At 40.6% G+C, this 1,040,391-nt stretch overlaps 118 protein-coding genes, 47 long non-coding RNA genes and 6 pseudogenes across 302 annotated transcripts; 65 read left to right on the top strand and 106 right to left on the bottom strand.

The window, feature by feature from the left end:
- The first annotated feature begins 28,912 nt into the window (after nt 1-28,912).
- On the top strand, nt 28,913-38,254 carry LOC124313748 (mucin-5AC-like). Its single transcript, XM_046778559.1, has 5 exons — nt 28,913-29,112; nt 29,184-29,746; nt 31,228-31,507; nt 36,897-37,353; nt 37,409-38,254. The coding sequence occupies exons 1-5, from the start codon at nt 28,913-28,915 to the stop codon at nt 38,252-38,254; spliced, it is 2,346 nt and encodes a 781-aa protein (XP_046634515.1).
- A 5,119-nt stretch (nt 38,255-43,373) lies between these two features.
- LOC124313025 lies at nt 43,374-45,719 on the bottom strand. The gene is made up of 7 exons (XM_046777690.1): nt 45,227-45,719; nt 45,081-45,158; nt 44,738-45,014; nt 44,517-44,671; nt 44,251-44,452; nt 43,934-44,185; nt 43,374-43,866 (listed from the first exon to the last, which is right to left on the bottom strand). The coding sequence occupies exons 1-7, from the start codon at nt 45,350-45,352 to the stop codon at nt 43,412-43,414; spliced, it is 1,545 nt and encodes a 514-aa protein (XP_046633646.1). The 5' UTR covers nt 45,353-45,719; the 3' UTR covers nt 43,374-43,411.
- Nucleotides 45,720-46,136: 417 nt separating this feature from the next.
- On the bottom strand, nt 46,137-51,774 carry LOC124313596. The gene is made up of 4 exons (XR_006910854.1): nt 51,524-51,774; nt 51,270-51,412; nt 50,920-51,205; nt 46,137-46,532 (listed from the first exon to the last, which is right to left on the bottom strand). It is a non-coding gene; the product is annotated as an uncharacterized LOC124313596 (long non-coding RNA).
- Nucleotides 51,775-53,004: 1,230 nt separating this feature from the next.
- Nucleotides 53,005-57,428, bottom strand: LOC124313423 (cuticle protein 21-like). 2 transcript variants are annotated; one of them, XM_046778343.1, is made up of 6 exons: nt 57,347-57,428; nt 56,496-56,559; nt 56,307-56,388; nt 53,730-53,893; nt 53,519-53,641; nt 53,005-53,448 (listed from the first exon to the last, which is right to left on the bottom strand). In XM_046778343.1, exons 4-6 carry the CDS (start codon nt 53,733-53,735, stop codon nt 53,068-53,070), a joined length of 510 nt encoding a protein of 169 aa, XP_046634299.1. In that variant the 5' UTR covers nt 53,736-53,893; nt 56,307-56,388; nt 56,496-56,559; nt 57,347-57,428; the 3' UTR covers nt 53,005-53,067. The 2 variants fall into 2 exon arrangements, with proteins under 2 accessions (XP_046634299.1, XP_046634300.1); XM_046778344.1 differs by having other exon boundaries at nt 53,730-53,856.
- Nucleotides 57,429-57,939: 511 nt separating this feature from the next.
- Nucleotides 57,940-60,993, bottom strand: LOC124313747. The gene is made up of 2 exons (XM_046778558.1): nt 60,531-60,993; nt 57,940-60,347 (listed from the first exon to the last, which is right to left on the bottom strand). Exons 1-2 carry the CDS (start codon nt 60,991-60,993, stop codon nt 57,940-57,942), a joined length of 2,871 nt encoding a protein of 956 aa, XP_046634514.1.
- A 14,821-nt stretch (nt 60,994-75,814) lies between these two features.
- On the bottom strand, nt 75,815-77,160 carry LOC124313459. Its single transcript, XM_046778402.1, has 4 exons — nt 76,520-77,160; nt 76,254-76,426; nt 76,011-76,176; nt 75,815-75,922 (listed from the first exon to the last, which is right to left on the bottom strand). The coding sequence occupies exons 1-4, from the start codon at nt 76,527-76,529 to the stop codon at nt 75,834-75,836; spliced, it is 438 nt and encodes a 145-aa protein (XP_046634358.1). The 5' UTR covers nt 76,530-77,160; the 3' UTR covers nt 75,815-75,833.
- A 14,557-nt stretch (nt 77,161-91,717) lies between these two features.
- LOC124313746 lies at nt 91,718-92,528 on the top strand. Its single transcript, XM_046778557.1, has 3 exons — nt 91,718-92,139; nt 92,205-92,370; nt 92,434-92,528. The coding sequence occupies exons 1-3, from the start codon at nt 91,999-92,001 to the stop codon at nt 92,526-92,528; spliced, it is 402 nt and encodes a 133-aa protein (XP_046634513.1). The 5' UTR covers nt 91,718-91,998.
- Nucleotides 92,529-94,066: 1,538 nt separating this feature from the next.
- On the top strand, nt 94,067-96,443 carry LOC124313208. The gene is made up of 9 exons (XM_046778011.1): nt 94,067-94,316; nt 94,368-94,538; nt 94,611-94,790; nt 94,858-95,033; nt 95,095-95,254; nt 95,326-95,486; nt 95,554-95,742; nt 95,806-96,248; nt 96,311-96,443. The coding sequence occupies exons 1-7, from the start codon at nt 94,244-94,246 to the stop codon at nt 95,659-95,661; spliced, it is 1,029 nt and encodes a 342-aa protein (XP_046633967.1). The 5' UTR covers nt 94,067-94,243; the 3' UTR covers nt 95,662-95,742; nt 95,806-96,248; nt 96,311-96,443.
- Nucleotides 94,420-103,546, bottom strand: LOC124313651. Its single transcript, XR_006910953.1, has 6 exons — nt 103,487-103,546; nt 103,289-103,416; nt 95,386-95,459; nt 94,840-95,017; nt 94,640-94,776; nt 94,420-94,547 (listed from the first exon to the last, which is right to left on the bottom strand). It is a non-coding gene; the product is annotated as an uncharacterized LOC124313651 (long non-coding RNA).
- A 1,676-nt stretch (nt 103,547-105,222) lies between these two features.
- On the bottom strand, nt 105,223-107,531 carry LOC124313606. The gene is made up of 4 exons (XR_006910872.1): nt 107,324-107,531; nt 105,915-106,017; nt 105,430-105,551; nt 105,223-105,337 (listed from the first exon to the last, which is right to left on the bottom strand). It is a non-coding gene; the product is annotated as an uncharacterized LOC124313606 (long non-coding RNA).
- Nucleotides 107,532-110,093: 2,562 nt separating this feature from the next.
- Nucleotides 110,094-115,272, bottom strand: LOC124313687. Its single transcript, XR_006910991.1, has 6 exons — nt 115,166-115,272; nt 114,965-115,092; nt 112,985-113,226; nt 112,816-112,903; nt 111,988-112,064; nt 110,094-110,243 (listed from the first exon to the last, which is right to left on the bottom strand). It is a non-coding gene; the product is annotated as an uncharacterized LOC124313687 (long non-coding RNA).
- A 4,664-nt stretch (nt 115,273-119,936) lies between these two features.
- Nucleotides 119,937-121,374, bottom strand: LOC124313269 (serine/threonine-protein kinase/endoribonuclease IRE1-like). Its single transcript, XM_046778101.1, has 4 exons — nt 121,261-121,374; nt 120,811-121,177; nt 120,225-120,730; nt 119,937-120,155 (listed from the first exon to the last, which is right to left on the bottom strand). The coding sequence occupies exons 2-4, from the start codon at nt 121,047-121,049 to the stop codon at nt 120,052-120,054; spliced, it is 849 nt and encodes a 282-aa protein (XP_046634057.1). The 5' UTR covers nt 121,050-121,177; nt 121,261-121,374; the 3' UTR covers nt 119,937-120,051.
- Nucleotides 121,297-122,099, bottom strand: LOC124313745 (serine/threonine-protein kinase/endoribonuclease IRE2-like). The gene is made up of 2 exons (XM_046778555.1): nt 121,807-122,099; nt 121,297-121,744 (listed from the first exon to the last, which is right to left on the bottom strand). Exons 1-2 carry the CDS (start codon nt 122,097-122,099, stop codon nt 121,297-121,299), a joined length of 741 nt encoding a protein of 246 aa, XP_046634511.1.
- Nucleotides 122,100-124,599: 2,500 nt separating this feature from the next.
- On the bottom strand, nt 124,600-128,643 carry LOC124313744 (transcription elongation factor SPT6-like). The gene is made up of 7 exons (XM_046778554.1): nt 128,488-128,643; nt 128,192-128,419; nt 126,939-128,123; nt 126,403-126,867; nt 126,012-126,326; nt 125,636-125,950; nt 124,600-125,566 (listed from the first exon to the last, which is right to left on the bottom strand). The coding sequence occupies exons 1-7, from the start codon at nt 128,641-128,643 to the stop codon at nt 124,805-124,807; spliced, it is 3,426 nt and encodes a 1,141-aa protein (XP_046634510.1). The 3' UTR covers nt 124,600-124,804.
- An 11,024-nt stretch (nt 128,644-139,667) lies between these two features.
- Nucleotides 139,668-145,729, bottom strand: LOC124313482. 13 transcript variants are annotated; one of them, XR_006910705.1, is made up of 9 exons: nt 145,715-145,729; nt 145,072-145,120; nt 144,913-145,011; nt 144,719-144,854; nt 144,425-144,608; nt 144,229-144,352; nt 143,939-144,093; nt 143,692-143,876; nt 143,331-143,628 (listed from the first exon to the last, which is right to left on the bottom strand). XR_006910705.1 is itself a non-coding variant. In XM_046778433.1 (5 exons), exons 1-4 carry the CDS (start codon nt 145,311-145,313, stop codon nt 144,730-144,732), a joined length of 390 nt encoding a protein of 129 aa, XP_046634389.1. In that variant the 5' UTR covers nt 145,314-145,334; the 3' UTR covers nt 144,396-144,608; nt 144,719-144,729. The 13 variants fall into 13 exon arrangements, 1 of the variants encoding a protein (XP_046634389.1); XR_006910702.1 differs by having other exon boundaries at nt 145,699-145,717; XR_006910700.1 differs by lacking the exon at nt 145,715-145,729 and adding an exon at nt 145,201-145,327.
- LOC124313481 lies at nt 140,128-141,066 on the top strand. Its single transcript, XM_046778432.1, has 5 exons — nt 140,128-140,245; nt 140,322-140,390; nt 140,451-140,549; nt 140,608-140,743; nt 140,854-141,066. Exons 1-4 carry the CDS (start codon nt 140,149-140,151, stop codon nt 140,730-140,732), a joined length of 390 nt encoding a protein of 129 aa, XP_046634388.1. The 5' UTR covers nt 140,128-140,148; the 3' UTR covers nt 140,733-140,743; nt 140,854-141,066.
- A 5,277-nt stretch (nt 145,730-151,006) lies between the features above and the next one.
- On the top strand, nt 151,007-162,698 carry LOC124313388 (annotated as a pseudogene).
- On the bottom strand, nt 158,943-160,154 carry LOC124313272 (protein fem-1 homolog B-like). The gene is made up of 2 exons (XM_046778109.1): nt 159,253-160,154; nt 158,943-159,193 (listed from the first exon to the last, which is right to left on the bottom strand). The coding sequence occupies exons 1-2, from the start codon at nt 160,067-160,069 to the stop codon at nt 159,165-159,167; spliced, it is 846 nt and encodes a 281-aa protein (XP_046634065.1). The 5' UTR covers nt 160,070-160,154; the 3' UTR covers nt 158,943-159,164.
- Nucleotides 162,114-801,413, top strand: LOC124312826 (exportin-1-like). 10 transcript variants are annotated; one of them, XR_006910640.1, is made up of 18 exons: nt 790,472-790,581; nt 790,672-790,845; nt 790,945-791,082; nt 791,224-791,523; nt 792,414-792,546; nt 792,927-793,439; nt 793,503-794,579; nt 794,646-794,981; nt 795,049-795,849; nt 795,920-796,141; nt 796,215-796,394; nt 797,702-798,159; nt 798,250-798,423; nt 798,523-798,665; nt 798,801-799,098; nt 800,232-800,461; nt 800,522-800,641; nt 800,878-801,413. XR_006910640.1 is itself a non-coding variant. In XM_046777317.1 (9 exons), the coding sequence occupies exons 1-8, from the start codon at nt 792,117-792,119 to the stop codon at nt 796,371-796,373; spliced, it is 3,285 nt and encodes a 1,094-aa protein (XP_046633273.1). In that variant the 5' UTR covers nt 792,080-792,116; the 3' UTR covers nt 796,374-796,393; nt 796,918-797,580. The 10 variants fall into 10 exon arrangements, 2 of the variants coding, with proteins under 2 accessions (XP_046633272.1, XP_046633273.1); XR_006910641.1 differs by having other exon boundaries at nt 791,214-791,523; XR_006910639.1 differs by lacking the exons at nt 790,472-790,581; nt 790,672-790,845; nt 790,945-791,082; nt 791,224-791,523 and adding exons at nt 792,080-792,160; nt 800,766-800,808.
- Nucleotides 162,549-164,584, bottom strand: LOC124313743. Its single transcript, XM_046778553.1, has 4 exons — nt 164,251-164,584; nt 163,859-164,185; nt 162,963-163,301; nt 162,549-162,896 (listed from the first exon to the last, which is right to left on the bottom strand). Exons 1-4 carry the CDS (start codon nt 164,520-164,522, stop codon nt 162,596-162,598), a joined length of 1,239 nt encoding a protein of 412 aa, XP_046634509.1. The 5' UTR covers nt 164,523-164,584; the 3' UTR covers nt 162,549-162,595.
- LOC124313375 lies at nt 168,199-169,284 on the top strand. 3 transcript variants are annotated; one of them, XM_046778282.1, is made up of 5 exons: nt 168,199-168,300; nt 168,371-168,463; nt 168,531-168,644; nt 168,712-168,995; nt 169,068-169,284. In XM_046778282.1, the coding sequence occupies exons 1-5, from the start codon at nt 168,282-168,284 to the stop codon at nt 169,152-169,154; spliced, it is 597 nt and encodes a 198-aa protein (XP_046634238.1). In that variant the 5' UTR covers nt 168,199-168,281; the 3' UTR covers nt 169,155-169,284. The 3 variants fall into 3 exon arrangements, with proteins under 3 accessions (XP_046634238.1, XP_046634237.1, XP_046634236.1); XM_046778281.1 differs by having other exon boundaries at nt 168,368-168,463; nt 168,715-168,995; XM_046778280.1 differs by having other exon boundaries at nt 168,368-168,463.
- Nucleotides 171,146-172,248, bottom strand: LOC124313377. Of its 3 annotated transcripts, none has more exons than XM_046778283.1 (5): nt 172,147-172,248; nt 171,984-172,079; nt 171,803-171,916; nt 171,452-171,735; nt 171,146-171,379 (listed from the first exon to the last, which is right to left on the bottom strand). In XM_046778283.1, exons 1-5 carry the CDS (start codon nt 172,163-172,165, stop codon nt 171,293-171,295), a joined length of 600 nt encoding a protein of 199 aa, XP_046634239.1. In that variant the 5' UTR covers nt 172,166-172,248; the 3' UTR covers nt 171,146-171,292. The 3 variants fall into 3 exon arrangements, with proteins under 3 accessions (XP_046634239.1, XP_046634240.1, XP_046634241.1); XM_046778284.1 differs by having other exon boundaries at nt 171,452-171,732; XM_046778285.1 differs by having other exon boundaries at nt 171,984-172,076.
- LOC124313290 lies at nt 173,413-175,425 on the top strand. Of its 5 annotated transcripts, none has more exons than XM_046778139.1 (6): nt 173,413-173,536; nt 173,621-173,750; nt 174,005-174,160; nt 174,259-174,733; nt 174,800-175,066; nt 175,136-175,425. In XM_046778139.1, the coding sequence occupies exons 2-5, from the start codon at nt 173,622-173,624 to the stop codon at nt 174,844-174,846; spliced, it is 807 nt and encodes a 268-aa protein (XP_046634095.1). In that variant the 5' UTR covers nt 173,413-173,536; nt 173,621; the 3' UTR covers nt 174,847-175,066; nt 175,136-175,425. The 5 variants fall into 5 exon arrangements, with proteins under 5 accessions (XP_046634095.1, XP_046634099.1, XP_046634097.1 ...); XM_046778143.1 differs by having other exon boundaries at nt 173,621-173,803; XM_046778141.1 differs by having other exon boundaries at nt 173,603-173,750.
- Nucleotides 175,860-179,773, bottom strand: LOC124313553. Its single transcript, XR_006910767.1, has 6 exons — nt 179,759-179,773; nt 178,726-178,854; nt 177,303-177,427; nt 176,752-176,863; nt 176,229-176,479; nt 175,860-176,163 (listed from the first exon to the last, which is right to left on the bottom strand). It is a non-coding gene; the product is annotated as an uncharacterized LOC124313553 (long non-coding RNA).
- LOC124313654 lies at nt 179,904-180,912 on the bottom strand. The gene is made up of 4 exons (XR_006910956.1): nt 180,689-180,912; nt 180,417-180,589; nt 180,180-180,331; nt 179,904-180,060 (listed from the first exon to the last, which is right to left on the bottom strand). It is a non-coding gene; the product is annotated as an uncharacterized LOC124313654 (long non-coding RNA).
- Nucleotides 183,174-185,362, bottom strand: LOC124313562. 5 transcript variants are annotated; one of them, XR_006910784.1, is made up of 9 exons: nt 185,244-185,362; nt 184,950-185,142; nt 184,582-184,734; nt 184,405-184,493; nt 184,068-184,310; nt 183,913-183,990; nt 183,649-183,821; nt 183,419-183,594; nt 183,174-183,360 (listed from the first exon to the last, which is right to left on the bottom strand). It is a non-coding gene; the product is annotated as an uncharacterized LOC124313562 (long non-coding RNA). The 5 variants fall into 5 exon arrangements; XR_006910787.1 differs by having other exon boundaries at nt 183,174-183,346; XR_006910785.1 differs by having other exon boundaries at nt 184,068-184,154.
- LOC124313635 lies at nt 185,366-186,777 on the bottom strand. Of its 2 annotated transcripts, none has more exons than XR_006910923.1 (3): nt 185,897-186,777; nt 185,628-185,804; nt 185,366-185,376 (listed from the first exon to the last, which is right to left on the bottom strand). It is a non-coding gene; the product is annotated as an uncharacterized LOC124313635 (long non-coding RNA). The 2 variants fall into 2 exon arrangements; XR_006910922.1 differs by lacking the exon at nt 185,366-185,376 and adding an exon at nt 185,384-185,554.
- LOC124313551 lies at nt 186,959-188,259 on the bottom strand. Of its 7 annotated transcripts, none has more exons than XR_006910763.1 (5): nt 188,077-188,259; nt 187,654-187,975; nt 187,314-187,570; nt 187,056-187,243; nt 186,959-186,973 (listed from the first exon to the last, which is right to left on the bottom strand). It is a non-coding gene; the product is annotated as an uncharacterized LOC124313551 (long non-coding RNA). The 7 variants fall into 7 exon arrangements; XR_006910761.1 differs by lacking the exon at nt 186,959-186,973 and having other exon boundaries at nt 187,022-187,243; nt 187,654-187,825; nt 187,891-187,975; nt 188,077-188,252; XR_006910758.1 differs by lacking the exon at nt 186,959-186,973 and having other exon boundaries at nt 187,022-187,243; nt 188,077-188,255.
- On the bottom strand, nt 188,416-189,141 carry LOC124313492 (keratin-associated protein 19-2-like). Its single transcript, XM_046778450.1, has 3 exons — nt 188,783-189,141; nt 188,692-188,706; nt 188,416-188,502 (listed from the first exon to the last, which is right to left on the bottom strand). The coding sequence occupies exons 1-3, from the start codon at nt 189,124-189,126 to the stop codon at nt 188,499-188,501; spliced, it is 363 nt and encodes a 120-aa protein (XP_046634406.1). The 5' UTR covers nt 189,127-189,141; the 3' UTR covers nt 188,416-188,498.
- LOC124313741 (serine/threonine-protein kinase/endoribonuclease IRE1-like) lies at nt 190,286-191,642 on the bottom strand. Its single transcript, XM_046778552.1, has 2 exons — nt 190,816-191,642; nt 190,286-190,751 (listed from the first exon to the last, which is right to left on the bottom strand). The coding sequence occupies exons 1-2, from the start codon at nt 191,127-191,129 to the stop codon at nt 190,286-190,288; spliced, it is 780 nt and encodes a 259-aa protein (XP_046634508.1). The 5' UTR covers nt 191,130-191,642.
- Nucleotides 192,251-195,457, bottom strand: LOC124313566. 2 transcript variants are annotated; one of them, XR_006910799.1, is made up of 3 exons: nt 195,446-195,457; nt 192,514-192,615; nt 192,251-192,370 (listed from the first exon to the last, which is right to left on the bottom strand). It is a non-coding gene; the product is annotated as an uncharacterized LOC124313566 (long non-coding RNA). The 2 variants fall into 2 exon arrangements; XR_006910798.1 differs by lacking the exon at nt 195,446-195,457 and adding an exon at nt 192,681-192,782.
- LOC124313740 lies at nt 200,187-201,684 on the top strand. Its single transcript, XM_046778551.1, has 5 exons — nt 200,187-200,511; nt 200,656-200,996; nt 201,073-201,235; nt 201,294-201,457; nt 201,544-201,684. The coding sequence occupies exons 1-5, from the start codon at nt 200,451-200,453 to the stop codon at nt 201,682-201,684; spliced, it is 870 nt and encodes a 289-aa protein (XP_046634507.1). The 5' UTR covers nt 200,187-200,450.
- LOC124313642 lies at nt 207,100-207,806 on the bottom strand. Its single transcript, XR_006910941.1, has 3 exons — nt 207,703-207,806; nt 207,450-207,622; nt 207,100-207,369 (listed from the first exon to the last, which is right to left on the bottom strand). It is a non-coding gene; the product is annotated as an uncharacterized LOC124313642 (long non-coding RNA).
- Nucleotides 209,479-210,026, top strand: LOC124313739 (annotated as a pseudogene).
- Nucleotides 210,068-211,864, bottom strand: LOC124313576. The gene is made up of 7 exons (XR_006910816.1): nt 211,843-211,864; nt 211,507-211,773; nt 211,297-211,413; nt 211,090-211,218; nt 210,546-210,851; nt 210,306-210,437; nt 210,068-210,222 (listed from the first exon to the last, which is right to left on the bottom strand). It is a non-coding gene; the product is annotated as an uncharacterized LOC124313576 (long non-coding RNA).
- LOC124313703 lies at nt 211,927-212,198 on the bottom strand. The gene is made up of 2 exons (XR_006911008.1): nt 212,132-212,198; nt 211,927-212,013 (listed from the first exon to the last, which is right to left on the bottom strand). It is a non-coding gene; the product is annotated as an uncharacterized LOC124313703 (long non-coding RNA).
- On the bottom strand, nt 212,194-215,973 carry LOC124313692. The gene is made up of 5 exons (XR_006910996.1): nt 215,810-215,973; nt 213,544-213,672; nt 213,337-213,486; nt 213,163-213,272; nt 212,194-213,103 (listed from the first exon to the last, which is right to left on the bottom strand). It is a non-coding gene; the product is annotated as an uncharacterized LOC124313692 (long non-coding RNA).
- Nucleotides 216,391-218,354, bottom strand: LOC124313738. The gene is made up of 5 exons (XM_046778550.1): nt 218,228-218,354; nt 217,930-218,153; nt 217,666-217,856; nt 217,177-217,589; nt 216,391-217,112 (listed from the first exon to the last, which is right to left on the bottom strand). The coding sequence occupies exons 1-5, from the start codon at nt 218,352-218,354 to the stop codon at nt 216,391-216,393; spliced, it is 1,677 nt and encodes a 558-aa protein (XP_046634506.1).
- Nucleotides 218,931-221,515, bottom strand: LOC124313590. 4 transcript variants are annotated; one of them, XR_006910844.1, is made up of 7 exons: nt 221,171-221,515; nt 220,665-221,102; nt 220,256-220,614; nt 219,701-220,189; nt 219,416-219,646; nt 219,237-219,343; nt 218,931-219,179 (listed from the first exon to the last, which is right to left on the bottom strand). It is a non-coding gene; the product is annotated as an uncharacterized LOC124313590 (long non-coding RNA). The 4 variants fall into 4 exon arrangements; XR_006910843.1 differs by having other exon boundaries at nt 220,256-220,597; XR_006910845.1 differs by having other exon boundaries at nt 220,256-220,597; nt 221,054-221,102.
- On the bottom strand, nt 232,748-233,461 carry LOC124313641. The gene is made up of 3 exons (XR_006910940.1): nt 233,351-233,461; nt 233,098-233,270; nt 232,748-233,017 (listed from the first exon to the last, which is right to left on the bottom strand). It is a non-coding gene; the product is annotated as an uncharacterized LOC124313641 (long non-coding RNA).
- Nucleotides 233,745-242,278, top strand: LOC124313737 (annotated as a pseudogene).
- LOC124312828 lies at nt 243,769-247,463 on the bottom strand. Its single transcript, XM_046777318.1, has 4 exons — nt 247,213-247,463; nt 246,733-247,139; nt 245,071-246,671; nt 243,769-245,010 (listed from the first exon to the last, which is right to left on the bottom strand). The coding sequence occupies exons 1-4, from the start codon at nt 247,360-247,362 to the stop codon at nt 243,920-243,922; spliced, it is 3,249 nt and encodes a 1,082-aa protein (XP_046633274.1). The 5' UTR covers nt 247,363-247,463; the 3' UTR covers nt 243,769-243,919.
- On the bottom strand, nt 264,388-264,964 carry LOC124313698. Its single transcript, XR_006911003.1, has 3 exons — nt 264,876-264,964; nt 264,575-264,812; nt 264,388-264,505 (listed from the first exon to the last, which is right to left on the bottom strand). It is a non-coding gene; the product is annotated as an uncharacterized LOC124313698 (long non-coding RNA).
- Nucleotides 265,096-266,799, top strand: LOC124313736. Its single transcript, XM_046778549.1, has 6 exons — nt 265,096-265,234; nt 265,325-265,611; nt 265,694-265,858; nt 265,924-266,276; nt 266,332-266,603; nt 266,674-266,799. Exons 1-6 carry the CDS (start codon nt 265,172-265,174, stop codon nt 266,797-266,799), a joined length of 1,266 nt encoding a protein of 421 aa, XP_046634505.1. The 5' UTR covers nt 265,096-265,171.
- Nucleotides 266,796-273,913, top strand: LOC124313735 (NFX1-type zinc finger-containing protein 1-like). The gene is made up of 18 exons (XM_046778548.1): nt 266,796-267,458; nt 267,535-267,634; nt 267,704-268,000; nt 268,074-268,260; nt 268,345-268,682; nt 268,745-269,287; nt 269,355-269,438; nt 269,498-270,237; nt 270,304-270,394; nt 270,460-270,665; nt 270,745-270,784; nt 270,836-271,014; nt 271,079-271,707; nt 271,778-272,016; nt 272,088-272,262; nt 272,331-272,442; nt 272,518-272,738; nt 272,809-273,913. The coding sequence occupies exons 1-18, from the start codon at nt 266,796-266,798 to the stop codon at nt 273,911-273,913; spliced, it is 5,949 nt and encodes a 1,982-aa protein (XP_046634504.1).
- LOC124313734 (mucin-5AC-like) lies at nt 277,876-287,251 on the top strand. Its single transcript, XM_046778546.1, has 5 exons — nt 277,876-278,075; nt 278,147-278,709; nt 280,191-280,470; nt 285,882-286,344; nt 286,400-287,251. Exons 1-5 carry the CDS (start codon nt 277,876-277,878, stop codon nt 287,249-287,251), a joined length of 2,358 nt encoding a protein of 785 aa, XP_046634502.1.
- On the top strand, nt 287,294-296,713 carry LOC124313733. Its single transcript, XM_046778545.1, has 4 exons — nt 287,294-288,180; nt 291,038-291,190; nt 293,879-295,425; nt 295,498-296,713. Exons 1-4 carry the CDS (start codon nt 287,294-287,296, stop codon nt 296,355-296,357), a joined length of 3,447 nt encoding a protein of 1,148 aa, XP_046634501.1. The 3' UTR covers nt 296,358-296,713.
- On the top strand, nt 297,990-299,071 carry LOC124313425 (cuticle protein 21-like). The gene is made up of 3 exons (XM_046778347.1): nt 297,990-298,346; nt 298,435-298,557; nt 298,628-299,071. Exons 1-3 carry the CDS (start codon nt 298,341-298,343, stop codon nt 299,006-299,008), a joined length of 510 nt encoding a protein of 169 aa, XP_046634303.1. The 5' UTR covers nt 297,990-298,340; the 3' UTR covers nt 299,009-299,071.
- Nucleotides 302,402-308,227, bottom strand: LOC124313574. Of its 2 annotated transcripts, XR_006910811.1 has the most exons (7): nt 308,168-308,195; nt 307,938-308,067; nt 307,735-307,860; nt 307,099-307,673; nt 306,845-306,987; nt 306,309-306,780; nt 302,402-302,725 (listed from the first exon to the last, which is right to left on the bottom strand). It is a non-coding gene; the product is annotated as an uncharacterized LOC124313574 (long non-coding RNA). The 2 variants fall into 2 exon arrangements; XR_006910810.1 differs by having other exon boundaries at nt 307,938-308,227.
- On the top strand, nt 302,783-305,122 carry LOC124313026. Its single transcript, XM_046777691.1, has 7 exons — nt 302,783-303,292; nt 303,361-303,438; nt 303,505-303,781; nt 303,848-304,002; nt 304,067-304,268; nt 304,334-304,585; nt 304,653-305,122. Exons 1-7 carry the CDS (start codon nt 303,167-303,169, stop codon nt 305,105-305,107), a joined length of 1,545 nt encoding a protein of 514 aa, XP_046633647.1. The 5' UTR covers nt 302,783-303,166; the 3' UTR covers nt 305,108-305,122.
- Nucleotides 308,580-313,161, bottom strand: LOC124313424 (cuticle protein 21-like). 2 transcript variants are annotated; one of them, XM_046778345.1, is made up of 6 exons: nt 312,917-313,161; nt 312,066-312,129; nt 311,877-311,958; nt 309,305-309,468; nt 309,094-309,216; nt 308,580-309,023 (listed from the first exon to the last, which is right to left on the bottom strand). In XM_046778345.1, the coding sequence occupies exons 4-6, from the start codon at nt 309,308-309,310 to the stop codon at nt 308,643-308,645; spliced, it is 510 nt and encodes a 169-aa protein (XP_046634301.1). In that variant the 5' UTR covers nt 309,311-309,468; nt 311,877-311,958; nt 312,066-312,129; nt 312,917-313,161; the 3' UTR covers nt 308,580-308,642. The 2 variants fall into 2 exon arrangements, with proteins under 2 accessions (XP_046634301.1, XP_046634302.1); XM_046778346.1 differs by having other exon boundaries at nt 309,305-309,431.
- Nucleotides 313,436-347,418, bottom strand: LOC124313732 (putative protein kinase C delta type homolog). Its single transcript, XM_046778544.1, has 5 exons — nt 347,018-347,418; nt 314,456-314,516; nt 314,028-314,190; nt 313,542-313,572; nt 313,436-313,474 (listed from the first exon to the last, which is right to left on the bottom strand). Exons 1-5 carry the CDS (start codon nt 347,192-347,194, stop codon nt 313,436-313,438), a joined length of 471 nt encoding a protein of 156 aa, XP_046634500.1. The 5' UTR covers nt 347,195-347,418.
- LOC124313458 lies at nt 324,672-326,017 on the bottom strand. Its single transcript, XM_046778401.1, has 4 exons — nt 325,377-326,017; nt 325,111-325,283; nt 324,868-325,033; nt 324,672-324,779 (listed from the first exon to the last, which is right to left on the bottom strand). The coding sequence occupies exons 1-4, from the start codon at nt 325,384-325,386 to the stop codon at nt 324,691-324,693; spliced, it is 438 nt and encodes a 145-aa protein (XP_046634357.1). The 5' UTR covers nt 325,387-326,017; the 3' UTR covers nt 324,672-324,690.
- LOC124313645 lies at nt 337,794-345,301 on the bottom strand. The gene is made up of 10 exons (XR_006910945.1): nt 345,241-345,301; nt 344,241-344,314; nt 343,695-343,872; nt 343,495-343,631; nt 343,334-343,402; nt 343,195-343,264; nt 339,213-339,383; nt 338,941-339,152; nt 338,637-338,835; nt 337,794-337,961 (listed from the first exon to the last, which is right to left on the bottom strand). It is a non-coding gene; the product is annotated as an uncharacterized LOC124313645 (long non-coding RNA).
- Nucleotides 342,922-345,298, top strand: LOC124313207. The gene is made up of 9 exons (XM_046778010.1): nt 342,922-343,171; nt 343,223-343,393; nt 343,466-343,645; nt 343,713-343,888; nt 343,950-344,109; nt 344,181-344,341; nt 344,409-344,597; nt 344,661-345,103; nt 345,166-345,298. The coding sequence occupies exons 1-7, from the start codon at nt 343,099-343,101 to the stop codon at nt 344,514-344,516; spliced, it is 1,029 nt and encodes a 342-aa protein (XP_046633966.1). The 5' UTR covers nt 342,922-343,098; the 3' UTR covers nt 344,517-344,597; nt 344,661-345,103; nt 345,166-345,298.
- Nucleotides 354,097-356,405, bottom strand: LOC124313607. Its single transcript, XR_006910873.1, has 4 exons — nt 356,198-356,405; nt 354,789-354,891; nt 354,304-354,425; nt 354,097-354,211 (listed from the first exon to the last, which is right to left on the bottom strand). It is a non-coding gene; the product is annotated as an uncharacterized LOC124313607 (long non-coding RNA).
- LOC124313665 lies at nt 358,968-364,501 on the bottom strand. The gene is made up of 7 exons (XR_006910968.1): nt 364,421-364,501; nt 364,040-364,300; nt 363,839-363,966; nt 361,859-362,100; nt 361,690-361,777; nt 360,869-360,945; nt 358,968-359,117 (listed from the first exon to the last, which is right to left on the bottom strand). It is a non-coding gene; the product is annotated as an uncharacterized LOC124313665 (long non-coding RNA).
- On the bottom strand, nt 369,762-370,770 carry LOC124313320 (serine/threonine-protein kinase/endoribonuclease IRE2-like). The gene is made up of 2 exons (XM_046778188.1): nt 370,308-370,770; nt 369,762-370,245 (listed from the first exon to the last, which is right to left on the bottom strand). The coding sequence occupies exons 1-2, from the start codon at nt 370,598-370,600 to the stop codon at nt 369,798-369,800; spliced, it is 741 nt and encodes a 246-aa protein (XP_046634144.1). The 5' UTR covers nt 370,601-370,770; the 3' UTR covers nt 369,762-369,797.
- On the bottom strand, nt 370,897-371,395 carry LOC124313702. Its single transcript, XR_006911007.1, has 3 exons — nt 371,356-371,395; nt 371,125-371,192; nt 370,897-371,067 (listed from the first exon to the last, which is right to left on the bottom strand). It is a non-coding gene; the product is annotated as an uncharacterized LOC124313702 (long non-coding RNA).
- On the top strand, nt 372,081-376,238 carry LOC124313731 (transcription elongation factor SPT6-like). Its single transcript, XM_046778543.1, has 9 exons — nt 372,081-372,209; nt 372,276-372,374; nt 372,442-372,576; nt 372,641-373,843; nt 373,912-374,375; nt 374,411-374,747; nt 374,809-375,027; nt 375,090-375,407; nt 375,477-376,238. Exons 1-9 carry the CDS (start codon nt 372,081-372,083, stop codon nt 376,236-376,238), a joined length of 3,666 nt encoding a protein of 1,221 aa, XP_046634499.1.
- Nucleotides 378,726-379,305, top strand: LOC124313530 (neuropeptide-like protein 31). The gene is made up of 3 exons (XM_046778498.1): nt 378,726-378,771; nt 378,861-378,978; nt 379,050-379,305. Exons 1-3 carry the CDS (start codon nt 378,754-378,756, stop codon nt 379,148-379,150), a joined length of 237 nt encoding a protein of 78 aa, XP_046634454.1. The 5' UTR covers nt 378,726-378,753; the 3' UTR covers nt 379,151-379,305.
- Nucleotides 390,647-391,190, bottom strand: LOC124313592. The gene is made up of 3 exons (XR_006910848.1): nt 391,150-391,190; nt 390,903-391,091; nt 390,647-390,837 (listed from the first exon to the last, which is right to left on the bottom strand). It is a non-coding gene; the product is annotated as an uncharacterized LOC124313592 (long non-coding RNA).
- Nucleotides 399,613-400,346, bottom strand: LOC124313600. Its single transcript, XR_006910864.1, has 3 exons — nt 400,182-400,346; nt 399,873-400,111; nt 399,613-399,802 (listed from the first exon to the last, which is right to left on the bottom strand). It is a non-coding gene; the product is annotated as an uncharacterized LOC124313600 (long non-coding RNA).
- LOC124313700 lies at nt 408,972-409,286 on the bottom strand. Its single transcript, XR_006911005.1, has 2 exons — nt 409,150-409,286; nt 408,972-409,092 (listed from the first exon to the last, which is right to left on the bottom strand). It is a non-coding gene; the product is annotated as an uncharacterized LOC124313700 (long non-coding RNA).
- Nucleotides 410,055-411,613, bottom strand: LOC124313610. Its single transcript, XR_006910877.1, has 4 exons — nt 411,481-411,613; nt 410,922-411,024; nt 410,378-410,625; nt 410,055-410,312 (listed from the first exon to the last, which is right to left on the bottom strand). It is a non-coding gene; the product is annotated as an uncharacterized LOC124313610 (long non-coding RNA).
- On the bottom strand, nt 414,863-419,142 carry LOC124313730 (transcription elongation factor SPT6-like). Its single transcript, XM_046778542.1, has 9 exons — nt 419,084-419,142; nt 418,739-419,012; nt 418,541-418,681; nt 417,291-418,475; nt 416,746-417,225; nt 416,357-416,674; nt 416,077-416,295; nt 415,697-416,014; nt 414,863-415,627 (listed from the first exon to the last, which is right to left on the bottom strand). The coding sequence occupies exons 1-9, from the start codon at nt 419,140-419,142 to the stop codon at nt 414,863-414,865; spliced, it is 3,759 nt and encodes a 1,252-aa protein (XP_046634498.1).
- On the top strand, nt 420,236-422,709 carry LOC124313367 (serine/threonine-protein kinase/endoribonuclease IRE1-like). Its single transcript, XM_046778270.1, has 6 exons — nt 420,236-420,432; nt 420,544-420,878; nt 420,941-421,424; nt 421,492-421,860; nt 421,943-422,443; nt 422,515-422,709. The coding sequence occupies exons 4-6, from the start codon at nt 421,848-421,850 to the stop codon at nt 422,616-422,618; spliced, it is 618 nt and encodes a 205-aa protein (XP_046634226.1). The 5' UTR covers nt 420,236-420,432; nt 420,544-420,878; nt 420,941-421,424; nt 421,492-421,847; the 3' UTR covers nt 422,619-422,709.
- On the bottom strand, nt 432,336-433,009 carry LOC124313707. Its single transcript, XR_006911012.1, has 3 exons — nt 432,726-433,009; nt 432,462-432,660; nt 432,336-432,371 (listed from the first exon to the last, which is right to left on the bottom strand). It is a non-coding gene; the product is annotated as an uncharacterized LOC124313707 (long non-coding RNA).
- Nucleotides 436,990-447,586, bottom strand: LOC124313729. Its single transcript, XM_046778541.1, has 5 exons — nt 447,556-447,586; nt 447,050-447,492; nt 446,855-446,987; nt 437,241-437,392; nt 436,990-437,117 (listed from the first exon to the last, which is right to left on the bottom strand). The coding sequence occupies exons 2-5, from the start codon at nt 447,381-447,383 to the stop codon at nt 436,990-436,992; spliced, it is 747 nt and encodes a 248-aa protein (XP_046634497.1). The 5' UTR covers nt 447,384-447,492; nt 447,556-447,586.
- Nucleotides 447,637-449,230, bottom strand: LOC124313728. The gene is made up of 7 exons (XM_046778539.1): nt 448,982-449,230; nt 448,760-448,930; nt 448,508-448,687; nt 448,265-448,440; nt 448,044-448,203; nt 447,812-447,972; nt 447,637-447,744 (listed from the first exon to the last, which is right to left on the bottom strand). Exons 1-7 carry the CDS (start codon nt 449,052-449,054, stop codon nt 447,637-447,639), a joined length of 1,029 nt encoding a protein of 342 aa, XP_046634495.1. The 5' UTR covers nt 449,055-449,230.
- Nucleotides 450,770-451,580, bottom strand: LOC124313727. Its single transcript, XM_046778538.1, has 3 exons — nt 451,159-451,580; nt 450,928-451,093; nt 450,770-450,864 (listed from the first exon to the last, which is right to left on the bottom strand). The coding sequence occupies exons 1-3, from the start codon at nt 451,297-451,299 to the stop codon at nt 450,770-450,772; spliced, it is 402 nt and encodes a 133-aa protein (XP_046634494.1). The 5' UTR covers nt 451,300-451,580.
- Nucleotides 453,493-455,085, top strand: LOC124313726 (annotated as a pseudogene).
- Nucleotides 455,526-457,485, bottom strand: LOC124313614. The gene is made up of 5 exons (XR_006910884.1): nt 457,393-457,485; nt 457,129-457,302; nt 456,893-457,029; nt 456,451-456,752; nt 455,526-455,674 (listed from the first exon to the last, which is right to left on the bottom strand). It is a non-coding gene; the product is annotated as an uncharacterized LOC124313614 (long non-coding RNA).
- LOC124313175 lies at nt 458,081-460,559 on the bottom strand. Its single transcript, XM_046777955.1, has 2 exons — nt 459,412-460,559; nt 458,081-459,342 (listed from the first exon to the last, which is right to left on the bottom strand). The coding sequence occupies exons 1-2, from the start codon at nt 460,331-460,333 to the stop codon at nt 459,125-459,127; spliced, it is 1,140 nt and encodes a 379-aa protein (XP_046633911.1). The 5' UTR covers nt 460,334-460,559; the 3' UTR covers nt 458,081-459,124.
- On the bottom strand, nt 460,569-464,322 carry LOC124313673. The gene is made up of 4 exons (XR_006910976.1): nt 464,312-464,322; nt 464,256-464,262; nt 460,760-460,796; nt 460,569-460,698 (listed from the first exon to the last, which is right to left on the bottom strand). It is a non-coding gene; the product is annotated as an uncharacterized LOC124313673 (long non-coding RNA).
- On the bottom strand, nt 462,035-463,303 carry LOC124313254. The gene is made up of 2 exons (XM_046778082.1): nt 463,201-463,303; nt 462,035-463,115 (listed from the first exon to the last, which is right to left on the bottom strand). Exons 1-2 carry the CDS (start codon nt 463,222-463,224, stop codon nt 462,255-462,257), a joined length of 885 nt encoding a protein of 294 aa, XP_046634038.1. The 5' UTR covers nt 463,225-463,303; the 3' UTR covers nt 462,035-462,254.
- On the top strand, nt 465,541-474,340 carry LOC124313724 (NFX1-type zinc finger-containing protein 1-like). Its single transcript, XM_046778537.1, has 21 exons — nt 465,541-465,809; nt 465,892-465,980; nt 466,133-466,800; nt 466,871-467,644; nt 467,721-467,820; nt 467,890-468,186; nt 468,260-468,446; nt 468,531-468,868; nt 468,931-469,473; nt 469,541-469,624; nt 469,684-470,423; nt 470,490-470,580; nt 470,647-470,852; nt 470,932-470,971; nt 471,023-471,201; nt 471,266-471,894; nt 471,965-472,203; nt 472,275-472,449; nt 472,518-472,629; nt 472,705-472,925; nt 472,996-474,340. The coding sequence occupies exons 1-21, from the start codon at nt 465,541-465,543 to the stop codon at nt 474,098-474,100; spliced, it is 7,086 nt and encodes a 2,361-aa protein (XP_046634493.1). The 3' UTR covers nt 474,101-474,340.
- Nucleotides 477,807-478,599, bottom strand: LOC124313636. The gene is made up of 2 exons (XR_006910924.1): nt 478,452-478,599; nt 477,807-478,268 (listed from the first exon to the last, which is right to left on the bottom strand). It is a non-coding gene; the product is annotated as an uncharacterized LOC124313636 (long non-coding RNA).
- Nucleotides 478,842-633,579, bottom strand: LOC124312831. 3 transcript variants are annotated; one of them, XM_046777322.1, is made up of 6 exons: nt 633,435-633,579; nt 633,177-633,322; nt 606,897-606,902; nt 481,841-481,877; nt 480,188-481,779; nt 478,842-480,127 (listed from the first exon to the last, which is right to left on the bottom strand). In XM_046777322.1, the coding sequence occupies exons 4-6, from the start codon at nt 481,867-481,869 to the stop codon at nt 479,037-479,039; spliced, it is 2,712 nt and encodes a 903-aa protein (XP_046633278.1). In that variant the 5' UTR covers nt 481,870-481,877; nt 606,897-606,902; nt 633,177-633,322; nt 633,435-633,579; the 3' UTR covers nt 478,842-479,036. The 3 variants fall into 3 exon arrangements, with proteins under 3 accessions (XP_046633278.1, XP_046633279.1, XP_046633277.1); XM_046777323.1 differs by lacking the exons at nt 606,897-606,902; nt 633,177-633,322; nt 633,435-633,579 and adding exons at nt 485,364-485,370; nt 485,420-485,424; XM_046777321.1 differs by lacking the exons at nt 606,897-606,902; nt 633,177-633,322; nt 633,435-633,579 and adding an exon at nt 482,320-482,635 and having other exon boundaries at nt 481,841-482,247.
- Nucleotides 483,168-484,549, bottom strand: LOC124313255. Its single transcript, XM_046778084.1, has 3 exons — nt 484,453-484,549; nt 484,316-484,396; nt 483,168-484,231 (listed from the first exon to the last, which is right to left on the bottom strand). Exons 2-3 carry the CDS (start codon nt 484,337-484,339, stop codon nt 483,374-483,376), a joined length of 882 nt encoding a protein of 293 aa, XP_046634040.1. The 5' UTR covers nt 484,340-484,396; nt 484,453-484,549; the 3' UTR covers nt 483,168-483,373.
- Nucleotides 486,160-487,710, top strand: LOC124313209. The gene is made up of 6 exons (XM_046778012.1): nt 486,160-486,278; nt 486,347-486,730; nt 486,801-486,925; nt 486,992-487,114; nt 487,178-487,403; nt 487,472-487,710. Exons 1-6 carry the CDS (start codon nt 486,228-486,230, stop codon nt 487,586-487,588), a joined length of 1,026 nt encoding a protein of 341 aa, XP_046633968.1. The 5' UTR covers nt 486,160-486,227; the 3' UTR covers nt 487,589-487,710.
- LOC124313723 (cell wall protein DAN4-like) lies at nt 488,212-489,771 on the bottom strand. Its single transcript, XM_046778536.1, has 6 exons — nt 489,740-489,771; nt 489,562-489,667; nt 489,116-489,395; nt 488,672-489,037; nt 488,440-488,600; nt 488,212-488,358 (listed from the first exon to the last, which is right to left on the bottom strand). The coding sequence occupies exons 1-6, from the start codon at nt 489,769-489,771 to the stop codon at nt 488,212-488,214; spliced, it is 1,092 nt and encodes a 363-aa protein (XP_046634492.1).
- Nucleotides 490,555-492,421, top strand: LOC124313189 (uncharacterized PPE family protein PPE40-like). Of its 3 annotated transcripts, none has more exons than XM_046777977.1 (6): nt 490,555-490,714; nt 490,791-490,962; nt 491,024-491,167; nt 491,238-491,306; nt 491,372-491,851; nt 491,947-492,421. In XM_046777977.1, exons 1-6 carry the CDS (start codon nt 490,694-490,696, stop codon nt 492,159-492,161), a joined length of 1,101 nt encoding a protein of 366 aa, XP_046633933.1. In that variant the 5' UTR covers nt 490,555-490,693; the 3' UTR covers nt 492,162-492,421. The 3 variants fall into 3 exon arrangements, with proteins under 3 accessions (XP_046633933.1, XP_046633934.1, XP_046633932.1); XM_046777978.1 differs by having other exon boundaries at nt 490,791-490,965; nt 491,241-491,306; XM_046777976.1 differs by having other exon boundaries at nt 490,791-490,965.
- On the top strand, nt 494,813-495,677 carry LOC124313345. The gene is made up of 2 exons (XM_046778228.1): nt 494,813-494,941; nt 495,032-495,677. Exons 1-2 carry the CDS (start codon nt 494,828-494,830, stop codon nt 495,578-495,580), a joined length of 663 nt encoding a protein of 220 aa, XP_046634184.1. The 5' UTR covers nt 494,813-494,827; the 3' UTR covers nt 495,581-495,677.
- LOC124313114 (heavy metal-associated isoprenylated plant protein 32-like) lies at nt 496,850-498,608 on the top strand. Its single transcript, XM_046777850.1, has 4 exons — nt 496,850-496,967; nt 497,045-497,693; nt 497,777-497,824; nt 497,898-498,608. The coding sequence occupies exons 1-4, from the start codon at nt 496,941-496,943 to the stop codon at nt 498,437-498,439; spliced, it is 1,266 nt and encodes a 421-aa protein (XP_046633806.1). The 5' UTR covers nt 496,850-496,940; the 3' UTR covers nt 498,440-498,608.
- LOC124312862 (protein lava lamp-like) lies at nt 499,521-502,779 on the top strand. 9 transcript variants are annotated; one of them, XM_046777388.1, is made up of 5 exons: nt 499,521-499,659; nt 499,726-501,790; nt 501,867-501,890; nt 502,008-502,130; nt 502,195-502,779. In XM_046777388.1, the coding sequence occupies exons 1-5, from the start codon at nt 499,618-499,620 to the stop codon at nt 502,590-502,592; spliced, it is 2,652 nt and encodes an 883-aa protein (XP_046633344.1). In that variant the 5' UTR covers nt 499,521-499,617; the 3' UTR covers nt 502,593-502,779. The 9 variants fall into 9 exon arrangements, with proteins under 9 accessions (XP_046633344.1, XP_046633347.1, XP_046633346.1 ...); XM_046777391.1 differs by having other exon boundaries at nt 501,867-501,947; nt 501,992-502,027; nt 502,194-502,394; XM_046777390.1 differs by having other exon boundaries at nt 501,867-501,947; nt 501,992-502,082; nt 502,195-502,394.
- LOC124313315 (holotricin-3-like) lies at nt 505,727-513,398 on the top strand. Of its 5 annotated transcripts, XM_046778177.1 has the most exons (7): nt 505,732-506,121; nt 506,210-506,756; nt 506,820-506,949; nt 507,020-507,143; nt 507,257-507,390; nt 512,841-512,970; nt 513,060-513,398. In XM_046778177.1, the coding sequence occupies exons 2-7, from the start codon at nt 506,733-506,735 to the stop codon at nt 513,085-513,087; spliced, it is 570 nt and encodes a 189-aa protein (XP_046634133.1). In that variant the 5' UTR covers nt 505,732-506,121; nt 506,210-506,732; the 3' UTR covers nt 513,088-513,398. The 5 variants fall into 5 exon arrangements, with proteins under 5 accessions (XP_046634131.1, XP_046634130.1, XP_046634129.1 ...); XM_046778175.1 differs by lacking the exons at nt 512,841-512,970; nt 513,060-513,398 and adding an exon at nt 507,571-507,906 and having other exon boundaries at nt 505,727-506,121; nt 507,257-507,480; XM_046778174.1 differs by lacking the exons at nt 512,841-512,970; nt 513,060-513,398 and adding an exon at nt 507,556-507,906 and having other exon boundaries at nt 505,727-506,121; nt 507,257-507,480.
- Nucleotides 507,807-511,421, bottom strand: LOC124312857. Its single transcript, XM_046777366.1, has 5 exons — nt 511,309-511,421; nt 510,955-511,110; nt 510,578-510,893; nt 508,418-510,514; nt 507,807-508,338 (listed from the first exon to the last, which is right to left on the bottom strand). The coding sequence occupies exons 2-5, from the start codon at nt 511,105-511,107 to the stop codon at nt 508,070-508,072; spliced, it is 2,835 nt and encodes a 944-aa protein (XP_046633322.1). The 5' UTR covers nt 511,108-511,110; nt 511,309-511,421; the 3' UTR covers nt 507,807-508,069.
- On the top strand, nt 515,702-517,264 carry LOC124313233 (prisilkin-39-like). The gene is made up of 4 exons (XM_046778044.1): nt 515,702-515,917; nt 516,169-516,496; nt 516,567-516,659; nt 516,727-517,264. Exons 1-4 carry the CDS (start codon nt 515,837-515,839, stop codon nt 517,152-517,154), a joined length of 930 nt encoding a protein of 309 aa, XP_046634000.1. The 5' UTR covers nt 515,702-515,836; the 3' UTR covers nt 517,155-517,264.
- LOC124313504 (prisilkin-39-like) lies at nt 518,081-518,834 on the top strand. Of its 2 annotated transcripts, XM_046778465.1 has the most exons (4): nt 518,081-518,190; nt 518,288-518,399; nt 518,530-518,625; nt 518,656-518,834. In XM_046778465.1, exons 1-4 carry the CDS (start codon nt 518,173-518,175, stop codon nt 518,727-518,729), a joined length of 300 nt encoding a protein of 99 aa, XP_046634421.1. In that variant the 5' UTR covers nt 518,081-518,172; the 3' UTR covers nt 518,730-518,834. The 2 variants fall into 2 exon arrangements, with proteins under 2 accessions (XP_046634421.1, XP_046634420.1); XM_046778464.1 differs by having other exon boundaries at nt 518,530-518,834.
- On the top strand, nt 527,008-527,854 carry LOC124313505. The gene is made up of 3 exons (XM_046778466.1): nt 527,008-527,143; nt 527,225-527,309; nt 527,387-527,854. The coding sequence occupies exons 1-3, from the start codon at nt 527,123-527,125 to the stop codon at nt 527,605-527,607; spliced, it is 327 nt and encodes a 108-aa protein (XP_046634422.1). The 5' UTR covers nt 527,008-527,122; the 3' UTR covers nt 527,608-527,854.
- On the top strand, nt 533,945-534,749 carry LOC124313503 (protein suex-1-like). The gene is made up of 3 exons (XM_046778463.1): nt 533,945-534,062; nt 534,141-534,433; nt 534,505-534,749. Exons 1-3 carry the CDS (start codon nt 534,042-534,044, stop codon nt 534,521-534,523), a joined length of 333 nt encoding a protein of 110 aa, XP_046634419.1. The 5' UTR covers nt 533,945-534,041; the 3' UTR covers nt 534,524-534,749.
- On the top strand, nt 535,152-535,892 carry LOC124313493 (chorion class B protein M3A5-like). 2 transcript variants are annotated; one of them, XM_046778451.1, is made up of 3 exons: nt 535,152-535,261; nt 535,343-535,653; nt 535,743-535,892. In XM_046778451.1, the coding sequence occupies exons 1-3, from the start codon at nt 535,238-535,240 to the stop codon at nt 535,762-535,764; spliced, it is 357 nt and encodes a 118-aa protein (XP_046634407.1). In that variant the 5' UTR covers nt 535,152-535,237; the 3' UTR covers nt 535,765-535,892. The 2 variants fall into 2 exon arrangements, with proteins under 2 accessions (XP_046634407.1, XP_046634408.1); XM_046778452.1 differs by having other exon boundaries at nt 535,153-535,261; nt 535,746-535,892.
- Nucleotides 540,711-541,504, bottom strand: LOC124313489. The gene is made up of 3 exons (XM_046778446.1): nt 541,412-541,504; nt 541,257-541,341; nt 540,711-541,151 (listed from the first exon to the last, which is right to left on the bottom strand). Exons 1-3 carry the CDS (start codon nt 541,421-541,423, stop codon nt 540,868-540,870), a joined length of 381 nt encoding a protein of 126 aa, XP_046634402.1. The 5' UTR covers nt 541,424-541,504; the 3' UTR covers nt 540,711-540,867.
- Nucleotides 542,247-551,429, bottom strand: LOC124313446 (dormancy-associated protein 2-like). Of its 4 annotated transcripts, XM_046778379.1 has the most exons (5): nt 551,319-551,429; nt 551,046-551,181; nt 550,921-550,971; nt 550,860-550,890; nt 542,247-542,569 (listed from the first exon to the last, which is right to left on the bottom strand). In XM_046778379.1, exons 1-5 carry the CDS (start codon nt 551,412-551,414, stop codon nt 542,449-542,451), a joined length of 435 nt encoding a protein of 144 aa, XP_046634335.1. In that variant the 5' UTR covers nt 551,415-551,429; the 3' UTR covers nt 542,247-542,448. The 4 variants fall into 4 exon arrangements, with proteins under 4 accessions (XP_046634335.1, XP_046634332.1, XP_046634337.1 ...); XM_046778376.1 differs by having other exon boundaries at nt 550,860-550,971; XM_046778381.1 differs by lacking the exons at nt 550,860-550,890; nt 550,921-550,971; nt 551,046-551,181; nt 551,319-551,429 and adding exons at nt 542,571-542,621; nt 542,696-542,831; nt 542,969-543,079 and having other exon boundaries at nt 542,247-542,540.
- Nucleotides 543,424-544,587, bottom strand: LOC124313351. The gene is made up of 3 exons (XM_046778236.1): nt 544,302-544,587; nt 544,150-544,228; nt 543,424-544,048 (listed from the first exon to the last, which is right to left on the bottom strand). The coding sequence occupies exons 1-3, from the start codon at nt 544,365-544,367 to the stop codon at nt 543,540-543,542; spliced, it is 654 nt and encodes a 217-aa protein (XP_046634192.1). The 5' UTR covers nt 544,368-544,587; the 3' UTR covers nt 543,424-543,539.
- LOC124313447 lies at nt 545,237-554,601 on the top strand. Of its 3 annotated transcripts, XM_046778382.1 has the most exons (4): nt 545,237-545,383; nt 545,459-545,534; nt 545,640-545,681; nt 554,115-554,601. In XM_046778382.1, the coding sequence occupies exons 1-4, from the start codon at nt 545,372-545,374 to the stop codon at nt 554,447-554,449; spliced, it is 465 nt and encodes a 154-aa protein (XP_046634338.1). In that variant the 5' UTR covers nt 545,237-545,371; the 3' UTR covers nt 554,450-554,601. The 3 variants fall into 3 exon arrangements, with proteins under 3 accessions (XP_046634338.1, XP_046634340.1, XP_046634339.1); XM_046778384.1 differs by lacking the exon at nt 545,640-545,681 and having other exon boundaries at nt 545,239-545,383; nt 554,088-554,601; XM_046778383.1 differs by lacking the exons at nt 545,237-545,383; nt 545,459-545,534; nt 545,640-545,681 and adding exons at nt 553,504-553,822; nt 553,898-553,982 and having other exon boundaries at nt 554,088-554,601.
- On the bottom strand, nt 551,788-552,992 carry LOC124313410. Its single transcript, XM_046778330.1, has 3 exons — nt 552,632-552,992; nt 552,480-552,558; nt 551,788-552,376 (listed from the first exon to the last, which is right to left on the bottom strand). The coding sequence occupies exons 1-3, from the start codon at nt 552,695-552,697 to the stop codon at nt 551,985-551,987; spliced, it is 537 nt and encodes a 178-aa protein (XP_046634286.1). The 5' UTR covers nt 552,698-552,992; the 3' UTR covers nt 551,788-551,984.
- On the bottom strand, nt 562,922-563,465 carry LOC124313531 (glycine-rich protein HC1-like). Its single transcript, XM_046778500.1, has 3 exons — nt 563,354-563,465; nt 563,212-563,290; nt 562,922-563,125 (listed from the first exon to the last, which is right to left on the bottom strand). The coding sequence occupies exons 1-3, from the start codon at nt 563,375-563,377 to the stop codon at nt 563,004-563,006; spliced, it is 225 nt and encodes a 74-aa protein (XP_046634456.1). The 5' UTR covers nt 563,378-563,465; the 3' UTR covers nt 562,922-563,003.
- LOC124313520 (neuropeptide-like protein 31) lies at nt 564,497-565,082 on the bottom strand. The gene is made up of 3 exons (XM_046778488.1): nt 564,968-565,082; nt 564,745-564,862; nt 564,497-564,674 (listed from the first exon to the last, which is right to left on the bottom strand). The coding sequence occupies exons 1-3, from the start codon at nt 564,983-564,985 to the stop codon at nt 564,526-564,528; spliced, it is 285 nt and encodes a 94-aa protein (XP_046634444.1). The 5' UTR covers nt 564,986-565,082; the 3' UTR covers nt 564,497-564,525.
- LOC124313527 (glycine-rich protein 3-like) lies at nt 569,079-569,778 on the bottom strand. The gene is made up of 3 exons (XM_046778495.1): nt 569,622-569,778; nt 569,415-569,517; nt 569,079-569,346 (listed from the first exon to the last, which is right to left on the bottom strand). Exons 1-3 carry the CDS (start codon nt 569,637-569,639, stop codon nt 569,210-569,212), a joined length of 258 nt encoding a protein of 85 aa, XP_046634451.1. The 5' UTR covers nt 569,640-569,778; the 3' UTR covers nt 569,079-569,209.
- Nucleotides 571,215-572,111, top strand: LOC124313311 (glycine-rich cell wall structural protein-like). Of its 2 annotated transcripts, none has more exons than XM_046778168.1 (3): nt 571,215-571,358; nt 571,426-571,796; nt 571,872-572,111. In XM_046778168.1, exons 1-3 carry the CDS (start codon nt 571,251-571,253, stop codon nt 571,888-571,890), a joined length of 498 nt encoding a protein of 165 aa, XP_046634124.1. In that variant the 5' UTR covers nt 571,215-571,250; the 3' UTR covers nt 571,891-572,111. The 2 variants fall into 2 exon arrangements, with proteins under 2 accessions (XP_046634124.1, XP_046634125.1); XM_046778169.1 differs by having other exon boundaries at nt 571,426-571,803; nt 571,870-572,111.
- On the top strand, nt 574,083-575,104 carry LOC124313511 (prisilkin-39-like). Of its 2 annotated transcripts, none has more exons than XM_046778474.1 (3): nt 574,083-574,554; nt 574,605-574,834; nt 574,900-575,104. In XM_046778474.1, the coding sequence occupies exons 1-3, from the start codon at nt 574,537-574,539 to the stop codon at nt 574,955-574,957; spliced, it is 306 nt and encodes a 101-aa protein (XP_046634430.1). In that variant the 5' UTR covers nt 574,083-574,536; the 3' UTR covers nt 574,958-575,104. The 2 variants fall into 2 exon arrangements, with proteins under 2 accessions (XP_046634430.1, XP_046634431.1); XM_046778475.1 differs by having other exon boundaries at nt 574,105-574,554; nt 574,623-574,834.
- On the bottom strand, nt 578,985-583,825 carry LOC124312896 (sodium/hydrogen exchanger 3-like). 3 transcript variants are annotated; one of them, XM_046777445.1, is made up of 19 exons: nt 583,200-583,825; nt 582,982-583,134; nt 582,657-582,920; nt 582,378-582,574; nt 582,046-582,302; nt 581,767-581,984; nt 581,491-581,693; nt 581,331-581,420; nt 581,203-581,273; nt 580,881-581,072; nt 580,707-580,815; nt 580,492-580,629; nt 580,335-580,416; nt 580,204-580,260; nt 580,039-580,135; nt 579,584-579,974; nt 579,337-579,496; nt 579,107-579,188; nt 578,985-579,040 (listed from the first exon to the last, which is right to left on the bottom strand). In XM_046777445.1, the coding sequence occupies exons 1-15, from the start codon at nt 583,342-583,344 to the stop codon at nt 580,044-580,046; spliced, it is 2,268 nt and encodes a 755-aa protein (XP_046633401.1). In that variant the 5' UTR covers nt 583,345-583,825; the 3' UTR covers nt 578,985-579,040; nt 579,107-579,188; nt 579,337-579,496; nt 579,584-579,974; nt 580,039-580,043. The 3 variants fall into 3 exon arrangements, with proteins under 3 accessions (XP_046633401.1, XP_046633400.1, XP_046633402.1); XM_046777444.1 differs by having other exon boundaries at nt 579,337-579,974; XM_046777446.1 differs by lacking the exon at nt 580,492-580,629 and having other exon boundaries at nt 579,337-579,974.
- Nucleotides 584,001-601,766, bottom strand: LOC124312933. Of its 10 annotated transcripts, none has more exons than XM_046777524.1 (15): nt 588,159-588,460; nt 588,052-588,080; nt 587,933-587,958; nt 587,695-587,850; nt 586,954-587,454; nt 586,497-586,808; nt 586,279-586,438; nt 586,018-586,190; nt 585,798-585,951; nt 585,546-585,712; nt 585,299-585,464; nt 585,047-585,228; nt 584,793-584,982; nt 584,546-584,718; nt 584,001-584,424 (listed from the first exon to the last, which is right to left on the bottom strand). In XM_046777524.1, exons 5-15 carry the CDS (start codon nt 587,008-587,010, stop codon nt 584,215-584,217), a joined length of 1,944 nt encoding a protein of 647 aa, XP_046633480.1. In that variant the 5' UTR covers nt 587,011-587,454; nt 587,695-587,850; nt 587,933-587,958; nt 588,052-588,080; nt 588,159-588,460; the 3' UTR covers nt 584,001-584,214. The 10 variants fall into 10 exon arrangements, with proteins under 10 accessions (XP_046633480.1, XP_046633481.1, XP_046633482.1 ...); XM_046777525.1 differs by having other exon boundaries at nt 588,186-588,460; XM_046777526.1 differs by having other exon boundaries at nt 588,237-588,460.
- LOC124313273 lies at nt 594,719-597,330 on the bottom strand. The gene is made up of 5 exons (XM_046778110.1): nt 597,195-597,330; nt 595,738-595,901; nt 595,482-595,656; nt 595,222-595,400; nt 594,719-595,113 (listed from the first exon to the last, which is right to left on the bottom strand). The coding sequence occupies exons 1-5, from the start codon at nt 597,325-597,327 to the stop codon at nt 594,919-594,921; spliced, it is 846 nt and encodes a 281-aa protein (XP_046634066.1). The 5' UTR covers nt 597,328-597,330; the 3' UTR covers nt 594,719-594,918.
- On the top strand, nt 601,535-602,140 carry LOC124313483. The gene is made up of 3 exons (XM_046778434.1): nt 601,535-601,670; nt 601,762-601,855; nt 601,910-602,140. The coding sequence occupies exons 1-3, from the start codon at nt 601,602-601,604 to the stop codon at nt 602,131-602,133; spliced, it is 387 nt and encodes a 128-aa protein (XP_046634390.1). The 5' UTR covers nt 601,535-601,601; the 3' UTR covers nt 602,134-602,140.
- Nucleotides 611,355-612,111, top strand: LOC124313512. Of its 4 annotated transcripts, none has more exons than XM_046778479.1 (3): nt 611,355-611,531; nt 611,606-611,711; nt 611,802-612,111. In XM_046778479.1, the coding sequence occupies exons 1-3, from the start codon at nt 611,520-611,522 to the stop codon at nt 611,975-611,977; spliced, it is 294 nt and encodes a 97-aa protein (XP_046634435.1). In that variant the 5' UTR covers nt 611,355-611,519; the 3' UTR covers nt 611,978-612,111. The 4 variants fall into 4 exon arrangements, with proteins under 4 accessions (XP_046634435.1, XP_046634434.1, XP_046634432.1 ...); XM_046778478.1 differs by having other exon boundaries at nt 611,359-611,537; XM_046778476.1 differs by having other exon boundaries at nt 611,376-611,537; nt 611,606-611,717.
- LOC124313496 lies at nt 612,477-613,177 on the bottom strand. The gene is made up of 2 exons (XM_046778455.1): nt 612,914-613,177; nt 612,477-612,842 (listed from the first exon to the last, which is right to left on the bottom strand). Exons 1-2 carry the CDS (start codon nt 612,926-612,928, stop codon nt 612,504-612,506), a joined length of 354 nt encoding a protein of 117 aa, XP_046634411.1. The 5' UTR covers nt 612,929-613,177; the 3' UTR covers nt 612,477-612,503.
- Nucleotides 616,660-617,507, top strand: LOC124313454. The gene is made up of 2 exons (XM_046778395.1): nt 616,660-616,862; nt 616,935-617,507. Exons 1-2 carry the CDS (start codon nt 616,727-616,729, stop codon nt 617,243-617,245), a joined length of 447 nt encoding a protein of 148 aa, XP_046634351.1. The 5' UTR covers nt 616,660-616,726; the 3' UTR covers nt 617,246-617,507.
- LOC124313514 lies at nt 618,905-620,783 on the top strand. Its single transcript, XM_046778480.1, has 4 exons — nt 618,905-619,404; nt 619,471-620,240; nt 620,313-620,481; nt 620,542-620,783. The coding sequence occupies exons 2-4, from the start codon at nt 620,223-620,225 to the stop codon at nt 620,658-620,660; spliced, it is 306 nt and encodes a 101-aa protein (XP_046634436.1). The 5' UTR covers nt 618,905-619,404; nt 619,471-620,222; the 3' UTR covers nt 620,661-620,783.
- On the top strand, nt 628,919-635,624 carry LOC124313485. 3 transcript variants are annotated; one of them, XM_046778436.1, is made up of 4 exons: nt 628,919-629,029; nt 629,172-629,354; nt 629,541-629,675; nt 635,381-635,440. In XM_046778436.1, exons 1-4 carry the CDS (start codon nt 629,012-629,014, stop codon nt 635,423-635,425), a joined length of 381 nt encoding a protein of 126 aa, XP_046634392.1. In that variant the 5' UTR covers nt 628,919-629,011; the 3' UTR covers nt 635,426-635,440. The 3 variants fall into 3 exon arrangements, with proteins under 3 accessions (XP_046634392.1, XP_046634391.1, XP_046634393.1); XM_046778435.1 differs by lacking the exon at nt 635,381-635,440 and adding an exon at nt 629,789-629,953; XM_046778437.1 differs by lacking the exons at nt 628,919-629,029; nt 629,172-629,354; nt 629,541-629,675 and adding exons at nt 634,552-634,688; nt 634,829-635,011; nt 635,183-635,290 and having other exon boundaries at nt 635,381-635,624.
- LOC124313628 lies at nt 635,998-661,430 on the bottom strand. 3 transcript variants are annotated; one of them, XR_006910912.1, is made up of 11 exons: nt 661,200-661,430; nt 660,861-661,087; nt 659,078-659,260; nt 654,823-654,947; nt 648,679-648,861; nt 644,424-644,548; nt 640,036-640,218; nt 638,925-639,049; nt 636,578-636,677; nt 636,345-636,501; nt 635,998-636,087 (listed from the first exon to the last, which is right to left on the bottom strand). It is a non-coding gene; the product is annotated as an uncharacterized LOC124313628 (long non-coding RNA). The 3 variants fall into 3 exon arrangements; XR_006910911.1 differs by lacking the exons at nt 635,998-636,087; nt 636,345-636,501; nt 636,578-636,677 and having other exon boundaries at nt 638,605-639,049; XR_006910910.1 differs by lacking the exons at nt 635,998-636,087; nt 636,345-636,501; nt 636,578-636,677; ... (1 more) ...; nt 640,036-640,218; nt 644,424-644,548 and adding an exon at nt 647,244-647,688.
- LOC124313487 lies at nt 637,640-644,263 on the top strand. 3 transcript variants are annotated; one of them, XM_046778441.1, is made up of 4 exons: nt 637,640-637,750; nt 637,893-638,075; nt 638,262-638,396; nt 638,510-638,674. In XM_046778441.1, exons 1-4 carry the CDS (start codon nt 637,733-637,735, stop codon nt 638,552-638,554), a joined length of 381 nt encoding a protein of 126 aa, XP_046634397.1. In that variant the 5' UTR covers nt 637,640-637,732; the 3' UTR covers nt 638,555-638,674. The 3 variants fall into 3 exon arrangements, with proteins under 3 accessions (XP_046634397.1, XP_046634398.1, XP_046634399.1); XM_046778442.1 differs by lacking the exon at nt 638,510-638,674 and adding an exon at nt 644,020-644,079 and having other exon boundaries at nt 637,649-637,750; XM_046778443.1 differs by lacking the exons at nt 637,640-637,750; nt 637,893-638,075; nt 638,262-638,396; nt 638,510-638,674 and adding exons at nt 643,200-643,336; nt 643,468-643,650; nt 643,822-643,929; nt 644,020-644,263.
- LOC124313704 lies at nt 640,802-642,214 on the bottom strand. The gene is made up of 3 exons (XR_006911009.1): nt 642,123-642,214; nt 641,784-642,010; nt 640,802-640,912 (listed from the first exon to the last, which is right to left on the bottom strand). It is a non-coding gene; the product is annotated as an uncharacterized LOC124313704 (long non-coding RNA).
- Nucleotides 646,279-654,662, top strand: LOC124313486. 2 transcript variants are annotated; one of them, XM_046778439.1, is made up of 4 exons: nt 646,279-646,389; nt 646,532-646,714; nt 646,901-647,035; nt 647,149-647,313. In XM_046778439.1, the coding sequence occupies exons 1-4, from the start codon at nt 646,372-646,374 to the stop codon at nt 647,191-647,193; spliced, it is 381 nt and encodes a 126-aa protein (XP_046634395.1). In that variant the 5' UTR covers nt 646,279-646,371; the 3' UTR covers nt 647,194-647,313. The 2 variants fall into 2 exon arrangements, with proteins under 2 accessions (XP_046634395.1, XP_046634396.1); XM_046778440.1 differs by lacking the exons at nt 646,279-646,389; nt 646,532-646,714; nt 646,901-647,035; nt 647,149-647,313 and adding exons at nt 653,599-653,735; nt 653,867-654,049; nt 654,221-654,328; nt 654,419-654,662.
- On the top strand, nt 656,678-668,659 carry LOC124313488. 2 transcript variants are annotated; one of them, XM_046778444.1, is made up of 4 exons: nt 656,678-656,788; nt 656,931-657,113; nt 657,300-657,434; nt 657,548-657,712. In XM_046778444.1, the coding sequence occupies exons 1-4, from the start codon at nt 656,771-656,773 to the stop codon at nt 657,590-657,592; spliced, it is 381 nt and encodes a 126-aa protein (XP_046634400.1). In that variant the 5' UTR covers nt 656,678-656,770; the 3' UTR covers nt 657,593-657,712. The 2 variants fall into 2 exon arrangements, with proteins under 2 accessions (XP_046634400.1, XP_046634401.1); XM_046778445.1 differs by lacking the exon at nt 657,548-657,712 and adding an exon at nt 668,510-668,659 and having other exon boundaries at nt 656,687-656,788.
- Nucleotides 661,539-663,425, bottom strand: LOC124313200 (protein Star-like). Of its 2 annotated transcripts, none has more exons than XM_046777993.1 (5): nt 663,100-663,425; nt 662,831-663,006; nt 662,514-662,708; nt 662,217-662,453; nt 661,539-662,049 (listed from the first exon to the last, which is right to left on the bottom strand). In XM_046777993.1, exons 1-5 carry the CDS (start codon nt 663,395-663,397, stop codon nt 661,891-661,893), a joined length of 1,065 nt encoding a protein of 354 aa, XP_046633949.1. In that variant the 5' UTR covers nt 663,398-663,425; the 3' UTR covers nt 661,539-661,890. The 2 variants fall into 2 exon arrangements, with proteins under 2 accessions (XP_046633949.1, XP_046633950.1); XM_046777994.1 differs by having other exon boundaries at nt 662,217-662,457; nt 662,518-662,708.
- On the top strand, nt 667,089-667,941 carry LOC124313451. The gene is made up of 2 exons (XM_046778390.1): nt 667,089-667,370; nt 667,460-667,941. The coding sequence occupies exons 1-2, from the start codon at nt 667,212-667,214 to the stop codon at nt 667,754-667,756; spliced, it is 456 nt and encodes a 151-aa protein (XP_046634346.1). The 5' UTR covers nt 667,089-667,211; the 3' UTR covers nt 667,757-667,941.
- On the bottom strand, nt 668,893-669,567 carry LOC124313686. The gene is made up of 3 exons (XR_006910990.1): nt 669,225-669,567; nt 669,049-669,159; nt 668,893-668,982 (listed from the first exon to the last, which is right to left on the bottom strand). It is a non-coding gene; the product is annotated as an uncharacterized LOC124313686 (long non-coding RNA).
- On the bottom strand, nt 669,975-680,714 carry LOC124312824. 3 transcript variants are annotated; one of them, XM_046777313.1, is made up of 11 exons: nt 680,680-680,714; nt 680,212-680,331; nt 679,817-680,019; nt 677,938-678,129; nt 675,907-677,486; nt 675,712-675,826; nt 672,558-673,319; nt 672,187-672,490; nt 671,870-672,113; nt 671,542-671,808; nt 669,975-671,463 (listed from the first exon to the last, which is right to left on the bottom strand). In XM_046777313.1, the coding sequence occupies exons 5-11, from the start codon at nt 677,052-677,054 to the stop codon at nt 670,932-670,934; spliced, it is 3,372 nt and encodes a 1,123-aa protein (XP_046633269.1). In that variant the 5' UTR covers nt 677,055-677,486; nt 677,938-678,129; nt 679,817-680,019; nt 680,212-680,331; nt 680,680-680,714; the 3' UTR covers nt 669,975-670,931. The 3 variants fall into 3 exon arrangements, with proteins under 3 accessions (XP_046633269.1, XP_046633268.1, XP_046633270.1); XM_046777312.1 differs by lacking the exon at nt 680,680-680,714 and adding an exon at nt 680,402-680,625; XM_046777314.1 differs by lacking the exon at nt 680,680-680,714 and adding an exon at nt 680,402-680,625 and having other exon boundaries at nt 675,907-677,481.
- On the top strand, nt 682,698-685,062 carry LOC124313034. The gene is made up of 6 exons (XM_046777701.1): nt 682,698-682,902; nt 683,053-683,362; nt 683,500-683,657; nt 683,893-684,094; nt 684,187-684,420; nt 684,486-685,062. The coding sequence occupies exons 1-6, from the start codon at nt 682,774-682,776 to the stop codon at nt 684,965-684,967; spliced, it is 1,515 nt and encodes a 504-aa protein (XP_046633657.1). The 5' UTR covers nt 682,698-682,773; the 3' UTR covers nt 684,968-685,062.
- On the top strand, nt 685,507-695,732 carry LOC124312839. 2 transcript variants are annotated; one of them, XM_046777336.1, is made up of 8 exons: nt 685,507-685,625; nt 685,706-685,790; nt 685,863-685,951; nt 686,308-692,272; nt 692,339-692,477; nt 692,592-692,995; nt 693,067-694,613; nt 694,685-695,732. In XM_046777336.1, exons 5-8 carry the CDS (start codon nt 692,343-692,345, stop codon nt 695,677-695,679), a joined length of 3,081 nt encoding a protein of 1,026 aa, XP_046633292.1. In that variant the 5' UTR covers nt 685,507-685,625; nt 685,706-685,790; nt 685,863-685,951; nt 686,308-692,272; nt 692,339-692,342; the 3' UTR covers nt 695,680-695,732. The 2 variants fall into 2 exon arrangements, with proteins under 2 accessions (XP_046633292.1, XP_046633291.1); XM_046777335.1 differs by having other exon boundaries at nt 686,308-692,276.
- Nucleotides 695,830-697,430, top strand: LOC124313231 (conserved oligomeric Golgi complex subunit 5-like). Its single transcript, XM_046778042.1, has 5 exons — nt 695,830-696,091; nt 696,152-696,652; nt 696,720-696,828; nt 696,904-697,107; nt 697,188-697,430. The coding sequence occupies exons 2-5, from the start codon at nt 696,225-696,227 to the stop codon at nt 697,377-697,379; spliced, it is 933 nt and encodes a 310-aa protein (XP_046633998.1). The 5' UTR covers nt 695,830-696,091; nt 696,152-696,224; the 3' UTR covers nt 697,380-697,430.
- LOC124313011 lies at nt 698,413-700,542 on the top strand. Its single transcript, XM_046777671.1, has 5 exons — nt 698,413-698,623; nt 698,691-698,881; nt 698,943-699,169; nt 699,240-699,610; nt 699,678-700,542. The coding sequence occupies exons 1-5, from the start codon at nt 698,497-698,499 to the stop codon at nt 700,340-700,342; spliced, it is 1,581 nt and encodes a 526-aa protein (XP_046633627.1). The 5' UTR covers nt 698,413-698,496; the 3' UTR covers nt 700,343-700,542.
- LOC124312942 lies at nt 711,149-714,140 on the bottom strand. 2 transcript variants are annotated; one of them, XM_046777544.1, is made up of 5 exons: nt 713,760-714,140; nt 712,744-713,482; nt 711,907-712,686; nt 711,621-711,834; nt 711,149-711,488 (listed from the first exon to the last, which is right to left on the bottom strand). In XM_046777544.1, exons 2-5 carry the CDS (start codon nt 713,471-713,473, stop codon nt 711,305-711,307), a joined length of 1,908 nt encoding a protein of 635 aa, XP_046633500.1. In that variant the 5' UTR covers nt 713,474-713,482; nt 713,760-714,140; the 3' UTR covers nt 711,149-711,304. The 2 variants fall into 2 exon arrangements, with proteins under 2 accessions (XP_046633500.1, XP_046633498.1); XM_046777542.1 differs by having other exon boundaries at nt 711,907-713,482.
- LOC124313647 lies at nt 721,940-722,858 on the bottom strand. 2 transcript variants are annotated; one of them, XR_006910948.1, is made up of 5 exons: nt 722,571-722,858; nt 722,410-722,491; nt 722,247-722,344; nt 722,120-722,191; nt 721,940-722,062 (listed from the first exon to the last, which is right to left on the bottom strand). It is a non-coding gene; the product is annotated as an uncharacterized LOC124313647 (long non-coding RNA). The 2 variants fall into 2 exon arrangements; XR_006910947.1 differs by having other exon boundaries at nt 722,247-722,323.
- Nucleotides 730,219-731,263, bottom strand: LOC124313638. The gene is made up of 4 exons (XR_006910935.1): nt 731,086-731,263; nt 730,848-730,975; nt 730,419-730,764; nt 730,219-730,351 (listed from the first exon to the last, which is right to left on the bottom strand). It is a non-coding gene; the product is annotated as an uncharacterized LOC124313638 (long non-coding RNA).
- LOC124313639 lies at nt 731,643-734,155 on the bottom strand. 3 transcript variants are annotated; one of them, XR_006910937.1, is made up of 5 exons: nt 732,669-734,155; nt 732,384-732,550; nt 732,048-732,314; nt 731,832-731,952; nt 731,643-731,754 (listed from the first exon to the last, which is right to left on the bottom strand). It is a non-coding gene; the product is annotated as an uncharacterized LOC124313639 (long non-coding RNA). The 3 variants fall into 3 exon arrangements; XR_006910936.1 differs by lacking the exon at nt 732,669-734,155 and having other exon boundaries at nt 732,384-732,662; XR_006910938.1 differs by lacking the exon at nt 732,669-734,155 and having other exon boundaries at nt 731,853-731,952; nt 732,384-732,662.
- On the bottom strand, nt 735,437-739,050 carry LOC124312843. Its single transcript, XM_046777340.1, has 6 exons — nt 739,033-739,050; nt 738,818-738,964; nt 738,307-738,710; nt 736,688-738,234; nt 735,894-736,608; nt 735,437-735,824 (listed from the first exon to the last, which is right to left on the bottom strand). Exons 2-6 carry the CDS (start codon nt 738,959-738,961, stop codon nt 735,557-735,559), a joined length of 3,078 nt encoding a protein of 1,025 aa, XP_046633296.1. The 5' UTR covers nt 738,962-738,964; nt 739,033-739,050; the 3' UTR covers nt 735,437-735,556.
- Nucleotides 739,660-779,284, bottom strand: LOC124312851 (protein nervous wreck-like). Of its 7 annotated transcripts, XR_006910648.1 has the most exons (22): nt 779,146-779,284; nt 778,934-779,031; nt 778,807-778,852; nt 778,576-778,661; nt 778,359-778,503; nt 778,165-778,301; nt 778,037-778,100; nt 777,839-777,967; nt 777,643-777,765; nt 777,464-777,568; nt 777,184-777,327; nt 777,040-777,117; nt 776,927-776,978; nt 776,786-776,868; nt 776,613-776,718; nt 776,304-776,536; nt 775,529-776,239; nt 741,559-741,628; nt 741,326-741,482; nt 741,100-741,264; nt 740,654-741,028; nt 739,660-740,558 (listed from the first exon to the last, which is right to left on the bottom strand). XR_006910648.1 is itself a non-coding variant. In XM_046777353.1 (21 exons), the coding sequence occupies exons 1-21, from the start codon at nt 779,179-779,181 to the stop codon at nt 774,678-774,680; spliced, it is 2,955 nt and encodes a 984-aa protein (XP_046633309.1). In that variant the 5' UTR covers nt 779,182-779,284; the 3' UTR covers nt 773,735-774,677. The 7 variants fall into 7 exon arrangements, 4 of the variants coding, with proteins under 4 accessions (XP_046633309.1, XP_046633310.1, XP_046633313.1 ...); XR_006910646.1 differs by having other exon boundaries at nt 741,100-741,482; XR_006910647.1 differs by having other exon boundaries at nt 741,109-741,482.
- LOC124313177 (nucleolin 2-like) lies at nt 741,677-743,090 on the bottom strand. The gene is made up of 2 exons (XM_046777957.1): nt 742,978-743,090; nt 741,677-742,889 (listed from the first exon to the last, which is right to left on the bottom strand). The coding sequence occupies exons 1-2, from the start codon at nt 742,999-743,001 to the stop codon at nt 741,783-741,785; spliced, it is 1,131 nt and encodes a 376-aa protein (XP_046633913.1). The 5' UTR covers nt 743,002-743,090; the 3' UTR covers nt 741,677-741,782.
- On the top strand, nt 744,238-750,717 carry LOC124313031. Of its 3 annotated transcripts, none has more exons than XM_046777699.1 (7): nt 744,238-745,001; nt 748,850-748,921; nt 748,990-749,230; nt 749,314-749,468; nt 749,535-749,736; nt 749,800-750,051; nt 750,117-750,717. In XM_046777699.1, the coding sequence occupies exons 1-7, from the start codon at nt 744,888-744,890 to the stop codon at nt 750,596-750,598; spliced, it is 1,518 nt and encodes a 505-aa protein (XP_046633655.1). In that variant the 5' UTR covers nt 744,238-744,887; the 3' UTR covers nt 750,599-750,717. The 3 variants fall into 3 exon arrangements, with proteins under 3 accessions (XP_046633655.1, XP_046633654.1, XP_046633653.1); XM_046777698.1 differs by lacking the exons at nt 748,850-748,921; nt 748,990-749,230; nt 749,314-749,468; nt 749,535-749,736; nt 749,800-750,051 and adding exons at nt 745,078-745,149; nt 745,224-745,464; nt 745,539-745,693; nt 745,750-745,951; nt 746,011-746,262 and having other exon boundaries at nt 744,485-745,001; nt 750,117-750,692; XM_046777697.1 differs by lacking the exons at nt 748,850-748,921; nt 748,990-749,230; nt 749,314-749,468; ... (1 more) ...; nt 749,800-750,051; nt 750,117-750,717 and adding exons at nt 745,078-745,149; nt 745,224-745,464; nt 745,539-745,693; ... (1 more) ...; nt 746,011-746,262; nt 746,328-746,882 and having other exon boundaries at nt 744,727-745,001.
- LOC124313666 lies at nt 746,755-751,624 on the bottom strand. Its single transcript, XR_006910969.1, has 4 exons — nt 751,348-751,624; nt 750,887-750,974; nt 747,595-747,663; nt 746,755-747,268 (listed from the first exon to the last, which is right to left on the bottom strand). It is a non-coding gene; the product is annotated as an uncharacterized LOC124313666 (long non-coding RNA).
- Nucleotides 752,267-754,266, top strand: LOC124313032. The gene is made up of 7 exons (XM_046777700.1): nt 752,267-752,403; nt 752,484-752,555; nt 752,625-752,865; nt 752,949-753,103; nt 753,170-753,371; nt 753,435-753,686; nt 753,749-754,266. Exons 1-7 carry the CDS (start codon nt 752,293-752,295, stop codon nt 754,231-754,233), a joined length of 1,518 nt encoding a protein of 505 aa, XP_046633656.1. The 5' UTR covers nt 752,267-752,292; the 3' UTR covers nt 754,234-754,266.
- On the bottom strand, nt 757,253-762,375 carry LOC124312820. Its single transcript, XM_046777300.1, has 7 exons — nt 760,953-762,375; nt 760,766-760,880; nt 759,308-760,144; nt 758,929-759,226; nt 758,642-758,867; nt 758,322-758,579; nt 757,253-758,254 (listed from the first exon to the last, which is right to left on the bottom strand). The coding sequence occupies exons 1-7, from the start codon at nt 762,119-762,121 to the stop codon at nt 757,723-757,725; spliced, it is 3,435 nt and encodes a 1,144-aa protein (XP_046633256.1). The 5' UTR covers nt 762,122-762,375; the 3' UTR covers nt 757,253-757,722.
- LOC124312889 (carnitine O-palmitoyltransferase 1, liver isoform-like) lies at nt 767,595-772,954 on the bottom strand. 3 transcript variants are annotated; one of them, XM_046777431.1, is made up of 15 exons: nt 772,639-772,954; nt 772,238-772,327; nt 772,113-772,175; nt 771,911-772,047; nt 771,572-771,848; nt 771,386-771,507; nt 770,714-771,320; nt 770,540-770,647; nt 770,449-770,474; nt 769,807-769,875; nt 769,159-769,273; nt 768,905-769,039; nt 768,678-768,812; nt 768,221-768,580; nt 767,595-767,958 (listed from the first exon to the last, which is right to left on the bottom strand). In XM_046777431.1, the coding sequence occupies exons 2-15, from the start codon at nt 772,313-772,315 to the stop codon at nt 767,890-767,892; spliced, it is 2,301 nt and encodes a 766-aa protein (XP_046633387.1). In that variant the 5' UTR covers nt 772,316-772,327; nt 772,639-772,954; the 3' UTR covers nt 767,595-767,889. The 3 variants fall into 3 exon arrangements, with proteins under 3 accessions (XP_046633387.1, XP_046633389.1, XP_046633388.1); XM_046777433.1 differs by lacking the exon at nt 769,807-769,875 and adding an exon at nt 770,233-770,298 and having other exon boundaries at nt 772,639-772,953; XM_046777432.1 differs by lacking the exon at nt 772,639-772,954 and adding an exon at nt 772,511-772,574.
- Nucleotides 779,513-781,347, bottom strand: LOC124313262 (voltage-gated hydrogen channel 1-like). Its single transcript, XM_046778091.1, has 4 exons — nt 780,822-781,347; nt 780,579-780,747; nt 780,131-780,519; nt 779,513-779,602 (listed from the first exon to the last, which is right to left on the bottom strand). Exons 1-4 carry the CDS (start codon nt 781,086-781,088, stop codon nt 779,555-779,557), a joined length of 873 nt encoding a protein of 290 aa, XP_046634047.1. The 5' UTR covers nt 781,089-781,347; the 3' UTR covers nt 779,513-779,554.
- LOC124313307 (ATP synthase subunit b, mitochondrial-like) lies at nt 781,440-782,817 on the bottom strand. The gene is made up of 5 exons (XM_046778162.1): nt 782,663-782,817; nt 782,355-782,555; nt 782,129-782,292; nt 781,879-782,067; nt 781,440-781,809 (listed from the first exon to the last, which is right to left on the bottom strand). The coding sequence occupies exons 1-5, from the start codon at nt 782,688-782,690 to the stop codon at nt 781,621-781,623; spliced, it is 771 nt and encodes a 256-aa protein (XP_046634118.1). The 5' UTR covers nt 782,691-782,817; the 3' UTR covers nt 781,440-781,620.
- On the bottom strand, nt 783,347-786,782 carry LOC124313605. The gene is made up of 10 exons (XR_006910871.1): nt 786,637-786,782; nt 786,384-786,556; nt 785,801-786,304; nt 785,236-785,733; nt 785,076-785,171; nt 784,815-784,979; nt 784,598-784,745; nt 784,390-784,530; nt 783,836-784,324; nt 783,347-783,770 (listed from the first exon to the last, which is right to left on the bottom strand). It is a non-coding gene; the product is annotated as an uncharacterized LOC124313605 (long non-coding RNA).
- Nucleotides 787,029-789,910, top strand: LOC124313722 (annotated as a pseudogene).
- A 185-nt stretch (nt 801,414-801,598) lies between the features above and the next one.
- On the bottom strand, nt 801,599-805,487 carry LOC124313558. 4 transcript variants are annotated; one of them, XR_006910777.1, is made up of 10 exons: nt 805,354-805,487; nt 805,079-805,244; nt 804,860-805,017; nt 804,576-804,798; nt 804,338-804,493; nt 803,419-804,261; nt 803,064-803,306; nt 802,484-802,618; nt 801,972-802,226; nt 801,599-801,908 (listed from the first exon to the last, which is right to left on the bottom strand). It is a non-coding gene; the product is annotated as an uncharacterized LOC124313558 (long non-coding RNA). The 4 variants fall into 4 exon arrangements; XR_006910778.1 differs by having other exon boundaries at nt 801,972-802,222; XR_006910780.1 differs by having other exon boundaries at nt 802,512-802,618.
- A 174-nt stretch (nt 805,488-805,661) lies between these two features.
- On the top strand, nt 805,662-807,841 carry LOC124312979 (protein fem-1 homolog B-like). Its single transcript, XM_046777605.1, has 2 exons — nt 805,662-807,483; nt 807,545-807,841. The coding sequence occupies exons 1-2, from the start codon at nt 805,773-805,775 to the stop codon at nt 807,571-807,573; spliced, it is 1,740 nt and encodes a 579-aa protein (XP_046633561.1). The 5' UTR covers nt 805,662-805,772; the 3' UTR covers nt 807,574-807,841.
- A 1,977-nt stretch (nt 807,842-809,818) lies between these two features.
- LOC124312836 lies at nt 809,819-813,652 on the bottom strand. 5 transcript variants are annotated; one of them, XR_006910645.1, is made up of 7 exons: nt 813,533-813,652; nt 813,303-813,464; nt 812,796-813,199; nt 811,173-812,722; nt 810,368-811,097; nt 809,973-810,303; nt 809,819-809,942 (listed from the first exon to the last, which is right to left on the bottom strand). XR_006910645.1 is itself a non-coding variant. In XM_046777333.1 (7 exons), the coding sequence occupies exons 2-7, from the start codon at nt 813,456-813,458 to the stop codon at nt 810,036-810,038; spliced, it is 3,057 nt and encodes a 1,018-aa protein (XP_046633289.1). In that variant the 5' UTR covers nt 813,459-813,464; nt 813,533-813,652; the 3' UTR covers nt 809,969-810,035. The 5 variants fall into 5 exon arrangements, 4 of the variants coding, with proteins under 4 accessions (XP_046633289.1, XP_046633287.1, XP_046633286.1 ...); XM_046777333.1 differs by lacking the exon at nt 809,819-809,942 and having other exon boundaries at nt 809,969-810,303; nt 810,368-810,515; nt 810,567-811,097; XM_046777331.1 differs by lacking the exon at nt 809,819-809,942 and having other exon boundaries at nt 809,969-810,303; nt 813,528-813,652.
- A 3,752-nt stretch (nt 813,653-817,404) lies between these two features.
- Nucleotides 817,405-820,987, top strand: LOC124313612. Its single transcript, XR_006910881.1, has 8 exons — nt 817,405-817,647; nt 817,812-817,869; nt 817,937-818,249; nt 819,249-819,665; nt 819,742-820,209; nt 820,265-820,482; nt 820,556-820,663; nt 820,721-820,987. It is a non-coding gene; the product is annotated as an uncharacterized LOC124313612 (long non-coding RNA).
- Nucleotides 820,876-821,540, bottom strand: LOC124313517 (putative eggshell protein). The gene is made up of 2 exons (XM_046778484.1): nt 821,440-821,540; nt 820,876-821,349 (listed from the first exon to the last, which is right to left on the bottom strand). Exons 1-2 carry the CDS (start codon nt 821,452-821,454, stop codon nt 821,068-821,070), a joined length of 297 nt encoding a protein of 98 aa, XP_046634440.1. The 5' UTR covers nt 821,455-821,540; the 3' UTR covers nt 820,876-821,067.
- Nucleotides 821,541-822,474: 934 nt separating this feature from the next.
- LOC124313510 lies at nt 822,475-823,015 on the bottom strand. Its single transcript, XM_046778473.1, has 2 exons — nt 822,904-823,015; nt 822,475-822,821 (listed from the first exon to the last, which is right to left on the bottom strand). The coding sequence occupies exons 1-2, from the start codon at nt 822,916-822,918 to the stop codon at nt 822,525-822,527; spliced, it is 312 nt and encodes a 103-aa protein (XP_046634429.1). The 5' UTR covers nt 822,919-823,015; the 3' UTR covers nt 822,475-822,524.
- Nucleotides 823,016-823,693: 678 nt separating this feature from the next.
- On the top strand, nt 823,694-826,614 carry LOC124313555. 6 transcript variants are annotated; one of them, XR_006910769.1, is made up of 6 exons: nt 823,694-823,875; nt 823,961-825,021; nt 825,095-825,117; nt 825,232-825,295; nt 825,410-825,525; nt 825,922-826,614. It is a non-coding gene; the product is annotated as an uncharacterized LOC124313555 (long non-coding RNA). The 6 variants fall into 6 exon arrangements; XR_006910773.1 differs by lacking the exon at nt 825,922-826,614 and adding an exon at nt 825,718-825,837; XR_006910772.1 differs by lacking the exon at nt 825,922-826,614 and adding an exon at nt 825,585-825,682.
- A 92-nt stretch (nt 826,615-826,706) lies between these two features.
- LOC124313591 lies at nt 826,707-827,410 on the bottom strand. Its single transcript, XR_006910847.1, has 2 exons — nt 827,120-827,410; nt 826,707-826,926 (listed from the first exon to the last, which is right to left on the bottom strand). It is a non-coding gene; the product is annotated as an uncharacterized LOC124313591 (long non-coding RNA).
- Nucleotides 827,411-828,171: 761 nt separating this feature from the next.
- LOC124313003 lies at nt 828,172-832,067 on the top strand. Of its 2 annotated transcripts, XM_046777657.1 has the most exons (10): nt 828,172-828,258; nt 828,318-828,444; nt 828,647-828,819; nt 828,892-829,521; nt 829,598-830,188; nt 830,255-830,284; nt 830,330-830,475; nt 830,549-830,745; nt 830,819-831,213; nt 831,277-832,067. In XM_046777657.1, the coding sequence occupies exons 5-10, from the start codon at nt 830,062-830,064 to the stop codon at nt 831,942-831,944; spliced, it is 1,563 nt and encodes a 520-aa protein (XP_046633613.1). In that variant the 5' UTR covers nt 828,172-828,258; nt 828,318-828,444; nt 828,647-828,819; nt 828,892-829,521; nt 829,598-830,061; the 3' UTR covers nt 831,945-832,067. The 2 variants fall into 2 exon arrangements, with proteins under 2 accessions (XP_046633613.1, XP_046633612.1); XM_046777656.1 differs by lacking the exons at nt 828,172-828,258; nt 828,318-828,444; nt 828,647-828,819; nt 828,892-829,521 and having other exon boundaries at nt 829,599-830,188; nt 830,255-830,475.
- A 10,270-nt stretch (nt 832,068-842,337) lies between these two features.
- LOC124313199 lies at nt 842,338-844,514 on the bottom strand. Its single transcript, XM_046777992.1, has 6 exons — nt 844,365-844,514; nt 844,219-844,296; nt 843,664-844,152; nt 843,396-843,597; nt 843,085-843,330; nt 842,338-843,017 (listed from the first exon to the last, which is right to left on the bottom strand). Exons 3-6 carry the CDS (start codon nt 843,781-843,783, stop codon nt 842,515-842,517), a joined length of 1,071 nt encoding a protein of 356 aa, XP_046633948.1. The 5' UTR covers nt 843,784-844,152; nt 844,219-844,296; nt 844,365-844,514; the 3' UTR covers nt 842,338-842,514.
- A 1,440-nt stretch (nt 844,515-845,954) lies between these two features.
- On the bottom strand, nt 845,955-848,057 carry LOC124313624. The gene is made up of 5 exons (XR_006910904.1): nt 847,966-848,057; nt 847,680-847,863; nt 847,444-847,594; nt 847,021-847,324; nt 845,955-846,216 (listed from the first exon to the last, which is right to left on the bottom strand). It is a non-coding gene; the product is annotated as an uncharacterized LOC124313624 (long non-coding RNA).
- An 8,027-nt stretch (nt 848,058-856,084) lies between these two features.
- On the bottom strand, nt 856,085-856,538 carry LOC124313721 (keratin-associated protein 19-2-like). The gene is made up of 2 exons (XM_046778535.1): nt 856,195-856,538; nt 856,085-856,118 (listed from the first exon to the last, which is right to left on the bottom strand). The coding sequence occupies exons 1-2, from the start codon at nt 856,536-856,538 to the stop codon at nt 856,085-856,087; spliced, it is 378 nt and encodes a 125-aa protein (XP_046634491.1).
- A 990-nt stretch (nt 856,539-857,528) lies between these two features.
- On the bottom strand, nt 857,529-858,596 carry LOC124313300 (transcription elongation factor SPT6-like). Its single transcript, XM_046778156.1, has 2 exons — nt 858,373-858,596; nt 857,529-858,311 (listed from the first exon to the last, which is right to left on the bottom strand). Exons 1-2 carry the CDS (start codon nt 858,382-858,384, stop codon nt 857,538-857,540), a joined length of 786 nt encoding a protein of 261 aa, XP_046634112.1. The 5' UTR covers nt 858,385-858,596; the 3' UTR covers nt 857,529-857,537.
- A 3,281-nt stretch (nt 858,597-861,877) lies between these two features.
- LOC124313064 (importin subunit alpha-5-like) lies at nt 861,878-867,296 on the top strand. 7 transcript variants are annotated; one of them, XM_046777773.1, is made up of 12 exons: nt 861,880-861,994; nt 862,050-862,096; nt 862,537-862,584; nt 862,756-862,821; nt 863,000-863,058; nt 863,226-864,415; nt 865,105-865,287; nt 865,353-865,497; nt 865,572-865,827; nt 865,886-866,441; nt 866,504-866,784; nt 866,970-867,296. In XM_046777773.1, exons 7-12 carry the CDS (start codon nt 865,128-865,130, stop codon nt 866,994-866,996), a joined length of 1,425 nt encoding a protein of 474 aa, XP_046633729.1. In that variant the 5' UTR covers nt 861,880-861,994; nt 862,050-862,096; nt 862,537-862,584; nt 862,756-862,821; nt 863,000-863,058; nt 863,226-864,415; nt 865,105-865,127; the 3' UTR covers nt 866,997-867,296. The 7 variants fall into 7 exon arrangements, with proteins under 7 accessions (XP_046633728.1, XP_046633729.1, XP_046633731.1 ...); XM_046777775.1 differs by lacking the exons at nt 861,880-861,994; nt 862,050-862,096 and adding exons at nt 862,145-862,288; nt 862,434-862,480; XM_046777776.1 differs by lacking the exons at nt 861,880-861,994; nt 862,050-862,096 and adding exons at nt 862,335-862,378; nt 862,434-862,480.
- Nucleotides 867,297-867,376: 80 nt separating this feature from the next.
- Nucleotides 867,377-872,646, top strand: LOC124313113. The gene is made up of 9 exons (XM_046777849.1): nt 867,377-868,729; nt 868,792-869,392; nt 869,601-869,823; nt 869,886-870,053; nt 870,115-870,441; nt 870,550-870,567; nt 870,643-871,068; nt 871,143-871,272; nt 872,559-872,646. Exons 1-2 carry the CDS (start codon nt 867,982-867,984, stop codon nt 869,313-869,315), a joined length of 1,272 nt encoding a protein of 423 aa, XP_046633805.1. The 5' UTR covers nt 867,377-867,981; the 3' UTR covers nt 869,316-869,392; nt 869,601-869,823; nt 869,886-870,053; nt 870,115-870,441; nt 870,550-870,567; nt 870,643-871,068; nt 871,143-871,272; nt 872,559-872,646.
- LOC124313701 lies at nt 872,627-873,079 on the bottom strand. The gene is made up of 3 exons (XR_006911006.1): nt 872,997-873,079; nt 872,853-872,873; nt 872,627-872,714 (listed from the first exon to the last, which is right to left on the bottom strand). It is a non-coding gene; the product is annotated as an uncharacterized LOC124313701 (long non-coding RNA).
- A 2,596-nt stretch (nt 873,080-875,675) lies between these two features.
- Nucleotides 875,676-880,558, bottom strand: LOC124313601. The gene is made up of 9 exons (XR_006910865.1): nt 880,397-880,558; nt 880,101-880,326; nt 879,661-879,820; nt 879,309-879,596; nt 879,135-879,210; nt 878,893-879,071; nt 877,864-878,036; nt 877,038-877,205; nt 875,676-875,994 (listed from the first exon to the last, which is right to left on the bottom strand). It is a non-coding gene; the product is annotated as an uncharacterized LOC124313601 (long non-coding RNA).
- A 9-nt stretch (nt 880,559-880,567) lies between these two features.
- On the bottom strand, nt 880,568-882,783 carry LOC124313720 (ATP synthase subunit b, mitochondrial-like). The gene is made up of 6 exons (XM_046778534.1): nt 882,325-882,783; nt 882,122-882,252; nt 881,929-882,071; nt 881,623-881,814; nt 881,372-881,533; nt 880,568-881,297 (listed from the first exon to the last, which is right to left on the bottom strand). The coding sequence occupies exons 1-5, from the start codon at nt 882,408-882,410 to the stop codon at nt 881,456-881,458; spliced, it is 630 nt and encodes a 209-aa protein (XP_046634490.1). The 5' UTR covers nt 882,411-882,783; the 3' UTR covers nt 880,568-881,297; nt 881,372-881,455.
- A 78-nt stretch (nt 882,784-882,861) lies between these two features.
- On the bottom strand, nt 882,862-886,679 carry LOC124312841. 2 transcript variants are annotated; one of them, XM_046777339.1, is made up of 8 exons: nt 886,537-886,679; nt 886,313-886,468; nt 885,802-886,205; nt 884,203-885,728; nt 883,605-884,135; nt 883,406-883,553; nt 883,045-883,341; nt 882,862-882,958 (listed from the first exon to the last, which is right to left on the bottom strand). In XM_046777339.1, exons 2-7 carry the CDS (start codon nt 886,460-886,462, stop codon nt 883,074-883,076), a joined length of 3,027 nt encoding a protein of 1,008 aa, XP_046633295.1. In that variant the 5' UTR covers nt 886,463-886,468; nt 886,537-886,679; the 3' UTR covers nt 882,862-882,958; nt 883,045-883,073. The 2 variants fall into 2 exon arrangements, with proteins under 2 accessions (XP_046633295.1, XP_046633294.1); XM_046777338.1 differs by having other exon boundaries at nt 883,406-884,135.
- Nucleotides 886,680-888,778: 2,099 nt separating this feature from the next.
- LOC124313010 (TWiK family of potassium channels protein 18-like) lies at nt 888,779-892,887 on the top strand. The gene is made up of 4 exons (XM_046777670.1): nt 888,779-889,130; nt 889,208-889,336; nt 890,584-890,649; nt 891,728-892,887. Exons 1-4 carry the CDS (start codon nt 888,836-888,838, stop codon nt 892,825-892,827), a joined length of 1,590 nt encoding a protein of 529 aa, XP_046633626.1. The 5' UTR covers nt 888,779-888,835; the 3' UTR covers nt 892,828-892,887.
- Nucleotides 892,888-895,522: 2,635 nt separating this feature from the next.
- On the top strand, nt 895,523-917,612 carry LOC124312778 (serine-rich adhesin for platelets-like). Of its 5 annotated transcripts, none has more exons than XM_046777214.1 (17): nt 895,523-895,722; nt 895,896-895,969; nt 897,959-898,067; nt 898,137-901,956; nt 902,018-902,113; nt 902,181-903,876; nt 903,943-904,223; nt 904,540-904,769; nt 905,961-906,134; nt 907,412-907,588; nt 907,910-907,985; nt 908,571-913,877; nt 914,432-914,506; nt 914,589-914,691; nt 915,332-915,560; nt 916,977-917,128; nt 917,192-917,612. In XM_046777214.1, the coding sequence occupies exons 3-17, from the start codon at nt 898,014-898,016 to the stop codon at nt 917,310-917,312; spliced, it is 12,591 nt and encodes a 4,196-aa protein (XP_046633170.1). In that variant the 5' UTR covers nt 895,523-895,722; nt 895,896-895,969; nt 897,959-898,013; the 3' UTR covers nt 917,313-917,612. The 5 variants fall into 5 exon arrangements, with proteins under 5 accessions (XP_046633170.1, XP_046633169.1, XP_046633172.1 ...); XM_046777213.1 differs by having other exon boundaries at nt 895,825-895,969; XM_046777216.1 differs by lacking the exons at nt 895,523-895,722; nt 915,332-915,560 and adding an exon at nt 916,621-916,726 and having other exon boundaries at nt 895,755-895,969.
- Nucleotides 917,613-917,799: 187 nt separating this feature from the next.
- On the bottom strand, nt 917,800-920,093 carry LOC124313536 (malectin-B-like). Its single transcript, XM_046778505.1, has 7 exons — nt 919,960-920,093; nt 919,772-919,892; nt 919,677-919,706; nt 918,949-919,026; nt 918,661-918,869; nt 918,361-918,601; nt 917,800-918,284 (listed from the first exon to the last, which is right to left on the bottom strand). The coding sequence occupies exons 1-7, from the start codon at nt 920,020-920,022 to the stop codon at nt 918,037-918,039; spliced, it is 990 nt and encodes a 329-aa protein (XP_046634461.1). The 5' UTR covers nt 920,023-920,093; the 3' UTR covers nt 917,800-918,036.
- Nucleotides 919,119-919,557, top strand: LOC124313710. The gene is made up of 2 exons (XR_006911015.1): nt 919,119-919,322; nt 919,397-919,557. It is a non-coding gene; the product is annotated as an uncharacterized LOC124313710 (long non-coding RNA).
- Nucleotides 920,094-920,109: 16 nt separating the features above from the next.
- On the top strand, nt 920,110-922,875 carry LOC124312959 (zinc finger protein DZIP1L-like). The gene is made up of 8 exons (XM_046777569.1): nt 920,110-920,228; nt 920,290-920,525; nt 920,581-920,685; nt 920,742-921,035; nt 921,102-921,152; nt 921,214-921,551; nt 921,610-922,129; nt 922,198-922,875. The coding sequence occupies exons 1-8, from the start codon at nt 920,144-920,146 to the stop codon at nt 922,426-922,428; spliced, it is 1,860 nt and encodes a 619-aa protein (XP_046633525.1). The 5' UTR covers nt 920,110-920,143; the 3' UTR covers nt 922,429-922,875.
- On the bottom strand, nt 922,786-926,315 carry LOC124313107 (WD repeat and SOCS box-containing protein 1-like). The gene is made up of 8 exons (XM_046777841.1): nt 925,965-926,315; nt 925,483-925,547; nt 924,711-924,903; nt 924,293-924,525; nt 924,114-924,223; nt 923,600-923,873; nt 923,285-923,537; nt 922,786-923,217 (listed from the first exon to the last, which is right to left on the bottom strand). Exons 2-8 carry the CDS (start codon nt 925,541-925,543, stop codon nt 923,049-923,051), a joined length of 1,293 nt encoding a protein of 430 aa, XP_046633797.1. The 5' UTR covers nt 925,544-925,547; nt 925,965-926,315; the 3' UTR covers nt 922,786-923,048.
- A 241-nt stretch (nt 926,316-926,556) lies between these two features.
- On the top strand, nt 926,557-928,093 carry LOC124313535 (annotated as a pseudogene).
- Nucleotides 928,094-928,760: 667 nt separating this feature from the next.
- LOC124312832 lies at nt 928,761-934,115 on the top strand. Of its 2 annotated transcripts, none has more exons than XM_046777325.1 (9): nt 928,761-929,158; nt 929,218-929,624; nt 929,687-930,841; nt 930,900-931,396; nt 931,457-932,695; nt 932,757-932,971; nt 933,035-933,170; nt 933,238-933,438; nt 933,835-934,115. In XM_046777325.1, the coding sequence occupies exons 1-5, from the start codon at nt 929,030-929,032 to the stop codon at nt 932,479-932,481; spliced, it is 3,213 nt and encodes a 1,070-aa protein (XP_046633281.1). In that variant the 5' UTR covers nt 928,761-929,029; the 3' UTR covers nt 932,482-932,695; nt 932,757-932,971; nt 933,035-933,170; nt 933,238-933,438; nt 933,835-934,115. The 2 variants fall into 2 exon arrangements, with proteins under 2 accessions (XP_046633281.1, XP_046633280.1); XM_046777324.1 differs by having other exon boundaries at nt 933,227-933,438.
- A 1,411-nt stretch (nt 934,116-935,526) lies between these two features.
- LOC124313499 (probable E3 ubiquitin-protein ligase HERC4) lies at nt 935,527-936,354 on the bottom strand. The gene is made up of 3 exons (XM_046778458.1): nt 936,205-936,354; nt 936,013-936,145; nt 935,527-935,947 (listed from the first exon to the last, which is right to left on the bottom strand). The coding sequence occupies exons 1-3, from the start codon at nt 936,323-936,325 to the stop codon at nt 935,851-935,853; spliced, it is 351 nt and encodes a 116-aa protein (XP_046634414.1). The 5' UTR covers nt 936,326-936,354; the 3' UTR covers nt 935,527-935,850.
- A 648-nt stretch (nt 936,355-937,002) lies between these two features.
- Nucleotides 937,003-937,502, bottom strand: LOC124313631. The gene is made up of 3 exons (XR_006910916.1): nt 937,441-937,502; nt 937,179-937,368; nt 937,003-937,107 (listed from the first exon to the last, which is right to left on the bottom strand). It is a non-coding gene; the product is annotated as an uncharacterized LOC124313631 (long non-coding RNA).
- A 2,684-nt stretch (nt 937,503-940,186) lies between these two features.
- Nucleotides 940,187-942,096, bottom strand: LOC124313811. The gene is made up of 5 exons (XM_046778622.1): nt 941,836-942,096; nt 941,159-941,444; nt 940,846-941,098; nt 940,527-940,770; nt 940,187-940,463 (listed from the first exon to the last, which is right to left on the bottom strand). Exons 1-5 carry the CDS (start codon nt 941,996-941,998, stop codon nt 940,450-940,452), a joined length of 960 nt encoding a protein of 319 aa, XP_046634578.1. The 5' UTR covers nt 941,999-942,096; the 3' UTR covers nt 940,187-940,449.
- Nucleotides 942,097-1,040,391: the final 98,295 nt, after the last annotated feature.

Raw genomic sequence — 1,040,391 nt, 5'->3', positions numbered from 1 at the left:
AACAACACCTGATTTATCATATCCCCCCCCCCCCCAACTTCTACACAGTCTGCCATCCATCAGGTCGGGCCGGCTCCTGTCTGCTGCCTTTAGGACACGCCATGTGTGTACCCCGTACCCCGATGGCTCCTAAAACTCTTCTTTCATTTGTTTTGTTTTCTTTTTCAATTCAAACAATCGAAACTTTGTTCTTATTGTGTGGGGGTGACACCAAACATTCCGTCCTGCCGAAGGGTGGGCGGGGCCAGCAGCTCAGTTGTTTGTCAAGCGTCCAAATAAAAGCGGGGCCGTCTTCACTCGCAGAAACAACACGGGGACAAACTCATCACCCACCTCCTTCTCGCCGTCCAGTGTGTACCACCGGCGTTCCAGCTGCGCCCGGGCCAAAAAAATTCCTTTGCGGTTGTCTTTGAGCTCTGTGTGTATAGACACAGCGTGTCCGTCCGTCTCCCTTTTTCTTCTTGTCATTTTATATTTAGCTCTTTCTTCTTTCTTCGACAAACAAATGATGCCAAAGCAATTCGTCGTGGCGGGAGTGAGGGACGATGACGAGCAACTGGGCGGAGTTGTGATTTTAGATTTTCGTTTTTTTTTCGCTTCCTTCCTTCCGGCCGACAGTCATAATAATCATTTCCGGTTCAAAAAGAGGAGAGTCTGATATAACTAATGAATTTGCTTGTGGATGAGAACGGCCCCCTTGTGTCTGACTGTTGACCATAAATAATGATGATGTAATCAGAGATTAATCTGGCGCCTTTGATTTATTAACGACCTAATAATGATGTCTGCTTTTTGTTATCCCGCGCAGGCACTCGCATTGGACAGGCTTCCGAGTGTTTCGTCTACTGGAAGGATCCCGTCACCAACGATACGTGGGGGCTCAATTTCACATCGCCGGCCGACGCCAGGGCATTCCGCGAATGCTGCGTAAGTTTCCCTTGGTTTCTTATTGTTGTAAATGATCACCAACTGGGGGGTTTGAATTTCCCGCCCTCCTGGGGGGGGGGGGCCTTTTCAAATATTCCGCGCAGACTATATAGACTTGCCTGTCGTGCAGGGGAATCGACTTTGACGGTGGTGTGTGATGACGTCATTCAACACTTTGAATGGGATATCGTGTCGAGTTGTCGCACCTCTCCCTTCTTCCTTTTTTCTCCGATTGAAAAGTTTGTCGAAGGGGTTGGGGGAGGGGTTGGGGGGGGGAGAGCTTCTCATTCATTCCGGTTGAGAATGAAAATGCCATGCACACCCACCAGGAATTCCAATGATTCTCTTTTTTTCTTTTAGATTGTTGATCTCGTAATCAAAGCAGCCAATCAAAGCAGCCATTTAGCCCCCCCCTCCTTTTCTTTAAGATATTAAGTAGGTATCAACGCTTCCTTTAATTGCCTCCTAGAATCGAAAAAAATAATTGTCCATTAGATCGAAAAAGTTTCTTGTCTCTCCTGCTCTGGATCGATTGACCTCTCTCTCTCCGAGCTTCCTTGCTACGTTTTTATTTTCAGGCCAGCATTTGAATGGCCATGCAGCACTCTGTATACCCCTTTTGGCCTCCCCCCATCCTTTTTTGTGCCCGGCTGCTGCCTGTTTAATGTAGACTCTGCCTCCTGTGGCATACTTGCGTAGGAAGGACATCTGTGCACAGACTCCACCAACCAAGTTTTCCTCTTTTTCACAATGGAAGAAGAAGAAACTCAGATTTAAAATACGACAAGCGTACGAGAAGAAGAAAAAAAAGAGGCTCCGGTTCGGACTCTGGCTCTGTTGAATAGAAAGAAAAAAGCCGGGCGAAACCGCACACAATAAAGTCGTTGTCAACGTTTTCTTCTTCTTGTACTACTACTACCCCCCTTGCCAGACCCCCGCAGAGCAAGAGTTGGATATTCTTCTCTCTGCGCAAGGCCTTCCTTCCTTCACTCCCTTCCACGCAGCAACGCCGACTATTGATCGTCAATTGAATATTGAGCTATATAGAGTCTAACGGAGAGACGACGGCCGGCGCCCAGCCAGCCAGCTCCCTTCCTTCCATACCCGTATTTGTTTGCTTCTTTACACCCCGACAAAAAGGAGCAATAAAGAAATGCTCTTCTCTCACTCTTTTTTTCTTCTTCTCTCTCTCTTGCCTTGATCGAATGTCAACTCTAGCCATCATCATCATCATACCAATATAGGCCTACATGGATATGAGCAGTTCCAGGCATTCCTTTTCTATCGCGGCGTTATTTATATACACACATACACACACGGCGATGTATTTATACGAGTCGTCATCAATCAAATTGAGGTTGGATACAACGAAAAAAAATAGAAAAACAATAAGAGCGAGTGCTTTTTAGGGGATGGCCATTAAGGACAACGGTCGTCGTCTCGTGCGGAACTGTCGATATCGGTCGATATTGACTCGTCATCACTATTTTTTTGGGGAGGACCCCCCTGCGGGCATGGATCCGATATGATATCCATCATCTTTTTTTAAAAGAGTCGAGATTTGGATGATTATTTGTTATTTGTTCTAATAATTTACGGCAATTTCTTTTCATGTTGTCAGTCGCCGGCGTTCAAATTTTCGCGCAAGGCTTCGTCTTCGTACTCGCTGCGGTTGGAATCGGGACGCCAGAAGGATCACCAGCGGAGTTTGTCGGGCAAGCGGAGGAACAACTCGACTCCGGCCTCTCCGTCGCACGCCTCCAGTAGCAACGCGGGCGGAGGTCACCACCATCATCACCACCATCAGCACGGAGCTTCGAGTTCTTCCGCCGGAGGAGGAGCGGCGGGAGCAGGAGGATCGACCGCATCCGGAGCCGCCGGAACCGGTCGTGAACCGCAATCCACTTGCATGACGCCGGAGCAGTACGCCCGTCTCAGGGCGCAGGATCCACGATTCAGAGGTACATCTCTCATCCATCCATCCATCCATCCATCCATCCATTCAACCCAACGTGGAGAGTGGGGGAGGGGGGAGAAGGGAAATTACCACCACCGATCCTGGCGCCACTACTCGAAATGGAGCCGCCGCGTTCGCCTCTCTCTGCTGTGTTGCGATTGGCTCTCCCGCTGGGCTTTTCCGTCTCCTTTTCTTAAGACTTTGATGGCGGCAAAGAAGAAGAAGAAGAAGAAGTGTAAAAAAGATGGAAGGATCTATTCTTCTTCTTCTTCTTTTCTTGCACTGCAGACGAAGAAAAAAAACAACATCCATCACGCGTTCACGTTACAATAGACAAAACAAAATGAAAAAACAAGAGTTGGGAGAATGCGATCCTGTGCAATATCACAGACAACACAAAGTCTTCCGGTTGTTTGTTTTTTCTCTTTCTGATTTTGCCGGAAGTTCTTTTTCTGTCTGTCTGTCTGTCTCTGTGTGTGTTTGTGCTGATAATCAGAATGCTGATGATTAGCCTGCGATCGGGCTACCTGAGCGATCGGGAAACGGTGGCCGTCGGGAGGATCGAGCCGCTCCATCGGCCCGGGCAATTTTTTTTGGGTAGAAGAAGAAGAAAAGGGCGTTGGCTGGAGTCCCTTTGGCTAGTGAGGACGACTCAAACGTAACTTGACAGTCCCATTCTCTTCAGTGTGTATCTCTCTTGAGCGATGGATTCAATTCTTCTTCTTTGCCCGATTTTTTTATTTTTCCTTATTTAATTTTTTGGCGCTACTGTTCGTTTGTTTTTATGGTTATTTCTCTTTCGGATTGATGTCAAAGATGAGGGCCGTCGGGATCAAAAGACAAACGGACACGCCTCCTCTCCCGTGATGAGAGAGAGTCGAATCAATGTCTCATAATCATTTTGGGTTGGGGGTCCGATCCTCCTTCCACTTAAGAGACTCGTGGGCGTTTGACGACGACAGTAATGGACGGACTATTTCTATTTTTCTATCCGCGCACAGTCCGTCCAAAAAGGAAGAAGGGGAAAAAGAAAAGATTGAATTCTCTGTTGTGTCCCGGTAATATAATATTATCTCCAGCTTTTTTCTTTCCTTGTTGTTGATGTCGTTGCCGGCGGTCATCCAGTCCAGTCAGAGCCCCGGTTTCCGTCGACAAGACATCAAAGATGCAGCTGGTGCAAGTCTCTCGGTCTTGCTGGGCTTTTACTCTTATGTGTGTGTGTGTGTGTGTGTGTGTGCGCCGAAAGGAAATCAATGGCCAGTCCATCAGCTTTAACCCCTCCGGAATAGATATATATCCACAGCATTTTGTTCCTATACAACATGGGTCGGGGGGCTTTATAGACAAGAAAATGGTGGTTTCTAGACGATCCTGCTCTACTCTCTATATGGGAGCAACTTTCATTGCTGTCGATGTGCTGCTCCCGCACGTTTTTTTCTTCCAAAGGTTTTTTTTGGGGGGGAGGGGGGCTGGCCCAGGGATCAGTGTAGCAATCGTTCACCAGCCGAAAGACAGGTCCTCCTAGCCGCTAAACCATCGCGGCTGTGCATTCTATATAAATTCTGTGTGTGTTGAGGAGAACAATACGCTCACGGTTTTTATATATATTGAAGGAGATGGTAGAGCAGAGCTCTTATGTGATCGCAGCGATCCAATCACGGCCGACGCCGCTGCCAAGTGCCAATGTCGTTACGCTCTGTGTGTGTGTGTGTGTGGGCTGTAAGGGGGGGGGGGGGGAACCCATTTTTTTACGGGGCACGTTTGATTATGCGCCGGCCCGTCTGGCTCAGAATTCACTGGGAAATTGAGCAGAGCGGCTGCTGGCTGGCCTTGTCTGTGTGCAAACGCCAGAAATGGTCAATCGAATTTATTTTTTTTTTCCCATCGCCGAGTTGTCTCGGATCATTATTATTATTATTACATAAGATATAACGTTGAGCGGAATTGAATTACGGCCGGAATTTGTGTCCTTGTTCACCTTTTCTCGGCCAATCGACGCAAAGAGAATTGCCAACTTTCGCTGGCTTATAATGTCGGACACACACAGAGGACAGACGCCGGTCCCTTAATTAAATCACACTGAGCACATAAAGTCACTATAAAGTCAAGGCGTCGGCGTCTTGAAAAAAGAAAAAATGTTTGAACGACGCGTCTCTTTGTTTTTCCCCCCGTTTCATCTTGCTCGGATGAAAGGAGCCGAAACGCCGTACCCGATAATTCACTAAGACACCTGAAAAGAGAGTCCCGCGGGATTTTCTTCTTCTTCTTTTTGACTTGATGAGATGGAAAGGGAGAAAGAGAAAGCCGTTTTTCTCTCTCTCTCTCATTCTTTCTTTCTTTCTTTCACTACCCGACATGAAACATTTTGATTGATCATCTCAATTCTCACATTTACTCGCGAATATTCTTCACCTTCCATTTGACTCCCGGCCTCCCCCTCCTCCTCTTCCTCTTCAACATATTAAAAGGCCAATGATGAATGCAGAAGAGAAAGAGAGAGAGACGGCGGTAAATTTAAAACTTGAAAAATTGGAAAGAGAGAAAACAAGGATCGTTGCCATGCCGATGTGCAGACGAGAGAGGCTATCTTTAGATTTCCCATCGATCGACCGATCCCGCTTCTCCCTCCTCCTTCTCCTTTTTTCATCCGGATGTGGATCCGCACTTTCGGAATGTGCACAGCTTCTTTTCGATGATTTCCCGATGATGGAATCCCGATATCTTGGTGAAAAAAATAATAAAAGAAATGGGGCGGTGGGATGGACGAAGAAGGATCGATGAAACTCATCAGCTTGTTGGTTCTTTGGCCTCTCCCATTAGTTGACAGACGAAATGTGTGACGAAGAAGAGAGAATTTCTCTTTGATATATTTGAGAGAGTTGCCTCTGGCGACCCTGGCGGCAGCGGCCTATCCACCCTAGCGAGTCTTAATTGTCGTTAGGACTCTCGGATGGTTTCATTCGCACCGGTTACCACCATTTTCTAATAGGTTTGTGACTGAGACGAACGACGACGACCTGTTTTTTTAACACATTAAAATTGTCGATTGATTTTTTTTTAATTAATCATCTTTTAGGGGCTCGGGGCTAGATAATTCCTACAAACTATTTTTCGCCCCAATGAATTTTTAATTTACCTGTCCAAACTCCAAATGATGGAAAAAGAAGAAAAATCATTTTCTTACTCGAAATCATTTTCGGTTTGGTTTGTTGACTCTAGTCTCTAGTGGTGTGCGCCGCGCAACCAATCTACCAATGGCCGAATGGCGGCCCAATAGGAAAATTTACTTGTATTAGGCCTAGCAAGTCGGTGTATAGTTGTGTACCGATATTAAATGAAATAAAGTAAAAACACAAACTATTAACTGAATTTTAGTAAAAAGAATTTATTTGAAGTAATTCGTGACGAAATTTATCAGTTCAAAACAAACAATCAATATTAGGTTCCATATGCATGCCTAGTAACCCGACAAAAGATTGGCCAATTCGTTTTTAATTGTTGTTATTCTCGATGCCGGTTTGGATAATCCCAACATTTTGCACACTTCGATGAAGGATTGGAAAAGATATTCATGGCGATTTAGTAGCGGAATTACTTCCGTGTGCATAAGTAAATTCCTTGCCTCTATGGCGTTGTGCAGAATGGTTAAGTCGCTTTGTTTTTTCTCGTAGTCGTACCTCCGGTTTGTATATCTGTTGAACAACTCCCAAAGGTAAGATGCTGTATCCATTACAGAGTTCTTGTATTTATCCCCGTTTCGCAGACTTATGAGATGTTTCCTTAATTCCGGTGCTAAAGATTCGTTGTCGGCTTTGAAGAGAAACAATTGCACCAGCAGCCCGCATTCATATTCTGTGATTGAAATTTTTCCAGGTCGACTGACGATGGCGTCGACAAAGTTTGGTCGTGCGTATGGTTCTTCATTTTCTCTGCCAATATCGTGTAAACCATAGTAAAGTTGATTATATATGTTGGTTAGCTTATTAGCCTCTTCTGGTTGGTCTAAGAGGTTGGCAACAGCTATCCATGATGCCAAGAAATGCTTTCCCTTGTGTAGTATTAGGGGAAGAAAACCGTGTGCCACTGCTCTGCGGCCTAACAGAGCCTCTTCTAATATCTCTTCGATGTTTGTCATGTAGATTGGGAAAAACTTTGGGTTGTTCTTATACCCGTCGATCATGATTTTAATAAGGACTTCGGTGTCAAGTTTTTTGCTGTTCGGCCAGAGTAAGCCCATCCGTTTCAAAAAGTTGGACGTTGGTGGGGCAAGGTAAAAAGTGAATGCCGGAAATAAGATGGCTCTTAATCGAATCGCCTCAAGCTCTTGCTCTTTGGTTAGTTTCTGACCTCTTTGGTGAGCAAAAAGTTTCTCTTTCTCTTCGTCTTGGGTTGACATTTTAATTTCAATGTTGTGTTTTTTCACAATCGTGTTTCATTTTTAATGTTTGACGTGGTGCCTCTTATATAGCCACGGTAACGGGAGGTGGGATTAGCAAGAGGCATCCGCATCTGTTGCGATGGATTTTGTGACATTTATATTTTGAATGTCAAATCATTTATGGTCATTTCGCAATCATGAATATTTTTCGCAAATTGTTCAAACGAAAAAAATTCGATACGATTCCTTTTTGAATGTCAAAATATCGAAATTGTGTTGAGCCAAACGCCCAAACCGATGAGAAACGGTGCGAAAGGCTGAAGGGGGCGCTGCGTGCCAATCCTCTGAATTTGATTACAATTTAGAATTTACAGGTGTGTTCTGCCACTTGACTCCCGATGGAGCTCCTGCATCCAGTCGTGCGGCGCGGAACGGAATAATCCGGCCGGATCGCCCCCGACAGCCTCGGCCAAACCGTCGGTCGTCCACCAGGATTTCATCCGCTACGGAAATCACCAACGGAGGCCGTCGGAGACGTCGGTGACGGCGGCGCTGATGATGGCCCAGCAAGCGGCCGCCGAGGTAGAGACGGCCGGCGGCCCGGCTCAATCTTACTACACCACTTGGACGACTCTTCCGTCGTCGTCGTCGTCGGTCAAATCGGTCCGGTTCGGTCAGCAACAAGCCCTGCAACAACAGCAACAACAACAACAACAACAACAGCTCAGCAAACCGAACGTGGAGCCGGAACGGCCCGGCCAAGAGAAGGACGCCTTAGCCGAGGCCACGATCGGTCTCGAGATTGCGGCCAATTTGGCGTTGGCTTTCGCCCGAGATGTCCGCCGGAAGAAATTGGCGGTCGATCAGTCGAGCCAGGTTCATGCCGGGCCAGGGCCAGCCACCGCATTCATCTCACCATCCAGCCAATGCATCGTCGTCTGCCTGCCGACCGGTGCGATCGATGCCTTCGACGACGGCCTCGCCTCGTCGCCACATTCAGCCGGGCGAAACCGCCGCCGCCGCTCCGGCGACCGTGCGGACGACGGGCCACCAACAGGAAGTGACGCTGTCGGAATTCTATCAGCTGTTACAATTTGTTAGCGGACAAGCCCGTGGCGGATTGGGCGGCGGTCCCGTTGGCGGCAACGTCGGCATCGTCAGCAGCGATCCGCCTCTTCTCCTTCGTCCGTCTCCTCCAGTTTCAAGTGCCTTAAACGCCGACTCGGCAACAACAGCGACAACAACAGCGACAACAACAGCGACAACAACAGCGACAACAACCAAAATGCCGACAACAGCCTCCGTCGGCAGTTCGACGACGTCAACTCCATTGCCTCCTCCGTCTTCGCAGTCGGCACTTCCGCCCGGTTATTTAACAGCCCGTTCATTCCGTCAATCAACCACGTCCAGCAACGGCAGCAACAACAACAACAACTCGGCCGCCGCCACGACGACGACGATTACGCTGGCCAAAAGACCGACGTCTCACAACCACGACGACCCGGGGGCCCTGGGGGTCGATCCGGGCGTTCGATCCGACCGGAGTAGCATCACGACCCACCGCTCCCATTCGGTTCAAGTCAATTATGACAATTACTTGATCCAGTCCAATCACCAAACTCAGCGGCAGCCTCCGCCGCCCGTCGCTGTCGCCGGCGTCGAACAACCTCTTCTTCCTCCGCCGACGTCGACGTCGTCCTCGTCCAATCACGCGCTAAAAACGCGAAGTCTTCCGTGAAATTGTCAGCAGCCGACGGGATCGTCCCAGCAGACGTCGGCGATGGGAGGAGGAGCCGGTGCTCCGGTGGGGCGTCACTGGGCTGAGATCCTTGCCCTCATAACTCAAGTGCTGAGCGGGACCAATCAATACAACAACTCGTTAATAAAACAGCAACAACAGCAGCAGCAGCAGAGGACTGCCACCACCGCCGGTGGCAATCATCAGATCGTGACGGCTGGAGCTACCGGCCAGACTTCCGGCCAGACACCGCTGCCTCCGCCGTCTGCCACGCCAGTCAAACGTCAACAACAACAACAACAACAACAACACCGTCGCCCGGCTATGGGTGATTCTCTGAGCGATTCGGAAGAAGCTTATCTCAGGCGGAGGAGGCAAGGCTCTTCCGGCTCTCCGACGGCGGCGGCGGCGGCGGCGGCGTCCGGCGTCGGCTCGTCCGCCAACAACCACCACATGACGATGACCCCGTCGTCGAGAGGAGATGCACGTCATTACGATTCGCTGCGAACGCCGCGGTCGTCGTCGAGGGCCAGCAGCGTGGCGGCCAATGATCGATCGGCGGATGCGAACGGCGGAGGCGGACACCAAAGTTATTTGGCCTCGCTGTCGCAGCGGCTGCAGATTGAGCAGTACATCGTCAAGACGTTGAGCCACTTGACGAGGTCGGACAAGGCGACGGCCAGCGCCGACTCGGACAAGGACGGCCTGGATTGCGGCTACATTGAATGTTGGGGCTCGCCGGAGCGGAGCAGCAGCCGCCGCCGCCCAACAACAATAACAACAACAGCAACGTGGGTCTGGAGCGGGCGCTGCTGCGGCTGGACCAGCGGATGCGGGCCGATCGGCAGCCTCGCATCTACCAGCACCACCACTGGCGGATCACACCGCCCGCCGAATGCAACGCGGCCCTCTTCCTCTGCAAGGTATAATCAAACAACAGCACACGCCTCCCTCCTTGCTCCTTCTTTGGCCGCCCATCCACCCCCAGGGCTTTCTCTGAAATGATAATTCCTCCGTCGGCAGCCGCGTACTCTTCCGGCCCAGGTGTCGGGCGGAATGTTTCTTTTTCTTTGATTTTTTTTCCCCTTTTTTCCAGTTGCATCGCGGCAATCAAAGATTCATTGAATAGAAGCTGCGAGATTCCGCACACGCTGTATAGTTCAACTTGTCTTTTGTTTTCTTGGGCAGATCAATGACAATAACAGACGCACTTGACAGTTTCCCTCGTCCGTCTGCCATTTTTTGATTTGCCGGAATTGGTTTTTTCTCGCTTTTGACCCGTTTTCCCTTTCATGTGTCGCTTGTCTCCCGACCCACTCGAAAATTCCCGCTCAATTCAACGACGACGACTCCGACGACTCGCATCGTCCATTATTTTAAGCTCCTTACAGACGTCGTCCCTTTTTCTGATACAGAAAAGGTCTTGTCATGTTACGTCATGTGATACCAGTTGTCCTTTTTTCTTTCTTCAAATTTTTTGGGTTTTTTTTTTTTCGATTCGAGGAACAAGTTGTCGGCGGACTCTTGAGAGAGGTTTGTCTGTCGCAGGAGCCAATAGCATCATCAGTGCGTAATGTTGGCGTAATCCCCCCCCGTGGCCCGCCGCCGATTGCGAGTCGAATAAGCGAAAGGAAAAAATGAGAAGTAAAAAATGGGATCGACCGCAGAGATCCTTGCCAACAAACATTATCCACTCTATTATGTAGCCATACATGAGAATGATGATCCGCAGCCCGTTATTGTGTGTCTGTCTGTGTGCGCTCGCGCCAGTCTCCTTTTTAGTAAATCTGTACCATTCGATCCTTCGGGAACAAAAGTATTCTTTTTACTTTTTGGATGGTGGGATTTTTTTTTTATTTTTTTTTTTTTATTCCGTGGAAAAAAATTATTCTAGATTTTATATTTTTATTGTAACGATGCGATCCATCCGCTGCGGATGTTGGCTACCCGGAAATCCCAGCCAACCCATCTAGATACTCAGTTATATATGCATGCACGGCGTGAATATGTTTGTTGGAGTGTGCCTCTTGTGTGTGTGTGTGTTATATTTGGTCGGATGAGCCGGAGGGAAGCACAGACACTCTCTCTCTCTCTTTCTGTTGCAAAATCCTCCTCTGTCGGATGGAATAGATGGATGGATGGATGCGTTTTATACATACGTATCTCTAGTCTTATTTTTTGACTCATCTTCCACAGAGTCAATATTACACACAGAATAAAAAAGTGGGGGAAAAACGAAAAGTTTTCGCAGTATCTTTGGTGCGTGACAAATTTTTATTTGAGTTTCTTTTTTTATTTCACCCCCCCCCCGAAGGAATATATAAGGACAAAAAGGGAACGATGAAGTTATCGATCGGGTATTTTTTTATTTTTTTGGTGTCTGTCACGGAGAGTTTTAGTTTGCTCAATTCTTGTTAAAGAGACGACGACGAGAGAAAAGTTGGCGTGTACAAGCTGTCAGTGAAGTCTGATATCCTTATTTATACAAAAAGGGGAAAAAATTCCCCATCAAATTTTGTTCTACAAGTTTTCTTTAAAGGTGAAGGTTTTTCTTTTTTCCTCCCCAGAATCTTGTGAGTTTATCGTCACTAGGCGTTGACTCATTGGTCGAGATAACGAAAGACGAACAAGGGAGCTAGCAGAGTTGTGTGTGTGTGTTTTCATAACTTTGTCTGTCGCCCCAGAGACGACCCCGAGCTCACGTTCCCAACTCTTTTTTAAGAAACTTTAGCCCCTCTCTCTGGCACTCGGTGCATAATACTTAAGACATCTTCTCGCTCCTCTCAGACTACTACTCCTCCATCAAGGTGTGTGTGTGTGTGTGCGTGTGTGTGCATCTTGGCTCTTTGGCCCAGTCTTACCTTCCCCGAAAGAAAACAAGTTGTGATGTCTTTGAGACCGAACCAACCGGAGGTTAAAAAAGCAAAGATTGCCGGCCGTCATTACCAACACACACGGGCAACGCACACTTTTTCCCTTGATGTCTGTTTTTTCTGTTCTCCTTCTCGTCATAATCATAATAATAATAACAAGAAAACTCCAGACAACAAGTTTGACTCTAGACGGAACATTCAATCATCTTTGGATTGTGTGTGTGTGCTGGATAGGATAGGATATGAGCGCAGTCGACGACACAACAACTTTGTTGTCATCAAAATCATCAAACATTCAAGAAGCTTCTTCATCAAAAACTTACGAGAGTTATTCCAATCATGATAATGAGAGAGAGAGAAGGAGCTAGGAGCTAGGAGCTAGGAGCTAGGAGCTAGGAGCTAGGAGCTAGGAGCTAGGGGAGGGACTGAAATAACGTCGTACATCAAGGATGGGATGGGATACAGGAGGTATAGGAATTAAAGGATGAACTTTTATTTAATATAGTCGAGGCGGCGCTGCATAACTTCTCCCAAAGAATTGGAAATCAAAAAAGAAATCAAAAGAGCGAAGAGAGGCCGATCGATTTCACCCGATGGGAATGCCACGGCTCCCATCCGTCATGTGTACTATATAGTATATTGAGAACACGATTTTCTTTTTCCCCCCTCCCATTTCTCCTCTTATTTATTTCCTTCGATTGCTGCCAGCAGATGCCCGAGAAAGAGACCAATTGAATTGTGATCGATTTCCATCATTTGCCCTACGGCTAATAATGTCTGAATAAATTTGGGGAATTTATTTCTTTTTTTTTTTTAAATAAGAATTTGAATTTTTTTAGATTTCAATAATAATTTTAAAAAATGTTGTTCTTTTCGACAGATGTCGGATGATGATCGACACTCCTTGACGCGACGGCAATCAGCGACGACGACGGCGACGGCGGTGGCGGAGAGTCGGAGCACGTCCAGCACGGCGGAGGCGGAGGCGGAGGACACCAGAGCGGGACGACTTTGCCGTTCCGTAAAAGCGGCGCTGCCGCTTCGTTCAATTGTACCGGAGCAGTTCGCAAAGCCGGGTAAGTAGCCAGACGGACGTCCAGGGATGGACACACACTAATCGTATCTAGTCCATATCTGGATTGATATCTAGATGACCCTTTTTGCTTTTTGGCTGTCCATCAGCACCTTGCGCCAAAGGGGGGAGGTGGATAGGGTCCGGGAGAGTCTGGGAGGAGTGGACTATTGTAATTGGATAATGAGAATTCCGTGTGATTATTTAGGGAATGAGAGTCTAGAGCATCCAGCAGTTCAGCTATTATAGACTCTCCTCTCTCGACCGGAAAGCTTTTGCTGCTTTAAAGTTTCCATCACTGAATGGGTGATGCGTCCGGTTTAATGGAATAATCCTCGCCCGTTGCACTGGCGCAACATCAGCATTCAGCCAACCCAACCTGCTGCCTTGATGAGAATCCTGAATAATGCTAATGACTTGCCTCTCATTCCTCCTTTCCTCTCTCTCTCTCTATCGTCATTGATTTTCTACCCGACGCAAATTCTACCTAGCGAATTAACCCGCCCCGCCCGCTGGCCTCTCGAATGACATTCCCGGCATTTTTCCTTCAACAGTTTTCTCTTCCCTCTGGAGGAGGAAGAGATTCCCCGGTGAATTGTTAAGCAAATGGCGGATTGATTTTTTTTCCTTTTTCCTTTTTTAAAAGGTCATTGGTCATCCGTGTGTGTTGGCATCATCAGCTGTTTGTTGTCGACGTCGAATCTTGTTGTTTGGTTGTTATTTGTCTATTTTTTGACTGGCGGTGATCGATACCCAATCAAATTGTCGATTTTCTTTTTGGATTTTGATCAAAAAAGAAATCCAAGGCGGGAGCAAGGCGTTGCCCAATCGTGTCTTGCATTATTCATCACTCCTCCCCCTACCAACAACAACTGCTAGACTATAGGGACTCGCGCCCATGATGGATATCCAGGAGCAAACCGAATTTCACGCGCTGGTCTCGGAATATTCGCAAAGAAAAAAGGAACGGACGATTCGGCCCAATATTTATTTATTTTTTTTTTTTTTAAACTTGTCCAGCGAAATGTTGTACAACTTCTCTTAACAATTTCCTCCTTTGCCGACTGGAAATCGCTCAAGTTTTTCGGGGTAGAAAATAACAACTTTCAGAGTGTGTAGTTGCCGCATATATCTCTTTTGTTGTGCGGTAACCTCAACAACTGCTGCGACACACAGCAGTAGTAGTATAGTTGTATAGGACAAGCCCCAACTGCGTGTAAGTGGGCGGAGAACACGGTCCGTCCTAGAAACCTTTTTTTCCTTTTTTTCCTTTTTTTCCTTTTTGGATCCGGCCGAGACAGGGCTGCGAAATAGGCCTCGGTTATATTGACACTTTTATTTGTCTTCTTCTTCTTCTTGTTGAGCTCGTAAGGAGTGAATAGATGCCGAGTCAGTTGTAAATGTCTAAGAAAATAAAATAGCGAGTCACTTTTGTTCTTCTCTTTTTGGGCGAGTTGCTTGATCAGCACTGCGGAGAAAAGAAGGAGGGAGGGGGGAGCATTATTGGCCCAGGAGCAGCAGCCCGTTTTCTTTTTTCTTCTTCTTCTTCTTCTTTTCTATATAGTAGATCCTTACACTACACACATAGGCCTATACGACATGGACAAAAGCGTTTCCTTTAGCTCGTTGACCTGGTCCCTCCTCCTTATATAATATCTATCGGGGATCATTCTGCTTCGACTTTGATGTGCGCCATCGAATGCTGCGATGGAGAAATGGGAAGCTGGCTGGGAATTTCACGCATGGCCAAGAGCCTCTGCTACATGGCGCACAGGTTTAACTGTCTGCTGTCTGCATCTAAAGGCCGTCGTCTGGTTGGAGGACGAATTTCTTTTCTTTTTCTCACCGATAAATCCATCAAGACTCAGGGTACGACTCGACAGATATCGAGGTGAAGGGTGTTGGACTCTTTTTGGTCCTCCCCGAAGAAAAAATGGAAAGCGATCCTCAACTGGCGTGGACATTGGCAACGCACCGAAATGGAATCACAAAATCCCCGGCCGTCTCTCTACCACCCCATTCACTTTAGAACCCAATCCGAAATGCGTTTCTTCTTCTTCTCCTTATTGAATTATTCTAAATCCAATCGGCTGGGCAAAGTGGCGAAGAAAAAAGGAAAAAAGGGCCCGTCTATTATACCAACTTTGAAGGAAAGAGGGGGGACTGCTATGTGCTATGTATATAACCGCACACCTATAAGATATCGTTGATCGTGTTACACGTCGTATAAAACAAGAGAAGTCCATCAAAAGATGGGTGGGTGGGTGGAAAATCAATGAAATGGATATTTATATATAACACGTCGTATTCTTTTTTTTCTTATTAGGCAATATTTTTTGTTTTTCTTTGAGCGCAAGATGAAGATATCGCATCTGACCAACATTTCTTTTATTTTTTTATTTCTTTTGTTTTCCGTCGTTGAACAAAAACCACGATTGGGAGGGATGAGGAGGAGGTTGTTGTTGTTGTTGTCTTGTGACATGGTTGCGCCGCGTCGTTGCCGTCGTCGGGATTGATCAATAGCTCTCTCTCTATCCTATCCTCACCACCGCGCCAACCCCGGTCGATATAATGATGTAGCATTTTTATTTGTATTCAAGGATTCTATTCATGTGGGCAGGATGGTGCATTAGGTTCCCTGATGATTTCGTTCAGGAAATTACATCGCTAAATGGCGATTCTTTTACTGCAGCATTAAATGGACTCGTTGAAGAAGTGGAAAATCATATTGGAATTGAAGAGTTGACGGATCAATCGAGACAGAAGATACGAGACGAAATTTGGCTACATTTTGAAAACGGAAATTGCAGAGTGAAAGACACCTACGACGTGTGCGTCAATCCAACAATGCTCAACCCAACAGACCAGAGTTGGGCAAGTCTTTCACAGTCCCTTCGACAGCTACCTTCCACTTGATAAAGAAGAACTGTCGTCGTCCAGAACTTGGATTTTAATTCGGTCGTGTCAGAAAATACTCAAGAACCTTGTATGTTCTTACCGGACTCGTGTGCAAGACATCAACGTCGTATTTCACCTGAAGGACGCCCTGGAATTCTGTTACTCCAATCCAAACAAGTTTGACATCATTCATTGCTCCAATCTCGGCGATCAACTGGGTCTAGTCAACGTTATCAACGCATGCAGTGAAAGATTGGCAGAAGACCCTCGAGCAATGTTATTCACTGAAACCTTGAACTGGTTAAACTTGTCATCTTCTGTCGAAGAATACGTCGAAAAAGCCCTTTTTGCCCCATTGAGCATGATCCCTACCATCTATGGATTGCGACTGGTCGATCGCGTCGAATTAGGAGCTTCCGCACTCGTCAACTTGCGGTGTAAAATTGCTCTTCCGGTTCATCTTTCCTGGAAAAAGGTCCCTCCGTTTAAGAACTCTACACCGACTTCCTCGCTGGAAATGGATCGCTTTTTGAATCAACTAGCAGAAAGATGCTTTGATATTTCATTTCCACGTAAATTGGACGGGACTGATGAATGTGGAATGTTATGCTACACCCCTCTAACATTTGACTACGTAGTGAATTCTTTGATTAATCGCGTCGGAGGAGGAGATTGCTGGATGAACGATGAACGAAAATGTGGCGGTTGGAGCAGCAATTTGTTTGACCTGACAAAACGAACAGCAAGAGCCTGGAAGAAAGGTCAACCGATTCTGAATCTAACAGCCAAAATTCAAACCTGCTTACACAATACTCTCGATGAGACAACAACGCTCCGTTTAGTTCTGGTTCCGTGTGCCACATTGCATGAATCCATCTGCAAAGGAAAGGTGGATGTCTCTGGCCCAGGAATCCACATAAATGACAACTTCAAAATCGAAACGAAGAAAGTTCCTGATGGAAGTGAAATAATTATCGTTTCCTTCCTGCTGGTTGCTGACCACGGCCTTGAAAATACTCACCTTGCATTACTGATGAATCTCGAAGATGGAACGGCCTCTTACGTCTTCAAACCTCTTAGATCCATGCGATCAGCAAAATTTCGTCAACCGCATCCGTTTTCATCCAGACGACCCGAGAAACCTCCGTTCGATCCTCCCGGCCAACTTCAAATGATAGTCTTCAGTTGCACCGAATCCGTGAATGACTACCAGCTGAAAATAAGTATTCCCTGTGGTGATACTGTATCGGGTGAGTTTGTTATAATTTAAAAATTGTCAATGAATCATTATTGTGTCTAATTCTTTCTTCTTATGTTTTCAGGTGTGAATGTTTCGGCCAATCAAAGAAAGCCTTGCGCGTCTGCTCATGACATCACTATTACACCGGATCAACCTAATGACATTGAACCTTTAACCCTGTCGTTTCCCTATCCGATCCTTGTCAAGGAGATCCACGTCGCTCTCCATACGGAAGCTCGCTTGATCAGTGTAGTGTTGAAGAAGGCTCTACTGGAACCGTGGCCACAGGAATTTGAAGTGGAGCAAACTAAATGGAATCCTGATCAACTGCAGCCGTGGGAAGAAACCAAAGCGCGAGTTTGTCGACAAAAACGTTCGATCGGCATTCCGTCGTTATCTGCTTCCTGCTTGGCCGTCCATGTTGCTTGCCAGTTTAATTTGCATCAACTACCGAAACCTTCCAAGATGGAGAAATCTGATTTGAATGCAGTCCGTGACATAATCAAAATTTTATTTCAAAATTTCGTTGGTGACAAGCCGCCCAGGATCAGTTACGTCCACATTCTCCTGGATGGCTCAACAGAAGTGCATTCCGACTGGTATCTCAAAATTCATCACCCCGTTCTCACCTGCCCACAAGGCAGTCCGATGTTGTTGGTGTCAGCATTTGACAGCAGTAAATTCTTTGAAGCCAAGAAAACGGAAGAGAATACTAAGGAACTCTGTGTTAAAAACGATTTCTTTCGAGTTTTCCCCTCGTGGGAATCTGATGAGACATTGACAATTAAAGCGGATAGTATGGAATTGTTGAAGCTGCTGCGGTTTGTTTTGCGAAGCAATTCGACCAAAATCAACCGACCAATCCACCTGGCAGAAAAACCACCTTCCTCTAGAGGAGAACAGCCCTTGGCTGGCCACGTTTATTTCGCCCCTCTACCTTGATGCTCCTCTAGACAAGAAGAAAGTTAAGCCAAACCCTTTCTTTTCGTTAATTAAACTCGCTATCTTTATAGTTATCATTTGTGCGGTATTGTACGCCATTGGCTGTATGTTTTTGAATGTCTTAAGCTACGTTTTCTAAATTTCTTTGTTATGACCCACTACACAGAACTGCAATATATTCTATTGAGCTGATTTGCATTTTGAACATGTATTTGGAAGTTAAGTTACCGTACTGTTTCTTTGGGGGACATAGTTTCAATAATTGAAAATGTATTTCAAGCTTTAGTAAAGTGGTATTTTTATTGTGAATATATCATCGAAATAGTGCTACAGTACAGATTAAGAATTAAAGACAAACGGAACGATACATTTTTTGGACGTGGCTACATGAAAATAAAATTACAATTAAATGTGGTCATCGTCGTGTCAAATTTGATGTCGCAGCGGTCGCAGCTCTCCACTCAATGCTGTTTGGCAGGTAACTCGGAATAACTGGACGAGGAGCAAAACACTACCGGAACTAATCAATTCAAGTAAAATTTTATTTCTTGTCAACTTTAACTGGGTGAATAATTTCACGTGAAATCTCAATTACCAGTGCTGAAACTGCGTTGCGGCGGAGTCTGGGTGACATTCCAAAACGTCTACCTGTCTCGATCGCTCTCGAGGCTTTTTGACTCCGTCGACCTCATGTTCTCATCCGGTGGGAACGAAGGACTTCCGTCGACGGATGAGTGTGACAACCTCATCAAAATTATTCAGAGGTCAGCCATTAAATGATTAAAACTAAAAATAACTTAACCTCATAATTTGTTTTCCGGCAGTGAGTTGACGGTTTCGTTGGTGGATATCAAACTGGGTCAACTGGTGACGAAGAATGTTACGAAAACGATCCAGATGATGGCCGTCAAAGCCGAGCAGCTCCTCATCTCCGACGGAGAAGCTTCGCAGGTAATCGGTCCGCCCACGGCCGCCCAAAAGACGAACGCCGGAGCTGTCAATTTGCTGCACCAGTTTGACCGAAATCTGAGACGGGCTATCGTTTCCTTGCCGGGCCTTTCTGAAGATTGCGTCGCCGCCGTGATCGATTCCCTCGAACACATCGCCACTTTGATGCGCAATTCGATCCAGCCGTTGTTGACGTCACTGACGGACGCCGTCGAAGCCATTGTTTTGACGACGCACGATGAAGATTTGTCTAGCCCTCATCCGCCGGAAGATGGAGCCGCATCCGCACCCTGTTCACTGTACATGAAGGAGCTGCAAAGTTTTATGTCGCGGTCGGCGGCCGACTACTTTTCCCTGTACCATTCGCCGTATCTTCTCCGCAAAGAGTATGAGACCAATTAAAAAAGAAATTGTAATTGTTTCACTGTTAATTGCAATTGTTTCTATTTTTAGACTGCGAGCGGTGGCGACCAGGTGTTTGGATTTGTTTGTTCGTCACGCGAGTTTGTTGCGACCGCTGGGTGATGGCGGCAAAATGAAATTGGCCGCCGATTTCGCCCAGGTTTGTGAACATTTTTGGCTTTTCAAAAAATGAATTTGAGTATTGACGCTGACTATATGCTTTTCATGGCCTCAGATGGAATTGGCCATTTCATCGTTTTACGACCGTCCGACAGAGTTGGGCCGCTCCTATCGAGTCTTGCGCTCCTTCCGTCCGCTGCTCTTCCAGACTGTGGAACATACCTTTTGACCCATACCTTTTGATTGGAATAAGGTCTATAAGGAAATCGCTTTTCTCCATCTCTCGCGGTGGCACGGGCGTTTGGGGGTAACATTTTTGTTATCATTATACGACGGTTGACGCCATCGCGCTTTTAAGTTTTAACTAAATGCCTTTTTTTTGTTTTTTCTTTTTTATGTGTACACGTATGTGTAGATTCGGGCTATTTTGAATTTTTCAACTTTCAAATCATTTTTTTTCTTTTTTGTTGGCACACGGAAATCTTTGCGACCATTTTTGTAGCGCCGGGCCGGAGTCGCGCACAAAAGTTATTCAGCCATCTGTGCTGCTGAGGAGCTGTGCTGGATGAGAGGTCGTCGGAGGCGTCGGTATCCAGGCGTGCTGACGTGCTCTCGGCGATTCGTCCATTATTACTAGACACAAACGGACATCATTGCCAAAAAGTCTATACACGTTTATAAATTTTTGGTTGGTCGAAACACAATTTTGTTTAGAGAAAAACAGGTGACAGAGAAAATGGATGCCAACAGCCATCCATCATCTCTCTCTCTCTACGGCGTAGCAGGTAGTTATGCGTTGCAGAAGGAAGGCAAACAAGTTGTGTGTCTGTTTTTTCTTATTTTCTTTTTTTAGGAAAATGTGTTCACTTTTTGACTGCGACCGATCCGTTTGAGAATTAAGCGTCCAATCCATTTTCCAATCCCGCCAAAAAATTCTAACGTTTCCAGTCATGCACAGTCCCGTATTGTTGTGGGTATAATACCCACACACAGCAGGTTCGGCCCTGGATAATATGGTCGATGAATAGCCTATGCATGGGAAAAATCCCCCCAAGTATAAAGTTGATGTTCTTTTTTTGCTTGGCTTGGTAATAATAATACCCATACACAGCAGAGCAGAAAGAGAAAACCCAGTTTTGATATTATAAATGTCGGATATCTCATTTTCTGGTGAATGTTTCTCTCTTATTACTACCTACAACAGGAGCAGCAGCATAGGGTTGCTGGCCTCCGCGTGGGCCGCGTTTCAGGACTATGTCATATTTCAATGACGGGATTTTGTTGGTCGTTTGCCATGTCGTCGGGACCCGAGTAATGAATCAAACTTTGCTACTCAAGAAGTCAAGATATACTCAAAAGAAGAAGTTGGACGCTTGACAAATTAGCCCGCGCTCGAAAGTGAATAGACGAGAAGACGTTTGCTCATCCAACCTTACTAAAACACTACGGAATGTGCAGCCTGAAATCTCATCTCCTATATACGTTGCGAGTCGAATCAAATATTTTTAAGCTGTTTATTAAAAATATATGAACAAGCTTGGACTCCTACGCAGCGACCCAACTTTGCAGCAGAAGCCCTTAGGAGCGAAAAAACATCAAGTTTAAACATTCGTATACGAAAAAGTAAGGAAAGTTTACCCCATTAATAATTGATATCGTCGGAATTGTATATAACAGCTGAGGGGGCGACGGCGGAAGCGCCAGAGTGCGCACACACAGTCTAAATTTCATTAGATTCTTCACTTGAATCTAAGAAGGATTCATTCATAATTGACAGCGGCTCGAAAGGAAAAATCTTTTCAAACAAAAGAATGACGTAGCTGCTTCTGCTGTATTATAACTTGTTAGATGTGTTGTATAGTAAACAGTTTTGGATAACTGCTGCCCATTTGGCAATCAACAGTTATACAGCTATAGCTTCTATATATTATTCTGCGCATATTTCAATCGTTATATTTCATGCGTATCAATCTGTTGTCGAAACAATGTCGCTGTTGTTCGATGGCCCGCAATGAATTTCTGTTATTATATAATAAAATATACGCAGCTGAAGCGACATTATTAGCAGCTCATTTTGATTTGTGGAATTTATCGAGCCGGAGATAAAGAATGTTTGAAATGCTGCCGTTGCTTTTGCTTATCGACTACTCGCTTTATTGCAGGCCGTTTGTATACAAAAGGGAGCCGCGAACGGAGCCCAACTTATTTGATTACACGACTATAAAATGTAGTTACACTCGTTTCCTAGCCGGGAAAATATGATTTTCTAGCAACAACCGAAGAGTTAATATACTTGTAGTCCGCATTCAAATTGCCAAATTGAATGTCAATTGACGAATTTTCATGCAAATTGCCTTATTTGCGGCAGTCTTCCCACCCTTCTATGGCGAAATTGAGTTTTTTTGCTTTCATATAAACTATTCACAGAGGCAGTCAAAAAAGAAAAGAAAACCTCGCATTCAGTAAACTGCAGCGCCTAACAAATTTGTTTAAGGTGATTTTATCACGACGGCGCGTCGTGCTATAATAACCCTAATTCAAAAGGGGGTGAGGTGAAAAAAAGGAGTGATTGAATTGAAAACGATTGTCCTGTCCCCCTTTCACACCGGCACCAGCGATTTTTCATCGATCTTTAATAGTGTGCAGTCAACGTCGACGTAGTCTCGAACGTTGATATTTTTCGGGCATATCCCAATGGATAATCTTTGCGCAAGGCAAGCTGACACGGGTCGTTATATAACGCATCAATTTCTCTTTCCAAGTCGAGAGCTGATGGTGAGTGCCATCTAGCAGCCAGATGTTTGAAGCTTCTTTGTCGGTTTGGCCAAATATCGGGAGAAAATTATAATAAACAAATCATAATTAACCGTGAAGGAGGTGCGCAACTGTCATTTTTGTTTAAATCCCGATTGTGTGTCTCGGCTGACACCTAGGCTGTAACCATGGCAGCAGCGATTTCAAAGATTTCCGCACACTTCCGCATCTAGCGGTGAAAAAAGAAAGTAAAACTCTGTCGAGCAGCGCCAACTGGCGTTGACAGTTGCAACTCGATTGCTCCGTCTGCTTTGTTTATTTATGCATGGAGGGGTTTTCGGTTTTCCCCCCAAATCGAGTCATCGTGCTTTGCCTATAATCCACAACTTTCAGAGCCAAAAAGGCCAAAAGGATCTGCTAGAAAAAACCTGCGACACGGCTCCATGTGTGTCGTCATGCAAACTCATTTCTTGGCTTTGTCGTGGTCGAGAACCACCCCGAAATGGCTGGACTGACGCGACACACACACACACGTGAATAAAGTGATGATGATGTGATTTCTTTGGCTTCGTCGTCGACCCTTTAACGGAACAAAACTTTTCTTTTTTCGGTGAAAAAAAAAAAAGATGCCGAGGCTCTTAATAAATTCAGAGAGTGGCCGTGACGGGCGTTGTTCCAGAGACGACGCCCTATGACTTTTCTCTCTTGGACTTGTATACCTGTCCAAAAACAACAACATTTCTTCCCTTTCCATGTTTTTGTTTGATTTTTACCAAACCCTATGTGGCCTTCCTCAGGTGTGTCCAAATCCCCCAGTCCTTGATTCTTTCGCATGCTGAACTCAACTTGGGTAGAGTCTCATCTTCGAGTGTTTTCCACTAGTCCATGAAAGGAGAGATGCCAACAGCTGATTGCCACACACACGGCACATCATAAACCCCCACATGCACCAATTGCCCATTAATTTCCCAGACGAAACAGCCACACTGGCTGTAACCACCATGGCCATTGGCTTTTTGTGTTGATTCCCATCATTGGTCGTCGTGATTTCGTGACCCTTCGATTTAGTGTGGCCACACCTCGTCGATGTTGGTGAAGCCCCACGGCCATGCGGTCCCCCCATGCCGGTAAAAAAACAAAACCCCCCAAAACACCTTTCATAAATTTATAATGTTGTTTAACCGCATTCACAACGACGGAGTGGAGAGTCAAGACTTTCGGTCTTCATTAGTCACGTTAGAGTTTCATAATCATTATTTTTGTCTGTGTAGACAGACAGACGGACAGACTTGAAAGCCGAAACGAGTTCGTGCGCCTCTTTACTTCAACATGCGTGCAGGTAAACAGCTGCTCGACCCTCTACGAGAAGACCCTCTCCAGATCTTTGTACATTTTTATTTTCATTTTTCTCTCTCTCTGGTTTTTCCAACTCTAGCTTCACTCGCGTACCGAAAAATCACGTCTCGGCTCGGCGTACGAAAAGGAGTGGGAATTCGTGACCGGTCGGAACCCAGCTCTTCTTATATACCTCGCACACACCATCACGACGACGAACCGTAAGAAGAAGAAGAAGAACTTCATATATTTGCTGCGAGATTTCCTTTTGACTCCATCCGGACTACATAACGTCTGCTCGTTATGAAAATTTTCCAGCTGCATAGTAGTAGTAGTAGTAGTACTCTACCGTGCATCCCCCCTCCTCCCCAACACCACTCACGCTCTCTGCACGAAATTATCGACCCGGATACAACAATCGCGATTCTCTCTCTTTTCTCAACTCGTTTTATCGTTACGTAACGGGGGTAAGAAAAACACAAAAAGCAGAACATTTTGCTTCTTTCTTTTTTTTAATTTTTATTTCGTTTGTGATTTGTCCTAGTCTCTGTCTCTCTCTTTGTCTGGTGTAACTTTATTTGTTTGACTTGAGATGGAGAGAGAGAGAGAGAAAAAGATAAAGATAAAGAAGAAGAATGATATCAAATAGTCAAGGAGGGAAAAGTAATAGACATGTGCTCAACAGAGCGGACCTACTACACAAGTAGTAGTAGTATGTATACCCCCCCGTAGAAGTAGATGGATGGTAGATTTGTGTCCAGCCCGTGTGTGTGCGAGCGTTGCCTTTTTTTATATTTTTTTATTTATTTATTTCTTTTATTTTTCTTTTCTTTTTCTCTTCTCCGGAGGGGGTTATTTAGGAGGTGCGCAAACAAACAACAGCAGCTAGTGCATTTCCTCTGCGACGTCCAAAAAAGACAGATGGAAACTACACACACATCACAAGACGTAAGTTGTTTTGTTTTCTTGTGTCTAGTCAACAGACATTGACGGACAGTCCAGTCTGTCCATATCATCAATTTGAAAGGAGAAACAACCACATTTTTCGAGCCAACATTTTTTCGGGGATGTTGTTTTTAAGTAGTAGATAGGCAAGCGGAAGAAAAGGGGGCGCGTGATTTCTCCTTTTACACCCCTTCCCCCTTTTTTTCGCCCAACTCTTTGGTAGGAGGAGCAGCAGCTCTGCTGTGCTATGCATTAACGGCCAAATATTGACTTCTCTAGGCTTCTTTCTCGGCGGGCTCCACACTCTGATGAACGCGTCAGACGACGTTTATAATACCCAGCCCAGGACGACAGCACACACACACACACAGGCGGCCAGGAACCCCTTTAGAGAGATCTAACGTCAGCTTTACTGATCGTCTTCTTCTTTTCCTGTTTTCGGGTTTATACTTTTATTTTTTTATTTATTTTTTGTTACAAAGACGACCATTTGATTAACCGCAATTTTCTCGTTTTCCTTCAACGGCTATCAAATTGTCTTTTTCTTATTTGGGGGTTGGCGAGAGTCTTTTTCCTTGTATACCAGGGGGGGTTGGCACTGGCAGTAGCCGGCCAATCTGTGGAAAAATACCCGTTTTTATCTCTCTTTCTCTCTATAGTTTCGGGCATTATTACTTTCCGGCTGGATGGAAAATGACGACATTTATTGAGAAACGGTGGGCGGGCGGGCTGGGGGTTGTGTGGTTCTCCTTTTGATTTCTTCTTGCCGGCTAGCCAATTTCGGGACGGCTGGAAGCGTTCGTTTTTTCTTCTTCCTTGTTGTTGTTGTTGTTGGCTCTCTCTCTCTCGTCCGCTTCCTCCTCATTCAACCTCGCAGAAATCTTTTGGCCTCTCCCACAAAAGGCGATGCTCATCGATACACACGAGACAAGGGACGACACACGTCAGTCTCTTTCCCAATTTGGTTCGTTGAGTTGCTCACGCTGGTCCCTCCCTTTTGTTCTCCAACAACAACAACAAGGAGAAGAAGAGAAAACAACTTTTTTTTTCTTCTCCAAAAATCAAAAGGAAATCACTGGCGGAATTATTATTGGGACCACAGACCTCCGTGCCGTTGCACGAAACGTGATTCAGTCGTGGGACTATTTTAACGGGATTTTTTTTTTTTTTAAATTCAAACGAAAGAAAATATTGTATATGGGTATATAGAAGAGCAGCTTTCTCTCCGTTCGGTTATTTTATTTTTTTGGTCATCCATTCGATCCCCATCGGGAAGAATTTGTTGTCTTCCTTTTTAAAACTCGTTTTGTCTTATTTGTTTCGAACAAATATCACAAATATGAATCACGTCTTCGTGAAAGAATAGGGACTGGGCAAACTTCTCTCTATTACTTTTTCAGCAGGCTCCATCTTAATAAAAGACAAAAAGGGAAACTCGTGACACATTCGTCGCCGAAGAAATCGTGGTGGGGATCTTTTGGTGTTGTCTACACGTTAATCAAGTTTTTTCTTCTTCTTCTTCTTAGATTTAACGAGGGGTGGAATTAATGCAATAGCCGTTGACGACCCGACTCTGTCTGCGGAATGAACAATATCCTCTCTTTCTCTCTTTCTCGCCTTCCGATCTATTATGAAAAAGAAGAACAACGTCAAAGGGATTGGCTAGGGTTAGGTTAAGGTGGCTGGCTGGATGGATGGATGGATGGGTGGGTGGGAAGAAAGAAGAATAGGGTGGGGAAAGAGATACATCGGCTATTGAAGCGGCTGGGAAAGAAAGAAAAAAAGAACATCCAGCAGAAGAAGAAGTTGTACAGGGTTTTGCTCCGGTCGCGATCCTGTCCTGTCGCCCAACGCCACATGGCCCATTTCGATGGGTGGTGGTGGTGGTGGTTGCTGCTGGTGGATATTTATAAAAAGAAAAGTCTAACTGACTGACTGTGTGTGGGGTGTTGTTTTTCTGCTGGCGAATCCCGCCTTATTGCTCCGACGCCCCTCCCACCTTCCTTCCTTCTCCGGCTGGGTCGGTTTGCAGGAGCGCTGCTGGGCTTCAGGGGGGACCAGCTAGAGAAATATCTCTCTCCGCCGAGCTCCGCCATTTATAACAACAACATGGCCTGGCCCCAGCATCTCTCGCCAGCGTAGAGAGCTGCTGCTGCTGTGGCACACGCACTCAAACGGTGCTCGTCGGCGTTTCTCGCTCCTGCGCTCTCGTCGGTACCTCTTTTCAGCTGCCTCCTTCTTCTTCTTCTTCTTCTTCTTCTTCTTCTTCTTCTTCTTCTTCTTCTTCTTCTTCTTCTTCTTCTTCTTCTTCTTCTTCTTCTTCTTCTTCTTCTTCTTCTTCTCTTGTGTGCCAGAGGAGAAAATCAGCAAAGGGCCAAAGAGCCACAGCCACTGGATCTGCCATCATCACACAGTGCCCCCCACCTAAAAGTGTCGTGCATCTTTTCCCCCTCTCTCTGTGCGAAATTTCACCCGCAAAAAACAAAACGATCGAACACACGCACCGACTGGTGAAAAAATTGGAAAATTATTTGTCAATTTCTACCCCGAAAATAATCGGGAAGAAGAAAAAGTGAAGGAAGAAACGACAACAACAACAACAGAAGAAGAAAAAGAGTGGTGTGTGCTGTGTGTGTGTGTGTTGTAGATCTTAGTCTGTGTAAATTGTTCATGGCGAATCAATAATCTTATCCCCCTCCTTCTTACCCCCCTCTCCGCCAACCTCCTAAAAGATTACAAGTGTTTGAAATCGTCAAATCAAATTGACGCTGTTGTCTGTTCCGGGGGAGTTTGGATGGACATCGGAGTCCAGCAATTTTTAACATCACAGCCAATTAGTTGTATTTGAATATTTTTTTTTAGAATCAAACCACTGAAATTTCTTTGCCCAAATTGTAATGAAATTCAATTCGAAAATCATCCAAAATTGGTTTCGATGGGGGAAATATTTGACGCAATTGCGTAATCGATTGACCTTTGCCCATTTCAGCATTGATCCCCCGCCACACTTTCAATTGATTCGCTTATATTCGATTCAAATTTCACCCCAAATGTGTACATTGCCAAACTATTGACAGTGTGTGTGTATCTCTCATTTAATTGGAATTATTTGATTTTATTCCGTGCAGGTTTGGATCCCATAAAGAGAAGAGAAAAAAGGAAGGATCGGAGAAGGGAGAGAGAGAGGCTGCCTGGATCTCTCTCGTCGGGAGCTTTTCACCATCAGTGTGTGTGTGTGTGTCCGGGACATCGGGCTGGTTTTTGGGTGAGAGAGAACACGGAGAAGGAACGGACAGATGGGAAAGGAGTGACTGACTTGTGTGTGTGTGAGTTTGTGCGGAATTGGGTTCGTTGGTTCATCGTTCCGGCCAGAAACCGACACGGACGGTGGGATCCTTTCCCGGTCCCCCCTTGTGCATATTAGAACGGCCGTCTGCATGGAGAGCCCAGCCCGAGAAGAAGAAGAAGAGCTGAGGAGAGGAGGCCGCCAAAAGCGAAATCAGGAGCCTGCTCCTACAGCACTGGCAACAGCAGCAGCAACAACCATCCACCACCGTCGTCGTCGTCGTTGCCCGTCCGCACAGCCGACACCAACAACAATCGTCAGGAGGTTTCCCGTGTGGGCGTCGTCTCGGCTCCTCTCTTCTCCTGTGCTGCTCCTAGTCGCACTGGAAATTGCCAACATCCAATTACCATAAGGGCCGAAAACCAAACAACAAAAAGTCGAAGAACAACAACAACAACAACTAACCAACAGCCTGTGTTGCTGCCGTGAAAACGTTTAGTGTCTCTTCGTGTCAAAACGACGACCCAATCGGCTGCGGCAGCTGTTCCCGCCTGGTTCTCCCCACCAAGAAAAAATTTGGTTTTTTTCCTTCCCATTCGAAAGGATCCTTGAAACAGGATTTTTTTTTTTCCTTCCAGCTTCCGATCTGTGTGTGTGTGTGTCGTCTGGTGCGCGGCTCCGGTGTTGTCAGTGCGAAAGAAAAGAGACGGACGAAATAACGCCGAGTTTGGGTCACGTGACGTGTATACGAGAGAGGAGAGGAGAGGAGAAGAGGAGAACCCCCGGAGTCCGGACGGATGACCAATGACCAGCCATGAGCAAAGGAGGAGGAGCAGCAGGAGCAGCAGCACAACGACGACTACTACTCCTTCTTCCACTGTGTAGGACTCAAAGAGACGACGACTTGATTTTCGGCGGCTACAACACGACGACAACAGGCCGACGACAAGCTGCTGCTGCCTCCAACGGATTCTTTCAAGACGATCACGACCAGCTCCTCAGGGCGGCCCGGAGACACCGCAGTCGCAGTACGGAGAACGTGGTGGCCAATGAGCAACATCTGATGGGCATGGGCATGGCTGCCAATCCGGGGGGGAATGCCCGGACTGGGCAGCGACGTCCTCAAGGGGATGCTCCAACCTGTTCAGCAACAAATCGCCGGCAAGATGGGCGGAGGATCAGCGGCCGGGCTGAGTCCCAAAGCGTCGCCGTTGACTTCGCCCGAAATGAGCCGACGCGAACCATCCAGCCATCGAACAATCAGCGACGGATTCCAATCAGAGCCGGAAATCAGCAGGTGAATTCAATTGAAAAAATTTCTCCCTTGCCGGAATTCCTTGATTTGACTTTTTCTTTTGTTTTTGCCAGCCGAACTCCGAGATTTTACGCTCCGCTGGGCAGATCCAGCGGCGGCGGCGGCGGCGGCGGCGGAGGTCAGAAGACGGCCATGTCGCGGACAATGTCGTACGGAAGTCGGGTGTCATCTGGCGTCGCTCCTCCGCAGCATCCGCAGCAGCAACAACGATCGCAGAGTTTCGCGTCGGATTCGCTCCGCCAGAACCTGGAGCGGAGTCTTTACCTGGACTTTGACGGGCGCGGCGACGCTGGCTCGCCGTCGTCCGACAACATCCTGTTCGACCACCACCTGTGCTACGCCACGACGCCCAGCTCCAGCAACGGCAACTCGGACATGGAGGGCAACAATCCGCTTCCGCCGCCTCCACCAATGGCCGGCGGGGCCAGATCCGGTGGAGGTGGAGGAGGATCAGCTAATCCGAATCAGCAGGGATCGGTGGCCACGTCGCCCACGTCGAGGCTCCTGCTCGAGTACGAGATGCATCTGCGCAACACGCTGGCCAAAGGCATGGACGCCGAGAGCTGCAGCTTGCACACGTTCGAAGCTCTCCTCTCGCAGAGCATGGAGGATTTAGGTAAAATCTTTTGCCCCATTTTGATTCCGTCCTTATTGTTGTTTTCTTCTTCCTTCCGTTTTTTTTTCTCCTTCAATCCGGCAGCAGCAGCTGCTGGATTTCTCACAGTTATTATTTTTGTTTCCTTCTTCTTCTTCCGCTTCGTCTTCTTAGTATATTCCGCCATCACATTGATGATTGATGTGTCGATATGTGCGGGGGTTGTTCCATGTGCGATCGCTGTGTGTGTGTGTGTGCATAACTGCTACCTACTACTCACACACACACATATACTACTCCTTCTCCATCGCGGGGGGGATGATGTTGTTGTCCATCCATGTGATCCATCCATCCATCATATGTAGAATCGATAATCCGCGCATCCTCCTTCGAGGGCAACGGCTATTCGTCTTCCTCCGGCTCGGCGGTTGCCCAGCCGCAACGGCGGATCCTCTCCGAAGTGGAGCGCATCCAACAAAAGTACCGCGGAGGGCGAGGGTTAATAGGTAGATATGCAAATACATCCGCAAACATCCGCCAATAACCCAAAAAAAAAAAAAAAAAAATTAACAAATTTTTAGAAATTGACGCAAAAAATTCGCTGTCAAAACAAAAAGAGAAAAAAAATGTTTTTAAAATTTTCGCTTGAACTGCTGCTGCCTTGCTGTGCATTTGTTTTGTCCGTCTGCCCGCCTCTTCCGCTTTACCAACGCTTTAGTTTTCAAAACTTTCGAGGGTTGACATTTTCGGGACAGCTGTGAATAATTTGTGGTGTGTCTTGTGTGTTGTTGTTGGTGTGTGAACTCGTCCACTATCATGTAGTTGCGTGCAGTAGGTCTGGTTGATGCTGTTGGCTCCTTAACTGGCAAAACAAACAAACAAACGTGGGCGACGACGGAATTGCGCTGGAATTTAACCAACAAAAACTAATACGGACGACTTTAGTGGTGGTGTAAATCTGAACATTTTTTAGAGAAAACAAAGTTTCTGGCTGGGTCTTTTGTTTTATTGTTTTCTGTCTGGATCTGCTGACTGGCTCGTTGCCCGGCTCTTGTGTATTTTTTTTATCCCGATATCCTCCTCCATTATTGCATTTGAAAATGTTTGACTAGTGCAACAATATTAGAAGTACGCCAAGTCCTTAATCGTAGAGGTCAAACAACGCCAGAAACAAACAAACAGAAAAGACAAAAAGTTGAATTATTTTTCTGCCTTTTTTCTTCATTTATTTGTTTACTTTCCACTTACTACTTTTTCTTTTTTTTTTTTACGTCTTCGCTCTATTGATTGCCTATGGTTCCTATACATTTCTCTACTATTCGCTATCTCTCTTCCATCTATCGTCGACTCGGTGCATATCGTTTCACTTTTCTCTCCTTCTGTTTCGACTCGGTTCTCCTTGGCGCTTTTTCGATCTTCCGCCACCGACTTACATTTTCTTCTCAACTCGAATCCTTTAAAAATTTCACCATTTTTTATTCCGCCAATCCAAATCCAAACAGCAGGTGGAGGTCCATCTGGTCCGTCTGGCGTGGGCTCGTCGTCGTCGCGCAGTGTCGATCGCTCATCGCGTCTCTGCCGCAGCGAAACGGCTCCCACCAACGCTGGCCACCAGCAGCAGCAGCAGCAACACCACCACATCCAGCACCAAGGATCGGAGCCAACCAATCGCTCCTCTTACTACGGCGTAGGTGGCAGCGGAAGCGGTGGCGGCGGCCCTGAGATGGAGCGCAGCATCTATTCAGAACGCGATCGAGGCTACCTAAGTGACATGAGTTCCCGGTAAGTTCTTGCGTCTGTTAGTTTCTACATATTCCTTACAGCTTTTTACTCCTTGTGTGTCGACGACGGGCATTGACGGGCGATGGATAGCGCGCGAGTGGCGGGCGACGACTCGGAAGAAGAAGAAGCCGGAACACAAAAGAGTATTGGCATATAAACAACTTTGTTGGCGATTTGAGTCAGAGAAAAAAAAGTATATCAAAGAAATGTTGGAAGGAAAGTCGAGATAGTCTGGATGGGGCGATGCATCTCTTTTTTTTCCCCGTGACTTTGACGCTGGCTCCGCCTCCTTGTATCAAAACCGGGGCAGCCCCCGACTTTTTTTTTCTTTCTCCGAGTCCTTTTCATCCCCTCGGCCCATCCGCCCTGTACAGATACAGATATATCTCTCTCTCTCTCTCTATGTACACAAGTTTCTTGTGTAGTATTTCCTTTTCCGTCTCTGTCAATATTTTCTCCGTCTCATCCGGCGTCCGCGTTACTTAGGCGACGGTCGCACACAAGTACAACTCTCTTTTCTTATTCGACTTGTACTTGTGTGCGTGTGTATAAATAGCAGCAGCAGCTTCTTCTTCTTCTACTTGGGGCGGCTGGTTGGATTCCCTTTGATGTCTATTTCCCCGTAGTGCACCGGAGAAGAGTTTCTACTCGGTTATATCCATTTCTTTCTTTCTCTCTCTCTCTCTCCCCAACGCCATCTTTCACATGCGGACACGCCCCCACTATGTGCTACACACTAAGTATGTATCTACTACTACTCGAAATGGAGCCGCCGCGTTCGCCTCTCTCTGCTGGGTTGCGAGCGGCTCTCCCGCTGGGCTTTTCCGTCTCCTTTTCTTAAGACTTTGATGGCGGCAAAGAAGAAGAAGAAGAAGAAGTGTAAAAAAGATGGAAGGATCTATTCTTCTTCTTCTTCTTTTCTTGCACTGCAGACGAAGAAAAAAAACAACATCCATCACGCGTTCACGTTACAATAGACAAAACAAAATGAAAAAACAAGAGTTGGGAGAATGCGATCCTGTGCAGTATCACAGACAACACAAAGTCTTCCGGTTGTTTGTTTTTTCTCTTTCTGATTTTGCCGGAAGTTCTTTTTCTGTCTGTCTGTCTGTCTGTCTGTCTGTGTGTGTGTTTGTGCTGATAATCAGAATGCTGATGATTAGCCTGCGATCGGGTTACCTGAGCGATCGGGAAACGGTGGCCGTCGGAGGATCGAGCCGCTCCATCGGCCCGGGCAATTTTTTTTGGGTAGAAGAAGAAGAAAAGGGCGTTGGCTGGAGTCCCTTTGGCTAGTGAGGACGACTCAAACGTAACTTGACAGTCCCATTCTCTTCAGTGTGTATCTCTCTTGAGCGATGGATTCAATTCTTCTTCTTTGCCCGATTTTTTTATTTTTCCTTATTTAATTTTTTGGCGCTACTGTTCGTTTGTTTTTATGGTTATTTCTCTTTCGGATTGATGTCAAAGATGAGGGCCGTCGGGATCAAAAGACAAACGGACACGCCTCCTCTCCCGTGATGAGAGAGAGTCGAATCAATGTCTCATAATCATTTTGGGTTGGGGGTCCGATCCTCCTTCCACTTAAGAGACTCGTGGGCGTTTGACGACGACAGTAATGGACGGACTATTTCTATTTTTCTATCCGCGCACAGTCCGTCCAAAAAGGAAGAAGGGGAAAAAGAAAAGATTGAATTCTCTGTTGTGTCCCGGTAATATAATATTATCTCCAGCTTTTTTCTTTCCTTGTTGTTGATGTCGTTGCCGGCGGTCATCCAGTCCAGTCAGAGCCCCGGTTTCCGTCGACAAGACATCAAAGATGCAGCTGGTGCAAGTCTCTCGGTCTTGCTGGGCTTTTACTCTTATGTGTGTGTGTGTGTGTGTGTGTGTGCGCCGAAAGGAAATCAATGGCCAGTCCATCAGCTTTAACCCCTCCGGAATAGATATATATCCACAGCATTTTGTTCCTATACAACATGGGTCGGGGGGCTTTATAGACAAGAAAATGGTGGTTTCTAGACGATCCTGCTCTACTCTCTATATGGGAGCAACTTTCATTGCTGTCGATGTGCTGCTCCCGCACGTTTTTTTCTTCCAAAGGTTTTTTTTGGGGGGGAGGGGGGCTGGCCCAGGGATCAGTGTAGCAATCGTTCACCAGCCGAAAGACAGGTCCTCCTAGCCGCTAAACCATCGCGGCTGTGCATTCTATATAAATTCTGTGTGTGTTGAGGAGAACAATACGCTCACGGTTTTTATATATATTGAAGGAGATGGTAGAGCAGAGCTCTTATGTGATCGCAGCGATCCAATCACGGCCGACGCCGCTGCCAAGTGCCAATGTCGTTACGCTCTGTGTGTGTGTGTGTGTGGGCTGTAAGGGGGGGGGGGGGGAACCCATTTTTTTACGGGGCACGTTTGATTATGCGCCGGCCCGTCTGGCTCAGAATTCACTGGGAAATTGAGCAGAGCGGCTGCTGGCTGGCCTTGTCTGTGTGCAAACGCCAGAAATGGTCAATCGAATTTATTTTTTTTTTCCCATCGCCGAGTTGTCTCGGATCATTATTATTATTATTACATAAGATATAACGTTGAGCGGAATTGAATTACGGCCGGAATTTGTGTCCTTGTTCACCTTTTCTCGGCCAATCGACGCAAAGAGAATTGCCAACTTTCGCTGGCTTATAATGTCGGACACACACAGAGGACAGACGCCGGTCCCTTAATTAAATCACACTGAGCACATAAAGTCAAGGCGTCGGCGTCTTGAAAAAAGAAAAAATGTTTGAACGACGCGTCTCTTTGTTTTTCCCCCCGTTTCATCTTGCTCGGATGAAAGGAGCCGAAACGCCGTACCCGACAATTCACTAAGACACCTGAAAAGAGAGTCCCGCGGGATTTTCTTCTTCTTCTTTTTGACTTGATGAGATGGAAAGGGAGAAAGAGAAAGCCGTTTCTCTCTCTCTCTCTCATTCTTTCTTTCTTTCTTTCACTACCCGACATGAAACATTTTGATTGATCATCTCAATTCTCACATTTACTCGCGAATATTCTTCACCTTCCATTTGACTCCCGGCCTCCCCCTCCTCTTCCTCTTCAACATATTAAAAGGCCAATGATGAATGCAGAAGAGAAAGAGAGAGAGACGGCGGTAAATTTAAAACTTGAAAAATTGGAAAGAGAGAAAACAAGGATCGTTGCCATGCCGATGTGCAGACGAGAGAGGCTATCTTTAGATTTCCCATCGATCGACCGATCCCGCTTCTCCCTCCTCCTTCTCCTTTTTTCATCCGGATGTGGATCCGCACTTTCGGAATGTGCACAGCTTCTTTTCGATGATTTCCCGATGATGGAATCCCGATATCTTGGTGAAAAAAATAATAAAAGAAATGGGGCGGTGGGATGGACGAAGAAGGATCGATGAAACTCATCAGCTTGTTGGTTCTTTGGCCTCTCCCATTAGTTGACAGACGAAATGTGTGACGAAGAAGAGAGAATTTCTCTTTGATATATTTGAGAGAGTTGCCTCTGGCGACCCTGGCGGCAGCGGCCTATCCACCCTAGCGAGTCTTAATTGTCGTTAGGACTCTCGGATGGTTTCATTCGCACCGGTTACCACCATTTTCTAATAGGTTTGTGACTGAGACGAACGACGACGACCTGTTTTTTTAACACATTAAAATTGTCGATTGATTTTTTTTTAATTAATCATCTTTTAGGGGCTCGGGGCTAGATAATTCCTACAAACTATTTTTCGCCCCAATGAATTTTTAATTTACCTGTCCAAACTCCAAATGATGGAAAAAGAAGAAAAATCATTTTCTTACTCGAAATCATTTTCGGTTTGGTTTGTTGACTCTAGTCTCTAGTGGTGTGCGCCGCGCAACCAATCTACCAATGGCCGAATGGCGGCCCAATAGGAAAATTTACTTGTATTAGGCCTAGCAAGTCGGTGTATAGTTGTGTACCGATATTAAATGAAATAAAGTAAAAACACAAACTATTAACTGAATTTTAGTAAAAAGAATTTATTTGAAGTAATTCGTGACGAAATTTATCAGTTCAAAACAAACAATCAATATTAGGTTCCATATGCATGCCTAGTAACCCGACAAAAGATTGGCCAATTCGTTTTTAATTGTTGTTATTCTCGATGCCGGTTTGGATAATCCCAACATTTTGCACACTTCGATGAAGGATTGGAAAAGATATTCATGGCGATTTAGTAGCGGAATTACTTCCGTGTGCATAAGTAAATTCCTTGCCTCTATGGCGTTGTGCAGAATGGTTAAGTCGCTTTGTTTTTTCTCGTAGTCGTACCTCCGGTTTGTATATCTGTTGAACAACTCCCAAAGGTAAGATGCTGTATCCATTACAGAGTTCTTGTATTTATCCCCGTTTCGCAGACTTATGAGATGTTTCCTTAATTCCGGTGCTAAAGATTCGTTGTCGGCTTTGAAGAGAAACAATTGCACCAGCAGCCCGCATTCATATTCTGTGATTGAAATTTTTCCAGGTCGACTGACGATGGCGTCGACAAAGTTTGGTCGTGCGTATGGTTCTTCATTTTCTCTGCCAATATCGTGTAAACCATAGTAAAGTTGATTATATATGTTGGTTAGCTTATTAGCCTCTTCTGGTTGGTCTAAGAGGTTGGCAACAGCTATCCATGATGCCAAGAAATGCTTTCCCTTGTGTAGTATTAGGGGAAGAAAACCGTGTGCCACTGCTCTGCGGCCTAACAGAGCCTCTTCTAATATCTCTTCGATGTTTGTCATGTAGATTGGGAAAAACTTTGGGTTGTTCTTATACCCGTCGATCATGATTTTAATAAGGACTTCGGTGTCAAGTTTTTTGCTGTTCGGCCAGAGTAAGCCCATCCGTTTCAAAAAGTTGGACGTTGGTGGGGCAAGGTAAAAAGTGAATGCCGGAAATAAGATGGCTCTTAATCGAATCGCCTCAAGCTCTTGCTCTTTGGTTAGTTTCTGACCTCTTTGGTGAGCAAAAAGTTTCTCTTTCTCTTCGTCTTGGGTTGACATTTTAATTTCAATGTTGTGTTTTTTCACAATCGTGTTTCATTTTTAATGTTTGACGTGGTGCCTCTTATATAGCCACGGTAACGGGAGGTGGGATTAGCAAGAGGCATCCGCATCTGTTGCGATGGATTTTGTGACATTTATATTTTGAATGTCAAATCATTTATGGTCATTTCGCAATCATGAATATTTTTCGCAAATTGTTCAAACGAAAAAAATTCGATACGATTCCTTTTTGAATGTCAAAATATCGAAATTGTGTTGAGCCAAACGCCCAAACCGATGAGAAACGGTGCGAAAGGCTGAAGGGGGCGCTGCGTGCCAATCCTCTGAATTTGATTACAATTTAGAATTTACAGGTGTGTTCTGCCACTTGACTCCCGATGGAGCTCCTGCATCCAGTCGTGCGGCGCGGAACGGAATAATCCGGCCGGATCGCCCCCGACAGCCTCGGCCAAACCGTCGGTCGTCCACCAGGATTTCATCCGCTACGGAAATCACCAACGGAGGCCGTCGGAGACGTCGGTGACGGCGGCGCTGATGATGGCCCAGCAAGCGGCCGCCGAGGTAGAGACGGCCGGCGGCCCGGCTCAATCTTACTACACCACTTGGACGACTCTTCCGTCGTCGTCGTCGTCGGTCAAATCGGTCCGGTTCGGTCAGCAACAAGCCCTGCAACAACAGCAACAACAACAACAACAGCTCAGCAAACCGAACGTGGAGCCGGAACGGCCCGGCCAAGAGAAGGACGCCTTAGCCGAGGCCACGATCGGTCTCGAGATTGCGGCCAATTTGGCGTTGGCTTTCGCCCGAGATGTCCGCCGGAAGAAATTGGCGGTCGATCAGTCGAGCCAGGTTCATGCCGGGCCAGGGCCAGCCACCGCATTCATCTCACCATCCAGCCAATGCATCGTCGTCTGCCTGCCGACCGGTGCGATCGATGCCTTCGACGACGGCCTCGCCTCGTCGCCACATTCAGCCGGGCGAAACCGCCGCCGCCGCTCCGGCGACCGTGCGGACGACGGGCCACCAACAGGAAGTGACGCTGTCGGAATTCTATCAGCTGTTACAATTTGTTAGCGGACAAGCCCGTGGCGGATTGGGCGGCGGTCCCGTTGGCGGCAACGTCGGCATCGTCAGCAGCGATCCGCCTCTTCTCCTTCGTCCGTCTCCTCCAGTTTCAAGTGCCTTAAACGCCGACTCGGCAACAACAGCGACAACAACAGCGACAACAACAGCGACAACAACAGCGACAACAACCAAAATGCCGACAACAGCCTCCGTCGGCAGTTCGACGACGTCAACTCCATTGCCTCCTCCGTCTTCGCAGTCGGCACTTCCGCCCGGTTATTTAACAGCCCGTTCATTCCGTCAATCAACCACGTCCAGCAACGGCAGCAACAACAACAACAACTCGGCCGCCGCCACGACGACGACGATTACGCTGGCCAAAAGACCGACGTCTCACAACCACGACGACCCGGGGGCCCTGGGGGTCGATCCGGGCGTTCGATCCGACCGGAGTAGCATCACGACCCACCGCTCCCATTCGGTTCAAGTCAATTATGACAATTACTTGATCCAGTCCAATCACCAAACTCAGCGGCAGCCTCCGCCGCCCGTCGCTGTCGCCGGCGTCGAACAACCTCTTCTTCCTCCGCCGACGTCGACGTCGTCCTCGTCCAATCACGCGCTAAAAACGCGAAGTCTTCCGTGAAATTGTCAGCAGCCGACGGGATCGTCCCAGCAGACGTCGGCGATGGGAGGAGGAGCCGGTGCTCCGGTGGGGCGTCACTGGGCTGAGATCCTTGCCCTCATAACTCAAGTGCTGAGCGGGACCAATCAATACAACAACTCGTTAATAAAACAGCAACAACAGCAGCAGCAGCAGAGGACTGCCACCACCGCCGGTGGCAATCATCAGATCGTGACGGCTGGAGCTACCGGCCAGACTTCCGGCCAGACACCGCTGCCTCCGCCGTCTGCCACGCCAGTCAAACGTCAACAACAACAACAACAACAACAACACCGTCGCCCGGCTATGGGTGATTCTCTGAGCGATTCGGAAGAAGCTTATCTCAGGCGGAGGAGGCAAGGCTCTTCCGGCTCTCCGACGGCGGCGGCGGCGGCGGCGGCGTCCGGCGTCGGCTCGTCCGCCAACAACCACCACATGACGATGACCCCGTCGTCGAGAGGAGATGCACGTCATTACGATTCGCTGCGAACGCCGCGGTCGTCGTCGAGGGCCAGCAGCGTGGCGGCCAATGATCGATCGGCGGATGCGAACGGCGGAGGCGGACACCAAAGTTATTTGGCCTCGCTGTCGCAGCGGCTGCAGATTGAGCAGTACATCGTCAAGACGTTGAGCCACTTGACGAGGTCGGACAAGGCGACGGCCAGCGCCGACTCGGACAAGGACGGCCTGGATTGCGGCTACATTGAATGTTGGGGCTCGCCGGAGCGGAGCAGCAGCCGCCGCCGCCCAACAACAATAACAACAACAGCAACGTGGGTCTGGAGCGGGCGCTGCTGCGGCTGGACCAGCGGATGCGGGCCGATCGGCAGCCTCGCATCTACCAGCACCACCACTGGCGGATCACACCGCCCGCCGAATGCAACGCGGCCCTCTTCCTCTGCAAGGTATAATCAAACAACAGCACACGCCTCCCTCCTTGCTCCTTCTTTGGCCGCCCATCCACCCCCAGGGCTTTCTCTGAAATGATAATTCCTCCGTCGGCAGCCGCGTACTCTTCCGGCCCAGGTGTCGGGCGGAATGTTTCTTTTTCTTTGATTTTTTTTCCCCTTTTTTCCAGTTGCATCGCGGCAATCAAAGATTCATTGAATAGAAGCTGCGAGATTCCGCACACGCTGTATAGTTCAACTTGTCTTTTGTTTTCTTGGGCAGATCAATGACAATAACAGACGCACTTGACAGTTTCCCTCGTCCGTCTGCCATTTTTTGATTTGCCGGAATTGGTTTTTTCTCGCTTTTGACCCGTTTTCCCTTTCATGTGTCGCTTGTCTCCCGACCCACTCGAAAATTCCCGCTCAATTCAACGACGACGACTCCGACGACTCGCATCGTCCATTATTTTAAGCTCCTTACAGACGTCGTCCCTTTTTCTGATACAGAAAAGGTCTTGTCATGTTACGTCATGTGATACCAGTTGTCCTTTTTTCTTTCTTCAAATTTTTTGGGTTTTTTTTTTTTCGATTCGAGGAACAAGTTGTCGGCGGACTCTTGAGAGAGGTTTGTCTGTCGCAGGAGCCAATAGCATCATCAGTGCGTAATGTTGGCGTAATCCCCCCCCGTGGCCCGCCGCCGATTGCGAGTCGAATAAGCGAAAGGAAAAAATGAGAAGTAAAAAATGGGATCGACCGCAGAGATCCTTGCCAACAAACATTATCCACTCTATTATGTAGCCATACATGAGAATGATGATCCGCAGCCCGTTATTGTGTGTCTGTCTGTGTGCGCTCGCGCCAGTCTCCTTTTTAGTAAATCTGTACCATTCGATCCTTCGGGAACAAAAGTATTCTTTTTACTTTTTGGATGGTGGGATTTTTTTTTTATTTTTTTTTTTTTATTCCGTGGAAAAAAATTATTCTAGATTTTATATTTTTATTGTAACGATGCGATCCATCCGCTGCGGATGTTGGCTACCCGGAAATCCCAGCCAACCCATCTAGATACTCAGTTATATATGCATGCACGGCGTGAATATGTTTGTTGGAGTGTGCCTCTTGTGTGTGTGTGTGTTATATTTGGTCGGATGAGCCGGAGGGAAGCACAGACACTCTCTCTCTCTCTTTCTGTTGCAAAATCCTCCTCTGTCGGATGGAATAGATGGATGGATGGATGCGTTTTATACATACGTATCTCTAGTCTTATTTTTTGACTCATCTTCCACAGAGTCAATATTACACACAGAATAAAAAAGTGGGGGAAAAACGAAAAGTTTTCGCAGTATCTTTGGTGCGTGACAAATTTTTATTTGAGTTTCTTTTTTTATTTCACCCCCCCCCGAAGGAATATATAAGGACAAAAAGGGAACGATGAAGTTATCGATCGGGTATTTTTTTATTTTTTTGGTGTCTGTCACGGAGAGTTTTAGTTTGCTCAATTCTTGTTAAAGAGACGACGACGAGAGAAAAGTTGGCGTGTACAAGCTGTCAGTGAAGTCTGATATCCTTATTTATACAAAAAGGGGAAAAAATTCCCCATCAAATTTTGTTCTACAAGTTTTCTTTAAAGGTGAAGGTTTTTCTTTTTTCCTCCCCAGAATCTTGTGAGTTTATCGTCACTAGGCGTTGACTCATTGGTCGAGATAACGAAAGACGCTGTCACTGGCTTCTTGAATTTTCCCCATCTTTTACTTGTGCTTTAGTTACCCTCATGTCCTTTTTTTGCCTCTGGTTTTCCAAACGCGAGTTACAGATAAAACGCAAATCCCCTTACAAACTAAGCAAGGGCAAAAGAAACATCGTCAACGAATCGATCCTTTTTATTCAGTTCAAATCTTCGATCTTATGCACAATTGCGCACAATTGTACCGTTGTTTTTTACTTCAAGTAAGTCATGAACTAGAATGGCTTAGAAGTGTCATGTGAAAGTGCCCAAATTTAATTTTTTCATTTGGCTATACCCATAATGAGATAAAAACTGTGCCATTCACCTGTGACTGAGAAGTCGTTGCTTTAGGCGAAATTAATAACCAAAATTAAATTGCGACACAATTGTTTGTTACTTATTGTTGTTTGTTTTTGTTATTTTAAATTCAATGGACTGACGTCGATTGTCACCACCAGTTTTGAAGTTTGGGGCTTTAGCTGTTTGTGGTGTATTGGCTGCTTTTCGGTGAGGACGGGATGATCGTGACTTGGTGAGTAGATGAGGTGCAAGTTTCGAGCTCTTTTGAACCTTTGTTTTTTTTCTTATATCAATTGCCATTCAATTCTTATAACAAATGCCATTGAATTTTACATGTGTTTAGGATTTGGAATCCTGGAAGTGTTCCTCACTATAAGCTCCGGTCAACATTATGTCTTGCGGATGCATGTGTGCCTTACTTTCCCGCCAGAAGCCGTTCTTCTGGAGTGGACAGCCGGAAGTGGTTGATTCCTGCAAAATTTTTGAGTAAGACGCAAAAATTTTAATTCGTTTAAGCTTGCTTTTGATTTCGAATTCGTTTTTTTTCAAGCATTATTTTTTACGTCCCTCGGATCTCGAGTCGGCCGCCGATGTCAATCTACAACGCTGTTTCTTTGATGGAATTGTGTGGTCCCTGCACGATGACAGATAAGTCATGGACGTTTTGCACAATCGATATCTTCGTGACGCACACTCATCTAGCTTCACTGCTTCTCATGCTGCTACTCAACTCGTCTTAGCACTGGCCAGTCAGATCACTCCAGTGATCGCTTCCGTCCGCTGTTACAGTGTTACACACCTGCAGTCACTCACCACGGGATTACCAACACCACGAGGTACCCAACAATTGACTTAGTTTCCTCCACGTTCCTCCTTCCTCCTTCCACGTTCCTCTTCTGTCCTCGCGTACGTCTATGTGAGCGCAAAGGTATCCATGGGGACGTCGTATATATTCCGCTTCCACCTCCAGAAGTCACCACTGCTACCCTAATCATTCATTTGGCCATCAAGTTAATAATAAGGTAAAACTGAACCTTTATAGTCTTTAGCCCTCTTTAGCCTTTTTTTGCAGTTTAAATCTATTCTAGACTTGGGCTGTTCGTCGTTTTAGTCTCTTGACTCTTGGATTGTTATGCTGAGAATCCAGTTTTTGTTATTACTCATTTCCCTTTTGTCCGTTGGGATTTTCGTTGTTTGGTGCCGGCATTGGCGGCTTCTACGATCCAGGGCTCTGGGTTCGCATTTTTAGGTCCCTGTTTTTGACGTTTGGTGAAACCTCTTTGTGTCGGCGTAGATGGCCTTCGTCCCATCTACGAATTACAATTTAGATTAACCAATCCTGCAATCCAAAGTTAATTTCGCCGTTGGTCTGCACTCTGCAGAAGCAATGTCATTTTTGTATGGCTGCCTTTGAGTGTTTCCCCTGGTTTTAGCCACTGACTGACAGTTCGGTGTATTCCTTTTTAAAAAAATTTTAAACGCTTGAATTTGAATGTAATCTCGCATTCAGGCAACGAACAGTTGAATTGCGGGAAGGCCAAAAAGTTGAAAAACTCGTTTGCCGATGTAATAATTCGTTTAATGATAATAACCAGTGAACAAATTGAAAGTGAGGATCGGGTATTCACTGAAGCTTGAGATTTTTTTTTCTTTTTTAAGTGTGGGATGTGAGCTGTGGTCGTTCGTCTCTTTGTTAGTTCCACCTATTTAGCGTGAGCTTGCGTGAACAAACAGCCTGGGAAAAGATTTCGAACCACTCCCGTATACGATAAAGATGGGATTGTTTTATCCTCCAGTCTTTTCGCTTACATTACTAAGGTGCTGAGAACAGAATCAACCAGGGTCCAGCAATCACGACGACCTTATTCACTAAGACATCCCTCTCCCATCAATGTTAGAGTGGGGTTGGGGCTTCTTTGAAGGCTGGCGAGTTGACTGTTGGGTGTACCGTCTTATCGACATTTATTCATATTGTTTGGCTCGGGCTGACTGATATCCAATTTTTTTCTTTCTTTTCTATTTTGCCGATTTGTTTTCATCTAACTCTTTGTCGATGGACATTTCTCCTCTTTGAAAGTCAACAAAACTCTAATCAAAACTCTGAAGTGTACCACTCAAAGTTGGTGCCATTATAGAATTAGATATTTGAATTGCGAACTGCGTTTTACTTTAGTTTGTTGTGATCTTAAGTCAAGTCTATTTACTTTCCGTCTCACAACATGTTTAAAAAATCATTTCTTCTTCCAAAATGTATCCCGTAAAGTGGGTCCAGCAGTTCCTACCATCATCCAAGAGACTCACGCTATCCGAAATTAATGTGATCTGCAACCAAATTTCATCTCCTTTTTGTAAATTGAGCGTCGATTGCAGAGTTAAAGTGTTGTACTCTTCAACATAACCCCACCCGATAAAATTCCCGTTCAGATAGAGACCTACTCCTAAACTAAGTAAAGATGATGACGTAGGAAATTGGGCGTGTCCAGTAAACGAGAAGAAATACGTTCCCGGGACAGGTGCCGTGAATTTTCCTGTCGTCAAATCCATGGCGTTGCCGATGTTTAATTTGGAAACCTGGAAAGGAATTGAGACATTTGCCGTGTTGAAGAGAGAATTCCGCTGGACGTAGAAGTAGACAGGCGCCGACTTGATGTCGTCGTATCCGATCCATTTCTGGAAACCTGCCATCCATTCAATTGAATTAGAAATGAGTGTGCTGTAGTAAAAAGAAGACAGGTGTTGCCTTACCTGCTTCGTTCGGTAGTTTTGAAAAATCGCAGTAAACACTTTCGACCATTTTGACTCCTTTAACGGAATAGAATCCTCTCAGGGTGTGGCCGATCCTCCAGAGATCTTCGCACGACGTCGGCATTCCAGTGACGGCCACTTGTCCGGTGCATTCGAATCGGCCCAGTGTGTGAACACCGGAAGAATATTCTTGCCCAGTTCGGCCGAAATTCAATCGGGTGACGGGCAGGATCTCCTTATCATTAATGACTCCTGCATTTCAATCATATCGAGTTGAAATCGTTTTATCTTAAGCGTTTGAATTGAAAACATCTTACCGCTATCGACCAATTGCTCCGGTGCAGTAGAATCGCAGTTGCACTTCATAAAAGATTCGACGCCATTTCCATCGATGCCGCACTGGCAGGTGTGGACAACCGTGGTGGCGCCGGCCCAGAAGAATTTGTCGTTTCCGTCTTTGTCGTTCCACCAGGAAAATGCGATGCCGTCCAACTCGAAAGGGGCGTAGAAGCAATCGTACTGGAAAACCGAAATACGTTCATTTGATCGAATTATTAATTTTGTTCAATTAATTGAATCGTACTTTAATCGACTGATGGCATTCGCTTGACAAATTTGCTAACGCTGCCATCTGTCTGAGACTTGCGTTGTACGTCACGGCCTTTGAATAACATCCCGGATCGGCGCAGTGACCCACGTCCATCGGTCCTTCGCTGTCGTGTGGAACGGATGTCGTATCTTTTCAAAGGAAAAGAATAGGACACAAAAAGTTGTTTTAAAACATTTTCCCAGTGTCGGTAGTACCTGTAGTCATGTCGCAATGGACGTAAATGGGATCATCTCCGACGCCTTGTCCGTCCGGATCGATCCAGCGCATGCCGGAATCGAGAGATGGGTCCGCCAGATGGGCTTCTCTGCAGGTCCTCGGGATGGCGCTTCTTCCAGTTAGTGGATCGATACTTTTTCTGTTTTCTTGTAGAACGACTACCGACGATTCTAGTTTTTGAACTTTAGATTCTAGCCGAATGACTTTCTCTTCCAGTTGCCTATTTTTAATTTTGAGATGACGGACCATTTGCCTCTGACAAAAGAAGTTGGAAATAATTGATTTTGGGGTTGAATTAAAATGAGGAAGGTACTTGAATACCTGCTGCTGAGACATTTTGGTTTCGAGTTGTTGAAATTGCGTTTCGAATTTAGTTTCAACAATTTCTTTAAATTGCATCTGATTCGTTGGAAGAAAATGCAATTGATTTTAATTCAAAATTGTTATGAAATAGAAACTTGTATTACGTAATTTTGAGTCAACTGTCCCAATTTGTCCTCCAAATTCAGGGTGGCATCGGCCGAACTGATTAATGACCAACTTAAAAGCAACAACAAGACGAAACGAACATTTACCGTTGAAATGGCAATCATTTCTTGGGAGTGTCTATATAGAGCCTTCTGTCTTTCTTCTTTTCCTGCGAGAAAATCACGCTCGGTAACTGTTTGGTAGTCTATAAATAATTTTTAGTTCTCCCTGATAAGGAGTTCATCCCAAAATTCGCGTTATCTTTGGGGATTTTGATCGACCTTTGAATAGCGCCGATTACAGTTAAACGTGTAATGCGCAGCTACGTGATTTTGTTCGCGTTTCTTTTTTATTATTATTTCTGGCTACCCTAAACTTGATGCCATGGTTAGAACATGAGGTTAGTGAACATGAGGAAAGATGAGTCAACTGCTTGCTTCTCTTTCACTTCAACGGTGATCCAAAGGGTATGTGTGTATGTTGCTGATATTTAGGTGAAAGGGAAATTGTCCGGACTCCGGAATTTGTCTATCTTTGTTATTGACATTTTTTCTTTGCTGTATTTTATTGCAGGTTCGGCAACTGCTTGGTCAAAATGGTGCTGCTGTTCATCCATGGGTGAAGATACATAGTACACGCCTGCACTTAATTTTTACTACCATGTGTGAATTGTTCATCGATGTTTGAAGTTGAGGGTTTTTTATGAAGTCTGAAGAGTGTCTGAAGATATTTTGTAGTCAGCCCTTGACCAAAGAAGGGAATTCAACATTATCGATAATCAGATTTAAATTATGTAGCAGATCTAACTTGAGTTGTGCTATCTTTGTTACCTGCAATTTGTCGCAATGGTATTTTTATTTGTATCACTTAGTAATGAAATATACAATCTAAAATTGATACTAGAATTGTGTATTTTGTCCCACCTCCACCCACAATTCCGCCACTTTTTACAATCACACATACATACGATTACATATACACTTAAGTTAACCCGTTGCCTGCCACGCCATACAACCCGTAGGTTGTTTTACTAATCTACGCGCCACGTCTGAGGGATCCATGACCAAGATGGGACTTGCCGTTGCTGACAAGTCCGGGCTGACAAGGGGGAAGTCCCTATGGTGCATTGCCTGACAGGGCCTTTCGGCGCGGCCAATGCTAAGGAGCTAGGGGAGAACAAAGGCGTGGCAGACAACGGGTTAACTAACACAAACATAAATACCAACAACATATGATGATCCACGCTGACATTTTAGGGCTGCCGTCAATCTTTTGGTGTTCATCTAGGCAACATCTCTGCATTACCTAAATATAAAGAGAGAACAATTCTTATTTAAAAGCGACATGACAATTGAACTTACATATAGGTAACAGTGATCAGGTATTTGGCTCAAAACTTAAACAGCTCGCATTATTAAAGGCTTAAACATAGCTGGCAATATTGAGAAATGTAAACACAACAAAGTTCACTTGCTAGTCTTTAAAAAAAATTCCGGAAGTATACCGGAAGTAACTACAGCGCCTTAACCATTGAGCTGTCGTCAAAATAAACTACATATTCGTGACCTCCATGAAATTTGGGGTCGATTAGGTGTGATTTAAGCGAAATCCAAAATTTGGCCAAAATCGAGAATTTTCCTGAACTATAGTTCAGGAAAATTTTCGAAACCGGAAGTACGAATACGTAAAAAACAAAACATGAACTTTACCACAAATTTGACGAGGATCTCGAATATGTGGTTCTTTCGTACGTCAGATGAATATTTACTAAACTACAGACTGAAATGAGTAAACCAGAAGTAGAAATAAAAAATCAAATATCGAAAACCTAACAAATGAGCTTTGTTGGGGGAATAGCCTCCTCCCGCTCCTGATCTGATCCTGCCCATGTCGTCGTCTGCCCAGCCTGACCCAGTCAACTTGGGAGTCGCTTACCTGCCGGTCACTCCACCTCCGGTCAATTTTTTTGGCATGGATGTGGCGTCGCCTACCATCTCACCGACAACCAACGCCGCGGCAGATTCGTCGTTCATGCCTGCTGCCACCCAGTCCACGCATTCGCTAGATGCTCCGGCATCTCCGGCTATTTCCGTTGAAGACGACGGCTCTGTTCAGGAAGAAGGCGACGTCTCTCGCTCAACTCTCTTTTACAACGAATGGGCCCCACTGATTCTTGGCTGTTCTTCTAGGGAGGAGCTCGACACTGTTGCCGACAACTGCGCCTCTGCGTGGCATAGGCTCACTCTTAAGGCCGACTCATCTGCGCCTTCTTGCTCAGATGCACCACGGCCCTTGCAGCTGCCTGATGCCAGCCTCCCTCGAAGGAGGCGAAGCCAGAACAGACAGCAACAGCGCATCCGGAGGAAGACCAATGCCAAGCGGTGGGAGGCGGCCAGCAAACTTCAGTCACTCTTCAAGCGATACCCCAGGCGAGCCGTTCGCAAGGTTCTTGGCGAATCATCGGAAGGCTACTCGGGCACTCTGGACTCGGCCACCCAGTACCTGAGAGGGGCCTACGAACAGTGTCGCCCTGATCCCAGCGCTATAATTGAAGCAAGGCGCACCTATGACAGTTGCCACTGGGCTCAACCATCTGAGGAGGAGTCTTCCTGTCTAGCCAGCCCACCTTCCAGACAAGAGATAGCGTGGAAATTGAAGAGAGCGTCGAACACTGCCCCAGGAGCCGATGGAGTTGAGTACAAGGATATTCTCCGCCTGGATCCTGATGGCCGTCTACTTGAAGTGCTCTACAGCGCAGTGTGGCGACTGGGCGTCCCATCATCTTGGAAGACAGCTCGCACCATCCCGGTTTACAAAAAAGGGGCGACAGATGACTACGGCAACTTCCGCCCAATCTCTCTCCTCTCCACATTGTATAAGCTCTTCTCCAGTTCCATCGCCTCCAGGCTAACAACAGTGGCGGCTAACAACTCTTGGCTGTCGCTGGAGCAAAAGGGATTCCTCCCGGGCGTGCACGGGATACAAGAGCACACTATGCTCCTTGAGTGTGCCATCGAGGAGGCCAAACAGAAAAAGCGCAACCTCACGATCTGCTGGCTAGATTTGGCTAATGCTTTCGGGTCCCTCCCGCATGCTTTTCTCTTCGAGCTTTTTCACAGCCTTCCTCTTCCGGAGGCCCTCAGGGAGATCCTCATTGACATTTACTCCGGCAATATATTCCAGTTTGTTGTAGGAAAGGATCTCGTCGCCATCCACCCTTCGTCTGGCGTTCGCCAGGGAGACGGCCTAAGTTCCATAATTTTCAACCTTGCAGCCGAGCCTCTCCTACGCTGCGCCAAGGGCCCACTAAACGCCGGCTTCCTACTTTTCTGCTCCTACCTCAAAGCCACTGCATATGCGGACGACATTTCATTGGTCGGTTCTTGCCCTGCCGACCTCCAACCTACTCTGGATGCCATGCTGGTGGTCGCGGCTGCTCTTGGCCTCCGTTTCAACGCGGGGAAGTGTTGCTCTCTCGTCATTTCCAAAGGGAAGGCCAATCCTGCTGCCTGCCTGCACATACGTGGAGGGGCGGTTCGATCTCTTGACGAAGGGGAGCATGAGGACTATCTTGGTGTCCCCATGGGCACTCGCTTGACATTCCGCCCAGCTTCTTCTCTTCCTGGCAAGCTCACCTTGGTTGCCGACTCTGACCTGGCCCCCTGGCAAAAATTGGAGGTGTTCCGCGCCCACCTGCTGCCCTCGTTGTCTCACCATCTTGCTACCGGCCGCGTCCAGCGAGGCTTCCTCGATGAGATCGACTCGCGATGCGCCGAATTTCTCCGCCACATAGCCAACGTACCTCACACTGCTCACTCGGCTTTTCTCTTTGCTGACAGGCGGGCGGGTGGACTCGGGGCTTCCCAGCTCAAGTTGGATGCGGACGTTTGGATCATCGCGCGTGCCGCCCAGCTACTGGACAGTCAGGACCCAGTCGTCCGCCTTTCTGCCCGCTCCCAACTGGAACAGCACATCTCGAAGGGCCTCGGGAGCTCATGCGGTGCATCTCTCCCCCTCTCCGACTTCCTATCTGGCTCTACACGCGGGGATCTTTATGACTCCCGTTTCTACAAATGCGGCCCTAACACCTGGTCAAGAGCTAGGAAAGCGGCCCGAAGGCTGAATGTCAGGATCGACGTATCCGGCGACGAATCGTCCACTAAAGTGGTTGCCGACGACGTCTCCTGCTCCTCAGCCAAAGCCGTCCGGGGCCTCCGCTCGGCCATTCGGGCCCGCTGGACTGCCTCACTTGCCAGTGCGCCGCATCAGGGTAGAGTCGCCCAGGGCCTCCTGCTGGACTCGTCCAACGACATGGCGAGACTAACTTCCAGCCGCACCTCTCTTTCCTTCGATGAGTGGAAACTCATACACCAGAGCCGGCTTGGCATCCTTCCTCTTCTGGGCGCCCCTGGTATTGCTCCACCCGACCGAAGGTGCCGTCGCTGCAAGGAGGACATTGAGACCACTGCCCACGTCACCAGCCACTGTCGAGTCAACCTTCCATCCATCGGCCGCCGGCACGACGAAGTGTTGGAGGAAATTGTCAGCACCATCCGGAAGGCTGGGCACGATATCCAGGTCAACCAGGTTTTCGGTGACTCATCCCTCCGACCAGACATCGTCGTCTTCTCGACCACGCCGCCTACCATAATTGACCTTACCGTACCCTTCGACGCCCCGGAATCCCTCGCAGCTGGCTACAACCGAAAAGTGGAGAAGTATGGGCAGCTTGGGCCTACTCTTCCATTCGTGATTGGTGCGCTCGGCTCGTGGCTTCCGTCCAACAACTCTATCGCCAGTGCCCTGGGCATCCGCCCGGGTGCCTGGACTGCCCTACGTCGCATATGTCGTCTCCTGGCAATTCGAGGGTCCATAAGAATCATCTCTGACCACATCCGCCGTAACGATCGTCCTGCCCCCATCGACTCTACGCCATAACATCAGCCACCATTTTGTCTCTTTCTGTCATCCACCTTCACTTTGCCATTTATCACTTTTCTCATGCTCATGCTTCATGCCATTCTCACGCCTCATGCTTCACTCATGCTTCATTTCATGCGCTTCATTCCACTCTCATGCTCTTCTCATGCCATTCATCACTCTTATCATGCCCCACTTGTGCTCTTGTTATGCCTGTAACATGTACCATATTGCTTGTCTTCTCACTCGTTTGTATTTGTCAGATATCACGTTGTCACTAAATAGTGAAATACAGATTCTATGCATCAGGAAAATTTTCCAAACCGGAAGTACGAATACGTAAAAAACAAAACATGAACTTTACCACAAATTTGACGAGGATCTCGAATATGTGGTTCTTTCGTACGTCAGATGAATATTTACTAAACTACAGACTGAAATGAGTAAACCAGAAGTAGAAATAAAAAATCAAATATCGAAAACCTAACAAATGAGCTTTGTTGGGGGAATAGTTATCGTTAGTTATCACTAAATATTTCAACAAAATAACTGCCAATAAATGTTTAAAGAGATGTGCAAAGTAACTGAAACTGCCTGTTTTGACAGCTGCACATTTTCAAAAAGCCATCTAGCGTTAGAAAAAAGAAACGTCCAGTAAAACTTTGTTTGCGCGTAAGAAGGGCCTGATTTTGGAAACTATTTACACAGACAGAGTTTAACGCAACTAGACTATTAGTAGATAAACTACGAAACTAAGTCAATTGTTGGGTACCTCGTGGTGTTGGTAATCCCGTGGTGAGTGACTGCAGGTGTGTAACACTGTAACAGCGGACGGAAGCGATCACTGGAGTGATCTGACTGGCCAGTGCTAAGACGAGTTGAGTAGCAGCATGAGAAGCAGTGAAGCTAGATGAGTGTGCGTCACGAAGATATCGATTGTGCAAAACGTCCATGACTTATCTGTCATCGTGCAGGGACCACACAATTCCATCAAAGAAACAGCGTTGTAGATTGACATCGGCGGCCGACTCGAGATCCGAGGGACGTAAAAAATAATGCTTGAAAAAAAACGAATTCGAAATCAAAAGCAAGCTTAAACGAATTAAAATTTTTGCGTCTTACTCAAAAATTTTGCAGGAATCAACCACTTCCGGCTGTCCACTCCAGAAGAACGGCTTCTGGCGGGAAAGTAAGGCACACATGCATCCGCAAGACATAATGTTGACCGGAGCTTATAGTGAGGAACACTTCCAGGATTCCAAATCCTAAACACATGTAAAATTCAATGGCATTTGTTATAAGAATTGAATGGCAATTGATATAAGAAAAAAAACAAAGGTTCAAAAGAGCTCGAAACTTGCACCTCATCTACTCACCAAGTCACGATCATCCCGTCCTCACCGAAAAGCAGCCAATACACCACAAACAGCTAAAGCCCCAAACTTCAAAACTGGTGGTGACAATCGACGTCAGTCCATTGAATTTAAAATAACAAAAACAAACAACAATAAGTAACAAACAATTGTGTCGCAATTTAATTTTGGTTATTAATTTCGCCTAAAGCAACGACTTCTCAGTCACAGGTGAATGGCACAGTTTTTATCTCATTATGGGTATAGCCAAATGAAAAAATTAAATTTGGGCACTTTCACATGACACTTCTAAGCCATTCTAGTTCATGATTTACTTGAAGTAAAAAACAACGGTACAATTGTGCGCAATTGTGCATAAGATCGAAGATTTGAACTGAATAAAAAGGATCGATTCGTTGACGATGTTTCTTTTGCCCTTGCTTAGTTTGTAAGGGGATTTGCGTTTTATCTGTAACTCGCGTTTGGAAAACCAGAGGCAAAAAAAGGACATGAGGGTAACTAAAGCACAAGTAAAAGATGGGGAAAATTCAAGAAGCCAGTGACAGCGATTCGCTGAAGCAGTTACGTAATTCAGAGTTCTATATGGTTCAAGGGGAAATTAATTAGTGGGTGCAACAAACCAGAAAAGGTTTTATTTACCAGTATATCCTTCTAATGTCTGATTAGTAAAGATAATTTTCATACCAGGAAGGATTAGGCAGATGTCAAACAGTTCAGTCAGGTGACGAAAACCAGACGTTGTTAGCCTGTCAGATAGTACACAATCTAGAATTTCAAGTAGAAATCAGATATAGGAATAAGAATAAACTAGTCAGGCACTAGAATTATTAAAGATAACTTACATTTGATATAGTGTTGAATTTATTCCAAAAACACAAGAAAAGAAAGCATCCAGAACTTTCTACAGGACTACAAAACAATGCGATGTTAGCGACATCTTACTTCTATCAAACGGACCATTTTACCCAATCACTTTTTTGAGGGGGAAAGAGTTAGAAAATTGAAACTTGATTACTAAAACACGAGTTTTAACTTGAAAAGATACTGCTTGCTAAGTGCAAATCCAGGCGACTTGCTACAAAATATTTTCCGACAGTAACTGTTGTGTACTAGACATAATTAAAATTGTTAAAGCACAATTTAAAAGAAATGTTTTCATTCGCCCGCTCGCAACAATGTGGTTAGTTGTTTACTTGGGTTGAATAATAAATTGACCACTTCGGCTTTCGACAGTCGCATTACCTACTTCCCGGTTATTAAAACAGCTACTGTATGTTCAGCACTAGGAGGTCGAGTTTGGCTAGCTTACCTCTGCGTCTACATTGCAGATTTCTAAGATCATTTGTTTATTACAAACAAGACAGAATATTGAGAAATAAAAAAGTGAATCTCGGTTGTATTATAAAACTTATTTTCCGGTGAAAGACATCATTTGAGTCTTTTTTTAAATCGAAAATTGCATAAGCTTATTTAAATGACGCGTGCACGTTTGAAAACTTTATTAAATAATAAACTCAGAATTAAGATAAAGCAACTGACAATGCGGATTAATATTTAGGGTAGACAGCAGGGGCGTTGTAGGCTGGGGCTTTGTACTCTGGCTCCTTGTAGGATGGCGCGGTGTAAGCGGGGGCGACGTAGGCCGGTTGTTTGTATTCGGGAGCCTTGTAGGATGGAGCGGAGTAGGAAGCACCAGTTTTGGATTGGAGCTCAGCGTGCTCGGGGTACTTGGCTTCCCCTTCGTATTTCACATCAGCGGTGTATCCGTTGGCGTCAGCCTTGTAGGTGACGATCTGGATGCGGCTGTCGGGGAGAACAACGCGGTAAGTTCCGCTGACTACGTTGTAGTCAGATTTCTCGTTGTGCTCAAAGTCATTGTAAGATTCTTTATCCTGGACGTCGTATCCGAAGCTGTAGGGTTGAGGGGCCTGAAAATGTAATTCAATGGTTGCAAATTAATTTTTGTCATTTGAGTCATTTATTTGAATTCAAACTTACGTATGTCACTTCTTCGTATTTAGGGGCCTCGTATTTAGGGGGTTCGTACTTGGGAGCCTCGTATTCAGCAGCCTTGTAGGAATCGGCAGCAGCGAACGCAATAAAGGCAATCAGGATAAAGAACTGGAATTTAATTTAAAAAAATAAAATTAATTTAAGCAATATAAAATATTCAGCTTGTAAAATATGCAATAGTGGTTACGATTTTTACCTTCATGTTGGAGCAGTAGTTGACTTGTTTGAAACAGCTGGATAACTGATTCTTTCCAACGAATCGTCCACGATTTTATACGAAAAATGAGAGAACTTTGACAACCAACAGCAATATGAGGGTGGAGCTACAGGTAAAAAGAAGGTGAAGGTAAAACCGCAAATCTAGATGGGAACATATGGGCCAGTATTAGATCGTATGAAAAACGAAATATCAATGCATTGGGAACTATTAATCGTTTTCCGAATTTGGCCGTCAATAACTTTCTCGAATTGTTGTCTGAGGAATGACCACAAGGACTTTCATGCAAAAATGTTACATAAATCTCTGTGGCAATTCACACATATTTTAACGTATGATGAGTCTGCAATAAAATAAACTTTAAAAATGTTTTCCCCTTTTTAGTACTATTGAAATTCACTAGTGTAATATTTTTGCGTGCCCATAACATTCCAGGTGTCTGTACAGGCGAAATATTTTCTTGCACAGGTTTCATTGTTGTTAACAGCAAACGCAAACTCGACGGGTTCAAATGTCGGTCAGTGTCGCAAGTCGTTCAACTGTATATCGATGCCCATAGCAATACTAATATCTCACCATTCAAATGAATTGGTACCAACGCAGTAATTTAAATATTGGATCACCTTGCAACTTCACTTTTATTAGAAAGTACTGTACATCAAGTAGGTCATCCTTCAAAGAGAATTCGAGTAAGATTTCCCTATTTCAATCGATTTTTTTCAATGCTAGTGGCATCTTTTGAAATGAAATTTTATTAACGTTAGGATTAATATTGAACAGCGTATTATTTCCATGATTAAATGTTTCCTTACTATTTCACTACATTAATTCAATTAACTTCACCTGTCTTTAAATTCAATTAAAAAATCAACGATTTTAAATTTCAAGGATTCATGAATGTTTCTTCGCTGAAATGAAAATTAATCGGCAAGTTTAAAAAAAAAAAGTAACTTTAGGTGTATCAGGCGAACCAGCATTCAGGTTTGAACCCAAGTAAAAATAAATACCTTGAATAAGATATTTTTATAACCTGTCAAAATGAGTCTGGATCAGCAAACAACCGTGTTTCTGAGTTTCCTCAACGAAATGTTAAAAAAATTCAAACTGAGAATGTTAATTTAGGGAAACAACTATTCAAGGGGGGGTGCAGCGCACATAAAAGAACTTTCACGCAACAATGAAAAAACAAACTTTCTATGTCTCAAATCTCTTTTGCCGATCCCGTCCAACTTACATAAGTATGCTACGTAAGAAATAACGGCAAGGCAACCCTCTCACTGTCTAACCTTGAAAGAAACAACTGTTACCCTTGGTACTTAAATATCAGTGCAAAATTGGTAACAGATTTATTGCGTGAGTATCAATCAAGATGAATCACCCATCATAAATGTTCAAGGTTAATTGATGCTGAAAAGTTATTACTTATTACACAGAAAAATGAATAAAATTGAATTCGCCTACAATTTAACTTTTAATCGACATTTTAAAAATGCACCAGATTAAAAGTCCTGTGTAAATAACCAGTCAGCTCTAAGTTAGTTATAGACAACAATCCAAGATTTCATTTTCCCGTAACAGTTCCATGAGATTGCATGCACCATGCAATTATAAAGAAATTCTAAAGAAATAAATATTTAAAGATTAAATTTTCTAAAGCAAAGATTTAAAAAAAAAACGAAACTGGGCAATGCGATCTAATTATTACCTCAAAGACTTGTAATAACTTGTAATATTTGAGTCATGATAAATAGATCGATTCCTTCCCGAATTCTCCATTTCCATTGTTGTCTGAAACTCTGAATTCAGAATTCACCACTAAAATAATTTCAGGATCAAGAGCCTTGCGTTGCGGTAAAACACTCGCTGTAATTTTCAGGATTCAATTGAATATTCTCGTTTCAGATTTTACGTTCAAATTTGCCTGGAATTGCATTCCGTGTTTGTGCACTGGTGCGCTCTCAAATTCTGTTGATCCAGAGCGATAATATATGGCAATAATATAGTCAGACGCAAAGCAAACTGCAGGAAACATCAGCAATACTCCTGACAAGGTAACGACGCATGCTTCGTTAATTCCTTCGAATTCTCGGGTTTCTAGTACATTTGTTAAGGTTAGAACAGAAACGTCAAACGAAACAGACTGCGAATCTAATAAACCTGTGACAGGAACTGGAAACAGTTGAAATGTTATCGATATGTAAATGTCAACAACTTCATTCGGTAGCCCAGCACATACTAGAAAATTTAAAATCTGTCAACTATTCAAATCATCTTCCTACTTCCTAGACTGCCCTTGTACTTTAAAAAAATTAACGTGCGTTGCATTCAATTCGATGACCGCAAGTCACCAAGAAAAATCCATTGAAATAAAATATGCGCTGCAGTGAATAGAAAGAATCAGCTGCCATGTTCTGTTCCCTTGGTTTCAACCATCATAGCGAAAAACAAAAAAACAAAAACACAACTAAGCACAACGACCGTAACAGTTAACTCCTGCACAACCTGAACCACCCAGTAAAAATTGAAAAAAACTAAACAAAACAAAAACGAACATACCATTTCTGTTGAAAAGTTCCAATGCGGGAATTTTTTCCTTTTCTTTTACCCTGTCGCTATGTGGAATCTGCTGTGAGAAAATCTGAAATAGAATGAGGAGAAAGAGTTAAAATCTATAATCGACAATAGTAACAGGATTATTGTCACACAATCTTAAAATTCAAATAAGTTAACCAAATGAAAACATACCGTTGGTAAGAGGCTATAGGCAGTCGAATTCGATCGCATTCAGCCACCACCAATAGTCGATGACCTGGAATTGATTGAACATAAATTATTCTCAAGTCACCAGTTGATGTGATGGGGAAAAGGAAAGCACCTAGACGAAAGAGAAATCTATCACGCCATGGTTCAGTCGGTATATTTGATTTGAAGCAAATATTATTCTATTTACCAATCAAGATCTTAACTCGTATGGACGTCAATGACAAGGTTTCAAATCAAGAGTGGACTAGCAGTTACCCGGATAAAAAAATTTAAAAAATGTCAAATGAATTTGTACTTATTTAAAAGGAATACAAAAAATTCCTACCGCTAATAAACGGATCCACTAGTTCTTTTGACAACTAGACAAAAAAAATATGCCTGAGAATACGAATATTGCACATGAAATTTGAAATAATAATACGCGATGTAGCCGTCCCCAATCAAAATGCAAAAATTCTTGACTCGTATTGACGTCAGTGGCAGAGTTTCAAATCATTGTGGACTAAAAGCTAATCAAATGGACAAGAAATTAATCAAATGCCCAAAAAATAATTACAAACGCCAAAACTCCTACTTCAAACTGCTGAGCGCTACTGTAGGATTTTAAGAATAGCAACGCAGGTGAATAGAGACAGAAAACCCCCTGGCAACATGTTTATCCATCAGCCAAATGATTTGGCTAGCGGGAAAGTAAAAACCAAAGTCATTTCGCTAAGTGCTCGTCTCATCTTTGAGCACAATACTTTGGCCCATCAAATCTTCTTGTCGTACACACACAAGATCAATAATCAAGCCAACTAGGCTATTCTCTCCAGGCTCCTCTCTCTCCATACCTTTTCATTTTGGGAAACGTCACGAACGGCACTCCAGTTCTGCTGCGTCAAGGATCAAAATGGCCGAATTTGATTGACTAGCGCCACTTGAAAAGATTGACTAGCGCCACCTAGCGACAGCCAATTGCATTGCTTGCTTGCAGACAGCACGCAGCAGCTAAATTTGAATTCGTCACGCCTTTCACTAGTTGGCACGAAATGAATCAAGTGGGGATGGACACTAGATTACTCCAGCAGCTTTCCCTGTGACAAAACACACAAAGTCTTTAGTTAGCTATTTCAGATCATTCTCCTAACTAATTCAACATAACAATCTATAATATTAACAGCAAGTATGGAGGGTCTCAACAGAACTTTTTTGTTGAGGGTCTTCATTTCTCTCTGCTTTAAACCGTTTGGACTGCAGTATAATAAGATAGAAAAGCAAGCTTATCAGCTCGCCGAATGGATAGTCGTAAGCCAGTTAAAAACTGTCTTAAATGACAAATTCAGGACCTATTTTGTATTCAAAAGTGACGTTACGTTGTTGAGTGACAAAGGCACACGAAAAGCGAATTTGTGAGACAGCAAAACAGTAAGAAAATAAAACAAATTTATTCTGGGTTATTTTCAAACCATTGATCTTGTGTAACCTGACACAACATATTTAGCCGTCTTTCTTCCATCTTTCTAGCAAATAACCCATCGCCAGTCGATATTTTCAATGCTCTTTGATAGTCAAATGGCAAGACGGCCAAATCACTAATGTGTCTTACCCTTGAAAGAGCGACGAAAGTCAGGCCGGCGGTTTCTTTGGGACCGATGTCTACAACAGTTTTGCCTAGAGTTTCTCCTTGAGATTTCCATACGGTCATCGCATAAGCCAGGCGAAGGGGAAACTGAATCCGGACGGCTCTCGTGTCATCAGACCGTATGGATATTGCCGGGATTGGTATACAGTTGTGAGTTGAAATGCCGTTATTCATGGTTGTAGAGAAGAATTGAGGACCGGTATAATCAGGCCATCTAACAACGATGAAATCAGGCAGATCAACATTGGGCTGTTTGGAATAGACGATGTCAACCACGGTACCTCTGGCACCATTAGTGAGACCCACATCCGTGTTGATGTTGGATGTTAACGTTACTTGGGCTCCAATCGCAAGGTACAGTTCAACTTCAAGCCCTCGAAACTGATCAGATGGCTTTGACTTGCCACTTGAAGGCACATTTACCGACCGTAGTAGGGTGATTGGCATTTGAAGTTGTGGTAATTTAAAGTAATTCCTGCGATTAACAGCTTCGTTGGTGGCAAACAAGTAGGTCGCATCTTCAAAATCAGTGCCAAAGTTGGCAATGGCTTCCGGATTCCTTGCTTGAAGGAATTTCCACTGGTCTATGGAACAGTTTCCCTCTCTCAAAGAGTTGAGTGTGTCCAGGAATGTTTGCTGGTCAATGTCGCCATCTTCTACTTGTTGTCGTCGAACTTCTGTCAACTTGATGACGGATTGGAAAGCCAAGTAAGCGGCCCGACCCTCGTTGGCAAACGGTGCTGTTGATTGGGAATAGAGGGAAGGAGCAGCCACAGGAGGAAGCTGAGCTGGATCTCCAACCAAAATAACAGTCAGCCCACCACAAAAAAGGTTGTTGCCTTTAGCTTCACGAAGACGAGCGTCAATTTTTCCAAGCATGGTCAAGCTCAACATTGAATATTCGTCAATTATGATAATTTTAACATGACGAAATTTCTCTTGAAGAGCTGCCAGTTTCGCTCCATTAAGAGGGCCAAACTTTGTGCCTTGGCCTTTTTCTACTGGAATTTGAAATATCTTGTGCAAAGTTTCACCGCGGATGAGATGGGCAGCTTTCGCGGTGTAGGCCGAACGGACGATATGTTCTTTAGGGACAGCACTGGAAATTGCTGAAATAGTGAAGGTTTTGCCAGTACCAGCTGTGCCATTGACGATCAATAACAACTGTTTCCGAGATTGCAGAGCCTCAACAACCATATCGAACCACATTCGTTGTGAACGATTCAGTTGACTGGGACTGACAAACGGTAAATCTGTAGAATCAGTGCCGAGATCTCTTCCGTTGGTTAGATGATTAACCACCCAAGTGCTTCCACAGGCCAATTCATGTGGAGTGTAATGAAGCTGAAGACTAGTCAGCCAAGGGAAAGAACGGTCAATCACAGGTAGATCAGAACGAACTTCTTGTTCGCCAGCAGGTCGCATACCGACCGCTTGCTGCCATTCAAGTTGATTAAAGTTGTCGTTTTCAATGTTGTCTTCTTCCTGGAGGTCATCAGCTGCCTGATCTAATCGACTTTGTAATTCTTCGTCTAAGTTGAAATATTGACGCAGTTCCTGAGCTGCAGTCAATCGAAAGTCTTGCCATTGGCGTACGACAAGGTTGTCATCCAAAAGCATTGGAATAGATGATTCCGTCCATGGGAAAAACTTGATTAGCGAATATCGGCAGAACAGATGGTAGGTAGCTGACGTAGGAGAATTTCGATGCACCGGGAATGTCAAAACAATGGTCTTGTCCGGCTTGGGATTATTTCTAAGATTCCCTTTGACGACAGTGAAGTGACGACAAAACTCGATAAAATTGGGTTGATCAAGATTCCAATTGGGGTAGGTGTTTTGTTCAATGTAAACATGACGTTTGGCAAAGTAGGTAAGCAGAGTTGGTCGAGTTTCCAACTCACCAGTCGTTGGATTTCTGAAGACTTCGTTTACAGTCAGGTCCAAAGAAACGTTGACGTAATTGAAGGATGATTCACAGTGGTGGCCGGAAAACAAAATGCGCGACGCTTCACCTTTCCCGATGTCACGATGGCCAATGGAACGAATGATAGAGGAGCGAAAAGCGGAGCCAGCATTATCTGTGACATCAGCCTTGTTGATAATCGTTTTGATCACTTGCTGTAAAGTGTTTCCAGACCGCTCTTGTTTGCTAGCATACTTGACCATGTAGTTCATTGCAGCGTGATGATCAAGAATGAGCTGAAGATCTACATTGGCACACCAATGTTCCAACATTGATCTGTTGTGAACATTCATGTACTTGTCGTTTCTTTTGAGAACAATTTTCGCACGAACAGAGTCTGTGTTTCCGATTTTTTCAAAAACTATTCTCGATTCACTAACTAGATCAAAAGGAAAGTGGAAACGACATTTGCCGTCCTTCGATTTACAGTAACCGTCTGGTCGACAGACGTGACGTTGAACACAGTTTGCCAATCTTTCGTAGAAGTCGTCCATGGCTGCTCCATCGTTCAAAATTGACGAGACATTGCTTGAACACGGATGGGGAACTGGTACTTCAGCATTGAACGGGTTGACTGGATCAGACCGAGTATTACAGGCACACAACAGAGTATCGGCATACTTTAGAACCTTGAGTTCTGCAAGAATGCCGGCTTCAACTAGATCTTGCTTTTCTTGGACGTCTTGTTCGCTAAGGTTTGCTGTGTACTGTGGATCAGCTAGTTTTTGCGCCATAAGTCGGCCAGCGTAGACTTTAATCATTAGGTCGGCAATCCCCGGGTCGTTTTTGAGCTTTACAACACCGTGGGCATGAATGGCTGTTCTTGATTGCCACTCGAAACGATACCAAAACCATTCGAGATCCAAGACACCACCGAAAAAATGTTTCATGAAAAGACGTAATTTTTCGGAAAAGTACCAGTCTGCTAGATGTAAATTTGCATTTGTACTCTGGTAGCGAAGTTTTGGTTCAGCTGAACCGTTGGGCATGAGACGATGGAGGTCGTCCCAGTGATTGTCAGCAAAGCTAACAGTAAAAAAAGCCGTGCCAAGACCTTTCTGTTGCATTATAGCCTCTAATTCTCTCCGACGCTTGCTCCAGTAGGCGTCACTGCCAGTGACATTGGCTGTATAGGAGTACATTTTGCTGATGACCGAGTCAAGTTGACCGTTGGCAGCCATAGCCTTAAGTTCCTCCATAGACAATGCAGCTTCTTCGGGATTTTGTCTCAGAAAAACGGAACACTGCCCAAGGGCTCGATGGCGTCGTATGCGATCAACCGACCAAAAACAGAAGCGCTCATGTTCAGCAAACGGATAATACAAATACCCGTTTGGATGAGATTCGTCGGGTTCCTTTGTACAATCAATCTCGGCATATTTCATTAAGTGGTTAGAAGCAACGAGTTCGGATAGGTCTTGTCTGCGACCTTTCTTTGTTGGGTCAGCTTGCCCAAGAGGAAACAACTTGATGAAAGCCAGAGATGCAAGACCAGACATGACCTCAAATTCGTTGATAGGCTCAGTTGAAATTGTTGGCCAATTAACCGGACCGAGCGCATTTAATATTTCATTTTGTTGAGGAGGCCTGATGTTGTTTGAAATGACGAAAGCGACATCAGGAGGTTGTGGCTGATCAAGAATGTCTTCTGATGGAACATCCCTTGTCATGGCTCCTTCGTCAGTGACATTCAATTCATCGTTGTCGCTGTCCATCGTCGGAATATTTAACAAAGGTCCATCTTCGGGCAGCAAATCACAGTTGGTCTGGCTAAAAGTGATACGATGTGAAGCAAAGCCTGGATGGTTCTGAATGAGAAATCGGCCAACTGCTTCAACTCGTTTACGGCAAACTTTGAATTCGGCACAGGTGTTGTCCACACCTCTCCTTCTTATGACGAGGCACGGAAGTTGCTCTGCTGTGAGAGGAATCTCTCTGATGAATCCGGCTACGTCTTGTTTGAAATTTGCCACGTAGCCACGAGAAACATGTCCACCAGAAGGTAGCCGGAAGACAGACATGATGGAAATTACTGGCGAGAGAAGCATTTCTTCAAGAGGAGTAAGTTCCCGAAAGTGCTTCTGAATTGCTAGTGGAATAGATGAAAAATCACGCACCATATCATTTTGAATGCCAAAAGGGTTGAATTCCGTAAGTTTCTTGCAACGGCAGCAAATGTAGGGATCGACAATTGCATCTGTTGTAGGCCACAATTCTCGACAGTGGAGGCAATGCTGCTGATTTAATTGATGCAATTCAGAATGGAATTTTTTCATATGCTTGTCGACGAAAGGTTGCTTATGAAGCGGTCCATTGACGGAAGCATCAAAAACATCTAGATATTCTTCTTTGGAGATTTGACGGGTTTCCCTAGATCGTCGTTGAATACTTGCATTACTTTGTCGCCTATCGTTAGCTTCATCTTGGGTTTCATTGGATATTCTGGCGGCAAATCGAGCAGCGGAAGCAGCAAGTCTAGCAGCAGTTTGTTGAGGACACTCGGCTTCTCTGTCGAATGTATGCCTCAGAGCATCTTCAGCACGGCGATTAACAGTCTGTTGTTCAGACTCGGCTGATCGTACTGCAGAATTCCTGAGAGCATTTGCTTCAAGTCGAGCACACCGCTGAACTTCAGACTCGGCTAATCGTGCTGCAACATTTCTAGCAGCATTTGCTTCAAGTCGAGCACAAAGCTGTACTTCAGACTCTGCTGATCGTGCTGCAGCATTCCTAACAGCATTTAATTCAAGTCGAGCACACCGCTGAACTTCAGACTCGGCTAATCGTGCTGCAACACTTCTAGCAGCATTTGCTTCAAGTCGAGCAAAAAGCTGTACTTCAGACTCGGCTGATCGTGCTGCAGCATTCCTAACAGCATTTGCTTCAAGTCGAGCACAAAGCTGTACTTCAGACTCGGCTGATCGTGCTGAAGCATTCCTGACAGCATTTGCTTCAAGTCGAGCACACCGCTGTACTTCAGACTCGGCTGATCTCGCTGCAGCATTCCTGACAGCATTTGCTTCAAGTCGAGCAAACCGCTGTTCTTCAGATTCCGTTGCTCTACGTTTGGCTTGCCTAGCTGCAAGTTCATCCTTTCGTTTTCTCTTAGAAGACATTTTGACGTTCGATAATCCGGGAATAGATTTGACTATTGCTTTTGGTGTGGTAAAAAAACAATCAGGCAGAAACGGTATTTTTGTGTGGTAAAAACAGTCTGACAGAAACGATGTGTGTTTGGCACCCTTTAAAATCAATTTGTTTTTTTTTATGGTAAAACAATCGATATTCTGGGAATAGAAATCATCAAAGTGATGGAGCAATGTGATTTCTTGTTTTCTTTGTGTGGTAAAAAAAACAATCAGGCAGAAACGGTGTTTTTGTGTGGTAAAAACAGTCTGACAGAAATGGTGTGTGTTTGGCACCCTTTAAAATCAATTTGTTTTTTTTATGGTAAAAACAATCGATATTCTGGGAATAGAAATCATCAAAGTGATGGAGCAATGTGATTTCTTGTTTTCTTTGTGTGGTAAAAAAAACAATCAGGCAGAAACGGTGTTTTTGTGTGGTAAAAACAGTCTGACAGAAACGGTGTGTGTTTGGCACCCTTTTAAAATCAACTCGAGTCGAATCACCCTTATATAACCTCGTATCAACACTTTCTTTCGCAATTGCAATCCTGTGGGATTTTTCTGTCACAGTTCAATATCCTTGCAAGTTATTTTCGTTTAGTTTGCTCAACTCAAATGTTCCTATTTTTACAAATAAAGTTCAATAATTGAATTTAAAAATAACCATTTTTTAGTCAAATAACTGCAAAACATAAATGCAAATCTGGTTGTTGCGTCATGGATGGGACATCAAAGATTGCGTCATCACGGCGATACTACGGACATCTGGTGGTGATTTGTTTGGGCGGAATATATTCGTAAAATTATTTTACTCATGTTTAACCATCCATTACGAATATATTTCAATAAAAATTATTCGACGAGAAGGATGAATTTTTAACTTAACACTTTAAATAAATGACACTTACATATGTAGTGGAAAGTGAAATTTAAACCTAAGGTGAAAAGTTGTAGTCGCCACCGCCAGATGTCACTAGTCGTTAAGCAATTATTTTAACAGTTTTTCATTAATTACAGAAGAACTAATTAAGTAAATGAAATTATTTTTGTTCTGGTCGCACCGCATATTTTTTGTCTAATTTTTAAGACCAAAAAGTCTGAAATGTGTCGTAAAAAGCCCGAGCTATGGAGCGTTACATACATACATACATACATACATACATACAGACAAAGTGACATGGCTTTTTTTTTTCTGCGTATGCGATTATTAGCTTCGCCCTTCGGGCTCGCAATCAGTTTGAATGTGCGCATTTAATTCGTGAACCGGAACGGCCCCCAGACTTCATGCAGTTCTACTGTTCTCGGTAATATTGCGCCTAGCTCGTCTCTATAGCTCCCCTAAGTTTTCGGAATACAAGTGACGAAATAATGCGACAGCTGCGAGAGACAAAATGATGAAAAGGCAAATCCAATATAGTGTAAGACGGAAGGAAAAGTTACTCACTCTGACACTGGTACCCTGCTTGCCGAATCCCCTACAATAGATTCCAAACAAACAAAAAATAAGAAAATAATTTGATTGAAGAGAAGCGTGAAAGAAAAGAACATAAAAAGGTCATAGACACAACAAGAAGAGACTCAATCTGAAGGCAAAGGCGCACACATGATCGTTCGTCATCGGTGCGTGTCCAATAAGCGAACGATTCATCACGCGGATCCGGACGCAAGCCCGCGCCCGTTTCCTGCATGGGCCCCGTCGTGAACCCGTTTGAATCGACCGCAAATCGTTAAGAATATTAAAACTATTCGTCATATTTGTGTGCACTGCATCATTCGTCGATTATTTATGCGTTGACGACGATAAACCATCAAAGACAATCGCGAAATTTGAACGTAACTGATGAAACCTCGCGATGTTTAATCGTTTATTGAATGAATGTGCCCATAAGAGCAGATGAAATCACGGTGAAATATGTCAAGAAATACGTACCGCAGGAAATCGCGACAAAAGGCACAAAAGGTCGGCTGGCGGAAGAATTTGGCAACGAATTTGTGACCCTTGACCTCGTGGACTTTGTGATGTTTGATGGCTCCGCGACGGCGCGTGATCCCGCCACCGCCCAGACTGAAGTCGTCGCCGTCCAACACGCGACTTTGATACATGATTTCATTTATTAGGCATTTTCAGATAGGCACACAGCAACGAGTTCATAGATAATGTACAAGCGAAGGCTACACTATGGCGCTACTTCGGTCGACTTCGGTCAATGTTATATCCTACATAATTGATAAAAATGGGAGTTTCATCCGCAAAAAGTTTGCTACACGATCAAATTCGATCAAATTACTACCACGACAAACGTGCAGGGAGGAGCCCGGCCGGATGTTAGAATACATTAATCAATTGAAAAGGCTTACCATCGCCTTCGCGGAAGTGTCGCACCTGGACATTGAGCCGGCCGGTCGGGCGGAGTTTCAACTGCATCAATCAGAATCAAATGAAAATGAACTTTAGTTTATTATTTTGGGGGAAAAAAAAAAGAAATAAAAATACATTGTCTATTTTTTTTTTTATCTCAGCTATTCATAAATCATTTTATTTTCAATTCGTCCTTTTCTCCGCCCTTTTCGCAAATCCCCAATATAAGGATATATGGATGATACGATGAGTAATGGCGAGACCTACTTCTACAGACTAACCTATATAGATCATAGTTCAGGCTGTCACGTTTTGCCGATACATTCAGCATCATGCCGCATAGGATAAAAGAGAAAGAAAAAATCGAAAATAATTTCAAGATCTTGACCCAGCCAAATCTAAACGATTTTCAAAGTGCCGAAGATGACACGAAAAGACTAGCGAAGATGGATCGACTAGGACTCCAACAGCAAAGGCCTTTCTAGGGTATTGAACAACATTTTTCCGCATTTTTCACATCGGATAAATACAGGTACGGGAAACGCTAGAGCGGTGGCCAGTCCGATGATGGGATTTTTATTTTCTCCAAGAATTTCACCATCCATAAAGAAATGGTTTATTTATAAACCGGACGTAGGCGTGGTCGTACGTGGCAACACTTTCGGCTTTCAATTTCCGTTTTCTCCTATTTTTAGGGTCCCACCAATTGGGGTCTACAAGAGTATCCCAGCGTAAATTCAGTATTTCTATTGCGTATCGCTTAGTTTTCATTCATGAGCCGAATGAAACAGTTGAATCCCACGAAAACTACCCGACTTTTACGGTTTTATTCTACGCCTACGAGGATGGGCACATGCCCAAAAAGAAACGCGACATGCACGTTCCCATAGTCCGTGACCGACTTTTCTGTTCACCCCTTTTGGAATATCCAATTTCGTTTTTAGCTTCAAATTTTAGATTTTTATTTCATCTTTTTTTTTTTTTGCTTTGCTAGTGGGAGTGTTAGGTTGGTGTTGTGACTCATTCCATTTCTTTTTTCGCAGCCGCCCACCGAAATTTCAGCGATAAGTTTGGAAGGCAACAAAATCAACCGACCGCGCCCATAAAAAAACATCGGCTCCTTATTTCTAACACGCAAAGCTCTTTTGTTTTCTCGATCTGTTAAGTCGTTCTGGAAAATCAATCGAACGTGGTTTACGTGTGTATAGAGAGAGCCGGCGGCCCCTACAGCAAGTAAACATGTGTCAGGTTACTTATAAGATGGCCGTGATACGTCATGCGACGAACCATTTCGTTTGCCATAGGTTCAAAACTATTGTTGTTTGGTTTGCCACCGTCTATATAGACTCTTTGCAAGCTTTGTCTAAACACAATCCGACTCTTTGCAATCTGAAACAAAAATAAATCAATACGCGCGTGAGCGCGGCGTTGAGTACACGTGAACGAAACTGTTCTCCCCCCCACCACCACCACCGAAAAAAAAAGGAAACACGTCACGAGTGCAAAAATAGATCGCCACCGAGTGTATATTTAGTAACACAGAAGAGTCTGCAACTATTAGCAGCAGTGTATAGATTGATTGTGCCACTTGACTTATGTGTGTGTGTGTGTGTCGACCCGTTTCCTCCATTTGGGATTCGACCATCAATAACTAGACTGGCACAGAGTCCAGCGACACGAGCACATACAGGACGGGAGCCTAGCTCTTGTTACGCAAGAGTGCGAGTTCGTGACTGGCTGGCGCTTTCCCCTCCGTCTCAAGTCAAACGATTTTGCGTCTAGACCTCTTTGGATAGGAGATATATTCACAGTCGCATTCTCGGAGATATCATCATTGGACTTTTCGCTCTCTTGTCGTTTTCTTCCTCTCTCGCTCTCTTTTATATTATTATTACGAGAGATTGTTTGGAATAGAAATCTAGTTCTCATCTTAGGCGGAGTCGGCGTATAATCAAGATATGTCAGCACTCTCAAAGAGTTCCGAGTGTCATCTCTCTCCATTCTTCCTGTTGTCGTTACTAGACACAAACCGTCAAATCGCAGCAGCACTAAATAAAACCATTTACTTTTGCTACATCGCTTTTCTTTTTTTAATAAGAATGGAAGCGGATGAACCGGCGCGATAACAAAGAACGGACGGTGGCTGGGTTGGGGGGTAACGGAGGCGAAACTCATCGCCGTTGTCGCCGATTCAACTTTGATCTTTGAATCTCGTTCTGTACACTGGGCGATGTTATTTTTGTTTGGCTTAGACTGCGACTGTTTAGACTCCCCGAGTTACTGTACGTGTACTACCGTAAGGAATTGCCAAGGTTTATCGGGGTCGCAAGCCTTTTCAAATGTTTAACTTCCGGAAGAGGACTAGATCGGACTGCTGCTGGGAAGGGGGGAAAGTGCTATTTGATTTTCTTGCAGACCGGTGTCCGCTGACGGTTTCAATCCAATTCGGAAATTGCCCACTCCCAGCAACATTTTCTATCTCTTTATGTACAGTCGAGAATGTTTCAGATGAAACAAGTTCACGCACGAATCCCCCCCCCCCCGCATTTGCAATTTCAAGTGTAGTGTAAACCGCGATTATAATAGGCAACGTATATCGAAGCAGGGGTTGATCCGCACAAGAGATATATACATTCGACCAGCTTTTCCGACATCCACTTCACTTCTTTAATCTTGTCTCCTTTCCTTTTTCTCCTCTGTACAATCTTTCCCTTTTTTTTTCCTTTTCTCTCGCCCTCTATCTATAATGCATACACTGAATAGAGGCTTATCCGCAGTTGATATTCACATAACAAATCACGAAAATACAAAATAAAAGGCAGCAGCCGCAGCGCTAGAGAGAGAGAGAGAGAGAGAGAGCCATAAATAAGAGCCATCGATTTCATCGCCAATGGCAGGGCTGACGACGCAGCAGCCAGCCACTGCCGTGACGTCACAATCCGACCATCGCTCCGTCGATCTCTGTCGCTTTTTTGTCTTCGCGAGTCCCTCCCATGGCTGCTGGATGCAACTTTTTTGTTTTTGATAGTTTTCGTCTTTTGATGGCGGAGAGCGATACCAAATGTTACAGCCTATAAGCAGTATAAAATAAAAGAATCCGGCATCCGCATCCAGTTTGATACTATATATTCCTTGTGGATGTAATATAGACGACGGAATGCGTGCGTATATGTTTAACCGCAGCCGGAGCCAATTCGCAGAGATGATCGGACCTCAGGGGTATGCCATCCATTGCGCCTCTCGATAAAAGAAAAAGAAGAAAAACTCTACGCATCGTAACGGCGTCGCCATCGCGAAAATATGAAGTTCTAAGATGGGTGCGCCGGAGACTGTGACGATTTTCTTGTCTGCTGGATTACATAGACGATTGGCCGCACGCCGCGCTTGATTGCCTCCCATCCAGCGCTCCGATAGCTTCCCCGCCCTTGCTGGTATAACGAGTCTTGTGGTCTTTCCCCCAGCATCTATAACCGCCCAGAATCTATATGGACGAGACGGGCTGTACAGGGTTCTGTCATTAGCCTATGCGACTGGCTCTGGTAGGGCGGCGAGTAAGTATATATATACAGGCTACAACTCAATGCTACACTGCTAATCGACCAACTGAAAACGCAACAAAACAACCAAGCCAAAAGAGAGAGAAAAAAAAGAGGAGAAGGAAACGGAAATAGCCGCCAAAGACACAAATATAAAAAAAAAATAAAATAAAATAAAATAAATAAATAAAGTGGGAAAAAAGCGACTGGCCATCAATTTAGGTCATCAGTTTCTATTGGCTTTGCCTTTTGTCCAATTTTCACTAGTCCAAATGAGAGAGCGAAAAGCCATCAGTCTTTTTAATACGTTCCAACTTTTTCATTCCTTTCCAGATGTATATAACGAGGCCTATTCCGGTCGTTCGCGCGAAAAAAGTATATAGGAAACAGCTTGTTAAAAATGTGTTGCAAAAGAAATTAACCTCGTTGCTTCCTTTCGTCGTTTCAGTTATTTTGAGTATATTACAATTCGGCTATTTCAAGTCGATTCCTTCCCTTTTTAAAGTTGCTCAAATACCGTATCCTTTTTGGCTTTTTCACAGAGTGCGCTGCCTAATATCGTACATCTTTTCCAAGGTTCACTTGCGTCATTTCTCGGCAAACTATTAAAAAGTTCCCCCTTGAACGATATGATAATGCCGAATAGAAACCATTAGTCTTTCCAGCTATTTCAGTAGTAATTTACTAATCCATCAAAAGCATGCTGATTCAAGTTAAAGAGTTCGACTTTCAGTTTCGATAACAAAACTTGAAAATCTAATCTTGTGAATGAGGCCGAGTCGCCGACGAGAAAAAGGAGGCCAACAAGAGACAAACAGAAAATGTCATTGCATCCAATGAAATGAAAGAATGGCGACGGATGGACGACGTTCGTGATCGAATTACAGATGCTGTGCGGACCTGCAACTTCTTGATTGCTAGTTGTCTACATCTAACGACTTTGCTGCTCTATATCTATATGGAACTGGGCCGCGTCCGTCCCCGTTTGGCCGCTCGTTCGGCCTTTGTTATATGAAAACGGTCCATTTCAGAGCCCCGGACTCCGCCTTTTTATTGATCTCCTCCAACCTCCGGCAAAAAGAAAAATAAATCAAAATAAAAAAAAGGAGGGAAAATAGTCAACTATTCCGCAATAAGAACTTGATATTTTAGCAATAATCATTTGTTGTAACTGGTCCCTAAGGAAGGCGATGACGCCAGTTGGTTCGGTTCAACTTCTTGGGAGTCTGCCCAACAGGGAAATTACTTGGAAAAAATCCGCCATCCATAAAGTTTTTTTTTCGTTTCCCTCAGCTAGATCTTTTCAGGAACTGACCTTTTCCATCAATTTTCCGATCTACGCATGTACGACCCAACTTGGGCCGGCATATGTAGTACCAGCGCCGCAATAACCCGTACGCCATCGCTCCCGACTTTGCTCCTAGAGCCTTTAAGTCTCAGCAGCCAGTCAAAAAAATTACACGTGTAGGTTATTACTTTGCTTCCAGTAAAAAGGATAAAAAAGAAACTGATAAAATCAAAGAGGCGGACGTTGGCAGTCACGATAGCGGAACTCCTGGAACTTTAAGGAAATGCCAGACATGGAAACTGATGGAACCAACAACAAGGAAAAGAAAAGGAGCCGGAGAGATAAAGAAAGAAAACGCTCCTTTTGCTGCACACACAAGTACGTGTCAGGCATCAACGTCATCAAAAAGATAACGACAGACTGCCTTGATGAAAAGAGAAAGCCAAAAGATGCAACGCGGTATAGACATCAGCAGCCAACTGCGTCGCTGCTATTACATCATCGCTGTACTATGCTGTACACACACATAGTAGCTCGGAAAACTCCAAATGGCCTGGTTGTACACAGCGCACGGTTAACTGGAACCAATTGTAATCTTTTAAAAAAATTTCCACCGTTTTATCTTTTAAAGAACTTTTTCAACTTCAATGTCTGTCCGGGCCGTTTTGCGTGGAAAAATAGAAGGAGCTCGGCGACGAAGGAAACGTCGATCCTTATTCTCTAGCGTCAGTGCGGCGTGTGCCCCAGTTGTTTATTCATTGCCATCAGATTCCTTGGCTATAGATTCGCTGAATGGATTCGCTAGCGCATTTACAATAGATCCCCAACTCAACCCACTCTTTGTCTGTCTTTTGGACCATCCCCATTACAATGGCCAACGGCTATTATATCTCCGGCTAATGTCCAGCGATTACAATGGGCTCCCCATCTTCCTATGTGTGTATCTATACGGCTAGATAGATATACACATAACCTCCAGCACACACATATAATACATACTGTATATTATATCTATACGCTCCAATAACATTTCCGTGCAGGAAAGGCGACCATTCCGGGCCGATGGATTCGCCGTCCAACATGTATAGGGGTCAGGGTTTTCACGTTTACGTCACACATCGCAATAATAACTCGCAACAATAACCGACCGAACTAAGCACTCGTCGTTTAGACATCTACTAGCCTCATGGATGATGATGACGCAAGCCATCTGTATAGATCCTATTCACTGGATGGAACAGAATGCAGTCATCATTAATCGCCTGATAATCCAGCCGGAAGTCGCGGGATTCGTTTCAAAACCAATTGCGTATCGTCCGTAGCAGGTCGTGCATAGTTGAGATCACCATGGTCGAACCATCCAGGTGTACAAGTGGCTGAGTGTGTGTCATGTATAAAGTAGTCAAATCGCATTCATTTTTATGAATCGCTTTTTGCGTTCGCCTATTATAAATTACGTATGTTCAGTGGCCTAGAATAAACAGATTGGGAAAAAAGGCCGGGCTTGTTGATGCGCACACAAAAGCACGGGCAAGGGCCGGAGGGAGTGAGGGCTTCTGGACAAGTAGGTTGTATATTAGCAGACGACAGTTTGCTTAATGTGTCAGTCCCGAGGATTTGACGAATGAGATGCGGCGAACAGAAATAGAACTATGTATCCTGTCAAGCGAGTGCTTTTTTTCTTTTTCTTTTCTTTATTCGAACGGGAGCGTCAAGTTCGCCGAATCCCAGGCCCTGGGCAACAACAACAACAGCGCAACCACTCCCGCAATCTTTTTTCGAGTGCGTGATTTCTTTTGGGCCAAAATAATGGCAAACACATTCCTTGCCGGAGGGGAGAGAGAGAGAAAAAAAAGGAAACAGCCTACAAACACCGAAAGTGCATAACAAAAGGAGAAAAGACACCAGGAATTATTGAATTCCGGGAGCTGCGCAATCAGTCAATGCAAGAAGCGCGCAACGACAACTACAGTCGGAGAAGAAATGTTAAATCGAAGGGAATATAGGCCAACAGTCGGATGAAAGACGAGCGAAAAAGATAAATGTGCAAAACAAAAAGGCGGCATCCATGGCAAAGAACTATAGAGTCGCTGCTGGCAAATATATCCACGCATCTGTGTGTGTATATGTATACACACCATTTAAAATTGAAACACATACAACGAAACAAAGAGAAAAAAGAGAAAAACCTATCGGGAAAAGAAAACAGAGACGTTCTTCTTCGAACTTGTGACGTGCGCAGCTAAACGAGGTGCTCCGAGGAGCGGGCACAAATCAGCTCATATATAACTCGAGCCAATTAGTACCACAAACCGTAGCCCTGTGTAGACGTCGGAGATCCCGTCGGCATTAGAGAATTACACACACACACACGAGAGTGGGAAAGATCTCTCCGTTGTTTATTCCTTAAAATATTCACTCATCTTTCGAGTGAGCTGAGAACTTGCGCGGAAATTCAAGAGAAATAGAAAAAAAAGTTATTTTTGAAAGAACTAAATAGATCTAAAGACGTCAATGAATGCGTACCCATCTATACTGTTTAGTCTAGACTTATTGCAATAGTTTCCCATGCGAGCGGACCGAGCGTGATCGAGCTCAAAAGAGAACCAGCGCAATTGAAAACGTATGATCCCTGTTATTAGCGGAGCAAACATCTACCCCCCCCCACAGTCCACTGAGCATTCATCACCGGGAAAATAGTTCCGAGGAAGACTGGACAAACATCAGCGCAATGGCTATTTTCCCTGGCAAATAATACATATGTTGTACTAGTATTAACCCCACCCAGACGAGTAGTAATGAGCCCTCCATTACCCATCGACCCTCTTGGATGCTGTTTATTCTTTATGTCTGTTTCTTCTACTACGGCGTTCACATCAGACAAATAAGACAATGTCTACATGGAAAAGAGAAAATAGGGAAATAAGATTTCTGGTCGTGATTTGACACAATTAGACGGCGGGATCTGCTGCCAATGACCTAGCTATATAACATTCGTAATTTCGTATAGAAAAGTTGGGATCGGCCTCGGGATTGTTGTTACGATCTTGGATTACATGGGATTTGTATTTCTCTTCATCGCCGGGGGAAAAAAGAGGACAAGAAGAAGAAGAAATAAAAAAAAAAAAACGAATATCAAGATAACGGCGGTGTCACAATGGCACAATGTTTCGTCGTCACAGATATTATTCCTGTTTTTCTTTTTCCTGGCTTTTATATTTTCCATTTTCTTTGATGTCGTCATTGTTGTCTCGGGTCCCCCCTTCTTTGATATGCCCTGCAACATTGGATCCCCCCTCCGCAGAAAAACCCTACAACATCTTCTGTACGATTGTACAACATTGAGCGTATCGAAATACTCGGTCCAGATCGACATTTGAACAAGTCCCGATCAAAAGAGAGGGGAGTTGCTAGGATTTAAGAGAGAGATAGAGAGACGAGCATTATCTATTCGTTGTATAAAACACCATGTTATGCATTTATATACACACGGGCGACGACGCAGCAACCGCAACCGGGCGACGCGGCGTCGACTAACCAATGGGAATAACCAGCAGGAATAACGACATTCTTGTTGTTGTTATTGTTGTTGTTCCGCGGGGCTGAATGCGGCCAATGCACAACAGCAGTTGCCTTCCCGCTCTATCTGTTATTTCTCTCATGAATACATGATACGCATCCGGCGCGCGGTGGATGCACTTAAAAGCTGCAGCCTGTACACAGAGCGAGGCCGGCCGGCAGTAAAACAAAAACAAAAAGAAAGAAAGAAGAAGTCAACGTGAGGGAGAAAAAGAGGCTTCAAGATATTGATGAAGTAAAGCCATAAAAGACAAGAGACGATGACAGCCCCAGCAGAAGGAGAAAAGTTAAAAAGCGAGAGAGAAAAATAAAGTGTGTATGTTTTGCTGGGCGTCGAATAGCGTCGAGCTCTTGTTGGCAATCTTATTAGACACAGGGAAACAGCAGCAAGAGACGGAGCTGCTGTACACCAGTTTTTGATATATACACACAAGTCGAGAAGGAACAAAAGGAGGAAGAAGGAGGAAAAGAATAATTGTCAGTCGACTGGAAACGCAAAAACTCCAAGACGGAAATAAAAGAGCGGAGAGCCGACGCAAGCGCGTAGCAGCAGCAGCAGCAGCAGCAGCAGCAGCCCAGCACATATGAAAAGATATGAGCGCTCTGCTGGTGGTGTGGTCCAAAAAAGACAAAAAAAAAAGAAAAAAAAAATTCTTGGCGATTGCCAAGAAATAAAATAAAACAAAAGAAAAGTATGAATCAACCATCTCATTACTTTTTGTCTCCTCATTTCGTGCTTTTCACATGCGACCGACGAGTGTATTTATGTCGTTAGTAGTACTCGCCTAAAATGTAGCCGGCGTCCAATTTCACCAACCTAATCCATTGTGGCATTCTTTCGTGGAGCAATCAATCGTGCGAGCGTCAAATCCGTCGATTCGCAAATTCCATTCATTATCTCAAATCTTTATCCTACAAGACAAAGCATTTCACAGTGAGCTGGTAACGTATACTTGACCAACGTGTTTGTCAACCTTTTTTTTTTTTTTTTTGGGGGGGGGGGGGGGGCAAATCCTGCTTAAAGAATTGACGTAAGAACTTTTCACCATTAACTTTCTATCGTACATAATTCACGGTAATAAGTACGATTATTTTACATTGGTCAGTGATAGTGGAATTTTATAATCGTCCTATGAAATCTCACTCCATAAATCTCGCAAACCACTGTGCCAATCAAATCGTTTTTTTAAAATAGGAAATTGAAAGTATTATTTACCGTTAAGGACACAATTGTTGCAGTAGGAAAACGCATGGGCAGAAAGCATAAAACATGTTGGCAAAATACTTGTTAAGCGTTCAAATAGTTTGATACAAATTAAAGTACCATATCCATTTCATTTCATCAACATTCTTCAGTTTTGCAATTATGTAACACTTCCAAGCAGTACGAAATTTTGTTTTTGCAATGCGTTATTAGGTAATCTTTAAGTAATGAAACTGGGGTAAATGAATTAATAACCTACCGCTGCTGTGTTCCAGTGGTGGTGGTGTTCACCACTCTTGTTTTGCTTGTAGAAAAATTTGAAGAATTGGCTTAAACTGCGTGCGTTTATAGTTGTGAACCCTTCGCCCCTCAATTTGATACATGAGAAATCAGGTTTGACACATTCGGTAGCCTAAATAAAGCAAGTTGATTGTCACCGGTTGTCACGCAAGATGAGCGGCGTGACGCTTTGATCGGCTCAAACCGTGTCATCCCTTACAGTCTCTTCTCCACTTTTGTCATCTCTCATCTCCTGGTTTTTTTTGTTTTTTCTGAGAACTTTTCCCTTGACATGAACTAGATAGAAAAAATCGCTTTTCGAGAATCAGTTGATGATACGAATTTTTAGTTTCACATTCAACTTTTATTAGGATAAAACCAGTTTTTCATGAGTAATGTACACGAAATGACGTCTAAATAGCGGCCGTGTTTCCTCGCTACAGTCCTTGTTAATTGCCAAATCAAAATTGTCAACAATCAAATGAAAAGAAAAAAAAAAAAACGGCTGATCTTTTTAAAAATGTCGTGTCATACTCAAAATCGTCGAAATGATGGCGGACTTTTCAAACGTGTCTTCGAAATTGCGAAAGTGTTCCAGAATGGCGAAACTTCTTGAAAACAAACATATGAAAATGCCAGTGACCATGGTGTCTATATTATTCATATCTTCCGGCTTCAAAACTTTCATTAAGTTTTCTTCCTATTTCACAGAGATGATAGTGGTAGTATATCGAGAGTTTACATTTTCAAATGATTGTGCAGCTTCTTGACATTTACCAAGTGTAAACTGTATCCTTGCCGCCAGAGAAGGAGATCTTCCACCAGGTTAAACCTCAAGACGCTGTCAACCGGGAAATATTTGGAGTTGAATCCGCACTCGACGTGGGGATCCAATAGGCATCCGCCGGATAAGCTAGTCAACCTCCGTTGCAAAGCTGTCAGTGTATTAACTATAAACGACACATTTCAAAAGGAGTTTTTATAGGGGGGCACCAAATTGAATTTGAACGTCCAACGGCGGCAACAATTTCGGGGGGTGTTACCTTTTTTCATTATCTGGAAGATTTCTGTCTAATTCAATCCTAGTATTGTAGGCTATAGAACACGTAACTACAACTACTGGTAATCCACCTGCTGGCACAACACCTGAAAGCGACGATTTTTAAAATCCAGGTTCGTCCATGAGTGCTGATGGAGCGCAGTCAAGAGGTATAACTGTTACTCGATGAGGACTAGTTCACAATGGATCGCACGCGATTCCAATGGCCCGGTCTTTATAGATTGTGTGTGAAGACTTGAATGAACCCAACCTTTTCACAGGAGAAACAACACAAAATTGGACAGAAAATAATACCGAATAATACACCTCCTTATAGGTGATGAACGCCCTTTTTTATACTATCCTCGCTATCCTCCTCTAGACTTTTTTGGGGGGCTTGCCCAATATAGTCATAGCTTAATATCAGTCCTGGGAAAAACAAAGGCAACTATACAATTTTGTTCAAAATGTCAGATTACAATATCAAGTTCTGGAATCAACAACGCCAGTTCAGTCCATTTGGCCGACAGCAGTAGTCCATCGGAGTACCGTCTCCATTTTTCATGGAAAAAATGGCAATAGTTATACAACTGCCCTGCAGTGATAACTGTAAAAAAAAATTCAATTAATTTAAAAAAAAAACGACTTCTTGTGCCTATGCTTTATAAGTTTAAAATTTAAAAAAATTTCTTTTCGATCCGCCCAACATAACTCGACCTAAGTTATTTGATGACCCATGGGTACGGGTCATGCGTGACGACTCATGTTTTTTTATTTTATTATAGAACGATATAAACAGGTTCAAAATCTGTTGGGGAAAATAAAGAAAACAACTCCTTAGTTTAAACTTCTGAGAAAACCCCCGTCCCATTATACAGATCGAGTCAACAGCCCCAACAACTATAACAACCAGACGAGTTCACCACAAACAATGTTGAGTTTCACATTGGACGCCAAACCTTATTATTATGCACATTTTGTCTTCTTTCCTTTTATTTGATCTTTTATTTTTATCATTTTTTGTTTTGTTTCCCGAAATCACTATTCAAATCACACGTTTCGAACATGACGCAGTTCACTCTCTTCCACTGGCGATACCGTCTTTGATTGACGTTTTTCCAGCATTTATGTCACGTAATATCACGTTAATAAGTGACCGGAAAATAACTCGTCCCAACTACCCTCTACACTGACTTGCATGAATAATTTGAGTCGAAACTCGAAAGATGTACCTCCGAAAGAAACACTAATTTCGGATTGACTGAGGCGGAATAAAAATATGGGCAAACAAAACTCAGACAAAAAGGAAGGAGGGAAAAACAAATTTAAAAATTTTAGCGATTGAAAATATATAGTGAACGGACTGGAGGGAGGTCCTGGATTGAAGCTGTACAGCATTCAACTTTCCGTACAGAGGCAATCCCTTGCGTGAGAAAGGTTCCATGTCTTCGCCTGTTCTTATTGTTATCTGATCTTTTTAAAATAAAATAACAACGAAACTGAGAAAAGAAAAGGACCTGTCGAAACCATCGAAACGCACGCCATAGATTGATTAATTCCCATCTTGAAAATTTTTGGAAATTGTAAATCAGAGTGCTCTTCTGGTCAAGTTCTCCTTCTTCTCATCTTGTTCATCAAATAGCTCATCTGCCAAGCTCTGATCATATTTTGTACCAACCGAATTGCAGCACGTGCCCGCGAAATTGTGAGTCAGCTGCGGTCAGCTGCCGAGAAACACGCGAGGGGGGAAAAAAAAGCCCAAAAACAAATCAGATAATTGGCATCCAGATTTAGACATGGAAACGGACAACCACCTGCGGCTGTAAACAAACCGTACAATCCAGCATCACACGCCAGCGACCAATAATGCAGGGAACAGGAAAAGCCAACCGCATGGAACGAGCGGGTTGTTGGGACCGGTTACAAGTTCGGACTTAGTATATAAAATATAAGGGAAAAGGAGGAACAAGGTGGTAAAGTGGAAAATTCGATTTTCCGGTATCGAGTCCTCGACAAGATAAAAATATCTACTGGGCAAACACACAAAGAGATCGGGGAAACTGAAAACTGACCACTGCCGAAATCAAACGGTTCGGGTGGGACCTGTGAGGGGCATTTGTTTCTCAAATGCCAACCAGGTCAAATTAGTAAGTTTCGATCGAAATTTTTTTTTTGAAAATGTATCGACTTGAACTCCTCGTTTCTCTAATGAAGACCAGTTTTCTGGGAAAAAAACAGAAAAACAATTTTGGCTGCCAATAAACTGAAAAATGCATCTCCCATCAGATGTGGTACTGATATTTGTCTTACTGGGAAATAGCTGCCAGCCCCTACTAGGTAATAATTGAAATTTTGTCTACCTTGCGTGTAATGAATGTTGACATTCGCAGGTGTTGGGGTCGAAGCGACACAGTTGACTCGTCGAGTGGAATTTTGCAATCGACTGGAAATAGATTGCTGTCGTGCTGCTGGGCCGGGAGAGAGAGACAGGCTGGCGGCCGTCGTTTTATCTCGGCGATGGATAGCCAACGGTGCAGTCTTGATCTCGACTATATCACCTTCCACTAGGTAAATTGTATCAAGGGAAACAAGATAATAGTTAGATACCTAAAAAAGAGCTTTTCTTTTCAATTGTAGGAGCCAAACAAATATTAAAACCATAACCAAACCGTTTCCAGGATATGGGTTTCACTTTCGTTGCGTCTGTCGTCAGTCGCATCCGGTGGTCTTAAGTCCCAAAAGAAGCTTTGGGCGTCGAGGTACGAACGATGTCAGTCAGCCAGCAACCTTGATAAAATATTAAACAATTTTAATTCTATATCTTTGTTTGCTTTTTCTATTTGAACTTACTTTGTATGTTTTCCAGCTTCGAGCCAACATGACGATGGACATTATCACGGGCGGATTCAGGATCAGGAAAAATGAAATACACATTTTCCAGACTGATCAATTTGGTGTGCCGTGACACATTCAGCAAAGTTTGGATGGCTGGGACCGCAAACAATGATGGATTATGATGAGTTTTACTACAACCGAGAAAAAATAAAATATTAGTATTTCGTTGTAAAAAAATAACCGTTGTTTTATATTTGAAATGTTGTAATGACAGTATGAGTGGTTCAATATCGAAACTTACAAGTCATTGGCTATATTATTCGGAATCCGATGTTCAGGTTGGCTGTGATCGACTCATCCGGGATCCAGTCATCCATCCGTTTGGGTTATTCTAAAAAAAAAAAAAAAAACGACAAGAAAAGACTTTCAAAATAAATATCTTTGATGATGATGATAGTATTTCACTTTTGCTAGCAAAAATAACGGTAATCTAGATGGCTCTTGGACGACATTCGCCTTGTTGGGGCGGATAATATCAAAATGCAAATCCATATCAAAGATGAACTTGACCACCTCAAACTATCAAGTACAATACCTATGGTGCCTGAGTTCCTTATCTTATTTTACGACCGTGTCCTTATAAAATTCCTTTCACTATCCAAAGTTAAATCGGCAGTTTCCATTGCGTCATCAATCTTTAGTTTGTCCGTTGGCTGTGCGCACTAGTCCAACCTTCGTTGGAAGTATAAGGAATTCGAGCTAGTCAAACCTCTTTTTATCGCCTTTTATAAAAAGTAGTTATTACATCAAACGTGCTGTGATTATTTGTTTCATTTCAGTCTACTGCCAGCTGAGTGAAAAAAAGATTTCCTGTGGACTTCAAAAACAAACAAATGGTCGAAAAGATAAAACAAATGAAAAAGAAAAGAGAAGAGAAGCAGCACCCGCGGCGGACGGTGCCAAAACCAAACAGAGGCAGCGTGACTGTTGCGTCATTCACGACGACGCCCACAGGCAAGCAAAGGCAACAAGAAAGCGCGCGATGGATCCAACAGTTTGAAATTTGAATCGAAATTGTTGGCCCTTTTTCTCATGCGGAGTCGGTCTCTGTGCTGGTTACAAAATTTGAACTTGGTATAAGGAAAACGAATAAGATATGGTTGGTAAATTTGGTGGAGTCCCAGACGAGACACCAGCAGGAAAAAAACACTGGCGGTATCACTGCCTTCAGGCCAAACACATAAGGAGATTGGAAAATAATAGAAAAATTACAGCCAATGATTTACTCGACCCTAATCCTGTTGGTCCAAGAAATACTTTCTTTCGTATTGATTCCAAGATGAGATTGATTGATCGCAGAAACTGAAATGCTTCGCCCTGGTGGCGGATTCCATATGTTTTATTTGCTTGATTTTATTATTTTTTTTTTTTTTTATTTTTTTTTCTGTAAATTTATTTACGCTCTCCCCACACACTCACTCACGCTCACGGCTCATCACCTCACAGAATCACGATGCCCTTTATTACCGACGGCCGATACTTACATTAGATATATAGGGCAGAACAGGGGCAGTTTCGGATTCAACATAGGGCAGTTTCGGAATTACAGGCTACGGGAAATTAGATATGTAGGATTTTAAATTTGTGTTAATGTTGTGGAACCTATTCAATGCACACCTGGGTCTGAGCGCCGGCTGTCGGATATAAAGGCCGTGGGGATTCTGTGTGGCGAGGTCGGGTTGTGTGCGACGAGAGAGTGAAGAAATTTACATAAAACAAAATCAAACAACATTTGTGTAAATCCACCGCCAGGGCCAAGAAATGGAATCCGCCTACGGGGCAGAATTTTATTAGTTTACCACCTGCGAGTAACATCTACCAATGCCCGGCAGAGATCTTCACGATCAATTGCGCGGCCGACCGTCGATCGAGTTCCCGGAATCATCAACGGGCGCAGTCTATCATCAAGAACCCGAGATCCGGCCGGCTGTGCTGGATCAAACTTATTTCTGCAGGGACATTTCAATTGCCATATAAAATGTTAAGAAATTCAAGTAGTGACTCAGCTGTATGGTACAGTTTTGGCGATGGAACCAGAAGCTTGTCTGGATGTTTTTCGGCCATTAGAAGAAGAAGGCGTGATACCAGCGGATCTCCATTTCTTATTGGAACGTGATTCGTATTGCATGACTCGCCTTCACGGAGCAGCCTTCCACGGAAACACGAGGGCAGTCGAAGAAATGCTGGAAAGGATTCGCCAAAATTTGACTGATCCAATGCAAAAAGAAGTTGCCGATAAAATAATAAAGGAAATCATTGCACGAGATGAATATGGTTTCACGACATTTTATGTGGCTGCCGCCTGTGGCCACGAGGAAATCTTTTACAAAATGCTGACCTTCTTAAAACAAGTTCTTCCCGACGACATGGCACGGGATGATGATGACGAAAATGATGACGAAAATGATGATTTCCTTTCACGGATTTGTTGGCAGCAAGGTGTCGAGGTAAGAAGAAGATGGAGGTAACGGAACCACCGCCATTTACGCAAAAGGAATAGAACCCGAGACCTAGCTATTGGAGGGATTATACAGAACATTTTATTTTTCGTAATCTGATTCAATTTACTTGACATCATATAGAGCTAGCGATGGCTTTCCGTTTCCATTTCCATTTCGTGGATATGTCGATAGTATATGCGAGTGTTTCAAATATATGTCGGCGAAAATTAAGTGCTACGTTAAAGGTACGACACGCTGCCAGTGTCGAACGCACCTTTATTGTTAAACGCAAAATTGTATCTTTTTCAATTGACGATGAATACAACTAGTCGGGATTTAAAACTTCGCTTGCATTTACATGAAATACGTGACTAATTGTAAAATAAAATAAAATTGAGACGGATGCTAAATATAGCAGGGAAGGACCTTTCAGTAATTATTTATAACCAATAATAGACCAACGACGAACAATCAAGACTTTACCCTTTTGTTGCGCTAATTTTGTTCATTTATGTTCGAAAAATAGTCAACTGAAAGCCACTACTAGGTAGTACTCGAAATGTTTCCTACCTTGCGTGAAATAAATGTTGACATTTTCAGGTGGCGGAGTCAAAGTGACACTGTTGACTCGGCGAGTCAAACTGGGCAATCAACTGCAAATAGATGACCGTGCTGCTGGGCCGGGAGAGAGAGCCAGGCAGGGCGCAGTTTTATCTTGGCGATGGATAGCCGACGCCGCAGTAGTTTATCTCGACCATAATCACCTTCTACCAGGAAAAACGTCATCAAATTGCATTTGTGGGAATGATATAATAGTAATATTACTACATTTTGCTATTTTTGATCGTAGGAGCCGAATAGATGGTAAACATAACCAACCGTTTTCAGGATATCGGTTTCACTTTCCTCGTCACTTTCGTTGCGTCTGTCGTCAGTCGCATCCGGTGGACGGCAGTTCCAAAAAAAGCTTTGGGCGTCGAGGTACGAACGATGTCAGTCAGCCAGCAGCCTTGATAAAATATTAAACAATTTTAATTCTATATCTTTGTTTGCTTTTTCTATTTGAACTTACGTTGCATGTTTTCCAGCTTCGAGCCAACATGACGATGGGCATTCTCATGGACGGATTCAGGACCAGGAAAATAAATAAATAATAACATTTTCCGGAGCGGCGAGAGTAGAAACACCACTCGTTTTTTTGACGTCAAAGGTGCGATAGTTAGTTTAAAGTTAATCTAAAAAAATTTTAGGAAAACATTATTGAAGACTCACCCTTCGATTGGTGACCGTTCGATCAAGGATTGGAAACGTGATCACTGCCCAGTTTATGTTCCATTTTCAGTACCGTGGTAAAGAAAATGAATGGTCGGACCCTAGATGTCGTTCAGTTGCGTTCACTGGCGTGAAAAAGGTTGGAGGAGCGCGACTTGCCATCCACGCAAGGTTTCATCAAGAGACAGGGGAAAAATACCACCTGTTTAAAATACATTTGAAATTTGAATACTTAATCTTGAATTTTTGAGTTGAAATCGCCAATTACTACCTTGTCCAAAAAAAAAAATTCTTCCACTGGCACTCAGACCAGACTTTAATTACTTTCTCTCCAAACCGTTGCGTTTGAAATCCTTTAACACGAGTTGTGAAAAACTCTTTGGCGAAATGTCTCGGATCAAAGTATTGATCCAGGAATTAATTCCCACCTACAGCAAGATATAAATGAATAAAGAAAAGATTAGGACGGGCTACTTTTACAAATTTTAAAAATATTTACGCGCGTTGCATTAGCACTTTCTGTAAGTCAAAATAATTCCCCGCCGCTTTTTAGAATTTGAAAATCCCTCCATTTCTTACTATTCCCAGACGAGTTCAGCTGGATCAGGAAAATACCGTTCACATTTTCCAGAGTAGATCGACTTTTGGTTGAATGGCTGGAATCCCGAGACCTCACCGAATAGATGATTACCGGGGTTCTTGTTGTCCGGTCGTTTGCACTCACGACATGACTGAATGGCCCTGGCAAATTTCGTGCGGAATGAACTTTTTGGAACGACTTAACAAAAGGTTTTGACCTTAAAAATGTGTCGGTGATTTGCTTGACAATTATTTACTCCCAGTTGTTGCACGGAGATTTGGCGGCTCGACATGTCCCCGGCCGACAACATTGTGAACATCGTCGCAAACAGCCGAGAATATGGATACACATGCACATTTTCGCCGTCTTGGTTATTTTTGCTGTTTGCCATACAATTGATTAGTTTTCCTGTTTTTTTTTTTTTTTTTTTTTAAATTATTGTCTAGTGTTTCTCCGTACTTTCATTCCGTCGATCCAAAATGTTTTGATTTCCTTCGACTTATTGAATAATTCATGTCAGCAGGTAGTCGGGAGTCGGGACAAGTTCTTTGTCGGTCACTTATTAAAATGGTATTACCAGGAAATGGTATCCAATTTTTCGGGAAAAGTCAATCAATCAAAGGCGGTACCCACTACCCAGTCGAAGAGGGGGGAACCGCGTCATGTTCGAAATATGTGATCTGAATAGGCCCTATAGTATTTTCGAAATGGTTCACAAAATATAAGCAGACGAAACTACCGTAAAATTTATAATGACAACATCAGCATAATAATAAGGCTGGCGTCTAGTCTGAGAGTCTCAACATTTTCCGTGGTGAAACCGTCTCGTTTCACCGCCGCAAGGAATTTCACTAAAGCGCTGTGTTGCACCTGTCACAAAAATGAGCTGTGACGAGAGAAAGAAAAATAATTTAAAGAATAAAACAAAAATAAATTATTCATTTTTCTGAGGCACGCGCCGCCTCGCTCGAGTCGTCTAGATAAGTGACCAACTATTGTTTCGTGTCGGAATAATTTATCGTCGCATGTGTCGGAATAATAACGTCAAATTAGTCGGTAGTAGAAAGATTTGAAATTCAAATTGTTTACATAGACCTCGTCGGACTTTCAAACTTTTGAAAACGTTACTTCAGTTACTTCAGCGGAAAGTTTGAAAAAGGAAGTTGATGAGCTTATCCGGCGGACACCTTGTGGATCTCCACCTCAATTGCGGATTCAACTATAAATATTTCCCGATGGACAGCGTCTTGAGGTTCAACCTGGTTGAGGATCTCATTCTCTGGCGGCAAGGATATAGTTCACATTTGGTTAATAAAAGACTATGCATTATCATTTGAATAATATACGCCTCTCGATAATAATTTCTGTGAATAGGAAGAAAGCTTAATCAAAGTGTTGAAACCGGAGGATATGATTAATGTAGACACCATGATCACTGGCATCAAAGTCCGCCGTCGTTTCGACGATTTTGAGTATGATGGCAATTGTTAGCTGAGCCGTTTTTCCATTTGATTGATTGCCTTTTGATTTGGCAACCGACAGGAACTGTAGCGAGAAAACACGGCCCCTATTTGGACGTCAATTCGTGCACATTGCTCAAGAAAAACTGGTTCTACCCTAAACACAATTGCATGTGAACACTGTACATGTTATTAAAAAATAAAAAAATAAACGAGTTTTCTATCTTTTTCAATTAAACAGGAATGTCTTATGTAAAACTAATGGAGATGAGAAAAGTACAGATGAGTTTATGGAGGATGACACGGTTTGAACTGCTCAAAGCCTCACGGCGCTCTATCGTGCGGGACAACGCACTAGCAAAAGGCTACCGAAAAGTTGGCCGACCTGACATCACGTAAAGTTAAAGGAAACGATTTAAACATTCGAGAAAAAAAAAAAAAATGAAAAATCCAAATCATCGTCTAATTGAACGGATTCGACGAAATTGGCTCAACGAAAAAGAGCGAACAGCTGATTAAAGTTGTTGGGTGCTATTGGGCGCTGTCTACATGACTGCTCAGTCACGTAGAATGCAATAGAAAGTGTATAAAATAAAAATAAATCAATCAATAGTGTGGCCGAATCATTTTGGAATCCGTCAAGCAAATCTCATACAACAAGATCACCTCATCGCTTTATTGAAAGAAAAAAAGAAAAGATAGTGATTGTTTAGCTCATACGAATAGCAAATGTTTAGCGTGTGAATGAAATCGACGACGAAACGATGGGTTACGAGCATGTGTAGGATTTGTTGGCAACGGCCTTGAGAAATTTTACCGATAGCTATTTATTTAACATACACATCACGTTATTATTGGTCTAAAATAACGTATTGTTATAAACCTGTTATACGATTTGTTATGCAAAATTGTACGAGGAAGAATGCTGAAAGGTCGACACACAATTCTGTCAATTGAGTGTCTCGTTTGGAATCGAATTCCGAGTAACCGTTCACGAGGACGATTTAAACTGTAAACACTAATTCCAATCAGAAAAGAACAAGAGCTTGTTAAGAGTTTTAAGATGGTACAAGTGGATTAGGTAATACAAGCGCACTAGTTATTACACTACAAAAAACTGCTGATTTCATTGACCGTTCGACTGGAGAAGCGAACTAGTGACTCGTGTCGGAGCAAGCAACTACGCAAGCAAGCAAGCGTACTAAGCAGAGCAACTTTTGCATTGTTTGCCATTGATAGAAAAGATATCCCGCAATTAATTATACATTGAGAAGAACATCACGACAGTTACTCGCCGATCAGGTTACAAACGAAGAGGAACATTTGCGCGTAAGCATCTGCTTTTTGAGAACGATCTATAGGGTTCATATAAGTACAATCGATATATAATTATATAACATTCGACTTCCCCATTGCTGTCGAATGTGTGTGGCTACAGCTGTGTGTTTGCCAATGACTTTTGTAGAAAATCGTGGATTTACGTCGAAAATCTCACCGTTATCACCACCGTGTGCAGTCCTAATGTTGTTGTTGACTTGTTGCTACTCGCAATCGCTTGGCGATCTGGATTTTGGAAGACGTGCCCAAATACATTGGAACGGCAATGATAAGTCGGATAAGAAGTCAGTTTTGGTCAAAATCCTTTTTTTAGTCAGGAATAAAATCAAAACAAGATTCGAGAACTAATTGGAGTTACCTTCATTGATTGATTGAAGTTCTGCACGTCTAAAATCCGACGGGTGCAGAACTTTGGGAGGGTAGAAATTGAAAGAAACCCTTGGTACAGCATATTTACATTAACCTTATTCCTGCAACCATGACTTGCAACTGCCAAATGTTCAATCCATTTTCAACGAGTCTTCGGCGAGAAACAGTTACCCCTTTCATTGCGCTCCAACACTAATAAACGAACCCGGATTTTAAAATCATCGTTTCGAAAGTGGTGTGTCAGAAGGACAGGAGAAGAAAAAGTAGCTAGCCCTACGTGTTAGCCCTACAATACACGCACTTATTTCCAGAATAAGCTTCCGATAATGGAAAAAGGTAACCAAATTTTAGCCCTCCCATTGGCGGAACTTTCAAATCAACTTGGGAGCTCTAAAACATTTTCTGAGACGTGAATATTTAGTGAATTCAAGGAAAAATTCGAAAAGGAAGTTGACGAGTCTATCCGGCGGAGGCATTGTGGATCTCCACGACGATTGCGGATTCAACTACAAATATTTCCCGATCGACAGCGTCTTGAGGTTTAACCTGGTGGAGGATCTCGTTCTCTGGAGACAAGGATATAGTTCACACTTGGTTAATAAAAGACTAGGCATTATCATTTGAATAATAATACTCTCGATAATCTCTTGATAGGAAGAAAGCTTAACAAAAGTGTTGAAGCCGGAGGATATGATTCATATCGACACCATGATCACCAGCATTTTATTTTGCTTGTTTTCGAAAAGTTTCGCGATCCTGGAACACTTTCGCGATTTCGAAGAAACGTTTGAAAAGTCCGCCATCATTTCGACGATTTTGAGTAAATGATGGCAATTAGCTAAGCTAAGTTTTCCCATTAATTGATTAAATTATGATTTGGCAATTAACAGGAACTGTAGCAAGAAAACACGGCCCCTATTTGGACGTCAATTCGTGCACCTCACTCATGAAAAACTGGTTTTACCCTAAGAACAGTTGCATGTGAATTGTTCGTGTTATTGAGAAACGATTTTTCTATCTCGTTCAATTAAACAGGAATATTAAATATAACCAATGAAGGTGAGAAAAAAAACAAAAAAACAGAAAGGTTTACAGAGGATGACACGGTTCTAACTGATCCAAGCGTCACGGCGTTTTATCTTACGGGGCACGAACTTCTTAAGGTTATAATAAGGTAATATAGGCTACCAAAAAGCTGAAACGGTTTGAACTTCTTCTAGCGAGATAAACATTCCACAAAAACAAATAGAAAATTCGAATCGTCGTCGGGGAGAAAGTCAAAATGTTCTGAATAGTTTTGGAATCTGTCTGGCGAATCCTGTAGAACAAGATCATCTCATAGCTTTATTGAAAGAAGAAAATAAAAGACAAAGCGGTTTCAATATGTTTAGCGCATGCGATAGCCAAACCATCATAACGAAGGGTCACGAGCGTTTGCAAGGTTTGCTGGGCAATCTCCTCCAGAAATTCAACCGGTAGCTATTTATTTCGCACGACTATTTCGGTGAACTATGGGTGCAGAAAGTGATTGGGATCAGTGGTTCGATTTAAAAATAATATCTTGGCATGAAAAATACGAGAATGATCAGTTCGATCATCTTCCCTGTTCTGGGTGTTGAAATTGCCAAACGACGGCAATGAATTGACAACTATAATTAACAACAAGGTCAACACATAATTCACTCATTTGCGCGTCTCGTTTTGAATCGAATTCGGTGCATAACCGTTCACGAGGATTTAAACTGTTAAATACTAATTTCAAATCAGAAAAGAGATTGATAAGAGTTTTAAATGACGGATAAGTGGATTAGGTTATATAATGCGCTATTTATCACGCTACAGAACATAACCAGGAACGCTGCACCGCCTACGTTCAAAATTCAGTATCACGGTACACTAAAGGAAAAGGAGCAGTCGACACTAGATGTCGTTCAGTGCCTTGCGTGAAAAATTTTGGAGAAGCGGGAGCTTGTGATTCAAATGCCTCGCCTCATTCAACAGTAATAAACTTTTATTGACCACCAAAAATAAGGCCCCGAAATAGTGATAGTTTGCGCCCTACCTTTCATGTCGCAGAGCATTTCCAGGTTTCATTTGCAGAGAATTAAATCAGATGAGGTACTTTGGTGATGGTGGGGTCCAATTAGAGATGTCTGGTGGGAAACTGAATGAAGGTCATCTTCGTAAACACCTTCGATCCTCGACACCGGTGGATGCAACATCAAACGGGGTTGACCTGAATAACAAAAACAAAACCAAAAGTAACCAAAAGTTTTTGTAAAAATTTTAAAGAATCCACAACTAAGTTACTGAAAATGGGATGGTCATACAACTCATTTCTATTCAACTGACAGCATAAAGTTGTGAAAGTAATATGTAGCTACTCAAAACCTAAAAAAAAAAGCTCTTAATTAGCTTATCCCATTGTCCAATGCCTTTTCATTATTACTTTTAAACTTGCCAACCTTTTTATACAGCCCCATGTTTCGTAATCACTTCTTATCACAGACTTCTTGAATGGCGAGACACGATTAGACACTTTGTTTCATAGTTTTTTAAAATAGTGCAATTCCCGGCTTTCTCCGCAGCCGTTGACGTTGACATGGTCAAACAAGAAAAAAAAATTATTCTTGTGCTCTCGCCAAGTTTTTGCACTAGGCATCGGAACCTGACCAAAGACAAGAAAAAAAAAGAATCTTTGAGTGAGGAGACCGAACGGGATCACGTGAAACACTTTTAAAAAGAATTAAAAAATTTGTAAAAGTCGAGCGACCATCGCGGATTTTCCCTTACACTATCTAATCAAACGAATAGCTACTTGCACGGGGAAAGTGCCTCCTTTGAAACTGGAAACTGGTCCCTGAAACTGTTGCCAGCCACTACTATAGGTAAAAATTAAAATGTTTCCTACCTTGCGTGAAATAAATGTTGACATTGTGACAGGTGGTGGAGTCAAAGCGACACTGTTAACTCGTGGAGTGGAACTTGGCAATCGACTCGAAATAGATTGCCGTGCTGAGCCCGGCTGCCCGTCGTTTAATCTTCGCGATGGATATCCAACGGTGCAGTAGTTGAACTCGACCATAATCGCCTCCCACCAGGTAAATTCACTAAATTACATTTAGGGAAATGAGATAATAGTTAGATTCTTCCAGCCTTAAACAGTTCTTTTCTTTTCAATTGTAGGAGCCGAAAAGATATTGAATATAACCAACCGTTTTCAGGATATCGGTTTCACTTTCATTGCGTCCGTCGTCAGTCGCATCCGGTGGACGGCAGATCCAAAAGAAGCTTCGGGGGTTGAGGTACGAACGATGCCATCCAGTTGGCAAGCAACACCACCTTGCTTGTCTGCTGGTGCGTAGTCCCGACTCCGACCGGACTCTCTTAGTCCGGTCGTTTACACTCACGACTTGATTGCATGGTCCTAGAAAATTATGTGCGAAATTACCTTTGAAACGACTAAAGGAAAGGTTTTTTTTTTTACCTTAAAAATGCTTCGGTGATCTCCTTGAGAATTATTTTCACCCAGTTGTTGCAGGGAGATTTGTCGGCTCAACATGTCCTGCTGGCGGGCGACAACGTTGTGAGCATCGTCGTAAACAGCCGAGAATATGGATAGCATACTATTTTCGCAGCCTTGCTTATTTTGGCTGAACTTTTCAAAGTAACAAAAATTGATTAGTTTTCCTGTTTTGTTTTTGTTTTGTTTTTGCTTTGTTTCTTTCTGGTCTAATTTTGTTTGCCCATATTTTCATTCCGTCAATCCCAAAGGTTTCTTTCGACTTGAATTATTCATGTCAACTGGTAGTCGGGACAAGTTCTTTGTCGGTCACTTAATAGCATGATATTTCCATGAAATGCTCTATAGATTATGGAAAAAGTCAATAAATCAAAGACGCAGTAACCAGGCGAAGAGAGGGAACCGCGGCAGCATGTTCAAAATATGTGATCTGAATATAGTCATTTCAAAATTGTAAAAATATAAGCAAGCAACTACCGAAAAATGAAATGACGACATCAGCATAACAATAAGGTTGGCGTCTATTTAGAAAGCAATCTCAACATTTTTCGTGGTGAACCCGTCTCGTTTTACCGCCGCAAAGAATTTTATTATTTAGCTGTTACACCTGTCGCAAAAATGAGCTGTAAGGAAAAAAAAAATTAAATTAAAATAAAAAAAAAAAGTTGCTCATTTTTCAAAAAGAATTTCATTTTTTTGTGGCACGTGCCGCCTTGAGTCGACTGGAGAAGCGAACTAGTGGCTCGTGTAGGAACTATTTGTCACGTATTACCCAGACATTCCTGCATAATTTGACATTGATAGAAAAGTGGAGACTCATGCCCTGATCAGCTTACAAACGAAGAGGAAAATTTGCTCTTGTTCATTTTCTATTTAGAGAACGATCTACAGGGTTTAAAATTGGCAATCGATATAGCGTTCGACTGCCCATATATTGCTGTCGCTTTGCCCATGACTTCTGCCGAAAATCGTGGATTTACGTGGAAAAGCTCGCCGTTATAGCCACCAACGAAAATAAACAGTCCTTAATATTGCTGCTGTCGCTTCTTGCGGTGGCTTGGCAATCTGGTTTTTTTGTGTGGTCAAAACGACCTCTTAAAGGAGGAAAACATAAACAAGAATCAGAGTTCGATTTTAGGGACTGCACCCGTGGGTTTCGAGGGTTGCCAAAATTTGGAAGGATACTAATTAAACACCCGCATCGATACATTTTGACGTTAGCCTTATTTCTGCAACTATGACAGCACTTGCCAAATGTTGCAGTTCAACCCATTGTCAACGAGTCTTCGACTAGAAACAGTTGTGCTCCATCACTAATAGACGAACCCGGATTTTTTTTTCTTTTTTTTTTTTAATCATCGCTGTGAAAGTATTGCGTCAATAGGATAACAAGTTTGGCGACGTGTTACTGTAGGCCTCAATAATATTCATAATTCTATAACAAAAGATCCGGATGATGGAAAAAGGTAAAAACACCCTTATAGACAGTTTAAAAAATCAAATTGCATAAACCCCGTCGGACTTTCAAATCAATTTGGAGCTCTAAAACTTGTTGGAGATGCGTCATTTATAGTGAATTCACCGAAAACTTCGAAAAGGAAGTTGATGAACCTATGCGGCGGAAGCATTGTGGATCTCCACGACGATTGCGGATTCAACTACAAATATTTCCCGATTGACAGCGTCTTGAGGTTTAACCTGGTGGAGGATCTCGTTCTCTGGAGACAAGGATACAGTTCACACTTGGTAAATATCCAGAAGCTTCCCACCCATTTGAGAACAATACGACTCTCGATAATCTCTAAATATAGGAAGAGAGCTTAACGAAAGTGTTGAAGCCGGAGGATATGATTCATATCGACACCATGATCACCAGCATTTTATTTTGCTTGTTTTCCAAGAGTTTCGTGATTCTGGAACACTTTCGCAATTTCGAAGAAACGTTTGAAAAATCCGCCATCATTTCGACGATTTTAAGTACGATACCAATTAGCTAAGCTTTCTATTTGATTGCTGAAATTATAATTTGGCACTTAACAGGAACGGTAACGAGAAAACACGGCCCCTATTTGGACGTCATTTCGTGTACATCGCTCATGAAAAACTGGTTTTACCCTAAAAACAGTTACATGTGAAACTGTTCATATTGTAGAGAAACGATTATTCTATCTCTTTCAACTAAACAGGAATGTTAAATATAACTTATGGAGATTAAATTTAAAAAAAAAATTCGATTTTAATACATTAAATATAACACGGTCGACATCTTGCGTCGTCTTGCATGACAACGAACATGTAACATAGGCTACTGAAAAGTGGCCGTTCTGATTGCTCGTAAAGTCGAGGGAAACGGAACACCACTGAAACGATCCGTCTTGCAAAATAAACATTCGATAAAATCAATGGAATAAAACGTCAATCATCGTCATGTTGGATGGATTAAAAAAGCAACAGTTATTGTTATAAAAGCTATTAGTTTGACGAATTGGGACGCTGTCTATCCATGACATGTTCGGTCGCATGTATAAAACAAAAAAATGCAAGACAAATGATTCCAGTTTAATCATATTTTCGAAAAAAAAAAAATAATGTCTAGTTCTTTGTCTTAGTACCAAGAAATCCTTTGCCAACAACAAATGTTGATCTTGTCTGAAGACGAGCCGCGTAAATACTTGACTTGATTGAAACAAATGGATTTTGAGATGCAAATATGCAATGGAAGCAGGGGGGGGGACAAAGTAAAAAGGTTACGAATAATTTCGGAATCCGTCAAGCAAATCCTTAACATCATTTTCTCATCGCTTTAGTGGTTGCAACATTTTTACCAAACCATTAGTCATCAGCCACCGACGAAACGAAGGTTCTGGGTGTTAAATTCGCCCAACGATGGCAATGCTCTATGTGTATAACTAGTCAACATTAACGTTGTTCAAATAAACCTGTTTTGGTTACGCAGAATTGTACGAGGAAGCATGTTTTTCGAAACATGATTCGCCCTCGATTCAAGTCAATTGAGCGCCTCATTTGAATCGAATTCGGTGTAACCATTCACGAGGATTTAAACTGTTAAATACTAATTCAAATCAGAAAAAAACAAACAAGAGCTTGTTGAGAGTTTTAAAATGGTATGTCAATGAGTGGATTAGGTTACATACGCGCACTATTTATTACGCCACAAATCATAACTGCTGATTTCATTGATCATTATAGCAAAGCCTGGGGCAAAGGGACTTTTATTTTAACATTTAAAGGGGACGCAGTGCCTTCGTTTAAATTTCAGTATCGCGGTTAAGTATAAGAATAGTCGATCCCTTGCGTGAAAAAGGAGCGGAAGCTTGTTATTCAATATTTCGGCTCACTCAACAGTAATGAACTGTTTAATAGCAAAAATGTGATTCTTGTTCTCCCCCACCCCCGAAACAAAAATAATGATGCCCTAATACGTAATTAGTCATCATCATTAATTGACTATTAGCTTTCTAACACTGTGACTAATTTGAGGGGAGCGGGGCCGGGACCATTACTTATTTTAAGGAAGTGAGCTCGCAGCGGAAGTGATACTGGCACACTCTTTCTGCTGCGTTATTTCCAATTTTACCAACCCTGTGGTCGTTGACATTATCGAGGAAATGTAATCACGAACCGCGATCACTCGATACGGGCCCACAAAGGCTCTGTTCACCGAAAATAATGGAACCTGCAAGGCGGGGCATTTGTTTCTCACAAGTCAAACACATCAACTCAAAACTTTGATCCTAATTTTGGAACTGTATCGCATTCCACTGTTGTTTTCTCGAGTGTGAATGTTACGAAAAATAGAAAAACAACTTTGGCAGTCAGGCAACTGAAAATGAATCTCCTATCACTATCAGACGTGGTACTGATATCTGTCTTACTGGGAAACTGTTGCCAGCCACTACTAGGTAATAATAAAATGTTTTCCTACCTTGCGTAATAAATGCTGACATTCTCAGGTGGTGGAGTCAAAGTGACACTGTTGAATCGTCGAGTCAAACCTGGCAATAAACTGGAACTAAATTGTCGTGTTGATCCGGGAGAGAAGGCAGGGCTGCCCGTTGTTTTACCTCGGCGATGGATATCCAACGGTGCAGTAGTTGAACTCGACCATAATCGCCTCCCACCAGGTAAATCCACTAAATTGCGTTAATAGGAATGAGATAATAGTTTCTAAACAGTTCTTTTCTTTTCAATTGTAGGAGCCGAAAAGACTTTAACCATAACCAACCGTTTTCAGGATATCGGTTTCACTTTCATTGCGTCCGTCGTCAGTCGCATCCGGTGGACGGCAGTCCCCAAAAAAGCTTCGGGCATCTATCAGTGTCGAGATTCGAACGATGTCAGCCAGTCAACAAGCAACGCCACCTTGATCGTAGCCAGTAAACAATTAAAATGCTGCCGTTGTTTGCTTTTTCTATTTGAACTTACTTTGTATATGTTTTCCAGATTCGAGCCAACATGACGATGGGCGATTTCATGGACGGATTCAGGATCAGGAAAAGAAAATTCACATTTTCCAGAGCGGATCGACTTTCAATTTGACGTGCCTTACTAGTGTCGGTCAAGTTGAATGGCTGGGACCTCAATCAGTGGAGGATGATGAGTACTATTACCGAGAAAAGGTGAAATATTAGTATTTCGTTACCAAAACTATGTCTTATATTTGGAATGTTGTAATAACAGGAGATCCCTCTGAGATTTCGATGGTCTAAAAAAACAAAATTCAAGGGGTCTATTTCTATCCTGATTGTTCAGAACGCCAGTTATTTGGATACGGGCTATTACACCTGCTACAATAATAATAGCTTTAATGTCATCGACCGTCAATTTGTTTACGTCGAAGGTAAGATAATTACTTGAATGTTAAAACAAGTTTAGTTGCAAATGAATTTTTTTTTTCTACACATGATACAGATCCCCAACATCTGATTCTTCCACCGGTCATGCAGCCGGTGGGTCAACATCGAAACTTACGAGTTATTGGCTATTATTCGGAATCCGATGTCCAGGTTGGCTGTGGTCCGACTCATCCATCCGTCCGGGTTATCCTAAAAAAATTAGACAACGAAATCAAAGTGAGTGTAAAATAAATACCGATGAATAAAATGTGAAAACAAAAACAAAACAATTAAAAATCGATAGGCAATTGCATCCTCAGAACAACCAGATGGTCTAAACAACGACTGGAGTTTCAATCCATTTGAAGGATTCAAAATCAACATGGTCTATTCTTGGGAAATGATGCATTGATGGGTCAATACCAGTGCGAGGCCACACGGTCTAATTCGAGCAAGAAGAGTGTCCCTACTAAATTCAAAATGGAAATTCATGGTACGCACCCAAATATCTGGCGATTTCCATTAAGAATTCTTATTACTCGTTTTCCACACACAGGATTGCAAGTACAGAGCAATTTCGATCCTTTCACTCCGATCGTCGAAGGAGATCAAATCACTTTGACGTGTCGCAGTAAAAACAAAGACGTGATGGACCTAGCCTGGCGATGGCTGCCCACTGTTCCACTGCCTTACCAAACTATCACATTCATGGAAATCAACACTACTCGTCTCCCAGCAGGCCTGAATTCCTAGTCTTTTACTTATTTAGTTATTTTGGTCTCAATTACAACGAAATATTTCAATTGACAGACGGGAAAGGTTATTTGTTGCCGTTCGAGAACGAAACCAGAGACCAGGATTACCCACCACCTTTGGGAACGTTCCAGGTGCACCGATTGAAATGGACCAACTGCCCAGTGGAAGCTAATGGCATATACCAGTGCTACGACGCTAATAATTTAAATATTCCCATCAGCAACATCACAGTCAATGTCGCTGGTATAATCGAATTTATGAGAATGTCAATGAGTGAATTTAATCAACAGTCTTTCTAATTCTAGGTTCAAAGGCTCCAGTAATAATCGATTCAGAAGATGAAGAAATTGACGTTTATCCAGGAAACGAATGTGTGTTACCTTCTCAATCTGATGAACAGAGAAAAAAACCGGCCGAAGAAATCCTGGACGACGGACGGTTTTTTTCGAAGAATCCCCCCCCCCCCCCCCCAGAGCGGATTTGCGGCTCCGATCGCCCGTGCGTTTTCCATCGTCACGCTCCTTTCAAACCCCCCTCCCAAAGCATCCCTTGCCCAACGTCAGGAGGCATCCGCCCATATAGAAATCTACTACAGCGGACCTCCATAGCAGGGAGGGAACGTTCTAATGCGACTGGGGAACAAAGACATTTTCTTGTGCGGGTGGAGATGAACCGAGTGACGTCTACACGTGTCGAGACCTTTAGCGCACTATTGGCAATTGCATTTCCATCATCCGGGTCCGTCTATTTATTTCTCCGTTCGTTTTCCCTCTATGGCGCTACATGTAGACTCGACAGGAATATTATACAGTAACACACTTTGAGCCTTTGTATCGGGTCCATTGGGACCGCCGGTCCTACTACACGCATCCAACCAAACTTTTTTACGGGTTATTCTTTTATTTATTAAAAAGAAAAAAGAATGAAAATGATTTCCTATATTATTGGGGGGGGGGGGGGGCCTTATTCTTCCATCTCTGCGATGCCATTAAGAGAGAGACGGAAATAGACATCGATGGCCCACGACTCACGAAGAGACTGGAACGTGCTGCGGAAACACTCAAGCAGGGGAGACGGTTGTTATTCCTCCAATCGAAAGAGAACGCGACAATCCCACCGGATAGAATAAGAAAAATAGTATCTTCTCCATTCCGCCGGAAGAAAAAGAAGAAGAAAAGAGAAAATTACAACCACGTCAAGTCGAGTCGCTTTCGGTCTAGACACTCGCCACTTATTTTCTTATAGTTAAGGTTTGCGCTTCAACCAAAAAATAACGTCAAAATAGATTCACTTGTAAAAAAAAAAAAAAGAAAAAAAAAATTGGCCAACAACAACAACATTCCGGCCATTTCTCATGAATAATGTTTGGACAAGAATTCTTTCCCCCCCCCTGTTATTTTTTGGCCTGTCATTTTGTCACATAGGCCTGAATATATCAGATATACTTTTATAGTGGCCTGATATTCTTATAGAGGTTGGAAGAAGGGAGGATCGATAATTCAAATCATATTGGCGTCCGCTATAAAGAGAAACTTGTGGACCGTAAGAGGAGGCCGTACAACATCTCACCGCCAACGAGCGAAAAAGAGGGGGGAGGATGCCGGACATATAATCTGATAAGAGCATCAAGTGCTGCTGATGGAAAAATACAACTTTTTGATTATACAGAAGCTTTTAACGGTGCGTCGCTTTTTTTTATTGTTAGACGCGTAGTGGCCAGTCGAAATGTCAAGTCACACGAGGAGCCGGAACTCGACACACACACAAAGAGTGGGCGGAGCCACACGGAAAGGTGGTTCCGTTATACAAGGGTGGCGTCTAGCACAAACTACTTTAGCAAAAACTATTCTCAAGTCTTTGGACACCCAAGATCGACTGTTTAGACACATTTTTTGGTCCGTTCCATCTTGTTGCCGGGGTGATCACAAGATATTCTTTTTCTCTTCTGTCAATGACAGCAATCAATGGGCAAGCTACTAAGCGAGTCCTGAATAGACCTGCACACCGAATTTCCGGTTGACAGTTCGTCGCCATGGCAACCGACGCCAATTAAACTGCAGACTGACGGAGAGAGGTTTTACCTTAGGATTTGTATGCTAATAAATCTAAAACAGGAAGAGAAAACCAATTCGGGAGGGAGGTCGACTTGTATACCTCCTGACAGCTGAGGCGGGTGCGATCAACGCTCCGTCCATCCGTTGTCCGCTCGGAGATGGGGCCGCCCGGATGTTGTTGTTGTTGTTGTCGATCCTGCGACAAGAATTGCCTCTGCTTGTGACTGGTGCTACTGCTGCTCCGCTTCTGGGCCGCGTGTGAACCGGTGAACATCATATTGATGCCAACTCAAAATCCTCGTCCTCAGCGGGAGCCCTGGGACGATTTTTAGGGGAGGGGGGCGGACGGGGTTAGGGAGGGGGGAAGCCACAAACACTTTTGTCGTTGTATCTCAAAATTTAAATCGCCCGCCTCCGATGAATTATTTTCTTTGGCACAGAGGGGGAGATATGGGGGTGTGTGTGGGCCGTCTCTGATTGGAGCGGCGTAGAGGGAAGCGCAGGAGGAGGCTGTACACTGATTACACTGAATCCATTTTGAGGTGGGTATAACGGTCGGGCCACTTGGCTACTTCTTTTTCGTCGCCGTCGTCGTCGTCCTCGTCTTCGTCTGTCGCTTCCTGTGTCATCCAGCTGTCGTTGGGCGCAAAGCAGGGCCGGCTGTGACACGGATGGACAGAACAAACCAAATGGCCGGACGGAGGAGGCCCAACGGGACAGTAAAGCGGACGTCGTTTCACTTTTCAACAAGTTTGAAATAGCCGCCCCAAAAAAATGTTTTAGCGGTGGCGCTGCCAACGCCCCTTTCAACCCAATAGGAAAAAAAGGAGAAAAACAAAAGACACGCAACACGCGCCGCACACACTTTACACCAACACACCTACACACAAACAAACACACAAACACTCAACACGGTGATTTCAGTTTGTTGAATTTCCCACCCAGTTAATCCAATTTTTTTGATTAAAATCAGCTGATTTGTCGATGGATAAAATCGGCAGGAGATGATCACAAATTAAAAACCGGGCGCATCAATTGTCGAACCGCAAAAATGGATTGAAAAATTGCAATCACGGCCTGAGGACGGCCACGGATCGTGGGTCATTATACTTCACTCTCTCTTTCTCTCTTCTTCTTTTCTTTCCTCTTTTCAAAACAATTTTCCAGCGGGGTTGTGTGTGGAAGGAGGTGGATGAAAAGCAACGAGGAGAAGGTCACACAGGAATGAAGGAGGAGTTTTGCCCGTCTCCTCTCCTTCTCTCTCTCTGTGTGTGTGTGTATACATGTATATACGCAGACTATATAGGATATGTGGTGGATTCCAACCATCCAACGGTGGGTGGCTGGAAAGGAGTAAAACAGATTCTTTTCCACCTCCGAACGAAAAAGAAGAAAATATAACCCAAATGGATAAGGCGAGAATACATATACTACGACTCTATGTGTGTAGGAAGAAGGTGGTGGTGGTGGTGGTGGTGGTGGTGGTGGTGGTGGTGGTGGTGGTGGTGGTGGTGGGTCGGTTCACGTTCGGAGGAGAGGAGACTCGAAATAGAATAGGGGCGAGATACACAAGAGCGAAAAAGCCCAGCAGCCGGTCTATGTAAGAGAGCGAGAGAGAGAGAGGTACCGGTGCGAGCATCGCCGACGACGAGCGGGACCTGCCACTTTTCTTTTCTCTTTTTAAACTTTTTGTGAACTATTTCCCCCCCCTTTGGTTCGCCTCATTGGCGGACTCTGGGCCGAGTGTGCCAAACCCCGACTGTTCGCCTCGTATGCGCGCACTCAGTCAGTCACAGCTCATACAAAACGCACAAACAATCGCAATCTCCGAATCTTCTCTCTCTCTCTCTCTTATCCGAGCGTGACAAAATCGGTTGCTGCTGACATTTGCCTTTTTCCTTTTTTCTTTTTCTTTTTCTTTTTGTCCAGGGGCCAGCCTCCTCCGCCACAAAGACAGAGGCAGAGGTTTGACTCTATAATAATCCTATCATGATGAGCATTTTAAAAATCCCGCTTTTCGGATGTGTGTGTGCGCTTGACGACTGTTGCGGGTCGCTAACTGTCTAAACTGTGAAACGCGATGCAGGAAATGCGAGGGATATACAAGAGCAGAGCGCAGCAGCAGCAGCAGCAGCCCCGCAGCTATAAGAGGAAGCGAGCACAAACCCTTTGGCTTTTTCAGATGGAATCTAAACAGACACACGCACACACACAAGAAACTAAACAGAGGGCGCCCCCCGTGATGTAACATTTCTCAACCGCAGTCGCAATTCTAATCCCGCGTCATCTTCTTCAGAGTACACACACACACACACACACATGTGAGGGTGGTGGAGAGACCCCGCAGGTGTTGACGGAGTCGGAGGACACGGACGCCTTGCCGTTTTTTCGTCAATTCCTTGGCGGATGAATGGAGGCGGCGGCAGCAGCTGGATGAGGTTGATGGTTCCCGCCATTCTTGAACGGCGGTGGTGCGGGGCAATCGTTAAGGGATGAATGGCGAGATATACTATAGGATATTCGAAGAGTCGAAAAACCGTTAACGACTTGAGGCTTTCTCTCTCTTTGCAAGTGTTTGGCCACTCGTCGCTATTGGCTCGCGGCAATGGGCGCAGTCGGTCAGGTATTTCGACCAGTCTATTCTTGGTCCGACAAAAACCGCCAGCGCGTTTTTCGGAGAGGGGGGGTCTGGAGCCAGCACCTTCCGGTCGCCACGAGCAACGCCCCAACCAAAGGAGAACTAACCAAACGACAACGTCAACAAATTTCACCAAGTGGACACACAAATTCCTTCCTCTCCACCGTCGCGGAAACGCCAAAAAAACAAAGAAACAAACGAAAACAAAAATAACAGCGCACGTCAACGAGTGTTGCGCATGCACTCTGCCACACTTTTACACACGAGTGAGTGATGCCCCCCCACGCAATATTATTAAGAAATTTTCAAGAGAATCAAAATTGCAAAACGTACATTCCCCGGTCTTCATTCATCGACTAGACTCTCAAAAAATGAAGAAACTTGCGAGTAAGACTTTAGTTTTCTCCATTTCAAGTCGCCAGATTAATACTTTATAAATTCGGTGAAGATCTGTAATGAGATCTGTAATTGTGATGTAAATTATCGACGGCGACTACACAATACAAAGTCGAGTGCAGAATGATTCATGTTTGCCAGCGCGACGGGAGGAGGGCTGATGTCTAGCGTGACAAAGCCGGTTAGAATAATCTTATAGCGCGATGGCTGACACGAGCTCACTCTTGATATCAATCCAATGCGACGCTCTTCTTCTCATTTAAAATCAGGAGGATTCCAAGTCCCTTGTTCTCCGCTCACAAAAGACAAAAGAAGCCAAAACCCCCTTTATGCTCCTTATATCTTGATCTCATGGGGTTGTCCGTTCGTTTTCAACATAACGAGAAGCGATCGAGTAACTAGTAAGATAGTACTACATCCGACGCATCACGGAATATATTACGACGAAAGATTCAGACTGCCAATTAATTCATTCCAGCCAAAAGGAGAGAGAAAAGAAAAGAAAACTCGCAAAATAAATAAAACAGCAGATGCAAAGTCGAATGTAAAACGGCCATAAATGTGACGAGTTTTTTTTTCTCTCCCTCACCGGATGGTGGTAAGAGATGAAAAAGAACAGATGTCTCTAGAGATGATGATGTGAGTCATGTGTCACAGACGGACTTGCATAGCAAGGTCCTTAAGCCCACCCCCCTTTCCAACCAACCAGCCGGGGTTCGCTTGGAAATTCAGTGCACGCCAAAAGAAAAGACCGGAGAAGAAGATCGTGCAACAAACGATCCCGCGTCCGGGTTAGACATACCGCCCGTAAAGAGAAGGTTTCCCTCCTCTCTTTGTGTCACTGCGTGTCGCTATATGCTTTCTCCCGCAATTCTTTATGTACCAGAAAAAAAAAATAGGCAAGGATGTGCTAAAGCTGCTGGATTACACGTCAAGAGCGGCCAGGAGATCCCGGAGGGGCTCGAAGAGGAGCTCCCGAAAAAAATAAAAAATGGAGAAAGCGAGAAATGGAGGGAACGAGCCCAAGGGGAAAAAAAAAAGAATGGAAAACAAAGTTCATCCAATTCTATTCGGATGAAGAAGAAAAATATAAAAATGTTTTTTTCTTCTTCCTCCAGACATGAAGCTGACGGATGGTAGAAGCAAAACTATGGGACCGTATATACCTACTTTATGTATATAATACGCATAAGCCGCAATGTGCGCACATATAAAAGGCCTAGAGATGTAGTATACCAACCGGCAGCGGGGGTAGACATAGGAGAGGAGAGAGAGAACTGATAAGATGAGATAGGCCGGAAGGCAATACGCGATCCGCTTTCATTCCGTCCATTTTTCGGCATTTGCATTGAGGTTTCCCATCAAATCATCTGGCATTGATAACCGTAAAAAAAAAATACCCAGCACACAATCGGCTATACATTCCAAATATAATGCAAAGAAGGGTATTATTATTTTTGGGTTGGTTGTCAGGTCTATATTATGAAACATTGTCCTCCCCGTCTTATAGACAGAGTTGTTGGCTTTGAATATATAAAAGCCTCTCTTCTGTAATGGAAGGAGGGGGGGGGGAAACCCGGAGCATAATAGTAACTCTTCTTCTTCAAATAAATAGGCGAGTCTGAAAAGAGGGACGATTGCGAGCGCTCAACAACCGAGAGGAGATGAAGAAGCTGCAAAAGAATGGTAGATGGAAATTGTCAAGATTTTTTTCTTTTTGGCGGTCCGCTCCCAATCGCCAGCAGATGGCACGACAAGTGGGAGAGTGGAGTGGATCCAGCTGTCGCAAACAGGCCCAATGGTTTCAAAAACAACTTTTCCTACCCTCTTTTCAACTGGTTCTCGTGACATAGCTGACATCTATTTCGCACTATTGTTTGGGCGGGTTTTCCACAGGTTTAAAACTCCCCCCTTTTTGTTCAAATAAATAGAAAGTCCCGCGCTTTTTTTAGGGGCAGTTTTATGAACGGGAATATTTCTTACTTTCGGCTACACGAGACGTTAATCTTCTTTAACATTCGCCCCAGTTTCCAATTTCCGAATGAATGGCAAGACAGGCGGAAACGGGCGATAAATTGCGGGGGAAACGGGCGGAGAGAAAAGAACGACGGCCGTCGTCGACAAACATCAGCGGCATGCCTCATACTACTAACGCCGCTTTTTCGAATGTAATCTAGTCATAGATTCAGACTCACCCAGATGCTGTCTCCCGCAGATTGTTTGCACAGGTCGGCCAGGACTTGGGCTCCTACCAGTAAATCAGCGTGAGCGGTTCCCCTCTTCTCGGCCGGTCTCGTGCAGCGGTTCAATAGGAGAACGTGAACTATTCAAAAAAAGCGAATAATCGATTGTTCATTTTTCAATCACCGATAATTAATTTCGGGCAATCTTACCGAGAACTCCGCGGCTGAGTGGCACGTGAATGCAGGAATTCCATTCCACCACCCGAGGTTGGTGCTTCAGCATCAACTGGACTCCTTTGCCGGCTGTCCGGGGGCAGATCAAAAAGAAAAAAAAAATAAATTGACCCAATTAGTAATTCATTCGACGGTAGCCGTACAGTAGTCCGAGAGAAATACAGGGCTTGCTCGGTTGATGTCATCATTACTAAAAAGTCGAATAGCCTTAAAAGCTAGTTACTAGTACATCCGTACATCGGCTGTTGTACAATCGCCGCCGATACGGGCGCGTGCCTTGAATGCGGATGCATCCCCCCGACGGGGCGCAATAGGAAATGAGGGCACGCAGCCATTGGGCCAAGGCAAAAACAACCTAGTAACCTACTTAGACACCAGTTTAGAGAGCCACTGCTTGTGTAGGTCATGGTCAGCCGAATGTCAATCAAAGATATATAGCGTACACACATACTGCATCCCCATGTGTTATCAGCCATGCTGCACCGGGGGCCCGGCCCGGCTCTCGGCCAATGTCAGCTGGACTTTATCGATTAATTCCGATTATTTTGCGCACTTGACGGCCCATCTAGGTCCCGCAAAAAAAAAAGGAAAAAGGAAAAATGGTCCACGTATTTAAGTAGACGTATATGTACATAGAGAGAGAGAGAGAGTGCAAATGTAAGATTGTATATCCCTGACGTACACACCAAGCGAGCCTGTACAATCGCTGGCTGATGGATAGTTTGAATACAAGTCCAACACTGTCAAAGAACCCGAAATGAAACCCACACACACACACAGACGGGGAGAGAGAGAGGGACGATGGTTATCGAATTCTTTGTTGAATATCTCGACGACCATTTCCTTATCAGAGCCGTCGACAATGGGCAGGAGAATTTAGATTCATTTGTTGACGAATCGATTCTTCTTCTTCTTCTCAAAAAAAAATAAAAATTGTGCTCACATTTTTACGGAGATTTCAAATCCAGTTGATTGTTCAAAGAAAAGGAGGGACGAGCTGCTCGATAGATGCGTTCGAGTTTCGACATCTGCGATGTAATAAAGACGCCACTATCAGACGAAACGTGTCGATAACACACACGATGTCCAAGTGAGCAGAACTGTTGATAGATAAGATAGATAGACATATTCCTAAACAATTCCCCTTCTTGATTACAAAAAGAGAAGCGGATTACAGAGACCTCAAATGTCCAACCAATTTGAAACGCCAAGAAGCACCAACGATAACGAGTCAATTCAAAAAAAAATTCAAAAAATGGAAAAATTCAAATGAAGACGAGCCACATCAAAAGAAACATCCTATTCCGTGCGTATAATAACCGGGTCGCCATTGGAACTACGCACATGGGGGAGGAGAGGTTTTGAATGTATGTGGAGGCCCCTACATACACCCATCGGCCGATCTAATCGATTCTAGCGCCAGTCAAGTGCATTTTTTGGGCCAGGCTGAATAAAGTCGACCTAATCAACGAGCGCTGCTGCCTCTCGTCTAAATGTGAACTAGACGTCCAAATCCAGCAGGCCCGTCCATGTGACGGGAACAAGTTTTTGCGCCAGGTGACAAAGAAGCCTCTCTCCGAGTGCCTTCCACGTCTTTTGTCGGAGTAGAAGATGTGCCGCTACTGCCGCACGCGTATCAAAACGGCAAGCTAATAGGGTCTCGCACCAACGAGCTCTCCTTTCGCCCGGCCATACGGCCACGGAAAGTGACGGAAAACAGACAGACGCCAACGGAAAAAGAACGCGGACTTTTCAATTATTTGTGGGATCAAGTTGAGTTCCAAATCTTTTTAGACTTACTAGGATAAGACGATCGGACATGACAGTCTAACAAAACATAATGATTTATCACAGCAATCTGAATTACTGGTTCACGATACAATCGCGACATTTCAGTAAAATTCAGTAGTCGATTTTACCTTGCCTTGGGTTTACGACTATTTCGCTTTTCTCATTCCCGTCCCTGATGAAACGGCCAACATCAACGCCGTCGTCAAACCGTTTCAATGGCCGGTTGGCACCATTTAATGGGATAATAATCCTGTAAAAGAAATGAAAAACAAAATTCGTAAACAATATTATTCAATCGACAGGTTTGGCTGGGACTGGGGGTATCGATAATTTGCGTCATCGCAGTTCTAAATTTAATCTTTAGCGCTACTTGGAATATCGATGCGGATTCGAAATGAATTTTAAAAACAGACGCAAAGAACAGCCAGAAAAATTTAGCAAACGATAATCAACTCCGTTTCAAGAAATGGCAAATTGGAAAGCAATATCTCTACGTTTATGACAATTTGCTTTCACAAGGTTCAGAACCCCCGACAATTCCTTTGCGTCACACCTTTTACAGGTATTTCGTTTTTAATTAGGTGGACTCTGCCAATTGAAACGACTACCTTACCGACTAGTCGCTGGAGTGTGGACCCTGGCCGCTTTCATCTTCGTCCAGTCCTACACGTCGACTCTCTTCACACGACAATCAATCAGCCGCTAATCAATTCCATCTACGACGTTTTAGAAAGTAAAGACATCAATTTAATCATTAGAGAAACGGGATTTATAAACACACTACTAACGGCAAGTGAAAAACGCCAATGAATCCAAACCACATAATGAAATAAATTTGAAATTTGACATGAAACAGATCAACAATATAACGGGACTATTTGGAACATTGAAAAAACGCATCGATTCCTTTCCGAATTCCCGATGCCTATCGTCGAACGAATGTATCAGTCCTATACAAGCTGGACCAAGAAACGTTTACCTTGACGTAAGATAGCTGTTTCTTTTATTTTTACAAGAATTCTTAAGTATTTCATCCTTTTCAATTGATTTAATGAATGGGCAAATGTTTACCTAAAGGATGTGATCAGAACTGATTTTTAAGATTTTAAAAAGACGCGGGCAAGTGCAATTTACAATTGGCAAAAGAAGGATTCATCGCCGTCATGTCGTCACTTGTTCTACCCAAAAACAGTCCCTACACCCAAGCAATAAGCCAAGGGTAAGCCAGTTAAGTCCAAAATGTTGTTTGCATTTGAAAATTTATTTCACTTGTTGTCTCATTTAAAAAAGGATATTGGAAATTCAACAAATTGGTGTGGTCGACTTCTGGGACACCTGGTTCCGCCCCATGCCTCCTCAGTGCAACGGAAAACCTCAAAGTGGAAACAAGAAAACGAAACTTTCTCCTCTTTCCCTGAAAAATTTGACTGGTGCATTTCTATAGTTAGCTATTAATTGGACCGAGTCTCTCCCTTTGGACTTTTGTTTGCGAGAAAATCATTTCTATCCGCGAGCAACATGGCAGTCGCACGAGACGTAAGTTGAAAAAATGCCCAAATAACTTGATTGAGGTGACATCCAAAACGACAGAAATAACATAGGCCATGTGCTAGGATGAAATGTTTCTTGTTTAACAAAATAATTTGTCTCGAACTAACCAACCCAATTATATGTCCTAATAATGCCTTGTGCTTTGAAAGATATCTCTCACCCAAAGGTTGTGATACCCCCTAATTGTCAGTGTCAAAAGTATTCGTTGGATTTGATTGCATTACGATTCAATCCCACTGATATGTCACTAACTTTAACGTTCACAAAATCCTGAAACACAAGTCAATTGTAGACTAGTAAGAATGTCAAAATAAAAGACGGAATAGGAATGGAGAAATCAAGACGCAGTCAGGAAATGTTGACTGGTATAAATGAAGGTTCACCACTCATTTGTAAGACGAAACAGAACTGGAAATACACAATCAAACAGAAAGATATGACAAGGATTCGTTTGTGAAATGGTGAGCTTACCCCGGTTTCCGGTCCAATTACGCTGGATCGGGAGCTGTCCACGGCGTAACTTAACGTTTTCAGTTGGCATCCAGCAACGCCGGAACATGGATGGGTGGATTCCGGCTCAATCAGCTCAACCTCGATGTTGCCCAGTTCTGCCAGAAGCAACAACATAAACGACGTTTTCACTTTGTACATCATTGATCGATAAATCAATGCAGTCCCGATAACCTGTCTCGACTCAAAAATTACCCATGGGAAAATGCCACGGGATGGGGACACAGAAACAAACGATTAGTTTATCGACTGTGAAAAGGCTGACGGAATATTAAAATTTACACTGTGTTACGTAAACTAAGTGTGATAGCGAGGCGATGTCCACTGCAGAGTCTCACTCTCATTCACTACTACAACATATGAGGAAAGAAAAATGCATCACAATCTATTTCAAACTAATTAAAACCCAAACACAGAGCTAGCTGACCCTGGCTGTAAAAGGAATTAACAAACCAATCAAATCGCAGATAGTACTATCTCATGTTTTGCTGGTTCTTAGCTCTTTATTGCAACACATCAATTAAAGACGCTCTATAAATTCTCGCCTGTATGAAGAAACCGGTTCACGGGGCGTGTGCTACGGTTCAGACAAGTCCACCAAATATTTTTGTAGTTGTTATTAATGAGGCGTTTAATTACGAAGTTTCAATGAAAAAACCCCGGCCCTTGTGAGTTTGAAACCAACGTAACAAATAACAAAAAAAAAAACCAAAGTGGATAAAATGAAGTAAAGATAAAACTAAAAGCGAGTGTGGAAATCTGATGGGCGAGACAAGAGATATGAAATTGTGAGCTTACCTCAGTTTGGATTAAGAACCTATCCGAAGTTTCCATGTTGACGAGAGTTGACTAGAAGTTCCTGGCAGCCACGGTGTGCATCCATTCAATTGAAACCGGGATGAATGATGAGCACAACGGAACGCATGTCGACCAGGTGTCGACGTTTGCGGCTGATCTGCGACGTCAGTTTTGCACTACCCCATTTTGGCACTGTGTTTTCTATCAAATAAACACACACGGTTGAAACAGTTCACGGCACCATCATTTCTTACATACTACCCCGACTACAGCGCGAATCAAACTCAAATTATACGCCCCCGATTGAGAGCTTCAGAATTTTGTCTAGCCTTGACGTAATGGCAGCAAACTGGAGGGAGAGATAAGTACAAATCTCATTTTGACGTCCCACACCCCATTTATGATGGAAGAAAAAAAAAACAAGAGGGGAAAAAGAAACTAAGAAAAGTAAAGAAGAAAAATGCGTACCGATCCTCTTTTAAAAAAATGCTCCATCCAAGACATCCATTTTGACGACAAAAGACCCGGGATGTAGATACCGGTTGAAAAAGAATTAGGTTAAATTCAATTCAGTTAAAAAAAGAGAAATAAACATTTTCGTTACCTCTTTTCATCGGGTTTGTATCGGCTCTATCCCTCGCTGAATTGTGACAAAAATGATTGAGTTTTTAATAATGTAAATACCGTACAAGATTAAAATTCATTTCCATCTTGATTCGGTCGCCATCAGTCGGGATCGATGTAACACTGAATTGCTCATCAATCATTTCCAAGTAGAGTCGCTGGTTGACGTGGGGGTAAAAAGAAACTGGAGTGGGCAGTATACCTGTATACGGTCCATTCGCCCACCATCCGGTTGAACGAGATGAAAAAAGATGTAGGGACTAAAGTAATACAAGATAATTACAGCACGCAAATATCCGCTCTATAATCCGATGAATGCAGCAGCAAGATATTTATTATTTTTTAGTCCCGTCACGCAATAACGGACGTTCGGTGGAAACTGATAGTGATCTGGAAGCAAAAGTCGCGTCGCAAGTGGTTCGATTGAATAACGGATCATATCAAATTGATTTGCCATGCATCTATAAACTATTGTATACGGAGTATACCTGAAATTGATTTTTTTTAGGTTAAAACATCGGATAGGTACAATATTTTCGACGTGGACTGGCTCAACAAAATGTGTCGTTTCCACAGCAACAGACGGAATATGGGGACTAGAGGTTTCCATTCTGGTCCTGTTTTTCATCCTCGTTTTTATTTTGTATTGGCGATAGACACGTAAGGTATACCCGAGAAAGCCGACACTTACGCATCTTTTCCTATTTTTCACTAAAACATTCAAATGAAAATTATCCATCAAAACAACATAAAAGCGGAGTTGTACACGAGAGTGCAAGGAATAGATAGGCGACCACTGCGGATATAAGAACAAACGGACAAACTCGCAAAGTGGTTGACAGTTAGTAAACTTGCCCAGTAGTTAACAGCGGAGCTAGCGAAAAAATAAAATAGGAAAAGGGAGATTCTTTCTTATTCGATTCCCAAAGTCCATCTGATCCTCAATGTCTTTTTTAGCATTACCTCTCTTAATACCTGCTGGTGCAGGTATTGGGCTCGGCACTTTGATCATAGGAGTCTTTTCATCAACACCCAATTCGCTGAATGGCCAGCACATCCGCGTCATCTGGGTAACGACAAATATTAAAGAATTAAATCATCTGGCATCCAATAGAAATATCATTTCAATATTACCTTGCCCAGTCACGTTGGAGTGGCAATCCCACAGGATTGTCGGGGCCGCTCAAAGGAGGTCTTATCCTCGAATACCTGGCGACCCGATGGAATTTGACGTAATCAAATTTTAATTGTAACGAAAAGGATTTGGATAATAAATGGCTTCTTTTCCTTTGAATTTGCAGGTAGTCGAAATGGTCCGAGTGACGGAAAACCGACTGGAGCCGCCGGCGAATGGGCGGGGACTTTTCAGCTATCTCTTCGATAACGTTGAGTTTAATTTGCCAATTTTCTTCTTGATAGACTTCCAATGGCCAAATCTTGTTGAAATTAATAAGACGACCTAAAAAGTAGAATATCGAAACAGCAAAATTAATTGCTGATTGACACACGATTTAACCGATTTAACAGTGATATTTTCTTATTTTGAGCGAAAAATTTCAAAGTAACCGATTTTTCTAAAAACTTTTATCGCCTTGATCTGTCACAGAAATGCGAATTTTTAATTCAAGAGGTGACGCCGTCACCCCAGCGCCTTAAAATCGTCGATCTGACAGCCTACTGGTTTTACGGGAGTTTAGGGTTCCTCATTCCCGCACCCGATGAAGCGGCCAACATCAACGCCGTCGTCAAACCGTTTCAATGGCCGGTACGTATACACTCACAAATATTTGAAATATTTTTATTCAACAGCATTTGTTTATCAACCGTCAGGTTTGGTTGGGACTCGGGGTGTCCATGGGATGCGTCATTGCAGTTTTGCATTTAATCCAGCGCTACTTGCATTATCGATCGACAATCGATTTAAAACAAAACGAAGAAAAGAAAAGTCAGAAAAGGGGTCGGATTGGCGTCAAGAAATGGCAAACTGGAAAACAATACTTCTACGTCTTCGGCAATTTGCTATCGCAAGGTTTCTATAAGAATTTCGACACTAAACAAGTTTTGGAATGGACGTAAGAGGAAGTCATGGGTACGAAAGTCAAAGTAATTTAAAAATATGGTAGTGTTTGCCTATCGGAACGAACACCCTATCGACTAGTCGCTGGCGTTTGGACCCTGGCCGCTTTCATCTTCGTCCAGGCCTACACATCCACTCTGATCACCTACATAGTGACGCCAGTCAATCAACCATTAATTACTTCCGCCTACGACATAGCGGAAAGTAGCGACACATCCAGTTATTCGTCAGAAAAATGGGAACCGCAGATAATCTCATCTCGGCAAGTTCAAATTTTGTTGTAACAGATATCGTTCCGTTGATTTGATTCTTCTTTCCATTTGAACTTGCTCAGAATGAAAACAACACGGGCCTGAACCTGAAACTACACGAAAGGCTCAACTCTAACCCAAATTCTCGATGCACTTTGGTGTCTGATTGCATCAATAAGATTACACCGGGATCAGGAAACGTCTTTCTTGAAGTATAAGACATTTCAAAATTTATTACAATCAATCAAATGAAAAATAGCATTTGTCTTTTATCAAATTTCATTACCAAATTAGGCAATTGTTTACCTCAAAGATGAAGTAAGAGCAGATTTCCGAAAGACTGGCAAGTGCAACTTGCAAGTAGCAAACAGCATTTTTATATCAGGCCCTTCAATGTTGGCCCTAGTCAAAAACAGTCCCTACACCAAAAGTATCGATCGCGGGTAAGCAATCAAATTCATTCAATTTTTCGCCGCTTTAATAACCAAGCAACTGTTTTCCCGCTGCCCATCAATTAAATAGATTATTGGATTTGCAACAAACTGGACTGCTGGACTACTGGGACCTGTGGTTTCGCCCCATGTCCCCTCAATGTACGGGAAATGTCCAAAGTGGGAAAACAATGCCGAAAAACAAACTTGCTCCACTTTCCTTAAAAAAATTGACAGGTGCATTTCTCGTCATTGCCGTTTGATTTGGCCTTTCTCTTTTAGCATTTCTGTGCGAAAAAATCATTTCTATGCCTGACCGCCACAGCATCCGCACCCGAACGCACAATAACAGATAGTAATACCGTTTTCTAATCATGTTCCAAGTAATGCAAGTATACCCATCCATAAGTATAAAATCAATTAAGATATTAAGAGTTTTCAGACCTTGTCGTGGGCTCTTCTGGCTCTCAATTCCTCAGTAGAATTGATGAAACCAATTCGCTTTCTCTATGCCATGCGACCTTAAACAAAACAAAATGTCACAAAATTAACAATGGATACAATGGAACACAAATAAAACCCTGAGTAGTTTCTAACTTAAGCTATTTTTCTAGTTACAGGTCCGCTATACTATTGAAAACTATCACATGAGCAAACAGCAAAGTAAATCAATCAATTAACGTTGATGATTGGCATGTGCGAGATGTTTAAACTGATGTGTTATTCCAGAGCTCAGTTTTTCAGTGCGCAATGTACTTCTGGGATACAATATATTGACACCAAAATAAAATTAGAATTGCCAATGAACAACCAACGAGCAAGCTTCTCTAGACTCGATTAGCTATAAATTTGTAAGCACTTAGGCCTACTAGGACTTGACGTCAAAGCATTGCTTCAGACATCCCAAAGTTTCAGCATCAATTGATTAGAAATGGCCAATCACGAGATGAAATCCCAAAGAGGCAATTATTTACGTGTGAATAAAACATCTGCGTATCTACTCGACTATTATCTTCTCCTTAATGACATGTAGTTGAGAGAGTGTAGCCGTAACATATAATATAAAATAAATCCTATCATCTCCTACTGATCAGTCTTCGTTGGCCACGATCAGTCCAAAGATATCTCATTCGTGGCGCGGATGTCTAATTACATGAGGGAAATAAAAACAATCCGCTTAGATAAACCTTACTGGCCTAAAATGATTTGGAGTGGGTCCAAAGAGCTCCAGGCACAACGGGCTGTAACCGACTATGGATTTGTCAGCATTACCTTTGCTCATTTGGTTGACCGTTTCAAGTTGTGACTCAGCAACGTCGTCGACGTGGAATTCCCTCAACGGTCGGCACCTTCGAGTCATCTGGGTAGTACAAGATTGTGATTTTATTTCTTTACATATTTACTGATGAAATAAATTTTCACGAAAAAAAAAATCAATCACCTGGATGTGGCAAAATAATTTCCGCTTTAGCCTCGTTGGCAAGGCAACCCAAAGGGGTTGTCTGGGCCACTCAAAGGCGGCGTCGCTGATCCGATGGTCCGAGTGACGGAAAACCGACTGGAGCCACCAGAAAATGGGAGGGGACTTTTCAGTTACTTCTTTGATAAAGTTGAGTTTACCGATTCAATTTTCTGCTCACTATAACCTCCACATAATCAGTTGTAAAAAATTAGAAGACGTACCTAAAAAGAATAAAAATCAAAATAACCAAATAAATTGTTGACTGAAAACGTGATTTAACATTTAAATATTATTAACGACAATTGGGGATTAACTTCAGTAACCGATAAATGTTTTCCCCAATCTATCACAGCAATGCGACTTTTTAATTCAAGATGTGGTGCCGACATTTCAACGTAATAAAATAGTCGATCTGACAGCCTACTGGTTTAACGGAAATGTAGCGATCCTCATTCCCGCCCCTCACGAAACGGCCAACATCAACGCCGTCGTCAAACCATTTCAATGGCCGGTTCGTACACTCACAAATGATAACATTTTCCCATTCAACATTTGTTGATCTATCGACAGGTTTGGCTAGGACTTGGCGTTTCAATCGCATGCGTCATCGCAATGTTGAATTTAATTCAACACTACTTGAACTATCGATCGACAATCGATGACGATTTAAAACATATTGAAGAAAAGAAAAGTCAGAAAAGGGGTCGGATTGACGTCAAGAAATGGCAAATTGGAAAACAATAACTCTACGTCTTGGGAAATTTGCTTTCGCAAGGTTATTATTATTTCTTCACCACTTACTCTTTTTGTCGAGGGGAAAATTTGGAAACAAAATTTACAAGTTTTTCATAATTAGGTGGCTTTTGTTCTTCGAAATGGATACCCTATCGATTTGTCGCTGGCGTGTGGACACTGGCCGCTTTCTTCTTCGTCCAGGCCTACACCTCAACTCTCTTCACTTACATAGTGACACCAACGCAGCAACCGTTAATTACTTCCGTCTACGACATAGCGGAAAGTAGCGACACATCCAGTTATTCGTAAAAAAAGCGGGAACTCCAGACAGTATCATCTCGGCAAGATCACATTAAGTTTTAACGCGTCTATCAGCATTCCTTTCAACTTAAAATTCACAGAACAAAAACAACACGGGCCTCAACCTGAAACTACAAGAGAGGCTCAACTCTAACCCAAATTCGCGGTGCACTTTAGCGTCCGACTGCATCAATTTCATTACACCAGGATCAAGGAACGCCTATCTTGACGTAAAAAATATTTTTTTCTTTCCAAAAAATTAAAAACTTTGTCGCCTTCAAATTTAATTATCAATTAGGCAAATCTTTACCTAAAAGACGCAATCAGAGAAAACTTTCAAAAGATTGGGAAATGCAACTTGCAAATAGCGAAGGGGATATTTCTGTCGTCGTTTGCAACACTTGCCCTATCGAAAACAGTCCCTACACCAATAGTATTAACCGCGGGTAGGCAATGTAATTGACTCAATATTCCACCGCTTTAATAACCCAGGTACTTTTTTCTATTGGCAATAAACTGGACAGACTATTGGATTTGCAACAAACTGGACTGCTCGACTACTGGGACCTGTGGTTCCGTCCCATGTCCCCTCAATTTACGGGAAATGTCCAAAGTGGGAAAGCAATGCCGAAAAACAAACTTGCTTTACTTTCCTTAAAAAATTTGACCGGCGCATTTCTCGTCATTGCCGTTGGATTCGGCCTTTCCCTTTTGGCATTTCTCTGCGCAAAAAATCATGTCCATGCGTGAACGCCACAGCATCCGCACCCAAATCGTTCAAATCAGTAACCCCCAATAAATCGATCGAAATGCGGTGAAATCCCCTCCTTTTTTTAAATATGAACCATGGTGGTTTTGGTCAAAGCCAAAAAGACATTCGATGCATGTATACAGAATCTCTATTATCAATAGCTCCGTTCTTACCTTGAACTTGGTGTCGACTTATACCAGAGTGGCTGGGTGGCTAAATAACACGCACGATCAACGAATTTTATCCGATCTCAAATTTAGCACGAAATGTAGACTGCATGTCATCAATGTTGTCAGGTTTCCTGTAGAATTAAATTAAATTAGCTAGAGTTCTTGAAATACAATCAAACTATAGAAATGCCAAATAAATTTTACCGCTCAAGGAAATCAAAGCAACTGCTGGTGATTACCGATGGAAGAAAATTCGGATTCAAGATTTCTGATTGTTAACTTCTTCTTTCATCTCCCATAGCTCCTTTACTAGAAGATGAAGAGGCGCTGCAATTCACTTAAATTACAGATTTTATAACTGAAAACTCTGCTATACCTTGCAAGTCTTTTTCGTCTTCACAACAAAACGGAAAGTTACCTGTCCTCGTATTTTGTATTGGCATGTAAAAGGTCACGCTAGGGGATCTGCAAGTCATGCTCAAATTAATATTGAATGAGGGTCTGCTGGCTTACGCAAGAGATCGTCGGCTGATATCAATAACTCAATTATTTACTAGGCTAATAGATTTGTTCGACCTACCAGAACATTCCGCCATGGATTGTTTCGCTTATTTAATTTCCTTTAGTGGTTTTTCGACGATATTAAAATTGGATTGTGTTAATAGTAATTCAACTAGACGAGAAAAAAAAATATATAGTCACCAGCCGTAACAAACAAATTTTACAAGTCCAGCACAATAACAAATTCAAACCAAGGGAAATATGAAACAATAAGTCACCTCGTCTACGTAGATTCTATTCTGCATCAACTGATGTGTGGAGTTGACACAAAAGATATTCTCTTGACAGCTGCAGCGAAGCAACAAGATTGTCTAGAAGCAAATCATTTCAGCAATTAATGAAGTGCATTCATTCATAGAAATAACTTTTTACCAAGCAGAAAGGACAGATTCGTAGGAAAATCAAAATCAGAAATTTAAAAATATGTGCATTGACATTCAAATCGAAGGCTACCTTTGATTGTCTTGAAATAACTGGAGGCTATGGCAAGCTACAACGCGAAGGAAAGTGAAAGATTATCCAAGGCTTTTTGGCTGCTGGCATGTCCTACACATGAATAAAATAGTACCAAAATGAAACAAGAACATTTCGAAAGAATCGTCATAGCATTTCAAAGACCTTTTCCAGGGTAGGTGAATAAATTATTGATGATGTTGCTCCGTCTCCAAAACAAACAGTTTGTTACACGTCGCGTTTGTGCAGTTTCATACTGCTGGACCATCAGTAGATAAACCTATTAAAGAAGTTGTCTTTTCGGTGATTTCAAGCAGTTGACAGTTCAATCGACTGACTCACCATGTCTCATTTGACTTTCTTGGCAGTCACTTGCTTCACCAGCATTTTAATCAGGGCCTGCCTTTCATCCACACCGAATCCACTGAATGGCCAACACCTCCGCGTCATCTGGGTAGGAGGACAATTTATTTCTTTGATAAAATTTATTCACCTAATTAGAATTACCCGTATCGTTATTCTATTTTCCGTGAATAAGCCGCGTTGGAGTGGCAACCCCAATGGATTATCAGGGCCGCTGAAAGGGTGTGTCATTCTCGAATACCTGTCGAGTCGATTTAATTTCACGCAAGCAAATGATTACTTTTAAATTGTAGGTGAAAACAAAAAAACAAACCACATTACTTGTAATTCCGCAGGTACGAGATGGTGCGGGTAACTGAAAACTGGTTAGAGCCGCAGGTAATTAGACGAGGACTCTTCAGCTACTTGTTCGATAACGTTGAGTTCCATTCCGTTGATTCTTTTGCTAAATTAAGGTGCACCTGTAGAGTAAAAAAAAATAGATAGGATAGAATAGAAAATAAAATAGAGTCGTTTAAAAATAGATTTGAGGTCTTAACGTTTGATTATAGCGTCCATTTCAGTAGCACATAAAATATTTCTCAAACAGACACGCTATACAAATCCGGTCGATTTATATAGAGAATACAATAACAAATGTTTCACTTTTTCTATCACAGCAATCTGACTTGTTGATCCAAGACGTTTTACCAATATCGAACCGACACAAAGTTGTTGACATGACGACGGTTTGGGACTTTGCAAATCTCGGTTTTCTAATTCCAGCATAAGGCCAACATCGGAGCCGTCGTCAAACCTTTTCAATGGCCCGTATGTATAGTCCCTCAACCTTAAACGTATTACGTAAAATGCACCGAATGATTCCAAAATTGAAATTGAATTTTTTTTTAAAGGTTTGGCTAGGTCTCGGACTATTGATTTTAGTCGTCATCGCCGTTTTGAATGCACTGCAACGAGTCGAATAATCGAAGTATAAAACATGAGGGAAGTGATTTGACTAACCTAACCGTCAAGGGACAAAAAGAAACCAACGAAGCCAATACCTTTACGTGTTTGGCAACTTGTTGTCACAAGGTATTCATGACTTGATTAATGATTAGAAAATTTGAAGAAGCAATAAACCCATCATGACTTTTTGTTTTTAAAAAACAAAATAGGTGGTCGATGCCCCTCGGAAGCGTTTGCCCTTTCGTCTAGTCGCTGGTGTTTGGTGTCTGGCCGCTTTCATCTTCGTCCAGGCCTACAACTCTACTCTTTTCACTTATGTTGTAGTTCCAGTCAATTATCCGCTAATCAATTCCGTCTACGACATGGCCGATCGTAGAGATATAAATTTGATGGTTAGGAAGGCTGGAACACCGGATCTAGTCATTTCGGCAAGTTAATAAGGAAGGATAAATAAGGATTGAATAAATAATTGAATTTCACACAATACACAGGACATGAATAACACTGGACTGTACACCAAACTGCTCGAAAGACTCAACTCATTCCCTGAATCTCGGTGCACTTTGATGTCCAATTGCATTAAATTCGTCACTCCAGGATCGAACAACATCTTCCTTGATGTAACTTAACAAATTTTTAAAGCTCGAAAAACTTTTCAGACTATTCCTTTATATAGTCACAGATCTATCACCTGGATGCCATCCGACAAGATCAAAGACTGGGAAATGCAATTTGCAAATAGCAAAAGAATTATTCACGCCGACGATCGCATCGTTCGCATTAAGAAAAAAAACAGTCCCTACACTAGAAGCATAAACCAAGGGTAAGCTAATTATCAATGATAATTGGAATAGTAGCCTACCATCAGTTATTCTGATAAAATTGTTGACACGGTGTCAATCAAATCAAAAGAATTTTAGAGTTGCATCAAATTGGATTGTTCAACTACTGGGACCTGTGGTTTCGACCCATGCCTCCTCAATGCATGGAAAATACCCAAAGTGGATACAAAAAGCCGAAAAATAAACCAAAATCACTTTTCCTGAAAAATCTGACTGGCTCCCTTTTCATTTTTCTCCGTGAGAAATTCATCTCCCTAACTCACTGTTGCTCTAGTAAACGTATAACTCCGTTCAAAACAAATGTTTGACGAACCGCTGAGAGCTGTTTTACTATTAAATCGGCACCACAAATCACTAACGAAATATCCATGTTAATAAAAACGAAAAACTAGAATCCCTTGTCAGTCCTACTACAATCGAGACTCGTCATGGAGAATTGACAAACAGAAAACAGACTCAACCTCTGATCGCTGGGACCGGCCTGATTGACGTCGCTATTTAAAAGAAAACTTAAGCTTATTCTTTTAATTTGAAGTCCCTGCTAGGAACAAAGAAAAATTTGATAGCAATTGCAATTTCGACAATATTCCTCGCATTATCATTTGAAGGTAACTTGATTGTCATTTGTCAAGTCACATTCGATCGAAATCAATAATAATACGATTGCAATATATTTTTTTAGAAGTTCCAATTACCTCCTAATTAATGCATCAGTCGAAACTCGAACTTCTATTCTTAATTTATAGTTATCCAGTTCCAAAGAGCGATGTCGAAGTGGATTCACTCTCACTGTATTATTAAGGGTTTTCTAGTTTTCTAGTTTCAACGTTTTTCTATTTTCTAGACAAAAACACGGCCGGTTTGTAAACGTTGTATAGGGAATTGTATCACGAAACAAGTGGAGCAAAATGGGCGACATTCGACTGAAATGATTCAACTCACCGTTTCTCTGACGAAAATCATGATTGCGTCGTCGTCGTCGTCCAACAAAACAATTTGGCGGGACACTGGGCAGACGAAATACACACGACAAGACACTGCGGGGATTAAAACACACTGATTTATGCAGAGTTTCAAATGATGTCACTTTGTGGCGAATTCAAAAGTCCAAAGTGAATTATTTTCGCGTCGAATAAAAATTGTTGTTCGGGTGAGGGGTAAAATGTGACTCGTGAGGGGTTGAAAACGGCAGTCAGACTGACCTCGAAACGAATTTTCGTTGCCAACTCTCGCCAGATGGACTGGCTAAAGGAGGTGGGGGTAAACTCCCCTCCTCAACCTTTCACAAACCCCCCCAGTACCACCCTTATTATTATACACGCATAGATGGCCAGAGGGAGTTTTTCTTCTTTCGAAACCACCCTTGGCTCCGCCTACTTTTTTTTCTCTCTCTCTTCCTTTTTTCATGCCAGTTTGAATAAGTCGAACGCGCCAAAAACATCGACGGTCGTGTGTCATTTTTCCTTGTGTGACAATAGAAAAAGAATTGATTTGAGAGATTACCTCATTTTGTACGAAAATTTTTATTTAATAATACGTGAATCTCGCAATTCGGGTGGGCGAAAGAGCATTTTGGAAAATCATAACGGTACAGCGTGACTTTCATAAAGTGCCAAGAGCTTTATATTACGGCCGCTAGGTAGCACAACCTGCAGAGCAGAATTTGAACGAACTAAAATCACGCTTATAAAATCGTGCATTTATTAATAATGGTGATTGGGAATAATTTGGATTAATATTTATTAAAATATTTATTTGAAGTCATACAATACACACAATTAAATGCAAATTTTTTCATTTAGTTAAACTCTCAAGTCGAAGTTTTTTCCTCTTCTTATTACTGGTATCCTGTTCATTTTCCAAATTACGCTGACGTTTTAAAGGTTCGTTGCCGCTATTTGGTAAACAAGCCGATGGTGCCGGTTATTGAAGTGCATCGACAACTGCTGACATTTTCGGTCGTGAATGAGGATCGTTTTGAATCATTTTTTCTATGATGGAGAAGGCGAAATGTTCCTTTGATAACTCTAAACACGATTAATAAACAAGATTTTGATTAAAAAGCAAGTGAAATAATAAATTAAGGAATTGCTTACGATTTAGATTGACTTGGATCCCGTTGTCTATATTGCCTTGGGCAGTGTTATCGTCCCCGAACGGATACATTCCTTGTTTCAAAAAGAAGAAAAAGACGCAGCCGAGAGCAAAGACATCGCAACGTTGACTTCCTCTCACTTTGGTTTTCACGTCACTTTGAATTAGTTCGGGTGCCAGCCAACGATCAGTTCCTTTCAACTGACTCCACGTAAAGGATCTGCTGCCGTTGACGACATTTCTTGACATTCCAAAATCGACCCATTTGATGACGGACGGATTGTCACACGAAATTAAAATATTTTTGGGTTTGACATCCCGATGGATCAAAGGTTGTGACCGCAAATTGGGAAGATCGTTCACAATTTGCGAGTGGATGTAATGAAGGCCTTTGGCCATTTGATGGAGAACTTGTTGATCCGTCGGCATCGGGATAACCCCGTGATAAAGAAGCGGCTGTCGGCAGTATTTATCTAATGATGTCAGACATTTCTCGATGGCTCTGTATCTGTAAATGAAGATGAAAAAAAAAGTAATTCACTGTGTAAAGTAGAGAAGTTATTTATAAAAATGATGCAAAACATTTACGTAAAATCATCATCTGATGAGGAATCAAAGAATTTGACAATATTGGGATGACTCAGATTTTGTAAAGCTGTTAATTCTCTGTCAATGACTTCCTTTCGGTTTTCTCGGAGCCATTGCATTCGCTTGATAACAACTTCAACTCCGTCATAACGGCCCAGGTATACGTGTCCGTAACCACCGCTATCCAAAAAATGTTCTCGAGAGAATTGAATAGTCCCAACTGTGACGAAATTCTTCATTGGTTGAACTAATTCCAAGTGAGCGTAGAGTACGGACTTTTTGGACAGCTCAGCAGGTCATTTTGTAGGATCTTTTTGAGTCATCCAACGGATCCATCCCATTGCAAAATGTCCAATAGTCATTTTCTCTACATAGAAGTTAATAAGTGTAATTATATAGTTCAGACATCGAACATAACGAATTGGTAATAAATGGAATGTAAACACTTACCAATCAAGTTGAACTGATTTCCTTCGCAAGTATTTTTTAATATTTCGTGGGTTGCATCCCCAAACGAATGGCAGCCTTATTGCTCAGGAAATAGAAGAAAACACTTTCAGCGGCAAAGATGTCGCTTTCTTTTGTAGATTGCCCATCAGTAGAATCACATTCAAGCAATTCTGGAGCTAAACAATACTGTGAACTTGGAAATCCACTAATCAAACGTTTCGTTGAGTGACCATCATTTAAACTTGACGTAGTCAATCCAAAATCTGACAACTTGATTTGCGGATCTTTTCTTGACGAAATCGAAACGTTGGTGGGTTTGATCGACCTGCGAACGAGGTTCTGCTCGTGGATGTACTCCAATCCACTGATGAGCTGGAAACAAAATTGCTCTTCAGACGGAATCGGTCCGTTATATTTCTTTGGATCGTCTTCTGGAAGGAAAAATTGGTCCATAGATGCCACATGCAATTCCATCCCAAAATATCTGAATGAAATCATAGTGATTATAATCAACGACTTAATAAACTTAACATGTTACAAACTTACTTGTAAAGATCATCTTGATCGAAATGAAGCAAACGAACAATATTCGAGTGATCCAATCGTTTCAGTTCCTCAAAGGATTTTGTGGTGCAATTCTTCCATGGAACTCTTTTGACAGCCAGTGGCGATCCTTCAAATGTTCCAACGTGATAAACAGAGGAAGGAGTTCCTATGCTGCACAGCAAATTTCGGCTGTCATATTGCAGCAATGACAGTCGGTTTGTCGGATGAAGGGGTGTCAATTGGTCGATGACCTTTGATAAAGAAATCCTCTTCTCAGGATCGTTTTCGAGCATTTGAAGGACGAAAGGACGGGCGAAATGTTACTCCGGAAGTTCTAGATTTGGATAGGAAACGACGTATATACAAATAAACACCGATTATTCAACTTTTTCTATGTCCATTTTTGCTTTAGGTTTAAAATTATTGTGTAATAAAATTTACGAACCATTTACGGGACGGCCTTCCAAAATGTGAATAGATATTTCTAACGATTCCACAAACGGATGCTTTTTTCCACGTAACAGGAAGAAGATGAAAACGCAGCCAGCAGAAAATATTTTACTTTTTACAGATCCACGCCTATGGTCGGCATTCTCCCCTGACTGAAACATGCTCAACTCTTCTGGGGACAACCGGACATCCAATTTTGGTTTCCTTTCACTCCACTTAATGAACAATTAAGATCATTTACTGGCTTGCTTGACCCAAAACCTGACCATTTCATTTCAACTGGTTTCGTCAAAGAAATCAGTATATTGTCAGGTTTGATATCTCGGTGTAATATTTTCCTGGAATGGATGTACTCCAGCCCATTAGCCAACTGGAAAAGAACTTGCTCATCCGTGGGCATCGGTCCTTCGTATTTTCCCTTAATGTAATCCTGAAGTGATGCAGCACACAGCTCCATAACAAAGTACCTGGATCACAGAAAAAAAGGAGATCACAATGGGCGAATTATAAAGATGACAATGCCGGAATGCCCTTAAGTAATTTTCCTCGATACTCATGAATACAAAAAATTAAACTGAATTGCTTTATAAATCATTTACGAGGCGGGGAGACTAAGGAACTAAAAATAGGGGAAACAAAGGGTGGTAGCCAACAGCTTAACAAGCAAGCACATAACACCAACTTATTATTGGCATTGACATTATTACTTACGCAAAAATCAAGCATCCCACTTTTACCTCTATGTGCTGTAGTTGGCCAAATGGTCAGCTCCCACTTCACAGATTGGAGCTGCAGGTTGCTGCAGTTGGCAGGAATAGAATTTGTCGTCTCAATCAGCTCTAATGAAAAGGCATACTTAAAGGCCTCACAATTTTTTGGCAAGATTGTGCCTGCTAAATAAAGGGAAATCAATTTTGAGGTGGATTTGTTTCATCAATGTTTGATTTGTTAGTAAAATTCAAAAGTTATGCTTACCTGTCATAATCTTAAATCTAATTCAACAGCTTGTGGGCAAACACGTTGGAATTTTTCCAATTGAAGCTTTTAGTAAAGCATTCAGCAATTTGTTCAAATTGGGTCACATCTATGGATTTTATCTGATGAATGGACAGCCGGCACACACTTTCTAGAATTTCAAGTAGAATTAGGAGGTAAAAGAAAATTAGGTTACATGCATGCTATTTACTATTTGTACTACTTATTTTGGTATTTATAGTTGATTGCAATTAAATAAAAATAAGCTGTTTACTTCATCCGGGTTTTGGGAAAATAGACCCTGCATTAGTCACCACAGGCCTGTAATATTTGGTTTCAATGAAATAGAAAACCAGAGAGAAAACCAGAAAGACACTACTAAGTACTAATAGTAAATAGTCAAGAGATAGTAAATGAGTCTCCGAGCGATTTGATACTGCGTGGCCGGAATGGACAAGACGCACTCGAAAATCGTCTCCAGGCGGAGTGAGCGGTTGTGGACGACCCGATAGAGTGTCACGTCGTAGAGTCCGCGTCGATTCACCACTTCGGCAGGCATTCCGTCCATCTCCACCCTGGATAGATACAAATTTACCCGACCAAAATCAAATCGGTTTCTCCAGTCTTTTCAATTATTCACACACAATCAAATAATAATAGAAAATAAAAACCACCCAAAAAACTTTTCAATATCTTCTCTCTTTTGATCGTTCGATGGATGGCGGACTAGATAAGTCTCCTCCGGCCGGGCTCTAACTCTTTTGTCGATGACTCGAGACCCACCCACCCCGTCGATATCCATCCACTTTTTAGCTCAAGGGGGGGAGCGAGCTTGCTCCAGCAATTCCTCCATCCGCACTATTTATAGATTGGCCGTCGGGCCGAACCCTACAGCCGCCTAAATAGAGGTGGTGCAAAAGAGGCCAGCAAACGAGTTTATTACGCCAGAGTAGACATCAATCCAGAGGCTAGGAGAAGAACGGAGATGCGATTTCGTCACCTGGGCCAACACACACACACAAACACTGCCGGCGGCAGCAGTTGCGCCACTTTTACTCTCCGCGGCGACAAAAAAATCCATCACAACACGCAGACTAAAAATATCGACAGATCCCATCAGCCTCGAGTGCGGAAGAAATAGCAGGTATTATTAACCATCATCGGCAGCATCTCTCCAAGTGGGGGGGGGGGGAATATTCGGGTGGTAGGTCTTCTCCCTCAAATCTAATAAATATCGCCAATCGGATAGATGGAAGACGTGAGTATAATGGCGGAAGGACATCCGCACACACAAAAAGTGTCTTTTTTATTTCTAGAGAGAGTTCGATTAATCAAAAAAGGAAAAAAAAGACAAAGTCTTGAGGAAACGATCCGGCTAGCTCCTTAATAACAATAGAGGAAGAAGAAAAAAATAATTTTGGGAGGCGACGTTAAAAATAGGAGAAATAAACCGCGGCCAGCAAAGCACCCAACACACACACACACCACCCTCTCCGAAAGACAGTCAAAGAGTTAAGTCAGATGAATCGGAGTTGGCCCATCATCGCCAGCGGTGCCCCCGCAGATAGAATGGCTACTGAGGATTTTGTGGTGGATCTCTTCCAGGCATGTCCAATGCTTCCCATAACCCCTGATCCAGCTGGTATGGACCGGTGACATACGGGCAGAGATTGCCCCTCGGGCATCTACTATGATCTCTGAAATGGGCGCACTGAACATATTTGAACCAGGGCGGAGGGTCGATCAATGCTGGGGCAGGGGCTCCGACCGGCGGCAAAGCAGGGGGACGAGGTGACGGACGTCTCAACGGTGATGATTGATGCAACGGTGATCGACTTCTGCTGCTCGATCCGATCGTACGGGCAGTCCGGCCCCGATTCGGACTGCGTGACCTGGAACGGGACGAGGGACCCCCTGACCTCCTTTCGGTCGTATTTGATGTGTTTGAAGCCGGATGAACAACGACACTTTCTGTGTTCTTTTGACGAAGCTTTTTGGCATCCTCTTCTGCCTTTAACATGGCCTTTTCAGCTGGTCCATCGTAGTTAACATCCTTTGGTGGTCGCCATACACCATTTATGTCATCCAAATCCGACGGTCTCGAAGTAACATCTACTGAGAAGCTTGTGAAGTCGATCTTGGTTATCCGACATTGAATCTTCTTTCCTAGACGGACATGTTCTTCCGGATGTTTTACTTCAGAATCAGAGAGGCACCTCATTGGAAGGTTTCCAGCAAGTCCATTCTCCAAGCGGATGTTCACACCGTTCGCCTGACCACTGCAAGATCCGTCGTAAAAATGAATCTTAACTTTTTCCGCATCAGTAAAGTCATTCTGTAAAAATAAATCAGTAAATTACTGGCATTGAAGACATATTAGAAATAGTAGTCACAACAATTTTACCTTTCGACAAAATGGGCATTGCCACAAGCCAGTAGTATCGTTTCTCTTTGGATTGGCTCTGTCCAGTTCTTCTCGCTCGGGTTTACGAAGTTGGAAGCTTGTGACGGTTGCCGAGACCAGTTTACCGATGAAGAAGCTCCGGGGAGTTTCCTTCATGACCACGAAAAAAATATCTTCATCAGAAGATAGTCGTTGATATGGCGACCGACCATCCGGATGGACACGAGAACCATCTAGCACTTCGACGTGCGACTCGGTACTGTCACTTAGCGCATTTGAGTTGAATTTAATGAAACCAACGCAGTTGTCGAGAACCTATAACCAAATTGATTTAGAATATCGTCTTTACAAAATTGTAGCCATGTAGTAAATTTACCTTTGGACCCATGTGACAGGCAGTAACGAACTGAGTTCGATTTTCTAGTCTCTGCTTGTTATACTTTAGGGTTTGGATTAAAGCATCACCTTTCCTTGGTCCGAGACCGCATACGAACTGGAGTAAGTGAGCCGTGCGCGGGTGTATAATGGCGCGATTGATGTCAACACCAACTTCGTTTGTTCGGTTCACAAATTCAAGATTGAATCGTTTCATAAGTTCTTTTTTGGATAGTTCACCTTGCATCGAATGAAATTCGAGCTTGAGGATGTCTTTGTTGGCATTAAACAGTTGCGCGTATTCACTGAGGGGGTCCTGAATTTAAAAAAAATATATATTTAAGTTTGACTGAATTCCAATTAAAAATAAATGCAGCTCATGAAAAATTTACCTGTAACTGCCTGGAAATGCTGATGGCTTCACGCAACAATAGCGAAAATTCAGGGAATTCACTTTCGGCAAGAGTCGAATTTGCAAAAACTTTGGCCAATTTGTTGTCAACTAGTTTGACATTGATCGTTTGCCATGATGGTTCATCCTCGACAAGCTGAGCAATTTTTGCTCGCAAATCTTCAACCAAAATCGTGGCTTCTAGAGACTCAGCACTGACGGCGATCACGTGTGGCTTGTAACGGAAGATAAAATCCTTTAGCGTATTTAGGTCTCTTTTGCGATCCATCTCCTTCCAAGCTTTTCTGCGCTTCAGAATGTGTTCCAGACGAATGTGATCGGAACACTCACCATTGACGTCGATCACACAAATCTCTGCCTCATCAAGATTGAAGCTGAGACCCATGATTCTGTATCCATCTTTAGTGTCCTTTTCGTCATCAGAGTCGACTTTGTAAGGGGCCACCTATAAAAATAAATAAATGAAATGGTTTGTTAATGAAATAGAAAGAATATTTGAATAAGTATAAAACATACCTTGAGCCCGTTGTATAATTGTTGGCAGCAAGCTCTAAAAACAAATTCTTTGGCTTCGTTCAGCAGCTTTTCTTTGAGTTTTTTTTTCAGCAGAGGGAACAGAAATTTACTGAGGGCAAGATCGATGATTTCTTTACGCAGATCATCCCATTTCTGTTCGAGTTTGCTGGGTCCGTCGCGGGTAAAAAGTGCCTTTATCTCGTCAACGTAGCTAGTAGTAGTGGCTCCTTCAATTTCCGTTTGGTAGACAATAGTTAGCAACCCGCTTCGCTCAGCGACCACCAGTTGGATGAATTGATCCTCGACTAAATCGCGCAACGGCTTATCTTTAAGGAATTTGAGAGAATAGAGGGGGTGATTCTCGTCGATTTCCATAAATCCTTTCTTCGTAGGGATGACATCAATACGAGCGCGTTCAAAGAGGGATTCACGGACCAACTGACGAACCATAGGTTCTCTAGCGATTTGTACAGCCAACATGTAGTTTGCAGCTTGTAGAACTTTAGCAGCGGTTGGAAACTCGGGTGAGACATATTCGAGGGCAACAATTGACGGCTCGGTTGGTGGTTGATTGAATTTGTGTCGTTGGTTATTGTCGTGCGTGTTCTCGGCGGGCTGTTTCAGAGTTAAACCGTATTCCTTTACCAAACCATCAAGACCTGCTCTGGCGCAAAGACAGTATAAGTCTACATTTACATCATCCGGGTCACGCAAGTCTTCACTCGACTCGTCGCCATCCATAGGTTCACCATCTTCGTTGAATCTTGGCCTGGCTGCTGAGCTTCGCCATTCTTGGGCTTCTTCTCTTTCCCTTTGACGTTTTTTTTGTATGGAAGGTGCTTCATTGCCGTAATGGAGGAGGAATTCATAATAGAAGTCGCTCAACTGTTCATAAGATTCGATCCTTTTCAGTTCATCTTTTTTCTCCGATGGGTATTTGGGAATTTCATCGCAGAGAAACATCATGATTTTTTTCAGTGACTCCAGTTGGATCCACTCTTCATCAAACTTGGAGACTGTCCAAAGCATATTTCTGCTGAATTCTTGTAGGCAGTATTCTTTCAGATTTTTGGCTATATACGGTACTTCGAAGTGTTGATTGCGAATGAGTTCAAGAGCTTTACGAATCTTTTTGACAGTCTGAGGTCCCTTAATCACCATTTCCTTTCCATCTGCGCGACCGTCCTTTACGGTTTGAAACGGGAATTAAGAAATTGCCTTGCACGAAGTTAAATTTAAGTTGTTGTCTTTACCTGATTTGAAACAGAAGATTTGGAAAAAGCATTCTTGTTTATCCACTGGGCTTCTAAATCCAATTCGTCAGAACCTTCTTCGACAGACGTAATGAGAACATCTCGAAGTTGCATGCGTTCCGGCATATCAGTGTTTCGAATCTGTTCATCCTTATCTTCATTTTGGATGTCCTCATCAGATTCATCATCGACAGATTTTTTGACTCTGACAGAAGCTATTTCCTTGTGCTGAAAAGAGATAAATTGTTTAAATTATGGATCGAGAGATTTTTTTTATAAATTACAGATGTATGTACCTTCATTTGGCTGCTCAAGTTTTCTTCACTGAGTCGGTCACCCAATTCCTCTTCACCATCATCTCTTTTTCGTTTTGTACTACCACGAGAAGTTTCATGATCACTGCTGCTGCTACTATCTAGTACAAAGTATTCTTCACTGGCTTCCATCTGCATCATAATAATGAATAAGCATGAATGAAATTGTTTCGATGCTAGACTTTTATGTTGATGGAACAAAATCAATAGATAGAATGGTAAATTATGTGCACGTAAATTAAGTGGGCAGGATGGTCACAAAATGATGTTAATGAGCAAAAGAAAAATATTACCACCTTGTTGTCTATGGTATTACCAGTAAGTCAACTAAAGGAAATGCTTCGTAAGCAGAATTTTAACCTTAAGTTGTAGGCTAGTTCTAGACTTCTAAACTTTCTACTTTTCTAGGACTCATAGAGGACATGGCCTCAAGCTAGGACTGAAATATAGCTCGTCTGCAATAACAGCGGTGGCGATTGGCACTAAAAATTTGAATTGCGTTTTGTATGTTTTGAAAGCGCGAAATAAATAAATAAAACTTCAACAGCAATCAGTATTTTTACTTTCGTGTGATACGGCCTGAACTCAGAAGCTCCTCGATTCTAACAAGTTGTGTCTGTGCGATTGTAAATTTTCTAGAAAGGCTCAGAATGCTCGCCGATGTTGAAATTTCAGTGAATTAATTTTTTTTCTTGTCATGCTGAAAGCAACTTGGTTATCTATCTGTAAAACGTCTAGCCAAGTAGCCATACAAAATGAACTTCCACCAAAATGATTTAATTTTACTGCCGCAAGAGACAATGAAAGACAAATCGATTGGAATGTAGCCGACAGTGGTCAAGTTAAAATGTTTTTTGTTTGATGAACAGCACGTCCACGACCACATCATGCTCACAGGACTTTGAGGAGAACGATTAAATCTACGGAGAGTTGAACACGCACGATAAGGGGCCTGAACCTGAATTTCACTTGGCGTACGAAGGAAGATGGAAATACGAAGAACTTGGCCAATTTTTCAAGTGCCTAAATTGAAAAACAAACTTTTATAAAAATTATCAGCTGTGATTTAAAGCAACACACATTTCCTAACTCCACTAAGCTCTGATTAAAGTGAATTTCCACATAAATTTCGAAATCCAAAAAAAATTTACTTCGATTAATACATCACATGTCACTGCTTCAGCACATAAAAAATGAAAACAAAAATCGTAGGAAAGGTTAGGTTAAATGCAAAGGGAGAGCAATTAATCAAAGAATTCAAATAGTTCTTCACTTGAATTACAGCATGCATGCACATTAAAATACTGTAGCGGCCTCACTCTGTTAGCTAGCTGGCACGAGACAAAAACAACTTTTTTCTTCATTACTTCTCGTCTTCCACGCGATCCAGTAAATTTTTAAGAGCTGGACTTGCCTAACAAAAAGTTAAGAACGTTTAGAAAATTGCCAAAATATATAAAATGCGCTAATAAAAGTACTTCAATGGATGAGATCGCCCGCATAAATCATCGTGTGACCCGAGTACATCGGGTAAACCCAACCCTGCCATCGCAAAGTGAGCCGCTGCTTCCGTTAAAAGTTTCCAATCACGCATCCGGATGGGGAATCGCACCAATAGCGACAAGAAATACGGTTCATCTATAAAGCAAACAAAAATTGTGATTTATGACTGAATTGGAATCCCAGTTAATTTTCAGTAACAACTGAAACAAGGAAAGGTGCAGCAGAATGCATAAAGCTGCCTGATCTAATCGTGTCCAAAACTAATTTTTCTTTCATTAATATCCATTGTACACCCTGGCAGGTGATTCATGATGTCCAAAACCTTGTGTTTGGCAGCATGTTCTTCTATTTTTGGGGGGCTTTTGAGGTTCTCATTTCAGTAAATGAAAAACAAATATAAGAAAAATGAAAATACCTCAGAAAAAACTCTCGACGAGCTGATCGCTGTAAGCAAACTTCAAACTGAAGGACAACGTTTTCCCTCTTAACGGCGTCAAAAAGCATCTTCATGGCAAGAGATCGATCCTGTTCAATCTTCCTGCCACAATTTTGGCCTTGGCTTCTACAATGGCCATATCTCGACCAGCGTTCATTTCGGCGTCGGATTTCTAGTAGGAATATGCGTAATTTCAGGTGTGGGGCTAGAAAGTGATAATTTATATCACTTACAGCAACTTCAGCGCCAAGGAATTTAGCTGTACCAGACCCAAGTTTCTTTACACCATACACACCAATGATGGCAATGGATAGACCAGCGTAGAATTCATATTCCATGATGTAGATTTTCTTGCTGCACAAATAAGTAGCGAACCCAGCCTAAAAGCATAAGGACCTAATTTCAAAGCTGCAAAATGTTGGTTTCATCTTTTTCAAATAAATGCAAAATAATTGAAAGTTACCAATACAAGGGATGAAGCACATGTGTACATTGCCAGGATACGCTTGACGGACTGGTCTTGGAAAGTTTACCACATCTCTTTCTGGGCATTTTGTTGTAGCAGCAGCTGCTGCCGCTTTGAGGTGGCCGAGGTCTGTGTCATCCGAATAGACCGTTTAGTCGATCCAACTAATCAAATGAAAGAGAAAATGAGTTACATTTACTGAATGTTGACATCGTAACAAAATTAGCATCAAGACTGGATTCTTTGATCAAATTGATTGATTGATCCTTGATGAAATTTCTGAAAGTTTTACCCGGTTTCAACGCAATTATTGACAGCGTGTTGACTTTACCGTTAAAAATTGAGGTAATACAATTTAAACAATAAAGCAAATCGGAATCCGAACACAGGGAGGGCCTACCGACAACAAGTTTTAAAACTGATAAACAAAACACAATCATGGCGGACGAGAAGTCGAGAAGTAACTACAGGTTCATTTTAAAAACTATTTACAAAATTGAAATAAATTTTGATTCTAATTTTAAAATTCTTTAATATTGATCAATATGTAAAGTAATTTAAAGAAATGCAATACGTAAAGTCGTAAACTTGAAATTCCCCCAAAAAGTCGAAATCGAAATCATTTTCGGTTTTGTATTGACTCTAGTGGTGTGTGCTACGTAACCAATCTACAAATGGCCGAATGGCGGCAAATAAAAAACAAAAACTACTTACTTGTTTAAAGTCAAAATCAATAGTATAGTTTTGTACCGATAAATGAATTTTTATCTTATTTATAATTAAAAAATACGATCAGCCTACTTAAAGTTACAGCAATATTTTTGTCGATTCGACAGATATTTTTAGAGGGTAAGAACTAGACCTCTGGTCCTACAAGTTTTGAAATATTTGCACGAATTTTATTTTATTAAATTCATGTACCAAATTTAATTAAATGTTCGACCTTTGTTCTATAGTGTGAAAACTCAGACTTATTAATAAGTCTTTTTCTCGTAAATGAACGACATTTGTTTACAAACTATTTTTATCGTCCTCCTTTATTGCTAGAAAAATGTTCAGACTCTTTATTTTCGATTGATAATTTCTAAAATTTTTTGAGATCATTTTGGGGCTTTTATGAGGCGTGTTTAATCGATAGCTACATCTCCTGGTGAAAAGTCGAAGAAATTTTGATCATTTTGATTCGGTTTGTATATTTGATTGTTTCATTATTTCCGGCTAATCAGTGGCAGCCGGACCCAGTAGCAGCAACAGCAGCAGCGGGCGGTCATCTCCGGCTTGAATTACTGCGGAAGCGACAGGTTGAACGACAAGCTCGAATCTTATTGGCCGATTGTTCGCGTTACGACTCGAGAGCCGATCAAGGAGCTGCTCCTCCTCCGCCACACCTTGATGTTGGCTGGCCATCAGCAGCAGCAGCATCTATGGATGCTGAGGAGCCGGACGGCGGCCAAGGCCAGCAGCAACGCCAAGTGATGCAGTGTGATTCACCAGCAGCACAACCTGCTGTGCAAACGACCGACATAAAATCGATGCTGGGCATCGTTCCAGCAGCAGCATCAGCAGCAGCAGATGGAATAACAGAATCGGCCAAAGTGAATCAACGTCATCAGCACGACTCCGCCGCTGGTCCGACAGTCGTTAATACTAAAGGCCAGCAACAACAGCAGCAGCAACGGGTGCCCGTCTCTGTGGTGTGCTGGCCTTTCTCGTGAGTTTCATCTGCATCGGTTCTGGATCCGTTCCGTTCCGTTCCAAATGGCCGCAATTTACAAGTCTCGAGGTTACATGGCGATACAACTAGTGCTGACAGTTCTAAAATAAAGATTTTTTTCATTACTTACAGTAATTTGCAGTTATAGCCTACTTGGCCAAAAACAGCAAGGAAATATAAGTTTGCTTTTAAATTTTTACGAGTATTCTGATGTCAACCACCGATAATGGCTTCAATCGTCCGAGGTAAAGATTGTGAATAATACGAATTATGATTTGACGGTAGGCTACGTTTATTTTCCATTTGATAAGTTAATCAAAGGTATCAATAATAAGAGAGTCAAAATCAGTCCAGCACCTATTACGCACCTATATTTGTAGACCATTACGTTGTTATCGTCAAATTATTCGTTACATAAATACTATGAATCCCATTGAACAAATTTTCTTGTGAACAGAAAAGTGTCCCGAATTATACCATTGGCACCCAATATTAACATCAAAATGACTAACTAATAGTGCGACCTTGTTTTTGATTGAAATTTTATTTATTTTTCATGTTAATTATACGAATCTATCATTCAAACATTTGACGAGATGCTCAACATCTTCTACAGTTAATACTTTCGGTTTGGGGCCCAAGTTGACGATCTGGCCGCGGTCGGACGATTTCACGACCAAGCTCTTCTTCTTTGAAACGGGTTGGCCATCGAGTTGACGGGTCTGTTGTCCTTTTCCGAGGTTGCCGGTTGGCAAGGTCTTGAATTGGTTTGGGTTCCGGACGGACAGGTACTGATTGCTCGGTTCCGGGTGAGTCGTGTGGCGGTGGCGATTGTTCAATTTGTCTCGTGGCAAGTTACGCCCAAACTCCTCGACGTCTTTATAAACTTTCGATCCGTTATTACCTTTTAGGAGGGAACTGACACCTGCGTCCATTTTCGGGAGTTTTTTGGATTTCTCCGGGCGAATCTTCTCTCCAATAGGCCTATTCTGCAGCCCAACTGCATTCAGCTCGTATAAGGATGTAATCCAACGAATTCGTTTGGGTCCGTTGTAAAAAAGATCTTCGTCCTTGTAACTACTGCGTTTCCGCTTCTCAGAAGACAAAGACAAGCATTCAAAGAGAAAACAGAGACTGTCCATTTTCGATTAGGGTTCTTTTGGTAGTAATGATTTTATAGCCTAGTTTACAATGGGTCTCTCCTATATTGACTTTGCTAAGGCATTCGTTGTTTGCAACACGCATTTCTCTCTCATTTTCTAGTTGTATTAATCTAATTTCAATTTGAACGATTTGTAATGATAATAGAATTAAAGTTTATATTTTTACGAATCTATTTCAACAACTTTCAAGAAATAATTTTTTTTTTAAGTATTATTCTTATTTATTTGATCAGGTAAATGGTTCAGCTTAATTGCTCTGACGCGCTCTGGTCGTCTGACGAGTGACGAAACAGTGTTGAGTGCGCTTCGCATGTCTAATGCTGTACACATAGGTATAATGACAGTATCTTTCTGTCTCTAATGCATCATCATCTCGTTTTTTCACGGGTTTATTGGTAATTTAAGCCACACTCACATGCGGTCAGAATACCCACCTTCACCGTCCAGTAGGCCTACTACAGCAGCCAGCAGCCAACGTGATGATGGTTCAGTGTATTACTTTACCAACCCAATCAAATTAGCGAAGTCTTATTGCCTTTCTGTCCATTTATTTTATAGATCAGTCGCGACTACGAGCTGGCCTGTTTCGTCGACGCCTTCCCGATTCTCAATCAGCATATCACTTACGACTTTGAGCCTTGTGACAATGACGTCATCACGACGGTCAGTTTGCCTCGCCATCTAACGAATAAAATCGATAATTGCTTTTTCAAATCAAAGATGGCGTCTGTTTCAACAAAAACACACGAGCGTCGAATAATCACCAACTTTTCGTTCGAAATTTTTCGTTGATTAAAAACAGGTGGATCAAGCGGATCAAGCTCACGGAGCTGGTCCCGGATTGATTCAGAGTGGAAAACAATATGCATCTCGTGTCGCCCAAAAATCCAAAAAGACAAGAGAATTGACGTAGACACTGCAAACTCTACAGGGCATGAAAGAGAGTGGCTTGAAAGTTTCTCCTTTTTTTCTCCAAAACTTTTTGTCTGAATGTAGGATTAGTTACTATTGTTCTCTTGGTTCTGCAGAGTGATCCGAATGAACAGAAAATACACATGGTGCATTGGGTCGCCCAGCAGCGTCTACATACGTATACGTGCGTGTATATTTACATATTTAAATAACATCTCTTCGGGAAAGAAAAGAGAAAATGCTGTCAGAGGCCACAGACTGCAGGCTGGGCTGCGTGGACGGTTATCATTTTTCTTTATATTTTAAATATAAAATCTAGTCTAAATAATTTGTTTAAACTGTAGGCCTACAACGCTGGCAGCTGTGAATTTTATTCATTTGATTAAAATAAATAAAAACATTTAATTATTTAATTTCTTGATTTAAAAATGTAGTCTAAATAATTCTAAATAACCAAGCTGGTGAGCTGACCTATGGTGGTGATGACGGTGATGGAATAAAGTAGCGATCCGCTGACGGACCATTGGCGCTCGGCAAAAATTCTTCTCCTATTTAGGGGCCTAGCAAAAATGGCGCAGTAAGGAGAGATGAGAGAATAACCAAAACAGAAAGAAATTAGATAAACAGCTGCTGCAGTGCTGCTGTCATTCTTCTTCTTCTTCTATACGCGACTTTTTTGGCATCACATCGATGATGACTAAAATATTAAAAAAAATAAACTTTTTCTCTCTATTTATTTTGGGTGCGGAATCCATATATAATAAAACAACAAGCTTTTGGGGGAGGAGCCTGTGTCTGTCACGGACATTTTTGGGGGAGGAGCCTGTGTCTGTGTCAACACAGGCTCCTCCCCCAAAATGGGACATGCCCAAACATGCCCATCACCACCAGATGTCGTCGCCGTGATGACGCAATTTTTGATGACGCAACAACCAGCATCACAACCAGATGTCTATAGCAAATCTTCAAGTAAGGTACTAGGCAGATTTCCCACGATAAAATCTATTACGGGCAGATGATTAAGCTACAGAAAAGCGAATAGCAAAACAGTCTGACTTTACGCTAGACAAAAGTTCCCCGGATTTGACCGGGGCTCAGGTTACTCGTCTATATATAATAAAAGAACAAGCTTTTGTGGGAGGAGCCTGTGTCTGTCACGGATATTTGGGGGGAGGAGCCTGTGTCTGTCACGGACACGAGCTCCTCCCCCAAAATGGAACATGCCCAAACATGCCCATCGGATGTGGTCGCCGTGATGACGCAATCTTTTATGACGCAACATCACCACCAGATGTCTATAGCATCGCCGTGATGACGAAATCTTCAAGTAAGGTACTGGGCAGATTTCCCACGTTACAATCTATTACGGGCAGATGATTAAGCTACAGAAAAGCGAATAGCAAAAAAGTCCGACTTTACGCTAGACAAAAGTTACCCGGATTTGACCGGGGCTCAGATAACTCGTTTAGTAGATATTCTGAATGAATATTCCAATCAGATGGGATTTCCTATCATTAAATCTCCCTTTCTCTATCAAGCCGACCATTATGTCCGTCAATGTGATATCGTGATCTAACTGGGTATACCAATGCAATACCAAGGACCCCCTGCTAAGCATACCCGACGTTAATTCAATTATGACGAGCTCTCTTAACAATCCTTTCGGTATGGCGCCTTAACCCACTCAGCCACACGATAACTAATGATTTATTTGCGTTGACTATTTATATTCTATATTTTGCATTTCTCGTTATGAGAATAGAGCATTTGTTCTTTTGTAGTTTGGAAAAAAGAAAAAAAGCAAGGATAAATAATTAGAAATAAATAATAATTTGTCTGTAAATTTTTTTTTGTTATTGTTAAAAATGTGGGACTTTTTTTGACTTTTTTATCCAGTCGAGCTATTAAATTTACTTAAGCATGTGTTTCAAATCCTTGCAAATGCTAAACTTTTTAAAATTCAATTTTGGATTTAATGATTATCTTTCATTGTTTATTGTCTTTTAGATTATTAAAATATAATGTGTGGTTATTTAATTGCTCAAAAACTCTAATAATGTGTTATGATATGATAAAATCAGCGGCAACAATTTTAAAAGATTAATTTTTTTTTTTAATCAACATGGAAAAATATTATTTTTTTATCATGTCGAAAATGATATTCCAAAATGGACGTTGACGTCAAAAAGAAATTGGAATATCATTAGGATATCGTGATCTAACTGGGTATACCAATGCTCCTGGACCATGCTAAGCATACACGACGTTAATTCAATTATGACGAGCTCTCTTTAACGATCCTTTCGGTATGGCGCCTTAACCCACTCAGCCACACGATAACTAATAGTTTATGTATTGTTGACTATTTACATTCTATATTTTGCATTTCTCGTGATGAGAATAAAGCTTTTGTTCTTTTGAAGTTTGTAAAAAAGAGTAAAGATAAATAATTAGAAATATATAATAATTTGTCGGTCAATTTTTTTTTTGTTATTGTTAAAAATGTTGGACTTTTTTTGACTTTTTTATCCAGTCGAGCTATTAAATTTACTTAAGCATGTGTTTCAAATCCTTGCAAATGCTAAACTTTTTAAAATTCAATTTTGGATTTAATGATTATCTTTCATTGTTTATTGTCTTTTAGATTATTAAAATATAATGTGTGGTTATTTAATTGCTCAAAAACTCTAATAATGTGTTATGATATGATAAAATCAGCGGCAACAATTTTAAAAGATTAATTTTTTTTTTAATCAACATGGAAAAATATTATTTTTTTATCATGTCGAAAATGATATTCCAAAATGGACGTTGACGTCAAAAAGAAATTGGAATATCATTAGGATATCGTGATCTAACTGGGTATACCAATGCTCCTGGACCATGCTAAGCATACACGACGTTAATTCAATTATGACGAGCTCTCTTTAACGATCCTTTCGGTATGGCGCCTTAACCCACTCAGCCACACGATAACTAATAGTTTATGTATTGTTGACTATTTACATTCTATATTTTGCATTTCTCGTGATGAGAATAAAGCTTTTGTTCTTTTGAAGTTTGTAAAAAAGAGTAAAGATAAATAATTAGAAATATATAATAATTTGTCGGTCAATTTTTTTTTTGTTATTGTTAAAAATGTTGGACTTTTTTCGACTTTTTTATCCAGTCGAGCTATTAAATTTACTTAAGCATGTGTTTCAAATCCTTGCAAATGCTAAACTTTTTAAAATTCAATTTTGGATTAAATGATTATCTTTCATTGTTTATTATTGTCTTTTAGATTATTAAAATATAATGTGTGGTTATTTAATTGCTCAAAAACTCTAATAATGTGTTATGATATGATAAAATCAGCGGCAACAATTTTAAAAGATTAATATTTTTTTTTAATCAACATGGAAAAATATTGTATTTTTATCATGTAGAAAATGATATTCCAAAATGGACGTTGACGTCAAAAAGAAATTGGAATATCATTAGGATATCGTGATCTAACTGGATATACCAATGGAATACCAAGGACCCCCTGCTATACGGAACGCCAAATGACCCCCTAAAATAATAGCAATCGACTAGTGCTATTTATTTTACAAATCAGTTGAATAATATACAACTGGGTGGCGCCATCTAGCGGTTTCAATTGGCGTAACGGAATGTATCGATTTTTTCCAAAATGTACGTATTGATATCGATTGATAATCGTTTCCACAAGCGAAATGGTGGAAACTATTGGTGGAAAGATTCATGCCTTCATTGAAAGTGTCAAGTATGGCTGTGTCGTGTTATCGTGTATGTTGATGTTCGTGAATCGTGATAACGGTGAATCGTGATAACGGTATAACTAACTGATAACTAAATTTACATGAGTTAACATAGTTATGCTTTCCAACTGGAGCACTTGACTTGATCAAGCAGTTAACTGTCGAGTTTGCCTTAATGGAGGATGTGACGTCTTTTGCTTCTGCCAGTAAATTATTCATTGCATACATTGTTACACTTGAAACTGATTGGTTTTTTTCAAATTAGGTCATATTACTTCTAATCATTTCAAGCAACATGTTATACCCATCATACCTTCACATGAAAGGACTGCTCTTACATCCCACGAAAGACTCCCCAGTTGGATTGAACAAAACTCGATTTAGGAAATGATACCCAATCAAGTAACACTATTTATTATTATTTTTAATCATTATTTTCTATCCCAAAAATTTAATGCATTGTTTTTTTGTTTTGTTTTTTATTGTTTTTCCCTTTTCGGGACAATGATTCAGTGAGGACATCTCAAAGTAACAGAGATTCAGGACTGGATAATATCATGCTCGCGATCAGTATGCTGTCGACCTTGAAGTTACTTATAACAGCTTGGGAGTCGGTGGAACAAAAATAAGAACGAGTACGATCTACGAGAATTCTCTAGACGGTCTTCCTCCCGACATATCTTCATGACCCTGGTAAATAGTAGAAGCTTACAATTTCGAGAGTTCGTTTGAAATTAACGATCATTTTCGTCTTTATCTCAGCAGCAGCTACGTAGCCCCACGTGAGGTTATGCCTGTCAAGTAATCAATGTCATTTAAGCTCGACTCTATCTTGGCCTTTTTCTTTTGACTTACGGTCGACAATCAAAAAGGCGTGCCTTGTTTTTCGGTAAGATCTTCTGTTTTCTGAATAATATTGATCTTCTTGTTTTTAGCGTTGCTAAATTGCGTGTAAGCAACTGAAAACTAAATCATATTATTAATAACTACCTAATAAAACAGTAAATATGATCTTGAAAACTAGGAAAAAATAGTATGGACAGCGTGCCCTGGTCAGTTAATTGAGCCTGGCGTCATCCAACACTCGAGGGCAGCAGAAGGACGATCCACAGCTCCCCGGCCGAATTGCACTGGAGCGAGTCGACGAAGTAGCCAGCATCCTTCTGAACTCAATTCAAAGTATTCCAACACAAATATAACCCGGAACTTTCGTTGTTTAATAACTCAACATTGTCGTGGCGCATTCACCCCGGGCAAGTTTGGATGGCCATTTTCTCGTCCATGATGCGTTTTAGAACATACAAATCGTAAGCTTAACCTAAATCATAAGTTCCTTACGTTGATATTTTGCGATGCTGTGTGGATGAGTCAAATGAATACATGTGTATTTACGAAACTAAATGTTTTATTTCAATTTTCATCTGTTTGAGTTATTGCCATCACCTCATGACGCAGAGGTATGATGGGTATAACATGTTGCTTGAAATGATTAGAAGTAATATACGGAACGCCAAATGACCCCCTAAAATAATAGCACTCGACTAGTGCTATTTATTTTACAAATCACTTGAATAATATACAACTGGGTGGCGCCATCTAGCGGTTTCAATTGGCGTAACGGATTGTATCGATTTTTTCCAAAATGTACGTATTGATATCGATTGATAATCGTTTCCACAAGCGAAATGGTGGAAACTATTGGTGGAAAGATTCATGCCTTCATTGAAAGTGTCAAGTATGGCTGTGTCGTGTTATCGTGTATGTTCGTGAATCGTGATAACGGTGAATCGTGATAACGGTATAACTAACTGATAACTAAATTTACATGAGTTAACATAGTTATGCTTTCCAACTGTAGCACTTGACTTGATCAAGCAGTTAACTGTCGAGTTTGCCTTGGAGGATGTGACGTCTTTTGCTTCTGCCAGTAAATTATTCATTGCATACATTGTTACACTTGAAACTGATTTGTTTTTTTTCAAATTAGGTCATATTACTTCTAATCATTTCAAGCAACATGTTATACCCATCATACCTCCACATGAAAGGACTGCTCTTACATCCCACGAAAGACTGGCTTCTGCCAGTAAATTATTCATTGCATACATTGTTACACTTGAAACTGATTTGTTTTTTCAAATTAGGTCATATTACTTCTAATCATTTCAAGCAACATGTTATACCCATCATACTCCACATGAAAGGACTGCTCTTACATCCCACGAAAGACTCCCCAGTTGGAGTGAACAAAACTCGATCTAGGAAATGATATCCAATCAAGTAACACTATTTATTATTATTTTTAATCATTATTTTCTATCCCTAAAATTTAATGCCTTGTTTTTTTGTTTTGTTTTTATTGTTTTTCCCTTTTCGGGACAATGATTCAGTGAGGACATCTCAAAGGAACAGAGATTCAGGATTATATTCAGTATTATATCATGCTCGCGATCAGTATGCTGTCGACCTTGAAGTTACTTATAACAGCTTGGGAGTCGGTGGAACAAAAATAAGAACGAGTACGATTTACGAGAATTCTCTAGACGGTCTTCACGACATATCTTCATGACCCTGGTAAATAGTAGAAGCTTACAATTTCGAGAGTTCGTTTGAAATTAACGATCATTTTCGTCTTTATCTCAGCAGCAGCTACGTAGCCCCACGTGAGGTTATGCCTGTCAAGTAATCAATGTCATTTAAGCTCGACTCTATCTTGGCCTTTTTCTTTTGACTTACGGTCGACAATCAAAAAGGCGTGCCTTGTTTTTCGGTAAGATCTTCTGTTTTCTGAATAATATTGATCTTCTTGTTTTTAGCGTTGCTAAATTGCGTGTAAGCAACTGAAAACTAAATCATATTATTCATAACTACCTAATAAAACAGTAAATATGATCTTAAAAACTAGGAAAAAATAGTATGGACAGCGTGCCCTGGTCAGTTAATTGAGCCTGGCGTCATCCAACACTCGAGGGCAGCAGAAGGACGATCCACAGCTCCCCGGCCGAATTGCACTGGAGCGAGTCGACGAAGTAGCCAGCATCCTTCTGAACTCAATTCAAAGTATTCCTATTCAAATATAACACACCGTAACGAATGCACAAATTTCGTCTTGTTTCTGACAGGTCTTTTCGATGTCCAACTTTGCTAATGGCGGGTCCGCGATTGCTGTCGCTTCATGATTAGAATCAAACTTGTGGTTTCAAGGCGACCGAAAAGAAATAACACTGGGCGGTGTTAAGCGATAGATGTTTTTTTTTTTCGTAACAACTTCTGGAGGCCTATTGCATTCTTCAAAGCCTTCTTATGATGTGAGTTGTTGTTTACAAGTGATACATTTGACCAAAACATAATAACGCTCTCGTTACCAATAGTTCTGTCAAATCAAGAAGGGGGACCATCGGCATTCAGCTTTCTACGTTGGAAATATGTTCCGCCAGTTTTCTGTTTCTTCCGGCTCTCTACTACGGATGTTTTTATTCGATGCTGGCGGTCAATTCTTTCAACCCGGAACTTTCGTCGTTTAATAACTCAACATTGTCGTGGCGCATTCACCCCGGGCAAGTTTGGATGGCCATTTTCTCGTCAATGATGCGTTTTAGAACATACAAATCGTGTTGATATTTTGCGATGCTGTGTAGATGAGTCAAATGAATACATGTGTATTTACGAAACCAAATGTTTTATTTCAATTTTCATCTGTTTTGAGTTATTGCCATCACCTCATGACGCAGTCGGCGATATTTCCGCATTGCAATTGGTAGCCTACACAGCAAATGCCCGTATTTTCTTTGAAGGCGTCGTTCTACTCGCCGGTCGATATGGAACTCAATTTCTCAATTTCAAATCAAAAGAGTTCTATCCCACCAAGCAATATGGATCTGGAGTTACAAATCAGCAGATATTTAAGTAAGTGCAGAAACTGTTGATTTAAAGAGTACATCAGTAGGCCTAACACTTTACTCACTTAAGATCTAGGATTCTTGGTGTGGGAAATTACCGACGAATTGAATATTTCGTACAGAAGTCTACGAAGAATTATGGCTAGACATAATTTATCTGTACTGTTCTTGATCTGTTGTTGTTCGCGAATTTTAAAAAGAATATGAGCCGTGAAAATCCATCGATTCCGCCATGGAATACGAAACGCCACCTATCAATATGATGAATGTAGTTGATTAGAAAAGGAACATAAATGAAACCATTAACACTCACATGATAAGATTATGGTTCCCATCAAAATGGATGACGGATAATGGAGCACGAACTTGATACGTTCTTCGGTGCAATCGTCGATTCATCTGCCTTGCCCCAAAGAGTACATTCATAGCCTCCCGAACTCGGTCCCTTTGTAAACGATGGCCCATGGCTTGAAGCACATTAAGAACCATTTTTACTCCAAGCCGTGGGTTCTCTGTGCAGATTTGAAACACTAGAATTTGAAGCGCTTCATTCGACATTGAACTATATGTTCCCCGTACAGATAAATTATGTCTAGCCATAATTCTTCGTAGACTTCTGTACGAAATATTCAATTCGTCGGTAATTTCCCACACCAAGAATCCTAGATCTTAAGTGAGTAAAGTGTTAGGCCTACTGATGTACTCTTTAAATCAACAGTTTCTGCACTTACTTAAATATCTGCTGATTTGTAACTCCAGATCCATATTGCTTGGTGGGATAGAACTCTTTTGATTTGAAATTGAGAAATTGAGTTCCATATCGACCGGCGAGTAGAACGACGCCTTCAAAGAAAATACGGGCATTTGCTGTGTAGGCTACCAATTGCAATGCGGAAATATCGCCGACTGCGTCATGAGGTGATGGCAATAACTCAAAACAGATGAAAATTGAAATAAAACATTTGGTTTCGTAAATACACATGTATTCATTTGACTCATCTACACAGCATCGCAAAATATCAACACGATTTGTATGTTCTAAAACGCATCATTGACGAGAAAATGGCCATCCAAACTTGCCCGGGGTGAATGCGCCACGACAATGTTGAGTTATTAAACGACGAAAGTTCCGGGTTGAAAGAATTGACCGCCAGCATCGAATAAAAACATCCGTAGTAGAGAGCCGGAAGAAACAGAAAACTGGCGGAACATATTTCCAACGTAGAAAGCTGAATGCCGATGGTCCCCCTTCTTGATTTGACAGAACTATTGGTAACGAGAGCGTTATTATGTTTTGGTCAAATGTATCACTTGTAAACAACAACTCACATCATAAGAAGGCTTTGAAGAATGCAATAGGCCTCCAGAAGTTGTTACGAAAAAAAAAACATCTATCGCTTAACACCGCCCAGTGTTATTTCTTTTCGGTCGCCTTGAAACCACAAGTTTGATTCTAATCATGAAGCGACAGCAATCGCGGACCCGCCATTAGCAAAGTTGGACATCGAAAAGACCTGTCAGAAACAAGACGAAATTTGTGCATTCGTTACGGTGTGTTATATTTGAATAGGAATACTTTGAATTGAGTTCAGAAGGATGCTGGCTACTTCGTCGACTCGCTCCAGTGCAATTCGGCCGGGGAGCTGTGGATCGTCCTTCTGCTGCCCTCGAGTGTTGGATGACGCCAGGCTCAATTAACTGACCAGGGCACGCTGTCCATACTATTTTTTCCTAGTTTTTAAGATCATATTTACTGTTTTATTAGGTAGTTATGAATAATATGATTTAGTTTTCAGTTGCTTACACGCAATTTAGCAACGCTAAAAACAAGAAGATCAATATTATTCAGAAAACAGAAGATCTTACCGAAAAACAAGGCACGCCTTTTTGATTGTCGACCGTAAGTCAAAAGAAAAAGGCCAAGATAGAGTCGAGCTTAAATGACATTGATTACTTGACAGGCATAACCTCACGTGGGGCTACGTAGCTGCTGCTGAGATAAAGACGAAAATGATCGTTAATTTCAAACGAACTCTCGAAATTGTAAGCTTCTACTATTTACCAGGGTCATGAAGATATGTCGTGAAGACCGTCTAGAGAATTCTCGTAAATCGTACTCGTTCTTATTTTTGTTCCACCGACTCCCAAGCTGTTATAAGTAACTTCAAGGTCGACAGCATACTGATCGCGAGCATGATATAATACTGAATATAATCCTGAATCTCTGTTCCTTTGAGATGTCCTCACTGAATCATTGTCCCGAAAAGGGAAAAACAATAAAAACAAAACAAAAAAACAAGGCATTAAATTTTAGGGATAGAAAATAATGATTAAAAATAATAATAAATAGTGTTACTTGATTGGATATCATTTCCTAGATCGAGTTTTGTTCACTCCAACTGGGGAGTCTTTCGTGGGATGTAAGAGCAGTCCTTTCATGTGGAGTATGATGGGTATAACATGTTGCTTGAAATGATTAGAAGTAATATGACCTAATTTGAAAAAACAAATCAGTTTCAAGTGTAACAATGTATGCAATGAATAATTTACTGGCAGAAGCCAGTCTTTCGTGGGATGTAAGAGCAGTCCTTTCATGTGGAGGTATGATGGGTATAACATGTTGCTTGAAATGATTAGAAGTAATATGACCTAATTTGAAAAAAAACAAATCAGTTTCAAGTGTAACAATGTATGCAATGAATAATTTACTGGCAGAAGCAAAAGACGTCACATCCTCCAAGGCAAACTCGACAGTTAACTGCTTGATCAAGTCAAGTGCTACAGTTGGAAAGCATAACTATGTTAACTCATGTAAATTTAGTTATCAGTTAGTTATACCGTTATCACGATTCACCGTTATCACGATTCACGAACATACACGATAACACGACACAGCCATACTTGACACTTTCAATGAAGGCATGAATCTTTCCACCAATAGTTTCCACCATTTCGCTTGTGGAAACGATTATCAATCGATATCAATACGTACATTTTGGAAAAAATCGATACAATCCGTTACGCCAATTGAAACCGCTAGATGGCGCCACCCAGTTGTATATTATTCAAGTGATTTGTAAAATAAATAGCACTAGTCGAGTGCTATTATTTTAGGGGGTCATTTGGCGTTCCGTAGTAATATGAACTCATTTGAAAAAAACCAATCAGTTTCAAGTGTAACAATGTATGCAATGAATAATTTACTGGCAGAAGCAAAAGACGTCACATCCTCCATTAAGGCAAACTCGACAGTTAACTGCTTGATCAAGTCAAGTGCTCCAGTTGGAAAGCATAACTATGTTAACTCATGTAAATTTAGTTATCAGTTAGTTATACCGTTATCACGATTCACCGTTATCACGATTCACGAACATCAACATACACGATAACACGACACAGCCATACTTGACACTTTCAATGAAGGCATGAATCTTTCCACTAATAGTTTCCACCATTTCGCTTGTGGAAACGATTATCAATCGATATCAATACGTACATTTTGGAAAAAATCGATACATTCCGTTACGCCAATTGAAACCGCTAGATGGCGCCACCCAGTTGTATATTATTCAACTGATTTGTAAAATAAATAGCACTAGTCGATTGCTATTATTTTAGGGGGTCATTTGGCGTTCCGTACTGCTAAGCCTACCCGACGATAATTTAATTGTGACGATGCCTTCTCTAACAATCCTTTCGGTATGGCGCCTTAACCCACTCAGCCACACGATAACTAATAGTTTATGTATTGTTGACTATTTATATTCTATATTTTGCATTTCTCGTTATGAGAATAGAGCAGTTGTTCTTTTGTAGTTTGGAAAAAAGAGTAAAGATAAATAATTAGAGATAAATAATAATTTATCTGTAATTTTTTTTATCGTTAAAAATATGGGACTTTTTTCGACTTTTTTATCCAGTCGAGCTATTAAATTTACTTAAGCATGTGTTTCAAATCCTTTCAAATGCTAAACTTTTTTAAAAAAATGCATATTTGGATTTAATGATTATCCTGTTTATTGTCTTTAATTAAGATTATGAAAATAGAATATGTGTTTATTTAACGGACTAAAAACTATAAAATGGTGTTATATGCGGATGATGCGTAACATGTGATATTTATAGGCCTAACATCCGATAACATCTGCAATTCAGCAAGCAGCAACAAGAGGGGTAATTCACTCCGGTGTACTAGTTTAACAAGGAGTCCCAAAAAATAAATATTGTCGCAGTTAAACATTTGATGACCTTCTGGGTACCCAACTGCTGGCATGTAGAAAAGATTTGCATGGCAATTAATATAGTAAATACAATTAAATCTCAAGTCTATAGTTGTCTATAGTCTATAGAGAAAGGGAGATTTAATGATAGGAAATCCCATCTGATTGGAATATTCATTCAGAATATCTACTAAATATTCCGCACCCAAAATAAATAGAGAGAAAAAGTTTATTTTTTTTAATATTTTAGTCATCATCGATGTGATGCCAAAAAAGTCGCGTATAGAAGAAGAAGAAGAATGACAGCAGCACTGCAGCAGCTGTTTATCTAATTTCTTTCTGTTTTGGTTATTCTCTCATCTCTCCTTACTGCGCCATTTTTGCTAGGCCCCTAAATAGGAGAAGAATTTTTGCCGAGCGCCAATGGTCCGTCAGCGGATCGCTACTTTATTCCATCACCGTCATCACCACCATAGGTCAGCTCACCAGCTTGGTTATTTAGAATTATTTAGACTACATTTTTAAATCAAGAAATTAAATAATTAAATGTTTTTATTTATTTTAATCAAATGAATAAAATTCACAGCTGCCAGCGTTGTAGGCCTACAGTTTAAACAAATTATTTAGACTAGATTTTATATTTAAAATATAAAGAAAAATGATAACCGTCCACGCAGCCCAGCCTGCAGTCTGTGGCCTCTGACAGCATTTTCTCTTTTCTTTCCCGAAGAGATGTTATTTAAATATGTAAATATACACGCACGTATACGTATGTAGACGCTGCTGGGCGACCCAATGCACCATGTGTATTTTCTGTTCATTCGGATCACTCTGCAGAACCAAGAGAACAATAGTAACTAATCCTACATTCAGACAAAAAGTTTTGGAGAAAAAAAGGAGAAACTTTCAAGCCACTCTCTTTCATGCCCTGTAGAGTTTGCAGTGTCTACGTCAATTCTCTTGTCTTTTTGGATTTTTGGGCGACACGAGATGCATATTGTTTTCCACTCTGAATCAATCCGGGACCAGCTCCGTGAGCTTGATCCGCTTGATCCACCTGTTTTTAATCAACGAAAAATTTCGAACGAAAAGTTGGTGATTATTCGACGCTCGTGTGTTTTTGTTGAAACAGACGCCATCTTTGATTTGAAAAAGCAATTATCGATTTTATTCGTTAGATGGCGAGGCAAACTGACCGTCGTGATGACGTCATTGTCACAAGGCTCAAAGTCGTAAGTGATATGCTGATTGAGAATCGGGAAGGCGTCGACGAAACAGGCCAGCTCGTAGTCGCGACTGATCTATAAAATAAATGGACAGAAAGGCAATAAGACTTCGCTAATTTGATTGGGTTGGTAAAGTAATACACTGAACCATCATCACGTTGGCTGCTGGCTGCTGTAGTAGGCCTACTGGACGGTGAAGGTGGGTATTCTGACCGCATGTGAGTGTGGCTTAAATTACCAATAAACCCGTGAAAAAACGAGATGATGATGCATTAGAGACAGAAAGATACTGTCATTATACCTATGTGTACAGCATTAGACATGCGAAGCGCACTCAACACTGTTTCGTCACTCGTCAGACGACCAGAGCGCGTCAGAGCAATTAAGCTGAACCATTTACCTGATCAAATAAATAAGAATAATACTTAAAAAAAAAATTATTTCTTGAAAGTTGTTGAAATAGATTCGTAAAAATATAAACTTTAATTCTATTATCATTACAAATCGTTCAAATTGAAATTAGATTAATACAACTAGAAAATGAGAGAGAAATGCGTGTTGCAAACAACGAATGCCTTAGCAAAGTCAATATAGGAGAGACCCATTGTAAACTAGGCTATAAAATCATTACTACCAAAAGAACCCTAATCGAAAATGGACAGTCTCTGTTTTCTCTTTGAATGCTTGTCTTTGTCTTCTGAGAAGCGGAAACGCAGTAGTTACAAGGACGAAGATCTTTTTTACAACGGACCCAAACGAATTCGTTGGATTACATCCTTATACGAGCTGAATGCAGTTGGGCTGCAGAATAGGCCTATTGGAGAGAAGATTCGCCCGGAGAAATCCAAAAAACTCCCGAAAATGGACGCAGGTGTCAGTTCCCTCCTAAAAGGTAATAACGGATCGAAAGTTTATAAAGACGTCGAGGAGTTTGGGCGTAACTTGCCACGAGACAAATTGAACAATCGCCACCGCCACACGACTCACCCGGAACCGAGCAATCAGTACCTGTCCGTCCGGAACCCAAACCAATTCAAGACCTTGCCAACCGGCAACCTCGGAAAAGGACAACAGACCCGTCAACTCGATGGCCAACCCGTTTCAAAGAAGAAGAGCTTGGTCGTGAAATCGTCCGACCGCGGCCAGATCGTCAACTTGGGCCCCAAACCGAAAGTATTAACTGTAGAAGATGTTGAGCATCTCGTCAAATGTTTGAATGATAGATTCGTATAATTAACATGAAAAATAAATAAAATTTCAATCAAAAACAAGGTCGCACTATTAGTTAGTCATTTTGATGTTAATATTGGGTGCCAATGGTATAATTCGGGACACTTTTCTGTTCACAAGAAAATTTGTTCAATGGGATTCATAGTATTTATGTAACGAATAATTTGACGATAACAACGTAATGGTCTACAAATATAGGTGCGTAATAGGTGCTGGACTGATTTTGACTCTCTTATTATTGATACCTTTGATTAACTTATCAAATGGAAAATAAACGTAGCCTACCGTCAAATCATAATTCGTATTATTCACAATCTTTACCTCGGACGATTGAAGCCATTATCGGTGGTTGACATCAGAATACTCGTAAAAATTTAAAAGCAAACTTATATTTCCTTGCTGTTTTTGGCCAAGTAGGCTATAACTGCAAATTACTGTAAGTAATGAAAAAAATCTTTATTTTAGAACTGTCAGCACTAGTTGTATCGCCATGTAACCTCGAGACTTGTAAATTGCGGCCATTTGGAACGGAACGGAACGGATCCAGAACCGATGCAGATGAAACTCACGAGAAAGGCCAGCACACCACAGAGACGGGCACCCGTTGCTGCTGCTGTTGTTGCTGGCCTTTAGTATTAACGACTGTCGGACCAGCGGCGGAGTCGTGCTGATGACGTTGATTCACTTTGGCCGATTCTGTTATTCCATCTGCTGCTGCTGATGCTGCTGCTGGAACGATGCCCAGCATCGATTTTATGTCGGTCGTTTGCACAGCAGGTTGTGCTGCTGGTGAATCACACTGCATCACTTGGCGTTGCTGCTGGCCTTGGCCGCCGTCCGGCTCCTCAGCATCCATAGATGCTGCTGCTGCTGATGGCCAGCCAACATCAAGGTGTGGCGGAGGAGGAGCAGCTCCTTGATCGGCTCTCGAGTCGTAACGCGAACAATCGGCCAATAAGATTCGAGCTTGTCGTTCAACCTGTCGCTTCCGCAGTAATTCAAGCCGGAGATGACCGCCCGCTGCTGCTGCTACTGGGTCCGGCTGCCACTGATTAGCCGGAAATAATGAAACAATCAAATATACAAACCGAATCAAAATGATCAAAATTTCTTCGACTTTTCACCAGGAGATGTAGCTATCGATTAAACACGCCTCATAAAAGCCCCAAAATGATCTCAAAAATTTTTAGAAATTATCAATCGAAAATAAAGAGTCTGAACATTTTTCTAGCAATAAAGGAGGACGATAAAAATAGTTTGTAAACAAATGTCGTTCATTTACGAGAAAAAGACTTTTTAACAAGTCTGAGTTTTCACACTTCAGAACAAAGGTCGAACATTTAATTAAATTTGGTACATGAATTTAATAAAATAAAACTCGTGCAAATATTTCAAAACTTGTAGAACCAGAGGTCTAGTTCCTCACCAGTGAAAATATCTGTCGAATCGACAAAAATATTGCTGTAATTTTGAGTAGGCTGATCGTATTTTTTTAATTATAAATAAGATAAAAATTCATTTATCGGTACAAAACTATACTATTGATTTTGACTTTAAACAAGTAAGTAATTTTTGTTTTCTATTTGCCGCCATTTGGCCATTTGTAGATTGGTTGCGCAGCACACACCACTAGAGTCAATACAAAACCGAAAATGATTTCGATTTCGACTTTTTGGGGGAATTTCAAGTTTACGACTTTACGTATTGTATTTCTTTAAATTATTTTACATATCGATAAATATCAGTGAATTTTAAAATTAGAATCAAAATTTATTTCAATTTTGTAAATAGTTTTTAAAATGAACCTGTAGTTACTTCTCGACTTCTCGTCCGCCATGATTGTGATTTTGTTTATCAGTTTTAAAACTTGTTGTCGGTAGGCCCTCCCTGTGTTCCGATTACGATTTGCTTTATTGTTTAAATTGTATTACCTCAATTTTCAACGGTAAAGTCAACACGCTGTCAATAATTGCGTTGAAACCGGGTAAAACTTTCAGCAATTTCATCAAGGATCAATCAATCAATTTGATCAAAGAATCCAGTCTTGATGCCAATTTTGTTACGATGTCAACATTCAGTAAATGTAACTCATTTTCTCTTTCATTTGATTAGTTGGATCGACTAAACGGTCTATTCGGATGACACAGACCTCGGCCACCTCAAAGCGGCAGCAGCTGCTGCTACAACAAAATGCCCAGAAAAAGATGTGGTAAACTTTCCAAGACCAGTCCGTCAAGTGTATCCTGGCAATGTACACATGTGCTTCATCCCTTGTATTGGTAACTTTCAATTATTTTGCATTTATTTGAAAAAGATGAAACCAACATTTTGCAGCTTTGAAATCAGGTCCTTACGCTTTCAGACTGGGTTCGGCTACTTATTTGTGCAGCAAGAAAATCTTCATCATGGAACATGAATTCTACGCTGGTCTATCCATTGCCATCATGGGTGTGTATGGTGTGAAGAAACTTGGGTCTGGTACAGCTTTATTCCTTGACGGTGAAGTTGCTGTAAGTGAAATAAATGATCCCTTTCTAGCCCCACACCTGATATTTCACATGTTCCCACTAGAAATCCGACGCTGAAATGAACGCTGGACAAGATATGGCCGTTGAAGAATCCAAAGGCTAGAATCGCGACAGGGAAGATTGAACAGGATCGATCTCTTGCCATGAAGATGCTTTTTGACGCCGTTAAGAGGGAAAACGTGGCCCTTCCGCTTGAAGCTGCTTACCGCCAACAGCTCGTCAGAGTTTTCTCTGAGGTATTTGGTGTGGACCTGGGCGGAGATCCTTGAACGTCCGCTGGAATTTGTCCATGACAGAAGAGTGACTTCCACCGACGTTCTGCTCCATCCTGCTCCATCCTTCGCGACCCACGCTCACCCAGCCTTACTGTTTCATTTTATGCTGCTACAGTGCTACACATTGTCTTGTTTCACTGTTGGATCACTTCAGTTCAGTGACGTCACTTCCGCCCGCTGTGACACACCTTTAGTCACTCACCACAGGATTATGCCCAGGTACCCGACAATTAACTTATTTTTGTAGATTATCTAGTGATGATCCACTTGCTTTAAACTCGTATCTCGTCTGCGTAATAATTCCTAAATCATCAGGCGATGCGATTCATCATAAATATTAATTGTGCGTTTTCTTTTTCTAACGCTAGATGGCTTTCACTTAGCCTTTGATCATTTTCAGCTGTCAAATTTTACCAGGTGATGTGAGGAGAGAATGTCGATAACTCGAAAATGCCCAGTGTTGTAGAAGAAGTAATTATGTTTTTAAATTTTCCATCTAGAAGGCTATAGATTTATTAATTGATGACCAAATAGTAGATCCCTTTGCTTTAGTGTTCAATTTTGAGAAATGTCACTTTGGACTTGTGGTTTATGTTAGACATCCATTTCTTAGTCTGTGGTTTTATCTCCCATTAATTTTATTATTGTTAATAGACTTTTTAGATGATCTGCTGCATACAGTCCATCGTGCTGGTGTGTTGAGCTGCTTCTGTCCAGTCTGTGGTGCTGGTGTTATTATCCTGAATTCATGGCCCTAGATTGCTGACAACAGATGCACATGCTAAGATGAGGATGTTCAGTCAGGACTTGCCAATTTAAACGTGTTTTTGTGTTTGTTTGAATGTGGTAAAATTTAATTATCTAGAGAATTGTCATGGTGTGGTTGAAATAATACCAGTTCGAGTCACTCGTTGTGTATGGGTAAAATGTGTGTGTCCATTTGGGATTTGTTGTTGCTGTTGCAGATGTTTTATGTTTATAGACTCAAACATATTTTTTGTATGTTTTTCTTCATAGATAGTATTGCAAACTGATATCATGGTATTGAAATTGTTGTCCATGTCATTGTGTTTGGTTTCACGCTGGGTTTGCTTTGTTAGTGAAATAAAAATAGATGACATGAAGATTAATTTGGTAAGGAATTGCTTATATTGCCCCACCTCCAGCCACAATTCCTCCACTTTTTACAAACATAACATGACATCAATACGTAGACATATACACACACATACACTTAAGTTAACCCGTTGGCTGCCACGCCAAACAACCCGTAGGTTGTTCTCTACTATCTACGCGCCACGTCTGAAGGATCCATGGCCGAGGTGGGACTTGCCATTGCTGACAAGTCCGGGCTGACACGGTGACAGGAGAAGATGGAATGCACAACCTCTAGAATCCATCACCGTATCGACAAGGGGGAAGTCCCTATGGTGCATTGCCTAACAGGGCCTTTCGGCGAATCTGGGGCTGGTGCGACTGTCCGACCCCGCGGCATGAAAACCACGAGAACGAACAGCGCGGCCCGTGCTAAGGAGCTAGTGGAGAACAAAGGCGTGGCAGCCAACGGGTTAACTAGCAAAGACATATATACCAACAATAAATGATGATCCGCGTTGAAAGACTCGGTAATCTGCCATGAAGTTCTTGTAGTGGGACCCACAGCGATCGTGTCTCTGGTCGCATGATGGGAGTCATCTAAATTACGTAGATAATAAATCAACTAAGATTACTATGAACGAAAATATTCACAATAGGAACACTGATCAGTTTTTTTTGCTCAAAATTTTAACAATGAACTATTTAATTGGCTTAAAATCTGGTTTTCAGTATTAAGAACTGTACTTAGAACAAAGTTCACTTGCTAGTTTTCTTAAAATTTTCCGGAAGTAAACCGGAAGTAAGCCGCAGTGCCTTAACCATTGAGCTGTCATAAAATTAAACCAGGTATTTGTGATCTCCATGAAATTTGGGGTCGATTACGTGTGATTTAAACGAAATCGAAAATTTGGCCAAAATCGAGAATTTTCCTGAACGTTCAGGAAAATTCTCGAAACCGGAAGTACGCGTACGTACAAATAAAAACATGAACTTTACCACAAATTTGACGAGGATCACGAATATGTGGTTTTTTTGTTCGTCGAATGAATATTAACAGAACTACTGACTGAAATGAGAAAACCGGAAGTAGAAAAAAAAAGCAAATGTCAAAAATTTAACAAGTGAGCTTTGATAGTGGTATATTTATCGTCAGTTTTCACTAAAAAATTTCCACCCAATAACTGCCGATAAATGTTTAAAGAGATGTGCAAAGTAACTGAAACTGACTGTTTTGACAGCTGAAAATGATCGAAAAGCCATCTAGCGTTAGTAAAAAAAACAACGTCGTCTAAGTAACACTTCGTTAGCGCGCAAGAACGGCCTGATTTTGGAATTATTACACAGACACCGAGTTTAACGCACGTAGATTACTAGTAGATAATCTCTAAGAAAATAAGTTAATTATCGGGTACCTGGGCATAATTCCGTGGTGAGTGACAGTAGGTTTGTCGCTGCGGACGGAAGCGACTGGTCTAACTCGTCAGTGAAGTAGGACAAATTGTTTAGCAGCATAATATGCAGAGAAGCTAGATGAGTGTGGGAAGCGAAGATAAGGATGGAGCAGAAAGTTGGTAGAAGTCACTCTTCTGTCAAGGAAAAAGGCCAGCATCAAGGATCTATCTGTGCCAGGACCACACAATTTCAATAAATAAACTGCGTTGTAGATTGACATCGGCGGCTGACTCGCGAAATCCAATGGCATACCACACCACCTATGAATTCCTCAAGCAAAGAACAGAAAAAGGTTTTAACATTGCAGTGACCCAGTGAGGCTCATAAATACCCCTGAGCAAGGTGCAATGCAAAGTTTATTACATGATAAAGCGAGAACATAGATAGAAGCACACCTTTACCTCAATCTGTTGTAGGCTTCCTATAAGTCATTTCTTGTAGCTATGAAGTGGGAGCTGCAGGGAATCGGCAGCAATACAATTTCATGACACCCCACCAAAAGTGTTCAAAGGTGAAGCATCTTTCAGGAAAGAATGAACCTTTTAAACAAATGGGCATGAATTTTAAGATTATTTTATTGCATGTGCATTGATGGATGATGAATTGATGAGGTAGTAAAATCGGAAAGTTATGCCTACCTGTAACCACACATCCAATGCCACAACTATTAAGCAAAACAGCTCGAAGTTTTGACTAAGATGTGAGAGGATGATGCATATAAGCTGAGGGTGTGAGTCATAGAAGGGTTGAGCAATTGGTTTTTAAAATGGGGTCCAAATTTAATCTGTTGACTAGACGGCAGGTACATTTTCTAGAATTCCAAGTACAGTACACAATGAGTCAATTGGTCAAGTACACAGTGAGTGATACTATGTAGTTAGAATAATCACAATAAGCTTACATGTAAATAATTGGTTGATTTTGGGCAGTAAAACATGAAAATTCGAAACCAGAAGATGACAAAACTCTTCACACATTTCGCCATTTTTATAAACAATACCAACACCCTCTAGCGGCAAACTGGACAATCGTATGAATTGTTAGAAACAACCGCTAGATGATGCCAGTGCTTCATGCAGGATTGTCTTGTCACCAAGAAAGTAAAGCTTCAAAAAGTAAGAGAAAATGGAATAAAAAGTAAATAAATAGGATCACCATTTCGAAACAAACAAACTTTATTGACATGACGAGAAGGAATGCTGGTTGTAAAACCCAAACAAAGCCATGAGGCATGAACAAAAAGCGGTGGATAGATTTTTATTTTCAATTGATTTATATCACGTCGGAGCGCGTTGAAGGATCTAAAGCAATTTGTTATCTAGGAAGCTTTATGCATTCCGTTATTTTGGGCTGTATAACGGAGCAAAAACAAAATCAAATAAATACACTTCAATTGAAATTAAAAAATGCTGTAGGCGGCACAAGAAACTCTCGAGATTCTCAAAGGCGAATTTGACTTCATTACGCGCAAGATTCAAAATTATTATTAATATTTTAAACAAAACAACAAAAATAATGATAATGAAATCAGATGGGGGCATCCGCGAACCTTTGTTTCAGCCAGTTTACTCCACCCACTGGGGCGTGAGGAAGTAGCGGATGCCATCACCGGCGCCTGGCAGCGATGCGCCGCGGAAGAGGAGGATGATGAGGACAATATAAGGAGCGACGGCCGTGATCCAAACGGCCTATATAGGCAAAAGAGGCAAGCGCACATAAAAGACAAGAGAGTTATTATTATTATTAGAATATCGGAAAACGAATATCATAATCATGCGCGATGGGAGTGTGTTGTTATACAAGGATGAAACGATTTTTCGAGTGGATCTATTCCAATTCTCCTTCCCAGGAGCAAAAATCACGGGGGGGGGGCCTCATCGTTTCTCTGACTGGGGCTCTCAAACAGGCATCAAGTCGCTCAATCTAGACCCTATTCAATATGTCGAGAAGCAGAGCAACTCGAGGGTGATAGTCTGTGAGTGTCGAGTGGCTTAACAAACACACTCTAAAGACGATATATAATCGAATACACAAGGAACCGGAGGCCCAACTGTTGTGAGACTCAACAACGGACCAGCACCAGCACCGCTGCTGCCAACAGCCATCGCAAAGGGGCAATACACAATGCAGCCGCGTTTCATCCGCCGATTGCATTAGCGAGTCTGCGCGATCCTTTTTAACTCCGGCTCCCATTTGTTTTTCGAAACCAAATAAATACAAGCGGCGAGTCGGTCAAGCCGGAGGAGGAAGAAAAAACAATTCGGAAAGGAAAGAAATAGATTCGACTGTATGGTACTCTGGCAAATGAGTTTGGGTTGGCGAAGAAGAAGAAGTATAAGTATATAGTAGTACCAGATAGATTGAATCTATAGATATTACTTTGAGGCAGACAGATAAGACAAGAAAGGGTGGGTGGGGAGAGCGGAAGATGGAGGGATCGATGCAATAACAAGCGGAAGAGGAATCCGGAAAAAGAGTTGCCGTAGAGTAGCCCAATCAGATCAAATACACGTATGGAGAGATATGGAGTATCATAGATACATATAGACCCCCCGCCAAGTGATGATGCAGCAGCTGCTGCTCTTATACCCATCGAAACATTTCAAACCGGGGTGGGGCGAATGAGAGAGAGAGAGAGAAGACGTAAGGAAAATGTAATTGCTTTGCCAGTCGATCGGACTCCCTTCCACAGTGAGAAGTAGACGAGGACAAAGACGGCAAAGACGCACAGGGCCAGCGACCATTTGATTGCTCCGAGATCGTCCATCCCGTCCGACCGGTAATTCTCCAAGACGTTCCGTCTAAGAATGGAAAGAATAATAATGGTAAATAATATCTCTTTAAATTGGTAAATGAGTGGGCGAGAATAAATCGTACTCAAAGTATTCCTGGGCGGGACCTTGGACGAACGTGCCGTTATCGACGGGTCCGACAAGTGCGCAACTGTTGGTGTTCCACGGGTGGTCGCACGACGTCCACAGCAGCTCGGACGTGAACGAAGCCACGAAATAGTAGACGGCCCAGCCGATGATGGTATTACAGTACATGCCCATGTAGAAATCGATGATGCAAATGGCGTATTAGCCAATCCTGCGTGTTGTGTACACAAGTCAAGTCACGCGTGTTTTTGGTTATCAAAATAAGACAAAACGGCAATGATTTGTACCTTTCAGGGCCGGGCAGATGCGCTTCCAGAAAGTTATTTAGGCAGCCGCTGCGGTGAAACTGTCCCAGGGCCAGCTCCATGTAAAATAGCGGCAGGCACCATCACAACGACATAGGGAATGAGGAACGCACCTGCATAAAAAACACCCGTCAAAGGATCGATTTACTTTTCATTCACGGCATTAATCAATCAGCGGTCCAGTTTACCTCCTCCGTTTTTGTAGCCTGGGGGTGGGGTGGTGCAGGAAGAAAAGGAAGGTTCAATTTTGTCAATTAATTACGGCGAGGATTAATTTTGATTGAAAAGAGATAATGGATATTAATAATGCGTACAGGTATGTAAGGGAATCGCCAGACGTTGCCATCAAGATCGACCGCAAAGCCAATGACGGCCAGAAGGAATTCGGCTTTCTTGGCCCAGGTTTCACGTTCTTCCAGGGCAGGTGAGTCCTCGTTGGGCGCATCCGGCCGGTGGCTTCCGGCGCTCACCACCGTAGTCTTCGAGAGGAAGAAAACGATTTGCGCCTTGTCTTCGTCCTACTGCTCGTCGGCCGCAGCTAAGCCGGAATTAACCTTGCCGGACAGGTTGGTCTCTTTCGCCATCTTGTCCGGCTGCTGCTGTTGCTGCCTCAGAAGACTCTCAGCTGATCAGCGTCGGATTTCTAGTGGGAACATGTGAAATATCAAGTGTGGGGCTAAACAAGGATCACTCATTTTAATTACAGCAACTTCAGCGTCAAGGAAATTTGACTGTGGCAGGCACAAGTTTCTTCACAGGGTAGACAATCATGATGGCAATGGACAGACCATGTAGAATTCACGTTCCATGATGTAGATTTCCTTGCTTGCACAACTAGGTAGCCAAACCCAATCCAAAAGTTGTACAGTCCTAATTTTAAAGACATAAAAATGTAGTTTCCATCTGTTTCACACAAAATAATTAAAATTTACCAGTAACTCCAGTCTTGGAGTAGAAAAACTGGAACCACTTATCGGGTATGAAGCCCATGCAACTTTGCCAGGATACTCTTGACGGCATGGTCTTGGAAAGTTGACCAAATCCTTTTCTTGGTTTTCTGTTGTAGCAGCAGCTGCCGCATTTGAGGTGGCCGAGTTCTGGGTCATACGAATAGGCGAATGGCCGAGCGAACTAACCCATTCGAAGAGAAATGAGTTAGGTAGCCTACTGAATTTTTACATCGTAACAAAATTATCATCTAGATTGAATTCCTTGATCAACAATATTAAGTGGTGAAAATTTTTACCCGGTTTCAATGCATTCCTTGTCAACAAATTCCTTGCCAACAAATTGTTCAGTTCTTGAAATAAAAAAAACAAAATTGAATCCATGGACTGACAAATGTCAACCAAATTTTCTATTGATAATTTTGCACACAACTCAACCACACTCAGAATGAATTTCTAGGTCCAACTAATCAAAGAAACCAGGTTTTGAAATGCAACAGCAACACAAACAAAAATGAAATTTGGAACACAAGTTCAAGACGAGACCATTGAGAAATTGGCCAACAGTTCAAAATGGAATTCACAGCTATCAATCGATCACAAGATGATTTTCATTTTCTTGAGATGTGGAATTCGGTGGAATTACTGTTTATCTTGGGTTCCAGATTGTCCTAAATAGATAAACAAAAAAATTAATTAAAGAATACGATTTTTGATTTCTTAATTTTACCGCGTACGCTGCTATGCCAAGAGACGAAAGTCTGGAGATTAAGTGGAATTCGATCGTCGTGGAATGGGATCCCATTCTGCCGAATAACTCGAGCGCAGATACAGGATAGCGGAAAGACGCCATTGATTACAGAATCAAAATAGGGATGTCTACCATCATCTTCACGTGTAGTATCCTTCAGCATACTGATGACTGTTTCACCTTCCGGTGTCGCCATGTCCAAATGGCCTCCGGCTTGCACCAGGGTTTTAAACATTCGTTGGTGCAATCCGCTATCAGAATAGCTTTTCCTGAGTTGAGCCAAGATGTGAAGGGCAGTTCTTCCATAATTATCGGTGGCGTTCGGGTCTACGCCGAGTTCAAGGAACAGATGGATGCTTTTCAGAGGTAAGTGGGGATACGAGCAGTAGCGACGTAGGTATACTGGAGCATGCATGCATGCATGCAGTAGAGTAGACGTGTCTTTTTCGTTGTAGCGGATGTCATTCAAGATGTATTTCTCCAACTCTTTCTGGTCTCGATCGTTCAACTGATGAGGAAAATATTCAACCAGGATTATCGAAATAAAATGCCAACAATGTCGAAAGAGCTCAGGAGTGTGAGGACTTGAAAAGACAGTCGGTTTTGGGAAAAATGTTGCAATCGTGGTGCAGAATTTTATTACCGCCAGACAATCTGCCGGAGAAAATTCAACTTGTTCTGGGCTGTAGTCCGATCTATTTAGCAATTTGGTGAAACAGTTTAAGATTTTAGGTAGGACATAATTGAAAAGTTGAATGGCTCTGGGGTTAGTCATTTTCGGGTCGAATCCAGTCATTTGTTCCAGGAGTAGTAGGTAAGTACAGATCACATAACGCACATGACTGTATTGACTAGAGCAATAAAGCGAGTAAGTTCCATACGCTAATAAACTCTCCAGATAGAGGCAGCAGGGACTAGATGGTTTGGGATTGGCTTGACTACAAATTCTATTGAGCACAAGAAGAGCCTGAATGCAGAGGGTTTGACGCAAAGATGGAAAATCTTGATTTGATGCTTCAAAACGACGCAACTCTTGTCCCCATTCTTCAATTTTTTCCAATGACATGAATTCAGTTGCAGGTCCCACAACTTTGTCAGAAAACCCCAAAGGTATCTTGGGTAAAGGGAGTTCACCTGGGTAGAAACGAAGAATAGTGGCTTCTTCCCAGCACTTTAGTCCATACACTGTTTGTTGAAGTAAACAATCTGTATCGTGATTGTGAATCGTTGCAAAGAAAAAAGCAGCACCAAGAAGTTCCAATGCAGTAATCTTTGCTTGTCGAGGGATGGAGTGGGACTCGATGCAAGAGTTGGCAATAAAGTTCCACCAAGACATTGCACTCACCAACACATCGCACTGCCACTCACCCACATCAACAATGTTATCAATCAATTCCAAAATTGGAATTTTATTTGAAAAAAGTTTAACAATGATCAGTGAACAAGTTGGCCCAGACTCAACATTCACAAGAAATTCATTTTTTACAATTTGCACTAACTCTCTGAACACCACAAGATGATTTTTCTTCATGGCGACTACTAGAGGTGTTTCATCTTCATGGTTGCATTGGGCTAAACTGGCCAAAATTTCCACCCGTGAGTATGAAGATATGGCGGAATTCATTTCGAAAACTGAGTTTGTATCAACGGCTTGGGAAATCAGATCATAAACACTCGGCGAAGAAGCCATTTTCGTTTCTTTGTTTTTAGTGTCGAACGTCATTAGTGTCGTGTCGAACGCCTGAACAAGTTCGTGACGTCACTGGCCTAAACGTCACATGCCCTCTAACCACCACTCAAGTCACTAGAAAACAACAAAATAATTATTTGGACTATTTATTAAATTATTTTGGATTTTGAATTAATGTATTTTATTTCGTTAAATAAAAAAAAATTTGAAAGTCATAATGAATTTTAAACTTAGAAATAAAGCGATTTCCATTTTTAATAGTTTTTAACTTGAACCTGCAGTTTCTTCTCGTCCGCCATTGTTATCACTTGCTGCCGGTACCCTGTGTTCGGATTTCGACTAGCATTATTGTTTTAATTGTATCACCTCAATATTCAGCAATTGAGTCAATATGCTGTCAAGGATAAAATTGAAACCGGGTAAAAATTCAACCTTTTAATTTGATTGATAAAGGAATTCAATTTAGATGCCAACTTTGTTACGATGTAGAAATTCAGTTCCTAACACATTTCTATTTGATCGGCTTAGTTCGCTCGGCCATGCAGCCTATTCGTATGATCCAGACTTCTGCCACCTCTAATGCAGCATCTGCTGCTACAACAGAAAGCCCAGGATTTGGTCAACTTTCCAAGACCAGTCCGTCAAGAGTATCCTGGCAAAGTACGCATGGGCTTCATCCCCGATGAATGGTTCCAGTTTTTCTGCTCAAAGACTGGAGTTACTGGTAACTTTTTATTATTTTGTGTGAAAAAGATGGAACCTACATTTTTGTGTCTTTGAAATCAGGACCGTACACATTTGGATTGGGTTTGGCTACATATTTGTGCAGCAAGGAAATCTACATTATGGAACATGAATTCTACACTGGTCTGTCCATTGCCATCATGGGTATCTACGCTGTGAAGAAACTTGGGCCTGCAACAGCCAAATTTGAAATTTCTTAACGCTGAAGTTGCTGTAAGTGAAATAAAAGTTCTCCGTCTAGCCCCACAACTGATATTTCACATATTTCTTCTAGAAATCCGACGCTGAAATGAACGCTGGACGAGATATGGCCATCGCTGATGCTAAGGCTAGAATCGCGGCAGAGAAGGTTGAACAGGATCGGGCTCTTGGCATGAAGATGCTTTTTGACGCCAAGAGGGAAAACGTTGCCCTTCAGCTTGAAGCTGCTTACCGCGAACAGCTCGTCAGAGTTTTCTCTTGGGTATTTGGTGTGGACCTGGCACGGAGATCCTTGAACGTCCGCTGGAATTTGTCCATGACAGAAGAGTGACTTCCACCGATGTTCTGCTCCATCCGGCTCCATCCTTCGCGACCCACGCTCACTCAGCCTTACTGTTTCATTTTATGCTGCTACAGTGCTACACATTGTCTTGTTTCACTGTTGGATCACTTCAGTGACGTCACTTCCGCCCGCTGTGACACACCTTTAGTCACTCACCACAAGATTATGCCCAGGTACCCGACAATTAACTTATTTTTGTAGATTATCTAGTGATGATCCACTTGCTTTAAACTAATATCTCGTCTGCGTAATAATTCCTTAATCATCCGGCGATGCATTAACACATTTGTGGATTCCTTCGAAACAAACGTCAAATGTTTATTTTATTCAGCGCGAAATTTGAATTAGCAGCAGGTGAAGCGAACGTCGTTCAAAGCCGTGTTGTCAGGGTGGCCGATTCCGCCTTCGTACGGCTGGACGCGGGTCTCCATTCCGCAAATTCCGTTGTCGCAGACTTCGCTGTAGTCGCCCCAGTCTCCGCCGGTGTTGCCGAGTCCGTTGATTTCATCGCCGCCGGAGCACTTGAAGCGGATGTCGTTTGCCGCCGTGTTGTCGGCCTCTGTTCCGGCCGGACTGACCCTCAACTGGAAACTCGTCATGTAACCGCCGAAAGCGCAAGTCTGAATCCCGCGAAAATCTCCGGAACTGCGTAAATATTGAATTACAAATGATTATTTTTTAATTCTTTTCCCAATTTGATTCAATTCTTACAATCCAGCAGTGGAGGTGAAGTTGGTGACGAATTCGTCGTTGCAGAAGAGGAGGATGGTGTTGAGTGCCGTGTCGTCGAATCGGGGAGTGGCCAGTTCGTTCTGGGTCTGATAGCTGACAACTCTGGCGCCTTTGGGGCAGCGCTCCAACGGTCCCCATTGGCCTTCCGTTTCTCCGTTGGTGACCGTGATGACCTGCCTCGGCGGTTTCGTCGTCGTCGTGCTGGTTGGCGGAATGGTTGGAACGATTGAGGATTCCAACTGGCAATTGGCGCCGACGGCCATGGCCAACAGGAAAGTGAATTTCAACATTTTTAGGAGCGGCTGTCGTGACGAAACACTGTAGGAAATCTAATTATTCCGGGTCTTTTTAAACAGGAGTCAATGGGAGGAGCCAGCAACAAGACGTTTATTTGTTTCAGACAAGGTAAAATCAGGACTTTGGAGTCGATCATTTTTAATTTTTCTAAATCTGTGGGTTAAGTACACACGGCCGGATCGTGATTTTGAATTTTTTTTTTAGTCTCGTTATCAATCTCTGGGGATGTATCCAAGACAACAGATCCGCTTCGTAACCAAATGATTTCTTAAATGTAGACCCAATCAGCTACCTCAAATGAGACACACCAGACTTCACCATGTTATTCCTCATCTCGCCTCTATCTCAATTATGACTGGCAGACCCGTAGTCTACTGGCTTATCCGTCTAAGTATTATTACTCATTTTGTTACATTTTTGTACGTTAGCTTATCTCGTTTAATTATGTTGCACAGTCATTCAAGTAATTTGGTCGACTTTCTAATGTTAACGTAATTTATTCATAATGTTTTATCGTTTGGTATTTAAGTTGGAAATTTATTTCAATTCATTTAGTGTGTTGGGGAAGGAGCGGTTACTCTGGACAGCAGGTGAAGCGGACGTCGTTCAAGGCCGTGTTGTCAGGGTGGCCGATTCCGCCGTCGTACGGCTGGACGCGGGTCTCGATTCCACAGATGCCCTCGGTGCACGACTCGCTGTACTCGCCCCAGACTCCATCTGTGTTTCCCACTCCGTTGATCTCGCGCTCGTTGGAGCACAAGAATCGGATGTTGTTGGCCGCCGTCCGGTCCCCTTGGGTATTGTCCGTCCCGTTGAACGGCAGCTGGACTCGCAGAGCGAAACTGGTCATGTACGCGACAACAAAAGCCGATGGACACAACTGGACACGTTGGAAATCTCCGGAGCTATAAGGATTTAAATAGAATTAGCGCTTTAGTTATTTGATTGGCGATTTGAATTTATAGTTTACAATCCTATAGTGGAGGTGATGTTGGTTAGATTCTCGTCGTTGCAGGTGAGGATGATGGTGTTGAGGGCCGTGTCGTCGAAGAATGGAGTGGCCAGTTCGTTACGGGTCTGGAAACCGATCGCTTTGAAACCGTCTGGGCAGCGCTCCAGCGGTCCCCATTCGCCTTCCTCCCCGCCGTTGCTCACCGTGATGACTTTGTCAACTGCCTGACTACTGGCCATGGCCAGCAGAGCCAACAGCAAAAAGAAGGAGCTGGAACGAATGTTCAACATGGTCTGACCGTAAAGTTCAGGATGCTCTAAAGAGGCAGGTGAATCTGTACTGAAAAAATGTGTTCCGTTATGGGTTATTATATAGTGTTACTCAGTGTCCCCCCCTGCTGGGCGCGTGTTTTACTTAACCAAAAATTAATCTGCCCCTTTGATGGGGAGGGGCTGTATATTAATAGAAAAGATGGGGTCCGGTACGTTGGACTTTAATCGGCATAGCCTGCACGTTCGGAATTAAGAAGGAATGACTCGTTAATTTGTATTTTTACCTGTTGTTGTGTAAGCTTAGACAAGTGTTGTTTTTATTCCAAAGTGCCAAGATTGCAACAACGTTTCGACTAGTCAAATGAAAACATGTCGACATTTTCCAACTGTTAATCATACACGGAGCTGTTGTTGTTGTTTACTCTTACAGATATGTAATGACTACTTCGATTGATTAAGACATGACAGGTGAACGCTTAATGAAAGTGTTTTTTACAGGAAGGATTAGGTCATGAATTAAAAAGCTGCCTTATTATCATGACGGACAACTGGAATGCACGATTTAATGTGGCCAATATGTTAAATTGTTTGTAATCGACACAACGTGTACGAGTGTTTACTCTCCGGTAATTAACAGGTGGAATGAGCCGTTGAACTCCCCCGTGTGACCAATTTGGAGCAGAGAAAATGCAACGCGGATTCGACTGGCCTTTTAAAAACGGTTGTGACTCGCATTCAATCGACTTGTTCGTCACCATTCGCCATTCATTTCGGTAAGCTAAACATAGACATTATATATCTAATTGCGTAATTTGTGTCATTGAGTGATGTGCTTACGGTTTTACAGCCATAAGCCTTGGGTTAATCTGTAATTGCGTGTTATTAATTTAGTCGCCGATACTGTTTTATTGTATGACGCAATTTACTGATGTCGTATTTGTCTACAGGTTTAATTATCAGAGGAAACGTTAAGAAGCTATCAAGCCGATTGAAATCTCCATTTTGATCCTGTCCGTTGTTGTCGTGTTGACTGTGCAGAACCCGTTAAGTTTGCACAACAACAACCCGGAGGATTTTCACGATGGGGGACATCAACTTAATCTTTCGTTTGAAGGCGGCTACACGCTATTCCAGTGATGTCATGTCGTGTTTGTTTCTTCCTCCTTTTACAAATTGCCATTTTCAATTCTTTCCTTTCGCACCGGGAGCGTCGGTACGTTGGGTCGCGTTATCAGCAGGAGCATAAAGTATAAATATAACATAGTTTCCTTATTAAATCTTTTTTGCGCAACACCAGAAACGCGTTTAGTCTCGGCCTTGGGGCAGTGGGAATAACCTGCACCATTCCGTTGGATGCATTTGTATAAAAAGTCAGCACCTTCTTCTCATGGCATCACATTTGAATCTTCCAGAGCCCAGTCGAATAATTCCAAAAGATGTCTCACATTTTCATGGCAAGTTTTACATTTTTCTTTCAAAATACACTGACATAACGTAATTTGTAATATTTAATTATTGACGTATTATTATTATAGTTGATGCTGTTGGTGGCCGTTGCTGTGGCCTTGCCTTACCCTCAAGACGCTGCTTCTCCCGCCGATCCTACCGCAGCTGTTCCAGGTGCGGATGGTTTAACAGCTGACCTCCGTCATCACCATGGCCACAACAGCGGCGGATATGGGGATACCTGGCTGGCAGTAAATATCAAATCTTTGATCATTTGTCGTTTATGTTTTTAGTGACTGGGAAATTGGCGGCAGTTACGGTGGACTCGGATGGAGAGAAGGACAGAAACCCAGCGGAAACCAGGGGATGCCGCCACTCCAGTCGATCCTGCCGGACAAGTGACTTTCCAGTAGAGTAGGATGGAACCGGAACCCGTTTGCTTTCATTTATTCCACTTCACTCTTATCAAATCATTTCTGTGCGTTTCGTGTCTACAAAGTTGGCTGATTCTGTCGTAATTCTTATTTAAGAGAGTCTGCGCTCTGCGCATCAGTTGTTGCAATGTCGCTATACTCTTATAAAATTGAATTGATTTTAACACCCTCCGTAAAAGTGCATCTAGCTTGCTGTCGATCAGTTGTTCCTTTGTTTAATGGAAATAAAATTCCTGCTAGAAGTCTGCACAGGTCTGTTAGTGGTGGCGGTGGTGATGACACAATGCCACACGAAATGGTCATACGAAGAAGTCATACGAAATTGGGTTCAATATAAAAGATAAGAAATTTAAGGTAAATCAATTAAACAGCATACAAGCGCTCATAAGATCTTACTTTATTTGAAATAGCCTATAAAGATCATTCGTATCCTTTCGCCCATTTCGTTGAAGTATTCTTCAATTTTTAAATTAAAAAAATTTTTTATGCAAATGAGGGCATGAGGCAAATGTCTTTTTTTTTTAATAGGCTCTGGCTCTCTCTGTCAGTCTCTGTCTCTGGGCCTCTGGTTTTTCGTCTTCTTTGCTTTTTTGCAAATTCGCAACGCTGTCGCAAACTGGCAACGTCAAACACCAAATTGTGGAATATGCAACTTGATCTCGGTCGTCTGGACGAACCCTACCGACTTTCATGGGTACGACATTTAGACGGTAGGGTTCGTCCAGACGACCCTAGGAACGGTAGCGCTCGTCGTGGCGGAGGGCTACAACACACTGCAGTGTGAATATGAATTACGAATAGTGTAATGTAAACACACACAACCTACGTGCTAATTAGTGCATTTTGTGTTATTCTCTTCTTTAGATGTAGTTGTAGATTAGAATCTGTTTTATCTTTATTATCATAATGACAAGTGTTCCACCCGAGTTGGAAGGACCAACAGTAAATTGACTTTGATGAAGCCCAAACACAAACAGATAGGTTTGAGTATGGAAAAGGATAGGATTTATCGTATTTTCAAGATATTAGGGTATGTTTGCATGAAATATGCTATTGTTTAAGTGACTTTTATATAGATTCTTTTGTTATAGGAAAAATATCAAGGAAGGAGGAATGTAAGACGGAGGAAAGTTCCACACCAGCAAGGCCTTGTTGAAACCACAACAACATATCCAACCCGCCCAGCCCTTTGGTTAGATTTCAAAAAGTCAAAAACAACCTGCAGCTCCAGACGAACATCAGTCCACAACATTGTAAGTATAAAGGCGGTATGAAGGCTAACATATTTTTGGTACATGTTATTTACACTTTGTAATTTTATGTTTTAGCAATCTAAAACAGCGATAGAAAATGGAATGGACCATTTTACTCTGTCAGCATCCCAAAATGTAAAAGAATGGTCCACTGATGTAAGTGGGTATGGTAATCTTGCAGGTGAATTCATGAAAACACAAGAATGTCATGCTGCAGTAGATGCTTGGACTGCTTTGGTTAGAAAACATCAATGTAAGTCCATGTTTTGTTCTTATATAGACTTTTAATGACATGTATATTCTATTATAGTGAAAAGGGAAAAAGATTCAGAATGGATTGCCCATCACAAAGAAGCCGAGGATCAACGCAAGAGGAAACGTGTGGAAACCATTTACGGCAATACTTCCGGTTGTTTGGCCGCAACAAGGACGGAGGCCGCTGCTTCTAACGCTAATCGGCAAAGTAATGGAGGTCGAATCATGTCAATAGGTAATTCTTAAAGGTAGATGATTGTTAAGTCACAATAAATGTGGAGTACTATTGAAACTAAATAGGGTCCACTGCGCAGATTTCAACTTTGGAATTGAATTGCCAAGAAGATGGTGTAGAACAAATAAGAAATACTCAGCACAGTCGTGGTAGCATGCAACTTTTGAGAGGAGGTAAGCCAGTAATTTGGTCTAGGAATTGTTTTTCAGTGTATTAATTTGAGTAACTATTTTATGCTAGCAGGACAGTTGACTGAAGCTGATCAACCAAATCAAAAGCCTCCATTGCCGGCCACTACTAGTCAAATCAATGTCGATCATTTTCATCAGCTTTCTCGTGAGTTTTCATTCATTCTTTTAAAGTGTAGTCCCTATTAATGTGGTGTACCATTAAAACTTAATAGGGGCCACTGTGGACACGCAGGATTCATCTTTTGGATTGGATTGCCAAGTGAATGGTGTAGTACAAGTCAGCAATACTCAGCGCAGTCATAGTAACATGCAACTTTTGAGTCGAGGTGAGCCAGTAATTTAGTCAATAAATTGTATTTAAGTGTATTAATTTGAGTAACTATTTTATGCAAGCAGGACAGTTGGACGAAGATTATCCACCAAATCAACAGCCTCAATTAACGGCTAATATTTTTTCATCTATATCGTGTAATACCAATCGATCTACTTCGGTCAATGCCAAACCTGGAAGAGGCCGTTCGACCGGTAGCGGAACCGGATCGAGAAGAGGTAACAGAGGTTCTCAAATCCGGGCTGTTCCAGTTAGTGGAGAAGGTGTGACACGGAATTCGTATACTACAGCCTACTGCTACCAATCAGTGTATTATGCCCTGAAACCCAATTCAAGCCCACCAGAGGTATTATTTTGATGCACAATTTGATAATGCAAGTAGTAACAAATTGTATGGTTTTATTTACTAAATTTTCAGTATTACTTGATATCGAAAAGAAAGCTTCCGTCGCAGTATTCTACAACCATTGAACTCCAACAAGCTCCTGTCTTAGCTAAATGTTAGAGATGCGGATGCGATAGAGATGCGGCTGAATTCCTTGCGTTGTTTTAATATTTTATAAATATGGATTTTTTAATATGCATATGTTATAATCAAGAAATGTTGTTCTTTTTAATAAAGTGAGTCGCCAAAGTAGCTTCGTTATTTTTGATCACTCATTCTGGAGCACTGTGCACCTGGCCAACTTATTTAGTCTCAACGCTACATAAGTAGTTGACCCTCCCCCCTCCCCCCCCCCCCTCAGATTGGACAAATGTACTGTGATGAGCATAAAAAAGGAAAACCTATCTGAGGCTAATTTACCGTTTTACTAACTTGTGATTAATATAGGATGTTTCGCCATCATGAAGTTCGTTCCATCAGAACTATGGTGGGTTCAAAACGATATGTATGCATTGTAACTCCATTAAAATATATTTTGATAAATGAAGATATTCAATAAAAATAAGTCACGTAGGTACTAAGTACGTAGGTAATAAGTACGTAGTCACAATATAAATCCCATCACAATCACGTAACATTATTTGGGGGGAAAATCATTAGTTCCGACTAAGTATTTCATTGGAAGTCGTTTACCGCATGCAAGTAAATAAAAGAACGGTTTTTGTGCGTTTTTGTCAATGAATTATTAGCCAGCCGCATAGTAGCGTGCGTGAATTAAGTAAAACTTCGTTCGCAGTTAATTACACAAACGTGTGTTCATTCAAGGCTAATTCTGACATGATATTACGATTCAGCGCAAAAAGTTGAGTTAGAAGTGTAATTTTTATTAATTTTATTGGTTCAGCCGCATAGTAGCGTGCGTGAAAGTAAAAATTCGTTCGCAGTTAATTACACAAACGTGTGTTCATTTTAGGCTTATTCTGACCTGATATTCCGATTCAGCGTCAAAAGTTGATTAAGAGTTGTAATTTTCATTCATATTGGTGGTAGCCTGCGGGAGTTATTGTTTTACGACACTTTTTTTTAAGGAAAAAAGCGCAGTAACTCTCGTAAAGTTACAGGGCGGACTTTTTTCAGTAAAAAATTTGATCGCTAAAAACGAAATCCCACAGGCTATGAATGAATGAATGAAAATATGAATGAAAATTACACCTCTAACTCAACTTTTGACGCTGAATCGGAATATCAGGTCAGAATAAGCCTTAAATGAACACACGTTTGTGTAATTAACCGCGAACGAATTTTTATTTTCACGCACGCTACTAGGCGGCTAACAAACAAAATTAATGAAATTTACAGTTCCGACTCAGCTTTTTACGCTGAATCGAAATATCAATTCAGAATCAGCCTAATATGAACATACGCATGTGTAATTTACTGCGAACGAATTTTTTATTTTCACGCGCGCTACTAGGCGGCTGACAACCAAAATTAATGAAATTTACAATTCCGACTCAGCTTTTTACGCTGAATCGAAATATCAATTCAGAATCAGCCTTATATGAACATACGCATGTGTAATTCACTGCGAAAGAATTTTTATTTTCACGCACTATTATGCGGCTGGCTAATAATTCCATGAAAAAACGCATAAAAAACTTTTATTTACTTGCATGCGGTAAACGACTTCCCAAGAAATACTTGATCGGAGCTAATGATTTTCCCCCCCACAAATTTTACGTGAGATGGGATTTGTACTTTTTATATTGGTGACTACGTACTTATATCTACGTGACTACGTTACTTATTTTGATTGAATTCTTCATTTATCAAAATATATTTTAATGGAGTTACAATGCATACATATCGTTTTGAACCCGCCACAGTTCTGATGGAATGAACTTCATCAATCATCATGCGAAAAATCCTATGTTCATCACAAGTTAGTAAGACGGTAAATTTTACAAAGATAGTTTTTCCTTCTTTATGCTCTTCACAGTACATTGGCCCAACCTGGGGGGGAGGGGGGTCAACTACTTATGTAGCGTTGAGACTAAAAAAGTTGGACAGGTCCCCAGTGCTCTAGAATGAGTGATAAAAAAAAACTGAGGTACTTTGGCGAGTCACTTTATTAAAAAAACACAAACTGTTTAAAACAACATTTCTTGATTATAACATATGCATATTAAAAAATCCATATTTATAAAATATTAAAACAACGCAAGGAATTCAGCCGCATCTCTATCGCATCCGCATCTCTAACATTTAGCTAAGACAGGAGCTTGTTGGAGTTCAATGGTTGTAGAATACTGCGACGGAAGCTTTCTTTTCGATATCAAGTAATACTGAAAATTTAGTAAATAAAACCATACAATTTGTTACTACTTGCATTATCAAATTGTGCATCAAAATAATACCTCTGGTGGGCTTGAATTGGGTTTCAGGGCATAATACACTGATTGGTAGCAGTAGGCTGTAGTATACGAATTCCGTGTCACACCTTCTCCACTAACTGGAACAGCCCGGATTTGAGAACCTCTGTTACCTCTTCTCGATCCGGTTCCGCTACCGGTCGAACGGCCTCTTCCAGGTTTGGCATTGACCGAAGTAGATCGATTGGTATTACACGATATAGATGAAAAAATATTAGCCGTTAATTGAGGCTGTTGATTTGGTGGATAATCTTCGTCCAACTGTCCTGCTTGCATAAAATAGTTACTCAAATTAATACACTTAAATACAATTTATTGACTAAATTACTGGCTCACCTCGACTCAAAAGTTGCATGTTACTATGACTGCGCTGAGTATTGCTGACTTGTACTACACCATTCACTTGGCAATCCAATCCAAAAGATGAATCCTGCGTGTCCACAGTGGCCCCTATTAAGTTTTAATGGTACACCACATTAATAGGGACTACACTTTAAAAGAATGAATGAAAACTCACGAGAAAGCTGATGAAAATGATCGACATTGATTTGACTAGTAGTGGCCGGCAATGGAGGCTTTTGATTTGGTTGATCAGCTTCAGTCAACTGTCCTGCTAGCATAAAATAGTTACTCAAATTAATACACTGAAAAACAATTCCTAGACCAAATTACTGGCTTACCTCCTCTCAAAAGTTGCATGCTACCACGACTGTGCTGAGTATTTCTTATTTGTTCTACACCATCTTCTTGGCAATTCAATTCCAAAGTTGAAATCTGCGCAGTGGACCCTATTTAGTTTCAATAGTACTCCACATTTATTGTGACTTAACAATCATCTACCTTTAAGAATTACCTATTGACATGATTCGACCTCCATTACTTTGCCGATTAGCGTTAGAAGCAGCGGCCTCCGTCCTTGTTGCGGCCAAACAACCGGAAGTATTGCCGTAAATGGTTTCCACACGTTTCCTCTTGCGTTGATCCTCGGCTTCTTTGTGATGGGCAATCCATTCTGAATCTTTTTCCCTTTTCACTATAATAGAATATACATGTCATTAAAAGTCTATATAAGAACAAAACATGGACTTACATTGATGTTTTCTAACCAAAGCAGTCCAAGCATCTACTGCAGCATGACATTCTTGTGTTTTCATGAATTCACCTGCAAGATTACCATACCCACTTACATCAGTGGACCATTCTTTTACATTTTGGGATGCTGACAGAGTAAAATGGTCCATTCCATTTTCTATCGCTGTTTTAGATTGCTAAAACATAAAATTACAAAGTGTAAATAACATGTACCAAAAATATGTTAGCCTTCATACCGCCTTTATACTTACAATGTTGTGAACTGATGTTCGTCTGGAGCTGCAGGTTGTTTTTGACTTTTTGAAATCTAACCAAAGGGCTGGGCGGGTTGGATATGTTGTTGTGGTTTCAACAAGGCCTTGCTGGTGTGGAACTTTCCTCCGTCTTACATTCCTCCTTCCTTGATATTTTTCCTATAACAAAAGAATCTATATAAAAGTCACTTAAACAATAGCATATTTCATGCAAACATACCCTAATATCTTGAAAATACGATAAATCCTATCCTGTTCCATACTCAAACCTATCTGTTTGTGTTTGGGCTTCATCAAAGTCAATTTACTGTTGGTCCTTCCAACTCGGGTGGAACACTTGTCATTATGATAATAACGATAAAACAGATTCTAATCTACAACTACATCTAAAGAAGAGAATAACACAAAATGCACTAATTAGCACGTAGGTTGTGTGTGTTTACATTACACTATTCGTAATTCATATTCACACTGCAGTGTGTTGTAGCCCTCCGCCACGACGAGCGCTACCGTTCCTAGGGTCGTCTGGACGAACCCTACCGTCTAAATGTCGTACCCATGAAAGTCGGTAGGGTTCGTCCAGACGACCGAGATCAAGTTGGGAATATGGGTATGCGGCAAGAATCTTTTCTCATCCCGTGATTACGTCGAAAGAAAAAGAGGCTTGAACTGAAAGCTGGCATTCGAATTTTTTTACCTTTTAGGAAAAGTAAGGTAGTAAAAGGTATGATCTTTAAAATATTCTGTTACTTCAGTATTTGACCATTCTTGGGTCATTTTCGTTGATAAGTTTATCTTGATTTGTCAGAATGATAACTACGGTTAAACGGGAGCTGAAGAGCAGCGATTGCAATGCGACATATACCCCTTTTGGGAACACACGAATTCGAAACGTTCTCAAGGATTTCTATTTTGAAGGGAATATAGGCTACCATTGTGTTAGTTTACTTTTTTTTACTGAAGATAGTTGTAGACTAGCCTACAACTTAAGGTTAAGATTCTGCTTTAGAAGCATTTCCTTTTATTGACTTACTGATAATACTTTTCTTTTGCCCCTACAATAAGATCATTTTGTGACCATCCTGCCCACTTAATTTACGTGAACATATTCTATCAATTGGTTATTTTCCATCAACATGAAAGTCAAGCATCAGCACAATTTCATTTGTGCTTATTCATTATTATGATGCAGATGGATTTTGTACCAGATAGTAGCAGCAGCCGTGAAGGTGATAATAATGAAACCTCTGGTGGTACAAACCAAAAAAGAGATGATGATGAAGAGGATGACCAACTCAGTGAAGATGATTTTGAGCTCGTTGAAGAAAACTTTGGCAGCAAAATGAAGGTAAATACATCTGTAATTTAATTTAAAAACTCTCGATCCATAATTTTTCAACAAACAGTTTTGTTTCTTGCTTCTAATTGTAAACATTTATTCAACAGATTCGAAAAACTGATATGCCGGAACGCATGCAACTTCGAGATGTTCCCAATCCCATTACTTCTGTCGAAGAAGGTTCTGCCGAATCGGATTTAGCCCCTTCTCCAGTACTTGCTATCGCTGCTCAAGTGGAAAACATTGTCGTGGCTGGCCCTCTTGGTATTTTCGCGGCAAATCCCGGTCTATTGGAAAGGCGTTTGAGGTGCCAAGACTATGACACAACAGGTCGCTGCCCACGCCCCATTGGCTTATGTCCATTCACGCATGGATATGAGCCGCCATGTGCAGTGCATCGTGCGTTGATGGACATAGAACGATTCCGACCTCAACAACCAGATGAACGAATTGACGAAGCCAAGAACACGCAAAAACGCGTTACGCTATCCTGTATCTGCGCTCGAGTTATCCGGCAAAATGCAATACCACTCGACCGGCTTCCACATCACCTCCAAGTATTCGTCGCTCGTCACAGCGCAGGTAGATGAAATTAAGATCACAATTAGTTTCGAATGCTTTCGTTAAAATATTGTTATTTATCTACAGGCCCATGTCATCTCCCTTGCCTTGCATGTCGTTTTGCTGATAATTGATCTCGCATTGGTTTCTGTATGATTCTTTGAATTTCATTTGAGCTTCTCTCTTCTGTCAAAGATTTCTCTTATTTTTACAATTTTCGATTCCGGTTCTCTCGCGAGAAAAGAAGTTAGTAAATTCTTTTTTTTTTTTCTCACTTTTAGTCTTTTACACAGAAGTAAATTTTCCGTTGTCTCATTTGTTTTTCAAATAAAAAGTGATTCACTTCAGTCATTGGTAGTATAACATTTCTCAGTTAAAAGAAATCTGTGGAAGGTTATTCGTTTTTCAATGTCTCCCCTCCAGCGATTGGCGTAACACCTGGCCTCGAATTTATTCACTTAAAAACCGATTCAGAGGTAAGTATCAGTTTAGTCACTTGCAGTCTTCCGCCGTGGGAAGGTTTAAATGTTTTTATTTTCACAAGGAAGCATTGCCTACCATCACCCAGAAAAGATAGGCCTTTTGTGTCCTGTGAAGGTGTTGCATGGTTAGGTTAATTGCTATGGTGGTGGCCCTGTATAGTGTGTTACAGTGGGTCTTCTATTTCATATTTTGACACAAACACCGTCAATAAATTCATCTGTTACACAAGACTCGATTCAATCTGAGTATTATGGAGGACGTAATCCGAATCAGACAAACAAAAACGATGGGTATTTTCAGTAATTAATTCAAACTTCACGTTGTCCTACAAATATTTCGGCGTTCGTCTTTGACTTCAACATACCCCACCCACTTTGTTTCGTGTTTCATCGATTCGGTTATGTAATCCCTACCTACCACTAAAAAACTGGTAGGCGTTTCATTTCACACCCAACCTGCGCACCATGTGCTGTTTTCGGCTTCTTTCCTTAATTTGTTTTCTCAGTTTGTGGTTACATGTTGATCAGGTCAAACCTTTGCGCGTGCCCATCTCTTCTCTCTGTATACTGAAATGGATTGTTCATTTTGTTAATAAATATATTATGGAAGAATAAAATGTGTATGGAATTTTCTTATTTAAAAGAAAGAAAAGAGCAGTCAATAATTTAGGTTTCAATTATTTATTTCTTTTTAACGAGGTAATGTTATTGATTAAGAGCGAAAAGGTTTAGACTTGTTACGGAAACAGTAGTGTATCGGAACATTCGTGGTTTGGCTGAACTTTCTCACAGAAATATAATCTCATTGCAATTCACACAACTAGCCAGAGGATAATTTGTTTACTTGGGGAAAGGGAGAACAGATATGCAAATTGTCTAAGCTAAATAATTTATCAATCTCTTGAAGTTTAGCAATCTCTTCTTAGCTTCACCAATAGGTTAGGTGTGGAACGGCGACATACGATTGAACTGAAACGAGAACGGAGATTTAGTTACAAGTCAATAATTGAATAAAACTATTCATCCAGTATTACCTCAACATGGGAACAGGTAGAAAAAGAACACACCAACAAAATGACAGGCAGCCATCAGGCAACAACAACTATTTTGCACAACAGCTCAACACTGCATGGACACCAACATGATAAATTGAAGTCTGATGTTGAACTGCAAGCCTGCAGAAGCTCCATATCAGTGCATCTCTCAATCAGAAAATGACTGCCACACCACAGCACACGAGACCTCACCACCATTATCAGCTTCAACACCAAATTGACCAAGGAATCTAACAAAGCAAAAGAGCACAAGTTAACCAAGAACATTTTCAAACAAAAAAAAAGGAATATTCAGTTCTGTTAAAGAAAAGCTATTGTTTGTAACTTTTCACAAGCTGATAAATCTTTTCACAAAGGCTCTTATATGAAACAGTTGGTAATTGACGAATGTAGTCTAAATCAAAGTTTTACACCCAACTCGAGTTATTTCTAAGCAAGGAACACAGACTGCTTTAAGCAAAATGCAAACCCAAAACAAGGTGTTTTTTAAGTAGATCGTTACCATTTCAGATTTCCTGTTTTCTTTCCATTTTCATCTCACAACATGATACATCACAAAGGCATTCTGTTGACTTGGCACTGCACATAGAGAAAAATCTCCCCCAATGTCTCACCTGCAAAAAAATAAATTAGATTAGTAAAAGAAACTTTTAAAATTATTCTTAATTAAAATGCATGCTTTCGCAAGCTTGATTCAAGTGCATCTCTCAATTGCAAAAATTTGCAAAACAAATCACAGAAAATTTTTCCAAATTATGTGTAACTTTAGATAACAAATGTATGATAATTGGTAATGGTTATCTAAAAAAAACTCAATTTCTATCAGAAATTCCATTACAAAATTTTAATGTGGAAATAAAGTCTTAGGATTATCAAGCTACTCAACAGTACTTTGACATATGACGAAACGTGCAACGTGCAGCAAGAAAAGACATTTTGAACAATTTTACAACAGGCATGGCCAAATAGAATTGGCAAGTATAAATTTAAGACCATGTTACCTGTAAATTAACCTTAAAAAACATCAATAATAAGAAATAAAGCAGCAATTACCTTTTATTATGAAGAAAAATATCAGGAATAAAAGTGCCCAGCAATAACGACTAGAATAACCTTTTCGATCAGCGGTTCGGAATCGGATGAATCATGAATGTTTCTTTTCTCGTTTCTAAACCTGGCTGAATAAAAACACGTGAAAACAATGGCGAAACGAGTAAAGGAATGCTGCCATCTGGCGCTGGCAAATAGAGACACACATCGAACGCCATCTGTCGAGAATTCAAACCAACAGTCCCGATATAATAACAAACGGAGGAATTGGGCGGCGGTTAAGGAATGAGTGCATTTAATTTATTAATTATTTATAAAAATTCATTAATTTGACTTCTACAACTTGTTATATTAACTAAGGCCACGCGTTGTCATAAAACGGCCAGATAATCAGCAAGTCCTCATAAAAAAAGCCAGAAACGGCAACAACAACCCAAAAACTAGGCGAGTCGATATTTGTGACCTTTAGCTCGCCACATAAAGTTATTATACGCAATTTTCAGAAGGATGGGGTGGGACCATCACCATCACTCTTTTCCAGTGGGTAGGAGGAGGGATCCCAACCAGATCCGGTACGTAATGTACTATCTTATCCGTGAATATTTCCCGCGGGACTTGAAGAGCTTCCCCCACCCCCCTTTCTCCTATTGAGCAGCAGTGCAAATCACCAACATCTATCAGGATATATCTAGGATCGACTGGGTTGATAGCAAAGCAATAAACCCGTCCATTACCCTGACACGCACACAAAAGCCCAAAAGTTGTCTATATTTTTTTACTGCCACTATAAAAATCTAATAATTTGATGCTTATATGATAAATTGAATGGCCAAGAAAATACACAACGCCCTGGAAAACTTCCAGCTGTTTAAATCATTTTCAAAAATTTTGGCGCCAGAAACAAAAAATTCAATTTTGGATTTAAATGTTTGTTTTTTTGAATCGATAAATTCCTCAATTGGATCAAAGGTTATCATCATGGCAGCCTTATTAAAAAACCAAGAAAAAAAAAGAGAAACGCCGAAAAAGAAAAATTCGAAACGATCGAGAAGGCGCAACGTAAAGGATACCCGCCGTGAACAACAACAAACAAGTGAATCCGCAAAAATTACGTAACAAGGCTTCTCTCTCTCTATCTCCCATTTGGAATGGGAACATGACAATTTGGATGGAAAACAAAAATTCTGTTGTTGTTGTTTTGATTGTATCATTGAAAATGCGAATTGAACTCACGTTTGTTACTTATTGAGATTGCACGAAAAATGCGCCTGGGGGCCCAACAAAGAAATACACGACGAGTCTAGCACAGACTTTGTCATAAAGCACCAAGAAACCAAGAAACAAATCAATTTCGGTCAGTAGCGACCCCCCGAGGGCCCACCATATAATTTTGTATTTTTTTAAAAAAGAAAAATTAGATTCCTACCCGGTGATGCTCAGACGTCGTTTCTCTCAGCTGGATGATCCAACAATCTCCTGTACATGGCCGTTTCGAACATGCCGTGGTGGAAAACATTCCCAGTCTAATAAGGTTGTGTGTACCGCCCAACGTGTCCTATACAATTTTAGAATTTGATTTCGTTATTACATTCAACTGCTGCTGAAGCGCGCAACCGGTTCAACTTCAAAAACGAGACTGTTTATTTTCGACTATGAGAACAAATCTCGGGGTCCCGTTTTTTTTTTAAATGACACGAAATTTCAGACAAAATTTTAAAAAGGACATTTTCTTTTTGAACCAAAAGGAGCCCAGGCTATATCCTAAAATTCATTTTGATTTTTTTTTTTGCAAAAAAACTTTAAAGGCCCGCTTTAAATTGCTTAAAATCTACCTAACAATATTGAGAACTGTACAAATAACAAAGCTCACTTGCTAGTAAAAAAAAAGAAATTCCGGAAGTATACCGGAAGTAACCACAGCACCTAAACCATTGAGCTGTCGTAAAATTAAACCACATATTCGTGATCTCCATGAAATTTGGGGTCGATTAGGTGTGATTTAATCGAAATCCAAAATTTGGCCAAAATCGGCACAAAAAATAACATGAACTTTACCACAAATTTTACGAGGATCACGAATATGTGGTTTGTTTGTGCGTCGAATGAATATTTACTGAACTACTGACTGAAATGAGAAAACCGGAAGTAGGAAAAAAAAAGCAAAAATCGATTATTTAAAAAGTGAGCTTTCTTGGCGGAATAGTTATCGTCAGTTACCACTAAAAATTTCCACACAATAACTGCCGAGAAATGTTTAAAGAGATGTGCAAAGTTACTAAAACTGACTGTTTTGACAGCTGAAAATTATCGAAAATCCATCTAGCGTTAGAAAAAAGAAACGTCTAATAATACTTTGCGCGCAAGAAGGGCCTGATTTTGGAATTACTACATAGACATAGAGTTTAACGCAAGTAGATCACTAGTAGATAATCTAAGAAAATCAGTCAGTTTTCGGGTACCTGGACATAATTCCGTGGAGAGTGACAGGCGGGCGGAAGCGACTGGTGTAACTCGGTAGTGAAGTACGACAAATTATTTAGCAGCATAATAAGCAGAGAAGCTAGATGAGTGTGGGTAGCAAAGATAAGGATGGAGCAGAGTTGGTAGAAGTCACTCTTCTGTAATGGACAAAGGCCAGCATCAAGGATCTCTGTGCCAGGACCACACAATTCCAATAAAGAAACTGCGCTGTAGATTGAAATCGGTGGTTGACTCGCGAAATCCAATGGATCCAATGACATACCACACAACCTATGAATTCCTAAAGCAAAGAACAGAAAAAGGTTTTAACATTGCAGTGAGGCCCATAAATACCCACGACCAAGGTGGAATCCAAAGTTAAGTACATGATAAATCAAGAATATGGAAGCACACCTTTACCTCAATCTGTTGTAGGCTTTTTTCTGTTGTTCGGCTCATTTCTTGTAGCTATGAAGTGGGAGATGCAGGGAATGGCAGCAATACAATTTCATGACGCAACAACCCCACCAAACATGTTTAAAGGTGTAAACATCTTTCAGGCTAGAAGGAACCTGTTATCCAAATGGGTGTGAATTTTCAGATTATTTTATTGCATTGATGGATGATGAGGTAGTAAATTTGGAAGGTTATGCTTACCTTTAACCTTACATGCAATGCCACAACTTTTGGGCATAACAGCTTGCAGTTTTGTCTAAGATGTGAGAGGATCATGCAGATGAAGCTGAGCGTGTGAGTCATAGAAGGGTTAAGCAATTGGTTTTTAAAATGGGTCCAAATTTAATCTGTTGACTAGACGGCGGGTACATTTTCTAGAATTCCAAGTACAGTACACAATTAGTCAATTGGTCAAGCACACAGTGAATGATAGAAAATTTGCTACTATGTAGTTGGAATAATCACAATAACACATGTAAATAATTGGTTGATTTTGGGCAGTGAAACAGGAAAATTCGAAAACAGAAGATGACAAAACACTTCAGACATTTCGCCATTTTTATAAACAATACCAATACCATCTAGCGGCAAACTGGACAATCGTATGAATTGTTAGAAACATCCGCTAGATGATGACAGTGCTTCATGCAGACGACGATACGATTGTCCCAAAACATGGTCCCGAGGTAGGAGCTGAAATGTTGAAAATTGAAAGAATTTAAAAAGTGAAGTCAATATTAAGCATAAGTTAACATTTATGTTTTTGAAACTGAAAGTTGAATGAACTTGGTAGTATGTTAATTAAATGTTTTCGTGCGTATGTACCAGTCCATTTGGCATCATTTGCTACGTAATGACGACCATTGTTGAAGCTGGCCAGGAATTCTAAGCTGTCATCAATCCTGCAGCTGTAGTGTGCCTGTACAAAAAATGGAATTGAAAATTGTAATATCACATTAATCTTACACATTTCTTACCTTTTCTTTCAGATGCATGTTTTGTAAATGCTGAATCCAAGAACTTTGAGTCGTCATTTCACTTGATTGACTTTCTTTCCCGATTATAATAACGGTGAGCTGCAGTTTGAACATGTCAACTAAAAATCAGTTTCTACACCTACAATTCATTGTGTTTGTCTTGAGGTTTTTGTCTGATTTTTCTAGATGATCAGTTGCAAGTACTTACCTGAGCAGCTGAGCTCTTCCTTTCTGTGGTTCCTTTCAATTGATTCATTTGAGGTATTGCTTGCTGTTACTGCAATCTTGTTTTAAAATTGACATCTAAATTATCTTTCTAGTTTAATCCTTCATCGCTGTTCCAGACCTTATCCACTAGTGGAATATGTAGAGAGATGTTCAACTTATTCCAAGTATCTTGTCATTATCTTTTTTTTTACTGCATTTTTAGTTAGTCATTTTATTTAATTTCAGGTTAACCCTTGCTACAATTTGAAGAAGTTGACGGTTACAGAAGAGCTTGCTTTCAATATCAATAAATTAAGTAGAAGTAGATAACTTACAAGTGCATATCTGGGCTCTCTTGTTTTCTGTGGCCCCGTTTCCCTAACTAACCACTAACTAACGCCCGTCGGTGGTCACTCACCCGCTGTGATTAGAAGGATGAGGAGGGCTTTGGTCGAACGGGGACTTGGAAGGCTCATGATCTGAGCAAAACTATTTGAGGGTTATGAGTCTAACCCGGAAGTCTAGTATGACTAATCGCACCCTAGCAAAATTTGCCTCGCAGTTTTCTCTTCTTCTTCCTTGTTCAGGTAATCTTCCTGGGCACATTGATAAAGGGAAAATTTCCCCGTCTTGATTAACTGCATGTGCGAGTTTTAGCATCCGTTACATAAGGAAAATTATTTAAGCAGAAAACAGTTTTTTTATTTAATTTTTATAATAATACAAGGATTTCATGGAAGTGGTGTATTTTATATTTTATTAGTTTGTAACCCATTTTTACTTACGAGTCAAAAATTTTTTTTTAAGATGTATGAGTAAATTTATACCCATCCTCAAACCTCAACTTTTTCCCAATTTCGTTCGTTTTTTATTAATTTAATATCACACTTTTTTCTCTTCAAGATAAAAACAGTAAGCCTATACTGCAGACAATTCAACAACATACTGGTTGCAACTTGCGCAACATGAAACTATCATCAAAGAACAACCATTGTTCAACTTAATGCAAAAAATCTTTTACCCTCGTCTTACCCACCTAAGTCTTTTGCATATTGAACATCAACTACAGGAGCATAACCTATAATAAAAATAAAATAAATCTTCAGCATCAATGGAAATGTTGTAACAAATTAATGTTTCTTTAAATTGTTGCAAATGGACTCGACCCAGACAAACTCAACCGAAAATGTTGAAGTTCACCGCATTCATCACTAACACCATTTCCGAAACTGGCTAGAAAATAACTGGCGTAAATTTGCCACGATACCAAACTCTCTACCCCCTGAGGGGCGACTAGACAAAAGCAAACAAACAAACGAAATGTAACCATGTTCACCGATGTTCACCAAATTAATAAAAACTGAAGTAAAAAATAATTATCTGTTCTGTTCCTATTATTTAATGGGTCCCCAGCAAATCAAATAGCCATCGAAACCTACAGGGAAAAAACGAGAGATTTAGTTCGCTTAAGATCTCAGGTAAAACCGGGTAAAACCACACGTCCAAAATAGATGTGGAAAGTGCCTTACTCTAAATCTAATGAATATTCAAACATTATTTATTGCCTTGTCCATTATGCTGTCAATCAATCGACGTAAGGCTTCATAGGACATGCGGAGGGTGTACTTGTTGAAGGTGTCGGTCTTGCATGGACGCAATTTATCGACGCCGAAGGTGAAGCCAACTAAATAATCGAAAGCCAAAGCGATGGCACCACGCAATCCAAACATTAAGAGAAATATAACTCATTAAATACAAAACATAACTTCTACGTGGTCTTGATGAGGTTTTCCTTCCAGAGATCCCACGAAGAGGTCAACAGCTTCTCAGATGGCATGCACAAGTAATAGGAGAGGAAAAAACCACACAATACTCGGTGAGTTTGCCACTCAGAACCAACTCCTTTATCACCAAAGCAGCGGGGTAGGAGCCAATAATGCAGACCATCTAAGTGAAAGTTCCTGAATTACAAATTAATGAGCAGCATCAAATTTTATTTTTATAATAATTGAAACTTACTTTATCATCTTGTCACATTTGGGATTTTTTTCAGACTTCAAACCAAGCTTATTGCTTGGTAAAGTTGGATGGCAGCTATAGCAGCAGGCTCCACCCCAAACCCCCCCAAAATAAGTTTCATCATTAAGGGCAGATGATCCAATGACATCCTTCAGGTTAGTCAAAGTATAAACATCCTACAACGTACAATGTTCAACTAAACAACAATGCATAACTCATCAACCACTTACCTTAGGATGGGAAGTGTGTTGAACTTGCTTGGGTTCAAGAAATCCTCCTCACTAGCCAAGTCTAGGATATGATCATTGATGGTTGTGTGTGTTACAATGGCTGCCATTGTTCTTCGTCAGACAAGAAGCAGAGATGAACTTGGCATTGGGGTCCAAAGGATTTCAAACTAGTGCTATGTACACATATGAAAGATAATTAATTCAAATTTCACAATTTATTAAATTTCATAAAAGAGTAATTTCAATTTAAGAAGGGAAATCAACCTTTAACTCTAGTTGTTATCATTCAGCAATCTGGATTGACCACATGTTGAGTTAAATGGTGGTGGAAGGCAGGGCCAGCTGCATACAGAAATGAATTAATTTTACTTCCTGAACATCTTCAATAAACTAACCGTTGGAAGTATGGAAACACTTACTCGTACGTACGACTTTCCATGAACAACTATTAAGATATATTTCCATGAAGAATTGAAGAAGCCAAGCATCCAACTAGAACTAGCCAACTAGGCAAGCGCAAGAAGAAACAGTAAACAGAACAGGTAATAAAATGTTGAGGGGGCGGTGGGGAGGGAGGGGTTGATCAGCTGATTTCGAATCAAACGACATCTTACGGTAACAATTTTCACTTGTTACTGAGAATTTCGAAGTGTTTTTTTAGCCTAGGTAAAGGAAGGTGTGCTCATATCATATGTTGTGGCTGGTGAGAGCAATAAATTATTCTAAAGAAAAGAAAAATTGATTTTTGTAACTCACTCCTGCTGTTGCACAGAAGGTGGGAGTAAAAGTGACCCAGGATGATGCCTACGGGGAGCGGTGTTTTACAGGACAGCTTCGTAACAGGCCTAAACAAATAGAACCAACGCCATAATGCCCGTTTCTTTATATTACGAAATTTCAATAGGCATATTACAGAAATAGGTAATTAATTACTTGGGTAATTGGGCAACGATGACAGAGCGGCCGCATTATTACAGTTCAGATCGCAGCGATCATAGGTGAAGGTGTTGCGGCTAGTGGCGGATTCACGTTGAGCTATAAGCAAGCTATAAGGATCCATGCGCTCTCATCGACTAATGCGTCTCCCTGTAGGTAAAAGAAATTAATCAACAATCAACCAGGTAGTCACTTGACTTAGATAATTTCTGGAACACATAAGCGTCATCGTAAACATCGAAATTAACCTCTGGCCCAGTGATGAGATTTGCATGAAACTAAAAGTTTAAAATCCGCTTATCCTACAGCACTCTTTTTGTGTTTAATAAACCAAACAATAAAGTTGAAGCTATGCAATCTCTTACATTGATGCGCCTTTTAATAATGTCTGATCCTACTTTGAGCATCGTGAAACTTGTGGTGTTACCGGGTACGTCTAATGAGTTGTTTATGCATAAGATTTCATTAGCATAATTTTTTTCTTAATAGATGGACTAAAATTTATGTCGCTGCCAATTGTGATGTCAACTTTTGTTACTGATAGCCTAGCGAACATCCCTGCATTAAAAAGAACGGACATTAAACAATCGATGGATCAGTCAGTTTCATAGAGGGTTAATGGATCACAATAATCTAAAGTTGGAAATTCCATTTCTCACCAAAATGCATCCCGATTTTGTCCCCGATTCACTAAAGGCCTTTCAATTCTATTTAACGTAAGGATTTTCATGGGCAGATTTGGCGCATGGTGATTCACTCTATGTCAGTGAGTACGCATCGGCGCTCCATAAACTAAAGAAAAGAAAAGATTATATTTGTAAGTTAAAGGTAAGATGATCTCATCAAATCTCGTCGATTGGCACAGGAAATAGCAGTTCGTGTGTGTTTAATTGTTCAAATGTTATTTAAAGGGAAAAAATAGTTAAACAAACCCATTGACGACGCCGGATGAAGTGCGCCCGGACCACAACTGAAATTATAAACAAGTTCAACATGGCCAAGGGGAAAAAGTTTTGCGGAAGACTATGGAAATGATTTCTTACCAAATAATGACCGGGAGGACGTGCAATAGCTTGGATTTTTCATTGGATTTTCCCCAATGATGGGGTGCAATGTATCCGGGCTGCAATTCCACCATCACGATTTCAGTTCAGTCACTCGGCAGCCCTCCAATTCCGAAAACTGTTGTGGGCCATTTCGAACTTCCATATTGGGACAAACTGTCGAAACAAGAAGTAAATCAACAAAATAAAATCTTAATTGAATATCTCAGCAAAAGACTGAATGGATAAAAACATCACGTCGTCTATACCTTCTTTCGAAGAGGCTGGTGGGCGTCGATGGACGAACTGGGAAGATCCAGCATAGCAGGGACGACTGACTAGTAAAGAGGCCGGTGGGCACGTTAAATAAAAAGAAACAAGAAAATAACAGAAGTGTCAAAACATATTGAAAAACAAATCTTAACACTGCAGGCATTCTAGAGTTGGATATTCCAAGTTGCGTAGGCCCCCACTTTTGTTTAACGTCTAGCAAATACTTGACAGCAGTAATGAATGAGGTTCCTGCAACTACTGATGGTTTATCGGTTTATCCTTCTAGGCTATTTTGTTACATTGAGTCGTTACGAACGATCACTATTGATTGGCGCAAATAATGCCGAATATCGGACGATTGCTTCACACTCTCTTATTTCAACTGGGACTGTTGCATGAAGTCCATGATGTAGACCTTGCCGAAAAACATGGGCAAACTTATTTCCATAGTCTCTTGTATCTAGCCGCAGGCGGTAGAAGGTAAATAAACTCTCCTCGACGTGTTGTTGGATGTGGTTTTCCCTTGTAGACTCGATAGGCTGAAAAATAATTTCGTTTGGTTAGTTGATTCTTGGAAAATAAACCAGTTTAACTTGCTCAGACTATCTGTCGCGCTCGGTGAAACAGGAACGCAGACATCCGTTGATTGTATCGGCACTTGCCGTGCAGCTGCTGCTGCAACAGCAAAAACATCAGCATGCGGGCGATGTATCGCTAGGGCAACAGGATGGAGAATCAAATGCAAACGATCGGACCAACGCCGCTATGTGACACGCATTAATTTGGACGGTAAAATGTTATTCTTCACATTACAAATAAAAGCGAAGGTAACCTCGATGAAAAAAAATTGTTTTTCCAAGAGTCTAGAACGGCATGTGTTGACTGTTTACGATGTTGACCTTGCATGGAATTTGACGATAAAAGAAAAGGGAAACTGTCTCCGGGTACACTGGTGGATGTCTGCACCTTCATTCAAATCACTTTCAAAAATGTTTTTTTGCTTTGTCGTTGTTTTTGAAGAGAGATACAATTCTAATTGCCTTAATACACAAGACAACTCCCTTAACTAAGCTCTGACTAGTTGTTAAAAGTGTTAAATTTGAAATGAAAATCTTACGATATAATTACGAAATATTAACAATAAATTATATTTACTCGAATTGCAGTCCAATAATTCCATCAAAGTTAGTAAACGGTGTACATATGCATATGAAGCTGGTGCCAAGCCATCAAAATAATGTTAATCATTGTCTATACTTAATGGCAGTAATAATGACAACTGGAAATTCGCCAAAGTGCGTAAAAATATTAGTCCATCTTCTTTCTACCAGTAGTGGTGGCCTCTGTACAGACAGGAACGTTTGTTAATTTTAATTTCGAGTGTTGAAGTTTAAATTAAATAACTTTAGGTACCCGTATCCATAGCCGTAAGGTCTCCCGTAGTAGTGGCCGGGGTATCCATAGCCTCCGTAATGAGCTGACCGACCCAATCCGTAACCGTACCCAGTACCAAGAGCTTTTCCAATCAAGAGTCCTGCAAGAAATTAACGTTTCGGTCGTTCGTTGGGAGCTAATGATTCGTCAATGGTTACTGGATTGGCAGCAACCTCGTCCACTTCCACCGGAATCGCGGAACAATACGCCACCACCACGGCGAGCGACAGGGCGATCTTTTAAGCAATTACAATAAAGTTAAAGGAAATAATAATTAAAGTAGATGCCACATTGGCACATTGGTTCAGAGTGAACTTACCAAGAAAAAGTGACTGCGAGACATGGCGTCTGTGGCGTTGGCTGGCGATCACGAAAGTGATGTGTCGATGAGTTGGTCGTCATAGACCACAAGGCCGCACGCCGAGTCATTTGTTACCTGCACGTCACCTGCTGAGAAAACAAAGGAAATGGAAACAGATTCCACAGTCAGTCTGTAAGGAAACGTCAAGGTCTTTTAAAATTTAAATTTCCTTCCTCCATTCTTTGCCAGTATTACGTTAAAGCTTTTTCTTGCCCTTTTGTTCATTAACAAGAGGCTGTGTAAACAACTCTGCAGGGCAATTATGACGAAGCGATTATTCCTTTTCAAAATTCAAAAGTATTCAAATGACATGTTCTCGGCTATTAACATAAATACGATCCTCTGGTAAAAAGCACGTGTGAAACTCGCACAGAATATTACCTGCTACATAACTTTTGCAAATTATCATTTTTTCGTATAAAAATGAAAGCTCGACACACAAAGATAATAAAGTAATGTTCCCGACTGTCGCAAACAGCAATAAATTTCGCTTTAATAGAATTAAAGAATTGTTCAAAACTAAAAAAGAAACGAACAAACTTTGGCGACTGGCCGTCTGTTGAATGATCGACGTTGTCATGGAAATGGTTTGCACCGTTGCCACGAATCAACAAATAACAGACAAACGAACACGATGGAATAACAGTTAAATGCGAAAATAACAAAAGAGAAAAGTCAAATCTTGTCAATCCAAACGTAACGCGAGGGAGAGAGGGGGGAATAATCGTCTTCGGATGAGTATAAGTTTTGATGACAGGTCGACATCGGCAGTTGGGCAGTCAAAAATCAATCGATTATTCGATTTATCTTCTGTGATGATATGCCATCTGGCAACACGGCACCCATCGGCTCTATATATAGGAGAGGACACCCTCCCTATGTCTCTGACTCCCACTCAGTCTCTCTCAGTCTCTGTCTGCTCTTCACAGAGCATTGGTCGTCCCAATATACTGATCCGAGCCGCAATCTCTCTCTCTCTATTCGACTTCATCACATCTTCCGTATCCATAGCTATTCATTAAACATGAAAGAAAAACTTTGAATTGAGCAACTCAAAATTGCAATCTCAAGGAAATCAAAGTGTTACCCGTGTCCGTGGTTATGATATGGATGATGCCCATGTCCATATCCTCCATATCCACCATAGCCGGAAGGTCGGCCGTAGCCTCCGTAGCCTCCGTAGCCTCCGTAAGGTCGGCCGTAGCCGTAGCCTCCTCCCAAGGCCGATCCGATCAAGTAGCCGAGTCCAAATTGGCGCTTGGGTCGTCCATCCGCTGATCCTGCCGCTCCTGCTGCTCTGGATCGTAATCTCCGTGCTTTCTTCCATCGTAAGCTCACCGGATGTGTTCTTCGACGTCGCAAGTTGAGAATTGCTGAAGCTCCAAGTTCGACGTGATTATCCAATCGCAATCCATAAATGGTGGGGACCATGTTCAAAGGGACGCAAAGAGATCCTTCGACGTATTTCTCCACTGTGAGAAATGCAAGAGCTGCAAGACCGGTTCTTTGCTATGCCGATTGGCCATGCACCACTTGAGTTTGGCCCTGTTGTACTCGAGTCCATTAGCCAACTGGAAAAGAACTTGCTCATCTGTGGGCATCGGTCCTTTGTATTTTCCGTAAATGAAATCCTGAAGTGGTGCAGCACACAGCTCCAGCAAAACAAAGTACTTGGATCACAGAAAAATAAGGAGATCACAATGGGCGAATTATACAGATGACAATGCCAACATATAATTTTCTCGATGCTCAAAAATACAAAAAATGAAATTTAATTGCTCATATTTTTTGAATCATTTACCTGAAATCATTGTCTTCTTGATAGTCTTTGAACTGCACAATGTTCGGATGATTGAAAAGTTGATGAACCGTTATGGATCTGGTTACGGATCTGTCTAAATCTTCATCTCTGCCACGAGAGTCCATACTCGTATTGTACTCGTTTGACTGCCACTTTTTCGCCTTTGAAGGTTCCAGCGAAGACGGTTGCATAAGCTCCCGTGCCGATTAGGTTCATCCGATCAAATTGCACGTCACCAACAGTCCTCGATCTAGTTTTTTCGTAATTTTCGTTTTGTTCAACAATAACAGGTGAAAGTGATCCTTCTACTATACTTAAAGAAAAAGAAAATTAGCAAAATAATTATTTCCTTAGAGGAAAACATATGATATTAGCTTGATCCCCTATGGCAAGCTGTGCTATATCTAGCTTAGTAGGGAAATTAATTTTGATTTTAGGAGATACCGGTACATTAAGTTTATTCGCTCTACTCACTGAGTAAACTGAATTATTGAGAATTATTGAGAACAATTTACTGGAAACCAACGGAAAAAAAGACCGAATTCTTGTAGCATTTAGATGGATCTCCAATATTTCAACAATTTTTAAGAATGACGGACGCTCTCCATGGTTGAACTTCACCATTTTTGCTAGGAGATCAGTTTTCCACTGTTCATCCTCATATTCTGTAAATATTATGTACAGTACATCAATAAGCATCTAAAGTGGCCGTATGTATCAGTTCCTTATCAAAAATCGTAAAGGCTTTTCTTATACTCGTTACATTGATTGGATTCCCCTCCAGAATGTTTAATTCAATGTTGAAGCCTTTGCCGAAAGGATGCAGACCTCCGTTGAGGTAGCGAAAGAAAGTGCATCCAGCGGCGAAAACATCACTCGCAATTGTACACTCCGTAATTCCGTATCAAAAACACGCCCTGTTGAATTCTTGAGAGCCAATAACTCTGAGGCCATGTAATATTCGGTTCCCTTTAGTCCACTCGCCAAATCGTAATGAATCCCGTCTTCTTTTAGCCGTTTGGTGAATCCTAAATCTGCTATTTTCAGTCGAGCACTTCCATCCAGTACCGAAATGAGAATATTTTTGGGCTTGATGTCTCGATGGATCATCTTTTTCTCGTGAATGAACTTCAAACCGGACGACATCTGATAAAGTCCTTCTACTTCATCAGGCATATTATGTCCGTCATTCGCGACACATTTTTTCGTGATAAAATCTTCAAGGTTCGCTTGACAGAGTTCAAAAATGTAGTTTCTATCGGCAAGGAAACATCATTTAAATACACCAAATATTATTAGGAAAATAAATGAGTAATTACCTGAAATCTTCTTCGTCTTCAACAGCGAACAAACGCACGATACAAGGATGACTCAATTCTTTCAACGCAACAACTTCCTGATCATTTTTAATATCCATCCAGTTTTCCTCTGAAAAATTGATTTCCACTCGTTTGATAGCCGCCTGTTTTACCTCACTAGGGTCTTTTTTCCTTTCTTTTTTCCATGGTGTATTCAAATCCGGCTTAATATGTCCGGCAAAAACGTTCCCGAGAGCGCCACGCCCAACTACATTTTTTTCCGTTGACTCGTAGCGAAAACTTTTACCCGACTTGACATACACTTGGCCTGACATAACTGAAGAAACTTAAATGGCAATTAACTTTTAATAGCAAAAAGTCTAAAGAAATATTAGTTTAATGACAGAAAGTTGACGATAAACACGTAACCCACACAAACGCAACCCACCACGTCAACACGATAACCACCCAACTCTTTGACTAAAAAACAAAAGTTACTGTCCAAAAAATAGTGAGTGTTGCCAAAATTATTTAAACCAACAACAAACGATTGGTGTAGTCTCATATCTGCATGTCTCTCGTCAAGCACTCAAGCCGTCGAGGACTTGTCGCTCAAGATCTTAACTCTCTACTGGTTCAAAACAAACAATTTTGTTCGGAGATATGCAGAATAGTTTAAGATCTGAAAGTCTCCCTACCATGTTGGCCGCTTTCCGGTGTTTTTAAAAAGCGCATAACAAACAACATTTTCAAAATATGAAAAAGACCGAATACTCGCAAGATTTCTTGGATTATTTAAATTAAAACGTATCCAATATATTTATTATTCAAAAAATTAAATTTCAAATGTTGTAGCCCTAGTATCCTGCAAAAAAATCCGAACAGCGATTTTTTTCCAAACAGCCACCTGTCAATTTTATGGGGAACTGTGTTTGGCTTTTTACCCAAATTTGGGGGGCAAGGAACATAGCGAAAAGTGGGAAGAAAGAGACTCCCTCCCACCGAAGTAAAAAAATGTGAATGAAACCAGACAGGCTGTCTGAAATAGCCCTAGGCTCACTGTCAATTTTTTGACAAGTGACACGAAAACCAAGAAGCTACCAAATCTTGCATCAAAGCGGGAAAAATTGAAAGGAATCGCCTTAAGTCACTCGTCCAATAATCGGCAATGAGCTTAAGTTGGTTAAATTAATTTTTCGCGCAATGAAAATTTCAGACAGCCTGTCTATTTTCATTCATATATTTTTTGGAGGGGGGAGGAGGAAGAAATGGCCAGTGGCTAATTATTCCTTTTTGTTTCTTCCAACCTTTCGCTTTCTTCCTTGCCCCCCAAATTTGGGCTAAAAGGCTATTAACCTTTAGAAGTTGTTGCTGCAATTGCTGACTTTGTTGCAGTCGCTGCTGTCGTAGTGATAGGTTCACTGCTCGAGAGGCGCGCAGTCGATTCTTCAGCTCAGCCAATAATTGCCATTGTTCAGCGGATGACTTTTCCAATGTCTAGATTTCGGCTTGATGCAATTCAATTACCTCCTTGTTACTATCGGCCGCATCGGGAGATGGCTTGACAGAGGATTGTCTGCAACACAGACATAAACAAATGAATATACTGGACACCTTGAGAAAAGAAACAAACATAGTACAGAAGGGTATACCAAATAGAAAAAAAGAGCTAAGAATATGTTATAAACAACGCTGATTGAAAAAAAATAAATCAAATACCTTTGATTAAAAAATGCATTACTTTTCTCTGTTTTGTGATCTTGGTTGGTCTGGACAGTTAAAGTACTACTTCTATCCATTGTATTCTTTTCAAGAAAAAACCTATAAAATATTAGTAAAAAAAGGTAAAAGAAATGTTTGAAAAAACAAATTTCTTTCAATCTTACAGTTTTTTTTTTAAATAGAACTTTACACGACTCGAACTGGCAAGTTACTGACCTGACAGTTTCCCGTAATAACATTCTAGTTGCTAAAATTTCCCGTATGCAAAGTCAGACGAGGCTCAGTTTCCAGTCGCCACCACCACGATTAAAAATCGCAATTCAAACGCACAAAAAAATAATTGACTCACGAAAAAAATAACCAAAATGTTACGCGTTCAATTTTACACGCTTTGTGCAATACAGTCACTTCAATCATGGTCGGACTAGTTGACTCCTCTTATCTTACAAAATTATGAGTATCGATATCAGCATTTATACACCTGGATAATAAGCAAATAGAAATATTTTTTCTTTCTTTTTCAAATTTATTTTTGAAAGGGTTGGAGTGTTGTGATTTCATATGCAACTATGCAACCCTAGATGGCAGCACTCTAGATGGCAGCACTCGTGAAGCGGGAGATTCCTCGGCCTTCTCTCATCTACTGTATAGGCCCTTCCGTTTCCCTCTTCCACTTCTCTCCTGGCACCACGCTGTCAAGCAGCTCTCAAAAGACTAGCTCTAATAGCTGGCGGGTTTTTGTTCAAGTTGCTTCTCAGCAACTATCTCTGTATCAAGAACCATTTACATTGTGTCCTGAGTTTTGATTCCTAATCTGATTTTCCTTTTCACGTTCCTGGCGTAAATTGAATTGATCTATTCTTCTGTTTGTATTTCATTCGCAATCGTTTTTTGATCGAACCAATCAAAGGATAACACCTATCAATTTTTTTAAACGACATGGAATCGACTGCTGGGACTACGAGGTAATTATATATTTATGTTCAATCCATGTCACATGACATGAAGCCCTGTTGAAGTAGGAATCGGGTTCAACAAGCCCACATTGTGGATGATTATTGTATTACATGCCTATGTAATGAGAAGCCCACATATTGGCACAGATTAATTCCTGTTAGAAATACAGAAGCCTAGTTGAACACATATCTTACTCTTATCCTTGTCTATTTCCAACATGGAGAACTGCCTTTGTAATCAAACAGGAATTTCGCAATCGTTTTTTTTTCGAACCAATAAAAGGATAACACCTATCAATTTTTTTTAAACGACATGTAATCGACTGCTGGGACTATGAGAATTAGATATTAGAATCAAGAAATGAAAGCCTCTCTGTGATGTTCATTTTTTGCTGGACCTGAATTGAAGTGGAGAATGGAATGGTGAGTGTGTATGTTTTTCAAAAAGGTTATTGGGGAGGAATTTAGAAACAATGATTGCTCAATGAGCAGCAGTTGAAATGCATGAGGACCCATACAGATAATGTGGGTTCTTCTCTAGGCGTAAGATTCAGACAGTCCACCAGTTATCTAAAATTTACGAATTTAATTGAGTTGGAATGAAATAGACTTTACATGTTCTGCCAAATGTTACCTGGCCGTTGTTGTTGTTAGATTATCAATCCTTCCAAGAACACTCATCTTACTCATAAGTGAGACGAACTCATACACTACGTCTGTTTCTTCCTTTCATTTGAGAGAGAGAGCGTCAACGTTGCTCCTCTCTTGTCTACCCACTCTCTGACAAGACTTCCTACGGGAATGTTCTAAAACTGGACTTGTGCCCTTTGTTACAAATCTAACAGTTGTCTCCCTACTCTTCAGTGGGCGTGGCTAAAATGACAAAGAATTGAATAGGGGGGAAGTTCGAATAGAATTAAAAGATAAATCAATACCAGGCTCGATGTTGACCATTTCCGAAGCAAGATCATCTTCGTCTTCATCCGTTTCCTTAATGATGGCGTTCTGGTCAAACATGTGCTCAATTTGATCATTCCAAAAATAAAAAAAAAGTAAATTAAGATCAGATTAACTGCATGAAAATGAGGGACTATTGTTGTACCTTGATCATCAGGGAATTCCGTCTCGGGAATAGAAACAACTGGCGGGATGCCTGGCGGAGGCGGCTGGTAGTTGCCCAGGGGGGGGGGGGGCTGCTGTGGATTTTGTGGACGTCGTCTTGGAATGTCCAGTAATATCAATAACCCCTGATCCGGCGGCTGGTATCCGTGATCATCCGGGCAGAGATCGCCCCTCGGGCATTCACGACGTTCTCGATGGCAACGGTGATCGAGAACGATTTAGATCAGATCTCATGTTGCTAACCGGACTCCTTCCATTTTGGCTACTTTCTCGTTGATCTCGAGTGGAACGGTCGCGGGCAGTTCTCGGCTTGGCTCTGGGATCGATCGAAGGAGCCGATATAGAACCGGAAAAGAAAGTGGCTGCACCGAGACCGTAGCAACGGGTGGAATGACTGAATTTTGGCCGTTAATAACTCCTGTACTGGCCTTTTCCGTGGTGGCGGTAATAGTAGTTGACTCCACATTGTCCGACGGATGCTCAGGGTTTAAGTGCAGGTACGATTTGGTTTCCAAGGTGACGAATAATTGGTCGACAAACCCTTTTGTCTCTTGTTAAAGGAATACAGTACCTACCGAAAGTCTTTGGAAGCCCGAGAGGACCTTATGCAAAAACGCTGTTTTTGCAGTCCTCTCAGTACTACAGTTTTTAACCAAATGCTTTCAAATTTGGTATGTACATAGCTAGAGGTAGTGAGAACACCTCTGATTTTTTTCCGGTTTTCTGTTTACATTTCCTGAAGTACTTTTAGCCGGTTCTAAAAGTCTTTGGAATGCCGAGAGGACCTAATGCAAATTAGACCACTTTGGCCTTTTTTTGCAGTTGAACGGCTAGGGATAGGGAAACGCGACTGTTTTTTAAAAATCGGCCTGCGTTAGCTTTATATCAGGTCTGTTTTTCAATTTTTTTCATTTCTATTATCTAAGTTGAATTTTAAGTTGAAAAACGAAGAAGTAGAATTCTCCTTTTTTCCGCTCCCATCCCTTTGTTTTCTCTCGCGCCAACGAAAACTTAGAAAACTCATAAATCTCCACGACTCATCAGAAGAAGGTGCTTAGGTAAGGTTTATTAGCGTTTATTAAGTAAAAAGTGCTATGTTTATTTGAAACAGAACCTACTTCATCGTAATGATGCCACAATTAGTTTCTAGATGGAGTTAATCAGTATTTGACTCTATGAACACTAGAGGGACTCTTGTTGTTCTCGTGTGTAGTCGTTTTTGTACTGCCGGTAAGCCCGCTGCTGCTTTTGAAAAACTGATATGAAAATTGCAATATGCAAAGTAATTCTCTCTGAAAGTATCATTTCTGAATTTTGTATTTCTCGATAAAACATTCAAATCTACACATGCTCTCTTCACTTTTACAAGATAAACTGTGAGCATAATCAATTTTTTAACAGCGTAATTTGAAAACGAACAAGGGGAAGAGTCACGTCATACAAAGTTGGCTGCTAATCACTCCCCTACACACATTTGACACTCTAATGCTGGAATTGAATTGACTTTGATTCCTTGATTCATTTGTTCCTATAACTCTAGGTTCCCCCTTGGCACATTGGCACTCGTCAATCATAGAGTAAGTGGCGCAACTCCCAAGGTGATTATTATTTTATATGCAACCTTATCGTTGTTTCTTTAATCAAGTTCTTGTTGCTATCCATCACAGTGACCGGCTGGTTCGCCTTGTAGAGGATTGTGGTGCAACACAAAGTTAGGCGTGATCACGTAATGATCTCCCACCAGTCGGTTGGAAGGCGAACAACAACAACAAGGTAAAAACGACTCTACTCGACAATCTGTCGACGAACTTGTTTTGCATCAACTGCCTAAACAAGTTGAATCCTGAGGGACAGACTGTGAGATTGAACTGGCAATTAACTGCTGGATCTTTGAAAGTCTATCCAGTCCTTGACTAGCTGACATGGATTTTTAGAAGGGATGACCCGTTATTGAACTACAACAATTCGACATTTAATAAGGTAAGTCGAGCCGAATTTGTATACACTTTGAGGCTGGCGAATAAGCCAAATAATTTCAATTGGGGGAAGATTATTATGATATAGTGGTTTGAATTCGTGTTGATTGATAGGACCGCTTGGTGTGCGTTGATTCCAATCGTTTGCTTTCCGCTGTAGAATAAGATGTTATATAGCTACGTATACTGTGATTCAAATGGAGATGTTGGTTTGGTTGATTAGTCTCTCATTGATTTTCCGGCCCGCTCGTGACCAAGTTCCCTTATTTTTAAGCCAGAGGTAACAGAGAGATTATTCTTTTGATATATTTTTAGACCTGTCAAAAATGATATTTGCATCTTAAAAGTGCTTTTATTGCATACCGTAAATACAGTTTAGTCGACCGTCCCAACAAGCCAGGAGCCATCACCGTCGGGAGTCCAGCTCCAGCATAACATTGATTCGGGATCAATTCAGAACCAGTCGAAACCAAATTATATATTATGGCCAAATCACTGGCTTGTTTGGCATATTCGGCACGTGAGCTTTTTATCATATTTATGGGGAAAAAAGACAGTCGATCGGATCACGGCAAACGTGACAGCCAAATTGATTCCGTAGTCAAGTCATTTAACTGGAGCCTTAATAGCACTCAAGATGCATGGGATGATTGACGTAGATGCTTTTCCTTGTTTATTTAAAAAACGCAATGAAAACACCTTTGATTGCCTTTTTGGTTTTTGCCGCCCATTCCATACAAAGTGGTTTAGTAATATAATTGGCCGATAGAGGTCACCACTCTGTCTGTCAGCTGATGTCACGCTCAGGGAAGTCACGAACTTGCAACGGTGCAGCTCTTTCGCTCGTCTTGTCAACACCTTTCAAGTGTGCACAATTTCTCGTTGCCTGTTTCTCACCTACTTATTTCGGTTTAAAGTGACGTTATTGACTTGTTTTGGAATGGCAAAGATGAAGAAATCCCCCAACGATACACCCAGATTAAGACGGCCACCTAGTCATTGATACAGGTAAACATTTCTCAGATTTCGATTCTTTCCCGCCATTTTGGTCGTCTCGTTGTTGGCCATGTTTCTTTTATATCCGTTGGAAGGCATTTATTCGATGCTTATTCTGTGCTTTGAACAGAAACTAAGAAAGAGATTTCAGATCAAGGTAGAAATATGGGACAATTGTTATTTGGGGGTTTTAATTGGCAGACGTGCTGCCTGCATTGAACACATGCGGTCTAGGGTCTAAACAATTGTTGACCACCACCACCACAGTTCGCTTCGACTTGGCAGTTGCATTTTGAAATTGCCTTTGTGGACCCAAAAACCTTTCCTTAATTGTCATTAGCAATTAAAATAAATGGGCATGGTTAGCGAGGCACTTCATGGTTTAGACAACATCATCAAGACCTTTTTCTAATTTTTACCATTGCCATAAAAGTAATTGAACCGAGGCCCATGTGACTGGACTGCACTTGAACTTATTTTAAAGAAAAGAGGCACACACACTCAGAGAGCAGTACATTTTTCTACATTCTTTTACTAGAAAAGATTTCTCTATTCATCAATTTTCTTTTCAGTTTTCTCATTTAATGGGCTGCCATAGTAACGATTTGCATATGTTAGGATGGCCTTGTACATTTGAATTTTAATTACTAACGTTCTATTAAACCGTTTTCTATGTGCAGCAGAGCGTGGAACTGTTGGAACTGCCGGCCAGGGATTCGATGGTCAACGAGTTGTTCCGCCGTTGGTGTAAAACTGCAAAGAAACAAACTTTAAAAGTCAAAACAGAGCCCGACGATGCACAAAGTGAAATACGACAAGATTTTTGCACGAGTGCTGCCCAGGCCATGGCGGATGATGCGCTCGATCTGCCCAGCAAACTCTCGACAGATGTTGCTAATAGTGATAAACCAAAGCTCACAAATAGTTGCCACAAATGGTTTCACAAATATTTGTTTCATTTTATAGGTGAGGTGAATTATTCTATCGCGTCAGATTGTGCACCCAATTCAGCATTGAATTTCAGTCTTCCCAGATGATTGAACGTATGAAGTATAAACCCATCTGGTCCGTGTTGTTTCTACTCCGGGGCTACAAGTGCCGGCCTGTTACCGCAACTGCTGTCGTCTCTGAATTTGACGTAAATTATTAGGGACTTAGCCTGTCTTACCCCATCATAAACTACGCCACTTGATTATTTTTCTCATTTCTCTCCATTATTAATGGTTCCTTTACAGTGTGACAGCAGCAAATGATGGTATCCATGCCATGGACTTCGCTTTCTTCGCTCGTTTTCCGCACTTCTTAAGGTCGTGATTTTATTTTCACCCGCCATTTTACTTTAGAATAATAGGTGTTTCTTAACATGTTTTCTTTTGTCTAATCCTTGTTTTGATCTAAAAGCCCTATTGTTTCTTTAGTGTGAGAGTTTCTTTTTTCAAGGCTAAATGATACGCTCTCATTTTTCTCGAAATTTCCCGTTGAACAGCAGAGAGTCACCAGCCGCGTGACGTCATCACAACTTCCGCCTCGAGTTTTGGGTGACGACTGAAACCAAGGAGCTGGCGAGTGGCGATAAATCGCTCCACTGGTGCAAAGCAAATTGATCATCCTCATCACTGAAAACCAAAGAAAAGCTGCAAAAGGATCGCCTTAAATGGTAAGAATTGTTCACGACTTTTACCACCTTATAATATTAACTTCATTTGTTCACCGATTACGTAATATTAGCCCCAAGTTTCTTTTATTTGACGAGATCTCTGCCCCATTTTCCTATTCATTCAATCTTTTCGTTAAACTTTTTGGGAACGGTTCCTTGGTTAATAGAAAGAGTAACTGCCAGTTGATTATTATATTATTTGGGTTTTTCCTCTGGCCAAATGTTAGCCCTTTTCGCTTGATATGCGTCACGTGATCAAAGACTCGTGTCGTCCAAAACGGCTCTATTTGGCGCTTGAATTTTTCACGAAAGCAGAAATAATTTGGTACGTTGGTATACGGCGTGTTGCGCAATAATACAAGAACTCTGCGGCTGAGTTTCTTTGACTGTCAAAATTCCTGTGCACCTGCAACTCTCCTCTTTCTAAAACCGAATTCGATTTTTTGTTCTAAATGGCCAGAGCGTCATCCGTGAAAAACTTGAATCACTTATTCTTACCTAACTTAACTCACTCCCGAAATCACGAAGGAGCCCAACAGGTTTTAGTAGTCCATGTGCAGCAAAGCGGTGGAGGGGAGAAACTGTTGGCTAGGGATTGGATTATCAGCGGGTTGTCCGTCGTCGTGTAGGTTGGTGGTTCAAAATGGGCGGATTGGTCGGATGATGGTACTCCCGGTAGTTGTCGTAAATCTGCAACAACAATGTAAACATCTCAATGCGCTCTATTTTCAAAGTTGTTGCGTTACTTCAAAGGGATTTTTCTTGGTAGCTGTCTCATGTTTAAGCGTTTCGAATTTTTAAGCCTTTCAAAACATTTTTAGAAATTTTAGAAAATCGCAAAATAACAAGCTTATTCCGAGCTCATACGTTTGTCTCACACGTGTTTTAATTTCTTGCCTGGCCGAGTCGATTAACGCTCCAATTCCTATCGACTCATCGAGGACCTTTTAAAAGCAATTTTAATCAACGTCAGTGTCACTTGAAGCAAAATGCCGGCCAGCTGTATCGTCCACCTGCATCCGCCATGACACCTATTGCAATCTGAAAAGTTTTGGGGTTGTTGCTCATAGACTTGTTGCCAGGTTAGATTGGACGTGTTGAAGTTATAACCATTAGACGACTTTGAGACCTGGTGGATCGTACAAGTGTAATAACAATCCGCATTATCGTTGGCAATCCATTCCGAAGCCGTGGGGCTCTTTTGCGGAGAGAAGAAATTGATCGAAAATGAAATTGATCGTTACGATTCTCGTTGTGATGATTACCACCTGTTTAGTCGCCCACCACCGTAAGTTGAAAAAAACCGATTGATTTTTTCTCGAGTTTAGCTGTAGTAGTGTGCTTTTAGCTCTATTGTTTTTGTTTTTTTTTAACTCGCCACTAGTATTGGTCGGCGGTCAAAACAATGTATTAATTCATTTTGTCGAAACAGAAGGCCCAGTCGTCGACGATCAAAACAACGAAAGCAACAACACTGAAAACCACCACGTCCAAATCGGCACCATCGACAACCACTCGCAAACTGACAACCACACGCAAGCCGAATGTAACCACAACCAGAATTGTCACACGACTAAACCGACGACCAATCCTGCAATATTTTCATTTTGTCGGGACACGAGTTCATCGGCAGCCACTGGCCAAATTCAGCTCAATAAAACTTCACAGACCAGCACGTCTTCGTGCGTCTTTGATATCGTCGTACCGCCCTGCCAGCAGATTCAGTTCTCCTGCTCTGCAATCTCCTTCAATAACTACACCAGTAAAATGGCCGTGAGTTGATTTTTCATCACACAACTTATAGACGAACATTCGCTTTCATTAACATTTGTGCTCTAAACTATTCAAGTTCTTTGATGCGACTGAAAGTGACTGGCCCCTACCCGTACTAAACAAGATTTATTACTCAATGGCCAATACTTTGTCCGTGTATTCTGAATTTATAGGATCTGACGGCTTCAATTGCAAATGGAATAATACCATGCCCAACGAGAACACCACAAAGTTTAAACGTATTTTATAATCTATTTTCCGATTTCAGTATCAAATTAAAGGCCTTGGTATTTTCAGTGTGTCGACACGGACAAGCCACGTCGGCCAATGGCACCATTCAACCCATGGCTGGCAATTCTACGCCGAGACAATGTTCCTTTTCCATCGTGGCAGCCCCAGGATATCAGATTGAATTTTATTGTTCGGCCATCAATCTCAAAAGCTATGACAGTATTTTTCAAGTGAGTCGATTATTTAAGTTAAGACCATAACCCAAATCCAAGTGATAACCTAACCTTACAATATTCGTTCCTATATTTTTTTCCAGGTTGCTGGAACCACTTCCATATTAAGTTCGGGTGATGTAGTCGAAGCAAACAAGCCTTATTTTTCTACTGCTGAAAATAAGGTGGTCATTGCGTCGAATCTCGGCAAAGGCGAATGGATTGATTGCAAGTGGACGACTTAACGCAGAGAGAATAAAACCAACTTCAAACGTAACCGTTAATAAAATTAAAGGAAAAAAACTTTAGTTTAGTCAAAACCAAATATGAAATGTTATGAATTACAGTAAGTTTCCCATTTTGTATCCCTATTAGTTTGTCGTGATGGAGAGGCCACATCAGCTATCGGGACCATTACGCTAACCTCTGACTTCAAAATCCATTCGGAAGGATGTATGTTCATAATCGAAGCTCCTGCTGATCAACGGATTGAGATTTTCGTGCACCGACGTTGACATCACTGAATATGAAAGTTATCTGGAAGTGAGTCTTTGATTGCCAATTATCTTTCATTGTATTGGCTATTGATCTGGTGTCGCACATAATTCATTATTCTGTTTGGGTTGTAATATATTAGTAGAATAACAGAGTATACCGTGCCCGAAACTATGCCGGTAATCAACGAGGTGTATCATTCAGATTCCAATAACAAAGTGGTCCTGGCCTGGCCTCCAAAGTGTCCCCCTCGAATTGGTTCAGCTGCAAGTGGGCGATCACGCTAAAGGAGAACGGCACCAATCTAGAATGTAATTTTTCATGGAGATAATTTGATTTTGACATTTAGCTAATATACACTTTCATTTCAGTTGGTCGCGACGACAGGGCGAACTCGGCCAAGTTCGGTTCCATTACGCCTTTCACATTATATTCGGATGGGAAAAAATTTTGTTCTTTCTCAATCGTGGCTCCTCTTGGAAAACAGATTCAAATATCTTGCTCTGCCATTGGCATCGACAGTCCCTTCTATGTGAGTCCGTTTTTTATTCATATTTCGGCTCATCTTTTATATTCCGATTGGTATAAAACCAGGTATTAAAAATACCCGACAATATAGAACTTCAGTGCCCGACAGTAGAACTCCACTACGCGACAATAGACTATTTTTTAATAATATTTAAAAAGGATTTCTTTGGTCTTTGGAGTTCTACGGTCGCCATACGGATCACACTATAGTGGCGGTGAAAACATTTTTGGTATGGTTCCCTGTGTATGTAATATTTTTAATTCAAAGCAGTAATGTTATTTAAGATCTACAATATCACTAGAATTCAAAAATTCAATGTTGTGTCTCAAAATAACTAAATTGCGTTTTTGGGACTTGAAGTGTCAGAGGTGTCCAATAGATGACGTCTGTGTTCTTGTTTATCATGTGAATGGTGGGTTGAGTAGTTGTCAAAAGTTTTCCTTAATTTTTCCATGAAAGTTACCGATGAATTCATCAGTAAATTCAAGTTTATTTCTGTGCAACTTGTTTGTAATGTGATTTTGGCCTATGTGTGTTGCATCCAGTTGGATCACCTTTCATAATTCTTATTATAACGTACGTGTAGGAAGGAACGCGAAAGGCAACAAGGAGCCTACTACCATCAATTGACAATGACAGACAAGTATTGTATTCCTTAAGAAATGTGTAACTTTTATTTCATATTATCTATTATTTGACATAATACAGTCCATGGGTAATCTTCAGGTTAATTGCAGCAACTTGGGAGAAGTCCTGTGAAAAGAAGCAGGGCACATGACCAGATTTGTAATTTTCTGAAGTTTCTACTCAAGTAGTAGGTAACACTAACTATACCTTATTGCATGAATGTTGAAAATTTATTGGCATATTTCCTTTAGATTCAACATGTTAGTTGGAAACTTGGAACCCTAACTCATACACAGATAACATATTGCTGCTGTGTGCTGCCTTACAGCTACAGGCAGGAAAATGATTCTTTTCTTCACAAAATTGCGCAAAATTGTAAGTTGTATTATTTGTCTTGACCCTCCATACTTGCTGTTAATAGTATAGATTGTTATGTTGAATTAGTTAGGAGAATGATCCAAAATAGCTAACTAAAGAATTTGTGTGTTTTGTCATAGGGAAAGCTGCTGGAGTAATCTAGTGTCCAACTGTCCATCCCCACTTGATTCATTTCGTGCCAGCTAGTGAAAGGCGTGACGAATTCAAATTTAGCTGCTGTGTGCTGTCTGCAAGCAAGCAATCCGATTGGCTGTCGCTAGGTGGCGCTAGTAGAAATTCGGCCATTTGATCCTTGACGCAGCAGAAGTGACGTGCCGGTCGTGACGTTTCCCAAAATGAAAAGGTATTTCTTGTTAATTTGAATAATTTCTTAGGGTTCTAAATACTAAATGTTAAATTTCGATGTGTAAATTTACAGGTGATTTCTGTACCAATTTGTCAAAATCATTAACTCGGACTTGACTTGAGTGCCTGTTCACTTTGCCGAAATGTCGTGCCTCGTGTGTCTTGCTGCCTGTACCCGTACGTCTCGTCCCATGCAAAAGCAAACGTAATTATTTTTATCCCATTTCCTACCAAAGTACTTTGTTAATATGACTAAAGATCAATTTGGAATTTGAATACTTTGCCAATTCTAACTTCCTTTGTAAAATTTGAGATATCGGAGAGATCTGTTGGACCGCGTAGTTTTGTCTTAATCCTTGTATTCTTTTGACATAATGAGTCTTGATTAATTGTGTACACACTGTGTTTCCCTGATGGTAATTTTTTTATTTTCTTAAACAGGTTTGCTGTTGGTTACCTTGTTGCAGCCTGATGGTGTAAGATGTGATGAAGACTATTTGAACTGTTGTATGCAGCGTGTGATTCCTGTGTTATCCAGAAGTAGCTGTGCTGGCAGTCTCCTGAAGCAGCCAAGTTCCCAGTTATATCCGGGTTGCTGACTTTAAATATTTTTTACTGTTATCATTTGTGTTATTTGCATTGCAAGTGCTATCCCGTGTTGCTGACTTTAAATATTTTTATCCGTTTTTATTTGTGGTTTTGCTCTGCCAGTGATTTGCTGACTTGAATGAATTCGAGGGTACGACGAATCTTAACGACAGTCTGTGGTCCCTTAAAGATAAAAGCACGTCTGTATATCCAGTTGGATTCAGAATCCAGTTCGGCAGAACCTTCTTCGACAGGAATGATGGGATAATTCCGGTGTTGCATGCGTTCCGGCATATCAGTTATTATAATCTGTTAAATTAATGTTTACCATTAGAAACAAGATAAAAAAAAACTATCGCAGTAGTAACTAAGTTTCACCTTTGCATGGATTTCAGTATCATGAGCCTGTTCAAGTTCACTAGGTTCATATTCATCGTGGCTAGGTTTTTGTTCTGATTTCTTTCTCACATCAACCACCTTAGTCTTTTTGCGAGTTTTCCTTCCTTCCCCATCATACTCTTCTTCTCCATCTTCTTCACCATCTGAACCAAAAGTTGAAACATTAAATTATTTAAGCAGTAAAAATATACTGACGGAATTTCACCTTTGCATAAATCATATGCATTCTTTTCACAGCACTTTATATATAATGCACATAATGTTTTTAAGCTGATGTCCAATTTTGAGCACAAATTTTCTAGTAACCTTGATATCCAACCCCTTAATTTTCACTAAGTGATTTAGACTTTTCAGGTTCTCATTAGAAATTTCATGAAGAAGGGAAGTTACCCTGCTTCTTTTAGAATGCACTTCATCCCAAAAAGGCAAGGTTTCATGTTTCCTTTTCAAATTAGGAATGTGAATTTCGTGTGAATTTCACCTTTGCATGGAATTCAGTATCATGAGCCTGTTCAAGTTCACTAGGTTCATATTCATCGTGGCTAGTTTTTTGTTCTGATTTCTTTCTCACATCAACCACCTTAGTCTTTTTGCGAGTTTTCCTTCCTTCCTCATCATACTCTTCTTCTCCATCTTCTTCACCATCTGAACCAAAAGTTGAAACATTAAATTATTTTAGCAGTAAAAATATACTGACGGAATTTTCATGTATCCTTTTCAAATTAGGAATGTGATTCATACTTCACTGTGCTTTATTTTCTTGCGCACTAAACTGTTGCAAATGTAAATGTTATGCATACATTTAAAAAAAGCAAAAAAATCGGACTTGTTATCCAGTTCTTTGTTGAAATTAAGACTTAAGTGTTAATTTGATGTTAACATATTTTCTATTTATAAAATTTTATTTGTTCAATTATTTCTATATTGTGATGTTTACTGTGTGGAGGATATTAAAATAAATATTTACAGGTACAGTTTGCAGCCTTTATTTCCAAACGGTGTGATCATTCACTAAGAAGTTGATATCGATGCAATGAATTAAGAATTAATATTGAACTGCAAGAATCTTGAATCTGAACGAATCTTGCCTCCTAGCCCGACTTTTTTTTACCGTTACGGAGATGACGGCGAGCATTATTATATCTTCTCTTTCTTACTTGCCTCTCGACGAATTTCGATCGCTTGGCCCTGACTCTTGGCGTTATGTCAATGATAGCTACCAAAGCTTCCTTCCGCCCGTTCCATCCGGCTACCAGGATTGGGGGTTGCTAATGTAAGAATCTTACAGTAAGATTGTTATTAATATTATATAAATGAAAAAATGAATCTCTCCCTCTTTCTTGTCCTACATCTTTTTCATTGTCACTTAATCTGTCATCCGATTCATCGTCATCATCATCGTCATCAGCTCCTTAGAGGATAGGGCTTTGTCTTGAAACTTTTTCCATAATTCCATAAGTTTTGCATTAAAATGCGTAGAATCTGAATGGAAATCAAAAATATAATTAAGACTTTTTATTTTTATTAGTTTTAATTTAACTTTTGTAATCGATTGTAGTTGTTGCTCTTGCGACAATAATTTGGGCTATCTTCATTAACATTCTCTTCTTCCTCATCTTCTACACATTTGCTATGCTCTCCATCTGAACCAAAAGTCGAAACATTAAATTATTTAAGCAGTAAAAATATACTAACGGAATTTTACCTTTGCATAAATCATATGCATTGGAATCTCTCCCTCTTTCTTGTTCAAAACAAAAAAATCGCCGTTCGGATTTTTTTGTAGGATACTGTACCTTCTGCATTGTTTGTGCGACGATGTTCCATAAACATCGACCATGTTGTTGGTGGCCATAACGAATGTTTGAACCATTGCCGTTCTACGTAATTGCAAAAGGTTTTCAGTAGTGCGCCATCACGCATCTTACTTACTTCTTCTACAATGACAGAATTGTTTCGATATATTTTCCGCCAGCAATAGGTTTAGGCTCATCAGTTGTCTAAAGAATAAGTCATTAATTTTTATTGTCATTTTTTTATTAATAATTATTATTTATTAACTAACCTGCATACAGTTCGCATCGCATTATCTTTGTTATAAATTAAAAAAAGCTCAAAATCATGAAAATTTTTGTAAACTTATTTGCAATACCTTCGCCATCATCATCACTGTCAAAAGCTGCAGCTTTCATCTTTTTCAGTTTTGATTTGTCTTTTCTATCAATTTGTTCGGCAGGGAAGTAGTGTCAAGTTTGCCTTACCGAATATTGGATGAAATGAATAAAGATGAGAACACTGATTTTAGATTGCTAACCTGACTTGTATTGAACTGACTTGTAGTATGGATAGATAGAGACAGAGAGGGCCCGACCCCCTCCAGAACATTACATTGACACCAGGGGGGAAAGGGCACAAAGAATCAGTACAGTTAGGCGGGTGACAAGGGACCACCTATCGGGGGCCCCGAAGATCGTACTCCCGTAAATGGGCCGGAATCCTGGTTGTCCGGCCGGATCTCGTCGTCGGCCGTTGGGGACGTCTTTCGTTTCCAACACAATTCCTCCTCCTCCTGACATTAAGACATATTACATTCAGAAATGTTAAGAAACCAAAAAACAAAGTTACCACTGTGAATTGTGGTGGACTTACTTGGGAAAAAATGTCGTAAGTTAGCACTTGTCACAGAAGCCGAACACAGGATACTTGCAGCAATGATAATAATGGCGGACAGCAAGAAACTGCTCGTTCATGTTAAAAACTATTCAAAATGGAAATCATTTTGTTTCCAACGTCTTTCGTTTCCAACACAATTCCTCCTCCTCCTGACATTAAGACATATTACATTCAGAAATGTTAAGAAACCAAAAAACAAAGTTACCACTGTGAATTGTGGTGGACTTACTTGGAAAAAAATGTCGTAAGTTAGCACTTGGCACAGAAGCCGAACACAGGATACTTGCAGCAATGGTAATAATGGCGGACAGCAAGAAACTGCTCGTTCATGTTAAAAACTATTCAAAATGGAAATCATTTTGTTTCAATTTAAAAATTCAATGTTACTGTCACATTTTTTTTTTAATTGTAACAGAATCATTGAATTCTATAATTTGAAACAAAAATTTTCCATTTTGAATAGTTTTTAAAATGAATGTGTAGTTTCTTTCGTCCTCTCGTCCGCCATTATTATTCCTTGCTGCCAGTAGTGTAGTACCCTCTGTTTTGTTTGTAACCTGAGTCCTGACCACAGCTTTATTAGTTAAAATTGTATTTTCTCAATATTCAAACACCAAGTCAACATGCTGACAAGGAATGCATTGAAACCGGGTAAAAATTTTCACCACTTAATATTGTTGGTCAAGGAATTCAATCTAGATGATAATTTTGTTACGATGTAAAAATTCAGTACCTAACTCATTTCTCTTCGAATGGGTTAGTTCGCTTGGCCATTCGCCTATTCGTATGACCCAGAACTCGGCCACCTCAAATGCGGCAGCTGCTGCTACAACAGAAAACCAAGAAAAGGATTTGGTCAACTTTCCAAGACCATGCCGTCAAGAGTATCCTGGCAAAGTTGCATGGGCTTCATACCCGATAAGTGGTTCCAGTTTTTCTATTCCAAGACTGGAGTTACTGGTAAATTTTAATTATTTTGTGTGAAACAGATGGAAACTACATTTTTATGTCTTTAAAATTAGGACTGTACAACTTTTGGATTGGGTTTGGCTACCTAGTTGTGCAAGCAAGGAAATCTACATCATGGAACGTGAATTTAACATGGTCTGTCCATTGCCATCATGATTGTCTACCCTGTGAAGAAACTTGTTCCTGCCACAGTCAAATTTCCTTGACGCTGAAGTTGCCGTAATTAAAATGAGTGATCCTTGTTTAGCCCCACACCTGATATTTCACACGTTCCCACTAGAAATCTGACGCTGATCAGCTGAGAGTCTTCTGAGGCAGCAACAGCAGCAGCCGGTCAAGATGGCGAAAGAGACCAACCTGTCCGGCAAGGTTAATTCCGGCTTAGCTGCGGCCGACGAGCAGTAGGACGAAGACAAGGCGCAAATCGTTTTCTTCCTCTCGGAGACTACGGTGGTGAGCGCCGGAAGCCACCGGCCGGATGCGCCCAACGAAGACTCACCTGCCCTGGAAGAACGTGAAACCTGGGCCAAGAAAGCCGAATTCCTTCTGGCCGTCATTGGCTTTGCGGTCGATCTTGATGGCAACGTCTGGCGATTCCCTTACATCTGTACGCATTATTAATATCCATTATCTCTTTTCAATCAAAATTAATCCTCGCCGTAATTAATTGACAGAATTGAACCTTCCTTTTCTTTCTGCACCACCCCACCCCCAGGCTACTAAAACGGAGGAGGTAAACTGGACCGCTGATTGATTAATGCCGTGAATGAAAAGTAAATCGATCCTTTGACGGGTGTTTTTTATGCAGGTGCGTTCCTCATTCCCTATGTCGTTGTGATGGTGCCTGCCGCTATTTTACATGGAGCTGGCCCTGGGACAGTTTCACCGCAGCAGCTGCCTAAATAACTCTCTGGCAGCGCATCTGCCCGGCCCTGAAAGGTACAAATCATTGCCGTTTTGTCTTATTTTGAAAGTTTGAATTAACAAAAAACACGCGTGACTTGACTTGTGTACACAACACGCAGGAGTGGGCTAATACGCCATTTGCATCATCGATTTCTACATGGGCATGTACTGTAATACCATCATCGGCTGGCCGTCTACTATTTCGTGGCTTCGTTCACGTCCGAGCTGCTGTGGACGTCGTGCGACCACCCGTGGAACACCAACAGTTGCGCATTTGTCGGACCCGTCGATAACGGCACGTTCGTCCAAAGTCCCGCTCAGGAATACTTTGAGTACGATTTATTCTCGCCCACTCATTTACCAATTTAAAAAGATATTATTTACCATTATTATTCTTTCAACTATTAGGCGGAACGTCTTGGAGAATTACCGGTCGGACGGGATGGACGATCTCGGAGCAATCCAATGGTCGCTGGCCCTGTACGTCTTCGCCGGCTTTTACCTCGTCTACTTCTCACTGTGGAAGGGAGTCCGATCGACTGGCAAAGTAATTACATTTTTTCTTACGTCTTCTCTCTCTCTCTCTCATTCGCCCCACCCCGGTTTGAAATGTTTCGATGGGTATAAGAGCAGCTGCATCATCGCAACATCACTTGGTGGGTCTATATGTATCTATGATACTCCATATCTCTCCATACGTGTATTTGATCAGTGGCCACGGTGTAGCAACTGGTCGTGTCGCATGTTGTGTAGCAAGGTGGCGGCGTTGCAATTTGTTATCCACCTTACCAGGAGACGTCGGCACACCAGTGGGCAGTGGCTGAACCAGCCATCAACGATGCATCACCCAACAGCAGCATGACGCCATAGTTAACTAGACACATAATTATTTGCACATTATAACTGGCATGTTAAAAAATAGAAAGTTAATTCACAACTCGATGTAAAAATTTTTACCCATGATTTAAACTAGCAACTCGACGAAGAATGCAGTTGGTGACAAATGGGGCACTGCAGTTGCTGTTACCGTGTCGGAGATGCTCACTCGGCTGCTGAATTATTTCGCCTTTTCCTTGCCCTTTTGTACGACTAAGCAATAAATAATTGAACAATTAATATGCATAAATATCTGACATGTTAACAAAGAGAAAACAATAGAAATTGATACATAACTCCATGTAACAACAGAAAATTTACCCATGATTGAGAACTGATATACGATGAAGAATGCAGCTGATGGCAAATAGAGCAGCTGTTACCGTGTCGGAGGTACCCGCTCGACTGATCGATGTCGACTTTTCTCTCGCCTTTCATACGACTTTTTCTCACCCCTCCTCTTAAGCCTTGCGGTTATTTTACCTTTTTGATAATGATGCAAAACGTCCCGTTCTCACCCAACCTCTACATGAATAACATGATACGTTTTACGTAAAGATCTCCATGACCTTCGATTGAAATGCAAACTGGCCTTTCTTTCTGCAGGTGACGTTTCTGGGGGTGGGTCTACAAAACCAATATCAAAGTGAATACCAAATGGCTGAGCCTTGCGGCTTTTGTGCCTGCTTGTCATCAAACACGTGTCATTCTTACCCAACCTCTAAACCACCGCATGCCAGTTTCACGAAATGATCTCCGTGACCTTCGAGATTGGAGGAAATGCAAACTGGCCTTTCTTTCTTTAAGTTTACGTTGCTTTGGATGGGTCTACAAAAATGAAAATGAATACCAAATGGCTTTGAACTTACTTGATGATGATGCAACACGTCCAGTTCTCGATCAACCTCTACACCACCGCATTGACAGTTTTACACGTAATGTTTCCCGCGACCTTCAAGCGTGAAGGACATCCTGTCTGAACAAACTGGCCGACCTGTTTGCAGGTTGATTTGCATGAAAAAAAACAACAATGAAGATATGCAAATAATGTAATGAATCTAAAACTCCTCACATATGTTGACTGCAAAGTTACTTCGATAATGAGTGAGGATTCCCCAGATTCCAACTATTATTCAAAACTGATTTCAAGACATCGTAAAAGACCAGTAGCGGCATCGCCATCCATTGACTAAAAGAACGAAATTTATAACCTTAGTGTTTGCAGATCTTTTGGAAAGAATAAAATGATTGTAATGGTCTGGTAACAGTTATGGGGAATTACCTTAACTGATGGCACATTTTTATTCCCCTATATAAACTGGGAAAAGGGTAAACAGAACAGCAAACATGATGTGATAATGGGTGATAATGCCGTCAGTGGCATCACAATCAATCACTCACAAATTCATCTAATGTAGCATTGGTTTTGAGGCCTTCAGCTTGGCCAACTCATGAGAAGGCACACGTGTAGACTTGACCATCCTTGCATTTCTAATAGGTTTTAAAGATGAAAAAAGAAGAGAGCTTCTAGTTCTTCTGGGTTCCATTTCTAAAAAAAAGATTTCAAAAATGAGGAAATGAAAATGCTCATGAACAAAAACTACTGGGAGGGACCCACCTGTCAATCAAGAAATAATAATTAATCACATGGGGAAAACCAAATATAACACATTTCTAATTAAATGTGTGCTTCAAACATGAGTTTTAGGCTTTTGACAGCATGAGGATCTAAATGGATGGAAATTGACTGAGCGCTATTAACTAAGTCAACTTGACTGACAGTATGCATCTAGAATTTGAAGAAATAAGTTAACCAATAAAATAACGACACTAGGTCAAGATAAACTGTCATAAAATACGAAGTTCAATTTGGTATCACAAACACAAGTATAAATTTAAAATTTTACCAAATTTAGCAACAATTTGTTTCGTCTCTTTTCACGATGGAAGAACAACAAGGGCGACACTGGCGACACTGGCGACATCTAGTAATGAGTTTTGATTCTTAAGTTAATTGACCTGACATTACCTGTCAGAATCTTTCATAATAAGTTCCTTCAAATCGAATTAAAAAGTTAAATAAACAACGGAGATCGGATCGGAACGAAAGCAGCTGTGTTTACTTAAATCAACCATTTTCCAAACTTTCTGTTATACACTACGCGATTACGATTGGTTGTATTGTAGACGAGTTCTCGCTGACTATAAGCCCATGTTCATAGGAAAAAAATTTAAGAGAAATAGACTCGCAACAAAATTCACATTCTCCTGAGTATTGTGTCTCTTGGTGTGACTTCGTGGCCAGAAGGTAGACATTTCAATTAGCATCAAGAGATTGTGCATATTTTAAAGCAGTTTGTACTGAATAAGGGCATCACCTTTCTGAAACTGGCCCCAGAAGAATGTTTATAGTGCCACCTACTCGTCGCTTCAGAGTTGAGTACAGTTTTTACTCATAACGGTAAAAAGAAGATTTAACCTAAAAGAAAAACCTACTAGGATAGGATAGGAAACGCCAATTTCGTGTTGAGCCGGAACGGGAAAATTAAAAAATTCAACTTTTCAACCAATAATTCATCATTACACGCGCGCAAAAATATTGGTTTTCGAAATTGTTGAACTCAGTTTCTGACATAAAATCGTGGCTAATGGCTATTAATTTGGCTGGTCGATGGACTGATATTAAAAATAGGCCATCGTTAGCCTATTTTTTGGTTTGTCTACATTTGAATATAAAAAGGGGTTATAGTAAATAATCCAAATTTGAAAAACAGATACGTGTGGAGGAACAATCCATGTCCCTTTGATATTCGATCGACTCTCGTTCCACGAATCGTCGCATTTCTTCACCGGGCGGAATTATCCTCTTGTCTGTACATCTGGAATGTCAAAGTATAAATAAAACTTTTATAACGGCTTTAATAATTTAATAAATTACATTCACAGGTGAGTCCGCTCTTCCGTCGTACTCAGTCACAATGAGAGTGGATGTCCGGAGTCGATTGGCCGATGTGGATGGCTGTACAAAGGAATACTACACCGTGACACCTATAATGAAGGAAGCAAAGTACTTGATTCTTTGTAAAATTATATTTCCTTGAATTACTATCACTTTTTTGTGTTAAGACTTTGCGGCCGGATCGGAACAGTTCCGCCCTTCCAGTGGTACGTGGAGGGACGACCAAAAACTGGAAGATGTTTCCATCGTCATGGAAAACACATTGGATTAAATGACGGCCGTTCCGAGAGTTTGTCTTTCAGCCTTCAAAGTAAAATGGCATTTAAAGATAATTAGATGAATCAATTGAATGTTGTATACCTAATTCTGTGTCTCTATGGTGAATTCTAGGCGAATGTATTCAAATCAGGCCGGATATCAAGAAGATTGACGTCGATATTGAAAATTATTGGTCCACTACTCGATGAGTGAATCGATTGAGGGAAGACTCTGTTAAAGGAGATGGGCCGAGATTAATCACACCTGGGATCTTTGGTTCCACAACCATCAGCTCGATCCTGCCAAACACTTAAAACTTCAATAAAACGACGTCAAACCATTTAGAAGATCAATCAGACATTCCCTGGCTCATCCTGAAGCCGCTGTCCGACACGAAGATATCTTCTTCGTCAAACAAATTTCCAAATGTCGTTAGCAATAAGATTGTAGCTCCAGCAGCGATTCACTCGTAAAAAAGTCCTGTGAATAATCTCCTAAAGATTCCCCACGTCACCCCGCACGTTACTTCCCCTATTCCATGGGTCATTCTAAAATCTCCCGTTAGTGAAAGTCATTCCCCATTAAAGTTTTAAAGGCATCTGAAACGACCCCATCTACTTCAGCTAAGCCCTTGACTACGGTTCGTCCACCCACCACCCATCGCTCTTCGACTAGTCCATCGATAAGCAAGCCAACATCCATCCATACTCAACGCCCGCCTAACAAAACATCAACTGGTTCAGGCCAATCACCAAATACAACAGCGACTCGCTTCTCATCGACCACCGTTCGTCCCAGCACTGCAGCCAAGAAACCAGCAACTAAATCTGCTGTTCCTTCGTCCACTCGTGTTTCTACAGTTCGCCCTACTTCCCCCACCGTTCGTCAAGAAACTAAACAACAATCGACTACGACCCGAAAATCAGGCACTAAGGTGTCACTCACGACCAAAAGTCCGGTTCTTAATGGACCCAACAGTAATTCAAAGGCGGCCACAAACGGGGTACGTCCATTGTGATTAACGATGACGTGATTATCGACGAAGCCATTTCTGATATCACGTCGCATCAATTGGAAGAAATCAAAAGGGAAGCGGAAATAATCCAGCAGAAATAACAGAAAAATTTCCTCTCCCCTTTTTCAAAGCCGCGAAAAGATAATTGACGTGGTTTTTCCAGGTGCGGTTTTGCCAGATTTGTGAGAACTTTTTTTTCTCTAATAAAAAACAAAAGAAAACAAGAAATTTAGATTCGGTTACAATGAAATTGATCTAATAACAATCCCGTTAAATCTGTACTTGCGAAATGTAGAATTTGCGGGCGCATTGGCGGCGTTCCGCGACGTTCCGCCTTTCCAGTAACAACCACCAACCAAAAGATGTGACCATTATTATGGATAATACAGGAATCGGCGACGGAAACCCTGAGGGCTTGTCATTTACCCTTCAAGGTAATACAACTTTCAAAATTGGGTGAACAATACAAAAGTAAATATTTAAAAAATCAGGTGAATGTGTGAATGACAAGAAGATTGGAGTCAGAAAGGAAAACGTAAGATTCAGTCGACGACGGATAAATCGACAAATGGAAGATTTTGAAGCCGGAAAAGGGCCAAGAATAATCATCAAGCCCAGCCATGGTTTCAAACATCAAATTCCCGTTACAAAGTACCAAAAACTACTTCAACTAGCACAGCACCAACTAAACAACCAGCTGTTTCTATAATGACAATAATCATGAAAACGAATCTTGGCTAGTCTCGCAATCCCCCGAATCCAGCCATCCATCATATTCGTCGGATTCAGTCACCTATTTCCCTTCGTCAACAGAAAAGACAAGTCAGTGGCCATCATCGACGACTGTTCGCCCACCCACAACTTGTTTCAACGACTATATCAAGACATTCCATGGGTTATTCTGAAATCTCCTGAGCAAACTGACGACCGTTATTCATCATCATCGTTTGAAATTTATCCACATGATAACGAACCCGATAACGTGAAACATTTCCTAGAAATGACGACTAAATATCCGTGGCTTGCTCTGAAATCTGCTTACCTTCGTAAAAATTCTACTGCTTCATCATTAAAGTAAACAGCTCCCTACAATTAACATTACTATTCAAAAGACCCAAACCGCAATACCATAAACAGGGAAATACTTAACACTGAAATCATTTCTCAACTAATACACAGGACAATAACAGCTAAATATATTCCAACAACTGGCAGGCCAATGACGACCGATCTCCCAACAACCGAACCACCAACTACTCCTGAAGCTACTTCTAAAGTTCTAACCTCAACAGATATTCGACACAGCCGCAAACGACCATTTTGAATCATAAAAAGTTAAATTTTTTTTCCTACCTTTCCAGCATCAAACGAAACACCAGTAGCAACGAATACCTTCACCAGTCAAGCACCAACAGAGCCCAGTCGAACTGTCAAAGTTGGATCACCTGAGAACGACGCCAATATTTCTAACATCAGCTTGAAGGAAGAGAACGAAGAGAAATCTAGTTTGACCAAATAACAACGTACATTTAAGCGAACTTACAACAAATTAATGAAAATCATGTCCTAAATAACATATACAAACTTAGAATCACTTAGAAAAAAAGAGCAAATTAGTTTAATGTCCTAATTACTTCAAGGAACATAAAGGCGAACTTAAAAGTAATTGAAAATCATGTCCTAATTGAATAAATGTAGTGAAAGGCTTATTTAAATTTACACCCATTAAGGTGTGGAATGAAGTTCCGCGAATGAAGTTCCTGAAGTGAAATTGTAAAATGAAACAGACACATTGAATTAATTCCGTGACTATTTAACCTTGACTCGTGTACACCAGATACAGAATCGTATGAGAGTTCCAGGTGAAGATTTCATGAAAGCATACAACATAAACATCAGGAAATAAGTGTTTGGGAAGGAAAAAACGACGAAAGTTAGAAAACATTGGATTGCATTTGTCTCACCAAGTAGTAGTCTCGGTAGTCTCTTCTAAAGTACTCAACATTCCACTTGACATCCCAATGCTTCTCTTGAGCCATGGTTTTCATATTCTCAAGGTTCACATTTCCACATTTTTTTACAGTAATTTCGTCCAAAGGATTCGTTTCATTCAGGAAAAAATCGATGCCTTTCTGGCTCACATTAGAACAACCGAGAAACGTTAACTTGGTCAAATACTTGAAACTGTTTTCAGAGCAAAGTTCCTCAATGATCTGGTCATCAAGAGTAAAACACTTGTCTATGGAAATATCTGTAAGAGAAGGGGAAGACAAAAGCAATAACAACAATTTGCGTGAAATAACGAAGATAGCGTTGGGATTAATGTTAGAGTTCAGAGAGATGGCTTCCAGCATCCTTAACGGAATTACTTCTTTTGGGGAACAAAGAGAAGAGTGGACGCGATCATCTACCACCAGTTCGGGAGTTTCCAGATCGGTACTTGTTATAACAAGAAGCAAACGGCGAACATTCGGGCAGCACTCGATAATGACATATACTTCTTCACTCGTTACTTCCATCCATAAAGATAACTCTTCAAGTTTAGGGCCACGAGATTGTAGAAGAGGAATTACTCCGCCACGAATAGAGACCGGTGACATCGTGGATCGGTCCATCCAAATTTTGAGAATTTTTAGTAGTTTAAGTTCTCGAAAACCTGAAATAAAACTGCATTTAATTTCCCTACACATACGAATACCATCATTTCAGATTTTTCTCACCTAATAACTCCTCATTCGTAAATCCTTCGTTGTTAACACGCAATAAAACATCGACGACCAACGGGCACATGTCAACCATCAGAGAAACGCTGCCCTTTTTATAGGGGACTAGTCGAGAAAAAACAATTCCATTGGGTTTTTTTGTTACAACGTTCTCCATAAACAACTTAATCAAGGAATATTTTTTTGATTCTCTGGGTTCTTTACGAATTCTACGAAAAGCTTTGTAGACATCAGACTGATTGTCGCAATTTAGTTCTTTCAGCTCTGGCAAATGTTGGATAGCAAATTGAATTCCGATAGGAGTCACTGACGTGTTTAGAATTGACAGTCTATAAAGGGAACTTTGACCTGTGCAGAACACTTCAACTACTGTATCGGTCACACCAGGGCAGCCGTCAACCAGCAACTCCCTATAGGGGAAAAAAATATGATGTGTAATACAATCAGAATACAATAAATTTACTTCATTATTAAAGTAGACCCTACCTTATTTTTGGTTTATTGGTTGATCCAAGTTTGAGCATGCTTCTTTCACCATAAATTGTGTGAGATAAATCAAGAATTTGCAAGTGTTCAAAACGCTGCAAAACACAAGCAAACATCTCATCTACTTCAAAATTTCTCTCTCCTTCGAAAAAAAGAAGAGGTCTATCCGGAATCTTCAGTGTAGTGAGTTGCTGTAATTGAAATGAGTTATGCATAAATTTACTACTATTATAATCCAGAATTAACTATTGGTCTTGTTAATACCAAACATCTGTCAGATGCCAGACGAAAGATGCGAAGATTTTTTTCTGCATTATTACGTCCATGCTTCATGCCATCTTCAAGTGAATTGAATTGAAGTTTTGAAATTAAATCAGGTCTTAAATCCAGAACTTTCAAGTGTGGGCTTAAAAGTAAATCATAGTTGTCCTCTGTTATCGAGTAGTCTTTCTTGAGACATTCAGTCATGTACTTAAGACAATGTGAAGCTGTGTGAAGTCAAAATCATCATCATATTACAATAACAGTAGTAATAAATAGTAACTATTTTATTGACACTTACGCAGATGATCAAAATTATATGAAACGTACTCCGAACTACGCGATGCCATCGGTTTTCCCATGTTATCGACGATATTGTCCATGCACAATGCCGAAAGAGATTTTCCGTACCATTTCGGCTGAGGCATATTAAGAAAAACAGTTATCTAAATCGACTAATCTGAAAGACCTCAAAAGTACAAAATGGCACCCAAAACAGTCAACGAAAACAATTTCTGAATATTATTTTTCTCTGTTATTAGCCTACCCTATAAAATGCTGGGCGCGAAAAATCGGTTGCATTATTTTTACGAGATGCACTATTGCCAGATTAATGATCTGGTCATCAAGAGTAAAACACTTGTCTATGGAAATATCTGTAAGAGTAGGGGAAGACAAATGCAACATGCAACAATTTGCGTGAAATGGCGTAGATAGGGAGTGGGGTAAAATGGTTTTAGGGTTCAGAGAGATGACATCCAGCGTCCTTAACGGAATTACTTCTTTTTTACAATCAAGATCGCGAGAGTCCAATTTTTCATTAAAAATTCATTCACGAATCTCAAACATGAGATTGGTAATTAAAATGAAATCGGAAGCGAGTCTATTCTTTTAAGAAACTGTAGTTGCTACATTAGAAAAGGAAGAGATCAGTGGATGTATATTAAGAAACTTCCTATACTAAAATGAGGTTTCGTTTTTATCTTCAGCAGGTGAAAGTATGAATCTATTTTTGAAAAAAATCTGTAATTGTCCATAACATGTGGAGAATATCGAATTAACTAACGAAAAAAATAAATCTCACTTAATTTCAACAAACCGGAAATTATTCAATTTTTGGAAAGACTTTATTTTGGATTAGCGAAGAACAGCGCGCCTATTGTGGCGATCGCCGATAAAAGTTCCATAACAGAAGCGAAGACAAAGGCCAACCAATAAGAGCGACCTGGCGTGATATCCACAATAAGTCCTGACTAAGAATTACGAAAAAGAATGAAACAATTATTTCAAATAAAAAAATAAACAAATACTTATTATGATCGGTGGACCAATAAGAATGCCAATCCGTCCGAAAAAATAGAGACGCCGAAGATTCGATTCAAATTTTCACTTCCGAAAAGCGCACGCGGAACGAGAGCTAAAAATAGGACCATTAAATTGAGTGGGACGAAATCGAAAGCGGATTCATTGGACCATTGTAGTAAATTACCGAGAAACAAACACTGACAGCCGAAAGTCACGCTGAATAAGAAACCTTGGATAATCATCTGGACGCCGTTCACCACGGTTGGAAAGGAAGAAGTTGTTATGGCGCAGGCAATCTGCGAGATGGCGTACAATTTCGTGACGTCTAATTTCCAAACGGTGATGAGCGGCCCTATAACTAAACGGCATATGAGATCTCCTGTCCCCCATGGTGCTCAGCATGATGATGTAATATCTGTAAAAGTGAGAGTTACTACAGCGCTGTTCAAAATCTGAACAATTAATATACTCCATCAGATCAAGAGAACGGGCGTAATCCGCCAGTCGGAATGGACGAGGCCACCGACCAAAAGAAGCAGCTGAAATAAAGCATAGCAGCGCAGTGATTCTTCCACTTTGAGGCGGTGGTGGGTTCATCGACGACAGCAGCGACTTCAGAGTTAAGATTATGTAATATCTCCTTGATTTCTTCGTCCGTGCATTTCGCCTCTTTGGTGAGCGGATGGCTTTCCAAATTTGGTGATTTCTATAAGTTCGTCAACAATTCGTTTTGGGGGTCGCTGGCGAACTTGCTGAACATCTTCTGGTATTCGGAATGGGCCTTGATGAAGCGGAAAAGAATCTGAGGAGGAACATCGCCGTCTCTCCATATGGCCTGGTCCCAGGTCTTGCGGATGACGCTGCGGTCGTGAGCGCTCAACGAGAGTCATCCCTCGCTGTCATCATCGGCCGAGACGGTGGTGACGGAAGTGGTGACGGTGGTCGTGGTGGTTGCAGACTGACAAAAAATATTTCAAACTAATGAACACCAATTTATTGTATGAGCGAATAAATTGGGACTTACCACGCTGGCGACCGTTAGAGTGGCGATGTTAGAGAAGTTCTCTAACATTTCCAGTTGACTTTTATACTCGCAGATTTTCGGATGGGAATTAGAGATGGAAGGCAGTAGCCGAGGTTCACGTGATCATTACCATGTAAACAAGTCAAATAGTAATGCTAAGCCTAGACTTACATTTGAAATGTTTTTGAACTATCGGGTCATGTGTCGGGAGAAGAAGGGTAGTACGTGATGCCGAGCACGTTTTGATGTTCTTGACGGTTGCTTTTATCGAAATATGTTTCAAGAATAGCCTCTTGCAATAAATATCCGCATAATTTGCTAGGGTATTTGGATATTCGCGTCCTGTTTGAAGCAGAAAACTGTTTTGAATTAGCGTAAAAAATTTGAATTAGACTTTAAATGGACTTACTATTTACTATATTAATTCATTTGGCTGTTTAGTTTAGAATTCTGACGTGGAAATACGTGTCGGGAATACGTGGGGCATTTAGTTTAAAAATCTCCAAATCTCGAGTTACAATTAGTTAAGATTTATTTGATTAAACCAAAATCAGAGATAACATGTCGTCGTTACTCGTTAGGGAGGGTTATTTCGGACGATATTTTTGTCACACCCGACAAGGACTACATGCGTAGAGTACAAAACTCTACCCAAGTTCAAAAGTCACATAGGCCTAGGGTCTTTTGATTGCTACTCTGTGCGATTGTCTTTTTATTTTGTGTTGAATCAAAGTCAACGATAAATATTTACGTCAAAGATCGATATTAAAATATTTTAAAAAATTTCTAAATACAAACCAATACAAAAATAAGCGCACGTGCTGAATGTCAGGCGCAAAGCATTAAACTGCGAAAATTGATTAAATTAAGTTAGTTCAAGTTTATCTCGACTCACAAGTCTCTCCGAAATGTTACCTACTGACAAGAGCTGGTCCAGGAAATCACCTTCACCGATGGCCGCTCGATGTCCTTTCAACTAAACAAAGCTTGAAGAATAAAATGATAACAAGCGTTTGCTCACTGAAAAACTATTTGTTGAAAACTAAGCAGAGGGGAAGATTAAGACAACATTCGACACATCTCATGATAAGCCACTGAATTAAACTGAAATAATTAGAAGTAATACCCTTTAAACTTTGAGAAAGACAATCAGATAGGGCAGGGAGGATGAAGTGCAATGTTAGATGCTTACAGTTTGAAGAAATTTAGAAATATCAGTGGAAGTATTTGTTGAAGAAATATCAATACCATTTACAGGGGACTGAGTCGTTTTTGTACTGCCGGTAAGCCCGCTGCTGCTTTTGAAAAACTGATATGAAAATTGCAATATGCAAAGTAATTCTCTCTGAAAGTATCATTTCTGAATTTTGTATTTCTCGATAAAACATTCAAATCTACACATGCTCTCTTCACTTTTACAAGATAAACTGTGAGCATAATCAATTTTTTAACAGCGTAATTTGAAAACGAACAAGGGGAAGAGTCACGTCATACAAAGTTGGCTGCTAATCACTCCCCTACACACATTTGACACTCTAATGCTGGAATTGAATTGACTTTGATTCCTTGATTCATTTGTTCCTATAACTCTAGGTTCCCCCTTGGCACATTGGCACTCGTCAATCATAGAGTAAGTGGCGCAACTCCCAAGGTGATTATTATTTTATATGCAACCTTATCGTTGTTTCTTTAATCAAGTTCTTGTTGCTATCCATCACAGTGACCGGCTGGTTCGCCTTGTAGAGGATTGTGGTGCAACACAAAGTTAGGCGTGATCACGTAATGATCTCCCACCAGTCGGTTGGAAGGCGAACAACAACAACAAGGTAAAAACGACTCTACTCGACAATCTGTCGACGAACTTGTTTTGCATCAACTGCCTAAACAAGTTGAATCCTGAGGGACAGACTGTGAGATTGAACTGGCAATTAACTGCTGGATCTTTGAAAGTCTATCCAGTCCTTGACTAGCTGACATGGATTTTTAGAAGGGATGACCCGTTATTGAACTACAACAATTCGACATTTAATAAGGTAAGTCGAGCCGAATTTGTATACACTTTGAGGCTGGCGAATAAGCCAAATAATTTCAATTGGGGGAAGATTATTATGATATAGTGGTTTGAATTCGTGTTGATTGATAGGACCGCTTGGTGTGCGTTGATTCCAATCGTTTGCTTTCCGCTGTAGAATAAGATGTTATATAGCTACGTATACTGTGATTCAAATGGAGATGTTGGTTTGGTTGATTAGTCTCTCATTGATTTTCCGGCCCGCTCGTGACCAAGTTCCCTTATTTTTAAGCCAGAGGTAACAGAGAGATTATTCTTTTGATATATTTTTAGACCTGTCAAAAATGATATTTGCATCTTAAAAGTGCTTTTATTGCATACCGTAAATACAGTTTAGTCGACCGTCCCAACAAGCCAGGAGCCATCACCGTCGGGAGTCCAGCTCCAGCATAACATTGATTCGGGATCAATTCAGAACCAGTCGAAACCAAATTATATATTATGGCCAAATCACTGGCTTGTTTGGCATATTCGGCACGTGAGCTTTTTATCATATTTATGGGGAAAAAAGACAGTCGATCGGATCACGGCAAACGTGACAGCCAAATTGATTCCGTAGTCAAGTCATTTAACTGGAGCCTTAATAGCACTCAAGATGCATGGGATGATTGACGTAGATGCTTTTCCTTGTTTATTTAAAAAACGCAATGAAAACACCTTTGATTGCCTTTTTGGTTTTTGCCGCCCATTCCATACAAAGTGGTTTAGTAATATAATTGGCCGATAGAGGTCACCACTCTGTCTGTCAGCTGATGTCACGCTCAGGGAAGTCACGAACTTGCAACGGTGCAGCTCTTTCGCTCGTCTTGTCAACACCTTTCAAGTGTGCACAATTTCTCGTTGCCTGTTTCTCACCTACTTATTTCGGTTTAAAGTGACGTTATTGACTTGTTTTGGAATGGCAAAGATGAAGAAATCCCCCAACGATACACCCAGATTAAGACGGCCACCTAGTCATTGATACAGGTAAACATTTCTCAGATTTCGATTCTTTCCCGCCATTTTGGTCGTCTCGTTGTTGGCCATGTTTCTTTTATATCCGTTGGAAGGCATTTATTCGATGCTTATTCTGTGCTTTGAACAGAAACTAAGAAAGAGATTTCAGATCAAGGTAGAAATATGGGACAATTGTTATTTGGGGGTTTTAATTGGCAGACGTGCTGCCTGCATTGAACACATGCGGTCTAGGGTCTAAACAATTGTTGACCACCACCACCACAGTTCGCTTCGACTTGGCAGTTGCATTTTGAAATTGCCTTTGTGGACCCAAAAACCTTTCCTTAATTGTCATTAGCAATTAAAATAAATGGGCATGGTTAGCGAGGCACTTCATGGTTTAGACAACATCATCAAGACCTTTTTCTAATTTTTACCATTGCCATAAAAGTAATTGAACCGAGGCCCATGTGACTGGACTGCACTTGAACTTATTTTAAAGAAAAGAGGCACACACACTCAGAGAGCAGTACATTTTTCTACATTCTTTTACTAGAAAAGATTTCTCTATTCATCAATTTTCTTTTCAGTTTTCTCATTTAATGGGCTGCCATAGTAACGATTTGCATATGTTAGGATGGCCTTGTACATTTGAATTTTAATTACTAACGTTCTATTAAACCGTTTTCTATGTGCAGCAGAGCGTGGAACTGTTGGAACTGCCGGCCAGGGATTCGATGGTCAACGAGTTGTTCCGCCGTTGGTGTAAAACTGCAAAGAAACAAACTTTAAAAGTCAAAACAGAGCCCGACGATGCACAAAGTGAAATACGACAAGATTTTTGCACGAGTGCTGCCCAGGCCATGGCGGATGATGCGCTCGATCTGCCCAGCAAACTCTCGACAGATGTTGCTAATAGTGATAAACCAAAGCTCACAAATAGTTGCCACAAATGGTTTCACAAATATTTGTTTCATTTTATAGGTGAGGTGAATTATTCTATCGCGTCAGATTGTGCACCCAATTCAGCATTGAATTTCAGTCTTCCCAGATGATTGAACGTATGAAGTATAAACCCATCTGGTCCGTGTTGTTTCTACTCCGGGGCTACAAGTGCCGGCCTGTTACCGCAACTGCTGTCGTCTCTGAATTTGACGTAAATTATTAGGGACTTAGCCTGTCTTACCCCATCATAAACTACGCCACTTGATTATTTTTCTCATTTCTCTCCATTATTAATGGTTCCTTTACAGTGTGACAGCAGCAAATGATGGTATCCATGCCATGGACTTCGCTTTCTTCGCTCGTTTTCCGCACTTCTTAAGGTCGTGATTTTATTTTCACCCGCCATTTTACTTTAGAATAATAGGTGTTTCTTAACATGTTTTCTTTTGTCTAATCCTTGTTTTGATCTAAAAGCCCTATTGTTTCTTTAGTGTGAGAGTTTCTTTTTTCAAGGCTAAATGATACGCTCTCATTTTTCTCGAAATTTCCCGTTGAACAGCAGAGAGTCACCAGCCGCGTGACGTCATCACAACTTCCGCCTCGAGTTTTGGGTGACGACTGAAACCAAGGAGCTGGCGAGTGGCGATAAATCGCTCCACTGGTGCAAAGCAAATTGATCATCCTCATCACTGAAAACCAAAGAAAAGCTGCAAAAGGATCGCCTTAAATGGTAAGAATTGTTCACGACTTTTACCACCTTATAATATTAACTTCATTTGTTCACCGATTACGTAATATTAGCCCCAAGTTTCTTTTATTTGACGAGATCTCTGCCCCATTTTCCTATTCATTCAATCTTTTCGTTAAACTTTTTGGGAACGGTTCCTTGGTTAATAGAAAGAGTAACTGCCAGTTGATTATTATATTATTTGGGTTTTTCCTCTGGCCAAATGTTAGCCCTTTTCGCTTGATATGCGTCACGTGATCAAAGACTCGTGTCGTCCAAAACGGCTCTATTTGGCGCTTGAATTTTTCACGAAAGCAGAAATAATTTGGTACGTTGGTATACGGCGTGTTGCGCAATAATACAAGAACTCTGCGGCTGAGTTTCTTTGACTGTCAAAATTCCTGTGCACCTGCAACTCTCCTCTTTCTAAAACCGAATTCGATTTTTTGTTCTAAATGGCCAGAGCGTCATCCGTGAAAAACTTGAATCACTTATTCTTACCTAACTTAACTCACTCCCGAAATCACGAAGGAGCCCAACAGGTTTTAGTAGTCCATGTGCAGCAAAGCGGTGGAGGGGAGAAACTGTTGGCTAGGGATTGGATTATCAGCGGGTTGTCCGTCGTCGTGTAGGTTGGTGGTTCAAAATGGGCGGATTGGTCGGATGATGGTACTCCCGGTAGTTGTCGTAAATCTGCAACAACAATGTAAACATCTCAATGCGCTCTATTTTCAAAGTTGTTGCGTTACTTCAAAGGGATTTTTCTTGGTAGCTGTCTCATGTTTAAGCGTTTCGAATTTTTAAGCCTTTCAAAACATTTTTAGAAATTTTAGAAAATCGCAAAATAACAAGCTTATTCCGAGCTCATACGTTTGTCTCACACGTGTTTTAATTTCTTGCCTGGCCGAGTCGATTAACGCTCCAATTCCTATCGACTCATCGAGGACCTTTTAAAAGCAATTTTAATCAACGTCAGTGTCACTTGAAGCAAAATGCCGGCCAGCTGTATCGTCCACCTGCATCCGCCATGACACCTATTGCAATCTGAAAAGTTTTGGGGTTGTTGCTCATAGACTTGTTGCCAGGTTAGATTGGACGTGTTGAAGTTATAACCATTAGACGACTTTGAGACCTGGTGGATCGTACAAGTGTAATAACAATCCGCATTATCGTTGGCAATCCATTCCGAAGCCGTGGGGCTCTTTTGCGGAGAGAAGAAATTGATCGAAAATGAAATTGATCGTTACGATTCTCGTTGTGATGATTACCACCTGTTTAGTCGCCCACCACCGTAAGTTGAAAAAAACCGATTGATTTTTTCTCGAGTTTAGCTGTAGTAGTGTGCTTTTAGCTCTATTGTTTTTGTTTTTTTTAACTCGCCACTAGTATTGGTCGGCGGTCAAAACAATGTATTAATTCATTTTGTCGAAACAGAAGGCCCAGTCGTCGACGATCAAAACAACGAAAGCAACAACACTGAAAACCACCACGTCCAAATCGGCACCATCGACAACCACTCGCAAACTGACAACCACACGCAAGCCGAATGTAACCACAACCAGAATTGTCACACGACTAAACCGACGACCAATCCTGCAATATTTTCATTTTGTCGGGACACGAGTTCATCGGCAGCCACTGGCCAAATTCAGCTCAATAAAACTTCACAGACCAGCACGTCTTCGTGCGTCTTTGATATCGTCGTACCGCCCTGCCAGCAGATTCAGTTCTCCTGCTCTGCAATCTCCTTCAATAACTACACCAGTAAAATGGCCGTGAGTTGATTTTTCATCACACAACTTATAGACGAACATTCGCTTTCATTAACATTTGTGCTCTAAACTATTCAAGTTCTTTGATGCGACTGAAAGTGACTGGCCCCTACCCGTACTAAACAAGATTTATTACTCAATGGCCAATACTTTGTCCGTGTATTCTGAATTTATAGGATCTGACGGCTTCAATTGCAAATGGAATAATACCATGCCCAACGAGAACACCACAAAGTTTAAACGTATTTTATAATCTATTTTCCGATTTCAGTATCAAATTAAAGGCCTTGGTATTTTCAGTGTGTCGACACGGACAAGCCACGTCGGCCAATGGCACCATTCAACCCATGGCTGGCAATTCAACGCCGAGACAATGTTCCTTTTCCATCGTGGCAGCCCCAGGATATCAGATTGAATTTTATTGTTCGGCCATCAATCTCAAAAGCTATGACAGTATTTTTCAAGTGAGTCGATTATTTAAGTTAAGACCATAACCCAAATCCAAGTGATAACCTAACCTTACAATATTCGTTCCTATATTTTTTTCCAGGTTGCTGGAACCACTTCCATATTAAGTTCGGGTGATGTAGTCGAAGCAAACAAGCCTTATTTTTCTACTGCTGAAAATAAGGTGGTCATTGCGTCGAATCTCGGCAAAGGCGAATGGATTGATTGCAAGTGGACGACTTAACGCAGAGAGAATAAAACCAACTTCAAACGTAACCGTTAATAAAATTAAAGGAAAAAAACTTTAGTTTAGTCAAAACCAAATATGAAATGTTATGAATTACAGTAAGTTTCCCATTTTGTATCCCTATTAGTTTGTCGTGATGGAGAGGCCACATCAGCTATCGGGACCATTACGCTAACCTCTGACTTCAAAATCCATTCGGAAGGATGTATGTTCATAATCGAAGCTCCTGCTGATCAACGGATTGAGATTTTCGTGCACCGACGTTGACATCACTGAATATGAAAGTTATCTGGAAGTGAGTCTTTGATTGCCAATTATCTTTCATTGTATTGGCTATTGATCTGGTGTCGCACATAATTCATTATTCTGTTTGGGTTGTAATATATTAGTAGAATAACAGAGTATACCGTGCCCGAAACTATGCCGGTAATCAACGAGGTGTATCATTCAGATTCCAATAACAAAGTGGTCCTGGCCTGGCCTCCAAAGTGTCCCCCTCGAATTGGTTCAGCTGCAAGTGGGCGATCACGCTAAAGGAGAACGGCACCAATCTAGAATGTAATTTTTCATGGAGATAATTTGATTTTGACATTTAGCTAATATACACTTTCATTTCAGTTGGTCGCGACGACAGGGCGAACTCGGCCAAGTTCGGTTCCATTACGCCTTTCACATTATATTCGGATGGGAAAAAATTTTGTTCTTTCTCAATCGTGGCTCCTCTTGGAAAACAGATTCAAATATCTTGCTCTGCCATTGGCATCGACAGTCCCTTCTATGTGAGTCCGTTTTTTATTCATATTTCGGCTCATCTTTTATATTCCGATTGGTATAAAACCAGGTATTAAAAATACCCGACAATATAGAACTTCAGTGCCCGACAGTAGAACTCCACTACGCGACAATAGACTATTTTTTAATAATATTTAAAAAGGATTTCTTTGGTCTTTGGAGTTCTACGGTCGCCATACGGATCACACTATAGTGGCGGTGAAAACATTTTTGGTATGGTTCCCTGTGTATGTAATATTTTTAATTCAAAGCAGTAATGTTATTTAAGATCTACAATATCACTAGAATTCAAAAATTCAATGTTGTGTCTCAAAATAACTAAATTGCGTTTTTGGGACTTGAAGTGTCAGAGGTGTCCAATAGATGACGTCTGTGTTCTTGTTTATCATGTGAATGGTGGGTTGAGTAGTTGTCAAAAGTTTTCCTTAATTTTTCCATGAAAGTTACCGATGAATTCATCAGTAAATTCAAGTTTATTTCTGTGCAACTTGTTTGTAATGTGATTTTGGCCTATGTGTGTTGCATCCAGTTGGATCACCTTTCATAATTCTTATTATAACGTACGTGTAGGAAGGAACGCGAAAGGCAACAAGGAGCCTACTACCATCAATTGACAATGACAGACAAGTATTGTATTCCTTAAGAAATGTGTAACTTTTATTTCATATTATCTATTATTTGACATAATACAGTCCATGGGTAATCTTCAGGTTAATTGCAGCAACTTGGGAGAAGTCCTGTGAAAAGAAGCAGGGCACATGACCAGATTTGTAATTTTCTGAAGTTTCTACTCAAGTAGTAGGTAACACTAACTATACCTTATTGCATGAATGTTGAAAATTTATTGGCATATTTCCTTTAGATTCAACATGTTAGTTGGAAACTTGGAACCCTAACTCATACACAGATAACATATTGCTGCTGTGTGCTGCCTTACAGCTACAGGCAGGAAAATGATTCTTTTCTTCACAAAATTGCGCAAAATTGTAAGTTGTATTATTTGTCTTGACCCTCCATACTTGCTGTTAATAGTATAGATTGTTATGTTGAATTAGTTAGGAGAATGATCCAAAATAGCTAACTAAAGAATTTGTGTGTTTTGTCATAGGGAAAGCTGCTGGAGTAATCTAGTGTCCAACTGTCCATCCCCACTTGATTCATTTCGTGCCAGCTAGTGAAAGGCGTGACGAATTCAAATTTAGCTGCTGTGTGCTGTCTGCAAGCAAGCAATCCGATTGGCTGTCGCTAGGTGGCGCTAGTAGAAATTCGGCCATTTGATCCTTGACGCAGCAGAAGTGACGTGCCGGTCGTGACGTTTCCCAAAATGAAAAGGTATTTCTTGTTAATTTGAATAATTTCTTAGGGTTCTAAATACTAAATGTTAAATTTCGATGTGTAAATTTACAGGTGATTTCTGTACCAATTTGTCAAAATCATTAACTCGGACTTGACTTGAGTGCCTGTTCACTTTGCCGAAATGTCGTGCCTCGTGTGTCTTGCTGCCTGTACCCGTACGTCTCGTCCCATGCAAAAGCAAACGTAATTATTTTTATCCCATTTCCTACCAAAGTACTTTGTTAATATGACTAAAGATCAATTTGGAATTTGAATACTTTGCCAATTCTAACTTCCTTTGTAAAATTTGAGATATCGGAGAGATCTGTTGGACCGCGTAGTTTTGTCTTAATCCTTGTATTCTTTTGACATAATGAGTCTTGATTAATTGTGTACACACTGTGTTTCCCTGATGGTAATTTTTTTATTTTCTTAAACAGGTTTGCTGTTGGTTACCTTGTTGCAGCCTGATGGTGTAAGATGTGATGAAGACTATTTGAACTGTTGTATGCAGCGTGTGATTCCTGTGTTATCCAGAAGTAGCTGTGCTGGCAGTCTCCTGAAGCAGCCAAGTTCCCAGTTATATCCGGGTTGCTGACTTTAAATATTTTTATCCGTTTTTATTTGTGGTTTTGCTCTGCCAGTGATTTGCTGACTTGAATGAATTCGAGGGTACGACGAATCTTAACGACAGTCTGTGGTCCCTTAAAGATAAAAGCACGTCTGTATATCCAGTTGGATTCAGAATCCAGTTCGGCAGAACCTTCTTCGACAGGAATGATGGGATAATTCCGGTGTTGCATGCGTTCCGGCATATCAGTTATTATAATCTGTTAAATTAATGTTTACCATTAGAAACAAGATAAAAAAAAACTATCGCAGTAGTAACTAAGTTTCACCTTTGCATGGATTTCAGTATCATGAGCCTGTTCAAGTTCACTAGGTTCATATTCATCGTGGCTAGGTTTTTGTTCTGATTTCTTTCTCACATCAACCACCTTAGTCTTTTTGCGAGTTTTCCTTCCTTCCCCATCATACTCTTCTTCTCCATCTTCTTCACCATCTGAACCAAAAGTTGAAACATTAAATTATTTAAGCAGTAAAAATATACTGACGGAATTTCACCTTTGCATAAATCATATGCATTCTTTTCACAGCACTTTATATATAATGCACATAATGTTTTTAAGCTGATGTCCAATTTTGAGCACAAATTTTCTAGTAACCTTGATATCCAACCCCTTAATTTTCACTAAGTGATTTAGACTTTTCAGGTTCTCATTAGAAATTTCATGAAGAAGGGAAGTTACCCTGCTTCTTTTAGAATGCACTTCATCCCAAAAAGGCAAGGTTTCATGTTTCCTTTTCAAATTAGGAATGTGAATTTCGTGTGAATTTCACCTTTGCATGGAATTCAGTATCATGAGCCTGTTCAAGTTCACTAGGTTCATATTCATCGTGGCTAGTTTTTTGTTCTGATTTCTTTCTCACATCAACCACCTTAGTCTTTTTGCGAGTTTTCCTTCCTTCCTCATCATACTCTTCTTCTCCATCTTCTTCACCATCTGAACCAAAAGTTGAAACATTAAATTATTTTAGCAGTAAAAATATACTGACGGAATTTTCATGTATCCTTTTCAAATTAGGAATGTGATTCATACTTCACTGTGCTTTATTTTCTTGCGCACTAAACTGTTGCAAATGTAAATGTTATGCATACATTTAAAAAAAGCAAAAAAATCGGACTTGTTATCCAGTTCTTTGTTGAAATTAAGACTTAAGTGTTAATTTGATGTTAACATATTTTCTATTTATAAAATTTTATTTGTTCAATTATTTCTATATTGTGATGTTTACTGTGTGGAGGATATTAAAATAAATATTTACAGGTACAGTTTGCAGCCTTTATTTCCAAACGGTGTGATCATTCACTAAGAAGTTGATATCGATGCAATGAATTAAGAATTAATATTGAACTGCAAGAATCTTGAATCTGAACGAATCTTGCCTCCTAGCCCGACTTTTTTTTACCGTTACGGAGATGACGGCGAGCATTATTATATCTTCTCTTTCTTACTTGCCTCTCGACGAATTTCGATCGCTTGGCCCTGACTCTTGGCGTTATGTCAATGATAGCTACCAAAGCTTCCTTCCGCCCGTTCCATCCGGCTACCAGGATTGGGGGTTGCTAATGTAAGAATCTTACAGTAAGATTGTTATTAATATTATATAAATGAAAAAATGAATCTCTCCCTCTTTCTTGTCCTACATCTTTTTCATTGTCACTTAATCTGTCATCCGATTCATCGTCATCATCATCGTCATCAGCTCCTTAGAGGATAGGGCTTTGTCTTGAAACTTTTTCCATAATTCCATAAGTTTTGCATTAAAATGCGTAGAATCTGAATGGAAATCAAAAATATAATTAAGACTTTTTATTTTTATTAGTTTTAATTTAACTTTTGTAATCGATTGTAGTTGTTGCTCTTGCGACAATAATTTGGGCTATCTTCATTAACATTCTCTTCTTCCTCATCTTCTACACATTTGCTATGCTCTCCATCTGAACCAAAAGTCGAAACATTAAATTATTTAAGCAGTAAAAATATACTAACGGAATTTTACCTTTGCATAAATCATATGCATTGGAATCTCTCCCTCTTTCTTGTTCAAAACAAAAAAATCGCCGTTCGGATTTTTTTGTAGGATACTGTACCTTCTGCATTGTTTGTGCGACGATGTTCCATAAACATCGACCATGTTGTTGGTGGCCATAACGAATGTTTGAACCATTGCCGTTCTACGTAATTGCAAAAGGTTTTCAGTAGTGCGCCATCACGCATCTTACTTACTTCTTCTACAATGACAGAATTGTTTCGATATATTTTCCGCCAGCAATAGGTTTAGGCTCATCAGTTGTCTAAAGAATAAGTCATTAATTTTTATTGTCATTTTTTTTATTAATAATTATTATTTATTAACTAACCTGCATACAGTTCGCATCGCATTATCTTTGTTATAAATTAAAAAAAGCTCAAAATCATGAAAATTTTTGTAAACTTATTTGCAATACCTTCGCCATCATCATCACTGTCAAAAGCTGCAGCTTTCATCTTTTTCAGTTTTGATTTGTCTTTTCTATCAATTTGTTCGGCAGGGAAGTAGTGTCAAGTTTGCCTTACCGAATATTGGATGAAATGAATAAAGATGAGAACACTGATTTTAGATTGCTAACCTGACTTGTATTGAACTGACTTGTAGTATGGATAGATAGAGACAGAGAGGGCCCGACCCCCTCCAGAACATTACATTGACACCAGGGGGGAAAGGGCACAAAGAATCAGTACAGTTAGGCGGGTGACAAGGGACCACCTATCGGGGGCCCCGAAGATCGTACTCCCGTAAATGGGCCGGAATCCTGGTTGTCCGGCCGGATCTCGTCGTCGGCCGTTGGGGACGTCTTTCGTTTCCAACACAATTCCTCCTCCTCCTGACATTAAGACATATTACATTCAGAAATGTTAAGAAACCAAAAAACAAAGTTACCACTGTGAATTGTGGTGGACTTACTTGGGAAAAAATGTCGTAAGTTAGCACTTGTCACAGAAGCCGAACACAGGATACTTGCAGCAATGATAATAATGGCGGACAGCAAGAAACTGCTCGTTCATGTTAAAAACTATTCAAAATGGAAATCATTTTGTTTCCAACGTCTTTCGTTTCCAACACAATTCCTCCTCCTCCTGACATTAAGACATATTACATTCAGAAATGTTAAGAAACCAAAAAACAAAGTTACCACTGTGAATTGTGGTGGACTTACTTGGAAAAAAATGTCGTAAGTTAGCACTTGGCACAGAAGCCGAACACAGGATACTTGCAGCAATGGTAATAATGGCGGACAGCAAGAAACTGCTCGTTCATGTTAAAAACTATTCAAAATGGAAATCATTTTGTTTCAATTTAAAAATTCAATGTTACTGTCACATTTTTTTTTTAATTGTAACAGAATCATTGAATTCTATAATTTGAAACAAAAATTTTCCATTTTGAATAGTTTTTAAAATGAATGTGTAGTTTCTTTCGTCCTCTCGTCCGCCATTATTATTCCTTGCTGCCAGTAGTGTAGTACCCTCTGTTTTGTTTGTAACCTGAGTCCTGACCACAGCTTTATTAGTTAAAATTGTATTTTCTCAATATTCAAACACCAAGTCAACATGCTGACAAGGAATGCATTGAAACCGGGTAAAAATTTTCACCACTTAATATTGTTGGTCAAGGAATTCAATCTAGATGATAATTTTGTTACGATGTAAAAATTCAGTACCTAACTCATTTCTCTTCGAATGGGTTAGTTCGCTTGGCCATTCGCCTATTCGTATGACCCAGAACTCGGCCACCTCAAATGCGGCAGCTGCTGCTACAACAGAAAACCAAGAAAAGGATTTGGTCAACTTTCCAAGACCATGCCGTCAAGAGTATCCTGGCAAAGTTGCATGGGCTTCATACCCGATAAGTGGTTCCAGTTTTTCTATTCCAAGACTGGAGTTACTGGTAAATTTTAATTATTTTGTGTGAAACAGATGGAAACTACATTTTTATGTCTTTAAAATTAGGACTGTACAACTTTTGGATTGGGTTTGGCTACCTAGTTGTGCAAGCAAGGAAATCTACATCATGGAACGTGAATTTAACATGGTCTGTCCATTGCCATCATGATTGTCTACCCTGTGAAGAAACTTGTTCCTGCCACAGTCAAATTTCCTTGACGCTGAAGTTGCCGTAATTAAAATGAGTGATCCTTGTTTAGCCCCACACCTGATATTTCACACGTTCCCACTAGAAATCTGACGCTGATCAGCTGAGAGTCTTCTGAGGCAGCAACAGCAGCAGCCGGTCAAGATGGCGAAAGAGACCAACCTGTCCGGCAAGGTTAATTCCGGCTTAGCTGCGGCCGACGAGCAGTAGGACGAAGACAAGGCGCAAATCGTTTTCTTCCTCTCGGAGACTACGGTGGTGAGCGCCGGAAGCCACCGGCCGGATGCGCCCAACGAAGACTCACCTGCCCTGGAAGAACGTGAAACCTGGGCCAAGAAAGCCGAATTCCTTCTGGCCGTCATTGGCTTTGCGGTCGATCTTGATGGCAACGTCTGGCGATTCCCTTACATCTGTACGCATTATTAATATCCATTATCTCTTTTCAATCAAAATTAATCCTCGCCGTAATTAATTGACAGAATTGAACCTTCCTTTTCTTTCTGCACCACCCCACCCCCAGGCTACTAAAACGGAGGAGGTAAACTGGACCGCTGATTGATTAATGCCGTGAATGAAAAGTAAATCGATCCTTTGACGGGTGTTTTTTATGCAGGTGCGTTCCTCATTCCCTATGTCGTTGTGATGGTGCCTGCCGCTATTTTACATGGAGCTGGCCCTGGGACAGTTTCACCGCAGCGGCTGCCTAAATAACTCTCTGGCAGCGCATCTGCCCGGCCCTGAAAGGTACAAATCATTGCCGTTTTGTCTTATTTTGAAAGTTTGAATTAACAAAAAACACGCGTGACTTGACTTGTGTACACAACACGCAGGAGTGGGCTAATACGCCATTTGCATCATCGATTTCTACATGGGCATGTACTGTAATACCATCATCGGCTGGCCGTCTACTATTTCGTGGCTTCGTTCACGTCCGAGCTGCTGTGGACGTCGTGCGACCACCCGTGGAACACCAACAGTTGCGCATTTGTCGGACCCGTCGATAACGGCACGTTCGTCCAAAGTCCCGCTCAGGAATACTTTGAGTACGATTTATTCTCGCCCACTCATTTACCAATTTAAAAAGATATTATTTACCATTATTATTCTTTCAACTATTAGGCGGAACGTCTTGGAGAATTACCGGTCGGACGGGATGGACGATCTCGGAGCAATCCAATGGTCGCTGGCCCTGTACGTCTTCGCCGGCTTTTACCTCGTCTACTTCTCACTGTGGAAGGGAGTCCGATCGACTGGCAAAGTAATTACATTTTTTCTTACGTCTTCTCTCTCTCTCTCTCATTCGCCCCACCCCGGTTTGAAATGTTTCGATGGGTATAAGAGCAGCTGCATCATCGCAACATCACTTGGTGGGTCTATATGTATCTATGATACTCCATATCTCTCCATACGTGTATTTGATCTGATTGGGCTACTCTACAGCAACTCTTTTTCCGGATTCCTCTTCCGCTTGTTATTGCATCGATCCCTCCATCTTCAGCTCTCCCCACCCACCCTTTCTTGTCTTATCTGTCTGCCTCAAAGTAATATCTATAGATTCAATCTATCTGGTACTACTATATACTTATACTTCTTCTTCTTCGCCAACCCAAACTCATTTGCCAGAGTACCATACAGTCGAATCTATTTCTTTCCTTTCCGAATTGTTTTTTCTTCCTCCTCCGGCTTGACCGACTCGCCGCTTGTATTTATTTGGTTTCGAAAAACAAATGGAGCCGGAGTTAAAAAGGATCGCGCAGACTCGCTAATGAAATCGGCGGATGAAACGCGGCTGCATTGTGTATTGCCCCTTTGCCATGGCAGGCAGCAGCGGTGCTGGTGCTGGTCCGTTGTTGAGTCTCACAACAGTTGGGCCTCCGGTTCCTTGTGTATTCGATTATATATCGTCTTTAGAGTGTGTTTGTTAAGCCACTCGACACTCACAGACTATCACCCTCGAGTTGCTCTGCTTCTCGACATATTTTGAATAGGGTCTAGATTGAGCGACTTGATGACTGTTTGAGAGCCCCAGTCAGAGAAACGATGAGGACCCCCCCGTGATTTTTGCTCCTGGGAAGAAGAATTGGAATAGATCCACTCGAAAAATTGTTTCATCCTTGTATAACAACACACTCCCATCGCGCATGATTATGATATTCGTTTTCCGATATTCTAATAATAATAATAACTCTCTTGTCTTTTATGTGCGCTTGCCTCTTTTGCCTATATAGGCCGTTTGGATCACGGCCGTCGCTCCTTATATTGTCCTCATCATCCTCCTCTTCCGCGGCGCATCGCTGCCCGGCGCCGGTGATGGCATCCGCTACTTCCTCACGCCCCAGTGGGTGGAGTAAACTGGCTGAAACAAAGGTTCGCGGATGCCCCCATCTGATTTTCATTATTATGTTTTTGTTTTGTTTAAAATATTAATAATAATTTTGAATCTTGCGCGCAATGAAGTCAAATTCTCCGTTGAGGATCCTGAGAGTTTCTTGGGCCGCCTACAACAATTTTTTAATTTCAATTGAAGTGTATTTATTAGATTTTGTTTCCTCCGTTATATAGCCAAAAATAACGGAATGTAAAGCTTCATAGATAACAAATTGCTTTAGATTCTTCAACGCGCTCCGGCGTGATAAAAATCGATTGGGACAAAAATAAAATCTATCCACGATAGGCGCTGCTAAAACTTGTGGCCAAATTCAGTTACAGTTATAATTTAGTTTTCTCACACGTAATGGGTTTCCCCCGGGGTTTCGAAATAACGCTGGATTTCGCACATGTTTGAATTTGTCAAGTTTGACGGATTTTTTTATATTCCGGGCTCTTATTTTTTTTTTAGAATTGAATATTGATTTCTTTTCATATTTTTTTTTATCGATGCGGTGTGACAGGTTTGGACCGATGCGGCGTCACAAGTATTTTTCTCACTGGGACCTGGTTTCGGCACCCTATTGGCCCTCTCCAGTTACAACAAGTTGCACAACAATTGCTTCTAGTGAGTCACTCCCCTCTCTCTTCTCCTTCCTCATTCTACGGTCTAATCTCCTCCCTTATTGTCCGAATCGAGTCCTCGATCGATGACTAAACGACCACTTGAATGGGGAACCCCTTTTCATACGAGTTTTCTCTTCAACGTCGTATAGACTCTGCCAATCATCAGTCGAAAAAAGCCCTAATAATCCTCTCGACTAAACTTATTTTTTTCTTCTCTCTCTCTCTCTTGGCCCGTGTGTATACTCGCGTAGTGACGCCTTGTTGACGAGCTCCATCAACTTGGCCACCAGCTTGCTGGCCGGCTTTGTCATCTTCGCCGTACTCGGTTACATGGCCGAAATCAGAAACGTTTCGATCGATCAACTTGGACTAGAAGGTTTGGTTGATTTAATTTCTTTTTTTAATATGTTGGGATTTCTAAAATTTGGATATTTCGAAATTGTTGAATAGGTCCTCCGGAATTAGTTTTCGTCGTTTATCCGGAAGCAATAGCGACGATGGCCGGATTGACATTTTGGTCGATGATATTCTTTTTCCTATTGATTACGCTTGGTAAATAGATTCACGACTATTAAAAATAAGAAATCATTCTAATGTCTGTATTTTTAATTTTTCAAAAGGATTGGATAGCACTTTTGGTGGATTAGAGGCCATGATCACGGGACTGTGCGATGTCTTACTGGGCCGCCGGAGGGAACTATTTGTCGGGATATTACTCGTTTTCATCTACCTCTGTGAGTCTGTGCTCTCCCGACCACAACTTATGTAAAGACCAACTCAAATGTCATTTCATTTTAGAGTACAATCTCATTCTTTTCCCGTTGGCGCAGGGTGGAATGTATTTGGTCGATTTATTGAATGTCTACAGCCCTGGCATAGCCATCCTCTTCTTAGTGTTTGTGGAGGGCTGGAGGCCATGGGCGTGAGCTGGTGTTACGGTACCCAGAGGTTCTCCGACGACATCGAGTCTATGCTCGGCTTCCAACCGGGACCTTTTTGGAAAATCACTTGGGCTTACGTCATCTTTATTCTGGTAGACTATTACAAAATCCATTCAATGAAATAAATCAAAGCTAAATTATTTCTCATTGGTGTCTAGCTAATTTTCATCTGCACTTTGATCGATCCGGTCCCGCTGGACACACAAGATTACACGTACCCGACTTGGTCCATCAAATTCGGTTGGGTACTCACAGCCATCCCGCTGTCTCGATCGAATTCCACCCAGATGTTTTGGCGTAACAAGTATTTTGTACAGGTATGGTATTTTGTATATTTATTATTTTGTTTATTTTGTATTTTATTTTTCGCGATTTTACAATTTGTTTCCGTATTTTATTTGTAATTTTTAACAGGTATTTTGTACATATATTTTGGCGTAAACAATGGTTTGGATGCGTCCCTTCGATATAGGCAGCAAGTTGGCGGGATTATTAGTATAATTTTCGGGATATCAACTACCGGCCGACGACCTTGATATCGCTGAATGCTTTTGTAATCATGTCATTTCAAAATAATAAGCAAACCGCTATAAATAACACAATCACCAGCAGTAGAATTTTTGGATTTTGCTGAAACAGAAAAATTTGACTTTTCGTTTATGTCTACATAATTAATTTGAAGTGATTTGAAATTATTGTGGCCGTTTCGTCGATTTTTTGATAATTTCTATCGATATCTTAGCGAATTAGAATATTTTTGTCGTCTGCTTCTTCGTTCACCAGTACCAGTTCTGAAATAAAATGACAAAAGTGTGGGCGTCGTAATAACTTTTGACGCGAATCTAAATTAAATCGCTTGATGCACACTCCATGGTGTTTACTGTTTAGTAGGTAATTAAAACCAAGAATATGAATAGAAAGATAATAAGAGCTGGAATTGAAGAGAAATCTGTTCCCAAGTGTGTGGAATGTTATTCTGACTACATTTATCAAGTAAACTCCTTCTTAAGGCACGGCAGTTTGTTTGCACAATGTAACTTTTTTTCATTTTGATATAGATTTGAGGCCTGAACCAACCCCTAGGTATGCCAGTTTTGCTTTGGTTGGATCTGCACCAGCAACAATCTCAACATCATGGCTTGGGTAATGATTTAACTTACTTTTATTTCTCTGATCTGCTCAATTATTTTTCGTAACCCTTTTCTTATTTCCCATTTAGATTTACAGCACAAAGTTTGATTGCAGCATTTCCCTGTTCTTTCAATGTCCTCGTGTATGCCCATGTGAGTGTGGGTATATTCACGAGGACCTCCTTTTTCCTATCCCACCTGCTAGATGGAGGTGTTATCAACTCTTCAATGGATGAAGCACCTGTGGATGCCTGGCCGTATTTTCCAGGCCTAAAGGTAGAACACATTCATCTCTATTCTTCCTGTTTGACTGTTTGTTTGCTTTGATTCGTGGCATACGGAGTACGATTATTCCTGACAGTAAATCAGATGTTTTCCTTTAAGTTGATTTTTAAAAATGGTTTATATTGTTCATTTTTTTAAAGAAGAGGGGCCTGAATTAGCTCAGAGAGAATCACGCGGGAATTTGCTGTCGGATAAAGAGGAGGTTCCTTCAAGAGAGGCATGCAGCGCCACCACAGCTTCGAATCGCTCGTCTGCTTTGTTTTGAGTTTGTTTTGTTCATGGCTTTGTTTGGGTTTTACAACAACCAGCATTCCTTCTCGTCATGTCAATAAAGTTTGGTTGTTTCGTAATGGTGATCCTATTTATTTACTTTTTATTCGATTTTCTCTTACTTTTTGAAGCTTTACTTTCTTGGTGACAATCCTGCATGAAGCACTGGCATCATCTAGCGGTGGTTTCTAACAATTCATACGATTGTCCAGTTTGCCGCTAGAGGGTATTGTTTATAAAAATGGCGAAATGTGTGAAGAGTTTTGTCATCTTCTGTTTTCAAATTTTCATGTTTTACTGCCCAAAATCAACCAATTATTTACATGTAAGCTTATTGTGATTATTCTAACTACATAGTATCACTCACTGTGTACTTGACCAATTGACTCATTGTGTACTATACTTGGAATTCTAGAAAATGTACCTGCCGTCTAGTCAACAGATTAAATTTGGACCCCATTTTAAAAAAAAATTGCTCAACACCTCTGTAACTCACACCCTCAGCTTCATATGCATCATCCTCTCACATCTTAGTCAAAACTTCGAGCTGTTTTGCCCAATAGTTGTGGCATTGGATGTGTGGTTACAGGTAGGCATAACTTTCCGATTTTACTACCTCATCAATTCATCATCCATCAATGCACATGCAACAAAATAATCTTAAAATTCATGCCCATTTGTTTAAAAGGTTCATTCTTTCCTGAAAGATGCTTCACCTTTGAACACTTTTGGTGGAGTGTCATGAAATTGTATTGCTGCCATTCCCTGCAGCTCCCACTTCATAGCTACAAGAAATGACTAATAGGAAGCCTACAACAGATTGAGGTAAAGGTGTGCTACTTTTTAACTTTCTGTCGCCCCAACAAAATATCTATGTTCTCGCTTTATCATGTAATAAACTTTGCATTCCATCTTGCTCAGGGGTATTTATGATCCTCACTGGGTCACTGCAATGTTAAAACCTTTTTCTGTTCTTTGCTTTAGGAATTCATAGGTTGTGTGGTATGTCATTGGATCCATTGGATTTCGCGAGTCAACCACCGATTTCAATCTACAACGCAGTTTCTTTATTGGAATTGCGTGGCCCTGGCACAGAGATCCTTGATGCTGGCCTTTGTCCATTACAGAAGAGTGACTTCTACCAACTTTCTGCTCCATCCTTATCTTCGCTTCCCACACTCATCTAGCTTCTCTGCATATTATGCTGCTAACAATTTGTCGTACTTCACTGACGAGTTAGACCAGTCGCTTCCGTCCGCAGCGACACACCTACTGTCACTCACCACGAGATTATGCCCAGGTACCCGAAAATAGAGTTATTTTCTTAGATTATTTATTAGTAATCTACTTGCGTTGAACTCTGCGTCTGTTTGATAATTCTAAAATCAGGCCCTTCTTGCGCGCAAACGAAGTGTTACTTAGACGTTGTTTTTTTCTAACGCTAGATTTTCGATACTTTAGCTGTCAAAACAGTTACTTTCAGTTACTTTGCAAATCTTTTTAAACATCGGCAAGTGGAAATTTTTTAGTGAAAACTGACGATAATTATTCCACCAACAAAGCTCACTTGTTTAGATATTTAATCATGTGTTTTTTTTCTACTTCCGGTTTTGTCATTTCAGTCAGTAGTTCAGTAAATATTCATTCGACGCACAAAAGAATAACATATTCGTGATCTTTGTGAACATATTTTCCTGAACTATAGTTCAGGAAAATTCTCGATTTTGGCCAAATTTTGGATTTCGTTGAAAACCTATCAAATCGACCCCAAATTTCATGGGGATCACGAAAATCTTGTTCGATTTGAAGACAACCCAACAGTTGAGGAGCTATTGCTTACTTCCGGTATACTTCCGGAAAATTTGCATGAAACCAGCAAGTAAACATGTACAGTTCTGAGTATTGCTATTTAGGATTTAAGCAAATAAAAGTGCGCTGTTAGAGTTTTGAGCAAAAAAACCTGATAAGTGTTCCTATTGTGTAACTTTAATTGAAGTGTCACGTTAAGAAGAATTATTTTGTCTTTATTCAGGCAACGTCTCGTTGAGAAGATGGACACCAGAAGGTCGCCAGTATCTGGGAAAATCAGCGCGGATCATCAGCAGCTTTTTATTTTTCTTCATTATTCGTGGGCCACCAACTAACAACCTAAGGTGATATGACGATAGAATATTTTCGTTCATAGTAATCTTACTTCATTTATTATCTAATTTAGATGTCTCCTATCCTGCGACAAGAGACACGATCGCTGTGGGTCCCACTACAAGAACTGCATGGCAGATTACCGAGTCTTTCAACGCGGATCATCATTTATTGTTGGTATATATGTCTTTGCTAGTTAACCCGTTGGCTGCCACGCCTTTGTTCTCCCCTAGCTCCTTAGCACGGGCCGCGCTGTTCGTTCTCGTGGTTTTCATGCCGCGGGGTCGGACAGTCGCACCAGCCCTAGATTCGCCGAAAGGCCCTGTTAGGCAATGCACCATAGGGACTTCCCCCTTGTCGATACGGTGATGGATTCTAGAGGTTGTGCATTCCATCTTCTCCTGTCACCGTGTCAGCCCGGACTTGTCAGCAATGGCAAGTCCCACCGTGGCCATGGATCCTTCAGACGTGGCGCGTAGATAGTAGAAAACAACCTACGGGTTGTATGGCGTGGCAGCCAACAGGTTAACTTGTGTATGTGTGTGTATATGTGTACGTATTTATGTCATGTTATGTTTGTAAAAAGTGGAGGAATTGTGGGTGGAGGTGGGACAATATAAGCAATTTCTTACAAAATTAATATTCATGTTATTTATTTTTCGTTATTTCACTTACTAAGCAAACCCAGCGTGAAACCAAACACAATTACATGGACAACAGTTTCGATTCCATGATATCAGTTGGCAATACTATTTATGAAGGAAAATATACTTAAAACATGTTTGAGTCTATGAACAGAAAACATCTGCAACGGCAACAAATCCCAAATGGACACACACATTCTACCCATACATAACGAGTGACTCAAACTGGTATTATTTCAACCACACCATAACAATTATCTAGATAATTAAATATTACACCTTTTTCATTTTACAGCATGTGCATCTTTAGTCTTCATTTCCATCACGAACACCATAATCCAAAATTGTGTCATATTAGGGCCAACAATGCAGGATAATAACACCAGCATCACAGACTGGACAGAAGCAGCTCACCACACCAGCACGATTGACTGCATGCAGCAGATCATCTAAGTCTATTAACAATAATAAAATTAATGGGAGATAAAACCACAGACTAAGAAATGGATGTCAAACATAAACCACAGGTCCAAACTGACTTTTCTCAAAATTGAACACTAAAGCAAAGAGATCTAGTATTTGGTCATCAATTAATAAATCTATAGCCTTCTAGACGGAAAATTTTAAAACATAATTACTTCTTCTTCAACACTGGGCATTATCGAGTTATCGACATCCTCTCCTCACATCATCTGGTAAAATTTGACAGCTGAAAAGCCTGGTTGTGACTTGTGAAACCATGGTGAAACAAAGCCATGAACAACACATGAACAAAACAAACGCAAAGCAGACGAGCGATTCGAAGCTGTGGTGGCGCTGCATGCCTCTGTTGAAGGAACCTCCTCTTTTTCTTCCCCCTTGACGACAGCAAATTTCCGCGTGATTCGCTCTGGGCTAATTCAGGCCCCTCTTCTTTAAAAACTTGAACACTATAAACATTTTAATTCAACTAAAACAAAAAGGGTTATTCTGTTGCTGTTGCCGCGTGATTGAGTTCGGATATATCAAACTTCAATACTGAAACCACAGATTCTTTTTCTGAATGAAGATTTTATTCTGAATTCAACAATTTATACCAATTTCCATGAAAAATCAGTCGTCGACAATCAAACACTTGCTTTAATCAACATTCCAATAACATTGCGGTACGAAAAATTAAATTTACCGCAAAAAATTAATAATGAAAAATTGAATAAGAACGGACTTGGGAGGTGCTGGTTTGTTTTTACTACTTGCGCTTACATAGCAGTTTGTGTTGTGGCCAATTACTGCGTTGACACTCTACACTGCAATAAACGATGGAACGGCAGCGACTGCAACGCTTCGGAATTTGGGGGACTTTCTTGCAAGCTCCACAACACTTTTCGTCAGAAATAGTCGAATCATTTGTAGAGAACTGCGCGCGGACGTCATTAAAATTAAGAAGACCATCGACGTAAAGGGGAGACACGAACGTAGCAAACAACCAAGAGCTGTTCATTCCCGAAGCAAGGTATCTTGTTTGCTCTGAACCAGGCAAGATTTTAGTCGAGTTGAGTCTCAAAATGAAGTTCCACAGCATCAATTCGTAGGGTTCAACAGAGATAACTGAGCCACTTTTTCCTGCGATACACTCGATAGCTCTATCGTACTCCTCCGAGTATGTCTCCTCATTTAACTGTTCCTTTTCCATAAGGATATTAGCCATCTGTTCGTCAATCACAGTCAACAATCGAATCGGACTGCCCAGAGGAGAAGTGAGAAGGGCCTTGTGGATTAAAACCAAGATGCAGCAATCCGTAGTTGGCGATCCAGTTGGTTGAATACCAAAATATTCGAGATCTGGTGTAGTCGGGTTAAAAAGAAGCGAATTGAACCTTCTCCGGAGAGTTTGCAAAGCTTTTTTCTCGTTCAATTGCTCAGCCCTCAAATTCCAGAGGGAAGGTTCTATGATTGGAGATACATCCCTTGTTGGTCTTGGATCATTAAATTTAAAATCCAAGTTCAATTGCAAATGGAGATGGAAATTCAGCGCGTTGCACCAGCCAAATTCCGAAATGGAATGACTCGCATGATTTTCCCAAGGTTTCAAAGAATCAACATTCCATTTCCATTCTTCGTTCGATTGGAACTCAACTGGCCACGGCTCCCACCATCCTTTCTTCAATACCAATTCAATAAAACGGTCAGTACTATGAAGAATAGCTCTGATTTCGTTGACAAGAATAGGATAAGGAAATGACAAAGTCAAACAATTCCATTTGGAAGGCGTGTTTAGAGATATAGTAACTTGATGGGCAGACTTGCAAGGTAGTACTTGGTCAGTGGAAAGTGTTAGACCTAAAATCGAACGAAAAAGAATTTAACTGCTCACTTAGCAATAAACGCAAAAAAATTTACCTGAAACATTTTCGTTACAATCCAAGATTATCTTCAGTTTGAATTCATTCTCGGACTCGATACAGCTGGTGACTTTCATGACCGATGCCCCAAGACAGGGAACAACATCAGTGGAAAGTGTTGGACGAGAAAACGGGTAAAGAAGATGAAACTTTTCAGTGTGCATAGATTTCAGAGAACCGAAGTTGAGAAGAGAACAATGATTCATGCTGTCAATCACGTATACACAGTACGCCTCAGGAAGGTTGTGAGCAGACGCAATTAAGAAGGTAGCGACAATTTTCTTGCTTTTTTCTTTTATCTCTAGTGAGAAATTGTCGATGACGTGAGATTCAATCGAACCGGAAAAAGTTATGCTTGAACTCTTGAGAACGATTCCGTGAATAAAATGGCTGGTTGTCACACTACAAGGCATGAGAACCAAGCGAAAAGTAGGTAAACCCAATTGCTGAATTAAAACCTTAAATGCATCTTCGTTAATAGAGTTGATGGGGATTTCTGCTGTTATCTTCAAAATTTCCAGGCCCTTTTCCCATGCCTCCATTGTACGTCTTGTCATGTTGAAAAGGGCAGGAATTTCCAATAGGTGAGCATCTTTAATCCAGTGATCTCCTCCAAGGCGCTGATTCATGGAGCTGACGATGTAGTGAAATGTTAACGGAGAATAATGATGCCTCTCTAACACTGCCATTTGGTAACTTGAAACCTGACTGGGCTTGGGAAAGCGCTCGCTAACAAAACATTTCTGGGCCAGCTTGTTCAAAAAATCCGTCAAAGAGGAGGAAGGGGACATAGCAATGTTCTGAAAATGAATTGCTTTCTGCCAGGAAAGGTTTGTCACGGCGTTAAAATAAAAACTGGGTGGATACCGAGATCCAAGTTCCACGTGCTCATTCAGTTGTAATCCATAAATTGTGGGGATCATCCTCAAAGGGCAGCAAAGAACATGCTCGACGTACAGCTCTACAGTAGGAGAAAATTTGTCCCACTCTGTACTTGTAGTAAACAAAACGGCTCCCGGATTATTCGACAATCTTCCACTTGCAGCGTTGAGGATATTAGCAAGTCCGAAACAATCTGCGCTAGAACAGTCGATGACGTCAAACTTGTTTGTGTTCGTGAAACAAAATTCCAGGGCATCTTCTAAGTGGAAAAATACTTGAATGTCTGCAATACGACTTCGGTAGGAATTCACTGTGTCTTTCAGAATTTTTTGGCAGGTGGGTAGAAGAATTTTGTCTTTGTCTGACGTTATTAGTTTTTCTTGCGATAATGGAAGATACCCGAGGAAAGGGAACGATAAGTAGTGGACTTGCCATTGCTCGGTGTCAGGATTTAGAAACGACGAATTAATACACACCGTTTCCAATTCATATTGGAGTCGACAGCTGCCTCTTTCGTAAAAAGCTAGAAATTCCTGCTCAATTATCCGCCCCAAAGAGTCTTCCAGGTCTCCAATTGCATTTCTCTTCATTAAATACTTGGTGATCTCGTTTACTGCTCTTGAAAAAGCTTTGGCATGGGTTATTTTCGTTATTTTTTCATCTGAATTGCGAGGGGGGAGAACGGTGGTTTCGTGTGATGTTATAAAAAGTTCAGATCTAGAGTGTGAATGTTTTCAATTTAGGTTCAAGTTAAAGAATGTAATTGAAATCGAGTTACCTCATCATCTTGCTTTTACACAACAGCATTTCAGATTCTGATTGGTTTCTTGAAGAAATGGTGTACCAAACTTTCCAGATTTTCTTCAGACTTTTGTAATGGTTTGGATCAGGAACAGTAACATTTTCTGGTAACTTCTCATCCAACAGATCATTTAAAACAATGAGAAATCGTTTTCTAGTGATCTCTGGCCACTCGGTATTATACCAAACATCCCACAGAAAACTGAAATCTTCTTCCTTATTGGGATCGAAATCTTGAGCTGACAGAATTTTCAAGATCATGATGTTGCGAGCCACAATTGATGGACAATTGTCATTAAGATGGAAGTGAAAATTGTTGACATGCTCAGCTGTTGTTGCCAGAAGAGTTTTCCTCATGTCCTCCCCAGTTCCAAGAAAGAGAACCTATAGATACATTATATATGTCAACAAGGTAAGACTAAGATCGCACTAAAAGGCTAAAAGCATGTTAAAATACCTGAGCAGTTTTACTGTTAGTCTTCTCACCAAAGCTTTGATCCCTGAAATCTTTCAGTAGGTTTCGAACTCGAATGTTTCCATATGGGATATAGCATGGGATATAGAGAGGGACATTTTTCATACGTTGGCATCGTGTAGGACTAATCATTTTGGTTTTTGTCAAAGGTTAGAAAAATTGACAAAACTAGGATTCGAAAAACGATCACAAGCCCCACCAAAGAAGTTTGTTTCAATAATATTATGTTTTGACTACGGATGTACGGAAATGAGAATGAGAGTTCACAGTGTTCACACTTTCACACCCTAACATTTTCTATCGTTAACGAAGGCGGAGCTTAGAAAACGCCACGCTATCGTTTGATGCAACAGCGCTCCAGACGGCAAAGGATGAAGATAGCGCCTATTGCTTAGCCCGCGAACTCCTCCAATTTCAAATACTGGAATCCGTAATCGGAACCACTCTTATTAATAACAGCAAAGAGTGCCTATATATTGGAGTCCGTAATAAAACTACGAGCAGGACAGTGGTTATACCCCTCGTCTGCAGTATTTGTTTCGCCTTGGCCCCAACTACAAGCTACTAGATGTTCGAATTGATGGAGAATTCTTGTTAGTTCAGACCACCAGTTCAAATCCAGTAGATGAGTCTGACACTGAATGTTTGAGTTTACTGCACCAGGTATACTTTACCCGATAAAGACACACCGAGCAAAATTGTCTGCCATTGTTAAAAAAAATTAATTCAGATGATGAAAGGTGAAATGGTGAAATTATCTCAAAGATTTTCTTTTGTTGTTTTTATTTGATTACATCTGGCATGATATCTGATGCCATGTAACAAAAACAAATTATGCAATTCAATACAATTGTTGGAAACAAGTGTTATTAGAAAAGTGATGCTATAATATAATAATACGACGTGTCGGAATCCTTCAAAATACTTTACATTTTAAAACAACCCTCATGTCCGAACGTAATGTAACACGAATTAAAGTGCAGGGCTGGTGGCATGAATCCGATCGTTCAAGACTGATTGCACAGGTGTAAATTGAGCAAAATGAACTGCACTTAGCTTCTTGGGTCGTCTATCATCAGTAAAGTGGAACACGATTGGATCGTTGAGATTGACGGATTGCGACAGGTATGCTCTTGCCAATTCGTCCTCCATTTCCCACAAGTAATAGTCGTCCAAGTACTCCTTGACGAGATACAAATCGTCGGACAATGGATGGGTGAAGACTCCAGTGAGCGGCTGCTGATCCAAAGCCGAAAGCAGCGAGACTTGTTCGTCGTGATTACTGACAACTTCCAAAGAATAATCGTCAAAATGATGACCGTCCGTTAGAAAGGCGTGCTCACTTCCGTCCGCACCTTGTACGATTAGCAGACCAGCATCACCAGCGGGGACATGACGCTTGTCAAAATCGTCCACATTTTCCAAGGAATCGATGCGCAGGTGATGCAAGTCATCCTGGGGAAGATGGTCGACCCTAATGGTAGGATTGGCTTGGTCCTCCTGCTCGACGAATGCTACGTCTTCCAAGGATAATCCGTCGTCAGTTAATAATAGGACAAGACTTCCGTTACTAGTCGACTGATCGAGCAGCGCAAACTCCAAATCCCGCTTGACTAATCGGCTGTTGAATTCCAACGAATCGTGCGGATGGACGTCTTCGAGTGAAGTCTGATTATCGTTCAGCTCCAGACTGTCCAGGTGATAGTCGTCTGCGGATGTCTCGTTGCTGTTGGTATCGTGATAATCGTCGTCTAAGAAGGCGGTAACATTGCGACCGAGGGCGAAGGATTCCGTTCCATTAAGAGTAAAGAGCACGACTGCTCCATGATCTGCGACCATGATAGAGCTTAAGAGATGCATGCTGCTTTAGTTGATACTAGTTACTTCAACTGGTGAAGTGAGAATATTGGCACTCTACAATGTCGGTGGCACATTTATACGATTTTCACCAAGGGAAATAATTAACCTACCTATCAACATTGGCCTTCCTTTTCTTGCAAGGCTGTGAAATCGTTTTACGGTTGACTGCTGATTACATATCCTGATGATGGGATTTGAAGGATAGGTCCGTGAAGAAATGGTCCGACTCCAATCTCCCTCCAAATGATGTAATATGCCTACTAGCGTTATGCGTAAAAGAGCCCGAAGCAACGATTAATTCATTTAAAAAAAGTTATCGAAAACATTTTACGTCAGAATCCCGTATATCAAACAGGTGTTAAAACAAAAATGATTGTAACAGACTTATTCAATGGGGCATGGATTACCAAGGCTATCACGTGATACGGATATAACGAATCGTGTTTCCCACGACAAGGTAATAAAAAAACAACCAGAGTCTCGTCACTTGTAACATTCATTCAGAACTGACAGACACTAAATAATAGCCATCGGAAATGAGATTGAGGGCAAGTTTGGTTTCCAACCCAAATCCGGAAATGCCAAGGTCGACCTCGCAGCGGTAATTTGTCAAATTGATTTTTCATTTTAAAACGAAATAGAGCGTGGAGTTACTGCAATGGCCATGCCAATGGCAATACGCAACCACAAATCAATACAAATCGATGCGGAATAGAATTGGAATTGGACAAATTGAAATGAAACATCTTACATCTAAGAATGGTACATGTCAGAAAGGGGATGTGCGTATTCGTGGAAGTGGCATAAGGCCTCCGCATGCAAATCTTCATTTTTCTTACTTTATCTAATTGAGCAAGGATGGGAAAGAACCAAATCTTTTGAGGGCGTTGGCTATTTGCTTCATCGTCGATACACCTTTGAGGTTTTGTTGTCTAATAAGTGTCGTTGTTACAGGCTTCTTCACCTATTGTGCTGCATCATTTTGCATCTCCAGCGACCGCGTATCCTAGCTACAGGAAACAGATAACATTTAAAAAACCTAAAGACTTATACATCGGAATGGGAACTAACCAGTTGAAACCGAAACATTTTCACAGCAAATGCTACTCTCCTCTGTCTGACATGCGCACGTGCGCGTATTACAAATAAAATAAAAAACAGATTTAAACTAAATTTGGAAATGGTATCGTTAATGTAAATATCTACATGGGAATTATTAGTCAACAAAAACAGCTCATCCCTTGTATCACGTACGTAAAATTAATACAAGCCCACAGCATTCTTATGGCCTTGTTGATTCTAAATTTTTTAAATATCACCCGACTAACCTTTTTGATGACCCTAAGCACGTGTCAAATGTTTTGGACGCATAAATGTAAATAGTGTGACGGGGATTCGTAGATGTACTGAGAGAACCGAATAAGGGGAACACGTTCGTACTTTTAAAGAAGCTGGTTGTATTTGAACAGTCTAAGCGAATGCCGAATAACAGACTGCCCCCGAGTCTCATTTGACTCGCGGTATTTAAAGGAAAAGTGTCACCCTGTTACCGGGTGACGCCGGAAGAATCTAGAGAAAGATGGTCATCTAGATAAGGTCTAGATGACCGCTAAACAGTTTCAACCCCTTTCGAGGGTAAAGTGGAAAGTGTATACGCGGAAGAGTCATTAAGATGGTCAAGTAGATAACTCTACTTGACCTTACAATCAGAAGGGTGAAAGAGATTCACGTGAAATCCATTAACACGTGTGTGTTTCTGGGTTCCACGTGACAGATCCCCCCCACGAAGGAGCCATCGACCCGATGGCTACAAAAAAAAAAAAAAAAAAAAGGGAACGAGAGAATCAGTTGTCGTTATCCGGCGTTGTCGATCCAATATTTAGAACAGGATGATAATCTGCGACTTCGTAAATCCCGCTGCTTCGACGAAGGTGATCCATCATGCGGCGAGCCAGGAGAAGTGTGAAAACAGTCAAACCACCTAAAGCAAGGGTTAAGATAATAAACGCCACCACCCATTCATAGGGATAAGCGCAATGATGTGTGGACGCTGGAACGGACGAGTCGAGTAAGCGTACAATCTGGTCATGTGTCATTGACGCTTTCACGTCTACCGCTTCTTGCTGTAACAACAACTCACTCATGCGACTTAAATGGGAGACGTTGGTAGCCGGAAAGGGGAGTACAGTGGCGGCTTTATTATACGTGATGTTTGGACGAAAATCTGGTAGGTTTGGAATTTGTAGAGCAATAGCGGCGGAAACCGTAGAACCCTCCAAACTAGCTGGAAAAATCCAATGGTCGGTCCTGGCCGTGCATCCGGAAGGAACTTCAAAGTATCCGATAGGGGGTAACTGCAATTGCTGGGGAGGAGGCCGTTTGCTATCCGGTGGACAGGAGAACACCACACTATGCGAGGTTACGGCCGAAAAAGCCCATTGGTTTTGACCCAAGTATGCCACTTCCGGACCATTCCACTGTATGAATTGAGATTGGCAGGAAGAACCCGTTAGAGAGACGTCATTGGTAAATAGGGCCACGGCACAAGACGTGCGAGCCCCCCTTTTGGAGAATCCCGTATGAAAAGCGCAAAGTTGTTTGTCCAGTTGACGACAATTTAATATTTCCAAACTGGACAGTTCGATGAAAGTATCAAGATCTGGGGCGACAGCCAAAAACTCCGGAATGTTGGTAAAACGCACTCCATGTGAACCATTTCCAGCTGGTTTAGGGAGGGAAATAATTTGAAACAGATTGAAGTGTTGAGCATGGTCATATATAGGGATATCAATGAATAAGCGAAAATGATTATTGATGACCGCGACCGAAACTCGTGCTTCGCGGTATATCACCCATAAATCTTCGGATGGTATTGTCCAACCCAATGGAAGGTTAACATTGATGTCAGCTACTACTGTTTGGAGCGTCGTCGGCGAAAACATTTGTGGCGAGAGCCGTCCGTTGGCTAAGGCGGATAAACCGATTTCCCACGATCCAATTTGTCGTTGTAACCACCCTAAAATATGTTCCATGGTCGCGAATGTTGCATCTAATTCTGCGAAGTATTGTGTTTGCTGAACATGGAGTAATTCAGAGTACTTAATGTAATCCATGATGTAATCTACTCTGTGTGTTAAAATCTCTGACTGTTTTTGTAACTCTGCTAGAAGAGCCAAGTTGGACCGTGTGAGTTGTAGGGTCTCGTTAATAATTGACGCATGTTGATCGAGAAGGTGTATTACGGTTTTATCCGAAACCGCCAAAGCTTCAATGCGAGAATTCAGGTCTTGAAGGTCGGCTTGAGTCGACACTCCAAATAGCCATTTTAACGTTGTGCCACCTAGATCCAAAATACCGCGTTTCGGTCGACGGGCACCCGATAATGTGAGAGCACATGTAGCTAGACGTGTTTTGGAGTCATTCAAAGTTCGACCCATTAATAATACTCTGTTATCAATTTTATGTGCGGCCATGAAGCTGGTGGTGTCTCTCCATGCTGTACGCACATCAGCTTTTTCGAATTTGTTGCCATCCATGCGATGAGCGTGAGCTACCCGAGAGAGTTGCGCTAGATGGTCTTCTACTGCCATAATTGCGTTTTCGGCGTCATGGAGGAGAACGTCCGTAACTATCGTCCAAGCGGATTCGCTGATAGAAATGCTAGGTCGTTGTTTAAAGATTACGGTATCCCGGATTAATATGCCTTCCTTTGTAGGCAGCGCACTACAAGCCCCCAGTAGGAGAAGATAGATAAGTCCTGCCATGAAAAAATTGGGTTTGCGACGAATACGCGGAGGCAAATCAGCCTGGTTGCCTCGGTTGTTTAACATCGGTTGACCTGTTGTCGGTATTGGCAACTGGGGAGGAATAACCTCTGGAACGCTAACAGTAGTTTCGGGAGCCACATCTAACAATTGTGAATTTGTAGGTGGAGGAGGGGAGGGCGGCCGTGTAAATTCCGTTTCATCTTGAACCAGTGGAGGTAGTGTGTCCGGCAAGAGAGGCGTCGCGGGAGAGTACTCGAAAGGCTCGACGATGCGTTCTACGAACGATTTCATACACACTACATGAACAATGTCCGATTTCTTCTTGCTATGTTGTAACTGTACTTCATAGTTTACTGGGGTTGTTTGACGTAGCACAATGCAAGGGCCAATCCAGCGATGAAGCAATTTTTCCGATCTACCTTTTTTGCGGATAGGTTTGTAAATGAGAACTAAATCACCTTTTTTGAATGTCGGGTCACAACGCCGCGCATCGTAGCCTTTTTTCTGTTTTTCTTGGACGTGCTGCATCCGATGCCGGACTATGTGTCGTGCGTTTTGAAGATCCAACAGTAATTGTTCAGCATAAGGTAACACTTCCTTTGATTCCGGCAACAAGGAATGTGGACAGGTTCCCAATAGTAAATCGATCGGAAGTATTGGCTCCCGACCATATAATAGAAAGAAGGGGGAAAACCCAGTAGAATCTTGCCGTGAAGTGTTGTATGCAAAACAAATGTGATTCAGCTGTGCATCCCAATCCTTTTGGTCTTCGGAAATATACATAGAGATCATGGTCGCTAATGTATGATTCATTCGTTCAACCTGACCATTTGATTGCGGATGGTAGCTAGATGTAGTTTTGTGTTGAATCCCTAAAGCACGTAAAACGGTTTGTGTGATACCTGCCAGAAAACATTTTCCTCGATCTGATATGAGTTTTTCCGGCATGCCGTGACGCAACACAATGTGCTTCACCAGGAATTCGGATACCACGTCTGCCTTTCCTGAAGGTAGCGGCGCAAGTTCAACCCATTTAGTGAGGTAATCAACCGCCACAATGATCATTTTATTTCCGGTGTGGGACGTCGTAAACGGCCCCAGAAGATCAATCCCCACGTTTTGAAAAGGACGAGACACTCGGATGCACTGTAGTAGCCCTGCTGGCTTGATTTTTGGACTTTTTCGAGATTGGCAGAGTTTGCAAGATTTAACGTAAGACACCACTTCTTTTTCTAAACCGAGCCAGTAGAAACGTTGTCCGATTTTCGCAAGAGTCCTGTGAATTCCCAAATGACCAGCCGTAGGGTCATCATGGCATTTAGTCAGAACGATATGAGTGTATTCTGAAGGGACACACAAGCGAAGATATGCCTGTCCCTTCAGATATTTAATTTTGAACAGTATCCCATTTTTCAAACAAAATCGCCTGCCAACTGATCGATTATTCTCTAGTTTTGTAATAATAGTTCTCCACTGATGGTTGTTTTGCTGTTTGGCAGTCAAGTCGGCCAGATCTTCGGATGTAAAAAAATCGTTATCGGTGTAATTCAAAACTCCAATTGTAACACATCTGCCTTCGTCGTTCGTATCCGCTGTAGTTAGCGGAAAACGGGAAAGGCAGTCCGCATTAGTGTGCAATTTCCCGCTGCGATATCGGATTTCCACCTCATATTCTAGTAAACAGAGGCTCCAACGCGCCAAGCGACCGGCTAAATCTTTCTTCGTACGGAGCCAACAAAGAGCTTCATGGTCGGTGACAATAGTGATCTTACACCCCCATATGAAACACCGAAATTTCTGCAAAGCCCAGATTAACGCTAAGCACTCTTTTTCTGTGATGGAATAATTAAGTTCCGCTTTTGAAAGCAATCGACTGGCGTAAGCCAATGGAAATTCCTTGCCGTCTTTTGATTGTGACAGAACCGCCCCAATGCCGTAGCCACAAGCATCGGACATGATGATCATTGGGGATTCATAATTTGGGTGTGCCAATATTGGCGCCGATGTCAATGCTTTTTTGAGAGTCAGAAAGCTGTGGCGTTGTTCATCTCCCCAAAGAAATGGTGTCGCTTTCTTAGTCAGTGCCGTCAAGGGCTGAGCAATTTTTGCAAATCCTGAGATATGTCGTCGGTAGTACGAGCACAATCCCAAAAAGCTTTGAACATGTTTGATTTTACAATTCGACGTTTTCCCTTGATTACATTCTGGAAAGTCCCGAACTGCTGCTATTTTTTCCGGGTCGGGCGCAATGCCCTGTTTTGACACTACGTGTCCCAAAATTTTTAACGTAGTCATGGCAAATTGACATTTAGATCCTTTTAATTTCAATCCCGCTTTGCCCAAGCAGGATAAAACCGCATGAAGGCGGAGTAGATGAGTTTCAAAAGTAGGTGCGTATACCACGACATCATCCAAATATACCAAACATGAAGACCATCGAAGACCGCCTAATATGATATCCATAGATCTCTGGAAGGAACTAGGACCATTGGAGAGACCAAAGGGCAGTACCTTGAAGTGATATAGGCCGTCCGCTGTGATAAAGGCTGTTTTTTCGCGATCCTCTTTTCGCAACGGTAGTTGGTGGTAACCTGACTGGAGATCCATTATTGAAAAATATTCGGCACCTTCTAGCTTGCTTAAAATGTCCGAAATACGCGGCAACGGGTACACATCCCTAACTGTGACCTCGTTCAAGCCACGATAATCCACACAAAATCGCCACGATCCATCTTTTTTTTTAATGAGCACCACTGGGGCACCCCATGGGCTATCGGAGCATTCAATAATACCGGCTTGCAACATTTCTTCGGATAAAGTTTGGATTATTTTTCGAGCTTTCCAAGCACTAGGATATGGCCGTTGACATACAGGAGCCGTACCGTCCTTCAGATTGATTGGGTGTTCTGCTACTGTACAGTAACCGATATCCGTATCTGACACTGCAAAAGTTTGCAGATGAGATTGCAGAAGAGCCATCAGAGAAAATTTTTGTTGCGGCCACAGATCAGGATTAATGCTAGTTTCAAGACTGGTCCGTAAAGCGGTCGTTTTCACTGGTGAAACCTCGCTTGAGGAGCCAGGGTTCGTTCCATTGAAAGAGTCAGGAAAATCACAAGCTACTACGTCGTTTGTATAAGGTTGGAGAGTGCCCAAAGTGGAGTGTTCGTCTAACCAGACAGGAACGGCAGAAAGGTTGGCAACTGGGAGGGATCGTGTCGAGCTGGAAAACACGGCATGGCCTACTGACAGCGATTTAGTGGATAGCAATTTCTTCGACGGGGTAAACAGCGAGACAGTGGGAAAGTGCATTTCCGAAGACGTAAGAACCGGAACGACGGAAAATGCCGGAATCATATAACCTTTTGACGCACAAAGTTTAGTATGACGGGCGGGGGGTTCGGGGAAAGTTAACGCATAGGGTGGCAAATCTCCCAATATAACGTGTGCGCGTTCCCCAGTATAATCTACATGAAGGTGTCCAAACTGCCGTAAAAAATCATTCCCCATTAAAAATTCAATTCCGTCCATGGGTAGAACGACGGCTGTTCCCGAAACGACTTTATTTCGATAAGTGATGGAAATCTGTGCTCCACCTAACGGTACAGCACGAGTTCCATTTGCTAGAACAATGGCCGGTCCGTGCCAATCATGCAGAAGGTAGCCACTACGATGTAAAAGTGATGGGGACAAAACACTAATTGCCGCTCCAGTGTCAACTACAGCATTGGTGGCAACTGGCCCACACATTATTAGTTCTTTAACTAAACGAGACGTATCAGACGCCTTGGATTTCTCGGGGTGGTGACCGGCTCTATGGGAAGGTAATGTTTGTGAGGCCAGGTCAAAATCGGTTTGTTGAAGGCATTGGTCTGGGAGAGGCAAATCGATATGATTCACTGGATACGCGGAAGCATCTTGGGGATCCTCAGACGGCATTGTTTGAACGTTATTTACTGGCCACTGTTGTCCATTTCTTCGTGGACCAGAAAATCCCTGTTGGTTATTAATAATCGGTTGATCCCGTCTGGGTCGTTGTTGAGGCGGAAACTCTTGCCCTCGATAATATTGGGATGATGGGTTTTGAAAGCATCGAGAGTCTGTATGTCCCGTTTTTGAACAAAAACCACAAATATAACGTCCGTCTAGTGTTCTCCTATTGCGACCAGACTGGTTCCAATTAGGAGCTCCAGAAGAGTTGTGCCCTTGTGGCGGACCTGCTGTCGGAGGGCGATGGAGTTGTTGGATAGTTTGTTGGAGACCGTTGATTAATCCAGCCAATTCATTGACCAGAGTAGTCGAAGACATCGCCGACGGATGAGACACGTCCGGAGTTACGGCCAATAGTGATTGCGATAAAACTTTCTTGTTAACCAAACTACCGGCCTCTGCGTGTAATTTTGCTAACTCCAAAAAATCCGTCGTCGTTGCCGGCTGAAAGGGATAGATTTTTTGTAACAAAGTTGGCTTCAAACCCCGATACAAGTATTGGAGCTGTTGCTCCTGCGACATGGTTGGATTGACCACGCGACACAAGTTTATTATGTCGTAAAAGTACGCCACCACATCCTCTTCGTTACCCTGTTCCCTCTGCCTGAGCTTGCTCTCTTGTACTAACGAAAAATTGGTTTGTCGAAAAGCTGCCGAAAATTGGGATTTTAAACCGATGGCCGCTGGCAAGTTGGGTAACGTGGGGTCAGCCGGATTTGGTCTCGCTGGTAAATCTTCCCAATGGTTGGGATGATTATGTACAAGAAACCATTTACGGGCGGTTCCTTCCAAATACATCACGAAATTTCGTGCGTGGTCAGCATCTGACCAACGATTGTACGTCGCCGCTAATTCAAACCGTTCTAGCCAATCAACTGCGTCTTGCTCAGGCGATGCTGAAAAAACGGGAGGCGCAATGAATTTTTGCACGCTTACCGCCATGGGTGCTACTGGAAGTATGCGTAGAGGAAGTGGCACTAGTACTCTAACAATAGAGGACTCGTTCTCGGAGTCTGCCGATGAAGTCACTGAAGACTCGTCGTCGCTATCCTGTTGGATCGATGGTAAAATTTCGTCGTCGGAAGCAGCAATTCGGGGGGACGACGGTCGAGGTTGAGGAAGTGCGACGGTGTGCTCAGTCACTGTTTCCTCGTCTTGACTTGGCGGAGGCTGGGATGAAGGAAAAAGTTCCGGGTGTAGTCGTCTACTGGGAGCGCGTCCACACGTGGGATATCGTGATGAGCGTTTTCGTTGATCACTCATGTAGAACACACCTCATAAAATAATAAATGTCGGGGGCACTATTTCACCAAGTTCACGGAACGTTTGCCTCGAGAGAACTATGCAGTCTTCGCTGGTGGGGAAATAAGGTAACACCAAGGGGAGGTAGAAAGAGGGGGAAAAAAATACAGTAAAGATCGGCTAAGGCTATCGGAAAAATACAGAAGAGACGTTGGACCAAATGGACGACGAAGAGCAATGTAGGCGGGGAAAAGAGAGAAAAAAAAAATGAGTGAAGTAGAAAACAAGAGCGGGGTACTACAAAAGATGATATTGACGGGAGAAAAAAAAATATACCGGTGCAGTAAACAAAGAGATAATTTAAACAATCTGGATGGAACCTAACGAAAAACTAGTTAATTGGCGTAAACTGTGTTTCGGGTTGAGAAAAGAGAAGGAGAGCCGAGCTCAACAAGAGACGAGAAAGCGAGCCAAAACTGAAGACGGGTACAAAGAAATACGATCGAGATTCAACGGGAAGAAAAAAAAATAATAAAAAACTGGTCAGAATCGAAGACGAACGGGCCAAAAAAAAATAAATGTGTGAAACAGGGAGAAGAGAGACGAACGACCGAGCTCTATAAGAAACGAGAATTCGCACCAAAACTAAAGACGGGTAAAAAAGAAATACGATCGAAACTCAACGAGGCGAGAGAGAAAAAAAAAATAATAAAAAAAAACGAGTCAAAATCGAATACGAACGGGGCCAAAAATAAATGTGTAAAAACGGGGCCAAAAACAAAATACGGGTGGCGCAAAAATACGAACTGGGCCCAAAATAAATGGGTGCAACGGGGCCACAAGAAAAAAAAATAATAAAACTATCTCCTATAGTAAAGATCAATAGGGATAATCAAGAAAACGAAATAAAAAATAGACACAAAAAGACCGGACAAAAGAAGAGGAATGAGAATGTGAAGTTCTCAAAAAAGGAAAAGAAAAGGGAAATATGAAAACAATCGAAACCTGCGACTCCACCAATTGTGACGGGGATTCGTAGATGTACTGAGAGAACCGAATAAGGGGAACACGTTCGTACTTTTAAAGAAGCTGGTTGTATTTGAACAGTCTAAGCGAATGCCGAATAACAGACTGCCCCCGAGTCTCATTTGACTCGCGGTATTTAAAGGAAAAGTGTCACCCTGTTACCGGGTGACGCCGGAAGAATCTAGAGAAAGATGGTCATCTAGATAAGGTCTAGATGACCGCTAAACAGTTTCAACCCCTTTCGAGGGTAAAGTGGAAAGTGTATACGCGGAAGAGTCATTAAGATGGTCAAGTAGATAACTCTACTTGACCTTACAATCAGAAGGGTGAAAGAGATTCACGTGAAATCCATTAACACGTGTGTGTTTCTGGGTTCCACGTGACAATAGAGGCTCGAGACGAAAAGATTTTCAAAACAGCGGGGCCAAAGTCAAAGTCAGATTTAGTCCCTTTAGCCAGTCAAATAAAAATAAAAAATTATGAAGGGCCATTATAAAGACAATTAAAAAAATTACCTGCAAAAATTCAGCAATGAAACAAATCAATCGAAGATCTAAACCTAGAATGAGACAGGAGGATGCGCATCCAGAACAAAATTCGCCAACCACCAACCGGAGAGATAAACCGAACGTGTTGAACATCACGTAGTTCCCTTCTAGCTGGAATATAGTATGGACTGCACAGACTCAATTGGATGACCTGAAAGTTGAGATCAGTTAAAATGTCAAAGTCTAGCGCATGCAAATCATCACGTGAGCCACATTAAAACCGTCCTAGCCATCTCTTCCACCGCTATACTCACTAGACTATCAAGCTCTTACTTTTAGTTGATTCTGACCATAGCGCAATTGAAGTCAGACACATAGGCATCCAAAGGGTGGAAAGAATCTGCGGAAATGTGGAACAAAAACCGATACTTACGACCCTCCGGCTATGTACTATGGCAACAGGAAAGGGGCAGGGAACCCAAAATTTGTCCCACACAGAAGCGTATGATGATCGGCCGTGAACTAAAGTAGGCCATGGTCTTTATGTCTTTTCGCCTTAAGGCTTTTCCTGATACCCGATTTGGTTAACGTATTGTTAACCAAAAGCCAGACTGCGCGGAATATTGTTGGCAAGTGTAATATTCGGCTGCTGTCAAGTCAAGTAGGCCTACTCATCAAGTGTCATGTTGTTTGAAATTGTGTTCAGTTGCATTACAGTTTCAATTGTTCACAAGAAGTATTTGATAAAGTAATGAAATTTCATAATTTTTCAAGCGGGTGAGAATTCTAATAACTATATTTTGCGAAACAGGTCTTACATTGGAAGTAACAGAAGGTGGATTTTGGGATATTGGCAATTGAATGGCCAGACAATTGAGTCTGGTGAACATGTTGGCAATCGAAAGTCTGCTTTCAAGCAAACGTGCATGAGGTGTACATTTATAGCTGTTCAAACAACATGTCTACTATGACTGTCATGACTCCCAAACTTGTCGTGTTCACCATTGATGTTAGAGAGCCTATTGCTGAACTCTACTCAGATGCAGCGAGTAAGAATTCATAAATTAGAAATCATAATCACAGATATTGAACTAATAATTGCTTTTTGTAATCTATAGATGGAAATAACAACAAATTCCAGGGCTTCGAACCACGACTGCTAAAGTCAGGTGTATTATCTCAAGAACTATTCCGTCAGAAAGCTAAGTCTTCAAGTCGGAAGAGCTAATTGTTTGATTTAAGAGAAAATCCATTTAAAAAATAATTGTGACTCTTTCTTGTATGAGTAAAAGTAGTTTAAATAAACACGAAATTTGACCAGCATCATCATTCAAGTTTTAGCACATTTTATCTGGTACTGGTATTGTCACTATCGTGTATTCTTGTTGATGGAGTGTGGATTGAAATTGGCAAACTAGCTAGATTAAGAAAATGATATTGGGTATGTAATTGATACGGTCATTTATTCATCGTCTTCCATGTCATAGTCACCATCGTTATTATAGTACAACAGGTCAATTATCTCATTCCTTTTCTGGATTCCGGATTGAAGATCGAACCAGTCATCAGCAATTTCATCAACATTTTCGTTATCAGCATCGAGTGCACGGTAATTAACCATTCTTTCTCCTCTGCTTATAAGGAAATTGTGTAAAGCACAGCAGCAGGAGATAATCCGTGAAGCTTTTTTCACATGGGCATATATATATCGCAGTCGGCGCCATGTGTTTTTTAAGGCCCCGAATGCGTGCTCGATTATGATTCGGGTTTTTGATAAAATCGTGTTGTAGTTTCTTTTTTTAACAGTGTTAGCAAGACTTGTTTTTATGGAAGGCATGATATGAGGTGAACATGAGAATGCACAATCACTCAATAAATGATATTGTGCACCAGGGAAAAGGGAAGTCGGATCTTCGTCAAGACGGACTCCCAAATCAGAGCAGCGGAAAACTCTTGAATCATTCGCACTACCAGGGAATCCAGCAAAGGTGTAGGAAAAGGCACGGTTTGGGAGACACACAGCTAATAATATGAGGGAATGGCGCATTTTCCGGTTGTTGTAATCTTTCTGATTTTCAGACGGTGTAACAATTTCTATATGTGTCCCATCCATAGCTCCTATTGCGCCAGGAAATCCGGCAATGTGTCGAAAGTTTTCGGCAATAACAGGAACCTCTTCAGCTGTTGGCCATTTGATGAAACTCTGGAGATGTCGTTCAATAATCTTTGTAATATTGTTGACAGATCTCCAAACCGTCGATATGGATCGATCAAAAAGCACTGAAATTTCGCGATGCGTACATTGATTAGCCAAATACCACAACGTGATGTACAACATTTCGTTCATCGGCACTGGTTGTATTGAACGATGTGGAAAAATTGCGGAATCCGGAAGCTTGTGGGTGTCGCAAAACACAACCAACGCTTCAAAAGATGGGCGGGACATGCGAAAATGGCTTTGAAAATCCGCATCCGTTAACTGTGGTATGACAGTGCGCACAAACCTAACGAAATAATGAAATATTGAAATATCTAATTCCACCAACAGCTTTAAAAAAGTATTATAACGTATTTATATGTTGTACATCCTCCGTTCGCTTCAACGTACCCCGATACACGGATATGACATTCTCGAATGTTTCTGGCAATTCCAATACTAGCTAATAAGAGAATTCTTGAAAGACTATAAGAAGGCTGTAAATCTTCTTCGTCTTCCGATTCGAATTCTGGCATGTCAGACAACACTAAGTCAAAAACAGTTTTGCAACCCATCACAAGCGCGCAGTTATCCATGACCGTGATCTTAACTATCTTGGATATCAACTGAGAAGAAAAATAAAATTAGAAAATGAGAAAACTTTTTCCCATTTTCTACATTTGTTTTTGGAATGAAGGTCTCTTTTCTTTTACTTTCACGACCTTGGATTATGCGTAAAAATCTTCGAAGGAAAAGTCAGGTTTGAGGGGGTAGGAAAGAAAAAGCAAATTATGTTAATTGGCACAAAAAGTATATTTTGTCACATTTTTAAACTCTTCCTTCGAAACATTTTTCGCCAAGCTCAGTTACGCTTCAGTTGTTGAGTAAGTAAGTACTGTGACCATGGAAGACAACCGTGAATTTGATTTTAAGGGAAATGCGATCCTGCATGGATTTATTACTTTTAAGTGCGACGCATTTTACGTTTATTCGTGCCAAATGGATGATGGTATGTAATTTTCCATTTAAAATGTGACTGAATTACTGAAAACAACTTTGTGTTTCAGGAACAAGCTATATGGTTTCCGTTGAAATCGATGAGGTGCCTCTAGAACATCATGATGTACCGTGCCTAGAACCCACTGAGCAGAATGCCATCAACGGTATGAATGAACTTATATCAGCCCAAGAGAATGAAGAGCCCATATCTGTAGTGAATGTGGATCACCAAGAAAAGGCTAACGGCGAGCTTGCTTTTGACGTTCCGTCTGAGCTAAATCGTCAATCTGAAACCGTCAGCGCAGCAGTAACGTATGGGGGGAGCGAAGAAGCTGATGACACGGACAACGATCTCTGGTCCGGCAAAAGATCACGAGAACGGAAAGAATTAGATAATCGTGCATCTGTCGTTCTTTTGGACATCATTAAGGAACGGTGGGAGGCAGTTATGGACAAGAAAGTATCAAGATCTATCTTGTTTACTTCGATTGCAAAAGAAATGAGAGCTAGGGGAATTAAAATCAGTCGTAAACCAGAAAAAGTCTGGTCAAAGGTGTACGACAGGTGGAATAATATAAAAAGGTCGTATACAAACTTCAGCGACTCATTATCAGAAACTGGAAAAGGTGCGTCGGCACCACCACCATTTTATGAGGAACTTCAGGAATTGATGGGTATAGAAAACCTTTTTGTAACTTGTTTCATATGTTCATTCCGTTTATTAATATAACTTAACAGGTAGTAGAGCAATTATGAAGCCCAAAGCATTAAGCAGCTCCATGCCCTATGGAAAAAGAGCTGCGGAATCTATGTCATCCATAGATAACGAGAAAGACAGAGAACTAATTAGGAAGGAAAACGCTGAGTTGGTGGCACACGGGGCAATGACACAGGAAGAAGCCGATGAAGCGGAACAACTGCTAGGTGGTCCCTCAGTACCCGCCAAGAAAAAAACTAAATTGGGTGCATCTGCCAAGATTATGAGTGACGTAGCTTCCAGTCTGGATGAACTGAAGTCTTTGGAACAGGTAATCATAGAATAAATCATCAACTGACACATTTATGCTCATCATGTATTCATTGTTTCATAACTTTAAAGAAAAGGATGGAAAATGCTGAAAAAAGACAGAAAGAGAGAGACGATCGGGCAGCAAAAAGAGATGCATTCATCCAGGAGACCGAAGAAAAAAAACTTGCTGTTGCAAATGCCATGGTTCAAGTATTGAGCGAAATACTAAACAAGAAATGAAAATGTTTGTCAATGCATTTTTAATTCCCGAAATTTTCAATTCTTTTTCAGTGCCTACTAACAATAAACGAAAATTCCACTGGGACATGACATTGTACTCTTTTCTGGTATCTGAAGCTCCTTTTTTAGTTTCTGTAAAGATGGTAGGGCACGATAATCTCTAGCTCTTCCTGTAAACCAATGTTTTAGTCGTTGACACATACCAATACCGATACCAGTACCAGATAAAATGTGCTAAAACTTGAATGATGATGCTGGTCAAATTTCGTGTTTATTTAAACTACTTTTACTCATACAAGAAAGAGTCACAATTATTTTTTAAATGGATTTTCTCTTAAATCAAACAATTAGCTCTTCCGACTTGAAGACTTAGCTTTCTGACGGAATAGTTCTTGAGATAATACACCTGACTTTAGCAGTCGTGGTTCGAAGCCCTGGAATTTGTTGTTATTTCCATCTATAGATTACAAAAAGCAATTATTAGTTCAATATCTGTGATTATGATTTCTAATTTATGAATTCTTACTCGCTGCATCTGAGTAGAGTTCAGCAATAGGCTCTCTAACATCAATGGTGAACACGACAAGTTTGGGAGTCATGACAGTCATAGTAGACATGTTGTTTGAACAGCTATAAATGTACACCTCATGCACGTTTGCTTGAAAGCAGACTTTCGATTGCCAACATGTTCACCAGACTCAATTGTCTGGCCATTCAATTGCCAATATCCCAAAATCCACCTTCTGTTACTTCCAATGTAAGACCTGTTTCGCAAAATATAGTTATTAGAATTCTCACCCGCTTGAAAAATTATGAAATTTCATTACTTTATCAAATACTTCTTGTGAACAATTGAAACTGTAATGCAACTGAACACAATTTCAAACAACATGACACTTGATGAGTAGGCCTACTTGACTTGACAGCAGCCGAATATTACACTTGCCAACAATATTCCGCGCAGTCTGGCTTTTGGTTAACAATACGTTAACCAAATCGGGTATCAGGAAAAGCCTTCTTGTCCATTGTCTTCGATCAACACCATTTTATACTATACATATCAGGTTTCTAAATACTACTACTGTTATAAGTCATAAAATTGTCGCCATTTGATTCAATTGACATGAATTCTTCGTTAAATGACGAGGAAAAAATTTTTTTAAGACCAATATCCAATCCAGTGCCGGTAAGTGAAAAACAGCATACTGTGGGTGGATTTGATTTTCTATATTGTCTATATATTGTCTACCGACAAAATCTGAAATTATTTCAACAGAACCATGAAAGTGATGAAATGGCGGTACAAAGTAATGGTGAAGCTTCAAGGCAACAGTTAAGATATCCCATTTCAGCAACGAATAAGAATCCTCAACATCCCTCAGATAGTCCAATTGTTAGAGCCCAATTAGCTTTTCAGCAGTCAGCTGGCTCTTCAACTGCTGGAGCTACAAATAGCCAGCATAAGAAATGGATCAAGACCCAAGAAAGTGGGCATGCTTCGTGCAATGGAAATTGGAGACAGCAGAATGTTAGCTCGAGAGCATCTGATGTGTCTTCCACAAGGTTACTTAACACCATTAACATTTTTAATAATTTTTAAAGTCATTATTAAATCAATGGTAAATTTTTCATTTTGTAAATAAAGATCAGTACATGAAGCCAAACCTGTCATGATGCAGGATGGTAGTGGAGCCAAAAGGCAACAAATGACAACTGGATCAACAACTAATGCAGGTTGTAGACCAAAAAGTGGAAATTGGAGAAATCATAATTTTAACTCTAGAGCATTTGATGCGTCATCCACAAAAAGGTTACATTACACCATTGAAAAATCATTATAATATAAATTATTGATTTTGCATTTTATATCTGTAGACCTGCACAAGAAGCGGAACCTGTGATGCAGTATGCTGGTGGAGCCAAACCAAGACTACAACATTTTATTAAACAGGAACAATATCCACAGAAAGACAGAAAAAGAGAAAATGAAAAAGAAAGGAATTCAAAATGGCATCAAGGAAATAATAAGCAACCTTTCAAGCACTTTCCTTTAAACTTCACCGAGGTGTTAAAGATGATTACAGATAACGACCCCGGTCTTGTTGTTCAGAAATTTGCTGAAGAAAGTACTGGACTCGGGCAGTTTTTGAAAAGCAACCCTGCAAATTGGGAGATTGTCTCAATTGATCCTAGCAGTGATTGGGAACTTTTGCTTCAACAAAGGGCCCGTGCTCTTTCACAACGCTTTTATCAAAATCGTTCAAATTTTGGGTGACAATGCAGTTTTTAAGAATTTGGAGAGTGTTATACTCAACATACCGAAATCTCGATCTTCAAATTTGGGTTCCAAAGAAGAACGTTTGACTCGACTAATTAGGAGCATAAGTTATTTGACGACGGAGATGATGACGGTGATGCCAGCGCTCACCTGCGACTATCTGGGAGAGAGATTTTTTGAGGACGTGTGTGCTCTTCAAACTATGCCATCGTTTAGAGATTTCAATGTTAACGATGCTTTCGACTCACTTGAAAAAGAGGGAGCTGATCGCCTGAAGGTATGTATTAATATGTTATCACGTTATTTTGTTTCAAATGATTAACGGGTAAATAATTATTATTTTATAGAATGCTTGGGAACAACACTCAAAAGCGATAAAATCCAATTGCGATGGAAATCAAAGAGAGCTTATCCGAATTCAACGGCAGGAACTGATGATTCATTTGAAACCGCCAGATGATTTTCGAGAATGAAGATGATTATCAGCGTCATGCCTGAATGGGAAGACGTATGTACGGACGCCGAACCTTTCCTACGACCAAGTCTCATCAAAGGCACTTATCCAGACGTGGATACATACCTGGATATCCAGTTCCGACTGTTGCGTGAAGATTTCTTAAATCCGTTGCGGGAAGGACTTGTCGCCTTCAGAGAAAAGATAGAAAAACAGAAGAAACAGCAAATTCGTGTGGACAACATTAGGCTGTATTATGACGTGAAGATCGAAGATGATGACGACAGCTCGGTCAGCGGAAGTAGTTACATTTTGGATTTTTCAACCAAAGGCTTTCAACGGGTTAACTGGGAAGGCAGCAAGCGATTGCTTTTTGGATCTCTACTTTTGTTGTCGGCCGATAATTTCAACTCCTTCATGCTATTCACTGTCGTTGACAGAAAACCTGAGCAGCTGTCACTCGGTAGAATTAAAGCAAAATTTGAGGGTGAATCTTTACCAACGTATGCCAAGAAAGAAAATTTTGTGATGGCTGAATCATCTGTGTTCTTTGAAGCTTATCGTAGTGTGTTGATTGCACTCCAGCGTATAAGTCCGGCTCACTTTCCCATGGAAGATTATATCCTTTGTCGGAATGTTTTGCCAACTGAACCGGAATACCTGAAAAAGACTCCTGACGTATGTTTATTTTCCTTAAATATTCAGTTCACGAATCTTAAAATTTCATTAACATTTGGATGTTTCATTTTTGCAGCCCATCTACAATTTGACATCAGTACGAAAAACATTTTCCCGTTCGTTGTCTGGTGGAAATGCAAATAAAGAAAATGAGGACGACGTAAAAGTTAACAAAGGTTTGCATTCTTAATTTATTGCAACATTAGCAGCATGATTTATCTCTTTTTTTTTGTTTTGAAATACAGAGCTTCAGCTGAACCCCGAGAGGTTGCTGTCGCATGTGTCGATACTCGGCCAAAGTTTGCCTGATGCCGAAACTCTGGAACTTGATCCAAGTCAAGCAGAAGCCCTTTATGCCGCCTTGACTAGAAAACTAGTTTTGATTCAAGGACCTCCAGGAACAGGGAAAACGTATCTGGGCCTTAAAATTGTTCAAGCACTACTGGACAATAGGAAGTATTGGGTAGGGGTTAAGAAACACCAGCCTCCTCCTATTTTAGTGATTTGCTACACAAATCACGCGCTCGATCAATTCCTTGAAGGTTAGAGATTCATTGCAGTATCAATCAATCATTTGCTAATTATTTTATGTTTTCTTTTGAATCAAATTCTTAGGAATCTTGAAGTTCACGACGAAAATCGTCCGGATTGGTGGACAGTCGAAATGTGAAGCCCTTCAGCCGTACTCACTCCGCGAATGGATATTTTCGAGAAATCGGTTTTCTTTTACAAGTGAAGAAAGGACTGCTCAATATCACAATTGGTTGTGGGAAGCCCGCGACAAATTGCGTGACACGAAAGAGTAAGTAGCCATAGTTTATTTTAAATGACGGCTTAAATTTTAATGTCTCCCAACATTAACTGATATTTTCTATATCATCTTTAGTGTGCTCGAAAGTCGTCGCCAAGAACAAAAGATTGTTGAATCTTCTGGCATCGTTCATGAGAAAACCTTGTCAAGTTTGGGAGTACTATCCAAGAGCGTGTACAGTAAATTTTTCGCCATGACGAAGATGAAATCAAGCAACTATTCTGGTTGGTTATTGTCTTGTTGGCTTGGATTGGAATCGATTCACATTTTAAAAGACATCGTCTGGACTTTAAAGAAACATTTCCCCAAATCACAAAAGCCTCCAGTGAAAGTGTTTAAAAAACCTGTTCCAGTTGTTAATGAATCTCACAACGAGGAAGAATGGGATAAAGAAGATGTCGAGGAAATTCAAGGTAAATTAAATCAACCGGTAAACTATTTGACCAATTGTCAACAAATGATTGTGTTTAATTAGGAGAAAGAATGTCGGGCGATGATAATTTATGGAATTTCGCCGATGCTAAGGGAGAAAAGTTGCCAAAACCTGAATTAGAAAGAAAAATGGCAGGATTCCAATTTGCCATTTCCACTTCAATGCTTGACGACGAAATGAGTTACTTGTTGGAGATCCTAGATGAGCCAGATTATGGTGATTTTGAGCCAGCTCAATCCCGGATAGCTCAAATCCAGCAACAAAAACATTTCCTCTCGGAAATTCTTGAAATTCTTCCAGACACCGAAATTGATGATTACAAGCAGATGATTGAAAAAGATCTTTGGCGCCTTTCATACGTGGATCGTTGGAAAATTTACTCCTATTGGAGAGCGAGAACTTCAGAAATATTGGTTGCTGAGGTAAACTCGTTGAAAATGCAACTTCTACAGCAAACAAATGAAATAAAAGACATCGAAACAATTGAAACTGCCGAGATTATCCGCAATGCCCATGTTGTCGGAATCACAACCACGGGAGCAGCCAAGAATAGAGCGCTATTAGAACATCTGAAATCAAAAATCGGTATATTGCTTCCATTTCTGTTTCTATAATTCACCAATAGTTATTTTTTAACTTATTTTGGTTGCAGTCGTTGTTGAAGAAGCAGCCGAGGTATTGGAGGCACATATTGTGACGTCTTTGTCGTCCTCTTGCGAGCATTTGATTTTAATTGGTAAGTTTGAAAAATCAAGTTAATAAATATGTGACAATCTGACGATTTCGTGAATTTAGGCGATCATCAACAGCTACGGCCTCCTACAACAGTGTATGCATTAGCGAAGGATTATCACTTGGATGTTTCACTCTTTGAGCGTTTAATAATGAACGGGGTGGAGCCAAGTGTTTTGGGTGTTCAACACCGAATGAGACCCGATGTTGCCCGACTGATTGTTCCTGCTATTTATCCAAATTTGGAAAACCACCAGTCGGTAACGAGATACTGGAATGTGCCTGGAATGGCAGAAAATGTCTTTTTCCTGTCGCATTCGGAACGAGAAAAGGGAGACCTATCGGATCAAGAAAGCCGCAGCCACTTGAACCCGTATGAAGCAGACATGGCCTTGGCTCTAGCTCGCCACCTGTTGATGCAAGGCCTGGAACCCAAGCAAATCACTATATTGACAACTTATTCCGGCCAGTTGTTGCATTTCAAAAAGTTGCGAAAAAGTCACGCGATTCTTCAGGACGTCCGCATCTCGATTGTTGACAATTTTCAAGGCGAGGAAGCAGACATAATCATCCTGTCTTTGGTGCGAAGCAACGACGAAGCTCAAATTGGATTTCTCAAGACAGAAAATCGCGTTTGTGTTGCCCTTTCTCGTGCCAAGAAAGGATTTTATCTTATTGGCAACATGGGAAATTTAGCAGCGAGTAGTAAACTCTGGCGAGAAGTGAACAAAGTTTTGACATCGAACGGACAGATTGGACCCTATTTCGACCTACAATGTGGAGTGCATCGTACTATCATAAAGGCAATTAATCATTGACCAGCTGTGTTTAAAATAGAAATGACTAATACAACTTTTTCTTTTTTTTAGGCCAATCAAGTTTCCGATTTTCCGCCAGAGGGTGGATGTTTCCAAAAGTGTCTCACTCCGATGCCCTGTGGACACACATGCCGCAAACTTTGTAAAAATAAATCAATATCATGCAAATAAGATTATTTCATTCATTTTATTGTATTTTTTATCTAGGCCATTTTGAAGATCGCGAGCATACGCGACAAAATTGCCTCGAAGCCTGCTTGCGCTCCTGTTCTGTTGGCCATCGTTGCCCCAAACGGTGTTACGAGGATTGTCATCCTTGTTTGACGGAAATTCCGAAAACTCTTTTACCTTGCAATCACACTCAAATAACCGAGTGTCACAAAGACCCGCGAAAGGAATATTGTCTTACAAAAGTTGTCAAGGTATTTTTCCTCAGTTCTTACTTACACTCCTTTTTTTTTTTAAATTATAACCCTTCATATTGATCGATAGGCTTTCCAAACTTGTCAACACACAATTGAACTAGACTGTGGTAAGAAAATTTACGAAGTAAAATGTCCTGAACTGTGTGACATGCATCTAGATTGCGATCATATGTGCAATCGCATCTGTCACCAGAGAAAATCGCATGCCAAATTGCCGTGCACCCAACCGTGTCGCCGCTTGACCTGCCCTGAAAAACATCCTTGTCCAAAGCAGTGTTCTGAAAAGTGCGAAAAATGTGTCGTTGATGTGATTAAGAAACTGCCTTGTGGCCATGATGTAAGTATTGGTGTTGAAATGTATGCTTCTTTACAGTAAGTTAACGTTTTCTTTTAATCCTCAGGGGGAAATCAAATGCTGGCAGCTCCCCAAAGACATCTACTGTAAAATCAAAGTTGAGAGAACTCTTTCCGCCTGCGAGCATACGGCCTTTTTCGACTGTAGTCAATCCACTGATGGATACAAATGCACTCGCCAGTGTGGGAAACTGCTGTGTAAAGATGGGCACATATGCCGGAAGCCTTGCTGTGAACCCTGTGGCCCTTGTAATAATCAAGTGAAGCGCACATTAAGCTGCGGCCACGAGAGACTGACGGCGTGTTACAAGGATCCTCTGACAATCAAATGCAAGTTCCCGAAAGAAGTTACTTTACCCGATTGCGGCCACAAGGTCGAAATCGCCTGTGCCGATAATCCCGAAACAGCTCTCTGCCCAAGACCTTGTGACACTCGTCTCAATTGCGGCCATCAGTGCACGGAATCCTGTCATGTCAAAAATGATCCTCACCACGAAATCTATCTCTGCAAGAAAGCGTGCAGTCGGAATAAAGAAGATTGCAAACGGGATCACAAGTGCGGAAGGAAATGTTACGAGGAGTGTGACCCATGTATCATCAAGATCGAACGCCAATTACCCTGTGGCCATTCTCAAGTTGCAGAATGTTGTCTAAATGATGAAGAAATCAATTGCAGGTAATTTCAGGAGAAACATCTATACTTCTTAATTTTTGTTTTGAATTCGTTTGTTTTGACTTTTTAAAAGGGAAATGGTCAACAAAACTATTCCTGAGTGTATGCATTCGATTCGTGTTGAGTGTTCCACCATTGCAAGTCGCCAGTTGTGCAAACAGCCGTGTGAACAAGTTCTGAGTTGTGGTCACCCATGTAAAAAGAAATGCATGGAAACGTGTTCCTCTTCAGATTGCCAAGAACTAGTACAGACTACCGTCTTAAGTCCCTGTGGTCACCCCGTGCTGAAGACTTGCAGTGATTTTAATTCATGTAACACGTTTTAAACTTTTCGTTTTCAACGTGGTAACTTATTTAATTAACTTGTGTTCGTATCCATATAGCTCCTGAAGTGACAGAAACACAGTTGGAGAAATTTCTACAAGAGTGCCCACAAAAGTGTGACGTCAACTTGCCTTGCGAGCATTCGTGTAAAGGATCCTGTGGACAGTGTTTCAACTGTCGTCTTCACAAAGCCTGTCAGGAAAAATGTGGACGAACACTAGTTTGCGGACATAAGTATAATTCAATTTTAGGTTTTCATCTGAATTTCATGTAAACGAGTCCTTTTTTTTTCGTACTAACAGCTGTGGTGTGAATTGTGCCGCGTCTTGTCCTCCTTGCAAGAAACCGTGCGAATATCGTTGTCGACACAGCAGATGTCGCAAGAATTGCTGCGAGCCCTGCGTCGATTGCGTTGTACGTTTTCTATCTTTTTGTTGTATTGGTAAATTCTATTTAAATTTTTTTAAATTCTATTGCTTTAATGAATAGGAACCCTGTGGTTGGAAATGTGAACATTACTCGTGTTCACTCAAATGTTTTGAATTTTGCATCCGGCCACGTTGCGATGAACCCTGTCGGAAACGTCTCCCGTGCGGCCATTTATGCGTTGGGCTCTGTGGGGAAGTCTGCCCTCCTCTTTGCCGTGTTTGCCACAAGGACCAGCTGACGGAATTCATTCTTTATGGCAACGAAGAAGAAGATGACGCCAGGTAAAGACTTTGTTAACCTTTTTTACTGTTATTTTCTTAACTTTATGTTTACTATTTTATCACTTCATAGATTCATCTATTTGGAAGATTGTAAGCACACTATAGAAGTAGAAGGGATGGATCACTGGATGGAGATGAAGGAAGAAGAAACTCGTGAAATCCAAATGAAATGCTGTCCGCGCTGTAAAACTATCATCCGCTCATGCTACCGCTACGGGAATGTCATCAAGCGAAATTTCGGAGACATTGTTGAAGTCAAGAGATTGCTTTTACGTTCTCGTACCAGCTCAAAGGATTTCGCCGAGAAGCATCTCAAGCAGATTGTGGCATCCATTGCTGTAAATAGGGAGCTGACTACTCAACTTGACCACAGTATCACGGATCTCATCATCTTTAGACTGGAAGAAATTCGGAATTCTCTAATTCCTACTGTTGTACGGAAAAAACCTCAGTATAGAAGTTTGGATGAAGATACGCGCTCTGTGATTCAAGTTCAAGTTGATGTCATAGAGAGAGTTTTAAGCGTCGTAAAAAAGGCCCCAGCATCTTCATCGAAGGATAATCAAGTCCCAGTTTTGTCGATGAGACGCCCTTTGCTGGAGGATCTTCTAAATCGAACACAACAACTTCTTTCATCGCTATTCAACCGCAAACGATTTTCGTCTCAGGAACACGAATGTTTCATTGCCGAAGTCTACCGCTTGAAGTTAATTCGAGCCTTCTTCTTGTTGAAGAGCTCCATTTATAACCAAGATTCTTTGATAAGTGAAGAAAATCGACAGGTAGAAGAACTGTTGATGAAGAATGTGAAACCATTGAAGGATGAAGAAATCGCCACGATCAAAGACATTTTGCAGAGGATGGACAAAAAACTTAAGACTGGACTTGGCATCAGTGATGTTGAACGGGAGCAAATCGTTGAAGCCCTGAAAAATGGAGAGGATAAAATAACACAGGGCCACTGGTTCAAATGTCCAAACGGCCACATCTACGCAATTGGAGAGTGCGGTGGAGCGATGCAGGAAGCAAAATGCAACGAATGCGGAGCACCGATTGGCGGAGGGAATCATAGGCTGCTCTCGGGCAATCGCCATGCAGGCGAAATGGATGGAGCTCGATTTGCTGCATATTCAGAGGAGGCGAATAATATGGCCAATTTTCAAATGGACGATTAAGTTTATCACTCATCTATGTGAAGTGTTGACGGCCTTAATTAGTTCAATTAGTATTTTTTGTTTGCTTTGTTGTTGGTTGTCATAGATAATCCAGTTGGCCTAAACCTTTTTACCGAAATTTCCTTATGTTTCGCTGAGTATGTCCGTTAACTTAGCTTTGTGGTATAGCTATCGTAATCGAGTTAAGACTTTATTTTGTTTGAGTTTTATTTTGTTCGAAATTATTTGTGGTGGTGGGCTTTATGATACAGTGAATTTAACCGAGACTTCAAAATTCTTCAAAATACGTGTTTTGAATAAGGAAATAAATGATACCGAAAGTTAAAATTGTATCGTCTCTTATTATTCTATTTTATTTCTTCCTGATCATAATTCTAGTAACAATTTAGCTCGTTCTTGTGTCTTTAGTGGTGGGATAAATAGTTTCTTGTGTTAAGGGCATTTATTCGGCTTTGGAACTGACACTTCATTCATCAGGTGGTATTGTTGCGAGAAGTAGATGAGGTGAACTGTTGGGTAGAGTTGTAGATGGCCGGGACCACCAGCCTGTTGACCGAAGGCGAAGAGTATCAATTCGAAGTGGATGAATAGAAAAACAACAGATTTTCATCCCCGATGCGTGTATTCCTATTGGGCGTCTGTGGCACTACGTTTACAATCCTAGCAGACTACAGACTTCGCAGGGTGCTGATAAATAACAAATCGTCGTGTTGTTGTTGCTCGTGAGTGTATAAAACGGATGAACGAAGTGTTGTAACCTACAAAATAAAGTGGAATTGATGTTCTAAAAATATTTCCAAGTAGACTAATTAAGGATTGCCAATGTGTTAAACAAAATAGAAGTAATCCCAAACACAGGATCTGAAAGAAACAGTGACAGCATTTGAACGAAAACATTTAATTAACATACTACCAAGTTCATTCAACTTTCAGTTTTTCAGTTTCAAAAACATAAATGTTAACTTATGCTGAATATTGACTTCACTTTTCGAATTCTTTCAATTTTCAACATTTCAGCTCCTACCTCGGGACCATGTTTGGGGACAATCGTATCGTCTGCATGAAGCACTGGCACCATCTAGCGGTTGTTTCTAACAATTCATACGATTGTCCAGTTTGCCGCTAGATGGTGTTGGTATTGTTTATAAAAATGGCGAAATGTGTGAAGTGTTTTGTCATCTTCTGTTTTCGAATTTTCATGTTTCACTGCCCAAAATCAACCAACTATTTACATGTAAGCTTATTGTGATTATTCTAACTACATAGTAGCAAATTTTCTATCACTCACTGTGTTTTTGACCAATTGACTAATTGTGTACTGTACTTGGAATTCTAGAAAAGTACCTGCTGTCTAGTCAACAGATTAAATTTGGACCCCATTTTAAAAACAAATTGCTGGACACTTCCTTAACTCACACCTTCAGCTTCATATGCATCATCCTCTCAACACTCAACAAAACTTCGAGCTTTTTTGCCCAATAGTTGTGGCATTGGATGTGTGGTTACAGGTAAGCATAACTTCCCGATTTTATACCTCATCACCCATCAATAAAATAATCTTAAAATTCATGCCCATTTGTTTAAAAGGTTCATTCTTGCCTGAAAGATGTTTACACCTTTGAACACTTGGTGGTGTTGTTGCGTCATGAAATTATATTGCTGCCATTCCCTGCATCTCTCACTTCACAGCAGCTACAAGAAATGAGTTATAGGAAACCTACAACATATTGAGGTAAAGGTGTGCTTCTATCTTTGTTCTCGCTTTATCATGTAATAAACTTTATATTCCACCCCTTGGTCATGGGTATTTATAGGCGTCACTGCAATGTTAAAACCTTTTTCTGTTCTTTGCTTACAGCTTTAGGAATTCATAGGTTGTTTGGAATGCCATTGGATTTCGCGAGTCAGCCGCCGATGTCAATCTACAACGCAGTTTATTTATTGAAATTGTGTGGTCCTGGCACAGAGATCCTTGATGCTGGCCTTTGTCCATTACAGAAGAGTGACTTCTACCAACTTTCTGCTCCATCCTTATCTTCGCTTCCCACACTCATCTAGCTTCTCTGCATATTATGCTGCTAAACAATTTGTCTTACTTCACTGACGAAAATAACTGACGAAAATAATCGGGAAGAAGAAGAAGTGAAGGAAGAAACGACAACAACAACAACAGAAGAAGAAAAAGAGTGGTGTGTGCTGTGTGTGCTGTGTGTGTGTGTGTTGTAGATCTTAGTCTGTGTAAATTGTTCATGGCGAATCAATAATCTTATCCCCCTCCTTCTTACCCCCCTCTCCGCCAACCTCCTAAAAGATTACAAGTGTTTGAAATCGTCAAATCAAATTGACGCTGTTGTCTGTTCCGGGGGGGTTTGGATGGACATCGGAGTCCAGCAATTTTTAACATCACAGCCAATTAGTTGTATTTGAATATTTTTTTTTAGAATCAAACCACTGAAATTTCTTTGCCCAAATTGTAATGAAATTCAATTCGAAAATCATCCAAAATTGGTTTCGATGGGGGAAATATTTGACGCAATTGCGTAATCGATTGACCTTTGCCCATTTCAGCATTGATCCCCCGCCACACTTTCAATTGATTCGCTTATATTCGATTCAAATTTCACCCCAAATGTGTACATTGCCAAACTATTGACAGTGTGTGTGTATCTCTCATTTAATTGGAATTATTTGATTTTATTCCGTGCAGGTTTGGATCCCATAAAGAGAAGAGAAAAAAGGAAGGATCGGAGAAGGGAGAGAGAGAGGCTGCCTGGATCTCTCTCGTCGGGAGCTTTTCACCATCAGTGTGTGTGTGTGTGTCCGGGACATCGGGCTGGTTTTTGGGTGAGAGAGAACACGGAGAAGGAACGGACAGATGGGAAAGGAGTGACTGACTTGTGTGTGTGTGAGTTTGTGCGGAATTGGGTTCGTTGGTTCATCGTTCCGGCCAGAAACCGACACGGACGGTGGGATCCTTTCCCGGTCCCCCCTTGTGCATATTAGAACGGCCGTCTGCATGGAGAGCCCAGCCCGAGAAGAAGAAGAAGAGCTGAGGAGAGGAGGCCGCCAAAAGCGAAATCAGGAGCCTGCTCCTACAGCACTGGCAACAGCAGCAGCAACAACCATCCACCACCGTCGTCGTCGTCGTTGCCCGTCCGCACAGCCGACACCAACAACAATCGTCAGGAGGTTTCCCGTGTGGGCGTCGTCTCGGCTCCTCTCTTCTCCTGTGCTGCTCCTAGTCGCACTGGAAATTGCCAACATCCAATTACCATAAGGGCCGAAAACCAAACAACAAAAAGTCGAAGAACAACAACAACAACAACTAACCAACAGCCTGTGTTGCTGCCGTGAAAACGTTTAGTGTCTCTTCGTGTCAAAACGACGACCCAATCGGCTGCGGCAGCTGTTCCCGCCTGGTTCTCCCCACCAAGAAAAAATTTGGTTTTTTTCCTTCCCATTCGAAAGGATCCTTGAAACAGGATTTTTTTTTTTCCTTCCAGCTTCCGATCTGTGTGTGTGTGTGTCGTCTGGTGCGCGGCTCCGGTGTTGTCAGTGCGAAAGAAAAGAGACGGACGAAATAACGCCGAGTTTGGGTCACGTGACGTGTATACGAGAGAGGAGAGGAGAGGAGAAGAGGAGAACCCCCGGAGTCCGGACGGATGACCAATGACCAGCCATGAGCAAAGGAGGAGGAGCAGCAGGAGCAGCAGCACAACGACGACTACTACTCCTTCTTCCACTGTGTAGGACTCAAAGAGACGACGACTTGATTTTCGGCGGCTACAACACGACGACAACAGGCCGACGACAAGCTGCTGCTGCCTCCAACGGATTCTTTCAAGACGATCACGACCAGCTCCTCAGGGCGGCCCGGAGACACCGCAGTCGCAGTACGGAGAACGTGGTGGCCAATGAGCAACATCTGATGGGCATGGGCATGGCTGCCAATCCGGGGGGGAATGCCCGGACTGGGCAGCGACGTCCTCAAGGGGATGCTCCAACCTGTTCAGCAACAAATCGCCGGCAAGATGGGCGGAGGATCAGCGGCCGGGCTGAGTCCCAAAGCGTCGCCGTTGACTTCGCCCGAAATGAGCCGACGCGAACCATCCAGCCATCGAACAATCAGCGACGGATTCCAATCAGAGCCGGAAATCAGCAGGTGAATTCAATTGAAAAAATTTCTCCCTTGCCGGAATTCCTTGATTTGACTTTTTCTTTTGTTTTTGCCAGCCGAACTCCGAGATTTTACGCTCCGCTGGGCAGATCCAGCGGCGGCGGCGGCGGCGGCGGCGGAGGTCAGAAGACGGCCATGTCGCGGACAATGTCGTACGGAAGTCGGGTGTCATCTGGCGTCGCTCCTCCGCAGCATCCGCAGCAGCAACAACGATCGCAGAGTTTCGCGTCGGATTCGCTCCGCCAGAACCTGGAGCGGAGTCTTTACCTGGACTTTGACGGGCGCGGCGACGCTGGCTCGCCGTCGTCCGACAACATCCTGTTCGACCACCACCTGTGCTACGCCACGACGCCCAGCTCCAGCAACGGCAACTCGGACATGGAGGGCAACAATCCGCTTCCGCCGCCTCCACCAATGGCCGGCGGGGCCAGATCCGGTGGAGGTGGAGGAGGATCAGCTAATCCGAATCAGCAGGGATCGGTGGCCACGTCGCCCACGTCGAGGCTCCTGCTCGAGTACGAGATGCATCTGCGCAACACGCTGGCCAAAGGCATGGACGCCGAGAGCTGCAGCTTGCACACGTTCGAAGCTCTCCTCTCGCAGAGCATGGAGGATTTAGGTAAAATCTTTTGCCCCATTTTGATTCCGTCCTTATTGTTGTTTTCTTCTTCCTTCCGTTTTTTTTTCTCCTTCAATCCGGCAGCAGCAGCTGCTGGATTTCTCACAGTTATTATTTTTGTTTCCTTCTTCTTCTTCCGCTTCGTCTTCTTAGTATATTCCGCCATCACATTGATGATTGATGTGTCGATATGTGCGGGGGTTGTTCCATGTGCGATCGCTGTGTGTGTGTGTGTGCATAACTGCTACCTACTACTCACACACACACATATACTACTCCTTCTCCATCGCGGGGGGGATGATGTTGTTGTCCATCCATGTGATCCATCCATCCATCATATGTAGAATCGATAATCCGCGCATCCTCCTCCGAGGGCAACGGCTATTCGTCTTCCTCCGGCTCGGCGGTTGCCCAGCCGCAACGGCGGATCCTCTCCGAAGTGGAGCGCATCCAACAAAAGTACCGCGGAGGGCGAGGGTTAATAGGTAGATATGCAAATACATCCGCAAACATCCGCCAATAACCCAAAAAAAAAAAAAAAAAAATTAACAAATTTTTAGAAATTGACGCAAAAAATTCGCTGTCAAAACAAAAAGAGAAAAAAAATGTTTTTAAAATTTTCGCTTGAACTGCTGCTGCCTTGCTGTGCATTTGTTTTGTCCGTCTGCCCGCCTCTTCCGCTTTACCAACGCTTTAGTTTTCAAAACTTTCGAGGGTTGACATTTTCGGGACAGCTGTGAATAATTTGTGGTGTGTCTTGTGTGTTGTTGTTGGTGTGTGAACTCGTCCACTATCATGTAGTTGCGTGCAGTAGGTCCGGTTGATGCTGTTGGCTCCTTAACTGGCAAAACAAACAAACAAACGTGGGCGACGACGGAATTGCGCTGGAATTTAACCAACAAAAACTAATACGGACGACTTTAGTGGTGGTGTAAATCTGAACATTTTTTAGAGAAAACAAAGTTTCTGGCTGGGTCTTTTGTTTTATTGTTTTCTGTCTGGATCTGCTGACTGGCTCGTTGCCCGGCTCTTGTGTATTTTTTTTATCCCGATATCCTCCTCCATTATTGCATTTGAAAATGTTTGACTAGTGCAACAATATTAGAAGTACGCCAAGTCCTTAATCGTAGAGGTCAAACAACGCCAGAAACAAACAAACAGAAAAGACAAAAAGTTGAATTATTTTTCTGCCTTTTTTCTTCATTTATTTGTTTACTTTCCACTTACTACTTTTTCTTTTTTTTTTTTACGTCTTCGCTCTATTGATTGCCTATGGTTCCTATACATTTCTCTACTATTCGCTATCTCTCTTCCATCTATCGTCGACTCGGTGCATATCGTTTCACTTTTCTCTCCTTCTGTTTCGACTCGGTTCTCCTTGGCGCTTTTTCGATCTTCCGCCACCGACTTACATTTTCTTCTCAACTCGAATCCTTTAAAAATTTCACCATTTTTTATTCCGCCAATCCAAATCCAAACAGCAGGTGGAGGTCCATCTGGTCCGTCTGGCGTGGGCTCGTCGTCGTCGCGCAGTGTCGATCGCTCATCGCGTCTCTGCCGCAGCGAAACGGCTCCCACCAACGCTGGCCACCAGCAGCAGCAGCAGCAACACCACCACATCCAGCACCAAGGATCGGAGCCAACCAATCGCTCCTCTTACTACGGCGTAGGTGGCAGCGGAAGCGGTGGCGGCGGCCCTGAGATGGAGCGCAGCATCTATTCAGAACGCGATCGAGGCTACCTAAGTGACATGAGTTCCCGGTAAGTTCTTGCGTCTGTTAGTTTCTACATATTCCTTACAGCTTTTTACTCCTTGTGTGTCGACGACGGGCATTGACGGGCGATGGATAGCGCGCGAGTGGCGGGCGACGACTCGGAAGAAGAAGAAGCCGGAACACAAAAGAGTATTGGCATATAAACAACTTTGTTGGCGATTTGAGTCAGAGAAAAAAAAGTATATCAAAGAAATGTTGGAAGGAAAGTCGAGATAGTCTGGATGGGGCGATGCATCTCTTTTTTTTCCCCGTGACTTTGACGCTGGCTCCGCCTCCTTGTATCAAAACCGGGGCAGCCCCCGACTTTTTTTTTCTTTCTCCGAGTCCTTTTCATCCCCTCGGCCCATCCGCCCTGTACAGATACAGATATATCTCTCTCTCTCTCTCTATGTACACAAGTTTCTTGTGTAGTATTTCCTTTTCCGTCTCTGTCAATATTTTCTCCGTCTCATCCGGCGTCCGCGTTACTTAGGCGACGGTCGCACACAAGTACAACTCTCTTTTCTTATTCGACTTGTACTTGTGTGCGTGTGTATAAATAGCAGCAGCAGCTTCTTCTTCTTCTACTTGGGGCGGCTGGTTGGATTCCCTTTGATGTCTATTTCCCCGTAGTGCACCGGAGAAGAGTTTCTACTCGGTTATATCCATTTCTTTCTTTCTCTCTCTCTCTCTCCCCAACGCCATCTTTCACATGCGGACACGCCCCCACTATGTGCTACACACTAAGTATGTATCTACTACTACTCGAAATGGAGCCGCCGCGTTCGCCTCTCTCTGCTGGGTTGCGAGCGGCTCTCCCGCTGGGCTTTTCCGTCTCCTTTTCTTAAGACTTTGATGGCGGCAAAGAAGAAGAAGAAGAAGAAGTGTAAAAAAGATGGAAGGATCTATTCTTCTTCTTCTTCTTTTCTTGCACTGCAGACGAAGAAAAAAAACAACATCCATCACGCGTTCACGTTACAATAGACAAAACAAAATGAAAAAACAAGAGTTGGGAGAATGCGATCCTGTGCAGTATCACAGACAACACAAAGTCTTCCGGTTGTTTGTTTTTTCTCTTTCTGATTTTGCCGGAAGTTCTTTTTCTGTCTGTCTGTCTGTCTGTCTGTCTGTGTGTGTGTTTGTGCTGATAATCAGAATGCTGATGATTAGCCTGCGATCGGGTTACCTGAGCGATCGGGAAACGGTGGCCGTCGGAGGATCGAGCCGCTCCATCGGCCCGGGCAATTTTTTTTGGGTAGAAGAAGAAGAAAAGGGCGTTGGCTGGAGTCCCTTTGGCTAGTGAGGACGACTCAAACGTAACTTGACAGTCCCATTCTCTTCAGTGTGTATCTCTCTTGAGCGATGGATTCAATTCTTCTTCTTTGCCCGATTTTTTTATTTTTCCTTATTTAATTTTTTGGCGCTACTGTTCGTTTGTTTTTATGGTTATTTCTCTTTCGGATTGATGTCAAAGATGAGGGCCGTCGGGATCAAAAGACAAACGGACACGCCTCCTCTCCCGTGATGAGAGAGAGTCGAATCAATGTCTCATAATCATTTTGGGTTGGGGGTCCGATCCTCCTTCCACTTAAGAGACTCGTGGGCGTTTGACGACGACAGTAATGGACGGACTATTTCTATTTTTCTATCCGCGCACAGTCCGTCCAAAAAGGAAGAAGGGGAAAAAGAAAAGATTGAATTCTCTGTTGTGTCCCGGTAATATAATATTATCTCCAGCTTTTTTCTTTCCTTGTTGTTGTTGTCGTTGCCGGCGGTCATCCAGTCCAGTCAGAGCCCCGGTTTCCGTCGACAAGACATCAAAGATGCAGCTGGTGCAAGTCTCTCGGTCTTGCTGGGCTTTTACTCTTATGTGTGTGTGTGTGTGTGTGTGTGTGCGCCGAAAGGAAATCAATGGCCAGTCCATCAGCTTTAACCCCTCCGGAATAGATATATATCCACAGCATTTTGTTCCTATACAACATGGGTCGGGGGGCTTTATAGACAAGAAAATGGTGGTTTCTAGACGATCCTGCTCTACTCTCTATATGGGAGCAACTTTCATTGCTGTCCATGTGCTGCTCCCGCACGTTTTTTTCTTCCAAAGGTTTTTTTTGGGGGGGCTGGCCCAGGGATCAGTGTAGCAATCGTTCACCAGCCGAAAGACAGGTCCTCTTAGCCGCTAAACCATCGCGGCTGTGCATTCTATATAAATTCTGTGTGTGTTGAGGAGAACAATACGCTCACGGTTTTTATATATATTGAAGGAGATGGTAGAGCAGAGCTCTTATGTGATCGCAGCGATCCAATCAAGGCCGACGCCGCTGCCAAGTGCCAATGTCGTTACGCTCTGTGTGTGTGTGTGTGGGCTGTAAGGGGGGGGGGGGAGGGGAACCCATTTTTTTACGGGGCACGTTTGATTATGCGCCGGCCCGTCTGGCTCAGAATTCACTGGGAAATTGAGCAGAGCGGCTGCTGGCTGGCCTTGTCTGTGTGCAAACGCCAGAAATGGTCAATCGAATTTTTTTTTTTTCCCATCGCCGAGTTGTCTCGGATCATTATTATTATTATTACATAAGATATAACGTTGAGCGGAATTGAATCACGGCCGGAATTTGTGTCCTTGTTCACCTTTTCTCGGCCAATCGACGCAAAGAGAATTGCCAACTTTCGCTGGCTTATAATGTCGGACACACACAGAGGACAGACGCCGGTCCCTTAATTAAATCACACTGAGCACATAAAGTCACTATAAAGTCAAGGCGTCGGCGTCTTGAAAAAAGAAAAAATGTTTGAACGACGCGTCTCTTTGTTTTTCCCCCCGTTTCATCTTGCTCGGATGAAAGGAGCCGAAACGCCGTACCCGATAATTCACTAAGACACCTGAAAAGAGAGTCGCGCGGGATTTTCTTCTTCTTCTTTTTGACTTGATGAGATGGAAAGGGAGAAAGAGAAAGCCGTTTTTCTCTCTCTCTCTCATTCTTTCTTTCTTTCTTTCACTACCCGACATGAAACATTTTGATTGATTCTCAATTCTCACATTTACTCGCGAATATTCTTCACCTTCCATTTGACTCCCGGCCTCCCCCTCCTCTTCCTCTTCAACATATTAAAAGGCCAATGATGAATGCAGAAGAGAAAGAGAGAGAGACGGCGGTAAATTTAAAACTTGAAAAATTGGAAAGAGAGAAAACAAGGATCGTTGCCATGCCGATGTGCAGACGAGAGAGGCTATCTTTAGATTTCCCATCGATCGACCGATCCCGCTTCTCCCTCCTCCTTCTCCTTTTTTCATCCGGATGTGGATCCGCACTTTCGGAATGTGCACAGCTTCTTTTCGATGATTTCCCGATGATGGAATCCCGATATCTTGGTGAAAAAAATAATAAAAGAAATGGGGCGGTGGGATGGACGAAGAAGGATCGATGAAACTCATCAGCTTGTTGGTTCTTTGGCCTCTCCCATTAGTTGACAGACGAAATGTGTGACGAAGAAGAGAGAATTTCTCTTTGATATATTTGAGAGAGTTGCCTCTGGCGACCCTGGCGGCAGCGGCCTATCCACCCTAGCGAGTCTTAATTGTCGTTAGGACTCTCGGATGGTTTCATTCGCACCGGTTACCACCATTTTCTAATAGGTTTGTGACTGAGACGAACGACGACGACCTGTTTTCTTTTAACACATTAAAATTGTCGATTGATTTTTTTTTTAAATTAATCATCTTTTAGGGGCTCGGGGCTAGATAATTCCTACAAACTATTTTTCGCCCCAATGAATTTTTAATTTACCTGTCCAAACTCCAAATGATGGAAAAAGAAGAAAAATCATTTTCTTACTCGAAATCATTTTCGGTTTGGTTTGATGACTCTAGTCTCTAGTGGTGTGCGCCGCGCAACCAATCTACCAATGGCCGAATGGCGGCCCAATAGGAAAATTTACTTGTATTAGGCCTAGCAAGTCGGTGTATAGTTGTGTACCGATATTAAATGAATTAAAGTAAAAACACAAACTATTATCTGAATTTTATTAAAAGGAATTTATTTGAATTATTCCGTGACGAAATTTATCAGTTCAAAACAAGGAATCAAGAAGTTACAATTTAATCTATCGATCCAAGCTTGTCTTTGGTCTAGTAGCGGATCAGAAGCGTTGCCAATTCGCTTTTAATTGATGTTATTCTCGACGCTGCCTGTGTTAATCCCAACATGTTGCACACTTCGATGAAGGATTGGAAAAGATGTGCATGGCGATTAAGTAGCGGAATTACTTCCGTGTGCATAAGTAAATTCCTTGCCTCTTTGGCATTGTCCAGAATGGTTAGGTCGCTCTCTCTTTCCTTATACCAGGGTTTACTGCGATACTTTTCAATTAACTCCTTAAGGTAATATTGCGTATCAATTACCGAGTTCTTGTATTTATCCCCGTTTCGCAGACTCATAAGATGTTTCCTTAATTCCGGTGCTAAAGCTTCGTTGTCGGCTTTGAAGAGGTAGATCTGCACCAGCAGCCCGCATTCATATTCTGTGATTGAAATTTTTCCAGGTCGACTGACGATGACGTCGACAAAGTTTGGTCGTGCGTATGGTTCCTCATTGATTCTGCCAATATCGTGTGATCCACAGTAAAGTTGATTATAAATTTTTTTTAGCTTATCAGCCTCTTCTGGTTGGTTTAAGATTGTGGCAACAGCTATCCATGATGCCAAGAAATGCTTTCCTCTCTGTAGGATGAGGGGGAGAAAGCCGTGAGCAATCGATCTGCGGCCTAGTAGGGCCTCTTCTAATACGGCCTCGGTGTTTGTCATGTAGATTGGGAAACAATATGGGTTATTCTTGTAAGCATCAATCATAATTTTAAAGAGTACTTCGGAGTCAAGTTTTTTGCTATTTGGCCAGAGTAAGCCCATCCGTTGCAGGAGGTTTGCCATTGGTGGGGCAAGGATGAAAGCAAATGCCGGAAATAAGATGGCTCTTAGTTGAATCGCCTCAAGCTCTTGCTCTTTGGTTAGTTTCTGACCTCTTTGGTGAGCAAAAAGTTTTTCTCTCTCTTCGTCTTGGGTTGACATTTTAATTTCAATGTTGTGTTTTTTCACAATCGTGTTTCATTTTTAATGTTTGACGTGGTGCCTCTTATATAGCCACGGTAACGGGAGGTGGGATTAGCAAGAGGCATCCGCATCTGTTGCGATGGATTTTGTGACATTTATATTTTGAATGTCAAATCATTTATGGTCATTTCGCAATCATGAATATTTTTCGCAAATTGTTCAAACGAAAAAAATTCGATACGATTCCTTTTTGAATGTCAAAATATCGAAATTGTGTTGAGCCAAACGCCCAAACCGATGAGAAACGGTGCGAAAGGCTGAAGGGGGCGCTGCGTGCCAATCCTCTGAATTTGATTACAATTTAGAATTTACAGGTGTGTTCTGCCACTTGACTCCCGATGGAGCTCCTGCATCCAGTCGTGCGGCGCGGAACGGAATAATCCGGCCGGATCGCCCCCGACAGCCTCGGCCAAACCGTCGGTCGTCCACCAGGATTTCATCCGCTACGGAAATCACCAACGGAGGCCGTCGGAGACGTCGGTGACGGCGGCGCTGATGATGGCCCAGCAAGCGGCCGCCGAGGTAGAGACGGCCGGCGGCCCGGCTCAATCTTACTACACCACTTGGACGACTCTTCCGTCGTCGTCGTCGTCGGTCAAATCGGTCCGGTTCGGTCAGCAACAAGCCCTGCAACAACAGCAACAACAACAACAACAACAACAGCTCAGCAAACCGAACGTGGAGCCGGAACGGCCCGGCCAAGAGAAGGACGCCTTAGCCGAGGCCACGATCGGTCTCGAGATTGCGGCCAATTTGGCGTTGGCTTTCGCCCGAGATGTCCGCCGGAAGAAATTGGCGGTCGATCAGTCGAGCCAGGTTCATGCCGGGCCAGGGCCAGCCACCGCATTCATCTCACCATCCAGCCAATGCATCGTCGTCTGCCTGCCGACCGGTGCGATCGATGCCTTCGACGACGGCCTCGCCTCGTCGCCACATTCAGCCGGGCGAAACCGCCGCCGCCGCTCCGGCGACCGTGCGGACGACGGGCCACCAACAGGAAGTGACGCTGTCGGAATTCTATCAGCTGTTACAATTTGTTAGCGGACAAGCCCGTGGCGGATTGGGCGGCGGTCCCGTTGGCGGCAACGTCGGCATCGTCAGCAGCGATCCGCCTCTTCTCCTTCGTCCGTCTCCTCCAGTTTCAAGTGCCTTAAACGCCGACTCGGCAACAACAGCGACAACAACAGCGACAACAACAGCGACAACAACAGCAACAACAACCAAAATGCCGACAACAGCCTCCGTCGGCAGTTCGACGACGTCAACTCCATTGCCTCCTCCGTCTTCGCACTCGGCACTTCCGCCCGGTTATTTGACAGCCCGTTCATTCCGTCAATCAACCACGTCCAGCAACGGCAGCAACAACAACAACAACTCGGCCGCCGCCACGACGACGACGATTACGCTGGCCAAAAGACCGACGTCTCACAACCACGACGACCCGGGGGCCCTGGGGGTCGATCCGGGCGTTCGATCCGACCGGAGTAGCATCACGACCCACCGCTCCCATTCGGTTCAAGTCAATTATGACAATTACTTGATCCAGTCCAATCACCAAACTCAGCGGCAGCCTCCGCCGCCCGTCGCTGTCGCCGGCGTCGAACAACCTCTTCTTCCTCCGCCGACGTCGACGTCGACGTCGTCCTCGTCCAATCACGCGCTAAAAACGCGAAGTCTTCCGTGAAATTGTCAGCAGCCGACGGGATCGTCCCAGCAGACGTCGGCGATGGGAGGAGGAGCCGGTGCTCCGGTGGGGCGTCACTGGGCTGAGATCCTTGCCCTCATAACTCAAGTGCTGAGCGGGACCAATCAATACAACAACTCGTTAATAAAACAGCAACAACAGCAGCAGCAGCAGAGGACTGCCACCACCGCCGGTGGCAATCATCAGATCGTGACGGCTGGAGCTACCGGCCAGACTTCCGGCCAGACACCGCTGCCTCCGCCGTCTGCCACGCCAGTCAAACGTCAACAACAACAACAACAACAACAACAACAACACCGTCGCCCGGCTATGGGTGTTTCTCTGAGCGATTCGGAAGAAGCTTATCTCAGGCGGAGGAGGCAAGGCTCTTCCGGCTCTCCGACGGCGGCGGCGGCGGCGGCGGCGTCCGGCGTCGGCTCGTCCGCCAACAACCACCACATGACGATGACCCCGTCGTCGAGAGGAGATGCACGTCATTACGATTCGCTGCGAACGCCGCGGTCGTCGTCGAGGGCCAGCAGCGTGGCGGCCAATGATCGATCGGCGGATGCGAACGGCGGAGGCGGACACCAAAGTTATTTGGCCTCGCTGTCGCAGCGGCTGCAGATTGAGCAGTACATCGTCAAGACGTTGAGCCACTTGACGAGGTCGGACAAGGCGACGGCCAGCGCCGACTCGGACAAGGACGGCCTGGATTGCGGCTACATTGAATGTTGGGGCTCGCCGGAGCGGAGCAGCAGCCGCCGCCGCCCAACAACAATAACAACAACAGCAACGTGGGTCTGGAGCGGGCGCTGCTGCGGCTGGACCAGCGGATGCGGGCCGATCGGCAGCCTCGCATCTACCAGCACCACCACTGGCGGATCACACCGCCCGCCGAATGCAACGCGGCCCTCTTCCTCTGCAAGGTATAATCAAACATCCAACAGCACACGCCTCCCTCCTTGCTCCTTCTTTGGCCGCCCATCCACCCCCAGGGCTTTCTCTGAAATGATAATTCCTCCGTCGGCAGCCGCGTACTCTTCCGGCCCAGGTGTCGGGCGGAATGTTTCTTTTTCTTTGATTTTTTTTCCCCTTTTTTCCAGTTGCATCGCGGCAATCAAAGATTCATTGAATAGAAGCTGCGAGATTCCGCACACGCTGTATAGTTCAACTTGTCTTTTGTTTTCTTGGGCAGATCAATGACAATAACAGACGCACTTGAAAGTTTCCCTCGTCCGTGTGTCTGCCATTTTTTGATTTGCCGGAATTGGTTTTTTCTCGCTTTTGACCCGTTTTCTCTTTCATGTGTCGCTTGTCTCCCGACCCACTCGAAAATTCCCGCTCAATTCAACGACGACGACTCCGACGACTCGCATCGTCCATTATTTTAAGCTCCTTACAGACGTCGTCCCTTTTTCTGATACAGAAAAGGTCTTGTCATGTTACGTCATGTGATACCAGTTGTCCTTTTTTCTTTCTTCAAATTTTTGGGGTTTTTTTTTTTCGATTCGAGGAACAAGTTGTCGGCGGACTCTTGAGAGAGGTTTGTCTGTCGCAGGACCCAATAGCATCATCAGTGCGTAATGTTGGCGCAATCCCCCCGTGGCCCGCCGCCGATTGCGAGTCGAATAAGCGAAAGGAAAAAATGAGAAGTAAAAAATGGGATCGACCGCAGAGATCCTTGCCAACAAACATTATCCACTCTATTATGTAGCCATACATGAGAATGATGATCCGCAGCCCGTTATTGTGTGTCTGTCTGTGTGCGCTCGCGCCAGTCTCCTTTTTAGTAAATCTGTACCATTCGATCCTTCGGGAACGAAAGTATTCTTTTTACTTTTTGGATGGTGGGATTTTTTTTTTATTTTTTTTTTTTTATTCCGTGGAAAAAAATTATTCTAGATTTTATATTTTTATTGTAACGATGCGATCCATCCGCTGCGGATGTTGGCTACCCGGAAATCCCAGCCAACCCATCTAGATACTCAGTTATATATGCATGCACGGCGTGAATATGTTTGTTGGAGTGTGCCTCTTGTGTGTGTGTGTGTTATATTTGGTCGGATGAGCCGGAGGGAAGCACAGACACTCTCTCTCTCTCTTTCTGTTGCAAAATCCTCCTCTGTCGGATGGAATAGATGGATGGATGGATGCGTTTTATACATACGTATCTCTAGTCTTATTTTTTGACTCATCTTCCACAGAGTCAATATTACACACAGAATAAAAAAGTGGGGGAAAAACGAAAAGTTTTCGCAGTATCTTTGGTGCGTGACAAATTTTTATTTGAGTTTCTTTTTTTATTTCACCCCCCGAAGGAATATATAAGGACAAAAAGGGAACGATGAAGTTATCGATCGGGTATTTTTTTTTTTTTTTTGTGTCTGTCACGGAGAGTTTTAGTTTGCTCAATTCTTGTTAAAGAGACGACGACGAGAGAAAAGTTGGCGTGTACAAGCTGTCAGTGAAGTCTGATATCCTTATTTATACAAAAAGGGGAAAAAATTCCCCATCAAATTTTGTTCTACAAGTTTTCTTTAAAGGTGAAGGTTTTTCTTTTTTCCTCCCCAGAATCTTGTGAGTTTATCGTCACTAGGCGTTGACTCATTGGTCGAGATAACGAAAGACGAACAAGGGAGCTAGCAGAGTTGTGTGTGTGTGTTTTCATAACTTTGTCTGTCGCCCCAGAGACGACCCCGAGCTCACGTTCCCAACTCTTTTTTAAGAAACTTTAGCCCCTCTCTCTGGCACTCGGTGCATAATACTTAAGACATCTTCTCGCTCCTCTCAGACTACTACTCCTCCATCAAGGTGTGTGTGTGTGTGTGCGTGTGTGTGCATCTTGGCTCTTTGGCCCAGTCTTACCTTCCCCGAAAGAAAACAAGTTGTGATGTCTTTGAGACCGAACCAACCGGAGGTTAAAAAAGCAAAGATTGCCGGCCGTCATTACCAACACACACGGGCAACGCACACTTTTTCCCTTGATGTCTGTTTTTTCTGTTCTCCTTCTCGTCATAATCATAATAATAATAACAAGAAAACTCCAGACAACAAGTTTGACTCTAGACGGAACATTCAATCATCTTTGGATTGTGTGTGTGTGCTGGATAGGATAGGATATGAGCGCAGTCGACGACACAACAACTTTGTTGTCATCAAAATCATCAAACATTCAAGAAGCTTCTTCATCAAAAACTTACGAGAGTTATTCCAATCATGATAATGAGAGAGAGAGAAGGAGCTAGGAGCTAGGAGCTAGGAGCTAGGAGCTAGGGGAGGGACTGAAATAACGTCGTACATCAAGGATGGGATGGGATACAGGAGGTATAGGAATTAAAGGATGAACTTATAATTAATATAGTCGAGGCGGCGCTGCATAACTTCTCCCAAAGAATTGGAAATCAAAAAAGAAATAAAAAGAGCGAAGAGAGGCCGATCGATTTCACCCGATGGGAATGCCACGGCTCCCATCCGTCATGTGTACTATATAGTATATTAAGAACACGATTTTCTTTTTCCCCCCTCCTATTTCTCCTCTTATTTATTTCCTTCGATTGCTGCCAGCAGATGCCCGAGAAAGAGACCAATTGAATTGTGATCGATTTCCATCATTTGCCCTACGGCTAATAATGTCTGAATAAATTTGGGGAATTTATTTCTTTTTTTTGTTTTTTTAAATAAGAATTTGAATTTTTTTAGATTTCAATAATAATTTTAAAAAATGTTGTTCTTTTCGACAGATGTCGGATGATGATCGACACTCCTTGACGCGACGGCAATCAGCGACGACGACGGCGACGGCGGTGGCGGAGAGTCGGAGCACGTCCAGCACGGCGGAGGCGGAGGCGGAGGACACCAGAGCGGGACGACTTTGCCGTTCCGTAAAAGCGGCGCTGCCGCTTGGTTCAATTGTACCGGAGCAGTTCGCAAAGCCGGGTAAGTAGCCAGACGGACGTCCAGGGATGGACACACACTAATCGTATCTAGTCCATATCTGGATTGATATCTAGATGACCCTTTTTGCTTTTTGGCTGTCCATCAGCACCTTGCGCCAAAGGGGGGAGGTGGATAGGGTCCGGGAGAGTCTGGGAGGAGTGGACTATTGTAATTGGATAATGAGAATTCCGTGTGATTATTTAGGGAATGAGAGTCTAGAGCATCCAGCAGTTCAGCTATTATAGACTCTCCTCTCTCGACCGGAAAGCTTTTGCTGCTTTAAAGTTTCCATCACTGAATGGGTGATGCGTCCGGTTTAATGGAATAATCCTCGCCCGTTGCACTGGCGCAACATCAGCATTCAGCCAACCCAACCTGCTGCCTTGATGAGAATCCTGAATAATGCTAATGACTTGCCTCTCATTCCTCCTTTCCTCTCTCTCTCTCTATCGTCATTGATTTTCTACCCGACGCAAATTCTACCTAGCGAATTAACCCGCCCCGCCCGCTGGCCTCTCGAATGACATTCCCGGCATTTTTCCTTCAACAGTTTTCTCTTCCCTCTGGAGGAGGAAGAGATTCCCCGGTGAATTTTTAAGCAAATGGCGGATTGATTTTTTTTCTTTTTCCTTTTTTAAAAGGTCATCCGTGTGTGTTGGCATCATCAGCTGTTTGTTGTCGACGTCGAATCTTGTTGTTTGGTTGTTATTTGTCTATTTTTTGACTGGCGGTGATCGATACCCAATCAAATTGTTGATTTTCTTTTTGGATTTTGATCAAAAAAGAAATCCAAGGCGGGAGCAAGGCGTTGCCCAATCGTGTCTTGCATTATTCATCACTCCTCCCCCTACCAACAACAACTGCTAGACTATAGGGACTCGCGCCCATGATGGATATCCAGGAGCAAACCGAATTTCACGCGCTGGTCTCGGAATATTCGCAAAGAAAAAAGGAACGGGCTCGTGTGACATCCGCTTGTAATTGACCGTTATGGACGACGAGAAAACCAGGATGGACATGCCCAAAAAAGAAAAAAAAAAGGCTCAAAACTTTAGCCGTGCTGATTCGGCCCAATATTTATTTATTTTTTTTTTTTTTAAACTTGTCCAGCGAAATGTTGTACAACTTCTCTTAACAATTTCCTCCTTTGCCGACTGGAAATCGCTCAAGTTTTTCGGGGTAGAAAATAACAACTTTCAGAGTGTGTAGTTGCCGCATACATCTCTTTTGTTGTGCGGTAACCTCAACAACTGCTGCGACACACAGCAGTAGTAGTATAGTTGTATAGGACAAGCCCCAACTGCGTGTAAGTGGGCGGAGAACACGGTCCGTCCTAGAAACCTTTTTTTCCTTTTTTTCCTTTTTTTCCTTTTTGGATCCGGCCGAGACAGGGCTGCGAAATTGGCCTCGGTTATATTGACACTTTTATTTGTCTTCTTCTTCTTCTTGTTGAGCTCGTAAGGAGTGAATAGATGCCGAGTCAGTTGTAAATGTCTAAGAAAATAAAATAGCGAGTCACTTTTTTTCTTCTCTTTTTGGCCGAGTTGCTTGATCAGCACTGCGGAGAAAAGAAGGAGGGAGGGGGGAGCATTATTGGCCCAGGAGCAGCAGCCCGTTTTCTTTTTTCTTCTTCTTCTTCTTCTTTTCTATATAGTAGATCCTTACACTACACACATAGGCCTATACGACATGGACAAAAGCGTTTCCTTTAGCTCGTTGACCTGGTCCCTCCTCCTTATATAATATCTATCGGGGATCATTCTGCTTCGACTTTGATGTGCGCCATCGAATGCTGCGATGGAGAAATGGGAAGCTGGCTGGGAATTTCACGCATGGCCAAGAGCCTCTGCTACATGGCGCACAGGTTTAACTGTCTGCTGTCTGCACCTAAAGGCCGTCGTCTGGTTGGAGGACGAATTTCTTTTCTTTTTCTCACCGATAAATCCATCAAGACTCAGGGTACGACTCGACAGATATCGAGGTGAAGGGTGTTGGACTCTTTTTGGTCCTCCCCGAAGAAAAAATGGAAAGCGATCCTCAACTGGCGTGGACATTGGCAACGCACCGAAATGGAATCACAAAATCCCCGGCCGTCTCTCTACCACCCCATTCACTTTAGAACCCAATCCGAAATGCGTTTCTTCTTCTTCTCCTTATTGAATTATTCTAAATCCAATCGGCTGGGCAAAGTGGCGAAGAAAAAAGGAAAAAAGGGCCCGTCTATTATACCAACTTTGAAGGAAAGAGGGGGGACTGCTATGTGCTATGTATAACCGCACACCTATAAGATATCGTTGATCGTGTTACACGTCGTATAAAACAAGAGAAGTCCATCAAAAGATGGGTGGGTGGGTGGAAAATCAATGAAATGGATATTTATATATAACACGTCGTATTCTTTTTTTTCTTATTAGGCAATATTTTTTGTTTTTCTTTGAGCGCAAGATGAAGATATCGCATCTGACCAACATTTCTTTTATTTTTTTATTTCTTTTGTTTTCCGTCGTTGAACAAAAACCACGATTGGGAGGGATGAGGAGGAGGTTGTTGTTGTTGTTGTCTTGTGACATGGTTGCGCCGCGTCGTTGCCGTCGTCGGGATTGATCAATAGCTCTCTCTCTATCCTATCCTCACCACCGCGCCAACCCCGGTCGATATAATGATGTAGCATTTTTATTTGTATTCAAGGATTCTATTCATGTGGGCAGGATGGTGCATTAGGTTCCCTGATGATTTCGTTCAGGAAATTACATCGCTAAATGGCGATTCTTTTACTGCAGCATTAAATGGACTCGTTGAAGAAGTGGAAAATCATATTGGAATTGAAGAATTGACGGATCAATCGAGACAGAAGATACGAGACGAAATTTGGCTACATTTTGAAAACGGAAATTGCAGAGTAAAAGAAACCTACGACGTGTGCGTCAATCCAACAATGCTCAACCCAACAGACCAGAGTTGGCAAGTCTTTCACAGTCCCTTCGACAGCTACCTTCCACTTGATAAAGAAGAACTGTCGTCGTCCAGAACTTGGATTTTAATTCGGTCGTGTCAGAAAATACTCAAGAACCTTGTATGTTCTTACCGGACTCGTGTGCAAGACATCAACGTCGTATTTCACCTGAAGGACGCCCTGGAATTCTGTTACTCCAATCCAAACAAGTTTGACATCATTCATTGCTCCAATCTCGGCGATCAACTGGGTCTAGTCAACGTTATCAACGCATGCAGTGAAAGATTGGCAGAAGACCCTCGAGCAATGTTATTCACTGAAACCTTGAACTGGTTAAACTTGTCATCTTCTGTCGAAGAATACGTCGAAAAAGCCCTTTTTGCCCCATTGAGCATGATCCCTACCATCTATGGATTGCGACTGGTCGATCGCGTCGAATTAGGAGCTTCCGCCCTCGTCAATCTGCGGTGTAAAATTGCTCTTCCGGTTCATCTTTCCTGGAAAAAGGTCCCTCCGTTTAAGAACTCTACACCGACTTCCTCGCTGGAAATGGATCGCTTTTTGAATCAACTAGCAGAAAGATGCTTTGATATTTCATTTCCACGTAAATTGGACGGGACTGATGAATGTGGAATGTTATGCTACACCCCTCTAACATTTGACTACGTAGTGAATTCCTTGATTAATCGCGTCGGAGGAGGAGATTGCTGGATGAACGATGAACGAAAATGTGGCGGCTGGAGCAGCAATTTGTTTGACCTGACAAAACGAACAGCAAAAGCCTGGAAGAAAGGTCAACCGATTCTGAATCTAACAGCCAAAATTCAAACCTGCTTACACAATACTCTCGATGAGACAACAACGCTCCGTTTAGTTCTGGTTCCGTGTGCCACATTGCATGAATCCATCTGCAAAGGAAAGGTGGATGTCTCTGGCCCAGGAATCCACATAATTGACAACTTCAAAATCGAAACGAAGAAAGTTCCTGATGGAAGTGAAATAATTATCGTTTCCTTCCTACTGGTTGCAGACCACGGCCTTGAAAATACTCACCTTGCATTACTGATGAACCTCGAAGATGGAACGGCCTCTTACGTCTTCAAACCTCTTAGATCCATGCGATCAGCAAAATTTCGTCAACCGCATCCGTTTTCATCCAGACGACCCGAGAAACCTCCGTTCGATCCTCCCGGCCAACTTCAAATGGTAGTCTTCAGTTGCACCGAATCCGTGAATGACTACCAGCTGAAAATAAGTATTCCCTGTGGTGATACTGTATCGGGTGAGTTTGTTATAATTTAAAAATTGTCAATGAATCATTATTGTGTCTAACTCTTTCTTCTTATGTTTTTAGGTGTGAATGTTTCGGCCAATCAAAGAAAGCCTTGCGCGTCTGCTCATGACATCACTATTACACCGGATCAACCTAATGACATTGAACCTTTAACCCTGTCGTTTCCTTATCCGATCCTTGTCAAGGAGATCCACGTCGCTCTCCATACGGAAGCTCGCTTGATCAGTGTAGTGTTGAAGAAGGCTTTACTGGAACCGTGGCCACAGGAATTTGAAGTGGAGCAAACTAAATGGAATCCTGATCAACTGCAGCCGTGGGAAGAAACCAAAGCGCGAGTTTGTCGACAAAAACGTTCGATCGGCATTCCGTCGTTATCTGCTTCCTGCTTGGCCGTCCATGTTGCTTGCCAGTTTAATTTGCATCAACTACCGAAACCTTCCAAGATGGAGAAATCTGATTTGAATGCAGTCCGTGACATAATCAAAATTTTATTTCAAAATTTCGTTGGTGACAAGCCGCCCAGGATCAGTTACGTCCACATTCTCCTGGATGGCTCAACAGAAGTGCATTCCGACTGGTATCTCAAAATTCATCACCCCGTTCTCACCTGCCCACAAGGCAGTCCGATGTTGTTGGTGTCAGCATTTGACAGCAGTAAATTCTTTGAAGCCAAGAAAACGGAAGAGAATACTAAGGAACTCTGTGTTAAAAACGATTTCTTTCGAGTTTTCCCCTCGTGGGAATCTGATGAGACATTGACAATTAAAGCGGATAGTATGGAATTGTTGAAGCTGCTGCGGTTTGTTTTGCGAAGCAATTCGACCAAAATCAACCGACCAATCCACCTGGCAGAAAAACCACCTTCCCCTAGAGGAGAACAGCCCTTGGCTGGCCACGTTTATTTCGCCCCTCTACCTTGATGCTCCTCTAGACAAGAAGAAAGTTAAGCCAAACCTTTTCTTTTCGTTAATTAAACTCGTTATCTTTATAGTTATCATTTGTGCGGTATTGTACGCCATTGGCTGTATGTTTTTGAATGTCTTAAGCTACGTTTTCTAAATTTCTTTTTTATGACCCACTACACAGAACTGCAATATATTCTATTGAGCTGATTTGCATTTTGTACCTGTATTTGGAAGTTAAATTACCGAACTGTTTCTTTGGGGGACAAAGTTTCAATAATTGAAAATGTATTTATAGCTTTAGTAAAGCGGTATTTTTATTGTGAATATATCATCGAAATAGTGTTACAGTACAGATTAAGAATTAAAGACAAACGGAACGATACATTTTTTGGACGTGGATACATGAAAATAAAATTACAATTAAATGTGGTCATCGTCGTGTCAAATTTGATTTTCTAGCAACAACCGAAGAGTTAATAAACTTGTAGTCCGCATTCAAATTGCCAAATTGCATGTCAATTGACGAATTTTCATGCAAATTGCCTTATTTGCGGCAGTCTTCCCACCCTTCTATGGCGAAATTGAGTTTTTTTGCTTTCATATAAACTATTCACAGAGGCAGTCAAAAAAGAAAAGAAAACCTCGCATTCAGTAAACTGCAGCGCCTAACAAATTTGTTTAAGGTGATTTTATCACGACGGCGTGTCGTGTAATAATAACCCTAATTCAAAAGGGGGTGAGGTGAAAAAAAGGAGTGATTGAATTGAAAACGATTGTCCTGTCCCCCTTTCACACCGGCACCAGCGATTTTTCATCGATCTTTAATAGTGTGCAGTCAACGTCGACGTAGTCTCGAACGTTGATATTTTTCGGGCATATCCCAATGGATAATCTTTGCGCAAGGCAAGCTGACACGGGTCGTTATATAACGCATCAATTTCTCTTTCCAAGTCGAGAGCTGCTGGTGAGTGCCATCTAGCAGCCAGATGTTTGAAGCTTCTTTGTCGGTTTGGCCAAATATCGGGAGAAAATTATAATAAACAAATCATAATTAACCGTGAAGGAGGTGCGCAACTGTCATTTTTGTTTAAATCCCGATTGTGTGTCTCGGCTGACACCTAGGCTGTAACCATGGCAGCAGCGATTTCAAAGATTTCCGCACACTTCCGCATCTAGCGGTGATAAAAGAAAGTAAAACTCCGTCGAGCAGCGCCAACTGGCGTTGGCAGTTGCAACTCGATTGCTCCGTCTGCTTTGTTTATTTATGCATGGAGGGGTTTTCGGTTTTCCCCCCAAATCGAGTCATCGTGCTTTGCCTATAATCCACAACTTCACTTTCTAATAAAAGTGAAGTTGCAAGGTGATCCAATATTTAAATTACTGCGTTGGTACCAATTCATTTGAATGGTGAGATATTAGTATTGCTATGGGCATCGATATACAGTTGAACGACTTGCGACACTGACCGACATTTGAACCCGTCGAGTTTGCGTTTGCTGTTAACAACAATGAAACCTGTGCAAGAAAATATTTCGCCTGTACAGACACCTGGAATGTTATGGGCACGCAAAAATATTACACTAGTGAATTTCAATAGTACTAAAAAGGGGAAAACATTTTTAAAGTTTATTTTATTGCAGACTCATCATACGTTAAAATATGTGTGAATTGCCACAGAGATTTATGTAACATTTTTGCATGAAAGTCCTTGTGGTCATTCCTCAGACAACAATTCGAGAAAGTTATTGACGGCCAAATTCGGAAAACGATTAATAGTTCCCAATGCATTGATATTTCGTTTTTCATACGATCTAATACTGGCCCATATGTTCCCATCTAGATTTGCGGTTTTACCTTCACCTTCTTTTTACCTGTAGCTCCACCCTCATATTGCTGTTGGTTGTCAAAGTTCTCTCATTTTTCGTATAAAATCGTGGACGATTCGTTGGAAAGAATCAGTTATCCAGCTGTTTCAAACAAGTCAACTACTGCTCCAACATGAAGGTAAAAATCGTAACCACTATTGCATATTTTACAAGCTGAATATTTTATATTGCTTAAATTAATTTTATTTTTTTAAATTAAATTCCAGTTCTTTATCCTGATTGCCTTTATTGCGTTCGCTGCTGCCGATTCCTACAAGGCTGCTGAATACGAGGCTCCCAAGTACGAACCCCCTAAATACGAGGCCCCTAAATACGAAGAAGTGACATACGTAAGTTTGAATTCAAATAAATGACTCAAATGACAAAAATTAATTTGCAACCATTGAATTACATTTTCAGGCCCCTCAACCCTACAGCTTCGGATACGACGTCCAGGATAAAGAATCTTACAATGACTTTGAGCACAACGAGAAATCTGACTACAACGTAGTCAGCGGAACTTACCGCGTTGTTCTCCCCGACAGCCGCATCCAGATCGTCACCTACAAGGCTGACGCCAACGGATACACCGCTGATGTGAAATACGAAGGGGAAGCCAAGTACCCCGAGTACGCTGAGCTCCAATCCAAAACTGGTGCTTCCTACTCCGCTCCATCCTACAAGGCTCCCGAATACAAACAACCGGCCTACGTCGCCCCCGCTTACACCGCGCCATCCTACAAGGAGCCAGAGTACAAAGCCCCAGCCTACAACGCCCCTGCTGTCTACCCTAAATATTAATCCGCATTGTCAGTTGCTTTATCTTAATTCTGAGTTTATTATTTAATAAAGTTTTCAAACGTGCACGCGTCATTTAAATAAGCTTATGCAATTTTCGATTTAAAAAAAGACTCAAATGATGTCTTTCACCGGAAAATAAGTTTTATAATACAACCGAGATTCACTTTTTTATTTCTCAATATTCTGTCTTGTTTGTAATAAACAAATGATCTTAGAAATCTGCAATGTAGACGCAGAGGTAAGCTAGCCAAACTCGACCTCCTAGTGCTGAACATACAGTAGCTGTTTTAATAACCGGGAAGTAGGTAATGCGACTGTCGAAAGCCGAAGTGGTCAATTTATTATTCAACCCAAGTAAACAACTAACCACATTGTTGCGAGCGGGCGAATGAAAACATTTATTTTAAATTGTGCTTTAACAATTTTAATTATGTCTAGTACACAACAGTTACTGTCGGAAAATATTTTGTAGCAAGTCGCCTGGATTTGCACTTAGCAAGCAGTATCTTTTCAAGTTAAAACTCGTGTTTTAGTAATCAAGTTTCAATTTTCTAACTCTTTCCCCCTCAAAAAAGTGATTGGGTAAAATGGTCCGTTTGATAGAAGTAAGATGTCGCTAACATCGCATTGTTTTGTAGTCCTGTAGAAAGTTCTGGATGCTTTCTTTTCTTGTGTTTTTGGAATAAATTCAACACTATATCAAATGTAAGTTATCTTTAATGATTCTAGTGCCTGACTGGTTTATTCTTATTCCTATATCTGATTTCTACTTGAAATTCTAGATTGTGTACTATCTGACAGGCTAACAACGTCTGGTTTTCGTCACCTGACTGAACTGTTTGACATCTGCCTAATCCTTCCTGGTATGAAAATTATCTTTACTAATCAGACATTAGAAGGATATACTGGTAAATAAAACCTTTTCTGGTTTGTTGCACCCACTAATTAATTTCCCCTTGAACCATATAGAACTCTGAATTACGTAACTGCTTCAGCGAATCGCTGTCACTGGCTTCTTGAATTTTCCCCATCTTTTACTTGTGCTTTAGTTACCCTCATGTCCTTTTTTTGCCTCTGGTTTTCCAAACGCGAGTTACAGATAAAACGCAAATCCCCTTACAAACTAAGCAAGGGCAAAAGAAACATCGTCAACGAATCGATCCTTTTTATTCAGTTCAAATCTTCGATCTTATGCACAATTGCGCACAATTGTACCGTTGTTTTTTACTTCAAGTAAGTCATGAACTAGAATGGCTTAGAAGTGTCATGTGAAAGTGCCCAAATTTAATTTTTTCATTTGGCTATACCCATAATGAGATAAAAACTGTGCCATTCACCTGTGACTGAGAAGTCGTTGCTTTAGGCGAAATTAATAACCAAAATTAAATTGCGACACAATTGTTTGTTACTTATTGTTGTTTGTTTTTGTTATTTTAAATTCAATGGACTGACGTCGATTGTCACCACCAGTTTTGAAGTTTGGGGCTTTAGCTGTTTGTGGTGTATTGGCTGCTTTTCGGTGAGGACGGGATGATCGTGACTTGGTGAGTAGATGAGGTGCAAGTTTCGAGCTCTTTTGAACCTTTGTTTTTTTTCTTATATCAATTGCCATTCAATTCTTATAACAAATGCCATTGAATTTTACATGTGTTTAGGATTTGGAATCCTGGAAGTGTTCCTCACTATAAGCTCCGGTCAACATTATGTCTTGCGGATGCATGTGTGCCTTACTTTCCCGCCAGAAGCCGTTCTTCTGGAGTGGACAGCCGGAAGTGGTTGATTCCTGCAAAATTTTTGAGTAAGACGCAAAAATTTTAATTCGTTTAAGCTTGCTTTTGATTTCGAATTCGTTTTTTTTCAAGCATTATTTTTTACGTCCCTCGGATCTCGAGTCGGCCGCCGATGTCAATCTACAACGCTGTTTCTTTGATGGAATTGTGTGGTCCCTGCACGATGACAGATAAGTCATGGACGTTTTGCACAATCGATATCTTCGTGACGCACACTCATCTAGCTTCACTGCTTCTCATGCTGCTACTCAACTCGTCTTAGCACTGGCCAGTCAGATCACTCCAGTGATCGCTTCCGTCCGCTGTTACAGTGTTACACACCTGCAGTCACTCACCACGGGATTACCAACACCACGAGGTACCCAACAATTGACTTAGTTTCGTAGTTTATCTACTAATAGTCTAGTTGCGTTAAACTCTGTCTGTGTAAATAGTTTCCAAAATCAGGCCCTTCTTACGCGCAAACAAAGTTTTACTGGACGTTTCTTTTTTCTAACGCTAGATGGCTTTTTGAAAATGTGCAGCTGTCAAAACAGGCAGTTTCAGTTACTTTGCACATCTCTTTAAACATTTATTGGCAGTTATTTTGTTGAAATATTTAGTGATAACTAACGATAACTATTCCCCCAACAAAGCTCATTTGTTAGGTTTTCGATATTTGATTTTTTATTTCTACTTCTGGTTTACTCATTTCAGTCTGTAGTTTAGTAAATATTCATCTGACGTACGAAAGAACCACATATTCGAGATCCTCGTCAAATTTGTGGTAAAGTTCATGTTTTGTTTTTTACGTATTCGTACTTCCGGTTTCGAAAATTTTCCTGAACTATAGTTCAGGAAAATTTCCTGAACTATAGTTCAGGAAAATTCTCGATTTTGGCCAAATTTTGGATTTCGCTTAAATCACACCTAATCGACCCCAAATTTCATGGAGGTCACGAATATGTAGTTTATTTTGACGACAGCTCAATGGTTAAGGCGCTGTAGTTACTTCCGGTATACTTCCGGAATTTTTTTTAAAGACTAGCAAGTGAACTTTGTTGTGTTTACATTTCTCAATATTGCCAGCTATGTTTAAGCCTTTAATAATGCGAGCTGTTTAAGTTTTGAGCCAAATACCTGATCACTGTTACCTATATGTAAGTTCAATTGTCATGTCGCTTTTAAATAAGAATTGTTCTCTCTTTATATTTAGGTAATGCAGAGATGTTGCCTAGATGAACACCAAAAGATTGACGGCAGCCCTAAAATGTCAGCGTGGATCATCATATGTTGTTGGTATTTATGTTTGTGTTAGTTAACCCGTTGTCTGCCACGCCTTTGTTCTCCCCTAGCTCCTTAGCATTGGCCGCGCCGAAAGGCCCTGTCAGGCAATGCACCATAGGGACTTCCCCCTTGTCAGCCCGGACTTGTCAGCAACGGCAAGTCCCATCTTGGTCATGGATCCCTCAGACGTGGCGCGTAGATTAGTAAAACAACCTACGGGTTGTATGGCGTGGCAGGCAACGGGTTAACTTAAGTGTATATGTAATCGTATGTATGTGTGATTGTAAAAAGTGGCGGAATTGTGGGTGGAGGTGGGACAAAATACACAATTCTAGTATCAATTTTAGATTGTATATTTCATTACTAAGTGATACAAATAAAAATACCATTGCGACAAATTGCAGGTAACAAAGATAGCACAACTCAAGTTAGATCTGCTACATAATTTAAATCTGATTATCGATAATGTTGAATTCCCTTCTTTGGTCAAGGGCTGACTACAAAATATCTTCAGACACTCTTCAGACTTCATAAAAAACCCTCAACTTCAAACATCGATGAACAATTCACACATGGTAGTAAAAATTAAGTGCAGGCGTGTACTATGTATCTTCACCCATGGATGAACAGCAGCACCATTTTGACCAAGCAGTTGCCGAACCTGCAATAAAATACAGCAAAGAAAAAATGTCAATAACAAAGATAGACAAATTCCGGACAATTTCCCTTTCACCTAAATATCAGCAACATACACACATACCCTTTGGATCACCGTTGAAGTGAAAGAGAAGCAAGCAGTTGACTCATCTTTCCTCATGTTCACTAACCTCATGTTCTAACCATGGCATCAAGTTTAGGGTAGCCAGAAATAATAATAAAAAAGAAACGCGAACAAAATCACGTAGCTGCGCATTACACGTTTAACTGTAATCGGCGCTATTCAAAGGTCGATCAAAATCCCCAAAGATAACGCGAATTTTGGGATGAACTCCTTATCAGGGAGAACTAAAAATTATTTATAGACTACCAAACAGTTACCGAGCGTGATTTTCTCGCAGGAAAAGAAGAAAGACAGAAGGCTCTATATAGACACTCCCAAGAAATGATTGCCATTTCAACGGTAAATGTTCGTTTCGTCTTGTTGTTGCTTTTAAGTTGGTCATTAATCAGTTCGGCCGATGCCACCCTGAATTTGGAGGACAAATTGGGACAGTTGACTCAAAATTACGTAATACAAGTTTCTATTTCATAACAATTTTGAATTAAAATCAATTGCATTTTCTTCCAACGAATCAGATGCAATTTAAAGAAATTGTTGAAACTAAATTCGAAACGCAATTTCAACAACTCGAAACCAAAATGTCTCAGCAGCAGGTATTCAAGTACCTTCCTCATTTTAATTCAACCCCAAAATCAATTATTTCCAACTTCTTTTGTCAGAGGCAAATGGTCCGTCATCTCAAAATTAAAAATAGGCAACTGGAAGAGAAAGTCATTCGGCTAGAATCTAAAGTTCAAAAACTAGAATCGTCGGTAGTCGTTCTACAAGAAAACAGAAAAAGTATCGATCCACTAACTGGAAGAAGCGCCATCCCGAGGACCTGCAGAGAAGCCCATCTGGCGGACCCATCTCTCGATTCCGGCATGCGCTGGATCGATCCGGACGGACAAGGCGTCGGAGATGATCCCATTTACGTCCATTGCGACATGACTACAGGTACTACCGACACTGGGAAAATGTTTTAAAACAACTTTTTGTGTCCTATTCTTTTCCTTTGAAAAGATACGACATCCGTTCCACACGACAGCGAAGGACCGATGGACGTGGGTCACTGCGCCGATCCGGGATGTTATTCAAAGGCCGTGACGTACAACGCAAGTCTCAGACAGATGGCAGCGTTAGCAAATTTGTCAAGCGAATGCCATCAGTCGATTAAAGTACGATTCAATTAATTGAACAAAATTAATAATTCGATCAAATGAACGTATTTCGGTTTTCCAGTACGATTGCTTCTACGCCCCTTTCGAGTTGGACGGCATCGCATTTTCCTGGTGGAACGACAAAGACGGAAACGACAAATTCTTCTGGGCCGGCGCCACCACGGTTGTCCACACCTGCCAGTGCGGCATCGATGGAAATGGCGTCGAATCTTTTATGAAGTGCAACTGCGATTCTACTGCACCGGAGCAATTGGTCGATAGCGGTAAGATGTTTTCAATTCAAACGCTTAAGATAAAACGATTTCAACTCGATATGATTGAAATGCAGGAGTCATTAATGATAAGGAGATCCTGCCCGTCACCCGATTGAATTTCGGCCGAACTGGGCAAGAATATTCTTCCGGTGTTCACACACTGGGCCGATTCGAATGCACCGGACAAGTGGCCGTCACTGGAATGCCGACGTCGTGCGAAGATCTCTGGAGGATCGGCCACACCCTGAGAGGATTCTATTCCGTTAAAGGAGTCAAAATGGTCGAAAGTGTTTACTGCGATTTTTCAAAACTACCGAACGAAGCAGGTAAGGCAACACCTGTCTTCTTTTTACTACAGCACACTCATTTCTAATTCAATTGAATGGATGGCAGGTTTCCAGAAATGGATCGGATACGACGACATCAAGTCGGCGCCTGTCTACTTCTACGTCCAGCGGAATTCTCTCTTCAACACGGCAAATGTCTCAATTCCTTTCCAGGTTTCCAAATTAAACATCGGCAACGCCATGGATTTGACGACAGGAAAATTCACGGCACCTGTCCCGGGAACGTATTTCTTCTCGTTTACTGGACACGCCCAATTTCCTACGTCATCATCTTTACTTAGTTTAGGAGTAGGTCTCTATCTGAACGGGAATTTTATCGGGTGGGGTTATGTTGAAGAGTACAACACTTTAACTCTGCAATCGACGCTCAATTTACAAAAAGGAGATGAAATTTGGTTGCAGATCACATTAATTTCGGATAGCGTGAGTCTCTTGGATGATGGTAGGAACTGCTGGACCCACTTTACGGGATACATTTTGGAAGAAGAAATTATTTTTTAAACATGTTGTGAGACGGAAAGTAAATAGACTTGACTTAAGATCACAACAAACTAAAGTAAAACGCAGTTCGCAATTCAAATATCTAATTCTATAATGGCACCAACTTTGAGTGGTACACTTCAGAGTTTTGATTAGAGTTTTGTTGACTTTCAAAGAGGAGAAATGTCCATCGACAAAGAGTTAGATGAAAACAAATCGGCAAAATAGAAAAGAAAGAAAAAAATTGGATATCAGTCAGCCCGAGCCAAACAATATGAATAAATGTCGATAAGACGGTACACCCAACAGTCAACTCGCCAGCCTTCAAAGAAGCCCCAACCCCACTCTAACATTGATGGGAGAGGGATGTCTTAGTGAATAAGGTCGTCGTGATTGCTGGACCCTGGTTGATTCTGTTCTCAGCACCTTAGTAATGTAAGCGAAAAGACTGGAGGATAAAACAATCCCATCTTTATCGTATACGGGAGTGGTTCGAAATCTTTTCCCAGGCTGTTTGTTCACGCAAGCTCACGCTAAATAGGTGGAACTAACAAAGAGACGAACGACCACAGCTCACATCCCACACTTAAAAAAGAAAAAAAAATCTCAAGCTTCAGTGAATACCCGATCCTCACTTTCAATTTGTTCACTGGTTATTATCATTAAACGAATTATTACATCGGCAAACGAGTTTTTCAACTTTTTGGCCTTCCCGCAATTCAACTGTTCGTTGCCTGAATGCGAGATTACATTCAAATTCAAGCGTTTAAAATTTTTTTAAAAAGGAATACACCGAACTGTCAGTCAGTGGCTAAAACCAGGGGAAACACTCAAAGGCAGCCATACAAAAATGACATTGCTTCTGCAGAGTGCAGACCAACGGCGAAATTAACTTTGGATTGCAGGATTGGTTAATCTAAATTGTAATTCGTAGATGGGACGAAGGCCATCTACGCCGACACAAAGAGGTTTCACCAAACGTCAAAAACAGGGACCTAAAAATGCGAACCCAGAGCCCTGGATCGTAGAAGCCGCCAATGCCGGCACCAAACAACGAAAATCCCAACGGACAAAAGGGAAATGAGTAATAACAAAAACTGGATTCTCAGCATAACAATCCAAGAGTCAAGAGACTAAAACGACGAACAGCCCAAGTCTAGAATAGATTTAAACTGCAAAAAAAGGCTAAAGAGGGCTAAAGACTATAAAGGTTCAGTTTTACCTTATTATTAACTTGATGGCCAAATGAATGATTAGGGTAGCAGTGGTGACTTCTGGAGGTGGAAGCGGAATATATACGACGTCCCCATGGATACCTTTGCGCTCACATAGACGTACGCGAGGACAGAAGAGGAACGTGGAAGGAGGAAGGAGGAACGTGGAGGAAACTAAGTCAATTGTTGGGTACCTCGTGGTGTTGGTAATCCCGTGGTGAGTGACTGCAGGTGTGTAACACTGTAACAGCGGACGGAAGCGATCACTGGAGTGATCTGACTGGCCAGTGCTAAGACGAGTTGAGTAGCAGCATGAGAAGCAGTGAAGCTAGATGAGTGTGCGTCACGAAGATATCGATTGTGCAAAACGTCCATGACTTATCTGTCATCGTGCAGGGACCACACAATTCCATCAAAGAAACAGCGTTGTAGATTGACATCGGCGGCCGACTCGAGATCCGAGGGACGTAAAAAATAATGCTTGAAAAAAAACGAATTCGAAATCAAAAGCAAGCTTAAACGAATTAAAATTTTTGCGTCTTACTCAAAAATTTTGCAGGAATCAACCACTTCCGGCTGTCCACTCCAGAAGAACGGCTTCTGGCGGGAAAGTAAGGCACACATGCATCCGCAAGACATAATGTTGACCGGAGCTTATAGTGAGGAACACTTCCAGGATTCCAAATCCTAAACACATGTAAAATTCAATGGCATTTGTTATAAGAATTGAATGGCAATTGATATAAGAAAAAAAACAAAGGTTCAAAAGAGCTCGAAACTTGCACCTCATCTACTCACCAAGTCACGATCATCCCGTCCTCACCGAAAAGCAGCCAATACACCACAAACAGCTAAAGCCCCAAACTTCAAAACTGGTGGTGACAATCGACGTCAGTCCATTGAATTTAAAATAACAAAAACAAACAACAATAAGTAACAAACAATTGTGTCGCAATTTAATTTTGGTTATTAATTTCGCCTAAAGCAACGACTTCTCAGTCACAGGTGAATGGCACAGTTTTTATCTCATTATGGGTATAGCCAAATGAAAAAATTAAATTTGGGCACTTTCACATGACACTTCTAAGCCATTCTAGTTCATGACTTACTTGAAGTAAAAAACAACGGTACAATTGTGCGCAATTGTGCATAAGATCGAAGATTTGAACTGAATAAAAAGGATCGATTCGTTGACGATGTTTCTTTTGCCCTTGCTTAGTTTGTAAGGGGATTTGCGTTTTATCTGTAACTCGCGTTTGGAAAACCAGAGGCAAAAAAAGGACATGAGGGTAACTAAAGCACAAGTAAAAGATGGGGAAAATTCAAGAAGCCAGTGACAGCGATTCGCTGAAGCAGTTACGTAATTCAGAGTTCTATATGGTTCAAGGGGAAATTAATTAGTGGGTGCAACAAACCAGAAAAGGTTTTATTTACCAGTATATCCTTCTAATGTCTGATTAGTAAAGATAATTTTCATACCAGGAAGGATTAGGCAGATGTCAAACAGTTCAGTCAGGTGACGAAAACCAGACGTTGTTAGCCTGTCAGATAGTACACAATCTAGAATTTCAAGTAGAAATCAGATATAGGAATAAGAATAAACCAGTCAGGCACTAGAATCATTAAAGATAACTTACATTTGATATAGTGTTGAATTTATTCCAAAAACACAAGAAAAGAAAGCATCCAGAACTTTCTACAGGACTACAAAACAATGCGATGTTAGCGACATCTTACTTCTATCAAACGGACCATTTTACCCAATCACTTTTTTGAGGGGGAAAGAGTTAGAAAATTGAAACTTGATTACTAAAACACGAGTTTTAACTTGAAAAGATACTGCTTGCTAAGTGCAAATCCAGGCGACTTGCTACAAAATATTTTCCGACAGTAACTGTTGTGTACTAGACATAATTAAAATTGTTAAAGCACAATTTAAAATAAATGTTTTCATTCGCCCGCTCGCAACAATGTGGTTAGTTGTTTACTTGGGTTGAATAATAAATTGACCACTTCGGCTTTCGACAGTCGCATTACCTACTTCCCGGTTATTAAAACAGCTACTGTATGTTCAGCACTAGGAGGTCGAGTTTGGCTAGCTTACCTCTGCGTCTACATTGCAGATTTCTAAGATCATTTGTTTATTACAAACAAGACAGAATATTGAGAAATAAAAAAGTGAATCTCGGTTGTATTATAAAACTTATTTTCCGGTGAAAGACATCATTTGAGTCTTTTTTTAAATCGAAAATTGCATAAGCTTATTTAAATGACGCGTGCACGTTTGAAAACTTTATTAAATAATAAACTCAGAATTAAGATAAAGCAACTGACAATGCGGATTAATATTTAGGGTAGACAGCAGGGGCGTTGTAGGCTGGGGCTTTGTACTCTGGCTCCTTGTAGGATGGCGCGGTGTAAGCGGGGGCGACGTAGGCCGGTTGTTTGTATTCGGGAGCCTTGTAGGATGGAGCGGAGTAGGAAGCACCAGTTTTGGATTGGAGCTCAGCGTACTCGGGGTACTTGGCTTCCCCTTCGTATTTCACATCAGCGGTGTATCCGTTGGCGTCAGCCTTGTAGGTGACGATCTGGATGCGGCTGTCGGGGAGAACAACGCGGTAAGTTCCGCTGACTACGTTGTAGTCAGATTTCTCGTTGTGCTCAAAGTCATTGTAAGATTCTTTATCCTGGACGTCGTATCCGAAGCTGTAGGGTTGAGGGGCCTGAAAATGTAATTCAATGGTTGCAAATTAATTTTTGTCATTTGAGTCATTTATTTGAATTCAAACTTACGTATGTCACTTCTTCGTATTTAGGGGCCTCGTATTTAGGGGGTTCGTACTTGGGAGCCTCGTATTCAGCAGCCTTGTAGGAATCGGCAGCAGCGAACGCAATAAAGGCAATCAGGATAAAGAACTGGAATTTAATTTAAAAAAATAAAATTAATTTAAGCAATATAAAATATTCAGCTTGTAAAATATGCAATAGTGGTTACGATTTTTACCTTCATGTTGGAGCAGTAGTTGACTTGTTTGAAACAGCTGGATAACTGATTCTTTCCAACGAATCGTCCACGATTTTATACGAAAAATGAGAGAACTTTGACAACCAACAGCAATATGAGGGTGGAGCTACAGGTAAAAAGAAGGTGAAGGTAAAACCGCAAATCTAGATGGGAACATATGGGCCAGTATTAGATCGTATGAAAAACGAAATATCAATGCATTGGGAACTATTAATCGTTTTCCGAATTTGGCCGTCAATAACTTTCTCGAATTGTTGTCTGAGGAATGACCACAAGGACTTTCATGCAAAAATGTTACATAAATCTCTGTGGCAATTCACACATATTTTAACGTATGATGAGTCTGCAATAAAATAAACTTTAAAAATGTTTTCCCCTTTTTAGTACTATTGAAATTCACTAGTGTAATATTTTTGCGTGCCCATAACATTCCAGGTGTCTGTACAGGCGAAATATTTTCTTGCACAGGTTTCATTGTTGTTAACAGCAAACGCAAACTCGACGGGTTCAAATGTCGGTCAGTGTCGCAAGTCGTTCAACTGTATATCGATGCCCATAGCAATACTAATATCTCACCATTCAAATGAATTGGTACCAACGCAGTAATTTAAATATTGGATCACCTTGCAACTTCACTTTTATTAGAAAGTACATCAAGTAGGTCATCCTTCAAAGAGAATTCGAGTAAGATTTCCCTATTTCAATCGATTTTTTTCAATGCTAGTGGCATCTTTTGAAATGAAATTTTATTAACGTTAGGATTAATATTGAACAGCGTATTATTTCCATGATTAAATGTTTCCTTACTATTTCACTACATTAATTCAATTAACTTCACCTGTCTTTAAATTCAATTAAAAAATCAACGATTTTAAATTTCAAGGATTCATGAATGTTTCTTCGCTGAAATGAAAATTAATCGGCAAGTTTAAAAAAAAAAAGTAACTTTAGGTGTATCAGGCGAACCAGCATTCAGGTTTGAACCCAAGTAAAAATAAATACCTTGAATAAGATATTTTTATAACCTGTCAAAATGAGTCTGGATCAGCAAACAACCGTGTTTCTGAGTTTCCTCAACGAAATGTTAAAAAAATTCAAACTGAGAATGTTAATTTAGGGAAACAACTATTCAAGGGGGGGTGCAGCGCACATAAAAGAACTTTCACGCAACAATGAAAAAACAAACTTTCTATGTCTCAAATCTCTTTTGCCGATCCCGTCCAACTTACATAAGTATGCTACGTAAGAAATAACGGCAAGGCAACCCTCTCACTGTCTAACCTTGAAAGAAACAACTGTTACCCTTGGTACTTAAATATCAGTGCAAAATTGGTAACAGATTTATTGCGTGAGTATCAATCAAGATGAATCACCCATCATAAATGTTCAAGGTTAATTGATGCTGAAAAGTTATTACTTATTACACAGAAAAATGAATAAAATTGAATTCGCCTACAATTTAACTTTTAATCGACATTTTAAAAATGCACCAGATTAAAAGTCCTGTGTAAATAACCAGTCAGCTCTAAGTTAGTTATAGACAACAATCCAAGATTTCATTTTCCCGTAACAGTTCCATGAGATTGCATGCACCATGCAATTATAAAGAAATTCTAAAGAAATAAATATTTAAAGATTAAATTTTCTAAAGCAAAGATTTAAAAAAAAAACGAAACTGGGCAATGCGATCTAATTATTACCTCAAAGACTTGTAATAACTTGTAATATTTGAGTCATGATAAATAGATCGATTCCTTCCCGAATTCTCCATTTCCATTGTTGTCTGAAACTCTGAATTCAGAATTCACCACTAAAATAATTTCAGGATCAAGAGCCTTGCGTTGCGGTAAAACACTCGCTGTAATTTTCAGGATTCAATTGAATATTCTCGTTTCAGATTTTACGTTCAAATTTGCCTGGAATTGCATTCCGTGTTTGTGCACTGGTGCGCTCTCAAATTCTGTTGATCCAGAGCGATAATATATGGCAATAATATAGTCAGACGCAAAGCAAACTGCAGGAAACATCAGCAATACTCCTGACAAGGTAACGACGCATGCTTCGTTAATTCCTTCGAATTCTCGGGTTTCTAGTACATTTGTTAAGGTTAGAACAGAAACGTCAAACGAAACAGACTGCGAATCTAATAAACCTGTGACAGGAACTGGAAACAGTTGAAATGTTATCGATATGTAAATGTCAACAACTTCATTCGGTAGCCCAGCACATACTAGAAAATTTAAAATCTGTCAACTATTCAAATCATCTTCCTACTTCCTAGACTGCCCTTGTACTTTAAAAAAATTAACGTGCGTTGCATTCAATTCGATGACCGCAAGTCACCAAGAAAAATCCATTGAAATAAAATATGCGCTGCAGTGAATAGAAAGAATCAGCTGCCATGTTCTGTTCCCTTGGTTTCAACCATCATAGCGAAAAACAAAAAAACAAAAACACAACTAAGCACAACGACCGTAACAGTTAACTCCTGCACAACCTGAACCACCCAGTAAAAATTGAAAAAAACTAAACAAAACAAAAACGAACATACCATTTCTGTTGAAAAGTTCCAATGCGGGAATTTTTTCCTTTTCTTTTACCCTGTCGCTATGTGGAATCTGCTGTGAGAAAATCTGAAATAGAATGAGGAGAAAGAGTTAAAATCTATAATCGACAATAGTAACAGGATTATTGTCACACAATCTTAAAATTCAAATAAGTTAACCAAATGAAAACATACCGTTGGTAAGAGGCTATAGGCAGTCGAATTCGATCGCATTCAGCCACCACCAATAGTCGATGACCTGGAATTGATTGAACATAAATTATTCTCAAGTCACCAGTTGATGTGATGGGGAAAAGGAAAGCACCTAGACGAAAGAGAAATCTATCACGCCATGGTTCAGTCGGTATATTTGATTTGAAGCAAATATTATTCTATTTACCAATCAAGATCTTAACTCGTATGGACGTCAATGACAAGGTTTCAAATCAAGAGTGGACTAGCAGTTACCCGGATAAAAAAATTTAAAAAATGTCAAATGAATTTGTACTTATTTAAAAGGAATACAAAAAATTCCTACCGCTAATAAACGGATCCACTAGTTCTTTTGACAACTAGACAAAAAAAATATGCCTGAGAATACGAATATTGCACATGAAATTTGAAATAATAATACGCGATGTAGCCGTCCCCAATCAAAATGCAAAAATTCTTGACTCGTATTGACGTCAGTGGCAGAGTTTCAAATCATTGTGGACTAAAAGCTAATCAAATGGACAAGAAATTAATCAAATGCCCAAAAAATAATTACAAACGCCAAAACTCCTACTTCAAACTGCTGAGCGCTACTGTAGGATTTTAAGAATAGCAACGCAGGTGAATAGAGACAGAAAACCCCCTGGCAACATGTTTATCCATCAGCCAAATGATTTGGCTAGCGGGAAAGTAAAAACCAAAGTCATTTCGCTAAGTGCTCGTCTCATCTTTGAGCACAATACTTTGGCCCATCAAATCTTCTTGTCGTACACACACAAGATCAATAATCAAGCCAACTAGGCTATTCTCTCCAGGCTCCTCTCTCTCCATACCTTTTCATTTTGGGAAACGTCACGAACGGCACTCCAGTTCTGCTGCGTCAAGGATCAAAATGGCCGAATTTGATTGACTAGCGCCACTTGAAAAGATTGACTAGCGCCACCTAGCGACAGCCAATTGCATTGCTTGCTTGCAGACAGCACGCAGCAGCTAAATTTGAATTCGTCACGCCTTTCACTAGTTGGCACGAAATGAATCAAGTGGGGATGGACACTAGATTACTCCAGCAGCTTTCCCTGTGACAAAACACACAAAGTCTTTAGTTAGCTATTTCAGATCATTCTCCTAACTAATTCAACATAACAATCTATAATATTAACAGCAAGTATGGAGGGTCTCAACAGAACTTTTTTGTTGAGGGTCTTCATTTCTCTCTGCTTTAAACCGTTTGGACTGCAGTATAATATCAGTTTGAATGTGCGCATTTAATTCGTGAACCGGAACGGCCCCCAGACTTCATGCAGTTCTACTGTTCTCGTTAATATTGCGCCTAGCTCGTCTCTATAGCTCCCCTAAGTTTTCGGAATACAAGTGACGAAATAATGCGACAGCTGCGAGAGACAAAATGATGAAAAGGCAAATCCAATATAGTGTAAGACGGAAGGAAAAGTTACTCACTCTGACACTGGTACCCTGCTTGCCGAATCCCCTACAATAGATTCCAAACAAACAAAAAATAAGAAAATAATTTGATTGAAGAGAAGCGTGAAAGAAAAGAACATAAAAAGGTCATAGACACAACAAGAAGAGACTCAATCTGAAGGCAAAGGCGCACACATGATCGTTCGTCATCGGTGCGTGTCCAATAAGCGAACGATTCATCACGCGGATCCGGACGCAAGCCCGCGCCCGTTTTCTGCATGGGCCCCGTCGTGAACCCGTTTGAATCGACCGCAAATCGTTAAGAATATTAAAACTATTCGTCATATTTGTGTGCACTGCATCATTCGTCGATTATTCATGCGTTGACGACGATAAACCATCAAAGACAATCGCGAAATTTGAACGTAACTGATGAAACCTCGCGATGTTTAATCGTTTATTGAATGAATGTGCCCATAAGAGCAGATGAAATCACGGTGAAATATGTCAAGAAATACGTACCGCAGGAAATCGCGACAAAAGGCACAAAAGGTCGGCTGGCGGAAGAATTTGGCAACGAATTTGTGACCCTTGACCTCGTGGACTTTGTGATGTTTGATGGCTCCGCGACGGCGCGTGATCCCGCCACCGCCCAGACTGAAGTCGTCGCCGTCCAACACGCGACCTTGATACATGATTTCATTTATTAGGCATTTTCAGATAGGCACACAGCAACGAGTTCATAGATAATGTACAAGCGAAGGCTACACTATGGCGCTACTTCGGTCGACTTCGGTCAATGTTATATCCTACATAATTGATAAAAATGGGAGTTTCATCCGCAAAAAGTTTGCTACACGATCAAATTCGATCAAATTACTACCACGACAAACGTGCAGGGAGGAGCCCGGCCGGATGTTAGAATACATTAATCAATTGAAAAGGCTTACCATCGCCTTCGCGGAAGTGTCGCACCTGGACATTGAGCCGGCCGGTCGGGCGGAGTTTCAACTGCATCAATCAGAATCAAATGAAAATGAACTTTAGTATATTATTTTTGGGGAAAAAAAAAGAAATAAAAATACATTGTCTTTTTTTTTTTTTAATCTCAGCTATTCATAAATCATTTTATTTTCAATTCGTCCTTTTCTCCGCCCTTTTCGCAAATCCCCAATATAAGGATATATGGATGATACGATGAGTAATGGCGAGACCTACTTCTACAGACTAACCTATATAGATCATAGTTCAGGCTGTCACGTTTTGCCGATACATTCAGCATCATGCCGCATAGGATAAAAGAGAAAGAAAAAATCGAAAATAATTTCAAGATCTTGACCCAGCCAAATCTAAACGATTTTCAAAGTGCCGAAGATGACACGAAAAGACTAGCGAAGATGGATCGACTAGGACTCCAACAGCAAAGGCCTTTCTAGGGTATTGAACAACATTTTTCCGCATTTTTCACATCGGATAAATACAGGTACGGGAAACGCTAGAGCGGTGGCCAGTCCGATGATGGGATTTTTATTTTCTCCAAGAATTTCACCATCCATAAAGAAATGGTTTATTTATAAACCGGACGTAGGCGTGGTCGTACGTGGCAACACTTTCGGCTTTCAATTTCCGTTTTCTCCTATTTTTAGGGTCCCACCAATTGGGGTCTACAAGAGTATCCCAGCGTAAATTCAGTATTTCTATTGCGTATCGCTTAGTTTTCATTCATGAGCCGAATGAAACAGTTGAATCCCACGAAAACTACCCGACTTTTACGGTTTTATTCTACGCCTACGAGGATGGGCACATGCCCAAAAAGAAACGCGACATGCACGTTCCCATAGTCCGTGACCGACTTTTCTGTCCACCCCTTTTGGAATATCCAATTTCGTTTTTAGCTTCAAATTTTAGATTTTTATTTCATCTTTTTTTTTTTTTGCTTTGCTAGTGGGAGTGTTAGGTTGGTGTTGTGACTCATTCCATTTCTTTATTTTCGCAGCCGCCCACCGAAATTTCAGCGATAAGTTTAGATGGCAACAAAATCAACCGACCGCGCCCATAAAAAAACATCGGCTCCTTATTTCTAACACGCAAAGCTCTTTTGTTTTCTCGATCTGTCAAGTGGTTCTGGAAAATCAATCGAACGTGGTTTACGTGTGTATAGAGAGAGCCGGCCCCTACAGCAAGTAAACATGTGTCTGGGTACTTATAAGATGGCCGTGATACGTCATGCGACGAACCATTTCGTTTGCCACAGGTTCAAAACTATTGTTGTTTGGTTTGCCACCGTCTATAGAGACTCTTTGCAGCTTTGTCTAAACACAATCCGACTCTTTGCAATCTGAAACAAAAATAAATCAATACGCGCGTGAGAGCGGCGTTGAGTACACGTGAACGAAACTGTTCTCCCCCCCCACCACCACCACCGAAAAAAAAAGGAAACACGTCACGAGTGCAAAAATAGATCGCCACCGAGTGCACAGAAGAGTCTGCAACTATTAGCAGCAGTGTATAGATTGATTGTGCCACTTGACTTATGTGTGTGTGTGTGTGTCGACCCGTTTCCTCCATTTCGGATTCGACCATCAATAACTAGACTCGCACAGAGTCCAGCGACACGAGCACATGCAGGACGGGAGCCTAGCTCTTGTTACGCAAGAGTGCGAGTTCGTGACTGGCTGGCGCTTTCCCCTCCGTCTCAAGTCAAATGATTTTGCGTCTAGACCTCTTTGGATAGGAGATATATTCACAGTCGCATTCTCGGAGATATCATCATTGGACTTTTCGCTCTCTTGTCGTTTTCTTCCTCTCTCGCTCTCTTTTATATTATTATTACGAGAGATTGTTTGGAATAGAAATCTATATAGTTCTCATCTTAGGCGGAGTCGGCGTATAATCAAGATATGTCAGCACTCTCAAAGAGTTCCGAGTGTCATCTCTCTCCATTTTTCCTGTTGTCGCTACTAGACACAAACCGTCAAATCGCAGCAGCACTAAATAAAACCATTTACTTTTGCTACATCGCTTTTCTTTTTTTAATAAGAATGGAAGCTGATGAACCGGCGCGATAACAAAGAACGGACGGTGGCTGGGTTGGGGGGTAACGGAGGCGAAACTCATCGCCGATTCAACTTTGATCTTTGAATCTCGTTCTGTACACTGGGCGACGTTATTTTTGTTTGGCTTAGACTGCGACTGTTTAGACTCCCCGAGTTACTGTACGTGTACTACCGTAAGGAATTGCCAAGGTTTATCGGGGTCGCAAGCCTTTTCAAATGTTTAACTTCCGGAAGAGGACTAGATCGGACTGCTGCTGGGAAGGGGGGAAAGTGCTATTTGATTTTCTTGCAGACCGGTGTCCGCTGACGGTTTCAATCCAATTCGGAAATTGCCCACTCCCAGCAACATTTTCTATCTCTTTATGTACAGTCGAGAATGTTTCAGATGAAACAAGTTCACGCACGAATCCCCCCCCCCCCCCCGCATTTGCAATTTCAAGTGCAGTGTAAACCGCGATTATAATAGGCAACGTATATCGAAGCAGGGGTTGATCCGCACAAGAGATATATACATTCGACCAGCTTTTCCGACATCCACTTCACTTCTTTAATCTTGTCTCCTTTCCTTTTTCTCCTCTGTACTATCTTTCCCTTTTTTTTTCCTTTTCTCTCGCCCTCTATCTATAATGCATACACTGAATAGAGGCTTATCCACGGTTGATATTCACATAACAAATCACGAAAATACAAAATAAAAGGCAGCAGCCGCAGCGCTAGAGAGAGAGAGAGAGAGAGAGAGAGAGCCATAAATAAGAGCCATCGATTTCATCGCCAATGACAGGGCTGACGACCCAGCAGCCAGCCACTGCCGTGACGTCACAATCCGACCATCGCTCCGTCGATCTCTGTCGCTTTTTTGTCTTCGCGAGTCCCTCCCATGGCTGCTGGATGCAACTTTTTTGTTTTTGATAGTTTTCGTCTTTTGATGGCGGAGAGCGATACCAAATGTTACAGCCTATAAGCAGTATGAAATAAAAGAATCCGGCATCCGCATCCAGTTTGATACTATATTCCTTGTGGATGTAATGTATATAGACGACGGAATGCGTGCGTATATGTTTAACCGCAGCCGGAGCCAATTCGCAGAGATGATCGGACCTCAGGGGTATGCCATCCATTGCGCCTCTCGATAAAAGAAAAAGAAGAAAAACTCTACGCATCGTAACGGCGTCGCCATCGCGAAAATATGAAGTTCTAACATGGGTGCGCCGGAGACTGTGACGATTTTCTTGTCTGCTGGATTACATAGACGATTGGCCGCACGCCGCGCTTGATTGCCTCCCATCCAGCGCTCCGATAGCTTCCCCGCCCTTGCTGGTATAACGAGTCTTGTGGTCTTTCCCCCAGCATCTATAACCGCCCAGAATCTATATGGACGAGACGGGCTGTACAGGGTTCTGTCATTAGCCTATGCGACTGGCTCTGGTAGGGCGGCGAGTAAGTATATATATACAGGCTACAACTCAATGCTACACTGCTAATCGACCAACTGAAAACGCAACAAAACAACCAAGCCAAAAGAGAGAGAAAAAAAAGAGGAGAAGGAAACGGAAATAGCCGCCAAAGACACAAATATAAAAAAAAAATAAAATAAAATAAAATAAATAAATAAAGTGGGAAAAAAGCGACTGGCCATCAATTTAGGTCATCAGTTTCTATTGGCTTTGCCTTTTGTCCAATTTTCACTAGTCCAAATGAGAGAGCGAAAAGCCATCAGTCTTTTTAATACGTTCCAACTTTTTCATTCCTTTCCAGATGTATATAACGAGGCCTATTCCGGTCGTTCGCGCGAAAAAAGTATATAGGAAACAGCTTGTTAAAAATGTGTTGCAAAAGAAATTAACCTCGTTGCTTCCTTTCGTCGTTTCAGTTATTTTGAGTATATTACAATTCGGCTATTTCAAGTCGATTCCTTCCCTTTTTAAAGTTGCTCAAATACCGTATCCTTTTTGGCTTTTTCACAGAGTGCGCTGCCTAATATCGTACATCTTTTCCAAGGTTCACTTGCGTCATTTCTCGGCAAACTATTAAAAAGTTCCCCCTTGAACGATATGATAATGCCGAATAGAAACCATTAGTCTTTCCAGCTATTTCAGTAGTAATTTACTAATCCATCAAAAGCATGCTGATTCAAGTTAAAGAGTTCGACTTTCAGTTTCGATAACAAAACTTGAAAATCTAATCTTGTGAATGAGGCCGAGTCGCCGACGAGAAAAAGGAGGCCAACAAGAGACAAACAGAAAATGTCATTGCATCCAATGAAATGAAAGAATGGCGACGGATGGACGACGTTCGTGATCGAATTACAGATGCTGTGCGGACCTGCAACTTCTTGATTGCTAGTTGTCTACATCTAACGACTTTGCTGCTCTATATCTATATGGAACTGGGCCGCGTCCGTCCCCGTTTGGCCGCTCGTTCGGCCTTTGTTATATGAAAACGGTCCATTTCAGAGCCCCGGACTCCGCCTTTTTATTGATCTCCTCCAACCTCCGGCAAAAAGAAAAATAAATCAAAATAAAAAAAAGGAGGGAAAATAGTCAACTATTCCGCAATAAGAACTTGATATTTTAGCAATAATCATTTGTTGTAACTGGTCCCTAAGGAAGGCGATGACGCCAGTTGGTTCGGTTCAACTTCTTGGGAGTCTGCCCAACAGGGAAATTACTTGGAAAAAATCCGCCATCCATAAAGTTTTTTTTTCGTTTCCCTCAGCTAGATCTTTTCAGGAACTGACCTTTTCCATCAATTTTCCGATCTACGCATGTACGACCCAACTTGGGCCGGCATATGTAGTACCAGCGCCGCAATAACCCGTACGCCATCGCTCCCGACTTTGCTCCTAGAGCCTTTAAGTCTCAGCAGCCAGTCAAAAAAATTACACGTGTAGGTTATTACTTTGCTTCCAGTAAAAAGGATAAAAAAGAAACTGATAAAATCAAAGAGGCGGACGTTGGCAGTCACGATAGCGGAACTCCTGGAACTTTAAGGAAATGCCAGACATGGAAACTGATGGAACCAACAACAAGGAAAAGAAAAGGAGCCGGAGAGATAAAGAAAGAAAACGCTCCTTTTGCTGCACACACAAGTACGTGTCAGGCATCAACGTCATCAAAAAGATAACGACAGACTGCCTTGATGAAAAGAGAAAGCCAAAAGATGCAACGCGGTATAGACATCAGCAGCCAACTGCGTCGCTGCTATTACATCATCGCTGTACTATGCTGTACACACACATAGTAGCTCGGAAAACTCCAAATGGCCTGGTTGTACACAGCGCACGGTTAACTGGAACCAATTGTAATCTTTTAAAAAAATTTCCACCGTTTTATCTTTTAAAGAACTTTTTCAACTTCAATGTCTGTCCGGGCCGTTTTGCGTGGAAAAATAGAAGGAGCTCGGCGACGAAGGAAACGTCGATCCTTATTCTCTAGCGTCAGTGCGGCGTGTGCCCCAGTTGTTTATTCATTGCCATCAGATTCCTTGGCTATAGATTCGCTGAATGGATTCGCTAGCGCATTTACAATAGATCCCCAACTCAACCCACTCTTTGTCTGTCTTTTGGACCATCCCCATTACAATGGCCAACGGCTATTATATCTCCGGCTAATGTCCAGCGATTACAATGGGCTCCCCATCTTCCTATGTGTGTATCTATACGGCTAGATAGATATACACATAACCTCCAGCACACACATATAATACATACTGTATATTATATCTATACGCTCCAATAACATTTCCGTGCAGGAAAGGCGACCATTCCGGGCCGATGGATTCGCCGTCCAACATGTATAGGGGTCAGGGTTTTCACGTTTACGTCACACATCGCAATAATAACTCGCAACAATAACCGACCGAACTAAGCACTCGTCGTTTAGACATCTACTAGCCTCATGGATGATGATGACGCAAGCCATCTGTATAGATCCTATTCACTGGATGGAACAGAATGCAGTCATCATTAATCGCCTGATAATCCAGCCGGAAGTCGCGGGATTCGTTTCAAAACCAATTGCGTATCGTCCGTAGCAGGTCGTGCATAGTTGAGATCACCATGGTCGAACCATCCAGGTGTACAAGTGGCTGAGTGTGTGTCATGTATAAAGTAGTCAAATCGCATTCATTTTTATGAATCGCTTTTTGCGTTCGCCTATTATAAATTACGTATGTTCAGTGGCCTAGAATAAACAGATTGGGAAAAAAGGCCGGGCTTGTTGATGCGCACACAAAAGCACGGGCAAGGGCCGGAGGGAGTGAGGGCTTCTGGACAAGTAGGTTGTATATTAGCAGACGACAGTTTGCTTAATGTGTCAGTCCCGAGGATTTGACGAATGAGATGCGGCGAACAGAAATAGAACTATGTATCCTGTCAAGCGAGTGCTTTTTTTCTTTTTCTTTTCTTTATTCGAACGGGAGCGTCAAGTTCGCCGAATCCCAGGCCCTGGGCAACAACAACAACAGCGCAACCACTCCCGCAATCTTTTTTCGAGTGCGTGATTTCTTTTGGGCCAAAATAATGGCAAACACATTCCTTGCCGGAGGGGAGAGAGAGAGAAAAAAAAGGAAACAGCCTACAAACACCGAAAGTGCATAACAAAAGGAGAAAAGACACCAGGAATTATTGAATTCCGGGAGCTGCGCAATCAGTCAATGCAAGAAGCGCGCAACGACAACTACAGTCGGAGAAGAAATGTTAAATCGAAGGGAATATAGGCCAACAGTCGGATGAAAGACGAGCGAAAAAGATAAATGTGCAAAACAAAAAGGCGGCATCCATGGCAAAGAACTATAGAGTCGCTGCTGGCAAATATATCCACGCATCTGTGTGTGTATATGTATACACACCATTTAAAATTGAAACACATACAACGAAACAAAGAGAAAAAAGAGAAAAACCTATCGGGAAAAGAAAACAGAGACGTTCTTCTTCGAACTTGTGACGTGCGCAGCTAAACGAGGTGCTCCGAGGAGCGGGCACAAATCAGCTCATATATAACTCGAGCCAATTAGTACCACAAACCGTAGCCCTGTGTAGACGTCGGAGATCCCGTCGGCATTAGAGAATTACACACACACACACGAGAGTGGGAAAGATCTCTCCGTTGTTTATTCCTTAAAATATTCACTCATCTTTCGAGTGAGCTGAGAACTTGCGCGGAAATTCAAGAGAAATAGAAAAAAAAGTTATTTTTGAAAGAACTAAATAGATCTAAAGACGTCAATGAATGCGTACCCATCTATACTGTTTAGTCTAGACTTATTGCAATAGTTTCCCATGCGAGCGGACCGAGCGTGATCGAGCTCAAAAGAGAACCAGCGCAATTGAAAACGTATGATCCCTGTTATTAGCGGAGCAAACATCTACCCCCCCCCACAGTCCACTGAGCATTCATCACCGGGAAAATAGTTCCGAGGAAGACTGGACAAACATCAGCGCAATGGCTATTTTCCCTGGCAAATAATACATATGTTGTACTAGTATTAACCCCACCCAGACGAGTAGTAATGAGCCCTCCATTACCCATCGACCCTCTTGGATGCTGTTTATTCTTTATGTCTGTTTCTTCTACTACGGCGTTCACATCAGACAAATAAGACAATGTCTACATGGAAAAGAGAAAATAGGGAAATAAGATTTCTGGTCGTGATTTGACACAATTAGACGGCGGGATCTGCTGCCAATGACCTAGCTATATAACATTCGTAATTTCGTATAGAAAAGTTGGGATCGGCCTCGGGATTGTTGTTACGATCTTGGATTACATGGGATTTGTATTTCTCTTCATCGCCGGGGGAAAAAAGAGGACAAGAAGAAGAAGAAATAAAAAAAAAAAAACGAATATCAAGATAACGGCGGTGTCACAATGGCACAATGTTTCGTCGTCACAGATATTATTCCTGTTTTTCTTTTTCCTGGCTTTTATATTTTCCATTTTCTTTGATGTCGTCATTGTTGTCTCGGGTCCCCCCTTCTTTGATATGCCCTGCAACATTGGATCCCCCCTCCGCAGAAAAACCCTACAACATCTTCTGTACGATTGTACAACATTGAGCGTATCGAAATACTCGGTCCAGATCGACATTTGAACAAGTCCCGATCAAAAGAGAGGGGAGTTGCTAGGATTTAAGAGAGAGATAGAGAGACGAGCATTATCTATTCGTTGTATAAAACACCATGTTATGCATTTATATACACACGGGCGACGACGCAGCAACCGCAACCGGGCGACGCGGCGTCGACTAACCAATGGGAATAACCAGCAGGAATAACGACATTCTTGTTGTTGTTATTGTTGTTGTTCCGCGGGGCTGAATGCGGCCAATGCACAACAGCAGTTGCCTTCCCGCTCTATCTGTTATTTCTCTCATGAATACATGATACGCATCCGGCGCGCGGTGGATGCACTTAAAAGCTGCAGCCTGTACACAGAGCGAGGCCGGCCGGCAGTAAAACAAAAACAAAAAGAAAGAAAGAAGAAGTCAACGTGAGGGAGAAAAAGAGGCTTCAAGATATTGATGAAGTAAAGCCATAAAAGACAAGAGACGATGACAGCCCCAGCAGAAGGAGAAAAGTTAAAAAGCGAGAGAGAAAAATAAAGTGTGTATGTTTTGCTGGGCGTCGAATAGCGTCGAGCTCTTGTTGGCAATCTTATTAGACACAGGGAAACAGCAGCAAGAGACGGAGCTGCTGTACACCAGTTTTTGATATATACACACAAGTCGAGAAGGAACAAAAGGAGGAAGAAGGAGGAAAAGAATAATTGTCAGTCGACTGGAAACGCAAAAACTCCAAGACGGAAATAAAAGAGCGGAGAGCCGACGCAAGCGCGTAGCAGCAGCAGCAGCAGCAGCAGCAGCAGCCAGCACATATGAAAAGATATGAGCGCTCTGCTGGTGGTGTGGTCCAAAAAAGACAAAAAAAAAAGAAAAAAAAAATTCTTGGCGATTGCCAAGAAATAAAATAAAACAAAAGAAAAGTATGAATCAACCATCTCATTACTTTTTGTCTCCTCATTTCGTGCTTTTCACATGCGACCGACGAGTGTATTTATGTCGTTAGTAGTACTCGCCTAAAATGTAGCCGGCGTCCAATTTCACCAACCTAATCCATTGTGGCATTCTTTCGTGGAGCAATCAATCGTGCGAGCGTCAAATCCGTCGATTCGCAAATTCCATTCATTATCTCAAATCTTTATCCTACAAGACAAAGCATTTCACAGTGAGCTGGTAACGTATACTTGACCAACGTGTTTGTCAACCTTTTTTTTTTTTTTTTTGGGGGGGGGGGGGGGGGCAAATCCTGCTTAAAGAATTGACGTAAGAACTTTTCACCATTAACTTTCTATCGTACATAATTCACGGTAATAAGTACGATTATTTTACATTGGTCAGTGATAGTGGAATTTTATAATCGTCCTATGAAATCTCACTCCATAAATCTCGCAAACCACTGTGCCAATCAAATCGTTTTTTTAAAATAGGAAATTGAAAGTATTATTTACCGTTAAGGACACAATTGTTGCAGTAGGAAAACGCATGGGCAGAAAGCATAAAACATGTTGGCAAAATACTTGTTAAGCGTTCAAATAGTTTGATACAAATTAAAGTACCATATCCATTTCATTTCATCAACATTCTTCAGTTTTGCAATTATGTAACACTTCCAAGCAGTACGAAATTTTGTTTTTGCAATGCGTTATTAGGTAATCTTTAAGTAATGAAACTGGGGTAAATGAATTAATAACCTACCGCTGCTGTGTTCCAGTGGTGGTGGTGTTCACCACTCTTGTTTTGCTTGTAGAAAAATTTGAAGAATTGGCTTAAACTGCGTGCGTTTATAGTTGTGAACCCTTCGCCCCTCAATTTGATACATGAGAAATCAGGTTTGACACATTCGGTAGCCTAAATAAAGCAAGTTGATTGTCACCGGTTGTCACGCAAGATGAGCGGCGTGACGCTTTGATCGGCTCAAACCGTGTCATCCCTTACAGTCTCTTCTCCACTTTTGTCATCTCTCATCTCCTGGTTTTTTTTGTTTTTTCTGAGAACTTTTCCCTTGACATGAACTAGATAGAAAAAATCGCTTTTCGAGAATCAGTTGATGATACGAATTTTTAGTTTCACATTCAACTTTTATTAGGATAAAACCAGTTTTTCATGAGTAATGTACACGAAATGACGTCTAAATAGCGGCCGTGTTTCCTCGCTACAGTCCTTGTTAATTGCCAAATCAAAATTGTCAACAATCAAATGAAAAGAAAAAAAAAAAAACGGCTGATCTTTTTAAAAATGTCGTGTCATACTCAAAATCGTCGAAATGATGGCGGACTTTTCAAACGTGTCTTCGAAATTGCGAAAGTGTTCCAGAATGGCGAAACTTCTTGAAAACAAACATATGAAAATGCCAGTGACCATGGTGTCTATATTATTCATATCTTCCGGCTTCAAAACTTTCATTAAGTTTTCTTCCTATTTCACAGAGATGATAGTGGTAGTATATCGAGAGTTTACATTTTCAAATGATTGTGCAGCTTCTTGACATTTACCAAGTGTAAACTGTATCCTTGCCGCCAGAGAAGGAGATCTTCCACCAGGTTAAACCTCAAGACGCTGTCAACCGGGAAATATTTGGAGTTGAATCCGCACTCGACGTGGGGATCCAATAGGCATCCGCCGGATAAGCTAGTCAACCTCCGTTGCAAAGCTGTCAGTGTATTAACTATAAACGACACATTTCAAAAGGAGTTTTTATAGGGGGGCACCAAATTGAATTTGAACGTCCAACGGCGGCAACAATTTCGGGGGGTGTTACCTTTTTTCATTATCTGGAAGATTTCTGTCTAATTCAATCCTAGTATTGTAGGCTATAGAACACGTAACTACAACTACTGGTAATCCACCTGCTGGCACAACACCTGAAAGCGACGATTTTTAAAATCCAGGTTCGTCCATGAGTGCTGATGGAGCGCAGTCAAGAGGTATAACTGTTACTCGATGAGGACTAGTTCACAATGGATCGCACGCGATTCCAATGGCCCGGTCTTTATAGATTGTGTGTGAAGACTTGAATGAACCCAACCTTTTCACAGGAGAAACAACACAAAATTGGACAGAAAATAATACCGAATAATACACCTCCTTATAGGTGATGAACGCCCTTTTTTATACTATCCTCGCTATCCTCCTCTAGACTTTTTTGGGGGGCTTGCCCAATATAGTCATAGCTTAATATCAGTCCTGGGAAAAACAAAGGCAACTATACAATTTTGTTCAAAATGTCAGATTACAATATCAAGTTCTGGAATCAACAACGCCAGTTCAGTCCATTTGGCCGACAGCAGTAGTCCATCGGAGTACCGTCTCCATTTTTCATGGAAAAAATGGCAATAGTTATACAACTGCCCTGCAGTGATAACTGTAAAAAAAAATTCAATTAATTTAAAAAAAAAACGACTTCTTGTGCCTATGCTTTATAAGTTTAAAATTTAAAAAAATTTCTTTTCGATCCGCCCAACATAACTCGACCTAAGTTATTTGATGACCCATGGGTACGGGTCATGCGTGACGACTCATGTTTTTTTATTTTATTATAGAACGATATAAACAGGTTCAAAATCTGTTGGGGAAAATAAAGAAAACAACTCCTTAGTTTAAACTTCTGAGAAAACCCCCGTCCCATTATACAGATCGAGTCAACAGCCCCAACAACTATAACAACCAGACGAGTTCACCACAAACAATGTTGAGTTTCACATTGGACGCCAAACCTTATTATTATGCACATTTTGTCTTCTTTCCTTTTATTTGATCTTTTATTTTTATCATTTTTTGTTTTGTTTCCCGAAATCACTATTCAAATCACACGTTTCGAACATGACGCAGTTCACTCTCTTCCACTGGCGATACCGTCTTTGATTGACGTTTTTCCAGCATTTATGTCACGTAATATCACGTTAATAAGTGACCGGAAAATAACTCGTCCCAACTACCCTCTACACTGACTTGCATGAATAATTTGAGTCGAAACTCGAAAGATGTACCTCCGAAAGAAACACTAATTTCGGATTGACTGAGGCGGAATAAAAATATGGGCAAACAAAACTCAGACAAAAAGGAAGGAGGGAAAAACAAATTTAAAAATTTTAGCGATTGAAAATATATAGTGAACGGACTGGAGGGAGGTCCTGGATTGAAGCTGTACAGCATTCAACTTTCCGTACAGAGGCAATCCCTTGCGTGAGAAAGGTTCCATGTCTTCGCCTGTTCTTATTGTTATCTGATCTTTTTAAAATAAAATAACAACGAAACTGAGAAAAGAAAAGGACCTGTCGAAACCATCGAAACGCACGCCATAGATTGATTAATTCCCATCTTGAAAATTTTTGGAAATTGTAAATCAGAGTGCTCTTCTGGTCAAGTTCTCCTTCTTCTCATCTTGTTCATCAAATAGCTCATCTGCCAAGCTCTGATCATATTTTGTACCAACCGAATTGCAGCACGTGCCCGCGAAATTGTGAGTCAGCTGCGGTCAGCTGCCGAGAAACACGCGAGGGGGGAAAAAAAAGCCCAAAAACAAATCAGATAATTGGCATCCAGATTTAGACATGGAAACGGACAACCACCTGCGGCTGTAAACAAACCGTACAATCCAGCATCACACGCCAGCGACCAATAATGCAGGGAACAGGAAAAGCCAACCGCATGGAACGAGCGGGTTGTTGGGACCGGTTACAAGTTCGGACTTAGTATATAAAATATAAGGGAAAAGGAGGAACAAGGTGGTAAAGTGGAAAATTCGATTTTCCGGTATCGAGTCCTCGACAAGATAAAAATATCTACTGGGCAAACACACAAAGAGATCGGGGAAACTGAAAACTGACCACTGCCGAAATCAAACGGTTCGGGTGGGACCTGTGAGGGGCATTTGTTTCTCAAATGCCAACCAGGTCAAATTAGTAAGTTTCGATCGAAATTTTTTTTTTGAAAATGTATCGACTTGAACTCCTCGTTTCTCTAATGAAGACCAGTTTTCTGGGAAAAAAACAGAAAAACAATTTTGGCTGCCAATAAACTGAAAAATGCATCTCCCATCAGATGTGGTACTGATATTTGTCTTACTGGGAAATAGCTGCCAGCCCCTACTAGGTAATAATTGAAATTTTGTCTACCTTGCGTGTAATGAATGTTGACATTCGCAGGTGTTGGGGTCGAAGCGACACAGTTGACTCGTCGAGTGGAATTTTGCAATCGACTGGAAATAGATTGCTGTCGTGCTGCTGGGCCGGGAGAGAGAGACAGGCTGGCGGCCGTCGTTTTATCTCGGCGATGGATAGCCAACGGTGCAGTCTTGATCTCGACTATATCACCTTCCACTAGGTAAATTGTATCAAGGGAAACAAGATAATAGTTAGATACCTAAAAAAGAGCTTTTCTTTTCAATTGTAGGAGCCAAACAAATATTAAAACCATAACCAAACCGTTTCCAGGATATGGGTTTCACTTTCGTTGCGTCTGTCGTCAGTCGCATCCGGTGGTCTTAAGTCCCAAAAGAAGCTTTGGGCGTCGAGGTACGAACGATGTCAGTCAGCCAGCAACCTTGATAAAATATTAAACAATTTTAATTCTATATCTTTGTTTGCTTTTTCTATTTGAACTTACTTTGTATGTTTTCCAGCTTCGAGCCAACATGACGATGGACATTATCACGGGCGGATTCAGGATCAGGAAAAATGAAATACACATTTTCCAGACTGATCAATTTGGTGTGCCGTGACACATTCAGCAAAGTTTGGATGGCTGGGACCGCAAACAATGATGGATTATGATGAGTTTTACTACAACCGAGAAAAAATAAAATATTAGTATTTCGTTGTAAAAAAATAACCGTTGTTTTATATTTGAAATGTTGTAATGACAGTATGAGTGGTTCAATATCGAAACTTACAAGTCATTGGCTATATTATTCGGAATCCGATGTTCAGGTTGGCTGTGATCGACTCATCCGGGATCCAGTCATCCATCCGTTTGGGTTATTCTAAAAAAAAAAAAAAAAACGACAAGAAAAGACTTTCAAAATAAATATCTTTGATGATGATGATAGTATTTCACTTTTGCTAGCAAAAATAACGGTAATCTAGATGGCTCTTGGACGACATTCGCCTTGTTGGGGCGGATAATATCAAAATGCAAATCCATATCAAAGATGAACTTGACCACCTCAAACTATCAAGTACAATACCTATGGTGCCTGAGTTCCTTATCTTATTTTACGACCGTGTCCTTATAAAATTCCTTTCACTATCCAAAGTTAAATCGGCAGTTTCCATTGCGTCATCAATCTTTAGTTTGTCCGTTGGCTGTGCGCACTAGTCCAACCTTCGTTGGAAGTATAAGGAATTCGAGCTAGTCAAACCTCTTTTTATCGCCTTTTATAAAAAGTAGTTATTACATCAAACGTGCTGTGATTATTTGTTTCATTTCAGTCTACTGCCAGCTGAGTGAAAAAAAGATTTCCTGTGGACTTCAAAAACAAACAAATGGTCGAAAAGATAAAACAAATGAAAAAGAAAAGAGAAGAGAAGCAGCACCCGCGGCGGACGGTGCCAAAACCAAACAGAGGCAGCGTGACTGTTGCGTCATTCACGACGACGCCCACAGGCAAGCAAAGGCAACAAGAAAGCGCGCGATGGATCCAACAGTTTGAAATTTGAATCGAAATTGTTGGCCCTTTTTCTCATGCGGAGTCGGTCTCTGTGCTGGTTACAAAATTTGAACTTGGTATAAGGAAAACGAATAAGATATGGTTGGTAAATTTGGTGGAGTCCCAGACGAGACACCAGCAGGAAAAAAACACTGGCGGTATCACTGCCTTCAGGCCAAACACATAAGGAGATTGGAAAATAATAGAAAAATTACAGCCAATGATTTACTCGACCCTAATCCTGTTGGTCCAAGAAATACTTTCTTTCGTATTGATTCCAAGATGAGATTGATTGATCGCAGAAACTGAAATGCTTCGCCCTGGTGGCGGATTCCATATGTTTTATTTGCTTGATTTTATTATTTTTTTTTTTTTTTATTTTTTTTTCTGTAAATTTATTTACGCTCTCCCCACACACTCACTCACGCTCACGGCTCATCACCTCACAGAATCACGATGCCCTTTATTACCGACGGCCGATACTTACATTAGATATATAGGGCAGAACAGGGGCAGTTTCGGATTCAACATAGGGCAGTTTCGGAATTACAGGCTACGGGAAATTAGATATGTAGGATTTTAAATTTGTGTTAATGTTGTGGAACCTATTCAATGCACACCTGGGTCTGAGCGCCGGCTGTCGGATATAAAGGCCGTGGGGATTCTGTGTGGCGAGGTCGGGTTGTGTGCGACGAGAGAGTGAAGAAATTTACATAAAACAAAATCAAACAACATTTGTGTAAATCCACCGCCAGGGCCAAGAAATGGAATCCGCCTACGGGGCAGAATTTTATTAGTTTACCACCTGCGAGTAACATCTACCAATGCCCGGCAGAGATCTTCACGATCAATTGCGCGGCCGACCGTCGATCGAGTTCCCGGAATCATCAACGGGCGCAGTCTATCATCAAGAACCCGAGATCCGGCCGGCTGTGCTGGATCAAACTTATTTCTGCAGGGACATTTCAATTGCCATATAAAATGTTAAGAAATTCAAGTAGTGACTCAGCTGTATGGTACAGTTTTGGCGATGGAACCAGAAGCTTGTCTGGATGTTTTTCGGCCATTAGAAGAAGAAGGCGTGATACCAGCGGATCTCCATTTCTTATTGGAACGTGATTCGTATTGCATGACTCGCCTTCACGGAGCAGCCTTCCACGGAAACACGAGGGCAGTCGAAGAAATGCTGGAAAGGATTCGCCAAAATTTGACTGATCCAATGCAAAAAGAAGTTGCCGATAAAATAATAAAGGAAATCATTGCACGAGATGAATATGGTTTCACGACATTTTATGTGGCTGCCGCCTGTGGCCACGAGGAAATCTTTTACAAAATGCTGACCTTCTTAAAACAAGTTCTTCCCGACGACATGGCACGGGATGATGATGACGAAAATGATGACGAAAATGATGATTTCCTTTCACGGATTTGTTGGCAGCAAGGTGTCGAGGTAAGAAGAAGATGGAGGTAACGGAACCACCGCCATTTACGCAAAAGGAATAGAACCCGAGACCTAGCTATTGGAGGGATTATACAGAACATTTTATTTTTCGTAATCTGATTCAATTTACTTGACATCATATAGAGCTAGCGATGGCTTTCCGTTTCCATTTCCATTTCGTGGATATGTCGATAGTATATGCGAGTGTTTCAAATATATGTCGGCGAAAATTAAGTGCTACGTTAAAGGTACGACACGCTGCCAGTGTCGAACGCACCTTTATTGTTAAACGCAAAATTGTATCTTTTTCAATTGACGATGAATACAACTAGTCGGGATTTAAAACTTCGCTTGCATTTACATGAAATACGTGACTAATTGTAAAATAAAATAAAATTGAGACGGATGCTAAATATAGCAGGGAAGGACCTTTCAGTAATTATTTATAACCAATAATAGACCAACGACGAACAATCAAGACTTTACCCTTTTGTTGCGCTAATTTTGTTCATTTATGTTCGAAAAATAGTCAACTGAAAGCCACTACTAGGTAGTACTCGAAATGTTTCCTACCTTGCGTGAAATAAATGTTGACATTTTCAGGTGGCGGAGTCAAAGTGACACTGTTGACTCGGCGAGTCAAACTGGGCAATCAACTGCAAATAGATGACCGTGCTGCTGGGCCGGGAGAGAGAGCCAGGCAGGGCGCAGTTTTATCTTGGCGATGGATAGCCGACGCCGCAGTAGTTTATCTCGACCATAATCACCTTCTACCAGGAAAAACGTCATCAAATTGCATTTGTGGGAATGATATAATAGTAATATTACTACATTTTGCTATTTTTGATCGTAGGAGCCGAATAGATGGTAAACATAACCAACCGTTTTCAGGATATCGGTTTCACTTTCCTCGTCACTTTCGTTGCGTCTGTCGTCAGTCGCATCCGGTGGACGGCAGTTCCAAAAAAAGCTTTGGGCGTCGAGGTACGAACGATGTCAGTCAGCCAGCAGCCTTGATAAAATATTAAACAATTTTAATTCTATATCTTTGTTTGCTTTTTCTATTTGAACTTACGTTGCATGTTTTCCAGCTTCGAGCCAACATGACGATGGGCATTCTCATGGACGGATTCAGGACCAGGAAAATAAATAAATAATAACATTTTCCGGAGCGGCGAGAGTAGAAACACCACTCGTTTTTTTGACGTCAAAGGTGCGATAGTTAGTTTAAAGTTAATCTAAAAAAATTTTAGGAAAACATTATTGAAGACTCACCCTTCGATTGGTGACCGTTCGATCAAGGATTGGAAACGTGATCACTGCCCAGTTTATGTTCCATTTTCAGTACCGTGGTAAAGAAAATGAATGGTCGGACCCTAGATGTCGTTCAGTTGCGTTCACTGGCGTGAAAAAGGTTGGAGGAGCGCGACTTGCCATCCACGCAAGGTTTCATCAAGAGACAGGGGAAAAATACCACCTGTTTAAAATACATTTGAAATTTGAATACTTAATCTTGAATTTTTGAGTTGAAATCGCCAATTACTACCTTGTCCAAAAAAAAAAATTCTTCCACTGGCACTCAGACCAGACTTTAATTACTTTCTCTCCAAACCGTTGCGTTTGAAATCCTTTAACACGAGTTGTGAAAAACTCTTTGGCGAAATGTCTCGGATCAAAGTATTGATCCAGGAATTAATTCCCACCTACAGCAAGATATAAATGAATAAAGAAAAGATTAGGACGGGCTACTTTTACAAATTTTAAAAATATTTACGCGCGTTGCATTAGCACTTTCTGTAAGTCAAAATAATTCCCCGCCGCTTTTTAGAATTTGAAAATCCCTCCATTTCTTACTATTCCCAGACGAGTTCAGCTGGATCAGGAAAATACCGTTCACATTTTCCAGAGTAGATCGACTTTTGGTTGAATGGCTGGAATCCCGAGACCTCACCGAATAGATGATTGCCGGGGTTCTTGTTGTCCGGTCGTTTGCACTCACGACATGACTGAATGGCCCTGGCAAATTTCGTGCGGAATGAACTTTTTGGAACGACTTAACAAAAGGTTTTGACCTTAAAAATGTGTCGGTGATTTGCTTGACAATTATTTACTCCCAGTTGTTGCACGGAGATTTGGCGGCTCGACATGTCCCCGGCCGACAACATTGTGAACATCGTCGCAAACAGCCGAGAATATGGATACACATGCACATTTTCGCCGTCTTGGTTATTTTTGCTGTTTGCCATACAATTGATTAGTTTTCCTGTTTTTTTTTTTTTTTTTTTAAATTATTGTCTAGTGTTTCTCCGTACTTTCATTCCGTCGATCCAAAATGTTTTGATTTCCTTCGACTTATTGAATAATTCATGTCAGCAGGTAGTCGGGAGTCGGGACAAGTTCTTTGTCGGTCACTTATTAAAATGGTATTACCAGGAAATGGTATCCAATTTTTCGGGAAAAGTCAATCAATCAAAGGCGGTACCCACTACCCAGTCGAAGAGGGGGGAACCGCGTCATGTTCGAAATATGTGATCTGAATAGGCCCTATAGTATTTTCGAAATGGTTCACAAAATATAAGCAGACGAAACTACCGTAAAATTTATAATGACAACATCAGCATAATAATAAGGCTGGCGTCTAGTCTGAGAGTCTCAACATTTTCCGTGGTGAAACCGTCTCGTTTCACCGCCGCAAGGAATTTCACTAAAGCGCTGTGTTGCACCTGTCACAAAAATGAGCTGTGACGAGAGAAAGAAAAATAATTTAAAGAATAAAACAAAAATAAATTATTCATTTTTCTGAGGCACGCGCCGCCTCGCTCGAGTCGTCTAGATAAGTGACCAACTATTGTTTCGTGTCGGAATAATTTATCGTCGCATGTGTCGGAATAATAACGTCAAATTAGTCGGTAGTAGAAAGATTTGAAATTCAAATTGTTTACATAGACCTCGTCGGACTTTCAAACTTTTGAAAACGTTACTTCAGTTACTTCAGCGGAAAGTTTGAAAAAGGAAGTTGATGACCTTATCCGGCGGACACCTTGTGGATCTCCACCTCAATTGCGGATTCAACTATAAATATTTCCCGATGGACAGCGTCTTGAGGTTCAACCTGGTTGAGGATCTCATTCTCTGGCGGCAAGGATATAGTTCACATTTGGTTAATAAAAGACTATGCATTATCATTTGAATAATATACGCCTCTCGATAATAATTTCTGTGAATAGGAAGAAAGCTTAATCAAAGTGTTGAAACCGGAGGATATGATTAATGTAGACACCATGATCACTGGCATCAAAGTCCGCCGTCGTTTCGACGATTTTGAGTATGATGGCAATTGTTAGCTGAGCCGTTTTTCCATTTGATTGATTGCCTTTTGATTTGGCAACCGACAGGAACTGTAGCGAGAAAACACGGCCCCTATTTGGACGTCAATTCGTGCACATTGCTCAAGAAAAACTGGTTCTACCCTAAACACAATTGCATGTGAACACTGTACATGTTATTAAAAAATAAAAAAATAAACGAGTTTTCTATCTTTTTCAATTAAACAGGAATGTCTTATGTAAAACTAATGGAGATGAGAAAAGTACAGATGAGTTTATGGAGGATGACACGGTTTGAACTGCTCAAAGCCTCACGGCGCTCTATCGTGCGGGACAACGCACTAGCAAAAGGCTACCGAAAAGTTGGCCGACCTGACATCACGTAAAGTTAAAGGAAACGATTTAAACATTCGAGAAAAAAAAAAAAAATGAAAAATCCAAATCATCGTCTAATTGAACGGATTCGACGAAATTGGCTCAACGAAAAAGAGCGAACAGCTGATTAAAGTTGTTGGGTGCTATTGGGCGCTGTCTACATGACTGCTCAGTCACGTAGAATGCAATAGAAAGTGTATAAAATAAAAATAAATCAATCAATAGTGTGGCCGAATCATTTTGGAATCCGTCAAGCAAATCTCATACAACAAGATCACCTCATCGCTTTATTGAAAGAAAAAAAGAAAAGATAGTGATTGTTTAGCTCATACGAATAGCAAATGTTTAGCGTGTGAATGAAATCGACGACGAAACGATGGGTTACGAGCATGTGTAGGATTTGTTGGCAACGGCCTTGAGAAATTTTACCGATAGCTATTTATTTAACATACACATCACGTTATTATTGGTCTAAAATAACGTATTGTTATAAACCTGTTATACGATTTGTTATGCAAAATTGTACGAGGAAGAATGCTGAAAGGTCGACACACAATTCTGTCAATTGAGTGTCTCGTTTGGAATCGAATTCCGAGTAACCGTTCACGAGGACGATTTAAACTGTAAACACTAATTCCAATCAGAAAAGAACAAGAGCTTGTTAAGAGTTTTAAGATGGTACAAGTGGATTAGGTAATACAAGCGCACTAGTTATTACACTACAAAAAACTGCTGATTTCATTGACCGTTCGACTGGAGAAGCGAACTAGTGACTCGTGTCGGAGCAAGCAACTACGCAAGCAAGCAAGCGTACTAAGCAGAGCAACTTTTGCATTGTTTGCCATTGATAGAAAAGATATCCCGCAATTAATTATACATTGAGAAGAACATCACGACAGTTACTCGCCGATCAGGTTACAAACGAAGAGGAACATTTGCGCGTAAGCATCTGCTTTTTGAGAACGATCTATAGGGTTCATATAAGTACAATCGATATATAATTATATAACATTCGACTTCCCCATTGCTGTCGAATGTGTGTGGCTACAGCTGTGTGTTTGCCAATGACTTTTGTAGAAAATCGTGGATTTACGTCGAAAATCTCACCGTTATCACCACCGTGTGCAGTCCTAATGTTGTTGTTGACTTGTTGCTACTCGCAATCGCTTGGCGATCTGGATTTTGGAAGACGTGCCCAAATACATTGGAACGGCAATGATAAGTCGGATAAGAAGTCAGTTTTGGTCAAAATCCTTTTTTTAGTCAGGAATAAAATCAAAACAAGATTCGAGAACTAATTGGAGTTACCTTCATTGATTGATTGAAGTTCTGCACGTCTAAAATCCGACGGGTGCAGAACTTTGGGAGGGTAGAAATTGAAAGAAACCCTTGGTACAGCATATTTACATTAACCTTATTCCTGCAACCATGACTTGCAACTGCCAAATGTTCAATCCATTTTCAACGAGTCTTCGGCGAGAAACAGTTACCCCTTTCATTGCGCTCCAACACTAATAAACGAACCCGGATTTTAAAATCATCGTTTCGAAAGTGGTGTGTCAGAAGGACAGGAGAAGAAAAAGTAGCTAGCCCTACGTGTTAGCCCTACAATACACGCACTTATTTCCAGAATAAGCTTCCGATAATGGAAAAAGGTAACCAAATTTTAGCCCTCCCATTGGCGGAACTTTCAAATCAACTTGGGAGCTCTAAAACATTTTCTGAGACGTGAATATTTAGTGAATTCAAGGAAAAATTCGAAAAGGAAGTTGACGAGTCTATCCGGCGGAGGCATTGTGGATCTCCACGACGATTGCGGATTCAACTACAAATATTTCCCGATCGACAGCGTCTTGAGGTTTAACCTGGTGGAGGATCTCGTTCTCTGGAGACAAGGATATAGTTCACACTTGGTTAATAAAAGACTAGGCATTATCATTTGAATAATAATACTCTCGATAATCTCTTGATAGGAAGAAAGCTTAACAAAAGTGTTGAAGCCGGAGGATATGATTCATATCGACACCATGATCACCAGCATTTTATTTTGCTTGTTTTCGAAAAGTTTCGCGATCCTGGAACACTTTCGCGATTTCGAAGAAACGTTTGAAAAGTCCGCCATCATTTCGACGATTTTGAGTAAATGATGGCAATTAGCTAAGCTAAGTTTTCCCATTAATTGATTAAATTATGATTTGGCAATTAACAGGAACTGTAGCAAGAAAACACGGCCCCTATTTGGACGTCAATTCGTGCACCTCACTCATGAAAAACTGGTTTTACCCTAAGAACAGTTGCATGTGAATTGTTCGTGTTATTGAGAAACGATTTTTCTATCTCGTTCAATTAAACAGGAATATTAAATATAACCAATGAAGGTGAGAAAAAAAACAAAAAAACAGAAAGGTTTACAGAGGATGACACGGTTCTAACTGATCCAAGCGTCACGGCGTTTTATCTTACGGGGCACGAACTTCTTAAGGTTATAATAAGGTAATATAGGCTACCAAAAAGCTGAAACGGTTTGAACTTCTTCTAGCGAGATAAACATTCCACAAAAACAAATAGAAAATTCGAATCGTCGTCGGGGAGAAAGTCAAAATGTTCTGAATAGTTTTGGAATCTGTCTGGCGAATCCTGTAGAACAAGATCATCTCATAGCTTTATTGAAAGAAGAAAATAAAAGACAAAGCGGTTTCAATATGTTTAGCGCATGCGATAGCCAAACCATCATAACGAAGGGTCACGAGCGTTTGCAAGGTTTGCTGGGCAATCTCCTCCAGAAATTCAACCGGTAGCTATTTATTTCGCACGACTATTTCGGTGAACTATGGGTGCAGAAAGTGATTGGGATCAGTGGTTCGATTTAAAAATAATATCTTGGCATGAAAAATACGAGAATGATCAGTTCGATCATCTTCCCTGTTCTGGGTGTTGAAATTGCCAAACGACGGCAATGAATTGACAACTATAATTAACAACAAGGTCAACACATAATTCACTCATTTGCGCGTCTCGTTTTGAATCGAATTCGGTGCATAACCGTTCACGAGGATTTAAACTGTTAAATACTAATTTCAAATCAGAAAAGAGATTGATAAGAGTTTTAAATGACGGATAAGTGGATTAGGTTATATAATGCGCTATTTATCACGCTACAGAACATAACCAGGAACGCTGCACCGCCTACGTTCAAAATTCAGTATCACGGTACACTAAAGGAAAAGGAGCAGTCGACACTAGATGTCGTTCAGTGCCTTGCGTGAAAAATTTTGGAGAAGCGGGAGCTTGTGATTCAAATGCCTCGCCTCATTCAACAGTAATAAACTTTTATTGACCACCAAAAATAAGGCCCCGAAATAGTGATAGTTTGCGCCCTACCTTTCATGTCGCAGAGCATTTCCAGGTTTCATTTGCAGAGAATTAAATCAGATGAGGTACTTTGGTGATGGTGGGGTCCAATTAGAGATGTCTGGTGGGAAACTGAATGAAGGTCATCTTCGTAAACACCTTCGATCCTCGACACCGGTGGATGCAACATCAAACGGGGTTGACCTGAATAACAAAAACAAAACCAAAAGTAACCAAAAGTTTTTGTAAAAATTTTAAAGAATCCACAACTAAGTTACTGAAAATGGGATGGTCATACAACTCATTTCTATTCAACTGACAGCATAAAGTTGTGAAAGTAATATGTAGCTACTCAAAACCTAAAAAAAAAAGCTCTTAATTAGCTTATCCCATTGTCCAATGCCTTTTCATTATTACTTTTAAACTTGCCAACCTTTTTATACAGCCCCATGTTTCGTAATCACTTCTTATCACAGACTTCTTGAATGGCGAGACACGATTAGACACTTTGTTTCATAGTTTTTTAAAATAGTGCAATTCCCGGCTTTCTCCGCAGCCGTTGACGTTGACATGGTCAAACAAGAAAAAAAAATTATTCTTGTGCTCTCGCCAAGTTTTTGCACTAGGCATCGGAACCTGACCAAAGACAAGAAAAAAAAAGAATCTTTGAGTGAGGAGACCGAACGGGATCACGTGAAACACTTTTAAAAAGAATTAAAAAATTTGTAAAAGTCGAGCGACCATCGCGGATTTTCCCTTACACTATCTAATCAAACGAATAGCTACTTGCACGGGGAAAGTGCCTCCTTTGAAACTGGAAACTGGTCCCTGAAACTGTTGCCAGCCACTACTATAGGTAAAAATTAAAATGTTTCCTACCTTGCGTGAAATAAATGTTGACATTGTGACAGGTGGTGGAGTCAAAGCGACACTGTTAACTCGTGGAGTGGAACTTGGCAATCGACTCGAAATAGATTGCCGTGCTGAGCCCGGCTGCCCGTCGTTTAATCTTCGCGATGGATATCCAACGGTGCAGTAGTTGAACTCGACCATAATCGCCTCCCACCAGGTAAATTCACTAAATTACATTTAGGGAAATGAGATAATAGTTAGATTCTTCCAGCCTTAAACAGTTCTTTTCTTTTCAATTGTAGGAGCCGAAAAGATATTGAATATAACCAACCGTTTTCAGGATATCGGTTTCACTTTCATTGCGTCCGTCGTCAGTCGCATCCGGTGGACGGCAGATCCAAAAGAAGCTTCGGGGGTTGAGGTACGAACGATGCCATCCAGTTGGCAAGCAACACCACCTTGCTTGTCTGCTGGTGCGTAGTCCCGACTCCGACCGGACTCTCTTAGTCCGGTCGTTTACACTCACGACTTGATTGCATGGTCCTAGAAAATTATGTGCGAAATTACCTTTGAAACGACTAAAGGAAAGGTTTTTTTTTTTACCTTAAAAATGCTTCGGTGATCTCCTTGAGAATTATTTTCACCCAGTTGTTGCAGGGAGATTTGTCGGCTCAACATGTCCTGCTGGCGGGCGACAACGTTGTGAGCATCGTCGTAAACAGCCGAGAATATGGATAGCATACTATTTTCGCAGCCTTGCTTATTTTGGCTGAACTTTTCAAAGTAACAAAAATTGATTAGTTTTCCTGTTTTGTTTTTGTTTTGTTTTTGCTTTGTTTCTTTCTGGTCTAATTTTGTTTGCCCATATTTTCATTCCGTCAATCCCAAAGGTTTCTTTCGACTTGAATTATTCATGTCAACTGGTAGTCGGGACAAGTTCTTTGTCGGTCACTTAATAGCATGATATTTCCATGAAATGCTCTATAGATTATGGAAAAAGTCAATAAATCAAAGACGCAGTAACCAGGCGAAGAGAGGGAACCGCGGCAGCATGTTCAAAATATGTGATCTGAATATAGTCATTTCAAAATTGTAAAAATATAAGCAAGCAACTACCGAAAAATGAAATGACGACATCAGCATAACAATAAGGTTGGCGTCTATTTAGAAAGCAATCTCAACATTTTTCGTGGTGAACCCGTCTCGTTTTACCGCCGCAAAGAATTTTATTATTTAGCTGTTACACCTGTCGCAAAAATGAGCTGTAAGGAAAAAAAAAATTAAATTAAAATAAAAAAAAAAAGTTGCTCATTTTTCAAAAAGAATTTCATTTTTTTGTGGCACGTGCCGCCTTGAGTCGACTGGAGAAGCGAACTAGTGGCTCGTGTAGGAACTATTTGTCACGTATTACCCAGACATTCCTGCATAATTTGACATTGATAGAAAAGTGGAGACTCATGCCCTGATCAGCTTACAAACGAAGAGGAAAATTTGCTCTTGTTCATTTTCTATTTAGAGAACGATCTACAGGGTTTAAAATTGGCAATCGATATAGCGTTCGACTGCCCATATATTGCTGTCGCTTTGCCCATGACTTCTGCCGAAAATCGTGGATTTACGTGGAAAAGCTCGCCGTTATAGCCACCAACGAAAATAAACAGTCCTTAATATTGCTGCTGTCGCTTCTTGCGGTGGCTTGGCAATCTGGTTTTTTTGTGTGGTCAAAACGACCTCTTAAAGGAGGAAAACATAAACAAGAATCAGAGTTCGATTTTAGGGACTGCACCCGTGGGTTTCGAGGGTTGCCAAAATTTGGAAGGATACTAATTAAACACCCGCATCGATACATTTTGACGTTAGCCTTATTTCTGCAACTATGACAGCACTTGCCAAATGTTGCAGTTCAACCCATTGTCAACGAGTCTTCGACTAGAAACAGTTGTGCTCCATCACTAATAGACGAACCCGGATTTTTTTTTCTTTTTTTTTTTTAATCATCGCTGTGAAAGTATTGCGTCAATAGGATAACAAGTTTGGCGACGTGTTACTGTAGGCCTCAATAATATTCATAATTCTATAACAAAAGATCCGGATGATGGAAAAAGGTAAAAACACCCTTATAGACAGTTTAAAAAATCAAATTGCATAAACCCCGTCGGACTTTCAAATCAATTTGGAGCTCTAAAACTTGTTGGAGATGCGTCATTTATAGTGAATTCACCGAAAACTTCGAAAAGGAAGTTGATGAACCTATGCGGCGGAAGCATTGTGGATCTCCACGACGATTGCGGATTCAACTACAAATATTTCCCGATTGACAGCGTCTTGAGGTTTAACCTGGTGGAGGATCTCGTTCTCTGGAGACAAGGATACAGTTCACACTTGGTAAATATCCAGAAGCTTCCCACCCATTTGAGAACAATACGACTCTCGATAATCTCTAAATATAGGAAGAGAGCTTAACGAAAGTGTTGAAGCCGGAGGATATGATTCATATCGACACCATGATCACCAGCATTTTATTTTGCTTGTTTTCCAAGAGTTTCGTGATTCTGGAACACTTTCGCAATTTCGAAGAAACGTTTGAAAAATCCGCCATCATTTCGACGATTTTAAGTACGATACCAATTAGCTAAGCTTTCTATTTGATTGCTGAAATTATAATTTGGCACTTAACAGGAACGGTAACGAGAAAACACGGCCCCTATTTGGACGTCATTTCGTGTACATCGCTCATGAAAAACTGGTTTTACCCTAAAAACAGTTACATGTGAAACTGTTCATATTGTAGAGAAACGATTATTCTATCTCTTTCAACTAAACAGGAATGTTAAATATAACTTATGGAGATTAAATTTAAAAAAAAAATTCGATTTTAATACATTAAATATAACACGGTCGACATCTTGCGTCGTCTTGCATGACAACGAACATGTAACATAGGCTACTGAAAAGTGGCCGTTCTGATTGCTCGTAAAGTCGAGGGAAACGGAACACCACTGAAACGATCCGTCTTGCAAAATAAACATTCGATAAAATCAATGGAATAAAACGTCAATCATCGTCATGTTGGATGGATTAAAAAAGCAACAGTTATTGTTATAAAAGCTATTAGTTTGACGAATTGGGACGCTGTCTATCCATGACATGTTCGGTCGCATGTATAAAACAAAAAAATGCAAGACAAATGATTCCAGTTTAATCATATTTTCGAAAAAAAAAAAATAATGTCTAGTTCTTTGTCTTAGTACCAAGAAATCCTTTGCCAACAACAAATGTTGATCTTGTCTGAAGACGAGCCGCGTAAATACTTGACTTGATTGAAACAAATGGATTTTGAGATGCAAATATGCAATGGAAGCAGGGGGGGGGACAAAGTAAAAAGGTTACGAATAATTTCGGAATCCGTCAAGCAAATCCTTAACATCATTTTCTCATCGCTTTAGTGGTTGCAACATTTTTACCAAACCATTAGTCATCAGCCACCGACGAAACGAAGGTTCTGGGTGTTAAATTCGCCCAACGATGGCAATGCTCTATGTGTATAACTAGTCAACATTAACGTTGTTCAAATAAACCTGTTTTGGTTACGCAGAATTGTACGAGGAAGCATGTTTTTCGAAACATGATTCGCCCTCGATTCAAGTCAATTGAGCGCCTCATTTGAATCGAATTCGGTGTAACCATTCACGAGGATTTAAACTGTTAAATACTAATTCAAATCAGAAAAAAACAAACAAGAGCTTGTTGAGAGTTTTAAAATGGTATGTCAATGAGTGGATTAGGTTACATACGCGCACTATTTATTACGCCACAAATCATAACTGCTGATTTCATTGATCATTATAGCAAAGCCTGGGGCAAAGGGACTTTTATTTTAACATTTAAAGGGGACGCAGTGCCTTCGTTTAAATTTCAGTATCGCGGTTAAGTATAAGAATAGTTGATCCCTTGCGTGAAAAAGGAGCGGAAGCTTGTTATTCAATATTTCGGCTCACTCAACAGTAATGAACTGTTTAATAGCAAAAATGTGATTCTTGTTCTCCCCCACCCCCGAAACAAAAATAATGATGCCCTAATACGTAATTAGTCATCATCATTAATTGACTATTAGCTTTCTAACACTGTGACTAATTTGAGGGGAGCGGGGCCGGGACCATTACTTATTTTAAGGAAGTGAGCTCGCAGCGGAAGTGATACTGGCACACTCTTTCTGCTGCGTTATTTCCAATTTTACCAACCCTGTGGTCGTTGACATTATCGAGGAAATGTAATCACGAACCGCGATCACTCGATACGGGCCCACAAAGGCTCTGTTCACCGAAAATAATGGAACCTGCAAGGCGGGGCATTTGTTTCTCACAAGTCAAACACATCAACTCAAAACTTTGATCCTAATTTTGGAACTGTATCGCATTCCACTGTTGTTTTCTCGAGTGTGAATGTTACGAAAAATAGAAAAACAACTTTGGCAGTCAGGCAACTGAAAATGAATCTCCTATCACTATCAGACGTGGTACTGATATCTGTCTTACTGGGAAACTGTTGCCAGCCACTACTAGGTAATAATAAAATGTTTTCCTACCTTGCGTAATAAATGCTGACATTCTCAGGTGGTGGAGTCAAAGTGACACTGTTGAATCGTCGAGTCAAACCTGGCAATAAACTGGAACTAAATTGTCGTGTTGATCCGGGAGAGAAGGCAGGGCTGCCCGTTGTTTTACCTCGGCGATGGATATCCAACGGTGCAGTAGTTGAACTCGACCATAATCGCCTCCCACCAGGTAAATCCACTAAATTGCGTTAATAGGAATGAGATAATAGTTTCTAAACAGTTCTTTTCTTTTCAATTGTAGGAGCCGAAAAGACTTTAACCATAACCAACCGTTTTCAGGATATCGGTTTCACTTTCATTGCGTCCGTCGTCAGTCGCATCCGGTGGACGGCAGTCCCCAAAAAAGCTTCGGGCATCTATCAGTGTCGAGATTCGAACGATGTCAGCCAGTCAACAAGCAACGCCACCTTGATCGTAGCCAGTAAACAATTAAAATGCTGCCGTTGTTTGCTTTTTCTATTTGAACTTACTTTGTATATGTTTTCCAGATTCGAGCCAACATGACGATGGGCGATTTCATGGACGGATTCAGGATCAGGAAAAGAAAATTCACATTTTCCAGAGCGGATCGACTTTCAATTTGACGTGCCTTACTAGTGTCGGTCAAGTTGAATGGCTGGGACCTCAATCAGTGGAGGATGATGAGTACTATTACCGAGAAAAGGTGAAATATTAGTATTTCGTTACCAAAACTATGTCTTATATTTGGAATGTTGTAATAACAGGAGATCCCTCTGAGATTTCGATGGTCTAAAAAAACAAAATTCAAGGGGTCTATTTCTATCCTGATTGTTCAGAACGCCAGTTATTTGGATACGGGCTATTACACCTGCTACAATAATAATAACTTTAATGTCATCGACCGTCAATTTGTTTACGTCGAAGGTAAGATAATTACTTGAATGTTAAAACAAGTTTAGTTGCAAATGAATTTTTTTTTTCTACACATGATACAGATCCCCAACATCTGATTCTTCCACCGGTCATGCAGCCGGTGGGTCAACATCGAAACTTACGAGTTATTGGCTATTATTCGGAATCCGATGTCCAGGTTGGCTGTGGTCCGACTCATCCATCCGTCCGGGTTATCCTAAAAAAATTAGACAACGAAATCAAAGTGAGTGTAAAATAAATACCGATGAATAAAATGTGAAAACAAAAACAAAACAATTAAAAATCGATAGGCAATTGCATCCTCAGAACAACCAGATGGTCTAAACAACGACTGGAGTTTCAATCCATTTGAAGGATTCAAAATCAACATGGTCTATTCTTGGGAAATGATGCATTGATGGGTCAATACCAGTGCGAGGCCACACGGTCTAATTCGAGCAAGAAGAGTGTCCCTACTAAATTCAAAATGGAAATTCATGGTACGCACCCAAATATCTGGCGATTTCCATTAAGAATTCTTATTACTCGTTTTCCACACACAGGATTGCAAGTACAGAGCAATTTCGATCCTTTCACTCCGATCGTCGAAGGAGATCAAATCACTTTGACGTGTCGCAGTAAAAACAAAGACGTGATGGACCTAGCCTGGCGATGGCTGCCCACTGTTCCACTGCCTTACCAAACTATCACATTCATGGAAATCAACACTACTCGTCTCCCAGCAGGCCTGAATTCCTAGTCTTTTACTTATTTAGTTATTTTGGTCTCAATTACAACGAAATATTTCAATTGACAGACGGGAAAGGTTATTTGTTGCCGTTCGAGAACGAAACCAGAGACCAGGATTACCCACCACCTTTGGGAACGTTCCAGGTGCACCGATTGAAATGGACCAACTGCCCAGTGGAAGCTAATGGCATATACCAGTGCTACGACGCTAATAATTTAAATATTCCCATCAGCAACATCACAGTCAATGTCGCTGGTATAATCGAATTTATGAGAATGTCAATGAGTGAATTTAATCAACAGTCTTTCTAATTCTAGGTTCAAAGGCTCCAGTAATAATCGATTCAGAAGATGAAGAAATTGACGTTTATCCAGGAAACGAATGTGTGTTACCTTCTCAATCTGATGAACAGAGAAAAAAACCGGCCGAAGAAATCCTGGACGACGGACGGTTTTTTTCGAAGAATCCCCCCCCCCCCCCCAGAGCGGATTTGCGGCTCCGATCGCCCGTGCGTTTTCCATCGTCACGCTCCTTTCAAACCCCCCTCCCAAAGCATCCCTTGCCCAACGTCAGGAGGCATCCGCCCATATAGAAATCTACTACAGCGGACCTCCATAGCAGGGAGGGAACGTTCTAATGCGACTGGGGAACAAAGACATTTTCTTGTGCGGGTGGAGATGAACCGAGTGACGTCTACACGTGTCGAGACCTTTAGCGCACTATTGGCAATTGCATTTCCATCATCCGGGTCCGTCTATTTATTTCTCCGTTCGTTTTCCCTCTATGGCGCTACATGTAGACTCGACAGGAATATTATACAGTAACACACTTTGAGCCTTTGTATCGGGTCCATTGGGACCGCCGGTCCTACTACACGCATCCAACCAAACTTTTTTACGGGTTATTCTTTTATTTATTAAAAAGAAAAAAGAATGAAAATGATTTCCTATATTATTGGGGGGGGGGGGGGGGGGGGGCCTTATTCTTCCATCTCTGCGATGCCATTAAGAGAGAGACGGAAATAGACATCGATGGCCCACGACTCACGAAGAGACTGGAACGTGCTGCGGAAACACTCAAGCAGGGGAGACGGTTGTTATTCCTCCAATCGAAAGAGAACGCGACAATCCCACCGGATAGAATAAGAAAAATAGTATCTTCTCCATTCCGCCGGAAGAAAAAGAAGAAGAAAAGAGAAAATTACAACCACGTCAAGTCGAGTCGCTTTCGGTCTAGACACTCGCCACTTATTTTCTTATAGTTAAGGTTTGCGCTTCAACCAAAAAATAACGTCAAAATAGATTCACTTGTAAAAAAAAAAAAAGAAAAAAAAAATTGGCCAACAACAACAACATTCCGGCCATTTCTCATGAATAATGTTTGGACAAGAATTCTTTCCCCCCCCCTGTTATTTTTTGGCCTGTCATTTTGTCACATAGGCCTGAATATATCAGATATACTTTTATAGTGGCCTGATATTCTTATAGAGGTTGGAAGAAGGGAGGATCGATAATTCAAATCATATTGGCGTCCGCTATAAAGAGAAACTTGTGGACCGTAAGAGGAGGCCGTACAACATCTCACCGCCAACGAGCGAAAAAGAGGGGGGAGGATGCCGGACATATAATCTGATAAGAGCATCAAGTGCTGCTGATGGAAAAATACAACTTTTTGATTATACAGAAGCTTTTAACGGTGCGTCGCTTTTTTTTATTGTTAGACGCGTAGTGGCCAGTCGAAATGTCAAGTCACACGAGGAGCCGGAACTCGACACACACACAAAGAGTGGGCGGAGCCACACGGAAAGGTGGTTCCGTTATACAAGGGTGGCGTCTAGCACAAACTACTTTAGCAAAAACTATTCTCAAGTCTTTGGACACCCAAGATCGACTGTTTAGACACATTTTTTGGTCCGTTCCATCTTGTTGCCGGGGTGATCACAAGATATTCTTTTTCTCTTCTGTCAATGACAGCAATCAATGGGCAAGCTACTAAGCGAGTCCTGAATAGACCTGCACACCGAATTTCCGGTTGACAGTTCGTCGCCATGGCAACCGACGCCAATTAAACTGCAGACTGACGGAGAGAGGTTTTACCTTAGGATTTGTATGCTAATAAATCTAAAACAGGAAGAGAAAACCAATTCGGGAGGGAGGTCGACTTGTATACCTCCTGACAGCTGAGGCGGGTGCGATCAACGCTCCGTCCATCCGTTGTCCGCTCGGAGATGGGGCCGCCCGGATGTTGTTGTTGTTGTTGTCGATCCTGCGACAAGAATTGCCTCTGCTTGTGACTGGTGCTACTGCTGCTCCGCTTCTGGGCCGCGTGTGAACCGGTGAACATCATATTGATGCCAACTCAAAATCCTCGTCCTCAGCGGGAGCCCTGGGACGATTTTTAGGGGAGGGGGGCGGACGGGGTTAGGGAGGGGGGAAGCCACAAACACTTTTGTCGTTGTATCTCAAAATTTAAATCGCCCGCGTCCTATGAATTTTTTTCTTTGGCACAGAGGGGGAGATATGGGGGTGTGTGTGGGCCGTCTCTGATTGGAGCGGCGTAGAGGGAAGCGCAGGAGGAGGTTGTACACTGATTACACTGAATCCATTTTGAGGTGGGTATAACGGTCGGGCCACTTGGCTACTTCTTTTTCGTCGCCGTCGTCGTCGTCCTCGTCTTCGTCTGTCGCTTCCTGTGTCATCCAGCTGTCGTTGGGCGCAAAGCAGGGCCGGCTGTGACACGGATGGACAGAACAAACCAAATTGCCGGACGGAGGAGGCCCAACGGGACAGTAAAGCGGACGTCGTTTCACTTTTCAACAAGTTTGAAATTGCCGCCCCAAAAAATGTTTTAGCGGTGGCGCTGCCAACGCCCCTTTCAACCCAATAGGAAAAAAAGGAGAAAAACAAAAGACACGCAACACGCGCCGCACACACTTTACACCAACACACCTACACACAAACAAACACACAAACACTCAACACGGTGATTTCAGTTTGTTGAATTTCCCACCCAGTTAATCCAATTTTTTTGATTAAAATCAGCTGATTTGTCGATGGATAAAATCGGCAGGAGATGATCACAAATTAAAAACCGGGCGCATCAATTGTCGAACCGCAAAAATGGATTGAAAAATTGCAATCACGGCCTGAGGACGGCCACGGATCGTGGGTCATTATACTTCACTCTCTCTTTCTCTCTTCTTCTTTTCTTTCCTCTTTTCAAAACAATTTTCCAGCGGGGTTGTGTGTGGAAGGAGGTGGATGAAAAGCAACGAGGAGAAGGTCACACAGGAATGAAGGAGGAGTTTTGCCCGTCTCCTCTCCTTCTCTCTCTCTGTGTGTGTGTGTATACATGTATATACGCAGACTATATAGGATATGTGGTGGATTCCAACCATCCAACGGTGGGTGGCTGGAAAGGAGTAAAACAGATTCTTTTCCACCTCCGAACGAAAAAGAAGAAAATATAACCCAAATGGATAAGGCGAGAATACATATACTACGACTCTATGTGTGTAGGAAGAAGGTGGTGGTGGTGGTGGTGGTGGTGGTGGTGGTGGTGGTGGTGGTGGTGGTGGTGGTGGTGGTGGTGGTGGTGGTCGGTTCACGTTCGGAGGAGAGGAGACTCGAAATAGAATAGGGGCGAGATACACAAGAGCGAAAAAGCCCAGCAGCCGGTCTATGTAAGAGAGCGAGAGAGAGAGAGGTACCGGTGCGAGCATCGCCGACGACGAGCGGGACCTGCCACTTTTCTTTTCTCTTTTTAAACTTTTTGTGAACTATTTCCCCCCCTTTGGTTCGCCTCATTGGCGGACTCTGGGCCGAGTGTGCCAAACCCCGACTGTTCGCCTCGTATGCGCGCACTCAGTCAGTCACAGCTCATACAAAACGCACAAACAATCGCAATCTCCGAATCTTCTCTCTCTCTCTCTCTTATCCGAGCGTGACAAAATCGGTTGCTGCTGACATTTGCCTTTTTCCTTTTTTCTTTTTCTTTTTCTTTTTGTCCAGGGGCCAGCCTCCTCCGCCACAAAGACAGAGGCAGAGGTTTGACTCTATAATAATCCTATCATGATGAGCATTTTAAAAATCCCGCTTTTCGGATGTGTGTGTGCGCTTGACGACTGTTGCGGGTCGCTAACTGTCTAAACTGTGAAACGCGATGCAGGAAATGCGAGGGATATACAAGAGCAGAGCGCAGCAGCAGCAGCAGCAGCCCCGCAGCTATAAGAGGAAGCGAGCACAAACCCTTTGGCTTTTTCAGATGGAATCTAAACAGACACACGCACACACACAAGAAACTAAACAGAGGGCGCCCCCCGTGATGTAACATTTCTCAACCGCAGTCGCAATTCTAATCCCGCGTCATCTTCTTCAGAGTACACACACACACACACACACATGTGAGGGTGGTGGAGAGACCCCGCAGGTGTTGACGGAGTCGGAGGACACGGACGCCTTGCCGTTTTTTCGTCAATTCCTTGGCGGATGAATGGAGGCGGCGGCAGCAGCCGGATGAGGTTGATGGTTCCCGCCATTCTTGAACGGCGGTGGTGCGGGGCAATCGTTAAGGGATGAATGGCGAGATATACTATAGGATATTCGAAGAGTCGAAAAACCGTTAACGACTTGAGGCTTTCTCTCTCTTTGCAAGTGTTTGGCCACTCGTCGCTATTGGCTCGCGGCAATGGGCGCAGTCGGTCAGGTATTTCGACCAGTCTATTCTTGGTCCGACAAAAACCGCCAGCGCGTTTTTCGGAGAGGGGGGGTCTGGAGCCAGCACCTTCCGGTCGCCACGAGCAACGCCCCAACCAAAGGAGAACTAACCAAACGACAACGTCAACAAATTTCACCAAGTGGACACACAAATTCCTTCCTCTCCACCGTCGCGGAAACGCCAAAAAAACAAAGAAACAAACGAAAACAAAAATAACAGCGCACGTCAACGAGTGTTGTGCATGCACTCTGCCACACTTTTACACACGAGTGAGTGATGCCCCCCCACGCAATATTATTAAGAAATTTTCAAGAGAACCAAAGTTGCAAAACGTACATTCCCCGGTCTTCATTCATCGACTAGACTCTCAAAAAATGAAGAAACTTGCGAGTAAGACTTTAGTTTTCTCCATTTCAAGTCGCCAGATTAATACTTTATAAATTCGGTGAAGATCTGTAATGAGATCTGTAATTGTGATGTAAATTATCGACGGCGACTACACAATACAAAGTCGAGTGCAGAATGATTCATGTTTGCCAGCGCGACGGGAGGAGGGCTGATGTCTAGCGTGACAAAGCCGGTTAGAATAATCTTATAGCGCGATGGCTGACACGAGCTCACTCTTGATATCAATCCAATGCGACGCTCTTCTTCTCATTTAAAATCAGGAGGATTCCAAGTCCCTTGTTCTCCGCTCACAAAAGACAAAAGAAGCCAAAACCCCCTTTATGCTCCTTATATCTTGATCTCATGGGGTTGTCCGTTCGTTTTCAACATAACGAGAAGCGATCGAGTAACTAGTAAGATAGTACTACATCCGACGCATCACGGAATATATTACGACGAAAGATTCAGACTGCCAATTAATTCATTCCAGCCAAAAGGAGAGAGAAAAGAAAAGAAAACTCGCAAAATAAATAAAACAGCAGATGCAAAGTCGAATGTAAAACGGCCATAAATGTGACGAGTTTTTTTTTCTCTCCCTCACCGGATGGTGGTAAGAGATGAAAAAGAACAGATGTCTCTAGAGATGATGATGTGAGTCATGTGTCACAGACGGACTTGCATAGCAAGGTCCTTAAGCCCACCCCCCTTTCCAACCAACCAGCCGGGGTTCGCTTGGAAATTCAGTGCACGCCAAAAGAAAAGACCGGAGAAGAAGATCGTGCAACAAACGATCCCGCGTCCGGGTTAGACATACCGCCCGTAAAGAGAAGGTTTCCCTCCTCTCTTTGTGTCACTGCGTGTCGCTATATGCTTTCTCCCGCAATCTTCTTTAAGTACCAGAAAAAAAAAAAATAGGCAAGGATGTGCTAAAGCTGCTGGATTACACGTCAAGAGCGGCCAGGAGATCCCGGAGGGGCTCGAAGAGGAGCTCCCGAAAAAAATAAAAAATGGAGAAAGCGAGAAATGGAGGGAACGAGCCCAAGGGGAAAAAAAAAAGAATGGAAAACAAAGTTCATCCAATTCTATTCGGATGAAGAAGAAAAATATAAAAATGTTTTTTTCTTCTTCCTCCAGACATGAAGCTGACGGATGGTAGAAGCAAAACTATGGGACCGTATATACCTACTTTATGTATATAATACGCATAAGCCGCAATGTGCGCACATATAAAAGGCCTAGAGATGTAGTATACCAACCGGCAGCGGGGGTAGACATAGGAGAGGAGAGAGAGAACTGATAAGATGAGATAGGCCGGAAGGCAATACGCGATCCGCTTTCATTCCGTCCATTTTTCGGCATTTGCATTGAGGTTTCCCATCAAATCATCTGGCATTGATAACCGTAAAAAAAAAATACCCAGCACACAATCGGCTATACATTCCAAATATAATGCAAAGAAGGGTATTATTATTTTTGGGTTGGTTGTCAGGTCTATATTATGAAACATTGTCCTCCCCGTCTTATAGACAGAGTTGTTGGCTTTGAATATATAAAAGCCTCTCTTCTGTAATGGAAGGAGGGGGGGGGGGAAACCCGGAGCATAATAGTAACTCTTCTTCTTCAAATAAATAGGCGAGTCTGAAAAGAGGGACGATTGCGAGCGCTCAACAACCGAGAGGAGATGAAGAAGCTGCAAAAGAATGGTAGATGGAAATTGTCAAGATTTTTTTCTTTTTGGCGGTCCGCTCCCAATCGCCAGCAGATGGCACGACAAGTGGGAGAGTGGAGTGGATCCAGCTGTCGCAAACAGGCCCAATGGTTTCAAAAACAACTTTTCCTACCCTCTTTTCAACTGGTTCTCGTGACATAGCTGACATCTATTTCGCACTATTGTTTGGGCGGGTTTTCCACAGGTTTAAAACTCCCCCCTTTTTGTTCAAATAAATAGAAAGTCCCGCGCTTTTTTTAGGGGCAGTTTTATGAACGGGAATATTTCTTACTTTCGGCTACACGAGACGTTAATCTTCTTTAACATTCGCCCCAGTTTCCAATTTCCGAATGAATGGCAAGACAGGCGGAAACGGGCGATAAATTGCGGGGGAAACGGGCGGAGAGAAAAGAACGACGGCCGTCGTCGACAAACATCAGCGGCATGCCTCATACTACTAACGCCGCTTTTTCGAATGTAATCTAGTCATAGATTCAGACTCACCCAGATGCTGTCTCCCGCAGATTGTTTGCACTGGTCGGCCAGGACTTGGGGTCCTACCAGTAAATCAGCGTGAGCGGTTCCCCTCTTCTCGGCCGGTCTCGTGCAGCGGTTCAATAGGAGAACGTGAACTATTCAAAAAAAGCGAATAATCGATTGTTCATTTTTCAATCACCGATAATTAATTTCGGGCAATCTTACCGAGAACTCCGCGGCTGAGTGGCACGTGAATGCAGGAATTCCATTCCACCACCCGAGGTTGGTGCTTCAGCATCAACTGGACTCCTTTGCCGGCTGTCCGGGGGCAGATCAAAAAGAAAAAAAAAATAAATTGACCCAATTAGTAATTCATTCGACGGTAGCCGTACAGTAGTCCGAGAGAAATACAGGGCTTGCTCGGTTGATGTCATCATTACTAAAAAGTCGAATAGCCTTAAAAGCTAGTTACTAGTACATCCGTACATCGGCTGTTGTACAATCGCCGCCGATACGGGCGCGTGCCTTGAATGCGGATGCATCCCCCCGACGGGGCGCAATAGGAAATGAGGGCACGCAGCCATTGGGCCAAGGCAAAAACAACCTAGTAACCTACTTAGACACCAGTTTAGAGAGCCACTGCTTGTGTGGGTCATGGTCAGCCGAATGTCAATCAAAGATATATAGCGTACACACATACTGCATCCCCATGTGTTATCAGCCATGCTGCACCGGGGGCCCGGCCCGGCTCTCGGCCAATGTCAGCTGGACTTTATCGATTAATTCCGATTATTTTGCGCACTTGACGGCCCATCTAGGTCCCGCAAAAAAAAAAGGAAAAAGGAAAAATGGTCCACGTATTTAAGTAGACGTATATGTACATAGAGAGAGAGAGAGAGTGCAAATGTAAGATTGTATATCCCTGACGTACACACCAAGCGAGCCTGTACAATCGCTGGCTGATGGATAGTTTGAATACAAGTCCAACACTGTCAAAGAACCCGAAATGAAACCCACACACACACAGACGGGGAGAGAGAGAGGGACGATGGTTATCGAATTCTTTGTTGAATATCTCGACGACCATTTCCTTATCAGAGCCGTCGACAATGGGCAGGAGAATTTAGATTCATTTGTTGACGAATCGATTCTTCTTCTTCTTCTCAAAAAAAAATAAAAATTGTGCTCACATTTTTACGGAGATTTCAAATCCAGTTGATTGTTCAAAGAAAAGGAGGGACGAGCTGCTCGATAGATGCGTTCGAGTTTCGACATCTGCGATGTAATAAAGACGCCACTATCAGACGAAACGTGTCGATAACACACACGATGTCCAAGTGAGCAGAACTGTTGATAGATAAGATAGATAGACATATTCCTAAACAATTCCCCTTCTTGATTACAAAAAGAGAAGCGGATTACAGAGACCTCAAATGTCCAACCAATTTGAAACGCCAAGAAGCACCAACGATAACGAGTCAATTCAAAAAAAAAATTCAAAAAATGGAAAAATTCAAATGAAGACGAGCCACATCAAAAGAAACATCCTATTCCGTGCGTATAATAACCGGGTCGCCATTGGAACTACGCACATGGGGGAGGAGAGGTTTTGAATGTATGTGGAGGCCCCTACATACACCCATCGGCCGATCTAATCGATTCTAGCGCCAGTCAAGTGCATTTTTTGGGCCAGGCTGAATAAAGTCGACCTAATCAACGAGCGCTGCTGCCTCTCGTCTAAATGTGAACTAGACGTCCAAATCCAGCAGGCCCGTCCATGTGACGGGAACAAGTTTTTGCGCCAGGTGACAAAGAAGCCTCTCTCCGAGTGCCTTCCACGTCTTTTGTCGGAGTAGAAGATGTGCCGCTACTGCCGCACGCGTATCAAAACGGCAAGCTAATAGGGTCTCGCACCAACGAGCTCTCCTTTCGCCCGGCCATACGGCCACGGAAAGTGACGGAAAACAGACAGACGCCAACGGAAAAAGAACGCGGACTTTTCAATTATTTGTGGGATCAAGTTGAGTTCCAAATCTTTTTAGACTTACTAGGATAAGACGATCGGACATGACAGTCTAACAAAACATAATGATTTATCACAGCAATCTGAATTACTGGTTCACGATACAATCGCGACATTTCAGTAAAATTCAGTAGTCGATTTTACCTTGCCTTGGGTTTACGACTATTTCGCTTTTCTCATTCCCGTCCCTGATGAAACGGCCAACATCAACGCCGTCGTCAAACCGTTTCAATGGCCGGTTGGCACCATTTAATGGGATAATAATCCTGTAAAAGAAATGAAAAACAAAATTCGTAAACAATATTATTCAATCGACAGGTTTGGCTGGGACTGGGGGTATCGATAATTTGCGTCATCGCAGTTCTAAATTTAATCTTTAGCGCTACTTGGAATATCGATGCGGATTCGAAATGAATTTTAAAAACAGACGCAAAGAACAGCCAGAAAAATTTAGCAAACGATAATCAACTCCGTTTCAAGAAATGGCAAATTGGAAAGCAATATCTCTACGTTTATGACAATTTGCTTTCACAAGGTTCAGAACCCCCGACAATTCCTTTGCGTCACACCTTTTACAGGTATTTCGTTTTTAATTAGGTGGACTCTGCCAATTGAAACGACTACCTTACCGACTAGTCGCTGGAGTGTGGACCCTGGCCGCTTTCATCTTCGTCCAGTCCTACACGTCGACTCTCTTCACACGACAATCAATCAGCCGCTAATCAATTCCATCTACGACGTTTTAGAAAGTAAAGACATCAATTTAATCATTAGAGAAACGGGATTTATAAACACACTACTAACGGCAAGTGAAAAACGCCAATGAATCCAAACCACATAATGAAATAAATTTGAAATTTGACATGAAACAGATCAACAATATAACGGGACTATTTGGAACATTGAAAAAACGCATCGATTCCTTTCCGAATTCCCGATGCCTATCGTCGAACGAATGTATCAGTCCTATACAAGCTGGACCAAGAAACGTTTACCTTGACGTAAGATAGCTGTTTCTTTTATTTTTACAAGAATTCTTAAGTATTTCATCCTTTTCAATTGATTTAATGAATGGGCAAATGTTTACCTAAAGGATGTGATCAGAACTGATTTTTAAGATTTTAAAAAGACGCGGGCAAGTGCAATTTACAATTGGCAAAAAAAGGATTCATCGCCGTCATGTCGTCACTTGTTCTACCCAAAAACAGTCCCTACACCCAAGCAATAAGCCAAGGGTAAGCCAGTTAAGTCCAAAATGTTGTTTGCATTTGAAAATTTATTTCACTTGTTGTCTCATTTAAAAAAGGATATTGGAAATTCAACAAATTGGTGTGGTCGACTTCTGGGACACCTGGTTCCGCCCCATGCCTCCTCAGTGCAACGGAAAACCTCAAAGTGGAAACAAGAAAACGAAACTTTCTCCTCTTTCCCTGAAAAATTTGACTGGTGCATTTCTATAGTTAGCTATTAATTGGACCGAGTCTCTCCCTTTGGACTTTTGTTTGCGAGAAAATCATTTCTATCCGCGAGCAACATGGCAGTCGCACGAGACGTAAGTTGAAAAAATGCCCAAATAACTTGATTGAGGTGACATCCAAAACGACAGAAATAACATAGGCCATGTGCTAGGATGAAATGTTTCTTGTTTAACAAAATAATTTGTCTCGAACTAACCAACCCAATTATATGTCCTAATAATGCCTTGTGCTTTGAAAGATATCTCTCACCCAAAGGTTGTGATACCCCCTAATTGTCAGTGTCAAAAGTATTCGTTGGATTTGATTGCATTACGATTCAATCCCACTGATATGTCACTAACTTTAACGTTCACAAAATCCTGAAACACAAGTCAATTGTAGACTAGTAAGAATGTCAAAATAAAAGACGGAATAGGAATGGAGAAATCAAGACGCAGTCAGGAAATGTTGACTGGTATAAATGAAGGTTCACCACTCATTTGTAAGACGAAACAGAACTGGAAATACACAATCAAACAGAAAGATATGACAAGGATTCGTTTGTGAAATGGTGAGCTTACCCCGGTTTCCGGTCCAATTACGCTGGATCGGGAGCTGTCCACGGCGTAACTTAACGTTTTCAGTTGGCATCCAGCAACGCCGGAACATGGATGGGTGGATTCCGGCTCAATCAGCTCAACCTCGATGTTGCCCAGTTCTGCCAGAAGCAACAACATAAACGACGTTTTCACTTTGTACATCATTGATCGATAAATCAATGCAGTCCCGATAACCTGTCTCGACTCAAAAATTACCCATGGGAAAATGCCACGGGATGGGGACACAGAAACAAACGATTAGTTTATCGACTGTGAAAAGGCTGACGGAATATTAAAATTTACACTGTGTTACGTAAACTAAGTGTGATAGCGAGGCGATGTCCACTGCAGAGTCTCACTCTCATTCACTACTACAACATATGAGGAAAGAAAAATGCATCACAATCTATTTCAAACTAATTAAAACCCAAACACAGAGCTAGCTGACCCTGGCTGTAAAAGGAATTAACAAACCAATCAAATCGCAGATAGTACTATCTCATGTTTTGCTGGTTCTTAGCTCTTTATTGCAACACATCAATTAAAGACGCTCTATAAATTCTCGCCTGTATGAAGAAACCGGTTCACGGGGCGTGTGCTACGGTTCAGACTAGTCCACCAAATATTTTTGTAGTTGTTATTAATGAGGCGTTTAATTACGAAGTTTCAATGAAAAAACCCCGGCCCTTGTGAGTTTGAAACCAACGTAACAAATAACAAAAAAAAAAAACCAAAGTGGATAAAATGAAGTAAAGATAAAACTAAAAGCGAGTGTGGAAATCTGATGGGCGAGACAAGAGATATGAAATTGTGAGCTTACCTCAGTTTGGATTAAGAACCTATCCGAAGTTTCCATGTTGACGAGAGTTGACTAGAAGTTCCTGGCAGCCACGGTGTGCATCCATTCAATTGAAACCGGGATGAATGATGAGCACAACGGAAGGCATGTCGACCAGGTGTCGACGTTTCCGGCTGATCTGCGACGTCAGTTTTGCACTGCCCCATTTTGGCACTGTGTTTTCTATCAAATAAACACACACGGTTGAAACAGTTCACGGCACCATCATTTCTTACATACTACCCCGACTACAGCGCGAATCAAACTCAAATTATACGCCCCCGATTGAGACCTTCAGAATTTTGTTTAGCCTTGACGTAATGGCAGCAAACTGGAGGGAGAGATAAGTACAAATCTCATTTTGACGTCCCACACCCCATTTATGATGGAAGAAAGAAATACAAGAGGGGAAAAAGAAACTAAGAAAAGTAAAGAAGAAAAATGCGTACCGATCCTCTTTTAAAAAAATGCTCCATCCAAGACATCCATTTTGACGACAAAAGACCCGGGATGTAGATACCGGTTGAAAAAGAATTAGGTTAAATTCAATTCAGTTAAAAAAAGAGAAAAATAAACATTTTCGTTACCTCTTTTCATCGGGTTTGTATCGGCTCTATCCCTCGCTGAATTGTGACAAAAATGATTGAGTTTTTAATAATGTAAATACCGTACAAGATTAAAATTCATTGTCATCTTGATTCGGTCGCCATCAGTCGGGATCGATGTAACACTGAATTGCTCATCAATCATTTCCAAGTATAGAGTCGCTGGTTGACGTGGGGGTAAAAAGAAACTGGAGTGGGCAGTATACCTGTATACGGTCCATTCGCCCACCATCCGGTTGAACGAGATGAAAAAAGATGTAGGGACTAAAGTAATACAAGATAATTACAGCACGGAAATATCCGCTCTATAATCCGATGAATGCAGCAACAAGATATTTATTGTAGTCCCGTCACGCAATAACGGACGTTCGGTGGAAACGGATAGTGATCTGGAAGCAAAAGTCGCGTCGCGAGTGGTTCGATTGAATAACGGATCATATCAAATTGATTTGCCATGCATCTATAAACTATTGTATACGGAGTATACCTGAAATTGATTTTTAGGTTAAAACATCGGATAGGTACATACAATATTTTCGACGTGGACTGGCTCAACAAAATGTGTCGTTTCCACAGCAACAGACGGAATATAGGGACTAGAGGTTTCCATTCTGGTCCTGTTTTTCATCCTCGTTTTTATTTTGTATTGGCGATAGACACGTAAGGTATACCCGAGAAAGCCGACACTTACGCATCTTTTCCTATTTTTCACTAAAACATTCAAATGAAAATTATCCATCAAAACAACATAAAAGCGGAGTTGTACACGAGAGTGCAAGGAATAGATAGGCGACCACTGCGGATATAAGAACAAACGGACAAACTCGCAAAGTGGTTGACAGTTAGTAAACTTGCCCAGTAGTTAACAGCGGAGCTAGCGAAAAAATAAAATAGGAAAAGGGAGATTCTTTCTTATTCGATTCCCAAAGTCCATCTGATCCTCAATGTCTTTTTTAGCATTACCTCTCTTAATACCTGCTGGTGCAGGTATTGGGCTCGGCACTTTGATCATATGAGTCTTTTCATCAACACCCAATTCGCTGAATGGCCAGCACAGCCGCGTCATCTGGGTAACGACAAATATTAAAGAATTAAATCATCTGGCATCCAATAGAAATATCATTTCAATATTACCTTGCCCAGTCACGTTGGAGTGGCAATCCCACAGGATTTTCGGGGCCGCTCAAAGGAGGTCTTATCCTCGAATACCTGGCGACCCGATGGAATTTCACGTAATCAAATTTTAATTGTAACGAAAAGGATTTGGATAATAAATGGCTTCTTTTCCTTTGAATTTGCAGGTAGTCGAAATGGTCCGAGTGACGGAAAACCGACTGGAGCCGCCGGCGAATGGGCGGGGACTTTTCAGCTATCTCTTCGATAACGTTGAGTTTAATTTGCCAATTTTCTTCTTGATAGACTTCCAATGGCCAAATCTTGTTGAAATTAATAAGACGACCTAAAAAGTAGAATATCGAAACAGCAAAATTAATTGCTGATTGACACACGATTTAACCGATTTAACAGTGATATTTTCTTATTTTGAGCGAAAAATTTCAAAGTAACCGATTTTTCTAAAAACTTTTATCGCCTTGATCTGTCACAGAAATGCGAATTTTTAATTCAAGATGTGGCGCCGTCACCCCAGCGCCTTAAAATCGTCGATCTGACAGCCTACTGGTTTTACGGGAGTTTAGGGTTCCTCATTCCCGCACCCGATGAAGCGGCCAACATCAACGCCGTCGTCAAACCGTTTCAATGGCCGGTACGTATACACTCACAAATATTTGAGATATTTTTATTCAACAGCATTTGTTTATCAACCGTCAGGTTTGGTTGGGACTCGGGGTGTCCATGGGATGCGTCATTGCAGTTTTGCATTTAATCCAGCGCTACTTGCATTATCGATCGACAATCGATTTAAAACAAAACGAAGAAAAGAAAAGTCAGAAAAGGGGTCGGATTGGCGTCAAGAAATGGCAAACTGGAAAACAATACTTCTACGTCTTCGGCAATTTGCTATCGCAAGGTTTCTATAAGAATTTCGACACTAAACAAGTTTTGGAATGGACGTAAGAGGAAGTCATGGGTACGAAAGTCAAAGTAATTTAAAAATTAGGTAGTGTTTGCCTATCGGAACGAACACCCTATCGACTAGTCGCTGGCGTTTGGAGTTTGGACCCTGGCCGCTTTCATCTTCGTCCAGGCCTACACATCCACTCTGATCACCTACATAGTGACGCCAGTCAATCAACCATTAATTACTTCCGCCTACGACATAGCGGAAAGTAGCGACACATCCAGTTATTCGTCAGAAAAATGGGAACCGCAGATAATCTCATCTCGGCAAGTTCAAATTTTGTTGTAACAGATATCGTTCCGTTGATTTGATTCTTCTTTCCATTTGAACTTGCTCAGAATGAAAACAACACGGGCCTGAACCTGAAACTACACGAAAGGCTCAACTCTAACCCAAATTCTCGATGCACTTTGGTGTCTGATTGCATCAATAAGATTACACCGGGATCAGGAAACGTCTTTCTTGAAGTATAAGACATTTCAAAATTTATTACAATCAATCAAATGAAAAATAGCATTTGTCTTTTATCAAATTTCATTACCAAATTAGGCAATTGTTTACCTCAAAGATGAAGTAAGAGCAGATTTCCGAAAGACTGGCAAGTGCAACTTGCAAGTAGCAAACAGCATTTTTATATCAGGCCCTTCAATGTTGGCCCTAGTCAAAAACAGTCCCTACACCAAAAGTATCGATCGCGGGTAAGCAATCAAATTCATTCAATTTTTCGCCGCTTTAATAACCAAGCAACTGTTTTCCCGCTGCCCATCAATTAAATAGATTATTGGATTTGCAACAAACTGGACTGCTGGACTACTGGGACCTGTGGTTTCGCCCCATGTCCCCTCAATGTACGGGAAATGTCCAAAGTGGGAAAACAATGCCGAAAAACAAACTTGCTCCACTTTCCTTAAAAAAATTGACAGGTGCATTTCTCGTCATTGCCGTTTGATTTGGCCTTTCTCTTTTAGCATTTCTGTGCGAAAAAATCATTTCTATGCCTGACCGCCACAGCATCCGCACCCGAACGCACAATAACAGATAGTAATACCGTTTTCTAATCATGTTCCAAGTAATGCAAGTATACCCATCCATAAGTATAAAATCAATTAAGATATTAAGAGTTTTCAGACCTTGTCGTGGGCTCTTCTGGCTCTCAATTCCTCAGTAGAATTGATGAAACCAATTCGCTTTCTCTATGCCATGCGACCTTAAACAAAACAAAATGTCACAAAATTAACAATGGATACAATGGAACACAAATAAAACCCTGAGTAGTTTCTAACTTAAGCTATTTTTCTAGTTACAGGTCCGCTATACTATTGAAAACTATCACATGAGCAAAGTAAATCAATCAATTAACGTTGATGATTGGCATGTGCGAGATGTTTAAACTGATGTGTTATTCCAGAGCTCAGTTTTTCAGTGCGCAATGTACTTCTGGGATACAATATATTGACACCAAAATAAAATTAGAATTGCCAATGAACAACCAACGAGCAAGCTTCTCTAGACTCGATTAGCTATAAATTTGTAAGCACTTAGGCCTACTAGGACTTGACGTCAAAGCATTGCTTCAGACATCCCAAAGTTTCAGCATCAATTGATTAGAAATGGCCAATCACGAGATGAAATCCCAAAGAGGCAATTATTTACGTGTGAATAAAACATCTGCGTATCTACTCGACTATTATCTTCTCCTTAATGACATGTAGTTGAGAGAGTGTAGCCGTAACATATAATATAAAATAAATCCTATCATCTCCTACTGATCAGTCTTCGTTGGCCACGATCAGTCCAAAGATATCTCATTCGTGGCGCGGATGTCTAATTACATGAGGGAAATAAAAACAATCCGCTTAGATAAACCTTACTGGCCTAAAATGATTTGGAGTGGGTCCAAAGAGCTCCAGGCACAACGGGCTGTAACCGACTATGGATTTGTCAGCATTACCTTTGCTCATTTGGTTGACCGTTTCAAGTTGTGACTCAGCAACGTCGTCGACGTGGAATTCCCTCAACGGTCGGCACCTTCGAGTCATCTGGGTAGTACAAGATTGTGATTTTATTTCTTTACATATTTACTGATGAAATAAATTTTCACGAAAAAAAAAATCAATCACCTGGATGTGGCAAAATAATTTCCGCTTTAGCCTCGTTGGCAAGGCAACCCAAAGGGGTTGTCTGGGCCACTCAAAGGCGGCGTCGCTGATCCGATGGTCCGAGTGACGGAAAACCGACTGGAGCCACCAGAAAATGGGAGGGGACTTTTCAGTTACTTCTTTGATAAAGTTGAGTTTACCGATTCAATTTTCTGCTCACTATAACCTCCACATAATCAGTTGTAAAAAATTAGAAGACGTACCTAAAAAGAATAAAAATCAAAATAACCAAATAAATTGTTGACTGAAAACGTGATTTAACATTTAAATATTATTAACGACAATTGGGGATTAACTTCAGTAACCGATAAATGTTTTCCCCAATCTATCACAGCAATGCGACTTTTTAATTCAAGATGTGGTGCCGACATTTCAACGTAATAAAATAGTCGATCTGACAGCCTACTGGTTTAACGGAAATGTAGCGATCCTCATTCCCGCCCCTCACGAAACGGCCAACATCAACGCCGTCGTCAAACCATTTCAATGGCCGGTTCGTACACTCACAAATGATAACATTTTCCTATTCAACATTTGTTGATCTATCGACAGGTTTGGCTAGGACTTGGCATTTCAATCGCATGCGTCATCGCAATGTTGAATTTAATTCAACACTACTTGAACTATCGATCGACAATCGATGACGATTTAAAACATATTGAAGAAAAGAAAAGTCAGAAAAGGGGTCGGATTGACGTCAAGAAATGGCAAATTGGAAAACAATAATTCTACGTCTTGGGAAATTTGCTTTCGCAAGGTTATTATTATTTCTTCACCACTTACTCTTTTTGTCGAGGGGAAAATTTGGAAACAAAATTTACAAGTTTTTCATAATTAGGTGGCATTTGTTCTTCGAAATGGATACCCTATCGATTTGTCGCTGGCGTGTGGACACTGGCCGCTTTCTTCTTCGTCCAGGCCTGCACCTCAACTCTCTTCACTTACATAGTGACACCAACGCAGCAACCGTTAATTACTTCCGTCTACGACATAGCGGAAAGTAGCGACACATCCAGTTATTCGTAAAAAAAGCGGGAACTCCAGACAGTATCATCTCGGCAAGATCACATTAAGTTTTAACGCGTCTATCAGCATTCCTTTCAACTTAAAATTCACAGAACAAAAACAACACGGGCCTCAACCTGAAACTACAAGAGAGGCTCAACTCTAACCCAAATTCGCGGTGCACTTTAGCGTCCGACTGCATCAATTTCATTACACCAGGATCAAGGAACGCCTATCTTGACGTAAAAAATATTTTTTTCTTTCCAAAAAACTAAAAACTTTGTCGCCTTCAAATTTAATTATCAATTAGGCAAATCTTTACCTGAAAGACGCAATCAGAGAAAACTTTCAAAAGATTGGGAAATGCAACTTGCAAATAGCGAAGGGGATATTTCTGTCGTCGTTTGCAACACTTGCTCTATCGAAAACAGTCCCTACACCAAAAGTATTAACCGCGGGTAGGCAATGTAATTGACTCAATATTCCACCGCTTTAATAACCCAAGTACTTTTTTTCTATTGGCAATAAACTGGACAGACTATTGGATTTGCAACAAACTGGACTGCTCGACTACTGGGACCTGTGGTTTCGCCCCATATCCTCTCAATGTACGGGAAATGTACAAAGTGGGAAAGCAATGTCGAAAAACAAACTTGATCCACTTTCCTTAAAAAAATTGACAGGTGCATTTCTCGTCATTGCCGTTGGATTTGGCCTTTCTCTTTTAGCATTTCTGTGCGAAAAAATCATTTCTATGCCTGACCGCCACAGCATCCGCACCCGAATCGTTCAAATCAGTAACCCCCAATAAATCGATCGAAATGCGGTGAAATCCCCTCCTTTTTTTAAATATGAACCATGGTGGTTTTGGCCAAAGCCAAAAAGATATTCGATGCGTGTATACAGAATCTCTATTATCAATAGCTCTGTTCTTACCTTGAACTTGGTGTCGACTTATACCAGGGTGGCTGGGTGGCTAAATAACACGCATGATCAACGAATTTTATCCGATCTCAAATTTAGCACGAAATGTAGACTGCATGTCATCAATGTTCTCTGGTTTCCTGTAGAATTAAAATAAATTAGCTAGAGTTCTTGAAATACAATCAAACTATAGAAATGCCAAATAAATTTTACCGCTCAAGGAAATCAAGGCAACTGCTGGTGATTACCGATGGAAGAAAATTCGGATTCAAGATTTCTGATTGTTAACTTCTTCTTTCATCTCCCATAGCTCCTTTACTAGAAGATGAAGAGGCGCTGCAATTCACTTAAATTACAGATTTTATAACTGAAAACTCTGCTATACCTTGCAAGTCTTTTTCGTCTTCACAACAAAACGGAAAGTTACCTGTCCTCGTATTTTGTATTGACATGTAAAAGGTCACGCTAGGGGATCTGCAAGTCATGCTCAAATTAATATTGAATGAGGGTCTGCTGGCTTAGTAAACGCAAGAGATCGTCGGCTGATATCAATAACTCAATTATTTACTAGGCTAATAGATTTGTTCGACCTACCAGAACATTCCGCCATGGATTGTTTCGCTTATTTAATTTCCTTTAGTGGTTTTTCGACGATATTCAATTGGATTGTGTTAAGTCATTCAACTAGACGAGAAAAAAAATATATAGTCACCAGCCGTAACAAACAAATTTTACAAGTCCAGCACAATAACAAATTCAAACCAAGGGAAATATGAAACAATAAGTCACCTCGTCTACGTAGATTCTATTCTGCATCAACTGATGTGTGGAGTTGACACAAAAGATATTCCCTTGACAGCTGCAGCGTAGCAACAAGATTGTCTAGAAGCAAATCATTTCAGCCATTAATGAAGTGCATTCATTCATAGAAATAACTTTTTACCAAGCACAAAGGACAGATTCGTAGGAAAATCAAAATCAGAAATTTAAAAATATGTGCATTGACATTCAAATCGAAGGCTACCTTTGATTGTCTTGAAATAACTGGAGGCTATGGCAAGCTTCAACGCGAAGGAAAGTGAAAGATTATTCAAGGCTTTTTGGCTGCTGGCATGTCCTACACATGAATAAAATAGTACCAAAATGAAACAAGAACATTTCGAAAGAATCGTCATAGCATTTCAAAGACCTTTTCTAGGGTAGGTGAATAAATTATTGATGATGTTGCTCCGTCTCCAAAACAAACAGTTTGTTACATGGCGTCGCGTTTGTGCAGTTTCATACTGATGGACCATTAGTAGATAAACCTATTAAAGAAGTTGTCTTTTCGGTGATTTCAAGCAGTTGACAGTTCAATCGACTGACTCACCATCATGTCTCATTTGACTTTCTTGGCAGTCACTTGCTTCACCAGCATTTTAATCAGGGCCTGCCTTTCATCCACACCGAATCCACTGAATGGCCAACACCTCCGCGTCATCTGGGTAGGAGGACAATTTATTCCTTTGATAAAATGTATTCACCTAATTAGAATTACCCGTATCGTTATTCTATTTTCCGTGAATAAGCCGCGTTGGAGTGGCAACCCCAATGGATTATCAGGGCCGCTGAAAGGGTGTGTTATTCTCGAATACCCGTCGAGTCGATTTAATTTCACGCAAGCAAATGATTACTTTTAAATTGTAGGTGAAAACCAAATCAAATTACTTGTATATTTCCGCGGGTACGAGATGGTGCGGGTAACTGAAAACTGGTTAGAGCCGCAGGTAATTAGACGAGGACTCTTCAGCTACTTGTTCGATAACGTTGAGTTCCATTCGGTTTAATTCTTTTGCTAAATTAAGGTGCACCTGTAAAGTAAAAAAAAATAGATAGGATAGAATAGAAAATAAAATAGAGTCGTTTAAAAATAGATTTGAGGTCTTAACGTTTGATTCTAGCGTCCATTTCAGTAGCACATAAAATATTTCTCAAACAGACACGCTATACAAATCCGGTCGATTTATATAGAGAATACAATAACAAATGTTTCACTTTTTCTATCACAGCAATCTGACTTGTTGATCCAAGACGTTTTACCAATATCGAACCGACACAAAGTTGTTGACATGACGACGGTTTGGTACTTTGCAAATCTCGGTTTTCTAATTCCAGCATAAGGCCAACATCGGAGCCGTCGTCAAACCGTTTCAATGGCCCGTATGTATAGTCCCTCAACCTTAAACGTATTACGTAAAATGCACCGAATGATTCCAAAATTGAAATTGAATTTTTTTTTTAAGGTTTGGCTAGGTCTCGGACTATTGATTTTAGTCGTCATCGCCTTTTTGAATGCACTGCAACGCTACCACCAGTCGAATAATCGAACTAGAAAACATGAGGGAAGTGATTTGACTAACCGTCAAGGGACAAAAAGAAACCAACGAAGCCAATACCTTTACGTGTTTGGCAACTTGTTGTCACAAGGTATTCATGACTTGATTAATGATTAGAAAATTTGAAGAAGCAATAAACCCATCATGACTTTTTGTTTTTAAAAAACAAAATAGGTGGTCGATGCCCCTCGGAAGCGTTTGCCCTTTCGTCTAGTCGCTGGTGTTTGGTGTCTGGCCGCTTTCATCTTCGTCCAGGCCTACAACTCTACTCTTTTCACTTATGTTGTAGTTCCGGTCAATTATCCGCTCATTAATTCCGTCTACGACATGGCCGATCGTAGAGATATAAATTTGATGGTTAGGAAGGCTGGAACACCGGATCTAGTCATTTCGGCAAGTTAATAAGGAAGGATAAATAAGGATTGAATAAATAATTGAATTTCACACAATACACAGGACATGAATAACACTGGACTGTACACCAAACTGCTCGAAAGACTCAACTCATTCCCTGAATCTCGGTGCACTTTGGTGTCCAATTGCATTAAATTCGTCACTCCAGGATCGAACAACATCTTCCTTGATGTAACTTAACAAATTTTTAAAGCTCGAAAAACTTTTCAGACTATTCCTTTATATAGTCACAGATCTATCACCTGGATGCCATCCGACAAGATTTTGCAAAGACTGGGAAATGCAATTTGCAAATAGCAAAAGAATTATTCACGCCGACGATCGCATCGTTAGCATTAAGAAAAAACAGTCCCTACACTAGAAGCATAAACCAAGGGTAAGCCAATTATCAATGATAATTGGAATAGTACCATCAGTTGACACGGTTCACCATCAAATTGTTGAGACGGTGTCAGTCAAATCAAAAGAATTTTAGAGTTGCATCAAATTGGATTGTTCAACTACTGGGACCTGTGGTTTCGACCCATGCCTCCTCAATGCATGGAAAAATACCCAAAGTGGATACAAAAAGCCGAAAAATAAACCAAAATCACTTTCCTTGAAAAATCTGACTGGCTCCCTTTTCATTTTCTCCGTGAGAAATTCATCTCCCTAACTCACTGCTGCTCTAGTAAACGTATAACTCCGTTCAAAACAAATGTTTGACGAACCGCTGAGAGCTGTTTTACTATTAAATCGGCACCACAAATCACTAACGAAATATCCATGTTAATAAAAAAGAAAATCTGGAATCCCTTGTCAGTCCTACTACAATCGAGACTCGTCATGGAGAATTGACAAACAGAAAACAGACTCAACCTCTGATCGCTGGGACCGGCCTGATTGACGTCGCTATTTAAAAGAAAACTTAAGCTTATTCTTTTAATTTGAAGTCCCTGCTAGGAACAAAGAAAAATTTGATAGCAATTGCAATTTCGACAATATTCCTCGCATTATCATTTGAAGGTAACTTGATTGTCATTTGTCAAGTCACATTCGATCGAAATCAATAATAATACGATTGCAATATTTTTTTTTAGAAGTTCCAATTACCTCCTAATTAATGCATCAGTCGAAACTCGAACTTCTATTCTTAATTTATAGTTATCCAGTTCCAAAGAGCGATGTCGAAGTGGATTCACTCTCACTGTATTATTAAGGGTTTTCTAGTTTTCTAGTTTAACGTTTTTCTATTTTCTAGACAAAAACACGGCCGGTTTGTAAACGTTGTATAGGGAATTGTATCACGAAACAAGTGGAGCAAAATGGGCGACATTCGACTGAAATGATTCAACTCACCGTTTCTCTGACGAAAATCATGATTGCGTCGTCGTCGTCGTCCAACAAAACAATTTGGCGGGACACTGGGCAGACGAAATACACACGACAAGACACTGCGGGGATTAAAACACACTGATTTATGCAGAGTTTCAAATGATGTCACTTTGTGGCGAATTCAAAAGTCCAAAGTGAATTATTTTCGCGTCGAATAAAAATTGTTGTTCGGGTAAGGGGTAAAATGTGTGTCGTGAGGGGTTGAAAACGGCAGTCAGACTGACCTCGAAACGAATTTTCGTTGCCAACTCTCGCCAGATGGACTGGCTAAAGGGGGTGGGGTAAACTCCCATCCTCAACCTTTCACAAACCCCCCCACCACCACCCTTATACTTATATACACGCATAGATGGCCAGAGGGAGTTTTTCTTCTTTCGAAACCACCCTTAGCTCCGCCTACTTTTTTTTCTCTCTCTCTTCCTTTTTTCATGCCAGTTTGAATAAGTCGAACGCGCCAAAAACATCGACGGTCGTGTGTCATTTTTCCTTGTGTGACAATAGAAAAAGAATTGATTTGAGAGATTACCTCATTTTGTACGAAAATTTTTATTTAATAATACGTGAATCTCGCAATTCGGGTGGGCGAAAGAGCATTTTGGAAAATCATAACGGTACAGCGTGACTTTCATAAAGTGCCAAGAGCTTTATATTACGGCCGCTAGGTAGCACAACCTGCAGAGCAGAATTTGAAAGAACTAAAATCACGCTTATAAAATCGTGCATTTATTAATAATGGTGATTGGGAATAATTTAGATTAATATTTATTAAAATATTTATTTGAAGTCATACAATACACACAATTAAATGCAAATTTTTTCATTTAGTTAAACTCTCAAGTCGAAGTTTTTACCTCTTCTTATTACTGGTATCCTGTTCATTTTCCAAATTACGCTGACGTTTTAAAGGTTCGTTGCCGCTATTTTCTAAACAATCCGATGGTGCCGGTTATTGAAGTGCATCGACAACTGCTGACATTTTCGGTCGTGAATGAGGATCGTTTTGAATCATTTTTTCTATGATGGAGAAGGCGAAATGTTCCTTTGATAACTCTAAACACGATTAATAAACAAGATTTTGATTAAAAAGCAAGTTAAATAATAAATTAAGGAATTGCTTACGATTTAGATTGACTTGGATCCCGTTGTTTATATTGCCTTGGGCAGTGTTATCGTCCCCGAACGGATGCATTCCTTGTTTCAAAAAGAAGAAAAAGACGCGGCAGTATTTATCTAATGATGTCAGACATTTCTCGATGGCTCTGTATCTGTAAATGAAGATGAAAAAAAAAGTAATTCACTGTGTAAAGTAGAGAAAAGTTATTTATAAAAATGATGCAAAACATTTACGTGAAATCATCATCTGATGAGGAATCAAAGATTTTGACAATATTGGGATGACTCAGATTTTGTAAAGCTGTTAATTCGACTTCCTTTCGGTTTTCTCGGAGCCATTGCATTCGCTTGATAACAACTTCAACTCCGTCATAACGGCCCAGGTATACGTGTCCGTAACCACCGCTATCCAAAAAATGTTCTCGAGAGAATTGAATAGTCCCAACTGTGACGAGATTCTTCATTGGTTGAACTAATTCCAAGTGAGCGTTGAGTACGGACTTTTTGGACAGCTCAGCAGGTCATTTTGTAGGATCTTTTTGAGTCATCCAACGGATCCATCCCATTGCAAAATGTCCAATAGTCATTTTCTCTACATAGAAGTTAATAATTGTAATTATATAGTTCAGACATGTAATAAATGGAATGTAAACACTTACCAATCAAGTTGAACTGATTTCCTTCGCAAGTATTTTTTAATATTTCGTGGGTTGCATCCCCAAACAAATGGCAGCCTTATTGCTCAGGAAATAGAAGAAAACACTTCCAGCGGCAAAGATGTCGCTTTCTTTTGTAGATTGCCCATCAGTAGAATCACATTCAAGCAATTCTGGAGCTAAACAATACTGTGAACTTGGAAATCCACTAATCAAACGTTTCGTTGAGTGACCATCATTTAAACTTGACGTAGTCAATCCAAAATCTGACAACTTGATTTGCGGATCTTTTCTTGACGAAATCGAAACGTTGGTGGGTTTGATCGACCTGTGAACGAGGTTCTGCTCGTGGATGTACTCCAATCCACTGATGAGCTGGAAACAAAATTGCTCTTCAGACGGAATCGGTCCGTTATATTTCTTTGGATCGTCTTCTGGAAGGAAAAATTGGTCCATAGATGCCACATGCAATTCCATCCCAAAATATCTGAATGAAATCATAGTGATTATAATCAACGACTTAATAAACTTAACATGTTACAAACTTACTTGTAAAGATCATCTTGATCGAAATGAAGCAAACGAACAATATTCGAGTGATCCAATCGTTTCAGTTCCTCAAAGGATTTTGTGGTGCAATTCTTCCATGGAACTCTTTTGACAGCCAGTGGCGATCCTTCAAATGTTCCAACGTGATAAACAAGGGAAAGAGTTCCTATGCTGCACAGCAAATTTCGGCTGTCATATTGCAGCAATGACAGTCGGTTTGTCGGATGAAGGGGTGTCACTTGGTCGATGACCTTTGATAAAGAAATCCTCTTCTCAGGATCGTTTTCGAGCATTAGAAGGATGAAAGGACGGGGAATTTATGGTTCTATTTAATTTGCAGCATGCACATCCTTGGTAGAGTAGTTGTATCAACCAATCAGTTTGGCTCAAGACTTGGTTGACATTGATGTGCTCCCCAAATTAGAGAGACCTTTGCTCGCACTGACACTTCCTTTCCTTTGGTGTATAACTACAGATAAAGCGATAGAAATATAAACACATTATTACTCAAATGAATAACACAAGCAATTTAGTTACATTGAGGGTGCTGGAATATCCATTTTCGACAGTTCTTCGGCATCGAAATGGGTTTGACTTCTTTTCACATGTGTAATCTCGTAAAATCTTTGATGATTGAGAGAAGCATTTAGAGCTCCATACTAGCAGAACTTTACACGTTGTCTGAATACTTTAATAGCGAAATCCACTTGATAATCATGAAGAAGGGGGTTTTGTTTTGTTTGGCAAAGTAGACTAACTCCTGATAATTACTGCGACATTAGTTTAATTCTGAAATCAAACTCTTTTTATTACTGACTTATTTTTGTTTTGATTTGATTCACACAAGCTGTCTGCTATGCGTTGCCAAGTCCCTCTATAGTATGGCTATATAAAAAGGTTTGGTTTAGTGTCGCTTTGGTCTTCTGACTTTTTGTTCAAAAGTCGTAGAAAAGAAAAATAATTGGGCATGTGACATTTTGGGGAGAAGACGCAAGGATCATTTTTCGTTTTGGTCTACATTCGTCTTGGTCTTTTGTCATTTATTTACCTAATTTTGTGCCACTGTCGCAATGGTCTATTGACGCATTGGTCTTCCGCACCGGACTCCCACCAGAGTCCAGTCTCCTCTATTACTCTGCCCAAACGGAGTTCCGTAGAAATCGCTTTTTTATTCTTTGAATTGCAATATAATTATTATTATTAATAATTTTGAATTCATTTAATTATAAACGCCGTGTTAGACATTATTTTATTTTTTCCGTTTGGTGGTGAACGTGAGAAATGCAAATTGCAACATATTCACATTTCAAAAACAATATCAAATAAGTTGCTGTTTAGACCTCACCTTCAGCTCAATCGTTTTTCCACTCCAATAAAACGTGCAACGTTAACAAGATTACAACACACTTGTGTTACATTAATACATTTGTCCTGCCGGCCTCTTTATAAACATTCATACAGCCAGTGAGGTAGTAAAATGACCTTGAAATTTTATTGATTCCCTAGTGCTGCCATTTTCTTTCATATTCCTTGAAGCAGGTTTTCTTTCCACCCTGGAGAGCTAGTACTCTCAGTGGTTGGGCTTTTCAACGTTATTACAGTGTAGGAAAGAAAACCTGCATGGAAGTTGTTACAATTTAGCAATCTGCACCACGTAAAAAAAATAAGCAATGTGCTAAATTTGTCTGGCTGCTTCTTGACTTGTGTTGCCACACACAGGCGATGTAGCTATATACAAAAGCTTTCTAAAGCTTATTCATTATTTTGATGCAGATGAGTGAAGAATATTTTGGAGCAGATAGTAGCAGCATTGAAACCTCTAGTGGTAGTAAACGAAAAAGAGATGATGAAGAGGAATTGGATGACCAACTTAGTGAAGAAAACTTGGGCTGCAAAATCAAGGTACATACATCTGTAATTTAATTAAAAACTCTTGATCCACAATTTAAATAATTTATCCCTTTTCAGGATAAGAAAACAACTTTAGTCAGAGTCAAAAGGATTGACGATGATGAGTCTGATGATAGCCAAAATCAAGATGAAGAAAAGTATGAGGGTGAACAAAAGGTGAAACTTTATTTAGTATTGCAATAGTTTTGTTTCTTATTTATAATGGTAAACATTAATTCACCAGATTCAAAAAACGGATATGCCGGAACGCATGCAACTACGTAACATTCCCATTACGTCTGTTGGTTCTGATGAATTGGAGTCAGAAGTCGAGTGGATTTTCAAGCATGGTTTTTCCAAAGCGTCAATATCCAATCAGGTACGGAAATTTAAATTTAACTTCACGCAAGGCAATTTCTTAATTCCCTTTTCAAACCGTAAAGGACGGTACGGCAGATGGACGGGAAGATGTGATAAAGGGAAAGATTCGTAATGCTCTCGAATTCATTCGCAATCAACACTTCGAAGTCCCTTTTATAGCCTTCTATCGTAAAGAATACGTCCTACCAGAATTGAGCGTGAATGACCTTTGGAAAGTCCACAAGTTTGATGAAAAGTGGACCAAACTGCAGACACGTAAAAACAACATGATGCGACTCTTCAAGAAGATGCAAAAATATCAATCGGAGAAGCTCACGCAGAATTTGACGAAATCTATTCCTAAGAACGTGCGTGTTCTTAAAGATGAAGACATCGACACATTGAGAATGGTCCAATCCAGTGAAGAGTTGAGCGACGTTTACAATCACTTCACCCTTTACTACGGCAATGATGTACCTGCCATGCGAGAAGAATACCGTCGAAGGAAAAGAGAAGAAGCCAAAGAACGGCGAAGCTCAGCAGCCAGGCGAAGATTGAATGACTTGGGTGAAGACTTGCGCGACCCAGATGATGTGAATGCTGACTTATACTCTCGTGGCGCCAGTGCTGGTCTTGATGGGTTGCTAAGGAAATACGGTTTATCTCGCATCGAGCAGTTCGCCGACAATTACCAACGACACGACATTCATCAAAGTCAAACAACAAAAGATCCTTGCGATGTTGCCCTCGAATATGCCTTCTCCAAGTTTCCAAACGCTGCTGAATTTCTCAAAGCGGCAAACTACATGTTGGCTGTACAAATCGCTAAAGAACCTTCGGTTCGTAAGTTTGTCCGTGAATCTTTTTTTGAACGCGCTCGTTTTGATGTCATCCCTACGAAGGAAGGCTTGAAGAAAATCGACGAGATGCACGACCTTTATTCTCTCAAATTCCTTAAAAACAAGCCAGTGCGGGATTTAGTCAATGATCAATTCCTCCGACTGTGGGTCGCTGAGCAAGACAAGTTGCTAACCATTGTCTTCCAAACGAAAATTGATGGAGCCACTACCGCCAGTTACCTTGACGACATGAAGTCACTCCTTACCCGCGACGAATCCAGCAAACTCGTACAGGAATGGGATGATCTGCGTAAAGAAATCATCGATCTTGCCCTCAGTAAATTTGTATTACCGTCACTGGTCAAAGAACTCAAGGAAAAGCTGTTGAACGAAGCACAAGACTTTGTAAAGAGAGCTTGCTGCCAACAATTATACAACTGGCTCAACGTAAGTTTTATCGTGACACAAATATTCTTTCCATTTCATTAACCAAACATTTAATTATTAATTTATAGGTGGCCCCTTACGAAGTCAACTTTCGTGACAATGAAGGTTGGGACACTGAAAATGGAATCACAGTCCTGGGTCTCAGCTATGGAGAAGATAAAAAAGAAACAGTTTATGGTTGTTTGATCAAAGGCGATGGTGAATTATCCAATCAAATTCGTCTGGAACACATTCTGAACGGCACAACTGCTGAGAAGGAGAAGACCCTAAAGACGATGAAGAATTTTATCTCCAGTTTCAAGCCTCATGGGATCGCCGTGAGTGCCGAGTCAAAGGAAGCCATAATGCTGGTTGAAAAATTGCGAGCAATAATATCTGAGCTTGTCAAGGAAAAGAAGTGCCCAATGATCAATGTCGTACTAGTCGACAACAGTTTGGCCAAAGTGTGTGCAAAGTCGACTCGGGCCGATTTCCCTCAAGATTGGCTGTTTGGCGAAGCAATCACCATAGCAAGAGTTCTCCAGGTAAATTTGTGATCAGCTTCATTAATTTTTAACTGGAATTCAGTCAAACTTCAATATTTTTTTTTATTCAGGACCCGCTTATTGCATACTCGCAACTGTGTAATGCCGACAAAGACATCCTCAATCTCAAATATCATCCGTTGCAATATCAACTATCCAAAGAAGAACTCTTCGAAGGTCTCTATCTTGAATTTGTGAACCGAACGAACGAAGTTGGTGTTGACATCAATCGCGCCATCAAACACCCACGCACGGCGCATTTGATTCAATTCATATGCGGTCTCGGACCCCGAAAAGCTGACGATTTGATGAAAACCCTGAAGAACCAGCGATTAGAGAATCGATCTCAGTTGGAGACTGCTTGTCACATGGGTCCAAAGGTAAATTAACTACATGGCTACAATTTTGTCAAGACAATCTTCTAAATCAATTTGGTTATAGGTGTTCACTAACTGCGCTGGCTTCATAAAAATCGACACACATTTGTCGGGTGACGGTGCCGAGTCGCAGGTCGAAGTGCTAGATGGTTCTCGTGTCCATCCGGAAATCTACCATTGGGCTCGTAATTTCGCTGTAGCTGCTCTCAAGTACCATGGTGGAAAAGATGTCGACCCTGATGGTGCAGTGAAAAAGATTCTGGAAGCCCCCAAAAAGCTCGAAGTATGTTTAAAGTTGTTCCCTATTTATGTAAGACTTATTCTACGTTTAATTGTGTTTGGCAGGGTTTGGATTTGGATGCCCTTGCTGCTTATATTGAGCATCAAGGTTACGGCAACACACGAATTACTTTGGAGAGCATTCGCTCTGAACTACTCCATCTCTACAAGGATGGTCGGCCGTCATATCAAGCGCCCTCACATGAAGAAGATATCTTCAACATGATTACCAAAGAAACTCCGCAAACCTTTTATAAGGGCAAAATGGTCTTGGCAACCGTCACCGGCTTCCAACGTCGTAAACCCAAGCGAGAAGAACTGGACAAAGCCAATCCAAAGAAAAACGAAACCACCGGCTTGTGGCAATGCCCATTTTGTCTGCAGGTAAAATTGTTGTGCCTAATATTTCAAATATGTCTTCAATGCCATTAATTTATTGATTTATTTTAACAGAATGATTTCACTGATCTGTCAGAAGTTTGGAATCATTTTGATGCTGGATCTTGCAGTGGTCAGGCGATTGGTGTGAGCATCTGCTTGGAGAATGGACTGTCTGGATTTCTTCCTATGAAGTGCCTCTCTGATTCTAACGTCACTAATCCGGAAGAACGTGTCCGTCTAGGACAGACGATCCATTGTCGCATAACCAAGATCAATTTCGAAGACTTTTCCGTTGATGTCACTTCAAGATCTTCCGATTTGAATGACATAAATGGTGTATGGCGACCACCAAAGGATCCTTTCTACGATGGACCAGCTGAAAAGGCCATGTTAAAGGCAGAAGAGGATGCCAAAAAGCTTCGTCAAAGGAACACAGAAAGTGTCGTTGTTCATCCGGCTTCAAACACATCGAATACGACCGAAAGGAGGTCAGGGGGTCCCTCGTCCCGTTCCAGGTCACGCAGTCCGAATCGGGGCCGGACTGCCCGTACGATCGGATCGAGCAGCAGAAGTCGATCACCGTTGCATCAATCATCACCTTTGAGACGTCCGTCACCTCGTCCCCCTGCTTTGCCGCCGGTCGGAGCCCCTGCCCCATCATTGATCGTCGCTCCGCCCTGGTTCCACAATATGCAATGCCCACATTTCAGAGATCATAGTCAATGCCCGAGGGGCAATCTCTGCCCGTATGTCACCGGTCCATACCAGCCGGATCTGCAGTTAATGGAAGCATTGGACATGCCTGGAAGAGATCCACCACAAAATCCTCAGTAGCCATTCTATCTGCGGGGGCACCGCTGGCGATGATGGGCCAACTCCGATTCATCTGACTTAACTCTTTGACTGTCTTTCGGAGAGGGTGGTGTGTGTGTGTGTTGGGTGCTTTGCTGGCCGCGGTTTATTTCTCCTATTTTTAACGTCGCCTCCCCAAAATTATTTTTTTCTTCTTCCTCTATTGTTATTAAGGAGCTAGCCGGATCGTTTCCTCAAGACTTTGTCTTTTTTTTCCTTTTTTGATTAATCGAACTCTCTCTCTAGAAATAAAAAAGACACTTTTTGTGTGTGCGGATGTCCTTCCGCCATTATACTCACGTCTTCCATCTATCCGATTGGCGATATTTATTAGATTTTAGGGACCTACCACCCGAATATTCTCCCCCCACCTGGAGAGATGCTGCCGATGATGGTTAATAATACCTGCTATTTCTTCCGCACTCGAGGCTGATGGGATCTGTCGATATTTTTAGTCTGCGTGTTGTGATGGATTTTTTTGTCGCCGCGGAGAGTAAAAGTGGCGCAACTGCTGCCGCCGGCAGTGTTTGTGTGTGTGTGTTGGCCCAGGTGACGAAATCCCATCTCCGTTCTTCTCCTAGCCTCTGGATTGATGTCTACTCTGGCGTAATAAACTCGTTTGCTGGCCTCTTTTGCACCACCTCTATTTAGGCGGCTGTAGGGTTCGGCCCGACGTCCAATCTATAAATAGTGCGGATGGAGGAATTGCTGGAGCAAGCTCGCTCCCCCCCTTGAGCTAAAAAGTGGATGGATATCGACGGGGTGGGTGGGTCTCGAGTCATCGACAAAAGAGTTAGTTCCCGGGCCGGAGGAGACTTATCTAGTCCGCCATCCATCGAACGATCAAAAGAGAGAAGATATTGAAAAGTTTTTTGGGTGGTTTTTATTTTCTATTATTATTTGATTGTGTGTGAATAATTGAAAAGACTGGAGAAACCGATTTGATTTTGGTCGGGTAAATTTGTATGTATCCAGGGTGGAGATGGACGGAATGCCTGCCGAAGTGGTGAATCGACGCGGACTCTACGACGTGACACTCTACCGGGTCGTCCACGACCGCTCACTCCGCCAGGAGACGATTTTCGAGTGCGTCTTGTCCATTCCGGCCACGGAGTATCAAATCGCTCGGAGACTCATTTATACTATCCAGGTCCCGTTTTATTTTTATTTTTATTTTACCTTTTATTCTTATTATTCAATTTTCTTTCCATCGACATTTTTTTGGTTAGTGGGTCGAGTATAGAGTGCTGAAGGCCTATTCCGTAAACGTTGATCGATTCCGGCCGCATTTACTTATCCATTTTCCCTTTTTTTATTTATTATTATTCCCCAGAAACCAAAATCCAATACGCGCTGTGCATTTCTTGTGGTCGATTTTTTTTTTCACCGGGATTCTAATTTTCCTCCTTTTAACCGTTTTGCCCGCCCCAGAATAAACGGAGAGAGAAGTAAATAGAGCAACTGCAGCTCGTAGAAATTTAGGTAATTTGAAAAATTGAATATTTCCCGCCCGTCGTAAATGAATTCTTGTCAGAAAGAAGGAGGGACTTAATTGAATCCCGACGACGTTCACTTTGCGACCCGTTTTTTCGTTCGTTCGTTCGTTTGTAAAAGAAAAAATGGCCGGAAAAGATTCAAAGTTTTTTTGGAAGATTGGCTCCCAAAACTAAATCGAAGCCCTTTCTGTCGCGGTTTTTTTATCAAATTCTTGAACAAAATTGGATCGATATCAACAACCTATTCACAGACATTTCCGATATAGTCGACAAACAACCCCCCAAAAAAGTTGCCTTGGCTGCTGGTTCACACACGCACAAGGCTGGGCTGGGCGTGGTCTGGGCTTGAAACCAAAAATTTCTCTCTATAAGAAAGAAAGACAAATCAAAAGTTTCTATCCCGGTGTCATTGTTTTTCATGAACAAATGAAACCACACGTCGATCGATCAAAATGATAACAATTAGATTCTTCGTGGTGGTGAGGTGGATTTTTGATTATTCCGATTTATTCAAGCCCATTCTTTGATTGAGACTTTTGATACTTCATAAAATGGTGGGAGAGAAATGAAGATGGGGAATGGCGACCGAGGTAAAAGGGGGTAAATGGTGAGGCCGTTTCTATTCCTTGTCGAGATTCTTTTTTTTATTTTTATGATTATTTTATGAAGAGGAGAGAGCCATTTGATGTGCGCTTCCATCATCCTCTGAGCAGCCATTCAAGCTATATAACTTACCGTGGAGAGATCGGACCGTGAAGCACAACCTCTTTTGATCATTAATTCAACCCAAAAGGAGATTTCTTCTTCCTTCTTTTTTCTCTTGTGTGCCTGTGTGTTTGCTGTAACCTAAAGAAAGAGAGAAAACTTTGGAAGGAATAAGAAGAAGAGCAAAGGAGAAACTACTACTGCTGCTGCTAGGGTTCGTTTTAAAAACTGCACCACTGCACTCGCCGTCGTTTTCAATTTTAAATGTCAGCATCAACTCGAGAACCAACAACGACATGAGTCGCAGTATCTTGGTAAAGTTATTTTGTTTTGAATAGTTGTGCTAATCAGACGTGAAAATGTTGTCGACTATTTGCTAAAGATTCCATTTGCTTGTTTCCAGCTGAGTCTTTGCGTCCTGTTGGCCGTTGTGGCCGCGTTCATCGTAGAGGCCGCACCCCAACGTGAGAAACGCCAACTGGACGGCAGCTTGGGCGGACTCCTTGGAGGTGGAGGTTATGGTAATACAAATAAATCATTTATTAAATGTCTAACGATTGAGCATGATGTTTAGTTTTATGATCAATCGCAGGGCAACAGTATGGCGGATACGATGGATACAATCAAGCATACGGCGGATTCGGCGGGGGTTACGGTGGTTACGGTGGAGGACGATCTCACGAAAGATATTAATTTGCTCAATTCTTTCCGTTCAATTGTGCTACTCACGTTTTAACGATCTTAACGATTTTAACTCAGACACGAAATTGGTGCACTGTTTAAATTACAGCGCGACCAAAATTGTTTTTTAATAACTTGGAAAATAAACAAAGATTCGTTACAACAGATTGAGTGTACCTTTTAAATGTCGCGGTAAAATTGAATGACACGCATGAGTCGCGTCGTCTGCCATCATTTGCGTCCAACTTCCTGAATTTGAGGCACCAACTTCCACGTCAGTTCAATGCCAATTCTTTACTGTTGAATCTATATCAATGCTCTTCTTTTAGTATTTTACTCTTTTATTTATGCTATAGTTCCAAATTAATTTGGCTTTGTCCGTTGGCCAGCATCACTTATGCTGGCATTCCCTTATGCAGCGACTTGCGAGTTGAGCATAGACAAAATTCAAGAAAGTTAATGCAATAGCATTGATTTAATGTTTGCAAAAATGTGTTGCATGTTTGCCTCATACTAGAAAAATTCCCCTCAACTCAACGGATTTTTTGTTTTAACGATTTCGTCGCAATTACGGAAGGCATTCTTCAATAGTTCGTTAGATGTCACTATCGCGGCTGCCAAGTGAGTCTTCTGTCTCGAATATAGATGGCGTGCTTTTCCTACGTCGTCTGCTTTTCGTCATTTTTCTTCATTTGAATTTTGGTGCACATGTTTGGACTTTGGTCTTTGGAGTTTGGAGTCTTCGATCTTGGATATGATAAAAAAAAAGAAGAAAACTCTTGTGATATCTATTACTACCTTTTCTGACTATTTACTATTAGTACTTAGTAGTGTCTTTCTGGTTTTCTATTTCATTGAAACCAAATATTACAGGCCTTGACCAATGCAGGATCTATTTTCCCAAAACCCAAATGAAGTAAACAGCTTATTTTTATTTCATTGCAATCAACTCTAAATACCAAAATAAGTAGTACAAATAGTAAATAGCATGTATGTAACCTTACTATAACTGTTCCAGCTGACTAATTTTCTTTTACATCCTAATTCTACTTGAAATTCTAGAAAGTGTGTGCCGGCTGTCCATTCATCAGATAAAATCCATAGATGTGACCCAATTTGAACAAATTGCTGAATGCTTTACTAAAAGCTTCAATTGGAAAAATTCCAACGTGTTTGCCCACAAGCTGTTGAATTAGATTTAAGATTATGACAGGTAAGCATAACTTTTGAATTTTACTAACAAATCAAACATTGATGAAACAAATCCACCTCGAAATTTATTTCCCTTTATTTAGCAGGCACAATCTTGCCAAAAAATTGTGAGGCCTTTAAGTATGCCTTTTCATTAGAGCTGATTGAGACGACAAATTCTATTCCTGCCAACTGCAGCAACCTGCAGCTCCAATCTGTGAAGTGGGAGCTGACCATTTGGCCAACTACAGCACATAGAGGTAAAAGTGGGATGCTTGATTTTTGCGTAAGTAATAATGTCAATGCCAATAATAAGTTGGTGTTATGTGCTTGCTTGTTAAGCTGTTGGCTACCTCCCTTTGTTTCCCCTATTTTTAGCTCCTTAGTCTCCCCGCCTCCTGAAGAGAGGAGACGCATCTCGCAGAATAAGTCTAGACTAAACGATGCCCTCTCCATATTTGAAGTAGCAAGATAAAGATAAAAAAGTTAATTGTTTTCAGTGCCTGCGAGTGATTGTTAGTCATCGGTTTCTCGTGATTTCATCGACACTGAACAATTCCACAACCTCCAAACAGTTTTTCAAAGCTTCGAGATAGTTCAACTGACGTGCATTTAGCGCACACGCGTTTGAATTCACTTTACGCTCCAATTCGTTAACTGACTCATCAGACCTTAATGGAGATTTGTTGTCCATATCGTCGAATCGGCCTGAACTTATTTTGAGGCAATCTGCTGGCTAGCTGTGTCATCCAGCTGAATCCGCCATGACACATTAAAATCCGAAACTTCGTCGCAGTTGCTCATACTTGTTTTGGATTATATTCGCCGTGTCGAAGCTTTTATCCACTCAGACAACTTGGGGACCTGGTGGGACGTACAAGTAACTATCCGCATCATCCTCCGCATTCCGAAACCGTGAGTCTCTTTTGCAACGGGAGAAAAATGAAGTTGATCGTAATTCTCGTTGCGATGATGACCGTCTGTTTGGCTGTTACCACCGTAAGTTAAATTATTGATTACCTCGAGTATCTCATGTTGAAAATCTGTAACGTCTCCTTTTTAAAATTCAGTTGATTGACGGTCATATTTGTCGGTGATTGAAATTATATTTCATTTTAACCCCATTGACCAGAAGCGAACGACACTCAAATCGACTGCACGACTAACCACCTTGAAACCCGCCACGTCCATGTCGTCCAAGCCAAAATTGACAACGGCAACAACTCGCAAACTGAATGTTTCCACCACAACTAAACCGACCACCGTTATTCCAGTCTTTTCACTTTGCCGCGACGCAAATTCATCCGCGTCCACTGGCAAAATTCAGCTCAACCAAACTGCGCAAACAAACAGCAGTTCTTCTTGCGTCTTTGACATCGTCGCTCCGCCCGGTCGGCAGATTCAAATCTCTTGCTCTGTCGTCTCCTTCAATAATTACACAAGCAAAATGACAGTGAGTTGTGTTCGTTGCTCAACTTTTGGGTGAATTAATCATTTTTTTAAATATTCAGTTCATTGGTTTGCCGGAAAGCGTCTTGCCACAACCCGTACCCAACAGGACGTATTATTCTCTGGCAAACACTTTGTCGCTGTATTCGGAATTTGTCGGATCGGACGGGTTTGATTGTAAATGGAACACGGTGCCCAAGGAGAACACAACCAAATTTTATTGTATTATTTTTATTTTTTATAGTCTTTATTTTCCGGTTTTTGAACTATGACAACATGATTATTAAAACGGACGTATTTATTTTTCAGTGTGTCGACACGGACAAACCTCATCGGCTTATGGCACCATTCAACCCATAGCTGGTAATTCATCATTAGACACACCGAGACATTGTTCCTTTTCCATCGTGGCAGCCCCAGGATACCAGATTGAATTTTATTGCTCGGCCATCAGTCTCACAAGCTCTGGCCCGTCTCTTTCAAGTGAGTCGACTATTCGAAATGACGCATACAGTGTTCTCTATCGAATTCATTTCTATCCATTACTAGATTTCAGGTGCAACTGCTGTTATACTTGTAGCAAATCAGACGTATTTCTCAACTGCTGATAATGTCGGTGTTCCTGACGTCGAAACTGGGCAGCGCTGACTGGATCAACTGCAACTGGACGACCGCACGCAGGGAAAATAAAACCCAGTTCAAACGTGATGATTTATTCGATTTGGTGAGTGGCAAACTCAAATTAGCGAATTTTGTGTTTCATATTTCTTGTGTTATGTACAGTTTGTCTTGACGGATTGGCAACAGCGGCTGCCGGGACCATCACGCCAACCGGAGACGACATCATCAGGCCCTGGGGAAGATGTACGTTCGTAATCGAGGCTCCTCCCGATCAATAGATTGAGTTCACCTGCACTGCCATTAACCTCACCAGCTTTACAAGTCAATTACAGGTGAGCTCCTTATTACAATTATCTTTCAGAGCACATGCTGTTTATTTAGAAGTGCATCTTCATTGTGTTGTGTGATTTTAGATTGATGGCCAAACAGATCAAACACCGATTATAGTTCCGATATGAAATCGGACGTATTATTCTGATTCCCATTCCATTGGTTCAGTTGCAAGTGGTCGTTCACACGAAAAGGAAACAGTTCGAAACTACAATGTAATATATTCATTTGGGTAATTGTGGTGGCATAGCAGTAATAGCTTCATCAATACATTTGCATTTCCAATTTGTCGTGACAGTGAGGCTGGATCAGCCAACGGGAGCTTGAGCCAGAGGGATTACATCTTTAAAAATAGATGACCCGTTTTATCATTCAGGGCTAAATAGAATTTGTAATTTGTAATAATCAAGGCTCCCCTTGATCAACAGATTCAAGTTTCTTGCTCTGCCCTGGACTTGAATAGCTCCAGCAGTTTCTTGGTGGTGAGTCGATTTTCCGTTTTTTTTCTATTTTTCCGGTCGCTATTCATGACAAAGTATTTTTATTAGATTTCTGGATCGAATGAAGTGTCATCTATTATTTCGCTTTTTTATCCGACCTTTCTCCCAGTCCCATTAAACCGGGTGTATTACTCAGATCAAAACAACCTCGTTTACTTGGCATCACAATTTAACACTACTGATTGGATGAATTGCGGTTGGTCGACGGCACCAAAGCAAACAACGACCAATTTTAAAAGTTATTTTGATAAAAATAGTATTTCATCTTGTTCTCAATAATTCAACGTCTTCCGTTTGAAACGTTTTTTTTTTTAAATTTCAGTTTGTCGTGACGCTGAGACAACTTCGGCCAATGGTACCATCCAGCCCTTAATAGACAACAGGGGGCAGAGGGGCGCGTGTTTTTTCTCAATCAAAGCGCTTCCGAATCAACAGACTTTAATTGAGAAATGAAATTGACTTGGTTATTGTGTCGAATCAGATCTTCGTCGCCATTTGCGCTGCCGCTTTACCCGGTTCACCTGCTGTTCAAGTCGACAGTGAAGTACAAGGAGAACAAGGTATCGCCCATTTTCGATTGAAAGATTCAATTTTCGCCTGACACTATTTGATTTCCCAACAGCTATTTCAATGCGTGACGGCGACGCTATCAAGGAGGCGTTAGTGGAAGAAATGGACTAAGCTTTCGTGTGCATCGGGATGCAACTATTCTGAAAGGTTGAATTAAAAAAAAATGCAGAATAATTTGAAGTCAAATTACATGACAGCCCATTTTCGAATTGAAGGGTTATTTTAGAAAAAAATATATATAACTTTTTCTAAAACAAACCTAGAAAATATGATGTATTTTTTTCAGACTTTTGTAGGTGAAGTGCTGTCTTGATTTATCTTTTAATGAAAACAAAAATTGAAAAAACAACCCTTCCAAATTCGAAAAAATGCAGTCATTAGGTGGCTAAATATTTCAGTGTGTTTAGGGATTGAACTATTCAGCCCTAGAATGTTGGTAATGGTGGGGGGGGGGTGGGTAATCAAAATTCAAAACCCTGAGTGCTGAGATGAGACGACATACCTACACCTCTCACCATTTCATTTCTTTCACGACGCTGTCCGAGAATGGTAACACTCTTTATTGCTGGATGGTTTCTATCCTGATATTTGTCGTCATAAAAACGGTAAGTCCTGGTTTTTTGCCTTAAGGTTATTAAATTTAAATAAATCTCGAGTCAATTTACGGACAACATGGCCTCAATACTTTTTAATTCCATGTGGCCATGCCTGTTGTACACTTGTTCAAAATCTCGTCTCTTGCTGCATGTAGCACGTTTCGTCATGTCAAAGTACTTTAGAACAATTCCAGTAATTATGTTGAGTAACTCAACAATCCTTAGACTATGTTCCCACATTAAAATTCTGTGATTGAGTTTCTGATAGAAATTGAGCTTTTTAAATCACTAAATATACATTTATTTGTAATATAAAGTTACACATTAGTTGCAAATATTTTGTGATTTAATTTATGAATTATTCAGTCGAGAGATGAACTTGAATCAAGCTTGTGAAAACATGGATTTAGTTAATAGTAATTTGAAAAGTCTTTTACTAATCATAATTTATTTTTTGGCAGGTTGGTGGATGTTCTCAACGTGCAGTGCCAAGTCAACAAGATGCCTCTGATGTGGTCCCTATCATGTTGCGAGATGAAAATGTGCTGAAGACAAGAAATCTGAAATGGCGATAATTTACTGGAAAGACAGTGGGTTTGCATTTTGCTTAAATTTTGGTATGTGTTCTTAGCTTCGAAACTACACGAGTAGGGCATAAAACTTTGACTTTTGATAACATTTGACAATTACAAACTTCTTCAAATAAGCGTCTATGTGAAAAGATTTTAATTACCTTGTGAAAAGTTACAATTTTCTTAAACTAAAGCTTTTCTTGAACAGAACTGAGTTTCCCTTTTTTTATTTGTTTGAAAATGTTCCATTCTGTGTTGAGCTGTTGTGTGCAAAATGGTTGGTGTTGCCTGATGGCTGTCTGGCATTTTATTGGCGTGTTCTCTTGCTACTTGTCAAATGTTGAGGTAATCCTTGATTAATACTTTTTTAATTATTGGGTAGTAACTAAATCTCCGTTCTCGTTTCAGTTAATCGTACGCCTTCGTTCCAGATCTGATCCATTGGTGAAGCGGAGGAGAAGTTGCTGTAATTCAAGACTGATAAGTTATTTAGATCTAGACAAATTTAAACTGCAAATTTTTTGTTCCTTTTTCCCCAAGTAAACAAATGTCCTATGTTGGCTAGTTGTGTGTAAACCAGGAATGTCATGAAATTTAATGATCTGTGAGAAAAAGTTAAACAGCAATATTGAGGTCTTATTAACTTAACATTCATAACATTGCGCTCTATTAAAAACACCACAAGTTCAAATAAAATAAAATTCGAATTTTAATAATAGCTCTGTTTCTGTAACCAAAATGGACATGGCAGATGTTGTGTACAGTTTCTCATAAAAGTTTATTGAAAGAATCTGGAAATAATGAAGCATATAACTTTAACTCGATGTAAAACTTAAGGTTGCTTGAAATATACAAGCGTTAAACATACGTTATAAATCACAGCAAACAAAAATCTTTAAAGGGAATTAATTGTCCCGCCTCCACCCACAATTCCACCACATTTTACAATCACATACATAAATACATACATTTAAGTTAACCGGTTGGCTGCCACGCCATGCAACCCGTGGATTGTTCTCTACTCACTATGTCTGAAGGATCCATGACCGCATCGAACAGGGGGAACTATCGTGCATTGCCTTACAGGCGCCTTTCGGCAAATTTGGGCTGGTGCGACTTTCCGACCCCGCGGCATGAAAACCACGAGACCGGACAGCGCACGCAGCCCGTGCTAAGGAGCTAGGGGAGAACAAAGGCGTGGCAGACACCGGGTTAACTAACACAAACAGAAATATTACCAACAACAAATGATGATCCGCGCTGACATTTTGGAGATACCGGCGACGTTTTAGTGTCCATCTTCTCGACGTTTCCAATGCATTATCTGAATAAAGAGAAAACAATTATTATTTAGTGACATGCCAATAAAAGTTACATAATAGTCACATAATTCATATAGGTTCATTGTTCTGGTTTTTTTGCTCAAAACTTTAAACTCCAGCTTTGAATTGCTTAAAATCTTCCTTAAAATATTGCGAACTGTACACATAACAAAACTCACTTGCTAGTCTTCTAAAAACAAATCCGGAAGTATACCGCAAGTAACCACAGCGCCTCAACCATTGAGCTGTCGTCAAATTAAACCACATATTCGTGATCTCCGTGAAATTTGGGGTCGATTAGGTGTGATTAAAACGAAATCCAAAATTTGGCCAAAATCGAGAATTTTCCTGAACCATAGTTCAGGAAAATTTTCGAAACCGGAAGTACGAAAACGTACAAAAAAAACATGAACTTTACCACAAATTTTACGAGGATCACGAATACGTGGTTTGTTTGTGCGTAGAATGAATAATTACTGAACTACGGACTGAAATGAGAAAACCGGAAGTAGAAAAAAAAGCAAAAATCGATAATTTAACAAGTGAGCTTTGTTGGCGGAATAGTTATCGTCAGTTACCACTAAAAATTTCCACACAATAACTGCCGATAAATGTTTAAAGAGATGTGTAAAGTTACTAAAACTGACTGTTTTGACAGCTGAAAATTATCGAAAAGCCATCTAGCGTTAGAAAAAAGAAACGTCTAATAATGCTTTGCGCGCAAGAAGGGCCTGATTTTAGAATTACTACATAGACATAGAGTTTAACGCAAGTAGATCACTAGTAGATAATCTAAGAAAATAAGTCAATTGTCGGGTACCTGGGCATAAATCCGTGGAGAGTGACAGGCCGACGGAAGCGACTGGTATAACTCGGTAGTGAAGTACGAGTGTACGACAAATTGTTTAGCAGCATAATAAGCAGAGAAGCTAGATGAGTGTGGGAAGCGAAGATAAGGATGGAGCAGAGAGTTGGTAGAAGTCACTCTTCTGTAATGGGCAAAGGCCAGCATCAAGGATCTCTGTGCCAGGACCACACAATTCCAATAAAGAAACTGCGTTGTAGATTGACATCGGCGGCTGATTAGCGAAATCCAATGGATCCAATGACATACCACACAACCTATGAATTCCTAAAGCAAAGAACAGAAAAAGGTTTTAACATTGCAGTGAGGCCCATAAATTTTCATGACCAAGGTGGAATCCAAAGTTAAGTACATGATAAATCAAGAACATAGAAGCACACCTTTACCTCAATCTGTTGTAGGCTTTTTTCTGTTGTAGGCTCATTTCTTGTAGCTATGAAGTGGGAGATGTAGGGAATGGCAGCAATACAATTTCATGACGCAACAACCCCACCAAAAGTGTTTAAAGGTGTAAACATCTTTCAGGCAAGAAGGAACCTGTTAAACAAATGGGTGTGAATTTTGAGATTATTTCATTGCATTGATGGATGATGAGGTAGTAAATTCAGAAGGTTATTCTTATCGTAACCATACATGCAATGCCACAACTTTTGGGCATAACAGCTTGCAGTTTTGTCTAAGATGTGAGAGGATGATGCAGATGATGCTGAGCGCGTGAGTCATAGAACGGTTGAGCAATTGGTTTTTTAAATGGAGTCGAAATTTAATCTGATGACTAGACGGCAGGTACATTTTCTAGAATTCCAAGTACAGTAGACAGTACACAATTACTCAATCGGTCAAGTACACAGTGAGTGATAGAAAATTTTCTACTATGTACTAAGAATAATTATAATAAGCATACAGGTAAATTGGTTGATTTTGGGCAGTAAAACATGAAAATTCGAAAACAGAAGATGACAAAACTCTTCACACATTTCGCCATTTTTATAAACAATATCAACATCCTCTAGCGGCAAACTGGACAATCGTATGAATTGTTAAAAACCACCGCTAGATTATGCCAGTATTTCATGCAGACGAGACGAGACGATTGTCCCAAGCCAAGCTCCAAGGAACGAGCTGACAGCTGAAATGTGGAAAATTGAAAGAATTCGAAAAGTTAAATCAATATGCAGCCTAAGTTAACAATGATGTTTTTGAAACTGAAAAACTGAAAGATGAATGAACTTGGTATTACGTTAACTAAATGTTCTAATCCATATTGTAAGGATTGGCTGTCAGCGCTCTAGTTCTCGGCAAAATAGTTCATTCTCCTCGTTCGTTTATTGCTCTCTCGCTGACCTCGATTCAAATCACTTTCTCTTTTATTACTTCGACTTTCTCCCGACCTCATTTGACCTAGCTTTTCAGTATAAAACCCCACCCAACGCAGTTCTTCTTCAGTCAATGCTAGGCTGTTCAGTCGGTCTAGTGTTGGCTCACCCCTTCTCGGGTCTAGTGTCAGGCCGTTTATTCGGTCTGGTGCTGGCTCGCTCGTTCTCCGTTTTAAACTTGTCTTATTTGTGTCTTTGTAGACTTTGACGCTGGCTACTCGGTAAAGGGCCGTGTGTATGCCTCCAATCTCTCTTGATGTATTTTTGATTTGTTTAAATTATGCGCGTTACGGAAATAAAACATCATCGAACGAAAACCCGCTTTGAGTGGAGGTTTTACGAAACCTTTCAATATTTACCAGTCCATTTGTCATCATTTGCCAGACGTAATGACGACCATTGTTGAAGCTGGCCAGGAATTCTAAGCTGTCATCAATCCTGCAGCTGTAGTGTGCCTATACTAAAAATGGAATCCAAAATTGCAATATCACAGCAATCTTACACATTTTCTGTTTTTGTCTTTCAGATGCATGTTTTTTAAATGCTGAATCCAAGAACTTTGAGACGTCATTTCACTTGATTGACTTTCTTTTCCGATTTTAATAATGGTGAGCTGCAGTTTGAGCATGTAAACTTAATAACATTTTCTACATCTACAATCAATTGTGTTTGTCCTCAGGTTTTTGTTTGATTTTTCTATGTGATATTGCAGACACACCATATTGCAAGTACTTACCTGAGCAGCTGAACTCTTCCTTTCTGTGGTTCCTTTATTCAATTGATTCATTTGAGGTATTGCTTGCTGTTACTGCAATCTTGTTTAAAATTGACATCTAAATCATCTTTCTAGTTTAATCCCTCACCGCTGTTCCAGACCTTATCCACTAGTGGAATATGTAGAGAGATGTTAAACTTATTCGAAGTATCTTGTCATTATCTTTTTTTTACTGCATTCTTAGTTAGTCATTTTATTTAATTTCAGGTTAACCCTTTGCTACAATTTGAAGAAGTTGACGGTTACAGAAGAGCTTGCTTTCAATCAATATTAATAAATTAGGTAGAAGTAGATAACTTACAAGTGCATATCTGGGCTCCCTTGTTTTCTGTGACCCCGTTTCCCTAACTAACCATTAACCAACGTCCGTCGGTGGTCACTCACCCGCTGTGATAACTAGGATTATGAGGAGGGCTCTATTCGAATGGGGACTTGGAAGACTCATGATGTGCGAGTTTTAGCAACTAATGTTACATAAGGAAAATTATTTAAGAAAAAATTTGAGTAGAAAATAAATTTGTTTATTTAATATTAGAATAATACAAGGATATTATGGAAGTTGATACATATGCATTGATGTGTTTGATACTTTATTAGTTTATACAGCATTTTTCTTCCGCGTCAAAAATTTCTTTTTTAATAGATATATTAAATAGTTTATACACATCCCCAACATTCTTCTAATAATTTTTCCAATTTCAATTGTTTATTATTAATTTAATATAGAACTCTTCTCAAGATAAAAACAGTATACAACAGATAACTCAACAACATACTATTTGCAACTTCCACAACATGAAACCTTCGTGTTTCATCAACAAACAACCATTTGCAACTTGATGCAAAAAGTATTTTCCCATTGTCTTACCTACCTAAGTCTTTCGCACATTGAACATCAACTACAGGAGCATAACCTATAATGAAAATAAAATAAATCTTCAGCATCAATGGAAATGTTGTAACAAATTAATGTTACTTTAAATTGTTGCAAATGGACTCGACCCAGAAAAAATTAACCGAAAATGTTGAAGTTCACCGCATTCATCACAAACACCAGTTCCGAAACTGGATAGAAAATAAATGGCGAAAATTTGCCACAAACACCAAACTCTCTGCCCCCTGACGGGTGACTAAACAAACAAACAAATGTAACCATATTCACCAGATTAATAAAAACTGAAGTAAAAAATAATTACCTGTTCTATTCCTATTATTTAATGGGTCCCCAACAAATCAAATAGCCATAGAAACCTACAGGAAAAAAAGACAGGTTTAGTTCGCTTTAAATCTCACCGGGTAAAACCACACGTCCAAAATAGATGTGGAAAGTGCCTTACTCTAAATCGAATGAATATTCAAACATTATTTATTGCCTTGTCCATTATGCTGTCAATCAATCGACGTAAGGCTTCATAGGACATGCGGAGGGTGTACTTGTTGAAGGTGTCGGTCTTGCATGGACGCAATTTATTGACGCAGAAGGTGAAGCCAACTAAATAATCGAAAGCCAAAGCGATGGCACCACTCAATCCCTATTTTTTCGCAATCCAAACATTAAGAGAAATATAAATTATTGAATATAAAACATAACTTCTACTTGGTCTTGATGAGGTTTTCCTACCAGAGATCTCACAAAGAGGTCAACAGCTTCTCAGATTGCATGCACAAGTAAAAGGAGAGGAAAAATCCACACAATACTCAGTGAGTTTGCCACTCAGAACCAACTCCTTTATCAACAAAGAAGCGGGGTTGGAGCCAATAATGGAGACCATCAAAGTGAAAGTTCCTGAATTACAAATTAATGAGCAGCATCTAATTTTAATTTTGTAATAATTGAAACTTACTTTAACATCTTGTCACATTTGCGATTTTTTCAGACTTCAAACCAAGCTTATTGCCTGGTAAATTTGGATGGCAGCTATAGCAGCAGGCTCCACCACCAAGTTTCATCATTAAGGGCAGATGATCCAATGACATCCTTCAGGTTAGTCAAAGTGTAAACATCCTACAACGTACAATGTTCAACTAAACAACAATGCATAACTCATTAACCACTTACCTTAGGATGGGAAGTGTGTTGAACTTGCTTGGGTTCAAGAAATCCTCCTCACTAGCCAAGTCTAGGATATGATGGCTGTGTGTGTTACAATGGCTGCCATTGTTCTTCATCAGACAAGAAGCAGAGATATGAACTTGGCAATGGGGTCCAAAGAATTTCAAACTAGTGCTATGTACACATATGAAAGATAATAAATTCAAATTTCACAATTTAGAATATTTCATAAAAGAGTTATTTCAATTTAAGAAGGGAAATCAACCTTTAATTCTCGTCGTTATCATTCAGCAATCTGGATTGAGTGATTGACTACATGTTGAGTTATTAAATGGAAAAATCTATTGGCCCCCGGATTTCGGGGGCCAATAGCCAAAAATGCTATTGGCCCCTGCCGCTAGGGGGACACTGGAAAAGGATCGCGCCTCACAGCAGTCTTTTGTTTTTGAAGTCACTGCCTGTGCCTTGGGTACTACGGGGAAGGCACAGCCGAGCCGTGTTGTTGACAAGTGATAGTTCTTCGTCGTCATGTCTTTTTCATTGGAATTAAGTACACAGCCACGAGTGACGGTGAACACACTCTTATTGTGTAAAATTAGAAGCAATGTAGGATGACAGGACTCAATAATTTAAATTTTATAACCGAAACTCTATAAACTAAAAAATATAATTGGAGCAGGAATACATAGGTAGAAAAATTTCACGGTATCAGGTTGATCCTTATAAATTCAGTGAGCTTTCCCTCTTGTTAAAAAAAATATAACTTAACGTTGTTTGTTTATTATATGCGGCGATTTAAGTGTTTAAAAAATAATCGACCCGGTGGAAGGAAAGCATTCAAAAAGTGAAACGATTCACGGATTCAGTGCAATGAAACAAGTTTTTTTTTAAGAAGCAGGATGGCCATATAGTTCTTGTGTTCATAATTTGTTGTTTTGTTAGACTAATGAATTTCCGTTAATTCTCTCACAAACGAAAGAGGGTGAACGGTGAACCATGCGCAGCCAGTTCTGCATAAAACGGGAGTCCCGTTGGGTCCCATCTTTCTTATTCGATTCACGCGTAACGTGGGAATCAAGCAGCAGAAAAGGGGGAAATGGTGAGTCACGTTGCTGGATGATGTTCATTCAAGGTCGTAAACAACCCCTCCAACCCCATTCTTACTTCTGAGAACTCCGGCTCAACCTTCAGCCAAACAAGGTCAAGGGGGGAGAATGAGGGTGATTCACTCTGTTGTTGTAAATGAAACCATGTAATTTACATGCTTTAAATTATAACGCATTTGTTTTGTTTACAAAAAACAAAACACAATAAATGCTTTACGTTTTTTAAGAATATGTTTTACTATAAACAAGTTTTTAAAACTATTCACTACCCATAATGATACAAAATTTTATAAAATATCCTTCTGAATTAATAATATTCCCTAGCTTACTTTAATTAAACACTAGTTTTGTGGGATCATAACATGGTAAAATAAAATAAAAAAGAAAAATTATTTTCGTGTCTAACAACCCAATTTGATACAAATTTCAAATTGAGGTTTGAATTATTACGAAAACAAATTTTAAAATAAATTCTGTGATAGCTATAGCTTTACAATAACGTCCAATATTATAACTTACAAGGTCGTTAACTTAATTCTACATAGCATTCATATGGATTCAGAAAGGCTACCATTTTTTTAGACTTTTGTTCTTCATATCATGGTCATAAGCAATTTTTATTTTATTTTATGAAAAAAATCGCAAACATCCCTTGCTAACGCAGGTGAGCTGACAATTCTAGTTAGCATTCATTTGGATTCAAACAGGCTACCAAAAGCCGTCACCAGATGGGCGTTTTAGCACTGACAGGGCAATAGCCCTCTATGGCTATTGCCCTGTCGGACCGGCATGGCAATAGATTTCACGCTCTGAAGCCTGTGAGCCAATGAGAAGGCTAGAAATGCGACAGTTTTTTGGTACGGACATGCCCGTACGTACGTGGAGACCATGTTGGTGTCAATTGTCAAAAGCCTGCTGGTAGACGCGGCCCTTCCTCGTAGGCCCCCTAGCGGCCGGGGCCAATAGCTTTCCCCCGGAATCCGGGGGCCAATAGCCAAAAGTGCTATTGGCCCCCGGAATCCAGGGGCCAATAAGCCCAACCTTATTAAATGGTGGAAGGCAGGGCCAGCTGCAGACAGAAATGAATTAATTTTACTTCCTGAACATTTTCAATAAACTAACCGTTGGAAGTATGGAAACACTTACTCGTACGACTTTCCATGAACAACTATGAAGATATATTTCCATTTTATTTTCCATAAGCCAAGCATCCAACTAGAACTGGTCAAACTAGACAAGCGCAAGCAGAAACAGTAAACAGGTAATAAAATGTTGAGGGGGCGGGGGGAGGGGTTGATCAGCTGATTTCGAATGAAACGACATCTTACGGTAACAATTTTCACTTGTTACTGAGAATTTCGAAGTGTTTTTTTTTAAGCATAGGTAGAGGAAGGTGTGCTCATATAATATTTTGTGGGCTGGGGAGAGCAATAAATTATTCTAAAGAAAAGAAAAATAGATTTTTGTAACTCACTCCTGCTGTTGCACAGGAGGTGGGAGTAGAAGTGACCCAGGATGATGCCTACGGGGAGCGGTGTATTACAGGACAGCTTCGTAACAGGCCTGAACAAATAGAACCAACCCCATAATGCAATTTCAAAAAGCATATTACAGAAATAGGTAATTAATTACTTGGGTAATTGGGCAACGATGACAGAGCGGCCGCGTTATTACAGTTCAGATCGCAGCGATCATAGGTGAAGGTGTTGCGGCTAGTGGCGGATTCACGTTGAGCTATAAGGATCCATGCGCTCTCATCGATATCATTTGTCAGATATCACGTTGTCACTAAATAGTGAAATAAATATTGGTCACGCCTATTGCACTCCGGGGTCCGGAGCGCTCTAGTGTCAAAAGTGGCTATTGCACTCCGGAGTCCGGAGTCCTCTAGCGTCAAAAGTGGCTATTGCACTCCGGAGTCCGGAGTCCTCTAGCGTCAAAAGTGGCTATTGCACTCCGGAAATGTATGGCGACGAATTGCAAATAACGACTGATTCTGTGTTTAGACTTTACAATGGTTTTGAATTCATTAAATATTCAATTAAAGGTAAGAAATAAATTTGCAATGTAATTATAATAACAATCAAATATATTTTAATTTCACTAATAACCACAAATAGCCAGTATAAAAGATGGAACTTGGTTAGTATTGTTAACTTAGCTAGAGTCCACCATTGAATCAGTACCTTAATGTTCAAATTGCAAATATAGTTAAGTGTCTTGCAACATGAATCAATTAGAATTGATAAACATATCAACTCAGGGTGTATTTCTTGATAACCATTTCAACTTCTTGCTCTATTTTCTGAGGTTTCAGTATATTGAACTTTGTTTATGATTATCTCCGCGGCGTTGGAACCCAAAGCAACCCATCATCAAAGGACAAGGCGCTTCCATATTCCGCTCTTAAAGGATCTTTGATTGACGCCGCACCATGTGCCAATTCTTTCCCCTCTTAAATCAATTATTTTTTCATTGTCAGTTCATTCATGTGATGACAAAGCACCGAGTGAAACTGAACACGAAAATACCAAGTATTTTTCGCACTCACAATTCAGTTAAAATGTCTTTTGATATTTTCACTATAATAAAGTAAACTGCATCTGCATGTTAACTTAGTTTTGTATTGTTTTGTTTCAAGATATTAAAGACGTGTTTAGCTGTTAGTTTATTGGAATAAGACCCACGGGCATTGCATGGTTTATAGCGTGAAATCAGCTGAATCACACGTTACGTGTCAATCAGCAGAAATAGTGAGTTGCTGGTCAATGCGTTTAAAGGTCACAAAGAACCCCTCGAAGCCCCGTTCTGAGAACTCCGGCTCGACCTTCGGGCAAGTAAGGGGGCGACAGAGGGTGACTCACTATGTCGTGCGTTTATAGCGTGTTTAACAACCTGTTTAAATCCTTACTTTGAATATAATGATATAATATAAATAATAACACTGAGCATATAGAGCAAGACATTGAAATGGTTAACAAGAAATATCACCCTGAATTGAAATGTTTATAAATTCTACTTTATTCCTGTTGCAAGACACTTAACTATATTAACAATTTGAATTTTAAGCTGATTCAATGTTGGACATTGTACTCAGTACTCTAGCTAAGTTAACGATAACGAAATAAAAGTTCCTTCTATACACTGACTATTTTTATTTATTAGTGAGATTCAAATATATTTTATTGTTATAAATACATTTTATTTGAATTTCCAAATAATTCAAATCTAAACCATTCAAATTTCAAAACACAGAAACAGAATGCCATCGGTCGCCAAATGAAAGTACTACATATTTCCTTTCCGGAGTGCAATAGCCACTTTTGACGCTAGAGGACTCCGGACTCCGGAGTGCAATAGCCACTTTTGACACTAGAGCGCTCCGGACTCCGGAGTGCAATAGATTTTACCATAAATATTCTATGCATCAGGAAAATTTTCAAAACCGGAAGTACGAAAACGTACAAAAAAAACATGAACTTTGCCACAAATTCGACGAGGATCACGAATATGTGGTTCTTTTGTGCGTCAATTGAATATTTACTGAACTACTGACTAAAAAGAGAAAACCGGAAGTAGAAAAAAACACATTATTAAAAATCTAACAAGTGAGCTTTGTTGGGGGAATAGTAATCGTCAGTTATCACTAATTATTTCAACAAAATAACTGCCAATAAATGTTTAAAGAAATGTGCAAAGTTACTGAAACTGACTGTTTTGACAGCTGCAAATTATCGAAAAGCCATCTAGCGTTCGAAAAAAGAAACGTCCAAGTAAAAGTTCGTTTGAGTAAGAAGGCCCTGATTTTGGAAACTATTACACAGACAGAGTGTAACGCAACTAGACTATTGATAGATAACCTACGAAAATAAGTCAATTGTTGGGTACCTGGGCATAATCCCGTGGTGAGTGACTGAAGGTGTGTAACAGCGGACGGAAGCGATCATGAAGTGGTCCAGAAACTCGCCAAGTCGCTAGTGAAGTAAAACAAATTGTGTTTAGAAGCAGGGAAGCTAGATGAGCGTGCGTCGCGAAGATAACGATGGACGTTGGTGGAAGTCCCTCTTCCGTCATGGGCAAAGGCCAGCATTGGCACAAGAATCTCCGTGCCTAGACCACACGATTTTCATAAAGAAACTGCGTGCTCTGTAATAAAAGAAAATGTTTTACATTAATGAAAATAAAACAATGAAACAAAACAGTTCGGCTAAAGTGAAAGCTCCTCACCGACCAATTTTGAATTTTCCTGGTTGCCTTTCAAGTCTAGGCTGGATACAGTGGAGGCGCATATGGAAGCCAGTGCTTAGTCTGACCCGGTCCTTTTCCACAGAATCACGCAACATCGTCCCATCACAGTCTCAGCAATAACATGAAAATGAATTTGACATTTTCAAAAGTGAAGGTACTAATTCATTTCTATATAGTTTGATCCGCGGCCTCATCAATATCGTGCGCTTTTCTTTCCTTTTTCCTAATTTCGGTTTCGTCATCCGCTACAACGCCCGTTTGCTGGAATAACACGGACGAATCGTTCGCGTCATATAGGCCCTATATAGCGGCGAGCCTTTGTGTTGGTGTTGGCCTTTCAGGCCTTGGCCGTCATGGAATTTCCAACTGCAGGCCAAAGGTGTCCGAGAGAGAAACAGAGAAAAAACGGTCGTGAGTGTTGCTGTTGTTGCGGTTTTCTCTCCCGAGTGCTGCCAAAATGTTTTCATTGCTGAAAAAGAGAAAAAATAAAAACAACCGTCTGGAAACCGTCAAATGTGCAGCAGCAGACGATATTCCTCGTGTGAGACTGCCGGCGGGACAATAATCATTTTCATGCCGCATTTGATTCAACGTCTCAAACCTAAAAACAGGAGCTCAAATCAATATTTATTCATGGCATTTAGGAGTCCGGATTAGTTTAATATACGAAAAGGAGCGCGGGCGGATTATTTTGGGTGTAGTCGACATGATTCAGTTCTCGCAGACATCATTATAGGATTATAATTATTTGGTAATAATGTTTAAGGAAATAAAATAAACACTCAAGAGACGACGGAAGGGGGGGATTATAAAATATCAAATCCCATTAGGTTGTTTCTAATGCGCAAACATTTGCGGTAACGTTCCTCCAGTGAACTTTGGCGCAAACGAGACGATCCCATCTCGTGCTCAACCGCTTCCCGGCAGAATAGCTATACAACTGAGAACCCCGAGAAACAGTGCAGAAATGACCGTACACCATTTTTCTTTTTCTTTTTGATTTAAAATTAACACAGAAAATAAAAGATTCTTCTCCTGGGGGCCTAGCAAAAATGGCGCAGTCGCAGAAGAAGAAGAAGCGAAAATATATGCGCAGGGAGAGATATAATAGGTACCAAAACAGAAAAATAAGATAAACAGCTGCTGCTGTATGGCAAGTTTTTAGTGCCACCCAGTTCACCCTCAACCCGGGGATTCAACCCTTCATCTCAACCCGGTTATTCAACCCGGTGACTCAACCCGGGGATTCAACCTAGCTGTTTTTGGCGCCATCTAGCGGCTAATACAATAAATACGCCTACAAAATATAGAGACCGGCATCTCCCTCGATTTTTCCCTCGTTTTTGACACCATGAGCGCCACTGTAGGCAGCGTACGTACGCCGCAAGGTACCCGAAGGGATTGGAATTTAAATTAACTTTAATTTAACCAATAAATATAAAGTTACGACAAATATGCAGGCATCCGTTATCGGGGTTGCAAGGTTCCCGTTGGAATATAAAAAAAATTAATTAATATCTCAAAGTTTTAAGTAAATATATATATGCAGCTTATACTAACTCCGTGCGATTAATTAATGTCTCAAAGTTTTTAGTAATATATATGTAGCTAATAATACAAACACCCGTGCGACTTTGGTGCTGCGGAGCCCCGCCGCCCCACGCCACACGGGGACGGGTCTTTATTTAAAGCTCATATTCTCTAAATATCCATTCAGATATTGAAATCCTGAATCAATATTGAATGAGATATTAGAATCCTGATTTAACATTGAATGCGATATTAATACGCCTCGTGGCGGGGCAATCCGCAAACTGTTGAATTATATGAGCCCCGTCACCCTATGTCGTAATAAATTTTTACTTTGCAGTGACGGTAGAAATTAGGTTTGGTGGAATAGACCTCTTGCACAATGCGGATAGCAGGATTCTTGTAGTCCGACAACGCTGCAATCCGCCATATTGAGAAAACCACACCCTTTTTTAACACTGTCTCTTATGGAAGTATTATTTTAAAGTGTTTTTTCTCTTAACTGGATAACAACTTCGACCAAAGGAAAAAATTGAAAAATACTACATCATTCAGGTAATCCGTAGCATGTTAGCATGTTTTCCACTATTGAAGTAGTGGAAGTCATATTAATTAAATGTTTTGTACAGGGCATATGGGCATTGTTTACATATGTAGGACCCAAACATACTGAAACAATACCCACTGAAACACTTTGGTAATTTTTCCTAATTATTTAGATTGTCATGTGTGACGAGGTACTATTCCAAATTGTAATGACTCTGGTAAGACAGTAATATTGCAAGAATTGATTTGCAAATTTTACAGTGAAACATGATACAGAAAACAAGTTAATGTTGCGAATTGGAGATTTTGTTGCATCTGCCATTGCTGTGTGATTGTGAAGACAAACACGTTCCATATGTCATATGTGTTTGTCCGTTCAAAGCAAGGTAATTTTATAAAATTATTAGTTTAGATGTGCTATAATAAACTCATTCTTTATTTAGCACTTGGACGTGCTTGTGGAGTCTCCCGTTCTGTTATTGCAGCTTGTTCTGTGACTGTACATGAGGGATCACAACTGAAACCACAGATTCAGTCTTTACAACGAGAAATTGAAAAACTTCTCATTTGATCTCTCTTGAGGGACAATGCTTTGATTGAAAATACAATTGCCATTTGGCTGTTCATTGTCTAAATTCTCATCTTTTACATTAATCTATCAGGTTCTCCATTCCATTTTGTAGATTTTGATATAGAATAAGCATTTCAATCCACAACAAATATGTACAGTATATCGGTTTGTTGTTAAAACTATTACATTTAAGAGTTAACCCATAGAGTTCCTTCTGTGTGGTGTGAATTATTAGACGCGCACGACTTTTTAATACAATTTTTAAATGTTTATTAAGCAGAACTTGAGAAGAGATTAGGATAAAAGATGAGACCTCTAACAGTATCATCTCTACAAATCAATCTATTTCTTTCCATGAAGTAAAGACGTTCTTGGGCCAACACAATAGATATTTGGAATTCCTGTGAAACCTCCAATGCTGTGAGTTTATCCCTAGCCTGTAACTAAAGAAATTGGAATATGTTAGGATTTCAATAGAAGTATCAATTTGGCTGTGGGTTTAATAACTGTTACCTATATTCATGTGCAACAGCCAGTAGATCAGAAACAGCAATTGAGTTGAAAGTGTCGACCTCAGAATAATGAGAATATGAAATCATAAAAAATACATATCAACACGATACTGGCTATTCAATCAGGGGATCAGCCCATTAATGAGCTCTTAAAATTGATCGCAGGGCGCAGAAAAGAAGAAGGACACCCTTTGACAACACACTTGTGAAAAAACCAACTTTGAAATTTTAGGGGATGCCCTGTACAAAACATTTAATTAATATGACTTCCACTACTTCAATAATGGAAAACTTACACGCTACGGATTACCTGAATGATGTAGTATTTTTCCATTTTTTCCTTTGGTCGAAGTTGTCATCCAGTTAAGAGAAAAAACACTTTAAAATAATACTTCCATAAGAGACAGTGTTAAAAAAGGGTGTGGTTTTCTCAATATGGCGGATTGCAGCGTTGTCGGACTACAAGAATCCTGCTATCCGCATTGTGCAAGAGGTCTATTGTGCCCATAACTAGGCCTAGTTATCAGCCTAGAGATAAAACTATAGGCAGTAACTTTATAAATCATTGGATTTCTCGTTTAATCCTATCCTATTTCAAGTAACGTTTACTTTTAATATTATTTATCCCTGCCATCTGTGTTATCGTTTGTTTATCCCTCCCATCTGTGTTATCGTCTGCTATAACAGCTACTGAAATTCTGTGAAAAAGTAGCAATTTCTCCGTCTGATCAAACGCCTGAATAGATTTCAGCCAAATTTTCAGAAAAGATGTTAAATATCCTCAGCTACGTAGTAGAGTTATTGAAATGTAATAAAAATGTTGATTACAATCAATAATTGTTAAAAAACCAGTGCATCCATCTATGTAGTGTTACGAGAACTGCAAAAAGCCATCTGTGTAGTGTTACGAGAACTGAGGGTGCCCATGTAAAAACCATACCAATGTAAACCATACGGCAAACGAAACTTTGACCAGTAACCCTTCGGGTAACATGCTTGGTGAATTTTATCAAGCTGTGCGCGGAACAGTTATTCCTGTCAGCTCAGTTCATACAGTTCATAGTTAAAATGTCTGTTTTATTCGAAGAGTGCCTCATTTGTGGGGCATGGAAAGACGACATGGAATGTGGAACTTTCTGATGTAGCTTACGACCCTCTGGCTATGAAAAGTAGGGGATGGGAAGGGGTAGGCGCTGGGAACCATTCGGCAACAGGGATATAGCCAGCCGATGGGCCGTTCATTATAGTAGGCCATGGTAACGTGTTTTTCGCGGATGGAACTTCTATAAACTATAAGTGCCCCACAAATTAGGCACTCTTCGAATAAAACTGACATTTTTAACTATGAAGTAAGAGCTATGAGCTATGAGTAAGATTTAACTAAAGAGAGCTCGACATAATTGTATTAACGTCGTTGATGCTTAGCATTTATCCAGGAGCATTGGTATACCCAGTTAGATCACGATATCGTTATGAAGAATGTGTGTTTTTTTTTAACTTAAATTGTGTTATGATACCATAATATCAGCGGTCCTTACTATACATACACGTATGTAAAGACTATTATGGTTGTAATAAAAAAGTGAAAAAATTTATATTATTTATCATGTAAAAACGATATTCCAAATCGGACGTTGCTGATGTCGAAAAGAAATTGGAATATCAAAATGATGTTATTTTTATAATCTGAGATACACTAAACAATGAAACATAATCATTAAATACAAATTTGAATGTTAAAAAGTTTAACATTTGCAAGGATTTGAACTACATGCCTAGGTAAATTTGATAACTTGACTGGATAAAAAAGTCCCACATTTTTAACAATAAAAACTAATAGACAAATCATTATCTTGATTATTATATATAGGCCTATCTACTTATTTATCCTTACTCTTTTCCTAACAAGAACATAAGCTCTATTTTCATCACGAGAAATGCAAAATATTCAACGTAAATAGTCTGCAATTGATAATATATTTAGTATCGTGTGGCTGAGTGGGTTAAGACGCCATACCGAAAGGTTTGTTAAGGGAGCAGATACAAAGGGACGTAATGGCATTACGTCAATGAGGACTAGCATTTATCCAGGATCATTGGTATACCCAGTTAGATCACGATATCGTTATGAAGAATGTGTGTTTTTTTTTAACTTAAATTGTGTTATGATACCATAATATCAGCGGTCCTTACTATACATACACGTATGTAAAGACTATTATGGTTGTAATAAAAAAGTGAAAAAATTTATATTATTTATCATGTAAAAACGATATTCCAAATCGGACGTTGCTGATGTCGAAAAGAAATTGGAATATCAAAATGATGTTATTTTTATAATCTGAGATACACTAAACAATGAAACATAATCATTAAATACAAATTTGAATGTTAAAAAGTTTAACATTTGCAAGGATTTGAACTACATGCCTAGGTAAATTTGATAACTTGACTGGATAAAAAAGTCCCACATTTTTAACAATAAAAACTAATAGACAAATCATTATCTTGATTATTATATATAGGCCTATCTACTTATTTATCCTTACTCTTTTCCTAACAAGAACATAAGCTCTATTTTCATCACGAGAAATGCAAAATATTCAACGTAAATAGTCTGCAATTGATAATATATTTAGTATCGTGTGGCTGAGTGGGTTAAGACGCCATACCGAAAGGTTTGTTAAGGGAGCAGATACAAAGGGACGTAATGGCATTACGTCAATGAGGACTAGCATTTATCCAGGATCATTGGTATACCCAGTTAGATCACGATATCGTTATGAAGAATGTGTGTTTTTTTTTAACTTAAATTGTGCTATGATACCATAATATCAGCGGTCCTTACTATACATACACGTATGTAAAGACTATTATGGTTGTAATAAAAAAGTGAAAAAAATTATATTATTTATCATGTAAAAACGATATTCCAAATCGGACGTTGCTGATGTCGAAAAGAAATTGAAATATCAAAATGATGTTATTTTTATAATCTGAGATACACTAAACAATGAAACATAATCATTAAATACAAATTTGAATGTTAAAAAGTTTAACATTTGCAAGGATTTGAACTACATGCCTAGGTAAATTTGATAACTTGACTGGATAAAAAAGTCCCACATTTTTAACAATAAAAACTAATAGACAAATCATTATCTTGATTATTATATATAGGCCTATCTACTTATTTATCCTTACTCTTTTCCTAACAAGAACATAAGCTCTATTTTCATCACGAGAAATGCAAAATATTCAATGTAAATAGTCTGCAATTGATAATATATTTAGTATCGTGTGGCTGAGTGGGTTAAGACGCCATACCGAAAGGTTTGTTAAGGGAGCAGATACAAAGGGACGTAATGGCATTACGTCAATGAGGACTAGCATTTATCCAGGATCATTGGTATACCCAGTTAGATCACGATATCGTTATGACATCTTTTTGATATTCCAACATCTTTTCGACATTAGCAACGTCCGATTTGGAATATCGTTTTTATATGATAAATAATATAAATGTTTTTCACATTTTTATTTGGGACAATAGGATAAGCCAAAATGTACGAAAAGAAAAAAAAAGGATAAGGAATTGATAAAAGAATTTGTAGAAGAGAAATGAGACACGGAAAGAAAAAAAGGGAAAAAATGTGAGGAAAACAGATGGCAAGGACAGATCCCACCCAGTATATCGATTATCGTCCATAATCTTCTTTTACTGCTGCTGGCTTTGCCCTGGGGCTCCCAACATCATCATCATGATCGATGTGCTGGATTTTGTTGGAAATGCGCAACTTTGTTTTTTTTCGGGGTGATTCTGCGTTAAGTGCAGCGGGAATTTCCATTTCCATTAGTCCGTTTTTCCCAATAAGTCTCGTATAATTTATTGGATAATTAAACTAATGAGACTAAATAACAATTAATTATTTTTTATTTTTTCATCAGCTCCGGTCCGGAATCTGGAAATATGGCACCAGAAAATGTCGGTCGACACTGTCAACGTCACATGCCGAGTTGAAGGAATTTCGCCCAGGCCCAAACTTCAGCTCTACCGTGGAGACCGTCCCGGGTACGTTCCATTTCAATAATGAGTTTACCTTAATATGACGTAACTCTCTGCTGCCATCATCATTATTAGAATGATGACAATAATGTCTTTGATTATGATTGCTTCTTCCTTTGCCTTCTCGTTCTTTTTTGTGCGGAAGATATGGATGAAATCGATCTTTTGGGCGTGGACGGATCACCACCCATATGGTTAGGATGGCTTGTATTGGGTCGGTGTGGGTTTTTAGGCGATAGACCGTCCATCACTTGTCGTTTTGGTCGTCGTCCATCGTTGGCCCCGTCGCTCGCTTCTATTCTATCTGCGGGGGCACCGCTGGCGATGATGGGCCAACTTCGATTCATCTGACTTAACTCTTTGACTGTCTTTCGGAGAGGGTGGTGTGTGTGTGTGTTGGGTGCTTTGCTGGCCGCGGTTTATTTCTCCTATTTTTAACGTCGCCTCCCCAAAATTATTTTTTTCTTCTTCCTCTATTGTTATTAAGGAGCTCGCCGGGTCGTTTCCTCAAGACTTTGTATTTTTTCTTATTTGATTAATCGAACTCTCTCTCTAGAAATAAAAAAGACGCTTTCTGTGTGTGCGGATGTCTTTCCGCCATTATACACACGGCTCGCCAGTCTTCCATCTATCCGAGTGGTGAATCGACGCGGACTCTACGACGTGACACTCTACCGGGTCGTCCACGACCGCTCACTCCGCCAGGAGACGATTTTCGAGTGCGTCTTGTCCATTCCGGCCACGGAGTATCAAATCGCTCGGAGACTCATTTACTATCCAGGTCCCGTTTTATTTTTATTTTTATTTTACCTTTTATTCTTATTATTCAATTTTCTTTCCATCGACATTTTTTTGGTTAGTGGGTCGAGTATAGAGTGCTGGAGGCCTATTCCGTAAACGTTGATCGATTCCGGCCGCATTTACTTATCCATTTTCCCTTTTTTTATTTATTATTATTCCCCCGAAACCAAAATCCAATACGCGCTGTGTGCATTTCTTGTGGTCGATTTTTTTTTCACCGGGATTCTAATTTTCCTCCTTTTAACCGTTTTGCCCGTCCCAGAATAAACGACGAGAGAAGTAAATAAAACGGTGCAAGGGCAACTGCAGTTCGTAGAAATTTGAGTAGGCCTAATTTGAAAAAATTGAATATTTCCCGCCCGTCGTAAATGAATCACCCTTCTTCCACCCTGTCAGAAAAAGGGGAGGGACTTCGGAATTTGGGGGACTTCCGGTTTTCTCATTTCTGTCAGTAGATTAGTTAATATTCATCTGAAGCACAAAAGAACCACATATTCGTGATCCTCGTCAAATTTATGGTAAAGTTCATGTTTTATTTTCTACGTACGCGTACTTCCGGTTTTGAGAATTATCCTCCTACTATCGTTTTTCGCTTCGTGTCGTCTTATTGTTTTGTTTCTTCTTCTTTTATTTTATTTTTCTGTTGAGAAATTCTTGTACTTGTAATTTGTTGGACCAAGTTTCTCTCTCTCCTCTAGGTCGAAATCCAATAAAGAAGAATCCCCAGATTGCAGCCCATACACTACGGCCGAATATTGTGCTTACCCTTACACCCACTCGCCGAGGAGGAGGCACTCCGGGCTAAAAAAGTAATAAAATACTTCCACCGTATAATATCATTTCTTCTTATTTAACCAAAAAAAGGGGAAAATCCAATTTGACTTTAATATTTCTATTTTCTTGTTTATTCTAAAAAAAAGGAACCAAACAGAAAAATGTCGCCACATTCTTCCGGCTGCCGGTAGGATCGTCTGCCTGGAAAGTGTGCTTGGAAGGTCTGCCTGGAAGGAGAGATTTCGACTGGTGGTACGTATGGCGACTCTCTTCTTATGTCATCCGTGTTACGACACTAAATAGGGGCGGCCAACAATCGTCGACATGTGGCAGAATGGAGAGCAAGACTCTATGCATGTAGAATCGTCCGTCCCGACGTCTACAGTTTGTGAGCGATAAGCCACTAAACATAGAAGGAGGGGACCCATGTTCATTACATCACGGTAGGAGCTATAGCCGCCTAGCCCTCCCCAAGTCGAAAGGAGCCAAGAAATAGGAGGGGGGAGAGAATGTGTTAAAGGGTTAGCAAACTGTAAATAGGAGATAGTGAGTGAGGAGGACCATAGAAGAAATCCAGCTGCACACTGGCGTGTCGAACCGATTGAGAAAAAGAGACACAAAGTGTGCCCTCCGGCTCAGTCCCTCCTATTTGGATTTCGTGTGTAACATGGGCAATGGATGGACAATGATTTCAACAAGCGTAGAGAGAGAGAAACGAAAGAGTCAATGTCTTTTTGGTGGGGGGGCTAAAGGATTTCTTCTTCCATCTTTCTTTTGTATTTGTGTGCCGGGCGTCACGGCACTAGTCGATATATACTCGAGTCACACACACACACATATTGTTGTTGTGTAGCTCTTTTGTTGTTCTCCCATTTTCTAGCTGGCGGGAGTGTGTGCAACCGATCCACGGCGCCTCTTGTTCGGTTGTTGTTGTTGTCTGCCCATCTGTTTGGCGACGCTCTGCCTATAAAGATACTCCACTTTTATCGAAACAGATTTCGCCTTCAAGTTTGTTTGCAAGTCCCAAAAAATGTTTGGAGAGAGAAACAACATTAAGGAAGGAATTGAAAAAATCGTAGGACTCGATGCGAGAGAAAGAAAAAGCCAAAGGCATCGAAATGATCCGACAAGCGTCGTGTGTGTTTGTTGGCATCGAGCCGTGTGTGCTGCCGAGTAAATCAAGTTAGGCCCCCACCACCAGCAGCAGTATGGCATACAGATCGTTCTCTCTCTATAGTCTAGCGCTATCTGTAGAAAAAAGATCCTTTTTGCTCCTCCATAGTCGTCGTGTGTGTTGTGTATGCACATCCGCTTTGCAAACACTTTTGAGGGGGAAAATCCCGCCGATTCGATCCTTAGTCGTCGTCTATTTGTAGACTAGAACGAAAATCCTTGCTCTTATTCGCGGTTTTGCCCGAGATCCTTAAGTGGGAAATACGCGGTGCAGTACATTTTTTACTGATAATAAACGGCTTATCCCAAATATCAAATCATTTGAATTGCCCCGCCCCGCTGGTATGTAATTCGTATTGATGGGAGTCGGCCGATTCCGGTTGAATTTTTCATCTTCTCTCTTCTCGCAGGATTTTTTTCTTTTACGGGCCAACGATCACAGCAGTAGCAGTTCATCGTCACTCTGTAAAGGTGGCGATGACAGGGTCTCTATGCCCCCTACCCACTAGTCAATATAGAGACATAAAAAGGAGATCCTGCTAGAAGTATAAGTCATCATTCCGGCCCGCCATCGTATTAAATATAAGACTGGTCCGGATGGTTGTGAGTGGCAAACAAAATATAAGGGTTATATATAAGTCTGGTGTGTATTTCATTAAGGGGGTGGAGGAAAATAGATCCGCGTGCGGATTATTCCGGCTCTGAGAACTTGATAAAAAACAGCCTTTTTTTCAATTCTCTTTTTTTGTTTTGTTTCTGTTTGTGTTTACACACTTCACGCTTGATTAATTAGCTATAACAGAGAGTCTCTCTGCATATACACACACATACAAAGGATCGATCCTTATTTTTATTTTTTTATATGCTCGATGGGTACCAACTCGTTTGGTCGAAAGAAAAAGAAAATAGAAAATGGACGTCCGTCTGTGAATGCGGACACTTTGTATCTCTGGGTAACAGGCCTCTTGAAACGTGTCGCCAAAGTCATGTGCCGTACGTGCCACTGTTCGGACTTAATATCTATACATACATAAGGATCGGGGGTGGGCAAGACAATCTCGAGCATCGCCGTGGTAAAAAATTCGGCGAACAAATAATTTTGACGAACCTTTTTTCGTTTTCTTCCGGTTAAAAGTGGTCGTTATATTTTTATTCCGGATGATTATTATTTTTTTAATGAGCTCACTAAATTTGGTTATGTTTTATTTTTAAAAGAAATAGTTACTCGAAAGTGTAGAAAAAGTGTCGGCTGTTTTGATTGTGTCAAAGCGGATGAGGCGGAGGCGTTCAAAGTAGTTGTTATACTTTTTTCTTCCTGAATCCGGGGAGACGTATAACTTTGACTTGAACTTGAACAGCTGGAGAGAATAGCCTAGTAGGCTTGATTATTGATCTTGTGTGTGTACGACAAGAAGATTTGATGGGCCAAAGTATTGTGCTCAAAGATGAGACGAGCACTTAGCGAAATGACTTTGGTTTTTACTTCCCCGCTAGCCAAATCATTTGGCTGATGGATAAACATGTTGCCAGGGGGTTTTCTGTCTCTATTCACCTGCGTTGCTATTCTTAAATCCTACAGTTGCGCTCCCGTCAAATATCAAACGTCGAAACATTTCTGAATCTTCGAAAATATGCGACGGACGATTGAATCTTATTGCATGAATGTTGGAAATTTATTGGCATATTTCCTTTAGATTCAACATGACTAATTGTTTGATGCCAAAGTTAGTTGGAAACTTGGAACCCTAACTCATACACAGATAACATGTTGCTGCTGCCTTACAGCTACAGGCAGGAAAATGATTCTTTTCTTCACAAAATTGTAAGTTGTAATTATTTGTCTTGACCCTCCATACTTGCTGTTAATATTATAGATTGTTATGTTGAATTAGTTAGGAGAATGATCTGAAATAGCTAACTAAAGAATTTATGTGTTGGGAAAGCTGCTGGAGTAATCTAGTGTCCATCCCCACTTGATTCATTTCGTGCCAGCTAGTGAAAGGCGTGACGAATTCAAATTTAGCTGCTGCGTGCTGTCTTCAAGCAAGCAATGCAATTGGCTGTCGCTAGGTGACGCTAGTCAATCTTTTCAAGTGGCGCTAGTCAATCAAATTCGGCTGATCCATGACTGACTGATCCATGACGCAGCAGAAGTGGGGTGCTGGTTGTGACGTTTCCCAAAATGAAAAGGTATTTTTTGTCAATTTCTTAGGGTTCTAAATATTGAATGTTAAATTTCGATGTGTAAATTTACAGGTGATTTCAATACCAATTTGTCAAATTATCTAACTCGGACTTGAGTGCCTGTTCATTTTGCCGAAATGTCGTGCCTCGTGTGTCTTGCTGCCTGTACCTGACGACTCGTCCCATGCAAAAGCAAACGTAATTATTTTAATCCAATTCCCCACTAAATTACTTCTTTGTTAAAATGACTAGAGATCAATTTGCAATTTGAATACCTTACCAATTCTAACTTCCTTTGTAAAATTTGAGATATAGGAGAGATCTGTTGGACTGCGTAGTTTTGTCTTACTCCTTGTATTCTTTTGTCATAATGAGTCCTGTTTAACTGTGTACATACTGTTTTTCCCCGATGGTAATTTTTTTATTTTCTCAAATAGGTTCGTTGTTGGTTACCTTGTTGCAGCCTGATGGTGTACGATGTGATGAACTGATGAAGACTAATTGAACTGTTGTATGCAGTGTGTGATTCCTGTGTTATCCAGAAGTAGCAGTGCTGGCGGTCTCCTGAAGCCTGAAGTTGCCAGTGATATCCGGGTAGTTGACTTGAAATATTTTAACTGTTTTCATTTGTGTTGTTTGCTTTGCAAGTGGTATCACATTTTGCTGACTAGAAAATTTTTTATTCATATTTGCAGTTTTGCTCTGCCAGTGAGTTGTTGACTTGAATTGGTTTCATCTGTTGTCTTTGCTTTCTTACTTGGGCAGTATACGACTGTGGCAAACTGATTCTATGTCAGTTTTGATACAGTCGAGAACTGCTAGATTGAATTCCGGCTTTCCGCATCAACAAAATAACAACGGCATATGTTATTATCGCGGTTGGGAAAGTCACGGGCTCTCCCCTCCCTGGGGGACATGAATGATATGTAGTTGTGATAAAATAAATAAAATGAACTTGTAAAATGTTTTTATTTTGTAAAGAAAACGTTAAAGACAATAAAATAATAAATGGCGATAATTATTTTCTGCAAAATTTCAAAATCAATAAAAATTTGTGCTGGATATTGTACAGAATGAATAACAATGGAACTGAAAATGAAACCATGCTGCATAAAACAAATTTGATTTCAATAATTTATATTTTCAACATGTAATAACAAATATCGAAAAGTTATATAGGCGGGGTGTTAAAGGAACAATATTTTCATGGTATAACTTTCTCACAGGTAATGGAAAATCTCATTGCAATTCGCCATTCCATCATTATATTCCTGTTTTCCACACAACTAGTCAACAGAGGACATTTTGTTTACTAAGGGAAAAAGGAACAATAGATTTACATTTTTAATTTGTCTAAATCTAAATAATTTCAGTCTTGAATTACAGCAACTTTTCCTTAGCTTCACCAATGGATCAAATCTGGAACGGCGACGTATGGTTAAACTGAAACGACAACGGAGCTTTAGTTACAACTCAATAATTAAATAAGATTATTAAACAAGCATTACCTCAACATGGGTACAGGTAGCAAAAGAACACACCTACAAGATACCATCAGGCGATTCCGATTATTTTTCACACGACAGCTCAACAAGGCATGGACACCAACGTGGTGAATTCAAGTATGATGTTGAACAGCAAGTCTGCAGAAGCTCCATTTCAATGCGGTTAACGTTTCAATGCATCTCTCAATCAGAAAATGACTGCAACACCAGACATCACCACTAACAGCTCAAACTTTATCTACCAAGGAATCCTGCAAAGAAAAAGAACATGAATAAACTATTACCTTTTGCAGAAAATATAAAAAAGGGAATTTTAGCTGTTAATCAAATAATTTTGTGAAATGAAGAAAATTGCAACTCTTCCCACATTTATCAAAATCTTTTCACAAAGGCTTCTTACTTGAAACATAGTAATCGTCAATTGTCTACTAAATCAAGAATTTTATGCCCAACAAGTAAACTCTAAGCAAAAAACACTTTCAGCATCAACTAAAATTTAGACAAAATACCAACCCACTTAAGTCATCATATTACAAGTAGATGTTACCATTCCAGATTTCTTGTTATCTGCACATTTTCACCTCCCAACACGATACATCAGAGGCAGCTTGTTGAATTGGCAATGCACATTGAGAAAAATCTCCACCAACCTGTCACAAAATAAATTAGATTAGTGAAAGAAACTTCAAATTATTATAGCTAAATCCATGTTTTCGCAAGATTGATTCAAGTTAATCTCCCGACGGAAATAATTCCCAAATCAAATCACAGAAAATAGGTCATGCAACTGGTTACTTCAGAATACAAATGTACGATAATTGGTAATTTAAAAAAAACTCAATTACTATCAGAAACTGAATCACAGAATTTAAAGGTGGAAACAAAGTCTTAGAATTATTAAGTTACTCGACATTATTTCATGAACTGTTCTAATTAAGTACTTTGACATGTAACGAAACGTGCAACACGCAGCAAGAGACGACATTTTGACAGGTGTACTGGCCACATGGAATTGGCAAGTATACGGGCAACTATGGGCTTGGATTTATATCGACTAGAAAATAAATTTAAACTTAATAAACTTGAAGTAAAAAACCAAGACTAACTTTTCTTATGACGACATATTTAAGGAGAGAAACTGTACCGCAATAACGAGAGTAACCGTTCTCGAAAGGCGTATCGAAAGAAAAAATTGATGAGAGGTATGTCGTCTCACTGGTCTGAGTGCTTTGATCACCCCTCCCCTATTACCAACATACTAAACACCTGAACACCACCCTAAACACACTGAAATATTTAGCCACCTGGTGACTGCCCTTTTTTTGAATTTGGAAGGGTTGTTTTTTCAATTTCTTTTTCATTAAAAAAAAATAAAAATCAAGACAGCACATCACCTAAAAAAAGTCTGAATAAAATACATCATTTTTTCTAGGGTTGTTTAAGAAAAAGTTTAATACATTTTTTCTAAAACAACCCTTCAATTCGAAAATAGGGCTGTCAATAGACAGCTTTTAAAATTTAACACTTTTAACAATTAAACATTTTTAAAGCAAACTTTAAAAAATCTGACAAGTGAACTTTGTTGTTGACACTTGACACCGTTATTGACAATTACCATCCAAATTATCTTACAGGAAATGCGATAAATATGTTTAGACTTATAGATAGAGTGCAAAGTAAACGTACCTGAAGCAGACCTGAAGCTAACGTATGAAGTTGATTGTAATACAGACTACTTCATGTAATACTTCTGACAGCTGCACTATACTCAGGCGAAAGTTACCGGCCGTGAAAGTTCTAAAGAGAAATGGCTCATTATATGACTCATTTTTAAAATCATTTAAAAAGACATTTTTTAGAAACTTGATGAAGCAATCAAGCAAATGCCGTAGCCGATCCAATATCGACCTGACATGGAATGTCTATAATAATAAACAAACACGCCACTTTAGCACACCTTCTTACCTTTATTTATGCTGCCATCAGATGTCGTGCGGCTAACTAAACCAGCCGCACTGGATAGAAAAAACCCTTCGGGTAGTATTCTTTGGTATCCACGGACGATTGGAAGGAACGGATGGACCATGCTTTCAGACAGCTCAACGTCATCCGACTATTAAAAGTTTCAAACGGTGTAAAAGAGAAATTACTATTAGAAACAAAAAGAAAGGGAATTTCACATGTCAATTGTCAAAAGAGTGCAAAATAACATACAGAAAGAAGTAAAAACATGTAAATGCTGCTAGAAATGTTATTGAGATTGAATTGTTTACATGATTATAATTACCACCTAAAAGAATAATTTTTAAAGACTACACTCGAAATCGTCTCTTAAACACTAGATAGAGAATGATGCACATAAATACTTAAAAAAAAAAAAATTTACTTGAACAGTACACTTTAATTAGCTTAAACTTGGACTGACATCTTAAGAACTACAGGAAACAAAGTTCACATGGTAGTTTAATACAAATTTTCCGGAAGCGTACCGGAAGTAATGAAATAGCTCCTCAACTGTTGAGCTGCTTGTCTTCAAATCAACCCAGATATTCATGATCCCGTGAAGGCGAGAGCGACAAATAATTAATCGAACGTACACGCATTCTGAATTTCAATTCTAAGGAACAAAATGGAGAAAGAAAAGCTATGAATTAATATTTTTTTAAAGGACACAACACAAATACATGTCTAATGATAAAATGAACCGACAAAGTTGAAAAATGTTAATAAGTCTTCCCTAGCAAATTAAGGAAAAGACCCCAAGAATTAACAGAATAGTGCATGGGGTGAAGCAATCAATGCCCTTCTTAAACACGTTAAACAGAATAATGAGAAATGAAGAACAATAAAAGAGAAGTATTACATTTTTTAAAAATTATACCTATGCCATTATCTTGTTTGCTTTCTTCATTTTGTTATGGATTTCTTCATTTCAATGTTGCAACTTAGGGATTCCTACTGAAATTCTGTTGGCTACAACCAGCACAAAATATGGAAACTAGGTGTAAGTCTGATCATTTCTATTTAATAGAATCCTAATAAGTGTAACAACAACAATATTTGAACTGAATGATGCATGAACTGTTCTTACCAAGTATATCTGAATTGAGATACCGATCATAAATAAAAAGGTTCCAACATCTGGGAAGGAGTGACAGCAGTACCAAAACAGTGGTGTTTTCCATTTTCAAAGGATGATCGAAGTCCAAATGTTGCAGTCCGAATCTGCTATGCATCCTTGAACAATGTTCACACTTCATATGTGGTTCTCTGAAATCTGCACAATATATTAGACTCTTGGTATTATTCTAATTCTTATTACTTTGCAAAAGTAGCACAGTTGCTTGATGAAAAGACACTGGTTTTAGGTTTTACACGACGCTCCACCACGAACCTCTCAGTATTTTTCGGTATTTTTGCAATAATATTTTGATGGCGAAAGCAGACTAAATTTTCTCGAGTCCTTTACGGAACTAATCCGCTTGGCGTTGATATCCGCATGGCAAATTCACTATTTCAAAATTTTCATTACGACATTAAGAGTAATAGGACTAATTAAAAAATTATAAGAAAATCTAAAAAAAAAATGTCATGCCATGCCAGTTTGTTATAAAAACTTTTTGGATTTAAGACATTATCTTTTTGTTACGAGTACCATCGATATCCAAAGCTTGAAACCTTCCCCATCACATTCAGTGGATGCCATCTGGAATTTTGACAGTTTCTTACATCCGGATTTTATCTCTTTTTAAGCATTTTGTATCTTGTCTATACCTTATTAAATGTGGAGCTGTTGAATCTTCAGTGCTATATGCGTGTAATCTTAAATAACAATGTTCGCTTTGCAACATTCTATAAATAAGGGATAATTATTCGAATAAATAAGGGAGGCAAGCTTTAGTGTGTATATGAATACGAAGTCACTCATAACTTTCCTCTTGAGACTTGTATATTTTAAACATGCGCAATCCGGATGGAAAAAAATGAAATTTACACGGGCGAGTCGGTCAAGCCGGAGGAAGAGAAAACAATTGGGAAAGGAAAGAAATAGATTCGACTGTATGTACTCTGGCAAATGAGTTTGGGTTGGCGAAGAAGAAGAAGTATAAAGTAGTACCAGATAGATTGAATCCAGATAGATATTACTTTGAGGCAGACAGATAAGACAAGAAAGGGTGGGTGGGGAGAGCTGAAGATGGAGGGATCGATGCAATAACAAGCGGAAGAGGAATCCGGAAAAAGAGTTGCCGTAGAGTAGCCCAATCAGATCAAATACACGTATGGAGAGATATGGAGTATCATAGATACATATAGACCCCCGCCAAGTGATGTTGCGATGATGCAGCAGCTGCTGCTCTTATACCCATCGAAACATTTCAAACCGGGGTGGGGCGAATGAGAGAGAGAGAGAGAAGACGTAAGAAAAGATGTAATTACTTTGCCAGTCGATCGGACAAGTCGCCAGCGGTGCCCCCGCAGATAGAATGGCTACTGAGGATTTTGTGGTGGATCTCTTCCGGGCATGTTTAATGCTTCCATTAACTGCAGATCCGGCTGGTATGGACCGGTGACATACGGGCAGAGATTGCCCCTCGGGCATTGACTATGATCTTTGAAATGTGGGCATTGCATATTGTGGAACCAGGGCGGAGCGACGATCAATGCTGGGGCAGGGGCTCCGACCGGCGGAAAAGCAGGGAGACGAGGTGACGGACGTCTCAACGGTGATGATTGATGCAACGGTGATCGACTTCTGCTGCTCGATCCGATCGTACGGGCAGTCCGGCCCCGATTCGGACTGCGTGACCTGGAACGGGACGAGGGACCCCCTGACCTCCTTTCGGTTGTATTTGATGGTGTTGTTGAAGCCGGTCGAGCAATGATACTTTCTGTGTTCTTTTGACGAAGCTTTTTGGCATCCTCTTCTGCCTTCAGCATGGCCTTTTCAGCTGGTCCATCGTAGTAGGCATCCTTTGGTGGGCGCCATACACCATTTATGTCATCCAAATCGGAAGCTTTTGAAGTGACATCAACGGAAAAGCGTTTGACATCAATCTTGGTGATGCGACAATGGATCGTATGTCCTACACGGACACGTTCTTCCGGATTGGTGATTTTAGAATCAGAGAGGCACTTCATAGGAAGAAATCCAGACAGTCCATTCTCCAAGCAGATGCTCACACCAATCGCCTGACCACTGCAAGATCCAGCATCAAAATGATTCCAAACTCCTGACAGATCAGTGAAATCATTCTGTTAAAATAAATCAATAAATTAATGGCATTGAAGACATATTTGAAATATTAGTCACAACAATTTTACCTGCAGACAAAATGGGCATTGCCACAAGCCGGTGGTTTCGTTTTTCTTTGGATTGGCTTTGTCCAGTTCTTCTCGCTTGGGTTTACGACGTAGGAAGCCGGTGACGGTTGCCAAGACCATTTTGCCCTTATAAAAGGTTTGCGGAGTTTCTTTGGTAATCATGTTGAAGATATCTTCTTCATGTGAGGGCGCTTGATATGACGGCCGACCATCCTTGTAGAGATGGAGTAGTTCAGAGCGAATGTGTTCCAAAGTATTTCGTGCGTTGCCGAAACCTTGACGCTCACACTGATCAACTGCCACATCCAAATTGATACCCTGCCAAAAGCAATTAAACGTAGAATTAGTCTTACATAAATAGGGAACAACTTTAAACATACTTCGAGCTTTTGGGGGGCTTCCAGAATCTTTTTCACAGCACCACCAGGGTCGACATATTTTTCACCATGGTACTTGAGAGCAGCAACGGCGAAATCACGAGCCCAATCGTACCTTTCCGGATGGACACGAGAACCATCTAGCAGTTCGACCTGCGGCTCGGCACCGTCACCCGACAAATGTGTGTCGATTTTTATGAAGCCAGCGCAGTTAGTGAACACCTATAACCAAATTGATTTAGAAGATTGTCTTGACAAAATTGTAGCCATGTAGTTAATTTACCTTTGGACCCATGTGACAAGCAGTAACCAACTGTGTTCGATTTTCTAGTCGCTGGTTCTTGTTTTTTAAGAGGGTTTGGATCAATTGGTCAGCTTTTCGGGGTCCGAGACCGCATATGAATTGAATCAAATGCGCCGTGCGTGGGTGTTTGATGGCGCGATTGATGTCAACACCAACTTCGTTGGTTCGGTTCACAAATTCAAGATAGAGACCTTCCAAAAGTTCTTTTTTGGATAGTTGATCTTGCATAGAATGAAATTTGATATTGACGATGTCTTCGTTGGAATTAAAGAGTTGCGAAAATTCAACGAGAGGGTCCTGAATTAAAAAAGATATTGAAGTTTGACTGAATTCCAATTAAAAATAAATGCAGCTGCTGAAAAATTTACCTGAAATTGCCTGGCAATGCTAATGGCTTCACGCAACAACAGCGGACGTTGAGGGAATTCACTTTCGGCCCCAGTCGACTTTGCAAACACTTTGGCAAAACTGTTGTCGACCAGAAAGACATCGATCGTTGGACACTTCTTTTCCTTGACAAGCTCAGATATTATTGATCGCGAATCTTCAACCAGCTGCGTGGCTTCCTGAGACTCGGCACTCACGGCGATCGCATGTGGCATCCCACTGGAGATAAAATACTTTAACATTTTGAGGTTCTTCTCTTTGTCAGTGCGATCCTTCTCCTTCTCAGCATTTTTGCGCTTCAGAATGTGTTCCAGACGAATTTGGTTGGAACACTCACCATCGCCTTTGATCAAACAACCATAAACTATCTGATCTTCTCCATAGCTGAGACCCAGGATTCTAATTCCATCTGTAGTGTCCTTGTCCTCTTTGTCACCAAAGTTGACTTCGTAAGGGGCCACCTATAAAATATTTAAATGTTTGGTTAATGAAATGGAAAGAATATTTGTGTCACGATAAAACTTACGTTGAGACAATTGTATAATTGTTGGCAGCAAGCTCTCTTAACAAATTCTTGGGCTTCGTTCAACAGCTTTGCCTTGAGTTCTTTGACCATCGACGGTAACACAAATTTACTGAGGGCAAGATCGATGATTTCTTTACGCTGAACATTCAATTCCTGTACGAGTTTGCTGGATTCGTCGCGGGTAAGGAGTGCCTTTATTATCTCGTCAACGTAACTGGCGGTAATGGCTCCTTCAATTTTCGTTGGGAAGACAATGGTTAGCAACTTGTCTTGCTCAGCGACCCACAGTCGGAGGAATTGATCATTGACTAAATCCCACACTGGCTTGTTTTTAAGGAATTTGAGAGAATAAAGGTTGTGCATCTCGTCGATTTTCTTCAAGCCTTCCTTCGTAGGGATGACATCAAAACGAGCGCGTTCAAAGAAAGATTCACGGACAAACTTACGAACCGAAGGTTCTTTAGCGATTTGTACAGCCAACATGTAGTTTGCCGCTTTGAGAAATTCAGCAACGTTTGGAAACTTGGAGAAGGCATATTCGAGGGCAACATCGCAAGGATCTTTTGTTGTTTGACTTTGATGAATGTCGTGTCGTTGGTAATTGTCGGCGAACTGCTCGATGCGAGATAAACCGTATTTCCTTAGCAACCCATCAAGACCAGCACTGGCGCCACGAGAGTATAAGTCTTCATCCGGGTCGTGCAAGTCTTCTTTCATATCGTCGGCATCCATAAGTTCACCGTCTTCGTTCAATCTTTGCCTGGCTGCTGAGTTTCGACGGTATTCTTCTCGCATGGCAAGTACATCATTGCCGTAGTAAAGGGTGAAGTGATTGTAAACGTCGCTCAATTCTTCAATGGATTGGACCATTCTCAATCTATCGATGTCTTCATCTTTAAGAACACGCACGTTCTCATTGGGCTTCTCCGATCGATATTTTTGAATTTTCTGGAAGAGTCGCATCATGTTGTTTTTACGTGTCTGCAGTTGGGTCCACTTTTCATCAAACTTGTAGACTCTCCAAAGGTCATACACGCTCAATTCTGGTAGGACGTATTCTTTACGATAGAAGGCTATAAAAGGGACTTCGAAGTGTTGATTGCGAATGAGTTCAAGAGCTTTACGAATCTTTTCGACAGTCTTAGGTCCCTTTATCACATCTTCCCGTCCATCTGCCGTACCGTCCTTTACGGTTTGAAAAGGGAATTAAGAAATTGCCTTGCATGAAGTTAAATTTAAGTTGTATTTACCTGATTTGAAATGGATGCTTTGGAAAAAGCATGCTTGTGTATCCACTCGGCTTCTAAATCCAATTCAGCAGAACCTTCTTCGACAGAAGTAATGGGAACGTTACGTAATTGCATGCGTTCAGGCATATCGGTTTTTCGAATCTGTTGAATTAATGTATTAGAAACAAGAAACTATTGCAATAGAAAATTAAGTTTAACCTTTTCATCGAAATCAGTAAAATGACCCACTTCATGTTCACTAGCAGTAGTTGATTCAATTCTGGGCGTAGAAGGCCCAGGGTTTGACTGCAGGTATGATTTGGTCTCCAAAGTGACGAAAAACTTTTTGATGAATTCTCCTGTCTTCTCACCAAGGTAGTCTGCCAAAAGCTTCTTCCACATGGCCTTTTCCAGATCAGAATTTGTTTTCTTCTTTTTAGCTTGGGCAAGCACAATCTCGGCAATCTCTACATGATCCTGGTCTTCACCACACCTGAATAAATAAACATGTTTATTATCGATGATGAAATCATTTGAAATTTGTATCTCGTCAGTGATTCTTACAATGAGGCCAGGGCAGCCACAAGCCAAGTTTTGAGGGCCTCTGGATTTTCTACGATCATTTTTCAACTCTTAGCACTGCAAATGGAAAGAAAAAAGATTAATCAGGCTGCATTGTGGGATGTAGATCGACAAAACAGAAACCAGTCACAAACAGAACAGAAACCTGGCTTAAAACTTGGCACCTAGAGATTCTAGGTGTAAACAATACAACAATTTGGAGCTGGTTGTTAATGAGATCCTTAAATATAAATGTCAAATCGTGTAGGAAACAAAAATTACCAGCACTCCAGCAGAGCGATGAAGACATATGCTTGTTAGACCAATTTCGACTTTGCTTGGTATGCGGCTATGCGCCACGGCCAAAACTCGTGCGGCTAGTCGACTAGTGCGCACCGTGGCGGGGGATAGCCGAAACTTGTTGCAGACTTGGCTAGATTGAGGTTGTGCGACTGGAAGTTATTGCTGGAAGCTATTTCCAGTGTTTGAGGTGTTTGTCACATTTTTTAAAATTTCGTGAGATTGATTGATTGATTGACGTGGATATTGATCGGAGCAGTGTCGTCGGTAGGGGAGCTTATGGAGTCCTCTTCGCTGGAACCTTCAAAGGCGAAAAAGTGGCAGTCAAGCGAATACAACTCATGGACTATGGTGACAGCGAAAAAGATTTTGAAAGATCGTTAGAGATTCAGCACCTTCTCAATCATCGGAACGTTGTCCAGTTAAAACAATTTGAAAAAGACGATGATTTCGGGTAAATGATTTATAAAGCAATTCAATTTTTTGTATTCATGAGTATCGAGGAAAATTACTTAAGGGCATTGTCATCTTTATAATTCGCCCATTGTGATATCCTTTTTTTCTGTGATCCAGGTACTTTGTTATGGAGCTGTGTGCTGCATCACTTCAGGATTACATTAAGGGAAAATACGAAGGACCGATGCCCACGGATGAGCAAGTTCTTTTCCAGTTGGCTAATGGGCTGGAGTACATCCATTCCAGGAAAATATTACACCGAGATATCAAACCTGACAATATACTGATTTCTTTGACGAAACCAGTTGAAATGAAATGGTCAGGTTTTGGGTCAAGCAAGCCAGTAAATGAATGAGGATCTTAATTGTTCATTAAGTGGAGTGAAAGGAAACCAAAATTGGTTGTCCGGTTGTCCCCAGAAGAGTTGAGCATGTTTCAGTCAGGGGAGAATGCCGACCATAGGCGTGAATCTGTAAAAAGTAAAATATTTTCTGCTGGCTGCGTTTTCATCTTCTTCCTGTTACGTGGAAAAAAGCATCCGTTTGTGGAATCGTTAGAAATATCTATTCACATTTTGGAAGGCCGTCCCGTAAATGGTTCGTAAATTTTATCACACAATAATTTTTAACCTAAAGCAAAAATGGACATAGAAAAAGTGGAATAATCGGTGTTTATTTGTATATACGTCGTTTCCTATCCAAATCTAGAACTTCCGGAGTAACATTTCGCCCGTCCTTTCGTCCTTCAAATGATCGAAAACGATCCTGAGAAAACGATCCTCTTTATCAAAGGTCATCGACCAATTGACACCCCTTCATCCGACAAACCGACTGTCATTGCTGCAATATGACAGCCGAAATTTGCTGTGCAGCATAGGAACTCCTTCCTCTGTTTATCACGTTGGAACATTTGAAGGATCGCCACTGGCTGTCAAAAGAGTTCCACGGAAGAATTGCACCACAAAATCCTTTGAGGAACTGAAACGATTGGATCACTCGAATATTGTTCGTTTGCTTCATTTTGATCAAGATGATCTTTACAAGTAAGTTTGTAACATGTTAAGTTTATTAAGTCGTTGATTATAATCACTATGATTTCATTCAGATATTTTGGGATGGAATTGCATGTGGCATCTATGGACCAATTTTTCCTTCCAGAAGACGATCCAAAGAAATATAACGGACCGATTCCGTCTGAAGAGCAATTTTGTTTCCAGCTCATCAGTGGATTGGAGTACATCCACGAGCAGAACCTCGTTCACAGGTCGATCAAACCCACCAACGTTTCGATTTCGTCAAGAAAAGATCCGCAAATCAAGTTGTCAGATTTTGGATTGACCACGTCACGTCTGAACGAGGGTCACACATCGAAAAATTTAATTTGTGGATTTCTTAGTTCACAGTATTGGTTGGCTCTTGAATTGCTTGAATGTGATTCTACTGATGGGCAATCTACAAAAGAAAGCGACATCTTTGCCGCTGGAAGTGTTTTCTTCTATTTCCTGAGCAATAAGGCTGCCATTCGTTTGGGGATGCAACCCACGAAATATTAAAAAATACTTGCGAAGGAAATCAGTTCAACTTGATTGGTAAGTGTTTACATTCCATTTATTACATGTCTGAACTATATAATTACACTTATTAACTTCTATGTAGAGAAAATGACTATTGGACATTTTGCAATGGGATGGATCCGTTGGATGACTCAAAAAGATCCTACAAAATGACCTGCTGAGCTGTCCAAAAAGTCCGTACTCTACGCTCACTTGGAATTAGTTCAACCATTGAAGAATCTCGTCACAGTTGGGACTATTCAATTCTCTCGAGAACATTTTTTGGATAGCGGTGGTTACGGACACGTATACCTGGGCCGTTATGACGGAGTTGAAGTTGTTATCAAGCGAATGCAATGGCTCCGAGAAAACCGAAAGGAAGTCGTTGACAGAGAATTAACAGCTTTACAAAAAAGCTGAGTCATCCCAATATTGTCAAATTCTTTGATTCCTCATCAGATGATGATTTCACGTAAATGTTTTGCATCATTTTAATAAATAACTTTTCTCTACTTTACACAGTGAATTACTTTTTTTTTCATCTTCATTTACAGATTACAGAGCCATCGAGAAATGTCTGACATCATTAGATAAATACTGCCGACAGCCGCTTCTTTATCACGGGGTTATCCCGATGCCGACGGACCAACAAGTTCTCCATCAAATGGCCAAAGGCCTTCATTACATCCACTCGCAAATTGTGAACGATCTTCCCAATTTGCGGTCACAACCTTTGATCCATCGGGATGTCAAACCCAAAAATATTTTAATTTCGTGTGACAATCCGTCCGTCATCAAATGGGTCGATTTTGGACTGTCAAGAAATGTCGTCAACGGCAGCAGATCCTTTACGTGGAGTCAGTTGAAAGGAACTGATCGTTGGCTGGCACCCGAACTAATTCAAAGTGACGTGAAAACCAAAGTGAGAGGAAGTCAACGTTGCGATGTATTTGCTCTCGGCTGCGTCTTCTTTTTGAAACAAGGAATGCATCCGTTCGGGGACGATAACACTGCCCAAGGCAATATAGACAACGGGATCCAAGTCAATCTAAATCGTAAGCAATTCCTTAATTTATTATTTATAACTTGCTTTTTAATCAAAATCTTGTTTATTAATCGTGTTTAGAGTTATCAAAGGAACATTTCGCCTTCTCCATCATAGAAAAAATGATTCAAAACGATCCTCATTCACAACCGAAAATGTCAGCAGTTGTCGATGCACTTCAATAACCGGCACCATCGGATTGTTTAGAAAATAGCGGCAACGAACCTTTAAAACGTCAGCGTAATTTGGAAAATGAACAGGATACCAGTAATAAGAAGAGGAAAAAACTTCGACTTGAGAGTTTAACTAAATGAAAAAATTTGCATTTAATTGTGTGTATTGTATGACTTCAAATAAATATTTTAATAAATATTAATCCAAATTATTCCCAATCACCATTATTAATAAATGCACGATTTTATAAGCGTGATTTTAGTTCGTTCAAATTCTGCTCTGCAGGTTGTGCTACCTAGCGGCCGTAATATAAAGCTCTTGGCACTTTATGAAAAGTCACGCTGTACCGTTATGATTTTCCAAAATGCTCTTTCGCCCACCCGAATTGCGAGATTCACGTATTATTAAATAAAAATTTTCGTACAAAATGAGGTAATCTCTCAAATCAATTCTTTTTCTATTGTCACACAAGGAAAAATGACACACGACCGTCGATGTTTTTGGCGCGTTCGACTTATTCAAACTGGCATGAAAAAAGGAAGAGAGAGAGAAAAAAAAGTAGGCGGAGCCAAGGGTGGTTTCGAAAGAAGAAAAACTCCCTCTGGCCATCTATGCGTGTATATAAGTATAAGGGTGGTGGTGGGGGGGTTTGTGAAAGGTTGAGGAGGGGAGTTTACCCCCACCTCCTTTAGCCAGTCCATCTGGCGAGAGTTGGCAACGAAAATTCGTTTCGAGGTCAGTCTGACTGCCGTTTTCAACCCCTCACGAGTCACATTTTACCCCTCACCCGAACAACAATTTTTATTCGACGCGAAAATAATTCACTTTGGACTTTTGAATTCGCCACAAAGTGACATCATTTGAAACTCTGCATAAATCCGTGTGTATTAATCCCCGCAGTGTCTTGTCGTGTGTATTTCGTCTGCCCAGTGTCCCGCCAAATTGTTTTGTTGGACGACGACGACGACGCAATCATGATTTTCGTCAGAGAAACGGTGAGTTGAATCATTTCAGTCGAATGTCGCCCATTTTGCTCCACTTGTTTCGTGATACAATTCCCTATACAACGTTTACAAACCGGCCGTGTTTTTGTCTAGAAAATAGAAAAACGTTAAACTAGAAAACTAGAAAACCCTTAATAATACAGTGAGAGTGAATCCACTTCGACATCGCTCTTTGGAACTGGATAACTATAAATTAAGAATAGAAGTTCGAGTTTCGACTGATGCATTAATTAGGAGGTAATTGGAACTTCTAAAAAAAAATATTGCAATCGTATTATTATTGATTTCGATCGAATGTGACTTGACAAATGACAATCAAGTTACCTTCAAATGATAATGCGAGGAATATTGTCGAAATTGCAATTGCTATCAAATTTTTCTTTGTTCCTAGCAGGGACTTCAAATTAAAAGAATAAGCTTAAGTTTTCTTTTAAATAGCGACGTCAATCAGGCCGGTCCCAGCGATCAGAGGTTGAGTCTGTTTTCTGTTTGTCAATTCTCCATGACGAGTCTCGATTGTAGTAGGACTGACAAGGGATTCCAGATTTTCTTTTTTATTAACATGGATATTTCGTTAGTGATTTGTGGTGCCGATTTAATAGTAAAACAGCTCTCAGCGGTTCGTCAAACATTTGTTTTGAACGGAGTTATACGTTTACTAGAGAAACAGTGAGTTAGGGAGATGAATTTCTCACAGAGAAATGAAAAGATGAAAAGGGAGCCAGTCAGATTTTTCAGGAAAAGTGATTTTGTTTTATTTTTCGGCTTTTTGTATCCACTTTGGGTATTTTCCATGCATTAAGGAGGCATGGGTCGAAACCACAGGTCCCAGTAGTTGAACAATCCAATTTGATGCAACTCTAAAATTCTTTTGATTTGATTTGACACCGTGTCAACAATTTTATCAGAATAACTGATGGTAGGCTACTATTCCAATTATCATTGATAATTAGCTTACCCTTGGTTTATGCTTCTAGTGTAGGGACTGTTTTTTTTCTTAATGCGAACGATGCGATCGTCGGCGTGAATAATTCTTTTGCTATTTGCAAATTGCATTTCCCAGTCTTTGATCTTGTCGGATGGCATCCAGGTGATAGATCTGTGACTATATAAAGGAATAGTCTGAAAAATTTTTCGAGCTTTAAAAATTTGTTAAGTTACATCAAGGAAGATGTTGTTCGATCCTGGAGTGACGAATTTAATGCAATTGGACATCAAAGTGCACCGAGATTCAGGGAATGAGTTGAGTCTTTCGAGCAGTTTGGTGTACAGTCCAGTGTTATTCATGTCCTGTGTATTGTGTGAAATTCAATTATTTATTCAATCCTTATTTATCCTTCCTTATTAACTTGCCGAAATGACTAGATCCGGTGTTCCAGCCTTCCTAACCATCAAATTTATATCTCTACGATCGGCCATGTCGTAGACGGAATTGATTAGCGGATAATTGAGTGGAACTACAACATAAGTGAAAAGAGTAGAGTTGTAGGCCTGGACGAAGATGAAAGCGGCCAGACACCAAACACCAGCGACTAGACGAAAGGGCAAACGCTTCCGAGGGGCATCGACCACCTATTTTGTTTTTTAAAAACAAAAAGTCATGATGGGTTTATTCAGTGTTGGAAGCGGTACTTTGAAAAAATACCGCGGTGGCGGTACTGCGGTAATTTTTATTTTTTTATGCGGTAACGGTAACGGTAGCGGTAAAAGTACCGCGGTACCGGTACAATTTGCGTTACATGAAAAAAAAATAAATGCCTGAATCCTTTTATTATTACGTTCTACTCTACAATTTGCTATTTACTTTAAGAAACAACATTTTCTCAAAGTTGGCATCATTTTTACTTATCAATCAGTTATTTCTTATTTGTAAAATCAATCTTACCTTCTCATTTTCCGAGTAAAGTCAGTCACGACACGACAAAGCTAATTTGAAAATTCACAATGAGTCTAACTGACATCCTGTGAGTGACTGGAGTGACGAAGAAAACTAGATCGTCTGTAAAAAACGCCACCTAAAAGCTTCGAATCTTGGCCGCTAGATGGCGATTTTTAAGAAAAAACTACCGCTACCGCAAGCTGAAAGTTTCTGCCGCGTTACTGCGGTGCGGTACTAAAAAAAAAGTAAGACCGCGGTAGAAGCCGGCGGTAGTACCGCAGTACCGCAGTAATACCGCGGTATTAAGTCACCGCGGTAGTTCCAACACTGGGTTTATTGCTTCTTCAAATTTTCTAATCATTAATCAAGTCATGAATACCTTGTGACAACAAGTTGCCAAACACGTAAAGGTATTGGCTTCGTTTGTTTCTTTTTGTCCCTTGACGGTTAGTCAAATCACTTCCCTCATGTTTTATACTTCGATTATTCGACTCGTTGCAGTGCATTCAAAACGGCGATGACGACTAAAATCAATAGTCCGAGACCTAGCCAAACCTTTAAAAAAAAATTCAATTTCAATTTTGGAATCATTCGGTGCATTTTACGTAATACGTTTAAGGTTGAGGGACTATACATACGGGCCATTGAAAAGGTTTGACGACGGCTCCGATGTTGGCCTTATGCTGGAATTAGAAAACCGAGATTTGCAAAGTCCCAAACCGTCGTCATGTCAACAACTTTGTGTCGGTTCGATATTGGTAAAACGTCTTGGATCAACAAGTCAGATTGCTGTGATAGAAAAAGTGAAACATTTGTTATTGTATTCTCTATATAAATCGACCGGATTTGTATAGCGTGTCTGTTTGAGAAATATTTTATGTGCTACTGAAATGGACGCTATAATCAAACGTTAAGACCTCAAATCTATTTTTAAACGACTCTATTTTATTTTCTATTCTATCCTATCTATTTTTTTTTACTCTACAGGTGCACCTTAATTTAGCAAAAGAATCAACGGAATGGAACTCAACGTTATCGAACAAGTAGCTGAAGAGTCCTCGTCTAATTACCTGCGGCTCTAACCAGTTTTCAGTTACCCGCACCATCTCGTACCTGCGGAATTACAAGTAATGTGGTTTGTTTTTTTGTTTTCACCTACAATTTAAAAGTAATCATTTTCTTGCGTGAAATTAAATCGACTCGACAGGTATTCGAGAATGACACACCCTTTCAGCGGCCCTGATAATCCATTGGGGTTGCCACTCCAACGCGGCTTATTCACGGAAAATAGAATAACGATACGGGTAATTCTAATTAGGTGAATACATTTTATCAAAGGAATTAATTGTCCTCCTACCCAGATGACGCGGAGGTGTTGGCCATTCAGTGGATTCGGTGTGGATGAAAGGCAGGCCCTGATTAAAATGCTGGTGAAGCAAGTGACTGCCAAGAAAGTCAAATGAGACATGGTGAGTCAGTCGATTGAACTGTCAACTGCTTGAAATCACCGAAAAGACAACTTCTTTAATAGGTTTATCTACTGATGGTCCATCAGTATGAAACTGCACAAACGCGACGTGTAACAAACTGTTTGTTTTGGAGACGGAGCAACATCATCAATAATTTATTCACCTACCCTGGAAAAGGTCTTTGAAATGCTATGACGATTCTTTCGAAATGTTCTTGTTTCATTTTGGTACTATTTTATTCATGTGTAGGACATGCCAGCAGCCAAAAAGCCTTGGATAATCTTTCACTTTCCTTCGCGTTGTAGCTTGCCATAGCCTCCAGTTATTTCAAGACAATCAAAGGTAGCCTTCGATTTGAATGTCAATGCACATATTTTTAAATTTCTGATTTTGATTTTCCTACGAATCTGTCCTTTCTGCTTGGTAAAAAGTTATTTCTATGAATGAATGCACTTCATTAATGGCTGAAATGATTTGCTTCGAGACAATCTTGTTGCTTCGCTGCAGCTGTCAAGAGAATATCTTTTGTGTCAACTCCACACATCAGTTGATGCAGAATAGAATCTACGTAGACGAGGTGACTTATTGTTTCATATTTCCCTTGGTTTGAATTTGTTATTGTGCTGGACTTGTAAAATTTGTTTGTTACGGCTGGTGACTATATATTTTTTTTTCTCGTCTAGTTGAATTACTATTAACACAATCCAATTTTAATATCGTCGAAAAACCACTAAAGGAAATTAAATAAGCGAAACAATCCATGGCGGAATGTTCTGGTAGGTCGAACAAATCTAGCCTAGTAAATAATTGTGTTATTGATATCAGCCGACGATCTCTTGCGTAAGCCAGCAGACCCTCATTCAATATTAATTTGAGCATGACTTGCAGATCCCCTAGCGTGACCTTTTACATGTCAATACAAAATACGAGGACAGGTAACTTTCCGTTTTGTTGTGAAGACGAAAAAGACTTGCAAGGTATAGCAGAGTTTTCAGTTATAAAATCTGTAATTTAAGTGAATTGCAGCGCCTCTTCATCTTCTAGTAAAGGAGCTATGGGAGATGAAAGAAGAAGTTAACAATCAGAAATCTTGAATCCGAATTTTCTTCCATCGGTAATCACCAGCAGTTGCCTTGATTTCCTTGAGCGGTAAAATTTATTTGGCATTTCTATAGTTTGATTGTATTTCAAGAACTCTAGCTAATTTAATTTAATTCTACAGGAAACCTGACAACATTGATGACATGCAGTCTACATTTCGTGCTAAATTTGAGATCGGATAAAATTCGTTGATCGTGCGTGTTATTTAGCCACCCAGCCACTCTGGTATAAGTCGACACCAAGTTCAAGGTAAGAACGGAGCTATTGATAATAGAGATTCTGTATACATGCATCGAATGTCTTTTTGGCTTTGACCAAAACCACCATGGTTCATATTTAAAAAAAGGAGGGGATTTCACCGCATTTCGATCGATTTATTGGGGGTTACTGATTTGAACGATTTGGGTGCGGATGCTGTGGCGTTCACGCATGGACATGATTTTTTGCGCAGAGAAATGACAAAAGGGAAAGGCCAAATCCAACGGCAAAGACGAGAAATGCGCCGGTCAAATTTTTTAAGGAAAGTGGATCAAGTTTGTTTTTCGACATTGCTTTCCCACTTTGTACATTTCCCGTACATTGAGAGGATATGGGGCGAAACCACAGGTCCCAGTAGTCGAGCAGTCCAGTTTGTTGCAAATCCAATAGTCTGTCCAGTTTATTGCCAATAGAAAAAAAGTACTTGGGTTATTAAAGCGGTGGAATATTGAGTCAATTACATTGCCTACCCGCGGTTAATACTTTTGGTGTAGGGACTGTTTTCGATAGAGCAAGTGTTGCAAACGACGACAGAAATATCCCCTTCGCTATTTGCAAGTTGCATTTCCCAATCTTTTGAAAGTTTTCTCTGATTGCGTCTTTCAGGTAAAGATTTGCCTAATTGATAATTAAATTTGAAGGCGACAAAGTTTTTAGTTTTTTGGAAAGAAAAAAATATTTTTTACGTCAAGATAGGCGTTCCTTGATCCTGGTGTAATGAAATTGATGCAGTCGGACGCTAAAGTGCACCGCGAATTTGGGTTAGAGTTGAGCCTCTCTTGTAGTTTCAGGTTGAGGCCCGTGTTGTTTTTGTTCTGTGAATTTTAAGTTGAAAGGAATGCTGATAGACGCGTTAAAACTTAATGTGATCTTGCCGAGATGATACTGTCTGGAGTTCCCGCTTTTTTTACGAATAACTGGATGTGTCGCTACTTTCCGCTATGTCGTAGACGGAAGTAATTAACGGTTGCTGCGTTGGTGTCACTATGTAAGTGAAGAGAGTTGAGGTGCAGGCCTGGACGAAGAAGAAAGCGGCCAGTGTCCACACGCCAGCGACAAATCGATAGGGTATCCATTTCGAAGAACAAATGCCACCTAATTATGAAAAACTTGTAAATTTTGTTTCCAAATTTTCCCCTCGACAAAAAGAGTAAGTGGTGAAGAAATAATAATAACCTTGCGAAAGCAAATTTCCCAAGACGTAGAATTATTGTTTTCCAATTTGCCATTTCTTGACGTCAATCCGACCCCTTTTCTGACTTTTCTTTTCTTCAATATGTTTTAAATCGTCATCGATTGTCGATCGATAGTTCAAGTAGTGTTGAATTAAATTCAACATTGCGATGACGCATGCGATTGAAATGCCAAGTCCTAGCCAAACCTGTCGATAGATCAACAAATGTTGAATAGGAAAATGTTATCATTTGTGAGTGTACGAACCGGCCATTGAAATGGTTTGACGACGGCGTTGATGTTGGCCGTTTCGTGAGGGGCGGGAATGAGGATCGCTACATTTCCGTTAAACCAGTAGGCTGTCAGATCGACTATTTTATTACGTTGAAATGTCGGCACCACATCTTGAATTAAAAAGTCGCATTGCTGTGATAGATTGGGGAAAACATTTATCGGTTACTGAAGTTAATCCCCAATTGTCGTTAATAATATTTAAATGTTAAATCACGTTTTCAGTCAACAATTTATTTGGTTATTTTGATTTTTATTCTTTTTAGGTACGTCTTCTAATTTTTTACAACTGATTATGTGGAGGTTATAGTGAGCAGAAAATTGAATCGGTAAACTCAACTTTATCAAAGAAGTAACTGAAAAGTCCCCTCCCATTTTCTGGTGGCTCCAGTCGGTTTTCCGTCACTCGGACCATCGGATCAGCGACGCCGCCTTTGAGTGGCCCAGACAACCCCTTTGGGTTGCCTTGCCAACGAGGCTAAAGCGGAAATTATTTTGCCACATCCAGGTGATTGATTTTTTTTTTCGTGAAAATTTATTTCATCAGTAAATATGTAAAGAAATAAAATCACAATCTTGTACTACCCAGATGACTCGAAGGTGCCGACCGTTGAGGGAATTCCACGTCGACGACGTTGCTGAGTCACAACTTGAAACGGTCAACCAAATGAGCAAAGGTAATGCTGACAAATCCATAGTCGGTTACAGCCCGTTGTGCCTGGAGCTCTTTGGACCCACTCCAAATCATTTTAGGCCAGTAAGGTTTATCTAAGCGGATTGTTTTTATTTCCCTCATGTAATTAGACATCCGCGCCACGAATGAGATATCTTTGGACTGATCGTGGCCAACGAAGACTGATCAGTAGGAGATGATAGGATTTATTTTATATTATATGTTACGGCTACACTCTCTCAACTACATGTCATTAAGGAGAAGATAATAGTCGAGTAGATACGCAGATGTTTTATTCACACGTAAATAATTGCCTCTTTGGGATTTCATCTCGTGATTGGCCATTTCTAATCAATTGATGCTGAAACTTTGGGATGTCTGAAGCAATGCTTTGACGTCAAGTCCTAGTAGGCCTAAGTGCTTACAAATTTATAGCTAATCGAGTCTAGAGAAGCTTGCTCGTTGGTTGTTCATTGGCAATTCTAATTTTATTTTGGTGTCAATATATTGTATCCCAGAAGTACATTGCGCACTGAAAAACTGAGCTCTGGAATAACACATCAGTTTAAACATCTCGCACATGCCAATCATCAACGTTAATTGATTGATTTACTTTGCTCATGTGATAGTTTTCAATAGTATAGCGGACCTGTAACTAGAAAAATAGCTTAAGTTAGAAACTACTCAGGGTTTTATTTGTGTTCCATTGTATCCATTGTTAATTTTGTGACATTTTGTTTTGTTTAAGGTCGCATGGCATAGAGAAAGCGAATTGGTTTCATCAATTCTACTGAGGAATTGAGAGCCAGAAGAGCCCACGACAAGGTCTGAAAACTCTTAATATCTTAATTGATTTTATACTTATGGATGGGTATACTTGCATTACTTGGAACATGATTAGAAAACGGTATTACTATCTGTTATTGTGCGTTCGGGTGCGGATGCTGTGGCGGTCAGGCATAGAAATGATTTTTTCGCACAGAAATGCTAAAAGAGAAAGGCCAAATCAAACGGCAATGACGAGAAATGCACCTGTCAATTTTTTTAAGGAAAGTGGAGCAAGTTTGTTTTTCGGCATTGTTTTCCCACTTTGGACATTTCCCGTACATTGAGGGGACATGGGGCGAAACCACAGGTCCCAGTAGTCCAGCAGTCCAGTTTGTTGCAAATCCAATAATCTATTTAATTGATGGGCAGCGGGAAAACAGTTGCTTGGTTATTAAAGCGGCGAAAAATTGAATGAATTTGATTGCTTACCCGCGATCGATACTTTTGGTGTAGGGACTGTTTTTGACTAGGGCCAACATTGAAGGGCCTGATATAAAAATGCTGTTTGCTACTTGCAAGTTGCACTTGCCAGTCTTTCGGAAATCTGCTCTTACTTCATCTTTGAGGTAAACAATTGCCTAATTTGGTAATGAAATTTGATAAAAGACAAATGCTATTTTTCATTTGATTGATTGTAATAAATTTTGAAATGTCTTATACTTCAAGAAAGACGTTTCCTGATCCCGGTGTAATCTTATTGATGCAATCAGACACCAAAGTGCATCGAGAATTTGGGTTAGAGTTGAGCCTTTCGTGTAGTTTCAGGTTCAGGCCCGTGTTGTTTTCATTCTGAGCAAGTTCAAATGGAAAGAAGAATCAAATCAACGGAACGATATCTGTTACAACAAAATTTGAACTTGCCGAGATGAGATTATCTGCGGTTCCCATTTTTCTGACGAATAACTGGATGTGTCGCTACTTTCCGCTATGTCGTAGGCGGAAGTAATTAATGGTTGATTGACTGGCGTCACTATGTAGGTGATCAGAGTGGATGTGTAGGCCTGGACGAAGATGAAAGCGGCCAGGGTCCAAACTCCAAACGCCAGCGACTAGTCGATAGGGTGTTCGTTCCGATAGGCAAACACTACCTAATTTTTAAATTACTTTGACTTTCGTACCCATGACTTCCTCTTACGTCCATTCCAAAACTTGTTTAGTGTCGAAATTCTTATAGAAACCTTGCGATAGCAAATTGCCGAAGACGTAGAAGTATTGTTTTCCAGTTTGCCATTTCTTGACGCCAATCCGACCCCTTTTCTGACTTTTCTTTTCTTCGTTTTGTTTTAAATCGATTGTCGATCGATAATGCAAGTAGCGCTGGATTAAATGCAAAACTGCAATGACGCATCCCATGGACACCCCGAGTCCCAACCAAACCTGACGGTTGATAAACAAATGCTGTTGAATAAAAATATCTCAAATATTTGTGAGTGTATACGTACCGGCCATTGAAACGGTTTGACGACGGCGTTGATGTTGGCCGCTTCATCGGGTGCGGGAATGAGGAACCCTAAACTCCCGTAAAACCAGTAGGCTGTCAGATCGACGATTTTAAGGCGCTGGGGTGACGGCGCCACATCTTGAATTAAAAATTCGCATTTCTGTGACAGATCAAGGCGATAAAAGTTTTTAGAAAAATCGGTTACTTTGAAATTTTTCGCTCAAAATAAGAAAATATCACTGTTAAATCGGTTAAATCGTGTGTCAATCAGCAATTAATTTTGCTGTTTCGATATTCTACTTTTTAGGTCGTCTTATTAATTTCAACAAGATTTGGCCATTGGAAGTCTATCAAGAAGAAAATTGGCAAATTAAACTCAACGTTATCGAAGAGATAGCTGAAAAGTCCCCGCCCATTCGCCGGCGGCTCCAGTCGGTTTTCCGTCACTCGGACCATTTCGACTACCTGCAAATTCAAAGGAAAAGAAGCCATTTATTATCCAAATCCTTTTCGTTACAATTAAAATTTGATTACGTGAAATTCCATCGGGTCGCCAGGTATTCGAGGATAAGACCTCCTTTGAGCGGCCCCGAAAATCCTGTGGGATTGCCACTCCAACGTGACTGGGCAAGGTAATATTGAAATGATATTTCTATTGGATGCCAGATGATTTAATTCTTTAATATTTGTCGTTACCCAGATGACGCGGCTGTGCTGGCCATTCAGCGAATTGGGTGTTGATGAAAAGACTCATATGATCAAAGTGCCGAGCCCAATACCTGCACCAGCAGGTATTAAGAGAGGTAATGCTAAAAAAGACATTGAGGATCAGATGGACTTTGGGAATCGAATAAGAAAGAATCTCCCTTTTCCTATTTTATTTTTTCGCTAGCTCCGCTGTTAACTACTGGGCAAGTTTACTAACTGTCAACCACTTTGCGAGTTTGTCCGTTTGTTCTTATATCCGCAGTGGTCGCCTATCTATTCCTTGCACTCTCGTGTACAACTCCGCTTTTATGTTGTTTTGATGGATAATTTTCATTTGAATGTTTTAGTGAAAAATAGGAAAAGATGCGTAAGTGTCGGCTTTCTCGGGTATACCTTACGTGTCTATCGCCAATACAAAATAAAAACGAGGATGAAAAACAGGACCAGAATGGAAACCTCTAGTCCCTATATTCCGTCTGTTGCTGTGGAAACGACACATTTTGTTGAGCCAGTCCACGTCGAAAATATTGTATGTACCTATCCGATGTTTTAACCTAAAAATCAATTTCAGGTATACTCCGTATACAATAGTTTATAGATGCATGGCAAATCAATTTGATATGATCCGTTATTCAATCGAACCACTCGCGACGCGACTTTTGCTTCCAGATCACTATCCGTTTCCACCGAACGTCCGTTATTGCGTGACGGGACTACAATAAATATCTTGTTGCTGCATTCATCGGATTATAGAGCGGATATTTCCGTGCTGTAATTATCTTGTATTACTTTAGTCCCTACATCTTTTTTCATCTCGTTCAACCGGATGGTGGGCGAATGGACCGTATACAGGTATACTGCCCACTCCAGTTTCTTTTTACCCCCACGTCAACCAGCGACTCTATACTTGGAAATGATTGATGAGCAATTCAGTGTTACATCGATCCCGACTGATGGCGACCGAATCAAGATGACAATGAATTTTAATCTTGTACGGTATTTACATTATTAAAAACTCAATCATTTTTGTCACAATTCAGCGAGGGATAGAGCCGATACAAACCCGATGAAAAGAGGTAACGAAAATGTTTATTTTTCTCTTTTTTTAACTGAATTGAATTTAACCTAATTCTTTTTCAACCGGTATCTACATCCCGGGTCTTTTGTCGTCAAAATGGATGTCTTGGATGGAGCATTTTTTTAAAAGAGGATCGGTACGCATTTTTCTTCTTTACTTTTCTTAGTTTCTTTTTCCCCTCTTGTATTTCTTTCTTCCATCATAAATGGGGTGTGGGACGTCAAAATGAGATTTGTACTTATCTCTCCCTCCAGTTTGCTGCCATTACGTCAAGGCTAAACAAAATTCTGAAGGTCTCAATCGGGGGCGTATAATTTGAGTTTGATTCGCGCTGTAGTCGGGGTAGTATGTAAGAAATGATGGTGCCGTGAACTGTTTCAACCGTGTGTGTTTATTTGATAGAAAACACAGTGCCAAAATGGGGCAGTGCAAAACTGACGTCGCAGATCAGCCGGAAACGTCGACACCTGGTCGACATGCCTTCCGTTGTGCTCATCATTCATCCCGGTTTCAATTGAATGGATGCACACCGTGGCTGCCAGGAACTTCTAGTCAACTCTCGTCAACATGGAAACTTCGGATAGGTTCTTAATCCAAACTGAGGTAAGCTCACAATTTCATATCTCTTGTCTCGCCCATCAGATTTCCACACTCGCTTTTAGTTTTATCTTTACTTCATTTTATCCACTTTGGTTTTTTTTTTTTGTTATTTGTTACGTTGGTTTCAAACTCACAAGGGCCGGGGTTTTTTCATTGAAACTTCGTAATTAAACGCCTCATTAATAACAACTACAAAAATATTTGGTGGACTAGTCTGAACCGTAGCACACGCCCCGTGAACCGGTTTCTTCATACAGGCGAGAATTTATAGAGCGTCTTTAATTGATGTGTTGCAATAAAGAGCTAAGAACCAGCAAAACATGAGATAGTACTATCTGCGATTTGATTGGTTTGTTAATTCCTTTTACAGCCAGGGTCAGCTAGCTCTGTGTTTGGGTTTTAATTAGTTTGAAATAGATTGTGATGCATTTTTCTTTCCTCATATGTTGTAGTAGTGAATGAGAGTGAGACTCTGCAGTGGACATCGCCTCGCTATCACACTTAGTTTACGTAACACAGTGTAAATTTTAATATTCCGTCAGCCTTTTCACAGTCGATAAACTAATCGTTTGTTTCTGTGTCCCCATCCCGTGGCATTTTCCCATGGGTAATTTTTGAGTCGAGACAGGTTATCGGGACTGCATTGATTTATCGATCAATGATGTACAAAGTGAAAACGTCGTTTATGTTGTTGCTTCTGGCAGAACTGGGCAACATCGAGGTTGAGCTGATTGAGCCGGAATCCACCCATCCATGTTCCGGCGTTGCTGGATGCCAACTGAAAACGTTAAGTTACGCCGTGGACAGCTCCCGATCCAGCGTAATTGGACCGGAAACCGGGGTAAGCTCACCATTTCACAAACGAATCCTTGTCATATCTTTCTGTTTGATTGTGTATTTCCAGTTCTGTTTCGTCTTACAAATGAGTGGTGAACCTTCATTTATACCAGTCAACATTTCCTGACTGCGTCTTGATTTCTCCATTCCTATTCCGTCTTTTATTTTGACATTCTTACTAGTCTACAATTGACTTGTGTTTCAGGATTTTGTGAACGTTAAAGTTAGTGACATATCAGTGGGATTGAATCGTAATGCAATCAAATCCAACGAATACTTTTGACACTGACAATTAGGGGGTATCACAACCTTTGGGTGAGAGATATCTTTCAAAGCACAAGGCATTATTAGGACATATAATTGGGTTGGTTAGTTCGAGACAAATTATTTTGTTAAACAAGAAACATTTCATCCTAGCACATGGCCTATGTTATTTCTGTCGTTTTGGATGTCACCTCAATCAAGTTATTTGGGCATTTTTTCAACTTACGTCTCGTGCGACTGCCATGTTGCTCGCGGATAGAAATGATTTTCTCGCAAACAAAAGTCCAAAGGGAGAGACTCGGTCCAATTAATAGCTAACTATAGAAATGCACCAGTCAAATTTTTCAGGGAAAGAGGAGAAAGTTTCGTTTTCTTGTTTCCACTTTGAGGTTTTCCGTTGCACTGAGGAGGCATGGGGCGGAACCAGGTGTCCCAGAAGTCGACCACACCAATTTGTTGAATTTCCAATATCCTTTTTTAAATGAGACAACAAGTGAAATAAATTTTCAAATGCAAACAACATTTTGGACTTAACTGGCTTACCCTTGGCTTATTGCTTGGGTGTAGGGACTGTTTTTGGGTAGAACAAGTGACGACATGACGGCGATGAATCCTTTTTTTGCCAATTGTAAATTGCACTTGCCCGCGTCTTTTTAAAATCTTAAAAATCAGTTCTGATCACATCCTTTAGGTAAACATTTGCCCATTCATTAAATCAATTGAAAAGGATGAAATACTTAAGAATTCTTGTAAAAATAAAAGAAACAGCTATCTTACGTCAAGGTAAACGTTTCTTGGTCCAGCTTGTATAGGACTGATACATTCGTTCGACGATAGGCATCGGGAATTCGGAAAGGAATCGATGCGTTTTTTCAATGTTCCAAATAGTCCCGTTATATTGTTGATCTGTTTCATGTCAAATTTCAAATTTATTTCATTATGTGGTTTGGATTCATTGGCGTTTTTCACTTGCCGTTAGTAGTGTGTTTATAAATCCCGTTTCTCTAATGATTAAATTGATGTCTTTACTTTCTAAAACGTCGTAGATGGAATTGATTAGCGGCTGATTGATTGTCGTGTGAAGAGAGTCGACGTGTAGGACTGGACGAAGATGAAAGCGGCCAGGGTCCACACTCCAGCGACTAGTCGGTAAGGTAGTCGTTTCAATTGGCAGAGTCCACCTAATTAAAAACGAAATACCTGTAAAAGGTGTGACGCAAAGGAATTGTCGGGGGTTCTGAACCTTGTGAAAGCAAATTGTCATAAACGTAGAGATATTGCTTTCCAATTTGCCATTTCTTGAAACGGAGTTGATTATCGTTTGCTAAATTTTTCTGGCTGTTCTTTGCGTCTGTTTTTAAAATTCATTTCGAATCCGCATCGATATTCCAAGTAGCGCTAAAGATTAAATTTAGAACTGCGATGACGCAAATTATCGATACCCCCAGTCCCAGCCAAACCTGTCGATTGAATAATATTGTTTACGAATTTTGTTTTTCATTTCTTTTACAGGATTATTATCCCATTAAATGGTGCCAACCGGCCATTGAAACGGTTTGACGACGGCGTTGATGTTGGCCGTTTCATCAGGGACGGGAATGAGAAAAGCGAAATAGTCGTAAACCCAAGGCAAGGTAAAATCGACTACTGAATTTTACTGAAATGTCGCGATTGTATCGTGAACCAGTAATTCAGATTGCTGTGATAAATCATTATGTTTTGTTAGACTGTCATGTCCGATCGTCTTATCCTAGTAAGTCTAAAAAGATTTGGAACTCAACTTGATCCCACAAATAATTGAAAAGTCCGCGTTCTTTTTCCGTTGGCGTCTGTCTGTTTTCCGTCACTTTCCGTGGCCGTATGGCCGGGCGAAAGGAGAGCTCGTTGGTGCGAGACCCTATTAGCTTGCCGTTTTGATACGCGTGCGGCAGTAGCGGCACATCTTCTACTCCGACAAAAGACGTGGAAGGCACTCGGAGAGAGGCTTCTTTGTCACCTGGCGCAAAAACTTGTTCCCGTCACATGGACGGGCCTGCTGGATTTGGACGTCTAGTTCACATTTAGACGAGAGGCAGCAGCGCTCGTTGATTAGGTCGACTTTATTCAGCCTGGCCCAAAAAATGCACTTGACTGGCGCTAGAATCGATTAGATCGGCCGATGGGTGTATGTAGGGGCCTCCACATACATTCAAAACCTCTCCTCCCCCATGTGCGTAGTTCCAATGGCGACCCGGTTATTATACGCACGGAATAGGATGTTTCTTTTGATGTGGCTCGTCTTCATTTGAATTTTTCCATTTTTTGAATTTTTTTTTTGAATTGACTCGTTATCGTTGGTGCTTCTTGGCGTTTCAAATTGGTTGGACATTTGAGGTCTCTGTAATCCGCTTCTCTTTTTGTAATCAAGAAGGGGAATTGTTTAGGAATATGTCTATCTATCTTATCTATCAACAGTTCTGCTCACTTGGACATCGTGTGTGTTATCGACACGTTTCGTCTGATAGTGGCGTCTTTATTACATCGCAGATGTCGAAACTCGAACGCATCTATCGAGCAGCTCGTCCCTCCTTTTCTTTGAACAATCAACTGGATTTGAAATCTCCGTAAAAATGTGAGCACAATTTTTATTTTTTTTTGAGAAGAAGAAGAAGAATCGATTCGTCAACAAATGAATCTAAATTCTCCTGCCCATTGTCGACGGCTCTGATAAGGAAATGGTCGTCGAGATATTCAACAAAGAATTCGATAACCATCGTCCCTCTCTCTCTCCCCGTCTGTGTGTGTGTGGGTTTCATTTCGGGTTCTTTGACAGTGTTGGACTTGTATTCAAACTATCCATCAGCCAGCGATTGTACAGGCTCGCTTGGTGTGTACGTCAGGGATATACAATCTTACATTTGCACTCTCTCTCTCTCTCTATGTACATATACGTCTACTTAAATACGTGGACCATTTTTCCTTTTTCCTTTTTTTTTTGCGGGACCTAGATGGGCCGTCAAGTGCGCAAAATAATCGGAATTAATCGATAAAGTCCAGCTGACATTGGCCGAGAGCCGGGCCGGGCCCCCGGTGCAGCATGGCTGATAACACATGGGGATGCAGTATGTGTGTACGCTATATATCTTTGATTGACATTCGGCTGACCATGACCCACACAAGCAGTGGCTCTCTAAACTGGTGTCTAAGTAGGTTACTAGGTTGTTTTTGCCTTGGCCCAATGGCTGCGTGCCCTCATTTCCTATTGCGCCCCGTCGGGGGGATGCATCCGCATTCAAGGCACGCGCCCGTATCGGCGGCGATTGTACAACAGCCGATGTACGGATGTACTAGTAACTAGCTTTTAAGGCTATTCGACTTTTTAGTAATGATGACATCAACCGAGCAAGCCCTGTATTTCTCTCGGACTACTGTACGGCTACCGTCGAATGAATTACTAATTGGGTCAATTTATTTTTTTTTTCTTTTTGATCTGCCCCCGGACAGCCGGCAAAGGAGTCCAGTTGATGCTGAAGCACCAACCTCGGGTGGTGGAATGGAATTCCTGCATTCACGTGCCACTCAGCCGCGGAGTTCTCGGTAAGATTGCCCGAAATTAATTATCGGTGATTGAAAAATGAACAATCGATTATTCGCTTTTTTTGAATAGTTCACGTTCTCCTATTGAACCGCTGCACGAGACCGGCCGAGAAGAGGGGAACCGCTCACGCTGATTTACTGGTAGGACCCCAAGTCCTGGCCGACCAGTGCAAACAATCTGCGGGAGACAGCATCTGGGTGAGTCTGAATCTATGACTAGATTACATTCGAAAAAGCGGCGTTAGTAGTATGAGGCATGCCGCTGATGTTTGTCGACGACGGCCGTCGTTCTTTTCTCTCCGCCCGTTTCCCCCGCAATTTATCGCCCGTTTCCGCCTGTCTTGCCATTCATTCGGAAATTGGAAACTGGGGCGAATGTTAAAGAAGATTAACGTCTCGTGTAGCCGAAAGTAAGAAATATTCCCGTTCATAAAACTGCCCCTAAAAAAAGCGCGGGACTTTCTATTTATTTGAACAAAAAGGGGGGAGTTTTAAACCTGTGGAAAACCCGCCCAAACAATAGTGCGAAATAGATGTCAGCTATGTCACGAGAACCAGTTGAAAAGAGGGTAGGAAAAGTTGTTTTTGAAACCATTGGGCCTGTTTGCGACAGCTGGATCCACTCCACTCTCCCACTTGTCGTGCCATCTGCTGGCGATTGGGAGCGGACCGCCAAAAAGAAAAAAATCTTGACAATTTCCATCTACCATTCTTTTGCAGCTTCTTCATCTCCTCTCGGTTGTTGAGCGCTCGCAATCGTCCCTCTTTTCAGACTCGCCTATTTATTTGAAGAAGAAGAGTTACTATTATGCTCCGGGTTTCCCCCCCCCCCTCCTTCCATTACAGAAGAGAGGCTTTTATATATTCAAAGCCAACAACTCTGTCTATAAGACGGGGAGGACAATGTTTCATAATATAGACCTGACAACCAACCCAAAAATAATAATACCCTTCTTTGCATTATATTTGGAATGTATAGCCGATTGTGTGCTGGGTATTTTTTTTTTACGGTTATCAATGCCAGATGATTTGATGGGAAACCTCAATGCAAATGCCGAAAAATGGACGGAATGAAAGCGGATCGCGTATTGCCTTCCGGCCTATCTCATCTTATCAGTTCTCTCTCTCCTCTCCTATGTCTACCCCCGCTGCCGGTTGGTATACTACATCTCTAGGCCTTTTATATGTGCGCACATTGCGGCTTATGCGTATTATATACATAAAGTAGGTATATACGGTCCCATAGTTTTGCTTCTACCATCCGTCAGCTTCATGTCTGGAGGAAGAAGAAAAAAACATTTTTATATTTTTCTTCTTCATCCGAATAGAATTGGATGAACTTTGTTTTCCATTCTTTTTTTTTTCCCCTTGGGCTCGTTCCCTCCATTTCTCGCTTTCTCCATTTTTTATTTTTTTCGGGAGCTCCTCTTCGAGCCCCTCCGGGATCTCCTGGCCGCTCTTGACGTGTAATCCAGCAGCTTTAGCACATCCTTGCCTATTTTTTTTTTTTCTGGTACTTAAAGAAGATTGCGGGAGAAAGCATATAGCGACACGCAGTGACACAAAGAGAGGAGGGAAACCTTCTCTTTACGGGCGGTATGTCTAACCCGGACGCGGGATCGTTTGTTGCACGATCTTCTTCTCCGGTCTTTTCTTTTGGCGTGCACTGAATTTCCAAGCGAACCCCGGCTGGTTGGTTGGAAAGGGGGGTGGGCTTAAGGACCTTGCTATGCAAGTCCGTCTGTGACACATGACTCACATCATCATCTCTAGAGACATCTGTTCTTTTTCATCTCTTACCACCATCCGGTGAGGGAGAGAAAAAAAAACTCGTCACATTTATGGCCGTTTTACATTCGACTTTGCATCTGCTGTTTTATTTATTTTGCGAGTTTTCTTTTCTTTTCTCTCTCCTTTTGGCTGGAATGAATTAATTGGCAGTCTGAATCTTTCGTCGTAATATATTCCGTGATGCGTCGGATGTAGTACTATCTTACTAGTTACTCGATCGCTTCTCGTTATGTTGAAAACGAACGGACAACCCCATGAGATCAAGATATAAGGAGCATAAAGGGGGTTTTGGCTTCTTTTGTCTTTTGTGAGCGGAGAACAAGGGACTTGGAATCCTCCTGATTTTAAATGAGAAGAAGAGCGTCGCATTGGATTGATATCAAGAGTGAGCTCGTGTCAGCCATCGCGCTATAAGATTATTCTAACCGGCTTTGTCACGCTAGACATCAGCCCTCCTCCCGTCGCGCTGGCAAACATGAATCATTCTGCACTCGACTTTGTATTGTGTAGTCGCCGTCGATAATTTACATCACAATTACAGATCTCATTACAGATCTTCACCGAATTTATAAAGTATTAATCTGGCGACTTGAAATGGAGAAAACTAAAGTCTTACTCGCAAGTTTCTTCATTTTTTGAGAGTCTAGTCGATGAATGAAGACCGGGGAATGTACGTTTTGCAACTTTGGTTCTCTTGAAAATTTCTTAATAATATTGCGTGGGGGGGCATCACTCACTCGTGTGTAAAAGTGTGGCAGAGTGCATGCACAACACTCGTTGACGTGCGCTGTTATTTTTGTTTTCGTTTGTTTCTTTGTTTTTTTGGCGTTTCCGCGACGGTGGAGAGGAAGGAATTTGTGTGTCCACTTGGTGAAATTTGTTGACGTTGTCGTTTGGTTAGTTCTCCTTTGGTTGGGGCGTTGCTCGTGGCGACCGGAAGGTGCTGGCTCCAGACCCCCCCTCTCCGAAAAACGCGCTGGCGGTTTTTGTCGGACCAAGAATAGACTGGTCGAAATACCTGACCGACTGCGCCCATTGCCGCGAGCCAATAGCGACGAGTGGCCAAACACTTGCAAAGAGAGAGAAAGCCTCAAGTCGTTAACGGTTTTTCGACTCTTCGAATATCCTATAGTATATCTCGCCATTCATCCCTTAACGATTGCCCCGCACCACCGCCGTTCAAGAATGGCGGGAACCATCAACCTCATCCGGCTGCTGCCGCCGCCTCCATTCATCCGCCAAGGAATTGACGAAAAAACGGCAAGGCGTCCGTGTCCTCCGACTCCGTCAACACCTGCGGGGTCTCTCCACCACCCTCACATGTGTGTGTGTGTGTGTGTGTACTCTGAAGAAGATGACGCGGGATTAGAATTGCGACTGCGGTTGAGAAATGTTACATCACGGGGGGCGCCCTCTGTTTAGTTTCTTGTGTGTGTGCGTGTGTCTGTTTAGATTCCATCTGAAAAAGCCAAAGGGTTTGTGCTCGCTTCCTCTTATAGCTGCGGGGCTGCTGCTGCTGCTGCTGCGCTCTGCTCTTGTATATCCCTCGCATTTCCTGCATCGCGTTTCACAGTTTAGACAGTTAGCGACCCGCAACAGTCGTCAAGCGCACACACACATCCGAAAAGCGGGATTTTTAAAATGCTCATCATGATAGGATTATTATAGAGTCAAACCTCTGCCTCTGTCTTTGTGGCGGAGGAGGCTGGCCCCTGGACAAAAAGAAAAAGAAAAAGAAAAAAGGAAAAAGGCAAATGTCAGCAGCAACCGATTTTGTCACGCTCGGATAAGAGAGAGAGAGAGAGAAGATTCGGAGATTGCGATTGTTTGTGCGTTTTGTATGAGCTGTGACTGACTGAGTGCGCGCATACGAGGCGAACAGTCGGGGTTTGGCACACTCGGCCCAGAGTCCGCCAATGAGGCGAACCAAAGGGGGGGAAATAGTTCACAAAAAGTTTAAAAAGAGAAAAGAAAAGTGGCAGGTCCCGCTCGTCGTCGGCGATGCTCGCACCGGTACCTCTCTCTCTCTCGCTCTCTTACATAGACCGGCTGCTGGGCTTTTTCGCTCTTGTGTATCTCGCCCCTATTCTATTTCGAGTCTCCTCTCCTCCGAACGTGAACCGACCCACCACCACCACCACCACCACCACCACCACCACCACCACCACCACCACCACCACCACCACCACCACCACCACCACCTTCTTCCTACACACATAGAGTCGTAGTATATGTATTCTCGCCTTATCCATTTGGGTTATATTTTCTTCTTTTTCGTTCGGAGGTGGAAAAGAATCTGTTTTACTCCTTTCCAGCCACCCACCGTTGGATGGTTGGAATCCACCACATATCCTATATAGTCTGCGTATATACATGTATACACACACACACAGAGAGAGAGAAGGAGAGGAGACGGGCAAAACTCCTCCTTCATTCCTGTGTGACCTTCTCCTCGTTGCTTTTCATCCACCTCCTTCCACACACAACCCCGCTGGAAAATTGTTTTGAAAAGAGGAAAGAAAAGAAGAAGAGAGAAAGAGAGAGTGAAGTATAATGACCCACGATCCGTGGCCGTCCTCAGGCCGTGATTGCAATTTTTCAATCCATTTTTGCGGTTCGACAATTGATGCGCCCGGTTTTTAATTTGTGATCATCTCCTGCCGATTTTATCCATCGACAAATCAGCTGATTTTAATCAAAAAAATTGGATTAACTGGGTGGGAAATTCAACAAACTGAAATCACCGTGTTGAGTGTTTGTGTGTTTGTTTGTGTGTAGGTGTGTTGGTGTAAAGTGTGTGCGGCGCGTGTTGCGTGTCTTTTGTTTTTCTCCTTTTTTTCCTATTGGGTTGAAAGGGGCGTTGGCAGCGCCACCGCTAAAACATTTTTTGGGGCGGCAATTTCAAACTTGTTGAAAAGTGAAACGACGTCCGCTTTACTGTCCCGTTGGGCCTCCTCCGTCCGGCAATTTGGTTTGTTCTGTCCATCCGTGTCACAGCCGGCCCTGCTTTGCGCCCAACGACAGCTGGATGACACAGGAAGCGACAGACGAAGACGAGGACGACGACGACGGCGACGAAAAAGAAGTAGCCAAGTGGCCCGACCGTTATACCCACCTCAAAATGGATTCAGTGTAATCAGTGTACAACCTCCTCCTGCGCTTCCCTCTACGCCGCTCCAATCAGAGACGGCCCACACACACCCCCATATCTCCCCCTCTGTGCCAAAGAAAAAAATTCATAGGACGCGGGCGATTTAAATTTTGAGATACAACGACAAAAGTGTTTGTGGCTTCCCCCCTCCCTAACCCCGTCCGCCCCCCTCCCCTAAAAATCGTCCCAGGGCTCCCGCTGAGGACGAGGATTTTGAGTTGGCATCAATATGATGTTCACCGGTTCACACGCGGCCCAGAAGCGGAGCAGCAGTAGCACCAGTCACAAGCAGAGGCAATTCTTGTCGCAGGATCGACAACAACAACAACAACATCCGGGCGGCCCCATCTCCGAGCGGACAACGGATGGACGGAGCGTTGATCGCACCCGCCTCAGCTGTCAGGAGGTATACAAGTCGACCTCCCTCCCGAATTGGTTTTCTCTTCCTGTTTTAGATTTATTAGCATACAAATCCTAAGGTAAAACCTCTCTCCGTCAGTCTGCAGTTTAATTGGCGTCGGTTGCCATGGCGACGAACTGTCAACCGGAAATTCGGTGTGCAGGTCTATTCAGGACTCGCTTAGTAGCTTGCCCATTGATTGCTGTCATTGACAGAAGAGAAAAAGAATATCTTGTGATCACCCCGGCAACAAGATGGAACGGACCAAAAAATGTGTCTAAACAGTCGATCTTGGGTGTCCAAAGACTTGAGAATAGTTTTTGCTAAAGTAGTTTGTGCTAGACGCCACCCTTGTATAACGGAACCACCTTTCCGTGTGGCTCCGCCCACTCTTTGTGTGTGTGTCGAGTTCCGGCTCCTCGTGTGACTTGACATTTCGACTGGCCACTACGCGTCTAACAATAAAAAAAAGCGACGCACCGTTAAAAGCTTCTGTATAATCAAAAAGTTGTATTTTTCCATCAGCAGCACTTGATGCTCTTATCAGATTATATGTCCGGCATCCTCCCCCCTCTTTTTCGCTCGTTGGCGGTGAGATGTTGTACGGCCTCCTCTTACGGTCCACAAGTTTCTCTTTATAGCGGACGCCAATATGATTTGAATTATCGATCCTCCCTTCTTCCAACCTCTATAAGAATATCAGGCCACTATAAAAGTATATCTGATATATTCAGGCCTATGTGACAAAATGACAGGCCAAAAAATAACAGGGGGGGGGAAAGAATTCTTGTCCAAACATTATTCATGAGAAATGGCCGGAATGTTGTTGTTGTTGGCCAATTTTTTTTTTCTTTTTTTTTTTTTACAAGTGAATCTATTTTGACGTTATTTTTTGGTTGAAGCGCAAACCTTAACTATAAGAAAATAAGTGGCGAGTGTCTAGACCGAAAGCGACTCGACTTGACGTGGTTGTAATTTTCTCTTTTCTTCTTCTTTTTCTTCCGGCGGAATGGAGAAGATACTATTTTTCTTATTCTATCCGGTGGGATTGTCGCGTTCTCTTTCGATTGGAGGAATAACAACCGTCTCCCCTGCTTGAGTGTTTCCGCAGCACGTTCCAGTCTCTTCGTGAGTCGTGGGCCATCGATGTCTATTTCCGTCTCTCTCTTAATGGCATCGCAGAGATGGAAGAATAAGGCCCCCCCCCCCCCCCCCCCCCAATAATATAGGAAATCATTTTCATTCTTTTTTCTTTTTAATAAATAAAAGAATAACCCGTAAAAAAGTTTGGTTGGATGCGTGTAGTAGGACCGGCGGTCCCAATGGACCCGATACAAAGGCTCAAAGTGTGTTACTGTATAATATTCCTGTCGAGTCTACATGTAGCGCCATAGAGGGAAAACGAACGGAGAAATAAATAGACGGACCCGGATGATGGAAATGCAATTGCCAATAGTGCGCTAAAGGTCTCGACACGTGTAGACGTCACTCGGTTCATCTCCACCCGCACAAGAAAATGTCTTTGTTCCCCAGTCGCATTAGAACGTTCCCTCCCTGCTATGGAGGTCCGCTGTAGTAGATTTCTATATGGGCGGATGCCTCCTGACGTTGGGCAAGGGATGCTTTGGGAGGGGGGTTTGAAAGGAGCGTGACGATGGAAAACGCACGGGCGATCGGAGCCGCAAATCCGCTCTGGGGGGGGGGGGGGGATTCTTCGAAAAAAACCGTCCGTCGTCCAGGATTTCTTCGGCCGGTTTTTTTCTCTGTTCATCAGATTGAGAAGGTAACACACATTCGTTTCCTGGATAAACGTCAATTTCTTCATCTTCTGAATCGATTATTACTGGAGCCTTTGAACCTAGAATTAGAAAGACTGTTGATTAAATTCACTCATTGACATTCTCATAAATTCGATTATACCAGCGACATTGACTGTGATGTTGCTGATGGGAATATTTAAATTATTAGCGTCGTAGCACTGGTATATGCCATTAGCTTCCACTGGGCAGTTGGTCCATTTCAATCGGTGCACCTGGAACGTTCCCAAAGGTGGTGGGTAATCCTGGTCTCTGGTTTCGTTCTCGAACGGCAACAAATAACCTTTCCCGTCTGTCAATTGAAATATTTCGTTGTAATTGAGACCAAAATAACTAAATAAGTAAAAGACTAGGAATTCAGGCCTGCTGGGAGACGAGTAGTGTTGATTTCCATGAATGTGATAGTTTGGTAAGGCAGTGGAACAGTGGGCAGCCATCGCCAGGCTAGGTCCATCACGTCTTTGTTTTTACTGCGACACGTCAAAGTGATTTGATCTCCTTCGACGATCGGAGTGAAAGGATCGAAATTGCTCTGTACTTGCAATCCTGTGTGTGGAAAACGAGTAATAAGAATTCTTAATGGAAATCGCCAGATATTTGGGTGCGTACCATGAATTTCCATTTTGAATTTAGTAGGGACCCTCGTCTTGCTCGAATTAGACCGTGTGGCCTCGCACTGGTATTGACCCATCAATGCATCATTTCCCAAGAATAGACCATGTTGATTTTGAATCCTTCAAATGGATTGAAACTCCAGTCGTTGTTTAGACCATCTGGTTGTTCTGAGGATGCAATTGCCTATCGATTTTTAATTGTTTTGTTTTTGTTTTCACATTTTATTCATCGGTATTTATTTTACACTCACTTTGATTTCGTTGTCTAATTTTTTTAGGATAACCCGGACGGATGGATGAGTCGGACCACAGCCAACCTGGACATCGGATTCCGAATAATAGCCAATAACTCGTAAGTTTCGATGTTGACCCACCGGCTGCATGACCGGTGGAAGAATCAGATGTTGGGGATCTGTATCATGTGTAGAAAAAAAAAATTCATTTGCAACTAAACTTGTTTTAACATTCAAGTAATTATCTTACCTTCGACGTAAACAAATTGACGGTCGATGACATTAAAGTTATTATTATTGTAGCAGGTGTAATAGCCCGTATCCAAATAACTGGCGTTCTGAACAATCAGGATAGAAATAGACCCCTTGAATTTTGTTTTTTTAGACCATCGAAATCTCAGAGGGATCTCCTGTTATTACAACATTCCAAATATAAGACATAGTTTTGGTAACGAAATACTAATATTTCACCTTTTCTCGGTAATAGTACTCATCATCCTCCACTGATTGAGGTCCCAGCCATTCAACTTGACCGACACTAGTAAGGCACGTCAAATTGAAAGTCGATCCGCTCTGGAAAATGTGAATTTTCTTTTCCTGATCCTGAATCCGTCCATGAAATCGCCCATCGTCATGTTGGCTCGAATCTGGAAAACATATACAAAGTAAGTTCAAATAGAAAAAGCAAACAACGGCAGCATTTTAATTGTTTACTGGCTACGATCAAGGTGGCGTTGCTTGTTGACTGGCTGACATCGTTCGAATCTCGACACTGATAGATGCCCGAAGCTTTTTTGGGGACTGCCGTCCACCGGATGCGACTGACGACGGACGCAATGAAAGTGAAACCGATATCCTGAAAACGGTTGGTTATGGTTAAAGTCTTTTCGGCTCCTACAATTGAAAAGAAAAGAACTGTTTAGAAACTATTATCTCATTCCTATTAACGCAATTTAGTGGATTTACCTGGTGGGAGGCGATTATGGTCGAGTTCAACTACTGCACCGTTGGATATCCATCGCCGAGGTAAAACAACGGGCAGCCCTGCCTTCTCTCCCGGATCAACACGACAATTTAGTTCCAGTTTATTGCCAGGTTTGACTCGACGATTCAACAGTGTCACTTTGACTCCACCACCTGAGAATGTCAGCATTTATTACGCAAGGTAGGAAAACATTTTATTATTACCTAGTAGTGGCTGGCAACAGTTTCCCAGTAAGACAGATATCAGTACCACGTCTGATAGTGATAGGAGATTCATTTTCAGTTGCCTGACTGCCAAAGTTGTTTTTCTATTTTTCGTAACATTCACACTCGAGAAAACAACAGTGGAATGCGATACAGTTCCAAAATTAGGATCAAAGTTTTGAGTTGATGTGTTTGACTTGTGAGAAACAAATGCCCCGCCTTGCAGGTTCCATTATTTTCGGTGAACAGAGCCTTTGTGGGCCCGTATCGAGTGATCGCGGTTCGTGATTACATTTCCTCGATAATGTCAACGACCACAGGGTTGGTAAAATTGGAAATAACGCAGCAGAAAGAGTGTGCCAGTATCACTTCCGCTGCGAGCTCACTTCCTTAAAATAAGTAATGGTCCCGGCCCCGCTCCCCTCAAATTAGTCACAGTGTTAGAAAGCTAATAGTCAATTAATGATGATGACTAATTACGTATTAGGGCATCATTATTTTTGTTTCGGGGGTGGGGGAGAACAAGAATCACATTTTTGCTATTAAACAGTTCATTACTGTTGAGTGAGCCGAAATATTGAATAACAAGCTTCCGCTCCTTTTTCACGCAAGGGATCAACTATTCTTATACTTAACCGCGATACTGAAATTTAAACGAAGGCACTGCGTCCCCTTTAAATGTTAAAATAAAAGTCCCTTTGCCCCAGGCTTTGCTATAATGATCAATGAAATCAGCAGTTATGATTTGTGGCGTAATAAATAGTGCGCGTATGTAACCTAATCCACTCATTGACATACCATTTTAAAACTCTCAACAAGCTCTTGTTTGTTTTTTTCTGATTTGAATTAGTATTTAACAGTTTAAATCCTCGTGAATGGTTACACCGAATTCGATTCAAATGAGGCGCTCAATTGACTTGAATCGAGGGCGAATCATGTTTCGAAAAACATGCTTCCTCGTACAATTCTGCGTAACCAAAACAGGTTTATTTGAACAACGTTAATGTTGACTAGTTATACACATAGAGCATTGCCATCGTTGGGCGAATTTAACACCCAGAACCTTCGTTTCGTCGGTGGCTGATGACTAATGGTTTGGTAAAAATGTTGCAACCACTAAAGCGATGAGAAAATGATGTTAAGGATTTGCTTGACGGATTCCGAAATTATTCGTAACCTTTTTACTTTGTCCCCCCCCCTGCTTCCATTGCATATTTGCATCTCAAAATCCATTTGTTTCAATCAAGTCAAGTATTTACGCGGCTCGTCTTCAGACAAGATCAACATTTGTTGTTGGCAAAGGATTTCTTGGTACTAAGACAAAGAACTAGACATTATTTTTTTTTTTTCGAAAATATGATTAAACTGGAATCATTTGTCTTGCATTTTTTTGTTTTATACATGCGACCGAACATGTCATGGATAGACAGCGTCCCAATTCGTCAAACTAATAGCTTTTATAACAATAACTGTTGCTTTTTTAATCCATCCAACATGACGATGATTGACGTTTTATTCCATTGATTTTATCGAATGTTTATTTTGCAAGACGGATCGTTTCAGTGGTGTTCCGTTTCCCTCGACTTTACGAGCAATCAGAACGGCCACTTTTCAGTAGCCTATGTTACATGTTCGTTGTCATGCAAGACGACGCAAGATGTCGACCGTGTTATATTTAATGTATTAAAATCGAATTTTTTTTTTAAATTTAATCTCCATAAGTTATATTTAACATTCCTGTTTAGTTGAAAGAGATAGAATAATCGTTTCTCTACAATATGAACAGTTTCACATGTAACTGTTTTTAGGGTAAAACCAGTTTTTCATGAGCGATGTACACGAAATGACGTCCAAATAGGGGCCGTGTTTTCTCGTTACCGTTCCTGTTAAGTGCCAAATTATAATTTCAGCAATCAAATAGAAAGCTTAGCTAATTGGTATCGTACTTAAAATCGTCGAAATGATGGCGGATTTTTCAAACGTTTCTTCGAAATTGCGAAAGTGTTCCAGAATCACGAAACTCTTGGAAAACAAGCAAAATAAAATGCTGGTGATCATGGTGTCGATATGAATCATATCCTCCGGCTTCAACACTTTCGTTAAGCTCTCTTCCTATATTTAGAGATTATCGAGAGTCGTATTGTTCTCAAATGGGTGGGAAGCTTCTGGATATTTACCAAGTGTGAACTGTATCCTTGTCTCCAGAGAACGAGATCCTCCACCAGGTTAAACCTCAAGACGCTGTCAATCGGGAAATATTTGTAGTTGAATCCGCAATCGTCGTGGAGATCCACAATGCTTCCGCCGCATAGGTTCATCAACTTCCTTTTCGAAGTTTTCGGTGAATTCACTATAAATGACGCATCTCCAACAAGTTTTAGAGCTCCAAATTGATTTGAAAGTCCGACGGGGTTTATGCAATTTGATTTTTTAAACTGTCTATAAGGGTGTTTTTACCTTTTTCCATCATCCGGATCTTTTGTTATAGAATTATGAATATTATTGAGGCCTACAGTAACACGTCGCCAAACTTGTTATCCTATTGACGCAATACTTTCACAGCGATGATTAAAAAAAAAAAAGAAAAAAAAATCCGGGTTCGTCTATTAGTGATGGAGCACAACTGTTTCTAGTCGAAGACTCGTTGACAATGGGTTGAACTGCAACATTTGGCAAGTGCTGTCATAGTTGCAGAAATAAGGCTAACGTCAAAATGTATCGATGCGGGTGTTTAATTAGTATCCTTCCAAATTTTGGCAACCCTCGAAACCCACGGGTGCAGTCCCTAAAATCGAACTCTGATTCTTGTTTATGTTTTCCTCCTTTAAGAGGTCGTTTTGACCACACAAAAAAACCAGATTGCCAAGCCACCGCAAGAAGCGACAGCAGCAATATTAAGGACTGTTTATTTTCGTTGGTGGCTATAACGGCGAGCTTTTCCACGTAAATCCACGATTTTCGGCAGAAGTCATGGGCAAAGCGACAGCAATATATGGGCAGTCGAACGCTATATCGATTGCCAATTTTAAACCCTGTAGATCGTTCTCTAAATAGAAAATGAACAAGAGCAAATTTTCCTCTTCGTTTGTAAGCTGATCAGGGCATGAGTCTCCACTTTTCTATCAATGTCAAATTATGCAGGAATGTCTGGGTAATACGTGACAAATAGTTCCTACACGAGCCACTAGTTCGCTTCTCCAGTCGACTCAAGGCGGCACGTGCCACAAAAAAATGAAATTCTTTTTGAAAAATGAGCAACTTTTTTTTTTTATTTTAATTTAATTTTTTTTTTCCTTACAGCTCATTTTTGCGACAGGTGTAACAGCTAAATAATAAAATTCTTTGCGGCGGTAAAACGAGACGGGTTCACCACGAAAAATGTTGAGATTGCTTTCTAAATAGACGCCAACCTTATTGTTATGCTGATGTCGTCATTTCATTTTTCGGTAGTTGCTTGCTTATATTTTTACAATTTTGAAATGACTATATTCAGATCACATATTTTGAACATGCTGCCGCGGTTCCCTCTCTTCGCCTGGTTACTGCGTCTTTGATTTATTGACTTTTTCCATAATCTATAGAGCATTTCATGGAAATATCATGCTATTAAGTGACCGACAAAGAACTTGTCCCGACTACCAGTTGACATGAATAATTCAAGTCGAAAGAAACCTTTGGGATTGACGGAATGAAAATATGGGCAAACAAAATTAGACCAGAAAGAAACAAAGCAAAAACAAAACAAAAACAAAACAGGAAAACTAATCAATTTTTGTTACTTTGAAAAGTTCAGCCAAAATAAGCAAGGCTGCGAAAATAGTATGCTATCCATATTCTCGGCTGTTTACGACGATGCTCACAACGTTGTCGCCCGCCAGCAGGACATGTTGAGCCGACAAATCTCCCTGCAACAACTGGGTGAAAATAATTCTCAAGGAGATCACCGAAGCATTTTTAAGGTAAAAAAAAAAACCTTTCCTTTAGTCGTTTCAAAGGTAATTTCGCACATAATTTTCTAGGACCATGCAATCAAGTCGTGAGTGTAAACGACCGGACTAAGAGAGTCCGGTCGGAGTCGGGACTACGCACCAGCAGACAAGCAAGGTGGTGTTGCTTGCCAACTGGATGGCATCGTTCGTACCTCAACCCCCGAAGCTTCTTTTGGATCTGCCGTCCACCGGATGCGACTGACGACGGACGCAATGAAAGTGAAACCGATATCCTGAAAACGGTTGGTTATATTCAATATCTTTTCGGCTCCTACAATTGAAAAGAAAAGAACTGTTTAAGGCTGGAAGAATCTAACTATTATCTCATTTCCCTAAATGTAATTTAGTGAATTTACCTGGTGGGAGGCGATTATGGTCGAGTTCAACTACTGCACCGTTGGATATCCATCGCGAAGATTAAACGACGGGCAGCCGGGCTCAGCACGGCAATCTATTTCGAGTCGATTGCCAAGTTCCACTCCACGAGTTAACAGTGTCGCTTTGACTCCACCACCTGTCACAATGTCAACATTTATTTCACGCAAGGTAGGAAACAAATCAGGTCCCTACACTTTCAGACTGGGTTTAGCTACCTATTTGTGCAGCAAGACAATCTACATCATTGAACGTGAATTCTACATGGTCTGTCCATTGCCATCATGATTGTCTACCGTGTGAAGAAACTTGTGCCTGCCACAGCCAAATTTCTTGACGCTGAAGTTGCTGTAAGTGAAAAAAAAGTTCTCTGTCTAGCCCCACAACTGATATTTCACATATTTCTTATAGAAATCCGACGCCGAAATGAACGCTGGACGAGATATAGACATTGCTGAAGCTAAGGCTAGAATCGCGGCAGAGAAAGTTGAACAGGATCGAGCTCTTGCCATGAAGATGCTTTTTGACGCCGTTAAGAGGGAAAACGTGGTCTTTCAGCTTGAAGCTGCCTACCGCGGACAGCCCGTCAGAGTTTTCTCTTGGGTATTTGGTGTGGACCTGGCACGGAGATCCTTGAACGTCCGCTGGAATTTGTCCATGACAGAAGAGTGACTTCCACCGACGTTCTGCTCCATCCTGCTCCATCCTTCGCGACCCACGCTCACCCAGCCTTACTGTTTCATTTAATGCTGCTACAGTGCTACACATTGTCTTGTTTCACTGTTGGATCACTTCAGTGACGTCACTTCCGCCCGCTGTGACACACCTTTAGTCACTCACCACAGGATTATGCCTTGGTACCCGACAATTAACTTATTTTTGTAGATTATTTAGTGATGATCCACTTGCTTTAAACTCGTATCTCGTCTGCGTAATAATTCCTAAATCATCATGTGCTGCGATTCATCATAAATATTAATTGTGCGTTTTCTTTTTCTAACGCTAGATGGCTTTCAATTAGCCTTTGATCATTTTCAGCTGTCAAATTTTACCAGGTGATGTGAGGAGAGAATGTCGATAACTCGAAAATGCCCAGTGTTGAAGAAGAAGTAATTATGTTTTTAAATTTTCCATCTAGAAGGCTATAGATTTATTAATTGATGACCAAATAGTAGATGCTTTAGTGTTCAATTTTGAGAAAGGTCACTTTGGACCTGTGGTTTATGTTTGACATCCATTTCTTAGTCTGTGGTTTTATCTCCCATTAATTTTATTATTGTTAATAGACTTAGATGATCTGCTGCATGCAGTCCATTGTGCTGGTGTGGTGAGCTGCTTCTGTCCAGTCTGTGGTGCTGGTGTTATTATCCTGAATTGTTGGCCCTAGATTGCTGACAACAGATGCACATCCTAAGATGAGGATGTTCAGTCAGGACTTGCCAATTTAAACAGTGTTTTTGTGTTTGTTTGAATGTGGTAAAATCTAATTATCTAGAGAATTGTCATGGTGTGGTTGAAATAATACCAGTTCGAGTCACTCGTTGTGTATGGGTAGAATGTGTGTGTCCATTTGGGATTTGTTGTTGCTGTTGCAGATGTTTTATGTTTATAGACTCTAACCTATTTTTAGTATGTTTTTCTTCATAGATAGTATTGCAAACTGATATCATGGTATTGAAATTGTTGATCATGTAATAGTGTTTGGTTTCACGCTGGGTTTCCTTAGTTAGTGAAATAAAAAAAAATAAATAACATGAAGATTAATTTGGTAAGGAATTGCTTATATTGTCCCACCTCCACCCACAATACCCCCACTTTTTACAAACATAACATGACATAAAAACGTAAACATATACACACACATACACTTAAGTTAACCCGTTGGCTGCCACGCCATACAACCCGTAGGTTGTTCTCTACTATCTACGCGCCACGTCTGAAGGATCCATGGCCAAGGTGGGACTTGCCATTGCTGACAAGTCCGGGCTGACACGGTGACAGGAGAAGATGGAATGCACAACCTCTAGAATCCATCACCGCATCGACAAGGGGGAAGTCCCTATGGTGCATTGCCTAACAGGGCCTTTCGGCAAATCTGGGGCTGGTGCGACTGTCCGACCCCGCGGCATGAAAACCACGAGAACGAACAGCGCGGCCCGTGCTAAGGAGCTAGTGGAGAACAAAGGCGTGGCAGCCAACGGGTTAACTAGCAAAGACATATATACCAACAATAAATGATGATCCGCGTTGAAAGACTCGGTAATCTGCCATGAAGTTCTTGTAGTGGGACCCACAGCGATCGTGTCTCTGGTCGCATGATGGGAGACATCTAAATTACGTAGATAATAAATCAACTAAGATTACTATGAACGAAAATATTCACAATAGGAACACTGATCAGGTTTTTTTGCTCAAAATTTTAGCAATGCACTATGCATTGGCTTAAAATCTGGTTTTCAGTATTAAGAACTTTACTTAGAACAAAGTTCACTTGCTAGTTTTCTTAAAATTTTCCGGAAGTAAACCGGAAGTAAGCCGCAGTGCCTTAACCATTGAGCTGTCATAAAATTAAACCAGGTATTTGTGATCTCCATGAAATTTGGGGTCGATTACGTGTGATTTAAACGAAATCGAAAATTTGGCCAAAATCGAGAATTTTCCTGAACAGTTCAGGAAAATTCTCGAAACCGGAAGTACGCGTACGTACAAATAAAAACATGAACTTTACCACAAATTTTACGAGGATCACGAATATGTGGTTTTTTGATTCGTCGAATGAATATTAACAGAACTACTGACTGAAATGAGAAAACCGGAAGTAGAAAAAAAAAAGCAAATGTCGAAAATTTAACAAGTGAGCTTTGATGGTGGTATATTTATCGTCAGTTTTCACTAAAAAATTTCCACCCAATAACTGCCGATAAATATTTAAAGAAATGTGCAAAGTAACTGAAACTGACTGTTTTGACAGCTGAAAATGATCGAAAAGCCATCTAGCGTTAGAAAAAAAAAACGTCAAAGTAGCACTTCGTTAGAGCGCAAGAACGGCCTGATTTTGAAATTATTACACAGACACCGAGTTTAAATAAGTCAATTATCGGGTACCTGGGCATAATTCCGTGGTGAGTGACAGTAGGTCTGTCGCTGCGGACGGAAGCGAGTGGTCTAACTCGTCAGTGAAGTAGGACAAATTGTTTAGCAGCATAATATGCAGAGAAGCTAGATGTGTGTGGGAAGAGAAGATAAGGATGGAGCAGAAAGTTGGTAGAAGTCACTCTTCTGTCAAGGACAAAGGCCAGCATCAAGGATCTATCTCTGTGCCAGGACCACACAATTTCAATAAATAAACTGCGTTGTAGATTGACATCGGCGGCTGACTCGCGAAATCCAATGGCATACCACACCACCTATGAATTCCTCAAACAAAGAACAGAAAAAGGTTTTAACATTGCAGTGACCCAGTGAGGCTCATAAATACCCCTGAGCAAGATGGAATGCAAAGTTTATTACATGATAAAGCGAGAACATAGATAAAGCACACCTTTACCTCAATCTGTTGTAGGCTTCCTATAAGTCATTTCTTGTAGCTATGAAGTGGGAGCTGCAGGGAATGGCAGCAATACAATTTCATGACACCCCACCAAAAGTGTTCAAAGGTGAAGCATCTTTCAGGAAAGAATGAACCTTTTAAACAAATGGGCATGAATTTTAAGATTATTTTGTTGCACGTGCATTGATGGATGATGAATTGATGAGGTAGTAAAATCGGAAAGTTATGCCTACCTGTAACCACACATCCAATGCCACAACTATTGGGCAAAACAGCTCGAAGTTTTGACTAAGATGTGAGAGGATGATGCATATGAAGCTGAGGGTGTGAGTTACAGAGGTGTTGAGCAATTTGTTTTTAAAATGGGGTCCAAATTTAATCTGTTGACTAGATGGCAGGTACATTTTCTAGAATTCCAAGTATAGTACACAATGAGTCAATTGGTCAAGTACACAGTGAGTGATACTATGTAGTTAGAATAATCACAATAAGCTTACATGTAAATAATTGGTTGATTTTGTGCAGTAAAACATGAAAATTTGAAAACAGAAGATGACAAAACTCTTCACACATTTCGCCATTTTTATAAACTATTAACACCCTCTAGCGGCAAACTGGACAATCGTATGAATTGTTAGAAACCACCGCTAGATGATGCCAGTGCTTCATGCAGGATTGTCACCAAGAAAGTAAAGCTTCAAAAAGTAAGAGAAAATCGAATAAAAAGTAAATAAATAGGATCACCATTACGTAACAACCAAACTTTATTGACATGACGAGAAGGAATGCTGGTTGTGAAACCAAACAAAGCCATGAACAAAACAAACTCAAAACAAAGCAGACGAGCGATTCGATGCTGTGGTGGCGCTGCATGCCTCTCTTGAAGGAACCTCCTCTTTATCCGACAGCAAATTCCCGCGTGATTCTCTCTGGGCTAATTCAGGCCCCTCTTCTTTAAAAAAATGAACACTATAAACCATTTTTAAAAATCAACTTAAAGGAAAATATCTGATTTACTGTATTTATTCACTTAGTTTTCGATGTTTTTATTTTTTTAACTCCAGCAGACTGTATTTTTACTCATGGAAAAAATAGAGTTAGCTATTCTGTTGCTGTTGCCGCGTGATTGAGTTCGGATATATCAAACTTCAGTACTGAAACCACAAGATTCTTTTTCTGAATGAAGATTTTATTCTGAATTCAACAATTTATACCAATTTCCATGAAAAAACAGTCGTCGACAATCAAACACTTGCTTATCAACATTCCAATAAGATTGTGGTACGAAAAATTAAATTTACCGCAAAATAAATAATGAGACATTGAACAAGAACGGTTTGGTTTTACTACTGCGATTACACAGCAGTATATAGTTTGTGTTGCGGCCAATTACTGCGCTGACATTCGACACTGCAGCAGTAAACGATGGAATGGCAGTGACTGCATCGCTTCGGAATTGGGGTGACTTTCTTGCAAGCTCCGCCAAAAGTTCCGCCGGCGATTGTCGAATTATTTGTAGAGTACAACGCATTGGTGGAGCCTTTTGGATTGACAGGAGCATCGACTTAAAGCGGAGACATGAAGGTAGCAAACAACCAAGAGCTGTTCATCCCCGAAGGAAGGTGACTTGTTTGCTCTGAACTAGGCACGATTTTAGTCGAGTTGAGTCTCAAGATGAAGTTCCATAGCAGCAATTCGTAGGGTTCAACAGAAATCATTTTGCCCGTTTCTCCAGTAGCACACTCGATAGCTCTATTGTATTCCTTCGTATATGTCTTCTCGTTTAATTTCCCTTGTTTCTTAAGGATATTAGCCATCTGTTTGTCAATCACAGTCAACAATCGAATCGGACTGCCCAGAGGAGATGTGAGAAGGGGCTTGTGGATTAAAACCATGATGCACCAATCCGTAGTTGACGATCCAGTTGTTTGAATAAAAAAATATTCGAGATCCTCTGTAGTTGGGTCAAGAAGAAGCGACTTGAACCTCCTCCGGAGAGTTTGCAAAGCTTTTTTCTCGTTCAATTGCTCAGCCCTCAAATTCCAGTGGGAAGGTTCCATGACTGATGATTTATTTCCTGGGTCATTCAATTTAAAATCCAAGTTAAATTGCAATTTAAGATGGAAATCCAGCGCGGTGCAGTCGAATTTCGAAATGGAACGACTCGCATGATTTTCCCAAGGTTTCAAAGAATCAACATTCCATTTCCATTCTTCGTTCGATTGGAACTCAACCGGCCACGGCTCCGCACGGCTCCCACCATCCTTTCTTCAATACCAATTCAATAAAACGGTCAGTACTATGAAGAATAGCGCTGATTTCGTCGACAAGAATAGGATAAGGAAATGACGAAGTCAAAGAATTCCATTTGGAAGGCGTGTTTAGATATATAGTAACTTGATGGGCAGACTTACACGGTAGTACTTGGTCAGTGGAAAGTGTTAGACCTGAAATCGAACGATAAAGAATTTAACTACGAAGCTAACTTTTCAAAAAAAAAACACAAAAAAATTTACCTGAAACAATTTCGTTACAATCGAAGATTATCTTCAGTTTGAATTCATCCTCGGACTCGATACAGCTGTTGACTTTCATGACCGATGCCCCAGGACAGGGAACAACAACAGGGGAAGGTGTTGGACGAGAAAACGGGTGAGGAAGATGACACTTTTCAGTGTGCATGGATTTCAGAGAACTAAAGTTGAGCAGAGGGCAATGATGCATACTGTCAATCACGTATACACAGTGCGCTTCAGGAAGGTTGTGAGCAGACGCAATTAAGAAGGTAGCGACAATTTTCTTGCTTTTTTCTTTTATCTCTAGTGAGAAATTGTCGATGACGTAAGATTCAGTCGAACCGGAACAAGTTATGCTTGAACACTTGAGAACGATTCCGTGAATAAAATGGCTAGCTGTCACACTACAAGGCATGAGAACCAAGCGAAAAGTAGGTAAACCCAATTGCTGAAAAACCTTAAATGCATCTTCGTTAGTAGAGTTGATGGGAATTTCTGCTGTTATCTTCAAAATTTCCAGGCCCTTTTCCCATGCCTCCATTGTACGTCTTGTGATGTTGAAAAGGGCAGGAGTATCCAATAGGTGAGCATCTTTAATCCAGTGATCTCCTCCAAGGCGTTGTGTCATGGAACTGACGATGTAGTGAAATGTTAACGGAGAATAATGATGCCTCTCTATCATTGCCATTTGGTAACTTAAAACCTGACTGGGCTTGGGAAAGCGCTCGTTAACAAAACATTTCTGGGCCAGCTTGTTCAAAAAATCCGTCAAAGGGGAGGAAGGAGACATAACAATGTTCTGAAAATGAATTGCTTTCTGCCAGGAAAGGTTTGTCACGGCGGTAAAATAAAAACTGGGTGGAAACCGAGATCCAAGTTCCACGTGCTCATTCAGTTGTAATCCATAAATTGTGGGGATCATCCTCAAAGGGCAGCAAAGAACATGCTCGATGTACAGCTCTACAGTAGGAGACAATTTGTCCCACTCTGTACTTACAGTAAACAAAACGGCTATTCGACAATCTTCCACTTGCAGCGTTGAGGATATTAGCAAGTCCGATACGATCAGCGCTAGAACAGTCGATGACGTCAAACTTGTTTGCGTTCGTGAAACAATATTCCAACTTCCAAGGCATCTTCTAAAGTGGAAAAATACTTTTCATCATTAAATGCTTGATGGTGATCTCGTTTACTGCTCTTGAATAAGCTTTGGCATGGGTTATTTTTTCATCTGAATTGCGAGGGGGGACAATGGTGGTTTCGTGTGATGTTACAAAAAGTTCAGATCTAGAGTGTGAATGTTTTCAATTTAGGTTTAAGTTAAAGAATGTAATTGAAATTGAGTTACCTCATCATCTTGCTTTTACACAACAGCATTTCAGATTCTGATTGGTTTCTTGAAGAAATAGTGTACCAAACTTTCCAGATTTTCTTCAGACATTTGTAATGGTTTGGATCAGGAACAGTAACTTTTCTGATAACTTGTCATCCAACAGATCATTTAAAACAATGAGAAATAGTTTTCTAGTGATCTCTGGCCACTCGGTATTATACCAAACATCCCACAGAAAACTGAAATCTTCTTCCTTATTGGGATCAAAATCTTGAGCTGACAGAATTTTCAAGATCATGATGTTGCGAGCCAGAATTGATGGACAATTGTCATTAAGATGGAAGTGAAAATTGTTGACATGCTCAGCTGTTGTTGCCAGAAGAGTTTTCCTCATGTCCTCCCCAGTTCCAAGAAAGAGAACCTATAGATACATTATATATGTCAACAAGGTAAGACTAAGATCGCACTAAAAGGCTAAAAGCATGTTAAAATACCTGAGCAGTTTTACTGTTAGTCTTCTCACCAAAGCTTTGATCCCTGAAATCTTTCAGTACGTTTCGAACTCGAAGAGGGAAATTTTTCATAGGTTGGCATCGTGTAGGACTAATCATTTTTGCTTCTGTCAAAGGTTAGGAAAATTGACAAAACTTGGATTCGAAAAACAATCACAAGCCCGACCAAAGAAGTTTGTTTCTATAATATTATGTTTTGACTACGGAAATGAGAATGAGAGTTCACAGTGTTCAGATCTTCACACCCTAAAGCTGCTAAAGCTTAGAAAACGCCACGCTATGTCTCTATCGTTTGATGCAACAGCGCTCCAGACGGCAAAGGATGAAGATACTGCCTATTGCTTAGCCCGCGAACTCCTCCAATTTCAAATACTGGAATCCGTAATCGGAACCACTCTTATTAATAACAGCAAAGAGTGCCTATATATTGGAGTCCGTAAAACGACGAGCAGGACAGTGGTTATACCCCCCCCCCTCGTCTGTTTCGCCTTGGCCCCAACTGCAAGCTACTAGATGTTCGAATTGATGGAGAATTCTTGTTAGTTCAGACCAAATAATGTCTACCAGTTCAAATCCAGTAGGTGAGTCTGACACTGAATGTTTGAGTTTACTGCACCAGGTATACTTTACCCGATAAAGACCCACAGAGAAAAATTGTCTGCCATTGTTAAAAAAAATTAATTCAGATGATGTTGGTCACAGCATTAAAAAGCTAAAACGTTGAAAATTGATATGACCTGGGATGGGTAAAAAAGGTCGATTTTTTACAACAAGGTGAAATTATCTCAAAGATTTTCTTTTGTTGTTTTTATTTGATTATATCTGGCATGATATCTGATGCCATGTAACAAAAACAAATTATGCAATTCAATACAATTGTTGGAAACAAGTGTTATTAGAAAAGTGATGCTATAATATAATAATACGACGTGTCGGAATCCTTCAAAATACTTTACATTTGAAAACAACCCTCATGTCCGAACGTAATGTAACACGAATTAAAGTGCAGGGCTGTTGGCATGAATCCGATCGTTCAAGACTGATTGCACAGGTGTAAATTGAGCAAAATGAACTGCACTTAGTTTCTTGGGTCGTCTATCATCAGTAAAGTGGAACACGATTGGATCGTTGAGATTGACGGATTGCGACAGGTATGCTCTTGCCAATTCGTCCTTCATTTCCCACAAGTAATAGTCGTCCAAGTACTCCTTGACGAGATACAAATCGTCGGACAATGGATGGGTGAACACTCCAGTGAGCGGCTGCTGATCCAAAGCCGAAAGCAGTGAGACTTGTTCGTCGTGATTACTGACAACTTCCAAAGAATAATCGTCAAAATGATGACCGTCCGTTAGAAAGACGTGCTCACTTCCGTCCGCACCTTGTACGATTAGCAGTCCAGCATCACCAGCGGGGACATGACGCTTGTCAAAATCGTCCACAACTTCCAAGGAATCGATGCGCAGGTGATGCAAGTCATCCTGGTGAAGATGGTCGACCCTAATATTAGGATTGGCTTGGTCTTCCTGCTCGACGAATGCTACGCCTTCCAATGATAATCCGTCGTCAGTTAATACCAGGGCAAGACTTCCGTTACTAGTCGACTGATCGAGCAGCGCAAATTCCAAATCCCGCTTGACTAATCGGCTGTTGAATTCCAACGAATCGTGCGGATGGACGTCTTCGAGTGAAGTCTGATTATCGTTCAGCTCCAGACTGTCCAGGTGATAGTCGTCTGCGGATGTCTCGTTGCTGTTGGTATCGTGATAATCGTCGTCTAAGAAGGCGGTAACATTGCGACCGAGGGCGAAGGATTCCGTTCCATTAATAGTCAAGAGCACGACTGCTCCAACTACAAACTACATAATAATAAGAAAAATTACAAATAATTATTTATCAAGGATTTGTAAACAATTAGTGCAATTAGATTTAATTTAAGTTTACCATGATAGAGCTTAAGAGATGCATGCTGCTTTAGTTGATACTAGTTACTTCAACTGGTGAAGTGAGAATATTGGCACTCTACAATGTCGGTGGCACATTTATACGATTTTCACCAAGGGAAATAATTAACCTACCTATCAACATTGGCCTTCCTTTTCTTGCAAGGCTGTGAAATCGTTTTACGGTTGACTGCTGATTACATATCCTGATGATGGGATTTGAAGGATAGGTCCGTGAGGAAATGGTCCGACTCCATCCAAATGATGTAATATGCCTACTAGCGTTATGCGTAAAAGAGCCCGAAGCAACGACTAATTCATTTAAAAAAAGTTATCGAAAACATTTTACGTCAGAATCCCGTATATCAAACAGGTGTTAAAACAAAAATGATTGTAACAGAGTTATTCAATGGGGCATGGATTTTCAAGGCTATCACGTGATACGGATATATCGAATCGTGTTTGCCACGACGAGGTAATAAAAAAACAACCAGAGTCTCACTTGTAACATTCATTCAGAACTGACAGACACTTAATGATAGCCATCGGAAATGAAATTGAGGGCAAGTTTGGTTTCCTACCCAAATCCGGAAATGCCAAGGTCGACCTCGCAGCGGTAATTTGTCAAATTCATTTTTCATTTTAAAACGAAATAGAGCGTGGAGTTACTGCAATGGCCATGCCAATGGCAATAACGCAACCACAAATCAATACAAATCGATGCAGAATAGAATTGGAATTAGACAAATTGAAATGAAACATCTTACATCTAAGAATGGCAAAGGTCAGAAAGGGGATGCGCGTATTCGGTGGAAGTGGCATAACGCCTCCGCATGCAAATTTTCATTTCTCTTACTTTATCTAATTGGGCAAGGATGGAAAAGAACCAAATCTTTTGAGGGCGTTGGCTATTTGCTTCATCGTCGATACACCTTTGAGGTTTTGTTGTCTAATAAGTGTCGTTGTTACAGGCTTCTTCACCTATTGTGCTGCATCATTTTGCATCACCAGCGACCGCGTATACTAGCTACAGGAAACAGATAACATTTAAAAAACCTAAAGACTTATGCATCGGAATGGGAACTAACCAGTTGAAACCGAAACATTTTCACAGCAAATGCTACTCTCTGACATGCGCACGTGCGCGTATTAAAAATAAAAGAAAAAACAGATTTAAACTAAATTTGGAAATGGTATCGTTAATGTAAATATCTACATGGGAATTATTAGTCAACAAAAACAGCTCATCCCTTGTATCACGTACGTAAAATTAATACAAGCCCACAGCATTCTTATGGCCTTGTTGATTCTAAATTTTTTAAATATCACCCGACTAACCTTTTTGATGACCCTAAGCACGTGTCAAATGTTTTGGACGCATAAATGTAAATAGAGGCTCGAGACGAAAAGATTTTCAAAACAGCGGGGCCAAAGTCTAAGTCAGATTTAGTCCCTTTAGCCAGTCAAATAAAAATAAAAAATTATGAAGGGCTATTATAAAGACAATTAAAATAATTACCTGCAAAAATTCAGCAATGAAACAAATCAATCGAAGATATAAACCTGGAATGAAAAAAGGAGGATGCGCATCCAGAACAAAATTCGCCAACCACCAACCGGAGAGATAAACCGAACGTGTTGAACATCACGTAGTTCCCTTCTACTTCTAGCTGGAATATAGTATGGACTGCACAGACTCAATTGGATGACCTGAAAGTTGAGATCAGTTAAAATGTCAAAGTCTAGCGCATGCAAATCATCACGTGAGCCACATTAAAACCGTCCTAGCCATCTCTTCCACCGCTATACTCACTAGACTATCAAGCTCTTACTTTTAGTTGATTCTGACCATAGCGCAATTGAAGTCAGACACATAGGCATCCAAAGGGTGGAAAGAATCTGCGGAAATGTGGAACAAAAACCGATACTTACGACCCTCCGGCTATGTACTATGGCAACAGGAAAGGGGCAGGGAACCCAAAATTTGTCCCACACAGAAGCGTATGATGATGGGCCGTGAACTAAAGTAGGCCATGGTCTTTATGTCTTTTCGCCTTGTCCATTGTCTTCGATCAACACCATTTTATACTATACATATAAGGTTTCTAAATACTACTACTGTTATTATAAGTCATAAGATTGTCGCCATTTGATTTAATTGACATGAATTCTTCGTTAAATGACGATTGACGAGGAAAAAAATTTTTTAAGACCAATATCCAATCCAGTGCCGGTAAGTGAAAAACAGCATACTGTGGGTGGATTTGATTTTCTATATTGTCTATATATTGTCTACCGACAAAATCTGAAATTATTTCAACAGAACCATGAAAGTGATGAAATGGCGGTACAAAGTAATGGTGAAGCTTCAAGGCAACAGTTAAGATATCCCATTTCAGCAACGAATAAGAATCCTCAACATCCCTCAGATAGTCCAATTGTTAGAGCCCAATTAGCTTTTCAGCAGTCAGCTGGCTCTTCAACTGCTGGAGCTACAAATAGCCAGCATAAGAAATGGATCAGGACCCAAGAAAGTGGGCATGCTTTGTGCAATGGAAATTGGAGACAGCAGAATGTTAGCTCGAGAGCATCTGATGTGTCTTCCACAAGGTTACTTAACACCATTAACATTTTTAATAATTTTTAAAGTCATTATTAAATCAATGGTAAATTTTTCATTTTGTAAATAAAGATCAGTACATGAAGCCAAACCTGTCATGATGCAGGATGGTAGTGGAGCCAAAAGGCAACAAATGACAACTGGATCAACAACTAATGCAGGTTGTAGACCAAAAAGTGGAAATTGGAGAAATCATAATTTTAACTCTAGAGCATTTGATGTGTCATCCACAAAAAGGTTACATGACACCATTGAAAAATCATTATAATATAAATTATTGATTTTGCATTTTATATCTGTAAACCTGCACAAGAAGCGGAACCTGTGATGCAGTATGCTGGTGGAGCCAAACCAAGACTACAACATTTTATTAAACAGGAACAATATCCACAGAAAGACAGAAAAAGAGAAAATGAGAAAGAAAGGAATTCAAAATGGCATCAAGGAAATAATAAGCAACCTTTCAAGCACTTTCCTTTAAACTTCACCGAGGTGTTAAAGATGATTACAGATAACGACCCCGGTCTTGTTGTTCAGAAATTTGCTGAAGAAAGTACTGGACTCGGACAGTTGTTGAAAAGCAACCCTGCAAATTGGGAGATTGTTGAATTGATCCTAGCAGTGATTGGGAACTTTTGCTTCAACAAAGGGCCCGTGCTCTTTCACAACGCTTTTATCAAAATCGTTCAAATTTTGGGTGACAATGCAGTTTTTAAGAATTTGGAGAGTGTTATACTCAACATACCGAAATCTCGATCTTCAAATTTGGGTTCCAAAGAAGAACGTTTGACTCGACTAATTAGGAGCATAAGTTATTTGACGACGGAGATGATGACGGTGATGCCAGCGCTCACCTGCGACTATCTGGGAGAGAGATTTTTTGAGGACGTGTGTGCTCTTCAAACTATGCCATCGTTTAGAGATTTCAATGTTAACGATGCTTTCGACTCGCTTGAAAAAGAGGGAGCTGATCGCCTGAAGGTATGTATTAATATGTTATCACGTTATTTTGTTTCAAATGATTAACGGGTAAATAATTATTATTTTATAGAATGCTTGGGAACAACACTCAAAAGCGATAAAATCCAATTGCGATGGAAATCAAAGAGAGCTTATCCGAATTCAACGGCAGGAACTGATGATTCATTTGAAACCGCCAGATGATTTTCGAGAACTCAGCGTCATGCCTGAATGGGAAGACGTATGTACGGACGCCGAACCTTTCCTACGACCAAGTCTCATCAAAGGCACTTATCCAGACGTGGATACATACCTGGATATCCAGTTCCGACTGTTGCGTGAAGATTTCTTAAATCCGTTGCGAGAAGGACTTGTCGCCTTCAGAGAAAAGATAGAAAAACAGAAGAAACAGCAAATTCGTGTGGACAACATTAGGCTGTATTATGACGTGAAGATCGAAGATGATGACGACAGCTCGGTCAGCGGAAGTAGTTACATTTTGGATTTTTCAACCAAAGGCTTTCAACGGGTTAACTGGGAAGGCAGCAAGCGATTGCTTTTTGGATCTCTACTTTTGTTGTCGGCCGATAATTTCAACTCCTTCATGCTATTCACTGTCGTTGACAGAAAACCTGAGCAGCTGTCACTCGGTAGAATTAAAGCAAAATTTGAGGGTGAATCTTTACCAACGTATGCCAAGAAAGAAAATTTTGTGATGGCTGAATCATCTGTGTTCTTTGAAGCTTATCGTAGTGTGTTGATTGCACTCCAGCGTATAAGTCCGGCTCACTTTCCCATGGAAGATTATATCCTTTGTCAGAATGTTTTGCCAACTGAACCGGAATACCTGAAAAAGACTCCTGACGTATGTTTATTTTCCTTAAATATTCAGTTCACGAATCTTAAAATTTCATTAACATTTGGATGTTTCATTTTTGCAGCCCATCTACAATTTGACATCAGTACGAAAAACATTTTCCCGTTCGTTGTCTGGTGGAAATGCAAATAAAGAAAATGAGGACGACGTAAAAGTTAACAAAGGTTTGCATTCTTAATTTATTGCAACATTAGCAGCATGATTTATCTCTTTTTTTTTGTTTTGAAATACAGAGCTTCAGCTGAACCCCGAGAGGTTGCTGTCGCATGTGTCGATACTCGGCCAAAGTTTGCCTGATGCCGAAACTCTGGAACTTGATCCAAGTCAAGCAGAAGCCCTTTATGCCGCCTTGACTAGAAAACTAGTTTTGATTCAAGGACCTCCAGGAACAGGGAAAACGTATCTGGGCCTTAAAATTGTTCAAGCACTACTGGACAATAGGAAGTATTGGGTAGGGGTTAAGAAACACCAGCCTCCTCCTATTTTAGTGATTTGCTACACAAATCACGCGCTCGATCAATTCCTTGAAGGTTAGAGATTCATTGCAGTATCAATCAATCATTTGCTAATTATTTTATGTTTTCTTTTGAATCAAATTCTTAGGAATCTTGAAGTTCACGACGAAAATCGTCCGGATTGGTGGACAGTCGAAATGTGAAGCCCTTCAGCCGTACTCACTCCGCGAATGGATATTTTCGAGAAATCGGTTTTCTTTTACAAGTGAAGAAAGGACTGCTCAATATCACAATTGGTTGTGGGAAGCCCGCGACAAATTGCGTGACACGAAAGAGTAAGTAGCCATAGTTTATTTTAAATGACGGCTTAAATTTTAATGTCTCCCAACATTAACTGATATTTTCTATATCATCTTTAGTGTGCTCGAAAGTCGTCGCCAAGAACAAAAGATTGTTGAATCTTCTGGCATCGTTCATGAGAAAACCTTGTCAAGTTTGGGAGTACTATCCAAGAGCGTGTACAGTAAATTTTTCGCCATGACGAAGATGAAATCAAGCAACTATTCTGGTTGGTTATTGTCTTGTTGGCTTGGATTGGAATCGATTCACATTTTAAAAGACATCGTCTGGACTTTAAAGAAACATTTCCCCAAATCACAAAAGCCTCCAATGAAAGTGTTTACAAAACCTGTTCCAGTTGTTAATGAATCTCACAACGAGGAAGAATGGGATAAAGAAGATGTCGAGGAAATTCAAGGTAAATTAAATCAACCGGTAAACTATTTGACCAATTGTCAACAAATGATTGTGTTTAATTAGGAGAAAGAATGTCGGGCGATGATAATTTATGGAATTTCGCCGATGCTAAGGGAGAAAAGTTGCCAAAACCTGAATTAGAAAGAAAAATGGCAGGATTCCAATTTGCCATTTCCACTTCAATGCTTGACGACGAAATGAGTTACTTGTTGGAGATTCTAGATGAGCCAGATTATGGTGATTTTGAGCCAGCTCAATCCCGGATAGCTCAAATCCAGCAACAAAAACATTTCCTCTCGGAGATTCTTGAAATTCTTCCAGACACCGAAATCGATGATTACAAGCAGATGATTGAAAAAGATCTTTGGCGCCTTTCATACGTGGATCGTTGGAAAATTTACTCCTATTGGAGAGCGAGAACTTCAGAAATATTGGTTGCTGAGGTAAACTCGTTGAAAATGCAACTTCTACAGCAAACAAATGAAATAAAAGACATCGAAACAATTGAAACTGCCGAGATTATCCGCAATGCCCATGTTGTCGGAATCACAACCACGGGAGCAGCCAAGAATAGAGCGCTATTAGAACATCTGAAATCAAAAATCGGTATATTGCTTCCATTTCTGTTTCTATAATTCACCAATAGTTATTTGTTAACTTATTTTGGTTGCAGTCGTTGTTGAAGAAGCAGCCGAGGTATTGGAGGCACATATTGTGACGTCTTTGTCGTCCTCTTGCGAGCATTTGATTTTAATTGGTAAGTTTGAAAAATCAAGTTAATAAATATGTGACAATCTGACGATTTCGTGAATTTAGGCGATCATCAACAGCTACGGCCTCCTACAACAGTGTATGCATTAGCGAAGGATTATCACTTGGATGTTTCACTCTTTGAGCGTTTAATAATGAACGGGGTGGAGCCAAGTGTTTTGGGTGTTCAACACCGAATGAGACCCGATGTTGCCCGACTGATTGTTCCTGCTATTTATCCAAATTTGGAAAACCACCAGTCGGTAACGAGATACTGGAATGTGCCTGGAATGGCAGAAAATGTCTTTTTCCTGTCGCATTCGGAACGAGAAAAGGGAGACCTATCGGATCAAGAAAGCCGCAGCCACTTGAACCCGTATGAAGCAGACATGGCCTTGGCTCTAGCTCGCCACCTGTTGATGCAAGGCCTGGAACCAAAGCAAATCACTATATTGACAACTTATTCCGGCCAGTTGTTGCATTTCAAAAAGTTGCGAAAAAGTCACGCGATTCTTCAGGACGTCCGCATCTCGATTGTTGACAATTTTCAAGGCGAGGAAGCAGACATAATCATCCTGTCTTTGGTGCGAAGCAACGACGAAGCTCAAATTGGATTTCTCAAGACAGAAAATCGCGTTTGTGTTGCCCTTTCTCGTGCCAAGAAAGGATTTTATCTTATTGGCAACATGGGAAATTTAGCAGCGAGTAGTAAACTCTGGCGAGAAGTGAACAAAGTTTTGACATCGAACGGACAGATTGGACCCTATTTCGACCTACAATGTGGAGTGCATCGTACTATCATAAAGGCAATTAATCATTGACCAGCTGTGTTTAAAATAGAAATGACTAATACAACTTTTTCTTTTTTTTAGGCCAATCAAGTTTCCGATTTTCCGCCAGAGGGTGGATGTTTCCAAAAGTGTCTCACTCCGATGCCCTGTGGACACACATGCCGCAAACTTTGTAAAAATAAATCAATATCATGCAAATAAGATTATTTCATTCAATTTTATTGTATTTTTTATCTAGGCCATTTTGAAGATCGCGAGCATACGCGACAAAATTGCCTCGAAGCCTGCTTGCGCTCCTGTTCTGTTGGCCATCGTTGCCCCAAACGGTGTTACGAGGATTGTCATCCTTGTTTGACGGAAATTCCGAAAACTCTTTTACCTTGCAATCACACTCAAATAACCGAGTGTCACAAAGACCCGCGAAAGGAATATTGTCTTACAAAAGTTGTCAAGGTATTTTTCCTCAGTTCTTACTTACACTCCTTTTTTTTTTTAAATTATAACCCTTCATATTGATCGATAGGCTTTCCAAACTTGTCAACACACAATTGAACTAGACTGTGGTAAGAAAATTTACGAAGTAAAATGTCCTGAACTGTGTGACATGCATCTAGATTGCGATCATATGTGCAATCGCATCTGTCACCAGAGAAAATCGCATGCCAAATTGCCGTGCACCCAACCGTGTCGCCGCTTGACCTGCCCTGAAAAACATCCTTGTCCAAAGCAGTGTTCTGAAAAGTGCGAAAAATGTGTCGTTGATGTGATTAAGAAACTGCCTTGTGGCCATGATGTAAGTATTGGTGTTGAAATGTATGCTTCTTTACAGTAAGTTAACGTTTTCTTTTAATCCTCAGGGGGAAATCAAATGCTGGCAGCTCCCCAAAGACATCTACTGTAAAATCAAAGTTGAGAGAACTCTTTCCGCCTGCGAGCATACGGCCTTTTTCGACTGTAGTCAATCCACTGATGGATACAAATGCACTCGCCAGTGTGGGAAACTGCTGTGTAACGATGGGCACATATGCCGGAAGCCTTGCTGTGAACCCTGTGGCCCTTGTAATAATCAAGTGAAGCGCACATTAAGCTGCGGCCACGAGAGACTGACGGCGTGTTACAAGGATCCTCTGACAATCAAATGCAAGTTCCCGAAAGAAGTTATTTTACCCGATTGCGGCCACAAGGTCGAAATCGCCTGTGCCGATAATCCCGAAACAGCTCTCTGCCCAAGACCTTGTGACACTCGTCTCAATTGCGGCCATCAGTGCACGGAATCCTGTCATGTCAAAAATGATCCTCACCACGAAATCTATCTCTGCAAGAAAGCGTGCAGTCGGAATAAAGAAGATTGCAAACGGGATCACAAGTGCGGAAGGAAATGTTACGAGGAGTGTGACCCATGTATCATCAAGATCGAACGCCAATTACCCTGTGGCCATTCTCAAGTTGCAGAATGTTGTCTAAATGATGAAGAAATCAATTGCAGGTAATTTCAGGAGAAACATCTATACTTCTTAATTTTTGTTTTGAATTCGTTTGTTTTGACTTTTTAAAAGGGAAATGGTCAACAAAACTATTCCTGAGTGTATGCATTTGATTCGTGTTGAGTGTTCCACCATTGCAAGTCGCCAGTTGTGCAAACAGCCGTGTGAACAAGTTCTGAGTTGTGGTCACCCATGTAAAAAGAAATGCATGGAAACGTGTTCCTCTTCAGATTGCCAAGAACTAGTACAGACTACCGTCTTAAGTCCCTGTGGTCACCCCGTGCTGAAGACTTGCAGTGATTTTAATTCATGTAACACGTTTTAAACTTTTCGTTTTCAACGTGGTAACTTATTTAATTAACTTGTGTTCGTATCCATATAGCTCCTGAAGTGACAGAAACACAGTTGGAGAAATTTCTACAAGAGTGCCCACAAAAGTGTGACGTCAACTTGCCTTGCGAGCATTCGTGTAAAGGATCCTGTGGACAGTGTTTCAACTGTCGTCTTCACAAAGCCTGTCAGGAAAAATGTGGACGAACACTAGTTTGCGGACATAAGTATAATTCAATTTTAGGTTTTCATCTGAATTTCATGTAAACGAGTCCTTTTTTTTTCGTACTAACAGCTGTGGTGTGAATTGTGCCGCGTCTTGTCCTCCTTGCAAGAAACCGTGCGAATATCGTTGTCGACACAGCAGATGTCGCAAGAATTGCTGCGAGCCCTGCGTCGATTGCGTTGTACGTTTTCTATCTTTTTGTTGTATTGGTAAATTCTATTTAAATTTTTTTAAATTCTATTGCTTTAATGAATAGGAACCCTGTGGTTGGAAATGTGAACATTACTCGTGTTCACTCAAATGTTTTGAATTTTGCATCCGGCCACGTTGCGATGAACCCTGTCGGAAACGTCTCCCGTGCGGCCATTTATGCGTTGGGCTCTGTGGGGAAGTCTGCCCTCCTCTTTGCCGTGTTTGCCACAAGGACCAGCTGACGGAATTCATTCTTTATGGCAACGAAGAAGAAGATGACGCCAGGTAAAGACTTTGTTAACCTTTTTTACTGTTATTTTCTTAACTTTATATTTACTATTTTATCACTTCATAGATTCATCTATTTGGAAGATTGTAAGCACACTATAGAAGTAGAAGGGATGGATCACTGGATGGAGATGAAGGAAGAAGAAACTCGTGAAATCCAAATGAAATGCTGTCCGCGCTGTAAAACTATCATCCGCTCATGCTACCGCTACGGGAATGTCATCAAGCGAAATTTCGGAGACATTGTTGAAGTCAAGAGATTGCTTTTACGTTCTCGTACCAGCTCAAAGGATTTCGCCGAGAAGCATCTCAAGCAGATTGTGGCATCCATTGCTGTAAATAGGGAGCTGACTACTCAACTTGACCACAGTATCACGGATCTCATCATCTTTAGACTGGAAGAAATTCGGAATTCTCTAATTCCTACTGTTGTACGGAAAAAACCTCAGTATAGAAGTTTGGATGAAGATACGCGCTCTGTGATTCAAGTTCAAGTTGATGTCATAGAGAGAGTTTTAAGCGTCGTAAAAAAGGCCCCAGCATCTTCATCGAAGGATAATCAAGTCCCAGTTTTGTCGATGAGTCGCCCTTTGCTGGAGGATCTTCTAAATCGAACACAACAACTTCTTTCATCGCTATTCAACCGCAAACGATTTTCGTCTCAGGAACACGAATGTTTCATTGCCGAAGTCTACCGCTTGAAGTTAATTCGAGCCTTCTTCTTGTTGAAGAGCTCCATTTATAACCAAGATTCTTTGATAAGTGAAGAAAATCGACAGGTAGAAGAACTGTTGATGAAGAATGTGAAACCACTGAAGGATGAAGAAATCGCCACGATCAAAGATATTTTGCAGAGGATGGACAAAAAACTTAAGACTGGACTTGGCATCAGTGATGTTGAACGGGAGCAAATCGTTGAAGCCCTGAAAAATGGAAAGGATAAAATAACACAGGGCCACTGGTTCAAATGTCCAAACGGCCACATCTACGCAATTGGAGAGTGCGGTGGAGCGATGCAGGAAGCAAAATGCAACGAATGCGGAGCACCGATTGGCGGAGGGAATCATAGGCTGCTCTCGGGCAATCGCCATGCAGGCGAAATGGATGGAGCTCGATTTGCTGCATATTCAGAGGAGGCGAATAATATGGCCAATTTTCAAATGGACGATTAAGTTTATCACTCATCTATGTGAAGTGTTGACGGCCTTAATTAGTTCAATTAGTATTTTTTGTTTGCTTTGTTGTTGGTTGTCATAGATAATCCAGTTGGCCTAAACCTTTTTACCGAAATTTCCTCATGTTTCGCTGAGTATGTCCGTTAACTTAGCTTTGTGGTATAGCTATCGTAATCGAGTTAAGACTTTATTTTGTTCGAAATTATTTGTGGTATGATACAGTGAATTTAACCGAGACTTCAAAATTCTTCAAAATACGTGTTTTGAATAAGGAAAAAAATGATACCGAAAGTTAAAATTGTATCGTCTCTTATTATTCTATTTTATTTCTTCGTGATCATAATTCTAGTAAAAATTTAGCTCGTTCTTGTGTCTTTAGTGGTGGGATAAATAGTTTCTTGTGTTAAGGGCATTTATTCGGCTTTGGAACTGACACTTCATTCATCAGGTGGTATTGTTGCGAGAAGTAGATGAGGTGAACTGTTGGGTAGAGTTGTAGATGGGCCGGGAACACCAGCCTGTTGACCGAAGGCGAAGAGTATCAATTCGAAGTGGATGAATAGAAAAACAACAGATTTTCATCCCCGATGCGTGTATTCCTATTGGGCGTCTGTGGCACTACGTTTACAATCCTAGCAGACTACAGACTTCGCAGGGTGCTGATAAATAACAAATCGTCGTGTTGTTGTTGCTCGTGAGTGTATAAAACGGATGAACGAAGTGTTGTAACCTACAAAATAAAGTGGAATTGATGTTCTAAAAATATTTCCAAGTAGACTAATTAAGGATTGCCAATGTGTTAAACAAAATAGAAGTAATCCCAAACACAGGATCTGAAAGAAACAGTGACAGCATTTGAACGAAAACATTTAATTAACATACTACCAAGTTCATTCAACTTTCAGTTTTTCAGTTTCAAAAACATAAATGTTAACTTATGCTGAATATTGACTTCACTTTTCGAATTCTTTCAATTTTCAACATTTCAGCTCCTACCTTTGGAGTTTGGACCATGTTTGGGGACAATCGTATCGTATCGAATCGTCTGCATGAAGCACTGGCACCATCTAGCGGTTGTTTCTAACAACTCATACGATTGTCCAGTTTGCCGCTAGATGGTGTTGGTATTGTTTATAAAAATGGCGAAATGTGTGAAGTGTTTTGTCATCTTCTGTTTTCGAATTTTCATGGTTCACTGCCCAAAATCAACCAATTATGTACATGTAAGCTTATTGTGATTATTCTAACTACATAGTAGCAAATTTTTTATCACTCACTGTGTACTTGACCAATTGACTAATTGTGTACTGTACTTGGAATTCTAGAAAAGTACCTGGGCACCGTCTAGTCAACAGATTAAATTTGGACCCCATTTTAAAAACAAATTGCTGGACACTTCCTTAACTCACACCTTCAGTTTCATATGCATCATCCTCTCAACACTAAAAAAACTTTTAGCTGTTTTGCCCAATAGTTGTGGCATTGGATGTGTGGATACAGGTAAGCACAACTTTCCGATTTTATACCTCATCACCCATCAATAAAATAATCTTAAAATTCATGCCCATTTGTTTAAAAGGTTCATTCTTGCCTGTAAGATGTTTACACCTTTGAACACTTGGTGGTGTTGTTGCGTCATGAAATTATATTGCTGCCATTCCCTGCATCTCTCACTTCACAGCTACAAGAAATTTATGAGTTATAGGAAACCTACAACAGATTGAGGTAAAGGTGTGCTTCTATCTATGTTCTCGCTTTATCATGTAATAAACTTTGTATTCCACCTTGGTCATGGGTATTTATGGGCCTCACTGCAATGTTAAAACCTTTTTCTGTTCTTTGCTTTAGGAATTCATAGGTTGTGTGGTATGTCATTGGATCCATTGAATTTCGCTAGTCAGCCGCCGATGTCAATCTGCAACGCAGTTTCTTTATTGGAATTGTGTGGCCCTGGCACAGCAGAGATCCTTGATGCTGGCCTTTTTCCATTACAGAAGAGTGACTTCTACCAACTTTCTGCTCCATCCTTATCTTCAATTCCCACACTCATCTAGCTTCTCTGCATATCATGCTGCTAAACAATTTGTCGTACTTCACTGACGAGTTAGACCAGTCGCTTCCGTCCGCAGCGACACACCTACTGTCACTCACCACGAGATTATGCCCAGGTACCCGAAAATAGAGTTATTTTCTTAGATTATTTGTTAGTAATCTACTTGCGTTGAACTCTGCGTCTGTTTGATAATTCTAAAATCAGGCCCTTCTTGCGCGCAAACGAAGTGTTACTTGGGCGTTGTTTTTTTCTAACGCTAGATTTTCGATACTTTAGCTGTCAAAACAGTCAGTTTCAGTTACTTTGCAAATCTTTTTAAACATCGGCAAGTGGAAATTTTTTAGTGAAAACTGACGATAATTATTCCACCAACAAAGCTCACTTGTTTAGATATTTAATCATGTTTTTTTTCTACTTCCGGTTTTGTCATTTCAGTCAGTAGTTCAGTAAATATTCATTCGACGCACAAAAGAATAACATATTCGTGATCTTCGTCAAGTTTGTGGTAAAGTTCATGTTTTTTTTTGTACGTACGCGTACTTCCGGTTTCAAGAATTTTCCTGACCTATAGTTCAGGAAAATTCTCGATTTTGGCCAAATTTTGGATTTCGTTGAAAACCTATCAAATCGACCCCAAATTTCATGGGGATCACGAAAATCTTGTTCGATTTGAAGACAACCCGACAGTTGAGGAGCTATTGCTTGCTTCCGGTATACTTCCGGAAAATTTGCATGAAACCAGCAAGTGAACTTTGTTCCATGTACAGTTCTGAGTATTGCTATTTAGGATTTAAGCAAATAAAAGTGCGCTGTTAGAGTTTTGAGCAAAAAAACCTGATAAGTGTTCCTATTGTGTAACTTTAATTGAAGTGTCACGTTAAGAAGAATTATTTTGTCTTTATTCAGGCAACGTCTCGTTGAGAAGATGGACACCAGAAGGTCGCCAGTATCTGGGAAAATCAGCGCGGATCATCAGCAGCTTTTTATTTTTCTTCATTATTCGTGGGCACCAACTAACAACCTAAGGTGATATGACGATAGAATATTGTCGTTCATAGTAATCTTACTTCATTTATTATCTAATTTAGATGTCTCCTATCCTGCGACAAGAGACACGATCGCTGTGGGTCCCACTACAAGAACTGCATGGCAGATTACCGAGTCTTTCAACGCGGATCATCATTTATTGTTGGTATATATGTCTTTGCTAGTTAACCCGTTGGCTGCCACGCCTTTGTTCTCCCCTAGCTCCTTAGCACGGGCCGCGCTGTTCGTTCTCGTGGTTTTCATGCCGCGGGGTCGGACAGTCGCACCAGCCCCAGATTCGCCGAAAGGCCCTGTTAGGCAATGCACCATAGGGACTTCCCCTTGTCGATACGGTGATGGATTCTAGAGGTTGGGCATTCCATCTTCTCCTATCACCGTGTCAGCCCGGACTTGTCAGCAATGGCAAGTCCCACCTTGGCCATGGATCCTTCAGACGTGGCGCGTAGATAGTAGAAAACAACCTACGGGTTGTATGGCGTGGCAGCCAACAGGTTAACTTGTGTATGTGTGTGTATATGTGTACGTATTTATGTCATGATATGTTTGTAAAAAGTGGAGGAATTGTGGGTGGAGGTGGGACAATATAAGCAATTCCTTACAAAATTAATATTCATGTTATTTATTTTTATATCACTAACTAAGCAAACCCAGCGTGAAACCAAACACAATTACATGGACAAAAATTTCGATTCCATGATATCAGTTGGCAATACTATTTATGAAGGAAAATATACTTAAAACATGTTTGAGTCTATAAACAGAAAACATCTGCAACAGCAACAAATCCCAAATGGACACACACATTCTACCCATACATAACGAGTGACTCGAACTGGTATTATTTCAACCACACCATAACAATTATCTAGATAATTAAATATTACACCTTTTTCATTTTACAGCATGTGCATCTATAGTCTTCATTTCCATCACGAACACCACAATCCACAATTGTGTCAGCAATCTAGGGCCAACAATGCAGGATAATAACACCAGCATCACAGACTGGACAGAAGCAGCTCACCACACCAGCACGATGGACTGCATGCAGCAGATCATCTAAGTCTATGAACAATAATAAAATTAATGGGAGATAAAACCACAGACTAAGAAATGGATGTCAAACATAAACCACAGGTCCAAACTGACTTTTCTCAAAATTGAACACTAAAGCAAAGGGATCTAGTATTTGGTCATCAATTAATAAATCTATAGCCTTCTAGACGGAAAATTTTAAAACATAATTACTTCTTCTTCAACACTGGGCATTATCGAGTTATCGACATCCTCTCCTCACATCATCTGGTAAAATTTGACAGCTGAAAAGCCTGGTTGTGACTTGTGAAACCATGGTGAAACAAAGCCATGAACAACACATGAACAAAACAAACGCAAAGCAGACGAGCGATTCGAAGCTGTGGTGGCGCTGCATGCCTCTGTTGAAGGAACCTCCTCTTTTTCTTCCCCCTACGACAGCAAATTTCCGCGTGATTCGCTCTGGGCTAATTCAGGCCCCTCTAAAAAAACTTGAACACTATAAACATTTTAATTCAACTAAAACAAAAAGGGTTATTCTGTTGCTGTTGCCGCGTGATTGAGTTCGGATATATCAAACTTCAGTACTGAAACCACAGATTCTTTTTCTGAATGAAGATTTTATTCTGAATTCAACAAGTTATACCAATTTCCATGAAAAAACAGTCGGCGACAATCAAACACTTGCTTAAATCAACATTCCAATAAAATTGCGGTACGAAAAATTAAATTTACCGCAAAAAATTAATAATGAAAAATTGAATAAGAACGGACTTGGGAGGTGCTGGTTTGTTTTTACTACTTGCGCTTACATAGCAGTTTGTGTTGTGGCCAATTACTGCGTTGACACTCGACACTGCAATAAACGATGGAACGGCAGCGACTGCAACGCTTCGGAATTTGGGGGACTTTCTTGCAAGCTCCACAACACTTTTCGTCGGCACTAGTCGAATCATTTGTAGAGAACTGCGCGCGGACGTTTTTAAAATTAAGAAGACCATCGACGTAAAGGGGAGACACGAACGTAGCAAACAACCAAGAGCTGTTCATTCCCGAAGCAAGGTGACTTGCTTGCTCTGAGCCAGGCACGATTTTAGTCGAGTTGAGTCTCAAAATGAAGTTCCACAGCATCAATTCGTAGGGTTCAACAGAGATAACTGAGCCACTTTTTCCTGCGATACACTCGATAGCTCTATCGTACTCCTCCGAGTATGTCTCCTCGTTTAACTGTTCCTTTTCCATAAGGATATTAGCCATCTGTTCGTCAATCACAGTCAACAATCGAATCGGACTGCCCAGAGGAGAAGTGAGAATGTCCTTGTGGATTAAAACCAAGATGCAGCAATCCGTAGTTGGCGATCCGGTAGGTTGAATACCAAAATATTCGAGATCTGGTGTAGTCGGGTTAAAAAGAAGCGAATTGAACCTTCTCCGGAGAGTTTGCAAAGCTTTTTTCTCGTTCAATTGCTCAGCCCTCAAATTCCAGAGGGAAGGTTCTATGATTGGAGATACATCCCTTGTTGGTCTTGGATCATTAAATTTAAAATCCAAGTTAAATTGCAAATGGAGATGGAAATTCAGCGCGTTGCACCAGCCAAATTCCGAAATGGAATGACTCGCATGATTTTCCCAAGGTTTCAAAGAATCAACATTCCATTTCCATTCTTCGTTCGATTGGAACTCAACCGGCCACGGCTCCCACCATCCTTTCTTCAATACCAATTCAATAAAACGGTCAGTACTATGAAGAATAGCGCTGATTTCGTCGACAAGAATAGGATAAGGAAATGACAAAGTCAAAGAATTCAATTTGGAAGGCGTGTTTAGAGATATAGTAACTTGATGGGCAGACTTGCACGGTAGTACTTGGTCAGTGGAAAGTGTTAGACCTGAAATCGAACGATAAAGAATTTAACTGCTCACTTAGCAATAAACGCAAAAAAATTTACCTGAAACATCTTCGTTACAATCGAAGATTATCTTCAGTTTGAATTCATCCTCGGACTCGATACAGCTGGTGACTTTCATGACCGATGCCCCAAGACAGGGAACAACAACAGGGGAAAGTGTTGGACGAGAAAACGGGTAAGGAAGATGAAACTTTTCAGTGCGCATAGATTTCAGAGAACCGAAGTTGAGAAGAGCACAATGATTCATGCTGTCAATCACGTATACACGGTACGCTTCAGGAAGGTTGTGATCAGATGCCATTAAAAAGGTAGCGACAATTTTCTCGCTTTTTTCTTTCATTTCTAGTGAGAAATTGTCGATGACGTAAGATTCAATCGAACCAGAAAAAATTATGCTTGAACACTTGAGAACGATTCCGTGAATAAGATGGCTGGTTGTCACACTACAAGGCATGAGAACCAAGCGAAAAGTAGGTAAACGCAATTGCTGAAAAACCTTAAATGCATCTTCGTTAATAGAGTTGATGGGGATTTCTGCTGTTATCTTCAAAATTTCCAGGCCCTTTTCCCAGGCCTCCATTGTACGTCTTGTGATGTTGAAAAGGGCAGGAATTTCCAATAGGTGAGCATCTTTGAACCAGTGATCTCCTCCAAGGCGTTGTGTCATGGAACTGACGATGTAGTGAAATGTTAACGGAGAATAATGATGCCTCTCTATCACTGCCATTTGGTAACTTAAAACCTGACTGGGCTTGGGAAAGCGCTCGCTAATAAAACATTTCTGGGCCAGCTTGTTCAAAAAATCCGTCAAAGAGGAGGAAGGAGACATAGCAATGTTTTGAAAATGAATTGCTTTCTGCCAGGAAAGGTTTGCCACGGCGGTAAAATAATAACTGGGTGGATACCGAGATCCAAGTTCCACGTGCTCATTCAGTTGTAATCCATAAATTGTGGGGATCATCCTCAAAGGGCAGCAAAGAACATGCTCAACGTACAGCTCTACAGTAGGAGCCAATTTTTCCCACTCTGTACTTCTAGTAAACAAAACGGCTCCCGGATTATTCGACAATCTTCCACTTGCAGCGTTGAGGATATTAGCAAGTCCGAAACAATCTGCGCTAGAACAGTCGATGACGTCAAACTTGTTTGTGTTCGTGAAACAAAATTCCAGGGCATCTTCTAAGTGGAAAAATACTTGGATGTCTGCAATACGACTTCGGTAGGAATTCACTGTGTCTTTCAGAATTTTTTGGCAGGTGGGTAGAAGAATTTTGTCTTTGACTGAGGTTATTAGTTCTTGATCTTGCGATAATGGAAGATAGCCAAGGAATGGGCACGATGAGTAGTGGACTTGCCATTGCTCGGTGTCAGGATTTAGAAACGACGAATTAATACACACCGTTTCCAATTCATTTTGGAGTCGGCAGCTGCCTCTTTCGAAAAAAGCTTGAAATTCCTGCTCAATTATCCGCCCCAAAGAGTCTTCCAGGTCTCCAATCGCATTTCTCTTCATTAAATACTTGGTGATCTCGTTTACTGCTCTTGAAAAAGCTTTGGCATGGGTTATTTTTTCATCTGAATTGCGAGGGGGGAGAACGGTGGTTTCGTGTGATGTTACAAAAAGTTCAGATCTAGAGTGTGAATGTTTTCAATTTAGGTTCAAGTTAAAGAATGTAATTGAAATTGAGTTACCTCTTCATCTTGGTTTTACACAACAGCATTTCAGATTCTGATTGGTTTCTTGAAGAAATGGTGTACCAAACTTTCCAGATTTTCTTCAGACTTTTGTAATGGTTTGGATCAGGAACAGTAACATTTTCTGGTAACTTCTCATCCAACAGATCATTTAAAACAATGAGAAATCGTTTTCTAGTGATCTCTGGCCACTCGGTATTATACCAAACATCCCACAGAAAACTGAAATCTTCTTCCTTAATGGGATCGAAATCTTGAGCTGACAGAATTTTCAACATCATAATGTTGCGAGCCACAATTGATGGACAATTGCTATTGAGATGGAAGTGAAAATTGTTGACATGCTCAGCTGTTGTTGCCAGAAGAGTTTTCCTCATGTCCTCCCCAGTTCCAAGAAAGAGAACCTAGATACATTATATATGGTCAACAAGGTAAGACTAAGACCACACTAAAAGGCTAAAAGCATGTTAAAATACCTGAGCAGTTTTACTGTTAGTCTTCTCACCAAAGCTTTGATCCCTGAAATCTTTCAGTACGTTTCGAGCTTGAAAGTTTCCATATGGGATATAGAGAGGGAAATATTTCACAGGTTGGCATCGTGTAGGACTAATCATTTTTGCTTCTGTCAAAGGTTAGGAAAATTGACAAAACTTGGATTCGAAAAACGATCACAAGCACGACCAAAGAAGTTTGTTTCTATAATATTATGTTTTGAGTTTTTGACTACGGAAATGAGAATGAGAATTCACAGTTCACACCTTCATTCCCTAAAGCTTAGAAAACGCCACGCTATGTCTCTACTCTCTATCGTTTGATGCAACAGCGCTCCAGACGGAAAAGAATGAAGATAGCGCCTATTGCTTAGCCCGCGGACTCCTCCAATTTCAAATACTGGAATCCGTAATCGGAACCACTCTTATTAATAACAGCAAAGAGTGCCTATGAATTGGAGTCCGTAATAAAACTACGAGCAGGACAGTGGTTATACCCCTCGTCTGCAGTATTTGTTTCGCCTTGGCTCCAACTGCAAGCTACTAGATGTTCGAATTGATGGAGAATTCTTGTTAGTTCAGACCAAATAATGTCTACCAGTTCAAATCCAGTAGGTGAGTCTGACACTGAATGTTTGAGTTTACTGCACCAGGTATACTTTAACCGATAAAGACACACAGAGCAAAATTGTCTGTCATTGTTAAAAAAAATTAATTCAGATGATGTTGGTCACAGCATTAAAAAGCTAAAACGTTGAAAATTGATATGACCTGGGATGGGTAAAAAAGGTCGATTTTTGATTTTTTACAACAAGGTGAAATTATCTCAAAGATTTTCTTTTGTTGTTTTTATTTGATTATATCTGATACGATATCTGATGCCATGTAACAAAAAAAAATTATGCAATTCAATACAATTGTTGGAAACAAGTGTTATTAGAAAAGTGATGCTATAATATAATAATACGACGTGTCGGAATCCTTCAAAATACTTTACATTTTAAAACAACCCTCATGTCCGAACGTAATGTACCACGAATTAAAGTGCAGGGCTGGTGGCATGAATCCGATCGTTCAATACTGATTGCACAGGTGTAAATTGAGCAAAATGAACTGCACTTAGCTTCTTGGGTCGTCTATCATCAGTAAAGTGGAACACGATTGGATCGTTGAGATTGACGGATTGCGACAGGTATGCTCTGGCCAATTCGTCCTCCATTTCCCACAAGTAATAGTCGCCCAAGTACTCCTTGACGAGATAAAAATCGTCGGACAATGGATGGGTGAAGACTCCAGTGAGCGGCTGCTGATCCAAGGCCGAAAGCAGTGAGACTTGTTCGTCGTGATTACTGACAACTTCCAAAGAATAATCGTCAAAATGATGACCGTCCGTTAGAAAGACGTGCTCACTTCCGTCCGCACCTTGTACGATTAGCAGTCCAGCATCACCAACAGCGGGGACATGACGCTTGTCAAAATCGTCCACAACTTCCAAGGAATCGATGCGCAGGTGATGTAAGTCATCCTGGGGAAGATGGTCGACCCTAATGGTAGGATTGGCTTGGTCTTCCTGCTCTGCTACGTCTTCCAAGGATAATCCGTCGTCAGTTAATACCAGGACAAGACTTCCGTTACTAGTCGACTGATCGAGCAGCGCAAACTCCAAATTCCGCTTGACTAATCGGCTGTTGAATTCCAACGAATCGTGCGGATGGACGTCTTCGAGTGAAGTCTGATTATCGGTCAGCTCCAGACTGTCCAGGTGATAGTCGTCTGTGGATGTCTCGTTGCTGTTGGTATCGTGATAATCGTCGTCTAAGAAGGCGGTAACATTGCGACCGAGGGCGAAGGATTCCGTTCCATTAATAGTCAAGAGCACGACTGCTCCAATTACAAACTACATAATAATAACAAAAATAACAAATATTATTTTTCAACGATTTGTAAACAATTAGTGCAATTAAATTAAATTTAAGTTTACCATGATAGAGCTTAAGAGATGCATGCTGCTTGAGTTGATACTACTAGTTGCTTCAACTGGTGAAGTGAGAATATTGGCACTCTACAATGTCGGTGGCACATTTATACAATTTTCACCAAGGGAAATAATTAACCTACCTATCAATGGCCTTCCTTTTCTTGCAAGGTTGTTAAATCGTTTTACGGTTGACTGCTGATTACATTTCCTGATGATGGGATTTGAAGGATAGGTCCGTGAAGAAATTGTCCGACTCCATCCAAATGATGTAATATGCCTACTAGCGTTATGCGTAAGAGCCCGAAGCAACGATTAATTCATAAATAAAAAGTTATCGAAAACATTTTACGTCAGAATCCCGTATATCAAACAGGCGTTAAAACAAAAATTATTATAACAGAGTTATTCAATGGGGCATGGATTTCCAAGGCTATCACGTGATACGGATATATCGAATCGTGTTTCCCACGACAAGGTAATACAAAAACAACCAGAGCACTTGTAACATTCATTGAGAACTGACAAGACACTAAATAATAGCCATCGGAAATGAGATTGAGGGCAAGTTTGGTTTCCAACCCAAATCCGGAAATGCCAAGGTCGACCTCGCAGCGGTAATTTGTCAAATTGATTTTTCATTTTAAAACGAAATAGAGCGTAGAGTTACTGCAATGGCCATGCCAATGGCAATAACGCAACCACAAATCAATACAAATCGATGCAGAATAAAATTGGAATTAGACAAATTGAAATGAAACATCTTACATCTAAGAATGGCAAAGGTTAGAAAGGGGATGTGCGTATTCGTGGAAGTGGCGTAACACCTCCGGATACAAATCTTCATTTCTCTTGCTTAATTTAATTGGACAGGGAAAAAAACCAAATCTTTTGAGGGCGTTGGCTGTTTGCTTCATCGTCGATACACCTTTGGGTTTTTTTTTGGTCTAATAAGTGTCGTTGTTACAGGCTTCTTCACCTATTGTGCTGCATCATTTTGCATCACCAGCGACCGCGTATACTAGCTACAGGAAACAGATAACATTTAAAAAACCTAAAGACTTATGCATCGGAATGGGAACTAACCAGTTGAAACCGAAACATTTTCACAGCAAATGCTACTCTCTGACATGCGCACGTGCGCGTATTAAAAATAAAAGAAAAAACAGATTTGAACTAAATTTGGAAATGGTATCGTTAATGTAAATATCTACAAGTGAATTATTAGTCAACAAAAACAGCGCATCGCTTGTATCACGTACGTTAAAGTAATACAAGCTCACTGTATTCTTAGGGCCTTGTTGATTCTAGATTTTAAAAATATCACCCGACTAACCTTTTTGATGACCACGCACCAGGCACGTGTTAAATGTTTTGGACGCATAAATGTAAGTAGAGGGTCGAGACGAAACGATTTTCAAAACAGCCGGGCCAATGTCTAAGTCAGATTTTGTCCCTTTAGCCAGTCAAATAAAAATAACAAATTATGAAGGGCTATTATAAAGACAATTAAAATAATTACCTGCAAAAATTCAGCAATAAAACAAATCAATCGAAGATATAAACCTGGAATGAAAAAAGGATGCGCATCCAGAACAAAATCCGCCAACCACCAAACGGAGAGATAAACCGAACGTGTTGGACATCACGTAGTTCCCTTCATGCTGCAATATATGGGATGCACAGACTAAATTGGATGGCCCGACAGATGAGATCAGTTCAAATGTCAAAGTCTATAGCGTTTACTCATTTGCGCATGCAAATCAGCACGTGAGCCACATTAATACATCTGTCCTCCGTCTCTTCCCAGCCGAGAGTCTGCTGTTACTATAAAAGGCAACTGAAAATGTTAGAAAAGACATGACTTAGCTGACTGATATTTCCAGAACTAAACTCTTCTTCTTCTACTCGTATAGCAATGGCTTTCAAACTAGCCTTTCTCTTGGCCGTTGTCGCTTTCGCCAGCGTGGTAAGTCCCAATTTATTCGCTCATACAATTACATTTGATGTTAATTAGTTTGAAATATTTTTTGTCAGTCTGCAACCACCACGACCACCGTCACCACTTCCGTCACCACCGTCTCTGCCGATGAAGGAGAGGAAGGCATCCTGAGCTCTCACGACCGCAGTGTCATCCGCAAGACCTGGGACCAGGCCAAGAGGGACAGCGATGTTCCTCCTCAGATTCTTTTCCGCTTCATCAAGGCCCATCCCGAATACCAGAAGATGTTCACCAAGTTCGCCAGCGTCCCCAAAAACGAACTGATGACTAACGGCAACTTCTTGGCCCAAGCCTACACCATTTTGGCCGGTTTGAACGTCGTCATCCAGTCCCTGGCCAGCCAGGAGTTGATGGCCAGCCAACTCAACGCTCTCGGAGGAGCCCATCAGTCCCGCGGTGCTACTCCAATCATGTTCGAGGTTTGTTTCAGCAACGAAGATTTCTAAAAAAGTAAATATTGAATTGAAATTGAATACGAATAATTTGTAGCAATTCGGTGCCGTCCTCGAGGAAGTCCTCGCTGAAGAGTTGGGCAGCGCCTTCAACGCTGAGGCCAAGAGCGCCTGGAAGAACGGACTTACCGCTTTGGTTGCTGGCATCTCCAAGACCCTCAAGTAATTCATGGTTGTCTGTTAAAACATTGACGCAAATTTAACATATGATGGCATTTAACTTGATAGGAACCCCGAAGATTTGGCTGATCCCCAGACCAAATTGTCTGCCCACCAAGTTCGTGACGTCCAGAGGAGCTGGGAGAACATTAGAAGTGGCCGTAATGCGATGGTCTCTTCCATCATGATCAAGTACTTCCTTTAAAACCTTTACTGCAATCTAATGTTATAATATTATTAATTTTTGGATAAAAGGCTCTTCAAGGAGACTCCCCGCATCCAGAAATACTTTGCCAAGTTCGCCAGCGTCCCTGTGGGATCCCTGAGTGGCGATGCCGAGTACAACAAACAAGTCGCCCTGGTCGCCGACCGCCTGGACACCATCGTCTCTGCTACCGGCGACAAGCTCCAACTTTTGGGCAACATCAACTACATGCGCTACACCCACGCCGCTCGTAGCATTCCCCGTAGTGCTTGGGAGGTGAGATTCGCCTATTTGATTGTTATTTACCAACTTACAAGCTAACTCTGCTTGTTTTCTCATTTCAGGACTTTGGTCACCTTTTGATGGAGTCGTTGGCTGCCAGCGGTGTCTCTTCTCATGACATGGACTCCTGGAAGGGCGCTTTGGACGTTCTCGTCAACGGAATCGCCCCCAAGAATTAAAGACAAATTTTTATGGATCTTCAATTGAAGCAAGAACTTGAGCAATAACACGGAATGAAATTTTACTAACCGTTTACGAGGCTTCTGTTCTCATTTTTCCTTCTTTCAATACACTTATAACTAAAAAACGGTGCTTACGTTTGTTGCATTTTTTTCACTTTGTGTCTATGGAATAGTTGCCTATGAGCAGCAAAGCAGCTCACTCATAAAGGCATTGCCGCCAAGGGAAGTGATAAGCAGCGTGTTGTCCGTCGTCGTATATGTTGTTGTGCCCGTGCTGGTGATGAGGGAGGTTCCGCTGAGATTGTAAAATTGCCAAAAACAATTGAGAGACATTAAATAAGTTGGGCTAAAAGGAATAAATCAGTCCACAGTTGTGAAATAATTGAAACAATCTTTAAGTAAGAAAAATTTAAATTCCAACGGGACAATTGGACAATTGTCGATGGACTCCGGGAATTTAACTAAAATTTTGTGTACAATTTATATCCCCTTTCACATCATAAAGGCCTATTATTTATTAACAAGAGGCATAGCCGTGACTACAAGACATCGCAGAATTGAACTGAAATTAAAATCTCTTGTAGGTTTTTAAGTTCTTGCAGTAAAACGATGCGGTTCTATTAAACTGTTGTCCATGAGCAGCATAGCGTCTCAGCATTGGAACTGCCGGCCAGGGATTCGATGGTCAGCGTGTTGTCCGTCGACGTGTACACCACGCCCACAACGGCCATACCGGTGATGAGAGTTGTTCCGCCGTTCGTGTAAAACTGTACAAAAATAGGTGCACGAGAAATGAGTGAGTTCCATCAAAGAAATTGCTCCATGTAGCTTGTTGTATCACGACTTACCATAGTGTAGGTGCCAGCCTGCGTATAGACGACCGTGCAAGTAATTTGAATTTTGCTGCCAACAGGTACCGTGATGGCAAGACACTGTGCCACTTGTCCACCAGGATTTCGGATGGTTTTGTAATCTCCGGCTGTCATCGTCGTCGTGGTGGTGCAAGAAACTGAAATTAAGATTTGTTCGTCAAAACGAACTCTGACAAAATGTTGATGCATGAATGAAACATATAAATACTAGGCGCAATAGTTGTGGTTGTCGTCGACGTTGTAGTTGTTGGCGTTGTTGTCGTTGTAGTTGTTGGCGTTGTTGTCGTTGTTGTTGGTGTCGTTGTTGTCGATGTTGTGGTCGTAGGGGTAGTAGTGGTCGATGTTGTTGATGTGGAAGTGGTTGATGTTGATGTCGTTGATGTTGAAGTAGTTGATGTAGATGTTGATGTACTAGTTGATGTTGTCGATGTTGTTGACGTTGTTGTTGTGGTATCCTCCACAAACAAAAATGGTGAAACAATTGAAACGAGACCCAATTTGCCCAAGGCCAAGCCAACCGACCCCAGGATCAGACTTGCTTTCCAAATCTTCTTTCGATGATCGAATTCCTCATCTGAGAAATAACAAATAAATCAACCCGTTTCAACATGCAGCGATTAATACAAATTTAAAAATTCCGATTATATTATACCTTCATCAGTACAGTTTGGTTTATTATTCCCATATTGATTTAAATTATCCTGACCGTATGAAGGGCCTTTGGTTTTCGAGTATCCGTTTTTACCACTGGATACTGTTGCTGACGCTTTGTTGCGCAACTGATAAAGGTTAAGATTTTGTTTGCTGACAAAATGGTAGTTTGAGTCGCTCACGTCATCAAAGACGTGGCCTTTCCACCGTTCGTGATCTGCTAGTCGCTTTTCGTCGGACACCGACAGAGAAAAAGCTGGTAGCAGACTGGGTAAAAAAACCTTTGATTTCAGATAAATAATTCGAGACCAATCAGTCGAAAGTTATAAACTAACAAGCTTTTAGTAAGACAAATTAAAAATTGATCATATAAAAATTACAAAAGAATTTCAGAGAAACACATGTTACTGAATCAATAATTTAAACTAAAAATAAAAAATTTATTACCAATAATGAAGCCAGTCGAATAACGCGACGAATGATTTTTTGGATGTTGTCAGCTATCTCAGAGAGACCGAAAACGAATTTACCAACACGAAATTTTTGAGGTGGTCTTTATAGTTAGTTAACTGGTGACGTCCACTCGCGAGACTAATTCACGAACGATTTCTTCACCCAACAAAACCGAACAATAAACGGTCTTTTTCTTACACCCATTCCGTGCTCTACTTCTAAAAAAGAATTTAAAAAATAAAACTTCTCGATACTTTAGATGTGGCTAATGAGTCAGAAATTGCAGAAACATTGAAGTCACAGGTATCAGAGTCCAAACTAAATAGCCGCTCCTTTACCACGGTGGCAATAGCAGGCTATAAAGTTTTTTTTTCTTAGTTTTGCCTTCTTATTTTAATTGAAAACCTCAGAGTATGTTACTTATTCCGATTTATTAAGCAGAAAATCTATTTCCTATTTTATGTTTACATACAGTGGAAATCCCATTCACGCAACAGCTCGTAACACATTTAAACAAGTATTACGTTTGGCGTTATTACGAAATCAGGAAGACACTCGGCTCAGCATTTGATGGATTTCCACAAGAGCAAACAGTCAAACACACCATTATTTTTTATTTTGTGTTTTGACTGTGTGGCGTCACGGAGGAAAACCCCAGCCAGTCATCCAACGCCTTTCGGCCATCACGTGTTGTTGTCAGTTATATCCGCACACACCTTTGTTACCTGTTGTTTTTTCATTTCTTCTTTTTTCAATTTTTTAGTTGTTGGGTGTATTGTGCCTGGTAGTGTCGACTTTACTCGGTAGGCAGCGGAACACGAAGAAGAGGAAGAAGCTAAGAAAGTCGATGGGTTTTTTCCTCCCCTTTTGGTTTTCCCCCAGCCAACCACCAAACCTTTTTGTTGTTTTCTTCAAGGTGGTTTGAATAATCTTTTTCCCATAATTCTTCTTCGCCACCCTTAGCAGCACTGTTGCCCCCCTCCTTCTCTACTGTGTGTACCATCCCCCCTTTCGTTTGACTATAAATACCGTTGGGATTCAGCCGAATGAGAAACATCCGCACTCCAACCGTCCCAGCGGCCACATCCCTTCGCCGGAATCCCATCCGCCGCTAAACAAAGCAATCATGTCTCGTTTCATCTTAACCGTGAGTCTCTTTTATTTAAAAAATAATTAATAGCGTTGACTAAAGTTGAAATTCAATACGAAAATTTTGATTTCAGTTGATGTTGGTGACTGTGGCCGTTGCCATGCCCTACCCTGAAGAGGAAGGACAACTTGTCATCTCACCGGAAGTAGCCGGAATTGTCGCCGAAGAATTACTCGCCCAATCCGAATTGGCTGAAGGTGAAAACGTCGACGAACGATACCGTCCCAACTCTGGTCACCAATCAGCAGGTAATGCAATAAGACTTTTGGACAATGGTACAATCTACAACAACCATTCGTGTGATAGGTCACCAGCTGAGCAGCACCAACTACCAGCAGCAGAGCAGCAGCCACCAGCAACAGAGTAGCAGTTACAACAACCAGCAAAAGGTGGACTACCAGAACAGCAACGGCTACGGAGCTAATAATGGCTACGCCAACAACAACGGAGGTACGCATCGTCTTAAAAAATGAAAAATGAAAGTCGTATTATTTAAAAAAAAAAACCTTTGATCTTTTAGCAGGATATGGCGGAAGTGGATACAACAATCCGGGCTACAATGCCGGAGGAAACTCCAATTACGGCGGCAGTGAGTTCATTGTTTTTATCTTTTTAAAAGATGGCAAATGATTTAATGTTTGATTCATTATATAGCTTATGGTGGAAATGCTGGCTACGGCAACACCGGGTTCGGCAACACCGGGAGCGCCAACACCGGCTACGGTAACACTGGCTACGGTAACACTGGCTATGGGACGAATTCCGGACACACAACGAACACAGGTTATGGAACGAACACTGGCAATACCGGATACGGAACAAACGCAGGTTATGGCACCAATACTGGTATTAATGCCGGGTACGGAAACACGGGCTACGGAAACACTGGCTACAATACGGGATCAAACGCTGGATTCGGATCGGGATCCAGCAATTCCGGCTTCGGCTCCGGATCCAATTCCGGCTTGGGCTCCAACAGCGGATATGGCACCAACACGGGACTATACGGAAACAACAATGGGTACGGCACCAACACCGACTACAACACGGGAGGGCTGTACGGAACCAACAACAACCAAATCCAGCACGGAACTACCGGATACGGAAACTCGGGATACAACAGCCTTTCCATTGGTAAAAATTGAATCCAACTGAAATCATTCGGCCATATAAGATTTTATCTGATAGTTTTACGTGAATTTGTTTGCCAATCTTTTTACGATTCTCAGAAAGTGGTTACGGCAGCAATTATCTGGGCTGGCGTGAAGGACAAAAGGCCAACGGCACGGCTCCCGCTGTAGAAGCTACTGAACTCTCTGGCACTAATAGCGACGCCGCTGCACCTTCAGTTCCTGCCGATGCTCCCGCAGTCGATTCTGTTGTCGCTGCTGATGTTCCTGCTAGCACTGGAACCGTCGACTTTGCCCAAAAACCGGAATATTAACGAGCCAACGACCATTTGAATTTGTACGATCCACATTTCGTTAGAGTTGCCCAACTCCACTCGTTATTCCCAAATCATTTCCTACAATACAATACGGAAGAAAGCGTGTGACAATAAGGTGCTGAGCGCAACGTCAATAACCAAATTGACATTTTCCACAAATGACGAATTAATGTTTCTCCCTATCAAAATGACAGCACAATTTCCTTAATGTTAAACTTGTTTTTGTTGAACCGAAAGAAAACGCGAATAAAAAAACATTCAATTGAAAGACTCGTCATCACTATAACTTGGCAGAGGTGGCCACTTTTGACCGGGACTAAAATAACGGACGAAATGTTTATGCAAATGTGCCGCACAGTCTATGCGGAATGATGCAATTGTTACTACAACAGCGGTCAATTGTATGCAAAGCGCTTGCCAATAAAGGAAAAATGCTTTGCCCCGGAGCTGTGCTGCACGCTGCAGATAATCAGATAGAAATAATTCCATTTCGCTGTATTAAATAAATGGTAGAAAATTTTTAAAATAAAAAGGCGCACTCAAACTCGTTACGGTACATTTTGATGAGAATCAGAGATGATAACAAAACGAGTTTTTCTTTAGATTGAGAAACGATAGATTAAATTTCCAGCTCGATTTCTAGATGGCGCAGCCCTTGCTGAGACAACCCACGTTTTTCATGACATTTGAATTTTGTGTTTCGCTTCAATTTAAATAAAATTAAAGAAAAGAAATAACAGATTGTGATAGCGATTTGCAACTTTATGGAATCTCTGATCTAGTGGGACTATGTTGCATTAGAAATTCAACTGTCGTGATAAGACTCGAGTCAGCCGTGGAATTTCAACGTTGGCAGACGAAAATGCGCATTACAAGTTCAATGCGCATTCTACTTGCTGATTCGGCATTCCTCTATCCGGGTGAACGTTCTCCGCAACGACATCATTTATTCAATTCTTAAAAAAACAAAACAAGAAGAGCAGAGAGAATTATACACACGCTCTCGATGATGGATTGATAATACATTTCGATAGATCGCCTGACAATTCACGTTCCGGCCAGAAGTACATCCAGCAAAGTCTCAAAGTCGAGTCAAAGTCAATTCGTTTCGAAGGCCGACATGTTCACCGCAAATGTTTGTCCGTTTCAATTGTGATAATTGTTGGCGTTGTCATGATTGTTTTTCGTATTTCCCACGTATCGTTTGTTTTTCCCTGTGCAAACAACGCGTGAAAGATTTTTATTGCACGCTTTTGATGCCTCACAAGAGTTTCTATTAACTCCCGAGTCACGCTGGCGGAACAAACAGAAAAACAAAATCCCATCCGCATTAGTGATAGAAATGGAAGGAATTCCGACAGTACAACTCGCGGAATGGCATCCGCTAAAAATATCAAAGTCGAACCAATGTCAACGGATTGGAGATGGGCGGGGTCTTTAAACTCTCCTTGTGTCATCAACATCATTGGCCAACGTGACTGCGATTAGTATGCACAGATTAATCGGTAAATTGACCTGCATTGGGAGAGCAAATCTAACGGGAATCCCGTGCACCTTCACGGTCAACGGGCAGCACACGCGAGTCGTCAAAACATTAACACCCAGTTTGATTCATATACAAATCAAATGAAATTGAGGCTAGTAAATCATTTAGCGTCAATTTTATTTTGGCAAAACAAAGATTTTCACGTCGTTAAGTTAACAAAGCGCGATTAAATATCGTGAGAAAATGGCCCAACAACTAAGAGCGGGAAGTGGCTATAAATCGAGTAGAAATGTCTCGTAAATCAAATCGTTTGATGTTTTCCACCATCGGCCAGGTATAATCACATTTTAGTTGCAATAACTCGGTAATATAATTATACGGTCGTCCCTGAATTTCTTGTATATTCTAAACTTGACTTTCAGTTTCAACTGGCAAGGCTTATTTAAACAAATACTTTCTCCTTTCCCGATTGTTTATCTTCTTCTGTGGGGGGTATTTCTCTTGGTGTCTTTGCATGGGCAGAGGATGACTGCCATTTGAAAAGCCCGTAGGCTATATAAATAAAAGAGTAAGAATCCCGACATGGACAGCAGAAGAAGAAGACCGTATGTCTCTTTTTATTTTCATAAAGAAAAAAAAAGTAAATTTACGCCCGGAATGTAGTACTGATGCCAGGGGAAAAGGTGTAGTAGGTTTGGATAATGGACACTTCTTCTCAAGGCTATACGGAACCACCCAAAAGAAAAAGGAGATTTTAGTTGGGGAAATAACAAAGCCCTCGGCGTCTGTTGATCTTGAAATTTCTACCTTTTAGTTTCCAACCTGAATGGAAGGTAAGAAATAAAAGAGAGTATGGATTCTGTCAAAATTCGGTGGATCGATCATTGGTCCACCACCAAACGTGATGGACTGAAACAGAGATGACGTCATATATTCAATGGCACGATCTTTATTTTAAAAAAATTGCGGATTGAGTTATCAAGGTCGTCGTCATGAGACGTTGCTCATCACATCGCATTTCACCAAGGATTGACGCCCTGGAAATAACCAAATTTGCCTTTGAGCAACCACTTAATAGCGGGGGGAATTTTTTTTGGGGGGGTTTCCTTTATATTATTATTTTACTTCCGCCTTTAGTTTTTTAGTTTTATTTTACGATTTCCATAACAACCAAAAAATGTGGAGGCATAAATGGACGGCAGTTGGGACACTACCAGAGTCAGTCTGCTGTTTGGCACCGTCCAGTTCGTTTGGTATTTCACTCGCAGCCAAAATGAATTCCTTACTGCCGGTAAGTTTCTTCCCATCTAATCTCTCTCATATCTCTTTTGTGTCGTCGTCCCATCTGAATAAAATTGAATAATTCATGTGTCGCTCGCAGTTGATAGCCGTCGTTTCGTTCATGGCTGCCGTCGTCATGACTCAAGAAGAACCTTCCATTTCGTTCGGCGACTCTTCTCCCAGCAGCGATGCACCGGCCAGCACCTCAACTGGTGAAGGTGAAACGGTCGACCTTCGCCATCACTGGAAGCGTCCCTACAGCTACGGCTACGGCTATGCCCACGCTTCCTCTGCTTACTACCCCAGTTACTATGGCAACAACTACTACGGCGGAGGAGCTTATAATAATTACTACCCGCAAAAGCAGTACTACGTCCAGTCTCAGCCAGTCGCCGCTTATTACTATCCAGCGACGAGTTACGGTTACGGCGGCCACAACTACGGCTACAACACCAACCATTACAGCAGTACGTACCAGCAAACGTACAGCAGCAGCAGCAACAGTGGTGGCGGTGGATTTTATGGGCATCATGGCCTTGGCTATCGTGAAGGAAACAAAGACGACAAGACGGCAGCAGCCGAAACTATTCCGGCAATCCCTTCATCATCAACAGCCGATGGCGCTGTTGATACCATTCAATTTAATTGAAAACAATTGCATTTCTTCTTTCTACTGTTATTATGATGGTTGTAATAATAATGATAACCCCTTCTGGAAATATACTCGGCCAATGGCAGCAATTTTATTTGGCGCATTTATTATTCAAGAGATAGAAGAAAAATTAAACAAGAAAGTTGATTGTTGGGCCGATGAAACATTTTCAATTTCTTTTTTAATGGCGATGGGGCGGTGGTGGTGTGGTGATGTCGTTTGGGGCTTTTGGGGGATGCGCGTGACTCGGCACTTGCGCAATGCCAACCGGTCACGGCTCTTTGGCTGCTTAGCATTTGACGTGTGTAGCGAGCGGCCGCCCGGGTATTTCATTTTTTAAAAGAAAAGAAAAAGACACAAGACTTTATTCGGATGCGGACGAATGGACTTTTCTTTATGCTGAGCGTCTCTATACGTGGCCACAGGTCGATGGCCGTTGATGGGGAGCGTTCAAAACCAACAACAAACAGAACAAGAGAGACTCACTGTACATAGATTTGAACTCTCAGGCTAGTTTCTCATTATTAATCTCTGTGATTTTATTGAAATCACACGCAAGATATAAAAGGATGGAAATTCGACATTTCACACAGTGAACTAGTTCCACTGTTTGGCGCTATTTTATTCAAAATTACTAGCTGGGCGTTTCCCGCAGAAAACAGCAACCACCGTTTGATTGTTAAATTAAGATTCACCGCTATTTCGCAACTGTTTCTGTTTGTATCCAGCATGTGAGATGAATTGCCTTGATGGATTTTTGACACATCCCGCAATGGGCACAAAGAAAGACAAAAGTTCATCAGCACATCTGGTCCGTGTTGGTTGTTATCCAAACAATTTCAAATGTAATAGGAAAAAATGTCCAGTCAAATAGAAGAAACGACGAGTCTCATGCATATAGCTGGCGGCTCGATAACAGTTCGTGATGTGAAACCAGTTTCGATTACAATAATAAACTCGTCTGCGCATCTATATAACAGAACGGGTTATTCTCCTTTATAAAAATAATTGCATCGGAGCCGTGTGTGCTGTGTACACAATTTCGTTACTACTAGTCAAACTTCTTCTTCTTCATTCCTTTACATGGAGAAAAAGAGTCGAGATTGTTCTCTCAGTGCAGCAGCAGCTTCGATGGCTCATCAGGTTGTGATGTGCCCCTCCCACCCCCAGCCATTCGTCTTCCTCCCGTCGTCGTTTTTTTCTTTTTTCGTTCGGGAGAGATAGAAAAAAAAGGGCTATAGCTATGTGTATATAAAAGGGAGACAATATGTGAGGAGAGTCGTCACACGTTTGCCGAAACCAGTCGAGGAATCAACCCACAGTGTCCTCCTCTACAGATAAGGTCAACATTTCCAAGATGACAAAGGCGTTTCTCATCTGCACGGTATTTTCTTATTAAAATTTTGTTCAAACTCTGACTTTATTTTAAAAACCAAATTTTGAATTTTTTGGAAAAATTAGTTGTTGCTATTGGTGACGCAATATACGGCCAGTTCGGATGCCGACCAGAAGAAAGAGGATACCGTCGACCAAAAGAAATCAAACGAAAACGACGAATACAAGGCCCAACTCGAATCGGGAAAGAGCATCAAAGGTGAGGGACCTTTTGTCGTCAACGCCGAGCAATTGCCGGCCGACGCCCGTGATGAGGTCATGAAGCTGTTGAACACCCAGTACCGATTGTCCCAGGAGAGGAAACAACAGTCTGAAAAGAAAGCGCAACAGGTGCAACCGGAATTCAAACAAGACGACCTATTAGAAGATGGGCCACAATTATCGGAAGACGAAACGTTCGATCCGGAATTGGCGTCCGGAATTGCCGAGCTGTTGACCCGCATGGCCGTCGAAGATGAAGATGGTAACCAGTACCTCGACTTGGCCGAACTTCCCGCCGAGCTCCGGGAACCCGTTTCCAGCTATTTGATGAGGCAACAACAGGATGAGGAACAAATGCAATTGGACGATCTCGTCAAGGAGCAGATCAAGGTGGAAGCGGAAGAAAACAACAAGCCATCCGTCCCGGTCTCACCTACGCTCATCAAACAGCACGGCAGCCAAGTGGGAGGACTTTTAGGTAGTTTGATTGGCGGAGCTGTCGGAGGCTATCCAGGTATACAATTGAAATAATTTTGTATCCACATTTCCGGTTATCTCATTAGACTAACACGATTTTCTCTTTGAATATTTCTACAGCTTACGGCAACCCTGGAGCTAATTACGGCGGATACGGTGGATACGGCGGTAAACCAAATAATTTCTCATCTCCCAAATTGAATTTGTTTAATCATTCATTTGTTTTTTTTCGTGATTATAGGCAACTACCACGGTGGCTACCGGCCCCAGTATGGCGGATATCCTCAATACGGACAGCAATACGGAGGTTATCCCGGCGGAGGACATTACCAACATCATCACCATGGTTACGGTTACCCTGCCTATCCAGGAGTGGGACAGTCCTATGGCAACCGTCCCCAACGACCCCATGGTGTCATCGTCAGTCGCGAACAATTGGCCACTTTGTTGGCCGCTGATCCTACCCTGGCCGAATTCGTTTATCCCTTATCCCTGAATGCTGCTGCTGCTGCTGGACCTATGCCCGGCTATCATTTCGGCCAGCCCAGCAGTTACAACAGACAACAACCTAAACCTCAACAGTTTTACCAATCCGCTAATCCTTTGGCCGCCTATTACCAGCAATTCCTCCAGTCTCAGCAATATCAACCCCTCACTAGCGAGAAATTCGGCCCAGCTGGACGATTCCAACCGCCAACAACAATCACACAACAACAGCCAAGGCCCTTCGGCTACTACCCCAAACCATCCGCCGCTTCCGCACTCGACCGTTATCGTTTTTAACATCAAAATGGCCAAAGACTTTGGAAATCTGGTAGACGGGGGAGGAGGTTTTTATTGAAACTATATGCTCATTGATTGATAATAATGATTCGTTTGGTTATTATATTGAATGCAATATAATTGGGGTCCTGTATTTTCCACTGAAGAATACACACATGTTTATACTATATCTCTAACTGTGAAGACCTTGGTCTACGAATTTCATTTGTTCGACTCTAATTAAAAAAACAAATTATACGTGGCCGTGAAAAATAATTTCGTGCTTCACCACACACACACAAAAGGGAAGATCAGTCGTGAGCTCGGTCGAAATAATCAGTCGCCGATATTAAACCAGCAGTTGTCTTGGTTTATTACCTGATTATATTCGACCGAGAACAAAGTGTTGAAACTATTCGGTGCTGGGTGCGGGATCTCATCACCGAGTTCAAGGTGAAAAAGGTTTTATAGTCGAGTGGGGAGAAACAATTTTTACATTTTATCGACATCCTTTGATCGTTATTGGTCTGAGTCGAGAGAAACAAGTTGGTGAATAAATTAAAGAATTAACGGACGCCAGGGACTTTATGGGATAAAATAAGAATCAGTCCATTCAGCCTGGAAAGAAGAGGTCATTGGCCGCTAGATTTGGTTGGTTAAATTCCTGGCAGTCACGAAGAAAACACTCTACAGTTACGAGAGATGAGAGAGGGGCCTAGGAAACATTTTCAGACCGCTGTTGTACTATAACTGGAATAAGTTAAATAAATCTTTCCAAAACTCCTTTCACCAGCAGTTGCTGGTAGAGAGATATCCAGCAGATATAAGACTCCCCCCCTTTGGCTCTGGCGCTATTACCATTACACCTATATTGGGCTGTTGTTCAACAGCTGTGCTTGTTATTCTTTATAGTTTTGCGCTGCACTCCTCCTTATACATTCCCACCCATTCTTCCTCCCCCCTTTTTCCTCCGTCTTGTATATTCTCGGCGGTACTGGCCGTGAAAAATGAAGGGGGATATATATACACACTAATCGACGTGTGCGTGTGCCCACTCTGCTGTTGCCGCTGTGCACTGCTTACTATATAAGGGACAATTTGGCGAGCAGAGTGGCCATACGTTTGCGGAGACTTGTCGAGGAATCAGCTATAGTTCTACAGTTCTATTCTAATAATAGAAACACACACACGTAGCGGCCATGGCAATCAGCAACTTGAAAGTTGCCGTCCTCTTCCTCACGGTACAATTTTTATTGGAATTAATTGTCTTTCACGTTTGACCGAATTTAATTTGAATTTTGTTCTAGTTGATTGCGGTCGGATGTGAGGCTGCCCCAGTCGATTCCGATGTCAAGGCGGATGCGCCCATCGTCCTTCCGACTCCCGTCATCGTCGGCGAGAATTCAGAGGTGATCCAGTTCGACACTTTGCCCCGGGAAATTCAACAGCAAGTCGTTGAGGCCCTTCACAAGGAACACGAACAAGTGGAGGCCCGCAACAAGGTCCAACAGCAATTGGAAGAATTCGATAAAAATAAAATCGTCCTGCCCGCACCCGTCATCGTTGGCGAAAACTCGGAGGTGATCCCATTTGAAACGCTCCCGCGTGAAATTAAGCAACAAGTGGTCGAAGCCCTTCACGACGAATACGAGCAAGTCCAAGCCCGGACCCAGGTGAGGCAACAATTGGAAGAATTCGATAAGAACAAGATCGTCCTTCCGGCTCCGGTCATTGTTGGCGAAAATTCCGAGCAGATCCCGTTCGAAACTCTCCCGCGGGAAATTAAGCAACAAGTGGTCGAGGCTCTGCACAACGAGTACGAGCAAGTTCAGGCTCGTACTAAAATCAGGCAACAAATCGAAGAATTCGACAACCACAAAGACAAGATCGTCCTACCCGCTCCTGTCATCGTCGGTGAAAATTCCGAGCAAATTCCATTTGAAACTCTCCCGCGTGAAATCAAACAGCAAGTGGTTGAGGCCCTCCACAAGGAACACGAGCAGCAAGTGGAGGCTCGTAACAAGGTGAGGCAACAAATTGAAGAATTTGACAACAACAAGGACAAGATTGTTCTTCCGGCCCCCGTCATCGTAGGTGAAAATTCCGAGCAGATCCCGTTCGAAACGCTCCCGCGGGAAATCAAACAACAAGTGGTGGAAGCCCTTCACAAAGAATACGAAGAACAAGTGGAAGCCCGGACCAAAGTCAGGCAACAACTGGAAGAATTCGACAAAAATAAAATCGTCCTGCCGGCCCCGGTTATTGTTGGCGAGAATTCCGAGATTGTTCCGTTCGAAACGCTCCCGCGTGAAATTAAACAGCAAGTCGTCGAGGCCCTCCACAAGGAACACGAACAGCAAGTGGAGGCCCGTACTAAGGTCAGGCAACAATTGGAAGAATTCGATAAGAACAAAATTGTTCTACCCGCACCCGTCATCGTAGGTGAAAATTCCGAACAGATCCCGTTCGAAACACTCCCGCGGGAAATTAAACAGCAAGTGGTTGAAGCCCTCCATAACGAATACGAGCAAGTCCAAGCTCGGACAAAGGTGAGACAACAACTGGAGGAATTTGACAAAAATAAAATCGTCCTGCCCGCACCCGTCATTATTGGTGAAAACTCTGAGCAGATCCCATTCGAAGCCCTCCCGCGTGAAATTAAACAACAAGTGGTGGAAGCTCTGCACAACGAGTACGAACAAGTCCAAGCCCGTACTAAGGTGAGACAACAATTGGAAGAATTCGATAAGAACAAAATCGTCCTTCCGGCTCCCATTATCGTCGGTGAAAATTCCGAGCAGATCCCGTTTGAAGCACTCCCGCGTGAAATCAAACAGCAAGTGGTCATCGCCCTTCACAAAGAATACGAAGAACAAGTAGAGGCCCGCAACAAGTTTCAGAAAGAGCATCCGCTAGAGGCAGCCAACGATCCATCCAAACATCAGGTCCAGCTGACGGCGGAACAAAAAACGGAATTGGAGGCGATGCTCATCCAAGAGCAAAAAGTCATCCAGGCCATCAAAGAGCACCAAGACGGGCAGCAGTCGTCATTTCAAACCAACGGAGAAGAAATCGTTTCGTCTGACGCTCGACTGGCCCAGGAATTGACTCGCATGGCCGTCGACGACGGACAGGGAAATCAATTTGTCGACATGGATAATCTGCCGGAAGGAATCAAGACTCAAGTCGCCGATCTCTTGATCAAACAGCAACAGCTGGAACAAGACAAGAAAGTCGTAGAGGAGAACAAGGAAGAATCAAAGCAACAATCTGAGATACGACCGACCGAGAATGCCGATGACAAGCAAGCCGGAAGTCAACTGGGCGGAATCTTGGGAACTTTGATTGGCGGAGCTATTGGAGGCTACCCTGGTATAAACTTGGACGATTGTTTATATCTAACACAATTGGCGAATTATCATTTTCATTCTTTTTTGTTATTGATCAGCTCAAGGCGGTTATCCTCAAAGCGGTTACCCTCAACAAGGTGGTTACCCAGGAGGTTATCCAGGTGGCTATCCAGGTGGCTACCCTCAACAGGGGGGCTATCCCGGCGCTGGTTATCCGGGCGGAGGCTATCCAGGCGGAGGCTATCCAGGCGGTGGCTACCCTCAACAAGGTGGATATCCTGGCGCCTACCCCGGAGCTGGATACCCTCAACCAGGAGGTGGTTATCCCGGAGGTGGTTATCCCGGAGGTGGTTATCCCGGAGGTAATTAAAAATCATTCGGAAATAAAAAGGAGAAAAAGCTTAAATTGAATTGTAAATGATTTAGGACAATATGGCAACCGTCCCAACCGGCCATTGGGTTCCGGCCACGGCAAACATTGGGGCTTTAACGTTCCTCAATTGTACCAATCGCCATCAGCACCTCAGCAGCGTCCGTACGCGATCCTAGTCAGTCGTGAACAACTGGCCGAGATGATGGCCGGTGCTGGGGGATCGGCCAACGACGGCGAGATCATCTTGGCCCAGCCCAATTTCGTCAAAAAGATCAACCCGCAATTCCATCATGATCCTTACGCTGCTGCCCATTACCCGCAACAATTCTACCAGCCACCCGCCATGAAATACGGCCAGTATCAATACCATCCGGCCGATATCCAGCAACGAAGACCGCCATTCCACTTCCGACCCTACCATCCCGATTTTGTCAACCCGTACTTTTATTGAATCCCCCGCCATTCGTCCCGCAGAACTGTTTGGTCTAAACATTTTTGTTTTCTGGTTTTATGAATAACTTATTTTGCTGCAAGGATTTGGGGTTTGCTTTTTACTTTTGGGAGGGATTTGCTGTTTTGTGTGTCTGGTTAAAAAATTGAAATCATTTCAAGTGGAAATACATTTGTAAACGCATTCAGATTTCTTGTATACACGACACAAAAATGGTAGGACAAGCTAAGCCGAAGGGCATTCGGTCATTGCAGTCGTGTTTTTTTTCCATCCATCCGGATGCGCAGCAGTGATGTAATAACGCAGATGACGGTACTTATAGATACTAGTTAGACGCACAACTATCTTTTGCGGTCGAGCACCAAGGTCGCGGTTAAAAAGACTCTCCCCCTCCATCGAAAAAATTGTTCATTTTAAAATTCTTTTCATCGCTCGAGTTCGCTTGGCCAGCAGTTTTTCCCAGGAGGTATAATTGAACACACGGTTTGCGCTGCCCATACAGCGATTACCATCATTTTCGATTTCCATCGTGCTGCGTAATAAATAAGTAGACGGCGTTCGCACATGTCGGTTCGTTACGCCAGGATGAGAGACGGCCCTGTACAGTCCCAAACTGTTATGCCACATAGGAAACGAAGGGAAACCCTACTATAATCATGTTGATGAGCTTTTTGACTTGTTGGTGAACGAACCGCAGTGCGTGACATTCACGCCATATTTCATCTCCCCTATATACAAGTGCATGCACAGGACTCTAGAAGAAACGTAAAATTTTGAATGGAGCCAAATGATTTCAGATGGGCAGAAGAAGAAAAGTCGCTGACTGATTTATCAGCGAATGGCCGCCGGAAGGTAAAAGGAGTTGACCGCAAATTGCTCGACACAAAGTATTGAGCTGCGAAACGTATTTTACACGTTTAATTCTTTTAAATACTCTACGTGAGCTCGGTTAAACATACAAAATGGAAAAAACGGACCAGCCAACGGGCGCAATTGCACTTCAAAGTTCTTTGAACTGATAATGGCTATGCTGATGTAAATTTCAAAAGCCCTTGTATGTACAAGTATAGCCACACAATTGACAAAGCCCGGCTATATGGTAAAAGCTCACCCATCGCTGGGATTATACGCAATAAAAATGTTTACATCCAGCGTCGCACATTTCCAATAATCACGTGAAGACACTCGACCTGTTAATTATTTTGAACGCCCGCCCTTGAAAAACAAAAACAAAATTTTCGCAAACACCACAGACGGATAATTTCTTTCTTTTTCTGTAATGTTTTCAGAGGTATAATTTAATGGGAGTTGGACAAATAAGGAAAGATCAAGTCGATGAACTTTCGAAGGTGACTTTCACAAAAGCTTCATTTTGTTTTTCGCTCGTTTCGGCCTCACAATGAGGAGATGTGAAAAGGAAGAACCGTTTCTTTTTTAACTAAAACGACTAGTCTGATGGGGTTTTTCTGAATTTGTCGTCCCTTTGGGTTTGTACCCATACTGAAATTTATGTTGGAAAGAACAGAACGTTAGCTAGGCCATTCAGGGATGTATAAAATACTGTCTGACTGGGCTGCTGGCACATTCCACTTTATATTGACGTGTGATGATAATTGTCGATAAAATTTTGTGCACCATTCTGCACAAGGCTTTTGCCAAATATTTCCCTCAGGTACAAAACGTCAATAGAAATGTCGAGAAAAACTTTAATAAGCTTTTTTGGTAGATGTGGTCTTCATCGCCGTTGTACTGAATTATTAATACTCTAGTGGCCTTTGAGTCAAAAAGACATTGGTTGAAACTTGAAACTACGAAACTTGGATTCGAAAAAAGGTCAACAATTCAACTTGTCCACAACAAGTTTCCTCGTTTTCAACAAAATTGTAAGTTTTCAAAAAAGTTTTAAATAATCGAACAAGTCGGAGCTGTGTGCAACTTTGGTTGATTGTTGAAAATAAACCTGACATTCTAAATTTCCGACCCCTGGCTAGTGAATGTAAAAGAATGATGCAGATTCTTCCTACCTTAATCGAAAGAAGATGATGGGGAGGATGCAGCTGGGACATTCTAGTTGATTTCGATCTTGAAGTGGATTTTATCTGAAGCCTAGATTTAAACAGTATGATTATTAAAGACTCGATAACTAATAGTGAATACATGTTAATTTTACTATACCTCTAGGGGAAGTGATGTAATTTTATGAATGTGTTCGACCAGCATTTTGCAACAAATCGAGTTTTCAGTAACAGCTGAAGTGTCAGTCACAGAAATGAGATATTTTATGCAATTCCCAAGTTTCAGCACACAGTTCGAGTTTCTCCATGCTACTCAAGTTTTCATCAAAGAGATTCAGCACACACTTGACTGTGAACAAACTATAAACATTTCTCATCATCATTTTGTTTGATTTAATTGTTCAAAGGCACCTGGCCAAATGTTGGAATGCCACAATAGTCATTAAAAAAAAATGTTATCTAGTTTCAGTAAAAAGTTGCAGTACTGAGAGCAACGACCACGTTGTTAACTGATTCAAACTTGGAAGAAAGGTGAACTAGATGTCTAGATCATAAGAAACGTTTCACAAGAATCTGACAAGAATAGAAATGTATGCAAATTTTGCGCGCCGAGTTATTGTCGTACAATGTTGCATGAATCGAAATTCGATCCCTTTTATTTCGTAATAAAAAGATATCATAAAAATAATAAATCGTGTCCTATTTATCTCAACGTCTCAAAGAAACGAAAAACTTTAAAAAATTTAATTTAAAATATTTCAAGTTAAGTTTAATTTTGACGTTGCCAGAGCAATAGATCCCTGGTCGGTTCACGGCTGTGTTGGCTTCCCCATCTCGATTTTAGGGTAAACGTAAGCCGATTTGTAAAAATGGATGAGCGCCTCTAGTGAGTGTGTCAGCTACTACGCTCAGCTACTTTTGAGAGCCTAGATGGCTCTGTTTCATTTTTACCCTTCACAATTCTGACAGGCCCCGCCCTAAAACCCCCTGAAAATCGGCTTACGTTTACCCTAAAATCGAGATGGGGAAGCCAACACAGCCGTGAACCGACCAGGGATCTATTGCTCTGACGTTGCTTTGTTTTGATCGATGATCTGGTGAGAATATCGTCTGCTACATCATTATCGAATACGTTCAGTGACGTGAATCAGGATCACACATCTTTTTAACCGTTTTCGAACAATTATTACATTAGAATTTTGGATGAAGTAACATCAAATATGTGTTACCTAGGACGCTGACACAAATTTACTGTTAGACCATTCACTAGCGTTCAATATTGTGCCACCACCAAATGCGGTCGGTCGGCAGATTTTCTCTCTCGACAGCTGCTCGATGTTGTTCTACATTTGAATGTCTACGGTTGATTGCTGTTTGACGAAGTGTGTCGTCATACAAAAACAGGACGTGGCCCGGCCCCGTGCCCACACTCTGCCATCAGCTTTCATCGCCGTGAGTTTGGATAAAAACACCAAGCCGTTCTCATCATGTTTCGCCGTTATTTCTGCTACCTGGTAACGATCGTAACTGATTTTTAAGCATTTTTAACTATTATTATTACATTGTTTAACTTACCTGTTAATACTGTCTCACGGGCGACAGGTAGGCTCGGTTATATTGGCAATGTTGCTGACGTTTTCGATCGCGGCTGCAGATGAGAAACAAGAACCTGCCGTCCCTGATGTTGTCGAGTCGTCAGATCTTCCATCGGACGGCCCTAATGAACGGTCATTTGGACTTATCGGACTGGTGGCTTCCATTTGGGCCGTCCTTCGCCGCACCATGGGCTAATGTAATGTAGTACTCTCCCCTATATTTATTCTAAATGGTCCCTTATTTGATTTGATGATGTCTGTGTTCAAATCCATCAAAGACATCGATGAAAGATAAAAGAAAACGAAAATAAATAAATTAAATGACTATTTCCTTGTGTCCACGTCCTATTTTTGTTGTTGAAATGTCGAGGAGGTTTGATTCTTATCTATTTGAAGGAAACTTGTTTTTGAAAGAGACGATTCTTTTCAGGGTAATCTTATAAATGACCTGAACCCACTCAAAATTAAATTCAGTCGAGGACTAGTGTTTGAGAGGTCAAGTTTGAGTTCTTTCTCGTCCTAATATTCAAATGTTTCGTCCAAATCACCTAAAGGTAAGACCATAATTAATTTTACAGTGATGAATTATTTTTGTTCTTACTTTTGTTTGTTTATAGAGGATCGTGATTTGTGCGGTGCTGTTGTCGGTGATGATGTCATCGGTGGGTGCTGCTGAATTATCTCGACCAAAAAGAGACCCTCAAATTCTGAACGCTCTGCTTCAGAGCCTTGTCAACGGGCAGCAAGGTTGTCTCTCCGCTTACCGAATAAGTCTTATTGATTGAATAATAATTGGATTGTGGCATTTGATTGACAGTTCCAGGGTATTCTCCTCCGTATGGCGTTGGTGGTTTTGGTAATAATGGATTTGGACCTGCTGGTGGATTTGCCGGTGGCTACCGTCCAATGGGGAATGGGGGGCATCATCATCATGGAACAGGGTCAGTTGTTTCCTTTTTTCAATCAATTGTTGCTCATCCGTCCATTTTTGATTTTAATTTTTGATTCTCGTTCTTTGATTTTAATTTCTCGTGTCATTTGAATTATTTCACAGCGGATTTCACGGTGGCCACGGGACTGGTGAATTCGGAGTTGGTCAACATCACGGAACAGGTGGACACGGGAGCAGTGGTTTTGGAACGGGACACGGTCACGGTAATCACGGCCACGTCAATCACGGTCATGGCGATCACGGACCGAGTGGATTCACTACCGGAGGTCACGGGACAAGCGGATTTGGTGGGGCTGGTGCCCATAAATCAACTGGACACGGGTCGGGTGGACACGGGTCAGGTGGACACGGGTCGGGTGGACACGGGTCAGGTGGACACGGGTCGGGTGGACACGGGTCAGGATGGCACGGGCCAGGTGGACAAGGACACGGATTAAATGGACAAGGAACAGGTAATCAGCATGGAAGTCACGGAGGTGGCGGCCACAGGCCAAGCGGATTCGGGATTGGGGGCCACGGGTCGGGCCCACATATTGGAAATGGACATACTGGGAATCATCATAATTAATGCTTGAAATATTATTGACTTGACGCTGTAACAATTGCGGAGAACATACCGCTAACTAAAAATACACACAATTTCAACTCCACATATTTGTTACTGTGTTTTTATTCCTTTCAGCTGCAATTCCACTTCCTTCACCACAATAAAAGTTCTAACCAAGGATCGCAACTGGGTTCTCATTAACACACAAAACTAAACGGAATGAAACAATTAGACACAAGAAAAACAAGATATTTTTCAACCAACTTTCCGAATAGAAAAAAAAAGAAAAATTCAAACATGAAATGTTAATTCATATTGAAAAGTTTTTACCGAATCAAAATGACGAGATAAGAAGATGAAATTTGAATTCATTTCCTATTGCTGTCACTACGGCGGATTCGTTTGGCAGATGGACGAGATGAGACGCAGGAAGTAGATTCAGATGAGACTGGATCGTTCTGCTGAGATGTTCTGATGACATCGATGACTTTGGATTCGCATTCTTCGGCCGGTAGTAGGCGGGATCGTCGATCCTGAAGCTCCAGCAATTCGGTACGCGATTCGTGAAACACCTCGACGTGTTTCCGATGCAAATCGCGAGTCTTGGTGACGACGCATTGAAATGTCGTGCCTATTCCTTTGATTACACATAATGGAAAAATAAATCAAAAATAAAATCAAAAAAAAAAAGGAGAAAAATCTTTGATTACACATACCATGATGATATTCTCCTTCGATTTCCGTTTTGGCGCTGTATCCGTTGTCCAGCTGATCGGGACCAAAGTATTTCTCGCACCAAGTCTCCGCCGCTTGTTTGCTGTGGAATCCGGGGAAAGTTGCTCTGGCCTCAGAGGAATGAAAAAACTTCTTCAACGGCGGGACATCATCGAAAACGGCGGTGCCCTGGATCCAGCTGAAAACGGGCAGGCGCATTCCCTCGAGGTGGTTGATGCGAGTAGAGACCAGCAAGTTGAGCGCCCATTTCCCGCTCGTGGTGGTCAAGGCCTGGTACCAGACGTCGGCAGAAGCGACAATCATTTTGATGGCGTCAAAGTTGCTCTGGTTGACAAGTTCTTGAGTAATTTTCTTGAGCAAAATGGCGTCTTCCAGTTTGAGGTAAAAGAGCATGACCTCTTCAGCCAAAGGTTTCGGTATAAAGTAGGAGAGCAGCTTCCTGTGCAGACCCTGTTGCATTTTCTGGCATTCTTGGATGTTGTCAAGTTGGGATCGGTAAGTCGTCTGGATTCCCTCGATGACGGAGAAGAGCATAGGCAGAGGAAGCAACTTGAGGCCATCGCCGAATGTAATCAATGTATGCAGCGTTACCAAGCCTCTGACCTGGGGATTCTCCTCGTACATGCGGAAGACCATGGCGGCACAGGTGACGAGGGTGGAGACGGACAGGCTGGGCATCAAATTTTTTGACTTGGAGTAGAGAAAAGTGACACATTTGCAGCCGATTTTTTCTGCAACGTCTTTCAAGTCGACGTTATAAAGTTCCATGACCAAGTGGGCGAAATTTTCAATTTGCTCCAAGGCCCGATGCTCACAGACGAGATGGCTCATAAAATCCGAAACGGTCACTCCAACCTTTTTAATCAGACGGGCCACTCCGATGGCAATCGCTTTGCTCCTCAACCCTTCATACTGGATAGGATGTCCGGAGAAGTTGTCGGACAGCAAATGTAGTAACTTCAGATTGTTGTATTCGGTATCGAGTTGAAGGCAGATGGACACCAGACGCCGTGTTCTCTCTTCTCGGTCGACGGCCTCCAGCCAAACTTTCTCTGGAAAATCCTGGCAGAATGTTATCACTCGATTCAAGGCTTTGGTGTTCGGGTTGGCCTCCAGTTGGTCCAGCGCAGCAGTGAAATTGCAACTGAACATCAGCTCAAAGGAATTTTTGGGGCTAATCACAAGCACAGATCGAGGATGGAATACATTGCGCAAGTTACTCGGGTCGAGACTATCGCCACTCATTTCCAGGCAATCATATTCGAGCGTGTAGAGACCATGATTGAAAGGGATGACATTCGTATCAATATCGACCTTTAAAAAGGGTGGTCTGCATTCGACGATTCGACCGTCGAGACAGGTCAGGCTCGCAATCTCGACAGAGACTCCAAATTCGGGATAGACAACGTCAGAGATTGTTTGTGTTTCTGGCCGTAGACATTTGCAACGTTTTTGTACGCAGCACAAACAGTTGGCAATGGGACGCTCCGTCTCCGAATTGTCCTCGTCGGTTTCCACCGAATTCTCCTCGTCGGTTTCCACGCTCTCCTCTTCCGAGAGAGTCTTGTTAAACAGTCCGAAGACAGTTTTCCGTAATTGGGCCAGATACATGTCGACAGTGCCAACGGAGAGAAGGAGCCGAGCCAGAAGGCGATCTTTACCTTTCAGGCGGCCAAAATTGAGCTCAGACGGGGCGTAGCGATGCTCGAGGAGTAGGACCAGCATATTAGGCTGGTTATTCTCCGTTGGGGGCCAAGTTGGGGCCCAGTGGGCAAGAGTCTTCTGAACGTCGTTGACGGCTTGAAAGGTGTGGAGATCCACAGACGGCGACAGGGAGGACAGGAGAGGAGTCGTTTCGAGTTCCAACTCGAATTGCATGGTCAATCGGTAGCCAAACTTGACCTCTTCGAACGTGTGATGGCAATCAGAGTAAAAAGTAGTCAGGTGGTAATCACGATCACTTCCATCGCAAACGTTGAACAAACGAATTCGATCATCGAGTTCCACTTTGCTTCGACCTCCTTCGTGGCCACCTTCAACTGGGATTTGTAATACCATTTTCATGAATGATCCTCTAGCTAAAGAGAAAATTAATTATTTGTTTTGGACAGTAAATTATGGATAGATTTTAAAAATTGTACCTTTGTCTTCAACAAAGGACCACTTTGAAGTGCCTGACCCGTGAGAGTGACCAGTTCCACAAATGATGACACTAACCAGGGTTGATTTCACTTTGAACGCAAAAGGGTCCAGACCCATTAGACGTAACATTTTGTTGGTTAATGCTGGCAAAGTCTCAGAATACTTTTCAGCAAGAGCAGTGAATCCATGTTCTGTTAACAGTTCTTGTCCACTAATTGTCCACAATTTCTTTGACTTCAACAAGTGTGTGGATCTGTCTGTTGGGTCTGGTTTATTACTTTCATTAGAAATTGCACGAGTTAGCTTTTTCAGCTTCTATTAAATACAAAAAGTTTTGTTGAAATTTCCCTTTGAAAATGTCAATAAAATCACTTACCTCAAGGGAGACAGGTACAAGCATGTTTTCACAGTTGTTTGGGAACTCGTTGTTATCCAGTCTCAAATTCGCTGCAAACTGACAATCCGTTGACAGTGAATCAAGTTTGGAGTGTATGGCCACCTCCAAACCATCTTTAAAACTCTCATCCATTTTCTAGTAAAATGAGAGAAGAAAAATAAGTCTGGTCAAGAAGAGAAAAACGAAATTTACATAAGGCGACTTGAGGTGGGCATTCAGTTTCACGCAGATTAAACCCTAACTGTTTCATTGAGATAAAGTTTGATAATAACTCGCCTAAAAGTGTAAACCACCAGTATTATTACTCAAAACATGTTCAAAATTAACCAATACCTTTTTTTATTATTATTGTTAGTGAATTTGTCGAGTCGACGTCACGTCATCGATCCAGAAAAAGCAGACAATGCCCAAAGACCTCGCCCCGCCGTTACACGTCGTTTCCAGTTTATCCCGCGCACGATGAGTCTCCTTTTGTACTACTACAGCGCCTCTGACGAGGAACATCACAATCAATTTTCCCGCTTTATTCAAATTTTTTATAATTAGAAGATTAAGTAAATACAAAACACACTGCAGTGACTGCACCATGAATATACTAATGAATTAAATCTTACTATTACTTATTCTTTTAAATAAATTTGGGAAAAAAACAATTAATTCCGAGACACAAGAGACGCAATCAAGTAAGACATTCACTTGTTTTATTTTATTTGTTTCTGGATCAGTAATTACACTTTTTGTACTCACTCTGGCCAGCTGTGTTTGAAGGGATGGCCGTGTTAATAATATAAAAATAAATTCAGAAAACGAAAATAAATATAAGACAAGTATCACAACGACAAACGACATTATGAGTACGAGAGGAAAAGAATAGAAATGTGAAAGGGTAGGGATGGATGAGGAAAAATACAAGTTGAGTTGAAAAATAACTTGTAACAACAGAAAAGGGAAAAAAACGCAAGGAAAGAAGAAGTTCAGCTTACAGCACGATGGAAATGGGACCGAAGGCAGCGGCCAACACGAAGGCCAAGTCGGAATCAACAGCGACGGAAATTAACACTACCCGACATCCACAATAAAAGTGTAGCGTGTGCGATCAGTAGCACTATTCCGCATTATTCAATTATTGATAGATGATTGATGATCTCATAGTTCAATACAGACAAATACGACACATAAAGTAGCACTCTGACGATGCATTGATTAGTCGAGTTCTTATTGGATATAAAAAGTTGTGATATTTCGTAAAATTTGAATCGATTGATGAATCGCGATATGAAGAGGTGGACAAAACAAAGACCCTCATTGGACATGAGAGTGGAAATCGATCGTTATCTTCATGAAATAAAACCCAGCAATGCACTATCCTCTTTTGTTTAAACTCGGTAGAGGCGGACTGATGCTGCTGGCCAGACCACATAAATGGCCTCTACCCACTCGACATTTCAGACAGTTGCTGCCCTTTGCAAGTTGAAGGTTCGTTCTAGAAAGGTCCATGACCCATTGGCGCCCAGCTAAAAATGCATTTCCCAATTCAACTGGCAAGAGTCTATCGCGTCATTTTCCATTGTAATAAATGTTTTGCTAAAATGTTATTATGATTTATAGTTGAGCTTGATTGCTGTGATTTTGTTGTCGCTGTTATCTGTGCTGGGAGGAGCGGAACAAGTCGGAGCCCGTCCCAAACGAGAGCCTCAACTTCTTGGCGCTCTACTTCAAGGTGCACTCGTCGGACAGCAAGGCTACGGGGGCTACTACGGCGGTTATGGTATATAGCTAAATTCTATTATTCATTGACGAATCGTTATATTTGAATTTTCGCGCTTATTTTGAATCGCCGTTTTATTTCTCAGGCCCTTACAATAGCCACGGAAGTCACGGTCATGGTCACGGAAATGGTCACGGACATGGCGGACACGGTGGACATTATGGACATGGTGGACATGGTGGATATGGTGGACATGGTGGATATGGTGGACATGGACATGGTGGAGGGTAATAGTCTATTTGCAATTACTACTTTTAATTAATAATTTTTTTTTTTTATTTGCCAATTGATTAATTACGTTTTTGCTATTCAAAAGGCACGGCCATCATCACGGTCATCACTAATTGATAATCAGCTCAGCACCTGAATTCATTTCTCCGCTTCCCTTTCGTCACGAATTCATTTCGACATTTCTAATTAATTATGAATCTGGATTGGCGTCATCTGCTGCATCTCATTACTTATTATTTCTTTTATTCCTGCTCAAACTGCTTATGAACAAAAACGATAGACCCGGATAGACCCTTTCACGCATTTACACAAAACTTCCGGGTCCTTGGCTCTATAGATTCTCTCATCTCTTCATCAATAAGTTATCAATTTATCATCGTCTGGCCATTGATCTGAGAAAATACACGAAATATTTTTAATGAAATAATTCAAGGTTATTAAAGTTAAGGGTCTTTCAAACCTTGTTTTTTTTTTTTTAATTTTGTGTCGATAAGAGGAAGAAACCGTGGGGAGGTCATCACCCCTTACCTGACCATATAACCCTCAGCAAAAGGTTGGAAAATGTAACGAACCGTCAATCCAAGTTAAAAGTCGAGTTGAGAATAAACTATATGTGGGGCAAACAGGTAGGCCTATCTTTCCTTTGTGTGAATTCCCTGACCTGCCCAACACTGGAGAGTCTCCGGTCAGTTGGAGTTTAGAAACGAATGTAAGACGTGCAAAATGATTCGCCCCATACGCCTGGTAAAATGTGAACAAAGTTGAGGAAATTGATTATTATCTATAACGTTTGATCGTTTTTATAATAATCTTGGAATTATTTGTATCTAGTGGAGCTTGATTTCTATAGTTGCCTTGTCGGTGGCTGTTTATTCGTTGGAAGAAGAAGGGGAATTCATTCGGCCCAAACGTCAACATTTTTTGGGCGTCATTATTGAAAGTGCTCTGACAGGACAACACCACGGATTCGGTACATATAAATGAATGTCTGGCAAGATGAAAACTGGTCTCTGCCAATGTTACGTAACACAATTTGATTGACAACAGGACACCGCCCGCCGTTTTACGGCTATGGCAACACTCAAGAACAGCCTCAAAGGCACTGGTGGACACCAAACTGGTGGCGGAAGGTAAATTTGAAAAGAATTATTATTTTAGCTTTTCCTCGTCAGATTCAGATGGACTATTTGTTATCTTGGCGTGGCGACGTCTATAACGAATGACAATGAAAAAGAAATTGATTATCTCGTTTCTGATTTTCCTTTCCAGCAAACGGAGCGCAAGTTACGCCCTTATCACGCAACTAACCACGGGCATCGTTGAAAAATTCCACAGGTGCGATGCCGACGACATCTAATGGTCTGTCCAACTTCTTTTTCCCGATGAACGTTTTCTCTGTTCTGTGTATTATGGGCCGGTGCGCGCATTTTTCAAGCTTGAGACATACACGCAAAAGCAATTACACACGAGGAAATGGCCAAGTTGCGTTCGTCTATAAATAATCGGGAAGCAAATCGCTGTACCCACACCCGAATCACAGTCTTGATGGATAGAGAGAGAGAAATGCCGCAACTTTTACACATTCAGCCCTTTGTCGCTGATTTCACGAAATGGTTAACCGTTTGTACGTGTCATGGGGTCCGAGTATAGACAACGGAATATCTTCTCTCACTTTCCATTGTCCAACAACTTTCCCGGCTTTAAAATACGGTTTAAAATAGCGTATACATCACCATTCAAAAGATAGAAACAATAGCCTTATTGCTAAATAACCATTGACCAACTATGGGGTCTGCGCTATAATCTCTAGGAAGAAAACCAATACTCTTTTATAACCAACTTTTTATTTTTAATCGCCAGTTTAGTAAATCATTTCCGTAAAAGATCTTTCGTCACAGATATCGAAACTTTAATAAATTGTCTATACACTTTTAAGGTTGACCTTCAATGGACTTTGGTCCTGCTGTAAACTGAAAATAAGATCTCAGATTACCAGCTGAACAACACGTATACAGCGAAAATGTGAAGGTACATACAGCAGAGGGCTGACATCATGCCATTTCCCCAGATTGTGATGGATAGACACAGCATGAAGAAGCAAAACAACAGCCAACCAGGAAGAGAAAAAACCCCTCTTCTTATTCTAATTCTTTTCTTTTTTAAATAGACGCGGATTATTTGCGCCACTGTCAGTCATCAAAGGTCAGACTATACTATCCAGCCCTTTTTTTCCCCCTCTCTTGTAAGAAAAACAAGCAAAATCTCTCCCCATTTTTATGGTCGGAAAAGTTCAACGACTTTGTCCGTATTATCTTTTGTCTAGTCCTTTTTTTTATCTTGATTGCCAAATGCATAGAGACGAGAGACTATAATGAGAAGAGTGGCAGTACTATACAAGTAACAACCTGCCCAACTCAAACCCCCACAGTTATATACATGTACTAAACCGCTTTGGGTACGTAGTATAATAATACAAGATCCTCGCATCCCCCTTGGATGGTGGGGAAATCCAGAAAAGGAGAAATGTCCAATACAGAAAGGTGGAGGTTATTGATGGCCAATGGATCGGCCCGTTTCTATCTGCCGCTACATGGCTATAGGAGAAAAGCCAAGAACAGCCGTACAGAAGAGTTCATCGTCCCTTTTAAAATTGGTACAGATGTATCCGTTGTTGTCATGTGAATATATCAAAGTGACACTGCACTTTTCCCTGTATGCACCAGCAGCCGCCAGGTATACATACAGGTGTATATATACCGAGACGTGAGGTCAGCAAAGGGCAAAAGAGGAGACTCTACCAGAAAAATTCTCTTCCAGCATCCGCACACATATCAGTCGACTGGGGTCAACGGACGAGTCAAGATGCTCAGATTCCCCTGCACAATCCGAGACTTTGTTACCACACGCCACTTCATCTTCTTCTTGTCAGCAGCAGCCGCATTGGTATAATATAATATAATACAACTCTTATTTCATTCTTTATTATACTTGGCGGAGGTCATCGAGTGTTATTACTTGAAGGCTTTTTTGGGAAGTGGTGGGCAATGCCGTGGGCTGTAACGGAATTGTTATTCAGTTTTATGGCCACTCCTTTGTTTTCTTTGTTCCATTTTTTCCTTCTCTGATGGGCAGCAAAGGTATTGGTATATTTTGGTTGGATTGACTTATTATTGATTGAATTTATTCATATATAGTTGCTGGTTCCGGCTGTTGCTGCTGGTGAGCCCGGAAACAAGACCGATGGCCAAATGGTGCTAATCAATTTGCCACTCCAAATTGAAGATGCAATTGTTAGTGCGATCGCTGGATCGGGAGACAATGAAGACGGTGCAGAGGAGATCCGGAATAATCCGGCAATAATAAAAGGTGAAGAATCTTCCAAATTGACAGCAGCACCGGACAGCAGCGGCGAAGATATTGGGTACGTGGGCGCTGGATTGCTGGGCGCAGCCATTGGAGCCGGACTGGGAGCAGCGTGGGGTGGGACCGGCAGCAATTACGGATCAAACTATTATCAGCAAGGTATTGTAAATCTATGTCGTTTCTAATGCCAATTAATTTAGATTTTAATAAAACACTTGACGAATATAAGGTTACAACCCCGGAATTTATGCTGGCGGCTATCCTTATGCTCCTCTTGTCGGCTATCCGCAAACCTATCCATCAGGTTATCCACTGCCAGCAGGTATATATAAAATTGATTTTCTTGTTTAACTGTTATTTCTATATAAGGCTATTGCTGTTTTAAATAGGATACCGACCTCCCAGACCCGACAGTTTCTATCCGCCACCGAATCCAGCTTACGGCGACCCAGCAGACTATTTCTATGCCGATGCCAAGGCTGCGGATGGTTTGGCAGGATTCGGGAGTAGTTATCCTGGTTATTACTCGGAGCTTTTGGCCGACACTGCATCATCATCTGCTTTAAAGGCTACAGCAACAACCGACTCCATCAGCTCATCATCATCGGGACAGAAGAAACAGCCCAGCAGCAGCACAACAGGAGGAGGAGCAACTTCCGGTTACCCGATCGACTGGTCGGCAGTGGCCGAGGCTTATTACGGCAGCAGCGACGTGAGTTCAAGATCCTATGATCCATCGGCCCAGCATCCAACGGAAGATGAGCCGACCGCCATTTTCGTATCCGATTCCTATCCGTTCCTCTTTGACGATTATTAGCCTCCTCTCAGCAGCTGTGCAATTAATCTTATACCTCACGATCTTGATGAGATCGTGAATTTAATTTAATACAATTCTCCATTCAAAAACAGAAAAAAAAAAAAAAGATGTCTGGGTTTTATTTCCATATAATTTTATGCAGCAGAAATAACCGGTCATGGTTGATGGATCGTGCGTGGATGCAAAGATATAACCAATAAAAGGATATATTGACGTGGCGTTGAATGATGGCCAGCAGCAGAGCTCTAAGTGTTTTAATAGAGAAATCATTCGTGACGGCGCGGAATAATTTTCCTTGTCTTTTTCATTTTTGAAATTGATGATTATTTCTGGTAGATTATACCTGACAGTTGCTGTGGTTGCGGTTGCCATTTCCGAGTTGATTCAACTTCACACTGACATCAGACATGCAGGTTGGTGGTGAGAATCGTTCCAGGACTTTCCTTTTTATTTCGTTGGGAAGGCGATCGAGTCCCTCTTATGTAATACCATATAGTGAGAGTATGGACCGGCCATAGGGTCCATATGAAAATGAGAGTGCGATGGGCACACGCTGAAAATGCCTAAATGTTTCAATTGAAAGTATCAAACGGTTTCTCAACAGCATCTCATGTTGTGCTATTGTACTCTATCCTATACTGCGAGTGCGTAGGGATCATATGAACCATTAAACGTACAGCAACAAGTTCCCATCTAATAATACGCGGAAGTACTGGGGAAAATCCGCAAGTCATATTATTCAAAGGTTCCGCCCCGAAATGCCTTTGGGGCATCCCGGCTCCCGTGTCAATACCAAATAGCAATTCGTGCATACACACACACACACACACACACACGCTTGGTTGATGATACGTGGCAAGATTATACCCGATTTCTGCCTTTGTCTAAAAACTACTATTATATAACACCGCCGGCATGGGTTTTGAAAGTATAAAAAGCCAAGGAGCGATGCCCAGTCGACATCATTTGACAATCGTCAACCACCCGGAGACGAGTCGTCCATCTTCAGCCAGCAGCCATGAGTCGTTCTATTCTGGTAAGATTTTCCTTATTTTAACTCTTATATAACTATTATTTCTTCTCGGAATAATAATTTAATAATTTGACTCGATGATGTTTAAATTGGGAAACAGTTAAAGTGTCTGTGTGTCCTGATGGCCGTTTTGGCTTTGGCCGAGGCCGGCCGCCAACGCCGGCAGCTTATCAATGCCATCGTCGGAGCCGCTTTGGGATCATCCGGTTACGGTATAATTCACCACATTATAATTTCAGCACTTGTAAAACATTTTCAATCATGTCGACCACTCTCAAATTTAAACATGAAAATGAAAATCCTAATGACATTTTGCATATGTTATTCTTCAATTGTGCACAGGCCAACCTTATTACGGTGGTGGTTATGGTGGCTACAATCAGGGTTACGGAAACTATGGCGGTGGCCGGCCTTCTGGATACGGCGGATATAATCAGGGATACAATCAGGGATACGGTTACAATCAAGGATACAACCGCCCGTATTCCTATAATCAACAGCAGGGATACTACGGCGGAAGACCCACCAACTACTACGGTTAATTTATTATTATGACATTCATTTTGAATATGACAAATTGTATACGTTGAGGCTGCTACAATGTTGTACGCCATTATTATTATCATTATTAAATTTGTTCTTTCATCGCATCTCGAAACCGATTCACAACTGTCCTTACATAATAATTAGACTAAATCAAAATACTCAAAAGACACGACGATGACTTTGCACTTGTTATCACTCGCTGTTGCACCTACACGTACGTATGTCAAACGAAAAATACGTTGTCGATTACGCATTACTGCTGAGTGCTGACGCAACTTGTAGACGAAATAAAAGGCTGGGATCATCCAGAAAAACAAATCATTTGGCCGCATTACTCATTCTTGTCGCAATCAAATTTCGATAGGCTTTTCCCAAAATAATAATTTAAAAAAATGGGTTAATGTTATGTCCATTCCGCCCCAGAGATATAGGACAGAGTCAGCTGCAGCAGTGGGTCTAAAAGCTATAGGCTATGTAGAATCTCTCCGGTTTCTTATTTTTGGGGCGATTCTCCTTTTTCTTCTATATCAATCACGAACTATCACGAATTCACGCTGCTGTCTGCAGGCTATTTTAATTGTTTAAAAAAGAAAATCGCTGGATAGATTAATGACGAATTAAGAAGGTGCTGCAGTTGACACACCTGCTGCTGCTCTTGTGGCGAATATAATGGGCCATTTATTAGGTGGAATTCAGTCGGATGATGTGATGACTCAAGTCACTCATCCGTGCGTGGGAATATTATATATAGCACCATAGCCCCGGTGTGTGTATCTATTCCGGCAACGTTGATGACTGTCATTTTCGTGATCTAATCCTTTTCAGAGAAGGACTATCATGATCGAGTTCATTTTGAATCCAGCATCAATTTGTTGCATAGTTAGTTAATTGTGCTCTTTAATCATGTGTGGATTTTCTACCTCGAAAAAAAAGTTGTCGTCTTCGACAGTCGACAGATGTCTCTGTCGTGGAGTTACAATATCCAATTTCCAAACGATTTCACGTGTTCTCTCCTATATAATGTAGAGCAGACCGGAATTGAATCCGCATGCTGTGTACAAGCATAACGCACATTTCCTATTCTGTTTTATTTTTTCGTCTGCTGTCGTCGAAATTGCTTTCTATTAGATGGATCTCCCATGCGGTATGAATGGCTGTGTGATCCTTTCGCCATCTTTTCATTCTATAGACGGCAGCATTCATTTCATTCCTTGATATTATTTCACTTGTGTGCGCTGCCCTAATTATGCACAAATGTAATACATACCTCAGAGAGGGGCCGGCTGTCTTATATTTTCAAATGCTTCAAAGACTTGATTGATGAACAGAAAAAATCAGTTTGCGTAATCCATTTGAATGAATTGCGCACATCTTCTTGAATCTATAACACATTGAACGACGTCAACAACCGCCAAACAGCTCATGAAGATAAAAGGCCGAATCATTTACAGTCTAAGATGTGCGGGGAAATCCAATCGCAAAAAGGGGCCGAATGGATGGGCGAGCGATTCGCTGGACAAGTTCCAAGGTTGCTGTTTGATGATACAGCGGAACCTATTTCCGCCCCGTACAAATGCTGTGTGTTTATCGAATATCTACTCCAACTTAATCTTTTAAACGTTGTGGATGGAAGGGGTAAGAATAGGAATCACCACAAAAATAAACAAGAGAGAGGGAGGGTTCTATATTTAAAGACAGCGCATAGCCCATCTTATTTGTAAAGGCCAAAAATAGAAAAGGAAAATGTTTTTTTTTTTTTTTTTTCGGTGGGAATGGCGAACGATGTAAAAGCGCAACGGCCATTGAACTCCGCCCCCTTTTTTCCGGCCATTTGAAATAGATCCGTAGACGGGTTCTAAATTTGATTGTTATACGTATAGAAAACTCTATACAATGTAATAGGATTTCTGTAGGTTTATGTAAATTTCCATCATCTGCCCATCCTGATGTAAAATGGAGCCGAGAAACAATTTCATCCCGCCCAACAATATCTCGCAGGGATTTCCCGCTAATTTGTTTCTAATTGGCGATTAAAAAGAGATAGACAATTGAATACTAAAAAAATTCACGGGAATGTTCATTTGAGTACCGGTTAAGGACACCCTTTTTTCGATAAAAGTGACTTTTCCTCTTCTTTAATGACGAGGAAAGATAGCCACCGTTTAAGATCCGACAATCTACTCTTTCGTCCATGACATAAGAAACCATGGGGTTTCGTTGGATATTTTAAACGTTTATTTCATGTCAAACATCATTCAGATTCTGACGACATAAAATTCCTGATCAATGTCTTGAATTTAAATAATTAACTTGAGGAAATAAGAGTGTTATGTTTTGTATTAGGCAGAAAATTAAAGTTCTACACAATGCAATGTCCGATCGTAAGTCAAACGACGACGGTGAATAAATTATAATGTGAACGATATTGTTCATTAATCAGAAATATCAAATTTACAACATTTAATGAGTGTAATTGAAGAAAATGGAAAAAAAAACTTTGATTTCCCTAAAATATCCCAAGCCCTAAGGACACGACTACTTTTCTTTCGTCTGGCATAGCAGCGCTGCAGTTCGAAATTGGCGGCAAAATAAGATGTAATTTTATAAGTTCTGTCACTGTCAGGGGAACGGCAGTTCTCTGTTCCAGTTTAATATTTCGGGGCAATAAACATTTTCCACTTTTCCAGTACGAAATTCGATATGGATACAAATGAGCATTGTCAATAAACTTGCTGTTCCGACAAGGATTATCGATAAAATGGACTTTTATTGATAGTTCAATTACATGTTACAGTTAATACTGAGTGATTTCGTGATCTACAGAGCGAATCACTGCACTTATTTATTACGGATACTTTTCAATTACAAATATGAATACATTAGTACTGGTATACCATCGATCATGATTTTCGGAGGAAGGAACAAATCCTATCACGAACCAAACGAACGAAGTTACCAGTACAATATGTTGGTCAATTTTAACTAGATAAACTCTAGAATTTAAATGATTCATCTTCCTAAATTTGAGTGGCTTAATTAATACATGTCAATTATATAATAGAGCTTTGATTAAATTTGTGATTGTATCGATTAAGACATTGGCGAGGAAAGTTGATCGTGAACGATATTACTCATGTATCAGAATTGTGAAATTGAAAAAATTAAATTGTTTTAAATGGACGAAATTGAAGAGAAACCCTATTTTCTCCAAACTATCTCAAGGTGGAGGTTGGAGCCCTCCCCATAAGGCCACGCCTACTTCTCTTTGCTTTCTTTTCCTAGCATCTTTCTTCTACTAAGCATTTTCCAATACGAATTCCGATATGGTTAAATAATGAACATTGTTATTTAAATCCCGCTGTTTGGATTGAGTAATTTAAAAGCTAAACTTCTTAGCGGGCTTCTGGAACGTCGTACACAGAGTCTATAAGGTCGTCGAGCGCAGCTCGCGCGTCATTATTGATGCGATGATGCGGTGGAAAACGCCGAGGACACACAGCACAAACGAAAATGGCGGATGAATAATGAATAATCGATACATAATGAGAATTTGAATGCCGGTGGCTGATGACAGATTGAGTTGACGACGCTCCACTGAATATAACCGATAAACGCTGGCGCGTGCGACGCAACGTTAAAAGTCGTGAAAAAAAGATGAGAAAATGGAAATAAGAGTTGCGGCATGGCCGCACGCCCTGTTTCCTTTTTGCTGATGCAACATACTCGACTGATTTCCACCTCTCTCGCTCGTGATCGCTATCCCGATAAAACGCTCGCGCCCGAAGCGGATCATTTAATAGGAAGGAAATGCTCAATCTGATTTATATATAAAATTCGCCGAGATAGTATATATATTATCTAATATTATATATTATAACATCAGCCGCGCTGGCTGGGCACGTTTCCGTTCCGCTAAATCATTCGTCGGTCGTTGGTTCGTGCATTCCGAAGGTAAACATAATTATTTAGGGCAGCCCGGTCCATTCACGGCTGAAAAACGATCGCTGAAATTATATAGTGTCTTAATTAGGCTTCCAAGCACGTCCGTATGATATCATATTGCATAAATTACTGACTGCGCACCCGCATCAATTTTTCGTGTGTCTTATCACCACCCAAACAATCAATATAATTCCGAAAAAAATTCTATTTGAATTGACTTGGCGCAGTCACAATGTCAAGAGAATAATGACGCACTTGTATAATTGCGCACCCATAATTATATGGATCCGCAATTTATTAATAAAATTAAAAAGGAATTCTAATTATACGCGCAACTAATTAATTCCGGAATGACAAGGCAGAATTTCTTGTGGGAATGTTATTAGATTGGCATGGGAAACAATCAAACTAGTCCTGAGCCCTGTCTCGCCGTTCCTTTATTAAAAACGTGAATTTTGAATCCTCGTGACCTTTTCATCAGTTGGATCGTTTAAAAACATTTGCCAATATGCGACCATAGATTAGTATATGGCGAGCGCATATTCCCAACGAGTTCAAACTGAGCGCAAGAATCGATCCCGAATTCCGATGCATCGAATTTTATTTCCTGAAAAAGCATTCCATCAATTCAAAAATGATGCATGCATCAATACGTGATTATTTCATGTCCTTGTTTTTGTTTTTTAAGCAAACAAGCGAAGAATTCACATAGAATAATTATTGGCGACTGTCCTATCACGCTCGCTTCGTGACTCGTGTGCTGAATTCGTAATTACGAATCACGCTAATACATAGACTGTCGTATAGTCAATCAACAGGCAGTGGTATATTTAGAGTTGCGTCGTACATAAGATCGCCAGGCAGATGAGAATATCTATACGAACGCAGTTTTGAATAATAAGATGAATGCGCACTGCTGAGTTAGTGAAAGATGCCGAGAAAATTGCCGGAAACTATTAGAATGCGCAATTTTGATCCCCTTCAGTTCCGGCATGACGGAATAAAATTTAATTAAAAAATAAAAAATGGGATGGAACAAAGGACTAAAACATTTCGATAATGAAAAGAAAGAAGATAAAGAGGAGAGTCGTTGATTTTAAAATTATGTTGGGAAATCGAGTTGATGGCCTACATATTCGGCTATAGTGAAAGCTCCTCACCGACCGTTTTCCTGGTTCCTTCTCAAGTATTCTCTCAGCTGACAGAGGCTGGATACAGTAAAGGCCCATATTGAAGCCAGTGCTTAGTCTGACCCAGTCCTTTTCCACAGAATCACGCAACGTCCCAGCAGCAACAACCTGAAAATGAGTTTAACATTTTCACAAGTGAAGGTATAATTAAGCATTTAGCTATAGTTTTATCCGGACTCATCCAAGCTGTTTCATCGTGTGCTTTTCTTTCCTTTTTCTAATTTCGGTTGCGTCATCATTCGCTACAACGTCCGTTTGATGAAAAACACGCGCGAATCGTTACATCATATAGTGGCGAGCCTTTGTGTTGGTGTTGGCCTTTCAGGCCTTGGCCGTCATGGAATTTTCAACTGCTGGTCAAGTCGACGCTTTCCTCTTCAAGAACATTTACAAAAACACCAGTAAGTCTAAATGAAATTCAATTTCATATTTGAGAAAACAAATAAGTGACGAGAGCTATTTAAAAAATATGTACATAGGAGGGCCATACGGGTATAGAGGTGGACCTCTCGGTAAACCTCTTCTCGATAAACCTCTGCTGCACGGTTTCATCAAGGGCCTCTTTTATCGCCCGCCGGAATACCAGTACGGGCCGGATGAGATTCCTTTTATTTTCTACAGTTGATTATTTGCCACCGGACCCTTTAAATAACGCGTCGAGCCATCCAAAGAAATCGAGTCGACAATATCGAAAGGGTTGTTAAATGGGTTAAATGTATTTTTCATTTTCTAGAAATGTTGTTTTTTATACCGAAGCCAAACGTGACCATATAATAGCCATTCGTATTTTATGACTGTTGTATTTATTTATTCAGTTGTTGGAAAACGCAAAAAAGGCGGGGCTGATTTCTCTCGTTGACTATAAAGCGGACACGCCTCTTACGTAAGGATGCGTAAAAAACGGGCGAGTCTTTTAATCATATTTTTAACTGCGATAAAACACGTCACGAGGTTTGGGAACAAGGAAAACCCGATTTTCTCAGGCCTATTAAATATTAGTTGATGCTTTCAATCAGTAAAGCTCAAAGTTTCTCTTGTAGGAGAAATCGACCATCGATAGGGGGTTCGGGTTTTTTGTTCTTGTCTGACGCAACATTTGCAAGATAGCAACAGAACTGCCATTCAAGAGTTTCTTGCCAAGGGAAATAATTTGGGGGGTTATCGGATAAGACTTGATTGCTATTAGAAATATAGTTGCAATTCCCTTTTGTTACCTTACCCCCTTTACCTAGCCCTTTTAGTAATGGAATGAGGGGGGCGTTGCTTGAGTATTTGTCTAGCGTTTGTTATTCCGTTTGTTATATTGCCCCTTTCTAGGGGCTGTGGTATACTCAAGTAAAGAGATTCAGTTAACTTTTTTAGCAATGTTATATATGCACTGCCGCAATTTTTCCTAGCAGCAATGGCCAGCAACAGCTCGCATTCCTTTGTCATTTTACCAATTTGTTTTTAATTTGTCCATAGCGATCAACACAAAGGTACAACTGGTGGAAAGGAAGAAGATATCGTATTAGTTGCGTTTGCTTCATTCTCGCCGTGATAGAAAACGACTAGAGTCTGAGATTTCTGGTGTGCAGCGGCTATCGATTCTCGTGCGACGGTTGGCGGGTACAAGTCAGCAGCGAGGTCGGCAGACGGGCCGGCGGCCAACTGTTTGACGGGCAGTTTGTAATAATGTCGCCGGACGTCGATGGTTTCACTCTCGGCTAGTGCATCTTCAAACGGGGCCGTTTGGAAGGCCGTGATTTCAACGGCTGCCAGTCTGTCGTCGAAGGCCCGTAGCGGATGGTGGGTCTGCAGCCCGTGCCAAGGCAGACTCACAGTCACAGCCAACAGCAGCAACTTGACAAAATGAAATCGGAAAATTAATTTGTTTCTTCATTGCTTTCTTGCTGGCAATGGACTTACCAATGTCAAGGAAAAGGTGGAACTAGTAGCCATGGGATGAGCTGCTGCGTTGATTCAGTTTCTACTTACAGGTTTTGAAATCTTCACGACTCACGACGAGTTAGTGTTGAAAGGATTTTAACAAGGTAGCGAGCCGCCAGTCTTTATATACTATGAGACCAGCGCACATTTTTCCTTTTTTTAAACAAGAACTCGAATGAAATAAAGCCACCTTGTTTTCTATGGTTATTATATCTTTGTGTTACATATTGTCCAGGCAATCGTCTCAATGCTGTGCCGCTTTTGGGTCGCATAGTAGAACAAGCCATTAAGGAAATCCCTCTCTCCAACGCCACATGTTTTTGTAGATAACCATACGGCTAGCAGCTTATTGATGACGTGCAAGTGTATAGACAGGTGTTTGGGATTTACCGAGGGATTTACCCCCTGGCGTGGATTTACCCATTGAAGTAGAATTTCACCCGTTTGTCTAATTTGACGTCCGATTTTTTCCCTTTTGAAATGTACATGACAGAATGATGATCTGAATGGAATTAGATTTATTTTACCGATTTTTTTGTAGAGATTGCGCTTGTGGCACGCTGAGATTTGAACGGGAGACTGGGACAGACTTGCTGACAACTCTGCCGAGCGCTGAGAAAAGAAGAATTTCAAGAAGACAATTTATCTCAACTTATAAAAGCTCACGGTTGGTTATATGCGGTCCCATATGTAGGTCAAGGAGTACAACCACAAGGCCTTGGACTTGTGTTGAATGCAATGCGCTAACTATCCCATCCGCGTGATGGACGAAACGTTTATATTATTCAGGCCTGCGACAAACTCATCTGATGACATTGACAACTGCACGCTGTGCGTTAAGGAATGTACTCGCGACGCCCAGGTGTTTTTATTTCAATCTGATACGTATCATTAAAACTAATAAAGGGACGAGGTGCGCTAGCTGAATGTTGATGGTGTTTGTTATGAAACTTTGCTGTACGATTTCGAAATATCATTCGCGCGGGCTGATTTTTTTTCGTTGCTTTTACATGAAGGGCAATAATTGCATCATCGGAGATGCTGGCCGGCTCGGCCGTCGTCTTTATGTATGGCCATCACGTTATGTTGTTTGCCATAGTCGGCGTCGAATGAGGTCGCAATGACGCAGGTGTTTCCGTTGATTAGTGTAACAGGACGTGCTGCCATTCCCAAACGAACGCGCATCACCTGTTTGTCTTAAAGGTCGATCGCTGCCATCACCTGTATATAAAGCGAACGTTATTCAATCAACAGCATCAGTCTCAAAGTTCTTTTAGCTATCGATCATTCGTGAGCTTATAGACGTCGACACTCGAATTAAATATCCGATGAGATTTCACCACTTGTTGGTAAGAGACAAGTCGAATTATTTTCTTGTTTTTTCTTTATTAAATATCTCGTCTGATTTGGATTGGTTGGTTGATTTATAGATCGTTTGCGTCTGCTGGTTGGCCGTCCTATCGACGACTAGCGCTACCTTTTCGAGATACAGGTTTAAAAGGCCTTACTTTGCTGGTATGAGCGATATTGATTGAATGTCTCAATTGACACGGGCAATTCCTTTTAATTATTCATTTGAATTGTTGATACAGTTGCTCCCGTCGCTAGTGGCTGGCCAGCCGGTCAAAATCATCAAGTTCCCCTTCAAAATGCTTTTGCACCAGCGTCACCGGCATTCGGCGGAATCCGGAATAATGGCATGCGCTTCCGCCGACAACGGCCCATCACTCAGAGGCCAGTCAATCGATGGAGATTCGTTCACACGCGTTACGATTACGAGCACCCAGACCACCACCACATTTATCACAGCTAATTTAATTATTATGATTTCATCAATGATTGGATGCTGGTGTGGCGGCTGAGTTATAGTTTATAGCGCAGTTTCGATTGAATTGCTGAGTTGTGTATAGTCCAGCCATCCCTGTTTGCCCCCCGTTAATTAGTCCCGTTCATTTCGTCGTATTATATTATTATAGAATGTGAATGTTTCACCTGTTTCGTGTACTACGTTGCTGGTTTCCCGTGTTTTTTATCAAAAATTATAAACGAAAATTTCACGATTTCATGTCAATTCGATTAATTCGGTTTATTCTGAAAATAATTAAAAAAGAAAAAAAACTAGTAAAGAATAAAAGTGTCTCTTGCAAATAACCAACGCGGAACTGCTGATTGCGACTCACGTGACGAGCCGATTGACATCACGCCCAGCACATACCTCTGTATCAAATCGTCCGCGACACGCTGAAACTGTTAATCAACACAATATATAACGTGAAGGGAATAAAGTCAATTTGAAAGGACCGTATTATACGAGGTATGACGCTTGCTGTGGATGTCTATGTATAATTGGACGACGATGAGAAGTCGCATTTTTCTTTTCTCTTGTCCATCAAAACAAGTCGTTAAAGGCATTTATTTTTATTGGTTATGTTAGATTGGTATGCCATGCATCCGAGATCCGGGCTGTATCCGGCTCGCTTACGTCCGCCGTATATAAGCCTCTAGATCTGCCAATAACATCGCCAAAGTATCTTCAACTCTCGTCCACTTTCGTGCTGAAATTTAGATTTGAACGGTGTTCTATTCACAACTAGATCCGATGATATTCCATCACTTATTGGTAGTACAAACGACAAATTTATATTTTACCACTTTCTGACTATTGTCTTTTACTCTTTTGAATGGCATCTGACAGTTCGTGTGCTGTGTGTGGTTGGCTGTTTTGTTGTCGACGGTGGCTGCCAATCCAGCTGGACGTCAACGTCGTCAAATCAGCGCAACAGCAGGTTCTTCAGTCAGATGAATCGCTTTTGTTGACGTTTTTAATAATAGAATTCGCACATTTGTTTTTGATCGACAGCTGCTGTTAGAAGCTGGCCTGCCCAGTACTTCCGTCGAGCTTACCTCAGCAGCAGCGACAACCAGCGGAATCGAGTCCGTTTTCTGATCCGACCCGACTCCGAATGGGCCGGTGGAAGGAACTGGTGGACTCGCAAGAGATTTGAAAACGGACAATCAACCGATAAAGTTAACTTCATTTTTTACAGCTAGACAAACCCAACAATCTGCCGACTGCTCATCAGACATGACCCGACTTGAACAGTCATCACTGATGACATTCTCTATTACATAACTAATTCTAATACGGATAACTTTTAATTGAATGACCGGATGTAATTTTTTTGCGGATGTGTCTTGCAGTCGTGTGAACTGCAGCACATCATTTGATTAACGTAACATTTGATGAAAATGTGAACGTGATTCGGTCGTGCGGATTGAAATGGCTCAGCGATATTGTACTGTACAGCATATTTGGCCACATTATTGTGGTTTGACAAGTCGTGCGGCAATTCTCGTCGTTCGTTTCCCGCAACTTTTAATAGATTTTGATTACTTCGTCGTACAACTGCTGAGATAATAAATTCGTAACAATGAAGAGCAAATAATTCTTTGTGAACATTTAATTGCGATTCAAACGCGCCCGAGATAGGTTCATTGCTGGCCGTTATTATTCGGATTGTGCTGATCTAACCACAATCCGCTTTTCACTTTCACGAGGAAATACGGCGATGCGATCGTGCAATTAAAGCCGATACATTAAGAAAGCAACTTGCAATTCGTCTATATCGTTATTCAATTATGACGTCGTTTCAGCATAATCAATCATGTCCACCCGGACGCTGAGGTTTTCATTCGCGACACGAATGCATAATCGCATTATGAATAAGGTTCCACTAGAAGAAAAGAAAAAGTGTCCATTCACGATGACTAGACAGGAATTTCGTTTTAATTTTAATGCCATTTTAAAATGCGCGCCAATTGAATGTCAAGGATGATGGCGAGCTCTTCATCGCATCGGGTGCTGTCGAATTATTCGACTCCGTCTATTCGCCTATACCTTTTGGATGTAACTTGAATGTAGCGGGAAATTCGAAATGCATGAGTGAGCGGATGAATGGACGTCTTATATGTATCATCCATTGCGATTCCGGCGGTCTTGAAAGGAGGCGCGAAAGCGTCGCTAAATGGTGAAACAAAAAAGTAGAATATACGTCACGTGCTTTTGCACAGAGTTGCAGTTGGAAGACGAGAGACGACCGATCATGTTGGTTACATCTGGAATTGTTCCAGGAAGGGGAAAAAAGAAAAGAAAACGGGCTAGCAGAGATGAAGCAAAAAGGAGTCCGGCGTCGCTCCGTTTCACGCAACAGCAGATCACCCGCGTTATATCACACAGTATATATTTTTAACAAAAAACTGAACGGGACACTGGAAGTTTTTAAGTAGTCGGAGACAATTGGCAGACGACGAAAAAGAATGACGACATTTAAGCGCAGCAAGCAGAGTTATAGCGGTAGTCCGATTGAGTTTGGCAGCGCATGTAATCTTTGGGTTTTGATGCTATGGCATCAGCCAAAGCCCGGCAGCATATATGCTGCCGGCTGGCAGAAACGGTTGCGACGATTCAGATTTGAATTCGATCTTCGTTGGCCGTCCGAGGGTTTTGGCTTAGCTCTGCATGGCGGAGCGCCCGTCCCGCTACGGTGCGCTGGACCAGTCGAGCAAATATTTTTTTAATTCGGTCCCGGAATGGTGTGAGTCACAGTAACTGATGTTGTATAATTCTCACCGCAATTTTTGCAATATTAGTCATTGCTAAATTCTGAAAGGAATGAGAGGAAAGATTCTAGGTGCCATAAGTCAACTCTCAGCTGAAAATTATGATTTCATTATATTGAGAGCAATAATTATTACGTTGGATTAAATATTTGGACATTTGCTAATGAACAGTGATGAACATGTTCAAGTGGATTGTAATATTTAGAAACATTTCACTCAAATGCATGTACTTATTGACAATAGCTAATGACCTGTGGAATAATTGGCAATCTAAGTTCAGTTGTCAGAGTGCTACATGAGACTTGATTTTGAATTCAAAAAGATACACCATCCTCTAGAAGGTAGTTTACTCTATTCCGTTGTCATGGATTCGATAAGGATGTTCACTACGAAAGTAATGAAAATTAATTTATCCATGATGGTCATAGAGTTACAATCTTGGGATTGTTAAGCAATTTGTACTAGCAACCGCTCTAGAATATGAATCATCTTACTGTACCCAATTTAACTGACGCTTCGACTGCCTCAGAAAAGGTGTATTTAGTTATATTTATAATTATATCTCTGAAAAATTAAATGATCACTAGGAGCAAAACACGACTACCATTGCTCACTTTTTGAAATGAGTTCAAAGTTAAGACGACATGTAATTAACCACTGCGTTGTTGATGGGAGCCGTTGTTAATGTCAATCAATTCAAACGTTTCTAATGCGAAATATTTCAGTGATATGTGAAGGGCAAGTTATGAGCCGAGGGTTTCTGTATAAACAGAGGCCATCCGTTGATTAATAACAATAACGCTTACACAAATTTTTGTTCCCTAATTTCACGAAGTGAACACTCACGCTATTATACACGCCTACACGTGAAATTTCATTAGCGACCACTTCCATGAAGACCTTGATACACTTACAAGTACTTGTTATTCCCAATACACTAATGGTCCTAGTCCCACCTGTCATTATTTAATTTACAATTTTTGGTTAAAAACTGAGTTGCACTGTAACAGAACATACCATACACGGTAAAATAACTCATTTAGGCGGTGGAGTGAAGAAAGAATTATTTTATTGTTCGTATGCAGTTCTGATCAGTGCATACTATTTCTGAATCCGAAGTGGCAATCGTCACAACATTAAGCATTTAGTTGGTAGACGTATTGGTATGCCACCCAAGATCGGCGTACTGTCCCGCGAACGTCCGCCGCATATGAGCCGCTCGATCTGCCAATAACTGCGCCAAAGTATTTTCAACTCTCGTCCACTTTCCTGCTGAAATATTTCGACTTGCTCGGTAGTTGTATTCACAACTAGATCCGATGAAATTCCATCACTTATTGGTACTAGTATACAAAGGCAAATTTATTTTTTCCACTTTGACTATTAATTGTCTTTTGAATGTCATTTAGCAGTTCTTGTGTGTTTGGTTGGCCGTTTTGCTGTCGACGGTGGCCGCCATCCCAGCTGGACGTCAACGCCGTCAAATCAGCGCAGCAGCAGGTTCTTCACTCAGATCAATCGCTTTTGTTTACGTTTAATATTAGAATTCGCACATTTGTTTTTGATCGACAGCTGCTGTCAGAGGCTGGCCTGTCCAGTACTACCGTCGAGCTTACCTCAGCAGCGACAGACAGCAGGATCGAGTCCGTTTTCTGATCCGACCCGACTCCGAATGGGCCGTCCAGCAAAGGAACTGGTGGACTCGCAAGAGATTTGAAGACGGACAATCATCCGATAAAGCCAGCTTCATTTTTTACAGTTAATTAGGCAGAAACCCCAAAATCTGCCGACTGCTCATCATCATGGACATGACCCGACTTGAGCAGTCAACATTGACGTTCTCTATTACATAACTAATTCTAATACGGATAACTTTTTATTGAAATATGACCGACTCATTTATTATTCGGCCGATGTGTCTTGCAGCCGTGCTGTAAACTGTGCTGTTCCCATATCACTCCCAATTTCCGATCTAGTATATGTTTGTAATACATCTGATAATCACGGTGTGCACATATTGGATGAAAATGTAAACATGATTCGGTCGTGCGGATTGAAATGGCTCAGCGATATTGTATGGTACACATTTGGTCACATTATTGTGGTTTGACAAGTCGTGCGGCAATTCTCGTCGTTCGTTTCCCGCAACTTTTTTAAAATAGAGTTTGATTACGTCGTCGTATACAATTGCTGAGATAATAAATTCGTAACAATCAAGAGCAAATAATTCTTTGTGGACATTTAATTGCGATTCAAACGCGCCCGAGAGGTTCATTGTTGGCCGTTATTATATTCGGGTCGTGCTGATCTAACCACAATCCACTTTTCACTTTCACGCTGTCATCCAGCCGTGTAACATTCTTCTCTCTTACACTTCCGTCCTGCTGGAACTTGATTGTCGGAGAGTTTTGATAACGGCCGCCAAATTCTGATCACATACTAGGAAATACGACGATGCGATTAAAGCCGATATATTAAGAAAGCAACTTGCAATTCGTCTATCGTTATTCAGTTAATATAATAATATGACGTCGTTCAAGTAATCAATCATGTCCACCGGCACGCTGCTGTTTTTATTCGCGACACGAATGCAAATCGCATTCTGAATAAGGTTCCACTAGAAGAAAAGAAAAAGTGTCCATTCACGATGACTCGACAGGAATTTCGAATTAATCCATTTTAAAATGCGCGCCAATTGAATGTTAAGGATGATGGCGAGCTCTTGATCACATCGGGTGCTGTCGAATTATTCGATTCGCGTCTATTGGCGTATACACCTTTGGTTAACCCATTTTGAGACAAATACTCTCAATGCCATGGCCAATAGGGAATAGACGAATAGTATTTTATACCAAGTCCCCCGCAAAGATGTCCATCTCTTTAAATCAGCCGATGAAAAGCTTTTTTTTTATTATTGCATGGATGAGAAAAGAGAAAAGTGGGTCGTCTCTAGACTGTACAGCAGGTAAAGTAAGTACTGTTAAAGCTCTCAACTGATGGCTGTCCATCCGGAACACTTGTTGGGTTTACCTGGCCGCGTCTTGGGTTTTTCCCCTTGGATCTCTTCGGTGTAAAGAATTTAAAGCCGGAAAGTCCCTTTTCCCCCCTCTAGACAAGTAGACAATATTTGATGAAGCTCTTTCAGTCGGCCATATTTTAGTAGTGATGTAACCCATGAAAGTCGCATGTCGTCATGTACTATGTACAATGTCTCTAATTCATACTAGTCATCTGAAAAGGTTTATGTCTACCTTTTGTGTACCATCTAAGTCATTTCTATTTCAAGGTGACTTTCTGTACAGTTCCGTCTGCTGGGGTCGTTGCTCTCGAGCTGCTGGAAAGGTGCGCAATCATCAAAGAACATCATCAATTCCAATTGACTTGCGTGTAAGATGCTGCTGATTCTCTGCCGTTCATCCAATTCCCGCACTGACGTCATTTTGGTGGGGAAATGTATGTGACTCTTTGCGTGCAAAACTTGAAAGTCATTCTCGATCAGCATTAGCAGCAGACGAAAGTTGGCCAGCACGTACTGAAGTATAAATAAGGCCAGCAGTTGCGGACATTTAGCGACATTGCACTTTGCCCATCGCATCAAGACTGAACTATAGCATCGCAGGTGATCAAATGGCTCGCAATCTCTTACTGGTAAGTCGTTTTCATTTTATGCCATTTTATTATGAGTTAGTGATAGAATTGTAACGTGATTTTCAATTGCATTTCAAGATCTTGCTCCTTGTTGTGATGGCTGCAGCATTTTGCGCTGCCCAGCAGGACGTTGAGGTCCCAGTCAAAGATGAAGGAGAAATCGATCATCCGACTGCAGCAGCTGACGTTAATTTAGACGATCCGGTTGCATCCGACGGACGAACTAAACGCCACCGACCGTTCCTGGCGGGATTGCTAGTCGGCTCCGCACTCCGTCGCCCATATTACGGCGGCTATGGCGGAGGCTATGGCGGAGGCTACGGCGGATACGGACATTATCCGAATTATTATGGAGGATATGGTGGCTACGGGTACCAATTTAATTAATTAAAAACAATCCCCAAAATGAATTTAATAAAATAATGCTATTTGTAAACAACAGGGGCCACTACTATGGATAAACTATTCAAGGCAAACGCCTGAGATGATTTACTCGGCTGCAGAATATTATTCGGACCCGTCATCATATTTACCGAACAAGTTTTTTTCCCAGCAGATCCTTTGGCTAAACATTTCTCTGACAACCCTTTTATTAGTGTTCATTCACCCCTGAATGAATTATCTTATTACTGTTATTAGACTTGTTGCTGTTATTCATAATTATACACTAATTATTGTTGACCAAAACTAAAGGAGTTGAGTTATTACGTTATACCGGAGAGCCTTTTGAATTTCAGGTGGCGCTCGTGTTCTTGTTTATACAACGAGGGGAATTTCAAGGTGACCTACAGTCCGTTCCTCTTGGAATTGTGCACAACATCATAACCACACAAAAAAATAAATAAGAGTGCGGGATGGAACGAACGAAATTGTTATGGAAACATTTCCTCATTCTCCCTAATGTACCCGATGGGAATGTCATTGGCTACGTTGAAATTTGCAAGTTACCAGAGCATTATTATTAACCACCTTCTTCTTCTTTATCTCTCTTTTGAAACGAAAAAGTTCCTCCTCCTCCTGTCCTAGCAATCTCCATCCAGTGTTGCTTTTATTCGAGGAGGGCAAAAGTCCGCCTTCCGGGTGTCTAAGCGACCACAGGTATAAAAGGCTAGAACGCCAAACGGACACCATCGCAGTCGGCCGGCAGTCAGCCAACGAAAAACAGACCCCGCAGTATGTCTCGCTCTCTTTTCTTCTTGGTAAGTTTTGGAGTTTAACTATCTAGTTGTAATCTCTACTTTAAAGAAATTGTCGTTTAATGGGAATATTACGTATAATAGGTCGGCTTGTCTGTGGTGGCGTATTGCGCTGCCCAGCAGGTGATTGATGTAGTGCCATTGGAAGCCGACGCCGCCGGAGTTCCAGTCAATCCGGAAGTTCCGACTCTGGTCGCCTCCGATGACTCGGCCGCAACTGTTGCTGGACGACCCAAGCGCCAATTCGGACTGGGTTTCTTGCTCGGGTCGGCTTTGGGAGGAGGCTACGGCTACGGCCGACCTTACGGCTACGGTCGTCCTTATGGCTACGGTGGATATGGGGGTTATGGGCATGGGTATGGACACCACCACCATCATCATGGTCATCGCTATGGGTAACTTATTTTTGTTGATTAAACTTTAATTTACCTGTCAATAATTGAATGACGACTATAATTCAATTTGTCTATATTTTTCTTATGAGCAGTTACGGGTACGGAAGGTAAAGAGGCTCGAAATATTTCTGCCCGATTTCGATCCTGTTGGCAAAATTTGACTCACCTGAAGAAGACGAAATTCCAGATAGTTTGGACATTGATTGGCTTCACACCTAATTATTTTATTTGCGCATTTACCTTTTTTTTTAACTAATTGATGTACCGTTCCCTCATTTTTTTAATACAACGTTATGTTCGTTTCAGCAAAACAAAAACAAACAAATTTGGTATTCATTTTTCAAATTAATTCGATTTACACAATCTCCTATTAATAATAGATTCCAACGGCCGAACAACAATGTTCGTTCCCAATTTATGTTGGAATTTAAATGATATCTACAAAGTTAGTGGATATTTTACTGGCTTAAACCATAAAGAGTAATGGCATAAATGCGATTTGTCTTTCTTTTCGATAATAATTCTAGAATTATTTCATCCATAAAAGTAGTAAACTACTCTTTTTTTTTTTTTTAAATTGACGCTCTTATCTTATGTAACGCTATTCTGCCTAGGGCATTGCAACCTCGCCTCCTTTTTCTACGAAACTATTTTATTGTAATGGAGTACTTTGTCGGTGTCGGGCGTGTCGGTCCCCCAGCTCTTATTCTTGACAGATGTTTAAAAAAAAAGTGTTGTGTATTCCTATTTCTGACGTGACTTGGCAATGTACCAAACGTTAGTTGGTGTCTAGTTCAACCGACTGTGTGTGCCGACATGAATAAAAGGTCGTCGTGTGAATCATTTGCATATCTTCAAATCAGGTAGGAAATGTCATTCCATGTCAGTTTTGTCCTTGTTATTAGAATGTCGGCTATTTCTTTTCGTAAAAGGGGGTGTTTTTGCGGGGTTCTTTTCTTTTCTTTCAAGGTTACGCAATGGACAACGCTAGTCGATTTTTGTTTGTTTTTTTTTTTTTTTTTTTTTTTTTTTTGGGGGGCGGGGTCTTACCTGGGAATTGCATAACTAAACAGAAATAATATTAGATTTCAACTAAATCTTATTTCTTCAACTTATTAATTGGTTATTCCCTTATCGTATTTGAGTGGTTTGGATTTTAAGGGGAGAGTTTCATTTATTTTTACTTCTAATTTCAATCGATATATCGTTTTCGTTATATCGTAATCATGCTAATTAGAATAAAATGTGTCGTCTGCTTTACAGTTTTGAGACTACGAAGCTCGAAACACGAAGTATAAGCCCACAAAGTTTGAGATTATAAAGAAAACGGAACGGTAACTCTTTTGAAAATGTACGTGGCTACACGAAATGAAAGAAAACCCCTAAACAATAAATAAAATTACGAAAATGTGATCGTCTCGTGTGATGTGTCTGTGGTGTCGAGTTATTTCTCAAGCAATGCTCTCGACTCGATGTTTTTGGCGGGTAAATAAAACTAAGAATAGAAATGCAACGGTTATATGAGAGCTTAAACAGTAAAGTTAAATCTGTTCTAAATTTTGAGTAATGTTAGTTCCTGAATAGCATTTATCATGTAATTGCCCTGTCGTGCATGAAAGTTTGTCTGTACTATGTTCTAATTTCTAACCCTTTTCTTTTTGCAGATTCAAGGCCAGAGCCAGTCATCGTAACCACCCAACAGCCACCCATCATGCAAGTTTTGCTTGTGCAGGTGTTAACCTGCCGTCAGCAACAATCTCAGGATCACCGCTTGCCAGGTAATGATTTCATTCTTTACCAGTGACCTGTGACCTACTAGAATCTTTAAAGCTGCATTACCTGCACCAATGCAGTGTATACATTTCAACCTTTAAATCTCCCATTTATTAACAATTCGTGTTTACCCAGTGTCTAATTTTCAACTCTCATTTTCAACTCTCCTGACCATTGGTTGTTTCTGTCAAAAATTTTTCGTTACTCATTTTCTATTTCTCACCTAGATAAAAATCATCCCATTGGATTGGAAGAACTACGATGTCACGGATCTCTTCTTTTCCCCTTCCTTTCAATGTTCTCGTGTATGCCCATGAGAGTGTGGGTGTATTCACGAGGACACCCTTTTTACCCTTATCCCGTCCTGGTGCCATTGAACTCTTCCAGCTGATGGATGGAGCAACTGTGGATGCCTGGCTGTTTTTCCCAGGCACAAAGGTAGGACACAATTGATTTCTGTTCTTCCTTTTTGACAGTTTTGGGTGGCGTTGATTTTAAATCGATATGTAGTCACGGAGTATGTTTATTCCTGTGAGCTAGGCGGTTGACTGCATCTGTTTTTTCCGTTTTATTTTCTCAGCAAGGGTTCATTAAAAATCTCACGTGTCAAACGACTGCAGATGATCAGGCCTGTTTTTTTGTTTTGTAACTCACAACGTTCTCTGTGGGTAAACATTCGAAAATATTTCAACGTTTAACACGTCAAGCAAAGTGAAGACGACATTTTTTTTTTACCAAGAGGAACCTGCGGCTACACAGGAACCTCTTCGTTGTACGCTACTCCACCTCCTTTGCTCTGTTGATCCTTGCTCTTTTGCTCCGCTTTGCTCTTTTGTTTTTTTAAACGGACGGCCGCAAATAGGCTACGATTGAGGGTTTCTGTTTGGTCTCGAAAATGTGTTGATTGATTAAACATTTGGTTTTTCACACAATTTATTTCCACCATCGACACGATTTGCTGCATTTATTCTTCTTGGTGGAAAACGATGACGACAGTCTGGGCCTGTCTGTGCGACGCAGCAACAGCGGTAGGAGTAGGATGAGGAGGGTAGTAAGGGGCTGGTCGAATCCAATAGGCGTTCACTTGGGAACTGTGACCGTTCAATACTGGCCGTCTGTAATAGTGGCGTCGGGCGTTGGTCGAGACGTAAGACGGCGGAGCCTCTTTGAAGGGGGTCGTGTCGAAGATCGGGACTCTGGGAGATTCCACGTTGTTGTAATTCCACTCCGCCGAGTAACACGGAAGGGTCGCACTTTTCACAGCGACCACTGAAACCAACTACAAATATTTTCTTTCTTTTTAAATTGAATCAACGTGCCTTGGTTGATTTCTTTGATTGACTTACCATTAACACAAACGGGCAGCAGCACGACGTCATCTCAGTTGTAGCGTTGCGCAAGTGTCGAATTCGAGTGCTGGAATCTGTTCGCCTAGGATAGACTCTTATAAGAAGAACCAAAGCAGAGAAAGTTGGTGGATAAAATCAGGGCAAACTCTTATCTGGGAGGCTGAAAACAAACGAGCTGAGAAAGAATTGATTTCGGCAATTAACACTATCTGGTTCTCTCTCGAGGCGGACCGAACGACATTTGTACAAATTCGCCGTTTAATTGTATGGGATAAACGAAGGGAAATGCGGAAACCCGCAACATGACTCATAGAATGTAGGGCATCTCGTGTAGAGGAAAGTGTAAATTAGAGTCGCCTTATTAGTTGTGTATAAATGAGGTAGTTGAGTTATCTCACCGAAATTATTGCGGCGATAGGCGCGTGCAAGGGTGTGATTTGTTGAACGCGGGAAATGAACTGGCTGATTGAGCCCACCGCGATGCAGCTGTTTTATGAGGAGAATTTAAAATGTTCTTATTATTGGTTTTCCTCTTGTGATGAAATTTAGAGCACTGCGCATTTTAACAACTTATGGGTGATCAGAACCGTTTTGCTCTTTGGCATTTGAATTTTTCTTTTGTCGTTTAAACAGTTGCCAACTTTCTCCAGACTTTGATTCACCTCATTTCAGTTAGTTCCTCAATCGAAAAAGAGCAGCCAGCACGGACTACACTGTTTATTCATTGTCCGATTGACTCGCATCGGTTCATCAAATAGTTGAAACCTTACTGACTGCTGTGCTCACTCGATTCCCACTTGTCCGCTTTTTCTTTTTTTGGGTTTTCACATCGGTTGAACTTGACCGTTTTATTGATGTGAAGACTGTCAATGCTGCCCGATCTTTTATTTTTTTTTTAATTTCATTCCTTGTTGAATGGATATCAATCGCGTAATTTTCACGCTTGTTGCGCCGCTGTGGCCCCACTTGTATAGGCTCGTTGAAAATAAATATTAAATTCGCTTTCTGCAAATATTTAAAAAAGATGTTAAGCTCTAGAAACCCTCAAATGGGTTGGTCTAAACTCTCTAAAGTCACATTTTGACATGGCCTTTATAGATTATTTTTGGGATACTTTTTGCCATGTTGTAGAGCCCCAGGATGTGGGGAAAACCCTGTGCCATAATTGAGATGCGCTTTCCATCGACGGTCAAAGGGGGGGGGGCAACAGCCAATAATACCTGACAGGGATTCACTCCATCATGTTGCTTCGCTACGTAAATGGAAGTATGTACGATAGTCGATAGGAGAGGAGGGAAAGTTTGGTCTACAGTTTTGCTCCAAGGATGCGCTAACATCTGTGGCGAGGAATACTACGTCGAAAATTAATAATGGTGTCACGTCTACCAACAGCTGAGCAGAGTGGCGCTATTAGAGCATCGTCCTGCAGCCTAGGGATAAGAACCAGGGCCCTTTTCTCTCGTACCGTAACAGTGATTCTGGGCCAAAAGACTGCTGGTCTTTATTAATGTTTAAATGGAAATGGAATTGTTGTTAATCAGCCGACTCGATTTCGGTTTGCGAGAAGGCAGAGCTGGATGCAAAGGCAGAAACAGTGGGGTGCGCCGTAGGACTTTATTCTCTCTTATGTAGAGCAAGCGAATACATTTCGTGTCGATGATCGACATCTAATCAAAATTCTGCCGCTTTTACAAGACTCAAAATTTCAAACGTTTTTCGTCGAATTCCGCTCGGTCGATAATTTGGACTTGACGAAATATTTGTTTCGTCAATTTTACCCAAACGATCGTCGACATCGTTCAGACCGCCATTTCAGTCCTCGAATTTAATTAGTTCCAAACCAACGATGAGACATCCTAGCCTGGCTATTTGACTAAAACCCTTAACATTTAACCAACTCTTTTCTCTAACAATGAAACAACACGTACAAGTAAATAATCTGCAGTAATTTTGTTGTCGTATTTAGCAAAACTGGTTAGTTTTTAACACGAATCAACACAAGAAGAAATAGTAAAAAATTAAAAGTGGATATCGTCAGAGGAGGATGGCCGGGTTCGACGGTTGACAACATGTCAAGAACTTGAGCGCTGGACTAGCCGAAAACGGGTTTACCCGGTTTACCGGGCTGCCTAGGCTGCGGCTTTGCCGGCTTCTTGCCGGCCAAACTTGCTGGGCCCACAGCTGGGGCACCCTCTGGTACATGAATGGGTGCGGTGGCTCCTTTCTTGTCTTGCTTGGGGACAGCTTTCGCTTCACGGGAATGTTTGCTGGGCTCGTGTTTCTTTCCGTCCTTCACCCTTTTGACGTGATGAGAGTGGGCGGAAGCGGCTTTTCCAGCAGCAGCGGGTTCAGATTTTTGGGCCAAAGTTTCGGAAACTATTCAATGCGAATAAACAAGAATCACCCAAATATAATAGTAATACAAACTACAGCGGGAAATAACGACACAAATAATGAAAATAAATTCAAATCAGATTTTACCATGTTCCTCCGGTGCTGCTGGTGCTGGATCGGCTGACGTCGTGAAGACAAAAACCAGGGCCACCATAGCCAAAATGCTAAACACCTGCAGGTGACATAATTTGCAAAATGAATAATTATTACGACCACAATTCAAAAAAGGAATCGACTTTTACCTTAAAGTTCATGATGAGAATTCAGCGAGTGTATTAAACTGTTTGAAGATCAGAAAATATCTGTGACATTCACTCGCAAATACGGCTGCTTTTATAGTCGAATATTGGCCATTGTGAATTGCAACTGACGTGGCTGTTGGCTATTGGCAATTGAACGACACGTCGAGAAATCTCGATTTCCAAAGGTGTTAATGGTTTCAAATTATAGACACGTCAACTAAACCTGCGAAAGAACACGATTGCGAATAAAATGATCCCATCATCAAATATCTCGAACGTGACTTTGGATGAATTTGCGCAATTTAATTCGATCAGTTGGCCACCCAGAACGACATCCGATTACGGTTCACTTGTGCTATTTCGGGATTTATTTGGTTTCAACTGGTTTCTACTGGATTAATCCGGCGTTTAATCTTAGTTTTGGGAAATAAAAAAGCCGATTTCAACGTACGCCAATATGACACTCCAAAAGCGATGGCGAAGTAGTTGTAATATTATACAAAAATGACATCAGAGTTCTTGAAATAAGATTGGCCAATTCATCTGATATCGCAGCTTTGACTTGAAAAATCTGAAATGGGCACGGGTAAATATAAAATGCATTCGGTCTCTCATCGAAAAAACAAAAAAACATAAAAACTGACGGGCGATCTTATTCCATCGAAAAAACTACCGGACGAACTCATAGCGAAATTTGATCGCTGGATGCTTCCGGCCGCAACGCTCCAGTTGATAACGTTATGTGTTGACGATCTTATATAATGTCCATTGTAAAGAATAGCCAACCCAATTCAATGAAACAATAGACAGTGAAATAAAAATCCGAGCTAGGAGAAACGTGATAATGTTTTGATTTATTTGGTCAATGTGCGTTTGCATAGTTTTGAATATCAGAAATTGTCGCGTTCGGTATCACATTGCGGTGAAATTGTGCTGAGTAGAAACGGGACAGGCGAATAAAGTCATAATTGGCGACTATGGGGAAAATGAAATGGGAATTTTGAACAGGAATTAATGGGATTTCGTGTGAGTGATGATTAGTGATGATGATGTCCGCCGCCGTAGTATCCTTGGTTGTATCCACCATAGTGTCCACCGTGTCCACCATATCCTCCGTGCCCATGTCCACCTTCATACCCATGACCACCTCCGTGACCACCTTCATACCCGTGTCCCCCGCTGTGATGTTCACCGCCATGTCCGCCGTGACCTGTTATCCGCATTGAAAAGATTTCAATAATTAAAATTCAAACTGTCAATTAGATTTTAACCGAATGGACTTACCGTGTCCTCCTCCTCCCAACAGACTGCCAAGAATAGCGCCGAGAATCTGCCGTTTGTCACGGGGTGCGCTCGCCACTGCGGCGGACTCGGCGTTTGCTACGGCGGCCAACACGCCCAGCACCAGACACACGCTCAACTGTTGACAATAAATGTAGGAAGAAACAATTAAAAACAAAGAAATAATCCATGCGTATCATCCAGTGCACCATCACTTTGCTGCTAAATCCAAAATTTGAAATCCTTGTTGAACTGCGAATGTTTTTTAAAACTTACCAAACTTGAACGACTCATGATGTTGTTGTTGTTGTTGACTTTTCCGTTGGTTAGACAATGGTCGAATGATGCAGACAACACAGTGGGCCTCTGCATTTTATACCTTTTCGAAAGCCAAGGTAAAGTAAGCGGGTATCTATCGGATTAGATGTTAGAGAGAGTTTGTTTGTTAGATAAAAATAATCGCAGTTAACCTCCTTCTTTTATTTCTGGCGGGAAGCCCACGGCATTGAACAACAAGAATTTCAACCGCATTTCCTTCTTTATTTTATAAATATCACCTTGCCATTTTGTCTTATTCCCTTGACGTGCAAGATGGGAAAACCCTGAAAAATGTCGTCAATCTGTCGAATGGTCTCAAGGGGTAGGGGGGAAAAGGCAGAAAGACAGCCGAGTTCATTAGTCGGTTAATATCAAAATCAGGAAGAAATAAAAAAGACGCAAGAACAGCCTCCTTATCTCTGATGCAATTGATTATGTATTGAGAGAAGCAAGTAAAACAGATCGTCATCGACATCACAGCAAACGAAATGAAACGCAAATCAGTACCCGTCAAATCGAATACTGATGCTTACAACAATTCTTCGACGGCGACGATTGGCTCGACTGCGGTTAAGGACACTATTTCCACAGTCGGAAGAGAAATGGGTTCCTTGGCGGGAGCAGGAACTGCTGGTTCGACTACTAGCACAAGAGGAGCGGCATCGATCGCCTCCACTATAACAGACTCGACGCCTGCAAGGTTAGTCATTTCCTTGGCCGGAATGGGAGCTGGATCAGCTGCCGCAGGGGTAGCTTCGACCGCTTCCAGGGTTGTAGGTTTCTCATCAATGTCAAGAGGAGCATCTTCCTTGATGGCGGGTTTAAAGTTTTTCAGCCATTTGCCGAAATCGAACTGAAAGACTTTGTCTTCGTCGTCTCTTTTCGTTTTCTCCATGTCCTTCACGGATTCCTTTTCTTCCTTCATCTTCCTGATGTGGTGTAAATGAGTTCGGGTGGCGTTAATTGCGTCTCTCAGCCGCAACATATGCTTCTTCCATTCGCGTTCCGATTTCTTGTGGTGGTGGGCCATTTCCGTAGCTGCAATGCAAAGAAATATCGAGGGTCACTCAATCATAGAAACTTATCGTGAGAGATTAATACGGCACAAATAATGATAAGACGTTCAAATCAGATTTTACCATGTTCCTCCGGTGCTGCTGGATCGGCTGTCGCTGTGAGGACGCAAACTAAGACGACCAACGCCAAGATGCTCAATACCTGCAGGTAACATTTGCAAAATGATTGAAATTATTACGACCACAATTTAAAAATGAATGTCTATAACTGTTACCTTGAAACTCATGATGAGATTTTCAGCGAGTGCAAACTGTTTCAAGATCAGAATAATCTGCGACATGAACTGGCGAGTACATCGGCTTTTTATAGCGGGTCAATTGTAGAACTAAAATGGCGCGTTTTGAAATGGCCAATCGCTACTTGACAACGACGACATACGTTTCGAGCTATTTGGTTTCATGTTGTTGCTCGTATTCCTCGACCTGTATTCCCTGTAACATAAAAATAGTTCGAAAAACGTGACTTTTAGAATTTGGCGGATATTGGACTGAATGCGTCACTGATCACTGCTGCGTACAGCATTTCTTCATTTAAAAGATTAGCCTTGTTCAGAGACATAAAATGCACTTAAGGGATACAGCCGGAGCCTTGCGGCCGGAAGCATCCAGCGATCAGATTTCTCTATAAGATCGCCCGTCAGTTTTTATGTTTTTTTGTTTTTTCGATGAGAGACCTGAATGCGTTTTATATTTAACCGTGTCGATTTCAGATTTTTCATGTCAAAGCTGCAATATCAGATAAATTGGCCAATCTTATTTCAAGAACTTTGATGTCATTTTTGTATAATATTACAACTACAACGCCATCGCTTTGGGGGTGTCATATTGGCGTACGTTGAAATCGGCTTTTTTATTTCCCAAAACTAAGATTAAACGCCGGATTAATCCAGTAGAAACCAGTTGAAACCAAATAAATCCTGAAATAGCACAAGTGAAATGTAATCGGATGTCGTTCTTGGGTGGCCAACTGATCGAATTGAATTGCGCAAATTCATCCAAAGTCACGTTCGAGATATTTGATGTGGGATCATTTTATTCGCAATCATGTTCTCTCGCAGGTTTAGTTGACGTGTCAATAATTTGAAACCATTAACACCGGTGGAAATCGAGATTTCAAGACGTGTCGTTCAAATGCGCAAATTCAAATTTCCAATTGCCAATAGCCAACAGCCACGTCAGGTGTAATTCACGATGTTTCGACTGTTAAAGCCGTCGTATTTGCGAGTGAATGTCACAGATATTTTCTGATCTTCAAACAGTTGAATACACTCGCTGAATTCTCATCATGAAATTTAAGGTAAACGAAAATTCCTTTTTTGAAATTGTGGCCGTATAAGAAATTCAATCATTATTTTGCAAATGTTACATGCAGGTATTTATCATTTTGGCTATGGTGGCTCTGGTTTTTGTCTTCACGGTGACAGCCAATCCAGCACCGGAGGAACATGGTAAAATCTGATTTGAACTTCTTATCATTATTTGTGTCGTTATTTCCCGCGGTTGTTTGTATTACTATTATATTTGGGTGATTCTTGTTTATTCGCATTGAATAGTTTCTGAAATGGTCAAAAAATCTGAACACGCTTCGAAGGATCATCATGCTGCTGCTGGAAAAGCCGCTTCCGCCCACTCTTATCACGTCAAAAGGTTGAAGGGCGGAAAGAAACGCGAGCCCATCAGACGTTCCCGTGAAGCGAAAGCTGCCCCCCAGCAGGAGCACCCGAAAGGAGTCATCGCACTAAAACAGGAAGACTCAGTAATGGGTGTACCCATCAAACTCATTATAGGTATAAGGCAAGAAATGAAGAAACCTTATCAATTTGTCCGGCGGGAGCAGCTTTGGTGACCTAGTCAACTTTCAATTTAAATCGGCTAATCCAGCGCTCAAGTTCTTGACATGTTGTCAACCGTCGAACCCGGCCATCCTCCTCTGACGATATCCACTTTTCATTTGTATTATTTCTTCTTGTGTTGAGTCGTGTTAAAAACTAACCAGTTTTGCTAAATACGACAACAAAATTACTGCAGATTATGTACTTGCACGTGTTGTTTAATTGTCAGAGGAAATTGTTGGTTAAATGAGGTTATAGTTATATTAGCCAGGCTAGGATATCTCATCGTTGGTTTGGTTGCCGTTTGAACTAATTAAATACGAGAACTGAAATGGGTTGAATTGACGAAACAAATATTAATATCATCAATTTCTTATGACAAACTGTTGGTTAATTATTAGAGTTATTTCTCTCCGAATAATTGTCACTGTTATCCCGTTAGTTTTTTCGTCAAGTCCAAATTATCGACCGAGCGGAACTCGACGAAAAGCGTTTGAAATTTGAGTCTTATAAAAGCGGGAGAATTTTTATTAGAAGTCGATCATCGACCCGAGTGATGAATTTTGGCTACGCGACAGTCCGCTTCTGTACATATCGAACGTGTTAAAACAATCGCAACGACAAAGTTGCACGTTTCCTGCTGGCCTTTTATTCCCCTTACTTTGCTCGTGGGTATACAGTTACTCTCAATATACAAGTGCGAGGTAATATAATACGCATGCGAATGGCGGTGTCCAACAACATTGTAGCTATTGGTTAATCTTGGTCAATCAGTTTGTTTTCAAATTGATTGTATTCTTAGAGTTTCCTATTCGAGCTGAGGGAGGCTTTAGTGCGTCATGTACAGATCCGGTGTGATGGAATAAAAAGTCAAGCGAAGCCAACTCGACGAACAAGACACGTACCCTTTTTTAATTGGCAAATGAATGTCGAAAGTTTAATATGTTTAACATGTCTGTGCGCTGCAGCCTATACGGATCGTTGCGTCACCTTGACATGGCGAAATAATCCGGGGAGTATGCAAGGTGAATAACAATGCGAATAGTAAGGTGGCAATCAACGACGCACGAGATTGAGCCTACGATTCGCTTTGATGAAGAATTTGTCCTTGTTCCGGACTCTGATGATTTTCCTCCTCCTTCGTACATTCACGGCGGGTCCTATAAACGGGCGGCCCTTTGACTGTTGACTCTTCAGTATCAATCGAATATTCAAACTAACTACAATATCAGGCGACTTATCGGGTGCGCATTCTGAAATGAATTTTTCACTTTCAGAACTCAAGGTATTTACTTAATTATTAAACAGTTAACGTTTTATCGGGTCTGGTCCAATCGTTTTTCTTTTTCTTGAAATTGCCCAGTGGCGACTGTTTGCCCTTTTGCTGGTTTTCCAGGCGTTGGCCGTCATGGAAACGGAACGCGGTTACGTCGTCAACGCCTTTCATTTCCGGATCAGTGAGTGAAAGCGACTGGGTTCAAGGCAAAGAAATGGCATCAGGATGCGCTAATCAATTAATATTTGCGTTCGGTTGCGTGTCTAGGGAGACCATACGGCTATTACAGGGGTCGACCGATGGCGGTCGTCCACCGCCAATCGTACTGGAATTCTATCAAACGACCCGCTCATCCAGATGAAGAGTACCAGTACGGCCCTGACGAAATCCCCTACATTTATTACAGTTAATCGCGGCGGTAATTAATTTTTCAAAATCCTGCGACCAGGAAAGGAACGCTTTGTTAAATAGAATTTGCGTTTTCTTCTTGTATCCAGGAGTCGTTGAATTCAAGTGTGGCGATGCCATTTTAATTGTTGGATTGATTCGCAACAAAATCAAACAGTTGAAACCTTATTGATTACTGTGCTCACTCGATTCATGTTTGATTCACTTGTCCGCTTTTCTTTATGGTCTTCACATCGATTGAACTTGATCGTTTCATCGCTGTGAAGACGCCCAATCTTTTTTATTTTTGGGTTGATTTCATTCCTTGTTGAGTGGATATCAATCGCGTTGGCTTTGACTCTCTCACGCTTGTTGCATGTCGCCCGCTGTGGCCCCACTTGTTGTTGGCTGTTGAAAATAAATATTGAATTGATATTCACAAATACTATGTAAAGCAATTTGGCTCTGGAGACCCTCAAATGGGTTGGTCTAAAGTCACATTTTGACATGGCCTTTATAGATTATTTTTGGGATACTTTTTGCCATGTTGTAGAGCCCCAGGATGTGGGGAAAACCCTGTGCCATAATTGAGATGCGCTTTCCATCGAGGTTCAAAGGGGGGTGGGGGCATTAGCCAATAATAACTCCATCATGTTGCCTCGCTACGTAAATGGAAGTATACACGATATGGGTTAACAGGAGAGGATGGAATGTTTTTCCGTCTACAGTTTTACTCCAAGGATGCGCTAACATCTGTGGCGAGGAATACTACGTCGAAAATTAGTAATGGTGTCACGTCCACCAACAGTTGAGCAGAGTGGCGCTATTAGAGCATCGTCCTGCAGCCTAGGGATAGGAACCAGGGTCCTTTTCTCTCGTACCGTAACAGTGATTCTGGGCCAAAAGACTGCTGGTCTTTTAAATGTTTAAATGGACATGGAATTGTTGTTAATCAGTTGACTCGATTTCGGTTTGCGAGAAGAACCGAGCTGTATGCAAATGCAGAAACAGTGGGGCGCGCCGTGAGACTTTATTCTCTCTGATGTAGAGCAAGGGAATACATTTCGTGTCGATGATCGACATCTAATCAAAATTCTGCCGCTTTTACAAGACTCGAAATTTCAAACGTTTTTCGTCGAGATCCGCTCGGTCGATAATTTTGAATTGACGAAAAAAACTAACCGAAAAACGGCGACAATTATTCGGTGAGAAATAACTCTAATAATTAACCAACAGTTTGTCATAAGAAATTGATGGTATCAACATTTGCTTCGCCAATTTTACCCAAACGATCGACATCGTTCAGACCGCCATTTCAGTCCTCGAATTTAATTAATTCCAAACCAACGATGAGACATCATAGCCTGGCTATTTGACTAAAACCCTTAACATTTAACCAACTCTTTTCTCTAACAATTAAACAACACGTGCAAGTACATAATCTGCAGTAATATGTTGTCGTATTTAGCAAAACTGGTTAGTTTTTAACACGAATCAACACAAGAAGAAATACAAATGAAAAGTGGATCGTCAGAGGGAGAAGGCCGGGTTCGACGGTGAAGAAACTTGAGCGCTGGATTAGCCGACAACGGCTTTTTTGGGCTGTCTAGCGCTAGGCTTCTTATAGGACAAACTTCTAGGGACCACAGCTCTTAACCACACCACCCACCCGCAGCACCCTTTCCACACCACCCACCCGCACCCTTTCCACCCCAGCCACCCGCACCCTTTGGTACTTGAATGGGTGCGGTGGCTCCGGCTTTGATGGGTGTTGCCTGTTTTGGTGCGATGACTCCTTTCGGTTGCGCCTGCTGGGGGGCAGCTTTCACTCCACGGGGCCGTCTGTTATTGATGGGCTCGTGATGTTTCTTTCCGTCCTTCACCTTCTTGACGTGGTGAGAGTGGGCGGAAGCGGCTTTTCCAGCAGCAGCAGCGTGATGATCCTCCGAAGCGTGTTCAGATTCTTCATCCATTTCGGCAACTATACAATGCGAATAAACAAGAATCACCCAAATATAATAGTAATACAAACAACCGCGGGAAATAACGACACAAATAATGATAAGAAGTTCAAATCAGATTTTACCATGTTCCTCCGGTGCTGGATTTGCTGTTGTCGTGAAGACAAAAACCAGGGCCACCATAGCCAAGATACTAAATACCTGCAGGTGACATTTACAAAATAATGATTGAATTTCTTATACGGCCACAATTTCAAAAAAGGAATCGACTTTTACCTTAAAGTTCATGATGAAGAGTTCAACGAGTGTATATTAAACTGTTTGAAGATCAGAAAATATCTGTGACATTTACTCGCAAATACGGCGGCTTTTACAATCCAAACATCGTGAATTACACTTGACGTGGCTGTTGGCTATTGGCAATTGAACGACAAGTCTAGAAATCTCGATTTCAACAGGTGTTAATGGTTTCAAATTATAGACACGTCAACTAAACCTGCGAAAGAACATGATTGCGAATAAAATGATCCTATCATCAAATATCTCGAACGTGACTTTCGATTAATTTGCGCAATTTAATTCGATTAGTTGGCCACCCAAGAGCGACATCCGATTATGGTTCACTTGCGCTTTTTCGGGATTTATTTGGTGTGAACTGGTTTCTACTGGATTAATCCGGCGTTTAATGTTAATTTAGGGAAATAAAAAAGCATGTTTCAACGTACGCCAATATGTCACCCCCAAAGCGATGGCGTAGTAGTTGTAATATTATACAAAAATGACATCAGAGTTCTTGAAATAAGATTGGCCAATTCATCTGATATCGTAGCTTTAAAATCTGAAATCGACACGGCCAAATATAAAATGCATTCGGTCTCTGTAACTCCTTATTCCATCGAAAAAATTACCGGACGATCTCATAGCGAAATTTGATCGCTGGATTCTTCCGGCCACAAAGCTCCAGTTGACGACCTTATATAAGGTCCGTTGTAAAGAATAGCCAACCCAATTCAATGAAACGATAGACAGTGAAATATAAATCCGAGCTAGGAGAAACGTGATAATGTTTTGATTTATTTGGTCAATGTGCGTTTGCATAGTTTTGAATATCAGAAATTGTCGCGTTCGGTATCACATTTCGGTGAAATTGTGCTGAGTATAAACGGGACAGGCGATTAAAGTCATAATTGGCGACTATGGGGAAAATGAAACGGGAATTTTGAACAGGAATTAATGGGATTTCGTGTGAGTGATGATTAGTGATGATGATGTCCGCCGCCGTAGTATCCTTGGTTGTATCCACCATAGTGTCCACCGTGTCCACCATATCCTCCGTGCCCATGTCCACCTTCATACCCATGACCACCTCCGTGACCACCTTCATACCCGTGTCCCCCGCTGTGATGTTCACCGCCATGTCCGCCGTGACCTGTTATCCGCATTGAAAAGATTTCAATAATTAAAATTCAAACTGTCAATTAGATTTTAACCGAATGGACTTACCGTGTCCTCCTCCTCCCAACAGACTGCCAAGAATAGCGCCGAGAATCTGCCGTTTGTCACGGGGTGCGCTCGCCACTGCGGCGGACTCGGCGTTTGCTACGGCGGCCAACACGCCCAGCACCAGACACACGCTCAACTGTTGACAATAAATGTAGGAAGAAACAATTAAAAACAAAGAAATAATCCATGCGTATCATCCAGTGCACCATCACTTTGCTGCTAAATCCAAAATTTGAAATCCTTGTTGAACTGCGAATGTTTTTTAAAACTTACCAAACTTGAACGACTCATGATGTTGTTGTTGTTGTTGATTTTTCTGTTTGTTAGACGATGGTTGAATGATGCAGACAACACAGTGGGCCTCTGCATTTTATACCTTTTCGAAAGCCAAGGTAAAGTAGGCGGGTATCTATCGGATTAGATGGAAGAGAGAGTTTGTTTGTTAGATAAAAATAATCGCATCAGTTAACCTCCTTCTTTTATTTCTGGCGGGAAGCCCACGGCTTTGAACAACAAGAATTTCAACCGCATTTCCTTCTTTATTTTATAAATATCACCTTGCCATTTTGTCTTATTCTCTTGACGTGCAAGGTGGGAAATCCCTGAAAAATGTCGTCAATCTGTCCAATGGTCTCAAGGGGTAGGGGGGAATGGCAGAAGAAAGACCGAGTTCATTATTCGGTTAATATCAAAATATAAAATCAGGAAGAAATAAAAAAGACGCAAGAACAGCCTCCATATCTCTGATGCAATTGATTATATATTGAGAGAAGCAAGTAGTAGGCCTACACAGATGGCTATCAAAATCATAACAAACGAAATGAAACGCATAACTCAGTCGACCATCGAATACTGTTGATTACAAAAATGATTCGACGGTGATTGCAATTGGCTCCTCGACTGCGATAGCGGCCTCGTCATTCCACCATCTTATCCGGTTCAAAACCACCACCAAGGTCGAGACCAAGGTCGAGGAGGCGGAACGGGAGCCAGTTCGACTTCCTCAGCAGGAGAATCGGGATCACCCACCTCCACTACAACAGACTCGAGGTCTTCCTGGGTCGAAAGTTCCTCGGCCGGAACGGGAGCTGCAGGAGCTGCTACCTTGATGGCGGGTTTAAAGTTTTTCCACCACTTGCCGAAATTGAACGGAAAGACTTTGTCTTCGGCGTCTCTTTTGGTTTTCACCGTTTCCTTCACGGATTCATTTTCTTCCTTCATCTTCCTGGCGTGGTGGTAATGAGTTCGGGTAAAGTTGTGCCTCTCAACAGCCGCATGCTTCTTCTTCCATCCGCGTTCCGATTTCTTGTGCTGGTGGGCGATTTCCGTAGCTTCAATGCAAAGAAATATTAAGGGTCACTCAATCATATAGTAACTCATCGTGGGAGATTAATACGACACAAATAATGATAAGACGATAAAATCAGATTTTACCTTGTTCCTCCGGTGCTGCTGGATCGGCTGTCGTCGTGAGGACGCAAACCAGGACGACCAACGCCAAGATGCTCAATACCTGCATGTGACATTTGCAAAATGATTGAAATTATTACGACCACAATTTAAAAATGAATGTCTATAACTTTTACCTTGAAACTCATGATGAGATTTTCAGCGAGTGCAAACTGTTTCAAGATCAGAATAATCTGCGACATGAACTGGCGAGTACATCGGCTTTTTATAGCGGGTCAATTGTAGAACTAAAATGGCGCGTTTTGAAATGGCCAATCGCTACTTGACAACGACGACACGTGTGTGCAACATTGAGATCGTTGGTTTTCATATTTGTTACTCGTACTCTGCGATCTCTACATCACCTGTCGAAATAGTTTGAACGTGACTTTAAAAATTCGACAGATATCGGACTCAACGATACTCTTTTGCTCTTTTTAGCAGTATTAGAATCAACCATTAAAATTTATTATTTGAGTGCTGACACCATATTTCAAATGTCAATTTGGCTGTAATAACATGCCAATGCGTCGCTGATTAGTTATTACTGCTGCTGCGCAGAGCCTTTCTTCATTCGAAAGATTAAATAGCCTTCCGCCTTGTATAGAGAGACCTCAGATGCACATAAGGGATACAACCGGAGCTTTGCGGCCGGAAGTATCCAGCGATCAGATTTCGCTATAAGATCGCCCGTCAGTTTTTATGTTTTTTTGTTTTTTCGATGAGACCTGAATGCGTTTTATATTTACCCGTGTCCATTTCAGATTTTTCATGTCAAAGCTGCGATATCAGATGAATTGGCCAATCTTATTTCAAGAACTTTGATGTCATTTTTGTATAATATTACAACTACTACGCCATCGCTTTGGGGGTGTCATATTGGTGTACGTTGAAACATGCTTTTTTTTTACCTAAACTAACATTAAACGCCGGATTAATCCAGTAGAAACCAGCTGAAACCAAATAAATCCTGAAATAGCACAAATCGGATGTCACTCGTGGGTGGCCAACTGATCGAATTAAATTGCGCAAATTAATCCAAAGTCACGTTCGAGATATTTGACGATGGGATCATTTTATTCGCAATCGTGTTCTTTCGCAGGTTTAGTTGACGTGTCTATAATTTGAAACCATTAACACCTGTAGAAATCGAGATTTCTGGACGTGTCGTTCAATTACCAATAGTCAACAGCCACGTCAGTCGTAATGATTCACGATGGCCAATATTCGACTATAAAAGCAGCCGTATTTGCGAGTGAATGTCACAGATATTTTCTGATCTTCAAACAGTTTAATACACTCGCTGAAATCTCATCATGAACTTTAAGGTAAAAGTCGATTCCTTTCTTGAAATTGTGGCCGTATAAGAAATTCAATCATTATTTTGCAAATGTTACATGCAGGTGTTTAGCATTTTGGCTATGGTGGCCCTGGTTTTCGTCTTCACGACGTCAGCCGATCCAGCACCAGCAGCACCGGAGGAACATGGTAAAATCTGATTTTATCGTCTTATCATTATTTGTGTCGTTATTTCCCGCGGTGGTTTGTATTACTATTATTTTTGGGTGATTCTTGTTTATTCGCATTGTATAGTTGCCGAAACTTTGGTCCAAAAACCCGATCACGCTTCGGAAGATCATCACGCTGCTGCTGGAAAATCCGCTGCCGCCCACTCTCGTCACGTCAAAAGGGTGAGGGACGGAAAGAAACATCGCGAGCCCATCGGCAGACGGCCCCGTGAAGTGAAAGCTGCCACCAAGGAGCACAAGAAAGGAGCCATCGCAACAAAAGAGGCAACACCCACCAAAACAGGAGTACCCATCAAAGCCGGAGCCACCGCACCGATTCATGTACCAGAGGGTGCCCCAGCTGTGGGCCTTCATGCCCCATTGCGTGTAAAGCCTAGGCAGCCCAAAGTTATCTGGAATGCTCCCAAGAAACCCGTTGCCGGCTAGTCCAGCCCTCAAGTTCTTGACATGTTGTCACCGTCGAACCCGGCCTTCCTCCTCTGACGATCCACTTTTCATTTTTATTGTTTCTTCTTGTGTTGATTCGTGTTAAAAACTAACCAGTTTTGCTAAATACGACAACATATTACTGCAGATTATTTACTTGTACGTGTTGTTTAATTGTTAGGGAAATGAGTTGGTTAAATGAGGTTTTAGTTAAATATTAGCCAGGCTATAGGATATCTCATGGTTTGGTACTTTGGTTGAACTAATCAAATACGAGCTAGGACTGATGAAATGGCGGTCTGAACGATGTCGATCGGGTTTGAGTAAAATTGACGAAACAAATGTTGATACCATTGATTTCCTATGACAAACTGTTGGTTAATTATTAGAGTTTTCTCACCGAATAATTGTCGCCGTTATCCCGATAGTTTTTTCTTCAAGTCCAAATTATGGACCGAGTGGAACTCGACGAAAAACATTTGAAATTTCGAGTCTTGTAAAATCGGCAGAATTTTTATTAGATGTCGATTGTAAAGAAGGCGAGCGTTTCAGGAAGCATTCACTTGTATTACCACCGAGCACATACACACACTTATATAAGCACTTCACTGACGGGAAGAGAGGAGCGGGAGAATAGAGAGGGAGGATGGAGAGGGAGAATAGAGAGGGAGAGTAGCAAGGTAGAATAGAGAGGGAGAACGGCGAGGGAGAACGAGAGGGAGAACAGCGGCTGGCTGGCGGAGGAGACCGCGGGGGTGGTCGACGAGTGACTGCTGCTGCTGCTGGCTGCTACTGACGCTACTGACTGGCTGCTACTGACGCTACTGACTGGCTGCTACTGACTGCGAGGATGTCGTGGCTGCTGGGTTATATACCCAAGCGTAGTCGGTGCAATTTAGAGATAGCTCTAAATTGCACGGTGATTGAAGGAAATTGGAACAGGGGAAAAGGTACCCCGAAAGGTTTGACAAGGAGGGTAATAGGAATATGTATGGGCAATAATGAAGGTGAGTGATGGGGTCTGACTCGGCAGAGTCAGGATTGTTTGGATATCTAGTTATAGATAGGTAAGGGAAGCTGAGGTTGCGGAAAAAGGGAAAGCGATTGGGAGGAGAAGATCAATAGTTGAGAATACACGGAAATACATTACACACTTCCCCCCTCTGAAAGTCTCGTCCTCGAGGCTTCCAAAGGTTGGAGTAGCAAGATTTTGTGCGTAGTTTGATGTACTTTTCCATGCGGGATTGGCGAAGCTGGAGCGCTTGATTTTCTTCAATGATCTTTTCGTTCTCGGCGAGTAGATGCTGGTCCGCACTGACTTGTAGGTCGTTGATGCCGTATCCTTTTCTGGCGAAAATCGGTTTGTAGAAGACGTCTACGGCTGTTTCCACAAAATATAAAAAAGCGGGCGTCGTGTTGCGTGTATTCCGTGCAATACCGTCCGTATCGCGGGTAGTCCTCTGCGAGGATGGTTAGAGATGTTGGTTGCTTCCACTTGTTGGTTTTTACGAGATGATAAGTCGAATGTAGTAGTTCTGATGGTTTTGTCGGAACTGGAACTTTATGATGATTGGGAATTTCTACCCAATCTTCAATAAAGTTTGACATGTAGATTTCAAATAACTCGCGCGCCTCTAGTTCGAGGGGGCGCTTGAGGAATGGCTCCGCGGCGTCTTGAAAGTTGATTAGATGTAAACACTTTGCAACTTTTTTGCTGTAAGTGTTGAATCTGGGGATTGTTGAGTGTGAGTAGCACGTATTTGGGAAACTGGGGAAGTTAACTGGATGAGACATGATGTAGGACTGAGCGTAAAGCGGGGGAAATACTGGGAATTTTCATATATAAAGCGTGACGAAAGTTTTTTTTTTTTTGCTTTTGCTTTTATTACTGCTGGGGGAATAGGGTGGCGGTGACAATCGATAAAAGGGGGGCGGCTTTTATAAAAAAGGGAAGCGGTTAGGTTAAAAGTGAGAAGCGGGGTAGTGAATGAAATAAAGCGGCTATTTTTCGGAAGTTGAAAAATCTTTTTGACTACGTATTTCGGAATTTCTTTTGAAGGATAAAAGAATTTGGGCTGCTTCGACTGTCTCGGGGGTGTTGGATATTATTTGTTCGACAGTCGGGTTGTGTCTAATAAAATTGGGAAGTTTAATTGGGTTTATTTCGACATTTATTATTTGGGTGGAAGTGGAATTGTTCGGTATGGGGTCTTCAACTTTTACTTTGTAAACACAACAGCTTTTTTCGGTTTGTGGAATAAAGTCTGTTGTATCGTTTTTACGCGTGGAGATTGTGATTGCGGAAACAAATTGGTTTGTTTGAATTTTCGTGATCACAATCGCATATTTCATTTGGGGGTCAGTGATATTGATTTTTTTTTTTTTTTTTTTTTTTTTTTTTTTTTTTTGTGTGTGTGTGTTTTTTGTAGTGTTTGATAGAATAGATAGAAAGATAGAAATGAAGGGTATAATGGCTTTATTAAAATTTTTTCGGTTTCGCCTGAGCGGCGGCACATCCTCAACTGGTGAAAATAATTTTAATAAGCGAGAATACTGCAGAGGTCCTTAAAGGCCGGACGTACAAGGATAGAAATAAATGAAAAGAGTGAGGTGTCTGTGTTTGCCCTTTTTTTTTCTCAGTCCTCGTTTAATGGACTATACAACGTTATTATTCAAGCTTTTCTCTGTATTGCTTCTTGTGCTATTGTTTTGGGACAGGTATGAGTGTCTACATACTAGATTAAACGCTGTATTGATGTGGCCTGGTGGCCACCTTTGAAATATTGACTGGCCAAGAAGTTAATATTTTTTTTGATACTGTCGAATAAACACGTTTAAGCCAGTGCGCTTGCAACTGGCGCAAAATATTTTTTTTTTGCAAGATAAAGCGTTTCTGTCTGGAATAAATGTTTTGCTTTTCTAATCCAGGTGATAGAAACTGAGAAAGGAGGAGAGCACACATTTTTTTCGTTAAGTGTTTACAAGTTGACTTTAATTAGTACCTTGAGAAGTTTTACGGTTTAGTAAATCAACTAGAATTGATTTATTACTCTTTTGAGGCTTGAAAAGGGGGTCAAGAAAGAAAATAAATCCTTGACACAAAGGTAGAAGATTACCTTAAGATTACGACACAATTGGAATAACAAATTTTTTTCTTCTTGTTTTTCGTTTTTTTACTTTTTACTTTTCTATCAGTATTGTGAATAAAAGAGAAAAGGGGTGTTTAAGAATAACAATATTTAATTGATTCGATGAATGTTTTTTTTTTGTTTTCTTACTAGTAAGAAATAGTTTACCTTGAATTTTAAGTGTTTAATCCCTATTGTGGATTAAGTTATCCGAATATTAGAAAGGGTGTAGAGGTTGAAGAACAATTCGTTCAGGACCAATTCATATTTTGATTGATTTTTTTTTTTTTGAGGAGGATAGGTGGTATTGGGTTTACGTGTCGTGCAGCGTGACGGCCATCAATTCACCAATCATGTTCATTTGCTCGTTTTCTTTGGAGTGGAAGGAAGTTTCTAGATTATGTAAATATTTGGCTTCGATATCAACTTCTTCTTCGAAATGACTTTTTAGGCCAATTGAAGAGATTTTGATATTGGGTTTTGATTGGGGTCCACTTTTGTTTACATATTCGAACGTTTTTTTTTTACGTTAAGGTTAACAAGACTGTTGCTTCAGGTGCAAGGTCGAAAAATTTTTTTTTTGCACGGGTGAATCCGTCTTTTAGGTTCAAAAGCCGCAATTTGGTTTTATGGGCTTCTACTTTTACGGTTGTCTTTTTGCATTGTTGTATGATCATTGTTTGACTGAGGATTCAGATTTAAAATACCAAAGGGAGATTTGATCGGGCAATTAGTGCAGTCCCGTGTTACATTGAATTCTTCAATTTCGCAATTCAACATTCTGTGAACTTGCGTCGTCATCCAAGAACCTTTGCCTTTGGCAGGGTAATTGAATGAACTTGCATGTCCCGAGACTGACATTTGGTTGCCGTCACAAGTCTTATACTGAATCATTTTAATGCATTTGGGTGTGTAACTAGTTGGTGGGGGTTTCCAAGTAAGTGGTATCAAAAGCACCAAAAAAGTAACCGACAATGGTTTTCTCTCGTAACCATTGTCTACACAAATAACCTATATTACTTAAGGGTGGCTCGTTTTTGCTAATAACCTCGTATATGATTTCTACGGTTTCGTCATATTGGGGCTGATTGCAGAAGGTGGGCTCACCTACATCGAGGATTCCAAAATTCTTTTTTTTCACGTTTAATCCGTATCGGACTGGAGGTTAGTTGAATTCTTAAGATTATAACGAGTTTTCTAAGATCTTGGGGTTGGATCCTCATTAACTTTATCTGAATCACTATTAATCTCTTGTGAGCTAGTGGTTTCTAGGTTTTGTGTTTCTTGTGCGACAGAGTCTTGTTGTGGACTGGTTTCAGTGTTTGAATTAGTGGTGAATGAATTATCTGGAGTTTGAATAACGGTTTCACGATTTAATTCTTGTAAGTTGGTATCTATGTAAATTTTTTTTTTTCTGATTTTTTGGAGGGAGAAGTTTCATTCGGTTTACATGTACGACTAATTCACTGTTAGCTAGACCAAAATTTTCTGTCTCACGACGTACTGTATAATTTAGAGAACCCATTTTTCTAGTTACGACATAAGGTCCGTCCCATCTAGGAGAGAATTTGGAACGAAGTCTCATGTGAAGGAGTGTGCAAATGTCTTCCATTAGGTTTAGCATAAGATTTCTTTTGAGCAGTAAGTTTTTTTGTTTTTTTTTTTAAAGGGCTACACTCTTAAGTATAACTTTTAAATTTTGGTCTTTCATAGCAACGGCTATCATATATCGGGTTGCATATTCCGATATTACAAGTATGTACCTATTTCCAGTATAGGTTTCGGGATGCGGCCCTATTATGGCTATTGCAACGCGTTGCCAAAAGAAGGTTGAGGGCTCTGACAGCTGTAGAGGGACTGTCTTCTTTCCGTAGGCTTTGCGTCTAAATAATTTGGCCAGAGATATTTCTGAGAAATACGTTGGCTTGTTATTTTAAGTCGTTTGCCTTTTTTAATTGTTCCGGTACCACGACTTCAATAAGTTTCTTGCTTAGGTCGATTCCTTTAGCATATTCTTTAGACTTCTTATAAATACAATAACGGTCTTTAATTCATGCACCTATAAAAAAATTTCCTTTCCTGTTATAATGCTTACGTACTTTTATTTTTCGATTCCCTTGACTGTGCTGGATTGTGGTACAACTTGTCCGCGGATGCCAGTACGGTGTCAGATTGGGTTAACGTATGATAATAAAATTATTTTCCATCGGGGGAGTTTCCCGTGGATGTAATGATTATCAATGGTTTAGATCTTAATTAACTCTAGTGCCGTGTACATATAAACTTGGAGGGTTAGAATTGCGTGCATGATTTTGTAAAATTCTTTATGAAACGTGGACCACTTAGGTCAAATCTGTAATTGTGTATTATTTTATCAAATGCTGGGGAATTAATTTGAAAAACTTCCTTCGCCGTATTGGGAAGCATCCGTGTCAATTAGATACTGGCCGGGGTCTAAATTCGGGTGTCCTGGAATCGGCGGAAAGATTAGTATTGCGTTAACGCTTCGTGATTAACCCCTATTCTTTTTAGTGAATTCTTCGTAAAATTTGTTAATATATAAATTTTTTATTATTTGCAATTCCTTCTGGTCTACATCCTTGGGTACCGGGCTTACTGCTTTTCCTTTTAGGGAGTTTTGGGTTTCATCCCTTTGGAAGAAATTATGTGGCCTAAATAGATTATTTCTTTTCTTTGCCAATTCGCATTAGCTTAATTTCGAAATCTGCTTCGCTGGGCAGTTTCAAAACTGTGCGGGATGTGGTTTGATGGTGTCAGAGTAGATGATTACGTCGTCGAGGTAAACTAGTGCAAATTTATTAAGTACTTTATCTAGGATTTGGAACATTGGGCTTTGGAAAGTAGTTGGGGAGTTACAGGAACCAAAGGGGGTCGGTTAAAAGAAATGTTACATGTCGTAGGTAAAAGGTGTGTTTTTTGTTGTTGTTTACTTCTGTCTACCAAAAGAATTTGGGATCTTGGAAAAGAATTTGGCTCCTTTTAAGATAACTTAAGAACTGGTCTTTGATTAATGGGATAGGGTAGGGAGGAGTCCAAACGGGAGTTGGGTCTGTCAATTCTATTTCATGTGATACTAGAGATGTTCTGCCTAGGTTTAACATTGATTCTGCGAATATGTTTTTAAATTGTTCGAATAGAGATATGAAGGACGTCTCTATTTCGCGTGTTAAATGAGAAAGATTAAATTTAAATTTAAGCGTTTGGTTCATTACTGGGACTTAATGAATTGAGGAAAGAAAGGAGTTTTAGTTTTTTTTTTTTCTCTATTTTGGCAACTACTGTTTTTGGTTGATGAAATTGAGACCAAGGATACGGTTCGAACATAAAAATGTGTGTTTGATTAATATCTGGCAAGGAGAGAAAAATGCAAAATATTCTACGATAAGGGAGGGGTGTTTCTTTTGCGGTTAGACTGGTTGTGTGAAAAAATGGATTTTAAAGTGGCTAAAAGTTGTATGTGACATAGTGCTAACTCAGGCGTCTGCGAGTGTACTAATGAAGTGTGAAGTTTAAACGAGTTAAAATTGTGACTAATATCTAAGAAAAAAAAATAGTTGGGAAAAAGTAGGTTAAACAAAATAAGGTGAAAAAAAAGGGGGGGGGGCTAGGGATTGTTGTTAGGCCGGGGGTTTAGTTCTCTAAGTTCTGATGTGGTCATGTTTTTAAGAAAGGTTTTAAGTTTAGGAGGTTTAATATTTGTGTTGGTTTTAAAGGTTACTGTTTTGGTTATTCTTAAATTTTCATAAATAATTTTAGGCATTATTAATAAGGAAGAGGACAATATAAGTGAGAAGCGTACCTTATTTTTGAGTGGTTGTGATGAATATAGTAGAGTTTTTGCAGAAGTTACCAGGTGATTCTAGCTGTTTTTGGGCGGTGGAGTGTAGTGGGGTCGTGGAGTCGAGCTGAGTTGGGCGCCAATTTGTAAAGAAGGCGAGCGTTTCAGGAAGCATTCACTTGTATTACCACCGAGCACATACACACACTTATATAAGCACTTCACTGACGGGAAGAGAGGAGCGGGAGAATAGAGAGGGAGGATGGAGAGGGAGAATAGAGAGGGAGAGTAGCAAGGTAGAATAGAGAGGGAGAACGGCGAGGGAGAACGAGAGGGAGAACAGCGGCTGGCTGGCGGAGGAGACCGCGGGGGTGGTCGACGAGTGACTGCTGCTGCTGCTGGCTGCTACTGACGCTACTGACTGGCTGCTACTGACGCTACTGACTGGCTGCTACTGACTGCGAGGATGTCGTGGCTGCTGGGTTATATACCCAAGCGTAGTCGGTGCAATTTAGAGATAGCTCTAAATTGCACGGTGATTGAAGGAAATTGGAACAGGGGAAAAGGTACCCCGAAAGGTTTGACAAGGAGGGTAATAGGAATATGTATGGGCAATAATGAAGGTGAGTGATGGGGTCTGACTCGGCAGAGTCAGGATTGTTTGGATATCTAGTTATAGATAGGTAAGGGAAGCTGAGGTTGCGGAAAAAGGGAAAGCGATTGGGAGGAGAAGATCAATAGTTGAGAATACACGGAAATACATTACATCGATCATCGACACGAGGTGAACTTTGGCTACACAACAGTCCGTTTCTGTACAATCCGTACGTGTTAAAATAACCGCAAAAAAAAAGTTACACGTTTTCTGCTGGCTTTTTATTTCTTTAATACTTCGCCCGTGGGTATACAGCTGCTCTCAATATACAAGTGCGAGGTAATATAATACGCATGCGAATGGCGGTGTCCGACAACATTGCAGTTATTGGCATCGGACGAACGAGGCGACTATTCAACAATGTCTCGCATTATTCTCTTGGTAAGTCGCCTCGTCCAATTTTTCCAACCATTCTTTCAAATTGACAATCAAATCAGTTTGACGACAAATGTTTTCTATAACAGTTGGCCCTGTCGCTTGTCGTTTTCGTCGCTGGCAAAGAGGAAGAAGAAGACCCGCTCACCAAATACATGCACTGCCTCTTTGTCGAAACGCCCTGCACCGAAGAACAAGTTGCCCAGTTGCAAATGCAAATGGCCGCTCTCTTGGCGACCATTGACGAGGAAGAGGCGATGGGACTGGGTGGATTCCCTGACCTGCAGGTACATATTACCGCACAAATCACCAATAATGTTAGGCTTGAATGAAATTTTATAATTCTCGGTTGACTTTTCAACTTAGAAAATGATCGAGACCACCAGCCCTTGATTTTCATTTGACGGAAATGGACCACGGAACAGTTTTAAATTGGTATAGAAATATTTAAATAAAAAGCCGTTGACCGTCTCACTGTACACAAAATGTTAAGAACAAATAAAAGTCAATTTGGATGAGTGTTTGCCGTTTGGTTTATTGAGGCTTGAATTCAGTCAAAAATGCAATTCCGTGCGTTATTGAGTATGAGTTGATTAACTAATAGATTTCGTCAGAACCTCCACCGTAACCGCCGTATTCTTGGTTGTATCCGCCGTAATTGTTGTAACCACCATAATTGTCGTAGTTACCATAACTGTTGTAACCATCGTATTGGTTTCCTGAAAATAATTTTAAAAAAGTTAATGACAAAATTATTATTTTAAATGAAAGGGACTTTATTTAAAAATCCAATTTGAAATCTGACCGTAGTATTGGCGCTTTTGACGAGGTGCGGCTTCAGCGACACCGACCCAAATGGCCAGCAAGATGCACAAACTCATCACCTGCAATCAGACACAAATAATTGAATGAACTCATTTACATTTGTCGGGTTCGATTTGGCTTACCAGAATATTAATTGGGCGACTCATGTTGTTGCGGATGACTCTGTTGGCTGCTATTGACGATTGTCGAGTGAGACCGGATGGGCTTTTTCCTTTTTATACTCACGCCCAAGTGAAAAATACTCCCAAGGCAACAAAGGAGGAGAGTATGGTCAAACTGTACACATTCGAACCTTTTTTATTTTCAAAAGAAGAAATAATTGCGGTGGAGCCTGTCAAGCTCATGAGTTCATAGAGATCATTATTATTCACTCTATAGACGTACGGGTAATAGTTCCGCAGTCCAAATTGAATGAACCGTGACTAAAAGAATTACATTTTCTATCGTCTGCCTATTTGTCGCCTTGTCCTTTTATAGTTTTATAGTTCAGTCCCCCGACAATGAACCCTCAGCATTTTCACAGAACAAATAATAGTATTCTAATCAAGATGTTCTCGATTTTTTCCAGCCTTACACGGAGTTCGGCTTTTAATGAAAACGACAGCAACTGGTTCCAACTGGCCCAAACTGCTTTCCTGTATTCAGGTGGTTTTCTCTTCCACTGGCAGAAGGGCACCTTCATCGGATGGAACAGCCGTCGGCCAAAGGCTTTTTTTATTCCTTCCCCCCTTTTTATATTTAAATGGGAAAAGCCAAGGGGCTGTGTGGCGGAGGAGGAAGCCACCGTGAAATCAAATATGGACGAATTATGTCGTCGTCGCCCAGCTATGACACAACGCGCTAAGGTTGTTGGAACCATAAGGATGTTATTCTTTTGCTCATCAGCTCTTTTGCTGGTTTCAGTCTTTTACACGGACGCGCTAGCATCTTGAATAGCTGAATTGATAAACCGCGGTTCTTTTTTATATGCACGTATTTTTAATTCAATATAGACACTCGGGTTAACTTCAAGGTGAACTCAATTAAATCGCTGGGAAAAATATTTCTGAAACTCCAGATTTATTGTTATTCAATTGGAGTGAAGCGGATCGAGATCCAGTGCGGATGGAAATCATCCAAGTAGGGAAAAGCGGATTAATTTTTAAGCAAGTCTAACGGCGACGAATATTTTTTAAAAGACCTTTTTGTTTATTTCACGTAAATACATTCGCAACGTTTGAAACATATCAGAAACGAGTTTGACAGAAAGGACGAAATGCGAGTTATTTTACAGGTACGACTAGGATGGGGATTGTTAGTATCTTTCGTGAGAGTGGTGATGATGGTGTCCACCGCCGTAACCACCGCCGCCGTATCCTTGGTTGTACCCTTGGTTATACCCTCCGTAATTGCCATAGCCTTGATTGCCATAGCCTTGATTGCCATAACCCCCGTACTGCTGACCTGTTGATGACAAATGAATCGATAAAACGTCATGATCCATTTTTAATTACGAATCATTTGTTTGTATTACCATAGCCTCCGCCTCCAAGGAGTCCGCCCAAAATGCCGCCCAGTTGGCGTTTCTCACGTTGGGGTGCGGCCTCGACGACGAACGCGGCCACAACGGCCAACAGGACGCAAATACTCAACTAGAAAAATCAAATCGGGACAAGAAGAAAAGATCAGCAACAAATTGATTAAATACAGAACTCGTGCAGTGCGCAGTGTGAAGTAATAGTGAGACAATAACTTACCAGTGTAGTGCGATTCATGTTGGTGGATGTCGACTGATGTCCATTCGACCTCAATCGAAGGCTTTTTATACTTTACCGACCAAGGCAGTATCAACCCGGTGGTGGAAAGCTGAAGGAAAAATTTTAATTTATTACATCACAAGGTTGGATGATGAGGGGAGAGAGTTTCTTCGTCTGCTGCCCCTACTGGATCTGTGCAACAACAAATCTAGTTGTATAACCAACAAGAGCCCAAGGCGTATACGGGGAGACATTGCGTCACCACGAACAGGTAAACAAGCCTCTGATTATTCATATCAAGTCGGAAACAACGTTCAAGTTGCTATGTGCATGACTACAGTGGTATTTAAGACAATGTAGAGCCAATGGTGTGGCCTTTCCCGGTGAGGTCGGATTTCGGATTGCGTCACTTTTAGAATTTGGCTGTTGTTGCTCGTTATCGGATATCACGTCCAATTTAAAGGCCGCTTTATGTTATTTTGCCCTGCGTCAATACTCAATACTAAACGGAAAGTCAACACATGCAGCATCCTAGCTTGCCTTTCTTTAAACCAGCTGTTCTTTCTGCGGGTTTCATGCACATTTTTATTTAGATCTTATTTTTTTTTTTTAATTATTCCCTCAACTTATTCGGTTATTCCTTTATCGTTTTTGAGGAGGGAATTTGATTTTGTATTCTTTTTCTAATTTCTATCGATATCGTAAGGATGCTGATTAGTGCTGATTAGAAGAAAATTAGACAAGTGTCGTCTGCTATCTTTGAGTTAAAAATTTCGAAAAAGTCAGAGACAAAGATTTAGATTTATCTTGTTATAATTTATTTGTTTCTGATAACCGTCATCCTCCATGCTGTTTAGCGGGTAAATAAAACTAAGAATACAAATAGAATGTTTGTGCCATTGTGGGAACTTCGATAATTAAATGAGTTTAACCTTTCGATTCGTCGTTTAATAATGTATTAATAATTAGAGGAGCAAATTTCACTCGTCGGCACGGTGCGGATCATTTAAACAAGAAGGGGGTGGGGTATAATACAAACAAGGTGAAAAAGAAAGAAATAATAAAAATCTTTAGTGAAATTCTTCTTCGGCACTTTCGAATTCCCCGAATCCTCCGCCGTTAAATCCGCCGTTAAATCCGCCGTTAAATCCGCCGTTAAATCCTTGATTGAATCCACCGAATCCTTGATTGAATCCGCCGAAGCCTTGATTGAATCCGCCCAATTGTTGGCCTAATCCAAAACGTCATGTTGCGCATCAGGACATTTAGTACTATACACACTTGGTTGTTTTGTTATTACCTTCAAATCCCAAGATGCCGCCAAGGAGTTGTCGCTTCTCACGTTGGGGTGCGGCCTCGACGACCGATGCGGCCACAACGGCCAGCACGACGCATAGACTCAGCTGGGAATTCAAATCGCGGGAAAAGAATCAAAAATCAGTTACAAAAGTAATTAAAAAACGGATTCAAAAAGAGACCAAACTTACCAGGGTAACTCGATTATTCATGTTGATTGGTTGACGATTGTGTCGAATGATTTGTCCACTCGGTCCCAATCGGCGGCCGCTTTATACTCCGAGTGCCAAGGCAGCCAGCACTACAGTGCTGGTGATATGGAAGGCGAAAGGGAAAAATTGTGTCAGTGTCATTAGAGTAAATGTCAGGCCACGAATAATTGACTTGCCAAGCGACAAATGGAACGTACAAGGAATGACGAAGGTTTAAGGGGGGAAAAAGTGTCCCGTAAGTGAATTCCGTTGTGATCAACAACAAGAGCATTTGGAGGCGCGTTGCGTATCGTTACCAACTGGTCAACAAGGGAATAACAAAAGCCATTCAAGTTTAACAAGTTTCCATTCGTTTTTCATGTAGTAACGTTTTTTTGATTTTTTAAATTTCTCCTGGGTGGATGAAATTTCACTGATTGACTTGCGCGTGTTAAGTTTAATTTGATTGCGACAATTCAAGACCAGCGTTATCCTTCTACAATAACTTTTGGACACTTAACTGTGCAGTATAGTCAATCCAGTTTGAACCAACCAAGAGCCCAAGGTAATGTGAGGCGTAACAGTTTCACAAACATTTAGTATAAGAAAAGGGCACTGGGAACGCAGTTTAGCCATGAGAAATACCTATGCACATTTGAAATCGTATCAACACAAAAAGTGGTTGCCCATGTATATGGGAGTCAAGGCAGAGAGTGGAGGGAAAACCCAGTGTCATGCGCAGCTGCCGAGGGGTTGTCAACTCAAAAAAATCCTCGTACACCCTCGGATTTTTTCAAAAAAATCCCTAAAAAATCCCAAAAATCCCAAAAATCCCAAAAATCAAAAAATCAAAAAAATCCCAAAAATCCCAAAATTCCAAGAATTTTGGTTTAATAAATCGACATAATTTTACAAGAATCGATTTTTTTCGTTATCGATTCTAATTCCCCTTACTGTGTTAATAATTCCCCTTGGGCTTCTGTCTGTCTCTTGGTCTGTCTGCTGTCAGTGCCATGCTAGGAATTTTTGATGGGAAAAATGACTTCTATAAATTCTGGTATTTCTAGAGAGGATGACGATACAATACGATGGAAAAGGCTAGGGTCGACGTCAAAATGGAATTGGAAGCACTGGGGGTTTGTTTAGGCGACTCAGATGACAAAATTTTCAATTTTGACGCGCGTTTAGCCTTTAAATTAAGCGAGTCGTTGGAAGCGCCAGCCCCTACTGATGATGACGCTTTTGAATTTGATGAATGTGAAGAAGTTGCTTGCGAAGGAGAGGATACTTTTAATTTCATTGATTCCTATGAAAAGAGTTTATTGAAATCAATTGAAGGCGCGCAGCTTACAGATTACAGTTCCTTGTTAGAAAGCAGACTGATAAAATATTGCGAAAAGGAAAAGCCAGTTCGTGATACTGACCAAGAGATTTTGTCTAGTCCTTTTATCGTTATAACAAGAGAAGATGGGACCGTAGTAACTTTTAAAAAGCAGACAATAGTATGGCTTTGTGAAAATGGAGTTAAAAAACAGAGTAACGATCGCCTCAAAAGAGTTGCTCATAGCTCAAATTTCTTACTTGCACAAAAATTGATTATAAATTTTCCGGAAAAAAGGAAAATTCGTATTGGGGATTGGTGTATGTTTAAGAGTGATGTAACTGGTAGAGGTAAAAAAAAGAAACAAAGAGTTTTGGTGGGACGTGTACTTTCTTTTATGTTGATGTCCGGGGGGGAAAATGAGATGAAGCAAATCATTTATAACTGGGACGGAGAGAAAAATGTGGGTGCTCAATGTGATTGGTATTGTTTTGATCATGTCAACCAGCAATTAACAGGAAGACTTATCGAGCAGCCAATGTTTGCGCACGGGTATCATTGCTGTAGTAATTATATATGTAGTTTGCCTCCCCCTGTGATAAATAATGAGTCCCAACTTTTGTTTTCTTCCGATATCACTGTTATGGAAATGAAAAACTTAATAAAAGGATTCTGTCTTTAAAACTTGTTTATTACATAAGTTAAAAAAATTTTGCAAAATATCTTAAAAATCCTGAAAAATCACGAAAATCTTTAAAAAATCGAAAAAATCTTAAGAAAATCTAAAAATCCCCCAAAAAATCAAAAAAAAATCGTAAAAAATCTGAAAAAATCAAAAAATCTGAAAAAATCTGAAAAATCTGAAAAAATCTGAAAAAATGATTTTTGGATTTAAGATCCGTACACCTTCGGATCGAGTTGACAACCCCTCGGCAGCTGCTTTCTCCGAGTGATTATATGATAACAAGTCGGACCGTGCCAGTTAGATTTGTGGATACCCTTTTTTCGTGCGCTTCCCTGTTCGAACAAAATAATCTTCCATCTGTAAAAGAAAACAGTTGACCGTTTGCTTTTTGACCTGAGTTATTAGCTATACTGAAAATTGAGGATAGAAATTGAGATGGGCCAACGGGTGCGTATGTCGTGTGGGAGTTCAATGTCCTTTGGTTAAATATTTTGAAAATGCTAGACAGCCGACGACGCGACAAACACCTTTGATCTATATTGGCCATGGTATATAATTAGACTCAATTGCGACAATCGAAAGGGTGCACAGTACACTCAACATTTTTCGAAAATTTTTGGTTTATTTTTCAAATGATTTAAAAAACATATTTGATAACAATAGCAGACACGAAAATATTTCAATAGCCATTTGTCTGACTGAGATGCGGATCAAACAATTAAATGGGAATCGTGTCAAAAATCGAAAAATTAATATCTTTCGCGAGATTCACCGCTGTATTCACCGCTGTAACCACCGCCGTAACCCCCGCCGTATCCTTGATTGTAATATCCTTGATTTCCGTAGCCTCCGTATCCTTGATTACCATACCCACCGTATTGTTGGCCTGTTGGATTCAAAAGAAAACAAATCAAAGAGTCAAATAATCCATTTCCCATTTGTTTCAAATATCACCATAGCCTCCGCCAAAGATGCCGCCCAGTTGAGGTCTCCCACGTTGGGGTGCGGCCTCGACGACGAACGCGGCCACAACGGCCAGCAGGACACAGAGACTCAACTGAAAATGCAATTCGGGAAAAGAAGAATAGATCAGCGACATGCAGGTGACCAATTATAAAAAAATGAAACGGATTATCGTCTTAGATAATATTTAACTTTTACCAGGGCAGTGCGATTCATGTTGTTTGCAGAGTGTGTCGACTAATGCCTAGCTACTCTTCCGTCCATGTCTTTTATACTTTTGCGGAGCAATGCAGCAATGGCAATGGCGGATGGCGAAATTTCATCATCAGAGAAAATAATCGCCGCCGCCGACACTAACGTACATACAAAGGCCTTCGGGATGAGAGTTTCTTCTTCTTTTCTCTTAAACGTCAAGCGGAAAAATCCAGTTTGAACAAGCGCACGAGCCCAAAAGGTATTCAAGGTGTTACATCATGGCAAGGTGAAAAATATTGACGACGCACTAGCCATGGAACGAAACATCTAGACATTTTGACTAACATACAACTGAGTGGTGTTATTTTTTACCTACATGGGAAGTAAAGGGCAGAGTCAGTGGGAAAACCGGTCGTGAGCTCGCAGCTTTCTACGTCATTAACGAGTCAGCTGTAGGCTACAATTTTGGGTGCGTGTTGTTGTTGTTGGTTGGCATCAGAGTACGTATACGGCCAATGTTTTTTCCTTTGCCATGTGAGCTCAATAGGAGCCAGAAAAATGAAATGGAAAGAGGAAAAAAACCGTTCCGCATAGTCATTGTTTGCCGTTTTTAGCGGTTTGCTGCTTGATTGCAGTTGATTCTTCACGGAAAAGAATTGGGCGGTCCGTGCACAAAAGTCATCGAGTTCAACGACCTTTTGATTATTGTGAATAACGATTCTACAAGAAAATTCGTAAACCGCGCCAAAACCGCCAACCAATCGTCTCTTAATGGATCATCACCGCAAAGCCATTCATTTCCCGTATTGTTCACATGCGATGAGTATTACGTAGTGACAATTGCAGCTAAATATTTTGATGGCGGAAAATGTTCGACTGCTGTTGCGCTAATAACCTGCCCCGATGGTACAGCCAATAATGACGCCAAACATCTTTTGACAAGTGATGCCATTCGTTATTGGTATACTCGCTGACATTGTTGCTGGTTTGACTCTTATAACATTTACAACCGAATCTTTACAGTTCGTCCGATCAGCTTGTCCAAAAACGAGCGCACTTGCGCATAGTGCTAATTGATCGTAAAAGTGATTGAACAAGACTTTTGTGTATATTACCGTTATACTTATATTTTGGGTGAATCGACAGGTATTTTATTGGTGGGAAATAGTCAAGTCGATGTTACGCCGCCCTTATCGGCCCGCATTATCGGCCGAGATGGCCGGCGTGTTTACTATTTTTTTAAGAGCATCGAACACGGAAATTCAAGGTGACCTTTTGCTTCGCAGCAGCCAGTCCGAGCTTCATTCCGCCTGGAGCTATGGTTAATAACCACAACAGCAAGAAGAAGAAGAAAAGAAGAAGAAGCAATAACTCGCTCCACAGCAAATGTACTTCTTCCATTTCGCCGCCGAGAAAATTGTTGGGGGCGCTCACGCTCTCTCAGCTTATTTTTGTGACGCACGTGGACTTTGGGCTGTTCCATTTTTCAAGGGCTATAACCTGCTCGTGTGTAGTTGTTACTATTTCTTTTGTTCGGCGCCAAAGCTCCTCCTGTGTCCTCCAAAGCTTGATACTTGGTTAGGCTGCTATACTTTTAATACGTCAAATGGCAGACCTTGCGGGTTTTGCTGGATGGAACGGCCAGGTATAAAAGCCGAGGACGGAAGACCAACAACAGCGCAGTCAGCCAGTTGGCACCCAACAAACAGCACGGATTCAACCATGTCTCGCATCCTCTTGGTAAGTTGCCAGCTTCAAACCTCTCCTAGAATTAACAATTAAATGATCATTGAAATTCATTTGACAGATTGCATTGTCCCTTGCCGTTTTCGTGGCTGTTTCCTACGGTCACGAAGGCCCAGCCGGACACACCCACCCTGAAGATGCCGCTGTTGCTCCGCTGGATGCGAAACCAGCTGCCGAAGCGGTTGCACTTAAACCGGCGACCGTAGCAGCAGGAGCGGCAGGATCAGCGGATGGACGACCCAAGCGCCAATTTGGACTCGGCTACTTGATCGGATCGGCCTTGGGAGGAGGAGGCTACGGCTACGGCCGACCTTACGGAGGCTACGGAGGCTACGGCCGACCTTCCGGCTATGGTGGGTATGGTGGTGGATATGGCGGTGGATATGGCGGTGGATATGGAGGATATGGACATGGGCATCGTCCATACCACGGGTAACACTTTGATTTCCTTGAGAATTAAATTTGAGTCGCTGAATTTTAAGTTTTTCTTTCATGTTTAATGAATAGCTATGGATACGGAAGATAAATCGATTGATTTTTGACTGCCCAACTGCCGATGTCGACCTGTCATCAAAACTTATACTCATCCGAAGACGATTATTCCCCCCTCCCTCCCTCGCGTTACGTTTGGATTGACAAGATTTGACTTTTCTCTTTTGTTATTTTCGCATTTAACTGTTATTCCATCGTGTGCGTTTGTCTGTTATTTGTTGATTTTAATACATCGTACTTTCGTTTGGCTTCCAAGCAGAAACAAAACAAACATTCAAATTTGACGCCAAAAATGCCAAAATGTTTATTTTTATGTCTCGTGGCAACGGCGCAAACCATTTCCATGACAACGTCGATCATTCAACAGACGGCCAGTCGCCAAAGTTTGTTCGTTTTTTTTTTTTTTAGTTTTGAACAATTATTTAATTCTATTAAAGCGAAATTTATTGCTGTTTGCGACAGTCGGGAACATTACTTTATTATCTCTGTGTGTCGAGCTTTCATTTTTATACGAAAAAATGATAATTTGCTAAAGTTATGTAGCAGGTAATATTCTGTGCGAGTTTCACACGTGCTTTTTACCAGAGTATCGTATTTGTGTTAGCCGAGAACTTGTCATTTGAATACTTTTGAATTTCCAAAAGAAATAATCGCTTCGTCACTATTGCCCTGCAGAGTTGTTTACACAGCCTCTTGTTAATGAACAAAAGGGCAAGAAAAAGCTTTTACGTAACACTGGCAAAGAATGGAGGAAGGAAATTTAAATTTTAAAAGACCTTGACGTTTCCTTACACTGACTGACTGACTGTGGAATCTGTTTCCATTTCCTTTGTTTTCTCAGCAGGTGACGTGCATGTAACAAATGACTCGGCGTGCGGCCTTGAAGGCACGGATATATAAACCACGTTCTGTGGTCTATGACGACCAACTCATCGACACATCACTTTCGTGATCGCCAGCCAACGCCACAGACGCCATGTCTCGCAGTCACTTTTTCTTGGTAAGTTCACTTTAAAGGCATCTACTTTAATTATTATTTCCTTTAACTTTATTGTAATTGCTTAAAAGATCGCCCTGTCGCTCGCCGTGGTGGTGGCGTATTGTTCCGCGATTCCGGTGGAAGTGGACGAGGTTGCTGCCAATCCAGTAACCATTGACGAATCGTTAGCTCCCAACGAACGACCGAAACGTCAATTTCTTGCAGGACTCTTGATTGGAAAAGCTCTCGGCGCTGGTTACGGTTACGGATTGGGTCGGTCGGCTCATTACGGAGGCTATGGATACCCCGGACACTACTACGGGAGACCTTACGGCTATGGATACGGGTACCTAAAGTTATTTAATTTAAACTTCAACACTCGAAATTAAAATTAACAAACGTTCCTGTCTGTACAGAGGCCACCACTACTGGTAGAAAGAAGATGGACTAATATTTTTACGCATTTTGACGAATTCCCAGTTGTCATCGTTATTGCCATTAAGTATAGACATGATTAACATTATTTTGATGGCTTGGCACCAGCTTCACATGCGTATGTACACCGTTTACTAACTTTGATGGAATTATTGGACTGCAATTCGAGTAAATATAATTTTTTATTAATATTTCGTAATTATATCGTAAGATTTTCATTTCAAATTTGACACTTTTAACAACTAGTCAGCGCTTAGTTAAGGGAGCTGTCTTGTGTAAGGCAATTAGAATTGCGTCACTCTTCAAAAACAACGACAAAGCAAAAACCATTTTGAAAGTGATTTGAATGAAGGTGCAGACATCCACCAGTGTACCCGGAGACTGTTTCCCCTTTTTCTTTTAACGTCAAATTCCATACAAGGGCAAGGTCAACATCGTAAACAGCCAACAAATGCCGTTCTAGACTCTTCTGTAAAAACAATTTCTTCATCGAGATGACCTTCGCTTTTATCTAATGTGAAGAATAACATTTTACCGTCCAAATTAATGCGTGTCACATAGCGGCACTGGTTCGATCCTTTGCATTTGATTCTCCATCCTGTTGCCCTAGCGACACATCGCCCGCATGCTGATGTTTTTGGTGTTGCAGCTGCACGGCAAGTAGACGGACGCGCCGATACAATCAACGGATGCCTGCGTTCCTGTTTCACCGAGCGCGATAGATAGTCTGAGCAAGTTAAACTGGTTTATTTTCCAAGAATCAACTAACCAAACGAAATTATATTTTTCAGCCTATCGAGTCTACAAGGGAAAACCACATCCAACAACACGTCGAGGAGAGTTTATTTACCTTCTACCGCCTGCGGCTAGATACAAGAGACTATGGAAATAAGCTGCCAGCATTTCCATGTATGGATTTGGTTGGCTCGACATAAAAACATTTGAGTTAAAGTTTAAGAAATAATCATTCCCAGGGAGAAGAGCCAAGAGTCAATGGCCTTTTGTTTGAACAATGGCCCTCAGTTTTTCCATATTTGTCTTTTCGGCTGACGAATCAACCCGAGATTCTCATCAGGTGAATACTTAAACATGTACATATATTTCTTTTAAAACTCTCCGCGTGACTTGGCGAGTTTGCCCGACTTGAACTGTCAAGGTCGATGGTGTACAAGCGCCTTATAAGCGCCGTATATAAATGGAGCCCATCGTGACTCTGTCGACTTATTCCTTTGTCAGTTTCGATCCTCTCTAGACTTTTTCTGCGAGATGCGTCGCCTCTCTTCGGTACAGTAAAATTATCCCCATTGAAGTCAAACTATTTAATCTGAAATTAGTCATTCTCATTAATGCAGATTGGCATTTGCTGCGTTGTCTTGATGGTGATGTTGGCCGTGACTTTCGCCGACAATGAAGACGATGACACTCGCCAAAAGAGACAATTTGGCGGAGCACTTGGACTACTCAACGGATTGGCTGCTGGTTATGCTTACGGATATCCGTCGTATGGATTCGGACGCTATCCTTATTATGGACCATTTCCATATGGGCACAACACACCATACCGGTAAGCGAAAATAAACTGCATTTGGAAATATTTTTAAATTGATTATTTTTTCTTTGTCACTCCAGTTACAACCCATACCATTATGGCCATCGGTTCGGCTATGGTTGGGGAGGTTATTATTAAAAAGACGAGGTGTCGATTCTACAAATAAATAAATATCACGGTGAAATGAACTCTTGGATTCTATCAATTGGTCACTATGCAAACTTCGGTATTGGCTCATTGTGTATGTTCTATAGACAAAAATACACGAAACATTTTGGTATGGTACCCTGTATATGTAATATTTTTAATGCAAAGCAGTAATGTTATTTTTAAAGATGTACAATATCACTAGAATTGAAAAATTCAATGTTGTGTCTCAAAAAAACTAAATTGCGTTTTTGGGACTTGAAGTGTCAAAAGTGTCCAATAGATGACATAGGTGTTATTGTTTATCAGGTGATGGTGGGTTGTTGAGTTGAGTGGTTGTCAAAAGTTTTCTTTAATTTTTCCATGAAAGTTACCGATGAATTCATCACTTCAAGTTTATTTCTGTGCAACTTGTTTGTAATGTGATTTAGGCCTATGTGTGATGGATCACCTTTCATATTTCTTATTATAAAGTGTAGGAAGGAACGCGAAAGGGAACAAGGAGCCTACTACCATCAATTGACAATGACAGACAAGTATTGTATTCCTTAAGAAATGCGTAACTTTTATTTCATATTATCTATTATTTGACATAACAGTCCATGGGTAATCTTCAGGTTAATTGCAACAACTTGGGAGAAGTCCTGTGAAAAGACGCAGGGCACATCAGCAGATTTGTATTTTTCTGAATGTTCTACTCAAGTAGTAGGTAACAACTAACTATACCTTATTGCATGAAAGTTGGAAATTTATTGGCATATTTCCTTTAGATTCAACAGGACTAATAGTTTGATGCCAAAGTTAGTTGGAAACTTGGAACCCTAACTCAAACACAGATAACATGTTGCGGCTGCCTTACACAGGCAGCAGGAACGAGGCTTACAGGCAGGAAAATGATTATTTTCTTCACAAAATTCAAATTGTAAGTTGTATTATTTGTCTTGACCCTCCATACTTGCTGTTAATAGTATAGATTGTTATGTTGAATTAGTTAGGAGAATGATCCGAAATAGCTAACTAAAGAATTTGTTTGTTGGGAAAGCTGCTGCAGTAATCTAGTGTCCATCCCCACTTGATTCATTTCGTGCCAGCTAATGAAGGGCGTGATGAATTCAAATTTAGCTGCTGCGTGCTGTCTGCAAGCAAGCAATCCAATTGGCTGTCGCTAGGTGGCGCGAGTGTCTTCAGGGACCGAATTCGGCCATTTTGATCCTTGACGCAGCAGAAGTGAGGTGCCGGTCGTGACGTTTCCCAAAATGAAAAGGTATTTTTTGTTAATTTCTTAGGGTTCTAAATAATTAATGTTAGATTTCGATGTGTAAATTTACAGGTGATTTCAATACCAATTTGTCAAATCATCTAACTCGGACTTGAGTGCCTGTTCATTTTGCCGAAATGTCGTGCCTCGTGTGTCTTGCTGCCTGTTCCCGTACGTCTCGTCCCATGCAAAAGCTAACGTAATTATTTTTATCCAATTTCCCACTAAAGTACTTTGTTAATGTGACTAGAGATCAATTTGCAATTTGAATACCTTACCAATTCTAACTTCCTTTGTAAAATTTAAGATATTGGAGAGATCTGTTGGACTGCGTAGTTTTGTCTTACTCCTTGTATTCTTTTGTCCTAATGAGTCCTGTTTGATTGTGTACACACTGTGTTTCCCTGATGGTAATTTTTTTATTTTATTAAATAGGTCTGCTGTTGCCTACCTTGTTGCAGCCTGATGGTGTAAGATGTGATGAAGACTGATTGAACTGTTGTATGCAGCGTGTCCTGTGTTATCCAGAAGTAGCTGTGCTGGTGGTCTCCTGAAGTAGCCTGAAGTTGCCAGTGATATCTGGGTTGCTGACTTAAAATATTTTTAACTGTTTTCATTTGTGATATTTGCTTTGCAAGTGGTATCTCATGTTGATGAACTGAAAAATTTTTATCCGTTTTTATTTGTGGTTTTGCTCTGCCAGTGATTTGCTGACTTGAATTGGTTTTATCTGTCGTCTTTTGCTCTTTAATGGTGGTTGTTTTTAGAAATTAATAAAAATTTGGGCTGGAAATTTTTCAAATTGTAATATTTTTATATTATAATAAGGCAGTTTAAAATGTACAGTAGAAAGAAAATTTGAGTTTAATAATTTATTTATTTGAACATGTCCGTGTTATTGTATAAAGAGCGAAATGTCATGAATGCGGTTAGGTTGATAGGGTTTCCGTTTGTTCTGAGAAAACGTTCACACAACTAACCAACATAAGACATTTTTGTTTACTTAGGGAAATGGGACAATAGATTCGCATTTTTAATTTGTCTAAATCTAAATAATTTATCAGTCTTGAATTACAGCAACTTCTCAGCTTCACCAATGGATCAGATCTGGAACGACGGCGTACGATTAAACTGAAACGAGAACGGAGATTTAGTTACTATTCAATAATTAAAAAACTATTAATCCAGCATTACCTCAACATATGTACAAGTAGCAAGAGAACACACCAACAAAATGCCAGACAGCCATCAGGCAACACCAACCATTTTGCACACAACAGCTCAACACAGAATGGACACCAACATGGTATTTTGAAGTCTGATGTTGAACAGCAGGTCTGCAGAAGCTCCATATCAGTGGATCTCTCAATCGGAAAATGACTGCCACACTAGCCATCACCACCATTAACAGCTTCAACACCAAACTGACAAAGGAATCTGACTAAGCAATAGAACATAAGTTAACCAAGAACATTTTCAAACAAATAAAAAAAGGGAAACTCAATTCTGTTCAAGAAATGCTATAGTTAAAGAAAATTGTAACTTTTCACAAGCTGATGAAAATCTTTTCACAAAGGCTCTTATTTGGAGGAGTTTGTAATTGTCAAATGTCATCTAAATCAAAGTTTTATGCCCAACTGGAGTAATTTCAAAGCTAAGAACACATACTACAATTTAAGCAAAAAAATGCAAACCCACTCAAGGTGTCGAGTGGGTAAATTGTCACCATTTCAGATTTCCTGTCTTCTGCACGATTTCATCTCACAACATGGTAGGGACCACAGAGGCATCTTGTTGATTTGACACTGCACGTTGAGAACAACATCCACCAACCTGCCAAAAAATATATTAGATTAGTTAAAGACTTTTCAGACTACTATAAACTAAATCCATGTTCTCACAAGCTTGATTCAAGTTCATCTCTCGACTGAACAATTCGCAAATTAAATCACAGAAAATATTTGCAACTATTGTGTAACTTTAGATTACAAATAAATGTATGATAATTGGTTATTTAAAAAGCTCAATTTCTATCAGAAACTCAATCACAGAATTTTAATATGGGAACAAAGTCTTAGGATTATTAAGTTACTCAACATAATTACTGGAACTGTTCTAATGAAGTACTTTTACATGTGACGAAACGTGCAACATTCAGCAAGAGACGAGATTTTGAACAAGTGTACAACAGGCATGGCCACATGGAATTAACAAGTATTGAGGCCATGTTGTCCGTAAATTGACTACACGATTAATTTAAATTTAATAACCTTAAGGTAAAAAACCCGGACTTACCGTTTTTATGACGGCAAATTTCAGGACATCCAGCAAAAAAGAGTGTAACCATTCTCGGACAGCGTCTCGAAAGAAAAGAAATGGTGAGAGGTATGTCGTCTCATCACTCAGGGTTTTGATTACCCCCCCCCCCCCCCTATTACCAACATTCTAGGGCTGAATAGTTCAATCCCTAAACACACTGAAATATTTAGCCACCTAGTGACTGCATTTTTCGAATTTGGAAGGGTTGTTTTTTCAATTTTTGTTTTCATTAAAAAATAAATCAAGACAGCACATCACCTAAAAAAGTCTGAAAAAATACATCATATTTTCTAGGTTTGATTTAGAAAAAGTTTAATATATTTTTTTCTAAAACAACCCTTCAATTCGAAAATGGGCTGTCAAGTAATTTGACTTCAAATTATTCTGTATTTTTTTTTAAATTCAACCTTTCAGAATTGTTCCGATGCACACTAAAGCTTAGTCCATTTCTTCCACTAACGCCTCCTTGATAACGTCGCCGTCGCGCATCGAAATAGCTGTTGGGAAATCAAATCATTTGTGTCAGGCGAAAATTGAATCTTTCAATCGAAAATGGGCGATACCTTGTTCTCCTTGTACTTCACTGTCGACTTGAACAGTAGATGAACCGGGTAAAACGGCAGCGCAAATGTCGACGAAGAAGATCTGATTCGACACAATAACCAAGTGAATTTCATTTCTCAATTAGAGTTAATAACAACATCTCTTATTACTAATTGCCTCATCAGAAATAAGAAGGTTATGCAAAATTTGAGACTTCTACACAGGTAAATAATCACATGGTTTTGCTTACCATCTGAATAATGAAATTCAGTTTTTAGGGCGACGTGTTGCTGCTGTTAGAAGAAGATGAAAGCTCGAGGCCCTTTCACATATGTCATTGGGAAACGGACATAGGCTTTCGTGTGCACCGCGTGCATCCGGAAATGCGCCTACGTTTCTAACGTTTCTCTCTGTATTTAAGCATGCAAATCTACGTACTGTTACTCTGTTAGACTACCAAGGTACAGGACTACAAACCCTTTACCCGTTCATATTACCCAAAATGGCATTTTAGACAGTCAAGTCTAATAATCAAGTCAAATAACTGCGGAGTTCTTTTTTTTACTTTATCAGTAATACAATAGACTTCCGGAAACTTCAGCTAAGAATTCTCGACAACCCAAGCATCCAGAGACATGACGTTTATATCGACGCAGTCCACATTCTCAATCACTTCTTTATTTTTCTTTGCTCCCTGTATGGCCAATACACAAATAATAGATAGCTCCAACTATGTATGGCAATTATTCTAACTATGGCAGTGACTTTGTGCGCGCTACTGCAAATTGTCACTGGGTACTTGGCAGTTGTTAATTGCAATCGTTGAAAATGTTTAACAAGCAGAGTGATTGAAGAAAAAATATGGCTAATCCTCGTCAACGAATGAACCTAGAAAATTGCGCAATCAAAAAAAGGATCGAAAGAGACCAAGAAGAGGGGTGGGCACAGTTACTTCTTTCATTTTGGTGATTCGATGCAGTCACGTAGAGATGAATAATCGCCACATGTTAAAGTCGAACCTTTCGAAGAGCTTCTTAAGGTGTCTCCCTCTAAAAGTGAATCTGAATTATTACCTAGCAATAAAAGGAATAAATAAATAGTCTGAAAATTGTCATACGTGGATTGAGAACTGGGGAGCAAAACAAAATCTCTCCGTTTCCTGTCTCTTCGACACCTAAAATACGCAACGGATGATGTTGAAGATTAAAACATTTGTTTGGAATGGACCGATTTATGATTGGAACTTACTGTTGCCTGTTGCCCGGTAAAAGACGTTGAAATCGCATCCTGCTGCTTCGTCTATATCGCGCCGATCACTTGTTTCACGGAACTATTTAACGCCGGAAAGTTAATTCACTAATAATAACTGGTTTACAACTATAAGATTTTAAAAGCTTTTAATGACCGTGATCGTGCGCTCCACTCGCTTCTTATTTCCAACTTGACATTCGCTGATGGCCACTTGATTAGCAATAACATTTCTCGATTGATCAACGCTCTGACTACCCAGCGCGTAACGAAAACACCTCGAATGGCCAACGCTCTGGAGTGAAACGAACAAATCGATCAGCTGTAATTTGACTCAACAAAGGATAAGTTTTTTAGTTGCCACTTTCCCACCTTGCAACGATAAAGTTTGCACGAATGATGACATGTCCTGTTGGTCCAGCTATCTTCCGTCGTCGTCAAGTCTTCGTTGTATTCGTAGAATTCAACTACTTGATTTTCGCTAATGCAAAAAAAAAATGGAAAATAATACACTTGGGAATTTAGAAATATTAATTGGAATATTACTTTGGTTGTGGGATATTGGTCGTCGTATTCTCGTTGCAAGGTTCTGTCAATCTCGCACGAGTGTTGCATCGGGCCAATTCAGTTGCCTCAAGGACTGTCAAAGCCCAGTAGGTCTCCGTGATTTTAGGTTCGCGGTGTTTCTTCCCGCGGATAAAAAATGGACGGATGTAAGCGTAATCCCACTGCTTGAATCTTTAAATAAACAAAAAAAAAAAAAAAACACCCTCAATTACAGACACCTAAATTAGCCGTAATTACGCGTACGTAATTATGTAACTGTAAATTCAGAAAAAATGGAAATTTAGGGAAAAATAAAACTCACTTGTTACGAACTTTGACACTGTTGCATCGACCCAAAACATCATGAACTCCTGCCATCATATAATCGAGCATCTAGTGATAACTGGAATTAATTTCAATGCTGTAACAGTCAAATTGAACATATCGAACCCTGTCATGGAGACGTTCGTTCATCGTTTTCTCCCGGTGTTCTTCTTGTTTCACCTTGAGGAATCTCACAAGCGGTCGGATGGTGATGCCCTGTTGATGAATGAAATTCGAATTTGTTACTGGCGTGGGAAAGTGGCGAACCAAATCAATTCGAACTGACCTGGAAGAAAACGGTGAAGAAGACGACAGTGATAGTTGCGGTTACAAAAAGCGGCTGACGGGGGATGCGACCGGGATCGATGAGGAGAACCAAAGCGAAGGCGATAGCTCCACGTAATCCGCTGTAGGACATGACCAACTTTTCGACAAAATTCAGTTTGTGAAGGCGGAAATAGTTGGCGATTTCCGACAGGAGAAAAACGCCTGCAACCACAATTCATAATTTAGAAAAACGAAATTGATGTTTACCGTACAAAAGAGTTTCGGGGATTTTTACCAATTGCTCTGTAGAGCGTGCAGAAAAATACGGTGAGGAGAATGAAGGCCGTGTTCCACTCGTGATGGTCGTTGACGGTAGTGATGCCGAGAAACATGAATATGATCGATTCAGAACAATTGCTGATCGCCTTCAGTCCCTTGTTGATGGTCGTCAGGGAAGCGGGCGACACATTCTCTGCCATGTAGTTCTTCATTGTGATACCGCAAAACATGACCCTGATTAAGAGAATTATTTTGGTCAGTCACGTAATTTAAAATACATCAGCTGCTGACATACGAGAAAATTCCAGATAGTTGGAAGGCTTCAGCATTAATTAGAGCCCCATAGCTCATAATGAATACAAAGATGGGCTCGATGACCGGAACACGGTGGGTAAATTTGGTGACGAAACCGGCCAGGAATCCCCAAACGATGCCGATGATCGTTCCGCCAAGAGCCAAAACAATAAAAGCGGCGAATCCGGTCAAAACGTCTGCCGTTTCGATTTTGTCGGCGCCTAGAGTGACGTAAGAGTCACACATGTTATACAGAACCTAATTGAATAACCATGATTTTAGAAGGAAAAAAAAACCCAGATATTACACAATGAGAAAAAAAAACATGATTACCACAGAGACAGCATCATTCATCAATGATTCTCCAAAGACGATTATGTAAAGGACTTTTGCGACGTTCACTTCTTCAAGAACTGCCAGCACAGTCACTGGATCGACGGCGGATATGAGAGATGAGAAAAGGAGCGTTTCCAGCAAAGAAATCTCGAAACCGTAAATACCAGACAAACCGCAGGCCCACAGACTAATACCTTCGTGAAAAATAAAAGCACAAAATGATATGGTTTTCCTGTAAGATCCGGTAAAATCGTTCGTGAAAAGTGATCATCTTACCTATGCAAATGGCGTTGAATATTGTCCCGGCCACGGCGAAGAGGAGAATTGTGCCGAAATGGTCGAAAAAGAGCCGATTGGGCATAAAATAACCGGCATCCAAAATGATGGGCGGCAGCATACAGAAGAAAAAGATGGTCGATGACAGTGGGGACAGCACGGCCGTTTTGGTGGCGTACAAAACGCCTCCGACGGCGAACCCGACGACGACTAAGCAACAGGTTTCGGGGAACCAGGCTAACAGTTTCGGCCAACCATTCACAACTGAAAAGGGAAATGTGGGAATAATATAAAATATAGTAAATAGAAAATGGCTATTTTATACCTGTTTTGACTATGCAGACGCCGAGAACCCACATGCCAATCGCAAACGGAACGGCCACTCTCGGGAAATTGGGTTCGGCAATGGGAATATGATGTAATGTACTGTTGGTTTGCGTAGGGCTCCCATGTTGCAACAGATTTTGATTACTTCCCACTTGAAATTAATTAGAAATAAAAGATTTTAAGATTTAAACTAATTGTAACAGCAAATTAAGTTACCTGTATTGGAATGGATCAACTGTTTCGTTTCGCCCAGCTGTAATACATTTGCTGACAAAGTCTCTGTTGTTGGGTTGAACTGTTGTGGGAATGAATTGCAAACACTGAGCACACAGAACAGCGACAAAAGAGCTAAGCAATTCATAATTGAATTACCCCAACTTGTTACACCATAATTTCGATAAGACCTTATTCTGTTTGCGCCACGTTCTGAACTGAACGAGGAAAAAAAACAACTCAACCTGGGATTCTGTCGGTTAGCAACAATAGCGCATTTTCCCCTAACGAAAGTCGTTGAGAACGAGAGTTTCACTAGTTAACAAAAATTCAGCTGACAAATACATAACGATGCAAGTAATACATAATTGACAATCGGCTCAGTTTAAAATTCAATGCTGCATGCCGTCTGTACAGTTATACCCGTGACTTCCACTCATGGCCGAATAATTAAGTACTATTAATCTGTAAACGAATCGCTTTTCAAAAATCTCGTGGAAAGGGAAAACCCTTAAAATTTGTACAAAATTTAAAAAATTCGGTCGATCTCTGAATTACAAGATAAAAAATAAAAACAGAAGAAAACGGAGAAAAATTCACAGTGAAATATGACGAGAGACGACTCACCCAAGAGTGGAATTATTCTTTCGATCAGGCAGTAAACTATTAAATTAAATTAAGTTGAAATAAAAACAAAATAACGATCAGTGATATAATATATCAAATGGTGCGCCCCTAACTAAATCCCCTTTCAATAATGCATACTGTAACGTTTCTTCAACTTGACGAGTATCAAAGTGAATATTGCCGTGTGAAACCATATTTACTTTTAAATTTCAGTTACAAAATTCAAAGTAAAAAAAGATAAAAAGTTATAAATGAAATAGGAAATTCTTATGCTAATGGTAGGGCTATAATAGCATGAAAACATAAATTCAAACCATAGATATATAAAAGTTTAACCGAATCCATCTTTTTGCGACACTTGGTCGTCATCGGGATTACTTGAAAAACCGCGTTACGGCGAACGCTGAATTAGCGATTTTGCAGAGGTGTTTCCCATGGGAACGGTTCTCCATTTGCAACTGAACCAATTATCGTCGTCGATTGTAGCCATCACATTCAACTGCTTGCCATTTGAATAATACTTTTGGGTTAATACAGGGAGCCAGAAATCTATGAGGCTTTGCATTCCAAGTATTCCAAGTAGTACTTCCCATTTTTCACCCTAGTAAAATTTCCATAGTAAGCTTATGATCAATAATAATTGTTGCAAGTTATTATTTAGTCGAACTTCAATAAATGCGTACGCGGGCAGAAAAGTGTGACGTTCTGAAAATGAGACTTACGGTGAATAGAATTAGATTGACTGGAGATCGAAGTTGGAGGATTGAACACGAAATTTCAGTCTGTTGATTCGGAACCGCTTTGATTGAGAAAAAACACGCGCCCCTCTGCCCCCTGTTGCCTATTAAGGGCTGGATGGTACCACTGGCCGAAGTTGTCTCAACGTCGCGACAAACTGAAAAAAAAAGGACAAGCGGAAGATGTTATCAAATTGCGAACAAGATGAAATATTATTTTTATCAAAATAACTTTTATAATTGGTCGTTATTTGCTTTGGTACCGTCGACCAACTGCAAATCATCCAATCGGTAGTGTTAAATTGTGATGCCAAGTAAACGAGGTTGTTTTGATCTGAGTAATACACCCGGTTTAATGCGACTGGGAGAAAGGTCGGATAAAAAAGCGAAATAATAGATGACACTTCATTCGATCCAGAAATCTAATAAAAATACTTTGTCATGAATAGCGACCGGAAAAATAGAAAAAACGGAAAATCGACTCACCGCCACGAAACTGTTGGAGCTATTCAAGTCCAGGGCAGAGCAAGAAACTTGAATCTGTTGATCAAGGGGAGCCTTGATCAACAAATAACAAATTCTATTTAGCCCTGAATGATAAAACGGGTCATCTATTTTTAAAGATGTAATGGTCCCGTTGGCTGATCCAGTCTCACTGTCACGACAAACTGGAAATGCAAATGTATTGATTAAGCTATTACTGCTATGCCACCACAATTACCCAAATGAATATATTACATTGTAGTTTGGAACTGTTTACTTTTCGTGTGAACGACCACTGGCAACTGAACCAATCTGCGTTGGACACTGTAGACGATATCCTCAATTTGTTTCGGGAATCAGAATAATACGTCCGATTTAATATCGGAACTGTAGTCTGTGTTTGATCTGTTTGGCCATCAATCTAAAATCACACAACACAATGAAGATGCACTTCTAAATAAGCAGCATGTGCTCTGAAAGACAATTGTAATAAGGAGCTCACCTGTAATTGACTTGTAAAGCTGGTGAGGTTAATGGCAGTGCAGGTGAACTCAATCTGTTGATCGGGGGGAGCCTCGATTACGAACGTACATCTTCCCCAGGGCCTGATGTCGTCTCCGGTTGGCGTGATGGTCCCGGCAGCCGCTGTTGCCAAACCGTCAAGACAAACTGTACATAGCACAAGAAATATGAAACACAAAATTCGCTGATTTAAGTTTGCCATTCGCCAAATCGAATAAATCATCTGTCACACGTTTGAACTGGGTTTTATTTTCCCTGCGTGCGGTCGTCCAGTTGCAGTTGATCCAGTCAGCGCTGCCCAGTTTCGACGTCAGGAACACGACATTATCAGCAGTTGAGAAATACGTCTGATTTGCTACAAGTATAACAGCAGTTGCACCTGAAATCTAGTAATGGATAGAAATGAATTCGATAGAGAACACTGTATGCGTCATTTCGAATAGTCGACTCACTTGAAAGAGACTGCCAGAGCTTGTGAGATTGATGGCCGAGCAATAAAATTCAATCTGGTATCCTGGGGCTGCCACGATGGAGAAGGAACAATGTCTCGGTGTGTCTAATGATGAATTACCAGCTATGGGTTGAATGGTACCATTAGCCGATGAGGTTTGTCCGTGTCGACACACTGAAAAATAAACACGTCCGTTTTATTAATAATGTTGTCATAGTTCAAAAACCGGAAAATAAAGACTATAAAAAAATAAAAATAATACAATAAAATTTGGTTGTGTTCTCCTTGGGCACCGTGTTCCATTTACAATCAAACCCGTCCGATCCGACAAATTCAGAATACAGCGACAAAGTGTTCTCCAGAGAATAATACGTCCTGTTGGGTACGGGTTGTGGCAAGACGCTTTCCGGCAAACCAATGAACTGAATATTTTAAAAAATGATTAATTCACCTAAAAGTTGAGCAACGAACACGACTCACTGTCATTTTGCTTGTGTAGTTATTGAAGGAGACGACAGAGCAAGAGATTTGAATCTGCCGACCGGGCGGAGCGACGATGTCAAAGACGCACGAAGAACTGCTGTTTGTTTGCGCAGTTTTATTGAGCTGAATTTTGCCAGTGGCTGCCGATGAATTTGCGTTGCGGCAAAGTGAAAAGACTGGAATAACGGTGGTCGGTTTAGTTGTGGTGGTAACTTTCAGTTTGCGAGTTGTTGCCGTGGTCAATTTTGGCTTGGACGTGGCGGGTTTCAAGGTGGTTAGTCGTGCAGTCGATTTGAGTGTCGTTCGCTTCTATTCAAGGAGATCAAATGAAATAGCAATTCAATCACCGACCAATATTACCGTCAATCATAAGTGAATTTTAAAAAGGAGACTACAGATTAGTTCTTCAGATTTTCAACATGAGATACTCGAGATAATCAATAGTTTAACTTACGGTGGTAACAGCCAAACAGACGGTCATCATCGCAACGAGGATTACGATCACCTTCATTTTTCTCCGTTGCAAAAGAGACTCACGGTTTCGGAATGCGGAGGATGATGCGGATAGTTACTTGTACGTCCCACCAGGTCCCTAAGTTGTCTAAGTGGTTAAAAGCTTCGACACGGCGGATATAATCCAAAACAAGTATGAGCAACTGCCACGAAGTTTTTATATTTCAACAGATGTCATGGCGGATTCAGCTGGATGACACAGCTGGCTAGCAGATTGCCTCAAAATAAGGTCGGGCCGATTCGACGATATGGACAACAAATCTCCATTAAGGTCTGATGAGTCAGTTAACGAATTGGAGCGTAAAGTGAATTCAAACGCGTGTGCGCTAAATGCACGTCAGTTGAACTATCTCGAAGCTTTGAAAAACTGTTTGAAGGTTGTGGAATTGTTCAGTGTCGATGAAATCACGAGAAACCGATGATTAACAATCACTCGCAGGCACTGAAAAAAATTAACTTTTTTATCTTTATCTTGCTACTTAAAATATGGAGAGCGCATCGTTTAGTCTAGTCCTATTCTGCGAGATGCGTCTCCTCTCTTCAGGAGGCGGGTAGACTAAGGAGCTAACAATAGGGGAAACAAAGGGTGGTAGCCAACAGCTTAACTAGCAAGCACATAACACCAACTTATTATAGGCATTAGCATTATTATTTAAGCAAAAATCAAGCATCACACCTTTACCTCAATGTGCTGTAGTTGGCCAAATGGTCAGCTCCCACTTCACAGGTAGGAGCTGCAGGGTGCTGCAGTTGGCAGGAATAGAATTTGTCGTCTCAATCAGCTCTAATGAAAAGGCGTACTTTATAAGCCACAACATTTTTGGCAAGGTTGTGCCTGCTAAATAAACGGAAATAAATTATGAGATGGATTTATTTCATCAATGTTTGATTTGTTAGTAAAATTCAAAAGTTATGCTTACCTGTAATCTTAAATATAATTCAACAGCTTGTGGGCAAACAAGTTGGAATTTTTCCAATTGAAGCTTTTAGTAAAGCATTCAGCAATTTGTTCAAATTGGGTCACATCTATGGATTTTACCTGATGAATGGACAGCCGGCACACACTTTCTAGAATTTCAAGCAGAATTAGGAAGTATAAGAAAAGAATTAGTCAAGATGTTGCTGGAAAAACTATAGCAAGCTTACATGCATGCTATTTACTATTTGTACTACTTATTTTGGTATTTAGAGTTGATTGCAATGAAATAAAAATAAGCTGTTTACTTCACCCGGGTTTTGGGAAAATATACCCTGCATTAGTCACCACAGGCCTGTAATATTTGTTTTCAATGAAATAGAAAACCAGAAGGACGCTACTAAGTACTAAATAGAAAATCGTCAGGAAAGGCAGTAATAGAAAAGGTATCACAAGAGTTTTCTTCTTTTTTTTATCATGTCCAAGCTCCAAGACTCCAAAGTCCAAACATGTGGCGTGCACCAAAATTCAAATGAAGAAATGTGACGAAAAGCAGACGTCGACGTAGGAAAAACACGCCATCTATATTCGAGACAGAACACTTAACACTTGGCAGCCGCGATAGTGACATCTAACGAACTATTGAAGAATGCCTTCCGTAATTGCGACGAAATCGTTAACAAAAAATCCGTTTAGTTGAAGAGAATTTTTCTAGTATAAGGCAGGCATGCACATTTTTGCAAACATTAAATCAATGCTATTGCATTAACTGCCTTGAATTTTGTCTATGCTCAACTCGCAAGTCGTTGCATAAGAGAATGCCAGCATAAGTGATGCTGGCCAAAGGACAAAGCCAAATTAATTTGGAACTAGCATAAATAAAAGAGTAAAATACTAAAAGAAGAGCATTGATATCGATTCAACAGTTAAAGAATTGGTATTGAACTGACTTGGAAGTTGGTGCCTCAAATTCAGGAAGTTGGACGCAAATGATTTCAGACGACGCGACTCATGCGTGTCATTCAATTTTACCGCGACATTTAATGGGTACATCAATCTTTTGTAAAGAATCTTTGTTTATTTTCCAAGTTATAAAAAAAAATTCGTCGTGATGTAATTTAAACAGTGCACCAATTTCGTGTCTGAGGGATCGTTAAAAAATGAGTGTAGCACAATTGAACAGAAAGAATTGAGAAAATTAATATCTTTCGTGAGATTGTCCTCCACCGTAACTACCGTGACCACCGTAACCCCCGCCGAATCCGTCGTATCCTTGATTTCCGTATCCGTCGTATCCTTGATTGTATCCATTGTATCCGCCATACTGTTGACCTGTGATTGATCATAAAACCAAACATCATGATCCATCGTTAGACATTTAATAAATGATTTATTTGCATTACCATAACCTCCACCTCCAAGGAGTCCGCCCAAGATGCCGTCCAGTTGGCGTTTCTCACGTTGGGGTGCGGCCTCGACGAACGCGGCCACAACGGCCAGCAGGACGCAAAGACTCAGCTGGAAAAAGTAAATGGAATCTTTAGCAAATAGTCGACCACATTTTCACGTCTGATTAGCACAACTATTCAAAACAAAATAAACTTACCAAGATACTGCGACTCATGTTGTTGTTGGTTGATGATCGTCTTGTGCTGATGTTGACTGATTCCACTCATTTTATACTAAAGAACTCAAGGCGGCGGCGGCGGCGGCGGAACGCACCTGCAATCAAATTCAGAGAATTGCGCAGCATACAATTAGAGGCGTCAATAGTCGTGATTGCTGCCAGCTGAACGTCGGAAGGTCACCGCTTCGACAGGAAGAATAAAAAAAAAGAAAAAAGGAATCCAGTTTTAGACAAAGGAGAGCTACAGGCGCACATCTTTCGAGCTGGGATTTGCGTCTGTCAAAACTGTCCAACCAGAGCACCAATTGCGCAACCTATACAACCTTGCAAACAACTACAAGTTATTTCTGCATATACGTGAAAATTCAAGCGCTCCATAAACTCGTCTTCATGAAAACGTGACTTTTGATTGTGAGTCGCATATCCAATCAAAAGATAAGGGGCTAAGGGCTAACTTGTGGCCGCAGAGGAAAACCCAAATTCACAATGAACTTGATTCTGTGTGCACGTTGCACGTTAGTGGTAACCAGAATAAGCCAGTTGTTGCATGAAATATCCTAGGATGTCAATTTTGGACTCTCTCCCGCCCAAGAGCGCTCTTTTCATTTATCAAGCTATTGTACATGTAAATCTAATCTATGGTTCAATTCCTTTTTTAAAAACAATTCGAAAATGGTTGTAAAAACTTAGTGTAGTACCGCATTTTAAATCAAAGCGCTGCTGTTGAAGCTGTTGCCAGATGTTTCCTGGAAGACGTCCGCACAAGTTTGTATGGTCGGAAATGACGATTGCCCGTCGGATAGTCTGATGTCTTTAATGGGGAAATGGGACGATATCTTTAACTGTTGGTGAAAGTCGTGAGAAACGTGCACAGTTCAACTGCTATTATTTTGCTATAACAAAAATATCGAGAGCGCATCACTTATATAGTCCTATAGGAAATCCCCCATACCAAAACAAACAAGCAAAACCAAAAGTCTACCCAAAAGAAAGCATGACTGATGCTACGTATAAATATCGGGCCCTAGAAAAAATGATTAAAATGATTTTCTAATCTGTTGGAAAGACCGAAAGAAAGAGGAGCGAAATAAAAGCCTCATCCATGACGACCACTTTCTGCTGCTTCCATCCCCGTCCTACATTGAAGAATAACGCAACGACAGCAGCACAGACGTCATAAAGTGGCGTGTGCTGTTTACGAGACGGCGGCGGGTTTTAGATTTTAAAGTTCAAGGAAGACAATTGCGGTTACGTCAGACCCAATCACCCAGAGTATAGGCCTAGTAACTATACACATGGACTTACTTGCCCAGCCATCTGGAAAGGAAAGTGGGATTCAATAACGTTGAATATAACAAAGGGATAACAATAATGCACACGAGTGTTAGGGGTCTCAGACTATACTTCCTAAATTGGTAGGATTTAAAAATAGAATAAGCAATAAATCAACCGGTTTCATTTACGATTGTCAGCCACTCATGCCTGTGAATCGCCAGGCTATGTTTTGACTGACATGATATACTTGTGGTTACGGTACATAAGCCCTGTTGGATTATATGGCTGCGGCTAACGTCCCCGTGGTGTTTGGGGCATTCCAAGTAGCTACTAGATACCGAACCAGCTACTAGATATCGAATCGTACACAGAAATATCAACTTTCTTTGTAATTTTCTGCTTCTACTTGCATTTGACAGTAAAGAGGCTATTTACCTATTTGGGCAGATCTCATGCAGGTACAATCCCTGCATGATCTTGATAATATTCATATAGATCTACTGTATACTAACGATTCGCTCCACTGATTCCTCCGTTTGAGGGAGAGGGGATTTTTTCTCACCTAAACGCGTCACGTATTAAACTGTTGGTTGATTCCTATTAAAGGGATTTTCCCTATCTGGCGGCTGGTATAAGATTGGGATTTTCAAAGTGTTTCCGAGATTCCCACCCAAATAATACCGTTCAATATAAAAAGGGTTCCTTCCCGGCGGCTTCCTGTCAACCAGTGTCACTCCATCGGTGCTCACAAGCAGATAAGGATCTATCGATAAACGTGATTTCGCCATAGGACAAAAGAAGAAATCTTATCGCTATAAATTATAAGATGCTGTTTGCCGGTAGAGATGGACATGATTCCGCGCATTCTTTCCGCTTATTGTCGGCCGCATTATTGGTACGGTAGCCAGTAAAGTTTGAAAGAAAATTCAGTTTCACTTACACCTTTGCTGACTTGATGTCATCTAAGAGTTTGAATCGATTCACTTTACAGTTGCTATTATTGGCGATGGGCGAAGCGGAAGAAGCAGCAAACAAAATCAATTTTCCGCATCTAAAAATGGCAGGATTTGAAAACAACAAACAAGATGGTGAGTCAATTATACCAAAACAGCTAAAAGAAAAATTAACTGAAAGAATCTATCCCGATTGTTTGGCAGGGTTAGACGTCATCTTTCCTGGTTACTACCCCGACTCGTTGCCCGTCGATTTACCTGAAAACAAGACGATGACGACAGCGGATCCAATCCATGCGGATGGGACTTCTGCTGCACCAAAAAGGAAAAGTACTTCGGGATATCCGGTCGACTGGTCTGCCGTGGCGGAGCTTTATTACCGGTCCATCAACGGGGGATCAAGGAAAAGTCCACCAGCCCCATCTTCGTGATGATTTTTGAAGAAAAAAGTCAAACTATTTGCATTTGCTGAGTTATTTTTGAATGTTCCCCCTGCGAATAAATGAAATCAGTTAATAAAAACATCGCAGTTGGTAGTCAGGTGGTTATTATTTTATGAAACGAAAGTTATACTCATCCTATACAAGTGTTAACATGCAAGCTCACACCTGTATACGTCCCTCCCTGAGAACGGTCAGGGTAAAATTGGCAGCCGAGGTTTGCGCACTGACGTGCTGAATACGAATTAAATAGCCCATGGTTTTTCATAATGTCTGGCCTCCAACAGATCAGTCTTGTTTTTACCGTTACTGTTCGTCATGCGGATTGCGCCACGATTTAATTCATTCCTTCTCGCCGTTTGATTTTTGGCAAGATTCACCTTCTGTCGCATCCCAGTTGCCTTGGACTTCAAAAGTATAAAACGCCACGGACCGACGGTGTAGTCGACATCACTCAATCGTCAACCCTCAATCCAATAAGAGGCAAGTCAACATGCGTCGCTCTATCCTGGTAAGTTTTTCAAAGTAAAACATTCGACTTATTTATACTTACACGACATGTAATGCTGCTTCTATAATTCAACGATTGAATGCAGGTGTGCGTTCTGGTAGTCGTTGTGATGGCCGTCCTTGTCAGCGTCGAAGCCGCACCCCGTGAAAAGCGGCAAATTATTGGCAACATCTTGGGCGAACTTCTAGGTAAAAACTAAAAATTGGCGATACAAGAAAATGAGTGTTAGTTTAACTGTCGTAATGGTGTTTTGAATCGTCAACAATTACAGGTAACAACAGGTACTACTATCGCGGCAATAATCAAGCCTATCGATATTACGGTGTAAACGGCTATCCATACTACTACCCCGGCTTATACAATCCAGCATTTAACGGACACCACGGATTCGGCGGCCGAGGCTATCACGAAAGATTCTAGTCGACTATTTTCCTTTTCTTAATTTATATTCAGCTCAATTATAGCAACAGTTAATAGACTAAAACAATACCTTAAAAAAATTAAATAAACGAACCGTCGTATTGTATAATGATCAAAATTCAATTAATTGGTAAATGCATACCGAAATATGGCTATAGGAATTTCTCTCTGGCTATGACGGTGCGAGTCACATTCCAACACACAAAAAGAACAGGGCCTTCCTTTTTGGACAGATGTAAGAAGAGGACTAGTTTTCTAATAAGGCGGCGCTTTGACTTTTGGTTCCGTCTCACTAGCCTCTCACATAAGAGCGATGAAAATCAGAACAGCATCGGATAACGCGTGTGTGGTGAGACCGCCAGGCAGAGTTTCGAATCAGTCGAATTGGACAACTATTTGAACGTATACAACACACAGTTTACACATTATCATTCAAATTTAAATGTAGGTCATTATCGCATGAAAATAGTTCTGACATAAGAGCTGGTAATTAAAAAAAATAAAACTATTGACGTTTGAATCATTCTCAGCAGGTGCTGGAATAATATTCTGTTACAGAGCGAGGAAGGAATCAATCGCACGCTCTATTCAACTGATGCAAGACTGTCGCTCTTTCCTAGGCAAGCCGGCCGTGAACAATTCTCGGTTCTGACTCGGTTATTAACTTGTTAAAGAATTGTCATTTGTGAAAAGTCGTACAACGAATAGGAAATGTCATTTTAAAAAGACGGCTCGTTCGTCAATGCGAAAGGAAATACTAAAAGATTACCTGCAGCGTTCCAGGTAAGTTGTTGCCGGGTGTAGAATGGGGATTGTGTGAGAAGACAGACGACCCAGGTGTGGTAGAATTCTCGTTGTCTCCGTACAACGTAAGAAACCGCTGTTTAAAAAATTTAAAAATAAAATAAGTATAGACAAAGAAATACGGCCATTAAAATTTCCTGCAAAATGATCTGGTGTGAAAGAATCAAATAGAAGAAGATTCGAACCTTGTTCGAATTCAAACGACGCAAGTAAAAGACAGGCCACAGTCTACAGAAACGAGCCACACACCTGCACTGATGTGCCACAAAGAATTTTATTGGTAGAGATAGACTATCAATGCTGTCAGTCACATAAAACCAGAGAGCAAACTGAAAATGGAAATGTGAAATAGGTATTAAGCAAGTGTGGCGTATTATCATTTTAAAATAGACCCGAGTTCCATTTGATAACTGACGAGATGGTGGATGACTGCTCAGGTCCACCTGAAACCATTGTTCCAACAGCCACTAGACTAGATAACGAAAATAATTCTCATACAAAGGCCCCAAACTTATTTTCGATTTTGTTTGATCTACCTAACAGATAAAGGATTTGATCAGGTAAACAAAATAAAAATTAAACTTTAAAAGAACTTTTGAATCCTTCCCACATAACCATCGGGAATTGCTATGATGAAGGCTAACGGCCATGCAAGTTCCGAATTTGCTACATAAACTAAATTCGCAATAATCCGCATTCGGTCACACTAGTCCCACTTTCACTGATTGACGTGATGCTAGCATATATAGTCAGAGTGATCAAGTGAATCAAAACTTACGGTATATTTCCAAGTGGAAAGAGTCAATTAAAATATAAATTGAAAAGACCAAATTAAACCAAATGAAAAGAGGCTATTATAGTTGCGGCTATATAGTTGCGAGATATTCAACTCCAATCGAACCAGTTTATGACATCAAATCTTTAAGATCTGGGTCAATAATTCGCGAAGAAGAATGGGAATTACGGCGGGAGCAGAGCCAGCAATTTTGCATTGCCGTTCTTCTTGGGAACGGTCGTCCATTTGCAACTGAACCAATCCTTGAAGCCGACACCAATTTGCAGGTCCAAGTAATCGTCCCTTGAAACGTATTTGTGGTTTATTACGGGAGTCAATGCAGAATAATAGTCATCGCCTGCAGTTTGGATTCCAATCATCTAGTTAAATACACACACTGTAAGCTATTTGGCAACATTCAATAATAAGGCCTTTATTTGTTAGATAAAAGTTAAAATAAATGTGTGAACGTGATCAAACGGACTTACAGTCAAATAGCCTTCGCTAAGGTTGATGTGAGAACAAGAAAAGACAATCTGTTGATGGGGAAGCGTTTTGATTTTGAAGGAACAACTCCTCATCTCCTTCGAAATCGAATCACCTAAGGAGTTCCCTACAAAGGGTTGGATGGTTCCATTAGCTGAAGATGAATCAGCGTCGCGACAAACTAAAAACGTAATTCACAACCGGACCGAACCGGAAGACATTGTCAGTCAAGAACTTGATGGAAATGACTTGCAATCATTACGTTGGAAATTCGTCGTTACTATTGGCTTCGGTACAATCGACCAACTGCAATTAAACCAATTCATAGAATAGGCGATAGGAGCCGACAGCTGGATGTAATTGTAAGAAGTTGAATAGTACACTCGGTTTAATACGGGCATTTGCGGGTAACCAATTTCATCAATTGTTCCAGAAAACTATTATTAAAACAATTGGCCATGAGTATACTAATCGGAACATAAAAGATGAGTAGAAATATTAATGAAAAACGGACTCACATAGAAGGAACTAACGATGTCGATGGCAGAGCAAGATATTTGAATCTGTTTTTCACGAGGGGCATAGATTGAAAAGTAACACCGACCTGTTTCCTCCGACTTTTTCCGTACTCTAATAGGCGTAATGGTCCCGTTGTCCGATCTAGCTACGGGGTCGCGACAAACTGAAATGAAAATGTCTATAGACCTTATTAAGATCGAAAGGTATGAGTCAAGCCGACCCCTTTGCGTCGCGTTGCAGTGTGAAGGGGTGCCGTGAACAGAAGATTTTATTTGGCTCGGCCCATGGTGTTATTCTCAGGACTTGTCCGGTGCGTAGCACTATGACGGAATCGCAGTAGTAAAAAGGCGCTTAAGTATCGTACTATAGTAATTTGTATCACTAGTAAAATTGAAAATGGCTACAGTGCATCACTAGTAAAACGTATCTTAAATAATACCGTTCGCCTAGAAAATCAAAATTTTCTAAATAATTTATTTATTTCATACCAACAAATGGTCAATAGTAAATTGTTTCATAATTCTTTTTCAAAATTTCGTGTGAAAAGGGAAAGTGATGCAGTAGTATTTTGTAGTATAACGACAACGTCTCGTTAGTAACAGGCATCAACAGTAACACCCCCTATGATCCAGTATGATATTCACGGCTTCGCCGTGATGATCCCGAATGTAAATTTCACGGCTTCGCCGTGGATAATAATAAAATTATGTTCACGGCTTCGCCGTGATTGATAATAACTTTACGTTCACGGCTTCGCCGTGGATGATAATAATATGATGTTCACGGCTTCGCCGTGATTGTGATTCGGGAATTACCAATTTTATAACCTAACCTAACCTAACCAAACCTAACCTAACCTAACCTAACCTAACCTAACCTAACCTAACCTGATGTTACTTGTGAACAGAAATACTAGTGAGACAATTTATCAATGCAACGAAGTTCTTATGATACAAGAACCACAAGAACTTCGTTCTTATGAGACATTTTACTTAAAGAACTAGTTATTAATGGGTACTGTTTCGAGTTACTAAACAATGAAATTATTAGTGATATATTTTACTAATGAAACACTTTACTTTCAACACTATATATTTATGAGCAAAAAAAAAAAAGCTGTTATTTATGGCCACCTTTACTAGTGCGATTCCGTCACTGTGAGATGCACCCGACTTGTCGGGTTAATCGTGCCCGAGGGAAGAATAGGGAAGAAAGAAAAGTCTGATCCCCTCTTTTTTTCATTCTTTCCTTTCCTCCCTTTCCTTCCCTCGGGCACGATTAACCCGACAAGTCCTGAGAATAACACCATGGGCCGAGCCAAATAAAATCTTCTGTTCACGGCACCCCTTCACACTGCAACGCGACGCAAAGGGGTCGGCTTGACCCATACCTTTCGATCTTAATAAGGTCTATAAGCTTGATTCGTCAAAAGAAAATGATTTCCATGAAAAATTACATTCTAGATTGGTTCCGTTCTTCTTTGGCGTGATCTCCCACTTGCAGCTGAACCAATTCGAGGGGGACACTTTGGAGACCAGAACCACTTTGTTATTGGAATCTGAATGATACACCTCGTTGATTACCGGCATAGCGTCGGACGAGACAAACTCTGATACTCCACTAATCTATTACAACCCAAACAGAATAATGAATTATGTGCGACACCAGATCAATAGCCAATACAAAGGAAGATCATTGTCAATCAAAGACTCACTTCCAGATAACTTTCATATTCAGTGATGTCAACGTCAGTGCAAGAAATCTCAATCCGTTGATCAGCAGGAGCTTCGATTATGAACATACATCCTTCCGAATGGATTTTGAAGTCAGAGGTTGGCGTAATGGTCCCGATAGCTGATGTGGCCACGCCATCACGACAAACTAATAGGGATACAAAATGGGAAACTTACTGTAATTCATAACATTTCATATTTGGTTTTGACTAAACTAAAGTTTTTTTCCTTTAATTTTATTAACGATTACGTTTGAAGTTGGTTTTATTCTCTCTGCGTAAAGTCGTCCACTTGCAGTCAATCCAGTCACCTTTGCCGAGATTCGACGCAATGACCACCTCATTTTCAGCAGTGGAAAAATAAGGCTTGTTTGCTTCGACTACATGATACTCGCTTAATATGTAAGTGGTTCCAGCAATCTGGAAAAAAAATATAGGAACGAATATTGTAAGGTTAGGTTATCACTTGGATTTGGGTTATCGTCTTAAAAATAGTCGACTCACTTGAAAAATACTGTCATAGCTTGTGAGATTGACGACTGAGCAATAAAATTCAATCTGATATCCTGGGGCTGCCACGATGGAAAAGGAACATTGTCTCGGTGATGAATTGCCAGCCATGGGTTGAATGGTGCCATTGGCCGACGTGGCTTGTCCGTGTCGACACACTGAAAATACCAAGGCCTTTAATTTTATAACGACGTTGGAAAATAGATTATAAAATACGTTTAAACTTTGTGGTGTTCTCGTTGGGCGTGGTATTCCATTTACAATTGAACTCGTCAGATCCTATAAATTCAGAATACACGGACAAAGTATTCGCCGTGGAATAATACATCTTGTTCGTTACGGGTAGGGGCCAGTCACTTTCAGTCGCATCAAAGAACTTGAATAGTTTAGAACACAAATGTTAATGACAGCGAATTCTCGTCTATAAGTTGCGTAATGAAAAATCAACTCACGGCCATTTTACTGGTGTAGTTATTGAAGGAGATTGCAGAGCAGGAGAACTGAATCTGCTGGCCGGGTGGGACGACAATGTCAAAGACGCACGAAGACGAGCTGGTCTGTGAAGTTTTATTGAGCTGAATTTGGCCAGTGGCTGCCGATGAATTCGTGTTCCGACAAAACGAAAAGACTGCCGGATTGGTCGTCGGTTTAGTCGTCGTGACAATTCTGGTTGTGGTTACATTCGGCTTGCGTGTGGTTGTCAGTTTACGAGTGGTTGTCAGTTTGCGTGTGGTTGTCAGTTTGCGTGTGGTTGTCAGTTTGCGTGTGGTTGTCGATGGTGCCGATTTGGACGTGGTGGTTTTCAGTGTTGTTGCTTTCGTTGTTTTGATCGTCGACGTCTGGGCCTTCTGTTTCGACAAGATCAATTAAAACATTGTTTTGACCGCCGACCAATACTAGTGGCGAATTTTTAAAAAACAATACAGCTAAACTCGAGAAAAAATCAATCGTTTTTTTTTCAACTTACGGTGGTGGCGACTAAACAGGTGGCAATCATCACAACGAGAACCGTTACGATCAATTTCATTTTCGATCAATTTCTTCCCTCCGCAAAAGAGCTTCGGAATGGATTGCCAACGATAATGCGGATTGTTATTACACTTGTACGATCCACCAGGTCTCAAAGTCGTCTAATGGTTATAACTTCAACACGTCCAATATAACTTGGCAACAAGTCTACGAGCAACTACCCCCAAACTTTTCAGATTGCGACAGGTGTCATGGCGGATGCAGGTGGACGATACAGCTGACCGGCATTTTGCTTCAAAGGACACTGACGTTGATTTAAACTGCTTTTAAAAGGTCCTATTAGATGAGTCAGTAGGAGTTGGAGCGTTAATCGACTCGGCCAGGCAGGAAATTAAAACACGTGTGCGACAAACGTATGAGCTCGGAATAAGCTTGTTATTTTGCGATTTTCTAAAATTTCTAAAAATGTTTTGAAAGACTTTAAAATTCGAAACGCTTAAACAAGACATTTACCAAGGAAAATCCCTTTGAAGTAACGCAACATCTTTGAAAATAGAGCGCATTGAGATGTTTACATTGTCGTTGCAGATTTACGACAACCACGGGAGTACCATCATCCGACCAATCCGCCCATTTCGAACCACCAACCTACACGACGACGGACAACCCGCTGATTAGGTTAGAATAAGTTATTGTTCAAAAAGTGTCTAGTTGTTCACGGATGACGCTCTGGCCATTTTGACATAAAGAACAAAAAATCGGATTCGGCTTTAGACAGTGGGGGAGAGTTGCAGGTGCAAAGGAGATTTGACAGTCAAAGAAACTCAGCCGCAGAGTTCTTGTATTATTGGGCGTAACACGCCGCATACCAATGTACCAAATTATTTCTGCGTTCGTGAAAAATTCAAGCGCCAAATAGAGCCGTTTTGGACGACACGAGTCTTTGATCACGTGTCGCATATCAAGCGAAAAGGGCTAACATATGACCAGAGGAAAAACCCAAATAATATAATAATCAACTGGCAGTTACTCTTTCTATTAACCAAGGAACCGTTCCCAAAAAGCTTAACGAAAAGATTGAATGAAAAGGAAAATGGGGCAGAGATCTCGCCAAATAAAAGAAACTTGGGGCTAATTGCTAATATTACGCAATCGGTGAACAAATTAAGTTAATATTATAAGGTGGTAAAAGTCGTGAACAATTCTTACCATTTAAGGCGATCATTTTATTGCAGCTTTTCTTCGGTTTCCAGTGATGAGGATGATTAATGCTTTGCACCAGTGGAGCGATTTATCGCCAGCTCCTTGGCTCCAGTCGTCACCCACAACTCGAGGCGGAAGTCGTGATGACGTCACGCGGCTGGTGACTCTCTGCTGTTCAACGGGCAAATTCGAGAAAAATGAGAGCGTATCATTTAGCCTTGAAAAAAGAAACTCTCACACTAAAGAAACAATGGGGCTTTTAGATCAAAGCAAGGATTAGACAAAAGAAAACATGTTAAGAAACACCTATTATTTTAAAGTAAAATGGCGGGTGAAAATAAAATCGCGACCTTAAGAAGTGCGGAAAACGAGCGAAGAAAGCGAAATGGATACCATCATTTTCGACTGTCACACTAAAGGAACCATCAATAATGGAGAGAAATGAGAAAAATAATCAGTGGCGTAGTTTATGATGGGGTAAGACAGGGTAAGTCCCTAATAATTTACGTCAAATTCAGAGACGACAGCAGTTGCGGTAACAGGCCGGCACTTGTAGCCCCGGAGTAGAAACAACACGGACCAGATGGGTCTACTTTATGTTTCATCGTCTGGGAAGACCGAAATTCAATGCTGAATTGGATGCACAATCTGACGCGATTGCATAATTAACCTCACCTATAAAATGAAACAAATATTTGTGAAACCATTTGTGGCAACTATTTGTGAGCTTTGGTTTATCACTATTAGCAACATCTGTCGAGAGTTTGCTGGGCAGATCGAGCGCGTCATCCGCCACGGCCTGGGCAGCACTCGTGCGAGACTCTTGTCGTATTTCACTTTGTACATCGTCGGGCTCTGTTGTGACTTTTGAAGTTTAAACTTACATATCGTAGACTCGTGTTGGGCTGCGGTTAATTCGGCGTTTGTTGCACTTGCGGAGCCCCTGTGACTAAATTCCTTGCTTTCCAGGAACCCCCGGGAGAATAAAAGTTTCCACTTTCAGTCGCTTTCTCATAGGATCGCATGTGCGTCATCAATTGGGGCGTAATTGAATGCACAGAGCGTGTACAATTGGGCGGAGCTCGTCCATATATATGTCAAAGATTTCCTGATCTTGTTATTACACGTAATAGCCATATAGTAAACTCACCGCTCCAGTGATTCCTCCATGGGGGGGATTTTTTTCTTACCTCACATCTCAGGTAACACATCATCAGCCTTCGTCATATTCCTGCAAAAGGGTTTTTCCCCTTAACCATCGGCCTGGACTCTATAGGAAATGTCCGGCAGACTTTCTGAGATGACAATTCCCACCAGCAGCTAAATATGCCGGGCTCGATATAAAAACTGGCCTTACCGGCGACTGTCTTTCTAAAGAGTGTCACAACATTGTTGCTCGCCAACAGATAAGGATCACATCTGAAAAAAGGCCTATCGAATCATTACAAAATGCTATTTCCCTGTAAATTTCAAAGTATTTCGACAACTTGTTTCGGCTTCCTGTCGGCCGCATTATTGGTACGGTACCGTTGTGTTTTTAAAAATAAATTGTTAGATAGATATATTAACCTAACGTTCACCTGTGATTTTGTATCGATTCATTTTGCAGTACGTGTCGTTGGCGATGGCTGAAGCTGAGGAAACCAACAACATTCTTCATTTTCGACTCAAAAAAACGATGAGATCTGAAAACAAACAAGATGGTGAGTCACTAACTGAAATAATTGAAATATTGAAATTAATTATTTGTTTGACAGGTTTAGACGTCATCTTTCCTGGTTACTACCCCGACTCGTTGCCCGTGGATTTACCTGAAAACAAGACGACGACGGCGGATCCAATCCATGCGGATGGAAATTCTACGGCACCAAAAAGGAAAAGTACTTCGGGATATCCGGTCGACTGGTCTGCCGTGGCGGAACTTTATTACAGGTCCGTCGACGGGGGATCAAGGAGAAATCCACCGGCGCCATCTTCGTGATGTGAAATTCAAGTGGAAAAAAGTCCCGCCATTTCTGCAACTGTTAGAAAAATTTTGAAAAGAAAAGTCAAAACTATTAGAATTTGCTGTGTTACTTTTTGATTGTTTTTTTTTTCCCTGGTGTGAATAAAATGAATTCTGTGATAAAAACATTTTGTGGATCATGTTGGTGTTACGCGATCAGAGCGTTGAGCAATTTGAGTCAAAATGTCAAACGATTAGCACTGGAGAAGGACGCGGTAAATCGCATTAGACGAGGATAACATAGTGACATTGATTCGACTAGATTTTGCTATTGCATTTAGTGCCTGTCATCGACTTGGCCATCTGGCCTTGTATATTTACACTTGCACGTAGTACGTATATTGCGTCACGATTCATTTCCTCTCTCTCTCCCTTTTTCGGCTACATCTTTTTCCTCCAGTGTCATAAGCAACTGCCTTGGATTTCCAAAGTATAAAACGCTCTGGACCGTTGGAAGTCGACACCAATTCAGCAACCACAGTCAACATGAGTAATCGCCTTAATATCATGCCGGTAAGTTTCAATAGAAACTAAATAACTTTTGTCTCTTTCCTAATGGCTAATTGATTTAAACATTGCGTTCCTTCCTCTCCCTTTTCAATTGGATTGAAGCATATGAAGAGTTTGTGCGTCGTGTTGGCCATCGTCTTTGCCATCAGCGTCGAAGCCTCACTAAGGGAGAAGCGACAACTCTTTGGCGGCGTCCTGGGCGGATTCCTTGGAGACGGAGGCTATCACCAAGGTGCCTTTGAAACTCTTAATTAAAAAATTAAACGGGGTCCTAAAATTATGAATCAACAGGTAACCCATACGGCGGGTACTTTGGCAACAACGTCTACTACAACCAAGGCAACGGAAATGATTACGGCGGTAACAACCAAAGATTTCGCGGATACCGCGGATTCGGCAGAGGCTCTCACGAACGATTTTAATTCGTTAAACAGCTCTGCTGTCATTTGATTCTAATAGACTATGTACACATTGTATCAAAAAGGCTTCCATATCCAAAAAGTAATAAAACAAGTCTTTATTTTGTCATCAAAGAACAAATAGAGTACACGAAATGCGATGGCTTGTTGCCGTGCAGTTGAAAACTGGTTCGATCCAGTGCGCGGCCCGTGCTGTGTACACACGCAGAGGAACGACATGTGGCGTGTTAAAAAAAAGACCAAAGAAAATCCGCTATAGGCCGTAAAAACGAAAGAAAACGATACACGCGGTACGGTATAAGGTGGAACCCAAAAAGTACAGTTTAGACCTTGACACCTGGACGGTTGGTGTTATTTCGAGTTCCATCTCATTTGCGGCTGGCAAATGAAAACAGACCATCATTTAAAAAAACATTGCTCGGTGTTGGAGAGAGACCGCTAGTAGCAAGTGTTTTGAATTGTCAGTCTCGTGCTGGAACCGCACCAGTCGACATCGTCCCTTCCCGTCCAAAAGACGCCGCATAGTTTTGAATGATTTTATCGAAATTACGTTCGCAAAAAAGGAATAGGACCATTTAAAATCATGGTGAAATGGTTCGGTAGCGATTGCATCATTTTATTGGTTGTGACGTTGCTGGTAATTGTCGACGCCGTTTAACTTTTGAATTTTCCAATCATCAATGGTATAACGAGAGTATTTCTGATTTGAAGGTCTCGTTTCCTAGTCTACTGGCCTCGCCACTGTGGAAGAAGATCAATCACCGGCCGATAACTAAGGAGCAATGGCACAAAAGAATCGCCAACCAAATCGACGACTGCTGCACCAGCAAATCGAAATACAAGCAAATCGTTTACCTCGACAACAACAAGGCTATGAGCAATCGTCGAGAGTCGAGCGTCGTGCTCATCCGCCAAAAGAATGCTTATCCACAATCGGAGCAAGTTGACCAAGTCAATGAAACGCTGGAGGAGGATTCGTACGATTATGCTAGCCAAGATGACAGCACGAATTACTATGAGCAACAAGAAAACGATGAAGAAGGTGGGCACTTTTCTTATTTAGTTATTTATCGTTAACTAGCAATTTTGTTTTATGATTTAAATTTTCCCTCCCCGTTTGATTGCGTCACAGGTGAATACGAGAAAAAGATTTGGAAGGCGAGTTTGATTTTGGGGTCCATCGGAATGGCGTTCAGCAAATGGGGACTCGTTACAATTTCGCCACTTTTCGTCGTGCAACCGACTACCATATCAACAACAACCTCAACCACTACTACACCAACGACAACAACAACAACCACATCGACGACGACGCCAACAACAACAACCTCAACGACGTCGACAACTACAACCCCAACTACAACCACTTCAACAACATCGACGACGTCAACAACTACTTCAACCACCACAACCACCCCAACAACAACATCAACAACCACTTCGACAACTACAACAACGCCAACAACTACTACTACACCGACAACAACAACCACAACACCGACAACTACAACAACACCAACCACAACAGTGGCGCCAGTCACGTGCACGACGACGACGACGGCGACAGCCGGAGATTACAAAACCATCCGGACTCCCGGGGCACAAGTGGCCCAGTGTCTAGCCATCACGGTGGCTGTCGGCAGCAAAATCCAAATCACCTGCACGGCCGTCTACACGCAGGCCGGCACGTACACAATGGTAATCAAACAACCTGCTCTAACGCCATTGCTTAAATTGATTTCTTTCACTCAATTCTATTTGACAGTTTTACACCAACGGCGGAACAACTCTCGTCACCGGTTCGGCCGTTGTGGGCACAACGTACACGTCGACGGACAACACGTTGACCATCGAATCCCTGGCCGGCAGTTCCAACAGTTCCACGCTCTGCTGCACATGGAAAACGGTTTAACAGAACGTCATGGCATTCAAATGTATAAAGACCATCAAAACATGTATGCAAATCGTTACTATGGCAGCCCATTAAATGAGACAACTGAAAAGCAATTTGATGAATAGAGAAATCTTTTCTAGACAGCAGCAGATGCTGTAATACTCTTCTGTAGAAAAATGAACTGCTCTCTGTCGTGAGCCTCTTTTCTTTAAAATAAGTTCAAGTACTGTACAGTTACATGGGCCTCGATTCAATTACTTTTATGGCAATGGTAAAGAAACAAAAAAAAAGGTCTTGATGATGTTGTCTAAACACACAAGTCCCTCGCTAACCAAGCCCATTTATTTTAATTACTAATGACAATAAAGGAAAGGTTTTTGGGTCCACAAAGGCAATTTCCAAATGCAGCTGGCAAGTCGAAGGGAACTGTAATATTGGTGGTGGTGGTGGTCAACAAGTGTTTAGACCCTAGACTGCATGTGATCAATGTAGGCAGCACGTCTGCCAATTAATAAAACCCAAATAACAATTGCCCCACATTTCTACTTTGATCTGTAATCTCTTTCTTAGTTCCTGTTGGAAGTTATACTGATTAGAATTGATTTAACACACAAGATTTCCTTTTATTCTGTTTGAATGTCTTTCTTTACCTTCTATACAGTTGAAATTGTGAAACACAAGAGAGCGATATTTCAGAGAGACACTTTTCAAGAGAAGAGAAGAGAGTAGAGAGTTGACAACTGGCGGTGACAGCAGACAGTTTTTCTTTAATCGGTTTATGCAACCAACTTTGGTTCAGCAACGCTGACGCGCAATTTTTGCACCAACACTCCCACTCAAAAATTAAAGAGGAAACATGAGGTAAATACGACATTCAAGGCAGCAATTATGCCCTTTTAATTTCTTTAGCGGGTGGGCTGTTACTCTGGAAGAGGTCGAACCCGGATGAGTTCACGAAATCTTTTGAAGTCGGTTGACGGAAGAGGTTTAGTGAGGATGTCGGCCAGGTTGTCCTTCGTATCCACCCGTTCAGCTTTGATCTGGTGTGCCTCTACATAGTCACGGACGATGTGGTATGCAACGTTGATGTGTTTCGTTCTTGATCGAAACACAGGATTGCTGGCTAGCTGTATCGCGGCGTTGTTGTCGCAGAAGAGGGTAACGGCTCGTTTACTCTCAACACCTAGCTCCTGTAGGAGCCACATAAAGAAGGCCGCTTCTCTTGACCCGTCGCTCAGTGCTTGATATTCGGCTTGAGTGGTGGAGGATGCGGTCGACGGTTGTCTCCTGCTACACCAGCTGACTGGACCATTATTAAAGAAGAGAATGTATCCTGTTGTAGAGCGATAGTGATCTAGGTCACCTGCGTAATCAGAGTCGGTGTAGCCGACCAGGGCACAGTCACTACTCCCACTACTTCCATTAAAGCATATGCCGTACTGAGTGGTTCCTTTGAGGTATGCCAGGATATGTTTGACCGCTTCCCAGTGTTGGGGTCCAGGGTTGTGGCAGTAGCGCGAGACTTGGTTCACGGCAAACGCAATATCTGGCCGCGTAGCGTGTGTAAGATAGTTCAGGCAGCCCACTGCTTGTTGATATGGCACCGTTTCCATCGCAGCCTTTTCTGTTCTCGTTGAGGGGCACATTTCTTTCGATAAACGTACGTGGGGATTCGCTGGCATCGACTTAGGGTTGCAGTCTGACATGTTGAATCTTGATAGAATTTTTTCGATGAATCCAACTTGATTGACAAACAGCTTTTTTTCCTCCCTAATCCTTTCAATCTCGAGTCCAACGAAGCGGTCTGTTGGCAGTGTCCTCATTTCGAAATTTTCGCCAAGGAAGGCCAAGACTTCAGCGATTGCTGTCTTGCTATTGCTGCACACGAGGCCGTCGTCGACCCAGATCACGATGACCAAAATCTCCTCCTCTCGGCGACGGTGGTAGACACAGGGGTCGTGTTGGCTTCGGGTGAAGCCGAATTTGAGAAGGAAGTCGTTGAATTTACAGTTCCACACCCGTGGGGACTGTTTCAGGCCGTAGATGCATTTTACTAGCCTGCCAACTAGATGCTCCTTGCCTGGTACGATGAACCCTTCCGGCTGCTGGATGTAAATTTCTTCTTCGACTAGGCCGTAGAGAAAGGCCGTTTTGATGTCCAACTGGGCCATGTCTAGATTCAGAGCTGCGCACATTGATAATATACCACGTAAGGGGCCGTAACCAATCACTGGGGAGTAGGTTTCAGTGAAGTCAATACCTTCGATTTGGGCGTACCCTTTGGCGACCAGACGTGACTTATAGCGGGCAGGTGTGCTCAGGTGGCCTGGCTTTACTTTGTAGATCCAGCGACATCCGATGGCCTTGCGTCCGGGAGGTAACGGTACGAGAATCCATGTGCCGTTCTGAATGTGTGAGTCGTATTCGTCTTGAACGGAGGGCTGCCAGAGGTGCGCTTCCTCACAGCTCATAGCCTCCTGGTACGTGCGAGGCTCGAATGGCTCGGAGTTATGGACGTCGATCGACTGCATGCTCTTGATCACTTTGGGTTTACGATCACGTAGCGGATACCGTCGATTGGCGCAGACAGGAATTTCTTCGTGACTGGTTGCGTCGTTGACTTCCTTATCGGAAACCAGTTCGTCTCTTGGGTGGTCAGCATTTCCGTCTCGTTCAGATTGAGCATCATTCGCCTTCGTTTGCGTCGATGGGACGACGGAGGCTTCTTCGTTATCTTCTGACGGTGTGTCTTTCTCGTCAGAGGGTTGGTTTGCATCATCTGGTTGCTGTTTGGTTGCAAATGGGAACTTTGGAGGAGTGGCGTGGTTTTGTTGCTTCGTGCTTGGAACGTTTCCTTCGTCAAATGTGACGTCGACGCTGACTTTGATTTTAAAGGTTTCTAAAATCAAGACACGGAATCCAGTGGAAGTGTCATCATATCCCAGGAACATTCCCTTTTCGCCTTTCTTGTCCCATTTGCGCCGTGTTTTATCTGGAATATGAACGTAGCAGATACAGCCAAACGGACGTAGATGAGAAATATTTGGTTTATTACCGTGATATTTTTCATAAGGTGTGACCATCCTGGTGCGGGACAGCGTACGATTAAGAGTGTACACGGAGTACGCAATTGCTTCGGCCCAGAGCCGTAGTAACACTTGCAGAGAGACAGGGTGTCTCTTCCCGTACAGGGCGCTTCGTGCTGATTCTACGATTGTCCGGTTGTCTCTCTCCGAGGTTCCATTTTGCTGGGGGGAGTAGGCAACGGTGTATTGTCGAATGATGCCTGCTTCTTCAGCCCAGGTCCAGGCGATGCCTTTGAACTCGGTGCCATTATCTGTTCGAAGCGATTTGATTAGTTTACCAGTTTCGTTTTGAAAACGAGAAACAAAGCATTTGAATTTACCGGCAACTTCTGATTTGTTTTTGAGGAAGTAGACTTGTCGATGGCCGCTACATTTATCTTTGAATGCAACATAATAGTTGGCACCACCAAGGGACGACTCTTGCATGGGACCGCCGACGTCTGCTACGATCACTTGTCCTACTTCAATTGGTTTTTCAGAACGGGAGTGAAATGGGCAGCGGCTGAATTTTCCATAGATGCATCCCTCGCACACCTGAGGTACGTCGTGGTTTGTGATAACGAGTCCGACCACTGCGTTGGTTGACGCCATGCGTTGAATTGTTTTGCAGTTGACGTGACCGAGACGAAAATGCCAGTTGATTAAGGAGGTAGCTGATTGTCTTGCGACACAGGCTTGCTCTTCTTGGATTGACTGAATGATTGCCTTGATGTTAAGTTTATAGAGAGTTCTGCCTGCTCTACGGCCAGTTACTTCAACAACGTCGTTTTTTATAAATGAAACCTCTTCACCAAAGAATGTAACTTGTGTACCGAGAGCAGTGACAGCGCCAATCGAGATCAGATTGATCCCGCCGTCTGGAACATACAGTACTCTTTTGAGTAGGCCATTCCGTGTCTTTCCATTAACTGTTGATTCAAATAAGACATCGCCGTAGGCGTGGACGTTAGCAGTTGACTGATGAATGCCTTGTATGACCCAGCTGCCTACTGGAACAGTGACGATGTTTTGAAGAATATTCTTCTGATTTGTAAGATGGGCCGTGGCTCCAGAGTCAGCGAACCAATCGGTTAAATCAAGACGGGCTAGGGGACTGAAGGCGGCTGGTAAACCAAAGTCCACGGTGGGTGAGTTGATAAAGGCGGGGTTAGCTGAGTCTCGTTTAGCTGCGTGAGTCCGTTTTCTACATTCTGAGGTTGGATGTGCTGCGGTAGTGCCCATGGTTGTACAGAAGTCACATGGTGGACCAGTGTACCTGGCTCTTTTGGCAGGTGGGCCGTCTTGAAATCTGACACCGCCCGAATGGCCTCCTCTACCACCATATCCTCCTCTGCTGCCACCTCGATACCCTTTGCTAGCTGCAAAGTATCCAAGATCTTGAGGCTGAAACATTTCGTTTTTACTCTCTTCGTTCAGAATCTTTGCTGTCAGCAATGCAATCGTCTGTTCTTGTTCTGGAAGAGCCTCCCATGTTGCAATGAATCCACGCAGGTGAGGTGGAAGAGTGTAGATAATTTTGGTGCAGATTTGCAAAAGAGTTGGGGCTTCACCCATGTTTTTGAGTTGTTCGACAAGGTTCTCAATGGCCGAGATGTGGGACATGGCGTCATGGCCTGGACAAAGAGATGGGCACAAATTAACAAAAAAATATGGTTTGCTGTATGAACAGACTGAGTAAATTACCTTGTTGGTAGTCGTAGTTAAGGAATTTTCGTTGAATTACGTATCTGTTGTTGGCTGCACATTTGTTGTGTTGTGACGAGAGTCTTGTCCATATTTGGAAAGCTGTCTTGCATCCGACCAACGTATTCTGCAGTTTTTCCTCAATTGTTGAGAGTAAGATTCGACGTGCTGTACAGTCTTTCGTTTTCCAATCCTTGATTGCATCTGCATTTAGGAGTGGTCCCAGCATGACTGGGGCTCCATCGATCACAGCTTGCCCTTCAGCAGGTTCATGGACAGCTCGCATCTGTAGTGTTTTGTACATGAGTTAACGAGATAAAAAGGATTTAGTCTTAGTTAGACATCTTGAGTTAAAGTAGGTGGAGCGGATCCAGACAAACTTGTGATTAACTATGAAAGAGGGGCTTTTGAATGTATACCTCAGGTGGCATGAGGCAGGTGCCATCGGTCACACTCTGAACATCATGTTCTTCTAGTGCAACGTCCAGGCCCAACTTCCAGAGTGGTAAGTTGCTACCATCAAATTTGACCACATGGCTTAAACTTCTGTTTGAGCACGCCATTTTCTCCTTTTTGTTTCTTTCTATTCAGTAATATCAGCTTGCACAACTGGGCCCATAACCTGTTGGAAGTTATACTGATTAGAATTGATTTAACACACAAGATTTCCTTTTATTCTGTTTGAATGTCTTTCTTTACCTTCTATACAGTTGAAATTGTGAAACACAAGAGAGCGATATTTCAGAGAGACACTTTTCAAGAGAAGAGAAGAGAGTAGAGAGTTGACAACTGGCGGTGACAGCAGACAGTTTTTCTTTAATCGGTTTATGCAACCAACTTTGGTTCAGCAACGCTGACGCGCAATTTTTGCACCAACAGTTCCCCGTCTTAAAGTAAGTTTCACTTTAGAGAATAGCACTGAACAAGATTAATAAGAACTGCCATGAAAATGTTTTCCAACGGATCAAAAAGAAGCATGGCCGACAACAAAACTGAAATGGCGGGAAAGAATCCAAATCAGAGAGATGCTTACCTGTTTCAATGACGAGCAGGACGTCTTATTCTGGGTGTCTTTTAGGGGGGAATTTTGCCAGTCCACAACAAGTCAATTACGTCACTTTTAACCCACACACACAAGTAGGTGAGAGACAGGTAACAGATAATTGCAGAATGAAAGGTGTTGAATAGTAAAGCCACAGAACTGCTGCCTGCACTGCGTGCAAGTTCGTGACATGACTGACTGACAACAGCTGACAGCCTGACAGACAGAGTGGTGACCTCTGTCGGCCAATTTTAAAACTAAGTCCTTTTGCATGGAATGGGCGGCAAAAACCAAAAAGGCAATCAAAGGTGTTTTCATTTCGTGTTTCTTTTTTTAAATAAACAAGGAAAAGCATTGACTTCAGTCATCCCATGCATCGTGAGTGCTAATGCTCCAGGTAAATGACTTGACTACAGAATGAGTTGGCTGTCACGTTTGCCTTTAATCCGATCGACTTTTCCTTGTACGCTTTCGAGGAGAAACTGTCCTATATAGCTCCATTTTGTTGATTCAATCAGCATCTTAGAGTGCTGTGTGTTTTTCCAACACGCCATTCGAATAGATTCACTTTTTTCACTTCCTCTGCGCGTCGCTTTGTGATTTTTTCCGGTTAGACCTGAAATTGAAATTCATTTTTGGTCTGTTTGAGTCGCAGGTATAAAAGGCCTCCGATCCTGGCCTGTTGGACATCATTTGACAGATCCGTCAACAACAACTGGACGGCCGTCATGAGCCGCCCTATCCCGGTAAGTCATTCATTGTATTAGTCGTTCTTACACATTGTTTGACGTTAATTCTATTATTCATGTCTTAGTTGAATTTGCTGGCCCTACTGTTGTTGGCCGTTTTGGCTGTGGCCGTCGCCGCTCCTCTCAGACAACGTCGCCAACTCGATCCTGCCATGGGTGGAGCCTTGACAGGTTACGGTATTGCCAAACCTTTTTCTATTGATTACCGAAATTGATTCGAACGAGATTTTTCTATTTTGTAAATGGAATCAGAATCAACAGGAAATTTATACGACGGATACGGCGACAACGATGACGGCACTGGAAATATCTTCAGCGTCCAAGTCAGTCAAGGCTTTGACAACAACAACCAACAGGAGGATGAAGCTGCTGGATACGGCGGATATGAAGATTTCGGCGGATACGGAGGGTTCGAAGAGGGAAATCGATTTGTTTAACTTTAATTCATTTCCATTGTATAAAATCAAGCAACATTTTTTTACTATTGTCCGTCTGATAAATCGTTGATCGAAGCGGAGTTGGAAATTGTACATCAAAGAGAATTTCGTGAAATATAAAATTGACTATTTTATACCAATACAGTTTAATCAAATTAATAGGACCATCAATTTAAGAGTCCAACAAAATGCCCATAGTTTATTCATCTCGGACCGGCGCCACTGCTGATGCCAGACGAGTTTCATCATCTCGTCCAGAACCGGTAACTTAACTTTTTTTTGGTGTAACATTTGCATAATTTATTCTTAAGGTTATCCCAAGGCAAACAAAACAATGATTCAATAATGATTCTCCCCATCTTTTATAATTGAGATTAAGAAAGTTCAATAGATTAATAATTATTATTTCGTGAAATTCTAGTCATGTAATAGTGATGTAATAGAGGTCGACCTTTTAGAGAGGGGCAGCAGTTCTTGATCAACAAGTGACATCTTCTTCTGCTCGTCAAGAGTTCTCTTTTCTTCCTTATCCTTTCTTGTAACCAGGTCTGTATCGAATTTGAATTTGGCGCTGGTCACGGTCCCGGGCGTCGTCCGCGGTGGCAGATGAGTCGGCGTCTAACGCGATGATGTTGTTGCGCGCAGCTACTACAGCATTGCGATCGTCCCCAGTTTGCTGCTGGATTGGATGGTCGTAATAAATGGGAATGTTGTAGGGGATGTAAGGCATTGATGAGAACCACTGGGCCGAATTGTCGACGGCAGGTAAGAGCGTGTAACGGCTGCCCGAATAGCCACGCCCGAATCCAATCAAGTGGGCAGCATCAGCGGCCAGTCCAGCCAACAGACAAATGCAGCAAGCAATCTATGCTCATCAAAAAGATATTTATTACAACAAGGAATAAAATAGAAATTGCAGCTACAAATGTTGCTTACCTCGATCGATTTCATTGCGTTTCAAGTGCGGTGGAAGAGAGAAAATAGAAGACGCCCCGATGTTTCCGTCGCTTTTATACTCATCCGTCTGACGAGAGAAGATGGCACCAACAAATAGTCTCGGCGATGCGCATTCTGCTGGAACCGCTAGTTTGAGTTACTTGATCGCATATCTCTGCATATAGGGGATGATGATGGTTCGTGGAACTGGCAACACGTCAAATCACTTTGAAACTTGTAGAAATCCCGAGGGCGTTATTATTTAGCCTAAACGGATGAATGATTTCGAGTCTTGTTGCAAATTTTCCAAACTAACAGAACTGTCCGAAAACAACACGAATAGAAAAAAAACAAGTAAAGGATAGACGCAATAGAAACACGTTTAGAGGTGAAGACGGCCAGCAGAGAAGGTCAAAACTCTACCCGTGGCTATTTGTTCCGTATAATTCGATTCAAATGGCAACCGACCGGTTTAACTCGTTTTCTTGCATCAAATAATTTAAAAAACAGACGAAATAGTTGATCAAACTGCTGACCATGCATATTGTATAATTAAGAAAATGCCAATAATTATCAAAGTACTTTGCTATTGATTACTTTGGTTAGCATTATTGATGCATAGTTAGAATGCGCTTACATGGATGTTAGCAACCAAGAGGTAACGGAATTGCATAATGATTAACGGCAGGTTATTAGTATTATGAGGAAGATGTGCGCAATGAATGTGGTTTTATTCCTCCGCCTCTCCCATTGGCCTTTCGATGAGGCATAGGCGTGGAGAACAGAGAATAGGTCTGAATTCGCCATTTCGGTAATGCAAAACATTTTTGCGCTTCGTGCGGACTAGAGTGCTGCTGGACGCCACAGGAGCGGGAGCGTCCTGGCTGAGGAAGCCTGGAACATCAGTCAAGATGTAAGGAACCTGCTCGACCACTTGGCCAACTGGTGAAACGGATAAATAAGCCCAAGGGCCAGCCATTGCAACACCAGGATAGTTGGCCGGACTAATAGGGGCGTAGTCGAATGGCTCGGAGAACCACTTTGGTATGGATATTTGGGCAGGATAAACAGTGTAAGCGTTGGCCGTAAACTGGATTTGAACGGCCATCACGAACAAGACGCTAACGATAACATTCTGGACATAGATAGAATAAGAATTAGACCAAAATATAATAAGAATATAGTATTTCCCGTTTACCTTCATATTGCTTGTAACCGACCATCAAAGAACTCGAGAAAACCAAAGTTGTCGAACGGAGCTAGACTAAAATTGTGACAAGAGACGGTGCTATTTATCCTTGTTTTATATAGTTAGTCGTTCCGTATGTGACGCAACAAAATGGCCTCAGCTCTACAGCTCTAAATAATGCGCAGTAAATGATTCATTTTCCTCAATCCTTGGCCGCTCCAATTGAGGAAGTCTGACGTACATGCAGCCGTCAAAAGACCTTGTTGACAATAACCCGTTTGACATCAAAGAAAATCAAAAATAGCCCAAAAGAACCAACACTTGAAAGTCTATACAAAAGCCCGCCAAATTCAAATACATTAGCCATTCCTATAGGATTGAACTGACCAAAACACTAAAGCTGCTGCTATAAACAATCACGAAGACGCTGTTACATCATTTTTTCTTTTCTTTTCTCTTCCATCCCGGAGTTCACTCCAGTCTGCTCAACACCAGATGGTTGATTTCGATCACGTTTCTATAGTTACAATGCGTCTCTGCCACTGTGCCAGGTACGACTGGGTTACGCTATTTTCTTTAAATAGAAGAAGAGAGTCAAGAGGTGTACAGCAGCACGGGTTCTTCTTGTCAGTTTTATGTCTGTCACGACTGACTTACTGTACAAATTCAATTACTCTTACGGCCTGTGCAGTTTTCTAGCTTTGTCCCCTCGAGACATTTCAATTGGACATGCTAAACTGGCGCATAACTGATGTCTGTCTCGAATCTAACTCTAATTCAAATCTAATAATAAGCTACCGGTGGCTGTGGATTATTTGAGTTGATACTCGTGCGGAAAATGGCAGGTGCGGCTATAACTTGACACACAGGCCCTTGCATCGACCGCTGGATGCTGCACACTAATATAGTCTCTAATTGCCTATATACCAATTACTTTACATCACATTAAATATCTTGGCTAATAAGTGTCTAACGTTGAAATTGTTTGAAACGAAAACCAAACTACAATTACACCAGTCCAAATGATTTAATTAAAAAAAAATATTAAAACAATTTACAGATTGCAGTTCACCGTTATAGCCAGATAGTATCAATAAGGGATTTTATAATTCAATCTAACTTGAGAATGCAAGCAATTGAAAGATGTACATTTTAAATTTGATTGGCATGTTACGAGGTGTAGACGAGGGTAAAGCTCAGGACAGGGTAAAAGATCACCGCTCATCTTCTTCCCTGATAGCGGCAACTTGGCCAATGGAATGAAGAATTTCCTTGTGCCACTTGGCACGAAACGAGAAAGTCAAGATCTGGAAGATTTCGCTAAAGCTACTCGGAACAAAGTCTCTGGGTTTGATCTCTAGCGGAGTTACAGCAATAAAATTCTCGTTCGCACGGACCGGAGCTTCTAATACCGTGCGGTTGGACGGCCCTGAATCAAATTTAGGAAATCATCAGTGGGATTTTCTTGAACGGAAATTTAAACAATGTCTTACCTACAACGGCGGGGTCTTCATTTGCCGAAATGTCATTGCCAATTTGATGGCATGAAACTATTCGGCATATGACGGGTTGCGCAACAACCGATTTGTGCAACAGGATGAAAATGGGCAACATCAAAGTGATTATTGTCTTAATCAGCATCATCATATAGTAGAAAACTATAGCAGACAAGCCCTGGATACTATGACAAGCTGTTTGAATGAATGACAGTCTACTGGCAGCGAATTGGTACATTACCTGGCCTTTATATAGCCACGGTCTTATATTCATTCACCCGAAATATTTTATACAACAAACAACCGCGTTATTTGTTGTCCAATCTCAGTGGGTCCGTCTTTTGATGTCGAGTGTCGTGATGGCCAGGGCTTTCGACTTCGTCATCGTTTGGGCTCATTCATCACCCACAGTCATATTACATTGGTGATTTTTTGTTTCCCCCTATCTCGCCAAGAAAAAACCGAATCTAACCAGTAATAACGTGAATGTCTGCGGTGCACCGCCTGTCTGTCTAATAGTGCGCCGTCACAGAAAGAAGAATGAACACCGGTACCGAAACCGTAAAAAGCAGATGAATCGCGGATAAAGAGAGACAGACACAGGCCCTTTTGTAGGATTGGGCTATACAGTCGGAGAAACATTCTCTATTACTTGTGTTTGCGCTTGTGCACGCCTATACTGACCCAAATCATCAAACGACTTGAAAATATACACAAGTGTCGCACTGCTTCCTATAACCACAAGTTCGCCCATAAATCTTCTATCGAACTTTTTTAAAATTACGTGATGGCAGAGCAGTTTGGGTATTTCGTGCTAGTAATATCAGGTTAACAGTGCTGGACACCATGGCAGAGTAGCCGTAGAAGAGATTCCCGACAGGTGGGTAGACAATAGGGAGCGGAATATACAGGCGTATAGAACATCTTGACACTGTGGCGTGAGAAAAGGGGGTAAGTTGCCATATAACGGATTTCGTATACGTGTACACACCGTCGACGACGCTATAAATAAGATGGCTGGAATAAAGATTCGCTCAGCACAGTCCTTCTTATGCGACAAGCCCCGCACATTGGCTGGCCATATTTTCTCTAATTCAATCTCCAAGCCCTAATAAACTAAAAGAAAACATGATGCTGAATAAGACGTTAATATTCATTTCGACGGTGGTGGTCTGCTTGGCCATGTTGAGCAGCTCAACAGTTTCATCCATTTCCGTAATCCCCCAACTCTCGTCCGACTCTGAAACACCGGAAGTAGTTAGAGGTAAGACAAGATTTGATCTACTGATGATCAATTTTCCTCAAGAGCCCTTTCTATTTTGTTATTCTAATCCAGAAACCAGCCAGATTGCTGGTAAAAGTGATGGACAGGTGTCAAGCCGACATGAAGGACGAGTCCGAAGTGACTTTACTTTTTGGGATCTGTTTCCGACATATTTCGGCGAATATTTCGAGATTTTCGTCTTTTTCATGGAGCTCAAATGGCACTACGAAATCGAAGACGCCATCGCAGAAGCCAGCGAAAGAATTGACGAGCATCTTGTTAATGGCGACCGAATCAAACACAAAAACGACAACTTCCTTCTCGATTTCGCCAAACATTATTTCGTCAACAACACCAAGCCATTGTGGAAATTCAAAGCTTAACAGATCCCCCCCCCCATTAAATTAAATGTAATTACATTTCCCCGTGCTCTTGTGCAATACAGTCGTACCTTAGTATGCAAATAAACTCGAAGCTAATTCATCAAAAGATGGCATCGCTCAGATTTACACCCGAGTATAATGGGGATGACTGTGCAACTATACTATAGACCATACAAGGATTTGTATACCGTATCTCGAATAACATTTCAAAAAAGCCTGACGGCTTTATATTCGCCTTATGACTGATGCAATACAAATTTGTCGGCGCTTCAAAGTTGCCCTGCTAGATATACGGAGGGACGATGGATAATAAAAGTTAACCGAGTGCTGTGCGGAGCAATTACTGTTATATACGTTCCAAACGCTATGGATTTGTTTAGTAATAAAGTGAAAAAATCAGATTGCATAGCGATCCTCTAGTTAGTGTTGTTGCTTAACACGCAAAAATCAAATTTGATTATTCAGTTACCTTTCTCGGCAGGTTTAAGTCGGTTGGGTATCCAGTTCAAACGAGTTGGCTACTAACCTAACCTGTGATGAGCAAGCAGGTTTCAAATGTTATTTGCCGATATTTCGTAGACTACAGTCGAACGTGAAATAAAAACAATTTGCATAATGGACGCAGAAACATTTTTTTTTAAAAAAGGAAGACTGAACAAGTTATTCAATTTTTCAAACTCCGGTTCAAGTCGGTTGTCGAGACTCTCGGGGATTCACCTGAATGACGTGTCGAATGCAATCAACGACAAATCAGATATAGGTAATCACAAAAATAGGCCAGCCTTTCAAAAAAATAATTTCAATAAGGAAAATCCCAACGCGCCTGTAAAAAGGATTAGATATCGATTCTGCGTTGATTTCACTCGACAATCGTCATTCAAGTAAGTCCATCCAGCAGCCGCTTTCATCAACACACGAGTAAAAAAACGCTGGTAAGTTTCAGTGTCCACTTCTTATTCAACTAATAATATTTATTACAAAAAATTTCGGTCTAAACAGTTTAGGTTTGTGCTGCGCACTGTTGGTGGTTTGGTGCCATGGCTGAGGCGCGGGAAAGAGTTGGACGGAACGAACAGCAAGTGGACACGACGGACCGCTTGTTATCGAGCAGCTGACATTCTCAAGGACTCGATGGGCATGGAGACGGTGGGTGCAATGGACGCGGTCATGAACGAAGAGAATTGCAACGATAGTTTAACCTCGTTTCGCCTATTTCTAAATGCATTAATTGCATTTTTAAAAAATCCCTCAAGATCCTATTCCTACCCTATTCAATCCTGTCATCCGTTTAAAAAAACAAAAGAGCAACGGAGAAAAAGGCGGAGTAGATGGAACGGTGTAGTAGAGTGTAGTAGGAGGGTGGGTCGAGATAAGGTTAGGTGAGTCCGGATTGCATAACCTTGAACAAAGAAACCTGTTTCCCCCCACCCCTTCACAAAAAACGCCCAAAACAAATGGCCGACAATCATGGTAATGGACAAATCATATAACCAATGAACCAACAATAATGACATGGAGCCCAAATATTCCTACCTGGATTTGAAACTGCTAATCATTCCGGACAAATTTTCCATGGGGGCAGGTCCATGAGGGCAGCAGGCACTCCAGGCATGCTCCAGGCAGTAGGTTAGACTATACACACAAATGCACAAAACTATATTGACACAAAATGTGTCCACCACAAATTCAATTCCGAGAAAAAATGTTCTTTTTTTTTAAATTTCGTTAAAGACATTAACTTAACAATCATCAGCGGATGAGACTTTTGCCACTCAGATGTAATCGCGCGGATGTAAAGTTGCATGATGTAGAGACTGGAGAGCAGCCATTTTCACATCCATTCTCACTGGAAATAAGCAGACGACAGTCTGACAAACTTGTTTTGGCTGTTGTTGTCTTGTTGCCCTTTTTTGGCTGAAACGTCATGTGCATACTAAATTTCTTCATTGGAAACAGTTGAAGAAAGAACAATGCTCTATTGATGAATAAGCAAATGCTACTGAATATTCATAAACAAGTAAAGAAGAATTGCCAAGTTTTTCATGGGACGTACAAACCACAAAGGGAAACAAGTAGCTGCTGGCTAACATGAATTGCAACAACACTGGAAGAGGAGGAGCAGCCACAGCTATTCTTCCAGGATGAGTATTAAAATTGATGTAATAAATTGAAATGTTCTAAAACCAGAATTCAAGTTAAACCTTTTTTTAAATGCAATTATGCAGGCAAGTTGTCCTGATGACATTGTCTACTGTTCCGCTATACTATACACTGCTGCACTTGGATGAATCCAACTGCTGAACACAAGTTGAGGAAGTGAAGGTCCCTTTTATTTATACTATGTTACTTCTGGTGAATTACGGTGACTCTTAAGATACAGTATTCAGAGCTTTTGAATATTCCATCTGAAATTATAGAATTCATTTGAATGATTTAGCTTCAGAAGGAGACACCACCAAACCCAACCTTTTCAAGATTATGTGACATGTATAATAAAGGGTTGATTGATTATACATGTAGTGCTCATGTACTGGCCAAGTTGCATGCAAATAACGTGAAACGTTGATTGGGGTGCTGTGTGTCCGATCAAGACAAAGATTTAAAAAAATGGCGAGAAAAGTCAAACGAAAACGTGTGGAGAATAAGTTAAGTGTGGAACTGGAAATCGGCGTCACACTATTTGGGTAATCACATGCGATTGGCCATCTACTCTGCTTTCATCTTTTCTTTTGCTCATCAGGTGCGTCTCCACCCTGGGTGTTCCCCCAGAAAGAACTCTTGCTGTTCCATCATCCTCCAAACAACTTTGCGATTGCTGGAGATTTACATATATAATTGGTTTGCTTCTTTTCCCGTCTACTTGCTGGTACGTTTGGTGACTTGCCCATACCTTGGGATCTCGCAGTATAAAAGGTCTTCGACTGATCTCCAATCGGCATCTCAGTACTTGAGCAATCGTTAAACAATCAACAGCAACATGAGTCGTCCTATCTTGGTAAGTCAATGTCCACTTTCACTCTAATATAAATGATTCAAATGGTATAATTCTTTTTGCATCAAACGATAGCTGAGCCTTTGTGTTCTGTTGGCCATTTTGACTTTGACCAGCGCTGTTCCAGCCAACCGTCGTGAACGTGATGATGAAATCGACAAACTCTTTGCTGAGACGTTTCCATCTTCTGCCACCACCCAAGCGCCCCTAGAGATAGGATTGCTCCTTGGCCAAATGGAAACCGGTAAGAGGGCAATAAACGTTATAATAGTGCGGTTATTACATTTTCAACTGTTTAAAACAGAATTCCAAAACCCTGGCTTCAATGGTGACTTGGACAAGTACAACAACTTCGGCCCAGGTGGATTTCTAAGAATTGGACCAGTATACTCCGGCGGCCCTTACAAAAGATGGTTTTATTAGTTGCACCAACACAACGATTTCAGTGTAACGCTAACCGTAGTTTTCCTGATATTTCAGCAAAGAGTAGAACAACTTTCGTTAATTCCACAATGAGATTTTCACGGAATAAAAATTTTGTTTGCATAACTATTTCCCATGTAATATCATTAGTAATGGAAGCTGCTGTTGCCTTATTATTTTTAGTTTTTTTTAAGCAATTTGGGGGTTGCGGTAAAAGCCCCTATGTGATTACAAAGCTCAAGCTTCGACAAAGATTTCAGTAGAAGCCTGTACAGTTTCAACAACGCATTCAGCAAATGATGACGCATCTGCAAATAGCCCCAAGCTGATACCAAAAATAAATTCAATCTAGAGAACGTCATTGACAACAAATAATGGAAGGAATATAATTAAGGTCTCAATTCCAAAGAGACGAAATACTCTTCATCCACCAACTCCGCCAGCCATCAACTGAGCAACGGGCATCGCTAGATGCCGATGAACGCGTTCAAGAAGATTGGCATCCCTCTCACTATTATTAGGCGGTTTTATAACTTGGTGATGATGAAGAGAACAACAATTGCATCGATAGTTTTATACCTCGTTTCGCATATTTGTAAATACATTATATGTTTGCATTAAAAATAAAATTCCCTTGAGACCCAATTGGCTATTCCCACCCTATTTTCCACCATTCCAGGGCGGAATTCAATCCAGCCGTTGAAAAAACAAAAGAGCAACGGAGCAAAGGCGGAGTAGATGAAACGGTGTAGTAGAGTGTAGTAGGTAGGAGGATGGGTCAAGATAAGGTTGGGTGAGTCCAGATTGCATAAAATGGTAAGGGTTGGGTGAGTAAAATTCTCATCCGGATTGCATAAACTTGAACAAAGAAACTAGCCCCCCCCCCTCCCATTCACAAAAAACGCCCAAATACGAAAACATCAAAACAAATGGCCGACAATCAAAAGACAAATAATAAACTTGCGTAATCACACACGTGATTGACAGGGTTCGTCTCCACTCTGCGTGTGCTGTTCGCCCCAGAGATCTGCGAGCTCTTCGGCCGGCGCAAGCGAGTAACGCAAGCAATAAACTGTGAGCGTTGGCGTTAAGTTGACAAGTCAGCCGATTGAAGAGGGTTGACAACAGGAGCTCGTCGATGATTCTAACGCCGAATCGAATTGACAAGATTGTCCGTACGATGACGGTCAGAAATCGCCAAGAGACGCGAATGCGGAATTGGAGCTTAGAATGAACTGCAAAAAGTCTCTGATATTGCGCTGCTTGTTCTTGTGCTACTGAATAAACAGTTCGTCCAAGCGTTCGAGGAAGAACATGAATTTCTAATGATCCTGGAAGAGGGATTCGATTGTTTCGGCACTTGGCGCCATCAAATGGAAGGCCTGGATCTCGTCTTCTTCTATAGTCAGGGCATGAGTGCAACAGGAATAATGCCCAGCATTGATACATGCTCCGCCCGGCGACATTCTCTTCAAGCAGCACGATGGAATGAGTGATGGGGCATTCTCCCAGGATTTGGCTAAGTTCTTCCGGAGACCTACAATAAGCTGACGTGCTCTTCAGCAAGGCGTATACGTTTGGTGATTCTCAAACCCAGCCAGAGTTGAGATAAGTCTTCCACGCGATCCATTAAATTTGTAAGAGCTGGACTTGTCTAACAAAACGTTAAAAAAGAACGTTTAGAAAACTGCCAATATTTATAAAATGCGCTAATAAAAGTACTTCAATGGATAGGCTAAATCTTTCGTGAGACCCGAGTACATCGGGTAAAGCCAACCCTGCCATCGCCAAGCGAGCCGCTGCTTCCATTAAGTTTCCAATCACGCATCGGTATGGGGAAATCACACCAATAGCGACATAAATTGCGGTTCATCTATAAAGCAAACAAAAATTGTGATTTATGACTGAATCGTATGCATCATCAACTCACTAAACGTATTGGATAAAACTACATGTTTCACGATGCTCAAAATTAGTTTTTGTCGGTCTTGTTTTTTATTGAAAGCATGTTTCAAAGTTACATGTACATGTATGGAGAGTTGACATATTCAAAGAGTTGTTTAATTCTCTCTAGTCCTTCAGGAGTCCATTTCGGTTCGGACGCCAAGTCGACGATCCGGCCGCGGTCGGACGAGTTCACGACCGAAATGTGTCCGCTATCGGGTTGACGGGTCTGGGGATCTTTTCCGATGCTGCCGGTTTGCAAGGACTTAAAACGGTTGGTGTTCCGGACGGACAGATGCTGATTCGTCGGTTCCGGATGAGTCATGCGACGGTGGCGATTGTTTGATTCGACTCGTGGCAAGTTACGCCCAATCTCCTCGACGTTTTCATCAACTTCCATTCCGTTACATTTCAGGAGGGGACTGACACCTGCGTCCATTTTCGGGATTCCGTCGGATCTTTCCAGGTGAATCTTCTTTTCATAATCCTGCATCCCAACAACATTTATCATGTAGAATGATCTGATACAACGAATTCTTTTGGGTAGGTTGTAAAAATGTTCTTACTCCTCCTCTTCATCATCATCTCTTTTTCGTTTGGTACCACCAGAGGTTTCATTTTCAGTTTTACTGCTACTATCTGGTTCTGGTCCAAAATATTCTTCGCTGGCCATCTGCATCATAATAATGAATATATAAGCACGAATGAAATTGTTCTGATGCTGGACTTTTATGTTGATGGAACAAAATCAATAGATAGAATATGTTCACGTAAATTAAGTGGGCAGGATGGTCACAAAATGATGTTATTGAGCAAAAGAAAAGTATTACCAGTAAGTCAATAAATGGAAATGCTTCTAAAGCAAAATCTTAACCTAAAGTTGTGGGCTAGTCTAGTCTTGAGTAAAAAAAAGTAAACTAACACCATGGTAGCCTACAGTGTCTCCTATCTTTCGTAAAAGATAAGTTAAGATAAGATATTTTGGGTATCTTTTTGGTATCTTGTATCTTGTGTAAAATTCAGTTACTTTTGAGTATTTTTAACTTTAGGGTATGAAAATTAATGGTAACTTTTGCCCTAAAAGATAAGATAGTTAAGATCACATCTAGCGGTAGAAAAATGATTTACTTTGAGGGATGAAATTCGAAATTTTTAAGGCCAAGGCCTGACAGCTGACTCATCAGGACGTAGCAGACTACTTTCAGCCATGCTTTCAGCGAATTAGTCGTGCTTTCTTTGCGTCACTAAGCCCCTCAAGTATTGGAAATCCAATCAGTGCCGTTTTCCAATACTAAGCGAAATCGGCAGAGATGTTGTTAGCGTTGCAGCATCATCAGGATCTGTTGAACGGGCTTTTAGTGTGGCTTCGGATATTTTAACAGCAAAACGCTCCCCCATGAAACCAGATCTCTTCGTCAACTTGATGCTTATCAAGTGCAACGCAGCGCTAAAAGTTGGTTTACGTGATCCTGATTCCTGTGTAAACTAAAAGTAAGGCTTGTCGTGCAATACAATGCAGAAATTCGACAGAGTAAACTTAAAGTAAGGCTTGTCGTGCAATACAATGCAGAAATTCGAGAGTGTAAACTAAAAGTAAGGCTTGTCGTGCAATTGCAATACAATGCAGAAATTCAACAATTTATCGACTGAAATTTTATTTTTCCTTTTTTGGGGCTAAAAAATAACTTATATCTTATCTTAACTTATCTTATCTTTAGCCCAACCAAAAATTCGGAAATATCTAATTTTTATCTTATCTTGAATGTTTTTTCTAGATACTATCTTGTATCGGAGCATTTTTTTCCGGTATTTCGGATGCTGTTAACTTAACTTTTTTGGGGGGGCAGTTACTTTGAGTATCGTAACTTTTGGGTAAAAAAAAAAGATAGTTGACACTGGTAGCCTATATCCTATATGCAAACACTAAATGTGGGAATCAATTTCAACGTAAGGAATCAATCTTAAAATCCTAAAATAGAACTTGATTCGTTTTCTCATTGATTAATAAATTCTTGGGTTTACCTTTACTGGTTAAGCTGCTGCTGGGTTCCGGTTCCTCAATCACGTCCGGCAATAAGTCCTGAGCAGGCGGTGGAACTGGTTGTGGGCCGGTTCCTCGACTGGACAGTAGCGGAAGTCGCCCTATAGTATCTCGGGCGGAGAGCGTCGGCGAGTTGTTCCGCGTTAAGGTGCCTTCTTGCTATTTCCAAGATCGGCTGCAAGTGAGGGGCAAGAGCACCGGGTGGTAGCTGTTCGTCCGGGATCGGCTCTCGCGGTGGTGGACGAGGTGATGGTTCCACCCAGGCTGGCAGCAGCCCTTCCCGGCGCAACTGCGCTCTCTTGATTCGTTGGCTCCGTTTGCCTATGTTGATGGAGGTTTTGGAGACCTTTCGGCTCCTCTACAGTTTGTTGAGACGAGAGAGAGAAAAGAATGTTATTTCTAATTCAAAAAAATAAAAAAAGGCGAGAAAAAACGAACACGGGAATACTACACACGAACAGACAGAAGAAAGGGACGAGTGCACGATTTCTTGGCTTAGGCCAATCTGTGGGCCTATGATGGGTCGGCGTGGCTAATGGTCGCCCCCTCAGGCTAGCCCGACAATGAAAGGCGAGAAAAATTTGAGAAGGATTTGATGAATTTTTGGGCATAAGTTCCTCCCCTACTCGTCGTTTTTTGTTCTTACAATTTAAATTAATTTGGGCAAATTTTACAAAAAAGGGGAACAAATATCAACGTTTGGGGGGTCTCGAGTCGTGTTGTGTAGCCCCAACCGGCTTCACAGTTTTTTAGTTTTGAGTGTTTTTGTTTTGAGAGGGAGGACACGGTGTTGCACTGAATTAAACAACCGTTCGAAGGACCATGTTAAAACTTGTAATGAATAATGTTCGGCGTGTCGAGCCTGTACTTACAGTTTTAATAGAAGAAGTAAATTGGACACAAACAAAAGTGTCCTTTTCTCTCTCGTATAATTTAACACACTGACGATTGTACAGTAAATTCAGAGGGGCGTAAACAATTGGAGGGAAGGGAAATAACGAGTGGAGTTGGAGCCACCTATCGGGGGCCCCTTAGGCAATAGTCGCTCAAGAGCGCCGGTGTTGATACGCGGCGTCCGGATCTCGTCGTCGTTGTTTGTTGCGGATTATTCCCAACAACAGTTTTAGACTTCTAAACTTTCTACTTTTCTAGGACTCATGCTAGGACTGAAATTTAGCTCGTCTTCAATTACAGCGGTGGCGATTGGTACTAAAAATTTGAATTGTGTTTTGTATGTTTTGAAAGCGCGAAATAAATAAATAAAACTTCAACGTGGACAGCAATCAGTATTTTTACTTCCGTGTGATACGGCCTGAACTCAGAAGCTCCTCGATCCTAACAAGTTGCGTCTTTGCGATTGTAATTTTTCTAGAAAGGCTCAGAATGCTGGCCGATGTTGCAATTTTTGTGGATGTTCCTTCATTTCTGCTGGTTGTTGGTAAAAATATTTCCCTTTTTTAGCTGAAACGTCATGTGCATTATTCAGTTCACTTTCTCAAAAGGTTCCAGTCGGTTGGATATCCAAATCCAGCTCAAACGAGTTGATGGCTCCTAATGTTATGAGCAAGAATGGCAGGTTCTTCAATGCTGAGATTTCGTAGAAAAATCGAAAAGAAAACGTGAAATAACAACTATTTGCATAATGGACGCAGAACAAATTTTTTAAAAAGTTCGGAAACTGAACAAGTTTAATTTTTCAAACTCCGGTTCAAGTCGGTTGTCGAGACTCTCGGGGATTCACCTTCAATGACGTGTCGTGTAATGCAATCAACGAGAAATCTAAGATATAAGCCTTTCTAAAAATAATTTCGGAATTCAAAATTGATATCGATTGTTATCAATAAAGAAAATCCCAACGCGCCGGATGTAAAAAGCCTAAGAATGATTCTGCGTTGAATTCACTTGACAATCGTCATTCAAGTTAGTCCATCCAGCAGCCGCTTTCATCAACACAAGAGTAAAAAAACGCTGGTAAAAGTTTCGGTGTTCATTTCTAATGCAACTATTACTTATTAATAAAACTGTCGGTCTAAACAGATGGGTTTGTGCTGCGCACTGTTGGTTGTTTGGTACCATGGCTGAGGCGCGGGAAAGAGTTGGACGGAACGAACAGCAAGATGGACACGACGGGCCGCTTGTTATCAAACAGCTGACAGTCTCAAGGACTCGATGGGCATGGAGACGGGGGATGCAATGGACGTGGTCAATAACGAAGAGAATTGCAACGATAGTTTAACCTCGTTTCGCCTTTATCTAAATACATTAATTGCATTTTTAAAAAATCCCTCAAAATCCTATTCCTACCCTATTCAATCCAGCTGTTCGTTTAAAAAACCAAAAGAACAACGGAGAAAAAGGCGGAGTAGATGGAACGGTGTAGTAGAGTGTAGTAGGAGGGTGGGTCAAGATAAGGTTAGGTGAGTCCGGATTGCATAACCTTGAACAAAAAGAAACCTGTTTCCCCCCACCCCTTCACAAAAAAACGCCCAAACAAATGGCCGACAATCATGATAATGGACAAATCATAACCAATAAAAGAAGAATAATGACATGGAGACCAAATAATCCTACCTGGATTTGAAACTGCTAATCATTCCGGACAAATTTTACATGAGGGAAGGCACTCCAGGCAGTAGGTTAGAGTTAGACTATACACACAAAACTATTGACACAAAATGTGTCCACCACAAATTCAATTCCGAGAAAAAAAATTTCTTTTTTTTTAAATTTCGTTGAAGACATAAACTTTTCATTACATATCTCAACATTAATTTTTATAACTTAACACGAATTTAAAAAACAAAAGGGCAACGGAGCAAATGCGTAGTAGCGCAAGCTGAAACGGTGTATAGTAGAGTGTAGTAGGAGGGTGGGTCGAGACGAGGTTGGGTAAGTGAAATTCTCATCCGGATTGCATAAACTTGAACAAAGAAAACCAGTCCCCTCCGCCACAAAAAGAAACGCCGACAATCTAACACCTATCAAATCTAATCTAAGATGCCGAAATATTCCTTATTTGGATTTGAAACTGCAAATGATTCCGGAATCCTGACAAATATATCTAAGAGTGCAGGTCCATAAGGGCAGGCAGTATAGGTTGAACTGTCACATAAAACATAATTGACACAATGTCCACTATCAATTCAATTCCGAAAAAAGAAAATTGTAATTTGGTTGACGAATAAGACGTATCTTTGACAGTTATTCTCACCGGATGAGACTTTTCTCACTCAGAAGTAATCGGATGTAAATTTGCATATGGAGACTGGAGAGCAGCTAGCCATTTTCACCATTTTCGTTCTCGAGTGCACCTGAAAATAAGCAGACGGCAGATTGACCAAATTGTTTGTTATTGATATTAAAATTGTCCTTTTTTCGGCTTTCGTGTGATGAATAATGTCTTCATTCGATAGAATCGATACAGTTGCAATTGGTACCGAATCCATTATCAATCAAGGAAGGATGATTTCACAAAATTTTTATTTTGACATGAAGGAAGGGCAGGGGAATATCAAAATGTTGAGCTTTGTAATTTGTACAAAATTGACAAATTAATTTGACAATCAACAGTAAAATGAATTGTCCTATCCTGGTAGGTTAATATTTTAAAATCAATTTTTACCCCACTATAGCATATAAATGATTCACGCGGTAATAATAATTATTTTGGCAATCAATGACAGCTGAGCCTTTGTGTTATGTTGGCCATTACCTGTTGAGCCATCGAACATCTGATTAGTCCCATCGCACATATTCAACACATCTGTCGTTGAATCTAATTAGAATGTTGAGCGTGAATTGACATTCGTTTTAGATTTAACGGCGATATTCCATACGTGCACACAGCTGGCCGGCTTCTGTTTCAACACGTTTGTATTTAATGAACTTCAAAGCTATTAAGCTGTTGATGTTGATTTAGAGATCCCCTGTAGCAGTCGTGTTCGGTTCGATAGGGAAAGTAGCCAATATAGACACATCTATTAATTAATGCGGAAATAATAATTAAGCCGCTCCGCGTAAATGTTAACATTTGCTCATCGGAACAAACCAAATAGTATATGCTGGAATGATAATTGCTTGGCACGGGGTTCGGTCTGGATACTGGGCGGCCACGGCCAGCAACATGTTATTGACGCGAAATTATTGACACTACGAAATTCAAACAACCTAATTAATTTTGTGTTTGCATTTATTTCTTTCTATTTGCAGTTGTAGCTGCTGTAGCGAATTAGACGATTCAATCGCACAGTCTCGGACTCGTGAAACCGTATAAAAAGAGCAGGTCCGACAGTAGGTGAGACACTACACTTTGCCTAGCAGCATCACAGCCAGCCCAACTCTTCTTCTCCAACCCAAATCAATCAACATGCGTTTCCAAGTTCAGGTATAACTATAACGACATTTTCCCTTTCTGTTCTTGTTACACTTTTGCACTTGCCATTCGAATGCTGTTCGAGATGTGATTGATGATTGATGTGTAAGTGAATGAGCCCTATACTGTTGTCTAATGATATGCACGCCACCAGATTTTATTGGTGGCTGCCGTCTGCGCTGCGGCTTTGTTCAACGGAGCCTGTTCAGCCCCGACGACGAGCGATGCGCTGCTGGAACCAACATCCCTCGACTTGGAGAGGGCTACTGCTGTTGACGACAACGGAGAAAACGATGAAAATCCAATCCTCATTTTTCTAGCCAAGTTACTTATCAAAGTGAGTTAGTTATACCTAATAATAGTAGCTATATCTAATAACTTCATGTCCATATAATGAATTCTATGCTGCTGTGACATTGACTGATTCTGTACAAATGAGCCTGTGGGCTCGTGTCGTCTCGCCTATCGTTTAGCTATCATCTTATCATTGATTTGACGTGTTTCATCGTTGGTTTATTTACAGCAAATCGGATGCGCTGCCGCAAAGGCCAAAGCTGATAGCTGCGGCCGTCGAGAGCTGTCGGTGATTCCTTCGGTTCCTTTGGTGCCTTTGGTTCCTTTGGACCGCTCACCCGAAGACGACGAATTTGATCAAGTGGTAAATAATACTTCGCCAGTAGACGACCCTAGTGGTCGCGCTCAAAGTTATCTCTAGATGATCAAAGTGATATGCATTCCATCTTACGGTTGATTTTTCATTTCTATATGCAGAGTTTTAGCTGCAGATTAGCCAAATTCATTCGCAGGTTTTGCTAAACCAAACCAAACTACCATCGATTTGAATGGCGAATTTTTCCCGCGTGACGCTCGACTGACCAGCAAGATCATTCCCAATCACAATTGTTGCAGCATAGTGGACCATGTCTGTGTTTCACTCACTATACCTTATCAATAGTTTAGCGTCTTATAAAAGAATTGAATTGCTAAAATACAACGACGGTGTCGGTACAGAGAAAAAATGATTGGAATTCTCGAGCAATTATTCGGCAAATCAAACCCTAACACGTCAATCACAGTCCAAATTCAAAACAATATTGATAACATCAAGTATAGTCTTTGAACTAACTGGCCATCGGCTTCGAAATCTACATGATCAAAAAAGTGAATCCAATTGGGCGTGACTTACCACGTCAGTCTCAGTCGAATTGTGTAATGTTGATGCAGTTCGATAAACGGGTCAATCCAGGTTGTTGCAGCATCCATGTCACTATGTCAGGCTTGCACAGCTTCCTTCAGAAGGCGGCCAAAGTCCTGAAATAAGAAAACGAGCAGAGTTAGCTTGTGAGTTGGTATCATATCATTCGGCGCGTTCAATTGTCCTGCTCGACTATGACACTCAACAATTCCCCGACGAATTACATAAGAGTTAGTTGATGATAATAAGTTTGTTTGAACGATAATGGCCTACATACATTTGGCTTTTAGTTGGAGCCGCCGATTGCTATTGTTGCCGAACCGCCTATATCGCGAATAACGTCTACACTTCAAGTGGACATAGGCCTACTGTCAGCTCGCATTACCAACCCAGAAAACGGGTTCCAACTTCCAATGCAAGTGGAGGACATTAGAGTAACCGGTGCACATCCGCATTGTTAACCAAATAGTTTGCATCGAGCATGAAATGAATTGGATTGAACTCTTTTTTTTCCATCAGTGAGGAGCAATAAGGAATTTAAAACAAATCAAAAAGTCATATCAGAATTGACGTATTCGAAGTTGGAAACGATAGCTTGATTTTTGAGACTCATGGTAACTCAAATAGTTTGGGATTCCTAGCATCGATCAACAAATAATCTGATTTTGCAGGTACGAAACGCAGACAAGGACCAATTAATGGATAAATGGTTGTCAGTGTTGATAAAAAAGCCAAATTGTTAAAACATACTAATTGAAAAAGAAAATTGCTAAATGCTATAGGAATTTTTTTACAACCGGGAGATATGAACAACAGCTGTTTTGGTCATTCAAAACTAAGTGAACCAACTCTATCAATCATCTAGCTTCACTTGCGAATGATAAGTGGGGGGCGGGAAAGACCAACGACTATTAGTCAATGGATAGCTCGTCACAATCCAAAAAAAAACTTGGTGGGTTGCACTATTAGTTGAAGTGAAAACTATCTGGAATGTAGTCTCCTGTTTGGTTCTAACGTAAACGATCGCTTTCTCAAACGCCATACATCGATAGATCTGTAGACGAAAATTCTCAAAAAGAACAAATCATGTTTGATTTCTTACCTTGACTGGAAAGAACGAAAAAGAAGTGTGAAGACTCGATGAAGGAGGATTCTTGCGGTTCATTCGATGAATAAGGACGTCCCCGTGAATACGTTCACATTCACATGAACGTACACGAGGACTCTGAGGGAAGAGGTGATGAAAAAATCGCCGGATCCACTAATAAGCAAACGGAAGGTCGACCTAAAACGACAAATGTGAAAAATTTTTATTATTAATACAATTTATTATGACACACAGGATTTCTCCATTTGTAAAATTTGTTCCCGAATTTAAAATTTTAATAATAAACTTTAAAATTTGCCACATCAATAAGTCATCATAAATTTACAGGACAGTTTTGTGAACGTTGCCTCCTCTCAATGATTTACAACACACCAAATGTCCTTTGTCAACGTCCCATGGGCGTGAAAAACTCGACATTTTGACTTTATTATATCAGTAGATGGCAGCCATTGTATCAAGAAAATAAAAGAAATTTCAAAATTCCAAACTTCCTTCATAGGATCTACTGAGCATCGTTCTAGTCTGAACATTGTGCGCTATCCTGACCGTGAGCGATGACTTTCAGACAGGATCGCCAGCCAAAACGGACAATCAAATCAACATCCTCTACGAGACCCCTTGGTTCCGGTTTCCCTACCCATGTAATGACAACGAACGATTGAAAATTGCCTAAAAAATTAAAACAACATGTCAAAAATTGACAGGCCAATGGAGTGTGCCGACGGTGAGCGTAGCGGCCGGGTCCGGGATGTTGGCGGGAGTTTTGGCTTCGGCCATCGAGAGCATCGGAGATTATTATGCTTGGGCAAGATTGTGGCAGGTACCCGACCACCTCCGGTTCACGCAATGGACCGAGGGATTGCCATCGAAGGACTCGGTTGCATTCTGGCCGGCCTGTGGGGATCTGGAAATGAAACGACGAGTTATTCGGAAAACATTGGATCCATGGGCGTTACCAAAGTAAAAATTCGAAAAAATCGAATGAAAGAAAAAGTCAGATTTAACAAATGTTTCCGGTTATGTAGGGTTGGGGGTGATTCAAGCGGCCGCTTTAATGATGAGGGTCTTTGGTTTCTTGTCGAAATTTGGCGCCCTTTTTATTACCATCCCAGAGCCAATTATCGGTGGCATATTCTGCGTTCTGTTTGGAATGATTGCAGCCAAGCTGGTTTGGCAAAATTACAATTTCTCGACCTCAACTCGTCAAGAAATTTGCTCGTCCCCGGCTCCTCCATCTTTTTCTCTTTAGTGAACTGTCAGATAGGGAAAAAGGAAATCTGACTTGCTTTTAACGACTAATTTCTAATGATTCTCAGGTTCTATCTCAATAGATGAAAGCCAATCCTGGTGCCATCAACAGTGGGTCACAAATCTTTGATCAGATGGTTACAGTTTTGATGGGCACCAGCATGTGCATCACAGCAGGTGCTTTGGGTTCTTTTTAAGACAACACCATTCCAGGTAAAATAGTTCAACAAATAAATAAATTTAAAACAAAATCTTTTGATGAAAAGATTTCCCTGAAAGGTACTGACAAAGAAAAAGGACTGACTAAGTGGCTGGCCCATCCTGATTCTAATACAAAAAGCAGCAATGAAGAGTCAGCTCAAAAATGAGAATTGCCTCAGTGCACTTATGACATCCCCCTCATCACTCCTCGGTTGAAAAGGTGGCCCCTTTCATTCTGCAATAATTTCTTCTTGGTACATTGACTGACCAAAAATTATTGGTGTGTCATTATTACAAAAAACAACAGACAAGAATGAACTGCTTACTTGTCTTTCCTGCCTAAGATCCTATCGGGCAGAAGTAAAGAGTGGGAAGGCAAAGAGCTGGTGGAGAACAAGTGCGAAGACAAGGCGAATGGTAAAACAGCTGCAATTTGGATGTCCCCTGTGGAGTGGTGACAGGCTTGATTGATCAAAATCTTCACCTACAGTTCCCCGTCAGCTGCCTGATAAGGATACGACGTACGTGGTTGTAACAACTGCTTCTCTTACACCTTGCAACATCACCACACAAATAATATGGTTAGTTAACTCATTACCTGACAAATTTCTTTAAATTCACTTGGATGCTATTCTTGATTCTCCCATTAATGTTAACACAAATACCTTGTTCATAATTGCTGAGTAGGGAATAGCTATGTAGATTTAACTTTCGAAACGTTCACGTTCGCCAGCTGACCGTCCTCGTGAAGTGATCGTCTGCTTTTTAATAAAGATTGCAATGGCAACAGCGGCAGTGATGCCTAAATTTTTCGATTATTTTCACTTTTGAACTGACTTAATTACGGGGCAGCTAAATATTTAGTTGGATTGGACATGACATTTTTTTGGAACTTGTATAAATAACGTGATAAGTGCAAAACTTGGGCTGCGCTACATTATCCCGAAGTTAGACTTTTCGCATATGATAAAAGGGTTATTAGTCTGATAAGATAATATTTCCCAGCTTCTTTTCGATTTTTTTTTGGAACACTTTCTTGTGCTGCGCATCAGAGACAAACTGATATAATGTGTCTTTATTACGTAACAAGTCACACTCAGGCATATAGAATAGAATCTAAATAAGAACAACAACTGTAGTTGATTGTTGGCCTGATACGCAGGACTCATCTTGGCTGCTATTTTGCATAACTCGATACATCATTATATCATTAAAACTGCTCTCATGCTTTGAAAGAAAATATGACTTGGTTATTAAATGTTGTCCGCTTTTGATAATGAGCCATTGAATATTTGATTATTCCCAACGCACATATTCAACACATCTGTCGTTGAATCTAATTAGAATGCTGATCGTGAATTGAAATTCGTTTTGGATTCTACGGCGATATTCCGTACGTGCACAGAGCTGGCTGCCAGCTGTGACAACACTTTTTTATTGAATGTTTATTTAATTTAGAGATCCCCTGTAGCACTCGTCGTCGGTTCGATAGGGAAAGTAGCCAATATAGACACATCTATTAATTAATGCGGAAATTGTAATTAAGCTGCTCCGCGTAAATGTTAACATTTGCTCATCGGAACAAACCAAATAGTATATGCTGGAATGATAATTGCTTGGCACGGGTTCGGTCTGGATACTGGGCGCCCAGCAACTTATTATTGACGCTAAATTATTGACACTACGAAATTCGAACAAGCAACCTAATTAATTTTCTGTTTGTCATTTGCTGCGGTTATTTTATTTTATTTTGTTTGAATTTCGTAGCATCACAGCAGCATTCACGTACGACTCGTGAAACCGTATAAAAAGAGCAGGTCCAACAGTAGGTGAGACACTACACTTTGCCTAGCAGCATCACAGCCAACCCAACTCTTCTTCTCCAACCCAAATCAATCAACATGCGTTTCCAAGTTCAGGTATAACTATAACGACATTTTCCCTTTCTGTTCTTGTTACACTTTTCCACTTGCCATTCGAATGCCGTTCGAGATGATTGATGATTGATGTGTAAGTGAATGAGTCCTATACTGTTGTCTAATGATATGCACGCCACCAGATTTTATTGATGGCTGCCGTCTGCGCTGCGGCTTTGTTCCACGGAGCCTGTTCAGCCCCGACGACGAGCGATGCGCTGCTAGAACCAACATCCCTCGACTTGGAGAGGACTACTGCTGTCGACGACGTCGAAGAAAACGATGAAAATGTAATCCTCAAATATCTAGTCAAGAAATTTATCAAAGTGAGTTATACCTCCATATCTATATCTAACTCCGTGTCCATATAATGAATTCTATGCTTCTGTTACACTGAATCTTTACAAATGAGCCTGTGGGCTCGTGTCGTCTCGCCTATTATCGGAGCTATTATGTTATCATTTGTTTGACGTGTTTCATCGTTGCTTTATTTACAGAAAGTCGGATGCGCTGTCGCAAAGGCCAAAGTTGAGAGGTGCGGTTCTCGAGAGCTGTCGGGTATTCCTTTGGACCGCTCACCCGAAGACGACGAGTTGGACGAAGTGGTAAATTCACGCTTAAAGTTATCTCTATAATATGATCAAAGTGATATGCATTCCGCCATCTGACGATTGATTTTTCATTTCTATATGCAGAGTTTTAGCTGCAAATTTGCCAAATTCATTCGCAAGTTTTGCTAAACCAAACCAAACTACCATCGATTTGAAAAGCGAATTTCTCCCGCGTGACGCTCGACCAAGATCATTCCCAATCACATCAACTGTTGCAGCATAGTGTGTGTGTGTATCACTCACTTACTGACTTATCAATAGTATAGCGTCTAATAAAAGAATTGAAATGCTAAAATACAACGGCAGTGTCGGTACAGAGAAAAAATGATTGGAATTCTCGAGAAATCATTCGGCAAATCAAACCCTAACACGTTAATCACAGTCCAAATTCAAAACAATATTGATAACATCATAGTCATAGTCATTGTTGATTTGAACTGTGATGGGCTTCGAGATCTACAAAGTGAATCCAATTGGGCGTGACTTACCACATCAGTCTCAGTCGAATTGTGTAATGTTGATGCAGTTCGATAAACGGGTCAATCCAGGTTGTTGCAGCATCCATGTCAACATGTCAGGCTTGCACAGCTTCCGTCAGAAGGCGACCAAATTCCTGAAATAAGAAAACGAGCAGAGTTAGCTTGTGAGTTGGTAAAATAACAATCAAATAGGCGTGTCTCACCTCCCAAAAACTACGGTGACAATGACTAGCTTCTTCGAATTCCATTTCGGTCTCGTCTCATTGGTTTTCTCGATCGACGGCTGTGACTCTCGAAAACCAGCAAGTTCAACTATATCAAGGGATGACCAGAATATAAACGTCAGCATATCTCAACATTAATTTTTATAACTTAACACGAATTTAAAAAACAAAAGGGCAACGGAGCAAATGCGTAGTAGCGCAAGCTGAAACGGTGTATAGTAGAGTGTAGTAGGAGGGTGGGTCGAGACGAGGTTGGGTAAGTGAAATTCTCATCCGGATTGCATAAACTTGAACAAAGAAAACCAGTCCCCTCCGCCACAAAAAGAAACGCCGACAATCTAACACCTATCAAATCTAATCTAAGACGCCGAAATATTCCTTATTTGGATTTGAAACTGCAAATGATTCCGGAATCCTGACAAATTTATCCAAGAGTGCAGGTCCATAAGGGCAGGCAGTATAGGTTGAACTGTCACATAAAACATAATTGACACAATGTCCACTATCAATTCAATTCCGAAAAAAGAAAATTGTAATTTGGTTGACGAATAAGACGTATCTTTGACAGTTATTCTCACCGGATGAGACTTTTCTCACTCAGAAGTAATCGGATGTAAATTTGCATATGGAGACTGGAGAGCAGCTAGCCATTTTCACCATTTTCGTTCTCGAGTGCCACTGAAAATAAGCAGACGGCAGATTGACCAAATTGTTTGTTATTGATATTAAAATTGTCCTTTTTTCGGCTTTCGTGTGATGAATAATGTCTTCATTCGATAGAATCGATACAGTTGCAATTGGTACCGAATCCATTATCAATCAAGGAAGGATGATTTCACAAAATTTTTATTTTGACATGAAGGAAGGGCAGGGGAATATCAAAATGTTGAGCTTTGTAATTTGTACAAAATTGACAAATTAATTTGACAATCAACAGTAAAATGAATTGTCCTATACTGGTAGGTTAATATTTTAAAATCAATTTTTACCCCACTATAGCATATAAATGATTCACGCGGTAATAATAATTATTTTGGCAATCAATGACAGCTGAGCCTTTGTGTTATGTTGGCCATTACCTGTTGAGCCATCGAACATCTGATTAGTCCCATCGCACATATTCAACACATCTGTCGTTGAATCTAATTAGAATGTTGAGCGTGAATTGACATTCGTTTTAGATTTAACGGCGATATTCCATACGTGCACACAGCTGGCCGGCTTCTGTTTCAACACGTTTGTATTTAATGAACTTCAAAGCTATTAAGCTGTTGATGTTGATTTAGAGATCCCCTGTAGCAGTCGTGTTCGGTTCGATAGGGAAAGTAGCCAATATAGACACATCTATTAATTAATGCGGAAATAATAATTAAGCCGCTCCGCGTAAATGTTAACATTTGCTCATCGGAACAAACCAAATAGTATATGCTGGAATGATAATTGCTTGGCACGGGGTTCGGTCTGGATACTGGGCGGCCACGGCCAGCAACATGTTATTGACGCGAAATTATTGACACTACGAAATTCAAACAACCTAATTAATTTTGTGTTTGCATTTATTTCTTTCTATTTGCAGTTGTAGCTGCTGTAGCGAATTAGACGATTCAATCGCACAGTCTCGGACTCGTGAAACCGTATAAAAAGAGCAGGTCCGACAGTAGGTGAGACACTACACTTTGCCTAGCAGCATCACAGCCAGCCCAACTCTTCTTCTCCAACCCAAATCAATCAACATGCGTTTCCAAGTTCAGGTATAACTATAACGACATTTTCCCTTTCTGTTCTTGTTACACTTTTGCACTTGCCATTCGAATGCTGTTCGAGATGTGATTGATGATTGATGTGTAAGTGAATGAGCCCTATACTGTTGTCTAATGATATGCACGCCACCAGATTTTATTGGTGGCTGCCGTCTGCGCTGCGGCTTTGTTCAACGGAGCCTGTTCAGCCCCGACGACGAGCGATGCGCTGCTGGAACCAACATCCCTCGACTTGGAGAGGGCTACTGCTGTTGACGACAACGGAGAAAACGATGAAAATCCAATCCTCATTTTTCTAGCCAAGTTACTTATCAAAGTGAGTTAGTTATACCTAATAATAGTAGCTATATCTAATAACTTCATGTCCATATAATGAATTCTATGCTGCTGTGACATTGACTGATTCTGTACAAATGAGCCTGTGGGCTCGTGTCGTCTCGCCTATCGTTTAGCTATCATCTTATCATTGATTTGACGTGTTTCATCGTTGGTTTATTTACAGCAAATCGGATGCGCTGCCGCAAAGGCCAAAGCTGATAGCTGCGGCCGTCGAGAGCTGTCGGTGATTCCTTCGGTTCCTTTGGTGCCTTTGGTTCCTTTGGACCGCTCACCCGAAGACGACGAATTTGATCAAGTGGTAAATAATACTTCGCCAGTAGACGACCCTAGTGGTCGCGCTCAAAGTTATCTCTAGATGATCAAAGTGATATGCATTCCATCTTACGGTTGATTTTTCATTTCTATATGCAGAGTTTTAGCTGCAGATTAGCCAAATTCATTCGCAGGTTTTGCTAAACCAAACCAAACTACCATCGATTTGAATGGCGAATTTTTCCCGCGTGACGCTCGACTGACCAGCAAGATCATTCCCAATCACAATTGTTGCAGCATAGTGGACCATGTCTGTGTTTCACTCACTATACCTTATCAATAGTTTAGCGTCTTATAAAAGAATTGAATTGCTAAAATACAACGACGGTGTCGGTACAGAGAAAAAATGATTGGAATTCTCGAGCAATTATTCGGCAAATCAAACCCTAACACGTCAATCACAGTCCAAATTCAAAACAATATTGATAACATCAAGTATAGTCTTTGAACTAACTGGCCATCGGCTTCGAAATCTACATGATCAAAAAAGTGAATCCAATTGGGCGTGACTTACCACGTCAGTCTCAGTCGAATTGTGTAATGTTGATGCAGTTCGATAAACGGGTCAATCCAGGTTGTTGCAGCATCCATGTCACTATGTCAGGCTTGCACAGCTTCCTTCAGAAGGCGGCCAAAGTCCTGAAATAAGAAAACGAGCAGAGTTAGCTTGTGAGTTGGTATCATATCATTCGGCGCGTTCAATTGTCCTGCTCGACTATGACACTCAACAATTCCCCGACGAATTACATAAGAGTTAGTTGATGATAATAAGTTTGTTTGAACGATAATGGCCTACATACATTTGGCTTTTAGTTGGAGCCGCCGATTGCTATTGTTGCCGAACCGCCTATATCGCGAATAACGTCTACACTTCAAGTGGACATAGGCCTACTGTCAGCTCGCATTACCAACCCAGAAAACGGGTTCCAACTTCCAATGCAAGTGGAGGACATTAGAGTAACCGGTGCACATCCGCATTGTTAACCAAATAGTTTGCATCGAGCATGAAATGAATTGGATTGAACTCTTTTTTTTCCATCAGTGAGGAGCAATAAGGAATTTAAAACAAATCAAAAAGTCATATCAGAATTGACGTATTCGAAGTTGGAAACGATAGCTTGATTTTTGAGACTCATGGTAACTCAAATAGTTTGGGATTCCTAGCATCGATCAACAAATAATCTGATTTTGCAGGTACGAAACGCAGACAAGGACCAATTAATGGATAAATGGTTGTCAGTGTTGATAAAAAAGCCAAATTGTTAAAACATACTAATTGAAAAAGAAAATTGCTAAATGCTATAGGAATTTTTTTACAACCGGGAGATATGAACAACAGCTGTTTTGGTCATTCAAAACTAAGTGAACCAACTCTATCAATCATCTAGCTTCACTTGCGAATGATAAGTGGGGGGCGGGAAAGACCAACGACTATTAGTCAATGGATAGCTCGTCACAATCCAAAAAAAAACTTGGTGGGTTGCACTATTAGTTGAAGTGAAAACTATCTGGAATGTAGTCTCCTGTTTGGTTCTAACGTAAACGATCGCTTTCTCAAACGCCATACATCGATAGATCTGTAGACGAAAATTCTCAAAAAGAACAAATCATGTTTGATTTCTTACCTTGACTGGAAAGAACGAAAAAGAAGTGTGAAGACTCGATGAAGGAGGATTCTTGCGGTTCATTCGATGAATAAGGACGTCCCCGTGAATACGTTCACATTCACATGAACGTACACGAGGACTCTGAGGGAAGAGGTGATGAAAAAATCGCCGGATCCACTAATAAGCAAACGGAAGGTCGACCTAAAACGACAAATGTGAAAAATTTTTATTATTAATACAATTTATTATGACACACAGGATTTCTCCATTTGTAAAATTTGTTCCCGAATTTAAAATTTTAATAATAAACTTTAAAATTTGCCACATCAATAAGTCATCATAAATTTACAGGACAGTTTTGTGAACGTTGCCTCCTCTCAATGATTTACAACACACCAAATGTCCTTTGTCAACGTCCCATGGGCGTGAAAAACTCGACATTTTGACTTTATTATATCAGTAGATGGCAGCCATTGTATCAAGAAAATAAAAGAAATTTCAAAATTCCAAACTTCCTTCATAGGATCTACTGAGCATCGTTCTAGTCTGAACATTGTGCGCTATCCTGACCGTGAGCGATGACTTTCAGACAGGATCGCCAGCCAAAACGGACAATCAAATCAACATCCTCTACGAGACCCCTTGGTTCCGGTTTCCCTACCCATGTAATGACAACGAACGATTGAAAATTGCCTAAAAAATTAAAACAACATGTCAAAAATTGACAGGCCAATGGAGTGTGCCGACGGTGAGCGTAGCGTAGCGTATCGAGAGCATCGGAGATTATTATGCTTGGGCAAGATTGTGGCAGGTACCCGACCACCTCCGGTTCACGCAATGGACCGAGGGATTGCCATCGAAGGACTCGGTTGCATTCTGGCCGGCCTGTGGGGATCTGGAAATGAAACGACGAGTTATTCGGAAAACATTGGATCCATGGGCGTTACCAAAGTAAAAATTCGAAAAAATCGAATGAAAGAAAAAGTCAGATTTAACAAATGTTTCCGGTTATGTAGGGTTGGGGGTGATTCAAGCGGCCGCTTTAATGATGAGGGTCTTTGGTTTCTTGTCGAAATTTGGCGCCCTTTTTATTACCATCCCAGAGCCAATTATCGGTGGCATATTCTGCGTTCTGTTTGGAATGATTGCAGCCAAGCTGGTTTGGCAAAATTACAATTTCTCGACCTCAACTCGTCAAGAAATTTGCTCGTCCCCGGCTCCTCCATCTTTTTCTCTTTAGTGAACTGTCAGATAGGGAAAAAGGAAATCTGACTTGCTTTTAACGACTAATTTCTAATGATTCTCAGGTTCTATCTCAATAGATGAAAGCCAATCCTGGTGCCATCAACAGTGGGTCACAAATCTTTGATCAGATGGTTACAGTTTTGATGGGCACCAGCATGTGCATCACAGCAGGTGCTTTGGGTTCTTTTTAAGACAACACCATTCCAGGTAAAATAGTTCAACAAATAAATAAATTTAAAACAAAATCTTTTGATGAAAAGATTTCCCTGAAAGGTACTGACAAAGAAAAAGGACTGACTAAGTGGCTGGCCCATCCTGATTCTAATACAAAAAGCAGCAATGAAGAGTCAGCTCAAAAATGAGAATTGCCTCAGTGCACTTATGACATCCCCCTCATCACTCCTCGGTTGAAAAGGTGGCCCCTTTCATTCTGCAATAATTTCTTCTTGGTACATTGACTGACCAAAAATTATTGGTGTGTCATTATTACAAAAAACAACAGACAAGAATGAACTGCTTACTTGTCTTTCCTGCCTAAGATCCTATCGGGCAGAAGTAAAGAGTGGGAAGGCAAAGAGCTGGTGGAGAACAAGTGCGAAGACAAGGCGAATGGTAAAACAGCTGCAATTTGGATGTCCCCTGTGGAGTGGTGACAGGCTTGATTGATCAAAATCTTCACCTACAGTTCCCCGTCAGCTGCCTGATAAGGATACGACGTACGTGGTTGTAACAACTGCTTCTCTTACACCTTGCAACATCACCACACAAATAATATGGTTAGTTAACTCATTACCTGACAAATTTCTTTAAATTCACTTGAATGCTATTCTTGATTCTCCCATTAATGTTAACACAAATACCTTGTTCATAATTGCTGAGTAGGGAATAGCTATGTAGATTTAACTTTCGAAACGTTCACGTTCGCCAGCTGACCGTCCTCGTGAAGTGATCGTCTGGTTTTTAATAAAGATTGCAATGGCAACAGCGGCAGTGATGCCTAAATTTTTCGATTATTTTCACTTTTGAACTGACTTAATTACGGGGCAGCTAAATATTTAGTTGGATTGGACATGACATTTTTTTGGAACTTGTATAAATAACGTGATAAGTGCAAAACTTGGGCTGCGCTACATTATCCCGAAGTTAGACTTTTCGCATATGATAAAAGGGTTATTAGTCTGATAAGATAATATTTCCCAGCTTCTTTTAGATAAACTGATATAATGTGTCTTTATTACGTAACAAGTCACACTCAGGCATAGAATAGAATCTAAATAAGAACAACAACTGTAGTTGATTGTTGGCCTGATACGCAGGACTCATCTTGGCTGCTATTTTGCATAACTCGATACATCATTATATCATTAAAACTGCTCTCATGCTTTGAAAGAAAATATGACTTGGTTATTAAATGTTGTCCGCTTTTGATAATGAGCCATTGAATATTTGATTATTCCCAACGCACATATTCAACACATCTGTCGTTGAATCTAATTAGAATGCTGATCGTGAATTGAAATTCGTTTTGGATTCTACGGCGATATTCCGTACGTGCACAGAGCTGGCTGCCAGCTGTGACAACACTTTTTTATTGAATGTTTATTTAATTTAGAGATCCCCTGTAGCACTCGTCGTCGGTTCGATAGGGAAAGTAGCCAATATAGACACATCTATTAATTAATGCGGAAATTGTAATTAAGCCGCTCCGCGTAAATGTTAACATTTGCTCATCGGAACAAACCAAATAGTATATGCTGGAATGATAATTGCTTGGCACGGGGTTCGGTCTGGATACTGGGCGCCCAGCAACTTATTATTGACGCTAAATTATTGACACTACGAAATTCGAACAAGCAACCTAATTAATTTTCTGTTTGTCATTTGCTGCGGTTATTTTATTTTATTTTGTTTGAATTTCGTAGCATCACAGCAGCATTCACGTACGACTCGTGAAACCGTATAAAAAGAGCAGGTCCAACAGTAGGTGAGACACTACACTTTGCCTAGCAGCATCACAGCCAACCCAACTCTTCTTCTCCAACCCAAATCAATCAACATGCGTTTCCAAGTTCAGGTATAACTATAACGACATTTTCCCTTTCTGTTCTTGTTACACTTTTGCACTTGCCATTCGAATGCCGTTCAAGATGATTGATGATTGATGTGTAAGTGAATGAGTCTGTCTAATGATATGCACGCCACCAGATTTTATTGATGGCTGCCGTCTGCGCTGCGGCTTTGTTCAACGGAGCCTGTTCAGCCCCGACGACGAGCGATGCGCTGCTAGAACCAACATCCCTCGACTTGGAGAGGACTACTGCTGTCGACGACGTCGAAGAAAACGATGAAAATGTAATCCTCAAATATCTAGTCAAGAAATTTATCAAAGTGAGTTATACCTCCATATCTATATCTAACTCCGTGTCCATATAATGAATTCTATGCTTCTGTTACACTGAATCTTTACAAATGAGCCTGTGGGCTCGTGTCGTCTCGCCTATTATCGGAGCTATTATGTTATCATTTGTTTGACGTGTTTCATCGTTGCTTTATTTACAGAAAGTCGGATGTGCTGTCGCAAAGGCCAAAGTTGAGAGGTGCGGTTCTCGAGAGCTGTCGGGTATTCCTTTGGACCGCTCACCCGAAGACGACGAGTTGGACGAAGTGGTAAATTCACGCTTAAAGTTATCTCTATAATATGATCAAAGTGATATGCATTCCGCCATCTGACGATTGATTTTTCATTTCTATATGCAGAGTTTTAGCTGCAAATTTGCCAAATTCATTCGCAAGTTTTGCTAAACCAAACCAAACTACCATCGATTTGAAAAGCGAATTTCTCCCGCGTGACGCTCGACCAAGATCATTCCCAATCACATCAACTGTTGCAGCATAGTGTGTGTGTGTATCACTCACTTACTGACTTATCAATAGTATAGCGTCTAATAAAAGAATTGAAATGCTAAAATACAACGGCAGTGTCGGTACAGAGAAAAAATGATTGGAATTCTCGAGAAATCATTCGGCAAATCAAACCCTAACACGTTAATCACAGTCCAAATTCAAAACAATATTGATAACATCATAGTCATAGTCATTGTTGATTTGAACTGTGATGGGCTTCGAGATCTACAAAGTGAATCCAATTGGGCGTGACTTACCACATCAGTCTCAGTCGAATTGTGTAATGTTGATGCAGTTCGATAAACGGGTCAATCCAGGTTGTTGCAGCATCCATGTCAACATGTCAGGCTTGCACAGCTTCCGTCAGAAGGCGACCAAAGTCCTGAAATAAGAAAACGAGCAGAGTTAGCTTGTGAGTTGGTAAAATAACAATCAAATAGGCGTGCCTCACCTCCCAAAAACTACGGTGACAATGACTAGCTTCTTCGAATTCCATTTCGGTCTCGTCTCATTGGTTTTCTCGATCGACGGCTGTGACTCTCGAAAACCAGCAAGTTCAACTATATCAAGGGATGACCAGAATATAAACGTCAGCATATCTCAACATTAATTTTTATAACTTAACACGAATTTAAAAAACAAAAGGGCAACGGAGCAAATGCGTAGTAGCGCAAGCTGAAACGGTGTATAGTAGGGTGTAGTAGGAGGGTGGGTCGAGACGAGGTTGGGTAAGTGAAATTCTCATCCGGATTGCATAAACTTGAACAAAGAAAACCAGTCCCCTCCGCCACAAAAAGAAACGCCGACAATCTAACACCTATCAAATCTAATCTAAGACGCCGAAATATTCCTTATTTGGATTTGAAACTGCAAATGATTCCGGAATCCTGACAAATTTATCCAAGAGTGTAGGTCCATAAGGGCAGGCAGTATAGGTTGAACTGTCACATAAAACATAATTGACACAATGTCCACTATCAATTCAATTCCGAAAAAAGAAAATTGTAATTTGGTTGACGAATAAGACGTATCTTTGACAGTTATTCTCACCGGATGAGACTTTTCTCACTCAGAAGTAATCGGATGTAAATTTGCATATGGAGACTGGAGAGCAGCTAGCCATTTTCACCATTTTCGTTCTCGAGTGCCACTGAAAATAAGCAGACGGCAGATTGACCAAATTGTTTGTTATTGATATTAAAATTGTCCTTTTTTCGGCTTTCGTGTGATGAATAATGTCTTCATTCGATAGAATCGATACAGTTGCAATTGGTACCGAATCCATTATCAATCAAGGAAGGATGATTTCACAAAAATTTTATTTTGACATGAAGGAAGGGCAGGGGAATATCAAAATTTTGAGCTTTGTAATTTGTACAAAATTGACAAATTAATTTGACAATCAACAGTAAAATGAATTGTCCTATCCTGGTAGGTTAATATTTTAAAATCAATTTTTACCCCACTATAGCATATAAATGATTCACGCGGTAATAATAATTATTTTGGCAATCAATGACAGCTGAGCCTTTGTGTTATGTTGGCCATTACCTGTTGAGCCATCGAACATCTGATTAGTCCCATCGCACATATTCAACACATCTGTCGTTGAATCTAATTAGAATGTTGAGCGTGAATTGACATTCGTTTTAGATTTAACGGCGATATTCCATACGTGCACACAGCTGGCCGGCTTCTGTTTCAACACGTTTGTATTTAATGAACTTCAAAGCTATTAAGCTGTTGATGTTGATTTAGAGATCCCCTGTAGCAGTCGTGTTCGGTTCGATAGGGAAAGTAGCCAATATAGACACATCTATTAATTAATGCGGAAATAATAATTAAGCCGCTACGCGTAAATGTTAACATTTGCTCATCGGAACAAACCAAATAGTATATGCTGGAATGATAATTGCTTGGCACGGGGTTCGGTCTGGATACTGGGCGGCCACGGCCAGCAACATGTTATTGACGCGAAATTATTGACACTACGAAATTCAAACAACCTAATTAATTTTGTGTTTGCATTTATTTCTTTCTATTTGCAGTTGTAGCTGCTGTAGCGAATTAGACGATTCAATCGCACAGTCTCGGACTCGTGAAACCGTATAAAAAGAGCAGGTCCGACAGTAGGTGAGACACTACACTTTGCCTAGCAGCATCACAGCCAGCCCAACTCTTCTTCTCCAACCCAAATCAATCAACATGCGTTTCCAAGTTCAGGTATAACTATAACGACATTTTCCCTTTCTGTTCTTGTTACACTTTTGCACTTGCCATTCGAATGCTGTTCGAGATGTGATTGATGATTGATGTGTAAGTGAATGAGCCCTATACTGTTGTCTAATGATATGCACGCCACCAGATTTTATTGGTGGCTGCCGTCTGCGCTGCGGCTTTGTTCAACGGAGCCTGTTCAGCCCCGACGACGAGCGATGCGCTGCTGGAACCAACATCCCTCGACTTGGAGAGGGCTACTGCTGTTGACGACAACGGAGAAAACGATGAAAATCCAATCCTCATTTTTCTAGCCAAGTTACTTATCAAAGTGAGTTAGTTATACCTAATAATAGTAGCTATATCTAATAACTCCATGTCCATATAATGAATTCTATGCTGCTGTGACATTGACTGATTCTGTACAAATGAGCCTGTGGGCTCGTGTCGTCTCGCCTATCGTTTAGCTATCATCTTATCATTGATTTGACGTGTTTCATCGTTGGTTTATTTACAGCAAATCGGATGCGCTGCCGCAAAGGCCAAAGCTGATAGCTGCGGCCGTCGAGAGCTGTCGGTGATTCCTTCGGTTCCTTTGGTGCCTTTGGTTCCTTTGGACCGCTCACCCGAAGACGACGAATTTGATCAAGTGGTAAATAATACTTCGCCAGTAGACGACCCTAGTGGTCGCGCTCAAAGTTATCTCTAGATGATCAAAGTGATATGCATTCCATCTTACGGTTGATTTTTCATTTCTATATGCAGAGTTTTAGCTGCAGATTAGCCAAATTCATTCGCAGGTTTTGCTAAACCAAACCAAACTACCATCGATTTGAATGGCGAATTTTTCCCGCGTGACGCTCGACTGACCAGCAAGATCATTCCCAATCACAATTGTTGCAGCATAGTGGACCATGTCTGTGTTTCACTCACTATACCTTATCAATAGTTTAGCGTCTTATAAAAGAATTGAATTGCTAAAATACAACGACGGTGTCGGTACAGAGAAAAAATGATTGGAATTCTCGAGCAATTATTCGGCAAATCAAACCCTAACACGTCAATCACAGTCCAAATTCAAAACAATATTGATAACATCAAGTATAGTCTTTGAACTAACTGGCCATCGGCTTCGAAATCTACATGATCAAAAAAGTGAATCCAATTGGGCGTGACTTACCACGTCAGTCTCAGTCGAATTGTGTAATGTTGATGCAGTTCGATAAACGGGTCAATCCAGGTTGTTGCAGCATCCATGTCACTATGTCAGGCTTGCACAGCTTCCTTCAGAAGGCGGCCAAAGTCCTGAAATAAGAAAACGAGCAGAGTTAGCTTGTGAGTTGGTATCATATCATTCGGCGCGTTCAATTGTCCTGCTCGACTATGACACTCAACAATTCCCCGACGAATTACATAAGAGTTAGTTGATGATAATAAGTTTGTTTGAACGATAATGGCCTACATACATTTGGCTTTTAGTTGGAGCCGCCGATTGCTATTGTTGCCGAACCGCCTATATCGCGAATAACGTCTACACTTCAAGTGGACATAGGCCTACTGTCAGCTCGCATTACCAACCCAGAAAACGGGTTCCAACTTCCAATGCAAGTGGAGGACATTAGAGTAACCGGTGCACATCCGCATTGTTAACCAAATAGTTTGCATCGAGCATGAAATGAATTGGATTGAACTCTTTTTTTTTCCATCAGTGAGGAGCAATAAGGAATTTAAAACAAATCAAAAAGTCATATCAGAATTGACGTATTCGAAGTTGGAAACGATAGCTTGATTTTTGAGACTCATGGTAACTCAAATAGTTTGGGATTCCTAGCATCGATCAACAAATAATCTGATTTTGCAGGTACGAAACGCAGACAAGGACCAATTAATGGATAAATGGTTGTCAGTGTTGATAAAAAAGCCAAATTGTTAAAACATACTAATTGAAAAAGAAAATTGCTAAATGCTATAGGAATTTTTTTACAACCGGGAGATATGAACAACAGCTGTTTTGGTCATTCAAAACTAATAAGTGAACCAACTCTATTAATCATCTAGCTTCACTTGCGAATGATAAGTGGGGGGCGGGAAAGACCAACGACTATTAGTCAATGGATAGCTCGTCACAATCCAAAAAAAAACTTGGTGGGTTGCACTATTAGTTGAAGTGAAAACTATCTGGAATGTAGTCTCCTGTTTGGTTCTAACGTAAACGATCGCTTTCTCAAACGCCATACATCGATAGATCTGTAGACGAAAATTCTCAAAAAGAACAAATCATGTTTGATTTCTTACCTTGACTGGAAAGAACGAAAAAGAAGTGTGAAGACTCGATGAAGGAGGATTCTTGCGGTTCATTCGATGAATAAGGACGTCCCCGTGAATACGTTCACATTCACATGAACGTACACGAGGACTCTGAGGGAAGAGGTGATGAAAAAATCGCCGGATCCACTAATAAGCAAACGGAAGGTCGACCTAAAACGACAAATATGAAAATTTTTTTATTATTAATACAATTTATTATGACACACAGGATTTCTCCATTTGTAAAATTTGTTCCCGAATTTAAAATTTTAATAATAAACTTTAAAATTTGCCACATCAATAAGTCATCATAAATTTACAGGACAGTTTTGTGAACGTTGCCTCCTCTCAATGATTTACAACACACCAAATGTCCTTTGTCAACGTCCCATGGGCGTGAAAAACTCGACATTTTGACTTTATTATATCAGTAGATGGCAGCCATTGTATCAAGAAAATAAAAGAAATTTCAAAATTCCAAACTTCCTTCATAGGATCTACTGAGCATCGTTCTAGTCTGAACATTGTGCGCTATCCTGACCGTGAGCGATGACTTTCAGACAGGATCGCCAGCCAAAACGGACAATCAAATCAACATCCTCTACGAGACCCCTTGGTTCCGGTTTCCCTACCCATGTAATGACAACGAACGATTGAAAATTGCCTAAAAAATTAAAACAACATGTCAAAAATTGACAGGCCAATGGAGTGTGCCGACGGTGAGCGTAGCGGCCGTGTCCGGGATGTTGGCGGGAGTTTTGGCTTCGGCCATCGAGAGCATCGGAGATTATTATGCTTGGGCAAGATTGTGGCAGGTACCCGACCACCTCCGGTTCACGCAATGGACCGAGGGATTGCCATCGAAGGACTCGGTTGCATTCTGGCCGGCCTGTGGGGATCTGGAAATGAAACGACGAGTTATTCGGAAAACATTGGATCCATGGGCGTTACCAAAGTAAAAATTCGAACAAATCGAATGAAAGAAAAAGTCGGATTTAACAAAAGTTTCCGGTTATGTAGGGTTGGGGGTGATTCAAGCGGCCGCTTTAATGATGAGGGTCTTTGGTTTCTTGTCGAAATTTGGCGCCCTTTTTATTACCATCCCAGAGCCAATTATCGGTGGCATATTCTGCGTTCTGTTTGGAATGATTGCAGCCAAGCTGGTTTGGCAAAATTACAATTTCTCGACCTCAACTCGTCAAGAAATTTGCTCGTCCCCGGCTCCTCCATCTTTTTCTCTTTAGTGAACTGTCAGATAGGGAAAAAGGAAATCTGACTTGCTTTTAACGACTAATTTCTAATAATTCTCAGGTTCTATCTCAATAGATGAAAGCCAATCCTGGTGCCATCAACAGTGGGTCACAAATCTTTGATCAGATGGTTACAGTTTTGATGGGCACCAGCATGTGCATCACAGCAGGTGCTTTGGGTTCTTGTTTTAGACAACACCATTCCAGGTAAAATAGTTCAACAAATAAATAAATTTAAAACAAAATCTTTTAATGAAAAGATTTCCCTGAAAGGTACTGACGAAGAAAAAGGACTGACTAAGTGGCTGGCCCATCCTGATTCTAATACAAAAAGCAGCAATGAAGAGTCAGCTCAAAAATGAGAATTGCCTCAGTGCACTTATGACATCCCCCTCATCACTCCTCGGTTGAAAAGGTGGCCCCTTTCATTCTGCAATAATTTCTTGTTGGTACATTGACTGACCAAAAATTATTGGTGTGTCATTATTACAAAAAACAACAGACAAGAATGAACTGCTTACTTGTCTTTCCTGCCTAAGATCCTATCGGGCAGAAGTAAAGAGTGGGAAGGCAAAGAGCTGGTGGAGAACAAGTGCGAAGACAAGGCGAATGGTAAAACAGCTGCAATTTGGATGTCCCCTGTGGAGTGGTGACAGGCTTGATTGATCAAAATCTTCACCTACAGTTCCCCGTCAGCTGCCTGATAAGGATACGACGTACGTGGTTGTAACAACTGCTTCTCTTACACCTTGCAACATCACCACACAAATAATATGGTTAGTTAACTCATTACCTGACAAATTTCTTTAAATTCACTTGAATGCTATTCTTGATTCTCCCATTAATGTTAACACAAATACCTTGTTCATAATTGCTGAGTAGGGAATAGCTATGTAGATTTAACTTTCGAAACGTTCACGTTCGCCAGCTGACCGTCCTCGTGAAGTGATCGTCTGGTTTTTAATAAAGATTGCAATGGCAACAGCGGCAGTGATGCCTAAATTTTTCGATTATTTTCACTTTTGAACTGACTTAATTACGGGGCAGCTAAATATTTAGTTGGATTGGACATGACATTTTTTTGGAACTTGTATAAATAACGTGATAAGTGCAAAACTTGGGCTGCGCTACATTATCCCGAAGTTAGACTTTTCGCATATGATAAAAGGGTTATTAGTCTGATAAGATAATGTAACGAAGCGTTGCTCCGCACAGCTGATGATGCTGCAACCTGACGCCGCCCGGCGCCAGTAATACTGTAGCTACTGTAGAACTAGAGCTACCCATAAATCGTGTGTAAATGTGTACGTTCCCATAGTGTTAGGCCTACCCCAGAATAGTATTGACAAGCGGTCATTCCACACGTCAACTTACTTGGGGGTACCCTTAACACAGGGCGACTATTATTGAATAATGTGCCTTTGTCTCTTGACTCTGTCTTAACTAGTATAAAAGCCCACCCAATGCAGTTCTTCTTCAGTCAATGCCAGGCCGTTCAGTCGGTCTAGTGTTGGCTCACCCCTTCTAGAGCTCAGTCTCTCTGACTCATTTCTTTAGTCAGTTGTCACTAGTTGTGCAGGCGAGATGAGGCCTCAGGCAGTACGCTGGGAGTTATTCCCCGTCTGTACACTGGTAGCAATTGGCTATGCACTGTTCTGTCCTATATCTGACCTTATTTGTATTATTTGTTGAATGCATTTGCCCGTCTCATGCTGGAGAAGTCTCGCGCTCCACATGTAGTCACGTGAAACTAATATGATTAATACAGATTATGTCCCTTTTTAAATTCATCTTATTCGGTGACGTTTCGCAATACGTTACATCTGGTGGCAGCGATCATCTAACTCATCACTCCCAAGAGACTGGTAAACCTTGGCCAACCGGCAACCGCTCACCTACCACTCAAAGAACGGCCATACACAGCACGCACGACCATCCCACTTCAAGCATCACGACCATCCCACTTCAAGCATCACGATCATCCCAATTCAGCATCACGATTATCACACTTCAAGCATCACGACCATCCCTGGCAGACCAACCGACGAGGATCCGCTCAACACTGACAATTTTTCTTAGAGTAAACTGTATCAGTAATAATACAGTCGAAGTAATCAAGCGCAATCGAAAGTGAAACAAGTTCAATGACAAATTCAATCGAAACGGGAAAGAAACGATTCAAATGTTAAATGTTCCAATGTGTATCTCAATGTCAGTAATGTGCAGTTTTTGAATTTTGGGATTACGAGACGTAATCCAACGGTCCGGGGAATGATGTAACGAAGCGTTGCTCCGCACAGCTGATGATGCTGCAACCTGACGCCGCCCGGCGCCAGTAATACTGTAGCTACTGTAGAACTAGAGCTACCCATAAATCGTGTGTAAATGTGTACGTTCCCATAGTGTTAGGCCTACCCCAGAATAGTATTGACAAGCGGTCATTCCACACGTCAACTTACTTGGGGGTACCCTTAACACAGGGCGACTATTATTGAATAATGTGCCTTTGTCTCTTGACTCTGTCTTAACTAGTATAAAAGCCCACCCAATGCAGTTCTTCTTCAGTCAATGCCAGGCCGTTCAGTCGGTCTAGTGTTGGCTCACCCCTTCTAGAGCTCAGTCTCTCTGACTCATTTCTTTAGTCAGTTGTCACTAGTTGTGCAGGCGAGATGAGGCCTCAGGCAGTACGCTGGGAGTTATTCCCCGTCTGTACACTGGTAGCAATTGGCTATGCACTGTTCTGTCCTATATCTGACCTTATTTGTATTATTTGTTGAATGCATTTGCCCGTCTCATGCTGGAGAAGTCTCGCGCTCCACATGTAGTCACGTGAAACTAATATGATTAATACAGATTATGTCCCTTTTTAAATTCATCTTATTCGGTGACGTTTCGCAATACGTTACAATAATATTTCCCAGCTTCTTTTAGATAAACTGATATAATGTGTCTTTATTACGTAACAAGTCACACTCAGGCATAGAATAGAATCTAAATAAGAACAACAACTGTAGTTGATTGTTGGCCTGATACGCAGGACTCATCTTGGCTGCTATTTTGCATAACTCGATACATCATTATATCATTAAAACTGCTCTCATGCTTTGAAAGAAAATATGACTTGGTTATTAAATGTTGTCCGCTTTTGATAATGAGCCATTGAATATTTGATTATTCCCAACGCACATATTCAACACATCTGTCGTTGAATCTAATTAGAATGCTGATCGTGAATTGAAATTCGTTTTGGATTCTACGGCGATATTCCGTACGTGCACAGAGCTGGCTGCCAGCTGTGACAACACTTTTTTATTGAATGTTTATTTAATTTAGAGATCCCCTGTAGCACTCGTCGTCGGTTCGATAGGGAAAGTAGCCAATATAGACACATCTATTAATTAATGCGGAAATTGTAATTAAGCCGCTCCGCGTAAATGTTAACATTTGCTCATCGGAACAAACCAAATAGTATATGCTGGAATGATAATTGCTTGGCACGGGGTTCGGTCTGGATACTGGGCGCCCAGCAACTTATTATTGACGCTAAATTATTGACACTACGAAATTCGAACAAGCAACCTAATTAATTTTCTGTTTGTCATTTGCTGCGGTTATTTTATTTTATTTTGTTTGAATTTCGTAGCATCACAGCAGCATTCACGTACGACTCGTGAAACCGTATAAAAAGAGCAGGTCCAACAGTAGGTGAGACACTACACTTTGCCTAGCAGCATCACAGCCAACCCAACTCTTCTTCTCCAACCCAAATCAATCAACATGCGTTTCCAAGTTCAGGTATAACTATAACGACATTTTCCCTTTCTGTTCTTGTTACACTTTTGCACTTGCCATTCGAATGCCGTTCAAGATGATTGATGATTGATGTGTAAGTGAATGAGTCTGTCTAATGATATGCACGCCACCAGATTTTATTGATGGCTGCCGTCTGCGCTGCGGCTTTGTTCAACGGAGCCTGTTCAGCCCCGACGACGAGCGATGCGCTGCTAGAACCAACATCCCTCGACTTGGAGAGGACTACTGCTGTCGACGACGTCGAAGAAAACGATGAAAATGTAATCCTCAAATATCTAGTCAAGAAATTTATCAAAGTGAGTTATACCTCCATATCTATATCTAACTCCGTGTCCATATAATGAATTCTATGCTTCTGTTACACTGAATCTTTACAAATGAGCCTGTGGGCTCGTGTCGTCTCGCCTATTATCGGAGCTATTATGTTATCATTTGTTTGACGTGTTTCATCGTTGCTTTATTTACAGAAAGTCGGATGCGCTGTCGCAAAGGCCAAAGTTGAGAGGTGCGGTTCTCGAGAGCTGTCGGGTATTCCTTTGGACCGCTCACCCGAAGACGACGAGTTGGACGAAGTGGTAAATTCACGCTTAAAGTTATCTCTATAATATGATCAAAGTGATATGCATTCCGCCATCTGACGATTGATTTTTCATTTCTATATGCAGAGTTTTAGCTGCAAATTTGCCAAATTCATTCGCAAGTTTTGCTAAACCAAACCAAACTACCATCGATTTGAAAAGCGAATTTCTCCCGCGTGACGCTCGACCAAGATCATTCCCAATCACATCAACTGTTGCAGCATAGTGTGTGTGTGTATCACTCACTTACTGACTTATCAATAGTATAGCGTCTAATAAAAGAATTGAAATGCTAAAATACAACGGCAGTGTCGGTACAGAGAAAAAATGATTGGAATTCTCGAGAAATCATTCGGCAAATCAAACCCTAACACGTTAATCACAGTCCAAATTCAAAACAATATTGATAACATCATAGTCATAGTCATTGTTGATTTGAACTGTGATGGGCTTCGAGATCTACAAAGTGAATCCAATTGGGCGTGACTTACCACATCAGTCTCAGTCGAATTGTGTAATGTTGATGCAGTTCGATAAACGGGTCAATCCAGGTTGTTGCAGCATCCATGTCAACATGTCAGGCTTGCACAGCTTCCGTCAGAAGGCGACCAAAGTCCTGAAATAAGAAAACGAGCAGAGTTAGCTTGTGAGTTGGTAAAATAACAATCAAATAGGCGTGTCTCACCTCCCAAAAACTACGGTGACAATGACTAGCTTCTTCGAATTCCATTTCGGTCTCGTCTCATTGGTTTTCTCGATCGACGGCTGTGACTCTCGAAAACCAGCAAGTTCAACTATATCAAGGGATGACCAGAATATAAACGTCAGCATATCTCAACATTAATTTTTATAACTTAACACGAATTTAAAAAACAAAAGGGCAACGGAGCAAATGCGTAGTAGCGCAAGCTGAAACGGTGTATAGTAGGGTGTAGTAGGAGGGTGGGTCGAGACGAGGTTGGGTAAGTGAAATTCTCATCCGGATTGCATAAACTTGAACAAAGAAAACCAGTCCCCTCCGCCACAAAAAGAAACGCCGACAATCTAACACCTATCAAATCTAATCTAAGACGCCGAAATATTCCTTATTTGGATTTGAAACTGCAAATGATTCCGGAATCCTGACAAATTTATCCAAGAGTGTAGGTCCATAAGGGCAGGCAGTATAGGTTGAACTGTCACATAAAACATAATTGACACAATGTCCACTATCAATTCAATTCCGAAAAAAGAAAATTGTAATTTGGTTGACGAATAAGACGTATCTTTGACAGTTATTCTCACCGGATGAGACTTTTCTCACTCAGAAGTAATCGGATGTAAATTTGCATATGGAGACTGGAGAGCAGCTAGCCATTTTCACCATTTTCGTTCTCGAGTGCCACTGAAAATAAGCAGACGGCAGATTGACCAAATTGTTTGTTATTGATATTAAAATTGTCCTTTTTTCGGCTTTCGTGTGATGAATAATGTCTTCATTCGATAGAATCGATACAGTTGCAATTGGTACCGAATCCATTATCAATCAAGGAAGGATGATTTCACAAAAATTTTATTTTGACATGAAGGAAGGGCAGGGGAATATCAAAATTTTGAGCTTTGTAATTTGTACAAAATTGACAAATTAATTTGACAATCAACAGTAAAATGAATTGTCCTATCCTGGTAGGTTAATATTTTAAAATCAATTTTTACCCCACTATAGCATATAAATGATTCACGCGGTAATAATAATTATTTTGGCAATCAATGACAGCTGAGCCTTTGTGTTATGTTGGCCATTACCTGTTGAGCCATCGAACATCTGATTAGTCCCATCGCACATATTCAACACATCTGTCGTTGAATCTAATTAGAATGTTGAGCGTGAATTGACATTCGTTTTAGATTTAACGGCGATATTCCATACGTGCACACAGCTGGCCGGCTTCTGTTTCAACACGTTTGTATTTAATGAACTTCAAAGCTATTAAGCTGTTGATGTTGATTTAGAGATCCCCTGTAGCAGTCGTGTTCGGTTCGATAGGGAAAGTAGCCAATATAGACACATCTATTAATTAATGCGGAAATAATAATTAAGCCGCTACGCGTAAATGTTAACATTTGCTCATCGGAACAAACCAAATAGTATATGCTGGAATGATAATTGCTTGGCACGGGGTTCGGTCTGGATACTGGGCGGCCACGGCCAGCAACATGTTATTGACGCGAAATTATTGACACTACGAAATTCAAACAACCTAATTAATTTTCTGTTTGCATTTATTTATTTCTATTTGCAGTTGTAGCTGCTGTAGCGAATTAGACGATTCAATCGCACAGTCTCGGACTCGTGAAACCGTATAAAAAGAGCAGGTCCGACAGTAGGTGAGACACTACACTTTGCCTAGCAGCATCACAGCCAGCCCAACTCTTCTTCTCCAACCCAAATCAATCAACATGCGTTTCCAAGTTCAGGTATAACTATAACGACATTTTCCCTTTCTGTTCTTGTTACACTTTTGCACTTGCCATTCGAATGCTGTTCGAGATGTGATTGATGATTGATGTGTAAGTGAATGAGCCCTATACTGTTGTCTAATGATATGCACGCCACCAGATTTTATTGGTGGCTGCCGTCTGCGCTGCGGCTTTGTTCAACGGAGCCTGTTCAGCCCCGACGACGAGCGATGCGCTGCTGGAACCAACATCCCTCGACTTGGAGAGGGCTACTGCTGTTGACGACAACGGAGAAAACGATGAAAATCCAATCCTCATTTTTCTAGCCAAGTTACTTATCAAAGTGAGTTAGTTATACCTAATAATAGTAGCTATATCTAATAACTCCATGTCCATATAATGAATTCTATGCTGCTGTGACATTGACTGATTCTGTACAAATGAGCCTGTGGGCTCGTGTCGTCTCGCCTATCGTTTAGCTATCATCTTATCATTGATTTGACGTGTTTCATCGTTGGTTTATTTACAGCAAATCGGATGCGCTGCCGCAAAGGCCAAAGCTGATAGCTGCGGCCGTCGAGAGCTGTCGGTGATTCCTTCGGTTCCTTTGGTGCCTTTGGTTCCTTTGGACCGCTCACCCGAAGACGACGAATTTGATCAAGTGGTAAATAATACTTCGCCAGTAGACGACCCTAGTGGTCGCGCTCAAAGTTATCTCTAGATGATCAAAGTGATATGCATTCCATCTTACGGTTGATTTTTCATTTCTATATGCAGAGTTTTAGCTGCAGATTAGCCAAATTCATTCGCAGGTTTTGCTAAACCAAACCAAACTACCATCGATTTGAATGGCGAATTTTTCCCGCGTGACGCTCGACTGACCAGCAAGATCATTCCCAATCACAATTGTTGCAGCATAGTGGACCATGTCTGTGTTTCACTCACTATACCTTATCAATAGTTTAGCGTCTTATAAAAGAATTGAATTGCTAAAATACAACGACGGTGTCGGTACAGAGAAAAAATGATTGGAATTCTCGAGCAATTATTCGGCAAATCAAACCCTAACACGTCAATCACAGTCCAAATTCAAAACAATATTGATAACATCAAGTATAGTCTTTGAACTAACTGGCCATCGGCTTCGAAATCTACATGATCAAAAAAGTGAATCCAATTGGGCGTGACTTACCACGTCAGTCTCAGTCGAATTGTGTAATGTTGATGCAGTTCGATAAACGGGTCAATCCAGGTTGTTGCAGCATCCATGTCACTATGTCAGGCTTGCACAGCTTCCTTCAGAAGGCGGCCAAAGTCCTGAAATAAGAAAACGAGCAGAGTTAGCTTGTGAGTTGGTATCATATCATTCGGCGCGTTCAATTGTCCTGCTCGACTATGACACTCAACAATTCCCCGACGAATTACATAAGAGTTAGTTGATGATAATAAGTTTGTTTGAACGATAATGGCCTACATACATTTGGCTTTTAGTTGGAGCCGCCGATTGCTATTGTTGCCGAACCGCCTATATCGCGAATAACGTCTACACTTCAAGTGGACATAGGCCTACTGTCAGCTCGCATTACCAACCCAGAAAACGGGTTCCAACTTCCAATGCAAGTGGAGGACATTAGAGTAACCGGTGCACATCCGCATTGTTAACCAAATAGTTTGCATCGAGCATGAAATGAATTGGATTGAACTCTTTTTTTTTCCATCAGTGAGGAGCAATAAGGAATTTAAAACAAATCAAAAAGTCATATCAGAATTGACGTATTCGAAGTTGGAAACGATAGCTTGATTTTTGAGACTCATGGTAACTCAAATAGTTTGGGATTCCTAGCATCGATCAACAAATAATCTGATTTTGCAGGTACGAAACGCAGACAAGGACCAATTAATGGATAAATGGTTGTCAGTGTTGATAAAAAAGCCAAATTGTTAAAACATACTAATTGAAAAAGAAAATTGCTAAATGCTATAGGAATTTTTTTACAACCGGGAGATATGAACAACAGCTGTTTTGGTCATTCAAAACTAATAAGTGAACCAACTCTATTAATCATCTAGCTTCACTTGCGAATGATAAGTGGGGGGCGGGAAAGACCAACGACTATTAGTCAATGGATAGCTCGTCACAATCCAAAAAAAAACTTGGTGGGTTGCACTATTAGTTGAAGTGAAAACTATCTGGAATGTAGTCTCCTGTTTGGTTCTAACGTAAACGATCGCTTTCTCAAACGCCATACATCGATAGATCTGTAGACGAAAATTCTCAAAAAGAACAAATCATGTTTGATTTCTTACCTTGACTGGAAAGAACGAAAAAGAAGTGTGAAGACTCGATGAAGGAGGATTCTTGCGGTTCATTCGATGAATAAGGACGTCCCCGTGAATACGTTCACATTCACATGAACGTACACGAGGACTCTGAGGGAAGAGGTGATGAAAAAATCGCCGGATCCACTAATAAGCAAACGGAAGGTCGACCTAAAACGACAAATATGAAAATTTTTTTATTATTAATACAATTTATTATGACACACAGGATTTCTCCATTTGTAAAATTTGTTCCCGAATTTAAAATTTTAATAATAAACTTTAAAATTTGCCACATCAATAAGTCATCATAAATTTACAGGACAGTTTTGTGAACGTTGCCTCCTCTCAATGATTTACAACACACCAAATGTCCTTTGTCAACGTCCCATGGGCGTGAAAAACTCGACATTTTGACTTTATTATATCAGTAGATGGCAGCCATTGTATCAAGAAAATAAAAGAAATTTCAAAATTCCAAACTTCCTTCATAGGATCTACTGAGCATCGTTCTAGTCTGAACATTGTGCGCTATCCTGACCGTGAGCGATGACTTTCAGACAGGATCGCCAGCCAAAACGGACAATCAAATCAACATCCTCTACGAGACCCCTTGGTTCCGGTTTCCCTACCCATGTAATGACAACGAACGATTGAAAATTGCCTAAAAAATTAAAACAACATGTCAAAAATTGACAGGCCAATGGAGTGTGCCGACGGTGAGCGTAGCGGCCGTGTCCGGGATGTTGGCGGGAGTTTTGGCTTCGGCCATCGAGAGCATCGGAGATTATTATGCTTGGGCAAGATTGTGCAAGGTACCCGACCACCTCCGGTTCACGCAATGGACCGAGGGATTGCCATCGAAGGACTCGGTTGCATTCTGGCCGGCCTGTGGGGATCTGGAAATGAAACGACGAGTTATTCGGAAAACATTGGATCCATGGGCGTTACCAAAGTAAAAATTCGAACAAATCGAATGAAAGAAAAAGTCGGATTTAACAAAAGTTTCCGGTTATGTAGGGTTGGGGGTGATTCAAGCGGCCGCTTTAATGATGAGGGTCTTTGGTTTCTTGTCGAAATTTGGCGCCCTTTTTATTACCATCCCAGAGCCAATTATCGGTGGCATATTCTGCGTTCTGTTTGGAATGATTGCAGCCAAGCTGGTTTGGCAAAATTACAATTTCTCGACCTCAACTCGTCAAGAAATTTGCTCGTCCCCGGCTCCTCCATCTTTTTCTCTTTAGTGAACTGTCAGATAGGGAAAAAGGAAATCTGACTTGCTTTTAACGACTAATTTCTAATAATTCTCAGGTTCTATCTCAATAGATGAAAGCCAATCCTGGTGCCATCAACAGTGGGTCACAAATCTTTGATCAGATGGTTACAGTTTTGATGGGCACCAGCATGTGCATCACAGCAGGTGCTTTGGGTTCTTGTTTTAGACAACACCATTCCAGGTAAAATAGTTCAACAAATAAATAAATTTAAAACAAAATCTTTTAATGAAAAGATTTCCCTGAAAGGTACTGACGAAGAAAAAGGACTGACTAAGTGGCTGGCCCATCCTGATTCTAATACAAAAAGCAGCAATGAAGAGTCAGCTCAAAAATGAGAATTGCCTCAGTGCACTTATGACATCCCCCTCATCACTCCTCGGTTGAAAAGGTGGCCCCTTTCATTCTGCAATAATTTCTTGTTGGTACATTGACTGACCAAAAATTATTGGTGTGTCATTATTACAAAAAACAACAGACAAGAATGAACTGCTTACTTGTCTTTCCTGCCTAAGATCCTATCGGGCAGAAGTAAAGAGTGGGAAGGCAAAGAGCTGGTGGAGAACAAGTGCGAAGACAAGGCGAATGGTAAAACAGCTGCAATTTGGATGTCCCCTGTGGAGTGGTGACAGGCTTGATTGATCAAAATCTTCACCTACAGTTCCCCGTCAGCTGCCTGATAAGGATACGACGTACGTGGTTGTAACAACTGCTTCTCTTACACCTTGCAACATCACCACACAAATAATATGGTTAGTTAACTCATTACCTGACAAATTTCTTTAAATTCACTTGGATGCTATTCTTGATTCTCCCATTAATGTTAACACAAATACCTTGTTCATAATTGCTGAGTAGGGAATAGCTATGTAGATTTAACTTTCGAAACGTTCACGTTCGCCAGCTGACCGTCCTCGTGAAGTGATCGTCTGCTTTTTAATAAAGATTGCAATGGCAACAGCGGCAGCAGTGATGCCTAAGTTTTTCGATTATTTTCACTTTTGAACTGACTTAATAATTTCGAAATTTCGATTGCCCAAATTATGATTTTAAACATTCTAATGTTATTCCAGGTGATTGCCGTTTTTCCCATTTAACCTTAGCTGCAGAGCGAAAAGATTTTAAAAACATGACACGGATTGACTGGAGAATTTTTTTTTTAAAGAAAAACGATGTGTAATAATAAAAAAGTGTAATAATACATCCAATAAGTCAATAACATCGTAAAATAATACATTTCGGGCTCGCCGGCACAGAAATATTATTACAGATAATAAGGAAACAAACATTTCAAAAGCCTTAATCGTCATACATTATCATTATTTGCTGCCGAATTTTTCGGTCGGATCGATATAAGGAATTTTAATTTCGAAAGTCAACGATTTCTAGTTCTTTCTCATAAAAAAAAAAGAGTCAACAACGTTCGATTGAGAACTTTGGATCGAATCTTTAAATGAATTTCATTTTTATTTGTCAAGAAGAAAAAGAAAAATCCATCGGCATGGACTGGATATTAGGCTACTGATATCATCCTTGTTGGACATTGTTGATTAAATCCTGAATGAAGATGATGTCTCTGGTGTACTGGAAATCAAAGGCCCCGACTCGGATGAATCCGCTATCCTCCATGAAAGTGGACAGGGCCTCTTGGCCCTCCACCATATTGTCCCACTCGACCGTCAGTGCCTTTTTGATTCAAAATTATGTTATAGGAATCGACAAGATTGACACATAGCTAACCACAGCCAAGCATCTAATGCATAGTACATACTATAGCATTCATATTATTGCTCTCAACACGGTCTATAATATAAATGATAGCATAAATATGTATGTATAGCTATATTATATACCTTGATGTCAACTTTATGCCAGGGAATAGTTTTGAGGATTTTCAGCTCGTGACCTTCGACATCGAGACTAAAAAAATCGATTTGAGTTCGCCCAACGGCCAGCAGGACGGAATAAAACGGGAAACACTGGACGGTTATCATGTCAGGATCGACGCCTGGAACTCCCGGCTGCTGCAATGTTTTCACTTCACCCTCAATGTGACTAAGGCCAGTGTTTTGCTTCGGTTGAAACTTGACCTGCATGTGCATTATAGCCTAGATATAGTATTTGATTTGATATGATTTTAAAAAATATACCTTGGTAGGAAAGGGTTCCAAACTCAAACAAATGGGCAACGTCCAAGCTTTGCGGTTTCGGGACAAAAGTTTTTCAAAAACGTGCGGGTTGGCTTCAATCAATAAGCCGGTCCAGTTAAATTTCCGTTCCAGATCGATCGTGTTTGACAGGTACTCGCCGTCTAGTGCACCACATTCGGCGAAGAAGCCTTTCGTCTGGTGACAACAGATATTAGATGAGGTATATATTGCGCAATAAGTAATAATAGAGAAACAATTGTCTGAAAACAATACGTACATATATATTAAAGGAATTAATGCTGATAAGGGAAACGAACCTGATTTTTCAGGAGCCTGAAAATGACGCCAGTCTGTCCAGGCGATCGATCGTTGTCGTTGTCGGAACTCAGTTTGAGCGGAACTTGCGGTGGCGAGGGTTTGTTCAAGTAATGCTGTCGAATCGTTTCAACAACACACGGGTGATCTTGCTGCAGTTTGTTAGCATTCATGTAATCTTCACTCGGAATATAAGCGGACGTTAATTATCAAGTCTCGTGATATGTTTGATCGATCATTCAACAGTAAATACATCAAATGAAAGAGTCACCTATTGTGCAATCTTTGCTGCCAAAGTTGTTGGAGACTTTGGCGTTATTGGTTATTTCCTCCATCAAATTGTACTGACGCTGCTGGCTGTTGAAGAAGCGCTTTATGGAATGGGATGGTCCGTGCTCTTGCAATTTTAGGCCTAATTTGCCTTTTAATTCGAGAGAAATGCTGTCGACTGATTGCTGATGGATTACTTGGATGATTACAAGAATGATGGACACCACGGCAAAAGCGGCCAACAAAACCTGCAGCGTTTTGTAGCGGTACGAAGAGATGTGGCAACCACTCGCCATCATATGAAATGGCGATACTACTCCAGCGCTGGACAAGTGAACACTGAACCATCATCACGTTGGCTGCTGCTTTGATTGCAGTACTAAACGGTGAAGGGGGGCGTGCTGACCGCATGTGGGTGTGGCTTAAATTACCAAACCCTGAAAACTGTTTTTAAAAAACAGGTAACCAAAATGGCGGCTATGGGGATTACGTCAATTACGGCTACGGCGGAGACTATGGATAAGGCGGCGGCTACGGATTCGGTAGAGGCTCCCACGAAAGATTTGATTATAGATGAACTAACACAACGATTTCAGTTTAACGCTATAAATCAATCTAATCAACAGTAGGGGGTACTGTTGATCCTATAGCGAAGCCCCACGTTTTTCCTGACAAGCGGAATAACGGTTGTACATTCCACAAAGAGATTTTCACGAAATAAATCTCCATTTGATTAGAACCATTTCCTCGTTTGTTAACAAAATCCGCACTTTCTTAATTCTGGAGGGCTAACTTATCTGATGATTTTAGTTCTGAGCGTTGCCAATTTTCTCAATAGAGCATACGCGTTTAATAAGTGTAAGTGAATCATGAATTAAGCGTTCGTTAACAGCTTAGCCAATTTTCCATTGTGATTATTTTGTACACGAAACAGCTGGGTAAAGGAAATACCTTGAAAATACACGGGGAATGGAGCACAGCAAATATAATAAAATATGGATTTCAACATGAACGCCGCCGCATATGTCAGCGACAGCTGAATAATCCACGAGCAGTTCAGTTCAAATATTGGCTGCCATCACCTGTTTGACTACGACTATACATTTGGCACGTGCTGAGGTGCGTCGTGCAACGTGACAACGTCCACATAATTTCGGGTATAAAACGTCGATGTCGGTTGGATGATAATTGGACATTAATCATTCACTTCGATTAAGTCATTACATTTTCAGCAGCAGCAGAACCACCCGATCGAATAAAATTCGCTTCATTATTCAGATGGTAAGTAATCGACGAACTTAACATGCCTAAAATTCCATCCTACCTGCTGCTGTATATACTAATAGCAATTTATCAATATGATAAACTCTGTTTCTGGTTTAATCGGTTATAAGGTTTTGGTCTTTGTCTTTTGTGTGGCCTGTTTCCCCCGGAGAATTCTCACTGGCGGCAGCCAATGAAGTAGGAAAAGGTATGAAATAATTCAAAGGTAATTAAAAAAAAAAAGGCATTTCATTCAGCCGTGCCGACAGATTCGGGGTCGATGAAAGAAATGCTGCAGAGTTTAGAGGATATCGACAAATATTCGTGCAACACTATAAGATTCAATCCCTGCTTCAAGGACTGTTTTTACAAACTGCCTGTCACCATTTGCCAACAAAAATGCTTGAAATGTTGCTGCTAAAAATAATAAGGTATACACTTTGAAAGCCGCGTAATTATAAAACGTCAAATAATTTGTTTCTTTTCGGTGAAATCCGTATGTTATTGTTACTTATTCGTGTTTTGTATGATCTAGAAATTTCACTTGTTATTCCCGGGTTATTCCACGAACGCAACTCTCGCTTTCCGGCTATGATTTTTTCCAAATGTCTTTTACATTTTCATTTATTATTGGCAGATATAAAATACAAAACAGCATTTAAAAAACAACCAAATCACATAGTTCTCGTTATGTTTTTGAACTAATAGAATTCTATTGCCAAAAAAACTTGTAATATAAACAGGACAACTTAATATTTAATTGGATTGGACATGATATTTTTTTTAACTTGTATAAATAGCGTGATAAGTTCCAAACTAGGGCTGCGCTACATTATCCGGCAATTAGAGTTATCATAAATATGGGATAAATAAATAAGATCTGATTGAATAATATTTCCCAGTTTCTTTTCGATTTTTTTCGCAATTTCTCGAGGGGTAGTCAACTCGAAAAAATATCCGTACACCCCCGTATTTTTAATGAAAAAGTATGAAAAATATGAAAAAATATTAAAAATATTAAAAAATATAAAAATAAAAAACACACAATTTCCAAACTTAATATACCTAGATCCCACGAAATCATCATATATCCGTGTAAACAGAAATCAGATCACATGGGATAGGGATGTTCGACATGTTTTTTTAACATTTGTATCCATCGCGGCAACGCAGCAGTCGTTAGAAGTTTTTATCTGCTAGAGAGCCTAAGGCACATCTGCATTGTGCCTCGCTTTGTCCGGGTGGGTTTTGGGCTGGGGGTGAGGTAGGGTGGGGTGGTCGGATAGGATGGGTCAGACGAAGCGGGGTGCAATGCCTGAGGCTCTCTAGCATATAAAAACTTCCAACGACTGCTGCGTTGCCGCGATGGATGCCGCGAAATGTGAAAAAATATTTCGAACAGCCCTATAGGAATTTTCTGGGAAACGATAGCTATTACTCCTATTAGATACGAAAACAGCGTTTTTTCTTTAAAATCGATACCATTTGAAATTATTTTGAAAAAATAAGATTTTTACAAAATCTAGAAAAATTGTGAGAGCGGTGAAAATTTAAAAAAATAGTATTTACAGGCTATATATAGACTATTACAACTTGAAATTGTCAGTTTTTACCTAATAACAACATCAGTCATGCAAATGACATGTTTATTTGGCAATAAAACCTCAATCATAGTACATTCTGAAATATCCCAATTTTGGGAACGCTGTCATTTTTTTTACATTTCCCTATTTCAATCCATTCTACTCAGATAAATGAGTTAAATATGGATGGCTGCAGCTAGTTTTCTTGCTTTTCTAGCACAAAATGGTAAAAGATGGTGACCAGAAGATTTTTATTTGGCTCGGCCCATGGTGTTGCTCGCAGGACTTTTCGGGTTAATCGTGCCCGAGGGAAGGAAAGGGTGGAAAGGAAAGAATGAAAAAAAGAGAGGACCAGACTTTCCTTTCCTCCCTTATGTATGCTTATGTGTCTTATGTGTCAACACTTTTTATTTTATAAATAAAAAGTGTTGACACATAAGCCGGCCAGCTGTGTGCACATGGAATCGCCGTTGAATCCAAAACAAATGTCAATTCACGCTCAGCTTACATATAGATTCTAACGACAGATGTGTTCAATGTGTGCGTTGGGAATAATCAGATGTTCGATGACTCATTATCGAAAGCGGACAACATTTAACGAAGCCATATTTTGCCCACAACGCATGTGACCAGTTCTATAATGATGATATAGACCTTATTAAGATCCAAAGGTATGGGTCAAGCCGACCCTTTAGCGGCGCGTTGCAGTGTGAAGGGGTGCCGTGAACAGAAGATTTTTATTTGGCTCGGCCCATGGTGTTGCTCGCAGGACTTTTCGGGTTAATCGTGCCCGAGGGAAGAATTTTTATTTACACTTTTTTACACTTTTTTATTTACACTTTACACTTTTTTTTTTACACTTTTTATTTATAAAATAAAAAGTGTTGACACATAAGCCCACATTACTGGCGCGGGGTTCGGTCTGGACACTGGGCGGCCAGCAGCCCAGCAACATGTTATTGACGCGAAATTATTGACACTACGAAATTCAAACAACCGCAAACAACCTTATTTGATTTTCTTTTTTTTTTCTATTTACATTTGTAATTGCGTAGCTGCTGTAGCGAATTAGACGATTCGATCGCCCAGCAGTCTAAGCAGCATTCACACGACTCTAAAATCGTATAAAAAGAGCAGCTCCGACCATAAGTGAGACACTACAGTTTGACGAGCGAACTCCACTGCCCAGCAGCATCACAGCCAGTTATTCCGTCTTCCATTTCTGTCTCGATTAATTCCACTTCTCTTTGTGATTGAAATTATCACGATGGGCTCGTCGATGAAGTTATTCACTTTTACGTTTGTATTGCTAGCCTTAATCGAGCTAGGCTTCGGAGGTATTTGTCGCAGTCCAAGTGATTATAAAGGTAAAGTCGTACCCGATCAATTTGGTGGAAACCGAGGTGAATGCGTATCCCTTTATAAGGTGAACATTTGTTTCTATTTATTTGGCATTATTTTCTTCTCCTACTTAAAACACACTTGCTAATTAAGATGTCATGAATTTCATAATAGACATGTTCTGGAGATCATCGTGTGACTACGTCATGGAGAAGAGGAGTACAAGTGAAAAATAATAGAAATATACCATACGGTACGGGAATAGCATCTTTCACCAATGGAGATCGTTACGTCGGGAGTAATTGTGGCAAACCATTGCCTTGTGGTCACGTTGCGATTTATGTTGGTCAGAATTCACAGGGGATCCAAGTCTGGGATCAATGGTCTAGTAAAAATGTTAGCCAACGTACACTTGATTTTGGTGGGAAGGGCTCCAGTAACGACGGAAATCAATTCTATGTCATCAACTAAACTGATTTCCATTAAGATGTTTAAACCCAAGCCTACGAAAATGTTGTAGACCATTTACCTTCTTGTAGTCGTTTTACCTAGCTGAACCCGGGAATCCAAAGGATAGTGCATTAGTGCAATGACTGTCATCTTACCTGCTTGTGTAGTGTTAAAGAATATAATACATAATATGATAGAGCATTGAATAATGAGGTAAATCTTCAACTAAACTTCAGGAATTGTATTCGAGTTGCCATATCCGTTTGACGCGCAATATACTACCTTCGTCAAATGTATGTGTACTTCAAATGTCTTCATGCTTTTTTAAAGAAAACTTCCAGGTGATAATTGCTGGTGCGACGGGGTTCGGTTTGGATACTGGGCGGCCACGGTCAGCAACATGTTATTGATGCGAAATTATTGACACTACGAAATTCAAACAACCTAATTAATTTTCTATTTTTTGTTTTCTATTTGCGTTGATTTTGTTGTAATTGCGTAGCTGCTGTAGCGAATTAAGACGATTCAATCGTACTGAATCTAAAATCGCATAAAAAGAGCAGCTCCGACAATAGATGAGATACTACAGTTTGACGAGCTCCACTGCCCAGCAGCATCACAGCCAGCAACTCTTCTTCACCAGCCCCAAATCAACCAACATGCGTTTTCAAGTTCAGGTATTCACACCCTAATGGCCACATAAATTTATCTCTATAATATGATCAAAGTGATATGCATTCCCCATCTGACGATTGATTTTTCATTTCTATTCAGAGTTTTAGCTGCAATTTAGCCAGATTCATTCGCCAGTTTTGCTAAACCAAACCAAACTGCCGTCGATTTGAATGGCAACTTGTTCCGATGAAGCTCGACCGACCAAGGTTATTCCCAATCACAACTGTGTAGCGTATAAGAATTGAAATGGAAAAATACAACGGTGTCGGTACAGCCAAAAATGATAAAAATTCTAAAACAATTATTTGGCACGTCATAGTCCCTACGTCAATCTCAGCCCAAATTCAAAACAATAATCAAATAAGACGTGTAGTCATTGAACTGTGATGATGGGCTTCGAGATCTACAAATAAGTGAAACCAATTAGGCGTGACTTACCACAGTCTCAGTCGCATTGTGCGATGTTGCAGTTTGATAAACGCTAAACGGGTCGTCCAGGTTGTTGCAGCATCCATGTCACTATATCAGTCAAGGGCTGGATAGACTTTCGAGATCCAGTTGCCAAGTTCAACCTGTCCTCACGATTCAACTTGTTTAGGCAGTTGTAACCAGCTAATGTCGAGTAGAGTTGTTTTCACCTTGTTGTTGTTCGCCTTCCAAGTTCCAACCGACTGATCAGCCGACGATTACGTGATCACGCCTGACTTTGTGTTGCGCCAAAATCCTCTAAGGCTGGATCCACCCGGTCACTGTGGATAGCAAGAAGAAATTCATTAAAAAAAACAACGATAAGGTTTCATAATATAATAATCACCTTGAGAGTTGCCACTTACTCTATGACGGGTGCCAATGCGCCAAGGGGGAAACAGGGAGCTATAGAAACAAATGAATCAAGGAATCAAGTCAATTCAATTTCAGCATTAGAGAGCGTAGGGGAGTGATTAGCAGCCAACTTTGTATGACGTGACTCTTCCCCTTGGTCGTTTTCAATTTTTTCAAATTTTGTATGAGGTCAAACAGGTGCAGGAATGCCGTTAGAAATCACCCGAGGCCGGTCAGTATAAACTCACCTTGGACACGCCCTATTTGGAGGGCAAAAAGCGAAAGCGAAATGGTGGCAAAATTAGAAAATGAGTGCCAAAATTGGAATAAAACAGCACATGAGCCATTTCTTAAAAAGTTGTTATTTATTTGAAAAGAAAATGGAAAATACCTGCCGAGTAGTCGTCACGTTTATGCCTCATGTCAAACATTCTTTGTGGAAAAAAAAGAAACGAGATTGTCGACAAGACGATGGGAGATGTGTCACAAGTTTGACTAAACTCGAGCCCCAGTGCTACCTCACAGCAAATGATGGACAGGCATGTTGGACAGATTGTGAGGCGAGACGGGCCGGCGGTCAAATTTTGAATACATTATTCATCTCTTTTTGTCCATGTAACAGAGGCCGATTCATTTCACATGCGGGAGCCAGCAGCACCTTTTGGAGACAGCACCTTGTCGCGTGACCAGCCGGTTGGAAACAACACGCACAAAGGATGACGGACACCTGAAACAGACTCGATTACATTGGCTGGGCTCTTTTATTTTCACAACGTTGTCGATGAAAATGGGATACAAAGTTGTTGCATTTTTGCTGTCGTGACCGTGTATTGTCCGTATGGATGACGTCATCATTTCAATATTTTATTTTAAAAAAGGAAAATAATCGAATTAAAGTCAACTATTGGCCGAAATTGTTGCGCTCTCGTCTTTGATATCACGCCAACGAATACAATTGGGTCGCACCAATATGATCAGACTAAAAATTGCTACATGACTACGTGGTTCCGATTTTTACGTCAATGAAAGAACTTCATTTTCATATTAGATATTTAATTAGTGGCTTTCCGATTTTTAACTCGGGTTATGATGTATTCCGTCAAGTTCAACTTCCTTCTACAAATCAATAGAAGGGGCCCTGTCAAACTTGGCGAGGCGTCCAATTAGTCAACTGGTTGAATAACGTCCAGTACATGTCTAGGAAACATGCTTCAAATGAATTCGGATTAAAATAATAAAAAAAAACTTCTAATTAGACTCGATAAGAAAAAAAATAAAAATCTAATTTGGGGGTTGGGGGGCGATTGGCGAATGTTCACCTAAATGTACATTTAAAAAAAAAGGATTGGAGAGATGAACGTGATATCAAAGATGATTGCAAATTGAGCCATTTCCAATTGCATCGATGCGCTAAATCCTTGCACAACACGAACATCTCAGTCCTTTTTCAAAATGAAGTTTACAATGTACAATTATTATACAGTTGGTTATTCGATAAATAGATAAACTCTAATTCAATTGCCTACATTACGGGATTAAAACTAATAGTGATATGGGAACAACACCCAAGAACAATGCGAAATTGTCTTCCAGGAAAAAAAAGTTAGGATTCGATGGATGGAAGATTCAACATTATCCACTTGCGCAACTCGGAATAAATAGAAATCCTCATTTCAAACCTATACAGGAGCTGTTTTTCTCAATGGACTGCGGAACCACCGACGGCTATGGTTTCCTCCATGGGCGGCCCGTGGTATCTGAAGGAATTCTTCCAGATTTCAGCGTAGACCATGGCCGAATGGAAGCGGTAAAAGATGCACAGGGGCAACGAGATGCGCTGGACGATGGACCACGGCAGGAAGCCGTAAAAGTTGAGCTGGACGGGATTGGCTTCGACTTTCTGCATTTCAAAAGTGTAGACGAGCCACAGGGTCATGTTGGTGATGAGCAAAAAGGTGACGGACTGTCTGCCCGGCTTCTCCAGGTCCTGTTCGGCTGTGTTGACGCTCCGTCGGGACATGTCCGAGATGAAAATCGTCTGCACCGTCACTTCAATGACGGACAAGAGGCCGTTGATGAAGACCAAAGTGGGCGGTTCTTCGTCCGAACTGCCTAGCGCTCCGGCAATCATCGAAAATGCCGAGTAGCCGAAAATGCCCAGGGCGGAGATTCGAAGTAAAATGCTGCCCAGCTCCTCCATGTGCTCTGAATGAAAGTGAAGGTGCCGGGCCCTAGAAATTAGATTTCAAAATGATTAAAATTCTGGTGGGTTAATTAAATAATTAAAAAAATGAAAGATGGATGGAAACCTGTAAGCGCCGATGGCCATGGCGATGATGGAAACGATAAGCAAAGTGCAATGAGCAGCATCACCCAGAATGAGGCCCAGCCGTTTGAATTGCGGCATGGGCACAAAGATGAAGAAGAGGACGAGGCAGAGGAGCGAGGCCGTCAGGAAAAAGAGGCCCATGAAAAGTCCCTTGGAGGCCCCGACGCAATCGACCCGCAACTGGCGAGTACGGCTGTTCCAAATCGATTCGTCTTTCATCCCGCGGTTGTTGTCCTCCGTCTTGTACCTGCCCAAATTTGCATTTCATTAGACTAATCATTGGTTGCCATGGAGATGATAGAAATTACTTTGGATTGAGTCCAATGTGCTCCCAAATGACGTAAAGGACGGCGGCGCCAATCAGCGAATATTCAATGAGGAACGGGTAGAGAAAAGGGGCGGCGTCCATGATGATGTTGCCCAGGAAAATGCGACGGCCACACGACACGTTGCCCGTCAATTCCCACAAACTAATTTCCTTTTTGCTTTTGCCTCCGCCCATCGGTGCGGGGGTCGTGGCACCGGCCAGCGCATCCGCAAATGTTTCATTCACTAATAAAATGAAATGACAAAATTAGATAATTCATTTTGTAAATTTAATTCATTCAAATTTGAGTGACGTTACCAATGTCGAAAAAGACGGAAGTTCCACCCTCGAAACTTTCTTCACTTCCGGCCACGGCGGCCACAGCTTCCACCAAATGATGAAGCAGAGCGTTGGATGCCGGATCGTATCCATCCGTCAGCGGTTGGCTGGCCATGAACTGTTGATGGCTGGCGGCCTTGGCCGACTTGTCGTAGTAATGATAATGTCCGTTGATCTCCTTGAGCGACTCCCTGACCAAAGTGCGGATCCAGACGCAAACGTTGGTGGCCACGCAGTGCATCAACCCGAACCGGGCAATCACTTTGAATTTGTGAATGTTCAACTGCAATTAAATTAACAAGAGATTAATGACAGGTGATTTAATTACTAATTGAATTGCGAATAATTACCCTGGAGGAGACAAAGATGAAATACATTTGTAGGAAAACGAAAACGGCGTGCAAAAGCGGATTGACTCCCCGGAGCAGAGCGAAACACGGCGAATCCGGCGGCACTTCCAGGAATGCGCCGAATTCCAGGCCGTCGTAGATCATGGTGCCCAGGCCGAAAGCGACGGCGCCGGCCCGGAGGAACAAACTGCCGTGGCTGTGCTCGTTGTCCGACACTTTGGTCTTTTTGGCCTTGCCCCGGCCGTTGACGGCCGCGTTGTGGGTGGTGATGTCGCTGCTGTTGGTCATAGTGCAGTAAGACACGATTTCGCCCGGCCCGGACTCTCCGCCGCCCAGCCCGAAATTCTGGCTCCACTGTTTTGTGCCGGAGGATTTGCGCGAAGCCGGAAGCGGATTCTGGCTGACGCCCTTGTCTTCCGCCTCGGCTGGATCGGATCGGCTGAACCTCCTGCGCTCGCCGCTGAAATTGTTGAAGAACCGGCGCAGGTGCGAGGGGGCGGTGACGATTTCGTTCTCGACGGACAAGGCGCTGCCGGATATGGCGGCCACGCCCCTGTTGTTGTCGACCTGGACGCTGTCGTAGTCGCTGGTCTCGTCGTCAGCCGTCGTCGTGTTCGTCGGATTGGCCATGTTCGACTCCCGCCATCGGCTCAACTTCCTGAGCCGCTTGCGCTCCTCCCGCCTCCGTTTCGACCGCAGCAAATAGCCGAACACGTACAGGAAGAAGATGATGGACACCGTGTACAGGAAGGCGAAGAAAATCTAAATATGGAAATCAACAATTTGCTATTTTTAGTTTTTAATTGACGTCATCAACGTCATCCATTTGTAGAAATAGGAACACGCCCAACTCTAAATCAAAAGTCGAACAACCCAAAACAGTTGTGCTGCTAATAATTCCGGCTGATTATGCGCTAGATACCCCCCGCAATGATGGACTATTTGCATTTGAAACCACCAAGCCCTTTCTATCTTTAGTTGTGCAAACATGCGAGAAAAACATTGGAGCCCTTGTTCACATGAATTATTTATTTAAACTCTGCTGGTGTGCCGGGTCGTGTGGGTAGAATCAAGAGCCATTGCTGGAGGAGCTTTTGATTGCGACTGGAGGCGATGGGGAAACAAAAAAGTGTTATGGGGCAATAAAGGAACAAGGTCTTTTTCCCTATGAAATTCGATGACGTGGCCAGTTCACGACTAAACTCGGATCGTTTTTTGTTTGTTTGTTTCTGTTTCACGTCTCGAATGATGACGAATGGTGAGCAATCGGGGCTTCTTTTGTTTAGGTAAAAATAGAAAACAGCCGTATATATATACCCAGCATTAATACTACGTCATTTGTCTATCGTCGGATCAATCAAACGAAACCAAATCGATCGTTATTAGGTTTTTTCCCATTAGAAGTAAAAGAATTTGGGTGGTGAATGGCGATCATGTGTGACATGGTCCATTTCGCCTGCTGGTGTAGGTATATATATAGAATAGGATAGAGACCTATACAACGCCAGTTGGGAAGAAAGGACATTTCCTTTCGCAGAATAAAGGACACGGCACACGTTGGGTGGAAAAGGTAAGAGAAAAAAGGAAAAACAGGTTTTTCATTAACCTAGATTCGACTTTTTTTCTCTCTGTTTTATTGGCTGGACGTCGAGGGAGAGAGAAATACATTTCAGGGTCTTAACGAGGTGATGTTTTACTAGGAATGGAACGGGATTGCACAAAAACAAAGCCCAAAAAACCAACAAAAAACCAGTGGCTCGTTATTCTTGTTAACCTCTCGAGAAATTGCAACAATTCGTGTCGAAATAAAAAGGGAAATGTTTCGTTCGGCTTTCTATCTCCGGCTGATGAAAGGCTCGACTCAGGTCTATACATCTCACGGGAGAAAAAGGGGGGCGATTTGAATGAAAGCCTGACTCTGCTGGACCATAATAACAAGGCGTGAATCATTGCGCCAAAAGAGTCCGATCTTTCAATACCGTCTGCCAATCAAATTCTCTTTCATCAGCTGTCAAATAATAAAATCGACAATGCCGGGAAAAATGAAACCCGACAGCAGCCCAACGATAATGACCTTGGATTGTCTTGGCTAGAAAAAGAGTCCAGACTGTCGCTCTAATAAAATAAAATGCCAAACCACCCAGACTCTAGGCACTATGAAAATATGTCCACCAAAAACTATCGGCGCAAATATCTGGAGCGGCAATACAGCGCGAATGGATCGAACAGCAATACAGAAGGTTTCTCTCTCTCTAAATGAATGGAGATAGAAGGTTACAATATAAGAGAGAGAGAGAGGTATGTGTGTGGGTGAGAGAGACAAGGTCGTACGCCCCACAACAAAAAAATCAAAAGTGAAAAAATCAAAAAAGGAAAAGAAACGCGAGTTGTTGTTGGAACTGGGCGATAAACCAGGAATCAGGTTGCAGCCTAGTTTTCTCACACCTCCGCTATAGACACACGCGAAGGTATAAAAATAAAAATCGACTCGCCAAATTACGTTGGGGGATCGAGGCTAAACCCTAGAGAGAATAAGAAATGGGTAGCTGGAAATGGGTGGAGAGCGCCGGTACATTGCAAACCCCCGGTGTAATTGGGTAAATTACTTGGCATTTTATCCAAACTCGTTCATATCCATATCAACCGCCTTACATGCCAAAAAAGAACTTTAATTGTAATTGACTGGCCATTACAGCGTTGATGGCTTCCAAACTGGTTCCAACCTTGTCGTATCATACAAAAAGTACGCTTGGAAATTCGCCGAAAAACATTTCCATATTGAACCTTTATCTCTTTTTTCCCAGAGTCGAAGTAAAGGCATACGTCATTTTTTGCGTTGGTCGTTGACAAGTGGGTGTGGCCGCCAGCTGCAACAACTAGATCTAATACCTGCGCACACGCTCTGTTACACCTACAGCAGATGGAATCTGGAATGAAATGTAGAGCAAAGACTCGACTCTCAATGGGAAAGAAAACAAATGACTTGTGCATATCCCAAAAAGAATTTCCCTCGCCCACCAGAAGCAAAAAAAAAAAGTGAAAGTTTGTAATGGATTTATAAACTTTGCTGCTCCACTCCTGGGTTGACATTGAGAGCAGCAGCAGTAAGAAATCAAATCAAAAAGAAATGATAAAACGCAACAACTCTACTGACCTCGAAGTAAAGGAACGAAACGTTGTGAGTGACGACTTCAGACAGGGCAGCCACGATACACATGACGATCAGCAACTGGGCGTAGGTCGAACTCCCCACGATAAACAGCGACGTCCTGCAACCCAAAAATAGACGCTCATATTATACAACCATTACCCTATTATTGTTATGATTGTATGTTTTATAGGGTAATACATTCCGTCCTTGTGGTAGGGCATGGCGTGTGTCATGGGCGGAGGTTGGCCGGCTCCATCGCTCGTCATCGTCGTGTAAGTGTTGGCAGAGTATTGCGACTCGTTCCAGCTGGCGTAAATCGGACCTTTGCTATTAGTCGGGTGGTGATGGCCGCCGCTGTTCATGACCATCAAATTCTTGCTGGACATTCGGGTGGACATGAGCGAGTCCTGGCTTCTGCCCAGCCCGTACAACAATTGGCGCGACGGAGCCGACGATTGTTGTTGTTGTTGTTGTTGCAATTCCAGCTGCATCTGACGGCCTCGGCGGTCTTGCGATTGGATCGTGTCCGAGCCGGAATGCTGGCTGTCGGAGAATCGATTGTTGTGCGGTTGCTCGTAAATGTGCTCAGCCTGTTGTTGTTGTTGTTGTTGCGGTTTGGGTAGTTTGCCTTGATGGTGGTGGTGCGAGGGCGGCGGCGGTTGTTGTTGCGGCGGAGGAGGTTGTTGGGGTTGTTGCGGCGGTTGATTCTGCTGCATGAATGTCTGCTGCATGGATTGCAACATTGAAAAGATGCGGTTGATTTTACGCTCCGGCCCGGATTTGAGCGACGACGACGACGACAAGGTCGAGGCCGTCGTGGCCGAATTGTCCGACTCGAAGCCGATCAAACTGGAACTGTTGGATATGCGATCGGCATCCATCGTCACCTTCTGATGCGGATTATTATGCGATTCCGGCTGCTGCTGTTTCGGCTGTTTCATGGCCGCCTCGTCCGAACAGACTTGGGTCAGCGTCAACTTTCTCGACTTTTTCCGATTGGCTTTCGACCGGTGCGGAGACGAGTGCTGGAACGTCACGTTGCCGCCACTGTAATTGACGCTAGTCCCGCTGCCCAGGTAACTACTGTTGGCCTGGCCGGCACTTGCATTGCTGGGTATCAGCTGACCTCCCGTCACTTCTTCGGCGTTATTCTCCTGCTGCCTCATTGTCACTCCAGCAGACGACGTCCGATCCTCAGCCATCATTTCCTGCTGCAAATTCGGATAAATCAACGCCGGGCTGATGGGCGTCGGTGGCGGCGACGACGTCGGGAAACTCAAACTGGACGAGGGCACCACAGTGATGCTGGGCATGGCTGCCGACGTCGGTATTAATTCCTCATCCATATTTGATCGGTCGGTGATTATCAATTCAACACTTTTTAAAACGGGTAAACGACGCACCGATCACTTGAAACGATCACCGCTGGCCCGATCGGCCCAGTCCAAAAAGGGGAGCAACAGCAGCTGGGCGTGTCCTTGTTTTGATAATATTTTCCGCGGATGGAACGGGCGTTCTGCTGCGTTCGAACCAGTGAAAAGTTGGTGAGACACTGGGCCAACACTCGAACGTTCCGGTCTCTTTTTACGTTCGTCAATTTCCCCTTGAGGTGGTGCACAGTTGGCGTTGGCCGGCTTGTTCTATACAACATACTAAATCAAGTTTAGTTGTTTTTCTTCTAGTCTCCATTTCAATGCTATCCACTTCACCGTTTTTTCTTTCTGGCTTGCCCGCGCCCCTTTTGTAGTTTCACTTGCTGCACGTGATCCTGGCCTGGCCTGGCCCAGTCAAACATATATAAAAACATAAAAGAAGAAATTGTTAGTTTTGTTGGTTATTTCACACTCTACTTTAGAATAGATTTGCGTGTCTTTTGGCCAGGAAATTGTACCGCCAATCGACCCAATTGCCATTACAGCCAATAAGGTAAATATGCCATTAACTTTTCCTTTAAAAAAGGCAATTGGAGGTTAACTGGGGATAGGGAGGGTTGAGGGGGAATTGATTGTGCAGCAAATGGCCCGGTAATCGTAACGATATTACAACAGTCGTTTCGTGTTATTTTTTAAAGGGGCATATAACCATTTCGCAAGTTGGTTTGATTGTAATTATTGCATTAACGCCCTTGGGGCTGGTGGTGGCGCTATTCCAGGAATGAAATGGGAAAATCGTGAAAAACTGGAATCCCAGCGAAATGTAACGGAATGTCGTCCACTCTGCTGTTATTACCTGTCGTGTCTCGTGTTACTCCGATAGCCTCGAAACAAAACTTGTGCTCGGCTTTTATTGTTGTGTGTCATTTCCTTTGACATTTGTCGCCCCATGCCCAACGACACGAGTTGATCGGCACGAAATTGAATCGGCTGGATTTTTTGTGGCGGGACGTACTTCGTGATGGTTGCGGAATAATTGGCGATCAATCTGCGAAAAATATAGAATCGTTAAATTCGTGAGTTTTAACAGGTATGAATAGTCATGGCATGATGGGAAATCATTATTGGACATTTATTTATAGCTGGCTACGATTATAATGAAGGAATTGTTGTGCGAACAACTCCCCTCTCCCCCATTCAACCTCATAATAATAACACAATCCAATTAAGGTATTAGTTTTGGTTCTCCTATAAGAAATGACTCGACAATTTTGACATTTTTCAAATATTGTTTGTCTTGAGACCTGTGTGACGGGTTAAATGTGTTTCTCAACTTCCGTTGGCTCAAATTACAACACAAAGATTTATGGAAGAAACGTGAATAAGATGTCCGTGATTGGCATAGGCAACTCGGCCAAGATACAAGAGAGATCTAACTTAGATATTTGAATATCTTATACACCGTCCCTAATGGTGTGACCTCAATTGAATATGCCCAAGAATGTCGTTTTTTTGCTGCTGCTGCTGCAATGGCGCAAGGTCTTTGCATTTTAACAATGCTCTTTGATCGATGGTGACGTCACAGAGAATCAAACGGCGATCAGCACAGCCGCCCGTCGTCGTTTTCTTTTTGGCCCAGCAAAGGAGGCCGGTTTTATACCCATTGAAAGCAATTAACAAACGCCTATCGCCAATGCTAATCTTGCGGCTCTATACAATGACAGACGAATCTAAAGAGAGATCCGGTCTGCTGCTGCTGCTGGACGGCGGGTTTTGCGCTCGTTCACGATTTGTATCGCGACTCTGCAACGTCTATAGGAGAGAGACTTGTGGCGTGATGTTGGTCTTTATAAACATTGGGCGTGACCGGCATCATTCCCTATATTATACAGGAATGTGTGTATTCATTTTGAAATTTCCATCTGCTGCTGCGCATTTTCTTCTTCTTCTATTATAGGAATTTCATCTGAGAATTTCATTTTCTACGCGCTGGTTTGTTATATAGCTCCCCCCGATTTCACAAATTCCAATTTTTAATCCGACGAGTGTGTGGCCGCCACTGCTGCTGTGTGTGGTATGTGTGCTGCCCTCACAGGTGCTGCGCGTATAACCGTGAGCGAGCGTGTCTTTTTTTTTTCGGTTTTTCTCCAATTGAATCGATCGTTAATGGCCCCAGGGTTTATCAATTCACGCTCGTGTTGTCCGTGTTTTTGCCTATCAGCTGATTGAACCATGCAGGATTGAAATAATTGACGGAAACTTGTTTCTCATCAGAACTTTGAGAGCCGATAGCTGCTGCGATATCGTGTGAATACAAGTGGACCGTGATAAGGCCAGTCCTCTCTATTAGACGTGATTAGACTACAGGCACGAATTGATTTCGAATACTTTGTATAGACATCGACTGCCCAGTCGTACGAGCAGGTAGGTCTTTCAATTTTCTAGCTGCACTTTGTTTCGAATTTTTAAAGTTCAAATCATTTATAATTTACTATTGTTTAAACCCACAGACAAAGTTGCGAGGTACAAAACCAGACCTGGTCTATAGCAGTCGTTCTACAAATCAAGAGATGAAATTTACCCTGACTGAATCAACAAATACCGGTGAAAGAGAATACAATTGCAGTTATAATCGCCTAGCTCGGGGAATAATCAGACTCCCTACTATCTAACGATTTAAAATCAACGCAGCCAAATAGACAAAGAGGAAGAATAGATAGATTCTATTCCTATACCTTTAAGTCAGGGAAATACGGCATCCGCAGGTACTCCATCCGCTGAAAAGTTGAGGATCCATCACAGGCATCAGGATAGGAAAATGGAAGTCCTCGTGAATACACCCACACTCACATGGGCGTACACGAGGACATTTAAAGAAAGGGGAAGAACTCGATCGACATCGGCAGTTCCTCCTCCAATCCAACGGGATGCTGTTTATCTAGATGAAAAATAAAAATTTGATTACGAAAAAATATGGACAACAAGTATAAGTAGGAAAAGTTGAAAATAAAATGGATAAACCCTGATTTTTAATAAACAGGGGAATTGAAGTTGGTTTACACGTAATACTTTTGAAACACAAAAAACATCTAGCAGATCACAGGTTATTAAAAGTAACGAAAATTATTACCCAAAGTGAAGGTTATAGGTTGTGAATAGTCACAATAGTCAAAATGACAGGTCAAAATTAGCACAAGCAACAATAACTGCAAACATCTTGTGGCTATGATGGCCGGCTTAGTTCTCAAATCTGCACAAAGAAAAAAAGTTAAATAAATACTAAGTGGAAGCAAACTGCCATGCATCAACAGGGGGCTTACAGCATATAGTTTCTAGTCAGGAAATACCATTTCACTAAATTGGAACAGATTCATCTTCTATTTAACCACCCATAATCTTTCCATATGCATTTTTAGTCCTATAAAAAAGCACAGACCATCCATGCTGTAAAAAGCATGGAGTGTGTGTTTTACTTAGTTCTCTTCTAATAGATTTGACCAGAGTTGACATGGCCACCACATTTTTGTAACTTTATTTGATGGGACCCTACTTTTTTGTGCAGCCACGTTTCCGTCAAAGTGAATGTACCGGAACGTACCATTTTATTTTTAATCTTGAAGTCTTTAACTGTGGTCTCTTTTTGCAACTTCCTCGAAACTTGAAAATGAAACGAAAACAAAAGCAGACGACATTAGTATTATAATTAGCCATGCTAATTTAAATAATTAGATATCGATAGAAATGATAAAAATCGACCCCAATCCAAACCGCTCAATAACAATAGAGATCTTTGATTAAATCATTTTCAATTTCGAAATGAACGATATAAACCGTCACGTTAAAACAAAACTTGCTATTATGACGACACGATGATGATGACAAAATGCCTTTTCATTTCGGCCAGTCTATATTTGGCGATTTAAATATCGCTGCTGCGAATCGAAACGCCGAGTGAATACAAAAACAATCGAAACCTGTTCAGTCACAATACAATACAAGTTTTTTGGCAAACAATCGGCCAATATAAGAGAGTCGCCATCGAATATCCCTCGTCCTTTTGTTTCGTTTGACATTTTTCAATTAATTTTTGTCAGAGAAACACGAATAAGGTCGAGTCCAGCATTCGAAAAGGTGTACACACACAATGTCTATTGAGCAGTCACAGCTGCGAATGTTGGTCGATGAGGAGGACAAAAAAAGAGATATATTCATTTAAATCAAAATAATTTCACCCGGGCCGAGTGACCATGACCGCGCCCATCATGAGCAACACAGCAGCAGCAGCAACAACTTTTTTCCCCCCAACTTTTTATATCTAAGAAAAAGAGACCGGAATTTTTTCCCAACTCTTTTTTCGTCGAATTTCTATTTCTCGTCTGATCACGGAGACCTTGGGGGGCCTGACTGGCAATGACGTGGCTGCATTTCAGCATGTATAGTTGAAATTGATTGAAATCAGGAGAAACAACAACCCGATTCTTTTCTGAATTTTTTTTTCTTTTCCTGAGAAAAGAAATAAACTAGAATGTTATTCTAGAAATTTACAAAACAAAGTAGGATAACAGTTTAAATAATTAGGAAAAAAATAACACGAAGGAATAACTGGCTAATGGTTAATGGACTGCATTCCTGTGTTCGTGACAACCGTTAAACAGTCAATCCAGATGATCATTTATTGCATAGGTAGCATTTCTGGTTAAGGCAAAGAAAAAAAGGTATTGGCCATGGACCTAAAAATAATCTAACTATGAGAAATAAAAATTGTGGTCCATTTGAAACAAAGAAAAAAAGTGTAATTGTTGCGAGAAACAGAAAACTGGATGACCTTATAAGACGGCCGAAAAATACAACACGTGTGTCGGCATGACTCGATAGATCTACTATAATAAAAATCTATTTTCAATCTCGGCTGCTGCTGGTGTGTAATCTAGGCCACGGCGGATATTAAATTTTCGAATTTCCCGCGCTCTATACACAATCGGTTTGTACCGTTTGACCACATCATGCCGAATTTAATCTCGCGTCTAATAGATAACGTGAACGTTTTAAACGAGTTTTTTTTATAGTTATAGACAGAGTCTATAATCACGCTGGGAAAAGAAAAACGAACGGCAATCAAATGTGTCCTGGGTAGATAAAATTTTCTTCAATGTACAACATTTCGAAAAAAAGTTTGTTTTAGCTATACCACTCCCATTGCAATGCACATTATCTCGTTATTGTGGTCACGATTTGAGTGTAATAACACTATATACACATTAATGGCATTATCAAGTCTAAATATTTCGTTCCTCAATTGTATATAATAGGCGGGAAATTCAAATGTCAAATTCCCCATCCAATCGATTGACGTTTTATAACTTTGCCGGTCTTTTTCACATCATCGTCCAGCAGTTCTAGTTTCAGATGCTTGCTGTTATCGGGACCAAATGACTTGAGTGGGTTTTTATAATGGACGTCGGTTTTGATCTAAAAGGAAAGTCCTTTTTCGGTCGGTGCGTTTTTCATCTCGCCGACGCAAATGTTTGACATTACTCGTGACTATTGGCCTATTTGATGCATTTCTCTCTTATCTATGGTTGATCGATATTTTATATTCCCAAACACGGTCCGTCAAATCCTGATGTAACAGCACTCAGTCTGGCCGCAATTTTTCCAATACACGGAATAACTCTTAATCGACCGTCCCGAAATGATGTCGTCCTTCCAGCAGCAGCGTTTTCTAATTCTCTTGTCGAGTGCCGTTCTGATTATTGCGTCGTCGTCGAGTGCTGCTGATGCCCAGCAAGAAATAATCCAGTCCATCATCCACCATGAAAATGTAAGACATTGATGTATTTCATTTTCACAATAGAACCATATACATAATAAAAGATAACGCCATTATAAGAGCTCCAAACTGGTTTCATTTATTATAACATTTATGCAGCACCGAATTACTCTGAATTTTTTTTTGCGGGATAATGTGCAGGAGGCGTTGCTCCTGTCCCGACTTGATGGAATGGAAGCCAAACTTGTCGATCAAGAATTGCGACTTGCCAATGCCGCCAATGAAATCGTTTGGCTGAAACAACAAATCAACCGACTGGAATCGATCGTTCCGCTGCTGGCGAAAGCGGCGGCTGTTGCTGTCGCACCGGTTAATTTCTCTCCGAGGTCGTGCCAAGAAGCTCTGGACAGCGGCCTGCCGGAATACAAAGACTCGGGCATGTACTGGATTGATCCCGATGGACTGGGAATCGGCGACGGCTCCATTTACGTCTACTGCGACATGACAACAGGTCAGATAATAAAACTTGAAGTTGGATCGGCTGATAACGATCGATATATCACCCATCAAAAAAGCCCCCCCCTTCACATCAAATAAGATGTCAAGCGAAAAAACAGCACTTTTGAATGTATATGTCTAATGTAACAGGAATCACGGCCGTGGGGCACGATAGCGAATCGACCATTTCCATTCCAAAGTGTCCCGACGCCGGCTGTTACTCAAGGCCGATCGTCTACACGAACGCAACCATCCGGCAGTTGAGGGCCTTAGCCGAGATTTCGTCCGAATGTTACCAATCCATTCAAGTACGTATACGTCATCAGTTCCTTATTATAACGAGCCCGCGGAGTCCCCCACCTTCTATCCTACATAATATCAATCATCCTGTCATCGACGGGATTTGTTATTCACTTTTTGATTCATGCCCTGAGGCCCGCATCACACCCCGCCACACTGTCTAATAATAATATTCGCTCCAAACAGAGATGTATTATAATACATTTTGGTGGGGGTTGGCTTTATTCTATTATATATGTATAGGTGAATTGTGTCGGAGCGCCTTTCACGTTGAATAACATTGATTACGCCTGGTGGGATGACATCAACGGAGAAAAGCGAAACTTTTGGTCGGGTGCCGATGCGACCGCACACACGTGCCAGTGCGGTATCGACGGCAATTGCATCCGCGCCGATCTGAAATGCAACTGCGATGCAAACGTGGCCGTCTCGCTCTCAGACAATGGTATATCTAGAAATTTCCGATCGAATTGATTGTTGGCCATAGTGAATGTCTCTATTGTTATTATACCTATGTCTGATTGTGTGTGCGTACAGGAGAAATTACCTTGAAAGAGATACTGCCCGTGACGCAATTGTATTTCGGCAAAACGAGCTACACCGGTGGCAGCCACACCCTGGGCAAGTTGGAGTGCGTCGGGAAATCGAGCGCCGACCTTCCGATTCCAACGTCGTGCCTGGATTTGTGGAGAATTGGTCACGTTCTAAAAGGGCTCCACCCCGTCCGCAAAGGCAAAAAAGTCCAGCTCGTCTACTGCGATTTCTCATTAGGTTACAACAAACAATTAATCAATTCCAAGAATTAAATTATAAATAGACAATGAAAAATGTTTCAGGTCAAAACGTCAAAGAAACGCAGATCGGCTACGTCGATGTCAAAACTGAGCCCATCGCATTCTACGCCCAGAGCACCAAGATTTTGACAGCCACAACTGCCGACACGTCCATCGGATACGATGTGATGCAACTGAATGACGGGATCGCCATGGATGTCACAACTGGATTGTTCACGGCCCCCAGACCGGGCACTTATGTATTTGGGTTCTCCGGAGTCGATTTGGCTGGCGGAGTTGACATGGTCATCAACATTTACAAAAACGATAAACTCAAATTAACAAAGGAACTGATCGGTTCCGGAGGGCCAGTCGGAGGATCGGCCAATCACGGCACTGCGGCCATTCCGTTCGTCCTGCATCTGGAGGCAGGCGACACGATCCGAGTTTTCATTGCCGACGTGAGTGGAACACTTTACAGCGATCCATTGCGCCCGATGACCCATTTCACCGGTTTTCTGTTGGAGGAAGATATTTTCCCTTGAGCGGAATGTGTATGCGCTTTGTTGTAGCAACGCCCAGTCGGGTGTAAAAAAATGGTTAACGATGGAACGCAAAATAGAATGCATTGTGTAGTGTATATGTGTGTATGGAGATCACTTTTTTGTGTAGGTTTGCACTCGACTTGGAAATCTGCAAGGTCGTTTTAATTATCCACCGTAAAAAGTTCTCCAGGGTGGACCTGCAAAAAAAACTACAAGAAACATTAAGCTCAATTCCCCTGTTGGATTTTTGACGGTCTTAACATTCACTCTGCCGACACATTAAGCTGTGTGCGCGTTTCGTAGGAAAAACCCAATGGGAATTTTTTCTTTTGAAATTTGAAGTTTCTGGAATGACAGCCAGGGGTGCCACTTGTTCGCTGTCATAAAACTTTTTTTCTCTTTTTTTTAAATTTTAAACAAGTAAAATAACTATGAAATTTTTTATTATAAAGCTATCTAATTTCCTTTCTCATAATCGAATGTTTAAAACGAACTATTTATAAAATATTTGGGAAATCCATACCACCACATCCGGTTTCTGTCAAACAAATGAAAGCCGAAAAGCGCTGTGATACATCCGTCTGCAAGCAACTGCGTCAATCGCGTTGGACGCCTCATGTCAGCGAGGCGACGCCATCAGTCAAGACGAGATTTACTGGTACAGAATTATTTTGACAAGGACAATTTCATTGTTAAATACTAATTTTATCGTTTGTTTTTATCTTTGTATCAATTTAGTGCATTTGGGAGGCAGAAATCTCAGTTTTAGGGGAAATTGAGGCAAGTTAATTGTACACACCCAAAAAACCGTTGGAAAACGCCGGTTGCCGAAATTCTTTTGTCATTGTTTAACGATAATTTCTACTTAATCAATAGTTTTGCTCTTATTTTACAGGTCCGGGTGTGAAGATGAGGTTGTGCTGGAACTGGTTAATTGGAGAGGTCCAACTTGGAATACTTTTTCAAGATCGGTAGAATAGAAAGGTATTTCCTTTGTTACTGATTGTCTTGCATTTTATTATCTGCTTCTAGACTAGCATTCTTACACTGTAACTAATAGTTCTTTTTACAATAGATTATGTTTAAGATATTTCTTCATATAATCTTGTTCATCGAAATAATCTTTCACAAAGAAAACTTTAACGATTGAGTTAGGCTGGACAAAATTAGACTATTTCACAGCTCGTTTTGATCTTAACATTTAACTCAGCTTATTTCACTTGATATCAATTTAAGATTTGGCTGTGATTGCCAGAAATTATTGTATAGTGATGAGTTAGTTATCTTACAAATTTATTTTTTTTTATTGCAAAAGTTGATACTGATTTAATTTTTTACAGGGTACATTCCAAGCTGTGATTTCGGACTTTTCCTTGCAACATCGTAGAAGAATTTGAAATACTTCAATAATTTATTTTTTACTTTTTGATTGTAGAAACATTTAAAAACTTTTTAAAACTAACAGTCTGGGCCTAATTGAATTTTTTTTTCTTGGAATGAAAGAAGTGGGGGTTTTATTTTTTTGTACTTGTTAATTCTTTTCTTTCTATTCTTTTTTTTTTCTTTAAATCCTTAAAATTTTCTCAAGGCACGTCTTCTATTGTCTTTTATTAAGAGGGGAAGCCATGTAGACCTCCAACTGACATCTTATCTGCTAATGCCGACCTTGTGTTCCTGGAACAGGATCAACGACCTCGCCCTAATCACTACCACCCTCAACCTTGAACTTACCCTTGCTTCTCTTCCTCCCAGTCCAGATTTTCCCTTTAAAATGCTGGTCGTCCACCAGTGTTTCGTCAGTCTACCTTCTTCACTTGGCCGAGTGGGTAGCTAAACAGAGCTCACTCGACCAATTGCAGATGTAGACTTGAGCCTTTAGTTCTTTTACATTTTGCTGTGTAGTTGATCAAGTGGAGACGTTTACAAATGACTTCATCTGTTCAACTACCAGTTATACTTGTAAAAGAACTACAGCATTTTCGAATTAATAATTCAGCAGAAGTTTTTGAGTCCGCTTTTAGAAACGGTCTATTATCCTTTTTTATACAGAGGAGATTTGATCTTTCAAGTTTATTGATTTATTTTCATTGGGGTTTCGAAATATTGGGTCAATGCTGAGGAATTTAATTTTAGGAACGTAACTAGCGGGATATTCTTTTTAAACAAAAAGAGGAACAGTCGATGGTCACCAGGTTTATGCAACAGCAACCTGGTGAAACTTTGCTTGAACATTCATTGGTTCAGCTGGTTAGTTAAAAATTGTACCACAGATCCCAAAGAAAAACCAAACATCTTTGTCAAAGTTAACGCGTCGTTCACTAAAGAAAATGGTACAAACTCAAATTTTCTTTGAATTAACGAAGTGGACAAGGACGATTTAAATGAATGTCCGTGGGCGTTCAATTGTTTTGAGTACGTTTCTCATATCGATGGGAAACGTACTCGTGAGTATTTTCTGACAGGATCGGATCATTAAAAATTAATGAGTATTAAGAGGAATGCACTACCTCGATACAGAAACAAGAAACTCACGTTGATAGTGCCGATCAGTATTGAAGCAGTCAAAAATATCCAGAAGGAGATCTCGTCATGGTTGAGATTTGAGGGAGGATAAGGGGATTGCAAAATATCAGTTTAGCAAGCTTTGCTTGAAAGACCAGAGAAAATGTGAGAAATGTTAATACTACATTTACAGGCAGAAAAATTACAGTTTCATAATTCACTTTTTCGCAAGTGCGGAAAATAGAAGAAATTCTCGTCATGGTCGAGCTTTAGGATTAGGGGATTGGGAATCTATGGGGAAACAAAGGGATTATCCTACTTATAATGTTATTCAAAAACATGAATTGTGCATAATACATGCCCATCGTAGTTCAGAAAAAATCAGTTTATCAAGCTTTACTTGAACATTCAAGTCTCGTTGGTTAAAAATGGATTCCAGATGACAATCGATTCGTCATGAACAAGGTTTAAATTAAGTAACAAGCACAAACTCAGGTAGTTCCAATCAACTTGATTTGATTGGAACTCAAGGTCTTGTAATCTAAATCTAGATTAAGAAAAAAATATGCTTTCGAACTATTTTTGCAGCGATGCAAACGGAGTTAAAATGAGACCAAACCAACATGTTGATGGTGTTTGAGTCGAAAAATTGGAACATGGCAGTAAAGACTGGACTTCGCCGGTTGAAAGCTCGAGGATTAAACTTTCGAAATAGTTCTGCATTTTTTAAGCTTTCTCCTAATAGGTACTTGAAAATCAATTGAAAGTACATGGAGAGCCAAAGGGCAATTTCAGGAAGACAACGCATGATGTGCACAAACACATATAATATTTATTTCACTTGTTGAAATCATTTTTTAATATCAGGGGTTAAAATTAAGTCAAGGGGAAACGGGACCACCCAAAATTCTTCATTTTAAGAAACCGAAAGAGTCGAAAAAAATACGTTGACAGTGCCGAATAGTATTGACGCTGTGAAAAATATCCAGAAGGAGATCTCGTCATGGTTGAGATCAGGGAATCACGACCCATTTTATGCACTCAACAATGAATAATGATTCATTCTTGGGATTATGCCCACCAAAAAATCAGTCTCGTTGTCGTAATCTAAATCTAGATTAAAGAGGGAAAAAATGCTTCTGAATTACTCTGGCACAGATACAGCCAGAGGTATTCGCTTTGAGCGGGTAAAGAAAAATTTCAAAGGGGATTTTATGCTTCCGAATAAATTGGGCACAGAAGCAGGACAGTGGTAAATACCACAGGGGGTAAACCGGGGTAACAAAGTCTAAAAATGTGAACGGACTTATTTGCCAAATATTTCAAACAACTTTTTCTAATCCTCAGAAAAAAAAGCGTGGTGTGAAGAACCAATTTGTTGTAAGATTTATCCCTTTCTACAAATGTGATTCTAGATGGCAAGCGATCTATCATGCAGGGTAACGATCGACTCATAAGTTGATCGTTACTTTTCATCATTTGATTTCTAGTGTTTCTTAAAAATAGTACTTCGGAGTCTCAGTGCAGTAGCTGAGGAGAGTGGTGTAGGTACGTCTGTTCGTACCTGCTAGTGAAGACCCTTGGTGGTGTAGTATTTCGGAGCTTCAGTGTAGTAGCTGAAAGCCGTTTAATTGCGGCCAAAAAATTCCAACTGCACCATGTTATGATTTGGTGAACGAGAGGCCTTAGTGCCATAGTATTTCGGAGCTTTAGTGTAGTAGCTGAAGAAAACCCCAAATTTTTCTTACTAATGTTACGTTTATTAGATGAGGGCTAGTGGGTGGGTTTCTCAAAAATGTTATCACTTTATTCAAGGCTTTGATAGCCATTTCAAAGCCTGGGAGTTTATGCTGGATCTAGTTAAACTAAAAATAGGCGTTCTGTAAATAAAGAACGGCGCTTCGTTCTTTTAAAGACCCTTGGTGGTGTAGTATTTTGGAGCTTCAGTGTAGTAGCACTGAATCTTTTCAAGGACAGAACATTATGTGGTTAACGGTAGACTCTGTATATAGAGTCAATTAAGTGTTTCTCACTTAAAAGAGCGTCAGAAAAATGTAAACATCGCCATATCGACTTTGTTTAAAGAAAGTAGGTCTTGAAGAATATCCAGAAGGGTATTCTTTTCACCATGTAGCTGATCCAGCCAGGGAATTAATTTATGACTAATGGGTAAATCAGGGGAAATAAATAATTTGGAAATTTGTTGGGGATTACGGGTGGGAAAATAATTGTAGTATCATAAGACAAATCGAGACTGAACCAGGTGGTTCAGTCTCGATCTTTCTTAGATACTGCGACAGAAAAAAATGAGTATTTCATGGCAGGATGGTATCCTTAAAAATTAATGAGTATTAGGAGGAATGCAATACCTCGATACAGAGGAAAACGAACATTTACATATGGTAACGCCGATCAGGTTTTAGGCGAATCATATGATTCAAGGGGACACAGGACCCAAACGTCAGTTTAACTGACGATATCTAAATCAAGAATACAGGAATCTTGTATCTCGCTAACAGCGAATAACTCGAGCACAGAAGCAAGATAGTGGTAGTAGACACCACAAAGCGTTTTCGTTTTTAAATTTGGGTACTTAAGGGAAAGGGTTTTTTAAAATTTCGTTTGGTTGCAGCAAAACTAGTGGTTAAGCGCTGCATTCAAGACAGTAGGCGTTCTGTAAATGAAGAACGGCATTTTACTTTTTTTTTACCCTTGGTGGTGTAGTATTTCGGAGCTTCAGTGTAGTAGCTGAAACGCCGTTTAATTGCGGCAAAAAAATACCAACTGCACCATGTTATGATTTGGTGAAAAAAAAATGCTAAAATTTTACGAAATTTCAACTTTGATTTTTCAGAAAGCATTCACAAATTCGTGTACGGATACTAGGGGAAATCTTCTTTAAATAAATTCATTAATGTTAAGGGTGGGAGGGTTGGTTTTATTCTTTGGAGGGATTTTGGGAGTGTGACGCAAGCCAGTCGCGAGCTAAGCGTTCTGTAAATGAAGAACGGCATTTTTTTACCCTTGGTGGTGTAGTATTTTGGAGCTTCAGTGTAGTAGCAGAGAGCCGTTTCATTGCGGGAAAAAAATACCAACTGCACCATGTTATGATTTGGTGAAAGAGGCCTTAGTGCCATAGTATCCTCAAAATCTTCAGTGCAGAAATGCTAAAATTTTACGAAATTTCAACTTTGATTTTTCTGAAAACCTTTTCGAATTCAAATAGTACGAGTACGAGTAAAATACTCAGAAAACCTTGTACGACTTTCTTTAAAGAAAACAATTTGTACCAAGTTAACAAACACCTTTTGTTCTTAAAGAAACAAGCCAGGGGAACGACAAAGAAAAATAGCAAAAGAAACAACAGTGTGTTGTGATCTTGAAGAATATCACGAAAGTAAAGGTTCCTCTTACTGAAAATCAGTCTCGTCTCGTTAATGTAAATCCAGACGAACAAAAGAAAATATGCCTTCGAACTACTTTGGCAGCGATGCAAGCCAATGGGGTTTTGATGGTGTTTGAGGAGTAAAAAATGGAACATGTAGGCAAAAACTGGTCTTCATCAGTCGAAGATTCAACCCTTCGAAAATAGTTCTGCATTTTTTAAGCTTTCTTCTATTTGATAGAATGTCTTAAAACACGGATCAAGAGAGCCATGGGGCAATTTCAGGAAGACAACGCATGATGTGTACAAACACACATCCAACACATTTAGGGTTTAAAATAAGTCAAGGGGAAACGGGACCACACAATATTCTTCATTTGAAGAAACCAAAAGAGCCGAAAAAATACGTAGGCTACAGTGCCGAGAAGTATCAGTTTGTGGTGTTGTCGTAATCTAAATCTAGATTTAAAAAAAAATATTCCTTCGAACTACTTTTGCAGCGATGCAAAGGTTGTTAAAATGAGACCAAACCAGCATGTTGATGGTTTTTTAAGAGAAAAATGGAACATGGCAGTAAAGACTGGACTTCGCCGGTCGAAAAGTAAGAATAGAGATAAAATTTGTCCTACCTTTAAGCCTGGGAAATACAGCTAGGCATCCACAAGTGCTCTGTCCGCAGAAAGAAAAGGTTCATCTACGAGGGGGGAAAGGTAACAAGGGAGTCCTCGTGAGTACATGGGCGTACACGAGGACATTTAAAGAAACGGGAATTTGGGGAAAAAGGGGAATAATAAATCCTAAACTCGGCCGACTCTGGAAGGTTCTCCAATTAAACGGAACCCTGACTATCTAATAAAAAAATTTGGGATCTTAAATATTTTTGGGGGGTTAGTTATATATTGACCATGCTTGATTTATTCGAAAAGATTCGGGTTCAGGTCTTTCAAAATTGTAAACATCGTCATATCGACTTTGTTTTATTAGCAAACATCCGAGTTGTGAGATAATCCTGTCTTTTCTGGTAAAGCCGCATAAAGATGGTTAACGGTCATTTTTAATGAAGAGGGTGAGAAAAGAAGACAGCTCTTAACGTTTTATTCCTTTGTTAACTTAAAATTTGAATGCAACGTTTTAATTATCACGATTCTATGCGAAATGAATAAACGAAAAATTTAAATCAAATTATGCTGCATTTATTTTATTCTGAATTTGAAAAAAAAAAAAAAATAGTTTCCGGTTTGATCCGCCAGAAGTCAGCTGATTGACAAAGATAATTGGATTCACATCACATCTAGCAGACAAATATACCAACTGCCGAGACAAGTTAGTTGTTAGTGCGGACTGCCTGCTGGGTTTGACACGAGTTGTAATTAAAATTAATGAAATTTTACTTACTCTCCATCACATTTCGTCATCAAGCAAGTAAAATATATAAGTTGTGTGAATATCAAATTGTAATGCCATTGTATCCTTCATATTTGTAGCAAAATGTTGATATCTCCTTCACGACGATTTGTTCTGGAAAAACTGGCCTATTATTATCCATTTCGTAGCAATCGAGTTCGAAATGTAGTGAAAGATTATAGTTGTGGTTCTGGCGACTCTAACATATACTCAGTAAAGGTAATTGGTTGTGCATATAAATTTTACTCTCGCAGTGATTCTACCGATTGGCTGTTCCCTCCCTAACCCAAGCTCGATAAATTTTGATGTGTACTAATTTATTTCTTGTTTCAGATTCTCTTTCTGGGATGTGGTGACCTAATGGACACTCTTCTTGCGACAACTGTTGAGAATATCCAGCAGTTTCAAATCCATCTAAATGACATGAATCCATCAATTGTGGCTCGAAATATCGTGATGCTGAAAATCATATCAGCACATGATTTCAACCTTGAAAAAGATGAAGATTTGAATTTCTTGTGGGACATTTGGTACAATGCTACCTGGCCAGAAATTACACGGAAGAGGTTTTTGGGTGTCCTAAAGGATTTGGTGAATGAAAAGTTACCACAAAATGTCATCATTCCTGAAGGCAGCCATCTTCAAAGTGTGAAAAAAATTTGGTCAGCATGGCGTAAATCCATTTCAGAAAACCACTTTGAATCCACAAATTTATTTTCAAACATGTTACTTAAAAGGTACAATACATTCCATGAAATTGTTGGGTTTTTAGAGATATAATGATATAGCATTTTTATTTGTATTCAAGGATTCTATTCATGTGGGCAGGATGGTGCATTAGGTTCCCTGATGATTTCGTTAAGGAAATTACATCGCTAAATGGCGATTCTTTTACTGCAGCATTAAATGGACTCGTTGAAGAAGTGGAAAATCATATCGGAATTGAAGAATTGACGGATCAATCGAGACAGAAGATACGAGACGAAATTTGGCTACATTTTGAAAACGGAAATTGCAGAGTGAAAGAAACCTACGACGTGTGCGTCAATCCAACAATGCTCAACCCAACAGACCAGAGTTGGCAAGTCTTTCACAGTCCCTTCGACAGCTACCTTCCACTTGATAAAGAAGAACTGTCGTCGTCCAGAACTTGGATTTTAATTCGGTCGTGCCAGAAAATACTCAAGAACCTTGTATGTTCTTACCGGACTCGTGTTCAAGACATCAACGTCGTTTTTCACCTGAAGGACGCCCTGGAATTCTGCTACTCCAATCCAAACAAGTTTGACATCATTCATTGCTCCAATCTCGGCGATCAACTGGGTCTAGTCAACGTTATCAACGCATGCAGTGAAAGATTGGCAGAAGACCCTCGAGCAATGTTATTCACTGAAACCTTGAACTGGTCAAACTTGTCATCTTCTGTCGAAGAATACGTCGAAAAAGCCCTTTTTGCCCCATTGAGCATGATCCCTACCATCTATGGATTGCGACTGGTCGATCGCGTCGAATTAGGAGCTTCCGCCCTCGTCAATCTGCGGTGTAAAATTGCTCTTCCGGTTCATCTTTCCTGGAAAAAGGTCCGTCCGTTTAAGAACTCTACACCGACTTCCTCGCTGGAAATGGATCGCTTTTTGAATCAACTAGCAGAAAGATGCTTTGATATTTCATTTCCACGTAAATTGGACGGGACTGATGAATGTGGAATGTTATGCTACACTCCTCTAACATTTGACTACGTAGTGAATTCTTTGATTAATCGCGTCGGTGGAGGAGACTGCTGGATGAACGATGAACGTAAATGTGGCGGTTGGAGCAGCAATTTGTTTGACCTGACAAAACGAACAGCAAGAGCTTGGAAGAAAGGTCAACCGATTCTGAATCTAACAGCCAAAATCCAAACCTGCTTACACAATACTCTCGATGAGACAGCAACGCTCCGTTTAGTTCTTGTTCCGTGTGCCACATTGCATGAATCCATCTCCAAAGGAAAGGTGAATGTCTCTGGCCCAGGAATCCACATAATTGACAACTTCAAAATCGAAACGAAGAAAGTTCCTGATGGAAGTGAAATAATTATCGTTTCCTTCCTGCTGGTTGCTGACCACGGCCTTGAAAATACTCACCTTGCATTACTGATGGACCTCGTAGATGGAACGGCCTCTTACGTCTTCAAACCTCTTAGATCCATGCGATCAGCAAAATTTCGTCAACCGCATCCGTTTTCATCCAGACGACCTGAGAAACCTCCATTCGATCCTCCCGGCCAACTTCAAATGGTAGTCTTCAGTTGCACCGAATCCGTGAATGACTACCAGCTGAAAATAAGTATTCCCTGTGGTGATACTGTATCGGGTGAGTTTTCTATATTTAAAAATTGTCAATGAATCTTTATTGTGTCTAACTCTTTTTTCTTATGTTTTCAGGTGTGAATGTTTCGGCCAATCAAAGAAAGCCTTGCGTGTCTGCTCATGACATCATCATTACACCGGATCAACCTAATAACATTGAACCTTTATCCCTGTCGTTTCCCTATCCGATCCTTGTCAAGGAGATTCACGTCGCTCTCCACACGGAAGCTCGCTTGATCAGTGTAGTGTTGAAGAAGGCTCTACTGGAACCGTGGCCACAGGAATTTGAAGTGGAGCAAACTAAATGGAATCCTGATCAATTGCAGCCGTGGGAAGAAACCAAAGCGCGAGTTTGTCGACAAAAACGTTCGATCGGCATTCCGTCGTTATCTGCTTCCTGCTTGGCCGTCCATGTTGCTTGCCAGTTTAATTTGCATCAACTACCGAAACCTTCCAGGATGGAGAAATCTGATTTGAATGCAGTCCGTGACATAATCAAAATTTTATTTCAAAATTTCGTTGGTGACAAGCCGCCCAGGATCAGTTACGTCCACATTCTCCTGGATGGCTCAACAGAAGTGCATTCCGACTGGTATCTCAAAATTCATCACCCCGTTCTCACCTCCCCACAAGGCAGTCCGATGTTGTTGGTGTCAGCATTTGACAGTAGTAAATTCTTTGAAGCCAAGAAAACGGAAGAGGATACTAAGGAACTCTGTGTTAAAAACGATTTCTTTCGAGTTTTCCCCTCGTGGGAATCTGATGAGACATTGACAATTAAAGCGGATAGTATGGAATTGTTGAAGCTGCTGCGGTTTGTTTTGCGAAGCAATTCGACCAAAATCAAGCCCACCACCTGGCAGAAAAACCATCTTCCCCTAGAGGAGAACAGCCCTTGGCTGGCCACGTTTATTTCTCCCCTCTACCTTGATGCTCCTCTAGACAAGAAGAAAGTTAAGCCAAACCTTTTCTTTTCGTTAATTAAACTCGTTATCTATATAGTTATCATTTGTGCGGTATTGTACGCTATTGGCTGCATGTTTTTGAATGTCTTAAGCTACGTTTTCTAAATTTCTTTTTTATGACCCACTACACAGAACTGCAATATATTCTATTGAGCTGATTTGCATTTTGAACATGTATTAGGAAGTTAAGTTACCGCGGACTGTTTCTTTGGGGAACAAAGTTTCAATAATTGAAAATGTATTTTAAGGTTTAGTAAAGCGGTATTTTTATTGTGAATAGCCTATATCATCGAAATAGTGTTATAGTACAGATTAAGAATTAAAGACAAACGGGACGATCAATGTTTTGGACGTGGATACATGAAAATAAAATTACAATTAAATGTGGTCATCGTCGTGTCAAATTTTGATGTCGCAGCGGTCGCATGTCTCCACTCAATGCTGTTTGGCAGTTAACTCGGAATAAAAATGGAATGATTATGGGAGCTTATTGAAAAGAAGACGAGTTAAACTTGAGGTCAGCCATTAAATGATTAAAAATAAAAATAACTTAACCTCATAATTTGTTTTCCGGCAGTGAGTTGACGGTTTCGTTGGTGGATATCAAACTGGGTCAACTGGTGACGAAGAATGTTACGAAAACGATCCAGATGATGGCCGAGCAGCTCCTCATCTTCGACGGAGAAGCTTCGCAGGTAATCGGTCCGCTTACGGCCGCCCAAAAGACGAACGCCGGAGCTGTCAATTTGCTGCACCAGTTTGACCGAAATCTGAGACGGGCTATCGTTTCCTTGCCGGGCCTTTCTGAAGATTGCGTCGACGCCGTGATCGATTCCCTCGAACACATCGCCACTTTGATGCGCAATTGGATCCAGCCGTTGCTGACGTCACTGACGGACGCCGTCGAAGCCATCGTTTTGACGACGCACGATGAAGATTTCTCTAGCCCTCATCCGCCGGAAGATGGAGCCGCATCCGCACCCTGTTCACTGTACATGAAGGAGCTGCAAAGTTTTATGTCGCGGTCGGCGGCCGACTACTTTTCCCTGTACCATTCGCCGGATTTCCTCCGCAAAGAGTATGAGACTAATTAAAAAAGAAATTGCAATTGTTTCACTGTTAATTGCAATTGTTTCTATTTTTAGACTGCGAGCGGTGGCGACCGGGTGTTTGGATTTGTTTGTTCGTCACGCGAGTTTGTTGCGACCGCTGGGTGATGGCGGCAAAATGAAATTGGCCGCCGATTTCGCCCAGGTTTGTGAACATTTTTGGCTTTTCAAAAAATGAATTTGAGTATTGACGCTGATTATATGCTTTTCATGGCCTCAGATGGAATTGGCCATTTCATCGTTTTACGACCGTCCGACAGAGTTGGGCCGCTCCTATCGAGTCTTGCGCTCCTTCCGTCCGCTGCTCTTCCAGACTGTGGAACATCCATGGCCCAATCGCCGACCGTCGGTGACGTCATTCCCTACAGTCTTGTGTTGCACCCTATTTGCTAGGGCACCGGCTGAATTGAAATCGCCTCACCAGGTTTGGACGTCATCCATAAAACACTTAATAACCCTATTAACTAAAAAGTCGCTTCCTTTTCTCATTGTTGAATTTTGAAGGGAGCTGGGTGGTCGGTCGTTCGCTATTCGAAATGGCTGGACGAACACGCCACTGAAAAGGAACGCCTTTCGGTCATCCAAGGAGCATTCGAGTCCTACGTCCAGGGCGTCAAGCAGCGGCAAGCGAAAGAATTCGCCAAAGATTACGCTATTATGGTCCAGCTCCTTCTAAAGGCCCTTGCCACTCTGTAATACAATCGAAGAATAATAAAACCAATTTTTCTAACCGTTTTGTCAACAATAGTTTTGTGCAAATAGGGCATCACTCTCTCTTTTCATTTGATTCTTTTTTTGAAAATTTTTTAATCCAACCCGAAAAAGTAGAGAAATTAAGAATCCCGTTAAGAAATGTCTGCATTATCAAATTTAAAATCAAGAAAATCAAAAATTTTTACAGCATATCGGTATTAGGTCAATTTGTGCGATGAGTTGAATGTTCGTTAGTGACACACAATATAATCACGTCACTGTTGCACGCCGTTGACACAACCCTCAGGTTGCTCAATCATCCCGCGCAACTGAGCCCATTCATTATACATCATCGCATACACGGACTGACCCTCTAGCATGACTTTAGATCAAGCATCTCATCGGGCATTACACCTTCAGCACCTGATAACCAATTGGGATTCTAGTCTGAGCCTATACCCGCGGACGGGACCTCTGTCTAGAATCACTAGATTCGCCGATACATCGATCCCAATGGATCGTACCATGGTGGCGCCAGAGCGGGATTTTAAGTAACTAACAATGCTCAACAGGGGGTTCGAACCCTGGTTTTTAGCCGTGCACTTATTTCTAAGTGACGCCTTATCCAACAAACCCACTCTTCCACAATATCATTAATTTTAAAAAGGTAACAATAAATCTTTTCCCATTTCTTCTTTTTTTCGCTGTATTTTCTTATAATTATTTGATTTGGCGGGAAGGCCAGATTCGCCAGAAGGCAGAAGGGAACACAAATTAATTTGGGAACAGCGTGAATGGCTAAACGAAAATTATTATTTGATGTTACGAATATTATTTGCTTAAAATTAACTCGAATATTACTTTTTTGGGAGCAAATTTAGATTTAGTGCTCTTTTCAATTTTATGTCGACTCACGCGAGTTCAAAAAAAAATCTGGCAAAAGTGCTTTTTGTGCTCAACGCAATTATTCTTTTCGCGCCTTATTGAAAGGGGAATGGATGGAGCAACAGGAGAAACACAGAAGACGAAGAGTGTGTGATCGTCGTTCGTCGTCGTGGGTGTCGTGGTTTTCATTGAGTCTTTCACTGTTTTCTGATTTTCTCTTACCAATTTCTTCACCATGCCTCAGCCGAAATGGTACCACAAATCTCTGGCAGAATTGTGTATGGACAGTATCGTCGATAACATGGAGAAATGGACGGCATTACGTAACTCGGAGCCCGTTTCCTGTGATTTTTATCATCTACGTGAGTGTCTATGAAATAGTTAGTTACTGTTACTATTAATCTATTATGCTGTTTTGACTAAACACAGCTTCACACAATCTGGAGTACATGATTCCATGTCTCATAGAAGATCAGAAAAGGAGAAGCCCAACAGAGGAGATGTTTGATTTACTCATCAACCCACATTTGAAAGTTCTTGATTTATCAAAAGAGGGATCATTTGAAAGTGAGGTCGAAAGAAATCTTGGAATCGTGCGATTAGCTTCGGTCAGATGTTCGGTAATAATTAATTCCTCATGATTAGTGTGAATTAATGAATAATAACTCTTTACAATTACAGCAACTAACAACATTAAGGATCAAAGGTGTTTACTGCTATGATTTCCCTAAATATTGTTGTGAAGCACTAAAAATACCAATTTCCAACTGTGTAAAATTATTGGAAGACGATATTTTTTTTACCATGTTGCAGCAATTTGAACACTTGCAAGTTCTTGATTTGTCTTACACAACATATGGTGCTAGTTGCATGCTCAGTCTTGGAGCAACTCGTAAACCACAACTAAGGTAGACTTTAACCCAATAGAATAAATTACCTTATTTACAGCCCGCACTTAAATTTTTATTTTTGTCTTAGGGAGTTACTAGTTAATAGGTGCCCCAATGTAACGGATACCGTAATGCTAGAGTTTTGCATCGGACAAAGCTCCCTTTACAAATTATCCTTTGAGAGAACAGCAGTGACTTCTGTCGGAATTAAATATGCCATCGAACATTTAACGGAACTGAAAGAGATAGAATTTGACGAAGAGCGCAATATCCTCAAAATCTTCCGTGACATTCACAATGAATCCAGAGAATTGAAAAAATATTCGTTAACCAAGTTGTCTATTTCACGTTTCGTTCCTTACGAAAAAGGCGGCATTTCGTTGATGGTTTCCATGTGTCCGGCCCTCGTCAAACTTGACATGTACACGATTAAAGGAATTACGGATGTGGAGTTGTTAGGTGAGGAAATCTGAATTAATGGTATGTTTTCGAGTGTGTCAAGTACCTAAATGCAGTTTTATTACAGGTTTTCGTGAACTTAAACAAATCAAAAGTCTCACATTTTTTCATGATATTGATTTGACGTTCCCTTTTCACGGCGGTGTAGTTCCTATTCTTCGAGTCCATGGCTATAGATTAGAATGGTTACGTATAATGCCTCCGGTTCCTAGCGAAAAAGTTCACTTAATCATCGAGTGCTGCCCAAATATTCAGGAACTGTTCCTTTGTATTAGTAGTGACATTGCATTGCGAGAGCAAGAAGTAGACCAGTCTTCTTTTTATCCCCCGAAGCAAGATCTTTGGTTCCATGAAGCAGTTCCGTTAAGGATGTTGAAAACCCTTCATTTGGAATATTCTAGTTACTATTCGCCATTCGCTATTTCTCCCGAAATTTTGTTATTTCTCTTGTCTTCCCCTGCTCTTACAAAAATTACCTTTATTAATTGTCCACATCTTACTGCCCAGATAATTGAGAAAGCTTGTGCTAGGAACACTTTCAGAAATTTGACGTTTTTAATGTTGTACAATTGTGATAATGTTAACCAGAAAGGCATCGATTTCTTCATGAACGAAATGAATCCCTTGACCGAGATTATTTTGGGAAGATGTGGTCATCTGGACATTTCGCGATTGAAAGGTATATTAAAAGGTATTGGAAGATATTGGAAGATAAAAATGACTGTGGAATAATTGATATTGATTTCAACAAAACTGCGATCTCAAATTTACCAAGCTCCCTTCTTTTCCATTTTAGTTTCAAACACTCATTTCCTCTGTTTTATTCTGCCACCACACAATTCTCGTTACCACACGGAATAATTACTTTTGTATTTGTTTTACATTCATTTATGTGTTAACCAAGTCAAATATGAAATTTTGAATACTCCCTATTTTTCATGTTTTCATTTAACAATTACCATTCAACAGGTTAATTTTTGTTATTAAAAGACTGCTACATTCAGATCATCTCGGATCTTTTATATTTAGGACACGTGATTTTCGTAACTTTCTGTAAGTTGGCTTAAATTTCCGTTGTACTTTGGGTAAACCAAATTGATCTTCCTTTTAAAAACTGATGTAGGGAATATTGGTGTCATCCTCGTGAGACTGGATTTTGTTGGTCCTCAACTGACGATATTGGCGGTGCTGCTAGTGTTTCGTTCGTTGCTGGAAAGGTAGTAAAATAATTCAATTATTTTTCATTTGAAATGGTCGTTTGCTGCTGTGTTGAATAACAACTGTTAAAAAACAGCTTCAGCAGGAGTAGTTGGTGAAACGGTTGTTGGCAGATCGGTCGTCATTGGCGTGCAAGTTCCAGGATCATATTTAGCTGTTATCCTTGTGTTAGGAGTTGGAGACTTTAGCATTTCCCTGTGTATGATATTGCGTGTTTCGATCAATGGTCAATTGAATAGTAAGTTTGGTCGTATAGGTTGACTTTCATTATGAAGAAGTAAATATTTCCATTACTTTTGTAAATTTTTTTTTTGCAGGTAAAAAGCGTCCAAGTTTGATTCGTGAATCCAGCGAATATGATTCATCTCTTCTTCTTCCTTCGTTTGCTGCTCATGTACATTGACGTGAGTGTACTCACGATGGACTTCCTTTCCTCCTATCTCTCCTGGTGATTCAACTTTTCTGCGGGTGGAGCATCTGGAGATGCCTGGCTGTATTTCCCGGGCTCCGCAAGGTAGGAAAAATTACTTTTATTTTTCCTTTTTGTTTTTCTACTTGATGGGGTTGAACATTTGGGCCTACGATATTTTTGATTATCTTTGCTTAAAATACTCGGCCGAAACAATTGAGTTTCTTTTTTTCCTTTCTATAGTCTATTGTTGAGATGTAACAAAGAAACTGTCGCGTCACTTGACATTTTGATTGCGAAATTTGTCGTATATTCCCAACTCGTTTTTATAATGGCGTTCATGTTCGACTTAATTTGGGGCGTTAACGACAAATAACGATTAAACCGAACTTGTCCAAAAACGTGTCAATTTCCTCGTTCGTGATCAATTGATGTTCAGGCAATAACTGATGGCAGGTGATTGGCCATATAATTGGCCGCGAAATTTGAATTTGCTTCAGCTTTGTTTCTTTTTCGAAAATCTTTTGGGGAATGACGCGATTCTTTTGAACTGAGCGACAAAGGCCATTCGATTCTTAAAACCGTAAAAGGTTCTACTTCACAGAAGGATAACTCTAATCATGTCTGGAGTTTTCTATAAAACTTTTTTTTTTGTTAATCTACATGTTGTTACGAATTTTACTTTTCAACAAGCTCTTGGTCAGACAATATATATAGTTGGCAAGTTTTAATTTGATTTCACTTGCAACTTCTAATATTGTCATGATCAACTTCAAGATCTAACTTCTTTCCTTCAAATACCTTTCAGTCAGTAAAAAGATGGTCTTATTTCTTGTACCGAATTCGGCAAGTGCGGAACACACGCTCCTGTCAGTGCGTATGCTAATTGATTGATTCGGTTGCCTCGTGTGTGTTATGACTTTCTGCGTCGTAAATTTTTTGACCGCTAATGTTTGAATCTTTAAAGTGTTTGAGGCTTTCCCCTAATTGTAGAATTCTTTGGGTCTCTATTGTTACATTGTCTAAGACGCTTGCTTAGATGAGGAACGGAATCACAACTTTTCTACAGTTTTCTTCACTTGAAAAAATCCACTTTTTTGGAAAGGGTGGTGTCCTCAGAGCTCGAAAACAGTTTTCCTAAGTTGAGTGAGGTGGGTGGAATGATGAAGGTGAGGTGGGTCAGAGTAAAATATGGAGTTAACGGGTAAATAAATTTTAGCGGTTCCATCTCTCTAAATTTAAAATCGTCGTCCTTTTCGAGAGCAGCTGTCCAGCAGTCCGGTGTTCTGATAGTTGTCTAGGGGTTCAATATGATTTAGAGACTGTCGAGACTGCACAGGTTGTTGAGACAAGGTTTGAGCTATAACACAGTCGCTGTTTTATTATGCGATAAAACCAATCCGTCGGAATTGATGGTATGAGTTGTGATGTAAGCTAGTTGGCAAATGGAGGTTTCTCCGATGAGGACTGGGTACACCCAATTAAATCTCTTCCTCGTTCCATTGTTGAATTTTGAAGGGAACTAGGTGGTCGGTCGTTGGCTATTCGAATTGGCTGGACGAACACGCCACTGAAAAGGAACGGGCTCTCTATATTTTCATTTGATTGTTTTTTGAAAAATCATTTTCTGGTTGCGCTGGATGCATCCGCTTTTCTAACAATTTGTTCGAGCTGTGCATAATGACGTGAGACACAATCGAGAAATCCTTTTTTCTTTCTCTGATGGAATCGATGACTCATTGGAAAACAATAAACAAATTCACGACATTTAGAAGTGGAAAACGCCTGCGCATTTCCACGTGAATGATTCGCTCACGCCGAAATGTTGCGTTCGTGAATTTCCCTTTTATGATTTTATTTTTTTTTTATTTTTTCGCAATCACCAGTGCAGGTGTGCTGATGGGGAGTCAAAGTTTGAAACGCGAACAGTAATCTGTTGAAATTAAACCGGAACAAAAAGGATGCGAGTGTCACGTTTCTCATTTGCTTTGGCTGATTCACTTGCAAACGAAGAGATGAAAGAAGCGGATGGATGGATTTTTGTTTGAATATGAAGAGGAAGGCGCCGGCCTGTGCTGCAGCGATGATCGATTTCGAATTGGATTCGCCGGTGGTGGCCTTGTTCTTCTTTCATTTCGTTCGTGAGTCGGACGGTCGGTCGGTTACAAAGTCGTTAGGCAAAAGCAGAGCCCGTAACTTTTTGGGCGGCCGTGAAAGATGAAAAAGCCACAAATTTCGTTCGCTTCCTTCTGAGAGGACCGCCGGATTGATTTCATTTGACTTTAACATAGGGCGGAATGAATCATCTTTTACGACGCAATCGGCCCCATCGTCCCGCTGCTCCGACTGGCGTTGATCAACGAGTTCCCGCACGGCCGTTGGAGTTCCCGGCTGTTCATTTTTCAACTTTTATTGATTTGTTTCGTTCGTGAATTTTCGTATTTTTCTGCGTGCGGATGCTATTGTGATGCATTTCGACCTCGATGGAAGTGACGCCATCGCGGGACTGGATGAGTTTGACTGCAGCCGAGACGCTGAGACGATTGCCGGGCACGCAACGCCGTCGATTACCAAACCGTGACGGACGCTGTCGACGTTGGCCGAACGAAGCGATTCGAAATCACGAAGCGTCTTGTTTCAAAACATTTTAAAAGGCGTTGTCGTTTTGCTCCGGCCGTTGCGGATTTTCATAAAAACGATTTCTTTCGAGTCTTCCCCTCGTGGGAATCTGATGAGACATTGACAATCAAAGCGGATAGTATGGAATTGTTGAAGCTGCTGCGATTTGTTTTGCGAAGCAATTCGACCAAAATCAAGCCTACAACCTGGCAGAAAAACCACCTTCCCCTAGAGGAGAACAACCCTTGGTTGGCCACGTTTATTTCGCCCCTCTACCTTGATGCTCCTCTAGACAAGAAGAAAGTTAAGCCAAACCTTTTCTTTTCGTTAATTAAACTCGTTATCTTTATAGCTATCATTTGTGCGGTATTGTACGCCATTGGCTGCATGTTTTTGAATGTCTTAAGCTACGTTTTCTAAATTTCTTTTTTATGACCCACTACACAGAACTGCAATATATTCTATTGAGCTGATTTGCATTTTGAACATGTATTAGGAAGTTAAGTTACCGGACTGTTTCTTTGGGGAACAAAGTTTCAATAATTGAAAATGTATTTTAAGGTTCAGTAAAGCGGTATTTTTATTGTGAATATATCATCGAAATAGTGTTACAGTACAGATTAAGAATTAAAGACAAACGAAACGATCAATTTTTTGGACGTGGATACATGAAAATAAAATTACAATTAAATGTGGTCATCGTCGTGTCAAATTTTGATGTCGCAGCGGTTGCAGCTCTCCACTCAATGCTGTTTGGCAGTTAACTCGGAATAAAAATGGAATGATTATGGGAGCTTATTGAAAAGAAGACGAGTTAAACTGTTTCCAAGTTTATGATTTGTTACTTCCTGACTAGCATTATTTATACCCCTGTCAATGCTTGGCAGTTTGTTTGCAGTTTATGTAAACCTTTTCCTTTGTGCAGATTTGAAGCTTGAGCCAGCCATCATTTGAGCAAAGTTTTGCTTATGATTTAACTGATGACCTCCTGTGTCCCGTCACAGTATCATCGCTTGGGTAATAATTTGCAATACTTTTATTAACCTGCATGTGCCCTAACAGATTTTTTAATGATGCATGATTGGCATAAATGCATCAGTGTATTCTCCGGTTTATCAGCAACAAGGGTATATCCCTGGTTTACAACTGAATTATTTTCAGCAATTCCTTGCTTTTAATTGTTACTGAAAATATTTTTTTAAACTCGTTGTAGAAATTTTTAATTTAGATAGTCAGGGTTCCGTTTAATTGGAGAACCTTCCGGAGTCGGCCGAGTTTAGGATTTATTATTCCCCTTTTTCCCCAAATTCCCGTTTCTTTAAATGTCCTCGTGTACGCCCATGTACTCACGAGGACTCCCTTGTTACCTTTCCCCCCTCGTAGATTAACCTTTTCTTTCTGTGGACAGAGCACTTGTGGATGCCTAGCTGTATTTCCCAGGCTTAAAGGTAGGACAAATTTTATCTCTATTCTTACTTTTTGACTATTAGTCATAGCAAAAAATGACTATAATTCTGTTCAAACAATAGAATGCTCACGAATGCGCAATCGATTCGAAAATGAATTGGCCAAGCAATGAGACGGGGGGTGGTTTAATTTTAAGTCAGGAATAATGTTTGGGCAAATTAGGTAAATTCGTTTTCTTCGTGCTCAGCGTGTTCTGAAGCTCGACGATGAAATTAAATTAGTCTCATGACAGATTTATTGATACATGACTTTCCACACCACCAAGGGTCTTCACTAGCAGGTACGAACTGACGTACCTACACCACTCTCCTCAGCTACTGCACTGAGACTCCGAAGTACTATTTGTAAGAAACACTAGAAATCAAATGATGAAAGGTAACGATGAACTTTTGAGTCGATCGTTACCTTGCATGATAGATCGCTTGCCGTCTAGAATCACATTTGTAGAAAGGGATAAATCTTACAACAAATTGGTTCTTCACACCACGCTTTCTTTTTTCTGAGGATTAGAAAAAGTTGTTTGAAATATTTGGCAAATAAGTCCGTTCACATTTTTAGACTTTGTAACCCGGTTTACCACCTGTGGTATTTACCACTGTCCTGCTTCTGTGCCCAATTTATTCGGAAGCATAAAATCCCCTTTGAAATTTTCTTTACCCGCTCAAAGCGAATACCTCTGGCTGTATCTGTGCCAGAGTAATTCAGAAGCATTTTTCCCCTCTTTAATCTAGATTTAGATTACGACAACGAGACTGATTTTTTTGGTGGGCATGATCCCAAGAATGAATCATTATTCATTGTTGAGTGCATAAAATGGGTCGTGATTCCCTGATCTCAACCATGACGAGATCTCCTTCTGGATATTTTTCACAGCGTCAATACTAATCGGCACTGTCAATGTAATTTTTCGCTCTGTCGGCTTCTTTAAATGAAGAATATTGTGTGGTCCCGTTTCCCCTTGACTTAATTTTAACCCCAAATGTGTTGGATGTGTGTTTGTACACATCATGCGTTGTCTTCCTGAAATTGCCCTATGGCTCTCTTGATGCGCGTTTTAAGACATTCTTTCAAATAGAAGAAAGCTTAAAAAATGCAGAACTATTTTCGAAGTGTTGAATCTTCTGACTGACTGATGAAGACCAGTTTTTGCCTACATGTTCCATTTTTTACTCCTCAAACACCATCAAAACCCCATTGGCTTGCATCGCTGCCAAAGTAGTTCGAAGGCATATTTTCTTTTGTTCGTCTGGATTTACATTACGAAACGAGACTGATTTTAATTAAGAGGAACCCTTATCCTTCGTGATATTCTTCAAGATCACAACACACTGTTGTTTCTTTTGCTATTTTTCTTTGTCGCTCCGCTGGCTTGTTTCTTAAAGAACAAAAGGTGCTTGTTAACTTGGTACAAATTGTTTTCTTTAAAGAAAGTCGTACAAGGTTTTTGAGTATTTTACTCGTACTCGTGTTATTTGAATTCGAAAAGGTTTTCAGAAAAATCAAAGTTGAAATTTCGTAAAATTTTAGCATTTTCCCACTGAAGATTTTGAGGATACTATGGCACTAAGGCCTCTATCACCAAATCATAACATGGTGCAGTTGGTATTTTTTTCCCGCAATTAAACGGTGTTTCAGCTACTACACTGAAGCTCCGAAATACTACACCACCAAGGGTAAAAAAAACTCTTCTGGCGATCACAACACACTGTTGTTTCTTTTTGCTAATTTTCTTCGTCACTCTACTGGTATGCTTCCTTTAACAAAATCGTTTAAGGTTTTTTGAGTATTATCCCCGTACCCGTACTAGAATTTGTGAAGGCTCTGTGAAAAATCAAAGTTGAAATTTCGTAAAATTTTAGCATTTTTTTTTCACCAAATCATAACATGGTGCAGTTGGTATTTTTTGCCGCAATCAAACGGCGTTTCAGCTACTACACTGAAGCTCCGAAATACTACACCACCAAGGGTAAAAAAAAGCAAAATGCCGTTCTTCATTTACAGAACCTACTGTCTTGAATGCAGCGCTTAAAAACTAGTTTTGCTGCAACCAAACGAAATTTAAAAAACCCTTTCCCTTAAATACCCAAATTTAAAAACGAAAACGCTTTGTGGTGTCTACTACCACTATCTTGCTTCTGTGCTCGAGTTATTCGCTGTTAGCGAGATACAAGATTCCTGTATTCTTGATTTAGATATCGTCAGTTAAACTAACGTTTGGGTCCTGTGTTCCCTTGAATCATATGATTCGCCTAAAACCTGATCGGCGTTACCATATGTAAATGTTCGTTTTCCTCTGTATCGAGGTATTGCATTCCTCCTAATACTCATTAATTTTTTAAGGATACCATCCTGCCATGAAATACTCATTTAGTTCTTTCGCCATATCAATTGTAAAGATTGAGTTTGTACCATTTTCAGTACACAAATTCATTTATATCCTCGCTGTAGTTGATCAAATGGCATCGTAAATTGAAGATTCCATTTGATCAACTACAGGACAAGAATATAAAAGAACAAGGCCCGACCGACATAGTTGGCCAAGAGAATGTGTTGTACTCTCTCGATCAGCTACGGAAAGTAGACTGATGAAGAAACGTTGGATGGCCAGCCTTTTAAATGTTAAATGAAGGCCACAAATTAGAAAGAAGGTCAATCTCAAGGTTTTTACCTGTGAAACTAAACAAACGATTCAAGGTTTCACCGGATTTCACGTGGGGCTGATGAAGAGATTGCTGGGTTGATTTCAAGGTAAGCTTGGGGCGGCTGAGGGAGATAAAGAAATCCAGGGGGACCATAAACAGAAAATTTTTTCTACTAATATCTAGAAGTCTAGACTCCAGAACTATTAAGTTAAACATGTCAGGAATGTTATTGAATTTTCTTTAAGGTGATTATTGATTGTTCATTCTTCTTCGTCTACAAAATCAACCAAGAATTTACACTTATAGGCACTAGCATTAATTAATCTCGTGTTGTTAGTTGAATTACTGCCATCAAGAGGATTTGCGTAGGTTTAATTTTTCAGCGCCAAAGAGAATCATGTTTTTATCGTTAAAAATTATTCTGACATCCGTCAGATGGCTTTGTTGCTATTGCTAACTATCATCTAACAGCAGCTGTCTGCTGTCTGCTAACACTTAAGTCTTAACAGTTAACTGCTGATTCAAGCATGGCGTTCGATCGAAGAAGAAATTTTTTTGTTGTCTCAAAGGGTTGAACTGAAAATGAAATCGTGTGAAGTTCTAAAGAATTTGGATATATTCTAAACATGTTCTTATTGCATTACAGCATAATTTTGGAACTGATTGCAAAAAGGAATAAGCATTTTGCAGCTTGCAGCTGCAAGAAGAAGTAGAAGCACGACTGCAAGAATAAGTAACATGGGACAGGAAAGGGTAAGCAGAGCATGGAGCAGAGCTAATTGGTATGTAGGGGAAGGTTTTTGATGACAACAACTTATCATTCATGTAAAATCAGACAGGTAATATGTCATTTGCTGTGCAACTCATGGGTGAAACAGTTTAATGGATGTCAAATTGGAAGTGCAGATTTTATTTAACACATTGTCTGAACTTTTATTAAGCCATGAAAATTCTGATTTAGAAGTGGATCCCACGAGGCATCACCCAAACATAATTTTACTGGTAAATTGAATCCAGTTTGCATGTGGTGTTTTTGTTTTGTATAAATTAGACATAAGATTAGTTGAAAGATTTTGTTATCTCCATAAAGTTTATATTAACATTTATTTCCTATGTTAGAAAAAGAAAGAAGAAAGGCAATCCGGGATCTTTATTTTCTGGGAAGAAGTGAATGGTGTCAAGTTAGAAAAGCTTGGTGAAATTGAATAAATTAAATCATTTCATTGTCATTTTCCACTTAAACAGTCTCATCATTATTTCTCTTTCAGATATTTAGAGACTCCCTCGTGAATCCTCCAAAGACATGTATTAGAGTTGACCTTGATGGAAATACAGACCAGAAGAGAGGGGCACCAAAATTGTATGAAGAGATTTTTCCTTCGTAAAGGTAATAATTACCCTTTTCATTGAATGTTAGTCTACCTTGCAAATAATTTATGTTTGTTTTCCTACTGTTGGATTAATTGTAAAATGATTTCGCTTGTCCAAGTCATAGCCTACACGACAGCTAGAGTTTCTGAGTTGCTGCTTCAAAAATACTGGTGAAGTACTTAGTCTTTGTTACATGGCAATTTATTGATATGTTTTTCCCCTAGTTGGAGTACTTGTTAAATGACTTCTGATTATCCAAGTCATTCACGGCAGCTGTTGTTTCTGAGTTGCTGCAATAAGTTGCTGCTTGATAAATGCTGGTTATTTGGTAAAATGTTTACATTTTAAGTGAATTATCGATTTCATAATTCAACCAAATTTTGTAGCCTCGCCGTTTCTGTAATAATATTTTAACCCATCATATCGTCTCATCTAGGATGATAGAACACAATTCCACTGCTCCTTACCACATGCTCTCAAGCCTGATCTTGATTATGTGACCTGGACAAATGTTTAGGATCGTCCTGATGAATGGCCTTTGTTGGTCTGTGTCCCTGAATTTTTGCAAGGTGAGTTATTTTCTGTTCTTCCCACTGTTCTTCTGCTTCAGCTGAGGTTCCAACATTAAGTAGATCACGTTTAAAGATGCTCATTTCTGGTTAGAGAGGCCCCTTTTTTCTGGGTTTCATGTTGAGATATTATTAACGCCGATGAAACATTTCCTGTGTTTCTATCAAGAGTTCGGCAGACCCTTTTTTTTTACTGTCAACTTTTCATATTAACAAAGTAAATCGTTTTTGCAATTCTTTTGGTCTCTGGGGTAACGGGTCACCTGAGCAAACCATGCTCTTGTAGACATACGCAGGCTTTTCAAGGTCTTTCTCGGGGTCTTTTTCAGCGCTTCCCTTTGATTGAATTTTGTTTTGTTCGACTTAAGAATAGGGCACGAGATATTTATTTCATAGCCTACCTTTGACATTTCTTTTTGCAGGTTATCTCACTATAAGCACGTACACTTTTACACTACCCACATGCTAGTGGAATGGTTAGTTAACGGGTTTTACTAAAGTTTAATTGCTTTTGCTTGGAGTACTATTGGGTGCAAACAGTTGTCGATCGAATTTTTTTGCAGCTGTATCATGTAAGATAGCAGCTTGTCTCGTCGTTGTTGTCATTTTCTTGATTATTGTATAACATAATCCGTTATTGTTCAAAGGCGGTTTATTAACGGAAGGGGAATAGCTCAAATTGGACAGCAATAAAAGAAGAAATAAAGATGCGAACCATTCATTGTAGTAAAAGAAAAAGGTGAACACTGGGAGTTATGCTTCTTTATCGATCTGATATCAAATTGCATTTCATCGGGGGGTTAGGTTAATTTTTTTTTCTTATCTTGGAATGCTTTTATATTATAGAAGTAATTCTGAACACAGGAAAAATGTAAATGTTGTTTTTTTTCTCCTCGCCCGTTAAAGTAATAAGGAGACGTACTCCACAGCTTAAGTAATCGATGATATTTGAAAAATTAAAAGAAATGTTCCCGTTCCGTTGCGCTTTAATTCATTCTCTTTATCTTTTGTTTGTTTGGGTGTCGTAATTCGTTTAAAGATTTTTTATTTTTCGTAGCTGTTATATATTAGTCAATTGCTTGGTAACAAGAGTGATGTCACTTCCGAAGTTTATCGAAATCAAAAGTCACGCTATTTTTCGGCCCAAACCAGTTAGAAACATGAGTAAAGTAACAATCAGTTTGGCGTTGCTTCAATGCAAACAGCAGAGCGTGCTGATATTCAAATTTCAGGGATGACGTCAACATTTTTTTTCAAATTGCCAAGAGTAAGTATATTTTTTTAAACCCAAAAAAGAAAATCCACAGCACACTTAATTCAAGAATGATCAAAAGAATAAAAAGATATAAGGAAAAAATATGGTAATAGTAAAAATAAAGTAATTAGTAAAGTTCACTTTTCAAGGGAAACGGAAAAATGGGAAATTTTCGCTTTTCTTGTAATCGCAACTAGGATCAGGCGCTCTCCCGCCGTAGAATGCGTCTATATCCTTGTGGGCTATGTAAGATACCGTATTCTTCCAGGATAGAAACATGTTCACGTCGCATGTATTGTTCACCGTCTTCGATGACCATGGCCACATGCTATATTTTGAATAGGATGATGCAAAGAATTATTAGTATTGAGCAGCAAAATTAACGATCGGATTACTGACTATGATTTGATAGAGTGAAAAACTAAAGCGAAATTATTTTGCGCTTATGGAGAAAACTTACATTGGTACACCTCCGCCGATTTTCTTAATAAGTCCCGCTTTATCGCCACAAATTCCGGTTATGTAGACATCTTCTAAGAAATAGGCAGGTGTTGTTTGAATGGCCGCCAATAGTGGGAGGATGGTACTTTTATGCATCAAATAGGCAGGTCCATCAAAGTAATACGGATACGTATCCCATGGCCACTCATCTAACGCCACCATCTTGTCTCCACCTTTGAATAAAGAAATCGATTATGTTTAAAATTCAAGGGGAAATAATTTGCTGTGGTCTTAGGCATGCATACTTCTCATGGGCTTGGGCTTGTTTTGCTTGTTAATACTCTCATCCACTTTCTGACTGTAAATGGCCATGTTGGCATTATTGCCGAAATCGTAAAAGTCTCGAATATAGTATGCTAGTTTGTGTACGTTGACATACATGTCATCTTCGACTTTGAATAGAAATTCGATTTGGGGACAGCGAGAGTAAATCCAATTGATAATTCCGGGCATCGTCATATGACTTGGAAACTCTTCCATTTCTGAAATCTGAATGATGTCCTTATATTTTGTGCTTTCTTCTATAATACTGTTTTGGTTTGATTTATCTTTTGTTGGTCCTAAAACAAAAGCAAATTCAATCGTGCAAATCGTGCCCAGCACACCGTTTCTTTGCACCAAGTGGACATGATTTTTCCACGTCTGTCGAATTTGTTGACGGTTTTGGAAGTTTTCCGGTGCAGATACGACGGCAATAAAAACGCTTTGACTGTCTGCTGAATACTTGCACGATGGAATCGTGAGGCTGTATGTAATTGATGTGACATCGTTGAAAACTGTGCCGTTTTGGGGCGCAAGTGGTTGGATATTTGGTTTTGGTATGATTCTCATACGGCCCATTTGGTAAAAGGTGTAATTGTCCAAATTTCCCGAAAAAGGAGTACCAGTGAACGCTTTAGCGATGTAATTATAAATGAGCTTGGTTTCGTCGTTGAATTTCTCACGTAGGGCCAACAGATTTTTCGTGCCGTTTGCCGTGGTTTCGTCGTTGAATTCCTCACGTAGACCCAACTGATTTTTCGTGCCTTTTGCCGTGGTTTCGTCGTTGAATTCCTCATGTAGACCCAACTGATTTTTCGTGCCGTTTACTGGTTTGATTTTCTCCTTTGCTTTCACATCCCCATTTTCGCAATCAGCCAATTGTATGGTTAAATTAGCGGCCAGTCCTTTGCACACTTCCAAATTTTCAGCTGATCTTTTACTTGCGATTTCAGATTTGTTCACTCTTTCGGTTAAGGCTATTTGGTCTCTTTGCAGGACAAACTTCTCGTTTTCAATCACGTTCAGCTGTTGGGTTATAATTTTTTCTTTCTCGTTACAAATTTGCATGTTTTCAAGTGCAATGAGTTGAGAAATTTCACTGTCCGTTGATGGACTGGTTAAGCAGTGGGATTCTGTTGCCAGGAGAGACAGATCGGAAGTTTTGGTCTCTTGGCAATTTTGTAGAAGTTCGCTGTAAATTGATCTTGTTTTTCGAAGTCGCTCTTGTTGATCTACGACTTTGAGGATCACATTTTTCGATTCCTTTTCGCACGGAATTAATTGATAGGAAATGCATTGAAAATCATACTTGATGGTGATGTTCGATTTGGATGAATTCGGATCATTCATTTCTTCATCTTGAAAAATAACATTCATGGGTGTCATGGAACTCTTGCGGCATGGAACGTAGCGGTAAGCTAGGCATTCCGTATCGATTTTCTTCAAAAATAATTCTTGGTTCAATGGGTAATCAACGGCGGTCGTATTATTGCAGTTTATTGATAATACGAACAATAATGCCAGTTGAATCACAACAGTGACGAATCCCATTTTGTTAATCTAGTATAGATAATATTGCAAATGTGATAAACTATTTAAAATGCAAGAATTTTAAGTAATTTAGGGCTCTGAAATTTCACTGAAATGAAGAAGTTTCTTCCATTACAACTTGATTAACAACAAACAATAGAGGTAAATGCCCTAAATTACTTAAAAATACAACTCAAATCAAGTTGTAATGAAGAAGTTTCTTCCATTACAACTTGATTAACAACAAACAATAGAGGTAAATGCCCTAAATTACTTAAAATTCTTGCATTTTTTTGAATGTAGTTACCTTTTTCAGCCAACTGGTTTTGCCCTAATGTTCTCTCGACGAAGACCTCCAAACGTATGCTATCACAAGACTGGATTGCAATGCAATTTAACGAAGCTATAACATCGGTGTCGTGTCCCAACGGTCTGATGTGTCCTAACGATATTGGTCAATTGTCATGTGATTGGTGGTGCGTGTTTTTATTGAAGGAACGTGGTTTTCAGCATTTGTCTCAAGTTTTTGCCATTAAGATACGTTTGAATTTCTTATTGAAACAGCTAGTCTAAAATAACGTAAATGAAACTTGCCTTTAAATATTTGATCCGTCGTCATTTTGACATTTAAACCTGACTCGAGAAACGTGGTGTGCAAGTTAGAATTGCCTCTGATTGCATCGTATTTTTTATATATATATATATATTTATTCCAGGTGTCAAACGCACATGTGAAAATTATGATATTGCCAATTAGTGAACCTGATATGCATGTTATTTAAAAAAAAAAAATGTTTAAAGAATTTATTTTAAGCGTAATTTTTATTAAAGCAATCTTATCGTGCTTTGGTAACCAGATAGTGGTTGGAGTTCTGCGGTTCTGTTGATTTTTGTCAAAATTATTTCGATGACAACAGTGTCAGAGAATTTAGTACCGAGTACTATATTCTTACGATTTTCTTTTTTCATTCACATATGCGACATGATCAACAAAGATATTTTAAGACTTAAACAAATCAGTAATGGCCTTGCTTAAACCTCTGAATATGTTTTCATGAGTTGGATAAACAAAAGAATAAACAATCTTTTTTTTTTAAATATATAATTGTATTAGTTGCCATTTTATTTCAAGTATAAATTTTTAATTATTGAACTGTTTTATTTTGATTTGTATTTTTTTGTATTTTGTTGGATTCTTTTCTCAGATAGGATCAATGCAAATGGAACACATTTATCAGTCGGGATCTATTGCAGAAGATGGCGAATCTCATCACAAGGCCTATCAGCAAAAGGTAGATTAATTAGTGATAAAATGTTTATCTTAACATTTCGTATATAAGGGGACTGCAGAAGTGGGTCTATCTGGCGAACTCCGCCATAAATGTCAAAATTTAGCTCAAAAGATCTTCTCCTGTTGGTCATGCCTTTTGTTTGTTATCTCTTATGAATGAATGGAATGAAACGACATTTTAAAAATATTAGACGAGATTTGTTTTTGATTTTTATTCAATAATGTTTTCTATTTCCTACATATAAATAGTTTATTTTGTTGTTACAGTGAGATTACAATAATAAAATAACGAAAGTGCAAACGGAAATTATCATATTAAAGTCACACCTAAAAGATCTTGTGGATGTTAAGCTCAAGCAGTATTTTGCCGTTTAACTCCTACACTTGAACAATATAAACGTGTTTCAAGATGGTGTATGGAATGGAATTGCTATTTAGTAGCCAAGTCTTTTCCAATGCGACCATGGAATAGAGATCATTGGTATTTTGATTTTTACGTTATTTGTTCTACGTGCCTGCCAACCAAAAAACTAGAATGGAAAGATCAAAAACGACACGTATTTGCCCATAAAATGAAAGGGCATTGTGATGAAAAAAAAACAATCTACACTGATAGCGATGGAGACGAATGGGATCAATTTCCAAACGATCAACGTTATGGCCGTATGAACAGAACAATGTTAGAAGAAGAAGTCGGAAGACATGCCCCTATTGATGGCTGGAGTTTACATACTTGGAATTGGGATACCAAATGCGACGCATGTGACACATCTGTGTTTAAGAAGACATCAGTATTCGACTGCAAAATTTGCGAAGCTGATTTAATGATGAGAGAAGCTGTTGAAGATTGGGATCCCCCACAAGATCCAGAGATGCTGATAGATTTACCAGCCTTTCCCGCTTTTCATGCTGAGGAAGTTGACGAAGGCCTTGATGTAGACGAAGATGTGATCCGGCCATCTACCCCTGTTCCAGCCAGCTTTGAAGTTTTTGTTGATGCTTTTAACCAAAATCTTAATGTCTATGTGCCTCACGATGTTATAGATGGTTTTGCCAATGATGTTGTTGAACCTGAAGATCCTTTTGATATTAGTGATGACAAGCAACGTGACTTGAATGAATATATGTTTCAGCAAGGTTATCATTACATTAAATACAATTTTTTTGTTTCAGTTGAATGGAAAATGTCTCTTCGCAAGTTACTCCACAACGCTATCCGTTTTTTTGGGCAGTCAAGAAAAAGCCTGCTCCAATGGTTGAAAATCCTGAAGTTAACGTTGCAGCGGGACCGTCTTCAGCTGTCGTGCCTGCAGTACTTGGAAATGGACTTAGAAATGAGTGCTGCGCCCCTGGGATGCGACTCCCCGGATGCGGGTTCGAGCCTGAACTTGAACGAATTAATCTCGTGCATCTCAGAAAACGTATCATCCGAAACGTCATTGTCGCCAGAAATGAACGAGGCGCTCAAGAAGTCGTATCTGCTATTCGCGAAAATGTATCCGGACCAACTTCCAAAAAGTCTGCCTGTGGATGGATCGCTTTGGCAGCTCACTCCGTCAGAGGATTCTACCATGTCCACATTGCCCACGATTGTGGATTCGGAGGCTCAACTGCGCTTTCCTTAACCCGTACCGAGTCGACCGACTCACAATCGACTTCCAGTCGAACTTTGATCCCTTTATTAAACGGCAAGCAGCGCATGACCTTCGACCCATTTACTCCAAACCAGCCAAAGAAGACCCGAACAACCACGCAATCATCAATATACTCAAGTAAGTAAGATGCGTTTGAATCGTATTTGTATTGAAACTAATCTTACTTTCTAGATATTACGTTGCGCCAGGGAAAACTGATGGATTCTCGATCGTCGCAGGAACATGCCGGCCTATATTTACTGGATGTAAAGCAATACTCCCGATCAAGCCTGTTGAACCATCTGGAAATGGGGTACAAGAAGGAGGACGCGTGGAAAATTGCCCGGATGCGATCGAAAGTGTGGATCTCACCCGAGGGATCGACGAGCTCTATTTACAAAGCTTGGCTACTCCTGGAACAAGCAATGATGGAGTATTGGGAACAGTTCGCCCCAGAGGGTTCGTTATTATTTATTGATCGTTATTTCCGATTACTTTTCGTCAGATCCTCCGCTGCCGTTAGGTATACCTGCAATTTGTTGAAGCCCTCGTCGGATCCAATTCTTTGCTGCTATCTATTTTGTGGACAATGAGAAAATGCTGCCAGGCGATGGCGGTGATCCCCCCCCCCTCCCCCAATTGAGTTCTGACTTAGAACGATCTAAGATTGATTGATTTGAGGTATTTCTTGTCTACAAGCTTGTTTGAATATTATTAGTATAATAAACCGTTTATTCTACTTCCAGGTTAGTTCCAACTGCAGCCATGTTTGAATCTGCAAAATGTTGAAACCTTCGTCAGATCCAATTCTTTGCTGCTATCTATTTTGTGGACAACGAGAGAATGCTGCCAGGCGATGGCGGTGATCCCCCCTCCCTCCCCCAATTGAGTTCTGATTTAGAACAATCCAAGATTGATTGATTTGAGGTATTGCTATTTTTTTCTTTCTTTACAAGCTTGTTTGATAATTGTTTGCATCAAAATAAACTTCCATTACACTTCCAGGATAATCCCACCCACTGTTCCATGGACTTTCTCGGCGGAAACTGATGAAAGATTGCTGAAATTCACGACTGTCGTGCCAATAAGAAAACAAAAGGTTTTCCATTCATGGGTTCGCCATATTTCATACCGGTCTATTACAGCAGTAGTCAACGCTCTGGTACAACGGCGTACAAGATTGTCCCACGGCTTACGGTAGGTAATCGATCTGGCTTATTCTGAACTGTTTATCTCAGGTTTTTTTTATCTTTTATAAGTGAGTAAGATTTGGATTTCTACTGCTAGTAGTTGGTCCATGCAGGGGTTGTATTATACAGACCGACATGGGGAAACATTGGGGGGTAGGAATCGCATCCGGAACCTTTCGTATCAACACTAGGTGCCATAACCATTAAACCATGGTCGCACATTCGGTATGAACTATTTGCGGAAGTTGATCATATATTTTTTCTGGGATGTGCTGAAAGTTGTCTGATAATATCGTAATGTTTTCAGCAACTTTTGAAGTTCTGCGGTACAGCAATCATCTGCCACGCTTGAGAGTCCCGTGTACAAATCCAGTTAGATCTATATTTTCCCTTTTTCTTTGTGTACCCCAATTTGAAATGAAAACCCTAGTGGTATCTACCACTACTATCCTGCTTCCGTACTGGAGTTATTCGCCGTTAGCGAGATACAAGATTCCTGTAATCTTGACTTAGATATCGTCGGTTAAACTGACGTTTGGGTGGGTGGTCTCACTCATAAATTTTTTAGGATTTTTGTTTTCTGCCGGTATATCAATCAAAGGAAGATTGAGTTTGTACAATTTTTTTAAACTTTGAAGAAATTTTAGAAATATTTAACAACTTTTAAATAATGTGCTATGTTCAGTAGAAAAATTCATTTATATCCTGACTGTAGTTAATCCAATGGCATCGTAAATTGAAGATTCCATTTGATCAACTACAGGACAAGAATATAAAAGAACAAGGCCCAACCGACAACCCATAGTTGGCCAAGAGAATGTGCGGTACTCTCTCAATCAGCTACGGAAAGTAGACTGACGAAGAAATGTTGGATGGCCAGCCTTTTAAATGGACAATGAAGGCCACAAATTAGAAAGAAGGTCAATCTCAAGGTTTTTACCTGTGAAACTAAACAAACGATTCAAGGTTTTACCTGGTTTAACGTGTGGGTGATAAAGAAATCGTTGGTTGATTTCAAGGTAAGCTGGGGGAGATAAAGAAATCCAGGGGGACCAGCAGGAGTAAATTAGTTTTTTGTTTTGTTTATCCATGTTATTTATTATACTAATATCTAGAAGTCCATAACTATTAATTAAATATGTCAGTAATTTATCGTCAATTTTTAAAAAGCCCCAAAAGAAATCATGTTTAACTGTTGGAAATCTTCCCGACAGCCGTAAGATGGCTTCTTTGTTAATACTTAACAGACTTTACAGCTGATTGCTAAGTGTTAAGTGTTAACACAGGAATTACAGGGCTAGCACAACAGTTAACAGGTGATTCAAACTGGCTGTTGATCGAAGAAGAGATTTTTCTTCTTGTTCTTGAATTTTTTTCAATTTAGCATTTTTATTTAAGTCTTGTGAAGTGACCAAGGATTTGGGTGTATTCTAAACATTTTTTTTTTGTATTCCAGGAATTACCATGCAAGAATAAGTAACATATGACACAGATGAGGGGATGAAGCAGAGTGTATACTTGAGATGGAATATCTCTGGTTCTAGTTGCTAGCAAATGGAAGAGCTATGGTATGTTTGCTTAATTGTTTTATTATTGTATTTCCTAGAAAGGGAAGCACATTAATTAACTAATATGATGTCTATGCAACTGACTACTTCTTAATTCCAAAATTCAAGTCTCTTGCAAAAGACATTTGTGCAAGTTTTCCCATGTTTTTCGGCAAAGTCTACATCATGGACTTCATGCAACAGTCCCAGTTGAAATAAGAGAGTGTGAAGCAATCATCCGATATTCGGCATCATTTTTGCCAATCAATTAGTGATCGTTCCTAACGACTCATTGTATCAACCTAAGCTATAAGGATAAACCATCAGTAGTGGCAGGAACCTCATTCATTACTGCTGCCAAGTATTTTCTAAACGTTAAACAAAAGTGGGAGCCTACACAACTTGGAATATCTAATTCTAGAATGCCTGCAGTGTTAAGATTTGTTTTTCAACATGTTTTTGCCACTTTTGTGATTTTCTTGGTTCTTTTTAACGTGACCACCTCTTTACTCGTCCCTGCTATGCTGGATCTTCCCAGTTCGTCCATCGACGCCCACCAGCCTCTTCGTAAGATGGAAGATATAGTTTAGGTATATTTTTTTTATCTTTTTGGCATGTTTTTATCCATTCAGTCTGCTGCAGAGACATGTATTCAATTAAGATTTTATTTTGTTGATTGACTTCTTGTTTCGACAGTTTGCCCCAATATGGAAGTTCGAAATGGCCCAAAACAGTTTTCGGAATTGGAGGGCTGCCGAGTGGCTGAACTGAAATCGTGATGGTGGAATTGCAGCCCGGATACATTGCACCCCATCATTGGGAAAAATCCAATGCAAAATCCAAGCGATTGCACGTCCTCCCGGTCATTATTTGGTAAGAAATCGTTTCCATAGTCTTCCGCAAAACTTTTTCCCCTTGGCCATGTTGAACTTGTTTATAATTTCAGTTTTGGTCCGGGCGCACTTCATCCGGCGTCGCCAATGGTTTTTTTTTTTTAACAATTTGTTCCCTTTAAATAACATTCGAACAATTAAACACACACGAACTGCTCTTTCCTGTGCCAATCGACGAGATTTGATGAGATCATCTTACCTTTAACTTACAAATATAATCTTTTCTTTTCTTTAGTTTATGGAGCGGCGATGCGTCACTGACATAGAGTGAATCACCATGCGCCAAATCTGTCCATGAAAATCCTTACGTTAAATAGAATTGGGACTTACAACTGGCACAAGATAACTAGTAACCGGATAATGGAGAAACTGAGTTAAGTTCCAGCCAATAAAACTATGCAGAAATTTACCTTTATAGGAACGTAGCAACATTGGTAAAAAAGAAAAGAAATGACAGAGTATAATCATTAACCCGTTGAGACGAAACGGCATTATTATTTCTCTCCAGCCTTACGAAATCTTACGCCATCTATAAACAGACGTACACAGTACATCCCCGGCAAACTAGCGAACGAATTGGCAGACGTAGCCCGGTCTTATTCGAAAGAACAAGACTAGCAGGTAAATCTATTTTCTGCTGTATTCGTCAGCTTCGGTGAGACGATTTGATGGATTTTATTTTTCATCCCTTTTTGCATGGAACCCGACATCTAAGAGATTTGAGAGCCTGTTTCAAGTCTAGCTTCGAATGCCTTATCAAATGGAAACTGCCTCTTAATCCACTGCAATCGGTGTACGGCACTATATGCCTACGCCGAATATACCATACAGATGATGGCTTGTCGTGATTACGATCCCGTCAGGAATAGGACCTTAAGTTGTGCTACCAGCCGCTATGACTTCCGCTCGCACCAAGAAGAGTGGTATGTTTTAATTCTTGAATTAATATCTGAATTACTTTTAAGTTTTGACTTTTCTGTTTAAAAAAAGGTTTTTGATATCATTGGTGAGATACGAATCGAATTACACGTCTCCATCAATCGAAATCACCTGGAATGAACCTGGGTTCCCAACGGTCTTGTTAAAACATATTTACTGGGGTTCAGACGATGAGACAGCGTAAGTCTTAATAAATTTTTATAACTGACCAAAAATATGTGCTATATGTACACGATCGAGTCAAATACTCCCTGGCATGTCTTACTTTGGTTAACCAAGAAAAGAAATTAAGTTTAATGACATAATATTCTCATTATAGGTAGAGGAGAATTCAACTGCAGTCCTTAATATTCCAGTGTTTTTAACAGAGTCAGACAAGACGCGTATCCGGACGACATCTACAAATGTAAATGATGCGCAAAGGACTCGCAGTGGAGGCCGCTGTCGAAGCCAGCGGATTACGAAGCTCACATTTACGATGTGTTTTTACATTTACGATGTTTTTTTAGCCTTGAAATATTTATGGGCCTCACTACAATGGTAAAACCATTTTTCTGTTGTTTGTTTAGGAATTACTTGACAAAGTTGGGTGATGTGCCATTGAATTTCATACATGTTTAAAGGGCGTGGAATCCTCGAAGTATTGCTTAATACTAACTCTGGTTAACATTTAGTCTAGTTGCGGATGCATTTTTTCCAAGTGTTACTGTATGTGTTGATTTTGGATGAATTCTAAATTCATATGTGTGGTGCTGTTTAAGCACACACAGACTAGGCATTTTAATTTGAACAAAACCTTATTATTGAAATGGCTATTTGTAGATGTCATATCCTTAACCTTTATAGGTCAAATGCTGTTTTGATTTTTTTTTATGGAAAAAAAAATTAAAAACAGCCCTTTGAGTACATTGATAATGCAGGTAGCTGACAATAATTCCTAAATTTGGACCTTCTCGCGAGTGCAAACGAAGTAATACAAATAATACTTGTACGTTTTCTTTTTCTACATATATTCCTATATATCTACATCTACACAATTTATTGTTGTTGATTGAAAGCAAGCTCTTCTTTAACCATCAACTTCTTCAAATTGTAGAACAATGGCAAAGGGTTAACCTAAAATTGAATTAAATGAACTAAGCATGCAGTGAAAAGAAGATAATGAGAAGATACCTGGAATTAGTTCAACATCTCTCTGCATATCCCACTAGTGGATAAGGTCTGGAACAGCAGCAAGGGATTTAACTGAAAAGATAAATTTAGATGTCAATTTTAAAACAAGATTGCAGTGAAGCAATACCTCAAATGAATCAATTGAAAGGAACCACAGAAAGGAAGAGAGCTCAGCTGCTCAGGTAAGTACTTGCAATTGATCATCTAGAAAAATAAAAAATAAACCTCAAGACAAACACATGTAGGTGTAGAAACTGTTTTTTAGTTGACATGTTCAAACTGCAGCTCACCATTATTAAAATCGGGAAAGAAAGTCAATCAAGTTAAATGATGGCTCTAAGTTCTTGGATTCAGAATTTACAAAACATGCATCTGAAAGAAAAGGTAAGAAATTTGTAAGATTACTGTGGTATTACAATTTTTAATTCCATTTTTAGTATAGGCACACTACAGCTGCAGGATTGATGACAGCTTAGAATTCCTGGCCACCTTCAACAATGGTCGTCATTACGTGGCAAATGAAGAAATGATGACAAATGAACTGGTAAATATGCATGAAAACATTTAGTTAACATACTACCAACTACCAAGTCAAGTTAGTTTTTCAGTGTCAAACATGGTCAAACATCATGCTGAATATTGATTTCACTTTTCGAATTCTTTCGATTTTCCACATTTCACATTTCAGCTGTCACTCTGTCAGCTCCTTCCTAGTTCCTTGGGAGCTTGGGAGTTGGGACAATCGTTTCGTCTGCAATTCTGCATGGGATAGCGACATTGGGACTAATAACCACAAGGACTAATCGAATGCGTCACTAGAACGCGACACTAGAACGCCCTTTTACCACTAGAACGTCCATATTTTAGCCACGACATTAGAACGGAAAAACCTCTAAATTCCGCTGCGACACTAGAACGTCCACATTTAAGTAACGACAATAGGACGGAAAACCTCTAAATTTCTCTGCGACAGTAGAACGGATTTTGCGACATTAGAACTTTCATATTTTAACAACGACTCTAGGACGGGAAATCATTTATAATTATTGCGACACTAGAACGGCTATAAAAGAATCTTCCGCAGGGTTTGATTCTTTACCGCTAGATGGATTTGGAATGCGTCACTAGAACGCCTGCCCGACACTAGAACGTCCATATTTAAGCGATGCAACTAGGACGGGAAAAACTATAACGACACTAGAACGGCTACAAAAGAATCTTCCGCAGGGGATGATTCTTTATCGCTTGATGGATTTCGAATGCGTCACTAGAACGCCCGCCCGACACTAGAACGTCCATATTTAAGCGACGAAACTAGAACGGGAAAAACTATTGCGACACTAGAACGGCTCTTATAAAATCTTCGGTGGGGTCTCATTCTTTACCGCTAGATGTAGGAGTTGTATAAAGTTTCCGTTTAGGTTGCGCGAATTTTAAAACATCGCATGGATAGACTGATACAGCTAACAGACAAAAAAGACAGGATAACAACGGCAAAGTATAGTAAATCCTATATATTAATCCCTAAAAAAACTATTCTTTCTGAAAACCTACATATTATCCTTTAAGTATTATTAACGAGTTTTCAGTTTCATATCTGTCTTTGTAAAATAGATCGTATTAGGTTGAAACAAAATAACAGAAATTGTAATGAAAGTGTATTACAAAGTCGATCAACGGTGATCATTATCCCCCCAGGGGGTTTGATTTGGGTACTGTCAATCAACTTCTAATAAATACGACTCTGAAAAATTCGTGGCGTGTCAAAATTGCTTGTCCTTAAAATGCTCAGCAGCTGATCTTGAAAATGTAGGTTAAACGTAGTAATTCTGTTACACTTTTTAAAATGTTTTTTGGTCATGTATTCAACGTAAAGTCACAGCAGCACACGACAGCAGCCACACACAAAATCCACACGCAGTCATCAGCTGAGATTTTCTCAAAAAGAAGAATCAAACTTGAACGCGGTCAGATTTTTGTGATGTTGGGGCTGTGTGATGTTTAAAAAAAAATGGAAACAATTATTCATAGCTATAAAGAGGTGCTGGGTGATGTGATGGTAGAATGAATATGTCATAACAAGAAAAATATAAGGGAATTTTGGTTTAAAAAGGGACAACTATATTCCTCATCAATTCAATGATGAAAAAATTTCTAAACTTCGGGTGTCATAAGGTCCAGGTATCCCCACATCACGCAGGCAAACACGCAGTCACACACAGAAAGCGATGACTTCGCCACTGGAGGCCGCGTCTTTGGCAGGCCCTTTAGGCAAATGTCGGACGTGAGGGACGCCACCTGGACGCCACACGAGCCCAGCAGGAAGCCGATCTGCTGTGATCCGGTGTCCCGTCTCGTCAGCGGCACTTAGATGATAACGGGCACGACGCCTGCGCGCAGACAGCCGTAAAAGACTCATATGAAACCGATTTCGTCGCTTTTGTGGTAGACCAGAGCGACCCAATCGCCAGGCTTGAAGCTCGAGCTGCCCATCAGCTCGTCCGTCCCGCTTCCTACCACCCCATCACCGCCATGTTTGCTCAACTTGTTCAGCAGAGCGTAGGTGATCTTGTAAGAGCGGCTCTGCAATTTGCCAATAAGAATCTTCTCCCAAAAAATGAACACGAGAAAGACACTGGGGATATACAAAAAAATGTGGAAAATAAAAAGGGTGAAAGAGAAGAAGATTTTCTGCGGTCGGTGTGTGTCTCTATGAGATATTAGAGAAGAAGAAGAAGAAACTATCGGAAGCTTAATACATTGTTTGGTTGCCTTGGCTATTTTTCTTCTTCTTCTTGTGTTTAGGCTGTTTGTATCCATTTCTTTTTCTCCCACACATTCACAGACAGCCGCCGCCGCCTTATAATCTCTTCTACTAAAAATGCCTTTGATTTTTCTGCTGGGCTGGTGATTATTTGTCTGTTTGTACGATCACAAGAAGAGACATTTTTCTTTCTTTCTTTCTGTCAAATTAAATGTTTCTATTGGATCAGGCACGCAGAAGAATATATACGAAAAACGACCTCCGAGTAGATCAGCCACGATGGCCAATTATTTTTGGTCGATAATTCTTGTTTTTCAAATTAATTTTTTAAAATTTTTATTTGGTTATCTATTCGTTTGATATTATAGGCGCAGACTAACATTTTTGGTTCCGCCGGCTATAGGCTTGACGTTCTAAAGGGGCCTTGTCGAATCCATCATTGACGCTAGTTAAATGTTGATTTCCTGTTTACCTTTTTTTTATTTCCCCCCCCCCCACAAGCGAAAAACAAAATTTTTGTAACTCTGTAAAAGTATATCCGAGATATCTAAACACATTTTTCGGGCCCGGATGTTTTCCGTCGTCTCCAGGCAACGCAGTTTTGGCGAATTCTTTCCGCCGGAATTTTATTTAATTTAATTTTTTTTGGCCCTAATAAAAATTTCGTTCACAAGTTTCTTCTTGCCCCCGTCTTTTTATTAATAAAAGCGAACTCGTTTAACCCACTCGCAAGGATTTCCAATCTAGTCTTTTACCGGGATTTTGGCGATATTGCGCATACCAGCCAGTCACTATGTTGAATTCAAACAAACGAGAGGGGCTATTACAATGCCGAGACTAATAGAAGCCTCGGTACAACAAGCCTAATGGATTATTATTGGCGACGCCATGAGCGCCGAAACGGAATTCATCCTCGGCCCTAGCGGCTTGGTCTTTGTTTGCAGCTCACGTGACGGGCTCATGACCGTCACCAATTTAAACACCACACTTCAACTTAAACATCTTAAACCACAGTAACACACACACCTGCAGAGCATTTGGCTGTAACCAGTATTGAAGGAATGATGCTTGCAATTGTCCGGTGAGTTTTATTTCTCGCCAGATAACACATGAAAACTGATGGCGGGGGGCAATACTTTTCAAATGTTGACAAATTATGTTTACAGAAATCTATTAATCCCCCTGTGGGAGTCACTCATTCGTGATGGAGCAATTTAGTGTACGTCAAAGATACGACATTTCAGAGAATTCAAAATGTCAAACTCTGAAATTACAATTTCAGGCAGATTGTGTACCGTGGGCACGGTATTTTTGCGGCGTTTAGCTACCTCAGAGAGCAGCGCAGTTTTCTTAAGGATTGCAGAAGTTGCGGAAAATTTTGTTTTTGTAATGGAGGAATTGGAGACTGCGTTATTTTGCCAAGGCCGATTTTCGTTCATAATTTCCCCTCTGAATACCTTCATTTTCGTTTCTCTTAATGACTTGGTTTTCGATGTTCCGCAGCATTCTTTTTATTACGATAACGAAATTCATGCGTCGCCCAATTACTGTTATATTTTGTAATACACACATTTTAATTACAATTTTTGTTATCCTATTATTTTGTTTCAACCTAATACGATCTATTTTACAAAGACAGATATGAAACTGAAAACTCGTTAATAATACTTAAAGGATAATATGTAGGTTTTCAGAAAGAATAGTTTTTTTAGGGATTAATATATAGGATTTACTATACTTTGCCGTTGTTATCCTGTCTTTTTTGTCTGTAAGCTGTACCAGTCTATCCATGCGATGTTTTAAAATTCGCGCAACCTAAACGGAAACTTTATACAACTCCTACATCTAGCGGTAAAGAATGAGACCCCACCGAAGATTTTATAAGAGCCGTTCTAGTGTCGCAATAGTTTTTCCCGTTCTAGTTTCGTCGCTTAAATATGGACGTTCTAGTGTCGGGCGGGCGTTCTAGTGACGCATTCGAAATCCATCAAGCGATAAAGAATCATCCCCTGCGGAAGATTCTTTTGTAGCCGTTCTAGTGTCGTTATAGTTTTTCCCGTCCTAGTTGCATCGCTTAAATATGGACGTTCTAGTGTCGGGCAGGCGTTCTAGTGACGCATTCCAAATCCATCTAGCGGTAAAGAATCAAACCCTGCGGAAGATTCTTTTATAGCCGTTCTAGTGTCGCAATAATTATAAATGATTTCCCGTCCTAGAGTCGTTGTTAAAATATGAAAGTTCTAATGTCGCAAAATCCGTTCTACTGTCGCAGAGAAATTTAGAGGTTTTCCGTCCTATTGTCGTTACTTAAATGTGGACGTTCTAGTGTCGCAGCGGAATTTAGAGGTTTTTCCGTTCTAATGTCGTGGCTAAAATATGGACGTTCTAGTGGTAAAAGGGCGTTCTAGTGTCGCGTTCTAGTGACGCATTCGATTAGTTCTTGTGGTTATTAGTCCCAATGTCTACATGCCGCTTCTGCATGAAGCACTGGCATCATCTAGCGGTTGTTTTTGCAATTCAGACGATTGTCCAGTGTGCCGCTAGATGGTGTTGGTATTGTTTTGAAAATGGCGAAATGTGTGAAGAGTTTTGTCATCTTCTGTTTCTGGCTACCAGAGGGCCTCTTCAGAGCCCCATGACTATAAAAAAAAAAAAAATGTCATCTTCTGTTTTCGAATTTTCCTGTTTTACTGCCCAAAATCAACCAATTTACCTGTAAGCTTATTGTTATTATTCTAAGTACATAGTAGAAAATTTTCTATCACTGACTGTGTACTTGACCAATTGACTAATTGTGTACTGTACTTGGAATTCTAGAAAATGTACCTGCCGTCTAGTCATCAGATTAAATTTGGACTCCATTTAAAAAACCAATTGCTCAACCCTTCTATGACTCACACGCTCAGCATCATCTGCATCATCCTCTCACATCTTAGACAAAACTGCAAGCTGTTATGCCCAAAAGTTGTGGCATTACATATACAATTACAGGTAAGCATAACCTTCTGAATTTACTTCCTCATCATCCATCAATGCAATAAAATCATCTCAAAATTCACACCCATTTGTTTAACAGGTTCCTTCTTGCCTGAAAGATGTTTACACCTTTAAACACTTTTGGTGGGGTTGTTGCGTCATGAAATTGTATTGCTGACATTACCTGCATCTCCCACTTCCTAGCTACAAGAAACGAGCCTACAACAGAAAAAAGCCTACAACAGATTGAAGTAAAGGTGTGCTTCTATGTTCTTGATTTATCATGTACTTAACTTTGGATTCCACCTTGGTTGTGGGTATTTATGGGCCTCACTGCAATGTTAAAACCTTTTTCTGTTCTTTGCTTTAGGAATTCATAGGTTGTGTGGTATGTCATTGGATCCATTGGATTGCGCGAGTCAGCTGCCGATGTCAATCTACAACGCAGTTTCTTTATTGGAATTGTGTGGTCCTGGCACAGAGATCCTTGATGCTGGCCTTTGTCCATTACAGAAGAGTGACTTCTACCAACTCTCTGCTCCATCCTTATCTTCGCTTCCTACACTCATCTAGCTTCTCTGCATATTATGCTGCTAAACAATTTGTCGTACTTCACTGACGAGTTAGACCAGTCGCTTCCGTCGGCCTGTCACTCTCCACGGATTTATGCCCAGGTACCCGACAATTGACTTATTTTCTTAGATTATCTACTAGTGATCTACTTGTGTTAAACTCTATGTCTATGTAGTAATTCTAAAATCAGGCCCTTCTTGCGCGCAAAGTATTATTAGACGTTTCTTTTTTCTAACGCTAGATGGCTTTTCGATAATTTTCAGCTGTCAAAACAGTCAGTTTTAGTTACTTTGCACATCTCTTTAAACATTTCTCGGCAGTTATTGTGTGGAAATTTTTAGTGGTAACTGACGATAACTATTCCGCCAACAAAGCTCACTTGTTAAATTATCGATTTTTGCTTTTTTTTTCTACTTCCGGTTTTCTCATTTCAGTCCGCAGTTCAGTAATTATTCATTCTACGCACAAACAAACCACGTATTCGTGATCCTCGTTAAATTTTTGGTAAAGTTCATGTTTTTTTTTTTGCGTTTTCGTACTTCCGGTTTTGAAAATTTTCCTGAACTATAGTTCAGGAAAATTCTCGATTTTGACCAAATTTTGGATTTCGTTTAAATCACATCTAATCGACCCCAAATTTCATGGAGATCACGAATATGTGGTTTAATTTTACGACAGCTCAATGGTTAAGGCGCTGTGGTTACTTCCGGTATACTTCCGGAATTTTTTTTTTGACTAGCAAGTGAGCTTTGTTATTTGTACAGTGGTCAATATTGTTAGGTAGATTTTAAGCAATTTAAAGCGGGCCTTTAAAGTTTTTTTGCAAAAAACAAACAAACCAATGTACCTATATGTACTATGTGACTATTATGTAACTTTTATTGGCATGTCACTTATAAGAATTTTTTGTCTTTATTCAGGTAATGCAGATGAGACGTCGAGAAGATGGAATTCCGAGACTCGTCATCAACGTGGATCATCGTGTTATTGGTATTATTTCGTTATGTGTTAGTTAACCCGTTGTCTACCACGCCTTTGTTCTCCCCTAGCTCCTTAGCACGGGCCGCGCTGTTCGGTCTCGTGGTTTACAAGCCGCGGGGTCGGAGAGTCGCCAAGCCCAAAATTTGCCGCAAGGCGCCTGTTTCAGGCAATGCATCATAGTTCCCCCTTTTCAGCACGGACTTGTCAGCAATGGCAAGTCCCACTTGGTCATGGATCCTTCTGACGTGGCGCGTAGAGTAGTAGAGAGCAACCTACGGGTTGTATGGCGTGGCAGCCAATGGGTTAACTTAGTGTATGTATATGTGACTGTAAAATGTGGTGGAATTGTGGGAGGAGGTTTTTAAGTCTTTTGTTCATTGTTTCTAAATAAATACTAAGTCTTGTTTAGGAATTATATCAATATATTTTTTCAATTTCTAAGTCTTTCAATTATACAAAGGTCAGTCACCTCTTATTTACAAGATTTCAAAATATCAACAGTTACAAGTTTCTTTCTTATTTTGCCCTTAAAGTCATCGTCAAACCACAACAACAATGAGAGTAACTAAGGCAGTAGTCAAACATGAAACAATTTACAACTCAGAATACTGGCCTTGAAGAAATCCAACGACGAAAGACACCGACCTGTCGCAATGCTAACAGGCTTGAAGTTACAAACAAAACAACAATTAATTCCCAGCGACCAATTACCATGAAAATAACCATTAAATATATAGTTTACTAGACGATGGTATAATAATTAATAGAAAGAAATGGAGTTGATTTACTACTCTATGGAAAAATCTTTACCTTTTTTTAAATGTGATACGACGAAGAATGAAGTTGAAGGAAAAATGGTACACGGCAGTTCCTGTTGACGTAACGGAGATCCTAAATCGGCTGCTGAATTCTTTCGCCTTTTCTCTCCTTTCATACGACTATCCAATAAATAATTTGTAAATTTTGTTCTTGGCATATTAAAACTCAACGTGACAGAATATTTACCCATGATATGTAGTGGTGTAGTACTACGGGGCCTTGGTGGTGTAGTACTTCGAAGCATCGGTGTAGTACTCGACCCTTTAGTAGTGTAGCTCGAGGAAGAATAATACGTCAAGGATTCGGTGTAGTAGCTCAGGGCAGCATAAGTTGTGATATAATATTCTGGAGCCTTGGTGCAGTACTAGAGGGGCACGGTGTAGCAACTGGTCGTGTCGTATGTTGTGTAGCAAAGGTGTCGGCGTTTCAATTTGTTATCCACCTTACCAGGAGACGTCGGCACACCAGTGGGCAGTGGCTGAACCAGCCATCAACGATGCATTACCCAACAGCAGCATGGCGCCATAGTTAACTAGACAAATAATTATTTGAACATTATAACTGGCATGATAACAAATAGAAAGTTGATTCCCAACTCGGTGTAAAAATTTTTACCCATGATTTAAACTAGCAATTCGACGAAGAATGCAGTTGGTGACAAATGGTGCATTTCAGTTGCTGTTACCGTGTCGGAGATGCTCACTCGGCTGCTTATTTCGCCTTTTCCTTATCCTTTTGTACGACTAAGCAATAAATACTTAAACAATTAATATGCATAAATATCTGGCATGTTAACAAAATGAAAACACAATAGAAATTGATACATAACTCCATATAACAACAGAAAATTTACCCATGATTGAGAACTGATAATACGATGAAGAATGCAGCTGATGGCAAATAGAGCACTGCAGCTGTTACCGTGTTGGAGGTACTCGCTCGACTGATCCCTCTAGACTTTTCTCTCGCATTTTATACGACTTTTTCTCACCCCTCCTCTTAAGCCTTGCGGTTATTTTACCTTTTTGATAATGATGTAAAACGTCCCGTTCTCACCCAACCTCTACATGACACGTTTTACGTAAAGATCTCCATGACCTTCGATTGAAATGCAAACTGGCCTTTCTTTCTGCAGGTGACGTTTCTGGGGGTGGGTCTACAAAACCAATATCAAAGTGAATACCAAATGGCTGAGCTATGCGGCTTTTGTACCTGCTTGTCATCAAACACGTGTCATTCTTACCCAACCTCTAAACCACCGCATGCCAGTTTCACGAAATGATCTCCGTGACCTTCGAGATTGGAGGAAATGCAAACTGGCCTTTCCTTCTTTAATTTCGTTGCTTGGGATGGGTCTACAAAAATGAAAATGAATACCAAATGGCTTTGAACTTACTTGATAATGATGCAACACGTCCAGTTCTCGACCAACCTCTACACCACCGCATTGACAGTTTTACACGTAATGTTTCCCCGCGACCTTCAAGCGTGAATGACATCGTGTCTGAACAAACTGGCCGACCTGTTTGCAGGTTGATTTGCATGAAAAAAAAAACAATGAAGATATGCAAATAATGTAATGAATCTAAAACTCCTCACATATGTTGACTGCAAAGTTACTTCGATAATGAGTGAGGATTCCCCAGATTCCAACTATTATTCAAAACTGATTTCAAGACATCGTTTAAGACCAGTAGCGGCAGCAAGCGCCATCCATTGACTAAAAGAACAAAATTTATAACCTTAGTGTTTTTCAGATGTTTTGGAAAGAATAAAATGATAGTAATGGTCTGGTAACAGTTATGGGGTTAATACCTTAACTGATGGCACATTTTGATTCCCCTATATAAACTGGGAAAAGGGTAAACAGAACAGCAAACATGATGTAATAATGGGTGATAATTCCATCAGTGGCATCACAATCAATCACTCACAAATTCATCTAATGTAGCATTGGTTTTGAGGCCTTCAGCATGGCCAACTCATGAGAAGACACATGTGTAGACTTGACCATCCTCGCATTTCTAATAGGTTTTAAAGATGGAAAAAGAAGAGAGCTTCTAGTTCTCCTGGGTTCCATTTCTACAAAAAAGATTTCAAAAACGAGGAAATGAAAATGCTCATGAACAAAAACTATTGGGAGGGACCCACCTGTCAATCAAGAAATAAAAATCACATGGGGAAAACCAAATATAACACATTTCTAATTAAATGTGTGCTTCAAACATGAGTTTTAGGCTTTTGACAGCATGAGGATCTAAATGGATGGAAATTGACTGAGCGCTATTAACTAAGTCAACTTGACTGACAGTATGCATCTAGAATTTGAAGAAATAAGTTAACCAATAAAATAACGACACTAGGTCAAGATAAACTGTCATAAAATACGAAGTTCAATTTGGTATCACAAGTACAAGTATAAATTTAAAATTTTACCAAATTTAGCAACAATTTGTTTCGTCTCTTTTCACGATGGAAGAACAACAAGGGCGACACTGGCGACATCTAGTAATGAGTTTTGATTCTTAAGTTAATTGACCTGACATTACCTGTCAGAATCTTTCATAATAAGTTCCTTCAAATCGAATTAAAAAGTTAAATAAACAACGGAGATCGGATCGGAACGAAAGTAGCTGTGTTTACTTAAATCAACCATTTTCCAAACTTCTGTTATACACTACGCGATCACGATTGGTTGTATTGTAGGCGAGTTCTCGCTGACTACGCCCATGTCCATAGAAAAAAAATTTAAGAGAAATAGACTCGCAACAAAATTCACATTCTCCTGAGTATTGTGTCTCTTGGTGTGACTTTGTGGCCAGAATGTAGACATTTCAATTAGCATCAAGAGATCGTGCATATTTTAAAGCAGTTTGTACTGAATAAGGGCATCACCTTTCTGAAACTGGCCCCAGAAGAATGTTTAGTGCCACCTACTCGTCGCTTCAGAGTTGAGTACAGTTTTTACTCATAACGGTAAAAAGAAGATTTAACCTAAAAGAAAAACCTACTAGGATAGGATAGAAAACGCCAATTTCGTGTTGAGCCGGAATGGGAAAATTGAAAAATTCAACTTTTCAACCATTAAAAAATTCATCATTACACGCGCGCAAAAATATTGGTATTCGAAATTGTTGAACTCAGTTTCTGACATAGAATCGTGGCTATTAATTTGGCTGGTCGATGGACTGATATTAAAATAGGCTATCGTTAGCCTCTTTTTTTGGTTCGTCTACATTTGAATATAAAAAGGGGTTAGTAAATAATCCAAATTTGGAAAACAGATACGTGTGGAGGAACAATCCATGTTCCTTTGATATTCGATCGACTCTCGTTCCACGAATCGTCGCATTTCTTCAACGGGAGGAATTATCCTCTTGTCTGTACATCTGGAATGTCGAAGTACAAATAAAACTTGGCTCATCCTGAAGCCGCTGTCCGACACGAAGATATATCTTCTTCGTCAAACAAAGTTCCAAATGTCATTAACAATAAGATTGTAGCTCCAGCAGCGATTCACTTTTCAACAAGTCCTGTGAATAATCTCCCAAAGATTCCCCACGTCACCCCGCACGTTACTTCCCCTATTCCATGGGTCATTCTAAAATCTCCCGTTAGTGAAAGTCATTCCCCATTAATGGTTTAAAGGCATCTGAAACGACCCCATCTACTTCAGCTAAGCCCTTGACTACGGTTCGTCCACCCACCACCCATCGCTCTTCGACTAGTCCATTGACAAACAAGCCAACATCGAAGACTCAACGCCCACCTAACAAAAGATCAACTGGTTCAGGCCAATCACCAAATACAACAGCGACTCGCTTCTCACCGGAAAGACCGCTGGACAAGCTTGGTTCGATTGCAAACGAGATTGCAGCTTCTACTTCATTCGAATTAGGTCGAACCGATTGCCCCTCGTTTCTGTCGTACAGGTAGAAGTCTCAAATCATCAGCAAATAGAGAAATGAACGTAATAAATGGAAATTCTGAATTCATACTCGGTTGGTGAAGGCGACAGGGAAATTATGCCATTTCGGTTTTCTTCATTTTTCGGATTAAGTAGGAATCCTTGGCTTTCCAGTTCACGACGACGACGACGTCCGGAAGCTGAACACGGGGGTAATGCATCCGTGGATGTGGTGCACGTTGTTACAGAAGTCACAATTGTAACTGAAGTATTTCTTACAAATGAAGTTGATGGGTTAAAAATCGAGGACTGTGATACGAGTCTGTTGTAGTCGACTTGAGCAGAAGGCTCAATAAGTTGATGTCCACCATCGTGAAAATTCTCCGGGTTGTCGTTACGGAGAATTAACGGGTTTTGTACCGTCAACACCACAACGACGGACAGGATCAGAATGGAGACTTCAATCGGCTTCATATTTTCTTTAGTTCAATTCGATAATTAAACCTGTAGACGAAGACGACATTAGTAAATTGCGTCATACAATAAAACAGGATCGGCGACTAAATTAATAACACGCAATTTCAGATAAACCCGTGCTGGCTGTAAAACCGTAAGCACACCATTCAATGACACAAATTACGCAATTAGATGTAATGTCTATGTTTAGCTTACCGAAATGAATGGCGAATGGTGACGAACAAGTCGATTTGATGCGAATCCCAGCCGTTTTTAAAAGGCCAGTCGAATCCGCGTTGCATTTTCTCTGCTCCAAATTGGTCAACGGCTCATTCCACTTGTTAATTACCAGAGAGTAAACACTCGTATCACGTTGTGTCGATTACAAACAATCTAACATATTGGCCACATTAAATCGTGCATTCCAGTTGTCCGTCATGATACTAAGGCAGCTTGTTAATTCATGACCTAATCCTTCCTGTAAAAAACAATTTCATTAAGCGTTCACCTTGAACTGAAATCAATTCAAAGTGGAGCCTAAATAATTGATAAGCAATTGGGCACTAGTACCATGGCAGCATAGCGATTTCTACAGACAAGCACGTAGGCGCAAACAGAATAACAAATGTCTTGATCAATCGAAGTAGTCATTGACCTGTTCACCAACTCCCGGCAAATTTATAGGGCATTTTGCATCTTCTGCAGTTTTTACAAGGCCAATACTTAAATTCTGTTGAAGTAGATGTAATAAAAAGTGTAATCTTGATTTTTCAATACAAAAACGTTTCAACTGTGCATCAAGACTTCAAGAGTTTTCCGTGAACTAAAGCCATCCCAATAATCAACCGAATTACAAAAAAAAAAAAAAAAAAAAAAAACTCAATGAACTTGTTTGAATTTGATTTTAAATTTTAGGCTAATCAATAACTCACGGATTAAGCTGCATTAAGTTTCGACCAAATTACAATTTCTTGCAGATGTGCTTGTGAGTTGGCCAATGTGACTGTTGACACTCAACGCTGCAGTATTCAGCGGAACGGCAACGACTACAACGCTTCAACTTCTCAGGGATTTTCTTACAAGCAGCACAGCACTTCTCGTCAGCTGGTTCATCCTCGATGCTTTCCTTCGATACGGAATCCTGGTAGAGTGGCGAAAGGAAAGTAGCAAGCCAAGGACTGCGACCTCCTAGAGGAATATTCTCCTTCTGCCATTTGCTGGGCTCAATTCTGAATTGTGTGTAAACAGAAAATTAGTTGTGTATAAACAAAGTTTAAGTAAGCAAGTAAGTCGATTACCTAGTTGAGTTCAAACGCAGGAGAAAACGAAACAATTGAAATTCTTCTTCGGTCTCGGCGTCCCCAACCAACCTGTCCATGGGTGAAAAAAATTTCTGGCAAATCTTTAAGTGATCCATTACTTCGTTGGGCACAGTTGGGTTTATCGTAAAAACATTCTGTCCAAGTTTTCGCGAAAGGATACCATTGAGAGCAGTAATCAGCAAAATTGGAGTTCCCGTTGGGGAAGTAAGAAGGGGCCGATGGAGTTTCAGTAGGTACCGATCGTCATTTCGACCGTAACTGACAAATTCAGCATCACCGGACATCAATGCTACAAGCTTGAGACGCAATTTATCCAAAGCAGAACTCTTTGAATCAAGAAAATGGGCAACACTAATTTCCTTTGATAAAAATTGGCTGCTCAGATGGTGTTCTAAACTGTTGAATCCATTTTCAGGGGTGAGTGGTACGTTTTCCCAGGGCACTAAATCGTCTATTATCCATTTAGACTTTTTATTGTGAAACTCGCATGGCCAGGGCTCCAGCAGGGATTTCTTCATCAACAAATCGACATGTCGACTTTTTCGATGGAGCGTCGCTTGAACATTTTTCGCAAGGATCGGAAATGGAAATGTTAATGACAATGGTTGGATTTCACTGGGTTGAGTCAATGAAACTGTGATTTCATGGCAGGATTCGCAGGGTGCCTGTTCGTTAGTAGATATCTTCAATCCTGTAAAAATGAAAAGATTTAAAATAGGTACTTGCAACATGAATGTAGGCTACCAACTATATAATGGAAAATTACTCACCTGAAACATTTCCCCTACATTCAATGGCAATCCTAAGGGTGTACTGTTCTTCTGACTCGATACAACTTTCGACCTTCATGTACATTTTATTTTTAGGATCCAGTGGAAGTTGAGGTTTGTTTTGCACAATCGGGTAAGGTACATCATATTTCTCTACCCGCATTGATTTAAAAGACTCTAAGAGTAGTAGTGGCATTCCGTCGAAAGCATCGATTACAATCGCATCGTACGTTTCATCGAAACCATGATCGCTAGGCAGTAAAAACGACACCGTCTCCACTGCTACTCCTTTTGAAGTACGCTTGAATTCAAGTTCAATATTGTCGATGAAGTGAACATCAGGTCCGGATAAGTCACCTTCCAACATATAAGAATCTTTTCGGACAAAAGCTAGCCGAAATAGAGGAAGGTTCTTCTTCCGAATAGGTTCTTCTTCAGACCTCACCATGCTGGACTTAATAACAGCTGAAAATTTCATCATTTTCTTCCCATTCTTCCAATCCTCTAATATTTTTCTTGCCAGAATGAATTGTGGAGCGATGTCAAGTAGGTCTGGTAACCAACAATCTTGTCCCAGTCGCCGATTCATCGAGTCCAAAATATAGTTGAATGTTAGGGGAGTACAGTAGATTTCACTTCCAGCGCTGCTTGTTTGAGAGGCAGGTTTAGGGAATGTTGTTGGATGGCAGAAATTGGCCAGCTTTGTTAGGCATCGATTTAAATCAGGAGAAGGGACCAATTTGATGTTCTGAAAGTTTGGTACTTTCTGCCAGCAGAGAATCACTGGGCGACCTCTTTGAAGGGTATTGCAACGCAAGTAATCTACGGCAGAATCTCTTAATTCAACATGGTCAGCCAATCTTAACCCGTAAATGGTTGGAATCATACTCAATGAAGCACAAAGGGATTTCTCGACGATTGTGTTGGCCGAATGACGACGGTCAGTTCTTATTTCGATATACAAAACTGCATTCGGGTTATCCGACAACTTTTGGCAGCATGCAACAACTAAATTGGCTAACCCAACATGACCCACGTAATCAGAGCAGTCGATGACGTCAAACTTGTTTGCGTCTGAGTAGCAATGTTTTATGGCTTCTTCTAGGTGAAAAACGATTTTGACTGTTGGAATCCGGTTGCGATAGGAAGACACAAATCTCTTGAGTATTTCGGAGCAGGAGTGGGTCATGATTTGTTCAACTGAAGTAATCAGCTCTCCTTTTGCAATCGGCAGATAACCTTGAAACGGAGTTGAGCATGCGATTTTCCAATCATGGGTCTTGGGGTTCAGCAAAGTTGGGTTGACGCACACTGGTTTTTCGTCATTTTGACGGCGACTGCTGCCATTTCTGTAACATTCCAGAATTTCATCGTAAATCTTTTTACGAACACAAGGTGCCAATCCTATGAACTCTTCATAATTTATAAACTGCTCAGCCAGTTCATTTAATGAGGCCGTGAAGAGATCAGCATTGCTTAGTTCTGCTTTCTTTTGTAAATGTCCTGGAGAGTACACAATAGCCCACAGGTCCAACAAGCACTGATTCCTAATAAATAAATATGGAAGAATAGTTTGCACCACTATTATTATAAACCTATTTAATTAAAGCCAAAGTTACCTTTGTCCCCAGACTTTTCTCAAGAGTGATTCAGAATCGGTTTTGTTTTTTGAGGAAACAGAATGCCAGTTACTCCACAAACTCTTAAATTTTTCAAGGTGACTATTGCTTGAAATTGTGACATTATCTGGTAATTTCTCATTTGTCAACTCCTTAACAATAGAAAGAAACCTCTTCCTGGTTTCTTCTGGCCAATCAACATTGTACCACACATCCCAAAGAAATCCAAAATCTTCATCATTATCGGGATTGAAATCACTTGCTGATACAATTTTCAATATTATGATATTTCGAGCCAAGACAGAAGGACTGAAATCATTGAGATGAATCTCTAGATTTGGAGGATTCTTGGAAGTTGTTGCTTGAAAGGTATTTCTTAGATCACCACAACCCAATAAAAGAACCTTAGAAATGAAAAACATTAAGAGTAAATGGGTGATTGCTTCAACAATACATAGTCATATTTAACAATAAATATATCAAATATTCAACAATAGTTGCGAGCAAATACCTTAGTCACCTCATCCACGTCGCTAATATTCCCTTCAAAACAGAAATCCTTGAGAACGTTTCGTACTCGTTTGTTCCTAACAGGTGTATATCCCAAGCATCCCACTTTAATACAATTCAGGTCACGTCTTGCCGTAGATAACATTTTCTACTATTTTCAAAAATAAACTGATAAAAAGGTGACCTAAGAATGGTCAAATACTTTAAAAATAATACCGTACGTTTGAAACAAGCTATCTAATAAAGTAATAAGCACCTAAGCTATTTTACCATGCTTTCGCTTTCGGTTTCAAGCTTTCAGCCCTCTTCTGTTGGCAGACGATACTGGGAAAAGTGTGAAAAGATTCTTACAACATACCACATTCCGCAATTTGGTGTGACATTTGTGATTCAAGATGCTGTGGACTCGGACTGTGGTATTTATTTTAGAATTTTACTATTTTGACTTTTGATTTTAGAATTTTATTTTAGAATTTTACTATTTTGACTTTTGAGCATTTTCATGATTAAAATTTAAAAAAAAATGATCAAACATTAAGCCATCTAGCGTTAGAAAAAAGAAAGTCTAGCGTTAGAAAAAAGAAAGCGCACATGTAATACTTCGTTTGCACTCGCAAGAAGAGCCTGACTGATTTAGGAATAAAAACTTCCAAAAGCAGAAGAAACCTGTGCAGTCGGAAACTCAAAATATAACTGCTTCTTTTCGTCGCCCTCGTTATTAACTAATTAAATGAAGGAGAGCGTTGACAAAAACAAAAACAAAAAAATCAGAACGACACGGAGTTGTAGACTGCAGAGATTACATAAGAAACCAAAATGCCCTACCAGAAAAACCATCAGAAGTATGAAACAACGTAGATCTTTATTTGCATGAATCTATAACAAGGGAAATAACCAAAAACAAATCATCAGGCGGCTGACTTGACCGACGCCAATCTCTCAAGTACATCTTCCATCGAATTTTCAAATGAATGGTCGAATCTATCATCCATTTCTTCGGAAGAGCGTCCGCCAGTTGTTGTTGCCAGTAGCCCGGATTGCCTTTTCTCAATAGGTCCAAAATAATCATGATGCTCGTCTGAATGGCTGCCAATAAGAGTTCCGTTTGCTGCACCGAAATGGAAAAGTTGAAACAGCATCTCCAATTCCCCGGCCGTAAGTTGGTGGATTTCTCGCTTAAACAATTCTGCCGAGTCGTCATAATCGTGCTCGTCAGATTGATTCATCTGGCCGACTATTGCCGCATATCTTTCCTCTTCGGACGAGTGGTCGATGCTTGTCACTTGAACATTCCGCTTCACTTTCTTCTTGTCTTCTGCGTCGTCAACGTCGTCTTCCACTGATAGGTCTTCCAGAGAAATTGTTGGTACAGTTGTTACATCTTCTTCGGATGAGTGGCCATCAGTTGTCGTAGTAAATTGGACATCTCTTTTAACCAACTTGATTTCTTTTGAGTCGACGCTATCCTCGATTGATTCGTTTTTACTATCAGTAGTTGCATCTTCCTCTTCAGACGAATGACCAGTTGATGGTTGAAGAAGGACATGGCGTTTCACGACTATCTCTTCCTCGGAGTCGACCAGCTCGTCAGATTGGGTGTCAGTTGGGGCGATACTCGTTTCTTGTAGTTCCTTGCTATCGACTAAGTGCTCGTGAGAATCTTTATTGTCGATGCCAATGCGGTGATGACTGAAGGATTCAGCTCTCTGCAAGTTGACCGAGAACACGAATGCCGCAACAAACTAAATCAACAAATAAAAGTTAAAAGTAAATAGAGTAATTAAACTTGTTGTCAAGTTATAAAGAAGAACTTAAAGTTAAAGTCTAAAAAATTTACCACGATAGCACCAAATCGACTCATGTTAATTGCGACTGTAGTAGCCGCTATGAAATTCGCTGAAAGAATATCTTTTCCCTCCAGTTGTCAAGTATTTATATGCGACAAATGGTTTCAATTGCGGAAAAAAAACAGGCGCCAAACCACCTTGGAATTTAAGATCACAAGGTTAAATTGGGTTTGTTTACTCTTGGACACGTTTGGGCGACGCCTAGTTCTATCAGTGCCCTTGATGAGATGCTTTGCCAACGAGTTTTGCGGATGGAAACAGTGCTCGCCCCATTACATCTCTTTCAAGCGAAGACTATTTTCCGCTCAAATCCACCTAAATCCAAGTTAAAGGTTGACGCTAGTTTTTCAGTAGAAAGGTCTTTCCTGAACCAAATAATCAAAAACAAATATGTGAAGTAAAGGACAACGCCCAAAATATCAAATAAAAGTCTTACTTCTCTTACCCAAACAGGGTTGGCAGCACTGGACATATTTTTAGTGTGATGACGTCAAAATGAGGAAAACCAGGATTCAATTCGAGGAAGAGAAAGGATAAGGCAAAACGTCTTATTGGGAGAAGACGCTGACCTTGCCAGAAAACTAGTGGCATTTTGTCAAAACTGTTCCAGGAACGGCTTCGACTTAGCTCTTCTGACGTTTTGATTGTGGCACAGTTGTTACCTTTAATCGAGTTATGCAATCCAGTCATGTGGAACATTTCAAATGGGTTTGTCGACTCGAAAAGCTAAATATAACTGACTGATGGGCGTTCACGTTCGTTCACGTTGAAAATTGAAATGATTGATTTCATATTGCTGGCAATAGGACAGCTTCATTCCTGGAAAGATACAAATAAATATGTATAGAGTATTAGTTGCCATACTTTCTAGAATACAAATAAAACATTTTATTACATTTCATGGGTTATAATCCATTATCTGCTCTACGTTAACCATAACAGTGGCAATCTTAGGCGTGGCATCCCTTTAAAAAGTACGAGAAAATCGAATAAAAAGTAAAATAGGACCACCATTACGAAACAAAAAAACTTTATTGACATGACGAGAAGGTACAACAGTGGCTGAAAAAGCTCAAAAAATTTCAACAAAATTGTAACAAAAAAGCCTAAAGGGTCGATTTAAATTCGGAGGGCAGTTGAAGGTAATGAATCAACATCTTGCGATAATCGAACCAATACATCTTCAAGCGAGTCCTCAGCCGAATGTTCGAATGTGCCATCTGTTGTGTTCTCTTCCGACGAGTGGTCGACAGCAGTTAGAGCTAGGCTACTCCTCTTGATTCTTCTCTTCTCTTCCGAGTCGACTCCATCGTCCTCGATGGATTGGCTGTCGAAGAGATTTGCCGGTGTCGTGTCTTCTTCTGACGAGCGATCACGCGTTGCTGTTTCTACGTGGACATTTCTTTTGACGATTTTGTTTTCATCAGAGTCGACGTCGTCGTGTTCATCTGAATAGACGGAAGTGGTCGTCTCTTCTTCGGAAGAGTGGTCGATGGTTGTGGTTTGGATGACGTCACGTTTCACGATCCTCTTCCACTCGTCCGAGTCGTGGAGCTCATCCGAGTAGTCCCGTTCATTCGATCGGCTGTCAAATTGGGCTGTCGTATCTTCTTCTGATGAGTCGAATCGACGACGGATCGTGCTGAGTCCCGCTACTCCGACAGGGATGTCCCGTTTCACGACTCTCTTCTCCACAGAGTCGTCGTGCTGCTCGTCACTCGCCACTTCGACTGTTGTCGTTTCTTCTTCAGACGAGTGGTCGATGGTTGTCGTTTCAACATTACGCTTGACTATTCTCTTCTCGTCCGAATCGACGCCATCGTCCTCGACTGATTGGCTGTCGAGGAGATTCGCTGCGGTTGTGTCTTCTTCGGAAGAGTGATCGACAGTCGTCGATTCGACTCGGATATTCCGTTTCACCAACTTGACCAGTAGAATGTCATCGTCGTGTTCATCCGATTGGCTGTCGAGGGTTGTTGCTGTTGTATCTTCTTCCTCAGATGAATGGCCAGTTGATGGTTGAAGAAGGGCGTGGCGCTTGACGACTCTATTCTCCTCGGAGTCGACCAGCTCGTCAGATTGCGTGTCAATGGGGGTAGTTGTTTCTTGTAGTTCGTTGCTTTCGGCCGATTCCAAATGCTCGTGGGAATCTTTATGGTGGATGCGGTGGTGGCTAAAGGATTCGGCCCTCTGTAAGTTGGTCGAGAGCACCAATGCCCCGACAATCTGAAATGAATTGGAGAGAATAAATAATGAAAAATGAAATAGGCTACTATAGCGACTAAAAATGTTGATTTAAATGGTTTCACGTTACCATGATAAAACTTAGTCTGCACATGTTAACTGGGACTGTTGTAGTCGCTTTGAAGAACGCTGATTGAATAATTTCTCTCTTGAGATGGCTGATATTTATACTCCACAAGTTCGTGTTTCACCAGAGCAGGAGAAAAACAATAGTGCCAAAAATCACCTTGGATTTTACGATCGCAAGGCTGAGCTACTGGGCTTGTATTTCTTAGTCTTGGACTCGATAGAGAGGAAGTTGGCCTATAGTCAAACAACCTTCGTTTGTCCTGAAATGTTTACAAACGAGTTATGCAGATGTGGGAGTGCTCACGATCCGTTCTGTTTGCAAAGGAAGACCTTTACGCTCAATCTTGGGCCTTTTCCTTGACTTGGCATGCACATCCAGATTAGCATAAACATGTACTTTCGTAGAATTAAAAATGAAAAGCTATTTTCTCAGCTATCTTCTCCAAATTCAAGCGGAAAACAGTTCAGCCTGTCTTATGAATTCGCCTGAAATTGAATCATAGTTATAATTAATTACAATTCAGGGCAGAAATCGTTTCACTCTTTGATTGTATAAAGGCTCAAGCAAAGAGAAAGAGAGAGAAGACGATGACCTCGGCCCAAAACCAGTGTCATTAAGTCAAAGTTGTATGTTAATGTATAAGGAGTGCTTTGTTTCTATGTTGTTTCTATGTTGTTTCGATAGGAATTGGCTAAACGCCAATATCACCTCGATTTATCACTTGTGAAAAACATTTTTCAGTCACAGGCTCGAAGGTTGCATCGCGTGCAATTATCAATCGGGACAGGGCAATTTCGTGATGCGGAAATATTACAAGTTTATCAAAAAAGATTCGGAAGCGCTCATGTGCTGATTGAAACGCGACTAGGGATCAGATGTCCTTACATGTAACTAGTTTTATTGTCTCGAGACTTTATTTAATCATTCACGTGTCCATAAAACTATGAAGTTATAACAAATTAAGGCAATTCAAATATCTGGCTGCACAGCTAGTTCGACCTCCTTTTTTCCCGTTCATTGATTTTGGCCAAGGACTTTTTTATGTTGACACAAAAAAAAACGGCATTACTAGTCATGCTTTATTACACACAAAAAAAACGTTAAATCAGATTGGAAAGTTAATCTGATTAGTAAAAACTAAAAAGAAATACTAGGAAGAATTATTTCAATATGGAATTCAGGTGAAGGGCAGGCCTTGTCTCGTTAAAATTAAGCGCCTTCCAAATGAGATTTGCTAACAGAAAATGCCGCTAAGTGAATACCATAGTGGAATACTGATAGAAATTTAAACGGGAAATAGCTTCTCCCACTGTACGTTCATGCATTGTAAAAGGGCAAAGTGTTGAACGGAATAACAGACACAGTTTCAGTATCAGAGTCCTGGAGACAAATAAAGGAAGGAAAATGGATGGAAAGACAGATAAAATGTTTCTTTAAATCAACGCGACTTTGATTTGTAAAACTCTGATCCAATAACTGATAGACTCCCAATGAGGGCGCCTCCAAGGCATTTGAATTGAGCAAATATTTCAAAAAAAGGGGAAACCCGCAATATCTTTGTGGTTCGAACTTAACAAACATCAATTTTATACCAAGTAAACATGTCCCTATTCCTATATAAGTGGGAAAAACTTTTTGAACACCACGCAGTAAGTATTTCGGATATATTTGGACGTTTATCAATTGACCCAATAACTTTTGCACCTTTCAACTCTCATTTGTCGATTGGAAAAAATAAATACTGAAAAACAAAAGTAGGGCACGCACAAAAAAGATTTTTCCCCTGCCTATCTTATCTGTTTATGATGAAACTGCAAAATGATCGCCTAATAATTCACTTGCCTTATAAAATGGGCGATGAAAGTCACTGGAAAATCATTCGTTCTCAATTGAAGCTTTCGAAAGGCTAAATGATGACGCGCTACTTCAACGTAGTATTTTGCGCAGTAATTTTTCTTGCAGCTGGCTCAGTGGCAAATGGACTCTCACTTGAGGACAGATTTGAGCAGTTAACCAATAATTTCGTAAGTTATTTTTTTTACCATTCTAAAATTATGTCTTTAACTAATTCAATTTTTTAAATTTTGGAACTGTTAAAAGAATGAAATGAAGCAAATGTTGGCAATAAAAGATATTCGACTAGAAGCCCTGGAACTCAAGGTTCAACAACATGTAAGCGCTACTATCTTAGCTTGTTACTGAAATAAATAAACTATAGTCTAAATATGACTTTTTTAAATTGAAAGGAAGAAAAAGTAACTCGATTGGAACTTGCCCTTCTAAATGAACAAAGAATCAACTCGAAATTATCGTCAACGGAATTAATTGAAATCAGAAGAAAATCAATAGCAAGGAGCGCCATGCCACGGACGTGCAGAGAAGCTCATCTAGCGGATCCAACTCTCACATCCGGAATGCACTGGATCGATCCAGACGGTCAAGCCGTTGGTGATGATCCCATCTACGTTTACTGTGACATGAATTCAGGTAAAAGATGTTCTATTGAAATAAAAGATAAATTCAAGAAGTGAAAACGGTTCTTTTTGCATCGGCACGTGCAGGATCGACATCAGTTGTGCACGATACCAAAATGCCGTTGGATGTTGGACACTGCGCAGAACCTGGTTGCTACTCAAAGGTCATCAACTACAACGCAACCATCAGGCAAATGGCCGCTTTGGCGCAATTATCTAGCGAATGTCACCAGTCGATCAAAGTAAATTTGGCTTTAAAATCCCAGTGGATCATGAATAAATTATGCCAATTCTTTAGTACGACTGCTATTACGCCCCTTTCGAATTCGACAAGATCGCATACGCCTGGTGGAACGATAGAAATGGAAATGCAAAATACTTTTGGTCTGGTGGTAACACAGATGTCCACACCTGCCAATGTGGAATCGATAACAACTGCGTCGATGCTACACTGGAGTGCAACTGCGACGCGACTGCGCCAGCACAACTGGCCGACAATGGTGAATTTAATAGATTTAACTTGTCTTTTTAATCTTTACTGCAACTACCAATAATTCAGGGATCATCACTGACAAGAACGTACTGCCCATTACCCGACTCAATTTCGGTCGGACTCAACTGGCCAGTTCTACTGGAGTGCACACCCTAGGTCGTTTTCAATGCTCAGGACAAGTGGCCGTCACGGGAATGCCAAAATCGTGCGAAGATCTTTGGAAGATTGGACACTCCCTGAGTGGATTGTATTCGGTTATGGGATCTAAAATGGTGGAAAGTGTCTACTGCGATTTTACCAAGTTGCCTAGTGACGCGGGTAAAGAAAACATTTCTACCAAAGTTCTCCAACTTTTACGAATTACTCGATTATATTCATGACAGGTTTCCAGAGATGGATCGGATTTGATGACATCATTTCTTCTCCTACTTATTTCTACGTTCAGAGAAACTATGTCTCGTTCAACCAAATAAACACACCGATTCCGTTTGATGTTGAAATACTCAACGTAGGTGGAGCCATGGATTTACAAACAGGGAAATTCACAGCACCTCGAACCGGAACATATTTTTTCTCCCTGTCAGGACTTGGGTATTTCCCAGCTTCTTCTTCCAACCAAGCAATGCATCTACAGGTCTTAAAGAATGGTGGTGCGATCGCATGGGCTTATTGTGGTTCGACCAGTCCCGGAAATATTTACGATACATATTCATTACAATCAACGGTGCAGTTGCAAATGGGAGAACAAATTTGGGTAGAGATAAACATTTTTACAGCAGGAGCTTACTTCAATGGTAACAACTTCACTCATTTTACTGGTTGGCTTCTACAAGAAGACATTTCTCTGTCTCTTAATGTTATCTAAATCTCTCGATGTATGTAAACAAGTAAACCTCCTGAGAAAACAGCAGTAAAAATAAAATCAACCTTACGAAAAATTCAATGATAAATCCGCCAACAACGCAACTTTCTCTGATCGAAAATTGATCAAATCATAAAATTCTGAAACAATAAAGTCACTAGAGGTTAGTAACTAAAAGAATGTAATAAAAAAAATCCCTTAAGACTACATTCCATAATTAAAGGCAACAAACAACAGCAAAGTGGGAATAAGCATAAGAAATTGTGGAAAACATGAAAATTGTGCTATGATCAAGTAAAAAAGTAACCGATTGATCGAATGCGGAATATTCCATTTAACAGAACTGAATTATGAGCAAATGAAAATCGACTTACCTGTGGGTCATCCACACAAGCTCATTTCAGTCCGCCTGATGTTCATGGGTTATGGAGATGTTCTTGACATCTGATGTTCTAGAGCTGCCTATGAAAACAAAAGAAATAATTTAAGCAAAATTGAGAAATCTATTTAGCATATGACAAGCAAAGCTAATGCTTCAATCACATGAGCCTGCTTATTGCATTTCAATAAAAAAAAGGACAAGGCCCCCAAATCAATGAAGGATCAAAGAGACAAAGACATCTTTGAAAAGTTATGAATTTCATGTAACTACTCTACTTAGTAGTACACAAGTGAAAACTAAATTAAACCTGTTGATAATCTCTTTGTTGTCTCATGAAAAATAGGGATCTAAAACAATTTATGACCAAAATGTTAATTGGTTTAAAATTTTATGTTAAAGATATTACCGTGCCTGTAGCTGAATGATTTCCTATTCTCAGCTTTTTTTTTGTCTAATATATCTTTCTGTCGCAATCCTGGCAAAAGAAAAAAGACACATAGTTTAGTGAATAGCATTTTACCTTACAACGAACTTTCCACAATCTAAACTTCATGGAGGAACATGGCCAACTTCACATGCCAAGAGATTGAAAATCAATCGTTTCCATTCCGAAAATATTAACATGTGAACTTTCCACATTGTGAGTTTTACTTGGCCATGCATGGCGATGCATTTGACGACCACGAGGATGGAAAATAGAAAATCAATCATTCTCTCGAAATCCGAACGGCGAACACATTAAAGATTTGACTTGGTCGCTGTCAATTTATAACATGATCAGATCCCAGAGACTCGGATGTCAAAGGAACAAAGCAGACGACAAGATCACAAATTTAGTCACAGAGTCTAGTGTCAAAACTGAACACTAGAGGCTGAACCTTTTGACACTAAATGGCGCCAAAAGCAAACTTACAAACAAAATCCGAAATCGAATGAAAGTATCCAACTATCAACGACGTTTTCGTATTACCTAGGGTTCAATGTCACAATTATTAGATGATATAAAACTGATAAAGTCTATAAAATTGATAGCATCCCAAAGAGACATCTATAGCATAGCATTTGAATTTAATTGAGCAAACGTATCAAAATATGTCTACAGCCTCAACAAACAAGTTTATCAGGAGTAAACATGCCACAATTTCCTTATCAGTGAAATAGTGAATCGGTGACAGGACAAAGGGAAAAGCAAGTACTTGAATAGGCTACCACACAATAAGCAGTCCAACTCTGCAAGTATTTCGTTTATCAAGTAATCCAATAACTGTTGCACGCTTTTGTTTGTCGATGGAGAAAAAAATAAATCAAACACAAAAGGTTTCCTAACACACCTATATCTGCTTCTATCTGTTTGTCATACAACTACAAACTGATCGCTTTATAATTCTCGTGCCCTATAAAATGGCGTAGAAAGATGTCGGAAAGTCATTCGTTCTCACTTGAAGCTTTCGAAAGGCTAAACATGACGCGCTACTTCAACATAGCATTTTTCGCAGTTATTTTGCTTGTGGCTGGCCCTATGGCAAATGGACTCACACTCGAGGAAAGATTTGAACAGTTAACCAATGATTTTGTAAGTCATTTCTTTGCCATTCCAAAACTGTTCCTTTAACCAATTCCATTTATTTTATTTTATTTTTTTCATTTGGAACTGTTTAAAGAACGAAATGAAGCAAATGTTGACAATAAAAGATAGTCGGCTTGAAGCACTGGAACTCAAGGTTCAACAACATGTAAGCGCTACTATCTTAGCTTTTACTAAAACAAATAAACTATAAATTTGACTTTTTTAAATTGACAGGAAGGAAAAGTAACTCGATTGGAAATTGCCCTTCTAAATGAACAAAGAATAAACTCGAAATTATCGTCAACGGAATTAAATGAAATCAGCAGCAAGTCAATAGCAAGGAGCGCCATGCCACGGACGTGCAGGGAAGCTCATCTAGCGGATCCGTCTCTCACATCCGGAATGCACTGGATCGATCCAGACGGTCAAGCCGTTGGTGATGATCCCATCTACGTTTACTGTGATATGGATTCAGGTATTTAAAAAATAAGTTGTAATAATCGTTGATAAATGTAAAAGGGGAAATCTTTCTTTTGCAATCATTTATAAAACATGAAGGATCGACATCAGTTGTGCATGATACCCAAATGTCGTTGGATGTTGGTCACTGCGCAGAACCAGGTTGCTACTCAAAGGTCATCAACTACAACGCAACCAGCAGGCAAATGGCCGCTTTAGCGCAATTATCTAACGAATGTCACCAGTCAATTAAAGTAACTTAGGCTTTAAAATGCAGTGGATTATGAAAAACAAAATAACGAATTATGACAATCCTTTAGTACGACTGCTATTACGCCCCTCTCGAATTCGACAACATCGCATACGCCTGGTGGAACGATAGAAATGGAAATGCAAAATACTTTTGGTCTGGTGGTAACACAGATGTCCACACCTGCCAATGTGGAATCGATAACAACTGCGCCGATGCTACACTGGAGTGCAACTGCGACGCGACTGCGCCAGTCCAACTAGCCGATAGCGGTTAGTTAAATGAATTGAAATGTTTCTTTCCCTTCTTAAACCTTATTGTATAAACATTTTAAGGGGTCATCACCGACAAGAATGTACTGCCCATTACCCGACTCAATTTTGGTCGGACTCAACTGGCCAGTTCTACCGGAGTGCACACCTTAGGCCGTTTCGAATGCTCAGGACAAGTGGCCGTCACGGGAATGCCGAAATCGTGCGAAGATCTCTGGAGGATTGGACACTCCCTGAGTGGACTGTATTCGGTTATGGGATCCAAAATGGTGGAAAGTATCTACTGCGATTTTACCAAATTGCCTAGTGACGCGGGTAAAGAAAACATTTCTACCAAAGTTCTCCAACTTTTACGAATTACTCGATTATATTCATGACAGGTTTCCAGCAGTGGATCGGATTTGACGACATCATTTCTTCTCCCACTTACTTCTACGTTCAGAGAGGCTCCCAAGTCTTTAATGAAACAAACACACCGATTCCGTTCGATGTTGAAATACTCAATATTGGAGGAGCCATGGATTTGCAATCAGGGAAATTCACGGCACCCCGAACAGGAAAATATTTTTTCTCCCTGTCAGGACTTGGGTACTTCCCAGCTTCTTCTTTGAACCTTAGGATGTACGTACGTCTCTTTAAAAATGGCAGTATCTTCGCAAATGCTTATTGTGGTTCGACCAGTCCCGGAAATATGTTCGAAACATTTTCATTACAATCGACGGTGCAGTTGCAAGTGGGAGAACAAATTTGGGTAGAGATAACCAGTATTTCTGCAGGGGCTTATCTGGATGGTTTTGGTTACACTCATTTTACTGGATGGCTACTACAAGAAGACATTTCTCTTTCCCTGAATGTTATCTAAATTTCACAATGTATCTAAACTTGTTTAGCATTTGGAATGTAGACTACATCTGTAATGCTTATTGTTAAGAAAAACAAACTGTGAAGAATACGTCAAATACAGCAGCCATCGCTGTCCAAAAAAAAAGGATCGTTTGAACAAAAAATTATCGCCACAAACGGCGTTCTCACGTCGTAATTGACAATTGTGAAAAATTCTGAGCTCTGTTAATCAAGGAAATGTAACCAATCGCTTGCAAGACTCTTATAACAGAGAGCTGAATGAAGAAAAAAATGACAATTGACTAACCTGTGTGATATCCACACAAGCTCGTTTTGCTCCACCTGATGTTCTTGGGTTTTGGAGATGTTTTTGAGATTTGATGTTCTGGAGAAGCCTATGAAAACAACAGAAATAATATTAGCAATATTCCAAAATCGGTTCAACATCTGATAAGCAAAGCCTATATTTCAATCTCTTTAACTTGCTGATTGTATTACAGTAAATAAAAGGACAAGGCCATCAGATCATTAATCAATCAAGGTTCAAAGCCAAATTGTGTGGACAGCTTAAGTACTACCACACAAGTGAATCCCTTACTCTCATGAAAAATGAGGATCCAGAATGAATTAAAGAAAACATAAAATGATATTAATCTTTAACTATGCCTGTAGCTGAATGATTTCTTATTCTCAGCTCATCTAATATCTCTTTCTGAAGCAGACCAGTTAAAAGAAGAAAGACAGATAGTTTAATGAAAAACATATTACCTGATAAAACGAACTTTCCACAATTCAAACTTTGGAGGAACATGGCCAATTCCACATGCACGAGATTGAAATCAATCGTTTTCATTCTGAAAATTCAAACATGTAACCTTCCATCTTCCGAACTTTCCACATTGCGAGTTTTACTGTCTAGACACCGTGATCAATTAAAGCATGCTGATGCCTATAACCAGACCACCAAGAAAATGAAACTCATTTAATCAATGATTCTCGTTCAAAATCCGGATAAGTGTGAGATGCAACTTACGACTTAGTTCGGTGAGAGATGTGATGGCAGACGACAACAACACAAGTTTAGTCGCAGAGTCTAGTGTCAAAACTGAACACTAGAGGCTGAACCTTTTGACACTAAATGGCGCCAAAAGCAAACTTACAAACAAAATCCGAAATCGAATGAAAGTATCCAACTATCAACGACGTTTTCGTATTACCTAGGGTTCAATGTCACAATTATTAGATGATATAAAACTGATAAAGTCTCCCAATAATTGATAGCATCCCAAAGAGGCATCTAAAGCATAGCATTTGAATTTAATTGAGCAAACGTATCAAAATATGTCTACAGCCTCAACAAACAAGTTTATCGGGAGCAAACACGCCACAATCTCTATATCAGTGAATCGGTGACAGGACAAAGGGAAAAGCAAGTACTCGAATACCAAACAATAAGCATTTCAACTCTGCAAGTATATTTTTACGTTTATCAAGTAATCCAATAACTGCTGGTTTTTGTTTGTCGATCGAGAAAAATATTTAAAAAAATTACATCAAACATCAAAGGTTTCCTAACACACCTATATCTGCTTCTATCTGTTTCTTATACAACTGCAAACTGATCGCTTAATAACACAGGCGCTTTATAAAATGGGCGTAGGAAGTCGTTGGAAAGTTATTCGTTCTCACTTGAAGCTTTCGAAAGGCTGAAAGATGACGCGTTACTTCAAGTTACTATATTGCGCAGTTATTTTTCTTGCGGCTGGCCCAGTGGCCAATGGACTCTCACTCGAGGACAGATTTGAGCAGTTAACCAATAATTTCGTAAGTCATTTCTTTGCCATTCCAAAATTGTTCACTTAAACTAATTCCATTTCTTTTTTTAATTTTGGAACTGTTTAAAGAATGAAATGAAGCAAATGTTGGCAATAAAAGACAGTCGACTAGAAGCACTGGAACTCAAGGTTCAACAACATGTAAGCACTACTATCTTAGCTTGTTACTGAAATAAATAAACTATAAATATGACTTTTTTAAATTGACAGGAAGAAAAAGTAACTCGATTGGAACTTGCCCTTCTAAATGAACAAAGAATAAACTCGAAATTATCGGTATCAGGATTGAACGAAATCAGCAGTAAATCAAATGCAAGGAGCGCCATGCCACGGACGTGCAGGGAAGCTCGTCTAGCGGATCCGTCTCTCACATCCGGAATGCACTGGATCGATCCAGACGGTCAAGCCGTTGGTGATGATCCCATCTACGTTTACTGTGATATGGATTCAGGTATTTAAAAAATAAGTTGTAATAACCGTTGATAAATTTAAAAGGGGAAAACTTTCTTTTGCAATCAAATATAAAACATGCAGGATCGACATCAGTTGTGCATGATACGGAAATGTCGTTGGATGTTGGACACTGCGCAGAACCTGGTTGCTACTCAAAGGCCATCAACTACAACGCAACCAGCAGGCAAATGGCCGCTTTGGCGCAATTATCTAACGAATGTCACCAGTCAATTAAAGTAACTTAGGCTTTAAAAACCAGTGGATCATGAAAAACAAAATAACGAATTATGACAATCCTTTAGTACGACTGCTATTACGCCCCTTTCGAATTCGACAACATCGCATATGCCTGGTGGAACGATAGAAATGGAAACGCAAAATACTTTTGGTCCGGTAGCAGCACAAATGTCCACACCTGCCAATGTGGAATCGATAACAATTGCGTCGATGCTACACTGGAGTGCAACTGCGACGCGACTGCGCCAGTCCAACTAGCCGATAGCGGTTAGTTAAATGAATTGAAATGTTTCTTTCCCTTCTTAAACCTTATTGTATAAACATTTTAAGGGGTCATCACCGACAAGAATGTACTGCCCATTACCCGACTCAATTTTGGTCGGACTCAACTGGCCAGTTCTACCGGAGTGCACACCCTAGGCCGTTTCGAATGCTCAGGACAAGTGGCCGTCACGGGAATGCCGAAATCGTGCGAAGATCTCTGGAGGATTGGACACTCCCTGAGTGGATTGTATTCGGTTATGGGATCCAAAATGGTGGAAAGTGTCTACTGCGATTTTACAAAGTTGCCTAGTGACGCGGGTAAAGAAAATAATTCGCATTTCTACCAACTTTTTTGAATGTCTCGATTGAATTAATGACAGGTTTCCAGAGATGGATCGGATTTGATGACATCATTTCTTCTCCTACTTATTTCTACGTTCAGAGAAACTATGTCTCGTTCAACCAAACAAACACACCGATTCCGTTTGATGTTGAAATACTCAACGTAGGTGGAGCCATGGATTTGCAAACAGGGAAATTCACAGCACCCCGAACTGGAACATATTTTTTCTCCCTGTCTGGGCTTGGGTTTTTTCCGGCTACTTCTTCTTCTAGATTTAAAATCGATATATGTCTCACTAAAAGTGGTAGTAGGATCGCAAATGGGCATGCTAGTTCGACCAGTTCCTCTTTAATTACATTTGAAACATTTTCATTACAATCGACATTGCAGTTGCAGGTGGGAGAACAAATTTGGGCTGAGATATTCTCTATTTCAGCCGGGGCTTTCCTGGATGGTAACAACTACACTCATTTTACTGGATGGCTTCTACAAGAAGACATTTCGCTGACCCGAACCAATTGATCAATTGTATAAAATACTTATAACAAGAGAGTTGAATCAATAGAAAAAAAAATTAAAATCAACTAACCTGTGTGACAGCCACACAAGCTTTTTCCACCTGATGTTCTTGGAATGTTCTGGAGCAACCTGTGAAAACAACAGACATAATATTAGCAATATTACAAAACGGTTCAACAGCTGATAAGAAAAGCCTATATTTCAATCTCTTTAACTTGCTTATTGCATTTCAAGGATCAAAGTGGAATTACATGATACATATTGTGTACTACAGAAGTGAATACTAAATTAAGCCAATTGAATGTTCCTTCTTCTAATGAAAAATAGAGATGCAAGACTATTTATATAGGAAATGCAAATTGGTCTTACATTTTTTGTAAAAGATATAACCGTGCCTGTATCTGAATGATTTCCCATTCTCAGTTCAATTTGCTTTCCTTTTCTGTTGCAGACCAGGCAATAAAGAAAGACACATAATTGAATGAATAGCATTTTACCTGAAATTATAACACACACATTCCACAACTTAAGCTTTATGGAGAAACATGGCCAACTTATTTCAAATGCCACGAGATTGAAATCAATCGTTTTCGTTCGAAAAATCTAAACATGTGACCAGGGCAATTTTCCACATAGTGAGTTTAATCGTCTAGACACAGTGATCAATTAACGATGCACGTCGATACATCTGACCACCACAAGAATGAATAATGAAGAATCAATCGAAATCCCAGCAGCGAACAAATGTGAGAAGACTTTCTCTAGTCTGGTCTTAACTCGTGAAATCTATTGCCATGCCGGTCCGACAGGGCAATAGGCATAGAGGGCTATTGCCCTGTCAGTGTTAAAACCCCCATCTGGCGACGGCTATGGTAGCCTTTCTGAATCCAGAACTAACTTTAATAGGATTGGGTTTAAATAAGATGCACAGGGTAAAAAATTACAAATATTTTTAATTTTTATAAGCAAAGCTTTTATTTACGAAAAACATATGTAAAATAGTGAACTACCTGCGTTATTAGCAAGGTACCCTGAAGGGATGTTTGCGATTTCTTTTCCATAACAAAAATATTAAAATAGCATGACATCACCTATTCAGTATTCACCTATACAAAAGTAAAAAAAAAATGGAAGCCTTTCTGAATCCATGTATGAATGCTATGTAGAATTAACGGCATTGTAAGTTGTAATGTAATATGGAACGTTATTGTAAAAATATCCCAGAAAATTTTTAATTTAATTTGTTTTACGATAATATCAACCTCAATTTGGAATTAGTTTACAAGAAAATAGTTTATCGGTTTTTTTATTTGACCGTGTTTTGATCCAAACAAAACTAGCGTAAAATTAAGTTAGCTAGGGTATATTAATTGTGGATATTTTATGAAATTGCGTATAAATATTGATGAATAGTTTTGCAAAATTGTTCTAGTTAACCATATTTTTGAAAAACGCAACGCATTTGTTGTGTTTACATGGTTTATTTACAACAACAAAGTGAGTCACCCTCAGTCACCCCCCTTGACCTTGTTTGGCTGAAGGTTGAGCCGGAATTCTCAGAAGTCAGAATGGGGTGCGAGGGGTTGTTTACGACCTTGAATAAACATCGACCAGCAACGTGACTCACCATAACCGCCTTTTCTGCTGATTGATTCCCACGTTACGTGTGAATCAAACAAGAAAGATAAAAGGAAGATTTGAACTACTAAACCGACAGGAATCCCGTTTTATGCAGAACTGGCTGCGTATGGATCACCGTTCACTCTCTTACGACTGAGAGAATTGACGGAAATTCATTATTCAGTTATTCTAATTAAACAAATCATGAACACATCACACATGAAATATTGCCATCCTGCTACTTAAAAAAATGTTGCTTGGGCGCGGTGGCACTGAATCGTTTCACTTTTTTTATTCTTTTCTTCCACCGGGTCAATTATTTTTTTAAACACATTAATCACCGCCTAATGATAAACGAACAACGTTAGGTAATATTTTTAACCAATAAGACGGAAAGCTCACTGAATTTTTAAAGATCGAACTGATACCGTGACATTGAAATCTACCTTTGTATCCTGTACCAGCAATTAAATTTTTTAGTTTATAGAGTTTGAATAATAGAATTTTAATTAAAATAGAGTAATGCCGTCCTACATGGCTTCTAATTTTACCCAAGAGTGTGTTTACCGTCACTCGTGGCTGTGTAGGCCTACTATCTCTCTCTCTATTCCATTTTTACACTATAAGAGCCACCGAAAATGTTGTATCTTGTGTAAAGTAAGATCACTCTCTATTCCATCCCTGATTTTTAAATCTCTAGGCCATGTAATCTCCACGTTGCATCTTCCCACAATTATCGTGAATAATCCCAATCTCATGTCGATCGTCTTCACATTTCCGCGATGATTTATTATCACACTAAAGTGCACCGTGTGATGTATAGCGCTTTAACTAGCGCGTCCCTTTAACCTTCATGATGTCTAATTAATTGCATGATTATTTGTTAGCACTGATTTGCACTGATCAAGATGGGAAAGACGCTTACTATTACATTATGGTTATCAAACCTGAGAATTCAGTAAAAATGATAGATTTTAAGAATCATCATATCCATCAATTAGTTTGTGACGGGGGCATAGGCATAGGCATTACACATACATGATAAAACAGGATCCGTGAGTCGTGACCGAGACAATTTATTTAAGAAAAGGACTCCGGGGTGGAATACTGCAGGCATACTGAGGCATAGACCAAAGTAAAAATGTATGTACGTAATGTAAAATGCGATGGACGTCGCTAGATGGGGTTTTTTGCACTGACAGGGCAATAGCCCTCTATGGCTATTGCCCTGTCGGACCGGCATGGCAATAGGTCCGACCGTCTTAACTTGTAATCGGAAATCGGAATCGGATGTCAAAGCAGACGACATAATCATTTTACAGTCTAGTGTCAAAACTTATCACTAGAGGCTGTTCCTTTGCACTAAATGGCGCCAAAAGCAAAAACAAATAAAAGCTCCAACTATCCACGACGTTTTTTGTATTATCCATAGTTCAATGTCACAATTATTAGAAACCGTAACCTTCAATTAATCACTTCTTCAATTTGTATCGAGAGAGAGAGAGAGATGTTAGATTTCTATTTGAAAAAATAAGTTAATTTTTAGAGTGGCAATCAAGTCGAACGCGAAAACCGGCCTCGTAATTCATAACGAGGGAAATCATTCAAATGCCTTCGATGTTGTCACTGTTGCAAGGGGGGCGCCCTGGTATACATGAATGAAATCAATTAAATCCCCACATGGGCGCCTTGTGCTGTGCACAGCCCCCAAAAGACAGGATAAGTAGGTGTGGTGTTTGGCGATTGTTTTAAATAATGAAAAATTGGCTTCCACAACAAGCACGGGCACTCACAAATAGATACACGCACACACAGCACGTCCACACGTACAATTTTTTTAAAAAAGATTAAATAATGATTATTCCCTTCACTTCAGGATATGATGTACTGGTTGGGCAGGGCTTCCTCTAGAGAAGGCCCGTGATACCGGTACGAATTCTTCCAAATTTCAGCGTAGACCATGGCCGAATGGAACCGGTAAAAGATGCAAAGGGGCAACGTGATGCGCTGGACGATGGCCCACGGCAGGAAGCCGTAAAAGTTGAGCTGGACGGGATTGGCTTCGACTTTTTGCATTTCAAAAGTGTAGACGAGCCACAGGGTCAAGTTGGTGATGAGCAGAAAAGTGACGGCCTGTCTGCCCGGCTTCTCTCGATCCTGATCGATGGAATTGACTCGTCGTCTCGACATGTCCGAGATGAAGAGCATCTGCATCGTCACTTCCACGACGGACAGGAGTCCGTTGATGAAAACCAAAACGGGCGGCTCGTCCGTCTCCTGATTGGCAAAGGCTCCGGCGATCATCGAGAAAACGGAATAAGCGAAAATGCCCAGGGCAGAGACCCTCAACAAAATGCTGCCCAACTCTTCCATATGCTCCGAATGGAAGTGAAGGTGCCGGGCCCTTTTTTGGAATAGAAAAATCAAATGATTTAAATTAAAATTGAGAGTAAATTTCAATGGATGGAAACCTGTAGGAGCCGATGGCCATGGCACAGAGGGAGAAGAGGAGTAAAGACAAATGGGCGGAATCGGCCAAAAAGAGTCCGAGCCGATGGAATTGCGGCTGCGGGGCAAAGATGAAGAAGAGGATGAGGCAGAGCAGCGCGGCCGTCAGTACAAAAAGGCCCATGAAAAGTCCCTTGGAGGCCCCGACGCAATCGACCCTCAACTGCCGAGATTTGCTGTTCCAGGTGGAATCTTCGTTGTGATCCTCTTCCGTCTTGTACCTATTATTTTGCAGCCACACATTTAGTAGTCGAATTGAATTTCTAAATGAATTTTATTTTACTTTGGATTGAGTCCGATGTTGGCCCAAATGACGTAAAGAACCCCGGCGCCAATCAGCGAATATTCAATGAGAAACGGATAGAGAAAAGGGGCGGCTTTCATGATGAGTTCGCCCAGGAAAATGTGGCGGCCGCACGAGACGTTGCCCGTCAATTCCCACAGATGTGACTTTTCTTTACTTTTGACTTCGATGGCAGCGCTGAGCGCTTCGGCCAACGTGTCGTTCACTGGAAAATTCAATTCAAGGCCTTTCATTTCAATTTAAAAAAATTCTAATAATTCCAATACCAAATTCGTAAACGGATGAGCTACCGTCTTCTTCGCTGCCGACGGCGGCCGCCACAGCCTCGGCCATGTGGTGCAGAAAGGCCTGGGTATCGGCGGCGGTGGCAGCACTAGAGGCCGCCATTTGCTGCTGTTGGGCCGCCATTTGGAATTGCTCGGCACCTTTCGGGTGATGTTCGTGGTGGTGATTGATCTCCTTGAGCGACTCCCTGACCAAAGTGCGGATCCAAACGCAAACGTTGGTGGCCAGGCAATGCATCAAACCGAATCGAGCAATTGCTTTGAATTTGTGAATATTTAACTGGACAAAGAAAATAGGCCAAGAGAAAAACGAATTAGAATTATTTTAAAAAAGAGAAAAGATGGAAAAGTGAAATGATACCCTGGCGGAGATGAAGATGAAGTACATTTGGAGGAAGACGAATGCGGCGTGAAGGACGGGATTGAGTCCGCGCAGGAGAGCGAAACACGGCGAATCGGGCGGCACTTCCAGGAAAGCGCCGAATTCCAGGCCGTCGTAGATCATGGTGCCCAGGCCGAAAGCCACGGCGCCGGCCCTTAAGAAGAAACTGCCGTGGCTGTGCTCGTTGTTGGACACTTTCAATTTCTTGATTTTACCGCCGCCACCGTGAGTGCGAGTACCGGTTATTTCGCCGCTGGGGATGACGACATTGTCGCTGTTCATGGCGTAAGAAACGATTTCACTGGGCGACTCGTCGACCAAATTGAAACCCACCGACGACGGGGTCCATTGCAGGTTCTTGCTGCTGCTGCTGCCCGATCCGCTGGATGACGGATGGTGATGATGGCCTGCCGGTTTGGAGCATGACGGAGACTCGATCCTCCCGCCGTCCGTTCCAATTTCCAGGGCCAAATTGTTGACACCATCCGGTCCGGCTCGACTGAACCTGCGCCTTTGGCTCCTGATGCCAGTGATGAACCGGTTGAGGGTCGACGTACTGGCCATGGTTTCGCTTTCCATGGCCACTGATGCGCTCCTGTTGCTCCTGTAGGAGCTGCCGCTGATGCCAATATCTTTCTCGTGATCCTGATGACCCGACGGGCCAGGACCACCGCCGCTGCTCATTTGGGTCCGCCTCAATTTGTTCAATTTGCGCAGTCGCTTCTTCTGCTCCCGCCTCCGCTTGGAGCGCAGCAAATAGCCGAACACGTAGAGAAAGAACAGGATCGACACCGAGTACATGTAAGTGAAAAATCCCTGAAATTATAAATACATTAGAAAAACATTTGTTCTTGGAAGTCCAAAATGAAATGGAAACGGACTGGACTATTTGATTTAAATGGGTCCACACACAAAAAACCAATATTAAGGAAAGTAACTAAACATTTGCAGAATCGTGACCGGGTTATTTTCAGCTGGTTGGCAAATTGTTTTTAATCTGACCCTATTATTATCATTATGATGACTATTACTATTATTATTATTATTTTTATTTCAACTGGTGCACACAAGGAGAGAAAGAGATTTGGATTTTTGGCGAATTAAAGAGATTGTAGACTAGTCGGTTGTTTTGCCTCCAGGCAATAGGGTGGGATAATTCAACCATTTCACTTTCACGTTGCTGCTGCTGCTATCAAACAGTTACATAATGATGAACTGGTTTTCAACCGATTATAATGGGCCATTCAATTCGTGACTCAGGCAACCGAATTACTCGACAGCAGCAGCAGCAGCAGCAAATGTCTAAACAATTACAGCCGGGCCAATGTCTCTATGTGATCTGAACGAAATTGACTAATTAGGAGCGAGCGACCCGGGCCGCCGCTCTAAATGCGAGCCCGAGCTTTTTGAGACATGGCGAAAGTCGAACGTACGTACCTCAAAGTAGAGAAACGGGACGTTGTGGGTGACCACCTCCGACAGGGCGGCCACGATGCAAACGACAATTAAAAGTTGGGCGTAGGTCGAACTCCCGGCGATGAAAAATGACGTCCTATAAACCAAAAACCAACAAATAAAATTGAATGAATGAGTGGCAGCTCAAATGATGGATGGATGAAATTACCATCCGTCTTTGTGGTACGGCATAGCGTGGACCAATGGCGAGCCCGACAGGGTCCCTTCCGTGCTGGTCGTCACCGTCGTGCAAGTGAATCCCGAGCATTGCGAGCCAGTCCAGCTGTTGGCCGACCCGAACCGCCGGTTCCTGTCGATGGCCCCCATGGCCAAATGGTTGGGGTGGCTGTTGACTCCCGACCCGGGCCCAGGCTGGGCCAGGGCCAGCGACTCCTGGCTCCTTCCCATTCCGTAAATGTGCTGGCGCGAAGGAGCCTGGCGCAATTGGTGATGCCTCAGGCTTTGGCCGTGGCCGCTGCTCTTGCAGGCGTCCGAGTGGACCGTCGTGACGGAAGTGGATCGCGGCGGGACCATGACGATGTACTGCGGCTCCGACATTTGCGACGATGGCGACGGTGGCGTCGCTGGTCCATTGTGTCCTCCTCCGCCGGCCGTTTGGGTCTGCTGGGCTTGGGCGGCGGCGGCGAATGGCTGGGCCTGGAGGAAAGTCTGTTGCATCGAGTGCAAAATGGAAAAGATGCGGTTGAGTTTTCGCTCGGGATGGGCCGAGGCGGAAGAGATGGACGAGCGCTGGGACGACGACGTCGACGACCTCTGCGACAGCGACTTGGGCGACGAGGAGCTGGACGACGACATGGACGAAATGGCCGTCGAGGAGCTGCTGACGGAAGCGAATGAAATCAAACTGGACGTCCTAGAGACGGGCAGGTGCTCATAGTCGCCAACGGCGACGACGGACGACGGCGGATCGCTGCTGGGCTGCGGAAGAGGCTGTTGGGGCCGCTCGAATTCGGAGCAAACTTGCGTGAGGGTCAAGCGGCGCGATTTCTTGCGGTTGCGGCCGATGACCAAACTGGTGCGCCTGGACGGCTGCTGGGCAGAAGCGGAGGCGGTGGATGAAGCTGGGCCGGAATTATTAGAGACGACGATGGCAGCGCCGACGGCACTATTGATGAAACTGTTGAAATTGTCGCTAATGGCACTAATGTTACTCAATTTCTTGCTGAGTTTGGACGGCTCCTTGTTGTCATTGGCGACAAAGGTGGTAGTGGTGCTGCTGCTGTCGGCTGTTGTTGGCGGATGTTGCGGATCGGTTGAGGGGCCGACGACACAAATAGCCACACTGTTGCCACCGTAGGGCAGCAGCTCCTCATTCATGTTTAGGCATGGAGATCAGGGCATTCGGAGCTATCAGGGCGGATATCCGTCGGCGGAGGGGTTAAATCCTCTGGCAGGTGGCGGCGGCTGCTGTTGCTGGATGGGCGACACATGAAACTGCCACTGCGGGAAACAAAACCAACAACAAGTGATGATGATGAACAAAATGCGAATTAACACGGGAGACGGACACACGGGCACTGCGCACGGGCGAAAAGTCGGCGATCTACTGGACTGGCTCGAGTACTTTCCGGTCCCTGATATATAGTCTATATGCCACTATGCAATATGTGTGTGTGTGTCCATCGAGCGAGAGTCAATGCCACACGTTCGTGAACAATCCAGTTCCAGCACGGCTATCTCTTTCTCGCTGTGTTGCTGCTTGAAACAAATCGACAATAAGAAAACCCGAACGGACCCAAACTTTCTCATTTTTTGTTGTTGTTGTTGTTGCTCACAGACTTATTTTTTAGTTGTTTTTTGGTTTTTCTTCCATTTTTTTCGGTTTGGGAAGGCCTTGAAAAAGAAAGAAGCTTCTTTTTCACCAAAACACTGGGCCCAACAATAAATATCTCATCTCGGATGGGGTCTCGCGGTTTCGCCATCAAAACGCCAAATAACGGAAGTTGAGACTTTTAATTTTCCGACTCAAAATGTAGGTCTAGGCTGCTGTCGGCCGTGCAGAGTTGCGGGGGAGTTTCGTCTACTAAAAAGACGAAAAGTTGACGAATTTTTTTAAAAAAGAAGACGATTATTTGAGAAAATGGCGACACCAGTCAAAGGAAGGAATTTAGAAAACGAAATGATCAAATTGTGAACGGGAGACTGTAAACAAGTTTGTTTAGTTTGGATTTTTTTATTCCTCGGGTTATGTAGAATGCATCAATCAAAAAGGGAAATTCCGGGTTTTTGGCTTCGATGCAAAATAGGCGAACGATTTCATTCCCATTTCAAATTGGCAATAACCTTGGGCCACGCGACAAGTCAAACAAATCATTACAGACAAATCATTTGCAATTCATTTCTTGTGATGTGGTTATTATCGCTCCCCCCCATCAAAATCTTGTTCGTAACGTAGAAGAGACGCGCTCTAGAAAGTGTTTGCATAAATAATCGACTTGGTTTTTATTACATTGAAAAAAAGCGGAAGGAATAAAATAATTTTACAGCCAACAATAAATTCAGGTCAATAAAAATAAATAAAAAAAAGAACTTTTTATTTTTAAATTTTTATTTAGGTGAATTTATTATTGGGGCACTTCGTCCTAGACGACTGATCCCGACCCATGTTTGCGTGAGACACTAATTACTTAAAAAGAAAAGAAAAAAGGACGGATTAATTAGTTGATCAAAGTCAAATGCCCGCATGCTCCGCTGATCGTGATGACCATCACGTCCAACTCTTAGTCATCCCTTGAAACTCAATTTCAATACAAAAAAATATGTGATACAATTAATTTCAAGAGCAATTCTAAATAACCTCATTTTTTTTTTATTCTTGTCCTTGCATAATTATTAATCGCTCCTATTTTTTGATCGGAAACAACAAAAAATAAAATTTCCACAGCCTATACTTTAGTCGATATCCTTGGCTATATAGTCTGACATTTATTACATGTTCTAATGATACTCGTGTGCACATAGCCCCAGAGTGTTTAAATAAGGACCGGTTTTTTCTTTTCAATAGATCCGGTCCGTTCGCCGGCGAGTGCGTACAAGTTTTGTGTATATGATCGACTTTAGATATTTTTATGTTTTAGAATTTCTGGCCTTGATCTGTTGCCGTGATTACACACAAGAGACTATAAAAGGATCTAAATAGGCTTGGTCATTAGGAAAAAGGTAGGAGAAATAAGGCGCAGCTTTTGGCTTCCCGATTTGTTTGTTTGTCCAGTTGCAAACATTCATTTAGACTGTTAATAACGTGTGGAATTCGGCCAAGTCCAAGTCCTTGGCCATGTCGTCGTTGTCTGTATAGTATAAACAACTTATTTTTTTTTAAATTACAACTGGCGTTTCATTCACCCTTGGCTTTGATTGTTCAATCTTTTGGGCTGCTGCTGTGCGTTTAATTGCTCGTATAGGCTATTGTGTTTCTAATTGGCCATATCCGCCTAGCTCTTGTTTGTGTTTGGCCGCACATTCTCTCTGAGCAATTGTTCGATTGAAACCCGTTGCTAATATTCCCAAAGTTGAATTCGGCCCAATGATTGAACACTCAAATATTTCAACGGTCCTTTTTGGGGAATATTTAAACGACAGTCGAGGCTATAGACTGTGTCAATTTCAAATCAATAATGAATTATTTATAGACATAAAAGGAGAAAATTGAATCGACTAAACTTGTTTCATCAGACATGTTCAATGATGTTCTAACCTTAAATGTGCAACAACTAATGACGAGAAGAAACGACCTACTTATCTTCTTGTCGATCCGTGAATAAATAACATTGGAAAATCCATTTCGGTTCTTCTGAGAAATTTGAATTAATTTCCGGTGGGAAATTAAGACACGGCGGAATTAATAATTTTTTTAGGGGGAAATTTCAAATTTCGTCAGACTTCACCAACTCCACTGGAGCGGGAAAAACAAAAATTGCTGAATCATCTCGACCAATCTGAGCGTACGCGTTCAACAAAGGGCGTCAGCTGCCACAAAGTGGAGCAAGGTCGCCTTATTATCTTTTTTCTTGACAGTACACGTATTATAACAGTCCCGACATGTGATCCTATTGTTTTTGGGTTATTACCCATGTCGCAACTACTACCGCTGCTGTGTGGGGGAGGGGAATCAATTGGCCAAAATATTTTCCATTACCGTGAAATACCGGAGCGTGAAATTCCGGTCGACGGATAGACGAAACGAGTCGCTAATTTGCGTGTTGTGACAAGCGGAGGTCGTTGAGGTGGTTCACGCTCATCGACACGCTGGTAAACACGAACGAAATTTTGACGGGGACTTGCACATTCGTCACATGACCAAAATTGGGTAAAGACAAAATAAAAAGAAAATGAATTTTGTATGTTGTTGGAAATCAATCAGAGCAAAAATAATAATAATAATGGCGGATTGGGAATTTCGGTGAAACGCGCCGGTATATTGGGAAGGATCAAGGCCGTTCGAGGGGGGGGTAAAAGTGTTGGTGCAGGATATGCAAAAGAGAAAATGGTCCGCGTTTTCTGACGAAAAAAACTTTCATGTCGGTCGGTCGGTGGGCCCTGTGTACCAGCTACTACCCGTGTTAGCCGTCCATAAACAACACACGGTTGTTGCGCCCAGCCACCCGTTATCGAATTGGGAAAAAACCCGCTTCGGCTATCTCTCTGGTGCTGCTGATTAACATATAAGATGATGGCCCACATCCTTGGTGGACATTGAATGGACCCGTTTCCACCAGATTATTACCAAAGTCAAGAAAATTGGAAAACAAACGTCACGGAAGGTGGGGGAGACTTTCCAACTGTCGTTGTGTCCTTAAACAGGTTTTTTGGAACTCCGACTACTCTCTCTCTGACACACACACGAAAGGAACCAACGATTCAATATGAAATGGCGTGGATGGCTTCCGTTTTTGCTCCCGCTGGAAAAAATCACGGCCACTGTTGCGGTCAACGCAAAGGGAGCTACAGAAGAAGAAGAAAAATGTGCTGATAAAAAGGACATTGCGGTTGTTGATGTCTACGCACCGTTTCGGCTGTTTTTTTCTTCTATCCATTCAGGCCCTGAAGGGAGAAACATTCCTGACAAAATTCGTCATCGTGTTGTTTTTTTTAATGTTTCGGCCAAGTTTTCACGCAGCGTGTTGATCGATTATCGCATTATACGCAGGTGCCATGATAGATTGATAACAGTGTGCAAAAATTTTGATACGTCAACATTGACACACTTTCGTCCGTCCCGCGCGGGTCACACCCCAATGAACCAGCGAGCAGAGGGGGCACAAAAAAAACAAAACAAAAAATGAATTCTTAAATCGGTCCGGGTTTTTTTACTAAGTTAATTACAGTCATCACGAAATGGGCGCCAGTGTTTTTTTTAAATTCCTATTTGGCACAGGCTCAGCAAAATGTCCGCGTTTGATTGTACCAATTGATCGACTTGGTTGTGTTGTTTTGAGCGAAATCACGAAACATGTGTGTGAAAACACAATCGCTGTCGGTCGTGATGCACGTCGATATGGTGCAGTGATCAAGGTTACAAGTCTCGACTAAGATCTGATCAAGTTGGTCGCCTCTTTTGTTTCTCACATTTTTTAGCTGCCGTCATCGCTCGATTTCTAATTGAAATCGTTTCTTTTTCTCGTGATCGCGATCGAAGATCTCTGCTGGCATAATCTATTTCTATTTTAGCCTAAATAACTAACTAACTACTACCAGCAAAAGAGACTTTCTTCTTACCGTGTGGTACGACATCTGCGAGCTGCAACACGATCCCGCCATTGTCCGTCCGCAGTAAACAAAAGCCTTTCCATTTCACCTCGTTCGGTTTCATTATCGTCTGCAGTCGGAACCCTACAATCAAGATACGTCATTATTAGACCCGCATCAAGGATTTCCGAGATCAATTTTTAAATTATAAACATTTTAAAGGAATTGAAAGTGAGAAACATAATTTTATTTTTTACCTTTTGATTCGTCTCGGCCATCATCACGCACTCTGCTTTTTTAGTCAATTGAATGACGTAGCATTTAAATTAAAAAATACCTTTTTTTTATCGTCATGGCAGTTCAAGTTTGTTCGTTTTCACTTTCCGTTGGGATTTTTACCTTTCAACCGGACCGCACCCACTAAACTTCTCGTGAAAACCAAAAAAACATAAACGGGAAAGGAGAAAACTGGATGATGCCTTCCAGCTAAAATCCCCAGAAAAACATTCCACCAATTCCACCAACCCAAAAAAATGTGTGACCAAGTGACCACCCACTGGCGCAGATGACAACTCCTACAAAGAATTCTCTGAACCCCTTCGTGAGAAAAAAACGAGTTCACACATAAGAAAAAAGGAAAAATAAGACGAGTAGGATCATGTCAAAATTCCCGTCAGAGAAAAAGATAAAAATCCCACATTCAAAAAATGTTGTACAGAACAATTTAGTCTATTCGACATTCCGTTGGCTAAATGACGGCCATAGTTCCCCCCCACGGTCCTTTCACAAATTCCGAGTGACGACCGATGGCAAATTCGCTATGCGAGAAAAAACGGGTAGGTGAAAGGGAAAGTGTTGCACACACACACAAGGCGTTTTTTTGCAACAGACACACACAAAGGGGTGCCCAGGTATCACTTCCAGCTTCGTCAGGTTTTGGGCGACGAGAGATGAAGATTGGTTACCGCTGGAAAAAGAAAAAGAAAATTAAAAGTCCCGAAAGAAAAAAAGGAACAACAAAAGGTGTTTTCCAAATGTCGTTTCACCCCCACACACGTTTCCATAAATCTAGGTCAAACTAAGATGGAAGAGAAAAAAGAAAAAATGAATTAGTTTAATTTGTATTTTTTTATTTTACCATTTTTAAAACTTATAAAACCTTTGTTACTAATTATTTTATCATCGTCTAAAAAGATTTGCATTGTTGTCTCTCCTGAATCATTCTGTGAACCCTTTTTGGTTTGATTGTGTGTGTGTGTGAAGTTGATCAACTTTTTTATGGGGGTTTGACAAGTTTTGTTTTTCGTAAAATGATTTTTTAAAAATAAAAATTCTACTCAAAGAGTGCATAGATTCACACGATGTTGTGTGTGTCGTGTGTGTCTCTTCTGGTTTCTCTTTTACAGGCCAAACAATTCCTTGATGTCAGACAGCGCCTTGGTGATTTGCTGGGCAAACCGGTTCGAATCCTTCAGCCCGAACGAGAAAAAAGAAAAAGTCAAAATAATAAAAATACAATTACAATTGTGTGTTACAATGTGAAGAGAAAAAACTAAATATTTCATCATCATGAAAGGAGGGGGGAGAAAAAAAGGAATTCAAATGAGAGTGGAGATCGTGACTCTTTTTTTCTCTCAAAGTTTTAATTCGAAAGTTGTTGCAACTGGTTGCGACCGACCAAGAAAACAAAAGTAAAGTACGAACGAAAAAACAAAAATAAATGTCTCTCACCGTCTCTGGCGAGGATCGTTTGGACGAAATGTGGAAGAAAATCAAGTTTTCGCCGGCGATGATGTAAGAGACTCCGTAGCCGTCATCGGCCACGGGTCCGAACCCGCCTCCGGCCGAGATGCAGTCGGGGTGTTTGGCCAGGTCCAATTTCGAGGTCTGCCCGTGCGGCGTCTGCGACGTCGACAATCTCCACGGCTCGCTGAGAACCTCCTTGAGGAAGGGCGAATCCACTTCCAGATATTTGGAGACGACGTAGAGGCAAAACAAGTGACGATCGATCCCTTTGCCGCACATGGCGTCCTGATAGCCTCGCTGGTGCTGGCCGCAAGCCAATCGCAGCAACCGGATCCGCTCCTCCTTCTGCCAATCATTAAAAAAAACAGATGTTGGAATACGACCGTATATTATTTAACGTAATGAATCCAGTCGGCAAGGACGAGACTCGTTAATAACTTACGCTGACGGATTCATCCATCATCGCCTTGACCCACTGGCTCGACTCGATCGTACACGGACGGACAGTTTCCGTGCGGCCTTCGCGGAACAAACGAGTCATACTCGCCTCGTAAGTCAAACTGAACCTGTTGGCGTCCTAATATCGCCCCGAAAAGAAAGAAAAAACAATTTGTTTTTCATTAAAAAATTCAATTCCAACACGGACCAAACGAAAATGTGTAGTAGTACCCGATAATAGGCCAATTGGAGGGCCATTTGGATGTAAGCGTCCGGACTGATGCGGCATTTCTTCATAAGGCCCTTGCCGAAAGCCGAATGAGCCAACAGGCGCAAATCGACGTCGTTCAGAAGCGCCAAGGCCACCTGGGAGAGGAAATTCGGTTTCAAGTGAAGGCCAAGACAACAATGGACATGCGGGGGGAAGAAACCGCAAGTGCCACCAACAGAAATTAATTTAAAAAAAAAAGTCCAGGTGTGTTTACCTGATAACTCGTTTCAATCTTCTCGATACAGGCCTCGGGCATTTCCCATTTAAGTCGGATGGGCGTAGGCGGAGTGCATTCCGGGACGCCCTTGCAGTGGCCATCCTCCTTGTATCTATTTCCAGTCAAAAGAATTCCAATTAATAAACGAAATTTTTCAATTTCGAAATTCAATTTAAAAAGCGAAAATTATTGATGTGCGTGAAACTGAGCGCATGCGCTAAAGCAAAATAAAAATCTAAAAATTTCTACATGCAAAAATGCGACGTGCAAGACATTCTTTAAGGTGACATGCAAAAGAAAAGAAATAAAAGAGGAAACGTCGAGAAAAAATATGCTAAACCTTTAAACAATTTTTCAATTCTAAAAAAGAGAAAATCTAAAAATGGCTACCGGTTTCCAGCTTGGACCCGTTTGTCATGTAACTCCCAAATCACAAAAATCAAAGAAATGGCGTATTACTTTCGGGGTCATTGGTTTTTTTTTTTTTGGACGACACATTTCTCTCAAATGCAAACAAATCAAAAATTGTTTCTTTTTTGGGGTGGTGCGAGGTGTGTCATTCACTTTAGAAATTAAATTGTTCGTGTCATTCATTCTTTTTGGCTCATTCTCGTCCGAGAAAAGAGAGAGAGAATGGACCCTTACCCAGTTTGCGCCGTTTCAGCGGAGAATAAGCAATACTCCCATAGGTGGCCCATGACGGGCGCGTCCGCCCTGAAATCGCGACGGACGAGAGAGGCAACGGACAGACACAAAAACGCACACACAAAAAGTGGCCATAGACGGACAAAAAGGGAACACCGATAGAGGCGAAATTAATGAAAAATTTCAATTAAGACAAACACAAAAAAACTAATTGTACCCGGCACCTTTTTTTGCTTGTGGTTTTTTCTCTTTAAATTAAAAATAAAAATCGGAGAGAAAAAGAATTAGCGGAAAAAAGGGTATCACAAAGTGCACAGCAAAAATAATTAATAAAATAGAAAAAAAGGTGTGCAGAATATAAGAGATAGACACGTCCTAAAAATACTTGGTTTTTTTTTTTTAATGGTGGAGGGAATGAAACTTTACCGAGGGACCAGTACATCTTCCGCGATCACGAATTCCCACATGTGGGCTAAAACTGCAGCGTCGGCCCTGGTTTGGCAGGGGGTGATTTCATAACATTTTTTTGTTTGATCAAATTGTGATTAAAATATGAAATTTTCATTCCCCCCAATTCCCAGAACCACCCCAATATTTGATGCAAGAAATAGACAACCAGTGAATTGAATTTGGATTACTTACCAAGAGTGTTCCGCATTAAATCCAACCTAAAAAACAAATTCAATTTGTAATGAAACTGAAAAATGATTTTCCAAAATGACGAGAAACTCACGCGTCCATTTTTCCCTATGACCAGCGTGAATGACTTGTCAAACCAACGGTCGTAACCCTTGCCGTGGAGCAACGTCGCACCGAATTTGTCCAGTTGGGTGTGATCATCCTGATGCATTAAAATTTAAAAAATTAGACAAACAAATGGAGAAAGTAAAAGAAAAGATTGGCAAACCGGATCAAAGTTGAAATCGTCGTCGTCAAACGACACCATAAAGGCAGCGCCTTCGACGACGGACAAAGAAACTTTGTTCAATCCTTTGGAGAAAAATTCCTGTCGGCACTTGGCCCATGGGATGCGGTCACCGGCAGTCAAGGCCGCCAATTTCTCCTCGCCCGGCTGGATAGCAGACACGTCATCGAGGACCTTCTGCAGCGAAATTTCCAGCTCGCAAGGACGGAGCAAACGGCCCTTGTAGTACAGGGGGACTTTAAAATATTTGCCGTGGCAATAGACGGCGATGTGAGTCGAATCGTCCAAGTGGATGATGCGATCCGTTTCGATCCCGGGAGCTCGGGTCGTGTTGAAGACGCGCTCGTACTGAAATGAGCACAGCGGCACCGTTCCCTGGACCATGATGGGTTCCAGCTCTGAGCGTTCGATAGCTCGACGGAAGAGCAAAGCTTCGTAAATGATGTTGGCTGCACGGGCCGCCGGATTTCTGGTCGGATGCTTGAAAAGAGTGTCTATTCCGTAAAAATTGGAGTTGACCATGATGGGAGAACGGCCACGCAAGTAAACGTATTCCTCCCACCAATCGGAAACGTAATTGGTTGACCACCTAAATCATTTGCATTTGATTTGATTAAAATATTTTTCAAATTAAGGAACAAACAAATGTTTTACATTCGCTTCAAGAAAAGATAGCGCTGCAGCTTTTGTCCAATACCACGAACAAATTCCAGTGACAACTTTTCCATGCGGGAGTACTGGGCGTCATCCAGCAGCGGCCGGACACTTCTCAAATACTAAATAAGATACAAATAGTCAAGCACTCATCGATATTTGTCAAATTGACAAGTTAATACGAACCTTTTCACGAGTGGAAGACAGTGACGGAACGGGAAGAGTGGGCAACATGCCTTGAAACGAGTAGAGCTGCGGTTGGAAGAGGCGGAAGAATGGTTGCATGGCCAAAAACCAGGCTCGAGTAGGTAAACTGACTTGTCTACCGGCACCTCTTTCTTCGTACATCCATCCATGATACTTGAGCAACAAACCCATCAATTGCCTCAGCGAAAAAATGACTCCAGCCCAGCCGGCAAGACCTAGAATGGCTGAACACAGCACCCGATATTCGACAGAATTCCTATTTTTCAATGGAGAAATTATTACTATTTTAATTAACAAGTAAATCCATTGGTTAAATACTTGGGGAAGTGGACAATTAGCTTATCAGTTAGTCCACATGTCAAATCATATCCTGACTTTTCTGCACCAATAAAAACAGCCTCAGTCATAACCAGGGAGCGAAGAGAACCTGGGAAAAAGTTGGACTTGAGGTTTGTCTGTAAGGTTTAAAATGGAAAGATTAGTCGGCCATAATCACTAGGCATTTTGAACATTTCTGAACCTGAAAACGAAGTCCCCTCTTCCTCCATGAGCGAACAGCACTTCTGGCAATAAGCCTAATGACCTGAAGTAGAAAAACCATTTTGACCGTCACAAAACAAAGCATTGCAATGGCATAGATTTTACCTCAAAGTCAAAGTTGACGTCCAAACCTTCATGGGTGATGGCAAACGAGAAGGCAACAGCTTGATGTCCCTCCGCCATCTTTCAGTGAATCTGTTGAAACCAGCAAATGAAACAAGCAATGATTACCAAGTCTGTGATTCAAATCATCCAATGAACTGCATAATCCAAGCACTAGACAAAACGCATAATACCGTGTAACGCGACCAAAGGGTATGAATAAAACCATAAAACGAACGGGAGAAAGTAGAAGAGAAACGTATGTTTACAACTTACTATCGACGTGCTGAAGGCTGTTGAACTTGGCTAATAATAAAACTGAAACAAACCAACTCGTTTCTACTACGGGGATTCAACGAAAGAAGCGATTTACACATGATTAAGCCAAGGCTGGTTTAAATTACCTGATTGAAACGTATGTAGCTCGTTGAGAGTTTAAAAATTACGGCAAATGTGGGGCAGCAGGTAAAACAACTTTGGGTTGTTTGTAGCTATCTGGTGCAGGCAGACGATTCGCCGTCTGTGAGGCGAATGAATATTGGGACTCTCTTAAGGCAATGTAACGGGGCTTATGGGGGCTCGTCTTGAACGCAGAAAGCAGGTTGGTTGCCGAAATTAGGTGAAGTCACAGCACTCGGCGTTCGTGTTGTATAATAAAAGGTTTTTTTTCTTTCCCGGGTTGAACGTCCGGGAGAATTTCCTCTTCTCGTGGTGAATCAAGGTTGCCAAATCATCAATGGCTATTCAAACATAACACTCAGCTTTTATTCCTTTTGTTAAATAATCAATCCATTCAATTGTTATATTTTATGTCCTCAAAATATTTACTATCTGTAATTTTACACGTGATACAATTATTGATAGACTGATAACGGTACGGGTTTTTTTTTATTTACCATCCCAGCATTCTTTTGGAAAATCCCTGAGTTGTGGCAAATGTTTTTCCGGAAAAGAGAAATTGTTTCTATTTTGCATTCTTTTATTTGATCTTTTCAAGGTCTCACATCATTTTTTCTTTCATTTTGTGCTTAAATTGCCTGTTGTTTTTGGCAAAAGCCTCAGGGAAGCTTCGTTTCTGGCTTTGAGAATGAAACAAAATATAATCAAAGTTACTTTTGCGCGTGTCCTTCAGGACTTGTGATGACACCAGAAAGGAAATGCGACGTTTAACTAGTTATTTGCAGCCAACTCATTGCCGAGGTCATGGAGTACGACTAGCTGGGAATTTCGCCGATCCTTTAGTAGTTTAATCGAGCGCTAGAGGACTCCCATCCATGCGTGACTGTCGTGATTGTGTAGACTAAAGTTTGTTATCTTTTTTACCTATCTATGTTTACTAAATGGCTAATCAATCTAAAATCATTAAAAAATAAATGTTGCGGTGAACAGTGTTATCCCTAACTTTATCTTAATTAATGAACCTAAACGCGCTACTCTCGCCTCGGGTGGCGTGATGCACCTGAATTTTTCACGCAAAAATCAAATGGATTAGACAAAGTGGGGGGGTGAGACTGTGTGTATTGGGGAATGACCAAGGTAATAAGGAGCTCAGAATTAAGAACAGTAATCTCAAATGTCAAACGACGATATAGCAGCGGATCTGACACACACACACGCAAATGAAATATTGTCACAAAATGAAAAGGAGGAGAGTATTTACGATTACTTTTTAAAAATCTCATTATTATCTGGTTTACAATTTTCCCACAGACACTACAAGTGTTAAGTTATTTTGAAATAAAAACTTGACTTGTTGTAAATCTAAAATATGACAAATGTTTGGAGAATATGGAAATGGACTAGTGAAAATAAATATAATTAATTGGAAATAAGTTACGGTTGGACTAGTTGACTCCTCTTATCTTACAAATGAGTTGACATCAGCATTGAAACACCTGGATAATAAGCAAATAGAAATCTTGTTTTGTTTTTTTCTTTTTTCGAATTTGTTATTTGTAAAAGGGTTGGAGAATTGCCTATGTAATCGAACAGGAATTTCGCAATCGTTTTTTTAATCGAACCAATCAAGGGATGACACCTATCAATTTTTTTTTAAACGACATGGAATCGACTGCTGGGACTAATAGAATGAGATCATCATCCAGACTAAGGGCAAATGTTTGACAAATGCCTTGAACACGTAAAAGATATTTTGACAAGCTTCTATGAAAATGAATCAAAGGAGTTGGTTTGTATATAATGTCCCGTTGTGCACCTGAAGAAAAAAAAAACTTACTATTTTACGTTACAATGGGAACAACCCGCAAATGAAAGCCTCTCTGTGATGTTCATTATTTGCTGGACCTGAATTGAAGTGGAGAATGGAATGGTGAGTGTGTGTGTTTTTCAAAAAGGTTATTGGGGAGGAATGTAAAAACAATTATTGCTCAATGAGCAGCAGTTGAAATGCATGAGGGCCCATACAGATAATGTGGGTTCTTCTCTAGGCGTAAGATTCCTTGGCAGTTTCCAGTTGGACAAACTCGTCGTCGAATCCTTTGCTGACCACAGTCTCGTCAGCGATCGGTGCTGGCGGCGGCAACGGTTGGTCTAGTGATGATGACGACGTTTCGGTTGTTGATGGCTCCGGTGCTGGTGGCGGAGGCGGTTCCATCTCTTCGCCGAATTCTTGTTCCATTCCGTTTTCCTTGTCGTCGGATGTCTTTTCATCTGTCGGGTCGAAACATTTGAATTCGTTTTCAACCATGGGGGTCGATGCCGTCACGATGATCTGAGTGCCAGGCAGTCCGTCAGTTATCTAAAATTAAAAAAAAAAATTGAATAGAGTTTGAATGAAATGGACGTTCTACCAAATGTTACCTGGCCGTTGTTGTTTCCCTCCTCTTCAGTGGGCGTGGCTAAAAAGTAAATGACAAAGAATTGAATAGGGGGGAAATTCGAATTGAATTAAAAGATATACCTGGCTCGACGTTGATCATTTCTGAAGCAAGATCATCTTCGTCTTCATCCATTTCCTTAATGGTGGCGTTCTGGTCAAACATGTGCTCTACTTGATCATTCCAAATATTAAAAAAAAAAAATCAGTTAAAATCAGATCAACTGCATGAAAATGAGGGACTATTTGTTGTACCATGATCATCAGGGAATTCCGTCTCGGGAGTAGGTTGCGTGATTATGACCCGCTCAGGAGGCAGGAGGAAAGTAGGAACAACTGGAGGGCTGCCCGGCGGAGGCACTGATTCCTCTTCAGGTGTTGCAGGCGACACCTGTGAGTCCAATCCATTACGTTAATAAATATTCTATTGTTATTATCGAAATAATCTGAATGTTTACTTTTGGCGTCAATTCTTCGCCGTTGGGACCGCATTCTTCGACAACCAAAGAAGGGAAGACGCCTCTAGTCCCGTCCGTTAGGAGCTGACCCTCCCACCACCCATCGTCGACGTCCTGATCGTGTAGAGCACCGGATCGACGGAAAATGGCGATGACTTCACCTTCGTAAAAGGTCAACTCCTCATCAGACGTGGCGTCGTAGTCGTACATGGCCCGGCAGTAGCCGATGATTCGGTTTGTTTGGCCATCAGCGACAGGAACTGGAGATGATTCCACGACTGGGGCAGCAATGGGTGGAGGAGGTGGAGGTAAAGGAGCGCTTTCGGTCGGCCCAGGGAACTCATCTTCTTCTTCGGCGCTCATTCCTTGCTGCTGATAAGTGTAGTCGACTGAAGAAAAGGAAATTTGGTTCTCCAATGGATAACCTCCTTCCGCTTCTGCACTAACGATTTCTTCTTCCTCTTCTTCGTGCCCTTCTTCCGGCTCGACTTCCTCCGCAATAGCTGGATGTTGATGGACGTTCTGGTTGGCGTCCTCGTCACCTCCACACGGCACCTGATCGTCGGCGTGCAGGTCCAGGTAATTTTCAGGCACGTAGCCTTCCTCTCCCTTATAATTCCGGGCTTTGACCCATCCGTCGCCTTCGGAAAAGGCCAGCAACACTTCCAGCTCTTCGTTTTCCATCATGGAAAGCTCGTCCGCATTTTGTGCCTATTTCCCCAACGGAGGAATAAATTGAAAGATCAAAAAGGAACTAGAAATAATATCAACGTACCGTGTAGGGATAGAACGCGATGCATTTGATGACGCTGGCATCTCCACTGGCATGCACCGAATCCGTGACGCTGCTGGCAGTTTCAATTTGTACAGACGTGGTGGTCGTGTTGGCGGCGGAGGTGTTGAGCTGAGCGGCGTCGTCTCCCCAGGCGTCGGTTGTATCCCAGGCGGCCGTCGGATCTTGCCACGTTGCCTGCATTTCGGCAATTTGCTGCTGTACCACTTGCTCGACTATTTTGAAAAACAAATTCGACTCATTAGTCATTCCAGACTGATCTGACTGGCATATGCATAAAAGATTTTTTACCGAAAGCTTCGTCAGCGGCTTCTTCCTCTTCTTCATCCTGCTGAGTTGTTTCGGCACCAGCGCGAGAGCCGCTGTCGGAGAATTCAGATTCCTCGTGAGCTGATTCCTTCATTTCAATATTAATATTAACTTTTGATTTGAATGATTTATGAAGGTGTTTCTAAGGAACATACTCGGAAAGAAAGCTGGCTAGAAGATCTCATCAATCCAAGAGTCACCAGACCCTCTGCGTCTTGAAGGAATTCATCGACTTTGACTGCACATGAAACAAATGTTAGTCAGAAAATTGGGAGGTGTGAATTTAAACGATTTACCTCCACCAGCATGAAGGCACTCCAATCGAGCCTCAGCTTTGATTTTGGCAGTCTAAGAAATGTAAACATGTTGAGATGGCTGCACAAAAGTAACATTACTACAAGTCCAATACCTCTGAGCGCCTCAATTGGTTTTTGATTTCATCGATTTTGGCGTCAATATCAGGTCCGTTGGGTTCATTCGGATCACTCTGCAGAACAAAGAAAACAATAGTAACTATACATTCAAACAAAAAGTTTTGGAAAAAAAGAGTAACCTTCAAGCCACTCTCTTTCATGCCCTGTAGAGTTTGCAGTGTCCTCGTCGATTCTCTGATCTTTTTGGATTCTTGGGCGACACGAGATGCATATTGTTTTCCACTCTGAATCAATCCGGCACCAGCTCCGTGAGCTTGATCCACCTGTTTTTAATCAACGAAAAATTTCGAACGAAAAGTTGGTGATTATTCGACTCGTGTGTTTTGTTGACACAGACGCCATCTTTGATTTGAAAAAGCAATTATCGATTTTATTCGTTAGATGGCGAGGCCAACTGACCGTCGTGATGACGTCATTGTCACAAGGCTCAAAGTCGTAAGTGATATGCTGATTGAGAATTGGGAAGGCGTCGACGAAACAGGCCAGGTCGTAGTCGCGATTGATCTATAAAATAAATGGACAGAAAGGAAATAAGATTTCGCTAATTTGATTGGGTTGGTAAAGTAATAACAACGTACGGTTTGGGCTTGCTCTTTAATTTTGCCGAAAGAGAATTGAGAGGCGGAGCAAGTATAAAGTTCCGTCCGACTCATAATGGAAAAGTATTCGGCCACTTTTTCGTACATTCCGCCGTCTAACGTCTGCAAATTGGATTAATCAGACGAAAATTGTCAGTACGCCGTTGATCAAAAGATTGTTTATTAAAGATGGTACCTTGACGACGTTTTGCAAATCAACGTGAAAGTATCGATTCTGATGGGCGTTGGCTGAAGCAAGTTGAAGCAGGTAGGCGTTTCTGGCTTGAGTCGATTTCTCCTCGCACAAATCCCTTCGACTCCCCAACTGGCCAATGCAAATACAATATTGAATTGATCAGGATTTTTAAAAATGAACCAAACATTTGACACCTACTTTGGCCGATGTCTTCTGTAAAGAGGAAACCGACTGGAAGATGCTACCCTTTTTCTTCTTTAGCCTAAAAATAAAAACAATTTGAATTTAAATAATAGATTGAATTGCAGTTTAAATGGTCAGCATACTTTTCCTCAGCTTCGCGGGCCTTGTCACGAGCGTCGTGACTGACATGTTCGTCGTCGACGTAAACTTTTTTCAATTTGTCCAATTCAGTCACGCAAGTTTGCACTTCACCTTGCACCACTTTCAATAGGTCCAGATTCTGGGGATTCATTCGTAAAGTAAAATCTCAGGTGTCTATAATCGATGGGGATTTTACCTTTTTAGCCAATTGGAGTTTGTTTTGACGGACGATTTTCACGTCGTCTGCGATTTGCGTTTGGAATATTTCGACAGCGGCCAATTTGGCCTTTGCCAATTTATCCGTTTCCTCCAGCAAAGATCTCCATATTGACCAAACCGTCCTGTAGTCAATCAAATACAATCGATTAACAATTTTTGTTTATCAATAGAAATATCCCAGGGTGAGTTAATACCATTGCTGGTTGATTTCGTCGTGATTCAGTTCGTGAATGGGCGGCATTTTCTTGTTGAGGTAATTGGCCGATATCTTCTGCATGGCCTGCGGGCATGTCATCAAAGAGTCAAAAAAAGAAGGGGAGAATGTATATAACATCCGTCAATCAATAGCTCGATGTATAATGTATCTATGCTACACGGCCAGTATATTATGTGTAGGGATCGATATTTCCTGTGTGTGTCTATACCTCGCCGTAGGATTTCTCGACGGCGCATCTTTGCTTGATGAAATTTCTAGTCATTTTCACAAGAAAAAGAAAACACACAATTAAACAGATGCACTTTATCGAATGGCTTTTAAGTGTACGAACATACCGCAAGTCTTCGAGGAGTTCGCATTCCTGTTGGTGTTTCCATTGTACCTTGGACAACTGCTCCGCATGTAAATTTCTCAATACCTTTGCATAATTGCCCTGCGTATAAAAGGAGAAATTCCCCAGAAGGGGAGGCGCACAGGAAGAGAAGAATTTTTACATCACAATAGGCAGAGGAGAGAGAGAGAAGATCGATTGAAATATTATAAAAACCTTTCGCGGTGGCGGTTGTTGCTGCGTCGTCGACATTCTACACTCGTTTTGAAACACTTGAAACTCTTGACTTGAATTAAAGTGACATCAATGTTCAGGTAAAAAATGGATTGAATTCACTTTCAACCGGAAATATGGTTTCACCCGTAAGTTGTGTCTGTCCCAGTCGGCCACTCGCCGCCAATTAATTTTTACTTTTTTCGTCGTGCGGGTGCGTTGCTTTTTTTTTTTCGCACTGACCGGGGCCCGTACACTTTTACACTCACGACATGCGAGGAAACATCGGCCGGGAGAGGGAGGCGGGGGAGAGGAAGAAGAAATCGGAAATCGATTCGGCAGTGCGCGCGCGCGCGCTTCGGCATTAAATCGCGTGAACGCCATCTGGTGGGCAAACACACAACTGCGACGATTATTCTGGATGGAAGACTCCGATGGATCCGATCCGGCTAAAAATCGGCTGAAAATAAAAAACATGAAGATTATGAGGTTCAAATTCTTCTCGAAAAATGTGTAATAACAAATAATTGCATAACAATACGCAAGGAATTTTAGTGGATGTATAAGCACCATGTCCCAGTTTTTTAGTTCAATGGCTCACTTGATCAAACACATAATAGCGTGATACTTAATCATCATTTGATACAGACGAACACGGCACAACCACACAGACAGACTTTAGCTAATTGCAGCTAAATTGGAATGAACAAACCGCATTGCACTTCTATTTCTAGTCCTAATTATTGGTTGAATTCTTGTTAGCCTGAGGAGTGGCATTGTGAGTTATTTCAAAATTGTCATGATTATACTTATATATGTACGTTTGCCGAACAAAGCGAGTCCCTGAAAAAGAGTGGAACGGAAAACCAACGGAATAGGGGCCAATGATTTGTTTGACATTAGCAGTGAAATGTGAGCAAATTTGTGGTCAATAATTGTCGCTAAATTAGAATTTTTTCTATTCACACTAAGGGGATGGTAGCATTACTAAATTGTCAGGTAGAGGAATGTTGTGATTCTTTAAAAGATTCTCCATTTCGGCAAGCAGTTTCTTCTGACGTTGGCAGAGTTCCCGATATTTGAGCAGTTCATCCTCGAGAACCTCGCGTCGACGTTTCTCGCATTCGACGTGCCGGACAGCCTGACTCCTCACTGAACGGACCATTCCGTTGAGGATGCGAGCCACTCGCCACAGACGTAAAATGATGAACAAGCCCAGGCCGTTGGTCGAAGAGTGAGAGTGTTGCATCAAGACGTCCAACACGAACGTCACACAAATGACGACAGTGTCGAATATTTCCCAGCCCATCCTGAGAAAGGACAAGCCAAAAGCTGCAATCTTGATGACCGTTTCTAGCAGAAACATGGCCAGTATAGCTAAGAATAAAGACATTTTAGTTTAGGTGAAATCTTTCCACATTTAGAGCATAAATTACCTATACTGATGCTGTGCAGGACATCAGGGACAATGTAATGGGCTTCCAAGGAAACCTTGTTCCGATTTTTCATTCCATATTCTTCCATCATTCCAAGAATTCTCAGGTCCATTAGCAGTTCGGCAATCACCACCATGCAGTCCACTATTACAAAGGAAACGACAAACACCTGCAACAACAACACCAGTTAGTTTACAACACAACTCTAATGGGTTAATTTAAAACTCCAATGATTATGTTTACCTGAAAACGGTGAGAGCTGAGTATTCTCCTAAGCCTAGCTCTGCTGCTGCTGTCAGGCATCATTGCTAGATTGGGATCAGAGGCGTACACATGACTGGGGTGCAATACAATATCTTTGGAGAGAAGAGCATCACGCTGCTGGTCAACTTGAGCATCATTCATCAATCTCATTCCAGGATCTTGGCCCACTGTAACCATTTCAATCTGGGACTGTTGAATTCCATCAACTTCGGGGCGAGGTAGAAGCATTTCCTTAGTAGACTCCATGATGAATGAAAAAAATGTTTGATTTGCTCATTCAATTACATTCAGACATGTTTACTGCTGTCACGAGTCACATTAGAAATTTGTAAAAATAAACGCCTCAGATTTTAGAAAGATGGAGGATCGAATGTAAAACAAGACACCATTGGTCCATCAAATAAGAGAAAAAGCCAAATAAAAGTTCGCTATCATCAATAAAAGACGTCAAGCAGACATCCTTTTTGGATAACAGTTTGTCGCGCAAAAATGGCTACAAAAGGGTTTCAACAACCAATAAACACAGGGTTGCCGAAACCCAACTCATTAGGGATTCACGTTCCTTTCTTTTCATCGATAGTAAAATATTAATTGAAATCAGGTGGAACGAAATCACTGTATTTGGCGTGCCAACCAGACCCTTTTTTCTACAGCTGTGTACAATATTTGGCCCAATCCAAATGATCTCGTGCGGATTAGCTTTTCATTTATATTTTAGTTTTAAGAGTTTTTCAATCTAGACACTAAATGAGAACCAACAAAACAGTCGGTTCTTCGCTCAAATCCTGACGGTGTTTTGCTGGGCTAAGGATTTGATGTTGGCGATGCACTGGCTGAGAGTGGCCTTCTCCTGTTCGGGGGTGACGGCGGCACGGACGCTACGCAAGACCCAGTCAACGACGTGGCGTTGTTCCAGGTTTCTCTGGACGTTCTGAACTTCCACCTGGTAGTCCAGTCGCTTCTTGGTCTACAAATTTATAAAATTAAAATGGTTAATTAAATGGGGTGATGTATTTAATTGAGGTTGATAATTTACCTCAGAAAAGACTTTGACGAGCTGTTCGCGGTAAGCAGCTTCAAGTTGAAGGGCAACGTTTTCCCTCTTGGCGTCAAAAAGCATCTTCATGCCAAGAGCCCGATCCTGTTCAACCTTCTCTGCCGCGATTCTAGCCTTAGCTTCAGCGATGGCCATATCTCGTCCAGCGTTCATTTCAGCGTCGGATTTCTAGTAGGAATATGTGAAATATCAGTTGTGGGGCTAGACGGAGAACTTTTATTTCACTTACAGCAACTTCAGCATCAAGAAATTTGGCTGTGGCAGGCCCAAGTTTCTTCACAGCGTAGATACCCATGATAGCAATGGACAGACCAGTGTAGAATTCATGTTCCATAATGTAGATTTCCTTGCTGCACAAATAGGTAGCCAAACCCAATCCAAAGGTGTACGGTCCTGATTTCAAACACACAAAAATGTAATTTCCATCTTTTTCACACAAAATAATTAAAAGTTACCAGTAACTCCAGTCTTGGAGTAGAAAAACTGGAACCATTCATCGGGGATGAAGCCCATGCGTACTTTGCCAGGATACTCTTGACGGACTGGTCTTGGAAAGTTGACCAAATCCCTTTCTGGGCTTTCTGTTGTAGCAGCAGATGCTGCATTTGAGGTGGCCGAAGTCTGGGTCATACGAATAGGCTGAATGGCTGAGCGAACTAACCCGATCAAAGAGAAATTAGTTAGGTACTGCATTTTTACATCGTAAAAAATTTAGCATCGAGATTGAATTCCTTGATCAACAAAAAAAAGGTTAAATTATTACCCGGTTTCAATGCAATCCTTGACAGCATCTTGACTCTATTGCTGAATATTGAGGTACAATTTAAACAATAAAGCTAGACTTGAAATCCGAACACAGGGTACCGGCAGCAAGTGATAACAATGGCGGACGAGAAGAAACTACATGTTCAAGTTAAAAACTATTCAAAATGGAAATCGTTTTGTTTCTAAGTTTAAAATTCATTTTTACTCTCAATTTTTTTTTTATTTAACGAAATAAAAGACATTAATTAAAAATCCAAAATAATTAAATAAATAGCCCAAATAATAATTTTTGTTTTTCTAGTGACTTGAGTGGTGGCCTTGTGTTCCGCCGCCCATGGCCTTTAGCGCCTTTTAGTCTGCACGAAATAAACAATTATCACGACTGTCACGACTGCACAATCGGCAAAGAAAAGCGGAATCGTCCAATGGCTTCCGTTTAACTTCGAAAAATGTCCACCTTATCCCGTCTTCAGATTTTTGTCGACGACGATACCAGATCAGAATATTCAGACTGTATAACAACAAAATGAAAAAGACATTTAGTTTTACCCTACATTGGTGTTTAATGTTGGTTAGTTACTACTGCCCACATGATTTAAATTGGAAAAGTGTTCATCTCTTATATTTTGGAAAAAAACTTATTTATCTAAATATGAAAAAAAAACTTTTACACTTTTTCCTGTCCACACAAAATCACTTGTTGTATTTTTTCACCTGTGCATCATGTTCAAGAATCTGACAAACATACTCACACCACAAACAAAAATAATGGGAGAAAACAAAACGAAGGACATATACTGGTTCATTTCCTTGGATTTTGCCACGTATAATTTAAAAGAAAACAGAAAAAATGGAGAGTGCTGAAAATATTAGAATTTTCAATGTTGAGCCGACGTCATGTGAAAGGACTAGGGCCGTTTTTGCGTGTTCTTGGCTTCGTCAATTCGTTCTGGTTGTTGCGGTCGGAATCGTTCTATGTCCATCAACGCTTCATGCACTGCACATGGCGGCACATATCCATGCGTATATGGACATAGACAGCGGGGGCGTGGGCAGCGACCTGTCCTCTCGTAATCCTGGCACCTTAAACGGTTTTCCTCCTCCTCCTGACATTAAGACATGGTCGTCAATTACATTCAGAAATTTTAAAGAACGACAAAAACAAAATTACCACTGCGAATTGTGGTGGACTTGCTTGGAAAAACGTATCCATGTGTCAGGGACGGGGGTTGCGGAGGCAGCAACCTGTCCTCTCGTAATACTGGCACCTTAAACGGTTTTCCAAGAGAACGGGATTTCCGGCGAAAATCCCAGGACGGCCAGCCACTACAACGTTTTCCAATTGGGCAGTGATAGGGGGCGCAAGTGCTGGAGAAGGGGTACGTCGAGAACCACGCAATGGGGATCGAGTACGACCTCTTCCATTTTGACGACGGTCAACCCAGTTACTGCATCCTGCTTGGTCTGAGAGAGTGGAAGGTTCCCGGGACCTACGGGAAGTTCGGTCCCGATCGCCATCTGGACTGCTGGACCTGGATCGCGACTTGGGACTCTGTGATATCCTTGTGGTCCTATCAGATGACGATGTCGGTAGAACGGGATCCGATAGGACGGGAACAGAAAGTGGCTGCACCGAGGCCGTAGCAACGGATTTCGAAGACTGATGAAGAAGTAACACGGAATCAAGAAATTGCAATGCATGAAGTAAATTTAAGTTGTCTTTACCTGAATTGAAACTGAAGATTAGGAAAAAGCACGCTTGTTTATCCACTGGGCTTCTAAATCCAATTCGTCAGAACCTTCTTCGACAGACGTAATGGGAACATCTCGAAATTGCATGCGTTCCGGCATATCAGTTTTTATAATCTGTTGAATTAATGTTGACCATTAGAAGCAAGAAACAAAACTGTTGCAATAGTAAATAAAGTTTCACCTTTTTATCGAAATCAGTAAATATATAAATATAATATAATATAATATAATATAATATAATAATATAATAAATAAATAATATAAATAAAACTTGATGAAAATTGGAAAAACTAAATTTGAATGCGTTCCGGCATATCAGTTTTTATAATCTGTTAAATTAATGTTTACCATTAGAAACAAGAATAAAAAAAACTATCGTAATAGTAACTAAGTTTCACCTTTGCATGGAAATCAGTATCATGAGCCTGTTCAAGTTCACTAGGGTTAATATTCATCGTGGCTAGTTTTTTGTTCTGATTTCTTTCTCACATCAACCTCCTTAGTCTTTTTGCGAGTTTTCCTTCCTTCCTCATCATACTCTTCTTCTCCATCTTCTTCACCATCTGAACCAAAAGTTGAAACATTAAATTATTTAAGCAGTAAAAATATACTGACGGAATTTTCATGTTTCCTTTTCAAATTAGGAATGTGATTCATACTTCACTGTGCTTTATTTTCAATAATTTGGCTTTCCAGTCTATCTTCATTAACATTCTCTTCTTCCTCATCTTCTACACATTTGCTATGCTCTTCATCTGAACCAAAAGTCGAAACATTAAATTATTTAAGCAGTAAAAATATACTACTACGGAATTTTACCTTTGCATAAATCATATGCATTGGCATCTCTCCCTCTTTCTTGTCCTACATATTTTTCATTGTTACTGACTTGGTCATCCAATTCATCGCCATCTCTTTTACTTTTGTAGTTGTTGCTCTTGCGACAATAATTTGGCTTTCCAGTCTATCTTTTCTGCCTCGGCTTTCATTAACTGAATAAATTTTACCAGATACACTCTGGCTGTTGCAACTTCCACTTTTAAGGAATTGTGGTACCCTAATTACATTTTTTTTAAATTTATAGTATAATGTTATAGTGTAATAGTGTAGTCTGCATTGTTGTTTGTGCGACGAAGTTCCATAAACATCGACCATGTTGTTGGTGGCCATAACGAATGTTTGATCCATTGCCGTTCTACGTAATTGCAAAAGGTTTTCAGTAGTGCGCCATCACGCATCTTACTTACTTCTTCTACAATGACATAGAATTGTTTCGATATTTTTTCCGCCGGCAATAGGTTTAGGCTCATCAGTTGTCTAAAGAATAAGTCATTAATTTTTATTGTCATTTTTTTTTATTAATAATTATTATTTATTAACTAACCTGCATACAGTTCGCATCGCATTATTATAGATTAAAAAAAGCTCAAAATCATGAAAATTTTTGTAAACTGATTTGCAATACCTTCGCCATCATCATCACTGTCAAAAGCTGCAGCTTTCATCTTTTTCAGTTTTGATTTGTCTTTTCTATCAATTTGTTCGGCAGGGAAGTAGTGTCAAGTTTGCCTTACCAAATATTGGATGAAATGAATAAAGATGAGGACACTGATTTTAGATTGCTAACCTGACTTGTATTGAACTGACTTGTAGTATGGATAGATAGAGACAGAGAGGGCCCGACCCCCTCCAGAACATTACATTGACACCAGGGGGGGGGGGGAAAGGGCACAAAGAATCAGTACAGTTAGGCGGGTGACAAGGGGCCACCTATCGGGGGCCCCGAAGATCGTACTCCCGTAAATGGGCCGGAATCCTGGTTGTCCGGCCGGATCTCGTCGTCGGCCGTTGGGGACGTCTTTCGTTTCCAACACAATTCCTCCTCCTCCTGACATTAAGACATATTACATTCAGAAATGTTAAGAAACCAAAAACAAAGTTACCACTGTGAATTGTGGTGGACTTACTTGGGAAAAAATGTCGTTAGTTAGCACTTGGCACAGAAGCCGAACACAGGATACTTACAGCAATGATAATAATGGCGGACAGCAAGAAACTGCTCGTTCATGTTAAAAACTATTCAAAATGGAAATCATTTTGTTTCCAACGTCTTTCGTTTCCAACACAATTCCTCCTCCTCCTGACATTAAGACATATTACATTCAGAAATGTTAAGAAACCAAAAAACAAAGTTACCACTGTGAATTGTGGTGGACTTACTTGGGAAAAAATGTCGTAAGTTAGCACTTGGCACAGAAGCCGAACACAGGATACTTGCAGCAATGATAATAATGGCGGACAGCAAGAAACTGCTCGTTCATGTTAAAAACTATTCAAAATGGAAATCATTTTGTTTCAATTTAAAAATTCAATGTTACTGTCACATTTTTTTTTTAATTGTAACAGAATCATTGAATTCTATCATTTGAAACAAAAATTTTCCATTTTGAATAGTTTTTAAAATGAATGTGTAGTTTCTTTCGTCCTCTCGTCCGCCATTATTATTCCTTGCTGCCAGTAGTACCTTCTGTTTTGTTTGTAACCTGAGTCCTGACCACAGCTTTATTAGTTAAAATTGTATTTTTTCAATATTCAAACACCAATAAGTCAACATGCTGACAAGGAATGCATTGAAACCGGGTAAAAATTTTCACCACTTAATATTGTTGATCAAGGAATTCAATCTAGATGATAATTTTGTTACGATGTAAAAATTCAGTACCTAACTCATTTCTCTTCGAATGGGTTAGTTCGCTTGGCCATTCGCCTATTCGTATGACCCAGAACTCGGCCACCTCAAATGCGGCAGCTGCTGCTACAACAGAAAACCAAGAAAAGGATTTGGTCAACTCTCCAAGACCATGCCGTCAAGAGTATCCTGGCAAAGTTGCATGGGCTTCATACCCGATAAGTGGTTCCAGTTTTTCTACTCCAAGACTGGAGTTACTGGTAAATTTTAATTATTTTGTGTGAAACAGATGGAAACTACATTTTTATGTCTTTAAAATTAGGACTGTACAACTTTTGGATTGGGTTTGGCTACATATTTGTGCAGCAAGGAAATCTACATCATGGAACGTGAATTCAACATGGTCTGTCCATTGCCATCATGATTGTCTACCCTGTGAAGAAACTTGTTCCTGCCACAGTCAAATTTCCTTGACGCTGAAGTTGCCGTAATTAAAATGAGTGATCCTTGTTCAGCCCCACACCTGATAATTCACACGTTCCCACTAGAAATCCGACGCTGATCAGCTGAGAGTCTTCTGAGGCAGCAACAGCAGCAGCCGGACAAGATGGCGAAAGAGACCAACCTGTCCGGCAAGGTTAATTCCGGCTTAGCTGCGGCCGACGAGCAGTAGGACGAAGACAAGGCGCAAATCGTTTTCTTCCTCTCGGAGACTACGGTGGTGAGCGCCGGAAGCCACCGGCCGGATGCGCCCAACGAGGATTCACCTGCCCTGGAAGAACGTGAAACCTGGGCCAAGAAAGCCGAATTCCTTCTGGCCGTCATTGGCTTTGCGGTCGATCTTGGCAACGTCTGGCGATTCCCTTACATCTGTACGCATTATTAATATCCATTATCTCTTTTCAATCAAAATTAATCCTCGCCGTAATTAATTGACAAAATTGAACCTTCCTTTTCTTCCTGCACCACCCCACCCCCAGGCTACAAAAACGGAGGAGGTAAACTGGACCGCTGATTGATTAATGCCGTGAATGAAAAGTAAATCGATCCTTTGACGGGTGTTTTTTATGCAGGTGCGTTCCTCATTCCCCATGTCGTTGTGATGGTGCCTGCCGCTATTTTACATGGAGCTGGCCCTGGGACAGTTTCACCGCAGCGGCTGCCTAACTCCCTGGAAGCGCATCTGCCCGGCCCTGAAAGGTACAAATCATTGCCGTTTTGTCTTATTTTGAAAGTTTGATTTAACAAAAAACACGCGTGACTTGACTTGTGTACACAACACGCAGGATTGGCTAATACGCCATTTGCATCATCGATTTCTACATGGGCATGTACTGTAATACCATCATCGGCTGGGCCGTCTACTATTTCGTGGCTTCGTTCACGTCCGAGCTGCTGTGGACGTCGTGCGACCACCCGTGGAACACCAACAGTTGCGCACTTGTCGGACCCGTCGATAACGGCACGTTCGTCCAAAGTCCCGCTCAGGAATACTTTGAGTACGATTTATTCTCGCCCACTCATTTACCATTTTAAAGATATTATTTACCATTATTATTCCTTAAACTATTAGGCGGAACGTCTTGGAGAACTACCGGTCGGACGGGATTGACGATCTCGGACCAATCAAATGGTCGCTGGCCCTGTGCGTTTTTGTCCTGGTCTACTTCTCACTGTGGAAGGGAGTCCGATCGACTGGCAAAGTAATTACATTTTCCTTACGTCTCCTCTCTCTCTCTCACTCGCCCCACCCCGGTTTGAAATGTTTCGATGGGTATAAGAGCAGCAGCTGCTGCATCATCGCAACATCACTTGGCGGGGGGTATAAATGTATCTATGATACTCCATATCTCTCCATACGTGTATTTGTTCTGATTGGGCTACTCTACGGCAACTTTTTTTCCGGATTCCTTTTCCGCTTGTTATTGCATCGATCCCTCCATCTTCAGCTCTCCCCCCACCCTTTCTTGTCTTATCTGTCTGCATCAAAGTAATATCTATAGATTCAATCTATCTGGTACTACTATATACTTCTTCTTCTTCTTCTTTCGCCAACCCAAACTCATTTGCCAGAGTACATACAGTCGAATCTATTTCTTTCCTTTCCCAATTGTTTTTTCTTCCTCCTCCGGCTTGACCGACTCGCCGCTTGTATTTATTTGGTTTCGAAAAACAAATGGGAGCCGGAGTTAAAAAGAATCGCGCAGACTCGCTAATGCAATCGGCGGATGAAACGCGGCTGCATTGTGTATTGCCCCTTTGCGATGGCAGCAGCGGCGCTGGTGCTGGTGCTGGTGCTGGTTGTTGAGTCTCACAACAGTTGGGCCTCCGGTTCCTTGTGTATTCGATTATATATCGTCTTTAGAGTGTGTTTGTTAAGCCACTCGACACTCACAGACTATCACCCTCGAGTTGCTCTGCTTCTCGACATATTGAATAGGGTCTAGATTGAGCGACTTGATGACTGTTTGAGAGCCCCAGTCAGAGAAACGATGAGGGCCCCCCCCCGTGATTTTTGCTCCTGGGAAGGAGAATTGGAATAGATCCACTCGAAAAATCGTTTCATCCTTGTATAACAACACACTCCCATCGCGCATGATTATGATATTCGTTTTACGATATTCTAATAATAATAATAACTCTCTTGTCTTTTATGTGCGCTTGCCTCTTTTGCCTATATAGGCCCTTTGGATCACGGCCGTCGCTCCTTATATTGTCCTCATCATCCTCCTCTTCCGCGGAGCATCGCTGCCAGGCGCCGGTGATGGCATCCGCTACTTCCTCACGCCCCAGTGGGTGGAGTAAACTGGCTGAAACAAAGGTTCGCGGATGCCCCCATCTGATTTTCATTATCATTATTTTTGTTGTTTTGTTTTGTTTAAAATATTAATAATAATTTTGAATCTTGCGCGTAATGAAGTCAAATTCGCCTTTGAGAATCTCGAGAGTTTCTTGTGCCACCTACAGCATTTTTTTAATTTCAATTGAAGTGTATTTATATGATTTTGTTTTTGCTCCGTTATACAGCCCAAAATAACGGAATGCATAAAGCTTCCTAGATAACAAATTGCTTTAGATCCTTCAACGCGCTCCGACGTGATATAAATCGATTGAAAATAAAAATCTATCCACTGCTTTTTGTTCATGCCTCATGGCTTTGTTTGGGTTTTACAACCAGCATTCCTTCTCGTCATGTCAATAAAGTTTGTTTGTTTCGAAATGGTGATCCTATTTATTTACTTTTTATTCCATTTTCTCTTACTTTTTGAAGCTTTACTTTCTTGGTGACAAGACAATCCTGCATGAAGCACTGGCATCATCTAGCGGTTGTTTCTAACAATTCATACGATTGTCCAGTTTGCCGCTAGAGGGTGTTGGTATTGTTTATAAAAATGGCGAAATGTGTGAAGAGTTTTGTCATCTTCTGTTTTCGAATTTTCATGTTTCACTGCACAAAATCAACCAATTATTTACATGTAAGCTTATTGTGATTATTCTAACTACATAGTATCACTCACTGTGTACTTGACCAATTGACTCATTGTGTACTGTACTTGGAATTCTAGAAAATGTACCTGCCGTCTAGTCAACAGATTAAATTTGGACCCCATTTTAAAAACAAATTGCTCAACACCTCTGTAACTCACACCCTCAGCTTCATATGCATCATCCTCTCACATCTTAGTCAAAACTTCGAGCTGTTTTGCTTAATAGTTGTGGCATTGGATGTGTGGTTACAGGTAGGCATAACTTTCCGATTTTACTACCTCATCAATTCATCATCCATCAATGCACATGCAATAAAATAAACTTAAAATTCATGCCCATTTGTTTAAAAGGTTCATTCTTTCCTGAAAGATGCTTCACCTTTGAACACTTTTGGTGGGGTGTCATGAAATTGTATTGCTGCCGATTCCCTGCAGCTCCCACTTCATAGCTACAAGAAATGACTTATAGGAAGCCTACAACAGATTGAGGTAAAGGTGTGCTTCTATCTATGTTCTCGCTTTATCATGTAATAAATTTTGCATTGCACCTTGCTCAGGGGTATTTATGAGCCTCACTGGGTCACTGCAATGTTAAAACCTTTTTCTGTTCTTTGCTTGAGGAATTCATAGGTGGTGTGGTATGCCATTGGATTTCGCGAGTCAGCCGCCGATGTCAATCTACAACGCAGTTTATTTATTGAAATTGTGTGGTCCTGGCACAGATAGATCCTTGATGCTGGCCTTTTTCCTTGACAGAAGAGTGACTTCTACCAACTTTCTGCTCCATCCTTATCTTCGCTTCCCACACTCATCTAGCTTCTCTGCATATTATGCTGCTAAACAATTTGTCCTACTTCACTGACGAGTTAGACCAGTCGCTTCCGTCCGCAGCGACAGACCTACTGTCACTCACCACGGAATTATGCCCAGGTACCCGATAATTGACTTATTTAAACTCGGTGTCTGTGTAATAATTCCAAAATCAGGCCGTTCTTGCGCTCTAACGAAGTGTTACCTTGACGTTTTTTTTTTCTAACGCTAGATGGCTTTTCGATAATTTTCAGCTGTCAAAACAGTCAGTTTCAGTTACTTTGCACATTTCTTTAAATATTTATCGGCAGTTATTGTGTGGAAATTTTTTAGTGAAAACTGACGATAAATATTCCACCATCAAAGCACACTTGTTAAATTTTCGACATTTGCTTTTTTTCTACTTCCGGTTTTCTCATTTCAGTCAGTAGTTGTGTTAATATTCATTCGACGAATCAAAAAACCACATATTCGTGATCCTCGTAAAATTTGTGGTAAAGTTCATTTTTTTATTTGTACGTACGCGTACTTCCGGTTTCGAAGAGAATCAAGGAAAATCAAAAATTAAGTTTTCATGTATCGCCACTAGGCGATACAACGGCTCCCGTGGGTCCACTTGAAGGCTGGGTAACATTGGAGGAAGGGAAGGCAAATTGCCAAATTTGCTTCCAGAAAAAGGTCAAACCTTTCTGATTCCTATCATTGAGTAGGCTATGTTCAAACTCTTCAAAGTTCAAACCTCATGGATGATCACGAAGTATACGAGTTGCTTTGTGTGTGTCGTTTTTCGTGTGTAGCAACGCTGCATTGTTGGGGCAGTTAGTTGATCACGTTCGCTCTTATTCAAAACGATCACTGACATTTTCAGTCGTACTGCTTAAACTACTGCTACTGGGTAACATGGGATGAAATAGAAATAATCTTGTACATTTTGTCATTACTGTAGATTGGTTGTCATAAAAATTTTATTGTGAGCTGGTAACAAGAAGTTGTGTCTCCTTTTTTTCCAGGAACGTAACACACTACCTTGTAATGGCAACTCTAGCAGAGCAAGCGTCCAAGCTGCTGGACTTTGATCAGAAGTTGGACATTACATTACTTGATAGCATAGTTGGGTGTATGTACTCTGGAGCTGGCGAACAAGTAAGTCTGTGGACTAGTCAAGCACTTTTGTTCACATTTTCTATTGCTGTGTTCATTTCTTCCCATTAGTTTTCTTACTGCTTTTATGTTTTCGTTGTTACAGTAATCGTATTTGACAAAAAAAGGGAGTTGATCTTGAAATTATGTTTTAAATTTATTTCGTGGGGATATTACATCATTTGAAAATCACATTATTACTTGGCATTCCTTCACATTTAGTGCTTAAATGAATGTTCTGGAAGTAATAAATGGTGTAATGTATAAGTTTCAGATTTGGGTACTTGTAATTGTCTTTTAGCTACATCACTAGTTATGTATGCACCAAGAAATGTAAAAAAAACAGCCAATTCAATAATACTACATGTTTTCTTTTATTATAGCAACGACTAGCATGTGACGTCTTGACGACACTGAAGGAGCACCCTCAGGCTTGGACGAGAGTAGACACAATCCTTGAGTTTTCGAGCAATCAAGAAACAAAGTATTATGCCCTGCAAATTCTAGAAGCCGTCATAAAAACTAGATGGAAAACCTTGCCTCGAGAGAAATGCGAAGGAATAATGAAATACATTGTCGGTTTGACCATCAAAATATCTTCAGAAAACGAAAGTGTTGAACGTGAAAAAGTGTACCTTAGTAAACTCAACATGGTACTGGTTCTAATACTGGAACGTGAGTTGCCCAACCATTGGCCCTCGTTCATCCCAGATATTGTCGGTGCCAGCAAAACCAACGAGAGTTTGTGCCAAAATAACATGGCCATCCTTAAGCTTCTTTCGGAAGAAGTATTTGACTTTTCATCTGGTAACATGACGCAGATTAAAGCTAAGCATCTGAAGGATTCCATGTGCTCTGAATTTTCCCAGATTTTCCAGCTCTGCCAGTTTGTTATGGTAACTAGATTTCATGTAAAGGTTTCAAGTCTTTTGTTATCTATATGTTTGTGTGTGTTTTAGGACAATTCAGTCAACGCTGCCCTTGTGGGTTCTACCCTAGAAACACTTTTACGATTTCTCAGCTGGGTACCTCTGGGCTACATCTTTGAAACCAAGCTGATTGCAACTCTCACTTTAAAATTTCTGAACGTGCCACTCTTTCGCAACGTTACTTTGAAGTGTCTCACAGAAATTGCCGGCCTAGCCACTGGTCCCCAATACGACGATGCATTCACCGCTCTTTTCTCCCGGACGATGACTCAACTGGAGTTGATGCTCCCTCTCGACATGAATATCAAAGAAGCTTTCGCCAAAGGCCATGACACAGAACAGAATTTTATCCAGAACTCGGCCATGTTCCTCTGTACCATGCTACGTCAGCATGGTCCATTGATGGAGCGTCGCAACAAGGTCAACGTTCTCAAAGCCCTTCAGTATCTACTACTCATCTCCGAGGTGGAAGAGACTGAAATCTTCAAAATTTGCCTCGAGTACTGGAACGCCTTGGCCGCCGACTTGTATTGCGAGATGTTAATGACCAAAACGAGCAACACAGGATCATCTGCACGTTACGTCTTCTATCAGACAGTTCTCAGTCGGTTGCGTTACATCATCATCAGCCGAATGGCGAAACCTGAGGAGGTGTTGGTGGTTGAGAACGAAAATGGCGAGGTGGTTCGAGAGTTTATGAAGGATACCGACTCCATTAACCTCTACAAGAACATGCGAGAGACTCTCGTCTACCTGACCCATTTGGATTACGTCGATGCCGAGAGGATCATGACGGATAAACTGCAAAACCAAGTAAATGGAACGGAGTGGTCCTGGAAAAACCTCAACACTCTGTGCTGGGCGATTGGCAGCATATCAGGAGCCATGCACGAAGAAGACGAGAAGCGATTCTTGATCACAGTCATCAAGGAACTCCTGAGTCTATGCGTTCAGAAAAGGGGCAAGGACAACAAGGCTATTATTGCCTCCAATATCATGTACGTTGTAGGTCAGTATCCTCGTTTCCTTCAAGCCCACTGGAAGTTTCTCAAAACTGTCGTCAACAAACTTTTCGAGTTTATGCACGAAACACACGATGGTGTCCAGGTAATGTCCCTCATTTGGTTTGTTGATTTAGAATTTCTTGACTTGATTTTTGTACTCTCATTCTAGGACATGGCTTGCGATACTTTCATCAAGATTGCCCAAAAGTGTCGTCGACACTTTGTGCAGCTACAGGCCGGTGAAGTGACACCTTTCATTGAAGAGATTCTATCGACCATCAGCACCATCATTTGCGATCTCCAACCTCAACAAGTTCACACGTTTTACGAAGCTGTCGGCTACATGATTAGTGCTCAAACTGAGAAAAGTGTTCAAGAACCTTTAATCGAGCGCTACATGCTCCTACCCAACCAAGTGTGGGATGAAATCATCAATCAGGCCACGCGCAACGTCGACGTTCTCAAAGATCCCGACGCAGTCAAGCAGTTGGCTAACATTTTGAAGGTATTTTGTATTTAGAAATTAATCGGTACGTATACTCATTCATCTGTTAAATGCTCTTTTTTTTCAGACAAACGTCCGGGCTTGCAAAGCGCTGGGCCATCCGTACGTCTCCCAGCTCGGTAGGATCTTTGTAGGTATGCTTAATGTGTACAAGGTGATGTCAGAAAACATTAGCGGTGCGATCGCCCTCAGTGGAGAAAACGTTACTAAGCAGCCCTTGATCAAGAGCATGCGGCTCGTCAAGAAGGAGACCCTCAAACTCATTTCCGATTGGGTCTCCGATTGGGGCTCACGTTCCAACGATCTCGTGCTCGACAACTTCATCCCACCGCTGTTGAATGCAGTTCTCTACGACTACCAACGGTGCGCAGATCCTTCGGCCCGCGAACCCGAGGTTCTCAGCACGATGGCCACCATCGTCAACAGACTGAAGGGCCACACCACCTCCAATGTGCCGAAAATCTTCGACTCGGTATTCCAATGCACCTTGGACATGATCAACAAGAACTTTGAAGAATTTCCCGAGCATCGTACCAACTTTTACCTTCTGCTCCGGTCCATCAACAACCACTGTTTCCCCACCTTCCTCAGTCTGCCTCCGGCCCAGTTTAAGCTAGTGCTCGACTCAATCATCTGGGCGTTTAAGCACACGATGCGTAACGTTGCCGACACGGGTCTCGACATTCTCTACCAGCTCCTGCAGAATGTCAGCCAACACGAACAGGCGGCACAGAGCTTTTATCAGACTTACTACATCGAGATTCTGCAACACGTTTTCTCTGTAGTGACCGACACATCACACACGGCGGCCCTCACCATGCACGCCACCATCCTGGCTTACATGTTCACAATTGTCGAAATGGGAAAGGTACGTTTAATGAAATTTTCGTTTCAATGATTGGATCACTTTCATTTCTTATTTGTCTTTTTGTTGTCAGGTGGCGGTGTCGTTAAACCCGACTGGCGCCGTGATTGCCCCAGAGAGTCTGGCGGCTGCCAATGTCATCTTCGTCCAGAATTTCGTAGCGGAGGTGCTGCACAATGCCTTTCCTCACTTGACACAGCTCCAGATTAAGGTGACTGTCGAAGGACTCTTCAACCTTGATCAAGACATCACTGGATTCCGGGAACATCTCCGAGATTTCCTCGTTCAGATCAAAGTATGTACTCGATACATTTGACTTGTCGCCAAAGGAAAATTTTTTTTTTTAAATAACTAAAATAATTGTTTAGGAATTTACTGGTGATGACGACAGCGACCTGTATTTGGAAGAGAGAGAGGGTGAGCTGCGGCGTGCCCAGGACGAGAAACGCAAACTCCAAATGTCGGTGCCGGGCATCTTGAACCCGTACGAAATCGCCGCTTTTTATGCAAGATTAAGTCTTACTTGAAAAAAACAAAAAATCTTAAAGGTACGAAGCCTGTGCTCGAAGATGTTTCACGTTAAGAATAAGCAAAGCATAAAATCGCGGGCGCTTTCATCATTTAATGTTTGACGGTGTGCTTGGAATTCATTGAAAGGACTGTGGCCACGAACAAGGATGGGGTCGTATCGTTTCTTTTTTAAAAAATAGGCCGGGGAATCTTCTTTCGTACAATTTATTAATTAGACCAAATTTGTTTTTCTTCTTCTTTATTTTTCACGTTGTTTAATTTTTTGCCCTCGCGAAGACAACCGGCTTGTAAAGTCATCAGTTAAATCATTGTGGTGTAGTACAGTGTATGCGTGCGCCAATGTGTGTCGTTTTGAAGTGAAATCTGGAAAGTTTTCAACCAAAAAAAGAAAAGAATACCACCAAGCTCCAAACTACGATCTTTTCTCAGTTGACGAAAAAGTCCCATCATCATTATGATTAGTCTGCCATCACCCGGAAGCACTTTGCAGTCCTTTTTCTGATTTTGGTTTGTTCGTTTTTTTTTTTTTTTCTTTTTTCTAGAAAGAAAAAGATTGTGACATGGATCACTTTGAAAATTCAAATACGAGCACACCCCCCTCCGGTTTCATTTTGCTGATCTATGGCAACTTACTCCATCCCGTCACAATGATTTTCGGCTATCACCGCTTCTGTCACTTTTGGACGCTTTCCTTTATATTACACCTCGAGTTTCCGTATGAAATGATTATAGCCCGTTAGTGGTTAAAAATATTATGTCGTGTGTGATTGCGCTATGTACTTGTAATTTTTGTCTTAGCTTTCTTCTCTTCTGTTTTTTGTGGCTTTCTTTCTTTATTTTAAATTTTTTGTTTCTATTGTTCGTCGTCCAGTCGTAACTGATTGAAATAATTGGGATTGCTGATTTTGTTCATCTCTCGATGGGTCATACAATTGGGGTTCGAATGTCAGCGCAGTAATTGGCCGCAACACAAACTATATACTGCTGTGTAATCGCAAGTAGTAAAAACAAACCGGCACATCCCAAGTCCGTTCTTGTTCAATGTCTCATTATTTATTTTGCGGTAAATTTACTTTTTCGTACCACAATCTTATTGGAATGTTGATAAGCAAGTGTTTGATTGTCGACGACTGTTTTTTCATGGAAATTGGTATAAATTGTTGAATTCAGAATAAAATCAAAAATCTTCATTCAGAAAAAGAATCTTGTGTTTGGAGTTAAAAAAATAAAAACATCGAAAACTTAAGTGAATAAATTAAGTAAATCAGATGTTTTCCTTTAAGTTGATTTTTAAAAATGGTTTATATTGTTCCTTTTTTTAAAGAAGAGGGGCCTGAATTAGCTCAGAGAGAATCACGCGGGAATTTGCTGTCGGATAAAGAGAAGGTTCCTTCAAGAGAGGCATGCAGCGCCACCACAGCTTCGAATCGCTCGTCTGCTTTGTTTTGAGTTTGTTTTGTTCATGGCTTTGTTTGGGTTTTACAACCAGCATTCCTTCTCGTCATGTCAATAAAGTTTGGTTGTTTCGTAATGGTGATCCTATTTATTTACTTTTTATTCCATTTTCTCTTACTTTTTGAAGCTTTACTTTCTTGGTGACAATCCTGCATGAAGCACTGGCATCATCTAGCGGTTGTTTCTAACAATTCATACGATTGTCCAGTTTGCCGCTAGAGGGTGTTGATATTGTTTATAAAAATGGCGAAATGTGTGAAGAGTTTTGTCATCTTCTGTTTTCGAATTTTCATGTTTTACTGCCCAAAATCAACCAATTATTTACATGTAAGCATATTGTGATTATTCCATCTACATAGTATCACGCACTGTGTACTTGACCAATTGACTAATTGTGTACTGTACTTGGAATTCTAGAAAATGTACCTGCCGTCTAGTCAACAGATTAAATTTGGACCCCATTTTAAAAACAAATTGCTCAACACCTCTGTAACTCACACCCTCAGCTTCATATGCATCATCCTCTCACATCTTAGTCAAAACTTCAAGCTGTTTTGCCCAATAGTTGTGGCATTGGATGTGTGGTTACAGGTAAGCATAACTTTCCGATTTTACTACCTCATCAATTCATCATCCATCAATGCACATGCAATAAAATAATCTTAAAATTCATGCCCATTTGTTTAAAAGGTTCATTCTTTCCTGAAAGATGCTTCACCTTTGAACACTTTTGGTGGGGTGTCATGAAATTGTATTGCTGCCATTCCCTGCAGCTCCCACTTCATAGCTACAAGAAATAACTTATAGGAAGCCTACAACAGATTGAGGCAAAGGTGTGCTTCTATCTATGTTCCCGCTTTATCATGTAATAAACTTTGCATTCCACCTTGCTCAGGGGTATTTATGATCCTCACTGGGTCACTGCAATGTTAAAACCTTTTTCTGTTCTTTGCTTGAGGAATTCATAGGTGGTGTGGTATGCCATTGGATTTTGCGAGTCAGCCGCCGATGTCAATCTACAACGCAGTTTCTTTATTGGAATTGTGTGGTCCTGGCACAGAGATCCTTGATGCTGGCCTTTGTCCTTGACAGAAGAGTGACTTCTACCAACTTTCTGCTCCATCCTTATCTTCGCTTCCCACACACATCTAGCTTCTCTGCATATTATGCTGCTAAACAATTTGTCCTACTTCACTGACGAGTTAGTCCATTCGCTTCCGTCCGCAGCGACACACCTACTGTCACTCACCACGGAATTATGCCCAGGTACCCGATAATTGACTTATTTTCTTAGATTATCTACTAGTAATCTACGTGCGTTAAACTCGGTGTCTGTGTAATAATTCCAAAATCAGGCCGTGCGCGCTAACGAAGTGTTACTTAGACGTTTTTCTTTTTTCTAACGCTAGATGGCTTTTCGATCATTTTCAGCTGTCAAAACAGTCAGTTTCAGTTACTTTTGCACATTTCTTTAAATATTTATCGGCAGTTCTTGTGTGGAAATTTTTTAGTGAAAACTGACGATAAATATTCCACCATCAATGCACACTTGTTAAATTTTCGACATTTGCTTTTTTTTTCTACTTCCGGTTTTCTCATTTCAGTCAGTAGTTCTGTTAATATTCATTCGACGAACAAAAAAAAACACATATTCGTGATCCTCGTCAAATTTGTGGTAAAGTTCATGTTTTTATTTGTACGTACGCGTACTTCCGGTTTCGAGAATTTTCCTGAACTGTAGTTCAGGAAAAATCTCGATTTTGGCCAAATTTTTTTTTTTCATTTAAATTTCATATGGTCGACCACAAATTTCACGGAGATCACGAATATTTGGTATATTTTGTCGGCTGCTCAATGGTTAAGGCGCTATCGCTTACTTCCGGTATACTTCCGGAAAATTTGCATAAAACTAGCAAGTGAGCTTTGTTCTCTGTACTATTCTCAAGATTTCAAGCTAGGTTTAAGCAAATAAAATTGCACCGTTCAAGTTATATCGGTATCTATAGAATTGAATTGTTTAAGTTACATGGCAGATCAGGAGGGTTGCTGACAGTAGAACTCCACCGACAATACAACCCCAATATTTTAAATAATTTTAAAATTTTTTTTGTATGCGACAGTAGAATTCCAACGACAGTAGAACTCCAAAGAGATAACATAAGAACTCCTTTTTTTTAATATTAAAAAAATACCCGACAATAATACTCCAGTGCCCAACAGTAGAACTCCACTACGCGACGATAGAACTCCAATTTTTTAACTGTCTATTCATTTTAATATTATTATTTGTTGTCTTAAACCACCCATACCTTTTGTTACTTTAATATATTTTTATGTTGAAAAAGTTACGGAAAATGATCGGAAATAGCCCAGTATATAATTTGTGTGTTTTCTCATAGGGAAAGCTGCTCGAGTAATCTGTCTGAGTAATCCTCACTTGATTCATTTCGTGCCAGCTAGAGCTAGTGAAAGGCGTGACGAATTCAAATTTAGCTGCTGCTTGCTGTCGGCTAGCAAGCAATCCAATTGATGTCCACCAGGTGGCGCGAGTGTCTTCAAGGACTAAATTCGGCCATTTTGTACCTTGACGCAGCAGAAGTGGGGTGCCTGACGTGACGCTAAATGAAAGGTATTTCTTGTCAATTAATTAGGTTAATGGAATGTAAAATGTCGATGTGTCAATTAACAGGTGATTGAGTGCCACTTTGCCATCGGAATTGAAAATGCCTGTACATTTGCCGAAATGTCGTGCCTCGTGTGTCTCGCTGCCTGTACCCAGTCGTACGTCTTGTCCCATGCAGCAGCAAAAGTAATTATTTTATTCAGATTTCCTACAACTATTTACTTAATTTGACTAGAGAACAATTTGCTTTGCTACTGTAGAAATTTGAATACCTTTCCAACTATAACTTCTTTTTTTCGTTAAATTGCAGAAATCAAAGCTATTCTGTTTGGTCTTACTCCTTATCTTTTGTCGTAAGAGTCCAGTGTAACTGTGTGCACACTTGTGTTTCCCGATGGTAATTTTTTTATTTTCTTCAATAGGTCTAACAACCACGCTTCTTGCTGCAGCCAAATGGTGAAAGGTGTGAGTGTGATGAAGAAAAGTTCAACCGTTGTATGCAGGATGTGGTGCCAGTGTTATCCAGAAGTAGCTGTGCTGGAGTTATCCCAAAGCAGCTGTGCCAGAATTTTCCCAAATTGCTGACTTCAAAATTTCAACTGTTTTCATTTGTGGTTTTTGCTTTGCAAGTGGTATCCCGTGTTCCTGACTTAAAATATTTTTATCCATTTTTATTTGTGGTTTTCCTCTGCCAGTGAGTTGCTTGCTTGAATTGGTTTCATCTGTGTCTTTTGCGTTTTTACTTGTGCAATGTGCAGTATACGATTGTGGCAATCTGACCCCATGTCAGATTTGACATAGTCGATAACTGCTAGATTAAATTCCGGCTTTCTGCACCAACAAAATAATAACGGCACATGTTATTATCGCGGTTGGGAAAGTCACAGGCCCCCCCCTCCCTGGGGGCCAAAAAATATATATGTGGTTGTGATGAAATAAATAAAAATATAAAAATAAATATGTGTCAATTTTTTAAACAAGAAATGTATGGGATAAATGAACATCGCCAATTTTTTGCGAAAAATAATGGTGGTTGATTTTAGCAAAATTTAGAAATTAATAAAAATTTGGGCTGGAAATTTTTTAAATTGTGAAATTCTATATTTATAATGAGGTAGTTTAAAATATACAGTAGAAAGAAAATTCGATTTTAATAATTTATTTGAACATGTCGTGTTATTGTATAAAGAGCGAAATGTTATGAAAAGTTAGGTTGATAATGTTTCCGTGGTTTTTTTTCCGAGAAAAAGTTAAATCTCATTGCAATTTCATCATGACATTCCTGGTTTTCACACAACTAGCCAACATAGGACATTTTTGTTTACTTAGGGAAAAGGGACAAAAGATTTGCATTTTCAATTTATCTAAATCTAAACAATTTATCAGTCTTGAATTACAGCAACTTCTCAGCTTCACCAATGGATCATATCTGGAACGACGGCGTACGATTAAACTGAAACGAGAACGGAGATTTAGTTACTATTCAACAATTAAAAAACTATTAATCCAGCATTACCTCAACATATATAGAAGTAGCAAGAGAACACACCAACAAAATGCCAGACAGCCATCAGGCAACACCAACCATTTTGCACACAACAGCTCAACACAGAATGGACACCAAAAGTCCAAAATGGTATTTTGAAGTCTGATGTTGAACAGCAAGTCTGCAGAAGCTCCATATCAGTGGATCTCTCAATCGGAAAATGACTGCCACACTAGCCATCACCACCATTAACAGCTTCAACACCAAACTGACAAAGGAATCTGACTAAGCAATAAAACATAAGTTAACCAAGAACATTTTCAAACAAATAAAAAAAGGAAAACTCAATTCTGTTCAAGAAAAGCTATAGTTAAAGAAAATTGTAACTTTTCACAAGCTGATGAAAATCTTTTCACAAAGGCTCTTATTTGAAGGAGTTTGTAATTGTCAAATGTCATCTAAATCAAAGTTTTATGCCCAACTGGAGTAATTTCAAAGCTAAGAACACATACTACAATTTAAGCAAAAAAATGCAAACCCACTCAAGGTTTCTTTCAAGTAAATTGTCACCATTTCAGATTTCCTGTCTTCTGCACGATTTCATCTCACAACATGGTAGGGACCACAGAGGCATCTTGTTGATTTGGCACTGCACGTTGAGAACAACATCCACCAACCTGCCAAAAAATAAATTAGATTAGTAAAAGACTTTTCAAACTACTATAAACCAAATCCATGTTTTCACAAGCTTGATTCAAGTTCATTTCTCGACTGAATAATTCACAAAATAAATCACAGAAAATATTTGCAACTAATGTGTAACTTTAGATTACAAATAAATGTATGATAATTGGTAATTTAAAAAGCTCAATTTCTATCAGAAACTAAATCACAGAATTTTAATGTGGAAATAAAGTCTTGGGATTATTAAGTTTCTCAACATTATTACTTGTACTGTTCTAAAGTACTTTGACATGACCAAACGTGGAACATGCAGCAAGAAACGACATTTTGAACAAGTGTGTAACAGGCATGGCCACATGGAATCGGCTAGTATAAATTTAAGGCATGTTACCCGTAAATTAACAGTAAAAAACGTTAAGAATTAAGAGTAGGAATTACCTTTTTTTATGAAGAACTATGTCAGGAAAGAAAGTACCCAGCAATGGTGAACCTTCTCGGCCAGCGTCTCGGTACAAAAAGAATGTTAATAAGTTTCTCCGTACCCGACTACCCGCGTACCGTTTGGGCGTTTTCTCGTCTCGAAACTATGGTGACCCCCCCTCCAGTACATCCCTCTACCAACACAGGCTGAATAGTTCAATCCCTAAACACACTGAAATATTTAGCCACCTAGTGACAGCACTTAAGCATCCAATTCCACGGACGATAGAGTGGGACGGAAAACGAAAATAAACCAAAAATGTCATCTCCGTGAAATAGATTTAGTAGTCATACGGCCGGAAGAGTTACTGACCTTTTCATTTGGACTGTCTGTAGTGATCAGGTCGTACGAATTGTTTGGCTGCTATTTGGACGGATCGACGCCAAATGAAGACGACGCTGTTGGTGTTTTGCCATCCAACTCCAGCGGAAGAGCGCCAACGTTGTTCCCTTGTTCTGCAATGATTGATGACTGATCGGGAGCTTCCGGTGGGGAACTGATTTCCTCTTTCTCTGGGAGTGCTGCCGTGGATGGTAAGATGGTCTCCAGAGGCAAATCGGCAACGGTGATGGGTAGGCCTATGGCTGATGGACCCTCCGGGACAGGTACAATTGGATACGTTAGCGGAAGTTCCGCTGGATTAGAATGTGCTTCCGCAGTTGGTGAATGATAGAGTTCAGATGTAGTCAGAAGCTCTTATTCTGGAAGAAACTTGGAATAGGAAGGATCCTCCAGCTTCTGAATTGGTTCTTGAATTGGCTCTTGAAAATTAGATGACGTCACTGTTTCAACTGAATCTGAATTGCATAATCCGCTGCTAACATCTGTTGGCAGTGCTGGAAGCTCGGTCTCGTCAGGTGAGTCAGGATAATTTCTGATTGGGCCAGTGTTATCAATTGCTTCCGGTTCATCTAAGGGAACGGCCTCAGCAGTCGTCGGTAGGAAGGATTGGCCAGGAGTCACTGCAACATCAGCTCCATTCTCATCATTAGGATTAAGGTGATAATTTTGATCGCTGCGAGGAACTCGTTGAATGTTGGCCAGTATGTTGCGTAATTTCAAAGCAGACGTACGAGGTGAACGAACCGGACTGGAGTAACTGCAGCCTAGCTGAAATAAAACCAGGCAAGCTACAGCCACTGCGCTATTTCTCTTCTGCATTCAAAATGGACAAATATTATCTTAGTGCATGGTTATAAAATGAATATTATAATTTGAGGCCTATAATTACGTTGAGTAAATTCATGTTGCTCGGTGCGGTGCTGGTTGTGGTGTCTGTTTTAGTTTCTAACTGGATGTGAGTGAACGACTAAGATAGCGACGGACTTGTATAGCGCTGGCAAATAACTTGATTTCCACCACAGCAGTCGCTTTCTCCGCAGTTTTCCTGCCATTATATAAACCCACGTACAAAAACCCAGAACCGCAAAAATCATTTTGAAAAATGTTTTAAATCGTTTCTTGTATACCGTTATCGCTGCCGGTTGCCCAGCAGAGAAACGGTTTCGGGGGTTTCGGAGCTGTTCGCGGTAAGCAGCTTCAAGCTGAAGGGCCACGTTTTCCCTCTTAACGGCGTCAAAAAGCATCTTCATGGCAAGAGCTCGATCCTGTTCAATCTTCCCTGTCGCGATTCTAGCCTTTGGCTTCTTCAATGGCCATATCTTGTCCAGCGTTCATTTCAGCGTCGGATTTCTAGAAGAAATATGTGAAATATCAGGTGTGTGGCTAGAAAGGGATCAATTATTTCACTTACAGCAACTTCAGCGTCAAGGAATTTGGCTGACCAAAGTTTCTTCACAGCATACACACCCAAGATGGCAATGGATAGACCAGCGTAGAATTCACGTTCCATGATGTAGATTGTCTTGCTGCACAAATAGGTAGCCAAACCCAGTCTGAAAGTGTAGGGACCTGATTTCAAAGCTGCAAAATGTAGGTTTCATCTTTTTCACGCAAAATAATTGAAAGTTACCAATACAAGCGATGAAGCCCATGTGTACTTTGCCAGGATACACTTGACGGACTGGTCTTGGAAAGTTTACCACATCTCTTTCTGTGCATTTTGTTGTAGCAGCAGCTGCCGCTTTGAGGTGGCCGCGAGGTCTGTGTCATCCGAATAGGCTGAATGGCTGAGCGAACTAAGCCGATCAAATAGAAATGTGTTAGGAACTGAATTTCTACATCGTAACAAAGTTGGCATCTAAATTGAATTCCTTTATCAATCAAATTAAAAGGTTGAATTTTTACCCGGTTTCAATTTTATCCTTGACAGCATATTGACTCAATTGCTGAATATTGAGGTGATACAATAAAAACAATAAAGCTAGTCGAAATCCGAACACAGGGTACCGGCAGCAAGTGATAACAATGGCGGACGAGAAGAAACTGCAGGTTCAAGTTAAAAACTATTAAAAATGGAAATCGCTTTATTTCTAAGTTTAAAATTCATTATGACTTTCACATTTTTTTTTATTTAACGAAATAAAATACATTAATTCAAAATCCAAAATAATTTAATAAATAGTCCAAATAATTATTTTTTTGTTTTCTAGTGACTTGAGTGGTGGTTAGAGGGCATGTGACGTTTAGGCCAGTGACGTCACGAACTTGTTCAGGCGTTCGACACGACACTACTGACGTTCGACACTAAAAACAAAGAAACGAAAATGGCTTCTTCGCCGAGTGTTTATGATCTTATTTCCCAAGCCGTTGATACAAACTCAGTTTCCGAAATGAATTCCGCCATATCCTCATTCTCACGGTTTGAAATTTTGGCCAGTTTATCCCAGTGCAACCATGAAGATGAAACACCTCTAGTAGTCGCCATGAAGAAAAATCATCTTGTGGTGTTCAGAGAGTTAGTGCAAATTGTAAAAAATGAATTTCTTGTGAATGTTGAGTCTGGGCCAACTTGTTCACTGATCATTGTTAAACTTTTTTCAAATAAAATTCCAATTTTGGAATTGATTGATAACATGGTTGATGTGGGTGAGTGGCAGTGCGATGTGTTGGTGAGTGCAATGTCTTGGTGGAACTTTATTGCCAACTCTTGCATCGAGTCCCACTCCATCCCTCGACAAGCAAAGATTACTGCATTGGAACTTCTTGGTGCTGCTTTTTTCTTTGCAACGATTTACAATCCCGATACAGATTGTTTACTTCAACAAACAGTGTATGGACTAAAGTGCTGGGAAGAAGCCACTATTCTTCGTTTCTACCCAGGTGAACTCCCTTTACCCAAGATACCTTTGGGGATTTCTGACAAAATTTTTGGATCTGCAACTGAATTCATGTCATTGGAAAAAATTGAAGAATGGGGACAAGAGTTGCGTCGTTTTGAAGCATCAAATCAAAATTTTCCATCTCTGCGTCAAACCCTCTGCATTCAGGCTCTTCTTGTGCTCAATAGAATTTGTAGTCAAGCCAATCCCAAACCATCTAGTCCCTGCTGCCTCTATCTGGAGAGTTTATTTGCGTATGGAACTTACTCGCTTTATTGCTCTAGTCAATACAGTCATGTGCGTTTTGTGATCTGTACTTACCTACTACTCCTGGAACAAATGACTGGATTCGACCCGAAAATGACTAACCCCAGAGCCATTCAACTTTTCAATTATGTCCTACCTAAAATATTAAACTGTTTCACCAAATTGCTAAATAGATCGGACTACAGCCCAGAACAAGTTGAATTTTCTCCGGCAGATTGTCTGGCGGTAATAAAATTCTGCACCACGATTGCAACATTTTTCCCAAAACCGACTGTCTTTTCAAGTCCTCACACTCCTGAGCTCTTTCGAAGAGCTTGGCATTTTATTTCGATAATCCTGGTTGAATATTTTCCTCATCAGTTGAACGATCGAGACCAGAAAGAGTTGGAGAAATACATCTTGAATGACATCCGCTACAACGAAAAAGACACGTCTACTCTACTGCATGCATGCATGCATGCTCCAGTATACCTACGTCGCTACTGCTCGTATCCCCACTTACCTCTGAAAAGCATCCATCTGTTCCTTGAACTCGGCGTAGACCCGAACGCCACCGATAATTATGGAAGAACTGCCCTTCACATCTTGGCTCAACTCAGGAAAAGCTATTCTGATAGCGGATTGCACCAACGAATGTTTAAAACCCTGGTGCAAGCCGGAGGCCATTTGGACATGGCGACACCGGAAGGTGAAACAGTCATCAGCATGCTGAAGGATACTACACGTGAAGATGATGGTAGACATCCCTATTTTGATTCTGTAATCAATGGCGTCTTTCCGCTATCCTGTATCTGCGCTCGAGTTATTCGGCAGAATGGGATTCCATTCCACGACGATCGAATTCCACTTAATCTCCAGACTTTCGTCTCTTGGCATAGCAGCGTACGCGGTAAAATTAAGAAATCAAAAATCGTATTCTTTAACTAATTTTTTTGTTTATCTATATTTAGGACAATCTGGAACCCAAGATAAACAGTAATTCCACCGAATTCCACATCTCAAGAAAATGAAAATCATCTTGTGATCGATTGATAGCTGTGAATTCCGTTTTGAACTGTTGGCCAATTTCTCAATGGTCTCGTCTTGAACTTGTGTTCCAAATTTCATTTTTGTTTGTGTTGCTGTTGCATTTCAAAACCTGGTTTCTTTGATTAGTTGGACCTAGAAATTCTTTCCGAGTGTGGTTGAGTTGTGTGCAAAATTATCAATAGAAAATGTGGTTGACATTTGTCAGTCCATGGATTCAATTTTGTTTTTTTTATTTCAAGAACTGAACAATTTGTTGGCGTGTACATACATGGTTGAAAAATTGATCATTCGAATATCAAGGGTTTTAAGGTGTTTGTCACATTTTAATTTCTTTAAAATTTCAATGGAGAGGCAGGTAAAATAAAAATCTGGTATGCATTAATGCTCTGAAGTAGTACACCGGTCCACTTAGGAATGGTTCCGTCTTTTTATTCCCATCGCATCTTAATGAAAGATAAAAAGTGTTTTATATTGAAGTTACATGCGAAACAAACAAAAGATTCCGTAAATGATGTATTCTTTCATTCCTAACGAAATTGCATATAGCTTGTGATGAAACCGGCAATAGCAATTATCAATATACACGAAAATGGGAAAAGGTGATGGTCCAACCAATCTAAATAACGTCACCAGCATCGTTGTAGATTCATTCCAATTATATAAATCATTCCGATCATAATAAAATTAATTTAAAAAAAGGGATAAGTGGCGGGTGAAATTATGGCGGCCGCCAATCCTGTGCTGGATTGGTGGGCGATGTGCGTGCTGGATTCAGGGTGAAACTGTGCTGGTACGGATGATAGTCGATTCCGGGTAAAATTAATTCGGCCGAAGCGACCAGATTAGTAGCGACGAAGGGTTGGAGGTTCAGCAGCAGACGATAATGCTCCATTACCGAAGATGTCACCACCCAGCAGGTGCTCTTGAAAAAGGTTGGCTGTAACGATCGCAGATTCAAGGGGGAAACCCGATGAGGTCTGAACGTAGTCGTTAAAAATTTTGTGACGGTTAAGTTGTTCAACTATTTTCTGATTGCGAAACATGTTGCACAGCCGAGTGTCACCTCCCTCGGCGGAGGAGAAGCGCAGGATGAAGAAAAGCAAAGAGTCTGCGAAGGTTTGACTTGACTGACTCCGCCAATGGGCCCATTCTTCGATGACATTCTCTACTCCATTTTCAATCCTAGCGACGACGACGATGTCCGGAAGCTGAACACGGGGGTAATGCAGCCGTGGATGTGGTGCACGTTGTTACGGAAGCCACAATTGTAACTGAAGTATTTCTTACAAATGAAGTTGATGGGTTAAAAATCGAGGACTGTGATACGAGTCTGCTGTAGTCGACTTGAGCAGAAGAATCAATAAGTTGATGTCCACCATCGTGAAAATCCTCCGGGTTGTTGTTGTGCAAACTTAACGGATTCTGTACCGTCAACACCACAAAGACGGACAGGATCAGAATGGAGATTTCAATCGGCTCCATATTTTCTTAACGTTTCCTCTGATAATTAAACCTGTAGACGAATACGACATCAGTAAATTGCGTCATACAATAAAACAGGATCGGAGTCTCAATTAATAGCACGCAATTTCAGATTAACCCAAGGCTTATGGCTGTAAAACCGTATGAAACCGCACATCATTCAATGACACAAATTACGCAATTAGATATATAATGTCTATGTTTAGCTTACCGAAATGAATGGCGAATGGTGACGAACAAGTCGATTTGATGCGAGTCACAGCCGTTTTTAAAAGGCCAGTCGAATCCACGACGCATTTTCTCTGCTCCAAATTAATCCCACGGGTGAGTTCAACGGCTCATTCCACCTGTTAATTACCAGACAGTAAACACTCGTACACGTTGTCTTTAATTAAAAACAATCTAACATATTGGCCACATTAAATCGTGCATTCCAGTTGTCCGTCATGATAATAAGACAGCTTGTTAATTCATGACCTAATCATCCCCGTAAAAAACAATTTCATGGAGCGTTAACCTTGACCTGAAATAAATTCAAAGTGTAGATTAAATAATCGATAAGCAATAAGGCACTAGTACCATGGCAGAATAGCGATTTCTGCAGACAAGCACGTAGGCGCAAACAGAATAACAAATGTCTTAATAAATCAAAGAAGTCATTACCCATTGCATCTTCTGCAGTTTTTACAAGGCCAATACTTCACATTTTTTTGAAGTTGATGTAATAAAAAGTGTAATCTTGGTTATTCAATACAAAAAAGTTTCAACTGTGCATCAAGACATCAACAGTTTTCCGTGAACTAAACTACTAAAGCCATCCAAATAATTAACCAAATTACAAAATAAACTCAATGAACTTTTAAGAATTTGATTTTAAATTTCAGGCTAATCAATAACTCACGGATTAAGCTGCGATAAGTTTCGACCAAATTACAATTTCTTGCAGATGAGTTTGTGCATTGGCCAATGAGAATGCTGACACTCGACACTGCAGTAAACAGTGGAACGGCAACGACTGCAAAACTTCAACTTCTCAGGGATTTTCTTACAAGCGGCACAGCACTTCTCGTCAGCTGGTTCTTCCTTGATGCTTTTCTTCAATACGGAATCCTGGTAGAGAGGCGAAAGGAAAGTAGCAAGCCAAGGACTGCTACCTCCTAGAGGAATATTCTTCTTCTGCCATTTACTGGGCACGATTCTGTTAGCGGGAAATCAGAAAATCAGTTATGGAAAAACAAAATTGAAGTAAGTAAGTCAATTACCTAGTGGAGTTCAAACGCAGGAGAAAACGAAACAATTGAAATTCTTCTTCGCTCTCGGCATCCATTTTCTTCTGAATGTTGTTGGGTGTCCCAAGTGGAAAAACTTTCGCAAAAATCTTACGCTGATCCGTTTCTTTTTCTTTAGGCACAGTTGGTTTAATCATATAAACATTCTGTCCAAGTTTTCGCGAAAGGATACCATTGAGAGCAGTAATCAGCAAAATTGGGGTTCCCGTTGGGGAAGTAAGAAGGGGCCGATGGAGTTTCAGTAGGTAACAATCGTCATTTCGACCGTAACTGGCAAATTCAGCATCACTGGTCACCAATATCATAAGGTTGAGACGCAATTTATCCAAAGCAGAACACTTTGAATCACGAAAATGGGCAACACTAACTTCCTCCGATAAAAATTGACTGCTCAGATGGTGTTCCACATTCTTGCATCTTTCTTCAGAGTTGAGTGGCTTGTTTTTCCAGGGAACTAAATCGCCAATTATCCATTTAGACTTTTTATTGTGAAACTCGCACGGCCAGGGCTCCAGCAGGGATTTCTTCAACAACAAATCGACATGTCGACTATTTGGATGGAGCGTTGCTTGAACATTATTCGCAAGGATCGGAAATGGAAATGTTAATGACAAAGGTTTGATTTCGCTGGGTTGAGTCAATGAAACTGTGACGTCATGGCAGGATTCGCAGGGGGCCTCCTCGTTAGTGGATATCTTCAATCCTATAAAAAAATGGAAAGCTTAATAAAGGGTTCATAGAATATAAATGCACCGATTTAAAATGTAACATTAGTCACCTGAAACGTTTCCATCACATTCAATGGCAATCCTAAGGGTGTACTGTTCTTCTGACTCGATACAACTTTCGACCTTCATGTACATTTTATTTTTAGGATCCAGTAGAAGTTGAGGTTTGTTTTGACCAATCGGGTAAGGTACAAGATATTCCTCTACCCGCATTGATTTAAAAGACTCTAAGAGTAGTAGTGGCATTCCATTGAAAGCATTGACAACAATCGCAGTGTACGTTTCATCGAAACCATGATCACAAGCCAGTAAAAACGACACAGTCTCCAGTTTTATTCCTTTTGAAGTATGATTGAATTCAAATTCAAAATTTTCGATGAAGTGAACATCGGGTCCGGATAAGTCACGACTAAGAACAAAAGAAGCTTTCCGGACCAAAACTAGCCGAATTAGAGGGGAAGGCTCTTCATTAGACATCACTATGGACTGAATAACAGCTGACAATTTCATCATTTTCTTCCCATTCTTCCAATCCTCCAATGTTTCTCTTGCCAGAATGAATTGGGGAGCAATTTCAAGCTGACGTATATCTGGTAACCAACAATCATGTCCCAGCCGCTTGGTCATTGAATCCAAAATGTAGTTGAATGTTAGGGGAGTGTAGTAGATTTCACTTCCAGCACTGTTTGTGTCACTGTTTGTTGGAGATACAGGATTTGGTAATGTTATTTGATGACAAAGTTTGGCCAACTTTGTTAGGCATCGATTTAAATCAGGTGAAGGGTCCAATTTTATGTTCTGAAATTTTGGTACTTTCTCCCAGCAAAGAATCACTGGGCGTCTTTTTCGATGGGTATTGCAACGCAAGTAATCTACGGCAGAATCCCTTAATTCAACATGGTCAGCCAATCTCAACCCGTAAATAGTCGGAATCATACTCAATGGAGCACAAAGGGATGTCTCGACGATATTGTTAGCCGAATGATGACTGTCAGTTATTATTGTGGTGTAAAAAATTGCATTCGGGTTGTCCGACAACTTTTGGCAGCATGCAACAACTAAATTGGCTAACCCAACACGACTCACGAAACCAGAGCAGTCGATGACGTCAAACTTGTTTGCGTCTGAGTAGCAATGTTTTAAGGCTTCTTCTAAGTGAAAAACGATTTTGACTGTTGGAATCCGGCTGCGATAGGAAGACACCAACCTCTTGAGTATTTCGGAGCAGGAGTGGGTCATGATTTGTTCATCTGAAGTAATCAGCTCTCCTTTTTCCATTGGCAGATAACTATCAAACGGAGTAAATAAGGAGTAAATTTTCCAATCATGGGTCTTGGGGATCAGCAAAGTTGGGTTGACGCACACTGGTTTGCTGTGGTTTTTTTTAAGGTGGCTGCTGCCGTTTCTGTAGTATTCAAGCACTTCATTGCTAATCTTTTTTTTAACAAAAGGAGCAAATCCTATGAACCCTTCACGAAGTTGAAACTGCTTAACCAGTTCATTTAGTGAGGCAGCGAAGAGATCAGCATTGTTTAGTTCTGCTTTTTCTTGTAAAAGTCCTGGATACATGACATCCCACAAGTCCAGCAAGCACTGATTCCTAAAAAATAAATATGGAAGAATTAGTCTGCACCACTATAATTATAATCCTATTTAATTAAAGCCAAAGTTACCTTTGTCCCCAGACTTTTCTCAAGAGTGATTCAGAATCGGGTTTGTTTTTGGAGGAAACAATATGCCAGTTGCTCCACAAACTCTTCAATTTTTCAAGGTGACTATTGTTTGGAATTGAGACATTATCTGGTAATTTCTCATTCAACAACTCCTTCACAACAGAAAGAAACCTCTTCCTGGTTTCTTCTGGCCAATCCATATTGTACCACACATCCCACAGAAAACCAAAATCTTCATCATTGTCGGGATTGAAATCACTTGCTGAGACAATTTTCAAAATTATGATATTTCGAGCCAAGACAGAAGGATGAAAATCGTTGAGATGAATCTCTAACTTTTGAGGATTCTTGGAAGTTGTTGCTTGAAAGGTATTTCTTAGATCACCACAACCCAATAAAAGAACCTTAGGAATGAAAAACATCGAGAGTAAATGGGTGATTGCTTCAACAATACATAGTTATATTTATAAATATATCAAATATTCAACAATAGTTGCGAGAAAATACCTTGGCCACTTTATCCACGTCGGTAATATTTCCTACAAAACAGAAATCCTTGAGAACGTTTCGAACTCGTGTGTTCGTGAAAGGACGGAAAGGTACATATTCCGTTTTATAATCGCTTTCTATCAGCTCACGTCTTACCGGATCCGGAGATAACATTTTCTTCTATTTTCAAATCCAAATAAACTGATATGTTGAAGTAAGAATGGTCAAATACTATAATAATACCTTACGTTTATAACAAGCTTTCAGGGTTTCGGACTTTTGGCATGCTTTCCACAATCTGCACCGTGCACCAATTGCACCATGCCTTTACCACAGACTAAGAGTCGCTGTCAATGAAATAGTAATAGTCGAGCCAAAAGTCGTGCGCAGTTTACACCAATGCGCACCACAGCGGCCGATAGCACAACTATATTGTTATTACGCTTGACACCCAATGTAGGCCCAATCCTTTGTTCGACAAGCGGTTCTCGACTAACTAACCCAACAGTTGATGGATATCACCCAATTCCGCGCGAAAGAAAAAGCAGCGGGGGGTTTGGTTTTTTTTTACAGCAGAGAGAGAAAGAAAAAGACAATAGAATTAATAGATGAACTTTTGAAAAAACGTGAATGAAATTAACTTCAAAAATTTCGATTTCTTTCCGTCACGATCACTAGATGGCGTTGCTTATTAAATGTCATATGATAATGGGTGATTAAATAGCCCAAAAAAGGTGAAACGCCCGCTCGGGAATATCCGCGGCGGTGGTTATGAGTCACGGCGTCGCCTTTCAAGGACTTTTCTCGTTATAATAATCACAGCAGTTGCCCGTTAAATGTTTTTCTTTTCCCTTTTTGTTGGTTGTTGTTGTGTTGCGCTGATTTATCATCATCGCATCCCCCAGCGTGTGATGTTAATTAGAATAAGACAAAGGACCAACAAAAAAAGGAAATCCCCCGACCGCCCGTCGACTTGATATCATCGCACGCAACCGAATCAAACATTAAATTTATTCGTCCACAATCGAGTAATAATTTTAAAAAATCCTGCTGTTATAAAATTATGCAGTTTAATTACATTAATTGATTTAGCTTAAATTTATTATCTTTTATATTGAACGCAATTTTGTATGACTTCTTCGTACGATCATTTCGTGTGTATCACCACCACCGCCACCACTAACAGACCTGTGCAGACTTCTAGCAGGAATTTTATTTCCATTAAACAAAGGAACAACTGATCGACAGCAAGCTAGATGCACTTTTACGGAGGGCGTTAAAATCAATTCAATTTTATAAGAGTATAGCGACATTGCAACAACTGATACGCAGAGCCCAGACTCTCTTAAATAAGAATTACGACAGAATCAGCCAACTTTGTAGGCACGAAACGCACAGAAATGATTTGATAAAAGTGAAGTGGAATAAATGAAAGCAAGCGGGTTCCATTGGGATAATCAACTGGAAAGTCACTTGTCCGGCAGGATCGACTGGAGTGGCGGCATCCCCTGGTTTCCGCTGGGTTTTGTCCTTCTCTCCATCCGAGTCCACCGTAACTGCCGCCAATATCCCAGTCAGTAAAACATAAACGACAAATGATCAAAGATTTGATATTTACTGCCAGCCAGAGGTATCCAGCCCCATATCCGCCGCTGTTGTGGCCATGGTTATGACGGAGGTCAGCTGTTAAACCATCCGCACCTGGAACAGCTGCGGTAGAAGTAGGATCGGCGGGAGAAGTTCATAAGAGCAGCGATGAATTATAGACGGGTGATCGTTTGATTACGACTGGTGAAATTTATTGATGCCAATGTCAACCCGGAGTCCTGGACCCGGGTCAACCTGTCACCCTCGAATGCATCAAAAGGAGTTCTACTTTCTTGAAATTAAACGCAATATGTAGTAACTGTACTGTTTGTTATTCATGTTAGTAAAATTAAATAAATTATCTTACTAATACCTGAGCCTGGACCGAATGGACACCCTTTCGTTTACGCGTCGAAATGGGCTAATCAACACATAAAAGTTTTTAAAACTGCCTTCTAACTAATAACCATGCTCACCCCACATGCTTAAGTAAAACTCATTTGGAATAAACAAATAAACTTTAACAATTACCACTTAGTGTACCTCGGATTGCATTAAAAATGTTATGTTTAAATGCATAAGCTACTTTCTACGCCAACTCACGCTAGTAATAGCATCGCTCTGAACGACTAGATCAATTTACTTATTGTGTGGACAGTTTTCATGACTCATTAATGTTAAATAGTTCGTTCTGTCTACTCTGTGATGAATGGAATATGTGTGGTTGAAAAGTGCAATTCACGTCAGACAATTCTTACGGAATTGTATGCAAATCTCGACTATGTCACAGCAAAATTTATTCTAAATAAAAATAAGTACTAATATTATACGTACAATCGTTGTGTTATATTAGTTGGTGACTTAATGTTAACTCTGACTCAAACACATCACTCTCGAACTCATCAATGAATAATAAATATTTATTATGTGAAAGCCTGAAAGGCATATTGTTCGCGGTCCAAAAATAACATGGGCAATCCCATATCGCATCTTTTTTCCTTCTTTCAAGAAGAGTGCATTATTTTTCGGCCACCGGGAAAATCATTTCTTGCGGACGTCGGCGCTAGCACAACCCCTGTCAGTCTGTGTTGTACTACATAGGCAATATCAACACGTTATCAATTTTTAAATTGAAGGACATTTGACTTTTCTGTTTTCTCTCTACCAGACAGCAGTCAGTATTTCACAAACGCTTTGCCAGTCTCTCCTGAGGCCCTGATTATTTGGCGGCAGTTGTCAAAGAAAAGTCAAACGTCACAAGAATCGCTTCATGTAAGCAGTGGACTAATAAATCTGAGTAACAGGAAAAACCGGGAAAAACTTTCATTGCTATCGTTGTGATAACTACATAGAACCGAAAAGTTGACGCGATTTGTTACGCAAGGCATCGAACAATGCAGTTCATTAATCCAATCGAATGAAATCGCAAATGTTATGCGTTAAAATATTTGTCAACGAGATTTTTTGACTTTTTCTGACTGCATCTTCACAAGCCCTTATGGTGATCAACTTCTCCACCATCTTCAAATCTTGCTGTGTGTTGCACCTAATTATGCAAAATTCATTCACTCAATAAAATTTTGATACTAGAGGTTGATTTTTTTCTCTATATTCAATCGAAATAAGCGGCCGAGAAAAAAAAGGAATGAGAATTGACTTGTCAACGTGTACCTACGACTTTGGTCGATAACTCGATACAGTTACATCATTCAAATGAATTTAGACAAACACCTGCTAACGCTCCCGATCTTTGAAAATTTTTTCACGAACTTTATTTTTAGTATCATATCGCGATGCTTTATACTTATTCCTAGTACATCTTATGAAAATTGTAACTGTTCGGCGGGTTTTCGTTTAGACAGCGCGTGATCTAGATTTACGAATAAATATTACTTATTTTCTGGATTCAAACCCAGTAACGTTACTATCCACAGTCAAATGTAAGACGTTGAAATAACTTTTCAGAGGAACAGAGTGGTAATGAGTGGATTTTCAGCATGACCTATACTCTCCTTCTCCATCTGAAAATGTAATTACAACGCTCAATACATCGTACTGCAAGTAACTAGAAAAATGAAAAAACAGTACTATATATACCAATAAATTATTATAATTGAAGTGGCGAATGATATCGGTTTATACTTCAATTGTGTGCGTCACATGCGTGAAACATTTTACTAATTGCATGTCAAAGTCAATATTAATACTAAATTTATAGTTCATAAAAAAATACTTCGGAAAAGTGCAATTAATCTGGTGAAACATTCGAAAGCGTTTGAAATCTACAGTGATTTGTCAGTGAAATCTTTGGACAATGCCGGCATCGACCGCCAGTTTGGCCGCTTCTGCGGCGGCACAAAGCCACAAACCCTTTCATTATTATTACGCCACTGCCACTACTAAACAGCTCCTCCAACCCATGCTAAGTTCCGTGTACCAGCTCGTCTACATATGCTAATCCAACATTTGAAAGAAAAAATGTGTTTATTTTATAAATTAGAAGTTAGAAGAAGAAACAATGTACTTCATCGTAATGTCACAATTAGTTTCTAGATGGGGTTAATCAGTATTTGACTCTATGAACACTAGAGGGACTCTTGTTGTTCTCGTGTGTAGTCATTTTTGTGCCAGTAAGCCCGCTGCTGCTTTTGAAAAACTGATATGAAAATTGCAATATGCAAAGCAATTCTCTCTGAAAGTATCTTTTCTGAATTTTGTATTTCTCGATAAAACATTCAAATCTACACATGCTCTCTTCACTTTTACAAGATAAACTGTGAGCATAATCAATTTTTTAACAGCGTAATTTGAAAACGAACAAGGGGAAGAGTCACGTCATACAAAGTTGGCTGCTAATCACTCCCCTACACACATTTGACACTCTAATGCTGGAATTGAATTGACTTTGATTCCTTGATTTATTTGTTCCTATAACTCTAGGTTCCCCCTTGGCACATTGGCACTTGTCAATCATAGAGTAAGTGGCGCAACTCCCAAGGTGATTATTATTTTATGCAACCTTATCGTTGTTTCTTTAATCAAGTTCTTGTTGCTATCCATCACAGTGACTGTCTGGTTCGCCTTGTAGAGGATTGTGGTGCAACACAAAGTTAGGCGTGATCACGTAATGATCTCCCACCAGTCGGTTGGAAGGCGAACAACAACAACAAGGTGAAAACGACTCTACTCGACAATCTGTCGACGAACTTGTTTGGCATCAACTGCCTAAACAAGTTGAATCCTGAGGGACAGACTGTGAGATTGAACTGGCAATTAACTGCTGGATCTTTGAAAGTCTATCCAGCCCTTGACTAGCTGACATGGATTTTTAGAAGGGATGACCCGTTATTGAACTACAACAATTCGACAATTAATAAGGTAAGTCAGGCCGAATTTGTATACACTTTCTAGCTGGCGAATGTTTGCAGCGAATAAGCCAAATCATTTCAATTGAGGGAAGGTTATTATGATATAGTGGTTTGAATTCGTGTTGATTGATAGGACCGTTTGGTGTGCGTTGATTCCAATCGTTTGCTTTCCGCTTTAGAATAAGATGTTATATAGCTACGTATACTTTGATTCAAATGGAGATGTTGGTTTGGTTGATACTTGATAGTTTCTCATTGATTTCCCGGCCCGCTCGTGACCAAGTTCCCTTATTTTTAAGCCAGAGGTAACACAGAGAGATTATTCTTTTGATATACTGTATTTTTAGACCTGTCCAAAATGATATTTGCATCTTAAAAGTGCTTTTATTGCATACCGTAAATACAGTTTAGTCGACCGTCCCAACAAGCCAGGAGCCATCACCGTCGGGAGTCCAGCTCCAGCATAACATTGATTCGGGATCAAATCAGAACCAGTCGAAACCAAATTATATATTATGGCCAAATCACTGGCTTGTTTGGCATATTCGGCACGTGAGCTTTTTATCATATTTATGGGGAAAAAAGACCTCAAATGGATTTAAAAGTCAAATTATTTTTAAAAAATGTTGAGACTGCGAGTGCTCACACGCAAGAGAGTCCAATCACGTGACTTGTAGACAAATAGTCGGGCTGATTGCCGCGGTCCAGGCTGATTTGAAAATGGAAATATCATCTTTTGAACTGACCTTGTTAGGGTCCTTCACTTACCAACTATTTGTGAAAGAATGTGAAGCACGTTATTAATGTTGTCGATATAGATTCAAAACAGAAATGGGACTCGATATATAAAGTCGGAATTGCGGACTTGGTCAAAATGGAAATTTGGTTGGTCATTGAATGGAAAACACAAATTGTGCGAGAGGCCACAACTTTGACTTGCCTTTATATTTGAATGACAATTTTTCATGAAATGACTAAAGTAATTCCATTTCCTTTCATTTCACTGTAGGATTCGGTACATAACCGAATACAAGCCAATGGTAAAACCTAATCGAATTGAAGAATCCCATCAACGATGCCATCAAACCTGAGAGAAAAACTTGTCGAACATCACGTAGTTCCTCTCCTGTAACAAAATACGGGAAGCATGTATCGGGTCATAAAATAATTGACCCCATGTAGTGGAACAGTTCAGATGTCAAAGTCTAGCGCATCCAAATCAGCACGTGAGCCACATTGCATCTGTCATCTGTCCTCCGACTCTTCCCGGCCGATAGTCTGTAACTATAAAAGGCAACTGGAAATGTTAGAGAAGACATCAATTAGCTGACTGATACTTCCAGAACTAAACTCTTCTTCTACTACTCGTATAGCAATGGCTTTCAAACTAGCCCTTCTCTTGGCCGTTGTCGCTTTCGCCAGCGTGGTAAGTCCAAATCTATTCGCTCTTACAATTACAATTGATGTTCATTTGTTCATTAGTTTGAAATATTTTTTGCCAGTCTGCAACCACCACGACCACCGTCTCGGCCAATGATGACAGCGAGGGTGGACTCTCGTTGAGCGCTCACGACCGCAGTGTCATCCGCAAGACCTGGGACCAGGCCATATGGAGAGACGGAGATGTTCCTCCTCAGATTCTTTTCCGCTTCATTAAGGCCCATTCCAAATACCAGAAGATGTTCAGCAAGTTCGCCAGCGACCCCCAAAACGAATTGTTGACCAACGGATAGAAATCACCAAATTTGGAAAGCCATCCGCTCACCATAGAGGTGAAATGCACGGACGAAGAAATCAAGGAGATATTACATAATCTCAACTCTGAAGTCGCTGCTGTCGTCGATGAACCCACTACCGCCTATAAGTGGAAGAATCACTGCGCTGCTATGCTTCATCTCAGCTGCTTCTTTTGGTTAGTGGCCACGTCCATTCCGACTGGCGGATTACGCCCGTTCTCTCGATGTGATGGAGTAATATTAATTGTTCAGATTTAAAACAGCGCTGTAGTAACTCTCCCTTTTACAGATATTACATCATTATGCTGAGCACCATGGGGATAGGAGATCTCATATATGCCGTTTAGTTATAGGGCTGCTCATCACCGTTTGGAAATTAGACGTCACGAAATTGTACGCCATCTCGCAGATTATATAATTGCCTGCGCCATAACATTAGCCGCGGCCAGGTGATTATCCAAGGTTTCTTATTCAGCGTGACTTTCGGCTGTCAGTGTTTGTTTCTCGGTAATTTACTGCAATGGTCCAATGAATCCGCTTTCGATTTCGTCCCACTCAATTTAATGGTCCTTTTTTTTAGCTCTCGTTCCGCGTGCGCTTTTCGGAAGCGAAAATTTGAATCGAATCTTCGGCGTCTCTATGTTTTTCGGAGGGATTGCTGGCATTCTTATTGGTCCACCGATCGTAGGTATTTGTTTATTATTTTATTTGAAATAATTGTTTCATTCTTTTTCGTAATTCTTAGTCAGGACTTATTGTGGATATCACGCCAGGTCGCTTTTATTGGTTGACATTTGTCTTCGCTTCTGTCATGGAACTTTTATCGGCGATCGCCACAATAGGCGCGCTGTTCTTCACCAATCGAAAATGGAGTCTTTCCAAAAATTGAATAATTTCCGGTTTGTTGAAATTAAGTGAGATTTATTTTTTTCGTTAGTTAATTCGACATTCTCCACATGTTATGGGCAATTACAGATTTTTTTCAAAAATAGATTCTAGGAATTTTGCGGTCGTGTAAAGGCATTCGGGTCAAATAATTCCGATTATTTTTTGCTAGTGGGTCTGATGATGGAATTAATAGCTTGGAGAGTACTAGCTGCCGTAAGATTTGGGTTTCTCGTATTTGTCGTAACCGTAAGATGGAAGGCTGTACTCGTAGCTTGGTTTCTTGTCATAGCCGTAAGGAGCAGAGTGATAACCATAGCTAGGTTTATTATCGTAACCCTTGTCATATCCCTTTGGGCCTTTGTAGTCCATATCGTACTTGACAGAGTACGAGGATTCGTATGGTGAATATCCTTTGCTTCCACCGTAAGAATAAGGATCGCTGGCCAAGGAGACTGCCACCAAAACGACGAGAGCAAACAAGGAACTCTGCAAATGTTTCAAGGATATGTCACTCATAACTTACAGGTATGTAGTCAAACATAAAATACTCTAGCATTTTAGTAGAAAGAAACTTACAGTGAAATTGGCCATTTTGTGCTGTAGTATTGTTTCTTTTTCTTCAAGAGAGCTGTTGCGTTATTGTTGAATTGCTGGAACAAACAACTGATGACAGTGGACTCGGAGACGGTCGGTATTTATAGCAAGTGGAAAAGCCGGCTGGCATATGGCGACAGTGAAAAAGCGCAAATAAGCGGCATTGATAACCACTCGTTTTTTTTTTTTTCAGTTTCATAGAATCCTTGGAGAATGATTTACGCGACGTATAAAACACGAATTAGTGGTTTTCTAAATTTGTCTCGCTGGACAAATAAAAAAACAACATTTAGATTTGTTTCATTGAGCTTAAGGGCGGCTTTTAACTGTAATAACGTTTAGCTGTGACCATTGGAATTCCCCCGGAAAAAAAAGAGTTCGCTTAAAGTTTTCACTGAATTTGTTAACATTTTTGTTACCACACATTACGCCCTGCTATAAGTTGTCGCCGATCAAAATGATCATGGACCGCAAATCGGAAACAGGAAATTTGATAGCGACGATGGAGTGAAACGGTGATTGGTTAAATAGAGTAACAGGTGCAACACGAAACTTCGCTTGTCTCTACCAACATACTTTCACCTGCTGAAAATAAAAACGAAACCTCATTTTAGTATAGGAAGTTTCTTATACATCCACTGATCTTTTCCTTTCCTAATGTAGCAACTACAGTTTCTTAAAAGAATAGACTCGCTTCCGATTTCATTTTAATTACCAATCTCATGTTTGAGATTCGCAAATGAATTGCTAATGAAAAATTGGACTCTCGCGATCTTGATTGAAAAATGAAATTGAAAATTGAAGGCGAAGGCCAGCGACGTTAGACTGAATTAAATGTAGACATTAATGGGGTTACTATGCAATTTATTCATTTCCTTAAAATAATCCAACGATAATTGCGCCAGCAGAAAAAATTTATTTCTGCGTGATACTTATTTACTTACTTATACTTACTTTAAGTTTAAGTAAATTAAAGAATGCACTTGATCAGAGAAATTCGACGGATTGTTGAAGAGAGAAGAGTTTTAAAACCGTTCGACTTTCTGGCTGGCGGATATAGATGACTTTCAATAAGCTGAGTAGCTTCCGTCAGATTTGGGTTTCTCATACTTGTTGTCGTATCGTTTAGACTGCACGTAAGATGGTTGAGGGTTGTATGCCTTGGCTTTCATTTGGTACGAGGGTTGAGGTGGATTGTACGCCTTCATGCTGTAAGCTGGGGCTTTTATGTTGTACGATGGAGTCTCGTAATGTTTCTTCTCGGGAGCATAAGAAGATCCGTAAGGTGCAGGCTGCTCATAGGGTTTCCCATTGTATCCATTGGCCATTGCAACGGCAGTGAAAGAAACGAGAATCACAGCAATCTGGAGAATATTTTGGGAAACAACAAACTAAATTTAAAATCCTGGCCTGGCTTAATCAATGATAGAATTAAAGTTAACTTACAGTGAATTTGGCCATCGTGGTCTGTATTTTTCTTGCTGTTCGAAGAGCTGTATTGAATTGCTGAATAGCCAAGAGCTCGTTAACCAGGAACCCCCATTTCCCACATCAAACGACACTCTCATCTTCTCCAATAAGGTGGGCAGGCGTTTGTTGACAGTCAGAAACTTGTTTGATTATAAATGCAGCAGCTGGACAACACTGCCATAGTGAACCAAAATGTCCATCACTTTCTTGTTTTCTGTCTCATTCTGTTTCTTCTCAATTTTAGCAGCGTGATGGAGCCTTTTCAAAAGCAAGGTATCTCCACTTCCACCACCTGGCCGAACTTTGCTTTGCTGCTTTCCAGAATTGCTTCTGTAGTTCTGTGACTGTGATGTGTAGCGGTTCATGGGACATATTTTAAACAAGGAGCAATTTACATGGGCCAGGACAAGACAAACGCGGAATGTTTACCAGACGATAACAGGCAGGTGACACTGTGACAGGTGTTTGTTTAATTTCGTTGATGGGTTCAGCAACCACTCGAATCATGAGCAGGCGGGAAGCCCATCCTCCCATGGCCCATCCTCCCAATAGCCTGGTTGCCGAAACTTGCTTCTTGATAATTTAAAATTTATCAGACCGTTTTGATTCGCATCATCGCATGTAAATTTTTTTGGTGTTTCCCGTAGGGATTCTGTACAGGTTTTTTGGTATACGGGAGACACACGGAGGGTTAGTTCGAAATTTCACCAATAGATGGCGTTCTGAGTTCGAAATTTCACCAATAGATGGCGTTCTGAGTTCGAAGTGCCGTTCTCAGTGCCGAATTTGTCTTTTTTCATTTAAGCAAATTATTGGTGCCGAAACGTCTGGACACCCATTATTTTACAACCCATTTCCTATATTCCTTCGACAGAGTTTAGAAGAGCATCACCACGCATTCATAATACGCGAATTAGGGTATCAACATCACACAACACTTGACAACAGGTAGGCAAAACAATTATATCAATTAGTTTCTTGGATACTAACAATTACGTGGTATTAACTCATTGTTTCGTTGCCGTAATTTAAGGAATGGAGAAAGAATTATCCTCTTCAGTCCACCTAGAATTGGGAATGAAGAAAAATAGAAATTCTGGACAAGAAACAGAGGTTTCCCATGGACATGTTATTCCCAATTCCGGAATTACACGTGCCCCACGAGTGATACGCGATGGCAAAGTGGCCGTCATCTATCAGCCCAATCACGGTATTGGTTGGTACTCAGTACATAAGATTGAAGCCCTTCTTTTTGCTCCCGAGATTGTTTTCATGATTGAACAAGAAGAGTCAGGTTCGAAAGTCCACGAGTATTGCTGCAGCATGAAGTACGGCAGTGCTGTGAATCCTGTGTTAGATATTATGTGTCATGGTCTCAGCATCAATTGGGTGCCCGTTTCGGAAGAGTTTCGAATCCACGAGTATGACGGAAGTGAACAAATTGTTTTAAAATCTACTGATCAATGGATTATTGCTTAAACCATGCTCATTTGATTGTACAAGATTAACGTTTGAATATAAATAATTCAGCAACGTCATGTGTGCGTTGTAAATTAGGTTGATAAATTTTGTAATAACAATTCTAATTATCCCCATCGCCCATGTCAAATAACACCCAGCCCGTAGTGGCGTAATAAAAAAAAAATTAACAAAAATTAAACACCAGTGATGACATCACTAATAGCCAAGTGCAATCGAACGTTTTCACGATGAGTTTTCACGATGAAATACACTTAAATGTGTTAAGTCTTCTTTATCGAAAATAGATGGCGTATGATTATTGTTTTTTTTAATAGTTGTCTGCTAATAGGTATTTTAATTTGAACTAAGCCTTAATGAAAATTGAAAAAAAAAAGATTTTTTGTAGATTTTTAAAATCACAAATGTAATTTTTTTCAAACTTGTGTACGTCATATGCTTTTTAATAACACAGCCACGTCTGAGCTTCATTGCTGTCATGCATGTGGTTTTGTTTCAGCCAGCTCTGGTGAAAGTGAATTTGGAGCTGCTGCATGTAGTCTATGGAGCAGGTGTCGTTCTGAAGTGTGCAAGCATTACCTAAAGTGCAACAGCAATTGAAGAATTCTCGAAATGGTAATTTGATTGAGATCTTTATTGGTTCATTGAAACTGGGAGTCTCATTGTTTTATTAAAATGTTTTATTTAGGTCACAACTTCACCTCTGATCTAGTAATAAAAGTTTTGCTTCTAAAATTTTTGTGAAATTATAGTCACCTGCTTGATCAGCTTGTGCTGAGTTCTAATTTTTCTTTCAATTAAACTAATTCCCACTCAATTTTACAGACTTTTGTCCGTTTTAAAGAATTTTCTGTTGCTTGGATTCAATCTAAATTTCAACTCAAAATTTGTGAGTTAAACTTGCCATAACTATTTACTTTTCTTTCTTTCTTTATATGTTTTCTATTTATATCTGGTACATAGTTTTATTTTTTCATTAATAATTTTTGCTTTTTACTCACAGGACTTGGTGGCAATGGTATGCATCAGACTGCTATGCACAGTCTACCGATCTGGTGTGTCATCCTGAAACTTATAAGCCAGACCTGAAGGTGAATTGCAAGAAGACTTCTTGAAATGGTAATTTTTATTGAAATTATGTTGATTAATTTCTCTAAAATAAGCTACATTGGTTACAGCTACTATTGGTTGAAGACTAGTCATAGAGTGAGAGTAAATTGCTAAATTCCTTTGTTCACTTTTGTAGAATTTTAAGTGAATTCTGTGTACATTGATTTACATGATTAAAATTCATCTTTTTTATTTTTTTAGTAATTGGAAAATGATTTTCCAATTACTATTTCAGTTAACAAGATTTTCGGAAAATCAATTGTTAACGAAGAGTGAAGACTTCTTTGTAAAATTTCTTGTATTAAAATCATTTTGAGGGACTGCATAATTCAACTTTACTCCTGTTAATGGGTTGAAACATTAGATATCTGTTCCTCAATATAATAGTAATTTCTGTTAAAATAGGTTTTTCAATAACAGCCAGGTAAAATCTCTTCTTCATTGCTGTCTCTAACACAACACAGTATGGTTTTTTGGTTTCGGCCAGCCGGTGCAAGACTGCAAGATGTTGTCTAATCAGGTTCTACTGTTGCATGGAGTCTGTGATGCCGCTGGTGATCTGAAAAATATTGTTGCGCTTGTTTCTGATAAGTGTGTTGTTTGAAGTAGTCTGTGATGTAGACAAATGCATATTATCTTCTTTTCTGGGCTCCCTTCTGTTCTGTGATCCCGTTTCCCTTTCTATGACTAATCGCTCCCCAGCAAAACTGATCTGGCACTGCTCTCTTCTTCCTTGTCCAGGACATCTCCCTGGGCACAGTCAATCAATGCAGTCTCCCCCTGTCTTGATAGACTGAATTTTGCATGGAAAATTCAACATTGATAATATTAAGTTAAAGGTAAAATTGATATTTGTGATAGGGGATGATAAACATGTACATAATAGTATAAACAAGATTTAAACAGCTGCATTTTCATTATGAAATCTATTTATTACAAAATTATTCATACATTATATTTCCCAACTGAATAATTTGTTTCTTTTCTAATGTTTTTTTTTGTTTTTTAAATTGATTTACATAATGTACTGTACCAACCAATTAAATTAAACATAAGAATCGTAATTTTGTTGGATGGCAGAGGGCCTGTTGCTTTCTCAACCGCGATAATCACACAGCGTTATTATTTGTTTGCCGCAGCAAGTTATTTTATCTAGCAGTTGTCGATTGAATTACTCGTATATCATGAGATCAGGTTAGCAGTGCAATTTTGCAATTACTGCATGGATTAGATTTGAGTGACAGAGTCGGAAAAAAATTGACAAGACAGACAAAGTAATAGACAACACATTGCATTGTGACACCAAGGGCAGCGACAGCAGCTGCAGCAACAACTTAAAGTACCCCTTTCACCATCTCCTCATTAGGCAGCATCTCAATTAACAGCGTGAACATCAATGGCCGTCAAAACCTACAGAGGAAAAGAAAGATTTATCACAAGTTAGGCAAGGTGCAGAGTGACAGGAAGTCAGGAATGAAGTTAAAAGTTAAAAAGGTGATACGTAATAAAACCGGTCAAGGTAGCTGTATACGATATTTCGTCACCAATCTGGAATCACTAACATTTGTGTAGCTATGCACTCCTCATTGTGGAAGCATTATACCTTGGTGATTTCGTCTGTTGTGATGTGTGATGCTGACTGTGGTGGCTTTTTGGTGAACACGAGATACAACCTTGACGTGAGTATCACAGTTATTTGCCTTTGTTTGTTAGTTCTTTCAAGTGAGTGTCAACGAGCTATAGCGGAGTAAGCGGACATTGTTTTTTGTGCTTTCATGTTACTATTAGAAGTTTCTTTTTTTGACGCTAGACGGCATAGCTTTTGATCATTTTTCACTCAGTTTAAATTCGCTTTCTTTGCACATCTTTGAAGAATTTTGTCAATGCTACTTCAAAAAAATTTTGGGTGATAACTGTCAGTTTCTGTTTCAGCAACAAAGCTCACTTGTTAGATTTTTAATAATGTGTTTGTTTTTTTTTACTTCCGGTTTTCTCATTTCAGTCATTAGTTCGGTAAATATTCATCTGACGCACAAAATAACCACATATTCGAGATCCTCGTCAAAATTGTGGTAAAGTTCATGTTTGTTTTTCTACGTACGCGTACTTCCGGTTTCGAGAATGATCCTGAACTATAGTTCAGGAAAAATCTCGATTTTGACCAAATTCTGGATTTCGTTTAGATTACACCTAATCGACCCCAACTTTCACGTAGATAACGAATATTAGGTTTATTTGGTCGACAGCTCAATGGTTAAGGCGCTATCGCTTACTTCTGGTATACTTCTGGAAAATTTGCATAAAACTAACAAGTGAGCTTTGTTCTCTGTAAAATTCTAAACACATCGTGCTAATTTTAAGCAAAGAGAAATGGTCTTTTTGATTACTTTTATGTGACTTATGACTATCTAAGGCCAGTCCTTTAGATAGTGAGTTTTGGGCTTTTGGCCGTGTCAAATAGATGGCGTGAAAGAATGTTGTGTCAGATATGGGCTTATGGCGGTTCGTTGTCAAAAGTTCAGTTACAGCTATCTTCTTCGAAAATTACCGATGAATTCGTTTGTAAATTGACTAGATTTCCTGTACAATTTGTTTGGCATGTGTTCTTTTCCGTTTATGTGTTTAATAACATAATTATTTCTCATACATTTCCAGGAGGAAATGTGAAAGGTGCATGTACTGTCAACTATTGTGTTAAAAATCCTGGTATCATACTGAATATGTTATCCAAATGACAGAGTGGTAACAACCAATGCCAGCTTTAGGTATTGCTGGAACATAGTTTTCTCATCTTTTATTAGGATTCATCACTATTATCGGCTGATTCATTCACTGATCATGGACTTGCCAGATCACCAGCCCCAACATGGAGCAATCTCTCATTCCATCTTCTAGAGAACCTTGGATAACTGATTACTGGTTTCATGTGTAAGTTCACTTTTCATGTCACTGAACTTTTTTCGTAGTAGTCTCATATGTATTTTAAGTATTGATCTGGGCTAAAGTCTATCTAATGTTTAAGAGACGACTTCAAGTGTATACTGATAACTGTTTATTTATTTTATTAAGATCATAAATGCCAATTAACATTGACATGAACAAGATGACTCATTTTTTATTTTATGTACAGGTTTTAAATTACAGGTTTCTCAATTGATAGACAGACAGACTTTATGAGAAATCATGTTCTTTCAAGAGAAGGACAAGGACTATACAGTCAACAAGGTTCCTTGTTTGCTGACCTGTTGGGTGCTACCCTTGAATCTCCCTTTTTACTTCATTACATGGCCCTATAGATTTGAGGTATTGCTTTCTGTTGCTACAATCTTGTTTGAATATTATTTTCATTCAAATAAATGTTCATTCTGCTTACAGGGCAATCCTTTGCTACTGGTCATGGACTTCACCTTCATCCATTGGTGAAAATCAACAAGATAATGCTATAATACAAGATTGATAATTGTGTAGTTAGATAAATTACAAGTGCATCTCTGGGCTCCCTTCTTTTCTGTGGCCCTGTTTCCCTAATTAACCAACTATTCCTCAACTCTTTGCTCTTTTTCCTGTTTCTCTAAACCACTGGCTCCCTTTTTGTCGCAGTCAATTAAGGCACCCCCGCGGCGCCCACCTGATTCACCATACCGAATCAGATTCATGTAATTTATTTAGAATTTTATGTTTACTATACTTTTGTTTTTTTTTTTAAGTTTTAATTGATATTTCTTACGGGAACCTCGCAAACCGGAACGGGATGCCAGCATTTTAATAGAAGGGTAAAAAACTAACGACACTGCTTTAAAAAATAAAAGTCATTTCTCTACATAGTTGAATCGAGGTCTACCAGGTGGCGCATAATTTAGCGGGACTGCCGGTTGTTAACAGTTTTTCTAATGTTAACAACTAGGAAATTCTTCGACCTCATTTCTAGTATTTCGATCACAGACACACACAAGAAAAAAAAAGGGAAAAACAGATGTGTCTGCATTCGCCAGACCGTGTGTGCATGTAAGTCATTATGTTGTCTTACCTAATGGTTGATTACAAATTCTTACATTGGTTGATTACAAATTTAATGGCCTAGATTGATGCACCGTAGTATATACAACTGGGCGGGAAAATGTCGAGTATATAAAGCCTCTCGAATATAAAGCCTCACGTTTCGTTGTTACGTTAAAACTGGAGCGTGAAAACACGCGGGAGGTAGTAAGATTTACATTTTGAAAATGGACGCGAACAAAGGGTAGATACTCTTTTTTTCAATTTTTTCGTTGCGAATATTATTTGCAATTTGCATTTTGCATTATGTTGTTAGCGAATTTTGTTGGTTCGTTTCTTAATTTTGCGCTCGACAATTTTTTAAATCTGGCAATAGTGCATCTCGTAAAAATAATGCAACCGATTTTTCGCGCCCAGCATTTTAGGGTAGGCTAAAGGGCGACAGAGAAAAATAATATTTAGAAATTATTTTCGTTGACTGTTTTGGGTGTCATTTTGTACTTTTGAGGTCTTTCAGATTAGTCGATTTAGATAACTGTTTTCCTTAATATGCCTCAGCCGAAATGGTACCACAAATCTCTGGCAGAATTGTGTATGAACAGTATCGTCGATAACATGGAGAAATGGACGGAATCGCGTAGTTCAGTGCACGTTTCCAGCCTCTTTTACCTTCTGCGTGAGTGTCTTTTCTTTAGAATAATTGTCTGCTTTTATTTGATTATGCCATTTTGACTAATCACAGCTTCACATTGTCTGGAGTACATGACTGAATGTCTCTCGGAAGACCATAGACTACGAAGAAGTCTATGGTCGAAAGACTACGCAATAACAGAGGACATGTTTGATTTATTACTTTTAAGCCCACACATGAAAGTTCTGGATTTATCACAAGATTATTGGGGCACTGGACATGATCTACAAAGAAATTTTCGCATCTTTCGTCTGGCATCTGTCAATTGTTTGGTATTAACAAGACCAATAGTTAATTCTGCATTATAATAGTAGTAAATTTATGCATAACTCTTTTCAATTACAGCAACTCACCACACTGAAGATCAATGATGGCGGTTTTTCTTTTCCTTTTTCCGATCCAAACAGAAATTTTGAAGTAGAAGAGACTTTTGCTTCTATTTTGCAGCTTTTCGAACACCTGCAGATCCTTGATTTATCTGGCACAATTTATGGTGCAAGAAGCATGCTCAAACTTGGATCAACCAATAAACCAAAAATAAGGTAGGGTCTACTTTAATAATGAAGTAAATTTATTGTATTCTGATCGTATTACACTTCATATTTTTTCCCCTAGGGAGTTGCTGGTTAACGGCTGCCCTGGTGTGACCGATACAGTAGTTGAAGTGTTTTGTAAAGGTCAAAGTTCCTTTTATAAACTATCACTTATACAAACGAAAGTGAGTCATATCGGTTTAAGATTTGCTATCGAACATTTGGCAGAGCTGAAAAAACTAAATTGCGACAATCAATCTGATGTCTACAAAGCTTTTCGTAGAATTCGTAAAGAATCCAGAGAATCAAAAAAATATTCCTTGATTAAGTTGTTTATGGAGAACATGGTGTGGACTCCACTACACAAAGTCCCTTATAAAAAAGGCAGCGTTTCATTGATGGTTGACATGTGTCCGTCGATCGTCGATGTTTTATTGAGTGTTAACGACGAAGGATTTACGAATGAGGAGTTATTAGGTGAGAAAATCTGAAATGATGGTATCCATATGTGTAGGGAAATTAAATGCAATTTTATTTCAGGTTTTCGAGAACTTAAACTACTAAAAAATCTCAAAATTGGGATGGACCGATTCACGATGTCACCGTTCTCTATTCGTGGCGGAGTAATTCCTCTTCTACAAGCTCGTGGCCCTACACTTGAAGAGTTATCTTTATGGATGGAAGTAACGAGTGAAGAAGTAAATCTCATCATCGAGTGCTGCCCGAATGTTCGCCGTTTGCGACTTGTTATAAAAAGTACCGATCTGGGAACTCCCGAACTGGCGGTAGATGATCGCGTCCACTCTTCTCTTTGTTCCCGAAAGGAAGTATTTCCGTTAAGGATGCTGGATGTCATCTCTCTGAAATCTAACCAATTTTCCCCATCCCGTTTCTACGCCATTTCACGCAAATTGTTGCTATTGCTTTTGTCTTCCCCTACTCTTACAAAGATTTCCATAGACGAGTGTTTCACTCTTGATGACCAGATCATTGAGGAAGCTTGCACTGAAAACAGCTTCAAGAATTTGACCAAGTTAAAGTTTCACGGTTGTTCTAATGTGAGCCAGAAAGGCATCGATTTCTTCCTGAACGAAGCGAATCCTTTGTCCGAAATCATTGTAACAAACTGTGGAAATGTGAACCTTGAGCATATGAAAACCATGGCTCAAGAGAAGCACTGGGATCAGGTAAAAATAATTGTTAGATAAGAGGTTGTCACAGTGAGACAAATGTTTCTTTTTTCTAGTTTTACCTGTTCGAACACTTTTTTCATGTTTATATGCTTTCACAAAATGCCCACTTAAAGGAAAAATGAATGTTGTTTTGTCTAATTTCTTTTTATCTGTGGTACTAAGAAATATTAAAAATTTAATAACATCAATTTTCATACTATATTCAATAAATTTTTATAGGTTCAAATTCAGTGGATGGCTACACTACATTTCGATGAGCTAAACAAATGTTATTTTGTGTTTGTATGTTATTTAGGACATGACTTTCATTAATTTGTTGTAAGTTCGCTTAAATGTCCGTTGTTATTTGGTCAAACTAGATTTCTCTTCCTTCAAGCTGATGTTGGAAATATTGGCGTCGTTCTCAGGTGATATCCAACTTTGACAGTTCGACTGGGCTCTGTTGGTGCTGGACTGGTGAAGGTATTCGTTGCTACTGGTGTTTCGATGCTGGAAAGGTAGGAAAACAAATTTAACTTTTTATGATTCAAAATGGTCGTTTGCGGCTGTGTCGAATATCTGATGAGGTTAGAACTTTAGAAGTAGCTTCAGGAGTAGTTGGTGGTTCGGTTGTTGGCAGATCGGTCGTCATTGGCCTGCCAGTTGTTGGAATATATTTAGCTGTTATTGTCCTGTGTATTAGTTGAGAAATGATTTCATTGTTAAATATTTCCCTATTTATGGTATTGCGGTTTGGGTCTTTTGAATAGTAATGTTGATTTTAGGGAGCTGTTAACTTTAATAATGAAGCAGTAGAATTTTTACGAAGGTAAGCAGATTTCAGACTTCAGAGCCAGCCACGGATTTTTAGTCGTCATTTCAGGAACTTGTTTCACGTTATCGGGTTCGTTATCATGTGGATAAATTTCAAACGATGATGACGAATAATGGTCGTCAGTTTGCTCAGGAGATTTCAGAATGACCATGAACATCCACCGTATCCAGTTTCCTCCGGTTGTTGGTTGTTGTTGTTGTCAAAGCCTTGACTCACTTGGACGCTGAAGATATTTCCAGTGCCGTCATCGTTGTCGCCGTATCCGTCGTATAGATTTCCTGTTGATTCAAATGTAAAAAAATTGAAAAATCTCATTCGAATCAATTTTGGTAATAAATAGAATTAAGGGTTGGTATTACCGTAACCGGTCAAGGCTCCACCCATGGCAGGATCGAGTTGGCGACGTTGTCTGAGAGGAGCGGCGACGGCCAAAGCCAAAACGGCCAACAACAGTAGGGCCAGCAAATTCAACTAAAACACGAATAATAGAATTAACGTCAAGCAATGTGTAAGAACGACTAATACAATGAATGACTTACCGGGATAGGGCGGCTCATGACGTCCGTCTGGTTGTTGTTGACGGATCTGTCAAATGGTGTCAATCGGGCCAGGATCGGAGGCCTTTTATACCTGCGACTCAAACAAACAAAAACGGATTTCAATTTCAGGTCTAACCGGAAAAAATCACAGAGTGACGCGCAGAGGAAGTGAAAAAAGTGAATCTATTCGAATGGCGTGTTGGCAAAACACACAGCACTCTAAGATGCTGATTGAATCAACAAAATGGAGCGATATAGGACAGTTTCTCCTCGATAGCGATACAAGGAAAAGTCGATCGGATCACGGCAAACGTGACAGCCAAATTGATTCCGTAGTCAAGTCATTTAACTGGAGCCTTAATAGCACTCACGATGCATGGGATGATTGACGTAGATGCTTTTCCTTGTTTATTTAAAAGACGAAATGAAAACACCTTTGATTGCCTTTTTGCCGCCCATTCCATGCAAAGTGGTTTAGTAACATAATTGGCCGATAGAGGTCACCACTCTGTCTGTCAGCTGTTGTCACGCAAGTCACGAACGTGCAACAGTGCAGCTCTTTCAGTCTTTTGCTCGTCTTGTCAACACCCTGTCAACACCTTTCAATTGTGCACAATTTCTCGTTGCCTGTTTCTCACCTACTTATTTCGGTTTAAAGTGACGTTATTGACTTGTTTTGGAATGGCAAAGATGAAGAAATCCCCCAACGACACACCCAGATTAAGACGGCCTCCTCGTCATTGATACAGGTAAACATTTCTCAGATTTCGATTCTTTCCCGCCATTTTGGTCGTCTCGTTGTTGGCCATGTTTCTTTTATATCCGTTGGAAGGCTCGATTCTTTCGATGCTTATTCTGTGCTTTGAACAGAAACTAAGAAAGAGATTTCAGATCAAGGTAGAAATATGGGACAATTGTTATTTGGGGGTTTTTAATTGGCAGACGTGCTGCCTGCATTGATCACATGCAGTCTAGGGTCTAAACACTTGTTGACCACCACCACCACCAATATTACAGTTCCCTTTGACTTGGCAGCTGCATTTTAAAATTGCCTTTGTGGACCCAAAAACCTTTCCTTAATTGTCATTAGCAATAAAAATAAATTGGCATGGTTAGCGAGGCACTTCATGGTTTAGACAACATCATCAAGACCTTTTTTCTAATTTTTACCATTGCCATAAAAGTAATTGAATCGAGGCCCATGTGACTGGACTGCACTTGAACTTATTTTAAAGAAAAGAGGCACACACACTCAGAGAGCAGTACATTTTTCTACATTCTCTTACTAGAAAAGATTTCTCTATTCATCAATTTTCTTTTCAGTTTTCTCATTTAATGGGCTGCCATAGTAACGATTTGCATATGTTAGGATGGCCTTGTACATTTGAATTTTAGTTACTAACGTTCTATTAAACCGTTTTCTATGTGCAGCAGAGCGTGTAACTGTTGGAACTGCCGGCCAGGGATTCGATGGTCAACGAGTTGTCCGTCGACGTGTACGTTGGAGTGGGCGATCCGGTGATGAGTGTTGTTCCGCCGTTGGTGTAAAACTGCAAAGAAACAAACTTTAAAAGTCAAAACAGAGCCCGACGATGCACAAAGTGAAATATGACAAGATTTTTGCACGAGTGCTGCCCAGGCCATGGCGGATGATGCGCTCGATCTGCCCAACAAACTCTCGACAGATGTTGCTAATAGTGATAAACCAAAGCTCACAAATAGTTGCCACAAATGGTTTCACAAATATTTGTTTCATTTTATAGGTGAGGTGAATTATTCTATCGCGTCAGATTGTGCACCCAATTCAGCATTGAATTTCAGTCTTCCCAGATGATTGAACGTATGAAGTATAAACCCATCTGGTCCGTGTTGTTTCTACTCCGGGGCTACAAGTGCCGGCCTGTTACCGCAACTGCTGTCGTCTCTGAATTTGACGTAAATTATTAGGGACTTACCCTGTCTTACCCCATCATAAACTACGCCACTTGATTATTTTTCTCATTTCTCTCCATTATTAATGGTTCCTTTACAGTGTGACAGCAGCAAATGATGGTATCCATGCCATGGACTTCGCTTACTTCGCTCGTTTTCCGCACTTCTTAAGGTCGTGATTTTATTTTCACCCGCCATTTTACTTTAGAATAATAGGTGTTTCTTAACATGTTTTCTTTTGTCTAATCCTTGTTTTGATCTAAAAGCCCTATTGTTTCTTTAGTGTGAGAGTTTCTTTTTTCAAGGCTAAATGATACGCTCTCATTTTTCTCGAAATTTCCCGTTGAACAGCAGAGAGTCACCAGCCGCGTGACGTCATCACGACTTCCGCCTCGAGTTGTGGGTGACGACTGAAACCAAGGAGCTGGCGACTGGCGATAAATGGCTCCACTGGTGCAAAGCAAATTGATTATCATTATCACTGAAAACCAAAGAAAAGCTGCAAAAGGATCGCCTTAAATGGTAAGAATTGTTCACGACTTTTACCACCTTATAATATTAACTTCATTTGTTCACCGATTACGTAATATTAGCCCCAAGTTTCTTTTATTTGACGAGATCTCTGCCCCATTTTCCTATTCATTCAATCTTTTCGTTAAGCTTTTTGGGAACGGTTCCTTGGTTAATAGAAAGAGTAACTGCCAGTTGATTATTATATTATTTGGGTTTTTCCTCTGGTCATATGTTAGCCCTTTTCGCTTGATATGCGACACGTGATCAAAGTCTCGTGTCGTCCAAAACATCTCTATTTGGCGCTTGAATTTTTCACGAAAGCAGAAATAATTTGGCACATTGGTATGCGGCGTGTTGCGCAATAATACAAGAACTCTGCGGCTGAGTTTCTTTGACTGTCTAAATTCCTGTGCACCTGCAACTCTCCTCTTTCTAAAACCGAATCCGAATTTTTAGTTCTAAATGGCCAGAGCGTCATCCGTGAAAAACATGAACCCCTTATTCTAACCTAATTTAGCTCACTCCCAAAATCACGAAGGAGCCCAACAGGTTTTGATTAAATAGCTGTCCATACTGTGCAGCAAAGCGGTGGAGGGGAGGAACTGCTGGCTAAAGGGATTGAATAATCAGCGGGTTGTCCGTCGTCGTGTAGGTTGGTGGTTCGAAATGGGCGGATTGGTCGGATGACGGTACTCCCGTGGTTGTCGTAAATATGCAGCAACTATGTAAACATCTCAATACGCTCTATTTTCAAAAATGTTGCGTTACTGCAAAGGGATTTTCCTTGGTAAATGTCTCATGTTTAAGCGTTTCGAATTTTTAAGTCTTTCAAAACATTTTTCGAATTTTTATAAAATCGCAAAATAACAAGCTTATTCCGAGCTCATACGTTTGTCGCACACGTGTTTTAATTTCTTGCCTGGCCGAGTCGATTAACGCTCCAACTCCTACTGACTCATCTAATAGGACCTTTTAAAAGCAGTTTAAATCAACGTCAGTGTCACTTGAAGCAAAATGCCGGCCAGCTGTATCGTCCACCTGCATCCGCCATGACACCTGTTGCAATCTGAAAGGTTTGGGGGTAGTTGCTCGTAGACTTGTTGTCAGGTTAGATTGGACGTGTTGAAGTAATAACCATTAGACGACTTTGAGACATGGTGGATCGCACAAGTGTAATAACAATCCGCATTATCGTTGGCAATCCATTCCGAAGCCGTGGGGCTCTTTTGCGGAGAGAAGAATTTGATCCAAAATGAAATTGATCGTAACGATTCTCGTTGTAATGATTGCCGCCTGTTTAGTTGCCACCACCGTAAGTTGAAAAAAACCGATTGATTTTTTCTCGAGTTTAGCTGTAGTAGTGTGCTTTTAGCTGTATTGTTTTTGTTTTTTTTAACTCGCCACTAGTATTGGTCGGCGGTCAAAACGATGTATTAATTCATTTTGTCGAAACAGAAGGCCCAGTCGTCGACGATCAAAACAACGAAAGCAACAACACTGAAATCCACCACGTCCAAATCGGCACCATCGACAACCACTCGCAAACTGACAACCACACGCAAACTGACAACCACACGCAAACTGACAACCACACGCAAACTGACAACCACACGCAAGCCGACAACCACACGCAAGCCGAATGTAACCACAACCAGAATTGTCACGACGACTAAACCGACGACCAATCCTGCAATATTTTCGTTTTGTCGGGACACGAATTCATCGTCAGCCACTGCCCACTGTCCAAATTCAGCTCAATAAAACTTCACAGATCAACCCGTCTTCGTGCGCCTTTGATATCGTCTCACCGCCCGGCCAGCAGATTCAGTTCTCCTGCTCTGCAATCTCCTTCAATAACTACACCAGTAAAATGGCCGTGAGTTGATTTTTCATCACACAACTTTTAGGCCAACATTGGCTTTCATTAACATTTGTGCTCTAAACTATTCAAGTTCTTTGATGCGACTGAAAGTGACTGGCCCCTACCCGTACTAAACAAGATTTATTACTCAATGGCGAATACTTTGTCCGTGTATTCTGAATTTATAGGATCTGACGGGTTCAATTGCAAATGGAATACCACGCCCAACGAGAACACCACAAAGTTTAAACGTATTTTATAATCTATTTTCCAACGTCGTTATAAAATTAAAGGCCTTGGTATTTTCAGTGTGTCGCCACGGACAAGCCACGTCGGCCAATGGCACCATTCAACCCATGGCTGGCAATTCATCACCGAGACAATGTTCCTTTTCCATCGTGGCAGCCCCAGGATATCAGATTGAATTTTATTGCTCAGTCGTCAATCTCACAAGCTATGACAGTATTTTCCAAGTGAGTCGATTATTTAAGTTAAGACGATAAACCAAATCCAAGTGATAACCTATCCTTACAATATTCGTTCCTATATTTGTTTTCCAGGTTGCTGGAACAACTTACATGTTAAGCGAGTATCATGTAGTCGAAGCAAACAAGCCTTATTTTTCCACTGCTGAAAATGAGGTGGTCATTGCGTCGAATCTCGGCAAAGGCGACTGGATTGACTGCAAGTGGACGACTTTACGCATCGGAGAGAATAAAACCAACTTCAAACGTAATCGTTAATAAAATTAAAAGAAAAAAAAACTTTAGTTTAGTCAAAACCAAATTTGAAAAGTTATGAATTACAGTAAGTTTCCCATTTTGCATCCCTATTAGTTTATCGTGACGGAGAGGCCACATTAAAATCCATTTGGTAGGATGTATTTTCATTATCGAAGCTGCTGCTGATCAACGGATTGAGATTTCTTGCACCGACGTTGACATCACTGAATATAAAAGTTATCTGGAAGTGAGTCTTTGATTGACAATTATCTTTCTGGTGTCGCACATAATTCATTATTCTGTTTGGTTTTAGATTAGTGGAATAACAGAGTATACCGTGCCCGAAACTATGCCGGTAATCAACGAGGTGTGTATCATTCAGATTCCAATAACAAAGTGGTCCTGGCCTGGCCTCCAAAGTGTCCCCCTCGAATTGGTTCAGCTGCAAGTGGGCGAACCAATCTAGAATGTAAGTGTGTTCATGGAGATCATTTGATTTTGACATTTAGCTAATATACATTTTCATTTCAGTTTGTCGCGACGACAGGGCGAACTCGGCCAACGGTTCCATTACACCTTTCCCATTATATTCGGGGGGGAAAAAGTGGTGTTCTTTCTCAATCGTGGCTCCTCTTGGAAAACAGATTCAAATATCTTGCTCTGCCCCATTGACATCGACAGTTCCTTCTATGTGAGTCTGTTTTTTATTCATATTTCGGCTCATCTTTTATATTTCGATTGGTATATTCATGGCCAATTGTTTTAATAATAGTTTTCTGGAACAATTGATGAAATTGGTTACCCGTAAATGCCCGTATTAAACCGAGTGTACTATTCAACTTCTGACAATTACATCCAGCTTTCGACTCATATCGACAGCTCTAATAGTGATTGGTTTAATTGCAGCCACGATATCGCTTGCCCTACCGAAAAACAGCCCCTACACTCAAAGAATTTCCCAAGGGTAACCCAGTAAACTCCCATGATGTTGCCTTTTCATGTATATTTTTTTTTTTTTCAATTTATTTATTCTGTTAGAATTTTGGAAGTGCAGCAAACTGGCGTCGTTGACTTCTGGGACACGTGGATCCGCCCCATGCCTCCTCAATGTAATGGGAAACCCCAAAGTGGAAATAAGAAAAAGAAAACAACTCCTCTTTCCCTGAAAAATTTGACCGGTGCCTTTCTAGTTTTGTCGGTTGGATTGAGCCTTTCCTTTTTGGCTTTTCTCGTAGAAAAAGTCATTTCAATACGTGAGCGACATCACGCAAGTAATAAGTTGCAACAAGATTCAAATAACGTAATTGTAATGGTGCCATTTAAGATTACAGCAGAAGAGGAAGAACCAGTGGTCATCCTTGATTAGGTCGTTGCTTAGATTGACCATCTTAAAAATTTGTCATTTTAGTATTTTCTTCATTGCCTTGAGTTTCACCCACTTCTTTTCGGAAGAGGGTCGTTATTTAGTCTGTCCCTTACCGTACAATTTTAAAATCGCACATCCGCACTCCGCCTGTTATATTTTTCAATGTATAGTCAAGTTGTGTTTTTGGAGTTGGAATATGGAAACTTGGAAATGCCCAACAGCCAAATTTTCTTTAACAAATAGTAGTCGATTGTAGTTCATGATTCACCTTTGTGTATGTAGTATTTAGACCGCGATGGACATGCAAGTCTTTGGCCTACTTCACTTTGCACTTATCTGCTGTACGACGAAACTTATGGTCAAAATACACTAAAAATACCGAAGGTTAGATTTCTCTATCCAAAACTCTTAATATGCCTGACTCATTTGAACTATTCGGCATTGTTTAAAACATGTACATACTGACGATTCAGCTGTAGATCATTCTTATATTTCAGCTTTCAAGGAGGCCCAATTTAACAGTCGTATCACTTTATTTTTTATTTGGAAAAATCCCTATTTTTTCGTAGACTCACTATTTTTCTTTTGGCGGGCTTTTGGTTTTTTTTTTTTTGTGATGCGTAAATAATTAGCAGATAGAAAGTTTGGTTACTAGATGGCACAGCTTAGTCGTCTGGACTGTCACTCAGACAACGAGCCTCGTGTGTCGTGTCTACGCCCCTTTTTACGTCGTCTGCCAAAGAAGTTTTCCAACAAGAATGTAAATTAACTACTGTTTAACAAATAACGGAGAAGAATGGAACACAAGTCTTCCATAAACAAAAACAGGTATTAATTCAAATGATAAATTGTTACGTTTAGTGTTATCTCATAAACGTCTTGGTCAGAAAAGCAGTCATCCCTTCACATACGAAATCTTCTTAGTCCGAGGTAGAATATTACCTGGAATTCACGAAAAAAAGTTATAACATTTGTGACAACAAACGTGATCACTTATTATTTCACATGAAATATCAAAGAAATTTAGAAACTCTAGGTAAACCGTCTAGGTGTTACCTAAACAAAAAAAGTGGATCTTGTGATTTCATAACTTTTAAAAAGTAAACCCTGAAGACGCAGTCATATTCAATCCACAACGCTAAAACAGGATTTCTTTGCTCTTTTTAGTGATCATGGGGATAAATAATGTCTTTAGCTTGTTGAAACCGGATCTTTGAAAGTTCTTTCATTATTTGATAAAGAATATCTCAACTTTACTTGATAGGTCATGCAAATAGAGTAAGCATTTGTTTGTTCCATTTTAAAGACACTTAGAATTACTTAAGTGTTAGGCGTGTTTTGTGTAGGCTTATTAGGCTTATAGTTGGATTCTTTTTTTATCCTTCAACGTTTTTAGTTTACATTGTAGATCAGAATTTGTTATTAACTGATGAATGATAATGCCACTTACTTTACCATAACTGTTTTTGACATTTTTATAACTAGGTATGGAGAGCTTCCAGCAAACTTTGCATCATCGTTCCTCTTCTGTCCTCGCGTACGTCTATGTGAGCGCAAAGGTATCCATGGGGACGTCGTATATATTCCGCTTCCACCTCCAGAAGTCACCACTGCTACCCTAATCATTCATTTGGCCATCAAGTTAATAATAAGGTAAAACTGAACCTTTATAGTCTTTAGCCCTCTTTAGCCTTTTTTTGCAGTTTAAATCTATTCTGGACTTGGGCTGTTCGTCGTTTTAGTCTCTTGACTCTTGGATTGTTATGCTGAGAATCCAGTTTTTGTTATTACTCATTTCCCTTTTGTCCGTTGGGATTTTCGTTGTTTGGTGCCGGCATTGGCGGCTTCTACGATCCAGGGCTCTGGGTTCGCATTTTTAGGTCCCTGTTTTTGACGTTTGGTGAAACCTCTTTGGGTCGGCGTAGATGGCCTTCGTCCCATCTACGAATTACAATTTAGATTAACCAATCCTGCAATCCAAAGTTAATTTCGCCGTTGGTCTGCACTCTGCAGAAGCAATGTCATTTTTGTATGGCTGCCTTTGAGTGTTTCCCCTGGTTTTAGCCACTGACTGACCGTTCGGTGTAGGATTCCTTTTAAAAAATTTTTAAACGCTTGAATTTGAATGTAATCTCGCATTCAGGCAACGAACAGTTGAATTGCGGGAAGGCCAAAAAGTTGAAAAACTCGTTTACCGATGTAATAATTCGTTTAATGATAATAACCAGTGAACAAATTGAAAGTGAGGATCGGGTATTCACTGAAGCTTGAGATTTTTTTTTTCTTTTTGAAGTGTGGGATGTGAGCTGTGGTCGTTCGTCTCTTTGTTAGTTCCACCTATTTAGCGTGAGCTTGCGTGAACAAACAGCCTGGGAAAAGATTTCGAACCACTCCCGTATACGATGAAGATGGGATTGTTTTATCCTCCAGTCTTTTCGCTTACATTACTAAGGTGCTGAGAACAGAATCAACCAGGGTCCAGCAATCACGAGGACCTTATTCACTAAGACATCCCTCTCCCATCAATGTTAGAGTGGGGTTGGGGCTTCTTTGAAGGCTGGCGAGTTGACTGTTGGATGTACCGTCTTATCGACATTTATTCATATTGTTTGGCTCCCTGGGTCGGGCTGACTGATATCCAATTTTTGTCTTTCTTTTCTATTTTGCCGATTTGTTTTCATCTAACTCTTTGTCGATGGACATTTCTCCTCTTTTAAAGTCAACAAAACTCTAATCAAAACTTTGAAGTGTACCACTCAAAGTTGGTGCCATTATAGAATTAGATATTTGAATGGCGAACTGCGTTTTACTTTAGTTTGTTGTGATCTTAAGTCAAGTCTATTTACTTTCCGTCTCACAACATGTTTGAAAAATCATTTCTTCTTCCAAAATGTATCCCGTAAAGTGGGTCCAGCAGTTCCTACCATCATCCAAGAGACTCACGCTATCCGAAATTAATGTGATCTGCAACCAAATTTCATCTCCTTTTTGTAAATTGAGCGTCGATTGCAGAGTCAAAGGGGTTTCTTGCAAATTTAAAGTGTTGTACTCTTCAACATAACCCCACCCGATAAAATTCCCGTTCAGATAGAGACCTACTCCTAAACTAAGTAAAGATGATGACGTAGGAAATTGGGCGTGTCCAGTAAACGAGAAGAAATACGTTCCCGGGACAGGTGCCGTGAATTTTCCTGTCGTCAAATCCATGGCGTTGCCGATGTTTAATTTGGAAACCTGGAAAGGAATTGAGACATTTGCCGTGTTGAAGAGAGAATTCCGCTGGACGTAGAAGTAGACAGGCGCCGACTTGATGTCATCGTATCCGATCCATTTCTGGAAACCTGCCATCCATTCAATTGAATTAGAAATTAGTGTGCTGTAGTAAAAAGAAGACAGGTGTTGCCTTACCTGCTTCGTTCGGTAGTTTTAAGTAGTAAACACTTTCGACCATTTTGACTCCTTTAACGGAATAGAATCCTCTCAGGGTGTGGCCGATCCTCCAGAGATCTTCGCACGACGTCGGCATTCCAGTGACGGCCACTTGTCCGGTGCATTTGAATCGGCCCAGTGTGTGGACACCGGAAGAATACTCTTGCCCAGTTCGGCCGAAATTCAAACGGGTGACGGGCAGGATCTCCTTATCATTAATGACTCCTGCATTTCAATCATATCAAGTTGAAATCGTTTTATCTAAAGCGTTTGAATTGAAAACATCTTACCGCTATCGACTAATTGCTCCGGTGCAGTAGAATCGCAGTTGCACTTCATAAAAGATTCGACGCAATTTCCATCGATGCCGCACTGGCAGGTGTGGACGTCGGTGTTGGCGCCGGCCCAGAAGAATTTGTCGTTTCCGTCTTTGTCGTTCCACCAGGAAAATGCGATGCCGTCCAACTCGAAAGGGGCGTAGAAGCAATCGTACTGGAAAACCAAAAATTACGTTCATTTGATCGAATTATTAATTTTTTGTTTTTAATTTAATCGTACTTTAATCGACTGATGGCATTCGCTTGACAAATTTGCTAACGCTGCCATCTGTCTGAGACTTGCGTTGTACGTCACGGCCTTTGAATAACATCCCTGATCGGCGCAGTGACCCACGTCCATCGGTCCTTCGCTGTCGTGTGGAACGGATGTCGTATCTTTTCAAAGGAAAAGAATAGGACACAAAAAGTTGTTTTAAAACATTTTCCCAGTGTCGGTAGTCATGTCGCAATGGACGTAAATGGGATCATCTCCGACGCCTTGTCCGTCCGGATCGATCCAGCGCATGCCGGAATCGAGAGATGGGTCCGCCAGATGGGCTTCTCTGCAGGTCCTCGGGATGGCGCTTCTTCCAGTTAGTGGATCGATACTTTTTCTGTTTTCTTGTAGACCGACTACCGACGATTCTAGTTTTTGAACTTTAGATTCTAGCCGAATGACTTTCTCTTCCAGTTGCCTATTTTTAATTTCGAGATGACGGACCATTTGCCTCTGACAAAAGAAGTTGGAAATAATTGATTTTGGGGTTGAATTAAAATGAGGAAGGTACTTGAATACCTGCTGCTGAGACATTTTGGTTTCGAGTTGTTGAAATTGCGTTTCGAATTTAGTTTCAACAATTTCTTTAAATTGCATCTGATTCGTTGGAAGAAAATGCAATTGATTTTAATTCAAAATTGTTATGAAATAGAAACTTGTATTACGTAATTTTGAGTCAACTGTCCCAATTTGTCCTCCAAATTCAGGGTGGCATCGGCCGAACTGATTAATGACCAACTTAAAAGCAACAACAAGACGAAACGAACATTTACCGTTGAAATGGCAATCATTTCTTGGGAGTGTCCGCTATATAGAGCCTTCTGTCTTTCTTCATTTCCTGCGAGAAAATCACGCTCGGTATCTGTTTGGTAGTCTATAAATAATTTTTAGTTGTCCCTGATAAGGAGTTCATCCCAAAATTCGCGTTATCTTTGGGGATTTTGATCGACTTTTGAATAGCGCCGATTACAGTTAAACGTGTAATGCGCAGCTACGTGATTTTGTTCGCGTTTCTTTTTTATTATTATTTCTGGCTACCCTAAACTTGATGCCATGGTTAGAACATGAGGTTAGTGAACATGAGGAAAGATGAGTCAACTGCTTGCTTCTCTTTCACTTCAACGGTGATCCAAACTCCAAAGGGTATGTGTGTATGTTGCTGATATTTAGGTGAAAGGGAAATCCCCTTACCGATCAAGGTGCAATTGTGATAAACTTGTCGGATAGAAAGAAAGTGGGTCATCAACTAATGCTGGGTTTGTTTTTTCACTTGTTTGTTCCTGATGAAGTTTAGTTGAAATTGGAAAAATCGGCAGAAGGCAACGCTGCTCTTTTTTATTTTATTTTTTTTTTTTCTCTTTTACATTGTAGAATTGGCAACACCTTGCCCGGCTTTGACATCGCTTCGTCGACACCGACTTAACTACTAGACTTAGCCCAGTCATTTCCACAATTTCTACCAGCTGCTTCACGACATTCGTTATCGCTTCCACGTTTGCTTAATTGATTCTTACGTTTCAACACCTGCACTTGGACCTACACTGACGTTTTGCAGGATTTTGCAGGATTTGAGTAGTTGTGAAAAGTGTTCTTTTTCTTTCCTCGAGCACGAAGGAAGTACGCGATACTCATGCTGATTGTATTTGATGCCAAGCAAGCGTTAATGGTTAGAGGAAAGGCTCCTAATCCTTGTAAGTATTCATGTATTTCAATCTTGATCTATGGTTTAAGAATTATCGTCTATCTTTGTTATTGACATTTTTTCTTTTCTGTATTTTATTGCAGGTTTGGCAACTGCTTGGTCGAAATGGTGCTGCTGTTCATCCATGGGTGAAGATACATAGTAGCCTGCACTTAATTTTTACTATCATGTGTGAATTGTTCATCGATGTTTGAAGTTGAGGGTTTTTTATGAAGTCTGAAGAGTGTCTGAAGATATTTTGTAGTCAGCCCTTGACCAAAGAAGGGAATTCAACATTATCGATAATCAGATTTAAATTATGTAGCAGTTCTAACTTGAGCTGTGCTATCTTTGTTACCTGCAATTTGTCACAATGGTATATTTATTTGTATCAGTAGTAATGAAATATACAAACTAAAATTGATACTAGAATTGTGTATTTTGTCCCACCTCCACCCACAATTCCGCCACTTTTTACAATCATACATACATACATTCAATTACATATACACTTAAGTTAACCCGTTGCCTGCCACGCCATACAACCCGTAGGTTGTTTTACTAATCTACGCGCCACGTCTGAAGGATCCATGACCAAGATGGGACTTGCCGTTGCTGACAAGTCCGGGCTGACAAGGGGGAAGTCCCTATAGTGCATTGCCTGACAGGGCCTTTCGGCGCGGCCAATGCTAAGGAGCTAGGGGAGAACAAAGGCGTGGCAGACAACGGGTTAACTAACACAAACATAAATACCAACAACATATGATGATCCACGCTGACATTTTAGGGCTGCCGTCAATCTTTTGGTGTTCATCTAGGCAACATCTCTGCATTCCCTAAATATAAATAGAGAACAATTCTTATTAAGCGACATGACAATTGAACTTACATATAGGTAACAGTGATCAGGTTTTTGGCTCAAAACTTAAACAGCTCGCATTATTAAAGGCTTAAACATAGCTGGCAATATTGAGAAATGTAAACACAACAAAGTTCACTTGCTAGTCTTAAAAAAAATTCCGGAAGTATACCGGAAGTAACTACAGCGCCTTAACCATTGAGCTGTCGTCAAAATAAACTACATATTCGTGACCTCCATGAAATTTGGGGTCGATTGGGTGTGATTTAAACGAAATCCAAAATTTGGCCAAAATCGAGAATTTTCCTGAACTATAGTTCAGGAAAATTTTCGAAACCGGAAGTACGAATACGTAAAAAACAAAACATGAACTTTACCACAAATTTGACGAGGATCTCGAATATGTGGTTCTTTCGTACGTCAGATGAATATTTACTAAACTACAGACTGAAATGAGTAAACCGGAAGTAGAAATAAAAAATCAAATATCGAAAACCTAACAAGTGAGCTTTGTTGGGGGAATAGTTATCGTCAGTTACCACTAAAAATGTCCACACAATAACTGCCGAGAAATGTTTAAAGAGATGTGCAAAGTTACTTAAACTGACTGTTTTGACAGCTGAAAATTATCGAAAAGCCATCTAGCGTTAGAAAAAAGAAACGTCTAATAATACTTTGCGCGCAAGAAGGGCCTGATTTTAGAATTACTACATAGACATAGAGTTTAACGCAAGTAGATCACTAGTAGATAATCTAAGAAAATAAGTCAATTTTCGGGTACCTGGGCATAAATCCGTGGAGAGTGACAGGCCGACGGAAGCGACTGGTCTAACTCGGTAGTGAAGTACGACAAATTGTTAAGCAGCATAATAAGCAGAGAAGCTAGATGAGTGTGGGTAGCGAAGATAAGGATGGAGCAGAGAGTTGGTAGAAGTCACTCTTCTGTAATGGACAAAGGCCAGCATCAAGGATCTCTGTGCCAGGACCACACAATTCCAATAAAGAAACTGCGCTGTAGATTGAAATCGGTGGTTGACTCGCGAAATCCAATGGATCCAATGACATACCACACAACCTATGAATTCCTAAAGCAAAGAACAGAAAAAGGTTTTAACATTGCAGTGAGGCCCATAAATACCCACGGCCAAGGTGGAATCCAAAGTTAAGTACATGATAAATCAAGAACATAGAAGCACACCTTTACCTCAATCTGTTGTAGGCTTTTTTCTGTTGTAGGCTCGTTTCTTGTAGCTATGAAGTGGGAGATGCAGGTAATGTCAGCAATACAATTTCATGACGCAACAACCCCACCAAAAGTGTTTAAAGGTGTAAACATCTTTCAGGCGAGAAGGAACCTGTTAAACAAATGGGTGTGAATTTTGAGATTATTTTATTGCATTGATGGATGATGAGGTAGTAAATTTGGAAGGTTATGCTTACCTTTAACCTTACATGCAATGCCACAACTTTTGGGCATAACAGCTTGCAGTTTTGTCTAAGATGTGAGAGGATCATGCAGATGAAGCTGAGCCTGTGAGTCTCAACCCTTCTATGGAAGGGTTGAGCAATTGGTTTTTAAAATGGGTCCAAATTTAATCTGTTGACTAGACGGCGGGTACATTTTCTAGAATTCCAAGTACAGTACACAATTAGTCAATTGGTCAAGTACACAGTGAATGATAGAAAATTTGCTACTATGTAGTTAGAATAATCACAATAAGCTTACATGTAAATAATTGGTTGATTTTGGGCAGTGAAACAGGAAAATTCGAAAACAGAAGATGACAAAACACTTCACACATTTCGCCATTTTTATAAACAATACCAATACCATCTAGCGGCAAACTGGACAATCGTATGAATTGTTAGAAACATCCGCTAGATGATGACAGTGCTTCATGCAGACGACGATACGATTGTCCCAAAACATGGTCCCGAGGTAGGAGCTGAAATGTTGAAAATTGAAAGAATTCAAAAAGTGAAGTCAATATTAAGCATAAGTTAACATTTATGTTTTTGAAACTGAAAGTTGAATGAACTTGGTAGTATGTTAATTAAATGTTTTCGTGCGTATGTACCAGTCCATTTGGCATCATTTGCCACGTAATGACGACCATTGTTGAAGCTGGCCAGGAATTCTAAGCTGTCATCAATCCTGCAGCTGTAGTGTGCCTGTACTAAAAATGGAATTAAAAATTGTAATATCACATTAATCTTACACATTTCTTACCTTTTCTTTCAGATGCATGTTTTGTAAATGCTGAATCCAAGAACTTTGAGTCGTCATTTCACTTGATTGACTTTCTTTCCCGATTTTAATAACGGTGAGCTGCAGTTTGAACATGTCAACTAAAAAACAGTTTCTACACCTACAATTCATTGTGTTTGTCTTGAGGTTTTTGTTTGATTTTTCTAGATGATCAATTGCAAGTACTTACCTGAGCAGCTGAGCTCTTCCTTTCTGTGGTTCCTTTCAATTGATTCATTTGAGGTATTGCTTGCTGTTACTGCAATCTTGTTTTAAAATTGACATCTAAATTATCTTTCTAGTTTAATCCCTCATCGCTGTTCCAGACCTTATCCACTAGTGGAATATGTAGAGAGAGGTTCAACTTATTCCAAGTATCTTGTCATTATCTTTTTTTTTACTGCATTCTTAGTTAGTCATTTTACTTAATTTCAGGTTAACCCTTGCTACAATTTGAAGAAGTTGACGGTTACAGAAGAGCTTGCTTTCAATCAATATCAATAAATTAAGTAGAAGTAGATAACTTACAAGTGCATATCTGGGCTCTCTTGTTTTCTGTGGCCCCGTTTCCCTAACTAACCACTAACTAACGCCCGTCGGTGGTCACTCACCCGCTGTGATAACTAGAAGGATGAGGAGGGCTTTGGTCGAACGGGGACTTGGAAGGCTCATGATCTGAGGAAAACTTTTGGAGGGTTATGAGTCTAACCCGGAAGTTTAGTATGACTAATCGCACTCTAGCAAAACTTGCCTCGCAGTATTCTCTCTTCTTCCTTGTTCAGGTAATCTTCCTGGGCACATTGATAAAGGGAAAATTTCCGCATCTTGATTAACTGCATGTGCGAGTTTTAGTATCAGTTACATAAGGAAAATTATTTAAGCAGAAAAAAGTTTTTTTATTTAATTTTATAATAATACAAGGATTTCATGGAAGTGGAAGTTGAGAAACATATTTATTGGTGTTTTATTTTTTACTTACATTTTTACTTGCGAGTCAAAATTTTTTTTTTAAGATATAAGAGTAAATTTATACTCATCCTCAAACCTCAACTTCCTCCTCATAATTTCTTAATTTCGTTCGTTTTTTATTAATTTAATATCACACTTTTTTCTCTTCTCAAGATAAAAACAGTAGGCCTATACTGCAGACAATTCTACAACATACTGGTTGCAACTTGCGCAACATGAAACTATCATCAAAGAACAACCATTGTTCAACTTAATGCAAAAAATCTTTTACCCTTGTCTTACCCACCGAAGTCTTTTGCATATTGAACATCAACTACATGAGCATAACCTGTAATAAAAATAAAATAAATCTTCAGCATCAATGGAAATGTTGTAACAAATTAATGTTTCTTTAAATTGTTGCAAATGGACTCGACCCAGACAAACTCAACCGAAAATGTTGAAGTTCACCGCATTCATCACTAACACCATTTCCGAAACTGGCTAGAAAATAACTGGCGTAAATTTGCCACGTTACCAAACTCTCTACCCCCTGAGGGGCGACTAGACAAAAGCAAACAAACAAACGAAATGTAACCATGTTCACCAAATTAATAAAAACTGAAGTAAAAAATAATTACCTGTTCTGTTCCTATTATTTAATGGGTCCCCAGCAAATCAAATAGCCATCGAAACCTACAGGGAAAAAAAGACAGGTTTAGTTCGCTTAAGATCTCAGGTAAAACCGGGTAAAACCACACGTCCAAAATGGATGTGGAAAGTGCCTTACACAAAATCTAATAAATATTCAAACATTATTTATTGCCTTGTCCATTATGCTGTCAATCAACCAACGTAAGGCTTCATAGGACATGCGGAGGGTGTACTTGTTGAAGGTATCGGTCTTGCATGGACGCAATTTATTGACGCCGAAGGTGAAGCCAACTAAATAATCGAAAAAATGGCACCATTCAATCCCTATTTTTTCACAATCCAAACATTAAGAGAAATATAAATCATTAAATATAAAACATAGCTTCTACTTTGTCTTGATGAGGTTTTCCTTCCAGAGATCCCACAAAGAGGTCAACAGCTTCTCACATTGCATGCACAAGTAATAGGAGAGGAAAAAACCACACAATACTCAGTGAGTTTGCCACTCAGAACCAACTCCTTTATCAACAAAGCAGCGGGGTTGGAGCCAATAATGGAGACCATCGAAGTGAAAGTTCCTGAATTACAAATTAATGAGCAGCATCAGATTTTATTTTTGTAATAATTGAAACTTACTTTAACATCTTGTTACATTTGGGATTTTTTTCAGACTTCAAACCAAACTTATTGCCTGGTAAAGTTGGATGGCAGCTATAGCAGCAGGCTCCACCCCCACCCCCCGAAAAATAAGTTTCATCATTAAGGGCAGATGATCCAATGACATCCTTCAGGTTAGTCAAAGTATAAACATCCTACAACATACAATGTTCAACTAAACAACAATGCATAACTCATCAACCACTTACCTTAGGATGGGAAGTGTGTTGAACTTGCTTGGGTTCAAGAAATCCTCCTCACTAGCCAAGTCTAGGATATGATGGTTGTGTGTGTTACAATGGCTGCCATTGTTCTTCGTCAGACAAGAAGCAGATATGAACTTGGCAATGGGGTCCCAAGGATTTCAAACTAGTGCTATGTACACATATGAAAGATAATTAATTCAAATTTCACAATTTAGAAAATTTCATAAAAGAGTAACTTCAATTGAAGAAGGGAAATCAACCTTCGTCGTTAGCATTCAGCAATCTGGATTGACCACATGTTGAGTTCAATTGTGGAAGGCAGGGCCAGCTGCAAACAGAAATGAATTAATTTTACTTCCTGAACATTTTCAATAAACTAACCGTTGGAAGTATGGAAACACTTACTCGTACGACTTTCCATGAACAACTATGAAGATATATTTCCATGAAGAATTGAAGAAGCCAAGCATCCAACTAGAACTAGCCAACTAGACAAGCGCAAGCAGAAACAGTAAACAGGTTAACAGGTAATAAAATGTTGAGGGGGCGGGGGGGAGGGGTTGATCAGCTGAATTCGAATCAAACGACATCTTACGGTAACAATCTTCACTTGTTACTGAGAATTTCGAAGTGTTTTTTTAGCCTAGGTAGAGGAAGGTGTGCTCATATCGTATGTTGTAGGCTGGTGAGAGCAATAAATTATTCTAAAGAAAAGAAAAATTGATTTTTGTAACTCACTCCTGCTGTTGCACAGAAGGTGGGAGTAGAAGTGACCCAGGATGATACCTACGGGGAGCGGTGTATTACAGGACAGCTTCGTACCAGGCCTAAACAAATAGAATCAACGCCATAATGCCCGTTTCTTTATATTACGAAATTTCAATAAGCATATTACAGAAATAGGTAATTAATTACTTGGGTAATTGGGCAACGATGACAGAGCGGCCGCATTATTACAGTTCAGATCGCAGCGATCATAGGTGAAGGTGTTGCGGCTAGTGGCGGATTCACGTTGAGCTATAAGCAAGCTATAAGGATCCATGCGCTCTCATCGACTAATGCGTCTCCCTGTAGGTAAAATAAATTAATCAACAATCAACCAGGTAGTCACTTGACTTAGATAATTTCTGGAACACATAAGCGTCATCGTAAACATCGAAATTAACCTCTGGCCCAGTGATGAGATTTGCATGAAACTAAAAGTTTAAAATCCGCTTATCCTACAGCACTCTTTTTGTGTTTAATAAACCAAACAATAAAGTTGAAGCTATGCAATCTCTTACATTGATGCGCCTTTTAATAATGTCTGATACTTTGAGCATCGTGAAACTTGTGGTGTTACCGGGTACGTTTAATGAGTTGTGTATGCATAAGATTTCATTAGCATAATTTTTTTCTTAATAGATGGACTAAAATTTATGTCGCTGCCAATTGTGATGTCAACTTTTGTTACTGAAAGCCTAGCGGACATCCCTGCATTAAAAAGAACGGACATTAAACAATAATCGATGGATCAGTCAGTTTCATATAGAGGGTTAATGGATCACAATAATCTAAAGTTGGAAATTCCATTTCTCACCAAAATGCATCCCGATTTTGTACCCGATTCACTAAAGGCCTTTCAATTCTATTTAACGTAAGGATTTTCATGGGCAGATTTGGCGCATGGTGATTCACTCTATGTCAGTGAGTACGCATCGCCGCTCCATAAACTAAAGAAAAGAAAAGATTATATTTGTAAGTTAAAGGTAAGATGATCTCATCAAATCTCGTCGATTGGCACAGGAAATAGCAGTTCGTGTGTGTTTATTGTTCAAATGTTATTTAAAGGGAACAAATAGTTAAACAAACCCATTGACGACGCCGGATGAAGTGCGCCCGGACCACAACTGAAATTATAAACAAGTTCAACATGGCCAAGGGGAAAAAGTTTTACGGAAGACTATGGAAATGATTTCTTACCAAATAATGACCGGGAGGACGTGCAATAGCTTGGATTTTTCATTGGATTTTCCCCAATGATGGGGTGCAATGTATCCGGGCTGCAATTCCACCATCACGATTTCAGTTCAGTCACTCGGCAGCCCTCCAATTCCGAAAACTGTTGTGGGCCATTTCGAACTTCCATATTGGGACAAACTGTCGAAACAAGAAGTCAATCAACAAAATAAAATCTTAATTGAATATCTCAGCAAAAGACTGAATGGATAAAAACATCACGTCGTCTATACCTTCTTTCGAAGAGGCTGGTGGGCATCGATGGACGAACTGGGAAGATCCAGCATAGCAGGGACGACTGACGAGTAAAGAGGCCGGTGGGCACGTTAAATAAAAAGAAACAAGAAAATAACAGAAGTGTCAAAACATATTGAAAAACAAATCTTAACACTGCAGGCATTCTAGAGTTGGATATTCCAAGTTGCGTAGGCCCCCACTTTTGTTTAACGTCTAGCAAATACTTGACAGCAGTAATGAATGAGGTTCCTGCAACTACTGATGGTTTATCGGTTTATCCTTCTAGGCTATTTTGTTACATTGAGTCGTTACGAACGATCACTATTGATTGGCGCAAATAATGCCGAATATCGGACGATTGCTTCACACTCTCTTATTTCAACTGGGACTGTTGCATGAAGTCCATGATGTAGACTTTGCCGAAAAACATGGGAAAACTGATTTCCATAGTCTCTTGTATCTAGCCGCAGGCGGTAGAAGGTAAATAAACTCTCCTCGACGTGTTGTTGGATGTGGTTTTCCCTTGTAGACTCGATAGGCTGAAAAATAATTTCGTTTGGTTAGTTGATTCTTGGAAAATAAACCAGTTTAACTTGCTCAGACTATCTGTCGCGCTCGGTGAAACAGGAACGCAGACATCCGTTGATTGTATCGGCACTTGCCGTGCACCTGCTGCTGCAACAGCAAAAACATCAGCATGCGGGCGATGTATCGCTAGGGCAACAGGATGGAGAATCAAATGCAAACGATCGGACCAACGCCGCTATGTGACACGCATTAATTTGGACGGTAAAATGTTATTCTTCACATTACAAATAAAAGCGAAGGTAACCTCGATGAAAAAAAATTGTTTTTCCCAGAGTCTAGAACGGCATGTGTTGACTGTTTACGATGTTGACCTTGCCCTTGTATGAAATTTGATGTAAAAAAGAAAAGGGAAACTGTCTCCGGGTACACTGGTGGATGTCTGCACCTTCATTCAAATCACTTTCAAAATATTTTTTTGCTTTGTCGTTGTTTTTGAAGAGAGATACAATTCTAATTGCCTTAATACACAAGACAACTCCCTTAACTAAGCTCTGACTAGTTGTTAAAAGTGTTAAATTTGAAATGAAAATCTTACGATATAATTACGAAATATTAACAATAAATTACATTTACTCGAATTGCAGTCCAATAATTCCATCAAAGTTAGTAGAAGGTGTACATATGCATGTGAAGCTGGTGCCAAGCCATCAAAATAATGTTAATCATTGTCTATACTTAATGGCAATAATGATGACAACTGGGAATATTCGTCAAACTGCGTAAAAATATAAGTCCATCTTCTTTCTACCAGTAGTGGTGGCCTCTGTACAGACAGGAACGTTTGTTAATTTTAATTTCGAGTGTGGAAGTTTAAATTAAATAACTTTAGGTACCCGTATCCATAGCCGTAAGGTCTCCCGTAGTAGTGGCCGGGGTATCCATAGCCTCCGTAATGAGCTGACCGACCCAATCCGTAACCGTACCCAGCACCGAGAGCTTTTCCAATCAAAAGTCCTGCAAGAAATTGACGTTTCGGTCGTTCGTTGGGAGCTAACGATTCGTCAATGGTTACTGGATTGGCAGCAACCTCGTCCACTTCCACCGGAATCGCGGAACAATACGCCACCACCACGGCGAGCGACAGGGCGATCTTTTAAGCAATTACAATAAAGTTAAAGGAAATAATAATTAAAGTAGATGCCACATTGGTTCAGAGTGAACTTACCAAGAAAAAGTGACTGCGAGACATGGCGTCTGTGGCGTTGGCTGGCGATCACGAAAGTGATGTGTCGATATTCGTCATAGACCACAGAACGTGGTTTACATATCCGTGCTTTCAAGGCCACACGCCGAGTCATTTGTTACCTGCACGTCACCTGCTGAGAAAACAAAGGAAATGGAAACAGATTCGACAGTCAGTCTGTAAGGAAACGTCAAGGTCTTTTAAAATTTAAATTTCCTTCCTCCATTCTTTGCCAGTGTTACGTAAAAGCTTTTTCTTGCCCTTTTGTTCATTAACAAGAGGCTGTGTAAACAACTCTGCAGGGCAATAATGACGAAGCGATTATTCCTTTTGAAAATTCAAAAGTATTCAAATGACATGTTCTCGGCTATTAATATAAATACGATCCTCTAGTAAAAAGCACGTGTGAAACTCGCACAGAATATTACCTGCTACATAACTTTTGCAAATTATCATTTTTTCCTATAAAAATGAAAGCTCGACACACAGGGATAATAAAGTAATGTTCCCGACTGTCGCAAACACTCCAAACAGCAATAAATTACGCTTTAATAGAATTAAAGAATTGTTCAAAACTAAAAAAAAAAACGAACAAACTTTGGCGACTGGCCGTCTGTTGAATGATCGACGTTGTCATGGAAATGGTTTGCACCGTTGCCACGAGACATGAAAATAAACATTTTGGCATTTTGGGCGTCAAATTTGAATGTTTGTTTTGTTTCTGCTTGGAAGCCAAACGAAAGTACGATGTATTAAAATCAACAAATAACAGACAAACGCACACGATGGAATAACAGTAAAATGCGAAAATAACAAAAGAGAAAAGTCAAATCTTGTCAATCCAAACGTAACGCGAGGGAGGGAGGGGGGAATAATCGTCTTCGGATGAGTATAAGTTTTGATGACAGGTCGACATCGGCAGTTGGGCAGTCAAAAATCAATCGATTAATCGATTTATCTTCTGTGATGATATGCCATCTGGCAACACGGCACCCATCGGCTCTATATATAGGAGAGGACACCCTCCCTGTCTCTGACTCCCACTCAGTCTCTCTCAGTCTCTGTCTGCTCTTCACAGAGCATTGGTCGTCCCAATATACTGATCCGAGCCGCAATCTCTCTCTCTCTATTCGACTTCATCACATCTTCCGTATCCATAGCTATTCATTAAACATGAAAGAAAAACTTTGAATTGAGCGACTCAAAATTGCATTCTCAAGGAAATCAAAGTGTTACCCGTGTCCGTGGTTATGATATGGACGATGCCCATGTCCATATCCTCCATATCCACCATAGCCGGAAGGTCGGCCATAGCCTCCGTAGCCTCCGTAGCCTCCGTAAGGTCGGCCGTAGCCGTAGCCTCCTCCCAAGGCCGATCCGATCAAGTAGCCGAGTCCAAATTGGCGCTTTGGTCGTCCATCCGCTGATCCTGCCGCTCCTGCTGCTCTGGATCGTAATCTCCGTGCTTTCTTCCATCGTAAGCTCACCGGATGTGTTCTTCGACGTCGCAAGTTGAGAATTGCTGAAGCTACAAGTTCGACGTGATTATCCAATCGCAATCCATAAATGGTGGGGACCATGTTCAAAGGGACGCGAAGAGATCCTTCGACGTATTTTTCCACTGTGAGAAATGCAAGAGCTGCAAGACTTTTCCCATCAGTAAGAAAAAAGTATAACTACTTTGAACGCCTCCGCCTCATCCGCTTTGACACAATAAAAACAGCCGACACTTTTTCTACACTTTCGAGTAACTATTTCTTTAAATAAAAAAATAACCAAATTTAGTGAGCTCATAAAAAAAAATAATCATCCGGAATAAAAATATAACGACCACTTTTCACCGGAAGAAAACGAAAAAAGGTTCGTCAAAATTATTTGTTCGCCGAATTTTTTACCACGGCGATGCTCGAGATTGTCCTGCCCACCCCCGATCCTTATGTATGTATATATATTAAGTCCGAACAGTGGCACGTACGGCACATGACTTTGGCGACACGTTTCAAGTGGTCTGTTACCCAGAGATACAAAGTGTCCGCATTCAGAGACAGACGTCCATTTTTATTTTCTTTTTCTTTCGACCAAACGAGTTGGTACCCATCGAGCATATGGGGGAGAAATAAAAATAAAAATAAGGATCGATCCTTTGTATGTGTGTGTATATGCAGAGAGACTCTCTGTTATAGCTAATAAATCCAGCGTGAAGTGTGAAACAAAACAAAAAAAGAGAATTGGAAAAAAGGCTGTTTTATCAAGTTCTCAGAGAACTCAGGCATTCAACTGTACACTGTCGGCTCCAACAAACAAAATGGTGATATGCATCCAGGATCAACACATTGAAATGAAAAAAAATAGAACCAACATGGTATTTGTTGGACCTACAAGCAGACAGTAAGAGTGACACAACAGAAGTCAGAAAACAGCTGTTACGCCACCAAAAGTCGGGAGGTGTTGCCATTTTTTTCACCTGAAAAAATTTTATCTTAATAATAAAAATGCGAAAAACCCAAATGTTACAAATATGGATCTACTTAATAAAGAGTGGCGATGGTGGATTTCTTAATGCCGACAGAATCAACCATTCAACCCGAGATGTATGACAACAACCTCAATAACACTGCATCCGGCGGTTCTCCGTGGTCATACGGGCAGAGATCGCCCCTCAGGCACTGTTCTCGGGAATATGGACACTGAAATACCTCGAGAGGGATGAGGGGGAAGAAATTAGCTGGGGCAGGGGCTACGACCGGCGGCAAATCAAATGCGGGAGCCACGACAGGGGGACGAGAAGACGGACGTCTCATAGGTGATCGACTGCGATCGTTTCTTTTGGCCTGATTGATGGGGGTGGCTTCAATAGGCATGGAGCGCAAACTGGGAGCCACGAGAATGTAGTCCTTTGCTGCAACGGCAAACGGTGAACGGGTGCTCCGAGATGAACGTTGCGGTGGCAACGGAGAACTTGAAGTTCGATAACTTTTGCTGCTACCTGGACTCCCGCCACCTTGGCGACGGTCATCCCGGCTACTGCAGCCAGGTTGTTGATTACGAGTTGAACGATCCAGACGAGAGCCAGTACTTTCGTTTCTGCTTGGATTGGCTGTGTCCAGTTCTTCTCGCTTGGTTTTATGACGTTGGATTTGTGTGACGGTTGCCGAGACCTCTTTGCCCTTAGAAAAGGTTTGGGGAGTTTCCTTAATGTCCATGTTGAAGATATCTTCAGAAGATAGTCGTTGATATGGCGACCGACCATCCGGATGGACACGAGAACCATCTAGCACTTCGACCGACGACTCGGCACCGTCACCCAGCGCATTTGTGTTAAATTTAATGAAACCAGCGCAATTGGCCAGAACCTATAACCAAACTGATTTAGAATATCGTCTTTACAAAATTGTAGCCATGTAGTAAATTTACCTTTGGACCCATGTGACAAGCAGTCTCCAACTGAGATCGATTCTCTAATCGCTGTTTGTTTCGCTTCAGGGTTTGGATTAAAGCTTTAGCTTTCCTGGGTCCGAGACCGCATGTAAACTGAATCAAATTTGCCGTGTGAGGGTGGTGAATGGCGCAATTGATGTCAACGCCAGCTTCGTTTGTTCGCTTCACAAATACAAGATAGAGACCTTCCAAAAGTTCTTCTTTGGATAGTTGCTCTTGCAACGGAGCTCAGAACATTCCATTTACACATTTGGGGTAGGGAAAAATGGTGACAATGGGGCCACCTAACGGGGGCCCGGGGGCCCCGAAGGCAATAATCATGAAGATGACGAGGTAGGCGACTCTGACGGCCAGATCTGGAAATAGGCTGTTGGGGTGTCGGTATATTCCCAACAATCGCCTTAGACGAAGTTAAATTTGATTTTTCTTTACCTGATTTGACATTAACGATTTCAAAAAAACCTTCTTGTATATCCACTCGGCTAGGATGGGTACTTTTCGAAGTTGCATGCGTTCTGGCATATCAGTTTGTAGAATCTGTTGAATTAATGTTTACGATTAGAAACAAGACACAAAACTATTGCAAGAGTAATTAAAGTTTCACCTTTTTGTTCACTTTTGAAGACGGAGGCACTGTTGGAGATGTTGCCAAACCGTGGTGGTTGCCGAACCCCACCCAACTGTTTAGTACTACCTTCTTTGTGTTCCCAGCCCTTTTAGTGTTTTCTATGTCTTTCAAGTGTCACTGTCAATGGCTTCACTTGATTAAAGAGATTTGTGCTGACAGGTATGTCAACCCCGAATAAAAGTTACTTGCATACAATACTGTTTATTTAACACTTCACTCCAACAGGCACACACTGCAGATATGATTTGTTCTCCAAGGTGACAAATAATTTGTCGATAAACTCTGGTGTCTTCTCATAGAGGACTAGAAAAAGCTTTTTCCTAATGGATTGACGAAGCTCAGTCTCTGATTTGTCCTTCTTAAGCAGGGCAAAAACATGCTTGGCATGAGCTGCATGATCTTTAACACGCCTGAATAAATAAACATGTATATTATCAATGATGGAATAATTTGAAATTAATATCTCGTCAGTGATTCTTACAATTTGGCCAGATAACCTACGAGCCAAGATTTGAGGGCCTTTGGATTTTCAATAATCATTTTGGAAAAGGAAAAACAACACAGTGTGACAGCAATTCGCTGAAGCAGTTACGTAATTCAGAGTCCAAAAAATTTGGTTGTTTCGTAATGGTGGTCCTATTTATTTACTTTTTATTCGATTTTCTCTTACTTTTTGAAGCTTTACTTTGTTGGTGACAATCGTGATTACCGGACGTTTCGGCACCGACTAGTAGACTAGTCAAATTCGGCACTACCTACTATCATTTCGGCACTGAATTATTACACATTCGGCACTAGTGGGTATGATACGAAAAATGCATTTTATTTTCAGAAAAAAAGAAGTGAAAAAAAAGAAAAATTTATAGTTCCAATTCAACTTCACGGAGATCATCGGCATTTTTAGAAAATTTGCAAGAATTAAAATCGGAATACAATTTGGCACAGTTAAATAAAAGTGTTTTTGTGTTAAGGTTGCTTTCTTCGACAGCTTAGAATTCCTGGCCAGCTTCAACAATGGTCGTCATTACGTGGCAAATGATGCCAAATGAACTGGTACATACGCACGAAAACATTTAATTAACATACTACCAAGTTCATTCAACTTTCAGTTTCAAAAACATAAATGTTAACTTATGCTTAATATTGACTTCACTTTTTGAATTCTTTCAATTTTCAACATTTCAGCTCCTACCTCGGGACCATGTTTTGGGACAATCGTATCGTCGTCTGCATGAAGCACTGGCATCATCTAGCGGTTGTTTATAACAATTCATACGATTGTCCAGTTTGCCGCTAGAGGGTGTTGATATTGTTTATAAAAATGGCGAAATGTGTGAAGAGTTTTGTCATCTTCTGTTTCCAAATTTTCATGTTTTACTGCACAAAATCAACCAATTATTTACATGTAAGGTTATTGTGATTATTCTAACTACATAGTATCACTCACTGTGTACTTGACCAATTGACTCATTGTGTACTGTACTTGGAATTCTAGAAAATGTACCTGCCGTCTAGTCAACAGATTAAATTTGGACCCCATTTTAAAAACAAATTGCTCAACACCTCTGTAACTCACACCCTCAGCTTCATATACATCATCCTCTCACATCTGAGTCAAAACTTCGAGCTGTTTTGCTTAATAGTTGTGGCATTGGATGTGTGGTTACAGGTAGGCATAACTTTCCGATTTTACTACCTCATCAATTCATCATCCATCAATGCACGTGCAACAAAATAATCTTAAAATTCATGCCCATTTGTTTAAAAGGTTCATTCTTTCCTGAAAGATGCTTCACCTTTGAACACTTTTGGTAGGGTGTCATGAAATTGTATTGCTGCCATTCCCTGCAGCTCCCACTTCATAGCTACAAGAAATGACTTATAGGAAGCCTACAACAGATTGAGGTAAAGGTGTGCTTCTATCTATGTTCTCGCTTTATCATGTAATAAACTTTGCATTCCACCTTGCTCAGGGGTATTTATGAGCCTCACTGGGTCACTGCAATGTTAAAACCTTTTTCTGTTCTTTGTTTGAGGAATTCATAGGTGGTGTGGTATGCCATTGGATTTCACGAGTCAGCCGCCGATGTCAATCTACAACGCAGTTTATTTATTGAAATTGTGTGGTCCTGGCACAGAGATAGATGCTTGATGCTGGCCTTTGTCCTTGACAGAAGAGTGACTTCTACCAACTTTCTGCTCCATCCTTATCTTCGCTTCCCACACTCATCTAGCTTCTCTGCATATTATGCTGCAAAACAATTTGTCCTACTTCACTGACGAGTTAGACCAGTCGCTTCCGTCCGCAGCGACAGACCTACTGTCACTCACCACGGAATTATGCCCAGGTACCCGATAATTGACTTATTTAAACTCGGTCGGTGTCTGTGTAATAATTTCAAAATCAGGCCGTTCTTGCGCTCTAACGAAGTGTTACTTTGACGTTTTTTTTTCTAACGCTAGATGGCTTTTCGATCATTTTCAGCTGTCAAAACAGTCAGTTTCAGTTACTTTGCACATTTCTTTAAATATTTATCGGCAGTTATTGTGTGGAAATTTTTTAGTGAAAACTGACGATAAATATTCCACCATCAAAGCACACTTGTTAAATTTTCGACATTTGCTTTTTTTTCTACTTCCGGTTTTCTCATTTCAGTCAGTAGTTGTGTTAATATTCATTCGACGAATCAAAAAACCACATATTCGTGATCCTCGTAAAATTTGTGGTAAAGTTCATGTTTTTATTTGTACGTACGCGTACTTCCGGTTTCGAAGAGAATCAAGGAAAATCAAAAATTAAGTTTTCATGTATCGCCACTAGGCGATACAACGGCTCCCGTGGGTCCACTTGAAGGCTGGGTAACATTGGAGGAAGAAAAGGCCATACCTTTCGGCTTCCTAGCTATACTGAACAACCTTTTGATTTGATTTGTCTACTGAACACTTGCCAATTAGAACACATTTACTTCTGTATGCTTTCCCTTTTGTCTAGAAACGGTTCTAAATTTCTAATGAATTTCTATAGATGCTACATCCACAAAATGAGCAGCAATGGATTGAATTCCTGAATTCGTAAGTTTCAATAATAATTTCATCCACATGCTTTATTTAATGATTTGATTTGTCTACTGAACACTTGCCAATTAGAACACATTTACTTCTGTATGCTTTCCCTTTTGTCTAGAAACGGTTCTAAATTTCTAATGAATTTCTATAGATGCTACATCCACAAAATGAGCAGCAATGGATTGAATTCCTGAATTCGTAAGTTTCAATAATAATTTCATCCACATGCTTTATTTAATGATTTGATTTGTCTACTGAACACTTGCCAATTAGAACACATTTACTTCTGTATGCTTTCCCTTTTGTCTAGAAACGGTTCTAAATTTCTAATGAATTTCTATAGATGCTACATCCACAAAATGAGCAGCAATGGATTGAATTCCTGAATTCGTAAGTTTCAATAATAATTTCATCCACATGCTTTATTTAATCACTCTCTTTTCTAGGTATAGCCTCATCTCCAGCACGAGTTAAAATTTGGGTTTGAAACCCAGGTAAAAAGAATTCAATGTTGATTAAATGTTATGCTTGTGATGAACAAATTATTGGCAGATCACAATGTTGACTACCAAATTACGAGCTTTTTAATACTGAATCCTGTGAATGGACATTCTGTCATGATACAACTTATTTGTGGCTAAAATTTTTTATGTTTGCTATTCTAGGTGGACTGTTGAATAGTCCAAGTCTGAATTTCTACTGGAGTCTTGCTAGATGATATCAGGAACAAGGTAATTGTTGATTACTTGATTTCCAACTTCATTAATGTTAGGTTCATGATGAATGTAAATTTGACAGATCATAATGTTGACTACAAAATTAAGAGCTTTGTAATACTGACTTCTAAATTGGCACCTATTTATACCCAACTTATGATCTAGGATTAATGTTATTTTTTTGTTGATATAGGTAACTTCTACTGTGTGATTTGCTGATTGGCACCAGTCTAAAAGATCATCTTACATAAGGTGACAATCTATTTCTTTATGATTTAATTTTGGGTTATTGATAAAATAACATTTGTCAGATCATGATGTTGACTACCAAATTACGAGCTTTTTAATACTGAATTTTAAAAGTTATTCAATTCTTTCTCCACTGTAGACATTTTGTTCATTATTTGTTTTATTTCTAGGTTACTGGATTGGTGACTGGATGTTGATCTTAACATGTAAGGATCTGTAAAATGAATGCCAAGACATTTCAACTGTTTATGTAGGTTAGGCTACTACAAATAAAGTATATTTCTTTTATCTTCCTGTTACTTTACTTTTTACTGCAATTTAATCTTAACATGTTCTGTCATTTGTTGGCACTAGGTTATTTAAAGTTTGTTAGACCCATCTGTTGGCACTGAATCTTCATAGATCTTTCATGGTGCAGACATTCTTTCAATGCCAAAGTTATATTTCAAGATTTGCTTGCTCTGTGCTGTCGGTAGCTCTGTTTTACTTAGGAACAGAATGAGACTCAGTGCCAACGTGGAAAATAGGAATATATTTCGAGGTCAAATCGGAAGTAAAAAGTCAAAGTATGAAGGAGTTGCAGTGGACCTCTGGTCGATGGAGTTAAGCAGCGGAGGAAAAACGCCTTTGAACCCATTCTCAGCCCACGACGCTTGCTCAAGTGAATTGATATGTGGGGTCGATGAACTTTGAAAGAGGAAGGCAACAAGTGCCGATAGCGCAATAGCATTTATTTTTAGTAATTTGATCTTGATGTGATTTTTTAGACAAGAATCTTGCAGACAGACATTTGTTTGTGTCAAGCGTGTATATCAAGTGTAATATTTGTTGGTAGATGGCGTTTGGTGGTACGGTTAAGAATTCAAACGTCACCTGTGTCTGATTTCAATCTCATTGATTTTATTTAGTCATTTACAGTTCAGTGGTACACCGTACACAAGTCAAGGTTGCTTCAATCTTTAAATTAAATTCCTTAAGCTTGATTCTTATTTAAGTTTGTCATCAATAATTTACGATTAATGTAGTTTAGCGCCAGATGGCCACAATCCAGTCATGCGGATTGTGGACTTGTGTCGTCTGCTCCGCTGCCTCGTGTAAAACCTAAAACACCTGTCTGAAAACGTTTGGTCGACTAGGAGTGTTAATGTTTGGTCCTCTTTGGATGAGTTTTGGTTAAATATTTTACATTGAGAAAAGATTCATATTTTCCCATTGATGTCCCACGGACGATACCGACAAAAACAATTGGAGTGACAATCTGTTTATTTTGGCGAATTCTGGTTCATTCAATGTGTGGTCATTTGTCGAAACAAAATCAATCGTCATTCCGTAGCAGACTGACAATTTTCTCGTGAAACAGGTAATATTTTTTAATTATTATTGAGTTCATTCACTCAGCTGTTAAAAGATTGTTCAAATACTCTTATGTCCTGCTCATTTTGACTTATGACTATATCTAATTTCAATTCCCACGTTAAACGTCGCTCGCTTCCCAGTTATTAAAACCTGTTTAACTTCGTTTGTATTGACATTTCGGATAAGTGATGTGATACCTTTGAGCAAACAAAAGATGTGTAAGGAGAAACAGGATCACGAGGAAACTATTTAATGCCAAAGTTTGCAAGGTTTTCTGTTTGGTGTTTCCATGTTAGGTTTTCACATGACGTAACTCACTGTCAAGTTAATTTCATTCCATTTTACAGTATTTGCCAAAGAGCATTCAGATACAGCCTTGATTTCTGCCAAGTTATCGGGATGGGTTGTTGGTGTTGAGTTATTCAGTTTTTCAGTTACGCAAGAACCAGGACAGTTTTATGTAGGATACTAGTGTATTTGTAAAATAAGATCCAAACCAACGCTGTAGCTCATTAGGAAATGTTGTTTTTTTGTGCTGATAACCTCCGATTTCCTTCTCAATTTTTCCCCTCTACCTTTTCCCTACTTTTTGTGGTAGGTACTGAAAAATAGTTGAAAGTTAGGGATTTCTTAGGTTGGAAATGACAATATGATATGACAGTTTTAAATATATATTTTAAAATCTGTGGACAGATTGTTCATTTTGTGTACAGGAAATGAAGCGTACTGAGGTGAATGTTGAGTTGCGGAAATCCAAGAAGGAAGACCACCTGCCGAAGCGACGCAATCTTGAAATCGATGACCAGCCCCTCAGCCATCTTAAAACAACAAATCTTGTGGCTGCAGCCAACATAAGCATTGAGGACATAGTTAATGGTATGTTTGTAGCAGCTTTTGTTTTCTGTATAGCCAATTTTCTCATATTTTTCTATACCACGCAGGTATCAACAGTGGTGATGAAAACATGGAATTAACTGCAACCCACGCTGCACGTCAAATCCTCAGCAGGGAACTGAATCCACCTATTGACTTACTCGTCGATGCCAATATCGTTCCTAAGCTGGTAGAATTCCTCAGTCGTAATAAGTATGTTGTGTCGTGATAAGTTGGTTTCCAAACCCTTTCATTTGTAATCGTGATGCTTTTACTGTATGTTTTAGCTATGACCTTCAGTGTGAGTCTGTCTGGGCTCTCACCAACATTGCTTCAGGAACATCTGATCAGACCAAAGTTGTCGTCAGTGCTGGGGCTGTCGCTGGATTGATATCTTTGTTGGGATCATCTCATCCAGTTCTGGCCGAGGGAGCTCTCTGGGCTCTCGGTAACATCGCCGGAGACGGACCAGAGCTTCGAGATCATGTCATCAAGCTAGGCATTATTAAGCCTTTGATCACCTTGATCAAACCCGACGCTTCAGTAAGTTTATTTTTAAATTAAATACATGTGAAGATTTAATAACAGATTTTATTATTAGGATCCAATCTTGCGTAAAGCCGCTTGGACTTTGTCCAACTTGTGTCGCTACAAGATTCCTCCACCCAGTGTCCATGCAGTCCGACAGTTTCTGCCCTCCCTGGCTCAGCTTATCCACAACATCGACGACAGAGATATTCTCGCCGACACTTGCTGGGCTCTGTCATACCTCACTGATGGCCCGAACGTACGCATTCAAGAAGTTGTCGACGCCGGAGTCGTCCCTCGGCTCGTCGCTTTGCTGGACAGCTATGAAATGGCCGTCATCACCCCCACTCTAAGGGCTATCGGCAACATCGTTTCAGGAAGTGATATTCAGACCGATTCCGTCCTGGCTGCTGGTGCCTGCCCGGTGCTGGGCAAGTTGCTTGTTCAATCCAATATGAAGATCGTCAAGGAGGCTGCCTGGACCGTGTCCAACATTGCTGCCGGCAATACTATCCAGATCCAAGCTCTCATCACCAACGGTATTGTTCATCTGTTGGTGGACGTGCTGGGCCACGGCGATTTCGAATGCCAAAAAGAAGCAGCTTGGGCCATCAGCAACATCACCTCGGGTAATACATTTCAGTTTGCTGGTGCTGATTGATATTTTTAAACTTTGTCTTTTTATTTTCAGGTTGCACTGTCGAGCAGATCGTTTTGTTGCGACAGCTTGGTGTCATCATTTCGCTGTGCGCTTTGTTAGAGGCCAAGGAAGATAGCAAGACTATCTCAGTCGTGTTGGATAGTTTGGCTAATATTTTGGCGGCATCCGAGAAAATGGGCGAACTGGAGGAAGTTTCCCTTAACGTTGAAGATTGTGGTGGTCTGGACCGCATCGAAGATTTGCAGAGCCACGAAAATAATGAGATTTATCACAAGGCGTTGGCCATTTTGGAGCAGTATTTCTCAAATGACGTAAGTGAACCTTTTTTGTGGCTTTTTAAAATATTACTTCGATTATTACCACAACTGTTCACATTCAGAGTGTCTGTGCTGACAGCTACACCATATTACTGAGATTTTATAACATTATTTTTATTTTGAAATCCCTTTCTTTATTTCGATTCATCGTTTTTTGTTTTTTTTATTATTTTCGACAGAGGGATGCAGATTCCGAGTTGGCGTAATCTACATCGCAGAGTGTCCATTACGAATTCAACAACCAGCCATCTCAAAAAGCCCTCGAAAGAGATTTCTCATTCTAAATTTTGTCATCCAAAATTATTTTTTCTGCCTTTTCAATGGTAAATATGTTCTTCACTTCTTTCCACGCTATCCTCACTAGTTTTGGCCCTTTTTGAAAGATTTTCAAAAATTTTTATAGTTGAAAGTTGCCATTTGCAATTTTCATTTCATTCCCTGCACGACGTCTTCTTTCCTCTTTCTTAATGCGCGAAACAAGAGCAATACAAAACAACTCGGATCAACTCTGCATTGGGGTCGTTTGATGTTGTCGCAAGTTGTTTTGTGTTTCAAGTTGGTTTCCTAATTTCAGGTTGTCGGTCGCAGTTGATCACTTTTCTACAGAGGTGGACGAGAATCACGAGATCGCTAATGGTTTGCACGAGGAAAATTTTGTTGGTGTTGAAGAATTGCCTGATCCTGTGATGCAGAATCGAGATGAAGTTCGTCGCTTCTTCGCAACTGGCAACTGTCGCCTTCAAAGCGAAACCAAAGTAGTTTGCGTGAATCCGACCATGCTCGACCCAACAACTCTTCGATGGGAAGTTCATTTCTTAAAATAACCCCTTTTGATGGTTACCTTCCGCTAGCTAAAGAAGAGTTCGAGATTTCGGCCAACGACAACTTGCTGGTCCGATCGTGTCAGAAAATACTCCAGAAATTCGTTATTTCTTATCGAAGCCGTATTAGTTCAATCAAAATTTCTGTTTACTTGGAGGATTTCTTGGAGTTCTGCTACGCCAACGCAAATCAGTTTGACGTCATTGATTGTAGTAATCTTCCCGGCCCCATTGGATTAGCTAACGTTATCAACTCTGCAACATCAAGATTATCCGACAATGAACTTTATTCACTCAATCTGTGAAATGGAAGGATGTAGGGGATACATTGGAGAAATACGTCGAAGGATCTCTTTGCGTCCCTTTGAACATGGTCCCCACCATTTATGGATTGCGATTGGATAATCACGTCGAACTTGGAGCTTCAGCAATTCTCAACTTGCGACGTCGAAGAACACATCCGGTGAGCTTACGATGGAAGAAAGCACCGTCCTTTCGGAACGTATCATTGGCTCCCTTTCCGTTGTTGGACCGTTGTTTGGATCAAATAGCAGACAAATGTTTTGATATTTTACTCCCTCATCGTATGGTTAGGCCTCAACCCGGGGATAATTGTGGCATGATGCTGTACACTGCGCTAACGTATGACTACATTTTCAGCTCGATGATTCAACGCCTCGGAGGGGACAACTGGTTCAATGAAGAACGAAGATACGCAAATTGGATATGTGGCTCATTTGATTTAGCGAAACGAACAACAAAAGCCTGGAAGAATGGTCGACCACTTCTGAAGCTGACAGCCCATGCCGATAAACCCTTCCGTCCTCTTAAGGGAACTCCAGTGCTTCGTTTGATTCTGAATCGTTGTTCAGTGTTCAACGAATCCATGGCATCCAAAGATAATTATGATCTGTCTGGCCCTGGGAACCATATGATCGATAACTTTCAGTTTGAAATGAAGAAGAATCGCGATGGAAAGGAAAAGTGTCACTTTAGTTTTTATTTGTTCCAGATCACTGTTACTGGGCAATCTCCAATGATGACTGTCAAAAACTGTATCGAATCTGAAGATCAATATCTGCTGAGAATAGATATTTCATGCAGTGATAACGTCTCTGGTAAGTTTGTCTTGTGAAATGAAAGAACTAATTTGATTTGACGTTTTTATTTTGAATATTAGGTCTGGCCGTGTCGACGAATCCGAGAAAGCCATGCGAGTCTGCTCACGAAATCACCGTTTCACTTAGTCAACCGATTGACTTGGAGCCTCTGAGTATGACGTTTCCCTTTCCGATCCTTATTCATGGTGTCCGCGCTACGCTCCACCACAAAGACCATTTTATTAATTTAGTTTTGAAGAAAGCTGTCCTTGAGCCATGGCCACATGAGTATCAAGCCAAGCATACGAAATGGAATACTGACCGACTGAACCTCTTGGCTGAGAAACAAGTGATGGTAGAAGATGACAGCGGAATTGCCCGTCCCTCTTTATCTTCTTCTTGCATGAACTCGTCGATGCTTCATCTTTTGTGCCAGTTTAAACTTCCTCAGGTTGAGGCGCCTTCGTTATTGAAAAACAAACACTCCATTGAGCCTAGTCCGTTGCATCATCAGAGGCATTTTTCAACGTTTCACTTGCCTCAAAGCAGCTCGCACAAACTTCGTGCGAATTTATCTAAAAGGGTTGTCTGCCGAAAATCCTGATTGGTACCTCCGAGTGTACAAACCGATTCGCACCTCTCCGGAGGGAAGCCCAATGTTGATCATCTCTGCTTTTGACAGTAAGCTTGCAAAAACCTTAGAAACTCGACAGGAAGCAAAAAGCAAGTTTAAAGTCGGAAAGAGTTTCTCTTTAACCATGACGGTTAAAGCTGAAACGGACGAAAGTTTACAATTATTCCTCTAAGTTTTAAGACTCAATTCGTAATCTATTATGTTTTTAAAAATACGTTTCTCCAATGTTAATAACTTTTTTGTTTTGTTATTCAGGTTGAGGATTTCACCAATTACTTGGCCAAAGTACAACCTTCACTTTCACCGGGAGAATACAGTCCTTGGCTAGCCACTTTCCTTTCTCCACTCTATCTGGATGATATAAAGGATTTGGTCAACTTTCCAAGACCAGTCCGTCAAGAGTATACTGTCAAAGTTCGCATGGGCTTCATCCCCGATGAATGGTTCCAGTTGTTCTGCTCCAAGACTGGAGTTACTGGTAAATTTTATTTATTTTGTGTGAAACAGATGGAAACTACATTTTTATGTCTTTAAAATTAGGACTGTACACCTTAGGATTGGGTTTGGCTACCTATTTGTGCAGCAAGGAAATAGTTCTACATCATGGAACGTGAATTCTACATGGTCTGTCCATTGCCATCATGATTGTCTACCCTGTGAAGAAACTTGTTCCTGCCACAGTCAAATTTCCTTGACGCTGAAGTTGCCGTAATTAAAATGAGTGATCCTTGTTTAGCCCCACACCTGATAATTCACACGTTCCCACTAGAAATCCGACGCTGATCAGCTGAGAGTCTTCTGAGGCAGCAACAGCAGCAGCCGGACAAGATGGCGAAAGAGACCAACCTGTCCGGCAAGGTTAATTCCGGCTTAGCTGCGGCCGACGAGCAGTAGGACGAAGACAAGGCGCAAATCGTTTTCTTCCTCTCGGAGACTACGGTGGTGAGCGCCGGAAGCCACCGGCCGGATGCGCCCAACGAGGATTCACCTGCCCTGGAAGAACGTGAAACCTGGGCCAAGAAAGCTGAATTCCTTCTGGCCGTCATTGGCTTTGCGGTCGATCTTGGCAACGTCTGGCGATTCCCTTACATCATCTGTACGCATTATTAATATCCATTATCTCTTTTCAATCAAAATTAATCCTCGCCGTAATTAATTGACAAAATTGAACCTTCCTTTTCTTCCTGCACCACCCCACCCCCAGGCTACAAAAACGGAGGAGGTAAACTGGACCGCTGATTGATTAATGCCGTGAATGAAAAGTAAATCGATCCTTTGACGGGTGTTTTTTATGCAGGTGCGTTCCTCATTCCCTATGTCGTTGTGATGGTCTTTGGCGGTCTGCCGCTATTTTACATGGAGCTGGCCCTGGGACAGTTTCACCGCAGCGGCTGCCTAACTTTCTGGAAGCGCATCTGCCCGGCCCTGAAAGGTACAAATCATTGCCGTTTTGTCTTATTTTGATAACCAAAAACACGCGTGACTTGACTTGTGGTACACAACACGCAGGAGTGGGCTAATACGCCATTTGCATCATCGATTTCTACATGAGCATGTACTATAATACCATCATCGGCTGGGCCGTCTACTATTTCGTGGCTTCGTTCACGTCCGAGTTGCCCTGGACGTCGTGCGACCACCCGTGGAACACCAACAGTTGCGCACTTGTCGGACCCGTCGATAACGGCACGTTCGTCCAAAGTCCCGCTCAGGAATACTTTGAGTACGATTTATTCTCGCCCACTCATTTACCATTTTAAAGATATTATTTACCATCATTATTCCTTAAACTATTAGGCGGAACGTCTTGGAGAACTACCGGTCGGACGGGATGGACGATCTCGGACCAATCAAATGGTCGCTGGCCCTGTGCGTTTTTGTCCTGGTCTACTTCTCACTGTGGAAGGGAGTCCGATCGACTGGCAAAGTAATTACATTTTCCTTACGTCTCCTCTCTCTCTCTCACTCGCCCCACCCCGGTTTGAAATGTTTCGATGGGTATAAGAGCAGCAGCTGCTGCATCATCGCAACATCACTTGGCGGGGGGTATATATGTATCTATGATACTCCATATCTCTCCATACGTGTATTTGATCTTATTGGGCTACTCTACGGCAACTCTTTTTCCGGATTCCTCTTCCGCTTGTTATTGCATCGATCCCTTCATCTTCAGCTCTCCCCACCCCCTTTCTTGTCTTATCTGTCTGCCTCAAAGTAATATCTATAGATTCAATCTATCTGGTACTACTATATACTTATACTTCTTCTTCTTCGCCAACCCAAACTCATTTGCCAGAGTACCATACAGTCGAATCTATTTCTTTCCTTTCCGAATTGTTTTTTCTTCCTCCTCCGGCTTGACCGACTCGCCGCTTGTATTTATTTGGTTTCGAAAAACAAATGGGAGCCGGAGTTAAAAAGGATCGCGCAGACTCGCTAATGAAATCGGCGGATGAAACGCGGCTGCATTGTGTATTGCCCCTTTGCGATGGCAGCAGCGGTGCTGGTGCTGGTCCGTTGTTGAGTCCCAAGTCTCCAGAAGTCTCAAGAGGCAAGTTATGAGTGACTTCGTATTCATATACACTAAAGCTTGCCTCCCTTATTTATTCGAATAAGTTTATAGAATGTTGCAAAGCGAACATTGTTATTTAAGATTACACGCATATGGCACTGAACATTCAACAGCTCCACATTTAATAAGGTATAGACAAGATACAAAATGCTTAAAAAGGGATAAAATTCGGATGTAAGAAAATGTCAAAATTCCAGATGGCATCCACTGAATGTGATGGGGAAGGCGGGGAAGGTTTCAAGCTTTGGATCGATGGTACTCGTAACAAAGAGATAATGTCTTAAATCCAAAAAAGTTTTTATAACAAACTGGCATGGCAATTTTTTTTTAGATTTTCTCATAATTTCTTAATTAGTCCTATTACTCATAATGTCGTAATGAATTTTTTTTTAAATACTAAAATAGCGAATTTGCCATGCGGATATCAACGCCAAGCGGATTAGTTCCGTAAAGGACTCGAGAAAATTTATTCTGCTTTCGCCATCAAAATATTATTGCAAAAATACCGAAAAATACTGAGAGGTTCGTGAAGTGGAGCGTAGTGTAAAACTCTTTTCAAGTGTCTTTTCATCAAGCAACTGTGCTACTTTTGCAAAGTAATAAGAATTAGAATAATACCAAGAGTCTAATATATTGTGCAGATTTCAGAGAACCACATATGAAGTGTGAACATTGTTCAAGGATGCATAGCAGATTCGGACTGCAACATTTGGACTTCGATCATCCTTGGAAAATGGAAAACACCACTGTTTTGGTACTGCTTTGTTGCTCCCCCACTCCTTCCCGGATGTTGGAACCTTTTAATTTATGATCGGTATCTCAATTCAGATATACTTGGTAAGAACAGTTCCTGCATCATTCAGTTCAAATATTGTTGTTCAGTTGTTGTTGTTACACTTATTAAGATTCTATTAAATAGAAATGATCAGACTTACACCTAGTTTCCATATTTTGTTCTGGTTGTAGCCAACAGAATTTCAGTAGGAATGCCCAAGTTGCAACATTGAAATGAAGAAATCCATAAAAAAATGAAGAAAGCAAACAAGATCGCATGGGTATAATTTAAAAAAATGTAATACTTCTCTTTTATTGTTCTTCATTTCTCATTATTCTGTTTAACGTGTTTGCTGGGAAGGGCATTGATTGCTTCACCCCATGCACTTCTGTTAATTCTGATATGATTGGGTGAAATTCATATTGATAGATACTTGGCCCTTGGGGTCAATATCAATATCGGATAAAGAGGAGGTTCCTTCAAGAGAGGCATGCAGCGCCACCACAGCTTCGAATCGCTCGTCTGCTTTGTTTGGAGTTTGTTTTGTTCATGGCTTTGTTTGGGTTTTACAACAACCAGCATTCCTTCTCGTCATGTCAATAAAATTTGGTTGTTCCGTAATGGTGATCCTGTTTACTTTTTATTCGGTTTTTTCTTACTTTTTGAAGCTTTACTTTCTTGGTGATAATCCTGCATGAAGCACTGGCATCATCTAGCGGTTGTTTATAACAATTCATACGATTGTCCAGTTTGCCGCTAGAGGGTGTTGGTATTGTTTATAAAAATGGCGAAATGTGTGAAGAGTTTTGTCATCTTCTGTTTTCAAATTTTCATGTTTTACTGCACAAAATCAACCAATTATTTACATGTAAGCTTATTGTGATTATTCTAACTACATAGTATCACTCACTGTGTACTTGACCAATTGACTCATTGTGTACTGTACTTGGAATTCTAGAAAATGTACCTGCCGGCGTCTAGTCAACAGATTAAATTTGGACCCCATTTTAAAAACAAATTGCTCAACCCTTCTATGACTCACACGCTCAGCTTCATCTGCATCATCCTCTCACATCTTAGACAAAACTGAAAGCTGTTATGCCCAAAAGTTGTGGCATTGCATGTAAGGTTAAAGGTAAGCATAACCTTCCGAATTTACTACCTCATCATCCATCAATGCAATAAAATAATCTCAAAATTCACACCCATTTGTTTAACAGGTTCCTTCTCGCCTGAAAGATGTTTACACCTTTAAACACTTTTGGTGGGGTTGTTGCGTCATGAAATTGTATTACTGCCATTCCCTGCATCTCCCACTTCATAGCTACAAGAAACGAGCCTACAACAGATTGAGGTAAAGGTGTGGTTCCATATTCTTAATTTATCGTGTACTTAACTTTGGATTCCACCTTGGTCGTGGGTATTTATGGGCCTCACTGCAATGTTAAAACCTTTTTCTGTTCTTTGCTTTAGGAATTCATAGGTTGTGTGGTATGTCATTGGATTTCGCGAGTCAACCACCGATTTCAATCTACAGCGCAGTTTCTTTATTGGAATTGTGTGGTCCTGGCACAGAGATCCTTGATGCTGGCCTTTGTCCATTACAGAAGAGTGACTTCTACCAACTCTCTGCTCCATCCTTATCTTCGCTACCCACACTCATCTAGCTTCTCTGCTTATTATGCTGCTAAACAATTTGTCGTACTTCACTACCGAGTTAGACCAGTCGCTTCCGTCCGCCTGTCACTCTCCACGGAATTATGCCCAGGTACCCTCCAATTGACTTATTTTCTTAGATTATCTACTAGTGATCTACTTGCGTTAAACTCTATGTCTATGTAGTAATTCCAAAATCAGGCCCTTCTTGCGCGCAAAGTATTATTATACGTTTCTTTTTTCCAACGCTAGATGGCTTTTCGATAATTTTCAGCTGTCAAAACAGTCAGTTTAAGTAACTTTGCACATCTCTTTAAACATTTCTCGGCAGTTATTGTGTGGACATTTTTAGTGGTAACTGACGATAACTATTCCGCCAACAAAGCTCACTTGTTAAATTATCGATTTTGGCTTTTTTTTCTACTTCCGGTTTTCTCATTTCTGTCCGTAGTTCAGTAATCATTCATTCTACGCACAAACAAACCACATATTCGTGATCCTCGTAAAATTTGTGGTAAAGCTCATGTTTTTATTTTTACGTACGCATACTTCCGGTTTCGAAAATTTTCCTGAACTATAGTTCAGGAAAATTCTCGATTTTGGCCAAATTTCGGATTTCGTTTAAATCACATCTAATCGACCCCAAATTTCATGGAGGTCACGAATATGTAGTTTATTTTGACGACAGCTCAATGGTTAAGGCGCTGTAGTTACTTCCGGTATACTTCCGGAATTTTTTTTTAAGACTAGCAAGTGAACTTTGTTGTGTTTACATTTCTCAATATTGCCAGCTATGTTTAAGCCTTTAATAATGCGAGCTGTTTAAGTTTTGAGCCAAAAACCTGATCACTGTTACCTATATGTAAGTTCAATTGTCATGTCGCTTAATAAGAATTGTTCTCTCTTTATATTTAGGGAATGCAGAGATGTTGCCTAGATGAACACCAAAAGATTGACGGCAGCCCTAAAATGTCAGCGTGGATCATCATATGTTGTTGGTATTTATGTTTGTGTTAGTTAACCCGTTGTCTGCCACGCCTTTGTTCTCCCCTAGCTCCTTAGCATTGGCCGCGCCGAAAGGCCCTGTCAGGCAATGCACTATAGGGACTTCCCCCTTGTCAGCCCGGACTTGTCAGCAACGGCAAGTCCCATCTTGGTCATGGATCCTTCAGACGTGGCGCGTAGATTAGTAAAACAACCTACGGGTTGTATGGCGTGGCAGCCAATGGGTTAACTTAAGTGTATATGTAATTGAATGTATGTATGTATGATTGTAAAAAGTGGCGGAATTGTGGGTGGAGGTGGGACAAAATACACAATTCTAGTATCAACTTAGTTTGTATATTTCATTACTACTGATACAAATAAAAATACCATTGCGACAAATTGCAGGTAACAAAGATAGCACAGCTCAAGTTAGAACTGCTACATAATTTAAATCTGATTATCGATAATGTTGAATTCCCTTCTTTGGTCAAGGGCTGACTACAAAATATCTTCAGACACTCTTCAGACTTCATAAAAAACCCTCAACTTCAAACATCGATGAACAATTCACACATGATAGTAAAAATTAAGTGCAGGCTACTATGTATCTTCACCCATGGATGAACAGCAGCACCATTTAGACCAAGCAGTTGCCAAACCTGCAATAAAATACAGCAAAGAAAAAATGTCAATAACAAAGAAGAGACAAATTCTTAAACCATAGATCAAGATTGAAATACATGAATACTTACAAGGATTAGGAGAAAAGAAAAAAAGGCAAGGGGGCAAAGAAAGGGTTGGGGCAAAGAAGCCCCAACCCCACTCTAACATTGATGGGAGAGGGATGTCTTAGTGAGTAAGGTCCTCGTGATTGCTGGACCCTGGTTGATTCTGTTCTCAGCACCTTAGTAATTTAAGCGAAAAGACTGGAGGATAAAACAATCCAATCTTCATCGTATACGGGAGTGGTTCGAAATCTTTTCCCAGGCTGATTGTTCACGCAAGCTCACGCTAAATAGGTGGAACTAACAAAGAGACGAACGACCACAGCTCACATCCCACACTTCAAAAAGAAAAAAAAATATCAAGCTTCAGTGAATACCCGATCCTCACTTTCAATTTGTTCACTGGTTATTATCATTAAACGAATTATTACATCGGCAAACGAGTTTTTCAACTTTTTGGCCTTCGCGCAATTCAACTGTTCGTTGCCTGAATGCGAGATTACATTCAAATTCAAGCGTTTAAAATTTTTTTAAAAGGAATCCTACACCGAACGGTCAGTCAGTGGCTAAAACCAGGGGAAACACTCAAAGGCAGCCATACAAAAATGACATTGCTTCTGCAGAGTGCAGACCAACGGCGAAATTAACTTTGGATTGCAGGATTGGTTAATCTAAATTGTAATTCGTAGATGGGACGAAGGCCATCTACGCCGACCCAAAGAGGTTTCACCAAACGTCAAAAACAGGGACCTAAAAATGCGAACCCAGAGCCCTGGATCGTAGAAGCCGCCAATGCCGGCACCAAACAACGAAAATCCCAACGGACAAAAGGGAAATGAGTAATAACAAAAACTGGATTCTCAGCATAACAATCCAAGAGTCAAGAGACTAAAACGACGAACAGCCCAAGTCCAGAATAGATTTAAACTGCAAAAAAAGGCTAAAGAGGGCTAAAGACTATAAAGGTTCAGTTTTACCTTATTATTAACTTGATGGCCAAATGAATGATTAGGGTAGCAGTGGTGACTTCTGGAGGTGGAAGCGGAATATATACGACGTCCCCATGGATACCTTTGCGCTCACATAGACGTACGCGAGGACAGAAGAGGAACGATGATGCAAAGTTTGCTGGAAGCTCTCCATATCTAGTGTAAAAATATCAAAAACAGTTATGGTAAAGTAAGTGGCATTATCATTCATCAGTTAATAAAAAATTCTGATCTACAATGTAAACTAAAAACGTTGAAGGATAAAAAAAGAATCCAACTATAAGCCTAATAAGCCTACACAAAACACGCCTAACACTTTAGTAATTTTAAGTGTCTTTAAAATGGAACAAACAAATGCTTACTCTATTTGCATGACCTAATATCAAGTAAAGTTGAGATATTCTTTATCAAATAATGAAAGAACTTTCAAAGATCCGGTTTCAACAAGCTAAAGACGTTATTTATCCCCATGATCACTAAAAAGAGCAAGGAAATTCTGTTTTAGCGTTGTGGATTGAATATGACTGCGTCTTCAGGGTTTACTTTTTAAAAGTTATGAAATCACAAGATCCACTTTTTTGTTTAGGTAACACCTAGACGTTTTACCTAGAGTTTCTAAATTTCTTTGATATTTCATGAGAAATAATAAGTGATCACGTTTGTTGTCACAGATGTTATAACTTTTTTTCGTGAATTCCAGGTAATATTCTACCTCGGACTAAGAAGATTTCGTATGTGAAGGGATGACTGCTTTTCTGACCAAGACGTTTATGAGATAACACTAAACGTAACAATTTATCATTTGAATTAATACCTGTTTTTGTTTATGGAAGACTTGTGTTCCATTCTTCTCCGTTATTTGTTAAACAGTAGTTAATTTACATTCTTGTTGGAAAACTTCTTTGGCAGACGACGTAAAAAGGGGCGTAGACACGACACACGAGGCTCGTTGTCTGAGTGACAGTCCAGACGACTAAGCTGTGCCATCTAGTAACCAAACTTTCTATCTGCTAATTATTTACGCATCACAAAAAAAAAAAAACCAAAAGCCCGCCAAAAGAAAAATAGTGAGTCTACGAAAAAATAGGGATTTTTCCAAATAAAAAATAAAGTGATACGACTGTTAAATTGGGCCTCCTTGAAAGCTGAAATATAAGAATGATCTACAGCTGAATCGTCAGTATGTACATGTTTTAAACAATGCCGAATAGTTATAGTTATATAAGGAATATAATTAAGGTCTCAATTCCAAAGAGACGTTATACTCTTCATCCACCAACTCCGCCAGCCATCAACTGAGCAACGGGCATCGCTAGATGCCGATGAACGCGTTCAAGAAGATTGGCATCCCTCTCACTATTATTAGGCGGTTTTATAACTTGGTGATGATGAAGAGAACAACAATTGCATCGATAGTTTTATACCGCGTTTCGCATATTTGTAAATACATTAATTCTTTAATTGCATTAGAAAAATAAAATTCCCTCGAGACCCAATTGGCTATTCCCACCCTATTTTCCACCATTCCAGGGCGGAATTCAATCCAGCCGTTGAAAAAACAAAAGAGCAACGGAGCAAAGGCGGAGTAGATGAAACGGTGTAGTAGAGTGTAGTAGGTAGGAGGATGGGTCAAGATAAGGTTGGGTGAGTCCAGATTGCATAAAATGGTAAGGGTTGGGTGAGTAAAATTCTCATCCGGATTGCATAAACTTGAACAAAGAAACTAGCCCCCCCCCTCCCATTCACAAAAACGCCCCAATACGAAAACATCAAAACAAATGGCCGATAATCAAAAGACAAATAATAAAGACTGATAATGGCATGAAGCCGAAATATTCCTTACCTGGAATTTGAAACTGCAAATGATTCCGGAATCCTGACAATTTTTCCATGAAGGGCAGGTAAACGCGTCCACGACGGCAGGCACTCCAGGACGTTGACTTTACAGTCAAATGTGGAGAGCAGGCATTTTCATTTTCGTTCTCGAGTTCTGGAAACAACTGGAAGTAAGCAGACGACAGCCTGAAAAAAACTTGTTTAATGTTCTGTGGCTGTTGTTGTTGTGGTTATGATTATTATTATCACTTGTATACAGGGGTTGATTGAATTTCTATGTAACTTGAAACATGGACTAGGGTGTGTGTCCAAACCTGAGAAAGATCTAAAACACCAAAACAGTGATAAAAGTCAAACAAAATAGCAGTGGAAAGTAATTTCTGTCTAACTTTTTTTGAAACATGGTGGCGTCATACTACTTACGTAATCACACACGTGATTGACAGGGTTCGTCTCCACTCCGCGTGTGCTGTTCGCCCCAGAGATCTGCGAGCTCTTCGGCCGGCGCAAGCAATAAACTGTGAGCGTTGGCGTAGCACGATGGAATGAGTGGTGGGGCATTCTCCCAGGATTTGGCCAAGTTCTTCCGGAGACCTACAATAAGCTGACGTGCTCTTCAGCAAGGCGTATACGTTTGGTGATTCTCAAACCCAGCCAGAGTTGAGATACGTCTTCCACGCGATCCATTAAATTTGTAAGAGCTGGACTTGCCTAACAAAAAGTTAAGAACGTTTAGAAAATTGCCAAAATATATAAAATGCGCTAATAAAAGTACTTCAATGGATGAGATCGCCCGCATAAATCATCGTGTGACCCGAGTACATCGGGTAAACCAAACCCTGCCATCGCAAAGTGAGCCGCTGCTTCCGTTAAAAGTTTCCAATCACGCATCCGGATGGGGAATCGCACCAATAGCGACAAGAAATACGGTTCATCTATAAAGCAAACAAAAATTGTGATTTATGACTGAATTGGAATCCCAGTTAATTTTCAGTAACAACTGAAACAAGGAAAGGTGCAGCAGAATGCATAAAGCTGCCTGATCTAATCGTGTCCAAAACTAATTTTTCTTTCATTAATATGCATTGTACACCCTGGCAGGTGATTCATGATGTCCAAAACCTTGTGTTTGGCAGCATGTTCTTCTATTTTTGGGGGGCTTTTGAGGTTCTCATTTCAGTAAATGAAAAACAAATATAAGAAAAATGAAAATACCTCAGAAAAAACTCTGACGAGCTGATCGCTGTAAGCAAACTTCAAGCTGAAGGACAACGTTTTCCCTCTTGGCAGCGTCAAAAAGCATCTTCATGGCAAGAGATCGATCCTGTTCAATCTTCCCTGCCACGATTTTGGCCTAGGCTTCTACAATGGCCATATCTCGACCAGCGTTCATTTCGGCGTCGGATTTCTAGTAGGAATATGCGTAATTTCAGGTATGGGGCTAGAAAGCGATAAATTATTTCACTTACAGAAACTTCAGCGTCAAGGAATGCAAAATAATTGAAAGTTACCAATACAAGGGATGAAGCACATGTGTACATTGCCAGGATACGCTTGACGGACTGGTCTTGGAAAGTTTACCACATCTCTTTCTGGGCATTTTGTTGTAGCAGCAGCTGCCGCTTTGAGGTGGCCGAGGTCTGTGTCATCCGAATAGACCGTTTTGCCATCCAACTCCAGCGGAAGAGCGCCAACGTTGTTCCCTTGTTCTGCAATGATTGATAACTGATCGGGAGCTTCCGGTGGGGAACTGATTTCCTCTTTCTCTGGGAGTGCTGCCGTGGATGGTAAGATGGTCTCCAGAGGCAAATCGGCAACGGTGATGGGTAGGCCTATGGCTGATGGACCCTCCGGGACAGGTACAATTGGATACGTTAGCGGAAGTTCCGCTGGATTAGAATGTGCTTCCGCAGTTGGTGAATGATAGAGTTCAGATGTAGTCAGAAGCTCTTGTTCTGGAAGAAACTTGGAATAGGAAGGATCCTCCAGCTTCTGAATTGGTTCTTGAATTGGCTCTTGAAAATTAGATGACGTCACTGTTTCAACTGAATCTGAATTGCATAATCCGCTGTCGACATCTGTTGGCAGTGCTGGAAGCTCGGTCTCGTCAGGTGAGTCAGGATAATTTCTGATTGGGCCAGTGTTATCAATTGCTTCCGGTTCATCTTAGAGAACGCCCTCAGCAGTCGTCGGTAGGAAGGATTGGCCAGGAGTCACTGCAACATCAGCTCCATTCTCATCATTAGGAATAAAAAGGTGATAATCTTGATCGCTGCGATGAATTCGTTGAATGTTGGCCAGTATGTTGCGTAATTTCAAAGCAGACGTACGAGGTGAACGAACCGGACTGGAGTAACTGCAGCCTAGCTGAAATAAAACCAGGCAAGCTACAGCCACCGCGATATTTCTCTTCTGCATTGAAAATGGACCAATATTATTTCTTAGTGGTTATAAAATGAATATTATAATTTGAGGCCTATAATTACGGTGAGAAAATTCATGTTGCAAAGGCTCGGTGCGGTGCTGGTTGTGGTGTCTGTTTTAGTTTCTGACTGGATGTGAGTGAACGACTAAGATAGCGACGGACTTATATAGGGCTGGCATATAACTTGATTTCCATCACAGCAGTCGCTTTCTCCGCAGTTTTCCTGCCATTATATAAACGCACGTACAAAAACCCAGAACCGCAAAAATCATTTAAAAAAATGTTTTGAAGTTGAAATCGTTTCTTGTATACCGTTATCGCTGCCGGTTGCCCAGCAGAGAAACGGTTTCGGGGGTTTCGGAGCTGTTGGCGGTAAGCAGCTTCAAGCTGAAGGGCCACGTTTTCCCTCTTAACGGCGTCAAAAAGCATCTTCATGGCAAGAGCTCGATCCTGTTCAACCTTCTCTGCCGCTATTCTAGCCTTTGGCTTCTTCAATGGCCATATCTTGCCCAGCGTTCATTTCAGGGTAGGATTTCTGGTAGGAACATGTGAAATATCAGGTGTGGGGCTAAACAAGGATCATTCATTTACCTTACAGGTACTTCAGCGTCAAGGAATTTGGCTGTGGCCAGACCCAAGTTTCTTCACAGCATACACACCCATGATGGCAATGGATAGACCAGCGTAGAATTCACGTTCCATGATGTAGATTTCCTTGCTGCACAAATAGGTAGCCAAACACAGTCTGAAAGTGTAGGGACCTGATTTCAAAGCGGTTTCATCTTTTTCACGCAAAATAATTGAAAGTTACCAATACAAGGGATGAAGCCCATGTGTACTTTGCCAGGATACACTTGACGGACTGGTCTTGGAAAGTTTACCACATCTCTTTCTGGGCATTTTGTTGTAGCAGCAGCTGCCGCTTTGAGGTGGCCGCGAGGTCTGTGTCATCCGAATAGACCGTTTACTCGATCCAACTAATCAAATGAAAGAGACAATTTTCGTTTAGCTTACCGAAATGAATGGCGAATGGTGACGAACAAGTCGATTTGATGCGAGTCACAGCCGTTTTTAAAAGGCCAGTCAAATCCACGTCGCATTTTCTCTGCTCTAAATTAATCCCACGGGGGAGTTCAACGGCTCATTCCACCTGTTAATGACCAGACAGTAAACACTCGTACACGTTGTCTTTAATTAAAAACAATCTAACATATTGGCCACATTAAATCGTGCATTCCAGTTGTCCGTCATGATAATAAGACAGCTTGTTAATTCATGACCTAATCATCCCCGTAAAAAACAATTTCATGGAGCGTTAACCTTAACCTGAAATAAATTCAAAGTGTAGATTAAATAATTGATAAGCAATTAAGCATTAGTACCATGGCAGAATAGCGATTTCTGCAGACAAGCACGTAGGCGCAAACAGAATAACAAATGTCTTGATCAATCGAAGTAGTCATTGACCTGTTCACCAACTCCCGGCAAATTTAGAGGGCATTTTGCATCTTCTGCAGTTTTTACAAGTCCAATACTTAAAATTTTTTGAAGTAGATGTAATAAAAAGTGTAATCTTGGTTATTCAATACAAAAACGTTTCAACTATGCATCAAGACTTCTAAAGAGTTTTCCGTGAACTAAAGCCATCCTACAAATCAACCGAATTACAAAAAAAAATAACTCAATTAACTTTTAAGAATTTGATTTTAAATTTCAGGCTAATCAATAACTCACGGATTAAGTTGCGATAAGTTTCGACCAAATTACAATTTCTTGCAAATGAGTTTGTGCATTGGCCAATGAGAATGCTGACACTCGACACTGCAGTAAACAGTGGAACGGCAACGACTGCAAAACTTCAACTTCTCAGGGATTTTCTTACAAGCGGCACAGCACTTCTCGTCAGCTGGTTCATCCTTGTTGCTTTCCGTCGATTCGGAATCCTGGTAGAGAGGCGAAAGGAAAGTAGCAAGCCAATGACTGCTACCTCCTAGAGGAATATTCTTCTTCTGCCATTTGTTGGGCACGATTCTGTTAGCGGGAAATCAGAAAATCAGTTATGTAAAAACAAAATTGAAGTAAGTAAGTCAATTACCTAGTGGAGTTCAAACGCAGGAGAAAACGAAACAATTGAAACTCTTCTTCGGTCTCGGCATCCATTATCCTCTTAATGTCCTTGGGTGTCCCAAGTGGAAAAACTTTCTCAACAATCTTACGCTGCTCCGTTTCTTTTTCTTTTGGCACAGTTTGGTTAATCGTAAAAACATTCTGTCCAAGTTTTCGCGAAAAGATACCATTGAGAGCAGTAATCAGCAAAATTGGGGTTCCCGTTGGGGAAGTAAGAAGGGGCCGATGGAGTTTCAGTAGGTACCGATCGTCATTTCGACCGTAACTGACAAACTCAATATCACTGGTCATCAATACTCCAAGCTTGAGACGTAAGTTATCCAAAGCAGATCTCTTAGAATCACGAAAATGGGCATAACTCATTTCCTTCGATACAAATTGACTGCTCAGATGGTCTTCCAGATTCTTGAATCCATCTTCAGAGTTGACTGGCTTGTTTTTCCAGGGAACTAAATCGCCAATTATCCACTTTGACTTTTTGGAGTGAAACTCGCACGGCCAGGGCTCCAGCAGGGATTTCTTCAACAACAAATCGACATGTCGACTTTTGGGATGGAGCGTCGCTTGAACATTTTTCGCAAGGATCGGAAATGGAAATGTTAATGACAAGGGTTGGATTTTGCTGGGTTGAGTCAATGAAACGGTGACGTCATGGCAGGATTCGCAGGGGGCCTGCTCGTTAGTGGATATCTTCAATCCTGTAAAAATGGAAAGCTTAATGTACTTGCAACATAAACGAACCAATCGAAATGCAAAATTACTCACCTGAAACGTTTCCATCACATTCAATTGCAATCCTTAGGGTGTACTGTTCTTCTGACTCGATACAACTTTCGACCTTCATGTACATTTTACCTTTAGGATCCAGCGGAAGTTGAGACTTGCTTTGACCAATCGGGTAAGGTACAAGATATTCCTCTACCCGCATTGATTCAAAAGGGTCTAAGACAAGTAGTGGCATTCCATTGAAAGCATTGACAACAATCGCATCGTACGTTTCATCAAAACCATGATCGCTAGGCAGTAAAAACGACACCATCCCCACTGCTTCTCCTTTTGAAGTATGATGGAAATCAAGTTCAAAATTGTCGATAAACTGAGTATCGGGTACACGATGTTGATCGGGTAAGTCACGACGGACAATAAGTAGCCGAACTTTGGGGGTACGTTCTTTGTTGGCAGCAGACTTAACTTTGTGCACATCAGCTGAAAATTTCTTCATTTCCTTCCCGTTCTTCCAATCCTCCAATGTTTTTCTTGCCAGTCTGAATTGGGGAGCGATGTCAAGTAGGTCTGGTAACCAACAATCATGTCCCAGTCGCTTAATCATTGAATCCAAAATGTAGTTGAATGTTAGAGGAGTGTAGTAGATTTCACCTCCTCTACATTTCTTCACCATAGATACAGGATTTGGTAATGTTGTTTGATGGCAAAGTTTGGCCAACTTTGTTAGGCATCGATTTAAATCAGGTGAAGGGACCAATTTGATGTTCTGAAAGTTTGGTACTTTCTGCCAGCAGAGAATCACTGGGTATCTTCTTCGAAGGGCATTGCAACGCAAGTAATCTACGGCAGAATCCCTTAATTCAACATGATCAGCCAATCTCAACCCGTAAATAGTCGGAATCATACTCAATGGAGCACAAAGGGATGTCTCGACGATGGTGTTGGCCGAATGTTGACTGTCAGTCATTATTTCGGTATAAAAAACTGCATTTGGGTTATCCGACAACTTTTGGCAGCATGCAACAACTAAATTGGCTAACCCAACACGACTCACGAAATTAGAGCAGTCGATGACGTCAAACTTGTTTGCGTCTGAGTAGCAATGTTTTATGGCTTCTTCTAAGTGAAAAACGATTTTGACTATTCGAATCCGGCTGCGATAGGAAGACACCAATCTCTTGAGTATTTCGGAGCAGGAGTGGGTCATGATTTGTTCAACTGAAGTAATCAGCTCTCCTTTTTCCATCGGCATATAACCATCAAACGGAGTAAAAAAGCAGAAGATTTTCCAATCATGGGTCTTGGGATTCAGCAAAGTTGGATTGACGCACACTGGTTTTTCGTCATTTTGACGGCGAGTGATGCCGTTTCTGTAGCATTTGAGCAATTCATCGTAGATCTTTTTACGAACACAAGGTGCCAATCCTATGAACCCTTCACGACTTTGAAACTGCTTAACCAGTTCTTTTAATGAGGCAGTGAAGAGATCAGCATTGCTTAGTCGTGCTTTCTCTTGTAAATGTCCTGGATACATGAAAACCATCAAGTCCAACAAGCATTGATTCCTATTAAATAAATATGGAAGAATTAGTCTGAACCACTATTATTATAAAACTATTTAATTACAGCCAAAGTTACCTTTGTCCCCAGACTTTTCTCAAAAGTGATTGAGAGTCGGTTTTGTTTTTAGAGGAAACAGAATGCCAGTTACTCCACAGACTCTTCAATTCTTCAAGGTGACTTTTGTTTGGAATTGAGACGTTATCTGGTAATTTCTCATTCGTCAACTCCTTCACAACAGAAAGAAACCTCTTCCTGGTTTCTTCTGACCAATCCATATTGTACCACACATCCCACAGAAAACCAAAATCTTCATCATTGTCAGGATTGAAATCACTTGCTGACACAATTTTCAAAATTATGATATTTCGAGCCAAGACAGAAGGACTTAAATCATTGAGATGAATCTCTAAATTTTGAGGATTCTTGGAAGTTGTTGCTTGAAAGGTATTTCTTAGATCATCACAACCCAATAGAAGAACCTTAGGAATGAAAAACATCGAGAGTAAATGGGTGATTGCTTCAACAATACATAGTCATATTTAACAATAAATATATCAAATATTCAACAATAGTTGCGAGCAAATACCTTAATCACTTTATCATCCACGTCGCTAATATTCCCTTCAAAACAGAAATCCTTGAGAACGTTTCGAACTCGTGTGGTCCCAAAAGGTACATATTCCGTTTTACAATCGCTTTCTATCAGCTCACGTCTTACCGGATCCGGAGATAACATTTTCTTCTATTTTCAAATCCAAATAAACTGATATGTTGAAGTAAGAATGGTCAAATACTATAATAATACCTTACGTTTATAACAAGCTTTCAGGGTTTCGGACTTTTGGCATGCTTTCCACAATCTGCACCGTGCACCAATTGCACCATGCCTTTACCACAGACTAAGAGTCGCTGTCAATGAAATAGTAATAGTCGAGCCAAAAGTCGTGCGCAGTTTACACCAATGCGCACCACAGCGGCCGATAGCACAACTATATTGTTATTACGCTTGACACCCAATGTAGGGCCAATCCTTTGTTCGACAAGCGGTTCTCGACTAACTAACCCAACAGTTGATGGATATCACCCAATTCCGTGCGAAAGAAAAAGCAGCGGGGGGTTTGGTTTCTTTTTTACAGCAGAGAGAGAAAGAAAAAGACAATAGTTATTAATAGATGAACTTTTGAAAAAAAACGTGAATGAAATTAACCTCAAAAATTTCGATTTCTTTCCGTCACGATCACTAGATGGCGTTGCTTATTAAATGTCATATGATAATAGGTGATTAAATAGCCCAAAAAAGGTGACGCCCGCGCGGGAATATCCGCGGCGGTGGTTGTGAGTCACGGCGTCGCCTTTCAAGGACTTTTCTCGTTATAATAATCACAGCAGTTGCGCGTTAAATGTTTTTCTTTTCCCTTTTGGCTGGTTATTGCTGTTGTTTTCCGCTGATTCATCATCATCGCATCCCCCAGCGTGTGATGTTAATTAGAATAAGACAAAGGACCAACAAAAAAAGGAAATCCCCCGACTGCCCGTCGACTTGATATCATCACACGCAACCGAATCAAACATGAAATTTATTCGTCCACAATCGAGAAATAATTTTTAAAAAATTGACGAAATGTTGAACAATAAAAACCTAAATAAATCAGCGGGATCGAATCGTTTGAATTTATATTTTTTTAAATGACAAGACGAGGTTTTGATGGATGGCGTGTCAAAAGGACATTGGATAGGCCTATCTAAAAGTTGCTAGACTTTTAATCGAAATATTTCCAGGAGAAATTGTTGCACTTGACTCTAAGACTCTCAATCAACTGTGATGGATTGCCGTGAATATCGGCCGTTTGATCATGGGTCCTACTATAGGCTACATACGCACGTATGTAAAGTCTATTAGGTTTGTAATAAAATTGCGAAAAATTATTTATCACGTAAAAATGATATTCCAAATCGGACGTTGATATTGGATTATCAAAAAGATATCGTGTGCTAACTAGGTTCACCGGTTCACCAATTCCTGAATTCCTGTTAAGATGCATCGGACAAATATACAATACATGCCCGAGCTCGAATTATACGCTTAACTGAATCGCCATCGCTAGACCCCGGTTCGGTCCTACGTAAACATAGACATCCTTCTCGGAGGGAACCCTTTCGTATTTTTTTGGCGCCTTAACCCACTCAGCCACACGATGACAAATATATTATAGATTGTTGACTAGTTATACATTCTATGTTTTGCACTTCTTGTGTTGAAAATAGAGCTTTTGTTCTTGTGTAGTTAGGAAAAGAGTTAGGATAAATAAGTCGATTTATCTAATAATTAGTCTATTAATTTTTATTTGTTTATTGTTAAAATTGTGGACTTTTTTATCCGATCGAGCTATAAAATTTACCTAGGCGTATGGTTCAAATCCTTGCAAATGCTAAACTTTTTAAAATTCAAATTTGAATTTAATGATTATATTTCATGGTTAATTGACTTTCAGATGATTAAAATAAAATATGCGTTTATTTAATGGCCTAAAAACATTAAAATTGTGTTATGATGTACCATAAAATGAGCGGCAACACGAGGGGTTATTCACTCCTTTCTGGGGTGTACTAATTTAACAATAAATATTGTCGCAGTTAAACATTTGGTGACCTTCGTATACCCAACTGGCATGTAGAAATGAATTTGCATGGCCATTGATATTAAATACAATTAAATCTCAAGTCCATACAGCATCTGCTTGGAATATTCATTCGGAATATCTACTATATATTCCGCACCCAAAATAAATAGAGAGAAAAAGTTTATTTTAGTCATCATCGACGTCATGCCCAAAAAGTCGCGTATAGGAGAAGAAGAAGAAGGACAGCAGCAGCTGTTTATCTTATTTTTCTGTTTTGGTTATATCTCTCATCTCTCTCCCTGCGCATATATTTTCGCTTCTTCTTCTTATCTTCTGCGACTGCGCCATTTTTGCTAGGCCCCCAGGAGAAGAATCTTTTATTTTCTGTGTTATTTTAAATCAAAAATAAAAATGGTGTGCGGTCATTTCTGCTGTTTTTTCTCGGGGTTCTCAGTTGTATATTCGGCCGGGAAGCGGTTGAGCACGACATGGGATCGTCTCGTTTGCGCCAAAGTTCATTGGAGGAACGTTACCGCAAATGTTTGCGCATTTCGTTGACCTTCCTCTTCTCTCAGGTGGGTCTCATTGGGTTGGTGGTGGCCTATTCGGCCGCCGGGGCCGTCCTTTTCGAGTGGCTGGAAGCCGATCAGGAAATCGAACCGCGTCGCAAGATCCTGCAGATTCGACTCGACTGTCTCGACGATTTGAATCGACTCAATCGGCAGCAGTTTGACAACAATTCCGATGAATTATGGGCCATCAAAGCCGGCGCTCTTCTCAAAGGTAAAATGCAAACAAACAAATTTATTCCATGTCTAATATTGAATTGAATCTATCAATTGAAATCCATTTTGTCTAAGCGTTTGAAACTCAAGTGGTCAAGGCCACCAAAGTGGAGGGATACGACGGTAAAGAAGTGGACGACGCCGAACGGCAATGGTCCGTCAGCGGATCGCTACTTTATTCCATCACCGTCATCACCACCATAGGTCAGCTCATTAGCTCAATTTTAAAATTAAATTTAATTAAAAATATAATAGTGCGCTCAAATAAAAGTTCACAGCCGTTCCCAGCAGCTGCCAGCTTTTTAGATTTTGTCATGTGAATAGCACAGACAATTATTTAGACTACATTTTTAAATCAAGAAATTAAATAATTAAATGTTTTTATTTATTTTAATTAAATGAATAAAAATTCACAGCTGGAAGCGTTGTAGATTTTAGACAAATGATTTAGACTAGATTTTATTTAAAATATAAAGAAAAATAATAACCGCCCACGCAGCAGCCCAGCGTGCAGTCTGTGGCCTCTGACAGCAGCAGCACCATTTTCTCTTTTCTTTCCCGACGAGATGTTATGTAAATATACACGCACGTATATGTAGACGGGCGACCCTGCTCTGCATGAGTGCTATGCTCGACCATCGGCGCAGTCGTCCCCTTTTTTTTAAATTTTCTTACCATTTTTGATTACGTCAATCGATTCCTTATATTTGATTCTATTTTTGGGTGCGGTGATTTTATTTTTAACTTTTTGAAATCGTCCGCGTCGGGTCGATAAATCACGTCGGGCTATTTTTTTTTTCTTAAAGATTTAAATGAAAAATTAATGGCCGTGTGTCAATAAATTAAATTGCGCCAAAAAATAAAAAAAAGGGCATATTTGAATCAACACTATTTAAAAATATTTTGGGTATATTGAAAATGAATAATGGGCTAACGCGTCTGCACGTAGTTATTTTACATTTTTGTTTTTTCATTGTTTATTTATATTTCCCTCTTCTTTTTGTGACGTGATGTTTATTGGCACTATAGCCAACTCTGTCAGGAGCAATATAAAACGCGCTAATATACTACTGTAAACATATCGAAAAAGAAAATCGTGAGAAGAAAATTTCCAGTTCGACCAGTAGCTGCTGCTACTCTTTTGATGGAAATATTATTATTATATAAAAAGAATGGCCATTTTTCTTTAATAAACCTCACCGTAGAAAGTATTGAGATTGCGCAACCGGTTTTTTTACCGTTTTATAATTTCAAAGAAAATATTTGACGAATGGCAAGAAATTTCCCCTTTGCTGGCGGTCTGTAATCATTTCACAACGAGAATAAAATTCTAAAAATCGATATAATTATATTTCTTTTTTTTTGTTAAAGAGCTAAACTGGTTTTAATTTCATCATTTCATGTAGTATATTCCATTTCCTAATGCGATTGCATGTTTTCTATGTATTCAGGTTATGGCAATTTAGCTCCGAAGACGGGCCCCGGCAAAGTGGTGACTATCATCTACGCCCTGATTGGTAAGACAAAACATTTTCCATTGCGCCATCGTCAGGTCAGACATTGTGTGTGTGTATCAAAGTGCACAGCATCAGCCAACGCCCTTTTCAGCTGCAAATATCGTTCCGTGTGAACCTGCACATCTGTTTAGAGATATAAATCAGACAGCAACAACTATCTGATAAGCATATAAATAATGGCGCCAACTATTTTTGAATTTCGCATATTTAATTTTTAATAAAAAGTATAAATTGCAGGCTGATTGATGATACACCAGCATTTAAAATTTAAAAAAATTTGGCGGGAAATATATATGTTTGTTTTAAAATAATTCAACGGCGAATCGAATTGCCTTTGTATCGATACACGACATGGAATATCATTTAAAAGATATCAGATATACAAAAAAGATATTATACAAGAGCACGACTGTTGTGCTCGTTGCTGCAAGTTCCAGAAAAAGAAATTGGGAGCGGAACGGGGACAAGGTTATGACGTCACTCTAATCAGCATCCATAGGACGTGTTAATTTATTAGACGCTTATATTTTATCTCTATGTGATGATCTATTATAAGTATAGGCTAATATTCATAAGCTCTCGTCTATATAGGTAACACACAAACGGGGGAAAATATAAGGAGGGGGAATGTTTACACGTCGTGATTGCAAAATGGTCACGCCCCCACACGTTCACGGCCCGTGTTTAGACAATTTCCGCTCATTATTTATTGACTTTCACAATAAGAAAAAGAATATAAATATAAAGAAGTTGTATTGTTTATGAGCAAAACGACTCTCGTCTTTGCTTGGCTCTTGTTTGTGATGTATCAATAATTTTACATTCTTAAACAAATGCCCCCGAGGCAAGAAAAAGGGGCCGGTATACTGTAAGTATAAGAGTCTCGTAACAAACAAAAAGGGTTTCCGATTTCAACCGGAAATTTCGTTTCCTTTGGCTGATGGCGCAGGAATGAGAACGTTGCTGCTGGCCGAGGCTCTTGTTTCATTTACATTTTGTATTGTTGTCCTACGTTTCTGGTTTCTTTATATTCAACTTGATGTTAAAATCATTTCATTTATAATATTGACATGTGCAGGAATCCCATTGATGCTCCTGTGTCTATCCAATTTGGGCTCCTTCATGGCCAGCAGTTTCCAGTTCGCCTTTGGTAAACTCTACTGCTGTTTCTGGTGTTCCAGTCAAAAGTGTTGTTGCAACAACAGCAACTACAGGCGACAGAGGAGGAGACAACATCACCAACAACAATTGAAAACGCTGACCCAACCCGGTCACGTCCTCTCGTCCAATCCACCGACCAACAACAACAACAAACAACAGCCAATCAAAGCGCAACCGGTTGTCCAGCAGGTTAAACGGGAGAAAGTGACAACGGACAATGACGGGATGACGGCCGAAGATTTGGCTCAATTAGCCGAACGGGACTACGACATTGTCATCAACTGCGATGCTGGGCTAATCAGCCGGACCCAACAACAACAACAGCGGGTGGTCATCTCCGGCTTGAATTACTGCGGGAGCGACAGGTTGAACGACAAGGCTCGAATCTTATTGGCCGATTGTTCGCGTTACGACTCGAAAGCTGATGATCAAGGAGCTGCTCCTAAGCCACACCTTGATGTTGGCTGGCCATCAGCGGAGGAGCCGGACGGCGGCCAAGGCCAGCAGCAACGCCACCAAGTGATGCAGTGTGATTCACCAGCAGCAGCACCACCTGCTGTGCAAACGACCGACATAAAATCGATGCTGGGCATCGTTCCAGCATCAGCAGATGGAATAATAGAATCGGCTAAAGTGAATCAACACGGCACCGCTGGTCCGACAGTCGTTAATGCTAAAGGCCAGCAACAACAGCAGCAACGGGTGCCCGTCTCTGTGGTGCTGGCCTTTCTAGTGGGTTACATCTGCATCGGAGCGGCCGTCTTCTCCGCCTGGGAAGAATGGTCCTACCTGGACGGGGCTTATTTCAGTTTCATCACCTTGTCGACCATCGGATTCGGCGATCTGGTGCCCGGCTCCAAAGTCCTGGAACAGGGCGAAACCAAATTGGTGGCCTGTATCGTTTACCTGGTCGTCGGCCTGGCCATGATCGCCATGTCGTTCAATCTCGTCCAGGAGGAGGTCATTTACAATTTCCAGCGACTGGGCCAGAACATGGGCATCCTGGACGAGAAATAATTCATATCTATTTTAATTCTAATAATATTAGTTGGATGAAAATACACAGAGTTAACTATACAATCGTTGGACTAAATCTGCATGGCCGGGCAAGCGAAAGTTTCTGTTCAACATCAAACGGACGCGAGGGGAGAGAGAGAGCTGCTGCCCATCTGATTCGTTTTTGGCCTTTGCAACCTGTCAAAATCCATCAATCCTGCTAAATTCAATCAGGATCGTGTAGAGCTTTTCACAAAGAAAATTTACGTGTTAATTAAATGGTTTTATTCCAATTAGGAGCCGAGTTATTGAATTTTTTAAAAATTGCATTTTAAATTTTTTGAAATGTTGGTTTTATGGCGCCATCATAGACGACCGGGAATTTTTCTCTTACTCTTTTTTTTTCTTGTTTTTTAAACGTTCGGTGTGTTGTTCGATCTTGCATAATTGCTGCGATATAAAACAGCAGCAGCAGTTGGGAGAAAAATATAAGAGCGAAAGTTGGATATGCCTCCGGGTGCTGGTATAAAATTCCAAAATATATTATAGAAACAACTTGATGGGATTTTATATGTTATAATCCCCCCCTCTGTCGTCTCGTAAGTGTTTATTTTATTTCCTTAAACATTTACCAAATAATAATAATCCTATAATGATGTCGACTCCACCCAAAATAATCCCCCAGCGCTCCTTTTCGTATATTAAACTATAATCCGGGCTACTTAAATGCCATGAATAATTATTGATTCGAGCTCCTGTTTTTAGGTTTTTAGACGTTTGAATCAAATGCGGGATATAAATGATTATTGTCCCGCCGGTAGTCTCACACGAAGAATATCGTCTGCTGTTTCACGTTTCACGTTATGTTGTTCCCCGCAAACAACCGACACGTCAAAATGTTTTCTAGCCTTGACACGCATTTCCTATGCACAACTCGTTGTTTTATTTTTTCTCTTTTCCAGCAAACATTTTGGCAGCACTTGGGAGAGAAAACCGCAACAACAACAACAACACTCACGACCGCTCTCGGACACCTTTGGCCTCCCGCCGGTGGTGACTCAACAACAAAAACGAGACCATTCAACATTCATAATTATCCAAAACATTCGCACGCCGTGTATAATTTATCCAGTAAATGTCGTCTAGAGTTCACATTTCATCCATTCAACGTGTGATGGATCTACATAACATCCGGCCGATTTTAAAAAATGACGTCACAATTCCGCACAATTTCTAAATTTAATTATTTGCAGATGACTTAAATTGTGTTGATTCCTTGTCTATATTTGCCAATCAATATTTCATTATTTGTAAAAGAGAAAATATACCCAACACCTTTATTAAATCTACACTATAGAAACTAGACGCAAAGTTTTGGGTCGTGTTTGTGTTGTATTTGGGCGGATGTAGGCGCGCCATCAATTGGATAATACCAAACATACATTTTCCCATTGAAGAAGAAAATATTTTGTTTTTCCTTTTTCTTCCTTCAATGATGGATGAATGAATGGACCTCAAGGGGGGCAAAGAATCCATCACTAACGTCAAGGACTAGAAGAAGATGTTGCACGGCCGAAATTTCCACTACACTGTGACAAAAACCTCTTTTATTTATTTTTTAAGAGAAAAAGGGAATCCTTAAATGGATAACAGATGATGACTATCATTTAAAACTGTAAAAAAAAGAGAGCGGCGTGAGAGAAAGACACATGACGTGTCCTCACTTGTTCTTCGTGATGTTCGGGACCCGGCAGCTTTCTATCTAAATTACCTTTAAGAAAAAATGGCGTCAAGTGAAGAGCATCATTATTCGCCCCCACTCTCGGCTTTAATAACTTTTTCCCTCCATTAGCCTCAGCGTCTTGAGAGGCACCACAATCAACCCGTTTTCCACTCCATCAACATTTATCCTCAGCAGCAGAGTGTGTCTTATCTAAATCAAATACGAAATGGTCGACCCATTTAAGGACGACGCCATTTTGTTTTGATGAAATCTTTCTCAGATTTTCTAAAAGCCAATCAGCTGGTTTCCATGGTTTCCATCACACACGCGTGCCGATTTAATTTCGTCTGCTGTTTGGGTGACAGCAGGTAATAAACATGAAAACAAGAGTGAAACAGCATTTTGATGTATTATATAAACTATACCCCAGATAACCATATTTATGTAGTCGTGTTTTGATTGATGGCGAAATATTTGTTCAGTTTATTAGTCAGCAGTGATTGTGAACCAATTCCATGTCGTTGTATAACTCAGCTGATAGCCATGGATGGGTGACACACATTTTTCAAGGTGATTGCACACATGTTTAATGTTGTGTGTTTCTCTTTTATCCACTTGGCAAATAATTACTCGTTGCAGGTGTGTGGTGTGACAAAAATAAGAGCCAGGAGAAAATGTTGGAGAAAGCCCCCCAACCAAAAAGAAACGAGGGACTGGCAGATTTTCAATTGCAGCCCAAACGCTAAGCAATTACAGCTGAGCCCATGAGAAGAAGAAGAAGAACATTTCTATATTGCAGGTCGTCGACGTTTCGTGATGAAACGGGAATCTCCTTTCGCCCGAAAATGACGGTACAACAACAACCGAAAAACCCTCGTGTTTGCGTGCGATGGCGGTTTCACGTCTGTTATTTTGGCCAGGTAAGAAGAAGAAGGAAAAAAGAATTATATTTTTTGGGTCTCTCTGTATAGACACACACACCACAGGCTTTCACCACCACCACCCCCGTTGGCTGCGGACTTGTGTGTGACCACCACCAACCGGAGGACTGAAGCCGAGTAGACTCACGACTTGTGTTTCAGTCGACTGCCGTCCACCGTCGAGACCGCACGTTGCCCAAAACACCAAGCGCCAGTGAGGGACTTTGCTCTCCCGCTGTCTTCTTCCCAAGTTTCTCCTCTCAATCCTAAAAGGTGATTTTAAAAAGAAAAAGCGTCGCTATTGCCATCAGCTTTTTTAAATTTGCTATAACCATCTGCTGCTGCTGCTGCCTGTGTTTTTGTTGTCCAACAAAGAGAAAGAAGAAGGTGGTTGCCATGTTCAACGACACCCACCGGATCATTTTTCTCTAATTTAAACCAAAAAGGGCCCCCTTGTTCTTAAGGAATTTCCCACTCGACGACGACTACACCAGGCCGTTTCTCATCCGCCCAAAAAAAGGTGAATATTTGTATTTTAAGTATTTTATCACGTCCCGTAATCAGTCCGGCCGAGAAACGGTACAACCAGGTACAACGTTCAAAAGTCCGTTGACTTTTGTCATTCGTGACTGGCCCGTTAGATTATACATTTTTCGCTATATAGATACATATACAGAGACGTCTTAATGATTTGAAAAAATATTTAGATAAAGAAAGATAAAGATTGTTGAATTTTTAAAAAGGATTTTTTCGGTTTGAGCGTGTGCCCTTGACAGCGAGTTTTTTAGTTCAAGAGATTTTCTCTCGTTCGTTTTGGTTTGTTCATTCTCTTGTGACTGAGACGAACGACGACGACCTGTTTTTTTTAAAACATTTTCTTTTTTTTTTACCTGCGTTCATGAGTCATGGGCTATGGAACCTCTCTCCTTCTATTGCACAGGTATTCGCCTCCTTTTATCTCTTCTCTTTCGCTCCATCGGAGAATAAGAAAATCAGACAAAAAAGATAAAAAGGAAAAGTTTTGTTCAGAAGGGAGAGAGAGAGTGTACACGTACCAAAAAGGGCATCTCTCTTTTCTTTTATAGTTTTTCTTTTTCATTCTTATTTCATTCCATTTATGGACATGCACCCCCCTCAAAGAGAAGGAGAGAGACAAAACCTTATTCGGGCATCTCATCCACAGTCTGTGCATAGTCTCACCGGCTTTCCACTTCACAACTCTCCTCTATATGTGTGTATAACCCCTTTTTTCTTAAATTTTATATTCTTTATTTTTCTAGACATTTCAAGGGGTTTAAATGCAGTTGACGTTATTTTTAAAAATGAACATTTTTTGTTTGTTCTTTTTTTATCGGGTCATTAATGGACTAGAATTGTCGATTGTTTCTTTTTTGATTAGTCATCTTTTTCAGGGGCTTGGGGGCTGGATAATACAAACTATTTTTCTCCCCATGAATATTTAATTAGCCTGTCCAAATGGAAAAAAAGAATTTTCTCTTTTTTCTGTGCCATCATCTTTCTTTGGTCAAAAGAAAAAATGAATCTTCCTTGTGAGGATTCTTTGGCTGGGGGTAGTCGAAGATGCTTTAACGAGCCCGGAATTAATGAGGAGTAAAATAGAAAATGGATTGAATATCCCCCAACAAAATAAGAGTAAAACTAGATCGGAATCGGTGAATATTTGATGGGCCAAAAAACATTTGAAAGGCAAAATTGTTTTGTTATTTATTCAAATGTTGATTGGCTTACATGTAAAGGGATAGAAAAAGAGAGAGGAGTTAGAAATCGGGGTCAAACTATTACGCTGCTGTACACTCCATGATGATGATGATGATGATGTGGCGGGAACACTTTCAATCTCGAAACAATTCGAATTATAAAGAGGAAAATGGATGATTCACGTCGGGGCGTGCGAACCTTTTCTATTTTATTTTTTAAAACCTGAAAATTTAAAACCCCAATTTTTCTAAGCCAATAAAATGTGATGGACGTGGATTAAGATCAGGTTCTACACCCGTCAGATCGAGTCTTTTAAATAATTCTAGTCGATCGATTTCACTTTTTATCCCATTGGATAATTAAAAGTTTTTTTGTTTATTTTTGTGTTTGGAAATTTTTGACGTGTCGAGTTCATTTGCGTTTCCCTTGAACGACGCATTCCGATTTATTTTTAAATACCGAGAAATCAACAGGTACGCATGTAACAAAAAAAATAAAACATATTTTTAAAATTGTTGGGTGGAAAGTCCCACACCAATTGGGTCGTGAGTGGGTGGCTCAACTGCATCAGACTCGATCCAGACATTCCCGACAAGAGTCTCTCCCCTTTAAAAAATAAGAATTTTGAAAGTGAAAGGGTTACGAGACCTTGTTGTTGGGTTTCTGTTAAGGATCACCTGACCTTTATTGTTGTTTGCCTTTTTCTATTTTTTCGTGTGTGAACAAGAAACCAAAAAAGTTTCATGGAACTTGTGACATTTAATTTTGAATTTATTTCATTTTTTCGCAGGATTTTCGAGTGATTCAAAGTTGACTTTTTTATTATTTGCCCCGCGGCTATCACCATGGATACGGTCGACATTGACACTATCGACGATGAGGATGTCCTCAAACAAATGGTCTCTATAATTTTTAAATTATCTGGTATCCCATTTGATTTTTAATTAAAATTGAATTTATTTTTGCAGTGGCAAGTGACGGAGGATTTCGCTGAAAAGAGACGCATCCGCGCCCGGATGTACAAGTTGCGTGAAAAGCGTCTCAAGGATTTCTACACTTCGGATGATGTCATGACGGCCGGAAGTCCGTCGGCCGCTTCCCTTCCGTCCCAGTCGGCCACTTCGTCGTCGTCTTACAATTTCTCGACGACCAGCGCCGCCACTACGACGACATCCATCACGTCCTCATCCGCCATGGAAACGGACGAGACGGATGGAATCAACAGCCAACAGAAGCGTCGCAACGACGCCAATCAGGAGGAAGACGCCGTTAGTGAGAAAATCCGCCGCAAGAGTAGCGTCCGCACTAAACGCTACCAGATGGTATTGGCCGCTTCCGGCGATGCCGACGCATCCAGCGAATCCACCACCACTAAAATGGAAACGAGTAGCGAACAACGGGCCATGACGCCCGACTCGCTTTCCGGCAGTCAACAGCTGATTATGGCGGCCGATGAACAAATTCAAAAGAGCCTCAGCATCCGGCCGGAAGAATTGAGCATTTCCGTTTTATCGGATTCTTCCTACCAGGAATTGAAATCGTCTTCCCATCGCCGAGAATTCCAGGAGGGCGACATTCTCACCATCCAGGAGGTGACGGAAACTTGGAGGCGCATCCGGGAATCCGGCCAATCGAATCCCGTCACCCAGCGCGTCACTTTGACCAAAACGATCCGCCAGAGGGTCTCTGACGGCGCCGTACTGGAGGAGAATGAAGACGAAGTGATTGACGACATTGACGACGACACTCAAGGATCCGGATCGGGCGGAATCACAGCCGTTGATGCTGCCCTGAGGCGATCGTCCATCATCGCCATCACGACGACCAACGACGTTGGCGTCGAGGAGAGTGCCACTGTGGCCAAGAAGAAGTTTGAGACGGGCGTCATTGACGACAACGTGTCCGAGGCGGATTCGCTGGATAATAATTTGCCCGAGCCGGACAATGTGGACACCCACAGTCTGGCCGATAGTTTGGAGTTGAACCAGACGACGTCGACGACGTCGACTTTTACTTCGATGACGACCCAACAGCACCAGTCGATCAACCAGGACAGTTTCATCCGCATGGATTCGGATGTTTCCAATCAATCGGTCGGCAATCTGGAAGAGCAAGTGGAGGAGCTCATTGTTCCGGAATCGAAACCAGCCACTGTGACGACTAGCAGCGCCACTAGGACGAAGCGGACGCCATCGGAATCACCTTCTAGAGGTGGGGCCACAGCTCCGGCCAAGAAACGGGCCGATTCCGCCGAACTGCGCAGACAAACAACAGCGGCATCCAACACGACAAGTCGCACTGGATTGGGCGGAATTAACCGCAACGCTTACAGCTCTTCCAACACATCCAGCGGCGCTAATAAATCGAGCGCCAAATCGCCATCATCTCCATCCGCATCTCTGATCAAGTGCAGCATTCCCCGTCTAACGAGCACGCCCATCTCTGCCCAGAAGGGCAAGAAACCGGCCGTGGCCGATTCGCCGGCGGCTGATGACTCGGTGACGGAATTTTTGCAATTGGAGAAGGAAATCCAGTCGGAAAAGGTGGAAGACGTCAGCAAAACGACCGGAATGAAACGTCCAGTCACGTCGTCCAACAGACCGACGACTCCCGTCTCGAGTCGCAAAGCGGCCGAGCCCGTCTCGACCCGCTCGACGTCATCCAGCCGAGTCACATCCGTCTCGTCTTCTACTCCGGACAATAAAAAAGGAATGGCTGCCAAAACGACCACCAGCGTCAACCGGTCGTCAACTTCAACCACCACCACCACTTCAACCGGAAGGAAGGAGCTGGCCAGTCCGTCTTCGACTAAGCCGGGCTCATCCATCGGCCGCCCAACAATGATCCGCACGGTGGAAACGACCAGGACCATCACCGTGCGTGACCGTGACGAGGATAAACCATGGCGGGTCAATTCCAGCAGCAGCGCCAGTTCCAGCAACCGATCCAAAGGTATTTCGGGCATCGGCCGTCCGGCCCGGAAGGATCTGCACAACAACGTCATGAGTGTTGTGGAAAAGTATGTGGACACTGAAGGCTGCGCACTGCACGGATCCCATCCGCACATCCATGACGACGACGACGGCCATCATCACCACGACGGTCATTCACCATCGCCTCCGGCGCCAGAGGGCCAAAAACCGGCCATTGATGAAGAAGAGCCGGTGGTGGCGCCACCAGCGCAAACGAACGGAGTAGAAGCAGATGAACCGGAAGATTTGTCATCCGCTACTCCACAAGAAGAGGAGACGCCAGTGGCGGAAGTTGTGGCTGAAAGTCGAGAAGAGAATCCGATCCAACGTCCCAAGAAATTGTCTGTGACAATGCATCCGCCGATGGAAGGAGCCGTCGAGTGCGCCACTTCACCTTTGAACAAGAGCGGCAGTCGATTGTCGATCGCCAGTCCAGTGCTGGGCAGCCCGTCGGTCGTCAAAAAGGCTCGCTCCCTTTTCCATTCCGATTCGTTTGATGGATCGGAGGCTCCTAAAGCTCCTGAATCGGTGGCAGCTGCTCAGACGGCCACTGGTGGCACGGCGTCCATCTCTAAAATCCGCTCGTCTTTTGAAAGTTCGTCGACATCCAACACTTCGACCATCAAGAGGGAAAACACGAAGCTGTGGGAGCCGGCCAACCGGATCAACAAGCTGGACCGTCCGTCTTTGGTCAAGGACGTGTCCGATTCATCGAGCACCAAATCAGTGCCCATTGCCCGTCCCAACAGTAACAATTCCGGTTTATTTTCCAAGTCGCGTTCCCCATCGCCAGCCAAGGAGATCGCGACGCCCACGGCGTCTGTCCGCCAACCGACGCCAACACAACAGGAATCGACACCTGTTGCATCTGCTGTTACACCTGCAGATGACACTCCATCCCTGCCCAGCGGAGCCAATCAAGTCATTGAGGATATTGAAGATTTGACTTTGTTGGAAAACATGTTAAACACGGCCACCAATTATGACGATAGGAGCCGCATCCGCGCTCACATCCGCACCGTCAAAAAGAAATTGGGACTGGCCATCTCTTCGCCCATGCCACAGCGGAAAGCCGCACCAGCTCCAGCGGCCGCTGTTACTACCCCCAAACCATCTGAACCGGCCGTCAACCGGAATAAACTTCCGGATTTCAAGAAAAAGGAGCCGTCACCTGTTCCGGTGGCTCCTGTCGAAGCCAAGAAGGAGCCGGTGGTGGCTCCTGTTGCCGAGGAACCTGTTGTCAAGTCCTTGCCAGAACCGGTAAAGGTCGAGCGACTGTTGGAGGACGTTGAAATGAGTTCGTCCGTCTCGACTCTGTCGTCCAGCACGACGACAGTGACGGAAGAGACAATGACGAGCGAGTCGGTGAGCCGGAAGACGTCACTGACGCAGCAGCAGACGAAAAATGTGCGCAAAATTAGTCAGCCGTACGACAGCCGGTCGGAGACGAAAGAATTTGTCCCGCGGGTGGCCGAGGAGCAGCCGACGGTGACGGTGGCCGACGGCGACCAGGTCAACGGTGACGTCACCTCCTCATCAGCAGCAGCGGCAACCTCGTCGGATCAGGAAGGATCTTCCGAGACGTCCAGTCCTAAAATGAGCCGGGCACCGTGGCGTCGCCAGTCGTCAGAGGCCAATATGATGGTCAAAACGCCAACTCACCTGCCCGAGCCGGAATCTAATCCGGAGACGCTCGACATCACTTCCAGTTACGGAACTGGACCCATGGATGAGAATGGACGTCCACTTTTCGGTCTGGGCGCATTGCGTCGTCGTCCGACTAAACCGCTAAACCTTCCCGGCGCCCCGGAAGAAGGTAAAACATTTTAACTTTAAATCATTTCAATCTTATTACAATGACTTTAATTGATTTACAGGTCAAGCTCCGCAGCCGATCATTATTGAGCGATCGCAAACGCTGACGGAATTGCAAAAGTTGCACGAATGGCAAACGATCCAGCAACAGCCTAAAGGTGAATCAATTCAAATTCAATTAAAATAATTTTCTAAATTTTTAATTGAAATTGAATTAAAATAAAGGCGAACTGGAACCGGTGGAGAAGCCGCGTGCCAAATTACGCGACACTTTTACCAATTCGATGGACACGGAATCGGACGGCGATCGGGCCGAGCCCATCATCAGCGAGCGCAGTCAAGCCCTGCGTGAAATTATCCGCATTCACGAGCAGCAAGTGTCGAGCGCCGAAGCTACGGCCGTTGAAGCCCCGCCACCGTCGCCCACTCGCCCCAAAGCCAAACTGAAGGATTCCTTTGTGGCGCCTATCGACTCGCCGGATGAACCCGACCAGCCGTCGATGGAACAGACGATCGAATCACGCTCAGAGTCGTTCCAGACGATCATCAAACGACACCAGGAATTGTCGACTTCACAGGCTCCTACCGGCCCGCTGGCCTCGCCGCCCATGAAACGGCCGGGAATTTTGAAGAAGCCCAAGGATTGGTCGTCACCGTCACCGCAAGAGGTGCCATCTCCCGTCAAAGACGACGACCACGACCAACTGACGTCATCACGCAAGACGTCGCAGGTGGAATTGACGACGATGGAGACGACACGCAAGGCCAGCATCGAGTCGAGCATCGAAATCCAATTGAATCCGGTGCAGAGCTCGTCGATTGTTGTGACGGAAATTCCGGCTTCCGGTTTGATGGATCGCCGCAGCAGCGGAGTGGCCACTCCTTACAGCACGATCCAGTACAACAGTGTCCAGGACGTCAAGATGGACACCCGACGCGGATCCCAGCATCAGCAGCCGCGCAAATTCTCGGTCGAGGTGGAACCGTCGTCCGTCCAGACTCACACATCCAGCGTTACTCTGCCAACCAATCCATCAGCTGTTCCGGCCAGGACTCCTGTCCCTACCGTCGCCCCTGCGCCTTTTGTCTTGTCGGGCGAAACGACGGGCCATTCGATTCGTTCCACTTCGACATTCCAACTCCAGTCGCATTCGTCTTCTTCCGTCGCCGGAAGGAATACGTCGACTGTCGTTGCGCCCACCGCATTGGCTCCTGGCAGGAACACGTCGACTGTTGTTGCTCCTCCAGTGGCTCCTGTGCCGACGGGCGACGACCCGACGCCTTGGCGTAGGAAATCCATTCCGAGAGAGCCGTCGCTTCCGCGAGACGTGGAAGTCACTACTACTCCTGCCGTAGTGGCTGCTCCGCCCACCGTTTCCTCCGCATCAATTATTCCGAAAATGGCCGAGATTCCGCCGGCACAGCCGCAACAGCCTGTCCAGTCGCGAGTCAGCATGGCCAAGCTTTCCATGAACCAAGAGGCCCCGCCTACTCCTCTTCCGGTTCAGACTAGCAATTACTCTCCTGCTTCTCCGCTTCCGCTGCGATCCAACCGGATGTCTTCCACATCCGCAGTGACGATGTCCAGCACCGAATCGACCGCTTCTTCGCCATTCCAGCGGACGGGCAGCATCAACAATCGCTACCGTCCCAGCCAGCCGGAGAACAACGCCCCGTTCGGATCGGGTGGTGAGCCGCGAGTGAAAACTCTTCCGGCGACGGGCGCTTCAGTCCGTGCCCTGGCCCAAAAGTTCCTGGTGTCGGGTGATGAAAAGAATCAGCCGCAGGCGAGCAAATCATCCGCCTACCCCAAGGCCGGTCTCATCTTCCGCTCCAACAGTTTCCGCTCGCAAAACAATGGCGACGGAAGCGGATCCATCGGTCTGGTCCGCTCCGAATCCCTCCGCATCTCCCCCGCTCGGTAATTTTTAGTTTTTAAATTTTTCTAATTGTTTTGTTGGTTTTTAATTTTAAACTTTTTTTTAAGGAGCCGAGTGTCGATGGATCGACAGAGCCAGGAGCGTTCGATGGATGAAAATGGATTGTCATCTAGACGGGAGAGCCACACTTTTGTGTCCAGCAGCGAACGTCGAACTTCTTACAATCAAACGTCGACGGCCACTGTCAACAACGAGCCATCGGCTCCTGTTGCCCCGGTGGAAACGGGGTCGAATTTCACCTCGACAACGTCGAAATCTTTCCTGCAGGATCGCACTCCAGTCAGAGGAATGCAGGACATAATTGGACGCATGCGCGCCGGAGATGCTGGTACGTCTTCATTTTTTCTCAAAAATTTTTCCTTGGCTCCTGGTTTTGTGCTGTGGGGCTCCTCACTTCCTCCTTTTCTAGATCCTAAAAATAGGAGCTGACACACATCCAAGTAGCCAACAACGGGATGGGATTTCTTTGCTATTTCTCGCTAAAGAATCGATCGAATTATTTTGTCGATTCTCTTTTGTCTTTTCGTTTCTTATTCGCCACACTTTTGTCGGTTGCCTTTTGGACGGTTGCGTCATGACGTTGTCGGCCGTCATCTTCATTTTTCTCGTTTCATTGACGTGGTATGTCTTGTGCAATTGTTTAGGATCGGGAGCCGCTGGCAGTGAGGACGAGCGCTCCTTGTCGCTGCTCAACAAACTCATTGGCGCACAAATTCTGGTGCAGTGCACGGAGCAGGCCGCCTCTTCTGCCGGCCTCATTCCCCTTGGTGCAGCAGGTGACAAAAGTGTACTAGTGTCGTCGCAGCAGCAGCAACCGGAAGGATCCGTCCAGTCGTTTAGTTCGTGCACCGAAGAGCGAAGCGCCGACGGAACGGTAAAAATCATAAAATTTAAATTTACATTTCTACTTGTCCATTTTGGCTCACGTCCATTTCACCTGTCCCGTTTTCAACGACCGAAAAATTTAAAATTTTGTTTTTGGTTTTGTTGTCGTTCAATTAGAAACGAAAAAGGGTCAGACGGGAAAAAGAGTCGGCCAGTCTTTATTTTTTGGGGTGGTGGCCGGCCATGTCAAGTTGCCAGCGGGGGCAAGGTTAGATCCATAAATGAGCGCAACCCTCCCAAACTTGAATTTTTCTTTTTATTTCGTTATCTTATTTTCGGGTGAGTCATCAAATTCGTGAAAAGTGACACAGTCAAAATCCATCCAGTCCCGGATCAAAACACGAACGCCGTTTCTTGATGGAAATTCACGTTAGTTGTGTGGCTTTTCTTATTTTCTTGGCCTTGATCCACCGACCGAACTGCGGTGGCGTGTCAAACATTTGACTGGGCCAAATCATCTCTTTTGAAAATAAGAAAAAAGAAGTTTGGAGCATTTCAAGTGGGTCAAGTGACTTGTCTTAATGGCCACCAGCCACCCAGTTAAATGAACGAGTTGCAGACATTTGACTGGGCTCCTTAGATGGCCATCGTTTGGCAGTTGTGGCCCCGTCATTTTCCCCTTTGGGCTAAAAAATGGGAAAAAAGATAAAAGGAGATTGATGATTATATTCCATTGGCTCTTTTTGGGGTTGTTGTTTATTATTTTATGTCGTTTTTCCCATTTGATTGATGAACATTAGTTTGAGGGTTGTTGCTCTACCCGATTAGGTAATGTGCAAGTTGCCTTGTGTCGTGTTGAATGGCCAAAAAGGCGTCGAGGCTTTTTTTCCCAGGTTCTCCTGGACAGACAATCGAATATGGTGAAAGGTTGGCCGGCTAAAGCCCGTTACTTTTTTTGGGTTCTGGGCGACGACTGTGAATGGATGTGGTTGGCCGCCAACTGATATGGGCACGAGCTTTTCTTTCTTGTTGTTGTTGTTGTTGCACTTTTTTTGGGATCGAGTCAAAGTGTCAACGACGTGTGATGGATGGCCCTGGCCGGCTTGGCCATCACACCAACACACGTCGCGGCAGATAGTAGCAGAGATAGTAGCAGACGACGCCAGTGGCTGCCATGCAAAGTCAAAGTGACTCACTGATGCAAACGGACTAACCTTTTATTTTAATTCTTTACGTGCAGAGATTGAGCCGGACAGCGACGCAGCAACGGACGGGATCGTCTTTTGAATCTGGACAGGACGAGGACAGTGGCACGTCGTGGACCCGTCGCTCATCTTCAACGGCCAAATTCCAAACGACTCGAACCAGCACCGTCCAGCATCCAACCGCCACCCAACTCGCCATCGATGACCATGTAAGACAACCACCACTACCACCCAAAAATATATGACAATTATGGCCGGCCAGCAGAGATTATATTCACGGCCCATTTGGCTGTGAATCTAATCCGATATGAATGGCCAGGTCCGGTTTCTCTTCTTATGGGCTCGTATATTGGCGTCAGGTGATATTGGGGCGACTTGGCCTTGGTCTGTTATTCGCCACTTGGCCGATTTTTGGCACAACCAAACCAGTCAAGAAAAGGGCGGCAAATTCAAATCTTGTTTTGCAATTTTGGGTCGTTTTTATGTTTTTCTTTTGGGGCTTGGGAAATGAGAGCGACAGCCGGTAGACCGTGAAATTGTTGGGCGAGTCTGTAGGTCGAGCACGCGCTACTCTCTGCTCTCTGCCCAACTTGCCCGTCTTGTTTATTGTTGTATTTTTAAACGTCAAAAGTGGAGCAAGGCGAACTGGGGGGCAGCAGCAGCACCCGAAAATGTTAAAGGGAAGAAGAAGAAGATGAGGTGGTAGGGAGAAGAAAAGGGAGGAGTCGTCCCCATCTCAAATAAAAGGAGCGACTGTTGCGTGGCTGGGTGGTGCCCATGTAAGGGCAGTCGCCACATCTCCCACCCACCCACAAGTCTGTGTGGAAGAAAAACAAGTTAAAACAACCCGTGCAACCAACGTGAAAGTCTCGGGAGCCGGTTTATTTTTAACGGGAACCAACCCAGAGGACTCTTGTTGTGCACGAGGGTGGCGGGTGGGGCCGTCTGTTTTTGTTTTTCTCTCCCCTCCTGCACGAGCAACTGGAAAAAATAAGAAGAAAAATTTGTTGTTTCTCTTTTTCACCTTTGGGGGTTTTTTTTCTGGGGGGGAGTTGCTGGTCGTCGTCGATGTGCGGCGTGTCTGTTTTGTATTATCCCCTTGCCACCACCACCGCACCCAGTCGCATTGGCTGAGTCACAGTCAGTCCGTCTTTGGCTGCCGTTCCGTCCGGTAGACACTTGGAGAAGAACAACTATAGAAATCCTTTTATTTCTTCTTTTAATTTTCATTGCCAAGAAACACGGCACGTGTTTTTCATTCAATTTCTCACCAACAAATTATCCCTCCCTCTTTTTTCTACCCCCCCCCCCACCTACCAATCGCCGAGTGTACACGATTTATATCATTTTGACGGATGAAATTCAAGTGCCACTGTGACGAAAGTTGGAAAAATTAAAAGAAAAAGTGTCTAATAACTGGCGTGTGTCCTGCGGGTGTGTGTGTTGGTTTGTTTGTTTGTTTTTCGGTCCCGTTGGGATTTTTCAGATTGGAAACGGCGTGGGAATTGTTGGAGGCATTGGAATAGGCACAGGAATGGCGCAAACTTCTTCGTCTTCTTCTATATCGGGAACAGCTGCCGGCCGGGCCGCCACTACCGCGGGCTGCGTGATTGACGGCATCGACATCAGCACGTGCACCGACGATTTCAAGCTCAACGAAATGGTAAGGACCAAACGACAACCGAAAATAATTGAACAATTCTGGGACTAAAAAAGTAAATAAGAAAAGAAATTTGGATTTTTGTTTATTCGAGTCGTTCGTGAGTTTTGCATGGCAACGGCCCTGTGTGCAGCTGCACACGTCTCTTTTGTTTGGCCGTCTCTTGTGAAGGAAGGAGAAAGTCTATTTATAAAATGAGTGGGCGGGAAGTAAAAGTAGAAGAGAAAAGAGAAACGGAAAAGATTTAAGCAAAATTGACCGCAGAAATAAAATTCTAAATTTTGTATTTTTCTATTCATTTCTTCTGGCCGCGTCAATGTCCAGCTGGATAATTGCAACGATTACGAGACGAGACGTCAACTCCGCGCCCGCATCAAGACTCTGCTCAGCGACGTCAAAGGTAAAAACCCCACCAACAAAGCCACGCCCATTTTATCCTTCTTCTTTTATCTTTTAATGAAATTCAAAAGTCGGCGCCAAATTTTTGCCAAAAATGTTTTTTCCTTTTTTTGAACTTTTGACTCGATCAAGTGTGTGGTGTGTGTTTATGTGTGTGTGTACGTGTGTGAGTGTGTGGCGATACACGGGAGAAGGGCCTGACGGCCTGATTGAACATTAGCCGGTCACGTGCCCAGCACACACGAACGAATCGGCAGAGAAAACTCCCAACAAAACGAAATAAGAAACGAAAACGCGTTGGAGGGAAAAGATGGAAATTTATTTTTGTGTCGAGTGCAACTAATCACTTCTTCTCTCCTATTCTCCTATTCTCCTATTTCTTCCTATTTCACCATCTCATTTTCATTCGTTCATTTCGAATTAACCCAATTTATTGTTCATCAATTAATTCAAGTTTGGGTTGTTGTTTCTTATTTTTCTGCCGTGTTATATAATCAATTTATCAAAATCAAAACCAATTTCTTTTCCCTTTGGTGGTTTGGTTTGGTGATTTTTTCCTTGGCCAACATTTTTTCTAAATTTCCAGTCAACGATGGCGACACTCTTCTTCCTTCTTGCTCCCAATCTTCTTCCTCTTCCGTTTCATCTTCTTCTTCTTCCGGCACTGCCAACTCGCCAAACGTGACGCTAGTCAATCAGGTCGCCAACAGCGACGTCATGGACTGGGTCAGACGACAGGCTCAGACCCTTCACTCAACGACAAACGACAGCAACAACCAACAACAACAACAAGTTGAAGCTCCTCCTCTTCCCAACGATTTACCTGCCCATCCAGCGGCGCTTCAGTCGCAAGAAAGCGGAGAATTGTTCGACTCCGGCACGGAATCGGGTGAAGATTCTACGACGCAATCGAATCACAGCCAGTCGGATTTGAATTCCTTCATGGCTAATTTAGCCAAACTCTCGCTGGAACAACACCAACCACAACAACAACAACAGCCAAGTCTGCCTTCGACCGCACCGCCGGAAGAGACGATTCCGGCTGCGCGAGATTTCCTCCGCCAAGTCGACAGCGTTTTGGATCGACTGAAAACGTCACTGCAACCCGACGATTTGGCGGAATTCAATGCCGGACCCTCGGCGGCTGATCACCAAGAAGTTCTCCACCAGCACCTCGCTTCCGGCGGATTAGACAAACAGTGGCGGATTCATCCGCAACAGCAATCTGAATTGATTGGGCTCATTGACCGGCTGAAAACGTCGTTGAATCACCTGCAGGCCACCGACAGTCAACCCGTCGCACCGGTTCCAGATCCGCCCGTCCCAGCGACTCCGCCCGTCCCTGCCACACCGGTTCGATCCGTTGCAACTCCCGTCCAGTCGAGTCCAGCCAAACAGTCGCCGACTAGGACGAAACCGGTCGAAAGTCCGAAAGTTGAAGGGAAGACGGGCAAAGCGACGGCGACCATCACAGTGGCCAGTCCACCGGGATCGGTCAATTCTTTGACGGGCATCACGTGCGTGAAATTGCGGGCGAAAACCTTCACGACGGCCCAAGTGGAACGGCCAGTATCTCGACCCAATTCCTTTTTGTTGAACGTGTCCAGCAGCGATCCAGCCGAGCGTCAAACGAACCGACTGTCGTGGCGTTCCAGTTCCGAGCCCAACACGCCCGTCACCAGTCCCAGTCCCACGCCAACGCCCAGTCCACTCCCGCCTCCCAAAATTCATTGGCGATCGCCCAAAGATTTCCTGGCCACGACAACAACGACGACGGCCTCGGCTGCCGTTTGCCGACCCGTTTGGTGTCGTGACACGTCCAGCAACAACAACAACAATTCCAGTTGTGCAGCGCCGGGCAAAATCAAGTTGCTGGAAAAATCGGGCATTCGCGGTCGATTTGTCCAACCGGAATTGAATCCAGCTCCTGTCGTCACGCCTAAAATTCCGGCGCCGGCCGTCCGGTTGCCTTCCTTCTCGTTGAATAAAGTCCAGCCGGCCTCGCCACCGTCGCATCAAAACTCACGACCGCAGACGCCACAGACGCCTCAAACTCCTCCTGCCCAGGTAACGGCCTTGACTCTCCAGCAGCCGGCCCGGCCTTTGCAGAAACAGAAGCAACCCGAACGGCCTGTGCAGAAACAACAGCAACAACAACAGGCCGAACGGCCCGTTGTCCAGTTGAAACAACCGGAACGGCCAGTTGACAAACAACAGAAACCGGTTGAACGGCCGGTTGAACGGCCGGTGGAAAAACAGAAACAACCGGAAAAGATTGTAGAAAAGCAGCCGGAAGAAATCAAGAATTCGGATTCTTCCAGCAGTCTCAGCAGCAGCCGGAATAAGAGCAACAACAATTCCAACGTTCCCTGGAAGGTGAAATTGGCTAAAAAGAAAGCGGAACGATCTCAAACGACGACCGGAATGGACGGGCAAGTCAGCGTCGATTTGAGGAAATCCATCCGCTTGGCGGCTGCCACCCGCAAATCGATGGAAGACATCCGTGCGGATGCCGCCGAATCGCCGCCGGCCTCATTCAAATTGAAAACGTCGGAGCCGTCGGCCTATCCGTTGCTGAAGCAGAAATCACTGGGCGAATTGTACGCGCCCAGGTTGCCGAAACCTTTTATGCGGAGTGAAAGCGTCGGCGCCGCTGGATCATCTCCGTTCAACACGCCGGATATCAAATCGAGTTCGCTGAGGAAATTCAACTGGAACAGCAGCAGCCGCAGCTCGTCGGTCGACCGGATCGGATCCATCGATTTGTCATCCGCACCGCAGACTCCGCTCTCACCTGATCCGCCCTCACCTGTCGTCATGGCAGCCGGTCTCATGCCCAGCAAATCGGGCCACAGTTGGGTCCTCTCCATGAAAGCTGCTCCTCCTGCGGCTCCTGACAGCCCCAAAGTGCAACAACCTGTCCAGGCGGAAGAGAAGCAAGTGGAGAAACTGGTCCAGCAGGTCAAAGCGGAAGAGAAGTTAGTTCCCAAGGAGCCGGAAGAGAGCGAGGAGGAAGAAGATGAGGAGGAGGAAGTGGTGACGGTTGGCGTTTTGAATTTAGGAGCCAAAGAAGCTGAACAGGTCAAGGCTCCTGAACCATCCGCATCTTTTGTTCCGTTGGAGGAGCGACAGACGAGTTTGAAAACGGATCCTTCGGCCGTTTTGTTCACGCCGGCCGAAACGTTGCAGATCGCCATCCACAAGGCGGCCATTAAAGCCTCGCTGAGTCGCCAAATGTCGGAGCGAAACATTGGCGATCCTTCGTCGCCATCATTGGCTCCTGAATCGCCAGGGGCCAACAAGAAAACTCATCCGCTGGATGGAGCCATTAAGCCCGAAAAAGCCAATCCGCTGGTAGAAGCCGTTCAGAAGCATCCTCCTCAACTTATCCGGGCTAAAACGTCGCCCAAATTGACTCCGCCTGCATCCGCTTTCAACTTTAAATCCGCACCTGTCGCGTCTCCTCCTCCGGTTGCTACTCTGCCGGAAGCTCCCCAGAAAGCAGCTGATCCACCAGTGGCGCCAGTCGAATCCAGCGACAAGTCCAGTTCAGTTCCTTCCGTCGAACCGGCGGAAGCTCAGACAATTCCGCCTTTATTGAATCCAGCGATTCAGAAGGAATTGCAAAAGGCGGAGCAGTACATCAAGGCGGCCATGGCTCCTATTCCCAGCTGGAAGGAGCGAGCCCGTCGCAGCAACACTGTAGCTTTCTCTTCCGGCCCTGGATCGTCTTGGCGACCGGTCCAGGCTCCGTCGCAGATGACAATCAAGACGGAAAACGACCGCAAGTTTCAGAATCTCTTCCAGAAGAACGCCGAGTCGCATTCGACCGGATTGGGCCGCTCTCTGCCTTCCGATCCTTCCGGCGGAGGCATGTGGACCAACAAATTTTCAAACATCCGCTCGTCGTTCGAGTCGCGACCGAATTCGACGGCCACTACTCCGACGCAGAGTCGCAGCCGCCGGTCGAGTGCGGATGACAACCAAGCCACCCAGGTTCCATCCATCACAGCCGGTCATTTGCAGTTTCAGATTAAACCGGAATCGGAGAAGCCGACCACGCCCCAATCGCCAGTGATTCCAACTAAAACGACGAAACCTTTACCAATCCAGCCGGAAGTCAAACAATCGCCGCAACTGGCGCAGAAACAATTCAAACCTTCTCTGCCGGAAGTGAAGCAGCAGCCACCACCCAAACCAATCAAACCGATTGAAGAGCCGGCGAAACCTTCCGCCAGTAAATTGCCTCAGCCGGAAGAGCCGAAACCGGCCATCAATATGCGGATGATCCCAACTGCATTGCCGCAGGCCAGTCAGATCAACGGAGCCATTAGAAGTTCTTCCGTTGGGGGGACATCCGCACTGTCCCCGCTGGTCATTCGCAAGCGGCCGGAAGAAATGAAAGAAACTCCGATCCAGCACGTCCGCATGACGGTCCAACCGTCCACCCAATCGCCAACCAAAGTGGTGGCCCCTGCAGCGGCGACGTTGGTCCAGTGCCCGAGCATCCGGCGGTTGCGAAACGATCGCTCCTGTTCCTCGGTGCGGACGCAGTCGAGTTTCCGGAGCGATTCAAAAGACGACGAGGATGAGGAAGAGGATCAGGAAGGTGACGACGAAGCCTCTTCTTCCACCTCATCCGACGACGATGACGATGAACCCGAAACGAATAAGAAAACGGCCTTGCCATCCGTCAAAGTCCAGCCGCCAACTCCGGCAGCCACGACTTCCGGCGGATCCATTTCCGGTCTCAAAAATCTGACGAAAATTCTGCAGAAATTCTCGGTGCCGGACGAGCCGCCGAGTTTCCCTCAGTCGAGTCGATTGGTCAATTCCGGAATGATCAAGAAATCCTTTTCGTCGCATCAAATCCGCTCGACGACGACGCCTCCGGCTTTCCTGGGCGGACTCAGCAGCCACGACCTGGGCGGTCTGTCGCGCACTAAAAGCTCGTCGACTTTCGGCCCAGTTCCTCCTTCCTCGTTGACTCTGACTGGATTGAGAGCGGATGCCATCCATCTTCCGGCACCTCCGCCGGATGCCAGTCATTACGTGGAAGCGCCCGGTCCTACCTTGGTGGGCCTGATGGCCCGCAACGTGTCAACCATGTCGTCTGCCATGTCGACAGCGGGCAGCAGTAACAGCAACAGCATTGCCAGTTCGGCCCGGAATTATTCGGCGGCCAATTTGAAAGCGGCTGCGACACCACCGGATCTGTCGCCCACCAGTTTACTGATGAAGAGCGTCTCTTCGTCCAGGATCGTCTCTGAAGCCAAACAGCACCTGGAAAGACCAAAGAGTTTAGTATTGAACACCAATGCCAATTCGCTGGCTCCGCCGGAAATGTCGCCCGGAATGGTGCGCCGGAATCCGTCGGTGGGCACGAAACAATACGAGGCCTCGCTATCACCCGACAGCGCTGAGAAGAAGCAGCGTGAAATTGCCCAGTTTTTCGGCTCGGCCACTTCTATTCCGGCCGTTTCTCCGCTTCCGGTTGTTCCTCCATCTCCTCCCACTGCCGCCAGGGCGATGGCCGCCAGCAGCAGCGTGACAAAATTGAATCACCATCACGCCCGATCGGTGCTGATGAGCCGCCAATTGTCACTGGACAACAATTCCGGCGGCAGTGACGTGGACGAATTATTCAATCAACTTTTAGCCGATCAAATTCTCAGTCCGGAAGCGGCGGCCGCTCATCGTTTTGTCGCCAATCCATTAAGCCTCGAGGCTACAAGTGACCGCAAATCTTCGCCATCTGTGGGCGGGACGAGTCGAAATAAATTCGCCGACCGTCGCAAGGCCTGGGAGGCGTCGACGTGCACCAGCATGACGTTGCATTCGAGTCTAATGATGCCCCCCCAGGCAACAGGAACTACTTTTTCGTCATCCGATGGCAAGTTGTCAAGACTGTGCATCCCCCCCCAACCACCCGCTAGCATTTGTTGGACTGTGCCAATTTTTCATTTGACTTGTTGTTGTTGTTGAATCATCAATTCTGTCGTTGTTGTTTTTTCTTTTTCGTTTGGAAACACATCACACGCGCTCCTATCAAGAAAAACATTCCAACCCCATCACCTTTTGATTTGATTTTATTTCTTTCCTTTTTTCTCTTTCATTTTTTGACGACCCATCAACTCATCCAATTATTTTTCGATTATTATTCCCCCCCACCGCAAGATGGCATGTTTTAACCTAAAGAGCATCAAAATGTCTGTCCGTTGTCCTTTTTATTTTTAATGGAATTTCGGTGATTTGTCATTGGATGTTATGGGGAGACGGTATGAAGCACCTTGACTTTGTGTGTCTGTCTGTTTGACACTGTCCAGAATGCAAACACCTGCATTTTTTCTATTTGTTTTTTTAATTTCTTATTATTTTGGTTTTTTAAATTTTTTTTGGCGCCAAATTTTTAATGGTTTTGAATTTTTGGTTATTTTGATCATCCAGGTCCGGCTGACATGATCCAGCGCAGTAGCATGAACAACGCATTCGGCTCTTCGACCGTCCAGTCCAAAACTGAAGGTATGCTATCCGTCCATTTTCTGTTTCAATCCAGCCAACAACGAAATAATTTTATTTTGTTTTATTTAATTTATTTGATTAGTGACGACGACGCGCCAGTCGAATTTCACTCGGTCGGGTCAGCCCGGTCAGTCGGCGTTCAGCAAATTCCAGCAACTGGATCAATCCATCAAATCGTCGACGAGGTAAAATAATCCAAACCTCCTTTCCTCTCTATCTCTGCTATCCCTTCTATGCAACCCACCCTCTTTACAAGGGGTGTGGGATGTTCCAAACACAAAAAAAGAGCACGTGATTTTGATTATCTTCCCAGCCTCCTCCCACCCACAACAACAACAAGAAAAAGACGTGTGTGTGTTTTTGTTGTTTGTTTTTGTGTGTTTTCCCCGTTTGTTTTTATTTTATTTTTTCGACATTTTTGCACGCGGCTTCTTTTTCGTGCGTACGTGTCCAACACCAGCCAGTGCACACGGTTTCACCATTTTTCTAAATTTTTTATTTTTTTAAATATTAAAAAACTTAATAATTAATATAATAATCCTATATTTAGCCTTTAATATAATATAACTGTATAATCGAACTAATGAAAAATTTAGCAATCATAGCGCTACTCTCCTTTCTCTCTACACTCGGATATAAGTTTAAAAATAGAATTATTTAATAGCCACCAGCAGCCAACCAGCCAGCAATCCATTAAACTTTAGATGGTCATTTACAAGTAGCATTTAAAATGTATTCAAAAAAAGAAAATTAATTCGCCCCCATAAAACACACAAACTTGAAAGAAAAAACGAACCAAAACAACAATCCCGACAACTTGATTAGTAATAGCAATAGCGCCACAACAATCTCCATGACAACCACAACAGCTGGTGGCGTTATTAGTGGTGTTGGTAGTGGACTGCTGGGTGTCCCGCAACAGGAGAAACAGCCTAGCCGGCCGACCACGCCCAATTTTTTGACCGTGCCGGCCAGTCCTAGGCCTCGTCTCAACACGGCCGAGATCAAAGAGCGGATGCTAAAATTTTGCAAACGAGCCACCGTCGACTATCAGGTCAGCACAGCTCTCGTTCGATTTTAGCGTTAATACCCTCCTACTCCTCCACCACCACCACTTGCAATTGATTCGTTTATATTATTTCGATTGATCATTCAAATGTCATTTCATTTTATCCACAAAAATTCCACACGATTTTTCATTAGATGGTGGCGGACACAACCAAAATTCTTTTCCTCTTTTCTATTTCTTTAATTATTATTTTTCTCCTCTGCGCTATATATCAGCTGATTTGTGTGACTCCCCCGAACATTTATTTTCCCAATTAAACACAAAATTACGCGGCCGATTTTATTTTCAAAAAATGCAAAACACAAAAGAAAATTTAAAAATTTTTGTGTAATTACTAAACAAAAAAAAAGCTTTTTTTCCTTTGACTCGATCAAATTGTGCTATTATTTTATCGCGTTTTTATTTTCACGTGGAAATTTTGATTTAATTATTATTATCTATTCATCACATTTTTATTAGGATACAAAAAATTCAGAAAAGAGAAACTAAAAAAAATCAGTTTTTGATTGATGGGGTTTGTGTGTGCCAATACATTGTCGCATTGCTTGATTTGCTTTTTACGTGTTGCATGATGATACGTGTACCGACAACAAACGTCTACCGATGTCAGACCCAAAAAACAAAACCAAAATAATGTTCGGCACTGATTTGAAATAGGCCGTTGACTCACACATTAAAGCATCTTTCCCAACAGCAACAACTGTAGTTAAATTTCAATTGTGTCCAATCAATTCCAGGTGAGTTTTAAATGTCGACTCGGTAAGTTAGTTTGTAGAACGTCTTAAAGAAAAAGAAAATGTCATTTGTTTGTGTACAAAAGTCTAGCCCAAAACTTTTTCTAGAAATTCCTTGTACAAATTCAATTGAATTTGATTAAAGAATGCGGAGGTTTTTATTATACTACGCAGCGTGTATTAAAACGAAGAATTGAACCCCCCCCAAAAAATAGATATGAAATGTGGACGTTGGTAATCTCTGATGTAATGGGCTCTAGTAGTAGTAACACGCTACTTCCTTGGGCTACTGTTGTATGTGTGTGTGCTAGTGGCGGACCAATGCAAGGGCTGATGGGTGGCGGATTGTCTCGCTCTGCTTCCGGTATCAAGGATTTCCTGCTCCAGTGGTGTCAGTCGAGAACGCGCGGATACAAGGTTCGGATTTCTTCTTTCTTCCTTTCCCTTTTTTATGATTATTTATTTATTTTCTCCTTTTCATTAAATTAAAAACCTTAAAAACCCCAAAAATAATTCGGTCGCTTCATTTGTCCATTTGGGGGTTGACTACACTATAATATCCTGGATTCCTTTCGATTCCCTCCCAATTCCTTTTGATTGTTCTCTTGTCATTTAATTTTTGATTCCGTGTGACTTACCTATTAAAACTGATTGATTGGTTGTGTAGAACGTGCAAATAGAAAATTTCAGCTCGAGCTGGAACGACGGGCTGGCATTCTGCGCCCTCATCCATCACTTCTACCCGGACGCTTTTGATTACAATCAACTCGAAGCCAAGAACAAGAGATACAACTTTACCTTGGCTTTCAAAACGGCAGAGTAAATTTCATTTTTTTATTTTTTTATTCAATCAATTTATTTAATTCCTTTTAAAAATAAAAGTGAAAAGGCCGGCATCGCTCCGTTGCTGGACGTGGAGGATATGGTACTCATGGCTCGTCCCGATTGGAAGTGCGTCTTCACCTACGTCCAATCTTTCTACCGGCGTTTCAAAGACGAATAATTATTCTTGTTGGTTTAATTGACAAATTTGGAATTTTTTGATTATCAAATGATGTGCCCACCCCCGCCATTCTCTTTTTCTCTGTTATTTTATTATTTTTTACTCCCCCCAGCAGAAATGAAAAATGCTTGCTGATATTCTTGCCCAGCCCGCCGCCCGCTGCTCCCACCTTTTTCAATTTTCTTTCCCTCCCATATACCTTTTCCCAACGGTATTATTATCAAAATGTCTTTAATTGTCGGTCGCTAGGTAGCGTCACTTGACAAACGCTTGTACGAGCCCACCGCTTTCATCATTATTATCATATCGGAAAAAACACGAGCCAAAATTCAAGAAGAAATTAAAGGGGCAATCATTTCAAAATGGGTCATAATTATCTCTCTTCATCTCTCTTATATTTTAGAAAAAACGTATTTATCTAAATATGATAAAAAACAAAACAATTATTTGCCAATTACACCTTTTTTTTCCTGTCCACACAAAATCACTTGTATTTTTTCACCTGTGCATCATGTTCAAGAATCTGACAAACACACCACAAACAAAAAAATAATGGGAAAAAACAAACACGAAGGACATATATACTGGTTCAATTCCTGGGATTTTGCCACGTATAATTGAAAAGAAAACAAAATGGAGAGCCGACGTCGTGTTGAAAAGGACTAGGGCCGTTTTTGCGTGTTCTTGGGCTTCGTCACTCGGCTAAATAATTAAGCAAAAGTCATCACAGTCTGCACAGGCAAAAGAGGAATGGCACAAACGCAGCGATCGCAACGAAAATTGGCAATAAGGTGGAAGATTCATCTGAATAAGGATTCGTGATTTTCGGCTGTTCACGCTTCTTTTTCGGACTGCTACTGCTGCCAGACGGCGGGGGAACACCAGCAGACGGCTCGTCTTTTTCGATGGGTTTCTCTTCCACGTCGTCCTCGTCTCCTTCACTGCCGGCCAGTGGAGCCAGCTTTGGCACATCTAAACACAATCAGTTCATTTTGTGAGTTTTGACAGTCAAACCGAGGTTAAAAGTAAAACAAGGAGATGCTTATACCTTCCAACAGACCCTTCATTACATAGATTGCATTGACTTTGGGATTGTCTTGATTGCCCTTGATGAATTCCACCCTGATCTTCTTGCCCACCAGCTCTGATTCTTCGTCGTTGACCAGGATCTTGCCCTTTGTCACTCTGAATGGAATGTATTCATCGTGGGCCACCGCTTTGCCCACTTTCTCAAAGATGTCAAGGTAGGATACAATAGTGTGCACTCCATTCAAGGTGACGTCAAACACCTAATAAACATATTGCTATTTAGTCAAATGGCTTTAATTTTCAGGCAGAAATAAATCACCTTCATGGAAGGACTGTTGAAGTAAACCTCACAGAATTTGAGCACCAAGACGTAGTCACCATCTTCGCTGACTGGAATGTCATAGCCGAAACTGGAGTGATGATAGCGCTCTGTCTGATACAGAATGGCATCTGGCTCAGGCACCCTGCCGATATTCAAATACTGTCTCCCATAATCTGAAGCTATTCCAGTTCTACCCTCCAGCGGATCTGTCAGAAAGAGAGATCATTAAATGACGTTATAATGGGCACCGGTGATGTAAACACCAACTCGAACTATTAAATTTACCTTTTTGGTATTTAATGCCATAAATATCGACATGACTATCGCCTCCGGCGTTGACAGCAAATATAATTTTTCCTAAGCCTTGAACGGAGTGAAGTGTGGCAAAAAGAGCAATTAGATAAATTTGGTAAGCAAACAGAACCGGTGTATCCATTTTTTCCTGATTTTCTCTTTGAGATCGAGTCCAGGTGGCCGAGTTGCTATGGTTACCGGGGACGTGGCTGTGGCTGCTGTCAATTTTAGTTTAATGAATCACCGTTAGATGGCCTTTAATTTCCATTCCCTCGAATTAATTAAGATCATTTCCGAATTTTTGAATATTGACGCTAATTAAAATCAATGGCCACACTAAATTAAAATCAATCGCACACCTAAAGGTAAGAGTTGGTAAAGATCTCAGATGCTTATTGTTCAATTGAATTAAATAAGCACAGTGTCATCTTTTTTACAGAGAAATAAAAAGCTCAAAAATATAGGAAAGCAGTAATAGTCACAAATTTGTTGTATAAAGATGTATATTTTTCGTAATTAGACATGAGTTATATCACCCAATGAAATTTATTTCATAATGAGAAGTATTAGTGGCAATTTGGATTTCAAGCAATGACTTCACTAGCTGGTGAGACAAGCCTCTTGGCAATCTATAAAAATTAATACATACAATGTACCTTTACTTAATACAAATTCAATTTTAAAAAGTTTTATTACGTGAATCCTTTTATTGGAGACGCAGACAATGTAGCAATGATCTGGATAATTGACTGTAAACAAAACCAATAACCGTCAGTCATGTTATACAGGCCATTATAAGTTGGTGTAGACTTACTTGTCATTCTCTGAAATCCATCTTTTTCGTCGTTCAGCCCTAATTCTTGTTTATGAGCTGTCCTCAACATCTTCACGATAATACCCCCAATCCTCTCGTCATTTTCAAGGTCTCCATTCGACTGAAATATATCATTGACAGTTGGTAAATATTTACTTGACAATATCTTTGGAATTAATAATACTTACAGCAATAACAGCCCCATCTTCGTCGAGCAACAAATAACCCAATTGATTTGGTAAGGAATCCATTTCTTGTTTGACGGATGACGCAGAGCAATAAGCTCAAAAGCAGACAGAAAACTAAAAGGGGTGTTTTCGTTGGTTGCTAGGCGACCGAATCAAAACAAATGCGGCGCGAACATTTTTCAAGATGGTGAATCTCAACGAAATTCAATTAAAAATCAACGATGACTTCATCTTTCGAAGATTTGAGAAAATTGATTGGAAACAAATTGGTAATTTGTACGTTAATACTTTTTAAAATTTAGACTAAAATCTGTTTGGTCTTAAAAAAAGCATCTTTGAACATGGAACAGCTGAGAGCCAATTCAGACTGGAGTGCCATTGAAAAAAACCTGTGCAACATTCTCTGCTGTCACTTGGAGTCTGAATTCAAACAGACTGAACTTGATCCTAATTTGTGCAAACTCTTTCAGCTGGCACAAATCAGTATTGATTACTTGCTACAGATCAGACAACAAATTTCAAGTGAACTTCAAAACTGTCAAGAGAAAGTGAAAGCCAGCAACCTGGTATTTCAAATAACTCTATCTAGTTGAATTTAGTTTTAATCTTTTATTGGAATAGGCATTGAGTGATGCCGTCAAAGCCAAAGAACAAGCTGAAAAGAAACTTAAAGAAATCAAAAAGGAAAATAAGAATAAAGCAGTTGACCAGCAAAATTATTACAGGGTATGTATGTTATTGCTTTGAATCATTTTCGATATTGATTACATTTTGATTGTTAGTGTCCCGCTTGCCCCAAAACATTTCTCAATGGAGAATTCCTTCATGGTCATTGGCAGAGAAGACATCCAGAATATGTTACCATCATCTCTTCATCAACAGCAGCTCCAGTGGCCAACTCTCCTATCCAACCGATTACCATCTCATCTCCAATCAAGATTTTTACACCACCAACAAGTCCACCAGTGGTACACAGCAACCAAAACGAAGAAATCAGTGAACTAAAGGAACGTTTACAACTGGCCGAAAAACAGCTGCAGAATGAACAGCAACTATTACACGCCGTCATGGAAAAGGTGACCAAATATATTTAACCCAGCACCGTCTGAGTTTTTATTTATAACTTGAAATTTGGACTCTAGATGGACAAGTCTAGTGTGAATTTGCAGGGGATGCTTGCCCAAGAAGTTGAGGTATAATAACAGTTTCATTTGATACATTGAGAATAATAATTAATCGTTTTAATCTTTACAGAAAATTCGTGCGACTCTGCGAGAAGAGAAAATCGAGTCGCTAGTCATTCCAGCCGAGGTCCCATATTCTCCACAGAAATCAATGCAGTCGTCAAGTGTCCAAACTACGCCGCGAATGTTTCAACCGACTCCACCCACTCCGCCAGAGCGAAATAATGTGACAAGAAGCCCCGAGGTAGAAATTCCAACTCCATCCATCCGATCGGTTTACAAACCAGAAACTGTCAACTTGATCCGTCAAGTTAATAATAAACAAGAACCAATTAAAAGCCTTCCGTCAACACCCTCGAGCACCACCGACAGCAGTTCGACCGAGGAGGAAGAACCTCGTGTGGAAGTGTAAGATGTTTCATCCTTTTTATCGATTCAGAGAGTTTAAGATTTTTCGTTTTAATAGGAAAAAGGAAAAAGTGGCTGCACCCATCAAAGTGAATCGCCAAATTCTGATGGATCGTTTCAAGAAAACGATTGAAAACGCCCTGGTGCAGCGTATGCAAATGTTGGGCGTCGATGTGCGTAGAAAGACTCTTTCCACTGCGACATTCCACCAGTTGTCTGACAAGTTGAATTCGAATCAAAGTGCGGATTACCTGCGGATGCGCCATCACTTTGAAGTTGAATTGAAAGACCGTTTGAAAAGTGGCGGGAAATCTCCGTCGTCCAAAAGCTGCCAACAGAAGCTTCTTAGTGCAACTGCCAAGCCGCTTTTATCGGCAACAAGAGGATCTATTAATAAGAAGCCATCGCCGGTTATAGAACAGCGTCCGGTGCAAGTGACGACTCCGGTGCGAGCTCCTGTTCCAACTCCTCGTTCAAGGAGTCAAATGGCTGAGCCACCGACCCCATTATCTCTTATGGCAAGAGATGGTGAAGCTCCATGTGTACCACTACAGTCGAGTGTCAAAGAATCGATTCAAGTGAATATTTCTTTTTAATTTTATTACTTTAAAAACATTTTTTTGATTTAAACAAAATTTCAATTTAGGCGAGTGAACCGGTGGAAATTCTTCCCAAAGAAAAGGAAGTGTCAAAAGTGCCCCCGGAAGAGGAAGACGACGACGACAGTTTTTCATTTTCTTCGCTGGATGCCATTTTAACTGAATTGAAAAAACCCAATCGATACGTCGATCAGACCGTAGCGCCTAAATCGGTTCAATGGCGAGTTCCGGTTGAAACGATTGAAAAATCCATTCACGATTCTTGGGATTCCCCTTAAAATAATTGAAAAATACCAGCGTGAAAGTTTGATTTTTATATATTTTGATGTCAGACCAGACCATTAAGCAGCAGGCGCAAAAGATTAAAGAAAAACACACACATGCTGTCAGGAGGGGAAAGTTGACACAGAAAAAACTCGTACAAGGCTGAAATATCGTTAAATGCGCGCGCGTGTAAATATAGTGGGGAGGAGAATAAACGATAAAGAAAAAAAAGATGGAGAGATAAGATTAATAATAATATAATCCCCCTTGTGTCAAATAGAATATATGTAGTATCAAAAATTGTTATTTGAATTAACAATTTTTTCGGGTATACTAGAAGAAAATGTTTCTTTTTTGTTTTTGTTTTAAATTTTTGTTTTTTTTACAGATTTCTTTGTTTTCAGATATGGGGCGGAGTGTCAATGCACTGCATTGAAATAAGATTAAATACCCAGACAAAATTTGTCCGAGAAAAACACAATTACAAGGACCATTTTTTTGTTTTACTAAAATGGCTTAATACCTTTGACTAACCATTTTCCATTTTTTTTTTCCAATTTTCATATAGATTTTCAACCCCTCGTTATAAGACCACACAGACAAGACACAACGCGCAGAAATAAGAAGTTTTGTTTTAAATCCAATCCTGATATTTCAGGTAAGTTTTCAACGGAGCTGGAAGAAGTAATTGGTCGATTTCTGGTGTGGCCAATACTTGACGACGGACAGCCATTCTGGCCAAATGTTTCAGAGAAAAGATGACCCTAGGAGCCAGGTAGAACGAAACTCGACTCTCTTTTGTCCTGTACCCAAATAATGCCAATGAGTTTTACTTTTGTGTCAAATTTTGAGTTTTTGACATTTTCTTACCCGACAGCGAAAACGCGACCCGATGGCGAAAAAGTGCAGCAGACCATTTCTTCGTCGCCTTGAGCGATGGCTGATGGATCCACTTCCGGCTCCAAGAGATTCCAGAAACGGATGAGCCCGTCATCCGAGATGGTGGCCGTTTGTCCCCCATTGCGAGCGTAAGCCACGCCTCTCACCCACGATCCATTGGCACCAGAGGCAAAAATGGGCCTGGGTGGGGGATACTGATGGCACAATTCCCTTAATTCTTCGCCTTTTGAGAAAAGAATTCCAATTTGACACTGTCAAGAAGAAGAATTATTGTGGATATTATACCTGTGTAGGGATCCCATAGGATGACACGAGTGTCCCAAGAGGATGAAGCCAAAATGGCCCCATCTGGTGAGAATTCACATGCGCTGACGTTGTGATGATGGCCGGTGAGTGTCCGTGCCAAGGAATAAGTGACCATGTCCCAGACCATTATGGATTTGCCAATGCCAGCCGAGGCCAGCAGCTGGGCGTTTGGAGACCAGCAACACCAGAAGATTTCATTCGAATGACCTTTTAAGGTCTTGAACATGTTCCCGTCATCTCTCAGATCCCATACCTATATACAAAAGTGACAGTTTTAAAAAGAAAAATGTAATTAGATTTGACAGTTTCACTGGAACTGACAGAAACTGGAAAATTTCCAATTTAAAAATGGGGACACGGAGGAGATATTGAACCGGATTCAACTGGAACCAACTGGTTTGACAGTTTTGACAGACTGTCGTTTTTGATTATATTGCGTCGTTTTCTCTTTTACTATTGCAAGATAAAAATAAAGTTAAGTTGCACTACGTACTTTTATAGTTCGATCGAGAGAGGCGGTTACGAGACGAAGTGAACCGTCCGGTGCAAAGGCCAAATCACGAACGGCCTGCGTGTGATCCATCAGCTCGAGCAACTTGCGACCTTTTCAACACCACAAAGTGAGTTGAATTTTAAAAAAGTTGAATGATTTTAAAGTGATATTATTATTACCAGTGTAAACATCCCAAATGCGGACCCGTCCATTAACGTGACCAGTGGCAAAGACGAGTTCTTTGTTGCTGAAATCGAATCGAGTCCAGTACTGACGTTGCGGCGGATCAGCCAATTGGCTCTCCGGAGTGCCACTGCCGAATCCAGCGGAATTGACGGGTGATCCCGTGTCGATCGAAACCACTTGGCCTTTGATTTCGTTACCTTCGTCGTCCGTATTGTCCAGCGACAGTCTATAAAAGAAATTGATTAAATCGTGAAACGTGACTAAGAGAAAAGACTGATGCAATGGCAGTTGCCAACTTGTCATTCGAGTGTTTGGCACTTGATAAGGCCACCACGAGAGAAGGGCAAAGCTCAGCGAAATGTGACACTCACGTGTCAAACATAAGATAGGCTAAAATTTTAAAATAATTACAGGCAATTTTTGAATCGATTCCAGGGGACGATGAGGACGCGACTGGTTCCGCATAGCCAAGCGAAACGGGTTTCATCTGGAGCGAAAATAACGTGCCAACATTCGGCGACATGACGACGGGATCGTGCAGATGTCAAAGGTGAGTGCGCTGGACGCGGCGCCGGGCGAAGCTCACCGACTTTCACCACATGAGCTGAATTAAATTAAAATAAATTAGGGAATTATTTAAGTTCAAAATCAAAATTGAGATTTATCTCGGGGGCGACAACGTTGTCTGAAACCACATGACGACCGCTAATTAAATTGAAAACAAAAACAGAAAGTCACGACATATTTTGGCAAACGACCAATACGATTGCACCAGCCGAATTTCACGTCAAACAGCTGCTCCCGTTGTTGTACGGCGCGCAATGTACATTCCCGGTATTAACAGAAAAAAAAGGGAGGGGACAACTCACGAGACTTGGCGCGACTGAATGGCGTCGGTCGGGAACGCGCGTGAATCACGAGGCCATTTGTCTTTTTTCTCTCGTGTGTTGTATACAAGCAATAAAAGAGCCTCGAGGCAAACTGCTGCTGGGTAAAGCAGAATAGAAAATGGCTGTTTGGAAATATTCTGCGTCGTAGTAGGTTTTGGCCGCGGGAGCAAAGGTTCGGCGTGACGTCAGTGGCAGAGAGAGAAGGGGATATATTGATCGATCGTGAGTGAGCGGACAGCCAAAAACGAATGTTGTTCAATGAACTCGTCCCCACTGTTTATGCATTTACTTACTTAAGTCGTGAGCAGATTTCTTCAATAGGGGGCGGGGTCCGTTATTGGTATCAAGCATCATTCACCTGAATCAACAAGAAGAAAAATGTCAACAAAGTCTAAAGATGTTGACAACTTTGGTCTTGTCCTCGAAAATATACAAAAAAACAGACTACGTGACTGCCAACACGTTGTTGTTGGTTAACCACTTGATTGTAAAATGCGATTATAATGACAAATGTTTCTATTTTTATTTGGCTTAATCGAAATTGTATCCCCAGAGGCGTCCGCCATGCTGCCAGCCTTGAGGAACAAGAAAAAGATGGCGATTTTTACATTCTTCCTTCTCCATAGAAACACACAAATTACTTTTTGTTTAATCTTGTGCACAAAAAGTTTTCCGCAATCCAATGTGCAGCACGTGACACTACGTCAGCGTCACGAACACAATACACGCAGGCGCAAAAGAAATACATATCAAAATATAACAAGATGTTTATTACCTGGGGAACTTTTGAAGATGAAACTAGTTTGACAAGAAAAACAACTCGATTGATCTTCAATCAAATAAAATGCAAAGATTCACTCTGAAATTAGTGCAAAATTGAATTTTGGCAAACACTTGGTTGGTGGAAGAAGAAAAAGTTGGTGGAGATGGAAGAATTAACGTGTGATCGTCACGGCTGTGCTGAGCTGACTGAACGCGTCTAGCCACCGCACCGTTCGAAAAGTACCGAACCGCAGGGCACAACGAAAATAATATATGATTATAACGCTTTTTTTCCCGTTTCTATTTTCAGGGCAGCAGCGCAGGCGCTGTGTGTACGACTACTTTTGTGAGCACGTAAAAGGAAATACTAAACAATGTAAGTCAACCTTGAATTTATATACCCTCGATTGACGCGCGACCTAGGAACTTTCTCGGCTTCCTCGACATTGTATTCTGTTGCCATTATTACGTATTTAATTCGTTGTTATTCTTTTCTGGAAATTTCCAATTCATTTGGGATAGAGATTATTATGAAAAAAACCGTTAATACGTTTTTTTTCTCATGAAAAACGTAAGTGATTTTAAGTCAATTGGCATCGCTGAAATGAGCAGACGACGGAATTGTACAATTTCTTTTTTTTACTAACGGATTCGACGCCGTGCCAGGCTTTTTTCGTTCCCAGTTTCGGGTTTTGATCTTTTGTTTTTGTTTAGATTAGGAATAACCAATAAACTATTGAAAAATGAGTGGAGTTTTGGAGAGAATCGCGGCTATCGAAGCCGAGGTATGATTACCAAACTTGACACATTTATTTAGGTTACCTGGTAACGATGGACTGTTTTCGCATTTGCAGATGGCTAGGACTCAACGAAAACAAGCGACTGCTCAACATCTCATCTCAACGTCTGCTCAAAGCTCGTTTGGCAAAGCTAAGGAGAGAAGTCTTGACACCGAAATCAGGTGGAGGTGGGCCTGGTGAAGGTTTCGATGTTGCTAAAACGGAGATGCCCGTATTGGGTTTGTTGGTAAATCCCATCATAGACCCTCAATAAAGTAAAATTTGTCATTTTAATGTGCTTCGTCAACCAGGTTTTCCGTCGGTGGGTAAAAGTACCCTTCTCACCTTGGCACTTTGGCAGAGAGGTGGCTGCCTATGAGTTTACTACACTAACAACTGTCCCTGGCTGCATTCATTACAAGGGTGCAAAAATTCAGGTATTTAATGCAGTTGCTTTAATACCAAACATTTTCTTAAACTGATCTAATTCTTTTTTCTCCATTTCAATATTTTAGTTGCAAGATTTTCCTGGTATTATTGAAGGTGCCAAGGATGGTAAAGGTCGTGGTCGGCAGGTAATCGCTGTAGCCCTAACCTGTAGCCTTATCTTTATTGTGCTGGATGTCCTGAAGCCTCTGCAGCACAAGAAGATTATTCAGCGTGAGCTCGAAGGCTTTGGCATTCGTCTCAATAAACAGCCGCCCAATATCGGCTTCCGCAGGAAGGAAAAGGGTGGTGTCAATCTCCAAACTCTCGTAATTTCATTCTATTCAATTAATGAGGAACAGAGTTTTCACGTTTCATTTTGTTTCCAAGGTACCGCAAAGCGAGCTCGATTTGGACATTGTCAAAACTTTTCTGTTCGAGTATCGAATCCACAATGCTGACGTCACTCTCCTTTATGACGCCAAGGCCGATGATTTGATTGACATTTATCGAGGGAAATCGAGCTTACATCCTTTGCATCTACCTACTCAACAAAATTGGCACGACATTTTTCTCTTATAATATTCTGTAAATATTGGTTTAATTGTTTTTGAAATTTCCACAGACCAAATCAGCATCGAAGAATTGGATGTTATTTACAAAATTCCGCATTGTGTACCCATCTCTGCCCATCACAAATGGAATTTCGACGACCTCATCGAGAAGATGTGGCAATACCTCAAACATATGCGAATGCACATCAGTTTGAAACTGTAAGAAAATCTTATCTAATGATTTCTTATTTTCTTTCAGTTACACAAAACCAAAAGGACAATTGCCCGACTACAATGCTCCAGTTGTTTTGCAATCTGATAGGTGCACTATGGAGGAATTCTGTAACAAACTGCATCGCACTATTCTCAAGGAATTCCAATAGTAACATTATATTTGACGCCTTTCTTCGGGCCGTAAATATTAACTAGTAATTTTTGAATTTCCAGTGCTTTGGTATGGGGACTTCCGTGAAACATCAGCCACAGAAAGTTGGAAAGGATCACGTTCTTAACGACGAGGATGTCGTGCAAATTGTCAAAAAGGTTTAATTTGACGTTGTTGAGCGACAGACAAAGCAGCTGTCATCCGGGAACATACAGGAGAAATGAATAAAGTGAATGGTTTCTCTTCCATATGCCTTTTTCCTTGTTTTCCTAGGATTATTTCTACAAATTTGTCTAGTGTTTTTGGACCTTTTTTTAGTAATTTGAAACTTTTTCAACATACATCAGTTAGTTTAGTGTGTTATAAGATTACAGTTATACAATACTTTACGATGAGCATAACTGATATTAAGCTGAAAAAACAACCCAAAAAACGAAGAAAGTACTTCTGGTCGGAGGATTATGTAAATTTTTGGTTCGGAGGATATGCAAATTAAGGAGAAGGGAGGGATTCTTGAACTGATACAGTGATGCCGCACTTACAAAATGAGTTTAGACTTTGTTTTAATGAGAAAACTAGTTAATCGCATAAATCGGACCATTTCCATTTGGTGTGCCTTTCAAAATTAAGATTTCTTTTAAGTCAGATATACAAAGAGAAATTAAAAAATCTTGCTGGTGAACAGTTGAATTTGAAAAAGGTTTTAGATTTTTGCCGCCATGACCATGCCAGACGGCCATGTTGAAATGAATAGTTTAGTAGGACACGCGATAGGTGATTTTTCGTCGGTGGGTAATGATTTGATAGGCAATAAGCCAATAACCTTGAGGATTCGAGCTTGATAACATTATCACTGCCTTATTGGCAAAGCAGTTTATTTTAGCTCTGTTTATAGAGTGGTGTTCGAAATTTGAATATAGTGATTATTAACGACATGCATATCTCACCAGCACGCCGAGTTGTTTTTGAGACTGAATCTCCTATCTTCTTTCCTTATGGAAAAACAAGGTCTAGAAATGTACTTAAAGACTTTGAATCTAGGCCGGCAGCTACAAATATCAAGGTATGAACATAACATTGTTTCTGTTTGATGTCAAGTCATGATCCACGTTTCTGAAACAGGTGTTGTTCTTGAGCTGTGAGGATCTTCAAAAAGCTTTTCAAACAACTGTGTCTCAGTTGTTGAACCCTAGACAGCTGCACTATCACATAAATGATAATAATTTGGCTAGTATTGCACGGAACATATTGATTGTCAAGATCATCTCATCTCCAACCTTTGACCCAATGAAGAATGAAGACCTCGAATATGTTTGGGAAGTTTGGTATGGAGTTTATTGGAGTAGCCAAGACATTTGTGTGCGATTCAAGAAAGACATCAAGAGTTTGATAAGTGGCCATCTGCCTGAAAACGTTGAACTTTATCCTAACAAGTGCCTCCAGTCCATCACAAATATTTGGAAGGAATGGCATTCTTCCATTAATCCAAAGAAAACAGATAGCAATATTGCGGCTAAGCTCTCTGAAAGGTTAATATTTTTCTAGATAAGGTTAAATTTGTGTGATATTAATTTATGCTTATTGCTTGTAGGACTGCAACAAATATGGCAGGCTGGCGCTCAAGTTTCCCTAAAGATTTAACAGAAGCGGAGGGAAATGCCAAGCTAATCCAAAATATTGTGGACCACATGGTAGTTGAGCATTTCCCCCAAGAGCTCAAAACTGCCATAGTCTTTGAAGTGCACAACTTTTTCTTTGAATTGGAAAGTGACATTCCGAGTGGTCACAAAGGAAAAGTCATTAATCCTACCATGCTGGAACCCAAAACGAAACGCTGGATTGTGCATCATACCGTCTGTCCTTTTAATAGCTACCTTCCGCTTCCCTTGAACAATGAACTGGATCCTCTGAAAGCTAACGAGGGCTGCGCTGCAACTTATTACTGCCAAGGTGTATTGCAGACACGGCTACATCTTTACCAAAAGAAGAAAGAAAAGATCAAGTGGGTCTTTCACCTTGGAGATCCCATTGAACTGTGCTACTCTTTAACGGAAATCTTTGACGCCATCGACTGTTCTGGACTATCGGATGAAGTTGGTTTAGCTAATCTTGTCAATGCTGCTGGTAGGAGATTAAGTCAGGAGCCCGAATCCGTTGTGCTCCTCGAAACGAGCACCTGGACAAGATTGGCACCTACTGTCGTCAGTTACTTGGAAGAAGCTCTTTGCGCACCACTCAGTATGTTGCCCACCATCTACGGATTGAGGTTGGCTGATCCGCTTCCTATTGGCGCCTCGATTCCACCCGAATCACTTACCAGAACAACTGTTTGCCTCACGTTGAAAAGAACCCATTCCTACCAGAACTTGAAGCTCGATTTTGTCTCTTCGTTTCGCCCATGGCTTTCACGATTAGCTCGACGTTGTTTTTCACCGGGTCAACCACCATTGGAAGAGGTGTGTGGAATGGAATGTTACACTCCCATGACATTTTTCTACGTGGTTGGATCAGCAGCTCAGCGAATGGACACAACATGCGATGCCTTGCGGCAGGTTCAAAAATTATTGAACGAATTTGAAGATTCAAATTTGTTGGCTTGGCGAACGTTGTGCCAATGGACGTGGCTTTCCGTATTTCCTTTGATTGGAGCTGCCCATCTCGACTCGAGCGCCATGAGGAGAATCCAACAAGTCCTGGACGAATTCCCAAGAGTTTCGCTCTTTTGGACCACGGTGCCCTTCGATCGGTAATAATTTTCTCATTTGATTAATGATTGCTTGTTTTAAATTCACCTATCGTTTTAGGATAGAGACGAAAGCTTTTTACGAGGCTAAATCAAATTTAATGGGTCCTCCGAAGCTCCGCCTTTCATTGATACCCCACGACGTCTATGCAGACATGTCGATGGATAAACCGCTCGATCTTTCTCAGTGCGTTGGAAGAGCCCATTACATTGATAATGTTCAGTTGCGGTTTAAAAAGGATCGTACTTCCGGATGGGTTACAGTGTCCTTTCCACTCATTTCGGATCATGGATTGGGCGAAACGCACAGCGGAGTCATCGTCGACGTTCAAACAGGATTGCCACTCATTCCCATAGGTCCTGTTCGTTCACTTCAATCAGAACCTTTCACTCAGTCACATCCTTTTGCTGATCCTGGATCCATTTTACCTGACGAACTTATCGAACCACCGCCCTTGGACCAAACGTTGTCCATGTCTGTAGTGTGTTGCTTGGAGGAGGAATGTCAGTACATTATCGTCATAAGTTGCTTTTACAAAGATGAACGAGAGGAAGAAGGTTTGTTTACGATTGAATTACATTACAATTATGGCTTATTAACTTTAATATCATTATTAGGACCTTTGCAATTCGTTCCTGGTCTTACGTGGTTCGTGGATCGTCAACCTCCCTGTGAATCTGCCCATCACATCACTTTAGTTCTGGACCAATCCTTTGGCTCGCAAACTTTGGCATTGTCCGTGCCGCATCCTTTCATCGCCGAAACTGTGGTGGCTATGCCGACTCGACCTGGAGAGTTTCGTCTGCTCCTTCAAAAGGCCGTGAACGAGCCTTGGCCAGCCCAGTTCAATATTCGAACTCAACCAGTTTTTAGCAACTTCCACATAAATGATTTGGCCATTCATCTTGAGCAACAGTTTGATTTCATCCAGACATCGACCGATCTTTCATCATTGAATGAAATTCGACACCTAATAGCTCGCTTGTTTGATTTTGTGGTCAAGGAAAACCAGACATTCTTCATGATCGAAAATTCAAAGGCGCGACTAGAAGACGACGAATCAAATGAACCGGATTGGTACTTTAGAGTCCACCTCCCCATTGTCTCCAATGAAAACGGACATCCGGTTTTGATGCTTTCGGCCTTTGACTCTAGTTTGGCTCCTAAACTCATCCTCAAGAAGAAATCGACCATTGAAGAAGTCGTGGCCGAATTCAACCAGATTTACTTGGATGAAGCGAACCAGGAGGTCAAATCTATTCCATGTTTTCAAACTTGTTCAGAAACGAGCCAATTATTTCGCTTTATATTGCGACTGAATTCGACCAAGATTAGCAGAGACTTTAAGGAACATGGACCCATTGCCTTTTGGCCTTATGGAGAAAACAGTCCGTGGTTGGCAACATTTCTGTCACCCTGCTACTCGGATCGCCCTCGTTCTATTTCCGACATTTGGATGGAATTATTACGCAAGAAGAAACGAACGGAAGAGATTCCACATCAGAAAAATATCTGCACCAGCTGCCAGCGAGTGACCACAAAAGCCAAGAGATGTGGTCGTTGCAAGTTAGTTCATTATTGTGATGCTACCTGCCAGAAGAAAGATTGGATCATTCACAAACGCGTTTGCTCCAAAGTTTAAACTAATGATGCTATTATTTATTTCATTGTTTTGATTTTCGAGTTATTCCCCTCATGAGAAAACCAAGTTGTATTTTTTTTTAATGACCGTTTTTCTTATTCGGTAACGGTTCCATTGTCACCTTTTTATTTTCCTCTCTCGCTGTATTATTGAATTACAGTGTATTCGAATTCGGAACCCAATCACACAAACACATCATTTTCTCACACCTGGGGTAAATTCATTTAACTTTTTAGCCTTAATGTTTTTCAAACTTGATTATTTTGTCATGTCAGTTGCTGGAAGCTCAAACGTTTTGTGCCTCCGTCAGTAGGTGGCTAAAATCAAGTTGTCCCCCAGCCGCCAGATGACGCGAGTGTCTTTGAGAGAGGACGAAACTTTCGCCATTTTGTTTCGAAACGCCAAGTGCAATTGTGCAAAGGTATTCCAAATTCATTACGGAATTGCGGTGTCGAACTGTCGATCTACATTTTCAGCATGAAATTTAATGGTAAATTCTAGTTTAGATTCCTCAAATGTAATTAATCCTAGACGTTGCTGTGTGAATTTACAGGCAATCTGGCATGTAATTCCCACTTGGCCAAACAATCGATCACGTGGACTGAAACTGCTTTCCATTTTGCCGAAATGTCCTGGGTTGTTAGCTTTACTTGTTCGGATGTACGTCTCATAGCAGAAACACTAAAGAGGTAGTAGAGTAATTTTGTTGATCAATTTCCTTGCAATGATGCATTGATTTTATTAGTTGGTGTTCAGGTTGGAGATCCCGTTGCTTAATTGTTTCAGAATGTGAAAACTCAATTAAGTCTGAGCTCCATGGACGGCATCATTACAGTGATTTTGTTGGAGCCAGCTGGTGAAAGGTGTGATTGAGTCAAGTTGAGCTGCAGCTGCTGCATGCAGTTTATCGAGCTGGTGTTATCCTAAAGTGTCATTGCAGGAAGACTTTTTGAAACAGTAAGTTGATTGAATTTATAGGTTGTAACTTGGGAAGTCTTATTTTTGTGAAATTCAACTGACAAGTGAACTCTGATCTGATGTAGACCACAAGTGGTGCTATTTCTTGCTTTCAAATTATAGTTTCCGTGAAAGATATCAGATAGAGATCAGTTTCCTTTGAGTTAACAATTTTCTTCTGATTTAACTAGAACAAAAATTTCCACTCTATTTTACCAACTTTTTCTAACACTTAAGAATTAGATTTACAGAATTATCTTTTCATGGGATTTAATCTTCATAAAATTTCATTTGCCAGTGGAATCTTGGAAAAAATGTCTGTCATTTGTTTTACACCATTACTTTTGCATTTTATTAAGTTTGATCATGGAAAATAATATTCCTTTTTCCCCATAGGCCTTGCGTGATACTTAAACTATGCCTGTGCTGTTCAATGTGCAGTGGTTTTGCAGCCCGTTTCCAGTTGAGAGGCGTGTGATTATGCAGCTGATACAGGATTGAAGAAAAAGAACTGAAGTAGCTGTGCTGGTGTTCTCCTGAAATTGCTGTAGAGTTGAAGATAGTGTTTGGTTCCTCATACAAGTTTATTATAAAGAGTTTGAAGATGATTAGCCACTTCTGCCAATAACTTATGTAAAATTTCTAAGTTGTAAGAAATATACAAATCAAGTGCTAAACATGATTTTATTATAAGTTATAAGACACGGCAAACAAAAAAATTTAATAGGAATTGCTTTATTATCCCACCTCCACCCACAATTCCACCACTTAATCACACATATACATACACTTAAGTTAACCCGTTGGCTGCCACGCCATACAACCCGTAGGTTGTTCTCTACTCTCTACGCGCCATGTCTGAAGGATCCATGACGCAAGGTGGGACTTGCCATTGCTGACAAGTCCGGGCTGACAGGGAAGATGGAATGCACGCCATTAGGAGGCCTCTAGGAGGCCCGTGCTAAGGAGGTAGGGGAGAACAACGGCGTGGCAGACAACGGATTAACTAACACAAACACAAATATTACCAACAACAAATGATGATCTGAGCTGACATTTTGGAGATAACGGAGATGTTTTGGTGTCCATCTTCTCGACGTCTCCTCTGCATTACCTGAATAAAGAAAAAACAGTTGTTATTAAGTGAAATGCCAATAAAAGTTACACAATACAGATGGAAACAATAGTCAGGTTTTTTAGCTCAAAGATTTGAAGATGCAATTTTATAAACTTGAAATCAAGCTTGTTATATTGAGAACTGTAAACAGCACAAAGCTCACTTGCTAGTTTTTTGAAAAAAATTCCGGAAGTATACCGGAAGTAACCACAGCGCCTCAACCATTGAGCTGTCGTTAAATTAAACCAGATATTCTTGATCTCCATGAAATTTGGGGTCGATTAGATGTGATTTAAACGAAATCCAAAATTTGGCCAAAATCGAGAATTTTCCTGAACTATAGTTCAGGAAAATTTTCAAAACCAGAAGTACAAAACGCACAAAAAAAAACATGAACTTTACCACAAATTTTACGAGGATCACGAATACGTGTTTTGTTTGTGCGTAGAATGAATAATTACTGAACTACTGACTGAAAAGAGAAAACCGGAAGTAGAAAAAAAAGCAATTATCGAAAGTTCAACAAGTGAGCTTTGTTGCTGGAATAGTAATCGTCAGTTTTCACTAAATATTTCAACAAAATAACTGCCAATAAAAGTTTAAAGAGATGTGCAAAGTAACTGAAACTGACTGTTTTGACAGCTGCAAATTATCAAAAAGCCATCTAGCGTTAGAAAAAAGAAACGTCCAGGTAAAACTTCGTTGGCGCGTAAGAAGGGCCTGATTTTGGAAACTATTACACAGACAGATTCTAACGCAACTAGACTATTGGTAGATTGGTAGATAACCTACGAAAATAAGTCAATTGTTGGGTACCTGGGCATAATCCCGTGGTGAATGATGACAGGTGTGTTACAGCGGGCGGAAGCGAACGCTGAAGTGATCCAACTCGTTAATGATGTAAGAAAGTACTTTTGTATTCGGCATTCTCTTGCAGCGCATACCAGTCGTAATTTTCATTGCCTGAAAAAGGAAATGATAAATCATCCGCCAATAATATAGGTTGTTTTAAATGATTGAAAACTAACCAACAACTAAATCCATGAGCTCATGCGACTGGAATAACCGGAGAACTCTTCCACCGCAGACTTTATGAAAGCCACGATTAAAGGCGTCGAAATGCTTGGCAATCGACTGGTTCAAGATAAGATCCACATACAAATTGACATATTCTTGTCTGGAAATGAAAGAAATATAGTTAAAAAGCTCATCCAACTTATTGCTACGAAATGGATTTCATACTTGTTCTTTTGAGTTACAAGAATATTCGCGCCGTCGGGTTTCAGTTCGTCGGTTTAAACCGATCCAAAAACCTCGCGCGACATCACAAAACTAAGGCAAAAAACATCTTCGACGTCATCTCCCTCGTAATCCAGCAAAGAGTGCAAGCTCCTAAACAAAGCAAGACAATTGATATGAGTAATAATACTCTGCAGTCAAATTATTCCGTAATATACCTCATAAGCGTTGGACACAATCCGCCAATGTCGTCTAATTCAACCGGCTCGGCCAGCAACTTCTTGTACAAGACTAGTGGGAAAGGTAAATTGATGATGGTGAAATTGTAGATGGCTAATCCACAGAGCAACCCTAGAATTGCCATAACAATAATTAACAAGTGTTTAGTCACTTTTGTCATTTGAACTTACCAATTAAGAAATACATTCCTTGTTTCTCGAGCGATAGTTCAGAAAACCATATCGCCCGAGTTTCTTGGTAGTGTGCAAACATGCCATACTTGGGATCAAGTATCTCTTTCAACAACAACATGAAACATTCTTTCCGCACTCCGCCGGCATCTTCAGCTTCCTCGCCATGAAATTTGACCTAATAATTGGTGAACGGTAACGCTTGCAATCTACTTGAAAAACAAAAATGTAATTTACCTTCAATGGCTTCTTCAGGTCTTGGTGCTAGCGCATTTTGACAGTTCATTGATTGTATCGTTCACTAAATTATCACGTCGAGCCTCAAGTATCAAGTACTGTTGGATCGCTGGAAAGCCAAAGTAAACGCCCCTGGTAGAAGCTTCTGGCATGGCTGAATGCATCTGTATATTCTGGTCGGCTTCCAAGAGCAAAGTCTTGGCTTTGGCATCGAAAACAAATGAGTAGTTGCAAAGGCGGAATTCCTACGAAAGACAAAAAGGGATTTTTACTGATGGAGAGTTAGTCACGTATACTTGCTTTAGGTTCCCACTTACTTTGTTGGGAGCGTCCATCAGCCATTTAAAGTAATCCCTTTTCACATCAACCTTGTCCGTCAGTTCTGGGATGTAAAACTGCTCGTGTCCTACTTTTTCGGTAGCGGCTTGACGATTCACGTTGTTTATTTTCTTGAGTACATCGAGGCACATTTTGAGCCTGATGCCCAGCCTTGTCGTCCATAAAAACCGTGAGCATTTTAAGACCTTTGAAAGGATATGGAAAACTCAGTGGTACCTCTGTCGGATCAAAACTGGATGGTAAATGAATGATGTGAACGACGACTTGCTTAAAAATGTTGATGAGTCGAATAAAAATAATCGGTGTTTGCTGCCGCCAACCACATATCTGCAATCAAATAAACAAATCGTCAATACTGCTACTATTAGAATTTTTAATGTCAAACAATTTAGTCGTACCATAAACTTTCCCGGCTTCAGGTTTCAGGCCAAGTAGACCGCAGGCAAACGGAAAATGTAACTCCTCGAAGAATTTGGGTTGCAGAAACTCGTGGTACAGCGGAAGAATGAGGTAAACACGCAATACTTCGATGTCTGGGATCACTGGACTCAGACTCGAAAGCAGTTCGTTACATATACACCGCCGTAACTATAAATAATTAGTTCAATTAAAAGAGTTAATAATTTCAAATTAATTATTATCCCTGCGGGATTGAGTTACCAGGACGCAAATTGTCGGGTGCTCAATTCGACTTATCTGGCCAAAAGTTTCTGCTGCCAAGATCAAGCCCTGGTCAATACAAACATTAACAAGCAATGAATTGGGTTAGATTTTTTAAAATAATCAAAATCGAAATACCATGATTTTTCGAACTGCAACCATAATGCGATCCATCAGCTCGTAAGAATGAGGCGTTGTAGCAAGCAAGATGCGAGAAAACAGTTTCAACATACCTGGGTCCAACAAAACATTTTTATAGACATGAATTCAAAAACGAGTTGAAATGAAATGCCTAAGGAGGTCTAAATCGACAGCAACATCCGGATGTAGAGCCCGAACTTTCTTGATTTCGTCAGGAAATATGCTCAGAATTTGAGTCGCCACTGCATGTTCCCGATAATCAGCTGATTCAAAGCTTTCCTGAATTATAAAATCAACATTTTAGAATTCAAAGAAATCTTTATCTTATAAAAATGCCCTTACAGTGTAGGGACAAACGAGAGAAAAACTCTGATCTCCACCGCAGAAAATGTTTCGCACCACCACACGTTTGGATTGAATGGCAGATAACGCTTCAGCGATTTCTGTTGCTAAGTCTTTCACATCCTTGATCGAGTTGTTGGACGTCTCCCATGGCCCAATGACAAGTTGAGGTGAATTTACATTGGCAGTTGACTTGGTGCCCAACTGGCCCGATCCGCCCAATCCAAAGGCGTATATCCGGTCTTTTGACGGAACGAAAGCAAGCGTGTGACATCTAAAAAATAAACCCAAAAGAAAATTGTCAAAATTAATTGCATTTCGCATCTCCCATAACATATAATCTGAGTTACCGTGGTGCCCATTAATTCCAACACTTTTCTTGGCAACATTTCATTGGCGGATGTGTAGTGGCCTAACTGGCCATACATGCCCGCTCCGAACGTAAGGACCCCTCCGTCAGGGGTTAAGGCGGCAGTGTGATCCATTCCGCATCTGATGTACGTGACCCGTTGAAATCGCAAGCTCTTCAGTTGGGTTGGCTGAGGTCGATCGACAGTATCACCGAGTCCCAACTGCCCGAAAGAATTCTTCGGACCCAATCGTAGACAGCTCCTGAATAGTTTCGATTTGACAATCATCTGATAATCCTAAATAACGTTCAAAAACTAATAATTACCTGAAGGAGTCACTGCAAAGCTGAAATCAGCGCCGCAGGATATATGACTAATGGGGATTCCTTGCAGTAATTTGACCAGACAAGGTTTTGTTTCTGGTGTTCCAGAAGATCCTAATCCTAAATTCCTAACTGCCCATGACTGTTGGAACCCCAGCAATATATTTCACCAACTATAGAAGGAAATGTGAATGATTAATTATTCAATAGAAAAGGTCATTTGTTACAAATTATGTAATTACCATTTGTCAGAGCCATTGAATGGCTACGCCCACAGGCAATTTGAACAACTTGTTTGGTAGCCAAGGATTTCACCATTTTAGGAGTTGGTATCATGGATTCCTCTACATTTAAACCCAATTGTCCATTTGAATTAGAACCCCAGGCAAAGATCTCACCCCATTCATTTTGAGCAAGAGTGTGCTGTGCTCCACATGCAACTTGAGTGATATTATGAGCCTCTAAGCCATCTACACTGGTTCTGAAATGATAACATTGCTTACAGCATGTTGTTGTTGACGTTGAATTCTCCACTAACCTGCCCGTGTCCCAGCTGACCGTAATCATTTAAACCAAACGAAAACAGTTTGCCATCTTTCATCACTAGAATGGTGTGATTTTCTCCACAACAAACTGCAATGTAATAAAAAAAGTTATTCATTAGACATGTAAACAAGTAGGAATATGAAATGGAGACCTTGGACAATGTCATCGACAAGCGTAAAAGGTGATGCTCTAGGACTGGTGATGATTTCTTCTTCCAAACCCCCCAATCCCAGTTCACCATGCTTCATCCTTCCCCAGCAAAACATGGTTTATGAATGCCTTTCAGATTTTAAGCAGCCGGAATCGTCAAAATGAGAAAAATTGTACTCTTAAATTGCATTACTACTGTTACACCACAGCACAAGTTTGACACTGTGATTTTTACGCCGTTAATTGATAACGGTAGACACTTTCACCACGGTCCACTCGGATGCAGTGACAAAAACGAAATATTGGCCAAAATATTTTCTGAAAATACTGAATCGTGGATTGTTTTGCTTGAAATGTCTCGAAGAGCGAAGACTCGAACAAATTTCTCGACTGCTCGAGAAAAAACTAAGTATCGATTACGCTTGATCGATACCTAACAAACTTGCACAGATTACAAAGCTCGTATGTCAACCGGTTCGTACGGTCCGTGTGGTGTCAGTTTACCGGTCATAAAATACTTTACTAGAATTATAAATAATAATTTAAAAAAAATAATAATTAACATGAAATTTTGACAGATGATAAAACAGTTTAATGAAATACGTTTAACTACGCGACTTATTATGAGTCATACCAACCAACGAGTATACATTTAAAAAATGAGCATTACTTATGTAATTTTTTTAATTTAATCTTTGTTTTAATATCCCGTTTACGCTGGTATCCTAATTTACACTCACTTAAGCTTATCTCTGATCTGTAAATGGAAAGCAAAAAAGTGAACAAACAAAATAAGGAAACGCCATCTAGAGACGGAAATGTTGACTACAAGTTTGGGCGGTTTTAAAGTTTGAATGAGATTCTTCCAGTCGCTCGACCAACAGCAAGGCCAGCAAGCAACTGAAACACCTTTCGTTGTGTATTTTTCTTACGAGAATACCAAGAAAAAGTGATGCGTTACATGAGAAATAATTATGAAAAAATACACGCAGTACAATACTGAATGAGATCAGTTAAGTAAACTTGGAGAAGATAAAACTGAAGAAAAACGGGATCTCTGGATTGGTTCTCCGACATTATGAACATGAATTCTGAAAATCATTTTTTGAGGGCTTTGCTTGGTGCTTCCACGTTGCGAAACTCAAGGTGAATCTGGGCTATTTATTGGCACCTATTTCAAAATAAATGTTTTAAACAATTCAGACGTTAAATAACGAATTGTAGTTCAACTTACGGTATCCAGCAGCAGACAGGAATCCATCCACTGCGGAATTGTGACTATCCGGAATGCCAAAAGATTCTGGCGAATTAAGTTCTATGAGTTTCTCCATCATTTTGTCTCCAGAAAAGATGGTAAAGTTGGGAACGACATCGTAAAAGGAATCATTCGAAGCAGCATCCATTTCAAGTCCATGAGACATGTAAATCACGTCAGCAGGTTTGATTCCGCCCCTCTCCAAATTTCTTAGATTAGCAGCCTATATAAACGATTGTTAACATTTAGGATTAAGATTACGAAATTAAATTGTTTGTATCATTTAAAAAACGCCTACATAATTCAACATGCTGCCATTTAGATCCAGAGGGCAATTAACCATGTACCCTACTTTCGCGTTGCCGACGAAATGATACATGAAAAGATAATCAACATGGCTCGCTGGGAAATCGAAAAAGTCATCGGCTGAACTGTCGTCTGATGTCATGTCACTTTCAAGACTGGAGATCGGTTCATCAGCGGCGCATTCATGAAGAAGATGGATTTCGTATTGCAGACTGCTCAAGTCGTAGAGAAATTTTCTGATGGCCCTGTTATAACAATTAATTCATCATGATTGGTTTATTAAAATTATATCTGTGAAAACTTACGGGACATTTTCCAAAAAAGAATTCCGCAATTTATCAAAATAATCGCTTGGAATGTTTCTGCCATTAGGGGATCTAGTTATCAGTACAACTAGAAACAAGTTGGCGGTCGAGAGAATTGGGCGGAGGCGAGGTCCAGTTCCACGAACAACCTTTGGATTCAAGAACTTGCGGATGCCAAAGTCATCATCATCCACTTTTTGTTCTCCATCAACTGGGTAGAGAGAGCGCGTTAGACTTTCTGGGAGTCTTGAGATTGGGTCAGCAGATGATCCTGAGATTTCTGTCACTTAATGTTTTAAATAGACAAATAGAAACAAAAACATTATTAGATTTATCATACATAATATCTGTTGCCATACCAATAAAAATTTTATAAATAGCTCTAATAGCAGATGTTTTTCAGCCTTAAATTTTTTGCTAAGAAGTAGGTTATAAATATTTTGAACGCCGATATAGAAGTTATTTGAACTAAACTAAAGAAAATAAAATTTTCCAGCTAAACGAGCAAAAATGACGGTGGTGGAGGCATTTTATCATCGGAAAACCCATTTCTATGGTAAGTTCTAAAACGTGTTTCGATAACTCCCAATAATGCCAGGCATTCCAAATGTGCAACATGTTCCATGTAAATGATTGCATACAAACTACTAATATTTAATATCGAAAAAATAACTTACTGGCACGGTCGAAGGATCTCAACAATTCCCCAACGTCCTTACAGCCGGTATTCTTTAATACGGCATTCTGGAAATCGGAAAAAGTCCAATGACTTGGGCAAGGCTTAAATTTCCGGTCTTCTTTCAATAATTTTAACACGAATTCTTTAGTCATTTTACTCATGTTGGACACCCAGAATTGCCAACTTGACTGGTATGAAGCAGGACTGAACAAATTTCGCGACTGCTCTATCTCAGTATCTCGTGACGAAAAACACTTTGATCGAAATCTCCCCGGGTACACCAAGACCATGCTCTCACAACTCAGCCTGAGGCTAACACGTGGTTCATTTTCTTGACCATTGGCGCCGAAATCATGCTGGCGGTAAATCTTAACAACATCATAACTCTGGTGGGCTTGACATAATTTATTCACTTTAACTTTTTAAGCGAATTACAAGAAGCAATAATTACTAAATAATAAAACATACATGTGAGGATTAAGTGCCATTTATATCAGAAGCACTTTTAATAAATTCAATCGATTTTCCCCCTCCCTCCCGCCACAAAACTTTCTGACTCCAGATTCATTAATTTTAAAGACTTTAAATAGTGTATTGGACATCGAATTAACATATCATCTAACAAGAAATTTGTTAAAACTTGTAAAACCATTTATATCGTCATTTCAAATTCATTGAAGTTGTGTTTTCACTTCCTGGAAGATTTTCTATCAACTCTTATTTCTATTTCTTTTCCATCATTGATGTCTTAATAAATTCATTGATTTTAAAGACTTTAAATAGTGTATTGGACATCGATTAACATATCCTGTAACAGGGAAACCCTTGAAATTTGTAAAACAATCAGAATCGTCATTTTAAATTCATAAAATTCATTCTTTTCCATCATGAATGTCTTAATAGATTCATTAATTTTAAAGACTTTAAATAGTGTATTGGACATCGAATTAACATATCATCTAACAAGAAATTTGTTTAAACTTGTAAAACCATTTATATCGTCATTTCAAATTCATTGTAGTTTTGTTTTCACTTCCTGGAAGATTTTCTATCATCTCTTATTTCTATTTCTTTTCCTTCATGAGTGTCTTAATAGATTCATTGATTTTAAAGACTTTAAATAGTGCATTGGACATTGAATTAACATATCGTGTAACAAGAAATTTGTTTAAACTTGTAAAACAATTTATATCGTCATTTCAAATTCATTGAAGTTGTGTTTTCACTTCCTGGAAGATTTTCTATCAACTCTTATTTCAATTTCTTTTCCTTCATGTGTGTTTTAATAGATTCATTGATTTTAAAGACTTTAAATAGTGTATTGGACATTGAATTAACATATCGTGTAACAAGAAATTTGTTTAAACTTGTAAAACAATTCATATCGTCATTTCAAATTCATTGAAGTTGTGTTTTTACTTCCTGGAAGATTTTCTATCAACTCTTATTTTTATTTCTTTTCCTTCATGAGTGTCTTAATAGATTCATTGATTTTAAAGACTAGAAATAGTGTATTGGACATCGATTAACATATCCTATAACAGGGAAACCCTTGACATTTGTAAAACAATCAGAATCGTAATTTCAAATTCATTGAAGTTTTGATTTTCAGTTCCTGGAAGTATTTCTTTCAACTTATTTCTATTTCTTTTCCTTCATGCGTGTCTTAATAAATTCATTGATTTTAAAGACTTGAAATAGTATATTGGACATCGATTAACATATCCTGTAACAGGGAAATCTTTGACATTTGTAAAACAATCAGAATCGTCATTTCAAATTTATAGAAGTTGTTATTTTCAGTTCCTGGAAGTATTTCTTTCAACCCTTATTTCTATTTCTTTTCCTTCATGCATGTCTTAATAGATTCATTGATTTTAAGAGAAAACTCATTACATGTGACAGGTTGCATTGGTGTTGAAGAAATACCAAAAAAATGACCCTAATATCTAGCCTGAAATATTTCCAAATCGTGGTGGAGACCTTTCCTATCACATGTAATGGTATTTTTCATGTTTTATTAGTGTAGAATACTCTATTTTACAATAATTATAAGAGAAGACTCATTACATGTGACAGGTTGCATTGGTGTTGAAGAAATACCAAAAAACGTCCCAAACATCTAGCATGAAATATTTCCAAATCGTGGTGGAGACCTTTCCTATCACATGTAATGGTATTTTTCATGTTGAATCAGTGTAGAATACTCTTTTTTACAATAATTATAAGAGAAAACTTATTACATGTGACAGGTTGCATTGGTGTTGAAGAAATACCAAAGAACGTCCCAAACATCTAGCATGAAATATTTCCAAATCGTGGTGGAGACCTTTCCTATCACATGTAATGGTATTTTGCATGTTGAATCAGTGTAGAATACTCTGTTTTACAATAATTATAAGAGAAAACTCATTACATGTGACAGGTTGCATTGGTGTTGAAGAAATACCAAAAAACGTCCCAAACATCTAGCATGAAATATTTCCAAATCGTGGGTGAGACCTTTCCTATCACATTTAATGGTATTTTTCATGTTGAATAAGTGTAGAATACTCTGTTTTACAATAATTATAAGAGAAAACTCATTACATGTGACAAGTTGCATTGGTGTTGAAGAAATACAAAAAAAACGACCCTAACATCTAGCCTAAAATATTTCCAAATCGTGGTGGAGACCTTTCCTATCACATGTAATGGTATTTTTCATGTTGAATCAGTGTAGAATACTCTGTTTTAAAATTATTAAAAGTAACATCTAGCATGAAATGTTTCTAAATCGTGGTGAAGACCTTTCCTATGACATGTAATGATATTTTTCATGTTGAATCAGTGTACCTGGGTTTCAACCATTCAAACACCAAAATAAATTTCAAAAGTTATGAGCATTTGAAGTTTTTTCTGCCATCATTTTTGTGATTTCAAGACTTTACGGTCACACCACAGGCTTAAAACTCAACATCAAAATGAAAACTAAGTCTCAGTAGATTGAGGGGACTGTCCTCTATTACTTAGGTTTCAAATAGTCAAACACCAAAATAAATTTCAAAAGTTATGAGCATTTGAAGTTTTTTCTGCCATCATTTTTGTGATTTCAAGACTTTACGGTCACACCACAGGCTTAATACTCAACACCAAAATGAAAACTAAGTCTCAAAAGATTGGAGGGACTGTCCTCTATTACCCAGGTTTCAAATATTCAAACACCAAAATAAATTTCAAAAGTTATGAGCATTTGAAGTTTTTTCATCCATCATTTTTTTTATTTCAAGACTTTACGGTCACACCACAGGCTTAAACTCAACACAAAAATGAAAACTAAGTCTCTAAAGATTGAGGGGACTGTCCTCTATTACCTAGGTTTCAAATATTCAAACACCAAAATAAATTTCAAAAGTTTTGAGCATTTGAAGTTTTTTCTGCCATCATTTTTGTGATTTCAAGACTTTACGGTCACACCACAGGCTTAAAACTCAACACCAAAATGAAAACTAAGTCTCAAAAGATTGAAGGGACTGTCCTCTATTACCTAGGTTTCAAATATTCAAACACCAAAATAAATTTCAAAAGTTTTGAGCATTTGAAGTTTTTTCTGCCATTATTTTTGTGATTTCAAGACTTTACGGTAACACCACAGGCTTAAAACTCAACACCAAAATAAAAACTAAGTCTCTAAAGATTAAAGGGACTGTTCTCTATTACCTAGGTTTCAAATATTCAAACACCAAAAAAAATTTCAAAAGTTATGAGCATTTGAAGTTTTTTCTGCCATCATTTTTGTGATTTCAAGACTTTACGGTCACACCACAGGCTTAAAACTCAACACCAAAATGAAAACTAAGTCTCAAAAGATTGAGGGGACTGTCCTCTATTACCAAGGTTTCAAATATTCCAACACCAAAAAAAATTTCAAAAGTTATGAGCATTTGAAGTTTTTTCTGCCATCATTTTTGTGATTTCAAGACTTTACGGTAACACCACAGGCTTAATACTCAACACCAAAATGAAAACTAAGTCTCAAAAGATTGAGGGGACTGTCCTCTATTACCTAGGTTTCAAATATTCAAACACCAAAATAAATTTCAAAAGTTATGTGCATTTGAAGTTTTTTCTGCCATCATTTTTGTGATTTCAAGACTTTACGGTCACACCACAGGCTTAAACTCAACACCAAAATGAAAACTAAGTCTCAAAAGATTGAAGGGACTTTCCTCTATTACCTAGGTTTCAAATATTCAAACACCAAAATAAATTTCAAAAGTTATGAGCATTTGAAGTTTTTTTTTGCCATCATTTTTGTGATTTCAAGACTTTACGGTCACACCACAGGCTTAAAACTAAACACCAAAATTAAAACTAAGTCTCAAAAAATTAAGGGGACTGTCTTCTATTACCTAGGTTTCAAATATTCAAACACAAAAATAAATTTCAAAAGTTATGAGCATTTGAAGTTTTTTCTGCCATCATTTTTGTGATTTCAAGACTTTACGGTCACACCACAGGCTTAAAACTCAACACCAAAATAAAAACTAAGTCTCAAAAGATTGAACGGGCTGTCCTCTATTACCTAGGTTTCAAATATTCAAACACCAAAATAAATTTCAAAAGTAATGAGCATTTGAAGGTTTTTTTGCCATCATTTTTAAGATTTCAATACTTTACGGTCACACAACAGGCTTAAAACTCAACACCAAAATGAAACGTAGTCTCAAAAGATTGAAGGGACTGTCCTCTATTACCTAGGTTTCAAATATTCAAACACCAAAATAAATTTCAAAAGTTATGAGCATTTGAAGTTTTTTCTGCCATCATTTTTGTGATTTCAAGACTTTACGGTCACACCACAGGCTTAAAACTCAACACCAAAATAAAAACTAAGTCTCAAAAGATTGAACGGGCTGTCCTCTATTACCTAGGTTTCAAATATTCAAACACCAAAATAAATTTCAAAAGTTATGAGCATTTGAAGTTTTTTCTTCCATCATTTTTGTGATTTCAAGACTTTACGGTCACACCACAGGCTTAAAACTCAACACCAAAATGAAAACTAAGTCTCAAAAGATTAAGGGGACTGTCTTCTATTACCTAGGTTTCAAATATTCAAACACAAAAATAAATTTCAAAAGTTATGAGCATTTGAAGTTTTTTCTTCCATCATTTTTGTGATTTCAAGACTTTACGGTCACACCACAGGCTTAAAACTCAACACCAAAATGAAAACTAAGTCTCAAAAGATTGAAAAGACTGTCCTCTATTACCTAGGTTTCAAATATTCAAAGACAAAAATAAATTTCAAAAGTTATGAGCATTTGAAGTTTTTTCTGCCATCATTTTTGTGATTTCAAGACTTTACGGTAACACCACAGGCTTAATACTCAACACCAAAATGAAAACTAAGTCTCAAAAGATTGAGGGGACTACCTCTATTACCTAGGTTTCAAATGATGATGTGTTAATTCGATGTCCAATACACTATTTAAAGTCTTTAAAATTAATGAATCTATTAAGACATTCATGATGGAAAAGAATGAATTTAATGAATTTAAAATGACGATTCTGATTGTTTTACAAATTTCAAGGGTTTCCCTGTTACAGGATATGTTAATCGATGTCCAATACACTATTTAAAGTCTTTAAAATCAATGAATTTATTAAGACATCCATGATGGAAAAGAAATAGAAATAAGAGTTGATAGAAAATCTTCCAGGAAGTGAAAACACAACTTCAATGAATTTGAAATGACGATATAAATGGTTTTACAAGTTTAAACAAGTTTCTTGTTATATGATATGTTAATTCGATGTCCAATAAACTATTTAAAGTCTTTATAATCAATGAATTTATTAAGACATCCATGATGGAAAAGAAATAGAAATAAGAGTAGATAGAAAATCTTCCAGGAAGTGAAAACACAACTTCAATGAATTTGAAATAACGATATAAATTGTTTTACAAGTTTAAACAAATTTCTTGTTTGATGATATGTTAATTCGATGTCCAATACACTATTTAAAGTCTTTAAAATTAATGAATCTATTAAGACATTCATGATGGAAAAGAATGAATTTAATGAATTTAAAATGACGATTCTGATTGTTTTACAAATTTCAAGGGTTTCCCTGTTACAGGATATGTTAATCGATGTCCAATACACTATTTAAAGTCTTTAAAATCAATGAATTTATTAAGACATCCATGATGGAAAAGAAATAGAAATAAGAGTTGATAGAAAATCTTCCAGGAACTGAAAACACAACTTCAATGAATTTGAAATGACGATATAAATGGTTTTACAAGTTTAAACAAATTTCTTGTTAGATGATATGTTAATTCGATCTCCAATACACTATTTAAAGTCTTTAAAATTAATGAATCTATTAAGACATTCATGATGGAAAAGAATGAATTTAATGAATTTAAAATGACGATTCTGATTGTTTTACAAATTTCAAGGGTTTCCCGGTTACAGGATATGTTAATCGATGTCCAATACACTATTTAAAGTCTTTAAAATCAATGAATTTATTAAGACATTCATGATGGAAAAGAATGAATTTAATGAATTTAAAATGACGATTCTGATTGTTTTACAAATTTCAAGGGTTTCCCTGTTACAGGATATGTTAATCGATGTCCAATACACTATTTAAAGTCTTTAAAATCAATGAATTTATTAAGACATCCATGATGGAAAAGAAATAGAAATAAGAGTTGATAGAAAATCTTCCAGGAACTGAAAACACAACTTCAATGAATTTGAAATGACGATATAAATGGTTTTACAAGTTTAAACAAATTTCTTGTTAGATGATATGTTAATTCGATGTCCAATACACTATTTAAAGTCTTTAAAATCAATGAATTTATTAAGACATCCATGATGGAAAAGAAATAGAAATAAGAGTTGATAGAAAATCTTCCAGGAACTGAAAAAACAACTTCAATGAATTTGAAATGACGATATAAATTGTTTTACAAGTTTAAACAAATTTCTTGTTTGATGATATTGTCACGTCCCGTCCTGTTCGCCTTACTTTGTGAGCGCTAGATGGCCTTGTGTCGCTTGGCGATCTAGTTAAACCAGATTCGTCTCTCTATTCTCTTCAGAGTTCGCCTGCTGTTGTTCCAGTCCGGTCGCAAGCTAGTTTGCTCTATTCTTTTGTGTGTGTCTTTTTCCCTGCGTGTGTGTGTTTCGCCTTACTGAAGTGTGTGTTATTCATGTTAGTTTAGACCCACTAGGGGCACCATCGGAGCAGTTAAGTAGTTTAGTGTAGACCGATGGTGTGATTCACTGTCCCGTACTGTGCCAGTGTCGACGGCCAGCGTTTCAGTGATTTGCATTGTAGTGTCGCATTCAACGAGTGTACTGAATTGATTGCCCGTGACAATGGTGGAGATGCAGGGTACAGTTACACTCGTTGATTGAGAAAAATTTACATTTTGATTTTGTGTGCGTGAAACAAAAAACTTGGACAAATTTGTGTTGGAAGATTGAGGCGTCCCATAGTCAACGTTTATGTTACGTTGCATCGTTCGCCCGTTCAACATCGACGCCTCGCTTCTTTTGTGGTCACGTATCGTTCCAAATTATTTGTGTGGCACGATTATCTGTTTCTTTTTTAATTTTGCAGATCCATCATTGTGGAAATTTTTATTGATTGAAATTTTGGAATCAACGTAGTATCAACGTTGAGTACGTTGGCGTGGCGTGGGTGCTGAGTCATCCAACGGAGCTGAACCATCCAACGTTTTTTCCATTTACGTCTTGCCGACGTTGGCCTTGTGTTGCGAGCAGAGAATTTTTGATTTAAAACTTTTTCGATATTCGTTTATTAATTCACTTTTGCTTTTTATTTAGATTTGAGTCGAAGATTATTGGCTTTTGGGTCTTCTTTTTGGAAGTGGATACTCCCGTTTTGATTTGTTTGTGAACCAGACCCAAGGGCTGGTAAGTTGTGTCCCCTAACCCTCATAGACTTTTTCTTGCAGGTACTTGAGGCTTGATAGCCGTTTTGATTGAGAGAGAGAGAGAGCATTGGCTCCTGTTTGGTTGTGAGTCTTGGACTCTTTTCTTGTTGATGGCCACTTGTTGATTACCCCCCCCACAAAACTTATTGATTGCGAGTAGCTCCCTCCCTATTTTCAGCAATTAGTTGGGATTGGAATTGGGTGGCGGCCGGGGAGAATAATTGTCAAAATTTCCTTTGCTACAGTAAACGATTAAAATGGCTGATCAGGACCGAGCGGATCACGGGGAATTTGTGTTACCAGATAACGGGCCGGGCAACGACGTTCACCCTCCAAATTTCGAACAAAACGTTCCGCCAAACGTTCCGCAAAACGCACCTGGCGCTCCCAACGTCCCTCCATTAATCCATGTGGGAAATTTTAGAGAGCGGGACCCTCCAATTTTCCGCGGGTTGCCACACGAAGACGTGATGGAGTGGATCCATCAGTTCCAGCGGGTGTCGGATTTTAATCAGTGGGGTCCTATCCAACAACGCCGACACATTGAATTCAGTTTAGAGGGGGTGGCGTTAACATGGTACTCTGGCCTACATCCTCCTCCACAAACGTATAACGGGTTGATAGCAGCTTTGCAGGGAGCGTTTCGGCACCACAACTATGCGATGGAATTAGAGTCCCGATTGCGAGCGCGCAAACAAAAACCCGATGAGCCGGTCATGTCATACTGTTATGACATGATCTACCTATGCTCAAGAGTCGACCCGGGGATGACCGAAGAGCGTAAACTCCAATTTATATTCCAAAACATGGAACCGGCGTTGATGCAAAGGGTGTTCCCCCAAATGGATCAATTAACAACCAATGAGCTTTTCCGGCGTCTTCAAGCTCACTGCCAGGCCTCGCTTATGGCAGAGCGATCCATCCCTGTAAACAATATCGTCCCTGCGCCACCCGTGAACAAAAAGGAGGAAATTGAGAAACTCGTACGGGACGAGGTGTCAAAGAGCCTGGATCCAATTGTTCGTCGATTGGAACAGGCAACGCGTACAATGGGAACTGCCGGGGGATCGGGATCTAATTCACGGATGCGGACACCAGAGAGAGGGCGAAATTCGCAATGGCAAAATCGGGATCGCCCAAACAAAAGAACAATAGACGGGCGGCCAATTTGTAACAGTTGCGGGACTCCGGGGCATATTGCGCGTAACTGTCCAAAAGGGGGCAAATCGTGTTTCACTTGCGGGGAGCCTGGGCATTTTTCACGTCAATGCCCCAAACGAAAACAGGATGGTGGGTCCCCAAATAAACAAGAGCCAAAAGATTCGACCCAAAAACCAACAAATTCCCCTAAACGTCAGTCAAACTAGAACCGGTGGCAAGGGGGGAGCGTGCCACCGTTGTTTTGAATTTTCCCCAAACTGATTCTCGTCGCCTTATTCTCAAAAAAGTTGATTGCCAGGGGCAGGACGTTAAAGCCATCATTGATACGGGATCCGGAGCTTCGTTAATTTCTCCCAAATTTTGTAAAGCGTTGGGGATTGAAAATTTTAGAGAATGGGAAGGGCCTCGATTGTTGCTTATGGATGGGAAGACGTTAGAACCGAGCGGGATGGTCAAGTTGAGAATCCATGTAGAAGGGCGTTTGATTTGGGTCATAGCGGCGGTGAGCGAAATGAATGGGTTTGATTTGTTGTTGGGAAATGACGCGTTATCTCAGTTGGGATGCTTCTCGGTGCAATACAATGAAGCCGGGGTTGGGTCCTTCTCGACAGCGCCCACAACTAGCGAAGAGATTCCGAAGGGAAAGGCGGGCTATATTGTGAATTATGAAACTCTAAGCATCCCTGCGTTCTCCATGATGCACGTCGACGTAGTCGTTCCACAGTTGGGCGGGAAAAATCCAGGCCATATGGTAGAACCATCTCCGAAAGTGATGGCGGATAAGGGGGTTTCGCTTGGGCGGCTCTTGTTACCATCGCATGTAGTTGGTGGGACGCATCGTTTTCCCTTAACTAATTTCTCCTCGTCTACCCAATTCATTCCAGCGGGAATGGTCGTTGGAAAAATCCTACCCGTCGATCAAGTGGATGAAAATCGTGAAAGTGGTCCCACTGCTGTCCCCGCCGAATCGTCGTTGCCATTCGCGAGTCGAGTCAATTCAAATCTGGGAGATGAGGATCGGGAAAGGGCGGTTGCATTGCTGAATCGATATGTGCGTTGCTTCGCCGCATCACCACATGAGTTGGGTCGTTCGAACGTAGTTAAACACGTCATTGATACTGGGAACCATTTGCCCGTCCATCAGGCCCCTTATGCTAGTGCGTGGCGCGAGCGTGAGTTGATCAACGATCAGACTCAGACCATGATGCGGGATAATGTTATCGCCCCTTCCAATAGCGCGTGGGCTGCACCAGTCGTTTTGGTCAGAAAGAAAGATGGGGAATGGCGTTTCTGCGTCGACTATCGTCGGTTGAATGCAGTCACAACGAAAGATGTGTACCCCCTCCCAAGAATTGATGATGCCCTTAGTCGAATGGAAGGTTCGCGCTATTTCTCCATCCTTGACATGCAGGCGGGGTACTGGCAGGTCGAGGTCGACGAGCAGGATCGGGCTAAAACCGCTTTCATCACCGCGGATGGGCTGTTCGAGTTCAAAGTGATGCCGTTCGGCTTAACAAATGCGCCGGCCACGTTCCAACGAATGATGGATGTCGTCTTGGCAGGCCTCAAATGGAATTCTTGCCTTGTCTATTTGGACGACATCGTCATTTTCGCTCCCACCGTATCCCAACATCTAGAGCGTCTAGAATCGGTCCTCCAACGCATTGAACGGGCGGGGTTAAAATTGAAATTATCAAAGTGCTCATTCCTAGAGCAATCCCTTAAAGTCTTGGGCTTTATTGTAAGTGGCGAAGGAATCTCCCCAGATCCCGAAAAGATCTCCGCCGTGCGTGATTTCCCTGTTCCACAGAGTGTAAAGGAAGTACAAAGCTTCCTTGGCCTTTGCTCCTATTATCGGAGATTCGTCCCTAATTTCGCTGTCGTGGCCCGCCCTCTCTCGAATATGACCAAAAAGAACCAACGTTTCTCCTGGGGGGAAGAGCATCAGCGTAGCTTCGAGGCCATGAAAACCATCCTGATTTCCCCTCCAATCTTGGCCCATCCACGGTACGATTTGCCGATGGAAATCCATTGCGATGCCAGTAATTATGGGGTGGGAGCCGTCCTTGTACAAAAGCACGGAGATGAAGAACACGTCGTTGCGTATGCGAGCCGCCTTCTGAGCAACCCGGAAATTAATTATTCAGTATCCGAGAAAGAGTGTCTCGCTCTTGTCTGGTCCGTTCGTAAATTTCGATCCTATGTCTGGGGGCTAAAGATAAGAGTGGTGACGGATCATCATTCTCTCTGCTGGCTATTGAAGAAACGGGATTTGTCTGGGAGACTTGCGCGGTGGAGCCTTCAGCTCCAAGACCTTGACATTGAAATAGTGCACCGTAGCGGGCGCCTTCACTCTGATGCAGATGGGTTATCACGGGCTCCAACGGGATGTCCCGAGGAAGAAGAAGAGATCCCCCTCCTGAATATCACTGTGGTTCCGGGTGCGTTGGATATCGGGTCGGCCCAACGGGAATCTTCGTGGTGGGAAGGCATCTTAAGAGGGATGAAAGATACAGCGCCCACTCTCCGGATTAAAAAATTGATTCAACCCTATGAGCTGAGGGGGGATGTCCTTTATCGTCGTCGAATTCGTGGTGGAGTGATATCGTATCAACTCTGTCTCCCCAAAAGCCTCGTCGAACAAGTGCTTTTAGCCTGCCATAGCGACGTTACCGCTGGACACCTGGGAGTAACGCGCACGACTTATAAAATCCAACAGCGATATTACTGGCCGGGAATGCGACGTCGAATTACTCGTTTTGTGCTCTCATGTGTCGATTGCCAAATGAAAAAACGGGCTCAGGGAGCGCCTTCTGGTCTGATGCGTCCGATACGCGTTAGTCAGCCGTTTGAGAAAGTAGGGATTGACTTGATAGGCCCTTTCCCTCTCACTAGCGCCGGGAATCGACACGCCATTGTGGCTGTTGATTACTTAACGAAATGGGCAATTTGCAAAGCCGTCCCTTCGCCGTCGTCCAAAGAAGTCGTCGACTTCTTTGTACGGAATGTAGTCCTCCAACATGGTGCGCCTGTGTTCCTGATCTCCGATCGCGGAAAGTGTCTGACGGCAAATTTCTCTGAAGAGCTTTTCAAAGCCTTGCAGACCAATCACTTGGTTACGGCTGCGTATCATCCGCAGTGTAATGGGTTGGTCGAGCGGTACAACCATACATTTGCAGAAATGCTCTCGATGTACGTAAATTCCCTCCATAACGACTGGGATGGGTTCATTGATTTCGTCACCTTCGCTTACAATACGAGTCGGCAGGAGTCGACAGGGTCTAGTCCATTCCTCCTCTTGTATGGGCGGGAGGCCGTGCTACCGATTGATGTTGCGTTGGGAAATAATCCAGAAAAAGATTTAGATGTTGGTGATTCCAGCGACCGTGCCCGTACGCTGACGACGAAGCTCTCCGCTATCCGTGAAAAGGTGAAAAAAAGGATGGCGATTGTTCATTCAAGACAGAAGAAACGGTACGATCGCCGCCGTCGGCAAGTGAAGTTTGCTGTAGGCGATCCGGTGCTTGTTTATCGCCCCATTCGGAAAAAGGGACGCGCGACGAAGCTTCTGCATCGTTACTTTGGCCCCTACCGTATAGTACGTCGAGTGAGCGACCTCAACTATATCGTGGAGCCCTTGTACGGAAGAAAGAAGAATCAAGATTGTGTGCATGTGTCTCATCTAAAGCCGTTTAGGCTTAGTGCGCCGAGTGGAAAAGCGAGTGTGAAAACAACTGTCGTTAAGACACCCGTTTCAATTATCAAGAAAAAAACAACGGGCGATCGAGTGAAAGAAAAGACGGCTAAAGTGGTGCGGTGGAGTGATCAACAAACTCGAGCTGTGAATCAAGAGCAACATTGCGAAAAAGACGCTTTTTCATCAACTGGATTAAGTGACGAAAGAGTGGGCGGTCATGTGCTTCGCTCCCGGCGAAGATTGAAGTCCCCGACTCGACTTGATTTGTAGATTGATTGCGTGATTTGTTGTGTGGCCAATTGTCTTGATTGTTTGTTTGGCTTGTTGAATGTGTGTTGTGTCGTGAAGAGGTCGGACCGTCACGACATGACAGAGCTAGCTGTGTCGTGAAGAGGTTGGACCGTCACGACTGAGTGAGGCTGTGTCGTGAAGAGGTTGGACCGTCACGGCATAGGCTTTCACTGTGTGGATCCTGCGTGTGTGTATGTTAAGTTAGATGTGCACTTAGTTTAAGTTAGTTTAAGCTAGTTTAAGTTTTGGATAATTTCGGTGGTTGGGTAAAAAAAAAATCAAAAAAAAATGGGAACCAAGATCATTTGCTTTTAGTCGTTTAATCTCTGTTTGATGATCGGGACGATCATTTTTTCGTAAGGGGGGAAAATGTCACGTCCCGTCCTGTTCGCCTTACTTTGTGAGCGCTAGATGGCCTTGTGTCGCTTGGCGATCTAGTTAAACCAGATTCGTCTCTCTATTCTCTTCAGAGTTCGCCTGCTGTTGTTCCAGTCCGGTCGCAAGCTAGTTTGCTCTATTCTTTTGTGTGTGTCTTTTTCCCTGCGTGTGTGTGTTTCGCCTTACTGAAGTGTGTGTTATTCATGTTAGTTTAGACCCACTAGGGGCACCATCGGAGCAGTTAAGTAGTTTAGTGTAGACCGATGGTGTGATTCACTGTCCCGTACTGTGCCAGTGTCGACGGCCAGCGTTTCAGTGATTTGCATTGTAGTGTCGCATTCAACGAGTGTACTGAATTGATTGCCCGTGACAATATGTTAATTCGATGTCCAATACACTATTTAAAGTCTTTAAAATTAATGAATCTATTAAGACATTCATGATGGAAAAGAATGAATTTAATGAATTTAAAATGACGATTCTGATTGTTTTACAAATTTCAAGGGTTTCCCTGTTACAGGATATGTTAATCGATGTCCAATACACTATTTAAAGTCTTTAAAATCAATGAATTTATTAAGACATCCATGATGGAAAAGAAATAGAAATAAGAGTTGATAGAAAATCTTCCAGGAACTGAAAACACAACTTCAATGAATTTGAAATGACGATATAAATGGTTTTACAAGTTTAAACAAATTTCTTGTTAGATGATATGTTAATTCGATGTCCAATACACTATTTAAAGTCTTTAAAATTAATGAATCTATTAAGACATTCATGATGGAAAAGAATGAATTTAATGAATTTAAAATGACGATTCTGATTGTTTTACAAATTTCAAGGGTTTCCCTGTTACAGGATATGTTAATCGATGTCCAATACACTATTTAAAGTCTTTATAATCAATGAATTTATTAAGACATCCATGATGGAAAAGAAATAGAAATAAGAGTAGATAGAAAATCTTCCAGGAACTGAAAACACAACTTCAATGAATTTGAAATGACGATATAAATGGTTTTACAAGTTTAAACAAGTTTCTTGTTATATGATATGTTAATTCGATGTCCAATAAACTATTTAAAGTCTTTAAAATTAATGAATCTATTAAGACATTCATGATGGAAAAGAATGAATTTAATGAATTTAAAATGACGATTCTGATTGTTTTACAAATTTCAAGGGTTTCCCTGTTACAGGATATGTTAATCGATGTCCAATACACTATTTAAAGTCTTTAAAATCAATGAATTTATTAAGACATCCATGATGGAAAAGAAATAGAAATAAGAGTTGATAGAAAATCTTCCAGGAACTGAAAACACAACTTCAATGAATTTGAAATGACGATATAAATGGTTTTACAAGTTTAAACAAATTTCTTGTTAGATGATATGTTAATTCGATGTCCAATACACTATTTAAAGTCTTTAAAATTAATGAATCTATTAAGACATTCATGATGGAAAAGAATGAATTTAATGAATTTAAAATGACGATTCTGATTGTTTTACAAATTTCAAGGGTTTCCCTGTTACAGGATATGTTAATCGATGTCCAATACACTATTTAAAGTCTTTATAATCAATGAATTTATTAAGACATCCATGATGGAAAAGAAATAGAAATAAGAGTAGATAGAAAATCTTCCAGGAACTGAAAACACAACTTCAATGAATTTGAAATGACGATATAAATGGTTTTACAAGTTTAAACAAGTTTCTTGTTATATGATATGTTAATTCGATGTCCAATAAACTATTTAAAGTCTTTAAAATTAATGAATCTATTAAGACATTCATGATGGAAAAGAATGAATTTAATGAATTTAAAATGACGATTCTGATTGTTTTACAAATTTCAAGGGTTTCCCTGTTACAGGATATGTTAATCGATGTCCAATACACTATTTAAAGTCTTTAAAATCAATGAATTTATTAAGACATCCATGATGGAAAAGAAATAGAAATAAGAGTTGATAGAAAATCTTCCAGGAACTGAAAACACAACTTCAATGAATTTGAAATGACGATATAAATGGTTTTACAAGTTTAAACAAATTTCTTGTTAGATGATATGTTAATTCGATGTCCAATACACTATTTAAAGTCTTTAAAATTAATGAATCTATTAAGACATTCATGATGGAAAAGAATGAATTTAATGAATTTAAAATGACGATTCTGATTGTTTTACAAATTTCAAGGGTTTCCCGGTTACAGGATATGTTAATTCGATGTCCAATACACTATTTAAAGTCTTTAAAATTAATGAATCTATTAAGACATTCATGATGGAAAAGAATGAATTTAATGAATTTAAAATGACGATTCTGATTGTTTTACAAATTTCAAGGGTTTCCCTGTTACAGGATATGTTAATCGATGTCCAATACACTATTTAAAGTCTTTAAAATCAATGAATTTATTAAGACATCCATGATGGAAAAGAAATAGAAATAAGAGTTGATAGAAAATCTTCCAGGAACTGAAAACACAACTTCAATGAATTTGAAATGACGATATAAATGGTTTTACAAGTTTAAACAAATTTCTTGTTAGATGATATGTTAATTCGATGTCCAATACACTATTTAAAGTCTTTAAAATTAATGAATCTATTAAGACATTCATGATGGAAAAGAATGAATTTAATGAATTTAAAATGACGATTCTGATTGTTTTACAAATTTCAAGGGTTTCCCGGTTACAGGATATGTTAATCGATGTCCAATACACTATTTAAAGTCTTTAAAATCAATGAATTTATTAAGACATTCATGATGGAAAAGAATGAATTTAATGAATTTAAAATGACGATTCTGATTGTTTTACAAATTTCAAGGGTTTCCCTGTTACAGGATATGTTAATCGATGTCCAATACACTATTTAAAGTCTTTAAAATCAATGAATTTATTAAGACATCCATGATGGAAAAGAAATAGAAATAAGAGTTGATAGAAAATCTTCCAGGAACTGAAAACACAACTTCAATGAATTTGAAATGACGATATAAATGGTTTTACAAGTTTAAACAAATTTCTTGTTAGATGATATGTTAATTCGATGTCCAATACACTATTTAAAGTCTTTAAAATTAATGAATCTATTAAGACATTCATGATGGAAAAGAATGAATTTAATGAATTTAAAATGACGATTCTGATTGTTTTACAAATTTCAAGGGTTTCCCTGTTACAGGATATGTTAATCGATGTCCAATACACTATTTAAAGTCTTTATAATCAATGAATTTATTAAGACATCCATGATGGAAAAGAAATAGAAATAAGAGTAGATAGAAAATCTTCCAGGAAGTGAAAACACAACTTCAATGAATTTGAAATGACGATATAAATGGTTTTACAAGTTTAAACAAGTTTCTTGTTATATGATATGTTAATTCGATGTCCAATAAACTATTTAAAGTCTTTAAAATTAATGAATCTATTAAGACATTCATGATGGAAAAGAATGAATTTAATGAATTTAAAATGACGATTCTGATTGTTTTACAAATTTCAAGGGTTTCCCTGTTACAGGATATGTTAATCGATGTCCAATACACTATTTAAAGTCTTTAAAATCAATGAATTTATTAAGACATCCATGATGGAAAAGAAATAGAAATAAGAGTTGATAGAAAATCTTCCAGGAACTGAAAACACAACTTCAATGAATTTGAAATGACGATATAAATGGTTTTACAAGTTTAAACAAATTTCTTGTTAGATGATATGTTAATTCGATGTCCAATACACTATTTAAAGTCTTTAAAATTAATGAATCTATTAAGACATTCATGATGGAAAAGAATGAATTTAATGAATTTAAAATGACGATTCTGATTGTTTTACAAATTTCAAGGGTTTCCCGGTTACAGGATATGTTAATCGATGTCCAATACACTATTTAAAGTCTTTAAAATCAATGAATTTATTAAGACATTCATGATGGAAAAGAATGAATTTAATGAATTTAAAATGACGATTCTGATTGTTTTACAAATTTCAAGGGTTTCCCGGTTACAGGATATGTTAATCGATGTCCAATACACTATTTAAAGTCTTTAAAATCAATGAATTTATTAAGACATTCATGATGGAAAAGAATGAATTTAATGAATTTAAAATGACGATTCTGATTGTTTTACAAATTTCAAGGGTTTCCCTGTTACAGGATATGTTAATCGATGTCCAATACACTATTTAAAGTCTTTAAAATCAATGAATTTATTAAGACATCCATGATGGAAAAGAAATAGAAATAAGAGTTGATAGAAAATCTTCCAGGAACTGAAAACACAACTTCAATGAATTTGAAATGACGATATAAATTGTTTTACAAGTTTAAACAAATTTCTTGTTTGATGATATGTTAATTCGATGTCCAATACACTATTTAAAGTCTTTAAAATCAATGAATTTATTAAGACATCCATGATGGAAAAGAAATAGAAATAAGAGTTGATAGAAAATCTTCCAGGAACTGAAAACACAACTTCAATGAATTTGAAATGACGATATAAATGGTTTTACAAGTTTAAACAAATTTATTGTTAGATGATATGTTAATTCGATGTCCAATACACTATTTAATGTCTTTAAAATCAATGAATTTATTAAGACATCCATGATGGAAAAGAAATAGAAATAAGAGTTGATAGAAAATCTTCCAGGAACTGAAAACACAACTTCAATGAATTTGAAATAACGATATAAATTGTTTTACAAGTTTAAACAAATTTCTTGTTTGATGATATGTTAATTCGATGTCCAATACACTATTTAAAGTCTTTAAAATTAATGAATCTATTAAGACATTCATGATGGAAAAGAATGAATTTAATGAATTTAAAATGACGATTCTGATTGTTTTACAAATTTCAAGGGTTTCCCGGTTACAGGATATGTTAATCGATGTCCAATACACTATTTAAAGTCTTTAAAATCAATGAATTTATTAAGACATCCATGATGGAAAAGAAATAGAAATAAGAGTTGATAGAAAATCTTCCAGGAACTGAAAACACAACTTCAATGAATTTGAAATGACGATATAAATGGTTTTACAAGTTTAAACAAATTTATTGTTAGATGATATGTTAATTCGATGTCCAATACACTATTTAATGTCTTTAAAATCAATGAATTTATTAAGACATCCATGATGGAAAAGAAATAGAAATAAGAGTTGATAGAAAATCTTCCAGGAACTGAAAACACAACTTCAATGAATTTGAAATAACGATATAAATTGTTTTACAAGTTTAAACAAATTTCTTGTTTGATGATATGTTAATTCGATGTCCAATACACTATTTAAAGTCTTTAAAATTAATGAATCTATTAAGACATTCATGATGGAAAAGAATGAATTTAATGAATTTAAAATGACGATTCTGATTGTTTTACAAATTTCAAGGGTTTCCCTGTTACAGGATATGTTAATCGATGTCCAATACACTATTTAAAGTCTTTAAAATCAATGAATTTATTAAGACATCCATGATGGAAAAGAAATAGAAATAAGAGTTGATAGAAAATCTTCCAGGAACTGAAAACACAACTTCAATGAATTTGAAATGACGATATAAATGGTTTTACAAGTTTAAACAAATTTCTTGTTAGATGATATGTTAATTCGATGTCCAATACACTATTTAAAGTCTTTAAAATTAATGAATCTATTAAGACATTCATGATGGAAAAGAATGAATTTAATGAATTTAAAATGACGATTCTGATTGTTTTACAAATTTCAAGGGTTTCCCGGTTACAGGATATGTTAATCGATGTCCAATACACTATTTAAAGTCTTTAAAATCAATGAATTTATTAAGACATTCATGATGGAAAAGAATGAATTTAATGAATTTAAAATGACGATTCTGATTGTTTTACAAATTTCAAGGGTTTCCCTGTTACAGGATATGTTAATCGATGTCCAATACACTATTTAAAGTCTTTAAAATCAATGAATTTATTAAGACATCCATGATGGAAAAGAAATAGAAATAAGAGTTGATAGAAAATCTTCCAGGAACTGAAAACACAACTTCAATGAATTTGAAATGACGATATAAATGGTTTTACAAGTTTAAACAAATTTCTTGTTAGATGATATGTTAATTCGATGTCCAATACACTATTTAAAGTCTTTAAAATTAATGAATCTATTAAGACATTCATGATGGAAAAGAATGAATTTAATGAATTTAAAATGACGATTCTGATTGTTTTACAAATTTCAAGGGTTTCCCTGTTACAGGATATGTTAATCGATGTCCAATACACTATTTAAAGTCTTTATAATCAATGAATTTATTAAGACATCCATGATGGAAAAGAAATAGAAATAAGAGTAGATAGAAAATCTTCCAGGAAGTGAAAACACAACTTCAATGAATTTGAAATGACGATATAAATGGTTTTACAAGTTTAAACAAGTTTCTTGTTATATGATATGTTAATTCGATGTCCAATAAACTATTTAAAGTCTTTAAAATTAATGAATCTATTAAGACATTCATGATGGAAAAGAATGAATTTAATGAATTTAAAATGACGATTCTGATTGTTTTACAAATTTCAAGGGTTTCCCTGTTACAGGATATGTTAATCGATGTCCAATACACTATTTAAAGTCTTTAAAATCAATGAATTTATTAAGACATCCATGATGGAAAAGAAATAGAAATAAGAGTTGATAGAAAATCTTCCAGGAACTGAAAACACAACTTCAATGAATTTGAAATGACGATATAAATGGTTTTACAAGTTTAAACAAATTTCTTGTTAGATGATATGTTAATTCGATGTCCAATACACTATTTAAAGTCTTTAAAATTAATGAATCTATTAAGACATTCATGATGGAAAAGAATGAATTTAATGAATTTAAAATGACGATTCTGATTGTTTTACAAATTTCAAGGGTTTCCCGGTTACAGGATATGTTAATCGATGTCCAATACACTATTTAAAGTCTTTAAAATCAATGAATTTATTAAGACATTCATGATGGAAAAGAATGAATTTAATGAATTTAAAATGACGATTCTGATTGTTTTACAAATTTCAAGGGTTTCCCGGTTACAGGATATGTTAATCGATGTCCAATACACTATTTAAAGTCTTTAAAATCAATGAATTTATTAAGACATTCATGATGGAAAAGAATGAATTTAATGAATTTAAAATGACGATTCTGATTGTTTTACAAATTTCAAGGGTTTCCCTGTTACAGGATATGTTAATCGATGTCCAATACACTATTTAAAGTCTTTAAAATCAATGAATTTATTAAGACATCCATGATGGAAAAGAAATAGAAATAAGAGTTGATAGAAAATCTTCCAGGAACTGAAAACACAACTTCAATGAATTTGAAATGACGATATAAATTGTTTTACAAGTTTAAACAAATTTCTTGTTTGATGATATGTTAATTCGATGTCCAATACACTATTTAAAGTCTTTAAAATCAATGAATTTATTAAGACATCCATGATGGAAAAGAAATAGAAATAAGAGTTGATAGAAAATCTTCCAGGAACTGAAAACACAACTTCAATGAATTTGAAATGACGATATAAATGGTTTTACAAGTTTAAACAAATTTATTGTTAGATGATATGTTAATTCGATGTCCAATACACTATTTAATGTCTTTAAAATCAATGAATTTATTAAGACATCCATGATGGAAAAGAAATAGAAATAAGAGTTGATAGAAAATCTTCCAGGAACTGAAAACACAACTTCAATGAATTTGAAATAACGATATAAATTGTTTTACAAGTTTAAACAAATTTCTTGTTTGATGATATGTTAATTCGATGTCCAATACACTATTTAAAGTCTTTAAAATTAATGAATCTATTAAGACATTCATGATGGAAAAGAATGAATTTAATGAATTTAAAATGACGATTCTGATTGTTTTACAAATTTCAAGGGTTTCCCGGTTACAGGATATGTTAATCGATGTCCAATACACTATTTAAAGTCTTTAAAATCAATGAATTTATTAAGACATCCATGATGGAAAAGAAATAGAAATAAGAGTTGATAGAAAATCTTCCAGGAACTGAAAACACAACTTCAATGAATTTGAAATGACGATATAAATGGTTTTACAAGTTTAAACAAATTTATTGTTAGATGATATGTTAATTCGATGTCCAATACACTATTTAATGTCTTTAAAATCAATGAATTTATTAAGACATCCATGATGGAAAAGAAATAGAAATAAGAGTTGATAGAAAATCTTCCAGGAACTGAAAACACAACTTCAATGAATTTGAAATAACGATATAAATTGTTTTACAAGTTTAAACAAATTTCTTGTTTGATGATATGTTAATTCGATGTCCAATACACTATTTAAAGTCTTTAAAATTAATGAATCTATTAAGACATTCATGATGGAAAAGAATGAATTTAATGAATTTAAAATGACGATTCTGATTGTTTTACAAATTTCAAGGGTTTCCCTGTTACAGGATATGTTAATCGATGTCCAATACACTATTTAAAGTCTTTAAAATCAATGAATTTATTAAGACATCCATGATGGAAAAGAATGAATTTAATAAATTTAAAATGACGATTCTGATTGTTTTACAAATTTCAAGGGTTTCCCTGTTACAGGATATGTTAATCGATGTCCAATACACTATTTAAAGTCTTTAAAATCAATGAATTTATTAAGACATCCATGATGGAAAAGAAATAGAAATAAGAGTTGATAGAAAATCTTCCAGGAACTGAAAACACAACTTCAATGAATTTGAAATGACGATATAAATGGTTTTACAAGTTTAAACAAATTTATTGTTAGATGATATGTTAATTCGATGTCCAATACACTATAAAAAAAAAAAAATAGAAATAAGAGTTAATAGAAAAAATAGAAATAGAAATAAGAGTTGATAGAAAATCTTCCAGGAACTGAAAACACAACTTCAATGAATTTGAAATGACGATATAAATTGTTTTACAAGTTTAAACAAATTTCTTGTTTGATGATATGTTAATTCGATGTCCAATACACTATTTAAAGTCTTTATAATCAATGAATTTATTAAGACATCCATGATGGAAAAGAAATAGAAATAAGAGTAGATAGAAAATCTTCCAGGAAGTGAAAACACAACTTCAATGAATTTGAAATGACGATATAAATGGTTTTACAAGTTTAAACAAGTTTCTTGTTATATGATATGTTAATTCGATGTCCAATAAACTATTTAAAGTCTTTAAAATTAATGAATCTATTAAGACATTCATGATGGAAAAGAATGAATTTAATGAATTTAAAATGACGATTCTGATTGTTTTACAAATTTCAAGGGTTTCCCTGTTACAGGATATGTTAATCGATGTCCAATACACTATTTAAAGTCTTTAAAATCAATGAATTTATTATTAAGACATCCATGATGGAAAAGAAATAGAAATAAGAGTTGATAGAAAATTTTCCTTTAACTGAAAACACAACTTCAATGAATTTGAAATGACGATATAAATTGTTTTACATGTTTAAACAAATTTCTTGTTAGATGATATGTTAATTCGATGTCCAATACACTATTTAAAGTCTTTTAAATTAATGAATCTATTAAGACATTCATGATGGAAAAGAATGAATTTAATGAATTTAAAATGACGATTCTGATTGTTTTACAAATTTCAAGGGTTTCCCTGTTACAGGATATGTTAATCGATGTCCAATACACTATTTAAAGTCTTTAAAATCAATGAATTTATTAAGACATCCATGATGGAAAAGAAATAGAAATAAGAGTTGATAGAAAATCTTCCAGGAACTGAAAACACAACTTCAATGAATTTGAAATGACGATATAAATTGTTTTACAAGTTTAAACAAATTTCTTGTTTGATGATATGTTAATTCGATGTCCAATACACTATTTAAAGTCTTTATAATCAATGAATTTATTAAGACATCCATGATGGAAAAGAAATAGAAATAAGAGTAGATAGAAAATCTTCCAGGAAGTGAAAACACAACTTCAATGAATTTGAAATGACGATATAAATGGTTTTACAAGTTTAAACAAGTTTCTTGTTATATGATATGTTAATTCGATGTCCAATAAACTATTTAAAGTCTTTAAAATTAATGAATCTATTAAGACATTCATGATGGAAAAGAATGAATTTAATGAATTTAAAATGACGATTCTGATTGTTTTACAAATTTCAAGGGTTTCCCTGTTACAGGATATGTTAATCGATGTCCAATACACTATTTAAAGTCTTTAAAATCAATGAATTTATTAAGACATCCATGATGGAAAAGAAATAGAAATAAGAGTTGATAGAAAATCTTCCAGGAACTGAAAACACAACTTCAATGAATTTGAAATGACGATATAAATTGTTTTACAAGTTTAAACAAATTTCTTGTTTGATGATATGTTAATTCGATGTCCAATACACTATTTAAAGTCTTTAAAATCAATGAATTTATTAAGACATCCATGATGGAAAAGAAATAGAAATAAGAGTTGATAGAAAATCTTCCAGGAACTGAAAACACAACTTCAATGAATTTGAAATGACGATATAAATGGTTTTACAAGTTTAAACAAATTTATTGTTAGATGATATGTTAATTCGATGTCCAATACACTATTTAATGTCTTTAAAATCAATGAATTTATTAAGACATCCATGATGGAAAAGAAATAGAAATAAGAGTTGATAGAAAATCTTCCAGGAACTGAAAACACAACTTCAATGAATTTGAAATAACGATATAAATTGTTTTACAAGTTTAAACAAATTTCTTGTTTGATGATATGTTAATTCGATGTCCAATACACTATTTAAAGTCTTTAAAATTAATGAATCTATTAAGACATTCATGATGGAAAAGAATGAATTTAATGAATTTAAAATGACGATTCTGATTGTTTTACAAATTTCAAGGGTTTCCCGGTTACAGGATATGTTAATCGATGTCCAATACACTATTTAAAGTCTTTAAAATCAATGAATTTATTAAGACATTCATGATGGAAAAGAATGAATTTAATAAATTTAAAATGACGATTCTGATTGTTTTACAAATTTCAAGGGTTTCCCTGTTACAGGATATGTTAATCGATGTCCAATACACTATTTAAAGTCTTTAAAATCAATGAATTTATTAAGACATCCATGATGGAAAAGAAATAGAAATAAGAGTTGATAGAAAATCTTCCAGGAACTGAAAACACAACTTCAATGAATTTGAAATGACGATATAAATTGTTTTACAAGTTTAAACAAATTTCTTGTTTGATGATATGTTAATTCGATGTCCAATACACTATTTAAAGTCTTTAAAATCAATGAATTTATTAAGACATCCATGATGGAAAAGAAATAGAAATAAGAGTTGATAGAAAATCTTCCAGGAACTGAAAACACAACTTCAATGAATTTGAAATGACGATATAAATGGTTTTACAAGTTTAAACAAATTTATTGTTAGATGATATGTTAATTCGATGTCCAATACACTATTTAATGTCTTTAAAATCAATGAATTTATTAAGACATCCATGATGGAAAAGAAATAGAAATAAGAGTTGATAGAAAATCTTCCAGGAACTGAAAACACAACTTCAATGAATTTGAAATAACGATATAAATTGTTTTACAAGTTTAAACAAATTTCTTGTTTGATGATATGTTAATTCGATGTCCAATACACTATTTAAAGTCTTTAAAATTAATGAATCTATTAAGACATTCATGATGGAAAAGAATGAATTTAATGAATTTAAAATGACGATTCTGATTGTTTTACAAATTTCAAGGGTTTCCCTGTTACAGGATATGTTAATCGATGTCCAATACACTATTTAAAGTCTTTAAAATCAATGAATTTATTAAGACACCCATGATGGAAAAGAATGAATTTAATAAATTTAAAATGACGATTCTGATTGTTTTACAAATTTCAAGGGTTTCCCTGTTACAGGATATGTTAATCGATGTCCAATACACTATTTAAAGTCTTTAAAATCAATGAATTTATTAAGACATCCATGATGGAAAAGAAATAGAAATAAGAGTTGATAGAAAATCTTCCAGGAACTGAAAACACAACTTCAATGAATTTGAAATGACGATATAAATGGTTTTACAAGTTTAAACAAATTTATTGTTAGATGATATGTTAATTCGATGTCCAATACACTATAAAAAAAAAAAAATAGAAATAAGAGTTAATAGAAAAAATAGAAATAGAAATAAGAGTTGATAGAAAATCTTCCAGGAACTGAAAACACAACTTCAATGAATTTGAAATGACGATATAAATTGTTTTACAAGTTTAAACAAATTTCTTGTTTGATGATATGTTAATTCGATGTCCAATACACTATTTAAAGTCTTTATAATCAATGAATTTATTAAGACATCCATGATGGAAAAGAAATAGAAATAAGAGTAGATAGAAAATCTTCCAGGAAGTGAAAACACAACTTCAATGAATTTGAAATGACGATATAAATGGTTTTACAAGTTTAAACAAGTTTCTTGTTATATGATATGTTAATTCGATGTCCAATAAACTATTTAAAGTCTTTAAAATTAATGAATCTATTAAGACATTCATGATGGAAAAGAATGAATTTAATGAATTTAAAATGACGATTCTGATTGTTTTACAAATTTCAAGGGTTTCCCTGTTACAGGATATGTTAATCGATGTCCAATACACTATTTAAAGTCTTTAAAATCAATGAATTTATTATTAAGACATCCATGATGGAAAAGAAATAGAAATAAGAGTTGATAGAAAATTTTCCTTTAACTGAAAACACAACTTCAATGAATTTGAAATGACGATATAAATTGTTTTACATGTTTAAACAAATTTCTTGTTAGATGATATGTTAATTCGATGTCCAATACACTATTTAAAGTCTTTTAAATTAATGAATCTATTAAGACATTCATGATGGAAAAGAATGAATTTAATGAATTTAAAATGACGATTCTGATTGTTTTACAAATTTCAAGGGTTTCCCTGTTACAGGATATGTTAATCGATGTCCAATACACTATTTAAAGTCTTTAAAATCAATGAATTTATTAAGACATCCATGATGGAAAAGAAATAGAAATAAGAGTTGATAGAAAATCTTCCAGGAACTGAAAACACAACTTCAATGAATTTGAAATGACGATATAAATTGTTTTACAAGTTTAAACAAATTTCTTGTTTGATGATATGTTAATTCGATGTCCAATACACTATAAAAAAAAAAAAATAGAAATAAGAGTTAATAGAAAAAATAGAAATAGAAATAAGAGTTGATAGAAAATCTTCCAGGAACTGAAAACACAACTTCAATGAATTTGAAATGACGATATAAATTGTTTTACAAGTTTAAACAAATTTCTTGTTTGATGATATGTTAATTCGATGTCCAATACACTATTTAAAGTCTTTATAATCAATGAATTTATTAAGACATCCATGATGGAAAAGAAATAGAAATAAGAGTAGATAGAAAATCTTCCAGGAAGTGAAAACACAACTTCAATGAATTTGAAATGACGATATAAATGGTTTTACAAGTTTAAACAAGTTTCTTGTTATATGATATGTTAATTCGATGTCCAATAAACTATTTAAAGTCTTTAAAATTAATGAATCTATTAAGACATTCATGATGGAAAAGAATGAATTTAATGAATTTAAAATGACGATTCTGATTGTTTTACAAATTTCAAGGGTTTCCCTGTTACAGGATATGTTAATCGATGTCCAATACACTATTTAAAGTCTTTAAAATCAATGAATTTATTATTAAGACATCCATGATGGAAAAGAAATAGAAATAAGAGTTGATAGAAAATTTTCCTTTAACTGAAAACACAACTTCAATGAATTTGAAATGACGATATAAATTGTTTTACATGTTTAAACAAATTTCTTGTTAGATGATATGTTAATTCGATGTCCAATACACTATTTAAAGTCTTTTAAATTAATGAATCTATTAAGACATTCATGATGGAAAAGAATGAATTTAATGAATTTAAAATGACGATTCTGATTGTTTTACAAATTTCAAGGGTTTCCCTGTTACAGGATATGTTAATCGATGTCCAATACACTATTTAAAGTCTTTAAAATCAATGAATTTATTAAGACATCCATGATGGAAAAGAAATAGAAATAAGAGTTGATAGAAAATCTTCCAGGAACTGAAAACACAACTTCAATGAATTTGAAATGACGATATAAATTGTTTTACAAGTTTAAACAAATTTCTTGTTTGATGATATGTTAATTCGATGTCCAATACACTATTTAAAGTCTTTATAATCAATGAATTTATTAAGACATCCATGATGGAAAAGAAATAGAAATAAGAGTAGATAGAAAATCTTCCAGGAAGTGAAAACACAACTTCAATGAATTTGAAATGACGATATAAATGGTTTTACAAGTTTAAACAAGTTTCTTGTTATATGATATGTTAATTCGATGTCCAATAAACTATTTAAAGTCTTTAAAATTAATGAATCTATTAAGACATTCATGATGGAAAAGAATGAATTTAATGAATTTAAAATGACGATTCTGATTGTTTTACAAATTTCAAGGGTTTCCCTGTTACAGGATATGTTAATCGATGTCCAATACACTATTTAAAGTCTTTAAAATCAATGAATTTATTAAGACATCCATGATGGAAAAGAAATAGAAATAAGAGTTGATAGAAAATCTTCCAGGAACTGAAAACACAACTTCAATGAATTTGAAATGACGATATAAATTGTTTTACAAGTTTAAACAAATTTCTTGTTTGATGATATGTTAATTCGATGTCCAATACACTATTTAAAGTCTTTAAAATCAATGAATTTATTAAGACATCCATGATGGAAAAGAAATAGAAATAAGAGTTGATAGAAAATCTTCCAGGAACTGAAAACACAACTTCAATGAATTTGAAATGACGATATAAATGGTTTTACAAGTTTAAACAAATTTATTGTTAGATGATATGTTAATTCGATGTCCAATACACTATAAAAAAAAAAAAATAGAAATAAGAGTTAATAGAAAAAATAGAAATAGAAATAAGAGTTGATAGAAAATCTTCCAGGAACTGAAAACACAACTTCAATGAATTTGAAATGACGATATAAATTGTTTTACAAGTTTAAACAAATTTCTTGTTTGATGATATGTTAATTCGATGTCCAATACACTATTTAAAGTCTTTATAATCAATGAATTTATTAAGACATCCATGATGGAAAAGAAATAGAAATAAGAGTAGATAGAAAATCTTCCAGGAAGTGAAAACACAACTTCAATGAATTTGAAATGACGATATAAATGGTTTTACAAGTTTAAACAAGTTTCTTGTTATATGATATGTTAATTCGATGTCCAATAAACTATTTAAAGTCTTTAAAATTAATGAATCTATTAAGACATTCATGATGGAAAAGAATGAATTTAATGAATTTAAAATGACGATTCTGATTGTTTTACAAATTTCAAGGGTTTCCCTGTTACAGGATATGTTAATCGATGTCCAATACACTATTTAAAGTCTTTAAAATCAATGAATTTATTATTAAGACATCCATGATGGAAAAGAAATAGAAATAAGAGTTGATAGAAAATTTTCCTTTAACTGAAAACACAACTTCAATGAATTTGAAATGACGATATAAATTGTTTTACATGTTTAAACAAATTTCTTGTTAGATGATATGTTAATTCGATGTCCAATACACTATTTAAAGTCTTTTAAATTAATGAATCTATTAAGACATTCATGATGGAAAAGAATGAATTTAATGAATTTAAAATGACGATTCTGATTGTTTTACAAATTTCAAGGGTTTCCCTGTTACAGGATATGTTAATCGATGTCCAATACACTATTTAAAGTCTTTAAAATCAATGAATTTATTAAGACATCCATGATGGAAAAGAAATAGAAATAAGAGTTGATAGAAAATCTTCCAGGAACTGAAAACACAACTTCAATGAATTTGAAATGACGATATAAATGGTTTTACAAGTTTAAACAAATTTATTGTTAGATGATATGTTAATTCGATGTCCAATACACTATAAAAAAAAAAAAATAGAAATAAGAGTTAATAGAAAAAATAGAAATAGAAATAAGAGTTGATAGAAAATCTTCCAGGAACTGAAAACACAACTTCAATGAATTTGAAATGACGATATAAATTGTTTTACAAGTTTAAACAAATTTCTTGTTTGATGATATGTTAATTCGATGTCCAATACACTATTTAAAGTCTTTATAATCAATGAATTTATTAAGACATCCATGATGGAAAAGAAATAGAAATAAGAGTAGATAGAAAATCTTCCAGGAAGTGAAAACACAACTTCAATGAATTTGAAATGACGATATAAATGGTTTTACAAGTTTAAACAAGTTTCTTGTTATATGATATGTTAATTCGATGTCCAATAAACTATTTAAAGTCTTTAAAATTAATGAATCTATTAAGACATTCATGATGGAAAAGAATGAATTTAATGAATTTAAAATGACGATTCTGATTGTTTTACAAATTTCAAGGGTTTCCCTGTTACAGGATATGTTAATCGATGTCCAATACACTATTTAAAGTCTTTAAAATCAATGAATTTATTATTAAGACATCCATGATGGAAAAGAAATAGAAATAAGAGTTGATAGAAAATTTTCCTTTAACTGAAAACACAACTTCAATGAATTTGAAATGACGATATAAATTGTTTTACATGTTTAAACAAATTTCTTGTTAGATGATATGTTAATTCGATGTCCAATACACTATTTAAAGTCTTTTAAATTAATGAATCTATTAAGACATTCATGATGGAAAAGAATGAATTTAATGAATTTAAAATGACGATTCTGATTGTTTTACAAATTTCAAGGGTTTCCCTGTTACAGGATATGTTAATCGATGTCCAATACACTATTTAAAGTCTTTAAAATCAATGAATTTATTAAGACATCCATGATGGAAAAGAAATAGAAATAAGAGTTGATAGAAAATCTTCCAGGAACTGAAAACACAACTTCAATGAATTTGAAATGACGATATAAATTGTTTTACAAGTTTAAACAAATTTCTTGTTTGATGATATGTTAATTCGATGTCCAATACACTATTTAAAGTCTTTATAATCAATGAATTTATTAAGACATCCATGATGGAAAAGAAATAGAAATAAGAGTAGATAGAAAATCTTCCAGGAAGTGAAAACACAACTTCAATGAATTTGAAATGACGATATAAATGGTTTTACAAGTTTAAACAAGTTTCTTGTTATATGATATGTTAATTCGATGTCCAATAAACTATTTAAAGTCTTTAAAATTAATGAATCTATTAAGACATTCATGATGGAAAAGAATGAATTTAATGAATTTAAAATGACGATTCTGATTGTTTTACAAATTTCAAGGGTTTCCCTGTTACAGGATATGTTAATCGATGTCCAATACACTATTTAAAGTCTTTAAAATCAATGAATTTATTATTAAGACATCCATGATGGAAAAGAAATAGAAATAAGAGTTGATAGAAAATTTTCCTTTAACTGAAAACACAACTTCAATGAATTTGAAATGACGATATAAATTGTTTTACATGTTTAAACAAATTTCTTGTTAGATGATATGTTAATTCGATGTCCAATACACTATTTAAAGTCTTTTAAATTAATGAATCTATTAAGACATTCATGATGGAAAAGAATGAATTTAATGAATTTAAAATGACGATTCTGATTGTTTTACAAATTTCAAGGGTTTCCCTGTTACAGGATATGTTAATCGATGTCCAATACACTATTTAAAGTCTTTAAAATCAATGAATTTATTAAGACATCCATGATGGAAAAGAAATAGAAATAAGAGTTGATAGAAAATCTTCCAGGAACTGAAAACACAACTTCAATGAATTTGAAATGACGATATAAATTGTTTTACAAGTTTAAACAAATTTCTTGTTTGATGATATGTTAATTCGATGTCCAATACACTATTTAAAGTCTTTAAAATCAATGAATTTATTAAGACATCCATGATGGAAAAGAAATAGAAATAAGAGTTGATAGAAAATCTTCCAGGAACTGAAAACACAACTTCAATGAATTTGAAATGACGATATAAATGGTTTTACAAGTTTAAACAAATTTATTGTTAGATGATATGTTAATTCGATGTCCAATACACTATTTAATGTCTTTAAAATCAATGAATTTATTAAGACATCCATGATGGAAAAGAAATAGAAATAAGAGTTGATAGAAAATCTTCCAGGAACTGAAAACACAACTTCAATGAATTTGAAATAACGATATAAATTGTTTTACAAGTTTAAACAAATTTCTTGTTTGATGATATGTTAATTCGATGTCCAATACACTATTTAAAGTCTTTAAAATTAATGAATCTATTAAGACATTCATGATGGAAAAGAATGAATTTAATGAATTTAAAATGACGATTCTGATTGTTTTACAAATTTCAAGGGTTTCCCGGTTACAGGATATGTTAATCGATGTCCAATACACTATTTAAAGTCTTTAAAATCAATGAATTTATTAAGACATTCATGATGGAAAAGAATGAATTTAATAAATTTAAAATGACGATTCTGATTGTTTTACAAATTTCAAGGGTTTCCCTGTTACAGGATATGTTAATCGATGTCCAATACACTATTTAAAGTCTTTAAAATCAATGAATTTATTAAGACATCCATGATGGAAAAGAAATAGAAATAAGAGTTGATAGAAAATCTTCCAGGAACTGAAAACACAACTTCAATGAATTTGAAATGACGATATAAATTGTTTTACAAGTTTAAACAAATTTCTTGTTTGATGATATGTTAATTCGATGTCCAATACACTATTTAAAGTCTTTAAAATCAATGAATTTATTAAGACATCCATGATGGAAAAGAAATAGAAATAAGAGTTGATAGAAAATCTTCCAGGAACTGAAAACACAACTTCAATGAATTTGAAATGACGATATAAATGGTTTTACAAGTTTAAACAAATTTATTGTTAGATGATATGTTAATTCGATGTCCAATACACTATTTAATGTCTTTAAAATCAATGAATCTATTAAGACATCCATGATGGAAAAGAAATAGAAATAAGAGTTGATAGAAAATCTTCCAGGAACTGAAAACACAACTTCAATGAATTTGAAATAACGATATAAATTGTTTTACAAGTTTAAACAAATTTCTTGTTTGATGATATGTTAATTCGATGTCCAATACACTATTTAAAGTCTTTAAAATTAATGAATCTATTAAGACATTCATGATGGAAAAGAATGAATTTAATGAATTTAAAATGACGATTCTGATTGTTTTACAAATTTCAAGGGTTTCCCGGTTACAGGATATGTTAATCGATGTCCAATACACTATTTAAAGTCTTTAAAATCAATGAATTTATTAAGACATTCATGATGGAAAAGAATGAATTTAATAAATTTAAAATGACGATTCTGATTGTTTTACAAATTTCAAGGGTTTCCCTGTTACAGGATATGTTAATCGATGTCCAATACACTATTTAAAGTCTTTAAAATCAATGAATTTATTAAGACATCCATGATGGAAAAGAAATAGAAATAAGAGTTGATAGAAAATCTTCCAGGAACTGAAAACACAACTTCAATGAATTTGAAATGACGATATAAATGGTTTTACAAGTTTAAACAAATTTATTGTTAGATGATATGTTAATTCGATGTCCAATACACTATTTAATGTCTTTAAAATCAATGAATTTATTAAGACATCCATGATGGAAAAGAAATAGAAATAAGAGTTGATAGAAAATCTTCCAGGAACTGAAAACACAACTTCAATGAATTTGAAATAACGATATAAATTGTTTTACAAGTTTAAACAAATTTCTTGTTTGATGATATGTTAATTCGATGTCCAATACACTATTTAAAGTCTTTAAAATTAATGAATCTATTAAGACATTCATGATGGAAAAGAATGAATTTAATGAATTTAAAATGACGATTCTGATTGTTTTACAAATTTCAAGGGTTTCCCTGTTACAGGATATGTTAATCGATGTCCAATACACTATTTAAAGTCTTTAAAATCAATGAATTTATTAAGACATCCATGATGGAAAAGAAATAGAAATAAGAGTTGATAGAAAATCTTCCAGGAACTGAAAACACAACTTCAATGAATTTGAAATGACGATATAAATTGTTTTACAAGTTTAAACAAATTTCTTGTTTGATGATATGTTAATTCGATGTCCAATACACTATTTAAAGTCTTTATAATCAATGAATTTATTAAGACATCCATGATGGAAAAGAAATAGAAATAAGAGTAGATAGAAAATCTTCCAGGAAGTGAAAACACAACTTCAATGAATTTGAAATGACGATATAAATGGTTTTACAAGTTTAAACAAGTTTCTTGTTATATGATATGTTAATTCGATGTCCAATAAACTATTTAAAGTCTTTAAAATTAATGAATCTATTAAGACATTCATGATGGAAAAGAATGAATTTAATGAATTTAAAATGACGATTCTGATTGTTTTACAAATTTCAAGGGTTTCCCTGTTACAGGATATGTTAATCGATGTCCAATACACTATTTAAAGTCTTTAAAATCAATGAATTTATTAAGACATCCATGATGGAAAAGAAATAGAAATAAGAGTTGATAGAAAATCTTCCAGGAACTGAAAACACAACTTCAATGAATTTGAAATGACGATATAAATGGTTTTACAAGTTTAAACAAATTTCTTGTTAGATGATATGTTAATTCGATGTCCAATACACTATTTAAAGTCTTTAAAATTAATGAATCTATTAAGACATTCATGATGGAAAAGAATGAATTTAATGAATTTAAAATGACGATTCTGATTGTTTTACAAATTTCAAGGGTTTCCCTGTTACAGGATATGTTAATCGATGTCCAATACACTATTTAAAGTCTTTATAATCAATGAATTTATTAAGACATCCATGATGGAAAAGAAATAGAAATAAGAGTAGATAGAAAATCTTCCAGGAAGTGAAAACACAACTTCAATGAATTTGAAATGACGATATAAATGGTTTTACAAGTTTAAACAAGTTTCTTGTTATATGATATGTTAATTCGATGTCCAATAAACTATTTAAAGTCTTTAAAATTAATGAATCTATTAAGACATTCATGATGGAAAAGAATGAATTTAATGAATTTAAAATGACGATTCTGATTGTTTTACAAATTTCAAGGGTTTCCCTGTTACAGGATATGTTAATCGATGTCCAATACACTATTTAAAGTCTTTAAAATCAATGAATTTATTAAGACATCCATGATGGAAAAGAAATAGAAATAAGAGTTGATAGAAAATCTTCCAGGAACTGAAAACACAACTTCAATGAATTTGAAATGACGATATAAATGGTTTTACAAGTTTAAACAAATTTCTTGTTAGATGATATGTTAATTCGATGTCCAATACACTATTTAAAGTCTTTAAAATTAATGAATCTATTAAGACATTCATGATGGAAAAGAATGAATTTAATGAATTTAAAATGACGATTCTGATTGTTTTACAAATTTCAAGGGTTTCCCGGTTACAGGATATGTTAATCGATGTCCAATACACTATTTAAAGTCTTTAAAATCAATGAATTTATTAAGACATTCATGATGGAAAAGAATGAATTTAATGAATTTAAAATGACGATTCTGATTGTTTTACAAATTTCAAGGGTTTCCCTGTTACAGGATATGTTAATCGATGTCCAATACACTATTTAAAGTCTTTAAAATCAATGAATTTATTAAGACATCCATGATGGAAAAGAAATAGAAATAAGAGTTGATAGAAAATCTTCCAGGAACTGAAAACACAACTTCAATGAATTTGAAATGACGATATAAATTGTTTTACAACTTTAAACAAATTTCTTGTTTGATGATATGTTAATTCGATGTCCAATACACTATTTAAAGTCTTTAAAATTAATGAATCTATTAAGACATTCATGATGGAAAAGAATGAATTTAATGAATTTAAAATGACGATTCTGATTGTTTTACAAATTTCAAGGGTTTCCCTGTTACAGGATATGTTAATCGATGTCCAATACACTATTTAAAGTCTTTATAATCAATGAATTTATTAAGACATCCATGATGGAAAAGAAATAGAAATAAGAGTAGATAGAAAATCTTCCAGGAAGTGAAAACACAACTTCAATGAATTTGAAATGACGATATAAATGGTTTTACAAGTTTAAACAAGTTTCTTGTTATATGATATGTTAATTCGATGTCCAATAAACTATTTAAAGTCTTTAAAATTAATGAATCTATTAAGACATTCATGATGGAAAAGAATGAATTTAATGAATTTAAAATGACGATTCTGATTGTTTTACAAATTTCAAGGGTTTCCCTGTTACAGGATATGTTAATCGATGTCCAATACACTATTTAAAGTCTTTAAAATCAATGAATTTATTAAGACATCCATGATGGAAAAGAAATAGAAATAAGAGTTGATAGAAAATCTTCCAGGAACTGAAAACACAACTTCAATGAATTTGAAATGACGATATAAATGGTTTTACAAGTTTAAACAAATTTCTTGTTAGATGATATGTTAATTCGATGTCCAATACACTATTTAAAGTCTTTAAAATTAATGAATCTATTAAGACATTCATGATGGAAAAGAATGAATTTAATGAATTTAAAATGACGATTCTGATTGTTTTACAAATTTCAAGGGTTTTCCGGTTACAGGATATGTTAATCGATGTCCAATACACTATTTAAAGTCTTTAAAATTAATGAATCTATTAAGACATTCATGATGGAAAAGAATGAATTTAATGAATTTAAAATGACGATTCTGATTGTTTTACAAATTTCAAGGGTTTCCCTGTTACAGGATATGTTAATCGATGTCCAATACACTATTTAAAGTCTTTAAAATCAATGAATTTATTAAGACATCCATGATGGAAAAGAAATAGAAATAAGAGTTGATAGAAAATCTTCCAGGAACTGAAAACACAACTTCAATGAATTTGAAATGACGATATAAATGGTTTTACAAGTTTAAACAAATTTCTTGTTAGATGATATGTTAATTCGATGTCCAATACACTATTTAAAGTCTTTAAAATTAATGAATCTATTAAGACATTCATGATGGAAAAGAATGAATTTAATGAATTTAAAATGACGATTCTGATTGTTTTACAAATTTCAAGGGTTTCCCTGTTACAGGATATGTTAATCGATGTCCAATACACTATTTAAAGTCTTTATAATCAATGAATTTATTAAGACATCCATGATGGAAAAGAAATAGAAATAAGAGTAGATAGAAAATCTTCCAGGAAGTGAAAACACAACTTCAATGAATTTGAAATGACGATATAAATGGTTTTACAAGTTTAAACAAGTTTCTTGTTATATGATATGTTAATTCGATGTCCAATAAACTATTTAAAGTCTTTAAAATTAATGAATCTATTAAGACATTCATGATGGAAAAGAATGAATTTAATGAATTTAAAATGACGATTCTGATTGTTTTACAAATTTCAAGGGTTTCCCTGTTACAGGATATGTTAATCGATGTCCAATACACTATTTAAAGTCTTTAAAATCAATGAATTTATTAAGACATCCATGATGGAAAAGAAATAGAAATAAGAGTTGATAGAAAATCTTCCAGGAACTGAAAACACAACTTCAATGAATTTGAAATGACGATATAAATGGTTTTACAAGTTTAAACAAATTTCTTGTTAGATGATATGTTAATTCGATGTCCAATACACTATTTAAAGTCTTTAAAATTAATGAATCTATTAAGACATTCATGATGGAAAAGAATGAATTTAATGAATTTAAAATGACGATTCTGATTGTTTTACAAATTTCAAGGGTTTCCCGGTTACAGGATATGTTAATCGATGTCCAATACACTATTTAAAGTCTTTAAAATCAATGAATTTATTAAGACATTCATGATGGAAAAGAATGAATTTAATGAATTTAAAATGACGATTCTGATTGTTTTACAAATTTCAAGGGTTTCCCTGTTACAGGATATGTTAATCGATGTCCAATACACTATTTAAAGTCTTTAAAATCAATGAATTTATTAAGACATCCATGATGGAAAAGAAATAGAAATAAGAGTTGATAGAAAATCTTCCAGGAACTGAAAACACAACTTCAATGAATTTGAAATGACGATATAAATGGTTTTACAAGTTTAAACAAATTTCTTGTTTGATGATATGTTAATTCGATGTCCAATACACTATTTAAAGTCTTTAAAATCAATGAATTTATTAAGACATCCATGATGGAAAAGAAATAGAAATAAGAGTTGATAGAAAATCTTCCAGGAACTGAAAACACAACTTCAATGAATTTGAAATGACGATATAAATGGTTTTACAAGTTTAAACAAATTTATTGTTAGATGATATGTTAATTCGATGTCCAATACACTATTTAATGTCTTTAAAATCAATGAATTTATTAAGACATCCATGATGGAAAAGAAATAGAAATAAGAGTTGATAGAAAATCTTCCAGGAACTGAAAACACAACTTCAATGAATTTGAAATAACGATATAAATGGTTTTACAAGTTTAAACAAATTTCTTGTTTGATGATATGTTAATTCGATGTCCAATACACTATTTAAAGTCTTTAAAATTAATGAATCTATTAAGACATTCATGATGGAAAAGAATGAATTTAATGAATTTAAAATGACGATTCTGATTGTTTTACAAATTTCAAGGGTTTCCCGGTTACAGGATATGTTAATCGATGTCCAATACACTATTTAAAGTCTTTAAAATCAATGAATTTATTAAGACATCCATGATGGAAAAGAAATAGAAATAAGAGTTGATAGAAAATCTTCCAGGAACTGAAAACACAACTTCAATGAATTTGAAATGACGATATAAATGGTTTTACAAGTTTAAACAAATTTCTTGTTAGATGATATGTTAATTCGATGTCCAATACACTATTTAAAGTCTTTAAAATTAATGAATCTATTAAGACATTCATGATGGAAAAGAATGAATTTAATGAATTTAAAATGACGATTCTGATTGTTTTACAAATTTCAAGGGTTTCCCTGTTACAGGATATGTTAATCGATGTCCAATACACTATTTAAAGTCTTTATAATCAATGAATTTATTAAGACATCCATGATGGAAAAGAAATAGAAATAAGAGTAGATAGAAAATCTTCCAGGAAGTGAAAACACAACTTCAATGAATTTGAAATGACGATATAAATGGTTTTACAAGTTTAAACAAGTTTCTTGTTATATGATATGTTAATTCGATGTCCAATAAACTATTTAAAGTCTTTAAAATTAATGAATCTATTAAGACATTCATGATGGAAAAGAATGAATTTAATGAATTTAAAATGACGATTCTGATTGTTTTACAAATTTCAAGGGTTTCCCTGTTACAGGATATGTTAATCGATGTCCAATACACTATTTAAAGTCTTTAAAATCAATGAATTTATTAAGACATCCATGATGGAAAAGAAATAGAAATAAGAGTTGATAGAAAATCTTCCAGGAACTGAAAACACAACTTCAATGAATTTGAAATGACGATATAAATGGTTTTACAAGTTTAAACAAATTTCTTGTTAGATGATATGTTAATTCGATGTCCAATACACTATTTAAAGTCTTTAAAATTAATGAATCTATTAAGACATTCATGATGGAAAAGAATGAATTTAATGAATTTAAAATGACGATTCTGATTGTTTTACAAATTTCAAGGGTTTCCCGGTTACAGGATATGTTAATCGATGTCCAATACACTATTTAAAGTCTTTAAAATCAATGAATTTATTAAGACATTCATGATGGAAAAGAATGAATTTAATGAATTTAAAATGACGATTCTGATTGTTTTACAAATTTCAAGGGTTTCCCTGTTACAGGATATGTTAATCGATGTCCAATACACTATTTAAAGTCTTTAAAATCAATGAATTTATTAAGACATCCATGATGGAAAAGAAATAGAAATAAGAGTTGATAGAAAATCTTCCAGGAACTGAAAACACAACTTCAATGAATTTGAAATGACGATATAAATTGTTTTACAAGTTTAAACAAATTTCTTGTTTGATGATATGTTAATTCGATGTCCAATACACTATTTAAAGTCTTTAAAATCAATGAATTTATTAAGACATCCATGATGGAAAAGAAATAGAAATAAGAGTTGATAGAAAATCTTCCAGGAACTGAAAACACAACTTCAATGAATTTGAAATGACGATATAAATGGTTTTACAAGTTTAAACAAATTTCTTGTTAGATGATATGTTAATTCGATGTCCAATACACTATTTAAAGTCTTTAAAATTAATGAATCTATTAAGACATTCATGATGGAAAAGAATGAATTTAATGAATTTAAAATGACGATTCTGATTGTTTTACAAATTTCAAGGGTTTCCCGGTTACAGGATATGTTAATCGATGTCCAATACACTATTTAAAGTCTTTAAAATCAATGAATTTATTAAGACATTCATGATGGAAAAGAATGAATTTAATGAATTTAAAATGACGATTCTGATTGTTTTACAAATTTCAAGGGTTTCCCTGTTACAGGATATGTTAATCGATGTCCAATACACTATTTAAAGTCTTTAAAATCAATGAATTTATTAAGACATCCATGATGGAAAAGAAATAGAAATAAGAGTTGATAGAAAATCTTCCAGGAACTGAAAACACAACTTCAATGAATTTGAAATGACGATATAAATTGTTTTACAAGTTTAAACAAATTTCTTGTTTGATGATATGTTAATTCGATGTCCAATACACTATTTAAAGTCTTTAAAATCAATGAATTTATTAAGACATCCATGATGGAAAAGAAATAGAAATAAGAGTTGATAGAAAATCTTCCAGGAACTGAAAACACAACTTCAATGAATTTGAAATGACGATATAAATGGTTTTACAAGTTTAAACAAATTTATTGTTAGATGATATGTTAATTCGATGTCCAATACACTATTTAATGTCTTTAAAATCAATGAATTTATTAAGACATCCATGATGGAAAAGAAATAGAAATAAGAGTTGATAGAAAATCTTCCAGGAACTGAAAACACAACTTCAATGAATTTGAAATAACGATATAAATGGTTTTACAAGTTTAAACAAATTTCTTGTTTGATGATATGTTAATTCGATGTCCAATACACTATTTAAAGTCTTTAAAATTAATGAATCTATTAAGACATTCATGATGGAAAAGAATGAATTTAATGAATTTAAAATGACGATTCTGATTGTTTTACAAATTTCAAGGGTTTCCCGGTTACAGGATATGTTAATCGATGTCCAATACACTATTTAAAGTCTTTAAAATCAATGAATTTATTAAGACATTCATGATGGAAAAGAAATAGAAATAAGAGTTGATAGAAAATCTTCCAGGAACTGAAAACACAACTTCAATGAATTTGAAATGACGATATAAATTGTTTTACAAGTTTAAACAAATTTCTTGTTTGATGATATGTTAATTCGATGTCCAATACACTATTTAAAGTCTTTAAAATTAATGAATCTATTAAGACATTCATGATGGAAAAGAATGAATTTAATGAATTTAAAATGACGATTCTGATTGTTTTACAAATTTCAAGGGTTTCCCTGTTACAGGATATGTTAATCGATGTCCAATACACTATTTAAAGTCTTTAAAATCAATGAATTTATTAAGACATCCATGATGGAAAAGAAATAGAAATAAGAGTTGATAGAAAATCTTCCAGGAACTGAAAACACAACTTCAATGAATTTGAAATGACGATATAAATGGTTTTACAAGTTTAAACAAATTTATTGTTAGATGATATGTTAATTCGATGTCCAATACACTATTTAATGTCTTTAAAATCAATGAATTTATTAAGACATCCATGATGGAAAAGAAATAGAAATAAGAGTTGATAGAAAATCTTCCAGGAACTGAAAACACAACTTCAATGAATTTGAAATGACGATATAAATTGTTTTACAAGTTTAAACAAATTTCTTGTTTGATGATATGTTAATTCGATGTCCAATACACTATTTAAAGTCTTTAAAATCAATGAATTTATTAAGACATCCATGATGGAAAAGAAATAGAAATAAGAGTTGATAGAAAATCTTCCAGGAACTGAAAACACAACTTCAATGAATTTGAAATGACGATATAAATGGTTTTACAAGTTTAAACAAATTTATTGTTAGATGATATGTTAATTCGATGTCCAATACACTATTTAATGTCTTTAAAATCAATGAATTTATTAAGACATCCATGATGGAAAAGAAATAGAAATAAGAGTTGATAGAAAATCTTCCAGGAACTGAAAACACAACTTCAATGAATTTGAAATAACGATATAAATGGTTTTACAAGTTTAAACAAATTTCTTGTTTGATGATATGTTAATTCGATGTCCAATACACTATTTAAAGTCTTTAAAATTAATGAATCTATTAAGACATTCATGATGGAAAAGAATGAATTTAATGAATTTAAAATGACGATTCTGATTGTTTTACAAATTTCAAGGGTTTCCCGGTTACAGGATATGTTAATCGATGTCCAATACACTATTTAAAGTCTTTAAAATCAATGAATTTATTAAGACATCCATGATGGAAAAGAAATAGAAATAAGAGTTGATAGAAAATCTTCCAGGAACTGAAAACACAACTTCAATGAATTTGAAATGACGATATAAATTGTTTTACAACTTTAAACAAATTTCTTGTTTGATGATATGTTAATTCGATGTCCAATACACTATTTAAAGTCTTTAAAATTAATGAATCTATTAAGACATTCATGATGGAAAAGAATGAATTTAATGAATTTAAAATGACGATTCTGATTGTTTTACAAATTTCAAGGGTTTCCCTGTTACAGGATATGTTAATCGATGTCCAATACACTATTTAAAGTCTTTAAAATCAATGAATTTATTATTAAGACATCCATGATGGAAAAGAAATAGAAATAAGAGTTGATAGAAAATCTTCCAGGAACTGAAAACACAACTTCAATGAATTTGAAATGACGATATAAATTGTTTTACATGTTTAAACAAATTTCTTGTTAGATGATATGTTAATTCGATGTCCAATACACTATTTAAAGTCTTTTAAATTAATGAATCTATTAAGACATTCATGATGGAAAAGAATGAATTTAATGAATTTAAAATGACGATTCTGATTGTTTTACAAATTTCAAGGGTTTTCCTGTTACAGGATATGTTAATCGATGTCCAATACACTATTTAAAGTCTTTAAAATCAATGAATTTATTAAGACATCCATGATGGAAAAGAAATAGAAATAAGAGTTGATAGAAAATCTTCCAGGAACTGAAAACACAACTTCAATGAATTTGAAATGACGATATAAATTGTTTTACAACTTTAAACAAATTTCTTGTTTGATGATATGTTAATTCGATGTCCAATACACTATTTAAAGTCTTTAAAATTAATGAATCTATTAAGACATTCATGATGGAAAAGAATGAATTTAATGAATTTAAAATGACGATTCTGATTGTTTTACAAATTTCAAGGGTTTCCCTGTTACAGGATATGTTAATCGATGTCCAATACACTATTTAAAGTCTTTAAAATCAATGAATTTATTAAGACATCCATGATGGAAAAGAAATAGAAATAAGAGTTGATAGAAAATCTTCCAGGAACTGAAAACACAACTTCAATGAATTTGAAATGACGATATAAATGGTTTTACAAGTTTAAACAAATTTATTGTTAGATGATATGTTAATTCGATGTCCAATACACTATTTAATGTCTTTAAAATCAATGAATTTATTAAGACATCCATGATGGAAAAGAAATAGAAATAAGAGTTGATAGAAAATCTTCCAGGAACTGAAAACACAACTTCAATGAATTTGAAATGACGATATAAATGGTTTTACAAGTTTAAACAAATTTATTGTTAGATGATATGTTAATTCGATGTCCAATACACTATTTAATGTCTTTAAAATCAATGAATTTATTAAGACATCCATGATGGAAAAGAAATAGAAATAAGAGTTGATAGAAAATCTTCCAGGAACTGAAAACACAACTTCAATGAATTTGAAATAACGATATAAATTGTTTTACAAGTTTAAACAAATTTCTTGTTTGATGATATGTTAATTCGATGTCCAATACACTATTTAAAGTCTTTAAAATTAATGAATCTATTAAGACATTCATGATGGAAAAGAATGAATTTATTGAATTTAAAATGACGATTCTGATTGTTTTACAAATTTCAAGGGTTTCCCTGTTACAGGATATGTTAATCGATGTCCAATACACTATTTAAAGTCTTTAAAATCAATGAATCTATTAAGACATCCATGATGGAAAAGAAATAGAAATAAGAGTTGATAGAAAATCTTCCAGGAAGTGAAAACACAACTTCAATGAATTTGAAATGACGATATAAATTGTATTAAAAGTTTAAACAAGTTTCTTGTTATATGATATGTTAATTCGATGTCCAATAAACTATTTAAAGTCTTTAAAATTAATGAATCTATTAAGACATTCATGATGGAAAAGAATGAATTTAATGAATTTAAAATGACGATTCTGATTGTTTTACAAATTTCAAGGGTTTCCCTGTTACAGGATATGTTAATCGATGTCCAATACACTATTTAAAGTCTTTAAAATCAATGAATTTATTAAGACATCCATGATGGAAAAGAAATAGAAATAAGAGTTGATAGAAAATCTTCCAGGAAGTGAAAACACAACTTCAATGAATTTGAAATGACGATATAAATGGATTTACAAGTTTAAACAAATTTCTTGATAGATGATATGTTAATTCGATGTCCAATACACTATTTAAAGTCTTTAAAATTAATGAATCTATTAAGACATTCATGATGGAAAAGAATGAATTTAATGAATTTAAAATGACGATTCTGATTGTTTTACAAATTTCAAGGGTTTCCCTGTTACAGGATATGTTAATCGATGTCCAATACACTATTTAAAGTCTTTAAAATCAATGAATTTATTATTAAGACATCCATGATGGAAAAGAAATAGAAATAAGAGTTGATAGAAAATCTTCCAGGAACTGAAAACACAACTTCAATGAATTTGAAATGACGATATAAATTGTTTTACATGTTTAAACAAATTTCTTGTTAGATGATATGTTAATTCGATGTCCAATACACTATTTAAAGTCTTTTAAATTAATGAATCTATTAAGACATTCATGATGGAAAAGAATGAATTTAATGAATTTAAAATGACGATTCTGATTGTTTTACAAATTTCAAGGGTTTTCCTGTTACAGGATATGTTAATCGATGTCCAATACACTATTTAAAGTCTTTAAAATCAATGAATTTATTAAGACATCCATGATGGAAAAGAAATAGAAATAAGAGTTGATAGAAAATCTTCCAGGAACTGAAAACACAACTTCAATGAATTTGAAATGACGATATAAATGGTTTTACAAGTTTAAACAAATTTCTTGTTAGATGATATGTTAATTCGATGTCCAATACACTATTTAAAGTCTTTAAAATTAATGAATCTATTAAGACATTCATGATGGAAAAGAATGAATTTAATGAATTTAAAATGACGATTCTGATTGTTTTACAAATTTCAAGGGTTTTCCTGTTACAGGATATGTTAATCGATGTCCAATACACTATTTAAAGTCTTTAAAATCAATGAATTTATTAAGACATCCATGATGGAAAAGAAATAGAAATAAGAGTTGATAGAAAATCTTCCAGGAACTGAAAACACAACTTCAATGAATTTGAAATGACGATATAAATTGTTTTACAACTTTAAACAAATTTCTTGTTTGATGATATGTTAATTCGATGTCCAATACACTATTTAAAGTCTTTAAAATTAATGAATCTATTAAGACATTCATGATGGAAAAGAATGAATTTAATGAATTTAAAATGACGATTCTGATTGTTTTACAAATTTCAAGGGTTTCCCTGTTACAGGATATGTTAATCGATGTCCAATACACTATTTAAAGTCTTTAAAATCAATGAATTTATTAAGACATCCATGATGGAAAAGAAATAGAAATAAGAGTTGATAGAAAATCTTCCAGGAACTGAAAACACAACTTCAATGAATTTGAAATGACGATATAAATGGTTTTACAAGTTTAAACAAATTTATTGTTAGATGATATGTTAATTCGATGTCCAATACACTATTTAATGTCTTTAAAATCAATGAATTTATTAAGACATCCATGATGGAAAAGAAATAGAAATAAGAGTTGATAGAAAATCTTCCAGGAACTGAAAACACAACTTCAATGAATTTGAAATGACGATATAAATGGTTTTACAAGTTTAAACAAATTTATTGTTAGATGATATGTTAATTCGATGTCCAATACACTATTTAATGTCTTTAAAATCAATGAATTTATTAAGACATCCATGATGGAAAAGAAATAGAAATAAGAGTTGATAGAAAATCTTCCAGGAACTGAAAACACAACTTCAATGAATTTGAAATAACGATATAAATTGTTTTACAAGTTTAAACAAATTTCTTGTTTGATGATATGTTAATTCGATGTCCAATACACTATTTAAAGTCTTTAAAATTAATGAATCTATTAAGACATTCATGATGGAAAAGAATGAATTTAATGAATTTAAAATGACGATTCTGATTGTTTTACAAATTTCAAGGGTTTCCCTGTTACAGGATATGTTAATCGATGTCCAATACACTATTTAAAGTCTTTAAAATCAATGAATTTATTAAGACATCCATGATGGAAAAGAAATAGAAATAAGAGTTGATAGAAAATCTTCCAGGAAGTGAAAACACAACTTCAATGAATTTGAAATGACGATATAAATGGATTTACAAGTTTAAACAAATTTCTTGATAGATGATATGTTAATTCGATGTCCAATACACTATTTAAAGTCTTTAAAATTAATGAATCTATTAAGACATTCATGATGGAAAAGAATGAATTTAATGAATTTAAAATGACGATTCTGATTGTTTTACAAATTTCAAGGGTTTCCCTGTTACAGGATATGTTAATCGATGTCCAATACACTATTTAAAGTCTTTAAAATCAATGAATTTATTAAGACATCCATGATGGAAAAGAAATAGAAATAAGAGTTGATAGAAAATCTTCCAGGAACTGAAAACACAACTTCAATTAATTTGAAATGACGATATAAATGGTTTTACAAGTTTAAACAAATTTCTTGTTAGATGATATGTTAATTCGATGTCCAATACACTATTTAAAGTCTTTAAAATTAATGAATCTATTAAGACATTCATGATGGAAAAGAATGAATTTAATGAATTTAAAATGACGATTCTGATTGTTTTACAAATTTCAAGGGTTTTCCTGTTACAGGATATGTTAATCGATGTCCAATACACTATTTAAAGTCTTTAAAATCAATGAATTTATTAAGACATCCATGATGGAAAAGAAATAGAAATAAGAGTTGATAGAAAATCTTCCAGGAAGTGAAAACACAACTTCAATGAATTTGAAAAGACGATATAAATGGTTTTACAAGTTTAAACAAATTTCTTGATAGATGATATGTTAATTCGATGTCCAATACACTATTTAAAGTCTTTAAAATTAATGAATCTATTAAGACATTCATGATGGAAAAGAATGAATTTAATGAATTTAAAATGACGATTCTGATTGTTTTACAAATTTCAAGGGTTTTCCTGTTACAGGATATGTTAATCGATGTCCAATACACTATTTAAAGTCTTTAAAATCAATGAATTTATTAAGACATCCATGATGGAAAAGAAATAGAAATAAGAGTTGATAGAAAATCTTCCAGGAAGTGAAAACACAACTTCAATGAATTTGAAATGACGATATAAATGGTTTTACAAGTTTAAACAAATTTCTTGATAGATGATATGTTAATTCGATGTCCAATACACTATTTAAAGTCTTTAAAATTAATGAATCTATTAAGACATTCATGATGGAAAAGAATGAATTTAATGAATTTAAAATGACGATTCTGATTGTTTTACAAATTTCAAGGGTTTCCCTGTTACAGGATATGTTAATCGATGTCCAATACACTATTTAAAGTCTTTAAAATCAATGAATTTATTAAGACATTCATGATGGAAAAGAATGAATTTAATGAATTTAAAATGACGATTCTGATTGTTTTACAAATTTCAAGAGTTTCCCTGTTACAGGATATGTTAATCGATGTCCAATACACTATTTAAAGTCTTTAAAATCAATGAATTTATTAAGACATCCATGATGGAAAAGAAATAGAAATAAGAGTTGATAGAAAATCTTCCAGGAAGTGAAAACACAACTTCAATGAATTTGAAATGACGATATAAATGGTTTTACAAGTTTAAACAAATTTCTTGATAGATGATATGTTAATTCGATGTCCAATACACTATTTAAAGTCTTTAAAATTAATGAATCTATTAAGACATTCATGATGGAAAATAATGAATTTAATGAATTTAAAATGACGATTCTGATTGTTTTACAAATTTCAAAAGTTTTCCTGTTACAGGATATGTTAATCGATGTCCAATACACTATTTAAAGTCTTTAAAATCAATGAATTTATTAAGACATCCATGATGGAAAAGAAATAGAAATAAGAGTTGATAGAAAATCTTCCAGGAAGTGAAAACACAACTTCAATGAATTTGAAATGACGATATAAATGGTTTTACAAGTTTAAACAAATTTCTTGATAGATGATATGTTAATTCGATGTCCAATACACTATTTAAAGTCTTTAAAATTAATGAATCTATTAAGACATTCATGATGGAAAAGAATGAATTTAATGAATTTAAAATGACGATTCTGATTGTTTTACAAATTTCAAGGGTTTCCCTGTTACAGGATATGTTAATCGATGTCCAATACACTATTTAAAGTCTTTAAAATCAATGAATTTATTAAGACATTCATGATGGAAAAGAATGAATTTAATGAATTTAAAATGACGATTCTGATTGTTTTACAAATTTCAAGAGTTTCCCTGTTACAGGATATGTTAATCGATGTCCAATACACTATTTAAAGTCTTTAAAATCAATGAATTTATTAAGACATCCATGATGGAAAAGAAATAGAAATAAGAGTTGATAGAAAATCTTCCAGGAAGTGAAAACACAACTTCAATGAATTTGAAATGACGATATAAATGGTTTTACAAGTTTAAACAAATTTCTTGATAGATGATATGTTAATTCGATGTCCAATACACTATTTAAAGTCTTTAAAATTAATGAATCTATTAAGACATTCATGATGGAAAATAATGAATTTAATGAATTTAAAATGACGATTCTGATTGTTTTACAAATTTCAAGGGTTTCCCTGTTACAGGATATGTTAATCGATGTCCAATACACTATTTAAAGTCTTTAAAATCAATGAATTTATTAAGACATTCATGATAGAAAAGAATGAATTTAATGAATTTAAAATGACGATTCTGATTGTTTTACAAATTTCAAGGGTTTCCCTGTTACAGGATATGTTAATCGATGTCCAATACACTATTTAAAGTCTTTAAAATCAATGAATTTATTAAGACATCCATGATGGAAAAGAAATAGAAATAAGAGTTGATAGAAAATCTTCCAGGAAGTGAAAACACAACTTCAATGAATTTGAAATGACGATATAAATGGTTTTACAAGTTTAAACAAATTTCTTGATAGATGATATGTTAATTCGATGTCCAATACACTATTTAAAGTCTTTAAAATTAATGAATCTATTAAGACATTCATGATGGAAAAGAATGAATTTAATGAATTTAAAATGACGATTCTGATTGTTTTACAAATTTCAAGGGTTTCCCTGTTACAGGATATGTTAATCGATGTCCAATACACTATTTAAAGTCTTTAAAATCAATGAATTTATTAAGACATTCATGATGGAAAAGAATGAATTTAATGAATTTAAAATGACGATTCTGATTGTTTTACAAATTTCAAGGGTTTCCCTGTTACAGGATATGTTAATCGATGTCCAATACACTATTTAAAGTCTTTAAAATCAATGAATTTATTAAGACATTCATGATAGAAAAGAATGAATTTAATGAATTTAAAATGACGATTCTGATTGTTTTACAAATTTCAAGGGTTTCCCTGTTACAGGATATGTTAATCGATGTCCAATACACTATTTAAAGTCTTTAAAATCAATGAATTTATTAAGACATCCATGATGGAAAAGAAATAGAAATAAGAGTTGATAGAAAATCTTCCAGGAAGTGAAAACACAACTTCAATGAATTTGAAATGACGATATAAATGGTTTTACAAGTTTAAACAAATTTCTTGATAGATGATATGTTAATTCGATGTCCAATACACTATTTAAAGTCTTTAAAATTAATGAATCTATTAAGACATTCATGATGGAAAAGAATGAATTTAATGAATTTAAAATGACGATTCTGATTGTTTTACAAATTTCAAGGGTTTCCCTGTTACAGGATATGTTAATCGATGTCCAATACACTATTTAAAGTCTTTAAAATCAATGAATTTATTAAGACATTCATGATGGAAAAGAATGAATTTAATGAATTTAAAATGACGATTCTGATTGTTTTACAAATTTCAAGAGTTTCCCTGTTACAGGATATGTTAATCGATGTCCAATACACTATTTAAAGTCTTTAAAATCAATGAATTTATTAAGACATCCATGATGGAAAAGAAATAGAAATAAGAGTTGATAGAAAATCTTCCAGGAAGTGAAAACACAACTTCAATGAATTTGAAATGACGATATAAATGGTTTTACAAGTTTAAACAAATTTCTTGATAGATGATATGTTAATTCGATGTCCAATACACTATTTAAAGTCTTTAAAATTAATGAATCTATTAAGACATTCATGATGGAAAATAATGAATTTAATGAATTTAAAATGACGATTCTGATTGTTTTACAAATTTCAAAAGTTTTCCTGTTACAGGATATGTTAATCGATGTCCAATACACTATTTAAAGTCTTTAAAATCAATGAATTTATTAAGACATCCATGATGGAAAAGAAATAGAAATAAGAGTTGATAGAAAATCTTCCAGGAAGTGAAAACACAACTTCAATGAATTTGAAATGACGATATAAATGGTTTTACAAGTTTAAACAAATTTCTTGATAGATGATATGTTAATTCGATGTCCAATACACTATTTAAAGTCTTTAAAATTAATGAATCTATTAAGACATTCATGATGGAAAAGAATGAATTTAATGAATTTAAAATGACGATTCTGATTGTTTTACAAATTTCAAGGGTTTCCCTGTTACAGGATATGTTAATCGATGTCCAATACACTATTTAAAGTCTTTAAAATCAATGAATTTATTAAGACATTCATGATGGAAAAGAATGAATTTAATGAATTTAAAATGACGATTCTGATTGTTTTACAAATTTCAAGAGTTTCCCTGTTACAGGATATGTTAATCGATGTCCAATACACTATTTAAAGTCTTTAAAATCAATGAATTTATTAAGACATCCATGATGGAAAAGAAATAGAAATAAGAGTTGATAGAAAATCTTCCAGGAAGTGAAAACACAACTTCAATGAATTTGAAATGACGATATAAATGGTTTTACAAGTTTAAACAAATTTCTTGATAGATGATATGTTAATTCGATGTCCAATACACTATTTAAAGTCTTTAAAATTAATGAATCTATTAAGACATTCATGATGGAAAATAATGAATTTAATGAATTTAAAATGACGATTCTGATTGTTTTACAAATTTCAAGGGTTTCCCTGTTACAGGATATGTTAATCGATGTCCAATACACTATTTAAAGTCTTTAAAATCAATGAATTTATTAAGACATTCATGATAGAAAAGAATGAATTTAATGAATTTAAAATGACGATTCTGATTGTTTTACAAATTTCAAGGGTTTCCCTGTTACAGGATATGTTAATCGATGTCCAATACACTATTTAAAGTCTTTAAAATCAATGAATTTATTAAGACATTCATGATGGAAAAGAATGAATTTAATGAATTTAAAATGACGATTCTGATTGTTTTACAAATTTCAAGGGTTTCCCTGTTACAGGATATGTTAATCGATGTCCAATACACTATTTAAAGTCTTTAAAATCAATGAATTTATTAAGACATTCATGATAGAAAAGAATGAATTTAATGAATTTAAAATGACGATTCTGATTGTTTTACAAATTTCAAGGGTTTCCCTGTTACAGGATATGTTAATCGATGTCCAATACACTATTTAAAGTCTTTAAAATCAATGAATTTATTAAGACATCCATGATGGAAAAGAAATAGAAATAAGAGTTGATAGAAAATCTTCCAGGAAGTGAAAACACAACTTCAATGAGCAGTAGATGTGCCTTTTTCTAAGTGTTGAAATCAGCGCCACCTGTTGAAAAGTTTTGGAACTAAAATTTATTTTGATCGCATCGTGCTCAGCGTGAAATTCTGAACAATAATATGTTTGTTTCAAATGGTTCTGAGCAGTAGAAGTGCCTTTTTCTAAGTGTTGAAATCAGCGTCATCTAGTGACAAGTTTTGGAACTAAATTTTATTTTGATCGCATCGTGCTCAGCGTGAAATTCTGATCAAGAATATGTTTGTTTCAAATGGTTCTGAGCAGTAGAAGTGCCTTTTTCTAAGTGTTGAAATCAGCGCCATCTAGTGACAAGTTTAAGAACTAAATTTTATTTTGATCGCATCGTGCTCAGCGTGAAATTCTGATCAAGAATATGTTTGTTTCAAATGGTTCTGAGCAGTAGAAGTACCTTTTTCTAAGTGTTGAAATCAGCGCCACCTGTTAAAAACTTTTGGAACTAAATTTTATTTTGATCGCATCGTGCCCAGCGTGAAATTCTGATCAAGAATATGTTTGTTTCAAATGGTTCTGAGCAGTAGAAGTACCTTTTTCTAAGTGTTGAAATCAGCGCCATCTAGTGACAAGTTTTGGAACTAAATTTTATTTTGATCGCATCGTGCTCAGCGTGAAATTCTGAACAATAATTTGTTTGTTTCAAATGGTTCTGAGCAGTAGAAATGCCTTTTTCTAAGTGTTGAAATCAGCGCCATCTAGTGACAAGTTTGGGAACTAAAATTTATTTTAATCGCATCGTGCTCAGCGTGAAATTCTGATCAAGAATATGTTTGTTTCAAATGGTTCTGAGCAGTAGAAGTACCTTTTTCTAAGTGTTGAAATCAGCGCCACCTGTTCAAAAGTTTTGGAACTAAATTTTATTTTGATCGCATCGTGCCCAGCGTGAAATTCTGATCAAGAATATGTTTGTTTCAAATGGTTCTGAGCAGTATAAATGCCTTTTTCTAAGTGTTGAAATCAGCGCCACCTGTTAAAAAGTTTTGGAACTAAATTTTATTTTGATCGCATCGTGCCCAGCGTGAAATTCTGATCAAGAATATGTTTGTTTCAAATGGTTCTGAGCAGTAGAAGTGCCTTTTTCTAAGTGTTGAAATCAGCGCCACCTGTTAAAAAGTTTTGGAACTAAATTTTATTTTGATCGCATCGTGCCCAGCGTGAAATTCTGATCAAGAATATGTTTGTTTCAAATGGTTTTGAGTAGTAAAAGTGCCTTTTTCTAAGTGTTGAAATCAGCGCCATCTAGTGACAAGTTTAAGAACTAAATTTTATTTTGATCGCATCGTGCCCAGCGTGAAATTCTGATCAAGAATATGTTTGTTTCAAATGGTTCTGAGCAGTAGAAGTGCCTTTTTCTAAGTGTTGAAATCAGCGCCACCTGTTAAAAAGTTTTGGAACTAAATTTTATTTTGATCGCATCGTGCCCAGCGTGAAATTCTGATCAAGAATATGTTTGTTTCAAATGGTCCTGAGCAGTAGAAGTACCTTTTTCTAAGTGTTGAAATCAGCGCCATCTAGTGACAAGTTTTGGAACTAAATTTTATTTTGATCGCATCGTGCTCAGCGTGAAATTCTGATCAAGAATATGTTTGTTTCAAACGGTTCTGAGAAGTAGGAGTACCTTTTTCTAAGTGTTGAAATCAGCGCCATCTAGTGACAAGTTTTGGAACTAAATTTTATTTTGATCGCATCGTGCTCAGCGTGAAATTCTGATCAAGAATATGTTTGTTTCAAATGGTTCTGAGCAGTAGAAGTACCTTTTTCTAAGTGTTGAAATCAGCGCCATCTAGTGACAAGTTTTGGAACTAAAATTTATTTTGATCGCATCGTGCTCAGCGTGAAATTCTGATCAAGAATATGTTTGTTTCAAATGGTTCTGAGCAGTAGAAGTGCCTTTTTCTAAGTGTTGAAATCAGCGCCATCTAGTGACAAGTTTAAGAACTAAATTTTATTTTGATCGCATCGTGCTCAGCGTGAAATTCTGATCAAGAATATGTTTGTTTCAAATGGTTCTGAGCAGTAGAAGTACCTTTTTCTAAGTGTTGAAATCAGCGCCATCTAGTGACAAGTTTTGGAACTAAATTTTATTTTGATCGCATCGTGCTCAGCGTGAAATTCTGATCAAGAATATGTTTGTTTCAAATGGTTCTGAGCAGTAGAAGTGCCTTTTTCTAAGTGTTGAAATCAGCGCCACCTGTTAAAAAGTTTTGGAACTAAATTTTATTTTGATCGCATCGTGCCCAGCGTGAAATTCTGATCAAGAATATGTTTGTTTCAAATGGTCCTGAGCAGTAGAAGTACCTTTTTCTAAGTGTTGAAATCAGCGCCATCTAGTGACAAGTTTTGGAACTAAATTTTATTTTGATCGCATCGTGCTCAGCGTGAAATTCTGATCAAGAATATGTTTGTTTCAAACGGTTCTGAGAAGTAGGAGTACCTTTTTCTAAGTGTTGAAATCAGCGCCATCTAGTGACAAGTTTTGGAACTAAATTTTATTTTGATCGCATCGTGCTCAGCGTGAAATTCTGATCAAGAATATGTTTGTTTCAAATGGTTCTGAGCAGTAGAAGTACCTTTTTCTAAGTGTTGAAATCAGCGCCATCTAGTGACAAGTTTTGGAACTAAAATTTATTTTGATCGCATCGTGCTCAGCGTGAAATTCTGATCAAGAATATGTTTGTTTCAAATGGTTCTGAGCAGTAGAAGTGCCTTTTTCTAAGTGTTGAAATCAGCGCCATCTAGTGACAAGTTTAAGAACTAAATTTTATTTTGATCGCATCGTGCTCAGCGTGAAATTCTGATCAAGAATATGTTTGTTTCAAATGGTTCTGAGCAGTAGAAGTACCTTTTTCTAAGTGTTGAAATCAGCGCCATCTAGTGACAAGTTTTGGAACTAAATTTTATTTTGATCGCATCGTGCTCAGCGTGAAATTCTGATCAAGAATATGTTTGTTTCAAATGGTTCTGAGCAGTAGAAGTGCCTTTTTCTAAGTGTTGAAATCAGCGCCATCTAGTGACAAGTTTAAGAACTAAATTTTATTTTGATCGCATCGTGCTCAGCGTGAAATTCTGATCAAGAATATGTTTGTTTCAAATGGTTCTGAGCAGTAGAAGTACCTTTTTCTAAGTGTTGAAATCAGCGCCACCTGTTAAAAACTTTTGGAACTAAATTTTATTTTGATCGCATCGTGCCCAGCGTGAAATTCTGATCAAGAATATGTTTGTTTCAAATGGTTCTGAGCAGTAGAAGTACCTTTTTCTAAGTGTTGAAATCAGCGCCATCTAGTGACAAGTTTTGGAACTAAATTTTATTTTGATCGCATCGTGCTCAGCGTGAAATTCTGAACAATAATTTGTTTGTTTCAAATGGTTCTGAGCAGTAGAAATGCTTTTTTCTAAGTGTTGAAATCAGCGCCATCTAGTGACAAGTTTGGGAACTAAAATTTATTTTAATCGCATCGTGCTCAGCGTGAAATTCTGATCAAGAATATGTTTGTTTCAAATGGTTCTGAGCAGTAGAAGTACCTTTTTCTAAGTGTTGAAATCAGCGCCACCTGTTCAAAAGTTTTGGAACTAAATTTTATTTTGATCGCATCGTGCCCAGCGTGAAATTCTGATCAAGAATATGTTTGTTTCAAATGGTTCTGAGCAGTATAAATGCCTTTTTCTAAGTGTTGAAATCAGCGCCACCTGTTAAAAAGTTTTGGAACTAAATTTTATTTTGATCGCATCGTGCCCAGCGTGAAATTCTGATCAAGAATATGTTTGTTTCAAATGGTTCTGAGCAGTAGAAGTGCCTTTTTCTAAGTGTTGAAATCAGCGCCACCTGTTAAAAAGTTTTGGAACTAAATTTTATTTTGATCGCATCGTGCCCAGCGTGAAATTCTGATCAAGAATATGTTTGTTTCAAATGGTTTTGAGTAGTAAAAGTGCCTTTTTCTAAGTGTTGAAATCAGCGCCATCTAGTGACAAGTTTAAGAACTAAATTTTATTTTGATCGCATCGTGCCCAGCGTGAAATTCTGATCAAGAATATGTTTGTTTCAAATGGTTCTGAGCAGTAGAAGTGCCTTTTTCTAAGTGTTGAAATCAGCGCCACCTGTTAAAAAGTTTTGGAACTAAATTTTATTTTGATCGCATCGTGCTCAGCGTGAAATTCTGATCAAGAATATGTTTGTTTCAAATGGTTCTGAGCAGTAGAAGTACCTTTTTCTAAGTGTTGAAATCAGCGCCATCTAGTGACAAGTTTTGGAACTAAATTTTATTTTGATCGCATCGTGCTCAGCGTGAAATTCTGATCAAGAATATGTTTGTTTCAAATGGTTCTGAGCAGTAGAAGTACCTTTTTCTAAGTGTTGAAATCAGCGCCACCTGTTAAAAACTTTTGGAACTAAATTTTATTTTGATCGCATCGTGCCCAGCGTGAAATTCTGATCAAGAATATGTTTGTTTCAAATGGTTCTGAGCAGTAGAAGTACCTTTTTCTAAGTGTTGAAATCAGCGCCATCTAGTGACAAGTTTTGGAACTAAATTTTATTTTGATCGCATCGTGCTCAGCGTGAAATTCTGAACAATAATTTGTTTGTTTCAAATGGTTCTGAGCAGTAGAAATGCTTTTTTCTAAGTGTTGAAATCAGCGCCATCTAGTGACAAGTTTGGGAACTAAAATTTATTTTAATCGCATCGTGCTCAGCGTGAAATTCTGATCAAGAATATGTTTGTTTCAAATGGTTCTGAGCAGTAGAAGTACCTTTTTCTAAGTGTTGAAATCAGCGCCACCTGTTCAAAAGTTTTGGAACTAAATTTTATTTTGATCGCATCGTGCCCAGCGTGAAATTCTGATCAAGAATATGTTTGTTTCAAATGGTTCTGAGCAGTATAAATGCCTTTTTCTAAGTGTTGAAATCAGCGCCACCTGTTAAAAAGTTTTGGAACTAAATTTTATTTTGATCGCATCGTGCCCAGCGTGAAATTCTGATCAAGAATATGTTTGTTTCAAATGGTTCTGAGCAGTAGAAGTGCCTTTTTCTAAGTGTTGAAATCAGCGCCACCTGTTAAAAAGTTTTGGAACTAAATTTTATTTTGATCGCATCGTGCCCAGCGTGAAATTCTGATCAAGAATATGTTTGTTTCAAATGGTTTTGAGTAGTAAAAGTGCCTTTTTCTAAGTGTTGAAATCAGCGCCATCTAGTGACAAGTTTAAGAACTAAATTTTATTTTGATCGCATCGTGCCCAGCGTGAAATTCTGATCAAGAATATGTTTGTTTCAAATGGTTCTGAGCAGTAGAAGTGCCTTTTTCTAAGTGTTGAAATCAGCGCCACCTGTTAAAAAGTTTTGGAACTAAATTTTATTTTGATCGCATCGTGCTCAGCGTGAAATTCTGATCAAGAATATGTTTGTTTCAAATGGTTCTGAGCAGTAGAAGTACCTTTTTCTAAGTGTTGAAATCAGCGCCATCTAGTGACAAGTTTTGGAACTAAATTTTATTTTGATCGCATCGTGCTCAGCGTGAAATTCTGATCAAGAATATGTTTGTTTCAAATGGTTCTGAGCAGTAGAAGTACCTTTTTCTAAGTGTTGAAATCAGCGCCATCTAGTGACAAGTTTTGGAACTAAATTTTATTTTGATCGCATCGTGCTCAGCGTGAAATTCTGATCAAGAATATGTTTGTTTCAAATGGTTCTGAGCAGTAGAAGTGCCTTTTTCTAAGTGTTGAAATCAGCACCATCTAGTGACAAGTTTAAGAACTAAATTTTATTTTGATCGCATCGTGCTCAGCGTGAAATTCTGATCAAGAATATGTTTGTTTCAAATGGTTCTGAGCAGTAGAAGTACCTTTTTCTAAGTGTTGAAATCAGCGCCACCTGTTAAAAACTTTTGGAACTAAATTTTATTTTGATCGCATCGTGCCCAGCGTGAAATTCTGATCAAGAATATGTTTGTTTCAAATGGTTCTGAGCAGTAGAAGTACCTTTTTCTAAGTGTTGAAATCAGCGCCACCTGTTAAAAACTTTTGGAACTAAATTTTATTTTGATCGCATCGTGCTCAGCGTGAAATTCTGATCAAGAATATGTTTGTTTCAAATGGTTCTGAGCAGTAGAAGTACCTTTTTCTAAGTGTTGAAATCAGCGCCATCTAGTGACAAGTTTTGGAACTAAATTTTATTTTGATCGCATCGTGCTCAGCGTGAAATTCTGATCAAGAATATGTTTGTTTCAAATGGTTCTGAGCAGTAGAAGTGCCTTTTTCTAAGTGTTGAAATCAGCGCCATCTAGTGACAAGTTTAAGAACTAAATTTTATTTTGATCGCATCGTGCTCAGCGTGAAATTCTGATCAAGAATATGTTTGTTTCAAATGGTTCTGAGCAGTAGAAGTGCCTTTTTCTAAGTGTTGAAATCAGCGCCACCTGTTAAAAAGTTTTGGAACTAAATTTTATTTTGATCGCATCGTGCCCAGCGTGAAATTCTGATCAAGAATATGTTTGTTTCAAATGGTTTTGAGTAGTAAAAGTGCCTTTTTCTAAGTGTTGAAATCAGCGCCATCTAGTGACAAGTTTTGGAACTAAATTTTATTTTGATCGCATCGTGCTCAGCGTGAAATTCTGATCAAGAATATGTTTGTTTCAAATGGTTCTGAGCAGTAGAAGTACCTTTTTCTAAGTGTTGAAATCAGCGCCATCTAGTGACAAGTTTTGGAACTAAAATTTATTTTGATCGCATCGTGCTCAGCGTGAAATTCTGATCAAGAATATGTTTGTTTCAAATGGTTCTGAGCAGTAGAAGTACCTTTTTCTAAGTGTTGAAATCAGCGCCATCTAGTGACAAGTTTTGGAACTAAAATTTATTTTGATCGCATCGTGCTCAGCGTGAAATTCTGATCAAGAATATGTTTGTTTCAAATGGTTCTGAGCAGTAGAAGTGCCTTTTTCTAAGTGTTGAAATCAGCGCCATCTAGTGACAAGTTTAAGAACTAAATTTTATTTTGATCGCATCGTGCTCAGCGTGAAATTCTGATCAAGAATATGTTTGTTTCAAATGGTTCTGAGCAGTAGAAGTACCTTTTTCTAAGTGTTGAAATCAGCGCCATCTAGTGACAAGTTTTGGAACTAAATTTTATTTTGATCGCATCGTGCTCAGCGTGAAATTCTGATCAAGAATATGTTTGTTTCAAATGGTTCTGAGCAGTAGAAGTACCTTTTTCTAAGTGTTGAAATCAGCGCCATCTAGTGACAAGTTTTGGAACTAAAATTTATTTTGATCGCATCGTGCTCAGCGTGAAATTCTGATCAAGAATATGTTTGTTTCAAATGGTTCTGAGCAGTAGAAGTGCCTTTTTCTAAGTGTTGAAATCAGCGCCATCTAGTGACAAGTTTAAGAACTAAATTTTATTTTGATCGCATCGTGCTCAGCGTGAAATTCTGATCAAGAATATGTTTGTTTCAAATGGTTCTGAGCAGTAGAAGTACCTTTTTCTAAGTGTTGAAATCAGCGCCATCTAGTGACAAGTTTTGGAACTAAATTTTATTTTGATCGCATCGTGCTCAGCGTGAAATTCTGATCAAGAATATGTTTGTTTCAAATGGTTCTGAGCAGTAGAAGTGCCTTTTTCTAAGTGTTGAAATCAGCGCCATCTAGTGACAAGTTTAAGAACTAAATTTTATTTTGATCGCATCGTGCTCAGCGTGAAATTCTGATCAAGAATATGTTTGTTTCAAATGGTTCTGAGCAGTAGAAGTACCTTTTTCTAAGTGTTGAAATCAGCGCCACCTGTTAAAAACTTTTGGAACTAAATTTTATTTTGATCGCATCGTGCCCAGCGTGAAATTCTGATCAAGAATATGTTTGTTTCAAATGGTTCTGAGCAGTAGAAGTACCTTTTTCTAAGTGTTGAAATCAGCGCCATCTAGTGACAAGTTTTGGAACTAAATTTTATTTTGATCGCATCGTGCTCAGCGTGAAATTCTGAACAATAATTTGTTTGTTTCAAATGGTTCTGAGCAGTAGAAATGCTTTTTTCTAAGTGTTGAAATCAGCGCCATCTAGTGACAAGTTTGGGAACTAAAATTTATTTTAATCGCATCGTGCTCAGCGTGAAATTCTGATCAAGAATATGTTTGTTTCAAATGGTTCTGAGCAGTAGAAGTACCTTTTTCTAAGTGTTGAAATCAGCGCCACCTGTTCAAAAGTTTTGGAACTAAATTTTATTTTGATCGCATCGTGCCCAGCGTGAAATTCTGATCAAGAATATGTTTGTTTCAAATGGTTCTGAGCAGTATAAATGCCTTTTTCTAAGTGTTGAAATCAGCGCCACCTGTTAAAAAGTTTTGGAACTAAATTTTATTTTGATCGCATCGTGCCCAGCGTGAAATTCTGATCAAGAATATGTTTGTTTCAAATGGTTCTGAGCAGTAGAAGTGCCTTTTTCTAAGTGTTGAAATCAGCGCCACCTGTTAAAAAGTTTTGGAACTAAATTTTATTTTGATCGCATCGTGCCCAGCGTGAAATTCTGATCAAGAATATGTTTGTTTCAAATGGTTTTGAGTAGTAAAAGTGCCTTTTTCTAAGTGTTGAAATCAGCGCCATCTAGTGACAAGTTTAAGAACTAAATTTTATTTTGATCGCATCGTGCCCAGCGTGAAATTCTGATCAAGAATATGTTTGTTTCAAATGGTTCTGAGCAGTAGAAGTGCCTTTTTCTAAGTGTTGAAATCAGCGCCACCTGTTAAAAAGTTTTGGAACTAAATTTTATTTTGATCGCATCGTGCTCAGCGTGAAATTCTGATCAAGAATATGTTTGTTTCAAATGGTTCTGAGCAGTAGAAGTACCTTTTTCTAAGTGTTGAAATCAGCGCCATCTAGTGACAAGTTTTGGAACTAAATTTTATTTTGATCGCATCGTGCTCAGCGTGAAATTCTGATCAAGAATATGTTTGTTTCAAATGGTTCTGAGCAGTAGAAGTACCTTTTTCTAAGTGTTGAAATCAGCGCCACCTGTTAAAAACTTTTGGAACTAAATTTTATTTTGATCGCATCGTGCCCAGCGTGAAATTCTGATCAAGAATATGTTTGTTTCAAATGGTTCTGAGCAGTAGAAGTACCTTTTTCTAAGTGTTGAAATCAGCGCCATCTAGTGACAAGTTTTGGAACTAAATTTTATTTTGATCGCATCGTGCTCAGCGTGAAATTCTGAACAATAATTTGTTTGTTTCAAATGGTTCTGAGCAGTAGAAATGCTTTTTTCTAAGTGTTGAAATCAGCGCCATCTAGTGACAAGTTTGGGAACTAAAATTTATTTTAATCGCATCGTGCTCAGCGTGAAATTCTGATCAAGAATATGTTTGTTTCAAATGGTTCTGAGCAGTAGAAGTACCTTTTTCTAAGTGTTGAAATCAGCGCCACCTGTTCAAAAGTTTTGGAACTAAATTTTATTTTGATCGCATCGTGCCCAGCGTGAAATTCTGATCAAGAATATGTTTGTTTCAAATGGTTCTGAGCAGTATAAATGCCTTTTTCTAAGTGTTGAAATCAGCGCCACCTGTTAAAAAGTTTTGGAACTAAATTTTATTTTGATCGCATCGTGCCCAGCGTGAAATTCTGATCAAGAATATGTTTGTTTCAAATGGTTCTGAGCAGTAGAAGTGCCTTTTTCTAAGTGTTGAAATCAGCGCCACCTGTTAAAAAGTTTTGGAACTAAATTTTATTTTGATCGCATCGTGCCCAGCGTGAAATTCTGATCAAGAATATGTTTGTTTCAAATGGTTTTGAGTAGTAAAAGTGCCTTTTTCTAAGTGTTGAAATCAGCGCCATCTAGTGACAAGTTTAAGAACTAAATTTTATTTTGATCGCATCGTGCCCAGCGTGAAATTCTGATCAAGAATATGTTTGTTTCAAATGGTTCTGAGCAGTAGAAGTGCCTTTTTCTAAGTGTTGAAATCAGCGCCACCTGTTAAAAAGTTTTGGAACTAAATTTTATTTTGATCGCATCGTGCTCAGCGTGAAATTCTGATCAAGAATATGTTTGTTTCAAATGGTTCTGAGCAGTAGAAGTACCTTTTTCTAAGTGTTGAAATCAGCGCCATCTAGTGACAAGTTTTGGAACTAAATTTTATTTTGATCGCATCGTGCTCAGCGTGAAATTCTGATCAAGAATATGTTTGTTTCAAATGGTTCTGAGCAGTAGAAGTACCTTTTTCTAAGTGTTGAAATCAGCGCCATCTAGTGACAAGTTTTGGAACTAAATTTTATTTTGATCGCATCGTGCTCAGCGTGAAATTCTGATCAAGAATATGTTTGTTTCAAATGGTTCTGAGCAGTAGAAGTGCCTTTTTCTAAGTGTTGAAATCAGCACCATCTAGTGACAAGTTTAAGAACTAAATTTTATTTTGATCGCATCGTGCTCAGCGTGAAATTCTGATCAAGAATATGTTTGTTTCAAATGGTTCTGAGCAGTAGAAGTACCTTTTTCTAAGTGTTGAAATCAGCGCCACCTGTTAAAAACTTTTGGAACTAAATTTTATTTTGATCGCATCGTGCCCAGCGTGAAATTCTGATCAAGAATATGTTTGTTTCAAATGGTTCTGAGCAGTAGAAGTACCTTTTTCTAAGTGTTGAAATCAGCGCCACCTGTTAAAAACTTTTGGAACTAAATTTTATTTTGATCGCATCGTGCTCAGCGTGAAATTCTGATCAAGAATATGTTTGTTTCAAATGGTTCTGAGCAGTAGAAGTACCTTTTTCTAAGTGTTGAAATCAGCGCCATCTAGTGACAAGTTTTGGAACTAAATTTTATTTTGATCGCATCGTGCTCAGCGTGAAATTCTGATCAAGAATATGTTTGTTTCAAATGGTTCTGAGCAGTAGAAGTGCCTTTTTCTAAGTGTTGAAATCAGCGCCATCTAGTGACAAGTTTAAGAACTAAATTTTATTTTGATCGCATCGTGCTCAGCGTGAAATTCTGATCAAGAATATGTTTGTTTCAAATGGTTCTGAGCAGTAGAAGTGCCTTTTTCTAAGTGTTGAAATCAGCGCCACCTGTTAAAAAGTTTTGGAACTAAATTTTATTTTGATCGCATCGTGCCCAGCGTGAAATTCTGATCAAGAATATGTTTGTTTCAAATGGTTTTGAGTAGTAAAAGTGCCTTTTTCTAAGTGTTGAAATCAGCGCCATCTAGTGACAAGTTTTGGAACTAAATTTTATTTTGATCGCATCGTGCTCAGCGTGAAATTCTGATCAAGAATATGTTTGTTTCAAATGGTTCTGAGCAGTAGAAGTACCTTTTTCTAAGTGTTGAAATCAGCGCCATCTAGTGACAAGTTTTGGAACTAAAATTTATTTTGATCGCATCGTGCTCAGCGTGAAATTCTGATCAAGAATATGTTTGTTTCAAATGGTTCTGAGCAGTAGAAGTACCTTTTTCTAAGTGTTGAAATCAGCGCCATCTAGTGACAAGTTTTGGAACTAAAATTTATTTTGATCGCATCGTGCTCAGCGTGAAATTCTGATCAAGAATATGTTTGTTTCAAATGGTTCTGAGCAGTAGAAGTGCCTTTTTCTAAGTGTTGAAATCAGCGCCATCTAGTGACAAGTTTAAGAACTAAATTTTATTTTGATCGCATCGTGCTCAGCGTGAAATTCTGATCAAGAATATGTTTGTTTCAAATGGTTCTGAGCAGTAGAAGTACCTTTTTCTAAGTGTTGAAATCAGCGCCATCTAGTGACAAGTTTTGGAACTAAATTTTATTTTGATCGCATCGTGCTCAGCGTGAAATTCTGATCAAGAATATGTTTGTTTCAAATGGTTCTGAGCAGTAGAAGTACCTTTTTCTAAGTGTTGAAATCAGCGCCATCTAGTGACAAGTTTTTGAACTAAATTTTATTTTGATCGCATCGTGCTCAGCGTGAAATTCTGATCAAGAATATGTTTGTTTCAAATGGTTCTGAGCAGTAGAAGTGCCTTTTTCTAAGTGTTGAAATCAGCACCATCTAGTGACAAGTTTAAGAACTAAATTTTATTTTGATCGCATCGTGCTCAGCGTGAAATTCTGATCAAGAATATGTTTGTTTCAAATGGTTCTGAGCAGTAGAAGTACCTTTTTCTAAGTGTTGAAATCAGCGCCACCTGTTAAAAACTTTTGGAACTAAATTTTATTTTGATCGCATCGTGCCCAGCGTGAAATTCTGATCAAGAATATGTTTGTTTCAAATGGTTCTGAGCAGTAGAAGTACCTTTTTCTAAGTGTTGAAATCAGCGCCACCTGTTAAAAACTTTTGGAACTAAATTTTATTTTGATCGCATCGTGCTCAGCGTGAAATTCTGATCAAGAATATGTTTGTTTCAAATGGTTCTGAGCAGTAGAAGTACCTTTTTCTAAGTGTTGAAATCAGCGCCATCTAGTGACAAGTTTTGGAACTAAATTTTGGTAACCGTACGATTCGGCCAAAAAAATACGATTCGGCCTGGCCGAATAAAAAACAAAGAATTGTGGCCGCTTTTCTGAGTTTTTTATTCGGCCAAGGCCGAATCGTATGAGTGGAAAAATACATTGAAATATACAATTCGGCCAATGCCTTGTTTTTATGTTTTTTTATTCGGCCAAAAATGGCGAGTAATTAATTAAAAAATATACTGTTCGGCCAATTGATCAGACTTCTTTCTATTCTTGAATTGACTGGTGGCCGAATGAGAAATTATTGACTTTGTGCGATTCGGCCAAAAAAATTTTTAATTTGGCAACCATTATATTGAAGGAGGGAGAAGGCCGGGGGATTGCCGCCAATAATTTGGTCTATAATAGTCAACAATCTAGTTTGAATTTTACTAATTGCCTTGGATGAACACTCGGAACACTCTTAACGTCTATCCATACTTTATAATGTCTCAGTGCTTCATTTGCAAGTTAGAATTTGTTGGTGTTGAGGGTCGACGTTGTACAATGGAGTAGTCAAACATCCACGTTTCCATCAAATTTGTGTCCAAAATGGCCCAATCAGCGTACAGCGTTTTAAAGCTTCTGTACGCTGATTGGCAATTTTGGACACAAATTTGATGGCAACACAGGATGTTAGACTGCTCCATTAAGAAAATTAAGTGTAAACAATTAGGTGCTCAAATAAACCTAAAAGGTAAAATGGCTGACAGCCGTATTATCTGAATAGCCCTGAACAGCCCTGAATCGTCTGATAACCTTAATACGATTCGGCCAAAAAACTTGGCGAATAATTTTTTGGCCGAATCGTCTCATAAATTTAAGGCCTATGGCCGAAAAATTTTTTTTTTTAATAATTGGCCGAATCATTCAATTTTTCAACAGGCCGAATCATTCAATTTTTTCAACAGGCCGAATCGTATATCGTTAAAAGATCATTCGGCCTAAAGTTCAAAATTGTTTTTGGCCGAATCGTACTGTATTCTAAATTTTATTTTGATCGCATCGTGCTCAGCGTGAAATTCTGATCAAGAATATGTTTGTTTCAAATGGTTCTGAGCAGTAGAAGTGCCTTTTTCTAAGTGTTGAAATCAGCGCCATCTAGTGACAAGTTTAAGAACTAAATTTTATTTTGATCGCATCGTGCTCAGCGTGAAATTCTGATCAAGAATATGTTTGTTTCAAATGGTTCTGAGCAGTAGAAGTGCCTTTTTCTAAGTGTTGAAATCAGCGCCACCTGTTAAAAAGTTTTGGAACTAAATTTTATTTTGATCGCATCGTGCCCAGCGTGAAATTCTGATCAAGAATATGTTTGTTTCAAATGGTTTTGAGTAGTAAAAGTGCCTTTTTCTAAGTGTTGAAATCAGCGCCATCTAGTGACAAGTTTAAGAACTAAATTTTATTTTGATCGCATCGTGCTCAGCGTGAAATTCTGATCAAGAATATGTTTGTTTCAAATGGTTCTGAGCAGTAGAAGTACCTTTTTCTAAGTGTTGAAATCAGCGCCACCTGTTAAAAACTTTTGGAACTAAATTTTATTTTGATCGCATCGTGCCCAGCGTGAAATTCTGATCAAGAATATGTTTGTTTCAAATGGTCCTGAGCAGTAGAAGTACCTTTTTCTAAGTGTTGAAATCAGCGCCATCTAGTGACAAGTTTTGGAACTAAATTTTATTTTGATCGCATCGTGCTCAGCGTGAAATTCTGATCAAGAATATGTTTGTTTCAAACGGTTCTGAGAAGTAGGAGTACCTTTTTCTAAGTGTTGAAATCAGCGCCATCTAGTGACAAGTTTAAGAACTAAATTTTATTTTGATCGCATCGTGCTCAGCGTGAAATTCTGATCAAGAATATGTTTGTTTCAAATGGTTCTGAGCAGTAGAAGTACCTTTTTCTAAGTGTTGAAATCAGCGCCACCTGTTAAAAACTTTTGGAACTAAATTTTATTTTGATCGCATCGTGCCCAGCGTGAAATTCTGATCAAGAATATGTTTGTTTCAAATGGTTCTGAGCAGTAGAAGTGCCTTTTTCTAAGTGTTGAAATCAGCGCCATCTAGTGACAAGTTTTGGAACTAAAATTTATTTTGATCGCATCGTGCTCAGCGTGAAATTCTGATCAAGAATATGTTTGTTTCAAATGGTTCTGAGCAGTAGAAGTGCCTTTTTCTAAGTGTTGAAATCAGCGCCATCTAGTGACAAGTTTAAGAACTAAATTTTATTTTGATCGCATCGTGCTCAGCGTGAAATTCTGATCAAGAATATGTTTGTTTCAAATGGTTCTGAGCAGTAGAAGTACCTTTTTCTAAGTGTTGAAATCAGCGCCATCTAGTGACAAGTTTTGGAACTAAATTTTATTTTGATCGCATCGTGCTCAGCGTGAAATTCTGATCAAGAATATGTTTGTTTCAAATGGTTCTGAGCAGTAGAAGTACCTTTTTCTAAGTGTTGAAATCAGCGCCATCTAGTGACAAGTTTTGGAACTAAATTTTATTTTGATCGCATCGTGCTCAGCGTGAAATTCTGATCAAGAATATGTTTGTTTCAAATGGTTCTGAGCAGTAGAAGTGCCTTTTTCTAAGTGTTGAAATCAGCACCATCTAGTGACAAGTTTAAGAACTAAATTTTATTTTGATCGCATCGTGCTCAGCGTGAAATTCTGATCAAGAATATGTTTGTTTCAAATGGTTCTGAGCAGTAGAAGTACCTTTTTCTAAGTGTTGAAATCAGCGCCACCTGTTAAAAACTTTTGGAACTAAATTTTATTTTGATCGCATCGTGCCCAGCGTGAAATTCTGATCAAGAATATGTTTGTTTCAAATGGTTCTGAGCAGTAGAAGTACCTTTTTCTAAGTGTTGAAATCAGCGCCACCTGTTAAAAACTTTTGGAACTAAATTTTATTTTGATCGCATCGTGCTCAGCGTGAAATTCTGATCAAGAATATGTTTGTTTCAAATGGTTCTGAGCAGTAGAAGTACCTTTTTCTAAGTGTTGAAATCAGCGCCATCTAGTGACAAGTTTTGGAACTAAATTTTATTTTGATCGCATCGTGCTCAGCGTGAAATTCTGATCAAGAATATGTTTGTTTCAAATGGTTCTGAGCAGTAGAAGTGCCTTTTTCTAAGTGTTGAAATCAGCGCCATCTAGTGACAAGTTTAAGAACTAAATTTTATTTTGATCGCATCGTGCTCAGCGTGAAATTCTGATCAAGAATATGTTTGTTTCAAATGGTTCTGAGCAGTAGAAGTGCCTTTTTCTAAGTGTTGAAATCAGCGCCACCTGTTAAAAAGTTTTGGAACTAAATTTTATTTTGATCGCATCGTGCCCAGCGTGAAATTCTGATCAAGAATATGTTTGTTTCAAATGGTTTTGAGTAGTAAAAGTGCCTTTTTCTAAGTGTTGAAATCAGCGCCATCTAGTGACAAGTTTAAGAACTAAATTTTATTTTGATCGCATCGTGCTCAGCGTGAAATTCTGATCAAGAATATGTTTGTTTCAAATGGTTCTGAGCAGTAGAAGTACCTTTTTCTAAGTGTTGAAATCAGCGCCACCTGTTAAAAACTTTTGGAACTAAATTTTATTTTGATCGCATCGTGCCCAGCGTGAAATTCTGATCAAGAATATGTTTGTTTCAAATGGTCCTGAGCAGTAGAAGTACCTTTTTCTAAGTGTTGAAATCAGCGCCACCTGTTAAAAACTTTTGGAACTAAATTTTATTTTGATCGCATCGTGCCCAGCGTGAAATTCTGATCAAGAATATGTTTGTTTCAAATGGTTCTGAGCAGTAGAAGTGCCTTTTTCTAAGTGTTGAAATCAGCGCCATCTAGTGACAAGTTTTGGAACTAAAATTTATTTTGATCGCATCGTGCTCAGCGTAAAATTCTGATCAAGAATATGTTTGTTTCAAATGGTTCTGAGCAGTAGAAGTGCCTTTTTCTAAGTGTTGAAATCAGCGCCATCTAGTGACAAGTTTAAGAACTAAATTTTATTTTGATCGCATCGTGCTCAGCGTGAAATTCTGATCAAGAATATGTTTGTTTCAAATGGTTCTGAGCAGTAGAAGTACCTTTTTCTAAGTGTTGAAATCAGCGCCATCTAGTGACAAGTTTTGGAACTAAATTTTATTTTGATCGCATCGTGCTCAGCGTGAAATTCTGATCAAGAATATGTTTGTTTCAAATGGTTCTGAGCAGTAGAAGTACCTTTTTCTAAGTGTTGAAATCAGCGCCATCTAGTGACAAGTTTTGGAACTAAATTTTATTTTGATCGCATCGTGCTCAGCGTGAAATTCTGATCAAGAATATGTTTGTTTCAAATGGTTCTGAGCAGTAGAAGTGCCTTTTTCTAAGTGTTGAAATCAGCGCCATCTAGTGACAAGTTTAAGAACTAAATTTTATTTTGATCGCATCGTGCTCAGCGTGAAATTCTGATCAAGAATATGTTTGTTTCAAATGGTTCTGAGCAGTAGAAGTACCTTTTTCTAAGTGTTGAAATCAGCGCCATCTAGTGACAAGTTTTGGAACTAAATTTTATTTTGATCGCATCGTGCTCAGCGTGAAATTCTGATCAAGAATATGTTTGTTTCAAATGGTTCTGAGCAGTAGAAGTACCTTTTTCTAAGTGTTGAAATCAGCGCCATCTAGTGACAAGTTTTGGAACTAAATTTTATTTTGATCGCATCGTGCTCAGCGTGAAATTCTGATCAAGAATATGTTTGTTTCAAATGGTTCTGAGCAGTAGAAGTGCCTTTTTCTAAGTGTTGAAATCAGCACCATCTAGTGACAAGTTTAAGAACTAAATTTTATTTTGATCGCATCGTGCTCAGCGTGAAATTCTGATCAAGAATATGTTTGTTTCAAATGGTTCTGAGCAGTAGAAGTACCTTTTTCTAAGTGTTGAAATCAGCGCCACCTGTTAAAAACTTTTGGAACTAAATTTTATTTTGATCGCATCGTGCCCAGCGTGAAATTCTGATCAAGAATATGTTTGTTTCAAATGGTTCTGAGCAGTAGAAGTACCTTTTTCTAAGTGTTGAAATCAGCGCCACCTGTTAAAAACTTTTGGAACTAAATTTTATTTTGATCGCATCGTGCTCAGCGTGAAATTCTGATCAAGAATATGTTTGTTTCAAATGGTTCTGAGCAGTAGAAGTACCTTTTTCTAAGTGTTGAAATCAGCGCCATCTAGTGACAAGTTTTGGAACTAAATTTTATTTTGATCGCATCGTGCTCAGCGTGAAATTCTGATCAAGAATATGTTTGTTTCAAATGGTTCTGAGCAGTAGAAGTGCCTTTTTCTAAGTGTTGAAATCAGCGCCATCTAGTGACAAGTTTAAGAACTAAATTTTATTTTGATCGCATCGTGCTCAGCGTGAAATTCTGATCAAGAATATGTTTGTTTCAAATGGTTCTGAGCAGTAGAAGTGCCTTTTTCTAAGTGTTGAAATCAGCGCCACCTGTTAAAAAGTTTTGGAACTAAATTTTATTTTGATCGCATCGTGCCCAGCGTGAAATTCTGATCAAGAATATGTTTGTTTCAAATGGTTTTGAGTAGTAAAAGTGCCTTTTTCTAAGTGTTGAAATCAGCGCCATCTAGTGACAAGTTTTGGAACTAAATTTTATTTTGATCGCATCGTGCTCAGCGTGAAATTCTGATCAAGAATATGTTTGTTTCAAATGGTTCTGAGCAGTAGAAGTACCTTTTTCTAAGTGTTGAAATCAGCGCCATCTAGTGACAAGTTTTGGAACTAAATTTTATTTTGATCGCATCGTGCCCAGCGTGAAATTCTGATCAAGAATATGTTTGTTTCAAATGGTTCTGAGCAGTAGAAGTGCCTTTTTCTAAGTGTTGAAATCAGCGCCATCTAGTGACAAGTTTAAGAACTAAATTTTATTTTGATCGCATCGTGCTCAGCGTGAAATTCTGATCAAGAATATGTTTGTTTCAAATGGTTCTGAGCAGTAGAAGTACCTTTTTCTAAGTGTTGAAATCAGCGCCACCTGTTAAAAACTTTTGGAACTAAATTTTATTTTGATCGCATCGTGCCCAGCGTGAAATTCTGATCAAGAATATGTTTGTTTCAAATGGTTCTGAGCAGTAGAAGTACCTTTTTCTAAGTGTTGAAATCAGCGCCATCTAGTGACAAGTTTTGGAACTAAATTTTATTTTGATCGCATCGTGCTCAGCGTGAAATTCTGATCAAGAATATGTTTGTTTCAAATGGTTCTGAGCAGTAGAAGTACCTTTTTCTAAGTGTTGAAATCAGCGCCATCTAGTGACAAGTTTTGGAACTAAATTTTATTTTGATCGCATCGTGCTCAGCGTGAAATTCTGATCAAGAATATGTTTGTTTCAAATGGTTCTGAGCAGTAGAAGTGCCTTTTTCTAAGTGTTGAAATCAGCGCCATCTAGTGACAAGTTTAAGAACTAAATTTTATTTTGATCGCATCGTGCTCAGCGTGAAATTCTGATCAAGAATATGTTTGTTTCAAATGGTTCTGAGCAGTAGAAGTACCTTTTTCTAAGTGTTGAAATCAGCGCCATCTAGTGACAAGTTTTGGAACTAAATTTTATTTTGATCGCATCGTGCTCAGCGTGAAATTCTGATCAAGAATATGTTTGTTTCAAATGGTTCTGAGCAGTAGAAGTACCTTTTTCTAAGTGTTGAAATCAGCGCCATCTAGTGACAAGTTTTGGAACTAAATTTTATTTTGATCGCATCGTGCTCAGCGTGAAATTCTGATCAAGAATATGTTTGTTTCAAATGGTTCTGAGCAGTAGAAGTGCCTTTTTCTAAGTGTTGAAATCAGCACCATCTAGTGACAAGTTTAAGAACTAAATTTTATTTTGATCGCATCGTGCTCAGCGTGAAATTCTGATCAAGAATATGTTTGTTTCAAATGGTTCTGAGCAGTAGAAGTACCTTTTTCTAAGTGTTGAAATCAGCGCCACCTGTTAAAAACTTTTGGAACTAAATTTTATTTTGATCGCATCGTGCCCAGCGTGAAATTCTGATCAAGAATATGTTTGTTTCAAATGGTTCTGAGCAGTAGAAGTACCTTTTTCTAAGTGTTGAAATCAGCGCCACCTGTTAAAAACTTTTGGAACTAAATTTTATTTTGATCGCATCGTGCTCAGCGTGAAATTCTGATCAAGAATATGTTTGTTTCAAATGGTTCTGAGCAGTAGAAGTACCTTTTTCTAAGTGTTGAAATCAGCGCCATCTAGTGACAAGTTTTGGAACTAAATTTTATTTTGATCGCATCGTGCTCAGCGTGAAATTCTGATCAAGAATATGTTTGTTTCAAATGGTTCTGAGCAGTAGAAGTGCCTTTTTCTAAGTGTTGAAATCAGCGCCATCTAGTGACAAGTTTAAGAACTAAATTTTATTTTGATCGCATCGTGCTCAGCGTGAAATTCTGATCAAGAATATGTTTGTTTCAAATGGTTCTGAGCAGTAGAAGTGCCTTTTTCTAAGTGTTGAAATCAGCGCCACCTGTTAAAAAGTTTTGGAACTAAATTTTATTTTGATCGCATCGTGCCCAGCGTGAAATTCTGATCAAGAATATGTTTGTTTCAAATGGTTTTGAGTAGTAAAAGTGCCTTTTTCTAAGTGTTGAAATCAGCGCCATCTAGTGACAAGTTTTGGAACTAAATTTTATTTTGATCGCATCGTGCTCAGCGTGAAATTCTGATCAAGAATATGTTTGTTTCAAATGGTTCTGAGCAGTAGAAGTACCTTTTTCTAAGTGTTGAAATCAGCGCCATCTAGTGACAAGTTTTGGAACTAAATTTTATTTTGATCGCATCGTGCCCAGCGTGAAATTCTGATCAAGAATATGTTTGTTTCAAATGGTTCTGAGCAGTAGAAGTGCCTTTTTCTAAGTGTTGAAATCAGCGCCATCTAGTGACAAGTTTAAGAACTAAATTTTATTTTGATCGCATCGTGCTCAGCGTGAAATTCTGATCAAGAATATGTTTGTTTCAAATGGTTCTGAGCAGTAGAAGTACCTTTTTCTAAGTGTTGAAATCAGCGCCACCTGTTAAAAACTTTTGGAACTAAATTTTATTTTGATCGCATCGTGCCCAGCGTGAAATTCTGATCAAGAATATGTTTGTTTCAAATGGTTCTGAGCAGTAGAAGTACCTTTTTCTAAGTGTTGAAATCAGCGCCATCTAGTGACAAGTTTTGGAACTAAATTTTATTTTGATCGCATCGTGCTCAGCGTGAAATTCTGATCAAGAATATGTTTGTTTCAAATGGTTCTGAGCAGTAGAAGTGCCTTTTTCTAAGTGTTGAAATCAGCGCCATCTAGTGACAAGTTTAAGAACTAAATTTTATTTTGATCGCATCGTGCTCAGCGTGAAATTCTGATCAAGAATATGTTTGTTTCAAATGGTTCTGAGCAGTAGAAGTGCCTTTTTCTAAGTGTTGAAATCAGCGCCACCTGTTAAAAAGTTTTGGAACTAAATTTTATTTTGATCGCATCGTGCCCAGCGTGAAATTCTGATCAAGAATATGTTTGTTTCAAATGGTTTTGAGTAGTAAAAGTGCCTTTTTCTAAGTGTTGAAATCAGCGCCATCTAGTGACAAGTTTTGGAACTAAATTTTATTTTGATCGCATCGTGCTCAGCGTGAAATTCTGATCAAGAATATGTTTGTTTCAAATGGTTCTGAGCAGTAGAAGTACCTTTTTCTAAGTGTTGAAATCAGCGCCATCTAGTGACAAGTTTAAGAACTAAATTTTATTTTGATCGCATCGTGCTCAGCGTGAAATTCTGATCAAGAATATGTTTGTTTCAAATGGTTCTGAGCAGTAGAAGTACCTTTTTCTAAGTGTTGAAATCAGCGCCACCTGTTAAAAACTTTTGGAACTAAATTTTATTTTGATCGCATCGTGCCCAGCGTGAAATTCTGATCAAGAATATGTTTGTTTCAAATGGTCCTGAGCAGTAGAAGTACCTTTTTCTAAGTGTTGAAATCAGCGCCATCTAGTGACAAGTTTTGGAACTAAATTTTATTTTGATCGCATCGTGCTCAGCGTGAAATTCTGATCAAGAATATGTTTGTTTCAAACGGTTCTGAGAAGTAGGAGTACCTTTTTCTAAGTGTTGAAATCAGCGCCATCTAGTGACAAGTTTAAGAACTAAATTTTATTTTGATCGCATCGTGCTCAGCGTGAAATTCTGATCAAGAATATGTTTGTTTCAAATGGTTCTGAGCAGTAGAAGTACCTTTTTCTAAGTGTTGAAATCAGCGCCACCTGTTAAAAACTTTTGGAACTAAATTTTATTTTGATCGCATCGTGCCCAGCGTGAAATTCTGATCAAGAATATGTTTGTTTCAAATGGTTCTGAGCAGTAGAAGTGCCTTTTTCTAAGTGTTGAAATCAGCGCCATCTAGTGACAAGTTTTGGAACTAAAATTTATTTTGATCGCATCGTGCTCAGCGTGAAATTCTGATCAAGAATATGTTTGTTTCAAATGGTTCTGAGCAGTAGAAGTGCCTTTTTCTAAGTGTTGAAATCAGCGCCATCTAGTGACAAGTTTAAGAACTAAATTTTATTTTGATCGCATCGTGCTCAGCGTGAAATTCTGATCAAGAATATGTTTGTTTCAAATGGTTCTGAGCAGTAGAAGTACCTTTTTCTAAGTGTTGAAATCAGCGCCACCTGTTAAAAACTTTTGGAACTAAATTTTATTTTGATCGCATCGTGCCCAGCGTGAAATTCTGATCAAGAATATGTTTGTTTCAAATGGTTCTGAGCAGTAGAAGTGCCTTTTTCTAAGTGTTGAAATCAGCGCCATCTAGTGACAAGTTTTGGAACTAAAATTTATTTTGATCGCATCGTGCTCAGCGTGAAATTCTGATCAAGAATATGTTTGTTTCAAATGGTTCTGAGCAGTAGAAGTGCCTTTTTCTAAGTGTTGAAATCAGCGCCATCTAGTGACAAGTTTAAGAACTAAATTTTATTTTGATCGCATCGTGCTCAGCGTGAAATTCTGATCAAGAATATGTTTGTTTCAAATGGTTCTGAGCAGTAGAAGTACCTTTTTCTAAGTGTTGAAATCAGCGCCATCTAGTGACAAGTTTTGGAACTAAATTTTATTTTGATCGCATCGTGCTCAGCGTGAAATTCTGATCAAGAATATGTTTGTTTCAAATGGTTCTGAGCAGTAGAAGTACCTTTTTCTAAGTGTTGAAATCAGCGCCATCTAGTGACAAGTTTTGGAACTAAATTTTATTTTGATCGCATCGTGCTCAGCGTGAAATTCTGATCAAGAATATGTTTGTTTCAAATGGTTCTGAGCAGTAGAAGTGCCTTTTTCTAAGTGTTGAAATCAGCGCCATCTAGTGACAAGTTTAAGAACTAAATTTTATTTTGATCGCATCGTGCTCAGCGTGAAATTCTGATCAAGAATTTGTTTGTTTCAAATGGTTCTGAGCAGTAGAAGTACCTTTTTCTAAGTGTTGAAATCAGCGCCACCTGTTAAAAACTTTTGGAACTAAATTTTATTTTGATCGCATCGTGCTCAGCGTGAAATTCTGATCAAGAATATGTTTGTTTCAAATGGTTCTGAGCAGTAGAAGTGCCTTTTTCTAAGTATTGAAATCAGCGCCATCTAGTGAGTTTTGGAACTAAATTTTATTTTGATCGCATCGTGCTCAGCGTGAAATTCTGATCAAGAATATGTTTGTTTCAAATGGTTCTGAGCAGTAGAAGTACCTTTTTCTAAGTGTTGAAATCAGCGCCACCTGTTAAAAACTTTTGGAACTAAATTTTATTTTGATCGCATCGTGCCCAGCGTGAAATTCTGATCAAGAATATGTTTGTTTCAAATGGTTCTGAGCAGTAGAAGTGCCTTTTTCTAAGTGTTGAAATCAGCGCCATCTAGTGACAAGTTTTGGAACTAAAATTTATTTTGATCGCATCGTGCTCAGCGTGAAATTCTGATCAAGAATATGTTTGTTTCAAATGGTTCTGAGCAGTAGAAGTGCCTTTTTCTAAGTGTTGAAATCAGCGCCATCTAGTGACAAGTTTAAGAACTAAATTTTATTTTGATCGCATCGTGCTCAGCGTGAAATTCTGATCAAGAATATGTTTGTTTCAAATGGTTCTGAGCAGTAGAAGTACCTTTTTCTAAGTGTTGAAATCAGCGCCATCTAGTGACAAGTTTTGGAACTAAATTTTATTTTGATCGCATCGTGCTCAGCGTGAAATTCTGATCAAGAATATGTTTGTTTCAAATGGTTCTGAGCAGTAGAAGTACCTTTTTCTAAGTGTTGAAATCAGCGCCATCTAGTGACAAGTTTTGGAACTAAATTTTATTTTGATCGCATCGTGCTCAGCGTGAAATTCTGATCAAGAATATGTTTGTTTCAAATGGTTCTGAGCAGTAGAAGTGCCTTTTTCTAAGTGTTGAAATCAGCGCCATCTAGTGACAAGTTTAAGAACTAAATTTTATTTTGATCGCATCGTGCTCAGCGTGAAATTCTGATCAAGAATTTGTTTGTTTCAAATGGTTCTGAGCAGTAGAAGTACCTTTTTCTAAGTGTTGAAATCAGCGCCACCTGTTAAAAACTTTTGGAACTAAATTTTATTTTGATCGCATCGTGCTCAGCGTGAAATTCTGATCAAGAATATGTTTGTTTCAAATGGTTCTGAGCAGTAGAAGTGCCTTTTTCTAAGTATTGAAATCAGCGCCATCTAGTGAGTTTTGGAACTAAATTTTATTTTGATCGCATCGTGCTCAGCGTGAAATTCTGATCAAGAATATGTTTGTTTCAAATGGTTCTGAGCAGTAGAAGTACCTTTTTCTAAGTGTTGAAATCAGCGCCACCTGTTAAAAACTTTTGGAACTAAATTTTATTTTGATCGCATCGTGCCCAGCGTGAAATTCTGATCAAGAATATGTTTGTTTCAAATGGTTCTGAGCAGTAGAAGTGCCTTTTTCTAAGTGTTGAAATCAGCGCCATCTAGTGACAAGTTTTGGAACTAAAATTTATTTTGATCGCATCGTGCTCAGCGTGAAATTCTGATCAAGAATATGTTTGTTTCAAATGGTTCTGAGCAGTAGAAGTACCTTTTTCTAAGTGTTGAAATCAGCGCCATCTAGTGACAAGTTTAAGAACTAAATTTTATTTTGATCGCATCGTGCTCAGCGTGAAATTCTGATCAAGAATTTGTTTGTTTCAAATGGTTCTGAGCAGTAGAAGTACCTTTTTCTAAGTGTTGAAATCAGCGCCACCTGTTAAAAACTTTTGGAACTAAATTTTATTTTGATCGCATCGTGCTCAGCGTGAAATTCTGATCAAGAATATGTTTGTTTCAAATGGTTCTGAGCAGTAGAAGTGCCTTTTTCTAAGTATTGAAATCAGCGCCATCTAGTGAGTTTTGGAACTAAATTTTATTTTGATCGCATCGTGCTCAGCGTGAAATTCTGATCAAGAATATGTTTGTTTCAAATGGTTCTGAGCAGTAGAAGTACCTTTTTCTAAGTGTTGAAATCAGCGCCACCTGTTAAAAACTTTTGGAACTAAATTTTATTTTGATCGCATCGTGCCCAGCGTGAAATTCTGATCAAGAATATGTTTGTTTCAAATGGTTCTGAGCAGTAGAAGTGCCTTTTTCTAAGTGTTGAAATCAGCGCCATCTAGTGACAAGTTTTGGAACTAAAATTTATTTTGATCGCATCGTGCTCAGCGTGAAATTCTGATCAAGAATATGTTTGTTTCAAATGGTTCTGAGCAGTAGAAGTACCTTTTTCTAAGTGTTGAAATCAGCGCCATCTAGTGACAAGTTTAAGAACTAAATTTTATTTTGATCGCATCGTGCTCAGCGTGAAATTCTGATCAAGAATATGTTTGTTTCAAATGGTTCTGAGCAGTAGAAGTGCCTTTTTCTAAGTGTTGAAATCAGCGCCATCTAGTGACAAGTTTAAGAACTAAATTTTATTTTGATCGCATCGTGCTCAGCGTGAAATTCTGATCAAGAATATGTTTGTTTCAAATGGTTCTGAGCAGTAGAAGTACCTTTTTCTAAGTGTTGAAATCAGCGCCATCTAGTGACAAGTTTTGGAACTAAATTTTATTTTGATCGCATCGTGCTCAGCGTGAAATTCTGATCAAGAATATGTTTGTTTCAAATGGTTCTGAGCAGTAGAAGTACCTTTTTCTAAGTGTTGAAATCAGCGCCATCTAGTGACAAGTTTTGGAACTAAATTTTATTTTGATCGCATCGTGCTCAGCGTGAAATTCTGATCAAGAATATGTTTGTTTCAAATGGTTCTGAGCAGTAGAAGTACCTTTTTCTAAGTGTTGAAATCAGCGCCACCTGTTAAAAACTTTTGGAACTAAATTTTATTTTGATCGCATCGTGCTCAGCGTGAAATTCTGATCAAGAATATGTTTGTTTCAAATGGTTCTGAGCAGTAGAAGTGCCTTTTTCTAAGTATTGAAATCAGCGCCACCTGGTGGCAAGTTTTGGAACTAAATTTTATTATGATCGCATCGTGTTCAGCGTGAAATGCTGATCAAGAATATACCCTAGATTGCTTGTTTATGAGCATTATTAGTAAGTATGGAAATCAGCACCACCAAGTGGCAAGTTTTAGAACTAAATTTTATTATGATCGCATCGTGTTCAGCGTTAAATTCTGATCAAGAATATGTTTGTTTCAAATGGTTCTGAGCAAGAGAAGTGCCTTTTTCTAAGTATTGAAATCAGCGCCATCTAGTGACAAGTTTTGGAACTAAATTTTATTATGATCGCATCGTGTTCAGCTATAAATTCTGATCAAGAATATACCCTAGATTGCTTGTTTCTGAGCATTATTAGTAAGTATGGAAATCAGCACCACCAAGTGGCAAGTTTTAGAACTAAATTATATTATGATAGCATCGTGTTCAGCGTTAAATTCTGATCAAGAATATGTTTGTTTCAAATGGTTCTGAGCAGTAGAAGTGCCTTTTTCTAAGTATTGAAATCAGCGCCATCTAGTGACAAGTTTTGGAACTAAATTTTATTATGATCGCATCGTGTTCAGCGTTAAATTCTGATCAAGAATATGTTTGTTTCAAATGGTTCTGAGCAAGAGAAATGCCTTTTTCTAAGTATTGAAATCAGCGCCATCTAGTGACAAGTTTTGGAACTAAATTTTATTATGATCGCATCGTGTTCAGCTATAAATTCTGATCAAGAATATACCCTAGATTGCTTGTTTCTGAGCATTATTAGTAAGTATGGAAATCAGCACCACCAAGAGGCAAGTTTTAGAACTAAATTATATTATGATAGCATCGTGTTCAGCGTTAAATTCTGATCAAGAATATGTTTGTTTCAAATGGTTCTGAGCAGTAGAAGTGCCTTTTTCTAAGTATTGAAATCAGCGCCATCTAGTGACAAGTTTTGGAACTAAATTTTATTATGATCGCATCGTGTTCAGCTATAAATTCTGATCAAGAATATACCCTAGATTGCTTGTTTCTGAGCATTATTAGTAAGTATGGAAATCAGCACCACCAAGTGGCAAGTTTTAGAACTAAATTATATTATGATAGCATCGTGTTCAGCGTTAAATTCTGATCAAGAATATGTTTGTTTCAAATGGTTCTGAGCAGTAGAAGTGCCTTTTTCTAAGTATTGAAATCAGCGCCATCTAGTGACAAGTTTTGGAACTAAATTTTATTATGATCGCATCGTGTTCAGCGTAAAATGCTGATCAAGAATATACCCAAGATTGCTTGTTTATGAGCATTATTAGTAAGTATGGAAATCAGCACCACCAAGTGGCAAGTTTTAGAACTAAATTATATTATGATAGCATCGTGTTCAGCGTTAAATTCTGATCAAGAATATGTTTGTTTCAAATGGTTCTGAGCAGTAGAAGTGCCTTTTTCTAAGTATTGAAATCAGCGCCATCTAGTGACAAGTTTTGGAACTAAATTTTATTATGATCGCATCGTGTTCAGCGTTAAATTCTGATCAAGAATATGTTTGTTTCAAATGGTTCTGAGCAAGAGAAGTGCCTTTTTCTAAGTATTGAAATCAGCGCCATCTAGTGACAAGTTTTGGAACTAAATTTTATTATGATCGCATCGTGTTCAGCTATAAATTCTGATCAAGAATATACCCTAGATTGCTTGTTTCTGAGCATTATTAGTAAGTATGGAAATCAGCACCACCAAGTGGCAAGTTTTAGAACTAAATTATATTATGATAGCATCGTGTTCAGCGTTAAATTCTGATCAAGAATATGTTTGTTTCAAATGGTTCTGAGCAGTAGAAGTGCCTTTTTCTAAGTATTGAAATCAGCGCCATCTAGTGACAAGTTTTGGAACTAAATTTTATTATGATCGCATCGTGTTCAGCGTTAAATTCTGATCAAGAATATGTTTGTTTCAAATGGTTCTGAGCAAGAGAAATGCCTTTTTCTAAGTATTGAAATCAGCGCCATCTAGTGACAAGTTTTGGAACTAAATTTTATTATGATCGCATCGTGTTCAGCTATAAATTCTGATCAAGAATATACCCTAGATTGCTTGTTTCTGAGCATTATTAGTAAGTATGGAAATCAGCACCACCAAGAGGCAAGTTTTAGAACTAAATTATATTATGATAGCATCGTGTTCAGCGTTAAATTCTGATCAAGAATATGTTTGTTTCAAATGGTTCTGAGCAGTAGAAGTGCCTTTTTCTAAGTATTGAAATCAGCGCCATCTAGTGACAAGTTTTGGAACTAAATTTTATTATGATCGCATCGTGTTCAGCTATAAATTCTGATCAAGAATATACCCTAGATTGCTTGTTTCTGAGCATTATTAGTAAGTATGGAAATCAGCACCACCAAGTGGCAAGTTTTAGAACTAAATTATATTATGATAGCATCGTGTTCAGCGTTAAATTCTGATCAAGAATATGTTTGTTTCAAATGGTTCTGAGCAGTAGAAGTGCCTTTTTCTAAGTATTGAAATCAGCGCCATCTAGTGACAAGTTTTGGAACTAAATTTTATTATGATCGCATCGTGTTCAGCGTAAAATGCTGATCAAGAATATACCCAAGATTGCTTGTTTATGAGCATTATTAGTAAGTATGGAAATCAGCACCACCAAGTGGCAAGTTTTAGAACTAAATTATATTATGATAGCATCGTGTTCAGCGTTAAATTCTGATCAAGAATATGTTTGTTTCAAATGGTTCTGAGCAGTAGAAGTGCCTTTTTCTAAGTATTGAAATCAGCGCCATCTAGTGACAAGTTTTGGAACTAAATTTTATTATGATCGCATCGTGTTCAGCGTTAAATTCTGATCAAGAATATGTTTGTTTCAAATGGTTCTGAGCAAGAGAAGTGCCTTTTTCTAAGTATTGAAATCAGCGCCATCTAGTGACAAGTTTTGGAACTAAATTTTATTATGATCGCATCGTGTTCAGCTATAAATTCTGATCAAGAATATACCCTAGATTGCTTGTTTCTCAGCATTATTAGTAAGTATGGAAATCAGCACCACCAAGTGGCAAGTTTTAGAACTAAATTATATTATGATAGCATCGTGTTCAGCGTTAAATTCTGATCAAGAATATGTTTGTTTCAAATGGTTCTGAGCAGTAGAAGTGCCTTTTTCTAAGTATTGAAATCAGCGCCATCTAGTGACAAGTTTTGGAACTAAATTTTATTATGATCGCATCGTGTTCAGCGTGAAATGCTGATCAAGAATATACCCAAGATTGCTTGTTTATGAGCATTATTAGTAAGTATGGAAATCAGCACCACCAAGTGGCAAGTTTTAGAACTAAATTATATTATGATAGCATCGTGTTCAGCGTTAAATTCTGATCAAGAATATGTTTGTTTCAAATGGTTCTGAGCAGTAGAAGTGCCTTTTTCTAAGTATTGAAATCAGCGCCATCTAGTGACAAGTTTTGGAACTAAATTTTATTATGATCGCATCGTGTTCAGCGTTAAATTCTGATCAAGAATATGTTTGTTTCAAATGGTTCTGAGCAAGAGAAGTGCCTTTTTCTAAGTATTGAAATCAGCGCCATCTAGTGACAAGTTTTGGAACTAAATTTTATTATGATCGCATCGTGTTCAGCTATAAATTCTGATCAAGAATATACCCTAGATTGCTTGTTTCTGAGCATTATTAGTAAGTATGGAAATCAGCACCACCAAGTGGCAAGTTTTAGAACTAAATTATATTATGATAGCATCGTGTTCAGCGTTAAATTCTGATCAAGAATATGTTTGTTTCAAATGGTTCTGAGCAGTAGAAGTGCCTTTTTCTAAGTATTGAAATCAGCGCCATCTAGTGACAAGTTTTGGAACTAAATTTTATTATGATCGCATCGTGTTCAGCGTGAAATGCTGATCAAGAATATACCCTAGATTGCTTGTTTCTGAGCATAATTAGTAAGTATGGAAATCAGCGCCACCAAGTGGCAAGTTTTACAACTAACTCCGATTTTGATCGCATCGTGTTCAGCTATAAATTCTGATCAAGAATATACCCTAGATTGCTTGTTTCTGAGCATTATTGGTTAGGTTAGGTTAGGTTAGGTTAGGTTAGGTTAGGTTAGGTTAGGTTAGGTTAGGTTAGGTTAGGTTAGGTTAGGTTAGGTTAGGTTAGGTTAGGTTAGGTTAGGTTAGGTTAGGTTAGGTTAGGTTAGGTTAGCTAGGTCCTAATCACGATGGGTTAGGTTAGGTTAGGTTAGGTTAGGTAGAGCCACGCGCCGTGTATATCACGGTGGGCTTGGTGGCTGGTGCATACGAGCAGCTGTAGGCAATGGCTATACAGCATTGGACACTCTAGCGGGAGCCAGCTAGCCAGACCGTGACCCGGGATTGAACCGGTCATCTGTAAGGGACTTGTGAGCGAAGGAGCCGCACGGTGATAAGCCGCAGCGTGCGGGAGTCATTTCAGATATAGTATACTGTTCGCAGATATTCACGAGTGATTGAAACTCGGAATCAGTTTTCGCAGCATGCGAAGGTGCTACCTGCACCAGAGTGTCACTTAATGGACATCACTGACCTGGGAGTTGAACCACAGACCTTTGGCATTCCGGGCCGATGCTCTACCAACTGAGCTACTGAGTGATACTATATCTTACTTGACTCATGTATTGTGTGTTGTGTGTAGTGGGGGGCAGCCTCTATAGGATGGGTTAGCTAGGTCCTAATCACGATCACGGCGAAGCCGTGATTGCTTTCGGGAGGGAGCCACGCGCCGTGTATATCACGGTGGGCTTGGTGGCTGGTGCATACGAGCAGCTGTAGGCAATGGCTATACAGCATTGGACACTCTAGCGGGAGCCAGCTAGCCAGACCGTGACCCGGGATTGAACCGGTCATCTGTAAGGGACATGTGAGCGAAGGAGCCGCACGGTGATAAGCCGCAGCGTGCGGGAGTCATTTCAGATATAGTATACTGTTCGCAGATATTCACGAGTGATTGAAACTCGGAATCAGTTTTCGCAGCATGCGAAGGTGCTACCTGCACCAGAGTGTCACTTAATGGACATCACTGACCTGGGAGTTGAACCACAGACCTTTGGCATTCCGGGCCGATGCTCTACCAACTGAGCTACTGAGTGATACTATATCTTACTTGACTCATGTATTGTGTGTTGTGTGTAGTGGGGGGCAGCCTCTATAGGATGGGTTAGCTAGGTCCTAATCACGATCACGGCGAAGCCGTGATTGCTTTCGGGAGGGAGCCACGCGCCGTGTATATCACGGTGGGCTTGGTGGCTGGTGCATACGAGCAGCTGTAGGCAATGGCTATACAGCATTGGACACTCTAGCGGGAGCCAGCTAGCCAGACCGTGACCCGGGATTGAACCGGTCATCTGTAAGGGACATGTGAGCGAAGGAGCCGCACGGTGATAAGCCGCAGCGTGCGGGAGTCATTTCAGATATAGTATACTGTTCGCAGATATTCACGAGTGATTGAAACTCGGAATCAGTTTTCGCAGCATGCGAAGGTGCTACCTGCACCAGAGTGTCACTTAATGGACATCACTGACCTGGGAGTTGAACCACAGACCTTTGGCATTCCGGGCCGATGCTCTACCAACTGAGCTACTGAGTGATACTATATCTTACTTGACTCATGTATTGTGTGTTGTGTGTAGTGGGGGGCAGCCTCTATAGGATGGGTTAGCTAGGTCCTAATCACGATCACGGCGAAGCCGTGATTGCTTTCGGGAGGGAGCCACGCGCCGTGTATATCACGGTGGGCTTGGTGGCTGGTGCATACGAGCAGCTGTAGGCAATGGCTATACAGCATTGGACACTCTAGCGGGAGCCAGCTAGCCAGACCGTGACCCGGGATTGAACCGGTCATCTGTAAGGGACATGTGAGCGAAGGAGCCGCACGGTGATAAGCCGCAGCGTGCGGGAGTCATTTCAGATATAGTATACTGTTCGCAGATATTCACGAGTGATTGAAACTCGGAATCAGTTTTCGCAGCATGCGAAGGTGCTACCTGCACCAGAGTGTCACTTAATGGACATCACTGACCTGGGAGTTGAACCACAGACCTTTGGCATTCCGGGCCGATGCTCTACCAACTGAGCTACTGAGTGATACTATATCTTACTTGACTCATGTATTGTGTGTTGTGTGTAGTGGGGGGCAGCCTCTATAGGATGGGTTAGCTAGGTCCTAATCACGATCACGGCGAAGCCGTGATTGCTTTCGGGAGGGAGCCACGCGCCGTGTATATCACGGTGGGCTTGGTGGCTGGTGCATACGAGCAGCTGTAGGCAATGGCTATACAGCATTGGACACTCTAGCGGGAGCCAGCTAGCCAGACCGTGACCCGGGATTGAACCGGTCATCTGTAAGGGACATGTGAGCGAAGGAGCCGCACGGTGATAAGCCGCAGCGTGCGGGAGTCATTTCAGATATAGTATACTGTTCGCAGATATTCACGAGTGATTGAAACTCGGAATCAGTTTTTCGCAGCATGCGAAGGTGCTACCTGCACCAGAGTGTCACTTAATGGACATCACTGACCTGGGAGTTGAACCACAGACCTTTGGCATTCCGGGCCGATGCTCTACCAACTGAGCTACTGAGTGATACTATATCTTACTTGACTCATGTATTGTGTGTTGTGTGTAGTGGGGGGCAGCCTCTATAGGATGGGTTAGCTAGGTCCTAATCACGATCACGGCGAAGCCGTGATTGCTTTCGGGAGGGAGCCACGCGCCGTGTATATCACGGTGGGCTTGGTGGCTGGTGCATACGAGCAGCTGTAGGCAATGGCTATACAGCATTGGACACTCTAGCGGGAGCCAGCTAGCCAGACCGTGACCCGGGATTGAACCGGTCATCTGTAAGGGACATGTGAGCGAAGGAGCCGCACGGTGATAAGCCGCAGCGTGCGGGAGTCATTTCAGATATAGTATACTGTTCGCAGATATTCACGAGTGATTGAAACTCGGAATCAGTTTTTCGCAGCATGCGAAGGTGCTACCTGCACCAGAGTGTCACTTAATGGACATCACTGACCTGGGAGTTGAACCACAGACCTTTGGCATTCCGGGCCGATGCTCTACCAACTGAGCTACTGAGTGATACTATATCTTACTTGACTCATGTATTGTGTGTTGTGTGTAGTGGGGGGCAGCCTCTATAGGATGGGTTAGCTAGGTCCTAATCACGATCACGGCGAAGCCGTGATTGCTTTCGGGAGGGAGCCACGCGCCGTGTATATCACGGTGGGCTTGGTGGCTGGTGCATACGAGCAGCTGTAGGCAATGGCTATACAGCATTGGACACTCTAGCGGGAGCCAGCTAGCCAGACCGTGACCCGGGATTGAACCGGTCATCTGTAAGGGACATGTGAGCGAAGGAGCCGCACGGTGATAAGCCGCAGCGTGCGGGAGTCATTTCAGATATAGTATACTGTTCGCAGATATTCACGAGTGATTGAAACTCGGAATCAGTTTTTCGCAGCATGCGAAGGTGCTACCTGCACCAGAGTGTCACTTAATGGACATCACTGACCTGGGAGTTGAACCACAGACCTTTGGCATTCCGGGCCGATGCTCTACCAACTGAGCTACTGAGTGATACTATATCTTACTTGACTCATGTATTGTGTGTTGTGTGTAGTGGGGGGCAGCCTCTATAGGATGGGTTAGCTAGGTCCTAATCACGATCACGGCGAAGCCGTGATTGCTTTCGGGAGGGAGCCACGCGCCGTGTATATCACGGTGGGCTTGGTGGCTGGTGCATACGAGCAGCTGTAGGCAATGGCTATACAGCATTGGACACTCTAGCGGGAGCCAGCTAGCCAGACCGTGACCCGGGATTGAACCGGTCATCTGTAAGGGACATATGAGCGAAGGAGCCGCACGGTGATAAGCCGCAGCGTGCGGGAGTCATTTCAGATATAGTATACTGTTCGCAGATATTCACGAGTGATTGAAACTCGGAATCAGTTTTTCGCAGCATGCGAAGGTGCTACCTGCACCAGAGTGTCACTTAATGGACATCACTGACCTGGGAGTTGAACCACAGACCTTTGGCATTCCGGGCCGATGCTCTACCAACTGAGCTACTGAGTGATACTATATCTTACTTGACTCATGTATTGTGTGTTGTGTGTAGTGGGGGGCAGCCTCTATAGGATGGGTTAGCTAGGTCCTAATCACGATCACGGCGAAGCCGTGATTGCTTTCGGGAGGGAGCCACGCGCCGTGTATATCACGGTGGGCTTGGTGGCTGGTGCATACGAGCAGCTGTAGGCAATGGCTATACAGCATTGGACACTCTAGCGGGAGCCAGCTAGCCAGACCGTGACCCGGGATTGAACCGGTCATCTGTAAGGGACATGTGAGCGAAGGAGCCGCACGGTGATAAGCCGCAGCGTGCGGGAGTCATTTCAGATATAGTATACTGTTCGCAGATATTCACGAGTGATTGAAACTCGGAATCAGTTTTTCGCAGCATGCGAAGGTGCTACCTGCACCAGAGTGTCACTTAATGGACATCACTGACCTGGGAGTTGAACCACAGACCTTTGGCATTCCGGGCCGATGCTCTACCAACTGAGCTACTGAGTGATACTATATCTTACTTGACTCATGTATTGTGTGTTGTGTGTAGTGGGGGGCAGCCTCTATAGGATGGGTTAGCTAGGTCCTAATCACGATCTTTCTTCGATTCGATTCTTCGATTGCTTTCGGGAGGGAGCCACGCGCCGTGTATATCACGGTGGGCTTGGTGGCTGGTGCATACGAGCAGCTGTAGGCAATGGCTATACAGCATTGGACACTCTAGCGGGAGCCAGCTAGCCAGACCGTGACCCGGGATTGAACCGGTCATCTGTAAGGGACATGTGAGCGAAGGAGCCGCACGGTGATAAGCCGCAGCGTGCGGGAGTCATTTCAGATATAGTATACTGTTCGCAGATATTCACGAGTGATTGAAACTCGGAATCAGTTTTTCGCAGCATGCGAAGGTGCTACCTGCACCAGAGTGTCACTTAATGGACATCACTGACCTGGGAGTTGAACCACAGACCTTTGGCATTCCGGGCCGATGCTCTACCAACTGAGCTACTGAGTGATACTATATCTTACTTGACTCATGTATTGTGTGTTGTGTGTAGTGGGGGGCAGCCTCTATAGGATGGGTTAGCTAGGTCCTAATCACGATCACGGCGAAGCCGTGATTGCTTTCGGGAGGGAGCCACGCGCCGTGTATATCACGGTGGGCTTGGTGGCTGGTGCATACGAGCAGCTGTAGGCAATGGCTATACAGCATTGGACACTCTAGCGGGAGCCAGCTAGCCAGACCGTGACCCGGGATTGAACCGGTCATCTGTAAGGGACATGTGAGCGAAGGAGCCGCACGGTGATAAGCCGCAGCGTGCGGGAGTCATTTCAGATATAGTATACTGTTCGCAGATATTCACGAGTGATTGAAACTCGGAATCAGTTTTCGCAGCATGCGAAGGTGCTACCTGCACCAGAGTGTCACTTAATGGACATCACTGACCTGGGAGTTGAACCACAGACCTTTGGCATTCCGGGCCGATGCTCTACCAACTGAGCTACTGAGTGATACTATATCTTACTTGACTCATGTATTGTGTGTTGTGTGTAGTGGGGGGCAGCCTCTATAGGATGGGTTAGCTAGGTCCTAATCACGATCACGGCGAAGCCGTGATTGCTTTCGGGAGGGAGCCACGCGCCGTGTATATCACGGTGGGCTTGGTGGCTGGTGCATACGAGCAGCTGTAGGCAATGGCTATACAGCATTGGACACTCTAGCGGGAGCCAGCTAGCCAGACCGTGACCCGGGATTGAACCGGTCATCTGTAAGGGACATGTGAGCGAAGGAGCCGCACGGTGATAAGCCGCAGCGTGCGGGAGTCATTTCAGATATAGTATACTGTTCGCAGATATTCACGAGTGATTGAAACTCGGAATCAGTTTTCGCAGCATGCGAAGGTGCTACCTGCACCAGAGTGTCACTTAATGGACATCACTGACCTGGGAGTTGAACCACAGACCTTTGGCATTCCGGGCCGATGCTCTACCAACTGAGCTACTGAGTGATACTATATCTTACTTGACTCATGTATTGTGTGTTGTGTGTAGTGGGGGGCAGCCTCTATAGGATGGGTTAGCTAGGTCCTAATCACGATCACGGCGAAGCCGTGATTGCTTTCGGGAGGGAGCCACGCGCCGTGTATATCACGGTGGGCTTGGTGGCTGGTGCATACGAGCAGCTGTAGGCAATGGCTATACAGCATTGGACACTCTAGCGGGAGCCAGCTAGCCAGACCGTGACCCGGGATTGAACCGGTCATCTGTAAGGGACATGTGAGCGAAGGAGCCGCACGGTGATAAGCCGCAGCGTGCGGGAGTCATTTCAGATATAGTATACTGTTCGCAGATATTCACGAGTGATTGAAACTCGGAATCAGTTTTCGCAGCATGCGAAGGTGCTACCTGCACCAGAGTGTCACTTAATGGACATCACTGACCTGGGAGTTGAACCACAGACCTTTGGCATTCCGGGCCGATGCTCTACCAACTGAGCTACTGAGTGATACTATATCTTACTTGACTCATGTATTGTGTGTTGTGTGTAGTGGGGGGCAGCCTCTATAGGATGGGTTAGCTAGGTCCTAATCACGATCACGGCGAAGCCGTGATTGCTTTCGGGAGGGAGCCACGCGCCGTGTATATCACGGTGGGCTTGGTGGCTGGTGCATACGAGCAGCTGTAGGCAATGGCTATACAGCATTGGACACTCTAGCGGGAGCCAGCTAGCCAGACCGTGACCCGGGATTGAACCGGTCATCTGTAAGGGACATGTGAGCGAAGGAGCCGCACGGTGATAAGCCGCAGCGTGCGGGAGTCATTTCAGATATAGTATACTGTTCGCAGATATTCACGAGTGATTGAAACTCGGAATCAGTTTTTCGCAGCATGCGAAGGTGCTACCTGCACCAGAGTGTCACTTAATGGACATCACTGACCTGGGAGTTGAACCACAGACCTTTGGCATTCCGGGCCGATGCTCTACCAACTGAGCTACTGAGTGATACTATATCTTACTTGACTCATGTATTGTGTGTTGTGTGTAGTGGGGGGCAGCCTCTATAGGATGGGTTAGCTAGGTCCTAATCACGATCACGGCGAAGCCGTGATTGCTTTCGGGAGGGAGCCACGCGCCGTGTATATCACGGTGGGCTTGGTGGCTGGTGCATACGAGCAGCTGTAGGCAATGGCTATACAGCATTGGACACTCTAGCGGGAGCCAGCTAGCCAGACCGTGACCCGGGATTGAACCGGTCATCTGTAAGGGACATGTGAGCGAAGGAGCCGCACGGTGATAAGCCGCAGCGTGCGGGAGTCATTTCAGATATAGTATACTGTTCGCAGATATTCACGAGTGATTGAAACTCGGAATCAGTTTTTCGCAGCATGCGAAGGTGCTACCTGCACCAGAGTGTCACTTAATGGACATCACTGACCTGGGAGTTGAACCACAGACCTTTGGCATTCCGGGCCGATGCTCTACCAACTGAGCTACTGAGTGATACTATATCTTACTTGACTCATGTATTGTGTGTTGTGTGTAGTGGGGGGCAGCCTCTATAGGATGGGTTAGCTAGGTCCTAATCACGATCACGGCGAAGCCGTGATTGCTTTCGGGAGGGAGCCACGCGCCGTGTATATCACGGTGGGCTTGGTGGCTGGTGCATACGAGCAGCTGTAGGCAATGGCTATACAGCATTGGACACTCTAGCGGGAGCCAGCTAGCCAGACCGTGACCCGGGATTGAACCGGTCATCTGTAAGGGACATGTGAGCGAAGGAGCCGCACGGTGATAAGCCGCAGCGTGCGGGAGTCATTTCAGATATAGTATACTGTTCGCAGATATTCACGAGTGATTGAAACTCGGAATCAGTTTTCGCAGCATGCGAAGGTGCTACCTGCACCAGAGTGTCACTTAATGGACATCACTGACCTGGGAGTTGAACCACAGACCTTTGGCATTCCGGGCCGATGCTCTACCAACTGAGCTACTGAGTGATACTATATCTTACTTGACTCATGTATTGTGTGTTGTGTGTAGTGGGGGGCAGCCTCTATAGGATGGGTTAGCTAGGTCCTAATCACGATCACGGCGAAGCCGTGATTGCTTTCGGGAGGGAGCCACGCGCCGTGTATATCACGGTGGGCTTGGTGGCTGGTGCATACGAGCAGCTGTAGGCAATGGCTATACAGCATTGGACACTCTAGCGGGAGCCAGCTAGCCAGACCGTGACCCGGGATTGAACCGGTCATCTGTAAGGGACATGTGAGCGAAGGAGCCGCACGGTGATAAGCCGCAGCGTGCGGGAGTCATTTCAGATATAGTATACTGTTCGCAGATATTCACGAGTGATTGAAACTCGGAATCAGTTTTTCGCAGCATGCGAAGGTGCTACCTGCACCAGAGTGTCACTTAATGGACATCACTGACCTGGGAGTTGAACCACAGACCTTTGGCATTCCGGGCCGATGCTCTACCAACTGAGCTACTGAGTGATACTATATCTTACTTGACTCATGTATTGTGTGTTGTGTGTAGTGGGGGGCAGCCTCTATAGGATGGGTTAGCTAGGTCCTAATCACGATCACGGCGAAGCCGTGATTGCTTTCGGGAGGGAGCCACGCGCCGTGTATATCACGGTGGGCTTGGTGGCTGGTGCATACGAGCAGCTGTAGGCAATGGCTATACAGCATTGGACACTCTAGCGGGAGCCAGCTAGCCAGACCGTGACCCGGGATTGAACCGGTCATCTGTAAGGGACATGTGAGCGAAGGAGCCGCACGGTGATAAGCCGCAGCGTGCGGGAGTCATTTCAGATATAGTATACTGTTCGCAGATATTCACGAGTGATTGAAACTCGGAATCAGTTTTCGCAGCATGCGAAGGTGCTACCTGCACCAGAGTGTCACTTAATGGACATCACTGACCTGGGAGTTGAACCACAGACCTTTGGCATTCCGGGCCGATGCTCTACCAACTGAGCTACTGAGTGATACTATATCTTACTTGACTCATGTATTGTGTGTTGTGTGTAGTGGGGGGCAGCCTCTATAGGATGGGTTAGCTAGGTCCTAATCACGATCACGGCGAAGCCGTGATTGCTTTCGGGAGGGAGCCACGCGCCGTGTATATCACGGTGGGCTTGGTGGCTGGTGCATACGAGCAGCTGTGGCAACGGCTATACAGCATTGGACACTCTAGCGGGAGCCAGCTAGCCAGACCGTGACCCGGGATTGAACCGGTCATCTGTAAGGGACATGTGAGCGAAGGAGCCGCACGGTGATAAGCCGCAGCGTGCGGGAGTCATTTCAGATATAGTATACTGTTCGCAGATATTCACGAGTGATTGAAACTCGGAATCAGTTTTCGCAGCATGCGAAGGTGCTACCTGCACCAGAGTGTCACTTAATGGACATCACTGACCTGGGAGTTGAACCACAGACCTTTGGCATTCCGGGCCGATGCTCTACCAACTGAGCTACTGAGTGATACTATATCTTACTTGACTCATGTATTGTGTGTTGTGTGTAGTGGGGGGCAGCCTCTATAGGATGGGTTAGCTAGGTCCTAATCACGATCACGGCGAAGCCGTGATTGCTTTCGGGAGGGAGCCACGCGCCGTGTATATCACGGTGGGCTTGGTGGCTGGTGCATACGAGCAGCTGTGGCAACGGCTATACAGCATTGGACACTCTAGCGGGAGCCAGCTAGCCAGACCGTGACCCGGGATTGAACCGGTCATCTGTAAGGGACATGTGAGCGAAGGAGCCGCACGGTGATAAGCCGCAGCGTGCGGGAGTCATTTCAGATATAGTATACTGTTCGCAGATATTCACGAGTGATTGAAACTCGGAATCAGTTTTTCGCAGCATGCGAAGGTGCTACCTGCACCAGAGTGTCACTTAATGGACATCACTGACCTGGGAGTTGAACCACAGACCTTTGGCATTCCGGGCCGATGCTCTACCAACTGAGCTACTGAGTGATACTATATCTTACTTGACTCATGTATTGTGTGTTGTGTGTAGTGGGGGGCAGCCTCTATAGGATGGGTTAGCTAGGTCCTAATCACGATCACGGCGAAGCCGTGATTGCTTTCGGGAGGGAGCCACGCGCCGTGTATATCACGGTGGGCTTGGTGGCTGGTGCATACGAGCAGCTGTAGGCAATGGCTATACAGCATTGGACACTCTAGCGGGAGCCAGCTAGCCAGACCGTGACCCGGGATTGAACCGGTCATCTGTAAGGGACATGTGAGCGAAGGAGCCGCACGGTGATAAGCCGCAGCGTGCGGGAGTCATTTCAGATATAGTATACTGTTCGCAGATATTCACGAGTGATTGAAACTCGGAATCAGTTTTCGCAGCATGCGAAGGTGCTACCTGCACCAGAGTGTCACTTAATGGACATCACTGACCTGGGAGTTGAACCACAGACCTTTGGCATTCCGGGCCGATGCTCTACCAACTGAGCTACTGAGTGATACTATATCTTACTTGACTCATGTATTGTGTGTTGTGTGTAGTGGGGGGCAGCCTCTATAGGATGGGTTAGCTAGGTCCTAATCACGATCACGGCGAAGCCGTGATTGCTTTCGGGAGGGAGCCACGCGCCGTGTATATCACGGTGGGCTTGGTGGCTGGTGCATACGAGCAGCTGTAGGCAATGGCTATACAGCATTGGACACTCTAGCGGGAGCCAGCTAGCCAGACCGTGACCCGGGATTGAACCGGTCATCTGTAAGGGACATGTGAGCGAAGGAGCCGCACGGTGATAAGCCGCAGCGTGCGGGAGTCATTTCAGATATAGTATACTGTTCGCAGATATTCACGAGTGATTGAAACTCGGAATCAGTTTTCGCAGCATGCGAAGGTGCTACCTGCACCAGAGTGTCACTTAATGGACATCACTGACCTGGGAGTTGAACCACAGACCTTTGGCATTCCGGGCCGATGCTCTACCAACTGAGCTACTGAGTGATACTATATCTTACTTGACTCATGTATTGTGTGTTGTGTGTAGTGGGGGGCAGCCTCTATAGGATGGGTTAGCTAGGTCCTAATCACGATCACGGCGAAGCCGTGATTGCTTTCGGGAGGGAGCCACGCGCCGTGTATATCACGGTGGGCTTGGTGGCTGGTGCATACGAGCAGCTGTAGGCAATGGCTATACAGCATTGGACACTCTAGCGGGAGCCAGCTAGCCAGACCGTGACCCGGGATTGAACCGGTCATCTGTAAGGGACATGTGAGCGAAGGAGCCGCACGGTGATAAGCCGCAGCGTGCGGGAGTCATTTCAGATATAGTATACTGTTCGCAGATATTCACGAGTGATTGAAACTCGGAATCAGTTTTCGCAGCATGCGAAGGTGCTACCTGCACCAGAGTGTCACTTAATGGACATCACTGACCTGGGAGTTGAACCACAGACCTTTGGCATTCCGGGCCGATGCTCTACCAACTGAGCTACTGAGTGATACTATATCTTACTTGACTCATGTATTGTGTGTTGTGTGTAGTGGGGGGCAGCCTCTATAGGATGGGTTAGCTAGGTCCTAATCACGATCACGGCGAAGCCGTGATTGCTTTCGGGAGGGAGCCACGCGCCGTGTATATCACGGTGGGCTTGGTGGCTGGTGCATACGAGCAGCTGTAGGCAATGGCTATACAGCATTGGACACTCTAGCGGGAGCCAGCTAGCCAGACCGTGACCCGGGATTGAACCGGTCATCTGTAAGGGACATGTGAGCGAAGGAGCCGCACGGTGATAAGCCGCAGCGTGCGGGAGTCATTTCAGATATAGTATACTGTTCGCAGATATTCACGAGTGATTGAAACTCGGAATCAGTTTTCGCAGCATGCGAAGGTGCTACCTGCACCAGAGTGTCACTTAATGGACATCACTGACCTGGGAGTTGAACCACAGACCTTTGGCATTCCGGGCCGATGCTCTACCAACTGAGCTACTGAGTGATACTATATCTTACTTGACTCATGTATTGTGTGTTGTGTGTAGTGGGGGGCAGCCTCTATAGGATGGGTTAGCTAGGTCCTAATCACGATCACGGCGAAGCCGTGATTGCTTTCGGGAGGGAGCCACGCGCCGTGTATATCACGGTGGGCTTGGTGGCTGGTGCATACGAGCAGCTGTGGCAACGGCTATACAGCATTGGACACTCTAGCGGGAGCCAGCTAGCCAGACCGTGACCCGGGATTGAACCGGTCATCTGTAAGGGACATGTGAGCGAAGGAGCCGCACGGTGATAAGCCGCAGCGTGCGGGAGTCATTTCAGATATAGTATACTGTTCGCAGATATTCACGAGTGATTGAAACTCGGAATCAGTTTTCGCAGCATGCGAAGGTGCTACCTGCACCAGAGTGTCACTTAATGGACATCACTGACCTGGGAGTTGAACCACAGACCTTTGGCATTCCGGGCCGATGCTCTACCAACTGAGCTACTGAGTGATACTATATCTTACTTGACTCATGTATTGTGTGTTGTGTGTAGTGGGGGGCAGCCTCTATAGGATGGGTTAGCTAGGTCCTAATCACGATCACGGCGAAGCCGTGATTGCTTTCGGGAGGGAGCCACGCGCCGTGTATATCACGGTGGGCTTGGTGGCTGGTGCATACGAGCAGCTGTGGCAACGGCTATACAGCATTGGACACTCTAGCGGGAGCCAGCTAGCCAGACCGTGACCCGGGATTGAACCGGTCATCTGTAAGGGACATGTGAGCGAAGGAGCCGCACGGTGATAAGCCGCAGCGTGCGGGAGTCATTTCAGATATAGTATACTGTTCGCAGATATTCACGAGTGATTGAAACTCGGAATCAGTTTTCGCAGCATGCGAAGGTGCTACCTGCACCAGAGTGTCACTTAATGGACATCACTGACCTGGGAGTTGAACCACAGACCTTTGGCATTCCGGGCCGATGCTCTACCAACTGAGCTACTGAGTGATACTATATCTTACTTGACTCATGTATTGTGTGTTGTGTGTAGTGGGGGGCAGCCTCTATAGGATGGGTTAGCTAGGTCCTAATCACGATCACGGCGAAGCCGTGATTGCTTTCGGGAGGGAGCCACGCGCCGTGTATATCACGGTGGGCTTGGTGGCTGGTGCATACGAGCAGCTGTGGCAACGGCTATACAGCATTGGACACTCTAGCGGGAGCCAGCTAGCCAGACCGTGACCCGGGATTGAACCGGTCATCTGTAAGGGACATGTGAGCGAAGGAGCCGCACGGTGATAAGCCGCAGCGTGCGGGAGTCATTTCAGATATAGTATACTGTTCGCAGATATTCACGAGTGATTGAAACTCGGAATCAGTTTTCGCAGCATGCGAAGGTGCTACCTGCACCAGAGTGTCACTTAATGGACATCACTGACCTGGGAGTTGAACCACAGACCTTTGGCATTCCGGGCCGATGCTCTACCAACTGAGCTACTGAGTGATACTATATCTTACTTGACTCATGTATTGTGTGTTGTGTGTAGTGGGGGGCAGCCTCTATAGGATGGGTTAGCTAGGTCCTAATCACGATCACGGCGAAGCCGTGATTGCTTTCGGGAGGGAGCCACGCGCCGTGTATATCACGGTGGGCTTGGTGGCTGGTGCATACGAGCAGCTGTGGCAACGGCTATACAGCATTGGACACTCTAGCGGGAGCCAGCTAGCCAGACCGTGACCCGGGATTGAACCGGTCATCTGTAAGGGACATGTGAGCGAAGGAGCCGCACGGTGATAAGCCGCAGCGTGCGGGAGTCATTTCAGATATAGTATACTGTTCGCAGATATTCACGAGTGATTGAAACTCGGAATCAGTTTTCGCAGCATGCGAAGGTGCTACCTGCACCAGAGTGTCACTTAATGGACATCACTGACCTGGGAGTTGAACCACAGACCTTTGGCATTCCGGGCCGATGCTCTACCAACTGAGCTACTGAGTGATACTATATCTTACTTGACTCATGTATTGTGTGTTGTGTGTAGTGGGGGGCAGCCTCTATAGGATGGGTTAGCTAGGTCCTAATCACGATCACGGCGAAGCCGTGATTGCTTTCGGGAGGGAGCCACGCGCCGTGTATATCACGGTGGGCTTGGTGGCTGGTGCATACGAGCAGCTGTGGCAACGGCTATACAGCATTGGACACTCTAGCGGGAGCCAGCTAGCCAGACCGTGACCCGGGATTGAACCGGTCATCTGTAAGGGACATGTGAGCGAAGGAGCCGCACGGTGATAAGCCGCAGCGTGCGGGAGTCATTTCAGATATAGTATACTGTTCGCAGATATTCACGAGTGATTGAAACTCGGAATCAGTTTTCGCAGCATGCGAAGGTGCTACCTGCACCAGAGTGTCACTTAATGGACATCACTGACCTGGGAGTTGAACCACAGACCTTTGGCATTCCGGGCCGATGCTCTACCAACTGAGCTACTGAGTGATACTATATCTTACTTGACTCATGTATTGTGTGTTGTGTGTAGTGGGGGGCAGCCTCTATAGGATGGGTTAGCTAGGTCCTAATCACGATCACGGCGAAGCCGTGATTGCTTTCGGGAGGGAGCCACGCGCCGTGTATATCACGGTGGGCTTGGTGGCTGGTGCATACGAGCAGCTGTGGCAACGGCTATACAGCATTGGACACTCTAGCGGGAGCCAGCTAGCCAGACCGTGACCCGGGATTGAACCGGTCATCTGTAAGGGACATGTGAGCGAAGGAGCCGCACGGTGATAAGCCGCAGCGTGCGGGAGTCATTTCAGATATAGTATACTGTTCGCAGATATTCACGAGTGATTGAAACTCGGAATCAGTTTTCGCAGCATGCGAAGGTGCTACCTGCACCAGAGTGTCACTTAATGGACATCACTGACCTGGGAGTTGAACCACAGACCTTTGGCATTCCGGGCCGATGCTCTACCAACTGAGCTACTGAGTGATACTATATCTTACTTGACTCATGTATTGTGTGTTGTGTGTAGTGGGGGGCAGCCTCTATAGGATGGGTTAGCTAGGTCCTAATCACGATCACGGCGAAGCCGTGATTGCTTTCGGGAGGGAGCCACGCGCCGTGTATATCACGGTGGGCTTGGTGGCTGGTGCATACGAGCAGCTGTGGCAACGGCTATACAGCATTGGACACTCTAGCGGGAGCCAGCTAGCCAGACCGTGACCCGGGATTGAACCGGTCATCTGTAAGGGACATGTGAGCGAAGGAGCCGCACGGTGATAAGCCGCAGCGTGCGGGAGTCATTTCAGATATAGTATACTGTTCGCAGATATTCACGAGTGATTGAAACTCGGAATCAGTTTTCGCAGCATGCGAAGGTGCTACCTGCACCAGAGTGTCACTTAATGGACATCACTGACCTGGGAGTTGAACCACAGACCTTTGGCATTCCGGGCCGATGCTCTACCAACTGAGCTACTGAGTGATACTATATCTTACTTGACTCATGTATTGTGTGTTGTGTGTAGTGGGGGGCAGCCTCTATAGGATGGGTTAGCTAGGTCCTAATCACGATCACGGCGAAGCCGTGATTGCTTTCGGGAGGGAGCCACGCGCCGTGTATATCACGGTGGGCTTGGTGGCTGGTGCATACGAGCAGCTGTGGCAACGGCTATACAGCATTGGACACTCTAGCGGGAGCCAGCTAGCCAGACCGTGACCCGGGATTGAACCGGTCATCTGTAAGGGACATGTGAGCGAAGGAGCCGCACGGTGATAAGCCGCAGTGTGCGGGAGTCATTTCAGATATAGTATACTGTTCGCAGATATTCACGAGTGATTGAAACTCGGAATCAGTTTTCGCAGCATGCGAAGGTGCTACCTGCACCAGAGTGTCACTTAATGGACATCACTGACCTGGGAGTTGAACCACAGACCTTTGGCATTCCGGGCCGATGCTCTACCAACTGAGCTACTGAGTGATACTATATCTTACTTGACTCATGTATTGTGTGTTGTGTGTAGTGGGGGGCAGCCTCTATAGGATGGGTTAGCTAGGTCCTAATCACGATCACGGCGAAGCCGTGATTGCTTTCGGGAGGGAGCCACGCGCCGTGTATATCACGGTGGGCTTGGTGGCTGGTGCATACGAGCAGCTGTGGCAACGGCTATACAGCATTGGACACTCTAGCGGGAGCCAGCTAGCCAGACCGTGACCCGGGATTGAACCGGTCATCTGTAAGGGACATGTGAGCGAAGGAGCCGCACGGTGATAAGCCGCAGCGTGCGGGAGTCATTTCAGATATAGTATACTGTTCGCAGATATTCACGAGTGATTGAAACTCGGAATCAGTTTTCGCAGCATGCGAAGGTGCTACCTGCACCAGAGTGTCACTTAATGGACATCACTGACCTGGGAGTTGAAC

The sequence above is a fragment of the Daphnia pulicaria genome, chromosome 9 (genome assembly GCF_021234035.1).
Source record: "Daphnia pulicaria isolate SC F1-1A chromosome 9, SC_F0-13Bv2, whole genome shotgun sequence".
NCBI lineage: Eukaryota > Metazoa > Arthropoda > Branchiopoda > Diplostraca > Daphniidae > Daphnia > Daphnia pulicaria.
Note: the sequence above shows the minus strand (reverse complement) of the source record. Positions and strands in the feature narration are given on the sequence as shown.

Excerpts from the sequence above, each read along its gene's own strand:
- LOC124313748 (XM_046778559.1), top strand. The coding sequence starts at position 28,913 with ATGCCCGGACTGGGCAGCGACGTCCTCAAGGGGATGCTCCAACCTGTT. Across the intron at positions 29,113-29,183 it reads TCAGAGCCGGAAATCAGCAG|CCGAACTCCGAGATTTTACG; the intron begins GTGAATTCAATT and ends TGTTTTTGCCAG. Across the intron at positions 37,354-37,408 it reads CGTTGGCTTTCGCCCGAGAT|GGCCAGCCACCGCATTCATC; the intron begins GTCCGCCGGAAG and ends ATGCCGGGCCAG.
- LOC124313025 (XM_046777690.1), bottom strand. The coding sequence starts at position 45,352 with ATGATTGCCATTTCAACGGTAAATGTTCGTTTCGTCTTGTTGTTGCTT. Across the intron at positions 45,159-45,226 it reads GACAGTTGACTCAAAATTAC|ATGCAATTTAAAGAAATTGT; the intron begins GTAATACAAGTT and ends CCAACGAATCAG. Across the intron at positions 44,186-44,250 it reads GGAGCAATTGGTCGATAGCG|GAGTCATTAATGATAAGGAG; the intron begins GTAAGATGTTTT and ends ATTGAAATGCAG.
- LOC124313423 (XM_046778343.1), bottom strand. Across the intron at positions 53,449-53,518 it reads AATACGAAGAAGTGACATAC|GCCCCTCAACCCTACAGCTT; the intron begins GTAAGTTTGAAT and ends TTACATTTTCAG.
- LOC124313747 (XM_046778558.1), bottom strand. The coding sequence starts at position 60,993 with ATGAAACATTTTTTCGGTGGTGTCTTGGATCTCGAATGGTTTTGGTAT. Across the intron at positions 60,348-60,530 it reads CTGTCGACCAGACGGTTACT|ATCTTCAGCTCATTCTTGAT; the intron begins GTAAATCGAAGG and ends GTGCCAATGTAG.
- LOC124313459 (XM_046778402.1), bottom strand. Across the intron at positions 76,177-76,253 it reads AAGGATACAGTTTACACTTG|GAAGAAAACTTAATGAAAGT; the intron begins GTAAATGTCAAG and ends TCTGTGAAATAG. Across the intron at positions 75,923-76,010 it reads CATCATTTCGACGATTTTGA|GGACTGTAGCGAGGAAACAC; the intron begins GTATGACACGAC and ends GGCAATTAACAA.
- LOC124313746 (XM_046778557.1), top strand. The coding sequence starts at position 91,999 with ATGAACCTATGCGGCGGAAGCATTGTGGATCTCCACGACGATTGCGGA. Across the intron at positions 92,140-92,204 it reads AAGGATACAGTTCACACTTG|GAAGAGAGCTTAACGAAAGT; the intron begins GTAAATATCCAG and ends CTCTAAATATAG. Across the intron at positions 92,371-92,433 it reads CATCATTTCGACGATTTTAA|GAACGGTAACGAGAAAACAC; the intron begins GTACGATACCAA and ends GGCACTTAACAG.
- LOC124313208 (XM_046778011.1), top strand. The coding sequence starts at position 94,244 with ATGAATCTCCTATCACTATCAGACGTGGTACTGATATCTGTCTTACTG. Across the intron at positions 95,034-95,094 it reads AGTACTATTACCGAGAAAAG|GAGATCCCTCTGAGATTTCG; the intron begins GTGAAATATTAG and ends TTGTAATAACAG. Across the intron at positions 95,487-95,553 it reads AATTAGACAACGAAATCAAA|GCAATTGCATCCTCAGAACA; the intron begins GTGAGTGTAAAA and ends AAAAATCGATAG.
- LOC124313269 (XM_046778101.1), bottom strand. The coding sequence starts at position 121,049 with ATGAAGAATTTCGTCACAGTTGGGACTATTCAATTCTCTCGAGAACAT. Across the intron at positions 120,731-120,810 it reads TCATCAGATGATGATTTTAC|ATACAGAGCCATCGAGAAAT; the intron begins GTAAATGTTTTG and ends CTTCATTTACAG. Across the intron at positions 120,156-120,224 it reads GATCCAAGTCAATCTAAATC|AGTTATCAAAGGAACATTTC; the intron begins GTAAGCAATTCC and ends AATCGTGTTTAG.
- LOC124313745 (XM_046778555.1), bottom strand. The coding sequence starts at position 122,099 with ATGCTCGAAAACGATCCTGAGAAGAGGATTTCTTTATCAAAGGTCATC. Across the intron at positions 121,745-121,806 it reads GATCAAGATGATCTTTACAA|ATATTTTGGGATGGAATTGC; the intron begins GTAAGTTTGTAA and ends GATTTCATTCAG.
- LOC124313744 (XM_046778554.1), bottom strand. The coding sequence starts at position 128,643 with ATGCAGATGGAAGCCAGTGAAGAATACTTTGTACTAGATAGTAGCAGC. Across the intron at positions 128,420-128,487 it reads ACTTGAGCAGCCAAATGAAG|CACAAGGAAATAGCTTCTGT; the intron begins GTACATACATCT and ends ATCTCTTTTCAG. Across the intron at positions 126,327-126,402 it reads GCATTTCCAGGCAGTTACAG|GACCCCCTCAGTGAATACGC; the intron begins GTAAATTTTTCA and ends TTTTAAATTCAG.
- LOC124313481 (XM_046778432.1), top strand. The coding sequence starts at position 140,149 with ATGGTGGAAACTATTGGTGGAAAGATTCATGCCTTCATTGAAAGTGTC. Across the intron at positions 140,391-140,450 it reads GACGTCTTTTGCTTCTGCCA|GTCATATTACTTCTAATCAT; the intron begins GTAAATTATTCA and ends TTTTCAAATTAG. Across the intron at positions 140,550-140,607 it reads CGAAAGACTGGCTTCTGCCA|GTCATATTACTTCTAATCAT; the intron begins GTAAATTATTCA and ends TTTTCAAATTAG.
- LOC124313482 (XM_046778433.1), bottom strand. The coding sequence starts at position 145,313 with ATGGTGGAAACTATTGGTGGAAAGATTCATGCCTTCATTGAAAGTGTC. Across the intron at positions 145,141-145,216 it reads GTTCGTGAATCGTGATAACG|CACTTGACTTGATCAAGCAG; the intron begins GTGAATCGTGAT and ends TTCCAACTGTAG. Across the intron at positions 144,855-144,912 it reads CGAAAGACTGGCTTCTGCCA|GTCATATTACTTCTAATCAT; the intron begins GTAAATTATTCA and ends TTTTCAAATTAG.
- LOC124313272 (XM_046778109.1), bottom strand. The coding sequence starts at position 160,069 with ATGACTGGATTCGACCCGAAAATGACTAACCCCAGAGCCATTCAACTT. Across the intron at positions 159,194-159,252 it reads TTGGCATAGCAGCGTACGCG|GACAATCTGGAACCCAAGAT; the intron begins GTAAAATTAAGA and ends TTATCTATTTAG.
- LOC124313743 (XM_046778553.1), bottom strand. The coding sequence starts at position 164,522 with ATGTTGAACATTCGTTCCAGCTCCTTCTTTTTGCTGTTGGCTCTGCTG. Across the intron at positions 164,186-164,250 it reads ATCACCTCCACTATAGGATT|CTCCGGAGATTTCCAACGTG; the intron begins GTAAACTATAAA and ends AAATCCTTATAG. Across the intron at positions 163,302-163,858 it reads CGCTTCACCTGCTGTCCAGA|TGTTTCGTCACGACAGCCGC; the intron begins GTAACCGCTCCT and ends GATTTCCTACAG.
- LOC124313375 (XM_046778280.1), top strand. Across the intron at positions 168,464-168,530 it reads TCATTTTCATCAGCTTTCTC|GGGCCACTGTGGACACGCAG; the intron begins GTGAGTTTTCAT and ends AAAACTTAATAG. Across the intron at positions 168,645-168,711 it reads CATGCAACTTTTGAGTCGAG|CAGGACAGTTGGACGAAGAT; the intron begins GTGAGCCAGTAA and ends ATTTTATGCAAG.
- LOC124313377 (XM_046778283.1), bottom strand. Across the intron at positions 171,736-171,802 it reads CATGCAACTTTTGAGTCGAG|CAGGACAGTTGGACGAAGAT; the intron begins GTGAGCCAGTAA and ends ATTTTATGCAAG. Across the intron at positions 171,380-171,451 it reads CCAATTCAAGCCCACCAGAG|TATTACTTGATATCGAAAAG; the intron begins GTATTATTTTGA and ends CTAAATTTTCAG.
- LOC124313290 (XM_046778139.1), top strand. The coding sequence starts at position 173,622 with ATGATAACTACGGTTAAACGGGAGCTGAAGAGCAGCGATTGCAATGCG. Across the intron at positions 173,751-174,004 it reads GGAATATAGGCTACCATTGT|ATGGATTTTGTACCAGATAG; the intron begins GTTAGTTTACTT and ends ATTATGATGCAG. Across the intron at positions 174,161-174,258 it reads ACTTTGGCAGCAAAATGAAG|ATTCGAAAAACTGATATGCC; the intron begins GTAAATACATCT and ends TTTATTCAACAG.
- LOC124313492 (XM_046778450.1), bottom strand. The coding sequence starts at position 189,126 with ATGGTCCCCACCATTTATGGATTGCGATTGGATAATCACGTCGAACTT.
- LOC124313741 (XM_046778552.1), bottom strand. The coding sequence starts at position 191,129 with ATGTCAGGCCAAGTGTATGTCAAGTCGGGTAAAAGTTTTCGCTACGAG. Across the intron at positions 190,752-190,815 it reads GAAGACGAAGAAGATTTCAG|AAACTACATTTTTGAACTCT; the intron begins GTAATTACTCAT and ends CCTTGCCGATAG.
- LOC124313740 (XM_046778551.1), top strand. The coding sequence starts at position 200,451 with ATGAAATTGATCGTTACGATTCTCGTTGTGATGATTACCACCTGTTTA. Across the intron at positions 200,997-201,072 it reads ACTACACCAGTAAAATGGCC|TTCTTTGATGCGACTGAAAG; the intron begins GTGAGTTGATTT and ends AAACTATTCAAG. Across the intron at positions 201,458-201,543 it reads GCTATGACAGTATTTTTCAA|GTTGCTGGAACCACTTCCAT; the intron begins GTGAGTCGATTA and ends ATTTTTTTCCAG.
- LOC124313738 (XM_046778550.1), bottom strand. The coding sequence starts at position 218,354 with ATGCCTCAGCCGAAATGGTACGGAAAATCTCTTTCGGCATTGTGCATG. Across the intron at positions 218,154-218,227 it reads ATATAATTTTGATCATCTGC|CTTCACATTGTCTTAAGTAC; the intron begins GTAAGTGTCAAT and ends GACTTCACACAG. Across the intron at positions 217,113-217,176 it reads TACGAATGAGGAGTTATTAG|GTTTTCGAGAACTTAAACTA; the intron begins GTGAGAAAAATC and ends GTTTTATTTCAG.
- LOC124312828 (XM_046777318.1), bottom strand. The coding sequence starts at position 247,362 with ATGATTAGTCCTACACGATGCCAACGTATGAAAAATGTCCCTCTCTAT. Across the intron at positions 247,140-247,212 it reads CTAACAGTAAAACTGCTCAG|GTTCTCTTTCTTGGAACTGG; the intron begins GTATTTTAACAT and ends ATGTATCTATAG. Across the intron at positions 246,672-246,732 it reads TGTAAAAGCAAGATGATGAG|ATCTGAACTTTTTATAACAT; the intron begins GTAACTCGATTT and ends TTCACACTCTAG.
- LOC124313736 (XM_046778549.1), top strand. The coding sequence starts at position 265,172 with ATGAATTCTTCGTTAAATGACGAGGAAAAAATTTTTTTAAGACCAATA. Across the intron at positions 265,612-265,693 it reads TCTGATGTGTCTTCCACAAG|ATCAGTACATGAAGCCAAAC; the intron begins GTTACTTAACAC and ends TTGTAAATAAAG. Across the intron at positions 265,859-265,923 it reads GATGCGTCATCCACAAAAAG|ACCTGCACAAGAAGCGGAAC; the intron begins GTTACATTACAC and ends TTATATCTGTAG.
- LOC124313735 (XM_046778548.1), top strand. The coding sequence starts at position 266,796 with ATGAAGATGATTATCAGCGTCATGCCTGAATGGGAAGACGTATGTACG. Across the intron at positions 269,439-269,497 it reads CGAGCATTTGATTTTAATTG|GCGATCATCAACAGCTACGG; the intron begins GTAAGTTTGAAA and ends TCGTGAATTTAG. Across the intron at positions 272,739-272,808 it reads GAAGAAGAAGATGACGCCAG|ATTCATCTATTTGGAAGATT; the intron begins GTAAAGACTTTG and ends ATCACTTCATAG.
- LOC124313734 (XM_046778546.1), top strand. The coding sequence starts at position 277,876 with ATGCCCGGACTGGGCAGCGACGTCCTCAAGGGGATGCTCCAACCTGTT. Across the intron at positions 278,076-278,146 it reads TCAGAGCCGGAAATCAGCAG|CCGAACTCCGAGATTTTACG; the intron begins GTGAATTCAATT and ends TGTTTTTGCCAG. Across the intron at positions 286,345-286,399 it reads CGTTGGCTTTCGCCCGAGAT|GGCCAGCCACCGCATTCATC; the intron begins GTCCGCCGGAAG and ends ATGCCGGGCCAG.
- LOC124313733 (XM_046778545.1), top strand. The coding sequence starts at position 287,294 with ATGGGAGGAGGAGCCGGTGCTCCGGTGGGGCGTCACTGGGCTGAGATC. Across the intron at positions 288,181-291,037 it reads CGGCCCTCTTCCTCTGCAAG|CGACGACGACGGCGACGGCG; the intron begins GTATAATCAAAC and ends GACGGCAATCAG. Across the intron at positions 291,191-293,878 it reads GGAGCAGTTCGCAAAGCCGG|GATTCTATTCATGTGGGCAG; the intron begins GTAAGTAGCCAG and ends TTTGTATTCAAG.
- LOC124313425 (XM_046778347.1), top strand. Across the intron at positions 298,558-298,627 it reads AATACGAAGAAGTGACATAC|GCCCCTCAACCCTACAGCTT; the intron begins GTAAGTTTGAAT and ends TTACATTTTCAG.
- LOC124313026 (XM_046777691.1), top strand. The coding sequence starts at position 303,167 with ATGATTGCCATTTCAACGGTAAATGTTCGTTTCGTCTTGTTGTTGCTT. Across the intron at positions 303,782-303,847 it reads CCATTGCGACATGACTACAG|ATACGACATCCGTTCCACAC; the intron begins GTACTACCGACA and ends TCCTTTGAAAAG. Across the intron at positions 304,586-304,652 it reads AAAACTACCGAACGAAGCAG|GTTTCCAGAAATGGATCGGA; the intron begins GTAAGGCAACAC and ends AATGGATGGCAG.
- LOC124313424 (XM_046778345.1), bottom strand. Across the intron at positions 309,024-309,093 it reads AATACGAAGAAGTGACATAC|GCCCCTCAACCCTACAGCTT; the intron begins GTAAGTTTGAAT and ends TTACATTTTCAG.
- LOC124313458 (XM_046778401.1), bottom strand. Across the intron at positions 325,034-325,110 it reads AAGGATACAGTTTACACTTG|GAAGAAAACTTAATGAAAGT; the intron begins GTAAATGTCAAG and ends TCTGTGAAATAG. Across the intron at positions 324,780-324,867 it reads CATCATTTCGACGATTTTGA|GGACTGTAGCGAGGAAACAC; the intron begins GTATGACACGAC and ends GGCAATTAACAA.
- LOC124313207 (XM_046778010.1), top strand. The coding sequence starts at position 343,099 with ATGAATCTCCTATCACTATCAGACGTGGTACTGATATCTGTCTTACTG. Across the intron at positions 343,172-343,222 it reads CTGTTGCCAGCCACTACTAG|GTGGTGGAGTCAAAGTGACA; the intron begins GTAATAATAAAA and ends TGACATTCTCAG. Across the intron at positions 344,342-344,408 it reads AATTAGACAACGAAATCAAA|GCAATTGCATCCTCAGAACA; the intron begins GTGAGTGTAAAA and ends AAAAATCGATAG.
- LOC124313732 (XM_046778544.1), bottom strand. The coding sequence starts at position 347,194 with ATGATGTTCACCGGTTCACACGCGGCCCAGAAGCGGAGCAGCAGTAGC. Across the intron at positions 314,191-314,455 it reads ACACTTCCGCGAAGGCGATG|GTCGCGTGTTGGACGGCGAC; the intron begins GTAAGCCTTTTC and ends TCATGTATCAAG. Across the intron at positions 313,475-313,541 it reads AGCAGGGTACCAGTGTCAGA|CTGTCGCATTATTTCGTCAC; the intron begins GTGAGTAACTTT and ends TGTCTCTCGCAG.
- LOC124313320 (XM_046778188.1), bottom strand. The coding sequence starts at position 370,600 with ATGCTCGAAAACGATCCTGAGAAGAGGATTTCTTTATCAAAGGTCATC. Across the intron at positions 370,246-370,307 it reads GATCAAGATGATCTTTACAA|ATATTTTGGGATGGAATTGC; the intron begins GTAAGTTTGTAA and ends GATTTCATTCAG.
- LOC124313731 (XM_046778543.1), top strand. The coding sequence starts at position 372,081 with ATGAGTGAAGAATATTTTGGAGCAGATAGTAGCAGCATTGAAACCTCT. Across the intron at positions 374,376-374,410 it reads AGAGTTCTCCAGGTAAATTT|TCAAACTTCAATATTTTTTT; the intron begins GTGATCAGCTTC and ends ACTGGAATTCAG. Across the intron at positions 374,748-374,808 it reads CTTGTCACATGGGTCCAAAG|GTGTTCACTAACTGCGCTGG; the intron begins GTAAATTAACTA and ends ATTTGGTTATAG.
- LOC124313530 (XM_046778498.1), top strand. Across the intron at positions 378,979-379,049 it reads CCTTGGAGGTGGAGGTTATG|GGCAACAGTATGGCGGATAC; the intron begins GTAATACAAATA and ends GATCAATCGCAG.
- LOC124313730 (XM_046778542.1), bottom strand. The coding sequence starts at position 419,142 with ATGATCGTAGAAAATCCAGAGGCCCTCAAAACTTGGCTTGTGGCTGCC. Across the intron at positions 416,015-416,076 it reads AAGCCCCCCAAAAGCTCGAA|GGTATCAATTTGGATGTGGC; the intron begins GTATGTTTAAAG and ends TGCTTTTGGCAG. Across the intron at positions 415,628-415,696 it reads AATGCCCATTTTGTCTGCAG|AATGATTTCACTGATCTGTC; the intron begins GTAAAATTGTTG and ends TTATTTTAACAG.
- LOC124313367 (XM_046778270.1), top strand. Across the intron at positions 422,444-422,514 it reads GATCCAAGTCAATCTAAATC|AGTTATCAAAGGAACATTTC; the intron begins GTAAGCAATTCC and ends AATCGTGTTTAG.
- LOC124313729 (XM_046778541.1), bottom strand. The coding sequence starts at position 447,383 with ATGGCTGCCCACTGTTCCACTGCCTTACCAAACTATCACATTCATGGA. Across the intron at positions 446,988-447,049 it reads CATCACAGTCAATGTCGCTG|GTTCAAAGGCTCCAGTAATA; the intron begins GTATAATCGAAT and ends TTCTAATTCTAG. Across the intron at positions 437,118-437,240 it reads CATCTACGACGTTTTAGAAA|ATCAACAATATAACGGGACT; the intron begins GTAAAGACATCA and ends GACATGAAACAG.
- LOC124313728 (XM_046778539.1), bottom strand. The coding sequence starts at position 449,054 with ATGAATCTCCTATCACTATCAGACGTGGTACTGATATCTGTCTTACTG. Across the intron at positions 448,931-448,981 it reads CTGTTGCCAGCCACTACTAG|GTGGTGGAGTCAAAGTGACA; the intron begins GTAATAATAAAA and ends TGACATTCTCAG. Across the intron at positions 447,745-447,811 it reads AATTAGACAACGAAATCAAA|GCAATTGCATCCTCAGAACA; the intron begins GTGAGTGTAAAA and ends AAAAATCGATAG.
- LOC124313727 (XM_046778538.1), bottom strand. The coding sequence starts at position 451,299 with ATGAACCTATGCGGCGGAAGCATTGTGGATCTCCACGACGATTGCGGA. Across the intron at positions 451,094-451,158 it reads AAGGATACAGTTCACACTTG|GAAGAGAGCTTAACGAAAGT; the intron begins GTAAATATCCAG and ends CTCTAAATATAG. Across the intron at positions 450,865-450,927 it reads CATCATTTCGACGATTTTAA|GAACGGTAACGAGAAAACAC; the intron begins GTACGATACCAA and ends GGCACTTAACAG.
- LOC124313175 (XM_046777955.1), bottom strand. The coding sequence starts at position 460,333 with ATGATCCCCACAATTTATGGATTACAACTGAATGAGCACGTGGAACTT. Across the intron at positions 459,343-459,411 it reads TTGTAACGAAATTGTTTCAG|GTCTAACACTTTCCACTGAC; the intron begins GTAAATTTTTTT and ends GTTCGATTTCAG.
- LOC124313254 (XM_046778082.1), bottom strand. The coding sequence starts at position 463,224 with ATGCATCTCTTAAGCTCTATCATG. Across the intron at positions 463,116-463,200 it reads ATCTCTTAAGCTCTATCATG|TTTGTAGTTGGAGCAGTCGT; the intron begins GTAAACTTAAAT and ends ATTATTATGTAG.
- LOC124313724 (XM_046778537.1), top strand. The coding sequence starts at position 465,541 with ATGGCGGTACAAAGTAATGGTGAAGCTTCAAGGCAACAGTTAAGATAT. Across the intron at positions 467,645-467,720 it reads ACCTGAAAAAGACTCCTGAC|CCCATCTACAATTTGACATC; the intron begins GTATGTTTATTT and ends TCATTTTTGCAG. Across the intron at positions 472,450-472,517 it reads ACACTAGTTTGCGGACATAA|CTGTGGTGTGAATTGTGCCG; the intron begins GTATAATTCAAT and ends TCGTACTAACAG.
- LOC124312831 (XM_046777321.1), bottom strand. The coding sequence starts at position 482,457 with ATGATTAGTCCTACACGATGCCAACCTGTGAAATATTTCCCTCTCTAT. Across the intron at positions 482,248-482,319 it reads CTAACAGTAAAACTGCTCAG|GTTCTCTTTCTTGGAACTGG; the intron begins GTATTTTAACAT and ends TAATGTATCTAG. Across the intron at positions 480,128-480,187 it reads TTGTAACGAAGATGTTTCAG|GTCTAACACTTTCCACTGAC; the intron begins GTAAATTTTTTT and ends GTTCGATTTCAG.
- LOC124313255 (XM_046778084.1), bottom strand. The coding sequence starts at position 484,339 with ATGCATCTCTTAAGCTCTATCATG. Across the intron at positions 484,232-484,315 it reads ATCTCTTAAGCTCTATCATG|TTTGTAATTGGAGCAGTCGT; the intron begins GTAAACTTAAAT and ends ATTATTATGTAG.
- LOC124313209 (XM_046778012.1), top strand. The coding sequence starts at position 486,228 with ATGGCTTTCAAACTAGCCTTTCTCTTGGCCGTTGTCGCTTTCGCCAGC. Across the intron at positions 486,731-486,800 it reads CTACTCCAATCATGTTCGAG|CAATTCGGTGCCGTCCTCGA; the intron begins GTTTGTTTCAGC and ends AATAATTTGTAG. Across the intron at positions 487,115-487,177 it reads GTCTCTTCCATCATGATCAA|GCTCTTCAAGGAGACTCCCC; the intron begins GTACTTCCTTTA and ends TTTGGATAAAAG.
- LOC124313723 (XM_046778536.1), bottom strand. The coding sequence starts at position 489,771 with ATGGGTGTAAGAAAAAGACCGTTTATTGTTCG. Across the intron at positions 489,038-489,115 it reads ACCAAACTGTACTGATGAAG|ATGAGGAATTCGATCATCGA; the intron begins GTATAATATAAT and ends GTTATTTCTCAG. Across the intron at positions 488,601-488,671 it reads AACCACAACTATTGCGCCTA|TTTCTTGCACCACCACGACG; the intron begins GTATTTATATGT and ends TCTTAATTTCAG.
- LOC124313189 (XM_046777976.1), top strand. The coding sequence starts at position 490,694 with ATGTCTCGTTTCATCTTAACC. Across the intron at positions 490,715-490,790 it reads TGTCTCGTTTCATCTTAACC|TTGATGTTGGTGACTGTGGC; the intron begins GTGAGTCTCTTT and ends TTTTGATTTCAG. Across the intron at positions 490,966-491,023 it reads CTCTGGTCACCAATCAGCAG|GTCACCAGCTGAGCAGCACC; the intron begins GTAATGCAATAA and ends TTCGTGTGATAG.
- LOC124313345 (XM_046778228.1), top strand. The coding sequence starts at position 494,828 with ATGTGGAGGCATAAATGGACGGCAGTTGGGACACTACCAGAGTCAGTC. Across the intron at positions 494,942-495,031 it reads AAATGAATTCCTTACTGCCG|TTGATAGCCGTCGTTTCGTT; the intron begins GTAAGTTTCTTC and ends TGTCGCTCGCAG.
- LOC124313114 (XM_046777850.1), top strand. The coding sequence starts at position 496,941 with ATGACAAAGGCGTTTCTCATCTGCACG. Across the intron at positions 497,694-497,776 it reads AGCTGTCGGAGGCTATCCAG|CTTACGGCAACCCTGGAGCT; the intron begins GTATACAATTGA and ends ATATTTCTACAG. Across the intron at positions 497,825-497,897 it reads CGGATACGGTGGATACGGCG|GCAACTACCACGGTGGCTAC; the intron begins GTAAACCAAATA and ends TCGTGATTATAG.
- LOC124312862 (XM_046777383.1), top strand. The coding sequence starts at position 499,618 with ATGGCAATCAGCAACTTGAAAGTTGCCGTCCTCTTCCTCACG. Across the intron at positions 499,660-499,725 it reads TTGCCGTCCTCTTCCTCACG|TTGATTGCGGTCGGATGTGA; the intron begins GTACAATTTTTA and ends ATTTTGTTCTAG. Across the intron at positions 502,131-502,194 it reads CGGAGGTGGTTATCCCGGAG|GACAATATGGCAACCGTCCC; the intron begins GTAATTAAAAAT and ends TAAATGATTTAG.
- LOC124313315 (XM_046778173.1), top strand. The coding sequence starts at position 506,733 with ATGTTTCGTCCAAATCACCTAAAG. Across the intron at positions 506,757-506,819 it reads TTCGTCCAAATCACCTAAAG|AGGATCGTGATTTGTGCGGT; the intron begins GTAAGACCATAA and ends GTTTGTTTATAG. Across the intron at positions 507,144-507,256 it reads CATCATCATCATGGAACAGG|CGGATTTCACGGTGGCCACG; the intron begins GTCAGTTGTTTC and ends ATTATTTCACAG.
- LOC124312857 (XM_046777366.1), bottom strand. The coding sequence starts at position 511,107 with ATGGATGAGAGTTTTAAAGATGGTTTGGAGGTGGCCATACACTCCAAA. Across the intron at positions 510,894-510,954 it reads TTGTACCTGTCTCCCTTGAG|AAGCTGAAAAAGCTAACTCG; the intron begins GTAAGTGATTTT and ends TGTATTTAATAG. Across the intron at positions 508,339-508,417 it reads CGAAGGAGAATATCATCATG|GAATAGGCACGACATTTCAA; the intron begins GTATGTGTAATC and ends GTGTAATCAAAG.
- LOC124313233 (XM_046778044.1), top strand. The coding sequence starts at position 515,837 with ATGCTCAGATTCCCCTGCACAATCCGAGACTTTGTTACCACACGCCAC. Across the intron at positions 515,918-516,168 it reads TGTCAGCAGCAGCCGCATTG|TTGCTGGTTCCGGCTGTTGC; the intron begins GTATAATATAAT and ends ATTCATATATAG. Across the intron at positions 516,497-516,566 it reads ATCAAACTATTATCAGCAAG|GTTACAACCCCGGAATTTAT; the intron begins GTATTGTAAATC and ends GACGAATATAAG.
- LOC124313504 (XM_046778464.1), top strand. Across the intron at positions 518,400-518,529 it reads TTTGGGATCATCCGGTTACG|GCCAACCTTATTACGGTGGT; the intron begins GTATAATTCACC and ends AATTGTGCACAG.
- LOC124313505 (XM_046778466.1), top strand. The coding sequence starts at position 527,123 with ATGAGATTTCACCACTTGTTG. Across the intron at positions 527,144-527,224 it reads TGAGATTTCACCACTTGTTG|ATCGTTTGCGTCTGCTGGTT; the intron begins GTAAGAGACAAG and ends GTTGATTTATAG. Across the intron at positions 527,310-527,386 it reads TAAAAGGCCTTACTTTGCTG|TTGCTCCCGTCGCTAGTGGC; the intron begins GTATGAGCGATA and ends TTGTTGATACAG.
- LOC124313503 (XM_046778463.1), top strand. The coding sequence starts at position 534,042 with ATGGCTCGCAATCTCTTACTG. Across the intron at positions 534,063-534,140 it reads TGGCTCGCAATCTCTTACTG|ATCTTGCTCCTTGTTGTGAT; the intron begins GTAAGTCGTTTT and ends TTGCATTTCAAG.
- LOC124313493 (XM_046778451.1), top strand. The coding sequence starts at position 535,238 with ATGTCTCGCTCTCTTTTCTTCTTG. Across the intron at positions 535,262-535,342 it reads CTCGCTCTCTTTTCTTCTTG|GTCGGCTTGTCTGTGGTGGC; the intron begins GTAAGTTTTGGA and ends TACGTATAATAG. Across the intron at positions 535,654-535,742 it reads CATCATGGTCATCGCTATGG|CAGTTACGGGTACGGAAGGT; the intron begins GTAACTTATTTT and ends TTTTCTTATGAG.
- LOC124313489 (XM_046778446.1), bottom strand. Across the intron at positions 541,152-541,256 it reads AGCAGCACCGGAGGAACATG|TTTCCGAAACTTTGGCCCAA; the intron begins GTAAAATCTGAT and ends CGCATTGAATAG.
- LOC124313351 (XM_046778236.1), bottom strand. The coding sequence starts at position 544,367 with ATGTCGCAGATTATTCTGATCTTGAAACAGTTTGCACTCGCTGAAAAT. Across the intron at positions 544,229-544,301 it reads ATCTCATCATGAGTTTCAAG|GTATTGAGCATCTTGGCGTT; the intron begins GTAACAGTTATA and ends TGTTACCTGCAG. Across the intron at positions 544,049-544,149 it reads AGCAGCACCGGAGGAACATG|CTACGGAAATGGCCCACCAC; the intron begins GTAAAATCTGAT and ends TTTGCATTGCAG.
- LOC124313447 (XM_046778382.1), top strand. Across the intron at positions 545,535-545,639 it reads TCCAGCACCGGAGGAACATG|TTTCTGAAATGGTCAAAAAA; the intron begins GTAAAATCTGAT and ends CGCATTGAATAG. Across the intron at positions 545,682-554,114 it reads TGAACACGCTTCGAAGGATC|ATCACGCTTCGGAAGATCAT; the intron begins ATCATGCTGCTG and ends TCCAAAAACCCG.
- LOC124313446 (XM_046778376.1), bottom strand. The coding sequence starts at position 551,414 with ATGCAGAGGCCCACTGTGTTGTCTGCATCATTCAACCATCGTCTAACA. Across the intron at positions 551,182-551,318 it reads TCATGAGTCGTTCAAGTTTG|TTGAGCGTGTGTCTGGTGCT; the intron begins GTAAGTTTTAAA and ends TATTGTCAACAG. Across the intron at positions 542,570-550,859 it reads CACGGAGGATATGGTGGACA|TGGTCACGGAGGTGGTCATG; the intron begins CGGTGGACACTA and ends CGGGTATGAAGG.
- LOC124313410 (XM_046778330.1), bottom strand. The coding sequence starts at position 552,697 with ATGTCGCAGATTATTCTGATCTTGAAACAGTTTGCACTCGCTGAAAAT. Across the intron at positions 552,559-552,631 it reads ATCTCATCATGAGTTTCAAG|GTATTGAGCATCTTGGCGTT; the intron begins GTAAAAGTTATA and ends TGTCACATGCAG. Across the intron at positions 552,377-552,479 it reads AGCAGCACCGGAGGAACAAG|CTACGGAAATCGCCCACCAG; the intron begins GTAAAATCTGAT and ends TTTGCATTGAAG.
- LOC124313531 (XM_046778500.1), bottom strand. The coding sequence starts at position 563,377 with ATGAGTCGCCCAATTAATATTCTG. Across the intron at positions 563,291-563,353 it reads GTCGCCCAATTAATATTCTG|GTGATGAGTTTGTGCATCTT; the intron begins GTAAGCCAAATC and ends GTCTGATTGCAG. Across the intron at positions 563,126-563,211 it reads TCAAAAGCGCCAATACTACG|GAAACCAATACGATGGTTAC; the intron begins GTCAGATTTCAA and ends AATTATTTTCAG.
- LOC124313520 (XM_046778488.1), bottom strand. Across the intron at positions 564,675-564,744 it reads CCTTGGAGGCGGAGGCTATG|GTCAGCAGTACGGGGGTTAT; the intron begins GTAATACAAACA and ends TGTCATCAACAG.
- LOC124313527 (XM_046778495.1), bottom strand. Across the intron at positions 569,347-569,414 it reads CATCTTTGGCGGAGGCTATG|GCCAACAATACGGTGGGTAT; the intron begins GTGATATTTGAA and ends TGAATCCAACAG.
- LOC124313311 (XM_046778168.1), top strand. The coding sequence starts at position 571,251 with ATGGAACGGCCAGGTATAAAAGCCGAGGACGGAAGACCAACAACAGCG. Across the intron at positions 571,359-571,425 it reads CCATGTCTCGCATCCTCTTG|ATTGCATTGTCCCTTGCCGT; the intron begins GTAAGTTGCCAG and ends TTCATTTGACAG.
- LOC124313511 (XM_046778474.1), top strand. Across the intron at positions 574,835-574,899 it reads GGGCACAACACACCATACCG|TTACAACCCATACCATTATG; the intron begins GTAAGCGAAAAT and ends TTGTCACTCCAG.
- LOC124312896 (XM_046777444.1), bottom strand. The coding sequence starts at position 583,344 with ATGAATTGCTTAGCTCTTTTGTCGCTGTTCTGTGTGCTCAGTGTTTGC. Across the intron at positions 583,135-583,199 it reads GTTGATCCATTCCAATACAG|TGGGAAGTAATCAAAATCTG; the intron begins GTAACTTAATTT and ends ATTAATTTCAAG. Across the intron at positions 582,303-582,377 it reads TGAATGATGCTGTCTCTGTG|GTTCTGTATAACATGTGTGA; the intron begins GTAATCATGTTT and ends TTATTCAATTAG.
- LOC124313273 (XM_046778110.1), bottom strand. The coding sequence starts at position 597,327 with ATGCCGGTAATCAACGAGGTGTATCATTCAGATTCCAATAACAAAGTG. Across the intron at positions 595,657-595,737 it reads ACATCGTTAGTTCCTTCTAT|TTTTCTGGAACAATTGATGA; the intron begins GTGAGTCCGTTT and ends TTTTAATAATAG. Across the intron at positions 595,401-595,481 it reads AGTAACGACGAATTTCCAAC|TTTGTCGCGACGCTGATTCA; the intron begins GTAATGATTGCA and ends TTACGTTTTTAG.
- LOC124312933 (XM_046777517.1), bottom strand. Across the intron at positions 586,191-598,196 it reads GAACACCACAAAGTTTAAAC|TGTGTCGACACGGACAAACC; the intron begins GTATTTTATAAT and ends TTTATTTTTCAG. Across the intron at positions 584,983-585,046 it reads GCTCCAACAGTTTCGTGGCG|ATTTCTGGATCGAATGAAGT; the intron begins GTGAGTCGATTT and ends TATTTTTATTAG.
- LOC124313483 (XM_046778434.1), top strand. The coding sequence starts at position 601,602 with ATGCTATTTCCCTGTAAATTTCAAAGTATTTCGACAACTTGTTTCGGC. Across the intron at positions 601,671-601,761 it reads TCCTGTCGGCCGCATTATTG|TACGTGTCGTTGGCGATGGC; the intron begins GTACGGTACCGT and ends TTCATTTTGCAG. Across the intron at positions 601,856-601,909 it reads ATCTGAAAACAAACAAGATG|GTTTAGACGTCATCTTTCCT; the intron begins GTGAGTCACTAA and ends TTTGTTTGACAG.
- LOC124313512 (XM_046778476.1), top strand. Across the intron at positions 611,718-611,801 it reads TGGAGCCTTGACAGGTTACG|GAAATTTATACGACGGATAC; the intron begins GTATTGCCAAAC and ends CAGAATCAACAG.
- LOC124313454 (XM_046778395.1), top strand. The coding sequence starts at position 616,727 with ATGATGCTGAATAAGACGTTAATATTCATTTCGACGGTGGTGGTCTGC. Across the intron at positions 616,863-616,934 it reads AACACCGGAAGTAGTTAGAG|AAACCAGCCAGATTGCTGGT; the intron begins GTAAGACAAGAT and ends ATTCTAATCCAG.
- LOC124313514 (XM_046778480.1), top strand. Across the intron at positions 620,482-620,541 it reads CCTTGGCCAAATGGAAACCG|AATTCCAAAACCCTGGCTTC; the intron begins GTAAGAGGGCAA and ends TGTTTAAAACAG.
- LOC124313485 (XM_046778436.1), top strand. Across the intron at positions 629,355-629,540 it reads TAGCCAAGTTACTTATCAAA|CAAATCGGATGCGCTGCCGC; the intron begins GTGAGTTAGTTA and ends GTTTATTTACAG. Across the intron at positions 629,676-635,380 it reads ACGACGAATTTGATCAAGTG|AGTTTTAGCTGCAAATTTGC; the intron begins GTAAATAATACT and ends TTCTATATGCAG.
- LOC124313487 (XM_046778442.1), top strand. Across the intron at positions 638,076-638,261 it reads TAGCCAAGTTACTTATCAAA|CAAATCGGATGCGCTGCCGC; the intron begins GTGAGTTAGTTA and ends GTTTATTTACAG. Across the intron at positions 638,397-644,019 it reads ACGACGAATTTGATCAAGTG|AGTTTTAGCTGCAAATTTGC; the intron begins GTAAATAATACT and ends TTCTATATGCAG.
- LOC124313486 (XM_046778439.1), top strand. Across the intron at positions 646,715-646,900 it reads TAGCCAAGTTACTTATCAAA|CAAATCGGATGCGCTGCCGC; the intron begins GTGAGTTAGTTA and ends GTTTATTTACAG. Across the intron at positions 647,036-647,148 it reads ACGACGAATTTGATCAAGTG|AGTTTTAGCTGCAGATTAGC; the intron begins GTAAATAATACT and ends TTCTATATGCAG.
- LOC124313488 (XM_046778445.1), top strand. Across the intron at positions 657,114-657,299 it reads TAGCCAAGTTACTTATCAAA|CAAATCGGATGCGCTGCCGC; the intron begins GTGAGTTAGTTA and ends GTTTATTTACAG. Across the intron at positions 657,435-668,509 it reads ACGACGAATTTGATCAAGTG|AGTTTTAGCTGCAATTTAGC; the intron begins GTAAATAATACT and ends ATTTCTATTCAG.
- LOC124313200 (XM_046777993.1), bottom strand. The coding sequence starts at position 663,397 with ATGATGGCGAGTGGTTGCCACATCTCTTCGTACCGCTACAAAACGCTG. Across the intron at positions 662,709-662,830 it reads TCAGGCTCCTGAAAAATCAG|ACGAAAGGCTTCTTCGCCGA; the intron begins GTTCGTTTCCCT and ends TGTTGTCACCAG. Across the intron at positions 662,050-662,216 it reads GGCATAAAGTTGACATCAAG|GCACTGACGGTCGAGTGGGA; the intron begins GTATATAATATA and ends TGAATCAAAAAG.
- LOC124313451 (XM_046778390.1), top strand. The coding sequence starts at position 667,212 with ATGGGCTCGTCGATGAAGTTATTCACTTTTACGTTTGTATTGCTAGCC. Across the intron at positions 667,371-667,459 it reads AATGCGTATCCCTTTATAAG|ACATGTTCTGGAGATCATCG; the intron begins GTGAACATTTGT and ends ATTTCATAATAG.
- LOC124312824 (XM_046777313.1), bottom strand. The coding sequence starts at position 677,054 with ATGGATGAGGAATTAATACCGACGTCGGCAGCCATGCCCAGCATCACT. Across the intron at positions 672,114-672,186 it reads TTCCGTCTTTTTCGACATTG|TGAATGAAACATTTGCGGAT; the intron begins GTAACGTCACTC and ends TCATTTTATTAG. Across the intron at positions 671,809-671,869 it reads CACATTGGACTCAATCCAAA|GTACAAGACGGAGGACAACA; the intron begins GTAATTTCTATC and ends AAATTTGGGCAG.
- LOC124313034 (XM_046777701.1), top strand. The coding sequence starts at position 682,774 with ATGATGTCGTCCTTCCAGCAGCAGCGTTTTCTAATTCTCTTGTCGAGT. Across the intron at positions 682,903-683,052 it reads CCATCATCCACCATGAAAAT|GAGGCGTTGCTCCTGTCCCG; the intron begins GTAAGACATTGA and ends GATAATGTGCAG. Across the intron at positions 683,658-683,892 it reads AATGTTACCAATCCATTCAA|GTGAATTGTGTCGGAGCGCC; the intron begins GTACGTATACGT and ends ATATATGTATAG.
- LOC124312839 (XM_046777336.1), top strand. The coding sequence starts at position 692,343 with ATGTTGATATCTCCTTCACGACGATTTGTTCTGGAAAAACTGGCCTAT. Across the intron at positions 692,478-692,591 it reads CTAACATATACTCAGTAAAG|ATTCTCTTTCTGGGATGTGG; the intron begins GTAATTGGTTGT and ends TTCTTGTTTCAG. Across the intron at positions 692,996-693,066 it reads TCAAACATGTTACTTAAAAG|GATTCTATTCATGTGGGCAG; the intron begins GTACAATACATT and ends TTTGTATTCAAG.
- LOC124313231 (XM_046778042.1), top strand. The coding sequence starts at position 696,225 with ATGATGGCCGAGCAGCTCCTCATCTTCGACGGAGAAGCTTCGCAGGTA. Across the intron at positions 696,653-696,719 it reads CCGGATTTCCTCCGCAAAGA|ACTGCGAGCGGTGGCGACCG; the intron begins GTATGAGACTAA and ends TTCTATTTTTAG. Across the intron at positions 697,108-697,187 it reads AATTGAAATCGCCTCACCAG|GGAGCTGGGTGGTCGGTCGT; the intron begins GTTTGGACGTCA and ends TGAATTTTGAAG.
- LOC124313011 (XM_046777671.1), top strand. The coding sequence starts at position 698,497 with ATGCCTCAGCCGAAATGGTACCACAAATCTCTGGCAGAATTGTGTATG. Across the intron at positions 698,624-698,690 it reads CTGTGATTTTTATCATCTAC|CTTCACACAATCTGGAGTAC; the intron begins GTGAGTGTCTAT and ends GACTAAACACAG. Across the intron at positions 699,611-699,677 it reads TACGGATGTGGAGTTGTTAG|GTTTTCGTGAACTTAAACAA; the intron begins GTGAGGAAATCT and ends GTTTTATTACAG.
- LOC124312942 (XM_046777542.1), bottom strand. The coding sequence starts at position 713,473 with ATGGGATTCGTCACTGTTGTGATTCAACTGGCATTATTGTTCGTATTA. Across the intron at positions 711,835-711,906 it reads CAAGCCCAAGCCCATGAGAA|GTGGAGACAAGATGGTGGCG; the intron begins GTATGCATGCCT and ends CTTTATTCAAAG. Across the intron at positions 711,489-711,620 it reads ATCGGCGGAGGTGTACCAAT|CATGTGGCCATGGTCATCGA; the intron begins GTAAGTTTTCTC and ends TTCAAAATATAG.
- LOC124312843 (XM_046777340.1), bottom strand. The coding sequence starts at position 738,961 with ATGTTATCTACGGCAAGACGTGACCTGAATTGTATTAAAGTGGGATGC. Across the intron at positions 738,235-738,306 it reads AGAAAAGTCTGGGGACAAAG|GAATCAGTGCTTGTTGGACC; the intron begins GTAACTTTGGCT and ends TTTATTTATTAG. Across the intron at positions 736,609-736,687 it reads ATGTAGGGGAAATGTTTCAG|GATTGAAGATATCTACTAAC; the intron begins GTGAGTAATTTT and ends TCATTTTTACAG.
- LOC124313177 (XM_046777957.1), bottom strand. The coding sequence starts at position 743,001 with ATGTGCAGACTAAGTTTTATCATG. Across the intron at positions 742,890-742,977 it reads GCAGACTAAGTTTTATCATG|ATTGTCGGGGCATTGGTGCT; the intron begins GTAACGTGAAAC and ends AATTCATTTCAG.
- LOC124313031 (XM_046777699.1), top strand. The coding sequence starts at position 744,888 with ATGATGACGCGCTACTTCAACGTAGTATTTTGCGCAGTAATTTTTCTT. Across the intron at positions 749,469-749,534 it reads AATGTCACCAGTCAATTAAA|TACGACTGCTATTACGCCCC; the intron begins GTAACTTAGGCT and ends ACAATCCTTTAG. Across the intron at positions 749,737-749,799 it reads AGTCCAACTAGCCGATAGCG|GGGTCATCACCGACAAGAAT; the intron begins GTTAGTTAAATG and ends AAACATTTTAAG.
- LOC124313032 (XM_046777700.1), top strand. The coding sequence starts at position 752,293 with ATGACGCGTTACTTCAAGTTACTATATTGCGCAGTTATTTTTCTTGCG. Across the intron at positions 752,866-752,948 it reads TTACTGTGATATGGATTCAG|GATCGACATCAGTTGTGCAT; the intron begins GTATTTAAAAAA and ends TAAAACATGCAG. Across the intron at positions 753,104-753,169 it reads AATGTCACCAGTCAATTAAA|TACGACTGCTATTACGCCCC; the intron begins GTAACTTAGGCT and ends ACAATCCTTTAG.
- LOC124312820 (XM_046777300.1), bottom strand. The coding sequence starts at position 762,121 with ATGAATGAGGAGCTGCTGCCCTACGGTGGCAACAGTGTGGCTATTTGT. Across the intron at positions 760,145-760,765 it reads TCCCGTTTCTCTACTTTGAG|GGATTTTTCACTTACATGTA; the intron begins GTACGTACGTTC and ends TTATAATTTCAG. Across the intron at positions 759,227-759,307 it reads TCATCTTCATCTCCGCCAGG|TTAAATATTCACAAATTCAA; the intron begins GTATCATTTCAC and ends TTCTTTGTCCAG.
- LOC124312889 (XM_046777431.1), bottom strand. The coding sequence starts at position 772,315 with ATGGCGGAGGGACATCAAGCTGTTGCCTTCTCGTTTGCCATCACCCAT. Across the intron at positions 772,176-772,237 it reads ACGTCAACTTTGACTTTGAG|GTCATTAGGCTTATTGCCAG; the intron begins GTAAAATCTATG and ends TTTCTACTTCAG. Across the intron at positions 770,648-770,713 it reads ACGATTTCAACTTTGATCCG|GATGATCACACCCAACTGGA; the intron begins GTTTGCCAATCT and ends TTAATGCATCAG.
- LOC124312851 (XM_046777353.1), bottom strand. The coding sequence starts at position 779,181 with ATGTCGACGACGCAGCAACAACCGCCACCGCGAAAG. Across the intron at positions 779,032-779,145 it reads AACAACCGCCACCGCGAAAG|GGCAATTATGCAAAGGTATT; the intron begins GTTTTTATAATA and ends TTTTATACGCAG. Across the intron at positions 775,093-775,154 it reads AATGATCAACGTCGAGCCAG|CCACGCCCACTGAAGAGGAG; the intron begins GTATATCTTTTA and ends TTTACTTTTTAG.
- LOC124313262 (XM_046778091.1), bottom strand. The coding sequence starts at position 781,088 with ATGGAGTCTACTAAGGAAATGCTTCTACCTCGCCCCGAAGTTGATGGA. Across the intron at positions 780,748-780,821 it reads TCAGCTCTCACCGTTTTCAG|GTGTTTGTCGTTTCCTTTGT; the intron begins GTAAACATAATC and ends TTGTTGTTGCAG. Across the intron at positions 780,520-780,578 it reads CCTGCACAGCATCAGTATAG|CTATACTGGCCATGTTTCTG; the intron begins GTAATTTATGCT and ends CTTTATTCTTAG.
- LOC124313307 (XM_046778162.1), bottom strand. The coding sequence starts at position 782,690 with ATGCTGTCAAGGATTGCATTGAAACCGG. Across the intron at positions 782,556-782,662 it reads AAGGATTGCATTGAAACCGG|TTCGCTCAGCCATTCAGCCT; the intron begins GTAATAATTTAA and ends TGATCGGGTTAG. Across the intron at positions 782,068-782,128 it reads TTCTTGATGCTGAAGTTGCT|AAATCCGACGCTGAAATGAA; the intron begins GTAAGTGAAATA and ends TATTCCTACTAG.
- LOC124312826 (XM_046777317.1), top strand. The coding sequence starts at position 792,117 with ATGTTCAAACTCTTCAAAGTTCAAACCTCATGGATGATCACGAA. Across the intron at positions 792,161-792,413 it reads ACCTCATGGATGATCACGAA|GAACGTAACACACTACCTTG; the intron begins GTATACGAGTTG and ends CTTTTTTTCCAG. Across the intron at positions 792,547-792,926 it reads ACTCTGGAGCTGGCGAACAA|CAACGACTAGCATGTGACGT; the intron begins GTAAGTCTGTGG and ends CTTTTATTATAG.
- LOC124312979 (XM_046777605.1), top strand. The coding sequence starts at position 805,773 with ATGGCTTCTTCGCCGAGTGTTTATGATCTTATTTCCCAAGCCGTTGAT. Across the intron at positions 807,484-807,544 it reads TTGGCATAGCAGCGTACGCG|GACAATCTGGAACCCAAGAT; the intron begins GTAAAATTAAGA and ends ATCTATATTTAG.
- LOC124312836 (XM_046777331.1), bottom strand. The coding sequence starts at position 813,458 with ATGTTATCTCCGGATCCGGTAAGACGTGAGCTGATAGAAAGCGATTAT. Across the intron at positions 812,723-812,795 it reads AGAAAAGTCTGGGGACAAAG|GAATCAGTGCTTGCTGGACT; the intron begins GTAACTTTGGCT and ends TTTATTTTTTAG. Across the intron at positions 811,098-811,172 it reads ATGTGATGGAAACGTTTCAG|GATTGAAGATATCCACTAAC; the intron begins GTGACTAATGTT and ends ATTTTTTTATAG.
- LOC124313003 (XM_046777656.1), top strand. The coding sequence starts at position 830,062 with ATGCCTCAGCCGAAATGGTACCACAAATCTCTGGCAGAATTGTGTATG. Across the intron at positions 830,189-830,254 it reads CAGCCTCTTTTACCTTCTGC|CTTCACATTGTCTGGAGTAC; the intron begins GTGAGTGTCTTT and ends GACTAATCACAG. Across the intron at positions 830,476-830,548 it reads TGGCATCTGTCAATTGTTTG|CAACTCACCACACTGAAGAT; the intron begins GTATTAACAAGA and ends TTTCAATTACAG.
- LOC124313199 (XM_046777992.1), bottom strand. The coding sequence starts at position 843,783 with ATGGACGTGGGTCACTGCGCCGATCAGGGATGTTATTCAAAGGCCGTG. Across the intron at positions 843,331-843,395 it reads GGAGCAATTAGTCGATAGCG|GAGTCATTAATGATAAGGAG; the intron begins GTAAGATGTTTT and ends ATTGAAATGCAG. Across the intron at positions 843,018-843,084 it reads AAAACTACCGAACGAAGCAG|GTTTCCAGAAATGGATCGGA; the intron begins GTAAGGCAACAC and ends AATGGATGGCAG.
- LOC124313721 (XM_046778535.1), bottom strand. The coding sequence starts at position 856,538 with ATGGTCCCCACCATTTATGGATTGCGATTGGATAATCACGTCGAACTT. Across the intron at positions 856,119-856,194 it reads TATCATAACCACGGACACGG|CTATGGATACGGAAGATGTG; the intron begins GTAACACTTTGA and ends TTTAATGAATAG.
- LOC124313064 (XM_046777772.1), top strand. The coding sequence starts at position 865,128 with ATGAAGCGTACTGAGGTGAATGTTGAGTTGCGGAAATCCAAGAAGGAA. Across the intron at positions 865,828-865,885 it reads TGATCAAACCCGACGCTTCA|GATCCAATCTTGCGTAAAGC; the intron begins GTAAGTTTATTT and ends TTTTATTATTAG. Across the intron at positions 866,785-866,969 it reads AGCAGTATTTCTCAAATGAC|AGGGATGCAGATTCCGAGTT; the intron begins GTAAGTGAACCT and ends TATTTTCGACAG.
- LOC124313113 (XM_046777849.1), top strand. The coding sequence starts at position 867,982 with ATGGTCCCCACCATTTATGGATTGCGATTGGATAATCACGTCGAACTT. Across the intron at positions 868,730-868,791 it reads ATGCAGTGATAACGTCTCTG|GTCTGGCCGTGTCGACGAAT; the intron begins GTAAGTTTGTCT and ends TTTGAATATTAG.
- LOC124313720 (XM_046778534.1), bottom strand. The coding sequence starts at position 882,410 with ATGCGACGTGGATTTGACTGGCCTTTTAAAAACGGCTGTGACTCGCAT. Across the intron at positions 882,253-882,324 it reads ACCATTCGCCATTCATTTCG|ACCTCGCGGCCACCTCAAAG; the intron begins GTAAGCTAAACG and ends CGGATGACACAG. Across the intron at positions 881,815-881,928 it reads TTGGGTCTGGCCACAGCCAA|ATATGGCCATTGAAGAAGCC; the intron begins ATTCCTTGACGC and ends ACGCTGGGCAAG.
- LOC124312841 (XM_046777338.1), bottom strand. The coding sequence starts at position 886,462 with ATGTTATCTCCGGATCCGGTAAGACGTGAGCTGATAGAAAGCGATTGT. Across the intron at positions 886,206-886,312 it reads TGGATGATAAAGTGATTAAG|GTTCTTCTATTGGGTTGTGA; the intron begins GTATTTGCTCGC and ends TTCATTCCTAAG. Across the intron at positions 884,136-884,202 it reads ATGTGATGGAAACGTTTCAG|GATTGAAGATATCCACTAAC; the intron begins GTGAGTAATTTT and ends CCATTTTTACAG.
- LOC124313010 (XM_046777670.1), top strand. The coding sequence starts at position 888,836 with ATGGGATCGTCTCGTTTGCGCCAAAGTTCATTGGAGGAACGTTACCGC. Across the intron at positions 889,131-889,207 it reads AGCCGGCGCTCTTCTCAAAG|CGTTTGAAACTCAAGTGGTC; the intron begins GTAAAATGCAAA and ends ATTTTGTCTAAG. Across the intron at positions 890,650-891,727 it reads TATCATCTACGCCCTGATTG|GAATCCCATTGATGCTCCTG; the intron begins GTAAGACAAAAC and ends TGACATGTGCAG.
- LOC124312778 (XM_046777214.1), top strand. The coding sequence starts at position 898,014 with ATGGATACGGTCGACATTGACACTATCGACGATGAGGATGTCCTCAAA. Across the intron at positions 904,770-905,960 it reads AGCGAAGCGCCGACGGAACG|AGATTGAGCCGGACAGCGAC; the intron begins GTAAAAATCATA and ends CTTTACGTGCAG. Across the intron at positions 907,986-908,570 it reads TCTGCTCAGCGACGTCAAAG|TCAACGATGGCGACACTCTT; the intron begins GTAAAAACCCCA and ends CTAAATTTCCAG.
- LOC124313536 (XM_046778505.1), bottom strand. The coding sequence starts at position 920,022 with ATGGATTCCTTACCAAATCAATTGGGTTATTTGTTGCTCGACGAAGAT. Across the intron at positions 919,707-919,771 it reads TGGATTTCAGAGAATGACAA|TCAATTATCCAGATCATTGC; the intron begins GTAAGTCTACAC and ends TTTTGTTTACAG. Across the intron at positions 918,870-918,948 it reads TGGCATTAAATACCAAAAAG|ATCCGCTGGAGGGTAGAACT; the intron begins GTAAATTTAATA and ends TCTTTCTGACAG.
- LOC124312959 (XM_046777569.1), top strand. The coding sequence starts at position 920,144 with ATGGTGAATCTCAACGAAATTCAATTAAAAATCAACGATGACTTCATC. Across the intron at positions 921,036-921,101 it reads TACACGCCGTCATGGAAAAG|ATGGACAAGTCTAGTGTGAA; the intron begins GTGACCAAATAT and ends TTTGGACTCTAG. Across the intron at positions 922,130-922,197 it reads GTGTCAAAGAATCGATTCAA|GCGAGTGAACCGGTGGAAAT; the intron begins GTGAATATTTCT and ends ATTTCAATTTAG.
- LOC124313107 (XM_046777841.1), bottom strand. The coding sequence starts at position 925,543 with ATGATGCTTGATACCAATAACGGACCCCGCCCCCTATTGAAGAAATCT. Across the intron at positions 924,904-925,482 it reads GAAATCTGCTCACGACTTAA|CTCATGTGGTGAAAGTCGGT; the intron begins GTAAGTAAATGC and ends AATTTAATTCAG. Across the intron at positions 924,224-924,292 it reads CATTTGGGATGTTTACACTG|GTCGCAAGTTGCTCGAGCTG; the intron begins GTAATAATAATA and ends GGTGTTGAAAAG.
- LOC124312832 (XM_046777325.1), top strand. The coding sequence starts at position 929,030 with ATGCATATCTCACCAGCACGCCGAGTTGTTTTTGAGACTGAATCTCCT. Across the intron at positions 930,842-930,899 it reads ACCACGGTGCCCTTCGATCG|GATAGAGACGAAAGCTTTTT; the intron begins GTAATAATTTTC and ends CTATCGTTTTAG. Across the intron at positions 931,397-931,456 it reads AGATGAACGAGAGGAAGAAG|GACCTTTGCAATTCGTTCCT; the intron begins GTTTGTTTACGA and ends TATCATTATTAG.
- LOC124313499 (XM_046778458.1), bottom strand. The coding sequence starts at position 936,325 with ATGTTGTTGTTGAAAGAGATACTTGATCCCAAGTATGGCATGTTTGCA. Across the intron at positions 936,146-936,204 it reads AGGAATGTATTTCTTAATTG|GGTTGCTCTGTGGATTAGCC; the intron begins GTAAGTTCAAAT and ends TGGCAATTCTAG. Across the intron at positions 935,948-936,012 it reads TTGTGTCCAACGCTTATGAG|GAGCTTGCACTCTTTGCTGG; the intron begins GTATATTACGGA and ends TGCTTTGTTTAG.
- LOC124313811 (XM_046778622.1), bottom strand. The coding sequence starts at position 941,998 with ATGAGTAAAATGACTAAAGAATTCGTGTTAAAATTATTGAAAGAAGAC. Across the intron at positions 941,445-941,835 it reads GAGATCCTTCGACCGTGCCA|TGACAGAAATCTCAGGATCA; the intron begins GTAAGTTATTTT and ends TAAAACATTAAG. Across the intron at positions 941,099-941,158 it reads TCTTTTTTGGAAAATGTCCC|GGCCATCAGAAAATTTCTCT; the intron begins GTAAGTTTTCAC and ends TTGTTATAACAG.